This window comes from Heliconius melpomene, chromosome 8 (assembly GCF_056956725.1).
Source record: "Heliconius melpomene rosina isolate 202511_hmr_F chromosome 8, ASM5695672v1, whole genome shotgun sequence".
Taxonomy (NCBI): domain Eukaryota; kingdom Metazoa; phylum Arthropoda; class Insecta; order Lepidoptera; family Nymphalidae; genus Heliconius; species Heliconius melpomene.
The window spans coordinates 5,658,009-6,646,252 of record NC_140396.1 but is presented as its reverse complement, the minus strand read 5'-3'; the positions used below and the strand labels follow the sequence as shown (position 1 = coordinate 6,646,252).

General features: G+C 32.4%; 109 protein-coding genes, 5 long non-coding RNA genes, 1 other non-coding gene and 1 pseudogene across 148 annotated transcripts; 61 read left to right on the top strand and 55 right to left on the bottom strand.

Moving 5' to 3' along the window:
* Positions 1 to 26,535: 26,535 nt before the first annotated feature.
* LOC146536939 (uncharacterized) lies at positions 26,536 to 27,666 on the bottom strand. Its single transcript, XM_085189339.1, has one exon. The coding sequence runs from the start codon at positions 27,618 to 27,620 to the stop codon at positions 26,847 to 26,849; it is 774 nt and encodes a 257-aa protein (XP_085045465.1). The 5' UTR covers positions 27,621 to 27,666; the 3' UTR covers positions 26,536 to 26,846.
* A 3,523-nt stretch (positions 27,667 to 31,189) lies between these two features.
* On the bottom strand, positions 31,190 to 32,871 carry mRpL40 (mitochondrial ribosomal protein L40). The gene is made up of 5 exons (XM_085189273.1): positions 32,704 to 32,871; positions 32,531 to 32,623; positions 32,205 to 32,375; positions 31,884 to 32,082; positions 31,190 to 31,374 (listed from the first exon to the last, which is right to left on the bottom strand). The coding sequence occupies exons 1-5, from the start codon at positions 32,736 to 32,738 to the stop codon at positions 31,255 to 31,257; spliced, it is 618 nt and encodes a 205-aa protein (XP_085045399.1). The 5' UTR covers positions 32,739 to 32,871; the 3' UTR covers positions 31,190 to 31,254.
* Positions 32,872 to 35,348: 2,477 nt separating this feature from the next.
* LOC146536937 (5-hydroxytryptamine receptor 1A-alpha-like) lies at positions 35,349 to 41,427 on the top strand. Its single transcript, XM_085189271.1, has 4 exons — positions 35,349 to 35,691; positions 38,295 to 38,429; positions 38,833 to 38,982; positions 39,765 to 41,427. Exons 1-4 carry the CDS (start codon positions 35,484 to 35,486, stop codon positions 40,664 to 40,666), a joined length of 1,395 nt encoding a protein of 464 aa, XP_085045397.1. The 5' UTR covers positions 35,349 to 35,483; the 3' UTR covers positions 40,667 to 41,427.
* Positions 41,428 to 43,101: 1,674 nt separating this feature from the next.
* LOC146536936 (carboxypeptidase B-like) lies at positions 43,102 to 46,190 on the top strand. The gene is made up of 7 exons (XM_085189272.1): positions 43,102 to 43,248; positions 43,802 to 44,011; positions 44,260 to 44,356; positions 44,828 to 45,136; positions 45,219 to 45,312; positions 45,548 to 45,724; positions 45,840 to 46,190. Exons 1-7 carry the CDS (start codon positions 43,178 to 43,180, stop codon positions 46,145 to 46,147), a joined length of 1,266 nt encoding a protein of 421 aa, XP_085045398.1. The 5' UTR covers positions 43,102 to 43,177; the 3' UTR covers positions 46,148 to 46,190.
* Positions 46,191 to 47,046: 856 nt separating this feature from the next.
* Positions 47,047 to 50,093, top strand: LOC146536934 (carboxypeptidase B-like). The gene is made up of 7 exons (XM_085189506.1): positions 47,047 to 47,154; positions 47,479 to 47,688; positions 47,866 to 47,962; positions 48,244 to 48,552; positions 48,800 to 48,893; positions 49,153 to 49,329; positions 49,623 to 50,093. The coding sequence occupies exons 6-7, from the start codon at positions 49,188 to 49,190 to the stop codon at positions 49,928 to 49,930; spliced, it is 450 nt and encodes a 149-aa protein (XP_085045632.1). The 5' UTR covers positions 47,047 to 47,154; positions 47,479 to 47,688; positions 47,866 to 47,962; positions 48,244 to 48,552; positions 48,800 to 48,893; positions 49,153 to 49,187; the 3' UTR covers positions 49,931 to 50,093.
* Positions 47,084 to 48,913, top strand: LOC146536935 (carboxypeptidase B-like). The gene is made up of 5 exons (XM_085189643.1): positions 47,084 to 47,154; positions 47,479 to 47,622; positions 47,866 to 47,962; positions 48,244 to 48,552; positions 48,800 to 48,913. Exons 1-5 carry the CDS (start codon positions 47,084 to 47,086, stop codon positions 48,911 to 48,913), a joined length of 735 nt encoding a protein of 244 aa, XP_085045769.1.
* Positions 50,094 to 50,400: 307 nt separating the features above from the next.
* On the top strand, positions 50,401 to 51,746 carry LOC146536933 (uncharacterized). The gene is made up of 3 exons (XM_085189642.1): positions 50,401 to 50,772; positions 50,998 to 51,081; positions 51,499 to 51,746. The coding sequence occupies exons 1-3, from the start codon at positions 50,628 to 50,630 to the stop codon at positions 51,744 to 51,746; spliced, it is 477 nt and encodes a 158-aa protein (XP_085045768.1). The 5' UTR covers positions 50,401 to 50,627.
* A 211-nt stretch (positions 51,747 to 51,957) lies between these two features.
* On the top strand, positions 51,958 to 74,050 carry Atg2 (Autophagy-related 2). Its single transcript, XM_085189585.1, has 38 exons — positions 51,958 to 52,231; positions 52,655 to 52,823; positions 53,385 to 53,525; positions 53,989 to 54,091; positions 54,464 to 55,054; positions 55,325 to 55,476; positions 56,102 to 56,257; positions 56,496 to 56,581; positions 56,748 to 56,929; positions 57,347 to 57,525; positions 57,704 to 57,824; positions 58,118 to 58,279; positions 58,553 to 58,727; positions 59,169 to 59,272; positions 59,781 to 59,986; positions 60,440 to 60,563; positions 60,653 to 60,798; positions 60,927 to 61,111; positions 61,383 to 61,533; positions 62,038 to 62,222; positions 62,529 to 62,713; positions 63,138 to 63,402; positions 63,691 to 63,880; positions 64,227 to 64,337; positions 64,617 to 64,885; positions 65,123 to 65,328; positions 65,779 to 65,916; positions 66,407 to 66,545; positions 67,038 to 67,205; positions 67,516 to 67,675; positions 68,163 to 68,330; positions 68,648 to 68,816; positions 69,177 to 69,323; positions 69,772 to 69,899; positions 70,406 to 70,560; positions 70,666 to 70,800; positions 71,067 to 71,268; positions 72,887 to 74,050. The coding sequence occupies exons 1-38, from the start codon at positions 52,064 to 52,066 to the stop codon at positions 72,898 to 72,900; spliced, it is 6,435 nt and encodes a 2,144-aa protein (XP_085045711.1). The 5' UTR covers positions 51,958 to 52,063; the 3' UTR covers positions 72,901 to 74,050.
* A 149-nt stretch (positions 74,051 to 74,199) lies between these two features.
* Positions 74,200 to 76,735, bottom strand: mRpS5 (mitochondrial ribosomal protein S5). Its single transcript, XM_085189589.1, has 7 exons — positions 76,483 to 76,735; positions 76,184 to 76,403; positions 75,967 to 76,100; positions 75,783 to 75,877; positions 75,482 to 75,617; positions 74,942 to 75,141; positions 74,200 to 74,626 (listed from the first exon to the last, which is right to left on the bottom strand). Exons 1-7 carry the CDS (start codon positions 76,625 to 76,627, stop codon positions 74,270 to 74,272), a joined length of 1,287 nt encoding a protein of 428 aa, XP_085045715.1. The 5' UTR covers positions 76,628 to 76,735; the 3' UTR covers positions 74,200 to 74,269.
* Positions 76,736 to 76,969: 234 nt separating this feature from the next.
* On the top strand, positions 76,970 to 80,827 carry LOC146536929 (zinc finger protein-like 1 homolog). The gene is made up of 6 exons (XM_085189590.1): positions 76,970 to 77,186; positions 77,263 to 77,374; positions 77,443 to 77,636; positions 77,771 to 78,002; positions 78,279 to 78,399; positions 78,503 to 80,827. Exons 1-6 carry the CDS (start codon positions 77,085 to 77,087, stop codon positions 78,681 to 78,683), a joined length of 942 nt encoding a protein of 313 aa, XP_085045716.1. The 5' UTR covers positions 76,970 to 77,084; the 3' UTR covers positions 78,684 to 80,827.
* TTLL12 (Tubulin tyrosine ligase-like 12) lies at positions 78,415 to 80,718 on the bottom strand. The gene has a single exon (XM_085189588.1). It carries the CDS (start codon positions 80,716 to 80,718, stop codon positions 78,883 to 78,885), a length of 1,836 nt encoding a protein of 611 aa, XP_085045714.1. The 3' UTR covers positions 78,415 to 78,882.
* An 859-nt stretch (positions 80,828 to 81,686) lies between the features above and the next one.
* On the bottom strand, positions 81,687 to 92,586 carry LOC146536928 (DDB1- and CUL4-associated factor 5). 2 transcript variants are annotated; one of them, XM_085189586.1, is made up of 13 exons: positions 92,328 to 92,585; positions 91,886 to 92,043; positions 91,406 to 91,565; positions 87,964 to 88,093; positions 87,441 to 87,727; positions 86,576 to 86,694; positions 85,932 to 86,057; positions 85,114 to 85,327; positions 84,658 to 84,763; positions 84,268 to 84,469; positions 83,714 to 83,813; positions 83,538 to 83,630; positions 81,687 to 82,816 (listed from the first exon to the last, which is right to left on the bottom strand). In XM_085189586.1, exons 1-13 carry the CDS (start codon positions 92,515 to 92,517, stop codon positions 82,284 to 82,286), a joined length of 2,418 nt encoding a protein of 805 aa, XP_085045712.1. In that variant the 5' UTR covers positions 92,518 to 92,585; the 3' UTR covers positions 81,687 to 82,283. The 2 variants fall into 2 exon arrangements, with proteins under 2 accessions (XP_085045712.1, XP_085045713.1); XM_085189587.1 differs by lacking the exon at positions 81,687 to 82,816 and adding an exon at positions 82,913 to 83,337 and having other exon boundaries at positions 92,328 to 92,586.
* A 412-nt stretch (positions 92,587 to 92,998) lies between these two features.
* LOC146536927 (uncharacterized) lies at positions 92,999 to 95,148 on the bottom strand. The gene is made up of 3 exons (XR_014878204.1): positions 94,701 to 95,148; positions 94,291 to 94,404; positions 92,999 to 93,951 (listed from the first exon to the last, which is right to left on the bottom strand). It is a non-coding gene; the product is annotated as an uncharacterized LOC146536927 (long non-coding RNA).
* Positions 95,149 to 95,325: 177 nt separating this feature from the next.
* On the top strand, positions 95,326 to 96,814 carry LOC146536926 (RRP15-like protein). Its single transcript, XM_085189584.1, has 4 exons — positions 95,326 to 95,527; positions 95,597 to 95,970; positions 96,043 to 96,362; positions 96,716 to 96,814. Exons 1-4 carry the CDS (start codon positions 95,482 to 95,484, stop codon positions 96,774 to 96,776), a joined length of 801 nt encoding a protein of 266 aa, XP_085045710.1. The 5' UTR covers positions 95,326 to 95,481; the 3' UTR covers positions 96,777 to 96,814.
* Positions 96,774 to 99,769, bottom strand: LOC146536925 (RAB6A-GEF complex partner protein 2). Its single transcript, XM_085189582.1, has 6 exons — positions 99,497 to 99,769; positions 98,238 to 98,443; positions 97,870 to 98,150; positions 97,446 to 97,598; positions 97,117 to 97,303; positions 96,774 to 97,034 (listed from the first exon to the last, which is right to left on the bottom strand). The coding sequence occupies exons 1-6, from the start codon at positions 99,616 to 99,618 to the stop codon at positions 96,826 to 96,828; spliced, it is 1,158 nt and encodes a 385-aa protein (XP_085045708.1). The 5' UTR covers positions 99,619 to 99,769; the 3' UTR covers positions 96,774 to 96,825.
* Positions 99,770 to 100,028: 259 nt separating this feature from the next.
* LOC146536924 (BTB/POZ domain-containing protein KCTD3) lies at positions 100,029 to 108,051 on the top strand. The gene is made up of 13 exons (XM_085189372.1): positions 100,029 to 100,206; positions 100,316 to 100,629; positions 100,880 to 101,045; positions 101,306 to 101,382; positions 101,462 to 101,555; positions 101,862 to 102,079; positions 102,450 to 102,662; positions 103,066 to 103,182; positions 103,725 to 103,864; positions 104,001 to 104,175; positions 104,485 to 104,581; positions 105,238 to 105,461; positions 106,313 to 108,051. The coding sequence occupies exons 1-13, from the start codon at positions 100,160 to 100,162 to the stop codon at positions 106,453 to 106,455; spliced, it is 2,025 nt and encodes a 674-aa protein (XP_085045498.1). The 5' UTR covers positions 100,029 to 100,159; the 3' UTR covers positions 106,456 to 108,051.
* Positions 108,052 to 111,951: 3,900 nt separating this feature from the next.
* Sras (Ras converting CAAX endopeptidase Sras) lies at positions 111,952 to 117,461 on the bottom strand. Of its 2 annotated transcripts, none has more exons than XM_085189349.1 (6): positions 117,333 to 117,461; positions 116,491 to 116,735; positions 113,171 to 113,338; positions 112,860 to 112,928; positions 112,720 to 112,782; positions 111,952 to 112,387 (listed from the first exon to the last, which is right to left on the bottom strand). In XM_085189349.1, the coding sequence occupies exons 1-6, from the start codon at positions 117,344 to 117,346 to the stop codon at positions 112,185 to 112,187; spliced, it is 762 nt and encodes a 253-aa protein (XP_085045475.1). In that variant the 5' UTR covers positions 117,347 to 117,461; the 3' UTR covers positions 111,952 to 112,184. The 2 variants fall into 2 exon arrangements, with proteins under 2 accessions (XP_085045475.1, XP_085045474.1); XM_085189348.1 differs by lacking the exon at positions 117,333 to 117,461 and adding an exon at positions 117,053 to 117,275.
* A 414-nt stretch (positions 117,462 to 117,875) lies between these two features.
* FBXO11 (F-box protein 11) lies at positions 117,876 to 133,396 on the top strand. The gene is made up of 14 exons (XM_085189518.1): positions 117,876 to 118,292; positions 121,021 to 121,267; positions 123,407 to 123,574; positions 123,774 to 123,978; positions 124,585 to 124,819; positions 125,459 to 125,683; positions 126,231 to 126,475; positions 126,983 to 127,309; positions 127,872 to 128,066; positions 129,335 to 129,640; positions 130,206 to 130,386; positions 130,834 to 130,981; positions 131,111 to 131,209; positions 131,570 to 133,396. The coding sequence occupies exons 1-14, from the start codon at positions 118,196 to 118,198 to the stop codon at positions 131,697 to 131,699; spliced, it is 2,808 nt and encodes a 935-aa protein (XP_085045644.1). The 5' UTR covers positions 117,876 to 118,195; the 3' UTR covers positions 131,700 to 133,396.
* A 919-nt stretch (positions 133,397 to 134,315) lies between these two features.
* LOC146536921 (uncharacterized) lies at positions 134,316 to 140,734 on the bottom strand. Its single transcript, XM_085189519.1, has 8 exons — positions 140,488 to 140,734; positions 140,214 to 140,396; positions 139,911 to 140,141; positions 139,434 to 139,574; positions 138,515 to 138,635; positions 136,395 to 136,539; positions 136,253 to 136,309; positions 134,316 to 135,994 (listed from the first exon to the last, which is right to left on the bottom strand). The coding sequence occupies exons 1-8, from the start codon at positions 140,599 to 140,601 to the stop codon at positions 134,455 to 134,457; spliced, it is 2,532 nt and encodes an 843-aa protein (XP_085045645.1). The 5' UTR covers positions 140,602 to 140,734; the 3' UTR covers positions 134,316 to 134,454.
* A 733-nt stretch (positions 140,735 to 141,467) lies between these two features.
* Stt3B (catalytic subunit 3B of the oligosaccharyltransferase complex) lies at positions 141,468 to 153,393 on the top strand. Of its 3 annotated transcripts, none has more exons than XM_085189520.1 (15): positions 141,468 to 141,768; positions 141,868 to 142,086; positions 142,179 to 142,422; positions 142,526 to 142,724; positions 144,111 to 144,282; positions 145,697 to 145,875; positions 146,000 to 146,184; positions 146,842 to 147,029; positions 147,510 to 147,612; positions 147,865 to 148,107; positions 148,382 to 148,479; positions 148,684 to 148,812; positions 149,290 to 149,374; positions 150,097 to 150,120; positions 150,922 to 153,393. In XM_085189520.1, exons 1-15 carry the CDS (start codon positions 141,587 to 141,589, stop codon positions 150,997 to 150,999), a joined length of 2,328 nt encoding a protein of 775 aa, XP_085045646.1. In that variant the 5' UTR covers positions 141,468 to 141,586; the 3' UTR covers positions 151,000 to 153,393. The 3 variants fall into 3 exon arrangements, with proteins under 3 accessions (XP_085045646.1, XP_085045648.1, XP_085045647.1); XM_085189522.1 differs by having other exon boundaries at positions 150,097 to 150,132; XM_085189521.1 differs by lacking the exon at positions 150,097 to 150,120.
* Positions 153,394 to 154,071: 678 nt separating this feature from the next.
* LOC146536916 (uncharacterized) lies at positions 154,072 to 386,159 on the bottom strand. Of its 2 annotated transcripts, XM_085189516.1 has the most exons (20): positions 385,299 to 386,159; positions 332,387 to 332,447; positions 238,666 to 238,858; positions 227,318 to 227,422; positions 202,417 to 202,559; positions 182,875 to 182,993; positions 180,704 to 180,837; positions 180,224 to 180,333; positions 179,186 to 179,323; positions 163,300 to 163,491; positions 163,092 to 163,230; positions 162,788 to 163,005; positions 162,123 to 162,701; positions 161,817 to 162,044; positions 161,543 to 161,747; positions 160,913 to 161,095; positions 160,565 to 160,803; positions 160,368 to 160,478; positions 160,184 to 160,275; positions 154,072 to 159,345 (listed from the first exon to the last, which is right to left on the bottom strand). In XM_085189516.1, exons 2-20 carry the CDS (start codon positions 332,402 to 332,404, stop codon positions 159,186 to 159,188), a joined length of 3,306 nt encoding a protein of 1,101 aa, XP_085045642.1. In that variant the 5' UTR covers positions 332,405 to 332,447; positions 385,299 to 386,159; the 3' UTR covers positions 154,072 to 159,185. The 2 variants fall into 2 exon arrangements, with proteins under 2 accessions (XP_085045642.1, XP_085045643.1); XM_085189517.1 differs by lacking the exon at positions 227,318 to 227,422.
* Positions 267,430 to 271,674, top strand: LOC146536919 (uncharacterized). Its single transcript, XM_085189350.1, has one exon. The coding sequence runs from the start codon at positions 267,766 to 267,768 to the stop codon at positions 268,513 to 268,515; it is 750 nt and encodes a 249-aa protein (XP_085045476.1). The 5' UTR covers positions 267,430 to 267,765; the 3' UTR covers positions 268,516 to 271,674.
* On the top strand, positions 316,341 to 330,018 carry LOC146536917 (uncharacterized). The gene is made up of 10 exons (XM_085189523.1): positions 316,341 to 316,489; positions 317,596 to 317,806; positions 320,872 to 321,039; positions 321,239 to 321,443; positions 321,617 to 321,842; positions 322,498 to 322,719; positions 323,296 to 323,540; positions 328,180 to 328,506; positions 329,053 to 329,247; positions 329,872 to 330,018. Exons 1-10 carry the CDS (start codon positions 316,447 to 316,449, stop codon positions 329,968 to 329,970), a joined length of 1,941 nt encoding a protein of 646 aa, XP_085045649.1. The 5' UTR covers positions 316,341 to 316,446; the 3' UTR covers positions 329,971 to 330,018.
* Positions 326,807 to 327,895, bottom strand: LOC146536918 (uncharacterized). The gene has a single exon (XM_085189525.1). The coding sequence runs from the start codon at positions 327,555 to 327,557 to the stop codon at positions 326,808 to 326,810; it is 750 nt and encodes a 249-aa protein (XP_085045651.1). The 5' UTR covers positions 327,558 to 327,895; the 3' UTR covers position 326,807.
* A 10,990-nt stretch (positions 386,160 to 397,149) lies between the features above and the next one.
* Positions 397,150 to 397,587, bottom strand: LOC146536915 (uncharacterized). The gene has a single exon (XM_085189515.1). It carries the CDS (start codon positions 397,503 to 397,505, stop codon positions 397,233 to 397,235), a length of 273 nt encoding a protein of 90 aa, XP_085045641.1. The 5' UTR covers positions 397,506 to 397,587; the 3' UTR covers positions 397,150 to 397,232.
* Positions 397,588 to 406,113: 8,526 nt separating this feature from the next.
* On the top strand, positions 406,114 to 420,064 carry LOC146536913 (transmembrane protein 245). Of its 3 annotated transcripts, XM_085189042.1 has the most exons (15): positions 406,114 to 406,620; positions 406,718 to 406,864; positions 407,082 to 407,310; positions 407,508 to 408,075; positions 408,424 to 408,595; positions 408,809 to 408,976; positions 409,412 to 409,423; positions 409,835 to 410,018; positions 410,433 to 410,617; positions 411,242 to 411,376; positions 411,512 to 411,608; positions 415,306 to 415,477; positions 415,986 to 416,165; positions 417,310 to 417,338; positions 417,956 to 420,064. In XM_085189042.1, the coding sequence occupies exons 1-14, from the start codon at positions 406,258 to 406,260 to the stop codon at positions 417,335 to 417,337; spliced, it is 2,640 nt and encodes an 879-aa protein (XP_085045168.1). In that variant the 5' UTR covers positions 406,114 to 406,257; the 3' UTR covers position 417,338; positions 417,956 to 420,064. The 3 variants fall into 3 exon arrangements, with proteins under 3 accessions (XP_085045168.1, XP_085045170.1, XP_085045169.1); XM_085189044.1 differs by lacking the exon at positions 409,412 to 409,423; XM_085189043.1 differs by lacking the exon at positions 417,310 to 417,338.
* On the top strand, positions 412,867 to 414,846 carry be (ben). Its single transcript, XM_085189045.1, has 2 exons — positions 412,867 to 413,146; positions 413,255 to 414,846. Exons 1-2 carry the CDS (start codon positions 412,988 to 412,990, stop codon positions 414,731 to 414,733), a joined length of 1,638 nt encoding a protein of 545 aa, XP_085045171.1. The 5' UTR covers positions 412,867 to 412,987; the 3' UTR covers positions 414,734 to 414,846.
* A 394-nt stretch (positions 420,065 to 420,458) lies between the features above and the next one.
* beta-Man (beta-mannosidase) lies at positions 420,459 to 425,210 on the bottom strand. The gene is made up of 12 exons (XM_085189041.1): positions 425,003 to 425,210; positions 424,720 to 424,866; positions 424,259 to 424,407; positions 423,989 to 424,182; positions 423,453 to 423,708; positions 423,207 to 423,372; positions 422,993 to 423,121; positions 422,740 to 422,914; positions 421,885 to 422,458; positions 421,372 to 421,501; positions 420,886 to 421,268; positions 420,459 to 420,762 (listed from the first exon to the last, which is right to left on the bottom strand). The coding sequence occupies exons 1-12, from the start codon at positions 425,127 to 425,129 to the stop codon at positions 420,523 to 420,525; spliced, it is 2,670 nt and encodes an 889-aa protein (XP_085045167.1). The 5' UTR covers positions 425,130 to 425,210; the 3' UTR covers positions 420,459 to 420,522.
* A 1,471-nt stretch (positions 425,211 to 426,681) lies between these two features.
* On the top strand, positions 426,682 to 431,107 carry LOC146536911 (uncharacterized). Its single transcript, XM_085189404.1, has 6 exons — positions 426,682 to 426,757; positions 427,528 to 427,710; positions 428,355 to 428,502; positions 429,048 to 429,191; positions 429,540 to 429,753; positions 430,088 to 431,107. The coding sequence occupies exons 1-6, from the start codon at positions 426,682 to 426,684 to the stop codon at positions 430,946 to 430,948; spliced, it is 1,626 nt and encodes a 541-aa protein (XP_085045530.1). The 3' UTR covers positions 430,949 to 431,107.
* A 1,557-nt stretch (positions 431,108 to 432,664) lies between these two features.
* LOC146536910 (putative cytochrome P450 6a14) lies at positions 432,665 to 437,824 on the bottom strand. Its single transcript, XM_085189464.1, has 5 exons — positions 436,968 to 437,824; positions 435,636 to 435,838; positions 435,078 to 435,314; positions 434,213 to 434,464; positions 432,665 to 433,713 (listed from the first exon to the last, which is right to left on the bottom strand). Exons 1-5 carry the CDS (start codon positions 437,642 to 437,644, stop codon positions 433,544 to 433,546), a joined length of 1,539 nt encoding a protein of 512 aa, XP_085045590.1. The 5' UTR covers positions 437,645 to 437,824; the 3' UTR covers positions 432,665 to 433,543.
* A 2,125-nt stretch (positions 437,825 to 439,949) lies between these two features.
* On the bottom strand, positions 439,950 to 455,151 carry LOC146536909 (uncharacterized). The gene is made up of 10 exons (XM_085189641.1): positions 455,105 to 455,151; positions 454,950 to 455,028; positions 454,358 to 454,471; positions 453,760 to 453,947; positions 447,882 to 448,027; positions 447,359 to 447,533; positions 444,785 to 444,882; positions 443,815 to 443,922; positions 443,195 to 443,364; positions 439,950 to 442,599 (listed from the first exon to the last, which is right to left on the bottom strand). The coding sequence occupies exons 1-10, from the start codon at positions 455,149 to 455,151 to the stop codon at positions 440,569 to 440,571; spliced, it is 3,156 nt and encodes a 1,051-aa protein (XP_085045767.1). The 3' UTR covers positions 439,950 to 440,568.
* Positions 455,152 to 456,749: 1,598 nt separating this feature from the next.
* On the top strand, positions 456,750 to 462,382 carry Idi (Isopentenyl-diphosphate delta isomerase). The gene is made up of 6 exons (XM_085189330.1): positions 456,750 to 456,908; positions 457,321 to 457,440; positions 457,678 to 457,863; positions 458,632 to 458,760; positions 460,578 to 460,753; positions 461,987 to 462,382. Exons 2-6 carry the CDS (start codon positions 457,321 to 457,323, stop codon positions 462,129 to 462,131), a joined length of 756 nt encoding a protein of 251 aa, XP_085045456.1. The 5' UTR covers positions 456,750 to 456,908; the 3' UTR covers positions 462,132 to 462,382.
* A 44-nt stretch (positions 462,383 to 462,426) lies between these two features.
* LOC146536907 (peripherin-2-like) lies at positions 462,427 to 466,033 on the bottom strand. Its single transcript, XM_085189329.1, has 6 exons — positions 465,648 to 466,033; positions 465,206 to 465,362; positions 464,956 to 465,127; positions 464,488 to 464,608; positions 463,537 to 463,644; positions 462,427 to 462,935 (listed from the first exon to the last, which is right to left on the bottom strand). The coding sequence occupies exons 1-6, from the start codon at positions 465,855 to 465,857 to the stop codon at positions 462,672 to 462,674; spliced, it is 1,032 nt and encodes a 343-aa protein (XP_085045455.1). The 5' UTR covers positions 465,858 to 466,033; the 3' UTR covers positions 462,427 to 462,671.
* Positions 466,034 to 466,235: 202 nt separating this feature from the next.
* Positions 466,236 to 471,152, top strand: Pex6 (peroxisomal biogenesis factor 6). Its single transcript, XM_085189328.1, has 10 exons — positions 466,236 to 467,483; positions 467,592 to 467,699; positions 467,969 to 468,102; positions 468,374 to 468,878; positions 469,185 to 469,352; positions 469,522 to 469,668; positions 469,779 to 469,937; positions 470,230 to 470,392; positions 470,733 to 470,872; positions 470,959 to 471,152. The coding sequence occupies exons 1-10, from the start codon at positions 466,394 to 466,396 to the stop codon at positions 471,096 to 471,098; spliced, it is 2,754 nt and encodes a 917-aa protein (XP_085045454.1). The 5' UTR covers positions 466,236 to 466,393; the 3' UTR covers positions 471,099 to 471,152.
* Positions 471,153 to 474,279: 3,127 nt separating this feature from the next.
* LOC146536905 (uncharacterized) lies at positions 474,280 to 478,193 on the bottom strand. The gene is made up of 10 exons (XM_085189310.1): positions 478,028 to 478,193; positions 477,842 to 477,949; positions 477,680 to 477,750; positions 477,463 to 477,595; positions 476,828 to 476,979; positions 476,574 to 476,736; positions 476,003 to 476,158; positions 475,444 to 475,580; positions 474,879 to 475,104; positions 474,280 to 474,620 (listed from the first exon to the last, which is right to left on the bottom strand). Exons 1-10 carry the CDS (start codon positions 478,028 to 478,030, stop codon positions 474,489 to 474,491), a joined length of 1,281 nt encoding a protein of 426 aa, XP_085045436.1. The 5' UTR covers positions 478,031 to 478,193; the 3' UTR covers positions 474,280 to 474,488.
* Positions 478,194 to 478,323: 130 nt separating this feature from the next.
* Polr2C (RNA polymerase III subunit RpII33) lies at positions 478,324 to 479,395 on the bottom strand. The gene has a single exon (XM_085189309.1). The coding sequence runs from the start codon at positions 479,183 to 479,185 to the stop codon at positions 478,358 to 478,360; it is 828 nt and encodes a 275-aa protein (XP_085045435.1). The 5' UTR covers positions 479,186 to 479,395; the 3' UTR covers positions 478,324 to 478,357.
* Positions 479,396 to 479,946: 551 nt separating this feature from the next.
* On the top strand, positions 479,947 to 486,604 carry LOC146536903 (uncharacterized). 2 transcript variants are annotated; one of them, XM_085189425.1, is made up of 9 exons: positions 479,947 to 480,090; positions 480,552 to 480,665; positions 481,782 to 481,852; positions 481,930 to 482,217; positions 482,509 to 482,671; positions 483,037 to 483,192; positions 484,579 to 484,715; positions 485,338 to 485,563; positions 486,011 to 486,604. In XM_085189425.1, the coding sequence occupies exons 1-9, from the start codon at positions 480,064 to 480,066 to the stop codon at positions 486,161 to 486,163; spliced, it is 1,335 nt and encodes a 444-aa protein (XP_085045551.1). In that variant the 5' UTR covers positions 479,947 to 480,063; the 3' UTR covers positions 486,164 to 486,604. The 2 variants fall into 2 exon arrangements, with proteins under 2 accessions (XP_085045551.1, XP_085045550.1); XM_085189424.1 differs by lacking the exon at positions 479,947 to 480,090 and having other exon boundaries at positions 480,346 to 480,665.
* An 872-nt stretch (positions 486,605 to 487,476) lies between these two features.
* LOC146536902 (uncharacterized) lies at positions 487,477 to 490,795 on the top strand. The gene is made up of 9 exons (XM_085189640.1): positions 487,477 to 487,488; positions 487,854 to 487,988; positions 488,076 to 488,146; positions 488,301 to 488,588; positions 488,666 to 488,828; positions 489,025 to 489,183; positions 489,305 to 489,441; positions 490,162 to 490,387; positions 490,540 to 490,795. Exons 1-9 carry the CDS (start codon positions 487,477 to 487,479, stop codon positions 490,708 to 490,710), a joined length of 1,362 nt encoding a protein of 453 aa, XP_085045766.1. The 3' UTR covers positions 490,711 to 490,795.
* Positions 490,796 to 491,821: 1,026 nt separating this feature from the next.
* LOC146536901 (uncharacterized) lies at positions 491,822 to 496,395 on the top strand. Its single transcript, XM_085189639.1, has 9 exons — positions 491,822 to 491,836; positions 491,927 to 492,037; positions 492,371 to 492,723; positions 493,200 to 493,362; positions 493,802 to 493,957; positions 494,360 to 494,496; positions 495,124 to 495,223; positions 495,299 to 495,424; positions 496,108 to 496,395. Exons 1-9 carry the CDS (start codon positions 491,822 to 491,824, stop codon positions 496,258 to 496,260), a joined length of 1,314 nt encoding a protein of 437 aa, XP_085045765.1. The 3' UTR covers positions 496,261 to 496,395.
* Positions 496,396 to 496,466: 71 nt separating this feature from the next.
* Positions 496,467 to 497,523, bottom strand: Pcd (pterin-4a-carbinolamine dehydratase). The gene is made up of 3 exons (XM_085189327.1): positions 497,267 to 497,523; positions 496,814 to 497,023; positions 496,467 to 496,683 (listed from the first exon to the last, which is right to left on the bottom strand). The coding sequence occupies exons 1-3, from the start codon at positions 497,426 to 497,428 to the stop codon at positions 496,600 to 496,602; spliced, it is 456 nt and encodes a 151-aa protein (XP_085045453.1). The 5' UTR covers positions 497,429 to 497,523; the 3' UTR covers positions 496,467 to 496,599.
* A 665-nt stretch (positions 497,524 to 498,188) lies between these two features.
* On the top strand, positions 498,189 to 499,570 carry spn-B (X-ray repair cross complementing protein spindle B). Its single transcript, XM_085189323.1, has one exon. It carries the CDS (start codon positions 498,331 to 498,333, stop codon positions 499,261 to 499,263), a length of 933 nt encoding a protein of 310 aa, XP_085045449.1. The 5' UTR covers positions 498,189 to 498,330; the 3' UTR covers positions 499,264 to 499,570.
* A 564-nt stretch (positions 499,571 to 500,134) lies between these two features.
* On the top strand, positions 500,135 to 502,987 carry LOC146536898 (CCA tRNA nucleotidyltransferase 1, mitochondrial). Of its 2 annotated transcripts, none has more exons than XM_085189319.1 (6): positions 500,135 to 500,386; positions 500,836 to 501,035; positions 501,339 to 501,622; positions 501,699 to 502,019; positions 502,316 to 502,529; positions 502,672 to 502,987. In XM_085189319.1, the coding sequence occupies exons 1-6, from the start codon at positions 500,327 to 500,329 to the stop codon at positions 502,970 to 502,972; spliced, it is 1,380 nt and encodes a 459-aa protein (XP_085045445.1). In that variant the 5' UTR covers positions 500,135 to 500,326; the 3' UTR covers positions 502,973 to 502,987. The 2 variants fall into 2 exon arrangements, with proteins under 2 accessions (XP_085045445.1, XP_085045446.1); XM_085189320.1 differs by lacking the exon at positions 500,135 to 500,386 and adding an exon at positions 500,490 to 500,600.
* Positions 502,988 to 502,990: 3 nt separating this feature from the next.
* LOC146536897 (abscission/NoCut checkpoint regulator) lies at positions 502,991 to 505,170 on the bottom strand. Its single transcript, XM_085189324.1, has 6 exons — positions 505,002 to 505,170; positions 504,827 to 504,913; positions 504,662 to 504,735; positions 504,339 to 504,585; positions 503,699 to 503,944; positions 502,991 to 503,388 (listed from the first exon to the last, which is right to left on the bottom strand). The coding sequence occupies exons 1-6, from the start codon at positions 505,047 to 505,049 to the stop codon at positions 503,182 to 503,184; spliced, it is 909 nt and encodes a 302-aa protein (XP_085045450.1). The 5' UTR covers positions 505,050 to 505,170; the 3' UTR covers positions 502,991 to 503,181.
* Positions 505,171 to 505,605: 435 nt separating this feature from the next.
* Srp54k (signal recognition particle 54k) lies at positions 505,606 to 508,633 on the bottom strand. The gene is made up of 7 exons (XM_085189316.1): positions 508,327 to 508,633; positions 508,078 to 508,254; positions 507,745 to 507,974; positions 507,380 to 507,530; positions 506,969 to 507,117; positions 506,338 to 506,599; positions 505,606 to 506,146 (listed from the first exon to the last, which is right to left on the bottom strand). The coding sequence occupies exons 1-7, from the start codon at positions 508,402 to 508,404 to the stop codon at positions 505,688 to 505,690; spliced, it is 1,506 nt and encodes a 501-aa protein (XP_085045442.1). The 5' UTR covers positions 508,405 to 508,633; the 3' UTR covers positions 505,606 to 505,687.
* Positions 508,634 to 508,875: 242 nt separating this feature from the next.
* Positions 508,876 to 513,982, top strand: Rpt2 (26S proteasome regulatory subunit Rpt2). The gene is made up of 9 exons (XM_085189321.1): positions 508,876 to 509,012; positions 509,113 to 509,400; positions 509,789 to 509,959; positions 510,097 to 510,225; positions 510,625 to 510,810; positions 511,205 to 511,305; positions 511,944 to 512,040; positions 513,132 to 513,341; positions 513,714 to 513,982. The coding sequence occupies exons 1-9, from the start codon at positions 509,010 to 509,012 to the stop codon at positions 513,846 to 513,848; spliced, it is 1,320 nt and encodes a 439-aa protein (XP_085045447.1). The 5' UTR covers positions 508,876 to 509,009; the 3' UTR covers positions 513,849 to 513,982.
* Positions 513,983 to 515,191: 1,209 nt separating this feature from the next.
* On the top strand, positions 515,192 to 522,548 carry Psn (presenilin). 2 transcript variants are annotated; one of them, XM_085189318.1, is made up of 9 exons: positions 515,192 to 515,479; positions 515,746 to 515,948; positions 516,333 to 516,542; positions 516,939 to 517,159; positions 517,745 to 517,843; positions 518,323 to 518,364; positions 519,469 to 519,681; positions 520,216 to 520,328; positions 520,857 to 522,548. In XM_085189318.1, exons 1-9 carry the CDS (start codon positions 515,333 to 515,335, stop codon positions 521,010 to 521,012), a joined length of 1,404 nt encoding a protein of 467 aa, XP_085045444.1. In that variant the 5' UTR covers positions 515,192 to 515,332; the 3' UTR covers positions 521,013 to 522,548. The 2 variants fall into 2 exon arrangements, with proteins under 2 accessions (XP_085045444.1, XP_085045443.1); XM_085189317.1 differs by having other exon boundaries at positions 518,323 to 518,406.
* A 607-nt stretch (positions 522,549 to 523,155) lies between these two features.
* Hmu (adipocyte plasma membrane-associated protein hemomucin) lies at positions 523,156 to 529,418 on the bottom strand. The gene is made up of 6 exons (XM_085189315.1): positions 529,165 to 529,418; positions 528,882 to 529,090; positions 528,385 to 528,673; positions 527,901 to 528,094; positions 525,261 to 525,478; positions 523,156 to 525,183 (listed from the first exon to the last, which is right to left on the bottom strand). The coding sequence occupies exons 1-6, from the start codon at positions 529,284 to 529,286 to the stop codon at positions 524,044 to 524,046; spliced, it is 2,172 nt and encodes a 723-aa protein (XP_085045441.1). The 5' UTR covers positions 529,287 to 529,418; the 3' UTR covers positions 523,156 to 524,043.
* On the top strand, positions 525,933 to 526,982 carry LOC146536893 (transmembrane emp24 domain-containing protein 1-like). Its single transcript, XM_085189325.1, has one exon. It carries the CDS (start codon positions 526,078 to 526,080, stop codon positions 526,846 to 526,848), a length of 771 nt encoding a protein of 256 aa, XP_085045451.1. The 5' UTR covers positions 525,933 to 526,077; the 3' UTR covers positions 526,849 to 526,982.
* Positions 529,419 to 532,204: 2,786 nt separating the features above from the next.
* Positions 532,205 to 533,170, top strand: RpS29 (ribosomal protein S29). The gene is made up of 3 exons (XM_085189314.1): positions 532,205 to 532,369; positions 532,476 to 532,575; positions 533,115 to 533,170. The coding sequence occupies exons 1-3, from the start codon at positions 532,308 to 532,310 to the stop codon at positions 533,121 to 533,123; spliced, it is 171 nt and encodes a 56-aa protein (XP_085045440.1). The 5' UTR covers positions 532,205 to 532,307; the 3' UTR covers positions 533,124 to 533,170.
* Positions 533,171 to 533,353: 183 nt separating this feature from the next.
* Positions 533,354 to 547,148, bottom strand: LOC146536889 (uncharacterized). Its single transcript, XM_085189313.1, has 7 exons — positions 546,923 to 547,148; positions 539,857 to 540,019; positions 538,410 to 538,678; positions 537,454 to 537,630; positions 536,162 to 536,350; positions 533,770 to 533,948; positions 533,354 to 533,511 (listed from the first exon to the last, which is right to left on the bottom strand). Exons 1-7 carry the CDS (start codon positions 546,975 to 546,977, stop codon positions 533,500 to 533,502), a joined length of 1,044 nt encoding a protein of 347 aa, XP_085045439.1. The 5' UTR covers positions 546,978 to 547,148; the 3' UTR covers positions 533,354 to 533,499.
* Positions 540,129 to 541,195, top strand: LOC146536890 (NADH dehydrogenase [ubiquinone] 1 alpha subcomplex subunit 8 pseudogene; annotated as a pseudogene).
* Positions 547,149 to 554,835: 7,687 nt separating the features above from the next.
* Positions 554,836 to 556,713, top strand: Polr1C (RNA polymerase I and III subunit C). Its single transcript, XM_085189312.1, has 6 exons — positions 554,836 to 555,034; positions 555,132 to 555,432; positions 555,515 to 555,634; positions 555,728 to 555,910; positions 556,246 to 556,473; positions 556,588 to 556,713. The coding sequence occupies exons 1-6, from the start codon at positions 554,981 to 554,983 to the stop codon at positions 556,695 to 556,697; spliced, it is 996 nt and encodes a 331-aa protein (XP_085045438.1). The 5' UTR covers positions 554,836 to 554,980; the 3' UTR covers positions 556,698 to 556,713.
* A 1,516-nt stretch (positions 556,714 to 558,229) lies between these two features.
* Positions 558,230 to 559,365, top strand: LOC146536887 (uncharacterized). The gene is made up of 2 exons (XM_085189401.1): positions 558,230 to 558,507; positions 558,592 to 559,365. The coding sequence occupies exons 1-2, from the start codon at positions 558,364 to 558,366 to the stop codon at positions 558,784 to 558,786; spliced, it is 339 nt and encodes a 112-aa protein (XP_085045527.1). The 5' UTR covers positions 558,230 to 558,363; the 3' UTR covers positions 558,787 to 559,365.
* Positions 559,366 to 560,695: 1,330 nt separating this feature from the next.
* Positions 560,696 to 565,107, bottom strand: IFT54 (intraflagellar transport 54). Its single transcript, XM_085189558.1, has 6 exons — positions 564,739 to 565,107; positions 564,523 to 564,640; positions 563,502 to 564,445; positions 563,223 to 563,381; positions 561,497 to 561,708; positions 560,696 to 560,870 (listed from the first exon to the last, which is right to left on the bottom strand). The coding sequence occupies exons 1-6, from the start codon at positions 564,871 to 564,873 to the stop codon at positions 560,714 to 560,716; spliced, it is 1,725 nt and encodes a 574-aa protein (XP_085045684.1). The 5' UTR covers positions 564,874 to 565,107; the 3' UTR covers positions 560,696 to 560,713.
* A 163-nt stretch (positions 565,108 to 565,270) lies between these two features.
* Positions 565,271 to 574,580, top strand: LOC146536885 (zinc finger protein 711-like). Of its 3 annotated transcripts, none has more exons than XM_085189726.1 (11): positions 565,271 to 565,387; positions 565,697 to 565,901; positions 566,167 to 566,454; positions 566,795 to 566,945; positions 567,236 to 567,342; positions 568,559 to 568,746; positions 569,400 to 569,536; positions 570,683 to 570,891; positions 571,187 to 571,342; positions 572,108 to 572,233; positions 572,739 to 574,580. In XM_085189726.1, exons 2-11 carry the CDS (start codon positions 565,698 to 565,700, stop codon positions 572,997 to 572,999), a joined length of 1,827 nt encoding a protein of 608 aa, XP_085045852.1. In that variant the 5' UTR covers positions 565,271 to 565,387; position 565,697; the 3' UTR covers positions 573,000 to 574,580. The 3 variants fall into 3 exon arrangements, with proteins under 3 accessions (XP_085045852.1, XP_085045853.1, XP_085045851.1); XM_085189727.1 differs by lacking the exons at positions 565,271 to 565,387; positions 572,739 to 574,580 and adding exons at positions 565,405 to 565,615; positions 572,552 to 572,665; XM_085189725.1 differs by lacking the exon at positions 565,271 to 565,387 and adding an exon at positions 565,408 to 565,615.
* Positions 574,581 to 575,685: 1,105 nt separating this feature from the next.
* Positions 575,686 to 578,767, top strand: LOC146536884 (3'(2'),5'-bisphosphate nucleotidase 1). Of its 2 annotated transcripts, XM_085189732.1 has the most exons (6): positions 575,686 to 575,966; positions 576,049 to 576,168; positions 576,482 to 576,626; positions 576,931 to 577,035; positions 577,660 to 577,946; positions 578,439 to 578,767. In XM_085189732.1, the coding sequence occupies exons 1-6, from the start codon at positions 575,847 to 575,849 to the stop codon at positions 578,700 to 578,702; spliced, it is 1,041 nt and encodes a 346-aa protein (XP_085045858.1). In that variant the 5' UTR covers positions 575,686 to 575,846; the 3' UTR covers positions 578,703 to 578,767. The 2 variants fall into 2 exon arrangements, with proteins under 2 accessions (XP_085045858.1, XP_085045859.1); XM_085189733.1 differs by lacking the exon at positions 576,931 to 577,035 and having other exon boundaries at positions 575,688 to 575,966.
* On the bottom strand, positions 577,099 to 589,245 carry LOC146536883 (luciferin 4-monooxygenase-like). The gene is made up of 9 exons (XM_085189731.1): positions 588,820 to 589,245; positions 588,277 to 588,484; positions 587,876 to 588,194; positions 586,808 to 586,991; positions 586,104 to 586,249; positions 584,689 to 584,815; positions 582,615 to 582,842; positions 581,421 to 581,591; positions 577,099 to 579,174 (listed from the first exon to the last, which is right to left on the bottom strand). Exons 1-9 carry the CDS (start codon positions 588,940 to 588,942, stop codon positions 579,049 to 579,051), a joined length of 1,632 nt encoding a protein of 543 aa, XP_085045857.1. The 5' UTR covers positions 588,943 to 589,245; the 3' UTR covers positions 577,099 to 579,048.
* Positions 589,246 to 590,298: 1,053 nt separating this feature from the next.
* LOC146536882 (caspase-3-like) lies at positions 590,299 to 592,949 on the top strand. Of its 2 annotated transcripts, XM_085189730.1 has the most exons (2): positions 590,299 to 590,428; positions 590,589 to 592,949. In XM_085189730.1, the coding sequence occupies exon 2, from the start codon at positions 590,786 to 590,788 to the stop codon at positions 592,190 to 592,192; it is 1,407 nt and encodes a 468-aa protein (XP_085045856.1). In that variant the 5' UTR covers positions 590,299 to 590,428; positions 590,589 to 590,785; the 3' UTR covers positions 592,193 to 592,949. The 2 variants fall into 2 exon arrangements, with proteins under 2 accessions (XP_085045856.1, XP_085045855.1); XM_085189729.1 differs by having other exon boundaries at positions 590,344 to 592,949.
* Positions 592,950 to 596,760: 3,811 nt separating this feature from the next.
* LOC146536881 (uncharacterized) lies at positions 596,761 to 599,167 on the top strand. Its single transcript, XM_085189611.1, has 2 exons — positions 596,761 to 597,233; positions 598,918 to 599,167. The coding sequence occupies exons 1-2, from the start codon at positions 596,945 to 596,947 to the stop codon at positions 598,950 to 598,952; spliced, it is 324 nt and encodes a 107-aa protein (XP_085045737.1). The 5' UTR covers positions 596,761 to 596,944; the 3' UTR covers positions 598,953 to 599,167.
* Positions 599,168 to 601,203: 2,036 nt separating this feature from the next.
* LOC146536880 (uncharacterized) lies at positions 601,204 to 610,009 on the top strand. Its single transcript, XM_085189610.1, has 2 exons — positions 601,204 to 602,085; positions 607,573 to 610,009. Exons 1-2 carry the CDS (start codon positions 601,791 to 601,793, stop codon positions 607,752 to 607,754), a joined length of 477 nt encoding a protein of 158 aa, XP_085045736.1. The 5' UTR covers positions 601,204 to 601,790; the 3' UTR covers positions 607,755 to 610,009.
* A 105-nt stretch (positions 610,010 to 610,114) lies between these two features.
* Positions 610,115 to 615,369, bottom strand: LOC146536879 (U3 small nucleolar RNA-associated protein 25 homolog). The gene is made up of 8 exons (XM_085189003.1): positions 614,699 to 615,369; positions 613,741 to 614,346; positions 613,097 to 613,339; positions 612,485 to 612,759; positions 611,597 to 611,752; positions 611,246 to 611,441; positions 610,675 to 610,851; positions 610,115 to 610,296 (listed from the first exon to the last, which is right to left on the bottom strand). The coding sequence occupies exons 1-8, from the start codon at positions 615,152 to 615,154 to the stop codon at positions 610,132 to 610,134; spliced, it is 2,274 nt and encodes a 757-aa protein (XP_085045129.1). The 5' UTR covers positions 615,155 to 615,369; the 3' UTR covers positions 610,115 to 610,131.
* A 1,018-nt stretch (positions 615,370 to 616,387) lies between these two features.
* Fntb (Farnesyl transferase beta subunit) lies at positions 616,388 to 619,151 on the top strand. The gene is made up of 4 exons (XM_085189005.1): positions 616,388 to 616,783; positions 616,876 to 617,689; positions 617,792 to 617,900; positions 618,023 to 619,151. Exons 1-4 carry the CDS (start codon positions 616,697 to 616,699, stop codon positions 618,228 to 618,230), a joined length of 1,218 nt encoding a protein of 405 aa, XP_085045131.1. The 5' UTR covers positions 616,388 to 616,696; the 3' UTR covers positions 618,231 to 619,151.
* On the bottom strand, positions 617,967 to 621,391 carry Atg4b (Autophagy-related 4b). The gene has a single exon (XM_085189004.1). The coding sequence runs from the start codon at positions 621,137 to 621,139 to the stop codon at positions 619,724 to 619,726; it is 1,416 nt and encodes a 471-aa protein (XP_085045130.1). The 5' UTR covers positions 621,140 to 621,391; the 3' UTR covers positions 617,967 to 619,723.
* Positions 621,392 to 622,314: 923 nt separating this feature from the next.
* MED6 (mediator complex subunit 6) lies at positions 622,315 to 624,876 on the top strand. Its single transcript, XM_085189006.1, has 5 exons — positions 622,315 to 622,769; positions 622,851 to 623,025; positions 623,534 to 623,639; positions 623,862 to 624,016; positions 624,226 to 624,876. The coding sequence occupies exons 1-5, from the start codon at positions 622,570 to 622,572 to the stop codon at positions 624,433 to 624,435; spliced, it is 846 nt and encodes a 281-aa protein (XP_085045132.1). The 5' UTR covers positions 622,315 to 622,569; the 3' UTR covers positions 624,436 to 624,876.
* On the bottom strand, positions 624,867 to 625,559 carry LOC146536875 (uncharacterized). Its single transcript, XM_085189007.1, has 3 exons — positions 625,378 to 625,559; positions 625,184 to 625,299; positions 624,867 to 625,076 (listed from the first exon to the last, which is right to left on the bottom strand). The coding sequence occupies exons 1-3, from the start codon at positions 625,441 to 625,443 to the stop codon at positions 624,896 to 624,898; spliced, it is 363 nt and encodes a 120-aa protein (XP_085045133.1). The 5' UTR covers positions 625,444 to 625,559; the 3' UTR covers positions 624,867 to 624,895.
* Positions 625,560 to 626,129: 570 nt separating this feature from the next.
* Positions 626,130 to 628,592, bottom strand: LOC146536874 (CDAN1-interacting nuclease 1). Of its 2 annotated transcripts, none has more exons than XM_085189307.1 (5): positions 628,547 to 628,592; positions 627,756 to 627,908; positions 627,096 to 627,240; positions 626,959 to 627,008; positions 626,130 to 626,552 (listed from the first exon to the last, which is right to left on the bottom strand). In XM_085189307.1, exons 2-5 carry the CDS (start codon positions 627,890 to 627,892, stop codon positions 626,174 to 626,176), a joined length of 711 nt encoding a protein of 236 aa, XP_085045433.1. In that variant the 5' UTR covers positions 627,893 to 627,908; positions 628,547 to 628,592; the 3' UTR covers positions 626,130 to 626,173. The 2 variants fall into 2 exon arrangements, with proteins under 2 accessions (XP_085045433.1, XP_085045432.1); XM_085189306.1 differs by lacking the exon at positions 628,547 to 628,592 and adding an exon at positions 627,999 to 628,333.
* A 550-nt stretch (positions 628,593 to 629,142) lies between these two features.
* Polr3F (RNA polymerase III subunit F) lies at positions 629,143 to 630,735 on the top strand. The gene is made up of 4 exons (XM_085189305.1): positions 629,143 to 629,495; positions 629,569 to 629,773; positions 629,856 to 630,107; positions 630,194 to 630,735. Exons 1-4 carry the CDS (start codon positions 629,296 to 629,298, stop codon positions 630,431 to 630,433), a joined length of 897 nt encoding a protein of 298 aa, XP_085045431.1. The 5' UTR covers positions 629,143 to 629,295; the 3' UTR covers positions 630,434 to 630,735.
* Positions 630,720 to 632,174, bottom strand: LOC146536872 (optic atrophy 3 protein homolog). The gene is made up of 4 exons (XM_085189308.1): positions 631,913 to 632,174; positions 631,646 to 631,814; positions 631,422 to 631,564; positions 630,720 to 631,330 (listed from the first exon to the last, which is right to left on the bottom strand). The coding sequence occupies exons 1-4, from the start codon at positions 632,052 to 632,054 to the stop codon at positions 631,011 to 631,013; spliced, it is 774 nt and encodes a 257-aa protein (XP_085045434.1). The 5' UTR covers positions 632,055 to 632,174; the 3' UTR covers positions 630,720 to 631,010.
* A 564-nt stretch (positions 632,175 to 632,738) lies between these two features.
* Positions 632,739 to 642,284, top strand: LOC146536871 (glucoside xylosyltransferase 1-like). The gene is made up of 6 exons (XM_085189708.1): positions 632,739 to 633,082; positions 633,162 to 633,456; positions 633,983 to 634,175; positions 635,900 to 636,015; positions 636,921 to 637,103; positions 637,830 to 642,284. Exons 1-6 carry the CDS (start codon positions 632,961 to 632,963, stop codon positions 638,004 to 638,006), a joined length of 1,086 nt encoding a protein of 361 aa, XP_085045834.1. The 5' UTR covers positions 632,739 to 632,960; the 3' UTR covers positions 638,007 to 642,284.
* Positions 642,285 to 643,499: 1,215 nt separating this feature from the next.
* Positions 643,500 to 653,810, top strand: LOC146536870 (NPC intracellular cholesterol transporter 2 homolog a-like). The gene is made up of 3 exons (XM_085189711.1): positions 643,500 to 643,764; positions 647,895 to 648,005; positions 653,412 to 653,810. Exons 1-3 carry the CDS (start codon positions 643,674 to 643,676, stop codon positions 653,705 to 653,707), a joined length of 498 nt encoding a protein of 165 aa, XP_085045837.1. The 5' UTR covers positions 643,500 to 643,673; the 3' UTR covers positions 653,708 to 653,810.
* LOC146536869 (NPC intracellular cholesterol transporter 2-like) lies at positions 653,666 to 660,528 on the bottom strand. The gene is made up of 3 exons (XM_085189710.1): positions 660,371 to 660,528; positions 655,767 to 655,877; positions 653,666 to 655,309 (listed from the first exon to the last, which is right to left on the bottom strand). Exons 1-3 carry the CDS (start codon positions 660,441 to 660,443, stop codon positions 655,032 to 655,034), a joined length of 462 nt encoding a protein of 153 aa, XP_085045836.1. The 5' UTR covers positions 660,444 to 660,528; the 3' UTR covers positions 653,666 to 655,031.
* Positions 660,529 to 667,405: 6,877 nt separating this feature from the next.
* Positions 667,406 to 668,023, top strand: LOC146536868 (uncharacterized). The gene is made up of 2 exons (XR_014878206.1): positions 667,406 to 667,544; positions 667,829 to 668,023. It is a non-coding gene; the product is annotated as an uncharacterized LOC146536868 (long non-coding RNA).
* A 45-nt stretch (positions 668,024 to 668,068) lies between these two features.
* Npc2f (Niemann-Pick type C-2f) lies at positions 668,069 to 677,221 on the bottom strand. The gene is made up of 5 exons (XM_085189463.1): positions 677,014 to 677,221; positions 672,223 to 672,330; positions 671,249 to 671,326; positions 670,858 to 670,946; positions 668,069 to 668,809 (listed from the first exon to the last, which is right to left on the bottom strand). The coding sequence occupies exons 1-5, from the start codon at positions 677,108 to 677,110 to the stop codon at positions 668,561 to 668,563; spliced, it is 621 nt and encodes a 206-aa protein (XP_085045589.1). The 5' UTR covers positions 677,111 to 677,221; the 3' UTR covers positions 668,069 to 668,560.
* Positions 677,222 to 678,081: 860 nt separating this feature from the next.
* mtTFB2 (mitochondrial transcription factor B2) lies at positions 678,082 to 681,431 on the top strand. 2 transcript variants are annotated; one of them, XM_085189458.1, is made up of 7 exons: positions 678,082 to 678,589; positions 678,665 to 678,806; positions 679,012 to 679,151; positions 679,215 to 679,364; positions 679,677 to 679,759; positions 680,299 to 680,463; positions 681,249 to 681,431. In XM_085189458.1, exons 1-7 carry the CDS (start codon positions 678,188 to 678,190, stop codon positions 681,409 to 681,411), a joined length of 1,245 nt encoding a protein of 414 aa, XP_085045584.1. In that variant the 5' UTR covers positions 678,082 to 678,187; the 3' UTR covers positions 681,412 to 681,431. The 2 variants fall into 2 exon arrangements, with proteins under 2 accessions (XP_085045584.1, XP_085045583.1); XM_085189457.1 differs by having other exon boundaries at positions 678,083 to 678,589; positions 679,677 to 679,816.
* Positions 681,432 to 681,751: 320 nt separating this feature from the next.
* Positions 681,752 to 687,257, bottom strand: Afti (aftiphilin). Of its 2 annotated transcripts, XM_085189447.1 has the most exons (5): positions 686,970 to 687,257; positions 685,427 to 686,688; positions 684,901 to 685,081; positions 684,511 to 684,618; positions 681,752 to 684,290 (listed from the first exon to the last, which is right to left on the bottom strand). In XM_085189447.1, the coding sequence occupies exons 1-5, from the start codon at positions 687,061 to 687,063 to the stop codon at positions 682,804 to 682,806; spliced, it is 3,132 nt and encodes a 1,043-aa protein (XP_085045573.1). In that variant the 5' UTR covers positions 687,064 to 687,257; the 3' UTR covers positions 681,752 to 682,803. The 2 variants fall into 2 exon arrangements, with proteins under 2 accessions (XP_085045573.1, XP_085045574.1); XM_085189448.1 differs by lacking the exon at positions 684,511 to 684,618 and having other exon boundaries at positions 686,970 to 687,256.
* Positions 687,258 to 687,473: 216 nt separating this feature from the next.
* alt (SMC superfamily domain-containing protein aluminum tubes) lies at positions 687,474 to 709,562 on the top strand. Of its 6 annotated transcripts, none has more exons than XM_085189450.1 (22): positions 687,474 to 687,647; positions 688,198 to 688,422; positions 688,804 to 688,977; positions 689,750 to 689,923; positions 690,825 to 690,993; positions 691,321 to 691,515; positions 695,467 to 695,612; positions 696,347 to 696,459; positions 696,947 to 697,109; positions 697,960 to 698,040; positions 698,674 to 698,787; positions 698,938 to 699,043; positions 699,452 to 699,558; positions 699,827 to 699,958; positions 700,219 to 700,359; positions 700,979 to 701,074; positions 703,317 to 703,829; positions 704,974 to 705,090; positions 705,847 to 705,906; positions 707,233 to 707,328; positions 707,515 to 707,582; positions 707,919 to 709,562. In XM_085189450.1, the coding sequence occupies exons 2-22, from the start codon at positions 688,222 to 688,224 to the stop codon at positions 707,926 to 707,928; spliced, it is 2,976 nt and encodes a 991-aa protein (XP_085045576.1). In that variant the 5' UTR covers positions 687,474 to 687,647; positions 688,198 to 688,221; the 3' UTR covers positions 707,929 to 709,562. The 6 variants fall into 6 exon arrangements, with proteins under 6 accessions (XP_085045576.1, XP_085045581.1, XP_085045579.1 ...); XM_085189451.1 differs by lacking the exon at positions 687,474 to 687,647 and adding an exon at positions 687,764 to 687,920; XM_085189455.1 differs by lacking the exon at positions 689,750 to 689,923 and having other exon boundaries at positions 687,475 to 687,647.
* Positions 709,563 to 710,687: 1,125 nt separating this feature from the next.
* On the top strand, positions 710,688 to 711,296 carry Nxt1 (NTF2-related export protein 1). Its single transcript, XM_085189461.1, has one exon. The coding sequence runs from the start codon at positions 710,802 to 710,804 to the stop codon at positions 711,216 to 711,218; it is 417 nt and encodes a 138-aa protein (XP_085045587.1). The 5' UTR covers positions 710,688 to 710,801; the 3' UTR covers positions 711,219 to 711,296.
* LOC146536862 (lipopolysaccharide-induced tumor necrosis factor-alpha factor homolog) lies at positions 711,291 to 714,362 on the bottom strand. The gene is made up of 3 exons (XM_085189460.1): positions 713,722 to 714,362; positions 711,718 to 713,643; positions 711,291 to 711,533 (listed from the first exon to the last, which is right to left on the bottom strand). Exons 1-2 carry the CDS (start codon positions 714,126 to 714,128, stop codon positions 713,529 to 713,531), a joined length of 522 nt encoding a protein of 173 aa, XP_085045586.1. The 5' UTR covers positions 714,129 to 714,362; the 3' UTR covers positions 711,291 to 711,533; positions 711,718 to 713,528.
* A 92-nt stretch (positions 714,363 to 714,454) lies between these two features.
* mr (anaphase promoting complex subunit morula) lies at positions 714,455 to 717,270 on the top strand. Its single transcript, XM_085189456.1, has 2 exons — positions 714,455 to 714,555; positions 714,752 to 717,270. The coding sequence occupies exon 2, from the start codon at positions 714,863 to 714,865 to the stop codon at positions 717,191 to 717,193; it is 2,331 nt and encodes a 776-aa protein (XP_085045582.1). The 5' UTR covers positions 714,455 to 714,555; positions 714,752 to 714,862; the 3' UTR covers positions 717,194 to 717,270.
* Positions 714,682 to 747,359, bottom strand: LOC146536859 (putative Rho GTPase-activating protein CG5521). 3 transcript variants are annotated; one of them, XM_085189444.1, is made up of 34 exons: positions 747,067 to 747,359; positions 746,658 to 746,768; positions 746,108 to 746,125; positions 745,039 to 745,210; positions 744,385 to 744,953; positions 743,918 to 744,214; positions 743,263 to 743,447; positions 742,295 to 742,447; positions 741,931 to 742,106; positions 741,487 to 741,569; positions 741,129 to 741,280; positions 740,761 to 740,938; positions 740,173 to 740,298; positions 736,330 to 736,428; positions 735,776 to 735,877; positions 735,234 to 735,484; positions 732,206 to 732,309; positions 731,639 to 731,775; positions 731,121 to 731,275; positions 730,742 to 730,867; positions 730,251 to 730,418; positions 729,538 to 729,634; positions 728,912 to 729,096; positions 726,477 to 726,632; positions 725,351 to 725,576; positions 724,853 to 724,991; positions 724,606 to 724,714; positions 724,019 to 724,179; positions 723,073 to 723,291; positions 722,802 to 722,928; positions 722,126 to 722,281; positions 721,284 to 721,442; positions 720,943 to 721,201; positions 714,682 to 720,562 (listed from the first exon to the last, which is right to left on the bottom strand). In XM_085189444.1, the coding sequence occupies exons 1-34, from the start codon at positions 747,170 to 747,172 to the stop codon at positions 720,420 to 720,422; spliced, it is 5,604 nt and encodes a 1,867-aa protein (XP_085045570.1). In that variant the 5' UTR covers positions 747,173 to 747,359; the 3' UTR covers positions 714,682 to 720,419. The 3 variants fall into 3 exon arrangements, with proteins under 3 accessions (XP_085045570.1, XP_085045571.1, XP_085045572.1); XM_085189445.1 differs by having other exon boundaries at positions 735,234 to 735,466; positions 747,067 to 747,358; XM_085189446.1 differs by lacking the exon at positions 746,108 to 746,125.
* LOC146536860 (endocuticle structural glycoprotein SgAbd-5-like) lies at positions 727,319 to 728,663 on the top strand. Its single transcript, XM_085189462.1, has 3 exons — positions 727,319 to 727,451; positions 727,964 to 728,079; positions 728,205 to 728,663. Exons 1-3 carry the CDS (start codon positions 727,440 to 727,442, stop codon positions 728,395 to 728,397), a joined length of 321 nt encoding a protein of 106 aa, XP_085045588.1. The 5' UTR covers positions 727,319 to 727,439; the 3' UTR covers positions 728,398 to 728,663.
* A 3,139-nt stretch (positions 747,360 to 750,498) lies between the features above and the next one.
* On the top strand, positions 750,499 to 753,133 carry LOC146536858 (uncharacterized). Its single transcript, XM_085189556.1, has 3 exons — positions 750,499 to 750,813; positions 751,685 to 751,781; positions 752,450 to 753,133. The coding sequence occupies exons 1-3, from the start codon at positions 750,682 to 750,684 to the stop codon at positions 752,818 to 752,820; spliced, it is 600 nt and encodes a 199-aa protein (XP_085045682.1). The 5' UTR covers positions 750,499 to 750,681; the 3' UTR covers positions 752,821 to 753,133.
* A 4,095-nt stretch (positions 753,134 to 757,228) lies between these two features.
* On the top strand, positions 757,229 to 769,414 carry LOC146536857 (uncharacterized). Its single transcript, XM_085189340.1, has 8 exons — positions 757,229 to 757,551; positions 760,328 to 760,607; positions 762,347 to 762,480; positions 763,847 to 764,019; positions 764,123 to 764,388; positions 764,467 to 767,140; positions 767,211 to 767,605; positions 767,681 to 769,414. Exons 1-8 carry the CDS (start codon positions 757,321 to 757,323, stop codon positions 767,965 to 767,967), a joined length of 4,440 nt encoding a protein of 1,479 aa, XP_085045466.1. The 5' UTR covers positions 757,229 to 757,320; the 3' UTR covers positions 767,968 to 769,414.
* A 75-nt stretch (positions 769,415 to 769,489) lies between these two features.
* Positions 769,490 to 815,137, bottom strand: LOC146536856 (dynein beta chain, ciliary-like). The gene is made up of 82 exons (XM_085189638.1): positions 815,129 to 815,137; positions 814,657 to 814,761; positions 813,971 to 814,141; positions 813,432 to 813,602; positions 813,272 to 813,360; positions 812,956 to 813,059; positions 812,433 to 812,621; positions 809,914 to 810,087; positions 809,495 to 809,630; positions 808,672 to 808,900; positions 808,293 to 808,484; positions 807,953 to 808,087; positions 807,394 to 807,530; positions 807,016 to 807,205; positions 806,815 to 806,916; positions 806,491 to 806,644; positions 806,109 to 806,304; positions 805,676 to 805,766; positions 805,152 to 805,401; positions 804,591 to 804,736; positions 803,487 to 803,607; positions 802,574 to 802,714; positions 802,284 to 802,378; positions 802,025 to 802,192; positions 800,172 to 800,341; positions 799,630 to 799,849; positions 798,964 to 799,128; positions 798,532 to 798,705; positions 798,184 to 798,332; positions 797,931 to 798,054; positions 797,109 to 797,239; positions 796,597 to 796,711; positions 796,294 to 796,518; positions 796,011 to 796,197; positions 795,759 to 795,937; positions 795,494 to 795,689; positions 795,203 to 795,413; positions 794,928 to 795,069; positions 794,664 to 794,820; positions 794,275 to 794,515; positions 793,955 to 794,156; positions 793,655 to 793,879; positions 793,247 to 793,585; positions 792,808 to 792,956; positions 792,269 to 792,487; positions 791,930 to 792,167; positions 791,558 to 791,750; positions 791,162 to 791,339; positions 790,918 to 791,046; positions 790,452 to 790,671; positions 789,965 to 790,126; positions 789,649 to 789,848; positions 789,121 to 789,287; positions 788,654 to 788,832; positions 788,333 to 788,410; positions 788,004 to 788,165; positions 787,679 to 787,927; positions 787,474 to 787,585; positions 787,131 to 787,393; positions 786,961 to 787,041; positions 786,339 to 786,554; positions 785,739 to 785,887; positions 784,942 to 785,101; positions 784,614 to 784,780; positions 784,222 to 784,423; positions 783,748 to 783,878; positions 783,352 to 783,636; positions 777,880 to 778,135; positions 777,415 to 777,596; positions 776,899 to 777,030; positions 776,093 to 776,225; positions 775,501 to 775,727; positions 775,115 to 775,238; positions 774,841 to 774,977; positions 773,796 to 773,991; positions 773,171 to 773,344; positions 772,780 to 772,848; positions 772,504 to 772,686; positions 771,899 to 772,072; positions 771,244 to 771,392; positions 770,460 to 770,654; positions 769,490 to 769,741 (listed from the first exon to the last, which is right to left on the bottom strand). Exons 1-82 carry the CDS (start codon positions 815,135 to 815,137, stop codon positions 769,642 to 769,644), a joined length of 13,767 nt encoding a protein of 4,588 aa, XP_085045764.1. The 3' UTR covers positions 769,490 to 769,641.
* Positions 815,138 to 815,671: 534 nt separating this feature from the next.
* Positions 815,672 to 822,600, top strand: Mcm5 (Minichromosome maintenance 5). The gene is made up of 13 exons (XM_085189214.1): positions 815,672 to 815,964; positions 816,066 to 816,213; positions 816,546 to 816,653; positions 817,541 to 817,713; positions 818,029 to 818,107; positions 818,477 to 818,635; positions 818,925 to 819,162; positions 819,311 to 819,504; positions 819,948 to 820,088; positions 820,368 to 820,544; positions 820,811 to 821,052; positions 821,187 to 821,329; positions 821,756 to 822,600. Exons 1-13 carry the CDS (start codon positions 815,810 to 815,812, stop codon positions 821,983 to 821,985), a joined length of 2,187 nt encoding a protein of 728 aa, XP_085045340.1. The 5' UTR covers positions 815,672 to 815,809; the 3' UTR covers positions 821,986 to 822,600.
* LOC146536854 (1,5-anhydro-D-fructose reductase-like) lies at positions 822,599 to 826,104 on the bottom strand. The gene is made up of 6 exons (XM_085189215.1): positions 825,919 to 826,104; positions 825,684 to 825,851; positions 825,180 to 825,383; positions 824,450 to 824,700; positions 823,999 to 824,149; positions 822,599 to 823,504 (listed from the first exon to the last, which is right to left on the bottom strand). The coding sequence occupies exons 1-6, from the start codon at positions 825,982 to 825,984 to the stop codon at positions 823,343 to 823,345; spliced, it is 1,002 nt and encodes a 333-aa protein (XP_085045341.1). The 5' UTR covers positions 825,985 to 826,104; the 3' UTR covers positions 822,599 to 823,342.
* A 426-nt stretch (positions 826,105 to 826,530) lies between these two features.
* Positions 826,531 to 840,731, top strand: Naa40 (N-alpha-acetyltransferase 40). The gene is made up of 5 exons (XM_085189276.1): positions 826,531 to 826,789; positions 826,906 to 827,162; positions 827,750 to 827,908; positions 837,915 to 838,073; positions 840,520 to 840,731. The coding sequence occupies exons 1-5, from the start codon at positions 826,784 to 826,786 to the stop codon at positions 840,629 to 840,631; spliced, it is 693 nt and encodes a 230-aa protein (XP_085045402.1). The 5' UTR covers positions 826,531 to 826,783; the 3' UTR covers positions 840,632 to 840,731.
* On the bottom strand, positions 828,232 to 835,108 carry LOC146536853 (UDP-glucosyltransferase 2-like). 2 transcript variants are annotated; one of them, XM_085189274.1, is made up of 6 exons: positions 834,621 to 835,108; positions 831,618 to 832,088; positions 831,338 to 831,508; positions 830,166 to 830,397; positions 829,115 to 829,334; positions 828,232 to 828,828 (listed from the first exon to the last, which is right to left on the bottom strand). In XM_085189274.1, exons 1-6 carry the CDS (start codon positions 834,834 to 834,836, stop codon positions 828,471 to 828,473), a joined length of 1,668 nt encoding a protein of 555 aa, XP_085045400.1. In that variant the 5' UTR covers positions 834,837 to 835,108; the 3' UTR covers positions 828,232 to 828,470. The 2 variants fall into 2 exon arrangements, with proteins under 2 accessions (XP_085045400.1, XP_085045401.1); XM_085189275.1 differs by lacking the exon at positions 834,621 to 835,108 and adding an exon at positions 832,412 to 832,539.
* On the bottom strand, positions 840,709 to 843,297 carry LOC146536851 (homeobox protein MSX-2-like). The gene is made up of 3 exons (XM_085189637.1): positions 843,144 to 843,297; positions 842,380 to 842,543; positions 840,709 to 842,247 (listed from the first exon to the last, which is right to left on the bottom strand). The coding sequence occupies exons 1-3, from the start codon at positions 843,295 to 843,297 to the stop codon at positions 841,942 to 841,944; spliced, it is 624 nt and encodes a 207-aa protein (XP_085045763.1). The 3' UTR covers positions 840,709 to 841,941.
* A 2,347-nt stretch (positions 843,298 to 845,644) lies between these two features.
* LOC146536849 (aldo-keto reductase family 1 member A1-like) lies at positions 845,645 to 853,849 on the top strand. Its single transcript, XM_085189281.1, has 6 exons — positions 845,645 to 845,863; positions 848,583 to 848,763; positions 848,846 to 849,033; positions 851,997 to 852,235; positions 852,449 to 852,599; positions 853,562 to 853,849. Exons 1-6 carry the CDS (start codon positions 845,792 to 845,794, stop codon positions 853,703 to 853,705), a joined length of 975 nt encoding a protein of 324 aa, XP_085045407.1. The 5' UTR covers positions 845,645 to 845,791; the 3' UTR covers positions 853,706 to 853,849.
* On the bottom strand, positions 848,446 to 850,300 carry LOC146536850 (uncharacterized). Its single transcript, XR_014878199.1, has 2 exons — positions 849,890 to 850,300; positions 848,446 to 848,714 (listed from the first exon to the last, which is right to left on the bottom strand). It is a non-coding gene; the product is annotated as an uncharacterized LOC146536850 (long non-coding RNA).
* A 1,353-nt stretch (positions 853,850 to 855,202) lies between the features above and the next one.
* On the top strand, positions 855,203 to 860,258 carry LOC146536848 (very long chain fatty acid elongase 4-like). Its single transcript, XM_085189209.1, has 7 exons — positions 855,203 to 855,304; positions 855,703 to 855,877; positions 856,185 to 856,375; positions 857,595 to 857,729; positions 858,341 to 858,446; positions 858,692 to 858,828; positions 859,250 to 860,258. Exons 2-7 carry the CDS (start codon positions 855,817 to 855,819, stop codon positions 859,427 to 859,429), a joined length of 810 nt encoding a protein of 269 aa, XP_085045335.1. The 5' UTR covers positions 855,203 to 855,304; positions 855,703 to 855,816; the 3' UTR covers positions 859,430 to 860,258.
* Positions 860,259 to 860,355: 97 nt separating this feature from the next.
* HSPBAP1 (HSPB1 associated protein 1) lies at positions 860,356 to 865,838 on the bottom strand. Its single transcript, XM_085189201.1, has 6 exons — positions 865,259 to 865,838; positions 865,049 to 865,185; positions 864,625 to 864,749; positions 863,614 to 863,738; positions 863,390 to 863,500; positions 860,356 to 861,761 (listed from the first exon to the last, which is right to left on the bottom strand). The coding sequence occupies exons 1-6, from the start codon at positions 865,580 to 865,582 to the stop codon at positions 861,372 to 861,374; spliced, it is 1,212 nt and encodes a 403-aa protein (XP_085045327.1). The 5' UTR covers positions 865,583 to 865,838; the 3' UTR covers positions 860,356 to 861,371.
* Positions 865,839 to 866,128: 290 nt separating this feature from the next.
* LOC146536846 (uncharacterized) lies at positions 866,129 to 867,724 on the bottom strand. Its single transcript, XM_085189636.1, has 2 exons — positions 867,392 to 867,724; positions 866,129 to 866,827 (listed from the first exon to the last, which is right to left on the bottom strand). Exons 1-2 carry the CDS (start codon positions 867,722 to 867,724, stop codon positions 866,144 to 866,146), a joined length of 1,017 nt encoding a protein of 338 aa, XP_085045762.1. The 3' UTR covers positions 866,129 to 866,143.
* A 702-nt stretch (positions 867,725 to 868,426) lies between these two features.
* Smug (Single-strand-selective monofunctional uracil-DNA glycosylase) lies at positions 868,427 to 872,590 on the top strand. Of its 3 annotated transcripts, XM_085189207.1 has the most exons (6): positions 868,428 to 868,662; positions 870,364 to 870,670; positions 870,849 to 870,968; positions 871,056 to 871,199; positions 871,683 to 871,838; positions 872,312 to 872,590. In XM_085189207.1, the coding sequence occupies exons 2-6, from the start codon at positions 870,389 to 870,391 to the stop codon at positions 872,423 to 872,425; spliced, it is 816 nt and encodes a 271-aa protein (XP_085045333.1). In that variant the 5' UTR covers positions 868,428 to 868,662; positions 870,364 to 870,388; the 3' UTR covers positions 872,426 to 872,590. The 3 variants fall into 3 exon arrangements, with proteins under 3 accessions (XP_085045334.1, XP_085045333.1, XP_085045332.1); XM_085189208.1 differs by lacking the exon at positions 870,364 to 870,670 and having other exon boundaries at positions 868,427 to 868,662; XM_085189206.1 differs by lacking the exon at positions 868,428 to 868,662 and having other exon boundaries at positions 870,103 to 870,670.
* Positions 872,591 to 873,236: 646 nt separating this feature from the next.
* LOC146536844 (tRNA-specific adenosine-34 deaminase catalytic subunit ADAT2) lies at positions 873,237 to 874,267 on the top strand. Its single transcript, XM_085189210.1, has one exon. The coding sequence runs from the start codon at positions 873,662 to 873,664 to the stop codon at positions 874,172 to 874,174; it is 513 nt and encodes a 170-aa protein (XP_085045336.1). The 5' UTR covers positions 873,237 to 873,661; the 3' UTR covers positions 874,175 to 874,267.
* On the bottom strand, positions 874,258 to 876,849 carry Hexim (Hexamethylene bisacetamide inducible). Its single transcript, XM_085189205.1, has one exon. It carries the CDS (start codon positions 876,621 to 876,623, stop codon positions 875,631 to 875,633), a length of 993 nt encoding a protein of 330 aa, XP_085045331.1. The 5' UTR covers positions 876,624 to 876,849; the 3' UTR covers positions 874,258 to 875,630.
* Positions 876,850 to 877,966: 1,117 nt separating this feature from the next.
* Trs33 (trafficking protein particle complex subunit Trs33) lies at positions 877,967 to 879,296 on the top strand. The gene is made up of 3 exons (XM_085189211.1): positions 877,967 to 878,279; positions 878,394 to 878,657; positions 878,839 to 879,296. Exons 1-3 carry the CDS (start codon positions 878,193 to 878,195, stop codon positions 878,962 to 878,964), a joined length of 477 nt encoding a protein of 158 aa, XP_085045337.1. The 5' UTR covers positions 877,967 to 878,192; the 3' UTR covers positions 878,965 to 879,296.
* LOC146536841 (uncharacterized) lies at positions 878,779 to 881,306 on the bottom strand. 5 transcript variants are annotated; one of them, XR_014878194.1, is made up of 3 exons: positions 880,977 to 881,306; positions 879,864 to 879,950; positions 878,779 to 879,251 (listed from the first exon to the last, which is right to left on the bottom strand). It is a non-coding gene; the product is annotated as an uncharacterized LOC146536841 (long non-coding RNA). The 5 variants fall into 5 exon arrangements; XR_014878193.1 differs by having other exon boundaries at positions 880,913 to 881,303; XR_014878192.1 differs by lacking the exon at positions 880,977 to 881,306 and adding an exon at positions 880,585 to 880,722.
* A 550-nt stretch (positions 881,307 to 881,856) lies between these two features.
* On the top strand, positions 881,857 to 889,654 carry PolA2 (DNA polymerase alpha subunit B). The gene is made up of 12 exons (XM_085189199.1): positions 881,857 to 882,013; positions 882,164 to 882,392; positions 882,534 to 882,579; positions 883,622 to 883,698; positions 885,071 to 885,241; positions 885,402 to 885,525; positions 886,018 to 886,142; positions 886,434 to 886,582; positions 887,215 to 887,449; positions 888,359 to 888,562; positions 888,967 to 889,144; positions 889,467 to 889,654. The coding sequence occupies exons 1-12, from the start codon at positions 881,938 to 881,940 to the stop codon at positions 889,584 to 889,586; spliced, it is 1,734 nt and encodes a 577-aa protein (XP_085045325.1). The 5' UTR covers positions 881,857 to 881,937; the 3' UTR covers positions 889,587 to 889,654.
* Positions 889,597 to 894,654, bottom strand: LOC146536839 (mitochondrial amidoxime-reducing component 1-like). Of its 2 annotated transcripts, none has more exons than XM_085189202.1 (8): positions 894,516 to 894,654; positions 892,297 to 892,522; positions 891,907 to 892,051; positions 891,599 to 891,693; positions 891,054 to 891,165; positions 890,760 to 890,968; positions 890,448 to 890,522; positions 889,597 to 890,036 (listed from the first exon to the last, which is right to left on the bottom strand). In XM_085189202.1, the coding sequence occupies exons 1-8, from the start codon at positions 894,535 to 894,537 to the stop codon at positions 889,910 to 889,912; spliced, it is 1,011 nt and encodes a 336-aa protein (XP_085045328.1). In that variant the 5' UTR covers positions 894,538 to 894,654; the 3' UTR covers positions 889,597 to 889,909. The 2 variants fall into 2 exon arrangements, with proteins under 2 accessions (XP_085045328.1, XP_085045329.1); XM_085189203.1 differs by lacking the exon at positions 894,516 to 894,654 and adding an exon at positions 893,132 to 893,413.
* On the bottom strand, positions 894,613 to 906,625 carry LOC146536838 (mitochondrial amidoxime reducing component 2-like). Its single transcript, XM_085189204.1, has 8 exons — positions 906,270 to 906,625; positions 898,391 to 898,616; positions 897,352 to 897,496; positions 896,024 to 896,118; positions 895,680 to 895,797; positions 895,385 to 895,590; positions 895,041 to 895,115; positions 894,613 to 894,753 (listed from the first exon to the last, which is right to left on the bottom strand). Exons 1-8 carry the CDS (start codon positions 906,280 to 906,282, stop codon positions 894,627 to 894,629), a joined length of 1,005 nt encoding a protein of 334 aa, XP_085045330.1. The 5' UTR covers positions 906,283 to 906,625; the 3' UTR covers positions 894,613 to 894,626.
* Positions 906,626 to 907,140: 515 nt separating this feature from the next.
* Srp14 (signal recognition particle 14) lies at positions 907,141 to 908,120 on the top strand. The gene is made up of 3 exons (XM_085189213.1): positions 907,141 to 907,351; positions 907,445 to 907,517; positions 907,625 to 908,120. Exons 1-3 carry the CDS (start codon positions 907,328 to 907,330, stop codon positions 907,849 to 907,851), a joined length of 324 nt encoding a protein of 107 aa, XP_085045339.1. The 5' UTR covers positions 907,141 to 907,327; the 3' UTR covers positions 907,852 to 908,120.
* Positions 908,121 to 908,422: 302 nt separating this feature from the next.
* Positions 908,423 to 927,449, bottom strand: Sptz (zinc finger FYVE-type containing 26 spastizin). Its single transcript, XM_085189198.1, has 17 exons — positions 927,294 to 927,449; positions 926,968 to 927,056; positions 925,245 to 926,901; positions 924,287 to 924,405; positions 918,359 to 920,068; positions 918,177 to 918,275; positions 917,272 to 918,084; positions 916,804 to 917,078; positions 916,292 to 916,426; positions 915,822 to 915,949; positions 914,919 to 915,331; positions 913,989 to 914,450; positions 913,579 to 913,816; positions 912,948 to 913,239; positions 912,433 to 912,567; positions 910,860 to 910,986; positions 908,423 to 910,524 (listed from the first exon to the last, which is right to left on the bottom strand). Exons 2-17 carry the CDS (start codon positions 927,031 to 927,033, stop codon positions 910,354 to 910,356), a joined length of 6,840 nt encoding a protein of 2,279 aa, XP_085045324.1. The 5' UTR covers positions 927,034 to 927,056; positions 927,294 to 927,449; the 3' UTR covers positions 908,423 to 910,353.
* LOC146536836 (small nucleolar RNA U3) lies at positions 911,575 to 911,778 on the bottom strand. The gene has a single exon (XR_014878233.1). It is a non-coding gene; the product is annotated as a small nucleolar RNA U3 (small nucleolar RNA).
* On the top strand, positions 920,385 to 924,293 carry LOC146536835 (uncharacterized). The gene is made up of 4 exons (XR_014878196.1): positions 920,385 to 920,701; positions 921,390 to 921,489; positions 922,170 to 922,337; positions 923,689 to 924,293. It is a non-coding gene; the product is annotated as an uncharacterized LOC146536835 (long non-coding RNA).
* Positions 927,450 to 927,915: 466 nt separating the features above from the next.
* On the top strand, positions 927,916 to 930,391 carry CLS (cardiolipin synthase). Its single transcript, XM_085189193.1, has 5 exons — positions 927,916 to 928,455; positions 928,534 to 928,671; positions 929,093 to 929,308; positions 929,637 to 929,732; positions 930,106 to 930,391. Exons 1-5 carry the CDS (start codon positions 928,054 to 928,056, stop codon positions 930,256 to 930,258), a joined length of 1,005 nt encoding a protein of 334 aa, XP_085045319.1. The 5' UTR covers positions 927,916 to 928,053; the 3' UTR covers positions 930,259 to 930,391.
* Positions 930,392 to 930,427: 36 nt separating this feature from the next.
* LOC146536832 (transforming acidic coiled-coil-containing protein 3-like) lies at positions 930,428 to 933,675 on the bottom strand. Its single transcript, XM_085189194.1, has 2 exons — positions 933,386 to 933,675; positions 930,428 to 933,261 (listed from the first exon to the last, which is right to left on the bottom strand). The coding sequence occupies exon 2, from the start codon at positions 933,172 to 933,174 to the stop codon at positions 932,206 to 932,208; it is 969 nt and encodes a 322-aa protein (XP_085045320.1). The 5' UTR covers positions 933,175 to 933,261; positions 933,386 to 933,675; the 3' UTR covers positions 930,428 to 932,205.
* Positions 933,676 to 934,960: 1,285 nt separating this feature from the next.
* CIA30 (complex I intermediate-associated protein 30) lies at positions 934,961 to 941,480 on the bottom strand. The gene is made up of 5 exons (XM_085189195.1): positions 941,078 to 941,480; positions 936,651 to 936,868; positions 936,034 to 936,219; positions 935,162 to 935,306; positions 934,961 to 935,090 (listed from the first exon to the last, which is right to left on the bottom strand). The coding sequence occupies exons 1-5, from the start codon at positions 941,361 to 941,363 to the stop codon at positions 935,011 to 935,013; spliced, it is 915 nt and encodes a 304-aa protein (XP_085045321.1). The 5' UTR covers positions 941,364 to 941,480; the 3' UTR covers positions 934,961 to 935,010.
* On the bottom strand, positions 938,031 to 939,622 carry LOC146536831 (uncharacterized). The gene has a single exon (XM_085189191.1). The coding sequence runs from the start codon at positions 939,477 to 939,479 to the stop codon at positions 938,040 to 938,042; it is 1,440 nt and encodes a 479-aa protein (XP_085045317.1). The 5' UTR covers positions 939,480 to 939,622; the 3' UTR covers positions 938,031 to 938,039.
* A 262-nt stretch (positions 941,481 to 941,742) lies between the features above and the next one.
* Gnpnat (glucosamine 6-phosphate N-acetyltransferase) lies at positions 941,743 to 948,739 on the top strand. Of its 2 annotated transcripts, XM_085189197.1 has the most exons (7): positions 941,743 to 942,270; positions 942,510 to 942,726; positions 944,611 to 944,738; positions 945,260 to 945,321; positions 945,655 to 945,795; positions 947,013 to 947,069; positions 948,568 to 948,739. In XM_085189197.1, exons 1-6 carry the CDS (start codon positions 942,244 to 942,246, stop codon positions 947,029 to 947,031), a joined length of 594 nt encoding a protein of 197 aa, XP_085045323.1. In that variant the 5' UTR covers positions 941,743 to 942,243; the 3' UTR covers positions 947,032 to 947,069; positions 948,568 to 948,739. The 2 variants fall into 2 exon arrangements, with proteins under 2 accessions (XP_085045323.1, XP_085045322.1); XM_085189196.1 differs by lacking the exon at positions 948,568 to 948,739 and having other exon boundaries at positions 941,764 to 942,270; positions 947,013 to 947,155.
* A 647-nt stretch (positions 948,740 to 949,386) lies between these two features.
* yata (N-terminal kinase-like protein yata) lies at positions 949,387 to 960,578 on the bottom strand. The gene is made up of 13 exons (XM_085189190.1): positions 959,942 to 960,578; positions 959,573 to 959,802; positions 958,568 to 958,744; positions 957,982 to 958,210; positions 957,312 to 957,455; positions 956,653 to 956,834; positions 956,176 to 956,404; positions 955,628 to 955,715; positions 955,069 to 955,230; positions 954,664 to 954,804; positions 953,864 to 953,985; positions 951,800 to 952,088; positions 949,387 to 951,416 (listed from the first exon to the last, which is right to left on the bottom strand). The coding sequence occupies exons 1-13, from the start codon at positions 960,317 to 960,319 to the stop codon at positions 951,265 to 951,267; spliced, it is 2,523 nt and encodes an 840-aa protein (XP_085045316.1). The 5' UTR covers positions 960,320 to 960,578; the 3' UTR covers positions 949,387 to 951,264.
* A 251-nt stretch (positions 960,579 to 960,829) lies between these two features.
* On the top strand, positions 960,830 to 962,007 carry mRpL11 (mitochondrial ribosomal protein L11). The gene is made up of 4 exons (XM_085189743.1): positions 960,830 to 961,109; positions 961,183 to 961,372; positions 961,450 to 961,616; positions 961,855 to 962,007. The coding sequence occupies exons 1-4, from the start codon at positions 960,975 to 960,977 to the stop codon at positions 961,951 to 961,953; spliced, it is 591 nt and encodes a 196-aa protein (XP_085045869.1). The 5' UTR covers positions 960,830 to 960,974; the 3' UTR covers positions 961,954 to 962,007.
* Positions 962,008 to 962,130: 123 nt separating this feature from the next.
* Positions 962,131 to 971,578, bottom strand: LOC146536825 (N-acylneuraminate-9-phosphatase). The gene is made up of 5 exons (XM_085189742.1): positions 971,354 to 971,578; positions 966,465 to 966,639; positions 965,706 to 965,790; positions 964,323 to 964,545; positions 962,131 to 963,707 (listed from the first exon to the last, which is right to left on the bottom strand). Exons 1-5 carry the CDS (start codon positions 971,456 to 971,458, stop codon positions 963,540 to 963,542), a joined length of 756 nt encoding a protein of 251 aa, XP_085045868.1. The 5' UTR covers positions 971,459 to 971,578; the 3' UTR covers positions 962,131 to 963,539.
* Positions 968,585 to 971,158, bottom strand: Neurochondrin (neurochondrin). The gene has a single exon (XM_085189741.1). It carries the CDS (start codon positions 971,005 to 971,007, stop codon positions 968,794 to 968,796), a length of 2,214 nt encoding a protein of 737 aa, XP_085045867.1. The 5' UTR covers positions 971,008 to 971,158; the 3' UTR covers positions 968,585 to 968,793.
* Positions 971,579 to 981,063: 9,485 nt separating the features above from the next.
* Positions 981,064 to 982,650, bottom strand: LOC146536824 (uncharacterized). Its single transcript, XM_085189634.1, has one exon. It carries the CDS (start codon positions 982,648 to 982,650, stop codon positions 981,064 to 981,066), a length of 1,587 nt encoding a protein of 528 aa, XP_085045760.1.
* Between the last annotated feature and the right edge of the window lie 5,594 nt (positions 982,651 to 988,244).

Sequence of the window (988,244 nt, the reverse complement as noted above, 5' to 3'; positions counted from 1 at the left end):
GGACACAGATTTTGGGCTCGATTCCCACTCGAGGAATTGAAATATTGAATATTTTAATTAAGGGTAGGCAGAGGGAGTCCAATGTTAAGACAATGTTCCCTTTCCGCCGAATTCTGGAGACTTACGTGTTGAGTAGCGAAACTCAACGCCGCTCCTTGCCTCGACACCAGAGCGAAGACCCACAACCAGTCACGTTTACAGTCACACACTTGTGCCCTTCGCCACGATCTCGAATCGGTCGAATTTACTTACATATATAAAATGACTAGCGGCCCGCTCGCGGTTTCACTCGCGTGAACTATGTTATTATTAATTTCTGTCTCCATGGCTACGTCCTAGTGACGTCTATGCAAAATTTGAGACTCCTAGCATTTGTAGTAACGAAGTTTCATACAAACTTTCGACCCCAAAAACAACCCCTTAGAAGTCGAATATTGCAAATTCCCGTCTTAGCGAGCGCCTATGTCCTATAAGTAACTCCTATGCAAAATTTGAGATTCCTAGCACTTGTAGTTTCTGAGATTTCGTGATGAGTGAGTGACCTTTCGATTTTATATATATAGATATGTCACAATAGATGTTATTAAAGTTATATAGCCCGTTCAACTGAACTCAAGTATACTACTATTTATTGTATAAATAATTTAGTGGGGAACACCAAAGTTTGTCAGATTTCATGGTGCTCTACGAAGATGTCCAAAAAACTTCGTAGAGCACCATCGCGCAACGATAAAATACCTACTTAGCTTAATAATTCTCTCGAAATACTCGTGATTATAAAAATATAAGAAAAAAACCGTTACAAAAAAGATTGAGTACTAAAACTAAATTGACTTTTAAAGCAAATAATGAATTTGTTATACGCCTAAGGGGCAATTCATTATGTCTGACTAAAATAATTGAAGTGAAACGTCTATTTAAAATCAATATTTATTTCTTTTTATTATATGTAGCGAAAAAATAGCAACGAGGTATAATATAAAAACTAAATGACATGAAATTTCAAAATTGTAATAGCATTACTTATAGATTATATTGCGTTAAGAAAATATTTTTACCTATACTGTTAGGTGGATCCAATGCTCCCAGATGCTGGTTGGAATGTTGGAGTTTTGTATTAAGTATTCTTTGTTCCAGCACTACCTCCATACATCGAGCTACGATGAGGATTGGGTTGTTCTTAGATGTTATAATAATAATAATAATAATAAAATAATTTATTTCTCCACACAAAGTAAAGTATACAAAAAAGTTGTGTATATTTAGGTACATAAAAATATTATTTACTATCATGTGAGACTGACGCTTGTACTAAGCTCAGAGCCTGTATTACTAGTCGCCAGGATCTCACTCGCAGAAATGGATACAAATGCTGGTATGCACCGATATTATAATTACAGAACAACAGGGGATAGAGAAACGAATACAATATATAAACTACAACAATTAAGTAACAATGTAAATAATTTAGGATTATAGATATTGCAGAATAATGAGTAAGTTGGATGTTGTGCGTGCACGCGTAAGTGTAAAGGTGCGTGTTTGTATATATGTATGTTTGTATATGTGTGTGTTTGTATATGGGTGTGTTTGTATATGTGTATGTTTGTGTGTGTGGGTGTGTCTGTATGTGGATGTGATTTGTTTTGATTAGGTAGTGATAATTTTTTCAGTGCAGTCATACGATATGCCTAATAACCATTCAGTAAGAAGTTTTTTTGTTTTAAATTTATTGCAGCTGTAGAAAAATAGTTTCGCATTTAACTTATTATAAAGAAAGCTACCCAGAAAGCAATAGAATTTGTGTGAAAAATTTGTTCTGTGAGTAGTAGTAGGGCACACTTTACCTTTCTTCCGTTTAGTTGCATTTTCTTTTGGGATATAAGATAGCTCGGCGTGTTTTTTTACTATAGTTTGAAGGATAAAAAGTTGCCTCACTGTGAGTACATTCCACAATTTATAAAGATCGTTAGTGGGATACAGGATAGGAAGAAAAGCACTTACTTTTAAAATGGCTCGTTGAGCCCGTTCAATTTTTAGCATATGGGACTTGTACGACCCTCCCCAAGATGTGATGCAGTAACTAATGAGAGATTGGCAAATGGCAAAGTATACGGTTTTTAGTATCTCACGATCTGCGATGTGCCTCAGGTTTTTAAAGATGACAATTAACTTGCGTAGTCTTACTGAGAGATTCTTGAGATGAGGCTCGAAGCTTAAATTGTGATCAATGTCCACTCCCAAGTATTTAACCACTTCAGCCCGTTGGAGAGTATTGCAAGAACAAAGAGAAAATTGTGGGAGCATACAAGAGTGAGCGAAGAGCTGGAAATGAGAAGGAAGAGATAGTTTGTGAATAGAAAAGGTAAGATATTTAGTTTTCTCAATGTTTAGAGTCAAGAGATGATCATTCAGCCAATTCCCAATCTTGTTCAAATTCTTCTTCTTATTATGTACGTGGGTGGGGCATTTTCTCCTGTCTATTTGTCGTACAATACAAATAAAGGAATAATCCAAAAAGTAAAAATTTATACATACTTTATAGAAAAAAAAATATTACAAATAAAATTATTTATAATTTAGTATACCTATATAAACTTCAGTTTATCAACGTTTATAACTTGTACTTAATTCTGAAATTGGTCCGGAACTCCAATTAGCACCCACTTTTTTTATTTAAACAAATCTTTCTTTACCAACTGCAAAGCTCAAGTAAATGTGTTTTTTCTATCATCTATGATATTGTACATTTTTTATCATAGTTTGAATACCACCACGCTTATTAGATGAGGGTCGATGGCCTCATCTGAGGCCTCTACTCCTAAATTAAGAACAATGTCACGATTATTTTGTCACGGTTGAAATTGAGATCCGATATTGTTATTTAAATGTAAAAAAAAAACGATTTTATTCTTGACCTGTCTAGAAGCAATATTTCAGTTTATTTCTAGAATATATTTGTAGATAAAATAAGAAAACTTCGAAGGTTGAACTAATAAAATTATTTCGGATTTGGTCAGCTACAGATCTGGCCCGAGCAGGCCGTAAAGGTTGACCACACCACTTGACGCCGCGACGTGTCTTTACAGGCTCCCGCCGCCGCGTTTCGCTTAAGATCCTCCCCGAGAAAAAGTTTCTTGTAAAAAAATTTATTATTTATCCTCTATGCTAAGAACCGAATGTTTTTGTTTTACCCTTTTAAAGAGAAAAGAAAGAAGACTTAATTATACAAGACAGAAAGGAGAAAAGAAAAGAATTCACTTTCCTGGATGGGGATCAAACTCACGATCATCGGGCTTACAGCATGACTGCCCCATGATGACCATTTCTCCATGACAACTAGAATTAAATAATAATTACTGAATACAAATAAATAAACAGACATTCAAATTCTTTAAATTATTATAGTTAGCAATGATTTATTAAAAATCGAACAGAACAAAACTTAAGAGGCCATTGTATTTTTTATTCAGCGACTTTAAAGATATAATCGTAATTTTTTGCTGCACGCTTTTAACTTTTAATAAAGCGTAGTGAGATATTTTAATACGAGCTATTTATAAGCAACAAATATTATAATCCCGTTAGGATATACTATAGTTCCGTCGTTTAATACCAGTCTTTATGTAAATTGAATAAAAAAAAAGAAAAAAATATTTTTTTATAGTAAAACGGTATACATCTATAAAAAGAATGATTAAATGCAAGTCGGACTCGTGCCCCGGGGCTTCCGTACCAATTTCAGGATTGTAGATCAACGCAAAGTACTACTTATAAATAAAAAAAAATAAAATAAAAATAAAAACATGCAATACCTCGAAAAATTCAGTAGAATGTAGAGATCGGAGTGTCTTAACACTAACCCCTCTCCCTGCTATATACGAGATAAAGCGTGAAGCTGATTATTATTTTGAGTACCAAACCTTGATTCCGATATCAGCGCTACATTCAGAAATTGCAAAATTATCAGATTTCCTGTCACGTGCTGTCGGCCGTCGGCGTCTCAGATAATGTGATGTAATTACAAGCTCGATAAATATTCCTCAGGAGTTTGGGCTGGAGCTACGCCCCATCGCTTTGAAAGGTTATCTCTGCCGATTTAGATATTCGGTCCGTATCAACGAGGACAGTTATGGCTGCCGTTACTTTTACCAATGGTGATTAAAAATTAAGTTTATAAGGTTATTTGATAAAATTATGGAGCTATATTTAAATCAAAATGTATTAAATATTAATTACATTTGTATATAGGTAAAAAGGTTTCATATATTTCTTTATTATCTACTAGGATGCAACGAGTTTATGGCCAGTCGTTGCTGGGGTGCCACTGTAGATGCAGGTTGTTTGTTGGCTCTGTTAACGAGGCAAAACGGGGCATTGAGTATTGCTCGACACACAGTGCCTCTAGAATTAGATAGAACATTTGGGAACGGAAGTTTCCCAATGGGAACGGAGTGTCTTAAGAGATTCATAGGTTTCCTCTGCCTATCTTGCCATGTACGAGATACAGCGTGAAGCTAAAAGAACCTTATAATTTTGAATCAGATATAAAATTATAATCACCCCGTATAATGTGTGTTTCTTATCATAAATTCTTAGTACAATAAACTTTTTTTAAAAAAACTTAAGAGGCTCAATACAAAAGCTCAATTATAACAAAAGAACTTCAAAGTTATTATAATAACCTTTCTTACTATTGTTAAGTTATTAGAAATAACAATCGAAGCTTTTTATATGATCACACAATTGGCGTATTATATTCATCTATCTATTACTTATAATAAAACCGTATCGGATCGGTATCTGTACAATGAAGATATATATAAGAAAAAAAAATTATTGGTAGAAATTATCATGTAATAGAACCAAAAACTTTTTTTTTAGTTTTCTTTATTTGTCTGTGCGTTTGTTCACGCTAATCTCGATAACTTGTTAATCGATTTTATTATAGTTTGCGTTCACTTAATCTTTAGTATTTTTTTATTTCAATCGATTTTTAATTTTAAAGAATAAATAACGATTTTATTCAATTGGCTGAAACTTTACATTTAAATATACATATTGTTTTTAAAATGATAAATTATTATTAGAAAACAAAAGTAATACAGATTAGTAAATTAATCATTATATAGTTCAAGCGGGCGAAGTCGCGCTAGGGTCACTAGTATAACCTATGTTCAATATTTGACGCAGTCATCGTGTTGACGCTATAGTGACGTAATTCATATGTATATAATCATATTAAATAGTAGTTGTCAATTCGATTCGCTCGTAAATATTATTTTAATAAAAGTACATTTTCGGTTTGGTACGGTTGTTTGGTAAATACATAATTTATATGTGACTCAAGCGACAGAAAGCGGGGAACGGATTATCTTAACACTAGGTTCCCTCTGCCTACCCTGCTATTTGCGGGATACAGCGTGAAGCTAACCTTCAAATAGTTAAAGATGTCAATCAAAATCAATATCGTAATTTTTTATCATGATTTAATAATGATTTTGCACATATTCCTTCCAGTCTACTTTACATTATGCTATTTTCGTAGTTACGATTACAGTATATTCAGATGCCAGGCAATTTTGTGAGGTGTAGATGAGTTTCAGGAGTTCTGTAAGCTGGTCACGCGCGCTGCGACGTGCACCAATGTTCAACATTATTAGTAAGTTACCTTCCAAACCTATTATAATAGCTATTTCTTGTCATCGACATGAACAGACAAAATGGGGTTTGGAAATAGAAAAATAAATACGATAATAACATTAAAACACTCTCGAAAAGAACTCAATTTTGGTATTTCTAATAAAAGGCTAGACGAATAAAAAATAATGGAAGCTTTTATTTTTTACTTGTTTTGTTAGAAATTTAAAGTAATATCGTTGTCGATTTTGTAGTTTTTCTCTTAACATTTTAGCAATCTGAAGCACTCCTTTGCTGTGAAAGCAACTAAGTTGTGGAATGATCTACCGCTTAGTATTAAACGTTCAAAATCTTTAAATATATTTAAAAAAATAGTTAAATATTATTATTTGAAGGATGATTCACCTTGAAATGACATCAATATGTACAACTCATTGTTATAAATAGTATTATTATATATATTAGTATATTATAATGGTATGTATTTTTTCAAATATATATGTATTATGTTTATGTATTAGAATTTAATATGACATGTAAGTTTATTTACACCACCCACTCTATTTTATCACAGATTTCCTAACCCAAAGGTTGTCTGGTAGAAATCGCTGATTAGCGATAAGGCCGCCTTTTGTGTGTCATTTGTTATGTTTTTGTCGTTTTTATATTCTTCTTTTTCTTCTTAATGTATAATTGTGCACAATAAAGTGTAAATAAATAAATAAATAAATAATATTTCAAATACCTAATACATTCAAATATAAATTGAAGAGGCCGATCAATATTCTTATTTTAAGGTAAAACTTCTAAAATGTATGTAAAAAGATCAGCTTCACGCTGTATCCAGTACACAAAAGGCAAGCATAGGGAACCTAGTGTTAAAACACTCCGTTCCCCACTTGATGCCGAATTCTGGAGACATTGCGTGTTGAGTGGCAGAACTCAACGCCGCGCATTGCCTCGACACCAGAGCGAAGAAATGGAAATATAAACGTAAATAAATATTTTACTTCCCCGAGTGAGGATTGAACCCACGACCGTCGCATTAGAGTCACAAACGTGTGCCACTGCGCAAAAAATACGGAGAGATTTTTAAACATAATTGTTTTACAACGCCACATTCACAATGTAATCTATTCACTAATGGGCGAGTATCAAGCGTACACTAGGGCTTTGCTAAAGTCTAATCCAATTATTCCGGGTAGGAAATGTTGCATAGAAAGCTAAGAAATGTTCTCTTACCACCCAAATCTAATAATGGGGAAGAAAAGAGAGATTTTTTGAGTTATTTTTATTTAATTCTGTTAAAAGTTTTGTTTGGTTTAACCCATTTTGAAAAAAGGTGATAAGCTTTAAGCTAGTCATTATTTTTTTGTGATGAAGGATTAAAGTAATTAGTGTTGTTCTATATAAGATTAAGACAATAAAAATAGCTTTTGCTGGGCTACGACTAGGTTAACAAGACTATAAATTTTAAAATAGACTCGTCCTAAATAACTGATCCATGACGTTTTTTTGTTTTACTTGCACCTTGGTACCTACTTTAATTTATATTACTTTTAATTAGCTTCACGCTGTATCCCGCACACAGCATAGTATGCAGAGGGAACCTAGTGTTAAGACACTCCGTTCGTCCCCACTTTCTGCCGAATTCTGGAGGCATTGCGTGTTGAGTGGCAGAACTCAACAATACAATAATATTACTTTTCTCTTTATGAAAACCAAACATTATTTTTTTCATTATTAAACAAAAATGATAAATGAATTATTTTCACAATAAGAAACACTAATAACGCTCATGAATAGCATATTTCGAAACGGCATTCTTTTAAAAATATTTGAATATTTTGAAAAAAGCAACAGATACAACCCCATTTTAAAATCTTAATAATTCCAAAACAAGATTAATCACTTGTCGAGAATAACAAAATAAATGTAGATTCTTTTTAAATATTATGCAGCTTAGCAAGAAGGGGTGTGAACAATTGGTTTTGCACCTAAGAAGTGTAGATTAGCGGAGTGCGATAGAGATTCTCCCAGTTCAATTAGTTCAACAGCATGCAATGCTTGGTGACTTGCGAATTTTTCTCTTCATAGTGAAAGAAGCATCTATTCACTGGGTAGATCAATTATAAACCTTCACTTTTTAAATCGCTTTATTATGAACACTTTCTACTTAGGACTGACACTTAAACACTCAGCACTTAAACTATCACTTAATAACGTTTGCTTAGAGCTTGCTGGCAGTATTACAACGTCGGGAAGACTGTGCTCATTTCTGTTTTTGGGGTGTTTTTATAGGTTACAATTTCCCTCCAAAACTAAGCTTACCGGATGTATCTCATATTCATAATTCACAATAAAGATAACATAACATAGTAACTTCCTATAGTTATAACAATATAATGTACAATCACTATCAAAATATATTTAATTGAAGTCAAATCATTTTGACAATATTTATTTTAAAATTATATATTAATAAAAGTACTTCATTTATATTTTTATCTTCAGTCATAATAATATCATAACAACTTCTCTTTATTTAAATACACAAATTACACATTTCGTTTCATTCTAATTAATCATTTTCACATTTTTACTATAAACTCAATGAATTCTACCGCTAACATTATTATATATTAATAAAAGTACTTCATTTATATTTTTATCTTCAGTCATAACATCATAACAACTTCTCTTTATTTAAATACACAACTTACACATTTCGTTTCATTCTAATTAATCATATTCACATTTTTACTATAAACTCATAATGAATTCTACCGCTTTCTACCGCTAACATTATTATATATTAATAAAAGTACTTCATTTATATTTTTATCTTCAGTCATAACATCATAACAACTTCTCTTTATTTAAATACACAAATTACACATTTCGTTTCATTCTAATTAATCATTTTCACATTTTTACTATAAACTCAATGAATTCTACCGCTAACATTATTATATATTAATAAAAGTACTTCATTTATATTTTTATCTTCAGTCATAACATCATAACAACTTCTCTTTATTTAAATACACAACTTACACATTTCGTTTCATTCTAATTAATCATATTCACATTTTTACTATAAACTCATAATGAATTCTACCGCTTTCTACCGCTAACATTATTATATATTAATAAAAGTACTTCATTTATATTTTTATCTTCAGTCATAATAATATCATAACAACTTCTCTTTATTTAAATACACAACTTACACATTTCGTTTCATTCTAATTAATCATATTCACATTTTTACTATAAACTCATAATGAATACTACCGCTAACATTCGGCCAATCCTGACGTAAACGCGCCCTCGCGTTTAGTAGCGATTAAACAAAACTAATAATTAATACGTAATACATAATTTAAACATAAAATAATATAAACACTAGAGTTTTTAAGTTTTATAGTCAAATCACTAGTTTTCATCACTTACTATTTTTATTACTATTTTTAACCGCCATACGTACCTACTAACACTGACTCTTTACTAACACTGACTCTTCACTAACACTGACTCTTCACTAACACTGACTCTTCACTAACACTGACTCTTCACCGACTTGAAGCCTTGTGCAAGGCTTTCACTTTTCCCTGGTTTTGATGAATGTACGCCGATTGCATGCTTTGCAATCAACGCACTAATATCGATTGCAGATCACTGCAACCGACCCACTCGGCCGGCACCGACCATCGAATGTAACCCTGAAAAAGACTCATTATTCACTTATATCGAGTGCAACTTTGCACACGACTCTCTTATTCACTTATATCGAATGCAACTCTGCAAACGACTCACTTATCGAATGCAACCCTGCAAACGACTCACTATTCACTTATATCGAGTGCAACTCTGCACACGACTCTCTTATTCACTTATATCGAATGCAACTCTGCAAACGACTCACTATTCACTTATATCGGATGCAACTCTGCAAACGACTCACTATTCACTTATATCGAGTGCAACTCTGCACACGACTCTCTTATTCACTTATATCGAATGCAACTCTGCAAACGACTCACTATTCACTTATATCGAGTGCAACTTCTGCAAACGACTCGCTTTTTACTCACTATTCAATACAATTGACTGTACAAAATTCACTTGACACATTACATTCATATTACACTACATAAATATAACATTAACACCATAATACATTATTATTTTCTCTATTTTTATAAATCGCTAAAAGCATATTTCATACGAGTACAATTAATCAAATGCATGTTTATACATTTCAACATCACTGTATAGAACCTAATGTAATATTATATTATATTTACTTTCAATAAATCATTAAAAATATGTAACTTTGATCACTAAAAACAATATCTGATGAACATTTCCATATCATAAGTACAACATCAAGTATAATATTTTAAATGAATTAGAAAAACATTATTATTTTCTCTATTTTTATAAATCACTAAAAGTATATCTCATACGAGTACAATTAATCAAATACATGTTTATACATTTCAACATCACTGTATAGAACCTAATGTAATATTATATTATATTTACTTTCAATAAATCATTAAAAATATGTAAATTTGATCACTAAAAACAATATCTGATGAACATTTCGATATCCTAAGTCCAACATCAAGTATAATATTTTAAATGAATTAGAAAAACATTATTATTTTCTCTATTTTTATAAATCACTAAAAGTATATTTCATACGAGTACAATTAATCAAATACATGTTTATACATTTCAACATCACTATATAGAACCTAATGTAATATTATATTATATTTACTTTCAATAAATCATTAAAAATATGTAAATTTGATCACTAAAAACAATATCTGATGAACATTTCGATATCCTAAGTACAACATCAAGTATAATATTTTAAATGAATTAGAAAAACATTATTATTTTCTCTATTTTTATAAATCACTAAAAGTATATTTCATACGAGTACATTTCAACATCACTGTATAGAACCTAATGTAATATTATATTATATTTACTTTCAATAAATCATTAAAAATATGTAAATTTGACAACTAATAAAATATCTGATGAACATTTCGATATCATAAATACAATATCAAGTACGAATTAGAAAAAAGCACCATTTTATACACCTATGAATTTTATTATTATCCGAATCACTAAATATTACATCGTTATTAAAAACTAACCAAGGGTGGAATTTATCCACTTATATATTATCCCTTTGTAAGAAGAACTCCCTTCTTTTAATGGCGATCACCCTATGTACCCTAGTCGCACGAAAGAAAGGTCTACACTACATTTAGGCACAACCTTCCTACTTTGACCTGGTTCTGATCGAACAACTTCTTCCACACGAACTAAATCTCTGGGTTCATTTTTGTTTATAATTCTATATAATTTACCATTCTTTTCTAAATCATTTTTATAACCTTTTGTAATATCTTTCGTTTTTAAATCTTTACCTTGTATTTCAGAATCTTGACTATGTAACGACTTTAACCACGTGTTTTCGTCTAATAACAATCTATACTAATATAATAAAGCGAAGAGTTTGTTTGTTTGTTTGAACGCTAAGATCTCTGGATCTACTGGTCCGATTTACTTTGTTTTTGTATGAAAGCTGCGAAAACATTCTTCAAAGTGCTATAGGCTACATTACATTACACATATATACTAATATATTAAAATATTTTATAATTTGACATGTAAGTTATTCCTCCATGTTAATAACCGTCGCGACGCGACTTTTGCTAAGCAACGGTTTGCAACGCTTGTTTGTTTTTAAGGAAACGTCACCCAAAATGATCTTGCTTAACTCATATATGGCGAGTGCTGACTCAACCTTATGAGATGCATACAAACAATGTTTAACAAAAATATTGTTCTACATAATGTTTTTTTTTTTTTTTTTTTTTTTTTAAAAAAACTCCGCGATGTTACATGTTTATCTCTGAAGGTTGAGCAAAAATAACTATTTTGATTAATTTACTTTAAAATTGGATTTTTGTTAATGTATAGTTTTTTATATTTTGATATTCATCCTTATGAAAATAAATATAATAGTCACTTTTTGCATTTTATCTAAATCGAGATTATAGTTTACTGTATAACATTCTAATAAATAATTAAGGAGATGTCACTGATTAAAAATTACCTTCTGGCGGTACATTAGGTATGACCGACGCAAACGGGCAGACGATGTTGACGGTTTTATAAATTTTCATACATTTTCGAACTATTGTTAACTTGTATGTAATTATTCGCTGTTTATAATTAATCTAATCTACATTTTGGTTCTCTTATTTTATCTGATATTGCTCACAAAAATTATCCTATTTAATATAGAAAAATGTTTAGTTATTTCATAGAATCGATATATATGTACGCACGCACGGAATTTAGGTACTTTATCCAATACTAAGAATATCCTTTAGTTATTTCTATTTCTAACCAATAATTTCAAGATTTTTTATTCTAATAATAAATTCAAAATATTCTTTATTCAAATTTACTATCACAAGCACTTTTGAATCTTCGACTGAACATATAGACACAAAGCTACCACCGGTTCGGAAGGCAGTTCTGCTAAGCAGAGCCGGCAAGAATCTCAATAGTTGCTCTTTTCAAAGTCAATGATATAGTTTACTGTTACATTAGCTGACATCTATCCTGCCTGACATTTAATAGACATTAATTCCATACACGCTTATCCTCTAAATATTCTTGTACAGTGTAATAAGCTTTACTTATTAGACCTTTTTTTTTTTTTTTACAATTACTTAAAATTTGGGTAGTGGCAAACTTAGAATACACTGAGGAATTTTATTATATACACGTATACTCAGACCCAGAAAAGATTTATTAATTTTTTGGAGGCGAAAACTTGGCGTAACAAGCTTATCTTTATTTCTCGTTCCCGTCACTATTTTTACTATGACAGTGTTTATTTTGTAGGACAAAGAGAATATTATAATATAATATAATATACAAATATGTCTCCATTTATTCTCTTGATTATTTATATTTTCTCACTATGTCTATCGTTAACTGAAAATAATTTTATAAATATATTTACTAAATATTCGTATAGTTCAAGCAGGCGAAACCGCGTCCGAGTCCGCTAGGAATATATCTCTAATTTAACTACACTTCTCTTCTGAAATAGAACTTCGTGATAAAGCATCAACATGCATCATCCGCTCGGCTATTACGGTGTTCAACAATAAGACGACATTCTTGCATTATAATATGCCACCGGGCACTTGTAGGTAATAAGTCCCATAACGCTACGAATTGCAAAGTAATCAGTGATTACTTTTACCTAACACTAACAACTACAGTAACCAATAACAACAACGTCTACAGGTATAGTGCTTCGCGGTTCAATAATTCGATATTTTACCGTATGAAGTTTAAATTTGTCACTGTCCACAATTTATATTAGGGACTTCAACGAATATAAAATTTTTATTTGTTTTGTAAATCATTATATACATTTTTACAGAAAGTATGTCCAATTAAGGTAGGTACTTTTAAATAGAAAACACCAACTATTAACAAATTTACGTCCGCACTTATTTACTTGCAATCTTGCAACAAAATTACCTAACGGCGCTTCGAGCGTGAAAGTTGAGGACCAATCACATCGTCAATGTCACGTATGGAGAACACACGAAGGAGATTGTACAGTAAAAAAAAGACTATATCACACATTAAGAGAATGCATGTCAAGAAGTAGTCTAGTTAAAGTACTACCTTCACCTATAAAATTAAAACATTTAGTTCTAAGTCAACGTAGGTTGTTGTATTGACACCATTAACGTGAACGTTTGTAATATTTATCATAAGTATCATTATTAATACTACTATTGGAATCATATACTAAATTTCGTTTATAGCAATCTTGTTTCATGGCCTAATTTAAAATAATAGTTACTTGTTTGAATTAGTCGATTACATTTGATACTGATATAGCATTTGATAATGAAAATGTTATTACAATTAAAACACCTTAATCCTTGAAAATTTCCCCATATTACTACAATTTGAAGCTCTGTTACTTGTATTGTTATCAATATTTTTCAACCGGTTATACTGTATAAAGTCATTGAGATAAAGTACTTAAATAATTTAAAACTTGTTCAGGTTCTTCAAATGTGCAAGTTCCCGCTCCCATTCTTATAAATTTACCATGGCATGTATTAACATCCTACCGCCTTAATATCCTTAATTACACTTTTTTTTTTTTTATTAAAATCATTTTATTATAATAATAATTCTAAAGATTGACCAATTTTACACCTAATTTTTAGCATATCCGTTAAAAGATCACCGTAATTTCATTTAATAAAAACACTAATTTTAATGTTTGTGTCAATTCTTCCCAAGAAAATAACAATGTGGGTAATCCTTTGAACCACTTGTCGTTCATTTTTTTGCCTTAATGATATTTAGGATTAAAACACTACATAAAGCAGGAAAATTATTGTGAGGGTAAATATCTCGCACATGATTATTACTAGTAGGTAACGGTACAACTTCGCTTATGTTTCCCCATTTTAAGTATAAGCAAATCCTATAGTTTTTACAAATGTAGTAATATAGTGATTCAAACCAGCATATAAATTTAAATATAACAAATACCCTAATAAGAAACAATTACTTAATAAAAGTAACCACAAAAGTAAAAATAATAAGAAGAACAATAGTCACTTGTGAACAACAAAATTCAATAGAAAAAAAAATAATAATATTATACAATATATAACACTTCTAACCTTCAGTCTTTAATGGGCGTTATTTAGTCCTGCGTCCCGCTTCTGAAGTGAAAGAAGCATCTATTCACTGGGTAGATCAATTATAAACCTTCACTTTTTAAATCGCTTTATTATGAACACTTTCTACTTAGGACTGACACTTAAACACTCAGCACTTAAACTATCACTTAATAACGTTTGCTTAGAGCTTGCTGGCAGTATTACAACGTCGGGAAGACTGTGCTCATTTCTGTTTTTGGGGTGTTTTTATAGGTTACAATTTCCCTCCAAAACTAAGCTTACCGGATGTATCTCATATTCATAATTCACAATAAAGATAACATAACATAGTAACTTCCTATAGTTATAACAATATAATGTACAATCACTATCAAAATATATTTAATTGAAGTCAAATCATTTTGACAATATTTATTTTAAAATTATATATTAATAAAAGTACTTCATTTATATTTTTATCTTCAGTCATAATAATATCATAACAACTTCTCTTTATTTAAATACACAAATTACACATTTCGTTTCATTCTAATTAATCATTTTCACATTTTTACTATAAACTCAATGAATTCTACCGCTAACATTATTATATATTAATAAAAGTACTTCATTTATATTTTTATCTTCAGTCATAACATCATAACAACTTCTCTTTATTTAAATACACAACTTACACATTTCGTTTCATTCTAATTAATCATATTCACATTTTTACTATAAACTCATAATGAATTCTACCGCTTTCTACCGCTAACATTATTATATATTAATAAAAGTACTTCATTTATATTTTTATCTTCAGTCATAACATCATAACAACTTCTCTTTATTTAAATACACAAATTACACATTTCGTTTCATTCTAATTAATCATTTTCACATTTTTACTATAAACTCAATGAATTCTACCGCTAACATTATTATATATTAATAAAAGTACTTCATTTATATTTTTATCTTCAGTCATAACATCATAACAACTTCTCTTTATTTAAATACACAACTTACACATTTCGTTTCATTCTAATTAATCATATTCACATTTTTACTATAAACTCATAATGAATTCTACCGCTTTCTACCGCTAACATTATTATATATTAATAAAAGTACTTCATTTATATTTTTATCTTCAGTCATAATAATATCATAACAACTTCTCTTTATTTAAATACACAACTTACACATTTCGTTTCATTCTAATTAATCATATTCACATTTTTACTATAAACTCATAATGAACACTACCGCTAACAATAGATACTAAAAGAAAAAAAATATCGGTTAAGTGCGAGTTGGACTCGCCCGCCGAGGGTTCCGTAACAATTTCAGAATTGTAGGTTAACGAGAAGTACACCTTATAAAAGTTGATAAACTTAATTTTGCGGGTATATGCACTCATTTTCTATGAAATGAACTACAATATATTTGTGGTTTGTAATGGTTTTTTTTTCTATGAAATACAAATAAATTTTCACTTTTCGCAGTTTTTCCTTTATCTATGCTATAAGACATTGCTTCGTACTAAATTTCAAGATTCTGAGAGAGAGAGAGAGAGAGAGAGAGAGTTCACGGGAAGTAGGTACCCTGTAGATTTTGATTGCCTATAGAAAATTTGCGGTAATTTGCGGCATAAACGGCTTTATCTTTTGATTGCGTTGGCTTAGAAGATCGATACCTCCTCGATACCTACGCGTTCCTGAAAAAAAGATTTTAGACAAACAGGCGGACGGTCTTCTTCTGACGGACGGGTTCTCTTTTTTCCTTACAAGATACGGAACCCTAAAAACAAATAAAAACATGATCGATGTTATATTGTTTGTGAAAATTTTAATTGGTTACCATCACTGAACGGTTAAGTATGACTGTCATAATTTACAACATGATTGCTTGTTTTCTTATTTTTTTTTCGTTATTACTAACACTTGTGTTGTCTCTTTCTAAAGGTAGATTATTAACTATACATTTAGTTATTTTCTCTTTTTTAGTATGAGGCTACGGCTACGGTCTCTGCATCTCTGCAGGCCTCAACACGCATTATCTCGACAATTCGGCGAAAGTTGGGCGAATCTACGTAAGTACAGCATATACTTTTATTAAATTAGCGAATTAATTTTACATTTTTAAATATAAAAAAAAAAAAAAAAAAGATACATTTAAAAATATAAAAAAAAAAAAACCACTCTTCCGAGGGCGGGACAAGGGTCCAAGCCATCGGTGGCTAGGGCTCCAGAGAGAGGAACCTCCGCACAATACGTGCCGTCTCAAGTAATACTGCCTTCTGTATCCGGTTCTTGATCCAACAGCTAAGCGATAGCCTCTTAAGGTGTTGGTCGAGGCTTTTCGCTATTAAACCGTTAACTGAAACCACTATCGGCACAATGATAGTCGCATTGACATCCCACATGGCGGTAATCTCATGGGCTAGGTCCAAATATTTAGATTGTTTTTCTTTTTCGGCCTTCACGAGATTTTCATCATGTGGGATAGTAACGTCAACAATCACTGCGCGGCGCGCCACTCGGTCTACTAGTACTATATCAGGTCTATTGGCAACAATATACCTGTCAGTAATAATAGACCGATCCCAGTAGAGCAAAGCACAGCTATTTTCAAGAACTGGCATGGGATTGTACCTGTAGTAAGGCACCTCCAATTCTACAAGGCCATATTGAAGAGCAAGTTGCTGGTGTATTATCTTGGCTACTTGATTGTGTCTATGCAAATACTCACCATTAGCAAGATGAGAACAACCAGAGACAATATGTCTGAGGGACTCCCCAGGTCGATGACACGCCCGGCAGATGTCGATAGTGCCATCTTTCATAATATGTCTCTGGTAGTTCCGTGTCTTGATAACTTCGTCCATAATTGCACAGACAAAACCTTCAGTTTCTCCGAAAAGATCCCCGAACTGTAACCAAGATAATGATGAAGCAGTATCCACGTCCTGGCCCACTAGGGCTCTATGGAATCTACCATGCAGCTCCTTGCTCTTCCATACAGCCATGCGATCAGAAGTAGTAAATACTACAGGCCGACGCCAGTTCTCTTTGCCCAAGGAAAGAGGAGTAAGGCCTTTGTCAACTGTTACCACATCCTTGTGCATATCCACGTCAATCTTGAGAAAATATTCTCTAAGACTGCATACCTCGTGGTTATGGAGGTTCTTGACATTCAAAAAGCCACGACCTCCACACTTACGCGGGATATACAGTCTCATTACAGACGAACGCGGATGGTGCATTCGGTATGTCGTCAACAATTTACGTATTTGGCGATCTACGGAGTCTAACTCAGTCTGCGTCCATCTTACAATGCCAAAAGTATAGGCTAAAAGCGGCATAACCCAACCGTTGAAAGCACGGACCTTGTTGCCACCAGATAAAAGGCTGCCAAGCACTTTTTTCAGGCGACTAAAGAAACGCTCCTTCACCAATTGCTTTATGCTCCGCTCATCAATACCCAATGCTTCAGACATTCCAAGATATTTATAAGTCTCACCTTCACCAAGAGTTCTGAAGGAAACAGAATCTGAAATGCAAATATTATCAGATCTTATCACACTCCCCCGCACTACATGCATGCTAGCACATTTATCGACGCCAAATTCCATTCTTATATCACTACTAAAAGTTTGAGTTACCTTTAGTAGCCGCATAAGATCAGGACGTTTTGACGCAAATAATTTCAGATCATCCATGTACAGCAAGTGAGATATGACCTTACCCCCCCGGCGAAGACGAAAGCCTAAACCTGAATCCTCTAACAAAGTGCTAAGAGGATTCAGAGCTAGGCAAAACCATAAAGGACTCAGACTGTCACCCTGAAATATACCCCTCTTTATCCTTATCGGTTCAGACGTTGCAGGAATATCACACTCCCCTAGATGACGAAGGACAGTGACCCATTGTCCCATACAAGCCTCCAAAAATGATCTCAAAGTCATATCAATCTTATATAACTCCAAGACCTTCAAGAGCCAAGTATGTGGCACTGAATCATATGCCTTCTTATAGTCTATCCAAGCAGTAGTGAGATTTTTCCTGTTCCGTCTTACCTGTTGGCTTATAGTTGTGTCAATGAGAAGAAGTTCCTTTGTACCACGGCCACCAGCCTTACATCCATTCTGAGTCGGTGCCAAAATTTTGTTACGAATAATATGTCCTGTGATTTTTTTATTCAGAATAGATGTAAGGAGCTTATAGATGGTAGGTAAGCATGTTATTGGGCGATAGTTTTTAGGCTCCGTGGTACATCCGGATTTGTATGACAGGAATGTTACACCTGTTGTCAAAAATGTTGGTAACGTACCAGAATCAAGGGCATCCTGGAATTGTGTTGCGAAAACGGAATGTGAACTGCGAAACCACTTCAGCCAGAAATTATGCAACCCATCTAGCCCGGGACATTTCCAATTACTAGCATAACGAATAGCACACCTCACGTCAATTTCGCTTATTTTTATTGATCTTATGAGTATTATTATTACTTTGTTTAATACATAACACTATTTTATTAAAAAAAGGCCAGTTTTTATTCCTTTGATTTATTTTTAACCTTAATCAGTGCAAAACTATATGAAGAGTTGATCATCATAAATCTTCACTTTGTCAACGAATGTAATTCAATTAAACGCTATAACATCGCATTGAAATGTAAACCGACTGTACTCAATGATTTTAATTTTACTCGTGGAAATACTCATATTTATTATAAAGTGGCTTACAGGTTGACGAGAAAAAATGAAAATTATGAAATAAAATGTATAAAAACTATCTTTGAGGCCCTCGTGGCGCAGTAGAACAGGGTGTTTGTTAGCACGTTGGTTGTAGGCTCGATCTGAGATCGAGGAGAGTGAATTATTTCCAATTCTCCCCATGAAAAAACGGGTAAACGGAACCCTACTATAAGAAAATTATAGCTTTTAGCCAAGTTCGTGAGTAAAGTCATAATTACATAGCGTGTATCTAGTAGTCACGTTACAAAGAGACTTGAAGATGCCTCTAAAATGTAAAGACGTATATTTATGTAAATTTCATTTTCACATTAAAATAATGTGTCTATTTGTTAACGTATATACATATTCTGTTTATACTTATATTATGTAGATAGATAGATAGATAAAACTCTTTATTTCTATGTAGTAATTAAAAATACATTTCTACCGAAAAAGTTAAGATATTTTTTTATAGTTTTTTTATTTTTATATTTGTAACTAATGGTGCAAAATATGCAAATTTGCATTAACCTAATATTTTTAAACGTTCACATTTTATGAGGGAAAAAGAAAACATATTGTCTTCTAGTCTTCTTAAATTTTAGAATCCAAAAAGGACAAACTCTATATTTTACAAATATTTAAACATTACCAACGTTTCAAGATCTTTCACTTACAAAAATTCCAAAACTACCCTACATTTGCACTTACAAAAGTACCCTACATTTGCATTTTAAATTCAACCTACTTACTTTAAACTTCATTTATTAACATGCCAGTTGTGGAACAGGGACACTAAGTGTAACTGAAAATCAACTGGTTGTGGGTTCGATCCCTACTCGAGGAAATGAAATATTTAGTACAAATTTATTATTATATTTCTTTGCTCTGGTGTCGAGGCAAAGGGCGCTGTTAAGTACCACCACTCAACACGCGATGTCTCCAAAATTCAATGGAAAGTGGGGAACGGAGTGTCCTAACCCTAGGTTCCATAAGCCTACCTCGCAATGTGCGGGATACAGCGTGAAGCAGATTTTTTTTTTACTTTACACTTTATAAATAACAAATTGTAATTAAATTTATAGTGATGGCGAAGCGATAAACTTTTGAAGCTATTTTTCGATGTAACCAAAAGTAATAAATAGATGATCTATCTATGTCAGTCAACCGCGTCCGCGGCGATGCACGATGTAGGGTTGACAGAATTCAAAATAATTGCATGCGTCGAACTCGAACTATCTCGCAGTTTCAATCCATTATGGTTTTATCACCCTGCTGGTTCCCTCTCAATTTTTTACTGAAAACTTTTTTACTAAAAGTTGAAACGAAATTATTAAAATTATATTAATAGGCAATAATAAGTTCGATTCTATGTAATATAATATTATTTCTAAATATGTAACATACATATCCATCCAATAGACATAATGTTTTGAATAGCGGAAATGAACGCTATGTCTAGTTTTACCGAAGCTGATCAATAAATATAATTTCGACACCAGAGCTAAGAAATGACAATATTAATTATTTAATTTCCTCGAGTGGGGATCGAACCCATAACTAAAGGCGATTACAGTCACACACTTGTGCCCGACACAAAAGACCTCTTATAATAAAAACTTGAGAAAACCATATTAAGATAAATTATATTTTATACATTATTTTTATTATTATTATTTATGTTATGTAACCGTCGTGGCGCAGCGGCACAAGGGCGTGACTGTAACGTGACAGTTGTGGGTTCGATTCCCGCTCGAGAAAGTGAAATATTTATTTACGTTTATATTTACATTTCTTCGCTATGGTGTCGAGGTAAAGCGCGGCGTTGAGTTTTGCCACTCAACACGCAATGCCTCCAGAATTCTGCAGGAAGTGGGGAACGGAATGTCTTAACACTAAGTTCCCTCTACCTACCCTGCTGTGTGCGGGATACAGCGTGAAGCTGTAAAAATAATATATATTTATGTCCTTAAGATGCAACCCTATAACGATGTTTCTTCCTGAAACCAATAATACATCGCCCATGACATCGTTTAACATCATTCTAAGGCATGTGTAACGTCAGCATTAGCCAAGTATTGTTTTTATGAAGGAGTAATTAAAATATCATTAATACTAATATATAAGGCGTATGAGTAGATTGTTTTTTATATAAGTTGTTTAAATAGCGCAAATATAGAGAAGTTTTATGTTTTTTTTAGCTTGACGCTGTATCCCGCATGTAGCAGGGTATTCCATTCCCCAGGCTGAAAGGGGGAATGGAAGTTAGCCTAATGGGAACGGATTGACTGAATAGTAGGTTCCCAGATCCCCACTTGAATGGGAATCGAACCCACAACCTGTAGCGCTTGCAGCACGACGCATTGCCGTGCCTGTGCCATTGCGTCATGATGATCGTGGTGGTGTCTTTTTTAGATATTATTTCCAGATCCTGTGGAAACGGTTTAATAGAAAAAAATGTGCAAACTCATTCAATTCAGAAATAAATTCTAAAATCAATTGTAATATAATAAATAAAGCTTCGTGCTGCAATTATATTCTGTATATATATATATATAATTTTCTAATAACATATAACGGTATAGAAACGTACTTCATTAAATGCTATTTAACTGTACGACCACAAAAAGTTCACATATTATAAGCAAGACCGTATAATAAGCAAAAAAGTGTTGCTATATAAAAAAACGTATACGAAAGCAAGTACGTACTGGTGTCAAATTATTGACATTACCTTTTTGAATCCCCCCTCGTATATGTTAAGAAAAAAATGAACTTTACTTTCAAAGAAATAAGACCGAGGATACTATGAAGGATATAATTTAAGGGATTTAGTTGTCCGCATACGAATTGGCCTAATTGCCAAGTCCGAGTCCTAGATGCAGTTTTGTAAAGTTAGCACTTTGCCTCGTCTCGGCTTACAAAAAGCCAGTTAATTATCTCATTCCAACTAAGTAGGATTAAGCGGTTGTTTCCTTTTTGTGGAATCCACCATTTTGTGACTTGACCATTTGGGAGGATATACCTACTACGTCAAAGGATAAATGCTGAGTTAAAAACTTAAAATGGCATTCATTATTCTTGTTGTTTCAACTTTTTAGGGTCCTGTAATTCAAAAGCAAGAAATGGAACCCTTATAGGATCAAGCAAAATTAATATTCAGGTCTACGAACCCTTAGACATTAAAGCAGAGAAAAATTCATCACCACAGCCTCAATAGGGTGCTGTTTTTCATTTTTAACACAAAATAGATTTAGTTGTTCACCAATTTTTATGTAATTATAGTTTTTTTACGTGATTTTGGTGAAGCGTAGTCTAATTAAATTATAGAGATTGCCATCTACATTATTTATGTTATCTATACATCTAACCAAAATGGCGCTTCCATAAAAAAACACAGCAACAGTTCGTTGAAGAATTATTAAAAGCAAAGTAATTAGAGAATTCTGTTACTAATATAGTAATCTGATCATGTGGTCTATTTCATAGAATATTTTCAAGAAATATCTTCTAAAATATATTTTTTTATAATTCACCATATTCATAAAGAAAATAGTTGTTATTTTCTATATGAATCTACTACAGTGTTTCATTTAAATAAATAATTGTCGCACACCTTTTCTACTGACGAATAATGATATCTCCGCATTGAGTTTAAAAAAGCTGTGAATTTCTTTAAAAAAGTTTCAGAATATCCACGGAGAGTGCTCCAGCAAATGAAATACCGTTATAATTATACTTGAATGTTAAAACTTTTCATATTCGACGAATGCTGGAGGCCTACCCATCCGCAATTATCGCGCTGGGAATGATTGCATCATGATTTCCTTCAAAAGAGCCTCGAATGTCCACTCTCTCGTTCTATCTCGTATATATTTGAAACTATCTCTATGGAATTTAGCGCTCCACTATCAATCCTTAGAGTTCATGTTGCCTTGATGCTTAGATGGTCGCGTGAAACTGACAGGACTGCCAGTTTTTAAAGCCTAGCATTGACTCTACTTGTACGGTGGCGTTTTATGAAATTTTTATACCGGCCTTTTGACGGCAGACGCTGTGAACGAGGAACGGTGTTTGTGGTTAACTGGGTCGGATGAGGTCTATTGATGGCGATGAAGATGTGCCATGAGGCTTTGAGGTAGGGTTTTACAATCTGGGCTAGTGTGTCTGTCACAGTAAATGAAACTCGGACGGGAAAAACGACTAGAGATGTAAATGTTACAAGCTTTTATACTAAATGGTTATAGGTAAGCTTGTGGAGTATGATCTAATTAGGTTTATGAATTTAGAATTCTCTTTGGATGGTTAAAATTGAGGGCAGTTTAACAGAAAATTGCAGTTGTTCATTAGATGATTTGTTTGTAGTAAGAAAAAAAAATATGTAAATAAATACCAAATATTTAATCTTTGTAAAATAAAAGGGAAATATTTTAAAAAAATATATAAAATATCTTTACATAATTTCTAACCTGTTAGTCTGAGATATAAGATACATTCGCATTCAATAGTTATTGCGTGGAAATGGAACAAACATTAGTAGGATTTTTCATTACTTTTTTCTATTTTATAATTTTCATATAGTTAGCTCCTGCATATTGTGTGATAGGCAAACACTTAATGACAAAAATTCGTTCTTGCTTTCATTAATTCAGACATATCACACAACGCTTATTAAAAACCAAGATTTTATGTCATCATCACCATCGATTGTCCACTGCTGGACTTGCCCTCCCCAATTTCCGCCACCACACTCGATCCTCAGCTCTTCGGACCCACCCGCTTCCCGCTAACCTCTTTAGGTCGTCGGTCCATCTAGCAGATTTTATGTATGGGAAAATTTCCATCAGCACTAATCAGAAACTTTTCCATAATACTTTGAAGGACAAATATACCTAGTAAAGTTTTCGTCAAATCTAAATGAAAATGAGCTGAAATGGTAACTTACAACTTCTAAGTACGCGTAAGATTACTTGATTCTCTAGTGATAAGCTAAAAGCTTAGGCAAATTATGTTCTATTCTATCCAAAGAACAATAGAAATTCACAAGATACGAGCCAAGTAGACGATTGTTCGCTGAACTTGTCTAAGACTAAATTGATCGATAACTATCGCACTAAATAACTGTCTTTTGTTTACTGTATAGTTGGTGATAAATCCATACCGATATTATAAATTCGAAAGTAGCTCTGTCTGTCTGTCTGTCTTTTACGCAATCAAGGCGAAATCGCTAATTTAATTGTCATAAAATACTCATGTAGAGATAATTGAGGGTCTTGGGATGAACATAGGATACTATTTTTTCTCATATTTGTAATATTTTCGATATCTACCAATATATTAAACTACTTATTAATTTGACATGCAATTTATTCGGCCATGTTAATAACAACCGTCACTATGCGACCGTTGCTAAGCAACGATTTGCAAAGTTTGTTGTTAGAAAACGTCACCCAAAATGAGCTTGCTCAACGCATCTCTCTATTGAAAACTGAAAATAATCTAATAAATATTCGTGTAGTTCAAGCGGGCGTAGCCGCGTTCGGGTCAACTAGTTCATAATAAATTAATAATATTAGTATTACGTTTTTTGGTTTTAAAACACTGTTTGATGGTTGGTGAAACCTATCGCCGTCGTTTATAATTTTAAAAAATCCGAGTGTAAATCAAACCCATAACCACCTTGTGGACATTACGTATACCAACTATAATAAAACAGCAAAAAAATAATCTGTACCTTTATTAAACATATTTTAGAAAAAAAATAGAAATGTTTAAGCACTAGTATTATAATAGAAATCTATGATTATTAATATTTAAGTTTGTCTGTGTATCTATTTGTACTGCCACATCTTCTGAGCTATAGGGCGGAATTGAATGACAATTTTTGGTCGAGCTATTGGGCCTGGTGGACATTGATATAAAAAAAATCAAAATCTGGAACATCTGATGAAGAACAGTAGTTGATTGTAAGCGGTATGGTCTTAAATTCAATAACTCGTCGCAAGATTAAATTATATTTCAGTTGTTTACTTTTTCCAATGTTGAACACAAACAATTCTCTAAAAATCGGTAACGAAAGTAATATAAAAATGGTAATAAAGTTCACCAAAGCAAAATGGCGGGCGGATACTAGTAAAGGTATAAACTAATATGGTTATTTATATTAATAAAATTAAAATAAATGTTATACTAGATAAACTTAATATTTTAAGTGCATAAAGAAATTAATATTGTAGAAAAGTTTCTCACTTAATTGTTAAAGCAAATTAGCTTAGAATTTTATAATTTCTTTTCTTGAATATCAGCAAATTCAATTTACTCAGCAACAAGGAAATTGCGTTGAACAACGAAGAATAATATAATATGGAAGTATAAATTTATTATTCAAATTATGTTTAGTATTTTTTACCTCCGCATATTTTGCAGGGATAAGACAATTTAGTGTTTTATATGCTAAATATGTCTTGTTTTAGACATTTTCGTATATGCTTAAATCAGGTCATGGAATAAATACATCTTGTTTTGATAATGTAAACAAAAAAGTTATTTTTATTACTTTTAAACTAATATGATCACAAAGAAGTTATTTACTTAACAGGTATTTCCAACGAATGAAAAATCTTAGAATATGTGCTAGGATAACAAAAAACACTATTCTTTATGTAAATCTCATCAAATCTGCTATTTTTTAGTTTCACGCGGTATCCTGCGTGTGTCAAAGTAGTCAGAGGAACCTATAAGAGTTAAGACACTACGATCCCCACCTTTTGCTCAATTTTCGACACATTTTGTCACCAGACCAGGAAAATTAAAAAAAAATCCTGAGTGGTAATCGATTCCACTAGCGTCACGTTCACAGTTTGAGGCTGTTCCTCTGCGCGACAGCTTCCTCTAATATTTAACTAAGTTTTCTTTGCTATATCATTTGATTTAACAGTTTCACTAATACTATGCCTATAATTCTAAGCAATGGTGCACAATGAACAAAACGAGTAAGTATATCCAATACTATTTTCCTAGCACTTCTATCAACAGTTCAAACATAATAAAGGCCCTTTACAGACGTCACCGTCACCGTGAACACCGTTGGTGTTTACCAAATAATATTTTAGGCTTGCTCCGTCTCGTTTAAAAGTAAATAAAAGTAATTTGTTTTTATACCATTAGTGTTGTCTGCTCAACAAAAGGGTCGCTTTCGTAGTTTAGGACAAATAAACTCAATTATGTAAATAACAGTTATATATGTATTTATTATTCTGGCAAATATACAACTTATCTAACGAGAAAATTATGAAACTACTCTTTACAATTTGTGGGCTTACTTACTCGGGGAAATGTAATTATATATATATATTCATTTCTTCACTCTGATAGCAAGGCAGGGCGTTGAGTTCGGCCACTCAACACACAATGCCTCCAGGACTGAGTGGTAAGTGAGGGACGGAAGTGTCTTAATGGGAATGGAATGTCTTAACACTAAGTTCTCAGGATCTCTTTGCCTATGCGTGGGATAGAGTGTAAAACTAAAAATTTACAATATTTATTTTTAATTTCTTACATAAGCCTCTCATAATACAAGTTTATAGTTTTACTTTTGTCTAAGTAGTAAGTAAAAGTAATACCAAATTATAATATTAATATTTTTATAACATTGCGAAATACATTTTGAACTTATCTAAAACACTGACTTAAAGACTTTCATATCACGGATTTTAATAGAAAGGGTTACCAGTTTCAGTTGTCGTTGCCTTTGTTGTTACTGTTGGTGTTTCTGTTGTTGTCGTAGTCGATATTGTTGTTAATGCTGGTGTCGTCCCTTTTGTGGTTGAAGATGATGTCTCAACTGTTGATATTGTTGATGGCGCCGTCGTGGCTTTTGTTGTTGACGATAATATTTCTTCTTCTATTTTAGTCGTCGAGGATATTTTTTTTGTTGTTCTTTTTATTTCTGTACTCATTTTTGATGTTATTACAACTTCCGGTAATTTAGTTAATGTTGAATCGACTTTTGTCAATTTTATCGTTGTTTTAATATCGGGGCTTGTTTTTAATTGTTTTGTTGATGTAGATAAGATCTCATTTTGATCTGGCTGCTTTTTCAATTCATCTAGATCTTTAAATGTCGACGACGCAAAACTTGTTGAAGATTTTACAGTACTCGTGGACAACATAGAATTTGTAGTTTTTGTATTTATATATGTATTTTTATATTTTTCAGTACTTTTTGTTATTTTACCTAAAAGTAATTTATCAATAACTGTTCTGTGACTCTCATAGGAAAGAGGTTTTTTAACAACTTTGTGCGATGTTTTAAAGATGTCAAATACATGTGTTGTCTGTACTCTCATTTCCATGATCTTTTTCATTATGCTTATCGGCAACCAGTGACCTGGAAACTCCGATTCTACGGGATTGTCTACATATGCTAAGCCTTCCTCAGTGTATTCTGAATACTGTGTCAACGCTACCGGCTTCCAAATAATCATGACATACGAGTAAATTAAATACGTGATCAGTCGCACTGTAAATAAATATAATAAAATATTTCATGTACTTTAAATGCGGCCGTCGTGGCACAGAGGCACAAGGGTGTGACCGTGACGGTTGCGGGTTTCAATCCCCCTCGTAGTAATAAATTATTATTTATTAATATATCAATTACTTCGCTCTGGCATCAAGGTCAAAGCGTTGAGTAGCCACTCAATTCGCAATGCCTCGAAAATTTCGGCGGAAAGTGAGGAACGGAGTGTTTTAACACTATGTTAATTACCTCTGCCTGTCATGCTGTGCGCACGATAAGATATGTGAAGTTATATAAAAAAAATATAGCTCCAAAATAAATTTAAATATGTAAGGAAAAGAACCAAAAGAATACTTGCTTTCAAATGCATGCAGCCTGAACCATTTTTATTCAAGTTTGTAGCATATACATGCATTATATTAAAATATATTATTTTACATAGAAAATATACATATTTTCTTGTAATAAAACGAAGTAAAACTAAAAACGTAAAAAGTCATGACAAAACCAATGATTTTGCTATTTTATTGTAAAATAGGTGGTTTTATTTATAATTGATCATGCGTTAAATTGTTTTTTTACAGTCGAATAGCTTTACGACTTTTAGAACAACCAAAATTATATTTGACTACGTTTAAAGTAGAATTGCAAAGACCTTGTTTAATAAAATAAAAATTATAAATTAAAAACAATAATTATGTGGAGAAATGAGGAAAGAAGTGTCTTAACACTATGTTGGCTCTACCTTCCCTGCTGTGTGCCAAATACAGCGGGAAGTTGAAAGTATTTTTTGCGTTTTACTCTTTCACTTATTATAATTATAGTTAGGGAGGCGAAGCAGCAAACTGTGGAGTCACTCGAGCGTCATGGAGACCTATTGGGTTGCGAAGCTTAGATGATAACAAGAAAAAAATGTCATATAAAAAATTTCGTTTCACCGGTGGGTTGAGGGGTTATAGATTTTCAAAAATGTAAAAAAAAACTGTTCCATGGACATACTCGAGCGCGTCAGATATTGATATCATCAATTGCCTACGTCTTCTTAAGCATGAAAATATGTTAATCTGACAGTTTCCATGGTGGAGGTGGTCGTACGTAAGAGTTAAAAATGGCAAAAAAAAAATATTATCGAGCGCGTCAGATTTTCTAAGGGGGTGTTAAGTGAACCTAAAAAAAAGCTCTTATGTAATAATCTGACGATTTGGATGTGACGCAAGCTCGTAATCGTTGTTTGAAAATGCAAAAAAAAATCGTCATCTTGAAATACTCGAGCGCGTCAGATTAAGATATATATGGTTCATCTTCATGCCCTAGACGTGATATCTCAAAATCAGACGATTATCTGAAGGGACTTGCTTAATCTGACAATTATTAATATTTTTTTAAACCAATACAAGAAACAAGTCAGCTTTACGTTGTATCCCGCACACAGCAGGGTAGGCAGAGGGAACCTAAGGTTAAGACACTCTGTTCCCCACTTTCTGCCAAATTTTGAAGGCATTGAGTGTTGAGTAGCAGCACTTAACGTCACTGTTTTGCCTCGACACCAGAGCGAAGAAATGGAAATATAAATTTCAATAAATATTTCATCTTCTTGAACCCACAACCAGTCTGTTTTACTGTCACACTTTGTGCCACTGCGCCACGACTGGCCTCAATTTTTTTATTCATTGAACGCAATCAATAGAAAAGCTCAAGAAATAGAATGTAACTAAAAGAATGTATGTTTGAAATAGAATACTTGTATTTATAAAAAAAAAGTACAAAAAAAATTTTTTTTTTCAAGTATTTTTTTTAATTTATCATCTTCATTGATGAGTTAGGGACCAATAAATAAAAAAAGAGTGCGATAGGAATAGAAATACGGTGAGAGGAATATATGCAATTCTTAGGTATATTAAACTTTATCAATCAATTTCTATTACTTCGGTTTGTGGAATTTGTCAGATTATATGTTTTTCGTAATCCTTGAATGATTCCCTTCAAAATAAAAAAAAAATTAGCCGCGCTCGAGAATGTCCAGATAACGTTTTTTTTTTTACAACTTTGGAGCCCTCTCCCTCCTTTGCGTCACTCTCAAATTGTCAGATTAGTGGAATATACACGATTTAGCATGTAACTAACTTACCCTATCTTAATCTGACGCGCTCGAGAATGTCCGATGATCAATTTTTTTTTACTAATCTGATCCTGTATCCTAGACGCGCGGCCATACATAGGAAGCTCATATTTGGTGGAAGTACGTAACCGAGTACAAGGAATCCCCAGTATCTTAATCTGATGCGCTCGAATGACTCCACAAAGTCCCCTCTTCGCCGCCCCTACTATTAAGAATAACAAAGAATATTATAAATTATTATTATTATTATTAACTGAAATACAAGGACCTATCGGTTTGGAAATTCGCGTTTTCTGGCTTACATAGATTCAGGCAAAGTAAAGAATAAAAACTATGCTGCATTTTTTTTTTCAAATACTTTATGTATTACAAAATAAATTAAATAGCAGAATTTTGAAACTCGAATAGATTTAATTTTTAAATTTTTGCCATAAGCATAAAAAAAGAAAAATTATAGTTTTTAAATTATATAAAGTAGCACTTATATCTATGAGAACACTTACTAAATTTAACTTGTAAATTACACTAAAGGTAAGCTTTGAATATTTTACCTACCTTCCAAGTTATATATTCAAATGTCACAAGTGAGAATCTCCTTTTGATGTTCGTAAATAGTAAAACGTAGGCCTTTTGTTACAAACGCCTAATGTAAAGAGTGGAATATATTCCGAACTTTTCTATATATTAGCTTTTTAACTAAATTTGTAATAACTGGAGAATAATATTTTGCTAATAGTGTATTCGTCGGTGAGAACATCAGTTTCTATTTAGCTTGGATCTATATATTTTTCAAAACTCTAACTAAAAAAGAAAACTTGAATCCGCGTCTCTACGCTCTTGCATGTTTTAATTTACACAAAAGATATAGACCAGTGAAGCCAGTCGTGGCGGAGAGGCACGAAGTGTGCTGCAAAATCGACTGATTGTTGGTTCGATCCCCATTCGAAACAAATTGTTTTAAATTTTTAATTCATTTAAATTTATATTTCTTCGCTCTGGTGTCAAGGCAAAGTATGGCGTTGAGTTTCGCCACTCAACACGTAATGCTTCCAGAATTTTTTCAATAGTTTAAAATTCTTAAAAATCGTTCATAAAAAACGTTTCAAAATTCAATTAAATTAAATCGACTGGTTGTGGGTTCGATCTCCACTCGCGATCGCTTTTTGCAAATGGCTTTTTATTTTACAACTATTTGCATTATTTTTATTTTACAACTATGGCATTTTATTTATTTTGTTTGAAAAAAGAACTTTTTCATTTTTAGGAGAAAAATCTTTTTTAAAATTGTATTAGGCTTTTATAGAATAGTTAAAACTGTGGTTTCATTTAATGTATCACTGACACTTCCACTCTGAATAAACACTTACACTTACAATGCTTAAAAAGTAAAATTTACTGGAAAAGAAATACATATACAAAATCAAATAAATGTTTAATTTAATATAATTACACTACAAAAAATTTATATAGCATTGTTTTGTTATTTTTCACCCCATTTCTTGGATATATCGACATATTCACCATCTGGAGAGTCATAGTTCTTGATAGGTGGTGTTGAATAAGTGCCATTAATAGTATAAGGTATTAATTTTAAGTCAGGCTGAAAACAAAATGTTATTTTATTAGGTAAAATATTGAAAGCATTGTTTATTTGGATTCATACTAACTCCCACATAAATCAGGGGAGACAAAGGGAACCTTGTGCTGTGGCACCCTGTCCACATTCTGTTTAAATTTTAAATATTGTGGCCGAGTGGCCGAATTGAAACTGAATACTGCATTTTGTGTATTTTAGATACATACTAAAAACTTTTTAAGAACGTTTAAGAACTACAAAAATTAAAAAATGTAATATCACAGTTATTATTATCTTCATTTATTGCTTACATAAACTAATTCATTCATAGATATGAAAATTATGGTGGTATGACATTTAATACCTCACTGTATAGATAAAGTGCTGCATGAGTCGACTAATGGTACTCATATCACCAATCAACACACAGTAACTTAAATTCTGGCAGAAATCATAGAATTTAGTGTCTTAACACTGGATTCTATTCCACACTGCTATATGTGGGATCAAAAATTTCAAATATATACACATACCATAATTGCTTCATTATACAATTCCTCAGATTCTTCATAAAGCATATCTAAAGCTCTCCTTTGAGCCGCCATGATTCTATCAATTTGTGCTATGTTAGCCATATGCTCTTGCTTTTTATACTTCGACCACTCTTTAAAGAGTAAGGCTCGCCTTTCATTTTCTTCTTCTGATAAAACAACTGCAGGCCTTTTACGTTTACTTTGGAAATTAGAATAGAAACATGATAAGAATTGTTGAAATTAGTAAAAATAATATAAAAGCGTTAATGGAACTAAATAATAATTTCTTTATAAAGATTAAAAATATTTTCATTTTCTTACCGGAGCTGATCTAAAATATGTAAAGGTGGTTCCATTTCTTCAATAGGTTTAAGTTGCCTTGCATTTTTTTGCAATCTCCTGATTTGTTTTTCTATTTTCTTCCTTCGCCTATCTTCACGAGCTTTTATAATAGCTGGATCTATCTTCTTCTTCTTCTTCATAGGTTCTGCCCTGAAATTAGATAATTCAGAAAATGTCAGTCTCTGATGGTATCATAGTTATTTATATATTTTTATTTACATCAAACGATATATTATTATAATAAATGCTTTAAACTAGTAATAATTTAAAAGTAATCTTTAAACATATGTATAATAAAATCATACCATAATTGGTTAGTAAGCTTAATTTGTACAATAGCAGATGTAGCAATATTTCTTGTATTTATCGTTCCTTTAGATGTCGCATTTATCGCCAAGCTAAAAATAAAAATATTGTCACAAAAGAGAAATAGAAGTTTTAATAGAGGTTATCTTCTAATCATTAAGAATATGATTACCGTGAAAACTGACTTAAGAGTTGTAAATTAAACATTTTTAAATATATGTGAAATACTAAAAAAGTTTCATTTACTTTCTACATATATATTATAATAACGAAAAACGAATTAGTTTAGTATTTTGAGAGCAAATAAACTGTCTTTTGACAGTTCTTAATGACGTTTGAGTTTGACAAATGTCAAAATGTTTGCCTGTGTATAGATTTTTTAAAATAATATAAAATATATACCTTCACATTCTACTCTAAGGTATCGTAATTTTTTTATTTGCATTAAGTTGATTTTGTTATGAAAATAATCGTTTTATCGATTAAATAGTGACACACTTGAGATTGGAGAAACGAAATTATATTTTGTGAAAGGTAATAATCAAAATCATAACCCTATACAACAATTAGACACTGTAGCATAATTTTATTTATAATATTAATTTAAATAACTAGTAGAATCTAGCCAGATTTACCCTCGGCTTGTTCCACTAATTAATTTAATGTTCCACTAGTTGATTCCTGGTCGTTTTGCTTGTTGTAATGGTAAAAAATAATAATAACATCGATTATCCATGTATACTTTTTAGGACTTATACCAGTACTTCTTAGATTACACGCTTGTGTTAACGCTAAACGCGATGGTTGTAGGCTTAGTTCCCACTAAAGGGAAAGAATTATTTACTATTTTCCTTTTCTCGCTCAAAAAGACAAACAGCAGCGTTTAATTACGCCACTTTTAGATAGAACACGTTTTCCGTAGTTAGAACTAGTTTTTACTAAATGAAATCAGATAAAAACTAGTTCTTACTGGACAACACGCGTTTTTCCGAAGCGATTCAGTTAAAACTATTCATCGTAAAGAAAATCGTACGTATCTAATTAAAAATCAGGACTATCTTATACTAGTGAATATTCACAGCATTCAACTTCACGTATTATTATCATTATAAAAACCTTCAATTGAATTTTTTTTTTTTGCCTAATATATTTTTTATTTTAACTTTTTATTATTTTAAATTAGTGAGGTAGCTACTTTAAAACCACTTGTAGAATTTTATTAGATAAAAATAATATACCTACTGATTGCTGTATTTATAACAAACAATACTTTTTAATTTTTACAACAATACTTTTTAACAGCCTTAAAATGTAAAAAAAATAGGAAAACTCTTATTGAAATGGTTGTCTTATCCATAATTATATGATATATATTAGTTTTTTTATGTTATATTGTACATTATTAATTGATTGCTATTTGCTATGTCGATAAGGTCGCAAAAAATATGCAAATTATATCACATATCTAATATATTTTTTATTGATATTTTTTATTGATAAGGTCAAATCTGTGTAATATAATTATCTATTGAAATATCCTGTAGAAGGAAGGTTTTTTTTTATTTAGTTATTAAATTTATAAAAAGAAAATAATGCCATCCTATATTAAAAAACAATATTTTTCAAGAAAACAAGGAGTATTTAGCCTGCTAGGTTCTGTATATTTATTATAATATTTGAAATACTTATCTCTAATACACAAAATATTTAGTATTCTCACCTTAACTTAAACATATTTTTATACATTTTCAATTGTAAAGCCTCTTTCGGGATATTTACTAATCACCAATTTCCAAAATTCGGCGGAGAGTGGGGAACGGAAGTGTCTTAACACTAGGTTCCCAGTTACCTCTACATCCTCTGCTATATGGGATACAGTGTGAGTTTCCCAATTTTATGTAATTAGCCTTGAAACTCTCAGTGATCATGTATGATTTACATTATAAGAAGTCTCAAATAATAAACACTAAAAAAATTACAATATTTTTTTTATTTCTCATACTTTTCGACAAAAACATCCTACAATCTAACCTTAATCTGACAATTTTTATTTCAATTGTGAAACGGGAAACCCCCACCTTATAGTACCTTTGTAACAGATTTGAACTGACGCACTGCACGTACGAGTACATAGTACATACATATTATAAAAGTTAAATTTGTATTCATTATGCAACGTCGTTATATTGTCTCTATATAGCTATAATAAGTAATGAGGATTTATAACATAGTAAAGCACGATTACTACTTGACTCTAATGGTTCAGTGGATTTAAGTAAACAATATATATAGACGTGATATAGTGGACGATTAATCTTACTTCGGGTAAGAACAAAAAGGAATAAATAGGCCCTATTCCATCTATATTTACTTAGCAGTATTTTATAAATAATGGATATTTTACCTATTTAAAGATATAGTTTACTTTCAAAAACTCTCTTATAGCTCATTTAGGTCGCTAATTGCCTGAACACGATGGTCGTAGTTTCAAAGAAACAGGACCGTGTGTGGATTTAAAATATTTTTGTTTCTCTTTTCTACTTGACTAATAAATTTGTCGCTGGATTCTAACCACAGGTTAGCTAGTAGAGTGAATTAACACTAGATTCTTTCTTTACAAACGTTCCAACGTCAGAAAGTAAAAATTATAATTACCTTTATTTATTCATATTTATTAGTAACAAAATAAAAAAAATAATAAAACACAATATATAATAATTTGTCAAAATATAAACTTAAATAAACTCACAAGGATCTACAAAATGCAAATTTTCTCATTATAATAAACAAAACTTAACCGGACGAGGATAAACCTCATGGTGCGCAATGTTTGTCTTCATCTCATTCCGCACCAAGAAACGATGGCGTTGAAATGTGCCAACGGAAGAATTCATTTAATAGTAAACATAAAAACAAATTAGCTTCTCGCTCGAAAACTCGTTTCTAATAATAATGGAGTGGTTAGAATCAAACAATAATATAAGTGTTGCTAATCTAACCAAGCACAGTGGTTCTGGTTTCCTCGACTTGTTCGAAGTGTATAAAGCGAAAGAGACCCAACAGTTCGTGATATATCAAGCTGTAGGATACATTTTTGGTACTATAATATTTTTGAGCAATCTCACCGTTGTTGTATCCAGTGGCCTCATATTAAAGAAAGGTTTGTTGAAATATTTTTTATCTGTGTAATGAATATATATTTTTTTATTTACTTTGTAATTTAAATCGTTTTTTTTTTAAATATGTAATTTGATGTGCATGACAGTAGTTTAATAGCCTAATCAATTAAATATTAATAAATAAAATATCAAGTTAAAAATAAACTTAAATCTAAATAATCATTATAAAAGTAATTGATATTAGATTATTTTATTTATATATTTTTTTTGAAAATTTTGAAATATATCTTATTTAAATGATGACATTATAGATAATTTAAATTAAAATAACCAACATATTTTCTTTAGAGGGTTTATTTTCTTATTAACTATCTCTCTTCTCTTAAATAACTGAAATATACAGACCTAGACTGTAAATTATAACAATTAAACTTAGTCAAGTGATGCTGAGGAGCATGATAATCAAGACACATCCAATGACATGCATTTTTTAAATTAATTACATCCTTAATAATTAAAAGTAAAATATTTACATTTAAAAGGTTTTTGTAAAATCATTAAAAATCATATCAATTGTATGTATAACATGAATTCTAGTTAAAACAAAGCAATTCCAACCTAGTGCTAAGACTCTCCGTTCTCCGTGTTTTGCCCAAATTAGTGACATTACGTGTTAAATTGTGTAACTCAACGTCATGTCCCTTCGCAGGGAGGAAAATTAAAATAATTTAAATATAATGATTTCCTCGAAAAGAATTATTTCACCGCCATCAACAATCACTTGTACATACTTATATGTATATAATATTACTATATACAACTATTTTAGCTATTTAAAACACATTAATAACAATACTTGCAAAGTATTGTCATTAAAAACTATTGACACGTTCGGAACGCCATTATTAAAGAACAAAACCATAGAAACTGCTCGTTTAAGAAAATTTATTAGTATTCTGTGATAAAATGAAATAAATGATAATTTTTTATTTTAATATTACAGTAATACTGAGAAATGAGGCCAGTCTATAAGCGCGACAGGTTGTGGGTTCTATTCCCATTCGAGGAAATGAAATATTTAATAGTTTCGTTATCTCTAACAAAAGTTCTCTCGTTCTAACAAAAGCTGTGAAAAATATATGCTTGAAATGCTCTCAGAGCTATAAATCTCTGTTTCAGAACTCCCTTTAACTATTATCAATCTCTATTTCATGCCCCATTTATAATTGACAGTCTCTTACTAATACATGCTAATAAACGTCTAAATAAAAGGCTTCCTCTACGGTATATTAATGTAAATAGTGTTTCCTGGAAGAGATGTCGTAATTAATTTACAAAGTATATTTGTTTTGTATAGTATAAAGAATTTATAGATATCGCAACTAATTAAAGGCGAAGGCCGTTGTATTTATCATGATATTATCGATGTAAATAATAAAGAAAATTGCCGTAATAAAAAAACGAATGATATGCTGCTAAGAATACTTTTAACTAACATGGCTTAATTTACCTATTTATGTTTTTTTTTTAATTAATTAAATATCATCATCATCGTCAACAGCCATCTTTTGTCGACTGTTAGACATAGGCTTTTCCCAATTCTCGCCACCACACTCGAACCTCAGCTTTTCGGACCCATCCTCTTCCCGCCAACCTCTTTATGTCGTCGGCCCATCTGGCAGTATCCAATTAAATATAATAGAGCTTAAAAAACACGATATTAAGTTACACTCGTAAAAGTTAAAAAAGAAGTGGTTCTGCACTCTATCTAAATAAAACGTTAATGGCTTCCAGTTTCCACATCAAACTCTCATGAGGCCAGTAGTGGCGCAGGGACACAAGCGTATGATATATTTTAATTTTATTCTCTTTAGTGGCGAGGCAAAGCGCGACGTTGACCTCCACCACTCAACACGCAATGCCTCTTATCATTAGACTAGGCTTCCTCTGCATACAATGAAGCTGTATTTCTTACGTGTTTAAGCAACAATTAGAATGTGACCTACAGATTTTAAGTTAAGTCAACAAATATTAGCAAACATTAGACATAATTATTAGTTTAAATATTATTTCAGTCGTGTGACTGTTATTTGTATTGTATTGGTTCACGGACACAAGCAGAATACCTAAATATTAAAAAGTGAAAATAAAATTAACACTGTACTTGTTTTCTTATACACGACACTAATAATTCTTCTTCTTCCTGGCATTAATCCCGGATATTGCCAAGGTCTGCGTTCCCACTCAACCTACTCCACTTTGCTCGATCTTCAGTACAGAGGAAACATGTCTAATTTAAAAAATATTTTTTCGTCGTGACGCAGGGACACAAGGGTGTGACTGTAACGTGATGGTTATGGGTTCGATCCCCAGTCGAGGAAACGAAATATTTACTTAAATTTATATTTCCGTTTCTTCGCTCTGGTATCGAGATAAAAAGCGCGGCGTTGAGTGCCGCTGCTCAACACGCAATGCCTCCAGAATTCGGCGGAAAGTGGGGATCGGGTTGTCTTAACACTGTTTTCCCTCTACCTACCATGCTATGTGCGGGATACAGCGTGAAGCTGATAAAAAAAATAAAAATCAGTATAAAATACTCTGCGAAAAATGTTTTTATTACTATAATAAGTAAAATTTGTTCCAGCCCAACAATGCAAAAGTACATATTTGCTGCTCGGCAACGTGTCCCTCGCAGACACTATTGTTGGAATATCTATTATTTTTGGAGTCACCCTGGATAATCCTATGAGCTCTAACCCATTGTGTATATTTCAAATAGGTGAGTCGAGGATTTTTATTTTTTTAAATAATTTATTAAACTTCCTTGTTATGAAGCTGAAAGAAAATCAATTGGGAACCTAGATCATTGAAAAGGGAAAACCTAGATCACTAGGAATACCTAGTATCACTCACTTAATTATCACTAAGTTTTTAAGGCACCAATTGAAAATATTCTACATTATATTAAATGTGAAAATAATATATCTTTCATCATATTTTTTAACTGGCCTCAGTTGATGAAAAATATATTATTTTCTGTTCAGGTACCATAAGTATTTTCCTTTAAATAGGCGAATAATATGAAATTGAAATTCTTTCTCATTCTGTGTAATACAAAATATATAAAAAATCCTTATATTAAAAAGAATTTTAGGATTCGCTAAAAAAGTATTTGTTTTCAGGTATGCTGGTATGTCCCGCCATGGTGTCGATATTCAGTGTGGGCCTCATAGCTGTGGATCGTTATATTTACATATTGCATGGACTTTACTATCAGAGATGGTTTAGTACAACAAAAGTACGGATTGGCATCCTTTGCATTTGGTTGATAGGTAAGTTTATATAAAAATACATTTCTAGCATAATTTTCAAATGAACATGCAAATTAAGAAACATTACACAATAGTTCAGGGGCGTGCTACTGTAAACGCTACAGACTATGGGTTCGATTACCACTCTAGGAAACTAAATATTTAATATTTTCATTGCCTCGCTCTGATAACAAGGCATAGATTGAGTTTCGGGATTCAACACGCTCACACGCATGCATGGGGAACGGAAGTGTCTTAATGGGAACGCAGTGTCTTAACAAGTGTCTTAACATTGTCATAACTTGCACACTCTATTTATAAATATATACCTAAAAAACTTAATTAACACCTTTATACACGTTTAGTTGTTATCGTCATATTATCAGTCTGTTATTAAGTCTATATATAATATATCAGTCAGACATCGAATTCCATATCTAATTACACTATGTAACAAATTAAACTTTAGGATTTTTAACATAAAATAATAATCTTAGTACACTGTGAATATCTTTAAATATAAAACTCCTTCATCACTCAGTGGCTGACAGACAACGCACAGACGAAACTATTGGACTTAGTAAGATTTAATTTGGCATATAGAGGGGCTATTAATATTAAATGTTGGGGAGCAGTACTGTAAGCAATGATATTTCGAAATACCTTCGGGAGCTGGAAAGAAGAAGATTTTCCAGTTTAGGTCTAAAAGTCCACCAGTCAACAAACAAAATTGCAGACAAGGGCTAGTATGCTATAAATAAAACTAGCAGTATTGGTAATATGTAATTTTAATATTGTTTCAGGTATAACACTAGGATTTTTCCCAGCATTCGGTTGGGTGAATACTGAGTTGAAGAATGCAAGGTGTTATTACGTATCTCTATTTCCTGGAACCTTAATATTACTTAATTCTTTTTTAAGCATCATCCCTATTATACTCGTTGCTGTTCTCTATACTATAATTTTAATAAAAGCCCTAAAAAATGTTAGGGAAATAAAAGCTTCAGTGAAAATTGTCAACTCAAAAACAAACAGCACACCTGAACTTAGAATATACAGAGGAAATGGTCATCATACAAAAAATACACAATCTGTCAAAATACCTATATCAAAAAATTCTGATTTAAAACGTAGCGTCTCTTTCAATGGAAGTTCTAAAAAGGAATTCGAATTTAACCCAAACAAAATTAACATCATATTTAAAAGCAGCGATAATCTCGACGGTACAGAAAAATGTAAAAAAAATTCTGTAACATTTCTAACAGATACGGAACGCCAAAACACTTATGAATCTAATATTAGTATTTATTCGATTAACTCAAGTGTACCTGACCAAACCAATACAGAGAAGAGAAGAGAAACACGGAGAGATTTAGAAAATGGTAAAAGAAAAGCAGCTAAAAAAGGGCCAAACAAATGGCGAGCAATTATAATAGTAATGTTAACGACGGGTAGTTTCATATTCACTTGGATGCCATATTTCATAGCTGTTATATTTTATGTATTGTGTCAAGAGAAACTCACAAGCACCAAGTGCATGCACTTGCGTATGCTGCTGGGTGGACCTCTGGGTGCACTAGCTTTTCTCAATAGCATCCTAAACCCTTTAATATATGCCTGGTGGCATAAAGGTTTCCAAAAATCCATCAAAATGTACTTTCGGAAATATTTCTATCGCATCTTCCAGAAAGATGTTCTAAGATAGATCTAAGATATATCATAATTTTAATGATGACTAAGCTCTCTTATAATTTTAATATAAGTTTTCTGCTCACATTTATGGTTGTAATTCGCATTTTTTGAAGTATCGAAATAATTATGACTGCCTACCTCGACTATTTTTAGCTGGCTAAGTATGTACATATGTACGAGATGATGTTTTACACACTACTAATGTATAAAACCAGGCAGTATTGAGATCCAAGTTCACCAATAATAGCAGAGCTGTTCCACATTGAGGTCAGTTGTGACGCAGGGGACAAAGTGTGGCTGTAAACGCGGCTGGTTTAGGATTCAATCCCCATTCGAGAAAATAAAATATTTATTTAAATTTATATTTTCATTTCTTCGCTCTGGTGACGAGGCAAAGCGCAGAGGCATTTGGCGGAAAGTGGGGAACGGCTGTCTTAACACTAGGTTCCCTCTGCCTACCCTACTTTGTGCGGGATACAGCGTGATATTGTTCCACATTGAAATGCTGACTAAGCATTAATTGTACTATTGTATGTATTTATTATACAATTACGAAAAAACAGAGAAGGCTGTTGAACTAAAACCTGGATGCCTTACACAGTATTCTCTCCAGTGTCCACTAACAAAGTAAAGCTGACCATTTTATGTTAAATAGACTGCAAGATATATAATTATGCACTAAAGAAAATAATGATAACCAATAAGTTATAAGAATATTGATAAATTGTATTGTTTCTATATTTAATTACACTAGTCGTAATAAATTTTATAATTATTTAATTTAAAATAAAAAAATAAATATATTTAATTGTTTTTTATTGATGTTTCACGCCTATTAAGCAATATAAAAGATAGTAAATACAGACTATATACAGGTATTAAACAACTACCAAATTAAGATATACCTGACATTATTTCCGAATCCTGAAAATAATATAACATTCTACTTTAGGACGGTTATCGTTCTTAAGGCAATTCGTACAATAATCGATAAGCGATGCATTAAATAAAGAGCATAAATATTAAATAATCCATGATAGCGATATTTATAAACTTTTGTTTACAACAGAACTTCTAGTCTTTTCTAATGCGACAAATTGTATCATCGGATGCGGACAACTTAAGGCAGGATGGCCATAATGAAGATTGGAAGCCATTTTCTGTTTTTAAGGAGTTATAGTGGGAGATAGGGAGAGACTTCAATTGACCTTCAACACACGTGTCGATATACAGTATTAAAGATACTGGAGAAAGGTCACGTAAAAAACATGAGGATCCCTCGGAGGGCAAGTGTGAAGAGGCTGAGGAGAGTGGACGAGGCGAAAGAAGTTTGGTAGAGACTGCAGCGTTTGGCGCTCTCTTCTCTCTGACTACCCCAAAAGGGATACACCGTGATAGCAATCTCTCTTGCCAAATGATAATTCTTAGCAATTATCTTCTTTGGAAATTTGTAAAAATCTCCCTACAGAAATGCTAACAACATAAATAAGTTGTAACAAGCGTATAATAATTTCGACGTAGCTTGATTGAAATGAAGATGGTTTCCAAGAGGTACGGGTTCCCGCTACATTAAAATTTTTACATGTTTTCTAAAAAGTATTTTTCTTTAATGAGTGTAGAACAACACCCTAAAAATGTAAACACAATATTGATTTATTTTTTTTATTTTATGAACAAAACAAACAAATAGAATACAATTTATGTTAAGATTTAAAGATTTTTACATAATATTTTTGAAGTAAATGTTCAAAAAAGTTTTACGAAAAATATTTCTGAGGCCGGACTCAAGGTAATATTCACGGCCGCTAGCACGTACTATAGGGTACATCTCTTCTCTACATATTCTATGTCCGAAAATTGGACGAAAAGTAAAAGGATAGCTTTCTCCAAATTGACTATAAAAAAAATTGTAGAGACTTATTAAAAAATATATTTATAAATTACTTATTGGTAAAGGTTATTAAAAGGATATTTTCATTTATATATTAACACTTAAAAATTACATTGTGTGTTTTTCCTAATTAAAACAAGTGTGTTTTTCCGGAATATAATAAAAGTATCATCTTTAAAAATATTTAACCCTTAGCACTCTACGCTATTATTATCATTATCTAATTACATCACCTATCCTTGAAGTATGTTTTCAAAGCGACAGACGACATGAGTCACAATTTTTCTGTTTATAATGTAATATCCTCTTCAACTTAACTCGAAATTAAAACAATAAAACCATTTTATTCATTCGTACATTTTATTAAATAGAAAAAGATAATCTAAAGAGCCTCATTGCTATCGATTATAGCTTCTTTTGCAATTAATAATAATTAAAGATGTTAGAAACAAACTAACTAATGGCGGTATCTTCATAGATATTTTTATGTAAAAAGATAATAAAAATTTATAATTTGTCTGCCATAATTTATACTGAATTAAGATTACGATAAACTTGTAGATTATCTATAATAAAAAATATCCACCGTTGCTAATTACTAAAGCCGACATTTGTAAGTCCAGTACCACTGATATGGCTCGCTTGATCGCTTGCCTTGTTCTCTTTGTGGTGGCCGTTCAGGCTCGCCATGAAAAATATGAGGGGTAAGATTGTTATTTTTTTTTTTCATTTATATGAAAGCTATACATTCGGCAAAAGCTAATAATTCATGAGATTACCATTCTAGCTTGGTCTAATAAATTATTAAATATTGTTGAAAAATATAAAAATTTACAGTTTACTATTCTAATAACATTAATAATCTTTATATGTAGAAATCAAATTCAATAAGCTTCATGCTGTATCCAGTACACAACAGAGTAGGCAGAGAGAACGTAGTGTTAAGACATACAGTTCCCCACTTTCCGCGGAATTCTGGAGGATAAATACAAATATAAAATAAAATATAAATTGAAATTAATATTTCATTTCTTCGAGTGAGGATCGAACCTACAACCAGTCGCGTTCACAGACACATTTAGTGACTCTCCGGCCTCATAGGTAAAGCTACTTTCAATATAATTTTGCCATGTAGGTATATATATTTTTTTTATATTTATAAATGCCACGAAATAATATATTGGCGTCTCTATTCCGGGAATAGTTAAATAGGCAAGTAGTTATGAAAGTTGTAAGACATTATATTTATTTTTTAAGCCACCTTCTCTACCGTGTATGGGGATTATCAGAACAAATTGCCTCCTTAGAAGCCAATTTGGACATCTTGTCAGCGACGCCCGCTGCTTTATCGGCTTCTAATAAATTAGAAGCTTTGATAAGGTTATCTCCTGAAGAAAGAAACCACTGGCTGCCATATTTCAAGAATAACAATGTGGGATACAAAAAAATCTCAGATAATCTTGCTAGGTGAGTTTGAGACTTAGAAAATGCTATACTTTTATGATGAAGATTTTAAACTTGCCTAAAATAGGAAATTACCTGTTCAAGCTTTAAGCATATTATATTCACACTAATAAATATCTTTTTATTCTCAAAGTTCTACATGTCATTTAATATCTATTATTCTTAAATACTAGTGGCACTTTGAATTTTTATACCAAATCTTATCTAATAGCACAATTTTATTAAAGATTTTTTTTTTATTTTTTTTTCAGTATACTCAGAGCTGAAGATGTAATGAATGGAAGATCACGACAGGCTAAGAGTAGCAACAGTTCTATTTCATACGATGCCTATTACAACAGTGAAGAAGTAAAAAATATTCTTCTTTAATTTTTTTTGCTATTTTTTAAATTTTTAGAGTGTTCCTACAAAAAAGATTTTTAGGAAACCTGCACCTGCACCGCCCAAGCATCATGCTTAACTGCTACGTCAAAAATTTTATATAGAGATGAGAGAATTCCGACGTAGCTTGATAATAATGTAGGGTTTAGTAGTTAGAGCGCTTGGACGGTTTCCAAAATGCGTGGGTTCAAGTCCTGATTTCAAATTTATATTCGTCTCGTAAAAATATATTTATCTATTAGTTATGACCGACAATATGTAGTGATTATGTTGTCTCATCATCAAAATTGATAACAATTTTATTTAAATAATATAATTAATTATTTTATTTAATCACACATTTTACTACTAAAACTGTAAACTAGTTGAATTCTTTATAACTAGTAAGAAAATATTAAAAAACAAATATCATACTATAAGAGATGAAAATTTCTACAGATCTTCAATTATATAGACGAAGTGGGCGCCAAACATCCTGACATAGTGACAGTCATTAACGCAGGACTGAGCTATGAGGGGCGCCAAATTAAGTATGTGAGGATATCCACCAGCCGTTTCGAAAACCTTCGCAAGCCTGTTATTGTCATTGACGCTGCTGTACATGCGAGAGAGTGGGTCACGACTCCTGTAGCTTTGTACATAATAGACCAGCTTGTGAGTGGAGATCACAAGGAGCTACTAGATTTAATTGACTGGATCATAATCCCGTTGGCTAACCCCGACGGCTATGAGTACACCATAAATGAAGTAAGTCATTTTCATATTAAAAAAAAATCCACACAATTAATTGTACCAATGTTTTATAGAAAACACTGATTTAACTTTACAGGATCGAATGTGGCGCAAAACTCGTTCTAAGAACCACGAAGGTGCTGAAGAGTGCCCTGGAGTGGATGGCAACCGCAATTTCGATTTTTACTGGGGTAAGTACAACGATGTTGTATGGTAAATGGTAATATTAATTTGAAAGAGGTGTTACGTTTTAAGTTGTTAAAACTATGCTTTCATTCAAAGAATTATTTTAAAGACACCTCAGTATATACAGCCTAAAGGCTGTTTGACTATTAATTTATCAAATTAAACTATCTTTTAAACACTTCTTTTCTATAATTCAAATTATTACATTTCTTTCTAAGCAATACTTATGAAAATTTACAGGCACAACAGAAGCCTCTAAAAACCCTTGCTCCATTATCTATGAAGGACCATCAGCATTCTCCGAACCAGAAATCCGTATAATCAGAAATGCCGTGCTCTCTAACTTGGATCGTACCAAACTTTATATTTCCTTACACAGTTATGGTAACATGTTATTATATGCCTGGGGTAACAATGGTTAGTATTATTTTGTTTCTTATTAAATTATTTACATTTTGTTTAAATTTGCTCATAAATAAGCTGAAGTAAATATTTACTTACCTATACTTACCAATACTTCTTTTATTTACAGGTACTCTACCATCAAATGGTTTAATTCTACATCTGGCTGGTATTAGAATGGCGACTGCCATCGATGAACTCAAACTGGATAAGGCACAGCCTTACATTGTTGGTAATGCTGCCAACGTCCTTTATTACACAAGTGGAACTTCCAGAGATTGGACACGCAGTGTGGGTATTCCTCTAACTTACACGATGGAGCTGCCTGGATATGAATATGATTTTATTGTGCCACCTTCATACATTAAGCAGATCGTAGTCGAATCTTGGGCTGGTATCGCTGAAGGAGCGCGATACGTTCTATCCATATACGGTTAAATTTCAGTCGAATTATTAAATAAAAAATACATATAAATTTTAGTTTTTCTTAACTACTCTTTTTTGAAAGTTTATTTCTCTCTTCATTTAAGTAGGTAATATAAATTTATACAATAGTTATATTTTATTTGTTTTAGGTGAGATAACGCTTTTTATTTTTCTAACCCTGTTTTTCTTAATTAATTCATACACCGCTTGTTAAAAATATTATTTTGCTTTTTGAATATTATTGTTGTATACGTGAAAGTATATAAAAAAAGTAGGCACTGTACCTATAAATATATAAAATATGTAAAAAAAACATGAATATACCATTTTTATTTATTACCATGAATACACACATTTACAACTATTATTCAGTATAGTTCATTCAGAATTTTAGGTAATCAATTAACTATTATCATATTTAATCTTCTAAAGAAAATAATTCTCTAATAGTAATCGATTATCCACTCAATGTGTGCTGCAGTACTGTACTGATATGCATTATACAGTACTTCTTGGTCAAATTAGCTTATTTTTATACGACTTTTGTAAAAGAAGAAGGACATTAATTCGACTGTATTTTTTATGTTTGCTACCTCAGAATTTTCTACTGGGTGGACCGCTTGTTCTTTTTTAATTTGAAATCTGCTGCTTTCCAAAACCCTTTTAATTTAGTCCATTCTTAATAATGCTATCGATGAGAAAAACATATGTCTTAAATTTGGCTAGTTTACTGCTTGAAATTACTTTTTTTTTATTAAAAATCATAATATATTTTTTATATTTATTTTACGTTCAGAGCCACCATTAGAGATAGTAAAAAATTTAAATTCTCATTCACATACTAATCCATATTAAGATTATGTCGATTACATATTGCTGAATCACTTGTGATGACAAAGTTGAATTTATTAAATTCTATCGCCAGTTCAATTTCAATTTTAAGCAGGTATGTCACGCTTGTTCACGTGCTTAATCCTCTTCGCGGCCCTCGCTCAGGCTCGCCACGAAATATATGAAGGGTAAGAATTTGATTGTACATATTTTGTCCAGCTCCTTGCTGTATCACTCGTATAGCATGATAAGCTGAGGGAGCCTAGTGAGGGAGATTTAAGACACTCTGCTGCCCACTTTCCGCCAAATTCTGGAGCTCAACGGAACTCCACGTTGCGGCTTGTCGAAAAGTGCAGGAGAATAAAATGTATAGCATACACATCGTATTTTCTAGTTTTGCTTGTACACGGAGTGTCTTAACACTAGGTTCCCTCTGCCGACACTGTTGTGTGCGGGATATAGCGTAAAGCTGATTTTACATGTTAATTTTAAATAAATATATATTTTTAAAGGCATTTCTTGTACCGAGTATGGGGATCATCACAGCAAATAGCTTCCTTGGAAGCAACTTTCAACTTCCTATCAGCGAAACCCGCCGCAATATCCGATTCAGGAAAACTCGAAGTTTTAATAACACTATCACCTAAGGAGAAAGTGTACTAGTTAGACTATTTCAACACGAAAAATATAGGACATAAGCTGTTATCCAACAATTTAGCGAAGTAAGTCAATTCAAATTTTAGTTTGCTATAAGGTCTTTTTATAACTTGTTTCTAAACTTAGCTCTTTCTTAAATATTATTTAGGCATAGTGATATAACAAAAACATGTAAAACAATGTCATCAAGCATCTACATAATTAGAGAAGTAATTATTCATTTTACAATGTATGTATAATAGAATACTCCGAGCTGAAGATGACTGGAACACGAGGTCTAGGGCAGCTGTCGATGGTAACGCCACTATCACTTTTGATGCATATTACAACTCTGAGCAGGTGAAATATTTGTTTTATTTATATAAGTACTGTATAGGTACAAATACGATATAATAGATTTAGAAGTATTTGTTTCTTTTCTTCAAAGTCCATATTTATTGCAAAACAGGCAAAGACAAAGAATCTCTTCCCCACCCATTAAAACCATAGTATTTTATCTATAACATTCAAAAATTGCAAAATATTGAATTATTAGTTCGAACATTTATCCAAATGACATGACGGCGCCAAAAAAAGACTATGCTTTTGATTTATTTAATGTATTAATTTGTGTTTATTAGATTTTCAAATACATTGACGAAATAGGAGAAAAACACCCCGACCTCGTCACAGTCGTCAATGCCGGACTAAGCTACGAAGGTCGCCAAATTAAGTACGTGAAAATTTCTACCAGTCGCTTCGAAAACTTCAGCAAACCTGTCGTTGTCATTGATGCAGCTGTTCATGGTAACGAATGGGTGACAACTCCAGTTGCTTTGTACATAATAGACCAGCTGGTAAGCGGTGCTGATAAGGAGCTAGTAGATTTAATCGACTGGATCATTATCCCTCTGGCTAACCCCGATGGCTACGAATATACAATAAATGAGGTAAGATCGCCTTCAGAGATTGAGACCTACTCATTATGTACGTGACTTACAATGTAAACAATGAAATAAGGAGATACTGTAAATCTGGTCTAATTGGGGTTGTTGCGTAATCGGTAAAATACGTTTTTTTTTTATTTAATAATAAAATTAAAATTGGTTAATATTCAAAACAATTGTAGCTTATAGTAATATTCAAAATAATTTCAAATTATAATATTTTTTTATTTAAATACTTTATTGCTTGTAGGACCGTCTGTGGCGGAAAACTCGATCTAAATCTCATATTGGTGCCGACGAATGTCCTGGAGTTGATGGAAATCGTAATTTCGACTTCTTCTGGGGTTTGTTATTTTTTTTATAAGTGTTACCTACTATATTCTTTTTGTTTTTATTTTATAAATTATATACTTTTCTAAATTAATCGACATAATAAGTGCTAAGTAAAAAGTAATACTTGAAAATGACCTAAGATGTTAGTCCTTAGTTTTCTCACGTACCTACTTTTACATCTGGCAAATTCGATTTAATTTAGCATTTTGTTAGTATATTTTTTAATACTTATATGTCTTATCAATTTTTGATACGTACTCTTCAACACAGGTACACGAGAAGCTTCAGCGGATCCTTGCTCAATTATGTATGAAGGACCATCTGCTTTCTCTGAACCAGAGATCCGCATAATCCAAGATGCTGTGTACTCTAATTTGGAGCGTACGGCCTTATACATTTCTCTACACAGCTACGGCAATATGTTCTTATATGCTTGGGGAACTAATGGTACGTTTTGTTTTCACTTTTATAGATTTTTACATAGCTTCACGCTTTATCCCTAACGGGGTAGTCAGAGAGCACGGGGAGCCAAACACGGTGTACGGTCTCTACATACCTCTTTCACCTCGTCCACTGTCATCAACCTCTTCATACATGCCCTCTTCATGCTTTTTACGTATCCTTCCTCCAGTATCTTTGATACTGTGTTTTCGAAGGTCAACCGAGGCCTCCGTCTACCTCACTTACCGCTTATCAAGTTTATTCAAACAAACAAACTAAACCCTAAGAATAATTTACAGGATCACTCCCCTCAAACGGCCTAACCCTTCATGTGGCTGGTATACGAATGGCAACAGCAATTGACAAACTGAAGCTCGACAAGGCACCACCGTACATTGTTGGAAACGCAGCCAACGTGCTGTACTTTTCTAGTGGCACTTCCCGAGATTGGACCCGCGGTGTAGGGATACCTCTGACTTATACCATGGAACTACCTGGATACGAATACGATTTCTTAGTTCCCCCTTCGTATATTAAACAGATCGTCACCGAATCATGGGCAGGCATCGCTGAAGGAGCACGTTTCGTAATTTCTATGTACAATTAAGTGTTAGTCAAAATACTTATTAACATAACTACTTTTTTTTTCTTTTTTTCTACTTTAAGACTAATCAAGTATCAAATATTTAGCTTAGATGTAAAGTTCATCCGAAATTTTCCGTTCCATTTTTGTACAATTATTAAATAAAAGAATGGTGCTGTTTTTCTCATTGTTGTCGTTTAGAGATATTGCTAATTTCCTTAAACTTTAAAGAAAAAAAATAAATGAATCATTTTGTTACCATGAATTTAACCTCAAATAAATTCATCATGTAGTAGGAAAATTGGTAATAAAAGCAGTCCGTACTTAATTGAAAAACTAAAATACTTACATACTAAATCTATAATGAATGGTGTACGAAGCTGTAATTTGGCGCGTATGTAGGTTCGTTGAAATTGTAGAAAAGATTTCTAGGAGAACGAGGAAAAAATGGTTTTAGATATAATATACGAACGCACACACAAAATTGAGTCACAATCTTAAACAATTATAAAGATCAATATACATTTATCTAAAAGTAGGTGTAATAATTCTACGATATCTCCAACAATAGAAAACGACCCGATTCTATTAGTTCCCTGAAGTCGATGTTTATAAAACTAAGTATACATACGGTAGACATCTACTTGTCTTGCAAATACCTCATTAATTTCTATATATTCGAGCTATACACAAGCTTAACTGAGAACTATTGATATTAATTATGTGGTTTGAAATATTTGGCAAATATATAGCGATATTGTTTTACGTCTGCAGTGCAACTTCTGGTAAAGTAAAATTTTACCGTACCATTGAAGCCATAGGTGTACCTTTCTACAAAATATCTTTCAAACTTGGAACTTGTCAAGGTATTTCAAGTACCTACCTACGAAGCAGTACGTATTGAGTGGCGGAAGTCAACACCGCGCTTTGCCTCGACACAAGAGCATGGAAATGAAAATATTTCTTTTCCTCCAGTGGAGTTCTACGCCGCAACCAGTTGCGTTTACTGCCACACAGTGGACACTTGTGCCCTACGCCACGATTGATCCCAACTTAAATTGGAATTTCAATATTTCTTATGTGTTTTATAGATCAGATAATTTATTCAGAACATAAAGCATGGCCTACTGCAAGAATGAACAGAATACTTGATATTTATTACAGAAGTGAAAACAGTGAGTCATGAAAAATTTTAAATAGTATAAGTACTTCTACCTAAAATTATAATTAAATTGTTAAATAATATCAGATACTAAATAAGATTCTTGCGTGCGTTTAATGATCTGACGACGCCCACCCACCGACGAGACCTAAGATCTTTCTATTACTTCTTCGTTACTTTTGGGGTCGATGTAAACCGTCACTGAACACCCATGCATGCGTGATATAGCGTGAAACAGAAAAAAAACTATTTTTATATTCTGGTAAAAGAAAACGTAAAGTTAAGTTTTACCATCAATATGCAATGATTAAGTATATAGGAGAAGAAATCAAGAGACGACACAAGACAAACATTCAAATAAGTATATTATTAGCAATAAAATTATTGAGGAATTATTTATAATTTGACTATTGGTATTTTAATATTATAGGTGATATTCTGGTATCGAGCGTGGAAATAAAACTAGTCATAAACAATACGGACTGTCTTGGCTACTCAAATTCTGGTATTGGACATTCTGAGTTTTCAGCTACAATTTTTTTGGCAACTAACATGGCAGCTATATTTTACAGTTTGTCAATATATACTTGCTACGAGAATTCTACTAAGCCAGCGGTTGTTGAAGAAGAATTAAAACCTAAACTACTATTTTATACTAATTTAAGACAAAATATTTAATATTAAAATTCTTTATGTTTTCACTGAAATTCAACATTGTTCATATAATACTACAAGAAAATGTTCATTTTATAAACGAAAATTTAAGTGTCTTTGCCTAAAAAAAAAATATACAGACAAAAAAGAAATCAATTGAAATTGGCATTACTGTTCACTGACAGCTATGATATATGAATTGACAGATATGTCAACCTAGAAGATAATGTAAAACGGAACGTTATGTTTATTTACGTGCCCAACTCAATCACACGCAAATCACAATAGTCATTACGCACAAAAGCAAAAATTTATAGTGTAATGATCTTAAAATCTTAAAAATGTTGTGGTATCTGCCATGGTCTGAGAGTATTAAAAAGAGAGCCTGCAGATATTTACTTCAACGATACTTGGGTAATTTTCTTGAAGAAAAACTCACTTTAGCTCAACTGAGTGTCGATCTTTACAATGGAACTGGTACCGTTTCAGACGTCAGCCTTGACTGCGAGGTAATCAATTTTTATATTTAATGAATAAGCCTACATCTTATCAAGTTAAATCAATGTATTAGGCGTGGTGCTTCGATTGTATCAATTTTGTCCTCGCCAATAAAAAGTGCGCTTAAATTTTATGCAAAATAGCACGTGTATGTGTTGTCTTAACAAAGGAATCTATGAAATGATTTCCTTGTTCTTATTATTATAAATATATATTTTCTACATAACTGTAATACTGAAAAATCTTAAAAATATGTGTATAATTTTTTATTCCTATATGATATGTAAATAGTTGTTTGTTATTACTTATGTTTATATTATGTCCAAAGCTTGCTAATTCTATGCTTAATCATAACATATGTTTTATTAGACACAAATATAAACAACAACTGTGTTTACACAACTTACAAAACTTTATTATATGCTCCATTACAGGCTATTAATCAGTTGGGAGATGCTCAAAACTGGCCTCTTGAAATAGTAGATGGTCATATGAAAGAAATTACTGTAACTGTACCTTGGTCTACAATACTTAAAGATGACTCTATTGTGGAAATCAACGGCCTTTCACTTACAGTACAGCCAAAAGTCCGAGCAGAACCAGGTATTACAAGAATTATCATTTAAATTTTATATCTCACAATGTCATATATCAAATAAAATATATTTTTAGCTAAATTTAGGCCAAACTTCCTTGTACATTTGTAGATTTTATTCTCAAGGTTCTACTATGGACCTTTGACCTTGATTTAAAAACTATTGATATCAACAAGGCTAATATATACTTGCCAATATTCAGTTACAATTATAGAATCTTTTTTAAATACTATTCTTTGTATTATAAAAATGGAAAAAAAATATAGTGTGATTTAAATTGTGATTTTTTTTCTGCACTTTTTGTCATACACTGTTTATTATATAATTGTTTATATAAAATATTTATTTCCATTTCTTCGCTCTGGTGTCAAAGCAAAGACTGGCGTTGGGTTCTGCCACTCAACACGCAATGCCTACAGAATTCGGCAGAAAGTGGGGATTGGAGGGTCTTAACATAAGGTTCCCTCTGCCTACCCTGCTGTGTGCGGGATACACCATTAAGCTGATTTTATTTTTATTTATTTACTGCATTTTGTAAATCATGTTTTTTATAATATTGAAATTTAAGTGTCATCAATGCTGGAGTCTATGTGGTCCTCCATGTCTTCATCCATGCAGTTAGCAGCCGAGTGCCTACAAGAAGAATCTGGTCCTCAAGAATCAAATCCTGTTGAGGGTATTGAGATGTTTGCTCATGCCATAGATTCAAGTAATTTCTTTTATTATCTATTTTTTAATTTTAATAATGTTTTATATTATTTATTTTCTTTGACAATGATTGACACAAATTTATACATAATTAATTTTATATTAGATAATTTGAGCATAGAGCATAATTTGTAGGCAAAGGGAAAACACTATTCTACAATTTATGAAATACTGCGCCACGCAGAACAGATCCTGTTACTAGAGTGAGAAAATTATAATAATTGATTTTCCCAAGCCAACTAACGTCGCGTTTAAAGTCAGATGCTGTTCTACTGTGCCACAAAAGCCTCAATGTTAATAAGATTTAAATTTTGGGTACCCTATTTTGACTGTAATTGACATAAATATATATGTATGTTGTACATATTTAACATTGTATGCTAATTAAGCATGTATTCATTTCTAAAATATAGACAAATAGGCTAGCAAGTTGTGGTTAATAAAATGCAATAAATTCATTACAGTTTTGAGCAGAGTGAAAGTAAAATTTGTTAATACAAAAATAAGAATAGAACATGTACCCAAAAATGGGCACCGTGGTATTGCTTTGGAAATTCACATCAAACAGTAAGTATTTTCTTTTCATCTTCATTATTTTTTTACCATTGAGTAAAGTAAGTAAAGGGAACATAGTATTGACACGTTTCATCAAATCATTGGAGAATTACGAATTCTGTGGCAGAATTCAACTTCGCCTATTATTTGCAAGAGTGGAAAAATGAAACTTAATTTCAATATAATAATTCTCCTGGGCATGGATCAAATCCACTAACAAACAACTACTCCACTAAATTTAGCATTTACTTTCAGACTATACATTCAAATAAATATACATTCGAATTTCTTTATAGTCATATAAATTTCCTAACATAATTATCTGGAAGAATTTTTTTCCAATTTTTCCAATTGGTGTTTTCATTAATCTTTTCTTGATTCCAGCATTGATTACTTTGATGAAGCTGGGTCCGAGCCATTACCAGAGTCAACAGATCCAGACAAAACAAAAACATACATAGTTGCTACATACACTAATAAAAAAATAAAATTTCATGGCGTAACATTTTATATAGACGAATTCCCATCAAAATTACGCACTATGGCGCCTAGTTTAATAATGGAGAAATCAACTTCAGTGTCAACACAAGCTGACAGATCTGAAGGCAATTCAGCAGAAACACCGGATTCTAACTATCAAAGTACAATGTCGGATGTGTTTTATGAAACGAGAAGTGTTATATCGACAATAGAATCAGATCCCATAAAGGAAATAATTGACGAAAGGCTAAATCAATCTACTAGAGAAGGAACACCCGAAGAGAAAACTAGTCATCCTGATCCAATTTTATTTGCAAAATTAACTGGACAACAAGAATTAGCGTTGAAATTAAAACATTCGGAGGAGGTTGAAGGTCCTAAAGTCGAAGTTAAGATATTATTGGGGTCTTTCCTTGTGTTCATAACTCCAAGACAGTTGCACACTTTGTTGGAGCTTGTTGATGCCCTGAACCAACCAGATTTAGAAGATACCAGGTTTGTATTTTGTTTTTATATTAATTAGTTTAATTTAATAAAAAAATTACGATTTAAACTAAATCTAATTATATATGTATATCATTATTGTGTTCAATATTAAACTCAAATTGTTCTAAATATTTCTAATGAGAAAAAAAAGTCCGAAAATCTTCACCTTCTGCACCACCATTCACTCAATCTTCAACTCTTCTCTCTTGTATACGGAATAAAGTAAATTCTGCATATGGAATAAAGTAAAAGGCTATATAAAGTTAAATTTAATTTCAGCAACATACCAGTTCGGCCTACAGGCATCAATATGCAATGTAAGCCAATGAAACAAGCAGACTTTCAACTGATAGAGGCTCAGTTACTAGGGAACTTGGAGAAGCAGCACACCAAGCCTACTGGCATGTATGGGTGGTCTGGACCTAGCTTTGGTAATTTATGGCTTTATGTAATATGTAGCTTGTAATTTATTCTCTCCGTTTCACTTTAAGTTGAGTTGAGTGTTGGAACTTAACGCCTTGTTTTCTCTTACCAGAATGAGGAAATTAAAATATTTAACATTTTATTTCCCGCGAGTAGGAATCGAACAAACAACTGTCGCGCTTACAGTCGCACGCTTGTGCCTCTGCTCGACAACGGCCTCTAAATGTAATATAGATAGAATACTGATGAAACTAATAGGTAAAACTAACTAGGTAATCTATCCCTGCTTGATTTAATTTTTTTTTTAAATTAATTAAAATTTATTCTCAAAATGAAATACAATTTCACTTACATAAGAACAACACAGTAAATGTAACAATTTACATCACCTTTCAAGTACCCAGTTAACAAAATAAAATATTTAATATAATTATATATTTTAAATTTTATAATACTTAATAAATTCTATATACCGTCAGAAAAACTTGATGTGTTCATTTAGCCATCTCAATGTCGTAATTTAAGAATTGAAAAAACAATACTGTTATCTATTAGGTCTCCAATTTTCGGGAATTAAATAATATAACATGACATTTAAACTCTAAACTAAAACGTGTTTTTTACTATTCACAGATGATAGTGACGCAGAAAGTGATAAGTTTCTTCCGATGACGTCACAAGCTAACCAGATGACGGAGAGTTTTGCGTCTTCCGTCAGCTCCATGAGCACCAGTATGGCGTCCAGCTTCAATGTGTCAAGCCAGCCGAGGATTAAACGAAATAAGAAAGGTATATTATCGTACAGACAGACAGGTTTTGTAGTATTGTGTTTATTTTTATGTCTTAAACATCACAATAAGCCTTTTTCTATGAAAGACTACCCTAGTGCCTTTGTGTAGATTAAATACAATAATATAAAAAAATATTCTTTTTTTTATTCTTATCTGATATTATATTAAAATTCACAACAGAACTCAGAATTTTACTTATAGTTTTTAAATTATATATAAATATAAATTTCTTTCAGTCCCACATATAGATGGTGACCCTACTGCAGAGACATCCCACATAAGCCTGAGAATTGCTTCATTCTCCTGTGTTCTTCTCCATAAGGTATTTCTTTAATGAAAATAGAAAACAAATATTATTTTTTCATTTAATACTTTCACAATATCCAAACCATCTGAACAAAAATATATTTCGAACTAGTTTCGATAATTTTTCCGTACGGTACAATACAATACTATTGATTTTAATTAATTTATTTTAATTTTTCTAGGATATATTAGTTCCTACGCCATTATCAACGGACTGTATCTCGCCATCTTCAGCTACAAATTTGCAGCTCATTTCTACAGAATTTTTCAATCGTATCGAAACTTTCAGTAGATTTGACGATAAAAGAGATTTAAATACAATCAATGAAGCTTTGGATACGGCGACAGATTTAGATCATTTAAGGTAATATTTCTGAAAGAATTTGATTAAATAATATTTTGGCCCAAAATATTCTATGTTGAAATATAATATATGTATATATAATTTTCTTTAAATAAAATTACTATTTATGAAATTCGACTAATTAAATTTAAAAAATATTTGGTTAACAAGTTAAATAAGAAAAAAAACACTATTTCAAACTCAAATTAATACCAAATTCACTAAAATGACACTAGAGTACAGAGTGCGTTAGATTCTCTCTGCCCACCAGTCTATTATTTAAATGATTATAAAAACTAATATTAAACATACCTTATAATTAGTGGCAATGGGGAATTGAAAGTCTTAATCCAAGATTCTATGCGTCTACCCTACAATTTGAGGGATACAATTAGAAACAAAGTAAAAAATTAATAAAAATCTTACATTATTTTCCAGAATATTAACATCAGAAATAAGTTTAGACGGAAGCGAGAAGGTCACAGCGCACGGAAGCCAGACAATGTGTGAAGCAGCCATCAAATATGTACTGGTTAGGGAGTGTCTCTACCTTCAAGGCGAGGATCCTGAAGACGTGATACCACAGAAATTTGATTTAATATGGTTTGAAAATAAAGGTATGCAATTTGTTAGACATAATAGTTTTGTGGTTAATCATTTTGCAATGTAAAGGAGATTGTGAATTCCAAAGTCGTGCTGGTATAAAATTGTTTGGAATTACCTATTTTAATTGCTCAGGAATTGGAATAGGAATTGTAATGTTAATTGTTTTTTTATATTATTTTTCTTTTATAGACGAAGAAGAAAACGCCAGTTTATCTTCAAAATCAAATTTACGACTAAATTTCAAACAAACATCGAAATACATGCGAATATCCGGTGAAAAGAAATTAGTTTATCCCACTACAGATATTGTGTAAGATATTATTAATTATTTATTTTTTTTTTACTCATTTAGTAATAACATAGAAAGTTTTATTATATTACGCATTTATAAATGATACAAATTTATTTTGGCTAAACCTTTTGAAATAAAATAGTTTTGTCTTAACTATTTACTTCCTGTGTCTTTGTCAAAATAATTATTAACACTAACCTTTATACACTCTCCAACTAAGAATTGAATCCACAACCATCACATACAAGACAAAAGATATATCCTTAACACTAATTGTTATAATAAAATAATATTTAAATAATTTTCAACAGATTAAAATGCACTCCTTTCTACATAGACGTGGAATTAACGTTATTAGAACGTATGTCGGCGACGTTCTTTGGGAGTACGACGGAACCTGCTACCACCTCCCCACCGGCGCAGAACCAAATGAATTTCTCATTGCAGTGTCCAAATCTTAATGTTATACTTAGGTATGAATTTATTTTTATATGTTACTTAAAACTTTTTTGTCTCTGGCGTTTAGCAGGATACGCAAAAAGAACTTAGTGCTCTCTCTGTTTTGCAACTTTTAGTAATTACAATCAAAGAAAAAACAATAATAATTCCCGCGAGATTGGGAAAAACAATAAATATTTTTTTTCATTTTTGGAAAAATCTCTTGTTTTAATTGTTTTGGCTTTTATAGAGTAGTTAAAAGTGTGGTTAGTAGTGATGACAAAAACACTCTGTATATACAATTCCAGATTCCCAATAGCAGATCTACGTCCAAATATCAGTCGTGAAATTCGTCGGGTGCAGCCTGACTACCTTGTGTTTAGATTCTGTAACGCCATTGTAGGGGTACAGCAAATGCCCAGCGTGAGACCCTTACCCACCACGCTTACTGTGAAATCAACCACTTTGGATTTGTATTACCATGTGAGTTGTGTAACTCAATAGTAACAATAATACTAATAATACTTAATCATCATCATCATCATCATCATCAGCCTGTCCTCGTCCACTGCTGGACATAGGCCTCTCCAATGGCACGCCACTGAGCTCGATCTTCAGCTCTTCGCATCCATCCATTCCAATAATACTTAATAGTATTATTTATTAATTATGGGGCAGTCATCGTAGTGAAGTGGGACACTGTTTGGCTAAACACGATTGTTATGGGTTCAATCCCCAACTGAGGACTTACATTCAAATAATGATATGTTATTATTACTATGTCAAGATTAAATTAGCTAAATATTATTTTATACTAATTACATTCATATCAATAAAATAAGTTATACTAAATGAATAATTAAATAAATTAACTGATATAGATAAATGTATTATTATTTAAATATTTTTATTGTTTTAACGAAGGAAAATGATCACTTGCCGGCTACGCACATAGCGCAAACGACGATGGACGATGCATCGTTTGAAGAAAATGTGCTCAAAGGAAACACTATTACTCCTTTGCCCATGTAAGTATTTTAAATACTTCTATATTATATATTCAACAGAACTACTTCTTAATACAGCTGGTAAGTAATTCAAAGTCGTACTTTGTATAAGCAAACTTAGGCAAAAATAAGGGGTCAGCTGTGGTGCAGGAGCACAGTGTGACTGTGGCACAAACCGCGACAGATTGTGGGTTCGTTTTTCACTTGGGGAAATAAAATATTTGATATATCTATTTTCATCGCTTTGTCGTCGAGTCAAAGCGTGGCATTGAGTTCCGCTACTCAGTATACAATGCTTCCCGAATACGGTGGAAAGAGGAGAACAGAGTATACTTAACACTAGGTTCCCTCTGCCTACCCTGCTATGTGCAGGATAGCGTGGCGCTAAAAAATATAAGTTATAAATAATTCCCCCAAATGGAGTTCGAATTGATAAATATATATTATTCAAAATCCTGCCACAAAGATAATAATAAAATAAAATCTATAAATTTTGCCTATTCTTACACAAAATAATTATTTTTAACAGGATATCATTAACATTCCAACCGAAAGATTCAAGCAAGGGGCCATTTGATTCCCTCCATGAGGATCTGCACTTTGAACCAAAGCCGTCGAACCCAATGACGACCTCAATGTACATAATGAACAACTTGCGCAGTGCTATGCCTAGTCCGTTCAGCGGGAAGAAAATGGCGCACCAAAGTATAAGCAAACATGAAAATAAACAACAAGGTAATTTTTATAGCTTATATTTTCAATGGTTATTTCTTAAGGTTGTTTTTGATTTAAGTTTCATCATAGTATTATATATAAAAGAAAATAATCAACGAAGTCGTACTACAATTTATGTGTGAATGAAAAGTGTTAGTTGTAGATTGAACTCCTACTTAGAGGGTTCTTTTTATATTAAAATTATTTCCATTTTTCTTATTAGACAAGATAACCAATACTGAATGCCTTTAATACCTAAAAATGGAGAACAACATATCATAAATATACATTTATTTCTGCAGAAATAAACTTAGTAGAGGTTAACTGCTAAATAAATCAACAGAAAAAAATATAGAAAAAATCTTACAAAATTCCGATAAACGGCTTATTTAAGAAATTCGCCTATACAAACGTAGTTATATAAATTTAGTATGTTTTAATTTTATATCATATTTTATTTACTCTTATTTTTAGGTCAAGAAGAAGAAATAATAGTACCTGGTACAGACGAGGAAATGACAGCTTTCACTAATAGCTCAGTGGAGAATTCTGCTATACACCTTGAGTTCAGTCTTCCTATTCTCAGTTTACAACTTGAGTAAGTTGAGCTTAATAGCGCTCACAAACGTAAATGTTTTTGTTATTATTTTCGTTCCTTATTATATGTCTTATATTTGTTCATTGCAGATCAAAACAGTTATACGAAATAATATACAATCGTATTAATTCGGACCTTCTTTTATGGGAACCTCAATTGCAACAATATGACATAAATCCACATTTATCTTCACCTATAAACCTTTCATTTGGGCCCTGCAAGGGAATGGAAGATGGTAATATGACTTCTTTATTTGTTAAATACTATAGTTCTTTATATTTTGTTGACTTATAATATTTCTGTATTCTAAGCGTAATATTTGGTATACTTACTAAAGCACCAACTATTTAAATTGTCTTATAGATTCCGATTCAGAAAGTTCATCGTCTGAGGAAGAAAATCTCTACTATTCAACATATGACAACAAATTAAAAAAAGGTATTGGGAATACAAAACCTCTACCGGAAAACAGAGAGAGCGAGATGCACAACTTCTGCCTCACTCTAAAAGTTGGGAAAGGATTGCTGACTATTTACGCGCCAGTGAGGGTAAGTTCAACTTTTTATTTAATAATATTTACCTATATTACTATTTTTATGTAAAATCATTATATATTTTTAGTTTTACATTATATCCCACATAAAGAGACAATGTGTGTTGAGAATTTGTCTTGATACCAGAACGAAAAGAAATAAATAATTTATTCTTTCGAATGCAATTGGATAGAACTGTGATTTTTGCTTGGCGTGAAGAGATTAGTATGATGTCGGTCAGTACTGATCGCGTGGCAGTCAACGTGTTAATGATTTTCTGTTTCAGGACAGTAATAAACGTGTAGTGCCAGGCCAAATGGGGGAACTCGTGTTAGAAGCTAAAAAACTATCGATGTGCCAAGTGAGCGGTCTCAATGGAAGAGCTAAGACGGCGCAACTATGTCTAAGAGCCGGAAAAGCTACTTTGTATCACGAGCGTAAGTTAAAAATGCGTACGGAGTGTTTTAACACTAGGTTCCCTTTGTCGGCCTGCTGTGTAGGGATTCAGAAGCTAAAAGCATATAGCTTATTTTTTTTTATTATATTCATCTATTATTTATGTTGAAACGATTTTGTGTAATTACATTAACCTACTTTATGTAACTAAAGTGCCTAGAAGTAATAATATTTCCATTATTAAATATTATTCCGTACTTTCAGGTGTTATAGAATTTCGATAAAATTGTTATATAACTTAGGCAAAATAAACCTGAAAACCTAGTGTTAAAACACTCCATTCCCATTAACTCCAATCCACTGTTCCCCACTTCTCACAGAATTCTGGAAGCGTTGTATGTTCTTATTAGAAGAGCAAGAAAGTAAAAAAAAAAATATTTCATTTCCTCGAGTGGGAATCGAACCCCCAACCTGTCGTGTTTGCAGTCGCACACTGTCGTATGTTACGTAACGGTGTATCTTAAACTATATATTTTTAATTTTAGCGCTTCTTACGATACCGTCGGAGAAACCAGAGCTAAGACTATATGGGACGTCTTTACCCTTACATTTAAAGAGTACAATTTATCCTTCCGGCAAAGGCGTGATGGTAAAAGAGCGATTGCAAAACAAGGACATGTTCACTATGGCTCTTAAAACTGAACCAGATATGGATACGCCAAATTTAAAGGTTATTTTTATGTATATTTCTTTTAATATAGATCGCGATATGTACGATACATTTATTTTATATTAGCGGTTTTGATAATATTAATAAACAGTTAATAACATAACAGTGTCACATCAAAATACGGAAACATTTTGTAATTTTCTTTGTAAAAGTTCATTTATGTAATATTTAACTAATTTTAAATCCAATTTCGTTTTAAAATGCAAAATTTCTTCCAATATACAATAATGAATCATAAACATTTGCTAATTGAAGAAATAATTTCAATTCAACAATATTTCAAATAACCCGCCATATCGATTACAGACAATCTGCATAGCATTGGGCATCGAACAGGCTACCCTCCGGCACCGCGGCGACAAGGGCATAGCGTGGCTCAGTCAACTGATGGACGTGCTGGACGTGCTCGACTACCCGGTGCCGGGGTACGTGCCCACGCCCGTGCTGTCCGAGCTGCACGTGCATGTATGGGACTGCGCTGTAGACTACAGGTACACACAAGCACAAACGCACGTACACATACACACACACACACACACACACACACACAAGCACGCCCTTATTCATCATATAATAAACATATACATGCACAACATTCTAATTTATAAATAATTACGTATATATTTTTAGCTATCTTCGTGCTACATTTAACAAATAAAATTCGATCTTATTGTTTTAAATATATTAATTATATCTTTTACATTTAGCTCCCTGGTTTTGTCAGACAAAATATGATATTGCATTAAGGCACTTAATGTTTTTTTATTTGTTAATGAACTAAACTGGAAAATTGAATGAAATATCTAAAATTTGGGTAGCTAAAAAGTCAATAATAAATTATTTACATTATTTTTAATATGCAATATATTGCCTGATTATAACATTTTAAATAAAAATCTATAATTTTTATTACAGACCTTTATACCTGCCGATAAGAACTGTACTCACTTTGGGTAACTTCAGTGTATCCAGCAACTTAATACCCGAAACCAATACGTCCTACCTTCGATTCTTAGCGCAAGATTGTAATTTGTTCCTTTCAAAGTTAAATGGAATTAAATCAAACATGGCCGTCCCGCAAGACGATGATAAAACACCCGATTTAAATAAAGATTATGTATGTGTTATAGATGTGGGACTGTTCGAATTGTCTTTACGCATGGAGGATAAAACTAATGGGGTAAGTTTACTTTTTGTATATGATAATGTATTTATTTTTAATTTTCCGATATTAATCATATTGACTAATTACTTTTTCTCGGTACTGAGGGTGTGAATTCAATAAAATTAAATTGAATTGATTATATTTAAAACTAACTTTTATCAGGGGCTTTACCCGCACTTAAAATTTTTTATCTTTATATTATATACTCTAATTGCGAGAACTAACTCTATAATCTTCCGGTTTTTATATTAGTATTATTTATAATTGACTATTAATATTTATTACAACACCTTCTATTTCTAGTCAAACGACCAGCCCCAAGTGGACCTCACAGCGTCTAACAATATGGTCAATCTGTACACATGCTGGGACTCTGCCTCGGCCCTCTGTAGACTGGTCACCTACGTAGCGTCCGACGGGGACTCGCAGCCACCCTTCGACAGATCGAGACAAACTAGCATATGTTCTGATCATCCGCTGGAAACTTTAGTTGGTAAGTAAGATTATTTATGAACTCGATACTAGAATTTTACCTATGAGGTCTGTGACAGCTACATCTTTTTATTTTACCTATTACATACAGCAAAATTAAAGGATACAGTATTATTCTTTATCCAATTAAAAGGCCAGATCAGTAAGTGACGATCTGTGTGTTACGATCTGTCTTGGCTAAAAAATTTTAACTACAAAGTACATTGTGAGATGAAACTGAAAGCTTTTATTACTACAACAATGTATTGCTATACATCAAAAAAGTGACAAGACCGACGCAATTGTATTTTGAATCGTATTTTGTTGAGTATTTTTATTTTACTTAAAATTCATATTTCTGGCTTCAGGCTTAGAAGATCGACCTTTAGTTGAAGAAATAAGAGAATTATCGCCTAGTGAAATTCAACAAGTAAACGACTTAATGGCAGAGGCGATGAAAGAAAGCCCTAATAACACAAGTAAGTTAAATATTATGTAAGAGATGTCATTTCTTATCTATATTTATATATATATTTGAGGCGTCGCAGATGCACGGCGTTTGACTGTAAATTCGTCGGCTGTGGGTTCGATTCCCGGAGGAATACATTATTTTTATTTCCTCACTCTGGTAATAAAATAAAGCGCGGGGTTGAATTCTTCCGAAGAAATATGTTAACACTATGTTCAGTTTGTCTAACCTGCTCCATGCAGGATCCAACGAGGACACATTTTTAATAAAGAAACAAAAAACATTACAGTGGAAGAAGATGACCTGAACAGTTCAACGGAAAAAGAAGGCGTCGAAATATTTTTCTTCCCAGATGAATCTAATATGAAATTGAAGCAGCCCACTGAAATAATAGATACAGATGTCGATAAATCGATTGATTATGAAAGTTTTCCAATGATACAAGCTGATGAAGATCTCAAGCAAGACGTTAAGCCCACTAACTCTCAAGTCGCTAGGGATCTTGGTGATCCGACATCAACTCCGAAATCTACTCCGCGAAAATCTAAACGGAAGAAGGTAATTTAAAATGCTTGTTAACTCTGGAGTTATAGAATTTAATATGTATCATAGTATTGAAGCATTCCATTGCCTACTCTCCGCCATTCACTATTTCCCCAGTCCGGCAAGACAAATCGTAAAAAATTGTACAAAGTCAAGAAAAAATATCTCTTAACCAAATTTTGTCTTTCTGCCTACTGAATTAAATAAAAAATGTGGAAATAATAAATAAACAGCAATAATAATATACTAAAGGTAAAATCAACCGGCGAAGGCAGCAACACGGACGATGAGTATTGTATAGTGGAAGAACAACCATACACGCAAGATAACGAGATGGATGAACCCGTTGTCAACTGGATAAACGGCCCAGTGTATATGGTGGACAACCATTTTACCGTTCCAGCCGCTAAATCAGATGTTCTGAAGGCGCCCAAGAGCTTCCCTTTACCTGTTCTTAGGTAAGGAAATATATAGTACTAGCGGCCCGCTCGCGGTTTCACCCCCGTGAACTATGTTATTATTAATTTCTGTCTCCATGACTACGTCCTAGTGACGTCTATGCAAAATTTGAGACTCCTAGCATTTGTAGTAACGAAGTTTCATACAAACTTTCGACCCCAAAAACAACCCCTTAGAAATCAAATATTCCAAATTCCCGTCTTAGCGAGCACCTACGTCCTATAAATAACTCCTATGTAAAATTTGAGATTCCTAGCACTTGTAGTTTCTGAGATTTCGTGATGAGTGAGTGACCTTTCGATTTTATATATATATAGATAATAACGTCAATAGTACCTTACTAATTAAAAACATAGACATAATTAATAATAGAAAATATTTTTTGTAGAATAATTAAAAAAAATGGTAATTGGGAATAATAATTATATAATACTTTTGTGTTATTTTAGATATACATTATGTGAGATGAGTTTAACGTGGAATATGTATGGAGGAAGTGATTTTCGTTCGCCGAATGACTCTCCGACATCAAAAAAAACTGTCACAATCGATGATTCCAGTAAACAGGGATCACCTACAATATCTAAGTAAGAAATATGTTATTTTTGTACAATAATTGAACCTTTCTTTTAGTCAATTCTTCAATTATAAATATATATTTTTTTTATTTTTTTTTTTATTTAATTTTATTAATACCATTTTACAATATATAAAAAAGTTAAACTATGTCCTGCAAAACTCTTTGTGAGTTTGACTGCAGGAATAAAAAAATTAAAAATTATTTATAAAATGTCAGTATTACAAAATAGACTAAGTTTTTGTTTTATACTTTCCGATAATGTTTTTTTACTATGTAGTATATATGTTAGCGATCTATGTGCCAGTGTTAAAACATTCCGTTCCACACGCACCACCCAATGTTCGTGACACACTGTGTCTTGTTACCACAGTGAGAAAGTGAAAGTAACTTATTTGCCTCTATGTCAATTGAACTCATACCGTCAAGTTTACAACGACTTCATGATATTAAAAATCTTAATCAATATAAAAATAAAATTCATTATAAAATTAATCCAGACGCAGTAAAGACTACGAGCCGTACGAGTCGACGCGCGCCTACAGACAGGGCGTCAGCTGGTCGGCCGGCGCAGAACGGGTGCGCGCGCACACGCCGAAACGAGACTCGCATACTTGTGTCAAATTGTGTCTCACTAAGGTATTGGGGTAGTGATTCTTTTCCCTGTTTTATGTTATGAGAAGGTATTTTAAAATATATAACAATACATAGTTAATTTTTCAGGCCAGTTATGGCACAGATGCACAAAGTGTGATTGAAAACGCGACTGGTTATGAGTTGATCCCCACTCCAGAAAATTAAATATTTATTTTAATTTATATTTTCATTTCTTCGTCCTGATGTCGACACGCAGCGCGACCCTAGCTACTACGTTATTTAGGTATATTATTTTGCTTCCATCTAGGTGGCTTAGTAAATATTATGTTTAGTAAATATGGAACTGTTTCGCGTTCCTGGAACTGTGGCGCATTTGCTCTGTGTGTGACCGTAAACGTGACGATTGTGGGTTGGTTTTCCCATTCAAGGAAATGAAATATACGTAATGAATGATTAAAAAATTCTTTCTGCTTTCGAAATAAAGCGTTAAGTTAAAAAATCCTATATGTAAATATAAACTATATATTATTTTAGCTAAAGTTCCAACACGAAGTGTACCCGCCAGGCGGCCTCCAAGCATCGCGACAGACACTCGCCATATCAAAAATAGAAGTTTTAGACCGGCTAGTATGTAGCGATATAAACAAATTACTCAGCCAGTATAAACTGAAAGATGAACCAGAGAGGAAAAATGCTCATATGGTATGTACAATTATATTAATTTAAATCATATTAATTTGAAGTTTTTTTGTGATATTAATATAATTTCGGATTTTATATAAAACAATTACTAAGAAATCAAATCAGCTTCACGCTGTATACCGCACACAGTAGGGTAGGCAGAGAGAACCTAGTGTTAAGACACTCTATTCCCCACCTTCCACCGAATTCTGGAGGCATTGCTTGTTGAATGGCGGAACTTAACGCCGCTCTTATATTTGTGTATATGTTTTATAAAGTTCGGTGACAAAAAAAAGAAGGCATGTGTAGAAAAAAAATATATATCCCACAGTTGGTAGTAAAAGCGGTCCATCTCCGAGCTGATGCGGCACTACCAGCTCAAGAATGTTGCCTCAAAGTGTCTCTACTACCACTCAGGTTTAACTTGGATCAGGACACGCTCGCCTTCCTAGCTGGGTTCTTTTCTAAACTTGGAACCGATGAAACTAGTGGTAAGGTTATTTTCTTTTTATATGTTATTTTTAGTATGGAATCAAGTATTGTGCTTATATCAGGACTCTATTTCTCAACCTTTTTGTTTGAGTGTCAAGTTGAAATTAATATCAAATATTCAGGATATTAAAGCTCTAACTAAGTCAACGCACTCAAAATATACGAGTGCTTATGCTTCGTTATGGCGCATATTGTATGAAATTCACCGTGAAGTGATTTATGAAATTTGGCAACAAGTTAAAAAATATTGTTTACAAAATTAAGTTTGTCAGTTACTATGAATTGTACTTCCTGTTGATCTATAAATATGAAATAAGTACCCATAAGTACCCCTTGGCGCATCTGATCTGCACTTGATCGTATGCTTAAAACAAGAAAGTTTAATATTTTTACATATTTTTAAGTGTTATTCCACAATTAGAAAGGAAAAATATTTATTAAGAAAACGTATGTCTTATTTTTATTGTAGAGCAATAATGTTTTCAGACGAAGACACAAAAAGCGTGGGCGGGTTATCAACGGAATCTAGCGGGTCGCGGCAGACCACGCCCACGCACCGGCCGCCCGTCATGACCCTGGGGAGCCACCTGCGCGACCCGCCGCCGACGCCCACCTCGCTGGGCGACGCCGACTGCTTGTCGCTCAATGACAATGGTATTGTATTAAATTGCTCTCAAATACAATATGTTGCTAATAAAATCTTTTAAGCAATGTGCGGGGCAGGCCTTTAGGGAAATAGCAAAGTTACTTGATGTTTTAACGTACTAAAACCCTTGTGATGACGTCGTCTTTATCCGTGGTGGTCCGTGAAATTCCATAGGGCTAAAGAATCTGTGCAAGCTATAACGTCTCTTGTTTTGTACTATTTTGTACTAAATAATCATAATAATATTTGTTATAATTGCTTTTACAAAAATTCAAAGTTTATAAATTGAATGTAAAACATATTTATATATTTTTTATATCAACAGTTATGCGCGACGACGAACCACTAATGGAGACGTACGAGGCTGAACGTCTTGTATCGGAAAATTTAATACAATTGGAGGAAGACTTCCAGCGGCTCGGCATTAACCAAGAGAAGCCAGCTACTAAAGTACCGGACTCTGAACCTGTTGATGACTCACCTATTTACTTCCGGTATATAGTTTTATTTAGCTTCACGCTGTTTCTCGCGTATCAGGGTAGAGTAGAGAGATTAGAGTGTAAAGACACTCCGTTCCCCAAGTACTACATAATTTTAAGGCATGAATTACGTGTTGGATGACGAAATTCACCTTTGTCATCTTTATTATATAATTGTTATTTATTTATGGGTATACCACTATATATGGAATATGTATATAAAGACAAGTAACGTAGTTGTGTGCGTGCATTTGTGTATGTGCGTACGATATATATTAATGTAGATACTTAGGGTGAATTGGTTGCCTGGAACAGATAGTAAAAGACGTCCAGTGTCAGGCATATTTTTATATTAACAAATATTTTTACTTCCAGGCGCGTAGTGTTCTCCCCCGAAGTGCCAATCCGGTTAGACTACGTTGGCAAGAGGGTGGACCTCTCAGCGGGACCGGTCGCTGGACTGCTTATGGGCTTGGGACACCTCAACTGTTCTGAACTCACGCTTAAACGACTTGATTATAAGTATGTTAATTTATAAATTAGCTTTACGCCGGACTTTACTTCTCGCGGGATAGACCGCAAATAGCACGATATGCAGAGGGAACCTGGGGACCTAGTGATAAGATACTCTGAGGCCGTAGTGGCGTAGTTGCACAATGGTGCAACTGTAAATGCAAAGGTGGGTTGGATTCCCACTCGAGGTAATTAAATTTTTAATATATTCATGTCTTCATATTCCGCCACTTAACCCGTTATGTCTCCAAAATTCAGAGAAAACCGAGGAACAGAAGTATCTTATTGGGATCGGAGTATCTTAACACTAGGTTCCCTCTGCCTATTCTACTATTTATGGGATACAGCGTGAAAAAATTTAAAAATCGTTAGTTATTCCTATTCTAGGAATCAAGCCCACAACTACACTTCGATACTATCTCTTAACTATTATTAATTAATGTATATTTTATTATAGATTAGGCCTCCTAGGACTCGAGAAACTAGTGCAATGGGCGTTGCACGAGTGGCTGTCAGACATCAAGCGACACCAGTTACCCGGCTTACTCAGTGGGATTGGGCCTATGCACTCATTATTACAAATAAGTAAGTAATGTTATTATTTGTTTAGTTTTGTGAAGCTCTTAGTAAAATCTGTGAAAGTTGAAGGGGTTTTTTTTTTTATTCAGAAATTAGAATTTAAGTATATTATTTAAATTATTTAGATTTACTTGTTTTGGTGTCAGAAAATGTTCCGTTTGTTTTCACTACTTATTATTTCGAAATTGAACGGACAGTGGAGTAGCTAGAGGTTGATGGTTGATAGTCGTGGCCGCGCTAAAATTAGTTTTACACGGTTGCGCAGACTTGGTTTAAGATTTTTTCATTATCTTTGTAACTATGTTCCTTCCAAGTGCCCAATGCACAAAATTTCGAAAACCTTAACTTCAAGTTACGACTCTGAGGCTGTACTTTTTATAATATTTAATATGTGGAAGAAACCGTCACTTTGTGTCATATATACAAACTGGTATATTTACTTCTTACTAGCCAAAGTTAGTCTTAATTAATGTAATAATATAAATAACCAATATGAACCTTTGTTTGTGTAGTAACGGGCATCCGCGACCTGGTGTGGCTGCCGGTGGAGCAGTGGCGACGCGACGGGCGCGTGGTGCATGGCCTGCGCCGAGGCGCCGCCTCCTTCACCGCGCGCACCGCAGTTGCCGCACTCGACATAACGGCGCGCCTGCTGCATCTCATACAGGTAACTAGAGCACCGCGACCTGGTGTACCTACCCTGCTACAAACAGGATACTGCGTAAAGTTGTAAAAAATATACATTATATTTTGTCTCCATACAATATTGCAGGCGACAGCAGAAACAGCGTTCGACATGCTCACCCCGGCGCCGGCGCTGCCGCGCCCGCGCCGCCGCCGCGACCCCGCGCGTCAGCCCGCCGACATACGCGAGGGCGTCGCCAGCGCCTACCACACCGTGCGGGATGTAAGACACTTAGAGTTATTTACAGTTGTAGTACGGTCGGAAAGTTGTGACTCCCCTGAAGCAGTAGACGACTACGCAGATCTAATTTTAGGAAACCCAACGGCGTAAACTTATCACTTATAATATGGTTAGTAAGAAATTTTACGACGCGACGCTTTAACCTAATTGTATAACTTTTTACATTTACTTCCCATGAATTATTTGATTAATAATAAATCAACATAATCAGTAACAGCTCTAATGCTAACCACTCCACCACCTAACAGGGCCTAACGGAGACGGCGGAGTCGCTGCGGGGCGCGGCGCGGCGCGGGCGCACGGGAGTGCTGCGCCAGCTGCCGGGCGCCGCGGTGGCGCCGCTCGCGCTGGCAGCGGCGGGCGCGGCCGATGTGCTGGGCGGCGTGCGCGCGCACCTCGCACCGCACTTGCGCCGCGACCACGCCGACAAGTGGCGGCGGCGGGACGCAGGTACGTGAGGAAATCCTATTATAGATACCGGCCCGAGTGGGGACTCGGAACTCGCAGACTGGCCTAACTTATTTATTCCAGACGGTTAGTATAAATAATGTAAAATCATCTGGATCTCCTCTAAAGATGGGCGTTCCACAAGGATCTATACTTGGTCCTCTTTTATTTCTTATTTATATTAACGATCTGCCTTTTTATGTGAAGAACCTATGTGATATTGTACTTTTCGCGGATGATACCTCTTTAATATTTAAGGTTGACCGAAATAAAATAAACTATGACGAAGTGAATAGTGCATTATCGCATATTCTTCGTTGGTTTGATGTTAATAATCTAATGTTAAATGCTAAAAAAACGAAATGCATCGAGTTTGCTTTACCAAATGTAAAAAAACATAATTTTAATCTAATAATTAAAGGAGAACCTCTTAATGTGTCGGAATCAGCTATTTTCTTAGGTGTTACTATAGATTCCAAACTCCAGTGGAACGCTCATCTGGAAGCACTTGCAGATAAACTCAGCTCTGCCGCGTTCGCAATTAAAAAAGTAAGACAAATGACGGACGTTGACACTGCCCGACTAGTCTACTATAGCTATTTCCATAGTATTTTATCTTATGGAATGCTGCTATGGGGCAGTGCTTCAGATATAAATTCAATATTTATCCTCCAAAAAAGAGCCGTAAGATATATTTATAAACTAAGAGCGCGAGATTCTCTGCGAAATGTTTTCAAAGATGCAGGTATTATTACAGTTGCTTCCCAAATTATATACTATAACATTCTCTTTGTCCGACAAAATATACATTGTCATAGTAAACATAGTGACAATCATATGATAGAAACGAGAAATAAAGATAAGCTTGTTACACCAAGTTTTCGCCTCCAGAAAGTTAATAAATCCTTTATGGGTCTGAGTATACGTGTATATAATAAAATTCCGCAGTGTATTCTTAGTTTGCCACTACAAAAATTTAAAATATCTGTAAAAAAAATTCTAACAAGTAAAGCGTATTACACTGTTCAAGAATATCTAGAGGATAAGCATGTATGGAATTAATGTCTATTGAATGTAATGCAGGATAGCTGCCAGCTAATGTAATAGATTGTACCATTGATTTTGAAAAGAGCAACTGTTGAGTTTCTTGCCGGCTCTTCTCAGCAGAACTGCCTTCCGAACCGGTGGTAGCTTTTTGTTCATATGTTCATTCGACGATTCAAAAGTGCTTATAATAATTGCCTATTTGAATAAAGAATATTTTGAATTTGAATTTATTACAATGCAATAGAGAATATATTAAAAGTCACATGAGAACAAGACATGAAAACTAGAGTTTTCCGCGAAACGCGGCGGCGTCCTAGCATAGCCTAGTATAACCTAGTGGTCACAGGTTCCCTCTTGTTGTAGCAACATATCAGAGTAGGCAAAAAAAATTATGTTGAATGAATGCACTTACTGTTAATGATACTCCAAGTGTATCTAAGATGTGGCTTAAATAAAGATATGGATAAACTAAACCTAGAGAATAGATAAAATAAATTTAAAAACTATTACGTAGAGATAATTAAATTTTACGCCATTCATTTTCTATTTCATTTACAATGTCATTTTGTTTCAGATCCAACAGATTGAAAAAACATTTGTCAAGAACCAGATCTCTTTATATACTCCAATAATAACAATACTGGTGATACACAGAAAAAAAACAAAAATTCCAAGCAATATTTGTGTAACTTAAATGAAAGTTTATATATTATATATTTTTATATGGAATTTAGAGTTACTTAAAGATACAAATCATATCACTGTAAGACAACTTTTCTTTGTATTCTATTACAAAAATTAGCTTCAATTCTTTATATTAAAATGGTGCTTGATTTTTTTCTTAGAAGAAATCGGACTGGCATTTTAGAGCATTTAACCGCTTAGAGGCTAAACATAAATTACTTTACACGCTACTCCCCTCTTAAGAGGAGAGGGTGACCCCCTAATAATAAAAGTGGAGAAGAATCTTAATTTTCCTTTTTCAATGACATTTCTAAATATATTTCTACTTTTTAAACAAAAACATTGTGTCAATGACATAAAGGACTGAATTTTTGGGCCCAGAATGTATAGAGATGAAAATGGTATGATAGATTCAGGTACATCATTCATTCCCTCAAAATTCTGACAATTTTGGCAATCTAAGAGCTGAGTTAAGATTTAAAAAGAGTGAGGTTGAGTACAAAGCTCTATAAAATAGGTGATTACGGAGAAAAAAATCATAAAATTTTTTTTAGACCATATCTCAACTCTTTACATTTGGGTTAAAAAGTTTCCGTCTCCTTTTCGAACTGCTGTTTTAATTTAATAATTTCTAGGATTTTGTAAAATATGTGACTTCACACTAGGTAGGATCTCACTGAAAAACCCTTGAAATTCATGTGATGTAATTTATGAATAGCCTCATTTCCTTTTTAGGTATTATATAGGTGTAAATATTTTTTTAAATAATTTTAAATAAAATTGGAATGATAGCGGGTGCCATGACAAAAATACAAAATAATATTAAACATATTATTTTTTTATTACATTTAATGTAAACAAATACCCAAAATGTTTTGTTAAGTTCAGTAGCTGTGTATGATAATGATTTATTTATATAAAGCTAGAAAAAATACTACTTTTTCTGAGTGATATTATATAGGCTAGTGAAGTAAAAGGTTTTTAAAATTATAAATAAAAATTGTATTCCTTTAATAATAAAAATATAAATACAAATAAATAATTGTCAATATAAGAGACTTTTTTTATTTTTATATCAAAACAATTCATAAGGTTAGATGGACTAGAAGTTCTACAAAAAAATGTTAATTGTTTAAAATGAAAAATATTAATGAATTAGGATTGAAATAATACATAAGTACTAAGTAAAATAAAACCAGTAAATATAGATTTTTTTGTTTATATTGTACATAAATTGATATCCTACTTCTAGATTAAACTAAATATTCAACTCTTAAGCATCATTTTCAGCTTTCTCCTCTGGATACTTGTCGGTAAGGAAACTTTTAACCTCACCATACTCAGTTTTTAAGTTTAGACGTATTTTCTCGTGATTTCTGAACTTTTCATATTTTTTAAGATAAATTTCGTAGTGGGGCATTTTTTCATAGAATCTTGGGAATTTTTTTCTCTGTAAGATAACTTTGTCGTTCAAAATGTATTGAGTGAAGTCAAGTGTCTCGTCTTTAGATATTTCTTCTTTAGTTCTAACATAGGATGGGCTGGCAACTACATTGGGGAAGTTTTCATTTTCCTCTCTAAATTCTACTAAATGTAGTTTCTTCTCTTCAGCAAGTTGTTGATGAGATCTCTAATAGAATAAAACATATAATGTTTAAATTATAAATATTTTTTTTATTTTTAAATATTTACTTTAAAAAAAGATATGCCATGTTAGCATGGCAGCGTGACACAGTACCTGGAGTGGAATAAATTATTTTCAATTCTCCTTGCTCTAGTAATAAAGGCAGAGTTTGACCTTAAATTCCGTTACGGATAGTGGAGAATAGCACATGACAACAGGATTTCTCTGCCAACCCTACTATAGGGGCACAGAATACTTACTTACTTTTATTTTTTGCTTTACTTATTTAATGACATATAATAAAAATACACATAATAATACCTGTTGCAAAAGTCCAATAAAGAATGCCTTGACAATATGTTGCAAATTATGAGAGCCTTCAAGCTTAGCTCTGAGATCTTTAATACCAATGGCCTGACAAATCTCTTTGATAGCTCTGTGACAGCTCAATCCATAACCTTCATTCTTCTTCTGAACATATATTTTTGTTTTACCAAATGCCGTGAAAAAATCATGGAACACTGAAATTGAGATATTTTAATTAATTTCTATAAAAGGTATAAACAACATGATTTTAAAAAAAAACCTAATACATAAATAAATTTACTATTGTATGTTGAGGCATTGTGGAGTACAGGTTGTAGCTGTACATATGATAGTCATAAGTGTGATTCCCATTTGAGAGAATGAATTATGAATTATTTTTGTTTCCTCATTTGGAGAACAAAACAAAAACTTAGCTGAATGTCTACTGGCAAGAAAGAAAGTTAGGACAATTGTCAAACATTGGATTCTCTCTGCAAGCTCCCTATAACATGCATGCTAGATATAATGTAAAGCTACAAAAATACATAAATATACCTGTGTGGCCATTACAAATTTCAAAATTCATCAATTTTTTTCCTGCTCTGTTCTTCGCTTTTCTAAGTGCTGCAGGTGCTTCCTTTGCTTTACCTAGACCAAAACCTGCAAGACCTTGTCCATTACCTGTCACCACCTATGAAAAGAAGACAGATACATTGAAAAATATAATTAATGAAACATTAATATTTTTAGAGATGAAGCCTCCTTTGCACATATACCTTTTTGTATATTAATATTATGAATAGTAATTTTGTTTTTTTTTTATATTTGTTATAATAATTATTATTATAGTGCTTACCATAGCTTGGAAATTCCTTGTGCGACCCAGACTTCCTTTCATGATAAGTAAAGATCTAAGTTGTAGAACTTTTGTGTCGAAACCAATGAATTCCTCTGTAGTAAAAAAAATATATATCAGATTATTATATAACACATAAACATATTAAGTATTATAAATACTACACATATGCATCATTACCAACCATCTCCAACAGCATCTGGTTGTCCAATACTGCGGCCTGGCATACGAGAACCAGACCAACCTCTCTCAATTGGACTCAATCTCAGACGTCGAAATTTGGTCATTGAATCTCTCAGTTTAATTAATTTTTCCATTCTATAAATAATTTTCCAAGATAAAAATCATTATTAAAAAACTATTTAAGAAATAAATGTATAAATTACAATTTAAATAGTCACCTTTCTGGATCATCTGGTAATCTTTGTTGCTTAAGCAATTCTCTTCCTCGTATAACAGGCGCTGACAAGCCTGGCCATAACATATTAATTTTTCCAATACCTATCATTTGCCCACGATTTAAATCCCTAATACGTATTCGACCAGCACCTTTTCCACGTCCTTTTTTAGCTCCAGCATTACTTACAGAAGTGACGGATTTCCATAATTTTTCTGCTGGCACTATAAAATTTCACATAAATTAATTTGGTTTAAAAATATTATCTAAATACTTTGTTTTTAATAAAAAAAAAACACTAACATTTATTAAAAAATGTAATGCAAGCAACAGTTGTGGTACTAAAACTTTTTAGGTTACATTCATGTTGATATAGGGATATATTGCTTATTATTGAATTTAATGGCTTATTGATCACACTTTTAAGTGATAATATTTTAGTGGCCATAGTACGCACTGCAGAGTCTACGCACTCTGCTTCAAGAAAAACAAAAATAATTATTTAAAAATTAGAGTCCATTGATTGTGATTTCGGACTGTCAAGATTTGACATTGACATTTTATTACAAATTGCCAGATCTTTTTAAATTTTATAATATGAATATCTGTTTAGATTTTTTCAAATAAGTAAAATATGGTACCGTACTTATCCTTACTCATATCATTATATTTTTAACTCTTTTTATTTATATTGCTTAAATTATTCCAATAAATTAAAAGGAAATACAGTACAAGAATTAAGTTGACGTCTTTAGATATTATACTGTTCGTGTTGTGTTGACATTTTATTTACGTGGCTGACAGATTACAATTACAGATATTGACTTAGTTTGACGCACGAGTTTTTCGCTAAATACTAAATAAATGTATGGTAAATTATAAAAAAAATTGGAAAATAGTTAAACATGGGTCTTTGTAAATGTCCTAAAAGAAGAGTTACTAACCAATTTTGTTTCGAACACAGAGTAAATGTTTGTGAATATTGTATGGTAACAAATCATCCAAAGGTACTAATGTTGTTTTAAAATTATTTATCTCAGTGTGTAAGAAATTCAATTTAATATAAAAAGTTATATGTTTTAGTGTATTATACAGTCATATCTTCAATGGTTACAAGACAGCGATTATAATCCAATATGTGAAATATGCACGAAAACTTTATCAGAAGGGGAATGTATACGACTGACTTGTTACCGTGAGTATTTAATAATTATATAGTTATTACTTAAATGTTTTATATACTAATTACAAATTTAAATCTAGATGTATTTCATTGGGAGTGCGCCGAATCACGATATCGTGCTTTACCGCGTACAACTGCACCTGCTGGTTACCAATGCCCTTCGTGCGCATCTCCTGTCTTCCCGCCGTCAAACCTAGTGTCTCCAGTGGCTGATGTGCTTAGAGAAAAACTAGCTGGTGTGAATTGGGCTAGAGCTGGTCTAGGATTACCCTTGGTCAGTGTACTATGTACAAAATAATTCTTTTAAAGTATAAACACATCATTCAATTCTAAATTAATTAAAATCATATGCGTAAAATCTTAATTTTAAATTAATGTAGTGAATAATCTATGAAATACTCTATGTAGCTTTCAGAGGACCAAGATTTAAAAGGAGCAGCAGGAAGAAGAAGTCAATCTCCCAATCAGAATCAATTCTTTACAACATTGGACAACCAAAGAGGGACTCCAGTTGGGGCGAGTGATGATGAGTCTACAAGTCGGTCGGCAGCAAGCACACCACATTCCATTGTTCAAATGCCAGAGGATAGTGCCAATATGTATGATAATACATCAGTAAAGAGGACTGAGAGCTTACTAAGTATGTTCAATTTGTTTTTGTCATTTTTTACATTTTTAAGACACTATATTTACACACTAAGGGTAGAAATATATTAATAGTATAATTTATTTAACATAGTGAAATTCAAACTCATGCCGTTTTGGAAACTGAAAATGGTTATGCTCTTGTTAGTTATTACTAAAAGATGATTTGATTTTGTTATAATAATTTTTTTGTGTGTCTCTAAATATAGACTATTTTTGTTTTTATAGTTTTTGTAAAACATATTTTACTATTTTTTTTATTTACACTTAGGTGGCCAGGCATCTAGAAAAGCATTTAAATCTTTAGAACAAGAACCACTATTGAATTTTGATCATGATGAAAATAAATACAAACAAAAATCTACTTTTGCATGGATAAGTCGGTGGTGGAAGTGAGTAAAACTAAATTTAACTTTTGTGACACTATATTTGTGTACCATTTTTAACAAATTACTTCTCGTTTACCTTGTTTATGTATAAATGGTGTTTTTGTAGGAATACACTTCCTTCATCTCGTGTAAGAAGAGCTGGTGGCATTCAAAGAAGATATTGGATTACATTATTAATAGGAACGGCTATCATCATTTTGCTCCTTCTAAGCCATAGAAATGTTGAGGATGACAACCCATTTGGTTCAATCTTTGATGATGACAGAAGGATATTACAAAAGAATTAATGAATATACTTTAATCCAATAATATATACATATTTATGAAATCAAGCAATTCTTAGAAATATACCTCTAATATTATTAATTCTCATGTACAATCCGAAATAAAATATTTAAAAAGTTCAAGCAAGTCCTTTTTAATGCTTTGGGTGATACATCTCATTTCAAGTTTTATATGTTGGCATTGATATAATATAAAAAAAACTTATAAGATTTTAGTACAAGTGGCCACATCTTTATCTAAAAACAATGCTGAAAAAATATCATTGTAAAAATTAGGATAGTATTCACAGGCTCTTTTACAATCAGGCATCCAATTTACTTCAAGTAATTTAGGTTGTATTTTTTTATTATCATCACTCCAACTTAACATTAAATCTGCCGCATACAAAGCTCTGGATTGAGGACTTCTAGCTATACCACAGGGGGGAGCCTTAATTGTTGCGGCTGTAAATAATTCTGAAAACATTTTGAAAATAGATTTCTCTATTTCATCCCAATTATTATGTGGATATTGTTTATTCCAAGCTGCTATGAAATCGGCACATAATAGTTTAAATAATGAAACACCTTCACTATAATTCATAACAGTAAAATGTTGTTCATAATCTTCAAAATTATCCAAAGCAAATGCTTTGTTTGCAAATCTTAAGAAGAAATTTTTGTAAATATAAACTTCAGTTGCATCCACAGATTTTAGAAGGATAACATAACGGACATCAAATTTGACTTTGCCAATATCAGGCCTTTCAAATAACACTGGATTTTCAATATATTTTTGAGCAATTTTAGGGCCAGACAGTGGTAAGCGGCATAGAAAGTCTAAATTATCTGTAATGTACATATCTAAACCTCTAGCTAGGTTGTATGGCTTACAAATCCAATGATTATTTAAATCTTGCTTCTTGCGTTGCATATAATAGGCAACTAATTGTGCCAATTCAGTTTTCATATTAAAAGTAGTTGGTAACCATGTTGGTAATGTTTCAAGTGCATTTCTAGAACCACTCAATCCATCTTGCAATCTTCTTGCAACAATGGCTAATAAATCTTTAATAGTAATAACATATTCAAAAGGGAACTGATTTACAAATTTGTTAGGAAAGTTAACACTTAGTTCTCTGAAATTTTTAAAATGGTTAATATACCACAACACATCTGCTTCATCTTCATTGTTAACAATTTCAAATTCAGGAGTATTGAGATATTGATTAATAAATTCATATTCAGAATAAACTTTTAATGTAGGTGCTCGATCCCTGGTTTCTAAGAATTCTAATGCAGGAAGAGACTCAACAATGTGACCTTCTAAAAAGTAATTTGTATCTGGTTCAATTTGACTGAAGTCATCATCAAAATTATCATAATGTTGCCACGGAATAAGCATAGTTTCTCTTTGTTTTGAGTTTGAATAACTTCCTTCAATAAAATTCCTTGTAACTATGTCACCTTCTTCAACATTTTCTACTGGAAACAATAATGTGAATGTTATTTGTTCTGGAATATATATAAATGGAACAATGCGAAAATTTGGGTTATCAGAATGTGTGATTCCTGAACCTAACTCATCCATAACGTACCACACTGGTACTCTGTCTTCTACTGATAATTCTTCACTTTCAATTGCATATGTATTTGCATATTTCCATACATACTTGGAGACATCATGAATTTGTTCTTCAATAGTTTCAGAGGTGATCTGCATAAGATTACACATTCTCTCTAAAAGCACTGGTACATTTCTTAAGTTATTTTTTATATTGTTAGCTTTGAACGTCCAAGCGTGATCTATAAGATAAATATGACTAGAATCAGTTCTATCTATATCAGTTATAGCCATAACACTCCATAACGGGTCATATGGCCTCCTCTCTTCTTCATCATAATCGATTTTTACTAATTGAAATGCTGCACCAGAATCAAATATTTGATCTTTCAATTTTTTACATAAAGTAGGCCAAAAATACTCTGGTACACCTGAGAGTAAAAGTTGTGGCTTATGAGCTGCTATAAATGTCTTGTAACTACATATTCCGTCCATCTCTTCGAGTTTTAGTTCTAAATTAAGGGTCTAACACACAAAATTATTCTAATACATAAGGTTTAAGAATACATAACACGCCTTAAGATCTTTGAAATTTGAAAATAAAGTAAGGTTAATAATTAATACTGTCTAATGTCACTGTCACTTGAAATATTTTTATGCCACAGAATATGAGACAAATTTGCATGCATATACAGATTTAATAAGTCATTGTAAAATGTTAAAAAGAACGAAGAGTTTTTGACTGAATAGTTTTGGTTTCCAACGTACTCGGACAGAGGTTCCACGTAATTACAATACGCCACATGTATCACTCAATAGCAACACTACACACTAGATACTTTCCAATCAGTGCTATCACCTACAAGCATCGATCCCCGTTTGACCGTTTGACACAATTCCACTGATTTTAAAGTCTTTTTCACCTAAATCTACCCGAGTACGCTGACAGTATGTTCTAGTTGTATTAATAACAGATCTCGAGTCTAATAAATTTTCAGACGCAGCTAATTATGTAATGATAAAAATATAGCATATGTTTTGTACATATATTTTTTTATATATAATTATAAGAAGTCAATGGGCGTTTGTGAAAAATCACAAGCAAAAGACCTGTCATGGCAATCAACTTCGGCGAGTATCTCGCAGAAGAAGAAGTATACGAGAATAACCCGATTAAACAGTTTCATTTACAAAGTACAAGTACATCTTTATCACACATTAAATTTCTGATATTAAACAAAATTCTAATAATCGTTAATTTCAGATATTAAATAAAAATATCTGAAATTAACTATCTAATCTGAATGGTATTCGAGCTTCCATTGTATATAATAATATTCTTGACATTTATTTTATGTAAGTACTTATACATATTTTATCTTTTAGACTTGAAAACAGATATATGTTTTATCTGAATTTTAATATTTTATATAAAACAGGTTTATACATTAAAACACTATATATGTAATAGGAAAGATTAAATGTATTTTTCAGCATGAATATATGCTAACAACCATTTAAGGAGAATATTAATACACCTTAATCATAATTAATTTAATAATAAATCACATATAATTTTTAAATAAACTTTGAAACAAAAAAAAAACAGAAAAAGGCTCCCCTACTATTGAATGACACTAGAAAAAGCTAAGTGACAAGTTTTATTTCATAGTATATATATATGTACATAGCACAATGAAATATAATTGATTTACTGATGGTAATATAAAAAATTCTTATATCTTTAAATACAATGAAATAGTTAGTATATATATTTATTTTTCAACTTAATTCAATATAAAAAGGTTGGGACTCTGTAAGAAGTGTAAAGTAAAATATCATAAGTTGTTTACATTACATTAGAAATATGTTGTATGCCTCAAATATATACATAGAAATCCATGGCGGTCACCACTTAAAGTAGGATAACTAGTATATCTTTTTATCCTTACGCTGTATCCCGTATATAGCAGTACAGAGGGAATCTAGTGTTAAGACACTAAATTTTCCATATTACAAAACTAGTACATCATAGAACACAATTACAATAATCAGAAGTTTCAGTTAGAGTCAGATTCCAAGTGATTTCTGTAGTTGCGACGACGTTTATTAGCCCTTTGCCTATCTGGGGGCCAGAGGCTGCCTTCAGTACTGCAGCTGCTTTCCAGTTCACTTTCATTTGTTTCATTCATAAGTCTCGCTACCGTCCTATTATAATGAATTTTAGGGGACACCCTGTCAGGGACTGCCGCTGTCCTGTCCTCTTGTTCTTTATGTGGGGGTGATTCACTTGAATCTGAACGTTGTATACTAAATCTACCAATTCTCCTTACTCTCCTTAAATTCATTCTTAGTCTACTTTCTGTTGCTGTAGTAGAATTTCTCTCTGACTCTGGTCGTTCCATTCGTGTTGAATCAGCCAAGGGATCTCTCGAACCATTTATGGGTGTGGGGACAATATTTATCAAATTGTTAGGTATACCATTCATATTCTGGTTTCTGGGTGATATCGGTCGACTGCTCACTGATTGGTCATCGTCGGAATCTACTTCAGCTATTCGGAAAAGTGCGGAATTGCTTTGGCCCCTGTAACCTGGAATTGATTAAATCACATAAAGATTTGTTAAAAATAAAATATGTACAATATACACAAATAATGTAATATATATTTTTTTAATTATCATAATATTTTCGAATTTAACAATCATATACATTATTCTTGCATAATTTCCTAATACCTCTACTTTATTTAAAATGATGTAAAGATTATCAAATCGGGTAGAACCACGGGCCCAAGAATAGGCGGGCTGGGCCAGATGAGCCGTGCCCAGTCCAGAAATATTACAAATAAAAAAAAATCAGCTTAACGCTGTATCCCGCACATAGCAGGGTAGGCAGAGTGAACCTAGTGTTAAGACACTTCGTTCCCACGATCTGCCAACTTCTGCAGGCATTGCGTGTTGAGTGGTAGAACTGAACGCCGCGCTTTGCCTAGCCACCAAAACGGAGAATTGGAAATGTAAAAGTAAATAAATATTTCACTTCCTCAAGTGGGAATCGATTCCACAACCGCGATACAGTCACACGCCTTGTGCCGCTGCGCCACGACGGCCTCTAGAAATGTAATTTATTGCAAATAAAAAAATTGCCCCAAAATTAAAACTAAAACAACGTTTACACAAACATATTTTTCAAAGCTAAGGTCCAGGCTCCACTCAGATTTCTCTTGGTAGAACATTCGAACGAGCAAAACGGCATCGTATAGAAGCTGGTTCTATTAAAAAGATACAAAGAATTTCAAAAACATTACAAACCTGTACTTGTGCTAGGTAAAGCTAAATTTTCTTCAAAATTGTCAAAATTTGTATAATTATTATTATCACTACTGTCTTGGGCTAATGTGTGACCTAAAACAATAAAATATATATATATATATATATACATCAAAACTATAATATATGTATAAAATACTAAACAATACTTTCCGTACCATTATTCCTGAAAGTTACAATTTTAATATAACCAGCGACTCGGCCTTTCCTTTTATTACTCCTCGTGACGTTCACCCTCCTTCGTAATGGCCTCACTATCTGAAAAACAATATTGTATATAGTTAAACTATGTATGTACTGTAAACGTTATATTCAAAGTAGGAAACAGTGTCTTAATATTAGTTTCTGTTTGCCTACATTAATATTGATAATCGGAGGAGGAATCTAAATTCATATTGATAATCGGAGGTACTCGCGTAAAATTGCGCGGAGTACGTAAAGTCTGGTATCCCTTTGTTATAACGTATTACTGTGCGTGAGAGTGAGCGCTACGATCTTAGAGGCATTTCGTACCCACACATAAATTACAAGTACAATCGAGATCACATTAAATGGTTCAAATAAGAATATCCTCTTCACTGCTCCAGCCGTGAAATTATAAATATGTGTTAACCACATTTATAATTAAAATAATTAATTAATCAAATATATAATTGTCCAAATAATCGAGTCCACCAACTATATTATATCCATAACATATTTATGTCTTTACTCTGCCAGGATTCCTGTACAAGCAGCGCGTGGGCTCATCCGAGTCGGTCCGCTCGCTGGAGGGCGCGGAGAGGCGGGTGCGCGACGCGGGGCGGCGTGGACCACGCGTGCGCCGCAGCGCCGTGCGCTTGCCCTTGTTACTGGTGGTGGGCGGGGGCTTGGAGGATGGCTTGTTTATGCACGTTCGGGATTGTTTGCTCCTTCTGTTAAAGAGAGTTCATCATAATAAAATATTTTAGTGAAATCGGGATGGTGTATGAAACCATAGGATCCCTCTCCCTATCTTGCTTTGTTACTACGTCTGTTTGTTGCTACGCTCTGACATGCATTTACTTTTTATATTTAAAACACCATAGAAATTTAGTGGAACAGCACAAACAAAAACCTTCACCTAAGAGAACCACGCTTCTGAGATCGCACGCCCTTTGGATAACGCGATGCAACGAGCCGCGCCAGCCTGTTTGGACATCTTTGAATCCGAGTGCCATTTGCAGTTGCTAAAAGAAATACATTATAATTATATTTATTAATATTGTAAAAGTGTATTGTACGCTTTAACGCCAAAACGATTATATATAGATATATTTTTTATTAAAAATATATAAGTATTTAGAATATATATATATATATATATATATACTTCAGTTGGATATTATATAAAATAAGTTTAATCAAGCGAAGCCACGTTTAAGTCCCTAATAAATATATAAAAATACAAAAAAATTAATAAATAATGAAAAGCTTAGACTAAATAAATATTCAATATACACATACAAATATATTTATTATTTTATATATATGTACATACATTTATCAACTAATAGTGAAACATAAAATCTATACACACCTCGTTTTTGTGCCAAATGCAAGAAATCCACAATAATTTGATCACTATCACTCGAATCCGACATGTTTCCAGGCGCCGAAGCCGAACTAGAACCGTCCAAGGAGTCAGTCTCCTCAGCGAGACACTCCAACTCCCTCTGGACTAGGGAGTCGAAGAACGCCATCATGCGCGGGTCCTCGCTGGTAGACTGTTCCGCGTAGTTGTGCGATAAGTACTGGAATATAAAAATAAATGATTAATTCTGTAAGTGGTACTTATTTTTGTACAGCAACGTAGACAGATAAAAGGCAAACGAGTGTAAGTGATCACACCAGAGAAGATATACAAGTGCGTGGACGGCTTTTAAGGTGGAGATAGACAGATAGATCAGGGAACACTGCCGCAGGTATGCCATTCCAAAGTTACGTGGCGTGTGGAAGGAAGTTCCTATGAAACTGCACAATAGTAAAGTGCCATGTATCCATATGATATGGATAACATTTAAGTTTATTACGTAATTAAAATAAATGTTGGTAATATAGAAGGAAGAAAGATGAATGCTGTAGAAAATGCGATGTTTTAATAGAAAATGCCAAGTCCGGTACCAAAGAGATGACATAGTAAGACTGAAAGACTTGTTTAGGTGATTTGAACACGTCAAGAGAATAAGTGAGTGCGTGGTAAGAGAGACAATTGAAGACATGGATTGACCTTCAAGCAAACACACCATCGATGGTACTGGAGGAGGGTCACATATAAAAACATGAGAAGCAACTAGAGGGCAGGTATGCAAAGACTCTGGCTTTATATATTATATATTTATAAATAAAACAACAAACCTGTCCGCTATGATGCACAAGTGACACATAGTCCTCGTGGCTGTACATTTCTCTCGGATTGTCAGAGCCCTGGGCCTCTTCCAGTAGCGAGCCACGCATTTTAGGATACTCCAGTGGTGACCAAATCTAGGTGCAAACTAACGTTTATTAATGTGTAAGATTGGATTTCTTCTTATTAAAAAGTTAGTATAATTTAAAGAATAAAGGAAGAACTTATAATATAACGAAATTATTTAAAGGTTTACGATTGGGCAATCATAAAAAATATTCAGACTGTTAATCCTAATAAACTATTGAACTTGTTTATTTTCTTTTTAGTTTTATACAGTCCGAGTTTTAGTTTTTTTTTTAATATTTTTTTTATTTTTTACTTTTTAGTTAGGATTTATTATGGTAATGATAATCATGATATAACTTTTTGAAATCCTTGTATTGAGCTGTTGAATTTGATTGTAATCAAAACTAAAAAATTTTTTTCACTAAGTCTAATGGCGTCCCACAGCCGCCACGATATTTTTTTAACGTCACCACAATTATATAAATCCGTTGAGCGGTTCTGGAGATATGAGGTAATAAAGAATATTACATACATACAAGATAGGTACGAAAAACATAACCCTTCCTTAGCAATCGGAAAAAATTACCTTAATAATTTTCTCGACTCCCGACGATGCTACGAGGCAGTAATGTGAATTGTACCGCACTTGATTTACTATCGACCTGTGACCGTAGAGCACTATATGAGGCGGCTCCACCACTGTATCTGGAAACAGTAAGTCCGATTTTTTTTTGGGATTCAGCATGTATCCCACACATAGGAAGTAGGCAGAGGGAACCTAGTGTTAAAATACTTTGTTCCCCAAGTACCGCCCAATTTTCAAGACATTGCACATTGAGTTGTGGTGGTCAACACTGTGCTTTGTTTTGTCACTAAAGTTGATAAATGAAAAAAAAATCCAATTTTAAAACGATCCCTCAACCAATACCTCTATAGTCAACCGCTCTGCCATGATGGCCTCAATAAATAATTGTTAATTATATTTATGAATTTACTAGCCACAAAAGTTATATTTAAAAAAATATATGTATTACATGTAAACAGTAACTTGATATTTAAAGACTTACTATTGAAATGGTTAAAATAATAAATATTTTTGTATAAAGATATGAAACTTAATACCTTAAAATATTCAATAAAAAATCAAATATAAAAGTATAATAAATAAGAAAAAACACATAACACAAATATATGGCCGTTATTGTAGTGCAGCAAACACGATACTGACGGGTGTGGGTTTGATTCACATTCAAGGAATGAATTATTTTCATTTTCTCGCTCTAAGACAAAACGCAGCATGAAGTTCCAATCAACACTGAATATCTGAAAATTTTGTGGTTCATAGTAAATGGAATGTTCACAAGGTTCCCTCTGCCTACTTTATAAAGATGTAGCATGATACTTAAAAACAAAACAACATATTTCTACTAGAACAATATAAAAAAACTCACCAAACCCACCACCAGTATCAGGCACTTTCCACATATACAGATTAAAATCATCTGAACCAGACAATACAAATTGATCATTCTCTCCTGCAAAACAGCAACTTTTCATAGTGCATGAATTATAATAGTCCTGATGGTAAAACTCAGCCACTGGTTCTGGAGAGTGAAGAGAGTAGAGAACTGGGGCCAAGCGACGCCGGAGGGCGAGTATATGCGCGCCGGTCCTATTGAATCTCACGCTCATGCTGTTCTGACATGATCCATTGTTGCCGACGTACCGGATTACGGGACTTGAAATAATTGATACATAGTTTAGTTAAATTTTTATTTATACAGATTCACACTGTACTGTGGTATAACCACATGTAGCAGGAAAGAGGAAGGAGAAGAGAGCCTAGTGGTAAGAAACGTCTTCCCCGAGATTTTGAAGGGATTGTGGATGAGAGGCGGAACTCAACGCCGCTCTTTGCCTCGACACCAAAGCGACGAAAATGAAAATATTAAATATTTCATTTCATTAACTTACTTTTTAGTTGAGCGTAAATCCCATAGTGCTACACCGTCTCTGGCATTAGCCGATACAAGAACACCCAATTGCTGTGGATGAAACATCACACCATGGAATGCTTTACGACTGCGAGATATAACAAGAGATTCTGCAAACAACAAAAATAAAAATACAATAAAATTAGAATATATAATAAACCTTAAAGCAAAATAAATAACAATCTTAACAAATAAAAGATTCATAAATCAAATACATATATGGTCTAATTATAGAGCTTATCTCATTTGGTTTATATAATTTATAAATGTCAGAACATAAGTAGTACAGTTTATTTTTTCTATTAAAATTCTCTTTTTAATTGCTATAGAAATTTTATGTCATATATTTCTATAAATACTAAAATCTAAATCTTCTTCTTCCTGGCATTAATCCCGGCTATTACCAGGGTCTGCCTTCCTACTTAACCTACTCCACTTTGCACGATCTTTTGCGTCCTCGGTGGTTAGACCATTGGCTCTCATGTCCTGCATCACGACATCCAACCAGCGCTTCCTTGGGCGTCCGGGAGGTCGCGCCCCAGGAACTGGTATAGCAAGGCACTTGCGTCCGACATAGTTCTTAGGCCGGCGCGTAACGTGGCCATACCATCTCAAGCGACGCTCTTGGAGCTTATCCGCTACGTCACGGACCCCAAGACTACCTCGAATGAATGTGTTGCGTATGCGGTCAGACCGCGTTACGCCGCACATCCACCTCAGCATCTTCATTTCCGTGACGTGAAGCTCCTGAGTGTGCCGAGATAGTGCTGGCCAACATTCGCTGCCGTATAAAAGAACCGGTCGGACGATGCTCTTGTATATCAGCCCCTTGAGCTTGGGCGGTATTCTGCGGTCGCAGACCACACCAGTGACCTCCCGCCATTTGGTCCAGGCAGCGCTTATCCGGCCATGGACATCGTGGTCGATGCCTCCAGACTCGTGCATAACGGATCCAAGGTACCTGAACTTCTCCGACTTAACGGCTGGCTCAGGACCTATAAGGATGGTGCTCGAGTCCCGGCTCCCGCAGGCCATGTACTCTGTCTTCGACACATTTAGTTTAAGACCGCCGTTCTCAAGCGTACCCTTCCAGAGGTTCACTTTACGCTCCAGCGTCAGTCGGTTCTCGGCAATGAGTGCTATGTCGTCGGCATACATCATCAGCCATGGAGGCTGGTCCTGGATGTGAGCCGAGACAGTATCGAGCACTACATTGAATAAGAACGGACTAAGAGCCGAGCCCTGGTGAACCCCCACTGTAATCGGGAAGGGTCTAGTGTCGCCAACAGCAGTCCTAACCATAGAAGCGGAATCGTGGTACATGCCCCTGATAATCTCAATATAGGCCTCAGGGATCCCTTTGGATCGCAATGCCCACCAGATACACTGACGAGGCACACTGTCAAAGGCCTTCTGCAGATCTAAAAAGGCCACGTGCAGAGCTCTCCTTTTTTTTTCCCTGTATGCCTCCATCAAAGTTCTGAGGGCGAAAATGGCGTCCATGGTGCCCGATCCCGGCTGAAATCCATATTGAGACACAGAGACAGTACACTCTCGGCGGAGCCTGAGGTCGATCATGCGCTCGAAGAGCTTCATGGTATGACTCATAAGCTTAATGCCCCTATAACTACCACAATCTTGAACACTGCCCCTTCCCTTGTAAATAGGGGTAATAAAGCTAAGCCGCCACTGATGCGGCATCTTACCAGTGTTCAAGATATGGTTAAAAAGGTCAGTAAGCATGAGCACACCAAGAGAGCCCAACGATTTCCACGCTTCGATCGAAATGTCGTCAGGTCCCACCGCTTTTCCGTTCTTCATGCGTCGAAGGCAATTACGTGTTTCGTCAAGGGTTATCGGGGCAATAAATCCGAGGTTACTGTGTACTCCAGTCTGTCTTCAGGAGAGTTGGATTCCTGCCACTTCTTAAGGCAGCCTTCTTTTCACGAGTCACTTCCTGGACCTCGTCATTCCACCACCATGTCTCCTTGTCGATGACACGTCCTCCCCTAGAAACCCCAAGAACTCGCCTGCCTGCCGCAATGATTGCCGACTGAGCCCGATCCCAAGCATCCTGAGCAGTCTCGGTGTTAGTCGAAAGATTATGACTTTTCACCTCTGCCAGGAAGTCGGTCTGCATCGGTCCATTCAGCAACCACCACTTGATCCGAGGCCTACGTTTTTCGGCTACTTTCTTCTTCGGAGTGACGTTAAAGTCCATGACAAGAAGACGATGTTGGGCCGTTAGGCTTTCGCCTGGAATGACCTTACAGTTAGTTGCCCTGCCCATATGACACCGTCTGGTCAATAAGTAGTCTATTTGAGTTGAGTGGGACCCGCACTTATACGTGATAAGATTCTGAGAATTCTTTTGGAAGAACGTATTCACGACGGCCAGATCAGACGCAATACAGGTTCTCAGAATGTTTTCTCCCTCTGCATTGCGAAGACCGTGCCCAAAACCCCCGTGAACACGTTCATACGGCTCAGCAGCCCTACCGACGTGCCCGTTCAAGTCCCCCCCAACTAAGACCACTTCGGTACACGGCACAGCAAGTAGCACCCCTTCATACTGCTCCCAGAATGTCTCCTTTTCGGCCGCGCTACATCCCGCCTGGGGAGCATAGGCACTGATTAAGTTTGTGATGACGCCCTCAATCAGTACCCTCACTCGCATCAGGCGGTCGGAGCGACGGTCAACTTCAAGGAGCCCATTCTGAAGCTCTTCAGAAAGCGCTACCGCTACACCGTTTCTACCCGAAGGTGACCCAATGTATATAAGCCGGTAACCCTGTCCGATGTTACGGGACTTATTGCCCTTCCAGCGTGTTTCCTGGAGGAAGGCACACTGGACCCGACGTCTCATGAGTACATCTGCGAGTTCCCTGCATCGTCCGGTCAGAGAGCCAATATTCCACGTTGCAAAGCGGAGTTTCCTTCTGGGTACTAGCGTCTTTAGCCGTGCCCGTACATGACACGGTAGCCCTTGCCCACTTGTCACAGGTGTAGGGCGATGTGCCTGCGCGTCGTTTTGCGGCGACGCCCTAGCCGTACCCATTCTTTTGATTCGTTGTCGGTCCATATAAGTGGCGGTTGGCGGTTTTTAAATGGAGCGACTGCCGTCTGACCTCCAAAACCCCTTTGTGGGGAAAAACCGAGGGGAGAGAAAAATAGAAGGGATAGGATAGGTAAAAGGAGGGAGCGAAGGAAAAGAGGAGGGGAAGGGGGGGAGTTAGGACACCATTCTTACGGACTGGATGAGGATGTAAGAGTGACGGCTCGAGGATTCGGGGTCGCGTACCCGTATGCCCACAAACAAATATCGGACTGATATTAGTCAGGACATCCTCTGAATAAATAAATACTAAAATCTAAATAAATACATAATACTAAAATCTAAATAAATACATAATTATATTTACCATGATCAGATCGTCGAGTATCAAATACCAATAATCTGCCATCATTACCAGCTGTGGTCAAAACACACTCATTAAATGGATCAATACTCAAGCTGCATACAGCCTCTTGATGGCGGAGCACCTCCAGAGGATGCTTTCTTTCTAAATCATGGACTATTACCTGAACAATATAAAAATATTTTTTTAACTTCACACTACATCCTGCATATAGCAGCATTCACAAAGGGAATCTTATAATTAAGACATTCCATTTCTCAATTTCCACCCAATTGTTGAGACATTATCTCGATTGATAGGACATAATAACTGATTGCCCCAAGTAGGAATAGAACCTTCAATTATCACATTTATAGTCATAGGATGCATTGCCACCTCTAAATTTATGTATTTCATAATTAAAAAACATAATCAAAAATGGTGTGATAGATTTTTTTATATACAAAATATAATATGGTCTTTATTTATTTTTATATTACTTACTATATCATCATTTCCCCCAGAATATATTTTTTTGCTATCAGATGTTATGCCCAAGCAGAATATATTAGACTGATGCATAGCTTTCATGGGTTCAGGCTTATTATAATCAAGTATAGCTTTTCCAAATTGCCATAACATAACTCTTCTATCATCCCCACCTACAATTTTAACATATTAATATGAAAATATTAAAAATAAATAATAGTAATCAATACAAAACGAAGAATTGAAGAAATTAATACTTTAAGCTAGAGTACTTAAGGTTCATTATGGATAAAAGTTGGAATTATTTTTCTTGACAACATACTTGTTGTTATGATTATATTTCTAAGATATCTACCAAATTAACTTTAGTGAAATCTTCAATGTTGAAATAGTTCAAATATTTAGGCCCACCATACTTTTAACATGAATTTAATTATTGTATATGTTTATTTATTACCTGATACGAGTAATTCGCCATTGCTAGAAAACTCAATTGCATTAACACATCCAAAATGACAAACTAAATCGCGACGATACAAGTTTTTCGCTGCGTCGAGACGCTTATTAAATAATTGTTCTTTAAGATTCTGTAAAAATCCATATTCTCTTTTTGTAATATATGTTAAAGGACTTGCAATATTCGCCATTATTGAAGCGAATCCACCATTTTCTATGGAACTTCGTCCACTTCACGATCAGCTGTACTATATTTTTAAAAACATCCAGCGTTCCATTTCACGTTAATAATTGACGCAATAGCTCACCATGTTTTTCTTAATTGTACTATATAATTTAATTAACTGAACCTGAACAAAAACAGCGTAACTATTTCTGATGTGATGTGTGCGGTATAATCACAGAACACATTTACTCAAAGAATGTTCACTTCATACTAAAAAATGGGTGACAAAACGATGCTGCTGCCATCTCTGTGCGTGCCCAGCAAAACTATTTGCGGGAAAATTTGGCTTTAGAATTTTATTCAAAAGCCAGAATTATGACTATTTCAAAATCATTTGGAAGTATTATTATTTAAATTATATAATAATACTTCCAAATGATTTTGAAAGAGTCTGAATAATTTATAGTACAATAATAAAAAATAAATGCAGTAATAAAACTAATAAACATTTTACATTTTCTTTATTGCTTATAAACATTTGTTTTAATTATATTTACACAAATAGTATTTCTGCAAAACAATTAAAATATACTGCTAAAGATTACAACATTGCTACAAGACAAACTTGCTCTTATATGTTAAAAACAATAACAATTTTAATTTTTATAAGTTAAATAGATCATAATCTGCAAAAAAAATATAATTTATATATTTATTAACCTATAAGATTGTAGGCAGTTGTACTTGATTGTTGTGTTATTGAATTTCTTTTTTTTTTGAAACAATTACAGACAAAGATAAAATTAATAAAGTAGGTATAATGAACTTAATACAGTGTTGGTCAATTTAAATCTAACATTAATATACAATTACTTATTTTTAATATATCTATTTTCCTTTTTAACAATTTCTGATAATCTGCAAATTGTCTATTTTTAACTAAACAAAATCTTTTAACTGTTATGTGGAAGACACTATTACATATAAAATCAACATTTTCATTAAGATGTTCCTCACTGAACTGAACTTCTTTTTTGAGGTTTAAAGAATATGATAATGTTTCGTATAAATTATTGCAGATTGTGGCACAGTTCTCAACACATAAAATCTTATACAATTTTCAGATACATAGTTTAACTTCTTTTTAGCATTATCATATTCTTTCAAGTCCATAAAAGTGTACAATAATATATTATCGGTATGTTTCACTTTTAAAACTGAATCACAAAGCTTGCATTGGGGAGAGCTATGACAAATGTATAATTTTCAAAAAAGTCATACATTTTCTTCAAATGATTGAGTTAGAGAAAAAAAGACATACATTTTCTTCAAATGAAGAATTGTCAGCCACGTTGGTACAGCGTGGCTGCCTTTCTTTCGATCTGCAGAATCACTATTTCAGCAGCTAAACATATAAATCCTAAATTTGCAGTGACTGTTGTCTCTCCGGGTAGCAATCCTGAAAATAACAAGAGTTAATAAAGGTCAGGTTACAGAAACTAAAATCAACATATCATTGTTAGATGAATCTTCTTGATTAAGCAATTAAAAGAAAATTAAAGAAATTGTTTAAGATTAATGTAATTTTAGTTGTAACTATTAGTATTTTGTTAAATTTATCGTATTGTTATAAAATTGTTAATTAATATTTAATATTTTATTTTTACATATATATCTATCTGTTTTAGGTTTTTTTCACTGTTACCATAAGATAGGCTATTTATTATGATAAGTTTTTATGTTAAATATATTGTCATTACAAGTGAACCAGTATCAATTAATAATATACTTGAATTACCATTTGAATACTTGTCAATACTGTTCTTTGCAATGCTCCAGGTATAACATTTGCAGGAAAATGTGATGTCCCTGGTTGTTCAGTGGAAAAATTTAAATCTTGGATTACCTGATTCTGAAAATAAAATATAATTGGATGAAAATACATTGCCAATGTATGATTACTAATATGTACATAAATAAAACAGTTTTTCTAAACAGTATTTTTTTTTCAATAAAATTGACAAATGAAGCCCTTTCAAAATGGTGGCAACATAACATTCTATGTTCACCATACATTTTTTTCTGAAAATCGATAGAATACCATGGGCCTTCGAGGAAGCTAAACTTGGCCCAAGTTTCACAATTGAAAAAGTACAACATTTAAGATATGACTTTATCTAGAGTAGTTAACACTTAATGATTACTTACCGGTGTGAATTGGTAGGACCTGTACTAGGGAACCTATATAGTTTAATTTCAGGATCTTCACGAGGGGACATTTGAGGCATCTACTTTTTAAATTGTCTCCCATATTTTAGATCCAAATATTCAAACAAAGAGAACAACTGAACAACAATAGAAATCTAAATATAAAATGCAACAGAAATGCTAAAAACAGGTTGCTTGTTTAAGTCGCAGTAGTATGTTCGCCATTTGCAAATGCTAATGCTGCCATTGCCATATCAAAACATAATCCTACTACTGTACTTTAAATACCGGTTACATAAAATGTTTCTCATATCGAAAAAAAATTTATCACGGTGCCTTGCATACATGAAATATTATAAAGAAAGTTATTTATTAAACATTAAGTAACTAAAGCGTGAGTTAAAATTAAATTCTTAAAAAAATACTCTTAGAAAAACTACTAATTAGTAGTTTTACTTTAATATAGCAACCGGACTCGGCTCCCACGTAGGTATGTCGCCCAAGCTCCTAAGGAAGTCGACCGGGCCTGGGTATAATAATTTTAAATATATTGTATCTATACTTATAAATGTATGGTGTGGTCACTTTCAAGAAATATATTATTACATACATATGTCACAATGACAATACAAGACGAAATAGAAACGTCAAAAATCATAACAAATTAACAATAGTTGCACGTGGGGGAATATTCATTTTACTATTTAAAAACTATATATTGACTCAGTACCACAAATCACTTACACTTAAATGATATTCTAATTTAAATTGATATTAAATAATGGTTATCGCTGAAGAAATGGCTAAACCGACTGTTAAAGTGTCAGGTATTTAATTATCTTTTTATAATAAATTTTCTTATAAATATTCAAATGTTATCTAAAAGTTTGTTTTAGTGTCAGATTCCGATACGTCCAGTGAAGAAGCTGAAGAATCTGAAAATGAAGGTGAAATTTCTGATGAAGTTGATGATGAAAATAAAGAAAGTGACAATGATGACGAAAGTGACAATGATGACGAAAGTGACGATGATCTTATAATGAAAAATGAAGGTTGGGCCGACTCAATTGCCAAAATCCTGGGATCGAAAAAACCGAAAAACAAAAAAACATTAGTGTTATCGAGAGCTAAAAAATTAGCAGATATTGTAAAAAAGGAAAAAGAAGAAAAGCCATCCTTTGAAGTAGTTGGGGAAGAGGAGGCATCAGAAGCAAAACCAGATATTGCTCTAAATAAATCAACTGAAACACAACCTCCAGCAAAAAAGAAAGTAAGTAATAACTAATCTATTTTAGGTTTTATAATAAATCATTTTAAGTTAATAAATCAATGTGCTTTTTAGAAAATCGATAAAACATCATCAGTTAGAGTGAAACCTAACATTCTTGAAAAGGACAGAGAAAGACTTTTAGCTAAAGTAGCAACTAAAGGTGTGGTCCAACTATTTAATGCAGTAAGAAACCAGCAAAAAACATTTGAAAAAGAATTAAATAAGGATGTGCCAGAAAGTAAAAAAGAAAAAATATTAAAGAAATTTGATAAAAGAACTTTCTTAGACACACTCATGGGTCAATCTAAATCAATAGTTGTTGAAGAACAAACAAATACTTTGAAAGATGAGAAAGTGAAATCAGAAGAAAAGCCAAAGTGGAATGTACTAAGGTATTTATTATATTTTAATTGCAGATATAGACATTACAAAAAATAGTAGCTTTTGTGAGCTAACCTGGACATTCTGGCTGTAAGCATGATGTGTGTGTAATAGTGGTTTGATCTCTAACAATATATGAAATTTAAATCATTTTTATTACTCTATGCTGGTAGACAAAACCTTGTGTTAAATTGGGCTGAAAGTGGGACATAGTGTCATAACACCATGTCCTATTTACTTACTATACTATGCAGGAGTATAATTAATTTATAAAAGTCATAATGATAATAATTTATAAATATAAATTTATAAAGGTCTTGAAATTTCATTTATAAAATGTTGAATATGAATTATTGTTTTTCAGAGATGACTTTATGATGGGTGCAAAAATGAAAGATTGGGATAAAGAATCTGTAGAAGAATAATACAAATAAATCCATTTTATTATATATACTTATGTAAATTATGTTTGTTTTATTTTATGTGTAAAGTGTAGTTATCACTACCACCGGTTTGTTGAGATATTTGCTTGGGAAGAGTGGAATAAATTTTGACAGGTAAATTCCACACCATAGTTTCTATAGGTACGTTTAGAGGTGCATTCCAATCTTTGTCCTCAGTATTAGGGAATAATTTTTCATTACTTGTCACAAACTCAAAGTGGAGCCGCCAACTAAGAGACACTAAAAAAATCACATAAATATCACATTTACAATTAATTAAAAATAAATATAGCATATATTAATTTACTTGTTAATAAACTACCTTCATCACCATCAAAGGCTGGAGTGATATGTAAAGGTATTGGCAAAATAAGTTGAGAATGTGTGAGGCCTACAGTAACTTCATGATATCTGGCCACTGTCATTGACCGGCTACTATTCTCTTTATTAACATTTTTAGTGGGAGATTGATTCTTTGTTACTTCTTCTGGTTGTAATGATACAGATACCTATAAAAATAAAAAAACACAATTTGTTAATGTATACATTTACAATGAATGTTGATATATAAAATTTGCAGGAGATATAGACAGTTTATATACTTTAGCTTACTTTTTTTAATAATTTGAAATCTTTTTTGTAAAGCATTACCTGCATACAAGTGACTGTGCCAACAGAGAAGTCAAAAGTACCAACAATATCCTCCCCCAATTTATATGCTGATTTAAATAAACAAAACCTGCCTACTTTTCCTCTGGCATTGGTGATCATGTATGAGTTTGGACTTCTCCTAGCTGTGAGATTCTAAAAAAATATCAAAAAATAGTAAATATTTTAATACTCCATTCCATTATTCCATTTCCGGGGATGTTAGGCACTATGTTTCCCGTTTTTCACCTATTTTGGAGGCAAAAGGAAATCAAAATAATTAATTGACCTGAATGGAAATAGAACTCACAACCACCATAGTGCATTGCACCACACCGATCTGTGGTTGATAATGAAACAGTTTAATATTTAGGTTTTAGTTAAAACTACAATTTTTATCAGATTGAAAAGTAATCATATATTTTACCTGTAGTACTTGTAAAGCCATACTTAAAGGTGTTTCAAGTTTTCTTTCTTCAGAAAATGGGTTTGTTGGTTGCAACTCTTCAGTAGTTTCATTACCACATAAGACAGCTAGGTCTTGCATATTAATTATTGGGCTTATAGGCAAAACTCTAAATGGTATTCTAACCATTTTTATATGAGAACCTACTTTTTGTGTTGCAATTGTAATTTTATAAGAATACTTAACAGCAGTACCTCTATATGAAGGTGGAGCTTCAATTGGCAAGGATTCTCTATACCAAACTAGAATAAATTATTTAATTTTGATTATAGATATATATAATGATTTAAATCAAGGTATTGACATTTAGTATTATTTTTTTTACTCACATGTCTTTGTTTCTCCTAATGGAATGGTTAAGTCACAGAATAGGATTTTAGGCTTGGTGTGAAAGATGACATCACCAATATCACATGATGTAACTTCCAAAGCTGTTGTTTTTTCAACAACATTGTTTTTATCTGGAGTATTTTTTGATGTTGAGTAAAAACAATGTATCTGTGCAGAAGCCCATGCCAAATTTTCTAAGATGTCACTGAAATGTAAATTTAATAATTATATACTTCATGACATAACTTTAAAATTATATATCTTTCCATATAATTTCCATTAATCCAATTTTATGCTGTCCACACCACGGCATACGTCAGGGTTCATGTCTGACTCCTTTGCAGTTGCCGGAGTCAGGTTATGGAATGAGCTACCCGAGCCCATAGGAAAAGCTCCCTCTCGTGAGGTGCGCCGGGTAAAAGAATATTTTTTTAAAAATAACATAAATATATAATATTCATCTATTTAATTAATTGTATATATTGGAGTATATATGGTATGCTATATTATTATATGGTTTATATTTTTATGTATTTTATTTATTTCTTTTATTTAGAATATCCGTAATATTTTATAATAATTATATATTATATGTATAACTATTTATTATTTGTATATTTATATATTTATTGGATGTATATGTATGTATATTTTACTTCTGCACACCTGCATACTTATTATCCCACATGACAAGGTTGGCTGGGAGAGAATGCTTTTAACGTTAAGCCCACCTTTTGTACATTGTTTTTTGTAATTTTGTGCAATAAAGTGTATATAAATAAATAAATAAATCTTTCAGTAAAAATAGTAAAATATATCTTGACACAGCTTTAACTTGTACTTTCATGATGTCAATGTTTCATAATCCACATGTAAATTTTAAAATAAATACTTATTTAAAGTAAACAGTTTACTACTTCGAACACATAAATAAACTAACTAGGGGTAGGTTTGCAATTAATTTGTATGCAGGTAAGTAGGACTTACCCCTGCAAATTAAACAGAGGAACAAAAGGTCTTGACCTGTTATCATATTTCAAAGACAGCCATAGTATCGCCATATAGATCATTTCATAATTTGGTTAGAGAGCTTGGATAAAAGAGAGAAGCATTGATACACATTTCATAGAAGCTCCTAAAGGCTACTCTTGGGTTGCAAGTCCAACACACTGCCCATATAAAAATTATAATTTATATGATCAACATTGTTGTTCTAATACTAACAACAACTTCAATTTATTATGTCGGAAACAATTACCTGTGACTTTGAGAGTTTCTATGTTCAGGCTGTGGTGTATGGCAAAATGTGATACAACATTCTAAGGCTTCGCCAGCTAAATATACAGTGCCAGTATTGAGTTTAGCTGAGAGCTCTATCATGATTAATAAGTAAAAATGTGAATTATAATAATCATATTATATCATATTAAAAGACGTGTTTCCTAAATTAAAACAAAAAACAATTATTTCTTTAGATAAACTTAATAAAAATAATGGAAATCATTTAAGTTTACGTGATTTCGGAGTTTGATTGAAGTTTAATTACAGATTACAGAATAACAACTGTTCTAAGTTTTGACAGCTGTTAAAATATAAAGACATTTTTTTAAATTTCGTATATTAATAAAAAAAAAAAAATTATTCAAGTTCAATTAAAATCCCTTTTTAAATTACTTGCCTATTAATTTCAGACAAAATATATTATATAGTACAGAATAAAATGTTATATTTTGACATCTCGAAAAAAATTGTTTAGCAGCTGTCCAGCTGCTTTTGACTTTGACGTCTTGGTTGACTTTTGTTTGATTACGAAGCTTGTCAATTACTATAAGTATTATTTTGGAAATTGAAAAATATACATAAATTGTGTGTGTTTTTATTATTTTCTCCTAGACATTTCATAGGTCACTTCTTATATTAAATGTCTAACTATCAAGAAATCGTTAACTTAAATATCGGAGGTACAAGGTAGGATTTTGATTTTATTGTATTCCTTACTTATTACACTTGATAACTATTATTCATTTATTAACAAATCTTTATCAAAAATATTGAATATTCATTAATATGGTTGTAGATTTTCAACTTCATGGCATACACTGACATGGGTCCCGGATACATTTTTCACTGCTCTCCTAAGTGGTCGCATTCCAACAGTCAGGGATGAGACAGGGGCAATATTCATAGACAGGGATCCAAATTTATTTGGATTGATTTTAAATTTTCTAAGAACAAGGGATATAGATCTTAACAATGTAAATATAAGAGCTCTCAGGCATGAATGTGATTACTTTGGTATCACACCATTAAGCAGAAGACTTGCACTTTGTGATGAGATGAATCATTCATCTTGTGGAGATGTATTATTTTATGGATATTTACCTCCACCTTGTGAGTATTTTCTGTTGTTTTTAATAATTTATTTTTTTTAATAGTGAGAAGAACTGAAATTGGAATTTATGTAAAAAATAGGTAATCTTTTTGAAAAGTTCACTTGATGTTCCCTTATAGTGTTAAAAGTTAAGTTAAGGCTAGTGTTAAAAACAACCTAACACTAGGTTGTTTTTAACACAACAACAAGTTATATCATCATCATCATTATAATATTATATTTTATACTACATATTATATTTAATTTCAGTAAATGGACCTCTTCCAAACAGCAGTAGTAATAGGAATGGTAATAGTATATCAAGAAAAAACTCCACAGCATCCAACACAGATGTGGCAGCTAATAGGACACATTCTAGGAATTCTTCTTTAGATCTACGTACTGTGGGCAGGATACCTTCCCAAGACCAATTAAGGTTTATTCACTTTCTTATATTGAATTTATAATTTCTTTTTTATAATTATTTAAAAACCCAAGACAAAGTTCTAAAAAGTAAAGAAACAACTAGAAAAGATGTCACCATTTTCATATTGTGCACAAATTTTAGTTTTGATTAATAGAACGGACTTAAAATTATAGCATTATTCATAATTGGTAAAATTATAGATATATATAATATATAATTATAGATATATATTTCGTAATAAGTGTAAAAAGTATATTTTTATATTTCAGTCGATGTGGTCGTGGACACTCAAGAGCAGCTTCATTAGGTAATACAGACAGTCACAAAGGTTTGCGTCCACCTGAAAGTGAGTAAAATCTGTCGTATTTTACATAATTTATATCTTCAAAATACTGATTTAAGTAAAAACTGTTATTTATTTTTAGTAAACACGTGGCAAGAAAATATGAAAGTTCAAATTATAAAGGCACACCATAATTGGATTGCAGTAGCATATACACACTTTGTAACTGGCTATAGGTAAAGGAAATATTTTATATATATTATTAATATATTAATTAAAATATATGTATTAATAATTAACTTTATTAATTATTATAAATATAATAATATTCTTAAGAAGAGTATTCTTAAATACGCCTACGAAATTTATTGGTATTTGGCTTACTTATTACTGTCAATTTTATTAGGGTTTCTCTTCCATGCCCACCCTAGAAATGTTACTAACAAAAAATTCACACTGAAAAATAAAAAAAAAAACTCCTTTAAATCAACTTGTGTTGGTTTTACTTAATACAAAATATTTGTAACTATATATTTTTTCAGGTTAACAGATTCTTGTGGTTGGTACGTAGTTTTCCAATCGCCAGTTCAGGACTCTGTGATAGAAAGAATAGCTTTAAACGCTAAGACGGGCGGCGGGGCGACGTCGAGCGGAAACAATGCTTCGGGAACTGACGTAATGCTCGGTATAGCGAGTGGACCACTTGTTAGATTGTGGGCATTCTCTACGCATACTGAACCTGTCCGACGAACATTAATAGGTGAGCTAAATATTATATTTTAAAAAGGTATATATTTTTAAAAGGGAATTAAACTCGCACCTCTTACAAAGCGTCCAAGTGTCCTCTCTCGAACCTCTAAGCGTCGATAATACGCTCTTCCAGGTACGTTGAATTTATTATATGTGGGATACAGATAAAAGCATAAACATAAAAATTAATAATCTTTACCTTTCGCCCTGGGTGTCCCCTTTTTTTAAATTACTTTTATAATTCATTTTATTATTTATTATACAATTCATATTATACAAAGGTTCTACTAAATTTGGGCATGGGCAACGGTTTATTTTAAAACTAGATTGTCTCTGTTTACTCTACAGCATAAAGCTATAAATCAATGATAATCCACCAGGAACATTCAACCTGGGCGTCCGCGTGGAACACCTGCTGTTCGTGGGCCCGCAGCTGGTGGCGCTGAGCGGCGCCGGCAGCAGGAGCAAGGCGGGCGTGTGGCACACCAGCACGCAGCACTGGCAAACGCAGGACGTGGCACACCTCACCACCTACGACACGGCGGGCTCCTTCCTCTTGCTGGGGACTGCTACTGGTGCTATCAATTATATAGGTATGCAAAAGATGTTGATAGTATGGTTACAAAAAGCTGGATAAACAGGAAAGCTGCACTGGTAAACTGTTTTTACCATAACTGTACTGTTATTTATCTGAAATAGCGACATACCAAACTTTTTTGTGTTTAATCCTTACAGTAAGGGAGTTATCAGGATAGCAACCCTTACCATTACAGGTTTTTTTTCTCATTTGTCTCTTTATTAAACAAGTAACGTTTATTTACTTAATTTATCAAAATTATTATTTGTATTTTAATATTTGAGGCATTTTTTGTTTTTGTGTAACTTTTTATTTTGAATTGTCCGTGTTTTGTGTTGTACATATAGTATATACATTATACAATCAATCCTTTACTTTTTTTACCTAAACTGTTTTTAAAATCTTGATTGTTGTTTTAGATATGCAAAAGTTTCCACTAAGGATGAAAGACAATGACCTCTTGGTGACACAATTGTACAAGGATCCTAATCAAGAACCAATCTCAGCCATATCAGTGTATCTTACACCAAAAACAAGTAAGTGATATAGATAATTAATCTTTAATTATTAATCTGTACTTAAATATAATATATATTTTTTGTTATTGAAAAGTGAATTTATTGTTTAAGTATAAGAAGTAAGTCATTTGCCTAAAACGTTAAATTGTACTCATATCGTTCGAACAAAACAGAAATACAGAAAACTAGTGTCCCAAACGCGGCTTCGCCCGCTTAAACTTATCGTTATATTATAGCCAAATTTCAGATATAATATGCTTACATGAATTGCAGCCTATGTTTTATTCTGACGTATAATCTATACTACTGTAAAGTTTCATTTAAATTTGTTTAAAAGGTTTTCTGTGAAAGTGGAACAAACACCCTCACATACTTTCACATTTATAATATTAGTAATATAAGATTATTAGAAGTGTAGGTAAAATAAAATACTTTACATAATTAATTATAACAATTTAGTTTTAATTTAGACTTTCAGTTTTTTAATTAAATAGAATTAGCTGACAATTATAAAATGATATATTTTGTGTCTTTTACATGTTCGTTTTGTCTTATTTTAGATTTATGCGGTAATTGGATAGAGATAGCTTACGGCACCCGTTACGGATCGGTGCGTGTGATTGTACAGCATCCAGAAACCGTTGGTCATGGGCCACAGTTGTTCCAAACCTTCACCGTTCACCAGAGTCCTATTACAAAGGTAGGATATTGGATAAAATAAATATGTTTATTTATGTTTTTAAATGATAATCGTTAACGAATAAATGTTATCAAAAAATTTCTCTTTAGATTGGAAAATGATTACCTACTAAAGATATCATAAAAAAATCTTTCAGGTATCCCTATCGGAAAATTATTTAATATCGGTATGCAGTGAATACAATCACGTGAGGTCGTGGAGAGTGACTCGTTTCAGGGGTATGATATCCACTCAGCCGGGGACCACGCCGAAGGCAGCTTTCAAAGTGTTGGCTTTAGAAGCTCCTACTGCTCAAGCCCATAATGATTGTGGTAGGTTGTGATTTTTTTGTTCTTTAAGTTAATTAATTTTAGCCTCATACTCATTACTCATGCATATTATAGTAGGGTATAACCCTATATAGAACGGTAATTAAAGAGAAGCTAGTATAAACACATAGTGTCTTAATAGCAATCTCCCGCTGCGAAATTAAATTTTCTGGACATTGCCTGCTAGAGGCTAAACCCAACGAACAACAAAAAATGAAAATAATATATTCGTCACGTTTGCAGTCACGACGGCCTTACTTTATTTAAATATTTATGTGTTTAAAAACTTAAATAATAATTATTTATTATCAGGTCCATATGGAGAACAAGATGAAGAGCAAATATTTATTCAAAAAGTTGTACCCGATACGGATACATTATACGTACGTCTCGCATCAAATGGCAAAAGGTATTTATTACATATTTATTTAAATTTAACTCTCTATATATCAATAGCCACAGTCTTTGTTTTTATTTGGTTGTATAATTATAAAACATTTTTATTACTTAAATTTATTGAATTTTAAAATCTTATTAGCCAAAGCGTTAAATAATATACAAATACAAGTACAGATAATCTGGGTAACTTTGTGAAGAACAGACATTTAATACTCAAGTTCTTATATTATCTTATTAATGTTCTATTAAACGTGTTTTCTGGTATTTTTGATGTTTATTAAAAATATATAATATACAAATACCAAATGTTACGGAAATATAATTATGAGTACCTTTTTTTTTGAATTGTACTTTTTGTCTCAAAGTTACACATTTGATGGGTAACTTTGACAGACAACAAAATTCAGATTTTCTTCTGTGCTGATGTATTTTAACAGGTTTATATGAATGTCTATGGGAGAAAAGTATTATGAGAGCACTAATTAAACAAAAACACTCTTGCAAAATGTTTTAAATTTTAAATAAGTAAATCTGTCAAAGTTATCTAGTTAGACTGTACTGTTATATAGTTCTAGGATTTTTAAAATTTTATTTTATTTTGTAAGCCGTTTAATTTGTTTCAATGCATCCGTCTAAGTTTATCCAATGTTATTATAATATCACCAGGGTATGCACAATCCGCTCCGTGGACGGTTCAGCAGTATCCTGTTTCATGGTGGCCGAGTGCGAAGGAGCTCTCCGCCCGCGGCGCTTGCTGCTGTGCGGGCACCGTTCTGGAGCTGCCCAGATGTGGGACCTAACAGCTCCTATTGATAAAGCTGCCAAGCCTCCAAACGTGGCCAACGGTAGCGAGCCTATCGATAAGGCTAAGTTAGCTGGAAATGGTAGTGGTGAGTTTTTTTGTTGAACCCTGAAGTTGGGTTTAAACTTTTGCTCATTGTACATGTGAGAACAAAGTAATAAAATAAATAAAACCAGCTTCACACTGTATCCTGCACACAGCAGAGTAGGCAGAGGGAACCTAGTGTTAAAGCACTCTGTTTCCCACTTTCCGCCGAATTCTGGAGGCATTGCGTGTTGAGTGGTGGTCTGGATATCAGAGCGAAGAAATTGAAATATTAATTTAAATAAATATTTCATTTCCACAACCTACAACCAGTCATGTTTAGAGTCACACTTTGTGCCCGTGGGCCACAAATGAACTCAAAATAAAATAAATATAAAAAGTCAATAAAAATTTAAGATCAAATCTGCGCAGCCATTTACAGTTAACTTTAGAGCGGCTTCGACTAGTACTCGACAGTACTATACTGTGTACCCAAATGTGGAACCTAAGAGCCCTTATTAGTAAGCCTGCCAAGCCAGTAACTATAACGTATTGGGCACGTTATAGTTTATTATAGAGGTAACTGGCGCTGCCCATGTGTGAACCTGACAACATGCTTATTAATAGTGCTAAGTTAGTTTAGAATGGAGTAATGGCCTTTTGGTTTAAGGTTTTAGTGGTGGTTTAAAACATTTTTGACATTTTTCTTTAAAGTGTTATTCCACACTTAGGAAAGAAAAATATTTATTTAGAAAAACGTATAAATATTTGAACGTAGCGGAATTTGAACCCGCGCCTCTTGAAAACCTTCCAAGCGTTCTGTTACAAGTTATTTTTATACGTTTTTCTAAATAAGTATATTGGTATATTGTTATTAAAACATTTCGGCGTGCATAACCAGTGTTTCGTCCCCAGGCGAAGGCGAGGACTCCCCAGTGCCGGACGGCGGGCCCTCCCCCGACGAGCTGGTGCGCTTGCTGTCCGCATGCGACCTGGACGCCGCCCCCGCGCCCCCCGCTCCGCCCGCCCTGCACCACTCGCCCAGCCGCCTGCCGTGATGCTGGCGTCTGGGGTGTGTTCTACTTGGTATCATCGCCAAATGTAAAATATAGTCATTATTGTATACTTTAAAAACAACCAACTGTAAACAGATTGTTCATTGTAGAGAAATAATTGTGGGGTATTTTGCGATATTTGGTTTTGGAAGATATTGACATTTCTGCCAAAACAGAGTGCACTTTTATCCTACATAAAGCTAAAGATTTTTTTTTATTTCCTATAAAGAGTGAAACATAATTTACGTCAACCTTGATCCAAGGAAAGTTAAATGTACACTGTACAGATACAACAATTTACTTATTCAAATCACAAATTATGTATTCAAATCACAAGCTTAGTTAAAAACACTAACCAAAGTTTGTGCTTTGGAACTGTTTTGCATTTAAAATTCCACTTTTTTACTATTGATTTTTAATCAAACATGAGCGACCAGCTCACTCATTATAGATTAAAAGCCAATATTGTACCTAATGAATTTTTGTCATCTTAGAAGCAGCTCCGACTATGTTAATTTAAACTAAGATATTATCTTGGTTTGTATTAATATAATATTATTATATTATTTCAGTTAGTGTTTAGTGAATTTTAATATACACTAACCATAATTTCGTCTTATCATTTTGTGAAAATGGAAATTCAAAATGCAATGATAATTCTATTCAAATGATATTATTAATATTGATATGAGATTTTTCAAAAATCCTTAACTTACTTGTGTTCAAAATAAGTATCTTTTGAATGGTACACGAGTGGTCCAAAAATCATCAAATACTCAGTTTTCGCTCAATTTTAAATATTTTACTTATAAATATTGTTAAAAATGATCTGATACAAAAGTATTTATTGTTTTTCAAAATAAGAATTTGCTCAAAACAAAATTATTATTTTTTTTGATTTCATTAAAACATAAAAAAAAATAATGATATCTCTCGTAATCACATATTTTAATAAGACTGATATGGTTTACGAGCTCATTCAGAGTTTAAAAATATTATAATTTTGAATAATATCTGTTTAAAACTATGTGTACCTAGTTATGACTGAAAGTAGTTTTAGATTTAGTAGTTACATATACATATATAGGTAGTAAATTATTTTTGTTATGTAAATCGGTGTTGCATATATATAAAAATGTATTATTATTGTACTAGAATTAGGACTTAAATTGTTGCCCACATCAAAATTTATCTTTAATTGTTAAAATATATAAGAATGTTAAGAATAGGTTAGTATTACTAATATCGATATCGATGTGTTATATTGGTTGTTAGTTGACATAAAACTTTTCTATGATCTTGTCATTTCAATTTAGTCGAAATGGTTACATTATAAAAAAATATTTAAAAGATTTAAAGTCAACAAATACAGCCAATGTGGGTAAATATACAAACTGGGTAAAATACATATTTACGTGTTTAGGGTAAACTAAATATACATATTATATGAAATCATGATACTATCCATTAACGTTCTAAATTTAAATTTATATCAATTTTGTTGTATTGTAGCAGTTTAAGCTATGTGTGTCTTAACTTTGTAATATGAAGAGTTATTATATGTGAATCAAAAATAAAATATATATTTGGGACATATTATTGCGTACTTTTTTTTCAGCTTCACGCTGTACCGTGCAGCAAGGTAGAAGGAACCTAGTATTAAAAAACTCCGTGTCCCACTTACCGCCGAATTGTCGAGGCATTGCGTGTTGAATGGCGGAATGCTGCGCTTTTGCCTTGGTATCAGAACAAGGAAATGAAAATATGAAAAATATAATCGAACCCACAACTGTCGCGTTACAGTTACACGCTTGTGCACAGTTCCCTGTGCCACGAAGGCTTCAATTATTATTGTGTACTTTATTGTCTATAATAAAAAATATATATGTATTAAAAATTTATTGACTGAAATTGCTTATAAAAATATTAGTACAAAATTATTGTTTAAACAAGATTACTTCTTAAAGAGGTATTTAGATATGAGCGCAAAAAATGACTTAATTTCTAAAGATATAAAACGACTAAAAAACGTCTGTTTTTTGACTATGAAATAGATGACTTGACATTTGGATCTTTGATTTTATTATATTGCTTTATTTGATTTTATATGATTTAATACGTCATCATTATATACAATGCAATGTTGCAAAAAATATATAGTGTATAATAATTTAATTAAAATTTCGATAACTTGTGCAAAATGACGTTTGTGTGATAAATAGAAGTGAAATAAGATTATACACTTATTTTTATTACCAAAAGCCTAAATTAAATTTAGTGGTAAAAAAGCAAAATATTTATATTATTAATTAATAGGACTTTTTAACCTTAACCTAGGTGACTAAAATATTATATTCTATAATCTACGAAAATACTTAGGTATCTATATCTTATAATTTATTATACATACATGAATTGACTAGTCAGACAAAACACTATAATTAACAAATTGTAAAGTACGTTCGACGAGTTGTGGCAAGCCTGACTTTATACTTTTGCACTCAAAAAGACAGTAATCAAGAGTAAAAATCAACAGCTAACTTCAGGGCGGCCACGATTGATGACGCGAACGAATAGCATCACACCACATATTGTTTACTTAGCTTTATCACAAAATATGACCACTTTATTAAAATCATATTAGCTATAGGTGAACATTTTCTTTTCTTTTTTAAAATGACTTCAATACCGAAGTATTGATTTGGGAAATCAAAACGCTTAAACGTTTTATATAAATCACGATGCCAAATGCCAATTAAGGAAGACTCATTTCAGAACCTACACTTACACATATAACAACATACTTCAACAGTACAGAACTGTACATTTATGACATAGAAAGTTAATATTAAAATTTAAAAAATGTGTTTATCCTTTTGTCCTCCTATTATGGCACATAATATAAACTATATGGTATTACAAATCATCGTTTAGCACCAAAAATAAAAATGGTAAAGCACAATCAATTAAAAAAGCACTTAATATAATATTTTTCAGTATAATATGAATGTGCAATTGTTACAAAATAAAGTGACGAGTCATGGCTGCCCCGAAGTAAGGCTTTCTAATCTTCTGCGCATTATTCACACGGGAAGAAAATAATCAAAACTAAGGAAAATAGAAAAAAAAATCTACAGCTAACTTCAGACCACCACAAATCGTTGAACATACTGTACATATTAAATAAACAATCCCTGGTAACCTAAAAGTGAACAATGATTTGACTAAATTATTACATAATCATTATTAATTATTTTACTATTACTTTATTATTTCCTTATGCTTAACATAAATATTCAAGATGTTTTTCTTTTGCTTTTATCTGTCATAAGTACAAAATGGCCATTAATCATATTTTTTTATGTATATTGTTAATATTACCTTTACAATAATATTCTACTATTTGTCTGTTTTGCTTAAATTTCTTATGTAATTACATTTGCTAGCGACCTACACGCGGCTTCGCCCGCTTAAAGTTATTGGTATACAAAATCTTTACATAAATTGTATCTTTGCATAATTTGTTAATCTAATATAAAGTTTTATCTAAATTAATTCAGTAGTTTTTGCGAGAAAGTGAAAAAAAACTTTTACATTTATTATAAATTTAGCAGAATTACAAGTTGACTGAGAAATTATGCATAAAACTTATAAAGAACCAAGAAACCGTATTGATAAATGTGATTTATCAGAAAAATTACAAAAGTTATCAAACTGTTTCATATTTTAAAATCAATCTAATTTATAGTGGATTTTGGAGTATGTCTTTACTAACTCTACCAAAAATGTAACATTGCATTAATATATAATGAAAAAAAACTACTTTATTAAATATCAAAAAAGGCACTTTAATATACAGTGGGTAAAAAAAGTATTTGCACACCTAATTTTTTTGAAGTTACACCTAGAAAAACACAGAATGATTTCAGTTAATTATTGTATTTAATAGCTTAATCTATATATATTTAGAATTGATTATTAAAAATTCTTAGAAAACAGAAATAAAAAAATTAGATGGTAAAAACACCTTTTTTAAAGTCAAATAAGTATTTGCACACCGACCATTCCCTAGATACAATGTTATTCCCGCGACATTTTGTCACTTTAGGTAAAATGTGAACATTGTATGTATACATGTGAACATCGGGAAACGTATTCTAATAACGAGACATTTGTTTAGTGTTTAGAAAAAATCTTGAAGCCAACATGCCGAAAGAATTTGAACTGTCGTTATCGACGCGTGAAGAAATTATTTTACTCCGTAATGAAAGTTGAAGTTATCGCCAAATCTGGTCAAATTTAAACTTAAATTACTCGACTGTGTAGTAAATTATAAAAAACCGAGAAGAAATGGGTAGTGTTGAAAATAGGGAAAGATCCGTTCTTCCGAAGAAGCTCAGTACGAGAGAAAGGCGACAAATTTTAAAATCGGTACAAAATAAACCATTTACAAGCGCTCAAAGCTTAGCAAATGATATCGCGTCAAGTTCAGGTAAGGTTGCCTGTACCCAAACTGTAAGAAACGTACTGGGTAATGGTGGTCTTCGTAGCAGAACAGCGAGGAAAAATTATTTCATAAGTGAGGCCAATATAGCAAAAAGACTAACTTTCGCGAAAGAATACTTAAATAGCCCTTTAGAATTTTGGTACAATTTTATTTTTTTCTGACGAAAGCAAATTTTATCTTTTTGGAACGGACAGACAAACATTTGTGTGGCGCAAGCCAAATGCTGAACTTCAGGCGAAACATGTGCATAGCACAGTCAAACACGGCGGTGGTCTTGTGATAGTTTGAGGCTGCATGACAGCAAATGGTGTGGGAAACTTGGCTTTTATCGAAGGAATAATGAAAGCAGTAGATTACGGTAAAGTGTTGCGCGATATTTTGTCTTGCAGCGCATCGAAATTAGGCGTAAGTGAGACGTACTACTTTCAGTAGGTCAATGATCCTAAGCATACAGCTATGAAAACCTAAGGAATGGGTGATGTACAATGTCCGTAGAATGCTGAAAACTCTGCCATAAACGCCAGACATCCACCCAATTGAAAATTCATGGCATCTGCTGGATTAAAATTTGAGGAAAATGAAATTTTTAAATAAAAATGATTTGAAGGGTGCTTTGGTGGAGAAATGGGCTCAAATCTCGATTTAAACAACGTCCAAATTATTGGAATCGATGCCAAGGAGATTGCAAGCCATCATTGATGCTAATGAAATGCACACAAAATATTAAGCGTCTTTTCTTTCATTTATTATTGATTTTTTTTACAAAATACGTACAAGCCGGTTGGTGTGCAAATACTTATTTGACTTTAAAATATGTGTTTATACCGTCTCATTCTCTAATTTCTATTTTCTGAGAAATTTTATTAACCAATTCGAAATATATATAGATAAAGCTATTAAATACAATAATTAACTAAAAGCATTCTGTTTTTTTGTAGATGTAACATCTAAAAATTAGGGTGTGCAAATACTTTTTTTACCCACTGTAAAATAAAAATGTTTTAAACTTCCATAGAATAGGGCTATTATTATTGATAATCCATTAAAATAAGCATTTAAATTAAATTGACATGAAAAATACTATGTTAGCACAAAACTTCTATCAAATAATATGATTATTTAAAACATACTTTTTACACAACCTTATAAATTAGTATAGAAAATACAAATAAAATATGTTTATTTCCTTAATACTTTAATAAGTTTGTTTAGTAAACCTTTCGTTTTAAGTTAACAATTGTAGCCTGTTGTCGTAAATATAGGGATCCGTCAGCGGCACAAGCAAATAACACCACAAGACTAAACCTAATACAAAATTAGTTAAAATAACGATACGCGGGAAAAGTGGGAACTCGAATGCGGCGAAGAAGTTAGGAAACCCGAGATGATTGCAAAATATGTGGGCAACCAGAGGTGCGAAGAAGTGCCCTGTAAATATAATTATTAAAATTATTCGCAAATTGATTGACAAAATTTTGTAACATTTTGCACTTTTGTAGCTAACTTAACATATTTTTTCCTTCTTTATGCTGAATCCCATACATAGCAGGTTAGCTAGATGGAAACTAGTGTAGACACTCTTTTCTCAATCTTTAAGGTATTGTATGTTAAGTGGCGGAAGTCAATGACGCGATTTGACTCATTACCAGAGCGAGGAAATGAGAATAATTCATATCCACAAGTGAAATCGAAGTGTATACAGTCAGGCGCTGTGCAGTTGCTGTGCATATTAAAATTGTTAAAAATAAAAAAAAGCATACCTGTCCTTAAAAATAAAAATGCTGAATAGGCACCAAACAATGTAGTATATGAAAATTGAAACCCTAAAATAAAAATATTAATATTACTGTTTATAAAAAAATATGTTTAAAGTTAAATTAATAACGTTAAAAAATTATACCTGTTATACATAAAGCAGATTTAAGTGATCGACCAGAATTCAGAAGCTCATATACATGATGAAAATGAGCTGAAAATAGAAATTTAATATATCTTAATCAACATATTAAATATTAAAATCATTAATCAATCGAAATATTAAAATCAGAGGCCAGTTGTGGTACAGGGGCACAGTATGACTGTAATTGTGACTGGTTGTGGATTCAGTCCCCATTTGAGGATATGAAATATTTATATAAATTGAAGTGTAAAGATATACAAAAATAACTCACAGTAAAACACTATAAAATCAAGTAAAAAAGACATACTCACCAACTCCAAAGAGGAATGGTCCAATAAACACAGCTTTAAATGGATCAAGACATTGTAATAGAAGTGGCATCATACATGACCTAAACACCCATTCTTCACTCAAAGGAGCCATTATGTGATTACGCAACCACACTAAGTTTACCCAGTTAGAAAACCAGTAGTATGGGTCTGAAAAATTGAAAAATTCATAAGTAATTCATAGTTATATGAAAAAATATAATGTATGAGGCATTGTGTATGTAGCAGATGATAAAAAAGATGTATTAGGTCTTACAAACTGTATGTGTCCTCAACACAATTGTAATTTTTTTAGGATAACTTTCTTTTATTAGTATAGGGGTTTAAGAAATTCCATTACTCAGTTTCAAACACTAACAAATAAAAAAATTTACTTATTATTTATTTATTTTTCTGAAGAGATTAGGAACATTGGTTAAAGAGCTGAAGCACAGAGCTCACTTATATCTTCCTCCCACTTCATTACTGCCAGCCTAGTAGAATTAAAAGGTGTCCCTAAAAATTCTACTAAGTATATTTTGATTAGGAAAAAGGCATATATGAAATACATGGGTGAATATACGCTATTTGAATTTCAATGGTCTATAGAAAAATTTTATGTTGACCTTATTATATTATTGTTTCTCTATGCTATGCTAATAAATAACATGGCCTTTTATCTGGCCCATATAGTCTATTCACGATAATTGTTTAATTTAAAGAATTATTAGCTTAAAAAGTTAAAAATGTATACTCCTCTGGCCTTCCCATTAATGCATTATAATGATTTAACGGCAATATACTTTGAATATGTATAAAAATATGTTTTATTTTTAAACTACCACTGACTTTTATAAACATCGAAACATATTTAATCAAAATACACGGTAAAAATATATATTAATATAAAAAGAAATATCTTATTTTCATGTCATGTTACAAATACGTCACTTCATCTGGCGAAACTCTAAAGAAGAAAAATTTCACTTAAAATCGCCGATGTATGTTTTGACCTTGAACTACGCGCGTAGAACAGTCTGAAGTTATTAGCAAGCTAACGGTCTCGAGCAAAACTTAAATAATATTGCATCAATTTACGAAATAATCTCCAAGAGTGTGTTTGTGCCAGTCGTTGAAGTATTTCCTTTGATAAGCATATGTTTTCGTATTTTATTGTTACAAAATTGTTTATTTGCTCAATACAAGGTTTATTATGTGTAAATGTCATGTGTTACGTTAAATGGTGGTGCGAAAATCGAGTGATGTTATTATTGTAAGTTATATACGATTTTATCACTTCTCTGGCGTCACTTCTGTGCCAAGAAAATATTTAAAAAAGTGTTAAGTGGTAAAATAGTCAAGAAATACAAAGTGTTGAACGAAATTAATATGAAACCTTAAGACAGTCATCTAATGCAAATAAAAGTTGGTTATACAGACCTTCTTCAGTAGAAAACATTCATTTTTTAAGCGATGGTCCAGTTACTCAGTACCGTAACAAAGATAATGTTTTTTTACTTAATTTGTAAATTGACTGAAACATATCCAAATATTTTTCATTTTACCTGGAATTACCATGAAGCCGGTCATGGCAAAGGAGCTCCAGATGGTATCGGAGCAACATGTAAACATATCGCTGGCAAAATTGTTGCTTTAGGGACTGACATTGCTACCATTAACGACTTTGCTACCGAATTAGATAAAAACTATCCCGGCATTCAAATATTTGTGATAACCGAAAAAGAAATGGATTTTCAAAAAAAGATACTGAAAGATAATAAACCAAATATTAAACTTTTCAGTGGTAAATTAAAAATGCATCAAGTACGAGGAAACTGTTTGGGCAATACGTTGTACATGAAGAGCCTCAGTTGCTTTTGTAGCAATTTTTGTCCTCATTTCCACTTAGGTGACATTAAATACCCCCAAAAACAAAATAAATTGGATGTTGCTGCAGCATATACTAATTCTGAAGAAGATGTGCCAAATGAAATAGTTGCGCATACATCTACGCATCTAATTAATTCATCTGATATAGTTAATGCAAACACTCCTATGTCTGGTAAGAATGGAGATTTTGTTCTTGTGGAATACCAAATAAATAATAAAAAATATAGATATGCTGGTGTATGTTCATCAGATTTTGATGAAGAAGAAGGAGACATCAGAGTTACATTTTTAAAAGTCTCCAATGAAGATGGTACCCTTTTTAAAATAAACGACAATAATATGTCTGATGTTAAATGGGAACAGATCTTGGCCATATTACCAGTGCCCAATATATTTATGAAAGGTAACAGAGTATTCTACAAGTTTCCAAAGCCAATTGATGTTTTTGAAAAGTAAATGATTGATTGTTCAGTATGTAAGTATAAAATATTTAGTTACGCGAAAATTGTTAATTCTGTTCTTTGCAAAAATGAATAAGTTCATGTATACTGTAGACTGAAATTTTTTAGGTTGTTTAAATAACCTCGAGACTGATAGATGTATCATTAAATAGTACTATTGTTTTGTTTTGTGAAAGAAGTTTATATTTTTGTTTTTTTTTTAGTAGATTAAGATTACAGTACCTGAAATGTTACAAACTTTTCACTTTTTGATTGTTTTATAATGAAAAACTATCAAACAGTAATATTTACTGTTATTTTCATCTCAGATGAGACTAATAAGCAGAATATACTTCATTCTGTTATTTTAAACGGGTATTGAAAACTGAAGCATTAAAAACTATTAATATTAATATAACAATAAGGTTGCATTAAGAAATTATGAAGACTGAATGTGTCTTATATAATAAAAAATATTCTAATACTATAATTTTTACGTGTTTTAATTAATATAAGTCCCCTTGCTCAGCTTATAACAATGGTGTGTCACTTTCCTGGTTCAATTTGTCACTACTCTGCCAGTAGTGTCACTCCTCTGGTAACACATTTTCCTCTGGTACTTATAAAACACAAAAATATGAGAAAATCTTCTGGCCCCCATGATTACCAATTTCAAAATAGTGTGAAATAGCAAAATTATAAATATTAAATAGAATAGATTACATTTCCTTCTGGGACACAAAAAAATCAAATAGCGTATATTCACCCACTTGTATAGTTATAATTTCAAAGATAGTTTTTCAATAAAATATTTTAAAAAAAATATTATAAGTTTAGACTGGATTTGACAGAGTAAATGTTTTAATCACTGAATTATTGCATTGAGGATTCATATAGATTCAACATATTAAAAAAGTAACTAAAATTGAAGAGTCTCATATATTATTTAACCAATAAATTAATCTGATTCAATTGTAATTGTTTTATGTATACCTGAATATAACTTCCATGTCCCCACAAAAAAATGTATTGTCAATGGTCCCAAAAATAAAATGGCAGTCAGAAGTAAGGGAACTATTAGTGCTGCTAACATGCCTGGTTTTCTTAGGCCCATATAGTCATATATATTTCCATTGTGCAAAGTTTCTTCTTCAACAAGTGCATATGTAAACATAGGTGCTACTAACATCATACAAATCACGCTGAAAAATCTTCTCTTAATTGTACTTGGGTGGTCCCTGCAATAAGTGTTATATTTATAGCTATAATTATAACAATAATTACCATATCTAAATCATATGTATATGACATACTTGGGCCTTCTACCATCAGTTCATCTAATTGATGGACTGATGGCAGAAGGCCGAAATTTGTCATATATGTTTCTTGAGGAATGTAAGAAAAAAGTAACTGAAATTTTTTTCAAATATTCCCACGGAAACGATAAAAAATATGCTTTTAAGTTTTAAGGCACCGCAAAAGAGGTTGAGATCGTACACCAATAAATGTATTAAAATAAATAAACAAATAAATTTTATATTATATAGGTACTTGCCTGCTTAAATTAGATCTCCATATATATAAACTACCAACGAATGAGAATGTCAAAAATACACACGTCAATATGGAAAATAAACAACTATGTTGTTCAGTTAAATTATATAAGCCCATTTTTAAAATAATTTACTATTACTTTAATATTGTGTTTAAATAACGATAAGTCAATTCTTAAATGCATAATACATTACAAGAGATTTGACAATTGGCATATTTTATAATTTAATAATTGACAATGACATTTACATTAAATTATGGAGTTACGTTTATAAACTTACATTTCTGTAAACATACGAAATACACGTATTGTTTTGTAAATATTCTGTTAGATAAAATTTCACTAAAGAGTTTTTTTAATCAAATATATTTATATAAGTACTGTATGATATTTTATTTTTATTTTTTTTATTTTTGCACACCTACACATTTTGTTCTCCCACATGACAGGTTGGCTGGTAGAAAATGCTTGTTAGCGTTAAGCCCGCCTATTATACATTTTTTAATTTTTTTTTGTGCAATAAAGAATATAAATAAATACTGTACCGTACCATACTAATTTTATACATATTTGTATAAAGTTATATAAAATATAGTTAAAGATAAAATGAGATTAATGTTAATTAATAATCATACCGTACATACCTACCGGTAATTTTAAAAATAAGAAAAAATTAGCAACTATTTAGGTGTCAAAATCGTACAAAAATCGTTACTGGAACATTACTAAGTAGGTACCGTACCAACCAAACGAGCACAATAACGTTTTATTTCGAACGCATTAAAGAAAAAAAACATTGTTTTTTGTTAGGTGGCGTTAGTGTCGCCCCCGCCATGTTAAATCAGAAATCCGCCATATTTTTCTTACAGAGATTCGCCCTTCGTTTTAGGGTAGTGCAAATTTTTACTATAATTTGTTAATTAAGGTTTTTATAAGTTAACAGATAGTATATTTAATATCAGTGGTTAGTGTTATATAAGTGAATTAATAAGATAATTGCGTTGCGGTGACTGATGTGGTACAAATTTGATTTCCTGTTTCGGTTCCCCAATCTATTCTAAACAGAAAATGGCCGACGGTGTTGGTGCGGGTGTCTCCTTTGTTTAGACTGAATTCTAGTGAAAATAAGAAGAAAAAGAAATTATGCCTAGTGCCTCGTTTTCCTCTTCGCGTTCTTACGTCCGTAGATCGCGAAGAAAAGGTGGACATCGGATACCGCTGCCTTCCAGGACACAGTCGAGTAAGTTATCCGGGTCGTCTGCTGTTGTATCCCAAGTGTTACAAATGGCTTATTACAGACATTTTCATTACAGTACTATATTATTTAAGCGAACTCCGTATAAATATCTGTATCATTCGTAAATATTAGCTACTTATGTTGTATACGTTTGTAGGCATATCGATATAAATTAGTTTAGGCCTAGAAATAAATGTTTCGCCTATCATTGTTCATCTTGTATTTAATTGTATGCATAAGCTTTGTGAATTTTCAATTCTTGCATATCGATATTTATGAATAGCGCATTTCTGTGACATTTTGCGCAATATGAGTATTGATTTGAAAGATGAAGACAATTTTTTTACAGTATGACGAAACAGCTGTTTGCAAATGATAGGATATAAATATTTTAAGTATACAATGCAACTATATATAATTAATATTCTACATATATATATACTTTAAGAGTATTCAATTTCGATAACAAGATGATTGTTACTGTTTTACAGTATGCCATACAAAATGTAAACAAAAGATTTTTCGTGATATAAAGAATGTTCATTTTTTTATATAATTATGTTAATTAGTGTTAGTATTCATATTTTTTAAGATCATCTATAATAAAAGATTTACATAACCATAAAGAATTTGTGTAAAAAGTATTTATGTTAACTTATTAATTCTAAGTGGTGGATTGATAAATACTGATATAATTTTTGTTTTGTTATAATATAAGATTGTTTACAATTTTTTTTATTAATTATTACACTTTCAATAACAAACTATCACCTGTGCCATAAATATATTCAAATCATTCATTGAACATTGTTATTGAATACTTTTATATGCATATGACAAATTTACCTTTTTAGTAAATAAAAAAGTACATTTAAATATAAAAAAAAACTTTTGGTTGGGATGGGGTCGAAACTACTGATAGCTCCAGCTGAGGTCCAGAGTAAAGAACTTCATAAATTGCAGTTTCAAGCAATACTGCTGTCTACATTAAGTTCTTCATCCAATAGCTAAGCAATAAAGCTCTTAAGATGTTTCAGACTTTTAGCTATTAATCCTTACTATCTGCACAATGATATTGACATTTCACATGGCAGTAGTCTCATGGGCCAAGTCCAAATATTTATTATGTATTAAATAGTGTACAACATGCTTACATTGTAAACAACTTATATTGATAGATTCACTAAAAGATTAATTATCGTAAATATTATCACAATTAAATGTGTTCATTACTAGATTTTAATGCTTATGCATAAAAATTATATATCAAAACAAAATAGCATGTAATTGGAAAATATTATTTGATATATCCTTCTTTTAAAACAGTACATCTTAAATAGGTCAGATCTTTGGCAGCTAATCAAAATTTTGTCTAAGATAAAATAGCTAGGTATAATCTAAGATGAAATTTTATTGTTTATTATTTAGAAAGAACTATTCCAACTGAAACACATCAAAATATTATTAAAATTTTGTTTGGCTAAAGAATTTGGGTCATCTTCATTTTGTATGATTATTTAATTTTGCAATTAGAAAGTTTCTGAATAAATCTTTTTAATTATTTTAACCAGCAAAACTTTAAATTAATGTTAAATACTTGGATTAGATATGAGAAAATGCAACTGTCAAGTTTATAATAGTTTATCAATTCTTAAGTTTATTTATGTAATATGTTAAATAGTTGTTATGTTAAACAATCTACATACTCTAATTTATAAATATAAACTTGATATTAAATAATAACTATTTATTAAATCAAATTTTGATGAATATTTAAAGTTCCCAATTTTAAAATATCTTTTTCAATAAAGCATTCATTCTTGTCAAAATTCTTATATGGTTGTTACAACTAATTTTTTGTAGTTACCATCTTTATAGGGATATTTATTTTACAAATTTTTGCTACTCTTACATTATTCCAAGAACTTCATAGCTAAAATTCGAATATTCTTCTTTCCTTACTGTTGATTTAAACTTTAAAAAAAGTATATTATGGTATCAATTTTATTTTAAGAACAAATAAGTTGTTATAGTCTATCATTACATTTGTCACATTATTTTATATAGATTTTATTCTTTAGTCTAAGCTTTTAAATTTTTTTATTATAAATTTTAAAAAATCTATTTAAAAAAAACCCTGACTGCATAAATCTAATAAGAAAATAAACAAACCCAATAGTTTATTATGATGAACAGTCGGGACCTATAAATATTTCTTTAGTAAATAATTTTTTAAATTTTTTTTTTAATTGGGTTAAGGGTAGTCTAATAAAAGTTTGGTTAGTTTCTGATTATGGGATACAGTTAAAATGAAAGAAGTTTTTTAAATTTATTTCATTCTTATTTATATCTGTTTCATTTTTGTAAAAGCTTGCAAGTTAATTGTTACTAAGCAAATTACATAAATTGACTTTTCAATATTATATATTCGTTTCTTTGCAGTAAGTTAGAATAATGACAGGCTACATTTGTGAATATATTTAAGTTTAATTCAAGGTCAGTTGGTGCAGGCCCACTCAAACAAATATTAAATATTTTCATTTCCTTGCTGTGGTAACGAGGTGAAGCGCGACATTTAGTTTCACCATTCAACACGAAACTTACTTTCATATACATTTAACATACTAGGTACATGTTTGTATTATAGATAGACATATAATCTATGTCAATATATGTATATCTAAATATGGATCTGTGATCAGTACAAATAAAACGAGCTGTCAACTTCCAGGCGAGCCATGTGAGTCGGTGCCGTGTCCCAACAACGTGACGGGCGGCGCGATGGCGGCGACCGCGTGCGCAGGGCCCAGCGGCAGCGGCGCAGGCGGCGGGGGTTCGCCGCCCGTGCCCGCCGCTGCCGCCGCCACTACCGCCGGCCACCACAGCCCGTACGACCTCCGCCGCAAGTCGCCGCCCGCCTACCACGAGCCGGGCCCGTCTGGGGCGTGCTCGCTGCCAGCCAGGAAGAGGCCTAGAACGTGAGTGCTTCTATTGATCTTTGTTCAAGATAAATATAAGTCTAATTAGTTTTGCTGAAGGGCAGAATCTGTAATTATTATATTATAAAAGTTCAAAAGCTTGTTTTTTGAACGCGATTATGTCAGGAGACATGATTTGGATGGAAAGAGTCCTCGTGTAAGACAGATAGGGAAGTGTATATGTTATACAAATAGCTTTTTGCTGTATCCCGCACATAGCGGGGTCCTAAAGGGAACCTGGGTAATGTTAAGACTATTACTCCGATTAAGACACTTAGGTCCCCACTTTTCGCTTCACAGCTTTGGCCTTTGAGCTTGTGTTATATAACATCACATTAATCATTTAGAGATTTCAATATACATACTATGTACCTGTACTTGTACTTGTACCTGCAGTTAGAGTTACGTCAACCATTTCAGATGTGTCATACTCGAGTCCTAGATATTTTTCCATTTGACAATTGGTTTGAATCTGCAGGTAAAAGCCAGTTGAGGATAAACTTTTGAATATTTTTTTTGTTGTATGTAAAAAAATTATATAAGTCACTACACATTTGCCAAATAGGGGCCAGCGACTCATCATGTCAATTAACCATTGCTCATAGATATTTTTCACTTATTACCGGTCAATTTCCTTCGTGTGTTTTCCATACAACGTGACATTGGCGAAATGAATTGTGCTCAACTGGCACGCTCGAAACGCCATATATCAAGAATTCAATTCAATTCGATATTTTTCACCAAAACAGTATATTGAAATTGCCTTATTTAAGTACAAATTATATAACCAAACATAAATTGATTAGGTTTTATATATTTCAATATTAAATGAATACATTCAAAATATAAACATAGGACAAATGTTCAATCTATATTTAAATGAGGTCAATACTTAAAATATAGACATATTTGTTGAAAAGTATTTCTGATAAAAATAAAAAAATATAGTTTTATATTATATCCTTTATTGTAGACAAAACTGGTACTGTTTCTATTATAATTCTAACCCAGTTTTCATTCTGTTGCAATAAATTTGAAAATAAGAAAACTATAACACCTAGTTAATTAATAACATGTAATATTTATAATTAAAATAAATCTTAATCAATCTCAGCTAGAATATGGTATTAATACTATGTAGTTTTCATTACAATCCATTCAATCTATGTTACTAAACCATTTCGAAAAATATTATAATATATATATTTTTTTTTTTACTCTGAGTTCATCTGCGATCAGTCCCTAACTATAAGCAGATCTGTTCATTTTAAGTTTGTTGGCGTTTCGAGGAACCTCCCCAGCGGGAAGTTCTACTCATCTGTTACCATCTTTCATCCAGTGTCTGAATATTGTGTCGTTTAAGGCGTTTACTATAGCTGATAGTCATCAGATTTGCTGCTAGTTCATTCGGGTGGTTGCTGAGCCGACTTTTGTATCTGATGGTAGAGCTTTTTATCTCTTCTTTTACTGTTTTTATTTTTAGAAAATTGTGTATTTCTGAGTTGGTTACACCCCATGGGGCGTTCGTTATGGTGCGTAGAATACAATTTTGTAATCTCTGGATTATGGTTATGTAATATAATTTTTAATACTTTTAAAGTGTTATTCCACACTTAATAAAAAAATATTTACGTCCAAGGTTTCCAAGAGGGGATTTGCCAGGATTGCAAAATTTGTAATAAGTATTCTTAATAAGTATAATAATATAAGATCTTTTACAAATAGATCTAGATAACATGTGTACGTGTGTATGTGTGTGATAATAATGTCAAAAAAATTATAATTTCTTCCACTGCTCTTCTTAAATCTTATGGTACCTAGTTTAAAGAGATGTAAATAAAATATTAATAAATTAGCTTCACACTGTATTCCGCACACAGTAGGGTTCACTCTGTTGTTGAGGCAAAGCGCGGTGTTGAGATGCGCCACTCAACACGCAATGCCTCCAGAATTCCAGAATTCGGCAGAAAGTGGGGTAACCTAGTGTCTTAGCACTAGGTTTCTTTGTACGGGATACAGTGTAAAGCTGAAAAAAAAGGTTATAGCGCAGTTGCGCAACTACTTGTTTTGCCCCTGCGCCACGCAGGTTATGGTTATTAATTTTCTTATAAGACAAACTAAACATGTTTGTTGTTCCAGATCTCTGTCACAGGGTGTGGACGTGTGCAACGTGTCACAGTACCTGCAGTACGAGCTGCCGGACGAGGTGCTCCTGTGCATCCTGTCGCACCTCACGGAGCGCGACCTGTGCCGCGTCTCCCAAGTGTGCAAGCGATTCAACACCATTGCTAATGATACTGAGTTGTGGTGAGTTCTCATTTACTATCTAATCATTTTACTGGCAGCTGGTAGATATAGTTTTAATAACGAACTAACGAAGCAAATATAAAATGTTTTATAAAGAACAGCAAGGCGTAATATTACTATGGTTAATATGGTTTTAGTATAGGTACGTACCTTATAATTATTACCTAATTATAACGATAATTAATAATCATCCACACAGGAAAAGTTTATACCAATCGGTGTTCGAATACGATACACCGCTGATGCACCCGGCGCCGTGCCAGTTCGAATTCGTGGCGGCGGACGAGTGCGACGCGGACAACCCGTGGAAGGAGAGTTTCCGGCAGCTCTACTACGGCATACACGTGCGGCCCAACCACCGTCCCAAGAAGGACTCTCGTATAAAACACTTTAACACTATAAGGGTGAGTTGTAACTTAACTTTGCTTCACACTGTATACCTAGCGGGGTAGTAAGAGACAATGGAGCGCCAAAAGCCCAACATTCGACATGCCCAAACCATCTGAACAGATTCTACTTTCTCACCGTGACATCCTCGCTAGGACCTACCATTCTCTTCATTGCAGATTTGATCAACTAAGCTGACTCCGCATATCTATGACTATGAAGAGATTGCCATCTTTCTTTCATTTTCTATAATACCAATGTTTCGCTACCGTATAACAGCGTTCGGTACCAACACTGCATTGTCTACGGCCAAACGTATCGCCGTCTCATTAATGGAGCTAAGGCACCATGACGCTTACTCATCATTTGTGCTTTAAAACGCCAAAGTTGCGCAAAAAAAAAGCAGTTGCGTATATCATTGAAAGTGACTATTGAATATTTACATAAACCCATATGCATGCAATCAGACAAGAAAATAATTAATTTAGAAGTACACAAAATTTAAAATTAAAAAAAAACATTATTTTGTTTTTTCTTAAAAATTAATAAATGCACCCAATAAGATTTTCTCCAGTTTCATTATATGTACACGTTCAAATAAAATATACATTCAAATTATTCAGGCGGCTCTTGAGTACGTGGAGGAGCGGGGCGGGACGAGCGGCGCGGCCAGCACGTCGGCGGCGTGCGCGTGTGCGTGCTCGTGCGGCGCCGCGGCGTGCTCGTGCCGGCGCGCGCCGGCAGCACCAACCCCCACGCCCGCGCCACCCGCCGCGCCCGCGCCCGCGCTGCTATTCGTGCACGCCGGCCTCTATCAGGAGGAGTGCCTCGCCATCGACACGGACGTGCAGCTCATTGGTAAGACGCTTGTACTGTAATGAGTGATATGGTACATTTATAAATCGCTTTCTACTCTTCTAGCTAAGCAGACTTGATATAACAGTATTTTTTAAGTGAGATTTGATATTTAGAAACTGGCGCATTCCTTTCCATCCTTTGCATGTTTAGATCATATTTTGAAATTGAAATTAATTGTTATTAATTGGAAATAAAATGTATACACTTTTACCTTATGAATTATCTTCTGTGTTGCAGAGGTGACCTCATATTGTCTTTCCACTTACAAATTACCAAGAAGCTACCCAGTTGCAATGGTACAATAAGTGTGATGTCCGATTGACCGTGTGGATGATTTACCATAAAACAAAGCCATGGATATATATTTTTGAATCTCATTCCATAAAATATCCCTTCAATACATGGGACGTTCAGTGCAAATTGGTTAACTCCATAAAGCAGAATATAGATATACAATGATATGTGTAATGCACATTCTTATTTAGATTTCTCCTTATATGTAAACATTCATTAATTATTTCAACTTATATTAAGATTCAAAAAGAAATATTAGTTCATTTGTGGCAGTGAACAGCTCATGTTTTTAAAATATATATTATAGGAAATATATTAAAACAAAAACTTTAACTAATGTTTCAGGTTGTGCGGCAGGCAACGTAGCCGAGTCGGTAGTGCTGGAGCGCGAGGCGGAGTCGACGCTGACGTTCGCGGAGGGCGCCAACCGCGCGTACGCGGGCCACATGACGCTTAAGTTCTCCCCCGACGCGACCAGCACCATGCAGCACCACAAACACTACTGCCTGGAAGTGTCCGACAACTGTTCCCCCACCGTCGATCATTGTATTATACGTAGCGCTAGTGTTGGTAAGATTGTTGTTTATTGTTTTTGTGATATGCAATTTATTATCCTTGCTACATTATTTCCATTAAGCACAAATTGTTATTATCTCCTACATTTTTTACCACTAAAGGCTGAATTAGATCTCTAAAATATAGAACTTTCTAATGAATATGCATATTAAGGTTATTTTTACTTTGCTTTTTGATAAAATATGATACACATTTATCTTCAATTTGCTTCATGCTTTTTCTTAAATAACAGGGTAGGCAGAGGGAACTCACTGTTAAAAAGATTCCATATCATATTTTCTGCCCAATTTTCGTGACATTACGTATTAAGCAGCGAAACATAATGTCATATAAACTGTTACACTTAGGTTTTGGATTCAATTTCCACTCGAAGACTGACTCTGATTAAAAGATAAGAAGACAAAGCGCTACTATCTTAATTAGAAAATTTCAGGTATTCATTTCAAGTGTAGAATGGAGTATCTTAACATTAGATCTTTTTGTCTACCCCGCTACATATGGGATACAATGTGAAAAAAATAAGCATAATTTGCGTACATAGTGGGCGCGGCGGTATGCGTAAGCGGCGCTGGCGCCAACCCGGTAATCAAGCACTGCGACATCAGCGACTGCGAGAACGTCGGCCTCTACGTCACGGACTACGCGCAGGGCGCCTACCAGGACAACGAGATATCGCGCAACGCCCTCGCCGGCATCTGGGTCAAGAACTTCGCCAACCCCATCATGCGCCGCAACCACATACACCACGGCAGGGATGTCGGTATATTTACGTTTGAGAATGGATTGGTGAGCTCCCTTGATTACTACTGTTGAATCGTCCAATAATCAATCATCAATCATCCAATATAATAATCCAATATAGTAATCCGTCCAATATAATAATCCAATATAGTAATCCGTTCAATATAATAATCGTATAAATTCCACACTTGTGATTCCACACTTAGGACTGTTAAAAATATTTAATAAATAGCATTCTCTCATGCCAAATGATAATTCTAAGTAATTGTCTATGGGTAACGGAAATTTGTAAAAATTTCCCTACAGAGATGCTAACAAGATAAATAAGTTGTAAAAAGCGTATAATTTTGACGTGACTTGCTAAGAATGTATAGCTTAGCGGTCAGGGTTTTCAAGAGGCGCGGGTTCAAATCCCACTACGTTAAAAATTTTATGATTATAAAGTATATTTTTATTTGTTGCGGATATACAAATAAATAAATCATACATAACCATATTCGCACCACAGTAATTTGAAAGAAATGAATGAACACTGAAAAATCCTCTCACCAGGGCTACTTTGAGGCCAACGACATCCACAACAACAGGATCGCCGGATTCGAAGTAAAGGCTGGCGCCAACCCCACAGTGGTGCACTGCGAGATACACCACGGACAGACCGGCGGGATATACGTCCACGAGTCTGGTCTGGGCCAGTTCATAGACAATAAGATACACTCCAATAACTTTGCGGGCGTCTGGATCACATCCAACAGCAACCCGACCATACGCCGCAACGAAATATACAATGGCCACCAAGGCGGCGTGTACATATTCGGGGAGGGCCGCGGTCTCATTGAGCACAATAATATTTATGGCAACGCTTTAGCTGGAATACAGGTTGGTTGTCTCATATGTGTCTTATTATTGTTTTGAGGTTAATTTTATGTTAAGAATTATTTTAACAGTAGTTGTTGTTGTGGTTGTGTTCTGCCCATATACATATATTGGAGAAGATTTTTCCGCCATTTAATTTTTTTTTAGTGCCCTGCATACAGCAGTTTGGGCAGAGGAAACCTGGTGCTGTGGCACTCCTACTTTCGGCCTAATTTTCGAGACATTGCATTACTCTTGTTTACCAGAGCAAGAAAATAAAAATAATTCATTTCCACAAAGAAAACAAAAATAGTTTAATTGAACCCACAATTATCGTGGTTATTGTTAGACATGCTGCTGCAACACAACTGCCTAGATATATTTGGATAACTTCACATTGTATCCCACACACAGCAGGGTGTGCAGATGAAACCTAGTGTGAACCCGTTCCTTTCCTCATTTTTCATATCCTCAAATGAGGATCTAACCCACAATCAGTCGCGTTTACAGCCCACTTGTGCCCCTGCGCCCTGACGGGTCTAATGTCATGATGACATGTTTAAAGCAATAGTATATTTATTTACAGATACGCACAAACAGTGACCCTATAGTAAGGCACAACAAGATCCACCACGGCCAGCACGGCGGTATCTACGTGCACGAGAAGGGCCAGGGGCTGATCGAGGAGAACGAGGTGTACGCCAACACGCTGGCCGGCGTGTGGATCACGACCGGCTCCACGCCGGTGTTGCGACGTAATCGCATACATTCGGGGAAACAGGTATTTTATCTATATATATAAAAGGACTTGTCCTAACTGACTGAGGTAAGACGCACGCACAGCCGTAACCGCTGTGCGTAGAAACGTGAAATTTGGACAAAAGTTTGCTTTCGTAATCTGGACATCCACTAAGAAGGGATTTTGAAAAATTTTAACCCTAAAGGGCTGAAATAGGGGTTCAAAGTTTGTATGGGAAAAAAATTAAATCGGCACCGATTTTTATAAAATTTGAAATTTAGATTTTTAAAAGTATTTAATTGAACACGTGTTTCATCGTTTTCTAGAATTCTCTCCCTAAGGGTGCAAATAAGGGGTTGAAAGTTTGTATAGGTTTTTTTTAAATCGTCACCAATTTTTATAAAATTTGAAATTCAGACTCTTAAACGTATATAATTAAACACATGTTTCATGGTTTTCTATAATTCTTCCCATAAGGGTGCAAATAAGGGGTTGAAAGTTTGTATGGAAAAATCTTTAAATCGCCACCGATTTTTATAAAATTTGATATTTAGACTCTTAAAAATATTTCATTGAACACATGTTTCATGGGTTATTAGAATTCACCCTTAAATACGCAAGCGAAGCTGCGCGCGTCCGCTAGTATTTATATATTTTAAATTTTCATTCTAACAGCAACTCTATATTAGTTCATAAAGAACTAACCATCAGTATTTGTTGGTACAATCAAGAAAGAAGATACATTGCGATGGTTGAATTGAGAGCTGATACTGCGACGTCGTGCGTCGACTTAATGCAGTAACAGTGGCATACACTGCTTCGATATGTTGCGACATACTAGAGAGGCCTCAATATTAGCACTTTACACTAATTTGGCATCACTCCCTGGTTGATTTACAGCTTCCATTTACTTTCTTGCTTCCATTGTAATGATTTATAAAAACGTCTTTAAAATAACAATTAGATTTTTTTTTTTACACTTACACTGTCTTTACACTATTAATATTCTATAATGTTATTGAAACTTCTTTAAATTTTGAAAATCACTCCCAAAAGTTTTATATAATTGAAAGCAATTCTTAAAAATAGAGGATCTATTTGGGATTGAAGCCCTGTTCAGGGCTATAAAAAGCTGTAGAAAAAATATATGAGAATGTTGTTTATTATTGCATTAATGAACTTTAGAAAATATAGAATAATTCTTTCTTCTAGACAATTTAACTTTAAATTCTCAATCTCACACTCATCTATAATTTGTTTCATCAATGAATATTAATTATAGAGGCTAATTGATAATTTTGTAATCATAGGTAGGCGTATACTTCTACGACAACGGCCACGGAAAGTTAGAAGACAATGATATATTCAACCACCTCTATTCAGGAGTACAAATACGGACCGGTAGTAATCCCGTCATACGTGGAAATAAAATATGGGGTGGGCAAAATGGCGGCGTTCTAGTATATAACGGTGGCCTAGGATTATTGGAACAAAACGAAATTTTCGATAACGCCATGGCCGGAGTGTGGATAAAGACTGATTCAAACCCCACCCTGAAGAGAAATAAGATTTTTGATGGCAGAGACGGTGGCATTTGTATATTTAATGGTGGCAAGGTTTGTATTGTATGATATTCATATATATATTTTTTGATAAAACAAGTTTTGTAGCATTTTCTTACAATAACTTAAAAAAAACTGCTATGCAATAGTTTATATAGTTATACTAAAGCAGGTATACTAAGTAAAAAAAAACTTAAGTTTTTATATTTGTGACATATTATTAAAACACTACATATTATTAACACACATATTGTCACAAATGACACATGTAATGTTACTTCCACTTGCCTTGTTTTTTTGGTTTTATTAAAATAAACTTGAAAGCCACGAGCACATATTTGGTATCCCAAATCTCAGTAACTGCTCTTAGCTCCCACCTTACAACGCCACCCCACACTAACATCCGCACGACACCGTTAATCCATGGAATGCGGCTGAACGGCTCTGAAGCTAATTGTAGATGGCTGCACAGATTTAATTTCTCATATTTTTCCCCAACTACTATACAATGTGTAAAAGTTTCAATTACACGATGCGTCACTTGTACTGTCTTCCCATATAACACTAGTTACATACATTACGTATTGTCGTTCTAAAAATAACACAACCGCCATTGCAGGGCGTCCTCGAGGAGAACGACATATTTCGCAACGCGCAAGCTGGCGTCCTGATCTCTACGCAAAGCCACCCGGTGCTGCGACGCAACCGCATATTCGACGGTCTCGCCGCCGGCGTCGAGATCACCAACAACGCTACCGCCACGCTCGAGCACAATCAGATATTTAATAATAGATTTGGAGGTGAGTTGGCGGATATGCAATTTAATTTTTTTTGTCTTGTAACTAAAGGTAAAATTTTAAAAATCGATTTCCACACGAGGAAATGGAATAAATAAATATTTCCATATCTTCACTCTGGTAACGAGGCATAGCGCGGCGTGAAGTTCTGCCACTCAATTCTTCCTGCGGAAAATGGGGAGCGGTTTCATTAAGTTCCCTCTGCCTGCTCTGTTATGTGCGGGATACAGCATGAAGCTAAAAAAAAGCCACAGTCAAAGAGTGGGTCAATGTCACAACGTGACATGACGGTTGTGAATTCTATTCCCACTAGGGGGAGTGCAGTGTTAAAATTAAAAGATATATATGAATAAAAAAATATATATGAATAAGAAGTGTCTTATTCATATATATTTTTTTGGCTTATGTGTATTTCTTTAATACTGACATAAGTGACATTCTTTTTGCCAGGACTATGTTTAGCGTCGGGAGTGTCTCCGTTAGTGCGCGGCAACAAAATATTCAGCAATCAGGACGCCGTAGAGAAAGCGGTCGGCGGTGGACAGTGTCTTTACAAAATTTCATCATACACATCTTTTCCAATGCATGATTTCTATAGGTAATTATTAATGTAATTGTTATGTTAATTCTTAAAAAAATACAAATTCATTAAAATTAAAATACAAATAGTATTATTTTCTTCAATTGAAGTTATTTCCTGAATTTAATGTGATATTTGTAATTCCAGATGCCAGACATGTAACACGACAGATCGTAACGCTATTTGTGTCAATTGCATCAAAACATGCCATTCTGGTCATGATGTTGAATTTATTCGTCATGACAGGTAAATTTTCCATTTTAAGTGTAAAATTTATGATTGAAGACACGCTTTTACTTATGGCTTTTGCCCGCAAGGGTGTTGTGGTTGAATAGAAAGGACTGAGAGTTGTTTATAACATATTGTCACTTACATATCGTTACCTAAGGAACTTGCCTTAGGTAGCTTTTACAACGGGCACAAGTTTCATCCAAAAAAAAAAAAGTAATTTGTAGTCTATACAGCTTAACTTCCAACGCAAAAATATTTTTTAATTCAAACCAGTTGTTCCTGAGATTAGCATGTTCAAGCACATAGTTTATAGATATATAATATAGATTCGATAGATTGGATGAGTATTAAACATATAGTGTCGTTTGTTTTCAGATTTTTCTGTGATTGCGGCGCTGGTACGTTGTCAAACCAATGCCAACTGCAGGGCGAGCCCACGCAGGACACCGACACGCTCTACGACTCTGCCGCTCCTATGGAGTCGCACACGCTCATGGTCAACTGAGCCGCGTCCTGCCTGCCGACACCCGCCGACATCGCCGTCACCCGCCGACACGTAGGCGACACTTGCCGACACCCGCCACCACACCTGCCATGAAGGACGATCGTACACGGATGTCTAATTTATATATATTATTATAATTAGTTATTGGAATATGAAATTGTATTGTGTCCGGTTCACGTGCAATTCAAAGTTCTATAAGTTGAGTTGTGAACATTTATAATATGTATTATAACTTTGGTACATAAAGTTTGTCGCAAGTTAATGAGAAATGGCACATTTGGCCGTGTGTCGCGATCGTTTAGTCCGTGTATGTCCAGCCTTAACTATTAATTATTATTTTTATTAACTTAGCATTACACGCACCCGTGTCGCTGTACACCTCATATGACCTATAATCGGTTCAATTATGTATTCTCGATGTATATTCTATAGACGAAAAGTTTTCTAATACGCTATTTGTATATGTAGAGGCGTTTTTATCATCTGTACTTAATATTGTATTTTGTCGTGTAGAATCATACATTCCCAAATTGTAATCATCTCACTTTTGGTGTCACATTATATAATATATATGTATTTAGGTAAAATTATGGTTTGTTTTATAAGATATTGTAATAGCCTTATAATATCGTCTACGCTACTGGTTCTGGTTATGTAAAATCATGAGGAAAATTGATTTTTTGTTTGTTTACGTGTCGGATTCGATTTTTTCGTTTATCCATGGCCGACTCGATCCAGCGACTGCGACGGTCAGGGTAGCTATTTGTATTATAAATATTTTAACTGTTTGACGATACGATTCATTTTACATAAATAAACATTTGTTTTAGCTCACCTGATGTTTAGGGTCGTTTGTTCGTGTTTAGTTAATAGAAATATTCTCTCGAGTAAAAGCCACTCGGTCTGGTCGGTCGGGGCTGGGTGGGTGGTAGGTGCGACGCATGTCGAACTTTATCTCTTGATTTGGGAGTCCGCCTCGCCTAACTATTTTCGGCGCTCCTATCGCGCTTTGTAAATATTTATGTCTCACAATAATCGAAAATGTAGTAATTAATGTATTTGTATCATTATATTTTTATTATTGATCACAACGTGTATGTTTAATTAATTATTATGTATTACGTACGTCACGCGGAGGGAGAGATCAGAGTGCCGCTAGTGTATTATAAAATGCAAAGGAAAGAATGTGCGTATTTAATTGGAAAAGATCTTAGGTACAATTGATATTTTATTATTATATTGTTAATTTAAATGTGGTATCGATATCGAACGAGAAGCAATGTTGAGAGGGAGGCCGCGCACCGTGCGCGCGCCCGAGAGCCGATAATGATAAGTTAGAAGATAAGATATAATGAAAAATCTAAATTACTCAATAATCAGCAAGTTTCGAACCGTTCAATCGTCTCCATAGTTCTGGTATGGTATGTTCTGAATATGCTTTTTTTATATCCTCAATCTGTGATCATCGCTAAATATGTAAGAGAAGTATTTTAGTTCACCGCGTACAGATATGATAAGACGTCAAAATTATCTAAATAAGTGGCGCCGATGCTTTATATAATTCAATTGAACGTGAAATTGTTATTTATTGAAATGTCAGTATGTTTTTAATTTATTACATTAAAATCTGGATAATATTTTGTTTATACTTGAGAACACCACTGTAAAATCCGTGATATACATCATATAATATTATACATCTGAATTTTATTAACTCCCTTTATTTTGTCCCAACACACTTTTTTTAATTATACTTATAAATAAAAAAAGAGTGTTGGATTTGTATTACAATTCATTAAAAATGAGAATAAAAAAAAAGAAAGAAAGTAAAAAAATTAATGAATTTGAAAAATGAAATTAATAAATAAATTATTTTATTTTCCCGCAATTTCTGAAATTCAGACAGCGGCTGCCTAACCTGCTACATATCAAATAAACAGCAAAGATGAAAAGTAGTGGATATATTTTAATAAATTGGTAGGTGTAATTTATTATTAATATAATAAATAAGAAAGTGAAAATGGCGCGTCTGTAATTGAATATATTTATAAAATAATAATTGAGGGGGGTGTAGGAACAGTAATGGAGCCCAAATCCACAAAAAAATTGTCTGTTTATTTGTCTATTTGTACACGCTAATCTCCGGAACCACTGAACAGATTTGAATGGAACTTTTTTGGTTGTATAGCTATTAAGTCCAGGCAACATCTGGGCTAGTTTATTTTTAAAATCTGGTAACCTGATGTGGACAGCCTGTCTACACTAGAGATATAAATATACTGTCTTGGGGAAAATTGAACAACGTGACAAACAATTCCCACCCACATAACAAAAATGAATCTGGAGTTCCTGACGTGGAACCCTAGCAGCCCATCTAATCTCTAAGAGATATAAATATAGCATCTTAGTAAAAGTTGATCAACATAACAAGCATTTTCTGTCCATATAATAAAGATAAGAAGATCTAGAGCAGCTCATGGAACCCCAGTCCAGCTAAACCTACATGAATATAATGGCTTTGGAGTAGTTATTCTGCATGGTCACTGTTAAATGAAATGAGGTTATTATTCTGACCTTAATAGTTATTAATGAAATCAACAACGTTTAAACCATAAATGAGGAAAATTCAAAACGAAATATTTATTTACAAAAAATACGTTTTTTATACAAATTATTAATAATTAAATTACCTTTTACACTACATTTTTATGTACTTAACTATTGTATAGGTAAAATAAAAGAATAATTGTTTATATTAATTATACCGTTGTTTCTGCCGCGGCGATCTTCTCGGCGATATGTGTACTGCCTTCATTGGGGTGTTCAATTTTCTGTGATCTGTTATAGACGAAGGTGTTTTTAAAGTTCTAGGGGTACATAAAGGTTTTTTCATAGCCGGCGGTTGAGGTGTCTTCATTAGAACATTGGATTGAGGCGACACAATCTTTTTAATAGGTGTGACTTTTTTATGTAATCGTGAGTTGGTGTCCTGATGATGAGGTATTCGGAATCTGACAACGCTTGGGCTGATGTCGTTCGGGTGTTTACCGAAAGTATTGGTTTCTGCATCATTGTTCGCCTGAAGCCTCGTTTTCGAATGATTTAAGATTCTTTGGTGTTGAGTGACTCGTGGTTTCCTCGCAAAACCTGTATGTACCGCCTTTTCGTTTCTTTCTGATGATTTATCTGAGCTGGATTCGAATAGCTTGGCTTTGGCGAGTACGGCCCCTGCATTCTGCCGCCGTAATTTGTTGACAGACGGTCGTCCAGACAGACCGTTAGTTTCCACTTCGCCAGTTTTATCCATAAAGAAAGCGGCAGCATTTCGCCATTTCTGTTGTAAATGTGGTGGGTTCTCTTTAAATTGTTTAGAATTTTTGGTATTTCCATTCTGATAACATTGAAATTGCGATGAAGTTCTTGAGTTACTTTTAACATTAAGCGTGTTATTCATAGAGTTATCAGACTCGGTCCCGTCCCAGCTGTTGTTCATGTTTATGTTAAGAGACCGACGAGGCTGAACTTTACCAATAGTTTTGTTCAAATTGTAATCTTGTGCAAGACTTATTCGTTTACGTTGACGGTACTTTTGACTTGTATCCGATATATTAATGGAGTTTTCAGAGAGTGAGCCATCCCATTCGGAGGAAGTTTGAGCGTTCATAGGATCTGGATCCGCTTTGACCGTGGTGCGCTCTCTACGAACGATCCCCACGTAAGGATAGAACCTGTCCATATTATGACCGGCTTGGGCGTGAGACGAGGCATTCCAGGATTTGTGCCGCACTATTTTAGTTAAGTTTTCTTTCGAGCGGCGTCTTATTGAACCAATTTTCCTGGCGCTTGGCGATCGTATGATCTTTGCTTGTTCTTTTGGCCGTATTTTCAACTCTTTACTTAAACGACGAGCCAAATGTTCTGAACTCGGACAATTCAACATGGCGACTTCTTCTAATGTTTGCTCATAAACATTTTGAACTTGCTGAAGCGGTTGAACTCGCGGTATTACGTCGGTGAACTCTCTGGACAACCTGTTCTCTATGGCGGAGACTCTACTTTTTATTTCTTCGTATTCTTGTTTGGATATTCTTACATAATCTTTGTCTATGGCTTTCATGTCTGGTGATAAATCAATGGTATCGTGTGCGCTGAATAAATTTTCCGTAGATGTTAACAAATCCTCGCTGCTGACACTCGTTTCGGAGTTTTTATGAGAACTGAAGTCTTTATTTATGAGTGGTGTGCTTCTGGCATCCATAAAACTTAATCTTAGTCTTTTACGTTCTGTTACACCCCTGCAAAACGAAATCAATAAATATCCTTGTATATTTCTGTTGTAACATGAAATTATTGCAAAATTGAAATTATTTTTTGCCTATTGGGTATCTCAATAAACTCTATGCAAACTTTTATTAACGGGAACGGTATCCGCAAAAGTTTGTAGATATACATAAATAATTTTGTTCAAGGAGATTTATCTAAAATTAGTACGTCACATTTTGTTTTTGACTTGGTGAAATATATAAATTATTGTGTAATAAAAAAAAACGTACATTTTCATTGGCGTAAAAGACAGTTCCTTCTGAGGCAGACCTTTGGTAATTTCTTTTCTGTAAACATAAAGAGTAACTTTAAAAATTTAACTAACAAATAAACAAAACTGAAGCTAACATTTTTCTACATTAAGATACTTACTTTGTTTTCACTGAAAGTCCTTCGTAGGTGTCAAACTTTCTCTTAGCAGCAGATTTGCTTATAATTGGAGTTTTAACGTTTTCTATAACCGGCGCTGGTGTGTTAACATTACCAGATACCATTCTTTTTAATCCACTCAACATTCCTATAAAAAATGGACTGTAGTTAGTACAATTTATTTTTCATATGTATATTTCTGGAACGGGTAGCAGGGTGGGTGTAGGCAGAGAGAACCTAGTGTCAAAACATTTTAGTCTTTTTCTTTCCGTCCGAATTCGGGCCAATACGTGGTACATGGCGGAACTCATTGTCTAACGTTGTCTTGTCAGAGCGAGGAAATAAAAAAAATTCAATTCTACAATTATTGATAAGTCATTTAACTTTACAGAAAGAAGAGTATTTTATCTATAAATAAATTTCTTATAACAACATCACGAAATACGAGTTTTGTAAAGAATAATAATATAGAAAAATGTCAATGAACTAATATCAGCTTCACACTGTATCCCGCTCCCAGCAGGCAGAGGGAACCTAGTGTTAAGATACTCATTTCTCCACTTTCTGCCGAATTCTGGAGGTACTGAGTGCTGAGTGGCGGAACTCAACGCTGCGCTTTGCCTCGACACCAGAGGGGAGAAATGGAAATATAAATTTAAATTAATATTTCATTTCCTGGAGTCCCGAATCCACAACCAGTTGTGTTAACAGTCACACTTTATGCCCCTGCACCATGGCTGCTGAATTTAGCTGTGTGTTAATCTCTGAGTTAGTGAAAAAGGTACTTTATAGTTTTACTATTGGGCCCGGACGCGGCTACGCCCGCGAAAATATAAGCCTAAATCATTCAAATAAGTTAAAAAATAATAATAAGTGGAGATTTATTATTAGAAAAAATATCTGAGTAACCGAAATGAACAAACCAAAGAAGTAAAAGTAACTAAAGGAAATTATTAATATTAGAAAAAAAAACCTAAAGTTTTGCTGTGCGCGCGTACTAAACATTTTTCTATATTAAATAATTATTAATTTTTGCGAACAATATTAAATAAAATCTCAAATGATTAAAATTACGATATTTTAAGTGTATAACATCGGTATAGATAACCGAACTGAGATAAATTAATTATAAGCAGCAAATAATTACATAAAAAATAATAGTAATTCGAAAATCTATAAAAATTTACAAAATCATCAAAGTTATCCGCCCGTTCGCGTCGGTCATACTCATATTATGCCGCCCGAAGGCTAGGTCATTTGGAATCAGTCACATCTTAATTATTTATTAGAATGTTATACAGTAAACTATAATTTCCATCTAGATGAAATGCTAAAAGTGACTATTATATTTATTTTCATAAGGATGAATATCAAATTATAGAAATCATCTAATTTTTGTTAATGATTTGTATAAAGAGATTTGTACAAATCTATATCGGCGCGCACCATGTATGCATTAAGCAAACTCACTGTGGGGTGACGTTTTCTTAAAACAGCAAACTTTGCAAGCCGTTGCTTAGCAACGCGTAGCGACGATTGTTATTAACATGGCGGAATAAATTCCTTGTCAAATTAATTATTTTAATATATTGGTATATAACGAAAATATTACAAATATGAGAAAAAAAAAGTATCCTATATTCATCCCGGGACCCTCAAGTATCTCTATATGAGTATTTTATCACAATTAAATTAGCGGTTTGGCCCTGATTGCGGAAAAGACAGACAGATAGACAGACAGACAGACAGACAGAGTTACTTTCGAATTTATAATATAGGTATGGATACTATATTTACTGAACCATAATTGTAACTAACATTTATAGTGAATCAATATTTATAGTATTTATACATAGGTAATAAAACACATATACACATATCTTATCTAAAAAGAATGCTGCTAGATCCCATAAAGATTAAATATTTTTATACATTTAATGTCAATATAAATAACAACAAGCAACTTTTTAATTTGTTTAATTTTAAGACATTTTAAATTAAAATCGATTATTTTACCATATTTTGATAAAAATAGCACTTGCAATTAGAACATATAAATACATATCTGAGATTGGTAAAAAATGCTTACTATTTTAGTACATATCATAATACAGAATACTTACTATTAAGAGAGCCACTTCTTCTTTTCTTCCGTCTAGATTGACCAACATCTGAATCATCATCTAGCCTTGTCATGAGATCATCTGTTAAAAGTCCTATGTGGTGGGCATTTTCAATAAATATCTGAAATTAATTATAATTTTTTAGCATCACCCTGTATCCAGCACATAGCAGGGTTGGCAAAGGGAACCTGGCAATCTATTGTTAAGACACTCCATTCCCATTATATTTCCGTTCCTCACTTTCCACCAAATTTTGGAAAGATTGCAGTGGCGCAACTCAACGCCACATTACGCCTTGTTACCAAAAATATTTCATATTTTTATTTCCTCCAGTGGGAATAGAACCCACAACATATTTTTTAACAAATCTTATTTCTAAGTCATGTTATTTTATCATGTTATGGTTACTAAATTAAAATTACTAATATGTAAATAGCTTTATATAGTATTTCTATAAACTATATGTAGATGCCATCACGGTGCAGCATCTGACTGTAAATGCATTGGTTGTAGCTTCATATCCCACTCAGAACATACAAAAGCGCAGTATTACATTCAACTACTGCAGACTATGTCTCGTAAAACTAGGAATGCACAAAGCTAAATAAACATATAAATACAAACACAATAATTATCTACATTCTACATCCTCTAAGTTACAAATACATACAAAACAGTTGTGTTCAAATTGAACATCCTTAACGGTTTTTCTGATAATAAATTAGGAAAATAATTTAATACATATTCATACTAAGGGTGTGGCTTGGAGGTCTTTATATATATTAAATTTTGGTTCCCTCTGCTTATGTGGGATAAATAGAGGGAACCTAGTATTAAGATACAGTATGAACTTAAAAATGAGAATTATACATGATTTAAATTTAGATATATTTTAAGTGTACCATAATTTCTGTGTTACCTTAACTAGTGCAACATGGTGTTCTAAACGCTGGGTTGAGGAGGCAGCTGGTAAAGGCATAACACTTGGAGCCAAGACAATGGCCAAATTTGAAGAATCCATCAAATTTTCTTTATGTCTAGATGCTATATATTTTAATAACTGAAATAAAAAATATAAAAAACATACATATTAAACATAAAACATTGACCAAACATAAATAAATAAAATTAAATTGAAGTCAGCTTCACAATGTATCCCCACAGCAGGATAGGCAGAGGCAACCTAGTTTTAAAACACTCTGTTTCTGACTTTCTGCCAACTTCTGGAAGCATTGTGTGTTGAGTTGCAGAACTCAACACCAAAAAAACAAAATTTAAAATATTAAAAATAAGTTTAATATAGTTAATTTTACCATTGATACATTTTTTTTGGGAAGTAGTTATCTAGGTATTCTACAAGGTAAGATTAATTGCAACTCATACCTCTTCTACTTACCTCCATTATATAATGTAAAAGATGAACATGTAATACTGGTAATAGCAAAAGTGTATTCAATAAAGGCTTTAAGCTATCTTCTGCTCCTGAAACTCTACATCTCAATAGTAAATCTTGTACTTCAGCACTTATCAAAGGCTCAGGTAAACATCTCAGATAAAGTTTTAAGACACTTGCTACATCTATAGGATGATGGCCTTCTGATACGCAACCACCAGCGTCAAGCAAACGCTGAAATAATTACCAATAAATTAAATGTTGAAATCTCCTGACAAATTATTTAAACATTCCATTAATAGTCACCTTAATATCTTTCTGACGAGTTTGTGATCCAGCTTTACGGAATAAACCCTCGACATGAGCATTGGCTCTCAACACTGAAGACATTTCACTAACAACATTAGGAACACTCAATGTACTTCCACAACAAATCACACTACACGATGGTACTTTTAACAAAGGTGCTCCAAACACTGTTTTATGATCCTAAAATAAGATAAATTATCTTAGAAGTAACAATAAAATATAAATTAAATATATTGTATTCTATAATATAAATATATTTTATTCTAATTACTTTGACACTTTTCAGAATAATCTTTTTAAAACGATGTTTCAATCCAGCTTTTTTTAGTTCTCCAACTATAATAGATTGTAATTTTCCATGATTAATACCGTCTGATATTAACATATTGCTTGTTTTAACTCATTTAACAATAACTTATAAATGATTACTAAATCTAAATTTTAACATAATTCTGCCAACTTTTCAAACTATACAATTTCGTTATTTCTTACGTTCCGTCTTACGTTTATAATTTTAGAAAAATAGATCGAGATTTTATTTAACTACGTAACATTTGCTTAAAAAACGAAACAATATCTTTAATATAGTTTTCAATGTTTTATTTTTATAATTTAATAATTATCAAAAATCTATTTTTGTATTTATATCCCATTAAAAAGACAATATAAATTATTTCCTACATAAATGAAAGGAACGCATCAATGTTATGTTGTGAAATAGATAAGACATAAACGTTATATTTTTAACTTAATTTTAATCTTAATTTACAGTTCAAAACTAAATTTATATAAATAGTAAATATATTTCACATTCAAGGCATAAAATTTTTATCTAGGATACTTTGCATTTCAAATTAAAAACATAATATTTTAATATTGTCATAGATATCTTTATAAATATTTTTATAAAGATCTCTTAACTATTTTTCTACATGTACAATTTAAGTTATCATATATAATATACATTATTGCATAGAAGTTTAATATAATATGATATAGAATTTATGGACCAATAAGTGAAGTACACATAAGTATCGTACGGTATTTAATTGGCAAATGGATTTTGTATAAAACAAATTGAGTTTAATTTTATTATTAAGAGTGAAAATTGAACAAATTGTTTATTCTTTCATATAAATATAAATTGAATATAAATTCAACCTTTAACTTTAATTAAAAACAATTTGAGAATAAGTAACCATAAATATATTTATATTAAATTTATTTACAACTGGCAAGCTTAATTATAAGAGAGACGTGTCAGTCAGCCAAAAGTCAATCAATTTCAATAGATTCGTATTGTGGAATTTGATGTATGAGAAATATTTATTGAAAATTTAAGATAATCAATAATTTTATTTTAAATTAAGATGCCGGCATCGGCAACGTCCCAACCAGGCGGCGGCCGGAGTAAAGGAGTGTTTAATAACACAACCGGCTTCAGCACACTGATCACGGTTACAGTTTTGTCACTGGCTTGGTTGGCCGGTTTTGCTTCCCGGCTTTTCGCAGTTATTCGTTTTGAAAGTATTATTCATGAGTTCGATCCCTGGTAAGCTTTTTTTTGTTATTAAAAATAAAATATTATAATTTTATAAAATTTACTTCAGAGTGCTTTTTCCATTGACGAATTCCTCCTTACGTGTTACAGGTTTAACTATAGATCGACAGCATACATGGTACAACATGGGTTCTACAATTTTTTGAATTGGTTCGATGAAAGAGCATGGTACCCCCTGGGGCGTATCGTGGGGGGTACAGTGTACCCTGGCCTCATGATCACATCAGGGACAATACATTGGATATTGCATGCTCTTAATATACCTATACATATAAGAGATATTTGTGTTTTTCTTGCTCCAGTATTCAGGTAAGATAGTTCTAATATCATATAATTCTAAACTGAAATGTTCTTTTAATTTCTTTCATTTTGTGTTTTTATTATAAACTTTTTATTTTTAGTGGGTTAACAGCTATAGCAACTTACTTATTAACATCTGAACTATGGTCTAGAGGAGCTGGTCTGTTTGCTGCTTGTTTTATAGCAATTATTCCGGGCTATAGCAGTAGATCAGTTGCAGGCAGTTATGATAATGAAGGCATTGCCATATTTGCCTTGCAATTTACTTATTACTTGTGGTTAAAAAGTATTAAAAGTGGATCAGTTTTTTGGTCAATCTGCACAGCCTTATCTTACTTTTACATGGTAAGTATTTTTTTTATTCCAACATAAAATAACATTGCTATTATTCATAAATTATATTTAAAAAAAATGACTCCCAAATAAATTGATAATATTATATCTTTAGGTATCGGCATGGGGTGGTTATGTGTTTATCATCAATCTGATTCCTCTCCATGTGTTTATTTTACTGATAATGGGGAGATTTTCACAAAGACTATTTGTCAGTTATACTGTTTTCTACATTATTGGATTATTACTATCTATGCAAATACCATTTGTTGGTTTTCAACCAATACGCACCAGTGAACACATGGCTGCATCAGGTAGAACATTTTTATTATTATTTAATATTTTTTTATATAAAATATTTTTAGTAAAAGAGAAAACCTATTGTTGTAACACTCCGTGCTCCATGTTCTAATTAAATTGGAGACAGTGCATATTGAGTGGTGGTGCTTAACAATATGATTTGTCTTATTAGAAATGTAAACAAATAAAATATAAACATAAGGAATGTTTGATTGTAGTTTTAGTTGTTAATGGGCATCGACAACCATCGACACCAACAGACAACCTGCAACCATTGTATTTACAGTCATATATTATCTATCTGTGACACATTGGCTTCATGTAAATTATTATTATAACCATAAAACAAATTAGATACTTGACAGGTTAATAATAATAATAAATTAAATACATTTTTTTTTAACTTTTTAATACATTAATAAAATATTATAAAATGTATAATTACAAGACTAATCACAATAAAAAACATAAATATAGCTTGTATGTCATAAATAAACACTAATATCAAACTTTACTACAAAATTGAAACTGTTGTACAAGAAGTCAATTTAACATTTCACTCAAATACATCGAGTAATTGTTTGATAAGGTTTTATTAGTATTGCTTCACAGCTGGTTTTATGTAAATACGGTATAATATACTGTTACAAATTGTACAATTGAAAGAATTTATGGCTCATATATTTGGAAAAAATGTATTTAATGCCTAAATTTTTTATTTGTCATACATAATAATAGGTTGTTCCCTATTCTCTGGTCAATTTGTGTTGCCATGCCAATGACAATAATTTTATTTTTTATATTTTTATGTGAAAAAAGGTATATATAACTTATATGGACTAAAATATTTCACAGATGGTCTGCTTTTTTAAGCCTATAGCATATTATTAATATGCTAATATGCTTACAAATTATACAAATAAAATAATTTCTAGATTTTGGCTCTAGGTACATTATATTTAATGCTTATATTTTTTATTTCTTATTTTGGCTATTTTGATACAATTGAGAAGCAAAATGCTTCTAATGGCTGTAGGTTTGATTTCCACTGAAAGGAAAGCTTCCTTTGTAACATTTCTTTGATCTTTAAGGATACTGTAATTTGTCATATTGAAGATATAAATTTCAACATGTTTTTTTTTAATATTCAGACTAAATCATATTATATCATATGAGCCAGTCATAGAGCAGGAGCACAATCATGCAACTATAAACGCAACTGGTTGTGGTTTCGATTCCTACTGGAAGACATGAGGAGATGAAATATTTAATATTTTCATTTCTTTGCTCTGGGGTTGAGGCAAAGGGCCGAGTTGTGTTTCCGCACTCATCACGCAAAGCCTCCAGAATTCGTGTGTGTGAAGCTAAAAAAACAAATCCAATATTTTATATATTTTTAGGTGTATTTGCCTTGCTAATGGCAATTGGAGCATTAAAATATTTACACAGTCTAAATCCAAAAGGTCAATGGAAACAGTTATTAATATTGGGTGGCCTAATAGCTGCTGGCGCAGTATTTTTAGCTGTAGTTTTACTTACGTATATGGGTGTGATTGCACCTTGGAGTGGCAGGTGAGTTGGATATGTCAAGTTATTAAAAAGTCAAAGAGTTTTTTTAATACAGTAGAAACTCAATTATCCGGCCTTCAGTTATACGGATTCGCGATTATCCGGACTATCAACCGCGATAATTATTTTGTACAATGAAACCTAAAAAAATTATATGTACGTAAATATGTGTATAAATCATATGTTGGAAAATATTCATAATTTCTTAATAAATGTTGATTTTCGTTGATATGTACTTGTTGCTTTTAATAGACATGTAGCAATTTTGTGCTACATATGCACAAAACCAGCTTTTCTTTATCTTTTATTCTTATCCGAATGACATTGAGTTTGAATCGAGTTTCTACTGTGTTTGTAATATTTTTACTGTTATAGTACTGTACTTATATACAATATAATAAATAGCAGTGGGCAACTGTGAGGCTGTAAACATGATGGTTGTGGGCTACATTCCCACTCAGGGAATAATTACTTTTATTTGCATTTGACCAGTGAAAAAGTAGTGCCTTGACACTAGGTTCTCTCTGCCTTCTCTTCTGTGTGGAATAAAATATGAAGCTAAAAAAAAGTAAATTTAAATATGGCTTAAATATTTTTAATGCAAACTACTTGCAATATGCCACATGTTTTAGCATAAAATTATACTTGCAAATATCTATTAGACTACTTGATTTACATTAAAATAGTATGAAAATGGGCATGATATATGTTTATGTTTAATTTTAAACCCATGTTCAGAAAATTTTATTTAGTTGTTGCAGCTCAAAAGTTACTCCACTTTTATATAAAAGTTTTATTTTAATATTTTAAACTTAATAACTATTATACATTTCTTGTCATATATGGTTTATATTTATTATAGTTAAGACATTTCATTCTCCATTTTCTTCCCAAATATGAGTAATTTATTATTGAGTGACTGAAATCAATGGTATGCTTTGTGTTGCAAGAATGTACAATAGAAAATAACTCATTCCCCCAACCTACAACAATCATTGTGTTTACACTCTGACATTGTACTATTATGACTTTATATTGATTGTTATAGTAAATTTAATAAACAAAAACTAAAGTGTTTTTTTATAATTATTCTTTCTAAACTTCTCTTTTCATAGCAGATCTTATAAAAAAAATGGAAAAATAATTTTATAACTAACTCTGAGACTTCATTCTCACGGTCAAATAGAAGCAACTACTACTAGTGTATGACAAACACAAGACATTCTAATATACAATTTAGCTTTCCTTAATAAGTGTATTATACAACACAATTTTTCTTTCTCAATTTTTTTCAATTAATTCGAGTAGTTCTTTCCTGAGATTAGTGAGTTCAATCAATCAATAACAAACTGTTCAGTACTTTTTTTAGTTTAGTGCAGATTAGTATACATGTTTATATCATTTTTCTAACTCATAGGTTTTACTCATTATGGGACACCGGCTACGCAAAGATCCATATTCCCATCATAGCTTCAGTATCGGAGCATCAGCCTACAACATGGTCATCATTCTTCTTCGACCTCCACGTGCTGGTGTGCACGTTCCCTGTAGGACTGTGGTACTGCATCAAGAATATAAATGATGAGAGAGTTTTTGGTATGTAATTCTCTAGCTGTCTTAAAAAGCTATTGTAAATTTATTCGCGATTACCCCTACCTTTCCCAAAATGTGTGACATAATTTATGGATAGCTGAATTCTAAATGAAAATAATAATTTCAGTGGCCCTATATGCATTGAGTGCTGTCTACTTCGCCGGTGTGATGGTCAGACTGATGCTCACATTAACTCCAGTTGTGTGTGTGCTTGCTGGTATCGCGTTCTCCATATTACTTGATTTGGTACTAAGAGAGGACGAAGTGCCCACTGCGCCGGCTGAACCGGATGAGAAGAATTTGTATGATAAGGTTAGTTTATATAGGATATTTGTATAGTATAGACAAGGGGTGTTTAGGGTATTTTGTTTTGAATGTTTTTTTTTGGATAGCTTATAAATTTTTTTATGTGGCAGAATTCGAACCCCCTCTTCTTGGAAACTGTCCAAACGTTCTTATTCTGAAGATTTAATTATTATTATTATTAGAAAGTGCTTATAATAATATTTTTTTAATATAAGAATATTTTAAAAAATTGAATGTTTTGTTCAAATATTAGAAAGTGATAAATAAGATAATGGGAGGAACAACTTTTAGTCTTATGATTTTACATTCTTCAGTTTTGTTCCATAATTATTATGTGTTTGTTGGCTAAACGTAAGGTTGCGATATGAATGTAACTGCGCCTATTTATTATCATTTATTTACTGCTTCTAGCTATAATTGTATATAATAAAACATCTTCCTTTATGAGGACTATATCTTTTCTTTTGGCTGTAACCAAGACGGCTGTGCGATTGCCATTTGAGGGAATGAATAATTTAATATTTTGATTTGCTCGCTCTGGTAATATAACAAAGAGCTGCGTTTAGTTCCCCATTTAACACGCAGTATAGTATGAAACATAGCATTTTAACTCTAGGTGTTATCTTTGATACATTGTAAAGTTAAAAAAAATATCGTCCACAGGCAGGTAAACTAAAAAAGCGCGTCCAAGAGCCAGCCGCCCAAGACACAGTCCTCGGCATGAACATCCGTTCAGGAACCTTAATAGCCTTCATGATCCTCTTGATGCTGTTCTCCGTGCATTGCACCTGGGCAACTTCCAACGCGTACTCCAGCCCCAGTATTGTGTTGGCCAGCTATGGTAATGATGGGTAAGTTATATTGTATTGTTTTTATATTGAATGGTTTTTTTATTGAGGCCGTCATGGCACAGGATATAGGGGTGTGCGAGTGTAAACGTGAGGGTTGTGGGTACGATTTCTATTTGGGTTCGATTTCTTTTTCTCGCTCTGGGTTATTTTAAGGTTATACAAATGTTTTGTATATTGCGGGTTAAGCGTTTTTCGTCAATTACTTGCAGCTTTACGCTTTCATCCGTAATGGCGTTACAAATCAATTTCTAGGTTATGTTAATTTGCGTTCACTTTAGGTTACCAGACTAAAAAATACCACACAATATTGTTGTGGCTTAGTTTATTAAAATGTCTTGTAAGAATGAAACTAGAATCATTAGGTTTGTTTTCATACATTTTCCCTTTTTGCTGAGTTAGTGTTTGGTCTCCGTTCACTCTGTTTTTTACTTACATTAGGTTTATAATATGGATATTTATTAATTTAACATGATTACTTAGTTCTAGAAAAATCCTGGACGACTTCAGAGAAGCTTATGGTTGGCTTTCACAGAACACTGCAGAAGATGCCAGAATTATGTCATGGTGGGATTATGGGTACCAGGTATTATAATATTTAATTATCATTAATAAAACGTAACTACTTTTCATATTTTACTCTCCACTATCTTAGTATTTTAAGAGGCGATGCCTATCAGGTGGCAGAAATTGACGCCGCATTTAGTATGACAATTCTTTTTTAATATATATGAATATTAGTGTCCATAAAGATTGTGTACACAATTTTTTCTTTCTTGCAATGGTTTAATTCATTTTGTATTTTAAAGAAACCTAATCAAAAAATCAATATTCACAGATAGCAGGCATGGGCAACAGGACGACATTAGTAGACAACAACACTTGGAATAATTCTCACATAGCATTAGTAGGTAAAGCCATGGCTAGTAACGAGACTGCGGCTTACGATATAATGACTATGCTGGACGTGGATTACGTTTTGGTCATATTCGGTGGTGCCATTGGATATTCTGGTGATGATATAAACAAGTTCATATGGATGGTCCGTATAGCTGAGGGGGAACACCCTAAGGATATTCATGTTGGTATTTTTGCTGTTTTTAAGTTTCCATTTTGAATTTGTTTATTATTACTTTTTTTGTTTTTCTTTTCGTTTTTTAACTTCCCTTAATATATTAAAATGTGTTAGAAAGTAATTTTTTTTTGCTTGGTTTTGTGATAGCCACATTAAACAAAACATCAGGCATCGGTCTGATGTAGATTTTGTGTTTATATCTTTAGATTTTAGTTTGGCTATTACCTGATCATTGCCATTTTTTATTTGAAATTACTATATTTCTGCTTTATTGTTATAGGAAGCGGACTATTTTACAGAACGAGGTGAATACAGAATAGATTCAGAAGCTTCTAAAACTATGTTAAATTGTCTCATGTACAAACTATCATATTATAGGTAAGTTATATTTATTTACATTTAATTATACTTTTTTAAAAAAAATAATTTCTTTTAAAAAAGAATTTTCATGCACTACACGATAATTTTAAAGGTAAACCTTTAAAATTTTCGACGAGATGTCTAGGGAGACACTACTCTCCCTAGACAGTCAAGTGGCAGGCTTTTGCTAGTATGTTAATAAGTGGTAAAACAAAATTCCAGATACGATAGCGGCGGCAGTCCCTCCGGTTACGACCGCACTCGAGGTGCTTTACCTGGGAACAGGGGATTCAAACTCACGTACTTAGAAGAAGCCTACACTACCGAGCATTGGCTTGTTAGAATATATAGGTAATATACTAATTTTTTGTAGTTTTTTTTGTTATTTGAGGAGTTTTTCAAACAAATGAGTGTTTATGTTATTTAATATTAAATATTTGCAACTCCAAATTTTGAAATAATGTGTAAGATGACAAAAGGTACCATAGGTGACCATAAGTTGAGGAAGGAAGGATAAACAATTTAAAAAAAACTCCAAATTTGATTAATTTATGTTATTAATTTTAATTATGTTTAAGTTAGCATGGTAAGAGTTATTACTTATACATATACATATATTGGAGGCAAAGTGTGGCGCTGATATCTGCTAGTGGCAGAAAGTGGAGAACAGAAGGATTTGTTCGTCAGTTTTCACTGAATGATTTTAATAGAGAATGGGGTGTCTTACCACTAAGTTGCCTCCGCCTGCGATGCTATATGCGGCTAGATACGGCGTGAAAAAAGGAAGCCTGTGACAAATTTATATTGATAATAAATTACTATTTTCAGAGTAAAGAAACCCGACGAATTTAACCGGCCGCGACTGCCGCTAGCCAAGAGATCGATACCCACTGTTAACAGTATTTCCAGAAAGGTAAGCAATTGAACATGTTCTCATATTATAGTTTATATACTATAGTTGTTTTTTTTTTAATTAGCTTCACGCTTTTTTCCGCATAGCAGGGTCAACATAGGAAACCTAGATTAATGATATTCTTTTCTCAACTCTCCTCTAAATCTTGAAACATCCCGTGTTGAATTGCGGAAGTCAACGCCGCATCTAGTCTGCCAGTAGGGAAATGTAAACTTATATTCCTTAAGTGAGGATTGAATCCACAATTTCTTACCCCAATCTCATAATAAAAATTGCGACCTTGGTTTTCTCCATTTAAATGTTGTTATGTATATTTTTATGTATGTATGTTTGTTTATATATACATATTTGTTTATATGTATGTATTCTTGATTTAATATAAGTTATAAAAATATTTCGGAAAACGTAAATATCTTTGAACGTTGTGGGACTCTAACAATAAACATCTTAATAAGATAAAAAAGATGAAATAACATACTGCTACGACTTTTCGTCGTAGCAGTATGTATGGATTAGTGATCAGAGCATTTGGACGGCTTACCAGGGGCGCGGGTTCGAATCTCGCTATGTTTAATTGTTTTTGTGTTTTACCATTGAGTGGACAATAAAGTGTCTCAACACATGGTGTTCTTTCTCTATCCTGCGTATATTCTACATAATTATGATTAAATATTTTTGATTTCACACTGTGAGGAAATTTATCACGTTTATTTTAATTACAGCCTGCTTATGGTGTAGGACCGATGGTATAGTACAAAGTACCTATTCGTTTCATTGTGTTTTGATGTCGTGTTCTTAGAGTAGATATTATAATTTAGAATATTAATACTTACTTACTTACTTACTTTAATATAAATATGTAATATGTATGTAACAATATAAATAAAATAACATGAAAATAAAATAATAATTCAAATTATATATGTTTTATTAATATTCTAATGAGATATGTTAATTGTAATAGATTTTATATAACATATTTAATTTTTATAACCAACTAAAATATAAAATTTGAGTATTTGTTTTTTGCTTTTTTTAATTAAATTATGGTCAAACTATTTATTGTATATTCAAATATAATAGGTAAAAATATTAATATATAAAATATAATTTTTATATCGATCTGGCTAGACAAAGTGCAATTTTAAGAAACCAAGCATTGCATGATTATATAATTCTAAAAAATGGAATTTTTTGTAGTGTGTCAATTTGATTCTGTAATCTTTTGGTTATAATAGTGTCTGTCTGATTGTACATGTGATGGTTGTGGGTTCGACACCCACTCGTAGGAATGTTTATATTTAAATTATTTACATACCTCCGGCCTTTGTGGTGACTTTTGTCACTCAACACGCTAGCTTGTAGCTCAAGATGTATAAAGTTGCTTCACATTTTTTGTCGCTTAGAAAAGTATGCAGAGGGAAAATGGTGTATAGACACTCCATTCTCCACTTACCGCAGTGACATATCTCGTTAAGTGGCGGAGCCATGCCTAAATAAGCTAAAGTTCCTTAATTAATATTGTCAAACTTTTATTTTATTTTCAGACATCGAAACGGAGAAAAGGTTTGTTGAAAAACAAACCGTCGCTCATAAAGGGCAAAAAGGTCGGCAAGCTGGAGTGACGCAGTTAATGCACCGCCCGCTGACAACAATAGTGTTCATTGACTTTGAGAAATTATGTTTTTTAAAGTAAACATTACATATGGATATGTGAAGATCGGCTTAAGTTTTTACACATGAATTTTAATTTGTTAGCTCATAAAATATGGATAGAGAATGTTTTTATGATTTAACCTAGCAAAGCAGAGTTTTTTTTATTAATGGGTTTAATTTTTTTATCATAAGAGTATAATTTGATTTATTGAGTATATTTTATTTTGTTTATTATGATTATGATATGATTCAAAATACATTGATATTCATATTCTAAATAAAATATTTCTCGAAAACTTTGGTTGGTACCGAGATAACACTTAATATTTTAAGTGCAATAGAATTTGAACTGACATTTCTAAAAGTCAATGAACATAATTATGTTACAAGCTGAAGCGACTTTGACCTGTGACTGACACCAATTTTATGTGTACGTAGTCCTTAGACAAATGTGTTTCTTGAAATTTCTTAATTTTTAGGAGAATATGTTTAAATTATTATTTTTTTCTAGCCCATTCATATGGACACTGTGCTTTCGATAGTTTCCACATTAATTCAATTTAAGGTGCTATGTTTTTCTGTGTCTTACTTTGTATTTTAAAATTTATTTTAGTTTGATGTTTGATTGTTTGTTTTGTACTGCATGATCAATGGTGGTGGATCTCTGTGAAAATAGAGTACATTTCATCCTAATGCATTATTATGGAAAAACATACTTTTACATATAGGGAATATGTATGTATGCATGTATGCATTATTAATATTAAAGTCATAATAATATTTATTGCTTATTAGTGGACGTCTGTGAGGATATGTCAGTGTTTGCATTTAAATGGTTACTTTTTTTATAATAATATCTATTAAATTGTTTAATGGAGTTTACGGCATTATTTTGATACTTAAGTAACAAATTTTAAAGACAAAAAAAATATGCAGAAAGTAGAGAAATCTTTATAGTTTCACCTGTCTTTGTAAGCGAAAATAATTAATGTTAATTTAACTCACTTTCTAACGAACCAATATTTTTTTAAATATTTTCATAGAATCAATCTTTTAATTCTTAAAGTATATTTATATGTAAAGTAAATGATAAATGATTTTATTTCCACTTCTTTTGCTTATTAATTCTAATTTTCACAAGTGTCCATGTGAATGCGTTTTAAAATTATTATTGTTCAAAGAGGGTGTTTGTAATTGCTACGTCCATTTGTATAATATTTAAATAGTTTTAAATATTATATAATATATAGATACTTATAATTTTTAACCACAATGTTTTATGATAGATAATGTTGCCAGGTGTGTTGTTATTAAATTCAAATATTGAAACGTTGAAATGTTTATCTATAGTTGATAATTATTTTTTTAATAAATTAATTAATGAAAAGGTGACTTAAAGAAAGATCTTAAAAAATTCAGAGCGTTTATCTTTTAATTTGCAAACATCTGGCAGCACTGAATTGAAAATTTTTACCTCGCTTTGTTTTCAGTACTTATCACAATAATTTAAAGTTTTAACAAGAAACACAATATATGTATAATTTTTTTCATATATTATTAAGTCATAGCGTTACGATCGATGCAATAATATTTTTGGGACTGTATTAATGAACTTAATGTATGTAACACCAAAGTTGAGAGCTGGTCAATTATACTTAATAAGAATAATTGAATTTATTCTTATAATTATTTTACCAAGATTTGCATAATAATTTGTATTTATAATTTTTTTGAAGATTTAATATTTCTCTTTAATAGTGCTTTCGCACAGAACTTAATTAAACCAGCAATAAAGTAAATAATAAATATAAGAAATTTATTGAAACGTATTATGTTATTTTTTAAATTTTGAAGGAGGTATTCCACCATTTTTAAATAAAATGTTGACCAGCCATAGATTAGGTGTGATTAATTCATAATATCAATTGTCACTTTTACGCTGTTTAGTATAATCTATGTTCTAAGCACGCTTTGGATACTTTCGTAATATAATATAATCATTTTTTATCTTGTAAATAATAAACTAATCGCGTTCTCAAATATTTGTGTACCTGTACATACATACATATATTTTCTTACATTTCATTAAAATTAGTTCAGTAAAAGGATATACGTATGAAGCAATCAATAATTTAGTTTTATAAGCCTTAAATATTAATAAATAGTATCCAAAGTGTGTTTTGGCCTAAAATCTTTTTTGTATCGTATTTGTAAAAGTGTCCCGTGAATGTGGAGATGTTATAAGTTTTTATTTTATTGTTGCACAGCACTATTTGTTTTTCGTATATTCTTACAGAGTTTTATTGATGTATTATAGTTCCATTGTACCATACAATGTTCTTAATAAACAGCTAAAACATGTATATTTTGTTTTACTATGTAAATAAACTGGTCAAGTGTGAATCGGATTCGCTTACCGAGGGTTCCGTTCCGATTTATAAAATTTAATAAACTTAAGCCTGCGGGCGTGGGCATTTTGTATGAAATGAACTACCAATATAAGTTTGTAATATTTATACCAATAAGTTTCCAATCTTCAAGTTTCTTCCTTTATTTGTATTGAAAGTTCTCAATCACTATTTTTTGGTGTGGAGTACCATAAAATTAGGTTAAAATTAGCATTTCCCTCGTATTTATTCATATTAATGACGGATTATTCATATTAATGAAGCTGTCATTGTAGTACACAGATTCAAAGTCCATTCTGAGAAATATTTATAAATAAATAAATAAATATTTTCTCTGCATACTTACATTATTATATAATCGCTGTTTTTTTACTTAGCCTGTATTATTGTTTAGTTGGAGGAGAAAGTATGGTCTTTTTCATTTATTTATTTGTGCAGTAGCATCAGGGGAGTCAGAGGGAACCTAGGTCTACCTATAAGGATTTATAAGGATCATTTTCGTCTCACAAATTGTAGTTCTGGATAAACATTTGATAACTTCCTTCGTTTAATAATTAAAAATACTCTATAGTTGGATTTTTTGTTAAAAAGTTCAAAGTAAGGTGTCGGGGGGTGTAAAAAGAAAAAACCAAATTGACAAAACCTTCACCATATATTTATTAATAAAGACAATCTAAAAGATCACGTAATAGTCATTGTCTTAAAAAATTAGTTACCCTAATAAATTTATCAATATATATATAGTTTTATTTTATTACTTATTGTTTCAAGGATATGCGAAGTTGTGAACTCGCCCGCAGCGAGGGGGGACAGGACTCGAGGACAATCGTTGTTTTTACGAATCATCACATACAATATGAATCTAAAATTTATACGTACATTTACATCTCCAATGAATATCTATTTCTGGGTTTAATCTAAACGCTTACAACCATTAATGAACTAACGTGGCTACGCGAAGAATTGTGCTAATCTAAAAAGGTGTCTACAATTTTATTTATAGTATTTAAAGTTTGTTAATTTACAGAACGTTCAAAATCACAACACAGAGTGTATCAACTTATCGTGCGTTTGGCACGCGTCGGTTACTTACTACGGATTACATTACAAGTGAAGTACGTATAATGATTGTGAAGTACTGTCGCGCACACAAGCGGTAACGTTTCATCATAGAAATTATACTAATAGAATAGATAGAAACATCAACATATCTAATGAAGTAAAAATAGAGTTTAGCATTAAAATCATCCTAATAACAGTAGTATAAAAACAGTATTTGGAATATATCTTGAAAATAGTGCGTGCGTTCGCGACAGTACCGCACGGCTAAAGCGTCGTTGTGGCGCTTCCCTTAGTTTACACACTTTAATTGATACAAAATTAGAAGAATATAATATCCACTTAGGCTTATTAAATATTTATACTATAATTTAACATTGTGTTGACACAAATACATAATAATTAATATAATATATATACATTTATATTACGAAACTGGGTTATAGACAAATGGAATAAGAAAATAGTAAGCGAACGTAACGCAGCAATACGACGTGGGTACAGAAACATACATACAGACATTATTCTTATAATAATCAATAAATACATTTAATATCTTTGAATATGTCGTCTAGTTTTACGTAGACGTCTACAGTATACAATTTTTATTTAGTTTCGTAATTTATTTGTTAAATTGACTTGTAGTTATTGTATTGTGAACATGCCCTTGTACTTCAACACCGCAGTATAAAAGTTAAGTCTATGGAAAGGCAAGTTTCGATATTCGTTAAGAACGTTAGCCCGTAGTGTCTTTATAAATAAATAATAAATTTAAATTTATAAGTAAAATAATTTACTAGCAACGATTGAACTAATAGCAACCACTGTACGTCGACTCTGGCGTTGCAGAGTGGACGTAGTGGACACAAATAAATGCAATTTCCAGTGCTCTAATTAAAACAATAACAAAAAACAATAACAGTATAAAAATAAAATCGTAAGGCACTTCTATATTCAATTTGAAATAAGATTGTCCAATAATTTTATCGACCTAACAATTTAATAATTAGCTTTTCAACGACTATTGGAGGAGTTAGATTCTAGACAAATGAAAAGGTTATTTTGAACTAAATCTTAGATTTACTAAGAGCCAGTCTAGACTAAGACAAGCATAGAGTACGATGGGAGCTGTAATTTTAACGAACACGCATAGGTATGTTAATAAAAATACGGTTGTCGCTCTCTGTTTGTTAATTTAATAGAACCCAAAACAACGATTTTAAATTTTTGTACTGTAATCTGAGAATTTAATGTAAATGTAGTTTTCGTTTTTGTATTTTGGCAAACTTCCCTTAACATTTAGTGCTAGTTATAATTCAATTAGTTCATAAATTAAAAAAAAAAACGATGTCAATATAATAATAACATATTGTTACAAAATGTTTTTCATATTGTCTTTGAAATAATAATGATATTAGATCACGAAAATGATTCACATGAGAAAATAAATAATTGTGCAGTACATGCGGGCGAAGCCGCAAGCGGGTCGCTAGTAAGTAATAAGTTTAAACAATCGTTTGAACGCTCCCATTTGATTATTTTAATTAAAAAGTTCAAAGAATTTCTAGAATTATACGTAAAATCTTTAAAATATCAATTAGATAAACGTCTGGTTTACTATAAATATGCTTGGCTCAGTCTGAAGTGACTCACAGTGTACTATAAGGGTATATGTATAATGAGGGTATATTTAATTCTATGTCTACTCCGACTAGAGACGCTTTGGCACGTGGAATGGGCGAGGTGACTGGTACCTACCGTACCTACGAGTACTTTGACAACGAAAAACGATGACGCCGAAAAAAGCTTAGAGAATTTCGCGTAATTTTCAGTCTTAATAGCTAGAGTATTGTTAAAAAATATTATTGGAGGGAATTGTCTTTAATAAATTGTAATTTATGACGTAAGTAGATTTATTTCCGGTATTATTTATTAATTTGAAAAAATATTCAGTATGTTGATATTTACGTTACGATTACTTATTATATTAAAATAATTTCGATTTGAAAGTCGATCAATGAAGACTAAATGTTTATATGAGCCACGTTAAATATAAAACATTATTTCAACATTACTATAATAAAATGAATGATAGTTAAAAATTTTATTATTAATTAATCAAATATTATAAGATAATTACGATAAATTTGTAGAAACAGAGTAATAGGTAAATAAACTTTTATAGTTGCTTTATATTTAACGTGGCGGCTTCTTTATTCTATACATATTTAATTTTCATTAAATTTTTATAACTATCAAGTTCATTATAAAATAAATGGCACATATTTTCAGCTGATTCAAAGCATTCATTACTTTACTAAACCTTTAGTGTGGGGTTTTAGTTAAAGCCTGGCCTTAATCTAAAACAATCATCTATGTCTCTAACGTACTCTATACATGGCGCATTTAACAATTTCATTTGGCATTACTTTTGGCGTATAAAGACAAAAAGTGAAAATAGAAACAACAATTAACCTTTAAAAATTCCTCATTGTCATATAACACAACCAAATAATCACACGAGTTAGTGATGTAGTTACAAATAGCATTTAATTTTTGTAATTAACCTTATACATAATATAAATAGTGTAAAACGACATGACATTTGGCAGAAGTCCACTCAGGTACAGTTGGAAGGAAAACGAGAAGATACGTCTCAAGGCAAGCTTCACTTCCATTTTTATTTCAAAGATAGTTTTGTCAAGGTTTTCAATTAATTTTCAAGGATAGCCAGCTACCTATCTTGTAAAATACAATTTAGAACATATTTTTTGGCACTGCTAAATCTAAAATTAATGCTATATATCGACAAAACAGTGGTTATTTAACTCCACATATTTGCCAGGATTACCACAGCTTTTAATAAGACTGTTACTCCGGGTCTACATTTAGATGTAGAGCCGACAGCGTCATACGCTAGGTACCCTCTAAGTTAAAACATTTAACCTAAAATGGGTTATCTTAAAAGAGTACAAGAATTTAATTGTATTTAAATAATAAACATGTCTTTTACAAGGAATACTGCCCCAAAAGTATATAAAATTTAGAAACAGAAAAAGTTTAGGAAGACAAAATATGAATAATATTTTCACAACCGATGAATACAAATTTGACGGGGTTTTCGTCTGGCAGCTGTTCACAGTTCGAACAACGGACTGATCTATTCTTTATATAATTGAGCAAAGTTATTGCCCGATTTGTACATTTAGTTTAAATAATACATAGATTATTTAAAATAATATATAAACGTTACATATCACAACACGTAAGATACACGTACAGACAAATTAGTTAAGTACATTTATACGTTCATGAAAATAATATACATATATATATGTAGTATATAGTACACTAAATTAACTATTACATCGAGAACAAGTAATACGAGATACCATCGAACAACCAACAACGAGCACTTATAATAAAATTACCAACATAAAATATAGTATTTTGAGCATTTATGATAATAATATTTGTGTAAAAAAATATGTTTGTTTTTTTTTTCATAAATTTTTGTCATGTACTTCTGTGAATGTAGATCAAATATATTTACAAACAACAAACACACGTAATAAATTAAAAACCAGTAACGTAACAGCAAAATTAAACTTAACTAGATGAATATTACTATAATATCTAATGCAAAAACTATGTTTTTAGCAAATAATAAAAACAATTTATACATAAGTTTGATCGCGCACTCACAGAGACGGCATCTCATGTTACTGTTTAAAAATTACCTAAAACTGTATCGATATGTGACTAATTACGGTACGGATAAAGAATTGAATCCGTTGTCTTAAATTAAATTTATCTAAAACATTCCACGCGTCTACTCCATATATTTATCTAGTATGACTAGAGAAATAAATAAAAAAACAACAAAAAAAAATACTATAAAATAACGAAACAGTGAGCAAACAGGCTAATGTTTAGTGAGCTGGGCTCGCTAAGAAATGAAACGATTCATTAGAAACGAGGTAGTGTAGTTTCTACACAGGTAGTGTATCACACTATAGTAGTTATAGAAATATACTTTAATATTTCTATTTATTTATATATATATATATTAGCCGAATCGCGCATCGAAGTTCTATCAATATATTTACAAAATCACACTTTCAAGTCACATTGAGAAGTCTGTCATATAAAAACTTTACGAAGGCCCTATCTATCTACAAGTATCAATTGTTATACAAAATATTTTTATGCGCTCTCGTAGCTTATCTAAGCATTACGAAAATTTCGAATATTTACTGTTTAGGTAGGTAATTTAGTTAAATTATCTACATTACATACAATTTAGTCAAATTGGCTACTACATGCTAAATTTGCTTTCCACCTAAATCACTTTTGTTTAATATAAAACTATTTTTTTAACCGTAATAAATGCTGATTCGTTTAGCATTTCTGTATTTCGAACTAGTCACTTATAATTATGTACATTAGGGTGTGGCGCGACTGTAGACGAGGGATTGTGCGTTGAGTTAATGTTTGACGTGACAGCGTCTCGTATTGGAGGCATGTGTATATTATTTACATGAGAACTGGCGCATATTATTAATAGAGTACTGCTGTTTATTTTTTAAGCTGATATTGTCACGCTGAAGCGGCCTGTTTCACGGCAGCGAGAGGGCCACGCAAACAAAGGTAACGCGACGCGAACGCGCGGGTGGAATGGGTGTCAGTTACTGTACTAGCATTTGGAATTCAGCAGTCGCTTGCGATCTGTCGTCAGATCTCTCGACCTTTTCATAAGGCTTTTCGAGTTTTGGCCGTTTCGGCTCGGCGTCGAGTGGCCGGTGCGACTTCATGTGTGCGCTACGACTTTTTACTTTGTTAAATACTCTGAAACATAAGGTAAACATTAAGAAATAGCAACAGAAGAAAAGAAAATAAAGCGAAATAATAAACAAAACATATAAAAAGCAGAAAAGCTAAGCGAAGCATTCGGTTAGTAATGTGTAAACCTAGATGTACACACAACATTAATACACTAATATTCCGACTATATCTAAGTGCCATAAACAAAAATTACACAACATTTATGACATTATCACGGCATATAATTATGTTGTTTATTATCTATTATTGTTATTTATATTTACAAGAGTGACATAGCGTGGTCCCTGGGACAGCAGACGTAGGTAGCTCATAATATTAATTTCACTGAAAATTCAATGAATACACAAACGTTTATAGAATTACTTATTGAAGTCAAATGGTTTTGAAAAATATTCAGTGAAATATGTCGTTTGTGTATCTTGTCACAGGAATTCTTCTATGCCCAAAAAATCTATTTCTTCAATGCAATACCAAAACATTTACTATATGAAATACTTATAAATAACAAGATTTTTTATATATAAACGATTCATCTAACAAATAGTACCTAGTAAATTATTCAATTAATAGAATAACAATATACGTTTGGCATGGACTTCCCTGAATCAGTATACTATATTATTTATTAAATTCAGCAATCATTTTCAATTTATTGTGTAAATAAATATATATTTGAAACCTTATATTGTGCCTATCCAAAATAAAATAGTATACACTGATATTTAAAACCACGTGGTATTTGAAATTATTCATTATTCATAGTGTATCATTAAGTGGCGCTCGCGTATGAATGCTTTTTAGGCTAAAATAAAAGCTATATATTCCGGTTATCAAAACTTACTTTCCGCATATCTTGCACGGAAATTCTTCGCCTTCAAATGAAGTCGGCGGTGAAGAGCACGCAGTACCAAGTGTCGGTATCTGACCTGAACCCTGAATTTGGACAAGTCATATTAACTTCCTACTTAACACTATTCTGTGAACCTGAAGAAAAAGTGTAGGCCAGCATTAGTGGCAGTGCTTACTTGGGTGGCTTGAGCGTTCCAACTCCGTAAGTATAGTGTTTTATAGTCTTTTGTTACTTTCTTCCAGAAGTAGTAGAACTGGATACACTGCTTCGAGTCTTTTGTTCTTATCTAAAAGGAAGAAAAATTTTAGAAAATAATAATATCTATTTAACCAATAATATCAAAGTATATTAACATACATTAAAATACTTTACCAGCTGAGAAATTCTAAAGAAGTCCTTATCATATTGGCTAAGTCCAGCTAAAAAGGCTTCTACTTCATCGGGTGTCCATCGAGACTCGTGTTGTGAGGGTGCGGCGGGACGGGACATGAGACGTAATGTGGCAGCTCTGATGTCTCCTCCACACTCGCCTAATGTTTGTAAGGCATACTCTCTTGTATGACCACCGACTGGCATAGCGGCGCACATCGCTAGCTCCATAAACATGCGTACTAAAAAGCAAGAAAATATACGATTACAAAACATAAATAAAAGAGAGAGAGAGAGAGAAAAAAATATACAAATACGATATATATTTTTAAACTAGGCTAAGCATAATACCTTCATTATCATCGAGTGCATCATTAATACCAGGATCCCAAAGAAGCTGCTCCGGTATCCGGTGTAGATCTATACGATTGTTGCATAGTTCAGGAATGTCTGCTTGATGATCTCTTCCTATGTTGATTTGTGGTACGCGGTGTTCGTCTGGTTGCGAGAGCATATTAACATCTTCTTGAAGGCCTGTAATATAGTTATGTTAAGTCTCGAGTGGAAATGAAATCTACAATCTGTTATGTATACAGTCACACGCTTGTGTTTCTGCGCCGTTACTGGTTTCGAAATTATTTCTATTGATCAAATAATAATACTTTGTTCATTTTGAAATTGGTTTTTTCCCTACATTCTTTAATCCAATTTCATTCATTATAAAACTTTCTTTATACTTTAAATCAGCTTCACACGTAACACTCCGTTCCCCATTTTACGCTAAATAATTTCTTTATATTTTCTTGATTTTCAACTTTCAGATTTAACGATTTTTAGATTTTAACTGACGCATGTCTTGATACGTGTTTATGATATAAATTACTAATATTTTTAAAACAATAGGAAAATAATAATAACAATAGGAAATACCGTCATATTAGGATTACAAAGATAGTAAATATATAAATGTATGATAATTACCATCCGTAACTTCAGTATATAAACCACTGCAGTCTCTATCTGGTGGAAGAATGGGTTGAGGTGTGTAATGATCCACTGTGCGCCGCATACGTGACCGGTAAGGTCCTGCTGGAGAAGCACGACGTTTACGTCTTTGTGGTGAGGCCGGTACGCTATTAGGGCTAAGGAAAACTGCTGGCAAAGAATCTCTACCTTCCACACAAACCTGTAAATAAAATATATATAATTTTCTTTATAATATAATTCGTATTGCTCTCAATGAATTACTATGTACCTGAAGTGCTGTGTTATCATTCCATTGGTGAATTGGTGCTGTAATTGGTGTTGTTATTCGGTGTTGTCGTCGTATGTTTCTTTGGTTGGAAAAATCTCGTGGACTACTTGATAATAGAGGATCTTCTGAATTTAACATGATTCGACGTGCTGTCGTAGAAGGTTCGAGGGCATAAGCATCTAATGACCTACATTCTTCTGGCAGTACTTCTTCTAAAGCTTCTTCTACCTAAATATATAAGCGTTAATGAGAAATATATCTAAAAACTAATAGCAATAGTTATCTTCTCAATGTTTGTACATTTACCTCTTCTTGACTGGACATGGTCGCTGTAAAAAAGGCAGCCGTCAATGGAGATGATACTCGTGGTACAGCATGCGCAGGTGAATGAGCATCATGTGATGCAGGGGGCGTTGGATAAGCTAAGCCTGGTGACGGTTCCGCTTGAGTTGAATAACTACCGCTAGGCGATGTTGCTGTATATGCCAGTCCTGGGGAATCACCAGCTGTGTATGAAAGTCCTGGTGAGTTTTCACTGTATCCAATTCCAGGTGATGGTACTGGTGATCCTCCATGGCAAGCTCCGAAATCAGCTAACGATTCGGGAAGGGGAGAATTTAATACAGCAGCAAGACGGCGACTCGATGGGAATGTAACAGGTGATCGTTCTCGTATAGATGCTGCAACTGTAGCATAATCTTCTAATGATGCCAGCTCTTCTAAGTGATCAGATGCGCTTGTGAATTGAAATGTGTCTTCATTTAATGCAGGTGAAAAATATCCATCATCAGAATTAAATGATACACCAAATAATTCTGGCCGAAAAGAAAATTCTTGTTGTTGTGGAGAGGCTTGGCCGGGATCTGACGCTGACCTTTTTACTACCTTTACAAAATATACATATGCAGTTAGTAAAATTCCTTTTTATGTAAAGTATTCGTAAATTTCATATAAGTTAGGAAAATATTTACCTTAGAACTGCCTTTTTTAAGTAGTTCTATTAAAGTAGAATCTCTTTGATTATTTGTTACATTCGTAGCTACAGTTACTAATGGAGGAGCGCGAGGTGAAAGAAATTGTGCAGATGTAGTAACTGGTGGCACTGGTGATGCAGACGGCTTAATAGTCGATAGCGGAGGTGGAGCTGGTGCAACAAATCCTGTACGTGATGACACAGTTTCTGTGGTTCCTGAAAGAAATAAGCACCATTATGTAAAAATATACAATCCGTAATATTACCGAATTATTTAGAGATAAAACTATTTATAATAGTACCTATGGATGGTGAAGTTGCTACACTAGCACCCCGACGGCTGATGATCTTTTCTTCTATCAGTGCCCTTACAGAGACAGATGCTGTTTGTAGAGGTGGTCCTGTTGATTCTTTTTTATCTAGCTTCTTGTTGTCCGAGTCCTATAAGTAAGAAACCGTCTTAGTTCGAAAAAAATGTTTACTTAAGTCTATTCCAGAAATTACACTAACCTTTTTAAAATATCCTCCGTGTAATCGCATATGGCCATTAAGAGCGGGAATATTTTTGAATTTTCGATGGCAAAGATTGCATTCAACGGGTTTTACATCAGCAGCGCGGGTCGGCCCGCCTAAGGGCCCACTGGTGCTGCTTGAGCCGCTTCCACTGGCACCACTCCCGCATTTTGGACTACCGTGCTGCGCCTGTGAAATTTACGTTGACTTTGTATAACTTCAAAAGACTTTCGAACCTATTACGTACTTTGTAATTTCAAGGTAGAAACTTTCGATCTTGAGTAGCTCGTTAATATTCCAAGTTAATTAATGGATTTTGATAGACTCCGAGTAATCTTCGTTGGTTTACAAGGGAACTCGTAATTATAGATCAATTCATTGCAGAACAGCTGATAAAATTGGCTTAATTTCGTAGCGGCATTATAACAAAAAATAAGGTAAAAGAAAAATATATTATGTAATATTTATTCAAATAATTGGCCACAACGAGTGGACTACGCAGTGCAGTAATTCATTCACGTAGAATTTTAATTCGTTGCGGAAATCCGTAACACCGCAACGGTGTCACCGGGTGGATATTTCCTCTACATCTACAGTGGATGTTAGTACACAAATATTTGAACGTTACTAGCTAAAATCACACCAAAAAATAGTTGTATTTCACGCTTAGAAAAGCTTTTTTCCTTCTAAAATTAATAAAATAGTTTGAAGTTTTCATATTCAACACGTTATTTACAAAAAAATTAAATATAATTTTGTAATGTAATAATGAAGTAACAGTTTTTTTTGCTACAACCACAAATATACGATAGTAATTTAATATATTTTGTTACATTATACAAAGAAAGCAAAAAAATACAGATTTTTAAGCATAACAAATAGCTCATTAAGATTTTTTATATCACAGTTAAAACAGGCAGAGGGAACGTAAATTAGGAATTATGGAACAAGTTCAAATTATCAAGATATCTGTTTCTTATAGAAATTTAATGCCGACTTTCAAAGGGATCTTTCGTAATAATAAATGACTGAGATTTGCAAATGAAATTGTCTAATCAAATTTACGGAAAATATACAAGTATTTTAATATATAATGTAATAATTCATCTGAATATATTATCTACATTTACCAGTAGAATGATTTGAGTACGACGGAGACAAATTAATAGCACGAAATTAGGGTTGCTGTGAAGGTTATATTATATAAAGGCTATAAATGTATATGTTGAAATAATTTTTAATATATATATAACTGTTGCTGATAGGTCTTTTTAAATTTATAAAAAACAAACTATTGAATATTTCCAACAATTGAAAAAATCGAAAGGGCTTTTATTTGTGTGCTTTGTTCGTTTTGGCAATCTCTATTGCAAAAAGTTTATTTTACACTGTCATACGTCTTCTGTATTAAGTGAACAGAGAGGATTTCATATTGAATATCTTCTTCTTTCTATACTTTACTTCCATTTACTTCTGTCTGAGTCTAAATATTTTTTATACAACTTGTGTCGTTGTAAACAATTAAAACCTTTATTTTATTGATTTTTATGAGTGTTGAATGGTGTAACTTAACGCCACATTTTGCGTAGACACCGGAGCGCAGAAATTTAAAATAAAAAAAATAATGAAGGTTAATATTTTATTTCCCTGATGTCGAGAGGGAATTGAACCCACAGCCCGCTACGTTTACAGTCACACGCTAGTGTTCCAGCGCCACGTTTGCCACCATTTAAATTTAATTTTAACCACTAGTGTGTAAAGTGCTCGTGTGAAGAAATGTTAATTTAAAACATTTTATTTTAATCGTAATTTCATTAGTAAGCGATTCTTATATTTTTTTATGGATGTACATTTCCAGGTTTGTATTTAAAAAATAAACTAAAAGTACAAAATAAATAGGATGGAAGACCGTCATTAAGATTGATACCTGCAGTCGTTTAAACTTTATCTAAATAAAAATAAAAGTAAGGAGCGAGAAAGGCAAACACGGAAGCTTTATATAAGGTGGTAATTTATTTTAGTGTAGCAACCCTAATAGATGCCATTAAGGATGCTCGTTAGGTTTGTAACAGTTAACCCGTTACTTATAGCTACGAAGCTGTGGAAATTTGCTTAAATATACTTAGGATATAAAATAGATAAAAGTAATAAATAATTGCAACATAAAATTGTTATTGTAGTAAAAATGCAACCTCAAAGTAATTATTTGTTATTTCAATCATCATTCTAATATAAATAAAAAAAACTAAAAAGCACAGCATTTTCTGTAATGTGTGAAAGCAGATGAATGTATGTAATAATTTAATATTGATGATTGAATATGTTACTAATACATGCATATTACATATCAAATAAAGGGAATTATATAATTATTTTATTTAGATATAACTGCTTAAAATATAGAGATTACTCTATGGTAATTATTTTCATTGTTTTTATTTCTACAAAAAAAAAATTATGGCTACATATCTAGTGACAAATGTCTCAAAAAGAGCTTTGGATATACCGCAGTAATTTATAAGAGTTTTTTTATGTGGCAACCCTAAGGCGCCATTAGGGCAGCTCGTTAGGTTAATGCGCGGGAGGTGCGAGCAGCTGTTTGTTGCTGCTAGCGTTTTTATCATATATCATTCTTGTACATGCTAGCGTCTCAGTTAATGCGATTTTAGTATTGCACATTGTACACCAATGTGAGGAGTAAGAACAAACTTCATTTAATTATACTGATCTTAATTAGTTTTCTACACTGAGAAATTCTGTTTCCTAGCTCTTTTCTGTTCTAATTAAATGAATTAAAAAAAAAAACAATATATAAACTTTATTTGTATTATTTTCCTTTAAATAGAAAGTGTTGATTTGTAAAAATTATATGTTTTTTCAATTCAATAGATATTATTTCTAAATATACATATATATAAATTAATTTAATTTTACCTTAGGTTTAGAAAATGTAGGCGCTTGGAAAAGCTGTGTAATCCAATTGTCCATTGCACTTTAACACTTTAAGAAAAAAAAACCTGACATCTGAAACTAAAAATGGCGCCAAAAATGAGCCAAATGTTTACGATGTTTATCTCACGGTCTATGAAAAGTGAATGATAGGATGTGGGAAAGACATTGCAGATGACCCCTCTGTTTAATTCTCGCGAAATTTAAAATAAGATGACCAGTCGCTTTACAAAAGGTCCAGTTTGTATCAAACTAATTTGCATATGGAGATGGACCCGTGTATGTATCTGGTGTACAAAAAAAAATTAAATGCACCGCGTCGCTGACGAAATGTAGGTTCTCTAGTTCTTTTGGTAATAACTAATGAAGTCAAATATTTATATTGATATACGTAGCCTGCTTTTTCTTTCAATTTTTTTGAGATATAAGATGTGTTGGGTCTTATTGTGGAAGTTATGAACAGTACAAGTACCTACAGTCCCTAAGTATGTAAGTATAATTATTGCTATAATTTTTTTTCTTTAAACTAATTGAATCAAATCTATACTAATATAATAAAGCGGAAGAGTTTGTTTGTTTGAACGCTAAGATCTCTGGATCTACTGGATCGATTTACTTTGTTTTTGTTTTGTATGAAAGCTGCATTCTTCAGAAGTGCTATAGGCTATATAACATTACATTACACATATATACTAATAAATTAAAATACTTTCTAATTTGACATGCAATTTATTCTGCCATGTTAATAACAACCGTCGTTGCTAAGCACCGGTTTGCAAAGTTTCTTTGTTGTTTTAAGAAAACGTCACCCAAAATGAACTTATATTTTGATATTCATCCTTATAAAAATAAATATATTATATAATATTTAATAAATAGATAATAGATAATAGAGATAAATTCTTATAGTTCAAGCAGGCGTAGCCGCGTCCGGGTCCACTAGTGGTTTATAAGCGTGAATGAACATGGACGTATCTAGAGATATTTTCTGAGGGGGCCTGAACTTTAACTTAGAACTAGTAGATATGTTCGTGGGAATGTTTTTTTTTTTAATTTTTCAGGGCAAAGTAAATTTCTGGGATGTGCACGGATCAACATCCCTCTACCCCTTTCCTACGCCCATGAATAAATACATTGTATATAATATATAATATGTTGACGTTGTCTCGTATCGGCACGGTATACTAATATGACTTCATTAGCCGTCGCTTATTCGCGTCGTATTGTGTATACAACGTTTTGTCATCAGCAATTAATCTTCATTAATGTAAACGTTCCGCGGCTAGAAGCGCTACACCGGTAAGTTCAAAGTTAAATACAAATATTTCGACTAGCCTATTGTTTGGGTGATTTAGATGATTTTAGATATGATAGGAACTGGTTTTCTTCTTTTTTGTGCCTGTGTACAGGTTAACCTACAGTCCATTCAAGATGCCTTAGATTAAACATAGGAACCTAGTGTTAAGACACTTTCCTTCCTCATTTTCTGCCGAATTCTTGAAGCACTGCGTGTTGCATTGTGGAACTCATCGCATCTCTTCTTTTTTTTTACCAGAGCGAGAAATAGAAAATGTTAAATATTTCATTTCTCGAATCCAACCTGTCGCATTGACAGTTGCACGCTTGTGCCGTTGCGCCAGTATTGGCCTAACAAAATTATAATAAATTATTTAATTTAAACGTAAAATAAAAAGAAAACCTCATCTATATATATAAAATCGAAAGGTCACTCACTCATCACGAAATCTCAGAAACTACAAGTGCTTATTTATGGGACGTAGGTGTTCGCTAAGACGGGAATTTGCAATATTCAACTTCTAAGGGGTTGTTTTTGGGGTTGAAAGTTTGTATGAAACTTCGTTACTACAAATGCTAGGAGTCTCAAATTTTGCATGGACATCACTTATAGGACGTATACGTACGTACTTATAGGACGTAGGTACTCATGGAGACTGAAATTAATAATAACGTAGTTCACGCAGGCGAAGCCGCGAGCGGGCCGCTAGTTAATATCTAAAGCTTAATTACCTAAAAAAATATAGTTTTTGTATATTGTAGAGTTAGAAATTTTAATGTAACGTAATTAAAAGCTAAGTAACTAAATGTAATTAAAAAATATGAACCATGCAAATAATAATTTAGTAACACTCGAGAATAATAAAAAAACACCAAACAAAAAAAAACTAATTTTCGACTACTTAACATCCCCCACTGTAATATATTTCCATATTTAAGCATATTAACAAAAAAAACGTAAGCGTGACATTAAAATCCGTCGTGACACTAAAAATAACTATGCAAAGAAAATAACAAATGGGGCCCCGGGGTCTGAAAGGAGCCATCCACGTGGCAGAGGTCACAGGTCAACCGCGCAGAAGGTTAACGGGCAGGGCCACTCAAATATGAATTCAAGGTCCGCTAAACACAGTCAGGTGTAAAGAAAACGTCACATAGCAACTGTTTTAAAGTAAAAAATATTTTTCACGCTTTGTAATTTTAGCTAGGTATATATATTTGGAGGTTTTTTTTATTACTATTATTTGGCTTATAGAGAGGTAAGGAGAGATTTAAATTCAGTTTAGTGCTAAAACACTTCGTTCTCCGATTCCGCTGTCTTTTATATTAGCAGAATGGAAAAATTAAAATAATTATTTTCCCCGAGTAGGAATCAAACCCACAACCATCGCGTTTGCACGTAGACATTATGCCACTTCGCCATTGGTGTAAAATATTTTGCAGTGATAATTCGGTGTATATAAAATACACTGATTGGGCCATATTTTTTGCTACAGGCCTAAATTTCTTTCTCCCTGAAATAACGAATAAGAGTCCCACACATAAATTACAAGCTTTATTGTCAATAAATAGTAGAAGAATAAAATATGAAAATATAAGAAAAAGATTTTATTTCAGCCGCAAGCACTTGAGATCTCAGATAAATAAATATCTATTGTTTTATTAAGCTTCCATTTTTATACGTTATTTACAGCATATTTCATAATATTATGTTCATATTTAACTACAATATTGGCCACTTATTTTAGTTTCCATAGCGATTGATGTTAAGTAATACTATTTCGAATGTTTCTCTAGTAGATAAAAAGCTTTTAAAATTGATATATTGCTAAAATATAAAACAAAATATCGAAGCCATCGTCGCGTAGTGGCACTAGCGTGTGACGTGTAAACACGACGGTTGTGGTTTCGATTCCTTCTCGGGAATATGAATTTATAAATATATTAATTTCTTCGTTCTGGTAACAACGCTTATCGCAGCGTTGAGTTTCCGCCATTCAACACGCATTGGGTGGAAAGTGAGGAATATATCGTGAAGCAAATTTTTTTACTCTTTCCGCTGACATTTAAAGGAGCAGCTCCCGCTATACTAAATTCCTTAACCAATCCTGTAGCAAGACACGAGAGTGTACATACATTAAATCAACTATTAAAACTATTAAAATTCAATTGTAGCAGTTCATTATCTATCACACTTAACGTCGCCTGGTCCTCCTCTGAGGAGTCACGTAAGCAAAGCGTCTTCAATTATGCATCGGGACGTTTACAGCGGAACGGCTCTGAGCCACCTGCGTCTTTGTCACCCTACATAATTAATGGCGGGGTGAATTGAGTGCCAATTTATTCCGTATCTCAATATATATAAGAGCTAAAATGTGTAGGATTTTTGGTGTGTACGATGTCTGTTTATCATAGTCAGAAGGAGAGCGTTTTCGACAGAAGTGCAAGGTTAGCTTTTTTGATTTTAGATTCCACATTATATTAATTCATTTTTATAGATAGATAGATATTATTTAATAGCATATGTAGAAATTATTTTTTTACCCTCATTAGAGATTTTAAAGATTTTTTAATTTCACTTTGATTAATATTTAGATATAGAAAAATATCTAATATGGTATCAAAATATATAGTGGTATTCTTGTTGAAAAAAATATGTAAATTTAGGACTTTTTAGATTCTTCTTTATTTATGGCGTTCCGAGCGTGCCAGCTCAGTACTAATCACTTCGCCAATGACACGTTGAATGGAGAACACGAATTACAATTTAGGATTCTTCCCCTCGATGTTGATGTTGTGAGGGTGTTTTTTTTAATCCTGTGAATCCTTATTATGGCATCACGTGAGATGTTGATGAGGAAAATGGAGAGAGGAAAATGTTGCGGGATTCCGCAATATCGAGATTTCGGTATTTAAAGCCCCAGTAACGATTGAAAGTCATAAACTATACATTAAAACAAAAAACTATATTACTTTCATAATATTCAAATGTTTAAAGTCCATACTTCTGGTGAGATGATCAGCAAAAGTGTACCATATTTTCTCGTCGTCGCCAGAAAGCATGCTGATGAAATATTCAGGTTCTGGCTGACACTTGGAAAGAATCGAATTTGGACTTCAAATGAGTTACCGTCGTAGGTTTCACGATAGAAAAGATGTTACAGAAAATTTTATTATAGGACATTTTCTTTAAAAATTTTACCTTACTTTTTGTGGATGCATAAAAATAATATTTCAGAATGGTTTAATTTACTTGGTTTTTGCTAGATGAAGCCTTCTTTTAAATATTAGGAATCTTTCCTTAATTTGAAACAATATTTATGTTTAATAAAAATCATTTATTAAACATAAATATTGGTAACAGGTATTTATTAGGAGTTGATGTTTATTTTTTGTTTATAATTATTTTTAATGGTTAAATTTTTGAGAAAAAAAGTAATAATAATATTATTTTCAGTAATTCATATACAATATATATGAAAAATGTTCTTAAAAATAATAATATACATTTATAATATAAAAAAATGATTTTTAACGTTCCAGTTAAAATCAGGGAAGTATCAAAGGCAGATTCGTTTAATGAAATGTTTCTTTGATTCGCATTCTGTCCTCAGATGCCGCTGGCGAGGGGACCACAAAGAGATGAAATTCTACCTACACTACAAATGAAATCATGGATAAGGACGGCTGTATATCAGGAATTAGCTTTTACTTTGTGTTAATGGATATTATATATTAAATACATATATTATTTTGATATTGCATTATATGTTTTTTATCACGTCACGCTGTATCCAGGATACAGCAGGATAGGCAGAGGGAAACTAAGTGTTAAGACACTTCGTTCCCTATTTTCCCCCGAATTCTCAAAGCATTGCCTGTTCAGTAGCAGAACTCAACGTCAGGCTTTGTGTCGACACCAGAGTGCAGAAAATGGAAATATTAAATATTTCGTCCCTTCGAACCCAAACCCTTTCGCATTTACAGTCGCACTTAACTAAACTAAACTAACCTATGGATATACATTTTTTTAAGCAACGCTATATTCAAAACATATGCCCTTAATCTAGTTTTCGATAGAAACGTCCAAATATCCCTGAAAGTCTCTCCAAGCTCGAAAACTACGTTCATGTGGCTTTCAGAACATCCCGCAAATTGGACTACTTTACACCTTCCTATGCCAGGAAAGTTTACGATTTTAATACTGAACTGAAATTCATAGTTCGTGCAAGAAGAACTTTGGGGCCGCAAATAAATTCTAATATTTTCGATGTGGTACAACGTTACGAGGGCGGCAAATGCAATTTTCACGCGTAGATGGAATTGCATCATCTACCGTGATACAAGCCAATGTGTGTATTGCAACGCGTACATTTCATAGTAGTTCTCTACTCTCATTTTGTATATTGTTTCGTTACAATTTTTAATATATATGCCATTTGTGCTAATTTTTACAGCTTTGTGCTTTCAGCGTTGCGGGGTGGACTAGAGTTAAAACACTGCGTGCACCACTACACTACACTGCACCCTACTTTCTGTCGAATTTTGGAAGCACTGTGTGTTGAGTTGAACCTGTCACGTTTACAGCCACACTTGCTTGACGACTTGCCTTGTGTCACGACTTGCCTCTGTTGAAAGTGTTTTACATATTTGAAAATTTCGATAAATCTATACATGTAGGTATGAATTGGGTTTGATACGTCACTTATTATCCATTTAATATAATACAAGCCAAACATCTATATCAATCAACTAAATATTAAATGAAACTAATTACTTTCAATTACTCCCATGAATATAATTAGAAAGCTAAAGTTATCTACGATCGTCAAACCAGTGTTTAACTGATAATACATCAAAGCAAGTCTGAATGCACTATCTATATCTATATCTATAGAATACAATACATATTGTATCTTAAGATAACGCCTCGAGGCTCTTATTGGAGATCAAATTATACGAGTAGTGATTATAGATGGCTGTCTTAATTATAGGGAATCTGATGAGACCACAAATACATTATGTAAACACGTCATATTCCATATTTAGATAGTAAATAGAACCAAGATGGTAGTTTAGTTCCATTTCGTTAAATTGTAAACAAACTATATTGATAATCTGAAATATTAACATTTCATTCTTAGCTTCACGTTATATCTCATGTGTAGTAGAGTAGGCAGAGGTAGCTTAGTGTTAAAACACTCTTTTCCCCTGTTTCCGGAACTCGACACCGTGCTTTACCTGGAGCGAAGCGAAGCAAAATTGGTCAGAGCGAATAGATGAAAATATTAAATAATTTATTTCCTCAATTGGGATAGAACCCACAAGCTGTCGTGTTTACAGTCACACATTTACGCCATGACTGGCTTAGGCCAGTGGCCTAATTTTAAACTCAACTTTAAAATTAAATGAAAATAATCACTGTTCAATATACATACTGCTCAAATATTTAGCCAGACTATAATTTCTAGTCTTCCAATTAATTAACTTCCATTGTGTTCTAGCCACGTCCACAACATCCGCTAAGCCCAACCATCAAAGCACACCATAAACAAGTAAATATAATTATTTTGTCATTATATCGTACGTAAATTCAGCAATCCGAGCCAGCTCGTAATGAAGTGACTCAAAGTGGATTTATCCAGTTCAGTTCAAAGCATTCCGCTGTCAATATGTTGTGAACAAAACCGGGCCCGCTTGTAATTATGAGCCAGTGTTGTGTCGGCCTTTATTACTTCCTGCAGGTGACGTCGAATCAGGGACGATCAAAGTGAGGGCTTTTAATAAACCGTCCGTCACTATACTGTAGGTAGTGGGTGCCCTCGGTTATATCAATCGCCACAGTCTATATTTCAGGTTATTTCAATAGCTGTAGCCATATATGCCAGTAAATGGCATATAACGTAATTTTATATGCCAGTACGTGTATAACGCACTTACAAGAATTTAAATCAAATTAGGTTTTTTGTGCGCATACAGCACTACAGACAGACGGAAGCTAGTGTTAAAACACTCCGTTGCCTACTTTTTTTCCGAATTCTGTGGGTATGGCGTGTTGAGTGGCGGAATTCAACACCGCGATGCCAGAACGAAGAAATGGAAATATAATGAAATATACGAGTGGGGATCGAATCCACAATTAGTCGAATTTAAATTCACACAATTTTTAAGGTAATCAAACAGGTAGGTGGTGAATGTACTTAACAAATCCACGGTCTCTAGATAATTTAGTTTAAAAGTGAAAAATTTAAAGTATCTTTTATTGCCATTTTCATGTACTAACAAGGATTACATAGACGTTAAAAAAACGCATAAACAATATGTTTTTTGGAATTTTGAAAAAATGATTAAAACTACTCTCTTTAGTAATTTAAAAGATCAATAAAAAACATCGATTTTTCGCTTTCGAATATTGAAATACAAGATTAATACATTTTATATGCGAGGTATGTATGTCGCGTGTCCCATTACTCATGACAGCAAATAATTTGATAGTAAATAATAAGCTGGAGTCTATTCGGATCCCTGAATTATAACCGAGTGATAATTTATCATCGTTTAGATTTAGTTGTGAAAATGACAAATTATGTTTTTAGAGTTCAACTTTCTCACGACTGCTGGCTGTGAGTAAGCTTGCGCCACGAATTTATTTTTACTAATGAGGTTAATTTAAAAGTGATTAAATATCCTGCAAAAGTGTATAATAAATAGTATATACTTTTGTATATATAATTATATAATTTTCCTTTTTTACATAAAAAGTAGATAATAAAGTTTTAGTTATATTTTTAACGAGATAAGCATTTTTGTGCAATGCAGTGCAGCAGCGTGGTGTTTAAGCTTGATTATTTTAATGAAATTATCTTTTGATTATTTACAGAATAACATGAAAATAGAGTAAATTATCTTCACATAATATTTCTTACATAAATATCAGTATATACAAAATATCTTAAAAATAACATGATTTACGTCAAAGAATTCAAATATCCTATATTTTATGTAAAAATATGTAAACATATTTAAATTAAAAAGTTAGCGCCGTCCTGCCGCTGTTAGGACATTTTATACAAAATATAATTCAATACTCTGAATGCTCTTAAGTCATTATTTATATTTATTGTAGACGTTTCTATGGTAGTACAAATTTGAGATGAAAAGTAGAGAATGGAGTAATGTGTCACTAACATTCCTCTATCTAAGAGTTAAAAAAGCGAGTTTTACCCTTTTCGCCGCATAGCCTGTAACTTAGTGTTATGACTACATTACCAACGATTTTTGGTCACATTACTATATGACTAGCGGAACTTAACGCTGTGTCTGTAATGGGGATACCCCACGCGTTTACAATTAAACTTAGTACCAATGCGCTACAGTGAACTATATATATTAAGACTAGTGGGCCCGGACGCGGCTATGCCCGCGAAAATATAAGCCTAAATAATTAAAATAAGTTAAAAAATAATAATAAGTGGAGATTTATTATTAAAAAAAAATATCTGAGTAACCGAAATTAACAAACAAAAGAAGTAAAAGTAACTAAAGGAAATTCTTAATATTAGAAAAAGTACCTTAAGATTGCCGTGCGCGCGTACTAAACATTTTTCTATATTAAATAATTATTAATTTTTGAATAAACACTATTAAATAAAATACCAAATGATTAAAATTACGATATTTTAAGTGTATAACAAACATCGGTATAGGCAACCGAACTGAGATAAATTAATTATAAGCAGCAAATAATTACATAAAGAATAATAGTAATTCGAAAATATATAAAAATTTATAAAATCATCAAAGTCATCTGCCCGTTCGCGTCGGTCATACTATACCACTCGTAGGCTAGGTCATTTGGAATCAGTGACATCTTAATTATTTATTAGAATGTTATACAGTAAACTATAATTTCCATCTAGATGAAATGCTAAAAGTGATAATTATATTTATTTTCATAAGGATGAATATCAAATTATAGAAATCATCTAATTTTTGTGAATGTATACAAATCTATATCGGCGATTGCTCATTTAGCAATAAGGCCGCCTGTTGTACTATCATAACAATATTATCTCTCTTGATTGTGATACATGTTTGGTGTACAATAAAGAGTATTTTACTTACTTACTTAGTTATGAAGATAAAAAAATAATAACAAAATTTAGCACAAAGATATATCACCAAATTCATTTGTAAATTACTTTGACGTGTACAGCAGGTGCGTAACGGCAAATTCTCACGCGAAATAGATAAGCGAATATTTCACCCTACGCGTACCGAGATTAAACTAGATATATTAAAAACCAAGTTTTTAATATATCTAGTTTAATCAAAACGTTTAAATAGAACCCCTAATATAGGGGTTGAACAGGTGACAGTGGATATGTGAAGTCCAGTCAAGTTTGCGATTCGCGACCCCTTTACAACTATTCAATTAAATTTTGTTACTATTATCCATACTTCAATTCTATTAACTATAAATTTATGCAAATTCAAGTTATCACTTGTTTGTATCTCACGCTTGTTGCATTTTTCTCAAACAGGTATATAATAATGAAATTAATAAAAATATAATATTTTTAAAGGTCTAAGGCAATATTAATTATTTATATTAATATTCTATTAGAGATAATTAAAAATATATTTAGAAGAGATGTTTTGAATTCCTCTACATTCATATTGTTATATATGAAATATGTTCCTAAAATATATTAACAACATACTAAACTAACGAATAATTATTTAACTCATACATATAACAAAACAGAAAAATCTAATTGACTTTATAAATATAATATTGTTGTTATACATTATTATATCAACCCCATTTTAATTTTCACTCCCGTTGTCCGTGGACCGTTGTCCAAGGGGACGCGGCTAAACTACTAAGCATTAGTGAATGGTCCTTTTAATTCAGTGGACATTCGCACACCGATTTCGATATTGGAATTAACATAAGAATCTGTTTCTCACGAACCAGTTATATTGTTTTGTATTATTTTTAGCAAAATTATAAATTCGTCTAGTCGACACGACTATGGGAATGAGAATTTATCTGATACAATAATAACATTGAATAACATTAAAAATTAAATAAAAAAAAATACGAATTAATTAAGTTAGTGCGATTGTAATGATGTATAATTATTTTTGAATTAAATTTGTAAACTAACATAGCAGTTTTAAAATTAGCCCCTTGAGAAAATATTGCAACGAAAATGTATTCAATGAGTGTGGATTCTTATCCCAAGCAGGTACTCTTTATAATACAAGGTATTTGCCGTTTCTCTTTTTCTCTAATGTGTCTCGCTGTTCCCAGGTTCCCTCTGGTCCTCTCTAACCTAACCTGCTTTGTGCGGGATAGTCTCATGCTAGAAATAAACTATATTACGTTTTTAATACAAAAATACTGTTCTGTATTCTACAATTATTTATGCAAAAAAAAATGGAATGACCTCACAATTTGGCTTAGGTGAATTATATACGAATTTCTTTATAAACAATAACTTTAACTACTTAATATAAACTTATACAGAATTATTCTATATAAGTTGTACTAATATATGCTTTGTTCAAGAGTCGCATAATAAAATTTTATTATTTCTTTTACTATTCCAACTATTTTCAATCGGAACGGTCCCGTCGGGGTTTGTATTGTTTCCGCGCCAGGGATAAGCAAATTAGAAGGGAATGCTTTGTAAATTGAACTCCTTTTGATAGCACTCGCTTCATTTTCAATATTGTTCTCTTTGTTCATTTATAATTGTGTATTTAAATATTATTTTTTATTCTGCAGAGAGGTGACAGTTTTTAGAAATATTTTATTATGGCTTGTTAGAGATGTTTAATTTTATTTAGAAGGAACTGACTGTTGGTTTTTTCCCACCTATGTTTATATTTTCTTAGAAAGGATAGAAACTAAATAAAGAAGTGAAGTGACAATAGTAAATTATATAAAGACTTGGCATTAAGCTTTACATGAAGGAATAAAATTAATAACTAATGATTTATCAACCTAATATGTTTATATTTATTTATTATTTATTTATGAGAAGCCTTAATTTTTCTTTAGTATAAATTATACATTTAATAATATATAATTTAATTTACGATACATTAAAATAAAATATTATATAAAAGTATATAGCTTTATATGGTTTAGCTAAATATCTACTTGGAAGTTAGGCAAATAAGATCTATCCCTTATTTGCCCCATTGGCTACGTCAGCTACGAACTCCGTAGCAGTTTAGCAGTTTACGTAGCGCTTACGTAGCGATACATTAGTGCTACGCTCGGTTTGTTGTTCTAGAGACTTACTGTTCAGGTACGTTCAGTTTAGTTCAATATGCAGACAGGATATATATTATAATAATATAATGCTTGAATTTAAATCTAAGGTTAACTAATTGGAACATAATTATGTTAATTTTTATGAAATTAACTATGAATAGTGGGTTCGATCTCCACTCGGAGAAATGAATTATTATTTTTTAATATTTTCATTTCTTTGCTTTTCGCGTTCCACCACTCAAAACACATTGCCCCGTAAATTTGATAGTAATTAGTACTATTCCCTCTGCTACATACGGTAAACAGCGTGATGCTTATATTAAACGTGGTGTTGTTTAATATGTTCAACAGAATTGCATTCTCATATGAAGATAGCGTGACGAAAAGTTCACAGTCATAGTAATCATCGCTTTATAAATATATCTTTCATTTGTTCCACAAAAGAACAAGAGCAAAGTAAAATAATGACTCAGTACTTTTTAGTGCTCGTATTTATCTTTAAACTTTAATTTTATTAAGACCTATTTCAATTAATTTAATTGAAATAATTAATAGAGATATATATACACGCTTCACGATATACCCTGCATATAGTAGGGCAGGGGTACACTCTGTTTCCCGTACATTGCTCAATTTTCAACCAGTAATATAAGTAATAAAAAGTATTTTTTTACCAGGATAATGAAATAAAGTTAATTAATTCCTCAAAGCGTTATTGAACCCAACACCATCACGTATACAGTCAGACCACGTTACCCTGCGCCATGATACCTCTAGTATTTAATAAGCGTAATAAAAAATTAAGTAATGCCATTGTGAATTAGGGTGAGTGGATCTGTGGGTAGTTGTAAATAAGGGATGCTTAATAGAAGTACTAACACAGGATTAACATCTAAGTACGTATACTAAATACGAACTAAGTCCGTCCACTTAAGTTTATCCCAATGAATATTTGGTTCTATAGTGTTTTCGTACAATTAAATTGTTTGTTTGGATTACTGGAAATAGTTTTCTTAATTGTCTTCTCTGGTGACTGCTAGGGATGCTTGGATAGCGCGTTGAAAGCTATTGATGGATATTTAGTTGGTATAAACAAATTGGATATTGTATGAAATATAAATTTTTAATGGTTAAAAATATTTTTTTATTAAAAAAATTTTTTTTCATCTTCGCTAGGCAGATGGAACTTAGTGTTAAGACATTCCGTTTCGTATTTTCCGCTCATTATAATATAACATACATACAGATGTTATATACATATATATCCAAATTAATTTATCCAGGTGAGAAAAAACATAACTATGTTTCAAAACTCAAAAAAAAATTTAATACTAATATTAAACTTACAGTAGAAGTAGCTTTAGGCTTGCTACTGCTGGCTTTGCTAGCTTTGGGACGGGCGGGCGGTGTGGGGGGTGCGGGTGGCGTGCGTGGTGGGCTACTGTCTCCCGTGCTGACACCATTTTTGTCAGAACTGTTACTGGACTGTAAAAAAATGTTAATTAGACATAATTCTCTTCGTTTCAATAACAGTATTGTAAATAACAATATAAACCTTATAGAATCGTATAGATTAGTATCAATTTTGATATTAATACAAATTATAAAAATGAATTTCATAATGAAATGCAACTATTCTCCACAATCAACGTTCACTATTCAAAATGTAATAAACAAATAAATTTCTGTGTTTGTTCATTTAAAACGAAAATAAGTTAGACGCGGAAACCGAGAACCTCTCCAGGCTCCTAAAATAACTGAAGGTACTCCGGACCAACAAAGAACCGCTCTGTTCAAAGCAATATAAAACTTAAATCGTTTTCCCTTATTAAAACTCTGAGTGAAAACATCCCCCGTTGATTTGCCTGAGCGATGTTTGTACTTTGCTCGTTCCACCGAAATGAATTGTTGGGGTACAGAAAGGTCATTATTTCAAATTTTTTCGTCAAAACCCCTGTAATGGGGGCGCGAAATTAAAAGAGGAACAACGCGGATTTGGGCTAATTGGTTAATTATTAATAGGGACGTCCGGTGGCGAATTTTACACGCGGTCGGTTGGAAGGCCGCCAGCGGATAATAAAATGTGATATTAAATATATAACGTCACTGGGATTTATATAAGGAGAGTATTTACGTTTCGTCATTAGTTAGTTATTTAATAAAAAGTTATTTTTGACGAGTTTGAAGAAGAAGAAGCATCGCCAAATTAGTTTAATCGATGTTTTTAAAATAAATAATTTGTGATATCTTTCTCTATAAAATTATAACACCATTTTAATGCATATTAGAAACCTCAATATATTTATACTATTATTATTACTATGTAGGTATATTTTTATAACTAATATTTAATACTATCTTTAAATATATCTTTGAAACACTTACATCAGAATTTGTGGAGTTAGCTCGGGACGGCGATGTCGGTGAAGTGACTCTAGACGTGTTGGTGTCACGCTCAGCATTGCTCGAGTTTGCCTCTGTGCTGCTCGTTGTTTCTTAATAGAATTAAAGCATTTACTGTAGATGTAAGCCATTTTATTATTTTTAATTTATTGTAAGAATTCATAAGAAAAGTAAAGGTATTTTTTTTGTATATTACTAGCAAGATACCTCTTGTTATTTGATTATTAGTTTTCTTACTTGATTAAAGTTGTTAATTAAGAAAAAAAAAACGGAATATCAAGCACAATTTCAATAACTATATAAAAATTAAAATATAACATGATATAAATACATGTAACTCAAAATATTGGAAATTAATTATTATTTAGTAAAAATAAAATTGCTACTCATTTTAATTAATATATGCTATGAAATCTATAATAATTAACTTAGAATATTTAATTTTGTTTAATAAGTACTTACTTGATTCTGCAGGTGGTTGATGATGGTTTTCCGTGTGTCTACGCAAGGACCTCGCGTCGCAGTACGACTTGCCGCATCCGTCCGCCTTGCATTCGTAAGGCTTCTTATTTCGGTGCGTCAGCATATGACCGTTCCTAGAGGATAAAAATATCATTTATAATAATAGTTAGAGTTTTATCATAAGCACTACGATTATGGGTTCGATTCCCATTTGGGGGAATGAGTTATTGTCGCTTTGGTAAAACAATAAGCCAAACAACAACAAATCAAAAATAAAACAACACAGCTGAGCAATGTCTTGAAAATTGTGGAGATAGTGGGAAACGTATTGTGATACTAAATGTATATTACGATATTAAAAAGAGATTGAATTATGTAACACATATTAATATTTTAAAGTGTCTCTTTTCTGAATGTTGTATATATAACTATTGAACATAATTTTATATGAGTTTGAAAAAGCTATTCATTTCTTTACACAACTTTGTACAATTTTAAATGATTTAATTATTACAAGTCTATACTTATATAAGCACATGAATAATAATAATATATAGATATATATAAATAATTTCTGATTTGCTAATAAGTTGCAAGAAAATTTAAAGAGGTAAACTGGCACCCACATAACCATCAAAGCTCTCCGCTCTCTTTACATACCCTCCGAGACTCAATATACATTACTGGACAAATACATCCAAAATAGAAAACATCAATAACTATAACTTTATTCACCACAACTGCAAACAGCATATACTCAGCTTCACGCTGTATCCCGCACACAGCAGGGTAGGCAGAGGGAACCTAACGTTAAGACACTCCGTCCCCCACTTTCTGCCGAATTCTGGACTCATTGCGTGTTTAGTGGCATAATTCAACGCCACGCTTTGCCTCGACACCAGAGCGAAGAAATGGAAATATAAACGTAAATAAAAATTTCACTTCCTCGAGTGGGGATCGAACCCACAACCGTCGCGTTACAGTCACACCCTTGTGCCGCTGCGCCACGACCGCCTCTATCATACAAACAGCATATATCATAACAAAACACTATCAACAACAGATTTTTAATCACCACCACCATCCATCCACCATATCGTTAATATAACCCGGTTACAATTCCCAAATAGGTCACCAGATATCGCGGCCACTTTGCGTCGGTGCGAGTCGATACGAGCATTTTGAACGTTCATTAATATTCATGCGGTGTCCGTTGCTGCTATTAAAGGGACGAGCGCCGGCGAACAATGACTTAGCGGGGTATGGACACTCCTTTATGTTTAATACCGGTATAGTACCCTTATTATATGTATATCTCTATGGTATAAATTAATATTGTTATTCTATTATGTTTGTATGTACTTATAGTATATTTTGTTATTAAATTCACGTTGTGTTTGGTATCAGGGTAGGCATACTTAGTGTTACTGAAAACTTAGTGTTAATACACTCCGTTTCCATTAAGACTTATTGGACTTATTAGAAACAAAAATCTTCTTGAATTGAATTCTGGAGACAGCGTGTTGAGTGGTGAAGCTCAAAGCCGCGAGCCTCGATGCTAGAGCGAAGAAATTAAAATAATAAATATTTCATTTCCACGAGTGGATATCGAACCCCCCAACCTATCACGTTTATAGTCACGCTTTTTTGCACTTATGCCAGTACTGGCCTCAGTGAGAAGCATTAATAAAAATCCTGTGCTATTGGAAAACTCCATGTATACAGTTCAGCAGTTCTCACTGCCTTGCCCGCATTAGACAAGTTTCTTCTGAACAACTTTTTCTTGCACAGGCACAACTTTGCGGCAATCGTATTATAGGTGAAACAAGACCCGCTCAACAGAGAAATACAAGAAATAAGAAATAAAGAACTAAAGGAGATTTGTGGGAAACATAAACGTAAATAATACGATATGTCCATATACAATTAAAAGGGTGGTTTGAAATAATAAATCCATGACTGTCAATATGATGAATTTGACCGTAAACGTAACAGGTTGCGGGTGGGATTTCTTCTTGAGGAAATCCAACCCACAGAATTAGGCGAAAAGTGGGGAGCAGAGTGTCTTAACCCTAGGCTCCTTCTGCCTTCTCTACTACATGCGGGATACAGCGTGAAGCTGAAAAAAAAAGCAAAATAATTTATTATCTGACAAGGTGGGCGTTACTCACAGATGGTCCTGTCTCTTGAAGGCCTTAGCGCAAGTGATGCAGACGTACTTGCGCTCGTCGCTGTGCGTCAGCTTGTGCTTCGCCAGCGCTGATGCGTTTCCAAACACCTTGTTGCATACCTGTGATCAAGGGTTAATAGAAATTTCAGTTTTCAATATTATAATCTCTTTAATTTAATTATTTATTATATACGAGTAAAAGATGTCAAAAAACGTCTAAACTTAGAGATTATCTGAACTGAATTAAGAATGAAATAACAATCAAGAAATGCATTGCAATTGCAATTCAGTTTCAGGAATTAGGACCAGGTTGTGATAAACCAACCCAGTGATAAATAAATTGAAGGGAGCTTTACACATCAGCTTTCCATTAAGTCCGTAAGCAATAACTAAGAAAATTGATAGACTTCTGAAAATTATAATATAAATAAATTTCAATACAAAACTTTTATACATTTGTAATAAAATTTTCAACAACAATATAATGCAAATATAACTTTTTTTTATACATTTATTTAAATTATAGTAATTTTATATTACGTAATAAGATAACATTGAGTATTTAAACTATTTATTGAAATGTATATGAGTTGTAATATAATATAGGGGCGGGCGTATTAATAAAATACCATTAATAATTGCATCCATCCATGCATAAACTTTAAACATTTTTTAAATATTTTAATAAAGCAATTTTTTATAATTTAAATTATAAAATCGTTGTAATACAAAATAAAAAAAAACGAGAAATTTGAAATATTTACTTCGCAAACTGTTAAAAAAATATTTTAAACAGCAGTTAATAACTAAAAAGAAGAATGCTCAAGTATTATATTATTTTTTATTAAATTTCACACGAACGAACGGTACAAGCGTGATATACGATATCGCTATAGACAAATAAACAATATAAATATAGGTGTGACACCAATACAAAATATCCCGACCCGTCGCCATTGTCTTCAATATTATTATGGGACATTTGAATATTTTACTGGAACCCAAGAGTTTTGGTACCTCGTGTAGGGCGTAGGAAAAACGTTTCTTTGCATCACTTGTTATACCCTTTTAGTGCGGTTATTGGCGTATTTACTGCAAAACCCTTTCAGTTTATTGACAATTTTTTATATAATTTTATTATTTCTATAGCCAGGCCAGTGGTGGCGCAGAGGCGCAAATGAGACTGTAAGCGTGACAGGTTGTGGTTTCGATTCTCACTCGAGGAAATTAAATATTTAGTGTTTCCATTTTCTTCGCTCTGGCGAGGCAAAGTGCGGCGTTCAGTCCCGCCACCCAACACGCAATGCTTGCTAGCTTTTATTGTACATTAGATATATCTAAAAAACGGAAATTCAGCTAATACTCTTAGTTATTATAATCTATTAAAATGATATCTTATAACAGAATTTTCTATTTTTATCTTATAATATTTTATACAAAAAAAATAAAAATAAAAATCTTAGTCAATATATCTGATATTACGCACAAAACAACTCCCTCAGCCACAATAGAGATTTCCTATGGGACGTGCGTTAGCCCTAAAAATCGCTCGCCCCTCCGTTGAATACCCATCGAATATAATAGACATATAAAAATATATAATAGACATATAAAAATATGTAATGGCTTCCCGTCGCAGGGTCCGTTAAGTTATCTCACGGACAGATCGTTTATGTAAGGTTTATATTATAGCCTTTTATTAGGAAGCGAAGTGAAATGACTACTTGTGCCATATTTGTATTAATGATTGATGTGGAAATGCTCATGTGATATCCAATAAATAATATATATTTCCTTTTATATAATATAATTTATGTCATTATTTTTATAATTAGGCCAGTCCTGGCGCAGGGGCGCAAAGTGTGACTGTTAGCGTGACAGGTTGTGAGTTCGATTCTCAGTTGAGGAGATGAAATATTTAATATTTTCATATTCGAGGCAAACCGCAGCGTTGAGTTTCACCAGTCAACACACAATATTTCAGTTTTCGAGGGAATATGAGGAATGTAGTGTCGTAACACTGGATTCCCTCTGCTTACTCATGCCGTGAGTGGGATACAGCGTGACGCTAAAAAATAATTAATTAATAAATAATTAATCAGTAATTAAGCCACATCTATTTTGTAAGTATAAAATAAATATATCGTTCTAAGTATGTGTTTGTGGAATATTAATATAAATATAAATAAAACATACGTGCAAAGCAAGACTAACTTGTTTATGAATAAATTATATTATTATATTATAACTAATCAAAAATTTACACAACGAAATTAAATAATAATTCATCTAGTTTTTCAAAACATGAATTTCATTCGTTATAACTCTAAAATTTCACAGAGAACTATACAAAACTAGATTTATATTATATTAAAAGCATACATCATCGAAAAATACATTACAAAATTAAAGTGTATTTTAATAAATAAAAATACAACGCTATAATCCCGCTATGCAGTATATTTAAATTACATTTGAATTATGTCAGTTCCCAGTACAGTACTTCTGTGTCATTTGGGCAGCGTGCAACTTGCAGACAATTGCAGCGTGACAATTGCAGTGAATAATGTATGTATTGCCGTTATACACTTAATAATGAGGTTTATACTGTTGCTGGATTGACGATTTGTCGGTAACTATTATTTATATTAATATTTTTTTGTATATTAGCAACCTGCTCGCGGCTTCGCCCGCTAGAACTGCACAATGATTTATTTACTAATCTAAATCTAAATCAAAAATTAAAGTTTCAGTCAATTCAATACAAATTATGTAGATTTACCGGAACGGAGTTGCCGATATAAACCTACCCCCATGTCGATTTAAAGGCTTTTATATTTAAATCAATTTTAAAATTTTATCTTAATGTTATTTACGTTTGCAAAATGGATCATCTAAGTTTTGCGGGATAGGAAAATAGAAGCTAGTGAAAGAGATTGTTTTCTACCCTCAACCCAACATATATACTGCCTTAGTGGGGGGGAACGGTCTCACACTAATGAGACCAGGGAAGGTAATTAATTTATACACAAAAACACTGCCTAAGTTTTATTCAAATCCATATAGCGAGCAGGGTATGTTATGCGACGCGCGTTAAGTAGAATAGTGATAATGAAATAAAATTAACATTCAGTATTATTTTGTATTACATTGAAATTTAAATTAACCATTTTAATTTCAATTTCAATATTTGTAATGTCTTAATTTGTTTTTAGTACAGTATCTTCTATCTATATATATAAAATCGAAAGGTCACTCACTCATCACGAAATCTCAGAAACTACAAGTGCTAGGAATCTCAAATTTTGCATAGGAGTTATTTATAGGACGTAGGTGCTCGCTAAGACGGGAATTTGCAATATTCGACTTCTAAGGGGTTGTTTTTGGGGTCGAAAGTTTGTATGAAACTTCGTTACTACAAATTCTAGGAGGCTCAAATTTTGCATAACGTCACTAGGACGTAGTCATGGAGACAGAAATTAATAATAACATAGTTCACGCGGGTGAAATCGCGAGCGGGCCGCTAGTATAATATAAAAATACGAGATATTTAATATTTTAAAAGATATATAATATTTATCGTAATCAATTTGTGTATTTTAACGACATTATACAAATATTATCTTAGTTTATTGTCAATATTCATTTTTAAGTAAAATATGTGAGTATTCAACGTTTCAACGTTTGAGGAACATTTGGATATATTAGATGTTTACATAAAAAATTATATATATATTAAAAAAAATTAACTTGTGATTCATTGTGTCAGGGGAAAAGTGTTTTAACACTAGGTTCCCATCCTGCTGTATGCGTAATACACCGTGAAACTGATTTAATTTATCTTTTTATTTTATATTTTCATATATAAATATATATTCAAATGCAGTGCAAGACTTCATACTCTCCAATAGAATTTAGTTTCTATCCGTTTTCCTGCTATTTTATTTCATAAAGCTCGACCTAATTCACGGGCCGTGACCCACATCAAGAATGCATGTAAAAACGGGTCGTGCGTCTTCGAGCTACAATTTTTCACTTGACATTGTTTTGCAAGAACGTTTTTCGTTTATTCCAAAAATAAGAGAGATATCTTGGATTTTGTAACTTTATTGGAATTTGTTAGAAGAAACAAATAAATAAGATTTTTTTAAAATTAAAGTTCATATGTACAAAAATTAGCTTGTATTGTAGTGTAATATGAATTGAAGAGTAGAGAGAATAAATATGTAGTTTCATATGTTTCATAGTTCAGTTGAGGCAACGAAATGGTCGGTTAGCAAAGGCTTTGTTTCTCTTTATTTGTTTATTAAAATAACAAGGCCAGTGGTCACAAGCGTGTGGCTGTAAGCTCGAGAGGTTTTAAGTTCGAGGAAATTAAATATTTAATATTTTCATTTCTGTGCTCTGGTGTCGAGGCAAAGCGTGGCGTTTAGCTCCGCCACCCAACACGCTATGCCTCCAGAATTTGGAGGAAAATGGGGTACGAAATATCTTAACATTAGGTTCCCTCTGAATACCCTGTTATATGCGGGATACAGCGTGAAGCTGATAAAAAAAGAAATAAGCATAAAATTTAGCGCCCTTTCAAACAAAAACAATGACGTGTTACAAATATTCATAGCTATATTATTATTTCAGCCGAAACCAATACTCGGGACCAGGTGGCAAGCGACCCCCCCACTCTCCCCCGCACATCCGTCACAACAAATAAAGTGTCGGGATTTGAAGATCATAAGATCCATTTGGTGTGACGCAATTTCCGTGGAAATGTGAGGCGATGTGGGATCAGCGACATCCAGACTAAGCCTGGGGACCGTACGACGCTCACGCATCAGATAACCAATATAATTTACACTACATGTATTACAAAACTTGGTAAAATATTCATTGAAATCCGAGTCTTATGTCGGGCCAGTCGTGGTGCGAGGCGTGTGGTTCTACACGTGAAGGTTGTGAGTTCGAATTTCACTCGAGGAAATAAAATTTTAAATGTTTTCATAATATCTTCGCTCTGGTGTCGAAGCAAAGGGCGGCTTTGAATTCTGCCTTTCAACACGTAATGCTTCTAGAATTCGGTGGATAGTGGGGAATGGAGTGTCTTAACACTAGACTTTTTTAATTCTGTATTTCTTAAAAACATACCTCTAAAGCAGAATAAAAAAAAACATAATTAATATATTATATTGAAGTGTCACGCCTTTTACAAAGTATGACGTTCACTCGTAAATCAACATCCAGCAGCGAGTCACCGACCGACGGACGTGTCACCAATGCAAATGAGCCGTGACGATTAGCGCTAAGCTATCGGCGCAGTGCTGACGGTTTTAGCGTGACGTGACGTGACGGGAAAACTCTTAGGAGGTACGGAAATTTACGTAGTTAGTGATTTAATTTAAAATAAAATAATTTGTGGTTATTAAATTAAATTTATGTATTGGTTTTTATATGGGACGGTACCTGTGGAATCAAGAAGTTTAACTTCGCTAAAGTTTAATTTAAGAATTACAATTTTCCCCATTCAGGATCGAACCCACAACGGAAATACAGTCGTGCCAATGTGCCACAATGACCTACATATATAAACGAATTTCAGAATTTCATATTCTCTTCTATCTTTATGTATGAAAGCCTACTTTAGGCTTTCTACGCTTTCGAGTAACCCTAAGCTTATAAAAAAGGGAATATTTTAATCCTTTTTTTTATGATAGAATATTTGATACAAAGAAAACAATAGCAAAGTACATAAATCGAATAACTCGTCCTTAACGTAATCTCTCAATGTTTTCTCTTTTCGTTTTTCCGATCGCGGCGGCTTTGCTTTTCGTGAATTGAATTGAAAATGGGATGAGTGCCTTTTGTTTATGGATTCTGTTCCGATGGAAAATATTTCATTATACACCTGCCAGGCATGTAAACTTCAAATCTGTCAAATTGATACTGCTGAAATATATTTGTATGGAAATTATGTTGAAATGAACGTTTGTGTGGTATTGTTTAAATTTAATTTACAAATTAAGAGAAAATTGGATTCCATATTATCTATATTGTATGTGTGTTTGTACAGTTAACTAGTCATAGTTTTCTTATCCCGAATCTTTGTTTGCGTTAAATTTAAGACTTAAAAAAAGGAAAATCCCATTTTTTCATATTCCTAGAATTTCAAGAAAACTTCAGAAAAAAGAAAGTACTTCAGAAAATAATATTGGACATCCTTATAATAAAACAAATATTTACATGAAAAACTTGGCATGACCTGCCAACAGTTAGAGCTCTACCATTCTATTCATGTACTTACACAATTTTATTAAAAACGAAAACATTTTTAAAACTCCTGTTTGCTGACATGGAAAAATGTTACACAAAAGTGTTTTTTAATAATAGTTTTAGTTACAAAACCATTTTTATATTTTATTTTTTCAATACTATGTCGATAGATAGTGAGTCGATTTGATACTGAGTATCAAATAAGCTTGACTTAATATAAAGAAATAACTATTTTTAAACTAGACACCTTTGATTTCTGTAGCAATATTTTCTACATTTTTTCAGCTTCACACTGTCTCCCGCACGTAGCAGAGTAGGCATAGGGAACCTGGGAACCTAGTGTTAAGGCCCTCCGTTCCCATTAAGACACTTCCATCCCGTTTCCCAATTTCCATCGAATTCTGGAGACATTGCGTTTTTGAGTGGAGGAACTTATCGCCGCACTTCTCCTCGTCACCAGAGCGATGGAATGAATATATTAATTATTTCATTTCCTCGAATGGGAATCGAACCACTGGCCACATATTGGCTAAATATTTCCTATATTTAACCATTTCAATATAATAAACACAGAAAATATTGCCATAAAAGTATATGATATATTTTTCTAACTATATTATAACAAAAGACATAGCTTAAAGAACAATCCCACCTTGATAAAATATACATACGTTTAATTAATTAGCTCATAACAATTTGTTATAGCGTTGGACAGGAAGCGTCGAATGTAAAGACAGCCTTTAGCTGAAAGGCTTTCCGTTTGTATATTTAGAACATGAAGGTTTTTTTATTAAAGAAAGAGACATTTATTGATGACACCATATAGGCGCGTTGATGACGACCTGTTTATATTTACGCGATAGTTGTGGGTTCATACGAATGTTTATCTATACTAATCTATACTAATATAATAAAGGGGAAGAGTTTGTTTGTTTGTTTGTTTGTTTGTTTGAACGCTAAGATCTCTGGATCTACTGGATCGAATTACTTTGTTTTTGTTTTGTATGAAAGCTGCATTCTTCAGAAGTGCCATAGGCTATATAACATTACATTACACATATATACTAATAAATTAAAATACTTTCTAATTTGACATGCAATTTATTCTGCCATCTTAATAACAACCGTCGTCGCTACGCGACCGCGTTCGTTACCGCGTCATTTTGATATTCATCCTTATGAAAATAAATATAATAGTCACTTTAGCTAGTAATTTACATATGGGCGGTTCCGCATTTATTAGCTGATAACATTTTGAAATTCCAAAACAACGTTATCAATAACCCAGCATAGGTTTCAATTATACGTTAGCTATCTCCGAGCTATCAGAGCGTGTAAGTATTGATCTCAGTTGTCTTATTGGATCTCACGTTTCCATAGGCCCCGGCCACGGTTGGCTCCGGCCACGGCTAGCTTTGGCCACGGCTGGCTTCAGCAGATGGCTGCTAATTGGACGACGTCCGACCCGTCTGTCGGTGTTAAATTAAAACCTATTGATATAACTCCATGGACTTTCACTGTGTTGTCGAGTCTGACAGGCTGTTTCCGCGTTCAATTAATAATGTTGAAATAGCAATTTTGTTTTTTTTGTACAGTTGTTTTTATAATAAGTAATAAGGTTAAAAATTAAGATTTGTTTTGCTTTCATTGGACAATCTCAGATTATTATACAAAAAAAAACAGCTTCACGCTGTATCCCGCACACAGTAGGGTAGGCAGAGGGGACCTAGTGTTAAGATACCCCGTTCCCCACTTTCCACCGAATTCTGGAGGCATTGCGTGTTGAGCGGCGGAACTTAACGCCGCGTTTTGCTTCGACAATTATTATTATAAAAAGTATTCGTATTTTATTATCTCATATTCTCACTATTATCAAACCTAGTCTACTTGAGCTGTTAAGACACATCGAAATCGCTGTACTATAGGGCATTATACACACTAGTTATTCAGTTAATAATAATAAACATAAAAAATATTAAAATAAATGTGGAATTCTTTTGAGAGCACAGCACCGTGTACAACAATGCAATTATTTGCATTTTACGTTTTTTCTCAGAGCCCGGCTGCGATTTCACCTCCTGTTTTTGTCCCCTGAATGTCAGCCATTTGTCCGCCGCGCCGCCTTTGTCTCTTTTCGCCATAGATTTTAATTTTTTTATTTATATTTTTGCTGTTTTATATTTTAGAGTTTGATATTTTGGTTTTATCATTTTGGTTTTGCTTCTCATTAATATTTTTCAGACAGAAATATATCAAGAACTATAATATGTTTAGTATAAAAGTTTAGTTTGAAGAGCAACTGTTGAGTTTCTTGCCGGCTCTTCTCAGCAGAACTGCCTTCCGTACCTGTGCCGGTAGTAGCTTTTTGTTCATATGTTCATTCGACGATTCAAAAGTGCTTATAATAATTGCCTATTTGAATAAAGAATATTTTGAATTTGAATTTGAATATAATAAGTTCATTCGACTTCAGTTTGATTAATATACATATATTAAATGTTCTTATATATTATTTCTTTAAATATATAAAAAAATATTGAAATTTTATGAATAACGGATTAAAAAAGTATATAAATGTAAAAGAAAATGTTCACTACACCATTTTTATAAATTATTTTGCAGCCATTTTATATCTTCCTTTATTTGGTCCGACCTGAATACCAGCCGTTTGTCAACTATGTCGTGGCCTTTGTCTCTTTTCTTTAGATTTTGTCGTTTAACGTAAAAGGTAATTATTTTAAGTTACTTAATGTAATAAAATGGAGATGTAATTTAAGAAAATGGAAGTCTAAGGCTTAGTAATTAGGTGTCAACGCTTCCACAGTTATTTGGTGAAACTATTATTCTAAAGAGTCTCGATTATGTTCTTTAATTGTATTTGTAAGTATTTTCGTGGAGGTGATTTTATTTCCTTGAAATCGATATAACAAATAAGATACCAAAATAAATATTGTAATATTTGCATAGCATTAATACATAAATTAGCTATAAATAGTCCACATTAGTATCTAAAATATAATATACAGTAAGTGAATTCTAGAATTTTAATAATATTAAAGTTAAACGTACGTCATGAGTAATATATTTTGTAGTTCTAATACCGCTATTTTTTTCAGCTTCACACATAGCATGGAAGGTACAGGGAACCTAGTTCACCCACACCACCACTTTCCCACACCACTATGTTGGTAGCATTTGTGACAGGTCATATAAAAAGTGTTCTTTGATTAATTTTCCAGATTTATTTTCTTTAAGGGGAACGTTCATTAATCAACCATGACAGGGCTTTTGTCCTTCCTACATTGTCTAGGATTCTATCTGGGCAGCGACAAAGCTAATTACTTTTGATTATATTAATAAAATATATTGATGAAAATTTTCAAAAGACAAAGATGAGATTTTTTCAGCTTTACGCTGTATCCCTTATGTAGCAGGATAGGGAGCCTAATGCTAAGACATACGCTCCCCACTTTTTGCCAAATTCTAGACGCATTGTGAGTTGAGTGGTGGAACTCAACGCTTCGCCTTGACACCAGAGCGAAAAATATTAAACAATTCCTTTTCTCGAGTGGGAATCGAACCCATCGTATTTATAGTCACACGTTTGAACCACTCCACCAGGCCTGGCCTCAAGAGAAAAGATTAAAGAGCCTCCAATAATTACATTGAAACCTCACATTTAATTTAGAGACATGTGTAGGTTTTCCTCAGCGACGATCCACAAAAATAGCATTTCACAATCATAAGGTTTACGTAATTTAATCTTATATTTTTCCTTTTTCGCAAAAAAGAAATATACATCGCCGTCAAATTCGCTTTAGCAAAGTGCCATCAAATGTATCATTATTTTTATAAGAAACGTCCATTCTAGTTGTTTAACTAACCGTAGCACATTTCCTTCCGTGACATAAGACCGACCTTTTTTCTTTTACGGTCACGTGGACAATTGTCGTGATAATCCAACACCTCGTAGATTACATGTTTACCTTTTCAAGAAATGTCTCAAGGGTATCGGATTTTGGGGTACTTTAAGCCGTCAGGATATAGATACTATAGTTAGCTTAAGCAAGGTAGAGGGAACCTGAGGGAACCCCCGTTCCCCATTTCCACCGAATCCTAATCCTATCACGGCGTATGAGGTATACGTTTAAAGCTTTACAATAAAGCGTTTCTTAAAGCGTGAGCTTTTATTCTTCTTTTACTATCAAAATTTATTCTGGCCAACCTTCATCAATCTCGTGTACCCCCAAACCGGAGAGTGATGTGTTAACAGGTGATTTCATCCCTTCACGCTTAACGGACGGTGCGTGATCAAGCATATTTTTACATGTTTTTAGGACTAATTTTCGGAAATTCTTTTTCAGGGCAAGTATTTGTTTTTACTAAATCCTTCGTTGCTTCTAAGAAAAATTTAAATGATTATTAATATTAACATGATTAAAAAGTAAACAAAAAGTGGTAAAAGTTGGTCGTACACTTAACATTTAGATGTAAAACTTTTATTGTCGTATTTTCAAAAATGTATAGTACAAAATCAATCCATCACCAAATCTTTCAATTAAAATTAGTAAAAATCGCAAAAATCACAGATGTCGCATAGGCAGAGGGAACCTACTATTAAGATACTCCGCTTCTCACTTTCCGGGTAATTCTGAAGACATTGCGTGTTGAGTTGCGTAATTTAACGCCGCGTTTTATCTTGATACCAGACCGAAAAATAAAAAAATAAATTTCCTCGAGTGAGAATCGAAGCCACTATGCGCCCTTACGCCACGACTGGTCTCATATATATTATCTTCTTTATTATCTGGCTTGTTAGACTCACTAAATTGAATACTCAATTACGGTTTCATATCAAAATTTAAAAGCCAAAGTTTACAGGCGTCCATTTGGAATTACCTGAAGTGGCTTGGCTGGCTGCCGAGGTCGCCTATAGGTACCCTTTAGTATACCCACTGTAGCTTTGGCCGCCGTTTTGTTATTGCTAGGAAACTTACTAAAAGTACTTCTACTGAAATATAATTGTAACGTTCACTGTATATGGACCTTTATTTTTTATTATCACTTTATATTGCTATACGTAATAACGAAAATTGTTTTAAACTGTTGCTATTTTGTTAGATTAACTTTATTAAAGAGTCTACGTATTAAATCCTTGGAAATAAATTTCTTAGCTAATTTATATATATTGAAATTACTTTTTTTTCAACTTAACGCTGTGTTCCACATGTAGCAGGATATGCAGAGGGATTCTTGTGTTAAAACACTCCGCTCTCCACTTTTCTACAAATATATTTTACGCTTATCAAACGTATCGAGATCGGGGCCGGAGTGGCCATTATCTTTTAATTCAATTTTTAAAGCATTTTTGAACCGTCGAATGAAGATAAAACTACCACCGGCTCGGAAGGCAGTTCTGCTGAGAAGCCGGCAAGAAACTCAACAGTTGCTCGTTTCAAAATTGAGGTTACAATTTTATTACTTAATACAATGTTAGCTATCCTGTATGAAATTCCAATGACTTTATTTAAATTATACTAAAAATTAAAGAATTTTATATAACGTTATTTGTCCAATATTATTTAAAATCGAATTTCCATTATTAGTTTAAAGATTTAACTAAGTTGGACGTGGTTAACTATTACCATTACAATATACGAGTACAGACTGATTGGCCTGGCTCTCTTAAAGTTTGTAAGACACGTGAGTTACAGTTGTATGTTTCGAGCTTATCGTAGGCTGGCAAGCGCCCAACGGCTCAGTTTTGGCTTTACCGACCACAGCCCAAGCCCAGTTTGGTTAATGCCGATATATGTACATAATATATTTTGTATATACGGTGATAATTAACATATTGTATTTAGTATTATCTTATTTTATGGCAGTCGTGGCGTAGGGGCGCTAGGTGTGACGATGATTGCAAGTTCGATCCCCACTCAGGGAAATTAATTATTATTTATGAATATTTTAATTTCTTCGCTCTGATACCAAGGCACAAGCCCACCGTAGAGTTCTAACAATTAACACGCAATGCCTCATTAAATTGGGCGGAAAGTGGAGAACGTAGTGTCTTAACACTAGGTTACATCTGCCGGCTCTGCTGTGTGAGAAATATATAGCGTGAAGCAGATTTTTTTTATTTGTGTTATATTTAAACTAAATTAGTAAAATAAAAAAATAATAATAAAATCTAAACGTAATTTTGTTTACTGTACATTTAGTTGGTGACGAGCAAAGGTTGAAGTATAAAGTAATTCAAATCATTAATTTTATAATTTCAAAGAACTCTGCTACTATTTAGAATTACATTTTTTACATTCTAAATAACAACAAATGATAAATATATTTAAAAAAAACTCGTCAAAACAACAATAAAAGAAAACACAAAAAAATATCAACCAAAGAAAATACATTTATATCGACTGTTCGCGACTTGGATATTGAATGACGAGAGAATTGTAATTGCTCAGTATAGGAAGTTGTTTGAATATTATAATCAAAATGCGAAAGTAATTTTATGTAAACGTTAGAGAAGTTAAATCTCTTGTAAATGTAGGTAAAATACACATAGGTGGTAAATATTTGTAAATATTAGTAAATGTTATTTTTAAATTATAAGGCGAAATCGATTCCTTCGATCCTTCGATATATGCTTGTTAGGCCAGTAGTGACCGAGGGGCACAAGCGTGTGATTGCTTCGACACTACGTTCCATTCACCTAAACTCTAGTGCTAGTGTGATATAGCGGTAAGCTAAAAAGAAATATAATTAAAATCATCTTTACACCCAATATATTTTCTATGATACGAACAGAAAAATATACATAGTTAAGTAAATTGATACAGGGTGAACCAACTTATACACCAGTATGTGTATACACGCCTTAACAAGTCCTACAGCATTAGGCATTCGAAACGCGTTTGGGGCTTCCAGCGCCCTTTCCCCTCACGGACTGTTAAATGAAATAAGAATCCGTCATAATTTGGCAGGATAAAATGGAGATATCAGCAAATTCGATTTAGCTGTATTGACATGGTGGCGAATAATTACATATTTTTTTAGGCAGAGGGAACCTAATGTTAAGACCGTTCCCCATTTGTTGCTGAGTTCTGGAGGCATTGCCTGTTACGAAGCAGAGAGAAGAAATGAAAATATAATTATATATTTTCTTTCCTCGAGTGGGTATCGAACCCATAACCAGTCGGTTTTGAAGCACACTTTGTGCCGCTGTGCCACGATTGGTCTCCATTATAATATACGTATTTTTCAATATTACAGAACAGTTTTTCAAAATCTGTCGTCATATTTATTACACATAAAACAATTATGGAGTAAATAGGTTCCTTTTGTACATCTCTTCGAGACAAAGCATTCAGGTAGTTTTTCATTCAAATTATAAGTTTTACTGTTATTTTAAGATTATTCGTACCGTTCGGTACGTAATTGCTTGATTAATTATTAGGAAAGTGAGATGGGGTTAAAACGAGACGAGGGTCGGGATCCACGGCGACATCAATAAGCTTTAATTGGCAACGACCATCAAGGCTATTAGCCTCGCCAATTAGTACTATCAGTTTAAATCTCATTCCGACGTTAAAACAACTCGGTATCTGATTATATTATAAGTTATTTTGTGAGTTTCAATGATGGAATTATGGAAGTAGGAATCGACGGAGACAAAGGGGATATTCAATTTGTTTATTATAATTTAGTAAACTTTGTGTTGAGGCTTGTATAGCTGAGCGGAGAGTCAGTATTAATTCTCTGTAAATAGCAAACATTTTCAATTTGTTTTGTCTTTGTGTATTTTAATACCTTAATGTTGATGATTATTATAAAATGTTTTAGATTACGAAATCGTATTTAAAGGTCTACGTAAGTGTGTAGTAAGTAGAGATTTTATATTGCTTTCCTTTAATTATAAAATGTTTCTGTTTGACCAATCGGTTTTAAAAGTCAGGTTAATTTTTTTATTGTTAAAAGTAAACGAAAAACAAACATAAATGAACTTAAACAAAAAACAGAAAAAAAAGAAACAAATGAAAAATGGAAACTAATTTTAAATGTTTATTACATTAGGCTGGGCATCGATTATGTCAAATCAAATTTTCGATTGAAAATCGTGTTTTATCTTTACAATACTAATTTAACTATTGCAAAATAAAACAAATAAGCAAATCAGCTTCACGCTGTTTCCCGCACACCCCAGGATAGGCAGAGAGGAACCTAATGTTAAGACACTCCGTTCCTCATTTTCTGCCGAAGTCTGGAGGCATTACAACTACTATATTGTTTTTTATTTTTTAATTTCTCCGGTGTCCATTATAATATAGAAAAGCAAAGATGCATTTATCACTATCCATCATGTGGTGTGAACCATCTATTCAGAAACTTGGAGAGTGCACCTCCTAGCCCCTGGCCCCTTCTTTTGATCGGTTGACCTACAAACACAGTTTTTCGCCCCGTAATCCCTTTGAATGTTACAATCTGCTGATATATTTCCGGTCTTCTTTTTAGATAATATTTTTCTGTGTGTCATACGATAATTTATGGCTATGTCGTGCTGTGAGCAAATAGCAGTTTATTATTTATGAAAGCTATTTCTGAAAACTAAGGTTTAGTTCTTGTTTCCCATCTTCACGCTGTTTCCCGTACATTGTAGGGTAGGCAGAGGGCACTTGGGAACCTCGTTACCAGAGCGAAGAAATGTAAATATTCAATATTCTATTTCCTAAAGCAGGAATCGAATCTACAACCTGTCATGTTTTGAGATGTACATTTGTGCCCCGATGAGATGATATGAGAAAATGATGGAAATGTCACACAATTTGTTACCTTTATATTTTTTATTTAATAGTAGTAAGCTGTCAGATATCAAAGCCAGCTCTGGTTTCTTTTCCTTCAAACTGTATCCCGCACACAGCAAGAGAATCTAAACTAAGTAGGTACATAAAGGAATAATTCATATAATAAAATTATGATTATTTATAAATAGGCTTTCTACATTGAAATTGTTTTAATATTTTCAATGTAGGCGTCCCTGAAACGTCAACTTGAACAGTTACCTAAATACGAGTTGAAAAGGTTGAAGATCTAATTCTGTTAACTAATCAAATTTCATAAAGTATTTTATTCAATATTTGAACAACAGTTATATAATATCGTAGGACTAGCAGGAAAAGTAAGAATATATATAACATATTATAATGTACGCAAATATTTACTTAAAATAAGTGTATGGTATCCTCGATCAGTTAGAGTATCTCGATTTTATTTCCTTTTGTCATATTTTTTTCACTTCAATTCAGTAGAATATTCAGAGGGAGCCTAGTGTCGATACACTCCGCTTCCCATTTTACCAGATCGCCGAATTCTGAAGGCATTGCGAGTTAAGCGGTAAACCTCAACGCTACGCTTTACATCAACACTAGACCCAAGAAATGAAAATATTAAATAATTCATTTTCTGGAGTGAGAATCGAATCCACAACCCGTGACGTTTACAGTCCCTCGCTAGCTTCTCCACCTCTTTTGCTCTAAACCCAACCAATATGTATATAAATTCTTCATTTCTGCCGACACAGACGGCAATATCTTCGGAATATACAAGTTTAGTGCGAGTTCTCCAGTTCGTGTCGGTTTTAACATCGTCAAAAGACAAATACAGGCAATCGCCTCGGTCCATCGGTCGTTATGGGGTGGAAACTATCCGGAACACTGATACCATCCTCCTTGCTTTGATATAACTTCGCCATGTCGTCTAACCAAATAGAGGTCTTATTCAAACCAAATATACTCGTATATGGGTCATAATCAGAAAAGTGGACATTTTCGAATTCGTAACGTAACTGATAAGTAACAACACTGATAAAGTTTGTTACGAAACTGATGACATAAGGCATTATACACAACAAAATAACGATATTATATGAATAAAACTATTGTTTTTTTTATTTAATGAGACACAGATCAAAATTTTAAAGGTTCAATCGTTGAATTAACAGATTATAAATGTAAGAAGAAAACATAACAAAGTGAGAATATTAACAATATAATAATGCTAGTTCGTAACGTAATAAAGTTATATTTCTAGTTAGAGATCACAAAGTTAATGATAAAATTAAATTCACTTTAAAATATATCAAAATTTGAGTCGTTATCATTGGAATTAAGTTTAATTCTTTGTAAGTGTTTATTCCGCATATCTTCATATTTAATAGGATTGGTCTTTTTAAGACGTTCTCTATATCTAAAAAAGCATTTGTTTCAGCATTTGGCATAGGAGCTTACGCTTACTGAAAATACAAAAATATATATCAAAAAATAATAATCACAAAATCACAACTAATTTCAGAAAGAATAAAAATAAATTTTAACTAAATCGGTTCAGCTGTTTCTGAGATTAGCGTGCACAAACACATAGACAAACAAGCAAACAAGCAAAAAAACTTAAAAATCATTATTTTTGGTTACTTTACGTTATGAAAAGTCACAAATAGTTTTTTTCATATGCCAGCAATTTTTTTTTCTTATATACATATCTTCCATATACAAGCACCGGTTCGATAAAATTTTATTATAAACATATATAAGAAAACATTGGTACCGCAATTGTGAACTAGGCTTCATATTTTCTCAGTTTCGTTACGTAACGAAATATAACGAAATTGAGAATGAAGTCTGAGAAATTCTAACCTTTTTAAATATTTGCTCATAAGCCACGTGTTGCATGTGCAAGCACTGACGTTCTTTTTTGAGATTTTGTAAAAAGAAGCAAATAACATAAACAAGAAAACCAAATTATAGAATACTTACTAAAATAAAAGCCGTTTATAACCCTGAGATGTAATTTTACGCATTCCCTCTAAAACATTTGAACCCCTCAACTGCAGCGAGAACACTACTGGTTGTAGCTACGACAGCATTGACTTTTAAAATAATGATGCCACAATAAAAACTAATATTAAATACCATCCAAAATAATTGCGTTCATATTTTAATTGTACGTTACTAGCCCTGAGTAACAAAAAGACAATATTTTGGGACAAATTTAGTTAATTAATATATATTATTTATTAAATAATGTATCAATAAAAGTAGTTCTATTTAATATTATGCATAAAGTAAAGTAATATAAACATATCTGAAATCAAATAAAACCATAAATATTCGTAACAAACCAATTTTTAAAAAGTAAAGAAGTGAATGGGACACGAAAAATTGTATGGAAGCATTTTGAAAAGTTTTTTGCAACTAACAAAAAATACTATTAAAAGCCTTAATACATTTAAAATATTACAAAAATCTTTAAGTTAATAAGTAAATTTATCTTAAATGGCAAAATATTTAAATTATCTTTAAAATTGTATTTTTAAAACGCATTCAAAGTAGCGGGACAAGAAAAGACACAAAATGTGCACTTTTTCTGATTATGACCCATATACGAACTGTAAAAATGCACGTTGAAAGCTGACTGTGTATTTTGGAGATGGTTTTTATTTGGGCTGGGCTGGACTATTTCCTCAATTTTGTCGATTTAATTCTATTGGGGGAGCGATGTATTTTTATTTAGTTTAATGTTTAATAAATGCTTGAGGCAGTTGTGGTTCAGTGGTTTAGCATCTTGCTATGGTTGTCGATTCAATGCTTAAAACTCTTAACGAAGGGAACTATCTTAACTCTCTAGGGAAATAAATTATTATTTATTAATATTTAAATTTCTTCGCTCTGGTATGAAGGCAAAAAGCGTAGCATAAAGTTCCGCCAAAATATATATTTTTTTAAAATCTAACTAGTATTTATACTCGTATATACGATTTTATTTTTTCATGAATAATAGATTCATGAAAAAATAAAATCAATGTTGAAACTATACAATGTGAGAAATAACAGCAATATTTGATATCCGTTTAAATTAATTTATATTTAATACTAGCGGCCCGCTCGCGATTTCCCCCGCGTGAACTATGTTATTATTAATTTCTGTCTCCATGAGTACCTACGTTCTATAAGTGACGTCCATGCAAAATTTGAGATTTCTAGCATTTGTAGTAACGAAATTTCATACAAACTTTCAACCCCAAAAACAACCTCTTAGGAGTCGAATATTGCAAATTCCCGTCTTAGCGAGCACCTACGTCCTATAAGTAACTCCTATGCAAAATTTGAGATTTCTAGCACATGTAGTTTCTGAGATTTCGTGATGAGTGAGTGACCTTTCGATTTTATATATATAGACTAAAAAAAGTTTACTTCTAAAAGATGCCAATCTCAATTACTTTAAGTGACAGAGACATTGAGAGAGTCTCCATCTCTAGTGCTATATAAGGAAAAACCTTAGGGCTCTCTTGATAAGACGTTTGGCACGTGTCACTCGCTCCAATATATTATATCAGATGAGACCTACTTGGCATGGTCTCCGAATCGTTTGAGCTCGAGCCAGAGTTACGGAACGGTAGGTTAGGATAGGATTTACAAGTAACGATCAATATTGAAAAATATTTTATAAGAAACGGTAAGTGTGAATTTCTCTTCGTTTATTCGAGTAGTAGATTATTATTATTTTTAATTTAATTTGGTTAAGATTTCTTTTATTCTGGTATTATATTTCGTGTTACTTTTAATTTAAATAATTTTAATTATTTATTGTATAATACGTTGATAACATAGCTGGTTGGTTTTGTTAAGTCATTTTTTATTAATAATTTCTATAGCTTACTTATGTACATATACTAGTTTGTGTTAATTTTAAATAGTTCGGAGTATTATTTTTAATATTAAGAACTTTTCAATAACTCAGGTATTTTTTCTAATATTAAGAATTTTATTTCCCTTCTTTAATACTCTCTTTTGGCTTATCTTGATTATTTAGGCTATTATTTTCTGTTATTGAAAATTGAAAATAATGTGAAAAATATATTTGATACATATTTGTATAGTTCAAGCGGACGAAGCGGCGCCGCACCGCTAGTATACATATATTACTAGTATAGTATACATATATGCTATTATTATTAATTATTTTCACACTTGATAATGATAGATTGGATTTGATAAAACTCCATGAATGAAATAGCCAATGAAAGTGATACTCGGCACTAACGTGGCGTGTTCTGCAGTATAAAAAATAAATAGAATATAAGGAAAAAGAAGTATAGAATACTTTAGTACATTTAGAAAGATGTATAAAAAAATAATGAATTCTGTAAATATATTCAATTAGCTATGTTTCTCGTTTTCCCTTTTCATTTCTTATAAATAATTATAACATAATTACTAACTTGGCACTGCTGAGGTCCTTGCCGGTTGGGCGAGGCGGGCTTCGGGCGTACTTTCTTGGCTAGCGGCCGGGTGTCCAGCCCCGTGACGGCCACGGACACGGTAGTGATGCCGCTGATGCTGGATGATGGAGATGTTGTGCAATCTAAGAACAAACATTGGTTTTGTTAGTAATAATTAATTAATACTTAGTATTCAATGTATGGACAAGTGTAGGCACTATTCTATATACTAGAGTAGAGCTTTACTTAAATCCATGAATGGATATTGAAAGAAATATTTTTTTTTTCACAATTACGCTGTATCCAGTATATAGCAGATTAGGCAGTTATAAACTAGTGTTAAGACACTCCACTTTCCACTTTCCATCGAATCCACGAGACATTGCTTGTTGAGTTTCAAAACTCTACGCCGCGATTTCCCTTATTGCTAGAGCAAGGATATCAAAACATTCCCCCGAGTGACAATCGAACCCACTACCTATTTTTAGTTTCGTCGGTTACGGTGTTGGAACCATGCGACACGACGGTCTAATTGAACAGATAAAAGTAACTAAACCCAACCTCCAAACATCAACAGACCATTTGTTTTTTTGATAAATTGCTAGAAATTACCTATTTGCAGCGAAATATTTCGCGTTGATAGATGCTGGCGATTTATTTAAGTGCCCACTTTGTAGAGCGCGTTACTAACGTTGCCCCCCCACATGTGGGGTGGTAGAGACGGCTGGGACATTGGAAAAGGTAAAAAAAACCTTAAATATTATATATTTTTTTAAATATTGGCCATTCGTGGCGCAAGTGGCGTATGGGTGGTTATGCCCATAAGAGTGGAAAACGAACCCACAACCTGTCACGCTTACAGTCATACACTAGGCAAACTTTTTTTTTTTTTATGGAAAAAGGACAAAGTAAACGAGCGTTCGGGTCACCTGGTGGTGATCACCGCCGCCCACGACCCCGCGCAGCACCAGAGGAGCTGCCGGCCTTTGAGGTGGAGATAGACGCGCTTCTTAGGGTTGAGATACTTCCCCTCCCCCCTTTCCACAAAATTAGTTATAAATGCATTGCGTGTTGAGGAGGGGAGTAGAACCCATGACTGTCCCTTTTACAGTCATACGCTTTGGCCACTGCGCCATGACGGCCTCATGTTATGAAAGATTTATTCTAATTCAAATTCAAAATATTCTTTATTCAAATAGGCAATTATTATAAGCACTTTTGAATCGTCGAATGAACATATGAACAAAAAGCTACCACCGGTTCGGAAGGCAGTTCTGCTGAGAAGAGCCGGCAAGAAACTCAACAATTGCTCTTTTCAAAATCAATGGTACAATCTATTACATTAGTTGGCCGCTATCCTGCATTACATTCAATAGACATTAATTCCATACATGTTTATCCTCTAAATATTCTTGACCAGTGTAATAAGATTTACTTGTTAGAATTTTTTTATAGATATTTTAAATTTTGGTAGTGGTAAACTAAGAATACACTGCGGAATTTTATTATATACACGTATACTCGGACCCATAAAAGATTTATTAACTTTTTGGAGGTGAAAACTTGGTTAATATGTACCTATTATTTACTTCCCAATTATCACTTTAATTTTTTGATTTTAAAGTTAAAATCCAAAGTATATATATAAACGTATTATAACTTTGTATAAACATATTTTAACTTTATATTGCCATATTGCCATTTGAGCAAACAGATTTAGACAAAGTGCGATACTCCGCCATTGAGCTCGTAAACTGTATGGCGAGACGATAATAGGGATTGAAGTGATAAGATACAACCAGTTTCACTTTATACGGGATGCGTGAATCAATACTAATATTATGAAATAGAAGAGTTTGTTTGGTTGAGCTCGGTAATCTAAGGAACTACTGGTCAACTTAAATATTTTTTTGGCTTTGGAGGAAGGCTATAATTGCAAATTAATATGCAGAAAATGATGACAAATGAAATTGTGACGGTGGAGTAAAAATAAAAAAATATAAGAAAATAAAGGAGAGTTTGAGACATTACGTGGGAGCGCTGCGTAAATGGTTAAAGCTATGCTAAAATTATATTTGACGGAATCATATCTCTTTAGTAACTATTTTTATGTTTTACAAATCACAAAAAATAGGGGGATATTTACGAAGCCATTTTAAATAATACTATCTTTATTATCCGATTAAATACGCTAGATACGTGCACGCGCATATCAATAAAATTGATATTAGAAAAGATTAGCTATATAAATATATTATTATACCTGTTTTACAAAATGAGTTATTATATCTATAGATATTTATAATTCTGTATATTGAATTGAAATGCAAACTTTCCTTTAAAATTAAAATAATTAAATACAACGTGGTAAAAATAAATAACAATAAATCATTGTATTCAAACAAATCAATGTTAACCTTATTTAAATAGTATTTAAATGAACCAGAATATAATTAATATTTTATTTATCTATGCCGTCCATTATTCGTAGTACAAATATGCGTGCCGGCGTACGGTAGGTACCTACGTGATAAATTTCATCATAATAAAAACAGAATATTAAAACAAAACTCTCGGAAATTGTGATTAACTTTATTTCGGTATTCTGCAGCTCGTTTAAAAAGTAATACGGCAAGTATTTGCGAATGAAATATATTTATGGAACGGCTTTTATGAATTTTTACTTAAAACTGTTGGTTGAGTATTATATTTTAAATCGGAATACATATTGAAAATTTCATCATTTCTTTTTTAACTGCACACTATTTTCGCGTATTGCCGTCGTCGCGCTGTAGAACAGGGTTGTCGGTTCGAATCCCACTTGAGTGAATTAATAATTTTCATTTTCGCAACCATATATAGGGCATAAATTATTATTTACAAGTTAAGAGTAAGAGGCAATTAACCGTAAACGCGACGAAATTCGGGGGAATGAAATATTTAATATTTTTGTTTCCTCGCTATGGAAACGAGGCAAAACGCGGCGTTGAGTTTCGCCACTTAACTTCGAAAATCCGGTGGAAAGTGGGGAGCGGAAGTTTCTTAATATGAATGGACTGTCTGATCACAAGGTTCCCAGGTTCTTTCTTATTATTATTTACACAATAATACTTGATGACTTCCAAGGCCGCTTTTAAATGTGAATTTTCTTCAAATTTGTTTCAAATGTGCTTTTGTGCCACTCTTATAAAAATAATACTGCCTACTTGCCTAGTGGAGTGCATCATGCGTAAATTTTATCACTACATGACAAAATAATTTAATTCAACTCCTTTGAAACACTATAAAATTAAAATGTTATATAGTGTTTCAGGGGAATTGAATTAAAATTAATTAAATTTTTAAAACTTTAACACAAATAATGTCTTTAACCTGCCAACCTCCTGCCCTGAAGGGCAGACAGCGTGTATACTTACATAAAATAAAATCTAACCTTAAAATAAAGTTCTAACGTAGACTCATACAATTTATATGAAGAAATATCACGTTCAGGTATTTTCTTTGTTCATTACATTTTATAGAATGTTTACGGAGAATTTTAGGCGATGAAGCTACGCTGTAAATTACTGGACTAGAAATTAGAACTAGAATTGTAGTAAGTAGGGTAATGTACCTAGTTTAATGTTTTTTTTTTCAAAATTCTAAAATATTTATTATTTACGTGTTTTTAAACATGTATATAATCGAAAACTATCTTCGTTAGTAGTTCAAAACAGCAATAACAGATACATGCAATTTGTAAATTTCCATACAAAAACCTAGGGATCGTCGAAATAATCTTTAATTTTTCGACATATAAGACAAAATATATCTATATCAACATTAATAATCAACAAAAACAGCACTCTCCAATATATTTCACTATAACAAAAACTAATATTAACATTAAAACTATCATTAAGAAGAATGTGAACTAAAAACCCTGCGAATACCATCGAATCCATCACTAGGATAGTGAAAAGCAGGCAGGCACTTTGTTACGGTTGCCCAGTTCCTCTTTCTACTTGATGGGTCGTCATTTTTCGTCCATTCCATTAGTGGTCATTGGTTGAGAATGTGCGGAGTAAACATAAATAAGCTAATGGTATTGCATTGGCAACCTTTAAATACGAAATATGTGAGATGTTAAATGTTTGAATTTTATTTTGGTTGTCGTAAAAATATACTAAATATGGAATTTACCTACTTCTTGTAAATTCATGTTAAATAGCAGGAGTCAGATCAGACCATTCTGTACTCTCAGGTTAATTTTAGAAAGAGGATTCTACGTTTAGTTGATTTCAACGACGCCCTTAATCTTGTTACCAGAGTCAAGGCTTTCTATGTTTAATTTTATATTATTATATCATTACAATATTTCAACTTTATTTTCTTTCTCAAAATTAACAAGTTTTTCATACGAAAAGAGATTGCTCGAGTTGAGATAAAAATGTTTTTTTTTTCACCTATAAAATATTTATTATTCCTACCTATAAACTAAAATATATGATTCAGATTATTGGTACGTATTAAACCATGTACACCACCATTTAATTACTTCATCACAACAAATTTCAATTTACTTCCATCACGAACTATAAAACTATTAATATTTCTATTACATTTACTACCCCTATTATAGAAATGGGATACCAAAATATCATTTTCCATTCAAAGTAGACATTTAAGCCTTAATTACTGCCTCTACGTACATAGGTAATAGCTGCCCTAGCCTCGTCATTCGAACCCTCTGTCAGTGCATCGAGGCATACAATTTCAGTATAATATAATTATTTCAGATTAATCGACATCATGCATGAGATATCTGTGAACGTATTGTTAGAACATTTGTTGTTTGCTGGCAGCTTTTGTTTTGTTGAAACGTATAGAATTTATCAATAATACATTTTACAGCAATTTTTTTTCACTTTCACGCTGTATCCCGTATTGTCAGGGCAGAGTGATCCTTGTGTTAAGACACTACGCTCCGGCATTTGAGTTTTTTGAGTTGAGTGGCGTAAATCAACGCCGCAGTTTTGCGGACACCAGAGTGAAGAATTGAAAATATTAAATATTTTATTTCTTCGAGTGGGGATCAAATTATCGATAATTTGATGCGGTTACATTAACACACTTGTGCCCCTGCATTGGCTTCAAATAAATATATTTATTGTTCAGTAAAAGCATTAAAGTGTTTGGTTTCATCACATATAACCTATTATCTGTTGTTAGATTAGTATCTGTTGTTTAAGGGATTAAATAACTAGGTGAAAAAATAACAGCATTGTGTTCGTAAAATATAGCAAAAATCGAATTAAATTATAAACAACCAAAATGTTTGGTGGACAATAATGGATTTCTATAGAAAATTTATTACATTGATACATGTGTAGATACAAAGAGAACATACATTAAATTAAAAATAAATCAGCTTCACGCTGTATCCCGCACACAGCAGTGTAGGCAGAGGGAACCTAGTGTTAAGACTGTTCGTTCCCCACTTTCTGCCGAATTCTGGAGGCATTGCGTGTTGAGTGGCAGAACTTAACGCCACACTTTGTCTCGAAGAAATGGAAATATAAACGTAAATAAATATTTCACTCCGTCGGGGATCGAACCCACGACCGTCGCGTTACAGTCACATACATTTTATTTTAAAAAACAAATCTTATATTAAAGTTTAAGCTGGATGACCTCAATGAATGTTCCTAATAGAATATAGTTATAATTCAAATGTCCAGCGGTTTAAGCATTCGGATTCTGTGGACTCTAAATTAATAACGTTGGCAATTATTAATGCTATTAACTTCATAGAGCGTTTATCAAAATTTGAAGTCCATATCGAAAATATCGTTTTATTATTTAAATGAATAGTTCCCTCGCGATGCGTCGTTTTGTATAATTCTGTGCATTTTCCAATTAATTACTATTATTTATAATGTTTAATTCTGTATTTTGCAGTCACTTTGTCGCAGCCTAATATCTATTAATAATTATTGTTTTGTATTCATCATCATCATCATCATCAACAGCCATCTTTTGTCCACTGCTGGACCAGGCCTTCCCCAATTCTCCCCCTCAGCTTTTCGTACCCATCCGCTTCCCGCCAACCTCTTTATGTCGTCGGCCCATGTTTTGTATTACTATCTAATTATTAACATTGTGTTACTATTTTAATCGTTTTATATTTGTTTTGATTAATAATTAATCTAAAGACACTTGTTATTAATAATTTCTCTTCATATTACTCTGTCAATAGAGGATGGAATTTAGCAAGCGTACCACGTAGTTTTGGTTATTTGGCGAATAAAATTAATTGTAGATTTTATTTATAAATGCATTAAATTTATACTCCATTAAAATATTTATTTAAACTTTAAATTTTTGGATTTCGAATTTGAATTTGTAGTCTTCAATTTTTTTTACAGATTTGTTTTAGATTGTTTCGTAAAAATAAAAAAAAACGATATTAAAATTCTAAACATAAATCGAATTTAAATTTATATTTGTATTTATATTCGTATTCCCAAATTGTACGATGGCAACACAAAGGAATACCTTGCTTAGATTAAATTTCATATAAACATGATTGAGCGATAGTTTGTTGCAAATAAAATAGAAATAGACATCCAATACCTGAGGCAGGATTACCATATGAAACACAATTTCACACGTCACAAGTTCAAATTTAGTATTGAACCATCGAATATTGACCAAACTGTGAATAAAAACGAATTTTGCGTACAAAATAGACATAGGGAAATTGATCATTTGAACTTCACTAGATAGATGGAATGGATTATTTATTTTTCTTCTTTTTTTTATGGAAAAAGGATAAGGCAAACAAGCGTTCGGGTCACCTGATGATGATCACCGCCGCCCACGACCCCGTGCAGCACCAGAGGAGCTACAGGTGCGTTGCCGGCCTTTGAGGTGGAGATAGACGCGCTTTTTGAAGGTACCCATATCGTACCGACCTGGAGACACTGCCGCGGTAGGCCATTCCACAGTTCGGTGGCGTGGAAGAAAATTTCTATGAAACCGCACAGTAGTGGAGTGCCACGTATCCAGGTGGTGTGGATGGTATTTAAGTTTGTGACGTACTGTTCGGTTGGAAAATTGGAAAATTCAGTGGCAGGTAACAAGTCGAACAGTTCCTCAGAACATTAACCATGAAAGACAAAGCGCGGCGTTGAATTCTGGCTATCAACATACAATGTCTCGAATTCGGGCGGAAAGCGTCAAGCTAATAGAAAGTAGCTGGAAAGCTGTAAAATGTACGCGAGAGCTGAAACAGTAGTTTTAACTTGAATACAATGTCAACTAATTCAATTTAAATAATTTAATGGGCTATATTTTCATTTAAAATTAAATTCACGAAATGCCTCCAATGACACTTAAGGTCCAATAATGGAGTAACTATAAATAAAAAATCTTATTATATGTTATGTAAAAAAACATTATTATCTAGAAATATATTATAGAGCTACATAAATATTTTGAATTCACAAATTCTCTTTTCATAATAAATCTATTCTATGAAAGAAGATATGCAATTTTTAGTAATAGTATAATTAGAAGTTTTAAAAGTTTTCCATGTCTTAAGAATTTTTAAAACAACGCGAAGAAACTTAATAGAGTTTAATTAGTTACTTTTTTATTTTAACACAATTTTCACATAGCAAAATGGAGTATTAGTATAGGAAGTAGAAGTAAGGTTGACGTGGCTATTGTCTCATGGTTGATTTAATAAAATGCTCAAATAATAATAATATTAAATCCCTTAGACTTGGTTGATTTATACGAATTTTGTTATATTATTAATTTAAAATAATAACTATATAAATAAAAGTGTGCTATTGGGTCGTTTCTTACCTTTAAGTGGAATAACATATTACAATGTGTTTTTTTATATAACTTGTGTATCCCTAGCTGTATACTATCTCCCATATATAGGAGGAAAGGCAGAGGGTTCCCATTATGACACTTCCGTTGCGCACTTTTCGCGAAATTATGCGGGAACTCGTGTTGGTTGCGGTAATTAACGCCGCTTGCCGCTATTCTTTATTATTATAATATATTATTTTTTATTATATAGCATAAAGCATTTTCTAAAGAAAGTACTAACAACTTAATTTAAAACTTAGTTTTCTACCTATTCCCTAAGTATTTAGAAACAGGCAAATAACCTTTTAGTCTTGTTATTTATAAGTAGTTTATAAAGAAAATGTGTCTTTACAATAATTTCAATGGATATGTCAAGAATAGTTTAGGTATGATGTCGGTCTTTTGAAATTATTCAAATTGGGGCCCTTGTCACGTGGGTCGTGTCCCGCCCTTAGGCCCTGGGTCGCTGTAAGATAGTTATGGAAATACCACTAGTGCTTAGAAATTATTTTCTAGTTTTACAACGTAAGTAGGTGTTTATTCTATTTATATAAGATATTTTTTCAGTTTCCCGCTATATTCTGCACACAGCAGGTTAGGCAGAGGGTACCTAGTGTTAAGATACTCCGTTCCCCACTTTCTATCGAATTCTGGAGGTAATTATATAAGATATAATTTTTTAAAATTGTTTCTAATTATACAAATAGCCCTTTTTTCGTGCAATTAGAAAATACATATATTTATACATCAAAATTTCTTTTGTTGCTCTCACTTATGTTATAATTCAAAGTATTGTAAAACAATCAGTTCCAATTGTTATCAATTAAGCCAATCATTTTTAAAACCCTCCACTCCCACTTAGCCTCGTTATAGGGGGAGGAAATAAAAATATTAAATATTTAATTTCCCCGATTGAGAATCAAATTCACAACCGTCGCGTCGCACGCCTGCCATTGCCACTATGACTCTATAAGATAAAAAACCATTTTTAATATTAGTTTAATTAAATTATGAATTCATATTACTATATGAAAATAGGTAGGCAGTAATTTATGTGTTCAATAAGTCCTTGCAAGCGACCTATATAATCTTCGCCTTAATATAACCCACTCATCGTCGGTGCTCTCACGAAAATCCACTGAGAAAACTGCCTATTAAAATGGTTGCTTGGCCTTTGAATTGAATACTCTACACCTCTTGTAGGCTTAAATAGCTTAATCTACATGAAGTTTTCAATTTCACTTTCATATGATTATGAACGTAAATAAACAACTAGCTTTAATATATTTTGAAATTTATGTTTAAGCCGTGGCGCTGGGGCACAAGCGTCCTGCTGGGTATGCGAGGTTGTGAGTTCGATTCCCAATGGAGGAAATGAAGTATTCAATATTTTCGTTTTCTCGCTCCCGCGCCTCCAGGATACGGCGGAAAGTGGGGAGCAGAATAGTCTTAAAGGAAACGGAGTGTCTTCTCACTTTCTCTTGCTTATCCCGCTATGTGCGGGATACAAAGTGTAATAGCCTCAAGCTATAAAAAAAATGTTATGTAATGTAAAAGTTTAGTATTTCCTAAGTAGTTCTTCTCAACGCAACATTTGCGTGTCCTAATTTTTGCTACTTATAAGTAAGTTAGTATCTTTATATCAATTTTTATGAGAGAGTATTTGTTAAAAAAAACAATTAATTAAAAGTTTACAAAAGTAAAAAAAAATGATTATTAGATATACATAAATACTTAATATTTTAGTACAAAAATTATACTCTACACTTACCTATTATAATTTTTAATCGATTTTATATTTATAATGAAAATACTTAACAATAGAGAAGATCAAAACCTTTAAAAAAATCACTAAAATTGGCTGCTTCATGATAAAATTGTAATAATTACAAATATTTCATTATACAAAATTCCAATATGTTTAATATAAAATAATTATGAAATATCCAAATCTCTTTGTTGAACGTAGAAGCGTTCGCATGGAAACGACCTTGGGTCGTTAATTAATGGGATAGATGAGTACAAGTTGCTGGATTTAATTATTGACTGCTATAGATTACTTATGAGGCCCTCGTGGCCCAGGGGCACAAGGGTGTACTGTAACGCGATGGTTGTGGGTTCAATCTCCACTCGAGAGACAAGAATTACTATTAATATTTTCATTTCTTCGCTCTAGCACCAAGGCAAAAGCTCGGCGTTTAGTTCCACCACTCAATACGTAGTGGCTAGAAAATATTTTTCCAAAAACCTTTTTTATATAATATAAATATTTGCACTATTAATTAATATATGTACGTGCCTTCATACTCTCATTAAGACATTCAACACTGGTTTTCCATATATAGGTATGTTAAAACGTACGAGTACTTGTGTAGGCGTTTAGTATAGTGATATGTCTTGAGGACGCTTTTGACAAGTAAATTCAGTCTGGGGATAATTCGAACACGTTTCCGGCTTCACAGAACTGAGCAATGCCAGGCGTGCAGGTGCTGCTAATGATAGTTAGATTTTACAGCACTAATTAATTTTGTGTGAGAAATTGACTATAGGATTACGGCTGGAATTTCTAAAGATTTTCTATAGTGCAATTAGTTAATATAGTTCTTAGTGTACATAGTTATCTTTGCTAGATTTGTTTTTAATATATTTTTGTATCTGTAATGATTTATTTATTGATAATTGTTTTATATTATATGGATAATATTTTATTCCGGTAAAATAGAAAAAAATCTTTTATTATAAAAGCGATGACCGAATGTTAAATTAATTGAAAACACATAATTATTGAAATATACAAGGACTAATAAGTCCTAATAAGTTCTAATATTAAATTGTGTAAAAAAAACTAGCAATACCAAAAAATAAATACAAAAAGATTAAACACTCTTTCTTAACACTATGTTATAAATAAATTCTTGGTTACCAAAGATACAATATGAAACTTATCATATAAAACGTCAGTTTAAACATCTAAGCGCTAAACTCGTATATAATCTACATTTAACGTCGCCTGTAACAGTCAGGGTTGACACGTTCGAATTTCTAGTAAAATGCGATACATTTAGCAATGCGACGTGCTTGATAAATAACCCCCCACTCGAAACCTGACGTCACTGGTGGGCTAGTTACGTGAACATTGCACAGTTCTGATTTGGTTCATTAAAAATAGTGATGTATCTATGAAAATGCCAATGCTATCCAAAAAGTGTTTGTCTTCGTTTTTTTTAAGCTGGTTAAGAGAAAAATATGAATAGAAGAACAAGAAGAAAGAAAAACTACTTGATGCTCGTCGTCGTTGTGGGTTCAATTTCCTTTCGAGGAAATAAAATGGTGTTGAGGCAGCGGCATTGAGTTTCGCCACTCAACACGTAATGTCTCCCAAATTTGGCGGAAAATGGGGAACGGTACTGTCTTAATGGCAACGGAGCATGTTAACACCAGATTCCAAGGTTCTCTCTGCCTACCCAGCTATGTGTGGGAATATAGCGTGAAAAAAAAAAACAAGAAAAACTAAACTTAAAATATAATTTCAACAACATTACTTAAAAGAGGTTAAACGGCACTTTTATAATCTTATTATACTAAGTATTTACCCATTTTCCATTTATATGGTTTTGGACAATAGTTATTTTTACTCCTACTTTCTTTATAAATCCAGCTCAAAGACAAAATTCTAAGAAACGCCTTAAAAATAAACCTGAGAACGTCTTACATTTCAGGTTGGATTTTGTTTTAATCATTTTGAAATTTCTTTTCTACGAAGCGAAGTCACTTTAATTTAAAGGTAAACCATAAAATAATTCAACATTTTTATATACATTTAAAATACTGTACTTATATCGAATTATTTATTTAATTGACATTTTTTCCTAGACTTGTAGGCTGCTTGTTTGTCGAGTTGTTTGTTTAAAAGCAGTTAATTCATGACATGCCTTCCATACTCTTGAGTTGTCTGATTTTTGTATGGATGTATGGATATATCTGTTATCACTTTTTTTTCTGCTGCAGCATCCCGCACATGGCGGGGAAGGCAGAGGAAACCTAGTGTTAAGACACTCCGTTCCCCACTTTCCACCGAATTTTCGATGCAGTGTGTGATGAGTGGGGGAACGTAACGCCGCGGTTACTTCGACAACAGAGCGAGAGCCATTCCAGACCATTTCACCATTTCACATATTAAAACATTAATACCATTCAAAATACTACCCATTTAAGTTATGTTAAACTAATTAATAGTAACAAGTAGGCATATAAAAACGTTTCCAGAACTAAAACCCAGTGTCGGTCTGATGAATAATGAAGCAAGTTGTAGACTCTTGCCCTTCCCGCGCCGCGGTCAGTAAACAATGGCTCCAGCGATTTATCAAAGCGTCCACGCTCACACTAAATACTAACTACAGCATGTTTCCAACGTTAAAATACGAAAATATTGGGGAATTGGGTGTGTATTTTGTATTTTAGTTTTAGTTTTATTTTAAGAGTAGGTAGGGGAGCGTGGGGAAGTTCGGACTCGTAGGGATGTATGTGGTGGGTGTGGATTTGATTCACCGAAAAGTGGGAGACGGAAATTTCTTAATTGGAATGTAATGTCCTAACGCTAGGTTCACAGGTTCTCTCTGCCTACCCTGCTATGTGCGGTATACTGCTTAAACCTATAAAAAATCAATAGCAATATTAGCTGAAAGAACTTTCTGTGAATGGCAAAATTCAACGCACGCTTCTTTCATAAGAGTGGAATAATTTAAATATATATATTCCCCTGAGTGGGGCTCGAACCCACACTCATTGCGTTAAAAGTCAAATGTTGCACCACCGCTTCGGCCTCGAATAGCAAGATAAGCGGAGAAATCCTGGATATCTAGAGTTAAGATATTCCGTTCCCTATTGGGAAATATTTCATTGCCTCGAATAGGAATCGAACGACATTGCCAGTCGCCTGCATGTGCCCTACACCACGACTGCCCCCATTTGTTAACTTGGTACTCCCTAATGACTGCATGGAATGTGGTCGGTAAACAAAGGATGTTGCGATCTATTAGAGCTGTCAACGGAACGACTCGGCACACGCATCGTTATCATTAACCCACATATATATATTATAAAGAATAATATTTTGGGATGTACGTTGTTTTCTCTTTGTTGTTAATATTAAATGAAATATGTTGTATTTTGGCTATAAAATACATATACTTAAAAAGTTTTTGCTTTTCTCTCCTAATTGTGAAATATTGTTCGCTTTTTTATATAGAATGTTGGCTTACGTGAAACTATAATAGTCTATCTATTAATTGATCATATTTTGAAATTGAATATTTAATGGATTTCTTTATATGAATTTTAAGTGCCTTTCTTCTTTATTTTGTGTGCAGAATTCTTTTGTAAAATTCAAGCAGCCTTCTTATATATTTTTAGATTTACGCTGTGGGTATCCCGCAATTGTCAGAGGGAACCTAGTGATAAGACAGGCCATTCCACATATTCCGCCCAATATTCGCAACATTATGGGTTGAATGGCGGAGGGAAACCGTCAACCGCAGTGGCACAACCGTCAGACCCTGTGCTGCTGCGCCATGACGACTTTTTCATATATTTTTTTAACATAAATAATGTAATAAACAGAAAATAGTATCCAATAATGAACTACACACATAAATAGTGAGCTAAGTGATCGTTGAGGATGTTAAATGGTGCACGAAATGCAATCCAGGTACGACAGTATTAGCGGAACGAATCGACTTGAGAATGTAGAGGTAAGTAATGTTAAGTAAAATATCGAACTGACTTCAAAATACCCCCACCGGTAGGAATTGTTAAGTAAAATAACCATTGAAACTCCTAATTGCTGGAAGGAACGTACTTTATGCTCTTCAATGGAACTCGATGGATTTGTTTTTCTTTTCTACGGGAGTGGGTCCGCATTATGAATTTCTGCTGGCCGAGATACATTTTTAATTCTGCGAATGCAGGAACTAAAATTGTGCTCGCTCTTTTCCTTTTGCCCAGTTCCCGGCAACAGAACGTCGTGCATAAATAATTAGTCATTTTAAGGACAATTGCTGGTTTTTCTTTACTTTTGTAGTTGACGTTTTTAAAGTACGCAAATGAAGTTGTTTTTCTCGTATTTTTGTTGTGTAGTTAAGCTACGGAAGTGTGAAAATTTTAAGTTTCATTAAAATATTTTATGAAGAAAGATGAATGCTGTGTGACTAATTTTCCTGTCATAATTTAAATTACGAAGTTTTTAAAATAGTAAGTAGCTGTTTTAGTTTACAAAAACAAATAACTATTTGTATTATTTAGCTCTAAATTAGTAGGGCATTCGTGGCGCAGGTGCACAAAATGTGACTGTAAAATCGACTGGTTGTAGACTCGTTGCCCACTCGAGTAAATTAAATATTTATTTAAATTTATATTTCCATTTATTCTCTCTGGTGTCGAGGTAAAGGGTGGCATTGAGTTCCGCGCGGAGTGTCTTAACACTAGGTTCCCTCTGCCTACCCTGCTATGAGCGAAATACAGCGTGAAGCGGATTTTGAGTAAACTAGTAGGTATGTAGTATATACAGGCGGGGTTGTAAACACAAAAGAAAAATACAAATAAATTAGGTATTTATTGTGTTCAATTAAACACCCCTAAACTATGGCTAGTTATATTATTGACTAACAACCTAATAATACAAAATTTTACACCAGAATATGATATGAGATGGAAAAGGAAAATTACGTAACAGAGGAGTATACACAAGCAATAGAAAAAAAGAACAGAAAGCACAAAGGAAAAGGGAAAAAGACTGCTCGTTATAGCTCATATAATATAATAACTATTTCTTAATATAATGTTGTATTTTAGTATTTTTGAATCTCACTCTCTATCTCGCACAACAGAATAGGTTGAAAAGAGAATCCGTTTTCTCTTTACTTCCTCATTTCTAGATATTACGTGTTGAGTGGCAGAGCTCAGTTCCAATTCTCAAATGAATAATTAACTAATGCAGTCTTGCTCTCAAGACCGACTTCGCCATATTTGCACAATTTGTTTAGGAAATAGTAGGAAATATTGACTAGTTACGTTCCCCTTTGATCTATCAATGTTTGTATGAGACTAATGGCAGTCATAATTATTTGCCATATTAGTTGATAACTTTGGAAGTTTGGCAATATCTTTCGTCAGACGGTACGAATATCTTATGTTTAATTAAATTGATTGAAGTTGCTTGCCTTCATCTTCATCATGATACATTGGTAAATAATAAGGATAAACGAGTGGATTTTAAAGAAATGAAAAATTAAATGTTTCATTCCCTCGAGTGGGCATCGAACCTACAACCTTTTACGTCGACAGTCACACGTTTGTGCCATAATGTTCATTATGTTGCGGCCAATTTTGGAGAGTGGTGGATATTAACGCCGTACTAGGTCTTACTAGAGCAAGAAAATAATGTCAACTAAAGGGCAAAAAATGATATTTTATTTTAACCATTGAAAATAAGATTGAAAACAATATTCATAAATAAACTCTATATTCTAATTTCTGATGAGTCTGCTTTAGTAGTTAATGATTTCGATTACTAAGTGGAAATTAGTGTATTCGATCCTTTAATTGTTTGTTTAGGTGCCATTCTAACTATTTATATATAATTAGAATCTATTTATGTACATTTATAACTATGTTTAAACATATGTCGCTTTTTCCTATTATCTTTTTCGGATGTGAGCATCGGCACGGATGGCGAATTGTTTATATTTTTTGTATACGAACATAAATAACAAAATATTGTAGTCAATCTTAGACGACTCCGAAGATTTTTATTCATGTGTTTATGTTTAAAAGAATATTAACAAATTGAACTTAGAAGTAGCTTCTCTATAAAGCGGCCAATTTAAAAAATAATTTTCAAACTAATAGAGAAAGTAACGTAATATATAGGCATTCTCTATTTCTCTATTCTCTCTCTAGGATCTCTCTCACAATGTGATCTATGGCATAATTTCATTCCCAAAAAAAAAACATAAAGAAATCCATTAAAAAAAGTAACTATTTTATCTATAGATAGACTAGTATTTATTTTTCATTAAAAGAGCTAGAAAATAGTGGAGAAGCGTTCTAGTCAAATGTCTGCTACCGCTAAGTACATATCAAACAGTCCATTCACTCAGTAATGTTAAATTTAATTTAGTTAGTGATGTAGTAATTTGCAACGGAATATTTATATTGTGCTATTCAGGCTATTTATATTTACAGGATGTTCATTGATTTACATGAAATAATTAAATATACTTACTTTTTATAATAGAAATTAAAATAGTTGATTAATAATTCATTTTCGAGTAGAGATCAAAGTTACAATCATTGTATAGAATTTTTACACTGCGCTACAATTGACTCAGCTTCACGCTGTATCCCGCACACAGCAGGGTAGGCAGAGGGAACCTAGCGTTACCCACCTTCTGCCTACCTACCCACTTTCTGCCGAATTTTGAAGGCATTGCGTGTTGAATGGCAGAACTCAACGCCGCGCTTTGACAGCAAAGCGAAGAAATGGAAATATAAACGTAAATAAATATTACAATTGACTCAATTTATATATATAAAAATATTTATATATAATATACGTAAATAATGTGTGTATTTTATACTATGCATATTATTATATGAAAGTCATAAGAAAAATAATTATAATTGTATTTATATAAACCATTGATAATAAACAAAAAGTCTTAAGTTAGATTTTAAGAAAAAAATCCATAACATTTTCTATATGATGATGAAAATAGGCGTCTATTTTCCATACAATAAGTTTAAACTATTATCAGTTTAAATGATCTTCATGTGGCATAAATTCAAGCTTTCTTTAAACCTAGATGTAAGTACATATTTCTATAATAATCCAAACAAACTAATTATTATAAAAAAATACATATATTTTATTTTATATAAATCCAGAACTACCATCTGACCCAGTTCATATCGTAAACATTAATTGGCAGGGAAATTAGATAAATATGTCGTTTCGAGGTCAGCGAGAACGGATATTTAATTAAATATTAGTATTAAAAAAATTATTTGTAAAATTTTTTTTTATATTATACAATATAGAAAATTCTTCAATATCCAAATTCAGTAATAAAAGTAAGTTTTTGTGGCATTCTTTTAATAGGCTTCTTTGAATTTTAGTCAAAGTGGGGAACGGAGTGTCTTAACACTACTTTCCCTCTGCCTACCCTGCTGTTTGAGGGATACATAAAACCAGTAAAATTTTTTTGGTCCAGATTCTAGTAACCTTTTTTTCGTAGCAGTGCGTAGGCTCAGGCATAGTTAAAAACGTTTCCCAAAAAAAGCGAGGAAAGCGTTTCTTATTTATTTTGTATAATACAATGCTTTAGGGAATAAGATAGGCTTTTAGGAAAGAACAAGTTGCTACTAGTATATAGATTTTTTACAGAAGTGTTTTTTATTCAAGAAATGGTCTCCCAGAGGACAGTATTCGGTCTATTTATTGTATATAATATACATAATAAAGGAAATGCCTACCGTGGTCAATAATTAAAATATCTGTATGTTACCAATAAAAAAAAAATACTACGAAATGCAATAAAACTATAACATTAGGTACAGGAAGAAGAAGAACATGTTTTTATTTAAATTTTACACATCTCTATAAGGTGTTTATTAATAATAGTGACCGATTGTGGATTCGATTCTCACTCGAGCAAATAAAATATTAATTATTTTAATTTCTTCGCTCTGGTGTCGGGGCAAAGCAGGGCGTTGAGTTATACAAGTCAAAATGCAAGATAACAGAATTGGGCGAAAAGTGAAACGGGGTGTCTTAACTCTAGGCTTTTAATAAGCATTATATAAAAATAGTCAATAATAATAAACAATACTCTATTATTAATTCTATTATATACATTTTTACTGAGAATATACGTTTTATAAGCTCGTACTATTCTGTATTTACTCGTACACCAACCAGTTTATGTTCCACCAGGTTACATTTCATTAAAAACATCCATTAGGGTAATGGGTTGTCAAGTCGTCTTTTGTTGCACCGTTAATCATAGCCCCGAGCAATATCTTGTGACAAGCATAAATCATTATTACTTACATTTCGAAATAATATAAAATATATGACAAAATAAAAATATTCATCAACTTAAGTGAGTGTTAAAATTTATGACATTTTTTTTGTTTCTCTCTGTATTCCGCTTGCAGAAGGGTAAGCAGAGAGCCTAGTCTTAAGACACTCTGCTCCCTATTTTTGATGAATTCTGGAGACATTGCCTATCGAGTTGTGGAGCTCACATTGCCCTTTACCTCGACGTCAGAGCGAAGAAACGAATATTTGAAATATTTCATTTCCACGAATGGGAACCGAACTCACAACCTATCTTGTTTAAAGTCACACATAGGTCTTTAAAGTCCTTAAATATCCCATATCTTTTGTCAGTAACATTTACTTCTACAGTATAATATAATCACACTAATAAACTATTTTAAATATCTATAACAAAATTGCCAGTCTCACAAAAACAACACAAAAGAAATACATTAAAACAAAATTTACTAAAACAGAAACTATAAGAATGGTAATCCGTTGGTTCTTCACAAAGTCCACCTCGCACTGAACGAGTGCTGTGAAGTTGGGAACAATGTAACGGGATTCATCGTTGAATATAAAAGCGACTCGTCTAACTCAAATTTGTTTAGCATAAAACTCAATTACATGTGAAAAGTAGAATTTGAATTCAATTTTACAACAGTTTTACATTCATACAATAGTTTTTTGTTTCAGTTTCATCCTGTATAAGATATACAGCAGTTCAGGTTAAGGTACTCCGTTTTTCCCTTTCCGCGGGATATTCGAGGCATTGCGTGTTGAGAGGACGAATTCAACGCCGCGCTTTGCCTCGACATCGAAAAGAAGCAATGAAAATATTAAACATTTTATTTCTCCAAGTGGGAATTCACAACCTGTTGTGTCGACAGTCACACGCTTGTGCCCCTGTGTCACGACTGGCCTCTACCCACTCTCCGCCCAATTTTCGAGACTGACGTAAATCAACCCCGCACCAGATCTCGGTACCAGAGCAACAAAATCACTAGAAGGCCACTCCGGTTTTGCCTTGATATCAGAGCAAATGTCATCAAATAATAATTAATTCCCCCTTATGGGAAACGAACTCACTACCGTCGCGCTTACTTGTACCCTGTTCCACGAGGGCATTAACAACAGTTTGCAAACATACCAAAAGTTGTTTTGAATCTCGCTACGTTCTCATGCATGTTTCATTTGAAGGCTATAAATTTGATGCGGGACGTGAGGCACGACAAATATGGCGGTGTAGGCCGCGGTCGCTTTATTCATTCATAGAAAGAAAATTTAATGACTTTTAACATTTGTTTCTTAGCACCGTGGCTTCTATATGGGTGAGTTTTCATTTAAATATAAATTTTAAAATTTTTGATTTATAACATTAAAATATGTTGAGCTCTTAACAAATGTTCTCAGGAATTAGACCAATAGGTTCCCTTTGTGCCTGTCGTGCTAAAAAAAGTGGAATCCTAAATTGTTATAGTTCTTGCTTGTAGATAGTTCTTGCTAGTTGAGGGTCAATCATTGAAGTCAAAAGTAAGCTTTACAAATGAATCGTCTGAGAACAGGCCGTCGGTCATTAAATATGCTCATGGGTGGAGGACCTGCAATTTTAAGTGGGACATTTCATTTCTGGCGACTTCAGAGGCTACTCTACGAATGGGTTTGAGTGACGGGTCCTACATGGATATATACATATAGTACAAATAAATTATTTAAGTATTTTACCATTTTTTTTGTAGCAACCTGTATTATTTACCATAGACTGAATAGATAATTGTGTGTTGAGTATTTTTTCGGAAAATCGGCAGATAGTAATTTTTCGAGACATTGCGGGTTGAGTGGGCGGATCTCAACGCTGTCTCAATTTTGTCTTTATTCTAAATATAAATAATAGAGTGAGATTTAGGTACAATCGTATGATTGTAATCGCGACAGATTGTGGGTTCGATTCCCACTCGGGGAAATGAAATATTTAATATTTTCATTTTCGCTCTGGTTACGAGACAGCGCGGCGTTAAGTTTCGCATTTCAACACGCAGTGCCTTCATAATTTCGCGGAAAGTCGGAAACTGGAAGTGTCTTAATGGGAACGAAATATCTCAACACTATGTTTCCTCTGCCTACTATACTAAGTGCGGGATAGCAGATATAGCAGAGACAGACAGCGTAAAGTTAAAAGAAAAAAAAACAGTAGTAATAACGAATAAAAAACAATAAAAATAACGAAAAGGCAAAAAAAATTAGCTAAAGCGACAAAAGACTTGACGTGTGTACCGTTTCTGCGTAACGGGAACGTTTGCCCGAGGGCGAGGGTTAAGTACGAGAGTGACGACTTTGCACATTTTCTACTTGCACCAAGTCTCACTTGACAGGCTATTTAATGCCTCTCTTCTGAAACCCCGCCGCACTGGTAATCATGACTTACCACTTCATTTGGGAATTCAGAGGGAAAACAAATGGACAATTTCCAACTGTTAATAAAGATTTAAGTTTAAATTTAATTTAGTTTTAACGTTACGTTTTCTAAAATTAAGTATTTTGTTTATTTATAATTGAAGACGAATTAATAACACTTTAAATATGTTAAAAATATATAATAATAAAGAAAGGGCAATTAATTAACGTATACGCTGAAATATATGTAACATATAGGGCTATATGTCACATGAGAAAGATTTTGCTTACCAAGAAGATGTCTAAAAGAGATTCTCCTAAGGATAAAGCTACAAATTAATAAATAAAAATTAAGCAAAGCTACGAGAGATGGGTTGTTAAGAAAATATTATTTTATTGAATAAATTGTAATTTCTATTTAAAACAAAATAAATAAACTAGAAACAGTTACAGCGGAATAGTTGTTTAATATTAATTACAAATTATTTACAAATATAGAATGTAAAATACACGCGACAGCCATTTTATTTGGAATTAAGCTAATTCCAAACAACCATAATTTATATATATAAAAGGACTTGTCCTCACTGACTGAGGTAAGACACACGCACAGCCGTAACCGCTGATGATAGGAACGTGAAATTTGGACAGATGTTTACTTTCGTATTTTGGACATCCACTAAGAAGGGATTTTGAAAAATGTTTGCCCTAAAGGGGTGAAATAGGGGTTGAAAGTTTGTATGGAAAAATTTTTAAATATGTACCGATTTTAATGAAATTTGAAATTCAGACTCTTAAAAGTATTTAATTGAATACGTGTTTCATGGTTTTCTAGAATTCTTTCCATAAGGGTGCAAATAAGGGGTTGAAAGTTTGTATGGAAAAATTCTTAAATCGCCACCGATTTTTATAAGATTTGAAATTTAGACTCTTAAAAATATTTCATTGAACACATGTTTCATGGTTTATTAGAATTCACCCCTAAATACGTAAGAGAAGCTGCGCGCGTCCGCTAGTCAAACATAGACAAACAAACAACATATTTGAACAATTTAAACATAAATCTCTATTTGAAGCTGAATAAACATTCCTTCCTATATTCATAGCTATTACAGAGAGCGTAGAAGCACATCAGTATATGCAAATTGCGTCAAAGGCCCGGGAGATACCAGGAAACGTTATTAAGAGCTACGAACGTACGTTTGCAAAAGAGAAACCTTTGTATGGGTTTATTTATTTATTTAGATATTAATATCGTAAAGCATTCCTTCTCCACCAGTTCGTATACAAGAACTACGGTTTATTTGTGAAAAAAACATGTTACATTCGAAATTAAATCATTCCCTCGGACGTCGAATCGCATTTTCTAGTGAAGGACTCGTTTCTTTGACGTCAAAAGCAGTAATTAGTTCGTTAGAATTTGTTTTATGTCAAATAAGGTTAGCAAACTTTAAATTATAAGGAATAACTTTGTCCTTTAAACTGTTGATGACTTTAAAATCTCTCTAAATCTTTTTATTTGTTTTCTTTATTGAATTTAGTAGTAAATCTCCAGAAATATATGCATTTTCCATTTAGTCGTTTTAAAAAAAGGGTTCATTCATAATTACTAATTTAAATAAAAATTAAATTAAATCAACTTCATTCACGCTGTATCCCGCACGCAGCAGGGTAGGCAGAAGGAACCTAGTGATAAGACACTGCATTCCCCACTTTATGCTGAATTCTGGAGGCATTGCGTGTTGAGTGACAGAACTCAACGCTGCGCTGCAACACCAAAGCGAAGAAATGGAAATATAAACATAAATAAATATACTAATTTAAAAAATCAAAATATATGTAAATATTGTATTTTTCTTAACATCGTATACGATAAAAGATATCTGATTCAAATACCAAACACAAGAGCGACGACACGTGTACTCCAATGGATTGTTTACAGTCATAGTTGCTTTGACAAATAGAACGATTTGCCGGATCCTCTCGTGTTGGATTTAGTTCCCCAAACCCTATTCAACTTCGAGATTGATGTGTTTCGCGAATTGCCAGGGTTTGTCGCTTTCGGCTATATGGAAGAAACTTCCAAGTTGTGTAAGATGTTTGTATGTATGTATGTATAATGCCTAAATTTCTAATAACATTTATCTTCTATATTACATTAGTAGTTGGTCGTAAATTTAACCTAACTTCTATAATAATTTTAACATGATATAACTTTGTAACATTATCAGAATTTATAATTTAATTTTAGTTTCTCAAAACATATTTTTTTATGACATTAATCCTGTAATATATATTTTTATAATATTTCCAAAGTACTAATATCAAAGATTAGACATGTTAAATATAGCTATATCCACGTGCTATTTTAAGAAAGCTCAAATGTCATACATTATCCATGAAAAAACCTTAAAAAAATATCTAAACATCGTTTTTTACATTTCTAAAATTATTTCACTAATAATAAACACTTATTTTAAAAAACATATAAAATATATAATAGCTTAGAAATTTGACGTAGCTTGATGAGAACGTATGGCTTAGTGGTCGGAGCGCTTAAAAAGCTTCCAAGAGCCGCAAGTTCAAATACCGCTACGTTCAAATTGTTAAGCATTTTCTAGATAAATATCCAAAACATCTAGCTGAAGCTATTGCCACTATATAAAATAATTAGCGGCCGGCCCGCGGCTTCGCCTGCGTGAACTACATTATCATTAATTACTGTCTCCATGAGTACCTACGTCCTAAATAGTACCCCTGTGCAAAATTTGAGACTCTTAGCACTTGTAATCACGAAGTTTCATACAAACTATCAACCCCGAAAAAAACCCCTTAGGAGTCGAATATTGCAAATTCCCGTCTTAGCGAGTACCTACGTCTTATAAATAACCTCCATGCAAAATTTGAAACTCCTAGCTCTGGTAGTTTTTGAGATTTCGTGATAAGTGGGTGAGTGACCTTTCGATTTTATATAGATGAATGCACACGCCATAATAAAATGGTATTGCGCGACAAGTTTTATGAAACACTGTTTCTCAAACTACAAACGTCTTTGTTCCGCAATACTATGTAATGGGAGACAGTAAAATGACTCGTTATTTTCGACACGTGTGTGTCATCTCCAGTTCTGAAGCGCTACTTGCATTCTGTTACAAAGCAAGCTAAAAGGGTTAGAGCGATCTCGACTCCTGAGAGCTGGATTCCATCAAATGGGTATTTCTAGTCTTCTAGTATATACTTTGAGAAAAATTGCTAGCTTTTCTCGAGACAAAAAATGTTTTTTTTGTAGGTAGTTTATGTATGCATCTTCAATTTTAATGGAACGAAATGCAGTAAACAGGTACCCGTCACAGGACTCAAGAATTAGGGAGAAAATTGAGAACGGAGTGTCTTAACACTAGGTTCACAGGTTCCCTCTTCTTAGGTATCCTGCTATGTGCGGGATACAGGATGAAGCTGATAAAAAATGTATTATAAATAAAAATATTTGAAAATCTCTATATCACAGCGATATTTCTTAAAGGAACTGCCTTTTGCCTGATTACATTTTGAAACGTGAGCCAACTCCAATCCGGCACAAGGAGGCGACTTACATTTGTCATTTGTGAACCGTTACAAAGCAGGTTTGGTGTTTCTGAGCTGCGGAGGTTAGTTCTGAGATGTATTTACTATTTAATAACTATCAAAATTAACGACGTAACAGACGTAACAGTAGGTAGAGGGAACCTAGTGTTACGACACTCCATTCCTCACTTTACGCCTATTTTTGCAGGTATTATGTGTTGATTAGCGAAACTCACACCTTTGTCTTGTTACCAGAGCGAAGAAATTCTAACATAAATAAATAATTATACATTACCCCAAGTGAAAATCGAACCCATAGTCCTCTTTACTGTAACACGTTTGTGCAACGGTGCTTAAATATAGAATTTAAATATTGAAATCTTAGAAATATATACAAAAATATATATGCATTTTAATATTCGATCTCGATATTATTTCATCGTACTATAATTTTTTAACCTCAAAACACCCAATACTGCAGCTAACAACTGCTATGCCATTTATATTCACTAATCAAGATGTCATTGTGGCAAAGCTGCGACGTGCACTGACCACGTTGATTAGGCCACTCGAGGGAATGTTTATAATTACTATTGTAGTAGTTTATTTCACATGCCTAGTAGAATAAATGGTTTATGTCAAGACGTAGGCAGTCTCTAAGCTGGACTAGACAAAAGTCTGGAGGAGAATGGAGTGATATAACATCATATTTTATTTGATATCTTCCAAAAGTATGCAAAATTTATATCTACGGATATAAACATTTCTTTTCAGCTTATAGCAGGAGTACGCAGAGGGTCTCGATAATAGCGAAGAAATGTAATTATAAAATATTTAATTTCATCGAGTGGGAATCCAACCTACACTAGACTGCCCTCTATAAGTTACGATCATATATTATGTTATTTTTGGTTAGTATCACACCAATTACACACACACAACGTTATTTATGTTATATTTGCTCACACACAAACATACCGTTGTCGTGATCTGGCAATGGCAGACTATCTGATGCATCAGACGCCAGCGCCAAGTCAGGGGAGGACGCCCCCAGCAGGGCTGTCAGCCCGTCATGTTCACCATCTACGCGACAATATGATAATTACTTCATACTATCGTAATTTATTATAGATCTATCTCAAGTATTTAAAAGGTTATTTTTTTAATTTTAATAGGTTTGCTTGTTTTTTTTTATAAAAACAGCTTCACGCGGTATCCCGCACACAGCAGTGGCAGAGAGAAAGTAGTGTTATCTATACCTATATTATACTCGTATATTATAATTCTGTCTGTCTTTTACGCAATCAGGGCCAAACCGCTAATTTAATTGTGATAAAATACTCATATAGAGATACTTGAGGATGACCATAGGATACTTTTTTTTCTCATATTTGTAATATTTTCGATATATATCAATATATTAAAATACTTATTAATATGACATTCAATTTATTCCGACATGTTTATAACAACCGCCGCTGCTAAGCAACGATTTGGAAAGTTTGTTGTTAGAAAACGTCACCCAAAATGAGCTTGCTTAACGCATCTCTCTATTGAAAACTGAAAATAATTTCATAAATATATTAATTAAATATTCGTATAGTTCAAGCGGGCGTAGCCGCGTTCGGGTCCACTAGTTTATTATATAACTATTAGTTAAGAGCTATAAAATATATTTTTTAATTTTAATGTTATATAACTACTAGCGGATGCGCGCAGCTTCGCTTGCTTATTTAGTGGTGAAGTCTAATAAACCACGAAACATTTGTTCAATGAAATATTTTTAAGAGTCTAAATTTCAAATTTTATAAAAATCGGTGGCGATTTAAAGATTTTTCCATACAAAATTTCAACCCCTTATTTGCACCCTTATGGGAAGAATTCTAGAACACGATGAAACACGTGTTCAATTAAATACTTTTAAAAATCTCAATTTAAAATTTTATAAAAATCGGTGCAGATTTAAAAAATTTTCCATACCAACTTTCAACCCTTATTTCACCCCTTTAGGGTTAAAATTTTTCAAAATCCCTTCTTAGTGGATGTCCAGATAACTTAAGAAATTAAACTTAAGAAACAGATAGCAAAAGAAATTAAACATCTGTCCAAATTTTACGTTTCTACGCACAGCGGTTACGGCTGTGCGTGCGTCTTACCTCAGTCAGTGAGGACAAGTCCTTTTATATATATAGATAGATTAACTTAGAAGTCGAATTCATATGTAAATTGTCGTCGTTCAAGCTTTTTTCTTTTATTGTCTATTTTTACTAGTCTTGCTTCTTTGTCATTTTAATTAAATATTACCATTATTATTAATGCAATATAATGATTTTATACGCCTTTTTTGTTTTTAATGTAAAATGAGTAGTAAAAGATTGCTCTCGCCAGTACAAGTTTGCATTAGTGCGGAAAATTGTCACCCGGGGTATACTTGTTTATGTAATAATGAACGCTAAAATTAAAGAATTTTTTTGCTGGTATCTTCTCCTATTTTTTAATTAGTAGCTGATTACTTTATTCATATGAGAATATGAAATATAAAAAAAAGTTATATTTTTAAAAAAAATGACCTTATTTTCATACTTTTTATTGTAACTCTTCATTTTTTACTGATAAAGCAAATTTAAGAAATTCACAGATATTTCAAGATGCGAAAAATTATTTAAATGTTGTAAAGACATTGAAGGAATATTCGCATACCAGAAGTCTTTCAAAGTTGAGCTACTCGGGATTCCTATAAATTATTTATAGAATTTGAACAATTTTCTTAGCTTGCCGCCGGCCATTCCATAATTATGTAGGGCTTGAGTAACCTTGCCTGTAAGCTGAAGGAATGTGTTTGTTATGAAATGTGAAATTACGTAAAAACCTTTAATGTTTTTAATAAAAATTAAGTAACGATGATAATAAAATAAATAGAAAATTTAAAAAAATCCACATCGGAGAGCAGGCGGAGAAAAAAAGAATGTTAAGACACACCGTTTACTATTTTCTGCTCTAACTTGAGAGAATAAGTGTTCAGTGGCGTAATTGTTGTTTTCATTTTCCTGTTTTGGTAGAGTAAGTAGGCACGATATTGAATTCCACCGTTCAACATACAATATCTCGATAATTGCTGAAAAACAGGTGAACGGAGTGTACCCACTGGTTACCCTTTACCTACCCTACAAGTACAAGTATAATGAAGCCTGTATTGTATACAGCTAAAATTTGCCAAGTAAAATTTTGCTTGAATTATATCCCGAGTAAATATATTTTTATGGGATATACTCGTAACTTAGTTAAATATGTTATATCTAAGATGTTAAAAAATGTTCTAATATTTTTGCTATTTACGAGTAGTTAAAAATTAATATTGTTTCGGAACTATTACAAAAACACACGAACACCAAAACTAAAGAACTGAACCTAACTGATGACATACTTAAAAACTTATGGTGCTCTAAGATATATTCTTTTCATTCATTAACTATCTACAAAAACTAAACTCTTCTTCTTCCTGGCACTAATCCCGGCTATTACCAGTGTCTGCCTTCCTACTCAACCTACTCCACTTTGCATGGTCTTTTGCGTCCCCGGTGGTTAGACCATTGGCTTTCATGTCCTGCATCACGACTTTCAACCAGCGCTTTCTTGGGCGTCCGGGAGGTCGCGCTCCAGGAACTGGTATAGCAAGGCACTTGCATCCGACATAGTTCTTAGGCCGGCGCATATCGTGGCCAAACCATCTCAGGCGAGTTCTTGGAGCTTATCCGCTACGTCACGGACCCCAAGACTGCCTCGAATGAATGTGTTGCGTATGCGGTCAGACCGCGTTACGCCGCACATCCACCTCAGCATCTTCATTTTCGTGACGTGAAGCCCCTGAGTGTGCCGAGATAGTGCTGGCCAACATTCGCTGCCGTATAAAAGAACCGGTCGGATGATACTCTTGTATATCAGCCCCTTGAGCTTGTTATACGAGAAAAAGGAAAGCTACTATATCAGTTTTTCCGTATAATTAATATGGCTTGAGATTTGAAATTACGTTTTTAATGAATTTTCCTATTTCCAAAAAATATTTTCCTCTTTAAGCAGCAAACTCTGAAAAAATAGCAACAAAATATAAGCTGGAACATATTTCCATGATAATAATTTAACGAAAGCTGCCTCACAGAGGTTACACTCTCGCTGAATGAACACTTTTGCTCCTTTATTTTATAATTTTTCATCCTCGCTCGCCATTAATTAACGACGTCTGTCTTCCTCTCATAAAAAGACTGGAAAATTTTAAGCTTATGAATAATCTTTTAAAATGCAAACCAATTTTCTTATATCAATGCAAATAATGATTAAGTAAAATCTTTTGTGAGGTAAATTATTATAAAATTTTGGTGACGGTAAAAGAAATTAACATTAATTAACATTTAAAGTAAGTACATAAAAAAATAAGTATATAATTCTGTCAACTTTGAAGTATTGTAAACGGGAAAAGATGTAGCTTCGGTTCCCACTTTAGGAATTGAAATATTTAATATTTTCTTTTTTCGAGGCAGAGCGCTGTCTTGAGTTCTGTCACTCAACACATAATGCTTCCAGAATTCGGGAGTCTTATCATTAGGTTCCTGATGTCTACCATGGTCCATGTGGGATACAGTACAAAGTACATTTTGTATGAAAGGAACTGCAAACCTGGACAAAATTAATCAAGTACATAATTATTATTTTAATAGCTGCTATTAATATTTAATTTGCAATTTCATTATTTATAATTTACGTTAAATTTTAATAATACACTTATTTTGTATATTATATACAACTATCGAGCCGAGGGAAAGGGCGGCATTGTGTTCTGCCATTCAACGCAGTTAACACTAGGTTCCCTTTGCCTATCCTGCTGTGTGCGGGATACAGCGTGAAGGTGATTTCATTTGATTTAATTTTTTTTATACTATTTTAAGATTACACTGGAACTAAAATGTACCAAACAATTGTATCATGACTCTACCTAAACCTCTTTAGGCATATTATGTACCCATTTATACATTTATCATCAACACCAAGTAAGCAGAATAATGAAGAAGAAAGGAAACCTTCAAAGTAGACAGAATTATTTTAAGCCAGAAAATAGTTTTAATAACGTTCACCAGCACGAAGAGTGTGCGACAAATGTACTATAAAGTTGCAAATGAAGTATTACCGCACTCGACTTACGTAGAAACTTAGAAACTGTGGAACAAGTACCCCCCCCCCCCCCCCATGCTAGAAATTTTCTCTTTACCCTGTGTCATTTAATTAAGCTGAATAAACGCGAGCGGTGTATTGACGTCCATTGAGTCTACTTAATCTAATATTGATTGTTTTATTATAGCCTGAAGCCCTTTAGGCGATATTTTATGAGTATAAAACTAATTTTGCTTACTTTTCACGTACAAAAAGCAGCTTCACGCTGTATCCCGCACGCAGCATGGTAGGCAGAGGGAACCTACCGTTAAGACACCCTGTCCCCCAATTTCTATTGAATATTGTATAACAAGGTACCATTTAAATGCTAGTTCATAAGATGCTTAATAATTACACGAATTGTTAGTACAGTATATAAAACGAATATGTTTGAAAATATATTAGTTTGAGCTGCGCAATTTTTTTTTTTTAATGTATTTGAAAAGAAAATTAGTAGCAATATTTTATTATATAATATGTTTATATTCATTTGCATATATATTTTCTATACGGATATAGAAAAATATCTCTATATATTCCTAATGAGATAAATAAATGTATATTACTTTATTATAATAAGCAAAAATTTGAGGCAGTCATGGCACAAGCGTGCGACTGCAGCAACGACAAGTTTGGCGTTCGATTCTTACTTGAGGAAATTAATTTCATCTATCAAATTTTCATTTCCTCTATCAAACTACCTATTAAGCTAAAGCGGAAATAGGGTATATACTTATTTATATATCCAATTACGGACTGTCATAAGCGGACGCCAGGGTATTGAATCGATGGGATTTCCTGCTATGGCAAGTCGCAGCTGTCACTTGTCAAAGAGGACGTGGACGTGGGTTTGACATTGAAGATGTATCGCGAGGAGTCGACAAAATCAATAAATGATATACATACTACATATACAGTGGGTTATCTATATATATAAAAGGACTTGTCCTCACTGACTGAGGTAAGACGCACGCACAGCCGTAACCGCTGATGGTAGAAACGTAAAATTTGGACAGATGTTTACTTTCGTAATCTGGGCATCCACTAAGAAGGGATTTTGAAAAATTTTTAACTTAAAGGGGTGAAATAGGGGATGAAAGTTTGTATGGAAAAAAAATTAAATCGGCACCGATTTTTATAAAATTTGAAATTTAGATTTTTAAAAGTATTTAATTGAACACGTGTTTCATCGTTTTCTAGAATTCTGCCCCTAAGGGTGCAATTAAGGGGTTGAAAGTTTGTATAGGTTTTTTTTAACTCGTCACCAATTTTTATAAAATTTGAAATTCAGACTTTTAAACGTATATAATTAAACATATGTCTCATGGTTTTCTAGAATTCACCCCCTAAGGGTGCAAATAAGGGGTTGAAAGTTTGTATGGGAAAATTCGCCACCGATTTTTATAAAATTTGATATTTAGACTCTTAAAAATATTTCATTGAACACATGTTTCATGGTTTATTAGAATTCACACCTAAATACGCAAGCGAAGCTGCGCGCGTCCGCTAGTATTATATAACTAGCGGTCCGCCCGCGGCTTCGCCTGCGTGAACTACTTTATTATTAATTTCTGTCTCCATAAGTACCGACGTCCATGCAAACTTTGAGACTCCTAGCATTTGTAGTAACGAAGTTTCATACAAACTTTCAACCCCAAAAACAACCCCTTAGAAGTCGAATATCGCCAATTCCTGTCTTAGCGAGCACCTATGTCCTATAAATAGCCCCTACGCAAAATTTGAGATTCCTAGCACTTGTAGTTTCTGAGATTTCGTGATGAGTGAGTGACCTTTCGATTTTATATATATAGATACTTCATGTGGCGTAGTGGCACAGTGTTTGACTATAAAGGCGATGGTTGTGGGTTCAAATCCCACTCAGGGATTATTCAATATTTCATTTTCACTCACTGTGGTAACAAGACAGAAGGTAGCATTGAATACCACCATTCAATATAATGTCTCACAAATTAAATAGAAAATGAAGAAGTAAGTGTTTTAGCACTAGGTTCCCTCTGCTTACTGTTTTATATGCGAGATATGGTGTGAGCTAAAAAAATATGTACACTGTGGTCGGAGCTTCCTCGGGCACTCAAAATTCGCATGTTTTATGCACAACTCTTAGTTATTTCCATTTTACAACGGAGGGAAGTTGTAGGTAAAAGTAAGTACATATTAAAAGAGTACTACGTAAGTCCGTTTTCGGAATGTGTACTAAAAATATCTCGTAAACATAACTATAATATACAAATGGGCACATCTTAGAGTAGGATCTCAATTATTCTTAGAGATGAGGAGTAGGTAGAAAGAGTAGGTAGAAGCAGTAGAGTAGGATCTTATTATTCTTATACCATATCACAATTGAAAATAATAATTAAAAAAAAGCCTTTCATTTCCTGCTTCCACAAAGTTTTAGTTTACATAATAAATGAATAGTATAATTGGTTAGTGGTTTATTTTTAATTACAATTATGTTTGTTAGTAGTTTAGTTAAATTTATTAATAATTAAGTTTAATTAGTAAGTAAAAAAATATATAGAATCGCGATTTCGGTATAAGCTTCTTCTAAGGATGACCATGCATCTCTATCCTTCACTACTTCTCTGCAGTCAGGGCAGGCTTTTGATGTTATTTTTAAGGCACGTGCCTAAAAGTTAGACTAATTTTGATTAAAGTAAAGATTGACATAAAGTCTGCTGTTTAGCACTCAAAGTTTTAATTAAAATTGATTACAAGAGTTAAGTCTATTTTGATTCAATAAACAAGGACAGTAGAAATTCATTAACTGTTTGTATTTAATTTATTGAGGATTTAGGAAATTAATAGATAAAACTTTAAGTGAAGAGTATAGTTGGAATCGTTTTTTAGCTTCTGCATCCCGTATATAGCAGGTATATAAAGATATCCGAGAGAGAGAGAGAGAGAGAGAGAGAGAGAGAGAGAGAGAGAGAGAGAGAGAGAGAGAGAGAGAGACAGTATTAAGACAATCCCATCCTCAATTTTCTCCGATTTTTTCGAGGCGAGAGCGAAAAAACGAAAATATTGAGAAGGAATCGAACCCACAACCGTCACCCCTTGTGTCACTGCCTCGACGACATTACAAATTTATTAAGGACTTATGAAATTAACAGATATAACATTGGATTGCCGTATCATCTCTAACCGAAGACCATAGTTAGCATCTGCTCGCTATATATTTGCAACCGTCATAACAAAGTTATATGAGGGTAGATGTTTGTCGTAAAATTTAATAGAAGCAATCCTCCCGTGAATTTATGCCGGTCCAATTATTACTATTTCAAATATTCGAAGTAAAAATACTTACTTTTACAAACTTTTTTTTACAAATTTTCTTGAATATTTATATTATTATCGTTTTTATCTGAATTACAAAAATCATCTTTCATATTTGTCGATACTTTTCGATATATGGAGCTATTTTAATGAGATTTTTTACTTCTGTTTTGTTGCCTATTAAATATGGCAAATCTAGAACGAATTACCCTGTTATTATTGTTAACACAGATCTCTAGGTCTTGGTAAGTTATATAATCATTTTTAACTAAACGTAAAAAAAAGATACTTCTAAGTCGTATTTAGCTTAGTCTAGGAAAAAAATATATTTAAAAAATATTTTAAGTATCTAGCAAGTTAAATAAAGCATAGAACAGAATATAACCTATTTTTATTTAATTAATAAAATAGACGCGAATAAACAAAAAAAAAACTAAAACAAATATAAAGTGGCTATACAAATTGAAAATACAAATCCAATTTTTACATACAATTAATAAGCTATTTTAAAATTGGATTAAATTCCATAATCATTTCAAATCAAAGTTTGAAAGACCCGGAAAGCGCCTCTAGAGAAATGCTGCAATAAAATAAGATATTTCTTTAAGAAACTCGCCGTCCATTATTGTCGGTGATTCTGGCGCTCTCTCCAAAACAATTCGCAGAGTGACGATTCATCTCCGCTAAAGCCTTCCCGACGCTCCCTAGATGAAGTATGCAACTATTTATTCATGTTTTTTACTTTGTGACTTTTATTGTTATATTGCTACTATTAAGAGAGTTTGTGTGAAAATTAAAATATACAGAGTGGAATTGTCAGCACCACTTTAAATGAAACCACAGTTTTAAAAACTCTATAAAAGCCTAATATAGTTCAGAAAAAAAATAATTCCCAAAAATTAAAAAGTTATTTTTTCAAACAAAATAAATAATAAAATTATCGTTTTAAAATAAAACGCCATTTGTAAAGAATAACATAGGCACGCACACACTTACCTGTCAAAGTGGCAACGTCGTACACTTATGTGTGCGTCACACGAAATACAGGTATAGATATAAATCGTGAAATGAAAAAAAAATCCTACGTCCAAACTGTTGAGGTACCTTGATTAATTTTTTTAGTTCGGGGTTTGAAATATTTTACCCTATATGCAGTTTCAGTAAAAGGAGCACTGCCTCTTCCACCTTGTATATTTTTTGAGCTTCACGCTTTATCCCGCATTTAACACTGATCTATATAAATAGATGCAGGTAGAGCTGATATTCATCTATATAGCAACAAACATACAATTTTTTGTTGTGTTTTTACTTAAAGGAGAATTAATAAGAAAGGAATACTCCAAGATACTAAAAATATTTTCTGTTGATTCAGTTTCATTTTAGTTTCAATTTAAACAACAACTTCATAATTGAAATGCACAGCAGTTGGATCTCTCCAATTTGTGTCCAATAATAATAGGAAGGAATATTTCATCGTTTGCTTGATAAATCTAATTCAATTAGAGGCCTCTGAAGCTCGTTTGCATGACTTAGCATTTTTAAGAGGCGGAGAGGAGTTGGCGGGATTTTTGACAAGTCGGGCCTCTGCCTCTGGCGTTTGCCGACTAATGAAGTCGGGAACTTTGGGAAAAAAGTGTACAGTCAGCGTTACAAATTGTGATAAACTTATGTGTATAAAGTTATCGCAGGATTAGCGGAGGGAACCTAGGTTCCTAACACTAGTGTTAAAACACTCCGTTTTCGTCAACTCGAGAACCAAGGACTTGTTATCGGAGCAAGAAAATAGACAATGCATATGTCCCGTTAGATGTATATTAAATTAACATAATATAATAAAATATTGCACTTTTTATTATGTTGGCTTCCTACTAAATAAATAGATTTGCATCTATCTCGACATCAGAGCGAAGAAATTAAAATAGCAAATATTTAATTTCCTCGAGTGAGAATCGAGCCCAAAACCTGTTGCGTGTACGGTCACACGCTTGTACCAGTGCACCACGACTGGCTAGCTCTTAAATATATACATTTCTTAATTGATCTAAATAATGGACAAAACAAAAGGAAATGTATTAAACGGCACTAGCATACTTCTCCAATTAATCTCTTACTATTCTCTCTACAGGACATTCTCTATAGTAACAGTCATTTGTAATAATATATTTAACAGGTTTAATATTTCATCAGATACTTAAGTTCTCAATTAAGTACAGCTAATGTTACATTAATATTTGGCGAAGGAAATAGAAAGGGATTTCCATAATATATGGGGATCTACTTTAAGCGACTCCCGCACTATGGGAATAGAGTAATTGTTGAGGGAGTGTGAAACTATTAATGATGAGAAAATGTTACACAGACGTTGTAACTTTTAATGTTCAATTAAGAAATAATGTGTATAAATCTTATATTAAATTCAGAATATAGAGGCCAGTCGTGGCGCATCGATACAAGCGTGTGACTGTAAATACGACAGGTGGCGAGTTCGATTCCCACTCGAGGAAATAAAATATTAGTCTATATACGAGTATATTGTCACGATGTGGAATTGCGCCACTCAACACGTAATGTCTCCAGAATTGGGTGGAAAAGGGATAAAGCAGTGTCTTAACAACACCAACACCTTATAGCCCAAGATCCCAGTGCCGCCAGACCAGACTGGCGCTATCTCTGGAAGGTCCCCACTTTCAAGTTAGAGAGTATGCATACAGTCTTAACTACATATTAGACTATTAATAAAAAATAAATAAAACTTCAGCTTTGCTAAAATGACGTAGGTCTGGGAGCCCTGGGATCTTAGTCTATTAAGCTTTATGATGTATATAGCAGGATATGTAGAGACAACATAGTCTTAGAAACTCAGCATCTACTCGCCACTCGAATTTGAAATACTGCGTACTAGCTAGCAGAGCTTAACGCTGTGCTTTATATAAGGGCATTATATTTATAACGTTTTTAAGAAGAGGCATAGAACTGAAAATTAAACTGAGTGAAATTTAATTTATTTCTCTTTTTTTTCTGGTTGCTTTAAAAATATGGAAGAGATGTATGTGATTTGTATCATCAATCAAAGAAAGTATAATATGTAGTACTTTCATATTAAATTTTTCAAAAGCAATTCTTTTAAAAATACAAGCTTTTAAAATTCAAAGAGTTCCACAGGGACATATTATAGTCTAAAATTCAAAAGTACCATATTGCGGCAACCGACTTCTACAACCACACAAGTAAAAACCTGGTTAACAATAAAAATGATACTATGCCCCAACGGCCATAGTAAATGGTAATGCCGTCCGAACGCGATGTTCGAATCCAGTTTCGAATGCAAAATTTCATATTTGAATTTCAAAACGAGCGACATACCCCCCAGCAAGAATATTCCTCATTCTTGCCGCCGTCTAATAAAACAAGTTAGCTTTGCCTCGACCGAATGCCAATTCTGTTGACAGCACTTTTCCCCAGAGGGGTGTTCTGTGTTGTATTATGCTAAATGGTACTTGGTTTTTGCTATTTATTTAGTGAATCTTACATATTTTAGTCGAGAGTTGCAATTTAATTGGTAAAAGCTAAGGAAATATTATTTAATTCTCATTTTACTAGATGATGTTTCCGATTTTCTTTAAATTCGTAGTGGAGTTACGAGTTATGTTTCGTGAAATCTAAGAAACACATAACATGGAAACTGTCCGATCCAAGAAGCGCGACTTCAACTTATAATGTTCTAAAAAAGTATTAGTACATTTTCCTAAAAAGTATCTTATTTCAGAATGTGGAATAACACTTTAATAACTATAAAAATATTTATTAAAAAAGTAGAATTTGTAACTTACCAATATCAGCAGCAGCGTGCAGCAGATCAGCCAGCAGTTCGGGCTCGTGGCAGGCTATGCCCAGCCTCTCGTCTATCTCCGCCGGAGTCGCCTCCCGCAGCTGAAGCGCCACGCCCTCGCCGCCCACCGCCGCGCTGTACATCAGCACGGCGCGCGGCGAGAACGTAGGCAGCGGCAACCGCGTGGTTGCGACCTGGTAGGAGAATTGAGTTAAATTTATTAGATTTGTTTGAAATTTAATAAATAAAGTAATATTTAAGCAGTCTTGGCGCAGTGGTGGAGTGTATGATTATAAACGCGACGGTTCTAAGTTCGATTCCAGCTAACACAATATTTTAATTTCTTTGCTCTGGTAACAAGACAGAGACGCGGTGTCCGTCCGTCATTCAAACGAAATATCTCAAAAAATCGGCAGAAAATGAAGAACGGAGTGTATTAACACTGAGTTCCCTCTACCTACCCTGCTATATGCGGGCTATATTAAAAAAAGGATAATATATTAATCATTAATTACAATTTAATAAAAGATTTTTAATTACTTTCTACTCTGTTTACAGAGTAAAATCTATTAAAAAGTAATAATTTAGCAAGAGATTTCATACGTAGAAAAGAATATTTTTAATATTATAAAAAAAATCTACATGATAAAATGTGTTGAAATATTCCTTAGCATTTACTAATAGATGAACCGATAATTATTCTCAAAGAAATATTAATTTCTAAATACTGGGTATTTAATATCCGAGTTTGAAAAAAGTACAGAAATTGAAAAATATAAAATAAATAAGATGAAATATTACGGACATATCAAAGTAGGTTAGTACTGGACTTGGACTTAGGTGTGCCATTCAATTAAAAGAAGAAGTTTCTGTTTCCCCCACAATAGGAAGTTTGGAAGTTTATTTATTTGGGAAAGTGTGAAAGACTGTTTGTGAACGCCAAATTCACTAGGACATTGCGCTCAGAACGAATTTAGTTCTGCTTCAGTTCTTGTATATATATGGAAAGATATTGAATTTCCTTTACTTAATATTTGTCTCCTTAAAGCTTAAAAAATAAAAATATTTTTTCTTGTTCACTTATAAAAAAATAAATCTTTTAAGGTTTTATGTACATTTTGTTCTTTCCTTTCTTATTTTATAAAATCATATTTTTGAGATAAGGTTTCCCCCCTCTGTAAATAATAATTAATTCCCCTGAATATGAATCTGGCTCACAACCATAGTGTTTACAGCCGGACGCTAGTATACTGCGCCACAATATAACGGAAAATAAATAATAATATATAAATAAATAATAATATATATAAATAATAAATAATTTATATAAAGATATAAAAGGAATATAACTACATATGGAGGATAGAGGGCAGTCGTAGCGCAGGGGTAACAAGCAAGCACAATCGTGTAAACGCGACTGGTTGTGGATTCGATTTTCATTCGAGAAAATCAAGTATTTAATATATTCATTTTTTCGCTCTGACATCGAGGCAAAGTGGAAATACTTAACACTATGTTCTCTCTGCCTACCTTGCTGTGTGCGGGATACAGCGTGAAGCTGACCTCCTGATAATCCATAATCCATGATAATCCATAATGTAGAATATCAGTTAAACAATTTCATTATACATAAGACAAAGCACTGTAATGGGAGTCACGCCATTAGTGGATAACGCTAATAACGTTGTGATGCGACACCATTACTTGTATAACTATTAATTACACTAACATATTATATTTAATTGTGTATACATATATAGTATATAGTACATCTGTCAGTTTGTTTGGTTCGAAATGTACTTGATTATGTACTAGTTAGTAGGGTAGGCAGAAGGAACCTAGTGATAAAATACTCCGTTTCTATTGAGACACTTCTGTTTTCCACCAGGTGGAAATTAAACGAACGATCTCCTATTTAGTAGAGTAGTTAATTTGTTTAAAGGACACAAAAATTGAGCAACCACACTCATAGACTGTATCAATTAATTCAATTTCACACTAATCTAGTGTTAGGACACTTCGTTCCCCACTTTCCGTCGAATTCTGAAGGCTTTGCATATTAAGTGGCGGAATTCAACGCCGCGCTTTACCAGAGCAAAGAAATGATTAATTTAGACTATTTAATATTTAAATAGTTATTTAATAACCTCGAGTAGATTTCGAACCCACAACCTATCCCGACACACACTTGTACCCCTGCACTACGACTGACCTCAGTACCAATTAATAAAACACGCATTACACTTTCACGTTCCACAATATCTATACAAACTGAAAACGTGATATAAAACCTTGCGTGCGTGATTAAGCCGAAGCATTGTTCGTTCAGCGCTGGCCGAATTCGTGGTAACCGTTGGTACAGGCCCAAAGATCCATACTAAAACACTACACACAATTATCGTCCTTACTCCGTTGTGATAAAGATTGAAATGCTACCTGAACTCCAGCACGAATTGCCAACTTTTTCGCACGATCGTACTCCCTATTATTGACATGTGTATAGCATAGTTAATTACTGAGCCATTATGCTCTAGTTTATTCGTAAATGTAATATATTCGAACCCTCGTCATTTTGAATAATGAACTTTGATTGTATTGAAGGCTACGTCTTACTTGTAAAGGTGTTTCATATGCAATGGGGGGTGAGGTTCTGTTATTTATGTAGATCGGATTTTCTTTGCAAATTAACTAGCTGATACAAAATTGTGTATATCTTGTTGATGTACTGAAATATGTTTCTCTCGGCTTCACACGATGTTTCCCCCAGGGAGCGGCGTAGGCATGGGGAACCTAGGAACCTAGTGTTAAGATACTCGGTTCCCATGAAGACATTTTAGTTTCTCACTTTCTCCTAATTTTAGAGGCCGACACGCTTTGCCTGCAGACACCATCAGACACCAGATATCAGAGGAAAGAAATAAACAAAATGAAATATTTCATTTCCTCGAGTGGGAATGTGGGGAATGTGGTTCCACCCACAATCTGCCGTGTATACACTCATACGCTACCACTAGCTTTAACTAAACTAATTTACATTACAGTATACCAACAAGTAAAAATATAATATTAGGAATAGGCTTTAAATAAAAAAAACCTGAGCTTCCTACATTATTTTTACATATAGATATATTATTATTACAAAAAGATTACATATTAAGATACATATATGTTAAATAGCAGGACATTGTAATAAAGGATTATGTTAAACGACATCATTACCGAAACGTCCAGTCCGTTTATCCGGCACAACCAGATCACTGAGGCGGGCAAAATAAAATCGCCCAAAAATTCCAACGCCGCTATAAAATATAGGCTGATATTTTTTATGGGCAGTAAAATGTGAATGTGAAATTGTTAGCATTATATTGTACGTCACAGAGATTCATCTCAATGGATGGACGTTGTATGTTGCATCGTTTTTTATATATATATACAAATATATATGTACAAACGTACGTATATAGTTCGTGCTTTGTAAATAAATTGTATTGAATACAAGTATTTTTGATGAAACTATTGGAAAGTCTTATTTACAGAAGTATATATATTTTTGGAATATAAATGTAATGTGAGACCGTCGTGGTGCATTGGCGCGAATGCAGGTTCGATTTCCATTCGAAGAAATAAAATATTTAATACTTTTTATTTCTTCGCTCTGCTGTAGAGGCGAAGCTGGGGTTGAATTTGCCACTCAGCAACCAATGCCTCCAGAATTCCGCGGAAAGTGGGCGACGGAGTGTCTTAATATTAGGTCAACCCTCTGCTTAACTTGCTGTGCGGAATACAGCGTAAAGCTAAAAAACATACATATTCTTAATTCACAAATATTCATATAATATGTTTAATCGCGAAAAAATGACCACAAGTTAAATAAAATAATTACAAGAACTTCATAATCGTTTTTTTCTTATTTCGCTCTAGAAATCGGTCTTACCACTTTAATAGCAATCTTGTTCAATTATTTAAAACAATAAATTTTCACTTTCTTAAAAAAAAGTTATACTTTCTTATATAAATAAATTATTTTTTATAATTGTGTTGGCATATTAAACCTAGTTAGAAACCCGCCTGGGACAGGATTACAATATGGCGGACGTTAATAAACGTAGTAGACTTGTAGCTGGTGGACATCCCGACACCCCCTTTGCGCTACACTTCTGACATTCTCAGACATAAGGGAAATGCAGGTTTGTCTTTTTTCTTAGAAAGATTGACAAAGATATCTTCTTAGTCTTTAAGGTTTCTTTCATCATCACCATCATCATCAACAGCCATCTTTTGTCCACTGTTGGACATAGGCCTTCCCCAATTCTCGCCACCACACTCGATCTTCAGCTTTTCGGACCCATCCGCTGGGGCAGACGTGTCGTAGAGGGGAGACCCCGTACAAAAAGACCGGTGGGACGACCCCTTGCCAGATGGGCTGACGATATGAAGAGATTGGCGGGAAGCGGATGGGTCCGAAAAGGTTTCTTTACTTTTATATTATTACTAGCGTCCCGCCCGCGGCTTCGCCTGCGTGAACTACGTTATTATTAATTTCTGTCTCCAAGTGACGTCCATGCAAAATTTGAGACTCCTAGAATTTGTAGTAACGAAGTTTCATACAAACTTTCAAACCCAAAAACAACCCCTTAGAAGTCGAATATTGCAAATTCCCATTTAATATTGCAAATATAATATTGCAAATTCATTCCCATTCCCTCATTCTTAGCGAGCACCTACGTCCTATAAGTAACTCCTATGCAAAATTTCAGATTCCTAACACATGTAGTTTCTGAGATTTCGTGATGAGTGAGTGACCTTTCGATTTTATATATATAAATAAGAAACCGTCGTGGCGCAGTTGTAAGCAATGGGAATCGAACCCACCGCGTGCAATCGCGGTTCCATTTGAACTTTCCATTATTTTATAAAATGAAAATCCAGCAGTTTTGTATATTAAAAATATACTGTTCACATTCTTTATCAGATACTTTTGTCTCGTACAAATTATGAAAAGTAAGGACTCAATGGAAAATTATATTTTTATTTTCACCTCATCTACACAGCCTGAATGACATTTGGTAAAAACATCATAATTATTTTAATCACGTTAAGCTTTAAAGGATCATTTTAGTCTAAAGCAGTAACACTAAGGGTTGAAGTAGCCTCTCGACGTCCATTAACTTTTTTATCGAGTTAAAAAGTTTGCGTAATATCTGCAGTTTACATTAAAAATTAAAATTTATTCACACCAGGGTGAGGCGAATGTAATTTTTCCTTTAAAGAATGGTAGTCAAAATAATCGTTAAACATAATTTTCCAGCTTCTTGTAGTTTTAATACGAAAGTTTTTAGTTCTATTATATATAAATGATTATCAATAGAACACTTTTAAGGAAGAAAATAAAAAAGAAAGAAGGCAGTTATTACTCAAAATTCTAAGAAAATTTGGCCTACATTCTCTGAAATTGAAAAAATATTATTTAAAATGAAAATATTTACGAGAGCGTTGAGTAACATTTGTATGGGACATACAATAAACAAAAATGACAGATTGTAAAACAATAATATATCATGAAATATTTTATATACGAATACATACTCGTATAAAATGTATGTAATATGGTTGCGGAGTGCGCGAAGTAATGGTTGCCCGCGAAAATTTGACAACAATTTGTTGCGGTTTTTGTGTGAAAACGTCTACTAATTAATGTGAAGTAAATTATTGTTTATCTGTCCTGATAATAATCATTGTATATTATTACAGTATAATTGGAATTTACAATTAAAAACAGGCGGCGCGGTTGCAATTCATAAATGGCGAACGAAAATAAATAACAATTTCACATTCCCGTAATTGTTACTTTCAAAACTGATAAGAATTTTGCCAATATACTACATAGCTTCCGCGCTACGGCGATCTAGACAAAATCAAGTAATTATTCACGTTCCTAGCCTTATTTCTACATATTTTGTCTATAGACAAATAAAAACATTCATCTTTTTTTAGTATATGCATCTTATTAGGATTTTAAATCTGCAATTTTTGTCTAATATTTCACGTATTATCAAATTAACCGTAGACTTCTGTATTTGATATTAATAATTTAATATTTCTTTAGCTCTATAGACAAACCGACAACAAATTGATTCTATAGGATGTTTCCTTTTGAGGTACGGGACCCGAAAAAAGATGATATTTGTTTCATAAATTAAACCTAATTGTAAAAAAATGCATAGTAATTTTCAATATTAGGATAAACTGATAGTCATTAAGTTTCAGCCGTCTCATTTCTGAAGTAAAATAAAAGTTGCAAGACGAATTGCAAAAACCAAATTGGAGTTGTACATTAGCGATGCCGTTATTTTAAAGATAAATCTTCAGTTCCAATGAGCTGGCGAAACTTTCTAGCAGTCTTTAAAACATTTTCTCGGCAATTTTGTAATTCTTCTCTTAATAAAAGTAGAGTTTAGTGGAAACTCTTATTTCTTTTTTAAATCAACCAAGATCTTAATTATCATTATTTTATTTTTTCGTTGTGGCGGAGGGGCACAATGGAATTTAACGTGGCGTTTGTGGATTCGATCCCCACTTAAGGGGGATTTAGTAATATTTTCATTTCTTCGCTTTGGCACCAAGGCCCCATTCAGCACGTTATGCCCCTAAAAATTCGCCAGACAATGGGGAACAGAGTGTCTTAACACTAGTTTCCCTCTGCCTCTCCTGCTGTGTAGGCAGAAGGGATTGGGATGGGATTTCTTAATAAATATCGAAGTCCATATTATAATATACAAAGAATAACTCCAAACCAAGCCGACAAGAATGTAGCCGATAACCCAAATTTTTATCATTAATCAACGTGATTCATTCTCGAACCATCCAATTTCATACACAATTAGATATGATTTTCGAAATAAAAGAAAGAAAGAATAAAAAAAATCTCTCTGTCTGTTATAAAAGTACAAAAAAACACTCCCCAATCCACAATACAAAGAATTACGTTCCCACTAAAAAGCTTGCATCGGAAAAACTCCCATCTATGATTAATTGGGGCTTACTGTATCGATTTTGTATTATGTACAGGCGAACTCGCTTTTTATTTTGTATGCTTCATTTGCCTCCTGCCAGTTCACTTCGGTTATGTTTTCTGGTTCGATTTTCTATTATTAAATTACTGTCTAGCACAGAATGTTTGTTTTTGCGAATTTTGTGATTAATATTTTCTATATTTTACTTGGAGATTTAATACTGGTGGATCAACTAAATATATTACTTATGCGTTTTATTTATTTTTCCAGTTAGGCCTGACTTTATACGTAACTAGCGGCCCGCTCGCGGTTTCACCCGCGTGAACTATGTTATTATTAATTTCTGTCTCCATGACTACGTCCTAGTGACGTCTATGCAAAATTTGAGACTCCTAGCATTTGTAGTAACGAAGTTTCATACAAACTTTCGATCCCAAAAACAACCCCTTACAAGTCGAATATTGCAAATTCCCGTCTTAGCGAGCACCTACGTCCTATAAGTAACTCCTATGCAAAATTTCAGATTCCTAGCACATGTAGTTTCTGAGATTTCGTGATGAGTGAGTGACCTTTCGATTTTATATATATAGATAGAAGATAAGACATTTTAATGCGTATATATACGTATAATTTACTTTGCTAATTTCCTATTAAATAGGAAGAAGGCGTAATTTTTACAATTTTAAAGTATTTTTCCACACTTAGAAAAGAAAAATATTTTTAGGAAAACATAAAAAGCCCACTAGATTCAAATTTGTTATAAATATATAATTTCTAAAAAAATAACAAAGTAAATATCTTATTACATTGTATAATATTTAAAATCGATATCATATATTTCCCATATAAGAGTAATCGATAGGCTGTCGAGAGATTAATTCGCAAACATATTTTCCACTAATTAATGTTCGTTCACTTCCAGTTGAACGAATAAATTTGGATAACAGTTTTTAATTTTACGATTTCGGGTATTCGCACGTGTTTACATGTTCGGGTTCCCTTTGATCGGAATTAAATAATTAAAAATAAATATATAAGCTCTATTGGAGTACAGTAGACTATTTGTTATAGCTGTATTCATTTGGTTACGTTCAAATTAAGAATATTCTTGATTTTGGCTGTAAAAGCACAGCAAATATAAATACAGTAGATAAATATATAAATATACACAATGCCATAGAGGAGATGCAAAGAATAAGTAGTGTCAGTCGTGCTTATATGATGTCATATTTAAAAAATACAGTCGAATTGATAACCCCCTTCTTTTTGAAGTCGGTTAAAAAATGACTCTGTTTTTGGGTACAAAATGATTATGTAGAAACATTTATTTAGCTCCGGAAGAAAGTGATAAAAAACACGCAACGAAGCTTTGGTAGATTTTCGTAAACAATGTATAAATTATTGAAAGAAGGTCAGGGATGGACGGACGGTTATATACAAATTGATGAGATCGGAATAAGCGATCAGGGGAAGCGAAAAAGAAAAAGTATTTCGTAAGCCTAAAGTAAAAAAAGAAAAGTAAAAAAAAAAAGAAAGATTTCGAAAAGCAAAGAAATTAATATTAGTGTTGCATACAACATAAATGGCGAAGACAGCCAATGAACCAGAACCAACCAGAACGATCGATAGTTTTAATCCTACCCATATAGGATAAACGTAGTATTTCTGTATGGGTAATATTTGAAATGTGGAAGGTAGTCCAAGGTAGTTCCTCGAAAACGTTGCCATAGCCCCGATTAATTGGAGCTCACTATATTGATTTTGTATTATCGTAAGCCGAGAACTTACCAATATTAGACACCCGCAGTCGTAGCTATTTATTTATTCAAATTACCTTGTACACACGACGCCTTACCATCTCTCTATGCATAGTTGATGCGCTCGTTAAATTTCGTTCACCAATAATCCGTTTTTCCATTATATATAGGGTTTTTGCTGCCAAAATATTAGCTTTATTATTATTTACTATAGAATATTTGCTATACGTTTGCGTAGATGATACGGGACCCGAAATGTAAATAATAACCCGCACCCAGTCACGGGTAAGTCAAAAGAGTAGATTTGTTTGCCGTGTTCGTTCGGAGCGTGACTGTGAGGTTTTTACGATTTTAAAAAATATTTTCAATGCTTTGACTTTGAAGCGCGGTGAGTTTGTACTGTATCAATATGGAATTTGTTTTTATTTTTGATTTTCTTTTTAAAAAATGACATTCTAATATAGCTTCAAGGGATAGAATGGGGTAATATATCTAGATGATTCAATAATTTTATATTAACAATATTTGTACATTTAAAAACGAATACGAAACAAATAATCATTAATTTCATCCAATCATTATGAAACTATGAATATATTTTCATTAAAATAATAAAAAAATATATATTCCACCGTTGATAGATATTATCAATCAGTCTCTCTGTATTATATAAATGTAAAAGCTACAAAAAAAAAAAACACGTAACCAAATGAATACATTTCGTTTATTGCCGTCGGCATGGCCGCACGATATTTGCCAATCGCTTTTACTTTCATTTAATATTTTTTTTATTTCAAACACAGCTACCATCAAATAATATTAATATTTCCAATCTGTGTGTACTATGCTATGGAAAAATTAAATAATACATACGAAAAAAAATCTGTGTTTGAGGTATATTAAATTGCGTATATACGTGAAAAATTACTTTTCATGATTAAAAATAAACGTACAGTTTGTTATGTTTGTTTAAAAATAGAACATTCGAAGCATATTCGTGAATTGGCAGTTTTAAAGTCGTGCACAGTATCCATATATTTTCTATTTTTTAATTTAAGATTAAAATAATTGTACATATTTACGCGTTAAACAAAACCTTTTTAAGGAACCAGACTGAAGAAACGAAAATAATTGATACTGCAAGTGATAATCTTACCCACGACCACCGCGTTAACAGTCTCTCTCACTCTCTCTCTCTCTCTCTCTCTCTCTCTCTCTTCAAAACATATATTACTATAATTTAATTTACTCGAGTCTATTATAATTTTTCTATACAATAAACTGCTATAATTCCGCTAATGTTTCGTTTCGCCAAACAAAGCACCGCCCAACCGTTCTGTAACGGCCCAATTATACAAAATTAATTTCATTGGTGTCTTCACCAAAAAAAAAAGTAACGAGATTTCAGCGACACACCCGTTCTAAAACGCTTTATGGCGGATGGCGGTACGCTTGGACGTGGGTAATGGTTAAATTTATTGGGTTAAATGGTTCGTGCGAACGGAATTCCACGTGAATGTGATTTTTCATGTCTCTAATATTTGAATTTTAACTCTTTTTCTATTATCTCATATTATCTTTGGATCTGTAAGTTATCTTATGTAATTCCATTTAAACCAAGAGATAAAAATAGAACTTAATTTGACAGCAATTTCATATATCCACCAAAACCAGCGTAGCAGTGTATATACAGTACTTTCCTAAGCTATAATTTATCAGATTAAAAAAAAATCGCATTTTCCACCGAATTCTAGATAATAATAATTTATAGTTAGAGTAGGTAACTCTGCAATAAAAAATATATAAATATGGTTTCAAATCTCACATGCCTAGTAAATTAGCCACTAAACGAAGAAAAATAAATATAAAAGTTTATTGAAATGCTGATGTACTAGAACATCATTTTACAAAATACAAATTTTAGGTATATAGAGAGACGAGAGAGTGCCGCTAGCAAAACTTGCAATATACAAATATTAAAAGGGAAACTATTCTCTTTGAAATTCTCTTTGAGGTGTAGAATATTTTAAGTTTGTTATTGAGTTAGCAATATCCACTTTTACGTTATTGTGATGTATTGGGTACTATACGGCCAGGGTGGTTTAGACTTTATAACTGCGTCAAGTCTTCAACGGCATTTCTCAACAGACCTGCTCTCCAACCTGGTGATTGGTTCCCTCGAGAGTGGAAATTTGATTGAAACATAATCCATGTTACATTTTAAGGTTTAAAATCAAGTACACGATATTCTTGAATGATAAGCATTAAGTTTTAGAATGAAAAATAAAATTACCCCATGTTATTAAATATAAGTATTTCACTAAAAAATAGAAACGAAAAAGAAATAGACGAGAGTGGAAAAAATGGGGAGTCGCCTTTGCCCAATAATGGGACAGTACAGGCTAGGGAAAAGAAATCTCTAAATGGCTTTTGATGATCTACCTACAACTATAACTCTAATAACTAACGTTGAAGAATTGAAGAAGAAGAAGATAAGCAACTGTATCATAAGCGTAGCATCCACATATGCTTCAATATTAGTTTGTGTTGGTTCTTTATTTTATGGCTTTTAGGCGTGCCAGAGTACAGTTTACTAGATAACAATTATATGTGTGTGTGACGTTGCTATCCGCCACTAAACACGTAGAAGCTTATCACTAGCTACTCTTACATGCGGGATAAACGCCAAGCTCCACAAATACCATACAACCCTTGATTTTAAATGAAAGATATAAATTTACAGCTAAAAATAATATAAAGATATATGAAATATTCGTTTAATATGAAATATTTTAAAATACACAATTTATTTAATAAGTTTACAGTGAAATGCGGATCAGAATTCAGATCCGGAGTAGTTTTCACTAATTAAATAACATTTACAATTCTGTTTGGTTGTTTTTGGTAAATTGTGAAAGTTTTGCTATATTTTGTAGTTTGGCTATGTTGTAAAATTTTATAATATGGAAAGTTTTTATCTAATTATATGGATTATTCGTTAGTTATTATAAAACAACTTCACGCTGTATCCCGCACACAGCATACGAGGCAGAGGGAACATAGTGTTAAAACACTCCATTCCCCACTTTCCGCCGCATTCTGGAGGTACTGCGTGATGAATGGCGGAGCTCAACGCCTCTTTGCCTCGACCAGAGCGAAGAAATGGAAATATAAACGTAAATAATTATTTCACTTCCTCGAGTGGGGATCGAACCCACAACCGTCGCGTTACAGTCACACCCTTATGCCGCTGGGCCAAGACGGCCTCAATTAACTTCTTTCTTGGATATAAAAACAGGTCCATAAACTTAATTTACGTTTTCTAAGAATAAATATAGAAGTTAACATCAGAAAATCTATCTTCAGCATAATAAAGCAGTATTATTGCTATAACTGTCACAAACATTACTCGCGTGAGTCATACTTACGTTAGGTGTGGATTTTGGTAAAGAAGAATTCCCAAAGCACATACCTACTATGGAGATTTGTTATATTTTTACATGAAATTGTATATTATTACATTTAAAAAATATACTTTGGAGGTAAAGGATATTATCGTGCAATGAGACAGTGTCTGATGGTGAACGTGTTGATTGTGGGTTCGATTCTTGTTCAGGGAACTATTATTGTTCTCCATGCTGATAATAAAAAGTATAGTGTATTATTTCGTCAGTCAAAAATAATCTCAAATTTTGCTGATTTATTTATTATTCTTGTCTTTTTTTTTCAAAGACGAATTAAAAAACTTACTAACACCGCCAATTAAATTATTTAATGAAAATTCTATTCTACTAAATCTATTCTAATTTAAGGCCAGTCAGTAATACGCGACCGGTTGTGGGTTCGATTGCCATTCGAGAAAATAAAATATGTTATTTTTCTTCGCTTTCGCTTTTTCGCAAAGTGCTGCGTAGAGTTTCGCCACTCAACACGCAACGCCTCCAGAATTCGGCAGAAAGTGGAGAGCGGAGTGTTTTAACTCTAGGTTCCCTCTGTCCAAAACGCTACAAGTGGAAGAGGAAAAAGAAAATGAAAAAAAAAATGTAAGTATAAACTAATATAATAAATTCTTACATCGAAAAACCATTTTCTCTGTAATATTAAGTGGAGATAGGAGAGAAGATATATTTACGTAACAGCTCATTGCACGTGCTCAGTTTGTTTTGCCGTAGATTCTGATGTTAATAGACTGTTTTTGTTCAGGGCGACAATAGCTTGGAAGCGGCCCAAATCGTCGAAGTGTCGTTACAAAGAAAATATTTTATATCTTAGCTTTTAGGTAAGTGAATGGCGGTTTTCGTGAATTTAATGTTATGTTTACAAGTAGCTTTGTATCTCATAGTGCGACGTGCAACGTGCGACTGTGGGGGAAGTGGGGAATGGAGTGTCTTAACACTACCGAGGTTTTCTCCGCTTACGTCGTATGTCGTTTTATTAAATTTTTTTTAACTTGGAACGTTACGTAGTGGAACGAAATTGTAAAAAAAATATTTTCTTATATTAAAATATAGCATAGAAAATATACAATATTGCTAATTATAATCTCGTTTAATAAACAAAGCATACATGAATCTCTACAGACCACAAATTAAATTAAAAAATATTTCTATATTCATATACAGAAATCAGATTAAATTCTATATTATACTTAAAGCTATATATATGACCTAAAGCTATATTTCCAGAAATAAACCGCTCAATTGTTTCCAAGAGGCTTCTCACTCCAGCAGTAAGCACACGCTGTATATTTTCTTCGCGAGCACCATTTTTACAGGAAAGGTGAAATGAACGGAGTTAAGGAAAATTCCTTAGCACTTCGCCTTACTACGCTGTAAATCTGATACAACAATTGAATCAAATGGCTCCCGTGACAGGTGCCGTGATAATGGGAAATTTATGGGATACAAACACATTCTATATAGCGTTGCCGAAGCTTTTGCCAGAAGTATCTTGCTAATCGCTGAAAACTTTTTTTATAAATTCTGTTTCTTTTTTGCTTCAGAGGAAACCCAGTGTTAAAATTCTCCACTCCCCCCTTTCCGCCAAATTTTTGAGGCTTTATATGTTGAGTTATGGAACTCAACCTCGCTAATATATAAATTGTTGTATAATAAAAAGGAATGTATACCTTTAACGTCGCCCTTGTATTATTTAAGCTATATATGAAAAACAAAATATATTATTTTATTTTTCATAATTTTGTTTCTTAATAAATATCTAAGTTAGTAATGTTTTAGAAAAAAAAACAACCTGGCATTATAGTACTACAGGAATTGCAAAGAAAAACAATTCCCTACAAAATGAAGCCATCTTAGAAACTAAACAAATAAAACTATACATCAAAAGTTGAACTTATCTTGTAAAAGCTGAGCATATTCGTACATCACAAGAAACTTTTCAAATTTATAACAGGTCTAAGTGAGATTTAAAATGGTGCATTAAACATTTGAACGAATTTAAAGGATTTCGCTCCAGGTTTTTCATGCAGCTTCATCCGTCTCCCTTCCAGATGTGAGTAAATCCGATTACTGTCGTTTATATGGTCTTGTTACTACTTGGTACATTCTGTATTTGGTGCTCTTCGGTTTTCAGAACTATCACGAGTTTTTATTATGGCTATAAAATGAAAGTATTCTGTTTTTTTATTTAAATTTCCCTTGCGATTATAATTGGCGAGTTTTTTCTGGTAAATCGACGGGTTTTATGTATTTGTAATATTTTTTCAGTTCATTGTTTATGAAGTTTGAAGCCGTCACAGCAGCACAGGGGTGTGACTGTAACGCGACGGTTGTGGGTTCGATGCCCACTCGAGGAAGTGAAATATTTGTTTACGTTTATATTTACATTTCTTCGCTCTGGTGTCGAGGCAATGTGCGGTGTTGAGTTCTGCCACTCAACACGCAATGCCTCCAGAATTCGGCAGTAAGTTTGGAACGAAGCGTCTTAACATTAGGTTCCCTCGGCCTACCCTGCTGTGTGCGGGATACATCGTGAAGCTGATTTATTTATTTATTTCTTTTATTTTTTGTATGAAGTGTTTCTAGACATAGTGTTTTCAAATTTCTGAATTCCCGATTTTCGAAATCAATGTATTGAATTTGTATAGTGGAATGCCGCGCGCTGTGCTGGACTTTTACTAGAAAGTGAATATGAAAATAATTATCGACTCTAGTGATAAAAAAATATGAAATATAACTTCTTTATATTAGTTATTTTATTCAAGTAACAAGCACCAAACATTATATCTTATTTGTCTCCTTTTGTCACAATAAATCGAAAAACTGTTCTTTTTCAAAAAGAAAAATATATCCTAATAAAAAATATATCCTAATATTTTATATATAAAAATATATATAAAAAAATAAAATAAAAGAATCAAAGTATATTGAAAAGGCGGTATATATATATATATAAAAGATAGATAGATAGATAAAGAAATACCACATCTGTGAATGTCGCACGTCCCTGAAAACCTAATACCCGGCACACGCGAGGAATACTTGTTCATAATTAACGAAAGAGAAAAACTTTAACTAATTCTTTTGCTGATAATTCCTGGCACGTATATGGTTTTGGTAGTGATTTTATACTGTCATTTATTTTTATTCAATAAATAGCATTTATTTTTAAGTTAAGTTGAAATTATTAACTTGTAGAGTATTTTTTTTATTTTTTGCACATAATTATGTTAGTATAAGAAAGTCTGACGCAGGAGTTTTGTACAGTTAAGTAAAAAGTACAAAAAATTAGTTGATTCGTTCTCGTGTCTAAATAAATGTAAATATTTTGAACCTATACAATTATAATCTGTGTAGATTTACAATTTCAAATTAACCAAAGGACAAAAAAACTAAAATATTGTCAAATTCACTTACATTTAAATTGATTTATTTAAGAATTTTATGTAAATCTAAGCATAAAATATCAAAATAATTTACACGCAAACATTGTTTTTTTACAGAAAAAACTCCAGTGGCTCATTAGGAATTTTAGCATATCTACCTATTTAGTACCATGGAGAAGATTATTAATTTACTTTAAGACAGTAACAATTTTCCTCACAGCATCAGGGAAAGTCAAGGCGTTGCGTTAATGAAGGACGTTTAATGTATTTCGGGGTCTTTCAAACGGCCCCCGTCTTAATTAGACTCTAGCACTAGGTTTGTTGAAAAAATATCGACATATCGACATTTTTAATTTATATGTTCAATTTTTAATTGATATATCGATACAAAATATCCAAAATCGCAAATTATATCAAAATCGATATAATATTTATTACCTTAAAAAACAAATGCATACTTCTAATAAAACGAAAGCTCATCCAATAATCGATATATCGATATAGATGTATGTAGATATATTTTAATAAATATCGAGACATCGATATATCAATATTTTTTTCTCACTACCGACATCCCTACAGAGCAGCCGTAAATAAAAATGTCACCGTTTATTTACAAGGAACTCGACAAATATATTTCTACTAATTAGCGTTAAATAACTTGTTCCATAGCTTTTTCTGCTAGAAACGAGTATTTTTTTTATTTTAAAAGAAATATTGGTTTATTGTTTACTTTAAATATTCACTTCACTTTGCTTTGCTAGCTAATCTCGGGTTAGCTACGGGCGGCACAAGTTTCTTTACAGCATTATGTAATACATATACCTACTATGTATGTGTTTAATTATGTAAATTTTATCTATCTTAACTTCTCCTTACTGCATTCAACAAAATAAAAAAACACAACTAAAATAAAAAAAAAAGAGTCTGAGAAAAATATATGTACATTTTATGCTACGTCAACCAGCTTCACTCTGTATCCCGCACACAGCCCTGCTGGCAGAGCCAGGCAGAGGAAACGTAGTGTAGACACTTCGTTCCCCACTTTCTGTCGAATTCTGGAGGCACTGCGTGTTGAGCGGCAGAACTCTACGCCGCACTTTGCCTCGACACAGACCAAAGAAATGCTACGTCAAACCATAAATAAAAATAAATATTATATAATAATTTTCTATTATCTTCACATACAATTTCACTGTCATAAAAAAAACAAAAATTATAACTTTTAGCGAAAGTTTTCCCGTAAAAATTCATCACAAATATCTATTTCCATCCAATCTGGAGAGAATATGTGGATCGCAGCAGAATAGCTGGTTTAGCGAGTGTGTAAACGTACTTCAGCTAGAGTACGTATAAAATATGAAATTTTGCAACGGAAGAGTATTTAATGCATGCATGAAGACTTTTTTTCCTGCTGAAAATTGCACTGTAATTTTCTTTCCCGTTCGACGCGTGTTTTTTATTCCTCATTAGAATGCATGAACTTGATTGATTTAGGTGGCGGTAGAGCTAATATTACTTTATAGAGGTATTTTTCGTATCGGTTTTTCTGAAAGTGCCGTAAAATATTACTATCAAAATCAGTTTCACGCTGCATCCCGCACACAGCAGGGTAGGCAGAGAAAACATAGTGTTCAACATTCCGTTCCCAACTTACCGCCGAATTTTTCGAAGCATCGCATGTTGATTGGCGGAATTCAACGCCGGTCTTATTGTCTTGTTGCCAGAGGGACGAAATTTATGAGTGGGGTTCAAACCCCCCACCCTCACGTCACAGTCACACTCTAGTGCCTCTGCGCCACGACAGCTTAAAATATTACTATTTTCAACTACTACCTTCATATGAATGCGTGATAAAAAATATATTAAACCCCAATTTATGCTGAAAATTTGAGGCTAACCACAAAAACAGTTGTATAAATCAAAATATCTCAACAATATCACTAAATTTAAGTCACAAGTGAAATAAATGCGGCTATCAGTGTCGACAGAATAAATTTTGGAAATCCTATAGGGAAAAGAATAGTAGGCAAAATTTACGAGCCCGGGGAGGGCAGTAAAGCCTCGTTATGGTGAGCTATGACCCGATCGAGGGGATATTACTACAGAATACTATTTCGAACACTATTTGCGATAAAAATTTTTAGGTAATAATAAAAGATTATAAAAGTTTTAAAACTAATTCTGTGTTCAGTTCAAATTAGTCGTTTCAATATTTAAATTTTGCTAAGATTGACAGTTTTAGTCAATTATTAAAGAAGTATTTGTAGAAAAAAGAAACATAAAAATTCTAAATCACTTTTACTGAAGTAAAAGTTAGTAAATTAGGTTACAAATACAGCACATTTTAATTTTATAAAGAAAAATAACAATTTGCGGTCGATTATATTTATTGTTACAAATTAAAAAAAATCTTTTTCATCACCAATAAAATTTTCTTAAAACATTTTTTTCAAATTTCACAAAAAAAAAGTCTTAATTCATTTCAGTCGAGTGTTTTCCATTTAATTGACGGCCGCGTCACGTTCCTTTGACCTACTTTTGTTTGAGATTGTGTAACGATCCATCACATAGCAGATGCCATGGTATTCATCAGCTAAGAGTGGGGGTAGAATTAAAAAGTTTTTCTCCTTATTAGAGTATTTATTTAATATTAATAATAATAAAATAAATTTAAATAAATTTCTTGATTTTTATTGTGGTTGCCTGTGAGAAATTGCTTTTAGTAATAAGGCCGCCATTGCTCATCCTTGTATCTTTAAATGAACTGTATCTTTTAATATTATCTTTTTTTGTTCTATGTGTGCAATAAAGAATTATTATTATTATTAATAATATTTTGTGGCATTTCGTGATTAAGGAGCACAAGCATGTGACTGTCTTAACACTAGGCTCCCTCTGTCTTTCAATTCAATCCACATTTTAATAAAAAAAACCACAAACATATCTCATTAAACTTAATTTACTATACAAAATAGGAAATGCAGTTCAATTTATTTCCATAATAAATATAATTCATGAATGAATCCAATTTAATTATAGATTATTTGACAACTTCATTTTGTCGTTATAATTGGTCGATGGTAAATCCGTTCAAATCGTCATCGGAGTTTCGAACTTTGTAATATAATATTTGATATAGAATATATTGCAAAACTAAAATTTAGTTACTATTATTAGTTTAGAACTTAGTTCCCTTTAATAGGTTATATTTGTATTTAAATAAATATATACAAAAAATACCATTTTTAGTTGGTATAATAATAAAAATGATAAGAAATCAGCTTAAGCATGATAATATAAAAATACAAAATATTATTATTTATTTAAATTGAGGATTTTTATGCGAAATTAATCTTGTGTTTAAACCAAACTGAGGTACAATAAGTATAATAAGGTTAATCCCCACTTAATGCTCAATTTTTTTCTAAGAACGCTGTATACCGCGTATAGCAGGATAGGAAGAGGGAACATAGTGCCAAGCATTGCATGTTGACTGGCGAAACTCAACGCCGTGCTTTGCCTTGTTACCTTAGCGCGGAAATAATAATAATTAATTCTCCAGAGCGGGAATCGAACCCGTTTCGCTCGACAAGTTCAAATTTAATAGTCAAAATGTATTATAATATAATAACAATACAAAAATATATATTTTGTTTATCTCATTAAATTATTGTTGTTTTCTCTCTTAAATTTATAATTTAAAATAGAGTTCCATACACTGCATATCAAACTTCGCGTATTATTAAAACATATACAGTGAAAGTTTTGTATTTTCAATACAAAATTCTCGTATGTGAGATTAGATATTCGTAATCTCTATGTGCATTAGACTTGGTGGTTATCCACGCGCTACACTCCTACGCCACGATGGTCTCATTTGCCGTTGTTTTACTTATATTAGAATACTAGCGGCCTGCACGCAGCTTCGCCTGCGTGAACTACATTATTATTAAATTCTGTCTCCATGAGTACCTATCTCCTATAAGTGACGTCCATGCAAAATTTGAGACTCCTAGCATTTACAGTAACGAAGTTTCATACAAACTCTCAACCCCAAAAACAACCCCTTAGGAGTCGAATATAGCAAATTCCCGTCTTAGCGAGCACCTACGTCCTATAAATAACTCCTATGCAAAATTTGAGATTCCTAGCACATGTAGTTTCTGAGATTTCGTGATGAGTGAGTGAGTGACCTTTCGATTTTATATACGAGTATATAGGTATATAACTATGTTATATGTAACCTACATATATCGATTGTTAGAGAAACAATAGAAACTGCAATTAAATTCCATACAATATTTGATACTTTGGTATTAAAGCATGCATTTAAGATACGGACGTTTTTTTTCATTACACTTTTTTCAGCTTTATGCTGTATCCCGCATATAGAGGAAACCTAGTGCTAAGACACTCCACTAGTAATAATTGTAGAACTCAACGCAGAGCGAAAACTCTTCGCCGAGTGCCTCCATTCGTCACTTGATTAAACTTTAACTATAATACTAGTTATGTATTATCATATAATTTACAAGCGTATACGAAACTTCAAACAGAAAAAAGTGAAAAACAGAGTGACACAGCACTATATTCTCAATTCTTTTTCCACAAAACGTGAACAAATATTAAACGTAATAAGCATCATATAGTAGATTCAATCGAAAATGTTATATCTTTGTCGAGGCAATTTACAATTATTACATTTTTCCCGACTTCATTACTTCGCTTCGCTTGTACCGCTCCATCATGGTGTCGCGGAGGATGCATGTACGTTATGAAATATTCTATTAAGAACGTCAAAATGAAAACTTTTTGTGATCTCATAAGAAAATAATATAATAAGCTAGTTCTAATATAAGAGCTTTCTGTTTTTATTGTGAAATATTGGAAGTTATATTATATAAAAAGTTATAATATTATATGGATCTTCCGTTCTTCTTCCATTTCAATAGTATATCACATGCTTGTGCCTTTAACTCGAGACTTGAGAAATATTAGTCAATATTTTCATTTCTTCGCTCTGGTTTCGAGGCAATGCACGGCGTTAAGTTCCACCGCTCAATACACAATGCCTCCAGAATCAGGAATTAAAATACTTGAATTTCACCAAAAACAACTATAAAATAAGATATATCAATAAAATTAATTGTTCCAAATGGTTATCACCATTTAAGTCTTAGTAGTTCATGCCAATTTTTTTCAACTAAAATAGTTTAAGTGGTGGTTTAAAGATGGCCGTTCTCTTGCGGTTGACCGCATTTATTATGCTAAATTGCTCCATTAAGCCATAAGCTGCACGTTTTAAGCCGAGATACTAAGATTGGGGTCAGGAAATTAGCGCATAAAAAGAAGATATTATTTTTTAATATATCGGCCGTTGCTGTGAAAGGTCACGACGCCTTAATTTAAGAAGTAAGTTTTTTAGGGGAAATTTATTATCATTTTAGGAGTATTTTTAATTTGTAACAAATGGTTGTTATATAGAATTAATAGGTGCAGTGTGTTCACGGAGACCAAATCCAGAAGCACAAGGTTGTGGATTTCATTCACAGTTTTCTAGTATCGAGGCATAGCTAGGTAGGCATTGATTTCCTCCACTCAACACACAACGCCTCTAAAATTTGAAGGAAAGTGGGGAGCGGAGTGACTCAACACTGGGTTTCTGCCCAGCTGCAAACGGGATACAGCGTGAAACTGTTGAATAAAAAATTATACATATAGTTTTGCACCATTGTTTATAAATTTCTCTGTATTAATAGTAGTTTGCTTTGAAAGGTATAGATGATAAACAATATCAATGAGTAAGCAGACCAGTTCTATGAACCCTAAATATTATAATAAGGGATTTCAATTAATGCTTAACAAGATAAAGTCGGCACAAATACAATTGGTAAATTATGATAGTTAAATTAGAAATTTGCTTAAAGTGATATTATTATTAATTTTATAACTTCTATAACCAATTACTTAGTTATAAAATCTATACAAAAAATATTTTGTAGAGATGATTGATATGACTTGCGTGTATTATAAACGTGGTTGTCAGTTCGACAGTACGATTCCCAGTCGAGGAAATGAAATACTATTTTCATTTCTTCGCTTCGGTGACGGGGCAAAGCCCGGCGTTGAGACACTCCGCTCCCCACTTTCCGTCAAATTTTAGAAGCGTAGTGTTAAAAGACTCCACACGCAACGGAATGGAGTCTTTTAACACTAGGCTCCCTCTGCCTACACTGCTACTTGAGTGATGGGAGGGATAGCATGAAGCTGAGAAAAAAATATTTTTATATAATAACTAGTGGACCCGAACGCGGCTACGCCCGCTTGAACTATACAAATATTTATTAAATATATTTATGAAATTATTTCAGTTTTCAATAGAGAGATGCGTTAAGCAAGCTCATTTTGGGTGACGAACAACAAACTTTGCAAATCGTTGCTTAGCAACGGCAGTTGTTATTAACATGGCGGAATAAATTGCATGTCAAATTAATAAGTATTTTAATATATTAGTATATATCGAAAATATTACAAATATGAGAAAAAAAAGTATCCTATGTTCATCCTGGGACCCTCAAGTATCATATGAGTATTTTATTACAATTAAATTAGGGGTTTGGCCCTGATTGCGTAAAAGACAGACAGACAGACAGACAGAGTTACTTTCGAATTTATAATATAGGTATGGATATTTAAAATTTAACAATATAATTTTCAAGTTTTCCATTTTGAAAATTTAATAAAAGTGTGACGAATAAGCGAATGTGTCCAACGTATTTGAAGAGCAATAATATCACTATTCCATATAAAAGTGAGCCTTTATCCTTTATTACATTTTTACTTGGAACTTTTTCGTAATTGAAATAGCAAGATTTCGATACAAAGTAAAGTTATTTACATTACATATCCAAATATCTCAATATTGAATATTTATTTTAATAGTACCTACAACATCAATATTACATATATACGATCGACAACAGGAAAAATGTCAATATCAGGGCTTCTCTCTGTAAGCAAGCGTTATATATTATTATAGAGTTCCCTCGCTGTTTGTTCGTAGCAACCGTGCAATAAAAGAAAAAGTCGACTTTGTTCATAACGTTTCATTATATTTTCATAAAATGTCCATTGAACGAAAAAAATCTTTCTGATTTTTAATTTCTAAATAAGACATCTACTTCTTTTTGTTTCAGCTTTTCACTTTATTCTGCATACAGCAGGGTAGGCAGAGGAAACCTAGCGTAAAAACACTCCGTTCCCCACCTTTGTCCGAATTTTCGAGGCATTACGTGTTGATTGGCGGAACTTAACGCCGTTTTTTGCTTTTCTATCAGAATGAAGAAATAAAAATATTAATAAATAGTAATTCATTGCCCCGAATGTACATCGAACCCACAACCGTCGCGTTACGCGCTTGTGCCCCTGCGCTACGACGCCCTCAAAAGTAAACTTTAAGCGAATTAAGTTATTTAAAGCTCGACATCGAGAGAAATCCCAAAATCAATACAAGGATAAATTGAAACGAGTAGAAGTAATTTAAATGGATTTTAATTACATTTTGGCATCTTGACTTTCTTAAATAAGGGATAATCATTATGGCACCGATGAGATATTCGAACCTGAAGTTTGGTGATGATGGTGAGCTTTAGGTACTATAAATAGAACTATATTGACATAACGGTTGTGGATTCGATCCCCACTCGGGGGAATGAATTATTATTTATTAATAATTCTATTTATAGGCTCTGGCACCGAGGCGAAAACTCGGTGTTGAACTAATCGACTCAACACGCAAAACCTTGAAAAACTTAACATTAGTGGAGAACTCAGGGTCTTAAAACTTCTGGGGTCCCTCTGCCTACTCTGCTATATGCGGGATACATACCTATCATACCTACTCTGCTATATGCGTGAAGCTGAGAACCATACTAAACTATAATGTAAGTTCCACATCATTCACCGTATTTTCACCTATCAAGTTGTGGATTTCGCAAAATTTATTTTAACCAATATTGGATGGATTCCAAGAAAGTTGGACGTAAAACACAGTAGCGTCGCCCCCAGTGAAATGGTAAACTGCGGGATAACAAAGGACTTAGGCTGATACGGCAGTTTTGACGTGAAAAACGCTGAAGTTACCCCCCCGGGGACGCTTGAAGGTTATTCTAGTTTGCATTGTAACCGGTGGTCTGTTTACACGAGCCGTCCGAACTCGGTCAAGTGTATTGTTCTCTTTGAATGGTTCGTTAAGAGTTGAAAAAGCCGATATTGGAGTTGAAAGGATGTTTTGTAGTCTTTTGTCGTACACCAATCCAATAGATGGTTAATATTTTATATATAGAAAGTACACGTGAAAAGTTTTACAGTTTATTCTTCTTAGAAAAATTCTTAGCAAAATTAATATCAGACATAAAAATAGCTGTTACCTAACGTAAGATATTTCTTGATTATCTTTAATAGAATTGTTTTAAGGTTAGAATTTCTCTAAGAACAATATATAATTTATATTTAAAACGCGCGGAGCGCGTAGCCAAGTATTTTTACAAACAAAACTGGCGAGCAGCACCGTGTGTTATTTTACACGAACCATTTGAAGCCACTTTTTACCTATTCGTAACTCAAAAACTATTCCACCTAAACCTGTCATATTTGGCTCAAATATTTAGACCCCCTACCTGTATACGTGCATTAAATTTCATAAACACAGCTCAAACAGTTATTTAGATAATGACGTCCAAAAATCGTAAATTTTTAGAGGGGTGACTGACCTATAGACCTTAATGTTAACCAAGTTCCAGATGACCTAGAATGGTGAAATTTAGCATCCGGTTAAGTAATTGGGTGTATGTCAAGGGAAAAATCCGAAACTAGTATTTTTTAAATATTTTCTTATAATTTTTCAATAAATAGATTCAATTAGGAACATTTACTTATAGTGCCTGTAAAGAAATCATAGCAATCAAAGTTCATGATAATTGATTTTTAGGCTTAGCGCCTGACAAAAAAATAAGAGCAATGCAGTATTTATATATGTTGCTTTAATTTATGTCACGCGTTAGTAAATATTTTATTTGTTATGGAGAATAACTTCACTATTACTTACGTAAGCCATCTAAAACAACACGATGCTTTCAAGTATATTTTAAGATAAGATATGTCTCCATTTGTAGCTGAAAATGCCTCTAATTTATGTCCTGAGAAAGCCTGCCATCATGTGGACTTCAAGGGCTTCACGTAAAAATATAAAAATATAATAAATGGATTAACATCCTTCATTATTATTTATTATAATTTAAACATATGTTTTAGTACTTATTATACTAAGAGTATTTGCATAGTCGATTAACGTATTTGATATTAAATTATTATTACAATATTTAAGTACTAAGTCCTATATAAGATCCTATAAGGGTTTTGTTTTATTGCTTTCGAGGTACAGAACCCTAAAACAGAAAAAAATACACTAAAAAATAAATATAAAAAAAATAATTATAATGATAGAAATATATATAAAATTTAAGAATAATATACTATCTGTAAGGTCAGTCGTGGCACAGGGGCACAAAGTGTGACTGTTAAACCGACTGGTAGTGAGTTCGATTCCCACTCGAGGAAATGAAATATTTATTTAAACTTATTTCATCGCCATTTCTTCGCTCTGGTGTCGAGGCAAGGCGCGGCGGAGAGTTCCGTGACTCAACACGCAATGCCTCCAGAATTCGATGGAAAGTGGGGTTACTGAGTGTATTAACACTAGGTTCCCTCTGTCTACTCTGCTGTGTGCGGGATACAGCGTGAAGCTGATTTTATTTTTAATTTGATATATTGTCAGCCTACCAGCTATCTTAACAGAAGTAATTGTAAAGTAATTATTAACAGTAAAAATTTAAGTAATTCTTAATAAAAAAATAAGAGAAAAAAAGAGAAAATTAAAAATTACTTAAACAAAATAATAAAAAATAAATAAATCCGCTTTACGATGTATCCCACACATAGCGGGGTAGACAGAGGGAACCTAGTGTTAAGACACTCAGTTCCCCTCTTTCCATCGAACTCTGGAGGCATTGCGTGTTGAGTTATTCCAACAAAATAATGAAATTAATAATAAATATATCAGATTTCTAAACGCAGCATACATTAATTACTTTCTAATCTGACAACTGTCATTTAATCAACAAAATAAAAACTATAGTCGAGATTCATATATAAATATAATCTATTTTCATATATAATTAAATATCATCTTAAAACATAATATTATTGACAATAATAAAAAAGTAAATACCTAATTATATTAGATATATTTTATTGTACGAAGGCGCTCATATTTTAATGGTTTTTTTGGCCTGGGTTTCATGATTTTACTGGTTTTAGGAACACTTGTGGAAACGGCAGAGAACGAAGTCGACCTTGAAATCATATCAATTCAGATTTGTACCGTCAGCACTTAATAAACTTATTGTTTATATTTTTTCCAAGACATGTTGAACAATGAGTCGTTCAATAGAATTGCTTGTGGGTGAAACAAGAACCTTACACCGAATTGTTCCAATGCCTCCCGATGGGAGCTGTCTCTTCCATGCTATTGCATATTCTTTGTTTGAGCGTATTGATATACAACAAACTAATAAATTGCGCGAGACTATAGTAGAGTACGTATGTCGTAACTGGAATAATTTAAGTATCTACACTAGCACTCGAAACGGGAATCCTTACTCTTCTAAAGAAGACATGCTTTGCTTAACTACGTACGGAGCTACTTCCGAAATAAAGGCTGCAGTAGATTTGTACAGTACAGTACAGCTTCGCTTGCTTATTGCTTAGGGGTGAATTCTAATAAACTTTGAAACACGTGTTCAATAAAATATTTTTAAGAGTCTCAATTTCAAATTTTATAAAAATCAGTGGCGATTTAAAGATTTTTGTATATAAACTTTCAACCCCTTTTTTACACCCCTAGGGGATGAATTAAAATAAACCACGAAACTGATGTTCAATGAAATATTTTTAAGAGTCTAAATTTCAAATTTTATAAAAATCGGTGGCGATTTAATGATTTTTCCATACAAACTTTCAACCCCTTATTTGCAACCTTAGGGGGTGAATTCTAGAAATCCATGAAACACATGTTCAATTAAATATTTTTAATAGTCTAAATTAAAAATTTTATAATAATCGGTGGCGTTTTAAAGATTTTTCCATACAAACTTTCAACCCCTTATTTACACCCCTAGGGGATGAATTAAAATAAACCACGAAACTTATATTCAATGAAATATTTTTAAGAGTCTAAATTTCAAATTTTATAAAAATCGGTGGCGATTTAAAGATTTTTCCATACAAACTTTCAACCCCTTATTTGCAACCTTAGGGGGTGAATTCTAGAAATCCATGAAACACATGTTCAATTAAATATTTTTAATAGTCTAAATTAAAAATTTTATAATAATCGGTGGCGTTTTAAAGATTTTTCCATACAAACTTTCAACCCCTTATTTGCACCCTTAGGGGAAGAATTCTAGAAAACCATGAAACATGTGTTCAATTAAATACTTTTAAGAGTCTGAATTTCAAATTTTATAAAAATTGGTGCCGATTTAAAAAAAATTCTATACAAACTTTCAACCCCTTATTTGCACCCTTAGGGGGAGAATTCTAGAAAACGATGAAACACGTGTTCAATTAAATACTTTTAAAAATCTAAATTTCAAATTTTATAAAAATCGGTGCCGATTTATTTTTTTTTCCATACAAACTTTGAACCATTATTACGTTGTGCGTCGAGTATAGATTAAGATAGAAGTGTATTATCACAATGGTGTCCTACTTGGTTTATTTGGCGAACAGAAATGTCCTATGAAGCCCTTACTCTAAACTATGTTTTAAAAAGAGCAACTCTTGAGTTTCTTGCCGTAGTAGCTTCTTATAGGAAAAGTACTTGTAATGGCCAAATTGAATAAAGAATATTTTGATTTTGATTACATTATAAACCTTTCTACTTATGATTTCTGTACAAAAAGTAATGATATCCCGTCAAAAACATAAATGTAAAATGAAAGCCAAGTTTAGTAATAAAACATATGCTTTCAGCGATAAAAGAAGTGAGATGTAAATGTATGCCAAGTTCAATGGTCAGTCCTGAAATTTATTTTAACAATATAAAATATTTTATAACAACTGTAAATGCCCATTCTTCTTACAACTTGGAGACTTTATTTATGTGTAATATCTGATTTGGCTAGTTTTCTTATGAATTTACAATAGAATCTGAGTAGAATACAATTTGAATACATTCATTTATATCGATGTAAATTAATTTGAAAACTAGCCAAATCAGATATTTCACATAAATAAAGTCTCCAAGTTGTAAGAAGAATGGGCGTTTACAGTTGTTATAAAATATTTTATATTGTTAAAAATAAATTTCAGGACTGACCATTGAACTTGGCATACATTTACATCTCACTTCTTTTATCGCTGAAAGCATATGTTTTATTACTAAACTTGGCTTTCATTTTACATTTATGTTTTTGACGGGATCTAATATAACAAAACAATTTCACAATAAATAATATATTTATGTTTAACAAGACAGAAATATTGTTCTTAGAATATTTCTAAGCTAAAACAAATAATTAAATAATAATTAAATTGATCAAAAACTGTGTTAAAATAGTAAGAGAAGAGTCTTTTACACGCGTTGATAATCAGCATTGTTATCATTGTGGGTATAAGAAAATAAGAAAATGCACATAACCAATGTTTTCAGACATACTAGCATTAAATAAATCTCCTGCACTTAGTGTGGTAGTTGTTAGATGATGGCGCCCATACATTTTCTTTTGTTTCGACTTAATTTTTATTTCATTTTATGTCAGTTTCACAGCAGGGTAGGCAGAGGGAACATAGTGGTAAGACACTTCGTTCTCCACTTTCTGCCGAATTCCGGAGGCTTTGCTTCTCGACACCAGAGCGATGAAATGGAAATATAAACATAAATAAATATTTACGTTTAATTTTTTCCATTTCTTCGCTCGACTCGACTTTCGACTTAATTAGTAGATAAATTTATTTATTTATTAAAATTCTCAATAATACAATTAAAATTTTATTTCTTGTTAATTATATAATATTGGAGGTTTTTTTTTCCGGTTCCGGTTGTCAAAGCGTGAACATCGTTGTAGTGCAGCTCTCAAACTTATTGTGATTAAAAATAATTTACGAGCAATTAGAGCACGGTGAATAGTGGAAGACACAATTATACGTGCTGTGGAGTTGTAGAACTATTAAATCTGGTGCAATAAACGTGAAAATAAGGAGATATAATTAAATAAGAGCACATTGCATTTGATTTTAGGCGCTGTCAAATAGACTTGACAGACTTGACGTGTCAGTGACATTCATCAATTACGTCGGTGTTGCCAACGTAAAAATACCACTCTACCGCTGTATTCCATTATACGCAAAGTTAAAACTTAAACATGGAGGATCAATTTCTAATTCTATTTGGAGAGATGAAAATCGAAATGGAGAAACAGATGGCTGAATTGAAAGAGTCTATAACTAATTCAATCGTGGAAAAAATTAATAAAAAAATAGAGCCTATTATAGCGGAAAACAAAAATTTAAAAGGAAAAATAATGAGCCTTGAAAAAGAGATGGAATATTTGAAAAGAGATAAGAGACAAAACAACATTATTATTTTTGGATTAAAAGAGGAAGAAGACTCTCAGTCAGGACTAATACAAACGGCAAGGAAGATATTCAATAAAGATTTAAGCATAAACATCCAGGATTCTGAAATAAACAAAATTTATCGCATCGGTAAAAAATACCCAGACGGAAAACCGAGACCTGTTTTACTTTCTTTTGTAAATTTATGGAAGAAAAATGAGATAATGAAAGCCCGGAAAAATCTCAAAAACATATATATTGCAGAGGATTATTCTAAAGAAGTTCTGGAGAAGAGGAAAATGTTACAAACGAAATTAAAAGAGGAAAGAATGAAGGGAAATTTCGCGTATCTTAAACATGACAAGCTAATAGTAAAGGAAAATAATACAACCAACGAAAAAAGAAAAAGAGACTTATCTTCTCCGCCGCGGGATAATACACAAACCAAAAAATTACAAGCCTGGACGTCGTCACAAAAAAATAAGCGCAACGCTTTTGATGTAATGAGAGGCAGATCCAACTCCCTCTCTTCCTATACGGTGGACGATAGGCAATAGCAAATAGGCATCGGCAACCGGAATAAACAACAGCATAAAAACAGCAACAATAGAAAAAACTTACCTCCCCCAAGCCGACTGGTCCTCGTGGGGGAAAATGACCACGACCCTCTAAAGATAAATAAAAACGGAAAAAAGAAATTTAGCGGTATATATATAGCAACTATAAACTGTCGATCATTAGGAACCACCGAAAAACTACAAGAACTAGAATTAGCATTAGATGAAATAAAATGGGATATCATTGGTATTAGCGAAGTGAGGAGATACGGGGAAAGAATTGAAGACCATGGGACATATATACTATACCATATCGGGGAGACGCCCGGATTATACGGAGTCGGTTTTATGATAAAAAGAAACTTTGCCAAAAACATAAAGGAATTAAGAGGGATTTCAGAACGGATTGCACTCCTCAATATTCAACTACCTGTAAATGGAGAGGGAGAGAAAGAATGGTCTATTATACAGGCGTATTCGCCTACAGAATCAAGTAGAAGAGAAGACATAGCAAAAATTGAAAAGTTCTATGAAGACCTACAATTCACTATTGCAAATGTTTCCAAAAATATAATAGTTATGGGGGATTTTAATGGACAGATTGGAAAACAAAAAAGTGGAGAAGAATATACTATAGGAAACCATGGATTTGGCAACAGAAGTAAAAATGGCTCACGATTAGTTTCCTTTGCTATTGAAAATAAATTAAGCATCCTAAACAGTTTTTACAAAAAGAAAATATCAAAGAAATGGACATGGATATCTCCTAATGGGCGGTATAAAAATGAGATCGACTATGTTCTGTCTAACGATGTAAAAGTTTTTGAAGACCTGTCTATTTTAAGCAACTTTAATTTTAACACAGATCATAGAATGGTAAGAGCAAAACTCTCAGGGACATGTGCTAAAAAAGCACGACAATTTCACAACAATATGAAAGCCATCAAATGCACTGGTAACATTAATATACTTCTAAACAACCTCGAAACCTCCTTGCAAGCAGTGGAAAATGGAAAAAAAAATATATCGATGCAAGATAAATACACCAGATTGATCAAACAACTAAAATCAGAAACAAAGAAAGTAAACATGACAAGTAAGATAGCGACATCATATATAAGTAAGCAATTATTACAAGAACGGAAGGAACTATTACAAGGGAAAAATAAAAATTATTATAATCGCCACAAGATAGCAGAATTAAGCAAAAAGATAAACGAACAACTTAGAAAAGAACGAAAAACAAAAAGATTAGCGACATTAAAGAGACATATAGAAAAAACAGGAGGAATAAAGAAGGCGCTAAAAGAAATGAATTACAAAAAGGACTGGATTCTACATATGAAAAATAAAAATAGTAAAACAACAAACAATAGACCAGAAATACTACAAATTGCTACAGAATACTACCAAAATTTATATCAAAGCCATAATGGAGAACACGTAATAAAGGAAGATACGTCATTAAATGAAGAGGAGATTACACCAATTTTAAAGGAAGAAACAATAAAATCTATTCAAACACAAAAATAAGATAAGGCACCAGGATCAGATTTAATCACAAATGAACTACTAAAAACTGCACTACCAGTGTTGGCATCAAGACTTACAGAACTGTTCAACGAGATTCTCCAAACGGAAACCATCCCGGAAGATTGGACTAAATCCACAATCATACTGCTTCATAAGAAAGGTGACAAGGACGATATAGGAAACTACAGGCCGATCAGTCTAATGTCCAATATTTATAAAATATTCTCAAAAATAATACTTAAAAGAATTACTAACACATTAGATTTAAATCAACCTAAAGAACAAGCTGGTTTCCGTAGTAAATTCTCAACTATAGATCACATTCACACTCTAAGACAAATACTACAGAAATACAGAGAATATAATAAAACGTATTACATAGGGTTTGTTGATTTTAACAAAGCATTCGATACATTGAAGCACGAGTATATTTGGGATGCTTTGAAAAAGCAAGGAGTGCAAGAAAAATACATACGAATAATTAAAAACGTCTATACAGCGAGCACTGCACAAGTCCAACTTGAATCTATGGGCAAAGAATTTCCTATAAGAAGGGGTGTACGCCAAGGAGACCCTATATCTCCCAAATTATTTTCAGCAGTGCTGGAGATGATCTTCAGAAACCTAAACTGGACCAAAAGAGGCCTAAATATAAATGGCGAAAATCTAAACAATTTACGTTTTGCAGATGATTTGATTTTGTTCTCAGAGGACGCTGGAACTCTGGGGTTAATGCTTCAGCAACTATCTGATGAAAGTGCTAAGGCAGGACTGACAATGAATCTAATTAAAACCAAAATTATGACGAACGCCCAACAAACAGTAACTAATGAAAAAATAATAGTAAATAACGAAAGTATAGAATATGTAAAAGAATATATATACTTGGGCCAACTGATATCTACAGATAATTGCATGAAAAAGGAATTAGAACGAAGAATAACGAATTCTTGGAAACGATTTTGGTCTCTGAGGGAAATAATGAAGGATAAAGATATGCCAATGAAAGGAAAAAAGAAAATATTTGAAATATGCATTATGCCATGCTTACTATACGGTTGCCAGACATGGGCGTTGACAGAAGCACAAGAAAGCAAATTAAAAGTCTGCCAAAATGCAATGGAACGGAGTGTTTTAGGTATAAAAAGGAAAGACAGAGTAAACTTACGAGAAATTAAAAAGAAAACAAATTTTAAAAATGTACACACAACTTACAGACAGCTTAAATGGCGTTGGACGGGACATATGTTAAGGGAAAGTAAAGAAAAATGGACTAAGTTAGTAACCGAATGGTACCCAAGAAACAGCAAAAGAAATAAAGGCAGACAACCAAAGAGATGGGAAGATGACATCAAAAAAATAGCTGGTCCAGTATGGACCCGTCTAGCAAAAGACAGGAAAATATGGAACTCTTTAGAGGAGGCCTTTGTCGACAGACAAGCTGTTTCACACAAATATCTAGTTGCCGATGAATAAACAAAAAAAAAAAAAACAAACAAATAAAATTAATTAGATTATTATTATTGAAAAAATATTGATATTAATTATTAAAAATCAATTTAGTTTGTAGAAAAGGCAAGTTATATATTAATTGTAAAGAACAGCAATAAAGGCTATTTTATTTTATTTTATTTATTTTATATAATATTGGAGAATACATATCTCTAAGAAAATGAAACAACACAAAACGAATTTCCTCGTGTTTTTTTAAGCAAACGTATACAAACACGAAACGTTAAAACAACAACCGTTCGTAATAATCTTAATAATCTTCCCGAAGTTAAGCCTTGTTGAAGCTCGAGCTTAACTCACGGCGTTTTAAAGAAATATAAGTAAATAAAGAAAAAATATTCTCTTTTATCCGCCATAAATAAAAGACTGATAAAAGAAAATATGGAAAAAATGTTCTCTTTTATCCGTCATAAAAGACGGATAATTGTAACGGGAACGGACACGTCGGGGCTCAGGCAGGGCTGTTACAACGTCGGGTGCCTCGGGTTATTTGTGAAATTGTTTTGTTTACCCATGCCCCGTTTAATTAGGTTTTAAGATCAAAAATAGAAAAAAAAATAGAGCTATAACTCTATATTATAAATATATTGTAAAAATAACTATTGTAATGTTTATTGAATTTAGTGATATCTAATTATAGTAGAATACAAAAAAATTATCGGCGTTTCCGCCCCACAACTCGCAATGCCTCCGGGATTTGGCGGAGAATGGGAAGAGTGTCTTAACTCTAAGTTGCTATGTGTGAGATAAAGCATGAAGCTGAAAAATTGTAACTTTAGCGCGTGGTGAGAGAAAAAGGAAAAAAAAACCACCTGTCTGACAGGGTTTCAACTCTATCTCCAAAGTTCCCGAGATAAAGGATCTTATCAGACAGACAGACGGACAACAAACTTTTTCCTTAAAAGGTACGGAATTCTAAAAGGGATCACAATTTATTTTTGGAAACGGCCCACGGCCAAAGAATGAACTCTGGAAGACATGTATGACGAAATTTTTATGACTGTGTATGAAACAGAAGGAAAATGGTCAAGAGGCCGTACCATTTAAGACTCTTTTCTTTCTCTGTTATGAGTAGAGTATAAATATAGAAAAAACAAGACAATATTCAAAAATATTTTCAAATTATTATATCAATAATTTATTTTGATATATTTATTTTGATTTCTAAAATCATCTTAAAGCAGGCGATGTTTTATTTTTTATGCATTAAATTTGAGGTACTGAGAAAACAAACAGGCTTACTCTAAATATGAAGGACAACGAACTAAAATAGTCTTCCATTTTCTTAAGGACTAATTTAATATCGTATAAGGGATTGATTTCTTATAGAGCGGTAAGGAAATTTCCGGCGGAGATTACTTTGTATAAGCGATATATAGTAATAATGTCGACGGTAGTATTTTAAAGGAATACAGTCTTTATTTTTCCCTTCACAGGAACTAAAATACTGAATATATTTCTAGTAGATCCAATGCGGATATTAAACGCGTAAGAGGATCGCTTTTAAAACATGTTGCTGACAGGTTGAACAAGTATCTAAGGAGAAAGAATCCTTCTATGCTTCTAGTCTTGTCTACTCCGCAAAGAAAGAAATCAATTAAGGAAAGTACGAAAAACAACATGATTTGCAATTTTTCCATGGAATTACTTATGACAGTTTCTTATTTTTTTGGTTCCTGCTGTTTCCCGGATCCGTTCCCATTGAAGACACTTACGTTCCCCACTTTCCACGGAATTCTGGAGACGAGGCTGTTCATATTTTCTTAATTTTCATCAAAAATTTCAAAGTCGTAGAAGTTTCTATTAACAATTACTAAATTATAGTTGATTATTTACTAAATTAATTAGTAACTGTACACCAAAGCCATGTATTATATGATATTTAAAATCAACATATTTCATTTTTATCTATATAGAAACTCAAGTTATCAAAATGATTGCTTTTCCCGATAATTACACACTCGCCTGGGAATAAGCAAGCCTATTTATAGAACCTAATATTTTCATTAAATATTTCATTTCCTTTTTGAGTTTCGCCATTCAACTGGCAATGCCTCCAGAAATCTACGGAAATTGAGTAGTAAAGTGTCTTAACACTAGACTCTCTCTAACCCACCCTACTACATGCATGATACAGCGTGAACAAAAATTAAGAAACCTTGCACGTCAGAGAAAACAGGACAGACACCCAAATTATATATATATATATACTAGCGACCCTATTGCGGCTTCGCCCGCTTTTACTACTGGATTATTCATATAATGTATGTTTGCAAAGCACTTAAAATAATGTGAAAATTAATTAAACCCTAATGCAACCCGCATTTTCGTAGTTTCAATAAGGATTTTCCAATTGTTTTACACAGCAAGGATTTTTTAGTAGGTACCGTAATTTTAAATCTGTGCTACTAATCTTTTCAAGTACTTATTAAAATATTATTACTATTTTTAGATAGTTAAAATTTAAATTACTATTTTTAGATAGTTAAATGACATTAAATAATACATTCAACTCGAATTATCCAAAACGTGCAAACGCATCTAAATCTTCGTTGCTATAAAGGCAGGCGGGTTATTTTTTTTCGAGCTTGTGGTTAATGAAGAGGGTATTCTGTCCTTGATGAAAAGCAAGCACTACGTGGCTGCCTGTGACGAAAATTAAATACAATGCATCGGCCGGGAATTGAACCCGGGCTGCCCGCGTGGCAGGCGAGCATTCTACCACAGAACCACCGATGCGTGTAAGGCAGGCGGGCGCGGCGGACTCGCTTGTATAAGCATAATGTCGCGAGGCGCGTTTCGCAGCAAGGATTTTTTGATATTGTAACAACTTCTAAAGTACTTATTAAAATGAAAAACAGAAAAGACAGTTTTGATCTACATTAAATGGTAAGGGATAAGTGAAACTTGTCTCGATACAGTTGATGTGTGAACGGCGTGATGTGTCAATAATTAAATGCGTTTTTCTCTAAAACTATTCGCAATTTCGAAATAGTTTAGAAAGCAAATTTTATCTTCGTTTAACGTAGAAATTTAATAAAGTATTTTAAAGGATAAGGATTAATACCATTATGGAGAAATATCCCTCACAATAAAAAATATATTGAAATTACTATTTTTAGACAGAAATATGATCACTACACGTTATCCTTAAAAGATAAAAATATGCTCTCGCGGACTTTTTTGTAGATCTTATTAAGAGGAACAATACTCCAGTACATTTTTTTCATGTAGTATTTACCATTAAAGCAGCGCATGCGCGAAAGTGTCTCAGCGGGTAGGACTTTAGACACATTTATCGTATTTATGTTAATTTACATAAGAATGTACAAATAATAAACTATATATAAACCTTCCCTGAGAAATACTCGACCTAATGGGGAAAACCGCATAAAAATCCGTTGGGTGGTTTAGAAGAAGAAGAGTTAGAAAGTTCAGACAGACACGAAAAGCGACTTTGTTTTATAAGATATAGGATATATAGACCTAAAATTGTTACCAAATCCTATTTTGAATTTCAAATACGAGACAAAGAATTCTATAACGTTATTATCTGTTTTGTCAGAGCGAGCACACACAATACACACAAACAAATAAAGCACGTCAGAGATACCTGGGCCAATACCGCGATAAGCCCGCCCTCACAGCGATGTCACGCCAAATCCCTTTTCTACAAAGCCTTTTTATTTTTCCGATCTGTTTTTTTTTATTTACAACAATGTTTTTCTTCTTTAAAAGCTTCCCCATTTTTGTTGTGATTTCATCTGGATTTAAGGTATTAATCAATTACTTAGTATTTATGTTCTACTAGTGGACCCGAACGCGGCTACGCCCGCTTGAACTATACGAATATTTATTAAATATATTTATGAAATTATTTTCAGTTTTCAATAGAGAGATGCGTTAAGCAAGCTCATTTTGGGTGACGTTTTCTAACAAAAACTTTGCAAATCGTTGCTTAGCAACGGTCGGTTGTTATTGACATAGCCGAATAAATTGCATGTCAAATTAATAAGTATTTTAATATATTTGTATATATCGAAAATATTACAAATATGAGAAAAAAAAGTATCCTATGTTCATCCGGAGGTCTTCAAGTTGTGAGTTGTGATTTGTGATAAAATACTCATATAGAGATATGAGTATTTTATCACAAATTAGCGGTTCGGCCCTGATTGCGTAAAAGACAGACAGACAGACAGAGTTACTTTCGAATTTATAATATAGGTATGGATTATAAGCTTATTTTATTTATATGTCGTAAGAAATGCTTAGAAGGTCTCTTCTAATTTGAATTACAAAGTCTACAATTACAAGAACAATTATAGTTCAAGTGTTTGTTTGCCCTAATTCTATTCAAATTTCGACATGTCACTCACAAACGAGGCTTTGTAGGCGACAGCGTATTTATCGCGACGCCCGAAAACGAACAAGGATCCATCAATTTCTTGGGGAACGTTTAGAAATACAAGTTGAGTAAGGTGAGATAAAAGAGGATATTTTTTTCATAAAAAAATGCTTCGATCTCCCTTGTAATTTGTCACTCAAGGCCATGACAGGACTTGGCAAAACTTCGGAGCGAGGGATTACGGTGAAACCTTATGAATAATTAAGTTACGGTGGCATTTTTTTTTATTTTGTTAAACGCGTTTCTTTCAAATGTGACCTGTTTTATTTAAAATCTAAAAAAATAATCATGATTCCTTTGATATAGCGCGGCGTTCAGTTACTTCAGTTTATTAATTTATAAGTGTCTTAAATTTGAGCGGAAGCTGGAAGGTAAATGTCTTAACAGTAAACGGGCAGGTTCTCTTTGTCTATCCCGCTACTTCCAGGAATAGGCGTAAAGCTATATAGTTGTGAAATAATTTATTTAATTCTTAAGAGTTTATTTAATTCAATACATAAAATTATTCATATTAAAAGGTTACTTAAATTATATAAAAAATAGTGTATTGAAATCAAATGAATCTTATAAATGATAAAGCTTAAATCACGGCCACATAAGCATAAGTGGTAGCTTATCTGTTATATTTTAGGAATCTGAATCTTTAATTCAAGATTCCCCTTTGACCTTAAATCAAATGCGGATAAAGGTAAAAGTGGAAAATTTTCCACATACATTTTTGTCAATTTCACGCTGTATATGTTAAGACACTGCTTTCCAATTACCGCGGAATTCTGTATACATTACGTTATGAGTGGCGGAACTTAACGCCGCCCTTTCCCACGACTCTAGAGCATATTATATACTCGTATATTATTTAGAGAACTATTTTGTTAGAGACGTTTAGTTAAATGTAGTATTATTCAATTTCAGCTTAATTTGTTGGAGTGGTTGGACGTGTTACTCGCGAGGCACAGTTAGATTTTATTACGTTTAAAATGTTTCAACAAATTTTCTGTATGTTTGCAATTCTAAAGATCTACAAAAAGTTATTAAAATTTTAGGAATGAATGTAAATGGTGATTATTATTATAAAGAAAGATCCAGTGATTGTGATACTTTTCAATATTTATTGAATATATTTAAAAACTAGTAATAGAAAAAAAGCTATGGTTTTGTCTGTCAGTTTGCAAACGCGTATCCTACGCAAGCTGTAAGAAATAAAAAACGCCTTAAGTTGCCAATCAGCAGAAGATATGAACCAGCAACCACCCCACCAACAAAGAACACCCCAACTGCGCATCGATTCCGTCAATTTGAATTTTAATGCTCTAGCTAGGAAATTGAATGAATATTCACCATCTATCTTCAATTTGACAGTTCAAGTTGTGTAACTTGGGTACTAGCCATTTCCCATGGAAATGCTGTCTGACATGAATAATTATATATACCTATAAATTATAGGACGATTTGTTAAATAAGTATGCCAATAATTATTTTATTTATAAGACATATATAAGAATGTAAATTTTACATATAATAATAGAGAACGGAGTGTCTCAACACTAAGTCCCCTCTGACAACATTGCTGTGTGCGGTATAAAGCGTGAATTTGATTATAATTTTAATTATAATAACCAAAGAGAAGAAAACAATGTAAAGAAATTTAGTAATTTGTGTCATTTTAACATAACTTTTCCAATTCAAGATTGTTTAAGTAATTCATAAAACATTATGAGATTACAATCCGATCTCAAATACAAGGTGGGGTTCAAATTAATCTTGTTTATTGAGTTCTTCGCTTCAATGCAAGATTTATTTCACCCCAGAACGCTGCTTTAAGACGTAATCGATTTTTTATTTTAGAAAGTGGGTATATTAAATGAAGATAAATCTTCGAAAGGAAGAAAGAGAGTTTTGCTTAATCACTTCGGTCCTTTTATTTCTTCTTATTAAAAAAATATATATTTACACTAGAAGTCAGAAGTTCACAAAAAACCATAACCTACGACCTAAAGTAATTCGATTGATAATCTCCTCGTTTATGATGTCAGTTAAAAAAATTATAACGAATATTTCTTTTATTAGTCCTTAAATAAATATTTATTTATTATCATTATTTCAAATATTTATTTATTTCTTTAGTTCTTTTATTATTTGTATAGAAAATATTTATTTTAGCTGAATAATGTTTATGATAATTAAGAATGTGAATAATAATTAATGTGATGATATTTTTCTGATGTCGGCGTTGAGTTTCACCATTTCACACTTGATGTCTTGAAATAGGAGCAAAAAATGAAGAACACTAACAGAACAGAGTGTCTTGACACTAGGTTCGCTCTACGTATCGTCTATATGCGGGTTACAGCGTAAAACTAGATGTAAGTATAATATATCAAAATAAGTAAATATTAAACAGACAACTAAATATTTTACCAGCAAATTAAGATATAATTTTAAAATATTTTTTTTTATAAAAAATGAATGCAGCCTCATAATTAAAGTGTTAATTATTAATCAGTAACTATGTGGCTTCGGCGGTTTCACATAATTAAAGCTGGTATCGTTTCTATTTTAATGAGATATAAAAAATATTTATTTTTATAATAAACTGGAGATTCTAAGCTCGAGAGAACGCTTTTTTACGTTCGATGTGTTTTTTTTATTGGCAGGTAAAAGTTCGTGAATAATTACGTTATAGTCGCTAGGTAAATAATATTTAAAAAAATATAACTATAATACTAGAAATGTGTATAATACTAGAAAACTGTATTCGTAGTTATTTACATTGTTTATTAATTGTATAATGATTACTACATTAATTCTACAGTATAAGAGATAAATTAGATACGTAAAAGATAAAGCGGAGAACGGAGTGTCTTAACACACTAGCTTTCGAAAGTTTCTCTCCCTGCTCTCTACTAGTACATACGTTGTATACAGGGAAAATTTAAAGCAAAAATATATTTGTATTCTTTTTACAAACAAAGGTTACCTATCTATTTGGGCATAATTAAATTCAGATGAAGAATATTTTTTATTCAAATAGGCTATTGTAATCACTTTTAAATCGTAGAATGAACGTGTAAAAAATAAACTACTAGTTTTCATTTCTTCGTTCTGGCATCAAGGCAAACACCTAGCATTGAGTCCCGCCACTCAACACGCCAATGACTTGAAAAATTCAACGGAACTCGGGGAACTGAGTGTCTCAACACTAGGTTAACATATTAAATCAGCTTTAAAGCTGATTTAATTTTTAATCCAATTACTTATTATCAGCAGTGCATAAATTAAATAATATTTATTATTTCATATTAATTCTAATAATTCTTATAATATGTTATATCATATAATTTGACGTTGGTTCGATGCAGGCGAACTTCGAGCATCCTAAGTAGTGTGGTTTGACAAGTAGAAGTTAGAAAGTGGGCCAGTTGGCATTGTAAGCATTAAATTACTCCGAAAGCAGTTGGGTGCCGACTATAATTAATTTAATTGAAGTAATCATACCACGTTTGGTTGAGACAGCTGATGGGTGAAGTGGTTTCGTCGCGTTAGATAAAATAATATACTAACATATATATGTTATATATAATCTATATTATATGTGTATAATAGAATACATAACATACTATCCCATACCATCTATCGCGAAATATAACGCGACGGTTACGCGACCATTTCTTCGCTCTGGTGTTGGGGAAAGGCGCGGCGTTGAGTTCTGCCACTCAACACATAATGTATCCAGACTTCAGCTTTTGTAATGTAATACAAAATGTATACGAAATATTTTCATATTGCACAAATATCTTGTTAATTATTGTAATTATTTGTATAATCGGATTGCCTCGTACTTAACGTACTCGTGACCAGCGCCGATGTTATTAACTGAAAATGAATAATTTTCATTTGCGTCTGCTTTTTACATGGTGAAAAATTGTATTTAATTATTTGCAAAAGTAAAATATTACGTAATCTTTAAGCCTTCGTTAAACATAGTAAATTTTTCCTCGTTTTTCTTTTTCAAAAGGCTATTTTTAAAGTTATTTAACTTTTTTGTTTTAATAGTCGTTTTTCATTTTCCTAAAATCAACTATTCCTATCTCTTGTCAAGATTGAATAAAGAGATCTCTTAAAAATGTACTATTTCACTATTTTATTTTCTCCAAAGAAGTCTTTCTACAATTTTGATATCTTAGCATAATTGGCCATGGCATGAAAAAATGAAAGGAGTTTATGTCACTGTAAATGTAAAAACGATTGATTTTTTTTCTATCATAAATATTTTTGTTCCGTTCTTTCATTATGACTTGTCATACATGCCAGTTAACACCATACCATTTATATGAATATACAACATAAATTAAATACACAATATATATATATATATATATATATATATATATATATATATATTGATTTTCTATCCCTATTATTTTTTTTTAGCTTCATATTGTAATTCTGTATATATCAGGATAGACTGTTGGAAGCTTGGAACCACTTCCCTTTTCCATTTTCCGCTGAACTCTGTAGGCATGCCGTGAACACTAAACTGATTTAATTTCATTTGGGATTTGAACCCACAAACTGTCGCGTTACAGTCACACACTTGCCCATGTGCCATGACTGACCCCATTGTTTGTACAAGCAAAATTTATTTATATTAATAACTTGCTTGCCAAAGAATATTAAAGGACTACAACTGACACACAATAAAAGCTTCAAGTTTTAAGCCCCTCTTGTTATAGAACTTTGTGCGGGTTCGGTGTTTTTTATATTTTTCTTTACCGTTGAGTGCGTTATAAATTTTTTACGAGTTATTCAAGCTTAAGGAGCTCAGTATTAAGTTTATAATTTGTCAAAAGTTTTTTTATTGTTCGTAATTCTTTGAGAATTATTATCGTTAATTTTACGAAAATTTTCAGCTGATTTATTATTTCGATTATTTAAAAATCTTACGTTTTCTCAAAATATAAAATGGTGAAGCTTCAGCCATTTTTGTTTTATTCCTACTTATTCTGCTACGACATTCTATTCTATACTTTTTATCCAACGCGGTTATTTGTGCGCGGCCTTCTCTAACAAGAGGAGGCCGTCGGGGCTCAGTGGCACAAGGGTGTGACTGTAAACGTGATAAGTATGTGTTCGATTCCCCACTAAAAAAATATTCATTAATATTTTCATAACTTATATAAGGCAATGTTGGATTCCGCCAATTAGCACGCAAAGCCTTAAAAATTCGATGATAAGTGGGGACGTAGTGTCTTAACGTCATCAACAACAGCGCATTAAAAAAATATTTATAACGAAACCAAAAAAAAAACAATAAATAACATTGTCTATTTGATTTATAATCTGTGCTATAAACGTTCCAACGTTAAGATTCAAGTATAAACGCTTAAACTAAATTGAATGCATCAGTACATACACGTTGTTTGTGAGGCATTACTCTAGACGTCGAGGCAATTTGCGAATACCCACGCAAAATGGCCGCCTCGAATGAGTAAAGACGCTACATCAATGTTATATGGGAAAAGAAAATACTTGGAATAATTATGTTACTAGTATATAGTATAATAAGTTAATGGTAATGGAATAGTATGGTAATTTTTTATTTTACTTGATTAAGAACTTGGCTAAAGCTAGTAAGAAATTATACAAAAAAAATAAATTAGTAAGTTCAAATAAAAAAAATCAGCTTCACGCACACAGCGGGATGGGCAGAGGCTTAGTGTTAAAATACTCCGTTCTCCACTTTCTGCTGAATTCTTCAAGGATTTACATGTTAAGCGGTAGAACTAAGCGCCGGGTTTTTGCCTTGGTGATAGATCAAAGAAATGAAAATATTAAGAAAATAATGAATTCCCTCAAATGGGCATCGAACCCACAACAATCGGGTCACGTCGGCCAAATAGTAAGTTATCAATTTAATTTTAAAAATTTTAATAAAATGAAGCGAAAGATAGATTATGTATGGTCCATCATTAATAATGAAAACAAGACTGTTTTTTCACAAAGGGTGGAGACTGATGGCCGCTACGGTGGAGGGGCCTCGATAATTGACATTCTGTAAATATTGACGGATAGAATAAACCGAAAATTGAGTTATCAAAACCAGCTTAAATTAATTTGCAACTTCATAGCAGCGTGGACGTAAAATTTTTATTAAAAACAAATCCCGGGGCTCTCTCTCTGTCTGGAACACTTTCGTTGTGCAAACAATACCGCGTTTCGTGTTACCCAAAATTAGGTAACGTCAAATATTATGCCGTAAATCAAGCGAAACGGGAGTGAGTTAATAAAATTTAAGAAAATTTTGCTTTTGCGCGATTTTCTTTAGAGCCTTTTAATTATTTATCTACTGTTTTAAGTTTCAATTTAGAATTATGTGTAAGCTAACAGAAAATTTAGTTTTTTTTATAGCAGGATAGAGGACAGGGAACCTAATGTTGAGTAGTGGAACTGAATGCCGGTCTTTTAGTCGAAAAAATAAAAACATTAATAAATATTTATTAATTTCATTACTTCGAGTAGGGATCGAACCCAGAACCGTCGCGTCATAGTCAAACCATTAAACCCCAGTATAATAAATTTGAAATCTTCATTCGTAGCATAATTATACCGACCAGTCGGGCAACAGCAATACAAACCGTGTCTCAGACCAATATTTACTGAGCAGGCCATCTGTGAAACACTATATAATAGTAATAGTACATTTAGGTGTATCAAATGAATTTGGCAACGCCTCGACGCAGCCAGCGCACAATAGTACACTATTGTGCGCGCTTTCATAACTTAGCAATAATGCGGGCAACTGCTCCTGTAACCGTGCAATACCTATTGAGATCTAAAGTGCACTTTCGATATTATGTCTTTGTGCTGTTTTCTGCTGAGACCGAAAGCGGTGATTTATATTTTGATATATTTTAAAGTGGAAGTGTAGTGGCGATTTTTCTTTCGCTGACTGCTCGTTGGAAAGTTTTAGTTCGTTTGAATTCGTTTTTGTTTGTTCTTGTTTTTTAGTATATTTTTTATGAAATGAAGAAATGTTTTACTTTTGACTGTTGTCTTTGTTAGCTTTTTAAATATTCTATTGTTGGTTGTGTAAGAAAATGTGAAAAAAAAAATCTATTCTACAAACATTTGAATATTTATACGCTATATTTCTACCAAAACACTACTTAATTTTGGGCAACTTAGTGGAATATTTGCCTAATAGACTCGTAAAAACATTTACTACATTTAATTAATTTATTATTTACACCACACATGCCGCACTACTTTTTATTATTTAAAAAAAAAACAACTTCCTAAGTCCTAACTCTAAAAACAGAGTGCAGGTGCATGAAAACTTAAGTAATACAACTTTAACTAATAAAAATATATAAAGATAGAAAAGTTAATAATTCAATAAATATGACTTGGCTATCGTAGCTGAAACGAACGAGGAGTTTCCCGTCTGGTTGTTATCAATGTGTTCACGAGCGATTATTCAGCTAAGTTACATCGCCCGGCACAAGTAGTTCGAACCACTTCACTTAGGTTCCCTCCATTAAAAGTTACTTCGATTTATACGATAAAGCTTGAACTGGAAAAGCTAGCGAATAACGTGTTAGTCTTTTACTTGTGTTTAGTTTAAGTTGGTTTTAATGGTAATTAAAATTTAATGCTCTAATTTGAAATTAATATTACTTTTAGTTTATATTTAAGTTAAATAAAAAAGTTATTTTTCAGCTTCACGCTGTATTATGTGTATATCAGAGTACGCAGATGGAACTTATTGTTAAGGTACTCCGTACCCCATGTTCTGAAGAACTCGTAGGCAGAACTCTTTTTGCCTTGGTACTAGAGAAGAAAAAATAAAATAAAAATATAATTAATTCCTCCGAGTGAAGATCGAACTCACAACCGTCGCGTTACAGTCTCACGTTTGTACCTCTGCACCACGACGGTCTCTAGTAAAAAATAATATTTTTTCATTTACCGAGATAATAAATAAAATATCTACTTAACGACTTGCATAAACCAAGAAAAGGGCTCTAAAATATCTATAAAAATCCAAGAAGATTTATGTAACTAGACAGACTGACTCGCATTTGTCTCAATTATACCGACAGGCCATCTGTCAATCAGTGTCCCAGTGGAGTGATTCGTTACCGATTTGTTTGCAAGGAAATTATGATCTTGCAAGATCACATGTGCTGGGAATTATCATAATGTGTGGGCTTTATTCGTTTTATTTTTTTATTTTTTAGGGTTCCGTATCTCGAAAGGTGAAAACGGAACCCTTGAACGGAAATGGAACGGAAATGGACTCTAATACTACGGTTGGAGCACAGAAAAAATCATATCATCAATATAAAATTTAGCAAAAAGTGAGAAATTACAATACAAATATAGTAAAAATATCCAAAAAGTGAAAATTTATACGATATTTCATGAAACATAATTACAAGCTTATAACTGTAGTTTTTTATAAAAAAATTGGTATAATAACTGTATACCGACATTTTTTAGTGTGTTTTCCTTTAGCCTTATTTTGAATCACTTGTATCTCTCTAATCATCTATTGTACAGACTTGGGTTTAGGAAGTAAGCGGCCAACCTTCAGGATTAAAGAGGAACTAACCTACCTAAGAAGAAAAAGAAAGACTCTCTAATATTAATAGGTTGCCAGTACAAAATATAAAATGTACCGCCTGTAAAGGAATCTTGTTTATGTATTGAACGTGATTTTATAAAAAAAAACGTCGTAGCTGTATTTACAGCAACAAATATTCACAATTTATGAAGGACTAATAAATAATGTAAGACGGGACGAGGGACCGCAAAAAGCTTTGAACTTCGGTGACCATAATTCAGGAAATTTAATCATTGGCGCAAGTTGGCCGACTTACCAGTTGTTTGGTTAAAAGCTACTTTTTACAATATTCTAAGTTTACTTACTCTGTTTTTTTTTTGTAAATTACAAATATTTACTTTTTATTATTTATTTATTGCAAAGTTAGAGTTCTTTTTATTTTCTACATAATAATGGAAAGGTTGATTAAGATTTAACCAAAAATTATTTACTTAATATCTTATGAGAGGCCTGACTATTATCACGGTGGTTATAGGTTCGATCCTCACATGGGTAACTTTAATTCACCCAAACCGAATCGTAGGTAACGGAGGGTTTTAACACTAGGTTTATAGGTCGAAAATATGTTGTGTGATAATGATTGATTTCCTTTTTAATTTATACATCTATAGCAATATACAGAATAGGCAAAAAACATTATAAAGACGTTGGTATTTTGTGCCGAAATTTATACTAATAAACCGAATAAACCAATAAAAAGAAATTTTGAAATATTCCTTCAGTAAAATCCAATTTAGAACTATCATATATAGACAAATATTTTTTTATCATATATAACATATTTTATACATAATATGTATTTTAAAACGGTCGATCATAAATACGACTAAAATTTTACGATCGATTTACGAGTTACATATATCTTACAAAGTTTTGCCAATCGTAGACGTTCAGTTTTACGATTACCTCGCCAAATCTTTGCAAGTTACACATCAATTCCGATCCCGATATGTGCTATTGCTGAATATTCTCACATAAATTTATGGAGACAGTTGGGGCACTTAAAACTTTTTATGGATATAACTTTGTGGGGCTGGAATTATGTAGAGGGTACGTGTTGTTCACGTTTAAAATATGATATTGAGGCCGGTCGTGCTGCAAGGATATAAGCGTGTGATCGTAAATGCAAGAGGTTATGGGTTCGATTTCTAATCGAGGAAATTAAGTATTAAATATTTTCATTTCTTCGCTCTGGTGTCGTGGCACTTCGCAATTGTTTCCAACACGCAATGCCACCAGAAATCGGCGGAAAATGGGTAACGGAGTGTCCTAACACTAGGTTCCGTCTTCCTACCCTACTTTGTGCTTGATAAAGCGTGAACTAAAAAATATAATATATTAGTTTTACATTTCTCTTATATTATAGTTCCGTTTCTTGGGTGGTGGTTCTGCGTGGTGTGATAGTGCCTTCCGTGTTACATGATTAATGATCATAGAAGGGATGTTTTTGTCCAAATATTAGACTTTACTACTTTAAAATATAGCATTTAACAAATGTGACATATATAAATAGCAGAATGTAAATTAGCTAAGAAGAAGAATGTAAGTTAACTAGAGAACAGAGTTTCAATATGTGTTAAGTTAAAAGTGAACAAAATATTGCTTATAGTTTGTGCTTATACTTTTTTTAGAATTGTACACAATTATACAAATTTAAAGCAGATTTACTCTCTTTCCCCCCTTTTCTTTCACATAGCCCCCTTGTGCTTATCCTAGGCAGATGCCTCGCCTTTTTCGTTCCTTCTTTCTGATAGTTAAGGGAAAATAAAAACAATTTATTTCCCCTTATGCTGTTCGAACCAACCATTGCGTTTACAGTCAAAGATTATCCTACTGCACCAAGAAAGTTCATATGCTATCATATCATCATCATCATATGTGTTGATGGTTGTATCGTGCAGTAGTTCTTAGTTGTAATCCATAATAGACTATGAAATAAAACTTTCAGCAATCACAATAGGTATTTCCATGGAATTATTAACACGATTCCAACTAAATAGTGGTGCATAACGACGTGGAAGTTGCTCAGCGCCGTATGTTTCTTGGCAACTAGAGCCATTACGGCGCGCGTGCTCCCCCTATCTAACTTTATGGGTGGGTACGTGAAAACAATAGCTAAGTGCATACTTTTAGAACTGTGTTAATTTTAAAATTATATTTCAGTTAGTTTAATTTTTGGATATAAGGCTAATTTTAACGCGACGATTGTGAGTTTGATTCCCACGATGTGGGTTTTTCATATATAAAATATTTACATTTCCTTACTCTGGTATGGTTATCACCGCCACTCATCACGTAATGCCTCAAGAGTTTGGCGGCAGGGAACGAAAATCTCATAGCTGGATCAGAGTATCTTAACTCTAGGTTCCCAGTTTCCCTCTGGTTACAATTTAAAGTCTTAAAGTCAAAAAAATCTTTCAGCGAACCGTGAAAGTCCAAAAGCTGAGAAAGGAGTCACTATTAATATAGAATATAAATATTAAGAACAAATAAAGATAAAAATTACGTGGAAACTTTTATATTTAAAAAAAAAAGCTATTCTCTTAACATCCGGTAGTTTAAGCTGAAGGCTTACAATAAATGGCCTATCTAATAAACGGTTATATCACGCCTGACCCCGCTCTCGTACAGATTATTAATGTCACTGCAATATTACTCTGAACTCCCATAGCCTGTATTTATATTAATTATTAGTGTTACTTCCATATAAAATTTTATCTACAGAAATATACTTTGGAAAAACTTTATAATTTTGATACTTTATCTGTATGGAGATCGTCGCGTCGTGGCGGTGCACGGTGCTCCGATTTCGACTTGGTGGAGAGAAATATTCAATTCCTCGCCTGGTAACGAGGTAAAACGCGGCGTAGGGTTCCACCGCCGCGTAACTGTACCCTATCGTAACACAGATTCCCTCTATCTATCGTGGTAGATGCAGGAAACAGCGTGAAAGTAAATAAATTTAAGTTTTTATCTAATATATTTTGTTTTTTTGAGTGCCACCAAGCTACCTTCCCAAAAATGAGAGGAAAGTAGAGAATCAAATGTTATATTTTACGTGGGTAATTTAACTTCTTTTTTACACAGTGACAGTAATATTAACGTGTAAGCCGATTGCAGGTTTTACAGTTCGCACGATTTATTGCTATAATTTAATTTATCAACATTTGTTTTTCAAGCACTTTCACAGTTTTTGTATTCAAGCTTTAAGTTTTTTTTATCAGCTTCACTTTGTATCCCGCATGTAGCAGGGTAGTAAGAGGGCGCCTAGTGTTAAGACACTCTGCTCGGCACTCTCCGTCGAATTCTAGAGGCATTGTGTATTGAGTCGCGGAACTCAACGCCGCCGCGCTTTATTTAATTACAGCAAAAGGCAAACAGATACAAAAATATTTAATACTCAATTTTAACCCAAAATTGGTAACTTAATGTTATAACAGTATAATATATTACTGTTATAGTTGTTCATTGCCATTGCCTAATGCCATCCGCAGTAATAGCTGTATACGCTAGGCGCTTATAATAAATATCGTGGAACGGTAGCTCCACCTTCTACATCTATTTATAAATACACTAGTGGACCCGAACGCGGATTCGCCCGCTTGAACTATAATAATATTTATTAAATATATTTATGAAATTATTTTCACTTTTCAATAGAGAGATGCGTTAAGCAAGCTCATTTTGGGTGACGTTTTTTAACAACAATCTTTGCAAATCGTTGCTTAGCAACGACGGTTGTTATTAACATGGCGGAATAAATTGAATGTCAAATTAATAAGTATTTTAATATGTTGGTATATATCAAAAATATTACAAATATGAGAAAAAAAAGTATCCTATGTTCATCCCGAGACCCTCAAGTATCTCTATATGAGTATTTTAACACAATTAAATTTGCGGTTTGGCCCTGATTGCGTAAAAGACAGACAGACAGTCAGACAGACAGACAGTCAGACAGATAGAGTTACTTTCGAATTTATAATATAGGTATGGATATAACTATACAATTTTGGCTTGTAAATATAGTTAATAAATATAGTCTATGAGGTCAATCGTGGCGCAGGCACAAGTGTGTGACTGTAAACGCACTGGTTCAATTCCCACTCGTGGAAATGAAATATTTATTTAAATTTATATTTTCATTTCTTCGTTCTAGTTTTAGTTGTTCCGCCACCGAACACGCAATGCTTCCAGAATTTGGCGGAAAATGGGGAACGGAGTATCGTAACATTAGGTTCCCTTTGCCTACCCTGCTGAACTTTGCCTGACAGCGTGAAGCTGATTTTTATAAAGTCTAGTTTACTGGCAAAATAAGTTTGCGCTACAATAGTCGGATGACAGAATTTTGAGGACATACAACAGAACTATTATATCCATACCTATATTATAAATTCGAAAGTAACTCTGTCTGTCTGTCTGTCCTTTACGCAATCAGGGCCAAACCGCTAATTTAATTGTGATAAAATACTCATATAGAGATACTTGAGGGTCTCGGTATGAACATATACTTTTTTTTCTCATATTTGTAATATTATCGATATATACAAATATATTAAAATACTTATTAATTTGACATGCAATTTATTCCGCTATGTTAATAACAACGGTCGTTATGCGAAAACTGAAAATAATATCATAAATATATTTAATAAATATTCGTATAGTTCAAGCGGGCGTAGCCGCGTTCGGGTCTACTAGTTCTATTATATAATTAATACAAATTTGATAATCATTAATTTATAAAACTAAACTTAGGTTGTCCATTATCTCATGTGCAAATCTTTTCATTTTTAACCATTTCTAAATCTGTATTACAAACATTTGTAATATTTTTATAATTTTAAGTTAAATAAAACATGAAAGAAATGAAAACTTAAAAGATTTTATTTATACTGAAGTATTTCTTAAGCCCTCGATTTGCAGCAATAAATAGCCGTCGCTTCGTCGTGAGATAGGACGGTGCAGTTTAAAAATTATGAGTGAATTTGGAGTTGAAAGCTGCTTAAAGCTGGAGATATCCGAATTTGCGAGAATCGCTTCCAGATAACCTTTTATGTTTTTATTTTGAAATCTCGCGTAACATCTTTTAAGCTTTCTTTTTTATTTTTCGAATTTAAAATTTTAGAGATACTAGATTATTTTATGTGGAAAACATTTAATATCAAGTTTTAGGTTTGATAAAGGCTTCATCTTCAATCTATCAAAGGATCTCCATTTTCAAAGTTTTTTTATTAAATATTCGTAAACCAAAAGATACGAAATCTCTAACTACGGCTGATAAAACAACAAGGGAATTAAGTATTAATGATAAGTACATATTTCTTATATATAAATATGTCTTATTAATATATAAAAAAATATATTTGCCGTTATTTTTAAATACCAAACATAAGCTACTTAAAAAGTTTTTTTTTTATTTCCTTTTGTCATTTTTATTATAACAACAATTCAAATTCAAATTTATCTAATAAAAACAACAGGATAACTGAAAACACATAAGTGTACCTAAAGGTACTACTACAGTAAAGTTTAAAAGTTCATATATAATATTTTCAAAGATGTTAAGAACTACGTACAACTCTACAAAGTTTGCGAATGCTTTTCCTTATCTCCGTCATTTTCATTAAGGTGGGAGCTCGCAGCTTAGGCACTTATATTAATTAGCTAAACGCGTTTAATTTTATGACAAGGTCAAGTGACTTCCTGACGTCGCTGACACGGGGCAGCTTATTTTAACGTTTCAGGTACAGTGTGGTCGACGAGTCGTGGCCGCCCTGAAGTTTGGTGGAGGATTTGTTTTTAGGATTTTTCTTACTCGTGATTATTTTTTCAGAGTGAACAAATGCCTAAAAAATGGAAATTTATAAGTATTTCATACAAAAAAATAATTACTAACTTATATTCGTAGTTCTGTTCACACAAAATAAGAGCATTGGTATACCCGTTTATATAAATTTGTCCACTTTATTTGCCACGTAATTATAATCCTATAAGATATTTCCCGTTCACCTACGATAATAAAATTTGACAAGTAAGAACTTACAAAGGAAAAAAACCAAAAACATGGTAATTTATATCTATGTACTAGCGACCCTATTGCGGCTTCGCCCGCTTTTACTACTGGATTATTCATATAATGTATGTTTGCAAAGCACTTAAGATAATGAGAAAATTAATTAAACCCTAATGCAACCCGCATTTTCGTAGTTTCAATAAGGATTTTCCAATTGTTTTACACAGCAAGGATTTTTTAGTAGGTACCGTAATTTTAAATCTGTGCTACTAATCTTTTCAAGTACTTATTAAAATATATTTAAATTACTATTTTTAGATAGTTAAATGACATTAAATAATACATTCAACTCGAATTATCCAATACGTGCAAACGCATCTAAATCTTCTATAAATATGCTATAAAGGCAGGCGGGTTTTTTTTTTCGAGCTTGTGGTTAATGCTGAAGAGGGTATTCTGTCCCTGATGAAAAGCAAGCACTACGTGGCTGCCTGTGACGAAAATTAAATAGAATGCATCGGCCGGGAATTGAACCCGGGCTGCCCGCGTGGCAGGCGAGCATTCTACCACTAAACCACCGATGCGTGTAAGGTAGGCGGGCGCGGCGGACTCGCTTGTATAAGCATAACGTCGCGAGGCGCGTTTCGCAGCAAGGATTTTTGATATTGTAACAACTTCTAAAGTACTTATTAAAATGAAAAACAGAAAAGACAGTTTTGATCTACATTAAATGGCCAACGTAACTAATATACTTATTTATATGCTGAGAGTAAGGGATAAGTGAAACTTGACTCGATACAGTTGATGTGTGAACGGCGTGATGTGTCAATAATTAAATGCGTTTTTCTCTAAAACTATTCGCAATTTCGAAATAGTTTAAAAAGCAAATTTTATCTTCGTTTAACGTAGAAATTTAATAAAGTATTTTAAAGGATAAGGATTAATACCATTATGGAAAAATATCCCTCACAATAAAAAATATTTTGAAATTACTATTTTTAGACAGAAATATGATCACTACACGTTATTCTTAAAAGATACGAATATGCCATCGCGGACTTTTTTGTAGATCTTATTAAGAGGAACAATACTCCAGTACATTTTTTTCATGTAGTATTTACCATTAAAGCAGCGCATGCGCCAAAGTGTCTCAGCGGGTAGGACTTTATACACATTTATCGTATTTATGTTAATTTACATAAGAATGTACAAATTATAAACTATATATAAACCTTCCCTGAGAAATACTCGACCTAATGGTGAAAACCGCATCCAAATCCGTTAGGTGGTTTAGAAGAAGAAGAGTTAGAAAGTTCAGACAGACACAAAAAGCGACTTTGTTTTATAAGATATAGGATATTGTAGAAAAAACACATTTCTGTATTCCATCGATAAGTTCATTAAATACGGAACGACCTAAAAGGCTTTCATTACTCTAATATAACAAAACAACTAACATTTAATAAGTATACCAGTAATATGAATCTGAACTATTTTGCTGACATTTAATAAAGATGCTCACACAAACAGAAATATTTAGTCAAATAATGGACGACAAGGAATACCTTGTACTAATTACGTCCTGGATTGCTGTTCTCTTGAGATTCTGAAAGGAATTCCTGTCTCAGAAGGTCAATTGTACTATTTCTATTGAAAATACACAATTGTTTTGTAGAAGGACGGAACTTTCGTAGTGATATTGCTTGAATTAGCTTTGTCCGATATTTCAATTTCGTCATTATATTTATTTTATGCTAAAGTTAGAATTAGATAATATTGTAGAGGTTTACTTAAAATTTGATGTGTAAAAAAATGTTGACACCAAAAAAAACCGCCGCTACTCAATAATAATTCTCCCTAATTTCGGTAAAACTGAGAACAGAGTGTATTGTTCTCTCCGCTTACCCGGTAGGAGAAAAGGTGAGAAAAATTTATTCTAACTCAAGATAATTTTAAAACTGACATGCTTATATACAGGAAAATATGTTAAATGTGCCTAATAATAAACACACATAAATTGAATATTGACAATTTTACGTATGTTGATTGATAAACCAACACATTTAGATTCTGGAACGATTCCAACGATCATTTGTTTATAATATAACGCACTATTGCCCGTAGCTTCACGTGGTGTGTACAAATATTTGTATAATATTTTTGCATGATTAACTTTTTTTTAATGGTAGCAACTCTACGCGGTTACTTCTAAAAAACATTTGACTTCTTTTTCTAAAGTGAAAATATAGAAAAGAAAAAAAAAATATTTTTTAGGTTTGCACAGGCAGCAAAGCGGGCAAAGAGAACCTGGGACCTAGTGTTAACACACTCCGTTCCCATTAAGTTACCCACTTTCCGCCGAATCCGTATTAAGTGACGGAACTCAACGTCCACCCTTTGCCTCGTTAACAGAACGAGAAAATGAAAATATTACTATTGCTTTTACTCTTACTTGTGCCTCTGCGTTACGCTGTATTACTAATATATCAGAGTACGCAGAGGGAACCTGAGAACCTTTTGTTCCCCACTTATATGTTTAATATTAAATACATAAAATAAACAGAATGTAAGCTCGAATAGCAGAACATAAAAGCTAATTCACTAGATGCATTAACTACACATCCTCTTTAACACTGCGTAATTGGCAATTGCTCCGCTGAGCCAACTCGAATTGTATTGCCATTTCCTCATCGTGAAATAACAGTGGTGAATTGTACGGAGAATTTAATGGACTGGCGGGGTTAATTATTAAACTTAAAAATTAGTATCACGCTTTATCCCGCATTTAGCCGGGTAGCCAGAGACTGGTTAGCGTGAAAGTATTCTATGTTCTTTCTAATGTCTCTAAGAATATATGTGCAAAGTTTCATGATAATCAAATAAAATCGAGTAGCTTTGGGGTGAAAGCTTAACCAAATTACATTCATATTTGTAATATTAGTATGAATTATTATAAGTAGTACATTAGTACTTGAGGCCGTCGTAACGGTTGTGGATTCGATCCCCACTCGAGGAAGTGAAATATTTATTTATGTTTATATTTCCGGCGTTGAATTCTGCCACTCAACACGTAATGCTTCCAGAACTCGGCAGAAAGTGGGGAACTGTCTTAACACTAAAGTGAAAGTGTCTTAACACTAGGTTCCCTCTGCCTACCCTGCTGTGTGCGGGATACAGCGTGAAGCTGATTGTTATTTATTAGTAGGTACTACCTTTATTTATAGTATATTGTAGGTATCTTAATTCAAATAAATTATTATCAGTCTTTATTTTTTAAATATGAAACTAGTAAAGAATTTGCCAATCGCACATAACTAAACTCGATTGTGCTATTGGAAGGCCTAGGTCCAGTTATGGACCAACGACGATGATGTTGAAGACATATGAATATTTTTGGACTAAACTTCAACATCAACTCTGTGTATCAATTAAAGATTTGATTATATAAACCTCGCATAAACCATTTCCACCTTAATTTTTATCACAAGTCAACAATACACACCAAGTCATTCAGTCGTATGCCTGACAAAACATTGATTCGTGCTTGATTAGGCATTCACGTCGAAGGGTGAACCCGATTCAATCATTCAATCATTCAATCAAGCCTATTCGGATACGAATAATATATGTATTCGTATTTTGATCAGCGTATATTGTGAGTCGACGTGCATGTAACTTTGGTATTGTTTGGTACAATGTTGTATTGAGATTAGATTATTGTTATTTATGTATTTGTGGGTAATTGTATTGTAATATCCGATATATTATAGTGGAGGGTAGTTAAGTTTATTTTCATGGATCGATAGGTATATTTTCAATGTTCCTTCAACCGAATGAAATAGAAATCGAAATAAATACTTGTTTTGGTAACAAATATCTTATATTTGAAATTGAAATTGAATTCGTGGCGACATATAGTGTGACTGTGAATGCGATAGGTTGTGGGTTCGATTTTCACACGAAAAAATTAAATAATTTATATTTTCATTTCTTCGCTCTGGTGTCGAGGTAAAACGCAGCGTTGAGTTACGATACTCTAGACGCAATGCCTTTAGAATTCGGTGGAAAATGAAAAACAGAGTGCCTTAACACTAAGATCTGTCCACCTAACCTGCTGTGTGCGTGAAGTAAATTATATCCTATATTTTATTGTTATTTTATATTATTAACTGAAGCGAGCTATACCATTGACAGTAATTTATAAATATAAATAAAATGCTAAATAATTTTTCAAGGACATATTTCGTTTGTATAATAAAATATGTAAGTATAAATACAAAAGGAAATTCACAAGCACCATACATTAAAACAGAGAGTTCTTGGAAAAATATAACTCCTATTTTCTCTTAATTTGGGTAAAATAATTTCATATAACGTTTGTAACTTCAGTCATGGGCACACATGTAGGCATTATTTAAAACAGTACGATAAGGCCCACTCTCCAGGCTCACCGAGGCAAACTTTAATAACCTTTTGTTATTGTTTTGTTATCGACTCGACCGCGGGCCCCGACTGACCCAGATCAAATAAGGATTATGCGAAAACTCATTTCACATGCCATTATATAGAAATAAAAGTATTTTCTTTCTATGAAATATTAAAAAGTATTCCCCAATTTAATTATGGAATCGAAAAAATGTTCTATTAATAACTAGCTGCTGGACTGAACTGGCTTTTGTACATTTATAAAAAGAAGCCTATTCAAAATTTATGTATACAGTTTATTTTAATAACAAAGGACTATTTACGTTGTTATCTAAAACAATTAGCATCACAGATAGGCACAGGGAACCTGGGAACCTAGTGTTAAGACACTAATGTTCTCTACTTAATTAACATTTTTAATCACCACGCGTCTTTACAAAATCTATTGCTTATTTTTGATAATTTAAAGTCTTAATTAAAAAATAATTTAAATACATTTTTTTTTCAATTTAGACAAATCGTTATACAAAAGTAAATTATTAAATAACAGTATCAGTTATATATTTCATCAATTTACGAACCTACTATAGTATAAATTAATAATATACACTCTACTATACAAGTAGAGTTTGTTTGCAGATACACGTCAAAGCGATTCCTTGTTTACTGTAAGCGTACGATTTTAACTCAACGGAGTTTGTTGCGAACTAGAATTAAAACGAGCTCGTTTCCAATGATACATTGTAATACAAAAAACAGAGAAATAGATAAGTTACTGGCACGAGCGGAATTAACTTTTAATGAGGGTTTTATTCTAGTAGAGTAGAAACTCTATATTATTTTCACAATAATTAATATGTTGTGTTTTAATTATTAACAGTAACTGTTTAGTACTATGTAATTTACAGAAAACAATAAGTATTAGATATAGGGACTTGCAAATACAAACGAAAATCATAAAAAATAGGTGTACTCATATATATTTGTATAGTCTTATGAAATATAAAGTTTGTGTTAGACTAAACAAGAAAAAACGTAAGATTTTGGAGAATCTTTTCTTAGTCTTTCCCTACAAACTTTTCAACGACTAACAAATCAAGAGCCTTTCAACCTTTTTGTAACGAAAAAAATTTTTTTCAGGTTCCGCTGTATCTCGTACATGTATAGGTAGGCAGAGGGCGCCTAGTGATAAGACCGATCCGCTCTCCAGTTTCCTCCGAATCCTGGAGACATTGCGTATTGAGTGGCGGAACACAATATCATACACATGAAAGAAAACTTACCACTCTTCATTCATTTTCCATACAAAATACAAATCCATACAAAACCCATACAATATATACAAACGTACACGTAATTTCATTAGGACACATCATTCAATTAACCTTATACCGCACCGAGACGAAGCGTCTTCATACAATGTGGAGGCAAAGTTTGCGTTCTAAAGGAGCTAAGCAAACAGACTTGCCAACTGGGAATTTGCATGTTTACACACTTGCTTCTATGCTTAGACCTCACCTGGGGTATGGATGCACCATAATACTGGGTTTGGTGAGATGTGTCGAATGTGAGCTGGTGATTCGTTTAGATATTGTTAAACTATGTATTAATTACATAAGTTTATGGAGAGAATTGAGGGATATTTGCTTATGTAAATGGTTCTAGGTTCAAATACATACACAAATTTAGTTAAAATCAATACTTATTTATGAAAACTATAAAAAAATAACGTTTTCGGGTTTTTAAATTTTTTATCCAGCTACGTCGAAATTCCAGAAGTTTAAATTAATAGATTTTAATTTACTTTTGTATTACTTCACGCAGCAAAACTAATGAAAGATGAATAAAAATTGTATGAATATTTCCATTATATCGTTAGAAAAGTAAATATTTTTTCTTTCCAGAAATAGTCTGGCTATTTACGTTGCTTGTAATATTAGTTGCGTTTAATAGGTATTTAGAAATCCGTATTCATCTCGTCTACTCCCACACAGTTTTCTTTTACTATAAGAATTCAACCCACACTCAGTACAAATAACTAGAAGCTTAACTAAATATTTCAGAATATTTCAGATCTAGTTATAGATTTCAAGCAATTTTTTCATGTTAAAAAAAAGACATTTTAGTAAATATTTCGTATAAACATCAAAATTCTAAAGAAATACTTGAAAACCACACGGAATTTACAAAGAGTAACTCAATATATATAAAACTACGAGAAGTTCTTAAACGTACAGAATATGAGTACCTAGTGGAGACTTAGTGGGGGCCTCGTTCCGCTACATTTAACTGATGAAAGGATGTCCTTCGAGTGCGGGCTCTCGAGGAACAAACGAAACGTGAAGAATTCGCTGAAACCGAAGCGTGTTTCATGTTAGAAACGAATTATTTTTTTGGGAATTAAATAAATATTTGTATGAATGTTCAAACGTTGCTCTAGAAAATTGTTTGGTCATATCTTTTATTACTTTTGTTTTGCTGTAAGTAACTATTATATTAAAAGTTAATTTAATTTTTCTAACTAGAACACTTATATACTTAACAGAGAGTTTTTTTTTTCAGCTTCATTATGTATCCTGCATGTAGCATGGTAGGTGGAAGGAACCTCAGTGCTAAGACACTCCGCCCCCCATTTCCGCCGAATTCAGGGGATTTATCGTGTTGAGTGGCGGAACCTAACGCCGCTCTTTGCCCAAACACCAAAATTTCATTTCGTCGAGTGAGAACCGAACCCACAACCTCGCATTTACAGTCACACGCTTGCGCCCCCGCGCCACGAATGGCCTAAAATTTACTTATTAAAATCCCAAGAGCACTGAAACACAGAACTTGCTCAAGCTATGTATATATGTCACAATACATTTCAGCTATCAGTTCCACTCGAATAAGTCGCCTCAATGTCCCTTTCAATTACCACAGCCTCCATAGATAGGTAGCTAAATGAATAGACTTCGGTTTTCAGACCGTCCCCAGGGGTTGAAAAGGGCCCCTAAGCCTCGAGGCAGGCAGCATTCAACGACGGTGGAATAAAGATGTAGACGTCTATCGAAAATTTCTACGTATCTCGAAATAGGTCGGGTTTAAACCGTTTTAAGTGTGGAGCTGTTGAGTGTTAGTTTTCGGTCGTTCTAACTTTTAAAGGATATCGTATTACAGTGCTGTTGAAAAAGTTTAAACTACTACTTTTTTCTCTTTTTATCTTCTTTCTGTATCCCTCATGTACTAGGGAAGGCAGAGGAAGGCTAGTGTTGAGACCATCCTTTCTCCGCTTTCCACCGCATTCTGGAGGTATTGTGTACGTATTGCCTCTATACCAGAGTAAAAAAATTAAAATATGAAATTTTTCATTTTTTTCGACTGGGAATCGAATTCACGACTTGTCGCATTTACAATTACCGCTTGCACCTCTGCGCCATGACTGGCCTTAACATATATAATTTTTAAATGTAATGCATATAATAAAATGATGTATTTAGATTTTTTTTATATATCCTTTTTTTTATGATTACTCATAAAGAACTTATCTTTTTTCCTTTTAACTTTTTTTATACTGCGTTTATTAAAATAAATAAATGTAATCTTATGATAAAAAATTAAGAAAACTTCAATAAGAAATCAAATATGTTTTCAAGTCTATTTTCAAAACTGTAAGAGGACAAATTCTCCAACCATCCATATAGAAGCTTGACACCGGACTGGTATCGAACGGTGCGCCATTGAAAATTATTTCTCGAATTTCTGCTCCAGACATAAGTAGGTCGCGATGTTTTATAGCTACATTTCTCACTGGAGACGTTCCTTAGCCTTTTTTATAAGAAATTTGGTTAAAGTCATTTCAGCAAATAAATGTCAAATTTATTTTGGGAATCCACAAATTCTCGTTTGATCAAATCGTCAAAAGCTGGTAGATCAAAATTTATTTCATTCAGGCCCAGAACAAAGATTATAAAAATAGATTCTATAGATTTTTGCGTATATTAAAACGTAACTACTGGCCAGAGATTCGGTTTAACGTTTAATTTATTGCAATATATAAATTAAAAATTATAATTTTCAATTTCACGCGATATTCCGCACATACCAAGGATCCACATTTTCCGCCGAAATTTAGAGGCTTGCGTGTTGAGTGGCGGAATTCAACGCCGCGCTTTGTTTTGACACCAGAACGAAGAAATGAAAATATAAAATATTTCATTTTCTCCAGTGGGGATCAAACCCACCACCAGTGCAGTTTACATTCACACACTTATCCACTGCGCTACGACTGACCTCTTTAAATTCTCTATTTAAAATTAAAATATATGAGATATTTGAAAATATCTCCATATATTTTCTGTTAATGGTACCTAAATAACATTACATTTCAATAGAAATAATATAACATGGAATTGTAAGGAACGTAAAATGTTTTAAGCTTGTGTCTGGACCGCAAACTTGCTCGGTCCCATGATTCTGACATCTGCTCTCTTTTATTTGTCGTTCATTTATTTTCTTTCAGAATTTCACCTTTTGTTTAGTGTCGAAGTTTCGCCCCGACGCGACGCTGGCAGCCAGAGCCACGTTACGTTTCTAAATTAATTTTGTTTGATTTTCTTTGTCGCAAACTCTACAATAAATTTCTCTAATATAGGTTTAATTTTATTTTAAGAAATTATATACATACACAGCTTCACGCTTTATCCCTAGTGGGGTAGTCAGGGAGAACGGAGCACCAAACGCTACGGTCTCTACATATGTACCTCTTTCGCCTCGTCCACTGTCATCAACCTCTTCATACATATCCTCCGGAGGATCCTCATGCTTTTTACATGACCTTCCTCCAGTATATTTGATAGGTTAGTCAACCGAGGTTTCCCCCTATCTCTCTTACCACTCACTTTTCCACTACAGATCTTTTTAGAAATTATATTTGATGAGTCTATTTTAAAATAATATGTCTTAGAAATACCTGGATGTTATTTCACAGTAGAACGTATGTACATACCTGTAACAATAAGAATAAATGTATAATTAAGATTTTTAAACTTCCATATAATTGTTATATTTATATAAAAATACAGTTTCGAAGTTAGAAGACAACCAGGACTCTCGTTGTTCATATTATGTGTAATAATAAGGTACCTAGAGCAGAGGGAACCTAGTATAGCTTATGGAGATATGGAAACTAGCTCTATTACCACATGTCACATTCTCCTATATCTGCTACGATTTATCTGCACTCCCATTACTTACACCTGCATTAAAGTTCTCTTTTCTACAGCAGTTAAAACTTGTGCCATTAATCCATCATTGTCGGCAAGTTTGCTTGCCGCTTGGACTGCCTCGCTAGTGCCTTTTTGCCTTCGGTGCTACCCTATTTATAGTATGTCAAGTTGCTTTGTGTTTTTTTTATATACTCAATGGACATAGATTACCAGTCGTATTTTTGGCAGCTTCACGCTGTATCACGCATATAGCGGGTTAGGCAGGAACCTAGTATTAAGGCACTCCGTGCCCCACTTTCCGCCGAATTTTTCGAGACGTTGCTTATTGAATGACGGCACTCAACGCCGCGCTTTGCCTTCTGCCTTGGCACCAGAGCGAAGAAATGAAAATATTAATAAATAATAATTCATTCCCTCTAGTGGGGATAGAACCCACAATCATCGCGTTACAGTCATACTCTTGTGTCCCTGCGCCACGACCGCCTCAAAGGCTAGTTGTGTTTATAATAATGCCTAATATTATGTATAGATGAAATCTGATATATTTAATAACTTTAATCCATTTACATAAGTTATTAAATAAAATATTTTAATATAGTACGTTTAAAAAAATCATATTTTTAAACGTCGATTACAATTTAAGATAAAATAATGGTTCGATAAACACAAATTTCTCTATTTACTTCAAAAAACACAGCACGGACGGTCCGTTGAACTAATTGGCTCTACAAAATTATGAAACCTAAATATTTAGACTTAATACTAACCCTAACAATGTTACGTCAGAGAAAATACTAGCAGGATAGTGTAGTAAAATGACCTTTCAAAGTATGGTAACAAGGATGATAATCGAGTGAAAGCACAAATTCGATCCGTGACCTAATGTTATGTAGGAGGAACGGCTAGCACGTGGATTTTTATGAGAACATAAAATTTCACTTTATACCATTCAGAACAGCTTTGAACAAATTCTAGATCTGTAATCTCTATTAATATAGACATAAACTTTATAATTGCAGAAAAACGCTGATGTGAACGAAAAACGAAAAATGTTGATAAAAGTTTCATACAATAATAGAAATACTTTATTAATGCTACGAAAATTTTTATTAATAAAAATAGTGCCAAAATTTTATAAGCCAAACCCCAGAATTCGGCGGAAAATGGAGAAAGGAGTGTCTTAACACTAGATTACCTCTGCATACGCTAATGTGTGCGGGATACAGCATGGACGCTAAACAAAAAACTTCTTTTTTTATACAAAGGAAATTATTCTAAAATCCTCAAACATGGAATGAATGAATGAATGGAAAAGAACATTTTAAAAGGAACTAAAACATATAAATAAAAAAAATTACATACACTAAAATATGTTTTTTTTTTCTCAATAATAACATAATTACTTTCAGTTTTGTCCATAAAACCTTTCCCGTGTTTTTCAACCTCAACAACTTTTGATAAACTGGAGGTCAATGATTCAATATTTCGTGCAGTCCTCGAAACTTTTTCTATAAAGACGGTACACACGGACATATATACTATCTTTTATATATATATATATATATATATATATATATATATATATATATATATATATATATATATATATATATATATATACTGAGTACTAACTTAAGATATTTTCGCGATAACAAGCAAAAGTTTGATTCTAGCGAATAAATATGGAATGTTTTCGCGGTTTTTGGACATTCGCCAGAAATTACGTTACAGCAATTAAAGATGCTAAGTTATAATAAAAATGCTTGAAGGTAATTAAGATAAATCTATTGGTCGTTATATTACTTTTTCTGGCGTCATACATTCGCATTCACGTAATTGCTTGTATTGTGCTACTTCAAGGGCATCAAAAATCAGCTTCACGCTGTATCCCGCACACAGCAGGGTAGGCAGAGGGAACCTAGTGTTATGACACTCCGTTCCCCACTTTCTGCCGAGTTCTGGAGGACTTCTAACGGAAATATAAACGTAAACAAATATTTCACTACCTCCTTCCTATGATTGTTAACGCGGTGGTAATGAGTTCGATCAAATGTGAGTCAGACTCGCATATCCCAGGGTTCCGTAACAATTTCTGGATTGTATATCAACGGGTAGTATAATATGAAAGTGTTTGTACCTTTTGAATTAAGAAATCTTAAAAATGGTAAAATTCTTATAGGTATAACTTTTAAAGCCTAAATCTGCAAATAACATTTTAGAGGACATTTAAGAATGAAGTAAATAGCATTCTCTCTTACCTAATGATCATTGTTCGTAATAATCTTTGAAGCTTTTTTAGCGAAGCTTTGTAAGAATGTTCCTTCAGAGATACTTACAGCAAAAAATACGACAACCATATAAAAATGTCGACATAGCTTAGTAAAAATAAACTTGTTTGATAAGAGTGAATCTGAGGGGTGCGGCTTCAATTCTTCTTCTTTTATATCTCTGTATGGACTCTCATATGGCTATTTTCAATTCCTATATTAAATTATGGAAATTATTAATATCTATTGAAATAATTTTATGATAGTCAATATTACGTTCACGCTTAAATTGTTATTCTACTTACAAAGTAATTTTCTTTGCCAGTATGTAATAGTGTTGATGTAGAATTTCTGGTGAGCGCGTGAACTTCCGGTTATCAGCTATAGGGTTATTAGCAAGTAAAATATTGCATGAATGATGCATTATATAAACGAGAGCTATATATTTTACTATCATCCTTAGGAAAAAACATCCTTAGGCAGAGGGAGCCCTAGTTAACGGAGAAAGTGGAGAAAGTAAAGAAAGTGACAAGTTTGAAATGAATTGATAGAATGGATAATCTAAATATTATGTCAAAGAAGTACCGCATTTGTCATTGCCGCACTTCATATAACCAAAGCAAGAAAATGTTAACCATTCGTTCTTTGATGATCTGGTTTTCAAATAAATAATAGTATTTGCCAATAAAAATTCTGCTCATTATTAGAAATCTGTATTGTATAACACTAGTCCAAATAAACGAGTCCAAATTAGACAACAAGGTCCTGACAAGTTTCATCAAATTAATTTTGATTCATCTTCCGTTCCTCCACCTGTTCTCAATTAAATCACAAAGTTAGTTGGTAAGTAGGAGGTATCTCATTTCATATAGATTCCGTTACTGGTAGGTACACGTTAATTAAATTCTTTATGAAGCTAATAATGATCTCTAGTGAATTTGTTCAATTAATTGGAACGTTTGTTGGAGGACAAGTGAAAATATACCTACGTTTTTTGTTAATTTCGTAGGTTTTAATAATTTCAAAAATATATTTTGTTTTTGTTGATTTAAAGTAGGGAGAGGGAATCTAGTGATCATAACACTAGGTTGCCCCTACTTTGCTACATGCAATCTGTTCCCCACCTTCCACCGAATTTTTGAGATATTGCGTGTTGAGTTACAGAACTTTACCTTGGTACCAGAGCAAAGAAATGAAAAAAATAAATAAATAATAATTCATTCCGCCGCATGGGAATCGAGCACACAACCTTCACGTCTACAGCCGCACGCTTGTGCCCCTGAACCACGACGACCTCTAAAAATATTTTTAGTATAACAAATATATTATTACTAGTGGACTCGAACGCGGCTACGCCCGCTTGAACTATACGAATATTTATTAAATATATTTATGAAATTATTTACAGTTTTCAATAGAGAGATGCACAGCAAGCTCATTTTGGGTGAAGTTTTCTAACAACAAACTTTGCAAATGGTTGCTTAGCAACGAAGGTTGTTACTAACATGGCGGAATAAATTGTATGTTAAATTAATTAATATTTTAATATGTTGGTATATATCGAAAATATTACAAATATGAGAAAAAAAAGTATCCTATGTTCATCCCGGGACCCTCAAGTATTCTCTCTACTCTATATTAGTATTTTATCACAATTAAATTAACGGTTTGGCCCTGATTGTGTAAAAGACAGACAGACAGACAGACAGATTTACTTTCGAATTTATAGTATAGGTATGGATAATAATCTTAGAAACAATTTATTTGAGACATCATTCACTGTGCTAAATTTACATTGCAGTAAAGTATGCAATATAATATAGACTATTATATTATGTTCAAACGCATCAAGGGCCATTTGCAATATTGCAGATGAAGCCGGCCGTGACTGATCGCCCATAATCTTCCGTGTACATATAATATGACAGTCTTATATGTTTCCTTCTTTATTGCTGTTGGTATTCTTAGTTATATGTGAAATATTGATTCCATTTTCTTGGCTCTGGTATTGAGGCAAAGTGCGGCGTTGGGTTCTGCCACTTAACATGCAATGCCTCCAGAATTCGGCGGACAAAAGAGAACAGAGTGCCTTAACACAAGGCACTCTGGCTATCCTCCCTCAACTCCCCTAAACTATTCTGATGTATGCGTGATATAGCGTGAAGTTAAAAAAAATGAAAATATGAAAGGACCAGGACCAGGACTGGTCTCCAAATTTTTTGGTGTTTAATATTTATTATTTAAAAACGTAGGCAAGTGTGTATTATTAATGGTGATCTTATGATAGTTTGGACAAAAGGATATATGAGGGTTTTATACCCAGTAGGTACCCACGTCACTGGTTGACGCATTGTTGATGACGCGTTTCGGTCTCTAAGCTCGTGTCATAGTTGTTTAAAAATTCAAAAGACTACCTAAATATTTATACCCAAACCGTATACTATTCAGTTTATAAGTCAAACAAAAATTGCAAGGAAATTTTGTTTGTTTTCGAATAAATATTATTCTTGTGTTGCTTATTACAAAACGTTTTTAACGTAGCGGGACTTAATAAGTATTTCTCTTTTCTAAGTGTGCAAAAAGACGAGAGAAGAGACTTTGTAAATGTTAAAAAATATTTAAAAATAATATTCTCCATTCCATTCTCCATTTGAAAAACCTCTTTTACACATACATTTTAGACAACTATGAAAAAGTAAATTCCTATCGGTATTCATATTTATTTAGATGCCTTGCTTAGTTTCATCAAAGAGGGTGACGCCTATCACCAATGTTGTTGGCATAGTCGAGTAGTTTTCCAATGACTCGACTCGACTCGATTCACTCGTTCAAATTAATTGTTAATTATGTTCGTATAGATACAATTGAATACAATTGTTCTGTGTTCCACAATTAACTCGTTAATTCGCTTTCGTGGTATTTATAGTTATGACCTTTTGTAATAAGGCTTATTCGTTATCCTGATAAATTAACTAGCATATCTAAATTTATATATGGTGTTACTTTTATGCTTATACTTTAGATATGAGGAGGCTATCGTGGCGTAAAAGGGTGTGACTTTAACGCGATTGTAGTGGGTTCGATCCCCACTTGAAAGAATGAATGTCTGAGGTGTGCTGGGCTACCCGGCTCATTTTTATAAATATGAATTTTTTAAAGCCCGATAAGATAGAATACGTAGAGTTTCTCCATCAAACACGTGGTCCAAACAAGACAAATTATTGTAACTACTTCTTGTTCTAGAAGAAAACATACATACATATATAACGTATTATTTCGTATTTTTATAAGATAAAGTTATTATATCTTTGAAAGAGGTATTAATGTAATAAAATAATAATAACGGATTACACCTAAAACATTATTAAGTCTTCTTTCTCTGTTTAATTCTCAAGAGACGTACATAAATTAAGCTACTATTACTTAGTGGACGAATAAATGTAAGAAGCATTACAAGAACAAAATAAAGCTTCTCAATTATACATAATAGTACTTGTTATTATGTTGACAAAAAAATCTGATTCATTCTGTATTTTGCTTAGCAGGGTAGGCAGAGGTAACGTAGTGTTAGGACACTCTGTACTCCATTTTCCGCCGATTTTTTTAAGGCCAGACTCAACTCAACAAAGGACTTGCCTTGGTGCCAGTGCGAAGAAATGAGAATTCCCCTGAGTGGGGATCGAACCCACGACCAACACGTTAGAGTCACACCCTTATGCCTCTGCGTCACAACGCCCTGTTACATTGACATTTCTCTCCTCTCTCTCGAACTCTTTATTGGAATAGTACAAGTTATAGAATTCGATATTATGCCACCGTATGGCGTTCTCATTTTTGAGTATATGAGAAAGGCGTGTGTTGGTTTCGATGTTTATTTGTTGATACGTGACATGGTTCTCCCCATCCACGAGGGTTGCCTGAAGATTGCCATAGAAAATTCCATTCAACTCACAGGATATGAGTTTCGAAAGTTTAGGATAGGAAGATTAATTCTCTTGGAACGAGGGAAAGTTAAATATAGAGCGATGCTTGTGTTATTACGTTAGAAAACCACTTTAGAACGTGTTTAATATGTTGATGTAAATTCAGATTTTAGCTTATTTGAGAATAACTAAATTATAACTAGGTATAATAATGTAATTTAGATTTAAGAAATAATAAAAATTAAATTAATAGTTATTTTATAATATTATCATTAATTTAACCCGAAACTGTAGATAATGTTAGTTACTCTAGTTCTAGTTCTAGGATTACATACACTACTCAGAAGACGGTTTCGATATATTTGTATCTAAAGTGAAACATGACAAGACAAATTTGTGAACAGTTCTTCAGCAATTTAAGAATTCCTTTTGAAAATGGGGAACGGAGTGTTTTAGCACTAGGTACACTCTGTCTACCTTGCTGTGTGCGGGATACAACGTAATATATATATATAATATAACGTAGTATATATATATATAATGTAAAAAAAATATGTAGTTTAGTATAGGCGAGTTGAACGTTAATGTTTATTAGTATAGATTAGTTTAGTTTATATACTCGTTTATTATCATTATTATTGACTCTATCATAAGCGAATGCCCATATTATAAACACAGCTTCAGTAAATATTATGTTAAACCAAAATATTTTATACGCTTATGAAAATAAACATAGCAAATGAATGGTAGTTTTTTTTATAAATATGTATTTTTTTTAAATATGATAGCATTTATTTTTACAAGTTATATATAAATAATAAATTGTAATTCTACGTAAAAGTCAAATAATGAATGATATTATCATTGTCGTCTTCATTTACATAATGGACACGTAGTAGTAAAATATTAAAATTGTTTTTTTTTCCTTTTGAGCTTCACGCTTTAGAATACTGCTAGGGTAGAAGTAACCTAGTGACGAGGCACTCCCTTTTTCTCTTTCTTCCCGCATTGAAAACATTGCGTGTGTAAAGAAAAAATCCCGAATAGGGGATCGAATCTACAACTACAGCCATCGCGTTTACAGACCGACAATGGTTTTAAATGCATAATATAATATTATATTAAAACTAAAAAGTATTTAATTTATACAAGAACTTTTTAATATAGTTTGATATCGTCCAGACATTTTGCAGCGCTTTTATAATGTCTTGGCACGCGCACGCCGCTGTATTGCTCAACTGTAAAAACTTTTCGAAGACTTTCTTATTATGTTAGTTCTACTTACTGGTTTTTGACGGTACATTTATGTTACATGGCACGTAAAATTTAAGAGGACATTCAGAATTCGTAGTATATATATTTAACAACTGTGTTTTCACAATTTTTACAAAGTTGCCTTTTGTAAATAACAGAATAGTTAAAAAACCATAAATTCTAAAGACATAGGAAAATATTATATATATACATTATCGATTGATAATAACTAACATTATGTATTGATAATGATAAAGATTAAGGAGGATGAGAGGGAGAGTACGAGATAAGTGGTAAACCAACGAGGATTAATATTTCACTGCAAGTGGGAATCGAATTCACAACCGTGGCCTTTATAATTGCACGCGACGACGGCCCCAAAACTATAAGTTTAATATAGTAAGTAAATAAATAACGATTTAAAAATACAAATACTTTTATTATACAAGAAAATAAATGACAATGAAATATAACGTTTGTATGTTTAAAAATGAGGGATGAGCACCTTGGGGCATAGCGGGATGACGCGGGAACACGTGTCGGCGGCGACACACGACACCGCCCATTAATCACCAACGCCTTGGAAAATTTTAGGGAAACAACCTTGGAACCTCTAACTGAATGCTTTAAACTGAAAAAGTGAGGTTTAGATAACAATAAAATGTATGTTAGAATAACATTCTATTTCTAATTCTTCGTTTTATTGAGATAATTTTGTGTTTTCGTCAGCCATTTTGTTCATATCGACGTTTATTATAGTTGTATTTTCATTATTTATAATTGTTTTTTTGTCTTATATAATTAGACTAGCGGACCCGGACGCGGCTACGCCCGCTTGAACTATACGAATATTTATTAAATATATTTATGAAATTATTTTCAGATTTCAATAGACAGATGCGTTAAGCAAGCTCATTTTGGGTGACGTTTTCTAACAACAAACTTTGCAAATCGTTGCTTAGCAACGGCGGTTGTTATAAACGTGGCGGAATAAATTACATGTCAAATTAATAAATATTTTAATATATTGATATATATCGAAAATATTACAAATATGAGAAAATAAAGTATCCTATGTTCATCCCGGGAACCTCAAGTATCTCTATATGAGTATTTTATCACAATTAAATTAGCGGTTTGGGCCTGATTGCGTAAAAGACAGACAGACAGACAAACAGACAGAGTTACTTTCGAATTTATAATATAGGTATGGATATAATGTTATAATGGTTAGTGGAATTTTTACTTTACGCCTTTATCTCCTTGTTTCTTCGCAAAATATATACTTTATTCATAGTAACAAAATAAAAAACTTCAGTCCATTGAAGACAAAATCAATGGCTTTTAAATGCTTCCGGAGTTAGAGTAACAGATGCTGCATCTCACGGTGCTATTGAATCTGTGCTTTGTTCGTTCCCATTCTTCCTCGTACCTTTGAACAGCTCTGTTGATATAATAGTCAACTTTCCTTTCTGTTATTTTCTAAAGTATACTCATATTATTTAAAGATGCAAAGGAAACTATTTATCTCCCAGGCTATGGACATAAAATCCAAACAGAATAGTAGGTATAAGCAGAGTTTTTTATAAATGACTAAGGAACCAAACACGGCTTCGCCTGCTTAAATTTATTGTTATATATTATAGCCAAAATCTTACATAAGTTATAGCCTATGTCTGATGTTTAAGGTATATATATTACTGTAAAGTTTTTTTTAAATATGTTCAACAATTTTTGCGTGAAAGTGGAGCAAACATCCATCCACACTGACTTTCACATATATAACATACTAATGTTATAGGACCGATCTTAAGAAAAGATTATCGTAATACATATTCAATAGGTGCATATACTACTTTACAAGTATTCTTGGGAGTCAATTACAATATTATTTCGATTTACTTCCCCAGTCGTAACAGGCAAATAAGAAACTCAACGTCTAATATAATATTTTGAAATGAGTTGTTTCTCGTAATGAATTTCACTCAAAGGACTGTTTCCTGTCTCACTTAAGTTAATTGAAATACCCAGCAATTTCGTTTTTACGCTTATTTAAGCGTTGGCTATATTGTGAGTCGAGTTATACTAGCCGTGAAATGTAGTCCTGTTTAAAATGTAAGTAGTAATAGCATTCATTTGAAATTAAATACTTAACTAAGCTACGATCTTAGTCAACAAACTAATTTTCTCAAATAAAGGTTTTGTTTCTATTTAATTAGAGGACTAAATTGTAGAGAACGGATGAGGATTGTATGGTGATAGAGGCTTTTTAAGACACTCCGTTCCCTATTTTCCGCAAGATTTTCGAGACAGTGAGAATCGAAAACACCAACGTTGCGTTTACATAATTATATTTGTAAGCTAGTAAAAGTTTTTTTTTATAAGAACTAAATATGTCATTTTATTTCTACGTTCAGAGAAGAATTTATTACTAACATCTATATTATGCCCTACAACCCTCTAGACAGAAGTTAATATAAACTTTGGCGTATTGGTTACTGTAAGGACAAATTATTTGCCAATTCTTTCATTTTCTAAATGTAGATATATAGAATCTATATAATACAATTACAATGAAACGGATTGGCTTGGATCCAACCCGTCGCTACCCGTCCGCTCTCGGTCACCTCACTAGGGATAATGCTGTCAACTTGATCGGCTTTCAATTACTTAGTATATTATATACTTTTAAATTAAAATCTCATAAACTTATTAAAACTGTTACATTGTGAAAATTAATAGTTAAAATTATTGTTATAACTACATAAAATATGAGGACATGCGTAGTATTTTAGTACAAAAAGGTTGTAAATGTCAATCATTATAATTTTACTTTTTAATGTATAAGCTATTTAGTTACGATGCGTGATGGGATGTGTTGGCTCGAATCCAACCCGTTGCTCCTCCCGTTCTGGGTCACGTCGCTCGCGCCGTCACTAGGGACGACACTACGTCTCGATGTCAACTCACTATGAATCCAATTACTTAGCTATAAAACAGTATCTGTACTAGAGCGTAAAGTAAAATAAAAGAGGTGAAATAGATTGATTGAAGATTTTCAAACAATACAACCGAATTGTAGTAATGATTTCTGTCTATAATTAATAGAAAATGTTAGACATTTTATTTTTACATTTTACCTTTAAATATTAAGTAAATAAAAAAAAAAAGATTTTTATCTAAATTTATAAAAATACATTTTCTTTATTTTTATAAAAAAAATAATTGTATACTTTTTTAATAATAAACATACGATAGATATTTAAATAAATATTTTTTATAAAATCACTTAAGACCAAAAAATCAACAAAACACGAGGAGTTACCAAAATAATCTCAACAATTTCACATTAAACTCAAAGAGGGCTTCATTCAAAACATTTGGGATCTAACAGCGAAAAGTATTCAGAAGCGAGTAATATAAATTAAAGTTAAACTAATTCGGGATTCAAAACCTGCTTCGGTGCGTAAACTCATCCATTGTGTTCCATTTATTCACTAAAAGGGTGGAAGGGACCGCCGCCTTCACGAGAAGGTTAAAGTTTTCTGATATAACTTCACTATTATATTTTGTTTATTCTTATTTACCTCAGGCTTGATTTTTTTAAATAAAGATTTATTTATATGTTTATTGTTAATGAAATCTTTGATAGTTGATTGTCTTACCTTGTTTACACAATATAACTTTTATTATTTTTATTCTTCAAAAAAGTCATTTTTAAAAAAAATGTTATCAATATTTATTTCTAATCAAATAAATATTAATTGTTATTTTATTTGCAATAATAGTGATGATAAAATAAAAATATTAAGACATTTATCCTTTGCTGTAATCTCTACTGTGTTTTTATTTATATCTGAGCCTGCTTATATGAGATCTTTTGTAAGATATTTCAGAATTTTACGCTAGGGATCCATACAAGAGGGTCATTATCAGCATTGCGGGCAGGATTATGTTACAAGGATCCAGCACATCTTAACATCTTATCTTAATAGAGTAATATTTTTTCTTTAAATATATACTTTTTTAACATTATTATGAAAATGGTACATTAGTTGTAATATGTCGGTATATAGAAGATTCTTGTAGTATATGCATAGTCATTATTAAGTATTATTGCAACCAAATATTAAAACATGGATAACACTAACGACCCAAATGCGGATTCGCCCGCTTAAATTTATAGTTATATTATAGCCAATTTATTCAATTTTTTACATAAATTATAGCATATGTGCTATTTTGAAGGATAGATTATGTTACTGTAAAGTTTTATCAAAATACGTTCAGTACTTTTTTAGTGAAAGTAGTACAAGCATCCATAATTACAAACTATCTCATTTATAATATTAGTAGGATATAGAATATTAGTAATATTATTATTGCCATAAAGAAAAAAAAATACTAGATTAAAAGAAATATCACAATTACTTTAAATATAAAATATATTTTTTATTTGTCAAGTTTTAATATCAGCTGAAAAATATATTTCAATCAAGCTACATAGGCTCGGCGAATGAAGCAATGAGCATCGTGTTTTTAATTAAATTGAAATATTCATCCTTATACGGCCATTTATCTAAGGACAAAATTCTTGTAACAAAGGACTCTCCTTCAGATTAAATTTCCGGCGGGTCCACTCCAGCGCCAGAATGTTCTTTATTACCCCGTTATAAAAGCCTCTTCAGAATTAGAATATCATTCGTTCCCCTCTCGGTTTACTCTTGCCCACTTTCAGGTACTTGTGTTGGCTTCCTCTTTTTAATTGTTCCTTCACTATTCACTTTGTTTGCTCGAATTTATTGTTTTTCCTCAACTTTGCGTCTCAACAACGACAGTGCTCAGACATTTTTGATTTTTTTGTCTTTATTTTAGATTAACAAAAGTAAATTTTTGTACTACAACCATAGAAAATGTAGTTTTAATAGTAATTTTAAATTTAGACTAATAAAGCCGTAAGTTGTTATTTCATGTATACTAACTATTAATATGAATAATTACTATTACAATTTTGTTTTTTTTTTAGCTTTAAGCTTTATCTAGATAAAAAGAGAAAGGGAACCTTGTGATAAGAGACTTCTTTCTCCATTTTTCTGGAAAATTTTCAATACATCGCGTGCTGAGTGGCGGAACTCAACTATTGTCTAGATACCAGAACGAGGAAATGAAAATAATTCATTCCTCCGAATATGAACCTAACTTACAACCGTCGCAATTACAATCAGAGAGAGAGAGAGAGAGATATTTTTTAAAAAATATATATTAACCATTACCACCAGATATTCCTGGTACTGCAACTAAGAAAAGTTTATCATCATTATCTATGTAAGGAGTAGTCTTAATTCTGTAGTTACATTGTACCCCGTATCCGGATCCATAAAATGATAGCATCTCCCTGAAACTCCGAACTAAGTAATCCAACTAACAGCTCTTAACACTTAATTAGATTGGAATGGAACCATCAATGATTGGTGTGTTCTAAGGTGCTTGGTGGTATTTCTAATGCAAGACTTGTATAACCTACGAGACAAATAGCAATAGGTTTTTCTTAAATTTTTGTACAAAAAAGAGTTCTGTTGTGGCACAGGAGGAAAGTGTGGCTGTAAGTGACAGGTTTAAAAAACGCAATGCCTTCAGAATTCAGCGGAAATGGAGAAGGGAGTGTCGTAACACTATGCTCCCTCTGCCTAACCTAGCTATCTACCTAGTATCCTGCTGAGTAGAAAAAAATATAGAAAAAGAATATTTAGCAAATACACGTAATAGGCACATGCTTATATAACTTTTTTTCTATTTTTCACATAAGTTATACTTTACTTACAACCAAAGCCGAAAGCGAAAAGCTAGTCGAAAATATTTATAGCCTCTCACAAAGCTAAGCACTTTCATTATTATAGAAGGGTTGAAAATTCTTCCAATTTGGAAGCTACCACCCTATTCTGCATACTATTAACCTTTATTTCCATCTTTATTGCTAAAGTAATTGAATATTATTAGAACAACATGGCGTAATATAAAATTGTAGTATATTCTTCATACGAGGTGACGGTATCCAAACTTTTATTGCTAGGGCTGTATCCTTTGTATGAAGATACTACGAGGTCGTAGAGACATGGGACCCAGTGGCCCAGCACAAACGACCACTTAACACTTTATTAGGTTGCAATAAAAACACATTTCGTTTCTCATATATATTTCGCTTGTGCCAGTTTTTCTCTTTTCGCTAGTTTGTTCCAATTTCTTCTCTAGTTATATTGCTCTTTTAATATATTTTTTTTATAATAATATTTTCCTTTGATGTTGAACTAAAAATGAAGTTTAAAATACAAGTTTGTTTTATTTCAATAGAAATAGTGGAGTAACTTGGTATAAATTAGAAATTGGTCTCTTAGTAAAAAATTGTAACGTTGCGATTTTAGTTCTTATTTGATGAAGTTTTAAAAATATAATTATCGATGTCAAGAAGTAAATATTTTTAATGGGTCCTGACTATACAGTTAAGTTTACTACTTTAGATATTTAATATAAATTTACCGTAAAAATAATCTTGATTAGAAATTCTCATAACTCTGTCCACTCAATGGTTAAGAATAAGTGGAAAAACATCATTTAAATTTCCTGCAAGATGGCCACCATAATAATTTTGCATTAAACATTAAATTAGTAACCTCTATTTTGAAAAAGAATCGAATTTGGTGCCGGCTTTTTATCAGTAACATTGTCTTCCGAGTTCGACGATTTAGAAGTGTGTTAAAAAATATATCTTTGACATGTCCGTATAAATAGTGTCGGTCAATGAGTTTTAATACATAAGTATGCAACGCCATCGTAATTACTTCTTTATAATTAAAGCACTGTATTATGTATATTTTACATTTAGGTAATTTAAAGAGAAGTCATGCGACATTGTAGCGATATTATTGGTATTTTTTTATTTCCAATATATGTATGTATGTTTGTTTGTATTTTTTTTATATATATTTTTTACGTCTGACTACAAAAACGATAGTTGTGGGTTCGATCGACAGTCGGGGGGAATGGTTTATACTCATTTTTTGCTATTTAATAGATTTTTAAAACACGGGTTTCTGCCTATCTTGCTGTTTACAAGATGATGCTTCAAGTTAAAAAAATATCACATTCAAAAACTGATTAAACTATATGCAATGTAAGGCTCTAAACACTATATTTATCCTATTTTGTCCTGTATTCCTCGAACTTGAACTTTCCTTGGAACCTAACGTTGAGACACTTCGTTCCCATTAAGACACATCCGTTCTCCTCTTTCTGTTGATATTTAGAGCATGGCAAGTTGATTTGCGTAATTCAACGCCGGAGTTTGCCTTACCAAACCAAGGAAAAGAAAATATTGAATAATTCATTCACGTTTACAATTCTGCGCTTATGCCCCTTTGCCACAACGGCCTCTAATACTATGTATATTTTTCTATATAAATATATCAACGTCCTTCGTTTTCGTCTTTGTCAATCAATTCTTTATTAATGTTAAGTTAAAAATTATAAATCTAAAAATATTTTTTGCCAGCTACCAAACTAATTAAGTTATATACGACAATGTCTTGTGAAATACGTGATTTTTATAATAATACGTTTATTAAAGTTTAAATAAAAAGAACATGAGAAATGTGAATATAGTGGAAGCCAAGCGGATCCCTTTCAGCTAAGGCATATTAGCGTATTGCGATATCAGGTGCTATAATATTTCTTTTTTTTTTTAACTTCACGCTGTATCCCGCACACAGCAGGGTAGGCAGAGGGAACCTTGTGTTAAGAAGAAGATTTCTGGAGGCATTGCGTGTTGAGTGGCAGAACTCGAAGTCGCGCTTTGCCTCGACACCAGAGCGAAGAAATGGAAAAATATACGAAAATAATAAAAAAATAAAAAATGTTTCATTTCCACGAGAGAGGATTGAACCCACAACCAGCATGTACAATCACACTGGTGCCCTTGAACCACGACCGACCTTTTATAAAAATTTTTTTTTAAAGAGAAAATATAACAACCTATTGTACTTTCAGCCTTACATTATGAAGCTTGTTTGATTGACATTAATCGCCATTGGCCACCAAACGAAAACAAAGGCCGCCTTATAAAAAACTTGATTTATGGCGAGCTATTTACAGGTTCAGCTCGTGGAGAAAGAATCTTGACTGGTTTTTTATACGGCTTTGTGTGACTATGAACCAGAATGTGATGTGTAATATATATTATCTGTGGAATATGTTTTTTTTTTATATTAAAGTTCACTTTTTTATTTTGGCTTTCGAGAGCAGTTATGCAAATCTCTTTGCCGATTCTATATTAAATAGAAAACACGTTAAAGAATTAGTCCATATATTTTTTATTTAGGGACTAATGCTACTACAACCTTACAATATCTAATTACTAAGCCTGTTTGTTTTACTTGGCACCGACTATAAAATTATGAAATCTTTGTAAAATTATTTTTCACTTTTTAGTTCGTTGTTAGAAGTCGGTTTTTCTTTTTGTTAAAAATTAATTTATTAACCAATCGACTTTCTTCTGTATTTATTTCGCTTTTTTCCAATAAAGACTGATGCCCCGAACTATCGTTATACATAACTGGATCACCCTGATAACCACTAGTTAACGAACTTACATCCGTATCTTCATTAAGTTCATCCATAGTCAAATAAAATATTAATGTAGGTAGAATGAGAAAAAAGTAGTAAAAGTAGACGCTCGAATAAATACGCAAGACTCGTGTACTCGCGACGAAAATGTGTAATAAATGTGTTTATTTTAACTTATTCCTTCTAAGTGGTGAGTTGATAAATATTAATAAAATTTTTGTTATTAATTATCCAACTTTCAATAACAAACTACCACCTGTGCGATAAAACCAAGCCATACATATATTCAAATATTGTGTCATTTATATTCAATATTATTTAATACTTTTATATGCATATCACAAATTTACCTTTTTAGTTATAAATAAAAAAGTACATTTAAATATAAAAAAAAATCTTTTCGTTGGGATGGGGTAGAAACTACTGATGGCTGGAGCTCCAGAGTAAGGAATTTGAGCAATACTGCTTTCTACATTAAGTTCTTCATTCAACAGCTAAGCAATAATCTCTTGAGATGTTTCTTCTTTTAGATATTAATCTATTAAATGTAACAACTATTAGCACAACGATATTGACATAGAAATTTCACATGGCAGTAACCTCATGGGCCAAGTCCAAATATTTATTATTTATTAAATAGTGTAGAAATATTGTAAATAACTCTCATTGATAGATTCACTAAAATATTAATTATTGTAAATATTACCACAAATATGTTAATTACTAGATTTTAATGCTTATGCATAAAAATAATTTATCAAAACCAAAAAAGCATGTAATTGGAAAATATTATTTTGTATATCCTTCTTTTAAAACAGTACATCTTGACTAACTAGGCATAATCTAAGATGAAATATTTATTGTTTATTATTTAGTAAGAATTATTTTATTTATTTTAAATTTATTTCAATGTTATTTATATCTGTTTAAAATTTATTAATTATTTATATCTTTTGTAAAAGCTTGCAAATTAATTGTTACTAAGCAAATTACATAAATTTCTTACTATATTTATATCTTTGTAGTAAGTTAGAATAATGACAGGCCACATTTGTAAATTTATTTAAGTTTAATTCAAGGCAGGGAGCAGGCCCACTCGAACAAATATTAAATATTTTTATTTCCTTGCTGTAGTAACGAGACGCGCGGCGTTGAGTTTCGCCACTCAACACAAAACTTACTTTTCACAAACATATATGGTTTGTATTATAGAAAGACATAAAATCTATATTAATATACGTATATCTATATATGGATCTGTAATCGATACAAATAAAACGAGCTGTCAATTTCTAGACGAGCCATGTGAGCCTAACGACGTGACGGGCGGAGCGATGGCGGCCACCGCGTGTGCGGGGCCCAGCGGCAGAGGCGCGGGGAGCGGGGGCTCGCAGCCCGTGCCCGCCGCCGCCGCCACCACCGCCGGCCACCACAGCCCGTACAACCTGTGCCGCAAGTCACCGCCCGCCTACCACGAGCCGCTGCCGGCTAGGAAGAGGCCTAGGACGTGAGTACTTCTATTGGAGAAGGAAAAGTCTATTACAGACCATGTATCTACTAATCTTAAATGTAATAGCTTTCACATGGCAATTATAGACTCCAGTATATCAGATCACAAACAAATTTTTCTGGAAATTAAGAAATACAAACGACCACCTAAAAAACGAATCAATTATGAATCAATAGATTACCCTAAGCTAAAATTAATGTTTAAAAACATACAAAGCTTAATGGCTAACGATTTTATTACCTTATTTAACTTCGTAGCTACATGTGTCACCAATAGTAAAATTAAAAAAACAAAAATTTTAAACTTACCTAGAGATGATTGGATAAATAAAAACATTATTCAAGACATACAGAGGCGTATTGAGTTATGGATAAAACTTAAAAAGAGCCCTAATAATGATGAACTGAGAGCTGAGTTTGAACTAATGAGAAATAAAACTACGCAGAAAATTAAAAACACTAAAGAAACTTATTACAACAAAGATTTTGAAAAATGTTTAAGAAAACCAAAGAAAATGTGGAATTTACTTGGGGATCTTATCAATAACAAACCTAAAGAAGTAAACCACAGACCTCCGACAATAACTGTTAATGATTTACAAATTACTGGACCAACTAAAGTCTGTAACGCTTTTAATCAGTATTTTTCTACCATAGGCTATAAACTGGCAAACGATATTCCTCATAAATTTCACAATAACACTATATTTACTCAACCTCGCACAAATAATACTACCTTTAAATTAACACATTTAAATCCTTGCACTGAAACTGAAATTCTTAAAATAATAAATGAACTTGATATGAATTCTAGTACTGGCATAGATGATATCAGTACCAAAATAATTAAAACAATCAAAAATTACATCGTTGAACGATTAAATTCTAGTTTTAACAAAACTCTCTTAGAAGGTAGCTTTCCTGATGTTTTAAAAGTAGCTAAAGTATGTCCTATTTACAAAGCCGGTAAGAAAACAGATCCTAGCAACTATCGACCAATCTCTGTTTTACCAGTAATGTCAAAAATTCTTGAGAAAATTTTGTACACTAGATTGTTAAATTACCTTAATAAAATAAATTTTCTTTTTCATAAGCAATATGGTTTCAGACAAAAATCAAATACACTCTCTGCTGCTCTAGATCTCACAACAAAAATTAGGACAAACATCGACAATAAGAAACATGTTTTAGGGGTTTTTATTGATTTAAAAAAGGCATTTGACACAGTGAGCCATCCGATTCTCCTACATAAACTTGCATGTATAGGTATTTCCGACAACGCCTTTAACATCTACAAATCGTACCTTGAAAATCGGTCTCAAATTGTCAAAATAGGAATTTACCAGAGTGAGCCAGCAACTTTAACCTATGGCGTTCCTCAGGGGTCCATTTTAGGGCCCTTACTCTTTTTAATTTATATCAATAACATTTGTGAATTGAACCTACACGGAGAACTTACCCTTTACGCCGACGACACTTGCTTAATTTATCACGGACATTCAGTACACGATATCTTATCTCGGGCACAACAAGATCTAGACATTCTATATACATGGTTTCAAAGCAACCTACTAGTCATTAACACTGAAAAGACCTGTTATATGTTTTTCAAATCAAAAAATAAAAAAATTCCACATCATAAGCCTCTAACTATTAATAACATTCCATTGCTAGAAAAGAATAAAGAAAAATACCTTGGGATATGGCTCGACTCTCACCTTAGTTGGAATCCACAGGTTGAATATATATGTAACAAACTTTCTAGTCTCATGTACATTCTTAAAACAATCGCTCGATGTCTTCCGCATCGAGTCCGGATAATGATATATAACTCACTGGTAAAATCACATCTCTTGTATCTAATCGAAATATGGGGAACGGCTTCGAAATGTAATATACAACGCATTCAAACATCACAAAATAAAATTATCAAATCACTCTTTAACTATCCACATTTAACACCTACAGAAACACTATACAAAAACACTAAATTAATGAACATAAAACAGTTACACAACTACACTACATGTATACTCATTCGAAAAATCTTAGATGGAAGTGTTCATACGGAAATTTCGTTCGAGATCAAAGGCAATCAGAACCGACATCACAGACGAGCGCATAATTTGATATTACAAAAGACACGTACTAAATATGGGAGCAAACTAATAACTTTTCAGGGAGTGATGCTATTTAATGGTTTACCGCAAGCGATTAAAAATTGTAAGTCGTTTGATGAGTTTAGGTCTGGGCTTCGCGCGTCCGTTCTTGGCGATCATTCTCTTCTTAAGAAGTAAATGATGGCTGGGCAACGGGCGTGGATGGGGTTTGGATTTGGATCCATTGGATGACGGTTTTGTTTTGTTTTGTGTGTTTTTATTAGTAATTTTACTCTTACTTATATGTTAACTTTTATTCACATTTTATTTTTACCTAATATTTACATTTTTATGTTAACTTTATATTTAGATTTTATTATTACCTAATGTTTACATTTTTATGTTAACTTTATATTTACATTTTATTTTTACCAAATATTTACAGTTTTATGTTAACTTTATATTTACACTATATTTTTACTATCAGCTTTGTTCACTAATGCCTTTTTATATTATATAATATTTCTTTTATTTAATTTCTCATGTAAATGACATCGTCGTAATGAGAATAAAGATCTTTAAACAGGAACTTATCTGCAATTATCTATATATATAAAATCGAAAGGTCACTCACTCATCACGAAATCTCAGAAACTACAAGTGCTAGGAATTTTAAATTTTGCATAGGAGTTACTTATAGGACGTAGGTGCTCGCTAAGACGGGAATTTGCAATATTCGATTTCTAAGGGGTTGTTTTTGGGGTCGAAAGTTTGTATGAAACTTCGTTACTACAATGGCTAGGAGTCTTAAATTTTCATAGACGTCACTAGGACGTAGTCATGGAGACAGAAATTAATAATAACAGTTCACGCGGGTGAAACCGCGAGCGAGCCGCTAGTTATATTATAAAAGTTGAAAAGTTAATTTTCTTATAAGACAAACTAAAGATGTTTGTTGTTCCAGATCTCTGTCACAGGGCGTGGACGTGTGCAACGTGTCACAGTACCTGCAGTACGAGCTGCCGGACGAGGTGCTCCTGTGCATCCTGTCGCACCTCACGGAGCGCGACCTGTGCCGCGTCTCCCAAGTGTGCAAGCGATTCAACACCATTGCCAATGACACTGAGTTGTGGTGAGTTCTCATTTACTATCTAAACATTTTACTGGCAGCTGGTAGATATAGTTTTAATAACGAACTAACGAAGCAAATATGAAATGTTTTATAAAGAACAGCAAGGCGTAATATTATTATGGTTAATATGGTTTTAGTATAGGTATATACCTTATAATTATTACCTAATTATAACGATAATTAAAAATCATCTACACAGGAAAAGTTTATACCAATCGGTGTTCGAATACGACACACCGCTGATGCACCCGGCGCCGTGCCAGTTCGAATTCGTGGCGGCGGACGAGTGCGACGCGGACAACCCGTGGAAGGAGAGTTTCCGGCAGCTCTACTACGGCATACACGTGCGGCCCAACCACCGTCCCAAGAAGGACTCTCGTATAAAACACTTTAACACTATAAGGGTGAGTTGTAACTTAACTTAGCTTTACACTGTATCCCTACCGGGGTAGTGCGAGAGAATGGTCATTAACCTCTTCATACATGGGCATATTATATCGTCCATGTACAGACAGCAATGAGTTACAGTTTTATTATATGTACAGGTTCAAATAAAATAAACATTCAATTGATCCAGGCGGCTCTCGAGTATGTGGAGCAGCTAGGAGGCACAAGCGGCGCGGCCAGCACGTGGGCGACGTGCACGTGCGCGTGCTCGTGCGGCGCGGTGGAGTGGCTACCGTGCTGGCACGTGCCCACAGCACCCAACCCCGTGACTACTGCCGCGCCCGCGCTGCTCTTCGTACACGCCGGCCTCTACCAGGAGGAATGCCTCGCCATCGACACGGACGTGCAGCTTATTGGTGAGAGGATTATACTGTAGTGAGTGATATGGTACTTGGCTAAATCGCTTCCTACTTTTCTTGCTAAGCAGACTTGATATTAATGTATGTTAAAAGTGTTCGGTATATTTTTTAAGTAAGATTTGATATTTGGAAACTGGCGCATTCCTTTCCATCCTTGACATGTTTAGATCATTTTTTGAAATCGAAATTAATAATTATTAATTGGATATAAGTGTATACACTTTTACCTAATGAATGATCTTCTGTGTTGCAGAGGTGACCTCATATTTTCTTACCACTTACAAATTACCAAGAAGCTACCCAGTTGCAATGGTACAATAAGTGTGATCTCCGATCGACCGTGTGGATGATTTACCAACAAAGCCATGGATATATATTTTTAAATCTCATTCCATATAATATCCCTTCAATATATGGGTCGTTCCGTGCAAATTGGCTAACTCCATAAAGCAGAATATAGATATACTCGTACAATGATATTTGTAATGCACATTCTTATTTAGAATTCTCCTTATGTGTAAACATTCTTATATTAAGACTCCAAAAGTATTGTTAGTTCATTTGTGGCAGTGAACAGCTCATGTTTTTTAAATCTATATTGTAGCATGTATATTAAAACGTTAAAGTTAAAGTTTTTTAACTAATGTTCCAGGTTGTGCGCCAGGCCACGTAGCCAAGTCAGTAGTGCTGGAACGCGAGGCGGAGTCGACGCTGACGTTCAAGCAGGGCGCCAACCGCGCGTACGCGGGCCACATGACGCTCAAGTTCTCCCCCGACGCGACCAGCACCATGCAGCACTACAAGCACCACTGCCTGGAAGTCTCCGACTGTTCCCCCACCGTCGATCATTGTATTATACGTGGCGCAAGTGTTGGTAAGATTGTTGTTTTCTGTTTTTGTGGCATGTTGGCTCATAAGCCAAAGTTGAAGACGGTAACAACTAACATATAGTTGTTACCGTCTTTAACGTCGTTCTGTTATTATTTTTGCCACATTATTTCTCTTAAGCATAAATTGTTGTTATCTTACTACATTCTTTAAGACTGCCAATGTAAGGCTAGTTAAGATCTCGGGCATTTTCTTATGTATGTGCATTCTAAAAAGTTATGTTTACTTTGCTTTTTTATATAATTAAAGTTTCGTTATACGAGATATTCATAAATAACAGGGTAGGCAGAGGGAACTCAGCGTTAAAAAGATTCCGTATCCTATTTTCTCTTCCATGGCACAGTGGTAGAACGTTTAATTGTAACACTAAGGTTTTGATTTGATTTCCACTCTAGGAATGAATTATTTTTATTTGTTCTGGTAAGAAAACAAAACGCAGTTGAATTTTGTCACTCAACACGCAATGTATCAAAAAATTGGCGGAAAGTGTTGAATGGAGTGTATCAACATTAGATCCTTTTGCCTACTCTGCTACATGTGGTCTACAAATTTGCATATACAGTAGGCGTGGGGGTATACGTAAGCGGCGCTGGCGCCAACCCGGTAATCAAGCACTGCGACATCAGCGACTGCTGGAACGTCGGCCTCTACGTGACGGACTACGCGCAGGGCGCCTACCAGGACAACGAGATATCGCGCAACGCCCTCGCCGGCATCTGGGTCAACAACTTCGCCAACCCCATCATGCGTCGCAACCACGTACACCACGGCAGGGATGTTGGCATATTAGCGTTTGAGAATGGATTGGTGAGCTCCCTTGATTACTACTGTTGAATCATTTATTTGTTTTAAGGACAAAAATATTTTTATATTTTTAAAGTGTTATTCCACACTTAAAAAAATAAATAAAAATAAAATAAAATAAAATAGCCTTTATTGCTGTTCTTTACAATTAATATATAACTTGCCTTTTCTATAAACTAAATTGATTTTTAATAATTAATATCAATATTTTTTCAATAATAAAAATCTAATTAATTTTATTTGTTTGTTTTTTTTTTTTGTTTATTCATCGGCAACTAGATATTTGTGTGAAACAGCTTGTCTGTCGACAAAGGCCTCCTCTAAAGAGTTCCATATTTTCCTGTCTTTTGCTAGACGGGTCCATACTGGACCAGCTATTTTTTTGATGTCATCTTCCCATCTTTTTGGTTGTCTGCCTTTATTTCTTTTGCTGTTTCTTGGGTACCATTCGGTTACTAACTTAGTCCATTTTTCTTTACTTTCCCTTAACATATGTCCCGTCCAACGCCATTTAAGCTGTCTGTAAGTTGTGTGTACATTTTTAAAATTTGTTTTCTTTTTAATTTCTCGTAAGTTTACTCTGTCTTTCCTTTTTATACCTAAAACACTCCGTTCCATTGCATTTTGGCAGACTTTTAATTTGCTTTCTTGTGCTTCTGTCAACGCCCATGTCTGGCAACCGTATAGTAAGCATGGCATAATGCATATTTCAAATATTTTCTTTTTTCCTTTCATTGGCATATCTTTATCCTTCATTATTTCCCTCAGAGACCAAAATCGTTTCCAAGAATTCGTTATTCTTCGTTCTAATTCCTTTTTCATGCAATTATCTGTAGATATCAGTTGGCCCAAGTATATATATTCTTTTACATATTCTATACTTTCGTTATTTACTATTATTTTTTCATTAGTTACTGTTTGTTGGGCGTTCGTCATAATTTTGGTTTTAATTAGATTCATTGTCAGTCCTGCCTTAGCACTTTCATCAGATAGTTGCTGAAGCATTAACCCCAGAGTTCCAGCGTCCTCTGAGAACAAAATCAAATCATCTGCAAAACGTAGATTGTTTAGATTTTCGCCATTTATATTTAGGCCTCTTTTGGTCCAGTTTAGGTTTCTGAAGATCATCTCCAGCACTGCTGAAAATAATTTGGGAGATATAGGGTCTCCTTGGCGTACACCCCTTCTTATAGGAAATTCTTTGCCCATAGATTCAAGTTGGACTTGTGCAGTGCTCGCTGTATAGACGTTTTTAATTATTCGTATGTATTTTTCTTGCACTCCTTGCTTTTTCAAAGCATCCCAAATATACTCGTGCTTCAATGTATCGAATGCTTTGTTAAAATCAACAAACCCTATGTAATACGTTTTATTATATTCTCTGTATTTCTGTAGTATTTGTCTTAGAGTGTGAATGTGATCTATAGTTGAGAATTTACTACGGAAACCAGCTTGTTCTTTAGGTTGATTTAAATCTAATGTGTTAGTAATTCTTTTAAGTATTATTTTTGAGAATATTTTATAAATATTGGACATTAGACTGATCGGCCTGTAGTTTCCTATATCGTCCTTGTCACCTTTCTTATGAAGCAGTATGATTGTGGATTTAGTCCAATCTTCCGGGATGGTTTCTGTTTGGAGAATCTCGTTGAACAGTTCTGTAAGTCTTGATGCTAACACTGGTAATGCAGTTTTTAGTAGTTCATTTGTGATTAAATCTGATCCTGGTGCCTTATCTAATTTTTGTGTTTGAATAGATTTTATTGTTTCTTCCTTTAAAATTGGTGTAATCTCCTCTTCATTTAATGACGTATCTTCCTTTATTACGTGTTCTCCATTATGGCTTTGATATAAATTTTGGTAGTATTCTGTAGCAATTTGTAGTATTTCTGGTCTATTGTTTGTTGTTTTACTATTTTTATTTTTCATATGTAGAATCCAGTCCTTTTTGTAATTCATTTCTTTTAGCGCCTTCTTTATTCCTCCTGTTTTTTCTATATGTCTCTTTAATGTCGCTAATCTTTTTGTTTTTCGTTCTTTTCTAAGTTGTTCGTTTATCTTTTTGCTTAATTCTGCTATCTTGTGGCGATTATAATAATTTTTATTTTTCCCTTGTAATAGTTCCTTCCGTTCTTGTAATAATTGCTTACTTATACATGATGTCGCTATCTTACTTGTCATGTTTACTTTCTTTGTTTCTGATTTTAGTTGTTTGATCAATCTGGTGTATTTATCTTGCGTCGATATATTTTCTTTTCCATTTTCCACTGCTTGCAAGGAGGTTTCGAGGTTGTTTAGAAGTATACTAATGTTACCAGTGCATTTGATGGCTTTCATATTGTTGTGAAATTGTCGTGCTTTTTTAGCACATGCCCCTGAGAGTTTTGCTCTTACCATTCTATGATCTGTGTTAAAATTAAAGTTGCTTAAAATAGACAGGTCTTCAAAAACTTTTACATCGTTAGACATAACATAGTCGATCTCATTTTTATACCGCCCATTAGGAGATATCCATGTCCATTTCTTTGATATTTTCTTTTTGTAAAAACTGTTTAGGATGCTTAATTTATTTTCAATAGCAAAGGAAACTAATCGTGAGCCATTTTTACTTCTGTTGCCAAATCCATGGTTTCCTATAGTATATTCTTCTCCACTTTTTTGTTTTCCAATCTGTCCATTAAAATCCCCCATAACTATTATATTTTTGGAAACATTTGCAATAGTGAATTGTAGGTCTTCATAGAACTTTTCAATTTTTGCTATGTCTTCTCTTCTACTTGATTCTGTAGGCGAATACGCCTGTATAATAGACCATTCTTTCTCTCCCTCTCCATTTACAGGTAGTTGAATATTGAGGAGTGCAATCCGTTCTGAAATCCCTCTTAATTCCTTTATGTTTTTGGCAAAGTTTCTTTTTATCATAAAACCGACTCCGTATAATCCGGGCGTCTCCCCGATATGGTATAGTATATATGCTCCATGGTCTTCAATTCTTTCCCCGTATCTCCTCACTTCGCTAATACCAATGATATCCCATTTTATTTCATCTAATGCTAATTCTAGTTCTTGTAGTTTTTCGGTGGTTCCTAATGATCGACATTTTATAGTTGCTATATATATACCGCTAAATTTCTTTTTTCTGTTTTTATTTATCTTTAGAGGGTCGTGGTCATTTTCCCCCACGAGGACCAGTCGGCTTGGGGGAGGTAAGTTTTTTCTATTGTTGCTGTTTTTATGCTGTTGTTTATTCCGGTTGCCGATGCCTATTTGCTATTGCCTATCGTCCACCGTATAGGAAGAGAGGGAGTTGGATCTGCCTCTCATTACATCAAAAGCGTTGCGCCTATTTTTTTGTGACGACGTCCAGGCTTGTAATTTTTTGGTTTGTGTATTATCCCGCGGCGGAGAAGATAAGTCTCTTTTTCTTTTTTCGTTGGTTGTATTATTTTCCTTTACTATTAGCTTGTCATGTTTAAGATACGCGAAATTTCCCTTCATTCTTTCCTCTTTTAATTTCGTTTGTAACATTTTCCTCTTCTCCAGAACTTCTTTAGAATAATCCTCTGCAATATATATGTTTTTGAGATTTTTCCGGGCTTTCATTATCTCATTTTTCTTCCATAAATTTACAAAAGAAAGTAAAACATTTCTCGGTTTTCCGTCTGGGTATTTTTTACCGATGCGATAAATTTTGTTTATTTCAGAATCCTGGATGTTTATGCTTAAATCTTTATTGAATATCTTCCTTGCCGCTTGTATTAGTCCTGACTGAGAGTCTTCTTCCTCTTTTAATCCAAAAATAATAATGTTGTTTTGTCTCTTATCTCTTTTCAAATATTCCATCTCTTTTTCAAGGCTCATTATTTTTTCTTTTAAATTTTTGTTTTCCGCTATAATAGGCTCTATTTTTTTATTAATTTTTTCCACGATTGAATTAGTTATAGACTCTTTCAATTCAGCCATCTGTTTCTCCATTTCGATTTTCATCTCTCCAAATAGAATTAGAAATTGATCCTCCATGTTTAAGTTTTAACTTTGCGTATAATGGAATACAGCGGTAGAGTGGTATTTTTACGTTGGCAACACCGACGTAATTGATGAATGTCACTGACACGTCTAGTCTGTCAAGTCTATTTGACAGCGCCTAAAATCAAATGCAATGTGCTCTTATTTAATTATATCTCCTTATTTTCACGTTTATTGCACCAGATTTAATAGTTCTACAACTCCACAGCACGTATAATTGTGTCTTCCACTATTCACCGTGTCTAATTGCTCGTAAATTATTTTTAATCACAATAAGTTTGAGAGCTGCACTACAACGATGTTCACGCTTTGACAACCGGAACCGGACTTACGACTGTTAAAAATATTAAATAAATAGCATGCTACCTGCTCTCATGCCAAATGATAGTTACCCAAAGATAATGATAATACTGAGAACGTATAGCTTAGTGGTCAGAGCGCTTGCACGGTTTTCAAGAAGCGTGGGTTCAAATCCCACTGCGTTCAAATTTTTATATCTAAAAAGTATATTTTTATTTATTGCGGAGATATAAATAAATACATCATACATTTATTACCACATTCGCACCACAGTAATTTGAAAGAATGAACGAACACTGAAAAATCCTCTCACCAGGGCTACTTTGAGGCCAACGACATCCACAACAACAGGATCACCGGATTCGAAGTAAAAGCCGGCGCCAACCCCACAGTGGTGCACTGCGAGATACACCACGGACAGACCGGCGGGATATACGTCCACGAGTCTGGTCTGGGCCAGTTCATAGACAATAAGATACACTCCAATAACTTAGCGGGAGTCTGGATCACCTCCAACAGCAACCCGACCATACGCCGCAACCAAATATACAATAACCACCAAAGCGGCGTGTACATATTCAGGGAGGGCCGCGGTCTCATTGAGCACAATAATATTTATGGCAACGCTTTAGCTGGAATACAGGTTGTTTGTCTCATATGTGTCTTATTATTTTCAACATCAGTTATTTTTGTGGTTGTGTTCTGCCCATATGAATCTGCAAAGCAACATCCTCGTTGGGAGAGGACTTGTCCGCCATTATTTTTATTTTTTTTAATATCCCGCATACAGCAGTTACGGCAGAGGAAACTGGCACTCCTACTTCCGGCCTAATTTTCGAGATATTGCGTTACTCTTGTTTACCAGAGCAAGAAAATAAAAATAATTAATTCCCACAAAGAAAATAAGAATAGTTTGAATTGAACCCACAAGAATCGTGGTTATTGTTAGACATGCTGCTGCACCACAACTGCCTTTGGATATATTTGGATAGCTTCACATTGTATTCCGCGCACAGCAGGATATGCAGATGAAACCTAGTGTGAAGACGTTGCGTTCCCCTTTTTTCATATCCTCAACCGAGGATCTAACTGGTGCTCCAGCTGCGTTTAGAGCCCACTTGTGCCCCTGCGCCCCGCCTGGTCTCGTCTTATGATGATATGTTTAAAGCAATAGTATATTTATTTACAGATACGCACAAACAGTGACCCTATAGTGAGGCACAACAAGATCCACCACAACCAGCACGGCGGCATCTACGTGCACGAGAAAGGCCAGGGACTGATCGAGGAGAACGAGGTGTACGACAACACGATGGCCGGCATATGTATCACCACCGACTCCACGCCGGTGTGGCGACGTAATCGCATATATTCTTGGAAACAGGTATTTATACTTATATATTTTAGATTTACGTTCTAACAGCAACTCTATATTGGTTCATAAAGAACTGACTATCAGTATTTGTTGGAGCAATCAAGAAAGAGGATACATTGCAAAGGTGGAATTGATTCTGCGACGTCGTCGTGCATTGACACTGCTTTGATATGTTGCCACATACTAGAGGCCTCAATTTTTATTGCACTTTCTACCAATTTGGTATCGCTCCCTGGTTACTTACTAGCTTCCATTTAATGATTTATAAAAAACATCTTTAAAAAAACAATTATATATTTTTGTTACACTTACACTGCCTTTACACTATTAATATTCTATTTTATATCATGTTATTGATCTGAAACTTCTTTTAATTTTGAAAATAACTCCCAATTTTTTTTTTGAATTGAAAGCAATTTGTAAAAATAGAGCATCTATTTGAGATTGAAGTCCTGTTCAGGGCTATAAAAAGCTATACAAAAATATATGAGTATGTTATTTAATAAACTTTAGAAAATTTAGAATAATTATTTCTTCTAGACAATTTAACTTTAAACTATCGACTGTCTCATCTAATTTGCTTCATCAATGAATATTAATTATAGAGGATAATTGATAATTTTGTAATTACAGGTAGGCGTATACTTCTACGACGACGGCCACGGAGAGTTAGGAGACAATGATATATTCTACCACCTCTATTCAGGAGTGAGACAAATATGGTACCGGTAGTAATCGTTGTGACAATATAGCACTGACTGACAATATAAAATATTTTGAAAATTATCATGTATTTTTATTCATTAGTAAAAATACCTTTTGTTGTCTCTTTGACAACTTTTACTAGGAACTAACTATATTATAGACATAGTTTTTGTGATTGAAACATCAAAAATAAAAAAACTGTATGAATTTGAATTGAAAATGAATGAATTTGAAACTGTATGATTTTCTTAAATGCAGAACATTTTTTATGTTAAATAACAGCATACTCTACTTTCTTCCTACCCTGAAATTAACGGAAAATGGTGACACTAAATAATAAAAAGTATCTATCACATACAAAAATACTTAAAATCTAATTTATTTTAATGAAAATCTTAGTTTGACGCGTATTCCTTTATATGAAACACTGTGACACTTCTCTTATTTAATTAAATAAAATTATATTATAAGATGCTCTTACGAGTCCATATTTCATGTAAAGCTTGTCAGTAATTAATGTAAGTGAATCTACACATATTTTTCCTTTTTCTTAGCTTCATGTTTATCTTACTTAAAAAATGGTGGCGAGGCAACGCGGCGTTGAGTTCCTTCACTCAATAACTTCAGATATCAGCGAAAAATAGGGAACGGAGTGTCTTAACATTGGTTCTCTCTGCCTAAGTGTCTACTATGCTGTGCGCGGAATACAGCATTAATGTGAAAAAAAAACATCCACCCGAGTGGAGATCGAACCCACAACCATCCTGTTTACATTGCGCCATGACAACCCCTACACAAATATCTATATAATTATATAAAATCGAAAGGTCACTCACTCATAACGAAATCTCAGAAATTATATGTGCTAGGAATCTCAAATTTTGCATAGGATAGGTTATTATAGGACGTAGGTGCTCGCTAAGACGGGAATTTGCAATATTCGACTCCTAAGGGGTTGTTTTTGGGGTTGAAAGTTTGTATGAAACTTCGTTACTACAAATGCTAGGAGTCTCAAAATTTACATGGACGTCACTTATAGGACGTAGGTACTCATGGAGACAGAAATTAATAATAAAGTAGTTCATGCAAGCGAAGCCGCGGGCGGGTCGCTAGTATTATATAATATTATCTAACTGCAATAGTTTTCAAATGCATTTCAAGTTGGAAAGCGTCCATAGCGCAAAATAAATTGCCTCCAGCGCCATTATGCTCCACCAGTTCCATTTGACACCTCTCATCTCTTTTAATGTTAGAAATCGTAATAAAACGTGATGAGAATGTGTGCCCAGTGACGGTTCTCGTTTAGTTGGTTGTAAGTGATGACAGAAATGACGACTCGGCTTACGATAGCCGGGTTTTTAATGACCGATATATAAATAGTAGGGCCAGTAGGGGAAGGCAACTCGTGGTGCAGGAACTCAAGTGTGGACTGTTAATGCGACTGGTTGTGGGCTCGATTCTCGTTCGAGGAAATGAAATATTTTTATAGTTTCACTTCTTCGCTGTGGCCTTGACTTTTGCCATTCAACGAGCAATGTCTTTAACACCAAGTTTCCTCGTGCTATCCTGCCGTGTGCGGGATACAGCGTGAAAGTTGTTAATTTATTTCCAGCTAAGTGTATTTTTAAGCCTTTTTTTTATTTTTACTATTCCACTGGTAAGTATTAAGTATGTGTACTTAGTATATGGTAAAATATTAATTAAAGTGTTATGAACTTTAACAATTTGAAAACATAAAAAACTAAAATATTTTCAATAATATTAATTCCCCTATCGAAAATCCGTTTTTACTCACATTTACTTTACATGTACTATAATATATATTAGTAAAATTTAATAGTGTAAAATATTAATTTCCAAATTAATAAAGTATTCAAAGTTCATTGTAACGGGGGCTTAACCGAGTCTGCCAATTAGGGGCATATAGACGCCAGATTTTATTTTAATAGTACTCGTAATACCGCACATCGTTAGTACTGTTTTATTATGTTTAATGAATCAAATATGTTTGTTAATTTTCAAGAGAATATAATAAATAATAATTTGTAGATATAATTACCTACATTTAGGTATATATGTGTATCACGCTGTAGCCCGCACGTAAGAGGGTTAGCAAGGTAGGTTAAATTTTGGAGGCATTTCGTGTTGAGTGGAGGAACTCAACGCCGTCATTTGCCTCAACACCACAAGCGAAGAGATGAAAATATTAAATATTTCCTCGAGTGGGAATCGGACTCACAACTTGTCGCGTTTACACGCTTATACCACGCCACGCGCCACGACTGGCTTAAAATATGAATATATAATTATAAATTTGAATATATTATACTAATTAACTAAAATTTATAGAGATTTACTTTTAAAATGGAACCCATTACGGTTTTGTAATTATTTTAAACCAAAGTTAATGTATTTACTTAAAACAACAAATGAGCAAGCTTACCGAATTAACAGCTGTCATCACAACATGGGCGCCGTTGCGCCACTCCGGCTACCAGCTCATTCTGGAAACCAAATAAACACGTTATAACCTTTACATAAGAACTAAACCCACAATGCTTTTAAAATTAGTCGGAAAAGCGGAAAGAGATATCTTAACATTAGGTTCCCTTTAGGTACCCTGCTACATGCGAGATTCCGGATGGAGCTGAGAAAAAAAAGAACTACAATATCTTCTATGTATATAAAAGGACTTGTCCTCACTGACTGAGGTAAGATGCACGCACAACCGTGACTGCTGATGGTAGAAACGTGAAATTTGGACAGATGTTTACTTTCGTAATCTGGACATCCACTATGAAGGGATTTTGAAAAATTTTAACTCTAAAGGGGTGAAAAAGGGGTTGAAAGTTTGTATGGAATTTTTTTCAACCTCTACCGATTTTTATAAAATTTGAAATTCAGACTCCTAAATAGATTTAATTGAACATATGGTATCATGGTTTTCTAGAATTCTCCCCCTAAGGGTGCTAATAAGGGGTTGAAAGTTCGTATAGAATTTTTTTTAAATCGCCACCGATTTTTATAAAATTTGAAATTGCGACTCTTAAAAATATATCATTAAACATGTTTTTCGTGGTTTATTATAATTCGCCCTTAAATAAGCAAGCGAAGCTGCGCGCGTCCGCTAGTATAATATAAGAACGGACAATAAACATCCATTTCAGCGTTCAAAATGTGCTACTAACGCCTATAAAGGGAGATACGACACACTATCATTAGCGTCAATCGTAAATTGAATTAGTTCAGAAGCAATATCGTAAATGCTTCTGAAAGCGGGTCGGCCTTGTTGACATCGGATGTACGCTGACTCACTGCAGTCTCCAATGTCCGCCTCATCCTCACAACATGGAGATTAGCCAGGGTAACCAAATATCACCCGTAACACAATGGTGTAAGACGCAGTGGACTGTCTTCTTTGGATAATAAGATATGAGACAAATAGACTATGGGCGTTCACAGTCAGTAGGGCAAACGTCCAAATCCATTAATAAAATTGAATCAGGAACATTCCGGCACAATGTGCACGTGTGGGAATAAATAGAGAGAGCGGAATGTCGGTATGGCGCTGAGGTGGACGTCATGTCTACGAAACCTCTATGGTAGTTTCAATGAAACTGTAAAGAGAGTTTTGTTGAAGTGCCTAGAGTAAGGTAGGCAGAGAGAACCTAGTGTTAAAAGTTATATTATGTAAGATATAAATATTGTCTTTTTTATAAGCTTTTAACAAGTAAATTTGTTTAAATTTTATGTTCCAAAATCAATATTTGTATGCTTAATAGCAGAATGTACGAGCTCGTTTATAGAATCTAAATATTGACAATTACATATGTAGCATTCTTTGTATTATTCTTTGTCTTGTATTATTCTTTGTATTATTCTTTGCGCAACGACTGGCCTCACTGCACTGGACTGCACTGGTTTAAAACTGTTTCCGTGATTAAGATTCAGATCAGATTTACTTATTTCATATTTAATATGTTTACTACTACTTATTACTTCTACTAATAACGTCCACGTTCCTTCGCGCTGCAACTGTAACGTACAGTCGCCTACATAACACTACACTCGCCGCCATCTGTCAAAATTATTTACGCATTTGTCAGCAGTTATGTTTCATAAATTCAAATATGAATTTTGTAACCGGCATACATGTACTTGGTTGGACATGTAAAAATGAATTGCAAAACGACATGCTCAAATTTCAAAGCTAAGAATATAAATAATTATACGGTATAAATTTCAAATTGTTTATGTTAAATAATGTTAAAATTGTGCATTTTTATTATTGATTATTATTAAACTAGTAAATGGATATAATAATAGAATTTATAATATCTATTTTACAATTTATCACTTAAAAAAAATCAGCTTCACGCTGATACGCTGTATCCCGCACACAGCAGGGTAGGCAGAGGGAACCTAGTGTAAAGACACTCCGTTCCCTACTTTCTGCCGAATTCTGGAGGCATTGCGTGTTGAGGGGCAGAACTCAACGCTGCGCTTTGCCTTGCCATTGCTTGACATTGCCTTGACCAGAGCGAAGAAATGAAAATATAAACACAAATAAATATTTCACTTCCTCAAGTGGGGATCGAACCCAGAACCGGAACGTTACAACCACACCCTTGTGCCGCTGCGCCACGACGGCCTCCAATGTATCATAAAATATTTATTAGACTATATAAAAAAAAACACATTAATAAATAAACAATTAAAGCAACGTGGAAAAATCCATGCAATTACTCAACACATGGTTTAGCCGCGTGGCTGATAATAGAACTTGTTCACTTTTGTTTTTTGTTTTCACTCTGTATCCCGCAAGGTAGACAGGGGGAGCCTAAAGTTAAGTCACTCCGCTCTCCACTATCACGCTTTTGCCTCGACTTTGAAGCGAAAAAAGAAAATATTAAACATTTAATTTCCTCATCAAACCCACCCATTTAACACACGCTTATTCTCCATCGCCAGGAAGTCTTTTTATTTGTTCCCCAAAACAAATTTCTCATAAACGTGGAAAAATTCATACAATTAACCAACGCATAATTTAACCGCGCGTCGCGTATGATATTAAAACTGGTTATTATGAAATGTTTCAAATTACACGGGTCGCAGGCAGAACTATTCAAGCTACGAGTACAGTACAAAGGTAGAATTTACAACTCTCGCTGTAAATTTTCACGTGCACTATTTAATGCAACGTTAACGCGATGTGCCAAATTAAGTGAACATTTCTAATGAAGCGAAAGGAATTATTTAAGACATTTATTTGTTTTTAAATTAAAACTATATAAAGTGGTTTTTTTTTTATTTTTTTTTTATGTTATATAATTATAACAATAACGCTGTCGTGGCGTGGGCATGAGCGTGTGACGATTGTGGGTTCGATTCCCTCTTGGAGGAATTATTTATTATTCATTAATATTTTCATTTTTTCGCTCTGGCAATAAGGTAAATGCTTCGTTTCGTCACTCAACTGGCAATGCTTCGAAAAATTTGGCGGAAAATGGGGGGAAGGGAGTGTCTTAACACTAGGTTCCCTCTGGATAGTACATACGGGGTACAACTGGAAACTGAAAAAAATATAATATTTAAAAGTAAACCAGAAAATTTCAACACTTTTACTGTTATTTAATGTTCAACAGATCTCATGACCCAGATCGAATTTCTATTCTAGGAAATTACAATTCCAACGGGATTAATTAAAAATATCTCTAAATAAGATATAATTTTATATATTTTTTTTCTAAAGACAACCTTTACAATTTAAATAAAGAACGTCCAATGTCATATGAAAAATAAAACAGAATATTACTAAATAAGACAAAGCGAGAGACTTTATGAAGCGCGCCCATCATTTTTATCACTTCGCTGAGAAAAACTTTAATAAAATGGAGACAAGGCCCGGCGCAGGTGAGATATTACGATTTTATGTGCACCATGTTTTAGATATTTTACCTTAACACCGTATATACAAAGCGGTAAGTGGTACGGCGAGACTACGAACGTCGACATCATATTTTTTATTAAGCTTAGAAAATTGAAATTTTAAATATTTAATAAAAAAAGTAATTGCTACCCTGTATACTAATAATAAATCTAGATTCCGGCGGTTCCTCTCTCTGGAGCCCTAGCCACCGATGGCTTGGACCCTTGTCCCGCCCTCGGAAGAGTGGTTTTTTATATTTTTAAATGTATCTTTTTTATAATAATTTATATTTAAAAATGTAAAATTGATTCACTAATTTAATAAAAGTACATTCTGTAATCTAGATCAAATCTTACAATTGAACTAAAATCCAATAACTAAAATGTTCCTTTTCGTTGCGATTGTACGTTTCAAATGACAACAAAATAAACGATAGAAAAAGCTATCGAACAAACCGCTATGAGGCAAATGGCCAAACCATTAATAAAATTGAATTAGTGTCGTATTTGCCAACAATAGCTGACCGGACTTGATAGATCTCGCAGCCTTCAGAAATGGCAGCGGAGTTGAATGCTGTCAGGACAGGCGTCGATATTAAAATTTATGTCTTTGTTTATGCTGTTTGTATATCTTCTATATATATAAAATCGAAAGGTCACTCACTCATCACGAAATCTCAGAAACTACATGTGCTAGGAATATCAAATTTTGCATAGGAGTTACTTATAGGACGTAGGTGCTCGCTAAGACGGGAATTTGCAATATTCGACTCGTAAGGGGTTGTTTTGGGGGTTGAAAGTTTGTATGAAACTTCGTTACTACAAATGCTAGAAATCTCAAATTTTGCATGTACCTCACTTATAGGACGTAGGTACTCATAATAATAATGTAGTTCACGCAGCCGCGCGAAGCCGCGGGCTGGCCGCTAGTCTTCTATATATATAAAAATCGAAAGGTCACTCACTCATCATGAAATCTCGGAAACTACATGTGCTAGGAATCTGAAATTTTGCATAGGAGTTATTTATAGGACGTAGATGCTCGCTAAGACGCATATTAAGGGAATTTGCAATATTCAACTCCTAAGGGGATGAAATAGGGGTTGAAAAATTGTATGGAAAAGTTTTTAAATCTCCACCGATTTTTATAAGATTTGAAATTTAGATTCTTAAAAATATTTCATTAAACACGTGTTTCATGTGTTTCATTTTATTAGGATTCACTCCTAAGGGTGCAAATAAGCGGGCGAAGTGCTACGAAACTGACTGAACGAACTGCTTGTTATCTATATATATAAAAGGACTTGTCCTCACTGACTGAGGTAAGACGCACGCACAGCCGTAACCGCTGATGGTAGAAACGTAAAATTTGGACAGATGTTTACTTTCGTAATCTGGACATCCACTAAGAAGGGATTTTGAAAAATTTTAACCCTAAAGGGGTGAAATAGGGGTTGAAAGTTTGTATAGAAAAATCTTTAAATCGCCACCGATTTTTATAAAATTTGAAATTTACACTTAAAAATATTTCATTGAAAACATGTTTCGTGGTTTATTAAAATTCACCCCTAATTAAGCAAGCGAAGCTGCATGCGTGCGCTAGTATTATATATTCTAGTTTTTAGGGTTGCGTACTTCAGAAGGTACAAACAGTACCCTTAAAAAAAACACTTTGATGTCCATCTGTCCGTCGGTCAAGACCATTTATCTCAAGATAGCCAGGATGTATAAGTTGAAATTATTATCATATATTTAGGTCTATCTATATTTCTTGAAGCACAGAAAAAAAGGGGGTGCTTTCCGTGAACCTACATCTAGGAAATTAGGCGCGAATTGAGAATTTACAATACCAATAAAGAAAAAATTTGAAAAGCGAAAAATGTAGAAAAAAATATTATAAATTTATATTTATAGATCATTTCAAACAAGATGAGTGCATGTACCCGTAAACTTAAATTTCGCAACTTTTATAAGTTGTACTTCCCGCTGACCTAAAATCCATAAATTGGTACGGAAGTTTCGATGGACGAGATCTACTCGCGCTTAACCGGTTTTTTTATATACTTTAAATACAATACTTTTCCTTATATAAATATAAACAATTACGCTTTTCGTCAATATTTTCTCACTTAAATACGCCTTATTAGAGAAAATTCGCGTCAACTAAAGAAAACAAATAATAAAATAGGTTTTTATTAAATAATTCGTATCGAATGCCATTTCTACCGCTTTGGTCTGTAATCAAACTGAATGAAATCAAAAACATGGCCTACACTGGAGTAGAACAAAGGGCAATTTACTAACGAGTCTTTTCACTGGCTTTTGATGCGGAAAGATTTTGGCAACGTTGTGTTCAGTGAATAGTGCTGTCTACATCCGGATATCATTTATTTTAAATGTCTATGTCTTTAAAATAGTATCTTTCTTTGCCGTGGTTATGAGTTTATAATACAGGTTTTAAATATCTTGTCAAGTATAAATAAATATAGAAAAATACTGTAAAACACTGTCTCGTAATATATTTTGTCTGGAGGAACCTTTTATTTGTTTAATCTACAGTCAGGAATGGTAGTACTGGTATAACGATAACAAAATTATTTTTTGTCAGCTTCACGTTCTATTCCTCATATAGCATTGTAGGCAGAGGGAAACTAGTGCTAAACTCTTTATTCCCCACTTTTCGTCGAATTTGCGAGGCATTTCGTATTTAGTGGCGAAACTCAACGCTGCGCTTTTTGCCAATCTGATACCAACATAAGAGTGGATAAAATAATTTATTAAGAAATAATTCATTTCCTTGAATGAGAATCGAGCCCACAACTACCTCAAAAGTAATTTAAACTGAAAAACCTTATTTTTTATCCTCTGCTGCATTTTAGTAGTAAATTATTTTTCTATATAACTTAAAAAGACATAGATAAAATAGAAATAATAGAAACAAGCGAAGCCAACAAAACCTACAGCCAGCTTTAAAATGTAAGCTTACAACCTAGCTTTGTTCGACAGTTGATCCTTTTCAACATAAAAATCCAATTCATATAAACCATTTACGCCTAAATTATTTTCCTTTTAGCGCGTGCAGAGACATAAAAGTTGTCATTACGAAAGGTCGGGCGCCGTCAATGGGAGTCTGTTCGTGCCCTGTTTATTTCACAATAAAACAATGTTTTATTACCGACATCACCGTTCCGTACACGACGACGACGGGTAAACAATTTTTCACTCCTTCCTCAATAAAGATACAAGCGATATTATTGTAATTATCTATTTTATTGTGTATTTACAACAGTTTTACTGTTTTTACAAGTTTTTATTTGATTTGAGTGTGAAATCTTGTGAATTCAATTTAAATCCACTTCCTGATGAAAGAGGAGGCTGTCTGTAACGCGTCGGTTGTGGATTCGATCCCCACTCGAGGAAGTAAAATATTTATTTACGTTGATATTTCCATTTCTTCGCTCTGGTGTCGAGACGCGGCGTTGAGTTCTGCCATTCAACACGCCATGCCTCCAGAATTCGATAGAAAGTGGGGAATGGATTATCTTAATACTAGGTTCCCTCTGGCTACCCTGCTGTGTGCGGGATACAGCGTGAAGCTGAAAAAAAAGGCAAAGCATTCCCTCTAGTGGGAATCGAACCTACAACCGCGTTCAATTTTTCTATAGGCTTGTACTATCTTTGGGAATCTGTGATACACTCTAAGGAAAGCTTCAAAGTTGCCGCATTGTGATACTTGTACTTTTACTTTACTCAATATATTACATTGCGTGTTCAGACAATATAAATATAGGGTTACATTAGGGGAACACGGAGCCGTTCGTGTATTGTATATCGTAGAGGGGAATTACAACGGGATTCTGTACCGTTTGGTAATTAGCGTTTTACAAGCTTTGCTGAAAAAGCTTCTCTGCGGCTTGATGGTATCTATTGTTGTTTTCCATTTCTTCGCTCTGGTACCGAGGAAAAGGCGGTGGTGAATTGCGCCATGCAGTACTTAGAAAAATCAGCGAAAAGTGGGGAACGTATGGGAGTGTGTTAATATTCTGATCACTCTGCTATATGCGAGATATAGAATATATAGAATATATAAATATTATTTTTAACGATTTTTTCCTCTATTTTACCATTTTCCCTTCAATTTTTTGGGACAATGCGTGTTATGTAGAGATACTCAACGACGCAGAAAATTGCTAAAATAGAAGTAAAAATATTTAAACAAACACAACAAAATATATTTTTATTGAGACAAGAACATTTTTTATTTATTATAAATTAATTACTTACCTTACTTTATTTATAATGGCTAAGAAAACAAATCTCAGATTTCTTGCCGGCAGATAATTAACAATGTTGAGAGGCTTCCTAAGCACCCGCCCTGAGCCTCTGGACGTGATTACTGCAGGTGGGGCAGTTTTTGTACGACAATGATTTCTCTAACCTCTTGGTCAGACTTAAAGTATATTAGTTAATATTTTTTTGCTTTCGTGACATACATTTAAGTTGTAATTTTTAATAAAGGTGGAATGTGGAACCGATTCCATCTTCCAATATCAAATATACTAAATATTTGATATTGGAAGATGGAATCGGTTCGATAACACAAAAATATATATATTTACTGTTAGAAATCGGAAGCGGTTAACGTTTTTAAAATAAACACGATAAAAACACATACCGTTTATATATTTTTAACGTAGTATCACTCACTAACAACACTACACACTAGATACCTTCCAATCAGGGCTTCCGCCTACAAGCAACTGTTCCCGTGTTATTCTCATCTTTACCTAAATCTACCCACTTTTACACGAATATGCTATAAACTACAATAAATGATCTTCTTGGTTTTAAGACAATGTTTGTCTATAACAATTGTATAGATAATTATTTTGGCGACGTCACAGAGACGACGTATTCTGAATTCCTCACAAAGCTTACTTAGCAACGTGTTTCTTTCTATCTATTTAAAAATCGGCTTATTTTTACGTCGCTTCGTCACGAACGAAAAAAATGTTTCTAATGTGCGCACATTTGAGTTAGTATTTTCTATGTCTTCCGTTTTCACGACGTTTTTTTTTCATAAATTTAACAAATAAAAAAACTGTAGATGTTGTATAAAATGTTATTTATTTAGCTTCATCCTCATAGTTATATCCTGCACATAATAGGATAGGGATAGAGAATTTGAGAACCTAGCGGTAAGACATTCCGTTCTCATTAAGACAGTTCCGTTCCATTAACAATTCTATAAAATTTTATAAAAAAAAATATATTTATATATGTTATTATTCTATAGGCATAAAACAAATATATGTATATATTTATTATTACATACAATATTTCATTTAAATAAAATATATTGTTTACTGAACTAGTAAATCTTATTACGTATACAAGCAGATTTAGACTTCATCTAATATACAATTTCACGCTCTTAACATTGAATATTGCCGAAAATGGAGAACGAAGTGACATATTATTATATTTGTATCGTAACTAACTTCAGATTTTTTATATTAAGACGACGAGAGGGTGGTATGTAGGACTAGAAAATAACATTTAATATATAACAATATACATTTAGTTGAAATATAAAATTTTGGAGTATTTAAAAAGAAACATATTTCCCTTTCACTTAACTTTTTTTTTCCTTTTTTTCTTATTAGAAAAGCGCGTAAACTTATTAGTTTACGTTGTATTCAGCACTTTAGGTAGGCAGAGGCAACATTAAAACCTAGTGTTAATACACTCCGTTCAGATTATATTTTTTAGATATTAGTTAGCAAAGCGAGGAAAATTAAAGTGTTAAAATTCCATTTCCTCGAGTAAGGGTGTCAACCAAAACCTCGCATTTCCAGTCAAGTTCCCACGCTTATGTCCCTGCACCACGACTCCCACCACCACCTAAATTTTTATCACCAACCTTGCCCTATTTCAAATAATTGTAATTTTTTGTATACCAAACGTAGGTAAAACAAATAATATAATGAGTTAGAAGATTTTGGCATTCGTCTACGTACTCGTATTCGTTATGTCGCGTTGTTTTTGTGCGGTGATGTCGGGGCGAGCCAAGAATGTAATCCGTTTAATGTGTACGTAAGCGATGTATCACCGTGTGTTACGTGTAAAAGTTATTTTAGATGCGTTTTTTTCTTTTACTTTACGTTTTGAGGTTTTCCGTATAGAGTATTGTTGGGTGGGGGAGGGAGGTTTGTTTCTTTTTAAAGTCTTGAATAAATATTATATAATGTTTATTTTGTATGGTACGTTGAAGAAAGTGGTGTAGGGGTACAAGCGTGTACTGTGTACTGGTACTCTGGTAACGAGGAGAAGCGCGGCGTTGAGCCCTGTCAATCAACATGCAATGTTTCCAGAATGGGCGGAAAGTAGAGAACGGAAATTTTCATGGGGACGGAATGTATTAACGCTAGGTTCGCTCTGCCTACCCTGCTTTACTACAGAGTTCATGTTTTTTTTATAATATCATCATATTAGTTTGTTAAGTAAGTGTCTGTCTTGCTACAAGCGTGATAATGCGTGAAGCCGAAAATCTTATCTTATGAATTTATTTTTTTATACGTTTATTTCATTACTCACCAAGAAAATATGAAACCGAATGCCCCAAATCAACTTGGCCCCCAACATATTTAATGTTGAAATAATCTAAATTAACCTGTTTGTAAAATAGAATTTTCGTAACAATACAAACCGTTGAGTGCCGCTAATGGGGAAATATTAAATTCGACGACTTAATTATCCGTTGAAGCGATATAATTGGCTATCGACCATAAAATTAACTACCTCTTAATTTTTATTCGAGTGTTTACTGAATACTGTAACTGGTTCGTAAGTTTTATAATTAAATAAAATGAGACGAAGGAAAATTCCTGTGAAACGGATTTTGTGATAATTATAGAATGTTATTCGGGGATTTTATATATTTAAATTTGTTGTTTTGTTGTGTCTGTATTTAAAATTTCAGTTTAGATAATTTTATAATAATTATTAAATGAAAAATCTGATGAAATATCCACTAATAAGCCTTATTTAACTTTTTAGGAAACATAAAAATTTGAACGTAGGTTAGAGTTTGTTGTGTAATGTTTATAAATTTTTATGTTTTCTAAAAAATATTTTTCTATTCTAAGTGTGAGATAACACTCTAAAATTGTAGAAAACCTTATTTTAGTAATTAAAGACTACCTACCTTACTTTTCTTCTTTAAGAGACAAAAAAACGTTAATAGATTGTTTTATTATTATAATTTATTACGATATACAAATACAAGCAAACACATTGAGATAATTATAATGCATTTTATATAATAAACATTATGTCATAAGTATTTGGACGGGACGCGTGCCAGGAAATCAGTAATTGCATTCACAAAGTAAACATCGACATCGTACACTCCTTTGTGAAGCTATTGCGGTTATATCAATAATTATAATGAAATCAAACTCTTTTTTCCTTTCAAAAGAGGGGAATCTCTCTTTTTTTCTTATCAGGCTTATCGTGTGGGTTAGTATAATTTTCCACTTTTTTTGTAGCTTCATTATATGACTTGCTTGTTATAAACTAGGAAGGAAGAATGTACTGCCAAGATACTCCGTTCTCTTCTTACCGACGATTTGAGACATTGCGTACCAGAATGGCGGAACTAAACGCTGCACTTATTGTGCAATAGCGGAAAACTAAAAAATATTTATTAACCAATTGTTATAAATAAATTATAATAATTGTTTAATACAACCTAACGTGAAGCTCCGTTCCCCATTTTCTGCCGAATTCTGGAGGCATTGCGTGTTGAGTGGCAGAACCCAACGCCGCGCTTTGCCTCAACACCAGAGCGAAGAAATAGAAATATAAACGTAAATAAATATGTCACTTCCTCGAGTGGGCATTGAACCCACCAAAAAAAAAACAAACTACCTAAAGCACAGTTTATAAACAAAAACAAATACACATAAAAAAACTGTATTCATACAAAAGTGAGAACGAGATTTCTGCGACAACGTTTAATTGAATAAGAAAGAACATTTTATTCGTACTAAAGTTTTGTATGAGAACGCGAAGTGAAGCATTTTCTTTCCAACAGCTATTCATTGTCTCAGTGCGAGATATAAAGTTTCAAAAGCCGTCTAAGAGCGTGAATGTCTCTCTGTTGATAAGAGAACGTCTCAGAGATAAGCTCTCTTTTCTCCTTTTAACTCTTATTACGTACAGGTAGACTTAGATATTCATCTAAAGTCGTATGTATTTATGTAAAAGGATATTATAATGTGAATATGTTTTACGTTTTATTTGCAAAATAAATTTTAGCTTTTAAGTTAATTAATGACTTCTTTTTCCGAGGGGGTGCTGAAACAGTCCAGTTCCAACTTTTCACCGAATTCCGAAGGCATTGCGTGTTGAGTGGCGGAATTCCACTATTTCGAGGGAAAATTTTACCTCGACACCAGAGCTATGAAATGAAAATGTTAAATATTTCATTTCGAGTGGGCGAGAGGGATTGAACCAACAATCTGTTGAGGTTATAGTAACACGCCTGTGGTCCTGCGCCACGGAGGGCTTCAAATTGGATTTATAAAATATATTTTTTAATCTACGAGTATAACTATATTAGCTTTATCTATATATATAAAATCGAAAGGTCACTCACTCATCACGAAATCTCAGAAACTACATGTGCTAGGAATCTCAAATTTTGCATAGGAGTTACTTATAGGACGTAGGTGCTCGCTAAGACGGGAATTTGCAATATTCGACTTCTAAGGGGTTGTTTTTGGGGTTGATAGTTTGTATGAAACTTCGTTACTACAAATGCTAGGAGTCTCTAATTTTGCCTTGACGTCACTTATAGGACGTAGGTACTCCTGGCGACAGTAATTAATATAATAATAAAGTAGTTCACGCAGGCGAAGCCGCGGGCGCGCCGCTAGTTATGGATATTTGCGAAAACATTTCTCATCTATTTTATTTATTTATGTAACATTTTTTAGAAACAATTTACAAAAATAAATATATTAGCAAAAGATTATTAAAATAATACTATATTTCAACTGTCATTCTCAAATAATAAACGTAACTTTAACATGTAATTACTGACCTAAATAACGTTTTCACATTTTCAAAGTTTTCTTTAATATTCTTATTACAATAACAAATGTTTTTACGGAAAGGCCTCAAAAGCAATTACGTGGCTCCAACAAAAGTTCCAAATGAAACGTACTATTTGGGCACATGCTGTATAAAACACGGGCGCCCGGGGCCCGCCCGGGGCCCGTCCTGGTAGGCTTTCGGGATTGTTTGTGGTTAACAACTACAGAAAATGGGGTATCTCTACTGAATAATCATTTGTAATGCCAACTCGCGCACATTTAACCCGTAGTGTGCGTTGGAAAATTAATGTCGATTAGTTTGTCTACCTTTCATCATTTCATTCGTAATTGGAATGGAGTGTTTTAGCGTGTTTGACGTGATACCCAACGTCCTGATTTTAGCTTCACGCTTTATCCCGCATGTAGCAAGGGGTGCATAGTGTTAAAACACTTCCCGCTCCCCGTTTGCCGTCGAATTATGGAGACATTGTGTGTTGAGTGGCGTAATTCAACTTCACTCTTTGAATCTATAATAGAACGAAGAAACAAAAATATTAAACACTTAATTTTCTCGAGTGAGAATCGAACCACAACCTGTCGCATTTATAGTATAGTTACACTAGTGTGCCCCACGACTGGCCTCGATTTGATGATCGTACATAAAAAAGGAAATTTAGCTTAAGAAAAAAGAAGATTTAGTTATTGTTAATATTAATCTGAGCATTTTTTTCTATGAATTTAAAACAACTGATATACATAAAGGAATTGAACAAAAATTTATACTTAACTCGCTTACATATATTAAATCTTATTATTTTCTAGTAAAGACACAAATGCCAGGAACCTGAGTCAGGTGGATTTAAACAACGAGATGGCTACTGTTAGTTTCAGTACTAAAAACTAGAAAGACTTAATAGAGGTTACATAATTATAATTTTAAACGAGAAACGTCATGTCATAGAGTTTTACACATAATTAAAATTAAAACTGAAATTATTTTTTTCATAGATAATATCAACACTGGTAGTAATATATTAGGAAAGTAAAATATTTAAATTATAAGTAAGAAACTCCTGCCTGGTAAAAGACTGACTTTCGATAAGTCTCTATAAGTTCTAAGGCCCGAGCTGGCTGTGGTCTTTGATGCCTTAGAGGATGCATTAAGTGCTTAAGACGTTTATGGGCTTTACATATATAGGCACTATTACATCTTTAAGAGCACTAAAGTTGTAAGTACCTTCAAAGTAAGCCTTATGCCTTTTTTAATTTAAAAAAAATGTATGAATTTGTATTGGCGATGACATATCCCCTTAATTTTTTTTCGCCCTTGTGCCCCCGGCCACGACGGGCTCATAAAATCTTATTTCTTTACCTCTAATGCTTTAATCAATAACAGATATTCTAAACTTTATCGAGCCAAACGGTTTCCCATAATTAAATTTTATTTTAACGTTCTCCAATGACGGTAATCAACCAACCTTAAGGACCTAAGAAAAAATAACATATATGTACTATACTACTATATATATATATTTCACAGCTACTAAAATAATTAAGTTTAAATGGACGTTTATGTACTTCCTTCGAAAGACATGAATATGGAATGTAAACGAATTCCAGTCATAGAAAATTTAAGAAGAATTAACTAAAACCTACTACTACTACTTTGTGTTACTATGAGTTAAGTAGTAAATCATATAAAATTTTCTGATGGAGAACACTCTGGCAATCATAAACATACATAGTAACGTAAGGCTTCCGAAGTTCGAATCCACTATAAGATCTTAGTTAGCTTTTACCTTAGTACAGGTAAAGGATTATTATACACACGTTAGCTTTCTTGTGATTAAAGTTTACAGCGTATATTAAATATGGCGATTAATTCGCTTTTTAGTCTACTTAAGTGTATTTAACAAGATATTTTTTGTAATGTTCTTTGTAAAAATTGAAATATTATGTCAAGATTTGAAGGAGATAATTAGAAACTTGTTTTGAAGTATTTTCATTGTTTCCTACTAGAACTAGACATTTCTAAAAAAAATTCGTTTATGGTTATCTACGTTACATATTTCTAATATTCTATTTCTAATAAAAATAACAACTAAAAATCATTATTTTTAGTTGTTATTTTTATTAAGTTTTTCCTAATTTCACACTGAATCTCGTATGTAGCAGAGAAAACCAAGTTAGCTTAGTGTTAAGGCACTCCGCTTCTCACTTTAATTTAATATTATGCAAATGATACCACAATGTTACCTATATAATCTAATTTGACGTCGGTTCCTCTATTAGAGTTTTTACTACAAATTTTAGGGAATCGTAATGAAAGGAAAACTTTCCAATGGATGAGTTAGTGGATGTTTGGGTTCAGTTGATCCCGGTCAGTTAGGGAGTTCGCAACCAACTTTTCATAATGAACATGGCTTTTCGTAAAACTACTTTCAATGTATCCTAATTATTTGTTTGTTTTTATAGAATACTATTATTTTTTTTATTATTTTCACGCTTTATTGGGATACATATAGCAGGATAGGCAGAAGAAACCTGGGAACCTAGTATTAAAACACTCCGTTCCTATTAAGATACTTCCGTTGCAAATTTTCCGTTGAATTCTGGAGGCAATGCGTGTTAAGTGGCGGAACTTAACTCCACGTTTTGCCTCATTACCAAAGCGAGAAAATGAAAATATTAAATATTTAATCACACCCTGCTATGTGCGGGATAAAGCGTGCACTAAAAAATAATGTATGGGGCACAAATATTTAAATAGCGCACTCAAATAGCACAAGAAACGACAAACCATTCCATTTCATTATTATTTGCATTACGTTTTAATAACAAACAAATAAAATCTGTATAATTATACTGATTTTATTTGTTGGAAAATCATTCATATTAAAACTATTGTTTTGTCAAACATTTAATTAAACCCCTGGTCCATATATTAAACCAAAATTAATTATTCTATATAATTAATTAGATGAACTACGATTGGTTTTCGATAATAACAAAGGCAATAAAATACTATAGAGTTTTCATATTTAACTTAACGCTATTACGATTTGATCGGTCGCATCGTTGATATGTGTGGATCCAAATCCCATTGTGAGAAATTGTTGTTTTTATTATATTCTTTTAGATTATTTTTAAATTAACTAGCGAATTGAAGCCACTCGTGGCGCAGGGATACAAAGGGACGACTGTAAACGCAACAGTCGCGAGTTCAATTCCCATTCGAGGGAATGCAATATTTAACATTTTCCTTTCTTTGCACTGGTGTCGAGACAAAATGCGGTGTTGAGTCCCGCCACTCAACAGGCAAAGCCGCGAAAATTCAGCCAAAAATGTGAAACGCAGAGGAACGGAGAGTTTTAACACTAGTTTCCTAGCTTCCCTCTGCATACCCTACTATGAGTGTACAAAATACACATTTATAAAACGTTCGACAAAACAATAAACATTTTTTCAAAGTTTAAAATGTATCTAACAGATTGAAGTGACATTTGAACTTTTAAAAATAAAATATTATGAACAAACTTCTTATTTTGTTCCTTCCGACAAATACTGGGATCTTCGCCAAGGCGTGTACATTAAAAAAATGTTTCATAGAGAAGTGTTCTCGTGTTTTAAGAGCTTTTAGATGAAAATAATAGTGAAAAGTGAATAAGAACTTTGTTGATATTATATGATTTTTAAAAGCTTCCTATGATATATTACGATAGAATACACCTGGTCTCGTTATAACTTTTATTTTATGATCCTTATGGCATGTGTGGACAGCATTTTTTTTTTATTATTCTAAAATATATTTCGTCGGCAAATGGTTAACGGAGTGTTTTAACACTATGTTTTCTCCACTTAACCTGCTGGGTGCGTGGAAGCCTGAAGCCGATTCTAAAATATGTTATTAGTATAGAATAAACTTTTTAGTATAGAAAAAAAGATAGATTATTATTCCTATTACTGTTGTCCATAGTTTATCTGCGTTTATGTTTATCTACGTTACATAATAATAAGATTTATTCGAGTCAAAAATCTATATCGAATTATATACTAAATTAATATTGTTTTAAACTATTTATATAGTAATAGAAATGTATAATTTTTAAGCATCTAATTCCTCGCTACTGGGAGCAAACTCGTAATATTTTTGAAAACAAACAGAAGCATGTCAGGGGGTAGAAAGTTAATACCTCTTGGGAGACGTGAGGGATGAAATAATTCAAAACAACATTGCAAAATTATTTCCAGGCTATATATAGTTTCATTTAAAATTACAAGTCTCGACTCAGGGGTTCAACTAGCGTGCGACTGTGGACGCAACGATTGTGAGTTTGATTCCCACTAGGGGGAAAGAAATTAATGGAATATCTTAAGGTTCCTATAATTCCTCTGCCTATGTTATAGGCGTGATACAGTGTAGAGCTAAAAAATATAGGTACAAAAATAGTTATTAAATTACCTAAAAAATATTATAATCATCAAGTACTTACTGCAATAATAAATTAAAAAATATAAACAATTAGAATAAATTAAAACAATACAATTACGTCAAAGTTTTAACGTATTAAACAAAAAAAACTAAATGTGCTCCAATTCAAACTCATTTGTATCGCGATAGCTATCTGGAATGTACATCTGTCGCACGATAACTCATGTACCATACACGTTAAATGACAAAATGTTCTAGTAGTATAAAAATATTTTAAAGCAATTGACCATCGAGAGAGAGAGAGAGAAAGTGGACTCTCTCTCTCTCGTGGCGCATCGGCACACAGGTGTAACTGTAATACGACGGTTGTGGGTTCGATCCCCACTCGAGGAAGTGAAATATTTATTTACGTTCATATTTCCATTTCTTCGCTCTGGTGTTCAGGCAAAGCGCGGTGTTGAATTCTGCCACTCAACACGCAATGCCTCCAGATTTCGGCAGAAAATGGGGAACGGATTGTCTTAAGATTTAGTTCACTCTGTCTATCCTGCTGTGTGCGGGATACAGCGTGAAGCTGATTTGATTTGAATTGACCATCTCTTTTATATATATTTTATTGTTAGCGGCATAGAAGGAGGCCGTAGTGACTCAGTGGAACGGTGTTTGACTGTAATCGCGAAGGTTGTGTGTTGAATCTCTAATCGGAAGACTAATTATATAAAGTTATTTTTATTTCCCTTCTCTAGGCGAAAAACATGGCGTTGTATAACTGCATAGTTATTAATTTAGTAACTTATAGATAGTAGTTAGTTAGTTATTAATTTAATAATTTATGTAGATCATTGATGGTGTATTTAAATGAAGAGTCAGTTGATTAAAAAAGTACGATTTCTTGATATTAAATCGAGTAAACAAAAAAGTATTTTCATTAAAATTTAATTTTCAAATATAATATTATAAGTATTTTGTAGCAAAATGGTATATTACATTTTTTTTTTGTTAAAAACAATATTGGTTCAGGCGATATTTTCTTGGAAAGAGCTTTACGACTTATTTACTCAATAAACGTATTTTGTAAACAAATTTATTTTACATAATAACATTATTTTTCTATCTCACATAATCAAAATATTTTTTTGCTTCACATTTTTAAAGTATCTCGGCCACAAATGACGACAACTTGCATCTTATACATAGTATTACTACTATTGAATTAAGTATTTATTTTTTTAAGTATATTTATTAAGAATAGCAAATCTAATTTTACTTGGGAATATAATTTTATAAGAACATTTACATAGATAGAATACGAATTAACATTATTCGAATTAATTATTCTTTCTCAATATTCTTATTTCTTCGCTCTGGCACCAAGGCAAAAGCACGGATTGAGTTCCGCCACTCAACACGCATTGCCTTGCAAAATTCGCCGGAAAGTGGGGAGTGGAGTACTTTAACACTAGGTTCCCTCTGCCTACCCTGCTGTTTTTTTATTTATTACTAGCGGCCCGCTCGCGTTTTCACCCGCGTGAACTATGTTATTATTCATTTCTGTCTCCATAGCTACGTCCTAGTGACGTCTATGCAAAATTTGAGACTCCTAGCATTTGTAGTAACGAAGTTTCATACAAACTTTCGACCCCAAAAACAACCCCTTAGAAGTCGAATATTGAAAATTCGTCCTATAAATAACTCCTATGCAAAATTTGAGATTCCTAGCACATGTAGTTTCTGAGATTTCGTGATGAGTCAGTGACCTTTCGATTTTATATATATAGATTAGCCTCGTTTCAATACAGACACAGACATTGACAGGCACCGACATTGACAGACACAGACATATACAGACACTGTAACTTTATAAGTTCTAATACGTCACGGCTTGTCTCCCGCGTCAGACGCGTCATGCACAATTGAGAGGCAACGCGCTACTCCTTTACGCTTTATGACGAAACCAAACTATTTTAAAACAGTCCTTGGTCATTTCTAAATATATATTTTTCTTTGACAGCATCGCCACATATTTTGTGTATTATATGAAAATGTATGTGAATATCTTCACTGAGTTTTATTTTTAAGATTAGCGTGCGATATCGCTTTTAGTTTTTATTTTTTTAAACCTATTATTATTGCTATTTAAGTCAAATTAAGTACCTATTTAATTTTATTAGATTCCTACAATTATGTCTAAGTCACGTCAACGAAATAAAGAATATATCATCAAAGAAACCTCTTTTATTATTAATAACTCGTAGATATGGTTGTAATTTTGTGCAACCCACTTCTAAGTGACCTAAAACTTGATATTTGATACCAATGTAGAAAATTATATACACATACAGGAAAAACATCAGAAAACTACAGAGTTATTAATACATTAAGTATAAAAGTATACATCAAAGAACGTATGGAAATCAAGCGAATTTAAAAATAACAATAAAGCCTGTAATTAAAGTGATTATTGTCGGTTAATTCTTATATTTAACTTGGCTCTCATTACACATGTGTTTGTTATCAATCCTTACTCTTTCTGAACTAATTTAATTTTAAGAAATTCTGACCATTTACTGTTGTTTATACTTTTATCAATTATTTTCAATACAAAATTTGTTCATTTAATCCAGTATATTGCTCCACAAAGATACGGATTAGGGTGAACCAATCCATTTTAATGGAGCGGATGCGGTCCGACTGCGCACGCTGCCTCAATCGAATGAATGATACGTGCCCAGCATGGCCGCGATGCGATAGCTGGACCCTCTGAATAGCCCATAATTTCCCAATGAAGATACCCGGTAACCTACTGTCTCTCCAAAAGCCAAATATTTCCAACCTTTTTTTCTTAGCATATGATACTTGTGCACATAAATAAAGCTTTTGTTATAGAACTCTCTCTAAAATATTGTTATTATTCAATGAACAACTTCAGAACGCGGTCATGATTTTCAGAGGAGTTGGAGGAGGAGAGGAGTTGGCACGTGGAATATTTAATGGGGTTGGTATAACTTAAATATTTTTAACGTTTTCGTTTCACCATAAGTGCCTCGGATGTTCGTTTTTATAAGCTTTAACCCTAAATCGTGAGAGTCGATAACTTGGCTGAATAAAAAAAATGACCGCCCCTATTGGGCTATAATATATTTCTGTATGTATTTAGTACATGAATTTTCTTTACTATGTTTATTAATTTATATAAACTGTATAAATATTTCAGAATATTATGTTATAATGATATTTTTATGCAAAGTTAGAACTAACAGACTGTGATGCAACGGTTGCGGATTCGATTCCCATTGCAGGAGACAAAATATTTCATATATTTATTTTGGGAAAGCTAAATAACTGGAAATATACATTTTTTTCGTAATGGACCCATGGATGCATCCCACAACCATCGCATCAATATATGTCTTTGTAAAGAAAGTCTAAATAACAGTATTATTTCCTTATATATTATTCTCACTTTTCACTCACATTATGGGCGCGACGCTCATAGGACCCTTTGAACAACCTATAACTTTCCCAGGAAGATACGATGCGGTTTATAGTGATACCAAATTTCCTTTCTATCGGCATTTGTGAACATAAATTGTAGAGTTGGTATATCCTTTATTTGCCCGAATATACATACATATATTTATTTACCAATCTTTAAAAAAAATATTATAAAATATGGGAATCTTGAAACCTTTAAGGAAGGTGTGAAGAAACAAATTGATTGTCATATATAAACTCGTCCATCTTCTTCTAATTGTGTAGATCTACGGGATGAAGAACTCAGGTTCCTTGGACAATGTAGGAGAGCTATAACAGAGAATTTCTCAAAACTCCTGCGAAAACGGGAAAGAACTAAATTTTCCATTTTGTAATTAAAGCAACATAGTTGCGAGTGGTAACTAGCGTGCAAACTAAAACGTCCATCTACATTGTTGTAAGAATACATGGTATTAAGTAAATGACAAACACAGGCGTGGACAGCGTCTTAATTACTCTCGTTGGCTATCTAGCAACTATGTCTGGACTCGTGGCATAAAATCAGATTGGCGATTAGAATTTCTATGAATAAATGTAACGAAAACAGAAACGAATACGAGTATATGTGAACTATTTTTGCCAAATTAACGCTAGTCTGGAGGGCAGATGTTGCATAATTTATTATAACTAATAGATACAGCTGGGAAGACGATCTGCCAAAGGGGTGGAGACGGACATCACTAGACCAGCACAAGTGGAGGGAACTCGAGGAGGCCTATGTCGCAGGACGGCCTGACCTGGTAGCTGATACTAGTTGAAGTAATGATAATAATAATTAAAAAATATATATTTATTTATTTTAATAGTTACAATTTTACTGGTTTGATTGGAAGTACTCGATACATCGTATAAAACATTTTTTTAGGTTCACCATGTAACCCGCTAGGTAGAAGGTAGATAACCTAGAGTTAAGTCCACTGCGTTACCCAATTTCTGCCCAATTTTCGAGACATGTAAAAAATATTTTCATTTTATTCAGTCTCATAAAATATTATGAACTTAATTTCGCTGTAATTAAACCTGTAATTGTAATCAAAAAATGGAAAAGAGAGTAATATATCAGTAATTTGTTTTTTCTATCACGATGTAGTGGGACTGGAATACGAAGAAGAATAATATATATTCTTCAAGTGGACACTAAATATAAATACTGTATAAAAAACTAGTCGATATTTCAACAATGTAGCTATTATAAACCCAGTCACGTACAAAGCAACTTCCTTACAATTTTTGTCTGTCGCTTCACGATTTCCCCCGATTTATAAAGTAAAATTATATTAAGTTGAAAACGCTTCTATAACCACAATATGCAACGGGACTTTTGTTTTTTTTAAGAAAAAAGAACTGGTGAAGAATGAAAAATGATATTGGAGAAATTGGAAATTGCATTTTTGAATTCAAAATCTAGATTGGAGAAGAAAGTGAAAAATCAGCACATTGGTATCGATTTTAAAGAAAATAACATTGTTTTTTCAGTTAGCCAAATTAATAACAAACATTTTAACTTTTTAATGAATCTGAATCTGAAAAACTTTTAATCTATATATAATCGGAAGGTCACTCACTCATCACGAAATCTCAGAAACTACATGTGCTAGAAATGTCAAATGTGCATAAGAGTTATTTATAGGACGTAGGTGCTCGCTTAGATGGGAATTTGCAATATTCGACTTCTAAGGGGTTGTTTTTGGGGTTGAAAGTTTGTATAAAACTTCGTTACTACGAATGCTAGGAGTCTCAAATTTTGCATGCACGTCACTTATAGAACGTAGGTACTCATGGACAGAAATTAATAATTACGTAGTTGACGCAGGCGAAGCCGCGGGCGGGCCGCTAGTAAGTACTAAAAGTAACAATAAAATACCTACTAGGATTACAATTATTATAATGAACGTTGTTTATTTGGCCATAATTTCGATTCACATACAGCTTTGTATTCTCATTAATTGGATATTCCGTGATATGACGAGACAAATCATATTTTGAAACCGTCGGCGCGTGATTTGTTTGCGTATTCGTATGTGAAGGAATAATTTGTGGGTAGATACGTAAAGTTCGTGAAACGTGGTTTAGTCATATATATATACATATATTTGTATATATAATTCTCTCCTCCTTCTCCTTCTTCTTCCTTTCTCTTTGTGAATTAATTTAATTTTAAGAAATTTTGACAATTTTCTGTTGCATGTATATTTTTTTACTTATTTACAATTATTTATTTGCTAGAGGGAACCCACGACTTCGTTTATATGGACCTTGTATCCGACATCTATATTTTTACCCTACGCTATATATAACTTTTGCCAATGGTTCCCCATTTTGCTCTGTCTTAGAGTTTACCTGATCTTTTATGAATCTACCTATGCCCTATGCTGGTGCTCACCAGAACTCCACCACAAATCGGGTATGGAAACTGCTTCATAGCCGAATAGTGTAAGCGTGGAAGAATTTATTAACAAAAACCCTTTTTTTCTTTTTTCATGTTCGCATTTATAATGAATATTATTTTTAATACATTACGATATACGCTGTCTTCAAATTAAACTGCGATAGCCTACTATTGCTTTATCTGCATAAAATATTTAAAATATTAAGAATACACTTTTATTTGCATTTTTTTTGTTATAACTTTTTAACAGGACCGTCTAAGGTATGATTTCTACTATATGGAGCATACAATGAAAAACTAAAACGACACCAAAAAGTTGAACTAGAACGTGCGCTGGTATTAATTAAAAGAAAACAAAGTTGCAAAATAAGTCTCAACACAAAATGTAAGAGTATTTTTATGCTAAAATTGTATGGTTAAAAAGAAATATAAGGTTAGGCAACGCTTCGCCTCAGGCATTACAGGCTCGATTTTTCTGTGAGAACATCACTATTATTTTTTAATACCATAGAACACAATTTACTTCTAACATTTTAACTCCAATGGTAGTTCTTATCGTTAATTCTTGAATTTCTTTAAAATTAAATAAATTAGGATTATGTATATAATATAATATAATATTGTAAATATTAGTTAAAAAACATGACCGAAATTTAAGTTATAAAAAATTTTTATTTAAGTTTATACTCCCCTTAAATAGGCAATTTTTCATAATCTGTCATTTTATCATACAAGCGCCGGGTGAAAATTCTTGTCTTAATTTGTGTCCAGTAACAAATTACCCTCTTTTCCTAAAAGTAACTTTAAACAAAGTGCCTCGGGGAAGATTGATGTCCATTAGAAGGTAATTTCCTACACAATTTCAGGGAGACAGCCAACGGTAATCAAATTGTCCACGATATTCTTTGATTTTAAAAAAAGATCTTTCGAAATGTACTTCTATTTTCTCAACATTATATCTCAATGGAAATCTAATTCTTTTTCAGCTTCACGCTGTATCCCGCATGTAGCGAGTAAGCAGAGGAAACTTAGTGTTAAGACACTATGTTCCCCAATTTCTGCTGATTTCTGGAGGCATTGTGTGTCAAACAGCGGAACTCAAAACCATGCGTTGCCTGATGCTGATATCAGGGCAAGGAAATGAAAATATTTAATATTTCACTTCCTCGAGTTAGAATCGAACCCAAAACAGAATCAGAATTATAATATTTAAAACAGTATATGTAAAATATTGTATACATAATTCCTCAATATTCATCACAACACGAGATATCATCCTACACGCTCGTCAATTGTCACCCTTCCCTCACATCGATACTGATTAGAGGCATCTCATAGCTTCAGCTCGAAATTAATTTAAGTACATTCCTGTCTTTCCGCTCCGCCAAGCGCGAGCCGATCCCCAATCCCGACACCCCAGTTCCGTTCACCGACTTAAAATTACAATCTCTAGCTTGGAACTTCCCAATTTCTGAATGACTCTTTTTTATTTGTTTCGCAACCGTTCGTTCGAAGCTTAATGCGTTCAAATATTTTTTAACTTTAAACGTCGTGCTCACCGGCGAGGAAAAATCTGATCTTTTTTTAATGAGCAAAAAAATCCCCTTTTTACCTCCGAAAGGCTTAACATTTAATTAAATGTCCGAAAGTCTTCAACGTAATAGGTAACTTAAATCTACTTATAGCCGAAATTTATTTTCCGGATAAAAATCGTCCGTATTACCTTTACAAATTAAAATTTGCTTTACTTTATTTTGTGTTTAATAAGGATTTTCCAACAATATCGTCTGACAAAGTGAAAATTAATTTAAACATACAAAATGTATAGCATATGTAAATTGTTGAGGGCAGCACGACGTAGGGGCATGATCGTGTGATTTTAACGTGATGGGTGTGGGTTCGATTCCAACTAGGGGAAATGGATTATTATTTATTTATATTTTTATTTTTTCCCTTCATTTCTTCTGGTACCAAACAAAAACGCGGCGTTGATTTCCATCACTCAAAACGCAATGCCTCGAAAAGTGGGAAACGGAGTGTTTTAACACTAGATTCCTCTACCTACCCTGCTATATGCGGTACACAGCTTTTAACTAAAAAACTATTAAAACCATTTCAACATGGCTGTGGTCTAGATGTCCAAACCATTAAATTTAATAGATATCAGTGATACAGTGTAACATACTAACATTGTGACTACAATTATATTAGAAATACAATAATAACAAAGTAACAGATGAATCTAAACATACCTAATATCCAAAGGAATCGTCAACTGAAACGGCACGTCATTTACACATATAGAACAAATAGACTCGTGTCGCAAATTGTTAGAAATATCCGGCGGGGAGTCATTCGGACCGCATTCGTTCTTCCACAAATAAATATGAATACGCAACGAAAATAAAAAATGGTGTGATCCCGTTCGGAATTCCGTTATTGAAACAAATGCTTGTCTTATCTCCTATTGACCTATTATATGGAGGTTATATTAATTTTGCATGACTGAGACATGTCTGACGCTGTACGAAGGTCATGGAATAAACCAGCTTTACGCTGTATCCCACACATTGCAGGGTAGGCTGAGGGAACCTAATATTAAGACACTCCGTTCTCTTTTTTCCTGGTCTTCTGTGTATCTCATCATGACGGATTCGGTCAGCTACTCTAATTCCATGTATTCCATAAAGTGAAAGAGACATCTACTCACTGGGTAGATCAATTATAAGCCTTCACTCTTTAAATCGCTTTATTATGAACACTTTCTAGTTAGCACTGACACTTAAACACTTAGCACTTAAACTATCACTTAATAACGTTTGCTTAGAGCTTGCTGGCAGTATTACAACGTCGGGAAGACTGTGTAGAATTCTGTTTTTGGGGTGTTTTTATAGATACAATTTCTCTCCAAAACTAAGCTTACCGGATGTATCTCATATTCATAATTCACAATAAAGATAGTTTCAGTGCTGCCATCATTTATAACATATCATAGTAACTTCCTATAATTTTAACAATATAATGTACAATCACTATCAAAAAATATTTAATTGAACTCAAATTACTAAATCATATTGACAATATTTATTTTAAAATTATATATTAATAAAAGTACTTCATTTATATTTTTATCTTCAGTCATAATAACATCATAACAACTTCTCTTTATTTAAATACACAACTTACACATTTCGTTTCATTCTAATTAATCATATTCACATTTTTACTATAAACTCATAATGAATTCTACCGCTAACATTATTATATATTAATAAAAGTACTTCATTTATATTTTTATCTTCAGTCATAATAATATCATAACAACTTCTCTTTATTTAAATACACAACTTACACATTTCATTTCATTCTAATTAATCATATTCACATTTTTACTATAAACTCATAATGAATTCTACCGCTAACATTATTATATATTAATAAAAGTACTTAATTTATATTTTTATCTTCAGTCATAATAATATCATAACAACTTCGCTTTATTTAAATACACAACTTACACATTTCGTTTCATTCTAATTAATCATATTCACATTTTTACTATAAACTCATAATGAATACTACCGCTAACAAAAGAGATCGCAAATCCACATCATACATTTTTTCTTTGTTCATCTTCTGCCAGCACGGTCTTCCATCTTCCATATTTTTTTACATTTCTAGCATATGATGGTGAGAAAAGAGCTGATTCATCCTCTTCCAGGTCTAAAGCCTTCTTTAGTCTCCCACAACCTTTTAGATCTCTCTTCTATTGTTCTCGCTAATATTTTAGCTCAAATTAAGAGTCATATAGCCGTTACAGTCATCTATGAACCTTCATCTTTATACAAAGGCACAATGAGTGCACCTCTGGGACCATTGGGACTTCTTCTGTTTCCAGCATAAAATATCTCTTGATTCTATATATGTTTAAAATGTATTTCTTTAATGAAAAAGAAACTATATCAACCGTACATTAATAAAAACTTTTAATTTATTTGATTACATTTACAAAAACCTATTTTGTATTTTAAAATGAGAGTGAAACGTTATTCGTTTAGATTTTTCATATTCTAAAGCCATGTCTGTATTACTCGTGCCGTGACATTCGCAAAATCAACGTGACGTTTATCCTTCATCCCACATCATGTTTAAAACAATGTATATTTACTGTATTATTTATATTATCTGTAGACTTGAAAACCGCAATGTTTCGTAAATAAGGCTTTTCAAAAGTGTTTTTTTTTAATTTTAAATAGTTGTCATTATATTAGTCAGTAATATAATAGTTACGTAACCCTTAAAATGACTGACAACTATTATTATAGTTGTAATAATAGTTGTCAGTCATTTTAAGGGTTCCGTACCTATTAAGGAAAAAAGGAACTCTTATTCTAATTAGGAAGCAACCACTATCTTATCAACTTTTAAGGATACCGTCCAACAGTAATAATTATGCAATTAAATTCGTTTATGCAATCTAATAGAAGCTGTCAAAACATCCGTCGGTTATTATCAGTAATTTTAACTAGTGGCCCATAAAGGAGACGATGTGAAACACATAAAAACAAAGGCTATAAAAATATCAATATTGTGCCATACTGTTTGTGCAACTAACACTCGTATATCATCAACCATCGTCAATAGTAATAAACTGATGGAAATCTGCACAGATTGCGTTACAATTCAATCATTCGTGGGGACATTTGTAATAAATTTTTATTTTTGTTTAAATGTTATTCTAACATTGTTTGTATTTAATGGTTTTTAGTACGATTTTTCTATTGTTTCACTACTCTATTGTAAAAGTAGAGTCTATTTTTCTATGGATAACTTGATCATTCGTATCAAATTCACACACAGAAGACAGAGGGTAGGTAGAGGGAACCTAGTGTTAAAATACTCCGTTCCCCACTTTACACCGAATTCTGGAAGCATTGCGTGTTGAGTGGCGTAACTCAACGCTGCATTTACAAGAACTCTTGTTACCAAACCAAATATTTTTTATGAATAAAAAAATATTTTCAAAATATGTATTAAAAAATGGATTTTTCACCATATATTTTGAAATAATCTACATAAAACATTACAAGTACGTTGCTTTTACGATTCCAGTTAACTATTTTTATTATATTAAGATACCAAAACTCGAATTAAATTATACGGTTTAGTGTTATTTGCATTTTAACAAGCAAGGCAAAGAGATGTCTCCCGTCCCAAGAGCACCGCTCATAATCTTATTTACGGAAGCTGTGTGAGTCATAATATTTAGTAAACACTAGTTTAACTTTAAGTTAATTTGCAATGGAACTAGCTACAACATAAACTACTAAATGATAGGAAGAAGGAATAAATATTGAAAATTTATATTAGATCTAATTATGTTAATATACTGGTTATTGATTAAATAACAATGCAAAGTAAGCAGAGGGAACCCGGGAACTTAGAGTTGAAACACTCCGTCTTCGTTCACCACTTTTTGTCGAATTCTGGAGGCATTACGTGTTGAGTGGCGGGACTCAACAGTGGACTTTGTTTCGACATCGGAACGAAGAAATGAAAACATTAAATATTTAATTTCCTCGAGTGAAAATCGACTTGAAAAATAAATAAAAGATCATGGGCTTAATCTGTACCAGTAAATATAATAGTATGCAGTAAATGACTTTTATATGACTTTTAAGGTGCATTTAGTAATAATCAGACCTACATATGGTCTTAAAAATAGAACTTTACTACATATAAAAACAATTTATTTTTTCAGTATTTTATAAAATATACTGTTAATACAGTTTCTAAACTTAGACTAATAGAATAATATGAAACAGGAAAAACAATTTATCTAAAAGAAAAGAAGCTTTTTAAGTATAATAATATATGGTATTACAAAAATATTGTAGAGTAATTTCACCTCGAGCTCGAGCATTATTTGCAATTTCATCTCGTTTTCCCGCAACCGAGTGACGTGAAGATATAATAGAAGTGGCGTGCACGACCGGCACCTGTCTCAGGTAAAACAAAACCCGCTTGTTATCTCAGCACGCTCCTACCTACCTACTTAACCACAATTATGTATCATTACAAAATATTCATTTAATTTAGTTCTTTTTCTTTTTTAATAACTCTTGCTAAAATTATTAAATGTAAAACTAATTGCGTTGTTATGTCTAAATAACTAATTTAAGATATGGTCTTGTCGCTGTTGTTTTTATTTTAGTTTTTTGTATATTGAAAATTGGATTTTAACCTCAACTTAAAATGAAGATTTTTATTACATAAACTTTAATGGTATATTGTATTTCAAATTTTTTTTATATATATATATATATATATAACGTAAATCTAGTGGTATCAAAAATTTTAATATATAGGTATATAAAATTATATCTTTTCAGCTTCACGCTGTATCCCGCATGCACAGGGTAAGCAGAGGGAACCCATGTTAAGGACATCCACACACAAGAAAATATTACACAACCTAGTGATAACAACTTCTCAAAATAATATGAGAAAGAAGTTGAGAAAATATTATAGTAGCAAAAACGTACATAAATTAAATCCATTGCCATTTCTGATATTTTTCTTTAATAAATATCCGATAGACGAAGAGAAATGGAAGGAATAAGGAATAATAAAGCAAACGATTACTTACATATATGCAACCAATCTCTCGTTGATTCGATATGAGGAGGGATCGTGATACGCATAAAATCTTTCCTACTTCTATTTAGAACTTTGGGCAGCTGTTATCGATAAGACGATAGCTTTTGATTATATTTCAGATATATATATATATATATATTATATGTAAATAAGATATATGTTAAAAACTCCAAGAATCGAATTAAATGGTATTTAGAAAATTTATTTGTCTTCCCTTTCGTTACTTTAATTGATATTGTGAATTAGCTGATGGAACGACACGGTTTTTTTCTTTCAGCTTCACGATGTATCCCGCATCCGGGAACATAGTGTTAAGACATTTCGTCTTCCACTTTGTGTTGAACGGCGCAACTCAACGCCGCGCTTTGGAGTCAAACACACAACCTATCCCGTTAAAGTCACACTCTTGTGCCCCTGTGCCACAACGGACCTCAGAACAAACACAAGAGCCCCAAATTTGGAAGTAGAAGTATCTCGACAGTAAGCACATACAATAACTTACATTAATGCAACTAATCTCGTTTATTCGCAATGGGCGAGATCCTGGTATACTTAAACTTAATAGCCATTTCTATTCAGATCTGGCACGTGGTGAGGCTGAGTGGTTATAGTGAGAGCACCGTACGTATGTTCTATATAGAAGTCGTTATTTTACGAATATTCAAAATGGGGGGGGGGGGGGAAGTATGGAAGTTAATAAATAAATAACTAATATACTAATCCTATTTAAATTCAAAATATCAGTGTGGCCTTCATGTCGCAGAAGGACAAAGGTGTGACCTTTAGTGCTACCGTTGTGGGTTCCATCACCACTTGGGGGAATGAAAATATAAATAAATAATATTTAATTCCCCTGAGTAGGAATCAAACCCATAACCATCTCGTTACAATCACAAGTTTCGTAAATTTTTACTAACTCTAAACTGTTACAAAGAATCTTATACCTAAAGTAATATGCTTCCAAAATATAAGAAATTCTAAGAAACCAAAAAAAACCACGTTATTTGCGATACAATCTAAAAACTAATTACCAAGACAAGCTTAAGCACACCACTTGCAATCTTATTCGTCCTGGACCCAGTCCAAATCAATTTAACATAGTTATTTCGCAACCTTCACAATGGGTTGATTAACCGATACATATCTTTAACCTGTGTCTCATAGTATAGCAGCTTCGCATTCGACCTGGCTCGTCGCCAGCCATAGTAAGGAACAATAGCGCCGCCCACAAACGAATAAAAGACTGGTGACGCTGACATGCCAATATGACACCCGCTTTACTCCAAGGTGTAATTTCACGTTTTAAGCAATTGCTTTTAGAAATCTGAAGTTAATTGATGAGTTATTTAAAATAATTTTCATAGGACTTAACCTTTAATTGTGGATGTCTAAATATTGTAACTTATTCATGGACATGGGGTCTCATGGACCGCTTTTATTTTTAGGTCATTTGTTTATGTTAACTGTGAGGTTGTTTAGCCATTTTAGATTTAAAATTATTAAGGACAATAAACTAAAAAAATATATAAGTATGTAGGTTACAATTATTACGAAATTGATAATTATATTAATTTATGCAATGAAGATTTAATAGAGTTCGTAAAGTACTTAATATATAAAGTAATATAATATAATATAATAAAAATATATGTATAGTACAAGGATAATTTCATGTTTTTCTGAATATAATGTACTATTTAAATAGTATATCGAATTTCAACGGAATAGCCTTGTTAATAACAGATAGTTCTAGATTTCATTTCAACCTGTCAATTACGTTCGAAATCCTCGCTTAAGCACCATACATTAAATTGAATTATTTCAATAGTGCAATGATTGAATTTGTTGTTTGTAAATGTTTAGCACTATTTTGTAATAATACGGCGATTAGGAAATTTTCACTTAATATTCATATAAAATGTCCTGATATTTTTTTTATTAGCTTCAAGATGTATTCCGCATATAGCAGGGTAGACAGAGGGAACCTAGTGTTAAGGCACATGACACATCGTTTCCCACTTTCCACAGAATTTTGGAACAAAACAAAAGCGAGGCGTTGAGTCTCGTCACTCAACACGTAATGCCCCGAAAATTCTTCGGAACTTGGAGAACGGAGTGTCTTGGCACTATTTCCCTCTGCCTACCACGCTATAAACAACGTGAACGAATTTTATCAAAAAAATAAATAAATTGGAAACGTTTCTTAAAATATTACTTGATTTACCTTATTTCATAAGTTTTTGATAGAAATAAAATGTAACAAGAAATTGAAATACAACTTACAAAATACGTGTAGAGGTCTCGTTTAGTAAAAGGCATAACACTAATAATAAACTTCACAGGTACTTCGTCCAAAATTCAATAGAAATGAAATCTCATTTCCTGTGTACCGCCGGTTAGTCAATTTCACCCGCAGGTGGCGAATATGATTTTTTCCCCCAAAGAAACGATCCGAGAACTTTCCAGTTTTATTTCTGCATAAAAGTTTTCTCGGCATTTATTAAAACAGCGTGAGATTTCAAAAAAATTTCGTTTGTGAATACGAATTGGAAAACTTTCATCTATATCTATCTAGAGGTTATTTCCGAACAGTTTGGGAAAGTTAGATCAATAATATCAAAATATTGAAAATAAAAAAATTATAAGAATTACAAAAAAAATAAGCTTACTCCAAAACTCTACCGAGTGAAATGGTGTTCTTATTTATTTTTACCTTTTCTTATTTAATAGAATTAGAGAATTTTTTGGGGTTGTTTTTGGGGTTTGCCCCAACTAAACTGATACCATACGGTAAATATTCTTATTAATGATATTTCGTGATATTTAAATTTAAAATCACAGGATTTTTTTTAGTTACTTATGGATCTATAACAAATCTACTTTAGACATACGAGTACTTGTGAAGTAAACAAAAATAATAAAAATCCAATATAACAAATATCTAGAACAACATAATTACTTCGAGGGAGCTTTATAACAAATTAATCATTTTTCATCTAAAATACTTATGCAATGTTACGAAACGAAGGTATAAGTTCCAAATTAATGCGTCTATTTAGAAAACAAACAAACAAACAAATCAAAGGGAAGGTAGAGAGATAAGTCCACATTTCCCGTTTAGTATCGGATCACAACTTCCTAAGCCGACCATAATTGCCTCAGTGTCTCCAAATTTTCCAATGTAGGCACCCTCGTCCTGGAATTCGGATCATTTATTTTAATCTCGATACATTTATAAATCGTCAAATTGTAAAACCCTACCGCGAGATAGCGATAAATTTAATCTTATGTCAATTAGCCTACCTGGATGTCTGGTGTTGCCATTTCCAAATTACCACTCGGTGCTTGTGCATGTTATTTAATTGCTTTATGTGGATTTTTTGTTAAATTCATGATTTATGTGAGGACTTCAGTTTCATGCTATATCCCGCAAGTAGTACGGTAGGCCGAATTCTGGAGGCCTTGCGTGTTGAGTGGCGAAACTTAACGCCGCGTTTGCCTTGACACCAGAGCGAAAAAATAAGAATATAAAATATTTCATCGTCGTCAAGTGGGGATCGAACCCACAACCTCCACTACAGGCCTCAACATTAAGGCGTCTAATAAAATTTAAAGGAAATATGATATCATAATATTATCTAAAACCCGTACGTAGCAATAAATATTTAATTTATAAAAAGAATAAAATATAAACAATCTGAAAACTAATTCCAAGGCCAAAATAGTCTTCACAGTGACAATAAGAGAAAAATATCTTTATATAGCACTAAATAGACATGACAAAATAAAGAAGACGAACTTTGACCATGGAACTGCCATGACATGACTGCCTCCAAAGTTTGCCAATAAAACTTTTTTCCAACATCGTATGTCACATACAGCCACTTCTCTTGGGAATTATATAGAAATTCACATCAAAGTGGCGATTGATATAATATGCGTCAGCCAAATAAGTTATACGGCTATATATCTGTCAGTACGTAATAAAATTATATTTTTAGATCCACTTAACCATATTAAATGAATACGTTCATAGTATTTTTATTAGCGTCACACAGCTGCGTAACTAGAGGGAACCTAGTGTCAAGGCACTCCGTTCCCCATTTCTGTTCTAATTCTGGAGGAATTGCGTGTTGAGTGGCGGAAGTCGATGGTGCGCTTTTCCTGGATACCAGAGCGAAGAAAATGGAAATATTAAATATTTCATTTCCTCGAATGGGAATCAAACCCACAACCTGTCGCGTACAACTGGACTCAATTTTAAATTTATTAAAATCTTAATTTACTGTATATAATTTTGTAACAATTTTAATAAACATAACGTGAGTAGGTCAGGAATTCTATGATTTTTAACCAGCTGGATTTTATTTTCTCGAGGCAAATTCAATTGTTCCGGCAAAATTCAGAAGCCACGATACGCCAAGAATACTTGCCAGAAGAGCATGCCTAAAGAATACATGCTTAACGAAGTCCAAATTAAAAAGCAGTTTTTAAAATACGTGAATAATGCATAAGGAATTTTAGTTTGTAGCTTAAGCCAATATTTACTGAAATATTTAAAACTCTTAGTTAGGACAGTAATTATTATATGAAGATTATAGATTTTGTAGGTACATAAGTATTTCTGTATCTATATTCTTTTAAAACAATTTAAAAAAATATGATTTCTCTCTTCTCTATTTTTTTTTTGGTGTACCATTTCAACTTAATATCCGCCGCACTATAAAATGAAAAATATCAGCACAATATAGTCATAGACGTTAACATTAGATTTTTTCTTATGTTTCTTCATAAATAATGATAAAGAAACGAAAAGAAAAAATAATCCAGGTTCAGATAGAAAAAAACTATTGGTTTTGACCGAATTTCTTATTAACTTACTACCATTTAACAATATAACAGCATCAAGCCAAATTTCATCTAAATCACATACAAAATGATGCCAAACACCCAAACTCTCATATTTGAAATATTAATAAGATTTATTACATCAATACACAACAACATTTACTGATATAATAATCCTAGAATAGAATAGAGAAAAGTAATAAAGAATTAATGAAGTTACTTTCATAAAACTGAATATCATTTTTTGGTAAATTGATAATAAATTGGCTTCCTCGCCAAAAATCTAACTTATTTGAATAATAACATTTGGAAGAATATGCAACTGGGTTTACGGACCATCAGCCTTCCGTTCAAGTTTTTCGCATAAGTGAATTGGCTGCCTGGAGAAATATTCTTGGAGCTGACACCGTATGTCGGCAGAAGTGGTATTTGTATTTTTATTTTTTCAAGCATGTAATGCTTTTTAATTGATTACTAAAGGCGTAAGGATTGAGTGAGAGGAGTGTTTAAACTATTGTTTTAAAGGAAATGGCAATTTCTAAATATATTTATAGTTTTATCTAAAAATGACAAAATATCAACTGCAAATTCGTTGCCTAATATTACAAACCCATACCTTTTTAATTCTTTCAGGTGGGGTTTTTATTTTGTACAAAGAAAATAAGTAAATAACTTAATACTAGTAAACTAATATTTTTAAGTAATTTTATTAAGAGTTATTCTATTTATTACTCTGTCCCACTTAGGCAAATTAAATATTCCATTAATCAAGACGCAATACTATGAATTTGACGGAAATTTGGCAGAATGTGGGGAACTGGAGGTCTTAACACTAGGTTCCCTGAGCCTACCTCTGGTCTATTTTTCGTATATTCGTTATTTCGTACATATAAAAAACAGCGTAACCCTAACAAAAAACGAGAAAAATATATACATGACACTTCCATTCCTCAAATTCTAAGAGCAGATCCATATTCGGGTATGAAATCCCTCGCTGGATTTTATTGGCCGAGTTTTCTGCCAGTTCCACGCGACGTGATAAATGACGTTGTTTTCGTAGATCTCGCTGTTTGTACGTCTTGTGGTGTCGAACTTGTAGGTAGATGTTTCTACGACCGACGTGGCGCCTTTTGTTTGTGTATTGGTTGGTTCAGGGTCAATATGATATCTTTTTTATTATAGATCCCTTGATTTGACTGTCTTTACTTATGTAAATGGCTTTATTTATAGCCATTATAAGATTTACCAGAGAGAAAAGTGACAAAATTTTTTATATTTTTTTTTTTAAATAAAAATTCACGCTACTTCACGCTGTATCCCGCACGCAGCAGGGTAGGCAGAGGGAACCTAATGTTAAAACACTTCGTTCCCCACATTCTGCTAAATTCTGGAGGCATTATAGAAAGATTTTTTAATCGATTTAAATACTAATTCGGTTATATATTATCTTTATTTTCATATAATCGATGAATACAGTTTATATTCTATAATGCTATGTAAATTTTAAGAGACAAAAAAACAATTCTATAATTAAAAGCCAATCTAATTAAACACTGCTTGACATTTCAAAGGAGGACGTGGTTATAATTATAATCGACCACAAATATCATTGGGGCAACACTCGAGATAGCAGGTCGCGTGTGAAAAGGAGACTAATAGGATTACACTGTCGTGTGATAGAGATAGATGTAGGGATTGCCCTCATTAAAAAATACTAACGCATTGTTTGTCGCGACAAACACAGTGATAGGTCACTACGTAATGTGTTTTTTTTAGCTTCTCGCTGTAGCAACGTAGATAGCCTAATGTTAAGACACTCCATTCCCCACTTTTCGGGGAATTTTGGAGGTATTACGTGTTAAGTGAAAATCCTGCTAGAATATTTTTGTTATTAAAATTGAGATGTTTTCAATAAATAATTTGCTATTTTTATATGTCTTTTTCACTTCTACTTTTTTCCAATTTTAGAAAAAGTATATGTTTGGAACTTTCAGATTAATCCTTTCAGCTGAATAAAACTGCGGAAATAACGAAAAGAAGGCATACGTATTCGTCATAACCTGAGACAAGTTGGAGTTATCGAAGAATATATTAAAACTTTATCAAAGCTGGAAATTCCATTTCCTTTCAGCGTTTCCTCCAAGTCCTCGGGGATGGAACTTAAGATGCTCTGTTAAAGACTAGCAACAAAATTTGGAAAATAATCCACTAGAATTGATAAGCTGATTATTATTCTTTTTTTATGTTGTCATAGTGTGCATCACGGAACTATAAATAACACAACATAAACAGGTTATTCTTAATTATATATTTGATAAAGTAATTAAACAAATAAATTTAAGAAATTTCAAAATAGAAGTTAAAATGGCAATCATCTTTTTTTTAGTTCATCAGTTATCCAAAACGTATTTATTCTTATCTTTCAATTTCCCTGTGTTTTACTCAGTGGAAAAGCTACACGATATCATTTTGTTATCTAAAAATAGAATAATTTTGACACAAATCTTTGATATCAGGTGACAGTATCATTTTCCATTAGAAATGGCTTATTTTATAGAATTATTTACCAGATTCCTATGATTTTTAACAATATTATTTAATTAAATAATTAGTACTGTTAGGTTGCTAGCATATATGCAGAACAATATATGCATCGATAAATAGAATTTGTTGAATTTGTAGCCAATTAGCTACTAGCAACTATTCACGTCCTACGAACAAACAAACAAATGGAACATGTAGGTTAATAGGTCTGGGAACAAGCCTTCGTCGCCCTTCTAATCACACACTCGGTTGACTCTCAAAAGGCAGAACGAGCCCAGAAAACTGAACCACCCACCGAACATTTAATTAAAGTAAATAATTATTTGTCGAGCCCTTGCGTTAATTCAGAGAAGCCCGCTATTAATTTGGGCCGTCTCGTCTGTCTATCACAAAAATATCTATTCATATCGCTTTTGATATTTGTTTTCTTGGTTTTTTTTCAGCTTCACACTGTATCCCGCATATCGAAGTAGACACTAGGCAGAGGAAGCCTACTGCCAAGACACTCCACCCCCCATTCCCGACAAATTCTAAAGGGAATGCGTGTTGAGTGGTGAACTCAATCCACTTATATCCCTGCACCACGACTGGCTTCTATATCTTAGATGATTTGGTTACATTTTATAATTACAAAGACGTCATAAGTTATTAGAAGCGAATTACTGTCTAATCCAATACAGAAGCTCGAGACGGACCTCCGATAAACAAAATAAACACGACGGCTCGAGATCAAAGTGGTGTCGTTGATTTCATTTCGTTCATTTCCTTCACAAACTTCGCTCTCCGCTTTATTGGCCTAGACTTGGATATGAAAACACTCACAAATGAAAAACATGATGGCGCACAAAATAAAGGGGGGCAACGGGTGGGATCCAACGTCGCGGCAAATATATTTAGAGACAGGGACATTGCTAGCAAAACAATAGCTAGAAAAAACAAAATGAATGGACCTCTTAAAACATGAGTGACGTCACCTGAACGAATTAAAGTTTTTTTGTCCTTGTCATACTTGATGCCAAGCGCAGCCTCTCTCCTCTAGCAAAGAGGGGGCAATTGACCTATTTTCGGAGGGCGTACTATAATTTTACGAAGGGTGGATCACCTAGCGTCCATTACTGATCTATGTCTTTGCACATCTTACGACGATAAACGAGTGATTCCCCTTTTTTATTATTATTTAATTGTTTTTTGATTAAAGTATTGTTTTTTTTAACTCCCCTGTGCCTAAGAAATGTCAATTATAACGATTACTTTTCTTTTCGTTACAGCGTTGCGGAATCCAATGCTGTATTTCCAAAATACTTTAATATTTCACTAAATACAATTTTAATTTGATATTCAAAAAATAATTAAATAGGTTTCACACTGTATCCCGCACACAGCAGGGTAGGCAGAGGGAACCTAGTGTTGAGACATTCCGTTCCCCACTTTCTACCGAATTCTAGAGGCAGTTGAGTGGCAGAACCCAACCCAATAATTTGATATTAAATGTTTATATTAAGAAACTATATAGTAATTTAATCTATTAACATATATTTAAATAGAGCACATTAAAGAAAATAACATAAAAATCAAAGTACCATTACGCAGTTCAAACTAGCCAAGTATAAAAGCATTATCTAATATAAGAAATTTAAAAGTAATATTAATAACAATTAGAATATTTCCACCACAAATGATTATTTTAAGAGTAAAAATAAAAAACGTAAAAAATGGCTAAACTCCAACAGTATAAGGCGGCGCGACACTAGGCCGGCTATTAGAATAAACAAGTCGATATTTTTGGCTGTTATAGCATTGTTGATACCATCTTTGATGATTGTTTCTGATTCTTACTTTGCTAGAAAAGTTAAAGTTTTTTTCTAGTTTTGTATGTATCTTTTCTTTTTATTGTCGTACGAAAAACAAAGAATTTTAATATTTAGCAAATATTTTATATTTTAATATCTAAATTAATACTTTTTTCACAACTACCATCACCAGAATTATTAGTAGATAAAAGCTACATTCACAAAAAATACAGCGAAAAAAATACATTGAGTTCTTTTGAAAGAGCCCCCAGATAGAAGCAAGCACGTCGCACAAGAAGTCAACTGTGCCAAGGGGACACGCACAAATGATTCCGTATCCAATTTGAGCCAGCAGCCGACGACGGCATGGGGGCAGACGGTAAAGGGGTTTATGGGTACGTTTTTGACATTTGGGGAAAATGGAGAAATAATTTTACTGCACCGTAAATTGTGTTTGTATTGTTATTAGTCTTCATTATGGAGTGTTGGAATTGAATTATGAGAGTACACGAGCTCGAGTGTAAATTTTACAACGTGAGGTATAAATAATGTTTTTTTTTAGCATCATGCTGTATTCTGAACATAGTACGCTAGGCAGAGGGAACCTGGGAACCTTGTGTTAAGACACTCCGGTCCCTATTTTCCGAATTATGTATAATTATTTTAAGAATTATTCTGGAGTATAAAGAAAGAACATAGAGCAATCTTTCTTTCATTCTTCTTTTATTTAAAGACATTGGGTGTAAGCCGACGGGAATGATACGAGCCGGATGCGCAATCCATTAAACATGGCATAGCTTTTAAAAGTGAATATTACACTCGATTTTATTTATTAAGTGGTGAGAATATTTATTTAATGGTTTTTTGTAAAAAAAATAAATTATTATTTAATAAAGTATATTAAGAGTTAATTTTAGTTAGATAAATATAAACTAAATTTACTTTATTGTAATATGTATTTATGTCGTATAATAATATAAAATTATCTGAAACTTAATTCAATAGAAAAGTCTTCTTTCTCTATATAAAGCTATGTAGAAATGTGACCAGAAAAAACTGAGCTTTCTCCACAATAAAGAAAAAAAAATTCTAAACCAACTAAAACGCAAAACTTTTACAAGATAGACCTACAAAATAAAAGAAGGTGATCCTATTCTATATGAAAATAATAGCATCTATTAAAATATTTTCCAGATTTATCTAAACCAGGCACGTACGTGATCAGAAGAATTTGAACCTGTTACATTATTAAGCGAGGGAAAGAGCCGCCATGGACGCCAGCTGGCTTGCTACTAATAAATCTTTACCAATAACATTGGATCTCTTTTTACTAAATCCTCTTGTGGTGTATTACCCTCGTTTGTAAATCATTCACGTCAATGCCACGCATAAAGCTTACCTATTTTACGATTAAGCTTAATGGAGATTAACAATTGGTTTTTTGCGATGGAAAAATATTATATACGAGTAGTTACACCTTTCGTTTTTTTAGTATGGAGCATAAATTTTAAGTATGGAAGTTTTATCTTGGTTTTAGTGACATTTATTGGTCCTTAATTTTAGTTCTCTTGTTTTTTTTTTGTATTGGTAACTTACAGATTATTAATACGGCTTACAGTTACTAAGGCAATGCTAAAAAGCAATAGTAATTTTTTTTTCTATTTATTTTATATGTTTTCTCGTACTAATAAATAATTAAAAACTAATTGTGATAAAATTTACATTATATGTAGTTCCTTACGTTCATGGGAAGAAAAATGATTGAATCTTTTAAGCATGGACATTCCCTAACGTTGGATTGAAACTCCCAACTACCACTTTAAACCCCACTTTTTGTATCGAAAAACTCACAATTAAATAAAAGCAAAAAATTCTAAATGAAAAGGACATAATTAAATTATTACTAACATTTATAATTACGTAAATATTCATAAGAACTATACATAATAAAATGATTAAAGTTTAAATTTAAAGTCGACAGTTGCTACTGGCGCATAATATAGAGACGGCTTTCAGCATTACGTAACAAACATTTATCATTTAGTTAGATGAAACAGACTTAAGAGAAACAACATAAATCATCACCGGGTGATTCATCTTCACCAAAATGTGCATTCATAAAAACATTGAAGCTTCCATTTATATTTCACAAAACTAAATTCTAAATAGATAGTGACTGTTATTGGACGTTTGTATGTTTTAATATAATATACAGAAACGTTGGTGAAGTGGTGTGCGATTAAGCGCGACGGGTGTAGGTTCGATACCCACTCGAGGAAGTGAAATATTTGTTTACGTTTATATTTCCATTTCTTCGCTCTGATGTGGAGGCAAAGCGCGGCGTTGAGTTCTGCCACTCAACACGCAATGCCTCCAGAATTCGTCAGAAACTGGGGAACAGAGTGTCTTAGCACTAGGTTCCCTCTGCCTATCCTGCTGTGTGGGATACGGGGATGGTTAACAGCGTCATGCACAGTATCCTGCATAAAGCAGGGTAAACAGAGGGAATATATTGTTAAGGCACTCCGTTTCCCATTTTCTGACAAATCCTGGAGGAATTATCATTCATTTTATTATCAGTCTTTCTTTTTTTTGTGATTGTGATAAAGACAATATGAATGGAAATGACATTACAACTCTTATAAAAAAAACAATTTAAAAAGACTTGAGCATAAAAAATAAAAGAAAAAATTATATTATTAATCTATAGCAGCTTTTGAGAAAAGAATTATCAAAATCGGTGAATATGGAACATAAAGCAGCAGATGCGCCTCGAGAGAATCCATTAAACACAGAAGTCCATATTTGCAACCACTTTTGCTATCATGGTGGCATCCATTTATTAAAAGCTTTTTTTCTATTATTATCAAAAAAATCATTCAAATTCTTGAATTTGATTAAAACGGTATATTTTTAGCGAACTTTTTTAAAAAAAACAAATTAGAATTAGTTACAAATACTAAGAAATAAGCATATTTATATAGGAAATACTTATTAATACAGGTATATTTCTTGAAAAGGTTCTATTTATGTCGCTGTTAACAATATTCTTGTTACATATACATATATAAATACTTAATGAACACCTTTTGTGGGTGGTGTATTAAAAGTTTTTATATTCTAAATCTCCACGGACCCTCAGCAGTTAGAAGTTTTAGGTCGGTTCTTTATTTCGTATTGATGTATGCTACACATATCTGTTCACTCGAAATAATTCAGTTAAAATAACTTTAATTTTCTTCTTATTTTGTTTTTACTTTTTAGTTAAACATAACTTAACCACCAATGACACGATAAAATTCTGTCTATGTAATAATAAATTAAATATATTTAACATAATTATTAAAAAAAATAAATAAACAGACATATTTGCATGAATAAGACATTTACCTGCGCTATGAGGGAAATTTGCATAGATAAAGACTTGTTTTTATGAATATGAAACATTTAATTTTCTTCCAGTGGTGATGGAACCCACAACCAGTCGCATTTACAGTCACACCCTTATGACCCTGAACCCTGGTCTCAACACACTTAAATTATTCAACCAATTAAGTCATCAAGGTACCTCAGGTGCCTCATCTATAACTCCTCAAGTTAAAATATAACAAAAAACTCCAAAATTAAAATTTAAACATATTATAGATTTTGTACAATGAATTATTAAATGCATTAACTAATAATACATTTAGTTTGTCCACTTGTCTGTTGTCTCCGAAGCGTCTAGACTACTCTCCATACGAGTATGCTAAAGGCCTCGAATGTCTCGTTTCGTAGTCACCGGTAAAGATTGTGCCAATTCTGTTAGCGTATTTATTAATTATACAGCAGGCAAGTGCCTTTGAAACACATCATTAGTTCGAGAGTAACAGCTTTACCGTGTTCTGTATATGTCTTCATGAATAGGACAATTTAAATTAAAACTTAGATATTAAACATTACATATGAATCTATTATTATATTCGAAAACTGTCAAATAAATAAAATAATAATTAGCTTCATGTATCAGGCAAAAGAGGGCTGAGTTAAGACACTCCGTTCTCCAATTTCCACTGAATTCTGGATCGCGCTTCGCCTCGACACCAGAGCGAAGAAATGAAAATCTTAAATAATACATTTCCTCAAGTAGTCAAGTGGGAATTGAACCCACAATCTGTAGCGTTCACACGCTTGTGCCTGCTGCGCCACGACTGGCATCTAAAACAATTTAAATTAAGAGGAAGAAACAAAACATTAAATAAATGATGTATTATTACATCTGTCGCTGCTATATATATTGTTTACTTTGAAAGATGTGGCCTTATTGTTTAATGTTAAGACGTCCTCACTTCCGTAAATAAAAGCTTTTGAGTTTCATAATGTATTTGCACAACAGAACTAGCACTTAAGAGCTTCCCGCTATATCCCGCATAAAGCAGGATAGGCAGAGGGAACTTAGCATTAACACTCCGTTCCCCACTATCCGCTGGCCGTTAATTTTTGGGGCTTTTTGTGCTGAATGGCGGATCTCGAGGCCGTATTTTGTCTTACTAGCAAAGCTATGAAATGAAAATATTAATAAATATTTTTTTTGCCCCGAATGGGAATTGAATCCTTAACCATAGCGTTACAGTCACACGCTTGTGCCACAGCGGTACGAAGATCTCAGAATAAGCAAAAATTCGTTCATAATGCAAACACGAGGTAAAAGACGAATTTGAGGCGCGAAGCAATAGCCGTTTTGCGAAACAAGTGCTTGCTCATTTTAATATTTCCAAGTTCCCTCAACCATAGCGTCATTAAGCGACCTAGAAAGAAAGCGTTCCGGGCAAAAGTGGGCCGGCAGGGATCCCCCTTCAAATCTCACGAGTCCATTGTTATACTTTTCATACCACCCCAACGTTTATACTCCATGGCATCCATGTTTTCAGTTATATTAAAGGAATTTATTTGACATTGAACTGTTGAAATGTTGTTTTTGCGCAAAAATTTCTTGCATTAGCATATCCTCGACTGAATAGAGCATGAGGATTGGGGGGAAATCATTCGTTTCGTCTACGCAGCGGGATCCCAACCATGAATCAGCGTCGTGTCAAACTGTGTCGAAGTAGATATAAATTGCCGGCCGTAGTGTGGGGCGCGTTTAAAATTCAAGAAAAACTTCGCAATCTGAGTTCAGAATCGATATCTAGTATGAGATCTACTTGGTATGTAAGATTAGTTTGCGATTATTTGGCGACAGATGGAAAATATTCTGCACACATACTGTAAAAATTGTTTTTTTCTCTTTTTCAGCTTCACGCTGTATCACGCTTGTCGCAGGGTTGGCAAAGAGCTAAGTGTTAAGACACTACGCTCTCCACTTTCCGCCGAATTCTATAGACATTTATTATGACGTCGATTTTTACTATTTATTATAACGTCGTATTAAATTCGATTTGATCGAATTGAATCAATATTTTTTATTTCTTTTCATATTTAAGTTATTTAAAAAGATTGTCTTGACGAACTAAGTCTGAAAGGTCATTGTGAACAAGACAAAGGCATGCAAATGAACACTGAAACAGTTGTTCATTTAAGTGAATATTTTTGTACATTTCCTATTGTCTATTTAAGAGTTTTACTAATTTATTATTACATGTACTAAAATGCTTTCAGAATTCGACGGAAAGTGGGCAGCGGAGTGTCGTAGCAATAGGCTTCCTCTACCTACCCAGCTATAAGCATGAAATGTTCACATATAAGCCATGTATACGAGGTGAATGTTTTTAGTACAAATATATATTTTTCACATACAAATATGTTTTGTGCTTTGCTTACAATTATTTTCAAGTTCTTTTCCGCATATAGCAAAGTAGGCAGAGAAAACCTAGTACTACGACACTCCGTTCGACGTTTTTATTAGACAGATTAGATTTAGATTTTAATAGACAGTTATCAGGACAGTTCTTACGTGTAATATACGAAATATTAAATTATATTAGGTATATCATTTATCATATATTAAAAGGAATTATGTGAGTTATGTAGCCAAGGGAACCTGACAGCGTACTTTATCTATCTAGGGAAACACAATTTACATGTAAATGATCTTTCGCATAAGACTTTAACTGACAACCATCGTAAAACACACCGACAAGACGACATTCCTTATTATTATGCGGCCGCGTTATTATATATGATAATCCATTGTAGTTGCCGTATAAAGCAGTTTGTGTGGTCCCTTAATAATGGTTATGGGTTCAATTCTTTAAGTTAAGCTTAAATTTCACAAATAATTGACATTATAATACTTCTCACTTACCTAAATGCGGCTTCGCCCGCTTAAAGTTTTTGTTTATTAATTTAGCTCTATACATCTTGCTTATATAATCTGTGGTCTATATTGCTGTATTTTTTTGTTTTAATCTGTTCAATTATTTTTCCGTGAAAGTAAAACAAATATCAATCTTCACCAACTTACACATTTATAATATTAGTAGTTATAATTATTTTTAATATAAACATTATGAATAGAGTTGTAGTACTAATATCTATTAAATAATATTAGTAAACAATCCAATATGTAAGAAATAAAACTGGAAAGTCATAACTAATTTTCTCTACTGGCTATAAAATAGTTTTACGAGGGCAAATCTAGTTACGTTTAGGAACGTTTCGCGCTTTTCTAAAAGTAGAAAATGAAATAGTTTTATGGTACACCGCACTGCGTCAAGGAGGTCCTAATTTCCATGTAGACTAATTTTTGTAGGGGTTTTTGACCCATATTCTATATAATAGTGTCTCGGAATTCTTTTAATATAACTATATTGTAATTATTTGTTAGTCCTAATAGAGTTATTAATAATTTTAATTATAACTAGTAATAAACTAAATCAAATCAGTTTCACGCTGTATCCCGCACACAGCAGGGTAGGCAGAGGGAACCTAGTGTTAAGTCACTCCGATCTCCACTTTCTGGATTTCTGGAGGAAATTTCTGAAGAAATGGAAATATAAATGTAAATAAATATTTTACTTCCTCGAGTGTAGATCGAATCCACAACCGTTACGTTTATTTACTATATATGTTATATATATATGTACTATATATGTAAGTACCTCTAATCAAGTATGCAACTGATATAATTAAATTGTATAAAATACTGGACTATTTAAAGGAACACAGAACTTTAAACAAAAGAGCCGACGAAATGTATGGACCATATATATGTTCGTAATTAATGAAAGAATGTTCCGTAATGAGGCCAGTCGTGGTGCAGGAGCACAATCTTTTAACTGTAAGCGTGATAGGTTCGATTCCCAGTCGAGGAAATGAAATATTTAATATTTTCATATCAGAACTCTGGTGTCGAGGCAAAGTCAGGCGTTGAATACCATCACTAAATACGAAACGCCTCCAGAATTCAACGGAAAATGGGAAATGAAAATGTCTTAATAGGAACAGAGTGTCTTAACACTAGGTTCCCAGGTTCCCGTACAGTGTAAAGCTAAAAAAATAATAACTAAATAATTATATTCGTCATCGTTAACTAAATATAACGTAATAAATACAATTTTATTACTATTTTACTTGGAATCTATGTAGTGTATAATCCATGTCGCTTCAATGTGTTCCTTGTTTCCGTTGGTTTATATATAGACAGAACAGAGAACAACGTTTTATTGGTGCTTCTGTGAGATTATTATCACATATTAATATATTTGTTTATTTTGTAGGATTTTAAGGATTAAGGGGTATAAAATTAAAAGTTCTTTTTCCAAAAATATATTTTACAACTGAGTAGGTATTTAATATGCTCAGTACTTCTTTATTTATACATAAATAATGTAATTATAATTTATTTTGATTAATGTTATTTGTGGGGAACGGAGTGCACTAGGTTCCCTATGTCTACGCTGCTGTGCGGAATACAGCGTGAAGCTGATTATAATGTTATTTGACATCTGATTGTATTAAATTAACTATTTCTCATGAAACAATAGAAATTTACAGGTTTTTTCTATTATCGGTATTTTGGACTTCTTATTTTTATACAATATTTTGGAAAAATAATTTAGTAATATATATCTTGTTAAGAATATAACCTGTTATAGCAAATAATGAAGAAAATCTCTTTGTTGATATACGCTTTAAATTTTACTCAATGAAATCGATAACATATATTTTATTGGATTTAATAATATTTTTTTACGCTTTAAGATAGTGTTTTGTTTGGAGTTAATAAATGGAGTGACGAAACACATTAACCTGGTCAGCATTGATCACCTTTGAAAGACCTAAACTATTTCACAAAACTTTTGTACTTCTTTTCAGGATATGAATTTCAACCCAAAGCTATCTTGTATAACAAGATATAACCAAATTGGCAACCAAATCAACACATCTTCCTCCATGTTTAAAAATTGATTTTTGAATGCAGTTTATAAATAGTTAGCATTCAAATATCAACTAGCACAGTTTACGTTATACACGAACTGAATGATGGCGCTCCACGCTATGCCCATTGAAGCTTCAAAGACTTGCTGTCCAAGGCTATATGCACCGCCCAATAAAATTTAACGAGCGTGTCCACTTATTACTTGTAAATACAAATTTCCATAGTAAATCTCTAATTAGGTTTTGGACTGGGTGATTTGCTATTTTAAATTGATGTACTTATATACTATGTTTATTTCATCAATTAACATATATTATGAAAAGATTGATGCCAGTCATGGCACAGGCGCACAAACGTGTGAACGCGATGATAGTGGGTTCGATCCCCATTCGAGGGAATAAATCAATATTTATTAATATTCTATTTTTTTCGCTCTGGCACCAAGGCAAAAGCTTGTCATTGAATTAGGCCACTCAATGGCCGTGGAAAGTGGGGAACGGAGTATTAACATTAGCTTCCCTCTGCCTATCCTGCTATATGCGGGATACAGCGTGAAGCTGGTTCAATTATTTTTTTTTTTTATTAAAAGATACGTAGATGAAGGAATGTGCACATGTCACGTAATGACGCTGAAATGAGTGACAGATCGGGAAACTCACTATTTTGTTATTTTTTTTTTAAGAACCTAGTGTTAAGACACTACGTTTCGTTGCCTATTTTCACTGACTCCTGGAAGAATTACGGGTTGAGACGGAAAGCAACGTTGTGCTTTTTCTCGACGCCAAAGTATAATAAATATTTTATTTCTTTGTTTGTCCCCTGGGCCACGACTGGCCTCTTTTATATTAGAACTTATTTAAATATAAATTTTGTAAAACTTCAATATTTATATTAAATTCCTTGTATACATTAAGGCCTCGAAAGATGTCCCAGAATAATTTAAATCTATTTTTATTTCATTACAGGCAACCGTTCAGTAAATAATATTTCAACTAATGTGCGACTGAGTACAGGCGGATGTGACATTTGCGCATCTTTAAAAAAAACCTCAACTGTCATTCCTATTTGATTTGTATATATATGTAGATACATATAAACACACTTGACTATACCTAGTTAAGATGAGGGATGGGAGAGTCAAAGACCACGGCGGTTCCCTTTTCCCATCCTTTTCACCTGTCCTAAATTAATCCATCCCTTATATGATGTCCTTCCTCATAAAGTTCCCCGTTCCCTTTCATTTAATGTTTAATGTTTGTGTTTAGTTATTTATGCATTTTTTATTAAAATATTTTAGATAAAACAATATTAATTATAAAAACATATTTGTACAATATTATTTATCAAAATCAACGAGAAAAATAAATGAGTATAGGCGCTCGGAAGGCCATAAACTAAGAACTGGACTGAATTGACTCTCCTCATCAGCCTATCTTCGTCCACAATTAGAAAAATTCTTTGATTTAGCTCTTCGCTACCGTCATATGCCTTAGGAGTATAAAACATATTTATTAGTGTAAACACTACTTGCCAAAATCCATTTTTTAATATGACATTTTTATCAGATTACAAAGAAATACTTTGTATATATAATTATTTTTAACTTTAAACGAAGCAAGCTACGGAAAATAATAGAGTTTACCACTTTAAAAAACATATATTTGTTTTAAAACGAAATATTATAAATATTTTTTTTATACATTTTGAATACTTTTAATTTTAAAGGATTTTACTACTTTTATTAGTAAATACTGTAAGAACATGATATTAGATTTTATTACAAATAAAATATGTACATATTAATTGTTTTGTAATAAAGTTATTTGTGTTTTAATATTTTCTTTTTTAGTTTTAATTTAAGAATTATACGGCCAGACCTTTATATAGGTATATATTAACTCATGTACCTACTAAATCAATGAATTATAGCACTTCTTCGACGTATATTTAGCCTTTTTCTATATGATCCATTAATTTGGCCGACTGTACAAAGAAATGTTCCACTCCCGAGACAATAGAAGGTCAGTATGCATCACTTCAATACTATTTGGTTGGCAGTAGGTAACGTTAGTAGAAAAGATTTGGCATCGACAACAGTGCGCGAACATCGCGACTGAAATATTCATTTTGATGACAAACTTTTAATATATACATATATATATAGTTTTAAGTTTTTATTTATATGTAATTTTAACTTATTGTTAGTATATTTAGGTATTTTAATTATTTCTATTTTTTTTTCTGGTATTTTGGATCAATTAATTTAAGTATTTACTAAGAAAATGCTTAGATTGATATAATTAATTATTGCAGAAAAATATCAATGGAGGTAATTTTAATTGAATTACAAATCCTGCATATAGCAGAGTAGGTAGAGAGAACCAGGGAACCTAATATTAAGACATCTGTTCCCCAATTTCCGCCGAATTCTTAAATGCCGAAAATCAACGCTACGTTTTACCTTGCTACCAGAGCCAGGAAAATGGAAATATTAAATATTATTTTATTACCTAAATATATTTATAATATTTACTATCTTATTTCATACAAAATATTTATTTATTTATGAGTTAATAGGATAGTGATGACAAAGACTGTTATTTGTAGGTTGGCTCGGGCTGCAACGCTTCCTTGAAATATTATTATGGTGTGTACACTTCGACACACGCTTATGTAGCGCTAGTGTCTTTTCGAGCTTTAAATATATATTCAATGCCACGAAATTGAAAATAGTACTAAAACTTTTTTTTTCTAGATTGGATAAATTTATTGTCTTGGTTTATTTATTTATTTAACTTTTTATTATTTATTTTTTGTACCCTATGAAGCTTAAAATTCTTCAAATATATAATTTTATAGCAAACTAGCGACCCCCTTGCGGCTTCGCCCGCTTTTACTACTGGATTATTCATATAATGTATGTTTGCAAAGCACTTAATATAATGTGAAAATTAATTAAACCCTAATGCAACCCGCATTTTCGTAGTTTCAATAAGGATTTTCCAATTGTTTTACACAGCAAGGATTTTTTAGTAGGTACCGTAATTTTAAATCTGTGCTACTAATCTTTTCAAGTACTTAATAAAATATATTTAAATGACTATTTTTAGATAGTTAAATGACTATTTTTAAACGGAAGAAATTATAAACAAAAGCCTACCTACTAATAACTACTACAAAAAATATATCGCGCTGAAATAATACATTCAACTCTAATTATCCAATACGTGCAAACGCATCTAAATCTTCGTTGCTATAAAGGCAGGCGGGTTTTTTTTTTGCTTGTGGTTAATGCTGAAGAGGGTATTCTGTCCCTGATGAAAAGCAAGCACTACGTGGCTGCCTGTGAGGAAAATTAAATAGAATGCATCGGCCGGGAATCAAACACGGGCCGCCCGCGTGGCAGGCGAGCATTCTACCACTGAACCACCGATGCGTGTAAGGCAGGCGGGCACGGCGGAAGCATGGCGAGTGGCGAGCCGTTTCGCAGCAAGGATTTTTTGATATTGTAACAACTTCTAAAGTACTTATTAAAATGAAAAACAGTAAAGACAGTTTTGATCTACATTAAATGGCCAACGTAACTAATATACTTATTTATATGCTGAGAGTAAGGGATAAGTAAAACTTGAGTCGATACTGCTGAAGTGTCAACGACGTGATGTGTCAACAATTAAATGCGTTTTTCTCTTAAACTATTCGCAATTTCGAAATTGTGTAAAAAGCAAATTTTATCTTCGTTTAACGTAGAAAATTAATAAAGTATTTTAAAGGATAAGGATTAATACCATTATGGAAAAATATCCCTCACAATAAGAAATATATTGAAATTATTATTTTTAGACAGAAATATGATCACTACACGTTATCCTTAAAAGATAAAAATATGCTCTCGCGGACTTTTTTGTAGATCTCATTGAGAGGAACAATACTCCAGTACATTTTTTTCATGTAGTACTTACCATTAAAGCAGCGCATGCGCGAAAGTGTCTCAGCGGGTAGGACTTTATTCATATTTTTCGTATTTATGTTAATTTACATAAGAATGTACAAATAATAAACTATATATAAACCTTCTACGAAAAATACTCGGCCTAATGGTGAAAACCGCAATAAAATCCGTTGGGTGGTTTAGAAGAAGAAGAGTTAGAAACAACAGACAGACACGAAAAGCGACTTTGTTTTATAAGATATAGGATATAATGTAGCTACAAGAAACTCGTAATAAATTCCAAAATTGTGGCAGAAATTCTGTAAAAATTACATATAAGTACATTATGGCTCTACGTTCAGGTAATGTTCTTTAGAACAGACTATATAAACGATGTTACTATTATTAAGATATTACAAAAAAAAATTAAAAAGGTCACAGAAAAAAAATACTTAAAAAATTATATAAATTATTTATAAATTTAATATACCTTCTTGTACCTACAATGTTGTGATTAATTATAAACAATTAAGCAATAGTTGTCTAATTACTTTTATTTTGGCAGCACTGTCGATAGATACTGGCACCTATATGTTCATAGAGTTATAAATAAACATAATAAAATTAAACTTATATTAGAACAACAGAAAAGAAATAGAAAGAGAGAGAGAAAAGTACGTAAACTACATATTATTATATTAAAACATACGATTATCTCGAATAGACAAAGAGCTTCATTGAATTTAAGCTTTTTACGTGCAATATAAGACCTCCTTTTATTTTCATTATAGAAAATAAATATAAGTATATCATGTAAAACATATTTATAATAGAAACTTATGTAGTACTAAAAAACAGTTGACTCACTATAGGATATCCTACAATTAAAATATATTGCTTAAAAGCTAGTTTTCTGCTTTTTATTAGTTTCTTTAAACATTTAAGGATATAAATAATTTTAATCTTAATATTATCCAAAATTCATTTTTAATCTGGATGGGGCTTATTGCCGCCAATTGCTTAACGTAGACTTCCTTCATAGACCACCATTATCAATAGAAATTAATTAACTTGGAATTTATTTTACTATAATGTACGCTGTTACTTCCCGTCGTAATTTTATGTTAAATTTTATATTGTATATAAAACAGGTATTATACTAGAAAGAGCTTTAAAATAAAAATATATAGCTACTAGAAGACAATTGACGAGAAAATACGTTTATTTTGTGATGATATAATTTACGAGCGTATAGAGTGCCTCTAAGCAGTTTATGAGGTGGTGCTAATGTTACGACCTTTTTATGGAAATGGTTAAGACGTTGAATTGTCATATGAAAAAGATATAATAATAATATTTCCTATACCTGTTCTCCCAAAAACCCGGCGTTGAGTTCCGCGACTCAATACGCAATGTCGCTGAAAAGGCTCGGTGGAATGTGGAGAACGGAGTGTCTTAACACTAGGTTAGCTCTGCCTATTAGCCTAGGTTAGCTTTTTATGCTATTGGTACCTTATGTTTTCATACATTAATATTATTACAGAAATACTTTTCGTTATCATTCGTTGATACAACTATAAACGTTTAATTAGAACGTAGATTTTTGCCATTTTCAGAAAATCCACCAAATACATACAAATATTATACGTAAACTGCTTAAAAACGTACACGACCAATGAATTGAAATGACCTATAAACTTATAATTTAATTTGAATCAGAATTTAATTGCCATAATATTTAATACATCTTCTATACTTATTATTGTGAAATAAAGCTGTTTTTTTTTAAATGAAATAAAGTAACAAAAAGAAAATAAAAGCAATAAAACGAAAGCTTACCTTTGTCAGGTTCCCGAAAGTCGATACCTGAGCACGTATCACCAATGTCCCAGAAAATTCACCATATCACCGAGCGCGGGCAGTTCCACAGGGCAATTTACCCTTACAATGATAATGCCCCAAGTTTTAACATTCAGTCTGTTTATTGTATTCACAACCCAAGGGAAATTACAGATGGAAAGTTCTAAACGTTACACAACCTTTTATCTAAGACAAGACGTCGCCGTCTTCTCTCTGCGAGATTTTCAGAGGCATAAAATGGTTTACGAATTATTTATATATAAAATTTTAATATAACTTCTTACGTTCACAAACCAATCATAAAGTTCACCAGCTCAGCAGCTGTCGAGCACTCCACTTTTATTTAATCACAACCTAGGTACTTCTACATCAGTCTAAGGCGAACGTCGTCAATATCTCTCCTACATAGCTCACTTGACTTTTCAACTATATTAAACTAACAGCTACTCACAACACTGAAGAGGTAAACATTGAAAACTTCCAGAGAATTACATGGTGTTAACTTTCAGGGTCCCTTAGGGTAACACGCATATTATTCCACTTTAACACTTCGAGCTGACGCGTATAGAAATTATCATATTTTACAATAGTTTCATTAAAAATACTGTTTTGGCACTGAAATGTTCCACGTGAAACTGGATTCAACGAGACGCGGGAGCTTCATCCACTAAACATAATATATAGTCCATCCATTTATAAATAGTAATATTTATTGTGAAACGTGGCCCGTTTACTGGAGATAAGCGGCCGTTGAGGACGGCTATGACTGTCAGTCAGGTAATGTTGGAACTGTCACAGAAACTGTGTTTTCAGTTTTCGGCTAGGACGTGTGTGCCGTACTGTTTGTGCTGTGTTACTACTGGCACGCTTTCTGCTCTGAATCTACTGAAAGGCGAAACCTGTTGAAATAGGATGGTGTGATGAGAGCGAGAGGAATGGATAGATGTTTCTCGCCTCCGGAACGAGATTCTGGCGCTTATTTTGCTAGGGATGCGAGTGTGCGTGGAAAACTGCGTGGCTACGGCCGGTGGGTCGGTGTTGGTGAGTTGTGGAAAACTCTCTTAGGGTGTTTTCATAAGCGTGCAAATTTTCTCGCTTTTCTTGAGAGCTCTGAAAAATTATCTTGATGTCGAATTGGGATTGTTGTTTTTTTTTTTATTTTAAATATGGTTAAAGCGGTTGAAGTGTTCAGTGGATAATGTAAATGCTTCCTATGTTTTATTTTTTTATTCCTATATCCTTTAAATATTTGTTTTTAATTTAATATTTATTTCTACTTTTATTGCTGATTAAATTTTAATATTTTCCAAATATACATACAACATAATTTAATATTGTAAAAAAAATAAATTTAAAACAAACAAATAATTCAAAACGATAACCAAGTTTAAGAATCGAAGGTGTTGTAGTAAGAATTAATCAATTGAAAGTGGATCGGGACCAATATAAACAAAGGATCGCACTGTGCGTGATAATGAAACAGCACGCACTCCCCCGTAGGCCCTATCCCGTATAGGAGGGAGACGACAGTACGCAAGTGCGCACGCAGTAGTTCAATACCACCCCACCCCACACCCCGAGAGACCCTGGGGGACCCCCTCACACCGCCGCTACCGTTGTAACGATGTACCCTTCATTATAATGGGAATCAATCGCCGAATTCGGAAGCACACGCACTGCAACCTCCAATCGATGTTTTTATAATCTCGATCTAAGTATATACGGCTTTTTACGTGGTGGCTTAAAGATTTTTGTTTTTTTTAGCTTATGGGTAAGCAGAGTGAGTTTAATATTAAGACACTCATCTCTCCACTTTCCGCTAAATTCTGAAGGCAATGCGTCTGCGGAACTCAACGCCGCGCTTTGCTTCGAAACCAAAGCGAAGAAATAATTATTTAATATTTAATTTCCTCGTGGAATCGAACCCACGACCTAGCGCGTTTATAGTCGTACGCTTAATCGTGTTTAATTCTAAATTATATTTTTAAAGGAAATAAAATTAACAAAATTATAAGCAAATAAATATGAATATAATATAGGTAACAGGTACATATTTGGGACAAATGCCGTGTTGTCTATATTGTTATTACCTTGCAAAATTACGAAAGATATTACGTTTGAATGGTAGACGGTAGACGTGACTCTTACTTTTAAGATTACATCTTATACCTTTAGGTACTATTGTTGTTTTGTATGGCTATAAAATAATATAGAAAATATAAAAATAAAGAATAGGAAAATTAAGTATTTAATATTTTCATTTTCTGGTAACCAGCCAAAGCGCGGCACTGAGTTCCGCAGAATTGGGTGGAAAGTGGGGAACGGAAGTGACTGAATGGGAACAGAGACAGAACACCGAACAGATTCCCAGGTTTCCTTTGCCTATCCTGCTAAGTATAGACAACAGCGTAAAAAACCCTTTCATTTTTTGTTAGATACTGATAAATAAATTGTTCCTGATAATCATTTGCTTCCTTCCTTATTCATTAAAACAAGAAAGTCATAATATTAGTATGTTAAAAAAAATTAAAATCGATATAGGTACGCCTACGAGTAAGATATTCTTCATATAAATTGATCGGTCTTTTTATATAGTTATTTTAATAAACTGATGCCAGTTGTAGCGCAGGGGCACAAGTGTTCGACAAAGCGCGACAGGATGTGGGTTCCATTCTCAATCAAGCAAATGAAATATTTAATATTTTCATTTCTTTGCTCTGGTGTCGAGTCAAATCACGGTGTTGAGTTACGCTACACATAACGCCTCCAGAATTATGTGGAAAACAAAAAAGAGTCCTATCGCAACCGGAATGTCTTAACACTAAGTTCTCTGGTTGCCTTTGCCTACCCTACTATGTGATGGATACAGTGTAAGGCTAAAAAAAGAAAAAAAAGTACCATCTACTATAAATTCTATTCATATTACCATTTATATACATATAATAGAATATTGCTAAACAAACTCTACCTCCATTTAAATGTATCAAAACTTCCATACCATATCCAACTACTATGAACACAGCAACCAACAATTATACTACATAAAGTAATAGTTAGCGAATAAAGCTGAATAGGGAAATTGTGAACAATTAAAAGGAACGCGGTAAAACGGTAGCTGGCTCTAAGTTAAAGAACATTCTGCTTCCGGCAACGTAAATCATCTGCACAAAGCCTTAAATGAAAACCCTTATTTATTTTGTCAATCAGAATATTTTCGTTAACATAATTTTATATTTTATGAGGTACTCATGGGTAGAGAGAGATTAAGGGTTCGATTCCCATTCGAGGAAATGAAATGTTAAAGATTTTCATTTCCTCGCTCTGGTAAAAAGGTTTGCCTTTTCACCGTGCGACGTTGAGCTCGGCTTCCAGAATTCGGTGGAAAATGGGGAACGGAGTATAACCTTGGTTGTATAAGGTTGCCTCTGCCTACCCTGGTGGGGTGCAATGCAAAACACTATTATTTAAATGTCAATACTAAATTTCTATTATTAAATCAGCTTCACGCTGTATCCCGCACACAGCAGGGTAGGCAAAGGAAACCTAGGGTTAGGGCACTCCGTTCCCCACTTTCCGCAGAATTTTGAAGACGAAATAATCGAAGCGAAGCGAAGTGAAGCGTTTAATATCTATTATTAAACAAAAAAAGAAAATTTGACTATAACCCATAATATAAGCTAGAGCAGACATAAAAATATGAGTAATTGGATAATAAAAGTAGAGTAGTAAATTACGAACAATTAATGGGAAGTAGGGAAGTACCTCGCCCGCTGCACGGTCGCGGGAACAGATTTGCTTCCGACCGCATAAATCACTCCCACAAAGGCGTGAATGAGAAAAGCTACGATTTATTCAGCTTAAAATACTGTAATACTCGAATTATGGATATACAATAAATGTAAAATTTTGAATATAGTAGATTATTATTGGCCTTGGATTATTGGGGTGTAATCGTGAGACTGTGAAGATAGGTTATGGGTTCGATTATCAGTCGAGGACATTTAATATTTTATATTTCTTCGCTCTGGTGTAGAGGAAAAGCGCGACGTTAAGTTTCGCCTCTCAATATGCATGTCAATTTCAATATTACCTAAAGGACATCCTTTGGACATGTTAAAAAACAACACACAATGTTAAAAAAGTATTTTTAGAAACAATTAGTATCTTACTAGAGGCCCTCTCGCGGTTTCACCCGCGTGAACTATGTTATTATTAATTTCTGTCTCCATGGCTATGTCCTAGTGACGTCTATGCAAAATTTAAGACTCCTAGCATTTGTAGTAACGAAGTTTCATACACACTTTCGACCCCAAAAACAACCCCTTAGAAGTTGAATATTGTAAATTCCCGTCTTAGCGAGCACCTACGTCCTATAAATAATTCCTATGCAAAATTTGAGATTCCTAGCACATATAGTTTCTGAGATTTTGTGATGAGTGAGTGACCTTTCGATTTTATATATATAGATATATATAGATTATACTTTTCTGTCAAAAAAACTGAAAAATTTGACAAACTGCGTTTATATTGAACCGAAGACCACCGGAGAGCGTTTAACTCAAAAGATATTTATTTCTGAAACATCTTAGATACAATTATAATTAAACTCGGAAGACGCTACCACGTCACTTTCTATTACTTTTTTCATTTCAAATATTTTTACTCTTGTATTTCAGAACTGGGAACTTTTCCAAATAGTTCTCATCAGACTAAAATAGTGCAAGAGAAACAATCATTTAAACTATTAATGTGTTAATTTTAGCCAATAAATAACACAGTAAGTACATTTATTATCTAAACATAAGTAAGAATTAGTAATTAAATAGAGTACCTGACGTTTAAATGTGTACTTTGAAAATATACATATTTTTACAATGTAAATTATATATTCTAAATGTATTAAAATTTCTCACAATTTTTTTTTTCTTAACTAAAGTAAAGTAAACGCTAAGGTTATAAGTTCGATTCCCACTCGAATTATGTCATATTTTTATTACTTCGCTCTAGTAACAAGACAAAGTGAGTTCCGCTACTAATACGAGTGGCTGAGAGTTCGATCTTCACTGGAAGAAATTAAATATTTATCTAAATTTATATTTCCCTTTCTTCGCTCTGTTATCGAGGCAAAGCGCGGCATTGAGTATCAGCACTCAGCAGGCAATGGTGGAGAACGGAGTATCTTAACACTAGGTTCTCTCTGCCTACCCTACTGTGGACGGGATACAGCGGGAAGGTGATGAAAAAAAAACAAAAAATGTATAAAGTTACGAGGCACACTATTGCACGTTCCTGGTAAAACAAACAAAGCAAAACAGTAAATACGTTAAAGATATAAAAATATTACAGGCGTTAATCACGTACAAGTACAATTCCGCCTAAGAAATTTAAAGGAGGCCAGTAGTGGCTCAGAGGCACAAACGTGTGCATAACAAAGGCATTCCATGAAATATTTACAATGTTCATTTCCTTGAACTATCAACGCCTCCAGAAACCCACGGAGAATGGAGAGCAGAGTGTCTTAACACTAGGCTTCACACACGACAATGCGATTCAGTACACTATTGCACTATAACGATTAATCTTACTAATTGAATTAACTCCAAAGACCTTCCACTTAAGGATAAAAGATTAAATAATATATGACTATATGTGTTGTATAACATTGTAAGTAAAAACCTGTGACTGGAGGACAAATCGCAGTTAATTTATATTCTAATCTGCATAACATTTATTATGTATATTTTGAACGTGATATTTATTATATAAGTAGGTAATAAGTATTTAATTTCCAAGTTGCAACCTTGTTCCTATAAAATTCCATAGCGTTTTTTACCCACGGGGAAAACCTAGAAGCACTTCTAATATTTATTGAGGTTGATATTTAAGTAAATCTATGTTAGTAAATCTATTGCCTTGCTATATCAGTTTCTGGAGTGAGACCTCCCAGACGCTCTAGGAAGCGCTGGTTGGATGTCGTGATGCAGGACATGAGAGCCAATGGTCTAACCACTGAGGACGCAAAAACCGTGGAAAGTGGAATAGATTGAGTAGGAAGACAGACCCTGGCAATAGCCGAAATTAATGCCAGAGAGAAAAAGAAGATGTAAGTAAATCTATATAGAAAAGTTAGTTTATTATTTGAAATTCAAATGTGGATTCGCCACGAGTATTATTTATCAAAAGGCTTCGCGCACAAAATACTATATTAAAATTGCTCGTAAGCGAGATAGTCTCTACAGTCAACGTTGTGCTTTCACTGATAACTGTTTGTTATCAATAAAAATAGGGCAGCAAACACCATAAAATCTAAATAGAAGGTTGGACACCAATGTTCTTAAATTGTAAATTAACTAAAAGCAGCTTTAGATATTTTTTCCACATAGCAGGGTAAGCAAAGCTCAGCAGAGAGATAATCCAAGTTTTGAGTTAAAGCTCTGGTGAGCGAGGAAATGAAAATAATTAAATCCCCCCGAGTGAGAATCGAACCCACAACCGCGAAACGTCGCTTTTACAGTCAGACTTTATGTGGTTATGTCAAATACATACAGTGGAATTGATAACTTCCTTTTCTTACAGAAGTCGGTTAAAAATAAAATATAATGAACTAATATAGAAAGTTTTAAAAATATTCCGTTTTCTCAAGCTTTAGTTCTCTAACAAGATAATATTCTATTGTTAAAAAACAAAATTGTTATTTATTTATTATTGGTTAAATTCATGACTGCTACAGTGTTGTTTATTAAACCCAAGTATTATGGTAAACCCATTGTATTATGGTCCACATGAAAGATATATAAAACAATAAAATTGTCCGTCTGTGGGTAAATATGTTGTTATGCGTATGCATATTTATTTTTGTACTAACAATACCTATTTGTTTGTAATTTTACAACGAAAACAAAATTTATTACTGTAAATATTTTTTATTAAATTGTATAAAATAAAAATTGAAGATTTCCATTAAAATTAGTTGTTTAAAAAAACAAGAACCAATCATTTAAAAATTTTGTTAAATAAAAAGCAAATTGATTCGTACCTACCGCTTTGTAGCGTAGTAGGTACAAGAGACCTAGTGTTGAGACACTCCGTACCCTAAAGCAGGGTAGACAGTGGGAACCTAGTGTTAAGATACATGTTCCCCATTTTACGCCGAAATCTGGAGGAGCGGCGGAATACAACGCCGCGCTTTGCCTTGACACCAGAACAAAGGAATGAAATATAAATTAAGTAAATATTTCATTTCCATCGAACCCATGACCTGTCGGCTTAACAGTCATACTTTGTGCCCCGGAGCCACCACTGTCCTCAACTGAATGTTTCGTTTTATAAAAATAAAGAATATAAAAATAACTTAAATATAAGCATTCACTCTAATTAGAATCGAACGCACAACCATAGCGCTTAGACGCAGACGCTTACAAGACCACTGCGCCATGTAGGCCATCAAATTTTACTGCAAATTCGTCCAGCCAGGATAATTTATCTTTAAAATAGGCGGAAAATGGAAAACGAAGTCACGTTTTTAACCTCACTAGGTTTTTTCATACATCGAAAAATGCAGGAAATGCGTGAAGATTTATTTATAAATTATTTATTCAAATGTAGTATGTATGTTAGTATTGAACTAACTATATACATATATATTCTTATATGTTATATAAAATAAAATCTAAATGCAACTATAATTTATCTACTTTATAATAATACTTACATAATTTATGTGCCAGTTGTAGCAACTTTGTTGCCTAAAGTGTAGGAACTCTCTTAGTACTCCCCTATACTCCCTAGCCTACCTACATTCCAACTTTCTTAGTCTAGTAATTTTTTTCCGTTCGGCATATCAAACCACTCAATAACGGAAAAAAAATATTGTTAACGTATGTACATAAATAAGCGACATTCGGCGAAAAGTGGGGAACAGAGTGTCTCAATACTAGGTTCCCAGGTTCCCTGTAGACAGAGGGCCCTGCTTTGCGAAATACAGTGTACTTAAAAAAAAGATCATTATACAAAACGTCGCTTTTTGTTTATTTTCGCGATATCGGTGATTCATCACTTAGCGTATCCTCGGACCCCATGATCGTCCATAGCCAATTTACATAGGATCGACCAACTTGTTGGTGCAAATATTTATGGGTTTTAAGCATAAAATGAATACGTCATATATTTCATAATATTAATATATTATACTTCCTTAAAGATTTATCGAAATATTGGGGAATTCTTGTTATTAAATAAATGAAACAAGGATGAAAACTAAATAGATATTTATTAGCTTCACGCAGTATCCCACACAAAGCAGGGTAGGCAGAGGTAACCTAGTGTTAAGACACTCCGTTCCCCACTTTCTGTGCAATTCTGGAGGCATTAATTGTTGAGTAGTGGAGCTCAACGCCGCGCTTTGCCTCGCCACCAGAGTGTAGAAATTAAAATATAAATTTTAATAAATATTTTATAACCTTGCGTCCAATTCACCAGAAACCCACAACCAGCTACCGTTTACAGTCACATGCTTGTACTCCTGCGCCATGACTGGCCTCATAGGTATTTATAAAATGCTATATAACATAAAATTATTACAAATTAACCTAAAAATATGCGAATATTAAATATTGTTCTAGTTAATTGATTTTCTTGTTAAAGGGGTGGTAGGTACCCACTTGAAATATTTTGTAAGCCGTAATAAAATATTGATGGTAGAAATTTTCATTATGTAAAACGTCTCTAGTAACAAAAGGGACCGGTTCGAGACTCGTATTCTTTGTTATTTAGTTTAAAGCGTTTTTCATTCCTTTGTTGTCTTTTTAAGAGATTTTATGAATCGTACAATCAGAGATTAATACAATTACTAGAATTATAAGAATTATATTATTTTCTTACTCGAGGAAATGGATAATTCCTATTTTCAATTTCTCGGTCTGGTAACGAGGCTCTAGAATATGGCGAAAAGTGGGGTAACACGAGGTTCCCACTGCCTACCCTGCTATGTACGGAATATATCGTGAAGCTCAACAAATATAAATCATAAAAAAAAACAGAAAAGGAACAGGGAGACCGACTTTCGCATGCACATAAGCAAATAGTCACACCGAGAGCTATGCACGAAAGAGCAATGACTGCAAAAGAAACATGACGTATCCGTACCTTTGGCTTTGTAATCATTTACTTTGTTTTTGTTCGTAATATATATATATTACTAGTGGACCCGAACGCGGCTACGCCCGCTTGAACTATACGAATATTTATTAAATATATTTATGAAATTATTTTCAATGAGTTAAGCAAGCTCATTTTGGGTGCCGTTTTCTAACAACAAACTTTGCAAATCATTGCTTAGCAACGACGGTTGTTATTAACATGACGGAACAAATTGTATGTCAAATTAATAAGTATTTTAATATATTGATATATATCGAAAATAATACGATTATGAGAAAAAAAGTATTCTATATTCATCCCGAGACCCTCAAGTATCTCTATATGAGTGTTTTGTCACAATTAAATCAGCGGTTTGGGCCTGATTGCGTAAAAGAGAAGAAGAACATCCAGTTGTTTATCCTAATTTAATTTAACATAATTATAATAATCAGCTTCATGCTGTATATCAGGGTAGACAGAGGGAACATAGTGTTAAGACAGACAGGCGTAACTTAACGCCGGGCTTTTACCTTGGTGCTAGAGTGAAGAAATGAAAAAAAAAGAGAAATAATAATCAATTCTCTCGGGGATCGAACCCATAACCGTCGCGTTACAGTAACACCCTTGCACCACGACGACCTCTATTTAGTTAAGTTACATAAAATAAATTCATGTCAAATATATATATTTTTTATTTTTATTAGTTCCTAGTTACTAAGATGAATGAAACCTATAGTAAATCATAATATAATAACTAAAATTAAATTACATTTATACCACGTGCTAATACATTGCGGTTGCGTCCTCGTGATATTTACTTGTAGTAATTATATTCTATTTTTAGATTATCTCTTATATTAATAGCTATAAATCAGCTTTACACTGTACACACCAGGGAGAACCTAGTGTTAACACACTTCGTTCCCCACTTTCCGCGCAATTCTGGAGACATTCCGTGTTGTAGATGTTGTTTATAAACTATATGTAAAAAAATAAAAAATAAATCTAAGCAGGATGTCAGAGCGAGGAAACGAAGATATTTAAATAATTCACTCCCCGAGTGGGAATTGAACCGACAATCGTCTCCTTTACAGTCCACCCCGCATATTTGTTTAAGGCAAGTACAAAATAACAAAAAGCTTCAATGTTAGTCTTTACTATTAGGAAAAAACTGGTCATAGAATGCAGCAGGATTCCACTCGTATAGTGAGAAGATTCTGTTTACAGTCAAGGGCACTAGCTACTTTACGAATAGGGCTTAGATCTTTATACTATCATTGCCGTTTTGTATTTTTATTGATGTCAGCTTGACGCTGTAGCCCGCATATAGCAGGACAGGGGACTGTATAATTACTCTCTAACTAGAAAGTGGGGAGCTTTCAGAGACAACGCCAACTCCGCCTGGGGCCCTGGGATCTCAGTCTATATCTGTACTAAAATCAAAAATCAAATGATAATGTCAAATTTCTTTTAATTTGTCAGATATTACTGCTTAAAACTAAAGTTTGAGCAAAAAATTAATTGTGGTAATATTGAAATAAATAGATAGAATAAAAGGTTCACTTTGTTTGAAATATTTCTTTATCTATAATCAAAAAGATATTTATATTTATAAACATATAAATAATTGTCGCTGAACTTGTCATTTTATAGAATATAAGGAGATAATAAAAAACAAGAGAAGCCTGTTCGCTACTTTAAATTATAGAACACTAAAACTCGTTATCCTTGGCAGAGTATAAACAATATCACACGTAATTTATTGAAATGAAAGTGTTTGTTTGTTTTTATCGATAAAGTAAGTACTCGTATATACATATGGCGTAGTAAATTATTTTAGTATTATAGGATAGACAGGATAGCAAGAGGGAACGTAGTGCTAAGACACTGCGCCCCACTTCCCGCCCAATTTCGAAGCAGAATATTTACTGGTGGAACTCACTGTTTGTGTTGACACCAAAACAACAGAATTTATATACTACAAAATTTAATTTTATGATTCTTAATATTATAATTTGTAAATAGAAAAAAATGCTTCTTAGCGTAGCTAAAGGCAATATAAAAAAAATAATAAAAATTTGTGGGAAATTTTTCAAACTCTACATATATAATTTTTTGAGTTGAACTCTTTGTAATGGTAATATTATGAGTATGAATATAATTTTACTAGTTACCCTTTCAAGCAAAAATTACTGAATCAATTATCATGAAACTTTGAACACGTATTCTTAGAGATTTATTACAAAGAACATAGGAGGTTCTTTATTAAAAAATATATTTTTTAAATATAATCCTTTGGCTATAATATAAAAATCAGTGTTCACGAGCCAAACCGCGTTTGAGTGTCTTGTATACTTATAAAACTGGGTTAGGGTTACAGAACAGGCTGGCTTATTGAGTTATCTTTGCCTACTGTGCAAAATTCGATAAAAAATAAATAAATCGAAGAATAAATGATTACGAAACAAAAAATAAATAGAAAATAAGTTTCAAAGATTTTAATTACAGTCCCCTAATGATGTTTTACGTAGAGTTAGAAATTATAAAATATTTAATTATTATAGTAACAGCAGCATAAATATGTATTTCTTTATGATTTATATTTATATTAATTACAAAATTAAATGCAAAATTAAAATCCACAATCAACATTAAACAAACGTTCTAAACTTTAAAATAAAACAAATTAATATTAACGAAAAAATATTTTTATTACATAATGCACAATAAACTATTGACTATGTCACACTTAAACATTATTTAAACATAAAAAAATTACGCTGGCTTACACCTCGACCCTCTCAGAACGTATCCTACAGGACACTTGCCCACGCGCACACCAAATCTGGTTTCAAAGCCTTCAGGTTGTTCTGGCAGTTCAACTTTCTTCTTGTCGAGTGGCTTGTCTTCTCGAAATACTATAGCTCCTTCATCTCTAGCGACTTGGGATGTGTGCTGGATGTCATTGTTCTTCTTGTCCACAGCTCGGCTGTCGACGCCAAAGCAGAAAGTGCATATTAATAGAACAACGCACGGATATACAAACATATTGTTATTATTATATTAGTATTTGTAACACACAATACACGTCTAACTCAAAGAGAGATTTCTTTGAAAATAAATGTTCGATCTGAACTCTATCGTCTTTTATATGTCGTTTACCGGGACTTTTAAGGCCGCGTACACACGATGTGTACATCAAAATTAATAATTGCGTCTCGTAAAATAAATAATTAAGTTATTTCAATACTTTATTTGCTCTCTATAATTATAGACTTGTTAGTTCAATTATAATTTATATATTTTATTGTATGTTTTAGTATGTATTGGAAAAAACTCATACTTGCACGTAAAATATGTATATTACAAGATGCCAATCGTGGTGCAGGGACATAAGTGTAAACGCGACAGTATGTGGGTTTGATAAATAAAATATTTAATATTTTCATTTCGTCGCTCTACTGTCGAGACAACGCTCGGGGTTGAGTTCCGCCACTCCAAACGCCATGCCACTAGAATTCGGCGGAAAATTAAGGGTTTTAGCACTAAGTTCCCTCTGCCTAACGTGATACAAGGTGAAGATGAAGAAAAAACGATGTATAATAAATACTTTTTTTAAGGCTTTTCAGCAAATTAATCTACAAACTATTCGAGCAGCAAGTGGAAAAGGAAATATTCTGACACTAAATTCTCCCTGCCTAGACTTCTAAACAAAGCATAAAACTGTAAGATATATTTAAAAAAGTTATAATTTACCAGATCATATTCAAATCTAAAGTCGTATGTAGGGAGCCTTACTAACAGGTTTTGTCGTCACTTCAACACATTCCTGTAGGGTCAACGTAGTAATAATAACATTAATAACGTTGCATATTATTATATATATTATTTGCAATATCAATTATATACACATATCATATATAAGGTAATAATAAAAGATATATAAAGGCTCTCGTGGTTCAGGGGCACAAGCTCGTTATATCGTGACGGTTGGGGGTTCAATTCCCACTCGAGAGAGTGAATTATTATTTGTTATATTTGCGTTTCATCGCTCTGGCATCGAGGCGAAGGAAAAGTGTCCGGCGTTTCATTCAGCGGAAACTGGGAAACGGAGACCCTTAACACTATGTTCCCTGCTGTGTGCGGGATAAAGCGTGAAGCTTATTTTTTATCCTAAAATATATACAGTCCAGAACACAATTTCATAGTTGTTTCTATATAAAACTTTTTTTTATTAAAAATAGAATGTTATATTTTATTAGCAAATCTTAAAAATAGCGAATTCGAACAACTAAAAGCATGTTATATAAAAACTTGTTTACGACAGCTTCTGATTAGTTTCTTTAATTTTTAAATAGCTATACTAACCATATTAAAATGTGGCCTTTTAGTGTTCATTTCTCGTGTTTTTAAAGAACCTACTTGTTTTCTCTTCTTATCACTCTTTTACAATTCACTTTTTTACAATTCTCGCGTTTAACAGCCTAAAATAAAATCTAGTGTAGTGACTATTATTTTTTTTACATGTGCTAAAACGTAAATTAATTGAACATTACGATAAATTTAAATTGTTATTCTTAATTAATTAATAAAAAAAACTTATTTACATACTACCTAGGATTATTAAACAATATTAAAAAAGAATTGAATTCTACGATTAAAGAACGGAACATAATTAAATACAAACAGAGAGACTATGTTAGTAGAAATTAAAATATTTAATTCTCCTGGGTGGAAATCGAACCCCATAACCTACACGAAAAGGGCGTCATAAATTAGATATATCTTACTCTACATCTATGTCCAAAAATGTATTAAATAGATAATGTGCCAGATGTAATTAGGGAGAAATCACACTATGGTCACAGTCTGGGTTCGTTCTCGGTCCGATCTTGTATGAGAAATATAATCTATATATATAAAAGGACTTGTCCTCACTGACTGAGGTAAGACGCACGCACAGCCGTAACCGCTAATGGGAGAAACGTGAAATTTGGACAAATATTTACTTTCGTAATCTGGACATCCACTAAGAAGGGATTTTGAAAAATTTTAACCCTAAAGGGGTAAAATAGGGGTTGAAAGTTTGTATGGAAAAAAATTTAAATCGGCACCGATTTTTATAAAATTTTAAATTTAGATTTTTAAAAGTATTTAATTGAACACGTGTTTCACGATTTTTTATAATTTACCCCCTAAGGGTGCCAATACGGGGTGAAAGTTTGTATGGAAAAATCTTTAAATCGCCACCGATTTTTATAAAATTTTAAATTTAGACTCTTAAAAATATTTCATTGAACACAGGTTTCGTGGTTTATTCTAATTCACCCCTTAGGGTACAAATAAGCGGGCGAAGCTGCGCGCCTCCGCTAGTATTATTATATAAGTGATTGGATCGGAAGTTGACCGCAACGATAATATGAATGCTTTTATTGTTTCTCATATAAAAATATTTTAACTGACTTAGATCGGACCGAGAATAAGCCGTTAATGGCACTACTATAGTGTAAATCCTTCCTAAGAATGGAAGATATGAGAAACAATGAGAGATGTGTGACAGTGAGAATAATTCCAATCAGGTATATAAGAATATTTCTCATAGAAGAATATGAGATCGGGCCAAAAACGAACTCTGACTGAATCCTCTCCTAATTTAATTGCTTTAGGGTTACTTGAAATTTTTATATCGGTTTTATTAACTCTATTTCTCAAAAGTATGTTATATATTTCTCGTTGCTGATTAGTGATAAAATAAAAAATGTATATTAAAAAAATTAAGTCCAAGTGTGTATTTTTATTATTTTCTTAAATTTTAAAATGAAACATTTTATAAAACAACAAAAAATATATTTTAATTCTATAATACATGACAAAAATCAGTTTTCAGTATAAGGTTTTACGCTGGTTTACATCTCGACGCTCTTCTGACGAAGCCCAGTGGGCACTTGCCCACGCGTATACCGAATCTATTTCCTAACTCGTCATATTCAAATTCCAATTCCTTCACATTTGTTTCCTTAGAATTGTCTTCTGGAAATATTATAATATCTTCATATCTAGCAACATGAGACGTATGTTGCACATGAGAGTTCACCGCTCGGCTTTCGACGCCGAAACCAAAATTGTATAAAAACAGAAAAATTAATGGACACACAAACATCTTGTTTATAATTATTTAATACACATTAAAGAAATACACGTCCAACTCATAGATGTCTTTGTAAACAAATATTCAATTTGAGCTCTATCGACGTTTATATGTTGCTTGCCAGCCTTTAAGTCAGTGTATACACGACGCGACAAAATGAAATTATTTAAAAAAAAACGTAAATTAAAAACTCTGTTTCTGTGAAATATTATTTGTTCGTTTGTTTGTAGATATATGAACAGTAATTCCATAGAATTACTGTTCATATATCTACTTCTTTTAGTACTTATTGTAACTGCCAGACTACAGTTGAGTCATTACGTACCTATCTACATATTTTGTTGTAAATTTTTCTTCACACTTTAATAGCAATATATTAGAATATGTTGTTTATTTTTTTTCTAAAAAAATTCGGCGGAAAGTGGGGAACGGAGTATCTGAACACTAGGCTGCCTCTATCAACTCTGCTAAAAAAAATCTATTTACAAATAATCCTTTGGTAATTACTAAGAGTACCTCAAACACCTCAATCGATTATATTAATAAAATTAATTATTTAAATATTATTTTGAATTTCTTTCGTAGTCAATCATAATAAAAAAAAAATTGTACATAAATAAAATATTTTATATTTAAAAATTTTTCATTTACTGTTGTGCTTCTAACCTCGTGCGCGGTAAGCCTTTTGTTATAATAAATTTTCTTAGTCAACTTCGACGTCACTTTCCTGTAGAGTAATCGAAGTAATAATCAAATTATTTACGAGTATGTTACATATTATTATATTATATTTAATACATAATTAACAATTAACAATCGGAAACTCATTCAAAATTCAGGCTTTCTTTTATTCTACTATGTTATATGTATGTATATATGTTAAATATCTTTATAGTAACAGTTAACTTTAAGTTACTATTATGCGGTGTCTGTACGTGGAAGATATGTAAGAAAAAAAATTAGTGGGAGCCTTTATTAATATAATAGAATCCAAAATTTTTATTTATTTGTCTGTGCATTTGTTCACGCTAATCTCAGAAACGGCTTAACCGAGTTAAATGCACTCTGTAATTGCTATTGGATTTGGCTTCACTTAACATTTAGTGTACTTTTTTTTTTGGAAAAGACAAGACACACGAGCGTCCGGCCTGATGGTAAGTAGTAACTCATGGTAAGTGATCACCGCCGCCCACGACCGCGTGCAACACCAGAGGAGCTACAGGTGCGTTGCCGGCCTTTAAGACGGAAATAGATAGATAGAGTTTTATTTCAATAGGTTTATAAATAATAAAGCTACGTCAATATAAAGTTGCTTGCGACAACGTTGCTACAAAATAAGTGTTTTATTGAATTACACAATTTGATATATGTTCTGAATACAGGGAAACATCGTTGTTTTGTTAAAATCGTGACTATATGTTTATAACATAACTATTTTAGTTCTCATTTATGTTTCTTAAGCAACCTGAAGCTTAATGTAGATTATATTTAAAAATTGGCCAAGTGCGAGTCGAACTCCAGCGAGAGTACCAATTTCATAATTTTAGGTCAACAAAAAGTATAATTTATAAAATTTATTAAGCTTAAGTTAGATAGTGGACGTATACCTTCATTTAGTGTAAAAGAAACAACCATACCTAAGTTTGTAATAGTTTATATTTATAATATACTAGCGACCCTCTTGCGGCTTCGCCCGCTTTTACTATTTAACTAAAATTATTTTACTAAGCCTGTTTGTTTTACTTTGCACCGACTTCAAAATTATAAAATCTTTATATAATTATTTTTCACTTTTTAGTTCGTTGTTAGAAGTCGGTTTTCCTTTTTGTTAAAAATTAATTTATTGGATTCTTCTTTTATCTGTACTGCAAGTTTTCGCTTCTTGTCAAATTTTATTTTAAGACAAAACCCGAGACATCCAAATCAAATCTTGACAAAGTTCATTCTATGTTTTGGGGCTTTTCCAAGCTCAAAAGCATGAATTTTAAACGAAAATAATTATTATTACACTGAAAAGGACTGAAAAATTAAAACCAAATAATTAGAATTAGAATAAGATAGAGAGAATTAGAATAGAAATTTAGTTAATTTAACTAAACAGCGTACATATAATAAAATATGAGAATAATTAATTTATAGTTTCAGTTTTTAATGGCGTGATTTAATTATTTTTTACTAACTTATTTCAACGAGATATTACCTATAACAGTCATCAATGATTCATCTTATTTTTCACTTATATCATTCGCAATGAGTCAGCCTTGCAGGTATCAATAAGGTTCGTATATTAAGCATACAAAATATTATAGATAGGTACATGTAAAAGCTTTACACTACGTTGTGAGACACTTTGAATATAAGTGGGACTGAAGAGTTCACGATGGTCGGGTGTTCAAATTTAAACACCACTCAAAGAAATATTTATATTGATACTACAGATGTTAAGTATAGATAGGATGATTTAATTTTAGATATAATAAAGATAATTATATAAGATTCATCTTAGTCTAAGGTCATCGTGGCGAAGGGGCACAAGTGTGTGATTGTAAATACGATGATTGTAGATTCGATTCCCGCTCGGGGGAAATATTATTTATTAATATTTTCATTTCTTCTTTCTATTACCAAGGCAAAGCGCGGCGTTGAGTTTCGTGGAGCGGAGTGTCTTAACACTTAATATTTATTAGTATATTAGGTATATACTAATAAATATTTTGTGTTGAATTTAATACTTTGAAAATAAGCACCGAACCCAGGTACTACTGCGAAGTGCATCAAAAAGTTGTATTAAAGAAATAAACTATAACAATGTTAAATTTTCGTTTCATACAAATTGAGTACATACGCCCTCTAACTTAAGTTAGTCAACTTTTATAAGTGACGTTCCGTAGACCAACTATTACATTTAATCAGTTTTCTTATCTCTTATCTCTAATTGTATTAAAATGTTCCACTCAATTGTAATTTAGTCATTTAGTTAATAAAGTGTAATTTCCAATATTTTTTCTAAAGGTCAAGCAACCGTCAGCTTCGTGAATCATATTATATTAGTTAGTATAAGTAATTTTTGTCGACAAACCGCAGACTACCTCTTGACCGATATTAACGATTCCTTGAAATGATAACTGTATTCTATTCACCTGAAGAATCTCGTTACCTGCACTTAAACTACTTTTACATACGTAAATTTTATTATAACGTTTATAATAAAATTTTCGTATGTAAATTTTTTCGTTTATATTTACGTAAATTTATTATTTACCTTCAGTCGGAAGTAGGACATTGACTGTTGAGTACAATGACGAATATACCAGCAGGCTCGAGCTTTTTGCTGCGTCAAGTTTTGGGGACCTCATAAAAAATAAAATAGATTTATTAAAATTGCCCCATATGTTACAGATTTCTTACTTACTACTTATACAAATGTATATTCAACAATCCAGCAAATTTCCAAATTCTACAGTAAAATAGGCGCGGGCCCCAAGTAGTAAATGTCTTTTTTGCACACTATTTGGTTGCAATTGATAAAAAATGATTGCCCTCTATAGAGGGCAATCATTTTTCTATATTTTTATATATAATCTTTCTATAGAAAGAGCGGCAATAACTTTATAACATGCATCTTAAAAAAGTATAAATCTGCTACTGGTCACTGAGTTTTGCATTTTTATGAGTGTTCGTATATAGTGTAGTTAGAGGTATGTCATATACATGTTGTTAGAAAAATCTCTACTTATTCATTTCCATTAGTAAGGTTGAAACATCGATTTAATTTTAAAGAATGTAATTTCCCGTGATATGAATAAGAATTTAAACGTGTGCTATTTAATCATTCTTAATGATTCACTACTTACTTGTAAAAAAAAACATTTTTTCTCTGAAAAACAAATTTTATAACCTTACAAGTACCTACTATTAGAAGTCATTGTTATTTTTTATAAAAAACGAGAATGTGTAAGTTTAATAATATAAGGTTTTATGATTTTGCGATATGCATATTTCCTTATGTAATATTAAAATTAAAAAAATACCGCTTATTATTTGAAACGTACAAAAGTACAAAGTAGAATCAGGTTCATCTTAGACTAGCATCGTCATTCGGTTGATGAAAAAAATATTTTACAGAAATTGGCTTAGTCACGGTGCTTTTACGATCTTTATTGGATTTCTAATATTATCAAAAGTAGCTATGACACAAAATATGACCAATAAAAAATTACAAATAAATAATTGTTGTAAATACGTTGGATTGATTTTCATATAAATAAATGGTCTATATTTTATCTTTAATAAATTGATATAGGTAGGTATATTTGGAGTCTGGAGTCCAGAACCATAGTAGAATTGTTATTGTGTTTTCTGCTACTATTGATCGATTTAAAAAAAAATCCAAAATCATGGCATTGTTTTTTGAATGGTGGAATAGTTACCAGAAAACAATGAGTGTTGAATGACGGAGCTCAATGACGCTCTTTGTAAATAAAAATAAAAAAGTAGTTACTTTTACTCGAGCCAATTGGCCTGAATGGGAATTCGATCCACAACCTTCAGAGACGCTTATTATTCAAACGCGGTCCAATGTACGACTGTTGTCTACGATTTGTTCTGTATTTTTAGTTTATTACTTCTTAAAAAATCTTCAAAGTTGATATAAAAATATAAAATTTTGTGTATCTGTTTTCGTTTTAATTTTAAGAATCTTGCTTTTATTATTTTTAATTCAGTACTTTAATTTACGTTTTAGACGTGCCAGTTGAATGCAAAATCACTTGGCCAATGCCACATTATATGGAGAGAGATATTGTTACAAATTAGAATGCATGTTTAAAGGAGATCAAGTTAAAATACTGCCTTACCTACAACAAAACTAAAAATATTTTTCAGAGATAGCTTGTAAAATTTTGTTTGAATTTTTTTCTTAAATTATATAAAGGACTTAACACAAGCATTATCGTGACAAATATTGAACACTAGCGGACGCGCGCAGCTTCGCTTACGTATTTAGGGGTGAATTCTAATAAACCATGAAACATGTGTTCAATGAAATATTTTTAAGAGTCTAAATTTCAAATTTTATAAAAATCGGTGGCGATTTAAAGATTTTTCCATATAAACTTTCAACCCCTTATTTGCACCCTTAGGGGGAGAATTCTACAAAACCATGATACAGGTGTTCAATTAAATACTTTTAAAAATCTAAATTTCAAATTTTATAAAAATCGGTGCCGATTTAATTTTTTTTCCATACAAACTTTCAACCCCTATTTCACCCCTATTTTGTTAAAATTTTTCCAAATCCCTTCTTAGTGGATGTCCAGATTACGAAAGTAAACATCTGTCCAAATTTCTCGTTTCTACCATCAGTGGTTACGGCTTTGCGTGCGTCTTACCTCAGTCAGTGAGGACAAGTCCTTTTATATATATAGATTATAAGAACGGGATTTTTTTTTATTCTTCCTTTTAGTTGTTATTGATTCTGTGGTTGTCAGAACGACATTGACAGAAAACAGTGCTGTCTATGAAAAGTCAAAATAGTATTATATTATGTTGCCGAAAATATAAAACTACGATGATCTCATTAGAAATCTATGTTATTTTTTCACGTTTATCTAGTCCCTTTTAATTTTAAATTGTGATAATATTTATCATACAATGCAGCAATCTCCGTTTGAAAATATTTTCAATATTATTGGTGGCCTATCGGAGGGCAATGAGAAACCCATGAAACATGGATTCTACAACGCCTTTGCCTTATTTATATTAACAATATGCTGTGCAGCTTTTTATGTTCTATTTTTAATATTGGAACCATTTTTTAAACCATTATTTTGGGCTCTTTTGGTTGGGTCCTTGTTGCATCCTTTTAAGTATAAATTGTCTAAAAAAATTAAGACATGGTTCGAAGATCTGGACAAATCAAATTCATCTGTGATATATGGTTTAATGGTAATTCCAATAAATGTCATCAATAATGCATCAGACACTGTGGGAAATCAATTCAAGGAACATTATAAGGTAAAATTTTAAATCTTGAATTATATATTTTTATATACATGAAATTAATGATTTTTTTTAAAATAATTATTATATATTAATTTATTAATTATTGCAGACTGTGATAGGACTGTTATCAGCAATTTTTATATTACCATGGCTATACAGTTCAATACCTAGAAGTTTTAGTTGTATCTTTTGGCAATTTGTAAGTTTTATAAGCTTCTTCACTACACTGCTCATAAAACTTTGCAGCTCATATATTGTAAGTATACAAATCAATTATTTCATTACTCTCTCAATATAATATAGACATAATATAAAGTTTTTTCCTCTGCTTCAGCTTTTACTGCAAAATATAGCAGCTATCAAATTGGATAAAAATCATAAAAGTGTTTTTATTATTACCAATTTATCGCATAGCATGACTTGTCATTAACAATTTTGTCTGAATATAACATAAAATTTCTGTTTTATTATAGACAATGACAGTAGCAGCTGCATATATGATAAGTGTTTATTTCATGTGGAATCCATCAAGAGCTGGAATGTTCCGTGTTACATCTCACATATTTTGGCTGGTTATAGCAAGCTTCATAGCCAATTTAGCAGGATCTTTTAAAGTGTACATGTTCATATTTCTAGAAACTATATGTCTCACTGGTTTTATTTTGGAGGTGATTCATATACATAAGCAGCTGTTAATCAAAGGTAATTTAAAAGTTTCAACATCATCATCTATGAAAATAGGTGGTTGGTTTATATGATATGTATCTATCAATGTATTATTGTAACTTGTATATGCTAAAGTTAAAATCTTGTTTAATTTTAACAACTCTTATTTTACTATATGACAAAAGTATAACTATTTTTAAGGAAATTTATTATCATCATTTTCAATCTTACAGATTCAGAAACATCACTGTTCAAAGCATTACAATATGCCTTAACTAACAAACAGTGTGATATTACACTAGAAAAGATAGATGAAAAGTCTGAGGAATTGTCAGAAGGTGCAAGTGATAAGGACTCAACACCTGATAAGGACTCCCCATCACCCGTTACCCCTGACACTGCAAAAAGGGGAAGCTGGACTAGCAATGAACCAATACAAAGTTCACCAAGACAAGCTAAATTATTATTTAAAACAAGGACACTATCAGCCCTGCCATTACCAAATTTAAAGTCAAAATCTATAGAAAACCGCATTTTAGCATCATTTAAACAGAGATCCTTGGATGAGAATTATATAAGAAATAACTTTAATGATGATGAAACAGCCTTGTATTTTAAACTTTTATTCTTTGGATGTTTTTGTATGTTGATATGGAAACATATTTGGCTGTTGCCATTCATGTTGTTCTTCCTGGCCATACATATTATAAAAATATTGTTGAATTTCTTTGGAGTTTGGCTTTTCTTTGAAAATCAATATAACTGTCTGAAAGCAAGAGTAGGAGGTTGGTGGAATGAAAGGTATGTATTATTTAAGTGATACAGTTTATTGTTTTTTTTGTTATACTTGAGATTTACATATATGACAAAAACAACAATTTCCTGCTTGAAAATTATTTGAAGTAGAAAATTACCCTTTAATCCAATCAGCTTCACGCTGTATCCCGCACACAGCTGGGTAGGCAGAGGGAGCGCAATGTTGAGACACCATTCCCCAGCTGAGTTCTGACACTGAACATGCAATGTCTATAAAATTCGGCGGAAAGTGTCAAATGGAGTGTCTTAACATTAGGTTTCCTCTGCTTACCTCCCTGTTGTGTGCGGGATACAACATGAAGCCAATTTATTTTTTATTATTTATTCTTTCAGAGAATCAGCTTTAGTTCCAGCAGAAATACGTGGTATAGGCAAGATGCTATCGATATGCAACAAAAGTGTGATTGAAATGGCTTACGAATCCGTTGATACTGTCTCTACGTGCATTGTCATTGTTGGTCTTATATTATTTCTTACCGTCACTATTATATTTATTTGTATACAAGTAAGTAAAAATAGTGTCTTAGAAATATACATATGTACTGCAAACTTCATTTTCGAGACAAAATACGCCGTTGAGTTTGACCAAAATTAAACTCGAAAATTAGGCAATACGTGAAACTTACTTTCTTAACACTCAGTTCCTTTTGCCTGTCTTACTGTATGCGGGATATAGCGTGAAAAAAAGAAACTTTTTGTAGCTATTATGAATTTCCAGATATACTCTGAAGCTATAGTGGTAGTTCAACTAAGTGGCAGCTTGTTAAACAGTACATTCGTTCAGAATAGTGAACTACACGCTTATTTGCCAGAAGGGTGGGAGGAGAAACTGGACTCTCTTATCGACAACGCATACACATACGGACGGGAGGGCATTTCTACTGGGGTAAGATTACTTAACGAATTTTAAGCTTAGAGAAACTTGACTTTGACTTTGACTTTGACTTAGAGAAATTAATTTCGAATTTTGTGCTACCGGCACAAGGATATGTAAATGTTTTGGGTTTGATTCCCATTCTGAGGAATGAAATAATTAATATTTTCATTGCTTCGCTCTGGTTACAAGGCAAAACGCGGTGTTGGGTTTTACTTAACACGCAACCCCAAACTGGTGAACGGAATGTCATAACTGTCATAATGGCATAACTAGGTTCTTGCTACCCTGTTATAGGAGTGATCCTGTATCTCTGTAAAGCTAAAAAAATATTTATGGTCAGAAAAAAACATAAAATATATTGTTATTAGTATTTACATAATTCTTATGATTATTGCTATTATACATATTCTTATTTGTTTCCAAACGCAACTCTTTGGACATCAGATAATGCGATATGTAAGTTATGAAGACTTATACAATAGCTTGATCGTGACGTCTTTTTTATATGTTGTTCTTTCTCTATATAGTTATTAATTTCAAGAATTTTCTTTTAAAATCTTTCGCAATACGCAATAGGTGGAGTAGACAAAGTCAGATTTTTTTGCGTCTTCGCCCACTTGAAATTGTATTTACTAACCTTGATTATTGACTAAATTATTTTTGTATTCTAGTAACATTATCAGTTTATTTATTATTATCAGTTTAAAGACAATATTTCTGAAACAATACGGCCATATTAGTCTGGAAGGAAACTTCTGCACTATCTTCTATTATACTACTCCTCTGTGCTACTATAGGCCTTTAAATGTATAGTAAATAGCTAAAATATAAAAGTTATAACACTAAAAAAATCTTAATTAAAAACAGGTAAAAAGCATATTAAAAGAAGGTGATCCAGAAAAAATTGCTAAAGTCGAACAACAAGTGTTGGAATTGTGGGACAGAGTGTACCAAAGTTGGGTATCTGGGACGTTTGCCTCACAAATGGGACCCCAAGTTGATGGCAGTGCAGTCCAAGATTCATGGGACAGTTTCGTTAATGATGCACCGGGTAAGGAATTTAATTCTATATTATTTATTTGTATTGGAGTGTCTTAACACTAGGTTACCTCTGCCTACCTTTATGTTTGCGCGATACAGCGTGAATCTGATTCATTTCTTATTGAATAAATTGAATTAGATAATAATACGTCATATATATATAAGGACTTATTTTTATTGGTCGTTATAGCACATATTCAATTTCATTGTACAATTTCATTGGTTGCGGGGCAACGAGCGGGGAATACCCGCATGCCTTATATAGATAGCCTACTTTCATTAATCCATAGCTCAAATTAGGGGAGTCAATATTCGGTTAAAATGAGCCCTAATATTCTATTTTTATTCCTACCTAATACAAGTCAATAAGTTAATGCGAGAAATGTATACTAATTAAATCATGTAATTATAAATTTTGGTACAGGTTTATTCGACTACACTGGTATAGTTTCATGGGTGCAAGCTAATGTAGGTACTTTAAGCGCGATAGCAACTGGTATCTGGGCGCCTCTAGCTAGCAACGTGTCTCTGTTGGCTGGTTCGTTGGGAGCATTTACTTCGTTACTGCTTTGTGGTGGCGGCGCCATTATAAATATGTTTATTAATATGGTAAGTAGATAAAATTATTCATGTTGTCGTGGTGCAGGGGCACAAACGTCCGACTGTAGACGCGGTTCTGCGTTCGATTTTCACTCTGGAGACGAAATATTTGATATTTTCATTTCTTCAATCTGGAACGAGGCAAAGCGCGTCGTTGAGTTGCGCCACTCAATGTACAATGCCCCCAGAATTCGCCGTAAAATTGGGAACGGAAGTATCTTAACATTAGGATCCCTCTGCCTATATTGCTATGTATGGTATACGACGTGAAGCTAAAAAATATTACAACATTACAACATAATGTAATTAGCATCTGACTGTGGACGCGATAGTTATTGGTAGTGGACTTCATCCCCACTCGGAGAATTAATTATAGTGTAATTAAGACAGTGTGATGTCGAGATCATCCCTCAATCAACGCGCAGTATCTCCATCCATAGTATATTGGCACTAGGTTTCCTGGACTCACCTACTAACTTTACATACTTAACTCACTTTTAGCTCCTTCGTAAGTTTAATTTGGTTGAAATTTATATAGATGTTAAGTATTTTTCAGCATTGTTCAGTGCAGTCGATTGTTTCATCCTAATTAAGGTATGCGTAGGATAACAGTATTCAATATTTCCATTACAGATTGTGTTTTTCACAACATTATTCTACCTGTTAGCGTCAAGCAACGCGCTCTACAAGCCAGTGGAAGTCATAACAAGAATACAGCCAAACTTTGGTCCGAGATTAGGGATTGCGTTGTCAGTGGCGATCAATCAGGTGAGAAATTTATACTTAAACATTTTCTTTACTTGTTTGTTTGATATCTTATTATTAAGTTAAGAAATTTTATAGATTGACAAAATTACTTAATGGATTTGGTCTATGAAATAAAAAAAATTAACTTTGTTATAGGTGTTCCGAGCGTCATTCAAGATGGCACTGTTCTACGGACTGTGGACGTGGTTGGTCCATAATTTGTTTGGTGCCAAAGTTGTTTATCTTCCTTCAGGTAAAATATAAAAAGCTTAATTTACTTGGATTTTAACATCTGTTTCCGTTGTATTTTTATTATCTCTCAGGGAATTGATGGCAACAAGGCTAAATTTGACCTTTTTTTATGATGTCGGCCATTACTATGGGAAGATTTTTACTGTTTTGAGAGGCAGAACTCCCTGTCTTGTTACTAGAGTTAGGAAAGGAAAACAATCGAATCAAAATCGAAACCACAACCGTCTCGTTTACAAACAGACACTATGCCGTTGTGCCAGTCGCGGCATCGTCGTCGTAGCCTCAGAAGTTTATAGATATTTATATATAAATATTAATTTATTTGCTTTTTTGAATAAAACATAATACACGCTAAAAAACTCTCGTCAATAATTATTTTAAATGTAATTAATTTACCTAACATTTATTATTTTTGCTTATCATCTGTACATTACACATTTTTCAACAAAGCGTGTATACGCTAAAGATATGTCGTGAATAGTTCTTTTATTGCAATTATTTTAATATTTATTTGACATTTTTTATTTATCCTTATCTCTCATCATGGTTCTTGTGAGTCATACGCAGAGACATGCATAAGAATTAAAGTGGTAAAACCTAATATGATGTCATACGTATCCGGCATCACACCCAAGACGAGAGAAGAGAGGAAACTGTTATAATTAAAACTTACACACATTCACCTAAGTTGAAATCTCAGCCATGTCGCAAAAGTGCCACGATATTATCAATTTAAATTACGATATGTTGAAAATATTTTAAATACTCGTTTAATAACAATTAATTTGAAAGAAATAACTACGAATGTTTTCATTTCCCATACGTATTTCTCGGCGCAGTCTCATTATTCGTACGATGTCATTTTAAATTCGTTTAGTTTATGTAGGAACTTTTCAGATTTCATAATTTATTCGAGTTATTATTACAAGGCGGTTACTTATAATTATTATTAGTAGAGCCAATAGAAGCATAAACATTTTTAGCTTGAACTCGAAGTTTATAGAAATAATAAAAGGTAACTATCCTAAAACTTCGAAGTGATATAATGCTTGATAATTTTCCCTTAATTATGAAATGAAAAACTAAAATTTAAACTAATACAAACATTACTTGGACTTCAAAATTAAAAAATATCGTCGTTAGTCCTTGTATTTATTAATATTCGTAGTCTCCTATATTTACCCAAAAATCAAATTAGCTTAGCCGATAGCTACTGATAAAGAAGTTATAATTATTTTTTACTCGACATTTTAGTGAATTATCTCAGGATGACGCTCATTCGTGGTCCATGTCACATTTTTATTACTCGTCTTTTACAATATATCTTTTACGTGGTTATATTTATATTTTTAATTACTTTTTATTAAATATTCGGTGATAATGTGTAAAAACAGTTTCCTTCTGTGGACATTTGTCGTGGTCATTTATAACGCTTGTGGAGGAAGAATCAACTTCACTAACTGTGGACACCCGGACTGGGCTTGTTTAAATAACGCACCGAATGATATTATTTATACTTGTTCTGCTATTCGAACTGATGTAAGTACAGTATTTAATTTTATATGATTAATTAAAAGTCAATCATTATATATATAACATTATCTTAGATTATCGAAACTATAATTAATATTTTTCCTATTGTTCTAGGAAAATGTTATCCACCTTAAGGATTTTTACACCGATCACATATTTAGCCTTACTATCAAGAATTGTAGGGACTTAAAAGTGGTGTTAGACTGTCCCATTTTGCAGAGAATGTCGCGTTTACAAAAAATTGTTATTAAAGATTGTGACAAATTAGAGTTCACTTCCTTATCAAGCAATTCTCTCTTACAAACACCGCCGGAGGTTAGAATAGAGAATGTCCAAGAAATTGTTTCGCTCCCGGGAAATCTTTTCAAATCGCCCAACTCAAATACCGAACTAAAGTGCATGGGTGCAACGAGCTATAAAAAGATTCACTTTCTCAACAGTAAAATAAATTCCATCAAAACAAAAGCGTTCTACAATGTAAGCGGAATAAATAGTGTGGAATTTGAAAATGTTACAATTACAAATATACAGACACAAGGTGTAGAAGTTATTACGACAAATGATAATACTTTATTTACACTCAGCAATAGTAAAATAGAAAGCCTAGAATTTAAGGGTTTGACTATAGTCATTAGTACTGCCAAGATATTCAACAATATTTTTGGTGATATCAAATCAAATTTTCTAAATGTTACGGCAGATAACTTGTTTATAATAAGAAATACTTTTAAAGAAATAAATAGTAATGGAATATTTACAAATGGTGCAAACACGGAGATAACTGATAACACCGTAGAATCTCTAAAAACAGACGCTTTAGCAAACATTAAATGTTCTAGAAAGCGTATAAATAAAAGGCACATGCAATTTTTGCGTAATAAAATAAAAAAACTTGAGCCTTATTCACTATATTTTGACCACACCAGCTGTAAAACTGCGGGATCACAAATTATTTACAATGATAACACAATCGATTGCAAATGTCGAAATATAGCGTTTTTAAATTCACAATCAAACCCCGAACTCAACAATTTCATTCTCAACTTGGCAAATAATAACACATGTCTGGTACAGAATTGTATATTACCAGTAGAAGTCGTTAAACTATTAGTAGAAAGCCACATGTGCCATCTCAATCTCGACCCACAAGTCATGTGCTTACTTTACAACGATAAGCATTCCGTGAACAAAAGTAACGAGACCACCGACGAAGTGACCGAGCCGGCCCCCACTTTTTATTTGATAAGGCAAGCGAGTTCTCTGCAAGGGGGCGCCGGAGCCGCTATGACTGCGATAGACAAAGACGATTTGTTAAAAGGCAGCCATTTAAACATGACAAACAGAACTACGATCAAAGTTGTATTCGATTCTTCGAAGGATTTTGTGGAAACTTTGAGAAGTACGAACAGAACGAGAAATAGGCCTTTGGAGAATAAGTCTCCGCCTAAAGAAGAATATGTTAGTCACTGTGTTGGTACACAGTGCAGGAATAACGCGGCTTACAATCGACAGCGAGCGTTGGATTTTTACAAATACGTCTACGCGCAACTGCGTACGCCTCGAGTGAACGATAATAAGAAAAACAAAAGTTAATTGTTATCATTATAGCAAAATTAATTAAATTATTTGATAACTTTATTGCCCTGAAATCTGAATGAACTTAAATTAAGAACCTTGAACTATAGGCGTTTGATTCATATTAGTTTCATATTAATTTATAAATTTTCGTATTAGACGGCAAATATTTTTTTTTGTTATTTATGTTGTATTGTACATTTATAATGTTTTTAAAAGCCTTTGTTCTGATTTAAAATTTTAGAATTAAACAATAAATTAATAAATTTGTGTTACACTTAATAAACCTAATTAATAAAACCTTTGACCATCGCTACCTTTTATTTTTTCTTACCAAAAACTATTAACATAGTGTTCTATTTGTTAACTTTATACTTTTAAATATATATCACATATATAACATGAATTATTAACAGATTTAATAGCTAAGCATAGAAAGCTTAATTGTTTGACAAATTAAAATATTCACAAATTACTGTTTTTAAATAAACATTAATGTATTAAGTCACATGATAATAATGAAAAAATATATGAAAAACTTTTCAAAAAAAATATATGAAAAACATAAAGCCAATCTATAACATTTCCAGTTTTAGCAGCAGTATTAGGTGCAGCGCCTTTCCTAGGGCCGTACCTGGCCGGTATACCCGCGGCTCTCGACGTATGGCTTCAGGGTAGGCCGATGGCGGCCTGCTTGCTGCCTATCGCTCAAGCTGCACCTATTGCATTTTTGGATGCCGCTGTGTATGCAGAAATAAAAGAGTAAGATTTGTATTTCACCGTTGCTTTGAAAAATATGTATTATGACTCTCTCGTATATGCGTTTCACCAAAAGAATTGAAATGAGATGTTAGCTGCCCCATTAAAAACATTTAACTGCTAATTTTAATAAAAAATCTATTTATATGTACCTATTACTTGTTAAAAACTAACCGAAAGTTAGTTACATTTTAAATTTGATTTATCCCTCTGTAGTTAGTAATTACCATAGTTTTTTTTATGAATAGTTGATTCACTTTGGATATATTATCGATAATTTTTGTTATTCATTATATCATCATCGTTATAAATTTTCGCGCCCCCAAAACCCGCTGAAACTTATTTTTATAGCCCATTTATACAAAATCTTCACAGAAATTGTAGCCTGTGTATTATTATTCTGATGTATAATATCATCTAAATCCAGTCAATAGTTTTGGCCTAAAAATGGAACAAAATTTTCACTTATAATATTAGTAGGATTTATGTCATTTTTTGTTTAATTTTCTAGCGGTGGCCACCCTTACGTTACTGGCTTAGCTATAGCAGGAGGCATCTTCTATTTGGGTCCAGAGGGCGCGATCCTCGGTCCCCTCCTTCTATGCTGCCTCATGGTGGTACTCAATCTGTCTTCCACGTTCCTCAGAGACACTCCGTCCGAGGAACGAGCCGCGTTACATTCGAGAGTCAGGTAAAATGGCTTACACAAAAATATATGTATATTATTATATATTTATTTAATATATGAATAGCATTTCATCATACAGAAGCAATTAAAGCAATTTTCCATTCAGATCCATATTTTGAAAATTAAATAAAACATGCTTTTGTTGTAATTTATGTAATTTTGGAAAAAATATTTGTGCCTAGTTATTTTCATTTCCTCGCTCTGGTAACTAGACAAAAGCGCGACGTTGAGTTGCGCCACTCAACACCCAATGGCTCCAGAACTCGGTGGAAAGTAAGACACGTAGGTGTCTTAATGGGAACAAAGTGTCTCAACACTAGTATCGCAGGTGCATACTATGAGCGGGATGTCTAAAAACAAATATTGTTGGCGTACCGAGATATATCACTAAATAATTTACACCTTATGAGAAAAAAGGATATTGTTGTATTTTTTTTAAATGATTCATTTGTTTTGTGAAATGTTAGTTATATTACATTAAAATATTTTTTTTTCTCATATTTTCTCTTAGATCTATCTAATAGCATTTAGTTTGTGATAGATACAATATATGAATAATATATTTAGAATAAATTGTCATTTATTATATCAGTAGCTTAAAACATTCATATCATTTTTTTACTGTTGTTTATAGTTAAGTCAAACGCATAAAAACATTTTTTTCTTACTAATATTTAAATAGTTCTGTTTTGAAATATTTTATATAATTATTGCTTTATTTTTGATACTTACATATATTTTTGATAAAAGGTACTATAAATAAATTTAGAATAGAATCTTATGTATTGAATCTAAATCGTAAAAAAAATCTTACTAACATTTACATTTATAGCATTGTTTTAATATTTTTTGTAAGTTTTGAGTTGTGTTTTTAAGAAAAGGGCTATGTAATTATTATTGCTTTAATATATTTTTTTGTTGGGTCTGTATGTTATATATTATAGGAATTCAATATATGGGATAAAATTATTTTTTTTTATAATTTGTCTTTATATTAGTGCCAAGTTAGTGTTTTGTATAATACACAAATTAAAGTAATTTTATTCCATAAAATAAACGTTGATTTTTAAACATAAAACATTGTAAATAATTGGTATTGGGTTTTTTATTTCTTTAATAATATTTTACTAAGATTTTCTTTATCTAGGTCGTTATTGGAATGTATTTTAAAGTAAGGTGTGTATTGTTTTTATTAACTTTGTGTGTATTTTTTAGTCTGGCTAACACTTAACACAAATTAGCACTTGCACTTTATTTATTTTTTTGTATATAACATCACACATGTTCACATGGGTTATCACATATTGTGTTTAGAGTTCATATTGTTATATATATATATGTATGTATGTATGTATGTATTATATATCAAATATATCTAATCATATTGCAGTAAATAAGTAATACTTGTTTTTATTAATTATTTTATATATTATATTACATAAATAAATGCTCATAATTTATAGCTTTATAATTTAATAAAGTAAGCGTCGTATTTTCACAGCATGTCAAATACGTCACTTCAATGTCCACAGGTTATAAATATTTAGATGTTTTTTAACTTACGCTGTATCCCGTCGTATAGAAGAGCTGACAGTGGAAACGTAGTGATAAGACACTCTGTTGCCACCTTCAACACCGCGCTTTGTCTTGTTACACACAGCTTGCAGCAAAAAAATTACTAAATAATGAAATTAATGTTTCCCCCCAAGCAATGCGGATCGGACCTACAAACGTCACATTTTGACCCAATATTGAGACATGGATTAGAATCAAAATTAAATATTTCTTTACAGGCTTGGTGCTTATCTGTGAACATGCATGGACTAACATTATAACATGGAGGTGAAATATTATTATGAGATTATATTTTGGGTAGCTCAAAAGCTTTTCTTTATTTTATTATTGATATACAAAAGTTGTTTAAATTATTATTGTTGGTTATGAAAATGATTGTCGATTGAAATTATATATATTTTTGTCATGAAATGACAAAAGCCTTGTGTGGCAGTTTTATATTGCGAAGTAGGCATTATTATAGAGATGGTTTCGTGTCTAATTAATCCAAATTAAAATTTAATTGTCATTTAAATCTTACACCTACAACCTAAATTGTATACAACGACGTCGTGACATTTTAAGATTAACTGTTCCATTTATAATAAAGCCAAAGAAGCTGATTAAAAGCATGACAAAGAAATATGAATGTGTATATGAAAGTATTTATTTATTTATTATTATCTAAGCTATTATTTGTTTTATAACATAAATGCTAATAATGATATAGCAGTATTAATTTATTATTTAAATCATTTTTTTTATTAACTTTTTGTATTTTTTAACTTACTAAAATTATATAAGAATAAGGTTGTAACTGAAACTAACATTTAAAGATATGCATGAAGTTAATAAGACAACCTAAAGATACCCAACAACTGCAACGATATCAATTTCTAATATGTTTTTAAATATTGTTTATCTTGCATTATTTTTTTATCCGAATTTGACAAGAAATTCAGAGGGATACGTCAAAAAGTATAAATATATATATATATAAATCGAGAATAATGTATGTATAAAAAATAAACTATTTATTTATAAATCATTTTAAAATATGAATTTGTAAATTTTTGGAAAGTTATAATTTAATCTTGTAGTCAATATGATTTTAAATAGTTTCTATTTGTTTTTTGTAGTATATAACATAATTTAGCCTGTGTATCCTAATAATATTACTATTACTATTACATACTTTAAGTCTTAAACTAAAACACGCAATATTGCTAAATTAAAAAAAATAGAAAACAGCACATGCAATATGGTCAATGGTCATAAGAAAAGTCTTATTACAAATTTGAATTTATAACTTGATTCACTTAGACAATTTATCCTAGGAATAGATTCTATAAATAAATATCATCAATGTAACAATTTGAATGAATAAGCAGGTCGTTTTTTTCGTTATTAAGAATTATACTTATATTAGTTTTGGCCTAGCCGTATTTTTTTATTAAGCATGTACTATAATATGTAATGATTGCATATGGCGCCTTAATAATGTAGGTAAGGGCCATTATGTTTTTTTAGGGCAATTTCTTAAAAATAAACGTTTTTAAAAATATATTTTTCTAGCAATAATTCAGTAAATAATTAGAATATAATTGTTTTGGTACGAAAATGAAACTCATATTGTAATATAGACTAAGTTTAAAGTAATAATAGCATTGCTGTCTTCAAGTGCTCTGGCCTCTTCTCTTCCAAGCATGTAATAATATTGTTTAAGCTATTTGTAATTTATATTATAAGCTGTTAAAAACAACCGACAGGTATAGTACATTACAGAATTGCATTACAACTTAGCTTAAAAATCTAGGGAGACAGGTTATTTCTGTTTTAGTTTTTCCGAAAATGTACAAAGTGCAATACGTTACGAAATCTACTACTATTATGATTATTTTTTTATACAACACACTCGTCTTTTCATATTTGCCAGAATCCAATAGTGAAAACCACATCTAAATCGGTTAAGCCTATTCTGAGATTAGCGAAAACAATAGCATAAACAAACAGACAAAATATTTAAAAATGATTTATTTTGGGTTCTATTAAGTTAATAATGATTCCCAATAACGTTTTTTTTTAAATATCTTCTAAGTATAGACACCGATCCTCATACGATTTAATTATAAGTATAGATTGTGGTAAAAGCTAGTTTTGAGGGTACTATAATTTCTAATGTATTCTGTAATGTTCTAAATCTGGTGTATTCTATAATCAAAAGAAAAAGCCCTTACCAGTTCAAGAAAACTCGTCCAAAAATTAATTTATACGCATTATACTGCAAATAAGTTAGCCTCAAACGCGTACTCATTGTAAGCTGAAATAAAATTATTTAATTTGCTTTATACGTTGTCTTTTATTAAAATAAAAACCACTAAATTCCATATGTTATACTAAATCCCATATGTTATACTAAATTCCATATGTTATTTTTAAATTGTTCAAGCTATTTTGTATATAGTATATTATTTGTTTTTATTCTTATGGTGATTTTTGTAAGGTACGCAAAGGAAATGTGGTCAGTAGGCAGTAGTTTAATAGTAGGTAGTCCAGTGGGACTACCGGAGGGCAGAAATTAAATTATTGATATTTAACTTCTTTGCGTGGGGATCAAACCACCAACCTATCATTTTTACAATCACAGTGCCACGACGGGCCTTAACATCTATTTTTATTGAAAATATTTAAGATTAAACAAAAATATAGGAACACAATAGCAGTCAGTATGAATATATTAGATACTTAGAAGCAATTATTGTAACGACTTTATTTTAAGTTGTTTTTGATTATAAAATAAACAACTTTAGTTAATATAGTATTGATAGGTTATTTCTTTTTCCAAATCTTCTGGTTTTATCTTTTCATTGGTGAAGAATTTCACTTTTATATCCGGTTCTGTCACAATAAAGCCATTATTATCAAAATATCCATCTAAATTGTCAGTTTCAAGCCATAAGAAAAGAACTATTGTGTCGACGTTAATATTAATTTCGAACTCCTTATAAACGTTTGCAGCACTTTCAGTGATGTTTGCAATACTTATCTGAAATTAATAACAAACAATATTATAAAAAAAACAATTAACAATTTTAATTTTTAAATGAGGCATTTTATTTACTTGCTAAACCGATAAATTGTTATTTATAAACGAAGTTTTCTTGCTTACCTTTATTGTAGGTGCTTTTAAGCCATTGATTGATTTGAGTGCCACAGGAAATATGTAATTTTGGGGTGAAAAACCACCTTCGGCTTTTAATGAAAATTTAATAAATACATCATGTCGAGTCTTAGAATCCCATAAAATTAATGTCGTTTGTTTTTTACTACTTAATGGACCAACGTTGGCCGAATATCGTTGTGATTTAAAAGGTATTAGGCTACTCCAATTGTAAACGTCCACGATGATCTCAGCGTCAATGATTGGTACAAATCTATCGTTAATTAAGTAAACATCGACGTCGTCCACCATAGTTTGTCTTGGAGAAACCAAAACTGGAGCAAAAAAAGATTTCGCGAAGTAATGAAGCATTTTCCATTTACCATCATATTCTGCAAATATTTTTGAGTAGAAATTAGGTTAGAGCTTTTATGATAAAATGTGAAAACAAATATCAAATATAAATAAAGTTTTAAATAGGCTAGTACGGTTTACCGATTCCAGACCAAGAGGGCGCTTGCCAAACATCATTCAATTGCCAGTATAAAGCACCCATTGTATACCAATTAGCTTGGTTCTGCCTATAATATTCCGTTTCAGCCTTCATTGACATGGCTTGAGATATCTAATGAGAAATATACATTAATAAAAAATCAGCTTCACGCTGTATCCCGCGCACAGCAGGGTAGGCAGAGGAAACCTAGTGTTAAGACACTCCGTTCCCCACTCTCCGCGGAATTCTGGAAGCATTGCGTGTTGAGTGATGGAACTCAACGCCGCTCTTTGTCTCGACACCAGAGCGAAGAAAAGAAAATACAAATGTAAAAATACCAAAATAATGTTAAAATATTTCATTTCCTCGAGTGGGGATTGCACCCACTACCGTCGCGTTACAGTCACACCCTTGTGCCGCTGTGTCACGACGACCTCATCAATAAATCTGACTGTACAATAATAAAGAATACTTAAAATCATTTTTAAGCTATCGTATTGTAAAAAAAAAATTACCTGGCTATAAAACACAAACTTTTCAAAATATTTCGGATCCTGTTCATCTAGCTTCATACGTTTATTTATTTGTGATTCAATAAAACCATATCCATTTGGGCTGTGCTGTCTGTGTTTCATAAAATCACTATTAATTTTTAAATCGCTTGATTTGTTCGTCGCTGTCCTCATAGTTTTAATTGACGGTAAAGATTGAAAGCCATATTCTGATGCAAATCTCGTTTGGGGATAGATGTTTTGGTCCCAATTATCTGCGAAGTAGTTATAATAATGTGTGTCTCCATAATGTGGATCATAAGGATTTTTGGCAACGTATCCGTCTTCCTCAGATTTTTTACCATTTGAAGGGCTCGACACTAGGTAACGGCGTGCTGGGTCGATACCTTCTACAATAGGTTTTATAACATCTACATATAATTTGATATATTCTTCTCTGTACTTATCAAATTCTCCACTTGTGTGATACCAGTTGCCGCGCAATGCAGCTTCGTTTTCATTGTTTCCCGCCCAAACTGCGATTGACGGGTGATGCTGGAGACGAATCACGTTTTGTTCTATTTCTTTCTTTACGATTCTAGAAAAAAAACAAATGTATATAAAACTACTTAAAATTATTTTTTAGCTTCAAACTTTATCCCGCATATAGCAGGATAAGAAAAGAAAACCTAATGTTTTAAGTTTCCCAAGACCCAAATCAATTTCGCGATTTATTTTATAACAAGAGCGAGGAAATTTTTCGTTCCCCCTGAATGATAATCGAACCTACAACCGTTGCGTTACCAGTCAGTTAATATGCGGCTACGCCACAACTGCCTATTAATAGAAATAAATAGACAAAACCATTTCAGTACTTACTGGATAAATTCTTGATCAGCTGGATACATGGAACACGCAAATAAGAAATCCTGCCAAATTAAAATACCAAGCTCATCGCAGCGACGGTAAAAATAATCAGATTCATATATACCCCCTCCCCAGACCCGAAGCATGGACATGTGGGCTTCTTGAGCAGCACTTAAAAGATTGTCAACTAAAAATGTTTACATTCATAAATATTATGGCTTTAAAAAAGTAATCATGAGTAATAATTTCAATACTAAATACTTACTTCTCTGCTTATTTTCGCTTTTTTCTGGTAAAATATTTGATGGTATCCAATTGGACCCCTTCATAAAAAGGGGGTATCCGTTTATTTTAAAATAAAATGTGCGCCCTTTTGCAGCAATTGTGTTGTTTTCTACGAAATTATTAACTTTATTCTGAGAATGTTATTGGCTTTAAAATATTCATCTCAATTTAACCAGAGATGTAAAGATACCAACCAAAAATCTGAGTAGCATCTTCTTCTATGATCTCTATGGTGCGGAATCCTATTCTTGCATGTCTATAAGAGACTTCACGATCTCTTTCGTTGGTAGAGAAAAAAAGTAGAAGGTTATACAGTTGTTGAGTGCCGTAACCGTTGGGCCACCACTCACTTATCATATTCTGAAATCAAAAAAAAAATTATACAGAACGATTCGAAAACCTTTCAAAATAAAATATACTTTTTACTAAGAAATGCCAACCTTGCTAACTGTTAATTCCATTTCTACTTGAGCCATACCATCACTTGTCGTAGTATCAACATTCTTCCCAATTCTAAACGTTTGATGACCCTCGACGGAGAGATAAACGGATAAATACCCTTTGATATTTCTCATATGTTCACCGGTTTCCAAATTTACGTTCACCTTTACAACCCAGAAAGTGTCTTTCTTGCTAGTGTGTACAGTGAACGATCTGATCACTGCACCATCAAAAAATTCTAAGGACGTGGATCTCCTAAAAAATATCATGATGGTATTAATAGATGATTTAAGTCACGTCAAAGGCAAATTGCCGTCGATCGAAGAGTCCAAAACGCCGCCGTTGTATAGGATATGCTGACAGGGTATTTCTTAATATAAGAAGATATGATAGTCTGAACGAATTCCGTAAGCAGAATCATATTTTATATCGCAATATGGAATAGGGAATCTATATCATCGGAATCCTATTCTATTTCGTAAAAAAGAATAAAAATGAATAAAAAATAAAAATATATCGTCTTGTTTTAACCCACCAAATTCCTACAGATGGGAACGCCGGACCCCAGTCCCAGCTAAAAGAAGCTTGCATCTTTCTTATTTGATTAACATGGCATTCGCCATTATATTCGGCAGGAACACAAGCGGGTGCTGTGAAATTTCTATCGGAACGTGCTTTAGCGTATTCAACTGGTGATGCGAAGTTGAATTTTAACTCATTTTCACCTGCCTTAAAATTAAATTCGATTTTTTTATTTGTTTATACTGAACTAAACATATTAATTTTACTTAAAGAATTAAGAAACCTTTAAATATTTCTTTACGTCAAATGTATATCTGACGAACATATTATTAGTGACTCCAATGGGACTACCATTTAGTTCTATATACGATACTGTATCTACACCTTCCAAAACCAACTTCGCAATAGCACGGGTTAAATCTTCAGCAGACACTGTAAATACATAATAGTAATAACGCATATTTAGTATAATATTAGATACTTGTAAAATTACAAACGAAAATTACCGGTAAAATATAAATATCTATTTATTCTTGATTTATTCATAAAATGTCCCTGTGCTCTTATAAGTGGTGTTGACTTTTCAAAATTCCTGATATAAATTTCAATTAAATTTACTTTTAAAATAGAACGAAAATCTAAATAGTTGATTTTTGTATTTATTATACTAAAATATTAATTATAAAATAATATTTAACTGTTCGTTTATCTGTAGTGATGTTAAAGATACATCATATTAATTACCGTTAAATTTGCCGGTATATGTCCAACTGTCGTATGCGACCCATCTGATAAGAACATCGTTAAATCCGGATAATATATCCCCAATAATATTCGCATTTTGTAGATCTGTGTACACTCCACCTGGCACTGAACCCGGTACTGCTATAGCTGAAATAAAAATACCACAAAATATTTTTTTGCGCATTTAAATAAATAATTTTAGTAAATTATTTATTAAATCATGAATTTGACTTTAGCTCAACGATAATAATATGTTCTGGTACAAATATTGATAACAACTTACATTTGTTTTTGTTTTGCAGCGTCCATATCACTTTGCTATTTGATGAATCTAAACTAAATTTACTTAAACAATGAATGTAACTTAAATATAATACACTTAAATAAATAAATATTAATAAAGGCTTCATTCTAAATTAATAAAAGTTAGGTTTTTATAAAAATCTTATACGAAAACTCTCTGCATGACTGGACAAAGCAAGCTACACCACAGTAAGAGATTCACTGTCATAATTTAATCATATTACATAGTGCTAGTGACGGGCGAATACGAAGTCGATAAGCTATCGATAAAATATTTGTTATTATTATAATGTTATAATTTTGTTTTTTTTTTTAATAATAAAAAATAATGAGTAAATATTAACAGTATTAAAAACAATCATTAATATTTTCTGATATTGGCAATTATAAAATAATATGTGGATAGTATTATGGCTTTGCGATTCATAAGATAACTGTCAAGTGCGGTTTCCAATAACTTGGCCCATATTTATAAATCGCTCTCAAGTCTGAGTACGATCTTGAGATGTGTTTCTATTCTTAGATATTCAGCTTATGAGTGAAACAAAAAAAAATCGAACCAATAGAGATTCGTGCATTTAACCAAACATTTTCATCACAACAATTTTAATATAGATTTATTTACGTTAACAAATAAGAACTAGCTTTTACGAGTATTTTTTCACCAACGACAAACACGACAAATGTTCAAACGATTCAAATGTTGACACTACGAAATGTGATGTTATCTCTGATTTTATATTACACAATAAATCCACATAGGTATTATTAAAAAAAATGTCGCAAAAATAAATTAAGTTCAAGACAGTAAGTATAGAATTCTTGTTGTTTATTAGTCATGAATAGTTACATAAAACATGTAAAATATCGGGCATAGCAAACTGATAAAAAAATATCTAATACTAATAACTATATCTAATATATATGTAATACTAGCGGCCCGCTCGCGGTTACACCCGCGTGAACTATGTTATTATTAATTTCTGTCTCCATGACTACGTCTTAGTGACGTCTATGCAAAATTTGAGATTCCTAGCACTTGTAGTTTCTGAGATTTCGTGATGAGTGAGTGACCTTTCGATTTTATATATATAGATAATATGTACATTTTTATTCTATTATTAAAGAGATATTTTTAAAATGACCCCCAAATGTAACCTCGCGAAACCACAATTTCTTTGGCGTTGACTTTGTGACTCCTGCCATGATTCTTCCATTTATTCCTCGTTGTATCTTAATTAGGAAAAACTTGCTGCTAGTTGGCAAAAATAATCTTATGTCAAGACATTCCTTTCTCCGCTTTCCATCCGAATTCCGAATTGCATCCAATCCGCTTCAATCCACGCTGTATCCCGCACAGACCAGGGTAGACAGAGGGAACCTAGTGTTAAGACACTCCTTTACTTCCTTTCATTAAAGTTTAGAGTCACACGTTTCTGATATTTGCACCATGACGTTCAGATAAATAACATTTGGTGAATATGATGTTAATAGTAGATCTATAAAATTTTGCAATTAGGTAAGTAAGCGTTCTTTATTCTATTCTTAAAGTCCTTGTAGAATTAAAACTGCCAATATATAATATAATCATTCTTAATTAATACTTCTTTAGTAATTTACTTTTAATGTCAAAATGACATGCTTAAACTAAAAAAAAATATGGAGAAGATAACGCTTTACGAAGAATTAAGATTAATAGAGAAAAGCGAACCCGAAGTAAATGGAGCTTGGAAAGGTTGTTACAGTTGTTATTATGATGAGAGTATATTTCATCGGAATTAATCAATTTATATGTAACCCAGCTTTTTTAAAGAAATGGTTAAAATAATATTTATGTTTAGGGATACAGTATAATGAGGCCTTCGTGGCGCAGCGGCACAAGGGTGTGACTGTAACGTGACAGTTGTGGGTTCGATCCCCACTCGAGGAAGTGAAATATTTATTTACGTTTATATTTCCATTTTCTTCGCTCTGGTGTCGAGGCAAAACGCGGCGTTAAGTTCTGCAACTCAACACGCAATGCTTCCAGGAATCAGCAGAAAGGGGGGAACAGAGTGCCTTAACACTAGGTTCCCTCTGCCTATCTGATTTTGTATAATCGTTTGATTTGAGTCCAATCCAATGGTATTTAAATCTAACCCGCGAACATTTCTGAACGGTCACTGTCGTAATCATTCAAATCATATGGTAGTGTGTAATCTTGAATTGAATTATTAGATATTAAAATAGAAAGCTATGTTGCTCTAATTTTAGTTGATTTAATACGTGATATTAAATCATTTATTTCATTAACATTCTAGTTTTGATTTTATTGCCATTATGTACTTCGTCCATTGAAATCTTAAATACGTTACAAATTCTTTAATATCCCACAATCACTATTTCTAACAATAGTTTCATATTCTTGATTAAATTGTACCTATATAGTTGTAGCTAATTATATTTAGAACAGTTTAGGTGTTATAGTATAAAGTGCAAACATATAATAATATTTATTTTGAACAGGAGCCCACCTACTATTGTTCTTTCTGGCGTTTGTGTTCGGATCATTTTGCACATTCTGCTTCCACATGCTGATGTACTTATTTGATGAGAAATGCGTTTTATTTCCGAAACTACTATCTCTGACTTCTCTGCGACAAAACATTATCTATGAAATCGTACCGCAATATTCCGAATCAACAAACAGTAAGATAATAATAAAATGTATTATCAGCTTTAATGAGCTTCACGCGGTATCCCGCACACAGCAGGGTAGGCAGAGCAAACCTAGTGTTAAGACACTCCGTTCCCCACTTTCTGATGAATTCTAGAGGCATTGCGTATACAAATATATTAATTTCCATTAACTTATCGAGGTCATCGTGATATGGAGGGAGAGCATCCGACTGTTATACGATGGTTTTAGATTCGATCATTTTATATCGAGGGTATAAAAAAAAATTACTCCAATCTGATGCAAAGTGCAGATTGGGATCTTAAATTCGATTGTAGAACAGAGTAAGTTACTTCTGCTTGTCCAGCTACTTATATAGAGGGAGTTACAGCATAAAGAGTGAAACATTAACTAATTAATTGTATAGTTTGTTGTCCGTTTGAATAAAATAAAATTTATTTTATTTTTCACATTAAGCAATTGTTAAATTTAACATTTTTTATCCAACCTTCGTGTAATGATTCTTTTTAGTCAAAAAATAGGTATACAAGAAAAATGAAAATTTATAACTAATTAATTAGCTTTCTTTTCAGAATAAGTAGTTATTTTAATAATTATATATCTTAGATTAAGTTTTCATATCATTATAATAAAAATAAAATATAATATATTTTAGCTTTACCAGTAGATTTTATAAGCACACAATGGGTTGAAAAAAGTGCCTGTTTACTTCCCACCTACGTACCTTTAGTTTCTGGAATTTTCGGCCTTGTGTGGACAACGATGTTTTTGATGTGCTCCACAGGCAGCCGGGTTCTAACTGGGTAAGAGAGGATGCATCATCATGTCATCATATCAGCTTTAGTTCCTCTACATCCTTTAAATGTCGTAGATAACAAAATACTGAACCATTTACGTCAGTATAAACCCAAATTACTCCGAATTTAAATGGTTACTAAATGTGGAAAGTTAATGATTAATTTTGTATGTTGACGAACTAGTATTACAATATTAATTGTCTGTCTGGGTAGAGCAAGGTAATCGAAATAATTTATTCACCCAAATGGGAATCGAACCCACAATTGTCGCTCTGTGCGGCTGCGGTACGACGGCTACCCTTCTATTAATTATAACGCATATTAAGCAAGTTAGGTAACATCATGGAAAATGTTATGAATATTAACTTTTGGTTTTTGAAAATATATTAAATTTGTTAATTTTGTTTAATATAATTACTATTTAATTTTAATTATAATTTCTTCATAAATCTCAAGAGACCACAGATATCATAATTTGTTTCATTGTTAAGAATATAATTCATATACAATAGACCGAATTTGTGAAAAAAAAAACAAGTATAATATTTAAGTTTGCAGAGACCTTGGAGAGTTTTGCCACCTGTGTTCGTATTCTCGCTAGCTATGTCCGGACTGTGCGTATATACTTCAACGGTCACACACTATGGACTTCAGGAGCTGTGCCTCAAACTAAGTGAAATTACTGGGAGTACCACGTACATGATTACTCTAATCTTATTGTATAGAACTATTATAGACGTATAGTAGTAAATATCCCGAACGTAGTGGTAAGACACTCCGTTCCCCCATTATCTGCTGAATTGTGTAGGCGGAGTGGCGGAATTCTCTGCCGCCTCTCAAGACGCAATATAGATATAGGTTGGTACAACAACATGAGAACTCGCGGCCTTATGAATTCCACATTTAGTAGCGGAACACAACCGCAAAAAATCGACGGTAAGTGAAGAACGGAGAGTCTTACCACTAAATTCCTTCTGCCTTTCCTGCCAGATAAAGCATGAAACTAAAAAAATATCATTTAAAATTGAAACTTTACAACTCAGATGCACTTACACTGTAAACGTGGCGACGCTAGCATACGAGCGTCGCATCCGCGGAGTCTACCAGGCCACACGGCTCACTATCATCTCTGCGTGGTTTCACACAAGTTGCTGGGTGCTGTCCACCTTATTAGCCTTAATGAGGGTACTGTTAGCTGTTGACTTCAAGCTTATCCGTGTCAGCGTACAGTTGAGAGGAAATATTGACAGAATGCTGGTTAGTGATGATGACTCTAATATATTATTATAATAAAAAAAAAATTACAACTTAACTAATCGCAGTAAGTCGTATAACTTATATATCAGTTTCTTTATTTACCGGTATAGACGTTACCGGTAGAGGGTAGTTGTGCGGCGCCTTTCGTTCAATTTACATCATTGCGTGTTAGGTGGCGAAATCCAACGCCGAGCTCGTCTCAATCGACTGGATTTTTTTTATTATAGACATTCCTCCAAACAACAATTAAATTTATATTTATTACAACACATTAAGACAGTTTCCAAATAAACATGATGGTGAAAGTTTATTTTAAAACAAAAATTATTGACAGGAACAACACGAAAAACAAATTCGAACTGTGTCACCATTAGGATCCAATTATACTCCAGAAAATTATTCGCCAAGTAAAGTTCTAGTTCACTTTAAAAAGAAAGAATTCACCTCTAATTATAAGACCTACGAAACACAAACAGCAAAAGACCTCGGCAGCGTCCTATATCAATCGAACGTTACATTACAATTATCAGAACCCTCATTGGTTCAGACAGAAAAAGATAAACTAAATGCCCTATTAGCTTGCGGTGAAGTTAAAAAGGAACATCAATTCATTGTCAAGATGCTATATCATTTACTTGATGTTGTAGAGGCGAAACCAAGTCTGGACTTATCATCTAGTTCAAGTTTAATATCTCCTTCTGACTCCACTTTAACCATGCAACGACAATATGCACAACAAAAAATATCTTCAACACAACAATTCGTGAAAAAGCCGTTTAAAAATATGAATATACAAGAAGCCCAAGAGATTCCTAGTGATATAAAACGACATTTAAAAACAAAACTAAATAGAGAATTGAGTGAAATAAAAATTTCAGATACAGGAAGTGTTGAATCCACAATGAACATTTCTTCAGGTATGGAAATTATTTTGAAACGGAAAAACGCCATCGCAACAGAAGAAGTATTTGATGAATCACTGCCAAGTACTAGCAAGGCAATGAAAAAAACAAATTTGAAATCAAATTTAAAACAAACAGGTGTTCAAACTGAAGAGAAAGTAAGAGACAAATCACTTAAAGTTAAAATAGATTCTCATACAGACGTGTTTTCTTCAGAAAGTACCATTAACGCTGATCCGCAAAATTTAAAAGAGAATAAAGAAACGCAAACGAGTAAGGAAAAACAAGAGTAAATAGAACCACATTTATTGGATAAAACAACAGTTATAATTTTTAGTAAAGCTAGTTATAGAATTGTTGTTTTTTTTAAAAACTATTTTGTTGTGATACTTTACAATTTTCTTCCAGCAACATACAATGTTAAAAGCTTAAGTTCATGTTCAGTTATTACTTTGGTAGCAATAATTATTTAAATTCAAAAATATAATAAGTAAAAAATAAAATAGTAAATTATTACTTTTTGAGCTTCACACAACGTAAAAACGTAACGTCGTAAACATTAGTTTTTTTAATGGTAATCATTAAAATGCACGCAAAAAAATATAAAAAATAATTAAACATTTTGAAAATTGCAATAAAGCACAATTTTATGGTTTTGTTATTCAAAAATATTTATAAATTATTTACTTTTATATGCATAAAACAGGTATTCAATTTATTTGGGATATTTATTGTGGATAATCTGAAAAATATTAGCCCATTCTTTGTACTATTCAATTATTAAAGGACCAAAATTAAAAAATCAGGTAACACCGCCCTTTGCCTCGATACCAGAGCGAAAACTAAAATATTCCTGCATCGACATTGCGAACCACAACTGTTCTTACATTTGCAGAATATTATGGTAAGCAAATTCTCCGGAGATGGTGGATTCATTGTCATAAAAGTTTGCAGCAATTCATCACGCATTATCCAATCCCAATCCTGGCGTTTCAAGCCATGTCCTAACCAAGCCCGAATTTGATATTGGACATGGTGGAAATATTGATAAGCTGCTGCACTCATTGGTGAAAGATTTGATGAATGTACCCTTTTTATTCAGTTTTATTTACTTGATCAACTGTGCATAGCGTGGACGATCGATACAGTCCTCAGATTTTATATTTATAATCTTAATATGACAGAGACGTTACTTTTAAAAGTTCCTCTGCCTCTCGTACAATTTTTTACGAGCTTCACGCTCTTTTCCACATATAGATATATCCCTGTAGTAAGTATCCCTAATCAGTAACAGTAAGCTCCTACTGAATACCCACACTCTAAGACACTATGTTCCCTACTTTTGACTCAATTTTAGAGACATTGCCTTTTTAATACGGAACTCAACGCCGCGCTCTGTATAACAGAGCGGGGAAATGATTGAATGAACCCACAGACCTTTACAAAGGGGCCATGACGGCTGGTTAAAAATATTTTTAGGGAATATTTCGCCTAAACATGTTTTTAGGGGCACACGTTGAGTATGGTTTTATTTTACGATACATCTTTCACTTCATTAAAAATCAAATTAATTCCTTTTATGTTTCGTAACTTATATAAATACAACACTATAATATATAAATCATGCGAATTTAAAGTTTAAAATGTGAATGCAAGGTGGCTTAGCAATAAATTGCGCAAACTTTACTCGGAATAATTATACGAGTATTTTATTTACCCAAATATCCTAGTCCAAGCGGCGGCCACGGCCAACAGGCCCAGCTTGTCGCGAGTTGCCAAACACCTGGTCTGGTTGGTCAACACGAACTTGAACTTTCATGGACTTGCGTGCGTTCTCTCGTAATTTATTATAATTTTTCTACTAACGTGTTTTATTAAGTAAACTTGAGAGCTCATCAGTTTTAAGAGCAAAACAAATTAATTAAAACGCTGACTAGATTTTTTTTTAATAATTTAGTTTTTTTTTGCCATAAATTAAGAAATTGTGGCTGTTGGAAATAAAAAAAAAATTTTGACCCATTCTATTTATTATTATTTGTGTAAATCAATATTACTTTATATCATTCCGTTTATTTTGTTTCTTATAGAAATATTGTATAACATACCTACAATATTTTAAAATGAATTACAAACAAACATTTCAAAGGATTTTGTCTTAACATCATAAAATCTCATACAATCGCTCTATAATCTAAGCACAAATCATAAATTAATCATTAAAATTATATATTAAATTCTTAACATAGAAACTATGTATACAAAGAAGCCATTAGTGTCGCAGGGGCACAGGTGTGCGATTGTAATCGCGACAGGTTGCGGGTTCCACTGGAGGAAATAAAAGCAAAAGCAGAAGGCAAAACGCTGTTAACTTCTGCCTCTGAACACGCAATGCCTCCAGAATTCGGCGGAAAGTGGAGAACGATAGTATCTTAATGGGAACAGAGTGTTTTAACACTGGTTCCCAGGTTCCCTTTGCCTACCCTGCTATGTGCAGGATATAGTATGAAGCTAAAAAAACATATAAACATTATACGACTTGTACAACCTTCACACAAATAAGAACTAAAATCTAGCACTACTTGAGTACCTACGCAAGTTGCGAACGAAAACAAGAATTAACTTAACGACTCCAGCTACAAGCTTGAAGCGTTGTTTAACTGTTAAATGCATATTATATACAAATTATTTTTTTTAGTGTAAATCATTTACCTTCTTTACTTTAAAAGTATAAGATTCTTAGACCAATTTATTTTACTTGCAAAATCGATTTAATATCGATTTAGCTTCAATTGCACAATCCAATCTATATAATTTACATTATTATAATATAATCCATATCTATTAAGCGTTCTAACAAGTACTAAGAAAATAATTAAATAATATTAAATTTAAGTATTCAATTTCTTAAGTCCTATCCATACATCCCCCTGGGCGGCGCACGCCAGCGACGACGGCTTGAACCTCACGGGCACCTCCATGCGATCAGCTACCGACAGTTCGTACTTGTGTAATAACTTCACTAAGGCTATCTTTGATTGTATATATCCTTGACGGAGACCTAAAATATTAGCCATGATTTTGTTGTTAAATAATATATTTGGAAACCGTAAATAAAATGTACTAAAGAGTTTGTATAATAAACATGTTAATTATTTTTTTTATAAATATCTCCTTGGAAATGTGCTTTGTTTAGTTGTTGTAATTGCGAGCTTTACGTTAAATAACATATAAAAGCTGTGATCTTGTAAACTATTTTAAACTAGTATACCTTTAAAAAATCACACAAGCCAAATATCATGAAAATATCAATATTAAATTGATGAACAAAATAATCAAAACATTTTAATAGAAATAAGGCTCGAAAGGATCGAACCCAAAATAGGGTTCGATCCCCACTGGAGCAAATGAAATATTTAATTAAATTTGTATTTCGTATGCGACAGAAAATGGGGAACGGAGTGTCTTAACACTAGGCTTCCTCTGCCTATCTTTGAGTAAAGCTGTTAAAATAAATACATATAATACATTTTTTTGATATTATATTAAAATAAAATTACCTAAGCATTTTCTGGGACCCTCTCCAAATGGCATCCAATGACAAGGGTGCAAGTTCTTTTTCTTCTCCGGTGTAAATCTTTCGGGGTCGAACTTTTCTGGATCTGGGAATATATCTGGATCCATTTGTATTGAATGTATTGGTATAAAAGTTAAAGTACCCTCTTCAACAATTACATCACTGTTAGGAATTTTGTAATCCTTTGTGCATCTTCTAAACAAAGCTCGCATTGGTGGATATTTTCTCATAGTTTCTAAAAACGAGTTCCAATGTAGTGTAAAATGTTAAAAAAACTTAATATGGTAGGTTTAAATATTTTTCCCACATATTATTTGAAAATTCAAATAATCATGCATATATGAAAATAATACATTAAAAACCATTATAAAATAAAATGATAAGAAACGTGAATTATTATGTTATCTGTCCATACAGTACTTAAATATTTAATAATACAACGCTTAAAAATAACAGTTTAGTAGTTTATTCTTATCATAATTAGCAACTAGCATATAAGAAAAAAAATTAAACCGTTATTTAATTACATATACTGTAATAATGTTATTCACACTAAGCAAATTCAATATAAATTTAAAAGTTCAAATATACATAATCATATACTTAGTTGTAATATTTCAAGTATTTGTAATGGCAAGTGTGTGAAGTTTCACTTTAAATACTATAAAATTATTGAACAAACAAATTCCTTTTTTGACGTTCGATCATTTTTTTGATTAGTGAAACTCTGTGAACGCCTACTTAGAGGTGCGAATTACATTTAATAGTTGTAAATGTCTGTAAATATTATCACGTTTTTTCATATAGATATTTGTTTTATATGCAAAATTTTTTTTTGAATTACTTACCATCTAGTACCATATTAATGTATACCATTTCGTTCTGGGCTTCGAACGTGCAATCACCGCCGTACTTGGCAAGTACAGTGGTGATTTCCTCTCTAGCTTTCGCTTGGATATGAGGGTGGCGGGCGAGCTCGAATGCGGCGAACTGTCCCGTGGTCGCCGAGGTCTCATACCCCGCAAACATGTAGAGCATCGTATTTGAAGCTATATCCGTCAGAGTGAAAGAACTCTCTGTTGTGTCTGAAAATGTGCATTGTTATATAAACAATATATATCTTAAAATTACAAATTATGGAAGTTTTTAATTTTTGTACTTTATATCGCCTGAATATTTAGTTAAATAAAACTCTAAAGTATTTACTTTTATATAAGAGGCCAAAAATGTGACTGTAAATGCAACAGGTTGTGGGTTCGATTCCCTTGCGAGGAAATAAAATATTTGATATTTTTATTTCTTTTCAATGTTCCCTCTGCCTACCTTGCTGTGTGCAGAATACATTGTGCCCCAATAAAAAATCTTTTATGAAATTTATTCTTCTATTCGGGGAGCGGATTACCCACCTTTATCCTCTAATGTGAAGTTATCCCTCAAGTCGATAAGGGCTTGAAGGAAGTCGTTACGTTTATAGCAATGTTTACTTCTATACTCAACAGTTTCTTTTACCAAATTGTAGAAGAAGTTGACCATATCAGGGTTAATACGTTTTATCTTAAGCTTCTTAAAAACATCGGGCATAAAGAATGCGAAAGCTCGTATAATTGTCCTAAAAATAATATATATTTTTTTGTAATTTTTAATTATGTACGTCAAAGGAGGACGCGACGGTTGTGGGTTCGATCCCCACTTAAGGAAAAGTGTTATTATTTATTAATATTTTCATTTCTTCGCTCTGGTACCAAGGCAAAAGTTGAAAAATTCGGCGGTAAGTGCCGTCGGAAGTTCCCTCTGTCTATCCTGTTATATGCGGGAAGCAAGATCTATGTTTATTATTTTCTTTACATTAGAATTTTGCAAGGAATTTAAAACAAAATGCTTAAAATATTAGAAGACAAAAATTTTACAATTATGCTAGAATTTGGCTAAAAACTACCTAACGCGAAATCATTTTCAACATTTACCAGACTTAGTACCCAAGCAGATAAAAAGCATTCAAAAATATTTGACATAAAATTCAGAAAGTGCTTACTATTAATTTAACCTCGTTTTCCCAGGCTTTAGGTACCATCAGCACAACAATTTAAAATAACAATTTATAAATAAATAAAATTAATTTTTAAATTCAATTTTACATGTCGAGGAATGTTAAGACATTTTCTCTCCAACATTTTATAGATATAAATGTAATCTTACTAATTTCTATAATTTATTTTAAAAACAGTGACATCAATAATTAAAATTAAATAATTATTTTATTTTAATTTAAAAGTAACATTTCCAATGGTGTTTAGTGCGTTTAAGAATAATATATACTCAATAATTAAAATTTTCAATTACAAATTTATATTAAGTTATGACGAAGTTTGTTTCTAAGACTTCAAGTTCACTTCGTTCCTATGTAAAAACGCAAATATTTAGAATATCTTTCGACATCAGTCAAGTATCTACGGTTATGAACAAGGTTATGAATATACATATATTTAAATTTGATCCATCCTTGGTTTGGCTTATCCTTTCATGCATAATATCATATCACCCCATCCCATCCCATCGGCCGATCAAAAAAATCTACATTTTAAAATAATAAGCATTTTGATTTTATAAAAAAAATATTACGCGAGATAAAATACATGATAAATATATAACTTATTACATTTTTAAAACTATTTTATTCTCAAAATTAAAAAACACAATGCACAGTTTATAAAAAACAATAATAATAAAAAACAACATACCAGTATATTGATATTGGTTCAAAATACTCGTGTCCGCGAAGGTAAAATTCTGATTGGGAATTCTTGAATCCGTTGCATTCAACACCGAAGCCGACACTGCCTATAATTTCCATCGTATATTTTTCATAAAACTCAGAAATATTTATCATTTCACTGGTAGAGTGGATATTGTCAGCATAAACTAAAGATTCTTTAGCTATTTTTTCCACCAAGGGGTACATGCCCTTTAATTTGGCCGCTGTAAACGTTGGCGACATTTTATTTCTCAATATCTTCCAGGTATTACCATGTATGTTAAACAGATGTCCAGCCAGTGGATCGCCATATCCTCCAGAGAATATTCCATGAGATTGGAAATGTTCATAATCTTTAATTAAAACCAGCTTAGCCAAATCTGGATCGTTTATGCACAGCACCGGTTGATTGAAACAGTACATCCCGACGAATGGCAAGTGTTTGTATTTAAAATAACTTTCACAATAAGGCTCGAAGAATTGGGCCTTACGCTTGATAACGTTTTGTATGTTCCCATATGGGAATACAGGAGTGGGACCGAAAACTCCTTTCTTCGCCCAATAAGTAAACTTGTACTTGAACCAAATGTAAATCAGTATTAGACAGATGACTGCCAAAATAAGCGTTTCACTCGAGAAAAACTTTAAAGGCAAAATTGCCATTTTTTCCACGTAATTAAACTTTGTAAAGAAAATTATTTGTTAAAAATAAATTAGGGTTTATTTATCACAATAATATTTCATAATTATAACATCTATTATTTTAAAATAATATTTTTGCAATGAGATTTCGTTTTAAAGTTAACGATTGCAGCACGGACCACGCAGCGACTGAGGTGCGAGCGTTCTGAACAAGTGGCAGCTTGACTCGTCTTACAAATTGTAAAAGCTAAGGTCATTTATATAAAAATTTTATAAACTATATAATATTAACACTTATCTTTTTTGAAAATCTATAATAAATCACAGAATATATTAAAATGTTAATATTACTCACTTCTAAAATTATAATTATAAATTATATTGTATCAAATGACTAGTGGACGCGCGCAGCTTCGCTTGCTTATTTATTAGAGGGTGATTTCTAGAAAACTATGGAACACATGTTCAATTAAATATTTTTAAGAGTCTAAATTTCAAATTTTATAACAATCAGTGGCGATTTAAGATTTTTTCCATACAAACTTACAACCCTTTATTTGCACCCTTCGGGGAAGAATTCTAGAGAACCATGAAACACATGTTCAATTAAATACTTTTAAGAGTCTAAATTTAAAATTTTATAAAAATTGGTGCCGATTTAAAAAAAAAAAAAAGTATATAATCAGCATTTTCAAACTTAGGTCTCTTTTTAACCTAATTCTGTAAAAGGTCGAGTTTCCCAATTCGATTGTATTTTTTTAATGTTTGTTACCCCAGACCTTTCGAGTGGGTAGACCGATTTTGACGATATTTTTTTTACTTGAAAGCTGGTGCTCCCCGTGTGGTCCTATTTGGTCCAGTTCTAAGGATATATTTATTTAAATTTATGTTTTCATTTCATCGCTCTGGTGTCAAGGCAAGGCAGAAAGTGGAGAAAGGAGTATTTTAACACTAGGTTACCTCTGCCTACCCTGCTATGTGCAGGATACAGCATGAAGTTGATAAAAAAAGATTATACATTATTAGTTTCTATAATAACCATTAGATAATTACGGAATAAAACACTGAAGTTGATTTTTAATAATAACCCAATAGGGTTCATTAATAAAATTATATTAAAAATTATGATATTTAAAAGAATCCTTTCTTTTTATAAAAGGAAGTGTAACATGTACAAATATATATAAAGAAGGTGATTTTAAATTTAAAAATATTATAAATTTCCATACACAATCCTAACAAAACAAATAAATTATGTTTCGAGGTTGACAAGTATAAAAATATATTTTACTATTGGTACAGTGAAATATATTTTTATATTTAATACATTTTTAAAACTATTTTATTCTCAAAATTTTATTATTATAGATATTGTTTTTACGTAATAAAATTATTATAATAATTAATTTCTTATCTTAATTACAGATGCATAAATGCAAACTCACAGAGTAAGTCAGTATCAACCCAGAGCAGTCGTAGGTTTATCAGTGTAAATCTCCTCAGTTTTACAATTTAATAGATGAAAAATTATACTATCATGTCACGATGTTTCTCTCTCAAGGAAGTGAAATATTTATTTACGTTTATATTTCCATTTCTTCGCTCTGGTGTCGAGGCAAAACGCGGCGTTGAGTTCTGCCACTCAACACGCAATGCCTCCAGAATTCGGCAGAAAGTGGGGAACGGAGTGTCTTAACACTAGGTTCCCTCTGCCTATCTTGCTGCGTGCGGGATACAGCGTGAAGCTGATTTATTTTTTATTTTCATTTTTATGTTTCAATGTACTACGCCTCATTTTGTGGATTCCATCCTTAATCGGGGGAATAATTATAAGCTGAGATCAGTTGTGGCGCACGGTTACAAGTTTATGAATTTAAACGCGACGGGTTGTGGATTCGATTCTTACTCGAGGAAATAAAATATTTAATAAGTTCTTCGATTTTCATGATTATTACATACTAGTGGACGCGCGCAGCTTCGCTTGCTTATTTAGGGGTGAATTCTAATAAACCACGAAACATGTGTTCAATGAAATATTTTTAAGAGTCTAAATTTAAATTTTTTAAAAATCGGTGGCGGTTTAAAGATTTTTCCATACAAACTTTTAACCCCTTATTTGCCCTTTATTTTACCCTTAGGGGGTGAATTCTAGAAAACCATGAAACACGTGTTCAATTAAATACTTTTAAAAATCTAAATTTCAAATTTTATAAAAATCGATGCCGATTTTTTTTTTTCCAGTGTCCTCAGTCCTGTTTCCTCAGTCAGTGAGGACATATCCTTTTATATATATATAGATTTTAAATGAAACTATTACACTAAATTATTTTATCGATATTATTTATTTTAGTTTAATTATAACGTAACTTAATACGAAATACATTTAAGTGAACATCCAAGCCAATAAAGAAAAAGATAACACTATATTATAATTACAATTACGTTGACTGTTAACAGCAAGCGTGATAACATGCTTTTCTGGACCTATCTACGATTTAATGAGGTCTTTAATTTTCGCGATTATTACACATTTTAAATGAAATTTTTTGACTGGATTAGCCGCTTATATTTAGTATACTTTGGAAACCTAACGTCTCGAACACCTGGCATCTGGGTGACTGGGTATCCGTCAGTTGACCTAAAATATATAATAGCAAATATACGAGATCAATCCAGTTAAACAGTTTCATCTATTTACGAGTTGCGTTAACATTCGTCATTGTTGAAAAAATACACCTATATTATTTTATTTTAACCTTAAAAACTAAACTAACTAACTAACTAAACTAAGTCCTTTAAATATTAAACTATACTACCATTAGATGACAAGAAATAACTTTCAATGTTAATAGTATTTCTCTCTTTATGTAAAATTATTACCCGAACACATTATATATAAAAAAGTTATTTTGTATGGAGCTTGATGAAATTTGAAGTTAGTGGTATCATTTTTCTTCTTGATATTCTAATTTAATTGCTTCGCGTCGCAATTTTATTAAATGTTGTAAATATTCTGTAGGAGTTCGTGTATCAGAATTACAGTTCTTTTTTTGGCTTAACAAATAATTGTCATAGCGGTTTACGGAGGCTTCTAAGCTGTGGCATGCCGTGTTAATATGTTTCTCTATTATATCAAAATCATAAATATTTCCCTTCATTTTATTAATATCTGAACCACAAGTTTCTTCACAAGGCGCATGAAAATATTTTGTTTTGTTTCTTATCGAAAAATCGTCTTCCTCGTATTTGGAACATTCTTGGCCCTTTTTTTGGTAACCTCCTGTGATTTCTGTGATATTCTTTTTCCTTATCAAATCTGAATCAGTATTAGATTCTGAAGAGTCTAAATCATCGTTTCTTAAGTGTCTTTGAAATTTGTTTTTATTATATCTTTTTAATTTTCTTTCTTTCAAAACATCTTCATCAGACCTTGTTTCAGTAAAATCTTCTGATTTTGAATCGACATCTTCAAAACGAATTACCTTTCTTGCACCATTCTTTTCTTTAAATGGTGAAATTTTTATGTTGTACGGATATAACTTTTCATTTCGACCAAATATTAGGTCTTCATAATCTTTACGGCCTATTTTTCTAGTACCGTCCACTTTCACTCGAGGCAAAGATAAATCTTCATCGGAAAAATCATCTAAATGATCTATTAAAGGTGATATATTTTTATCAAGAACATTAAAATTGTCTAAATTATTTTTATCACTATTTATTTCATTTTGTTCATTGTTTTTCGCTACGTTATTATGGTTTGTAAGTAAATCCGGTGTAGTAGAAACACTGAGTTTATTTTTATTGCAATAAAAATCAATTTCATCCGAGCTATGTGAATCAGAATCTGTAGCGTACATTGCTGGTGTAATATTAATATTGATTATAGGAGACGCACTTTGTGTGCTTTCGTCTGTGCTAGATTTGGTATGTTCTGATTTTCTAGTATACTTAGCATGATTAGATAATCTTTTTTTTCTCCGCGGTGGTGGCAGAACTTGAGTTTGTGTACTATGGCTGTTTGTTAATACGATATCAGTCATAGAGTACATATTTTTGTATGAAATTTTCTTAGTCTCTGTTGAAGTTGATTTATCAGCAAACGATAAATTGCCATAATTTGATCCAACTGCTGCTTCTTTCAGCCGTGGAGTCATGGGTACAGTTTCTGTACCAACATCTTGTTGAAACTTATAAATGTACTCTTGATGGCTTACGTATGGCTGAAGGTCACTTTGTACATCAATGGCTTGATCTTTTACACGTATTACTGTTTTTCTGGTTTGTGTGTGCGCTGGAATCCCGATTTTTCTTTTGTTCCTTAAAGCCTTTTTACTTAATTCCATAAGCCGCTGTCGTGCATTGGAGCAGATCTTAAGTTCATTAAGTGGTTGCATGATTCTTATATCACTCGGTGCTTTCTTCTCTAAAAAAGATTCAGCTTTAGAGGCATTTTTTAATTTGGAATAAAGACGTTCTGTAACTGACGCTATTATTTCTGCTCTTTGACTATTATGTAATATTGAAACTTGTGATGGTGCCTTTATGTCTTGTATATATTTTTTAGCTTTTGTTTCATTCACGCCAACGTCTGATAAACGGAGAACATCTCTCTCTTGTACATCAGTAGTGAGTATTTCTTGTGACCTGGAATGACGTTGCTTATATTTCAAAGGCGTCTCAATTTCTATATCAATACCACTTCTTGTTCGTTCTAAGGCTGGGCCAAATAATTTGTCTATTTCTTTATTTATTTCATTACTTATTTCAGCGTTTTTGTCCGTATTGTTTATTAATTCTATGCTGCTACTGGCTATCGAAGACGGCGTTGATTCAGATTGAGAGTCATTTCTGGGATACCTCAAATTCATTATGTTCCCTATTTTGGTTTCTTTATTTGAATTGTTCTTTATTTTTTTGTTTGCATATAAAGACCAATGATTCTCATGGTACAAAAGCTCACCAGTCTCAGTTTTCTGGAAAAATAGAAAATGTTGATGAATAGCATATTTAAATTGCCATAAATAACTGAAAATATAACACGCCATCGTAAAGCGGACCTCATGAATGTAATAATCATGGTTTCTGTCCTAACTCGAATTTATTTTCAAAAATGTATTTGTATATTTACAATATACAATTTCAATACAATTTCTGAGATAAATCACGGAATCATTCTCGCAATAGAAGAAACGGAAGTAAAAAAATAAAATATCGATTTTTATATTTATTTTTCTATGATTTCAATATTGCTTAATTATATTTATGGATTAAACAGGAAATTAAATTTATTGCTGTAAGATCTTCCTTTTAAAGGAAAATGCAAAAAAGGTCCATGAATTACAAATATTCAAATCATTTTTTTTTATTTCAACAAAAATAAATTATATACGAGTATTTTAACAAAAACCCGAAAATTAGTTATGTAAAATATGTACCTACTTTTTACAAAAATCATAATTTATTATAAATGTTTACTTTATTAATTTATATGTAATATTAAGAACAAGATCTTAGCATTACAAAATACAACCTATACCTACATATATCTTTTAACATAAAAGTACTTACATATTGTATATAATTTCTGGCCAGCTCAGCTATTAAAGAATCAAACTGAGTCTGCAGAGCAACTTTGGATTTAGTGTTAGGTTTCTCCGTGTCTGGTAGCCGACGAGCTCTTGCAGCCCAGCGGAGTGTTGACGCTGATTCTCCGTAACACGATGCACTGGGTGATATAGCTAAATTGTAATATATAAAATAAATGTCATTAAGTTTTATTTAATGGTACTATGATGAAAAATGCAACATTTTTTTATTCTGCTTCTATATAAATTCAAATATATATATTCAAACTGCAAATATGCAAGATAAAACGTGTAAAGTCGATGGTAAGTGGGAAACGTAGTGTATTAATCCTAGATTCCAGAATAGATTCCCAGATTCCAGAGGTATACCTGGTATTAACAGATCTTAACAGGTAGGTTTCCTACGCCTACATAGAAAACGTAGTACATATTAACACTTTCGAAACATTGTGTGTTGAGAGAAGGAACTCAACAACACGAAACAAAAATAATGTAATACTCCTCATAAGAATTGACTCCATAACCGTCGAGTTTGTTTCTTTTTTAACTCACTGTAGGTATCAATATATAATTGTTAATATAATTTTCATATTTGAAACTTACTAGCTATAATAAAAGTGCTGCCACCGCCCGTAAAGCAGTCCTTCAGAAGCCACGTGAGGGCGGAGTCGCGATAGGGTACGAACCTGCTGCGGCTCACACCACCGCTTACTAAGACACAATTAATGAATATAGAAATGAACCATTCCTTTTAAGAATATAGGTGATCATATATGGAAAAAAATAATTTACATATCTTAACTTACTTTTATTCTGCCCAGATTTCTTTTTATAATTAAACAATGACTTACTTATCTATATGAAGAAAATCTTTAGAAAATTTAATATATTTTGTTTTTCTAGTTTCTATAAAACTTTCAAAACAAATATATCTGTTTTACAATTACTACTATTTTTCTTATATTTTGTCCTCAACATATTTTATTACGAAAATATGAAGTGAATTGTAATAGTTGTGGGTACAATTTCCATTTGTGTATATTTTTCAAGTGAAGGTCACAAAAATAAATAGGAAATATATATATTTTTTATATATATTACTAGTGGACCCGGACGCGGCTACGCCTGCTTGAACTATAAGAATATTTTCGCGTCGGTCATACTCATACTATGCCGCCCGAAGCGAGATCTCCTTAATCATTTATTAGAATGTTATACAGTAAACTATAATTTCAATCTAGATAAAATGCTAAAAGTCACTATTATAGTTATTTTCATTACGTCCTTATGTTATGTTACGTCCATAATATCAAAATGCTGCGGTAACGGTCGCGTAGCGACGGTTGTTATTAACATAGTAGAATAAATTGCATGTCAAAGTAGAATGTACTTTAAAATATATTAGTATATATGTGTAATGTAATGTTATATAGCCTATAGCACTTCTGAAGAATGCAGCTTTCATATAAAACAAAAACAAAGTAAATGGGACCAGTAGATCCAGAGATCTTAGCGTTCAAACAAACAAACAAAACAAACTCTTCCGCTTTGTTATATTGGTATAGATATCTACCTAAAGCTGAGATGACATTACTAAGCGCGACCAACGACTTGTTGATGTTAGCGCCTTCCTTCTGACGACCGCCCGCGCCTTCCCAGCCAGCTTTCTCACTAAAAACATAATAAATATTTTTTTTTATAAGTACTGCATAATTATTAAAATGCATTCTAATAAATTCTTTTAAAATGTCGACTACCTTCATTTATTTAATTATTACTGTGGGATTCCATTACAAGGTCCTTATTAAGTGATTGACCTAATTTGCGGATAAATAAATAGTATATAGGTGATCGAGAACCTCAAAACAAGTTATCGTATAAAATAATTATTCGAAATTGTGTGTAGTTATCAATTATGTTTTAAGTTTGTTTTGTATCGTATTATTATCATAGGGCTTAAATTATTGCATATTGTATGGTAAAATGCTGTTTTACCAATATAATCTGGGAAAATCTAGTGTTAAGACACTTCGTTCCCAGTAAAACACTTCCGTTCCTCACTTTTCTCTCAACGCCACGCTTTACCTTGTTACTAGGAAATAAAAATATTAAACATTTCATTTCATCGAGTGGGAATCGAACTTACAGCCTGCCGCATTTATAATATTATATATATATATTTATATAACTCGAGTAAATTTCCAAGTGGTTCCTTTATTATTTTTTGTAGTGTTAAATAAAATTTGATCTTTGAAAGTCCAATGGAGACATGAAATATTTATGGTTTTTATAAAGTTTTTATATGTCACCTATCTGGTTGTCTGTCTGTTTCACGTTCGAACTATTCAAGAACAATGCAAATATCTTACAATGAAAAAAATCTTACGATTAACTTGTTTCCAGCTTGCGTAGCATGTAAAAAACATAATATATTGTTAAATACTTACATAACTTCTTAAAATTGCTAAAACCATATACTAAAATGTATTTTATATCTACATAAAACTTATTATTTGGATAGGAAACATAAATAAAATGAGAATAACTATTAAAACAATAAATTTTAGTAAGAATAACAAAATATACACCTCGTGACGCAAATAAGAGCTGTCCCATTTGCATCAAGATGTCAAAAGATTTTGATTTAGGTACGTATGTACGTACTATAGTAGCGAATTTCATACAAAATTATGATATTATCTATCTTTTATAATATAAGATATAATAATACTAATACAAGAAGTTATCAACGATCTTTGAATAAAAACTAAGCAATTTAATATTTGATTTTGGTTTGTTTATTCCATACAATAAACTAAAACAATAAAAGAAACATAAGTAAGTTGAATTCTGTCGAGGCGCAGGTTCACACGCATGTGACTGTAAACGCGAGAGGTTGTAGGTTCGATTCCCACTCGAGGAAATTAAATACATATGGTAGGTAATATTTTCTATTTACGGTGTTGAGTTTCACCACTCAACACGCAACGCTTCAAGAATTCAGGGGAATGTGAAGAACGGAGTGACTTAAGAGTAGGCTCGCTCTACCTACCCTGCAGGCTGCTACATTCGAGATGCAGCATGAAACTGAAAATTGTTTTTTTTCCTTCTTCACTAGGCACCGATCATTAGATATATATTTTTACGATAAAATCAAGGATATTTCGTAATCTTTTATCTTGAGAGGCAAATAACAATCCTCGTATAGTATCAACGTTTAATTATATTCATATGAATATTTATCGAGCACTAATTTTAGGGCCAAGGCTCTTGTCATACTATTAGTTTCCTTTGCATGACATATGTATATATAAATGATAAGAAAATATGTATTTCTTATATCATAAATATTTAATTATAATTATTGTCATGCTATCTATGTATATTATATAAGTACGCAATCTCTCTTCCTTGGATTAAGACAGAGAGAGGCTGCCATCTTGGACAACAACACAACAGGTAGGTTTAACCGTTTCTGAGACTAGCGTGAACAAACGCACAGACAAACAGACATAGCGACCGGGTTCTATTACATTCTTAAATGTCTTCTATCTTCCATGTACAGACGCCGATAAGCTACGATTTCCGATAAGCTCCTTACGGGAACTACAAAAATGCAATTCTAAAGTTTTAATATTTTTAATCCGGGGATCCGGTTAAAGTAAGTTACTTTTTGTTTAAAAATGATAAGTTACTTTTTGTTTAAGAATGATATAAACCTAAAGAATAAAATATAAACAATCTATTGTGTGTGTGTTCAATATATATTGTGTCAATAAAACATTATTTAGGAATAATATTGCCTTGTAATTTGTAATGATTACTCATTAATATCAAATAAGAATCATTAATTATATATATGGCCGTGGTGGCGCAGGGGCACAAGGGTGTGACTGTATCGCGACGGTTGTGAGTTCGATCTCCATTTGGGGAATGAATTATTATTCATTAATATGTTAATTTATTCGCTGTTGCACCAAGGCAAAAGCCCGGCGTTGAGTTGAACTACTCAACACGCGATGCCTCAAAAACTTCGGCTGAAAGTGGAGAACGGAGTGTTATAACACTAGGTTCCCTCTCACTATCCTGTTATACGCGGAATATAGCGTGTTAAAAAAGTATTTTATTAATTTATAAGTATATTTACCTGCCAGCAAGATCAGCTAGGTGCAATGTGGCCTGGGGTGTTACCAGTTCAATCAACGCATGCGACCTCGATGAGGAACTGTTACGTTTGGTGGCTGCTGTTTGTCGTCTGCGAGTACCCTCGTATACTATAGCCAGAAGAGATTCTGCATCTTTCACCGTCACTCTACGTAAATCTATAAGATGGGGAATATATGGAGACATATTGATTATTGAAGGCATTCGTGGCGTAGGAGCACAAGGGTGAATTAAAGGCTGTCGATTCGATTCCCACTCAAGAAAATGAAATATTTAATATTTTCATTTTACGCGATTTCATTGTGTATTCAGTTTACTTAATAAAACGTGACAAAGAACTAACAGTATTTAGTCGATTCTAGTAAAATTATTGTTATGTAAGTACCACACTATAATTTAGGACATAATTTAGATATTTCATGTACAATAAACTAACAGACCAGGGACCGTAATTGGAACATATTTTAGATGTTTGTATGACAGAAAATCCATTGTTATTGACTTACTTTGTACGTAGGGTCCTTTCGTTGGATGTTCTCTGACGCGGAGATCTTTTCGCACATTACCCTTTCTGCGTGGCAGAGAGTTGAGAGGCAAATTTGGCTCTCCCGCTAGCAGGTCGTGTACACGTTCATTGTATATTTCTAAAAAGCTAAAAAATATATTGTCTTTCTATATATTACCATATACAAAAAAGTTTTAACGTACTAATTTATAATTATTTAAAAAAAAATCAGCTTCACATTGTATCCCACGCACAGCGAGGTAGGCAGAGGGAACCTAGTGTTAAGCCACTCCATTCCCCACTTACCGCCGTTGCGTGTTGAGTGGTGGAGCTCAGCGCCGCCCTTTGCCCCGACACCGGGACGAAGAAACGGAAATATATATTTTAAATAAATATTACATTTCCCCTACATGGGATCGAACCCACAACCAGTCGGTTTACAGTCCTATTTTGTGCTCCTTTATTAAAATATTAAATAATATTATGGGTGAAGTACTCCTGCGCCACAGCCTAAATATAATTTTACAAATTTAATAAAATACAAGATTTACGATCTTGGGTTAATATAAAATAAATGATAAATATGTACATATGTATAAATAACTTACGACTTATAGAACCTGAAAATATTTAAATCTCCTTAGGTATAGAGTTTCGCAATACACACGAAGAATATAACGTTACAGCCTTAAAAGTATAATAAAATTGGTGTCGGTCTAGACTGGTGAAGTTTTATGTATATATACAAGCGAGTGTAAAACTTAACCGTGAGGGAAACTTCATGAGGGAAATTTATTCAAATTGCTTTGAATTTGTAAAAGTCAAAAATAGAGAAAATCTCCCATTATCGGCAAATGGGGAATTATTAGGGAATAATCTCCACCAAGTAATCTACATTTAATTATTTATCGATTGAGACAATATGGCCGCCGAATACGAATTATCTTGTACTAAAATAAAAAAGGAAATAATTTTAGTATTGCTGATTTAAAATGTTAAAAATATTTACTTTTAATTAGTGTCATTCTAATTCTAATAGAAGTCCTTTTATAGTTATTAATCTGAAGTATTGTTAAAGGCTCTAATGATCCATATATATTTACTTTGTGTACGTTTATAAAAAACTTCTAATAAAATATATTGTTCTTGTATAATAAAATTAGTATTGTATTTCTGCATTAAATATATTTAGATGTTTTAGCTTCATCCTGTATCACGCAAACAGTCCGAGGAACCCAAGTGTTAAAACACTCCGTTCCGCAGGTACATTTTCGATTCTATCAGTAAGGTACACCTTAAAATTTGATTCTTTTTTTATATTAGCAAAAGACATATTTATATTGGCGTATTTTAGATATTTTTTATCTGCACAATTTTTCCTAATGAAAAAAAAAACATTTAATCATTAATTAAATTAATTATAATCAAAGAACTAGCCATTTATAATGTCATGTAATAACATTTACAACAAAAAATAAGTACATATTTGAAAAAGTTAACGAGAGAGCATGTTCTAGAATTACTAAAAAAATCTATATATTATATTTATTTTATTGCTAGCGATACAAAAGAAATATGAAACACTACGTCAACACTATTAATTGAATACCTACTTGTTTTTAAAACACCCATTGCGGTGAATACATGACGTTTGACTGAATTACAGCAAATGGCGAAACTGTGACGGCCGGCGCGGCGGCTCACGTGCGCCTGAAGTCGTACAACTAGGATATAGAGAATAGAGGCACTGCCCGGATTAGCCGCAATCAATGTTAGAAAATATTTAATTTATATAGGTTTTAGAGATTGCCTTTTCTTTATGTTTATATAGAAAGAACAAAAAATGTATATTACAAATTATTTATTTCCTTTTATATTTTTACTAAGCAGGTTGAAGTGTTGTTCAACAAAATTTAAAATTGGAATTTATAGTTTTTTTTTTTCTATTTATAACAAGAGTAAACAGTTTATAAGAAAAAGGTTAATCGTTTAAATGACATAGAGTAAGGAAATTTTAAACAATTAACGAAAACAAAGAAAGAAATAATGAATTCGCCTTTGTATTTAACCTTTCCTTACCCATTATGTCTATCTGCCACATGAAAGGCACCACATATATAATATAATATAAACACATATTCGTATTGTAGATATTAGCGTTGATAGTGCCTGAATAGATAGGTGCGAGGTTCGCGTGACGGACCGACCTTGTGCCAACATAACGTCTCTTTTATCTTTCTTTATTACACTTTTGAAGTTAATCGAATGCGTTTTGCGACCAACAAAGGAAGCTTAGGTGATAAAAGATAACAAACTTTGTAAATTTCATGAAAACGCTAACAATGGTTTAAACATTAAAAGTCCCATATATAGTAAGAATATAAATGAAAATACGTATTACTAAATACCTGCTGCTGAGATTTTTTTTCAGCTTCACGCTGAATCCCGCACACAGCAAGATAGGCAGAGTAAACCTAGTGTTAAGACACTCCGTTTCCCATTTTCTGGAGGCATTGCGTGTTGAGTGGCAGAACTCAACGTTTCTTCTTTAAATACTCGTAAATACTCTTTAAATTCTTTAAATACTCGTATGTACTTTATACTATATGTACCTATACACGAAGTGGATTTTTAAATTAAAAGATTATAAAAAAAAATATATATTTCTTTGTCTTCTCGACGTTTTTATAGTAAAATGAAATTTATGGTAAAAAAAAACTTCATATAAAAAAGAACAAATATTATGATCAATTTATTTAAACTATTGTTATAAAAAAACAGATGCTCTAATTTTTTATATGTACCATAAATCAAATATTATATAATTTTTAGACAATTATAGTTTAATTTATAAGCTGTACCATAATATTTTAAACATATTCATAATAATAACTTCAACTTTACTTTAACATATTCATAATAATAAGCATAGCTATTAAAATGTTAACTTTGCTACGGTTCGCAAACAAGTGGTGTAAATTATAAAATTCACGTGCTTAACGTAACCTCTACAAGGAGACACGTGCCTAAACTTTTAATAAATGCGGAATTATAATTAAAAAATTATATTGTTAAAATTAAGTCTATAACTGAAAGCCGACTCTGAAAAGTATGAAATTTTATAAAAATTATTCCTAATTACTGAGCGCATACAAACAGACTGGTTAAATATATTTTTTCAAATATGCTAATGAAGACCTTTCATTTGACACCAAATTAATATTATATATGCCAAATATAAAAAAAATACTTATAATTTTTTCTCTTTAAAAGGACACTTAATTTAATACGGCGTCTAATAACCACGGCACAAGGGAAACGCTTCCAATGTTACATATATGTATGAAGATAAATTATGATAAATATTTTAGTACCTACAGGGGAACAGGTGAACATACATACCGCTCACAACCATACCCCTCCTTTTTACGTTCCCTGAGTCGGGTAAAAACAAGTATCAATGTTTTTAACGTTGAGAAAATATTCATAAACATTCTTTATTAAAGTCGAAATGGTTCAATATTTTCTTAAAATAACATCATATGTTGTTGAAAGGAAAATAGTAAAAATATAAATTGGATAAAAATATTCTTTAGCTTAACTACAAAAAATATGTATAAATATTTAATAAATTAATAATGCACAAATAGCATGTTATATTAATTTTAACAGGAGGCCTGTCGTGACGCAAGGGCCCAAGCGTGTGAACATAAACGTGACAGGATGTGGGTTCGATTTTTACTCGGGGAAATTAAATATTTCCTATTTTTATTTCCTCGCTCTAGTAAGCGCAAAGCGTGGCATTGTGCGCCACTCAACAGGCAATGCCTCCCGAATTCGAAAGGTTTCAAAAGTGGACAACGGAAGTGCCTTGATCGGAACAGATTGTCTTAACACTGATTCCCAGGTTCCTTCTCCATACCCTGCTCTGTGCGGGTGTTCAGCGTACTACGAGAATATTATTTTGAAATTAACTTAACACTCTTTCGTCTGATCGTTTCGTCTTCGTGTACTACACGAATATGGCAATATATGTTTTTCGGATTTTGATCAAAATATTTGTTTTTTACAAACCATTATCTTGAATCATTCAGTCAAAAAAAAAGCTTTACGCTATAACCTTTTCACAACAGGATAGTCAGAAGGAACCTAGTGTCAAGACACTATTCCACATTTTCCGCAGTATTCTGGAGGCTTTACGTGTTGAGTGGTCACTTTCATCACTCTATCGACTAATAATTGTTACGTAGTTTTAAAAAAATAAACATAACAAGATATCAGTGGGGATTGATTTTGTTTCGTACTATGTCATTAAAATTAATTAGTAATATTTAAATCAAAGAAATAAAATAAATATGAGTTACGATAACGTAAGTGTGTGAATCGCGTGAACGGCGCCCATCACTGCCTTATTCCGTATGTATCTATAATGATACTGAAACAATTTTCTATCTAACAAAATTGCTATACATAGGAAATTGAACGGCATTCAATCCTAATGCAGATGTCATTATATCCACTTCAATTTGTTTGGTCTATTTCGATTTTAGCATCCCTTCATATAGCATGACTGCCTGATAATTTATCAAAAACGGAATATAAACATCAAATTTACTACGAATCTTATGTGTATATATAAAGAGGAAACATTTCGATTATTGTATGTATGTTTGTTTCACACAAAATCTAATGGACCGATTGAATTCACCATTAGAAAACTGCATCTCTACTGAGCAACAAGGGCTATATTACATTTTCAAAAAAAAATAGGGATCCCTAATAAAAATGCAATAATGTATCCAAAAGTGTGAAAAAAATTGTCATAAAAAATCTTTTATCGCGTGCGCTGGATGTTGGAAAATATAAAAAAAAAATGTAGATATATATAAGAATGTGCCATGGTACACTTAACGACAATTAGGTTAAAAGTCTGAGCCAACGCCTTGACCTTCATAAAGATTGCGTAGAGTTTACTTATTAATTAAGTGAGCGTTAAAAAAAGTTATGTTAGATAGTCAAATAAAGATTTCCATAATATACGGTTCGACTTGGCTATTTGCGATACAAATATTAGTTTAGTATAAGTTATAAAATAAAACATCCCGAAAACCTATACTTGGAACCCTTTACTTTATTTTAATGCCATTATATACTAATATTTTAAAAACTATAAAACTTTAGCACTTTACTTAGTCTGGCCATAAATACTGTTACAAAAAAAAATAAACATAATATATTTTTTTAATTTGGAATCTGTCTTTTATACGATACGATTGTTCATAGTTTTCTTGTTTTCTCGCCAATATATTGTACAATCTTTTGGCGTGAATGAAATAAAAATTGAAAAATGAAAAATAAAGTGGGATAATAAAGGGAACCAATACAATTCTTAAAATCTTCCATACTCTTGGTATCAGTCAATTGTTTGTATACCGAGCTATTGATAGGTACAGATGGGTGAAACCTCCTGTGTTTGTGACAAAAAAAACTGGCCGTTCACATACGAAATAAGCAATCAAAGCTTTAAAAGAAAGAATACGATAAAATCCTGTTCGACAGCAAAAGATTTTAAAAGATGACCTAAGACTTCCAGCCTGGTCATTTTTTTACTGACATTTTAAAAAAGAATAGGGTGGTGTAATCAAAACAGCAAAAATTTTTGTAACAAACTGTAAGCTGTAGGCTCAAAAAAACTTCCCACGTGTTTCATGGCTTATTAAAACTCACCCCTACAATTGAAAATAATTTCATAAATACATTTAATAAATATTCGTATAGTTAAAGCGGGCGAAGCCGTCCGAGTCCGCTAGTAAAAAATAATATTGAAAGCATTCTCTAGTATATATTTATAATAATAAATAATAATAATAATGAAAAACCTAATAGTAATATCGGTGAGTTGCTCATCAGCCAAAGCTTTGCAAATTCGCGGGATCAAGCCTGGTTGTGTGGGAGACCCCATCATAGTATGTGTTTTTCCGGTAGCACTTTGTCCATAAGCAAGCACACATGCAGATTGTCCCCTTGAAATTGTTGACAACACTTGGCGACCGAGTGTGGCAAATATCTAAAGCACACAAATTTCAATATAATACTACTATTGAAGCCAACTTAAACTAGTAAGGCCAGTCTTGGCGCAGGGGCCCAAGTGCAACATAAGCGCGACGCGATATCCACTCGTGGAAATGAAATATTTAATATTGTTATTATTTTTACTAGCTTCCCGCTGTATTTCGTACGTAGAAGAGGAGGTAGAGGGAGTTTAGTGTTAAGACACTCCGTTCCCATTTCTTTTTCTCACTTGCCAATGAATTGCGTATTGAAAACGGAACTCTACACCGTGCTTTGCCTCGTTACCAAAATGAGAAAATGAAAATAGTGGAAGCCAACCGTCACAATATGCGTGTGCCCCTCCCCTACGACTGGCCTTTTCTTTTGAAGTATAATATTTTTTACATATAAATATAAAAAGAATACCACTTCTTGAGATGCATATTTGGAATCTGTAGGCGCACACGAACTATCAAACGTGTAATCGGTGAAGTATCGGCGGACACGTGCACGACTGTCGCCTGCGCCTGATACATTGACCTGAGCAAAAAACTGTAATAATTAACTGCTCTGAATTTATTGATAACATTGAAATGTTATCATTAGTTGCATACAGGAGCCTACATACTGTAATAGTAAATATATATTTTTTTATATTATCTAAAGAAAATTTTGACATATATGGAGGTATATAAGTGTCAATCTGTCTACCCTGCGGAAAAATGGATGACTCTGTAATAGTTGACTAGGAGACTATGTACCTTTTTAAATTCACGTTCGACTATTAAAATTTAAGCTCGTTTTAAAAATAAATACAAAATCGTAAATAATCTTGAAATTATAATATTTCATTTATTTTTCTAAGAGATACCTACACACGTTTAATAAAATACGTTTAATAATAAGTATACTCAGATTATCCGTATAAATAAAAATGAAAATATTTATGTTATACTATAATTACATAATATTATTAACAAACTACGTCTTTAAATCTTTTAAATTTTATAAAACTTACCTTAAGATTCGTTATAGTCACCGTATGCTCATCAACAACATTGATAACTGACACTTTTTCTTTCTCCGATTTAAAATCTCTTTAACAAAATAACAAATGTGTCATAAAATTATATTCAAATATATTTAGTATACATTATTTTTATAAATACTAACTTTTCGGTAAGCGGACGAACTCTGATTGCTAATTTCACGTTAGACATTTTAATTTTATGTGATAGTGATTGGAACTTAAATGGTATTTAATAATTAACTAATAATAATAATATTGATTATTACTTAAATTTTCTTAAAAGATAAACGAAGATGCGGGCTGTAACACGACTGCATTTAGTATGCGTAAAAGATGCGTAAGCATCGAATGTAGTTATTTTGGACCACACGTCCTGTCTAAGGGAATATAATTAAAAATAGGATTGCTTTTCCGTGTTTCGGTGATTCTACTATTTAAAAATAACCTAAGTTAGGTTTACATTAAAAATAATTAAACTTTGTAGTTTCTATAGTATTTTATAAATTTATATGTATATGTACTATATCTATAAAATATGTAATTTGTTTTTGTTTGTATAATATATCTTCTTTCCCAAGTGAGGTAGATAAACTCGCATTATACGTAAAATAAACTCAAAATTTTTGTATTGGCTTACTTGAAGGAGATAATTAAAGTATATAACATTATGAAATATAAACATTTTTGTGACAAGTAAACGAATCAAAAATTATCGTATAGACAAACTGAGAAGACACAAAGAGAACCTACTACCAATTTCTCCGTTGTACGGTACCGTCTGGTTTCAAGGTAATACGCGTTGAGTGTTAAAGCCTAACTTTGTCTTTCCAGAGCAGGGAAATAAACACAATTCCCCCGAATGAGATGAGATGATGAGAGATGAGCTTCACTGCGCCATGTTGGCTAATCTATTTAATTTTGGTGAAAAAGATTATTAAATTTATTAAAACCATTATTTCAAATAATACATCGAAATATACAACAAATATTATAAGGTCAATTATATGTTGGTACTCTGGTATGCTGATGCAAACCAGAGTACTGGAAGTCCCTGATATTCATATAAACTTAAAGAGAAAAAAACGATTATATGCTCTTGGTTGAATTACGTTAACTTGTGCTCAAGCCATAATGTTTACAAAACATAATCATTATTTTCCTATAAATGATATGGAAGCAGTAGTAACCCAAATGCTAGGGTTTTTTTCTATCCACCCCATAGAGCATGTCTATTGACCATACATCAGGTTTAACAAATATATAGGTAAATAGAAATGAACTTTAGTTTTGTATTTCATAACTGGTAAATATATAAAGATACGGGAGTAACGTCACTTAAAAAGCGTGAGGACCCCCAGAGGGCAAGTAATAGAAGAGGTTGATGACAGTGGACGAAGTGAAAAAAATATGTAGATCGTAGCGTTTGGCGCCCCGTTCTCTCCGCCTGAATAAATGTGTTCTGTGTCTCTAACTACCCCGCTGGGGATAAAGTGTGAAGTTAAGTTAAGTTAAATATATGACGAGTATAAAAACATTTTTTAATTTGTGGTAATTTTACTCCAGTATTAATATTATATTTCTACTTAGATTATTTTATATTTAACATCAAGTTAAAAAGTAACTTATGATCAAAAATGCTGCTGATCCCCCGATCCTTGTGCTCATGGAACACATTTACACATCGTTTGTGCTGAGCTTTCACGTTCACACTAATAATACCTAACGCCAAAGCAACATTAAAAGTTAAACTCGTAATCTGTGGCGACTGAGGTATGCCAACAGCCTGTTGGCAAGCAAAACTGACACTTGGTAAATGACAAATGTCATTTCTGTATTTTCAGTGGCAGAAGTCAGTCGGAAAAGTAAATTATTTAATTTAGTTAAACAATCTTTTAAATTAATGGACATTTTACGATTAAGAAGTCACCTATAAACACATATATAAAGGTAATATTTTTTAATGTAAATTTTAAGACTTGAAATCTTTATAATATTTTATAACAAGATTATATTCATTGGAGATTACGTTTATTTTCACTTTCTTTTTTCTACATAATTTTCTCATTTTTAACGAACGTACTAAAAGTCTAGACCTAAAATTCTTACAACTACTAGCTAAAAATACTGAAGTACAATTCCCTACTATAATTAATTAAATATACTTAATTCAGATAAAAATACAAGTCAAAATAATTTATCATGTCTTCATTATTTTGTGATGATTGATAGGGATGATGATGATTTGGGATGAGATAAGATGCAACTAAATTTAAATGTTAACGCAGTGTTCGTATTGATACAATAGAATAAGATGTTGTTGTTGATTATAATAGAATAATATTTTCATATTCTGTTGAAGATGCTTGTCCGGTGTTTTACGCGGTCAATATGGAATTCTGTAAAAAGTCATAAAAGACTCTTTGCATCTAATCCATCAAAACCGGAACCTGAAATTAAAGATAACATCGAACCTGTGCAGGTATGATTATACTAATTAAATATCTTATAATTTATTCTATCAAATTAATTTTCATTGTAACAAAATAATATTAATATAAAATATTGAAGTTTTTTTAAATATATATGTACTATATTTAAGAAAGAGGGAAACAAGTTCAGAATTTTTAAGGAAATGAATCCAGAATATTTACAATAAAACATACTGCAAATTGCACTTCACCATGATTGTCTATAATATATATTTAACTTATTCTAGTCTGAAGCCTTAGATAAGGACATATGCTTGCTAGTTGATGAAAAGGACAATTTTATTGGAACCGCGACTAAACAGGAATGTCACAAAGTTGGTCAGGATGGAAGTGTACTGCTACATAGGGCATTTAGTGTTTTTCTTTTTAATAAAAGAGGAGATATGCTTATGCAGAGGAGGTCAAGTCAAAAAGTAAATAAATTAATTTTTAATATTTGTTTAACTTCATGCTGTATATAGAATTGTGAAAAAAATCTTTTCCTGAGTAGAAATAGAACCCACAACTGTTATATTTACAGTCAAACACTGCCCAACTGTTAATAGTGTTAAAATTTTGAAACATTTTAGAAACATAAAGGACAAACACATTTATGAGATTGTGACATTTTATTTAATGTGACAATTTGATATTGTCGTATAGTGGATAGCGGGCAGACAACAAATGCAGTGATGAATTCAATCCCCACTTTGAGGCATGATTATTGATTTATTTAATTTCCCCTGCTCATCTGAGTGTTACCACTATGTTTACCTAGACATAGTGGAGTTAAAACTCAACACATAATTTGTAAAAATTGGTCAGACTGCAGGCTACAAGATGTCTTAACATTATGTTTCTTTTATAATTGAATATGCCCATCTCCATTCCCCACTTTCTGGCAAATTCTGGAGCCATTTGGCGGAAAGTGGGAATGTGTAATGAAACTCAATGCTGCGCTCTGTCTTGACACCAGAGTGAAAAAATGATTATATTTTAAATAAATATTTCATTTCCTCGAGTGGTGATTGAACCCACAACCAGTCACATTTACAGTCACACACTTGTGCCCCTGCGCCACAACTGACCTACAAAAGAATACTTCTAGTTAATCTCACAATTTTTATACATTTTAAATTTATTATAAGATTATTGTACAAAAAATTTAAAAAAAAAAAATTTAAAAATTAATTTTCTAACAGGTAACATATCCAGATTACTACACGAACGCTTGTTGCAGTCATCCATTATTTATAGATAATAAACCTGAAGAGGTAATTACAGCCGCAAGACGCAGGTTGAATCACGAGCTGGGTATACCGTTTGACCAGGTATGTAATATATGTCTTTAGCGTCCTCTTAGTGTTAAGACACTCTGTTTCCATTGCATTACATACTTCCATTCTCCACTTTCCACCGAATTCTAAAGGTGTTACGTGTTGAATGGCGGAATGCTGCTTTGCCTGATCACCAGCTTATCACGCTGGATCCGTCTGTCAGAACGAATATATCAGCTTCACGCTGTATCCCGCGTATAACACGGTAGGCAGAGGGAATGTAATGCCAAGACACTCTGCTCCCCACTTTCCGCGGAATTTTTCGTAACATTGCATGTTGAATGGGGATCGAACCCACAACCGTTGCGTTACAATCACTTTTTTGTGCCCGTGGCCCACGACGGCGACAACGAAAGAATGAAAATAGTAAAAATTTCTATCCCTTTATTATTTGTACAAATTTCACTCTAAAGCGTATGACTGTAAACACGGATGTGGGGTCGATTCTTGCTTGAGGATATTAAATATTTTCATTTCCCTCACTTAATCAACAACATTTCGAAATCAGAATGTGTCTTAACTCCCAACTTCTTTATAACTAAAATGAAATTAAAGTATGTATTTCAATATAAAAACGTCGATTTTTTTAAGGCGTTAATGAACACGTATAATAAACTTTCTGTTTCTTTTTACTTGAAATGTTTACGTATACGTATTACGTAGGTATACAAAAGAACATTTATAACCGCTTAGACGCTTAGCAGCCTTGACTTTTTTTTAAATATTTTTTTATAATAAACACTATTTTCTTATTTCATTTCTTAAAATTCTGTTTATAAATGAGATATGTATTTATTCACTACACACATAAACATAAATAAAGAAAATGCAAAAAGCATATGACATTTATTTATTTCAATAATTAGGTTTTTTTTTATTTGTTAAAAAAATAATAGTTTTAAAATACAACATTTGTATACTGTAGGTTTTTTCAAGCTTCTATCTGTACCCCTCATATAGCAGGGTACGCAGGGGAACCTGGGACCATAGTGTTAAGACTTTTATTCCTCATTAGGACTTTTCCATTCTCCACTTTCCGCTATACTATACCTACTTACTATATTAATTTGTGTTTAAAACGTCAGATACAACATTTTTATCTTTCTTTTATACTTCTTTAATTAGCCTTCCATTCTGTTTATTACCGGCTATTTGACGGAATGAGCTAAGTAATAATAGGTATTATGTAATCATTTTATCGACCAAAGATCGATTGTTTATCGTGTTTAATTGAACACTGCCTCACTACCCCATTATGGCATCTTACTAGCTTGAAACTATATCCCGCTTATAGCAGAGTAGGCAGAGGAAACCTAGTATTAGGCCACTCCATTTTCCACATTCCGTCCAATATTCGAGACTTGTTTAAAGACCAAGAGATACCATGGGGGTCAGTCGTGGCGTTTTCGTTTGCGTTTCTTCGCTCCGGTATCAAGGCAAAGCGCGATGAGTGAGTGAGTTCAGCCACTCAACACGCAACGCCTCCAGAATTCAGTCATTCAGTGGGGAACGGAAGTGTCTCAGTGAGAAAGGATTGTGTGAAAACTAAGTTCCATCGGAAGGAAACAGTACGTTCCCTCTGCCGACCCTGCTAAGAGCGGGATACAGCGTGAAGCAAAAAAAAGGAACTAGTGCGTGTTGAGTGGAAATGAAAATAATGCCCCAAGTGGGCATATTACCCACAACCACCACTTACAGTCAACAGTCAATGCTGTATCGTTTCGATTGCCGACAGTCAATCATAATAAATAAAAATAGCATCTTACGATATGTAAATAAAATTTATTTATTATATATATATATATTTTTAGCTGGACCCGGAGCTGTTTACGTTTCTTACTCGGGTGCACTACCACGACCCTGGAGACGGAATTTATGGCGAACATGAAATCGATCACATCCTATTCTTCCAAGCCGACGTCAAAATCAAACCCAACTCTGACGAAATATCCGAATACTGCTTCGTACCAAAGAATGAATTTAATTCGTAAGTGTTTTTTTTATATTAATTCGTGCCTTGGCCACCTCGAAGTGGCTACAAGTGGCTGTAGATGAATGCTAGATTTGATATTAGTATTTTAGTCTTACTTTTAATTATTTTCTAATTTCTTCCCGAATGAACAAAGCGCAAACGTTCAGAAAACCTAACTTCAGGAAGGCCACAACTCCTAGACCATACTGTAAACACTCCAAGCGTTTAGTTTATCAGGCTACGATAAAAAGAAAATCGCATTCGCAGTATTTAAAATATCATTTTCGTATATTAAGCGAGTGAATTTCTCATTTAATATTCACCTTGGTGTTATAAACGTGACTAAAAACTTAAGAATATGAAAAACGTGAAGAAAAACTATTAAATAATAAGTATTTACTACTATAGAAGGTTTATGTATACACTATAGAATTTATAAGTCATGAGTGATTACTTATTTTATAACATATTTAAATGTATATTAAAAAGATATTATGTTGCTCCTGTAATAAAAGTCTGTGAAAATACTTTTTAAATTAAGTAAAGGTATAAAAATTTACCTCCAAGAATAACGGATTTTAATAGTAAAGAGTAAAATTACTTCGTTTATTGTTTTCTTATTATTATTTTAGTGCTTAATTTTTTTATTTAGTTTTAACTTTTACTTTTTATTCATTTATTAATTTCAAAGTCGATTTTATGTTTTTCTTATTTTTTCTATTTTATTTTCTATTAGTTTAGGGTTGAATGTTTTTTCTCGGGAAGATGACTTTAAGAACAGATTTTATATAGCATAGAGCGCTAGACGAATTAATTGATACCTTGTATAGGTAACATTACGATGGTTATTACAACAACTCATAATTTTTTATATAAAACAAAAATTTCGAATTCCTCAAAATACCTTAAACAAATCATCTTTGTATTTTTCAAAAATATTATTATTCTTAAAAAAGCACTGAATCAATTACCATTTTTATATGGCACCACCGTACAAAAAGGAAAATAATCATGAAAATAACTAAGAGTTTTAAAGTGAAGTACGAAAACCGTGACCTGACTGAATATAAAATCAGCTTCACACTGTATCTCGCACATAGCAGGGTAGTACTCTCCGTTCCCCACTTTACACTGAATTCTGAACGCATTGCATACACTATGTGTCCCTGCGCCACGACTGGCCTCAACTAAATATGAATAACAAAAAAACTTAAAACTAAACTTAAACTTAAAAACTTTCTTATCTAGGTTCATCCCAACGTTGGAAGGCCCGTTAACACCTTGGTTTAATATGATCCGCCGACATCGGCTCAAACTGTGGTGGGACAACCTCCATCGATTGGACGAGCTGGCAGAACCACATAAAATACAAAAGTTTCTCAACGAAAAATAAATTTACATAGATATGCCTCTTAAATGGTTGCCGTCGTAATTTTTTTTTTATATATATATAAATAAAATTATAAATAAATAATCTATTATATTATAATTTCACTAAAAATCTTATTTGGCTATCATCATTTATTAGTTCATAAGTATCGGTTTTTAATATTATGGTAAACTAAGAATAATTTGTTAATATAAGAAAATATTTTATTCATTAATGTTATAAAACAGGTGCTTGAAATATAGATTTGTACCAAACTTTTATTGTTTTATTTCATAAATCACTAGAATAAAAGATAATCTTTTATTAATTTATTAATTTGTTTAGCTGTCCTTTACACTTATAAGAAGACATATATTAAAAAATTTAAATAGATTAAATATCAGATATAGATATTTAATATTTTTTTTTTTTTTTTAATTTTTCGGGGCAAATATTTTGTCAGTATAATTTCTGGGGTGGGCACGGACCACCCGGCACCCCTCCCCGTTCCAACTTGGCATGGCCAATGCGATTAATCTGAGGTACGATCATTACTAATTTTTTTTACTCATAAATAGGCTTAAGTAATTCATCCGAACTATTCGACGCCGACGACGTCGCGGTCGTGTCAACACGCTTGTATCTGGCGGTGGCCCACTGCGACGTTCTTGTAGGGAACTTTCTCTTGAACCACTTTTTTTTGGGAACATCTAATTTAGTGTCCGTTACGGAACGCAAAAGGTAAGCTTCACATGTGATCTGGTTGCCAACATGCAGGCCGTTCTTGTATGCCGTGTGGATGTATCGTACTGCTATGATTTGTGAAATCTAGAGAAATTATATGTTAGGATTTTTAAAATATACTTGTATAAATAAAATAAAAGTTTTCGACTCACTTAATTTTCTTGGATTATTAAATTAAATAAAAAACCAAACCAAAAAAAAAAGGATTTACCCACCGAGGGTTCCGTGTCAATTTCAAGATTGTAGGTCAACGGGAAATGCAACTTATAAAAGTTGATAAACTTAAGTGTACTTTCGTATGCCCACATTTTGTATGAAATAAACAATCATCCTTTTTATTTGTATTGCACGTCCGTTCCTTCTTGCAAAATTATATAAATGTACGCGAAGATTTTCATACAAAATGCACCAAAAACGATGCATAATTAAATGTACAAGACATTTTGATTGCATTGACTTAGAACATTGATTTTTTGGCCACAAATGACGGGACAAAATGATAACAAAGTTGAGATTGAGGTACGGAACCCTAAAAACACAATATCGACAGACTTATGAGTAAATCATATGTAGGTTTTCAAACGTATACAGTTGTTCTATACCACTAGAACATTTCAAAGACACAATTATGCTTTTACAGTTTAATATTTATTTAACTATAAAGTAAAATTAGTAAGAATCGAACCATTGCTGCAATAATAAGAGTCATAACAGAGTTGAAACGCCATGACACCGACATCATTTCGGATATAAGTTTTTCTTCGCATCCATCTTCCCATATAGTCAATTGTTTCTGAAATTTTACTTTAATTATTTTATACCCATTCGATAACTTGCAATTTATTTCAATTGCGAATAATAAGTGTCTAATTTTCGATATAATTTATTATTTGTAGAAGGCCAGGAGATGATGTCGTAGGGGCACAAGCAAGCGTATGACTGTAACCACAACAGGTTGTGTATTCGATTCCCACACGAGAAAAAGGAAGTATTTACCATTTCCTCGCTCTGATACAGAGGCAAAGCACGGCGTTGAGTCCCGCCGAAATGCTCAACACGTAATGCCTCCAGAATTCGCCGGAAAGTGGGCAACGCAGTGTCTTAACATTATATTCCCTCTGCCTACCCTGCTACTAATGGGATACAGCTTGAAGCTGAAAAAAAAAACTTTTTTGTCTCTAGAAATTACAATAGGTAGGTACCAACAGCTACCTACGATAATATTAACACAGCCACTTTGTCGCTTCTTCAACGTATAGGTAAGTAGTATTGACACAAGCCAAGCATATCTTCTATATATATATATCTATATATATAAAATCGAAAGGTCACTCACTCATCACGAAATCTCAGAAACTACATAGGAATCTCAAATTTTGCATAGAAGTTATTTATAGGACTAGGGTGCTCGCTAAGACGGGAATTTGCAATATTCGACTTCTGAGGGGTTGTTTTTGGGGTCGAAAGTTTATATGTACGTCACTTATAGGACGTAGGTACTCATAGAGACAGAAATTAATAATTACGGGCGGACCGCTAGTCTTCAAATAAAACTAACATATTATTTAAATATGAATGCTTTTTTAAGTCATTATAATAACAAATATTAATACCATTGGAGACAAATGATGCTTACGGAAGGATCATATTTGTATATCGTACCAATCTTTGTGACCCCGTGGTGAATGCAAGGCCACATCGCATTCATCGAACAACAGCTGTACGGCACGTTATCCGCTATGAACTTGCGCACTGAGCTATTGAAATGGTAATATTTAATGAAAAGTGAACATATTCCACCTTCAACACTCGAGGAAATGAAATATTTAATATGTTTATTTTCTTAGCTCTAGTGTCGAGATAAAGCTCGCGGTTAAGTTCCGCCACCCACACGCAATAACTCGAAAAATTTAGCGGAAGATGGAGAATGGAGTGTCTTAACAATAGGTTCCCTCTGCCTACCCTGCTATATGCGGGACACAGCAAGAAGCTGATTTTACAATATTACCTAAACAACGATTTATGAATATGATAGGTACACGTACATCATAAATATCAATTGATATAAAAAAATATTTAATTGTAATAAGTCATTGATTCTTACAGGCCAGATTCTGTGCTTTGCTCTGGTGCATACCATGGTATATAAAACCATTCCTGATAATTAACTCTCCCGCAACAGTGAAAGCGGGTTTGTAGCCGATCTATTGCAATTTTAGATGGCAAATGAGTTGCGTATCTCAACATAGCTTTCGTTATTCCACCTTTTATTTTTGCTGAAAATTTCAAATTACCTAATTATAGTAGCTTACAGGAGCTTTTTCTTCAGGCAGAATGAATTCCTACATACCCACCTCTTATTATAGTAGACTGAAGAGCTGAATAAAATACAATCGCGAGGAATATAATTATTATAATGATTAGCGCCCAAATGTAATAAAAGAGACCGTTTGTTACATTATACTCCCTTTTGGACAAACCGGCTTTAAAGAGCTGATACAGTCCATATAGCTGGAATAATTCATGTCATCATCACTCAGGCAATCCTTGAATAAAGGTTTTTAATTGAAGGTTGCTGATTCATCTTGAAGTTTATATTATATTTTAATATAGGGCGCACTCCCGTGATGTTAGAATCTCTACAAATAAAGACCCAACGAAACATATTATTATGTAATAGTTAGTAGTTATAGAGAGATATATCTACAATCTTCAAAGAAATGGAATTCGAATTAATAACCACCATCAATAGGTGTTTTATGTTAGTATATCATTTTTAATATAAAAAGTGTAAACCTCTATAACAACAGCAACAACGGAACCGCAAGCTATAATAACTGGAATTGCATTACCATCGGGCCAGCAAACTAGGTCTAATAATGTTCCCTCATCACTCCGTATATTTTCCGATGTATTTATGAGCCAAATCAAATAAAATATAACGATAGGCATGCAAGCCATTAGGACCATTCGTATGTTGTTAAATGACACCCAAGTTAAATGCATAGCTTAACACGACGATGCTTTACGTTTCTAATATATAATAATTTAAGACCATTTCCACGGTAAACAAATATCCCATAGACGTTTTTCAAGGTAATATTAAAATAATAAATTTTAATATGTCAGACGCTTATTAATTAACCAGTTCAAGTCATCAAACTCAAAATATCATAATCTGTCTTTCCATTAATTTTAATAATATTTGCTTTTTTATCTTTAAAAATATCAAAAGATGTAAAATAACAAATTGTTTCACTGTGCCATGATATAGAATTCTCAAGTATTCAAGAGATTTTAATTTTATAAATAATGCACCACAATTTTTTTATAAAAGCCTGAGGATGAGAAACCTCAGTGTTTTCCATGCGCGGCAACCCTACATTTATGTCATAATTGACATGTTTGAAAATGATAACAAAAAGTGATAATATTTTTCATAACAACAAAAGTTTAATTTATAAATTTAAAATATTATATTTAAAGTATTCTCATTTTTATTAACAAAATTTTCTACAATATTCTTAGTTTTTTGTATTATTATGAAGAAAGAGGATTCTTTAAAACTATGGGTGCTGAAGTTATGCCTAAAAATCTTATATCCCAAGTTTAATACTGACACTTTTTTAGTTTTTCTGGCTATTAAAAGCAGATATAGCATCAACAGGAGCTTATATGGAAACAAAATGAATAACTTTATTATGAAAACTCTTCCAAAAAATCTTATTCTATCTATTTTGAAGGATCATATAGACGAGGAAAACTTCTCGGTCTTATCACAAAAATGTATTATTATACCTAAAGAACACTTTATTCAATTGACTATAGAAAACTTTTTTTATAAAGACAATGATATTTTATGGGTAACTATGAGAGTGGCTAAAGACTGCAAAAATAAATTTAAGAACATGACTAATAAAAGTAGCACGAGCTTGAAATATAATCTAAATATAGTGACATCGCAAATCCATAAAAAGTTTTGGGGTGATAACAAATTGCAAATTGATTATGAAAGAATAGTGCCCATTGTTGGATCTAAGTTAGTAACCGGAAATGTAGCTTATACAAATGAAAGTGAATACTTGAATACTATTCTAACCTTTGGACTTGAAAATAAAACAGATTTTAGCATATCATTTCATCCTATTATATCCTTTGATTTTTCACCGAAAATAGCAGCAATCGCTGAGGTCAATCTTATTGTTAATGAATATGATTTGGAAAATGATTTTTTAAAAGAAATATTGAATAATCATTTTGAGGTACCCAAAGCTGTTTCTTCCGATGATATCATAAGTATCGATCTCAACCCACAAATTTTATCTAAATATAGTTGTAAATACTTAGATTTGATTGAATCTAGTGGAAAAATGCATTTTAAATGTAAAAAAATACAAGCACAAGAAGGAATAATTGAAAAACATCATAATATAATTCCTATATATTATATTGTGAAAGGAATAACTCAATTAACACTTGGGGAAAATACACATGATATAAAACCAAAGAATGAATACTTTGAATTGGCTGGTTCTAGACATCACTCCATTATACATCTATGTCCGGAAGGCCTCCGAGAAAAATTTAACATTTTACAAGAAACTGTCAATTTATTTTTAAATGGGGAAATAGGTACTTAAAAAAATACAGTTTGTATTTATGTATATTTTTTCAAGTACAATTAATGTAAATCAAATCAAATATGCATTATAGAGAAATAATATTAATGTTTAATTACAGAAGAACTATCTGCAACTTTAGCAACTCCAATAATACCAATGCTTCTTTTAACCGGTACTCTAGGCTCTGGTCGCCATCTTCTTGTAAAAACCTTAGCTAAATATAATGGTAAGAATAAATTATAATTTATTTTTAATTATTAAGTTAGATATTTTATAAGTACTGAGATTGAAGCTTGTAACTTGTTATTTATATTCAGCTTTGTCATTATCATTCATTTATTTTATTATCAAGATTATTTATAACTGTTTTTCCTCTCTTTACAAGTATTTACTTGTATTTTAGGGTAATGTAGCTGTCTCCTACAGATACAATTATTCTATGTAAATATATACCCTTGACACTTAAAAGTATTTTTTTATTGTAATACATTCTAGGTCTGAATTGTTTACACATAGACTGCAACACCATACAAAATTCAACAGCAAAACAGACTGAGAGTAAAATTAATGCTATGATACAAAAAGCTAAAGCAGCGGCTCCTACAATTGTTTTAATGGATAACTTTGAGGTAAGTTATATGACAATTTGTCTGCAACTTGTCTTTTATATAATAGTGAGGAAGTGAAAATAATTTATTTTCCCAAATCGGAAATCGAACCAACAAGTATTTATTGTGTTTCATGTCAGCAAAATCTATTTATCTATCTATAAAAGTCTTGTATTCCTCAATGAGAGCTGCTAAAACAAAATTTTACGTTTTTAATCAGAAAATGCAGTCTTAGGCTACAAATCCTTTAAAATGTAAAAAATCTATATGATTTTACAACTACACTTTACAGGTGTTCGCTGTAGACGCTGAAAACAATGAAGACTACAGAATAATGGAGTATTTTACTAACATTATAACTGATTTATACGAACATTATACAAAACACCACATAATATTTGTAGCTATTACAGAGAAAAGTGATTTAAAACCAAATATGATGAGAATATTCCTTGAAACAATTCATATACCAAAACTAAGTTTACAACAAAGGTATCAAATGTTAAAATGGTATGCAAGTGTAATAAATTTGAATATGACAGATGGTCTTATTAATAGAGAAAAATTAAGCCAAAAATTTATATTAGATACAGAGGAGCAATATGTAGATAGTTATGTAAATGATGCATTATATAGAGTGGCATCTAAAACAGAAACATTTGTTCACGGGGATTTGGATACTTTGATGCATTTTGCTATGAGAGAATCATATTTGAAACAGACTGAATGTTCTTCCTATATATCTCAGGACCCTAACTTGAGTTACGTTCAAGAAGAGGATTTTAATAAAGCTTTAGGTATGTTTTTTCATAATTTATCTTAGTTTATTTGTCTTACCAGAAACAGAATGAAAATAATTAATTTCTCTGGATAGGGTCGACCCTACTGCGGTTACTGTTAGACACTGTTCCACTGCACCACGATGGTATCCTCTTTTTTAATTATAATTTTCATACTATAAAAGTGATGTAACATTGTTTTCATTTTAAATTAATAAAGTAAAAGATCCTCCAAAAAAGTCACAAATACAAAGACGAATACACTAATATTAATATAATTATTATATATTTTTAAATGTGTCAATTTATTGCATTTTATTACAGACTCGATACGAAACTTGCAAAGTCAACATTTAGATACACCAAAAATTCCAAAAGTGTATTGGGAAGTTATAGGGGGCTTAGAAAAATTGAAGAAAGAATTATTGAAAACGATTGAATTTCCTATTAAATTTCCCCACTTGTTCAAAAACTCTTCATTGAAAAGATCTGGTAAGAATTATTTTAACCTAAATGCGGCGGCCACTTTTGTCAACTTTGATGCAATAACTGCTGAACGTATTTAGATGAACTTTTACTGTAATATAGCTTATAAAACAGAATATCACATAAGCGTGCAGTGACATTTCGGTTGCTATTAAAAATAATGTTATATTTCCAGGCATTCTGTTATATGGACCGCCAGGATGTGGGAAAACTCTTGTAGCGAAAGCAGTGAGCACTGAACTAAATGTTAGTTTCATGAGTGTCAAAGGACCTGAACTACTTAATATGTATATAGGACAGTCTGAAGAAAATGTAAGAAAAGGTAGGTATAGAAGTGTATTTAATGTCAGGGATGTTATAGAAATAACAATGCGAATAATCTTATAATATACTTAATAATATATGAGGCGAAAAATAATGATATTTTTACAGTGTTCTCCGCCGCCCGCGCGTCCTCCCCTTGTATAGTGTTCCTGGACGAGCTCGACGCGCTGGCCCCGCGGCGTGGGGCGGCTGGCGACTCGGGCGGGGCCAGCGACCGCGTCGTCAGCCAACTGCTCGCTGAACTTGATGGGGTTGCCAGTGCTGATGGTAAGTAAAAGTTAAAAAGCTAAATATCATTTGTTATTTAGCTTTTTTGGGGTTTAACGCTGAATTTCATATAGCGAGGTAAGCCAAGGGTACATACTTTTAACATACACACGTCTTTACGCACAATATTTCATTCCCCCGAATGGGATATTTGTGTTCCTACGTCACGATGGATATCTTTTTAGGATTGCATTACATTTTTATCCTGTTTACATAGTAATTTGTAAATTTGAAAGAAAATCATACTTTTTTAATTAGTTTTATTTTATTGTATATTTTTATAAATTTATAGATGTTGATTCTTCAAGTTTCGTGTTCATAATGGGTGCTACAAATAGACCAGACTTGTTAGAACAGTCACTCCTTCGTCCCGGGCGCCTCGATAAACTTATATACGTAGGACCTTATACGGGATTGCGAGAAAAAACTTCAGTTCTTCAGGCTTTATGTAGAAGGTAAGTACAGTATGTTAGACGAATCGTGGCCGTGTTCTTATTATTTTTGCATAACTAGAATATTAATTTCTGTCAAAATCTACAAACTGAAGTGGCAATGGGCAGGCCATATTGTCAGAAGGGCCGACAACCGATGGGGAAAAAAGGTCCTCGAATAGCGACCACGCCTCGGCAAAAGGAGTACGCTCTCCAATTAGGTGGATCGACGAATTAAGAAGACAGCGAGAATCCGCTGGATTCAAAGGGCGCAGCATGCTATTTCAGATTTTATTTTAAAGTAATATTTCATTTTACATTCATCTTTAATAAACAAAAAACTTTCTCATTAAAATAATTCCAGTTACAAACTCCGTGAAGAAGTCAACTTAGAGGAAGTATCAGCCGCGCTCCCCGACAAGTGCACGGGGGCCGACCTCCTCCACATAGTGAGCACGGCGCGCGCCGCCGCTGTCCGAGGACTGGTGGGGAAACTAAATGACGGTAACAAAATTAGATAAATACATTATTAATAAATAAATATACTATTAATTTATTTTAATATTTAACTATTTATATATTAATTTCAGGGCTTATAAAAGAAAGTGATTTATCAACTGATGCAGTTATAATAGGTGTATCAGAACTTTGGCAAGGAGTGGAGTCATTCCGACCATCAGTCACCGACGAAGAATTGTCATATTATGAATCTTTACAGTCACAATTATAGTTTATTTAAATTTCATTTAAACATAAATTTTATAAATATACAATGTAATACATATGATTTTTTTTTATTCAAACCCTATTTTATAATACTTATGTATTATAAAGATTTTTCGACTCGAAAATATTCTTAAAAACATTATGTACTGGTACTGGTATAATGCGAGGTATTATATTATCTGTTACAATATTCCCATGAAGTTAGGGAGAGGTATTTGTGCTTCCAAAAACTTTTTTATTTTTTAAATAATTACATTATTTAATGATAAATAATGATAAAATATTTATTTTATTACAAATAATGAATATTTTCATTGGTATCCTTAATATAAATGAAAATATTTGTACTTGTACAATTTTAAAATATTTAGGGTAAATTGAGACGCGAATGAGGGGTATAATATTTGATTTAATTTAATTTGAATATTCTTTATTCAAATAAACTTATAATAAGCACTTTTGAATCGTCGAATGAACATATGAACAAAAAGCTACCACCGGTTCGGAAGGCAGTTCTGCTGAGAAGAGCCGGCAAGAAACTCAACAGTTGCTCTTTTCAAAATCAATGGTACAATCTATTACATTAGTTGGCAGCTATCCTGCATTACATTACATTGGCAGCTATCCTGCATTACTGCATTACATTACATTACATAAACAAGTAATATAGGTTAATAGAGGTCATAGCTCTTTAGAGCCACCCGGCACCCGACCCTCACCGCCTCAACTAATACGGTTGATATTGTTTGTATGGATTTCTATGGGTATACGCTCATTACATCAACTCCGGATCGCCTCGCTCGCAAGTTGCCCACGGGCGGGCGGCGAGTGGACCACTCGATGACAACCCGCAACTCGCATGCTTGCCGCACGTTGATCGTGCGTTGCCGACGAGTGAACCGCGCGCTGCCTGCGAGTGATTCACTCGAGGGCGATGCGTTGGCGATGCACCGCTCCCCATCCTCTCTTCATTCCCAGGCTGGGAACGAGGACTTTTTTCGAACGAGGCGGACGATTTTTTCTTTGTTTAAACATTTCGTGCACCCAATAAGCTTTCCTTTTTCTCTTGGGTCTTTCATTTTCTTCTGCATCAAGCGCTACAGCACACGTGTAGACGTAGTGCCAATTGTTAACAGACTACGCGAAAATTCCTGGACTAACCAGTCTCCAGTCGTAGACCACGCGGCGTCCACCAGCGGCCAGCGCGGGGTCCACTGGGTGACGATGCAAGATCCAATGGTTGACCGCGCGACGTTTATTGGTGATAACACGGTGTCCACCCGTGGACCACCTGTCGACAACAAGTGGACGCCGTGCGACGAGGCGGTGCGGAGTGGGTGCCGGGTGGCTCTAATGAGCTATGACCTTAGAAATGAGAGATGAGATGTTTATACAAAAAATGATACAGTTTGTCGGGTTAAGCGTGCTATTGTACATGCATCGAGGAAAGCTATAGGTATTGCTATAGACTATGGAAGCGAAACTTGTGTTATCTCATACTTCATATTATTTTTTAATGTTTAAAGTTAAAAACATTTTAAAATTCTTTGTCTAAAAAAATTCCATTGACCACATATTACGTTACAGTAGCAAAAATATTTATATCTTCCAACTGTTGTGTAAAAATAATTATGATGCTCGCTTCGCTTCAAAAAGAAACATGTTAATTTTTATAACATCACTAAGGACTACGTAATCCTGAAACACAATTTATGATTTCACACTGCTATAGAAAATAACCACTCATATTCTTAATATGGAACGATGAAACACAAAAATAAATACCTGGTTGAAGGAAAATATTTCTTAAAAAGTTCTTGCATCATTTTTCAACATTCTAAGAAATATATTTTTAATCTATATAAAAATCTAATTTTATAAATTATCTGTACAAGCGTCTATAATCTCTTTTCGTTTTCAAGATGGTGAGTGCTCATGCCACCTCGCGTTTATTAAATAAAAATAATGGATTAAAGCGCATTTACTCGTGTAATTTTTGCCTACAGATTGATATAAAAACATATTGTTTAATTTAATTACTGTTTTACAGTTAAAAGGATTTTTTTAAATGTTTCTATCTTTTAATCGCTTTCGCATAACCTCGTGGTCAAAGATGTCATGTCAACTTTATATTTTTATTATAGCCGCCCAAGAAGGACGCGAAATCCTCGGCAAAGCAGCCTCAGAAAACACAGAAGAAGAAGGAAGGATCTGGCGGCGGCAAAGCCAAGAAGAAGGTAACAATAAATATAATCAATCTGTCATTAGAGAGGTTAGGTGACATAGTGGTAACAAATTCTTTGCGAGCCTTTACAACCAAATGATTATTTCTATATACTTGAAATCTATGAGAGCAAATTTGAACTGATATATTGAGTCTGATGGTTAAGAAATTAGCGTGGTGGATATACATTATTCTAAAAAGTTTTTATCCGTTTTATTTTTGTAACTTGCAGAAGTGGTCCAAGGGAAAAGTACGTGACAAGTTAAATAACCAGGTGTTGTTTGATAAGCCCACGTACGAGAAACTGTACAAAGAAGTACCACAGTATAAGCTCATCACTCCTGCAGTGGTCTCTGAAAGATTGAAGGTCAGAGGATCCCTCGCCAGGAGGGCGCTCATCGAATTAAGAGAAAAAGGTGAGTTTCAGTGCAATAATTGTAAAGACTAACTGTAATATTTCATATTTTTAGGAAATTTAATATAATGAAGCCATTGTGGCACAGCAGCATAGTGTCTGACTGTAGGTGTGATGATAGATAATTTTCATTTGCTCTACAGATAGATTACAAAATAAACACCACATTGAGTTTCATCATTCAACATGCAATAGCTCAAAAAATTGTGTGTTATTTATCCATACTACTGAAGTTGTTATATTTTACATCAATATTAGATTTTTAGATCCATGGTATTGTGATGATCTCTTATAATGGATAAACTATGACGGTTAAAAGCTGATATATTGAGTCTGATAACTTTAATTTACATTCATTATTTAATAACTTATAATTACAAATATTATAACAAAGGTTTTTATTTTAGGCTTAATTAAGCAAGTAGTTCAACACCATGGTCAAGTGATATACACAAGAGCAACAAAGGGTGATGATCCCGTCGCTTAATTATGAATAAGTAAATAAAACATAAAAACCAAACATGTTTTTTATTTATATCATTTTAAATTTATAATAAGTATACATACCACAAGTTTTTAGTTAGATAAAAAAGGAAAAATTATACAGCTTTTTTAATAATAAAATTTTAAGGCACTAAGTTCCAGTTTAGTAAATCTAACCTTTTTTTGTAATAATTTAATTAATAGTTATGATTATTTATAATGTAAAAGTTAGTTTAAATATTTAAAATGATCTATAATTCAGAATGAGTAATCTACCTTATGGTTACTTTGTGTTTATCATTAATATCAGTTATTGCAAATCTGATTGTTGGGTAAAGGTCTCTTAAGTGATCTTTAAAATTATTTGCATGTTCTTCATTGCCAGCTTCCACTACAACATTAGCCTGATAAAAAAATATTAAGTTTGAAATATAAATGTACTTTTAATTAGTCTTTAACTATTTGTTTTCATATATGCAGAAGAATATCCAATACATTTAAATAATTACACCAAAGACATTGCTTAGTTTAAATACAGTACATAAAATTTCTTTTTAATACATATTTTAATCGCTTACGTCTTGTTTAAGATATCATGTCATTTCAGTATTTTTATTATTTTTAATATTATTAGGACATACCTATATAAAAAAAAAGCTAACCCAAGTAGTTTCTACATCACTATGAACCCACATCTGTTCCGTAGTAAGGCTCTTAAGAACTACACGTTCCTCTGTTATAGCCTTGGCGAGCTTCTCCAGGCCGTGACAACTATCAGGTAAACCCACAGCAAAACGCATTAGTCTCCCACTCACTCCGAGCCCACGCTGTATGGTGCGCGACAATTTCGCTGGATCAATATTACCTCCACTTATCACACATACAACACTGAAAAAGGCATATTTATTATAAATTCAGTATAAGGTCGTCGCGGCGGAACACAAGGGTGTGACTGTAACCCGACGGTTGTGGGTTCGATCCCCACTCGAGGGAATAAATTATTATTTCTTAATATTTTAATTTCTTCGCTCTGAAAGCAAAGTCCGGCGTTGAGTTCCGCCACTCAACACGTAATGCCTCGAAAAATTCGGCGGAAAGTGAGAAACGGAGTCTCTTAACACGTGGTCCCCTACCCTGCTGTATACGAGATAGCTTGAATCTGATTTATTTATCTGTATAAAGACAGGAAATAATTTGTTTTTTATTAGAAAATTATTTCAATTTTACCGTTTTCCTTTTAATTCGGGCACCAAGCCCTGCATTACGGCGGCTAAAGCACAGACACCTGCGCCGTCCGCCACTAGCCGCTCGAGTTCCAATATGTTTATTACTGCCCGAGCAATGTAAGCCTCATCCACAACTAACTACAGCATTAAATATTTAATGTATGAATGTTGAATAAATATCCTAAAACATTCTACGTTATAGTAAAGTGAATCAAGATAAAAAAAAAAAATATCGTCGATATATCAAATACTGTGACTGTAACGTGATTACGTGACGATTGTGGGTTCGAGTCCACTCTGGATAATAAAATTCTATTTACTAATATTTCCATTTCTTCTCTCTTGTACCAAGGAGCGTTAAGTTCCCCCACTTAACACGCAATGTCTCGAAAATTCGGCGAAAGTGAGGAACGAAATGTCTTAACACTTGTTCTCACTAAGTAGGTCACTCTCTGCCTAATACCCTGGGATACAGCGTGTAGCTAAAAAAATCAATATATGACGCAATAAAGCAACCGGCAAATGGTTTAGAGCTACTTTTTATTTTATATTATATATACCATTCTGTCTAATCTTCCTCTAATTGTAGCGAAAGCGTTTTGTCCTACAATTGATGTGTTAAGTCCCTGTGCGAGGTTCTGCACGACCGGTACGGACACTGGGTATCCTGCCTGTAAAGCCTTCATCATCTTGGGTACTTTTGCACATTCTGCTCCCTGGACAAAACAGACAGAAATACTTACATACATTCGGTGAAAATAATAAAAAAATATATCTTCAGAACTAACAACGTTTTTTATACTTTTATTTTATTGTATTATGGAGGCCTGTCGTGGCGCAGGTGCACAAGCGTGTGACAGTAAACGCGACAGGTTGAGTGTTCGATCCCCACTCGAGAAAATGAAATATTTAAGGTTTTTTATTTTCGTCGCTCTGGTGACGAGGCAAAGCGCGACGTTAAGTGTCGCCATTCAACACTCAATGCCTCCAGAATTCAGCGGAAGCAAACCATGTCCCATGCAATTTAATAATAACTGGAATACCTGACCAAAACACTTATTTAGATTAGAAACCATCTTCAATTTAAAAATATACCTTAAAGTCTAGAATAGTTTTCATTTATAATCATACATAAACAAGACATGTGCACTTCAACTTCTTGCAAGCGACGAGTGTAGCGGCGAGCAGCCCGCCCGCCGCCACGGGCACTATCACCGCGTCCGTCTCCGGCAGTTGTGTGATGATCTCCATACCCACAGTGCCCAGCCCGGCTAACATTAAAGGATCATCTGAACTAAACAAACGTTAAAATTTTATAATTAAGAATTAGTGAAGCTGACAGATGTGATGTGTTATATAGGATCCAATATTATATTGAATAAAACCTTAGAAATATTTGATTCCCATTATGATTTGCTTTATTAGCGTAATGTACAGCGTCTGCGAGTGTTTCGCCGTACAACACCACGTCTGCACCGAGGTCAGCGCAACGGTGTGTGAGTGAAGGTGGACTCTGGTCCGGCAGAACAACAGTAACCTGAATTTCAAAAATATTTTAACAAATAATATGTATTCATAGACGTATGTATAATTTCTTCTACACCAGCACTATTTTTTCTTACAACAATAAAATCCATTTTTTGGGTAAATAAATATATTTAATGTTTCAAACTTAACTTATTTAAGTAGTATTACTTAGACGTTGAGTTCCGCCACTCAACACGCATAACCTCCTGAATACGACGGATAGTGCAGAACGAAAGTGTCTTAATGGGAACGGAGTATCTTAACACTAGGTTCCCCCTGCCTCCCATGCAATGTGCGTTAAATTAAAAAAAATATATTTAGAAAAGTTCAAAGTTCACAATTATTGTTATTCAGATCAATCAATTTAGTTATAATCCATTTAGTAACTAATAATTATATTATTATCTATTAATTACATATTAAGTATAATATTTCGTAATTATATTATAAGGCTACTGCAAATACTTTAAATTATAAAAATTATTCCATTTACAGGTATCCTCAATAATCCACCATGATATGCTGCACCTAGTGCAGTATTACCATTGGAAGGGATTAGAACTCCTCTTTGAGCCATTTCGTCATTGTTAGCAACAAAAGCATTTCGGATTCCACGTTCAGCGCAACTATAAAATATTTTATTGAAAAAATTATTTACTAAAAAAGTGAAATGAAAAGTGAAGTTTTAAATTAAATTCTGTGCACATTACCTTCCAGTGTACTGCAAATTGTCGCATTTCAAATAAATATTATAATCCATATTCTTACTTATCTTTGCTTCCTATAATTAATGGTAAGGTCATTAAATATCTGTTCACAAATGTTTGAGTAAGCAGAAAGGTGTTAAATAAAATTTAAAGACATATCCTTACACAAAGTGGTGTATGTATTATTCCATCTTCAATCCTCTGCACGGCTTGTCTTATTTCATTGAATGACAATATATGAGGTTTCTCATGCTCATCTAAATCTGGATTGTCCTTAATATTCACACAAATTATTATCATTTTATAAACAATTTCAATAAATCTTATAATTTAAATTTATCTAATACATACCATTGTAGTAACAATGCGAAGCAATTAAAAATAGTTATTGTAAAAGGATAAATTACTATTTGAATTTACTGTTATTTATTGTAACTTTACTAAAATTTTGATGTATGTCAATTACATGTACAAACAAAAGAATTTGTCATATGTACACTATCAGGTTGTGCTAGTTGTAAAAATTATTGATTCTACTATTAATTTCCAATATGTAGTGTCTAAATATGATATGTTTTAATTATATATTTTGTATAAATATTATGTTATGAATATAAAAGTAAACATTAAATGAATAAAAAACAAACTCAACATTATAAACTTTATTTGTCTAGTTTTACATTAATTAATAGCTAATGCATCATTTTGAGTTTCTTGAGCAAGTTGAATTTGCAAATTTAATAGTTTGTTTTTCAAAACTACAATACCCATTAAGACTATATTTTCTGGTTTAAGTGCTCCTGATGATTCTACATTGTAAAAGAATTTGTTTGGTTTAGCTTCCCAATTAAATTCTGCTTCATATTGATCCTCATCAAGCTCAGTGTGTTCACTTTTCGGCCACTCATCTGGTCTTGGATATAAAGTATGCCTCATAATATTGTCAGGGTCATATTCAAAGGAAACTCCTGCAGTAGGATTCCATTTTGCATGTTCCTTACCAAACCCTTTTTTAGCATATGCTCTTAGTTTCAACTCTTGTCCTTTTCTCAATTTAATAATTAAAATTTCATCAAGCTCCCCATAATCAGCTTGGTCTTCATCTCTATGTCGCGATGTAACGGGTACTACCCGGGGATCACTAGATTTTAGGTCTGCAGTTGTGACATGCCTTGTTTGATCACCTGTACATTTGACATCTAATGTAAATTCAACACTACATTCTGTGCAAAAATCTGCACACATACAATCTCTAGAGTAACGAATTTTGTCTACAACATCATCCGAAATAAGAGGAATGAGGCCGATTCGATGTGATAAGAATTCATCACTTAGAACTGTCGAATTTGCTTCGAGTTGTACCCAATCTATCGCCATTGTTGGAGTTTCAGCAATAAACACACGCCGCATACTATTAGCAACGCTTAATTCTGTATCTTCCACAACAAATTTCACATTATCATCAGTTAACTCTGTTATATGTACGGAAGGTTGGTTTGCATACGGCATCTTGAATCACAGCATAAAAACTTATAATGCTTAAAGAAAGTTTTGTTGCTGTGACACTTTATTATTCTTAGTTATCAATAATAATTACTATCATACTATTACAGCTATAATTACATTTACCAATACATATGAAACTCAAAATGTTTTACCAAACCAAGCCAAATTTGTTACTTATTATTGTCAATTTAACGTTTTGACAGCTAGATTTGACTTTTTATAAAATACGCCATAGATAGAGAAGTGTTTAGGACAGGTCTTTCTATTTTAAAAAATACGTAGACATTAGTAAATTATTGTCTATTTACTTTCCACTTATGGCTGAGAATGTGGGTAATTAATATATTAAAATAAATTAAGATTATGTATAATTCAAGATATTTAATGAATTGGCTATAATTGATACACAATATGTATACCACTGTATGTATACATAACTGACGAGTTCACATATTTAAATTATCATTTTAAAAAATTTAATAAAACTAATATAGTATGACTTATACGAATGAGAATAAATGTAAAGAGGATTTGATTGATAAAATTGAATTAATAAATAATTGCAAAAATTTGTATATTTCTGAAAAATATTAAAGAGATACATTCGAAATTATATACGTAAATACGTAATATTAATATTTTATCAAATATTGTTTGTAGATATTATTTTGTGTTATTATAAACCTTGTGTCCACAAATAATTAAATTATAAATTGAAACAAAATTAATTGGACATATATTTCAAAAGCGAAACAAGATTGCTCATAAGACTATAAAAGCTTAGCGAAAGGCTTAATTCATAACATACATATCTACGATAGTCCTTGAATCATACATATTTTTTTACTGCGCGTGAGATATTTATTATTTATTAAAGTGCAATGGAACAATATGAAAAAAGACTTTCGGTAATATTTTTAATATTCATTTATATAAATGCACACTTACTATATATAACTTATAGTAACTAACAGAGATAACAATGATCTTTGTAGGTTCTTAAACTTAAATTCTCAATAATTACACTCAATTAATTACATAAATTAATAATGTCACTAATAAGTTTTACTTAGGTACTTATTGTGTTTATTTGATTATATTAATTAGTATGTTTTAATATATATATAACGAGTATAATAAATAACGAGTTTTGATAATCATGTCATCGTACTGAGAGTTATATTTGATAAAGTTATCTCTTAAGCATGTCGTTAAGTATGCTGCCGCACCTATGACCCCATCGCTAATTACTGAGAGTCTAGTAAAAGTAAGATCAGGAAATGGATCTTAGTTTAAGGCCGAGTTCTGAAGGAGGAGTAGGGTAGGCTAGGGTATGGTAAAGTTTAGTGGACCTAATATGATTTTCCAGACAATCGACTTTGATCCTATGTGCGACAAGGACCATCCTCAAAGGATATCTTTTGAGGATGTTTCAGCGGCAGCCTTTAGAATCCAAAGTGGAATCATAAAAACTCCATGCGTTGTAAGTATTTTTTTTATAAATTCAATGTTTATTTTAAATATATTTTAAGTGTGTACCGAAACGTGATAACCATTTGTACTCGAAAGATAACGGAATAACAATAATATTTTTTAATATTTTTTTGCTATTTAATATTTATATGGCTTAACATAACAAAAAAATTCAGACAAGTACAAGCCAATATGTTTAAAGAAGCTCTAATACTTACCTAACTAATATAACTTTATGTCACGAGAAATCCATTTTTTAAAATTAAATTATGTTTTATTTATTGAAATTAATGTCTCTTAGGCTTATCTCAAAACAATATATTTACTTTAAAAAAATTAACATATCTTCTAAAAATGTACATATCAAATAAAATGTAAATATAAAAATGTACATAATATACTGTAAATAATATTAAATACCATTAATTCAATAATGTTAAATATTATTGAAAATATTTTACAATTACGAAAGAATACAGTCATAGCCACGAAAACAGTTGCCACTAACACATATTTTCATGAAAATAGCAATTTTTGCCTTCTCTACCTCCACTCAGAAAATTACGATTAAGTATCTTAGATGATGAATAGTAAGATAAAGAATATAATATAATATATTAATATTTGTTGAACAAATTATGAGCGGGCTGCTCTGCTTTTAAGCGAACTAATTTGAAAACACATTCCACTTCTGTATGCAATTTAAGTGCCACTTGCATCATACTCAAGCAACAACGATGTGTAATTTGATTTTACAGACTAATTATATCGAAAGCGACATTAATTTATTTGAAACTTCTTTCTCGTTATGATATTTTGTGATCAGTGGTAGTTTCAAAACCTAAAAGCAGATAGAGTGAACCTTGGAACCTTATGTTAAAAGTCTCCGTTCCCATTAAGACTTCCGTTCCCTATATTCCATCGAATTCTGGGCATTGTGAAGAAATGAAAATATAAATAAAAGTAAAAATATTATTTTGAATGTATAAAAGAAGCAAGGAAAAAGAATAATCATCTATTCATTAAATAAACATCAAAAGATAGAGTTTGGTTACCTAGAGACTACCAATAGGTATTTTGAGTCAAAGTTTTGTCCTAAAAAAATATAATTGAGCATTTCTTTCAGAAATCTCATATGTCTTCTATATACGGAATGGACATATATCTCAAGAACGACTTTCTTCAGCATACTGGAAGGTAAATATTTTTTATTATTATGTTTTGACTCACAAATTAATTCACATAATTTTACTATAACAAAATATTTTAAATAGTTTTAAAGAGAGGGGGGCGCGCAATGCACTGCTGTTACTTTCCCCGGAAGCGAAGGCCCGTGGTGTTATATCAGCGTCACTGGGAAATCATTCTCAAGGTCTGAGTTACCACGCCAACCTGCTCAACATACCAGCAACAGTGGTCATGCCCAACGTAGCCCCCATCATGAAAATACAGAATTGCAGATCTTACGGCGCTAATGTCGTTATCCATGGCCATAACATGATGGAGGCGAAATTCCATGCAATGACTCTGGCTAAGGAAAAGGGGCTCACTTATATTAATGGGTATGTTTTTTAAGTGAAAATGTTCCTTAGTTTTATTTTTGAAACAAAAAAAACGAAAATACAGCCAATTAGATAAAGAATCATATCAGCTTCACGCTCTTTCCCGCATGTAGCAGAGTAAGCAAGAGGGAGCCTAGTGTTAAGACATTCCGCTTCCCATTTTCCGTCGAATTCTGTAGGCATAGCGGGTTGAGTTAGAGAAACGACAATCAAAAAAATGCATTACTTAAAGTAAACTTATAATATATTGATTTAATTTTAAGCTTCTGATGCCAAACTCCTTGAATTCAGATACGACCACCCACACATAATGGCCGGTCAGGGGACCGTCGGTCTTGAAATATTAGAACAAGTTCCTGACGTCGACGCTGTGCTCGTGCCTGTCGGTGGCGGTGGTCTTCTAGCAGGCGTTGCAACTGCCATAAAAAATATAAAGCCTCACGTGCTTATTTATGTACGTAGTATCTTAAAAATATAATAAAATAAAATATATTTTTTTAAGAATATAAGAGGTTAATAATATAAAAATGTTGCTTCAAAAATTATATATATACTATTTAAATATTTTAAATTAATTTTAGTAGCGAATCCTAAAGCCCTAAAGTCAAAAAATCTAGAAACTAAACATTCACATCTATTGTACATAAATATTTTAGGTCATCATGGCTGCGCGACCGTTACAGTTGTGGATTGGATTCCTATTCGGGAGAATTAAATATTCTAAGTAAAAACCACTGAAAACAATATTGGGAATATAGTGTTTTAATAATAAGTTCCCTTTCATTACTGTGTGTAAAGCTAAAATAAATATCATTTTAGGGAGTAGAATCAGAAAAATGTCCAAGCATGACAATTGCGTTGAAAAACAAAGAACCGACGAGCGTTGAAATTCGCTCTACGCTCGCGGACGGTCTCGCTGTTCCCACTGTTGGGTACAACGCTTTTGTCACTGTAAAACCACTTATTGACAGAATGGTAAGTGACTGTTATTATATTTTACATATTTTTCATTATTTTATATATTAAAGACAGAAATCCCATACAATATACGTTAGGTCGGTATAATTTAAGTAGAAACCAGTAGTGGCGCAGTTCCATCGCACTGGAGGATACGAAATATTTAGTTCTGCCATTCAACGCGTCCAATATTCGACGGAAAATGGGGAACGGAGTGTCTGTCTGTGTCTGTGTGTTTTCTCTGTCTAGCCTGCTGCGTACAGGATGCAGCGTGAAGCTGATTTTTAATTTCCGTATTCACTATGTTTCATTATAACGTATAATTAAATAGGTAGATGAATCTAAGTTATCTTAAATGAAGGAGATATATTTTTATCCTAATTAATTGTGTTGTACGTACTGATATACCGAGCGTGTAGTTTTATTGTAGTTATGATTTTTATTTTCCAATAATGTTAATTGGCTTACAAAATAATATATGAGTAAATATAGAGGTATATATAGTATAACATACGATTATTTACGAATTTGTTTCAGGTAATTGAGGTAAACAAGGGTGTTGACATACATTTGTATTTTGAACTCTTAAAAGTAAATGTTTCATTGATAAGAAATATTAATATATTTTTAATAACGACTTTATTATTACTTACTCAAGTGTATGTAAAGGTTATCTAAAGATTTTAAAATTAGAATGATATAAGCAATCCCAGCAATATTAAATCCTTACTTGCCTATATACATTACTTACTTGACTATATTTAAATAGTATTTAACTTATCTATAACCTTTATAATAAAAAAATAAAAATCCATACAGATTGTAAATGGAATGGAATTAATAGCCGTATTAATGTATACCTATAGATTACGGCCTTTATCGTATTAGAAAGTAATGTAATTGATTTCCTCTTTATATTCGTAGGTATATAAGCGAAGATAAAACCTATGCCTCGATATCGATGGAATCAATTAACTTTGCATGCAAACAATTGGCTTATTAATGGTTTCGTTTAACAAATAAATTAAAATATTAATAAACGCCAGTAAATATATTATAGTAGTTAATTATAATTTTGATTTAGATAAATCTAACTGGAATATTGTAGTGTTATATTAATATAAGCTTACTTAAGTATACGTTGAGGCACTTGAGTTGACAAAGCGTGATTGTAAATGCGACTGGTTGTGGGTTCGATTCCCAGTCGCGAAAATGAAATATTTATTTAAATTTATATTTCCATTTTTCGTTCTGATGTTCAGGCCAAGCGTGGCATCGACTTCCGCCACTCAACACACACTGCCTTTAATATTCGCGCGCAGGATACAGAGTGAAGTTGATTTAATTTTCTAATTTATACGTAGAGAATAATAAAGAATAATAAATTTGATGTGGCTGTTACAGATTACAGTAAATGAAGATTGGATAGCTCGAGCCATTTTGCGTCTCGCAGAGCAAGAAAAATACGTGGTAGAAGGAGCAGGTGCAGTATGTGTGGCGGCCATCATGGCTGGTCTTGTCGAAGATTTGGGAGGAAAAAAGTAATTCTTTTCTTCCCTCCCTTTTCTATTTTTACTGAACACATATAACTGTAAGTTTGTGATAAGTCGCTCTTGTCTCTTGAATAATAGGGACGTGTAAGCACTTTAAAGTTTAGACTATTAAGCATCTTATAGCAAATATAAATATTGCACATGAACATAGAAGATTTTTAATTATTTTTAGATTTTTAACAATAATGAAAAACAGCACGAAATAAAATTAAATAAATTTTATTCGCGCTGCATTTCTTAGGATATCTATTAATTACTGTATTAGTTAGACGTCGACATGACACAGATGCACAAGGGCAAGACTGTAACGCGAAGGTTGTGAGCTGGATCCCCACTCGGAGGAATAAATTGTTATTTATTAATATTTTCATTTTTTCGCGCTGGCACCAAGTCAAGGCAATCTATCACGCTATATCCCTCATATAGTAGGGTAACGAGGAATCTAGTGTTAAAACACTCCGTTCTCCACTAATCGCCGACTTCAGACACAAAGAAATGTAAATATTTCATTTACTCGATTAGGGATCCAACCCACAACCGTCGCGTTACACCCTTGTGCCCCTGCGCCATGACGGCCTCTAAATATTAATAACGTCTAATTTATATCCAGAGTGGTCTGCATTCTATCGGGGGGTAACATCGACACTACGATACTAGGGCGCTGCCTGGAGCGCGGGCTCGCGGCGGAAGAGCGCCTCGTGAAGTTCAAGGTGACGGTGAGCGACCGGCCCGGCGGCATCGCGGAGCTGTGCAAGCTGATAGCCTCTATTGGAGTCTCCATAAAGGATATCATGCAAGAGCGGGCGTGGGTCTGCGGGGATATATTTAGTGTTAGAGTGAGTGTTTTACTTTTATTTGTTGGTTATTGATTTTTTTATTGTTGTTATACATTACACTACAGACTCAAGATCCGTAACTTTTGTTATCATATAAATTTTGTTTTCTTTATTTATTTATCTTTAGATATTATTTAAAACTTTTATATTTTAACTTTTTTAACTTTTATACTTTAAGGTTTATGTTACATATTATGTTGGCGTTGTTGTTGTTGCTGCCTAACCAAAATGAAGAAGTGACATGGTCGTAGGAAGGGGGGGGGGGGGGGGTAAATTAAAAAAAAACTACATTTATACGCATATATTTGCGGCCATCCATTGCAAAATATGAAAGTCTTATGAAAGTACAGAATATATTTTCTAGGTGGTGATTGAAATTTTAGCAGTCAGACTCACCAACAAACTATTATAAAAAAAATACAATATTGAATTGTATATTTTTTTTAGGTAAAAGTAGTATGCGAGACAAGGGGACCTGATCACATGAACGAACTTCGAAATTTAATTTGCACCACGTATAAAGAATGGTACTTTTCCAAGGAATGGGAAGACCACGCCCTCAGATCTAGCACCGATTCACTCGATGATGTGTCTCATTAATTTTAACTAACAAATTTAAAAATTGTCTTAAAAAAAGTTAAGAGTTATTTTATGAACCTTATTTACCTAATAACTACCAAAGTAACCACCACCCAAATTTCCTATTCCCTATACCCTAATAATACTTAACCGTGTTCAGAGTATGTGCACAGGAATTTTGAGGTTTTATTCCATAAGGAAGGTCTGGCTGCTTTTGGCTCCCTATTTATTATAATTTGAGATTATTTTGTACTATTCTATACTTAGTATGACTGTATGACCCAAAGAAGGAATGTCCTTAATACATTTTAATACTTATTTAGGACAACCCTCTGTGGGTCATTTCAATAAAAATATACATTAACATGAATAATATTGGGGAAATTGAATATGCATATCAATTTTACAAATTACACGACACGACTGTGATATAATATATATTTTTTTTTCAATAAAATATTACTAAGGAAAAATATGTTTAATTTTTGTTAAGTTCCCGTTATACAGCAACATTAATATTTCATTGTAGTAAAACGCTAAAAAAAACTATTATCTTTAAAAAGACGAATCTAACAAGCTAAATTGCGAAAGTTTACCTGTAAGCATTCCAAGGCCACTGATTCTGATTCTGAGGAACTCTAACTCTTTAATTATTATAGTAATAGATATCCCAGAGTTAGAAACAATTGGAAAGAGGAAACCTAATGTTAAGACACTCCGTTTCCCATTTTCCGCCGAATTTTAGAATCATTGCGTGTTGAATGGCGGAACCTAACGCCGCGCTTTGCCTCTACACCAGAACGAAGAAATGAAAATATTAAATATTTAGAACGCACTGCCCCTCTTTTAAAGTCACAATTTGTGCCCCTGCCCCACGCGAGTCCAACTCCAAGTTTCATGAGGATATAAGAATCCGAATTGAGAGAGATCAAACTTCTTAAATTATTTTACATACTTAAATACAAGGCTGACTAACAAAAGTGTGTTATGAAAATATAAGAACATTATTTTTGTCCTTAAAAATAATACCTCTAGAATTTAGGGTTTAGGATATTAGATAAATATTAGATAAATGTTATAAATATATAGATATAAACATATTAGATAAATGAAATCAGTTTCTAGCATGGTAAATCTATTACAGGAAATTCTATTTTTAAAAATGAAATCAATCAGACTGACGTAAAATTGTCAGTAATTAAATTTATCTAATTCTTTTCTAGTATTTTTTTACAAATTTTAAGTATAATAAAAAGAAAGCTAATGAAACTATTAACATTATGATAAATTACCAGCTGTGATTGCATCCTATAGGATTTGTTAATTTAACGAAAATGCAACAAGACGTGAGTATCTATTCTGATGCCAGTTACTATTAATAAACTTGCTTCACAGGCACTTCCTTATACCAAGGCAGATTATATACCTACATATATAATAGAGGCGGTCGTGGCGCAGATCCGAGAGGAGAGCCGTGGCCGTTGTGGATGCATTGGGTAAACTAGTGAATTATTATTTCTAAATAATATTAGTTCTTCTCTCTGCGAACAAGACGAAAGCCTGGCGTTGAATTCCACCACTCAACAGGCAATGCCTTAAAAAAAATCACCTGAAAGTGGAGAAGTGTCTTAGCACTAGTCTGCCTACCCTGCTGTATGAGTGAATACAGCAGGGTAGGCAGAACATACGCTTTTAAATATTTTTATTGCATATATCTTCATCAACGTCAAAGGATGTAGAGTACGATGAGTTTTGCGACCCCAATAATCCACGAAAAATAAAATACGATGATATACTGGCTGCGTCTCGACGTATTACAGGAACAATAATAAAAACGCCATGCACGGTAAACAGCTGCTTTAATTTTTCGTTTATCTTAAAAAAATAAAAATAATGTAATATTTGAATAACTAATTTAAATATATATTAATAGAGGGCGCACTTATCAGACAAATTAGGCATGGAGATATACTTGAAACAAGAATTCATGCAATATACGGGCTGGTGAGTTTATTACATTTTAATAAATAAAAATAAAATCAGCTTCATGCTGTATCCCGGACACAGCAGAGTAGGCAGGGCAGCCTCCGTTTCCCATTGTCAATTATTAAATAAATAAAGTTGTTTAAGTATTTAATACATAAGGTGTTCTATTTAGTTTTAAGGAACGTGGCGTTAGGAACACATTACTGCTTCTCTCGGAGGAACAAAAGAAAATTGGTGTAATAACGGCGTCTACCGGCAATCATGGACTATCTATGAGTTACCATACAACCCAAATGGGCATCCCTTGCATCGTGGTAATGCCGACCCGCGCTCCTATCACTAAACTCACAAAATGTCAATCATTTGGTGCTAAAACCTTATTGCACGGCGAAAACATGGCAGAATCCAAACGCTATGCCATGGGTCTGTCTAAAGAGAAAAAAATATATTACGTAAATGGGTATGATACCTTCTACTCGTATATTTTTTTAGTAATAATTAATAAAGAGAATAATAAATTAGTAAATTATTTCACAGTTATGACCATCCGTATGTTATAGAAGGTCAAGGAACGATAGGAATAGAAATCATAGAACAAGTCCCCGACGTGGATGCTGTTCTCATACCAGTGGGTGGAGGCAGTCTTATCACTGGAATTGCCATTGCAGTGAAACATTTAAAGCCGGATACCGAAATCTATGTGTGTCTAGGATGTGTTTTTTATATATCATTTTAAGAGCGGATTTTGACAAACGTTAAATACTATTTTAAATTTCATATTCCACCGGACGTCACAAACATAATTATATTGAAAAAAAAACATAATTATTTTGTCTTTTATTACATTTAACACATTATTAATAAATTAATTAATGCATAAAAACGCTACCAATTAGGGCATACAAACAGAAAAGGCCTACAGCATGGTAGAGGCGTTAAAGAGAAACGAGAGAGTGAAAATTACTATAGATTCCACAATTGCTGATGGTCTTGCAGTAAATTTGGCAGGAGTGAATACTTTTCATAATTTAAAATCGGGAATTTTGGATAAAATGGTATGTTTTTCACGATAATGTTAATTAAAGTTAATGTACGTTTATGATATCATAAAAAGCTTAGTAGTTGCTTTATCTCCAAAGATGTTTATAAATAAGTTCAATTTAATAATGTGCGTAGGTGATAGTCAAAGAAGATTGGGTAGCGCGTGCCATCATGCATTTGGTCGAGGAGGAACGATATGTAATAGAAGGTGCGGCCGCAGTTACCGTGGCCAGCATAATGGCTGGACTATTTCCAAATCTTAAGGGCAAAAAGTAAGTTTACATACTCGTATAGTTAAGCATATTTTGCTCTTGACAAAAACGAATTGCTTTAAGACGCAGTAATACATGGGATAGAATTCTGCAAGCTGCTGCTACACCATATGTGTGTCCATAGGTTCACATCCACACATGTTATCATCGATTTACAAATATGATATTCCATTCATATATGTGATCAACTCATCCACACATGTAATCACAGATCCACACATTTGATCACAAATGCATGTGATTTTTTACTTAAGAAGAGGAATTTTTCTCCACTGCGGTATTAAACTTCGCGATCTTCGCATCCTTACCTAAGAATCAAAGGAAAAACTCCACGATGACGACAACATATCTAATTAAGATAATAATTACAAACAAACTGACAGTTGTAGAGATTAGGGCAAAATTAAACAGTCTACACGATGGAAATATGTGAAACCACCACTGAGGATAGCGATACGAAAAGAGTGTTTCCAGGTCGATACCTTCAAAAAGCGCGTCTATCTCTATCTTAAAGGCCGGCACCGCACCTGTAGCTCCTCTGGTGTTACACGGGGCCGAGGGCGGCGGTGATCACTTACCATCAGGTGACCATAAAAAAAAGAATAGATATTTCTTAGCATTCCAATAATTCACCTGTACCTACAGGTGGCCAGGTCCACCACCTTCAAAATTATATTATTATTTTTATTTAATATATTATATTTATTCAATACAACACAGGGTGGTGTGCGTGTTGTCGGGAGGCAACATAGACGTGACGACACTCGCCCGCGCTCTGGAGAGGGGCATGGCGGCGGAGGGGCGCCTCGTCAAGTTCAAGGTGACGGTGAGCGACCGGCCCGGTGGCATGGCGGAGTTGTGCGCCACGCTCGCCACGCTCGGCGTAACCCTGAGGGATTGCATACCGGAACGAGCTTGGGTTAAGGGCGACGTGTTCAGTGTTGAGGTATTTATGATAAGCAAGAGATGTATTTTGTGTTTACTGGTAGACCAACGCTTCGACAATATGTATTATATAACTCACTTATTTAAATGTGCTTGTAATGGTCTAATTTGATAAACATTTTGATGATTTTGTGATGACAAAAATACTTTCAGATGAAATTTATCGTAGAGACAAGAGGATGGGAGCACACAAAGGAGTTGATTGAGACTATTAAGAAGAAATATAAGGAATGTGTGTTCCCAGAGATGAAGGAACGATCGGACAAGGCTTCTGCCAAGCGGGGGCCTTGTCTGGCACCAAATCCAGTGTGTATGCAAAAGTAATAAAAAAACAATATCTCCTGTGTAACTTTTTTTTCAGTTTAACAGTGTTAAATATTTAATAGTCACATTTTTTTAATAAATTATTTATCCACTTATTTACATCTCATATTTTAATTATTTTTTTACCTTCATAGACATAACCCTCCCTTAGCAGTCGGGAAAAGGGACTTACCTATACAAAATATTCTAATAAAGTTTATAAAAGCAAACATTAGAACGAAATATTTATTTTATCATAGCACTTTTTAGATGAAACGATAATACATATTCAAATACCCATATTTTACTAGTATATTTTATTGTAGAAAAATATTTTTTTTTCGTTTAAAATGAAAATCTAATACTGTTAGTTTATTCGTTGTTCTATATAGATACAATGCTCGCAATAATTAATAAAAAGATACATTTATTTTCTTATTAAGTGAAATAAATATTTTTATAAGAAAATACAGGTATTCTTTGACAAGCATAGTGTCGATTTATAAAACTGACAAAGTTTGATATATGTATTTTATATCGTATGGGGGTTCTTTATAATTCTATAGTGTAAGGTGCTCTATAATTTATTAGTATTAAAATGTACTTGAAGTTTGAAAATAAGGAGGCTTTTGAATATTTTTACGTATAAACTAGTTAATAAATAATTATTAAAAACATATTAAGGCATTTATAATATTCGATTTCTATTAAGTGTAAAAGGGTTTAATAAGTTCTACAGATAACAGTCAGTATATTATTTACAATGCAGAATGCTATAAGCGAATTACTTCCATCGTTCTTATTTTGTACCTGTAAGTAACCTTTTTCGGGTTTTTTGCCTTTTATCTCACGGCTCCCTGAACAAAGTAAGTATATGTATAAGCTATACAACAAAGAAATCACTCCCTATATCGCCGTTTGTTATTCATATTTTTATAATTTACCATTATTAGGTATACTAACCATAGACGTAAGCTTCTTTTATAGCAGATATTATCATAGTGTAGATTATTAAGAAGTAGAAATTGATTTAGTGTCGAATAAATAATTTAAAAATAATTCGATGTCACCATGTCATCATAAGAAATATCACCATTTTTCTATAAGTACATAATTTACAAATTTCAGTAATATGTCCAGGCGCCATGTGAGTATATTATTTAGTATATTAGTTTATTCATAACATACCTAATAATTTTTACTAAAATATAACCGAAAACCGCCATTCTTACTTTAGGAGGACTTTGATGAATTTTGCGATCCCGCAAATCCAAAATCAATCCAATATGACGATGTGGTAGAAGCTATCAAAAATGTTAGAGATGTTATGCCTCCTACACCCTGTTTAGTAAGTTTAAACATACATTTTACCTCCATATCGACATTTTTAGATGAAAAAGCACAGCAGATATGTACAATATTGAAATATACGCAAATAGCTAACTTAGAAAATATCTAACTTAGAAAATTTCTCATCTATCTCTATTGACCCCGTCATTATTTATGTATACCTCATGTCTGGGTGGGTAGGTATGACAAATCTTTGTATCACGAGTTCTATAGAAATGTTATTTTAATGATTACTCAGATATCACACTATCAGCGTGAGAGTGGCATCAATATGTACTACAAATTAGAAACTATTCAAAAAACCGGAAGGTAAGCTTTTACAATTAAATAGGTATGTGTAGAAATGTTCACATATATTATTTCTGTCATGTTTTTTTTAAATAAACGAACATTCAGTTTTAAAGAAAGAGGCGCCGTGAATGCTCTACGAAGGTTAGCGAAAGATAAACAAAAAATCGGTGTAGTGGTGGCGTCACTGGGCAACCAAGCGATGGGAATATGTTATTATGGACAAAAACTGAGTATACCCGTTACTGTCATTATGCCCACTTGTGTGCCCGTGAATAAACTGCAGCTCTGCCACAACATGGGCGCCAAGGTTATAGTTCAGGGTAACAATATATACGATTCACAAAAGTTTGCAAGGGCCTACGCAAGGGAAAAAGGACTAACGCACATAAACGCGTGAGTACTGTCAATGTTATTAATCAATCTATTTAAAAAAAATTAAAGCTTCTGTGCTACCTACTCAACTGAGTCGTGCGACTGTAAACGCGACAGATTATGGGTTTGATTCCCACTCGACGAAATGAAATATTGTTTTAATTTTTTCGCTCTAACGAGGCAAAGCGTGGCACTGAGTTCCGCCACTCATCAATTCTTGCAGAATTCAGCGGAAAACGAGGAATGGAGAACTAGGTTCGCAAGTTTCCTCTGTTTTACCTGTGTACCTCTGTACCTGCTAAGTGCGGGAAAGAAAAAATATCGCGTTTTTTTCACTTAAAAATCAAATAGGAGCAGCTAAAAATAAAATTTAATTATCTTACGATTTCATCGTATAAATTAGCAAAAAAAAACAAATTTAGATATACTGTAGAAAATCCTTTATAATATTACATTCGAAGTATATTTCTTTATTTCTTCTGATTATGATATGGTAGTCGCGACCATCCCCACATACTCTCTGGATACGGAACTATTGCACTGGAAATCTTGGAACAACTACCTTGCGTGGACGCGGTCATGGTGGCAGTGGGGACGGGCGGACTGGCAGCTGCTGTGGCTACCGTCATAAAGCATGTGAAACCAGAATGTTTAGTTTATGTTTGTAAAACTATGAATACGACTTATTTTTTTACTTACAATTCTTTAAAAAAAATGTACTTAATGACGGCTTAAGAAAGCAATTAAGATATATTAGTAATAAACTTAGGGGACGATAGACCGACCAACCCGGTGTAATAAGACATCGTTTGCCGCCAATCCGGCGACATTCGAGTGGAAAGGGTTAATAAGTGACTCAACAGGAAAATACTCATATGAAAAAAAAACTTAGTTATCACTGCTTGTACAAAATATATTAGAAATATTATTGCCCTAGATTTGGAGGTTGATATTTAAATAGATATATTAATATTAAATTTAAATAGATAGATGAAATATTTTTTAAGTCTTCACAAAAAATGGCCCAATTTTTTGTGAAGATTTAAAATGAAAGTACTCGTGCACATGCATAACATAATAAGTATATCGGATATTTTAGGGAGTACAACCAGAAAGACTTCCCACATTTTACAAATCGTTGGAAGCTGGAGAGCCCATAAATTTGCCATACGAACCTTCTATTGCAGAGAGCATTGCGGTGCCCTATGTGGGCATCAACTCTTTTCACAATGCGCAGCCTCTTCTAGATAAAATGGTAACTCCAATTAATATTGTCTATTTACCTTTAGTCGATCATTACAAATACTAATGAAAACCTTGCCTTTTAAAAGAATAAATAAAAAAAAATTTACATCACGCTGTATCCCATAACAGCAGAGTTGGCAGAGGAAACCGCCTAATTCGCCTTGCTCGACACCAGACTGAGATGAAAATATATTTTTTTTAATTAAATATGTCATTTCTTCGAGTGGGGATGGGATCCACAGTCAGTCGTATACAACCACCGGCCTATAACGAATAGCTTTAGAAAATATCAGCTACAGACCTACATAATCAATATTTTAATGGAGAGCAGAGTGTAGGTACCTACTTATAATTTCTATCGCGATCCCATTGATATTTCATATACAACAGCTATAGTTCGATTTTTTTTCAGTTACTGGTAAAAGAAGATTGGATAGCTCGTGCTATATTACACCTGGTTGAAATGGAGCGCCTCGTAGTAGAAGGTGCAGGAGCTTGCCCCTTGGCTGCTATTCTTGGCAATCTCGTTCCTGAATTAAAATCTAAGAAGTATATCATCTATAAATATATCATTATCATCATCAGCCTGTCCTTGCCCACTGCTGGACATAGGCCTCTCTAATATTATAAATCCAATATAAACATATATGTATTTTAATTTCAAATAATTACTAATATTTATTAGCATCATGTTGTATCTCACAAACAGCAGCGTAGATAGAGGGAACCTGTTAAGACACTCCTTGTCTTATTTTCCGCCAAATTCTGGAGATGTCTGTTGTGCCGGATGAATCAATTTTGAAGATAATTTTTTATTTGAAGTACTTCCTATGTCGTCCCATTTTAATTTGGTCCATTTCTGACATTGTGTGAAATCACATATCTCTTAAATTTATATTAAGTATCATTCTTTTCTTATTGGAAAGGATACACTTCATGGGTAGTTTGATGAGAGTTTGGTTAAGTTGTGATTATGGGATCGGGTTGAAGTCGTTTAATTGGTTAAAAATAAAAATTGAGGCAAAGCGCGGTGTTGAATTCTGCCACTCTACTCATTACGCAATGCTCCCAGAATTAGGCAGGAAGTGGGGAACGGACAATCTAGGTTGCCTCTGCCTACCCTTCGTAAAACTTTGTTACAATAACAAATATTGACCAATAATTTATTACACACAGCGTGGTTTGCGTTCTTAGTGGAGGTAACATAGACGCTGTAATGCTTGGCCGAAGCTTAGACCGTGGACTCGCGGCTGAAGGACGTCTTGTAAAATTCAAAGTAAAATATAAAATTATCTAATATAATGTAATTTATTAATTATTCTTAAATTTGTAACTAAAATATAATTTACAGGTTTATATACCGGATTTCGCAACATCGTACGAGCAATTGGCGAGACTTGTGGCTAACGGTGGTTACAACTTAATACGTACGTTTCAAGATCGTATTTGGGTAGAAAACGATATATACAGAGTTGAGGTAAACTTATATACCTATGTATACATTTCAATAATAATAGCATTACTTGATACATGTTTTTTTAATTGAAATTTACTAACATAGTATTAACTAGGTATAGGTGTTACAAAGACATTCCTCCAAATAGGAAACGAACGCATAACCATTACATACAGACAGCTGACAGACAAATCCACTTCCCATTTATATATATATATATATATATATATATATATATATTATATAATCTTTAAAAACTCTTGAAGTTCTAAATTACCCAGTACAAATGCAGATAGTAGTATTGAAACATTTAACACTACATAATAAAGCTTATAGCCTTCCTCGATGGAAAAATTATTTTAATTCGAACCAATAGTATCTAAGATTAACGCGTTTAATTTATCAAACTTTTCTTTTTTTTTTTAGTTTCACGCTGTATCCCATTGTAGCAAGGTAACCAGTGGGAACATGAGAACCTAGTGTTATGACATTCCATTACCATTCCGACACTTCTGTTTCCCAGTTTCCGCCAAATTCTGGTGGCTTTGCACGATAAGTGGTAAAACTCAATACCGCGCTTTTACCTCATTATCAAAGCACTCTTCAGCTTTATATTAGTAGTTATATTTTTTCCCAAACTGAGAAAAACCTAAAGAAAAGTACTTAATAACATTGTTATAGTTTAAAATTAATAATTTCTTTAGGTCAAGATAGTCTGTGAAACTAAAGGCTTGGATCATGCTTTGCAATTGAAAAGATTGATTGAAAGAGCTTACCCTAATGCATCATCCTTCGAAACGGAGCCATTTAATAATGATACAATGTGTCCATGTTATGCAAAATGTTCTAAAGTTTGACCTTTAAATAGACAGACTACCAACTTATTATATGATTTATGAACACATCTAAATTTCTATCTTACTACATAATGTTATTTTTATAATTTTGTATTATTATTAATGCCTAAAAAATCTTTTTTTTCTACTGGTAAATTTTCCACACTAATCATACTTAATCTTTTTTAATTTGTTTTTATTATTTCTAAAATAATTACAAAAACTGGTTAAAATTAAAACATTTATTATTTTATAAACATAGTATGTAAATATATAATATGAACTTTCAAATATATTATAACAAAATTTAAGTTTTAGAATATATTTGTATAATATACAAGTAATAAATATATTTGAAACTTAATTAAAGTTTTTATCCATAAATGTTGCCATTTTTATATCCCTTTTACTTAACCCGTTTACATCATGTGAAGATAATGTCACCTGAAGAATATAAAGAAAATTATTAATATTGTAACTCAAATTTATAAATAAATATTAAAACTAGATAACTGAAATAAAGAAAGTTTGAAAGTTAGGTCATATTTTTATTATTATTTACATAACACTATACCTGTAACTTGTTGTAGACATTAAACCATTCTGGGTGGTGATCCATTTTTTCAGCCAGTAAAGCAACCCGTGTCATAAAACCAAATGCTTCATTAAAATCCTTGAATTTGAACTCCTTCTCTAAAGCATCCCTGTTACTTTGAACTTTCCATCCAGACTGCAGGAGAGGTTGCAATAGATTACCTCTTTCTTCTTGACTCAATTTGTCAGCCTTGACAACAAATGCTTAGGTCAGTACTTTTGCTCATAAAATTGCACATAATCTCAAATTACCAGTAATAAAAAAACATATTTATATGAAGTATAAGTTTAACAACACAGTTCTAAATTAATAGAATATTGCATCCAATAAAATATCAATGTATTTTATTTTAGGTTTTCCTTTCGCTTACATTACGAGGTTACTTTTAACATTAATTAGAATTAATCGTGAGTTTTAATAAGTATAACTTACCATTTTCCTCTTAGTTAAAGTAGATACACTTGCAAATCCTACGACTTGATTGGCGCAACTGGTTGTGGCATTGATCGCGGCAGCGCTTTGAGCGACTCTGTCGGGGTGAAAGTGTATCGCTATCAAACTTCCTAAGTTAAATAATCTCCGGCCACGTAACATTATAAATATGAAGTTTAAAATGTATTATTTTTGTTTAAAAAATCTACTTTGAAAGTATGGAGATGATCTGTAATTGTGTCAATAAAAAGTCTTCTATAAGTCTTCTATAGACTTCCGATTATATCCATTAATTTCTTATATTTATTTGCTATAAGAATAAATTATTTACGAATTTATTTAATAAATTAATATAAGAGAATGATCACATTATTTATTACAACTGTTTTCATTTAAATATTTTGACACTATATCAGTAAAAGTGCATTATTTATTTTTAATTTTCAAATGTCTTTATTAGGGTTGCCAATCTTACGAAATTTCGTCAGAGACGTCGAACGGTCAGAGTAATTATTAAACCATTTGTAGGAAAAATATTTATACAAAAGTAAAGTAAAAATTATGTACTAAAATTTTAAATAATTGAAGATCTCTTATAAACAAAAAATTAAGTATATAAATAAAAGTGCTACAAAAACAGAACAAAGGCTGATATGATGGCTGATATGATGGCTAAAATCTTTTACCCTGGACACAAAACTTTAAGTTTCAAACAACAATAAAAATTATAAACCTTGTTCTGTCAATTCTATTTATATTTTATTGGCAACATTAACGATTTAACAATTAACATTATCGATAAACAATAGTTATTGTTTTAAAATTGAAGTAAAAAATATATTATAATTATTAATATCAAGAAACAAATCTATAGAATTTAAAATCTAGTTACCTAATATATATTTATGTGCTAAGTATCTAATAGCTTGTTTTCATTGATTACCTATTTTTATTTATTTTTAATAATATTAAATATCTAATAAACTACCTTAAAGCTGTCTATACTTAAGGTTTAATATTTGTAAAGAAGATAATTTTATAGATGAAAACTAATTGTATTAGCAATGGAAATTGATATATTAAAAAATATTTTGCCTTCAAGATTTATTGAAGTATTAGAGAAGGCTGGTATCAGTACACCGAAACAGGTAATATTACATTCTCCTTGGGATATTAAAAAGGCCACAAAACTATTAGATGATGATATATTGTTACTGAAAAGTATTGTTAGTCGGTATTGTTGCCCTATTAGTTTAACTTGTGACAAGTTACAAGAAGAAACTTTAAAAATTCAAACTGGATGTACAGGCATTGATAATATTTTGGGAGGAGGTTTCCGAAAAGGTATAATTACCGAAATTTATGGAGAAAGTGGTTCAGGAAAAACACAAATAGCTATGCAAACTGCTGCTCATTGTGGTGTGCATGGAAGTGTTATTATATGTACAGAGGATATATTCCCTGTGAATAGATTCAAGCAAATATGTCTGAAATTTCAACATAATTCAGAAAATGATTGTGGTAATAGTGTTTTCATTGAACATGTGACAGAGGCCCATGAATTGCTAGGATGTATCAGAGTACGCTTACCATTATTACTAAGTAAAAGAAGAATATCTTCTATAATCATAGATTCTGTGGCTGCTCCATTTAGAAGTGAATATACAAATTTAGTGCAAAGAGCTGAAGAACTAAGAGAGCTTGCAAATATTTTACTAAATATAGCCCAAGAACACAATCTAGCTATTATTTGTATAAATCAAGTAACATCAGCGTTTGATGGCTCTGATAATGTATTACCTACATTGGGACTTGTATGGTCTAACATGATTTCTTGCAGGTTAAAATTAAGAAAATTATCAGAAACTATTGAAATTGGCGATTGTCAACAAAATGTTAATTTAAGAGAGTTAACTGTTATGTATGCTCCAGATTTACCAAGTGGCAGAAGTACAAACCTATTAATATCAACTAATGGTGTAGAAGATGTAAAATGACATGCCAACCCAAAAACCATTTTTTTATTTTATATTATAATAGCTTATTTAATGTAGGTTTTTTTCGCCCCCACTGGTTGAATGGAAATTCCATTGAAATCATTAACGTTATAAATGGAATAGCCAATATAAGATGTCGTCGAATCATCATCTTAATGTGTGAGTTAATTACTCAGAAAAATCTCTTAAAAACAAACCAAGACCACAAAAACCCGTCCGAAATAGAATCTAAAACACCGTAAATCGGAAGTTAATTGTCCAACTTAAATGTGATCTTCGTTAATAAATATTGTAATTTAATATTCTATTTTTACAAGCTTTTATTTACTTTCACATGTCCCGTTGTATGTAATCAAATCTTGCAAGTTAAATTTGATTCACTTCTCGGTTTCCGATTGAGCTGAAATTTTGCAGGCATGTATAAATCGGATGAACATGCGATATTATTGACATAGAACTGCTCTGATGTTGAGGCTGGAAGGTGGCGATAGGAACTCCATAATTATACTACGCAACCACATCGAGTTTGAGCTTGTTTGATTTATCTTGATGAGTACTTTGATACTAAATGGTAACCAGGATCTGATGATGGAACTGAAAGGTGGCCACAGGAACAAAGTAAATAAACGACACAATACGCAATAATTGAGCTCTCACGTTATCAAAATGTAACACGCTTTTATTATTTATATAGTGTTATATTTCTTATCAGAGGTAATTTATTTCTGACTTTTTAGTTCATTTTATTAACATATAATAAAAACTTGTTCTTAAAAAAAATGATTTTTTATTTTGTTCCATACATATTTTATTTTACCTTACCGTACTATACATGAGTAAATGTATTCTGTGGTACTATACTATTAACAATCTGTTGACTGTTTGGCAATTTGTTTTTTATTTTAAGGTTATTTCCTTTTTGAATATGTCAATTGTCATATTTGTCATATTTAAATTCTGAAAGTTGGAAACAAAATATTGTTCATTTAATGTTTTTTTTTTCATTTAAAATGGAAATGAAGTTAGAATATAATATTTAGACATTTATTTGTATCCTAAGTTGATGGGAATGAATTCCAATTTATATTATATTAGAAGGATATCCTTTCTTACAACTTTTAGGGTAAGATATTGATTTTTTATTTAATAGTAAATGTACGATATAACTTTCTTTTAAAGTTTTTATAATATCCAAGTCAAATATTTATCGTTAAAATAATATTTATTCCAACATCTTGTAAAAAATAGAAATATTTCATGTAATTCAGAAAGTATATCTATTGACATATTCAAAAAAGATGGAAAGACAAGACAACTTTCTTCGACAAGTTGATCGAGTAGTATAGTTTTTAATTTTTAATAATTATTATTTTTTTTTATATGCGAGTGTAAATATATATATACAAATATATATATGGATATATTTGTATGTAGATCTTTAAAATATAAATTTATATAAATGTTTGTATATATTACTATATTGTCATATTTTCTCACACCCTTGCCAACAATGTAACCAGTTTTTGTAATTATGTGTGCAATGATGTGTAATTTCCCATAATTTTATTTTAGAAATACACTGTAAAAAATATATCAAGACCCAAAAGAATAAAAACAAAATTAGATATGGAGACTAAGTGTAGAGAAGATCCACTTGTGATGAAACTAGATACTCCAGAATTTCACAATATATTTTCGAATGAAGTTCTTGATTTGAAAAAGATCTTTGACAAATATCAATATGAAATAAGAATAGCTGGTGGAGCTGTGCGGTATGTTGCAATATTCTTTTTCAGTTATATTAAGAGAAATAAAAAATGGCATTAATATTACAGGTTGACGCTGCATCCCATATATCAGAGTAGCCAGATAGAATTCAGTATTAAAATATTCCATTTTCTGCTTTTCTTAGACCTGTATGTGGAAATTAATGCTGAATTTTGGTCTTGATAGAATAGGGAAATAAAAAAAATACCCTGGAGTGGGATTTAAACCCACAACTGTAACTTTTGTATATGACAGACAAATGGTCTATGTATATATACATCTTTAATTTTGATTTAACACTATTTTAGAGATCTATTACTAGGACAACAAGCTAAAGATTTAGATTTTGCTACTACTGCAACACCCCAGCAAATGAAAGAAATGTTCACGACTGAAAATGTACGAATGATTAATTTGAGTGGTGAGAAGCACGGAACAATTACGCCTAGAATAAATGACAAGGAAAACTTTGAAATCACAACACTACGAATTGATATGGTCACAGATGGTAGACATGCTGAAGTTGAATTTACTAAAGATTGGAAATTAGATGCCAATAGACGAGATCTTACAATTAATTCGATGTTTCTAGGTATTTTTGATACTTCATTTGTTTGATAAGAAAATATTCAGGTGAAAATAATAAACATTAAAAAAAATATTTGCAGGATTTGATGGATCTGTATATGATTATTTTTATGGCTTAGATGACCTTCAGAAACGGAGAATAGCATTTGTTGGAGACCCCGATGTAAGGATCAAGGAAGATTATTTAAGAATTATGAGATACTTTAGGTTTTATGGAAGAATTGCTGATTCATGTGATAACCATGATGAGTATACCCTGAATATTATCAAAAATAATGCAGATGGCTTGCAAAATGTGTCTGGAGAGAGAATTTGGATGGAATTAAAAAATATATTACAAGGAAATTTTGCTGGTGACTTACTAAAAACAATGTTGAGTGTTAATATTGGACAACATATAGGTTAGTAATCTAAAGACTTTAGGCAGGGATGTTTGTTTTAACTTCACACTTTATTCCACCAAAGCAAGGCAGGTAGTTAGGTTATGTGGAGTGGCAGAACTTTATGCTACAAGTCGTCTACCAAAGCAGGGAAATATAAATAAATGTAAATCATTCTCCTGAGAGAAGACAAGAATCCACAATGGACGTCATCCATGTATTGTGTTTGGATGCAGAAGTTGCACCAGGCCATTATAGTGTAAATGGATGATTCTTTTTTGTTTCTAATAATAATTTAACTTGAAAAATTATTTCAGGTATACCTAATTGTAATATGGAGGAACTAAACAGTTTATTAAAGAGAAGTAAACATTTAAATTTACATCCAATGAGTTATTTAGCTGCACTACTATACAATATAGATGATGTAACAGTATTACACAATAGGTTGAAATTTTCTAGCTATGATAGGGATATGGCATATTTCCTTGTAGAAAATAGAAATGAAAAGACTGGCTCTAGACCTTTATTGTGAGTTACAATGTTACCTTTTGCTTACTGATTTTTTAATGTACTTTTTTTAGCTTTACCCTATCTTTATATAATATTAGTATTGTATGCGAGGGAAACTCTTTTAGAACACTAATTTTCTATGAAATTATAATATTTACAGACCTTATGAAAAATTAGTTTTGAATACTAAAATAAAACAAAAAGATGCTGTGGATTATGTAAAAGAAGTCCTAACATACAAAGGTCATGAAAAACTTCTAAATGAGTTTAACAATTGGGAAATACCTAAATTCCCAGTGAATGGTAAAATATTAAAAGAAAGTGGGGTTCCTCCAGGCAAAATGTATGGACCTATTATGATTAAACTAAAAGATTTATGGATTGAAAATGAATATAAACATAGTACAGAAGACTTAGTCAAAATAATACCAAGTGTTGTTGAAGAATTTAAAAGGAAATAAATAATTTTATATAAATAGTTTAATTTATTTTACGTATTTTATTCTTAAATAGAAAAAAGGCAAAATTTACATACATTTTCATGTATTTTTATGTTTCAAATATATATAAATATTGCAAATTTGGTACTGAAGATAATTAAAACACAACTTAAATATATAACTTATATAAAATATTAAAAAAAGCACTATCATAATGCTTGGAGAATTTATTAGGTGTTCTTTGGTGCTGTATAAGGTTCATATTTGTTACAACCATCATCATCATCTTTATGTTCTATAAAACACCTCTTGCAGAACAGATACTTGCAGCCAAGACAGCGCATATTAGCATCTTCATTACATATCTCACAAAATGGAAGTTCCTCAGTACAAGTGTCACATATTTCACTTTCTTCTAATGTTACCTTTGCTTTCGCCTATTAAAAATATTTAATTATTATTTAATATTATATTTAAGATTGTCATGGGGCAACATGTTAATACTGTAGTTATTAATTCAGGTTTCACTCAGGGGAATAATTTTTTTCATTTCCTTTCTCTGGTAGATGGGCAGATGGGATGGGATGGGCAACTGCAGCATAAAGTTCTGCCACACAAGACACCTCTCAATAATGGTGAATAGTGGGGAACACAGTGTTTTATCACTAGTTTCCCTCTGCTTACCCTGCTATATGCGGCATACAACATGAAGCTAAAAAAACATAGTATAAAATGATTGAGGCTTACTTCTTCAATAATTTTTCTTAACATTTCATCTTCATTGTTTGAAATAATATTGTTGTCAGCAGTTGTGGTAACTGTCTTTTGCTCAGACGTGCCTTTTAGGTTTTCCAATCTTTTCTCTATATCACTTACTAAACCATCAAATTCATTTGAGTAATTGGACTCTATTTTGGCCTGATCCAAATATTGCTTGAAAAGATCATCTGCTTGTTCTTGCTCTGTTCTTAAGTCTGGTTTCGGTAATGATGCCTATATATAAATAAAATCATATATATATCAATAATTTTTATAAATTTATATTTTCTTCTCTCTGGTATTGAGGCAAAGCGTGGCATTGAGTTACACCACTCAACACGCAAAGCCTCCAGAATCCAGTGGAAAGTGGGGAATGAGAGTGTTTCTTCTGCCTACTACAGAATACAGAATACAGTGTAAAATTTTTATATTACTACTTTGATAAAGAGGAAAAACACAAAATTAAGGTCCATCATTTAACACACAATATCTTAATAATTAGGTGGTGAATAGATAGTCAATCAGTAAATGGATAGTCTTGACACTAGGTTTCTTTTTCTTACCCTGGTACAGGCAGGATACAGCATGAAAGTATGAAAGAAGACATTTTATATTTAACATAAAGTACCTTAGATGGAATTTCTGATACAGGTAGTCCTTTCAAATTTGCTAATCTAGCAGCTATTTCAGCATCTGATGTTGAAGGTCTTTCACCTTTTAAATTTTGCAAACGTGCAGCAATATCATCAGTAGTAAAATTCGCAGAATGTTTTTTATTGTCCTTTAACTTTTGTAATCTGTCATATATTTCTTTCTCAGAACTATTGGCACATTCAGAGTCATTATTCATTGATGGATTAAAAGCATTTACTCTTCTATAAATTAAACATTTATATAACTATCATATTTACTTATGTAATAAAATTATTGTTTTAAGTAAAAAGTACTTACTTGTAATACACATCAGGAGGATTAACTTTATTTGGTTCATTGGAGTTTGCTGTCCGTGAACATTTAATACATACCTGAAAAACAAATATGGTAAAAAACAAAATAAACTTAATAACTTAATAAAATAACTTTTTATTATTAAATGACAAATTAGAAAATACCTACTTTTGTGTCAGAATTTGTCTTCTTCAAAAAGATTTTATGGTTTAAGCATTTTGAACAGTAACTAAAACCGCAACTAGGGCATCCCTTCTAAAAAAAACATTAAAAAAATATGATGATAAAACATTTTTCGAAGTTTAAATTGAAAGTTTATAGAAAACAAAGGTTTAAAAATTACTTCAGGACGCAGTAGAGAAAATGATTTTAAGCACGTATTACAAGCCATAAATAAGATCTGAACAGTAAATAAATAACTAAAATTTCTTTTGTATTTGGTTTGTTTTTAAATTTCTTATTTTAATAAAGATGTGTCATTATTTATGTCATGACGTCAGCTGTCCAATTTTGACAGCTTAACTGATAAATCTGACAGAATCGTTCAGAAATTAACAAGTATCTTTTATGTCACATGCTTTCTGTCCCGGTGCGCGTTTTCCCGCTCATACGTACAATATGGACGATGATTTTTGGCCGCCATAAAAGCAGATATTCGCAATTTTTGGCGCATAGCTCACTCGGGAAGAAAGTAATCAAAAGTAAGGAATTTCCTGAATTTTAATCTGTACAACCTACTGCTGCTAACTCCATAGTGACCACAATCTATTGGCAGGTACTTCGACTCGAACCGGTCTTGACGACAGTTGTCTGATACTCATTTTAGTAAAAGAACAGATACTTCAATATTTATTGCGATTATCATGATCTAAATTAAATAAATGTAGTATAATGCATTATAAAAAAATCTGAGTTCTACTTTTAATGGAGAAAAATTAAAGTTTATCTGTGATCAAATTTATATTTATTACAATGAGCTTTGAAATACATAAAATGTACATTCGGTGGTTAAGAAGAGTTTGTCTATGGTCATTTTCCACCCATTAGGCTATTCATGCCACTGGAACCTTGCTGTAGCTGTCTCATCATATTGTGGAGTCCAGACATACCACCCATTTGTTGTAAAATTCGTGGATCCATCATTTTTGCCATCTGCTGATTGAGTTTAGCCATTTGGGTTTGATTAACGTTTTTGGCCATATCTCCACCCTTAAATAATCCTTTAATGCCGCCCATTTTCTTTACAACAGCTGCAAATTTGGTATATTGAGCGATAAGGTCTTTAACATCGCGTTCTGTAACACCTGCCCCTTGAGCCACGCGGGTTACGCGTGTGGGTTGTTTGGAGAAAAGTTTAGCACCATCACGGTGATCAAGCTCTCCCTCATTCATGGAATCCATAATTGTCATTAGACGTTTTAGTTTTGCCATAGATTCCTGTTCACTACCTTTTGACATCAAATCTTGAGAGAAACCTGGTATCATGCCCTGTGAATTAAAAAAATATGATATGGCAAGGTGACAAAGTAGCTATATATTTAGTTCTAACACAGACACACAATTTATAGTTAGTAAAAGTATGTACACAAATATTGTGTTTCATTTATTTAAACAGTTTAGATTAATGATAATGTAGCTCATAGCATTTAAAATATCATTAAGTGAATTAAATGCATTACCATAATTTGTGAAAATGGTCCCATCTTCATGATATTTTGGAACTGTTCATACATAGCTCTCAGTGTAAATTGTCCATGTTTCAACTTTTCTAACAGTTCATCATTGTCATCTAATTTTAATTCATTCACTTTATCCAACAATCCTTCAATATCTCCCATGCCCAATAACTTATTTATGAAAGGTTTTGTTTTAAATGGCTCAAGATCATCAATGTGTTCTCCAGTACCAATAAATATAATAGGACTTTGTGTTGCAGCTACACTAAAAAATGATCATTGATAATTATTCTTAAGTAAAAATTCAAAATTAAAGATGCTTTTGTATGAATTATTAAATGAGTATAAGGCTAACTGACTCAGAAGGCAGCTCTTTGAGAAGAGCTAGCATGAAATTCAACAGTTCTTCTTTTTAATATCAATATCACAATATTATTATAACATACATTGGTATTATTATTATGCATGGAATGGATATTAACACCACATATTTTTGTGTTCTTGTTACAATTTCTGAAAAAATTTTTTGTGGCAAAACTAGAATTGATTATGGAATTTTATTAATACTCAGACTCATACTCTCATCACTACTAATATTTATATATCCTAATAAGTAGATGAAACTAATACTCACGCTGACAATGCTCCTCCTCCCTTTGCATGGCCATCTAATTTAGTGATAATAACCGAACCAATGTCTACCTTCTCTTTAAAAGCTTTAGCTTGACCCTCACAGGCTTGACCAATTGTAGCATCCATCACAAATATAATGTTGTCTGGTTTCTAAAACACATTAATCATATTAATGTCAACTTTATCATTACAGAATGTAGTGGCAGAATGCCCAATTCCCAATTGTTCAATTTTCAACACATTGCATATTGCATAGCAGAACTCAAATTCAAAGTATATTAAATATTAAAAAAAAAAAGTGTGCATTTATAGCCAGATATTGTTTCACAGTCCCACAACTGCCTCAAAACATTATGTTTTTTTATTAAACATATCAGTAATATTAAGTTCAGCAAAAACAATAAAAACTTACAATAGCATTAGCAACTGCCAACATCTCCTCAAACAAGGATTCTTCTTGCTTATGACGTCCACTGGTGTCTACAATAATCATTTCAAATCCCTCCTTTTTAAACATATCCACGCCTGTTGATGCTATTACTACAGGATCTACTTCTGTATAACTGTGGGGTGAAAAGTAAGAAAATTAGATTTTTCCATCCATATTTTTAAAAGCTTCTATCTGTATCCCACAATCTACAGGGCAAGTCAAAGTCAAATAATGCTGTGCACATATATGGTACAGCAGTACCATAACAGTTTCAATCAATATTGTCAATAATTAAAAATTTTAACTGTTTAAGTATTCTTACAATAAAAAAGAAATAATAAACAAACCTTCCATAAAATGGTATCCTGGCTTTTGTACAATTCTGCTTAACTTGATCATAAGCTCCAGCTCTGAATGTATCAGCACAGACAAGACAAGATTTCCAGTTTTTTCTTAGATAATGATAAGCTAGTTTTGTACAGGTAGTAGTTTTACCAGATCCCTGTAGCCCAACAAACATGATCACATTTGGTTTTCCTTTTACTGGTTGATATGGTTTAACTCCAGGATCAACTAGCTGAAAATTATAACAAACATTTGAAGGACTACATAATAAAGCTTAGATATAACAAGGATTATTCGCCTTACTTTCTAAAGCATATATGTTTTATAAAATTTACCTTCACAAGCTCCTTAAAAACCGCAGATTGTATCATCCTCCTTTTGTTAAGCCCCCCAGCCATTTCATCAAAATCAATGACGGCTCGAACATTTTCGCGAAGATTTTTGACTAAACGAATATTAACATCTGCTTCTAATAAAGCTGCACAAATTTGTTTTAACATAGAATTTAAAACCTAAAATAAAAAATCGAATAAGAATAAGAAAAATAATAAAATTTGTAAGGAAACCTTTGTTTAGTTATTTACCTCTTCATTGATTATAGTGGCACGACTTAACGACTGCAAAGCAGTTGTTATTTTTCGACCCAAATCTGCTAAAACCATTTTGAATAACTACACCACTTTCCACACTTGTAAACTTGTGTCAGCTGTTATCCCTTAGGAATAAACTATAACGATTGAAAATATATATTATCAAACAAGTTTTGTGACATTTTAAAACAGAGTTAAATGTATAAAGTAGAAATAAAACTAAAAACTCTCATTAAGAGCACACAACTATCAATATTCTACACCACGACGATATTTTCCACAATTTCAACTTTAATCATCCGTCGACACGTCAAACGTCAAAGTACTTTTTTTTTTGAGTATCAGGGACATTCTATGTGATTAAGAATTCAGTCTATTAAGTCATTTTTTATCACATTAAATATAATTTTATTTTTATTTTATATCAATACTTTTTTAACTTTTATTTGATATTTTTTAGGTTTAATACACAATTAAAATATATATTTGTTACTTTTAAATATATATTTTTTAAATACCATTGAAATGGATTGTCATCATTGATACAGACTATATAAAACTAGGAAAACATTTTTCGCTTTGTAATCCGCATCGTCTGCTCAGTGTTCCATTTATTGTGGTAGTTAATGTAAAGTAGCAAATAATATAGTTTTTGTAGAAATAATACCTTTTTAATTATGGTGAGTGTCATATTGAGAATTACCAACATATCATTTAACAGACCTTAGTACATTCGACATATTTTTGGGTAAAATTAATCTAAAAATACAACATTTGTAGGGTCAAAACCAATCTGGAGGAGGCAGTGGCGGCGACAAAAAAGATGATAAAGATAAGAAAAAGAAATATGAACCTCCAATCCCTACTAGGGTTGGTAAAAAGAAGCGTAAAGCAAAGGGTCCTGATGCCGCTTTGAAGCTACCTCAAGTGACACCTCATACGCGATGTAGGTTGAAGTTGTTGAAACTGGAAAGGATTAAAGATTATTTGCTTATGGAAGAAGAATTTATTCGAAACCAAGAGAGACTAAAACCTCAAGAAGAAAAAATCGAGGAAGAAAGATCAAAGGTAAATAAATAAATGTTAAATATTTAGACTACCGTAAATATGTTTTCTTTATACTTATTTTTTATAAAAAAAAAATCAGCTTCACGCTGTATCCCGCACACAATAGAGTAGGCAGGGGGAACCTGGTGATAAGACACTCCGTTCCCTACTTTCTGCCGTAATCTGGAGGTATTGCATGTTGAGTGGCAGAAATCAATGTCGCGCTTTGCCTCGACATCAGAGCGAAAAAATAGAAATATAAAATTATTTCACTTCCTCGAGTGGGGATCGAACCCACAACCGTCACGTTGCAGTCACACTCTTGTGCCGCTGTGCCACAACAGCCTCAACTTATTTTTTATTTTTCAAGAAAATTTCCAAATATATTCTATTTATTTTGTTTTGGTAGGTTGATGATCTTAGAGGGACACCAATGTCAGTAGGGACCCTGGAAGAGATTATCGATGATAACCATGCCATAGTCTCTACCTCTGTAGGCAGTGAGCATTATGTCAGTATCTTGTCGTTTGTTGACAAGGATCAATTAGAACCTGGTTGCTCAGTGTTGCTGAACCACAAGGTAAGCCTTTATTTCCATTTCATTTATTAATTATTTAAAATTATTATTTAATATTTTTATAGGCTTACTGTGGCATTTCTGTATTAGATCTTTGTGTATATTTAAAACTAATATATTGCAATTATTTGTCGCATTAGGTACATGCAGTTGTAGGTGTGCTAGGTGATGATACAGATCCTATGGTTTCTGTAATGAAGTTGGAAAAAGCTCCACAAGAAACCTATGCAGATATTGGTGGCCTTGATACACAAATACAGGAAATTAAGGTACTACTTTGTTGTATATTGAATGAATGAATGTTATTTGTAAAATGTAATTATACTAGCAGACTCAGGCTACTTTGCCACCTTGAATCATACAAATATTGATTAAATATATTTATGAAATTATTTTCAGCTTAGGGGGTAAATTCTAATAAACCGTGAAACATATGTTTAATAAAATATTTTTAAGAGTTTAAATTTAAAATTTTACAAAAATTGGTGCCAATTTAAAGATTTTTCCATACATACTTTCAACCCCTATTGCACCCTGAAGGAGTGCTAATGGTAATTGGTCCTTTTATATATATATATTATATTTTGGACCAATATACTCATTTTGTTTAACTTATATAAAACATTCACAATATTATGTACAAATTTGCTATACAAATCTCTTAACAGGAGTCAGTAGAACTGCCACTCACTCATCCTGAATATTATGAAGAGATGGGAATCAAACCCCCTAAAGGTGTTATCTTGTATGGGCCCCCTGGTACTGGCAAGACTTTGCTGGCCAAAGCTGTTGCCAACCAGACGTCTGCCACATTCCTTAGAGTTGTTGGATCTGAATTGATCCAGAAATATTTGGTAAGGAAGCTTTAATTATTTATAATGGCTATTTAAGAGCGAAGACCATAGGGGCATGTCTTCATTGTCCCACTAGGGAACCAAATGGTAACATAATAACAAGCAGCAATGAGTTCAGCCAGTTAAAACGCGATATAGAGAAAATTGGAGAATTGAGAATCTTAGCACTTAGTCTCTCTGCCCAGCCTGCAAAATTTTGGATACAGAATACAGTAATTTTTTTAATTGTATTTTATAACTATACTCTAAGTATATTCTCGAAGGCATGAGATAAAAGGTTGATGGAGTTACTATATTAATTTAAAAAATATTTATCTATGGATTTATGAATCACTGAATTTTTAGATTTAGTGACTGTACATTTTATATTATGGTCTTTATTTCTTATTATTAGGGAGATGGTCCAAAATTGGTCCGAGAATTGTTTAGAGTGGCTGAAGAACATGCACCATCTATTGTTTTCATTGATGAAATTGATGCTGTAGGCACTAAGCGGTAAGTCCCCATTACCTAAGTTTTATTGCATAGAGACATATAAACTTATATATGTTTTAATTAGGAAAGTAAGTATTTACTAATAAGAAACACAAGCAACAACCTGAACAAAAGCTTAAAAAATATTTAACAATTGTAAATTCTTCTATTATTGTACTAATTATAATATTAAAATGAGAGAAACAATGCCATATAATAGTAATTTGTTATATGATATATATTGTTTTATATAACATTTATCTTAGAAATAAGATGCTTAGCTACTTACTGCTATTTTGTTTTATTGAAAACGTGCGTACGACTGGAAACGGAAAGTGCGATGTTTAGTTCTGCCACTCAACACGTAAAGTTTCAAGAATTCGGCGAATAATGGAGAACGGAAAGGTCTTAATAAGGAAATAATGCCTTTACACTTGGTTCCTAGGTTCCCTGAGTCTACTCTACAATTTGTTCCAGTAGTAGAACTGAACGCCGCGTTTTGTCTATTATAGCTCAGAAATCAAAATAATATAATAACCCTGCCATCAGTATGCCTATGTGATATGAATCCACAACCATCATTTTTACAATGAGACGCTGTTTGTTTTTACGATGACGTCCTTCATGTCTTTTAAAAATATCTTATATATATCATTTAGGTATGATTCTAATTCTGGTGGTGAGAGAGAAATTCAAAGAACTATGTTGGAATTGCTTAATCAATTGGATGGATTTGATTCTCGAGGTGATGTAAAGGTGTGTAATTAGTATTTAATATTTTTATTTTTTGTAGTTTTGTTATTGTATTTGTTTTTTTTTCTTCTTAATAGATCAAATATGAAATATAAATAGTAGTAAATATAAATTAAATGAAATATTTTGTTATTAATACTAATATAATAAAGTGGAAGAGTTAATACAACACAATAATATACCAATACAATAATATACCTATCATTATAAAATAGACCGCCTTCTCCGCGCGGAGGTATTCCTAGCTATGCTTATTTTAAATTATTAGGTCAGAATTTAAGCTCATTTCATTTAATGCTGACTATGCAGAACAACTATTCCAAAGCCATTATATTCATATCTCTTAACTGGGCTTACCTGGGCTGTTAGGGGTCCCATAAAAGCTGCTTCATATTTATTATGTGGACAGAAAATGTTTGTTATGTTGATCACCTTTTACTAAGCTATATTTACGCTATATTTATACCTCTTAGAGATTAGAGGTGCTCCAGACCTTCATTTTTTATGTGGGTGGATGTCATTTTGTTCAATTTTCCCCAAGGCAGTATATTTATATCTCTTTTAGTTTAGACAGGCTGTGAAGGTTCCACATCAGGTATGCAGATTTTCAAAATAAACTATAGGCCTAAACTATAGGATATATATATATATTATATATATATATATATATATATATATATATATATATATATATATATCTGTTGCCTAGATATAATAGCAGTACAACCAAAAAAGTTTCATTCAAATTTGTCCAGTAGTTCTGGAGACTAGCACATACAAACAGATAACTTTTTTTTTGTGGATTTGAGCTCTATTACTCTTCCTAAAACCCCATCAATTATTATTTTATAAATATTTTCAATATACAGACGCGCCATTTTTACTCTTTTTTTACATTTTTATTTTATGTATAGATAGTATAAAATAAACATAATTGTACACATAGTCTTAAGTTGCGCTTGTGGTTTTTAGATCTGTTGTGATTGGAAAATGTAAAAATCATTGTTGATTTTTAAACTAAATAAATTAATATTTTAGATTTACAATGATTTATATATAATGATATAAATAAATTAAAAAATAATAATTCTCAGGTTATTATGGCAACAAACAGAATAGAGACTCTTGATCCTGCTCTCATTAGACCAGGTCGTATCGACAGAAAGATTGAATTCCCTCTCCCTGATGAGAAGACCAAGAGGAGAATCTTTACTATCCACACATCAAGAATGACCTTGGCCGAAGATGTTAATTTGTCTGAACTTATAATGTCTAAGGATGATTTATCAGGAGCTGATATCAAGGTAAAATAAAATATGTTATGTGTGTTAACATATGTTGGTACTGACGTTATTATACGGTTGGTACGGTTGGTCGGTAGTGAAACGTTGTCAGCTTAGCTGATCGAATCCGCAATGAAGAGATACTCAGAACGGCAGGTACTAGCGAGGATGTGACGGTGAGAATGAGGAAGAATGTGCTGTAACAACCGTGACCATGGCGTTTGGCACTCCATTCTCTCTTACTACCCCGCTAGGGATAAAGCGTGAAGCTATGTATGTTTGTATAAAATATGTTTTAAGTGAAGAAATTTAATCAGAATATTCCTCTTAGTGGAGATTGAATATAGAAGGAAGCATTTTTTAATAATTTTTAATATTTTTTCTTTTCTTTAGGCAATTTGTACAGAAGCTGGTCTCATGGCTTTGAGAGAACGTAGAATGAAGGTCACCAATGAAGACTTCAAGAAATCTAAGGAGAGTGTTCTTTACAGAAAGAAAGAGGGCACTCCGGAGGGACTTTATCTTTAACAATTTGCAATTACAATAGAATTTAATAAAATTTCTTAGACTACAGTTATTGTGGTGATATGATATGTATTAAAGAAAATCTAATTAGAAAGATTTGAATGTATTGTAATGCTTGAAATAAAACCATTAATTTATTTATTCTTTAATTTTTGAAAACCCTGATGTTTTTCATTACATATTTAATTGGTCTTTCAAGGAGTTGAAATCAAGTTGAAATTTCTTATACGTGGTTTAAGCACTTGTGATTGCTCGGCAAACGCTCAACTTCAACGCCAAACTTGTAATCACCTCGCAAGCGTTTGCTGCAAAAACAAATACTCCAATCGACGACGAGCTCTCGTTAACGTTAACCCACGAATTACTAATTATTAATTTACTTTACGTAATTAAAGTGCTTATTATTTTATTCTGGGCACACACTCTTTTTTTTAAGAAAATTTACCATTTATTACATAGCGCTAGGTGTTAGGGGCGGAATTATTAATTTATATTATGATGTGTCCGTTAATAGGCAGCTGAGTGCAAAGATTTAGTTAGTTTTATTTTTAAAAGATTATTTGTTGTTCTTATAATATCGAAAACAATAATAGCCAAGTTATAGTTTGATGTATTTTGTCTTAAATTTTATTTATCAATACCTATAACATTTTAATTTAGTTAAAGTAAGTTTATATAAAAAGTTGGTACTTTTCCCCCTCCAAATGCAGGCTTCGTACTAGGTAGGTAATTACGAAGTAAAATGTTTATTACATTTATGGCATTGTTAAATGTTGTTGTTTTTTTTTAAATTAAATGTATATACTTAGGAGACTTCTGTGCTACAAATGTCAACTGTCAAATATAGTACTGCAATGTGTCAATGTCGCTGTCAATGTCATTTTGACATCCCGCTCTTTTCATTTTGTTATTAAGTTACTAATTTAAGCGGGAAGACATATTTGGCCCTCATATACTTGAGGTTACACGTGTTGTAGTCGATGTGATTTGTTATTAGGTTGTTAATAGATCATTATTAGCAAGTTATAAAGTAATTTAAATGTTTTAATTAATAAATAATGTGAATTGCTTAAAAGAGCTGCTATAATTAACACTGAGTAAATACCTATATGTGTTTTCGAATGTTGTTGGTGTTTTATATAAGTTTCTAGTTATATAAACTTCAGTTTATAGTTATTTTGATTTTTAATAAATAAGATTGTATTTGTAACATTAGTGTTGTGTAGTTTTCTTTTGATATTTCACTTCTGAAACCTAATTATATATTTAACCTGTCGGCAATATTTATTCTCTATACAGATTAAATATACTATATTTTTAAACAACAACTAATGAGACTGTCAAATTGTCAATGTCAATTGTCATCATTATTTTGCCTGGGGGAGGAACGTAATCATTTATTGACGCTTAAATTACAATTGTTTAGATACAGTTTAAGTAGGAGGTGATATTTTAATATGTTATTAAAAAGTCTTAATAACGTATGAATGAGTGACACCGATAGTGACACAGAAGCGACCGAGCACACTGCACTCATGGATGGCCACATAGCTGAAGCTCGTCCCGATAGGGAGATCGCTGATCGGATTGCACGAAAAAGAAAAACAAAATCCGATGCACAGCGAAACTACGGTGTACGTAGATTGGTTTTGTAATTAGAATTTATAATAATTTTATATGTCATTGTCTTTGGCTACCACTTACAGACATCCCAATGACTAATCTTGTTCGTGATGTCGAATTTCAACGAAATCTAAATTTCTTATAATATAGAAAACTTGCATTGGTGTACAATGAATAACCCTTATCGTAAATAATATCAATTTGTGTAACTAATCTAATAAGTTTATTACAGAAAATTATGTTACATATTACATTCATAATGTTAATATTATTGTAGAGTGTTGGAGGAACATCAGGTAGCAGCCGGCGTGGTGCAAGTAGCTCAGGTCAAAATACAAATGAACCACCACTAGAAGAACTTGAACTGAAATATGGAGCTAGACATGTCATTAAACTGTTTGTGCCAGTGACACTATGTATGATTGTTGTAGTTGCAACAATAACATCAATAAGCTTTTATTCTGTAAAAGATGTATACTTGTAAGTATGAATACTATTATTTATGGAATTATATAAACATACTTGTAATATTTTGTTTAAAAATGATTTATAGTTGTTACAAATTTAATTATTATTATCAGCAGAAAATCTAAGTAAAGTAAAATTTGTATTATACAAAATTGCATTTACTAGGTAGAAAAATATTTTCTAATTTATTATTTAGCAATATAAATCAAAATAAAGGTTCATCTTGTTCTTAAAAAAATAAAATTATAAATATACGCTATTTATGTTCATAGTCTTAGTTCAAGTTTTTGAGACGAAGATGAATCTTTATTCCATTCTTATGTAAACCTTGTCTTTTCACATATCCTTTTATTCATAGGGGCCATCAATTTTTCTAATGAAATACTTATGTTTCAGGGCTTATACTCCATTTCATGAAGAAAGTCCATATGCAGTGACCAAAGTGTGGAATGCACTTGCAAACTCTATGATCTTGTTGAGTGTGATAGCTCTCATGACTGTGTTGCTCATTGTTCTGTACAAAAAGAGATGCTACAAGGTGATCCATGGCTGGCTAATACTGTCTTCTCTTATGCTGCTGTTTTTATTCTCATACTTGTATATAGAGTAAGTTCTTATTTTTATCCAATATAAATAATTTTTAGGTAGCTTTTTTGAAACAGTATTTTAAATAATAAAGATTGTAATATTTTTAATATAATTATTAAAAACATAATATATAAAAATATAATTATAATTGGTATGATACTCAATTTAATTCTCACTAGGCTGAATTAATTATTTTTAAATCTCAGCTCTTTGTAAGACCAAGTGGTGTTGAGTTCCGCCCCTCAATATATAAGAGAATAGAGAACAAAGTGTTGCCACTTTTCTATATGTAGGTTAAAAGTATGAAGATAAAAAGAAGCTTAAATAATTATTTGCATTTATATTTGGTATGTTTTAAAAATTATTTGTTTAATTCACTTTAATTTGAATTTTTTAATATAAATCTTATTATAGGGAAGCATTACGGGCTTACAACATACCAATGGATTATTTAACATTATCATTTGTCATGTGGAATTTTGGAGTAATGGGAATGATAGTCATTCATTGGAAGGGTCCCCTGCGGCTACAACAGGCATACTTGATATTCATAGCAGCATTGATGGCATTGGTCTTCATTAAATATTTACCAGAATGGACCACTTGGGCAGTTCTTGCTGTAATTTCTATTTGGGGTAATGTGCTTGTATTATTTTTTTGCTTTACATTTTATCCTATATGCTATATGCAGGATAGGCAATGAGAAACTAGTAACACAATATTTAATTCTCCATTTTCTGCCTAAATTGTTGTTTCATAACTGTGACAATGGATAAAATACTTTTTTGGAAATTAGTACAAGAAAAGTTTATTTATTTTTATGAGACCAGTCATGGCGCAGGGGCACGACTATGTGACTGTGAACGTCACAAGTTGTGGGTTTGATTCCCACTTGTGGTAATTAAAAATTTAATATTTTATTTCTTTGCTCTGGTGTCCAAATAAACCGCGGTTTTGAGTTCCGCTACTCAACAAGCAAAGCGTCCAGAATTCGATGGAAAATGAGGAGTGGAGTAGGTAACTTAACTAGGTTCCCTCTGCCTATCCTGCTACATGGGGGGGAGGTTACAATACCTCATGAAGCTGAAAAAAAATGTTTTTCTTGAATTCTTGAATCTTTTTAATTATTTAAATAAACGAATAATAATCAAACACATATCTTATTGATAGTTAATCAATAAAATAAATAATTAATATATATATTTTTATTATTATTTCAGATTTAATTGCAGTCTTAACACCAAAAGGACCTCTTAGGATATTAGTAGAAACTGCTCAGGAGAGAAATGAATCCATTTTTCCAGCTTTAATTTATTCATGTATGTATTTCTTTAGTTATATTCTCTATGTTAGCTAGAATACAATAATATTTCAATTACTCAGACTTTTGTGTCATGAATTTCTTAATAAGGATCTCTTGCACTTAGGATTGTTAATCAAGTTCATGATCATTTGTTATTGGAATTGTGGAAGAATATACAATGTTATTTTATTTTAGAAAAATCTTATTTAATAATCTCATGCATAAGCATAAATATAAACATGAAGACTATGGGTTAGATTCCTTCACAGTAAAATAAATAATATTATCTATGGTAATAAGACAAAGCCCTAATATTGAGTTCTGCCACTCAACCTGCAACATTTAAAAATTCGTGCATAGCTTGAAACCCCTTTCTTTAACACTAGATTCCCTCTGTCTACCTAGGGTCAACCAAGATACAATGTGAATGTCTGTATTTCTCATTACACTATATTTCAATAACTAACAAGCTTATATTGTAATTCTACATTTCAGCAACTGTGATGTACTGCCTGGCGGCGGTGGGCGTGGGCGAAGGTGAGCCGGCGCCCCGCGAGCTCCGACCGCTCAATCCTGACGGTCCGTGTTCTAACATTTGTTGCCTTTATACGTACACTGTTTTAACTTCACCTGTATACACGTATTATCCATACGTATTTTGCCGGCTCTTCTCAGCAGAACTGTCTTCTGAACCGGTGGCAGCTTTTTGTTTATATGTTCATTTGACGATTCAAAAGTGCTTATAATAGTCTATTTGAATAAAGAATGTTTTGAATTTATAACAAAAAGTAGCGACCCATCCGTAGCTTTGCTTGACAATGCAAGCGAATGTACGGGACATTCGTTTTCCTGTCTTGTCTTATCCATAAAAAAACGTTTATACATGTATATTCATTCTTCATGCAGATATCTATGTAGAAAAGCATGTAGAAAGAAAGATAAAGTGTACTTGCAAAGGTGACACATCGCTTATTCACTCTCTTATTTATAAATCACTTTACTTACAGCATGTATATTAATTTAAAATTTCTAATAACATTTATATTATAATATACATTAGTAAACTTTTTTTAATAATATACATATATAATTAACACCAATTATTAAAAAAATTTACTTTGGTGGTCTTTTCTCTAACTGGTACGTCATTTCAAGGGGTTTCATACGTAAAAGGTACGTCATTTAAAAATTATTTATAATATTTTTAGATTTGGAATGTTTAAATAGGTTTATTTTAATTTATGAGCGATTTACTATAAAGGTTGTGGGTTCGATTAATAAAGGGAAATTAATTGTATTAATTTCGCCGCCTTAGTAACAAGGAAAACTGCGGTGTTGGGTTGCCACTTAACATGTAATTTATGGAAAATTGAGTAGTAAGTGGGGAGAAGGACCTTCTTGTTCCCCACATACTACTCAATTTTCTATAAATGTCCGTGGTCTGCCTAACCTGCTATATGCGTAATACAGCGCTTAAGAGAAAGAATAACACACTACTATAAATTTTGTCACATTACAAATATATAAAAGTGTAACACACTTTCATATAAAGTGTGTTACACGTTGCAATGGCAACGCGTGCATAAATAAATTAATTCTCTTATTTTATAGATATTTATTGAATTGGTTTTATAATGTTAGGAGGCAATGAGTCCCGGCAGCCCAGCGTGGGCCAGTCGCCGGACGGCGCGGGCGAGGCGGGATTCGACGCTGCGTGGCGGGAGCGTGCGGCGGGAGCGAGCGCGGGTGGGGGTGCAGGGGGCGCGCGTCGCTTGCGCGTTGACGAAACTGCGCCCGCGCACTACGTGACACGCGTGGAGAGGCCGCCACGTCCGCAGGACTTGGATGAGGAGAGTTAGTATTGTGGCTGTGCACATGTACAAACACGCTTATATGTACATATATGTCAAGCACAGCACCAGGACCAGGCCAGATGTGGCGCAGGGGCACAACAAAATCTATTGGTTGTGGATTTGATCACTCAGGGAAATAAAATGTTTATTTAAATGTATGCTTCGCTTTGGTGTCGAGGCAAAACGCGGTGTTCAGTTCCGCCACTTGACACGCAATGCTTCCAGAATTCAGCAGAAAGTGGGGAACGGAGTGTTTTAACAGATTTAATTTTAATATTTTTCTTACTTTTCACTATTTTCACTATCCCGAGTCGAGAACGCGTAAAAATTTAAAGCCTAACTGTAGAGCAATCACAACTCATCGATCGTATCAACAGTATATTTGTGTGGTAACCTAACTTCAATGGTTGCTTTTATTAAATCATAATTGTCCGATATGATAATTAATAATATATGTGTCTATTCTGCTCATTATTACAGTTGTATAAATATATTATTATGCAACTGTAATAAAAATAATAATTTATATTTTCAGAGGGTGTGAAACTTGGATTAGGTGATTTCATCTTCTACAGTGTGTTAGTTGGAAAAGCAAGCTCCTATGGGGACTGGAACACAACGTTAGCTTGCTTTGTGGCTATTCTAATTGTAAGTTTAATTTTTTTTAATTGTTTCTAATCAATAATAGTTATTTATTTAATTTAAATTGTATATTTGCTATTTCACTTTTAATAAAGCAAATATAATATTACCTTAAATAATTACGTAAATAAATGAAGCAAAGGTTTACTTTGTACTTAAGTTATATGAAACTTAGCAGCCATTGTGATGCAATGGGTACCGCAATGAACATAGGTTCAATCACCACTTAGGGAAATTATTGAATGATAAATTGAGGAGAAAGGAGGGGAAACGAGTTGAGATTTGCTATTCAATTCGCAATTTACAGAACACTAGGTTCTCCCTACATATCCTGCTATATTATGCAGATAAAGAGTTGAAGGATTCATGTTTTTATTTCCTCGCGCGGAGTTCCGCCACTCGACACTAAATTTGGCAGAAATGAGGAACGGAGTGTCTTAACACTAGGTTACCTCTGCCTTCCCTGCTATGTGAGGGATACAGCGTGAACCTAAAAACAAGCATGAACCAAATTAATTTCTTAAATTGTTTCAGGGTCTTTGTCTCACTCTCCTGCTGTTGGCCATATTCAAGAAAGCTCTTCCAGCTTTACCTATTTCAATATTTTTCGGTCTGATCTTCTATTTTGCAACGCGTTGTGTTGTGAAACCCTTCGCCGACGCTCTCGCCGCTGACCAAATATTTATTTAACTTCAATTAAAGATTCTAATTATCACATAAGTCTAATAGTCGCCTAACATTACACATACATTTCATAATAATTTCATTTTGGAAATTTATCTTGATGTATATAATTTGAATCGATTTTATTTTCATAATTTACCAAACGCTTAATATGTTCTAACTTAATATTTTCGTTTAAACAACATTCAAACCAGTCAGTTCAGTCATGAGTTTTTAATTTTTAAAATTTTAAACCACGCTTCTCGCATCGATGATTAGAAAAAAAATAAGATTTGTATTAAGTTTCAATTTAAAGTTTCGTTAGACATAGAACTGATAGAATAGTATACTTGTGTTTATATCTGACAAAAGGAGAACGGTTATAAAAAAAAATCTATCTTTTCAATAACCCTAAAGTAGATATTTTACTTTTGTAGTTACATATGGGTCATTGCATGGTGTTTACCCAAAAACATTTGAGTTATGCCACTTTTACCCTGAAGTTAATAATAAATAACCGTCTGTTCGTGTTTTTTAGTCTTATTATAAATTCACTATATTTCTTGTAGGTTTTTCTATGTTTATTAATTTTCCTAGGTCCTATAACTTAAATATTGGTGTAAATAAATAAACAGGGCTGTCATAATGCTATTCAAATTGAACGAAGATTTTATGAACGTATGACAAATCTAGTAATATATCATGTATAAAAAGATAATAAAAAATCGATTAACAATTGAAATTCAAAGTCGATTTAAATTTTTGGAAACTATATTTGGACTGAATTTTGTTGTTACGATATTATGTCACATATTAATGTAGTTATATGCAATTTTTTGAGTAACATAAGTCCAAATTTTTATTTTAATATAATAAAAAGTGGACTCCATTAGTTTAATGTTTGCCAGTGTACATTAGTGAATATTACATATTCAGACTCCGTTGTGGCGCAGCGGCACAGCGTTTGATTGTAAATGATACGGTTGTGGATACAAATCTATTTCGTTATTCATTATTTTTATTTCTCCACTCTGGTAAAGACAAAACACGGCGTTGTCTTCCGCCACTCAACACACAATATCTCGAAAATTAGATTCTAGATTCTCTCCGCTTACCCTGCTATTGGCGAGATGCATCATGAAATTAAATCAATGTTTAAGTTTAGATGTGTGAAACATTTACGTCTAAATTATTTACTTTAATCGTCAGACTCTTAGAATATAACTTGTTAAGGAAAAGTCCACTCATTAATAAGAATATTACAGCATAGCTAAAGAAAATTTACATTTTATTTATAAATAAAATATGATTTTATTAGGTATATTTATATAGGATATCATCACAGTGTTGATATTAATAAATTGTAATGGCTTTTTAATAGTTGTTTCAAAAACCAGTAAGTAGTTCATGTAAACGTATGTCTAGTTTTATGTTGCTAGCGTTATCACTTAAGGTTTGTTTATTTTATTACACATTCCATTGAATCTAAAATATAACACCTTATTGATTTTTTTAATTAAGATAAATTGTAATTAATTTAATAAATATAAATTAACAAGCAAATAATATAATGTTTTATTTTATATCTGCTACAAACAAACTTATACAAACTGCCAGTAGCATTTGGTGTGCTGGTAATAATGAATAGGGATTTTGTTGATGCTATTGTGACACAATGGAAGGACGACAGGCGACTGACTGAATGTCATAATGCCAAGCTCCATTTTCATTCGAGTTAATGATTGTGTTTAAATTATCTTAAATTCTCTGCTTGGTGTGACACTAACTTTCTCTCGTAATCTATACTAATATAAACAGTTTCTTTGTTTAAACGCTAAGATCTATGGAAATGGTGATTTCAAATATAAACTAGAAAACAGTCTTAATGCTACATTCCTTCCGTCTATCACAGCACATGCATAAAACAAAAAATATAACTATTTACTTTACTTTACAAGAAATTTACTATACAAGAAAATAAAAATAATACATTCTCTAAGAGTGGAAATCGAATTGACAAACGTGGCGTTGACAGGTAGACACTATACCATTGTATCAAGGCGACCTCAAGTCATTGAAAGGTCGTATATGATATAAAATTAGTAATGATTTATTTCATGAGGTTACATTGTTATAACTCAATTAATTAAGTGAGTAATAAAACTACAAATTTAATAAAAATTAAATGCTTTATTATAAAAGTTATTGCTACTAAAACACATTTTGTGATTCTAAAATATTTGTTAACAACATAAATTATACTAATTAGTATATAAATATAAAATCTATGTGTACAACCTGAGGTTACAAAAATGGATACATATTATTTATTTATCAACATAATATAATATTTAACTTGAATCAAAATATGGTAACAGTGTAAAAAAATATGTTTTTAAAAATAAAAGTTAAAATATGAGTAATTTCTTTATAATTAAAAAATATAGAAAAATCTTAATAACCACTATAATTGCAATGATTTTTTTGTGTATATTAAGAAAATGAAAAATATACCACCAATTTTGAGATCGACGTAATACAATTTAAACACAAAAAAAATCTCTAAAAATAAATTTTAAAAAATCCAAATAATACAAGGGAATGTATTTAGGGAATGCAAAATTGACAAACTATCTAATGAGATGTACCCTTAGCCGAAGACACATTAAGACCATTAACCTAATATTGTATAAATAACATTTATTTTAAATATATAATATATGGGCAAAGTGAAGATCATCCTATCAAAGGTTGGTTAATGTTAAATGTTAAAAATGAAAATCTTCATATCCATTATTTGATCGTGTATGCAACACTGAATTACATACATACATTACATGAAGAATTTTTCGAGTCAGAATTTTAAAAAAATATTTTAAGGAGCTTTACCTCTAAAAGATCTTTTTGTGTAATAAGTTAAATTTTTCTCCTAAAATATTTGGTTAGTAAATACAACAGCCATGGTCTGGTCTGAAGAATTATATATATATATATATATATTGAATCAATAATATGCCCATGTAAATAAATAATTTAAAATTAAATCAAGCACAACCATTTAAATGTGAGGATTGGGTATTTCTTGAGGTCCATTCTTTTTTATTACTTTCAACTTTTCCTTATTTGGCTTTGCTGTATCCGACGGTATTATTTCTTCTACAGGTATTGGATTTTCGGCTTTTTCAAAGTTTTTAGAATCATCTTTGTTTTTCTTGTCATTGTTTGTATTTCGTGGTTTTACGTGTTCTTTTGAGATTTTTGGCCTCGCGTCAGCCTCTTTAGTCTTCATTTTTGGTTCTGTTTCTTTAGACGCCGGTTTTGGTGTTTCTTTAGGGATTTCTTGAGCTTTGGGTTTGACTTCAGCATGTTTTGGTATTTCTTTTATTTTCGGTTGTTCTTTAATTTTTTCTTGCACTTTAGGTGCGGCTTCTGATTTTTTAGGTTCTTCTTTAGGTGATTCAGCATGTTTTGGTATTTCTTTTATTTTAGGTTGTTCTTTAACTTTTTCTTGCGCTTTAGGTGCGGCTTCTGATTTTTTAGGTTCTTCCTTAGTTTTGGTCCCTGGTTTTTTTGATTCTTCATTAGGCTTTTCTTGTAACTTTGGCTGCACTTTAGGTTTTGCTTCAGATTCTTTCGGAACAGAGTTTGCTTTTGCTATTGGTTCCTTAACCTTTTGTCCTTCTTTTTCTACATTTTTGGGTATTTGGTTTGTCTTGATCTCAGCTTCCTTGGAATCAGCCTTTGGTGTATCTTTGGGGACAGCATTTTGTTTTACTGGCGCTTGATTTTTTATTTTTTGAGGTTGTTTTTCCGCGTGAGCTTGTTTTTTTACTTCTTGAGGCATTTGTTTAGGCTGCTCCTTCTTTTCCACAGGCTTGTCTACTTTGGGTACATCTTTTTTTTCTTCTATTTTAACTTTATTTTCTTTAGGCACGTTTGCCTTTGGTTGTTCTTTTACTAGTGATGGTTTCATAGAAAAAGCTTTTTTTAATAATGATGGTGCTGGTACAGCTCCAATAAAATTTTGCTTGTGTGGTGCTCCCACATATAGTTTGTCATTAAATACAATAGCATCGCTGATGCCATGGAGCTTACCATCAGTATTATAGTAAGCAGCAACAATATTTCCATTCCAATCTAATTGAACTAATCCTGACGTTCCAGGAGATATATTAGAAAAACTGCTAAAACTGCCAATCTAAAAATAATTATGTATTTAATATTTAAAATTTGCACAAGTATATTCATATATTATTTAATTACTTTAAAACTTACGTAATGTGTTATTTCTTGGAAAATATAGTGTGGGACTTGGCGATTGAGAAATTCGAATGGAATTTCAATGAGACGAAGAAATCGTGCCAAAAATTTTCTTGCCAAAGGCGCGGTGGCCAATGACTTGATAAGTATTGGGTGGTCATCGATGAACGTATTGTAAAGTCCCACTAATATTCCAGAACCGTCAGGAAGAGGACGTACATTGTCAGGGAAGCCTGCAAAAATTTGTCAAAACCAATAATCAAAACCGAATTATTTATTTTGTGTTTCTTGCAATGCTTATACTTAAGTACTAGACATAATTACTATATAGAATTAGTTAAGTTGTTTTTATTCATTATGCTAAATAACAATAACCGACCAGGCCAATCGTAGCGCAGAGGCAGAAAGTGTGACTGTTAAATCAACTGGTTGTGGTGGTGTAAAAATTATCTAAAATTTATATTTCTATTACTTCGCTCCGTTGTCGAGGCAAAGGGCGTTGAGTTCCGCCACTTAACACGCAATACCTCCAGAATTCGACAAAAAATTAAAAAGTGAAAAACGGTGTCTTAACACAAGGTTCCCTCTGCCTACCCTGTTATGTGCGGCATATAGCATGAAACTGATTATTAACAATAACCAACAAAAACATTAATAAAAATGTACTATGTGCTCTTTTAATATATTATGTAGATATATCTATGTCATTGCAATTTAAACCTTAACTTTCACTTATTTCTAGCACATATTATAATTTGAAGTGTTTGGAAACACTTCACATCTGTGCAAACAGTGAAAAACTTCAAATTGTGAAGTAGATCATTTCATCCATATGTTATCACTGTCTTTAGCTATAGCAGGCAAAATGTATCTAGTTATAACTTTACTATCAATTTTTACTATTTGTGATATAGTGGCTGCCAACCAGATCTACGAGACTGATGTGAATTTTAGAGTGGAAGCCGGTACAAGGACATGTTTCTTTGAAAAGGGGAAGGCCGGCCAAATGATGGAGCTTTACTACCAAGTGCTCGATGGTCAACACGGTGACTTGGATATATCAGTTGAAGTCATCGACCCGAAAGGAATAAAACTGCTATCAGATTTTAAGCACTCGCAGAATTCAATAATCATGGATTTGGAACACGACGGGGATTACGTATTTTGTTTGGACAATACGCACAGTTTAATTAATTCGAAACTAGTTTTTGTGTATGTGGTCATAGATGATAAAAGAAAACCCGAAGTTACAGAGAGTGATGCACACGTGAGTGTCGTAGACGGCGAAGGGCAAGAGGAGCCGGAGGAGGAAATATTAGAATGGATAGGTACAGACGAAGATGGTACGACATATGCTGTTGAAGTAACCAAAATTATAGATTCTCTTATGCGTACATTAAATACCGTGGTGCGCGCTCGCCATATGCTAGATAGATACAGTGCAACTAAATCACGGGATAGCTATTCAGCATTAGAAGACACATTTATAGTGGACTTATGGTCTGCTTTTCAGATAGTCTTCATGGCTTGTGTTGGATTATTACAAGTTTATGTGATAAAAAAACTATTTGACAGACCATGCTCTACAGCTATATCACATTAATAAATAGAAATTAAAATTCTATAGAAAATATGAATGGTATGTCAACTTAGGTATGTTTATTTTAAAAATACATTATTATTATAAGAAGACAACATAAAAATGTGACTCTACTGTAATAAATAAATATTTACTATACTGATAAAAGTAATAAAATAAATTAATATACTATAAAATTTGATTAATTGTATACACAGTGTAAAAATTAAAGTAGCTTAACTAAAAACTTCAGTTTAAATTGATTATTTTGTTAATGTATGTATATTGGATACGAAAACTTCTATTAAATATTCAAACGCAATTACTTTAACATTTGTATTACTATCAACATGATAAAAAATATGTATTGGTTACTGTGTACCATTAACAATGACAACATTAATTTATATTGATTTAAATGTTTTTTGAAATAAACACGAAAAGGTAATTAAAAGATAATAATATCACATGTGACAAGTTTTTTATCTTTGTAATATAGCAGTGGTTCAGATAAAATAAAGTAAAATTAATGAGTTTTATTAATTTTTGAAAGCAATTATAAACTATTGAGCATATTGTGGGATATTGTTTCACTGTAAACAAGACTGTTGTAGGTTTGATGCCTATTTAGGGAAAAAAAAATTCTTTATCTAGCTTTGGTGACGAGGAAAAGCACGCTATTGAGTATCACCTCTCAACACTATTGGGCAGTGCTATAGCAAACATTGTTTTACAACTAGATTCCCCTTTATAGGTAGAGCAAGATAAGACCTCCAGTGTGTGGGATACAGGGTTAAGGTAAAGCAAATGTGCAGCGACTTTAAACATGACAGTTCTAGGTTAGATTTCTACTTGGGGAAATAATTATTTAATATTTTCATTTCTCATACTGGTAGTCAGGCAAAAGCACCTCCTTGAGTTCTGCCAGACAACACACAATGCCTAGAGATATTGGCGGAAAACGAGAAATGGAGTATCTTAACTTTACTTTTCCTCTGTCTACCTATCCTGTGTGAGATATAGTGTGAAGCTCAAAATATAAACAAAACTTTAAAAAAACATTATAAATAACTTGCCTGGTAATCCATCTGCAAACACTTCAGAGGCTCCTTTTTTAGGTCCATCAATATAATACTTTACAAGTCTGAACTTAGAAGTTTCAGACACAACAACAAATTGGTTGGTAGGAGAAACAGCAAGCCCATTTGGAAACCATAAGTTGTTAATCAATACTTTACTCTCATTTTTGGCAGCATTGTATTGTAATAGTCTGTTAGATATTAATATTCATTATTTTACTAACATTAAGGTACTTGTGGCACAGGGTCTAAATATATATATAAGTTGTGAGTTTTATTCCCACTTGGGATAAGATATTTTAATTTCTTTGCTCTCATAAATAGCCATAGTGAGGTTGAATTTTGCTACTTATCACCCAATATCTTGTTATGTTAAATTTTGTGGAAAATGGGGATTACATTGTCTCCTTTGATGTTGACAGAAATATATGTGAAGCTAAAAAATGAACAAGAAAATAGATAGTATTAATTATCAACAAACCTGCCACTTGGATCTGCCATAAATGCTAAAACTCCATCTCTCAAAGAAAAATCAGAAGAAGAGTCTGTCCAAAACAGATTGCCATTTTTGTCTAAAGCTACCGAATTAAAAAGCTTTGGAATTTTCCCTTCTATTGGTACTCTTGCTGATACTAGTAATTGCTTTTTATCTGTTACTAAATTGACTTTCCATATTCCATGGTAAGCATCAGCAATATATATAAATTTATTTGCTTCATCAATGACAAATCCTAATGGTCGTCCACATATATGTTCCTGGACAAGGCCAGCTAAAAATTTAGGTCATAAGTTTCCTAATTACGGTAAACTAAGAATACAAAAAAAAAGGCAAAAATATAATAACTCACTAAATAGCATGAAATTGCCATGAAAACGAAAAATCTAAAAATGAATAAGAACTTTTCTTAAAAATTGTTTTAATTATTTTATCTAAAACTAAAAGAGAATAATAAAAATTATCATATTTATTGAACCTACAGCAAGGTTGGCCAATTTTAGTGACAAAAGTCACATGTCCACCTGGTGATACTTTTACCACTTCGCCGGTCGCAAGTCCCGTATATACTTCACCATTCCATATTTGAAAAGCTTCTGGTCCCAGTACTTTATCCTCATACAAGCGTTCAGGACTATTTAGTACATTGTTAGGAGCTAAAGGACCAACCAATTGTTGACTTGGCTCGATTCTGTAATAAATTAAACATTAAGCGTAACTCGAATAACGGTAATTAACATAGGTTACCTCAAGTTCAAAACGTACTCAATACTCGTAAACTTAGTATAAGGTGGCAGATTCGGAATAAGGATAATTATCGAAACAAAAATAGCAAAAGCTAAAATTAATTTCAATATTATCTTAATTATTCCAATAAGAAATCCCATATTTGTGTCTCTAAACTAAATTCGAAAGTTACTTAAACTTGAACTTCAACTCGGTAAAAAAAACATAAAAGCAGACTTCACTCGGCTATCACATATTTTTTGTGAGGAAATAATGACGCTTGACGGATAAGCAGAATCGTTTGTCAAATTGACGCTGACGATTAAAGATTTTGATTAGATTCGTCATCCGTTCCGTTCATTGTTACCATATTTTATTAACTTCATTACACTGAAATCATTCTTAGTAATAGCAATTGAAGTAACTATGTCGACAATATAATTATATGTATACTCAAAATAAGGATTGTGGTGATATATATAATAAATTATTGATTAAATTAATGTTATAGTAATACCGTAGTCCGTAGTCCAAGTTATAATATAAGGGTCATACACAAATCGCGACCTAAATGTGTACGAAAAAAAAAAGTGAAATATTTGTTCAAAATCACTCTCATTTAATTCTTATAGATTAACCTAATACCCGCTGGATTCAAAGGGCGCAGGACCGGACGGGGTGGCGAGCATTGGGGGAGGCCTATGTCCAGCAGTGGACCTTAAAAGGCTGATGGATGGATGGATGAACCTAATACAGAAAAAATATGAGACCAGATCATTATTGGTTTTCGAGAAAGATAATCGACGCATAATTTTTTTGACGACCACAGAACGGACAGTGTTCTACAGAAAAATATAAAGTATTAGTGCTACATGTATTTGATTGGTTTCCTCCTTCTAATAATAATCGTATTGGTTCTTATCATTATTTGTTTGTTCGTAATAGTTTCAGTTATTTTCTGCATAACTCAACGGAACTAAACTTAAAATCTTTGTTTAAACAATGAATACATTTATAAATAATCTTAACGCAACGATAATGATACTGTAACAAATATTAGCCTCTTAAAAACAATAAGAAAGAGTCCTAATCAAACTAAACAATATCTATTCATTAATGAATGGCCAACAATTATATCGAAAAAACAAAATAAAATTAAGTTTTCTTCGTCATTTTCAAAAAACTCTTTGTGTCTTAATCAGATCTTTAAGTAAGGGATCATGTCTCAAATTACAAATTTGAAATAGAACAGATAGATGTTGTCTTAAGTTGTAGCCACTGATAATCAACGAGTAGTAAAGAAAGGCCCAAGTGTGTAAATAAATATGTATTTTTAATCCACCAAAATGAATTGGTGGAACTTTTGATCCATATTTACAACAGTAATTTTCAGAGAATAATAATAATAGTAAAGCCGCAGGGCAGCTTGTGGCGAGCTGTTGGAGAGTGGCGACCCCACGGACCTGAGTCCTCCAGAGAGGAATTGTAATCTATCCTTCCGAAGCATTACGCCGCTTTGTGGGGGCTACTACTACTAGATGGCTAGTGGGAGGCGAGTCACCGTCCACCAACCATTCAATTTGAGACTATTGTAAAGGCGGACGTCCAGTAGCCAATAGCCAATTTCATCCAATAGCCAGTCCATTCAAATTCCATTCCATAGTCCTAATCTAGATTTCCATATTTTCCATAGTTCCTACGCATTAACCGGCGACCATCTCTGGGCAATTACCTGTGGTTGCCCAGCGATGGATCCCGGCTGATGCGTCACAGTAAAACATTTGTATATTCTCTGAAGGACCTCTACGTGTTGGACCTGTGTCCCCACGCAAGCCTTCCAAAGGACCGGATTCTTTTGAACCCATGAATCTTAAAAGAGAAACATAATAATAATATTTATTAAATTAATATTTCATACATAACAATAGCAACTTTAATCGGTAATAACTGCAGTAGTATTAACTGTGTTGCAGTTATTAGCTTCCACCTCGCAGCCGTCGATGATTCAGAAGCTAATATGTAAATCATCAGCTGGTGATGATGGTCAATGTTTTGTTTTATAGATATCATGGCACGATATTAGTTGAAAATAGCATCTTGTTTAGCTCTACTTGTCTCACGTCTTCGTTTTTTCTTCTCTTCATTGCTTTAGTGCACCCCAGATCTATTTGAATAGGGCAATGTGGCTTGAACAATGTAAAAAAGCTAGCTAAGCTAAGATTTCGTTATTTAAGGTAACAGAAAATATGTCAACAGAAAAGATTTTCCAATCGAAAATCAGCAATGGTCTTTAGTTTTCAAGGATAGAGAAATGGCAAGTGAGATTTCAAAAATACTCCTTTAAATTCATTGTGCCTATATAATTACAAATATAAGTACATTACAAAATACACAAAAAATAGGAAAGATGCTTTGATCTTTTACAAAATGAATAAAATACACGATTCTTTTTATTGGAATATAAAACATCCGTCTTGCGTAATGGGTGTAAGTAAATTATAGCTGTCTAATATTACCAAATTAAAAGATATTACATTTAAGGTAACTTTAGTAGAAATTTTTTAAATGCAGATTTTTTGGATCACAGAAAAGAGTCAGATACGTGTAACAGCTAGTTTATTAGAAATTATAGTAAAGAGGCACAAGGGTGAAGCACATTTTGGAAATTATCATTAAAAAATCAACTCAAGTATATTCTACGCTGAAAATATGTGTGATTTCGATGACACGGGCGTAATAACTTAAATTACAAATTTTTGAAACTATGAACTACGAATCTGAACAGCCCACAGAACGGGACAAATTATGGAATTTGAATTTTTTTCTTTACATTTTTTTTTAAATTTTGATGTGTAGACTATCCACTTATCATAAGGGGGTAGGCATAGTTGAAATTAGAATGAAAAATCGTTCTATTTTCTTTTATTTGTTAAAGCTATTGTAATATAACACTCATATGAGTATGACCCATAAGGTATTCCGTTCCTTACGATAAACTATGCATTGTGTCTTATTTTAATCTGTGACACTTTTCTACACTCTGTAGTCTTTTATACTCTGTAGTTTGACGTTTTTGGTTTGACAGTTGTCAATTTGTCAGCTAGCATCATTCTTTCTCAATCTTTCACCCGCCATTTTGGACGTATTTTATACGTTTACTCGGTGTAAAAGTAATAATAAATATGGGACACGCAAATATCTGGTATTCCCACCCCCGTAGATACGGACAGGGATCCCGTTCATGGTTTGTAATATATAAATAATGTATATTAAGTGTCCATGGCTACGAATAAAAATGTGCAGTTTTGGTTATAACACGTGTTTCATGAAGTAACAATTTTATGTTTCAGCCGCGCCTGCTCCAACAGACACGGTCTGATTCGTAAATACGGCCTGAACATCTGCAGACAGTGCTTCAGAGAATACGCACATGACATTGGTTTCAAGAAGGTAATTATTTTTTAAGTATTTTTAGAACCATAAGACTATAAATATCACAATAAATTAAGCGATATGATGTATAGTTTTATTTTTTGTGGTATTTTAAAGACGAAAAATAATAGTATTGAAACAGTTTTTGCAGATATTCCAATATTTCTTTTATTTCTTAAGCATGCATGACATAGACCTATTGTTAATAGTTCATAACCCGTGTGTGTGCTCTTCTGTGCCTTTATAAAATAACATGATTTTATAAAATTCAATTATAATTTTTTAAGTCTTGCTTTTTTCTTCCACGGCATTGTAAGCTTAGTAAACTTACTGCCAAGATGATACATTGAATGTATGGTAACAGACCCCTATGCTGTGGGGATTTGACCTCAACTATTGCCCTAACAGTAACATGCTGTTATATTATACCTGGAATGCCTTTTTTGCCTCATATCTTAAAGACAAAATAAGTTTGACCTAAACAAATTTAAATATCATGTCTACTATGTAAAATCTTATCCTTGCATAGTTTATAGTTTTCTGTTCTTTTGTTTCAGCTGGACTAAAATGTGTTGGAGTACTTAGGTTATTAAAAATTTAATCCCCATTAAAATCTTTTATTTTTTACCTGTTGATGCAATAGTTAGAAGTTTATAATTTGTCACAACCTGTCATGTTTATAGTAGGACACTTGTTGAATTAACAGTTTGAGGTTAGTGCATTTACCTAAACAAACTCTTCAGCTTTATATATGAGTAGTAATGTTTAAATACCTAAACAAAAATAAAAAACAAAATTTGTTTATAAGTAAAAAATCTTATTTAAATAATATATTTATTATAAAAATACAAATTGTAGAAAAGTATCAATATTAAATAAATCCATATTTTATCTATTTACAAACATGTACTACTCTAATTATTCTTATCTGGTCAGCTTTTCTCAGCCAAATCTCTGAAACATAAATAATAATTTTGATTATAATAATTATTACAATATAATATATTTTTCAAATGTGAATATATAACATATATGTATATGCACAAACTTCTTATAGGTATAAGCTTTCGTGCAATTGAGTATAGTATAGTGTAAATATTTTGGATTTCTGTCTTTTATAATATATGTATAATTGCAAAGTTTACTAATTTATCTAAAGTTATAACGAAATATAGTAAACTGGAAAGGTACTCTATGAATATTTATGCTTACCGCTGCAGCGCCGGCAAGTAACGCAAAAAGACTGCGTTGTGGCGGTCGGCAGTGTTTCTTACCGCCCTCAGCGCAGCATAAATTTGGGAAGCAGTCCACGCTGGAGCTGCAACGCTGGGGAAACACGTCGTTCTGTGGTGGTGCCGTACATTGTAGATACGACTCGAACATACGCACCGCTGTGGAACATGGGGGCTTATTAGAAGTTTCTTTTTATTATCTTTGGTTAATTATTTTCTGTTTATAAGTAAAATATGTTCTATCTATCTAAGATTATTTTGAGGTGGAAAATTTTAAATATAACATTGGTTTTATATTATGTACAAGAAATATGTGGTGAAAACAAATTACCATAAATTTGAAGAACACTCAAAGTATATTTGACAACATTTTTTGTCTTTTGGGTCATTGGGTTTTGTTGTGTTATGCATGTTACTTATGCTAATGCTACGGTTGGGACATATTGCTTATTTTTAAAAAAAGAAAACACCTTCACACTGTATTCCGCACACAGCAGAGTAGGCAGAGGGAACCCACAACCATCGCGTTACAGTGACACCCTAGCGCCGCTGCGCCACGACGGCCTTGAGTTTTTTTTTTAATTAAGTGTATATTTTTTAATCTAGCACTTTTTAGCATATAGTGAATTATTAAGTTGTATATTCCACGTCTGTTCCACTTGCTCAAACATTTAAACCTATTGTTAATTTAATTAATAATAATGAACCTATTGGAAGTTAATAATTTATTCATCATAGGTAATTTGTGAGATCATGACCAATATTGCTTAAAACGTCTTTATAAACTGTTTCTTGTATTTGTTTCAATACTATTTAAAAGAATCAGCTTCTGCAGACAGAGGACCTAGGACAGTTAGTTAGTTAGTTCTGAAGACTACTCCACATTGTGTAGGTATCGAACCGACATACAGTTTCAAGCCTCATATTTGTGACCCTGAGCCACAACTGGACTATTTTTAGCTTTATTAAAAATTATATATAAAAAAAAATTTTTTTGAATAGCCTAAATGCTTATTAAATTTTATTCTTATATCTGTGATAATAATACAGTGAACTAGATTTTTTTGCGAGCGATTCTAAGCTTTCCATAGGTAATATCGTTTAATTTTTTGAAGAGGAGTTGTTACTAAAAGCATATTTTTATGGTAAATTGATTTTATTAAATAAATTGAAAAATTTCAAAGTATTAACATAAATACATTTTTTTAGTTTCTATTATAATTACCAAATCATTATATTCATTTGTTATTTTTTGTTGCGGTTGAATTAAAATAGTTAAAGGTTGAGAGTATTTAAGACCGTGACATTAATTTCACAATTTTTTAAATAACCTAGACTAAGCCTTATAAATGTTGCAATTATTATTTATCAGATATCAGTGCCCATATAATGTTTTAATAGATTTTAACATAATAATATAATTATTGTAAATAACTGTTTGCAAAGGAATAAATATATTTACATTTTCTGCACTAAAAGATATTAATTTGTATCAAGTGCTATTATGGTTAAGAGTTTGCTAACTATGTATTGCTCTATTTGGCCCCAGGCTACAGGCATAACTAGTAACAGTTTATTATAGTCATCGACCTCTTCACATATTATGTATATCGTCCCGTTTGGAAGTTACAATTACAAAACATTTATAAACTCCGCATGGACGATCTTCTTTTATATGAGCCTACTGTTATTATAAAAAATAAATACAAGCGTTCCATATTCGAAAGCAACCATGTATCATAGATAAGTCTACGCAAATATCTATCTCTACAATAGTTAGTAGATTCTAGAATAGGTGATAGTAGTATCTTTATGTTGTAAAAACTTAAATAAGTTGTAACAAGTGTATAAGAATTTCGAGGTAATTTGATGAGATCGTATGGCATACTGGTCAAAGCGCTTGGACGGTTTTCAAGAGGCGCAGGTTCAGATCCCGCTATGGTAAAATTTTTAATCGTTTTCGATATAGTCCTTTTTTCCTAAGGATTGAATAACACTTTAAAATATATATTAAAAAATTCTCTCTCTAGTTAAATGATAATTCTAAGTAATTTTCTCTGTGTAGCGGGAATTTGTAAGAATCTTCCTAAAGAGTTACTAACACCATAAAATAGTTGTAAACAAGCGTATAGCGTACGTAATTTCGTCGTAGCTTGATGAGAACATATTATGGTTTAGCGGTCAGCCTCGTGGACGGTTTCCATGAGACGCGAGTTCAAATCTTACTAGAATTATATCGTAATTTACTATTATAGTTTTTTTATGTAGCGTCTTTTTAAAATTAAACGTTATAACGAAAATTACTTGCCTAATTTATAAAATTTCATCTAGGTAAGTAATATTTATAATCGAATCGAAATCGAAAGTCTTACGCGCTTCAATCCTGTTGGCGACGGGCACCAGGTCGAGCCTGGCACGCGCGGTGCGGCAGTAGGAACGCGTGCCGTCGGGGCAGCACACGCGTGGCCAGCAGTCCGCGTCCGTCTTGCACGTCTGCACCTCGAACAGCAGCTCTCCCAGCGGCGCCGCTGGGCACTCGCGAGGGATGACGCCGAGGATAGCTGAAACAATATGTTTATTGTCATTTATTTCATATATTTTTATAGACCTCCCGTACGTTCACTATGCCACTTATATCATGGTAGGTAGAGGGAACCTAGTGTTAAGACACTCCGTTGCCACTTTAACACGTTAAGTGGCGAAACCCAACACCGTGTTTTTGCCTTGGCAGTTGGCACCAGAGCGAAGAAATGATAATATTAATAAAATGTAGTAAGTAGGTATTATAGTTAAGCATTAAATTTATTTAATGTTGTTTAACTATAATACTATATTATTTAATGGTTAATATTTTTATACTATATTCTATATTTAGGTACATAAAACATTATTTTATTTAAATTTTGTATGTCAGCATTATAAAATAGGCTTCTAAAATGAGATAACAAATTAGTTGCGTTATTATCACATATTACATGATCTTTGAAACGAATGCAAAATTTACTGCTGCAATTATTTCAACAGAGTGAATGTTTCTGAAAAGCACAGCTAATTATTATTCTTTATATTTCCCAACAGCGAAAAGGTTACGACGATATGATATTACATCAGTTTATCATGAATTATGGAGAATATCCTGTAATATTTATATATTGCATTAATATATTATGTAATATTTTGCGCATTAAATGCGTAAATTTCCATCTACCTAGATACCTATATACACAAGTATGTAAAATGCATTATAAGAGTGTATTTTGCAAGCCAATATAGACTTATATTTACTAATTCAAAATTGACAAAAAATGGAGTCCCCTATATCTAAAAGTTTTATCTAAGTATATATAAAAACAGCAATAGGTCGTCGTGCTGCAGGGGTTCAACCGTGTGACTGTAATGCGACGGTGGTGGTTTTAATTTCCATTCGGTAAAAATAATTATTATTTTCATTTCCTCGCTGTGGTAATAAGGCAAAAGCGCGGTGTTGAATTATGCTACTTAACACGCAATGCCTCAAAAAATCAGCTGAAAATATGGAACGGAATGTCTTAAAACTAGCTTCCTACTGCCTACAATACACTGCTATATGAAAAATAATAAAAAACTATAAACATAGATTACAAATTGTATCTAAAACCAACAGCAGCAATTATATAACACTTACGTTGGTGCGATTGTTCTGATACGGTAGGTCGTGGGGCGGGTGCTCCTTTCACACACTGGCCTTGGCAGCAAACTTGTCCGGGCCCGCTGCTCGCGCGGCACTGAGCGTTGGTCTCGCAGGGAATTGGGAACAACACAACTGGTATATTCTTTGGACAAATCAGCTTTTGGTTCTTACCTATATACGAAATATTTCAAATGAAAATTTATATTGTAAATAGCATTTAGCGTTTGTAATTATAAGTCCGTTATATCAGGTTTATATGTCGAGTTCAATACAAGCGTAATTCGATATAAATCATAACGTTATGCTAGAGTGCTTATGTATTAACCCTGAGTCTCACGTTTAGAACTCACGTAACAACCGCTTATAATGTCTAAAGTTGTCAACGGTTATTTTTTATTAGTTTATAATTGGTTCTAAGGTTTCTTATATAACATCATTTAGAAAACTCAATTTAACCAAAATTTATTTCGAATTTATCGAACGGTTACAGTTTTAAAAGTAGATCATACGTAGAAAATTGTTAATTAAAAAGGAATGTAACTTTAATTCCATTATGGGGTGCAATCTATTACCGGTTTTAGCCATATACCTACTAAACTTATATTCTATATTTGGTAGGAGTTAGGACCAGCTCCGTTTAAGATTTGATTTAAAACAAATTTTAGAAAGAGAATTCCAAGGCCGTTCTTATCTGGTACGGAAAATAAATATAAATATAGATAGAGGTAATTTTGCATTTCAATTTACTATCTAATTAATTAGAAATAAAAAACCGGTTAAGTGCTAGTTGAACTCGCCAACTAAGGGTTCCGTACCAATTTAGGAAATAAATATATGCTACATGTTCTTACTTCTTTTTAGCAAAGTGACAAGTGACCTACAAAGGTTTCCATTTTCCTTTTAGAAGACAACCCTAAAAACAGAAATAGCAACAGATAGTCATCAATTACCAATTTTTGCGGGAGCAGCTTTAGGTGTAGTTTGTATAGGCAGCAACTGGAGGAACGGGCGCGGCGGTTCCGTTGACGTCGTGGTGGTTGTCGGCTTGGGGGTCGTGGTAGTCGTCGTGGTTGTCGAACTGGTAGTACTTGGAGTCGTTGTAGTAGTTGTTGTCGTTGTTGTGGTAGTTGTGGTACTAGTGGTGGTGCTTGTGCTTGTGCTTGTGCTAGTACTGGGACTTGAACTACTCGATGAAACTACACTACTCGCCTCCTTGTTTCTAAAATGTTTAGAATGAAATCTAATGACAGTGTTAGCCACAAAAGCTCTAAGCGTGCGTTAAATGAGTTCTAATTCTAATTCTGATGATTGCAATATTATTATGAATATGTAATTAGTAACAATAACAAATAGTTGGCGAATTATACATTTATCTTGTTATAATTAAGGAATTATAAAATTACATAATATTTTCCTATTAGATATTCGATTATGATACAATTCTTACACTATGCCTCTTACTTACATAATACTTATTGAATGTAGAATTGTCTCTATAAATGTTATTTTGCTAATACAAGTATGGTATATGGAAAATCAAAAAATGATACTATACCAAAGAATTTGTTGTAGTGTGAAATGAGCTATAAGATACTATAAGTAAAGTATTGAAGCATGCCCATTGCCTCACCACTAAGAATATATAGCGTCGATATAAAAGACATCAACGAGCGATCAGATCAGTTTATTATTTTTTATAAAAACTTGCAAACTAAACTTAAATATAAATTTACAATTCCCATTTATTTTAAACGATCTAATGTAAAGTAAAGTATATGGATATCCCAGAAAAAAGAAATTATAAAATTGAATTTTTGAAGTGAGTATAATAAATATTTTTTTAGAGACGCATAAGACATATTTTGAAACGCAATACTCTGTGTATATGTAATGGTACATATAATAGTACAAAGATTTTATATTAGTTATTTAATTGCTAAACAGTTTATTATTCACTAAAAATGAAACTGCAAGTTAAAAAGCATTACAAATACAATATACACAAAAAGCGACATATAATGGAGGTCAAGCTATTTATTTATTACTTATGTTAAGTTAAATAATATATTTTTATAGACACTAAACAAAAGAAAAGTTATGACCTTCGTTTACATTAAGTTGTTAAAAATAAATTTAAAACTTTGCGGTCATAACAATTAGGTAAAGGCTTGTTCATTGATTTATTATTTGTTAACAATAATTGTTTACAGGTTATTTAATTAAGATTAATAATTATTTTTTAAGTTTATCTTAATTAAACAAAAAAATCAACAATGACATATTTTATGTTACATTTCAATATTTATTTTTTTAATTTATTTCGTTACAAGTTTGACGAATTATAATAATCAAATTTCAATCAAAGGCAAAGCGTAAAATAAACAATATTTTACTAACCGTAATTGAGCCACTTTCGCTCCTTTCGTACAGAATCCCTTGCAGCAGAGATGCTGGGCTCCCATCACACTGCAGTCTGTACTTTTTCGACAGGGGATCGGGAATAAATCTAACCAACCACTGGTGGTGCGTACTTTCGGACATTGCAAAGATTGGCAGTCACCTAAAAATATTAAATTTTTAAGAGATCCACTTCGAGTACTGTACTGTTATATGTCTAATAAAGTGTCAAATTTCATGTAAAAGGTTTTATAATTTTATATAGATTTTTTTAAAACTTTTATGTCAATTTACAATAATAGAAATAATAATATTGTCTATATGTTATATAAATTGTATATCTAATTTATGTTTTTAAATTGTATCTACAAACGCAAGCCTCATTACAATAGGAAGATATTAAAATACGAAGTATGGTTCTAACGAAAGATATAGAGTTGCCGGAGTTTTCTTCGTTAACAGTGCCAGAAGTAAATTTATCGACAGCGACGTTAATGTCCGCGGCTCCGTACCTCGGCAAGCATTGCGAGGGAATCAACAACGAATTTATGCTGTGTAGATGTGAATCAAACGACCCGCGCGCTTGTCTTGAATTAGGAAAGAAAGTCACGGCGTGCACGTTGCAGTTCTTTAAAAATGTTAAAAATAATTGTCTTGAAGAATTTAATCAGTACGCGAATTGTGTTGATAAGAGTTCGGGAGACTATTCCTTTGCAAATTGTCGTAAAACCCAAGCGGTTTTCGATCAGTGTATGAAAGACAAGCTGTCCATGACCCGTCCTGATTTTGGTTATTTTTGTCGGACGAGGGTGCATAACAGTCCAAGCGCACCACCTCCGCCAGAACCATGTCCTTGTGAGTCGAAGTTTACAGACACTCCGCCTTCCTTACCGGAATGCAAACCACGTCCCCCAGCTCGTTTTGGCGGGCGCTACTATTGGATGACAGAATAATTACTATACCAATATAGTTACAGTTCGATCCATGAGTTGTGGCCGCCCAGAAGATAGCTGTAGATAGCAGTTTAGATTTGATTTTTCTTTTTGAGTGAACATTGCGCAAAAGTTCGAAAAGGTAAACTTAAGGGCGGCAACGGCTCGTCGACGAATGTCGGCTATTATTGCCGAGATTTATGTATTCAATACTAATTTCAGGTTTCTATGATTGTGTTCATAGAAAGCTGCTAGTTCATACTAGCTCTCTGTACTTACTGCATTACTTAGAAAGTAAATATTATTAATCTATTATTATAAACTATGTACTTTTAATATATGCTATTAATAAATATTTAGTTTTAATTACTTTCAAATCGCTTTAAAATGCATAGAAATTTGTTGAAAAGTCCTAAAATAAAGTTAAGAAAATATTTTCAAAGTAATACATCCTCAGTGGTAGGTAATCCCATTGTAGGTTCTTCCTTCATATCTTATTTAGTAAGTACAAACGAAAGCCATATTGTAAAAACATAATCAGTTACTCTATAAGTTTAGCAAATAAGTATGTAGCGTCCGGCCAAATATTTTCATAATTTTTAACGCCATATTTAATATTAGTTTTAAAATTCCAATGTTATTACGTTATACGTTAAAAAAATATTTTTACACAATTTAAATTAGCATTTTTGCATATTGTCTAATTTTAAAATAATTTGTAATGTGCGGCCAAAGTTCGCTGGGTTAAAAAATTGAATAAAATTTGTAATTTATATTTAACATTATTCAACAGAAACATAACGTTAAGACTGATATTTTTTTGTTTCACACTGTAATCCACTCATAGCAGGGTAATCAGAGGGAACCTGGGAACCTAGTAAAGACACTTCCGTCCCCATCTTCTACCGAATTCTGGGAAACTCCACGCTGCGCGATATTTAAGTCGATCACTTTTAAATTATTATAAATCTATGGAAATGTTAGCAAATATATTAATATTTTAATATTAGGTACATGCGACATTTAAGTGCTTTAAACTTAATGCAACTTGTTATGCAAGGTCTTTGACGTGAGCAGCCCGTCTTTGCCGCACCGGCAGCCGCTACTCAACACACGTATTATTACTTGCAAAAGCAGGAAACAGTTTTATATATAAAGAAATAACTAAAGTAATTATCTACTCTCTAGTCTGTAACTATTACGACATGATTGCGACATAGATAATAAGTAAATGATATAATTATATCTAATAAAAGTATATAAATGTTTTACTCAGTGCCGTCATAGGACCTGTGGATTTGAGGGCCCTTGGATACACACGAATTGGGGCCCAGTTGTAAAGTAACAGGCAACAAACTTTTACAAAGCATTCGGGGGCCCTGTGACTCTGTAGACCCTAACGATGGGCCCCAAATATTACTTTACTTGGATAAAGAAAGTGCTTTCACAACTAGAGGGAGATAATAAAGGATTAGAAAAATAAGATGAAATAAATTCCATGATGAACGAAATGACCAGTAGTAGAAAAGGTCAGTCGTAGCGCAGGGGCACAAGCGTGTAGCATTTGTGTGATGGATTCCCACTAGAGGAAATGTTATATTTAATATTTTCATTTCTTCGCTATGGTGTCGAGGTAAAACGCGGCGTTGAGTTACGCCACTCAATACGCAATGCCTCCAAAATTCGTCGTAAAGTGGGAAGCGGAGTGTCTTAACACTAGGCTCCTGAAGTTGAAAAAAAAATTTAGTGGTCAATTCCTATTCATTTATAATTAACGTTACACGCAACAATAGAAATGACTTCTTGCAATCAGTAATATCCGAAGATATAGTTGTTGTTAGCCTTTAACATCTTTAACAACAAACCAATACGCGCTGCCAACATTAAAATAATAATATTTTAGTCATTTGTCAATCAAGAATGCGATTTGTGAAACACGTATGCAATTTAATTCTAAATATAAGTAGGTAAATATGATTAAATTGCAGTTCTTGGGTAAGAAAATGGCAAAATTTAAATAAATCTACAAAGGTGCATATAATGTCAATAGAATTTTTTTTTTCACTTTCTTTAATTAATTTATTAGAAAAATGGATTTTCAACTAGAATACATAGATAGTTAGATGGATCTAACTCAGGTATTTATAACGTAATAATAATTAAATCAAAACATTATTAGATAATATTACATACAAAAAAAGTTAAGTGGTACGAACATGGACAAATATCATTGTGTCTTGTTATCCCTATGTATTTTTTCAGTTAGGTAATATTTAGCAGCTTCTAAATCTTTACCATGAGAGATTTTAAAAGTAATTTACAACACTTGTTGGATGAACTGTTGAGTTTTCGAATAAATTGCAATCATCATTCAAAGATGCACGCCAGTTAACTAAATTGAGGAAATCGTCTCATGTAGCAAGCGCGAGCTATCGCCTTGCAAAATCATTATTAACTCAATATGAGAAGCTTAATTTTAAAATATCGAATAGTAAATAATAATTAAATTAAAAAAATCGTTTGCCAATTTATTAATGATTTGTATTTTTTTTTTTCATATTGACGAAGTAGGACAAAGGATATAGAGAAAAAATGTATAAGAAAAAATTGTAAACAACGTGACAGTAGGATAGTGAGTAGATGAGAACTAACTGTGTATGCAATAAAGATGACATTTTTTTATATAATACTTAAGATTATAAAAAACCTAATAAGTTTATTAAAATGTACTAAATATTTATATAAGTAAATAACACGAATTATCACAGAAAATAATCACGATGTAAATCATCGTACCTAGTCCTTGACATAAATAATAACTGTATTGTATATCTACTAGTGAATTAAGTATACTATGTTAGGTACATAGTATACCAGTATACCTTTACTTAAAATATGCTTTATATAGCATAAAATTATCCACTTACCAACCTTAATTATAATGCTTTTAAATTATTTTGACTTGTATTTTGTGAAAGGAATATCGTAAACTTAGTTCAGGGCTATTTCATGACCGGAATTATGGTCCATATAACAAATTCAAATCGTTATCTATTCTCAAAGTTTATTTTGGATTTTTTTTACTCTGCAAATAATAGTTATATAATTGTTAAATAAATTATAGACATTAATATTTTTTGTTACATGTGATAAAAAATGTAATGTAATTATATAAATATAAAATTGCAAATTTTGTGATGTTTTTTCATACTGTAAGATATCACTTCTTGCCAAATTTTATAATTGGTCCACTGGTAGGTCTCTATAGGCCACTCAACACGCAATAGAATTCGGCAGAAAAAGGGGAACGGAGTGTCTTAACACTAGATTCCCTATGTGTGTAATTCCAGCTGTGTGCAGTTCAGTGCAAAATAATACATAGCCATAACTATGATAATATTCCTTAAGTCATTTGTATCGATTTCATAACAACCGAAATTGCAAAGGAACTCGCAATTTTATTTCCAGTATACTGAAGTTCAACGATTCTGAAACTCTAATGATTATTGAGAGATTTTTATAACGTAAGTACATATGGGTGCGAATCAAAAACCCACGACTCCGTATTACAGGTTTTGTAAACAAATATGTATATTCGTAAGAAATCCTCCGTAAAAGGAATTAGTAGGCAAATTCCTTTAAACGCCATGCTTCGATTTATAACAATAAAAAATCAAAAAAATAACTGGACTTACCCATGACATTATTTCTAGTATGAACGACAACACAACGTAAGTGTGTAAGTAGGACCAAAATGAGAAAAAGAAACAAGTACCCACTCTTACGCAATCGGTTACGTACTTATACCTATATTAAAATACCGGTCAGTTACATTTAACATTTGCGAAAGGGAAAACTTACAAGTATTACTAAGAATCAAAAATTACCAGAGCTACTGGTTAAGCCATGGGTCACTTTATGTGCCACTTTAAGGACCGCATTTATAAATTGTTCTCAAGGCTGAGAACGATCTTGAGATGCCGTTTTCATTCATAAATATGTAATTTATAAATGAAAACGCAATCTTAAGATCGATCCCGAACTTGAGAGTCGCTTGAAAAAATGGGTCGAAAATATCTTATGACAGAGCGATAGCTAATTTTAATAGTGTTTAGTATTATTTTAATTCTTGCTTACACTACAGACTTATGGTGGTGGATGTATGGTCCGTACCTTTTTTCACCTTACACATTTTATTTTATTATTTTTTTCTTTCGATATTAAAATTGTAGTGTGTTATGACTACAATTTTAATATCGAAAGAAAAAAATAATATAAACGTTTCAACAGGACTGCAGGTTTTGAACCTGAGCTTACTTTTACTAAGTAAATTCATAAAAGTTGGATAAGGCATTTCGTAATAAAAATTAAAATAACTACGTACAAATTTATGTCAACATACGTATATAAAAACATAATATATAATTATTTAGATTATCACTTACAAAGTTAAGAATAGGCGCAGATATAATTACTCTTAAACGTGCTATGATTAGGATCTTTCCTGTAATTCATCACGCTATGCCACATATTTTTATGAAACATAAATAAAACTATATAATATACATTACTAAGTACTTAAAAATATATTTCAAATATATTTTATATAAAAAAATTAGGGTGGCATTACTAAAGAATGAATGCGCTTACTTAAGATAGATGTAGGTTACATCTCACTTAAAAAATAGTTGCTAGCTTTTACATACGATTTGGCCCCTTAGTCAAAAGAAAATAACTAAAAGTTTAAATTAAATCAGCTTCACGCTGTATCCCGCGCACAGCAGGTTAGGCAGAGGAAACCTAGAGTTAAGACACTCCGTTCCCCACTTTCTGCCGAATTCTGGAGGCATTGCGTGTTGAGTGGCAGAACTCAACACCAGAGCGAAAAAATGGAAATATAAACGTAAATAAATATTTCACGTCCACGAGCGGGGATCGAACCCACAATCGTCGCGTTACAGTCACACCTTTGTGCCGCTGCGCCACGACTGCCTCAAATTATTAGTTAATTTTGATCTGTGTATCCAAAAGAAAGTAACTCTTTCCCTTTCTTTCCGTAGGTTCAGTATGTTACATCGAAACGCTTGCCGTGATATAATCTTTCTCAATAAACGGAATATTCAATATAAAAATATTTATTCAATTCAAGCCAGTAATTCCCGGGATTAGCGCGTTCGGCCAAAGAAACTATTTAGGTTTATTATATGAGTATAATCGGTATCTATATGTAGATAAATTTAAACGGTTATCGAATGTAGAGACAGGGGTAAGAACATGGACAAATATTATAACATTTATAGGTTATTTGTTACCGCTAGTAGGTAAATAACGCGGAAAACCTAGTGCTATATTATTTTTAGAAAAAGAACAAAATGCTAAACATAGCGGGACTCGAACCTGTGCACCTCAGACATCATTGAAACGCTCTGACCACTAGGACATACTCGTATGTACGTTTTTTTCGTTTGTTACGTTTATAAAGATGATAGCTAAGGCTGACTTAAGTTCCCCACATTTCGCAAGATTTTCGAGACACTGAGATGTGTGGCGAAATTTAACGCCGCGTTTGTCTACCAGCGAGAAAATTAAAATAATAAATCGACAACCATGCGGGCAGTCATTGGCGGAAATCTAGTTAATAAGATTTATATTTAATAATTGCAGCGGCCGTCCCGGTCCCTGTACAATATATATTTTCTATAATTAATTATAGAAAACGTATATTATACAGGGACAACCAATACAGATATAAGCACTACAGTGCACAGTACTTAAACATGTTTAATTGTTAATCATAATAATATGAGTGAGTTCTTGTTTACTTATAATTTTTAAATAGAAATAAGGACTTAATAATTTTCTTAGCTGTAATAATTAAAAAATATATTTATTATAATATAATATAGTCATAAAAATATACATTTCCATATATTTTAATACGCATACGTTTATTAATTGTTTATGTATTACGCGGTACGAAATTAATAGGGTAGATTATGAATTTAATAGGGTACTTTATTTTCATATTTAAAATATCAATTTATTAATTATAATTTTCTTTTTTTTTATATTATAAAATAACTAGTAGAAAAAAATAATAAGAAAATAATAATTCAAACATGCTTTAACCTTACCCAAGTCCAAAAATCCAATCAATAATATCGTTAATGTTAATGTTTTTGAATACATTTTTTACACTATTTATAGCACAGGATCACAGTCAATAATGGCACTTTCTTGGTTTGCGGCTCTTGGGTGAGAATGTCCACTGCTGACTAAGGCTGGAGAAGGCAAATGGTGCCGCTGGCCCGCAGGTTGCATAAGTACTTGCCGCTGTTGATACAGATTATCATTTGGCGGACAAATACTTTCGCTGCACTTTATTGCTACAGTACGCTTGCCCTCTTTAGCGAACTAAAATTAACTAATTGATATATACCTACATATATATAGTTAAGCTTATGTTCAAAAATATCTGAAGTATATGTAATATATATATAATGTCGACACATTAGGGCGGAACGGATGCTGATGACAATTTAATTTACCTACGACGCTCTCTAATATTAATTAATATTATTAGGTATACTGGCGCAGCGGCACAGGCGTGTAATTGTAAACGCGACATGATGAGGGTTCGATTCCTACTCGAGGAAATGAACTGTTTAATATTTTAATTTCATTGTCGAAATAAAGCGCGGCGTTGAGTTCCGACTTGACTCAACACGCAATGTGAGTGGGAGTCGATCCCACAATCAGTCGCGTTTACATTCACATACATGAGCCCCTGCGCCACGAATGGCCTCAATGTTCTTATTTTTGCTTATTTAAATAAAAATATTTTAATGTTATAAAATTATGCATATTAAATCTGAATATCTTATTATTTTACTAAAAAATAATAAGCTTGGCTGTGTCAATATACTCATCCGTGTGAAATCAATTTAATGTCGCAGTTGAACTCAGCGTCTATCGTAATTCGTAATAGCTAAGTGTAAGCCACAGAGGCCACACAATATTAGTACCACCGCCATAGTACTCACTTTGGTAATGTAAGAATAAGACTCCCAGGTGACTACACTACAGATTCCCAGGTGAAGAGACATTTTTAAATTATTTTGTTATTGTTCTCTAATAGCAGAAAAAAATTACTTGGCCAAGACAAAAAAGGGTCACGTCAACATCATGCAACTACTAAAATTATGAATTATTTAAAATTATTTTCATTTTCTTCACCTGTCAGTCAGTTTTAGGTGACCTATAATAAACAATAAAAAAAATGTCTGTTTATTGAATATATTTGCGATTCTAAAATAATTCATAGAACATCAATCTATGATTTTATATTTTTTTATTAAAGGCTTTCATATGCAGAAGCGGAGCTAAGGCAAAAGAAACAATTAGATGAGTAATAATTAATAACAAAATAGTCGAGCGTGATGACCATTTTCCACAAACATATAAGAATGGGAACATCTGATAAATAATCATAGTCCATCTAAAGTCTAAACTATATGCGAACTAAACCACTATAAGAACAAAACAAGCTAAATTAAAGATCGAGAAAATGTGAAGAAAAACGTAATGGTGGTAATAGCTTAGCTAAATAAATTTGTTGTGGGTTCGACCCCCACTCGAAGAAATAAAATATTTATTTAAATTTATATTTTCATTTCTTTCTTTTCTTCGCACTGGTGTCAACGCAAAGGGCGTTGACACCAGTCGCCAGACGCTAGTCAACGCGCTTTGCCTCCAGAATTCGACGGAAAGTGGAGAACGGAGTGTCTTAACACTAGGTTCCCTCTGCCTACCCTGCTGTATGCGGGATACAGCGTGAAGCTAATTTGATTATATTATTTTTATATTTTTGCAAGTTACACTTGAGAAGTTGCGATGCGACATCCATTTTTAGACATGGGCGTTACGTAGCGTCACTAGTTTCAGAAACTGCTTACAAGCCAAATCACGGCATAACTAGTTTCGGGCTGTCCTCGAAACTAGTTATGCCGTGATTCGGAGCTCCGCGGTTATTCGAAGCTACACACATGTTACGTTGTGGTTATGTGTCTGTACACATAGCCATTATTTCACATACGTAGTTTCATGAGAGTAAGCAGTAAGCACTAATCAAGTTACATCGACACTAGCACAGTTGTATCTCGCAAGAAAAAAAGAGACGAGAATAGGCGAATTTGATTGAAAAGCTACAAACATCGTATTTTTTTGTATTAAACACCCAATGAAACGAAAAAGCGATTCTAAACTGTAAATGCAGAAGTTAAACTATATTATTTACATATAGTTTTATGAAAATTCCAAGAAAAAACCATATTATTGTTAATAGCTACATTGACACTTATATAGTTGCATCTTGCTCTATTTTAGTACGTTCCGCAAGAAAAAAAGAGACGACAGTAGTTTTATATGTATGCATTAATGCAATTTGATCGATTATTATTTTATATCGATAATTAAAACTGGACGTCCTCCAGCTAGATGGGGTGACGATATTCGCAAAGTAGCGGGCAGCGGCTGGATGCGAAGAGCTGAAGATCGAGCTCAGTGGCGTGCCATTGGAGAGGCCTATGTCCAGCAGTGGACGAGGACAGGCTGATAACGATGATGATGATGATGATGAATTAAAACAAAACTCTGCCTCGACACCAGAGCGAAGAAATGAAAATATAAAATGTAAATAAATATTTAATTTCCTCGATTGGGGATCGAACCCGCAACCGTCGCGTTACAGCCACGCCCTTGTGCCGCCACGACGGTGGATTTTAACCAATTCCGAGTTTTTTTGTTTAGCGTGACGTAGCTTTCTTAATGTTTATTATTTATTAAAAGAGGTTCGGTTACAATGGCTTGCGACGTTCACTTCACACTTGTATATCTTAAGCACATTGGGATTTTTTATTCGATCTACTAGACTTTTAAGAATTCCAGTTCAGTTATTATTTTATTTAATTCATTAATTAAGAGTCAATTAGAATATTGTTCAACTATCTGGAATCCATATTATGAAACACATAAAAACTGATTAGAACGAATTCAAAAAAGTTTTTAAAAATGTTATCTTCCAGAGATCACGAAGTACGATGACTTATTAAAATATTATAATATGTTAAAATATCCCATCGCAGAAATATTGCCGATCTTTGCTTTTTACACTAATTAGTGTCTTGATTGTTCGAAGATTTTAGGTGAACTTAATATTATTACCCTTAGATTGAATGCAAGATTATGTACCCAAAATTTCAAAACGAGGTTCGCTACAAAAAATTGAGGCCTAAATCCACCACTTAATAGAGCTTTGAGTGTTGATAATAAATTAGCGCAAAAATCTGAATTCGATGTTTTTAATGATTCCTTACGTTTGTATAAAGCTCAACAGAAAAAATATTTTATATACGCAATAAAGAATCCATAACTGAGCTTACAATTTTTTTTAAGATCTTAATTTTGGTTTTGTATTTTGTTATTTTTTTTTTGTTTTATGTTTAGCTATATAGCAGTAGTATATGCAGACTGCTAAAATTAATTACTTTTTAAATGTTTTTAATTTTAAGTCTTTTAAATTTTTATTGTATACTTTATTTTAATTATGCAAACAAAAATTCTGAAATGGTCAGCAAATAAAGGCTTTATTTATTTATTTATATTCAGTAGCAAAATTTTAACATTTAATTTTAATTTAAGTACTAGTTATACATTTATAACTGTGTTTATGTTACAAGTTTAAAAGCCTGTTTTTGTAGTATGTAACGTTGGCTTCCTAATAAATAAATAAATTAATCTATTGTGCTCTGTGCTTACTTTCAATTTTAAAAAATAAAATAAATAAATCAGCTTCACGCTGTTTCCCACACACAGCAGGGTAGGCAGAGGGAACCTAGTGTAACACTCTGTTACACTAGGTTCCCCACTTTCTGCCGAATTCTGAAGGCATTGCGTGTTCAGTGGCAGAACTCAACTCCGCGCTTTACCTCGACACCAGAGCGAAGAAATGAAAATATTAATTTAAATAAATATTTCATCTCCTCGAGTGGGGATCGAACCCATAACCAGCTGGTTTTTACCTCAAGTTTGGTCTCAAGTTTCATCCAATTTTAAACCTTATTATTTTTCTATTACGTGTCAGTTTCTCGTTTATGATTTTTTTTGTATTTTTAAATTTCTTTTTCCATTCTGTAAGTGTAAAATGATTCCCTCTTTTTGAATGTATTTTTACTTAATTTGGAATTTTAATTTCACTTCGTAATTAAATATATCAAATATTATTAAAAAGCGATCAGCGAAAAAACTATATAAAATTCTGTATATTAAAAATATATAATATAATAAAGTGTATATAAAAAAATATAGAAAAATAATTGTATTTAAAAGAAATTAATAAATAATTACATTTTAGTAGCAAGATATTGTAATTTAACCTAAAACGTTTTCGTAATCATAACTATAAAAGTAGGCGTATTAAACTTTCAACTGCTTATGAAGCATTTGTAACTAGTTACAGAAATAACTAGTTTCTGAAACTAGCTACGCGTGTACCCGAAACTAGTGACCACTGGTTATGCTTAAAAGACGTTACGGCCCATGTCTATCCATTTTTACTGAAGGCTAAACTGCGGGAATAAACTATTCTATATTTTATGGTTTTTAGGCGTGCCATTTTCATACAATATCTTCTTCTTCATCCTGGCATTAATCCCGGCTATTGTCAGGGTCTGCCTTCCTACACAACCTACTCCACTTTGCACGATCTTTTGCATCCTCGGTGGTTAGACCATTGGCTCTCATGTCCTGCATCACGACATCCAACCAGCGCTTCCTTGGGCGTCCGGGAGGTCGCACCCCAGGGACTGGTATAGCAAGGCACTTGCGTCCGACATAGTTCTTAGGCCGGCGCGTAACGTGGCCAAACCATCTCAAGCGACTCTCTTGGAGCTTATCCGCTACGTCACGGACCCCAAGACTACCTCGAATGAATGTGTTGCGTATGCGGTCAGACCGCGTTACGCCGCACATCCACCTCAGCATCTTCATTTCCGTGACGTGAAGCTCCTGAGTGTGCCGAGATAGTGCTGGCCAACATTCGCTGCCGTATAAAAGAACCGGTCGGACGATGCTCTTGTATATCAGCCCCTTGAGCTTGGGCGGTATTCTGCGGTCGCAGACCACACCAGTGACCTCCCGCCATTTGGCCCAGGCAGCGCTTATCCGGCCATGGACATCGTGATCGATGCCTCCAGACTCGTGCATAACGGATCCAAGGTACCTGAACTTCTCCGACTTAATGGCTGGCTCAGGACCTATAAGGATGGTGCTCGAGTCCCGGCTCCCGCAGGCCATGTACTCTGTCTTCGACACATTTAGTTTAAGACCGCCGTTCTCAAGCGTACCCTTCCAGAGGTTCACTTTACGCTCCAGCGTCAGTCGGTTCTCGGCAATGAGTGCTATGTCGTCGGCATACATCATCAGCCATGGAGGCTGGTCCTGGATGTGAGCCGAGACAGTATCGAGCACTACATTGAATAAGAACGGACTAAGAGCCGAGCCCTGGTGAACCCCCACCGTAATCGGGAAGGGTCTAGTGTCGCCAACAGCAGTCCTAACCATAGAAGCGGAATCGTGGTACATGTCTCTGATAATCTCAATATAGGCCTCAGGGATCCCTTTGGATCGCAATGCCCACCAGATACACTGACGAGGCACACAGTCAAAGGCCTTCTGCAGATCTAAAAAGGCCACATGCAGAGCTCTCCTTTTTTCCCTGTATGCCTCCATCAAAGTTCTGAGGGCGAAAATGGCGTCCATGGTGCCCGATCCTGGCTGAAATCCATATTGAGACTCAGAGACAGTACACTCTCGGCGGAGCCTGAGGTCGATCATGCGCTCGAAGAGCTTCATGGTATGACTCATAAGCTTAATGCCCCTATAACTACCACAATCTTGAACACTGCCCCTTCCTTTGTAAATAGGGGTAATGAAGCTAAGCCGCCACTGATGCGGCATCTTACCAGTGTTCAAGATATGGTTAAAAAGGTCAGTAAGCATGAGCACACCAAGAGAGCCCAACGATTTCCACGCTTCGATCGGAATGTCGTCAGGTCCCACCACTTTTCCGTTCTTCATGCGTCGAAGGCAATTACGTGTTTCGTCAAGGGTTATTGGGGCAATAAGTCCGAGGTTAGGCGGTGGGTCGTGATGGAGACTGCATGGGTGCTGAGTATTCAGCAACTCCTGGAAGTAGCTTCTCCACCTCTCCTTCACAGAGGCATGACTACAGAGCAGCGTGCCCTGGGAATCTTTGACGCAAAGACATTTTGCGATATCTTGCGTCACTTTATCCCGGGAACGTGCCAGTTTGTAAATGAGCTTCTGCCCCTCCACAGTTTCAAGTTTATCATACAATGGTGACAAACTTTCTCTGCGGGCTCTGGCTACAGCTCTTTTACAGGCACGTTTAGCTACTGTGTACTCCAGTCTGTCTTCAGGAGAGTTGGATTCCTGCCACTTCTTAAAGGCAGCCTTCTTTTCACGAGTCACCTCCTGCACCTCGTCATTCCACCACCATGTCTCCTTGTCGATGACACGTCCTCCCCTAGAAAGGCCAAGAACTCGCCTGCCCGCCGCAATGATTGCCGACTGAGCCCGATCCCAAGCATCCTGAGCAGTCTCGGTGTTCGTCGAAATATCGTGACTTTTCACCTCTGCCAGGAAGTCGGTCTGCATCGGTCCATTCAGCAACCACCACTTGATCCGAGGCCTACGTTTCTCGGCTACTTTCTTCTTCGGAGTGACGTTAAAGTCCATGACAAGAAGACGATGTTGGGCCGTTAGGCTTTCGCCTGGAATGACCTTACAGTTAGTTACCCTGCCCATATGACTCCGTCTGGTCAATAAGTAGTCTATTTGAGTTGAATGGGACCCGCTCTTATACGTGATAAGGTGCTGAGAATTCTTTTGGAAGAACGTATTCACGACGGCCAGATCAGACGCAATACAGGTTCTCAGAATGTTTTCTCCCTCTGCATTGCGAAGACCGTGCCCAAAACCCCCGTGAACACGTTCATACGGCTCAGCAGCCTTACCGACGTGCCCGTTCAAGTCCCCCCCAACTAAGACCACTTCGGTAGACGGCACAGCAAGTAGCACCCCTTCATACTGCTCCCAGAATGTCTCCTTTTCGGCCGCGCTACATCCCGCCTGGGGAGCATAGGCACTGATTAAGTTTGTGATAACGCCCTCAATCAGTACCCTCACTCGCATCAAGCGGTCGGAGCGACGGTCAACTTCAAGGAGCCCATTCTGAAGCTCTTCAGAAAGCACTACCGCTACACCGTTTCTACCCGAAGGTGACCCAGTGTATATAAGCCGGTAACCCTGTCCGATGTTACGGGACTTATTGCCCTTCCAGCGTGTTTCCTGGAGGAAGGCACACTGGACCCGACGTCTCATGAGTACATCTGCGAGTTCCCTGCATCGTCCGGTCAGAGAGCCAATATTCCACGTTGCAAAGCGGAGTTTCCTTCTGGGTACTAGCGTCTTTAGCCGTGCCCGTACATGACACGGTAGCCCTTGCCCACTTGTCACAGGTGTAGGGCGATGTGCCTGCGCGTCGTTTTGCGGCGACGCCCTAGCCGTACCCAGTCTTTTCTTTCGTTGTCGGTCCATATAAGTGGCGGTTGGCGGTTTTTAAATGGAGCGACTGCCGTCTGACCTCCAAAACCCCTTTGTGGGGAAAACCGAAGGGAGAGGAAAATAGAAGGGTAGGATAGGAAAAGGAAGGAGGGAGCTAAGGAAGGAGGAGAGGGGGGGGACACCATTCTTACGGACTGGATGAGGATATAAGAGTGGCGGCTCGAGGATCCGGGGTCGCGTACCCGTATGCCCACAAACCAATATCGGACAGATATTAGTCTGGGCACCCTCTGGAGGTCATTTTGGTCTGAGGTTTTCATACAATATATTTCGAATATATCACGTAGAAAGGAAACAAAGTGATATCCGCTGGTACAGGTTGACACTTGACAATTAAAACTTAACAATTGACATTAGCCTTCAAAACAACGAGGGTCGAGGAGCAACGTGCTTTTAAATTTTAAAACAAATATAGTATTAATTAACTTGCACTTTAATGAAAATAATAAACAAATTATTGATTTAGGCAATTAATACAAACCACTAAAATGCCAAAATTAGATGAAAAACCCAAAGTATTTCTAGAGGAATTTCGTGTAAAGGTAACGAAATTGGAAATTTTTAGAACAATTAAGTCTTAAAGAGGTTCTTATTTTTATTAAAAAAAAAATGAATGTTAGACACTTACATACTTTTCAGAATGCTCCAGAAGACTATGGAATGGCTGATGAAACATGGAATTTTAAAAAATTTGCTAAGAACTTTCGTATAGTGATAGTACGTATGGACAATTCTGAAATGGAATTTGATTTAATTGGAATACAACCCGCGTTTGCAAATGCATTCCGCAGATTGATGCTAAGCGAGGTCCCAAGCATGGCTATAGAAAAAGTTATGATCAAAAACAACACATCAATCATTCAAGATGAAGTATTAGCACATAGATTAGGCTTAATTCCTCTAAAAGCAGACCCTAAATTATTTGAATATCGTCCAGAAGGTATATTAGACCATTTTACATGAATTTTACATTAATTTTGTTTTTATATTTTAATAACTTATTTTGTACTGCTTTTACATAGATGCAACAGAAGGAACAGAGTTTGATACATTAGAATTTACTTTAAAAATTAAATGTACAACTAACAAGTTACAAAATAAAGAATCTTTTAGAGCTGAAGACATGTATGAAAATCACAGTGGTAAGTCATATTATTTCTTTATATATGTAGATTATAATATTAAATTATAAATCACTGATATTTCTTAAATATATGAAATTATCCTCACACCAGTTTACTCATCTGCAATTAAATGGAGTCCAATTGGTAACCAAGCATCTGTGCATAAAGAAGTAGATATTGGACCAGTACACAGTGATATACTAATAGCTAAAATGAGGCCTGGACATGAACTGGATCTTAATTTAGTTGCAGTGAAAGGAATTGGCAAGGACCATGCTAAATTTTCCCCAGTTGGTTAGTAAATATTTTTTTCTGTAGTCTTCTAAAAATATTGTTTTTGCTTTTGTTATTTTTTTTAAAATAATTACTGAGGCTGTCAAACAATCACATTTACTATCACAAGCCTGTGACATGGGTGACGTGACGAGCCTGTGATGTGAGTTGTAGGTTCAACTCCCACTTGGGGGAATAAAATATTTTTTTTCCTGACTTTCTGATTTCCTTTTCAATGTGTTAGTTTTCAAAATTCTAAGCAGAGTACTGCTCTGGCGATCTTTTACAAAACAGCGAGAAACTAAGGATCTTATAGAATATAATAAAGATCATAATACTATTCAATATTATTTCAGCTACAGCATCATACCGCTTATTACCTGATGTTACATTGACTCGTGAAGTGAATGGAAGTGAAGCAACACTTTTGCAGAGCTGTTTCTCACCTGGTGTGATTGGTCTAGACTCTAGCGGTAATGCATATGTAAGGGATGCTAGATATGACAGTTGTAGTAGAAATGTGTATAGATATGACAGTATTCGAGATGCTGTTGTATTGAGCAGAATAAGGGATCACTTTATATGTAAGAACTATTTATTTCATTTAATTAATTCAAAAAAAAATAATAAATTTTGTTTTATTTTGTTATATTTATCAGTTATATTATATTTTCTTATTTTGGGGTAAATTTTTACAGTTAACGTGGAGTCAGTTGGAGCAATGCCACCAAACATCATTTTTGTTGAAGCAGTTAAAATACTAAGAGATAAATGTAAAACATTATTAGATGAATTAAATAATTTTTAAGAGCAGCCAAAAACAATGAGTGTTTTATTTTTCCTGGTACTGAGTAAGTAACTGTTGGTTTTCTCTAATTGAAAACCTATCATGCAGCTATACTAAAATATACAACTTCAACAGGTGTAACTCAATCGGCAAATCAATGGGTAGGGAACCTTAGTGCCTCTCTATTTCACCTCCGTGTATGTTCAGCATTTTTCACTGGAATTTAGCAGATATTTGAGATCTGTGCGTATGATTATTTTCCTCACTATAGCAGAATAACACCAACATCGTTTAAACATCGTTTGCACGTACAATAATATAAAACTATCCCTCCATAAATCTAGAAATTAACATCGAACAAAAATAGTTTTTGAGAAAGTTAACTCTTAACAACAACTTTCAGGCCCTGTAGCAAAAAGAAAATTGTTTTCTGGTGATTTTTTTTAAATAATTCCAGAAACTGCTAATGTTTTGAAGAAGTGCGTGCACTAGTACTGGTGGTGTACTACCCGCTAATACTGGTCTTTATATGGTATGCGTACACGAGTAGTGGGGCGACATCCTATAAAATAAATTTAAAGTTTCCATAAACGCGCCGTATTATTGAATTTTTATTTTATAAATATAAATAATCATAAAATCAGAATTTATAGTTCTGTAGTAATATACAATTTTGTAGTAAATACAAAGATATTTGAAAACTTAACAGGCTAAACGTAATCCGATGGTTGCGACTCATGGTCAACTATTGTAGCAAAAATATTTTTTTATGACATTTAAAACCACATTAAGTACATAATAATTAAAATTAAATTATATAGACGGGTAAAGGTCGGCAAAACTGCACGTTTGGCCATACACAATGCAGTGCTGGTACCGACGCTGTTATATGGCACCAAAAAGTGGGTATGACAGTAGAAGAATGAAAGAAAGATTAATTATGCGGAGATGTGATCTCTTCGTACGATATATGAAGTCAGTTTAGCTTACCGAATCTGCAATAAAGAGACAGAATGAAGAACGTTCTCATGTGGTTTTGGTACGTCGAGAGAATGAGTGATGAAAGAATGTTAGAAATGATTTATGAAGGAAGGGTGAGTAGTACAAGAGGGTCAAGAGGCAGAGGGAGACCTCGGTTGATCTTTGAAAACAGTAGGTATCGAAAATACTGGAAAAAGGTCAATGAGCCATGAGCAGTTCTCGTCCACTGTCATCAACCTCTCATACATTCTCTTATGTACGAGAGGTTGATTACAGCGGACGATGCGAAAGAGGTATGCAGAGGCACTCTCTTCTCTCTGCTAAAAATAAAACATGTAGCCAAAAAAAAAAGTGTTCTTCTGTGTTAACTACGTTTAAAACCATAAACCCGAAGACAGACCTGTAATGGCCTCCTCATCATCATCATCAGAGAGAACGCCATATCGACGACGACGTTCTCTATATTTGATTTTATTTCAATTTGACTTTATAAAAAATATTACTAAACAATATTGTTTTCAGGTATTACTAACGTACCTAAAATTAAGTTTAAGTTAAATTATTTTTTAGTCTGTAGCATTTGTGACATTTGACATATGAAGATATCTGTGCTTTATTGTTATAAAACAAAAAGGAAAAGAATTGTCGAAAATATTATATTTGTAACTTAGTTTTTTTATAAATATTTCAAACTACATATTGAATCATGGGGAGCTTAGACAGAGGAGTACTAACAGGATTTATATGTCGCTTATGCTCCGAAATGCATCGAGTTGTTCTTCATATTTACGGAGAAGAAGGCATTCGATTATGTATATCTGAAAAAATCAATAGATATCTTTCAATAAACGTAAGTATTTATTCCTATATGTTTTATTTTCCTATACATGTATAATCTCTGAACTAATTTAATTAAAAGAAAACTTTATTTTAGGTGTCTCGATCAGATCCACTACCTAAAACTATATGTAAGAATTGCTTAGAAAGATTAGAAAATCAACACAGACTGGTAATGCGGATCGAGCATGCTGCAAATATGTTAAAGGGACAAAGACGTGCACGTGTGGGTCGAGGATGCTATGTTAGCCTTTGTGACAACTCAAATGGCCCACCACCTATACAAAAATAAAGTAGTCATAGTGATTAATATCTCAGCACCTAGTATTACTAATTAAGTTAAAATTTAAATATAATTTGGTAATATTATACAAATAATCCTAAAAATAACTTTTGAAGTAACCATGTTTTCTATGTTGTTCCTTATGTTTTCAAAAGTAAGTAAAATCTTTATCACTGTTTAGTTGCTTGTTATGTCCTGCATTTAATATTTAGGTAATATCTGGCACCTGGCTATGTGCAATTTTCAATTCATTTTACTTAGTGAATTAGGATTATTTGTTCTTATAATAAGATCTTTGTAAATATTGAAAAAGTAATAGCACCCAATTATCTTTTAACTGTCAATGTTTGTAATTTTTATGTTATAATACATATATTTTAATAACTACCGATAATGTCAATATTTCTGCAATATTAGACACAAAATAAATATAATAAGGGTTATATTAGATAGTCAAGTATGTTTAATAAATATAAGATTTTTGTTCAATTTGTAATTGTATAAGAATTTTTAATTATTGTCGTTTATTATGTAATCACTAAATTATGTTTATTCTTAGGTAACATAAATAAATAGTATTTAAATAAATTCCTTTTTTAATTTAATATAATAAAAAAGAAACAGTAAAATCTAACATCATGAACCCCTTTAAAGTACACAACATTTACAATTTAAAAGGAAATAACCAAAAAAAAATCATCAATTTATATTAATTATTTGAATTATTACTCTCTGAACTTCATAATTTATATATTTGGCCATAGACTAGTTATTATAAATTCAATGTCCTCCTTTAGTGTGATTTACAATCAATTCACTTTGGATTTTAAATTCTTTGATATTATTATGACATTATTTTTATATATATTATATATCATTCTAACGTTCTATTACATTAATAAATGCCCCCAGTAATAGATTTTCTCAAATGTCTTCCATTTGCAGACACTTTCAATATATATGGATAACTTGATTATTAAAATATTTTTTCAACCTCATGTACCAAACTTTATCAATGATTCATAGTTCTATCCATGACTTGAGAGTCATGGATCATAGTTCCATTCATGTCTTGAGAGTCATGAATAGAACTATTTATCATGTTTTTGTGGCTGGCTTCAAGTGGCTTTTTCAAACATTTTCTCGCTGTTACCGACAATTCTTGCACAATTTAAGATCTTTTTCTGTAATATTAAAAACTGTGTCGTTTTTATATTTATATTTCTCAGCATAACCATATATTACTATCTATTTTATTTTTATGTTTAGTTGTAATCTATTTGTGTTGGATATTTTCTATTCATAAATGAAATTATTTGAAAAAGGAAATAAATTACATACTGTATTTTTTCTTTTCCTTATTTGTAACTTAAAAGAAAAATGTCCTTTCTACGCGTTTTTCGAAGGTATTAAGTATATTTTAGTAAAACCCAAAAGTTTGTACAGAAACTTATAAAGAAAAAAATATACACTTATTTAGATTAGACTTCACTATTAGATGGGGTCACGAAAAATATGACTAAGATCGACAAAGGTAGGGCAATCAAACTAGTAACTAGAAAATGCGGGAATTTGTAATAAATACCAATAAGTTAGTAAATATCCAAGTAAGTTCAGTGGTAAGACACTGTTGCCCTCCTTAAGCCCAATTTTCTTGTCATTACGTGTTGAGTAGAATTCAGCGTCGTGCTTTGTTTGTTCCCGACGATAAAAATTGCTTATTCACGCGAATTGCATCGAATCCTTAACCGTAGCGTGCTGCGTGTGTCACCCTGCCTATTTTTTACGAGTAAACAAATATAACATTTATACGATACAAGATGGACATTACAATTTGTAGATATTAAAGTTGAAATGAAATAAAAGAATTATCGTATATTTATTTATATTATATTATAATACATAAAAAACAACAATAAAAACACATAACACTGTATTATTGCAAATTCCCGCTGTTTAATAATTTCTCAATTCTAAAATTATTTTTATTGATGATTACTTTAAGATCATTTATCTTCTCTCGCTTCTCTTGTACATCTATTTGCAATTGTTTTAGTTTAGTATGGAGGGGTAACAGAGATTCCTCATTCGCACTGCAATAAAATATATATATAATCTCCAGGAAGAGTTTGACTCAGATTCTATAAACAATTGACTTGTGCATAAGAAAATAAGTGCGCTGTAGTGTAGTTGGAAAAAAGTTAAAGACTATATTACTAACGATATATTTTAAATTACAGATTCCAATACATTACGCCATTTCTTACATATTACATAATTAAAGTGAGAAATACGAATAGTTAAAAAAACTTTTTAAAATTTTACATTTACCAACCACAATTCAGCCTCCATACTAACATCGATTAGGTATAAGGACAGTTTACAGAACGAACGTTATTTTAACTTTTTCTAAATATTTGTTATTTTTTTCAGCTTCTGATTGTATTCCACAAAGAGAACCTAGCAAGACATTGCGTGTTGAATGGCAAAAGTTAACGCAATGATTTGTCTTGTTACCAAAGCACAGCGAACACGTGTACAATGAGACTTAAGTAGAGCCACCGAGCCAAGATGGTTTGTTCTTGTTGTTGTTATTAATATTTAGGTACCCATGTAATGTTTACTTACATAAAAGTATTCCTTTACTGAAGACGTTAATTAATTTTGTAATTAGGTAATAGACAAATTATTGTTATAGCTAAAATTTACTGACACTTACGCTTTAAGTTTAATTAACTGCTTAGAAGCCTCTTCGTAACCCGACGTCCACTGTTGAAGTTCCTGTCGCATTACTTCGACATCTTCTTGAACATGATCCAACAACTTCCCCAATGGATTGGCTACACGTGATAATGCTTGTACATTAAATCTTAATTGTTCTATTTCTTGATTAATTATATCTCTCGACTTTTGAGCTCCAAACTGCCATTCCTAAAAATAATCTCCATTAAATTTAATCAATTATAGTCTTCACCAAAGCTGCCGTGGTGTATTGGGACCATCGCCTTTATCTGACTCGGGAACGTTTAAGTATGTATAAAGTATATATATATATATATACTAGCGGACGCGCGCAGCTTCGCTTACGTAATTATGGGTGAATTTTAATAAACCACGAAACATGTGTTCAATGAAATATTTTTAAGAGTCTAAATTTCAAATTTTATAAAAATCGGTGGCGTTTTAAAGATTTTTCCATACAAACTTTCAACCCCTTATTTGCACTGTTAGGTGGTGAATTCTAAAAAACCATGAAACACATGTTCAATTTAATATTTTTAAGAGTCTAAATTTAAAATTTTATAAAAATCGGTGGCGATTTAAAAATTTTCCATACAAACTTTCAACCCCTTATTTGCACCCTTAGGGGAAGAATTCTAGAAAACCATGAAAGATGTGCTCAATTAAATACTTTTAAGAGTCTTAATTTAAAATTTTATTAAAATCGGTGGCGATTTAAGAATTTTTCCATACAATCTTTCAACCCCTTATTTGCACCCTTAGGAGGAGAATTCTAGAAAACGATGAAATACGTGTTCAATTAAATACTTGTAAAAATCTAAATTTCAAATTTTATAAGAATCAGTGCCGTTTTAATTTTTTTTCCATACAAACTTTCAACCCCTATTTCACCTCTTTAGGGTTAAAATTTTTCGAAATCCCTTCTTAGTGGATGTCCAGAATACGAAAGTAAACATTAGTCCAAATTCCACGTTTCTACCACCAGCGGTTACGGCTGTGCGCGCGTCTTACCTCAGTCAGTGAGGACAAGTCCTTTTATATATATAGATAATAATAGTTTAGGGTGATGAAAAATTGTAGTAAATCAAGAAAATTACTTGATTTGAAAGGAATTTTTTTTGGTATAGTAGCTATTAGACCTGAGCAGAAGTCTAGGCTGCTGCAGTCTGAGCTATAATTGGAACCATAGTAGTCAGTCCTGAAAACTAAAAGAAATAATGGAATGCAGGCTTAATAATAACATCTGATGTTTGAAACATCTCATGTAGAACCACAATAGATTAGTTAAACTATTTGAAATAAGGAAATAACTTCGTAACAAAAATAATCGAACGTTACTAACATAAGTATTTCGTAGACATATGAGATCAACCATTTGAAACGTTCAATGTGGAGCATTAAGATATCAAGTATGGTATATGAAATAAGGATAAAGAAAATGCAGTATAGGAGTACATTGATCAGCTCATCTATAGAATGAAATATAGGATAAAAAATTACATTTAACTACATTGCAAGAGTTGGGAGCTCCCTCTCCATTCGGTTCATCCGCTCCATTGATTTCCCTTCCCATTCCCGTTCAACGAAACGCAGTGATTATTTTTGAATACAAAAATCAATGAAAATATATGATATTTGAAAATAATGTGAAAGGGTCATGAAGCTCATACAACTAAATTTATGAGTGGGAACTAGGAACTTACAATATCTGTTTTACCAGTGACCTCAGAAAATTCTTTTTGTGCATCTAGAATTTGTTGAACAAGATGACCATGTTGCTTAGAAGACAGAATATCGTTATTATTTTCCATGTTTTTTGGCGTTTCTATATTTTCTACGATAACGATGCTACTATCATCCTCCTAAAAGTGTATATACAAAATAAATGTATGTTTCGAATTTATTTCAAATCTTGAAAGAAAAAATAAAAACATTCAAGTAGGTAGGTACCTACATAAAATAAATTATAATTGAATAAATACCTCTTCTTGTGTAATACTTTCTGCTATTATATTGACCTTACCAACCACTAGATTATCTGCTGAAGAAACAATACTTTCGTGTTTTTCTTTAAGCCTAGGAGCACTTGGTCTAGAAGAAGATGGTCTTACACTCTGTGGTCGATTTATACTTTTATAGTTATTTGTATTATTTGTGACTTTTATTTCGTTTTCTACATTAATTGTCTTATTGTTGTCATTTAGTTTTTTATCAATTTCATCTTCTAATAAGGGTTTGGGTTCGTCTACACTATTTTGTTCTGTAATATTATTAACAATTGCGATATTGTCAGTTTTTGAATCATTTTCAGCTGTTTTGCTATTTTCTATTTCTAAAATTTCATTTTGTATTTCTTGATTTAAATTTATATTTTCATTGATATTCAAATGATTATGAAGCACCTCAGTTTCCACAATATTGCTTTCCAATGTATTTAAATCAGAATTAAGCGAAATTTTTGCTTCGCTTGGAGCTGTTGCATCAATAACTATATTATCAGGAACTACAGGTTTTTCTAGTTGTTCAACTAAATTGTTTTTTACATCGTGTTTCTCCTCATTTATTATTTTATCATTAGTTGGTTTAGTTGGATCAGATGACTTTTTAGAGGGGATCTGTTTTTTATTAGTATGATTTTGCTTTTGCTTAGTTTTGTTAGAATTATTAATAGGTTTATCATTTTTTACTAATTTCTCGCTACTTTTCGATGTAAGTTTTTTATGTTCTGCGGGTTTTTTTACCGAACCCTTAGGTTTATTTTCATAAGATTTATTTGATTCTTTATATAATCGCACGGCTTCATCTGATGAAAGTTTATTCTCTAATGCGTATGCGAGACATTGTAATAATTCATTAGTTTTTTCTGGTTCCTGACCAGCAACAATTTTCGACGGTTTTACAGTTAACGGCTTACCTGTTGTACTAACTATAAAAAAATAATAAAAACACTTTACAAGGAAACATCGATGGGAAATTCAAAACTTTTAAGATTTTTTTACTTACCAACAACTGATATTACTTTATTAAGAAATAATATTTTACTTTCTCTGTCCTTTACTTTGTCAGAAATTAATTCGTAATCTTCGAATAACCCATTAAAAAATCCTGTACTTTTCAGCACCTAATATAATAAACAGTTATTATCTTCTCATTTGAAATTCTTATGTTCATGTTCGTTGATAATAATAATTCTTTTAATTAACAATAATCGATACTTACTGATGTGATAATATCATGTAAAAATCTAAATGGTGGTTTCTTTAGAAGCTTGTCAGTAAGCGGTGGGCGTTTTATGTATTTTCCCAATGAAATTTGTGTAGCTTTTAAAAGATCACGATCTATTTCATCGTCCATTGTTCATAGCTTATTATGAAAATATTTTATTTTGTATAATTACAATTAACATTAACAATAAAAATTATTCTACGTCTTTTGATTACAACATGTTCATAAAAATTACACTGTGTTTACATTTTACTACTTGTTAACAAGTATCCATAGCAACAGGAGAGCTTAAAAAATCTAAAGATCTTTTTATATAAATCTCTCCCTGTATAGTAAAAAAGCTTTTAAAAAATAGTTTATTCAAAACACATGATTTACGTACATCGTCGCAGTAAGTATTCTTTATGATTTTTCCTTTTAAATGAAAATGTGCCATACATGAGTGAAATTTAAAAAAAACATAGAACATATTACTCGTATATTAATAATCTGTGGAAGAGAAATACGTGGCTTATACGGTCTTAGTATTTGTTATGACATGACATATGACAACTCTTGAAACTGCATTGACAGCTCTGTTTCCGTAATACTATTTTAATTGATAGTATTATATATCATATTTAAACTGAAATGAGTCTTATACGTGGGTATATTAACATTACTATCTTATGCACAAAAAACCGTAACAATTCTTTATTTTTATAATAAGCTTTTACTAAACGGTATAAGCGTTAAAAAATCTGTACAACAATCTTGATTATTACCTAGCCATTTAAGTATGTTACCAACGATTTTATAATATATTCATTGAGTACGCCATACTATTATACTACAGCTACTTTGTCGTATCAAAATCAGCGCCTGAGTGAAAGTAATATCAAATTATTTCTCAGTTAACTTGCAAACTAAAACAATAGTTATGGCGAAAATTATATTATTATGTTTTTTACAGAATGACGCACAAACGTAAGAGATTAGGACGGCCCCCAGGATCTAAAAACAAGAACTTAAAGAGCATAATTAAGACCGAAGGTGATTCTGATGACTGTTCACACGTTTGTACTTCTTGCTCAGGAGCGTTTAAAACAAATTTACGTTTAAAAGATCACCTTAAGACTTGTAAGGAAACGGTTTGGGGTAGTGTTAGTGTTTTAAAGGTAAGAATTTATTAAAAGATTATCACAAATTGATTTTTCGGTAACTGTATTGTCATTACTTAAATTTTTGGCTTACTTATAAATGCAAGTAATGTCCCAAAAAGTTTAATTTTAAGAAAAGCTATATAACACATTTACAAAATGCTCATTCAAAGACACAGGAAGGCGTTTGGATTGGTCCTGATATTGTAAAAGTAAGAATTTATTACAATATTGTCACAAGTTGATGTCTTAGAAGTTGTATTGACATTTTTTCAATTTTTAGCCTACTTACAATTGCAAGCAATGTTCCAAGAAGTTCAGATTTAGGAAAAGTTATACAGCCCATCTACGAAATGAGCATTCCAACTCACCTGGGAGCATTCAATGCTTACAATGTTCTGTTAAATGCCCCAATGAAGAAACTTTATCCAAACATATTAAAAATGTACATGAGAGGGAAATATTTGAATGTGAGCACTGTGGAAAAAAGTTTGTGAGACGTTCTCATGTTTTACGACATTTGCTACAGAGGGGTTGTGATGGTAGAAATATTGTTGTATACCCGTGTGAAGTTAGTATTTTTTATTACAAATAGTAGTATTAATAATATTTTAGGCCAGTTGTGGTGCAGGGGCACAAAGTGTGACTGTAAATATGAGAGGTTTTGGGGTCCATTTGCATTTAAACAAATGAATTATTTTAATTTCTTCACTCGGGTGTTGAGGCAAAACGCTTTGAATTCCAACACTCACAATGCTTCTAGAATTTGGAGGAAGATGGGGTATGGAGTGTCTTAACACTTAGGTTCCCCCTACCCACTTTACTGTATGCAGGTTACAGTATTAAGGTATATTATAATTATTATTATATTTTTTATCTAAATGTATAATTTCCATTGTTTTTAATTCTAGATTTGTTCTGCAACATTTACAAGGAGAGATAATTTAATGGTGCATTTGCGCACACAACATTTATCAAAAGAATTTTTTAACTGCAAGTACTGTGATTATCATACAAGAAACTTTTCAAAACTAATTATCCATTATTTTGCTATTCATACAGGTGCAACTTTTTTAGTAATTATTTTTTAATTAAATGTTGAAATTATATAATGTGTGTGTCAGGTGTTGGATCCATTTCCATTGGGGAATTAATTTTTTTTGTTAACTCTTTTTGGTAACAAAAAAACAACATTTAGTTACACCACTCAACAAGCAAAGTCTTGAAAATTGAATTATGCATGGTGATGGAATGTTTTACTGTTACTTTTCTATACTATTCCTACCCTGTAATATGTATACCTTAGATGGGAATAAAATCAGATATAAAATATATGATATGCTTCCATTTAGAAACTCCACATTTTGAATGTGACCACTGCGGCAAAGTGACTAGTTCTCGTGGTGCTATGGCTAAACATTTGGAAATACATGGAGAAAAAAAATTTTCATGTGAAGTGGTAAGTAAAATATAAGGCTTAACTCAAAAAATTTTATATTAAAAAAAAATTATGTGATGCAGATTCAAATTTAATGTAGACTGGAGAAAACTAGGGTCCATTGTGTGCAATGGGACAGTCTATGTCTGTAATCATGATAGTTTTGGATCAATTTACATTTGGCAAATTGAATTATTTTCATTTCCTGGCTGTAGTAACAGAGCTACTCAACATACAATGTTTCCAAAATAGGATACAACAACAGAAACAACTAAGTTCTCTCAGCCTACACTGCTGCTATATGCATCCTGCATTTCAATTCAACATCACAGTTCAAAGCCAAAAGGAAAATTATAGTGTTGTACTCAAACTTGTAAAGGATTTTTATTTATTAAAAAATATTTTTATATTTTTAAAATGCTAAACATGAAGAGGCTATGTGGTAAGTATGACATGGTATCTGTATGAAATGGTATTTGTATGTTTTTGCTTATACATTTTTTAATACGACTTTTTTACCAATATTCAAGGTGCCAGGGAATAATTAAAGTAAATAAATATGAAGTGTACCATAGTAGTGTAGTGTAGTGTGTAATATAAGTGTAGTGTGTGTGTGTGTTAAACATACCCATTACACACAATAATGGGTATGTTTAACCCTAAGTCACCAGGTTCCCTCTGCCTACTCTGATATGTGCGGCATACAGCGTGGGGCAAAAAAAAACTTATAAAGACTTATCCCTAAACATTTAGTGGGTATAGGTTTGATGTATTTCTTTTATAAATTTCACTATAAATAAAAATCGTAAAGTGTTGACTGAACATCTATCCACCAAATTTGAACTTCGTAGTCCCAATAGTCGTAACGTATCTGTTAAAGTTGCATTTTTTCCATTACACTATAGAGCACTTATTATTTAAGTCGTAGTCATTAGCAATAAATATAATGTTGTAATTACAAGCCATATTTTTTTAAATAATTCTCTGAGCTAATTGTAATATAAATTTATATCTTCAAGTATTATACTTATTAAGAAAACATATAAAAAATTGACCGTATACGGCGAGCGGACCATTTGAACCCGCGCCTCTTTGGGAACCGTTCGAATCGTGGGCTCAAATCACTCTACGTTTAAATTTTTATATGGTTTCTTAATAAGTATTTTTCTTTCCTTACTTTAGAATAACACTTTAAAAAATATTAAAAATATTATACTAATATTTAAATTTTCTACAGTGTGGTTACAGCACTTTCACAATAGAAGTAATGCGCCGCCATGTTTTTACACATTTGACAGAAAAACCGTACAAATGTAATTTTTGTGATAATTCTTACATACAAAAAGTGCAATTGCAAAGACACCTCCAAAAGCATACTGGCAACCAGTGCTCAATATGTAATGAAACATTCACGTCAAAAGCTAAGTAAGTTGTTCTTTTTTTAGCTTCACGCTTTATCACGCACAGCAGGGTACGTTTGAGGAAATTTAGAGTGAAGGTATTTTGTTCTAAAACAATTACGTTCCTCACTTTCCGCCAAATTCTGTAGGCATTGCGTGTTGTGCCGTGACATGCTTGTGCCCCTCCCTGCGTCACGATGGCGTCAAAGTTAGTCTTTATGCTTAAGTCTCTAAATTAAAGTAAAAATAAATAAATAAAAATAAATTGTAGTCCATTTATTGAAGAAGGTTGTAGGCCGTAGTATATCAATTTAATCGTTTCGACGTAACCCAATGTAGGTACCTGTGTTCAGTTCGGTATCTGCCGCACTTCCGATTGTATTTAGAAACCGCTTTAAATTCTGAGATCGATATTGAGTTCCCGTTTTCATCCATTAATTACAAATCTATGAATGAACACAACGTCTTAACCGATCTCAGACTTGAGAGTGATTTAAAAATACGAGTCTTAAAATATGTCATACTAAAGGTAGAAGGTAGAAGCTAATGTCTTATAATCAGTAGTTGTAAATACTTATGTCGCAATTAAACTGTAGTATTGAAATCTCATACTGCCTTTATAAATAAAGCTATCTTAATTTCATTATAATAATATTTAATACTATAATTTACTTTCAGTCTTCTTATACACATAAAGGAACATATGGGCGTAGTCAAGTTATTGTGTCCTATTGAAGATTGTTCTTTTGGCAAAGCAGAGTTTGAGAGTGAGAAGGCTTTACAGACACATGTTAAAATGCATTTGGAAGATAAGCGTAAGTTATTTTGATATTTATAATTTACAGTATCTAGGAGTAAAATGGTATTCACACATTTTTTTTAAATTGTTGTTATATATTTTTTTACTTATTCATTATATTATTATATTATTGTAGACTGGTAAAAAAATGCAAACGCTTAAATCGATTTAAACGTAATTCTCGTAATAAGAATAATAACTTTTTATTTTTTCATTATTTGAGTACATTTTTAAACATATTTTCATTGACTTGCGCCTATTAAAGTTTCACAGATTATTCTATATTATTACTCGTAGTTTTTAAAATTACTTCAGGAAAACCAACAAAACCAGCTCTTGAAAGTTTTTGAAAAATATTTGTTTTCTTAAAAAGAGATTTTGAAATATTAAATTATACAAAAGACCTACTATTGAGCTGTATTGAGTAAAAAAATTACGAACTCAATCGGGCTATATGTGCCAAGTTTCACGAAGAATCCAATTTTTTCCAAAAAATCACAAATTCTCAAATATCTACCGAACTACTGAAAATCGGCGTACATGGGGGTGAAATGGAACTTGTTTATACAACAGTTGACTCGTCGATTGTGTTACCTCTGTTTTATTCACTTCAATAGTTAAAATATCTGAAACAAAAAAATATTTTTAACAAAAAAAAACCTACTTCAAACTACGAACTAAGAAATAAAAAATAATTTTACATAATTAAAAAAAAATTGTTAACAAAAATAATTAAAAAAAAGATTTTATAATTTTGAAGTTGGTGTCAAGCTAACTGCTAATGCTACAACAACCTTACTTCAATATCAAATCACTAAGCGTGTTTGTTTTACTTCTGACACCAATTTTAACAACGTATTTCCTTGTAACTGTTACAGTACAATTAAAATTTTTAAAAAAACTTTCACCAAACTATCCTTGGAGTGTATCGGTCGGCGTGATATTGAGTTATTCATCCATTTGTCGCGCACATACATAATGCAAATTAAAGACTAAATAAACAGTCAAATATTTTTGGAGTAACAAACAAAAAAAAATTGAATTGATAACCTCTTTTTCTTATCGAAGTCGGTTAAAAAAAATTAAAAGAAATATTTAGGAACATATTTTCTTGTGATATTACGTCTAGAGCGGTATTACTACTTTAGATTTCTGCCCGCAGCGCACCAGTGCGAGGTGTGCTCGAAGCGGTTCCACAGCGAGATGAACATGCGGCGGCACATGAGCACGCACGCGCTGGAGCGCCCGCGCCGCTGCATGTACTGCGTGGCAGCGCGCGCCTACGTGCGTGGCGAGCAGCTCGTGCGCCATGTGCGCAAGGCGCACCCGCACGTGTTCCACGAGCGTCTCATGCACGTGCGGCAAGTGCTGGTGAGTAACCACGGCATGTACGTATTGTTGCACTAATACAGAGAGAGTCAATAGTAGAACAGTAGGGTTCTATTTTACTTAAGTTAAACTTTTGTGTTACTAAATAACTGACGAATAACTAGCAGGTGAGTGGTAGTTGTAAAAAGCTGACATTTGCCAGGTTGGTTCTTTAGAAAGGGTAAGAAAACATAAAAAAAACGTTTTCGATTTGGGAAATCTTCTAGGATATTCCAAAAATCCATTACATCTATTTTCCAAAAAAAATATATCATTAATTTACTGTTAAATTAACTAGGGTGTTAACCTCAGAACAGAGAGAGTGAAAAAGTCCGAATTAGAATCAATCCTGAACGTATTGGACGCGGAATCGGATCGTATCCTGGAGGGGTACGGCTCAGGAGTGCTGTACGGCGGACTACAAGAACAGTCCGATGTGGAACAACAGATAGAGGTTATTTTTTACATTTTTAAAGTGTTATTCTACACAAGGAAAGAAAAATATTTTTGAGAAAACATTTACAAATTTGAACATAGTGGGATTTGGACAGTTTCCAAAATGGCGCAAATAGAGGGTGCATCCCGCTACGTTAAATTTTTTATGTTTTCTAAAAAGTATAGATATAGATTACTTAGCTATATATATAAAATAAATCCACACTAAAAATAGAAATAGAAAATGTAATAATTTAAAAGAATCTCACATGGTCTCGAACATGCGCCTCTTGAAAATGACAAACTTAGTAACTTGTTATATAAAATTACTCTGTTCACTTGTTTAGCACATTTATATGTCGCTGCTATTATAGAACTCAGCGCATTTTATATGATTATATTGTTAGTATAAATCCAATTCCAATCTAAATTTGAACTCACAACTGTCATGTAAACTATAAGATTTTTATTATTAACGACAACTTCATAATAATAAAATATATAAGTAACAGTACAGTTAATCATCACGGAGTTAAGTACAGCCACTCGACACGGAAAGTGGAGTACGTCTGCCTACCCTGCCGTGTGCGGGATGCAGCAGAAGCTGCAAAAACAATATTATTGTTAGGTACACAGCGTCCGAATGTAAGCGCGTCATTTCCCCGCTCTGGTAAGGTAACACGACAAAACGCGGCGTTGTGTTCTGCCACTCTCTCTGCTTGCAATGTTATGCGGGATACAGCGTGAAGCTACGATGTTCTAAAATATTTTTATTTTGTACAAGGTGGAAACTAACTCGCCCTTAATGTGCGAAGAGGAGTTAGCAGACAATATAGGAAAGCTGCTCTCACAGCTTATTGATAAAGATATGTTGGAGTGCTTCGGGTGGCCTGATGCAAGTGTTGATGAGGTATCTAGAATTATCTATTTTATATGTACTTGACAATGTTTCTTTGCTATTATATTTAGAATAAGGGTCATCTATAAATTGTGTCACAAGAATCGTGACACAGGTGTAAAGCTGTAAACGCCTTTGATAGTGGGTTCGATTCTGGTGTACTGGCAAACTGCCACTCTTCAATACGCAATGCCTCCCGAATTATAAACACACATAATCCCTGTGACATAGCTTTGTAGAGAGAGCCCCTAAATAGTCTAATGATAAGTTTCTTCTTTCTATACTTTCTTTGCAAATTTATAACTTTTGTTTTTCTTTTTTTAATTTTAGTTAATTTTTGTTGTTTTATTATATTCACGCTATATCCTGCTAATAGTAGAGAAAGCAGAAGCACAAAGTATCAAGGCATTCCGTTTTACACTTTCCTAAACAAGTATGTATATTTAGGGTACAGCATGAAGTTAAAAATAATATGAGCATGAAATTATTTATTATTATTTTTCTACTTATTACTTAGGTATTAGAAAGAGTGATAGAAAATTGTGGTGCTCAACCTGCAGACAAAGAAAAATGGACCAGAGTTCAACGTCTCAGGGAGAACGCTAAACATCTGTTTTTATATGTAATAGAGGATAAGAATATTACGAGAATGCTCGACAGCCACACTATAGACCAGGTTATTACGCATATACTGGCACAAGTGTGCAAGTCCGAAGGTGAAGATGATGATGACAACGGTGGTGACGATGATGATGAAGATAAAATTAAGGGTAAATAAAAATGAAATAAATAATGTAATAAGAGTATTTAATAATATATGTATTGCACTTTACAAAAAGACTTAGAGAAGGAATTTAACTTAAAATATCTTGGTAGATCAAAGTGCAATTTTTCAAGGAAAATATTAAACATTTTTTTTATCTGTAATAGATGATAAAAATATTGTAAAACTGATAGAATCAAGGATATCATCAAAATGAAATATGATAGATTAATATTTTTTACTACAATTTACTATTTCTAATTCTTAAGCTTAAAATATGGCGAAATTCTCATTCTTATACAAGCCTGTTATCTATAAAAACGGAAAAGAAAATCACGATTGTTGTATAGGAGCCCCTTAAATATTTATTACATTCTGTTTTTTTCGTATTTGTTTTAATAATGGCGACAGAGATAAATCATCTATGAATCATGATATACAGCCTTGGTTTATCTAATTAGACATTTTATTATACGTTTTATTCAGTCTTTTAAGTGATACTTTCACCAATTATTAATTTTCATCGTGTTTTCTGCCTTCTGCATTCTATGTAATATTAACGAAATAAACTGTGCTCTATTGGCACTCCTAAAAGCCATAAAATAAGAAACAGAACAATTACAGCCTGGTGACAGACGGAAAGACAGAACTCTAAGGCTCTAAACAGTATTGGCAATAATATTGTTCAATATATAGCCCCGCGTACTACACAATATTATTGACAATACATACTTTATTGACAATATTATTGTACGTGTGCGTGGCCAGGCTAATAATGGTAGTGTGCGTACGCTGCGTTGCGTGTTGGCACATTACATATTATTAGGTAAAAAATCTAAATATGGTTTGTCCATTTCCTTAGTAGTAGGTATTTTAAGGGATTTTAATATTTACAGTTCTCTTATTTTAATTGTTGACATCAAATCTTATTAAAAAATATTGAAAGGAATGAATCTATTATTGTGATCGGGTAATCGACTGTATTCAATTTATTATTATACATATTTTTAACTTTTTTTATTCGAAATTTGAATACAAATCTGTGTTTCTTCTTTAACGTAACTGGCTATAGTTATTATGGAACAATATATTTGATGGTTTGATAAGAGTTTGTCTTATAATTAAAATATATTTATTTTAGAGTATAAAGTACTTCAAAATAAACTGACTGGTTTAGGGGTTAAAAATATATATTTTATAGCACATCGGACATTTGGATATATTAATATTTTAGTTTATTGTTGTTACTTACTTTTGCTTGCTACACTTCTTTTTCTAAAGATTTCTTCGTCTGTGTTTATGCTTATGTATACGCAATTGAAAATGTGAATATATAAATTAACCAAAAAATTACAGAAATCTAAGGGTCAAGCAATAGTATTTAGTGCTTAAAAATGTTTAATGTTTTATCATATAAGTGCCTTACTGTTCAATATTTTATCATATAATATTTTATTCTTATCATTGTTACTTTAAAAAATATTATATGCCGCTGTAGTGTTATTATAGAATAAAAAAAAGAAAATCCATTTCTTGTGGTCAAATTTCGTATATTCAAAATGTACACAAAATTATTAATAAACCATTTTTCCTAAAGTTGTTATTATTTGTAATTATATAGTTCCCATACAAGATAATTACATTTACAATTCACCCGGGGGACACAATAATGATGTGATCTTAAAAAGTATGATCTTACAAACTTAAAAATATATTAAAGTTTCTATAAAAAAATAATATAGTAATTTGAATGTTAATTAATAATAATAAAGATAAAAACCAATTAATTGAGAGTCGGACTCGCGTAACGAGGATTCCGTATTCCACGTTAATATGAAGTTGAGAAAAGTGACGTTCAGAAAAGTTAACAAATTTAAGTTTACAGACGTACGCACAAATTTTGTATGAAATAATTTACAAGTATGTTTGTAACGAATTTTTTCTTAGTCATGTGATTTTATTTATTTCAAATCATTTTCTTTCAAAATTTCCAAAGAGATATTAGCTTCACGCTGTATCCTGCAAACAGCAGGGTAGGCAGAGGAAACCTAGTGCCAGTAGACACTCCGTTTCACGACACACTTTCCGCCGAATTCCCGAGGCATTATGGGTTGAGTGGCGGAACTCCCTCAAATTACAAATTTAATTGTATTTTCTTTGTGCAATAAAGTGTTTTTGATTTGATTTGTACTCAACGCTTCCTTTGCCTCGACACCCGAGCGGAGAAATATAAATTTAAATAAATATTTTCATTTTCTCGAGTGTGGATCGAAACCATAACCAGTGAACCAGAAACACTTCTGCCCCACGAGTGGCCTCCATTGAGATCGACAGCATATACTTTTTTTTACCGCACTCTTTTTATTTTAAACAGTCACGACAATATCAGCACTTCGAAAGTGTCTGTTTTTGAAATGATTGACTTTGAGACAAAATAGTTTTAGGAAACTAGTATGTAGTAGTATGCACGTGGCCCGTTCACTATGTTTATTTACCTACCAAGTTTTAACTAAATTTAATAAATAAAAAAGCTGTCACATACAGACGGACAGATATATATATGGCTATTCTATAAGAGTTCCGTTTCGTCATTCAGTGAGAACTAATTTACATGTCTTGAATGAACGTGAAAAGTACATAAGGGAAACTAAAATGAACGGTACTTTCACATTCAGCCTTCACTTCACTATTTCACTGTCAGCTGTCAAGTGTCAATACAACGTTACACTTACAGCTGATAGCAACAGCAAGTAGGAACAGACGACAGTATTAGACGTTTTTTAGAATTTAGTTCATGTAATATTATTATCACGATTACCGAGTTATTTATTTTTATTACTTCACAAATTTCCTAAGTATAAAATGTCAACCAGTATTCCAGTTATTGTGAAATTACTAGCATCGTCCGTATCTATTGCTGGCCGAGCAGGAAAAATTGTACGAGATGTTATGAGCAAAGGAGAACTCGGCATTGTTGAAAAGGTTTGTTTCGTCATCTATTGTTTCATTTTGTTATGAATAATTCACTATTGCATAAAATTACGCTTATTCGCTCTTTTAATAGGGCAAGGATGATTATCAAACAGAAGCAGATAGATCAGCACAGCGATGTATCATTGCGTCTTTGGCAGCACAATACCCAAAACTGAGCATCATAGGCGAAGAAGATAATACGGATACGGAGGTACATTTATAAATTACATTAAACTGTACTAATTAAGACAGTTTATTTTTTTTTATATACTTAAGCTATGCATTGTATAAGTTTTGCCATTTCTTCCTCTTAGTAAGTTGTGAGTTTAATTCACATTTGAGGTAATGAATTATTTTGATTACCTTGCACTAGTAACAAGTCAAAGAGTGAGATTGAGTTAAACTACGAAACATTTGAGAATACAGGGTGAAGCTAAGAAAAACTCAAGAAATTAAACAAAAAATGAGCAAAAAATTTTATTGAACTGAGTGCAGTTGACATTGAAAAATCTAATTACTTTCAGGGTGAAGTTCCGAGTGACTGGCTGGTAATAGACTCAGACAAGGAAGTCTTGTCACTACAATGCCCTTCTAAATTCCAGGGTGTGAAAGAGGAAGATATTGTAGTGTGGGTTGATCCTCTTGATGGCACTTCAGAATACACTCAAGGTTCTTAAAGTATTTTACACCTATTTGAGTATTTTCAAGTAGTATTTTATTAATTGAAATTCATTTCTATTTTATGACAATTAAATAATTTGAAAGCACCAAGCTTTATAGAATGATGAATGGCATCAGAGAAGTGGTACTACATCTGTTAACAGGACAATTGTGGATTTGATTTGGGAAATAACTTGTGGGAATAAATTATTTTCATTTCTTCACCCTGGTAATCTCTTTGTCTCTGGTATATATGAGATACTGTATGAATATAAAGGAAATAAAAAATAATTAAAAGAATTACAAATTTTAGGGGCCCTTATGTTGAAGAAAGACCCATGGGAAAGATGGAAAATGTATTTTGCTCATCCATTTATAAGTATCAAGTGGTATTTAAGTTTACAACAATCAAACTATGGTAAATGGAAAATTAGAATTAAGTAGGTAGTGTCTTTTGGATGTTAATTAATAACAATATTAATTGATGAATACAATTTTATTAAACAATGACTCATTAGGAATAACAATTGTTTTGAACTAAAATATCACAATGTCTTGCGCATGCATCACAAATGACTTTGGCTTAATAGTTTTTAACTTTCTACTTTCACAAGCATATCTTTGAAGTTTTTTACACAATTTTTCTATTAGAACCAATGTTGCTTGTACTTAAATAACACCCTAATTCACAAACCAGCTTACTGCTTCTTTATAATATCGAAAATATTTTTGCAGACCACTTATGAAAAAAGAAATTATGTTGGTAATTAATTTATTTAGCTGTATATTTAATATAAACATCAATTTATTTAAATAAGTGGTCTGCAAAAAGTAACAAAGTTTTCGGTTTCTCTCGTAAAGTTCATGCAGATGGAATTAGCTGGTGTGCAAATTAAGGTATAAAAATATTATGTTCTTATATATTTCATACTTGAAATTTCTGTTTAGTATTGCAAGGTACCTGTGTAAATATATATATTCCTCCATAATTGGAAAACAAGGATATTTATAAAACAAAATATTTGTGTTCCAATTGTTACAGGTTTTCTGGAGCATGTGACAGTTTTAATTGGTATATCTGTCAATGAGAAACCAGTGGCTGGTGTGATACATCAACCTTATTATAAAACTTTAGTAGGAGGGGAGAAAAAAGTTGGTAGAACTATATGGGGTCTGCAAGATGCAGGTTATGGAGGATTTACTGCAGCTCCTCCTCCAGACTCATTAGTTATCACTACCACAAGAAGTCATTCCAACCCTGTAGTAGAGAAAGCTTTGGAGGTTATGAATGCAGCAAAAATTTTAAGAGTTGGAGGTGCAGGTTATAAGGTAAATAAATTATACAGTCATTTTAACATTATTAGCATAAAATGTTTTTTTTACTTTAATTATTATATTATTTAAAAAAAACTTAATAATCAACATAAATTAACATTGACCAAAAGCAACAATAATAAATAACACCAACATGTAATATTATTATATATTGTGATAAATTAACAATAACACCATAGTCAACATATGAAAACAATAAGCACACCTAGCTATAACTAGTAACCCATATATAATAATTTAAAATGTCACTAAGTTTTAGAAAACATATAAACTTTTTGAACTGAACCTGCACCTCTTGGAAACATTCCAAGTTCTCTGACCACTAAGCCATATATTGCATACATTCTTATCATCTTGGAAGTAACCTTAGTGGTCAAACTGCTTGCATATATTCCAAGAAGCGCGGGTTCGGCTTTAATCCTTGCGACATACAATTTTTTATAAGTTTTCTAAAATATGTTACTACTAATAAAAATTGTTTCGTAGGTAATACAATTATTAGAAGGAATCGCATCTGTTTACGTTTTCGCTAGCCCCGGCTGTAAAAAATGGGATACATGTGCTCCAGAAGCAATACTTAGCGCTGCTGGTGGTAAATTAACTGATATTCTTGGAGATTATTACAAATATGGAGCTTCAGAAGGAAAGCCAAACAAAACTGGTGTCTTAGCAGCCGTTAGTAATGAACTCCATGGCTATGCTTTAGAACGAATCCCACAAGAACTAAAAGATAAACTAGCTAATAAGTAAAAATTTTTAACACATCTTAATTTTGAATTGTTATATTTTATAATATACACTCGTCATTATTAATATATTGTTTTTTTATTTCATGTGTACCTATATAAATTTTTGGCTTAGATAAGTTAACAAATTAAAGGATGATAGTAAAAAATTACTACATTTTAACAAACTAATAAACATTAATATGTTATTATATAAATAAATATATAATTTAAAGGTCGTAATCTTTTAAACAATTCCCACTTAATTTATATTAAGTTTCTATTTATATAGAAACTCAATAATATTACGCAAGATGTCAAAGTTTTTTATTTTGGTATTGAAATTTACATAAAAATAAAGTATGGCGCTGTTATAGCTTACTCTTAACCTTAATTAAAAGTTTCTTTAGTTCTCTTCTTAAAATTTTGCCCGATGGATTCTTTGGTATTTCTTCCACAAATATAACCCCGCCCCGCAAATGTTTTGCGGGTGAAACCTAAAAAGAAGACGACTTATTAATTTTAAGAGAATATAAGCTACAGAAAGTTTTATAAGTTATGGTGAGCGCTCGATTTTGAAATGCCATCTCTAAATCAAACCACGACGAAAATAATTTTGATTCATACAAATAATAAATATTTTTTTATGTTATCACATAAATCATCATCATCATCATATCACAAAATTGCACCCTTGTCACACAACATCCCTCTTATGGTTTGTGTAATTTATAGCCATGGCCCTGAAAGCTTTTAGTTCTTTATTTATTTTTATAAAAATTCAAAATAAATACAGAATGCATAAAACCTCTACCACGAGGAATTTATAAAAACACATGCTATGAATTTTGTGTTTTTATGGTTAGGTACTCTGTGTATTTTGATATAAAATTTATCTAATTTTATTATCTATATATATATAAAAGATATTCCTACTTGTTGTGGTAAAAAGCACGCACAGCCATAACCGCTAATGGTAGAAACGTGAAATTTGGACAGTTTTTTATTTTCATAATGTGACCAGCACTAATTTGCACTTCAGCCTGCAAATTTTGGGCTATGTCGATAACATTGGTTCTCTGTCGGATAACCTAATTTTGAACTCGATCTTTCAGAGATACTCCAAGCATAGCCCTTTCCATAGCACGCTGAGTGGCTTTAAATTGGTGGACCAGTCGCGTCCTAAATACAATCGGTAAAATGTCTACATTTCATCACATCTACGTTGCATTGACTTCAATATTCATATAAATTTTATCAAAGAACAAGATTACCATGATAAGATAAAAAGTGAAATATTACAACTTCCTTTGGTTCATAATTATCGCCATGCAAATTGGAGTTTATTTATCTGCATTGCGACCTTCATGTTTTCTCGATAAATTATGTTTTTGTAGAATAAAATAAACTTCGTGAAATCAAAGCACTCATTTAAATAAACTTTATAAACTAAGTACGTCACTAGTCATTTTTAAAATATTAATATCTGTACACGTATGTATATATACGAATATTAGTAAATTAACTTCTAACATGTTAATTTATGCAAATAATACATATTTATATTATTTTTTACTATTGGTACAAACTTATGTTATCTATATATATAAAATCGAAAGGTCACTCACTCATCACGAAATCTCAGAAACTACATGTGCTAGGAATCTCAAATTTTGCATAGGAGTTACTTACAGGACGTAGGTGCTCGCTAAGACGGGAATTTACAATATTCGATTTCTAAGGGGTTGTTTTTGGGGTCGAAAGTTTGTATGAAACTTCGTTACTACAAATGCTAGGAGTCATAAATTTTGCATAGACGTCACTAAGACGTAGTCATGGAGACAGTAATTAATAATAACATAGTTCACGCGGGTGAAACCGCGAGCGGGCCGCTAGTTTATTATATTAAACGTCATCATGGCGCGCATCATTAATAAATGCCTACGGAAATGTGAGATGTTCATGAAGGTTAGGTATTTGCGAAACAACAATATAGGGAAGTTTAAAATAATTAAAGAATTTTTTTTTTTTTTATTATTGCCTGTCTGTCAGTTTGTAAACGCACATATCCTGCATTACTGGACGGATTTGAATAAAACGTTTTTGTTGTGCAACTATTATTATTACTATTACCTATGCTGTATTTGATTTTGAAGACTACCTCGCATCTAATTTAGAACCGTAGTGCTCCAGCAAAACTATAAGAAATAACTAAATGTGTTCATAAAAAAGTTGTTAATCGTGAGGATTATTTTACATGGACATATTAAAATTAACGAAATGGAATATCTGACGAATAATAATAGTAGTAAAAGATAACGAAATACCGCATAAGTAGAAGATATTTAACGTGTCAAGCATTTTCCATTGATATATAAAAATTAAAGATTTGAAATATTTGGTGAAGATAACTCTTCATTAAATATTATAGTTAGCTAAATTATAAGACATGTCGCCTTAGTAAAATAGGTTCAGGTAGGTAGGTAGTCCTAATTTGGCTTCAATATTTTTTAATATTGTCGTATGGTATGGTATCTACATGGTTAGTTGCTTATATTTATTCCTTCCTCCTTTTTTTAGCTTCACGCTGTATCCCGCACACAGCAGGGCAGGCAGAAGAAACCTAGTGTGAAGACACCCCGTTCCTCACGTTCTTAACCCTAGGTTCCCAGATACTTTCGGTTTACCCTGCTATATACAGGATGCAAAATAAAATAAAAAAAAAACAATTATTATACATTACCTTAGAAGCAACATATTTAACGATAGCATCAGCTGTCAGGTTAGCACTGGGCTGAGGCACAACGAAGGCGACGGGCAGCTCGCCGGCCGTCTCGTCGGGCAGCCCCACCACGCCGCAGTCCGCCACGCCGGGGTGCCGCAGCAGCAGTGCCTCCAGCTCCGCCGGGGCCACCTGGGAACAGACAGCTTCACACTGTATCCCGCATATCGTGGGACAGATAGTGCGGACCAAGTGTTAGGACACTTCGTCCTCACGCATCGTCCATTTTTCAGAAATTGCGTGTTAAGTGGAACTCAACGCCACGTTCTGTCTACCTGAGCGAGGGAATGAAAATAATTAATTTACAGTCAGATGTTCACCCACCTCACCACGACATCCTCAAGTAGGCCGTGATAACCTAATGTCCAGATATATTCTTCTAAACTTTCTAATTAAATTAATAACATCAAGTCTAAGGAGGTTTTTACAACACTTGCGTCAATGTGTCATTACAAAAAAATACACATTATATGAAAAAGAAACATTGACTTTATAATAATTGCTAATTTATAATTTAACAGAGGGATAATTTACATATAAATTATTCGTAGTATAATATGAAACGTAATAACAAAAAACTAAATTAATAAGAAAATCAGCTTCACGCTGTATCCCGCACACAGCAGGCTAGGCAGAGGGAACCTAGTGCTGAGACACTCCGTTCCCCACTTGTCGGATTTTTGGAGGCATTGCTTGTTAAGTGGCGGAACTTAAAATATTAATAAAAAAATATAAACAGTCGTAGTAACGCAGCAAGTCAGTGTGTGTTGGAGGTTGACTTATCCATATAAAGTACAGTAAAGTAAAAGTACTCAAGGATATGGATGATATTTAAATTATTTACATTATCCAACTCCTGTTACCTGTTAGACTATTCAGAAGTCAATCAAAGTACTGAGCATTGCAAAGGAAATCCTTTATAATTAAAATTACAATTTATAGCCATCACTGCAAATTTCTAAAGTAAAAAACGACTCACTAAGACGTATATTCTACGATTTTATAATAATCATAAAATATTTCAAAAATACCCTTCAAAGCATTTACTTATTATTTTAGTAACAACAGTGCAAGCATTTTCATCAGTATTCTTATATTGATAAATAGTTTGGATCAGGTCAAGTTACTAAAAACGTATTAAAAACAATGCCTTACCTGAAAACCTTTATATTTGATGAGCTCTTTCAGCCTATCCACTATATAAAAGAAGCCATCTTCGTCGTAATACCCGACGTCGCCGGTCTGTACGTAACCCTCGCTATCTATGAGAGCTTCACTCGCTTGAAGGTCCCCCATGTACCCCTTCATGCGGAGGGGTGACTTTATCCATAGTTCACCTTCTTGCTTTGGCCCCAGTCTTTGACCGGTTTCTATGTCTAGCACCTGAGAATATATCATATATTTTTAAAGTATTATTCCATTCTTATTAAAGAAAATGTTTTTTACAAAACATTTTTTTTTTTATTTATTTCTTAAAAATCTTTAATGTTTAAAGTCTTTTAAAACTAAAATACTCAACCCACGTCATCACTAAAATAAGTGAGTACTTATGTATACGTATTAATTATGGTAATTTAATAAATTAACATAAATATTTTTAATAAATTAGCATGCTAAATAAATACATAATGATTCAGTACTGACTTTTCTTATAGGAAGGAAAAATTTACACACATTTTTCATTCTTAAGCTATAAATATTATTTTTATTCATACGATTGTGACATACTCAAATAAGCAAATAAATTGCAACTCAACACATAATTAAATAAGATTGACCGACGGTATAAAACTTAATAATCAGAGTAAGTAGTACTAATAGATAACCCGTCTAATATATTCTTATTATTGGTCATTAAGTCCTCATTATTTATTAAAAACACAACTTATTAATATTTTAAAGTAACTATGTAAAAAAAAACTTGAGACAAGTCGTAGCGCAGGGGCACAAAGTGTGACTATAAAACCTACTGGTTGTAAGTTCGATCACCACCCGACGAGATTAAATATTTATTTAAATGTATATTTCCATTTCTTCGCTCTGGTGTTGAAAGTGGGGCACGAAGTGTTTTAACACAAGGTTCCCTCTGCCTACCCTGCTGTGTGCGGAATACAACGTAAAGCTGATTTGTAAAAGAAAGGGGACCTACAGGCACGAGTACCTATATACATATGTATCATTCAACGTTATGTCGTATACTATAAAAATGTCACCTGCGACGAAACTTAATATATTTTTACATAATAGAAGGAGAAAGATAAGTACAATTATCAATAAACCTATGTACAATTATCAGTGATAGCACCTACATATTATTTCATTGACATTTGACAATGAATGTATTAACTTTAGGTATATGAAGTATTTGCCTTATTAAGTAATGATAAGAAATAGATATTGATTTATTATTCAACACTCAACAGTAAACCCGTATCACGTAGATAAAGGCATTACAACGATTATTTTGTTATTGCTGATTTGTATGTAATAAACATTTATTTTAAAGATTTTACAGCGAAAAAAAATTACTGTGCATGTACTAATTATTTAATAATAAATAAATAGTATTTATTAAATTAATAATTGATATATTACAATATCTTTATTTGGTAATAACTGCAGTAGTATTAACTGTGTTGCAGTTATTATAACTAATCACTGTATAGGTATTTTGTAAATTAGATATTACGATCCTACGAGCCTACCTCACAATATTAAGTTATTTTTTTTTAAATTACGTGAGAGTAGGTAAGTACCTATAGTAATATTATTAATATTTTAACAGTGAAATTTATTTTATGCGAAACATACAAATAAAATACACTCACAATTTTGCGAGCAATAAAGTATTATTATTAAAATATTACGTCGATTTTTTGCAATTGATTATTATCTTGATCTGCGTCATATTTGATATACGTATAAAGGAATTACGTAAATTCTAATTCTTAAAGGCAGCAAATGAATTATAATTTAACATTTCATATAAAATTATAAAAATAAAATGCGCAAAATACATATTGTAGGTACATTTAATTGGAAGGTAAAAAACACTTCGCCTTTTATATTTATAATCTGCAAGCAACTTAAAGAACATAATAGTATCGTATGTAGAATATTGGGTAATAAGTAAATAATATTCAAAAATCGAAATGTCCGTCAGTTAATACTTTATATTAAAAGCGATGGACGGAATCAAATACAATTGTTTCTTATCTAACAACATTACCTTGATCCTCATCCCCGGCGCCGGTGTGCCGCACGAACCCACTTTTTCTCCGTTGGTTAAGTCAACACAGCACGCCATCGTCACCTCTGTGAGACCGTAACCTTGCCGAATGTGCGATATTCCAGTTCTATAACATTCAATTTAGACTGCAGTGTCTATGACTACGACTACACTAAAGTGCATGTATTTTATGGTGTTTATAATAAATGTATTTGAGGCTAGTCGCGTCGCGAGGCACAAAATGTGACTGTAAAACCGATTGATTGTGGGTTTGATCCTCACTCAGGGGAATGAATTATTATTTTAATTTGCTTGCTCTGGCACTAAGGCAAGCCCAACGTTGAGTTCTGCCACTCAATACGTAATACCTGAAAAATTCGGCGCAAAGTGAGGAACAGCGAGTCTTAACACAAGATTCTCTCTGCTTACCCTGCTATATGCGGGAAGCTAAAAAATATATATAGGTACACGTACAAACAAATATTATTATCATTACGAATCGTAATTCATATCAAAATCAAATAAAATATTGCGTAAATATAGTCTTTTATATGTACAGTATAAGTGGAAAGCAAGCTTTATCAACTAAAGTGATTCTGACGCTTCAGTGAATTTGTTGTGAAATTAATTGACGCTACACTGTACTTAATTGATATAAAAAAAGTAAAAAATGCAGACTTAAGTGAAGGAAACTATAAACCGTTTAATATTTAATTACAATATTGACTTTCAAAGTGGAAAACATGTATGATATCATCATTAGAATATCACAATGAGATGAGATGTACTGTGTTTAAAGATTTTATACAAATATGCGTAAATTGTAGAATAATTATGCGATAGGGAGCGAGGACATCTTAAACATACTCATATAAATCAACAGACAGACAAACAAGTCAATATCGAAGTTCCTACTATAAAAAGAACCATCTTATATTTGGAACATAGAAACACTATAAGGCCAGTATTACTTTTGAGTTGTTGTTTGTTTTTGAGTTTATTATTTTAGTGTTAATACTACAATATAACTTTTTAAACATTAAAATTGCTTTACTAGATACAAAATTACTCAGTGCATTAAAAACAGCATTTAATGATTTATTAAAAAAATATGATATAATTTTATTTTATATGTATGTATATAAATTATAATTATCATCATTGCGAGTTATTTATAGACTTCATAATTACATTTAGCACATATGTTGTTATTTAGTTCCAAGATTTATAAGCAGTTACGTAAGTTAAACGAATGACAAAAAGGAATATGGGGCAGTGCTTACTATAAACGCGATTGTTGTGGGTTCGATTTGGAATTGAGAAAATTTTTATATTATTTCTTTGTTCTGGTAACAAGACAAAGCGATCCAATCTATACCATACTATTAGAACAAAATGAAGCCAATACACCTTACCTTTTGGAAACAGCACTTTGAATTTCTCTAGACAGAGGTGCAGCCCCACACCATACTTCATTTAAAGATCTTAGGTCGTATTGGTCGACTAACGGATGTTTGGCCAGAAATACTGCGAGGGGCGGCACTATCGTTGTCATATTAATCTAAAAGTAAGTATATTTTTATTAAAAAAAAACTAATTTCGCTACTGACGTTGCTTTATTTTGAGTAGAGCTTAGTGTGGTGAGACTTTGTGGCTTGAGTGATAGAACTTAGCACCGTGGTTTGACTTGTACTCTAATGAAAATAAAAAACGAACATACCACCCCATTTAAGCCTCGTACATCCATCATTTTGAAATCAGTTATAAATAAGTAAATTTTCACTTCATAAGGCAAATGTCTCTACTGACGTTTGTTTTTTCTTCAGACGAGAGGGAAAGTAGTGTAAAAATATTCAAGTCAATTGTTAAGTCATTGCGTGTGAGTGACGGAACTCACCACCGCGCTTTCTCTTGTGTTGTCTTCTTATTGGTGATTAATAATTTGATGTTAAAAAAATAAAGCTTGTAACTTCTTATTTTGAGTTTGACAGGGAAATCAAAATAATTCATTTGTCCAAGTAATAATCGAACCTATAGCAGTCACATTAACAATCAGATGCTGTACCACTGTGCCATGCCAGCCTCAATCAACTTAGGTATCTTTCAATATTTATTTTACCTTATAGTTTTGAATAGTTTCAAGGAATTGTTTTTCCTCAAACCGCACTAAAAAAACAACTTGTATGTTTAAACACATAATAGCCAGTTTCGATATAAAACCATATGCATGGAACCAAGGAATCAGTGACAGCCCATTTATCACTTTATGTTTTTTCCTTTGTTGCGAGGTTTCTAAATAGTATCTGTAATGAAAAAAAAACTATTAAATTGTAATAATTTCAGTGTATATGCACTTTAATATGTACAATAGTACAGTAGTAAAATTATCTAAATCTCTCAATGTAAAGATTATAACAAAATTTCTTTCAAAAATCGTAGATCAATTATATCAATGAGGTACAAGAAACATTTTATATACAAATCTTTATTAAATAATATATTACTGTAGAATTTCGTATGCAGTTTTGTATCTTAGAGAATATGGTTTACAAACATTGGTTTTACAAATTGTATTATTTTGTTGTGTTTGAAGGAAAAAATATCATTTTCCTAGTTCAATTTTACCTTCTTATTTGTAATAAGAATTTACCAGAGAACCAGAAAATAAAACAAATATATTTTAAAAAAGTTAGCATAGAAACAGAGTGGAGATGTGAGTCCTAGCATAATAAATTATCATTTTCTTATCATCATTATTAAGAATGGAATGTCTTACAAATAAAGATTAAATAAAGATAATTACAATCAAATACAAATATGATTTGGCCAAGTTACGTGCCGTCCTAAGAACTATGTCAGCTGCAAGTGTCTAGCTATATCAGACACTTGCATCTGACATAGTTGAAGTGAGACCTCCCGGACACCCAAGGAAGTGCTGGTTGTATGTTGTGATGCAGGACATGAGAACCAATGGTCTTACCACCGAGGATGCAAAAGACCGTGCAAAGTGGAGTAGGTTAAGTAGACAGACCCTGGTAATAGCCGGGATTAATGTCACGAGCAATTAATACCTGTTTTATAATTAAACAGAAATATTTTATTTATTTTTTATTATATTTCTATTGCATAATATTATCAACTAAAAAATAGTGAAAATAAAAAAAATAATACAACAGTTCAAACTTACTTCATATGAGCAGATAATGTTAGAAAATTTACATGTGTGAGCATCACTCCTTTCGGTAATCCAGTAGTACCTGATGAACACATAACAGCCACAATATCGTCAACTCCATTAACATCCACTAAAGTAAAGCTGTCTATGTCCACATTTTTCTTTATGAGTTCATTATATAATAATCCTGGTACTATGTCATAATCCCCAAATAAAATAATTTTCTTGACATATGGCAAATCTTTACTACAGTCATACACATTTTGTGCAGTAATTGGGGAACTTATAATAAATTTTGGTTTGGTTATATGAAATATATGTATTATTTCCTCTAAAAATAAATTAAAAATGTTATATTTTTTGTTGGTACATGAGAAAGAAGTACAATAATATAAATTAAATATAAATCATACCAGGTGAATATGTAACATTGAGGGTTGATAAAATTCCACCACAGTATATAACAGCTAATGATGCAACTGTAAATTCAAATCTATTTTCACTACTTAGTGAAACTACATCACCTTTCTTTAAACCTAGCTCTTGTAGAGATACAGCCAAATTAACACTTTTCTGTAAAATTGTCCTATAAGTAACAGAGTTTCCAGTTTCACCACAAATCTGTAGAAACAATTTTATTAAAATATTTTACAAATATGGGCCAGACAATTTATAAAATGTAAAATAGCCAAAAGCATATAAGAATTTCTACACAGATTGATAACAATAAGTAGCTTAGTGGTTGGAGGATTCAGAAAGTTCCCAAGAGGATATATTTTTAAAAATATTTTTGTATACTTAGTGTGGCAAAGCATTTTAAGTGTAGAAAAAAATATGGCTTTCATAGGGGTTCATTGAGGATCTTGATTGTGAGAAACATTATAAAAATCACAAAAAAACTATATATTGACTTAACAAGACAGAATAATTTTATAAAATACACAACAATAACTAACTTGTGCTATTTGGTCACCTCCAATTTTAAACTTATCAAACAGAAATTGACCGTAGGACAAGTGCGCAGGTATGGGCATCTCTTCGGGACCACACACGACTTTATTATGTATAGATACAGCCATTATTTGTAAAACAGTTTATTTATAATACAAAATCTTTATTATTAAATTAATAAAATGATCCGAAGAGATAAATCCCTGCTAGTTTACTTTTGCACGTAAAAAAATTAAATATAGTCACTTATTCATAAACTTTGAATAACGATAATACTTATCACTAATTATAAGGTAATAAGCTTAAAATGTACATGGAAATTACAAACGACAACCCCGCGCGGTGTACAATTTAAAGTGACATCAAATTCAAAATTCAAATTGACATTGAGACTTGAGCACAGAACACATTTACTCACTTGAGTGTCTGAGTGTCTGAGTGACATTTTCTAACACTCTTGTGATAGTTGTGGTTACTGACAACCATAGATAATAAATATACATATACTAGAGATGAACTATTTAACTGATAACCAACTGTGACACATAAGTTTGACAGTTATTAAGTTTTTTGACTCTAACGCGTCGTTCCATTTCACGATTTCTACGTTTTTTAATTAATTGTTATTAACTGACACACATTAAACCTTAGAAAATTTTATGTCGCTAATAAATAAAAATAAAGTAGTAATCTCGTCAATAATGTCCATTTAAAAATACTTTGAGAAATAATACTTAAAAAATGATGACAAAAAAATATAATAAACGATAATGAAAGTATTTCTTTCTACACTAATAATATATACTAATATTTTCTAATCTTTGATAAATCGTGATAATTATTATTTCAACCTCATTTATACACTATTTATAAAAATAATTCCCTGCTAGAGGTCCTGAGCAAATAACGGTCCGCAAACGATTTTAAATTTAGCGGTAATTTCTTATTGACTTATTAATTATGTTATTTTTTATATTGAATAAGCTTGCGTTTGAGCGCATTAAGCCCTGTTGACTCTGTTTTTGAAGTCCATATTGTAAGTCATAGGAAATACAGATGCCGGCAATGAGTTTCAATCTCTCGCTGTGCGGATAAAGAATGCAGCCTCAAAGGGTTTCGTTCGTACATTAGGAATTTCTACCATAGTGGTCTCTGCTAACAAGAATGATATAAAAATCGTTCTTGATCAAAAAAAAGATTGAGAGCCTCTGGTTAAAAATATAATTTAATATAATATAACTGCTAATTAAAAGACAAGTCAACTTCTTCTATGACAAAGGGGGATGCCCCAATACAGAAATCCCGAATAAGAAGTTTTGTTCAGAACAATCATAACAAAAAAGATTCAATAAATTACTAGTTAAATATATTTTTATTATACTGTGTCAATTTAAAATTTGTATAAGAAAAATTAAAATATATTGAATACTTATATATGACTAATAATTATTTTTAAAATATAGTAAATTTGACAATAATGAGTTTTAAAGTCTACTTTTAGTATATGGTTTCTAGTTGTGATAGACATTTCGAACAAACTTGTTGACATCATACATTCACGATCACAGTGATCACAATTGAATTGACAATTGATATAAGTTTAAGTAGGCATAGGTACTAAAATCTGAAAAGTTAATTTCCTAATGAAACATTTTAGGATTATTTTATTTCTTGACTGTGCTTATTTGCGTATGCGTACTCCTGTGACTTTCTGATACATTTGTGCGTTCTACTATGTATGGTCATATGACTCATAACAAGATGTTACTTTCAGACGCTGAAAGTAATAGTGAAGATAATTTATTTCAAAATATTAACAACATTAGTGTGGATACGGTACGAAAAATTCAAGAAGATATCGATCCGGACGACATAATATCTTTAGTATTTTTACTGTACGATTCTTCAGATACGGCGCTTCAAAGATTAATTTTTTATGGACGAGTGTGTAAAGATATTGAACAAAATCATATGAATTTACTTTATGAGTGGGCAATATATGCTCAACGTCAATCAACATGGAGGTATGAATTTTTGGAAGCTCTTGCAGTATGTCGCCTTTATAGTGTCATAAGAAAATTAGGGTTCAATGTAGCTAACATAAAAAAGCACTACCTCCCTGAAAATTTACATGTGAATATTTATATGGATCCAATAAAGAAGGTTCTGTACCGAATATGTGAATGTCTGACTGCTGAGAATTTGTCAAAATTAAAAAAAAGTTTATTTTCATTCCGAGTTGATATTTCTAATCATGATAATGCTGAAGTCATTTTTTTAGACCTTATATCTAAAAAGTTTATTAAATTGGGTCAATATAACAAAGATAAAAAAATGTACACAAGTGAGTACAATATTGAGCAACTAGCAGAAATATTAGACAGCTTTAGTGGACTAACAGAATTTGCAGTGACTCTTAGAGAAATACAACATAAAGTAAATAATAACAATAAAAATACCCAACCAAATTCAAGTAACACAATAATTAAAAAATATAAATCAGATTTAAACAAACCTGAAAGTCTAAAACCAAGAAAAGAATACTTTACTCAAATATTTGATATTCTTAAAAATAAACCAAAAGATGAAGAAACTTTGCATAATTTAAAATCTGATACTCAATTCCCAAGTGATGCTTACCCAATAAAGAACAAAAATAGAGTTGGTCTATGTTGTATTATAAATGAAGAAAATTTTTATCCAACAAAAGAGAGCATTCAACTTGGATACAAGGTTGATCTATCTGATCGTGTAGGTTCCAGCCTTGATGTTATTGCTTTAGAAAAAACTATGAAAGCACAAAATTTTATAGTTATAAGTAAACATAATTTGAGTCGAAATGAAGTTTTTCAATTTTTAAAATATGTGATACAGGATAAAATTCTACCAGAAGACAGTATATTTATGTTATGCATACTGTCTCACGGAGTCAAAGGTCATGTCTATGCGGCAGATTCTATCAAAATTAAAGTGCAAGATATACAAAATTTATTAGACTCTGATGAATCTCATAACCTCTATGACATACCAAAGGTGTTAATAATCCAAGCTTGTCAGAGTGAACAAGACTCAGGTGCAAATCTGAATATTGTGTCTGATGGGCCAAGTTCATATGATCGATACTTAAAAAAAACCCATTTTTTAGTTTATTGGGCTACTGCACCTGAATATGAAGCTTTTAGGGATATAGATGTTGGTTCAATATTCATACAATGTTTGTGTGATGTAATTAGGAAAAAGGCAAATAATGAAGATTTATATAATATTTTTACAGAAGTAACTGATTGTGTTTCAACAATATGCACAGAATTCAAACGAGCCCAAGTGCCATTATTTGAGTCCACTTTGAGAAAAAAGCTGTTTTTACATCGGAATTAATATACTATTAAGTTGTCATTGCAGTGCAGTGCCAAAGCCTGAAGTAAACAAGGGGTTTGTGTATTCAATTCTTACTCGTGGGTCTGACTTGATGCTACTCAAAATGCAATTTGTGAAAATTTGAAAGAAAGTGGGCAACAGAGTGTCTTAAAAGTAGGTTCCCATTGTCTACCCTCTTTTATTTATAGATAGTGTGAAACTAATACAAAAATAATTAACAATTTTGTCATTTCATAATTGTATAAATTAAGATATTTATTATTAATAACTAATTATAGATTTTATATTCAGGTTAAATAAAGTACAGTACATAATAATTTTTATCAAATGTTTCTTGCTTATCTCAAAGCCTTCTATTATTTAAAAATGTTGTTACCTAGTTATTTTTATTTTAAATAATTTTTATATATCTAAAATTTAATTATTTATTTATTATTATTTAATTATTCTTTCAAAAATTAAAACTAACACATTAAATTTATTTTTATGAAAAATTTAGTGTTTGCTTTTTTAAAATTATACTTGTGTACTTGTCTTTTATGTCAATGCCATTATTGTACAGGTGCCGAAAAAAATACGACAATAAGTAACGAAAAACAACAGAATAGTTATTGTATCAATATCTCCTATGGTACCCAATATTGTACCAATACTAATGAATACCTTGGGTTATGTGTCCATTATTTGTATTAATATTTACATGCTAAGAGCCAACCCTTGGCTTATAAAGACCAAAATAATAAATTATTGAACACAACAGCTATTGAGATTTTTTTTAAAATATTGCACAGGTGGAAGCGTCAGTGCTCCTTTTGCGGGAGCAATAAATAAAATATTTCAAACCCTTATTTACAAAAAAATTATCAAGGTTCGTCAACGGTTTAGGTTATACTTATATATGCAAAGTTAAAAGATATCTAATAAATAATATTATTTAATTTGGACGAGTGCTGATTAATATCCTAAATTTACGAAATGTCTCCTTTCCAGAAGGTTCAGTCTAGTGCATTTGGGAATTCATCCATTACACTTAATTGGATTAATGCTCCGTGCTAGCAATATCAATGCTTTAGCGTAATAGCAGTTACCTACTTACTCGTCTAATCAATCATGTTCATATTCATATAGGGGCTGCGCTGTGTGTGCTGTTGTAGGAGCAAGCTTATTATGATAATATCATATCAATCCAATTTACATATATGTTTGTGTACGACACACTTTTTCATACTTTTTATTATAGTAATAACTTAAAAATATGATAGGTATATTTTGCAAGGCCGATCGGATTTAAAGAGGGGGAGGAGGTACATTAATTACATAGGTACGTACTAGAGGAATGTAGATCCATGCAATAGCATGTAGGTGTTCAGTTCCTATTACCATTTTATGATTCCTTATAATTTATCTGGTCTGTTATGATTGATCGTCGGATCATCTAGATCTTCAATTTTTATATGTTAATAGAAAATGGTCATCACGCTTAACAACTTTTGCTAAAGTGGTATTTTATTGTTTCTTATAGTTTAGCTATACTGTGGTTATACATTCATTATATTTCATTCAAATCCGTCAAGTCTTTCAGAAGATATAAACAAACTAGTGGGCCCGGACGCGGCTACGCCTGCTTCAACTATAAGAATATTTATTAAATATATTCGTGAAATTATTTTCAATTTTCTATAGAATTAGTTAGAAAATATAAGCTTAAATAATCAAAAAGAATAATAAGTAGATACATTTTATTACAAAAAAATATCTGAGTTATTGAAATGAACCAACAAAAGGATTAAAAGTAACTAAAGGATAGGTATTCTTAATATTAAAAAAAGTACCTAAAGTTATTCGTGCGTGCGTACATAGATATCGACTCTACGAAATAACTAAACATTTCTCTCTATTAAGTAGGATAATTTTAGCGGGCAATATCAAATAAAATAAGAAGAGAACCAAAATGTAGCTTAAATTAATTATAAACAGCAAATAATTAGATAAACTTTTACAATAGTTCGAAAATGTATGAAAATTTATAAAACCGTCAACGTCATCTGCCCGATCGCGTCGGTCATACTATACCACTCGTAGGCTAGGCCATTTGGAATCAGTGACATCTCCTTAATTATTTTTTAGAATGTTATACAGTAAACTATAATTTCAATCTAGATAAAATGCTAAAAGTGACTATTATATTTATTTTCATAAGGATGAATATCAAAATGTCGCGGTAACGGTTGCGTAGCGACGCGACGGTTGTTATTAACATGGCAGAATAAATTGCATGTCAAATTAGAATGTACTTTAAAATATATTAGTATATATGTGTAATGTAATGTTATATAGCCTATAGCACTTCTGAAGAATGCAGCTTTCATACAAAACAAAAACAAAGTAAATCGGACCAGTAGATCCAGAGATCTTAGCGTTCAAACAAACAAACAAACAAACTCTTCCGCTTTATTATAATACTAGTGGACCCGGACGCGGCTACGCCTGCTTCAACTATAAGAATATTTATTAAATATATTCATGAAATTATTTTCAATTCTAAATAGAATTAGTAAGAAAATATAAGCTCAAATAATCAAAAAGAATAATAAGTAGATACACATTATTAGAAAAAATTATCTGAGTTATTGAAATGAACTAACAATAGGATTAAAAGTAACAAAGATATGTATTCTTAATATTAGAAAAAGTACCTAAAGTTTTCCGTACGTGCGTACATAGATATCGACTCTACGAAATAACTAAACATTTCTCTCTATTGAGTATGATAATTTTAGCGGGCAATATCAAATAAAATAAGAAGAGAATCAAAGTGTATTTTAAATTAATTATAAACAACAAATAAAGTTCGAAAATGTATGAAAATTTATAAAACCGTCAACGTCATTTGCCCGTTCGCGTCGGTCATACTGTGCCGCCCGCTAGGTGGCTAGGTCATTTGGAATCAGTGACATCTCCTTAATTATTTATTAGAATGTTATACAGTAAACTATAATTTCAATCTAGATAAAATGCTAAAAGTGACTATTATATTTATTTTCATAAGGCTGAATATCAAAACGTCGCGGTAGCGGTCGCGTAGCAACGACGGTTGTTATTAACATGGCAGAATAAATTGCATGTCAAATTAGAATGTACTTTAAAATATATTAGTATATATGTGTAATGTAATGTTATATAGCCTATAGCACTTCTGAAGAATGCAGCTTTCATACAAAACAAAAACAATGAAAATCGGACCAGTAGATCCAGAGATCTTAGCGTTCAAACAAACAAACAAACAAACAAACAAACAAACTCTTCAGCTTTATTATATTAGTATAGATAGTATAGATAGTATAGATAGTCAAAAATAAAAAAGAACAGACAAGCGCGAGTCGTCTAGCCTACCGAGGGTTCGGCATAAAAATTTAAGGTCTAAATCTTTTCTGAAATTAGCCAGAGCCCTTTCATCTGATACCTCACTTGAACTAGCGGCTTTAATATCAATTTTTTTCTCTCTTTTAAGGCTATTATTTTTTAGGATTTAACCACAAATATTTAAGTATATAATTTTCAGTTTTCCTGAACTAGTATACTACCTGTAGAAAAATGGTCTTGACAGACAGAGACGGACGGACGTCTGTCTGTGTGGACCAGATCCGTGAAGATCATGTCCGTCTGGGCAGACAGACGGACAAAAGAGTAACCTTATAAGGGTTCCTTTTTTAAAAAAAAGTACGGAACCCTAAAAAGCAAATTTTTTAGACCAAATCATATATGATTTTAAATGTAACGTTTTAATGGATAGGTGAGAAAAGATTCCACTATCTAGTGATAGCATTTATTTAAAAAAGTTATAAATTTGTTGAATGTATCTAAAACCATGTATCGTAAAATGTTGAATGATTGAAAACTATCTTATGTACCATATTCATCTATTTTAAATATTCCTCCAGAGCCCACTGCCCATACTTGTAGGTAGTTGAGTTAATTCACAAGTAAGGTGAGTTGATGCCATACAAAGTATGTATAACTGAAATATTAAATCTCATAATCAAATTGTGTGTCACGTAATATGGCTCAGAATATGTACAGAAAGGCACATAATTTAATTTACATATAGTATTGTACTGAGGCCGTGGTGTCACTACGCGGCGGTTGTAGGTTCGATCCCCACTCGTGGAAATTAATTATTATGTATTAATATTTTCATTTCCCAGCTCTGGCACCAAGGCAAAATGCTTGGCGTTGAGTTACGCCTCTCAACAGGCATATCCTGCTACATGCGGAATAAAGCGTGAAGCCGACCTATATTATTGTGGGATCCCATGTGGAACAGATGTTAACTTATTATCGAATGTAAAATTGTATATCATCATCGAAAATAATTAAAAAATACTATAAACTAAGTAATTGTCTATTCCATAATAAAATAAAACTGAACGTTATCTTCCACGCCTGGTATAAATTAAAAAATATAATAAATAAATAAAAATATTTTCGTACTTCCGCTAAATGAGGTTTCAGAACGATTAGTATATGGAAGCATCTTCAGTGAGCTATAAAATTGAATACGACTTGTAGCTTCCGTGAATCAGTGACGTGTGCGGTTAAGCGGGTTACCGCGGGAGCAATGCGCGCGGTGGACGGCATTCGCTCGGCCAGCCGCGGAACGCCACATGCTTAGGTCTTCACGTTAGTTTAGTTTCGACTTCGAGCGCCACATGTACAGGGGAGGATAGTCCGTGAGACTATGAATCGGTAGCGATGTCGGGGAGTGCTCCAGAGGGGGACGGTGGATCAGTGGAGGCAGGGCCGACGCCATCTCAAGATCTCTACAGAGAGAAACCTGCGAGCACCGCGGTGCGGATCCTGACGGTCTCTGGGTATCTCCTGTCAGTGTCTTTGGCGGCAATTCTACTTTCAATTTATTATATCTGTGTGTGGAAGTCACCGGAGCTTCCGAAAAACTATGAGATGCTGAGTGCTAGACGCGGAGACCATCACGACTACGATCCTGCTTTGACGATTGACAATTCTCCGTACAATTATATAGGTAAAAATAGTTATTAATATAATTAATTCATCAAACAAATATCTCGTTGAACATATATTTATTTAAATAGAAATTTATTTTACAAGTTTACTGACGAGGAGGCTACGTTATCATTTTATTGGATAAAGCCGATCGGTAATGAAGCCTTAGTAAGATACTTCTTTCTAAGAAGGTGCCACTAATAGTCTTATTTCACACAGCACAAAGTATGTCAAGTTGGTGTTTAAGATGATTTATTAATTTTCCTGCAAATTTTCGTTTAAATATTATTGACCGAAGAATAAAATTTCTTTAATTATTTGAATGTTTTTGCTGCTATATATATTGTCGTGAAATTTTATTTTTTTTAATTAAAAACATTTTTTTAAATTTAATGTACTAATTAGAATTTAAGTTTTTTTTAACATATCAAAGACCAATAATTGCCCAAGCTACATGATAAGAGTTTACATATTTTCAGTTAACTTATTTGCATGAAACTAGGTACATGAATTAAATTACTCTTAGGCCCGTATTTTTTAAATCGCTTTCAAATCTAAGATCGATCTTGAGATGCCGTTTTGATTCATAGATATATAATTTACTAGCGGCCCGCCCGCGGCTTTACCTGCGTGAACAACGTTATTATTAATTTCTGTCTCCATGGGTACCTACGTCCTATAAGTGACGTCCATACAAAATTTGGGACTCGTAGCAGTTGTAGTAAAAAAGTTTGATACAAACTTTCAATCCCAAAAACAACTCCTTAGAAGTCGAATATTGCAAATTCCCTACACCTACGTCCTATAAGTAACTCCTATGCAAAATTTCAGATTCCTAGCACATGTAGTTTCTGAGATTTCGTGATGAGTGAGTGACCTTTCGATTTTATATATATAGATGAATAAAAACATCTCAAGATCAATCTCAGATATGAGACCAGTTTATAAATAGGTACGCGCCGGTAATGTGTAAGTATTTAAAAAACTTTTACACTTTTACTTTTTTTATTTCAAATGGGATTGATTAATCAATAGAAATTATAACAAAATAGAAAATGACGTCATAGAACTTTTAAAAGGTAATTTTCTTTTTATTTCTTGAGAAAAAAAAACATACCTACGTCGTATTAACAATCTTCTTTTTGTAGTATTGTAGATGATTCCGTTAACAAGATTTTGTTCAATAATAGCAATAGCAAAAACCACGGGAATAAACATATAAAGTGTACAAAAATAATAAAATTGTAAGGTTTGGTCTGGTAGATTGGTATAGGTAGTTTGTAAAAGTTATCTCGGTATATAGGTACACATATATACATTTTTGCGTTCACGCTTTCGTCATGAAGGTAATAAAGAGAATTTAGTAGCTTCTCTCTTCGTTAGAATGAAACGAAAATATTTTAAATAGAAACATTCCATCAGTTCGAATGGATTTCATGACCAGTGTATAAACAACGCCAGCGGACTGATTAGAAAAATTGTCCCAACATTATAAACCTATATATATTATCATATCAACTATATTGACGATGTAACTACATGCAAATAGGTACATACATACAAATACCTACAACAAAATAAGTAAATTGGATTTGGTAAACTATAATAATAATAATAAAGATCTTTATTATATTAAAATACATTTATAAATGCATAGCGTAATTTATTAGGTTTCTCTATTTATATAACGTTTATTATTTCAGATATTATTCATGTTAGCCCTGGCAAGAGATTATAGTAGTAAAAGGTTGCTGGATTCAATTACGCTTAGTAAGATATTAACTTACAATCCGATAAAACAAAAACTTAATTACTTAACACGTGTCAATCGCCTTAATCTGGTAAGGTTGTTATGTGGGATACTTAACGAAATTGTACTAGAAGGTACCTATTATTTTTAACTACAGACTGTATCCTGCAATTCTCAAAGAGTTCCATAGGCAACCTAGTTTGTCTACTTAGTTCACTCTGTTCTACTCTTTCCACCGCTCGAGGCATTGCGTGTTGAAAAGCGGTACTAAACGCCGCGCTATGCCTAGCTACCAAAACGAAAAATGAAATAATCTAATAAGTATTTCAATACTCGAGAGGTAATCGAACCCACAACCGTCGCGTCTAATGTCAAACGCTCTCCCTTATTTCAATAACTGTTTTAAAAAGTTTTAAGGATAAAACATATTATAATCCATAATTAATATTTGTCCAAAAATGTAAACACGACACACTTAGCATACACTTTGTTTTAGTAATTAATTATTTCCAATGTACTTTTAGGCGTGGTATTAGTTTAAGTACACGGGGGTTCCTGAAATCCAATTAGCGATATATGTAACCCAATTGTCCCGATCATTAATTACCTACTTTATTTTGTTGTTCTTAATATGTTGTTGTTTATATTCGTTTATAATATTTTTTTGTTTAATCTTTAGAGTTATACTTTTCTAAACGAAGTGATATTCGTATAGACTGGAACTAAGTCGAACTTTAGATTTTAAAAATTATAGTAATAACTCTATTTAGGTTAGCACTTAGATCTATTAGTTATCTTTATTATTATAAACATAACTTTAATATAGAGTTCAAACGAAATCATTATCTTAAAAAAATATGAATCGTGTATTTTTTTATCCGTAGGCCTAGTCAGGCCTAGTCTAATGCTCTTACGCTTCTTGGCTTTGCTCAGCTCTATCCGCTGTGCACGGCGTGTAGAGCTGAGCAAAGCCATGTTGCGGAAAATTTTTTTGCGAATATTTTGCCTAAATTTCGCGAAATTTTCTGTTTTGTCCGCACGCTCTGGGTTAGGTTACTCAAAGTTCAATCTGTGCGCGTGAATTTCAAAACGTTCTTCGTTCGCACAGCTTAACTCTACAACGAAACACGCTTTTGACCAGGAAGAGCTTCGCTTCACTCAGCTAAATCAAAAGGCTTTAAAATATATAATTTTTTTATTTTACGAATAATTTCATATGTAAGGTAAAGTATCTAATAAAAAAATATAATATGTATTTATAAATTATTAGGTAGCCCGATGTCAATTAATATAATCTAATATGACATATTATTAGGCTTATTGTTATTAATAGATATATGTATAACAATTTGTGAACAAAAGATAATGAACTATTGCGATGTCACTTTGTTAAGTTCAAGTTCCAATTTTAAAAAAGTCAGTTAAAGATTACGGTTACGTCTCCTTTAAAAACAACTCGAGAGGCTTAAACTGAGCTTCGTGTGAGTGATTATAATAGTAGAGCCAGAAAAAAGCATTTAAAAATAAATGTTATTATTCAAAACCGGACAAGCGCGAGTCGGGCTCGCCCACCGAGGGTTCCGTATAAAAATTGGACGACTCGAGCTTTTTCTGAAATTCAAGCTTAACTTAGCTAGAGCCCTTTCATCTGATACCTAATTTGAACTAGCGGCTTTAATACAAAGTTTTTATAAAATTTTCATAAAATTTTGGTTTTAAGCTAAGATGGCTATTATTTTTTTAATTTAACCACAAATGTATAGTTTTCATATTTTTTCCTGAACTAGTCTACTTTTTGTTATATTATCTAATTATAAATTTGTAGTTTTATGCAATCGTTACTAGAGCGAGGAAATAGAAAATATCGAGGGTAGGTAGTGGAACCTACATCTCTACAGTTGCACGCGTGTTCCTTTGCGCCACGACTGGCCTCGTTATAATTATTTAAATTATTAGTGTATATATATTCTGTGTATATTTAATCAGTGTTTTAATCTAAAATAAAAAAAATATAACGACAAACAATTTATGTACAGAAATTTTAGAGATAAATACATAAGTACTAAAACTAATTGTATTTTTGACGATTTACGTTTCAACAAGTTATTATATTTTTTTATTGTAAATTAAGATATATTTGCAATATTGCTGAAATATTGATCAATAGGTCGGCGCGGGCTGCGGAGGTGCCGCGCCGCCGCGGCTCCGGCCTCCGCGCCATCTTGCGACGCGCCTCCGCTGTCACCCGCCCCGCGACGCTGGCACTCGTCACCTCGACTCGCGTTACCTTCCACTAAATTAACTTCGTTTGCGTATTGTAACACTCGAACGTCGCTTCACATAAATAACACCGGCTAAATTAAAAATGTTCCATACGGACTATACAGTCCGTTAGTTGTTATCGCCCTTTTTCAGTGTCATTATTCCTTATGAGCCCAAAAGCGAGAATTTCACACATATTCACAATAGATGACTATTTCCTTTTTTCCTATATATAAAGACTCATATAGTGAATATTTGTTATTCAAATTATAAGCTCATTTGTCATGAGCTTTCAATTACGTTGGTGCGACTACGTCAGAATCTGGAATAGATTGAGATATTACGGAGCGTGAAATTAAAGGATAAACAAATGAAGTCCGGTGCGGGCGCTATAATAATGAAACAACAGTCGGCACCAGGAGGTGTCACGCTGCAGACACGGGCGGCGTGACCCGCCGGCACGGCCCGCCTCGCGGCCGCGGCGCATCGGAGAACTGGGGCATATCGATAAGCGTGTCCTACTTACCCGGTTTGGTGGCACTGCACACGGAGACGCCGAGCAGGATGTCGGGCAAGTCGTACACGTCGGGCAGCATGCGGTCGTGCGCGGGCTCCGTGCGGCTGGGCACGGCGTCCGGCCACGAGGTGGTGCTGGACGCGCTCTACGAGAGGAAGCGCGACAAGAAGAGCGTGCGCGTGCTGACCGTCATCATATACGTGTTCTGCGTGTCGCTGGCCGCCATCATGCTGTCCCTCTACTACGTGTTCTTCTGGGAGCCCAAGGACGCGCAATACGCGCAGCGCAAGGTGTCAAACACTGTCACCACACCAATGCCCACTTGCTTTATGCCCCACACTGGTAGGTCACACACCGACACGCTTCACCTATGTCATTCTCTCGATGGGATTACGATTCAACAAATAAGTAAACAAATTGCATACTTATTACTTACACTTTTGTAAGAATACCTATCAATTGTAAGTAGTCATCCGTTGTCCTAATCCTAGTGTGTTTGTTTATTTTGCACATCAATAAGTACTAGAAATGTTAGTCACAAAAAGTATGAAGCCTTAAGAATTAATTAACGCACGTAAATGTTGCATCAGCACACAGTATGCTAAAATTTTATCATACCAAAATAAAATAATATATAAAAATATTTTTATTGAAAAAGTATAGCTTGGTAACATAGAATTCAATTAGATATACATGTCTAAAATAAGCTAAGTCATAGATATACCAATGTACATATATAGTTGCACAGAAAAACACTTCGTAGTTGTCGCCTTAAGTCTGTCTGTCGTCGTTGAAGCATTGTAGAGACGCCAGATTATTATTAGTTTCGATAATAATTATTATAAATCGTAGTACTGATAATGAATTATTAACTGGTCATTTGTAACGTACTATTTTTGTACTATTTAGGACTCCAGCTCAAAAGCACGCCATATATTCGAACGCGCGAAATAAATAAAAGCATCAAAGATCAAGATCTTGTGTGAGACTGATAAATTTATATATAAAAATTAAAACATGGCATGAAAAGATTTGATACCTGTAATTTAATAATACTATAGACATTTTTTTTAATTACTCATTATCATACCTCTGGTAACGAGGCAAAGCTCGGCGTTGAGTCCCGCCACTTAACACGCTATGCCTCCAGAACTCGGCGAAAAGTGATGATGGGACCTATCTTAATGGATACACTAGGAATTAGGATCACAGGCTCCCTCTGTCTATTAGGTATTTGATTAAATATGCGTAATTGTTAATGACATTAAAGCATACGTACTATGTAATACTTATATTGTATAATGATTCAAATATTGAAAATATTACTTAATTTATGACTGCGCTAAAACTGTAAGTGTTTAGATTGCATCTAATACGATTTTAACAACGATCCCGTAAAATTTACGATGTGCACATTAACATACTGTGAATAATAAACACGACAAACCATTAAAAACGTTCGTCTTTCATGTATTGCCGTAGTAAAGGTATACATTATTGAATCTTTTTTAATTTTATTATAGTTTCATATCTATTTACAAGTTGTTTAAAATATGATTTTATAAGAATAGCTTTTCACATAGCTCTATCAACTAGTTGTTTGTGCTCGTCCCACCAATAAGGCGGCGCCAAGAAAAACGTCTGTGCTTGTAAAAAAGTATAAGAAGGTAATAAAAAAACCGGTCAAGTGTGAGTTGAACACACCCACCGATGGTTATGTACCAATTTTAGGATTGTAGGTCAAATTCAAATAACAACTATTTCAATATCAACGATACCTCCAAGCGATCTCGACATAAATAGTTTTGACAGATAACAAAGTTATTATAATAAGAGTTCCCTCTTTAGAACATAAAAAATTTTAATGCAAAAAAAAAATCTTCTAGTGTCTTACGTTGACTTAGAAACCTGTTTTTGTAGGTATGTGTAGCAAGAGATTGCAGATTTGGATAGTTAATATTAATTTTAGCTGGATATCTCCAAATGATTACGAGATAGATAGTCTTGACTTGCGGACGGACGGATTATAAAGTGGTCCTACAAGGGTTCCGTTTTTTCCATTTGATATACGGAACCCTAAAAACATGTCCGTTGATAAGCGAAAATCATAAAAAGGTTTTATGACGTTCAATTTCAAATTAGACAGCCGTTCGGCATGTCGATTCCTTGTTGAGTGTCGGAATTACTAAAAGATCTCTAATGATACAGAAAAAGCAATATATTATTTTTACCATAAAATTACGTCATCATCATCATCATCATCAGCCTGTCCTCATCCACTGCTGGACATAGGCCTCTCCAATGGCACGCCACTGGGCTCGATCTTCAGCTCTAAAGCATAAAATTACATAAGACAGAAATTAAATTGCGGGCGAATTGTATTTTTAATTACATAATATGTTTCATTTTTTGGGGCAGCATACCCCTTACATACCTAATGCCTTTTTAACACTTTCACGCTTACGCTTATTATCTTATATTAGCTTCACCTGTTTGTACCTATCTATGTAAAAATTGTAAAATCTCTTTTGTGCTCTTTTTACTGTGCAATTTGCTTGAGAGTGTATGCACACTGTTCTGAAAGCCGACTGAAGTCTGTACCTACTTATTTTCACATAATTAATCTGATACCGTGTGTTTTAATTAATGTTGATATTGTATTATTATATAGATTTAATCTATTAATAGTACATATAATAAAACTGTAATTGATCGCTGTCTGTACATGGAAGACATATGAGAAAATCTATTATTGGGACATTTAGAACCCGAAACAATGTCTTTTACATTTTTTTGTCTGACTGTCGTGCCTGTTCTGAAAAAAGATAGTGAAAGCTGCTGAAGCTGGTGAAAGAGCCGAGATCAGGTCTTGTACTGTCCACTTTGCCTACAACAATCAGTTTGTAGATCAGATCAGTCAGTATCAAATTATCTTCGAGCTACTTATATGGCCAAAGTATGAGAGTATTCGTTGGTAACAGGCAGTGGAATGTATGATTTGGATTTTTAACTGGCTGAGGATTGATTTATTAGTCCTTGTTGTAGTTTATTATTATTTAAAATAGTTTTTTACTTAAATATGTACGTAGATACATAGATACCTGTACTGTACTTTCAAAAAAATAAATCCCGCTGAGTTTCTTGCTCCGGTTCTTCTCAGGTCTGATTCACAAACTTTTGTGAACTGGTGGTAAAATATTTGACGTTCAAAAAATAAAGCTTTTAACTTTTTATTTTGAATTAAAATATTTGAATTTGAATTATGATACGGATTGAAGACTAAAGTTTAAAGTAATATTAACTTTTTGATCACAAGCACCTACATATACGATACCTCTGTCTAATGCGTCATGCGTGGCACACTTATTTTTCATGAGAAAACAGTAATATACTCTTGAATGGATAAAAATATATTAAGCGGTAAAATTCATTTGTTAAATCCCATTTTACGTCTCACACCACTTTGTCGGTACATATATTATATGTATAGGGTATTTTTTTTAATGTTCATGCTGTATCCCGCTTATAGCAAGGTAGGCAAAGGGAACCGGATTCAAAAAGACGCGGGGTCTACTCCTGCTGCACTCAATGTTTTATACGTTTTCTAACAAAATATTTAAAATAGTTTGTCGGTAGTTTTTCCTACCAAATGTATATAAGTAGGTACGTTTATGTACTTGATTAGCTTTTTAAGAGTTTTTTTAGGCAACATGTAACGCCTCCAGAATTCGGCGAAAAGTAGAAATCTTAACACTAGGTTCCCTCTGCCTACCCTGCTGCCGTAAACATCGTTAAACTAATTTTATAGTAACATTCACAACATGAATAATATGAAGAAGATTTTAAGAAACACCACATGTTGAGTGTTCTCGAGAAGTTGTAGCAATAATTCTAAATATAACTTACTAAGGCAGTTACAATAACCGGCGCTCATCTATTCACTGATCATGTTTATAAGATATAAATCATTATTGGTTTTAAACGAAATACCTTCTCTGAAATAACTTGCAGTGCAATATAAGTGCGCGTGGTTATTTTAGTATTCGTATACACTATATTAATAGATAGATAGAATATAGGATAGAGAATGGGTTAACGTATCCTACGTCTTATTTCTTATACGAGCTTCATTTTTATAAATAGTGGTTATTTATTTTGCGTATAAATTAAAAATAAGAAAATTAAAATAATAATATTACTTGTATATTTTATCTTACAGTAAGTATACAAGTGGCTCCCGACTACGTTTGCCTGAACTTTAAACCATTTCATACTATTTATTCCATTTTCACCCGCTATCATTAAAATTTAGGGCAAAAAATTGTATTTAGATGAGATGTTCCATTTATTTTATTTTTATATGTCAGTAGAACATGCCTTTCACACTTAACAACTTTTGCTAGAATGGTTTAATTATTTCTTATATTTGAGGAAGTGTTCTATATCTTTAATGGTTTAATATTTTAATAGTTTTTAATAGTCAGGCTTTCCATAGGGGCCAGTTTTAGCGCTGGAGCACAAAGTGCGACTGTAAACAAGACAGATTGTGGGTTCGATTTCCACACGCCGAAATTTAATATTTCCATTTTCTTCTCTCAGTGTTCCGCCACTTAACACCCAATGCCTTCTGAATTCGGCAGAAAATGAGGAACGGAGTGTCTTAACACTAAGTTCCCACTGGCTATCTTGCTGTGTGGGAGATACAGTGTGACGCTAAAACATACCTATTATTATAAATTAGTTGAAGGAGCTCTATCGACATGACTATGATATATGTTTAAACAGAGTTTTTTATGAAGTTTACACAAAAAACTTTAGTGCATTCATTCCTTCAAAACGTGTGATGAATGTAACATTTACACAGAAAAATATTTGTTCACTATCGGTCGATGTACTGTCGACCTACGTGTACGTCGGATGTTTATTCCAACATTCGTAAATTACTGTTAAAGCGTCGGCGCTTTTTCTAAATATTTATATGACCTTGTCTATATTTGCTTAAACCCAGTGCAAGTTTCATTATATTATTTAATATTTACAGTCATACATATATTCATTAACTACGGAATTCAATGTGGACCGCTAAATATAATTCCATGTTCAAATTAAACTACACCTAACCACAGAATATATAAGAAATAAACTACTTAGTACTTACACTGAAACAAAAGAGAACAATTTTTTTTAAAGATGGCGTTTTTCAAAAAATAATTTAACATATAATAAAAATTTTATGTGACGGTAACGGACAACTTTCGGGAATACACGGAACTTTTCTGCCGAGAAGTTCGTGATTGCTAAAGTTGCTCGCTAATCCGTAGAATAAAAGGGATGCTTTTGAAGGACGGTGAAATTATAACAGAGCAACACGTTTTAACAGCGATGGGGGGGATTCCATAAGGAGATGGATGATACGAAGAGTCAGTTTAGGTGATCTAATTTGCAATGAAGAGATACGAGTAGGTACACTGAACGGCATTTTTGGGCACGTCGCGTCGGGCCAATGAGTGATGAAAGAATGGTAAAAAAATTATAAAGGAAAATTTAGCGGTAATAGCGGTCCCGTTGAATTTCGAAAACACACTATCGATGATACCGGAGTAGGTCACGTAAAATACATGAGAACGTCCCGAAGGGCATGTATGATGATCCATAGCGTTTGGCCCTCCGTGTTACGTGGCTACCTCGTAAAGTAAAAATAAGAAAAATATTGTTATAGGTACACATAATTAGTTATACTTAATACCATACAATTTTAATGATAATATTCTAAATGAATGAACTAAGTTCATTAATCCAAATGTAATTACTTAATTAATTTGTCCGCAGGAGGAAGCAATACCCCAGTGAACGACACTGCCCCTCCACCCACACTAGATAACTTCGATGTGACGAGTGCCGACGACTCCGACGACTCAACACTCGACTACAGCGAAAACTCGACTCTACCAACCCCAAGTCAAAATAACGATACTTCTGCGACAGACACTAATGTAACCACTGTCACATGACGTCACGAGCCGCCCGCCCTCAACCCTTATAATAACACCATTTGTAGTTGAACGGACTACATACAAAGCCTATATTGCCGTTTAAGCGTTGGTCTTGTGATATATATAGATAACATTTGCCGTCTAAAATTCTCTTATTGAATTGTGATACGTATACCTATTTCGATTAAGCATTGGGAACGCTCGTCATAACGACGCGACTAACTGCTGCTCGTACGAGTCGACAGAGGGGTAATTGAATGATGAATTGTAATATATTACAGCCATTTAACAATTACTTACATAGTCTACTTTAAAAAAAATATAAAATAAGACAATTGGATCTAAAGATTTGTGCTGTAAACTAAAACTATTGAAATTGTGAGTGAACAGACCGACAGTCAGTTCAGTTAGTAGCGCCGGTCGCAGAACACTTGAAGAACACCAATAATTTTAATGGAGTCTAAAATATATATTATTTTGTAAAACCTAACGATTAGTAAAACTTACGATTAGTACTTAATTCTAGCAAATTTTGCTAGAATTAAGTAATACCTACATAATTAGGATTTAGTAATTAAAACGTACCTATTTGCCGTATTTTTATAAGTGTCGTCATTGGCTAGACAAGACCAATATTTATTTATAATTGCAGATCCTATTTTGAAAAAGAAATGATATTACCTAATATTATACTTGTTACAAAGTAATAATTTATTTGCCTTAATTTAGTTTCAATCCTTCGTTTTAACCTCATCTAGAAATTGTCGAGTACGTAGATTACTTTTATTTGATTGTGATTTACGATTAATACTCATTATTAAACCAAGTAGAGTTTATGATAAAAATTTAGTAAATAAATATTTCAAACAATTTCTAGCATGATTAATAGTATTTGAAATTTATTAGTGGCTATGATGAAATTATTGTAACTATATCTTATTATTTAAAAACAAATATTATGATCAGACAGTGACTGTAGAATACGTTAAATGACTTTTGAACTTAAACGGTTAAAAGCGAATTTTAGAAAAATATATTAATTTTCAATATGTAGCGCGTTTTTGATGACATACCTACAGTTTAAAAATTTACTTAAAAATAAATAAATTAAAAAGGAATTTATTAAATTCACTGTAGTTACTAGTAAGTATTAACTATTCTAGTCGCTTCAAATGCTATAAATGGGTATGTTATACTTATACATATTATATAATAGGAATTAAACTTACTTAACTAACTGAATCTCATAGTTAAATTTTGTAATAAATTGTAAAAAATATAATGGATGCCCTGTTTTCGTTGTCTCTAGTAGCACTCTATCTAGTAGCTTGTGTACTTGACCTGATTGAAGGGGCTCCGACAAGCGCAATGCGTAGCATAAATTATTAAAAACAAAGCTGACTGAACATATAGACGGAAGTGTCTTGATGGGAACGGAGTGTCTTAACACTAGGTTTCCAGATTCCCTCCGTCTGCCTACCCTGCTATGAGCGGGATACAGCGTGAAGCTAACATAAATATCTATTAGTTTATTAATTCAATAACCGTATATTATGGTGGAAAATAACCGCTCTTGTAATTCTGCTAAGCGTTAGTCATTATTGAATCAATAATATATTTTGCTCGACGAATGCAAAAATATAATGTTTTTAATAAAACAGAACAAACATTTTTTTTTCTAGTTATAGAACCAAAGATGTCTGGGGTATATGTATTATAAATATATATGTATTATAAAATGGAAAATTAATTTTGTAATCTCTAAGCAATAGTATTATTATTTATTAATTTTATTTTTCTACTATGATCTCGCAAGCATTTTAATATCAATATAATATAATAATATCTCAATATAATAATATAAAACGGCAATGATTGCCTTGAAAATTGGGTGGAAACCGTGGCGAAGTGGCTAAGCTTAAGCAGAGGGAACCTGTGCTTAAGCTAAGCTGTTGTGCGGGAAATTCAGTTAAGCTGAAATATTATCAATAGACCAAATTAGTGATTATACTACTGTAAAAACGAACACATCGAATATACACACATACAATTAATTTATATTTATGTAGCACTACTAAAATTAATTATGGCCTATTATTTATCTTTAAAAATAAGTTATTAAGAAATTTGTTTACATATTTAACCGTTATTTCATATAAGCGTGTCTCTGTATGTATAGAATTATTATATGTATGTTTATGAATGGTTATTAATTATGTGTCGCGATATATGTATGTTTTGTTGAAAATATATTAAAAACTTTGTAAAGATTATGAAGTATAATTTTTTCCCCTTTTAATTATATAGATATAGAATGTAAAATTTCTATTTTAGTTTACAAAATAATGGAGATATCTCAAAATAAAAAAAAACACAGCTATATCAACATAATTTATTAGTCCCCAGTAACGTACATATGTACAGACTTGTCGGACGCCGCTATCTTGGCCGCACGTCCGGCGCCGAGCAGAGCTGCTGCGCGCTGCATGTCGTATTTACAATACAGAACCGTCACCGTCATGTTGCAGTCACTCCCGCCATATTTGTTTTGATTACTTTCCTGCACACAACAATTAATGTTTAATAGCATTGAATAAATCTGTCCCCTAGGGGCCGTTGTCACGCAGTGGGGCAGCTTTCGCTTTAAACGCGACGGTTGTAGGTTCGATTCCCACTAAGTGAAAATAATATTTACATTTCATCGACCTGGTAAGAAGACAAAGTGCAGCGTTGAGTACCGCAACTCATCACGCAATCTCGAAAATTGGGTGGAAAGTAGGAGGATGGACTGCTTTAACTGGGTTCCCTTTGCCTAACGAGAAAAAAAATTAAGTTCGTAGTGACAGATGTGTATCATGACACTTTATATAAATGTAACTACTACATCACGAGAACATCATATATTTTCATTAACAATAAACTTAAATTAATTTCTTACTTGCATAAGGTTGCATATTTCTGAGTAAAAATGCGGATAGGTAGGTGGCTGGTAGAATATGATATGTCGGATGCCCTTGATTCTCAATCTTCTGAAAAAGTGAACCCTCTCTGAATATAACAGGAAATGTGCCTCTGTGTGGAAGAACATATCTCTTGCGCGTGCTATTTTGCCATCCTGTAAATATAATAAAAGTAAAATGTAAAATGTTTCTTAAATAAAAGTAAAACGATGTAGCGTGAAGCTAAGAAACATTTATCCCGCTTATACAAGGATAAGTAACATTTATCCCGCTTATACCAGGGTACCTAATGTTTTAATAGTCCGTTCAGTCATTATATTGGGTGTTGATCAAAGAATACCTCGCTCTGTTACCTTTACCAGAAACAGAAAAAGAAAATGATTTATGCACCCAGTGGGAATCGAACCCACAACCAACGGGTTTACAGTCAAATGCTGTACCGGTGCACCATAAAGTCTCCGATAAGCCCTGATATTTAAATTAATGATGGAATATGAACGAAAAATACACATATATAAATATGGCAATAAAACAATATGTTTTTTTTACCTTTGAATATTCGCATATTTGGACGAATCCGATGTCTTCCTTTTTAAAATAATTTCTTATTCGCACAAAGTCAAAATAGCTGGGAACGTAAATGAGTGTGTGACTCATAAGCGTGTCCCGCTGCTTTGGCAGCACCTCCTTTATGAAGTACTCGAATCTTGCATCGACAGCAGCGAGGAGATTTGGTGCATTGAATCTAAATAAAATAATAAGATTTTTTTTTGTACAATTTGATACCACAATTTGTTTGACGAGGGCTAAAAAGTACATCTATATAAATATTATAAAGATAAATAATTTGTACGCAGGAATAAAAAGAGATAATTGAATTACTATATAAGCTCTATAAACCTGTGAAACAGCTGTGGAACTTGCACTAACACCTGTTGAATACTTCCCGTTTCTGGGACACTTGCCACAACTACTTTGCCAGCATAATTTTGGCACTTCCTATTAATTATAGATTTTATCTCCGGTAAAGAAATTGATGAAAACAGTAATGTTTGCCTGAAAAGTAAAAAAAAAGGAAGTGTTATTATTCAGTAGCACTATAACATTATTTTATATAATGTTTAAAATACAAATATGAGGCTGTTGTGGCGCAACGCCATAGTGTAAGTGGGAATTAATTATTTTCATTACCCTTCTCTGATAACAAGACATGGCGAACACATGGCGTCGCCGGATTAAACAGAAAGTGGAGAATGTAGTGTTTTAACTTAAGATTTCCTCTCCTTGTGTTGGTCACTTACCAACAGCTCAGACTCAGCGTGAAGCTAAAAAAAATTAAAAATATAATAAATTATAAAAACAAATAGGTTTTTACTTTTGGTTCCATTATTTAACAAAAAAAGTAACTTCAATTGTTAGTATTAATATTACTTTTTTTTATATATATTGTAGATAGGCAAACATTTGTCTGCTATCTCACCTGGTGGTAAGTGACGATGGGAACAATCACTTACCTAGGTAATGCCTATTCACTCTTGCCTTGAAAAGGGCCAAGATATACTTGTTGGGCAATAGTTCAGCAGGCAGGGAGATCCACTCTTTAGCTGTTCGCATTAAGAAAGTGGAGGCGAAGCACTGCGTACGACAAGGAGGTATATCGACGACATATGGGTGACATCACAGTCTATGTCTAGTGCCCCATAGATGGAACGAAGAGGGTACTATATAGAATAGAATATCGACAGACAGGCTACTTTTACTTCAAAATAAAATAAATGACGCAATTACCTGTAATACTTAGTCCAACCATTAACAGCCCAAGTGCGCACTCTCGAAAAATCTGTGCCGTGAGTTTTCTTAGGTTGTAAATGGAAATGGTCCAAAATGTGGATTAAATGATCCCAATTTTGCATATTAAAAACATCAGCTTGGTCCATGATCAGCAATTCTATTGAAGCCAGGAAGTCATAATCCCTGTCTTCTTCACCTTCCGCACCAACTATCATACGGAGACCGAGAGGTGATGCTACAAGGATATCAGACGCATAGAAATCTGTGTACAACTGTAAGAGTATAATTTTGTAATATAGTTTGAAGCTGTATCCCGCATATAGTAAGAGAGATAAAAGAAATCTAGTGTTAAGACATCCCGTTCCCATTTATTTCTCAATTTTTCGAAATATAGTGTGCTGATTGGCAGATTTCAATGCTGCATTCAGTAGCGCTACCAAAGCGAGAAAATAAGAATAATTCATTCTCCAAGTGAGTATGTCAAGTTCGGCCACTGAGCTCCCTCTGCCTACTCTCCAATGTGCAGCAGGATATAAAATGAAAACGAAATTAATTATTGCATGATGCAAAATAAATCTATTAAATTAAAGGTAAATAGACGAAGAGTACCTTTAACGTTTTCTTTGTTAAGCTCATACCCAATCTGAATGTATCATCTGTATTTCCACTAAACAATAGCTCATAATCTTCTGGCTTTGGATTTTTACTGGGCATTATTATTTCACCTCCAGTGAAGTCATCTTCAAATCTATTCTTATTTATTACTTGTCCAGCTTCTTTTGGCACTACTATATCTATTAGTGTCTTCACAACTCTGTATGCTGCATCTTTAAATGGCACTAATATAAGTACCTAAAACATATATATCTTAGTAGTGTAAAATATAATTTAAAAAATCCTATATAGAGATATCAAATGGTTTAGCATTTTTTTTGGTAGCTTTACATTTTTCACACGTATAGGTAAGTGCCAGAGGGAACCTGGTGTTAAGGCAGTCTATTACTTATTTTCCCACCTAATTTTGAAAATATTGCCTGCTGCAGTAGCAAAACTTTTGTTTATCAAACTGGAAAAACAAAAGGAATGCATTTCTCCATTAGGGATTAAACCCATAACATCTTCTTTAAAGTCAGATACTATCCCACTGCACCATAAGGGCTTTATATAAAATAATGAGGCTGAATAATATTATGTTCCACAAGAGCTTAATATATCATGAATTCTCTGTAAGAATAAATAATTTAAATATCTACCTTTGGCCTCACTAATCCTTGGTCTCTAAAGTCATCGGGTACTTCATTTCTTTTTGATATTTTTGCATTATGGTGCAAAATTTTTGTCCTTGTCTTTAACATATGATTAACAACATGTAAACAGTAAGAAAAACGTATTTCCTCTGCATTACTAAATGTTCTACCTGAATAATATAAATCTTGATAGTTATTAATTATTGAAAATATTTCTTTCTGTAGAGGTGTCAAAATTTCTGTGAGGTCTAAGTCTCTCTTTATCAAATTCTTTTTGTTTGCTGATACAATATTTCTAGAAATCTGTGTTTTCACATAAAGCTCATTCCAGTCAACGTTTGTGAATACTTGAGGAGCTGTTGCGCATGGAGCATATATTTTATCTTCTAATATAGAAAAGGAGGATTTTGGCTTTCTACTCGCAGTTTCCACGGGCTGAGGAATAGTAATAGAAAGATCACCTAACTCTTTCCAAGATTTATGAATTTGTTTTTCAGTAGGTGGAGTGCTAGACAAGGCCACAAGCAATCCATTCTCTAAATCATACTGCAAATGCTTTTGAAAAGGATCATTTTTATCTGCATCAGTTTCATTTGGTAAATCTTCTAAAAGCTGTGAAAAAGAATACAAATAAATAAATATATATTTTAAGACATATTTTTTTAAGTTTTAGTGCAAACAGATTTAATATAGTACTGCGACATAAAAAAAACAATAAATACTAATTATATTTCAAAAATTATAATCAATAAAATTATACATGAAACTATTGTCAGGCATGGCCACAGCATCTGAATGTAAACATGACAGTTGTGCATTCAATTCCTAATGGGGAAACATAATTATTATCATTTATTTGCTATAAGAGAAAGCAGTAACAAGACATACTGCATCATTGATTTCCACCTAGTGTACCTATGCTATATGGGAGGAATACAACATGAAGCTAAAAAAAGAGTAATACCGCAGCAGCACTTTCATATTCATCTTCACTAATACTACTGTCATCACTTTCACTTCTAACAGTTTGTTTTATTGAAGCACTATTATCTTCCAATACATTATCCTGATCACTGCTGTGAGATCCTATGTTATCAGAATCATCATCAGTATCCTCATCATTGTCACTTTCAACATAAGTATAATTCTTTTTACTACTGAAAGATGAAATTAATTGTCCAAACGCATCGACAGCCTCTTCCTCTTCGCTTTCCGAATAAGTCAATTGTTGTTTTAGAAATCTATCTTCTATTTGCTTCTTTTTAGCAAACTCTTCTTGAATTTTTTGTTTATCTTTATATCTATTAAAGATGGCTTTTTTATTAATAACGTCTTGTTTGTTAAACTTCTGTTTTTTATTATTATTAGATTTTAAAGAACCTTTTCTTTTATTGTTAAACTTCTTTTTGCCTTTTGCCATTTTTATGAAATTAAATATTAATTATTCAAAAGGTATACTTAATTTATCATAACATTTTAAAAAGCCTTCAATTGGGGAGAAATAGAAAATAATAGTCCATTTATAAATTGATTAGGCCCCACTGATATTATTATTTTAGTACAAATAAAAAGTATCTTATGTTTAAAAGAACAAACATGTTCCAATTACCACCAATCTTGATTCTAGATCTAGATCTACCATGTGGATTTGACATTGACATTGATAGTTTAACAATTTGATAGACTATCTAGTCTATGAAAATTAAACTAGTAGCATTTTCCTATGTGTGTTTTCCATTGGCGAAGTGATTAGTGCTGAACTAGCACGCTCGAATCGCCATAAATAAAGAACAACAAAATTAAATTAGTATTGGTAAATATTAATACACCTTATTGGCACGCTCGAAACGCCATAAATTAAGAACTGAACTGTATACAACTTATATTATTTGTACTTGGAAACGTAGTGTACTTTTATAGATTCTTTTTTAGGTATAATTACCGTTACATGGGATCAATAGAAACATTTGTAGAGTTTAAGTAACATTTTTGGAATAATTGTAATATAGAAAAAATCTTTATTGAACTCAATACTTATTACCGTAATTTACATTTACCACAATATTGTAAGAACATTGTTAACTTCTGCTATGTCTCTATTTAACTGACGACCTTCAAGCGAAATTTATTTTACCTTTATCTAACTTTACGTCATTGTAAGATCTTTCTAATATAAAAATTCTTATATCAAAAAAGGAACAAAATAGTAGAATGATAGACGAAAATAATTAGATATTATGATATATAAAATATTTTCTTGGTTTTGTGTCTATTCACCCCGTAATTTTATTTACCCCGCTTACTCCTTACTATGTTGATGACAACTCTTAATGCAATACTTAAGATACATTTCAGATTAAGATACATACTTAAGATACTATTAAGAACTGAAATGAAGATACATTTATTTAAGCTAAATTTGTATTCTCATTAAGTTAAGGTGTGCACGGAGGTGGAGCTGAGCGAAGCTATGTTTCGCAAGATTTAGGGAAATTTTCAAAAAACATTTTCATAATTGACAGATCACAGATCAACAATTCACCAATAACAGTAAACACTAATATCTCATTCTCAACAACGACGTCAAGTTTGAAGTTTATGCACGTTTCGCGTTTGTCAATCCGCATAATTCTTACTAAAAAAAACTCAAAACACAAAGTACAATGTTTAAAACCAAAAAAAACTTATTACTCCCGTGAATTTTGAATAATTCCAGATTTATACAACATATTTATTTCTCTTATGTACTCATTAATTAGACAAGAATTAAAATAGTTAGACGAGAAGAAGTATATTTGTATATTATTTTTTCATGTAAATATAACATTCAATCATCAATGCCTTTAATATATTTGTATATGTAAAGGCTAAACAGTTGGCACAAAGCTGTAGTCTAGCTATTTGTATTACAATTGATATTCTGTAATCACATCTTTATTTATCATCACGCGTACGCTCTAAAATGGAAAATCGTATAAGATTTTATAGTGAGATCCATGAACAAAGATATCATGATGAAGATGTTTCGACGAACACCTCATCAGACCAGGTATGAAGATTGGTATAAGTTTTAATATTTAAATTTAGTTATTTGTCATTGTTTTATTGTTGAAGTTAATAAAATTTGTATCGACTTTTCAGATCGATGTTGAACATATTATTAGGAGGATATACAAATATTTTGAAGAAGATGCATCTATAGATCCCGAACTTCCTAAGCTTCACAAAGTTTCTCATGCCCGTTTTTTAAAAGAATGTCTAGGAAATCTACCTCAAAGCTATAGCTGCCTAGAAGCAAGCAGACCATGGTTAGTATATTGGATATTACATGGTCTTTGGACTTTAAAAGATATGCCTGATTCAGAAACATTATCAGAAGTTGTAAATTTTTTATCTCACTGTCAAAACAAAGATGGTGGTTATGGTGGTGGGCCAGGGCAACTCTCACATGTTGGAACAACTTATGCAGCTGTCAATGCATTGAGTATTATTGGCACTGAAGAAGCCTACAACTCTATTGATAGAAGCTCTTTACAGAAATTCTTGTGGACCGTTCGAGATGTTGATGGTTCATTTGCTGTCCACATTGGTGGAGAACATGACATAAGGGGAGCATATTGTGCTGTTAGTGTAGCTAAACTAACTAATACTTATACTGATACATTATTTGATAAAACCGCAGAATGGATTGTTAGTTGTCAAACATATGAAGGTGGATTTGCTGGCTGTCCTGGAATGGAAGCACATGGTGGTTATTCTTACTGTGGAATAGCTGCTTTAGCATTACTCAATAGGACTAAGCTTTGCGATATTGATGCCTTGCTTAGATGGACTGTAAACCGACAAACAAGTCTTGAGGGTGGGTTCCAAGGTAGAACAAATAAACTAGTAGATGGATGTTATTCATTTTGGCAAGGTGCTATATTCCCTATTGTTAGCGCAATAATGTCTCAAGGTTAGTGACTTGTCTGATCTACATACTATAATTAAATTAACCTTTAGTATTTAAAGTGCACCAACATTACTCCTATGAGTCATTTGTATGATTTAATTTCAGATAACAAAGAAATGATAGAGACAGTTTTGTTTAGCCAAGGTGCCCTGCAAGAATATATACTTATATGCTGCCAGGCAAATAATGGTGGGCTACTTGATAAACCAGGAAAGTAAGTACTGCACTATGCTAATACTAAGCACATTTATAATATTTTACTTAAAAAAACAAAATGAAAAAAGAGTTAATATAACTTTATTTTGTTATAATAAGAATTTATTATATTACTTTCAGAGCTCGAGATATATATCACACATGTTACACATTAAGTGGATTATCTGTTGCTCAACATGGCACAGGTGCTTCCGATCCATACATAGTAGGGGCACCGAAGAATGAACTTAACAGAATACACCCATTACATAACATTGCACCGCATCTTGCCTATAATGCTTTACATTATTTTATTAGACATCCACCCCCAGTTAAAGATAACAATTAATAAAAAAAATATCTTTAATAATCAACATTAATTTAAATTTCTAAAGATATCAAAAAAAAATACTAATATTGGTAACCCTTTATTGACCAAAGTGAACTATAAAATTTTCATATATACATATAAGCAATTATTTATTATATTTAAATAATAATTGCATTTTGTGATATTTTCAAAAAATGGTTGCTTATAGTTTAAAATTTCTCATTTCTCATTATATTTTGATGATTATAGTAAATAATATCAGTAGATAAATAGTTTTTCGATTGTTATATTTATCAAAAAAGCATAAGGTTTTTACATAAAAATTATATTTTATATATAACATAATTTAGTCCATAACACTTGTATCTAAAAAAGGGATATTACGGATGTAACATTTCAGATATGGATATAAGAATACTATATCAATTTTTGTTACAGATTTTAAATTGTTTTGAATTACTCATTACTTCCGGACAATTTCCGTTATGTGTTAATATTACATTTTTAAAAAAAATCTATAAAAATTATATGATTATAGAGCTCCATAACATCCCTGATGTGATATGGTAATAATCAGCTAAATCAAGATCACTTATCTGACTAGATGTTAACATTGCCTTGATTTGGGAGTGAAATATATAATTATGTTTAGGGATGTTCTATAATACAATTTTAGTAATAGAAGCAAGATTTAAGCAATAAATAAGAGGGAAATTTTATTATTTGTAGATTATATTGAACACATACATATGCTAGCATATAGAGCAAATATTTTAAGTGGAGTTCATTAATAAACTAACTTTAGTTACTTCTGTTATGAATATAAATAATTATTGCATCATTTGTTTTGTCAAATCTTATTTATCATAAACCTTTTTAAAAATATTTTTTTATATCACTAAAATAATTATTAAAATATTTCAATTCCTGTAAACAAAACTTTATTATCTATTTCACCAAATATATTTTGTGACTGCATTAAATAAACTTACTACAGTTGAACTAATAATATGTACATTTTTATTTTTAACCAGTATACATGACTCTTCCAGAAATGCATTCATATCTATATCTTTAAAAAAAATTTAACCAAATTTTGAGAAAACTTTAAATTTTCCCCTAGGTAGAAAATATCTCAATAAATCAAAAAGGATAATTTTAACACGAGTTTAGAAATATTTTAGGGAAACATACATACATACATGTCAAGCAGACAACCTTTTTATAAGCTGATTAAAAATTATACATTACAGTGGAACAACTGGTTAGAACATTTTAATTATTTAAAATTTAATACATATAAATTTAATTTATATGGATAAATAACCTAAAATTCCACTATACATATTCATTTTCTTCTTAACATTAATCTACTTTTATTTTATAAATCAATTAGAGCATATTTTAATAATTTAAACAAAGTTATTTGGGTTAATAGCATGTATAATTTAAATGATGTGGATCTACATCAGCACATAGTAACAAATGTGCTTAGTTTAAGTATTGGGTAATTAAATCAACACAAATTCTTCTGATTCCATATCTGTGTCACTATCTTGAATATTTGGGGTAGACCAGTGTTGTTCAGTTTCAAATATTGAATATCTTATATTTGGTGGGTTCATAATTGCAGATCGAGATCCATTGTGTAAAGTAAATATAGGATATTCATTGTTTGCAGACACACCTTGTGGAATTAAAAATGATCCTATTATATTAACAAATGTTTCAAAGTCATGATGAGTTGCAAGATAAAAGCCAAGACAGCATGATGGGTCCATTTTACTGATAGGCATTTTTCGGGGAGAGCGACAGTGAAATGTTTGTAAAGAGAAGTTAGGTTGCCACACATCAACCATTTCTTGACAATAATGTGGATCTAAATGGATCAGCCTGTCATCTTGGTAACCAACAAAATATAAAGAATGTTTAGGCCTGCCACCAATTATTCCAATACAAAAGTCTAATGTTAGTAAGGAGGTTAAGCAAGGGCCATAAATTGGATTTAATTTGTCAGTACCTAATTTTACTGGTACCAATAATATAAGTGACTTCCATGATCCATTAGGCACCCTACAATGTGAATATACATCTTGAATGTATATTGTAGAATCTTGAGCAACATAAACTTCTAATTTATCAAATTCATAATTTTCTTTTGAGGCTGCTATCATAACTGACCTCAAACAATGTGCAACAGAGGCAGGCCCATACCAATCACCTGGTTTTTTTCCTAAAGCTTCTCCTAAACTTACCATTTGATGTATAGAAAGAGGGCTGTTTACTGAAGATTTATCACCAAACCATTTAATTATCATACGATGTAAACAATCTTCCTGAAATTCTCTGGCATTTTGTATAGGCTTGTCAGGAACCCATCGCCATGATCTACCAAGAAAATGACATACTAAAGCCTGTGCCAGCATCATTTGGCCACTGCGTAACATACAACCCCAACCACAATCTGTGGTAAATGTAGAACCAGGTATTATTGGAAATTCTCTTCGATAGGTCATCCAAAGTTTACTAATAAAGTCTGATTTGAATCCTTCAATACCCTCAACATATATTTGTTCCATAGGATCATGAGCTGTAGCTTCTGTACCTATCTCTGTTGATGATTCTAAAGAACCACTTGGACTTAACTTACGGTGATAACATCGACCCAAAAGCCAGACAGGTGACTCTTTAGAAAAACTAGTTTTTAACTTAACTGTCCATCCAAATTTAACATTATTCCACATGGACAGTAGACGTGATTCAACTTTTCCCTTGAGATCAAGGAGATCCTCTGAACTGTCACGTGTATTATCTTTAGATGTGGCGGCTTTACCTTCGACCTTCATGTTTGTCGCAACTTGCTGATCACTGTTAGCACTGTTAAGCGTAGAATTTGGCAAAAAGTTGCTACTTGAACCATTCATCATATTTTACAAAACACATAGTATCTATAATGAAGTAACACTTTTACTAATTCAACAAAACAGACAAACTTGTCAAGTTAATTCACTTCAATTTAGACAGCATTGCTTTGAAAAATTGTCGTAATTCATAAAATATTTGTTCAGGATTACAATCAATATTGAAGAACATCTTAAGTATCATGTCACGAATCCATCAATAACACTTTGATATTCGACATTGTTTTCTGTTTGACATTCTCATTAAATGTCACAAAAACTAAATTGTAAATAATCATTGGTCTATTTCAATTTTCAATAAGAATAGACATGTCACGCCTAAAGCCCATAAACTATAAAATAAAATATTGTCATATAATACGTCGTCTACACGCTTTTGATGGCTCGGCAAGTCTGCATACGCTCACAATTCCAAACGTGTAAACACCCGGCAACGGGCACAAACTCCTCCAAATGATTACACGCTTTTGAAGGTTTGTCGAGCTTCCTCAAACACCAACATCTAACGTGTTACATACATTACATACATGATGAAATGAGAACATTTGTCCTTGCTTGTCGTGGCTTGTGATGGAAGAACTTGTCTCTGATCGGGATCAGTGTCGGTTTTTAAACATAAATCAAAGAGTTTGCAACTAATGCTTACGAGGCGTTTCCAGGCTTGTAACTGAAGTTTTATGAGCGTTTGCCAAGCCACCACATATAAACTACGTAATATGCAACCATTCAGAGTGCAAAGAATGGTAGACGATTTAAAGCAAAATAAGTGAAATTTGAAGATAAAAACCTCAAATCAAGAAGAAATTATTTTTGAAGGACGTAAAGGCGTATATAGAAAATCATATTTGGAGTTATGGGATTTAGAACACTTTTCATTTACCCTGCTGTGTTTCTGCTGTGTGCTATTTTTTATTTACCCTGCTGTGTGTGCTATGTGTGCAGGATAAGCTGATTTAAAACACCTTAAAAGTAAAAATTCAATGAAACTAGTGCACTATTTTGAATTTGGGCGATATTTTAAGATCCCAGATAACACTACGGTATGTTATAATCGTCATTCAGACCACAAGCACGCCTAAAAATTGAAAGACAACACGAAACAAAAAGTGTCAAGTGACATTTGTTTTGTGTTTGACTTTTGAGTTTATTATCTGGGTATATGGGCCATGTAGTTCATGTTTTGTGATGTAGTTCGTTTTTCGTTTCGTTGCATCTCCACAAAACAATTGACTTAAATAATAATAATTAAAAAAAATCTTGTACTAAATAAATATTTTAATGCACTATAATATATTATAGATAAAAATACTTTATGCCATATGTATATATATGCAAAACCAAACCGTATATATTATTATACATAAATATTTTAGTGCTTATAAACGATTATTAGTGATTTTTACTTTATAAACAGATTAAAGGTTTAGTTTACAAAAATGATGCCTGGAAGAATTGGTCATATGCCGATCGCAACTGAGAATCCTCTAGGACTGTCTTGGCATGATTCTGCTTGGATACCATCACTCAACCCATCTAATATAATGGACTATTTTTCAGAAAGATCTAATCCCTTTTTTGATCGCACTTGTAATAATGAAGTCGTTAAAATGCAACGTCTTAGTATGGATCAATTGCAGTAAGTATTATTTATTTATCAAGTTACATAGCCAAAATTGACAATACATAAATCAATGAACTAATTACGTTTTTCTTTTAGAAATATGACTGGATTAGAATATATATTGCTTCATGTCCAAGAACCAATTTTATATGTTATAAGAAAACAACATAGACATAGCCCTCTTCAAACAATACCACTTGCTGATTACTATATAATTGCAGGAATAGTTTACCAGGCCCCAGACTTAGCAAGTGTGTTGAATTCAAGATTAGTAAGTTTTAATTTAATTGTGATAAGTCTAAAAAACATTTCTTTTTTTTTTCGAATTTTTACTTTATTCTACAAATAGCAGTGTGGTCTATATAGAACAAATGTGTGTATCGTTTTGTTTTAGATACAGAATGAGCAAAATTGTAAATAAAAGTAAAGAAACTTGTAATTTATTTTTTCTTTAATGCTATAATTTATTTTCTAAAGCAAATTTTTAAATAAACTACCCATATCATTTTTAAAGCCACAAACTTAAAATTCTTAAAATAAGCTGTTGATTACAGTCTTTTCACCTATCTTACCCACTTTATGCAAGTTACATGATGAAGCTAATAATATACTTTAAAATGTAGTGAATAGTCTACAATGTACTGGATTAAAGTATCAAGTTAAATACTTCAAATGATAATCCAGTCATTTTGTATTTATTTTGTATTTTCTTTAACTATAAACTATAAAAATTGTAGGGAAATGTAACATAAATATACCAATATTCGCACATCTTTTAGTTGTCTGCTGTTCACCACCTCCAGTGCTCATTTGAAGAAACTATGACATATTCCAAATATCACCCTAGTAAAGGGTACTGGTGGGACTTTAAAGCCAATAAATCTGGTAATATATTTTACATATTAATAACCTTTCCTCAGGAAGTCTGTAAAATTATAATAAGTGGCTGTTTTTTGCAAACAATTTTTGATTTGTTGATGTATGTATCAATAATAATATTACTACACAACTACACTGTATTACTTTAGACAAAAATCTTAGTCTTGTTTTTTTTTTCGTTTTTTATACAGATTTGTTTTATATATATATTTGTTAAACTAATCATAGGACCTTTCAATTTGGGACAATCTGCTCCAAAGGAAGTATCAACTACACCAAAAGAAGAACCATCAACACTTTTCCAACGACAAAGGGTTGATATGTTATTGGCTGAATTAGTGAGACAATTTCCTCTACCGGTGACTCAAACTACTACAAACCAAGTAATTCTGAATTTTTACTAACAATTTGTTCAGCCTCATGCTTTATTATGAAGCAAAGTGGCAGAAGGAATAGAGTGTCAAGACAATCTGTTCTTCACTATCAACCTGAATAACTTATCATATTAACTTACGACTTTATCATATTCCATAAAATAAAAAACTTTTATTTTATGGACATTATTTTATAAAGTTAAATTTTATTATTACAGAATGGTGTTACTGTTAAAACTGAAAATACTAATGATAAAAGTAATGATAAAGGAGCAGATGGAAGTTTAAATAATGTAACTATAAAACAAGAACCCATAGATCCTATGAGTTCTGAACTGACTAATGGAAATATGCAACATATGGAAATAAAAACAGAGATTAAACAAGAAAATATGAAACCCCCACCTGAAAAGAAGCCCAGAATGTAATAAAATTATAAAAATCCAGTATATTTCTAAAGATAAGATTCAACTTTGTAATATGTATAGTATACATAGGGAGTTACAGTAGCCCAGCTATCAAACAATACCAATATCTACTAGATTGTTGTTATCTGCCAAGCTGGTCTATATGGAAGTTAATCAGTCTTTTGGACTAATCCTCCAGCCTTACCCAAAACATATAATATAACGATTTAAAGTATTAACAAATCTTAGAATTATAGTTTTTATAAAATATTTGATGAGGATTCCTCTAACCCTCATAAACATAATCATTTAGTATTTGTACAGATTTTCAATTTATGAACACAGTATTTTTTTCACAGTACGGTTTGCTTAGGCAGTAGTGTGCTTTATGCAAAGACCAGATAGCTATTGTTTCTTATAAGTACTTGATAAAGTTATTAAAAAACTTTGATTAACTTTTAATGTTGTATTATTTATGCTATTATTTATGAGCATCCTTGTATTGCAATATATTCTTAAAATGTATATCATTATTTTCCTTTTGTTTGTTGTATAGAGTGTCAACATTTTCATTGGAAGTGCCACCATTAAAACAAATTTGACAATTTACATTTTCAACATTGCTTGACCTCCTTTCCTCTAAACTTTCAGAGTGATGTGTTCTGAAAAATTTACAATAATGATTTAATTGACAACTATGATTTAATAACTGCTAACATGAGTCATGATTGTTATATATACCACTAAACAAATATAATATTTTACTCACTTTGCTTCATAATACCCTAACTTCAACCCAAAGCTAAAACCCTGTTCATAGCCCATGTCAAAGGAAGATTGAAATGTTGACGACTCGCCATCTACCACTCCATCAGAATACCCCATCTAGAATTTTATAAAGCATAATCATATTTTAATATAATACTAAATTTCAGTAAATATCTAAAACACAATAAAAATAACCTTGTTAATATTTTCCACTGCTCTAGTCCAGGTTTTAGAAGATATACTTATAGTTTCGTCAATCATCTTAAATAATTATAATACAAAAATCACGGTATTATCGCTTATTATATTTTTTTTTTCCTAAAGGAATGTTTGTTTACAACAACCACAGAACACATTTACTCACAAACTACAAAGTACGAACTCACAACAACCAATCGGGAGATCGTGTATGACATTGACTTTTCCCATCTTTTTTTGACATTGACAATCCATAAATGAACTCAGTGCTGTCAGTGGGTAACTATAGATAACTTAGCAATCTAATCTAATGACCGAAATCTATTTACGTTAAGACCTACTTCATGTGAGTATTTGAAATAAAAATTATAATTAATAAAATGACATTGAATTCGTCCTTAAAGAGATTTAGAATAAAATTTGCCTTTTAGAGCCAATATTGTCTTAGTAATACAAGAAATGTTTGATCTTAATAAAATACTGAACAGAAGAATATCATGTTGAATATTCTTTACAATTTTATTATTTATATTAAATATTTAAGCAAAATTACAAATTTAGAACATGAAAATTATATGTTTTACATGTTATAGTCGGATGCTGCATTAAATGGCCCCAACCGCCTTAGCCTTCGGCATACTAAATGATATTTATATTAAAAAATTACCTCACATAGTAATTTCTATATGTTAATTACATTAAAATGCCTGTGATGTCTCGATATACACATTAAAATGAAAAACATAAACTTCATAGGGTAGATAAATTTATTATGTTAACTTAACTAGTCACTTCAAATATCAATTTTATATTGAGTAATACTTGATTTGTCTGGAAATTTTGTTCGTAAAATAAACATATTGTTAACTTCGGGTGTTGCATCAAGGGTTTCTAAATATCCAAACCAATAAATAACAAGACCAGGGCCAAAACGATTCCAATAGCACACAAGCTGTTCCTTTAAATATCCTAAATGATTTTCTTCATCTCCAAATAATGCCTTGCTTTCTATCCAATTGATTATAAAACCATCAACAGCAATGGGTACATCTAGTTTAAAATCTGGTGTCTTATCATATCCTCGTATTCTCAAGACATTTTCATCACAAAATGAAATATTCATAATTCTTAACTCCCTTTCGAGACGTAACTCATACTCTAATCCAATGGATCTGAAACAAATATATAATAAAATACCAAAATAAATATTAATTAAAAAATAAATCTTAAAATCAACAATATACAAAGTTGATCAACTATATATGAGTTGTGGCTAAGTGAAGCAACATCTGGTTGTAAATGCTATGGTTGTGGGTTTGATTCCCCACTCAAATTAATGCTTATTATATTTAAATTATTTTATTTCTTTACTCTATAAAACACACACAGTGTGTAAGCTTTATAGCGTGGTTTTATTTTGTGAACTTTGGGAATTTACTATAAACTAAATAAAATTAAAACATTTATTCCAAGCTAAGTAACTCTAACATTTTACATTGTACTTTGGGACCTCAATCACTAATGTTAACACAGTAATTAGATGAAGCTTAAGCCTTAAATATAAAGTTATAAACTTACTGCTTAATAATATCGGCATATGGTCCATATTGATTATCATTCATAATACCCTGTAAATAAAAATAGAATGTTGTTGTAATGGGGAGATTCTTGTATTGTTAAGTAGTAGTAGTACTAGTAGTAAAGGTTTTTTTTACCAAAAATACTTGATAAGCTAAATCTTTATTTTCTATTAAGGTTGTGTCCTTTAAATATTTTTTCACCATTGTAGAATCTGGAGTCACATTTTGCAATAATGATCTCACAAATAAAGCTGGGCTGACACCTTGACTATCTGCTAACCTGTAAATATTAAAGATTTAAATAATTGTGTGAAGCTAAATAGTGTTGAATAAGTTAAGGCTATGGCCCTCAACCTAAACAACATATATAATTAAAACTGCCAAACAAATTGTAGTTATTGAGTGAGGGCAGTTAAAAAGAAGGAAAATATATAATGATAAAAACAATATATAGGATTTTTTCTCTTTTTCAGCTTCATACTTTTTTCTAGCATAGCTACGTAGCACAATTTTGGATACATAGCATATTGAGTAGCTGAACTCTAACTCTCCATCTTTGCATATGGGGTATGAGGAAATGAAAATAATTAAAATATTATCATTCCTTGAATGGGCATCTAACTTACAACCTTTGTGTTTACAGTCAGACATTGTTCCACTGAGCCACAACATCCATTATTTTTAATTTTTAACTTATCCAGGATTTTAAATTTATAGACATACAACCTAGAGAATACACAAATGAAGTAGATAACATAGTTCTTTAGAAACTAATATTGATGTTTACTGTCTTACTTAAGTATAACATCTCCTTTATTTGTATCTTTCATTAATTCTTCATATAAATCATAATATTTGCTTGATATTACAGGAGACTTTCGGTAACTCTGTTTCATAGACCGTTGTATAAGAAGAGACAGAATACTGCCCATAGTTGATGGTAATACACTGTAAATAAATAAATGACATATCATTGTCACGTAATAAATATTTATTTTAACAAACAGTAGCAAAATATTATATCATAGTTAAACTCACTCCTTATATTTATTTTTTAACTCTATTTCTGATTTTCTACTAAACGAAGTCAATTTATAAAAATCTTTTACAATAGCGTTGTAAACTTTTATTGACATGGGTTTAATTTCAGAAGCATCCATATTTATAATTTAAAATATGACATTAATAAAAACACGTATATAATATCATACACTATTTACAATTAGTTAATATTAAGACTGCCGTTTCGTTTATATTAAAAAATTAATAAACGTAAAGTCCAAGGAACATATACTCGGTAAAATCTCTTGTTATAATACTTGACAGTCGACAGTTTGAAACCAGTGTTACTCGGTAGCCATAATCAGTAGCCATAATGAGTAAATGTGTTCTGTGGCCATAATCATTACGATGGCTGTGATTATGGCTGTTAGGCGTGCATAAGCGAAATTTACTCCGCCAATGTCACGCGGAATCTTCGATCAACTTTCCACTATATAGTTGAAAGCGAAGCGCTGAATGGAAAAGAGATAGTAGAAATTGTTTGGTAAACTATTTATTACCGAAACTATACAGCCCGTACTTACTGGTAAAATATGTATAGAAATGTTTATTCATTTATTCATATTCACCAGCGGTGCAGTATTCATCTGAAAAAGTAAATGCGTTTAATTTTATTTAATTATTTATTGATGTTCCCTATAATTATATAACTAAATGCATTACCTTTTTAGACCAATATCACATGAGATAATGGAGATTAATATAAATTCACATGTAATTTTTTTATCTATAATAGAAAGCTAAAAATGTACATAATTTTATTTACATACCTTGAAGAAGGACAGCTTACTAATAATGATAATTTTGTATAGTAAGAGGAAATTTATAAAGTTTAATACCGTACATTTTCCTCTACATGAAAATTAACCTATGTCATAAATTGGAGAAATTCTATCAATGTCATTGTCAGTGTCAAGTATGTGCTAAACTTCAATTATTTAAACGCCATATATCAAGAATTCAATTCAACTTCAATTATCAATTAGTATTGATTATCAATGTAAATTTAACTTCTACTTGTTGTTTGTTGTATATTTGTGGTATTAACATGATAAATAATAAAATATAATGTGACGAAAATATAACGACTATTTATCTAAAATTAATCATTGAGGGGATAATTTAGTTATTATTTTGAAATTTTTACTTCAAAAATTACTTACTATAAAAATAAGAATTATAACTTATTTTCACACGAGTTATATTTTTTACTATAACTCGTAATTATTTCTTAAACAATAAGATTTTGAAGAAATAACTGGTTTATAGTATCATGGGTGACAGCAAGAATGATGAGATTATTAGTGAAAAAATTATCAATGCTGCTAAGAAGAACCCTAAAGGAATTTCAGCTAAAGATATCGCGGCGGCTGTACCTGAACTTTCATCTGTAGAGCTAGTTAATGCTATAAATAAATTTTTGCAGCAAGGTCTTTTTGACTTGTTCAATCAAAGTGGAACACTTATATATAAGTTAGTTGACATTCTATTTAAGGTCAAGTAGGTTACTATTTAACTCTTAATAATTCAAAACCTTATTTTACAGATTGAAAAATCAAGCTTCTAAACAGGTAATAAAGGGAGCTGACAATGAAGAGAAAGTAGTTTATAACCTCATCGAGGAAGCTGGAAACAAAGGTATATGGATCAGGGATATAAGAGTTCGCTCAAATTTAGCGAACACACAGCTAATAAAAGTATTAAAAAGTCTTGAAAGCAAAAAAGTTATCAAAGCTGTAAAATGTGTCAATGTATGTTCACTTTTGTATAGTATGTAAACAGTTTGTGTTGTGTTATTTCTATAAAAAGTTACATCTGTATTTTATGTTGCAGGCATCAAAGAAGAAGGTTTACATGCTTTACAATTTAGAACCAGACCGCTCAATATCAGGAGGTGCATGGTACCAGGATCAGGACTTTGAATCTGAATTTGTAGACATATTAAATCGTCAATGTTTGAGATTTTTACAACAGAGAGCAGATAAGATAAAAAACAATCCTAGAGGGCCTATAGTAGGCAGGACACAGTCTTATGCTACTGCTGGTGAAGTGCAAAAGTACATAACTGATTTAGGTATAAGTAAAGTTAGTATCAATTTCACCAACATTCAACAAATAAATTTATATTTTCTGTTAAGTCTAGTTATGGTCATAAAACTATTTTATTTCAGGTGAAACTTGAAGTTGAAGATGTGATTACAATTTTGGACACACTTGTATATGATGGTAAAGCTGAAAGTAACATATATCCAGATGGAAATAAAGTATATAGAGCTATAGAATCTCTTATACCACCACCTGGCTTAGTACAAGTTCCTTGTGGAGTTTGTCCTCTTATACATAAATGTTGTTCTACTGGCTTGATTACTCCACAAGATTGTAAATATATAGATGAATGGCTTGAACAATAATATGTTTTTCAGCTTCACACTTTTTTCCTATATAGCCTGAGGGAACTTAGAAAGTAGATTTGAAGGTAGTCTACTCTAGACTGAGGGAATTTAGTATTAAGACACTACTTTCTACCATATTTATAAGACATTGAATGTCAAATTTCAGAATTTAGTGCCACAGTTTGTCTTGTTACCAGAGCATAGAAATTAAATAAACTTTCTCCTTGGATCGCAATTCAATCCATAGCTCTCATGTTTCCAGTTTAGTGCTCTAGTAACAATAAATAACAAAATGAACAATAAATAATAAAATTTATCAATTTTTTATTAAATTTATACTTGTTATTAGGTCATCTACTAACACTACACATTTAATAACTGTGACTAGAACAGATCTGTTGATATGAATTGGATTTATGTTGTGGATATAAACAAAATGATTGTTCAATATTACAACATATATTAAATATCACGTTTAACTTAAAAAACAATATTATAGTGAACATTATATCTTAGAAACTATGTTATATTCATTTTTAATGAAATAAATACATTTTTGAAAACTTTGCATAACTCATTAACTTGGAAAAGTAATTTAAAATAAACTTCTAAAGTTATTTTCTATGTTATACAAAGCTTCTGAAAGTACAGCTGGTTCTCTTTTAATGTGAGTTTGAGGCCTTTCAATTCTTTGATTTCTTTCATTTATTGAATTATTGAAAAATGAACTAAAAACATCCATTTGAATATAATTCAGTGACTGCAGGATGACACCTTCATTTGGATAAGGTGTTGAGTTGACTGGAATATACTGTGGAGTATAGCTCATATTTTGTGGTTTTGGTAGTACAGGTGGCTGAGAGGGTCCAGTCGATCCACTTGAAGATGGCGGTGGAGGAATAGGTTTAGTGCCACCTGTAATTAATTAAATAATCAAAAGCAACATATAATAACTACAATAATAATTAGTTATTTAAATATACAAGAAATTATATGGATAAATTACTTAGTGAATTAATAACCCTCTCCATCTCTCTAAGTTGTGTCTGTTGTTGTTGGACTGTAAAATATAAATCTGTTATAGTTCCCGTAATATGTTTCATTTCATCTTCTCTTTTTGCTTCTTTTGCAGCTTCTTTCTTGCTTTGTCTGTATAATAAAAAAAAAAACTATATTCATGTAATATACAGTGAGTTCAAAGAAAACTATAAGGTTATTTGAAAATTTTACCTGTTATATTCAATTACTAATAACCCAGCACCAATGACAAAAATAACAGTTTCACCAAGTAAGTTGGCTCCTAATTCTATTGCCATTTCTTGACTTAAAACAGGAATGTTTACTGGTTTTCCTAAATTTAAGATCCACATTTTTGCCTTTACTTCACACCAGTTATAAACTACAAAGAGAAAAGTTACAAGGAATAATAGATAAAATTCATAGAATGAAGTTAACTTAAAGTCATATATATTTATAATAATAAAATTTTAAACATACATTGAGCTGGAGGCATACAAACGTAAGTTCTGAAAAATGGATTATTTTTGGCTCTTTCCTTACAAATATTTGCAATAGGTTTGCTTATCTGTTTTACTAATAAAACTGATAATTTTGCGATCGGGAAAGCACCCACTACCATGGTTGTATTTTTATTTATTATACTGACTAATAATTGTTATTTCTGTCAAGAATCAGGAATAACGTAACTCGCAACCTTGCCCCATTTGATGGGAGCCATAAGCAATTTGGCAAAAGAAAGATAGAATGATATTCAACATTGACAGTAAACAAAATTGATATTGACGACAAGTGCTTATGGTACTTAGGCGTGCTATTATTATTTACTTTCTTAATGTTTCGTAAATTGGAGTAGAATTAAATAGTTTATTTAAAGTAATATTCATTATTTTTTTATAAAAAAAAACAACGTATTTAAATAGTTGTTTTAGTACTATAAATAATTAGACAATATCTAACTCTAAGTGCGATGTTTACGAACAGTTAACCACGATTAATCGACGACGTACGATTTAATCTTTTTTATATACGCTTAAAGGTAACATTTTCACAAATAAGAATATGTTAAATATATAAATATTGAACCAAATAAACAATGTGAAACTGAATTAGTTTTGATAATATTAATCAGCATATAAAAATCATATCGCTTCACTGTAACGCGATACTTGTGTGTAATCCCCATTCGTGGGAATGAATTATTATTTATTAATATTTTCATTTCTTTGCTCAGGCATCGAGAAAAAACCCTACTTTTGCAATTGGTAATGGCAGCACAAATTTCAAATGTCATTAATTATTGGCTCACCTCACCTGTCTCTTGACTTGACAGTTCTACAAACTGTTGAATGTTGATAAATAATAACAAATAAAAATACAATTTTGAATTTATCTTAAAACAAACATATATGAATATTTTTATTTTATGTTAATCTTGTAGCGAATTATCAAAAATACATACAAAAATTGTCGAGCAGTGTAATTCTGCTAGAAATGTAACTTTTAATAGTCGGATCGTTTTGTCGCCATGAGGCGGTTGACTTTTTTTAAGTTAATTATATTATTGTTTTTTTGTTCCACAGTATTTTACGTTTTTACTTCATATTATATAGTAAATGAAGAACATAATACGGCAGATATCAACTTAAAGTGGGTTTTAGGGATATCTAAGAGTATTTTAAAAAATACATTGTTCCTATGATGATTTACTATAACATGTTTGTTACAGGACATTAAAGAAAAAGGAGAATCTTGTGATATCATTTGTTGTTTGTGATGCTAGATTTAATGAATCTTTAAATGTCATTAAATCTGTTTTAATTTTTACAAAATCTCCTATTTATTTTGTTATTTTTTCTGATGAAAACTTGATGCCTCTATTTAATGAAACTCTCACAAAATGGAAATCTATATTAAATGATCAATTTGATTTTGAATTGCAACGGATAAATTTTCCTGAAGCACATGAAGATGAATGGTTGAATTTGTTCAGTAAATGTGCAGCTCAAAGATTATTTATTCCAGTAAGTAAAAGTTCTAAAAATCTGTGTAATATATGTAATTTTTTTAAATTAAATAAAATACATTACACAACTGAATTAATATTTTATTAAATTAATATTACTTCATATTACTATTACTAAAAACAACTTTACATTTTTGCCAAGGTAGACCTTATGTTAATACATTCCATTCCCCACTTTCTGTCAATGTTATCAAGATTTTCCTTATTGCAGAGCAGAACATATCATGAGTGGTGATGGATGGCGCTTCCCGCCAACCTCTAGGGTGTCGTTCCATTGCCTTATAATATTAAAATATTAATATTTAAATATTATTAATTGTATTTTTTGTAAAATGTCCTCATGAATATGAAAATAACATAAATATAACATAAGTAGTGATTGTACACAGTTATATGTTGTTCCATTACCTTAGTATTTAAATATTATTTATTATATTTTTTGTATAAGGTCTTTGATGTCTGGTTTCTTAGTTTTAAATTTACAAATAATTTGATATTATATATCTATAAAAATTTTGTTTTAGAAATTGACCCCACACATTGATTCTATGATATATGTGGACACTGACACACTTTTTCTTGGACCTGTTGATGAACTTTGGCAAAATTTTGCTAGTTTTAATTCCTCTCAAATATCGGCAATGGCTTTAGAGGATGATAATCCAAATGTTTCATGGTATCCACGTTTTGCGAAACACCCTTTCTATGGCAAGTATGGTAAGCTAATTTTTCATATAATTCTATTTACTCTTAGTTTTATTATTATTATATTTATATTAATATTAATACTTATTTATAACTTGTTTTTCACTTGTTCAACAACATTTTTTTGTTTAAGTATTTTTAATAAGTTTAAAGGAATAAATACAATTAATATTCAAAATATATTCTTAACCTTTAACTATGGACGTGATTTTTTTATAACACACATATGGACTTCGGGTCTGTCAGACCAGTGTATTTATTGGTCATATTCTGTCTGTTTTTTAAAGGAAAAAGACAATTTTATATTTTAGTATACATGAATAGCCTCAAATCAAACAAAATCAATATAAATAAAATCGCTTTTTATTAAACTTTACGCATCACAACAATTTAAGTAACTTAAAGTCACAATTTCAGTCTGGCCACATGGGATGACTCTTAAGAAAATAATACTATAAAAAAAAGACAGATAATAAAATATTTTTTTTTAACAAAATATAAAGTCTAACAATTAAAAAAAATAAAGAAATGACATCTTATGGTACAAAATAAAAATTTTGACAACACCTCAAGATAAGGTACAATTGAACATCGATACACAAGGGCTTTCAACATTGTTGGCTAACAGAACGATTGCAGTCAACATAATATATATGTGTTGTCTTTCTATATATCTTATGGGGGCAAAGTATACATGTTTTTCAAGAACCCAAAACTATTTTTTTAGATTCATGTTCAATAAATGATAGATCAGATCGCGAAACGCGAGTCAAAGTCATTCTCAATTCTTAGAGTAGTTTAGTTTGATAAAGTGTTATTTTCTTTATAAAATGTCGTCGTCCAATTCTTTTGTTTGATGTTGATTATAAAGTACCGATATTTTTGTCCCTGACGTGCTTGGTCGATCATTTTTTTCCATTTTATTATAAAAACTAAAAAAAATGAATCTTTTTTAGGTAAATAATATTTATATTACTAAAATATATAACAAATAATGCAAAATAATATATGATATATAACAATAAAAACATTTGAATACAAATAATACAATTAAAATATTAAAGTATATTTTGTAATATTATAAAAATATATGGTGTTTTGAAATCATTATGTATGGAAAACATGGACGTCGGGTCTGACAGACCCAAGTTCCGTTTAGAAAGTTAAATACTCACGTGTTTTGAACCCAGAGACACAACCACTGCTATCTACATTCATTTTGTCATTAATACGAAAGGTACTGAGCGACTCAGTGGCGGAGGTCACCGAGAAGTGGCCGATTTGTAGAATTCGTAGACCTAGATGGGTCTGTGAGACCCGACGTCCATACTTAAAGGTTAAAGAAAAAAAAGGTATGGTGCAGCTTACACAACAAAGTGTGGCCTTGAGGTTCGCCACTCAACATGTAATGTGTCAAATGGGCAGTCATGCACTGATCAATCACATCAATCATGGATCAGGAAGGAAAGGAAAATTTCTATATATTTAAAGTGATATTCCATATTACAGATAGAAAAATATTTTATAAACCATATAAACATTGAACATAGTGGAACTCAAACCCTGAACTCTTAATAATAATTGAAGTGTTCTGAGCAAAACTATACCTTCTTGCTAGCATCTCTGTAGGGACATTTTTACAATTTTCTGCTACCCAAAAAGCTATGAATGATCATTTGTCAGGAGAGAAAGCTATTTATTAAAACTTTTTTTGTATTATATTTCATATTTTTTAGGATTAAATTCTGGAGTTATGCTGATGAATTTGACGAGAATGCGTGATTTTGGTTGGGTGGAGTATGTAACTCCTATAATGTTGAAATGGAAGTTATACATTCCTTGGGGAGACCAAGTAAGTGTTTTTAACATTACCACAATTATTATCTATATATATATAAAATCGAAAGGTCACTTACTCATCACGAAATCTCAGAGACTATATGTGCTAGGAATCTCAAATTTTGCATAAGAGTTACTTATAGGACGAAGGTGCTCGCTAAGACGGGAATTTGCAATATTCGACTTCTAAGGGGTTGTTTATGGGGTTGAAACTTAATATGAAACTTCGTTACTTCAAATGCTAGGAGTCTCAAATTTTGCATGGACGTCACTTATAGGACGTTGGTACTCAAGGAGACAGAAATTAATAATAACGTAATTTACGCAGGCGAAGCCGCGAGCCGGCCGCTAGTGCTATATAAAGACAAAGTGGTACGTTAAGTTCCGCACCACAACATGGAATGTCTCTGTATATTCTAATTTTGCACATAAGTAACAAGCACAAGACATTTTTAGTTTATTGGAGGTACAATCACTCAAGGCAACCATAAAAAAAAAGGCCGTCACGGTGCAGTGGTTCCGTCTATGATTATAAACGCGACGGCTTTGAGTTCCGCTATTCAACACGTAATGCCTCCAGAATTCGGCGGGAAGTGGGAAACAGTGTCTTAATACTAGATTCCTTCTGCCTACCAGGCTGTGTGCGGGATACAACGTGAAGCTGATTTATTTTTTAATAAATCTACTTTATTACTATAAAATTTGTTTTACAATAATTTTACATTTACTTTAGTAGAATTTGGAGTTAATTTATCAAAAGCGCTTCGACGTAAAATTTAAGAGTTAAAATTTTTAATGCAGTGGTGTATAAAAATTTTACTATATAAAAAATAAACGATGTAAAAACATTAAACTTTATTAAAAAAATACCAAATAAAAAAAACACTAAATATTTTTTTAAAACAAACTATGTTTTAGGATATAATAAACATCATATTCCATTATCACGATCGTGCTGTGCACGTGCTATCGTGCGAATACAACTATCGCTCCGACCAATGTATGTACGGCGATGCTTGTACTAACGCTACACGGTATGGAGTGTTCGTCCTGCATGGCAGTCGAAAAGTCTTTCATAATGACAAACAGCCAGCTTTTCAGGTAAATTATTAATATACGTCGAAGGCGCATTGTATATTCCGCCTCAGGTTTAAAAACGAGGCAGCCAGTTAAGGCTATAGGTATAGCTATTTATATGAGATACAGAATGACATTATCATATTACGTCATCAAATTATCTCCACGAGGAAATGTGAAAATGAAATAATATATCGTCGGCTTAGAGTGTAAAGTAAACCTGTTAAATTTGTTTGTTGTCCTATGTGCCCGGTAATATACCATTCGAAAGTGTAAAAAACAATCAAAATTGGCCTTTATTTTATTTTATATAATAGAGAATACAAATCAAATTACTAAAACCAACTGATAATATACATACATGTGTAGTTTTGTCTCTTTTCATCATTTTCTTAATAGGCTGTTAGCACAGGTTCGTACTAAGTTCACGATATATATTCAAATCTTATTTTTTTAATTATAGTTTAATTTTATTACTACAATTTCGTCGCAACTTTGCGATGTGCTCAGCACGCAATGTGTCCAGAACTCAGCGGAAAGTGGGGAACGGAGTGTCTTAACTCAAGGTTCCCTGTGTCTACCCTGCTGTGAAGCTGATTTAATTTTTTTAGAAGAATCGCCAAAAAGTAGGGAACTGAAGTGTCTTACGGAAAAGGCAGTGTCTTAACACAACTGCTTGAAGTTAAAAATAAAAAAAATAAAAAACGTACAATGCCGTACATCATTATTTTTATTTTCTTATCTTTTTAGGCTATATATCGGGCCATAGATGAATATGTAATTGGTACAGACCCAAGGAAAGTCTTGTCAAGCATGGATAAATACTTAGGTGAATCGCCTCAAACACATTGCGGCAGTTTAAAAGATGCGTTTCTGAGAGTACCTCTCCGTACGCTCAGTAAGCCATACAAAGAACCTGAGAGATAACGGTCAATTTTCATGGCAGTAGCCAGATTTTTCATCAGATCATTACTATCCTTTATTTATTTTCAAAAGTTTATAAGAATGTAACAAGTTTTTGAGTTTTCTTTTATATAATGTAAGTATTTTTGTATATAAATTATATAGAAATTCGGTTGCTTTCGATTTATTGTTGTTTATTGATTATTGCGTGAATCTTTCGTAAGAATGCGTTAGCGAATTTCCTTTCTCCTTAAAATTACATTTAAAGTTTAAGGTTGTGTGGGCATTCAAGTAATACGTAACACAATAAATAGTAGAAGAGTGCTTTTTGAAATATTACAAAAAAAAGAACAGAAAACAGAAAAAGAACTTCATACGCGGGAGGATCACTCTCGATCTATGGGGCGCTAACTTCCCAAATTGGTAACCCTTTTCAATTTCATTTTACAGTCTTGTCTCATTCACATTACGTCAATAATATTTTTTCAAATATGGTAACTTGGGCTATACATCTTATTTAGAATGTGTGAGGGTTGTATAGAAAACTTGTATGGCGGGTGATGAAAAATTTTCAGAAATGTACTTTTTTTACTTGAATATTTGTAAAAACATAGTTGCGCACTTTTAATATGACTAATTTAACATTGTGGTCGTGGATTCAAATCGATTTGGTGTAAATATATCTGTAATGGTTACTCTGGCCTGGAAAAATTTATGTAAGTTGATAAGAAATTTAAAGACGCAGTGATGCTAGAGTAGTATGGCCAATGATGATTAGTGTTAAGGTTGCTGAATGGCTGCTTTTGTCCTTACTTTTTTTCGTATGTGCAAAACTTCAGAAAGCCTAACTATGGGGGTCATAATTATATATATCGGCGATATATGATATATCGGCCGCAAAGTACTAAAATCTTCTTATATAGCGAGGTGCCAGAAATGAATGCGTTATTTGACATAAAATATAAACTAAATAATGAAGCTACAGATTGCTACACACTAAAAATTGTGTATATCTACAGAATTTTTAGTTTTTCTTTTCTGTTCACTTAAAATTATTAGTTGATATTTATTTATTTCTAATTACTTGCGTTGATTAAAAATGATTTCATAATCCTTTTTTAAAGTTGTAAAAATGATCAACAGTATAGAAGTAACAAGATTCTGATTTATTAACGTTGTTTTAGAATAAAAAAACAAGTCTACAAATCTTAAATATTTAAAACTCAAATCGGTTTCTCAGAATATTAGGTATACGTAAAAAGAACACAACCGAATATAAAATGACAAAAAATAAGTAAATCCAAAAAGTCTACCTAAGCCGTACCGATTTCTCGGTATAAAAGATAACTTACGATAAATTTTGTCTCGAGGGTCATTCTCGAAACATTCAATTACATTCAATACTTGTTTTGTTTTTATTTTTTGGCGTTAAAAATTAAGAAACCGAAATAGATTGAGCCACGTGTAATTATTATAAAGATCAAAAACGTGAATATTTTAATTATTCTGTTCTTATAGAGGTAGAAAATGTCCATTTGAATCGGCTTGGGCTGAGCAACCCAATTTTATAGAATATACAATTAATTTGTATTTAATTCGTTCACCATTTCGTTCAAATGTCGAAGTATTTAGCTCTAGGTAAATTATTATAAGTTAAGTTTTGTTTTGTTTTTGTTAAAAATAAGTATGTAAAAAAATGTTACTTGTTAATTTTCAAGTGCACTCTAAATTCATTTGTGTCCAAACTGTGTTTAATTTATTGGAACTTTGTTAAACTTTATTTTCTTTCATGTCTTTCAAGATATCCTAGTAGATAACGTAGTATTCTTTGTAGTTCCTAAAAAAAAATTAATTAAAAATGTACTGGGCGGCGATGTACTATTGTCGTATATTAAATTGAATTATTATTTTGCCTTCAAAGCGCGGCGTTGAGTTCTGAGCACTCAACACGCAATGTCTCGAAGATAGAATAGAGTGTCTTAACACTAGGCTCCCTCTGCCTATCCTGCTATATGCGGGATACAGCGTGAGCTAATAAAAAAAATATAATTTTGCCTTGCATTTGAATCCACTTCCACTGTTTAGGTAATCATAAAAATTTTTCTTTTGCCCAAGATGTTCATGTACCGTGTACGTATTTTTGATATCTAATATTACAGTATAGGAATATTAGGCTAATATTTCTTTGTAAAAGCTGACGTCATCGTATGAGGATACTTTGAGCCATTAAGTTAAGTCAGTTTTATTACTTTAGTGTCCAGACTATGTAGGTATTAAATTTTTTATTATAATATAAAATCTATCCTCGTATTTTATTTTTATATCTCTTGTCGCTAATGCGTGCTTTTGAAGCATTTAATAAGTATTTTTTTGTATTTACCTTAGTTTAGTTTTTTATATTTTAAGTTTTTTCTTTTTTTTTTAAGAATTACAATAGATTCGGTCGACGAGTCGCCGCCGCCTTGAAGTTGCTGCGCAAATTTAATTTTAGAGTTTTCTTAATTTTGATTAATTTCTTGCTGTGTGGACAATGGGTATCTTTACGGCGGCCACGACTCGCCGGCTGTACTGTAAAAGTTATATCTAAATGTGTCTTAAGTAAAGAATATCACGGTTCTATACTGTGGGGAAAGAATTTGTGCTATATTCTTATATTGATAGAATTGAAATGTAAAATGTGCACAAACTATTCTATAACTGTTATAATATGCAAATATTACAAATCTTAAATAATTAAAATATTATATTACTAATCGCAAACTCATTCAATAGTAAATCCTACCAAAAATTAGAATGTAATAGTTTTAAAACACCATTAAACGATTTCCAAAGCACAAAATGAAATATCTGTTATATAAATATTTATAGTTTTTTTATCACATGTTATTGATTGATTTTCTGCGGGGTATAATAATGTTTAATTTAAGTTTTTTTTCATATTTTTAGTAAATAAAGATAAATTTAGTATTACAATACTATACCTCAAAAATGTTTTACATTTTGATTGCTATCTGCAATTTATTTATACATAAATCATAAACTCAAATCTAAGTTATGATACTAATAAGTTACCTTTACTGTAAACATACATATTTAATATTTATAGTATAATAAATTATAATATGATTATTTTTTTTATAAATTATTTTAAATAATATAAGTATATCTGTAGATTAGTGTTCGCAACCTAAATACATTATGAATGGTCCATTTAACGGATCCTAATATACAAATATAAAAAAACTCAGTATAATGTATTTAAATATTAATAAGTATATAAGTTAGTATTACAAAAACATGTACCTATAGGTAATAATGATTATATGGATTTATATTTTTAATTTATAATTACATTTATATACTCAATCTATATTGACAATGCAAATTTTACGTATTTGCCAAATTCATATCGACTATAATGATGAGTACTAACTGAAATACGAATCTCAAGAAAGCATTAGTGGCTCAGGTATTTATTATTTTGTATTATCTGTAACTGTTACTTACTTAAGTGGTAAAATAAAGCAAAGTTAATTTCTCAATAAAATATTATACTTATTTTGAATTATATAGTTCACCTGAAAATAAATATCGTAATGATGCTAAAAATTAAATAAAGCAGCAATTTTTTGAATTCTTATTCAGTAATGTAATTATATTACTTTGTAGACAGGTTATTGATCTGGGATATTCCTTTTTCTGAATAAAGTGTTCTAGCCTTAGTGTATTTATATACACAAACATATATTATATAACTATGTATAAGAATTACTTGAATGTAATTTAAGTATTAAGTAGGTACATCTTTTTTACGATGAATAACTTTTTTAAGTATTAAATTTGTAGAATTACTAATTTTGTGAATTATAGGAACTAAATGGAACAAAATAAGTATCTATACATATAATGTAGGTATACATTTAAAAACTGCATGATTTTTGATTATAATTAAATCTAGGTAATAATCTTGTAAATACAGATGACAGAGAGATACCTATAGGTTATTACCTAGAGGTTCTCTGTCAAAATTTAATAGTAATCTATATATTATTTCATGAACTCACTTACACTCAATTGATCTTTTGACACATCGCCAATTCAAACAGTGATTAATTATTCAATATTAATATTAGGTATACCTACTTTGCATACTACATGTTGATGAAAGGGGCTTTTATATCCTTTTATTGATTTTCTTAGTATTATAATTTTGTAATCTGCCTCATTTTTCAATTTTATACTATGCAGTTATATTATACTTCATAATTGTATGAATTAACGAATAAAAATCATGTACACTAAGCTCTTGTTATTATTTTTAGCTATGTCCAATTTTCCTATCCGTCCTTAAAATATCAGTATCATAATATGAAATTATTTTTAATTGTGTAAGACAATATGGTTTGAGATCACCTACAGTAACCTACTAGCGATTCACTCTACTAGTCTTACACAAAATGGAAAGATTTAAGATTTTTGAAAACTATTTCTACTATTGTTTAGGAGCTAAATGCAATGTTCTCAATATTTATTGCTGTGAGCTTCATATTGGTTGCACACAGCAATAGATATTGTTGTTTTGTGTAAATAAAAACGTAAAAGAACATATTTCAGTGGTAACCGACTTGCATAAACTTATTAAAGTACAGGCTGGTTAACTTAGTAGGTTTCATATGAAACCTTAATGCGATTATTTCTTTTTACGCTCTAATATGAAATAATATATCTACACAATGTTTTACAACTGTAGGACTGTTCCCGCCAAAAGTTTTTTTAGAAAGTATATTAACCAATAGACACTGACTATTTGAGAACTTATTCCATAAATTAATAAAATGACGATTATTTACTGTTATATGTAGATTTGTGCTTACTATTAATTATGTTACAGATAGATAACAAATATGTTAACAAAAATAGATAAATAATAAATATGTTAATTACAGCTTCGCCATCATGGTGCAGAATGATTTTGCACGCGATGGTTGTGTTTTCGATCCACCCTCAAGGACACATTTCTTTTTTATTTTCATATCTGCCTATTGGAATGGAATTATATTTTTCGAACTTGAGGATAATTCTTTCAGACCTACCGGCATTTACAGCGACACTGGTTGAGTAGGGAAGAGGGCGTACCCTCTGAAATTGCAAGCGCTATGGGGCTCCTTGTGAAGATGCCGACGCCGGTAAGCGCGCCCCTGCAGGACTCGAACCTCGGCTTGTGGCCGTCGAGCGGACTGGGAGTGTAATGCCATGCGCGACATTGTATCTTCTACATGAGAGATGCGTAGAGTTAAAATTACGGTGTGTACAACTATTATGTTGACATCATTTAATGTTTTTCACGTGATGTACTCGTAAATAAACATCTCCAAACGAAGTTTCCAATTTGATACATTGTTATAATTTTTTTTACAATATAAAAGACTAAAAGTTTTTTTTTACAAAATGGTTTCAGGGAAGTAAATATCTAGCTAGTAGTACCCGGTTCGTTCGTGAACTCGTAACATACGTGGACAGGGATCGCGCCGTCGCGTGGTCTTTGTATCCAATTAGTAAATCATACAGATTTCTTTGTGTGCCTCCTCCTCGCTCTCGACCTTTGCCTGACGTTGGAGCTTTGATTCGATTGCTCTCAATAGGTGTGCTAGCGGCGGTGCGTGTGGTCGTCTCTTCAGTGCAGTCACTAACATGAATAAGATATATTTGACTATCGCGGTAGTACTGGCGGTTGCCGTAATTACTGTGAGAAGTGACGAGACGCCCTCGGAACAATGCCCAGGTGAGAGAATTCTATATAAATAATTCACACTACACAATATTTTGATTATATTATGTAGGTGTTGTATTATATAATAAGTGTACTGCATTTTTTTAAATTTATGATTTTTTATTATATTAAATAAAATTAAAAATGCATAAAAACAACAGCTTCATCCCGCACTCAACAGGGTAGGCAGAAGGTACCTGGCGTTAAGACACTCCGTTCCCCACTTTTCGTCGAGTTCTGGAGGCATTTCGTGTTGAGAGGCGAAATTAAACGTCGCGCTTTGCCTCGACAGGAGAGTGAAGAAATAAAAATATAAATGTAAAAACATTTTCATTTCCTCGAGTGGAGCTAGAATTCACAACCAGTCGATTTTACAGTCACACTTAATGCCCCTGCATCAAGACTAGCCTTTAAAACTACTTTATAAAAAATGTTTTACATTCTCATAATAGAATTTTGTTAGATATTTTTTATATAAATGTTTTGGAAACTATTATTATTTAGCACCTATTTATTTTTTATTTAGTAACGGGTTAATATTTACAAAGCACTACACGCGTTATAAGTACTACGATGAAATCATAAGATTTAATAGAGCTAAATTAATCAATTGATAAAGTCGAATTACATACCTACGACTTCTACAATGTCCTACAAACCATAGTTCATAGACATACCATATGTTTTAAACTATATAATATTATATATAGGGGTATAATCAGATATATAATAATTTTGTTATGGGAGTCTATCTAAGAGAAGAGAATTTCACTTTCTCCATAAAAAAAATAATGAATCAGTAGAAGAACTTTGCAGTTTTATCAGTGATTCTGTAGTAATGCTTAATGTCTAAATATATATTTTTTATCTGTAAACATAACAATACGATTGCTATGATATTCGTTAGGTACGAATGGACATATTTTTACTTAACAAACTTGGTTAGTAACCTAAACTAATGGACCTATTGGCATCCAATGCATAATTCTTCAAAATTATAAAAGTGAAGACGTCTATAATTATTCCCCAAATGAAGATCTCGGCCTTTATACAGTCCAATCTCTGTCCTACAATAGCCTCTCATTCACCAATCCCGTCTCGAAAAAGGAAGGAAACATCACTATATTCCTGCTAAACGTTTGGAAATGTAGCGTTTTGGAGGACAAAAAATCGTAACAGATAGTTTGTATAATCAGATTGAGAATGGCACGATCGAGAAGTGCCTGAAAGATTGCAATAGTTGAAGTTTAACTCGTCGAATTAAAATTTTATTTTTTACAAATATAATCAATGGACATAACATGATGATTACAAGGCCAAATTTCAAGTTTCAAATGCATAACACACTATAATTGAATTTTATTTTAATATAAAATTATGGCCTTCTATTAAAATTTGCATTTCTAAAAATCTCGAAACAAGTGAAAAATAACAGATGAAGTTTTAGTACAACGGTACATCTATCTATATATATAAAATCGAAAGGTCACTCACTCATCACGAAATCTCAGAAACTACAAGTGCTGGGAATCTCAAATTTTGCATAGGAGTTACTTATAGGACGTAGATGCTCGCTAAGACGGGAATTTGCAATATTCGATTTCTAAGGGGTTGTTTGTGGGGTCGAATGTTTGTATGAAACTTCGTTACTACAAATGCTAGGAGTCTCAAATTTTGCATAGACGTCACTAGGACGTAGTCATGGAGACAGAAATTAATAATAACATAGTACACGCGGGTGAAACCGCGAGCGGGCCGCTAGTTTATCATATAATTTGCTAATTTCATTGCTTTTAAGCTTCCAAGGCAATAATTTCGTAACATCCATTCTTATGGCTCTTCCTGCTCTTCTTGTTCATGAGTTAAATTGTTTTCGTTGTTCGCATTTACAGTCACACGCCCGTGCTCCTGAGCCATTGGTGGCCACTGATGTTGGTTCACATGTTGTGGTTTCGATTCCCACTCGAGGCAATTAAATATTTTATATTTAATTGTTTTTCGCTCTGGTCGATCTGTCGACGCATTGAGTTCCGCCAATCAACACGCAATGCCTCCAGAATTCAGCAGAAACTGGGGAACGGAGTGTGTTAACTCTGGGCTTTCTCTGCCTATCCTGCTATATGCGGGATACAGCGTGAAGATGATCAGGTTACGCATCAAATCTGCAAGGCAATAAATACTTATCGCATACGAACTAATACGTTTAATTTGAAACGAAAAATATTTTTTTGTTAAATAAAAATTAAATAAAAATATATATAAAAAATATTACAAGCTTTGCAAGAATTTCCGCATCCGCGATTATATTACGTTTTAATAGGTTGATTTGAATAATTGTATTTTTGATTATTAAATTATTATTATGAGGCCATCGACGCACAGGAGCCCAAACTTCTGATGGTAACGTGACGGTTGTGGGTTCGATTCGCACTCGGAGGAATGAGTACTGCACTGAATTAAATAATCAAAACAGATAAATATTTTTTTTATAAATAAGTATCAAGCATTGTTAAAGGTATTTATTTTTAGGGTTCCATACCTTTTAAAGTAAAAAAAGGAAGCCTTATAAGATCATTTTGGTGTCCGTCCGTCTGTCTGTCAAGACCCTTTATCTCAGGAACGCTTGGAGATATCGAGTTGAAAGTCAAATCATATAACTAGATCTACGACCTCATGATTTATTGAAAAAAATGTATTTTTACATTTATTTTAAAAAAGGGTATGGCTGTTTATATAGCAGAAAACGCGTATTTTGACACTATAAAGGGAATCAAAATTAATAGAGTACTTCCAGCTAACCTAGCTTAGGAAGTAATCTGATAACTATTCATTTGTGGTTAAATCCTAAAAGATATTAGCCTTAAAAGAGGGGCAAACATGAGTATCGAAGCCGCTAGTTCAATTGAGGTAACAGATTAGATGAAAGAGAATTTCACAAAAACTTCGAGACCTACAATTTTTGTACGGAACTCTCAGTGGGCGCCTACTCGCGCTTGTCCGGTTTTTTTAATAATTTATTCATCAAGGGTACACAAAAAATATATATTAAAAAAACTTATTTAGTAGTTTTATTTTTGTTGAAGTAGGTAGCTAACAGAGTACCTAACTAATTACTATACATACAGACTTTTTATATAGTTTAATTAGTAACATAAATATTTTACAATTAGTTGCAACTTGCATGTATTGATAATTTAGTTTTACCTCTTTTCAACATGAAATGAGTGTGTTATAAGAACACCTTTTCGTTAGAATAAATTCAATAATAATACTTCACACGAATTTCCTTCCAATAAGGGCCGTTGCCTATAAGCAACGGCCCCCGATTGATTGTTTTTTTTAAACTTGTGGTTAATGCTGTTAGCCCTAGTGGCTTTACAGTGACACCGGGTGAGTAGGGAGGAGGGTACTCTGTCGCTGAAAAACGGCGGTAAGGGCGTCCATTCCATTGCTTTTATAGTCTTTTTCACCTACATCTACCCTTTGTTACACTAGTTTGCTAACACTATGTATATTCGTTTGTGGTCGTAAAAAAGTAATAATAATTTTCTAAACAACAATAAATCATATGAGTGTCGCAAAGCAACTATAGTAAGGTAGCAGGGACAAGGTGCTAATAATAAATTGCTATTTTAATTTATTTTTAAAACGCTAAGGTTGCGATGAATCTATACGTATAATAAAACTGTAACATATATGAGAAAATCTATTATGGGGGCAGTTATTTATGTACCAAATAGAACCCAAAATCAATATTAATCAACAATCTTTAAATTTTTTTTATCTGTTTGTTTATGCGTTTGTGCACACCAATGCACGAACCGGCTTAATCTATTTAAATGCAGTTTTCACAATTGTATTTCTGCAAACTTCCATCAACATTTAGTGTTAGTTTTATTATAATCGGTTCTTAATTAAAAACAATATGTCAATACAAAATATTTTTTGTGACAATATTGCTATAAAATAATTTTTTTATTGAATTTGCTGAAAGTTTAGCTTTCAATGCACGGACATTTCCATTAAAATTTTAATGTTATTAGATTACGAAACAAGCGGGCGGAGCCGCGAGCGGGTTATTAGTAATATATAAAACTTAATATAAATGTAAAATTTTTTGATATAAATTTTAATATTTTTAGGTCAAAATTTTGATAATCTTCACGAGCGGATTCAAGTTATTCCGTGTGGCAAGACACGCTGCAAGCTGCGCAAGGGTACAAACACGACAGTCGTGTTCAAGTTTAAACCAAGTAAGTTATCATATTCCATTAATTATACTTTGTAAGAATATTTTGTACTACATATATCGTACTTCATATGTAATAGTAGTAGTAGTAGTAAGTAATAACTTGCACAGAACTTGGACTTACTTTAATAAATAATGTGAAATAACTTGATCAACCAAATATAAGTTCTCGACATTCAAAAGTACAATTTTTACACTACAGACGCGTGGTCCGTATTTTTTTTTATTAATTGCTAACAAAGTCCTGGTATTTTTTGTATGCCTTTTTATAAACATTTAACTTATTATAAAAAAAAGAAATTAAATATTATAACTATTTATATATTTCATTTCATTTATATTTCACTCATACCGGTGACATACGTCATATAAGTCGGGTGTTCTGTACATTGACCTTGATTAAAATTCACGTATTCATGTATAAAGTGCTTAAAGTCAACTGAACTAGCGTAATTCGTGATTTTAATGTTACGTGCGATTACTGGGAACTAAAAAGTTTTGAATTTGTTGTCGTAAATACGATAAAAACTAAGTGATAAAAATCTAGTGTCTAATAGTTATAATCTACCGTCTAATGTTAAAAAAAGTGACATGACTAGAATTTGCATACATTACCTGAGCAGTGGATATCATATTTTTGCACATCGTGATTGTGTTGTTGTGGACTGGTTAGAAAAGTTAAGCTTAATAATTGAGGCGACGCTAGTTCGAAACCTACACTTTACGAAATAGGCATTGCTTTACGAAATAGGCATTTTTTTTAATTTTTTTTATTTTTACTTTTTTTACTACAATTTTATTTTAAAAACTTTTGTTTAAAAATGACAAATGAATGTTGTGCCTGTAAAGCAAGTGTACTTGTTACTCAAAAAAGACTAAAATGTGTAAAGTGTCAGGCTCAATATCATTTGGAGTGTATTACGTCGATTGGTAATAAGCCTATAGTAACGCGGGGCCAGTGGACGTGCCCAAATTGCTATAAAATTCGAAACAACACAAATGTAACGCCGTCTCCGCCTGTAACGGATATCAATAAAGACAAAAGCGATATCCATAGAGACTGGCTAACGGCAATAAGAAGTGAAGTAAAAGAGGCGATATCTCAAACGATTAGTTTAGAATTAAAAAATATACGTGAGGAACTATCTGGCTTGCAAGATATAAAACAATCTTTGGAATATTTCTCTAGCCATTTTGATGCGATCAATAAAGAATTAGAGGAAGCAAGAAAAGAAATAATTGATCTCAAAAAAAACAATAACGATATTCGTCAGGCGTTGAATTCTCAAAGCAATACCATTAATAACTTAGAAAAGGAATTGAGAGCAGCCAATCTAGAGTTACACTGTGTTCCAGAACACAGGAGTGAAAATCTAGTTACAACAATAGAACAGATTGGGCGAGTAATAAATGTACCAATATCGGAAGGTGTTATATCTAAGTGCACTCGTATAGCCAAAATTAACAAAGAAACGACACGTCCGAGATCAGTTTTAGTAAAATTCAGCAATCCATTTTTTCGAGATCGTTTCCTGGCAGGTGTGATAAATTTTAATAAGAGTAATAAAGAAAATAAACTAAATACAGCACATCTTGGGATTTCTGGGGAAAAGAAGCCAATATATATATCAGAACATTTAACATCAACGGCTAAGGATATTTATGCAGCTGCCAGAATTTTTGCGAAAGATAAACAGTACCGGTTTGTGTGGTCACGCAATAGTAATATCTATCTTCGAAAATAGATATCTAGTGACGTAATACTGGTTAAATCAAGGGATATTTTAAGAACATTACAATAAGAATTAAGTGGTGGTTTCCTATATTCATATTTTTTTGTTTTTTTTGTATTGTTTTACTTTTCAATTTTCATAAATGGTAAAACAACTAAAAATATTTTACCAAAATGTAAGAGGTATACGGACTAAAACGAATGTTATTTATCTTGCACTTCTCAATACTGATTTCGATGTTATAGTTTTAAGTGAAACTTGGCTCAATGATAGCATATCATGTGGTGAAATTATTGACAATCGTTACACTGTCTTTCGCCGAGATCGTGAGTCTACAGATAGTTGTAAATCTGATGGAGGAGGCGTATTAATTGCAGTTTCTAAGCGATATAAGAGTTGCAGAATCCACTCCTGGGAATCCAGATGTGAAGATCTTTGGGTCAATATTATATTGGACTTAACAACACTTTCTATATGTGCAGTTTATATACCATCGCCTTTAAAATGTGAAGTATTGGAAAACTATATAAACAATGTTGAACGGATTGTAAATAAGCAATCATGTACTGTTCTGATAGGAGATTTTAATATACCATCAATTCATTGGACTTCTAAAGATTCTGATCCTAACAAACTCATTCCGGACCAAAAAAGCACAGCGGGTACATTAATACATGATTTTATGGCAATAGCAAATTTATCTCAGCATAATGAGGTTTGTAATTCATATGGAAAAATATTAGATCTAGTTTTTAGCAATTGCAACAACGTTAGAACAAAATATAGTACATTTTCTGCATGTCCAATAGATAAATACCATCCTCCCTTAATTATAAATTATGAAACAGCTAGCAAAGATATATTACTACAATCGCCTACAATTATACGACACAAATTTTTAAGTGCCAATTATAACTTAATTAATGAAAATCTAGCAGCAATAAATTGGGAACTATTATTTCGAAATTGTGCCAATGTAAATGAAATGACGGAAGTATTCTATAAAGAAATACGTCAAGTAATTGAAGCTTGTGTTCCAAAAAAGATAATAAGGAAAAATAATTTATATCCCATGTGGTTTTCTGCTAACTTAATTAAAAGATTAGCTGAAAAAAATAAATACAGATTACGTTTTAAAAAATATAAAAACCCACTTGATGAAATTGAGTTCAAATTACTTCGAGACAGGTGCGAACTTCTTATAAGAAAAGATTATAAAAATTACATCGACAGAGTTGAGAATAATATATCTATTGACCCTCAGTTCTTTTATTCATATTTAAAACAAAAACGATGCAATAAATGTGACTATCCAGCTATTATGACACTAAGAGGTTCTACGTTTACTAATGGAACAGACATTGTTAAGGAATTTGCTAATTATTTTTCTAGCGTATATACTCAAAACAAAGCAGCAACGTCATTTAATCTGAAAAATAACTCGCTGAGTGAATGCCAGATATCTTATTTGCAAAAAATTTATATTACCGAAAAAGAAATAGAAAATAAGTTGAAAAGTGTAAAAGCGAACAAAGGAGCTGGGCCAGATGATATACCCCCAATTTTTGTAAAACGCTGCGCACTATTTTTAACTAAGCCCTTATTTCTTATATATAGAAAATCTTTGGATGAAGGAGAATTTCCCAAAATATGGAAGAACGCACGGGTTGTACCCATATTTAAAAGCAACGACAAAAAGGAAATATCAAACTATAGACCGATATGCATATTATCTATTTTTGGCAAGATTTTCGAATATTTCATCTGTCAAGCACTTAATTGGCACATGAAATCTATATTTACTGAAGATCAGTATGGTTTTATTAGCAAAAGGTCTACCACGTCAAATTTGGTTTTATTCGTAGATAATTTGTCAGAATCCGTCGATAAGGGTAGCCAAGTAGACTGTATATACACAGATTTTGCCAAAGCGTTCGATGTCGTCAGTCATTCAATTCTTATAGATAAACTTGAGATTTATGGTATTTATGGAAATCTACTGGACTGGTTTAGATCATACTTGATCAATAGAGAAATGAACGTAGTTATTGCAGGATATAAATCCCATACGTTTGTTGCAACATCAGGAGTACCCCAGGGCTCTCATCTGGGACCAGTTTTATTTGGAATTTTCATTAATGACATAGTAAAAAATTTTAAAAATTGTCATTTTAATTTGTATGCTGATGATCTCAAGTTTTATAAAGAAATTAATGATATAAATGACTCATTGTTAATGCAGCAAGACCTGGACAATTTAGCTGTTTGGTGTAATGAAAATCAATTAAAATTGAACTATCAGAAGTGTTTTGCTATTACGTTCAGTAGAAAGGTACATAACTTTAATTTTAATTATAACTTAAATGGAGAGACACTGAATAAGACAAAACAAATCAGAGACTTGGGCATCACAATTGATAATAAGTTAAGCTTTGTACCTCATATTGATAATTTGTTAAAAACAACATTAAAGACTGTAGGATTTATCATAAGGAACAGTAAAGAATTTAAAAAATCAAAGACTAAACTAATATTATTTAATTCAATGGTGAGAAGTAAGCTAGAATATTGTTCCACTGTTTGGAATCCTTTCTATCAAATACATACTGACAGGATAGAGAGAGTACAAAAGAAATTTTTAAAATATTTAAATTATAAGGATAATGGGATAAACAAAAATAAAAGGTACAAAGATATTTTAAAATTTTATAAAACGCTTTCCCTATCCAGCCGTAGAGTCATGCTCGATATTTGTTTTTTGCACAAACTTATAAATGGAGAAGTGGACTGCAATAAACTGCTAGAAAAAATTATGCTTGCTATACCAAGACAAAATGCAAGAGTACGAACAAAGAAAAAATACACTTTTCTAAGTAGAAAAGTAAGATCTAACCTGGGTACAAATGCCCCTATGAACCGAGCTATGAAAAACTATAACGAAATTTTTAACATGGCAAATATTGATATTTTTAGAGACTTAGGTACATTATTTAAAAGAAAAATTAAAAAATATTTTTTACAATGTGATTAGAGAACTGTTTTTTAACATTATTATTTATTTTTTGTTTTACTCTTATTATATTATATTTTTTTTTAACTAATGTAATATCTATATACATATTTTTTATTTATAAATTTTAGCAGTAAAATCATTTTTAATTGTTTTTAAATTAGGTGTAGAATATTAGGTTTTAGAATACCTGCTTTTAGTTATAATCATGTTGAGCTAGCCTGTAAGTGTGATGTACAATGTAAAATATTTTTAAACCTTTGTACTTTGTTTTTTAATTGTATCTTTTGTATGTTACGTTGGCTTGCCTAATAAATAAATAAATAAATAAACTTATTATAAAAAATAAAAAAAGAATTTGAATTTAGAAATCCTAACCAAAGAGGAGAAATTTATGATTAAAGCAGCATTTTTGCAACTTTTACCGTAATATAAACCTTTAAATTCTTTTAAAGGTTTAATTTTTTATTTAAGTAAATATAAAATGTATATTTTCACCAAAGACTGTTTCTTGTAGTGACGCTAGAGAATGGCCCATAAATTATAATAAATGGATACTTGCGTTATCCTTATAATAATAACAAGTCCGCAGGCCACCTTGTGGCGAGAATTAAAAATATCTTTATAGAATAGAATAGCTGATATAATATTCATAAAACATTTTCAGAGCATGAGGTGACAAAACTTACAAACGATGTGTACGCCTTAATCGGCGGACTTCCACTGCCTTTCATCGGCGTGTCAGGAGTGAGTGCCTGCGCGCAGGTGAAGCGGGCGGATACCGGGGAAGCGGCGCCCTGCCCGCTAGTGCCCAATCAAGAATATGTATACACTAATTCCTTCCCCATAGAGCTTTTCTATCCACAAGTTCCTCTTCGAGTCCACTGGGGGCTCAATGACGGTACCCGAGATGTAGTCTGCTTTGAAGTTCCCGCCATAATTACGCCGATGAAAAAGAATTAATACTGATAAAATTTAAGTATTAATGTAAAATATAAGTTTTTTTTAAGTAAAATACACGAGTTTGTGACATTATATTTTTTAAATAAATAAATGATAACAGAAAGACGTACTTTTTAAAGAAAATCTTATATTTAATACTCTTATCCTACTAATACATTTAAGTTTATTAGTTCTATCATAACAATATAGTTATTGACACATATTTCTTTATAATTTATTAGACAAACACCATTTATGTGGTTAATTGATAAAATAAGGTTGTATAAAATTCTATGAATGTTGTTATTAATATGACACGTATTTTTTACTTGTTTCATAGGCCATATAAACCGTTCTCAAGTCTGCCATCGACCTTGAGATGCCGTTTTCATTCATAAATTATATATCTCTGAATGAAAACAGAGAGAAACCGACTTGAAGACGATATACGGGTTACGATTTATCTAAGAGTCAGTGCAAAAGTGCAACTAACTGTTTAGAACAAGTTACCTTTTGCATGTTTTTACATGTCAAGTATTTAAATATTATTAAGAAAATTAAGAAAATAATCTATGCTATTTATGATATCGCGAAATGTCGCTCCATTTTAGAAAAATTCCATAAAAAAATTTTTAGATTTGAGATTACATTTTATAAAATTTGAAAATATAATTATAAAAATCATTTCATCATCGATAAATTATTATTTACATCCATAGATATTTTTTTTATTTAACATACTATGTTAAGCTCTATGAATCGCGACCTATAAAATAACCTTTTTTGTTTAGTTTACTTTTGCTCTTTTGCCTTTGTTACAATCAATTATCGTCTGTGGAATTTGGATATAAAAACTTTTGTTTTCCATGTCAGGTTCTATATCGTTATATTATCTTTTCGTTATATTTTAAGAGTATGAAAAAAAAGTGGATTAAATGAGAAAGTAATTTTATAATTATAATTTTTTTGTACATTAAGATCTTTCAATTAATCGGCTATACATAGTATTCATCTTTTGAGACACTTTTGCACTAAATCCTCGTATTACAAATATTCACAATATAATTAATAGTATAAACTATAAACCAATTAGTTTACTTCTGTCATTCTACCCTCAACCACAACAACAAATATAATTATGGTACTTTACAATAATTGTGACAGATAAGTAAGACTTTTTTGATTAATCAAATATTTTTTTTCAAACATGACATTGGCGAAGTGATATTATGTGTTCAACTGGCAGGTTCGGAACAACATATTTTTTTTGTTCAAAGTATAATTGAATTTCTAAACTTATTATTTAATTTTGTTATAATTTAAATTATTCATTTTTCAAAGATGACTAAGATATTTTCACGGGAACCTCAAAACAGATGATATCTTTTTCTTTGTGCACTAACGACCAGTGCACTATTGAGTCTATCGAAGGGTAGAAGCTAAGAACAGGAAAACTATCTTTATATATATATTTGGTGCCAGCCTTGAGAGGACATGAAGTTTTCTCTCCACTTTCAGTTTCAAGTTTATCACAAACGGAAGCACCGTCAACTCCGACGAAGGGTAGAGGCACGCCAAACACCTGAGCTACCACGTGGTCCTTCACTTCATCCATATCGATCTCTGAAAATTTTATTATAATTTTATGATTTTTTAATAATAATGTATAAATATAACATTTCTTGCTGTCTCTGTTTCGTATTTAAGGTCCATATTAATTAAATATAAAAATTAATGACTTAACTAAAGGGGTGTTAAAAATGAAACTTCAAATGAAATTTTAATAAAAATAAAAAGAAATTACAAGCCCAGTGCAGCTGAGTGGCGGAAATTAACTGTTGTCCTCCAGGGCGGGCTAATGAAAATAATTGAAACATAATCATTCCCCGAGTGGGCTTCGAAGTTTGGACTCACAACTATTACGTATAAATTTGCTCGAACTATAAACACGATCAGAAGGATATATTTTGTAAATATTAATATAAGGCCTACCTACTCTAATCTCCTCCTTTATGCAACTGAGTAGAGTATTAGAGTAGGTAAGTACCTAGTATCTGTACATAGGATATAAAAAAAATACCTGGCGTAAAAGTTATGGTGATATGTTGGTTCGTTCCTTTCTTTAGGCGACACGGCACTTTTTTGCATGGTGTCAATTGTATTAAGTCTTTAAGGCCCTCAACTGACTGACCTGAAATTAAAAACATAAAAAATTATTATACGACAAAGTTAACCCTTTTGTTAAAGTTTCTTTTTCTTTTTTTTCTACGAGAAATACCAATATACCTAAACAACTGACTGTTATAGATATATTAAGTTAAAATTGTCTTATTTCAGTAATTATAGGTAAATTGCCATTTCTGGATAACAAAATGATAACTGCCAAAACCATAATAATATTGTTATACGATATTTGAGTTCTATGCATACATACATACGAGTATATAAAAAAATGTGGGATGTATTCATAAATAGCTTTGTCGAGTTTTACAGATCAATACGGATTTAGGAATGGATACAAGCTGGAAGGAACGAGGAAATCAAGAAAATTGTGTATGAGGAAGCATGGTCGTAGGTACTATAATAAAAAAAAAAACAATAAAAGAAACAAGCTTTTATTAAAGGGCAGTTGTATTGAAAAAAAATAATAATTTTATTTGCTGTTGAATAAAAAAAGGCTGTATAGGTATAGCTTATATAAATTGTACATTTTTTAAGATTGCATAGGTGTTGTATAAGTTTTTGCCATATAGAGGATTTTAAAAAAAAATACAAACACTATGTTACAGTTTTTGTTGTTGAAAAATGGTATCGATAAATAAATTATTATTTGTACTTGGTACTACGGCATCCTTTATTACCGAGTTCAAGCTTATTCTACTTATCCAATTATAATAACGTGTAACGACCTTTAAACGAAATACGTACGTTAAACTTTACTACGTAGTGTATAAATTCGAAAATATTCATGCTCCTTCCTAATTTTGTGCCATGTCTGTTTAGGTTCCTTTTCAGGATAGTATCGGTCATTTTGAATAAATGACCAGTATGTGGACAGCGTTACGCCACAATAGAGATAATTTTTTACCTAGTAGCGACTATTTTTATAAGTCAACTTTACAATATTGTTCCTTTAACTATCGACATGACTTATGTGGAATTCAACTAATTTCATTAAATTCATATAAACTTAACAGACTCATTCCAAAAGTCTATAACTATTATTCATGAAACGCTTTTAATTTGTAATAAAAAGGTCACACTTGCGTATAAACATATATATTAATACCAACAAGGACTGTTTTATCATAAATGTACGATGTTTTTATACAATAAGGAAGATATTATTTTTTTAACTGGTTTTATAAGTGTATTGGTACAAACCGTAATAGAATACTTACGACATAATATAAATACATTAAAGAATAAAGGGCTCTTCGTAAATCCCCAAACTATTGTTCGAATATAACGTAAACTGATTTACGGCCATGATTTGAATTACAAATTAATATTGTAACTGAAATGGTTGAATGATTCAAGCGCAGGTAGGTATATGACATCGTACTAGCATACCAACGAAGCTCGATACGAACACAACGACGATCATGGTCAAGGATTACAGGTCTTACTTTATACCTCACGGTATTAATTGTGATTCGTGAGAAACAGGTCGCGCTTTTTATATAACATACTAGACTCAAACACTGCTTCGTTCGCTTAAAAATATTTTTATATTAAGAGTACGGCTATGTTATATATGTATAAAAACTATCTTATATATGTACCTCTAAAAATATAATATTTCTATATTGCATATTACGTTGTTATTACCTCAACGCATGTTCATCTTGAATTTGGATGGTAGACAGTTACAACCTAAGGAGATATTAGCTCAAATAAAAAGAATAAATTGTTATAGCTTTCCTTTGTCTTGTGAAACTATATAAGTAGAATGATATACAAGAGGTCAATCGTGGCGCATAGGCACAAGTGTGTGACTGTAAACGGGACTGGTTGTGGGTTTGATCTCCACTCGAAGATATGAAAAATTTATTTAGATATAGGGATATTTTCATTTCTGGCTCTGGTGTCTGGTTCATTTCTGGTTCTGCCACTGCATCACTTCTCCAGTGGTGCAGCTCCAGAATTCGGCGGAAAGTAGAAAACATAATGTCTTAACAGTAGGTTCCCTCTGCCTACCCTGTTTATTATGTGCGGGATACAGTGCGAAGCTGATTTATTTTTATTTTACTTGATTTTTCAATTTATATTAGACTTATCTACAACAACGATATGAACTTTACTAGTAATTTATAATTATTTACCTATAAATGAAACGATCGCATAATAATATATCTATCTCTTTACTATGGCGTCACAATATTTTATATCAAGTATAAACAATGGGTGAGCAAACATGCAGTAGAACTGCTTTTTATAGCTAACACCGAACACGCAACGTGATCGTTAATCGTGTTATTGTACATAATTGATGCCTGTCTTCTTAGAATATCATGGAACTTCGAGTTCCAATTACGTATTTAAAATGTAATGAAATATCTGATTAGTCCACTTAATTATCTTTGGGGTTAGAATATAAACCTTTGGCTTTCGTTATGTCATTCTCGTTGTCCTTAATATATGAGTAGAGATACTTAAATTGCAAATATCTTAATCATATTATTCCTGAGAGACCAGTCGTAGCGTAGGGGCATAAAGTGTGACTGAAGGCCCGACAGGTTGTGGGTTCAATCCCCAGTTGAGGAAATGAAATATTTATTTAAATTTATATTTACATTTCTTTGCCCCAGTGTCGAGGCAAAGCGAGGCGTTGACTTCTTCCTCTCAACACGCAATGCCTCCAGAATTCGGCGGAAAGCAGGATAGGCAGGAGGAACTCAGTGTTAAGACACTCCGTTCCTTCTGCCTACCCTGCTGTGTACGAGTTACAGCATCAAGCTGATTTGACTTTATATTATTCTTACATAAGGCAGGAGCTGCAGGTATTTTTAAGGCCTCAAAATAAAGTTCTTACGTTTTAAATCTTTATATCCACATAGGACATGTTTGCGGAAACAAACATTAACATATGTGCTAGTCAACAATATACTCACGTATAAATTGTATGCAAATCACGTAATCGCTCCATGTCACATATTACTAGCACATATTTTTAATTGACTGTTCATTTTCTATTATTATCTTTTAATATCTTTGAAGTAACAATGTAAAGATAAGATCTTATATTTAAGAAAAGCGGGAGTCGGACGTGCCTACCGAATTTCGGAGGTTCAGAGCAACTTAGAAAAGTTTACAAATTTGTTTGCTCGAGTATGCACTTACTTTGTATGAAATGAATTTTAGGTTTATAGGAAGTAGGCTAAGGCGGAAGGCCGTACTAAGTTTTAGTTAGGTTTAAAAACATTGCGAGTGTTTGCTTTCGATACTTTACATAGAGACAATCGATATTTTTTATTTTTATAAAAAAAATAAATCAACTTCACTGGCGGAACTAACGTCGGGCTTTTGTCTTGGTGCCAGAGCGAAGAAATGAAAATATTAATAAATAATAATTCATTCCCTCGAGTCGGGATTGAACCCACAACCGTCGCGTTGCAGTCATACCCTTGTGCCCCTGCGCTATGATGGCCTCAATTATTAATATACTTATTAATTAAACTTAAAATTTAACTTAAGAAAATTAATTGCAAGAAATTTGCAGCAGTTATTAATTCAATGTATAATCCACAATGCATAACCATTCCATATTCTTGTTTATAACTATTTTACAATTACAAAAATATACTTACGTAATATAATGTACCTACTTATATTTTTACTTTATAATTTATATGTAAATATTTTCTTATAATTTCGTAAGTATAAACGCACCTATCCATTATCTACTAGTTGTTGGTATTATGATTTCTTAATGTTGAACTTTGACCTATTACTAGGTATTTCTATTTAAATATTCTTCTCCACTATTTACTATGTTTTCGATGAGTTACTCTTTAACATAATGCTTGTTTTCAAATGTTACTATGAAAATTACAAAAATGTTCCCTGTTTTTGTTTTGAAAGGAAATAAGACTAAATAAGTAATATAATAGTTTCTTAACTAAATTATACAGTTTAAACCTAATTCACAAGTAACTAACATTTTAATATTATTTAATTTGATGTATAAAGTTAGCAGAATTAAAATAAACATAACATTATAAAACAATTTTACAATTAATTTATTTATTTATCACTGTAAGCTAAGTCTATAAACATGTATAATATAGGTTACAAAAAAAATGAGTATATCCTCATAGTATTTCTAGCTGTTTCTCCAATTATACGAAGTACGTACCTACTCGTATATACACCTACAAACTACATAACAAACAATTAAATTATGAGATTTACGTAATTTTTCATTTATATTTTATATGTTATTAATTTACCTAACTTGTAAATTAATTCAAGTATTTAAACAATATCTCCCGTACATTTTGCAATTAGATGTTGTTTTTAAAAATTAAATTTTTAATAATGAAATACCTAAAAGCATTTGTTATATTAAAATAATATCAAAACATACAAATAAACATTTATTCTAGAATCTACAATATCTAGCAGAAATAGCGACCACGAAAGCAGGTCGAGCCGTAACGGTTACATAAAGAAAGTACTAACCGGGGCACTGCCGCACCTCTGTGGCCGCAGCGATCGCCAACAAAGCACACACAACCACACTCAGAGACCACATTTTAATAATTATTTTATTTAAACAGACTGTTTCCACTAAGAGATTGGTCAAGTGACTGTGCTGACTGCGCTCGCCGACTCGTTTTAAACACTTGCATGTCCAACTGAATCCTTGTATTTTTATGAGAAAATAATAATCACATCTATGTCTTATATTATAAAGTCTATTATACAAAATCATTTTACCTGCTGGTTAATTATTGACAAAGAATGCTTTTATCTTAGGGTCAAATATTATCTTATTAAATATCAAAGATGTTTCAAAGAAAAGGTTTTATTGTTCTGTTTATACTGAACATGGGTTAGTAATTTGCAGATATATTTTAAAATAAAAAAATTAAAAAAACAGCTTCACGCTGTATCCAGCACACAGCAGGGTAGGCAGAGGGAACCTAGTGTTAAGACACTCCGTTCCCCACTTTCTGATGAATTCTGGAGGCATTTGCCACAACAACAGAGCGAGAAAATGGAAATATAAACGTAAATAAATATTTCACTTCCTCGAGTGGGGATCGAACCCACAACCGTCGCGTTACAGTCACACCCTTGTGCCGCTGCGCCACGATGGTCCATATATTTTACAAACACGAAACTTATTATTATATATTTTTGTTGAAAACAGCACAATAGCAATCGTCTTCCAGTTTATTGTTTTTTATGCTGATATTATAATATGACTAGCGGACGCGCGCAGCTTCGCTTTCGCAGTTCAATTAAATATTTTTAAGAGTATCAATTTCAAATTTTATGAAAATCGGTGGCGATTTAAAGATTTTTTCATACAAACTTTCAATCCCTTATTTGCGCCCCTAGGGGATGAATTAAAATAAACCAAGAAACATGTGTTCAATTAAATATTTTTAAGAGTGTAAATTTCAAATTTTATGAAAATCGGTGGCGATTTAAAGATTTTTTCATACAAACTTTCAATCCCTTATTTGCGCCCCTAGGGGATGAATTAAAATAAACCAAGAAACATGTGTTCGATTAAATATTTTTAAGAGTGTAAATTTCAAATTTAAAAAAATCGGTGGCGGTTTATAGACTTTTACATACTAACTTTCAATCCCTTATTTGAACCCCTAGGGGATGAATTAAAATGAACCACGAAATATATATTCAATGAAATATTTTTAAGAGTCTAAGTTTCAAATTTTATAAAAATCGGTGGCGATTAAGGATTTTTCCATACTAACTTTCAACCCCTGATTTACAACCGTAGGGGATGAATTAATATAACAACGAAACATGTGTTCAGTGATATATTTTTAAGAGTCTAAGTTTCAAATTTTATAATAATCGGTGGCGATTTAAAGATTTTTCCATACTAACTTTCAACCCCTTATTTGCACCGCTAGGGGATGAATTAAAATGAACCACGAAACATGTATTCAATGTAATATTTTAAGAGTCTAAATTTCAAATTTTATAAAAACCGGTGGCGATTTAAAGATTTTTCCATACAAACTTTCAACCCCTTATTTGCACCCTTAGGGGGTGAATTCTAGAAAACCATGAAACACATGTTCAATTAAATATTTTTAAGAATCTAAATTTAAAATTTTATAATAATCGGTGGCGTTTTAAAGATTTTTCCATACAAACTTTTAACCCCTTATTTGCACCCTTAGGGGGAGAATTCTAGAAAACGATGAAACACGTGTTCAATTAAATACTTTTAAAAATCTAAATTTCAAATTTTATAAAAATCGGTGCCGATTTAAAAAAATTTCCATACAAACTTTCAACCCCTATCTCACTCCTTTAGGGTTAAAATTTTTTAAAATCCTTTCTTAGTGGATGTCCAGATTACGAAAGTAAACATCTGTCTAAATTCCACGTTTCTACGCACAGCGGTTACGACTGTGCGCGCGTCTTACCTCAGTCAGTGAGGACAAGTCCTTTTATATATATAGACTAGTGAGCGCGCGCAGCTTCGCCTGCTTATTTGGACCCTTAGGGGTGAATTCTAGTAAACCATGAAACATGTGTTCAATTAAATATTTTTAAGAGTCTAAGTTTCAAATTTTATAAAATTCGGTGGCCATTTAAAGATTTTTCTATACAAACTTTCAACCCCTTATTTGCACCCTTAGGGGGAGAATTCTAGAAAACGATGAAATACGTGTTCAATTAAATACTTTTAAAAATCAAAATTTCAAATTTTATAAAAATCGGTGGCGATTTAAATTTATTTCCATACAAACTTTCAACCCCTATTTCGCCCCTTTAAGGTTAAAAATTTTCAAAATCCCTTCTTAGTGGATGTCCAGATTACGAAAGTAAACATCTGTCCAAATTTCACGTTTCTATCATCAGCGGTTACGGCTGTGCGTGCGTCTTACCTCAGTCAGTGAGGACAAGTCCTTTTGTATATATAGACTAGCGGACGCGTGCAGCTTCGCTTGCGTATTCAAGGGTGAATTCTAATAACCCATGAAACATGTGTTCAATGATATATTTTTAAGAGTCTAAATTTCAAATTTCATAAAAATCGGTGGCGATTTAAAGATTTTTCCATACAAACTTTCAACCCCTTATTTACACCCTTAGGGGGTGAATTCTAGAAAACCATGAAACATATGTTCAATTAAATATTTTTAAGAGTCTAAATATCAAATTTTATAAAAATCGGTGACGATTTAAGAATTTTCCCATACAAACTTTCAGCCCCTTATTTGCACCCTTAGGGGGTGAATTCTAGAAAACCATGAAACATGTGTTTAATTATATACGTTTAAGAGTCTGCATTTCAAATTTTATAAAAATTGGTGACGATTTAAAAAAAATCTATACAAACTTTCAACCCCATATTTGCACCCTTAGGGAGAGAATTCTAGAAAACGATGAAACATATGTTGAATTAAATACTTTTAAAAATCTAAATTTCAAATTTTATAAAAATCGGTGCCGATTAAATTTTTTTTCCATACAAACTTTAAACCCCTATTTCACCCCTTTAGGGTTAAAATTTTTCAAAATCCCTTCTTAGTGGATGTCCAGATTACGAAAGTAAACTTTTGTCCAAATTTAACGTTTCTACGCACAGCGGTTACGGCTATGCGTGCGTCTTACCTCAGTCAGTGAGAATAAGTCCTTTTATATATATAGATATGATTATAATAAAGTCTATAAATTGCAAATAAAATTTATCGTAATATCACAGTTTGTAGTAACATAATAATCATAGTTAGCTGAGAGTAAGCGGATAAACGTTTTTTTTGCTTATGTTTACTTCATAAATAATGATATATCGATTGTTTTTTATAAGCATCTACTTGTCTGTGTTAACCAGATAGAAACGAATAGCTTTGAATCAATTCTGTTATTGTTCTTTAGGGATTATAAAATTTATTATTAAGCAACAAGAAATTAGCTTGTTTATGTATTCTTTTTAATATCTATCAATCACTCAATGTAACAATACTTTGCAACTTTTAAAAGATTTTAAGCGAGCATAAATGCAAAAAAAAGTTTATAAAACTTTTTTATGCATTTATCTGTAACGCGTAATAGGCAAAGAGAATAATAACAAATCAATAATAGCCATGTCCTGCACATGTGTTTAGCCAATTGTAAATATAAAATGGCAGAAAATTATTTAATAACCATAAAACAAGTTATACAATAAGTATATCCTATATCTTATAAAACAAAGTCGCTTTTCGTGTCTGTCTGAACTTTCTAACTCTTCTTCTTCTAAACCACCCAACGGATTTTTATGCGGTTTTCACCATTAGGTCAAGTATTTCTCAGGGAAGGTTTATATATAGTTTATTATTTGTACATTCTTATGTAAATTAACATAAATACGATAAATGTGTCTAAAGTCCTACCCGTTGAGACACTTTCGCGCATGCGCTGCTCTAATGGTAAGTACTACATGAAAATAATGTACTGGAGTATTGTTCCTCTTAATAAGATCTACAAAAAAGTCCGCGATAGCATATTTTTATCTTTTAAGGATAACGTGTAGTGATCATATTTCTGTCTAAAAATTGTAATTTCAATATATTTTTTATTGTGAGGGATATTTTTCCACAATGGTATTAATCCTTATCCTTTAAAACACTTTATTAATTTTCTACTTTAAACGAAGATAAAATTTGCTTTTTACACTATTTCGAAATTGCGAATAGTTTTAGAGAAAAACGCATTTAATTGTTGACACATCACGCCGTTAACTCATCAGCTGTGCCGATTCAAGTTTTACTTATCCCTTACTCTCAGCGTATAAATAAGTATATTAGTTACGTAGATCAAAACTGTCTTTTACTGTTTTTTCATTTTAATAAGTACGTTAGAAGTTGTTACAATATCAAAACATCCTTGCTGCAAAACGCGCCCCGCGACGTTTTGCTTATACGAGCGCGTCATGAGCAGTCATCGGTGGTTCAGTGGTAGAATGCTCGCCTGCCACGCGGGCGGCCCGGGTTCGATTCCCGGCCGATGCATTCTATTTAATTTTCCTCACAGGCACCCACGTAGTGGTTGCTTTTCATCCGGGACAGAATACCCTCTTCAGCATTAACCACAAGCTCGAAAAAAAAACCCGCCTGCCTCTATAGCAACGTAGATATAGATGCGTTTGCACGTATTGGATAATTGGAGTTGAATGTATTATTTCAGCGCGATCTATTTGGTTTCATATTTTTTGTAGTAATTATTAGTAGGTAGGCTTTTGGTTATAATTTCTTCCGTTTAAAAATAGTCATTTAACTATCTAAAAATAGTCATTTAACTATCTAAAAATAGTCATTTAACTATCTAAAAATAGTCATTTAAATATATTTTAATAAGTACTTGAAAAGATTAGTAGCACAAAAAATCCTTGCCGAGTAAAATAATTGGAAAACACTTATTGAAACTACGAAAATGCGGGTTGCATTAAAGTTTAATTAATTTTCACATTATCTTAAGTGCTTTGCAAACATACATTATATGAATAATCCAGTAGTAAAAGCGGGCGAAGCCGCAAGGGGGTCGCTAGTACATATATAATAAGCAAAATAATTTGCAAAAGCGATTATTTTAATAATAATCGCGAATAAAAACGGAACCCTTTGTACCTCTGAACGGAACGTCACTTTTTTGTACCTCTGTCCGTGTGCCTGTCTGTCTGTTTGTCAAGAATATTTTTCCTGAAATTGCGTGGAAATATCAAGCTGTTATTAAAATCAATACAAAAATGGAAATTTATAGTACATTGTAGTAAATTCTCGTTTAATTAGACATAATTTTTTAATGTTAGTTACACCGAACGCGAAATAATTAGTAACTATAAGCTGATAAACGAAACAAGGTAATTTTCATAAAGTAGGTGAGCGAAATCGGACAAAACATTTCTAGTCTCTATTATTGAAGCAACAGAAGTGAATTTAAATTAAGTCTAAACATTAAAAAAGTCGTTTAAAAAAATATATTATTTTGAAATCTAAAGTTTTTAGCAGTCGAATAAAAAAACGATAAATAATGTAGAGATGGTCTCAAAAATAATAAATAACAACTTAAATAGCCCTATTATATTGTCATTAAGAAAACGGCAGGCAGTCACGACTTACGCGTAAACAAGATGAAAAATAAAAACACGAGGCAGACTCCAACCGAGGGTCCGTATCAATTTTAGGCTTGTAGGTTAACGGGAAGTACAAATTATAAAAGTTGACTTCATCGAATTGTTGTATCATCATGAAACTTAGCAGTTATGTTTAGATCAGATCACAATACAATAATATGGTGCCATCGAGCTGGCCTGATGATGGAACCGGATGGTGGCTGATGGAACCTTACACTGCCTACTAATAAATATATCGAGTTTGGGCTCATTCGATTCGTTTTAACATATTCTGTTCATTTCTCCTGATGACGAGGACCTGACGATGGACTGGAAGGTCGCTGTGGTGGTGGTTCACGTAATGAACTTTGAACATGATCAGGTTCCAAGGTTATAACAAACCTATTATGTTATATTGACTTGTAAATATTGAGCATAAATAGTGTAAATATTGACATAGGTGCCTGTATAAAATGTACCTATATAGACCTGTATAAAATGCACATGGAGAGTGTAAATGAAATAATATACGTAATTTCCGCCGTATTTTTGAGGCATTGAGTAGCGGAACTCAACGCCGCGCGTTGCCCCGTTGCCCAAGCGAAGAAAATGAAAATATTAAATATTTTATTTCCCCGTGTGGGAATCGAACCCAGAACCGTGGCGTTAACAGTCGCACTCTTAGGCCCTTGCGCCACGACGCCATCAAACTATACATAATAATTATAAATAATTATTTTAGACATTTTCATTGTAAATTCAAGATGGTCTCCGTATTAAAATGACGAATTATAATTGCAGCCTTCTGAACATAAATAAAAGACTTTGATTTGGAGAATAAAGCACATCATGCAAAAAAAAAAAAATCTAAGATTGTTTATCGCAAAACAAATAACTTGATGATTTTTTGTCTTTAACAATTCGTTTAAATTGTATTTACATTAAATAAATCTTCATCCAATACCAGACATATTGTGCCGATTGTACCTACTTCTTTGTGTCATATAGTACCTAAGTTAGTAATGATTGAATCGTTCATATGAATATATATAATAAACAGTAAGATAAACACGTGCACTTTGGACGATAATATAATAGGTACTAATGTTATAAATGACTAGTTCATATATTGTGTTTATTTCATTTAATAGATATATGTAGTGTTTTAAAACGGACTTTATTACCTATTCTAAGCTATAATTCAAATAGATTAGTATTAACAAGAATTGCATTTCTTATGAGTGTCATAAAAAAAATTAAGAAAGTTTTGAAATATAATGTTTGTGTATAGGTAATTATTCTATTTTGTAAACGTTTATAATTATAATTATACCTAATAATTTTCGATTTTCAAATTATATTTTCACATGACGTTATATTTAACTTTTGGCGCGTATTTATCACAGAATATTAAGCCGATAACTTTCACTGGCACTATCGCACAACTATAACACCTTGAGCTAAAAATCCTTTTTTTGTAATAACTCCATTCTCAAGTAGATATATTTTAACATTTACCATATTGTATAAAATTGGTAATAATAAAAGGTAAGTTATAATCATCCATATTTATTTAAACCATTACAATTACTATTAGATTACTTAGGTTATCTTTTGCAATCTGAATGCAAAATTAAAATTATTTATTGTCATTTTCCTGCTCTGGTAGAAGAAAGTGCGACGTTGAATTTACTGCTACTTACTCAACAAGGAAAAAAAACCTAAGGAAAATTATAAATATTTATTTTATCAACACCAAAGGGTCACATACCCCATGTGACTCAAATTTTTATAAACAATATGACATGTGTTACATTTAAATATGCTTATAGGTACGAAACAGCAAATGTGACGAATACGGGATTTGGATTGTTAAGTGAAGGTTGGGTACAATATCAGGTAATTAATCAGGTAAAATTTTTAATGTAAGAAATAAACAAATTTACATATTTTATATTTTAATTGCTGGTACATATTTTGATTTTATTGTCAGTAAATCAGTCAGTAAATGTTTTTTTACATTTTCTCTTCCGTTTTCACATATTATATGAATATACCTACCGTATAAAAAATTGTTCAAAATATTACCATTAAACAAAGACTAGTTTTCATACAATAATTTAACACTGATTAAATAAATAAGCTTAGAATCGGATAACAGAACGTATAAAAGGTTTCCACTGTTATGACTTAACACGTATCGACCTTGTCATTTGCTTGATATCTTGAATCTTGATGTCGATGAGCAAAAAAATATTGCCTTTACTAAAAATAAAATACACAGCAATAAACGTACATAATATAAATTAATCACAAACATATTTTTTACCTCAGTACCATAATATACGGGATGTCTGTCGAAACAAGTCCGACATAATAACATCTACAAAAACTCTGTTATCTTGGCTCTTTTTGTTCTTTTTTTTTTGTTACAATAAAAATGAGAATATTAAAACCGCATTAATAATTCTTGATAAATTGCATAAATTATTCTCAAAGTTTCCTACTAAATCTCAAAACTATATTCTTAAAGGATTTTTAAAACATGATGTGACGACTGTATTCTATTTGTGTAAGTTAGCAAGTGTTTTGTTTACGTAGACTTTTTTAAATTGAGCAAAGAAATTTTCATATCGTTTATACTCTTTCCATAGATCAGTGTTTTGGAGATTATTATTAAGAATCCATGCTTCTTCGTACATTCCTCTCAAAAACTTATGCATATAAGTTTGAGTCTGCACCATCACCCGGTAGCAAAGTACTTGCATCTTGCTTTCGTTATACACTCGCCAGTGCAGATGTCCACGCTGATTCTGAAACAAATAAATATAAATTGTGGAATATTTTTTAAAATATGAAATATCTGCCACTCAACACCAGCAATGCCTCGCGAATTTGGCGGAAAGTGGGGAGCGGAGTGTTCTTGCCACACGCGGGATACAGCGTGAAGCTGATAAAAAAAAAAAAAATTTGATTTGTCAAATTGCATGAAGATTATACTATAAAATGGATGAACTTATTTGTTTGAACGCGCTAATCTCAGGATTCGAATTCAAAAAATATTTTTGTGTTGATCAGTCCATGTATAGAGGAAGGCTGTATAGTGTATATACACTAGTGGAGTAACAATAAAAAATGTGGCAAGAACGGAAGGGCTTGAGAGGTTCCATAGGTTTTTATGTTAGAGAATATGATTTTATTAGAAAAATCAAATGTTTTTTGTACTATTTCGACTGTTTATGCATTTTTTTAATACAAAGCAACTTAATTTTTATATTACTGTGGGATATGAATTAACATTAGATTTATAGTTCTAGTTATTATGTACAAACATATTATACATAAGCATACTGTGATAATTATATGTTAGTAAAGCAATATAAATCAACATAGCATAGCCCGACATAGCACGTAGGTATAATTATCTACGAGTATATCTAATTCGCAATAAGTATTTTCTGCTATATCATAATTTAAAAGTAATCTGTATTTTTGCTAGGTATGTATATGACAACTTGTTTTAAGAGAAGATATAAATAATATATAATATAATAATATATGTAATGAAACTAATATGAATGTAGGTATCGACAGTAAGCAATACGCTTAAGTTCTTCCTTCTGACTTCTAACATAACGTGGTTTTCATTCTCAACAATTAGCGATAGGTTCCCTCTGCTTACCTTGCTATTAGCGTGAAACTATAATTAAAAATAAATAAATAACATTTTTTATTATATTATATGCAAAAATATTTATTAATATCAGCTATACTTACATAATAATCTATTTATTTTATGTAAATTAAATCTGCAATTATCTTTATCTTAGTATAGCATAATTTCAAGGAGATTGTTCACCAATAACAATATTATTGACCTACAAAAATTGGCGGCCATTGACGTTTAAAAATATCTTCCACTAAGAGCGTAAATTTCCTAAATACGTTATTTCTCGTTCGTTATGGACTCGTATACTTTTATATCATCCAAAAGTAAAAAAAATATATAAAATCGACCTTTTATTATATGATATAGTAGAGAAAACAAATTAATTTTCGAAATTTTTAAAACCTTATAATATACGTATGTACTAGGTTTGACTGGTTAATCCCCGGGTCTGACTTAAGGCTTTAGTAAAAGTTAAAACAAATTATGTTTTATCGGCCTTTGATAAAAATGCGCTAAACGTATAAAATACAGATTTCCTTTATAACTTTTACTATTTATATGATTTAAAAGATTGTTGCGATGACTATCTAAAATGGCTAAAACTAAGGCATAGTAGTGAGTAGGAAGGCAGACTCTGGCAATAGCCGGGATTAATGTCAGGAGGAAGAGAAGATGTCCCAAGATTACGTTAAGTAATCATAATCTGAAATATTTCTCACATCGAAATAATGAAATACTTCATCTTCATGAAGTCATGACTTCTAGTTCCGTCCACACAAGGTATGAATATTTATACAATACGAACTAACGGAAGCGTGCTGATATATGTCCCTTATCTCTGCGTGTAATTAATGCTGATTAGACACATTGTATAAATAGTAACTATGACGCTTTTACCTGTTTTACAATTACAAGGTTCCATAAATAATTAATATTATTGAGTCCAGTCGTGGCCCAGACGCGCGACTGGGCTGTGGGTTCAATCCCCACTCGAGGAAATGTAATATTTATTAAGATTTATACTTTCATATCTTCGCTCTAATGTTGACGTAAAGCTCGGCGTTCAGTTCCGCCACTCAACACGCAATGCCTCCAGAATTTGGCAAAAAATGGGGAACGGAGTGTCTTAACACTAGGTTCCCTTTGCCTAACCTGCTGTGTGCGTGAAGCTGATTTTTTTTATTAACTTACCAGAGCCATGTTATTGGGCACTGACATGACGCTAGTGAAAGAAGTAACAGCATCCGTCCGGACTGGGCACATGACCGAGACACACGGTTCTAAAAAAAAATAATTAAATTATTTTACGATATGTACAAATTAGTTTTCAATGAATGTTTGTCATCTATTAGCATTTAAATCTATTATTACAAGTATTAGCAATATGCAAAGTAAATAAATATAAATATCAATCGATAGTTTCTCAATATTTAACCTTAAATAAATATTACTATGTCCTAAGTTTAAAATTTTAAATTTAAAAAACATCTGGTTACACTAAATTCAAATGTCTATTTTAAAAGTAATTTAGATTATGAGAATTGTATAATTATTTAAAATAAAGAATAAATTATATACACACCAGGCGTCACTGGCGTCGAAGCGTGAATAAAGTTAATATCTAGAACTACATCTTGATCAAGTTTCTTTGAAGCAAAATCTGGAACAATATTGAACACATTAAATTTGTATATTATTGTGTAATAGTTTCTACATAAAAGTAGCAAAAGGACAGAATTTAACATTAGCTTTAATAAAATGTATATCTTAATTATATGATTTTAAAGCGTTTACGTTTATATTTCCATTTCTTCGCTCTGGTGTCGAGGCTAAGCGCGGCGTTTAGTTCTGCCGATCAACACGCAATGCCTCCAGAATTCGGCAGAAAGTGGGGAACGGAATGTCTTAACATTGTGTTACCCTGCCTACCCTACTGTGCGCGGGATACAGCGTGACGCTGAAGTTTTTTTGAAGTAAATATCTTAATTTTATGATTTTTAAGAAGTTTTTAAGTATAAAATTTAACACAATGCCTAAAGAATTTGGAGAAAAGTGAGGAATGGAAGTTCCTTAATGGGGACACTAGTTCTAAAACAAATAAACAAACAATTTTTGAAGGTAATTTATTTCAGCCGATTTGAAGCCAACACTATGGGCCTACACAGTGCCTCTTAGGCTCTTAACTACTGTCCGTAGATACTGCTTAATGTATTTGTTATAGACTAAGTCTATCTTTAGTAACAGACAAAATATACGTAGTTACAAAAGTACCAATCTATGTAATAAATATTAATTAATTTCTTTCTTTATCCGAAGTCTTATATGATATTTTTTTAAATATAATGTCCTGTAAAATAACAAATAATACGTAAGTAATAATGCAAGTTGATAACGTTTTATGAATCACTCATTTTAATGATAAATGATTATAAACATACTTATATTCAAAAATAGATAAAAAATAAGATGATATATATAATATAAATGAGCAGGGATTATAAAATAAATTATTAAAAGCATATATTAGCAATTATTGAAATATACAAAAAATATTACCAGCATAAAATTGAACGTTAACAGCAATTTCGTCTCCCAAAGTAACGTAGCATGGTAGTCTGAGGCCGCATCCCTCGATGTGCACAGTTTTTAAATCGTAAGCCGACCCTGGAATCAGAAGCAGATGAAACATATGATTATATATATACAAATATATAATACTAGCGGCCCGCCCGCGGCTTCGCCTGCTTGAACTACGTTATTATTAATTTCTGTCTACATGAGTACCTACGTCCTATAAGTGACGTCCATGCAAAATTTGAGACTCCTAGCATTTGTAGTAACGAAGTTTCATACAAACTTTCAACCCCAAAAATAACCCCTTAGAAGTCGAATATTGTAAATTCCCGTCTTAGCGAGCACCTACGTCCTATAAATAACTCCTATGCAAAATTTGAGATTCCTAGCACATGTAGTTTCTGAGATTTCGTGATGAGTGAGTGACCTTTCGATTTTATATATAGATATGATTTTATTTCAAAATGTATCTAAGTTTTAATTAAAACATGTGGGTCTTATATAAAACAGTATGGCACAATTCAATCAATATAATTATTTATATAACAGATGATTTTTAATGACCCCATAGTATCATTTTATGTAACCCGTAGTATATTTAGCCTTTTCAGTTTTTATTAAAAATCTATGTAGTAAGAAGCCTTAGATGGTTTGGGCACGTGAGAGAATTATTGATGACAGAATAGCAAGAGATTTAAATGAAGCAAGGGTAAGTGGTAAGAGAGAAGAGACTATACCTATGAACCTATGGTATTGGGGGTCACTTAAAAAGCATGAACTCTCCTCGTTTGGCATGTATGAAGAGGTTAATGACAGTGGAAGTTGTAAAAACCGTAGCTTTTAGCGGATCGTCGTCTCTGGCTACTCCAGTAGGAGTGTAACGCGAAATTAAATGAAAAAAAAAATACAATCGAATTGATAACCTCCTTTTCTTGCAGAAGTCGGTTAAAAATAAGGAGATAATATGCATGCAGTACAACTCAAAAATATTATTTTGTAAATATGTCTTTGTAATATGTATGATATATCTACTATGTATGTAAGTATCAATTAATGTATGTAAATACATATCTATTTTATATTTGCTTAAAATCAACATTTTGTTTACTTTTTTTAAAGTAGTTGCATGCATACCTTTAATTTTTATTTATAAAATTGTGTATCATTATATTATAATACCTATAATTGATGCTTATCTCATAATCAGTCAAGTAGCATTAATTTAGAATTAAAGCTTAGTGGTCATCTGGTATTTTAATTGTAATATTGTATATAACATTACGTCATCTTATGTGCCAATATATTCTCGAAAGTCGATAAATTTGATTAAAAATTTAGCAGCGATTTTTGCCTTTTTCCCCATTTCTTCTTTCAGAATAACAGTTTCCAATTATACCTAAAATTAGGTGGGAAACACTACATGTTGCTGTATCAGACTTGCTGATATATTTTCCTTGGTTTGGTACTTATCGAGTAAATGATATATTACGCTCGAGGAAATGAAATATTGATTTAAATTTATATTTTCATTTCGTCACTCTGTGTCGAGTCAAAGCGCGACGTAGAGTTCCGCCACTCAACACGCAATGCCTCCAGAATTCGGCAAAAAAAAGAGAACGGAGTGTTTTAACACTAGGTTTCCGCCTCCTACTGTGTTGTGTGCGGGATACAACGTAATGCTGAAACTTATATTTGCCTATAATAATTTTAATAACATTATCATAAGTTATGATTACGTACTTTTTAGATTATTAGGATCACTTGTATTAGGTATATCTATGTATACATATAATTGGACGACAGAATGAGTGGATTAAACGCAAAAGAACTTTGACTCTATGATTTGACAATAATATAAGCCTAAATAATAACCTAATATGTTCTTATCAAGCTTATTTAGAGTATCGCCTCTATATATAATCTTATATATTTAAACGCATATAAAAGTTAGCTTATACATACTCGTACATATAAAGGTCATCGTGGCGTAATTCTGTTAAATTAGATCAGTGGTTTCCAAAGTAGACCCTACTGACCCTCAGGAGTCCCCAATAGCATTCAAGGAGTCTGGAGATTTCAGACACTTACCAACTGCGCCTCAACAACGTCATTTAATAAACTTACCGTCTTATGGTTATAAAATAACAATAAATCACTTTAGGATTAATTTTAAAGCCATAAATGATTTGATTCTAGATAATATCAACAGTAAACATTGAATCAACAGATAATATACTCATGTAGATTAACGACTGGTAGATAAATTTGTACAATGCACATATTATGCACATGGGCATGGGCATGGGTATGAATAGGGAGGGCGGAGTATTTCGTACTTGCGATTTGGACTTGTGCCCACCCCAAATATCTTACTAACAAAAAATCCTCTTAAAAATAAAAATACCTTTACACGAACATATTTGTTTGAAGCTACGGTCCAGGCCCACCCATATTAATATTTTTTATTGACATGTAGACGTTCATCATCTCAATAAAATTATATTTAAAGTGAATTCTGTAACGCAACTTACTATCCAAAAAATATTATTTGATGAAGAGAAGTGAATAAATATCCCTCATTTTATCATTAATATAGGTATTTATACGCGCTATATAATAATACATCTTTTAAAAATATAATAAACTTTTAAATATAATAAACTATTAATTATTAATTTATATTTAATAATAAAACTATACCAACAATAATACAATAAAACAATCCATATGATTGACATTACATAATTTTCCCATAGAAAGTGTGCATACTGCTATTGATGATTTGCCTCAACGTCTCCTTAGGCTGTAATTCAGTCCTTCCAGGACCAGAGACCAGAGACCATTTTTAACAAGCTTTATATAATTTTTATATTAATGTATTAAACGAATTTACTGGAACAGTAATTAATTTTACGTACAATAAAAAATGGTGTTTTTCTTTGAGTGACTTAGACATTAATATGTCTAAGTCACTCAAAGAAAAGATTATAGATTAGCAAGACTAAGTATAACTTAACAAAACAATAAAAACTGAGTGTTTCACGCATATCTTCATTACTAAATTAATACTGTTTGAATTTGAATCAAATTATTTTGCTACAGAGCTATAAAGTTAAAAGGCATAAATAATTTCATCTATTTCTAAGATACCGTACGCTGTAGATACGTCTGTCCGTCTGAACCGTGATAGTTAGAAATGTCGCTCAAGTTTGTTTAATTTGATAATTATTAATTGATTCTGTTGCCGATACAACAAAAAATACTAATTAAAGAATAAAATTAATATTTAAGGGGGCACCCGTACAATAGGTAGTATTATTCGGCCGTTTTTATAGATAATGGTTATAGCCCTTCATGCTTCATGTTTTTTGTATTTTATAGATTATAAAAATAATATATAATCAAATTGCTGAATATAAGTGGGATTTTTATTGTTAGTAGTAAGATATTTTTTTAATAAATGATTAAAATATTATAAATTTATTAATTACGGTTAATCCAAATCACTGTTTCTTATCTAAGCTTATAAAATATGTTATAAATATATTTATACAGTGGCTTATCACATTTTAATGTTATAATAAGAAAAATATTGGTTTATGGCCGTCTATATGTTTTGATTTAAAAATAAATACAAGATTATATATACGTAGCGCTATCTCTATAGGTACGATTACCAATTCTGTCCTATCTATTCGTAAACCCATTGATTTACAACACAATTAAAATGAATGAATGACTTTGTGAATAATGTTCTTTGTTTAGATGCATAGACCATATTATGTGTATAATATACTTAAATAATATGTTTAATTTATAGCTGTAAATACCTACAAGGATTAAATATTTATCGTTGTATCGGCTTGAGATAACACTGGTCAAAAGTAAAGTTATTAAGGGTAATTAATTATTAACAAAAAAAGGTGAAGTGAGGGAAATCGCAATTTATATTTTCCTTGTCAAAAAAATCATAATTCATAATCGACCACTTTGACAAATTGATGTTGTAAATTTATAGTTGTGAAAAAAAGCTTTATTGATGTTTCGGGTTCCGTACCTCTAAAGGTAAAAACGGAACCCTTATAGGATCACTTCGTTGCCCGTTTGTCCGTCTGCCAAGACCATTTATCTCGAGACCGCGTGAAGGTATCGCGGCGCTCAAATTAATATCAAATATTAAGGTTGATGGTTCCTTGCGCGCAGCGCAATCAAAAGATTGGTACAAGCTTCAGCAAATTTATGCATCGATTTTACTGCATTTTGTACCTATGAAATTCTTCTCGTAATCAAAACCTATAGAGTACTTCCCGTGGACCTACAGTTATGAAATTTGGCACGAAGTGAAAACTTACGACACAAATAAAGAAAAAAAAACTGAAAATGTATATTTATAGGTAATAAATAATTATAAACTTTTATTTCTGGTTAATTTCAAATAAAATGAGTGCATATGCCTGCAAACTAAAGTTTGTGAACTTTTATAAGTTTTATTTTCTGTTGTACTGCAATTCTGAAATTGGTACGGAAGATTCGGTGGACTCGCACTTAACCAGTTTTTATTGTAATGAACATCAAAGGAAAAAGACGTACTTACAATGAGTTAACATTAAATATATCTCAAATTTTTTTTTAACATAATATGAATAAGTACCTACCTACATAAATAATAAGCGATGTGTAATATGAGTTACCAGAATGACTGACAACAATGAAAAAAAAAGAAAAATGGGTATGACAGGAAATATTTAGGTATAGTTCATGTAATGTACTTACCGCAATCCTCAAAAACAACAGAGGCGCGGGTGGCTACAAAAACTAAAGGCAACACTAAGCACAAAAATAACATTCGTACTTTACTAAACGATTGCATAAATCATACTTGATCGCATTTAATTTCTCACTGAAATATATCAAATGGGCCCTGGCGATTACCTATCGGATGAGATAACATCGTCACTACTGGAATTCTGATGCATTAGAGGAAGGTGATAATTGTTAATGATAATTAACATGACAAACTTAACGAGCTGAATAAATAAAAAATATATTGTACAAGTAAACTATTTGTATTAAGCATGCAATCATTTAGTCGAGTTAAAAATATTTGGGTGACTGTAACGCGATGGTTGTAACTTCGATCCCCACTCAAGAAAATGAAAATCTCCCTACAGAGATGCTAACAACATAAATAAATTGTAACAAGCGTGTAAGAATTACGACGTAGCTTGATGAAAATGTACGACGTAGACATCAGAACGCTTGGACGGATTCCGAATTCCCCTACGTTCAAATTTTTGGTGGCTTTCTAAAAAGTATTTTTCCTCATTAGGTGTGGACTAACACTCCGCAGGAAGTACCACAAAGAGTTTGCACCCGATGAATTTCATACAAAATGCAGCAAAAACTATAATCGCTCGTATTTTTCGATTGCGTTAACTTTTCATTTTCTGATTCCCAATAGACCGTAAATCTGTTTTTTTTATATCAATTTCAACTTAACATATCCGATACTCGATCTCGAGATAAGCATTCTAGAGAGAAATAAAAACAAAATAATATAAGGATTAATTTTTTGTATGTACGTAACTCTAAATTTACTACGTGTACGTTGAAAGCCGCGAAATTGAAAATGTTGATAAAATTATTTTAATAAAATTTATAATATTTTTGTTACATATTAGCAGTTTAACTTTATTTTCTTTATAAATCTAAAAGTATTATTTTTAATGAATTGTTGTTTTTTTAAGTTCATATGGAACTTAAAAAAACAGTAAAATGCTGTTTTTTGCTTTCCTGAGGTTGGCAACACTGTTTCGATCCCTAATCATATGACATATGATATGTCACACTGCACTCACAAGTGTCATTCTTTTGCATGGTGGATTAGGATTGTTAACTATTGTTTGTTAATTATTAATGTAAAAGTTATATTTTCAATTATTCCATAATGCTAAGCAAAAGTCGAACAACAATATTAAAAATTCGGCCTACACAAAATATTACTAGTCGCTTATGCCATGTTGCAAATAAAGAAAACGAAATCAAACAAAGCCCCAAAGTAGCCCAAGATGTTATAAATTATTTAGAGAGTTCCCCAGAATACAAAAATATTATTACTGAAATACCAAAGAATCTTTTAAAGAAATATAAAACACCTGAGTCTATGTATTTAATTAACAAAAAAACTGCAAAAAATATGACAAATACATTATTAGGGTATATAAATAAAGGTGCTCCTTTAGTTGAAGTTAATCCAGGTTTTGGTTTTCTAACGCAAGAACTCATTCAGTCCCAAGATAACCCTATTTATTTATATGAAATTTCTCATAATTTTACACAATTTTTGAGTGTAAGTTTCGTTATAATTTCATGAAGTACAATTTAATAATATATTGATATGAATATGTGCCTTTTTCTTTTCTAGGAAATTAAAAAACAAAATCCCAAGAGAATAAACTATAAAATAGCAGATTTTTTTGGAATGTGGAGGCTGGCTTTCAAAGATAAAATTGATCAAGGAAATAGGATTCATGAATTATTAGGCGACTTAAGTACTTGTAGCAATGGTATATATATTTAAATTTATTTAAAAATTAAAAAAAAATATGTTGAGAAGAATATGGTTCCGTACTGATTTTATAAACCATTTCCTTTTTATTTAGTAACTTCATTTGATATGTAACATTAGTAGGACAAAAACAGTTTAAAATATTCAATTCAATTTTTTTTTTTTAAGTATAATTAATAGAGTAATTGAATAAAATATTTCAGATAGATTATTGACTATAATAGGTGCAATGCCAAGCTTATCATTTGTAAGACATTTAATAAACACTATTGTCTTTCATAATGATACAAACAATTTAGGAAGACCCGATTTGTACATTGCCATGCCAGGCCATCATTATGAGGTACAACTATATTTCTAAATTTATAACTGATAAATATAAAAATCGAACACTAATTTGTTTTAGTTTCTTGTAGATAGTGGTATTCAAATGGGTAAACACAAATCAGTTCCAGCTTTATTCCAATTACTTTTTGATTATAAGGTATTAGATAAAATACCTAAAGCTCACTTTTTACCTTGGACATATACTCCATCAACTAAAAAAATATCAATGGTAAGTCCCTAATAAATAAGTAACGACTACATATTTTTAACTTCAGTGTTCATTTTGTCACACAGAATTAACACAAAATTATTTTATTTTTTCTACATGATTTCTTTGTATCCGAGGAAAAAAATAAAATTGAAGTGTATATTAATTTCATTAGGGATTGAACCCACAACCACTGTACAACTATACAATCATACAATTTGTTGAGTGTAAGTGTGAGTGTAATACTACTGTATACATTTATTTATAATAATTAATTATAATTAAAATTAGCTAATAATTATGCTTAACTGATATTTGTTTTTTCCTTAACAGATGGATGAATATTGCTTGTACTTTGTAAGGATAACACAAAAGGCAAAATTGCCCTGTTTGCCAGAATACTTACCACTACTCTGGTACTTTTTCAAGCCTCATACATTCTCTAAATCCACCAGAGTTATTCCAATGCTGGAGTATGTAGTCCTTTTTCTTTTTAGCTTTACACTGTATCCCACTTTCTGCCCAAATTTGGAGACTGTATATTTAGTGAGTGACAATACTAGAACAATGAAATGAAAATAATTCAATTCCCTGAGTGGCAATTAACCCTCAACCATCACATTTGCAGTTGCTTGTGTGCCGCAGCAGTATCTACCTTATTTTTCCTTTAATATAGAAAAAAAATAATTAAAATCTCATTAAATTTAGAGCAATGTGAAAGTATTTTTTAGTTTAGTTTATACTTTATTGCACACAAATAATTGAAAAAGAATAATACAAATAGTACAGAAAAGAAATAAATAAAAACAAGTATGCAAAGGCGGCCTTATTGCTTCAAGCAATGTCTTACAGGCAACCTTTGATTAAAACAAAGGACTTAAAATATAAAAAGAGAATAGTGGAATGCCAAATATTTTTTAGTATAGTTTATGAAATATAAATAATATAAATTTAGGCAATGGATCCCAGGATGTGGAGTTTGGCTAATAACAGGACAAGATCCACCAAACACGAATAAAAGGTTATCTCCAAATGAATCTGATGCAAAATTGCCACACATGACTATATTTACTGAATTTGGTGATTTAAATTTACAGCAAAAAGTTACTGTTTTTAAAAGGTAGTTGTAACATATTTTTTTCAGCTTCACATTGTATCTCGCACACAGCAGGGTAGACAGAGGGAACCTGGTGTGCGTTAAGTACCCTACTTTCTGCCGAATTCTGGAGGCATTGCGTGTTGAGCATCGGAACTCAACGCCGCGCTTTGCCTCTACAGAGCAAAGAAATGGAAATATAAATTTAAATAAATATTTAATTTTCCATGTTTTATGTAAAAGTGAAAACTTTATTGGCAAATGTAATATAGCTATGTAGTATGCTTAATTAAAGTATTGTAAAAGATATTTGCTCCCCAATATAAATAAATAAAAAAATAAAAATCTCCTCAATTGGGGGTCAAACCCACAACCAGTCGATTTTACAGTCACTCTTTGTGGCCCTGCGCCATGATCGGCCTCGGTAACATGCAGTAGTAGTTAGAAACATGCATTATATTAGTAACATACATGTGTTCTTTTTTTTTCTTCAAACTGTATCCTACATATAGCAGGGCAGGCAGAGAACATAGTGTCAATACACTATCCCCATCACCCCCAACTATACACCTGATTTCTAGACATTGTGTGTTAAGTGGCGGAACTATGTTATATTATATTATTAACTAGCCACACAATAATTTTATTTCCCTCAAATGGGTATTACACCCATAACCATTGTTTTATCAGTCAGAATCACCACCATTGCTCTACATTAAATTAGTACTGAAATTTTAATTTTCAGTATTGAGAATTATGCTGTGTATTATTTAGAATAAGTAGCTATTATAAATTTTAATACTTTTCAGGTTCATTTCTTGGCCAGAATTTGAACACTGCCCATTTAGAGTGACCATGGAAAATAATTTACCAAAATTTGCATCTACGGATATGGATGGTGAAGCTACTATTGGTGCCCATTTAGATGACATAGATAATTCTGATACTGAAATAGAAACTGATAATGTTTGATAAATCATTGTAAAAATAAATATAGTTTTATTCCAACCTTTACAATCAGTATATTCAAATGAAAAGTATAAAATGTAATTGTCTAGAGAGCAACAAAGGAATAAGAAAAAAGCCTAAATTGAAAGAAATCTATTTATTATTTTAGCTGCTCGCTCTATCCTAGCTGGCAAGTGTTAAGACACTCCATTAATAAGACACGTCCGTTATCCACTTTCCGCAGAATTTTTAAGGTACTGTGTGTTGACTCCACACACCGCGCTTTGCCTCGTTACCTGAGCCAGAAGTGGAAAATATCAAATATTTCATTTTCCCCTATCCGCAAGCGAACCTACAAACGTGGCGTTTAGAAGCGCACGCTTGTGTCTTTACGCCACGACGGCCTCAATAGTGATTTTATTTGAATAATTTGCCTATTATAAAAGCACTCCATTCTGCACTCTACTTATTACCATTGTCACCTCCCTCGTGGGGCAAAATCATACCCACAACCATCGCATTTACTGTCACACGTTCTGTACCACAATGACTATGACGAATATCATTATTTATAATATTATGGTTACAAAACATAAAAAAAATAGAGTAAAAAACAATAATATGTCATATTGTTTAATGTGATGATATAATTACTTATTTTTTACATTTTATACATTTTATCTTTATATACAAACAATATAATACTTTTTATCAGAAGTTCTAAATTATAAATATTGCTTTCATGAAATTAAATTACTAATACAATTGTAATTTTACATATATTCAAATATACAAAATAATATAAATTAAATCATTATTAAGAGTAAATTTATTTTTTATCTGTGTAACTACAAGGGTCGGGACTGATATTCTTTTATTATATATACTATCCATCTCTTAATATGTCTTTTTTTGCATCATGTAGTGTCCTACACATAGGGTAGGCAGAGGGAACCTGGGAAACATGTTGAGATACTCCATTAGTTAGAACATGTGTGTTCACCATTTTCTGCCTGATTCTCAAGGCATTATGTTTTGAAAAATGTCTTGTCTAAATTAATTTCAATGTGGTTCAATGGGAATTTCAATGATAAATATGAATATTCTAATATATGAATATGTTTAACAATTATTAAAAATAATTTGGTAATATAAATAATAAAGACAACCCACCACCATATTATTTACACATACATCTAAGTTAAGTACATTAAAAAAAATCAGCTTCATGCTGTATCCTGCATCCAGCAGGGTTGATTTTTTTCGAAAGCATGAGGCAGACAGAACCTAGTGTTAAGACACTCTGTTCCCCACTTTCTGCTAAATTCAGAAGAATTTGCTTGAAAGAATAAGAATTCTCTTTGAAGTTTAAGTACATTATAATATGTATATATAAGAAAAATTACAGCCATACTGTTATAAATTTTGGAAGTGTCTGTCCGTATACATGCCGCGATTGTTTGATTTAGGTGTGATATAATTTAACGTTGGTATATCGATTGACATTTGATTGCTCCTAGAAGATATTTTATTGTGATTAGTAGATTTCTGCATACTTAAATTTGTATGAACATTTAAACTAATTGTATTCAAGCCATTTTGTGGTCTAATACTTGGACTTGAGACAAAATCACTCCACTCATCATCATCGGCAAATGTAGCTGGTTTTTTCGGTGAAGTCTGTGGTTTAGGCATACTTGACACAAAGTCTCCCCAAATATCATCATCTGATACTTCACTAACTTTCACAGAGTTGTGTGCTGGTGATGCACCCTTACTGTTACTTGGATTTATATCACATTTTAACGATTGAAGGCTGTTAACTGGATTAAATCTTGATAGATCTTGCAAATCAATACCAGGGTTAGGCCAATTAATTTGAGAGTAGCTTTCTAAGGATAGTGGTTGTAGTATTTGTCCAGTACTATGTTGGGAACGTGCTGGTCCAACACCGCCGGAACTAGTTGGTTGTAAAATATTATTATTATTTACAAGACAATTTACAGGATTTCCAATAGATGTAGGTACACTATTTAAATTTTGTAATACTGTCACATTATTTGATATAGATGAAATTGATGTTTCCACTGGCACATCACTTTGTCCTTTAAACTTGGTTATTCTTATCTTATCAACATTACCCACAATACTTCTGCTAGAACTTTCCGTTATTTCAGTTTTATTGTCACTTAAATTATTATCCAAAACTAACATTTTTACTGGAGCCGACTGGAATGTTTCAAAGTCATCATCATTGCTTGCTATTTTAAGATTTGTTTCATTTTGTTTATTTTTCTCAGGATCTTTATTGATTATATCTGGAATGTCAATATCTTTTTTGTCATTATTCCATGAGGTGCTAGATATGAAATCAGAAAAGTCATCAAAAGTCTCTTTGACTTCTCCAGGATCAGGCCAATTGAGTGTGGGTATAATTGGTTCCATTTTAATAGGTTGTAATATTTGTGCTTGATATGTAACACTAGGTTTTGATGCTGTGTCAGATATGGTATTTGTTGTTTGCTGCACTTCCTGACTAGAAGAATGAACAATAGAAACTTCAGCATTAGTTCCTTTAAAATCCTGAAAATCCCAATATTTACTATCATTTTCCTCGTCTTGAATAACCGTAGATTCTAGTTCACTTTTGTTTTTCTCTAGAACAGCATTAGGAACTAGCACTAGGCCATCGTCATAATGTATTGTTTTCGATCTAGGTGTTTCAGAATCAGTTGGTGTAAATATATGAGTATCAGGTAAACTGATTTGTCGCAGCGGCTGCACACCAATGGTATTTGAGTAAATTTTATTCATATTTGCAGATGTGTTGCTTCCAAACACATCTAAATCTGTTGGTCTTTTAGGTGATTCAACTTTTGAAACTTTGTTTTCACCACTGCAAGCTGTAATGTACCAAAAACTATAGTTATTAAATGCGATTTTGAAATCTATATATAAAGAAATTTTAACTTTCATAATAACTAACATACTATTTTATATACAATTAATTGTACATAATACTTTAGAAAATCTTAACTTTATCTTTTTTTTTATATATAAATCAATTATCATAATTCACATTTTTACCAAGGTGCTGGACATAACTACATACTACAAACTTACCATGTGATAATAGCTCAGATATTTTTAATGTGGAATGTTTATGAGCCATTTGATCTAAAGTGGCCATTAGGTGCTCTAAATCTAGGAGTAGAGCTTCAGCATAGGTGTCTAATTGGAAGGAGTATAGGATTTGGAAAGAAGCAGATTGCAAAGGTGTATGTATTAATCCATGTGCAAGACATGCAAAAGAACCAATTATACAGTGTCAAATTAAAGAGCATTATGTTATTATCTTCGCTTAATTTATGTACATATTTCAAGTTTTGGTTACTGAACTTTCCAATAAACTGAGAAAAATTATGCTGCAGTAAATTTCAAATAGTAAATGTGGAAAATATTATATGTAGTTTATTATATAATTAAGAAATTTATTATATGATTTAAACTTACATTCTTGACCATCAGGAGTAAAAGGATCACCCCATGCACCAACTTCTCCACTGACAGGCTTTTCTGTAATATCAGTATTTAAAGCAGTGGGCTGTGATTGTTGCTTTTGTGGTTGTAGTGGAGCCGTACTTAAATTGGCTGCATATTTAGGCATACTATAGTTCCATTTGTGTCCAAATAACTAAAAAATAACATAATTTGAAATATATATAATGTAATAAATATTTTAAATATAAATAAGATATTTTGAACATTATGAAATTGTGAAATGTGTAAATTTTACAGAGAAAATCAATAAAGTGCAACAAAAAAAACATATTGAGGCTCTTATGACATTCTTTATCTGTCTGTAAATGTGATAATTGTGGGTTTGATTTCCACTTAGGGGAATGAAGCATAGCATTGAGTTTTGCCACTCAAAATGCAATGTCCTTAAAATCGAAAATCGCAGGGCTATATGCCAGATACAGTGAAAAGACTAAAAAAATATATTTTTTATTTTAAGGTAAGATTTAAATGATCTTACAATATTTCTGGAATCAATGCACAAAGCTTTCAAAAGAGTTTTCTGTCCTAAGGAGTTGTTCCAGTTAACTATATAGGGCTGTCTAACATCAATATCAATTAAATGACCCCAAGTTTCACTTAGATACAGTTCAAGTTTGTCATCAAAACTATTATCAGATTCAGGTATTTCATTTGAAAATATTGAAGACAGTACATTATTTAAAGTATCCACAACTTGTATTTCATTATCGTGTGATTGAAAATTTAAGACAGGAACATTTGATACGGCATTTATATTGTTTATGACTTCTTTATCTTCAGCATCATTAGTAGAAGATTTGTAGTCATCAAAATCCCCAAAATCTTCATCATCATCATCATTTAAATTTTTTGCAACATCACTTTTGTCATTTTCTTTGTTATCTAAAGGTTTATCAGGTTCTTGTGGACTTGAATCAAAGTTTGCTGTAAATGCACCAAACTCAGAGTTTACATTAGTATTATTATCCCATGGACTATCACTTATTGGCAGAACTGAGCTATCATTTGAACTCTTAATTTGAAAATCTTCAAAATCTCCAAAGTCATCATCACTCAACTGTTTGTTTTCATCTTCCACTATGACTCTGTTATTCAGTATATCAGATTCCTTATCTTTTATAATCATTTCATTTTCTGAAGAAATTAGGAGCTTGTCATTATTATTTATCGTTTCATTATTAATATATGTTTCAGGCAGTTCTCTGAACACATTATTTACAGATCTATCAATTTCAAAATCTAGTTGTTCATTGCCCGGACTAATTATATGATTCACTTCACTTGTTATATCTTCTATAGTTGTATTCACTTCACTTGTGATATCTTCTACAGTTGTATTTACTGCATCAATTTTAATATCTGTACCACCTTGATCTTGTATTCTTGTATCTTTGTCAGAGAGTTCTTCAGTGTTATAAATATCAGATTCAGTCTCATATTCTTTAATATGAATATCATTGGAATGTTCAACCTCTGTTTCAACTTTCAAGTTTAAGTCTTCCAAAATATTTTCTTCAAATTTGGATACATTTTTATCAAATATATTATGTGATATAAAATTATCAGGAATTGTAATATCTTCAGATTTAATTTGATCTTTTGTATTTTCCAAATTTTTGCATATGTGGGACTGCCATTTTTCAGTGTCTGTTTCTTCAGATTTTGCTGTATAAATACTATATGAGGAATAATTTCCATAATTGTATTCAGTGTTCTCATCATCATCGTCGTCTTGTGAAACTGAAAAAATAACAATTGATTACAATCAATATTCAATGTATATGTACAAAACAATGACCAAACTGTACTGTGCATTGAGTATAGTTTGCACTCAAAAAAGTTAAACATAAATATACAATTTATTACTACTTATCAATAAGTATGATCTCTAAATTGTATACAAATAGGTTTTGTTATAAATACTTTATATTGTACACTCTCATGACTTAGTATATAGTAACAAAGAAAACTAATGTGTTAAAATAGAGTAATGGAATTGTTATTTAATAACTAGCACTCACGATTATACGTTAAATCAAAGTCTTCAGGGTCTTTATCGTCTTCACATTGCTCGGGTGGTGGCGGAGTGCTGCATACAAGTGGAGGAATCGACATTATTTGGAGCAAGCAAATATAATATTTCGACTATGTCTTTAGCCACGTAAAAGTAAAATATATCAAGACATAAACTTAAACATACAAATAATTAAAACTCGATTAAGAATATGAAACTTTATATCACGGACAGCTGTTCATTATAATTGACAACTTTTGTAGGACAACAACTGACGGCCCAGCTGTCATGTCATGCAGCCATGTTTGATTTTTTTCGGGCTATAGACACTGGATCTCAATAGTCAGAAGTTATTTTATTCTCTTACTAAAATTTAGCTACTAAGTTTATTGTAGTAATTAAAAAATAAGAACGATCTCTACGCATATTTAAATATATATAATTTCAAAAGCAAGCTATTTGCTTTAAATAATGTGTAGGAAAACACATTGGCAACACCATCACTAACGCTGTCGTCTTCGCTTTTCTTTAACAATTCAATGTCGGTCGGCAGTCCAGTAGCGGTAGCGCTTTTTCATTGTTTTTTCTGTTTATTTTTGTAATTTCTACGTTATAAAAGTTAAAACGTATGAACCTCAACCGGATTAATAATATTTTCATATCATATTACCACTTTAATTTGTAGGTAAGTCTAACTGTTAATTTATAACATTATTACTATTGCTGAATTATGTCCGCTTTTATGAATCTGATTACAGTTATAAGTTGTTTTTAATGTTATTTTCCCATTAAAGTAACTATTGTGGTTATATTATGGGAAATACTTAAATAAAAGCAATACTAAAACATTCTCGAGTACTGTCAATAACCTTTGACATGTGTCATTGCTTACGTGTCAGCCGATTCTCATTGAAACGAGCTTTTACCGTGAATTCTTATTAGTGTAAAGTATATAAGAGTAAGTAATTTTAAATATTTCATTGTAGTTATACACCAATGTCATAGTACTTATACATTTCCTATACAAATAATTGACCTTAAAAGCTTGGAACAAATATTGGCTCAGTGTGATAGCAAATAAAATAAATTCACTTTACTTTTTATTTGCTTAAAAATATGATATAATTTTTTTTTCTTACAATTAGTACTACAGTTCATACTTATGGTATTAAAAACAATAGTTTTCTGTAAACATTGTATTTGGTACATATTTGAAACATAGTATGTTTGGATAGAGAATTCAGCTTGCGGCATACGCAATGGAGCTGCAAGCCATATTGGTACTATGCGGAGTTGGAGTAGCAGGTGCAGCTGTTCTTCTCCTTATGAGTTTATTCTCATCTTCTGGTACAAGCTATGAAGAGGCTATTGCCCAACAACGCCGAGCCACAAGTGAATTACTTGCTTTAGCAGATAATAAAAACAAATCTAAGAAAAACAATAAGAAAGCTAATAAGAAGGTGAAGTATTACTTTTTTTATTTACTGATTAATAACAAAAACTGCCTTTAATATACATATGTAATATTTTTTAAATTTGTGATGTTCAATATTAGTAAAATCAAGTAATTAATTATGGTCATCATTTAATATATTCATGTAAATGGTAGTTTTATTAATGTAGGTTTGTTGCTAGACACAATATATTTTTAACATTGAAGAGAAGAGACAGAGAATTCTATGTTAAAATATATTTTATGACAGTATTTTATTATACATGAGGTTTTTGCATTTGATTAAATGAAAAGTGATGTGAAGTGATTACTTACATTAATAGTTCTACTGCCATTTATATTTTTATTAATAATAAATATAATATATTATTATTTCTTTTTTGTAAAGTTGGCTAAAAAAGAAAAAAAGGAAAATGCTACCGCAACTACTGGCAGTGATCCTGAGAGCGAGGCCCCAGCAGAAAGTGGTGTAGAAGATGACAGTGTGCCTACTAAACCTCATGTCGAGTTTAGTCCACCGGTGGTTGTGGAGCTTCCTTCTGACACACCACCCACTATCATGGTACTGTAACATTTTTATTTTTTATTCACTCATCATGTAGTAGAGTAGCAGTGTTAGGACTCTCAGTTCTTCACTTTCTAGTCAATCTTCAAGACACTGCATGTTGATTGGGGAACTCATAATAGTATTTTGCCTTTTTACTAGGCAAAATACAGTTACTCATTCATTCTAGTGGGAATCTATCTCACAATCCTCGCATTCACCACATTTTCAGTCAAACATTGCACCCCAGAAACGGTCCCAAAATTGTTTTTTATACTACTTTAAGATCTTTTCATTACATACAGTAGAATGAAATGTTATCTGAATATTGTGGGTTCACAAATTGGTATTTATCACAGATTACATATTTAAAAATAACTCATATCTTGGGTCAATTATTTGCATGATTATCTTTAATATTTGCTTGCTAAACATATAGATTTTCAAGTTTCATATTGATAACCCTCATGGTTAGTTTTCTAGAATGTTTCTGTATATAAAAATGTATAAATTAACTGTATTATATTATATAATTATTATATACACAGGGAATTATTTGGGCATATTATGTTTTGATATTTGATAATATATTAAACATATATGTATAACAATAAATTTAAATAGCTATATTTCACAATATAGTATATACTGGTTGTAAATATGGATGTACAAACAAAATAACATTTTTCTCTTATTTTATATATTAATCACAATAAGATTATGAGTTTAAATTTTTAAAATAAAATAATAGAAAGACAAAGGTACTATGGTAGAATTACTGTGTGTACAGATTCGCAAACGCGGCAAAGATCCTAAAGTAAAGCCGATATTAGTTAACAAAGCGGATCCGAGCTGCGTTAGCGACCTAAGCACGGCGGCCACTCCGGTCTCGGAAGTATCTAACCATTTTGAGGAAATGCATCCGAAGGACGAATTTGAATTGTTGCACGCCACATTAGAAAAAGTGAGTTACATCACATGTCCGCTGTGTTGTCAACTTTATGAGAAATGTGTATATATTTTTTGAATAAATGAAAATTATAATTTGGACACTATTCATCGTGGACATTAAACTATAATCACATTTTTTAATTTTACTAAAATTGTCCATTGATTATAAATATTAAAAATTAAAAGTAAAATTTATCAATCTACTAGATTACAGTATAATATAATGGTTTTAAAATAAACATTTAAGTTGGCAATACCTTATTTTGTTTTTACATATGATCAACCTGTTCATTTAAATTTTCTTGTTATTTTCCTTTCCTTAGGATGAAATGGTAAAATGTACTAGATATATTTTTTATTTCTTAGTTCTGCTACTTAAAAATATTATAAAAGCATGAATATGCAGTAGTAATATCTAAAGTAGTAGAAGTAGTTTTATAATTAGGAACACAAAAATTCAAATTTACACATTACTCCAATAGCTTGGTAATATTTACATTTATATAAATAATGGTGTTGGTTAATATTATATTTGTTAGATGATCATCTTTCTCATCATGATCTCATAATTTATGCCTTCTCATGATCCATGCACTCTGAAAACTTTGATGCTTATTAAACTTCGAACATTCTACATGTGGGTGGGGACCATTGTTTTAATTTGCATTTGGTATGCTTTTGAATCTTGCTTACAGATTCTTTATAGTTGTGAAATATAATTGTATTAATACCGTTGATGTGATTATTTTAGTATTGTTTATATTATTTATACAAAATACTATATAAAAAAACATGTCTTAAAACATTATATGCATTACGTTACCAACTTATTCTGACTCAAGTTGGTTTTATGTGTTTGTTTATCATACATTCTTTATTGAAACAAATAAATACAAAATATATATTTAACGTAGGTCCAACAAGCTGAAAAGAAATCAGAGGCTCTTGAAAAGAAAGATGCTAAAAATGCCAAGCAAGGAAAAGGTGTTAAAACTTCTCAAAAGCAGAGCAATCCGGAGCCCGTCAAAGAAGAGATTCGCGAAGTACGCAATGTAATCGAAGCACCATTAGAGCAGCGTAAAGGTTTGTAATCTTTCAATTTATTTGTTTATAATTTACTATTTCTATTTTGCCAAGAAAATGACAATAAGTCATCTCTTCCGAGTGGGAAGTAATAGTCAAAATATACGTAAAAATAACACATTGAAATATAACATAAAATTTAGAAATACAACATATAATTTGGCAAATATATCTAAAAATATTTAAACTTAAAATTAAAAATCTTTAGTACAGATATAAATTTCGGGTACCACTGGGAGTTTTTTATCTCCCATTAAGCCAACTTCATTCGGAGTGTCTTAACACTAGGTTCTTCCTAAAAAACTTTTTACATTTTCAAAATAACAGCAAAAAAAGTAGAGAAGAAAGTTCCAGAAGTAGTTTCGGAACCCGAAAAGAAAGTTCCAGAAGTAGTGCTGCCGCTCAACGTGCCCCAGCCTAGCGAACTAACTACTGACAAGTTGCTCAAACAAGTGCAGACATCGTCACCACCAGCTAAAGGAAAGAAGAAGAAAGCCGAACAGAATGTTCTGTCTCTTATTGGTAAGAGCTTCTTTTTCTTTGCTTTGACCAGGGTTGTTACGGGTGTAACATTTGGGATCTATACAGATATAAAAAAAATATTATATCGATTTCGGTTACGAATGTAATATTATTTCAGATTGTCTATTGGTTTTTGATATTTTTTGTTTATTCTCTAGTAACAAAAAACTAAAGAATAGAAAACCAAAAAGAAAAAGATCTATCTCATTTAGAATTATGCTCATTATATATCCGAAATTATCGGAACCTACTTTAAGCTTGGTATTTTATAAAAAGTATGGTATTTTATATGATTCCTCTAAAATAAAATAAAATTAGTAATGGTGTTTTTTCAATAAGTCGAATGTTTCATGCGAGAGTTGAGATCGTCTATCGTCTATTATCAAATCGATGTTATTTATTGCTTTATAAACATTTTTTTATTCCATATACACAAATATTTAAAACAACAACGTGAGACGTAAGTAAGTATGTAACATGTTTTATTAAAATACTTAATGCAAATTGATTAGGTCTGAGCGTGATATAAAATTTTTGAATCACAAAAATAATATAAAGGAAGTATATAATCCTCAACAACGAGATAAAACTGGACAAATAGATTATTTTATATGATTTCATAAGCATTGTAATTATATCGTTGACTTCTGCTATTAAATGTATATGTTTAATAGCAGAAACATAAAATCGATACATTTATTTTATTATCTGCATCGTGTCTTGGCTATAAGTATCACATACGTCACGACCTATTAGTAAAATAAATAAATGTATATAGTTCTTTATATGATATATTTATGTGAAAAATAATTACAAAATTATATTTATTTTATAAACTAAGAAAATATTGATTAGGTATATATCATGTAAAACGTAATTGATATAATCAATCATCATAATTCTTATTCATTTTCAGCCCTGTTCAACTCACACCGTTAGTTTGTAAACAAATAATGTTGGTTGACATCCGCCATTCATTTTATTATCTGACATATAATTTAGCATTTTAAATATTTAAGTAGTAGGTATATGTAAAATAATGTTTAGCACTGAAACTATATTCGTAATATATATAGTTGTCTTGAGACTAGATTAAAATAATCTTCGTCGCTGCCCGAAGGGGGAGACTGCAATATTAACGGCGCGTCCACGTGAAGGATGTCGTCGCGATTGTATAACAAAAGACGGTAGCAATCAAATATTATAGCCTTGTTTCATTAAAACACACAGACAGTATAACAAAATATTTTTTACATAAGTATAGTTGTTTTATTTTTTAGAAACTACTTTTTCTCCCGGAAAATATAGTCTGAAGAAAATTTTACTTTTACTAATCTAAAATATCGATAATATTAATACTGTAGTAATAGTTCGTTGTAACGAATATTTATTTTTTTTACTTTCACGTAGGTACGTTACTAAAGGTAGGATTTTTTTAACGCTGCAGAAATTTTCGAGTTTTAAATTATTAAGAAAACTATAGAAACAAATGTAGTATTTTTATTTAATAAAATATTAATCACACACAATATATCACACGGTATATTTATATTAGAGATGGGCGTTATCGTTTTTTTCCGTTAACGGTTATGAAACCGATATATAGTTTTCGTATCGATATCAAAAACGGTTTTCAGATATCGTTTTTTTCGAATCTATACTAATATAATAAAGCGGAAGAGTTTGTTTGTTTGTTTGTTTGTTTGTTTGTTTGTTTGAACGCTAAGATCTCTGGATCTATTGGTCCGATTTACTATGTTTTTGTTTTGTATGAAAGCTGCATTCTTCAGAAGTGCTATAGGCTATATAACATTACATTACACATATATACTAATAAATTAAAATACTTTCTAATTTGACATGCAATTTATTCTGCCATGTTAATAACAACCGTCGTCGCTACGCGACCGCTTTCGTTACCGCGTCATTTTGATATTCATCCTTATGAAAATAAATATAATAGTCACTTTTAGCATTTCATATAGATTGAAATTATATTTCTATAGAAATTATATTCTTATATTTCAAGCAGGCGTAGCCGCGTCCGGGTCCGCTAGTTGTCAATAAACGCAAAATAATAATTATAACATTATAATATCATAATAAATATATGTAATTAGTATTACATATAAATAAAAACTATAATCAAATGTAAAAAAAACAATATTTAGTAATTAAATTGAAATAATCTTAAAATACAAATTCATATCCAAATTTCAACTTTATTCATTTATTTAGAAGTTCGATTTCATAACGACGAAATAATAACTTGTAGATGTAATGTAAGAAAACCGCCGAAACATGAATCTGTTAGTTAGTTAGTTATCGGGTATTCGCTTCATTTCTTTTACACCCGTGAAGAATATACGGATAGAAAGAGAGGTAGCGAATATCAGTTTATCAGATATTCGCCTTATCTCATTTACGCCCGCTCGGAATACATTACTTAGAAAGAGAGGAAGTTAGTTTCGATATAAAACGTCGATCGTTTGACGTTTCAGAAGTTTTGCGTTATTACGTTTTTGTTCAGATCACAGCTATGTTGAGTTTTAAGTTTCTGTAAAAACGGTTTTCTAAAAACATATATCGATACGTTATGTTTTCCTTAACATATCGGTTTTAAGTTACGTTTTGATATATCGAACTCATCCCTAATTTATATGCATAATATATAGGTCCGACCGCGCTAGTTCATTGGACTTTAATCCTATTACGTACAATCAATAGCGTTTCACTCTATGCAATGATGATAGTTTTAGTATTTAAAAATCGAATAAAGGTAAATAATATTATATACTTCTTACGTCATTAGAACTATTTAATGCGATAAGATTACACAGTTAATATATTCGCATATTTAGCTCTTTCGTTGCATTATATAATGTGTATACGTATACCATAGATTACCACCTTATAAAAATATATATTAATCATATTATGGGTTTTTCCAAAATATATAAGGCCGGGTTTATGACGCGATGATTGTGGGATTGTGAGATGATATTTTTAACATCTTAAATAAATTTTATCAAGTCAATGAAAACAACAATTCATTTCTTTTCTTATAAGGTCATTTGATTAGTCATAGATTTAACACAACTTTAAATTATTTTAAAATTTGTATAATATATAGTTTTAACAAAATATTGCTTAGATTTCTGAATGTAGTTCAGAAAATAAATCTATTTTCCATTTTGAAACGTACCTACCTACTAACACTTTGGTACTACCATTGAATAGTAATGACTAATGATATATTGATTTGTCGTTTATTGATTAACTATTAGCCGCGCGGACGTTAGTCGGGATTGAATCCAGTTGTAACTCAAACCTGCTCAAATGTCAGCCTCGAAACTCGAACATATTTATTGATATCAAATGCTGCATTGAAAGATAATCCTCTACAGCTTTTATTGATAGCGTAAGGTGATTTCATTTGAGACTAACCACTAATGTGTGTAAAAAAATTAAAAGTACCTAAGCATTAAAAGCAATTTAAACTATAAGTATTAAATATGCTCACGATTACGAAATAAATTATATAAAATGTACGAATAATATGATTAAAACGTATATTTCTTCTCAAATGAATATAGTAGCAAGGAGTGACGTCAAACAAAGTATAACTACGTATATTCTAATATAAGATTATGAAATTTAAATCGTAATCTGTCTTGTTTACAATAAGTATCTCTAACTTACTGTTATTTATATTAGACGTGACTTTTTTATACACGAGGATTTTCACTCGAAAGAAATTATTTTCTTTCTTTGGTAACAAGACAAAGCACGGCGTTCAGTTCCGACACTCAACACAAAATTTCTCAAAAATTGATTGGTGCGTGGGGTACAGAGTGTGTTAACACTACGTTCCCACTATCTACCTACGCATAGAGCAAATTCAAATGCGATAGAGCGTGGAAGCTAGAATTAAATGTTTCTGTATTACAGCAAGTGATAATGGAGGCGTGGCTGTCAACGAGTTAGTGCGCGTGGTGCGCGAGGCGACGCTATCACGCAACGAGATACAGATTCTCACCGACGCGCTCCTCAATAAGCACCATGACCAGCTGCCCGAGCACTCGGATTGGACTGAGGTATTGTTAAAAAACACGTTTCACTTTTGTTTGTACGCAGAGAAACCTGGTGTTAAGAGGTGGTCCCCACGTTCTGCCCAATTACCGTGAAATTGCCTGTTGAGTGCTAAAACGTAACAACTCGCTTTTTCTTCCCCCGTGTAAGGATCAAACACACAAACTCTAGCTACTGTTTATTACATTTACGACACGAATTTGTCTCACTTCTTGTCAGTTTGCAAAAATGTAGATCAATTGCATTTCAATATTTTTTATAATATTACATGATCAATACTTCAACCTCTTAAAATATCAGAAAATGGAAAATGAAATAATTTATTACTAATTATATTCTGATTACCCTACATAATACATTTTAAAATTGTAGCTATAGCTATTATTAAATGGATCTCATTTTTATTTGCGTTTTAATTCTATACAATATTAATTATTATACATGCATACAAGCTAGCCTGAGATAAGTGCGTTCACTTAACAATAAAATGAACTAATTGAACAAATATACATTCTAAACTATGTTTATTTTGTGCTATGATTAATTAAATCTTGAATTATTATCGAAACTAGGTCATTAACTTTTAAATTAATAAAATATATTGTATGTAGTATTAGATTGATTTCATATACGTCAAAAACGTTGATATTAGGTAAAAAAAACATTGATTTTTTTATATAATTCGGAATTCAGAAAAATATAAATGTGAAAACTGATATATGCTTTTTTATTTTTCTAGGGTCCAAATGACCCCATGCAAAAGCTTAAGAAACAACTCGCTGCTAAGGAAAAAGCCTTCGCCGAATCTTTAGAAGCCTCTCAAGCATTTCAAGCCTCTATAAAGGAACTAAGGTAAGTGCACTAAACTTAGATATAAAAGTAAACTACAGTTAACACTATCTTAAGAGAATAATCGCAATCTAACGATAGTGTAAATATTTTTTTTATGTACTGTTCATATTTTTTTTATTATATGTATATAATAAAAATTATGTAAAATAGAAATAAATAGAAAGTAGGCAAAGTTAGAAGTTACATCTAGTAAATATACATAACATTGTGTGAAGTACAAAAGGCGGTGTTATCGCTAATTATTGATTTCTTCTTCTTCCTTCTTTCGATAAAGATTTCAAAGTTTTTACTAGGCTTACGTTACGTCCTATTATACGTTAGCTTCAAATATTTGTTTCTATTGAAATTACTATGTGAATTATTTGTGATAACAGACTACTTCATAATTTTCGTATTTTATAATATTTTAAAGACTTGTATAACTCTAAAATGTACGCGATTAAACCAGAAAAATAGTTAAATTTAAAATAATGCATTTGACCCGCAGATCTTCGCTGATGGCGGAGCGCGAGCGCGCATCGTCGGCGACGCGAGCGTTAGAGCAGGCGACGGGCGCGGCGGCGGCGGGGCGCGCCGAGCTGCAGCAGCTGCAGGCGCGGCTGCAGCGCGCCCTCGATGACAAGCACGCGCTCGCCAAAGAGACGCACGCGGTGAGTGTGCTACAAAACGTTTTATCCACTCGACACTCACTTTCTAAAGTATTGCATATGTATTGCTGCGTAGTGATGCATAGCTGCAAAATTCTATCTTTATTTTCTCACCAAAATAGGAAAATAAAAAAAAAATCATTATCCGTGTGGGAACAACCGTGGCTATTACAGACGGATGTTGCGCCACGTCGACGGTCTTAACAGACATTAGTAGTGATATGAATGATCTCAAGAATAGGTCGATTTATTTTCTTATTGACATATTTAAAAAGATAGACAGAGATGACATAATGTTGCAACCACTAATCACTTGTGCTTGCTCTTTTTCTGAATCAAGTTTGTTTGCGCCCTCAATAAATACACGATAAAATCACATGATCTCTGTATAGTTTGTTAAAAGATCTTGATCATTCTAGAACTTTCATAAATTTCTAGAACGTATATCGCAGGAAGTACTAGTATAGTTATTTCGAATTTGGTTAAGCAGGCGAGAGGAGCGCGAACAGTGAAGGTGAGCATTATTAATATGCATTCAAATGGGCCTCCTAAACTTACAGTATTGAGCATTTAAATGAGCCTTAACTTATACTGCAGACGACCAGTCGTGGCCGCCCTGAACTTAGTTTTTTAAACTTTTGTACATTGTTCACCCGGGAAGAAAACTGTCAAAAGTAAGAAAAATCAAAGCTATACAGCCATCTACAGCTATATTTATAGTGATCAGGACTCGCCAAGCCTACTTTAAACTAGACTCGCAAGTCCTATGCTCTACTCCAAGCTGACTGGAATATCGGTCCATGCAACTTTAAGAAGTTTCTTTACTCACATATATTTACCTTTTTTGTTACAGCTTCAAGCTAAACTGAGTGAAGAAAGTGAAGTTCAAGCACAACGCGTACAAATGGAAATGCATATTCAGAGACTCTCAGAGGTAATTTTCTTTTGTTTGCTTTATATTTTACTGATTCTTCTTCTTCCTGGCATTAATCCCGTCTATTACCAGGGTCTGCCAATTTATACATATTTTTTTTAATTGTAATGTAATATTTTCTTTCATCTGTTTTCACTTGGTTATTATTACTTATTTTTTTATATAATGCATAAAAGTCATGGGTTTTTGTTATATTGTTTAAATATGAGTAGACTAGAGATCTTAATAAAAATATTAAAAGCTGTCGTGATACAGTGGTACAGCTGTATAAGCGACGATTGTCGGTTCGGTTTCCACTCGTGGGAGTGAATTATTTTTATTTCCTCGCTCCGTTAAAAAGACAAAAGGTCGTCGACAAGCGAGTAACTGTAAACGCGCCAGTTGTGGGTTCAATTCCCACTTGGGGGAATGAATTCTTTAATATTTTCATTTTCTCGTCCTGCTAATAAGGCAAAGCGTGGCGTTTAATTTCGGCTTTTATGAGAAATCTTTCGTCACATTTTCGAGATATCTTGAAAATTGGGCGATGCGTGGGTGCTTTGAAGTATCTTAATATTAGACTACCTCTAAGCAGAGGTAGAGTAGGCTAAAGATGATATATGTGTATGTTTGATTGCCGTGTGTGTGCTCCAGTCGGAGGTGGCGCTGATGGGGCAGCTGGGTGCGCTGCAGGCGGAGGCGGGGCAGGCGCGCTGCGATGCCGCGCTCGCACAGCAGCACGCTGCCGAGCTCGCGCAGCAGCTGCAGGTCAGTCTTGTCACGGTTACTTCTCGGACCGATCTCGGTCTGTTAAAATATTCCACTTTTAGCACCGTGAGTGTTCACATATGAATTAATGAAATAAAATCCGTCTATTATAATGACTAGTTTAATAATTTAAAAAAACTAACATAACAGGAACTGAACCGAGTGTACACAGAGCTAGAGCAGCAACGCGCATGCGCAGTCCACGCGGAGTCGCTCGCGCAACAGGAGCTGCGACAGTTGCAGGCGCGCCTCACAGGTAAACACTGGGAAAATTGTTATATATATATGGCACAGTGTCAGTTTGATCTCCACTCAAAGGAATGAGTGATTTTTATTTTCCAAAATTTGGCAACAAAGCGCGGCATTGTCTCGAAAATGGAAGACGGAATGAAATGGAATGAAAAGTAGGTAATAGGGTGACTTAATCCTGGGTTCCATTTGCCTATCCTGCTTATTGCAGAATACAACACAGAGCTATAAATAAAATACCACTTTAGGACATTTAATAAGAGTCAGTATAAGAGTTTGTTTATTTCACTATCGCTTTTGGTTTATTTTTAACACAGAAAATGTTCTATTAAGAACATTAAAATAAAGTTATTAGAAAATAAACTATTAAGTTTATTTTCTAAAAACTTTATTTTAATATGCTATTATTGCATAGGTCTCACTGAACTTCAGAATGAGGTACAGCGTTTGACGAGCCGTGCGCAGGCCGCTGAAAGCAGCGTCGAGAAACTTAAAGAAGACGCGGAGAAAGAAAAGCAAGAGGTAAAACTATATAACTATTTTTATAATCCAAAATTACCAAAATTTATCTAAAATAAAATGTAACTCAAGAACATTTTATATTACAGAAAAATAACAAAATTTGAATCTTAGGAAGACTAATAGTAGAAGCATGTTTTCATATAAATTGACAAAATATTTTTGTATTTGATAGTCCGTTTATAGAGGAAGGCTATAGTTATCACATTAATTCCTTAAATGTAATTCTATTTAAAAAAAACATTTAGTCTAACTAAAATCCTTTTTCCAGTTATCTAAAGAGGTCGCGTCACTCCGAGAAATGTTAGCGGCCAGTGAATCGGAGCTGGCTGAACTCAAGCAGTTGAAAGCGACGCCCGCACAGAATGGCTTGCCACCGCCCAATAGTAATGATGATTTTAAGGTAAATAGTGTAATATTTGAATTTTCGCCATTTTTACAAATTTTAAATGATACTTTTTAACCGGATTAATTAAGTATTTTTTTTTATTCATACACAAATTTCAAATCTATTAAATATTTTTTGATATATATATCAATAAACTATAGTATGTTTAGAATTAATATAATTAAAATAATGCATTGAAATATTTTTTAATATCTATAAACATATGTATAAATATATAAATTAATATTTTTGCTAATCATAAAATTTCCTCCCAGGCAGCGGAACTTGCTAAAGTTGAAAGTGTAGTAGAAGCACTCCGCAACGAACTAATCACAGCCCAAAAGAGCAGCACCGAACAAAAGGAACAATTGGCTAGTCTACAGGAACAACTCGCACACTACAAGGATAAAAATAATGTAAGTTTATTTGTAAGTTTGTTTATGCCGCTATCCATTCAGCTCTGAAGACAGCCCATTTCCAATTAAGACATTTCCGTTTCCCACTTTCCGCCGAATTCTCGAGGCTTTGTGTGTTGAGTGGCGGTGCAAAACGCTGCGCTTTGCCTCGTTATAAGAGCGAGGAAATGAAAACATTAAATATTTCATTCCCCTGGTAGGAGTCGAACACAGAACCACAACATGTGTCACGATGCCTTCATGTAAGTTAGTTTCGTTGTTTCTTCTACTTGCTCTAGTCTTAATTATCTTTACGAAACACGAAAACAAGTTTTTTCGTAATTAACTGTTTTTTCATTATTAATATGCATGGCGTGTTTGACCTATGTAAAACAATTAAAATAATTACAAATAACATAATAAATGTAATAATACAATAATATTTTGAAGTATGTGTATGGGCGCAGTGGCACAGATTGGACTGGACTGACAAACACGGTGGTTGTGACTTTGGTTCGCACTTTGAGTTAGGTTGCCTCGGCATTCCCTGTTATATACGGGATATAGCGTGATGCTAAAAAAATAATAATTTTTAAATGATCACAATAATTAACTGTGTGATAACTTCCAACGACGCCAGGAGTTGCGAACTAAAAACTGGAAAGTAATGGAGGCGTTACAAACGGAAAGGGCCCTCGCGCGAGCGCCGCCCGCGGTGCCGGCCCGGGACGCGCGCGTAAGTGCCTGTACTGCTTCAATCCAATTTGTAAATTAAATGGCTTAACTTATGCATCTTCTGGTGTATTACCATGATTGGCAAAGCTTGGTAACCCTTAACAAGTCTCAAGCTTTTACAAACTTTTAGTGTGTTCTGAACACGCAAAGATGTCAGATGTGGATGTCTAAGTTGTTTCAGTTCCTGTATTATTAGGCTTAACATATTATTCTCTGTATTTAAAAAAAAAGTCAATTTGGCAGAAAAGAAGGTACATGAGTCGTAAGCTTCCTTTGCTTTGGCAAACAAACCCAAGCCGACAAGATTTTGCAGTCTCGTAAACAAAGCCAAAAAACCGCTTACACGCTTGTGTTTGGACGCTTGCCGAGCCTTACCAAGCGTATAAATTCACCATTGATAATATTTATATATCCAAAAACTTTAATACTTTTATTAATATAACATACTAAATTATTTAGAATCTCGAAATTTTTAAACAATGTGTAAGTAAGGCCACTTTTAATTTATATATATATATACATATATATATATATATATATATATATATATATATATATATATATATATATATAATATACATGTATATATTTGTTGATTACTTATACAAATGCAGCCGATTACCCAATGTTGTTCAAAATGTACAGTATACATTTTAGAGCAAAGTATTTTATGCATTGTGTCATAAACAATGCATAAAATAATTGTATTATTATTGTATAATTGTATAAATAAATGTCCGCACCTTTTATATAACTGTCTCCTAAGTATTTTTTTTATTTGTTTTTTGGTCGTTCAAAATAAAATATTTATGCTATTTACTAGTGAAATTAATATATAATTTACATAGTCTGTCCTTTGTAATCAAAGCTTATATTATTTTGCACATTGGATTGAAACGGACTATAAACAGTATGTATAACATACCGCAATGTATTTAGTTGACTCTGGCCGTCTTCGCTTGTTCTTATGCTATACTCTGGCAAACATGTTATTGATAATGGGAAGTACTCGCGTAAACTTGCGCAGTATAAGTATGCGCAGAGAACGTCCGATCAGTGTTACCCTGTTATGTTGTTTTACCCCACGCTTAGCAAATCACATTTACCTATACGATAGTTAAAATATCTGATCATCTTTATGTTGTAGTAAAAAAAAAATTATGAGGATATCTAAATATCGAAAAATAATCAGCCATCCCATACATCGTTGGCGAGAATAAAATCAAGACTAGCCCGAAAAGTATAATAAAATTTTTTTGTAAATAAATAATTAATCAATTCTAAACTTCTGCTTATATAACCAATGGCATATGATATTTATGTATATATGTATATATACACACTTATGTACAACATAAATATTCAGTATGCGTAATACAAGCTTATAAAATATGCAATATGGATAAAGAAATATTTAAACTTCTTAAAGATTATATGAAAATATATATATATATATATTAGGTAAATTATTTCAATCAATTTTGAGGTACAAAATATGATAGCCTGGTATCCCTTTACCATGCAAGTTACTGTGCGTCAGTGTGAGCGCTACGTCCTTACAGGAAATTCGCACCCACACATCTTTATAGGTTCAATCGAGCTCACACTATATGGTTCAAACAAGAATATAATTAATTGTAAACAAAAATGCCATTTTTTTTAATTGTTTGCTTTTATATTTGACATTTTATTTATTTAAACTTTATCTTTTACAGTTTTATTGGTTGTATTATAACATTTATTCTTTTATGTAATACCTTATTAAAATTACTTTTAAAATTTTACTTTTTTATTGAATTTGGATTGAAGATTTGTATGTGGCCCCATTATAATAATTTCAATTCAGTTTTTCATTTAATTTTTCAATTTGCTTATCCATAACGTGATTTTGCATGTTGCTTAAGCTTAACACTAATTATTAAAATATTACTAGATAAATATGTTCTACTACGCCATTTTGTATGTATGATGCTATCATATTTCAAAGTAATGAATTGACAGCGCTGCGCTCGACTGTACCGTAGTGTAGTGACCGCCCGGTCACACCCGTCGATGTGGCGTCTATGTGCAGACATCAAAATACGCGTTCTACGCAATTTGCCGCGCGTGCTTCTCATATGCAATAACACGTTTGTCAGACTATACTTGTATTTATATCATCCTGTAGTACAATTATAGAAGAATCTTCTTGCACTCTCCATTTATATATAATGATATCAATTTAAAATCAATAATTTTTACAGGAAGCTCTAGTGAAGGCTCAAGAACAACATTTTTCCGAAGTAGCAAATGTACTTCGTAAAGTATGTCCGTCCGCCGCACCTACCTCGCCTGCTTCAAATGAATGGCTTCAAACATTCGCCGAAAACCTCAAAAAGGAATTAGATGCAAAAGATGCTGACAAGAAATTGATCCAAAATGAATTGTCATCAAAGCTAACGCAAAAAGACAAAGAAAGACAGCAATTAGAAACTGATTTACAACAAAAACTAAAAGAGAAAGAGTTAATAGCCAAAGAAATTGAGAACAAATTGCAACAGCAGATAACTGAAAAGGAAGTAGCGAAGGCGAAACTTGAAAGTGAATTACAGAAGAAAGTAAAAGAAGAAGCGGTTGTTAAGAAGCAACTGGAGAATGAGTTACAAGCTAAAGTTGTTGAAAAAGGCGTAGATGACTCGCGAGTTAAAGATTTAGAAGTTCAAAACGAACAATTACAACAATATGTCGACAAATATAAGAGAATAATTGCTGATACGGTAATTTGAAAGTTTTTTTTATGGTAATACATAGTTGAAATATTATTTTTATATAACATTTCATTAATTAATATATTGAAAGTTGTGCAGCCCGTAATTCTTTTATGGGACCACGTGTACGCTTTTATAATAGGATCCCACAAAACGTCCGAGAATGTTCTATATTACAATTTACAAGTGTTGTAAAAAGATGTTTGTGTTAAAGGTAACTACTAAATAAATGATAACATGCCTTGGGAATGAAATGCTCGCTCCAGGCTGTTTTAAAGTATCATGGTCAGAAATGTTAAAATGTTAAATTTTAAAAAAGTCCCGCTGAGTTTCTAGCGCCGGTTCTTCTCAGGTCTGAGGTATTGACCTTAGTGAACTGGTGATAAATTATTTGACGTTCAAAAAATGAAGCTTGTAACTTCTTATTTTGACTTTATACACAAAAAATGAAATATGTTGTGTCCTTATCTTCTACTACATAACGCATAATGTTTAATAATATTTACATAAAGAATACTAAGTTAATCTACCAGTACAATTATTTTTAATGTTGTCAATTTGTCAATTCAAATTTTAGTGAATATTAGTATTAGTTAATAACAGAACCACTTAATGAATTAAAACTAAACATAAATGTCGCAAAGTTAACAACAACAATCAATTACTATTAGTGGGAAATCACTACGGCTGTCCCTACTCATATATTGTTAAGTTTTATATCCAGCGGAGTAGCCAGAGAGAATGAAGGACCAAAGTCTTTGCATTCCTGAAAATGAATGCGAAAGGACTGAAGCGATTACCGAGTGGTGGCGCAGTGACACAATGTGTGCTGCAAAATGGACTGGTTGTGAGTTCGATCCCCACTCGAGGAAAGGAAATATATATTTAAATTTATATTTTCATTTCTTCGCTCGAGGCAAAGCGCGCCGTTGAGTTCCGCCACACAACACGCAATGTCTCCAAAATTCGGCGGAAAGTGGGGACGGAGTGTCTTAACACTAGGCTCCCTCTGCCTACCCTACGGTGTGTGGGATACAGCGCGAAGATGATAAAAAAAAGTATTACCTATAAATGTTCTCTCCGGTATAAACTCAATTTAGTATCACCTATAGAGTGTTCTCCCTGGTATAAACACATAAGATGTGTTTTACAGGAAGGCGTCCTGGGCCAGCTGCAGGCGGACGTGTCGCGCGAGGAGGCGCGCTGGGCGGCGGCGCTGGCCGACAAGCAGCAGCAGCTGGACACGCTGCAGCACCACACGCGGCTGCAGGTACCCAAAACCCCACCTGACTACTACCACTATTTCATTATATTGATTGTTAAAATTTCGTTATATTTCTTTGTACTTTATAGAAATACAGTTTTTAGAAAACGTATAAAAATTTGAACTTAGAGGGATTTCAACCCGCGCCTCTTGGAAACCGTCCAAGCGTTCTGACCCCTAAGCCGTAGGTTCTCATCAAACTACGTCGAAAATGTTGAAGTAACACTTTAAAATTCTTAAAAACTATTTACGGTATTCCTATTTTCATTTTTACTAAAATGCTAATTGGTCTTGTAAATAAATTCACTGATGTTGATAATAATAAGCTATGTATAGATAAAAGCATTGATCATTTGAAGTCTCGTTTACAACACCGTATGACGTCAGATCATAGAGGTTTGTTTTTTTCGTACTTAAAATACACATACTCGTAAAATTGTAAAATTTTTAAAAACATCTCAATTTTTTAATTAATTTTATTACTGTGCGGCACGTATAACTAACATTAACCTTATTATTAAGTAGCAAGAACTAATTATAAATTTATAATTCAGTACAAATTTTTCATATGCTTGAATCATTTTATTTAACAATTTTATATCATCGACATGTCTTATTTCATACTAATGAAAATACATATTATATATGTTCACATCACATAAACGCTGTATTAATTCCATTTTAACTTAATAATATAAACAAAATGTGTCAATACTAATTAATATGGTATTAGCTAAATGGCTTAAAAATATTTTTACATAGGAACCTCTGGCGTTTGCATATTCCTGCATTGAGAGGTCGTTGCCCGCCATCGTAGAAGAGGTCAGAGGTGGTCGTACACGCGTTTTCACTGCCTTACATGTCGCCTTATTGTGTTTTTTTTACCTTCACGATGTATCCCGCAAATAACGGAGTAGGCAGAGGGAACCTAGTGTTAAGACACGCCATTATCACTATTTTGGCCGAAATCTTAAAGCATTGCGTGTTGAGTCGTGGAATCTACCATGTTACTAGATCGAGGGAATAAAAATAATTAATGCAGTAAAAACTCGATTATCTGGGCCTTAGTTAAACGGATTCCCGATTATCCGGACTATCAACCGCGATTATTATTTTATACAATGAAACCTAAGAAAATTTATACGTACGTAAATGCATACATAATTTATATGTCGTATGTTGGAAAATATTAATAATTTCTTAATAAACTGTTGATTTTCGTTGATATGTACTTGTTGTTTTTAATAGACATATAACAATTTTGTGCTACATATGCATAAAACCAGCTTTTCTTTATAGATTCGATTATCCGGATTTTCGAGTATCCGAATGACTAAAGACAAAAATTAATCAGGTTAATCGAGTTTCTACTGTATTTCATTGCCCCTAGTGGAGATCGAATCCACAATCATCGCATTTACAGTCGCAAGCTTGCCCTGGCGCCACGACGGCCTCATATCCTTATAATATAACTTATTATATTATAAGTCCTAAAATCTTAAAAAATGTAACTTTTTATATTATAAAGATTATTATAAAGATCGTTTAAATTTAAAATAGAGGCCGTCATGACGCAGTGTCTGATTTTTATCACAACGGTTATTGATTCAATTCCCATTTCGGGGAATTAATAATTTCATTTACCTAACAAAAGAAAGCGCTTCGTTGATTTCTGATACTCAACACGCAAAAATATAATATGCCTAGGGAACAGAATATCTTAACATTAGGTTGCCTCTGTCTACCCCGTTGAGTTCCCACGCACAGCGGTAACTTAAAAACCATGTCTAAGGTATCATTTTATGACGTTAATATTTTATAACCCTCTTGTTACAATTCAGGTGCAATGATAAGGTTTTGTTTGTGTTATCTCTTCAAAGATTTGTGTCGTAATCGTTACATCTTTCTACTTGTTGTCATTGGTGGACTCTGGCAGTGTTTTATGTAAAAGCATTATTATTTGGTGTCATGTCCAATAAGTTAAATGAATATAATATGAATATGTTCATATTATGTGTTATGAATGTTAAATCCAATTGATTTTGTTTTAATTTAATAAACACATTTCCGGTGATGGTCACGGTGTTAAACACATACGCATACACCTAAGGAAGTAATCTAACTATTGTGTTTATATTTTGTTAACAGATGCAGAGTAAAATAGATTCATTGCAAGCGGAGATAAAGAAATTGCAGACAAAAAGTCACAGCAACAGCTTTGCAGATACTGAAAGACTAACTGAGGTGAATATTATATGATCATCATCATCATCCTGTATCTCCCATATAACGGGGAGGCAGAGGGAGCCTAGTGTAAAACACTCAGTTCCATTTGTCTCTCAGAGAAAAAGCGCTACAATGCGCTCAATTAATACAAATATGTAATATTTTTATTTAGTAAACTCCTTATGTGAACTTTTTGCTCCACAGGAAAGATTAATGGCGGGTATAAATGACAAACTCGATGTCGATGTACGTAACGGCCCTCTACAGGTCACGTAAGTAACATTTTACGCTGGACTGTTCTATACTAAACAAATAGATTCTCTAAATAAGCAACTAAGTCAGAGTTCTACTTCCCTCTGTCTGAAGTTAGCCAGCAGAGGGAACTCTGGCTTAGTGTTTTACTTCCCGAGTGATCAATGCACAAAATTTCGGAAAGCTTAACTTTATTCTTCGACTGTATTGTACGTACTGTCAGTCGCGTCTAAACTACCTCATTACGATGTAATCATATCTGTAATGTTCTAACCTTAAAGAAAGAAATAACTAACATTTTAACATTACATATGTATTATAAATTATAACTAATAACTGATATTATATATTTTCAGATTGGATTAAATGGATTATAAGATATAATGTGAGGTACAAATAGATGGCGTAAACCAACGCACTAGCGCGCACTGCCGCTTATGTTAAGATTTTGCGTTAGACGAATACACAGACGATTACGAATGATTATATATATATATAGAAAACGAGATAATTATCAATTTATACTATTAATCAATTTTAATCTATTTATTTTTATTTTATTCTATTAATTAATTTTCCTCGCATCGATTTATAAAATGTTTATTAACAGTTGGTGTTAACATGGAGGTCATCGAAAACTCAAGCTCTACTCGAGTAGTAGAGTTAGAGTTTCAATTTCATAATATTTACTTTGTATTATTTATTATATTATTCTTAATCGTCTACAAATCAAACACGTTGTATATAAAACGCTTTTTAAGTGTAGTGTCTTATTTAATATGTATATGTATAACATGATATGTGAAATTGAACTGAATTATTTTAAAGTGATGTGGATTTTGAAGTCTAACTTTTAAATTTCCATTTTATTACACAAACCGATATCACTACTATTTTTGTATAAATAATCTGACCATGCAACTACTTTTTCAAATTAAAATTTAGATATAACGTTTCTAAATTAATACTTAATGTAAGGAAATAAACAGATGCAGTACTAATAATCATATTTGTACAACATAATAAAATGGAAATTGCTTAAAGTTATATATAAATTTATCATAACTTTGGCTTTTATAATAAATAATTGTAAATGACATGAAATTTTAATTCCTAGTAAATATAACATTGATGATTGAAGTAATGTTTGGGTTGCATTAGTCTATTTGAACTAATGATTAACTAAACAGCTTATTATTTCTTTTTTTAAGTATATTATAGCCTATATTATAGAATGCTGTTCACAGACGGACAAGGTAGTTGCAATACTTTAGTGTTATACTTTTGAAATTAAAATATTTTTTCTCACTGTTTATAAATAATAAATACATTTGTCCTACAAGCCCCCATATATGTTATGACTTTTCTGGTTTTTTTTTATAATAAATTACAATTGTGATGAATATAATCGATTTAGGTTAAGAAAAATAAAATTATTTTAACTAATTTATAAATAAAAGGATTCCTGTTGCTTTTCCTAAACTGATTTATAAACATAATTGTATGAAATACATCAATGATTTTGTTGGTTTTTTGATGATTCCGAATTATAAAAAAAATGAGTGTAATATTTGATTTAAGGGAATGTTATTTATCGGTTAGCTCATATTATTTATAATTAATTTTTATACTAGTGCATAATCATTTCTGTCAGTGCCTTAGGATAAGATTGAATTTAATAAGCTGACTGTTTTATTTACTAGTTATAATGCAATAATTATGTCAATTTTTGTTTAATTTTTATTTCGATTTGGCCATCTCAATTTAGTATGAATAAATAAAATCGATATTTTAAATTGTAAAAATTAATAATTGTATTTTTTAAAAATATTATTGACTTAATATTCATGCTTTTGATATATTATGTATGTGCAAACCTATATTTGATAAGACCGTGTCAAATCTCCTGAATTATATTAGCTGTAGTAATATATTTAAGGCAATTTGTATAAGAATTCATATATAGGATAGATAAAGACATTATTAAATAAATATTTCTATGTTTATGTTTTATTTAACTTGTTTAATAATGACTAAATCATTTGTTGTACTTAGTCAAATTCCAGCATGAAATTAAAAAACATGCAATGCTTGTCGATTTCTACAAATTCTTTTAGTTTTTGCCATAACGATTTCGAGGGATGCAGCGTTATTATCAAGTGGTGTACGGGCGCGCGGCAATATTACAGTTGAAAAAAGATTTCAAAGGAGGCGGACGCTTAAGCTTTTTGTTTAAGATGGACGACAAAAAATTACGAAAATAATGTTGATGTAATATGAATGATATTACTCCCACGGAAAAACAATATTTTATACATAATGTTTTTGTCAGCATCACTTTAAATGAAACCACAGTTTTAACTACTCTGTAAAAGCTTAATACATTTTTTTTCTCAAAAATGAAGCCATTAAATTTAAAGGAACACCGCCGCACACGCCTCATTCCGAAATCGAGTCGTAGGTGTTGACGTTATTGGTAATTGGTATCAATGCGCAACTGCGTCACACAAAATACAAGTATGGATAAACATCGTGAAATGAAAATAAAATCCCACGTCCAAACTGTTGACGTATCTTGATTAATTTCTTTAGGTTTGAAATATATCGATATATATATCGTTTGAAATATTTTGCCCTACCTTTATAGTGTCGAAATACACGATATAAACGGCCATATATTTTTTCTAAGTAAATATAGAAATATGTTTTTTATCGGGACATATGGGGCCTGGGTGATCTTATCAGGGTTTCTTCTTTCCTTCAAAGGTACGAAACTCTAAAAAACGAAAGCAATCCTACAATATCCCATTTTGAGCCGACCGAAAAATGGTCACGTTATGTATTGGATGGAGTCAAGCATATCTGGACAATCTCTCTTTAATTTTTATATATTTACTACTGCTAATGTAATTAAAATTATGTGAAATTGTACTATATGGTTCAAAAAAAACAAATAAGTCTACTATAATATTAACGATAATTTATCGATTTTATAAAGGTAAACATCTCTTATAATCCCATTGCATATTCTGTTTGCTGTATAAGTATATTGAAATGTGAAACAAATACAAGTTGACACATGACTGAAGTTAGTAGATAACTACATAAGTCATAGACTATAGAATATAATTATATACATATACATACATGTTACAACACAAGTAAATAATAACAATTAAAGGAACGTTTTCGCATTTAACCCGTTATCGGAAATTAATAATTATTTATAATATTATACTATGGCAAGTGAAGTTGCTTTAAAAAACGTAGATAATGCGTGTGAAACTGCAGAGGAATTTACTAAAGTTTTCTACAAACAAGTCGATAACAGTAGACATCTAACCTCAAAGTTATACCTTGACACTGGACTTTTAGTGTGGAATGGAAATGGAATTAATGGAAGTGACAATATTCAAAAGTTTCTCATGGACCTGCCAGCTAGCAATCATATCTTAAAAACTTTGGATGCTCAACCGATATCTGAAAACCTAGTTGCTAATAAATTGACTTATATGATTCAAGCTTGTGGAGATGTTATTTATCAAAACGACGATGTGAAAAAACCATTTCAACAAACATTTTTGATTGTAGCTGTTGATGGCAAATGGAAAATAGCGTCAGATTGTTTCAGATTGCAGGTGCCATACAATCCTTAGTATATAATTTGATGTGGAAATAGTAATAAAATAGGATAAGCTGATATATTTTTGTTAATAAATAAAATTACATGACAATTAATTATTTTTATTTCGAATAAAATACCTAACCATATCAAAAAAACATAATTTTACACAACTTTAAGTAAATACTTAATAATAAATCTAGCCCCCTCAGAAAACATATATCACCATACTACTTAAAATTTAGAATAACTTCCTAAATAATAATTACAGTTAGAACAATAATGATCCGCTGTTTTGAATGTTGTTGTCATATATGGAAGCGCAGATAAACAACAAATCATGCACCACCTGGAGAAAATCAGAATTATGATCTTAATTTATGAGTCGTATAATTTTATCATAATAATAAGCATTTACAATTTTGTATACTTATTAAAATTAAATAAATTTTATTAGTAGTATAAAAGCTTATTTTTTGGAATATAAACATACGCCTATGCATTAATATTTTCTAGTCAGTTTCAATACTTACAATGTTAATCCACAAATAAATCCGGCCAACAAGTGAGTTTTTTGAGAATTAACAAATTGTACTGTTGTTAGGGTTCTTTTGTGACAACTCGGGCAGTCAGTGTATATAGGTACATCTTTTAATGTCTGGTGAACTATAACTGTTTGATGTATCACAGGTTGGTTAACCACTAGCGAGTCAGCTATTGTGTCAGTTGGTGAATATGGAGGCGGAGGCTCTTGTGGTAGATGTATTGTCTGAATTTGTACACCTGTTTGTCCAATATCTGAACTTAAATTACTAACACCTCTATTATTCATTGTTTTTAATATATGTATAATTGTTACTAACAAAGTCACATATATGATATTTTATTGATTAGTTATGGCTCAGAACATTACTTTATCTGTCACACATGTTATCTTATCATGTCAAAGAGATATGATATATTTATCATTTTATTATAAGTATAAATGTAAGTACTGGAGTACTTATGACTAATATTTTTTAAAATATAACATAGTAAGCTTAAAAGGAAAAGAGCAAAACAATAACAGCTTTTTTTTATATTTAATGAAGACACAATATTTGCAAGGGACTGCAATGTAAATATATGAAGTGATTAGTGACATTTATATTGATTAAGATTTTTATAATTAGTGATAACTCTAGATAATATAAATGAATTTCTAGCCACCTTTGCAACGTCGTAAAAATGTATGCCCAAAAAACTATTATGAAGCATGTATAAAAATATCATCATATAAAATAGTCACCATAAATAATTAAAAACTAATTCTAATATTTAGTTGAGTTAGACCTATATATATGTAATAGTATAAATAATTGGAATTAAAATTAATATTTTAGCTGCCATAGTAAATTGGGTAATTATACTTGTTGTTTAAATATCATCAATAAAATTACATTTTAATGAAGTATTCAAAATTTACAAAGAAAATATTTTTTGTACATTTTTATGACACAATAGTATAAGCATCACTGAAATTTGAGAACAATTTATAAATAAAGGCTTGAATTCCAATAATAACAGATTTAAATATTCAGGACAATATCACAGTTTTTATATTAATAATATACATATTAGGATTATATGAACTGAATACCTCTAAACCTACAAAGCATTTTTATTTTTTTTTGGATGGAATGCTTGCCAATTATTATTAAATTTATTTTCTATGTCCAACTAATTTCTAAACATATGTTCATTTTAGAAACATATTTATTATAAAAAGAGTAAATCGGAGTATAAAATAGCAATTATTTTTAACATTGCAGGTGTTTGATTTTACAGATATAATATGTTGGATTAGAATAGATTATAAGGAAAAAATTATAAGAATACATATAATTTTAAACATTTAAGTTGTTAATTGCTTACTTTGCTATACAAAAATATCATCTTATTTAACTAATACCTACAAACCTTAAAAAACACAAATATATAAATAATTTAAATAGTGTATCAATAAGAAAAACAGGGCCACCACCCCTATGGTCTTATCATGAAAATATACAAACTTCAATGAAATACTTTAGGCACTAACATATTAGCTACAAAACTCTCTGTTATAGTATTGCAAAATTAATTGTTCTGAAATTATATTCAAACTATTGTCATCCTCAGAATCCTGGCCTAATGCCTGATTATTATTACGTCTAGTTTACACCAATAAAATTCATTCAAAATAAATATTACATTTTTGTACAATAAATGTGTGCAACATTTGTTGTAATTATATACCTTATATAATAAATATTTTGTGGAGATATTTTAACAGAGACATTTTTATAGTCATTATGGGTCATTATTAACATTTGTTGCTTTTGCCTATAAATGTACTGCAATTTGGACAATAATGCTCAGCATCCTTAAATGTATCAAAGCAGTAAGGTACAAGTCCAAGACAGCAAAGTGAACACACCCTGAAAATTAATAAAAACAAAACATTAATAATCTCATATCACCAAAGCAACAAAAAATATTAGGAAAATAATACATACATTGTTATCACACAAATAGATCCAGCCACAAAATGAGTATGCCAAGCAGTGGTGTAAGTAACTCTTGTTGTGACAACTTTCCCACAGTTATAACATGTAACAGTTGTAGGTTCAGTTCCAACAGCAGGGGGTATTATCACTCCTACAGGTACTGACATACCAGGAGGAGGAGGTGGAATGTCACCTGTTTGAGGTTGAGAAGTAGTAACAACTGTGGGGTGTGGATAAACTCCGGTAGCAGTGAATTGTTTTGGCTGTGGGAAAGCTCCCTCATGACCAGGATACGATTCACCAGCAGGAGCTACGAAACCGTATTGAGGGTTACCTACAACAGCGGAATATGGTGGAGGAAGATCATTTGGATTTCCAATTGGAATAGTAGTGTTCGGAGGATAATTTGTAGCCATATTTAAGTATTTATAACTTTTATAACTACACAAGAACCAATATTTAAATCAAATATAAGAAAACACTAGAAACTATAGAGAATAATGTACAATGTTTCTTGCAATAAAACTAATTCAGATATATTTAATACTTATGTGGATTGTGGTTAATGACAAATAACTTCATAGACAATAAAATTATATGCGAGACTTTTTACTTTTTTTATCACAGGTTATCAAAATCAGACATCATAATATATAAAACTTTAAAGGTTAGATATTGTTAGCGTACAAGTGTAAAAGTGGGTAGATTTAGGTGAAAAAAAGACAATAAAAGCAGTGGAATTGTGTCAAACGGACACAGTTGCTTGAAGGCGGAAGTCCTAATTGGAAGGTATCCAGTGTGTACTGTTGTTATCGAGTGATACATGTCACTTATTGTAATTACGTGGGTATATATATTCTGTGCTCTTTTTTTTTAAATTTGTGTCAAAGTATCAATGTCAATTGACATTTGACAATACCCGATTAATAATTGTTAACCACAGAAAACATTTAAACATTTAAAATTCAATTTTCCATTATATTATTTAATATTTACACTTTTATAGTATTCGTTTAGTTTGTATTGAATACTCTTTCAGCTTTCTTCTTTAAACACTGAAGCGGACTTAAATATTTCAAAAAGAGGGACCTTTTGAATATTGAATATCTATAAGAAATATTATGGTTTAGAATTTAGATCAATTCTCACAATGAGCAATAAAAGGGATGATTTAAAGCTTTATTGGAATAAAATTAATTACGCTTTTCCAATTTTAAATGATACTTTATTTACCGATTGTACTGAAAGCGAATACGAGGAAATTCAACAAATAATTACAGGGCTAGGAATTCAAATAAAGGTACGAGATCTTATTTTAGTTCACATTGAAAAATATATACGACAACACGTTGCTCCATCATTCTGGGCAAAATTTACAAAAATAGAGGAAGAAGTGAAAGGATTTCAATTATTTAAATCGGCAGTAAATGATCTATATGAATTTGTGTCAAATTTTTCTCTTATATTATCTAATCTAACTAATTTGAACAATGTTTGCTGCGATAACAAGCCAATATTTGGGGAGCTAGATGTTGTGTTAGGCTTTAAGCAATTGCTGCGAGCTACACTTCTATCACAACTACCTCTTGATTTTCATGTTCTAATAAATCATTTCTATAAAGTTTCTTTTAATGTCTTTGATAATGAATATGACAATTCTGATATGGGTGAAGATGTTATGTGTTCGGGCTGCTTTAATGATTACTCTGACTGCAATTGTGCATATATAGTAAAAGTGTTTCATAGTACAAATCGTAAACTTATGGAGCTACAACTTCTAGAGAGACTGACTGGTCAGGTTTTGACAAATTTCATACAAATAAGAATTGAAAGCCATATACAGAAACTATGTACAGGTACCTTTGACGTCTCTCATATAAACTTTTTGGAAAATTGGTTAGATACAACTGTCATGTCATGGTTAATAAGAATATATTGTGCAGGTTCATCCAAACCTCCACCAGATGATAAAAATATATTGAATGCTATTTCGAAATTTAAACAAAAGTTGAGCTATTATTTATATCACAGCTATACTAAATTGAGAATTGATCAATTGTTTAATATTATTATTGAATATCCTGACTCTCAGCCTGCTATTGATGATATTAAGTTGTGTTTAGACAAAACAGATTTACGTTCAACTTTAAGTAAAAAATTACAAAATGCCTTAGAAACAAGATTATTACATCCTGGTGTCAACACTCCTGACATACTTACAGCATATGTTTCTACAATAAGGGCTCTAAGACATTTAGATCCATCTGGTGTAATTCTAGAAACGGTTACAAAGCCAGTACGTAGCTATTTAAGAAATAGAGAAGAGACAGTACGCAGCGTTGTTAGTAGCTTAACTGAAGAGGGCGCTGGAAGTGAATTAGCTGAGGAACTAGCTAAATTTGCAGCAGAAACTGATAATGAAAATGAAAAGGAGGAAGCGTGGGATGAATGGGTTCCTGATCCTGTAGATGCTGATCCTAAAGTGAATTCCAATGATAGAAAAGCAAATGACATCATATCTATGCTTGTTAATGTTTATGGTAGTAAAGAGTTGTTTGTTAATGAATATAGAACACTCTTGGCAGATAGATTATTAGCTCAAAATGTTATAAATACAGAAAAGGAGATCAGATATTTAGAGCTCCTTAAGTTAAGATTTGGAGAATCCCAATTACATTTTTGTGAAGTCATGTTGAAAGATGTGTCTGACTCAAAAAGAATTAATGCTCTAATACAGCAAGACAAAAATTTTGAAGCATTGAGTGATAAATTCTCATCGAATGCTATGATTTTATCTGCACAATTTTGGCCCCCATTTAAAGATGAAAGCTTAGAACTACCAGGAGAAATTAAACAACATTTTGATGCATATACAAAATCATATGAGGCTTTGAAAGGAAATAGGACTCTCAGTTGGAAACCACATTTAGGTAATGTTAATATTGAAATAGAAATAGGTGGTAAAAAGTTAGATTTAGTAGTATCGCCATTCAATGCCACTCTAATTATGCATTTTCAAAACAAGCCTGATTGGTCCCTTGAAGAATTGCATCAAATTATGAAAGTACCCATTACCATTTTGAGAAGAAAAATATCATACTGGCAATCAATGGGTATTTTATCAGAAAAAAGTACAGATTATTATATATTAGTGGAAGGATCTAATGCAAATAAATCTCACGGAGCAACTAGTCAAGTACAAGAGATGATATGTGAAGATGAAGAGACTGAGAGTGTAATGGCATCGGCGCATGATCAAAGAGAAGGGGAGTTGCAAGTCTTTTGGTCATACATAGTGGGCATGTTGACAAATTTAGATTCTTTACCTTTAGAGCGAATACATCAGATGCTCAAAATGTTTGCATCCCAAGCACCTGGTACAGAGTGCAGTCTTCAGGAACTAAGGCAATTCTTAGATACTAAAGTCCGTACTCATCAGCTAATTTTTCAGGCTGGCATGTATAAATTACCTAAATCTTAGTAAATGCTGTGTATTCATTTTAAAATTATATAATAAATTGTAAAATAAATTAAACAATGTTAATCTATGGAAGAATATTTTCGTCTTTGTTGTAGTTCCTTTCTCTCTTCTCTAAGATTTAAATCTACAGATAAGTTGTTCAGTCAAAAGTCACCACAGTGCCATTACAATGTTCAATAAACAAAATGTTTTTTCTGGTTTGGTCTAGCCTAACAAGGAAGTTAGTGCAATTGGCATTTTATCATAAGATGGTAAAAAAAACAAGTTATTAAAGTTTAACAAACTTTATTTTTTTATATATATAAAATTTGGTTATAATAATGTCTGTGGGGTTAATATCTGGGACAGTTATTGTTAACAATATGTGACAATTACAAAGCCTTAGTTTATTGTGAACAAAAAATATTAGCCTACAATACCGCCAATGTGTAAAATATAAATTATATTTAATACTAAATGATCTAATACATATATGTTGTCAGTCTTAATGTCTATAAAATACTGTTAGAATGGAAATACCGTAAATAATCAAATAATAAAATTTTGATACATGCTAAAAATACAAAGCAAATAAATTTATGGAATGCATAAATAAAGGACAAGACTAACATAATAATAAAATACAAGCAGATCAAGACACTGTAAAATGTAAATCTCAAATAATTTAGGGACTTTCAAATTTTTTGGAATGTTTTAACCAATTCATATAAACAGCAGGTATGTTATAGAATACTGCAAACGTAATCAAAACTATTGGATATCTGAAATAAAACTATCCATAGTTTCGATTAACCATACCCCAATCTGATATTAAAATTTCGAATTATTTATTTTTAACGAGACATATCCTGGATTTTGCTGAAGGGGCGATAAATAAAAAAAAATACATTAAAAATCTAATAACAATTACCGAAACCGATATAGGATTTTTCTTATGTCCGTATACAGATATGAAATGTTACATCCATAAGATCCCTGTTATATATCAACAGAAGTAGAATATCATGCAACAAATAAAAACAGACGGTGCGCAAAACAAAACAAAGTTGAAATTTTACTTATTTACTTCGACAACATAAATTACTAATATTCGAATAGTGGTCACCCTACAACAAAATCTACATGTGAACTATACTAACAAACTATGTATAAGCAATGAGTTTGCAAGGATGAATTATATTAAAGCAATTATCATTAAATAAAATTTAGATTAAAAAGTCTCTGTCACATTGGCAGACCTTAGTTTGTATTGTTATTAGCTTCAAATACTTAAATACATTGCAAACAGCTTTTTTAACAGTTTCTACTACAGACATATCAGCATCCCAATGGCATATTAGAGTATAACAAGATGTAAAATATTCCACAACTACTTGAGACATCGTAAAATAAGCCGATGCTTTATATTAGAGCCACATTTGAATAAAAAAGATTCCATCACAGTACATAAATAAATAGTATAGCCTGCAATAGATAAAGCTCTACAAGTAGTTTACATATGTACAGACAAACCAGTATTAGATATTTTCTGAGAACACCCAACATTATAATATATAATATGCACAATGTAAAAAGCCTAATCAGAAATTTATCATGATATATTGTTTAATTAAATTAAATTAATACAAACAATATATTTTAGTTAAAAGTAACCATTAAAATTGAGAACTCAAATATTTTAAGCTAAATAAAATATTTTAAATAATAACAATACCAAAAATATCAACTGAATCCATTGTAATATAATAATGAAGTCATATTTTATTATAAGCTAGATCTAAAAACTGCATTTTTTTTGGTTTAAGAATTAATCAAAATATTCCCACAAAAAACTGTTGAAATTATAAATACTGTTTATATTAAAATTTAAATGCAATATAAATCTATGCTTATGTTAACTTACATCTTAAATAATAAATTATTAAGTACATAAAATTCCAAATAAGTCCGTTTGTTTAGCGCTAACAATCTCATCATGGACGACTTTTGTTACACTGACTATAACATATTAATCAAATCCCTTTTGTGTACAAGTTAAGCAATTAATTATTTAAAATAACAATTAAAATTATATTTCGTTAAAACAATGGTATAAACTAAAATGTTGTAATCTCTTTAAGGTTTAGTTATTATATTAAGTATTACGCATACACAAACTATTATATACAATAATGCAAATAATATTTTTATCAATAATTATAATCAATATAACAATTAAGCATCAAATAAAAAAAAATCAAATCAGCTTCACGCTGTATCCCGCAGACAGCATAGCAGGTAGGCAGAGGGAACCTCGTGTTAAGACACTCCGTTCCCCACTTGACATGAAAATATTAAATAAATATTTCCTTTCCTCGAATGAGGATCGAATCCACAACCAGTCGATTTTGCAGCACACTTTGTGCCCCTGCGCCACGACTGGCCTCAGTTTTTGATTAACAGCATTTTGAATTTGAATATATAAAATGTGTATTTGCGTATATTTGTAAGTATTTACTTTACTGTTTACATGTATATTCATTTAAAGTATTAAATATCTATATAACCATTAATATCGTTCTGTGATCTTATTATCTACATCGTATATTTACAGTATATAGTTATAGTTCAAGGGACAGCACAAGTGACCTAACATTATTATATATTTTTTTAACTTCACAGTGTCAAGACACTCCGTTCTCCAGGCACCGCCCAATTTTTGACATTGCGTGTTCAGTGGCGACTCATCTTCCTGCCAGAACGAATAAATTAAAATAATTCATTATCCTTATTTTTAAATATAAATTATTAATATATGTTTGCAATTAAATTAAAGTTAGGTCACAGATTCTGTCAGTGATATTTAATAGAAATTAATAGTTTTCTATTTATATGAATGGGCGTATCTGGTATGGTATAGTATGTTTTCCAGGGGGGAACCGGTATCAATTTATAAAAGGCTTTTAGAAGCAATGTTTAACATACGTAATGACATAATTATTTTATAATGTAGCAACACTAAGTGCCTACATAAATAATTTTTCAAGTCAGGGCTAAAATGATTTTAACTTTTAAATAAAAATATGCAATTTAGTAAAAAAAAATCCAAATATATTTTTTTTAGAAAATTCCAAATCTTTCAGCCTTAAATTTTTGTTAGCAATAATTTTGATACAGGCACTATTCTAAGGTAGGCAAGTCTCAATCGATTCCCCCCTTCTTACGCTCATGCTTATATGGGGGGTGCTCATCGGTTCTGTGTCTGTGGGGGACGTTTGAAGGGTCCCAAGCGCTTGGTAGGTCGTGGGGACACTGAGTGCGGCTCGTTGGAGCTCCACGATGATGCACCGTGGTCTATGAGAGCGTTTGCTAGTCGACCGCTGTTCTGATCTGTAAATTGTTATTCAAATAATGCCGTATAAAATGTGAAAATAATGATATATTGAAATGGAACTAAAATTGTCACTTGGGAAATGTCTATAAATATATTTAATATTTTATTTTTTACAAAGTGTGACTGACTGACTGACCACTGATTGTGGGTTCTATCCACTCGAGGATACAAAATATTTATTTAAATTTATATTTCCGTTTCTTTGCTCTGTGTCAAGGCAAAAAAGCGCGGCGTTGAGTTCCGTCACTCAACACGCAATGCCTCCAGAATTCGGTGGAAAGTGGGGAACGTAGTGTCCTAATACTAGGTTCCCTCTGCCTACCCTGCTGAGTGTGAAGCTGATAATTTATCTAGTATGATTATATAAAGTACATACCAGTGGTGCAGGTCTGCGGGGCGGGGGCAACGGCGACGGGCTCCCTGATGCGGGTTACGAAGGTCTCGAAGGTGGCGGGAAGCGTGTGGTGGTGCACGAGTGCGTCCAGGTCGCGGGCGCGCTCGGAGCACGCGTGCTGGTACAGCGGCATAGTGGCGCGTACTGCCCGCCCGCCCGCGAACGCCGCGCCACGCACCAGCGCCGCGCCGCACGCCGCGCCCACCACGCACTCCTCCCAGAGGGGCCCGAATACTGCTACCTGGAGTGGGAATATATAATAAGGGGAGGCTGATTTATGGTAAATGCAATTTATATAGCATTGATTACAATCATCTACTCACATCTGGTTTCCTGGAGACAGTGCAGCGCAGCAGGCCGCCGGGCAGCGGGTACAGCACGATGAGCACGTCGCAGAACTGCGTGGGCAGCGTGTCGCGCTTGTAGGGCCGCCAGTGCTCGCTCCACACCACGTGCACCTCGTCGTTGCCGAGGTGACGCGTCTAAGAACATTTAATTGTTATATTTTATTTTAACTTTATACGGTATTCCGCATATAAAAGGGTAAGCTGAGAAAATCTAAAGAGCCTGTTGAATTTTCATGAAATTTCATGTTGAGTGACGGGACGCCACATTTTGTCTCGTCATCAGAGCGAGGAAACCTAAATTCTAAAAGGTTATTTATTACCAAAAATAAACAGTTTGTTTACAACACCAACGGACGCAAAAATTATGCGTTAAAATTTTATGCGATTATTTATGGAACTTATCAATTAATAAAAAAAAATGTACTATTTATAGTAGTTTATCAGGACCATATAATCCAATTAAAAAAATGTAATATTCCATTGAGAAATACAAATGACGCGAAAGAGAAATCTTACTAAGCCTTCTTTTAAACAAAAGAAAAACATCTGACGTAAAAATAATGTAATGTGCGACCAATTCTTCAGGTGTAATAAACGACTTTTAAAAGATTTACACGACATCTACTTGAACAGCAACCGCATAATTTTCAAAAATTTGCGAGATTGGTCCCAGAGCAATGAAATGTAAATAATTTATTCTTCCAAGCGGCAATCGAATCTACAACAGTATAGACAGATGCTGACCCGGTAAGCTATGATAAAAAAAATTAACCAGCTACAAAAATAGACAATAAAACAAAATCTCAAATGAGGTATACCTTATTAAGTATAGCATCGGGCGAGTCAGCGGGCATACGCGTGGCCACGTGGAACAGCGCCTCCAGCGTCAATGTTGCTATATACGGAGCGCTGACGCCGCCACCCCCGCCCCCGCGGAGTCCGCCGGTGAAGCCGACGTGGCTCTCCAGTTCCACCTGAATTATTTATTTATTTAACTAATATGGATTAAATATAAGAAACAGAAGATACGGTGTGTAATTCTATTGTAACGAATAATTAAAGGAAATAGAATATAAACTATGTTTTTAGTTTCAAGCTGTATTCTGTATATAGCAGGATAGGCCGAGGGAACATACTCAGGTTAAGACAAGTTGTTAAGACAAGCCGTTCCCCACTTTCCGCCAAATTCTTGAATTGTTGTTGATAGGCGGAACTCAGTTCTTTGTTTCGTTATTAAAGTGAGGAAATTAAAATATTTAATATATATTTTAATTTCCTCACTATACATCGGAGTGGGAATTGAACTCACAACCATCGCTTTTACATTTGGACGTTTGTGCCTCCGTTTTGTACTCACGCTTTTTCGTATGAGAACATATTAGCCTATGACATATTATAGATATATTTTTTATGAGGCAAAATATTTTTTATATTTCTGTAATTACACGTTAAGACAATTAAATTTTCTATATAAGAAAGAATGAATTAACTCACCTCCCACGCCAGAGCGGCTAAGAAGGCCTCGTATGCAGGACTACCGCAACGATTCGACAGTATTTCATTACGCGTCTCCTGCCCCTTGCCCACGTAAATTACAGCCACTTTGTGGGTCTCTCGGCACCTGTAATTGATAATGAATTAAAAAATGCAGCTTCACGCTTTTCCCGCGTAGCATTGTAGACAGCAAGTAATTTAGTTTTAAGATAACAACTCTAGGTACTGTAAGCGGAGAAGAGACGAAATAACCAGTTTCATTACAACATACCGCTGCTGATCAAGGTTCCGCAGCTCGCGCAGCAGGCGGTCAGAGCGCCGCAGTAACTGCGCGTGGGCGCGCCGGGACGCGCCCAGCGTGCCCAACTGCGCAATCAGCACGCGGCTACGCGCCACCGCTCCCCCCGCGCTTCCCGGGCTCCCTGCGCCTCCCGCGCCCACCGGGCCGCCCGCTGGCGGCTCCCAGCCGCTCTCCTCGCACTCTTCGTCACTGCGTTGGTATTATAAATATGTATGTTAAACATTCTTGTGTTGTGTCATTTGAACGTAGCAATGTTTCCATCTGCCCCCTCTTGAAAACTTTACGCTTATAATATCCCGCATATAGCAGAGGATGCAGAGGTAATCTAGTATTAAAACATTGTTTTCCCCACTTTACGCACAGTTTTCGTGGCATTGCGTATTTGGCGATACTCAACGCCACTTTTTGCCTTGTTACCAAAGCGAAGAAATTAAAATATTAAATAGAATCAAATCAAATCAGCTTCGCGCTGTATTCCGCACACAGCAGGATAGTCAGAGGAAACCTAGTATTAGGACATTCCGTTCCCCACTTTCAGCCAAATTCTGGAAGCATTGCGTGTTGAGTGGAAGAACTCAAAGTCACGCTTTGCCTCGATACCAGAGCAAAGAAAATGGAATTATAAATTTAAATAAATATTTCATTTCCTCGAGTGGGGATCGAATCTACAACCAGTCGCGTGTACAGTCACACTTCGTGCTCCTGCGCCATGAATGGCCTCTAAATATTAATAAACTATAATTCATTTCCCAAAGTGGGAACTGACCCCACAACTGTCGTATTTAAAGTCACACGCTTGTACCATTGCGCCACGACGGCCTAATTAGGTAATTTAAGTCGTTCGGGAATTTATTTGGTTTTGCTCGCAATTTGGTATTTAGCTAAGGGACATTTATATTCAATGTCCACAACTAACCTGTCCCGGTTGTTCAAATAGTGTCGTTCGGCGTTGCGATGCGCCACCAGCGCGCATACGAGCTCGTCCTCGTCGCCTGGCGGCAGCGGCGACGCGCCCGCTTCGTCCAGGCGCCGCCCGCACGTCACCTCGGGGGACGTGTGACCGATGTAGGCCAGGATCTGGTAGGAAATCGAATTGGTTATAAAACAAATAAAAAAAGGAAACCTACCTACCGAAGGAGGTAGTTGACGCAGGGGCACAAAGCGTAAGTGTAAAATCTGGTTCGATCGACTGGTTGTGGGTTCGACCACCACTGTTGAGAGATGAATTATTTTTTTTAATTTATGTAATATTTATACGGTGAGTATCACGGAAATACGGCGGAAAGTAGCGAACGGAGAGTCTTACCACTAGATTTCCTCTGCCTACCCTGCTATGTGCGGAATTTGATTTAATAGGAAACATCTGGTCATTTAATACTTGTTATATTAAATTATAAAAGTTAAATTATATTGCATTATTTTTTAAATTTTTGTCTAGTATATATTTTAATATTTCGTTTTAAAGTTTACCAGACAATTCAATAAAATACAATACATTCATACATGATCCAACTGATATTTGTCTGGCGGTGAACTTTTATAATCAGGCAAAAGATCAGGCGGCAAAGGTGGTGGCAGTGATGATAACGTTGTATCTCTTGGACAATCAGTGCTGTAAAATGTTTAAAAAAACGGTTACAAATAAAACTGTTTTGTTGATTTTAGATTTGAACTGATATCTTGGCTTGTGGGTATTTGACAAAACAAGAAAAAAATAACTATAATAATATTTTACAACAAAATAACTCACATAGTGGGCAATGGCAGCGGCTCAAGTGGTTCGGAGGAGGCGACAGAGGGGTCATAGTACAAGGCGGAGGCGTCCCAGCACGCTTTGCCGCAGATATCGCGCAACAACACACGCACTTGACGATCTGACGTCATTAGACCTGAAAGTATTTCAATTATTTATAGTTTCAAATATTCAAGTATTACAATTACAATATAGCAAATTTATTGAGATATGTGATAGTCATTCGGGAAATGAAATATTTTAATATCTTCATTTTTTCATTCTGGTAACAGGCAAAGGATGGCGTTTAGTTTCGCTAGTCAACGCATAATTTTTCGAGCGGCGGAAATTGGGGAACTGAGTATCTTAATTCTAGGTTCCCTCTGCTTATCCTGATGTATTCGGGATTCAGTTGATTTTAAGCATGTAGGATTGACGATTATGATCGTTAAGACACTTCGTCCGTCTATAGACGGTATTCAACGCCATGCTGTCTTGCTACCAGAGCACACGCACCTGGCGTGGTGGCCCCGCACGCGTGGCCGGGCAGCGCGGGCAGCTCCACGAAGCTGGCGAGCGTGGCGTCACTGAGACGCAGCAGCTGCACGTGGTGCGCGGCCAGCACGGCGGCGCCCAGTTCCGCGCCCAGCCCGCTGTCGTGCTGCTCGCCCACGCTCGACGACACCGCGCAGCCGCCCCACAGCGGCCAGTGCCCCAGATATAGCACCAGTTGTGAGCATATCTGCGACGAATTGTTAATACTGCACGTTAGACACATTTTAATAAATATTTTTTTGTGCTTAGCACTTACTTGACTATCAGCCTAATTTTCGAGACATTGTTGGATGTTGAATTGCAGAGCTTAATGTCGCGTTACTTACAAGGTTGGGAAAATGAAAATGATTCATTTCCTACAAACTTTACAGTTTGAAATTCAACAGTTCATAGGTCGTAAAATTTCATAGTTCTTAAATCTGGATTATACATAAGGCTTATATTTTAGATTTAGCGAGAGTTAGTATGAAAAAATGTGAATATGTGGAACTCAACGCCGCACTTTACTTCGTTATCTGAGTGAGGAAATAAAAATATTGAATATTCCATATTCTCGAGGGGGGAGTCGCTCGCTTGTGGCCCTACACCACGACAAGTTTAAAGGCTTGAAAGGATCCAACGAACTTAATAGTTTTAGTTCGGTTAATGCGATAACTATAACACACTTATTATAAATTAGCGATCTGCTCGCCGCTTCCCCCACTAGAACTACATAATTTTTTATTTACTAATCTGAATTATTTACGTATTCTAATAACATTTTCATTCCATTTAAATCCATATATTGCTAAAGTTTCAAGCCAATTGAATAATAAAATTATTTTTTAGCAATTTTATTTGAACTAAATACTCTATATCGGTACAGCTTTTTAATTTATGAACCGATGTAAATTAAAAAAACCCTAATTTTTAAGGAGTTTGCCAAAAGTAGTGTAAACTGCACTTAAATCTGCTTAGCCGAGCAGACAAACAGACAATTTAAAAATCATTAATAGTTTTTCTGATTTATCTGTCATGAAGAAAAACATATCCCTCTATAAAACTATAGGTAAGTAGACAATTATGAACAGTTTCAATAATTACATACCGTTTGGGCCCAAAGTTTAACATCAATAGTGGAGGCTGGTGTAGATTTTGGTGCCAAATTATCTAGTTGAATATTAGGGTCAAAGTCTTCATCAATTGGCAATGATAGCCCTTCTATATCAGATCCATTTGTTCCATTCATAACTGCGTATAGTACCTGCAAAATAGTTTACTTTAGACTTAAGTTTTTTCGTTACTTATAGCTAGCAAGAATTTAATTGACAAAAAATATCATTTAAGATTGATTAAGACTATTATGATTAAGAAGGCTATAAATATTGTAAGCTAATTTTTTATCTATATAATTAATAAAATTTGAAAATATTAATTGACTTAAGAACAACTATATACTTAAGTTACAATTTAAATTTTCAAATCTCAGACAGACAGAAATCAATCGCATTTGTGTATAAATTAGTCAATACAAATTTTGTTTCTTTAAATATAATTATAAAATTAAATTAAAAGACCTCACCACCCTCAAAGAGTAAAGCTAAAAGTTACAATAAACTAACTACGGACGGAACGGAACTAATTGTGAATAGATGTTGTGAAATATGAACCTACAATTAACTTATATTTTTACTATGCGAAGAACCTTACTTTTTCACCAAAAACGAGTGCCAAAAATATTATTACTACTATACTATTAAAAACACACATGGTTAACAATTCCGGAACAGAAAGAGAAAATATGCCAAGGCTTTTCGTACATTCGTCCTAATAGACAATGGTCTTACGCAAAAAGTACGAAAGTACTATGATTCGTCGATTGACATTTTTTCATATATTCTTTCTCATTAGCACTGTGTTACGTAGGACTAGCAGCGGAGATGAGTGTTTTGTCATCAATTAGAGTTTGCATTTAAAACGCCACCGCTTCCCTCGATCCGTACAGTTCAACGGCTGATTTCAGCGAAAACACCACTTTCACCTACATTCAAAATCAACTTGTCTTACCAACATGCAAAAATTCGTAAGTAGTATTTTCATGAATTCAATTTAAATTCTTCTAAAAAAAAATCTTTTTTCAATAATAATAATAATATATGTAAAATGCTAACGGCATTGGCAACCATACTTTTTAACATGCTGATATAATTGAAATGAAAGTTTCAGTTTTCGTAGTTTATTTTTACTTCTTCATGAAAACTGTCTAAATTTTGATTTTTATTTTAAACTAGCGACCCGCTTGATCTACATAATTATTTACTTACCAATCTGAATAACTTTTGTATTCTGATAACATTATCATTTTAAAAATTATTTATAGCAATTTGGAGAACTAAATATTTTATATTAATATAGCTTTTTTATTTATGAACCGATTTCAATAATCAAACAAACACTAAATGTTATTCAAAATACAATAGTTTAAGCTGCATTTAAATCCGTTAAGCCGTTTCTATTAAATTGATAGATGATTGATTAATATGATATCGGTTACAATTTTATTATATATATAGATTTAATTATTTTTTTTCATAGGTATTGTGTGCTTTCGCCATGGTGGCTCTCGCTGCAGCTGCTCCTCAAGATCCTAGCCAACCAGCTTACATCCTTAAACATGACTCTGACGTGAACCCAGAAGGTTACCACTTTGAGTAAGTATAAACAAAAAGAAATATATAGCAATATAACACAAATTAAAAACATAAAAAATAGTTAATATTTCAAAAAATCTCTTTTAATTCCACTACAAAACTAACGACAACTTAATTTCAACCAGCTTCGAAACTAGCGATGGCATCTCCCGCCAGGAACAAGGTTCCCTAAAGCAAATCTCTGAAGACCACAAAGCCATCGAAGTGCAAGGTAGCTACAAGTACACCGCTCCGGACGGCCTCATTTACACTGTTACTTATGTCGCGGACGAGCACGGCTTCCAACCCCAGGAACGTGTAGAACATCCTGGTCAATAGGCAAACTAGCTAATATTTCTTATTTTACTGTTTTTCTTTGTATTTTATATTGAAAATCGGTATTATAATTTAACTTTTTATAAGGGATACATATGTTTAAAAAATTATTCGTGTTTTCCAAAACATACAAAGACAGTTTAGTGGACTCGAATCTTTTTTTAAATGTGTGAAAAATTGTAAATATTACCTAGGATTCGTTTTTGTTAGCCATTTGAACACTTTTTGTATGTTTGTTTATGATTTTGAATATATTTTTTATTAATTAAGTTGTATTTTAACTTTTTACTGCCCAAAAAATTGTAATTGGAAGTTGTAAAATTATTGATCATTTGAACAGTTCGTTTTGCAGTTTCTTGCCGGCTCTTTTAATGTTTCGCGGTAACACTTTAGTATGGATAAAATAATTCACATAAAGATTTTCATTTCATACATTAAACTCGACTTCGATAGAATGATCACTTCCCAGCAATCTCTTGAAAATAAAGTCTCGATATTTAGACACCATGAATCTCACCTTAAATATAATAAGCAGCAACGTCTGTCCGTTCTCCTGTGCCTCCATGAGGCGTGCAGGCCCGCAGCGCACCGCGAACTCCGCTAAGCTCAGTAGAAGGGAACCCGCCAGCGGCTTCACTGATTCCCGATTACTGCTGTTCGATATTTGGGCGAGGCATGCGCAGATCCATTTTATTATTTTTTCTGTGTGACAGGTACAAAATAATTCAATTTAATCAATATCTCGCTCTGGTAATAAGACACCACTTAACAAGCAATGTCTCAAAAACGGTGAGTGGAGAACTGAGTGTTTCATTATTTATATAAAAAAAAAACATTTTAGCTTTTTCATAGCTTCTAGGATATTAGTTATGTTAAATAACTAACAGTAAAGACGAGAAACGGGGAGTGTCTTAACATTAGGTTGCCTTTGCCTACCTACTGAGTGCGGGATACAGCGTGAAGCTAATAAAAAAAGAATAATATAATAATCTGTACATACTATTAATATGCTCACAAATAGGATTATTCGTTAAAACTTTATTAATCAGAATATTTACATTTAAAACGGTAAAAAAGAAATAGAGTTACAAATAGGAAATGTATGTATTTTTTTAAGTGTGTACATTGTACAGTATAACATACCCGCTAACCCGGGATACAGTTCAACTATGCGGTCGGTATAGTCAGCCAATACTAGAACTGCATCGCTCACTACTTTGGCTATTGTTTTATTTTTCATCTGAAACAATAATAATTCGATTTTTAATTTAAAACGCAATACAATATAACATGTTATTATGGAAATGTCAATTAAAATTTTATTTAAAATAATAAAATATTATGAAAGAGTACATGAAACTGCAGTGCTTTCTAATGAATCGTTTTAACCGTATTTAGATTGCTTTTCACTCAATGTAGTAATATCTCAAAGGGTAAGGGAGTTATAGTTTTTCCTATATGAAAAAAAAATCGGCAAATGACGGTATCTTTATGAAGAATAAGACTCTCCATAAGCCTACTAGTTAGAGAATAATAAATAACTTCCTGATATAATTTGCGGGGTTGACTGACAGTACTTGAATGTAAACATTATGAGACTTCAAATTGTTAGACAGTACAAATAACTTTCACTTGAGCTCTCGACTTATATTTTTTAATAATATTTCCTAATAAAAAATATAAGTCAAGACTTCACACTTTGGCTTCACTTCACTACCCCCCGAACACAACAAAAACTCACAACACTAAAGTACAGCAGAGCGCGACGGTAAGTGTCATTTACATAAGACACAAACAGATCGAATATTACGCACACGACTGTACGTCCTTCATAGAGTATTAGTCTATGCTCTCACCATAAGCATATGCAGCAGGCAGGTGACGTATGCGGGCAGGCGCGCGCACACGGCGCGGGACGCCAACAAGTGCGCGCAGTGCGCCGTCAGCGCGCACGCGCCCGCGCACCGCGCCGCCGCCGCGCCCTCTCGCCGGCACACGCGCACCACTATGTTGAGGACGTGCTCCTGTTTACAATGGATGTATGTTTAATTTTGTTATAGGTATGTGGTACAACAGGTACTTTGTATGTTCGTATTGAGTAAGAACTCCCTTACGACAAGCAAAGTATAAAAATACTCATGATTATACCGTTGATTTGTTCATCACTTCACCGTTTACCACGTGGAAGCATATTTTCATCTATTAGGTTCTAATTTAAATTGTACAAAAGATTATGGGATACATTGTTAAAATCAAATCAAATCATGCTGTGCTTCATGCTGTGTCCCGCAAACAGCAGGAAAGGCAGAAAAAAAATATTATTTAGAACGTGACATTGACAACTTACCTTTAAATCTGGACAAGAAACAGTATTATACTGGTGCGGGTAGGGCTGTAGCATCGGAGCATTCATCATACCATCAGGCAGTGCCAAAAGAGATCCGAGAAACGTTACTGCGGCTGTACGCGGGCACTGAAAGAATTTACCTATATTATTAAACAATTTATGACCTTACAAAATGAACATACATATGAAAAATGTTCAAGAACCTCAACACATAGCTAACATCCAGTGTATATTAATTACGACAGTATTTATATTTATAAATAAATTTCAAGTAGTTATATACTAAACAACTAACAAATAACTCAATCAACCAAGACATCTGAAGAGACACGTAATAATTATTAATAATCTAATATTATATATCCATAACAATACAAACCGAAGGTCCCATATCAGATGAATTGAGTACAACAGTGGAGGCATGCACGAAGTCCAACAGTAATAGGGAATGCCCCTCCAACGCCAGCGACAAGTAGCGCGGCGCCGCGTGCTCGACCAGCACGTCCACTACTGATCTGTCCTCGCCCGTTAAGCCTGACATAGTGATTATATTCTTAGTAAATTATTATTGAATGCAGACTCACTTCCTCGGTTGTGAGTTCAAAATTTCTTTTATAAAGTTTTTGTTACATACGTTTATCTATAATATGTATAGACACTTACAGATTTGGTCGGTTTGTAGAAACACAACGAGAATTTTACATTATAAATGGCCCTCAAATTTTAAAATATTAAAAAATAAGACTAAACGTTGTGGCGAGTTGCGACAGAGTGTATTAGTTTCTCTTTATCCACCCATGCATGGAATTATGTGAAACTGATTTAAATCAAAAATAAAATTTGTCTTCTAAACTATGACGAATAAATATTATAAGTAATATAAAATATAATAAATACCATGATGTAACGCTCGTAGATATAAATGCAGGTGAGCGAGGTGCGGTCGTCCATTGCAAATGGAGGGCGCGCCCTGGCCCTGCGCCTGCGCCGTCGTCGACTCGCATAACAACCGGAGCGCTAGTAACTTGCCAGCTCTTACAAATAACGAAATTATATTTAAATTATATTATAATACACATCAAATATTACTATGATATAAATTACAATAATGTTTAAAAAATAAGATTAAATATATTTTTTTCATATTTTAAGGTGTCACTCACATGAAATTCGTTAGTATTAATATTTGGACATTATAGAATTTCAATCCTTTTGGTACAACAAATAATAAAGTGCAAGTAATATTAATTTCTTTGCTCTAGTACCAAGGCTAAAGCCCGACTTTGAGTTCCGGCACTCAACACGCAATGCCTCGAAAAATTCGGCGGAAAGTGGAGAACGGAAAGTCTTAACACTAAGGTCCCTCTGCTTACCCTGCTGTGTGCGGGATACAGAGTGAACCTGATAAAAAAAGTAATATTCAACATTCATAATAATAAAATGAAACAAATACAATAAAAATACCTATGCGACGACGGTAGGGCCTCAGCTTCAAGACACCACCCTGCCACCAGATTGAAAGGTACGTGGATTTCCGTGTTGCCATTGAGAGTTTGATTAGCACTTATCTGTTAAAATATTAAATCTAAATTGAAATTGGCAAATATAAAAATGTAATTTCTAGATAACAACTACAATATCCTCCAAACTACACTACCTTCGTCAATACAAAAAGTTAAAAATAAAAACAAATTCAGATATAGATAGAATAAAATCGCTGTTAAATATTTAGAACATCATAATCATTAAAAATATCCTGTTTAAAATGTAATTGTGAAATATTTTTATTTCTCGGTTTATTGTAGTGTTACGGTAAAACTAAAACGGTATACATTTTTATAACGAAATTAAGAAATTAAATGTATAAATAAAGAGTACGTTTTTAATCATTTCCACAATATAACTAAACATTTACTTTCCTTAATGTTGTTGTTAGAATCCGTTGATATTTCTGCGTTATCAAGATCGATGCGTAATAGCGTATCTAACAACGACTGAAGCATTTCTTCTTTAACATACAATAAAATAAAATTTTATATTTTCCACAAAATATATAAAAAAGATAAAAAACTGTGTAAAATAAAATAAATAACACTAAACAGACATTAAAATTAGCAATGACAAGTTAATATTGACACTCGTTTTAAAGTAAAAAAGGAACAGGTACCCTCATTAAGAAATTTTAAAAATATAGTAAACTACCTCTCTCTTTCGACGCCCTCGTAAGAGCCTTTTTTTTCCTGGTCCTCTTTCGCATTGGCAGTCTTTAAAGAGCTTTGTGTTACAGAACAGTTCGCACAACCTTAATAGAACCATACACGTAAACAACGCGAGGCACGACCTCTCGAAGTTATTTTTAAAAAATAACAAAAAGATTTAAAAACAAAACACGATCCAATAATTGAGATAAAGGATGAATAAAAGATATCTAATTTCAACATGTGTTGAAGAGAGCCAGATATCGTGTGATAAATCACTCGCTGCCATATTTGCGATAACAATTAACAAATGCCGTATGGAAGCATGTATGTTATTGCGTAGGTTTTTCACGGTAACGTTAAAATAATAGTATAGTAAATCTTGATATTGCTTCTAACGGGTATATAATAATATGAATTGGGTTATATCTAAATAGGTAAGTATATAAGTAAATAGGTAATTATAGTTCAATATTCACACACTTTTAACTTCAACTATTACACATAAGAAAAGATTCGATATTATGATATATTTTTTACTATACGAAATATTTTAGAATTTTTATATATTTTTTACTATAAAATATATTAGAATTTAAGTAGATTTTAATATATTAGATTTTAAGCAAAACAATTTATATCTATTGAAAATTATTTAAAAAACAAGTATTGGGCGCACTATTAAGTTATCACTGTTAGGATATAAATCACACTATTTAATTAAAATTTATGGCTTAAAGCGCATATTATGCAAATATCCGTGAAGTCAATGAAGTATGACCGATTGATTTTGTTGAAGGTTACTTTCTAAATAAACATTGGATTACACGTGCCTATAGGTAATATTACGTTTATTGTTTCTATACTAATTTTTAGTTAATATATAAATATTTTAGAGGCCGTCGTGGAGCAGCAGCACAAGGGTGTGACTGCAACGCGACGGTTGTGGGTTCGATCCCCACTCCACGAAGTGAAATATTTATTTACGTTTATATTACCATTTCTTCGAGGCAAATCGCGGCGTTGAATTCTGCCACTCAACACGCAATGCCCCCAAATTAGGCGGAAAGTGGAGGACGGAAGTGTTCTAACGGGAATGGAGTGTCTTCACATGTCAGACATTCAGGTCTCCAGGTTCCCTCTGCCTATTCTACTATGTGCGTGATACAGTGTGCAGCTAAAAAGGTACAATCTTGTTCATGGGATAGAATAATAAAAATAATGACTACTGTCGTTTGTCAAATAGATGATGATAAAATAGCTTACCAATTGACATTTTGACTAATAATTTATTTATTTATTTGATTTGGTTTGCTAGTGGCTATTACATTTTAATTAAGTAATATTACGAGCACAATGTAGAAAAAAATGCTGTGGTATTCTCAATAATCTGTATATTTATTTGTATGTACCTTAGGCACAGTACTATTACAATATTACATTTGTAGTACCTACCAATGACTACTCTACTTTCAATTGATTACACTGCAGAACAAAAAAAATCAGTGGCATTTATTTTATTAATGGTTTTTAAAAACACTTATATTAGACATACAAAATATAAATGCATATAAAGAAGTAAATGCACTTCTTTTTATTCCTATGGTAAACGAAACACAAGAAATCAATGAAAAATATTAAACTATCTTGCTAAAGATATATAAATAAGATTATCCATTACTCCCTTTTGTTATGTTATCACGTATTTCTTTTTATTTTGCTTTATTGTATAAAACAAACACGGACGTTGGTGGTCCGTGCCCTTTTCTGCTCTTTTCACTTTTTATTTTTGTTTGATTTAGACTTTTTAAAAAAAAATATTACAGTATTCTCCTTCACACAACTAAAGGATTGAAATTTTAATTTCTTATTATTAGCTCTATTCCGGTGGTTGCGTTAAATAACCAACACTTAGGTTGGAGACGAAGACGTAGGTAAAACCCATCATCAATGTGTGTTAGTCCATTATAAGTCATTACGTACTAAAAGGATTTCATTGATTATAACAACAACTTAAGGAAATGTCAAAAAACTGAAATGTCTTAAACATTACATAAACAAAATTAAAACAAATTGTCATTTAATTACGATTAGCTTAATTTATTGGGTCTTAAAAGTTTTAATAAGCGCTGACTACCAATCACCAGCTGTAATATAATATACTAAAAAAAATAATGATAAGCACACGCCGATCCCGCAGCCTATTAGCGTCTATGCATGCGGCGTCATATTATAGCGACAACTGTATTTTGTTTAATCTATTATTAAAGCAAATAAAAAAAAAATAAAGTAACCTTAATAAGCGTAGCGTTGAGATGCACGAGATAGTTGAAAAGATGGTGGTGCGCGTGCGGGTCCTTCAACGCATTGGGGTCGCCGAGCGCAGCCAGCATGCGGCGCCACAGCACGCACGCCACGTCTGGCAGCCAGCCGCGCGCAGCGCCGCCTAGCACCACGCCCACGCCGACCCCCGTCCCCGCGCCACCCACGCCCGCTGCGCTCACCGTGCCGTCTGTCTCTGACCATTCTAAAGGATGGTGGAATGCTTCATTCTTTTTTTAAATTGTTCTAACAGTTGAAGTAAGATCGACGAGTAGTAGCCGCCCTGAAGTTAGCTGTAGATGGCTGGGCACGCATTTAATTTTAGGATTTTCAAAATTTCAGAAAGCCTCGGGTTTTTGGACGACCATGACATTTTTTTATCATACTCAAAGTCCGACAGTTCGGACATGTAACATAGCATATAGCTATTTTAATTCAAGAGTTAAAATATTACTTTACTAGTTTTTATAATAATTTTATAATTAAATTATAATAAAACACAAATAAAACTTACCGACATTTCCGCCGTCGGAAGCCAGATCAATTTGTAAAGGGGAATCCTTGATAGAGCTGCTTTCAACACCGCTGGAGGGTGCCGGGGAAGGGGAACGTGATCCTATAAAAAATATTAATTATTGTTTGCCAAACATTCAGTGTATTTTATATTTATTTAGGATATTATATTGACTTTTTTTAAAAAATATGGACTTGAAATAAATTATTTACACAATTACGCAAACTAAATGTAACTTAACTTATGAAATATACATATAAGACAGTAGAAACTCGACTTTCCGGCTCTTAGTTGCACAGATTACTAAGCACGACTAATTATATGATCGTAAATAAGCGTATATAACGTGTATTGGAAATTATATCTATTAATTATTTAACAAACATTGATTTTCGTAGCTATTTATTTGTCGATTTTAATAAGCACATAGCTTTTTGTCCTGTATAACCACAAAACCAGCCTTTCTCCTTACATTCGATTATCGGAGTGCCCATAATAATTAGACCAGTTAATCGAGTTTTGTAGTGTATATTAATTTGTATAAAAATATTTACCACTAGCAGAGTCCCTCTCCTCTTGTTGTGATGATTGTCTCAGTGAATCGAGAGAGTACCATCGTCTTGGCTTGTTACTGGAAATTTCTTTGGTTTCTTCTGCAAATAAATAAATTATTAGTTTAAAATGAAACACTGTGATTATAATATTTTTTTGCAATTTTAATAAAGATGCGCGTACTGATTTATAAAATATATATAACTCAATTAGTTTAAAAGTTACAATACTCTAAGAAATAGAACATATTCACGGTTAATTGTCTAATTTTAGATGAAACTTTCTAGTAGCTTATCCATCAGAATAATAAATTTTGGCAATAACATAAAATATGCTGAAGCATGTGAAATATATACAGGGTGGAAGAGGCAGCGCTTCTTTTATTGAAACTGCATATAGGGTAATATATTTGTGGTTAAAGAGTTTATTTATTTCTCAAAAGAAATTACATTTCACTTAAAGAGAAATACAGAGTTATCTTAAACAAATACATATTAAACAATGTGAGCGTCGGAATCAGCAAAACATGGTAAATAACAAAAAGAAAACAATATCAAATACTCAATTAACAAATGTAAGTGAAAGAGGGTACATTGAGATAATTTAAACATATTGACCATGACCGTTTACAATAAAGTTATGTTTACCCACATTTTAAGAAGTCACAATACAGGGTCGGATTCTACTTAATTTTTATAAGATGCTCCTTTAATTTAGTTTTAAAATTATACATTTTTTTTGATGTTTTTATATCTTGAGGTAATTTGTTGTAAATTTGTGCTCCTTCATAAATAATAGATTTTTTGCCATAATTGGTTCTGGTTTTTGGTAAGTATAAATTATTTGCACTTCTAAGTGGTCTCTTTCCTATTTGTTTATTGGTCAGAAAAGATAGCTCCGATTGTAAATTGTTTTGTAAAATTTTATGAATAAGAATACATGTGTTATATTGATATAGTTGACGAATATTTAAAATTTTAGTTTCATTATATATCTTATTTGTAGATGTTAATGGCTTGAAATGGAAAAGCAGTTTTATTATTTTATTTTGAATAATTTGCAAAGATTTGAAGTTAGTTTTAGCAGCGGCTCCCCATATTTCAACTAGATAAGTTAGATTTGACTGAACTAATGAGTAATATATTGTATAGCACACACTACGAGGCAGACAACGATAGATACCACGCAACGAACCAAGTAGGGAGGATAACTTAGATTTAATATTTTCTATATGCACCGTCCATGTCAGGTCACTGTCCAAGGTTAGACCTAAATATTTTTCTGTGCTAGTTTTCTTGATTTCTGTGTTATTTATAGAAAGTGGGGTAAAATTGTGTATTTTTTTATTTTTAGCTTTAAATATTATATAGTGAGTTTTTTGTATATTTATTGTTAAAAGATTACATTGGAACCATCGGCTTAATGCATTAAGATCTTGTTGGGCGTGTTTCGCAATATCCTTTAAGGAATGCCCAAAATAAAAAATACTCGTGTCATCTGCATAGAGTGTAAGTTCGCCATGAAGTGATAATTCACTGATATTATTTATATATACTAAAAATAACAGGGGCCCGAGTATTGATCCTTGGGGTACACCGAAAGTGATCATATGTGTCGAACTCTGATATTTATCAATTTTTACTATTTGTAGACGATTTGTTAAGTAAGATTCTATTAATTTATAAGCAGTACCGGTGATCCCTATTCCTCTAAGCTTCTTTAATAGAATGGGGTGACTTACAGTGTCGAAGGCCTTTTTCAAATCTATAAATATTCCTAAGCCTATATGTTTAGCATCTATATTTCTTTTAATTTTCGTCACTATGTCTATTGTTGCGCATAAAGTATTTGAATTCGTTTTAAAACCATACTGACATTTAAAAATAAACCCAATCTGGGATAAATACTTATCTAGTCGATTGTAAATAACTTTTTCAAATATTTTTGAAACAACAGGCAAAACAGAGATGGGCCTATAATTACCGGGGTCAGATTTTACACCAGACTTGTATATTGGAGTAACTTTTGCAATTTTCAAAGCATCCGGAAAAGTACCTTCATCTAGACATTTATTGATGCAGTCTGTCAATTCTCCAATAATGTATTCCTTCAAACACTTAACTACTTTTGTACTAATACCATCTATTCCAATGCCTACGTTTGAGTCTAAATTATCAATAATTCTAGATATTTCGCTTCTACTACAGTGTGTTAATGTTGACAAATTATTATTATATTTATGACTACTTACGGTAAAAACTGTACTATTATGAAATTTATTAGGAATCTGATTAGCCAAAACGGAACCAATGGTGGCAAAAAACTTATTAAAATATTCACATATTTTCGTACCATCAGTAATTAAGCCTGTACTAGTCATTAATTGTGGGGGCACACAGTTTGATTTTATTTTATTATTAGATAATGTATGAATAAGGTTCCATACTTTTTTAGGTTTATTTTTACATCTCGCAAAAGAGTCAACGTAAAAATTCCTTTTATATTTATTTATGTTAGTTGCCGTAACCGTCTTCTGTCTTGCATAATCTCTTTCTAAGTCAGAATTATTTGAATCCATTTTAAATTTGCGCCATGCTTCATTTCTTGATTCGATATCTGCTAAAATGTCTTTATTAATCCAATCGGCTTGTGGGAGATTTTGTATTTTAGATTTGATCACCTTATGTTTTTCTTTTATTTGGTTGATGGCTTTATGGAGATTAGTAAATGAATGAGAGTCCGAGTTGAAGGGGTAAATTTCAGCATTTTCTCGTAAAGCATCGTAATTAATAGCTTCGTACTGAATTCGTTTGGGTGGTTCAAGTGTATATTTTTTCATTGCAAGAAATATCTGCATGTGGTCTGAGATTGCAGAGTCAGTCAAAGCTAGATGGTAAGTTTTATCTTTAATATTCGTTATTATGTGATCTAAAATAGTATTACTAGAAGTTGTAGTACGAGTTGCAAATTCTTTGTCAATTTTATTCAATACAGTATATCCACATTCAGTCAGCATAGTTCTGTATCGTGTTACTTCTTTATTATTAGATAATAAGTTTAAATTAAAATCACCAAATACAATAGCTCTTTTTTTCTGATTAAGTTCCTCTTCAAGGTCATTTATGAATTGATTAGTATTCGTATCACCTGGTTTGTAGATTATTCCAATATCAAGATTAAGCTTTTTTACGTGAATCCATAAGTAGTTGTTACCGTTAGTATATTTTTCACTAGTGTAGTTGTGTTCCAGGTCGTTATGTACAAAAATAGATACTCCACCACCTCTTCCAGATGTTCTAAAATTGAAATAATGAGTGTAATGGGGTATCTGTATTCTGTTCGCCTCTTGTTCGGATTTTATCCAAGTTTCAGTTAATAAAATAAACTGTAGTTTTATGCTTATACATTTTATAATACATTTTAGTTCATCTAGTTTTCCTGGTTTGACTATACTTCGAATATTGGAGTAGAGAAAGTTTTGTGAGTATAAATTCTTTCAAACCCACATCTAAGAAATTAATCAAGGTACCTCAACAGTTTGGACGTAGGATTTTTTTTTCATTTCACGATTTTTATCCATACCTGTATTTCGTGTGACGCACACATACGTGTACGAAGTTGCCGCTTTGACAGGTAAGTGTGTGCGTACCTATGTTATACTTTACAAATGGCGTTTTATTTTAAAACGATAATTTTATTATTTATTTTGTTTGAAAAAATAACTTTTTCATTTTTGATAATTATTTTTTTTCCGAATTATATTAGACTTTTATAGAGTAGTTAAAACTGTGGTTCCATTTAAAGTGGTGCTGACAATTCCAACCTGTATATAAAAACAAACATACCAGTGGGTGGTTGTATCTGCGCGTGCGCATTCCTCGCTAGGTGCGGGTCGCTGCGACAGCGCGCAAGCGGCCGCCGCGCCGCCTCCTTGCGCGGGTGCGACTCGTGGCTCGTGCGGGGGGACTTGCCTAGTTTTAAAACCAATATGTTGAAACGATTTCAAAATGGAAGAGGTTTTTAATTTGGTAAATATATTGTTTTTTAATTTAGACTTTGTATTATTTTTTTTGTTAAAATAAGTTATTATTGTTATAAATTTAATAACCTTTTATTGGAAATTTATGGCTCTTCTCACTTTGAGATTAAATTTGAAAATTTAACTTCAGCTTTAAAATTTGAAAACGCTTAAATATAATCGCGTCATCGTGACGCAATGGCACAAAGTCTGACTGTAAACGCAGCGGTTGCAAGTTTGATTTCCCTTCTGAAAAAAATGGATCATTTTCATTCCCTTGCTTTAGTATCAAGACATAGCGCAGCATTGAATTCTTAGCTCAATAGGGCTTATCTCCTTAAAAATTGGGTGGTAACTGAGTACCCTGTTATGCGAGCGAATAGCGTCGAACTAAAAAAAATTAAAACAAACCAACCAGGTGTCCTAGAATCACTAGAGGGCAGCGTGGGGCGGCGGAGAGGCGCGGGGCGAGGTGCAGGTGCAGGGGCCGGGCGGCGGCCGCGGCCCCTGCCCTCCGGCGCCGTGTTCGTCTCCGACAGTTCCAGCGAGTATACGTGCCGTGCTAGCACACGTGTTAGCGTTTCCATTGTTTTCTGGGAAGTAATACTTATTTTGTTAACCATTGAGTGTTACATAAAAAATACAAATGTTGGTTAAACGTTCTGTTTTATTTGTATCATAATTTTATACTGCTAACTATCTATAGTTCATTTCTACTTATTAAGCATTAAATAAATTATAAAGATACTAAAATTAAGGGCAAAAAAAATGAGTATAACATACCGCCCATTCTTTAATCAGATCTTCCCAATGTGTGAGACGAGTTAGCAGCTCCATGAAGTTTTGCCACAGTTCCGGTTTTACGGCTACATTCAGATTAGCTTTAATCCACGTCACAATTAACGTTTGGAATAACGCTGGAGCCAGAAAACCACCTGCAATATGAAAGTAAATTTAGAAATATATACACCATTTTATTAATTTCGTATTGTTTCACGATGTATCTTGCGTCAGAATAGACAGAGGGAACCTAGTGTTACTGCACACTCCGTTTCCCAAAATTTCAAGACATACATGTTGAGGGGAGGAATTTTCTTGGTAAAATATTATTAAATTCATTAAATATTATGCTATAACTTACCTAATGTGTCTTGTTTTCTTTTGGGTGGTACTTTTGTCAGGACCAATGATGTTATTTGTAGTAACACCAATAATAATTGTTCCCTGAAATAAAATCCAATAAAAAGAAAATATTTATAAATTTAAGCATAATATATGAAAAATGTATGTAGTCATAGTTTTGATCATCACATTTCGTATTTTTATCTCACTAAATACTTGTGTATGTAAAAAAATATATTTTTTTTATTTCTTTATATTCAAGACATATTAAATAAAATGTTTTGTTATATAGTATGTATATAATTATAAATTAAAACTTAATAAGTAACTAAAAAAATACTAAGACACACCATTACTACTGCTTACGCACTTTGTGATATCACTCAAATAGACCGAATTGAGCATTGCATTCTCAAGGCAAAGGTATCAATTGTAAAATAAGTACTCCTATGGATGCACTCACCATGATGCTGCGTCCATGGCCACATGCATAACCATATACCGGTATATGTTGAGCACGCGCTTGCACGTGTCTGTCTGCTCGTCGAGGTGCGGGCCGAGCGCGCCCGGCGGCGCCACGGGGCTCGCGCCCGCCACGAACACGTTCGCCGCCTGCGTCATGAACACTTGCAGTACGTTCTGTGGACATGTGTGGTGTTACAGGTTTATTATATCGTTTATTTCAGTGGTTTTGAGAAATGTGTGACTGAAAACGCGAACAAAAAATTTCTTTAACAGTTCTTTATTCAATGCGTATATGAAAGCTATGTTATACCCATAGCTTATACACTTGCGTAATTAAATATATGAACAAATATAACATTTACCTGCATTCCAGCCCGGACCATAATGTTATCTCTTCCTATGGCGCCCAAATACGAATCATTGCGCAGTCGTCGAGGAGGCGCTAGCGGCTCACCGCCTTGATTTAGCTGTTGCTCATAGATACTCTCCATTAGGAATGGTGGAATTTCCGCCACCTACAAATATATCGAATTCAGATTTAATTTTTAAGTATTCTTTATTCAAATAGACTAATTAAGACTAAAAATAACTTTTATAAAATAATAAATTTTATAAAATATACAAATTCTTGTGTAACTAGCCCTTGGTTACGTGTGTACTGTAATCAACTTGCAATTAAATAACCAAGAATAATTATTTTGGGGAAACATTTTGTATATTGTGACACATTTTGCATATGACGTATATAAGATTTTTAAATTCAATAAGTATCAATAATTTATGTTTAATACTGATGATCTTATATAATTATATTAATGTATGTATAATAAAGTTGTAATTCCATATTTATTTATGCAAATAAAATGTAAATATTACTTGACCACAGTCATCATTTTGAATTAATATAAAATAAAGATGAAATAATTACATTACACTATTTGTAATATATTGAAGGGTTCTTGAATATACTGAAGAGTAATCTTGTATTATAAAGTTATAATTACCGTTGTGATATAGTGATAAATAAAATGGGCACATTATTTGGTTTTTTTTTAAATTATTAAGTTTTGATCTGCTGTTATTACGCGACAGCATCTGACTGTAAACCCGAAATTTGTGGGTTTGATTCCTACCCTAGTGTAATAATTATAATCATTTTCTTTTCCGCGCTCTGGTTACAAGGCTAAGTGCGTCATTGAAAATTGGGCGGAAAGTAAGGAATGGAGTGCATGCAATATATTAACATTAGGTTCCCTCTGCCTACCCTACTATAAAAAATAAACAAATTTCTCTAATCAAAATAAATGGTTTACATATAACAAATACATACATTCATCTGTATCCAATCCTTGTATAACGCAATGACGCGTCGTATGGCAGCCGCGTGCGAGAACGGCAGGAGGAAGGCTTGACGCAACACTTCTACGGTAAAATCCACGTGCTCCCGCGACCAGCAACAGAGCACATCGCGTACCACTTGTTCTGAACTCAGTTCTTCGTATATACCTGATCCTGCTGTGGAAATTGGGATTATATTTAATACATTGTATACTTAAGTTTATTGAGCGGCGTGCATTCAACTCGCAATGTCTCGTGGACGAATATTGAACGAAAGTGGGGAATTGATATCTTACTTAACAGTGGGTTAATTCTGCTCAATCTGCTGCGGGAAAACGCGTGAAGACGTTTGTTTTTATAGACGCAGTGGCGCAGTGGTAGCGTTTGAACGCAAATACCATGATTTTGAATTCGGTATAATTCCCGAATTCATAACTTGGGGAATAAATTATTTTTATTTCCCCATTCCAGTAAAGCAAACGCGACGTAGAATACCACTGAGAGCTGAGAGCGGCGTCCAAAAGAAATCCGTCCAAGTTTAGTAAAATATAAATTCAAATTATTTTTATTATAACAAGCATACAATAAAAGATAATGTTATTTATTATAAATATTTATAAATTTATCTCAACATCAACTAAAATTACCTGATTCCAAGCTAGGATGTGGTGTTATAGAAGCAGAGTCATGTGACGAAGCCCTACTAGAGTCTGATGGATGGCCCACTGTGAAAGAAGTTTCTTCCTCATGATGTAAGGACGTGGCTGGCGTAGGGGTTCCTGAGTGGGGCATTTGGGAACCTGTGCTGGTCATAGACGATGGCTGCCCGCCTTCACTACCACCAGGTTTTTTGAGAAAATGTGCGTAATTTGCCACCCACTTAATGAGTGTCACACGACATAATACATAGTCATCTTCTAATATGTTATGTTGCACTGGTAGCTCTGAAATAATCCATTATAACATTTTTTTATGCTCAATTCTTTACTCTAAATAAAAGCATAGTAAAATATAAAATAGTTTTATATATTTGTCTAAATATTTAGGAAATCAAAAGAAAAATAAAAAAATGACTTATTTTGATTGAATATGAAGCCATTAACTACACACATACCAAGATTAGGCTTATATAGAGAGTTCTTGTGATTGAATTGCGGACATATTATTGGTAAGTAGTATATTCTAAATTTTTCAAGTAGAAACGCGAAATTTCTCATAGCTTTGGTATGCGAGCGGTCCTTCCATTGTATTTTTGTAACTGACTTGGCCATTGCGTCAAGAAGTATGTCAAAAAAGTATTTTGTTTCATTTTCAAGCTTGTCATTTGTACTAGCCGGGAGTAATGGCAAGATATCAATACTTTGAACTGGATTCAATGCGTTAGTGTCGTGGAAAATAGAGGCTGACACATTTGCTAGTTTCCCCATAATGCCTGTAGGCATTTGTTCAACCACAACTTTTTTAGCATTGTCTGAAGCATTAAAGTTGGGATGTTGCATTATATCTTCCATTTTGAAATCTCCCAAGTCATTTGATAAATTTCCTTCATAACCTTTAGTTTTAAAAGGGGACCCAAGCGGTGGTATACATGAATCAGGTAATCCAGGTACTAGGGATGCAAACATTCTGTTTACTTCTGGTGGAGCATTGTCGCCAAGCGCTTGATACCATAGTAAAAAATACCTGAAATAATTAACATAAAATATAATAAAAATATGATAATAGTTATCAATTATTCTTATAAAGTTACATTAACATATAAAATTACCGGATGGCCTCCTCTCTCAGTTTTAAAGAGTTTCCACTGTGAAGTAGTTTTGAAAATATTCTTGTCAAAGAATGTAGCTGCCATCTTTTACCAATTAATTCTGGTAAAAGACATAATACTTTTTCCAAAAGAGACAGAGCCCCTTCTAGTTCTTCTCTGCCTGCCTTATGTACTAAAATATGAATTTATAAATATATGTAACTACAATACAAAATATTTGTTGCATTATTAGGTTAGAGGTTAGTCCAGATGTATATCATTAAGCATATGAATCTCACAAAAAAACTTTAGCCCTTATTTAAAGTATAATAATAATAAATAGACTCATGCAAAATACAAACTATAATAACATAATTATACCTCTATTTAAAAAAAAAAGTGGAATTACTTAAAAACTGCTAAAGATGCATATAGTGCAAAACCTTTAGCCTTTTTATTCTTGTCTTTTATGCCATCTGTTCAGTTAAGTTATCATTGTTATTATTTATTTTCAAGTAATACTTCACTATAGTGTGTTTTCTTCAACCTTCAATGTTTGGTTCATATATATCTACTATTGATAATGTCAATCCAATAAATGGTTAGTAATATTAAAGTAGTTTTTTTATGTAGTGTATGTTACAGTGGATAAAAATGTATAATATGAAATTTTAATGTTTTTCTATTATAATTAATTCTCAATTACATGTTAAACCTTAATGCCAATTAATGCCAATGTTATCTATAGTATATCAATTTAGAATTTGTAGCAGAATTATTCATAAATAAAACAATTTATTAACATTATATAACAAAAAATCTTGATTATTAGTAAACATTATAGTTATAGTTTATAGACTTTCTTAAATTCTACTTACAAATTTAAATGTTACAGTTTATAATTGAGAGCAATAAAAACATGAACCAATTTAACTTACAAAATTTACTAATTAAAGAATAACTTGGTTATAAATAGTTTTATTCATGAATAATGAATATGTGTGATATTTTTATATTGTTGACACCCCACTGCCCATATTATGTCATGTTATATGCTGCATTTTACATGATATTGCAACCCATAACTCACCTAGGTGAAACGGAAGTTCTGTATGGCAGAAACAGAAAAAGATACATAAGTCAAAGTGCCATCTAAATATGATACAAATAAGTTATTAAAATATTGGCTAACAATATATAACAAACTATGGTTGATCACCAACTACAAACAAATGCAAATACTAGTTTCTTTATTCATTATGGTAGTTTAAAGGTAATTCTGTAATATTCTACTACTCTAGTAATACTATAAAGTTTCAATAATTCTAAACTACATAACAAGAATAAATAACATAAATCAGTTTCTTATGAATATAATCATTACCATTGCTATTCAGTCATAAAATATACTAAGAGAAATAATAATTTGAGAAATATTTTCCTTTTTATTAGTGTAATGCAGTTTTATTACTTTAACAAAGTTTAAGTATGTTACAATCTATAGATCTATTTGTATATGTATATCAGATCTAGTAACTACCAAATCTATATACTTTAGTTAGATAACTATAAAAGGTTTTTCTATATTTTTATTATTGTACAATATCAATTACAGTAGCTTTAATAAAATATTCACATACCTCTTTGCCGTAGGTTATTTTCTGCTAATATAAAATTGTCATATAAAATAAAATATACATGACTAAAATTATTTTCAAAATAATTTTTGGCTTCATCTGCATCAAAATGATCTGAAACAGCAACAAATTGTTTAGTTCGTAAAAAATATAATGCCAGTTACAATATAAAAGAAACAAGTTTACAAATTTTCAGAATGCCTACTTGAAGATAATTATAAAACTATTATTACTTTGAAAGCAACAATACATCAAGAAGTAACTACAGTTATTCTGGACTAATTAGCATGTTGTACGCAATGTAGCGACAAATATTCGAAGAAATAACTCTCATACAAGGTATTTAAGTCTGTTTGAAGATGATAAATTAAATAAGATTGAAAATACTTTAAAGAAACGTATATTGGTATACCTAAAACGATTTTTAAATGTTTTAATCTCGTCGTAGAATCCTTCTTTGAATCTTGTATTTTGACTGTAGATTTCTTAACATCTTGATGAGATTTTTTTGTAAACATCTCGCCAACTTTGATGTCAATTTATAATATTGCAGTTTTCATCATTGTATAGGAAAAACTAATAATTTCACATTGTTTTTTCGTAAAGTTTTCTCTGCACATATCTTTCATCTGTGCGTTGAGTTTTCACTTCACAAAAGTCATTTAAAGTTGACAGCTTGACAAGTTGACGTAAGCCTAAAGTGCCACCGAGACGGTCGAACACAATGGGGATTGCCGTTTTTATGCTCACCAGTTGGTTATAACCATAGCTATAATTTAAGTTAGATATATGTATAAAACTAATAAATACATTAATTTAACTTAGCTTCACTCTGTATCCCTAGCGGAGGAGTCAGAGAGATGAGAATGAGAATACATTGAAATCTTATTATTAAAATTATTTGATTATAATAAACATTCACTATTTATTTATAATAAATAACTTTATGAACATAAAATCTATATAATAAAATAAACATATAATAAAATTGTAACTGATCGTTGTCTGACGTGTATCAATGTAATAGAACACAAAACAATGTTTTTTATCTGTGCGCTTGTGCAAGTTAATCTCAAAAACGGCTTAACTGAGTTAAATGCAGTTTTCACTATTGTATTTTGCAAAACTTCACCTTATATTTAGTGTTTATTTTATTTAAATCGGTTCATAAACAACTTAAAGTTATAATAAAAAAATATTGAATTGTTTGAAACTTTACTTTTTCTTTTTCTTTTTTTATTTACTTTTAAGGCCGTCGTGGCGTAGCAGCGCAAGGGTGTGACTGAAACGCGACGGTTGTGGGTTCGATCTCCACTCGAGGAAGTAAAATATTTACTTGCGTTTATATTTCCATTTCTTCGCTCTGGTGTCGAGGCAAACCGCGGCGTTGAGTTCTGCCACTCAACACGCAATGCCGAATGCAAATTTAGAATTCAGCAGAAAGTGGGAAACGGACTTAAACGGAGAGTCAAACTTAACACCCTGCTGTGTGCAGGATACAGCGTGAAGCTGATTTTATTTTTATGAAAAAAAAAAACGAAAATAATATGGACGGAACGGATGGACCCAGCTATAAGCAAAAACAGGGAAAACGCACAATATTTTTAATTATACCTAAGTATTGTTTTGATGTTTCCCCTGAGCAAGGATCGAACCCACAACCATCACGTATGCAACAAATATATGCTGTTTCACCACTTCGCTATGACTACAAGTTTCGCGGTACAATAATATAAATAAAAAGTTATTTAACTTTTTAATATTTATAAATACTCCAATGACCTTTAAAAGCATCGATAACAGTAGTAGAGTTGTAGGAGCATATCTTTTTTCTGAGTAGCAAATGAGCAAACGGAAACAAACGATAACTTTTGTCTATTTATATACTTAACTAGCGACCCCCTTGCGGCTTCGCCCGCTTTTACTACTGGATTATTCATATAATGTATGTTTGCAAAGCACTTAATATAATGTGAAAATTAATTAAACCCTAATGCAACCCGCATTTTCGTAGTTTCAATAAGGATTTTCCAATTGTTTTACACAGCAAGGATTTTTTAGTAGGTACCGTAATTTTAAATCTGTGCTACTAATCTTTTCAAGTACTTATTAAAATATATTTAAATGACTATTTTTAGATAGTTAAATGACTATTTTTAAACGGAAGAAATTATAAACAAAAGCCTACCTACTAATAACTACTACAAAAAATATATCGCGCTGAAATAATACATTCAACTCTAATTATCCAATACGTGCAAACGCATCTAAATCTTCGTTGCTATAAAGACAGGCGGGTTTTTTTTTTGCTTGTGGTTAATGCTGAAGAGGGTATTCTGTCCCTGATGAAAAGCAAGCACTACGTGGCTGCCTGTGAGGAAAATTAAATAGAATGCATCGGCCGGGAATTGAACCCGGGCTGCCCGTGTGGCAGGCGCGAGCATTCTACCACTGAACCACCGATAAGTGTAAGGCAGGCGGGCACGGCGGACGCATGGCGAGTGGCGAGCCGTTTCGCACCAAGGATTTTTTGATATTGTAACAACTTCTAAAGTACTTATTAAAATGAAAAACAGTAAAGACAATTTTGATCTACATTAAATGGCCAACGTAACTAATATACTTATTTATATGCTGAGAGTAAGGGATAAGTAAAACTTGAGTCGATACTGCTGAAGTGTCAACGACGTGATGTGTCAAGAATTAAATGCGTTTTTCTCTTAAACTATTCGCAATTTCGAAATTGTGTAAAAAGCAAATTTTATCTTCGTTTAACGTAGAAATTTAATAAAGTATTTTAAAGGATAAGGATTAATACTATTATGGAAAAATATCCCTCACAATAAAAAATATATTGAAATTATTATTTTTAGACAGAAATATGATCACTACACGTTATCCTTAAGAGATAAAAATATGCTCTCGCGGACTTTTTTGTAGATCTCATTGAGAGGAACAATACTCCAGTACATTTTTTTCATGTAGTACTTACCATTAAAGCAGCGCATGCGCGAAAGTGTCTCAACGGGTAGGACTTTATTCATATTTTTCGTATTTATGTTAATTTACATAATAATGTACAAATAATAAACTATATATAAACCTTCTACGAAAAATACCCGACCTAATGGTGAAAACCGCAATAAAATCCGTTGGGTGGTTTAGAAGAAGAAGAGTTAGAAACAACAGACAGACACGAAAAGCGACTTTGTTTTATAAGATATAGGATATAGTGATATGATAGTGAGTTTAGGTATATGCAGTGCTATAGCTTATCTTTCTATAGTACTGCACATACCTAAACTCACTGAGGTCTTCTAGAGACAATATGTAAAGCCAGATTTATTAACCAAATAGCGCAAATTGCTTTACCAGTGGCACTTCATATTTAGGTACCTACAATATACCTACCTATAAATAAATAAAAAAATCTAATAAATCAAAATTAAATCAGCTACACGCTGTATTCCGTACACAGCAGGGTATGGAGAGGGAACCTAGTGTTAAGATAAGACACTCCGTTCCCCTCTTTCTGCAGAATTCTGTAGGCATTGCTTGTTGAGTGGCAGAACTCAACGCCGCGCTTTGCCTCGACACCAGCGTGAAGAGTTGGAAATATAAATGTAAATAAATATTTCACTTCCTCGAGTGGGGATCTAACCCACAACCGTCGCGTTACAGTCACACCCTTGTGCCGCTGCGCCACTACGGCCTGAAAATAAATAATTGTTAATATATTTATGATAAAATTGGGATTTCCACAACTTGGATTCCGATCCTTTTTTATCACCGCAATTATCAGTTAGGTATTGTTTTGATTTGCGAACTCAAGTTCATTTCGTTTTGCTAGACGCGATCTCTAGTAACTTATAAACAGTTCGTCTAAACGCTCGTATTCGTATAAATATACTCAAATCATTTATTATTATTTATTTGTACCAAATATACGTATATGCAAATTACAGAGCATATTACTCTAAATTATTTATTTATATATAATATATATTTTACACAGACAGAATAAACAATGATGTTTTCTAATAGTATTATAGTAGTTATTGTAAATCTTATAGTGATTAAAAGTACCGCCTCAAAATACATTAAGGATTTAATTGGATTTCCTGAAATGGAAGAAAACCCCAAGCTAGTGAATAAACAGGTAAGAATGTTTTATTTTTATTTAGAGACTTCAGTAGATAGATGTTTATTTCATGTTTCGTATTAGAGTTTTTTGTGTAGTAAGAATAGGAAACGTTAAATATCCTTGACTTGTACGATACATTGTAAGAGGTCAAAGATACTAAAGAGTTTACCGAATTCAATAATATATTTGTTTAGGACAGCTTACGTATGTTTTAAAAATTATAGTTAGGTATATAATATTTTAGTATATTTTAGTATCTAAATGTAATATATATATTTTTGCAAGTTATTAAAGTACTTATAGTTTATTTATATTAGTTTTCCTTATACGATTCAGGGTTTGATGAAAATCCTTGTTTCCATTCGCTTATGATAACGAGCAGTAGGGGCTCAATAATAATTTCCTGATTTAGGTACATCTATCGTGTTGTAGATATGTATCTATTTATTTATATTTGCGTTGCAAGCTACAACTGCTGTATTTTTTAAAAATAAAAATCCACAAATTTAAAAGTATTGGATTGTTTTGAAACACTTGGCTATCTGCTTTTTACTTATTTTACAGACATTGTGATTTTCGTGTCTAGCCTCGGCATCCAACGCATACATATAAAAATAAAAAAAATATATAAAAATAAAAAATCTGTATTTTACATTTACAATTTTTATGTACTTTTTACGAAATATCTAAAATCTCTTAAAATTGTAATCTGTTATCTCATAATTGTTTTCAGACATCTCGCTAACAAAAAATGGTTCAAGAGAAAGAAGCAAAACCACGAATAAATTGAGTTTTGAATGTTGAGCACGAACTTTTACACCAACCTCTCTGTTACTACATTGTAAGCCTGAGAGTAATTATTTAATACAGAACGATAAATTTTCAGAATCGTACACCAGTGTTCATACCCTCCATGTGCCCGGAGAACGAATTGTTGTACCCAGGAGACCAAGATGATGATTGGATTTGTGATTGTCGACCAGGTACGCATTTTTATAGTATATCTTATTTATGATCATATCAGAATATATATTCTGTATATTCTGATATGTATGTATGTATGTGTATATAATATAATTAGTATATAATTTATAAGAGTAAGTAGTAAATTAGTATAATTATTTATAAGAGTTTCGGAGACTTGGTCAACAGAGAAGAAAAAGACATTAATTGGGCTCTTCTGCAGTGAAATAAAAATCACATTCTCTTTATTATTTTATATTTGTAGCTTATTAGTTTTAATTAATTTTATCGTAGATGGAATTGAAATCGTAATACTGAAAATGAAAAAAAATTAGTAATTAATTATATTTTTTAGTTTTTTTTCTCTAAGGAATATGTTTGTTATACATAGGTAATAGGTATGTTGATTATAGACTTTGATAGTAAAAATCTTTGATAGATATTTTTTTATATTACGAATATGAGTATTCTCTCTTTTAGTGTTGGCTTTAAATTTTTAATGAGAGAAGAGAGATTTTGTATGTATTGTGTCATAACTTAATATTTGTCTTTATTTAACAAGAGTAACCTGTTTTGCTTAAAAATAACAATTTAAGTAATTGACATGGCACTCAAGTATATTACGATATATTATTTTAAAAATAGTATTATTTTTTTAAAAATTAATAAAGGAAATCTTTTATTACAGGATATATATATCATCCAAACACAGACGCGTGCTGGTTAGCGTATCGTAAAGGTCCATGTCCACCTAAAGAATATCTGGTATTACGAAGTAATTCAGTCCAACCGACCTGCATAAAAAATCCATGTGTCGACGATATGAGGGTTTTGTGGCAAGGGAAATGTGAACCATTGGGCAGTTCCACCGCTTGTGGCTTGGATAACTTTCCAGTTAGAAGTTTATGGGTGAATGCAACTACGCTAAACATTGAATGTGTACCAGTCCATATCGATTACAGATTTAATGAAGAATCTGAAGTGCGACCAATCGTCAATTGCGGTTTAGGTTGTAAACGACATTTCCAAGGAACATGCACACCTGATATAGATTTTTAATATGTAACTTATTATTTAACTAATCTTTGAAGTAACAATAAATGAGAAATGTGAATCAATTACAAACGTAAAATAAAAGATGATTCTGAATAAAATTAAGGTTTGACTTTGAACTACCTATAAAAACAGTATCGCTTTCTAAAGAAAAATGTATATATATATTTATTTCAGTGACTTACGTACGTTGTATTATGTTGTATAAAAGCTATACCAACTACTATAGATGAAAGATGTATCTACTATAATAATAATAAATGATTGATTAATAAAAAAATCCATACAGTTCTTTAATAAGACGTTTTAATTTATATGTAGCTTATATATATTATATTTATTATAATTTGAAACGAATTAGTCATTCATTTCACCTCAACCCCAAGCGAGACTCGTGGTGTGGTTCAATTTATCTATGGCAACAGATAGCGTCCCATCCGTTACCATGGCAACTGTCGTCTGCATCACTTCAGAACGTGGTTTTGTTATTTACGGATTCTTTCGACAACTTAAATGTGTGGACAACCGTTAGCGTTCACCAAAAATTGTAAATACTTTTAAAAATTTATCTGTGACTCATACAATATATATATAAGTGAAAATAAGTTTGCTGTTTTTTATAGATATAACAAGGTGATATAATATAGTGTTATATTAGTCTTCGTTAAAATAAAAAATATAGGAAAAAGGGAAATACGGAGCATTTGTTGAAGATGCAGCAAAAAATCTAATGGGTAAGTAATAGTTTAAGCATTATCAAAAACTGTTATTTAACAAAACATTGCGAGTACTTAACTTATTTCAGACATAAAAAAAAACTTCTAATTTATTATGACAAGTAATATAAAATTTATTTGATCAATCTAAATATTGTATGTTAATAACCAAGACATTTAGGTCATGGCCCAGTCCAAATAATAAACGGTAATACAGGATGTTGGCAATTTGTTTCCTTTATAGGCACCGTAAGATTTACCTGGCAGCACTGGGGCTGACCAAAGGTCGATTAATTTCCATATAATCGCGACCGAGCTTTCCACTATCGCGATTGACCGCTGACCCACATTCGTTGACCATCGCTGATTAAAAGCCTTTAAAAGCTTAGCGACCTCTTGATAAACGGTAACAATAGCCTAAAACACAAATTGTGGACTGTCTCATTAAATTTAAAAGGCAAAGGCTTTGTTATGGCATAAAATATCTGCTACGCTAAACCCTGTTTATAAAAGTACAAGGAAAAACATTGAATCATAGAATCTTCTTTGAATTAATAGTTTTGTAGTTTTGTTATCTTCTCATGCTGTTCGTGATTTGCTTTCTAGGCAAAAGGAGGCTGGTGGTATATTATTATTTTCTCCATTTTCTGCATATTTTAAAGATAAAGCATTTATACTTAGGTTTATTATATCACTTAGTACGGCATGGTCTTACCCGTGTAAATTTGAATATGACATTATATATATGTATATTTTGAAACTGCAGTTCTTGATAATGGCATCTATAATGAAATTTTTAATAATAATTCTCTCTAGACCCTATATAATTTTTATATAAATATTCCGCACAAAGAGTACACATACATATATAAATACACATTAGATATAAATATAGGTATTAGATATCTTCGGTACTAGAAAATTTAATTTAGTACAAATTAATGTAAACGCATTTTATTCGATGCGCGTTTCAAAAGAACACACACGTCTTGAAACAAGCAAACAACTTGAGGATAAAGTAGGTCGATTAATGGCCTACTTTCTTTATAATTTAGTTTAAACTTTATCATAATTACTATTTATTTTTACACTTCAAACACGCCTTCTGTTGGTTGATAATTAAATCGATAACGTTAATTCATTTTTTAGCTGTTGTAATCACGACGCCAATGAACGCTACATTAAAGTAAATAATAAAAACAATGTATTATTAGAAATCAGAAGTGAAACATATTTAAAAAAACGTTACTAAAATACAAATCACCTGTTAATACATCAGAAGCGGATGGTAGTTGCAACTAATATTATCTCTGGTCTTTAAAAGTGAAGCGTGGAACAGTGCCTGGGACTTGCGACCACAGATGTAGGCTTAAGGGTACCCTTTCCGATATATCAACACTCGCCTTGCCTGCTCCAGGCCAGTATAATTATAAATAGGTGTTAACCACATTTATTATTAAAATAACAATATTAATCAAATAATTGGACAATTATTGTCCAAATAATGGGGCCACCAACAGTATTTAATATTTTGTGTTTCGCTTGTGGTTTCGTCAACGTGCACTTAAAATTATATTTACTTAATATTTAATTCAAATTAATTCAGCTTCACGCTGTATCACGCATACAACAGAGTAGACAGAGGGAACATAGTATTAAGGCACTCCGTTCCCCACTTTCCGTTGAAATCTGGAGCATTGCGTGTTGAGTAGCGGAAATTAATGCCGTTCTTTGCCTCGATACCAGAGCGAAGAAAAGATAACATAAATGTAAATATTTTTTTTATTTCGTCAAGTGAGGATCGAACCCACAACCGTCGCGTTACAGTCACACCGTTGTGCCGCTTCGCTTTATTTATTCGCTAACCCTATTCGTCAAGACCTTACAACGGGGAAAACGTTACGAGTGAACGTTATTCCCCTTTTGTTATATTTCAAGTCCTTTTATTTTTATTAAAGGTTATCTGTAATAGATTGCTTGAAGCAATAATACCACCTTTGCATACATGTTTTTATTCTACGTGAGTGCGGCAAACGCGGATTATTTCACGTAAATCCCTATCTCGCGGGATTTCCGGGAAAAAAATTATATGCTCCATGACCACTTCTATCTCCATTGCTGATCTCTTCTTTGTTGATATCAATATAAGAAAAAACCATTGAGTTTATAGCGAACCGCGTTTAAGCGTCAAAATATATGTAAGCAAGTAACGACGTGCCACTCACAGCACTTGTATTACGCGTAACTGATAACAAAAAAACATTGATATGACTCATTGGCTGAGTAATCTCTTGAGTTATAATATATGTAAATACATTCAATAAAGTTCCCTTTTTTAAGTCGGCACTCAAAGTATCTGCGAAGTTAATTGTTACTATATATATTTTTTCACACTTCACGCTGTATCCCGCATCCTAATGTGAGGACTCCATCCTAATGTAAGGACCCGATCCTAATGTGAGAACAGTCCTTTCCCCCATCTTCCACTTAATTTTCAAGGTGTAGGTTTCAAGTGTTGAGCGGCGGAACTCAGCGTCACGCTTTTGCCTTGGTGCCAGAGCGGAGAAATGAACCCACTACCGGCGCGGCCTCTATGGCTTTCTTTACATTATGTACTATAATAGTATTAAAATAAATACAATACGTATCGACCATAGAGAATCGACATACTTAATTCGTTTGATGTTGTACACGGCACTAATAGCAGCCAAAATAAAATAAAGGGTAGTAGGTCAACTATGCGTTTTGTGTATAACGAAATACAATTAAAATTAAATTTAACTTTAATAATAGAAACCAACCAGTTTTCCCTAAATACACTTAAATAATAATTAATTATTATTTCTCTCAGATGATAATAGTAATTATGTAATAAATATTCGTATATACGACCTAAAGAGGGTGGCGGGAAGCGGATGGGTCCGAAGAGCTGAGGATCGAGTGTGGTGTGGAGAATTGGGGAAGGCCTATGTCCAGCAGTGGACTATTGATGGCTGTCGATGATGATGATGATGATAGTTCATGAGAGCGAAGCCGCGCGGATGCCGCTACTCGCTAGTTCAAAATAATTAACATTTGTAAATTTTAATACATAGAAATTTTACAAATTATATTTTGTTTGTCACGTTAAAATATTAGTTTAGCGTGATAACAATCTGACTTCAGAGTGTCGTGGATTGTAGCGTGACGTCACGCATCAGTCATCTACACGATAAGCCGAAGGCGTACTCTGCCACATAATGACCCCCTAATAACACTAATAATAGTTACCTAGGAACCTGCCACAACATTCACGTTCTCTGTAACCTTGTACCTGTTTAAGAAATACTAAGGTCAAATTGATAATCGCCCTTGATAAATATAGAGAGTTGGATTTCTTCAGTGGAAATATATATCAATAATAATTAATCAATTTAAAGGATAAAATCGTTTCAAGAAAGATTATAACAGATTGCTTATTGTAAATTGCAATATCAAAAGTATGGAGACGTTCTAATTTTATATACATCACGTTATTCCTTCAGTAGATATACTTGTTTGCCGAGAACTTACATTATTTGTACCATTTTTTTCTTAGAACAGAGATGGTGACCCGCTTTTCGTAGACTGGGTGTAAGGCGCCGCCCGTCGCCTCCTCCGTCCGAGCGGGCAGTAGGTGGCCTGTGTTTCAGGTGAAAGTCTCAAGGGTCAGTCGGAGCGCCGCACCCTCCGCGCCTGCTCGTCGCAGTGCCACAGTCGTAGCAGCCCACCTCGACACATGGCACGCACGCCTTTCTAACCGCCTTTTGTTATGGAAAAGCGCGCAGTGAGCGGTCGGGGCGAACCCATCCCCAGTATATTGAAAAAATCAAAGAAAATCCGGTCTGGCGACTTCGTTGACAAAAGTACGAAACTTAAACGGGAAAAAAATAATGACAAAAAGGGTGATGTGAACGTACCACTGCCGCAGGGCTGCACCCCTCTTATGTACGCCTGCCAGCAGGCAAACTATAAATCTGTTGTCGATACTCTCAATAAAGATGTAAGTTCTACTTATTAAATCCAGAATCATTTATAACCTGAAAGAAGCAAATAATATACTTGAAATGGAATTTTTTGTTGCAGTATTCGTCGGTAATATAAAAATTTAAAACAAAAATCAAAAATAAACTTGAGCTTTTATTTTTTAATGGTGTTAAAATATGAATGTTAGCTTTGTTTCCAGTACTTAGTAGTAGCACGCGATGTAGCTCACTGACGCCGGCGTGCGCTGTCAGATATCGCATCGCCTTGTAAACAATTCACGTCAATAGAGTCCTTCGCAACAATATACACTTTGAAAAGCTAGGGAAAATCTTTAAAGAAATTAATAAAGGCGGTAGTGTATTTTAAAATCATTAAAATACTATTTTCCTAAATATTTAATTTACAATAATAAACAGATATTTTATTAAACTGAAATTATACTTACGTAAATGGTTACATCGTAGCGTGAGACGTGAAAGCCATTAAATTGAAAGCTTTCAAGGAAATGCACCAGGTAGTAGGGTAAGCGGGGTAAATATTGGGTGCGGGGAACATATAGTCAATCAATAGGTAACATATCCAACCCCATAATGTTGAAATTCTCATGTTGGTACCCGTTAACGTGCCGCCGCTGTTTACTTTGTTAATCATTCACAATTACAATTGTATAGTCAGCCTTCACCAAGCGTAGGCATTAAATATTTTAAACTTTCTAAGGCGATTACTAATTTATTTGGTGCTGAAAAATACGTCAACGTAAGTCGGTAAAAAGTCATAATGTTATATGAAACCTGTGTGTGTGTTTTTTTTTTCAAATTAAGTTATGTAGTATTTCATTTAAATAAATATTTATTTTAGAACTTATTGATATCAGAATTGGGTTATTATTATTTTTTTTATTTAAGCGTGTACTTTTAAACGGCCGTTTTTTGACTCACCTAAGATTTGCAGATGACATTGTTCTCCTAGCGGAAAGACCAAAACAATTACAAAGCATGTTAAACACATTAGACAGAGAAAGTAACAAAGTAGGACTGGAAATGAACGCCTCTAAAACAAAAATAATGACGAACAGCGCCAAAATACCCATTAAAACTAAGGATTGTAGTATTGAATATGTTGACAGCTATTTATATTTAGGCAAACGGGTATCATTTGATAAAGTAAATAATGAAGAAGAAATAGAAAGGAGAATAAATATAACTTGGAAGAAGTTTTGGTCATTTAAAGAAATTTTGAAAGGTGATTATTCCATAAATCTGAAGAAAACAGTATTTGATATCTGTCTTCTTCCTTGCTTATTGTACGCTAGCCAAACGTGGATTTTTACGAAAAAACTGAGACAAAAAATTCAGGTAACACAACGAGCTATGGAAAGAAGCATATTAAAAATAAAAAAAATACATAAAATAAGAAACGAAGTAATTAGAAGTAAGACTAAACTAACAGACGCGTTATCTCAAGCCCTAAAACTTAAGTGGCAATGGGCAGGACATATATCACGCTACTCTGATCATCGCTGGACCATACAAGCTACCAAGTGGAAAGGTCCTATAGGAAAGAGAAAGGTAGGCAGGCCAACAAGGCGGTGGGCTGATGACATTAAAGAAATTGCAGGAATAAATTGGACGACAACAGCAAAAAATAGAGAGGAATGGAAGAGGATGGAGGAGGCCTTCACCCAAACAGGGGTTCACATCCAAGAATTAGATAACTAACAGTACTAACACTAGCATTAAATTCATTTCATACTAACATTAATATAAGATTAACATCAATTGAATTGTAAACATTTGGTTGTGAAATAAATGGGCTTAATTATAATTATTATTATAAGCGTGTACTTTGAAAATATATTAGAAATCAATGCAAACGACCTGTATGAGTCATTATCATTATGAATTTATGAAGTAACATTTACACACACACACACACATCACTAGCGGGCCTCACGGCTTCGCCTGCTTGTATACGAATATTGATTTAATATTACTTAAATGTATTTAGAGAAAATTGGTTCATTCTTTTAGTACGATTATTATCTATACTATTATACACTTAATATATCGTAATTTAAATCTTTTGGGATTTTATATATTAGATACTCGCAAAATATGTTGTAATATATAAATTATATAAATTATTAATATGTAATAGAAAAATTATTAATTATTTCATACCTATGTAGGTAGGCGGTAGGTACAAATACAAACGAACGACAAACGTGGTTTCCCGTATAAATCACGATTCTGCGGGAATTCCGGGATAAAGAGTTGTTTATATCTTGCTCTACAACCGTCTCTACCTTTCAATGTAAATATCATAAAATCGGTTCAGCTGATCCGGTGATTAGCCCAGACAAGCAGACAGACAAAAAAGTTAAAATTGTTTGTTTATATTTTTGTGTTGTGTAAATAACTATTACAGATAAGATGTCTATCTTATCCGTAATAGTTGTTCTATATATAACTTCTATAATATTCTTTATATAAATTCTACATAACTTATACATTTTATTTTTTAAATGAATAATGGTAGGTAGGTAATATTTATATCATAGTAGGGACTTCGGGATTAACTAAAGTAGGGGGATACCTTGTACTCGGTTAAGTACTTCTACCAAATATGAGTCCAATATATATTGCCGCCCGTCTAGAATAAAGGATCAGATTAGTAAAGAAAAAGATCATCTGAAATTCTCGAGCGTGTTAGATTAAGGCAGAGTAAGTTAGTTTATACACTTACACGTTATAATAACAAAAAAGTCTCTTCAAAGTTTGATTCTCTTTCAGCCGTCGTCAGTTCGCGTCCGTGATAGAGGCCTGCGTTGCGCGCTCCACTACTGCGCGTCGAGCGGTGCTGGCACGAACCAGGCGGCGCGCGCGGCTTGCGCGGACCGCGTGCTGATGGCCGCCCCGGCGCTGGCAGACGCGCGTGACGCCGACGGCCTCACCCCCCTGCACTTGGCTGTGGTGCACGGCAACGTGCCGCTGGTGCAGACCCTGCTGGCCGCTGGCGCTGATGTCAATGCGAAGGACAACGAACAGCACACAGTCGTGCATTGGGCTACAGGTTAAGGGCTACGTTTAACTTATAGTTTATATGCCAAAATAATGTGCTAAGAAAGTCTAATTTTACTAAGTTATTAACGTGTTATTTTGATACAACAATCTGACAATATATAAGTATGTACTATGTAGTAAGTAGAGTTGAATTTAGCAGGAAAATTGTTATAAAATTTATTTTTTCATTCTTAAATAGTAAATTACAGTAAAATATTTTAAAACGTATTCAAAGCTAGTATGATAAACATATTATACTAACCATCTAGATATTATATAGTAAAATTTTAACGTCCGTAGTTATATGTCAGGCCAACGTTCGTAATTTCCTTGTAATAATTAAAGCGGATCTGCGCGTGACGTGTTTTTCAAAAGAGACCGATCGCGAGTAAGTTGTTATGTAGGTATGTCATTCAGCGGTGGATCCGGCTCCACATTATCATCGCTTGAGTGGAATCAACGTCTTGCGTGCACGTCACTGGTCCTACAGTTAAACTGTTACTACGAGTCAATCTATATTAATTGTATGTCAATTTATCTATAAGTTTATAACTAACAATCTATCGTGGCTTCACACGAGGGAATAAGATTATTAGAATCCGATATAACTTTATAATTTGGTAAAAAGACGACATCCTATAAATTTGATATATATTCGATATGTTTATTACTACGCCTTTCTACTGTATAGACGATGTTTCATATAATATATTTCTCTGTATTAAAATCATACTGATTGGGGAAAGCCAATGCAGTTAATGTCAGTAGGAAGAAGACTGAATGAGGGAAAACCAGGTTCGCAAAAAGCTTATATTATTATATTTTTTTTAGCTTAACGCTGTATTTTTTCCCGCTTTATCCCGCTTATAGGAACTTAGGAATTCAAGTTAAGCTTAGGAACTTAGGTGCAGAGGGAACCTTGTACCCCCTCGGGATTACGCATCCATGCGCCTTTGAGCCACTCAAAGCCACAATAAACACTTATTGCAATAAAAAGAAATGACCAAATTTATTTTATGATTTCATGATAATGTATTGACCGGATGTCCGGCTAACGTTGCTCATTCCTTTTCGTAGCTGTGACCTTTACCGAAAATTTATTTTTAATGAGACAAATTCAATATAATTCGCATCTATGAACATTCGTCGTTTGTGAGTTGGTAGGTACTTATGAAGTAGATTTTGGTAAGGTCAAAGTGTAATTTTTATATAATGATACTATTATCGTCTGGCAGTGGCCAAAGTTTGTATGTCGTTGTTAAGGCAGCAAGGGGTGTCCAGTTACTACATTATTGAGCGACGAACAAGGTCAGGTCCTTGAACCATTGAATTACGTATATCTATCTCGGACTTGGGTTTTTAACCACCAACAAACAAAAGGTCAATCTGACAAATAAATAGGAATGATTCAATTGAATAAAGTGTTCACCTTTTGATATGAAAGTGTAAATTTAATGATATTTTGAATGAGTGTTTTGGTGTGGTGTCGTAAAGGGTAATTGAATGAGTTATTGATTAGCCTGATAAACAAACTAGAACTAGGTCTAGCATTTTGAAGTTTTTCATACTGCGCTTAAGTAATAAAATCTTATAATAATAACATGAAACTAAGCAACAAAAATATTTTATTATTCTTTGACTTATGGACTTGTTATTATTTTACGTTGAGAATATGAAAATATATAATTTTCACAAAATAAATTATAAATAAAGATAGCACCAATGTTCAAATCTGACTTATGTATGTAGTTTGCGGAGAAGTGGGTGCGTTGAGAGCTGTGTTAGCAGTAGGAGCTGACGCAGCTACTCCTGACCAGCATGGTGGGTACCCGCTTCATTATGCAGCACAGATGTGCGGCGCTCCTGCTGCCACCGATCACCAGGTACGTTACATGTTTTATACCAACAAATTACATTCTTCTTATATTTTTTATTTTATTAACAAATATCCATACCTATATTATAAATTCGAAAGTAACTCTGTCTGTCTGTCTGTCTGTCTGTCTGTCTTTTACGCAATCAGGCCCATACCGCTAATTCTATTGTGATAAAATACACGTATAGAGATACTTGAGGGTCTCGGGATGAACATAAAATACTTTTTTTTCTCATATTTGTAATATTTTCGATATATATCAATATATTAAAATACTTATTAATTTGACATGCAATTTATTCCGTCATGTTTATAACAAACTCCGTTGCTAAGCAACGATTTGTAAAGTTTGTTGTTTTAAGAAAACGTCACCCAAAATGAGTTTGCTTAATGCATACATGGCGCGCGCCGATATAGATTTGTATACATTAACAAAAATTAGATGATTTCTATAATTTGATATTCATCCTTATGAAAATAAATATAATAGTCACTTTTAGCATTTCATCTAGATGGAAATTATAGTTTACTGTATAACATTCTAATAAATAATTAAGGAGATGTCACTGATTCCAAATGACCTAGCCTTCGGGCGGCATAGTGTGACCGACGCGAACGGGCAGATGACTTTGATGGTTTTGTAAATTTTTATATATTTTCGAATTACTGTTAATTTTTATGTAATTATTTACTGCTTATAATTACTTTATCTCAGTTCGGTTATCTATACCGATGTTATACACTTAAAATATCGTAATTTTAATCATTTGAGATTTTATTTAATATTGTTCGCAAAAATTAATAATTATTTAATATAGAAAAATCTTTAGTACGCACGGCAAACTTTAGGTACTTTTTCTAATATTAAGAATTTCCTTTAGTTACTTTTACTTCTTTTGTTTGTTCATTTCGGTTACTCAGATATTTTTTCTAATAATAAATCTCCACTTATTATTATATTATTATTTTTTAACTTATTTTAATTATTTCGGCTTATATTTACGCGGGCGTAGCCGCATCCGGGCCCACTAGTAAAAGTAAAAGAGTTATTCATAATTTGTTTACATAAAATGTATGTTTTAATTATTAATAGCATCCTACAAATTATTATTACATTTATATATCCTAAATGTGAAAGTTTGCGAGAATGGATTTTTACATTAACGCTATAACGACGACTTAAATTTTGACGCTATAAATATAGAACTACTGACTACTAATACACTGAACGCATTTAGATGAACTTTACTCTAATATAGCTAATACATCAGAATAACACGTGGACTAGAATTTTTAAAAACATTTTATATAGTTTGACTTGGTAGAACATAACAATAAATTTAAGCGCATGTCACTAGTTATTTATATTTTAGAGCAGGGGAGCGGCTTTGGAAGTTCTTCGAGCGTTAGTGAGAGAAGGCGGTGCAAGAGTGGATGTACGTGACGCAGATGGGCGTACTCCTCTTCTGTGGGCTGCGTCTGCAGGGTCTGCTGCTGCAGTTCTAGCATTGCATCAAGCAGGAGCCAGTGTGGATGATTCAGATAGGTGTATTATTTATTCTCTTAAATATTTATTTATTTAATTATAATATTTATATATTTATAGTGATACATTATAGTCATTATTAATAATTAATCATTGTAACCAGAGATGGCTTGACAGCACTTCACTGTGCGGCGGCTCGAGGACATACAGAAGCCCTGGAGACTTTGGTGGGGCTTTGTGGAGCTAGAGTCGACGTCGCTGATTCACATGGCTGTACTCCCTTACATTATGCTGCTGCCTTAGGTCACGCCGATGCAACATCAGCGTTACTGGTACATGGTTCAGATTCACATCGACAGGATCGTAGAGGGAGAAGCCCTGCACATACTGCAGCAGCCAAAGGACAGATAGAAACCGTACGCATCTTAGGTTAGCTACACATCTACTTATACAAACATACATTTCACAAAGTCAAATATTTATATCATTGTGGTATATTTTCTTTAGGTGCAAGAGGAGCAAATCTATGGCTGCGGAATTCAAAGGGGGATTTACCGCTACACGAGGCTGTTGCATCAGGGCGTAGAGAATTAGTAAAATGGTTACTAGATGGAAGACCATCGCAAGTAAACGCGACAAATCATGAAGGGCGTACTCCTTTGCATATAGCTGCAGCTACTGATAACGCTGATCTCTGTCGTTTGTTATTAGACAGAGGTGCAGAAGTTAATCCATTAGCTAGGTCCTCTAAAAATGAACCGCTTACACCACTAGACTGTGCAACAAGTAGAGGTCATCGCTCAACTGCCAAATATTTGCAAATGCATGGTGGTTTGCCCGCATCAAAACTTACTAATACACAAATTGTTATAGATACCGCGCAAATAACAGGCTTACCGACGAGAAAAGTAACAAGTACTAAAATTGATGTACGTGATCGAATAAGAATTGAAAAGCGTGAAATTGTTGAGTTATCAAGTCCTATTATGGATAGAAGAAAAGTTGTAAGTAATGACCGTGATATTGATTCAAAAAGTAGCTCATCATCAGACTATGATCAAGTTAACAGAAAAACGCAAAAGAAATATAGTGATCGACATACTGAAAGAAGAAAAAAATCCATGGAAAAGCAAAAAAGTTTTAGTGATGGCTATGACAGCGAGTATGAAATAGAAAAGCAGAAAGCACGTAAGCATAAAATGAAAAAAGAATTGAGGACAAAAAAGAGTAGATCGAAAAGTGAACCATCGAGACGTAGCAAAAGTAGTCCTAGATACCATCGGCGACATTTAAGATCTTATTCTGAAAGTTCTTCAGAATCATCAAGCTATTCTAAGAAAACAAAAAGTAAACAAAATAGAAAACGAACAAAGCAAAAAAAATCATCAATTTCAAGTAGTAGTTCAGAATCCAGTAACCGACATACTACGAAACGAAAAGGAAAAAAAACTTCAATATATATTGAGAATGATGAAGTTAAACAAAGAGTCAATATCACAAATTATAAAAGTGTTGAACAAACACAAAGCAATGAACCGGTGATAAGAAAAGAAAATGTTGAAAACTTGAAACATCCACTTGAAACAAGTACAGATCAGGCAGTAGCATCTAATACGATAAACCAGAAAACACTTAGTGAAACAGAAACCGATACTATTTCAGTGAAGACTAATATGGTAATTACCGAAGCTCAAATTCATATGGAGCGTGAATCTTCACAACATGGAAGTTCTGAATTAACAGTGACAATGGATTCTTCTAATAATGTGTCAATAGAAACTTCAAATATGTCTGTTACACATAAGGATGTTAATGCAGAAGTAAGAGAGGACGATAAAATACAAGTGGTTGAAAAGGAAAAAGATTTTCACTTAGAGAATACATTAAAAGAGGAAAGTCAATCAAAACCTGAAGATATAACGAATACTAGTGGAGCGTTAGAAAGTGAAAGGCGAGAATTAATTTTAGAAAACTTACCAAAGAACATTGATGATAGAGCGGCAACTAATCAAGACACTTCCGTGGATACCATTGAAACTAAAGATGAATCTCAATCTTTTTCGCTTGATTTACATAAGGAATCTGAAAAAAATCTTAAAGAAACTGAGATTAAAACAAATAGTAATGAAGAAGAGGATAAACAGAAAGTAATAAGTCGCAATGGTAGTTCAGAAACAAAAAGGAAAACGTCATTTCAAGTGTTATCTGGACCTGATGAAAATAAAACAGAAAGTAAAACGGATATAATCTTAGACTTAAATGTAAACACCAAAGAACAGGCTATTTCTTTGGATAAAAGTTCTCCAAGCGTGTCTTTCTCGAATAAAGATGAAGTTTTTAAAATCAAAGACTCTGAAAACGAATCAGAACAATTGGCAGGAGAAAATAAATGTGCTCTTGATGCCGAAAATATAGAAACTAAAAATATTGCTGAAAGTAGAACTGTTTTGAAAAAGGAACAAGAAACGTCAAAAACATCAACTAGCAGTGAAAATGATGCAATTCCTGATAAGGGTATTATAACTATACTGGATGACCCATTATTTACGAATGAAGAGCTACAAGAATCCATTTCACAGGATGAACAAAATCATATTCATAATGATTTACCTTTAGATCAAATTTCTCCGAGTCGTGTAAGTAAATTATCTAAAGATAGCCAAGCAAGTAGTAGAAAAAGTAGTATTTATGAAACAGAAAGTTATAAGGTACTTTCTGATACTATAGAAACTGTCGATGTTGGTTCAGGAATACTAAAAAAATCTAAAAGCTTGATGGATGGGGAACATATTAATAATAGATTACGAAGAGATAGCTCTTTAGGAAGGATTCCCAGTATAAGCGATAATGAAATATATTATAGTCTTTCCGAAGCGAACGGCAGGAGAAAAAGATTTCGTAAAAAAGGTAGAATAAAAAGTCGAATGACAATCAGATCCAAGAGTGAAAACTCTGAAAGAGGATATGAATCCAGTGGACTGTTGGATTCTGGGTTTGAACCCAGTCCTCGTCCTGTTCAACGATGTATTATGAGTCCCAGACTTAATGCATATTATCAACAACGGAAAAGTGCAAGAAATACCAGTAAAACTGATAGTAAAATTCCAGTAAGGAAACCTGGTGACAAGAGAGCCGTAGATATGAAATCAGTAACTCAACGAATACAGACGAATATGAGGAGGTTTGTAGAAATAATTATTATGTTTAGTACGTACCTTGAAAATAATTCTAAAGTGAGGTTTAATTTTCAGATACTATTGCGAACGTAAAATTTTTCAACATTTATTGGAACTGAAACGTTTACAAATCCGAACAAGCAAAGCTAACGAGGCTGTATTAGTAAAACGAGCAATCGACGAATACAATAAATCTAGTTTAAGCAATGTAGGCTTAGGATCATATAACAGTGTAGACTACTCCTTCAGCAGTTTTGAAAAGTTTCTTTACGATAGTTTGAGAAAGTTACAAAAAAGTGGAAAGAAACACTTGGATAAGCTACCTGAAAAACCCATTGATTTTGATTACGGTGAAAGCGAATTATATAAAATGAGCACTATTCCGGATAATCCATGTTTGTGCACGAGTAAGACCCATCGGTGCTTCCATGCAGTACACGCGTACACTGGGATACCTTGTTCCGCTTACAGTAAGTGAAAAATGTTATGATATTTAATTAATTTATTAAAATAATAAATATTAATTAATATTTATATTTCTTTAGTTCCATACAAATGGAATCATCACACAATGCCTAAGCCCGCCACGGCGGGGACGAGTAAATCAAGAGGATTTCTACCAAAAATTAATTCTAAGCCACCTTCGGGCAAAGCTCACGTTACACTTGAAGTATCACATGGTACCGAAAAACAATTGATAGCACTGCCGGCTGAGAAACTGGATAGAAACAAAAGGTACTACGTTACGTTCACTGTAAAGGGATCTGAACCTCCATCAGATAATGACAATGCCTCTCCAAAATCGTCTAAAGCGGTGAGAAGTCTCGACTAATGTACTTATATGTATTTTTTAAGTAAATGTAAGTTTAAGTTTAGCTTTTTTTTATATTATTTGTTATTTATTATAGAGACCTATTTTCTTTATCTATTGATATACTTTTCTTACATTTTTAAAATATTACTTATTTTGCCTAACTAATGTTAGTTAAAAATATTATTCTTACGAGTATATTATATACCCAATCTCGCGGTACGGTATAAAATGTATTAAATGTAATATAATATTATTTATATAATTATACAATACAATATATATAATTCTGTGATTTTGGGTAGTAGGTAATTGTGATTTGGATAGTATTCGGATATATTAGTTAATCTGCCATAATATTCTAAATTATTTTGATTGCTATGAAAAAAGAATAAATACACTGCCAGTGGTATTTTTTTACTTAAAATCGAAATAAAAATCAGTATGTAATAGATGTATGCGAAATGTCAAGATATATTTTTGTAGTTATTAAATATTTATCATCTACGAACACGAGTTACTCTATTTTAAGGTAGTCTTCCGTCTTCACAATGTAAAGGGAATGTTGACTTCATTCGAAACTTTGATAATTTCAAATGTCAGTAAAAAGATTTTTTTAAAAAAGCACTTTTTAAAATAGTTTAATAGTAGAAGTTTTTGTTTATTTAACAAAATAACTATATAAGTAAGATGTCACATTCGAGGAAATGAAATATTTAATACTCGTATATTTATTTCCTTGCTCTAGCAATGAGGTAAAGTTGTAAATGAAATTCTGGAGGCATAGCATGTTGAGTTTTGCCACTCCACATGAAATGCTTACAGAATTCGGCGGAAGGTGGGGAATGGAAGTGACTTAATGAGAACTAAGTGTCTTAACATAAACTAAACTAAAGTTCCCTCTGCCTACATTGTGAGTTGTTCTCTATGTGGGATACAGCGTGAATCTGAAAAAAATAATAATCTAATGCCTTGAGCTCTTCTTATTATATTGTTTATAATGACTAGTAATAAAATTGTAAATATAATTTTTGAATTATATTTTATTAAGATTTTGATTTAGTCAACATTCGATTAAAATACGATTAATTTCAAGCCCAAATATTTCGGCTGAATGTCCTTATGTAATGCAAATTGCCCCATTTAAGATATGTTGAGATTGTGAGTGCAACAGTGGCCTTACAGCACAATGAATAAATTATCTAAGTAAACAAAATAAGCTTTTCCAATAAATTGACATCGTTAATGACAAGCTATAACTAAATATCGTTTTATAAATTTAATATAAATTTGGTATTACCTTTAAATTATTAAGTCGGTATAACCACATTGTTCATAATTGTTCCAAGAAATGGCTTTGTTGTGGGTAATGTTTGCACTGACTACCTCATTATATTTGTATTGTATAAAATTAATAGTTAAGCGAATGCAGTTATAAGTCCTGAATAAATATTGTGTTTATTAAAAAGTATCGTTTTCTTTATAAATTCCATGTTCTATCATAATTAGAAAGAGAAGATATAGGTATCTAAAATAAAAGGCATTTTAAATGTACTATTTTATTAGGAATTAGAGAAAACATTCACTAAATTCATTCGAATATTATAAGACTAAACTACATAACTAATACAAAAACAAATAATAACATATAACAAATATATGAATAAATAATTTAGCTACATAAAAGTGATAATTTTAGACGCCAAGCAACAGCGCGACCCCAGCGAGGGTCCAGCGCGTGGGTTTGTCCTTCGTCTTTAAGTTGAACGTCCAGACGAACGTCGGGCCGCGCATTCTACAGGAACAATAAAAATATACATTTTATCAACTTCACGCTGTATCCCGCACATAGCAGGGTAGGCAGAGGGAACCTAGGTTCAAGACACTTCGTTCCCCACTTTCCGCCGAATTCTGGAGGCATCGCGTGTTGAGTGGCGGAACTCAACGCTGCACTTTGCCTCGACTCCAGAGCGAAGAAATTAAAATATAAATTTGAATAAACATTTCATTTTCTCGAGTGGGGAACCACAACCAGTCGATTCCACAGTCACATTTTGTGCCGCTGCGCCACAACTGGCCTTTTATTATTTTCAATTATTTTTAATATGTGCATCACGTACGTAACGTGAAGAAGACAGAGAAAATATAGAACATACTCCTTCAGTTCGTTTTATTCTAAGTAGTGCCCATATAAACTCTTTAATAAAAAAAGCTGTATTTTGCCAGAATTTGCCTGAGTTAAGATACAATATTTCCTTTAATGATATCTATTACGTATCGTTACCAAAAATTTATTAATATAGTAAGTTTTTTTATAGGGTATTACCAATTGCGTCACAATTATGTTTACTGAGAATGCTTAATTAAAATCGATTTCCGTATAAATAAGATACAACATTCGTTCTTTTATAGATTAGGATATATAAAAGAACGAATTTTATTTATTTATTTAAATAAAGAAAAAAAGACTTGTTAACGGTAGCCAGATTTTAAAAAACGATAAGGGATATTACCGTATCTTGTAGACGGGGCACTCGTAGACGTTGCGCACGTCCTGCTTGTCCTGCGTGACCGCCTTGATGTAGATGACGGGCATCAGCGGGAACAGCTCCATCATGTGCGACTCCACGATGCCGCCGGTGGTCGTGTCCCAGCGCGCGCCCTCCATGTACAGCCCATGGATGTTGGCGCCCTCGCGCGGCGGCGCGCTGTATTACAACACGGATAGTAGAGGGCACCCAGTGATAAGACACTCCGCTCCGGGTTCAATTTTCACCCAGGTGAATGAATTATTTACATTTTCTCTCTGGTAACAAGAGAATGCATGACGTCGAGTTCCACTACTCAGCATAGAATCTTGAGTGTGTCTTTAATTATGACGAAAAGTGAAAAAAGGAGAGACGCTACATTATGTTCGTTGTAAAGTAATAGAAGAAAATGTTTTAAATCGGAATTAATACAATACATACAACCGGCTTCAGAGTGTAGAAGATCTTATATGTGGATGTGAGATCCTGTCTGTCTTATGTGTGTGTGAATGTGAGATCACATATACGGAAGAGGTATACGAGGTACTTATATGTGAACATCAGATCATCATCAATTAAGTAAATAAATAATAGAGTTGTTAATGGTTAGCGGGCAAAGCCACGAGCAGATTGATAGTATGAGAAATAAATTAAAGGTCAATATATTTTTATATTTTTCGAATGGTATGTATACAATATAGGTATTTAATAAAAAAAACGATAAGAAACGAATTTTGCAGGTTTACACTCTAAGCCGACGATATCTTACTTGAAGTCCCCGCGACTCTTCTTGGTGACGTCACAGTTGAGGCACATCTTGTCGAGCGGCCACTCGTTCTTGCGCGCCGTCTGCTGCATGATGGCCGTCAGGAACGACTGCGGGTTGAAGAAGCCCGCGAGCCACACCGCCGGCGGCAGCTGCGAGGGTTAATATAAATTAGTAAAAATACTTCTTTGAGGCGGCACAACGTCTAATTCTAAACGCTGTCTGTAAAGGACGACTGTAAACTGTCATGTATTTGGGATATGAAATGGGGATGGGGACATATCATAATTAATGAGAGAATATTAATATTTAAACTATATTCATGCTCTGGTAGATAAAGCGTGGTGTTGAGCTACCCACTCAGCACGAGGTGCGTAGAGTAGTGTGTTAACACTAGATTATCCTACGGTTACTTGCAGAAAATAATAATCTAAAAAGCTTACTTTTTTTATGAAAGATGTCAGTCACCGTATTTATCTACATCAAATAATTGCAGTAACATATTTATGGGTAATAGTTATATTTATTTTCAACGAATTAGAAATCATTTGTTAGAACTAATCTAAAATAGCTAATGTTATATTTTTAAAACACAACTACATTGAAACTTTATAAACAAAGTCATGGAATCAAAAACAAAATGAAGACGTTCGCTTACATTAAAGTCCCCTGACCAGTTCTCAAGTTCGGTGAGCCGAAGGCAGAGGTCGGAGAACCAGGCGGCGAGGCCGAGCAGGCTAGGGTACGCCAGCTTGGTCCACGACTCCGGCACGTTGTCCATGAAGAGGGATTCCATTAAATTCTCCATGTCACTGCTTATAGTTAACTCACCCTGGTGGAGAGACATTTATGTTATACTATCGACTCGCTCGGGGCTTCGTCTTTACTAGCGTCCTCAAACGCATAGACACATAGATAATATTTAAAAATTATATTTTGGATTCTGCTACATTGACAAATTTGCACCCACTTGTTTGTTATTAATAATTTAAAAAATACTATAATTAACGGTAAATAAATATGCAGCACATATCTTACTAATATCAACGCTTAATTTTGTTATTTCATGGAAGTTAATTACATATATATAAAATGAGACTCCCACTACGGGAATGAATTATTTTTATTTCCTCTTTTCTTTTCTTGCTTACGCAAAATCTCGAAAATTTACTACAAAGTATCGTAACTCTAGATTCTCTCAGCTTACCCTACCACCAGCGTGATATAGAGGGATACAGTGTAAGACTAAAAATATTATCATACTTTGAGACCCAATTCCAATTCTTTCAACGAGCGTCTAATTTCTCCCATGAGTTTGTTCATTCTCTCGCACTCCTGTAACGCGACGATAGTGTATGGAGTAAGTTCCTCCACTTTCCCCATTAGTTCCACTAAATTGAAGGGTTCTGGCACTCTATCCATTATATCATCCAATATGAGACGGACCTGAAGACGTTTTTTTTATGAATATTTAAATCTCTTTTATATTACAGTTTATTTTTGAATAAACACGATAAGACCAGATCATGGATTAGGTACCATTTCTTCCTTGGTCGCGCCGCCACCCGCTTGAGCACCCGCGTCTCGGGGCTGCATTTCAAATACCACCTGTAATATTATTTCTGTATAAGTTAATGTACTTTGCAAAGAGATATGTTAAATATTGTCCACTTACGATTTGGTCTTGTTTTATTGATTACGGTCAATGCGGCCGTTTAAGTTTTAGGCCGCTTTCAGTCAGTTGAAACACGATGGTTGTGTGGTCGATATCTAACCGGGGGAACGAAGTATTTTCACTTCCACGTTCTAGTATAACGACAACATACCCCTTGAGTTTCTTCACTCAACACGTAATATTTCGAAAATTAAGCAGAAAATGGGGATCACAGTCGTGAAAAATGTCTATAATATATATTTTTTAAAAACACACCTTAAACAATCTTTCAGAGACTGTAGTCAAGTAACCAATTTCAGCATTTGGATGTAAGCCGTAGAGGTATGGTGTTTCATCCGGGAGGAAGTCATCTATGTACTGGTGATAGCCAACATAATCCGAATTGGGCGGAGATATGAAAGCGGGCGCCAGTTGCAGCTCACCGTCAACCTGAAAACAACTTATTAATAGTATAAGTAGTCATGTAACTATAGTTATTAATTTTACTGTAAATGTACTTTTTTTATAATAAATTATATTTAAAAATGTAAAATTTAGTCTCTTATTTAATAAAAGTAAATTCTGAATGCATTTAATATTCTAAGGATATATAATCTGGTTGACACTTTTGCAAAGTGCTTTTACACTAGATTATCTACATTGCACGTGAAATACCAAAGCTACGTTACTACAACGTTGTACGGTCGACGAGAAGCGGCCACCCAGAAGATAGCTGGGAATGGCTGCGACAGATTTAATTTCTTAATTTTATTTTTTTTATTTTTTTTATTTTTTCCGAGTAAGCAATGTACAAAAGTTTAGAGGTTTTCTAAACTTTTGTAAATTCACAGCAGCCACGACTTGTCGACCGTACTTTACATAAAACTAAAAAAAAAAATACCAGCTCCGGCTGCATATACTCCAACAAGAAAGTTCTGCAAAGGCGTCTGTCCCAATCGTCTGTAATATGTCCTCCGTACATAATCTCCCCGAAGAGGTACCTCAGGTCCTCCCACGGCACTCGCGGGTTCGCCTCCAGATAGTTGTACAAAACGTACACACATATCGTCAGGTCACCGAAATTGAACGGATATACTCTATGTTTAGAAATCAAACATACAAATATACTATTAAAATCAAATTAGTGAAATAAAATGTATATTTTTTATTCTAAATTGAAAATAAATTAATTTTTAACAAAAACAAAAACCGACTTCTAACAACGAACTAAAAAGTGAAAAATAATTTTACAAAAATTTTCAGGAATCTCACTTCTGACATCGAGTTAAAAAGTTTTTGCTTGTAACTATTACAGTATAATCGTTTTTTTACCAAAAAAAAAACAAACTTTCTCAATTTCCACCGGATTCCATAATCGGAACCTAACCAAACTTTCATCAAATTATCCTTAAAGTGTATCTTTTCAAATAAAAAAAGAATAATCAAAATCGGTTTGCGCGAAATTAAGTTATTCGTCTATTTGTCGCGCACATACCTAATACAAATTTAAGACTTATGTGATTTTCTCATGGATACCATTGTCAGACATGGACCAAAAACAAATGGGACCATTCGGGAAGCTATACCTTTCAAATAAAAAAAAAATATCAAAGTCGGTTTACCCAGTCAAAAGTTATGAGGTAACAAACATAAATAAAAAAAAATACAGTCGAATTGATACCTCCTTTTCTTACAGAAGTCGGTTAAAAAAAACAAAGCGAAACAACATAAACATAGTCATACTTATAGTAGAAGAGCTCAAGCAAGGATTTGGCGCGAGCAAAGTCTGTATATGCATCATTTACCAAATTGTTAAAGGTAGATAAGTTATTGAGACCGGCCGTTACTCGATTATTGCTACTATTTCTTTTTACACTGTGTGTACACGAACCATAAAGTTGTAACTAATATATAAATTATATTAAATAATACATATTATATTTAACCTGTTCCAACCCTGCGGTCCAAACTTACGACGTTCAGCAACAACAGCGTGGAAGTAGCAGAGCGCAAACAGGATGGATTTAAACTCTGCCTCCTTGCTGCACATTTCAAGAGTCTCTTGACTGAAGTTATCTAGCGCCTGGACAATGTAAAATGTGTAAATAATAAACCTAATAGTCTATCTACATAATATATTTAATATTATAAAGCAAGAGTTTGCTTGGAATAGGAGAATATGCTCTAATTTCAGGAAGTTTTTTTCTAGATTGTTCGAACCTTGTGTAAATTAGCCCACATCCCGCTGGGTGGCTCGTTGGTTATTTTAATGGCCGACTCCAAGATGCCTTGAGGAATGATGTGATAGGCAGGATCAGATGCTGGTTCTGCGCTTAGGAACAACCTAGAAAAATGAATATTTTTTTATTATTTTGTGCCAAAAATAATATAAAGTAACAACATCGTTGACAAAGGTGCCACAATCATTATATACTTTTTAGTGGTATCTTGGAGTAAAAGGCAACACCTTTCACATTCTAACGATTTTGAGTCTCTTTTATTGACAAAGAAAAACTAAACTTATTTATAATAATTTACATAAAAAATCCAAACAAACGATCATAACACGTATACGGCAATAACGTGGTGGAAAAAAAATACAAAACCTATAATCTTCTATAGGGTTTTCAAAAGTTTCCTCCATTTTCTTTTCTAACGTTGACAGCCATTTCGCCACTAAATGTACATTCTGTAAGATGACCCAGTGACCATGCTCACATGCAATAGTCATGGCCTCTTCGGCGACTACTTCCTGCCCTTGCCCAAGGGATACAATGTGGAAATTTTTCTTGTCCGTCGAAAATCCAAGTTTGCGTCCAAGCTTTTCTACATCCTACGACAAGAAAACACTATTTAGATTTTTTTATTTTCACACTGTATCCTGCGTAAACAGGGTAGACAGAGGGCACCTAATGTTATTAAGCTAAGACACCCAGTTCCCAATGCACTACACAATTATAGAATATGTGCTGTATCCCGCACGCAGCAGGGTAGGCAGAGGGAATCTAGTGTCAAGACACTCCGGCCCCCACTTTCCGAATCCTGGAGGCATTGCGTGTCGAGTGGTGGAACTCAACGCCGCGCTTTGCCTCTACACCGGAGCAGAGAAATAAAAATATAAATTTAAATAAATATTTCATTTCTCGAGTGGGGATCGGATCAATCTCTTAGGTCTAACAAAAACATATTATACAATACCTTTAATGGATCTACTCCTGGTGATAATATAAAGAAAAGGGGAGTGGTAGATGTGCTTTCTTTGAATGATATGTCAAGCGCTGGAGTCCGAGCTTCCACATATTTCGTTCCAAGATTTTCTTCGCAGAATGCCCTTAGGACATTTAAATATTAAAATGATAACATTTTATATAATTGATGTTTCAAATTATAGCGATTTATAGGACTACTAATCAATTTTTGAGTGTATTTACATTTACTTCTTGATACAAATAAAAAAAATACCAATACATTAAAGTCTTTAATGTTCCTTCAAAGTTGCAGTTCTCATTTTTAATTATTATTACGTTGTAAAATTATGCTAATTATTTTTTTCCAAAAATTATTCATACAAAAATAAGAAACAATCGTACCTAACAATTTCAAACTTTAAGAGTTCATTTTTAAATATTTTATTAAATCAATGAGATTGTCAAAATTATTAAATTATAAAATAATTATTGTAGCACATTAATTGTCAATGCCATTACCGCTTAATAGTCGGTTAAACCTCAAAGTTCGAATGTTATTGTAAACGAAGGTTCTATTCCTTATTTGTTCTTTTAATATCTATGTATGTCTTAATAGTGTCTGATAGAAAACTTGCTAGTTGTGGATTCGGTCGGAGAAAAAAATATTTTCATTTTCCCGCTATAGTAAATAAAGTGAAGTGCAGTGACTGGAATTCGGACAGAAAACGGAATGTTTTAACATTACGTGATCACTGCCTATACTACATAATATATGTGAAATAAAGCGAAGTAAAAAAATATATATTTTATTTATACCCTGAAGCATATGACATCCTATCGGGCCTGAGTGCTCGCAGTATGCACAAGCGCTGCAATGACGACTTATTCTTCCACTCGCCGGGCAATTTGTCTCGCTCCGGCGCTTCACCGTCAGTATATTTTTGCCATCTAATAAAAAATATAATATACTGAATAAGTCAGGTTTGGAAATGCATATATTCTTGAACTATCAACACGTTTTTCAACAGTTAGAGTACATTACTATTAAAAATAGAGTTTACTGTAGAATACAGAAGTTTGCTGGACTGTACGTATAAGTAAGAAGAAAAAAAAACATCAGAAAAGCATGCTTTTGTCTGTAAAAAACACGTAACCTGTCATACAGAAATCTTTTTAACTTCTATGAAGTGGCAAAAAATAAATTGGCCCGCAAAGCCGCCCCTTAAATTTTACTTTTAAACTTTACCTTACTGAGCTTGCTGGTAACTCCGTCACAATATAATAAAAGATTTATGTTTATCGTTATTTTGATATTTTATTATTTTTAATTACCTTTTTGTGGCTCCTTCTATATCTTTGTCTAAGTTTTCAAAGGCGTCCATCTTGGCGAGCGCCACAATACCTCCCCACGAGTTATTAGACAACCACGTATATGGAGAATTTGCTGGAGCTACCGCGTATTTTAATAAGAAATCTAGTTCCCTCGGATCTATTTTACCTTCTACTTGAAGAACCTGACAATGATAGAAGAACATAATAAATACAGTAAATGTTTATCTTGTATGTTATTAAAAATAAAATTAAGAGTCAACTAACAACAACAAAAATAATAAGATATGAGGCTATTAAGAAGTAAATTATTATATTTAAGGGTAGGTAGGATATAGAGATAAGAAATATCGGCTAATATAATTAATAAATATATTCAGACGTACCTATTCGTATACATACGTTGAATATAAATAAATATTCAGTGGTATACTATAATACTAATTAGAATCTATAACGGTAACCAACCTGCAAAGTGATGAGGAACAAAAACACCAATTTATCTTTCTCAAACAACCCTCTGCTAGTATATACGAATACGGCAAACGTAATGCTGTCTAATAAATTCGCCACTCTTATGTCCAATTCATCAGATGGTGTGGCCTTTTGGAGAGCGTCTTTGAACACAACACTGTACGCTTTTAGAGAGAACTGGTACATTGGGTTTATTTTGTATAGGTCGTTCAATATAAAGTAGAGTAACGACGCTCGAGTTGCTGCGTTCCTGTTTACAAAATATATAAAACTATTGCTTACAATAAAACATTCAATATGAATTTGTTTGTCTAAATTATTATTGTTAAGACTAACACCTACCTAAACGGTAAAGACCGTTTAGGTATATACAGCAGCACTAATTGTTACCATTTACCACAAATCTTAATCTTCATATTTAATATTAATCTACGCAAATATATTACACAGTGTATCTGCTTTTAGTAGTATGTATAAAGTAGTATTCAATTAGAAAATATTTGACAATAAATCTTCATTAATTCTTTTACATCCTATCCATACCTATATTATAAATTCGAAAGTAACTTTGCCTGTCTGTCTGTCTGTCTGTCTGTCTTTTACGCAATCAGGCCCAAACCGCTAATTTAATTGTGATAAAAAACTCATATAGAGATACTTGAGGGTCCCGGGATGAACATAGGATCCTTTTTTTTATTATTATATTCTTTATTGCACATAAAAAACACATAGGAAATACAAAATTAAAAGTTTAGTTAGCAAAGGTGGGCTTATTTCTAAAAGAAATCTCTTCCAGCCAACCAATGGAAGTGGGTGACTGTCAAATAGCGGGAAGAGAGTACAGTGCAGTTATCAAAGGAGAAAAATTACTAAGAATTTAAATAAAAAATAATAATCACAAAAAAGAGTAAATACATATCCAAATACATAAATAGATACATATACACTAAATTTATAAATACAAACTATATATAATACATATATACTAAATTTATGACAATATACTAATATACATATATAAATAAACATATATATATATATATATACTAGTGGGCCCGGACGCGGCTACGCCCGCGAAAATATAAGCCTAAATAACTAAAATAAGTTAAAAAATAATAATAAGTGGAGATTTATTATTAGAAAAAATATCTGAGTAACCGAAATGAACAAACAAAAGAAGTAAAAGTACCTAAAGTTTGCCGTGCGCGCGTCCTAAACATTTTTCTATATTAAATAATAATTAGTTTTTGCGAACAATATTAAATAAAATCCCAAACGATTAAAATTACGTTATTTTAAGTGCATAACATCGGTATAGACAACAGAACTGAGATGAATTAATTATAAGCCGCAAATAATTAAATAAAAATTAACAGTAATTCGAAAATATATAAAAATTTACTAATCCATCAAAGTCATCTGCCCGTTCGCGTCGGTCATACTATACCACTCGTAGGCTAGCTCATTTGGAACCAGTGACATCTTAATTATTTATTAGAATGTTATACAGTAAACCATAATTTCAATCTAGATGAAATTCTAAAAGTGACTATTATATTTATTTTCATAAGGATGAATATCAAATTATAGAAATAATCTAATTTTTGTTAATGTATACAAATCTATATCGGCGCGCGCCATGTACGCATTAAGCAAACTCACTTTGGGTGACGTTTTCTTAAAACAACAAACTTTGCAAGCCGTTGCTTAGCAACGCGTAGCGACGATTGTTATTAACATGGCGGAATAAATTGCTTGTCAAATTAATTATTTTAATATATTGGTATATATCAAAAATATTACAAATATGAGAAAAAAAAAGTATCCTATGTTCATCCCGGGACCCTCAAGTATCTCTATATGAGTATTTTATCACAATTAAATTAGCGGTTTGGCCCTGATTGCGTAAAGGACAGACAGACAGAGTTACTTTCGAATTTATAATATAGGTATGGATATATATATATATATAAATACGTGAATGAAAAAAAAAAAAAAAAACTGTCTGAATAAAATTAGGTACTAGTTCATACTAGCAAATAAATGTTTTTTTAGCTGGGATTTGAAAGACAGTAAGGAAGGACTTCTTTGGATAGGGATGGGAAGTTGGTTCCAAAGTGATGTGGCGTACACAGTGAAAGACTTATGGAAGAATTTGGTACTGCTTATAGGTATCTCGAGCGCCGAAACGACGCACGACCGTCTAGAGCGTGTAGGACGGGGGAGAATATTAAAGCGGGAACGTAGGTAGTTAGGAAAATTTTGGTAATTGAGGATCTTAAAAAGTAAGGTAAGGATGTGCATATCACGGCGAAGACGGATTGGGAGCCAATTAAGTTGAGCACGAAATTGAGAGACGTGGTCATACTTACGCAGGCTAAACACAAAGCGTATGGCGAGATTTTGCAGTCGCTCTAATTTGTCAAGTAGCTCCTCATTCGCATCCAAATAGCAAACGTCAGCGTAGTCGAGAATTGGAAGGAGAAGACATTGCGCAAGCATAATTTTTGTTTTGTGAGGGAGGAAATATTGGAGACGCCTAAAGGAATGGAAGGAGAAGTGCATGCGCTTGCTGATTGCATTGATATGTGGTACCCAAGACATGTTACAATCAATGATAAGACCCAGATTTCTAACTTCACTACAAAAAGGAATCGGTTCTCCAGAGTAGCGAATCGCTGGCACAGAATCCCAGTCGATTTTTTGTCTAAGCCTACTGCTGCCTATAATAATAGTCTGTGACTTTCTAGGGTTGATTAATAGACCAAAAGATTCCGCCCACGATTGAATAGCACTGAGATCGCTATTTATACTTTCAATGACTTCAGGCAATTCATTTAAATTACTATGGCGATAAAGCTGCAAATCATCCGCATACAGATGGAAAGGAGAAGTAATGACTTTTGAAATATTGTTAATAAAGACAGAAAAAAGAAGTGGAGAAAGAACGCCGCCTTGGGGAACGTCAGCAGTGAGCTCAAGCCAAGTCGATGTGATATCGTTTGCTTTTACACATTGCCGGCGGTCGAAGAGATAAGAGCGGAACCAATTTATAGCTCCTGAAGAAATATTGACAGCTCGAAGAGTGCCAAGGAGTATGTCGAAATCAACAGAGTTAAAAGCACTGCTGAAATCCAGTAGTACCATTACAGTGAGTTTGGTGTTGTCCATAGCGCACCGAATGTCCTCCGTAATATTCAGCAGCGCTGAAACTGTGCTGTGGAAGGGACGGAAACCGGACTGGAAAGGACACAGTAAATTGTTGGTTGAGAGAAAGGAGTAAAGCTGGTTATTGACTTATGATTCTAGGATCTTAGATAGAACAGGAAGGATAGATATTGGACGGTAATCAGTGACTTTAGAAGGAGTTGAGGTTTTGGGTAATGGAATGACATAGGCATTCTTCCATTGTGAAGGAAAAACATTACATGACAGTGAAAAGTTTATAATGTGGGTGACCACTGGTGCAATGCTTTCCCACACAGGAAGAATCATCTCTAGGCTGAGATTATCAATACCAAAGGCTTTAGTGGAAATGGAGTAAACACACTTCTTGACATCATCCTCTGATGCATTGAAAGAAAAGGAAATCGAGCCTGGTAGGTCAATACGCGACAGCAAAGCAAGTGTGTCGGATTTTACTAGGGGACTTATATTTAATGGTGGAGTTGTAAAAAAGGAATTGAGAGTATTAAGATCCACTGAAACTTGACGAGCTTCAGTGGTTTTGCCTACACCAAACGACTCTAAGAATCTCCAAACGTGTGCCTGACTGAGATTCTGGATGGTTTTGTGGAAGTAACGACGCTTAGCATCTCTACACATTCTGTTACAGATGTTTCGCAGCTTTTTATACGCAGTGAAGTTTTCTAGAGTAGGCGATTTTTTGTATTTAAGCTTAACTCTGTCACGTTTTGCCATAGTTTTCCTAATAACATCAGTTAACCATGGGGCAGGCGCATGCTTCATACGAACTGGTCTCACAGGGGCATGAATATTGTAGACGTTAATCAGTTCAGTAGTAAATGATTTTACCATATCGTCAATATTTGTTGATGACATTATGGAAGACCAGTCGATATTCCTCACATCCACCCTTAAGCGTTCAACATCCATATACTTAAAATTGCGCTGAAAAATTATTTTGCCTCTAACTTTAGGAGGGCGTAATTTCTAGGATAGAAAGATAAGATCGTGAAAGGAAAACGGAGCACTAGTTTGACCGTGAGAAGAAACAAGATTAGGGTTAGAGACAAAAATAAGATCAAGAAGAGAGGGCATTTTTTCTCATATTTGTAATATTTTTGATATATACCAATATATTAAAATAATTAATTTGACAAGCAATTTATTCTGCCATGTTAATAACAATCGTCGCTACGCGTTGCTAAGCAACGGCTTGCAAAGTTTGTTGTTTTAAGACAACGTCACCCAAAGTGAGTTTGCTTCATGCATACATGGCGCGCGCCGATATACATTTGTATACATTAACAAAAATTAGATGATTTCTATAATTTGATATTCATCCTTATGAAAATAAATATAATAGTTAGTATAGTAAATTTTAGCATTTCATCTAGATTGAAATTATAGTTTACTGTATAACATTCTAATAAATAAGGTGTCACTGATTCCAAATGACCTAGCCTACGAGTGGTATAGTATGACCGACGCAAACGGGCAGATGACTTTGATGATATTGTAATTTTTTATATATTTTCGAATTACTATTATTTTTTGTGTAATTATTTGCTGCTTATAATTAATTTATCTCAGTTCGGTTATCTATACCGATGTTATACACTTAAAATATCGTAATTATAATCATTTGGGATTTTATTTAATATTGTTCGCAAAAAATAATTATTATTTAATATAGAAAAATGTTTAGTACCTACGCGCGCACGGCAAACTTTAGGTACTTTTTCTAATATTAAGAATTTCCTTTAGTTACTTTTACTTCTTTTGTTTATTCATTTCGGTCACTCAGATATTTTTTCTAATAATAAATCTCCACTTATTATTATTTTTTAACTTAATTTAATTATTTAGGCTCATATTTTCGCGGGCGTAGCCGCGTCCGGGCCCACTAGTTATTTAATATAGAAAAATGTTTAGTACGCGTGCACTGTAAACTTTAGGTACTTTTTCTAATATTAAGAATTTCCTTTAGTTACTTTTACTTATTAACCGACTTCTGTAAGAAAAGGAGGTTATCATTTTGTTTGTTCATTTCGGTTACTCAGATGTTTTTTCTAATAATAAATCTCCACTTATTATTCTTTTTTAACTTATTTTAATTATTTAGGCTTATATTTTCTTACAAATTCTATTGAAAACCGAAAAAAATGTTTAATAAATAATCGTATAAAAATGTTTAATAAACATGTTTAATAAATAATCGTATAGTTCAAGCGGGCATAGCCGCGTCCGGGCCCACTAGTCTATATATAATTTAATACTTGCCTGTATCTTTCACGCGCTTCATCAATCTTAACAGATGTAACTTTTCCCTCTTCCACTTTAACTTCGATGTCAGCCGCTGTTTTCTTCGTTGTTTCCAAATTTATAACTAAAGCGGAGTCACTTAATATATCTGGTCCGGCAGAAGATAAACGCTTAAGCAAATCATCCTCGAGACTTTTCAGTGTAATTTTGAAATCATTTTGTTGCTTAGTGAGTCCGGCTCTAAGTGTTTCTAAGTCTGGTCTTTCGGCTTTCACAACTTCTCCCAATAATTGTTCTTCAAGGCTTTAAATATTATAATAAAAATATTTATTCGTATGAAACTATTATTACTAACTATTAAATACATTATCAATTATATAATTAAAAATATTTTTTACATATAAAGAGCCTCACCCATCTCTGGTAACGGTGAAGTTTATTAAAGTACATTGTGCTTGCATTTCAGGCTGATAATGGGGGTTAGCCAGTTTAGTCTGAATAATTAATCGGAAATTAGGATGATAGTCAATTTCTCGGTCTCCAATCTGTAAACAAATTGAAAAAGGTTTCCGTTATATGTACCGACTAGCTTTTAGTAGCGGCTTCGTCCCCGTGATCAAATGAGGATATTGTCAATTAAGGTAATGAATCTTTTTCATATCCTCACTCCGGTACGAAGATAAGGTGGCAATGAGTTCTGCCACTCAACTCGCTACCTCTCGAAAATTGGGCTATGCGTGGGGATAGAAATGTCTTAACACTTCGCTCTGCCTTCCCTACAATATGCTTAACTAGCTTCATCAATGTGTAATAAAAGTAAAACTCCATTTGCTAATGAAATTACCAAGCTTTCAATTACTACTAGGGCCAAGTACTACTAGGGCTTACTTTCAATACTTTCCCCTTTCGTATAAGCACCCGTCCCAGTAGAGGCTCGAGTACGGCGTCAACGGACTCGCCGATGTTCTCTAGCAGCACCACGTTGCCGTTGCTGACGGCGCGCTCGATGCGGTCGAGGTAGTTCCGCTGTGTTAGTCTTATAACGACTAACGAATCACCGAAACGCGACTTAATCCATTTTATACCTTGGCTGGATTAGATAAATATTTCCTTTATGTTTTCCGACTCAAATATCAGTGAAGTTAACTTGTTTATCACTTTTATTCTAGGAATATATGAGTGTTAATATTACAATTTCAGAACTTAGCACTAGGCTCGTAATCTTTTTCTCTAATAATACTATAAACAATTATTTATAACAAATTTTCTCTAATACGTACAGTTGCGGATCAATCATGAGCGGCCACCTTGCTGAGTTGGTCAGAATAGTAGCATTTTCCGTACTCATAGTGTCCGTTGGCAAACCTTCGTTATTCCACGAAGCTATTTGTGCATCATCAGTCAACATTGATAGTGGCTCAAGACCTTCTGTTGTTTCAATTTTTGGCTAAAATCATTTACAGCCATCCATATATGTTTAAATTATAACAAAAATGTCAAACTATGAAAAAAAAATCTTATGAAAATGTTATGAATTTTTAAACAAAAATTAATTAATTATAAAATAAATCATATTAAATTCATAAAAAAACTAAAACTAATACTTACATCAGTTTTCGCAAGAGTAGGGACCCAATCTTCATCAATGAGAAGCAAGCGATATCTGCGCGTGAAGCAACCCACGTACGATATGAACGCGGTCACCACGAGGACGTCGCCGGGCAACATTACTCCTGACTCCTTCAGATTCACTACCGTAGATGACCACCTGTTGAATGTTACTTTAATAATTAAAAAAATACAATTCAGTGGAGATCCACTGAATTGTATTTTTACAGATGAATTGAATTGTATATTTAAACAGATGCTTAAAGGACCTCCGCCTACATTTCCATGTGCAGCGTGAAGTATATGTACATGGTGGAAGCGTCAGGGCTCCTTTAACAGGAACAGCATTTAGGGTAAAATATTTTAAGCCCATACCTAAAGGAATTAATCAAGATACCTCAAAAGTTTAGATGTAGGATTTTTTTTTTCATTTCACTATGTTTATCCATACTTGCATTTCGTGTAACGCAGTTACGAATAACGTAAACACTTACTACTACTAAACGTTAAACAACTTTGAACTTTATCGCCAATACCTACGCGTCGATTTCAGAATGAGGCGTGTGCGGCGGTGTCCCTTTCATAGGTTTATGTGTGCGTGCTTTGTCTTGACAAATGGCGTTTTATTTTAAAATGATAATTTTATTATTTATTTTGTAATTTTTGTGCAAAAAAAAACACTTTTTAATTTTCGGAAAAAAAATATAACAATTATATTAGGCTTTTATAGAGTAGATAAAACTGTGTTATCATTTAAAGTGGTGTTGACAAAAACACTCTGTATATATTATACTAACCTCACTTTTTCAGAAGCCAACCCATTTACGAGTCTATTGGCTAAATCAATAGTATAATTAGTGGCGTCGGCCTCAGCTTGGCACTTCATTTTTTCATTGACAGCTTCTTGGAAAGCTTTCAATAATACTTCTAATTTTTCTTCCAGTTCCTACAATTTCAATTTTTTTATTAATAAAGTTATCATCAAAACACCTTATAAGCATATAGAGACCAAGCTAAGAGAAATGTCAACATTCTGAAACTACTTAATCTGTTTCATTGTAATTACCTTCTATACTAACATAATAAAGCTGAAAAGTTGTGTTAATCCTTCATTCAAATTTTAAAACTATTTTTACTCGACTAAGACGACGACACCAACAAGGAAATGCACTACTTTTTGTGTATCATAACCACAATAATGAGGAAAGCATTACGCTAATGTTTTTAGTTAGCATTAAAACATATTTTTTATCATGTACGTAAGACCAATAACAAAAATCATAAAAGTCATGCTAGCCAAAAAGTCATATTAATTAATTTATATAATTTACAAGTAATATTTTTTTGTAAACTATCTAGGCAAACAAGCATAGTTAAAAAATAATATAAAGCAACACCTTTATCTGATCAGTGAGGAACGCCAATTTATCTCTAGCGGCTTGCAGTTCCGCGTTTGCGGCGTTAAGGGCGCGGCGCTTGGGCTCCACCACCACGTACACGTCGTAGAACTTCACGATGTTGATGACCCACGCGCACAGCCCCGCCGCCGCCGCCGACTTGGACATTATGAACTCTGCGTTGAATTCCGGGTTCTTGATGTACGGCTGGACGGCCTGTTTCAATAATTAAATCTTGATTTTAATTTTTAACTCTAAACTACATTCCGCATTTAGCAGGATAGGAATACAGAATATAGCACGTTAAAATTTGCCATTTTCCACTCAATCTTTAACATATGAGCATAGCGTACTGCGGAACTTAACGCCGCGCTTTATCTTCCTCACTAGAGCGAGTCTCAATAAAATATTTATATTTAAAAAAACCAAAAGAAAAATTGGGAGCAAAAAAACTTGGTAACCAGGTCGTCGTCGCCAGGGCATTTGGTTGTTTTTACGATAGTATTATATTGTGTGCAAATTCTCAAGTTCATCGGAAAAGAGACGGATCATAGTAGCGTAGCAAAATTTTCTTAGAGTGAACGTATGATAATATAGAATTAAAGAAAAGCATACTATTTACCTTAATTACATCTGGATGAATGTTTTCCTTGTCGTAATACACTAAGTCATATAGAAACTGGTCAACTTTAGCCATCATGAGCTAAAAAAAATATTTATATAAACAATTCATACAACTGAATAAGCTTCTATTATTTTATTCATCGTAATATATTTTTTGTAGATAATAACCTTACAAGCTTTCCATGATCTATCTTTAGGTATCTTTCCTTTTTTAGAGAACAATACGAGTACAGCAGCTGTAACATTGACTACTGCGTCTGGTGGGGACCCAAAAGACTTTAGTTCAGTTAAATTATTTTTATTCAAAGTATTTAAAGCTTCCTGAGCCGCGAGGAGAGCTGGTTCTGCTTTTGCAAGATCATCTGCACAAATTTTAGCTTTTATTGTGACATCTTCTTCAATAACTTTAACTTTCTTTTCTTCTTCCGCAGCTGTAAAAGAAATTAAAAGATTAATTATTAAAATCATTAATTTACTAATGTTCCATTCTTTTATATAAATAAAAAAATACCAAACGCCTTTTCCTTTGACACTTTTTCACTTTCAGCACCTACAACTTCAATAAGTTCTTCGGCAGCTTTATTTTTAACTTTTAATATTTGTTCCTGTTCCGCTAAAGTAACCTTAAAGGATAACAAAAATGTAAATAGTAAAGAGTAAAAGAATTTAAAATAAGGTAATAAAACTTTAATAGTATGTAGGAGGAATAGGAGTACCTTCAATACGGCTACATCTGCTGCACAGGAGGCTAACTTCTCCAGACCGTTCTCTAATCTATAAATCATCATTGTTAAATTCTTACTCTTCTCGTTAAGCAGCTTTCCGTACAATGATATTTGTTCAAGGAAAGTTTTTGGTGTCGTATAATTATAACGGCGTTCATTTTGAAAATACACCGCTGACATTTGATTCACACTTTGATGAACATGTGACATGAAATTTGCCACCGGATCAACAAGGGATGCCTGCAAATATTAGATATTACTATTATTTGTAATAAATCTTATTGAAAATAAAACATATTATGATAGTAACACTTACAGGCAAAGATTCTACTTCAGAAATGAATCTCTTTGATACAGAACGTAAGGCATCTCGAGGCCATTCATGGAACCAGTTAATAGATGTACAATTTACAATGGACGGAAATTTTCGAGCTCGAATTCGCAATGTAGCGCCGACAGGAGAAAAACATAATACCACCTTTAAAAGATTATGTCGTAAATATTAACTAAAATCCTAAATTACATACTTATGTTTAATAATGCATCACCATTCCTTCCACAAAAATACAGGGAATATATTTATTCTTCAAAACTATTAATAGCATCATTTTGATGATATAGACATTAATTATATTTATATTTTACCTTTAACATGGTCCGCACTCTATTGATGAAGAAACGCCAACAGTTTTCGCGCGTGTCTTGAACACCTGATGCTTTTGTCTACAAATAGAAAAATAATTCTATTTTTGTATGTCTAGTTTAAAGCGTTCATAATATTATAATCAAAAACCAGATCCTAATTAAAGTGATGCATTAAGTAAAAATTTTGTTCTGCTATCTACTGTTCGAAATATTTATTAGTAGAAAAAAAAACAGTTTCACGCTGTATCCCGCACACGGCAGGGTACCACGACGGCGTCTTTATTATTATATGTTCAAATAATCATTCTTTAACAATATTACCTCTCCTCGAACGCCATTAATAATATTTTCGACTTCATCGTCGGCAAACAATTCGGGAATCTCCCCGGAGGCCAGCAAGTCATTGATAAGTACCAAGAAACGTTCTTCCGCAACCTGCGCGTCGGTCATCAAGAACATGTTGCCTATATTCTTTAGTCCAGCTTTTAAGTTTAGTCCGGCTGTTTTGAAAAACAAATAGAAAGGTACAAGTTTTTTCGTAATTAATACAAAATTCGTAGACATGATGGAACTGAATTTTATGTTATATGAACTGTTAGTTCAACAGGTCCCAGCCGTCCTGAAGCTAGTTGTAGGATTTTTTCTTAATTTTTTTTTCGAATGAACAATCCTAACCTTAGGGCGGCTACGACTTGTCGACCGTACAGTACTTTCATGAATACCATAGTATTATACATGTGGCACAGCTTTTTTATTTGTCTCTATGTACTCTATGTCTCTATCCTCACCTAAGTCAACTTTAAGATCATTGATACTATATCCCTTTCGTAGCTGTATCTGGAACACCTCAAGTGACGATATAAATGCGGACAGTCGCGACAGAGACTGCTTGCCAGACCCTCCAACGCCCACCAACAGGGCGTTGCCTCGTGGGGCCTCTAGGATACGGTTAATCCTAAAAATATAAAATAAAAACATATTTAGACGCTATCGTGACGCACTATAACCGCGAATTCATTATTTTTATTTTAAGTCTCAATAATAATGAGTGAGGAACGGAGTGTTTTAACACTGGGTTCTATGCCTATTATATGTGGGATACAGTAAATTTACGAGCGCGTATTTATTCTTCAGGGCCGAGCCCATTACAGGCCAACAGTAGTTTAGCACTTTCGAAAGTACTAGTAAGATCATACTATTAGCATGTTGCAAAGTTTTTGTTGTTGCTTATAAGGCGAAGGGCTATTATTTTATGACGCTTTGTCTTTTAAGGAATTCCTAAACTACGTAAGTCAGCAAGATATAAAAAAAATTACCTGCAAATATGATACATAGCATCTTCAAACAAAACAAGATTCATAGTAGCAACGAGATCGTTATACGACGAGAGAGATTCATCAAGTAAGCGCTTTATATGGGGCCAATCTCTGATTGGGAAGTATTTCGGATCCCCGATACCTTCCGCGAAGTGGCAGTAGATTAACGGCTTTTCAAATACTACATTTTCATCGAAATCCTAGTTAAGAAAAATAAATTTATATGAAAATTCTACATTATAATAAAAAAACAGCCTTTTATTCAATTATTTTAAAGTTAGACGCCGGATATAAAGAACAGTCAACTTTTGTTTACCTCACAATTTTTTTTAATGACATCCATAATGAGCTTGTTGAAGTTCTCATTGTCTATAGGGTCCACCAATTTGTCAGAGTAGACGCGTGTGGCTTCGTGCATCCACAGTCTTATGAGCTCTGATTGGGCTTTTATAGCATCACCGGTCGTAAATAGCATACCCTGGGGATGGTACAAGAATTATAAAATATTGTAAATAGTAAATTTAATGTCATTCAATAATTCTAAAGTATTTCCTGTATAATAATGCTTAATTAAGATTTTATACGCTTACATATATATAATGTCGCTCATAACAGAGGGTTTTGGTGTGGATAGAATATTATGGAAAGTGGAAAGAAGAAACAAACAAGTACGTTCCTCTGATTGACGATCGAATCAACAACGTAGTAAGATGCTGTTCCATTCTGCCAAGAGGGCCTCACAGAGTATGAATATAGAAAATGTTTTATCACCTTCAACTATCACTCACTAATCCAATACTAACCTGAAATATGTTGGACAGGTCACGTAAATTAAAAATGTAGTGAAATTTAATAGCAGTCGGCAAAAAGGTGGACGCTAGCTTATTATGGAGTGCAAGCGCCGCGTTCACTAGCGGCTCTCCATAACGCTGGACGGTGATGTTGAATTTGTTCAATGGATTAGCTAAATGCTGGCAAAGAATTTGCTTGTAGATATGGAAACATGCATCCAATCCAGGGAAGCTAAAAGAAAAGTCTTATTTATATTATGAACGTGTATTTTAATTCGTCTATAATACAACAATAATTTTAAGCGAGCGAAACCGCGTGAAGGTCGCTAGTTTTGCATAAATATGAAACGTAAATTGTAAAATGTAGCATAACTTAAAACTTAATAGTACAGTTGCCTCTTCAACAGTTCTTTTAAAACCTATATATATTAAAAAGAACAAAAAAATAATGATTTAACTAATATTACGTAATATTTACCTTACGGCAAAAGTGCAAAAATGTCTTTGTAGTCGAGGGTCAATTGTAAATGAACCCGCAGTAGGATTCATACAAGACACAAACATGCAATTAGAAATATCTTTGATACTGAGCTTTTGTCTATCATACCTAAAAAAAGCATAATCGTAACTTAATTTATAAATTATTAAAATATAAAATACATAATTATGTAGATTCATAGCTAGAAAAGAATAAATCTATTAAACTTGAGGTCTCATCTCACCAATGTCGATAATCCATAAACTGTCTGATAAGGGTATGAGGCTGTACGGTGCCGTACAAGTCTACCTCTGGCATGTTCAGATCGTCCACAAAATATATCATAAATTTACTTCCCGGTGGACCAAAGTTACGGCCGGATTTCTTTTCTAATGGCTTCTCCAGCACTTTTTGAATCATTTCTAGTAAAATAATTAGAAATAAAAATAAAAATAGATTTACCAACTAAATATTAATTATTAGAAATCAATATTAATATATGAAGTTGCTAATACTTTAATAAGCATGAGTAAGCTTACACCGAGCTTATTCTATTATATTATTTTGTAAGTACACGAAGAATAATGCTCGAGATATTTTTATTAATAATTTTCAAGAATAAATTTTATAGTTAACTAACCTGATGTAGTATAAAAATTAAGCGGTACATTGGTAATAGCAAAATTCTCAGATAATGAATTGAGTTTGGAGGCGACGCTGACGGTCTTCCCGCTGCCGGCGCTGCCGACTAACATTACTGGTTTTTGCTTTGCTATAAGTAAATCCATGAAAAATCGAATACGAGTTGTCTCAGAGGTCGACACTAAGCATGACTGTAAGAAATATATTACAGATTTAGTTTTTATTTAGTGAAAAAAAAACACGCTTCAGCCTTCAGCTCCATGTCGTATCCCTCACATAATGTCGTAACACTATGTTCTCTCTGCCTACCCTGCTGTGTGCGGGATACAGCGTGAAGCTGATTTAATGTTTTAAAATAAATCTTGATTACCTGTAACGGGATATCAGGGTCCAACTCAAAAGATTCAACCTTTTCCACCCATGGTAAAAACTTCTTTGTCTCAGGATCTATGAAAAATCCAAACACATTTCCAGTGGATGGGAATTTAATTTGTTTGAATTCGTTACAGAACCACTTGCTAAATTCATTTCGCCAATCCACAAGCTGATCTTGGAAAAGTCCGGAGCCAAAGCCCCATACAATGCAAAAGGCAAAATAAGTTTCGTACCTTAAAACAATATTAAATAAAAATTGAAAAAAAAGATTGATAAATAATAACAAAAATATGTAACAAACTTGAAAATAATTATTATATTTAATAAATCTTACCATTCTTTTGGACAATCACTAGGCAGTAAACTCTTATTGAGAAAACATTCCAATAGATAGCAAGTCAACTGAATTTGTTGCAGTTCGCTTAACGGAGTGATGCGCTTATATTTCTTGCAAGATTCCAATAATGAAGGAATGTACTTATCAAATAATACCGTCAACATCGCCTTCTCCGATTCATCATCACGTGTTGTTTCTATCCATGAAGCTACAAACCTTTTCAGCGAATTAAACTAAGTTAATATTTTATAAGTAAAAGGTATAATAAAAATTAGGGTTAGGCCAGTCGTGGCGCAGGAGTACAAAGTGTGCTGTAAAATCGACTGGTTGTGGATTCGATCCCCACATGAAGATATGAAATATTTATTAAAATTTATATTTTCATTTCGTCGCCCTGTTGTCGAGGCAAAGCACTTCTTACTCTTAACAAGAGATTCCCTCTGCCTACCCTGCTGTGTGCGGGATATAGCGTAAAGCTGATTTTTTTATAATAAAAATTGTTAAATAAAACAAAATTTAACGTAAAAATGACTTACGGATTCCACCCTAAGTCTTGAGGATTGATATATAAAATTCCAGCGCGAGACACAGTAGCAGGGGTTGCTGTCCGCAAAGTTGCTATTTCAAACAATAGCCTCATAGACTTCGTTAATGCAATTCTCTCATTACTTGCTAACGTAAGTACCTATGAAAAAAGTTTTATTAAAATAACGCAGTATCCTATAGACAGAGGGAATCAAATACCTACTAAGACACTCCATTCTCCTTTCGCCTAAATTTCGAGATATGGTGTGAGTACCGTATTCGACCCCTCTATTTGTCTTATTGAGAGAAGGTGAATAAAAATAATTGATTCCCCGAACGATATAATCAGACAGCTATCCCGTTTATTCAGGCACTTTATTGCTGTCTAAAGCAAATTTTTGTATTAGGAGCTCAATATATTTATAAATATTTATCATCCATTATCATCACCTTATTATCATCCATCAAAGTGTTTAAGCTTTCAATCCACATGGGGTCAATATCACCATCCAAAACGATCCATTTAGGACCGTCACCTGGCATGTTTGCCATATCCCTCATAATGGTTGAAAAGAGACCGTCTTTCCATTCCCTTGTAGCCGGATTTATAATACCAAAAAGCTCATCATTCGTTACTGCTTTTGGATCCAAATCATTGTAATATGGTTTCATTTTTAGCATTTGATAGGTTCTATGTAGACATTGCCATACCATTGATTTGCCAGTACCTGCGAATCCGTTGATGAAGACGGAATGTCGGACCGCAAATAATTCTACCAATTGTACCATCTGAAACAGACCAGCTTGCTTAAAATAATCATCATACGGAAATAATTTAACATCTAGCCGGTTTTTAACCTTTAAAATGAAACCAGGCTCTGGTTGAAGTTTCATAGATACAGCTCCATCGAAAAGCTTTTTCTCAAAATCTAAATCACGTTTTCGCGGCACGTCGAGTGCGGGGAACAAGTCACCAATTAGTCCCATAAACACTGGCATATCATCAGTCACTATTTTAGGTATATTGAAATCTCGGAGAGCTCTCATTAGCACTTGATCTTCTGGTCGGAGACGATCACCTCTCTGATAATATGAAACGCTCAAATTATAAAATTATTATTACTATATAAATATTTCACGCATCAGATAAGATGTCACCTTTAAAGAACCAGCAACAACAAGTACTGACTTTATTGCCCTCAAGCCCCAGTCATAGTGATCTTGTTTAGACAACAGTTCCCTACATAGCGTATATAATGTGATAAACTTTCGGGCTAATAAGCGTGCATCTTGAAAACCTTCTGCTACAAGCATGATTTCGCAGATCAACTCAAAATCTGGTACCACCATTGCGCATGGCCTGTTTAAAAAAAAACACACAAATTTTACGTTTAAAGTATATAATCAATTTATTAGTATTAAGGACACTTTAAAATATTATTAAAAAAATATAAAGAAGTAATATTTGACTAGATCACCTGAATAGCGCTTTGAGATTTTCAGGTAACTCTGTGCGTCCTGCATACCCAGGATTCATAGTAATAAACATTCCTATTGTAGGAATGAGTGTAATATATTCGCCCATAAAGTCAAACTTCTTTTTCTTAGCCTTTATAGCATCTAGAACACTTTTTACTTGCACTGATACGACTGACAATACTTCGACTGAAATCCTATTAAATTCGTCAAAGCAACCCCACGCTCCAGTTTGTGCAAGTCCTTTTAAAACATATATTATGTTAAATATATTCTTTATGAATTGTTCCCTATATACTCTCTAGCAAAATAATTAAATTAAAAAGTCAAATATATAGGCAAGGTGCCCATAAGCATGTTAAATGTTTTATTTACATATTTATCAACAAACCTTTGTAAATATTGCCGCAAGATTTATAGTCCATTTGTTCAGAACAATTAAACACATAAACCATAATACCGAGAGCTCGTCCCAGATCTTTAGTGGTTTCCGTCTTGCCGGTACCCGCAGGGCCCGCTGGTGCTCCGCCCATTATCAAATGTAGGCTCTAAATAAACATAAATAAAAACTTTGCTAATAAAATGGCCGAATATTACAAGATAATATTTATTATTACATTTTAAAGAACCATATCGAGGGATAAGTGATAAATACCTGTGTCAATGTAATGTAGCATCTGTCTGTTAAGGGTGTAATCACAAGACGAGGTGTATTGCCCAAATACTCATAATCATAAAGAAATTGGGCATCGCATATATTGGCGAAACAATTGCCTAATTTAACATCCCAGCGATGTCTGAAAGTATTCGATTCTTAGTCATTGACGATAAACATAATAACATAATAAACATAAAATAATGATTACAAAAATGCCAAAATGAAATAAGAACCAGAGTAAACAAAAAAAATTAAGAGAAAATAAATATCACCTCAACTGACTCTGCCATTGAAAGGCGGTAGAGGTTTCCACCTTAGCCACAATCAGCTTAGCTACAACGTCTCTTGAATGTACATCGATTGTACAGATAGTCATGATCTTCTGACGATCTCCGACTGTCAAGTCACCCAAAAGTAGTACAATCAGGGCATTCAACTGTGCAATTTGCTTCTTTTGATAATCCTTCAACGCGTTTTCATATCCTTAACATGAACATATTATTGTAATAATATATGTTTGTATAAATAAATATTAATATTTTGTTATCAGTTTTTATTATTACCTTCTTCAAGTTTCTCAAAGGCCTGATTAGTCTCTGTTGTCCACCATATCTGAGTGCCAACTAAAGCGGGCTGAGCCGGCCAATCAAAAACCCATTCATCTCGAGGCTTATCCTCATAAGACTTTACACTGTGCTCAAAAATATCTCGCAAGGTGTAACGCATACAATCCGTTACACGGTTGAGCCATAACTCTACCTAAAAAGACATATAGTGTAATGAAATTTCATTTGAGAATTATAAAGTTTTATATGTATCTGTCCATGCCTTGCCCGAACAATCACAACATGGTGCCTTGAATGGCACATGTTCCTCATTTTCCTTGGATATCATCTCAAACGCTTGTTTGCTGCCAGGCTTTACGAACACTAATACTGCCAAATTATCATATAATTTGGATAAATGTCGGCACACCGCAGGAGGATTATTTCCATTAGATAAAATATCTGTAAAACTACATTTCATTAATTATTGTTGATTTTAAGAACAAAAATTTAAAAAAAAACCGTTAAGAATTACCCAATAAATCTGCTGAAGAAACGAAATAAAATCTTGGATACGCTAAACGTTTGGTTTCTAAGTAATCATTGAGAGCTTTCTCACAAAGATTCAACGCAGCCATAAGTTCCTCTAATTTATCTAATAATCCAGGCTTGTTGGTGGCTTGAACAACATTTGGTGTCGCACCTATATCTTTAAGTAATTCCTGTAATAAAACAATACAAATCGCCCAATATGAAAATGAATTTACGAAAACGAATTAATATGAAATTAATAGAGTATATGTTACTAGTTGATTTACCTTGAATGTTTTGTCAATATTGTCAAATCTCTTCGAATCTTCAGGCAGCTGAGCTCGTATATCATCCGACCCCACAAATATACTCTCCAAGTATTGCCATTTACGTTGAACCTCGAACCAGAGCGCAATTACTGCATCTGCAGTACCAAGTTTTTTCTGCCATGCTGTAACTTGCTCTTCGTAGTAACCAATGAATTTCGAAGACATCATAGTTTGGACTTGATTCTGATAAAAAGTTGTCATAAATGAGAAAAGAATATGTTGAAATGGTGAAAGAGAATATAAATTTAAAAAAATGATTACCTGATTGTCTTCCAGCGTCTCGACAAGTTCTTCACTTGCTTTAGGCAATTTAATACCTGTTCTATCGTGAACCAAATATTCAAATTCCATAATAGCCCAAGTAGCCTCTAATTCTCTGTAGAAATAGAGTTTTAGGTTTATAACATTATTTATAAAAATCTATGTGACTAAAACGAATGAAAATTAAAACTGCAAAGCAAAGTGTCAGTCAACATATTTTATAAAAAACTAAAATAAACTAAATATGAGGCCGTTGTGGCGCAGCGGCACAAGGGTGTGACTGCAATGCAATGGTTGTGGGTTCGATCCCCACTCGTGGAAGTGAAATATTTATTTACTTTTATAATTCCATTTCTTCGCTCTGGTGTCGCGCTCAACACGCAATACCTTCAGAATTCGGCAGAAAGTGGGGAACGAGGCGTCTTAGCACTGGGTTCCCTCTGCCTACCCTTCTGTACACGGGATACAATGTGACACTGATTTAATTCAAAGTTGTAAAAATAAAACTTTACTTGAGCGTTTTCTCCATTGCAGCTTCTTTGACGGACTTATCTACGATAGTTTTAACTTCTTCTTCGTACTTATGAAGATTTAGTTCTAGTAAGTCTGCTAATGTTGTATCATCATCTATGTGGAATTTTACCTAAAATTCACATTCATCTTTTTAAAAATTGCTAACTTAAATGGTGTTATATAAAATTATGAAAATAATTATTATGTATGTTGGTACTTACATTTCAATGTAGATTTTATATTTATGCATGAAATTTGATACATTAGTATATACAATATACATTACTATTAACTATATTTAACTAATATTATTTACAACTTAAGAGCTAGATGAATATGACACTAAAAAAATTATTTACAAAATGTATTCCGATAAAATGATATTAGTGTTTTGTGTTTTACTCTGTAGCCTTTCTTTTGGGCGAATCAACTGCAGGCCATTTTGTCGAATTTCTTTCTTTGTATAACATCTATTGCACCTTTGAAATTTATTTTCCTTACAGAGGTTTTCTTGAAATTTATTTATTTTAAAATCTTGTAATAGAATATTTTTTTTATAATCCGGACCAGTTGTTTGCATATACTTATTTCCCTTATTGTTTTCTAATATATTATCTTTAGAATGTGCTAAAATCTCAGTCAGTAAAAGATGACTTTGCTTAGTACATTTAAATGTAAATGATGTAGTCCCAATATACTTAGTTTCGATGGATGAGATGAATGAGTGCGCAGCTTTCTACATAAAAAATATATGAAATTTAACTAATCAATTCTACATAAATATAAATTTGTCAAATGTAACGCATACTAACTACTCCTACCTTTGTCGCCATCATTAGCTCAACCCAGTGCCTGTCTTTAATAGCTGGATTTTGTAAGTCAGTGACAGCGCGTAGAGAAGTCATCAAGTTCTTTATTGTGCCTTCTATTGAAATATATGGCTCCCTAAAAAAAATATATTCGCATAAATTACATTTCTAACATATTATCTTAGAAATATATACATAATTTTAATTTGAAATATACTAACAATATTAAAAACAATAAGTAAAAGTTCGTAATATAATTCCTTACCACACTCTCATTTCTTTATCTAATTGCCTCAAATCCTTCGTAAAACGTTTACACTCTTGATCCATACCGTCAGCATCTATTTTCTTCCATGGTGATTTCTTCCAAAATTCTATAGTGCCCATTACCAAATTATAATAATCCCAAAGTTGCTAAAATAACAAAAAAAATATATATATTTTTTTGCTGTATATAAATATTTGCGAAGTTCCAATTGCTTAAAAGTCGCTTGAACTATATTCTTAAATAGAGTTAATAAATTTAGAGTAAATACTAAGAATGTTAAAATTGTAAATAATATATATCTTACATAATCTTTATTAAAAACAGTTTCAGCTTTTTAAATTTTACCTTCGCTAGTTTTAATTCCCGTCTACATTGTTTCAAATTCTTTTCATCCGGTGGTTGTATATCAAATAAACTGCATGACTTTTTCAAATTACTAACAATTTCTTCAAACTGTTTTAATTCTTTGTGAACTTTGTCAACTTGCCTGTAAGGTTCCTTGCAGTTCTCAAGGAATATCTGTAAAAAAAATGTTAATTTTTGTCACAGTCATAACATAAAATTAACAAACTAAGCAAACAAATGTAAAATGCGCTACTTATAGGTTTGATCCCCAATATGAGAAATTATTTTTAATTTCTTATTTTGGCAAGAAAAAACATATCGTTGAGATCCACTACACAACAAGCAATTTCTCATTCTTCCGAAACTTTAGGTTCTTTTCGCCTGTCTTGCTGTATCCATGATAAAATGGGAAGCTGAAAACAATGAACATACCTCTTTCAATTTGAACTGGTCGCGATACATGGTAATACGCAGGTTTATGAGAGCAACGCGCTTAGCGATAAGTGCAGCCTGCGCCGCTTGCATCGGGGCAACCTCATTTTTCATTACCGTCGCCATCTTCACCAGGTTTCGCCATCTCTCCGGTAAAACGTCCAACTGGAAGAAACATTGAAATCTAATATTTAATTTATAGCGTCATTTATAAAGTATCTCATACGTTAAGAAGAAGGGGTACAGATGAAAAAATAGCTACAATTTACCACTCGTAGGGTTAAAGCAAATAAATATCGAAAAATATATTTTAAAAAATATTTTATTATTCTTTTAAACAAATAACATATAGTCTTACCAAAGTATGTACCGAATATTGGTGAGATGGTGAATACTTCTAATTCCATAGACAAGCATTAAAAATATTTAATTTTAATTAATCAATAAAATAATTTAACAACACTGATAATAAACAACCGTAATATTTATGAAAATATTTAGGAGGGTACAAAAGTTCTCACATAAGTTTATTGTTTACATGTAGAGAAATATGTAAAAAAAATATTTGTGGATTTAAATTAAGAAATATTTTTACAAAAAATGAACGCTCTTTATTTTGTTTTACGACCGAGCGATCTTTTAGTATCTACTAAATATGAATAATACCTGTTCGTACGTCTCTTCTGGGAACTCAACACCATATTCCTTAAGAACGTAAATAATATCTCTAAGGGGTTCGAACATCTGCTCAGTGCCAGCGTCAGTCTTGGCCTTGACTTCGTTCAACACACCCATTACTTTCAATAATCCTTCATAGTCATCCTCTTCTAGTTCAACCGATAGTTCTTTAGATGCATATGCTATGAATTTTTCCAAATCGTTTAGACTAAAAAAAATGAAATTATTAAAAAAAATCATCAAAATATTCGTAAATATTTTAATAAAAAATTGTGCTATACATATTTATAGACCGTTGGGGTAAGCGCGTTCCATAGTGGAGACCGAACGTAATGTAGGACGTCCTCCAGCTAAATGGGGTGACGATATCCGCAAAGTGGCGTGCAACGGCTGGATGCGAAGAGCTCAAGATCGAGCTCAGTGGCGTGCCATTGGAGAGGCCTATGTCCAGCAGTGGACAAGGACAGGCTGATGATGATGATGATGATGATGATATTTATAGATACACAAAAATATCAAAATTTAGATACCTTGTCTGTACATGATCCTTTAGATTCTGCTTGTATAAATTGCTCCACTTGCAAATAATATTCATAATAGCTTGATTTAGTCGTTTCAAATCTAATTTCAACCAACCGTTACACAAATATTCCGAAGGTAAAGCACAAACTTCGGCATATAAGGCATTATACTTGTCGATCTGTAAAACAAAAAACATAATATAAGACGTAAGTATTATTGTACAAGAATGGTTAGGTTACTTATTATACTGCTTTAACAATGAAAAGTCTTACATTTCACAAAAAAATATTAAAAAAAAACTAATTAAAATGTAAATAGGGTAAAACCGGGATAGATGCCGCAGTGGGATAGATGCCCCATTTTCAAAATACCTAACTTCCCGAACTCGCGACAAAAAAATAATTGTACAAGCAGGAGTCACAGTCTTCCCGCACCAAAGTTATTCACGGACATTCGTGCAATGAGGACGCGTTTAGCACATTTTAGTAAATATCTCCGCGGCGAAAGTCGTGAACGCGTCAAAGATTTAAAGGTTAATATTTTGCGTTGTATAACTTTTTAATTTGTAATCAATTACGCCATATTTTTTATTACGTCGATATACTGGTTCAATAAGACTGTATCTAGGTCCTTATAGATTCTATTTTGTTTATAATTTACTAAAAAAAATCCTTGGCATCTATCCCTATCACAAAGGATAGTTGCCCTGATTTTTCGAGGTATAGGTGCCCTTAGGGGCATCTATCCCTTTATACTCAGTATATGGAGTTAGGTATATATTTTTAAAATATTTTTTAAAGTATTTATTAAATTTTTTAAACACAAGAAAGATATAGCTAAGAGAAAGCAAAAACAATTGAAAACTAAGTTAGACTGTTTCATTATTGTTTCGAAAACTATAAAAATACGAAGTCGCAATCCGACTGGATTTAATGTGTGTGTGAACTGGCTACATGAAACCTGTACACTTTTCAGAAATTATTGCGCAAGATGTGGAAAAATAAAAACCCTATCTGGCTAAATTTTAATTAAATTGGAATAACGAATAATTATTATTTGAGATAATTAGAGAATTAGAATAGATGATATATTATATTTTGTTCTTTTTAATATAAAAATGTATAATTGTGCAATGTGGATGTTAGTATTTATGATATTATAATATTTTAATTTATAATATTAGTGTTTTACAACAAAAAATATTAAGAATTGTAATTTTGTTGTAAAATTTAACTTAAAAAATATGATAATGGATGTTGAAACTTAAGAATTTATATTTTAGTTACACAAATGTTTTAAAATTTTAATAATGGTTACCTATTTTTGTGATATTACAACTTAATAGCAATTATAAGATTTTAAAAAACACTATATACTTTTCATTATTATGATTATGTTTGTTGGAAACAAAATTCTGTTTTAAAATTAGAATTATTTAACAATTGGTTTGGTTTTTTCATTTAATCGGTATAAAGTGCACCTACATTGCTCTGCAGGCATCTATCCTCCCCAGCATTTTCATAGTGGGGCAACTATCCATATAGGTAGGCATCTATCCTCAAAATTAGTGTTTCACGAAAAGCTATTTTTTGCAAAATCTATATTTGATTTGTTAAAAAAAAATATAAGTAATTCATCACAAAGGATTGAGCTAGCTAAATAAATAAAAAATATTCCTATAAAAAATATATTTTATCTAATTAGGTGGATATTTCAAAAAGTAGGGCATCTATCCCGGTTTTACCCTATAGACACTTCAAACACAATCAAATGTGTGTTTTATAAAAAAATTCAAATTACGTAAATTCACCCATAAAATAAAAAAACTTTACGCTTTCTCGTGCATAAAAGGGTAGGGTACCTCTTCTTGATACTGTTCAAGTTTGGGCTTAACTTCTGGTGGGTCGCAGCCGTTATCAAAGCGATACTTATCAAACTCCTCTGGAGGAATAACTCGTCCATATTTAAGAAAATTGGCCAACACTTCCTGCCTGTCTTCTAACCATAGTGGGGCATATTTTTCATATTTCTGAATTATATAAAACAACACAATTGTAGCAAATAATTTCTACTTCAAGTAATTAGATAATTAAGGTTCTATTAGATTTATGTGAACTTACCGAAGCATACTGGACGACGTCTGTAATGCTATTGTCAACTCGTTTTAAAATGTCGTGGTACAAGTCAATCAATGCATCTTCTTTTTTTATGTCATCTACAATAAAACATTTTGATAAAATAACACCATACGAGTACACATTTAGCTAATAAATATTTTTAATTAAAATTCATGCAAAGAATATTTATCTTTATTATTAATTTATTCATATAGAAAGCTGGCACTTGCTGTAATGAAAAGATAATTAATATTTATGCAATATATTAATTATTTAAATATATTAAACTATACCTTCGTAGGAGGGTATGGGCACAATAGGATCAATGCGAGGGAACATAGTCGCTTGTAAAAACATATCCTTCATCATTTCTTTCAACGTCCAATATAAGCCGCCCTCGTCGTCGACGTCCAAAGATGGAGAAAAATAAATATCTGTATAGATATACATATAAAAAAGATATATTTGTAATAAGATTTTTAATTTTCGTGATTATTACACATTTCAAATGTCACTGACAGACTACCCATGACTAAGGACTACCGCAAAGTATTATAAAGAGGGGCTTCCGAAAGTTAAATAATTGCATTTAAAACGATATTTTTATCCACAGAAAATTCTTGTTTTAATACTTAGATATTATAATTTCAAACTCATAAAATTTAGGACCTTTACCCACCCACCCCTTGTCAGACAATGTCGGTCTTCGTCAACAATCCCTTTCTCTTAACATGTTACTTAACGATGGCCCTTTTCGGGTAAAAATATCTCGAAATCATTACTTATTTGGTATACATTATAGAGAATAATAATTAATTAGAAAGTAGAATCATGGCGCGTGGGCACTAAGTGTGACTGTAAACACGACTGGTTTTGGGTTCGATCTCCAATTGAGAAAATTAAATATTTATTTAAGTTTATATTTCCATTTCTTTGCTCTTGTGTCGAGGCAAAGCGCGGCAAACAGCTCCGCCACTCAACACGCAATGCCTCCTAAATTCGGCGGAAAGTAGAGTAAGGAGTGTATTAACATTAAATTCCTTCTGCCCACCCTGGTGTATGAGTATACAGCGTAAACCTGATTTACTTTTATTTTTTTGAGACACACAAAAATCTATATAAAATTGCAGTGATATGAAATTTAACAGTTTATTAATTGTATGTCTGAAAGAATCTGTAGTTCAGATTAATAGTATCTATGCTAACCTGGATCTCTTAGTTCAGCGACCACCTCCAGGAACGCTACTCTAGGTCCATTCTCCAAATCTGTGTTCTTTTCAAATAAGTTCACGCTGGTTTGAATAGCTTTCATTACTTGTGTAGAAACCTTGAAGTAAAAATAAAACAAATTGTTCCGTTTTTTTTTTTGTTATAACTGTAGCATTATATTGTAGGGTAGACCGAGGCGAAACGGGGCAATGGGTGAATCGGATCAATATAAGAAATTCATTGATATTTTAAATAACGTGAGAAAAAAACACAAACGTCCTAGCGTCGTACTTCCCCCTTTCTCCCCCTTACCACTCGTCAACGGTAGTTTTTTAGATTTTTTGATTACATCAGTTTCAGTGCTATTCGATAGCGATTCAGGTTATTGGGTGTGTTACATTTTGGGCACTCATCTAAGGTAAGTACTTACAATTTCATTACATAATTTTAAGGATTTATGTTAAAACTTTGAGTTATATATCTTATATTGATTGGAAAACGTTCTCCTATTTTAGAAAATATTTTAGAAGAATAATGTGATAAAAGCGCAAATTATTTATTTAAAAAATCTTTAATACGGAGTTATTCAGATTATACTACCGGGGGCAAAGTGGATCACCTTTTTAAAATGTGGTATTTCCTATTTAAGGGTAATAATATATGTTTTTTATAGACAAATGCAGGAAAGTGGTCCCAAGAAAAAATTAAAGTGCATATGCAAATAAAATCTTGCCCAAAAAATTTGCCCAATGTAAGCTTAAGACACTTGGTGGGCAGCCGATTTTAGCACAACGTTTACAGTGCATAGCGAGTGGTAGCTTTGGAATTACATCTAAAGTGGTTTGTAATTAATATGCGTTTGAATTCGCAAAACCTCTAATAAAAGTTTCATATAATATGACTTTTATAGTCTCAAAAAAAACAAGATCTGATTCGCCTCGGTCTACTCTATATTTATTGGTGTAATACAGGTCCCTTATTACAGCAATAGTAGAATAAATGAGTAGAATCCAGATATTGCACTTTAAACTATATTAAGCTAACATATTTATAAAACTGTAAATATTTATTTTTATTTAAACTTTCTTTAACAATGTTTACCAATGAATCCACGTATAATACATAGGCCGGCCATCGAGCCGCTCTGAACGCTTCCTCCTCCATTTCACGACGTTCCTCCTCAATGTCTGCCAACTCTTCAGGATCCAATTCCTCTTCTTCTTCTGCCGGTGACTCTACTTCTTCTCCTACAGTTGAATTAACAATTTATTTTAATTGCAGGGTTATGAATATTTCATAATTTATTGCTTTCGAAGCAGTTGTAACAAACGAGAAGTCTAAAAAATTCGGCGGTGCATGTGGAACGGAGTGATTTTAACACTAGATTCCCTGTGCCTACCTTGCTATATATGCGGAATGCAATAAGAAAGTATAGCAAAAATATTTTATTGCCTCTAATAAAAAGCGATTGATCATATACGCAGTTATAATTAATTCATTCGTATAAGTATTTGATTCAAGAAATTACGAAGATCGCCTTTGGTAGTTTTGGTTCACTAAACTGAAAATTCTCTTTGCAATGTAAAATTTTCAATGATAGCTTTAGGTTACATATAATATTAAAATACTGGATAATATACTTACTTTATAAGTGTTGATTACCTGCGTCACGACGCGCTTGTCTTTCCAATCTTTCAGCTTCCTTAGCCTCTCTTTTCAGACGTCGAGCTTCTCGTCTCTCGAACTTCGCTTGAGCAATCTCTTCCCTTTCCCTCTCCCTCTCTTCTTTGGCCAATCGCCTCGCCTCTCTCTCCTCTAAAATTTCTTGTAGTTTTTTAGCCCGAGCCAGTCGTTCATCTTCATCCATTGTAGACTCAGCTATTTCTTCTAGTTCTTCTTCTTCTATGTCCGACTGGAAAATTTTATAACATAAATAGTTTCAACTTTAGTCATATAGTCATTCGATTTCACCCGCTAAAGCGATGATTTCAACAATATTATGCTAAAGTCTGTATAACTATAATATCATGCGGGAGGAGAGTTAAAAAATTATAAAAAAACATCACGTGATTAATAGACGGCCCCTGAGACATGCAGTCCCTTCAGTTTCATTATATTCAGCTTACACTATATATGAAATATTACAAATATGTAAGTTTACTATTTTATAGACTATCATCACATACCTCTTCTTCTTCTTTTATATTGAAAAATAAGTTATAGTTGTCCTTCAATATTTGTTGGAATTCATCGAAGCTTAGTAAGATTTTGTGACGTCTGAAAAATATTTAAATAAAATAATTATATCATTAGTCATTAATATCAAAATTTAGATATTACTTAGGTACTGCATACCTACCTAGGTAGGCCAGTCGTTCCTCGCTTAACGACGAGGCAAAGCACGCCGTTGAATTGCGCCACTCAGCAATGCCTCCAGAATACGGTAGAAAATAGGGAGCGAAAGCGTCTTAATGGGAACGTAGTGTCTTAACATTAGATTGGCTGGTTCCCTCTGCCTACCCAGGTATACAAGGTGAAGGTTAAAAAAACGTAGGTACTGGGTAGGTTTACATTTCTTTTGAAATCATAAATTTATGATGTGACAATACAAAAACCCACCTGACCATCAGCCTTGATTTCCTTTCATTAACTGCAAGCAATTCAAGCTTCTCAGGATTTTCCTTGCGATTGTGCAAGGGCTTATCTCCCCAAGCAGCGATGTTAGTCAAACCTCGTTTCACGTTATTCTGCGCTGTTAAAACTCGCTCTTGTAAAGTATTTATTGCTGTATACACTTCGGCCATCCATTCCGTAACTAGAAACACGTAAATGTCGCCATGACTACGCAAATAAAACATTTATACGTTTTCTAAACAAAGTGTGAAATAGCAGTTTAAAAATCAAAAATATTACTGTGCAGTTAAACGAAATCCGCGTAAACCACAAACAAATCACTAAAATAATAAATCAATAAACATTGTAAATATATAAACAAATTTACAATCATCATTCCACGTAAGTTCCTCGACTCCTCTTCCGAGAAGTTGGTCAATGGCAGATATTTCCTTTTCTATCAGCGCCACTTCGGTTTCGTGACTACCTTCTCGGATGGCGTTGTACCAAGCGATAGCGCGGTTCAAGCGATTCATATCATACTATAAATAGAAAACAATGCTAAAACATCCCTTTTTATGAGTGTGTATCATATTTTCAATTGAATTATCTAAATTTTAACAACCATAACAAAAAAATCTGTTATAAAACTAGTAGACTGTGACTTAATTAAATTATCATTTATATTATATATACCAAAACACATGCAAACCTGCAATTTTTCATTCCTCGCATATAAGTCTAACCCATCTTGTGGAATACCTTGCTTATCCAAATATTTCAAATATCGAATTTCACGTAACAACATGACCAACTGAAAATAATTACGATTGATATTAAAATACATTATATAAGCTTCACATAATAAAGGAGCAAAATAATCATAATTATTTTATAGTGAAAATACACTTACTTCAGGACTAAAATTATTCCTAACAAATGGTGGGTCTCTGTAAATGAGATTTTTTGCTAAGTGCATTTTGCAAATGCCAGGCACGGTTGTGCACCACTGTTTAAATTGCCTGTCTTCAACTTGGTTCAAATAAGTGAGCATCTCGTTATTTTTTTGCTTCAAATATAATGCGTTCTCACATTCAGTTATTCTAAAAATTTCAAATACGGTATATAACTTTGAGGTCGTCGTGGCGTAGCGGCACAAAGGTGTGAATGTAACGCGACGGTTGCGGGTTCAATACGCACTCGAAGAAATAAAGTATGCGGAATACAACGAGAAATTAAAAAAATATATATTTTTAAGCAATGTACACAAATATAATTTAAAAATGCTTACGGATCCTCAAACAAAATAAAATCTTCCATGGGAGCCTGAATTCTTCGTCTCAATTTATGAACCCACCAAATCATGCCACTCATTGGAGGCAGGTAGGGATCTACCATCGGCCTTTCTACTCCTTTTGGGTTCCATTTCTATAAATAAATTTGCATTTTGTTTTAAGAACAGATAAGTGATATACAAGTACATGGTGTTTAACTAAACAACAACACGGCACATCATATAATCTGAGTTTTAATTACTAGAATTTTGTATTTATCAAAATGGTAATTAAAGGTCGTCGTCGAGTATCGGCACAGCAGTGTGGGTTCGTTTCTACCGGAGGGAATTAAATATTTTCATTTCCTAGCTCTCGTATGAAGCCACCACCACTTAACACGCAATGTCTCGAAAATTGGTCAGAAAAAGAGGAACGAAGTTATTATCTCGCAACATGCAGGAATATTTTTTTTTTCTAAAAAATATATTACTTTACATTTTATACAAAAAAATATGAGTTGAATACATTTCAATCATTACAAGTCATTTATTTTTCTTATATCTAAAGTTTACTTACCCCCATTTCTTCATCAAATATTTCTTTAACGGAATCCAAATTTGAATGCATAAAATCTAGCAGTTTTGCAACTTTTGGTTTTAACTCGTTTTGTATTATAGGTCGGTGATATAAATCACCAAGTATTTGAAAAAACTGAAAATTAATGATATTCAAGTCATTTGTTTTGTGAGCCCAAATTTACTATTTCAATGGTACCTATTTGGTATTTCAGTGTGACCACCTTGTGAGATGCCAACACGGATTAAGAAACCATTCAGAATAAATATTCGAATAAGATGTTAATAATAAATTTCTATATACACATATGTCTACAATGTTATGTCAGTGTGAACAATACCTTATAGAAATGTTCCAAGTCGTTGCATTCGTCAAGGCCTTGGGAGAATAACGAAGCGAGTCGTCGATCGACATCCTCCAGCACGCCAATATGTTTGTCGTAGTCGGCCAAAAATCTTGGATCTTCAGGATCCGCTGGATCGTATGTAATATTTCCGAGATGTTGATATTTTACCGTATATTCGTCCAAAACCTGTATTGTTTTATATAATTTTTGGACTAGAATAAAACACTTGAAAAAAATATTCATTTTGTTTCTTTTGAATGGTTAGATACAGAGTTTCACGTAAAAAAATTATTCAAAAGAACCAGTAATTTTATTTAAATCAAACATCCAAAGTAAAATTTTAACTTAATTTATGTTAATTTATGATCTTTACCTTTATACATTCCGTACTCAATATCTTTCCTCTCAGCCCAGAAAATTCCACTTTTTCCAACTTCAATATTTCAACAGTAGCTTCGACGATTTCTTCAATCATTCTGAGTCTCTTCATATATGTATTAAAACGCATGAAAACTCTATCAAAGTCAAAAGACCAGTGCACCGGCATCACACCACCAGGGAAAAATGTGTGCACTTTGTCACGGTTCATTTCATATGTTTCTCTGAGACAAAAACATTACATGACTATTCTATATTTTGAATATTTACTAAGAATATATTTATTTGTTAAAAATGCATGGTCGACTGAAATAACATTGTAGTTCGAGCATCCAACACCCAAATCGCCTCTAAAATTATTGAAAAATACAAGATTTTCCCTACCTACCCATTGGAAAACCGAAAGCGATGAAAAATAGAGCTAAATTAAGGGAACTTCTTAAATAGTAAAATTATTTACTATAATGAGCTATTTAAATCGGAAATCCTAATTTTAATTGTAGGTACTGTACTATAACTTAGAACGTCCTTATTTCCAAAACAAAATCCCTTATATATTTTTTTATAAATAATATAATTTGGAATCGCGAGCACCTTTGGTCTCTTTTTCTACAAAACCTTAGAAGAATTTAATAATAGCTACTAAACTAAATGTAGTAACTTTTTCTTCATTTAAAAGAATTAATTTGACTAAGTAAAACGTTTGTGCTTGATTGATATTAAATATTTAAAATTGCACAAAATTAAATATAAATTTGACTCGGCTGTAATAATTTTGATTGAATTAAAAAGTCCACATGAATTAATTCAAAACTTACATGAAATGATTCAAAATGCCCATAGCCTTCCTAAGTTTCAACAACTGTTCATCGGCGTCACCTTGAAATATCGCCGAGGGGTCGATAGAATTGGTGCACTGCTGAATCACCAAGTTACAGACTTCACGCAATAGTGCTGTAAATATATATTTTTAACCAATTATTATTAGGCAAAAAGTTGCATATATACATTTATAAAAATATGAAATATCTATAAATATCGACTGTTTTTTTCGGCTTCTAGTCGTATCCCGCCTATATAAGGGAAACGTAGGGAAATCTAATCTAATGTGAAGATTTACAAGATTTTCCACTTTTCGCCCAATTATCAAGATATTGGGTATTAAATTTATATGTGAGTAAAATATTGGGACTTAAATTCATATATGCGTAAAAAATTAAAGTAATAAACGACTTACGTATCAATTTTTCCACGTTACAAAAATATCGTGAATTGCCCCACAGCATTCCGATACAATGAAACATTGGTCTTATGAGAGATTTAGCATCAGAAAAATCTGTACCTTCGAAGGTCTCAAAATGCGGTAACAAGGGCTTTTGGTATACGTAAATATCTCTACACTCTACAATAGCTGAAAATCAAGTGAAATATTATACTATTACCCCATTTATTGAAATTGTGAAACAAAACAAGAGTAGAGTTATATAAGATTATTTAAATAATAAAAATCAGCTTCACGCTGCATCCCGCACACAGCGGGGTACGTAGAGGGAACCTAGTGTTAAGACACTCCGTTCTCTACTTTTCACCGAATTTTGGAGGCTTTGCGTGTTGAGTGGTGCAACTCAACGCCGCGCTTTGCCTCGACACCAGAGCGAAGAAATGGAAATATAAATTTAAATAAATATTTAATTTTCTCGAGTGGATATCGAACCCACAACCGTCCCGTTACAGTCACATCTTTGTGCCCCTGGGCCACGACAGCCTGTTTTGTGAATTTAAATATTGACAATTAATTATTTGGGTATGCAGAAATCCCAATTAATATTTAATTAATAGTTCATACATAATTTACACTATTCACCGAGAGACATCGAACCCACATCCATCGTCCTTATAGTCGGACCTCCCATGATGCTCAATGACACGATGATTCTATAGTCTATGTAATATGAATGAAAAATCTATGTTTGATCGCGCAAATCTCAGGAACTACTAGTTCTTTGTGAAAAATCCTTCTATGTTGAATAATCCACTTATCGAGGAAGGCTTAGATATTACATCACGTTAATCGTTTCATAATAATCCTGTGCACCTTCGGCCAAAGGATTCTTTAACACTTAGAATTTGTCATTTGTCATACAAACTACGTTTAAACACGACGGCGCCAGGTCGTCGCAAGTAATAGCTAGTGCATAATCTAAATAATAACAAAGTTTCTAATAGTTAAGGAGGCGAAGCAGCAAACTGTGGAGTCACTCGAGCGTCATGGAGACCTATTGGGTTGCGAAGCTTAGATGATAACAAGAAAAAAATGTCATATAAAAAATTTCGTTTCACCGGTGGGTTGAGGGGTTATAGATTTTCAAAAATGTAAAAAAAAACTGTTCCATGGACATACTCGAGCGCGTCAGATATTGATATCATCAATTGCCTACGTCTTCTTAAGCATGAAAATATGTTAATCTGACAGTTTCCATGGTGGAGGTGGTCGTACGTAAGAGTTAAAAATGGCAAAAAAAAAATATTATCGAGCGCGTCAGATTTTCTAAGGGGGTGTTAAGTGAACCTAAAAAAAAGCTCTTATGTAATAATCTGACGATTTGGATGTGACGCAAGCTCGTAATCGTTGTTTGAAAATGCAAAAAAAAATCGTCATCTTGAAATACTCGAGCGCGTCAGATTAAGATATATATGGTTCATCTTCATGCCCTAGACGTGATATCTCAAAATCAGACGATTATCTGAAGGGACTTGCTTAATCTGACAATTATTAATATTTTTTTAAACCAATACAAGAAACAAGTCAGCTTTACGTTGTATCCCGCACACAGCAGGGTAGGCAGAGGGAACCTAAGGTTAAGACACTCTGTTCCCCACTTTCTGCCAAATTTTGAAGGCATTGAGTGTTGAGTAGCAGCACTTAACGTCACTGTTTTGCCTCGACACCAGAGCGAAGAAATGGAAATATAAATTTCAATAAATATTTCATCTCCTGGAATGGAGATTGAACTCACAACCAGTCTGTTTTACTGTCACACTTTGTGCCACTGCGCCACGATTGGCCTCAATTTTTTTATTCATTGAACGCAATCAATAGAAAAGCTCAAGAAATAGAATGTAACTAAAAGAATGTATGTTTGAAATAGAATACTTGTATTTATAAAAAAAAAGTACAAAAAAAATTTTTTTTCAAGTATTTTTTTTAATTTATCATCTTCATTGATGAGTTAGGGACCAATAAATAAAAAAAAAGTGCGATAGGAATAGAAATACGGTGAGAGGAATATATGCAATTCTTAGGTATATTAAACTTTATCAATCAATTTCTATTACTTCGGTTTGTGGAATTTGTCAGATTATATGTTTTTCGTAATCCTTGAATGATTCCCTTCAAAATAAAAAAAAAATTAGCCGCGCTCGAGAATGTCCAGATAACGTTTTTTTTTACAACTTTGGAGCCCTCCCCCTCCTTTGCGTCACTCTCAAATTGTCAGATTAGTGGAATATACACGATTTTGCATATAACTAACTTACCCTATCTTAATCTGACGCGCTCGAGAATGTCCGATGATCAATTTTTTTTTACTAATCTGATCCTTTATCCTAGACGCGCGGCCATACATAGGAAGCTCATATTTGGTGGAAGTACGTAACCGAGTACAAGGAATCCCCAGTATCTTAATCTGATGCGCTCGAATGACTCCACAAAGTCCCCTCTTCGCCGCCCCTACTATAAGGAGTTTTTAAGCCTACCAGCCACAACATTAGTAAGCATGGACTTGAAGCACGCGAGGTAGACGCTACGAGTTGCCTCCAAGTAGTGCGCCATACGCTTCACCCGTGGATCCCGCAACTGAGAGTATATCCCTTCTAAATTACGTAATCTGTGCGCGTAGAAGTCTATATCCGCGTTAGGTAATGGAAATTTTGTTCTTTTGAATGCTGAAGAAGGAAAACAAAGATATATGAGACCAAGAAGAGAAGTGCCTTTGCATTATGGTTTGGTAAAATAAAAGTTATTTATATTTTTGTAGTCAGAAGGAGCATAGTATTAAGACCACCGCTACCCACTTTCCGCTGAATTCTACATTCGGCATTGTGTGTGGAATGACGGAACTTAGCACCGCTTTTTGCCTCGACACCAGAGCGAGCGGGCGAAGTTACCATATGAATAATACGAAACTAAAAATATATCTTTATCATTATGAAATAATAAATTTAAAAAATATACTTAATTTCTTCAAAATTAATAATTGATTAAATATAGATATCTCACCAATGTATGAATCTTCTTGTATGAGATCGTGAACTTGCTGTGCCCATTTGATTATGGCTCCTTCAATGTTTGTTTTCAAAAACAAATCAACATCTTCGGAATCGCTAAAATTACCAACAAATATTTTTTACAAAAAAAACCATTTCAACCGGATCCCATAATCAACACTTAACCAACTATCCCTACCCACTATCACAGTATAAGTGTATCCTTTTCATTCTCTAGTCTAATAATTACATTTTATTTACTTTTTAAAACGTTTCTGCGTCTCAGAAAATAAAAATGTAATCAATACAATAAATATAATATAATATACCTTTCCTTCAATCTGGCTTCGGCATGGAATATATTCTCTACACCCTCGGGCATCGCAAGCATTACTTGACTCGACATTTCTCCTTTCAACTACACAATATCATCATAAGTTATAAAAGTTTTTAAATATTATATTATTATTTAAATATCTTGAACCTTACCTGATGCATTAAATTTCTCAATTCATTCACATGTCTCTTCATATCATTCTTCACAATTTTGGGCCACCCTTTTTGATTTTCTGGATTACAGAGCAAAGGACCGATTACTTCATCGGCCATTATGCTCAGATCTATAAGGACATTTCCAGACATTTCGCCAACAGTGAGAACCTATAACATATCAAACTAGGCTTAAATTAAAATTACTGGTGGAAGAATGTAGAAATAGAAAATACTTTTATTTTAACACATTTTTTTTTTGTATCACGCACCTAGGAGAGTAATCAAAGGGAACGTAGTCTTAATATACTCGTACTCCTTTACCCACTTAATTTAACTCAAGACAGAGTGGTGAAACTCAACGCCCCCCCTATCTTCCCCCCTCGAATAATAATAATATAAGAAAACTCGTAACTCACAACCATCGCGTTTACACTTACAATCAGAGGCTGAGTGAGTGTAATTAGACCCTCGCATAGGTTGCTAATCGGATTTAAAATAATTAATAATTTAAATATAGGGCAAAAAGCATACTATACCTTGCGAAAATTTGTTTGTTTTATCTTTTCATTACTATTTCGCAGGAAGTAAATCATTTTGCCCCTACTGATGGGGGGAAACTCTGTAGCACATGTTAAAAGTCCCGCTGCATTCATACGAAATACAATAACATCAAATTTCGGCATATCAAAAAATTTAAATAAAATATGCTGAAAAAATAAACATAAGATAATATTTTAAAATTTTATTAAATTGATACAAATATTGGAAGACAATAATAAATTTTAACTTAAAAATATTCTTTAAGTTTAGAGGAATGGAGTTTATCAATTTGTCATGGCAAATAATGAACTTCCCAAACATTTTCGATTCATTCCTGAATAGTTTAGATTTTCTTTTACGATATACAGCGAATACAGTGCCACCTATGCAATATATGTCTAATTATATTCAGAAGCCATCTAGGAACCTATTGAAATGTATAAAAAATTTCATCCAAATAAGTCCAGCCGTTCTTGTATTATAACGAGACCAACCTACAGCAATTAATTTTTATATATAATAAAATAAATATAATAATCAACTAATCAGTATTTTAATATTTTAAAAAGTATTATTTATCCAATTATTACATTTTTTTATTTTTAAATATTCGCCAAACTATCTATATGCAAATAATATGGTTACTTCAGATCAATACCGATAAACAAATTATAATAATTACCCTATCATCTCCTGTAATAAACTTTGTCCATTTCTCAATTTTCTGTTTGAGGGACTTTAAAATATATTCACTCATAAACTCCAAGCGCGTATCAACATCTTCTTTCTACAAAAATGTATTTTTTCTGGTTTAAGTAAGGATAATAAAAAATATTTACAATTTAAATTAAATATTAAATAGAAATATAATAGGCATTAAGTGTTGAGCAGCGGAACTCAACTCCGCGCTTTTAGCGGGCCACCAGAGCGAAGAAATGGAAATATAAAATTAAATAAATATTTCGTTTATTCGAGTGAGGATCGAACCCGCAACTAGTCGCGTTTACAGTCGCGAGTACACGACTGAGTGACACGAGTGAAGTACTGAATAAATGAAGAGTAAGTAGTTCTTTCTTGAACAATGATGAAATAATTAAGTAAATCCTCTATTTTATATATTGTATTAGTTGAGAATAATTTTCATTGATACTTACATCACCCATTGTTTTATTATCTTTTCAGTTACAATAAATTAAAACTAATAAATTACTTTCTCATATTTAAAGATTTTTATATTAAAAATATTATTTATTTTTCTTGCAATGATAAAATTAACTATCTTACATTAGATAATACTTTCATTTTAATATTATTATGTTGCATAGCAACTACTTTCAATGTTTAAATTTGGATTGTTTTTAATGCAACATATTGGCTTACAGAATGCTTAAGTTGGTAAAAATTAAATGATAATTTATACTTTTTCTTTTATATTCAATGTATAAGTTCAAACATAAGTATTCTTACAATTTACTCATAGAAGTTTACTTTTGCTTTTGGTTATAGTCATTGTGTGTTATGGTTAATATTTAAGAAATCACTTTCCTCCAATGAAAATATTATATTAAAATACTTAGACAAAACTAACCGAAAGCTATCTAGCATATTATTTAGGATGTAAACTAAAATAAATTATGGAAATATGGCAACTACTATAAAAATATGGCAACAAATACAATAACAATTGAAATGTCAATTTGGATTTGGCATTTTTGGCGCCAAATAACTAAAGTTTTTACAACAGTAATTTTAAACGATTTTATTTCCAATTTAAATTCATTTATAGGTAGATATTATAATATTTAAGCGATCTTAGCTTATTTTAAAACCTAAATATGGAAGGATTTGACGATCCCGGTGTGTTTTTCTCCGACAATTTCGGCGTGGAAGAAAATGAATCTCAAGATTCAATTAACCTCCAAGCAGTTAAGAAAAAGTTTAAAGAGTTTATAAGACAATTTCATACCGGAAATTTTAACTATAAATATAGGTGAGTCATTATTATAATATGCTACTATTCAAAATATTGTTAAATAATAATATATAAATAAATAAATAAACCAAACATATTGAGGTATTTATAATTTTAAGGGATGCTCTAAAACGGAACTATAATTTACGTCAGTACTGGGTAGAAATACATATTGAGGATCTCTCAAGTTTTGATGAAGTTTTAGCTGAGAAACTTTATAAGAAACCTGCTGAACATTTGCCTATATTGGAAGAAGCTGCCAAAGATGTAAGTAAAACATATTATGTTTGCTTAATCTTTCATTCTTTATTGATTTCATCATGTATTAATTATTTTGTCTCCGTCCTTTTATTTCTTTCACTGCCTACTATTGGTGCCAGTTTCAATGCATACTCAATTTCAATACTTAATAATGTGCCTATTTAAACCACTTTAGGTGACTCTGACACTGGGTGCCCTCAGCCTATTCTGCTGTATGCAGGGTACTGTGTGTATGCTTAATAAAAAAATAAAAATCTGAAATATGAAAAAATATATACTTAGGTCTTAATTGTATCATAATAATATGTATTGTATTTAATTTTACTACCTTCTTCTAGTTAGCAGATGAACTAACTGCTCCAAGACCAGAAGGCGAGGAAAAGGTAGAAGATATACAAGTGTTACTATTATCAGACGCTCATGCCTCTAATTTGAGAGAACTTAAGGTAAAGAAATATCTTGTAATATTTTTTTTGCATATACATTAGAATCTCACTAATACAATGGTATTACAAACCAGAGAGTACTAGATTATAGAAATGTTGTACTACTGGGCTGTATAACAAATAAACAGGAGTTTTTATTATAGTAACATATCTCACTATTGACCAATTATATGGTTGTAAAATAATCTTTCATTTAGTTTTATTGTGAGGCTGTCATGGTACAGTGGCATATCGTGTGAATGAAATGCAACTGTTTTTTTGTGGATATGATGCCCACATAGGGAAATGAATGATTATCTATATATAAAAGATGTTCCCACTGAGTGAGGTAAGATGCACTTACAGCCGCAACCACTCATGGTAGAAAAGTGAAATTTGCGCAAATGTTTATTTTACTAAGAAGGGATTTTGAAAAATTTTAACTCTGAAAGTGTGAAATAGGGGTTGAAAGTTTGTATGGAAAAGTCTTAAAATTGGCACTGATTTTAATAAAATATGTAAATTAGACTCTTAAAAATATTTCATTGATGTTTCATGAATGTTTCATGGTTTATTCGAATTCACTCCCTAAACAGAAAATAATTTCGTCAATATATTGAATAAATATTTGCATAGTTCAAGCAGATGGAAAAGGATTGTGTATTTCTGAAAGTTATATTCAAGGATCCTAGATCATTGAATGTTTTGATCTATCAAAGCGTCATATATTAGTAAGATAGCACTGTAATATACAGAGTGTTTTTGTCAGCACCAATTAAAATGATACCACAGTTTTAAGTACTCTAAAAAACCTAATACAATTAGAAAATACAATACAATTTTCAAACAAAATAAATAATATATTTTATATAAATATAATTTATATATTTTTTCCTGTTATTTAATAGTCGGAAACTGTATCAAGACTAGTTAAGATACCAGGAATTGTAATATCAGCATCAGGCATCAAAGCAAAAGCCACTAAGATATCAATTCAATGCAGATCTTGTCGAAATGTCATTCCCAATTTACCAGTTAAACCTGGCTTGGAAGGTTATGTGATGCCAAGAAAATGTAACACGTAAGTTTTAACTATAGGTTTTTTAGCTATAATTTTGTAGGGCTCCATACTTCAAAGAAAACAGTGAACCATTATAGGACCACTTTGTTGTCCATCCAATCAGATATGCAGGTTTGAAGTTCCCTGAAGAGAAAAAAATATTTGTTACAATTTATTTATTTACAATGAAGTGTTGAAATAAAAATAAATGTAATATTGGTAATATAAGGTATAAATTTTACTACCTTTTGACAGATTTTTATTTGCTTCAACTTAACAAGTTTAATATCTGAGTAAGCTATTTGTTAATTACTTATTCTTAAATCTTTTTTTCAGAGAACAAGCAGGAAGGCCAAAATGTCCTCTCGATCCTTACTTTATTATACCAGACAAATGCAAATGCATAGACTATCAGGTACAATTTAATAAAAATAAATACATATAAAAATTTGCAAGTTTTATTGTTATTTGTGTAACAATATCAATATTAATCAATATTTTTTATAAAATTGAAAGCAGTGGGACTTAAACCTGATCTCCTTTTAAACCATCCAAGTGTTCTATTCACTAAGGCTTACACTATGTCGAATTTTTTTATATACTTGTTTAAACTTATTTATCATGCTAGCATTTCTGTAGGAAGATTTACACAAATTTCTGCTACCTTGTTGGCTTTGCTTCTGAAGATTATTGACAACATTCTCAGACTTGAGAGCGGTTTATAAATACGGACCTTAATATGAAATAACGCTTTAAAAATATTAATGTATTTCATATACACAAGGTCCTTAAACTACAAGAAGCACCAGAAAATATACCTCAAGGAGAAATGCCGAGACATCTCACAGTGTACTGTGAACGCATGCTCTGTGAGAGAGTGGCCCCTGGAGCAAGAGTTACAGTGTTGGGCATATACTCTATTAAGAAAATAGCTAAAGCTGGGGTAAGTAATTCATTTTTTTTGCTTCACGATGTGTCTCACATATGACAGGGTATTCACGGGAAAACGTAGTGTTAAGACACTCTGTAATCCATTTTGAAGATGTTGCATATTGAATTGCAGAACTCAATGCCGCGCTTGGTCTAGTGTGTTTGCATGCAGAACAATGTATCTTCATACTACGTTCCCTTACACTGCTATGTGAAGTCAAGCTTAAAGTAAAATTTAAACACATATATAAATGAAGAAGACCAAAAATACCATATTTATTCAATGAAAAATCACTTAACAGAGGGACAACCGTGATAAAGGTTCCGTAGGTGTCCGTTCCTCATACCTCAGAGCAGTAGGACTGACGGCTGATGAGGGAGTCACGGGTGGACTGAGCCCTTTCACGTCCGACGAGGAGGAACAGTTCAGGAGACTTGCGGCATCACCAGATATCTATGAGAGACTGTCGAAATCCATAGCACCTAGTGTGTTTGGTGCTGTTGATATGAAGAAAGCCATTGCGTGTTTATTGTTTGGAGGTTTGTATATATTAATATTATTTTTACCTGAATATTATTGCTTAGAATAATCATTTGACAGTAGAGAATCATATTAATGGAACATTTTTCTATCCTTAATGTGGAGTAACACTTTAATTATATTAAAATTTAAATATTTTACAACTAGGGTCGAGAAAACGTTTACCGGATGGTCTGACACGGAGAGGAGATATCAATATCCTGCTGCTAGGAGATCCTGGTACAGCCAAGTCTCAGCTCCTGAAGTTTGTGGAGAAGGTTGCTCCAGTTGGAGTGTACACTTCAGGGAAGGGATCCAGTGCAGCTGGTCTCACTGCTTCCGTTATTAGAGATCCAGGCAGTGTGCGTATATGTATATACCTGTATTTGCTTATTTTTTTACTTGTATAGTGTATTCCAAATGTTGCGGTAAACAGAGGTAACTTAGTGTTAAGGCACTCTGATTTTCTCTTTCCGCCGAATTTTCGAGACCTTGCGTGGACAGGAAATGAAAATTATTTATTCGAAAACCAACTCATAACGGCCACGTTTATAAAGAAAATTGAGTTTACAATGACTATAATCTGATCCAGTAACCCAATTCCCAAAATGTTTTTTTTATCTCCACGCTGCATCTCGCACTTAGCAGGGTAGGTAGTGAGAACCTGCGAACTTAGCATCAAGACTGCGTATATAGACTGCATTCCTCATTAAGGCCTCTCTAAGGTAAGGTTCCTCGTTTAATCAGACGCTACGCCACTACGACTCCTATTTAATAATATGTAAATATGTATTATAAATTACAGCGCAACTTTGTAATGGAGGGCGGTGCGATGGTCCTAGCTGACGGCGGCGTAGTATGCATCGATGAGTTCGACAAGATGAGGGAGGACGACCGCGTTGCTATACACGAGGCTATGGAGCAGCAGACCATATCTATTGCGAAGGTAGACGAAAATACTTATTACTAATTTCGTGCAATAATGCCATATTTGTTTTTTTTATTTAAATATTTGAGGACATATTGATATATTTTACTTATTTTTCATAAAAAATCAATTAAGTCATTGTTTTATTTATTACTTTTATAATGTAAACCATATACGGCATTGTAGGCAAAAAGAACTTAGTGCTAAAGAATTCCCCATTCTCGGTTCAACTTTCTAGATCCCCTTAGTCCCCTTTAAAATAAAATGTCAAAATCATTATATTTGTTTTCTTTATAGGCTGGAATAACAACAACATTGAACTCACGCTGTTCAGTGCTAGCCGCCGCCAACTCAGTCTTCGGAAGGTGGGATGACACCAAGGCGGAGGACAACATTGACTTCATGCCCACTATCCTCTCAAGATTTGATATGATCTTTATTGTGAAAGATGAACACGATCAAAATAGAGATATTGTGTGTAATTTATTTTTGTGTTATTCATCATTCATCGATTGTTTAGTCTGGTTTCCACCATAAAAGCGTTTACGGTCAGATGTCAGAAAAAATCGTATTTAATTGAAACTATAGTGTACAAAGTTGAACCTATTGTCAGCATTATGATGGCTTCAATTGAATTTTAGTTTTTGCTATATATATATGTATTATATTCGTTTACCACCTTAGTAATAATAACTTATATACTGTTAATTTAAAATAACCTTTATATACATAATTGACAGACACTGGCGAAACACATAATATCAGTGCACATGGGGGGTTCCATGCCGGAGCGCGATACGGCCGGGGAGCTTCCCCTGGCGCTGGTGCGACGCTACGCGGCGTACTGTAAGGCGCGCTGTGGGCCGCGTCTCTCCGCCTCCGCTGCCGAGCGCCTCGCCGCCCGATACGTGCTGATGCGGTCCGGGGCCTCTTTGCAGGAGAGGCAGGCTGATAAACGACTGCCCATACCTATTACTGTCAGGTAAAATTTATTTATTCGAAAATTATTCCAGACAAAAAAACACATGTGTTTTACCTTTTATCTATTTACTTAACATATGAGTGACAACGTATCTGAACGCGCAGACTCCTACTTACACCTTAAAAAATTTACAGGCAGCTAGAAGCAATTATCCGTATATCCGAATCGTTGGCTAAGATGCAGTTGCAGCCGTTTGCAACGGAAGCTCACGTCACAGAGGCGCTACGCTTGTTCCAAGTGTCTACGCTTGATGCCGCCATGACTGGAAGTTTGGCTGGTTAGTAATTCATCATTTTTATTTTCACTTAAAATTATATAGGTACTTTTAGAGGGCTGTCGTGGCATTATAGCAAAGCATCTGACTATTTTAACGCGACGGTTGTGGGTTCGATTCCTACCCAGCACAGTGGATTAACAAGACTGACTAAATACAACGTTAAGTCTTGCTACATAGCTCGCAGTGGAAACTAAGTGTCTTAACACTAGGTCCTTTCTGCCTACTATATGCGAGAAGTAACGTAGAGCTTAAAAAACTTAACCTGAAGTATTTTTTTACGTCTACCAAAACCTACCTAACTAACTAACCTAACCTAACCTAGTGCACTAGAAGCAGTGGTGTATAGTTACTACTTGTAAACTACATATAATTAGGTATTATTAATACATTACATATTAAACTCCTCGCATTTTTAAAATTCTATAGGAGCAGAAGGATTCACCACTGAAGAGGATCACGAGATGCTGTCTCGTGTTGAGAAGCAATTGAAGCGCAGGTTCGCTGTCGGCTCTCAAGTATCAGAACAAACCATCATACAAGACTTTTTAAAACAGAAATATCCTGAGAGGGCAATACTTAAAGTCATACATACAATGATAAGGCGGGGCGAGCTACAGCATCGCTTGCAAAGAAAAATGCTTTATAGACTTTCTTAGAAGTTTCTAGAATTTTACGTCTAATTTTTTATATGTTTATTAGTGTTTTTATCTAAACTATGCGTGGATAAGTTGATAAGTTAACTTGCATACATCATTTTTTCAATCAATTATGATTAATAACACTCCTCACGGTAAATGCGGTAGAGAACGTACAGCGAGGAGACGTTCCTGGGCAGTGTCAAGGCTCTTACAGATCAATCGATCACCAACGATTCGAACGGCTCTAATTTGTATGCGATTAAACGGTTCAAGCTGATGCTGGAGTGCATCAGCCCAAAGAAGAAGAGTGTTTTAGCAGAATCTTACTTCAGGCATTATTTTTTAAACAACTGCAGAGCTAAATATGTTGTAAAAAATGATGCCTGCAAATCTACTTATCATCCTATTCACGGATATTAATTTTTGTTATCACTCAATTCGATTTTGCCAAAACATTCACACCAAAAAAAACTTGTTGCAAAATTTTTTTTGGTGGGAATGTTTTGGCATTCTCATTCTCATTCTCTAAATAATATTTAATTCTTTCTTTTTGTTTAAAAAAAATAAAGAATCTTGTTAAAAACAAACTTTATGACATAATTATTTTCAAAGAAATAAAATGAAACAAATGGCTGTTTTATCTTTTTATTTATCATATTCAACTACAATTATGAAAACATAATGATGACTATCACATTTGCTTTTTGAGTCATAGGAATGGTTTACTAAGCGTTTAATAATTAAGAGCTTATAGCATGAAGTAACTACTAAAAGTATGAGTGTATTTCTAATTTACTACAATACTCTTCAATTCTTTTTAGGCAGAGAGAACCTAGTGCTAAGACACTTCGTTGCTCACACTGCGTCCAATTTTAGAGACATTACGTGTTGAGTGGCGGAACTCAACGCCGCTCTTTGTCTGTGTTACTAGAGTGATCCCAAAACTATTGGTAGATTTTTGAAAATCTTATTACGTTATACGTGGAAGCTACTAACTTTTTTATCACATAACTTTTAACCCTAGAATTCGTAGTTTTTTTAATTAGAAACATCACTGACAATATCAATTGCCTTTCTTTGCAACAAACTTACATAGGAAATAATGACTCGCTGTTTTTACAAAAATAAAGGTATATCCAAAAACAATCGCAAAGAAGACAAATAAATTAATAAAAAAAAATATGACTATATTTTAAATGTAAGTAGGTATGTAATAATAAAAACTAATATAACAATAGGTAGCGTTTGACTAGAATTTAAACTGCCGTTAATATTTTTTTTTAAATAACATGTGCTTGGTGGCAGTGAAAAATATATGGAAAACAATATAAGGGATAATTTGCAAACAAATAAATATATATTTTAAATTAATAAATTATATAGGAGAAACTAAATGCTTAAAAGGATATTCGGGATGATTTTCTACTCCTTTCCAGAACAAAAAGTTGAAAATCCTTCCTTCTTCACCTCTATCCATTTTTTGTAATCTATTGAACTCTGTAGGAGCAAGTTCAAAATCATATAAGTCAGCATTTTCCTGTAAAAAAAAAGAATACTTACTAAAATTATTAATTACAGTACTGTATGTAATGCAACAACTGTGGGTTCCATTCCGACTATGGGGAATTAATTAATTTCATTTCCTCTCTGGTAAGAAGACAATGCGCGACGTTGCGCCATTCGACACGCAATGTCTCGAACGGAAAATGAAGAATAGAGTAACTTAACACCAGGTGCCCTCAGCCTACCCCACTATATGCTGGATACGACGTGAGGCTGATAAAATATTTAAAAATGTGTAAGTGGCCTTTCGCTACAGTTTCTTATTTTATTTTTGTTACGTACCTTTACCAATAATTTCCTTATGAACATGAATTTCTTTAAGAAGGAATGTTAATTTAACATAAATTATATCAAAATATTTTTATTATCTGTATATTTAAGAAGAATGCAAATTAGCAGGTTCCCAAATTCTTAGAATGCGCTAATAAAATTAATTAAAAGATAAAAAAAAATAAAACTTTTCTTTACCTTTAATCTATTCTCACTAGTGCTTTTGGGTATCACCACTATTTTTTGTTCCACCAAATAGCGTAACAGAACCTGCGCAGGAGTCTTGTTATGGTTATTAGCTATTTCATTTACTTCCGGATGTCCCAATAAGTCTGGAAATGCATCCGGGCTGAAAACAATATAATCTCAAATGTAATGATCCAACATCAAAAATTATATTACTATCGTTATAGCATTTTCAAGATGATCAACAGTCAAGGCAATATAGACTTTGATATTAAAAAAGAAAAGATATTATGTGCCAATTCTATATATATGGGCCTATCAATGAGAGTAAATGGGAGTGTTTCGACTCCACCCCAAATTTTATGCAAAGAGATCTGTTTATAACTGTTTAATTTACGGATATGGACCTCAAATGAGAAATGTTACAATATTTACTAATAATTAATTTATAAACTAACCTTACCTATAATTATATTTGTTAACAAAATGTTCCTTAGCGCCGGGGCTACCGAGTGGCGCGTACGCAGTTACTATTATATCATATTCAGAACAAAACTTTCTCAATTCCACTTGTTGGAAGTACGCGTGGAGCTCGACTTGTAATACCTGAGGCACGGTGGTAGCGGATTTGATAATTTTTGCTATTTGGTCCTCGTTAAAATTAGACAACCCTAAGTTACGGATCTGTCCGGCTTTTTGACATTCTTCCATTACCTGTTTATTGTTTTTTATAGACATATATGTATGTATATTTAGATATCAATGTTATGTTATAATATATTTATGTAATGTGTTTCTCTAATGAGAAAATAAAGGACTGTGGGATATTTTATTTAATTTGACAGAAAAGTAATTGAAAAATTAAGTCCTCCCGCATGTAGCGGGGTAGGCACAGGGAGCCTGGTGTTAAGATACTTCACTCTCAATTTACCACCGAATTCTAGAAGCATTGCGCGTTGGGTAGCGAAACTCAACGCCGCACTTTATCAGGACACCAGAGCAAACAAATTAAAATATTTCATTTCCTCGAATTGGAATCGAATCCACTACTTGTAGCGTTTACAGTCACACGCTTCTGCCCCTGCGCCACGACTGGCCTCAATATAAATGTTGTATTTTATATAGTGTTATGATCTCAACTAGCTTGAAATGAAGAATAAAATGAAAATATAACGTCATGTACTAATATGAACCTTCCATGTACTAATATGATCTGTTTCCATATCCAAGTCATACTCCCCCGAGCTCTTCACCACCGGCGTCAGAGTCTCGGCGTCGCAGTGAAAACCGAAAGGTACATGGATTAAATACAAATCCACGTAATCAATTTGCAACCGTTTTAATTGAAGATCTAAAAACGTTCTTACATCGGATGCTCGATTACCAACGTGAGGGAGCTAAAAAATAAAATGTGGTATTACTTTCAGCTTCATACGATAGCCTCGGCGAACATGTCATAGGTGTATAATTATGTAACCTTTGACTAAAACAAAATCTTATATAGTTTAATTATAATTAATTCGATAAATATGAATTAACAAGAAATGTCGTACATTATTATCGATTTTATCATTTTTAAATAAGATAACTTGTGTTATTTAAAACCCTACAATTGTCTGTTTGGTGACATTGCTCATTTATTTTTTTAGGAGACTACAATGTGAAAGGAACAAAAATATTTAAATGAAATTACTTGCCTTTGTAGTAATGAATAAATCTTTCCTTGTACCTTTTCCATCATGTATCCATTTCTTTATTGCATTACCAATAGCCTCTTCATTGTTATAATTAAAGGCTGTGTCAATATGTCTATATCCTAAGTCTAGAGCTTTATATACAATAGATTCTATCACTTCTGGTGAAGCCTAAAAGATGATTCAACTTAGAAAACATTTTAAACTTTCGTGGAAAACGTGTTCTTGAAAAACTAACCTGCCATGTTCCTAATCCTAATGTAGGCATTAAATCACCAGTTTGCGATAGCTCTACGTGCTTCATGTTTTTAAATATTAATTAGCACAAAACAAAAGATAAACAACCCTCTTTTCTTATCTAATAGCTACCTATATTCCTCTCCCAGAAAAATGTGACAAGCATAAAATTGGAAATGCGCCAAAACGTCTGCGCAAATCTAATAATGATTACATTAGCAACATACGATATTATAATAAAAAAAGCTTTTAAAAAAGCACAGCAATTTCAGTTTTTGAAAGCGGTGCAAAATAGTGTATTAAAATAGTCTAGTATTTTTTAAGCATTTGTTTCGAAAAATGTGGATAGAATTTTGAATCCATAACATGAATAATATTTTTTTATATTTTAAGTTTCCCGGGCTTTCCGTTCAAAAATAAGATGTTTCTCGTGATATGGTTTTATTATTTAAACATGTCTTTTTATAAGAATCATTAATTATTTTATTTTTATAAAAAGAAATCATATTGTTAAATTTTATTTAACATAAATGTATCAGTACTTTTTCTAAACGCTAACTATATGTCAACTCAAGTCCATGGCCTAATATGATGTTGTCGTTTACGTAATATAAAATGCATGTCACACAATTTGCCTTGCTATTGGCCGTATTTCTAATCTATTATTCTTAAACCAATAAGAAAAATCTAAATATTACGCGCTTTACATTACAAAACAACTAACCTGGTGTTACTTATTTCTAACGGTGGCATCGTTTACTGTAAAACGTTCCCGCCAATAATTTATTTACGTTTAACACTGGTTCATTTTTAACTCAATTACATTAATTTTAATTGAAATCAACAAATATATTAAATAATACAAAATGGGAGTAAGCATTAACTTAATAAATTCTATATTATGTTTGTTTACAATGACATAAATTGAAAAAAAAAATGATCTTATAGTAAGAAAACAATTCTAACATTTGTAATTATATTGTTTTAGAAAAAAACAGTAGCTTCAGCAAATAAAAGTAAAGAAAAACGCCAAGCAAGAAAACTAGAACAACATCGTATAGCAGACGGAATGTCATTTGTTACTTCAGCAAACAAATTAAAAGACTTGGCTCCTATGTGTAAAGAACTTTTAGTTTACAGGAATAAAGACTTAGAAATAGATATGTATATACAAAAGGTCACAGAATTGGATAAGAATGTTTTACAATGGGCTATAGATTTAACAGAGAGAAATATGAAAAAATTGTAAGTACTTATATATAAAACAATACTGTTTAAAGGTGAATTCAGCTTTTATTTTCAAAACAAGCTATGTCAATGTTGACTCTTCATAGTCGAAGTACTTTAACAATAGTTAGAGATCTTCACTGATGTTTTATATATGACATCATTAATATTAAATTATTAAAAAATATTATACTCTAACATATCAACTTTTTTATAGTTGTAAATTAGATTCCCACTCAGGGGAAAGAATTATTATCATTTCCTAGCCCTGGGAACAAGACTAAGTAATGTTGAATTCCCTTTTTCCCTGAGTTGTGCTTTGCCCCAACACCAGAGCAAAGAAATTAAAATATTAAGTATTTCATTTCCTCGAGTGGAAATTAAACCTACAACCTGTTGGGTCCACAGTCACATGCTTGACTAACCTTGGTTTATTTTCTTCTCATCTTTGCTTTTAAACTGGCAAGTAACTAGTAATCACTAATGAGCTTAATCTAATAAAGTGGTAGCATTCAAATGTTTTCCATAATATAATGTATGACTACTGTATTAGGGTAAAGGTTTATTATGTAATAGTAAACAATTAAGTAACTCTTTTTTTGTAGATATGAAACTTGTGTTTGGGGATGGAACAGAGAGCGCAAAATTGAAGAGATGACAGATGATTCAGCATGGTATCTTATTGCCAAAGACAAAAATGACAAGATGCAAGCGTTCTCACATTTTAGATTTGACATGGATTTTGGAGATCCTGTTCTGTATTGGTAAGATCTTCAGGTTTACATTAAATGCTTTATGATGTATCTTACATTGAGTATGGTATGCGGAGTGGACCAAAGTGTTAAGACACTCTTTTCCCCACTCCTTAATTCTTAGCGGGACATTGAACTTCACCACACAACTTGCAATGTGAATATATATTATAGCCTTTCTCTATAAATAGACTATCCAACACAAAATGAATTTTTCGATTCAAAGTAGTATTTTCTAAGACTAAAACATTCAATGAACTTCCGTTTTATAATATTCATATAGATGAATTATTTTGAATAAATTTAGAGTAGTAATCTATTTTAAATAATAAACATTTAATAACAAAAATCTTTAATGATCAAATTTGAGCACTTTTTTGGGGTTCACAGATCCCAATGTTAGGGAGCTATGATGTACGCATATATTACTTATATTTCTGTCATAACTTAAAACATCCTATACTCACATTATTCAACATGTCACAGGGAAGAATAATAAATATCTTACATACTATTTACAGAACAACTAATACATTTAAAATTAAACAATAAATTGCACACAAACTTTTGTATGTCACATTAGTTTTGTTTTTACTTTATATATCCATAAAAAACAATGGAATAGACTAATATTTATTCTAAATAACCTTTTTTCTAAAACAATTTCCTTGGGCCACCATCGAATATACCGAGTGCAAAGATATCTAAACAGTTTGTGAAGTATATATATGGTCAAAGATGTTATAACTATACTAAGTGCTCCTAAATCAAGTAGGAGATATTGTGTATATGATAAGTCTAGAGCTGGTGATCTCATGTGAGCAGCTCCTTTATGCCTTAATACATATTCTATCCAGTACACTCCAGTGTCCAAAGGTGGCATGGGTCGATCGAGAAAAATATCTCTTAATTTAAGAGCATTCTCTTTATACCTGCAAAACATAATTTTTAATTAAAAATTCATATTATGCAAGTTAGTTAAACTTGCATTTTTATTGAATGTCAAATAAGTTATCACCACATAATTAAGGTCTGTTTCGCAAAGATAACTGTAAATGTACCATTTATCTTAAAAAAACAATAATTTCTTTTTTTTTTCTACAAATAAGGTTATCAATAATTCAGTCTTATTTATTTGTTTAGAAATATATTGCATTCAAATTTTAAATATATGACTCATATGACCTTTTCAACTGTTAGGAACAAATATATCTTTACCTATCATTTGTTAGTAAATCCTGAAAAGCTTCCCTCCAAGTTTGAGTTGTAGAATCCTTTAAAGAAATTATCCTTGCGACGTTGCGATCACTCATGGCGCGTGCGTTTAAGGCCTGGTCTGCGTACAATGGCACCATTAGAGTGGGCACTCCGCACGCCACGGCCTCTTGAGTTCCCAATAAACCTCCGTGTGAAATAAATAGTTTAACATTGGGGTGACCTGTAAACATTAAATTTGTTTTATAAATAACGTATATTGGTAGACGATCATTTTTTTATTAAAGTAACACAAGTGCATGTTAAATTTATCACAAATGATGTAAGTCTTTAAAAGAATAATCGTTTCTTAGTATATTCTACGCCATGAACAGTTTTTTGAAAATAAATACAACGCCACCATTAGGAGGAAGGTTTCTAATAACTATACCCTGACAACTTAGGTTGAGAGGGAGAGATATGTGATATGTCGATATCTATTATGTATACTTTATACAGTTGCTTCATGTAACGACCCTCAATATAACAATTTCCTCAATTTAACGAAGTTTTCGATACTAAAGGAAATCAGAAAAAAAATAATACTTTCTGATTCCCTTCTGTATAGTTAAATAGAGATTGCACTGTATAGGTAGGATTATCCAAAAGGAGTATTAATCAGTTATTTCTAGTGAAGTAAGAAGAAGTAAGAGAGTTCGATTCAAACGACAACGCATGGAAACGAGCCAACGAACTGACGACGAAAAGATTAAAAGTGTCAAGCTGAGCAGGCAAAGTCCGTTTTTTGAGACGCTGAACGAATTATTATGGTAGATTATTTGGAGAAGGGAGCCACTATCACATGTTCTTACTATGCATAATAAATAAGAAGATTGAAGAAGTCTATCAAGGAGAAAAGACAAAACGCAAACTCACAAAGTTGCGGTTGCAACTCTTGGAACATCCACCTAATTTACTGTCAGTAACGTGAGGTCGTCTGCAAATGCTAAGATATAATGAAAGATGGAAGCTAAGAATAATTTGGTCTACGTTAAACTATAAAAATATAACTTACATAAAGTTTTATATTGTGGTATCCAGTTCATAGTGTAAACATTGTCAGGAACCGTCAGGTTGCGTGCAAGCATTTGCCGGTTCATCCGTACTAGCACCATTTGAGATAGTTCAGAAATAACGCTAAATATTTGCGCAAGCTTTTTACTCGGAATAGTTTCAATGCGTGACATGGAACCGAAACTCCAATAAATAACACCTTCATGGGCATTGTCCAAAAATGATTTTAAATCCTGTGAAATTTGTATATTATTAAAATGGTTAATAATTCGTTGAAATTATTTGGAAAACATGACAACAATCACTGAAATACACCTCTTTTGTAGCAATAGGGTCATTTGCAATTCGTTTTTTTATAAACCAGTTGAAATAAAAAAAATACCTGTTAAGAAAAGTTTGTCTCAATACAATAGTAAAAACTCCTTTTAACTAGGTTAAGCAGTTTCTGAGATTAGCGTTAACAATCGCACAACACCTAAGATTTAGAGTTTATTTCATTTAACAAAAGTGTATCAATATAAAATACTTAGTTGGACAAAATTGCTTCAAGTTATTTATTGAATTGGCTGTAACTTTAATTTTTGATGTATCAATATTGCCTTTAAAGTGATAATGTTATTAGAAAACGAAAGTAATTCAGATTAGTAAATAAATAATTGTGTAATTATAGCGAACGAAGCCGCGAGCGGGTGGCGTAAGTAAAATAAACATATGTTTATTTATCAATTTGGTAAGGTCTTAGGTCCAAGAGACATAATGACTACGAGATAGACGGAAGCCTGAATTTAATTTAGGTTATTAGATAAAATACACTCAGACTCGTCTATCAATGAACTAACAATGCTTAGGTTGAACTCTACATTTTGTAAATTGGGATTTCTTTGGATTTTCTGCATCCAACACACCACATTCTTTACTTTCCGTCCAAATTTAGGCAGGGAAACTCAAAACCACATTCATCTTAATATCACATTGGGAAAATCTAAATAATTAAGTATAAACATTTTCATCAACCTCGATTGTGGATGGATCACTAACCTAATGGAAGGGAAAATTGAATTTACTTCAAAAAAATATACTGCTATATCAGATTTATATTTTACAATATAGAAACTAAATAATATAATTATATTGTTTATAGCGTAATATATCTTCATCAAAAATTATAAATACCTTCGACAGTGTTTGAGAATTATCCAAATGTAAGCCGCCAACCTCCACTAGCGCAGGTACTAGTGGTCGTACTTCGTTAATACTGTAATGGCTGTTAGCTAATATTAAACTGTAGTTCTGTGCTAGTGTTTCCAACTTGGGACCAGGTCCAAATAGTTGATCGGCGATCACCTGTAAAATTTTACAATAAATTGAAATATCTCCAATAATATAATATAAGAAATAAAATTAGAATTTGAGTCACTTCATTAGCACTACTTATTACTGTTATGGCACTTACTTGTGACGGAATTTGAGATTTATGCTTGTAATATATCTTAGCCCATATCACAGCTAATGTATTTAAAAATCGCTCCCACAAATTCATTCGCTGTCCAAAACTCATCATGTAAGCTGGTATATATGCAGTTTCTTCTGGATTTCCCAGTTGTTCATTTACCCAAGGTAAAGGCACACTCGACAGTAGTCCAACTACGGGAGCTTTGAATCTAGTTCCGAATGGAAGGAAGCATTCACTTCCAAAAACTTCTACTATAACTAAATCAAATGTTTTCGTTGAATTTATTAAAGCCTTCACATCTGGATTTTGTGATACAACTTCACATGCATGAACGCATTCCTTCATGATTTGTTCTAAATTTCGTATAGCTTCCGGCTTGAGAGAACTGTACTGCGTGGTGGTCAGGTTGTTTGTTATTTCTGGTATGGTTCCGGCGAGATTGATTTCTTGTACGTTAGTCAGTGGGGTTTTCTGTAACAAATATATTATATGAGATAACGTAACACTAATATAATATGAATAGTGGTTGCTAATGATATAATTGCTTATTGCAAACGCAAGACATATGGTCGGGAGCAAAGCGCGTGCCGCACGATAAGACGCACAGCGATGCCAAAGGTCGTATTTATAATTGCTGTTGTACGATTTTCACCCACCGATCGTAAATTGTAATACTACTAACTCCTTGTATAAAGTAAAGAAATTGTGATCTTTACTTTGGAAATACGGAGAAAAAAAGCACTTAAAAATATAGTAGGTTTAATTTATGAAATCTGTTTTCCACTAACACGTACTAAAATTAATGTATCAATCATTTCCTGGTAGGTACATGATGGTCGTTGACTACGCTTATTATGTCAAATAGTTTAAAATTATTACGGCACTGTTGTTTTATAACTACCGTACATATTTCATAAAGTCTTCGAAAATTCAATTTTAAAAATAATATTTTAGTGCAATAATTACTTGTATATTAGGAGACGAGGCCTTCATGGCGGAGAGGCACAAGGGTGTGACTGTAACGCGTCGGTTGTGGGTTCGATCCCCACTCGAGGAATTGAAATATTTATTTACGTTTATATTTCCATTTCTTCGCTCTGGTGTCGAGACAAAGCGCGGCGTTGAGTTCTGTCACTCTATTTAATATTTCACATTACTATAGTTAATATTTTACATGTATGACTAGATAATTTTTTCTTATCTATCTATATATATAAAAGGACTTGTCCTCACTGACTGAGGTAAGACGCACGCACAGCCGTAACCGCTGATGGTATGAACTTGAAAATTGGACAGATGTTTACTTTCGTAATCTGGACATCCACTAAGAAGGGATTTTGAAAAATTTTAACTCTAAAGGGGTGAAATAGGGGTTCAAAGTTTGTATGGAAAAAAATTTAAATCGGCACCGATTTTTATAAAATTTGAAATTTAGATTTTTAAAAGTATTTAATTGAATACGTGTTTCATCATTTTCTAGAATTCTCCCCCTAAAGGTGCAAATAAGGGGTTGAAAGTTTGTATGGAAAAAGTCTTAAATCGCCACCGATTTTTATAAAATTTGATATTTAGACTCTTAAAAATATTTAATTGAACATGTGTTTCATGGTTTTCTAGAATTCACCGCCTAAGGGTGCAAATAAGGGGTTGAAAGTTTGTATGGAAAAAATTTTAAATCGCCACCGATTTGTATAAAATTTGAAATTTAGACTCTTAAAAATATTTAATTGAACACATGTTTCATGGGTTATTAGAATTCACCCCTAAATACGCAAGCGAAGCTGCGCGCGTCCGCTAGTCTCTTAATATATATATTTTTATCAGCTTCACGCTGTATCCCGCACGGTGCACCCCACTTTATGCCGAATTCTGTTTTCTGGAGGTTTCTGACCTTTTTAAGCTTATTACATTTTTCTGACAATATTCCTACTTTTAAACTTAACTAAAGAACCGTTTTCCGCTCAATATTATGTTTAATAAAAATATAACAATACGTTTACATGAAATTTATTCGAAATTATCAAATACTGTATAAACTTATCTAACCTCGGATAAGAAACCATATTTAAGTTTTTAGTAAAAAATATAATGAATCAAGAACTTAACCATTTTCTAACTACTGACTACATATTAGCTAGACATCGCTTTCTTGTAGAATTGAACTTGATTAAGATTTTTTTGCAATCTTCGATTCGATAACGATGTGTCTTGTAATGTTTGCTTTGAAATTTCATGCAATACCAAAATTTTTAATTATAACCATAAAAAAATATTTTTAGAGTACCGTACTTCAAAAGGTAAAACAGAATCCTTAGAGGATCACTTTGTTGTCAGTCTGTCCGTCTGTCATGACAAAAGACGACATTGCGGCTCCCAATCCTTCTGTTTTGCACTATAGTGGGCTAGGCTGTTTGCGTTTTATATTGACTTGTTTATTTCATTTATTTTACATCTTTCACATCTAATACTGTTATGAAAAACAAGTGTAACCGAAAAGGGAAAATATATATATATCTAACTCTTATGTCCTATATGTCTAACACTTAAAATATAAGAGATTATTATTTTTATTTAACCTAAATTATTATTATCATGTTTTTTTTTTATTTTTATAATTGTAATGTACTAATACTTATAACTTCTCGCTGTATTAAACACAAAGAAGCATCCTGGAAATCTAGTGTTAAGACACTCCGTTCCCCACCGAATTTATGTTTATAATGATTGAATAGTGGGATTTGTCTATTTTGATATTTACTTTTAAATATAACATTTTTGAGAAAGGTTTTCAGGAATCTTAATTTATTTAATATTCGTTATTTCAAAATATGATACTTACTGGCATATTGAGTTATTGTAGAAAAAATATAAAAAAACTCTTCTGTTTTTTAAAATAGTTTTCTAAACATAAAATTAATAAAAACCGTTTCAAAAATATGTTATCTTCTAAGATGAACAAAATTGACGTTATTGTGTTATATTATATGACCACTGAATACATACCATAGTGAAATGGGTGATGACAGTCAGCTGGTGGTTCTTTCTGGCCAGAGCATCAATCAGCCTGCCGTACATAGCATAGTGGCTCTTAGTGTTAGTCGGTAGGACTGCCAGTATGCTGGCCGCGTGCGCTGCCGCAGCCAACGCTAGCACCAGCCACAGCACCCGCGAGTTCATCCCGCTGTTGCTCGACACAGATTGCGATGCATCTCGGCTCATCAAAGCCACCTCGCCCGCCCCTACTGACGTCACCCTGAAATCAAATCGCGACCTTTTACCCCTACTACTACCAGATACCCACCATACTACTGACCCCGATTATTTTATTTAAAAGAGCTTCTTAAGCTTATAAAGTTTTTTTTTTGTAAAATACGTTGTTTGGATAGAGCACACAAATGTTTTTATTTTGAACGTATAAATTGTGATATCAGCTTTTTTTTTGATGCAATGGATATAACAAAAGGTCTTTATTTTTTTATTTTTAACTCGTAATACATAATAAGTGCCCTAAGTAACTCTGTGAACCATGATCTATCCAATGCAATAAATTTTGCTTAATTTGAACTATTACCTCCTGAGATTAACTTTAGTCTAAAAAGTCTTGAGAGATTAGATTAGTCTTGAGCTTTATAATAGGTATAATAAATATAATATTGTTAGCTAACAATATTATATAGGCAATAATCGAAAAATCAAATCAACGAACGATTCAGTCAACTCCAACAATGAACGATTTTTTAAGTCTTATACCACTAACGGTTCTAATTCCTCATAAGATATTCTCGATTCCACACCGTTTTAAAAAAAACACATAAGATAACACTCTCATTGACTGACACCTAATATGATTTAAATGTTTTCGATATTATTTCGTATCTTAGCGGATTCTACAATCTTAAGTATTTTTTATCACTTTCACCTCCAGGTCCACATTGAACAATAATTATCGATGCACTCATTTGCTTATTGTATCAGTTGTAGGCAACGTTAATTATTGTAATATAACAAGTATAAAAATGATAACGCTTGTATTTATCTCGAATTATAGCGACAAAGAGAAAAAAAATACTTCGTATGTCAAAAATACATTGGAAAAAAAGACTTATAAATGACATGAAGCAAATGAAGTTGTGGGAATATATGAGAAGTATGCTTAGGGAGAGATGGCCGATATGAAATGGATGGTGCATCATTAACGGTGCTCATTCAGCATTGGTAAGATGACAGAACGGCAGCAAAGCTTCAGGATACACTGCTGGTAGCATCACTGTTACACAGCAGTGAAAATGAGGTACTAGGGATATGAATGAAATGAGTCAGTACATCTGATAGAAACCACAATGAAAAGATACATTGTACGGTAGGTGCAAACTAGAATGTGACTGTGAGAGTTGATGCAAGAAGGAGGGATAAGAGAGGAGCCCTCGGTTGTCATTTGAGAATACAGTGTCTATGCTATAGGGGAAAGTTACGTCATAAAGTCTCCCTGTACGACATGTATGGAAATGTTGATGAGATTTGACGATTCGGAAGAGGTATCAGGACAGTAGCTTTTGGTGCTCCGTCCGCTTCACGTATTATCCCGCATACAAACGAGGAACAGGGAACCTAAGACATTCCGTTTCCCACTTTCCGCCCAATTTTTCGAGGTATTGCAAGTTGAGTGACGTAACTCGAGGCCGGGATTGGTGAAGAAAGAAAGAGCGAAGAAATGAAAATATAAAAAAAATCATTGCTCCGAGTAGGGATCGAACCCATAACCGTCGCGTTACAGTCACACCCTTGTGTCCTTGTGCCACGGCGGCCTCTAAAGATGTTGAATTAAATGTTTAGTAGTCATTATACACCCGCCCCCAAATCCCTTAAATGTTTAAATTATATAATGAATCTGTTGGTAAATGCAGCGTAATATTAGCAAATTACTATAGATGATAAGCGGGCAAAGCCGCGAGCGGACCGCTATAACTTTATATATTAATAATGACCTTAACCTTTAACTATGGACGTGACTTTTTTATAACATACATATGGACGTCGGGTCTGTCAGACCAGTGTATTTATTGGTCATATTCCGACTGTTTTTTAAAGGAAGAAAACAATTTTATGTTTTAGTTTACATGAATAGCCTCAAATCAAACAAAATCAATATAAATAAAATCGCTTTTTATTAAAGTTTACGCATCACAACGATTTAAGTAACTTAAAGTCACAATTTCAGTCTTTGGCCACATGGGATGACTCTTAAGAAAATAATACTATAAAAAAAAGACAGATAATAAAATAAATATTTTTTTAACAAAATATAAAGTCTAACAAATAAAAAAAATAAAGAAATTACATCTTATGTTATAAAATAAAAATTTTGACAACACCTCAAGATAGGGTATTATTGAACATCGATACACAATGGCTTTCAACATTGTAGGCAAACAGGACGATTGCAGTCAACATAAGTATGTGTTGTGTTTCTATATATCTTTTGGGGGCAAAGTGTACATGTTTTTCAAGATCCCAAAACTATTTTTTTAGCTTCATGTTCAAAAAATGATAGATCAGATCGCGAAACGCGAGTCAAAGTCATTCTCAATTCTTAGAGTAGTTTAGTATACAAAACGCGTCTTTTTATTTGATAAAGTGCTATTTTCTTTATAAAATGTCGTCGTCTAATTCTTTTGTTTGATGTTGATTATAAAGTACCGATATTTTTGTCCCTGACGTGCTAGGTTGATCATTTTTTTTCCATTTTATCATAAAAACTAAAAAAATTGAATCTTTTTTAGGTAAATAATATTTATATTACTAAAATATATAACAAACAATGCCAAATAATATATGATATAAAACAATAAAAACATTTGAATACAAATAATACAATTAAAATATTAAAGTATATTTTGTAATATTATAAAAATATATGGCGTTTTGAAATCATTCCTGTATGGGAAACATGGACGTCGGGTCTGACAGACCCAGGCCCCGTTTAGAAAGTTAAATACTCACGTGTTTTGAACCCAGAGACACAACCACTGCTATCTACATTCATTTTGTCATTAATATGAAAGGTACTGAGAGACTCAGTGGCGGAGGTCACCGAGAAGTGGCCGATTTGTAGAATTCGTAGAACTGTCTGGTCTGTCAGACCCGACGTCCATACTTAAAGGTTAATAAATTTATATAGCTTTAAAAAAAATTTTATTATAAAATGTTGTTACATTACTTTTTAACGTATTTATAGAAAATTATCTAGCTTGATATGCAATGAACTAAATAATTGTAAGTTTCATTTCCCTTCATCAGTTACGAGGTGCAGATCGAGGAGGGCGGGCGGCGCCGTGGGCTGGGCCAGCGCGTGCTGAGCGTGCTCGAGCGGCTCGCGCAAGTAACCCGCATGCGTTGCGTGCGCCTCACCGCGCTCACGCACAACCCCTCCGCATCTTCTTTCTTCAGAGCATGCGGGTAAGTTCACATTATATAAGTATGCAAGGCTGTCGTGGCGGAGGGGCACAAGGGTGTGACTGTAACGTCACGGTTGTGGTGTCGATCCCCACTCGCGGGTATGGTTTATTTATTATTTATTAATATTTTTATTTCTTCGCTCTGGTGCCTTGGCAAAAGAACAGTTCAATTGGCAATACGTTCGGTTCGGACAGAAAATAGAGACCTGAGTGTCTTAACACTAGGTTCCCTCTGCTTACCCATGCGGGATACAGAGTGAAGCATAAAAAAAAAAACATTCAGTTAAATACGTAATTTAAGAGGCCAATCGAAAGTAAACAATGACCTACGACAAATTTATAGATATGCTCTGCGCTTCACAGGCGGTATGGATCACTGACCCACACATTAAGCGCAGTCGACAACACGCATGTGATACGTGCACAGTACAATGCTATGCTCCTTTCTCGATATTTATTTTAGATAATATTTTTCATTGATACGTTGATTTTAGTTTTTAGAGTTCCGCACCTCAAAAGGTAGGAACGAAACCCTTGACATACGGAGAACTAAGTGAACCTATAGGTTAGGTTATGGGTTAGATAGGAGAGCATTTATCTCAAGATTGCGTGGAAATGTCAAATTAAGATTAATATCAAATCTATATATATTTGATATTACTATTAATTATTATGGGTCCTTGGAGCACAGAGCAAATGGTGCTTCTAAGTCAATGTAATCAAAAGACACGAGCACCTATTTTGCTGTATTTTGTATGAAATTTGGTTCGAATGTGCGGGATAAAGCGTGAAGATGAAAAAATAAAAAAAAATGGATTGACCACCCACAATGAATATATTATGATCTCTGGCCCCTGTGTGCAATCGACCCGCTACCACGAGAATATATCATGCAACTCGCATAATATTATAATTAATTACTTTATTTGCTTTACAATAAAAATCTTATTAATATATAATTAAAGTAAGTTTTTTTGTTTCTCTCTGTATCTGTAAATAAACAGATACAGATAAAGTAACGTATTTTTTTTACCATCGTCATAAACATTTAGATTTTGAGGTTCGGTACTGAAGAGGTACATATTTGTTGGTAGTAAAAATAGTAGTAAATAGATTAATTACTTTAAAGTCTGTTCTGTTCTATTCTTTCTATTATGGCGTTCCGAGCGTGCCAGTTGAGCACAAAATCACTTCGCCAGTGTCACGTTGAATAGAGAACTCACGAAAGAGCTTTAAAGTCTGTATGTATTGTTAAAATAATTGGCAACTGTCACATTGCTAGCATAGATATAGTGGTGAATTGTTCAGAGAGTGTGCCTGAGACGGCGTGATAATCAGTGTTATGGTTAAAAATGCGTATATATTAAAAATAATAAGTAAAGTTTGAAATTACTAAAATTATACATTTACAACAAAAAGATTACAAACAACAACTTCATGTTTTTTCCCTTACTGCATTGCCAGGGAAAAAACGTGAAATTCAAGAAAGCTTTGATTTTTTGATTGTGTTTGAACATTATTTGGGCGGGTGACAGTTCCAATGCATTTTTCCAAATATTGTGTGAGGCAGAACTATTTGTCTTACACAGTGAGCGGTAATCGTCCCCCAGGGAAGGATTGAACCCATAACAATAGCGGTTCTGTCATATGCTATCCCACTACGCCACGTTGGCCATACTTATATATTATACTAGCGGACGCGCGCAGCTTCGCTTATTGTTTAGGGATGAATTCTAATAAACTTTGAAACACGTGTTCAATAAAATATTTTTAAGAGTCTCAATTTCAAATTTTATAAAAATAAGTGGCGATTTAAAGATTTTTCTATATAAAATTTTAACCCCTTATTTACATCCGTAGGGGATGAATTAAAATAAACCACGAAATTTATGTTCAATGATATATTTTTAAGAGTCTAAATTTCAAATTTTATAAAAATCGGTGGCGATTTAAAGATTTTTCCATACAAATTTTCAACCCCTTATTTACACTCGTAGGGGGTGAATTCTAGAAAACCATGAAACACATGTTCAATTTAATATTTTTAAGAGTCTGAATTTCAAATTTTATAAAAATTGGTGCCGATTTAAAAAAAATTCTATACAAACTTTCAACCCCTTATTTGCACCCTTAGGGGGAGAATTCTAGAAAACGATGAAACACGTGTTCAATTAAATACTTTTAAAAATCTAAATTTCAAATTTTATAAAAATCGGTGCCGATTTAATTTTTTTTCCATACAAACTTTGAACCCCTATTTCACCCCTTTAGGGTAAAAATTTTTCAAAATCCCTTCTTAGTGGATGTCCAGATTACGAAAGTAAATATCTGTCCAAATTTCACGTTTCTACGCACAACGGTTACGGCTGTGCGTGCGTCTTACCTCAGTCTGTGAGGACAAGTCCTTTTATATATATATAGATGTTAAGTATTATATTTGTTTACAGGTACAGTCTCGATGAAACAAGCCCATCTAGAGAAGAAACTACACACTACGAAATATTAAGTAAAACAACAGACACTGTGGAGGAAGCAGATTGTAAGAACTCATCAAAATAAAATCGCATAAATCGTATTAAATAATTTAATTAATTAATAATTAATTATAGTATAAGATTTATCGAAATTGACATGAAATAAACCAGTTTTTATACTATTATGTTTTGTTTTATTGCAATTATACTAATCAATACTACTACAATGTAATTGTAAATGTAGTATTAATTAGTCATTAGTGACAACTTTCTTATAGTCTAAGATTAATGTATGTCTAATATTAATATTATTTTGTTTGGACGCATTGGTGCTACAGATTGCACCATTCTCTTGGAAAAATTCGATTTCTTTTTAGACATTTTAAATGTACATCCATATTTATTAAGCCAAATATACAACAGATACAAAAATATGTTTTTTAGAATTCTGATAAATTAATACTGTGTAACCAAATGCTGAACTTTATTCGTCCATACTAAGGTACACCCCGATTCCCTCCACTGGAATTAGATCTAAATCGCATTAATATCTGAGCCGCACCATCAAACTAGAATTGTATCAAGTTCCAACATAATTTAGAACAAATAATCTTTCTTTTACGTAATGTCACAAAAGTATTTTTTGTATGTATGTTTATTTTTTTTGTATCTATTATAGCACTAATGACAGCACTGTCTCATACAATATTATTGATTTCCTTCTTCTTTCTTCAGCTTGCAAAGAAATTACTATATAAAACTTAAATTATATAAAGATAAAATTAAATAATTGATAAAATACTCATCAATTATCATACATTTTATTTTTTGTTTATTATATAAATATGTATATATACCTAATTAGTATAGTTTTGGAATATTACAGCGTTCCTTAAAATGTCGCAATGAAAACAACAGAAAACTTCATCAACAGAAACATGAATCATGATTGATATCATAATTATTGTACAGCAGCAAAGATCAATGTATTAATTACATTATGTTCGCAGAATTTCATTAATAAGTCTTCATGTCGATTTATATATTTATATAATTTACAATAATAATATTACACATCAAATTGAGGAAAATAATGGTCCCTACTTTCTTAATACATAAGTACGTAAATATATTTTTTAAGCGAATCGCTATATTAAAATATATTTTTTGGTTACAAACAACTTTTAAGTACAAGTTTTCATTTTGATATTGGTTCATCCATAAAAAAATTGTTTTTTTTTATTGAAATCATCCCTAAAAAAATTATTTCTAAATTTAAGAATTGCTTATGCTTAATCAAGGTAGCGTTGGATAACTTATGCCGTTTTGCTGTTAATAACGCGTCTACTATAGGTACGATTTGCTTGACTTATAAATACTATTTCGTAAAAACAGTCAATCACCAACAGTCTCTACATCCAAAGGTGTTTCACATCTGCTCTCGTTCGATTCTTCAGAACTACTACTAACAGAAGGACTAGCGTGTGAATTATTAAAAATGTTCACAACGCTCTCGTTCCTGGAATTTGAGTGGTCTTCATAGGCATATGGTGTATGGTCGCTTTGTGGACTCCATGCTGCGTTTACCGTGTTTCTAAGTGGAGATGCAGTCGAAGGTAACACTACTGCTCGTGGTGGTGTAATACTACCGGACTTCTCTCTTCGTTCCCGAGCTCTTCGGTTTTGAAACCATATTTTAATCTATAACAGAATGGTAATTATATGGATTTACAATTGTTGTTAAAATCGAAATCATATTATCTTATCAGATTAAAAAATCAGATCTATTTATTATTAAGTCAACTATTAGTCATAATATGGCCAAAAACAAACCCGATCATCTCGTAACTGTAGAGCTGCTGCCAGAGCGCGCAGTGCCGGTGGGGCGAGGTACGGAGCCCGCGCGTACGCAGCCTCCAATGCCGACGCCTGCGCGCTCGTGAAGGGCACACGCGCGTGTCGGCCGGAGCGGCGGGCTCGACAGGCGTTGGGTGTACCTGTGTATTATTAATAGGTACTATTAATAGATATGTATAATGTATTTTACTGTCATGTTCAAACAATAACAGAACTAAGGAACTATATTACAAAGTAATACTTAAATAACTTAAAAAACAAGCAGGTATTTCTTAATAATATTCCGTATTACAAATAATATAAATAAATGGATTTCCTTAGGAGAGAAGAATTGTTATTCTAAAATAAAAACAAATAATTGGTATTAATGTTAGATTTTAGCAGAAAAGGACAGGGACTGACAGCGTGCATAGTTGCAAAATTTTCACCGTGGAGCTCGTCTCATTGACAAACTCATATTAGTTCCGCCTGTCTTTTAAAATTACATGTTTCCGCGATGACACAACATTTTCACAATAAAATGTAGCAGTAGGCCGACTATAACGCAGTGGTATTGGATTTGATTCAAATTTCGACGAATGAATTATTTGATTTCCATTTCCTCGCATGAGGGCGGCGGGAAGGCGAGAACGGAGTGTCTTAACACTAGGTTTCCTTCACCTACCCTGCCATTTGCAAGATACTGCGTGAAGCAAAAAAAAAACCATGACGTAGACGTCTAAATACTACAAATTACTAACGAGGTAGGCGTGGCGGCTGATATCGGGTGCAGCATAACCAAGCCGGAACCTGGCTATTCACTTCAGAACTCTTCGAATCCTCACTTAAAATCCTTTCTATACTAAAATCAGATGAACCACATTTAGCACTAGACTGCACTGGTGTAACATTCATATTGCTATCCTTAACTTATAACTTATCAATATTTATATCCTTAACTTGTTAACTTGTCATGGATGTACTCTACACTTTTACTATATCGGAAATGGGTGAGTTTTCGTTACTTTTATAATATAAGTACATAACGAAGGAGTGTGTTTACCAAGCCACGCCCCCAGGATTGGGGGGTGCTTTGGGAGTCCCTTTTTGATAATAAGATACTTATCAGAGCATCTATCAGGGGGTTGTACGCACCAATGGACACACGAGTGTTGTGACGTTAGTTCATTCATACAAAACTAAATTGAATGAGAAATGGATACAGTAGACAACAAAAGGATGTTATTACTTTAAGGGTATGTGGGAAAATTAATTTGTAAGTTGTATACTATTACCTTTGTTTGTGAATTAAAGGTTGTGTAATACGATACAGGATTGTGATTCTTAATTAAAATTTCAATATGATTAGCCAACATTTTGCAACAGATGTTTATTAATATTTATTTTGAATTAAAAGCATAATTATTTACACACAAAAAAATTTAAAATAAATAACAATATTGTTTTATTAGAATTTTAAAATTGCCTTCCTAAAAAAATAATAATATGATTAGGCAGATAAAATATAAACATAACATTCAGTAAAAAGCTAAAAAAATACAGTGGTTATTAAAAAAATACTGCGCGATTATAACTAGGTATTGTAATTTTAAAGTGGAAAAAGATGTTCAAGATAAAGTCAGCCTGTGCCTCAAGTGGCACATTATTTAATTCTAACTGCCCCGCCAAAGAATAAACTTTGACAATAGCCGGTAGATGTTAATCCGTATTATCGTTACAAATAAATACAAAACACCACTTGGTCCGTGGTCGACCACAATGAGTAATATACGACCACTTAAATATTGCAGATGCTTACAATTAAAGATTACAATGATAGATAATGGGTGGTTGGATGTTTGACATCATTTATGCCTTGTTTGTAACGATAATAATGATATGACTAATGACAGGAATAATTGGGATATAGCTAACTGTTGTTTATTGGTTAGCTCTGAAATTTTGTATAAAATATTCAATATCACGCTGTATCCCGCAAATAGCGGCATATACAGCAGAGGGAACCTAATTTTAAGACACTCCGTTCCCTATTTTCCGCCGAATATTTTGTGTTAAGTGGCAGCATTCAACGCCAGGCTTTTTCTGATCTGGGTGCCAGAGAAATGAAAATATTAATAAACTAGCGGCCCCGCCGCGGCTTCGCCCGCTTGAACTACATGTTTACTCATAATAGCACATTATATTTTACAAAATATTGGCGCGAAAATAGGAAAACACATTGGACAATCGTATAAAAATGACAGATTTCAAATTCAAAAGTAATATTTTTTTATTTCTACAGTACTTAATGTTTTTGGCCAGGCCAAGTATTATAAGTAAAAGTTAGTTTATTTGTCAGAAAAAATAACTTTTATTAAAAAATAAAAACTATTTTTTAACCAATTTCAGGCAATTCAAGGATTTATAATGTCTAAACGTTTGATTGAGGTTTACTTTTATCAAATGTTACCTTGCAAATGTAAACTACATTTTTTATAATATAATTGAAAGATACGGAAATAATATAAGGAAGTTATTAGTATGTTGTTAATATAATTCCTTTAAAATATTTAAAACACGTACAAACAATAAAATAATAAGAATTCTATTCTAGGTCTATTATATATTTTTTCAGCATCACGTTGTATTCCGCATATAGTAGAGTAGGCAGAGGGAAACCATTGTTAAGAAGCTCCAATCTTCACTTTCCGCCGCTTGAGGCATTGCGTATTGAGTGGCGGAACTCAACTCCGGGCCTTGTCACCAGAGCGAAAAAATGAAAATATTTAATATTTAATTCCCCCGAGCAGGAATCGAATCGACAACCGTCGCGTCTACATTCACACGCTTGTTTGTGACACTGCGCCACGACGGCTTCGCGATTTAAATATATATTGATTGATATTTGTATTAGGTACACATAAAACAAACTGGGAGTAAACGGGAAACTGAAGTGTCTTAATAGCAAACGATTGTCTTAATAGGAAACGAGTGTCTTCCCAGGTTCCCTCTGCCTACCATGCTATGTGCAGATAACAGCGTGGATTAAGCTGTTATTTTAATACATTTTTGCTTATTTTTAAATAGGTACAAATAAGATAAGAAAAATATACAAAATACATCTATGCAAATGACTCGGAGTACCATTGTGTTCATTAAATTTTTTTGTAGTCTTTAAATGATTGAACAAAAAGTATGGGAGACGAGGAAAAAACAGTTACTTCGTTAAGTATTACGAAACCTGAATACAAGCTTGCAGTTACAATCATCTGAGCTCAGTCACCGACAAAGGCTGTCGGCTGCGCCACAGCTCATTAGTACTATTCGATTTTATATTTTTCATTGAATTAAATTATCCTTTAATCCCTTTACAATATAGTAATTTAAAAATAGTGTATAGAATATTAATATGTCTGTACCAGAATATTTTGAATTAGAAGATGGAGATCGCATGCCACGAATTGGCTTCGGAACCTGGCAGGTAACTAATAATTGCATCTAATGTTTTTCTAACAATGCATGTATATATATATATATATATACATATATATTAGATACATCTTATTACTAACACGTTTTGTAATTAAAAACATTAATAATATTAGGTCAGTTTCACGCTGTATCTCGCACACATCAGGGTAAGTAGAGGGAACCTAGTGTTAAAACTCTCCGTAATATATAATATAAATAATACAACAAACTCAATACTGTCGTCCTATATCATTTTACCTTCGGAAAGGAGATTCACCTCAGGTTTTATTTGAATACAGTTATCGCTTTTGTCACATATAGATAGTGTATACTTAGATATCGATACACTCAAATGGCTGCGTGACAGTGGAACGTAAAAAAACTATGTTCTTAATCGTGTAATACATTTTTATTTTTTTATATTGTGTATTTGCTATATCAATAAATATCTACGAAATTTAAAAAGTATCTCGTTATTATTCTTAGTGAAAGCAGCTTATTTTTAGCTTATTATTTTTAATCAATATGTAAAAATGTAATATAATATTCGAACTTTAAAATGAAAAAATATTTTTTTTAAAGTGCTGTATAATATTTTTAAAAAAGTATTATATACACTTACCTACTGTAATCTATATCTTTTCTTGTAATAAAATAATAAATAAAAGAAATATTAGAACATGGAAACACATTATTTTTGGGGCTTTTAACAATGTAATAGAACCCAAAATAATGATTTTTTTTTTGTCTGTTTGTGAATTTATTTACGCTAATCTTATATTCAAGTTCTAGTTAATCTGTTTTATTTCTTTTAATTGGTTCATAAATTAAAAGTTATATCAATATAAAATATTTTGTCCGACTAAATTACTAATTGGCTGAAACTTTAACCAACGAATAAAATGTAATACTAAATAATATCAAATATTTGATATTATTTAGTAAAAAATATTATTTAGGTAGATATAATTCAATTTTAGGTTTCTATGTTTAAGTTACAAAAAATATTTTACACGCAAGTATTTTTTATTACAATGTCTATTCATTAAAAAATAGCTATGTGAAAGTATGTAACGTGGGAAATAAATGATAAGAAACTGAATAATAATTACACTACCTATTAGCATTGTATTTTTAGGTTCACGCTGAGTGCCACACATAGCGTACCGCACATAAAATATTAAATAAATATTTCATTTCCTCGGGTGGGAATCGAACCCACAACCTGTCACGTTTACAGTCGCAAGCTTGTGCCCTTACGCCATGACTGACCTGACTTTAATGTAGATGGAAATCGTAAGCCTAACTTTACATTAAAAATAACACATAGGTTCCTTTTTAATAAAAAATAATTTAATTCTATGTGAACCAGTCAAAATATTATTATAACGCAATGATCCGTTGCAGCTCTACCTGAGTACGTTTTCCTTCATTACAAGTACTACAATATAAATATAATTATTTATAGTGGTTGAGATTTGAGGTCAATTGATTAACCGTTTCAACAGGTTTTACTTAGCTACGTCAATAAGTATGTATCTTTTGTATATTGCAAATATCTTATAAGATTCTCTTTTTTAGACCTAAGGTATAAGCCAGAAAAATAAAAAATATTCGGTGCCTCGGTTTGTTCCCGTGTTTTAGCAATTAACGGAGGACAGAGTGTCGTAACACTAGACAGAAGGATATGCCTACGTTACTATTACTATATAAAATCAATTAAAAATATCTAAATTTAATGTCAAAAAAAGATGAACCGACTAGGTTTATTCAATAAAAATATTAGTAAATAAATAGCTAATAAAGTAACAGATAATATTATTTAATATACAACAACAAATATTAAGTACATTCACATTTAATCATGATTTGAAATAGTTCATCCTATGGGTTTCGATTTACTACCGTACACACCGTTGTCTTGCTTCCCCATAGTTTCTTTTTTGACATTATTTCGTTTTAGTTTAATACGACGTTTTAAATATTTTTTGAAAGTATTCCACTTTGACTTGTTAAGCTTTGAATTAGAGTCAACAATGGCCAAAGGTTTCTCACAGCATCCGTAAACGTAACGATAGGTTGAACAACACGAACATTTTCTACTACAAAAAGAGTAAGTTTCGCTGTCATCGTGATCCCCACTCGATGGTGATAGAGCCCTAGAAGTGGTTGCGGGGCACGCGCTCTCATGAGACCACTGCTCTATACATTGTTCATGCATATTTCCAACGATGGCCGAAGAACCATTTTCAAAAGACATGCCGCCGTTTTTATTAGCGACATTGATTTTTTATCTATTTAAATTAAATCACTTTCAAGTCTTATTTATATTTTTTAAATATTGACATTTTCAATACATCATATTTCTTACATATTAATCAACGTCATTGTTTACAAAGCAGCGGTAAGTAACCTTTTGGCCTAAAAGGACAAAAGGAAAGGAAGTGTTTTTAATATTGATAACGAATACGATCGACCACGCGTCAATGGTAACACGTAGACCTTGAGCTGGTCTAGCTCGAAATAACACGAAATTAGTTCTATTGAAAGGATACGAGGCCATTTTATTGTTATTTTATTAATAACAATGACTTATTGTTTACTCATTTCAATGATATTTATTATTTATTTAGATATAGACATAAATTACGTCCCTTTACATACAAAAAATTGCATGATTAATATAAATGCAACCACCCTTTACTAAAGAATTATTTTTTATTTTATAGGCACCTCCCGACATTTTGGAAAAATCTGTGGACGCAGCTCTAGAGGCAGGGTATAGACATTTTGACTCGGCTCACGTTTATGAAAATGAAGCTGCCTTGGGCCGAGCACTCAACCGCTGGATTGGTGGTGACCTAAAGAAAAGGAAAGAATTATTTGTAGTCACTAAACTGCCACCTGGAGGTAGGAAATATTCTTCTTTTTTTATAAAAATATTTTCTTAATCATAAGTAAATATATCCTATAAAAATATTTTTTATTTCAGGTAATAAGCCTGAGTTAGTAGAACATTACTTTAATGCCTCGTTTCGGGAGTTGGGTCTAGAATATATCGACCTGTACCTTATTCACGTGCCGTTTGGTTTTGAGCACGTTCCAGGGGACCTACATCCAAAAAATCCAGATGGTACCATGAAAATTGAATATAACACAGACATCGAAGCTATATGGAAAGTAAGTTTACAACGGCAAATCTGCGTATTGCATGCTGTTTAATTATCCAATGGCCTATCATATGTCAATTTAATAAAACCCAAATTTTGCTGAAATTCATTATATTAAGAAGAAAAATCATTAACGATTTGTATGTTTTTTGTAGAATAAGTATCTCTATGATATTAACTTCTTTTAAAAGATTTTTTGACGAAAGAATATGAAGAAGTAGGTACAATTATGTTGCGTTGACTGTAAAAAATATTGAATTTATTTTTAATCTACTATAAATTTACTATTCTATTCTTTATTTATGGTGTTTTTCTGCTTTTTATAAAAAAGAAAATGTCAATAAAACTAATTGTCAAATACACGGACATACCTAAATAATAATTACTTATTTCTCACTTGCTTATCTTTTTGGTTGTTAAAATTCAAATGGGTGTATCATTTCTTAAAAGCAATGAATATTCGGATAATGAAAAAGATAAAAATTATATAATTAATGAAAATAACAACGGAATACACCGACATGATGCTATTTACAAAGAATGTAGCTATCCTAAGTGCACATCCAACAAAACTGTATCTAAACATGCTCAAATTTCACAGTTTCCTGTAGATAAAAGCTTAATGAGTGAACGTTACGATAAATTCTCTTGGACTAAGATTTATCGGTCTCCTGTACCAAGACGGTACTGTCATGATGAATTACAATTAAATGACCCACCATCTAACACAAATGTCTTAAGTAACTTAAGTCCCGTTAGCAATGATAAAGAAAATAGCGAAAATGTTATCAAAATCACCGCACAAACATCTACAATATCATTTGTAAACCCAAAACGGAAAAAACGAATGTGTTCTAAAATATTACCGAAATTCATGTGTCCATGTTGCAGCGGAGGCGATGATCGTGTAGAAGAATCTAGAATGCCATATACCAATAAAAGTGCTACTAGTAACTCCTATGAAACCATTGATTTAAAGCCAAATTCCGCCACCGACTTTTCTCTTAATATAGATGCCTCATTAATGAGCATGATTTATTTGCAAAGAAATTCCAAACACAAAATGGCTGAATTTTATGCTAAAATGATAAAAACATTATTACGCAATACATGGAAACAATTTTTATATGCGTTTCTTTTTAAACGGAACCACGGCCCTAGTAAAACTACGTCTGAATTAATAAACTCGACAATTTTATGCGAGTAGATAAATGCCTTGAACCTAATGCATAGACACTTAGCTATCTACTAATACGTACATGTTTTGCTACGCATAATTTAACAGATTATGCATTGACGATCAGTAAATAGAAAAAAAATATTATTCCAAGAATGAAAAATATGATTTAATACTTTGATATTAAATACAAATAAAACTAATATGAATAAAAGTTTTTAAAAAAAAAGAAGATGGATATGTATATATTTTTGTATTTCTCTTTTTTGATACTTACAATTATTAATATGTAGTTATTTTGAAATTTATTTGTCTTTGCTCATGAAATGTTAACTAAATAAAAACGATATAGGGGAATTGTGCTTAAGATGACATACTTTTTGTTTGAAGACAAATATTTCAAATAAATAAAATGATCTGAGAACAGCATATTGCGTATACTATTATATATTTCATAATCAACGAAATTATTTTAGTTTCAGAACAATCATCTTTCAAACATCATAAAAATAAACAAAAATCGCACTTATGTCGACTAGTGTAAGACGAAATATCTACAGGGTAAAATGACATACTTAGTATGTGGCATAAAAATGCCATCATTATTTGTCGAGCATAGTTCACAAATAAATAGTTTCTTCTTTGCTGGGGGGCTTTAAGGCCAGATTCATACATGTTGCAAATTTTATGAGGTTGGATTCCGTTATCAGTCACTTCCTTTTCCAAAAGGGAAATAAGCTTTGCCACATGCGGCTATTGAATGCCCTTGCTCTAGCAGCCTTATCCATGTCTTCTTGTGACCAATATATATTCGTTTGTAATTGCCAGGTATTTTCTCGGTAAAGCAAAAAAAATACATCGATTCTATTTATAAGGGTAAGACAGTATGCCATCTTATACTCACGTTTTGTATGTCATCTTACCCAATAGATATATGAATTTAATTTTAACCGTTGTGACAAAAGGTTATAGGCTAGGATGCGCTTTTAGCGTTAGTTGTGTCATATAATAATCCTATTTTACATTTATAATTAGTTCAAATAGAAAATCTTTATCTTACATGTCTTTTCGCCATCAAGCAAAAGCGAAAGAAAAATTTGTTGCAATTGAAAATAACGAAAACATGAATTACTTGCCCATCTGCATTAATTTGCACCCATACTGAATTTAAGCACTAGCTGCATCTACAGACACTCTCTAAAACGTCACAAGATCGAACTTAGCGCTATTAGTTTCATCAATATTGGTAGTGTGTCATCTTATCATAGTATGCCATCTTGAGCACAATTCCCCTAAGTACTTCATATTTCTTTGTTTTTCTTTTATTCAAGTAGTCTTGTTGTTCGAATATTCAAATTAAATGTTAATTCTCATATTAGACCAATTAATAGAACAATTTATCAAATAATAAAAATGTCTTCTCAGCATCTTATTTACAGTCATAATGCTTCGTAATTGCGGTGCGTCATAATTGCGGTGAATAATTTTATAAATTCGAACAAAAAATATAGCTACTAGACTAAACTAAACAAGTGCTGTTTGTTTAATTTTTCATGGTTAATGTTTTTACATTAGCGAAAAAAAACCATTTCTGTGCAAGAAATAATGAAATACGACATTGTCATCTCCGTCACCGAACCAGTCTTCCAAAAAAAAAATTGTAAAAACAAGTATTGTGCACTTTGTACTAATCAAACACATCTATACTATAAATACTTAATAAATATAATTGAATTTAATAAATAAACCTTGTTATATTTGAAAATGATGTCTAATTTCTTATTAAACATTTGCAGACTGTCCTTAAGTTAAAGGAATCTGGCCGAGTGCGTCACGTAGGCGTTTCTAATATGAACGAAGAGCAAATCGCCCGTCTCAACGCTATAGCGAAACCGGCGTGCCTGCAAGTCGAGATGCATGTTCTCCTGCAACAGGGCTCCCTAATAGCAGCTGCAAACAAACTAGGAATACCAATAGTAGCCTACTCACCTTTAGGCTCCAAATCTCTTACAGATTCTCTTAGCGCTGTAAATGGGTAGGTAGATTCCATAATTATATTTCAAATAAAATAACTAAAAAAATATTTAAAAAAAAATGTTTTGTTGTTTTAACACTTCCTCATCATGCGGACTAGTCGAGACAATCTTTCCATAAAACATATGTAAATAGATATATTCGCAGGTTGAAATTTCGTCTGCAAAAACATTTATTTATATATTAATCATATGTTTCATCTTTTTACGTTTAGGCGTTCATATCCAAATTTATTGGAGCTTCCCGAAGTCGATAAAATTGCTAAGACGCACGCTCGTACACCGGCACAAATCTTACTACGATTCCTACTTCAAAAAGGTGTGGCTGTGATCCCTAAGAGCACTAATCCAGTCAGAATTAAACAGGTAAAATTAAATATGACTTAAAAATAATACAAGATATCTATAATATATATTGTAAAATTCTTTTGCATTAGATTTAATAAAATCACCTAAACTTATAACAATATATAAATGTTAAAAATTAACAAACGCGTCAATAAGATTATTCTTCTGTCACAATATCTAAGCTCTAAAGTCCAGTTTACTTTCCGCCTGACTATTTATTGGTAAAAAAATAAAAATACAAATATGTAGGTTACTCTTGCGAGTCCTTAATGCGGCGCTTTCCTCGCTATTGAAACTGGGCTTAATAATAACAAAGCTAGATGAAATAAACAGCTCTACAATCTGGGTTTTTATCATAATACTCTAATATATTTTACCAAAAATTTGATACAATTTTTGATCGATATATCGATGTTTAGGAAATAATGCTTTTAATATTTTGAACTTCCTAAATCTCACGCAAATATAAGATAAAAATTAGGGTAAAAAATGCTTCTACGCATTCTAGCGCGCTATGTGAAAAGCGCTAGGTAGGTACTACTAATATTTTCTATAAAACCGCACACGAATTAACTATTTACTATTTTTAATTTTGCAATAAGTTGATAGAATTCTATTTCAAAATATTAAGACAATCCATTTATGTCTTATACAGGATTTAAATAGTAATTGTCTGAGTAATAAGTTACATACATCATAAGATATTTTATTAAGAATAAAAAGAAATAAGGTATATCTTCTTCTTCTGTTTCCTGGCATAAATCCCGGCTATTGCCAGGGCCTTCCTATTCAACCTACTCCATTTTGCACGATCTTTTGCGTCCTGGGTGGTCAGACCATTGCATCGCATACCATCATAGCATCACGACATCCGACCAGCGCTTAATTGGGCGTCCGGGAGGTCTGACTCCAGGACGCCCATATATTATATATGTTAAGTATTATATATTTTTAACATGGACAAATAATTTACTTTTCAGAACATCTCTCTGTGGGACTTTGAACTAAATGAAAAGGAAATGCAAGAACTGACTTCCTTAGACAGAGGCGAGGATGGCAGGATATGTGATTTCCTATTTTTCGGTGACGTCACAAGGCACTCTGAATATCCATTCAAAAAATAACAAACTTATATAAATACATAAGTTCCTATTACATTTCTTTATCAAAATACATAGTTATGATTATATCACATATATTTTATTATATTAAAATTATATTTAACGGTGTCTGTTTAATAGTATTAATATATATATTATTAATAATTTCGTTGTTGTTTTTATTAAATATCCTATCACAATTAATTAATGATATATTTTTAGTTTTACGCATATAGCAAAGGATCGTAAAATAGAACCGCTGAATTCCTGATGTGGAAAGCAGAGTGTCGCAAAACAAATCCTAGAGTTATTGGTTCAATTTTAAGTTATAGTTCATCGTCATTTCCAATTTTTCACCGATATTTACTTTACTTGACTTTAATAAGAACCTTCATCGCTTATAGAAGTCATCTCTTCAAAAAAGGGTACTTTGATTAAGATATAGCCAACAATTTGTATAACAAACACTTTTGAATATAAGGTTAACATTTAAAAAAAAACGCTTTTGTGAAAAAAGTAAAAAGCATCCACCGCTTTTTTTTACATTATCCAAATTAAAAAAAACATATTTTTTTACTTTTTTAGCTTATTCATTCGTTTTTTCACAAAAGCGTGTTTTTTTATTTTTTTTTTTCTATTATTTATTTACAATTTATAAGTTGGATTTTAAAAGCGTAATTTTTAGTTTTTACCTAATATTTATTATTTTTTACCCTAGTCCTACTTGCACCGGACCGGATTTTTAGTTCATATTATTGGATTGTCATTTGTCTTTGATAAGTATGCAAAATATCAAATTAATCCGACTTTTCAAAGTCTGTCAAAATCACGTTCAAAATTTCCGTTTCCTTTACAAACATACATATGAATGAAGCTAATAAAAGCTTATTAAAAATCGAGTGCCTCTAGGTGTCAAGGTATGAGCTCTCTCCCCTACACCTTTAAGTTTTCTTCATCGGGAAATTGATATTTTAAATTCTACAAGTAGTACATAAAACAATTTTGAGTTTGCACATATTTTTACATAGAAAAGTTATACTCGAGGCCCTCACCTCCTTTAAACATTTAATATTTCCATTTTCTTCGCTCTGGTTCCGAGGCAAAGAACAGCTCGGAGTTCCATCATTCAACACGGAATGCCTCCAGAAATATATTTAGAATAATTTATATATTTAAGAAAATTACACAAAACGACAAATTTGCCACGTGTTGCCTGTTCTCATGATAGTTTCTTCTCATAGCATCTAAAACATTTACTTCATCTCTAATGCGAAGGTTCTTAAAGCTCGATCGACACACCCAATTTAAACATGTGCCGCGTGAGTTACAATGACAAAGTTTTTTTATGTTTAATTTTAGAAATAATTTAATTACCTACTGTAATTAATATTTAATTATATTCCTATATAACTTTTTATACGTGGATATGTTAACTTATTTACAATTCAAAGCATTTGACCTTTCGCCGATGATTTTGCATTGCATAATAAGTACCTTAGTAGGTACATATGACAATATGCTGTGATACGTAAACATCATAAACCAGGGTTATACTTAAAACATCAGTTTATAGTTTTTGTGAAGTGCAATATTGAAAATATTAAAGCTTTTGACGCGTAGTTGGTACGTAAGTACACACGATGAGTTGGAGTTCGAGTGCCATTTGGCGAAATCTCTATATCTAAAAAAAATGTTTTTTATGGGAAGTTTTAAGATCAATGACGTTATAGACGCGTGAAGATAACAATATTATAGATATGTCAATATGCCTAAAAAAAATAATTATCGATTTAAACACTGCGAGAGCATTTTTTTGGTAATAAAATGATTTACACCTATTTTTCTTATCAATAAGAACATATACAAAAAAGAACATAAAAGTTATACATTTTTGAGATTATTTCAGGTTATTGGTACTTTAATCAACAGAAACAATATAATTGTAATATTCGTCGGATCCAGGCATATATGTAAATACGCAGTATTATGTTTTTTGGTAAAGTTTCATTAACCTTTTTCAGTACTTTATAGCTTAACATGAAAGGAGGACGCGCCCTGGAATAAAAGTGAACAGTTCTAATTTTTATACTTACTTAATGTCATTGTTTTTAACTATAAAAAAATAAGGCGGGAAAATGGCAGTCGTATTGAAGGGAGCTATCGATCTTTATTATTATCTGAACGAGGAGATTGCGGGTGAGGCATATGCATTAAATTTAAATATACTTTACCAGAACATTAATGATAAAAAATAAGAATTAAAATATATACTCAATAATATTTTAATATAATATTAAAGTTTTATTAGCTTTTAGCTTTTATTTCAACCGATAGATATAGGCTATACCTAAACATTTTAATATATTTCCTATAAAGTTATTTTATAGATTCAAATACTCATTTAGAAAATATTATTTATAAAATATACTTATGACCAGTATTGCATGAGGTACAATAAGTATAAAAATATTTCGACACAGATTAAAAAATATACTTTTATTAGATCACAGGACTGAAAACTGGCCATTGATGCGCACCCCCTGGACTGGTCTCTTAATAATAGCACTGTATTTAATGACAGTACTAAAATGGCTTCCAAATTACATGGAAAACCGTCCACCATACGACCTTCGCAAGCTGATCGCCCTATATAATGTGGTGCAGGTTGCATGTTGCATCTATATTACTTATCAGGTATATGAATATTATAGATACATAATGTAGATAAATATCTAAATATTGTCGAATATCGTAGAAGCCCTCGTGGCGTATTGGCGCAAGTGTGTGACTTTAAACGCGACAGTCGTGGTTTAATTCCTACACGGGGAAATTAATTAATTTTTATTAATATTTTCATTTATTCGCTAAGGCAGAGAGCGGCGTTGTGTTCTGCTATTCATCGTGCAATATCTCGAAAATTTAATGGAAAGTGGGGAACAGAATGTCTTAACACTAGGTTCCCTTGTTGTTTGTAATATACAGAATTACAGAATACATCTTATAGCTCCATTTTACACACGTAATGACTGACATGTGGTGGAACAGCGTCTTACTGTACGATGTACGTAGGATTGTTCTGAGTTTGATCCACACTAAGGAAAATGGATATATTTAAAATTAATTTTAAATGTTTGCTCTGGCAAGAAAGATGAGTTCTCTCTGCCTCATATAATATATCCGAGAAGGATCATGAAGCTTTATAATATATATATATATATATATCTTGATAGCGATATATGAAAATAACATCTACCAATCGCACGTAGGTACCTACTATTTTCTTTCCATTACTTTTCTATTTTCGTTATTAAGCTCCATAAGACGCCATTAGCAAAATTTTTACTTTTTTTTAATAAACAAAATTATTTTAGTCATTCCTTTCAAATAGACCCTGAAATATAAGGGCGACATGAAAAATATTAATATACATACGAATTAACTTAAATAAACTATAGCAATATTAAGTAAATAATTTCTAATCGCGTATAAATTATTTAAATAGATGACATTGTTAATATAAATCTGAGGCAAGAATTCTAAAATAGGTCAATTTACGTTTTGTTACGTAGGTAGGTACCTACATTCTTCAATACAATTAACTTTAAATGAACCTTTATCTGTATAGAATTACAACATGTACTTACTTACTTATCTATTATTTTTCTTTAACGTTTTTTGAAGCCAGTCGTGGCGTAGGGGCACAAAGCGTTAATGTAAGCGCGACAAGTTGGGGGTTCGATTCTTACTTGAGGAAATGAAATATTTAATATTTTCATATCTTCGTTCTGGCGTCGAGTTCCGCGCTTCCAGCGACGGCAAACGGGGAACGGAGTGTTTTGACGCTAAGTTCCCTCTGCTACACTGCTGTGTGCGGAATACAACTTGATGCTGATCTTAATCTATTATTTTTCAGAGTCTAACTTTAGGTTGGTTAAATCATTATAAGTTAATATGTCAGCCCCTCGATGATGGACCCTTGGCTATGGAGTATGCGTGGAAAGTCTGCTATTTCTACTTCATTATCAAATTGGTTGACCTATTGGATACGGTATGAACTATTTAAGATTATCTACATTTTTTATCTACATATAAATATCTTATAATGTATTATATTATTATTATGATGTATTGTTATTTTATATAGGTAGTTAATAATTTTAAAAAGAAATACAAAACCATAGCCATACCATACCATACCATACCAAAACCATACCATACCAACCATATTCGCTATCGAGCCCGTCGTGGCGCAAATGCTCAAGTGTACGACTGTACACGGTTGGGGATTCGATTCCCTCTCGGGGAAATGAAATATTTGATATTTTCATTTTCTCATTCCGGTAACAAGCAAAGCCCTGCATTGAGTTGTGCCACTCAACACGCACTACCTCAGGAATTCGACGGTATATGGGGAACGATAGCGTTTGTATGGGAACAGAGTGACTTAACACTAGGTTCTCAAGTTCCTTTTGCATACCATCCTATGAGCAGAATACAGCATGAAGTTTAAATAAATAAATAAAAAATACCTTATAATTAAACTAGTTGATCTTTAAATATAGATTTGTGAAAATACAATAAAGTAAAAAGTCTTTTAAAGTCGTACATAATAATGACGTAAATCAAATTTAGATATTTAAAGATATTTTTAAATTTCAGATATTCTTTGTATTAAGAAAGAAACAGAATCAAGTTAGCTTTCTTCACGTTTATCATCATTTTGGAATGGTCATAGTGTCTTGGTCGATGGTGAAGTGGGTCCCGGGTTCGTATAATAATGGATTAAACTTATTTATTTACTTTATTTTGATAATAGAGGTAATTTCTTTTCAACAACCATTGTTTAATACATTTTAAAATCATACGTTGATGATGTAACTAAATATTGTTACCGTCATTTGTAGACTTTAAATTTACCTATTAATAATTTAACTGAATTAAATCTAATGCAAGAATATTGGAGCTAGAGTTACCTACCCTATCCTATAAAAGTATTTGTATAATTTACAGGAGGTCACACCAGCTCGATGGTGGTAGTTAACTCATTCGTCCATGTCATAATGTATTCGTACTACCTGCTCACAACTTGGGATGAAAAATATAAACAATCACTGTGGTGGAAAAAACATGTCACTCAAATACAAATCGTAAGTTTACCTTATCTTATTCTTATTATGTCGTACTTTTATAAAAAGAGGACGACTTAAGAGGTTGCAATAAACAAATGTTATTTGTATTTAATTTTACACTATAATTAACATTCTAATGAGACAGTTGAGACGTGCTATCGTTAAGAGTGACTGTCTCACTGTCTTCGGCGTCCATGTTGGTGGCGTAACAACTCGACGTCGCGTTTTGTCTCCTTGACAGAGCAAAGAAATGAAAATAATTCATTCCTACGAGTCGGAATCGAACTCACACCATTGTCGTAGGACAAATTAGCGCTGTACACAATAAGATTAGTCAAAGAAGTACAAGGCCTAATCCTTGTCCCTGGAAAAGATATCTAGGTACGCCCATGTAAAGCGCTGCACTGACCACAGCTTATAAATATTATTTCAATTACAGATACAATTTACAGTACTGCTGTTGCACTTCATAACGCTAGTACTAGCCCCGGAGTGCTCGTTCCCGCGACAACCTGCATACCTTATGATACCACAAAATTTGTTCATAGTCATTCTATTCAGTGACTTCTATTATAAAACTTATATCAAGTCTCAACCGAAGAAAGCAAAACAAAATTAAACCATTTTTATTTTGTCGTAAATAATTTATTCATGTAAAACTGCAATACAATAAATATTCGAAATAAAGTTAAGTAATAATTATTACAAAAAAACAAATTTAAACGGATCCTATAATCAGAACTATACTCTCATCAAACTACCCTTAAAGTGTATCCAATAAATATATAATATGAAATTATATTGTGTCCGCCTGGGGGGCGCTGTAAAAGAATTTTGCACCGGACGCGAGTTAAGCTCGCTACGCCACTGCACAGACATGCACCAGCTTTCAATTAAAAACAGATTCATCAAAATCGGTTCACTCAGTCAAAAGTTCTGAGGTAACAAACATTAAAAAAAATTTAAAAATATCTTTTTTAAGAACAAGCTTTTATTATTTGTTAATAAAATGAACTAAAAAGTTATAAATATGTAATAAAGTATATAGGAGTGATTGTGCCAGCGCAACTTTAGTGGGAATGGGTAGAAAGGTAATGGGTAGTCGAACGTCATGATGCAATCGCTGCAAATATTTTCCTACTTATCTCACTGATTACATTGATTTTTACATTGTCGGTAAAAGAGACTATTATATAGAGACGAATCTTGAACTGCCATTACTACTACTATTACATCCGCTTTATTTTTTATTATTACAACTTTAATTTAGTGAGATCATTGAGGGTCAGTAGACTACAGGTGATTACTGTGGCATTATAGGTTCGACTCCCGTTTCCAAATCATGGTTAAAACATTTAATTACACAAACCGCTGCATGAATGTAGCGGTTACGATATTTTAAAAACTTTAATTTTAGAGTTTGTTCAGTTTAATTTTTTCATTAATTTTTCAAAGCCTCAATTGCTAATTGAATTTATTCATTTTGAGGTGATTTTTTTAATGTAGTAATTTATATTTAAAAGAACTAAATAAAACCACCTTGTATGCAAATATATGTATAATATTTACAATATTGCAAGTCATAGTATTTTGAAAATATTGAAAATTACTATTATATGTTGACTTTTTAAACTATAAAATATTTTTTCATTGCTATAAGTGAAATCTTACAGATTTTGATACTACTTATTGAGGAGTTATCACAAAGACTGACTGAGGAGACATCACAAAAAAAGAATTTTTTTTTTCAACAGGCTTTCTACTTCATATCAATCAATGAAAAAATATATTATTCAATAAAAAAAATGTTTCCTTTTTGACATAAAAAGTCAATATATAATATTATAAAATATGTCTTTTGTAAATTATCACAAAATATATCAATATTAAAATACTATATTAAATATATTCGAAGCAGGGATGTTATAGATGTAATAAGAAGAATATTCTACAACGGACATAAAATTGATAAAAAAATATTTTAAAAATTAAAACCTGTCAACAAGCCTCATTTCCGAACATATTCTAAATTATCCAAAACGTAACGAATATGAAACGGATTATATTACGTGCACAGACAGTTTTTTTTTAATTCCTGACAACCAAAAAGTTTTAGTTAGAACTATATAACATCCCTGCTGGCAACGGTGCCCAAGTCACAACATTGAACACTAAGAAATATATATCAGAAATCGACCATTTCAAATTTTGTGTATTCGTATAAATCACCATAAAATATTTTCAAATGTTTTACATTATTTCGAAAACAAAAAAAGGTTTAAAATTATGTTGAGACATTCGAAATAAATTAAAAACAAACATTAACTAAATAATTATCCATAACGTAGCAAAGTGGGCACTAGTAATCATTTGTTATTTTCAATTCAATTAAATAACATTTAAATAATTATAAATAAAAACCGACATTCTATGTCCTATATTAGATATAATAAAAAAAATAAAAGAAACAAGCGAAAGTATTCCAACTAAACAATTTTTCCCGACATTGGCCCTAATAAAAAATTAAATACTTATAACATTTACCTTTAAAAAAAGTAATATTAGGTTAACTTAGAGACAAGATTGTGTTTGACGAGATCAATAACATTGCTTTGACTAAACGCATCGATTACGGCCTTCGTCAAATATAAACTACTCGTGACACCCTCGACTTCGTCTTCGTCAGACGGTACATCACTAGCAAACTCCTTTAAATTACCTTTTATTATATCAATGAGATCACTATTACTTATTGTAGGTACGGTTTCAAATTTATTTGTATCTAAAACAGATTTTATATCAATTTCCTCTTTAATTTCTTCTTGGGTGTGCTCTTCTGTGGTCCTTTGACGTTTAACTCGTCGTATTTTTCGTTTTTTATCCAAATAAGCCTTTAATACAGTGTCTAGTTGAAGGAAGAGGACTGCAAGTGGTGTGTCAGATACATCGTCCTGAAAATATTTATGTAAAACATTAATCAAAATAAAATACACTCAAGTATTTTTTTAGCTCCACACTGCCAATTTGGCAATTTGGCTAGTGTTAAAACACTCTTTTGCCATTCAGACACTTACATTCCCCACTTTCTCAAGTATTGTTGTTGAGCGGCGGAAACCGCTGTACCTCGTTATCAGAGCGAAGAGATGATAATATTAAAATATTCTATTAGCGGGAATTGAACCCACAACCGTAGTACTTGTCTCCTCTGCGCCATGATGGCAAATTGAATCACCTCAAAGTCAATTATTCATCTACAAATGATGTACGGCATTTTTGCATAGCTTACATTAAATGCCAGATCAATTATAAAGTGATTAATAGGTTTGCATTGCAATGATCGTGTTGGCAAACCATACTATAAGTGCTCCATCTGTGCACCTAATAATAGATAGATCTAAGTATTTATAATTCTAAATCGAATAATCAATATATTTTAAATCGATAGTCATCCTGTGTTCCTACTGGTTTTCATTCATTGAATTTAAATTTTATTTTCTGTTTTTTAAATCTTATTCAATAAAATTGTATCTGCCGTAACTTTGCTTCCCGTAAATATTACTAAAAATTTACTTGAATATAAATATACTCGAATATTTTATTGTAATCTTACTTTTCTTTTCAAGTTCCAGAAAAAAAGAAATTCTTTGGAAAATATTTAAAATTTTTTGACCCATGACCGCGGGAATCGTGTATCGATCATCAGAAAACATATCTTTCCCCAAAGTAATCGTGTACGAGTAATTGTTTTTTTTTTATATATATATTTTAAAAAACAAGGTTAATTCAGGTATACTAGTAAAATATGATATTCGCCATAGATATAATCAAATCGCATCTTAAAAAAAATTATTTGTAACAATACAAAGAAGTAATTATTATAAGTTTTTTTAAAAAAGCAATGACCTTTAGTAGGAAATGTCTGAATATACATAAATTATAAGAAACACCAAATTTTAAAGAGACATACATAATTTATTTATAAATAAAGCAGGTTTTTTATAGAAATGAATTCACCGCTTAGCGAATAGCATGATGTCAATATTGTTCTCAGGATATGAGTCAATATAACATAATGTTCTTATGTCATATTTCCTGTAATATATCTACATATACTATAGGTGAGCAAATTGCTTTATGCCTATTTATCCAAATCAAGAACATCCTTTTTAAATCAAGTTTTGACATTTTGGTGATTGTTTATGATAGAATTTGTTTTAAACAATCTAGTGAACAATCTAGAATGCAAGAAGGAGATGTCAAGTGAGTGAGGCTCTTCCACAAAATCACCCTTTTAAATATATTATTGGCATTTTGTAATGTATTTATTGAAATAAATAAAAAAACTGGCGAGTTGGATTCGCCCATTGAGACGTCCACACCAATTTCAGGATTCAAAATTCAGCAAAAACAATGCTCATATCTTTTGATAGCATTGACTTAGTGCTTGATTTTTTAATTTGATTACTGCCACTTAACATGCAGTGTGTTGATTTTGTGAGGATAATAGATAATGGAGTATCTCAACTGCTGAAAAAAAAAATGGCAAATTAAAATAAAATAATGAAGGTATAAATCTTACCTCATTGGGATTTACAAGGAGTCTAGCAGTCTCCTGTGGCAGATCTTTACAAATTTGGGCGACTAATATTTTTATAAGTGCTTCTGATACTTGTGTAGAATTATCTTTTTCCTTTAACAAAATTTAAACTTTAATAAATTGTTATGATAAATATGCTATAATAAAAAATATATTTAATATTATAATTTAAATCATTATATTTCATATGAAAAATATATAATTACATGTGGAACCCAAACATTGAAAGTAATGTTAAGGTCATCAATATTTTGTACATAGTGCCACCATCCCTGAGGTACTATCAGAGCATCCCCAGCAGACACTTCAACCATGCGGGCTCCCGTCAAACCTTATATTTAAAACAAATTTTACATTAATAAATTAAGTACATAAAGAAAACATGCATCAAAGAATACCAGTTCTCACATGCAGCAAGGTAGGCAGAGGAAACCTCTTTAAAAACTTAATGCCCCATGCACTGCCTAATTTACAAGACATTGCATGAAGTGACAGAGCTTCACACCATGTTTTATCTCCTTAACAGATGAAGAAAGAAGAATAATTCATTCTCCTGAGATTTTTATAAAGAATACTAGCGGCCCGCCCGCGGCTTCGCCTGCGTGAACTAAATTAATATTAATTTTTGTCCCCATGAGTACCTACGTCCCATAAGTGACGTCCATGCAAAATTTGAGACTCCTAGCATTTGTAGTAACGAAGTTTCATATAAACTATCAACCCTAAAAACAACCCTTTGGAGGTGGAATATTGCAAATTCCCGTCTCCGTATGTACTTACGTCCTATAAGTAACGTCCATAGAAAATTTGAGACTCCTAGCATTTATAGTAACAAAGTTTCATACAAACTATCAACCCCGAAAACAACCCCTTAGGAGTCGAACATTGCAAAATCCCGTCTTAGCAAGTACCTACTCCTACCTCTTTTTTATATATATAGATAGGATAGCATGATGAAAAAGAAATTAAAATGTTAAGGGTGGACAACCCTTATCACTAAAGGGTATGAAAAATAGATGTTGGTCGATTCTCAGACCTACTCAATATGCTCACAAAGTTTCATGACAATCGGTCAAGCCATTTCGGAGGAGTATGGGAACGAACATTGTGACACGAGAATTTTATATATAAGATATAAATAGGCTATTTTGGAGTACAGTACTAAACTTGCCTGCCCTGCTATATGCAGGATAGTGTGAAACTAAATAAAACCTTACCAATAAAATCATCTAATTTACTAGGGCAATAAAAATTCAACTCGCTATATACACTTGACTCTTCATATGGAACTCTAGTTGGTTTTAAACCTCCCGTCTCAGGTGGGAAAAGAATCCAACGTTTTCTAAAAAAAAATTAACACAAATAAAATATACACAATTGACCTATAGCTAAATGTGTACTTTTATGTCATTTTCCTATTGAGGAACAGTTTCGCTGCATTAATTAATGTACCTGGTTATGGGTTCAATCCCACTCAGGGGAATGAATTATTTTCATTTCTTTGCTGCAGCAACAGGGCACATCACTCTGCTATATAGACAAGACATAGCTTGTGAGTAAAAAATATGTATATATTTGTATTTATAATGTAAAAAATTATTAGTAGTACTTATATGATATAACATTATCAGATTTACTCACTTGCCATGAACTTGGGCCACTATATTATAACCATATGTGTCTTTATGAGCTGGGGTATGAGCTCCTTTACTGCCTACCCAAAAAGTTGTGTCTGTTGCTCCTTTATCTGGGTAACCAAACTGTTTCCATGATATGTTCTATGAAATAAATAATTTTAAAGCATGACATATACAAAAACAATGATTCTCGCATTAAAGTAATTATTCGTACCTTACTTATTTCATTATCAGTATGGAACCACTGATGAAGATATTTGTAGTCAAAATACATCCATTCCCCACTTGTCGTCAAATTATTTAGAAAATTCGTGAACGTCATATTCTTTACATTACATCGTCTTTCCCAACAAGGTTCATCAGAAATAACATTTTTCTTTAGGCATCTAAAAGGTATTTCGCGGTCACCAAATGTCGTTGCCCATTTCTCTTTATTCCAATAACATATTGGCCAATCAATAGATTTTCGAAATACTATAGGCAATGAAGATTTCTCAATGCATTTCCGTATCAAATCTTCCTTACACGAGGAATTCATGTCGATCGCCGAAATTTGAGAGAATTTATAAGTAAAAATAAATATTTACATCCTAATTTATTGTATATATAAACGACACAGTAAATTATTAACTATTATTTTACATTTATGTAGCGATAATTTTTTGGATACACTACCAGTATGAATTAAAATTTATAAATTCACAAACTAATAAAACTAGCAGTTATAAAATGAAAACTATCGCGCTTATTTGCTTACTGATCCAATGTGTTCACTACTTCACTTCATATGTGAAATGTCAAAATGTGTCATCCTATCCTATCCTATCCTATCCTATCTATATATATAAAATCGAAAGGTCACTCACTCATCACGAAATCTCAGAAACTACAAATGCTAGGAATCTCAAATTTTGCATAGGAGTTACTTATAGGACGTAGGTGCTCGCTAAGACGGGAATTTGCAATATTCGACTTCTAAAGGGTTGTTTTTGGGGTCGAAAGTTTGTATGAAACTTCGTTAGAACAAATGCTAGGAGCCTCAAATTTTGCATAACGTCACTAAGACGTAGTCATGGAGACAGAAATTAATAATAACAGTTCACGCGGGTGAAACCGCGAGCGGGTCGCTAATATAATTATAAACATATCTAATATATATACATATATAGCTCACCTGAATAGGGAAGGAGAAATGAGTCCCTGGCGCACATTCCTTCTCAACTTTCTCCCCATGTTCACATTGGTAGAATCTACTACAATTAGATTTATGTGGTAAAAGGTGATGAATATGGATATCATTCGGACAACCATTTGGACGCAATTGATCTGGTGAAAGAGTTGTGAGGGGATTTTCAGTGGAATTTGGTGCAACTGTTGTCACTGGCGCAGCAGTTGTTGGTGAAAGTGTAGTATTTGGTGCAATTGTGGGGTTTGGTGCAAGTGTAGTATTTGGTGTAATTGTGGGGTTTGGTGCAAGTGTAGTGTTTGGTTGAAGTGTAGTGTTTGGTGCAAGTGTAGTGCTTGGTGCAAGTGTAGTGTTTGGTGCAAGTGTAGTGTTTGGTGCTAATGTGGTTGTGGGAGCGGCTGTAGGACATGGTTCGGCTGTAGTATTTGGTGCAGCTGTAGTAGTTGGTGCAGCGGTAGTTGTCGGTGCAGCTGTGGTAGTTGGGGCAGCAGTTGTTGTTGGAGCCGCTGTTGTAGTTGGGGCAGCTGTAGTTACGGGTTCTGCTGTAGGTGGTGTCCCCGGCAGCCTACAGTTAGCAACTGCTATATGTACACATACCTAAAGGATGAAGATAGATTATATGTAAATATAGATATTTTTTACCTTTTTTTGTATAATTGCTAATAAATAACATACATTAACATACAATAACATATTTGGGTTATTATATTTGTTGTATTATTGATAAGCAAATATATCCTGGGGCAAATACAGGATATTCGGGATTCAGATTCAGGATTATTTTCTCAATATTAGATGATGTGTTAGGAAATAAATAAAATAATAATAATTTTGAGGCCGTCGTGGCGCCGCGGCACAAATATGTGACTGTAACGCGACGGTTGTGGATTCGATCCCCACTCGAGGAAGTGAAATATTTATTTACGTTTATATTTCCATATCTTCGCTCTGGTGTCGAGGCAAAAGCGCGGCGTAGATTTCCGCCATTCAACACACAATTCCTCCAGGATTCGGCGAAAAGTGTTGAACGAAATTATTTTAATGAGAACGGAGTGTCTTAACACTGGGTGCAGGTACCTTTGCCTACCATACTTTGTGCGAGATACAGCTTGAAGCTACGTATGATGTATATGTATGTCATACAACAATAGTAAAACTTACCTGTTGAGCATAACTGAAATGAGTTCCTGGTGCACAGTCGCGTGGCTCTATAAATCTTTCTCCCCATTCACAATAGTAATATTTGGAGCAATCATACTCGTGCTCTAGTAAATGATGTGAAAAATTTACGGGACACCTATCATCTGATACTGTAAGACTATTCCTCCCAGGCGGCAAAGCATATGCCAAGCCTACGCTTAAGAATAATAAGAGAGACCTCCCTGAAAATGAAAATAATATATTTATAAAACAGTTTTGTCTTTGAAGTCGTAGTCGCACTGCAGGTGATGAGACGGTCGTGAAAAAAATCGTGGATGAGATGCAAAGGTACATACTAAGCAAACTTAAATATGTTTTGTGTTACACTTATTAGGGTCCCGTACCTTAAAAGGTACGTAAAAGACCGTACAAAGTGGAGTAGGTTGAGTAGGAAGGCAGACCTTGGCAATAGCCGGGATTAACGCCAGGAGGAAGACCTAAAAGGTAATAATGGATCTTTATAGGATCACTTTCTTGTCCGTCTGTCCGTCTTTCGAGACCATTGAGACCAACTCGAGATCGTGGAGGTATCAAGCTAAAATTAATATCAAATTCTGTATTTTTTATGACTTTTGCCGCATAATCCAATCCTATATGGTACTTCCTTAGCGTAAGTATTGATTTCGTGTCCTACATTTGGGAAAGATTCCTTATTTTGCTCAAATGTATCAAGACTCGACTGTTGTATATATCCTACCTAAATCTATATATATAAAATCGAAAGGTCACTCACTCATCACGAAATCTCAGAAACTACATGTGCTAGGAATCTCAAATTTTGCATAGGAGTTACTTATAGGACGTAGGTGCTCGCTAAGACGGGAATTTGCAATATTCGATTTCTAAGGGGTTGTTTTTGGGGTCGAATGTTTGTATGAAACTTCGTTACTACAAATGCTAGGAGTCTCAAATTTTGCATAGACGTCACTAGGACGTAGTCATGGAGACAGAAATTAATAATAACATACTTCACGCGGGTGAAACCGCGAGCGGGCCGCTAGTATCTTATAAAACAAAGTCGCTTTTCGTGTCTGTCTGTTGTTTCTAACTCTTCTTCTTCTAAACCACCCAACGGATTTAAATGCGGTTTTCACCATTAGGTCGAGTATTTTCCGTAGAAGGTTTATATATAGTTTATTATTTGTACATACTTATGTAAATTAACATAAATACGATAAATGTGTATAAAGTCCTACCCGTTGAGACACTTTCGCGATTGCGCTGCTTTAATGGTAAGTACTACATGAAAAAAATGTACTGGAGTATTGTTCCTCTTAATAAGATCTACAAAAAAGTCCGCGACGGCATATTCGTATCTTTTAATAATAACGTGTAGTGATCATATTTCTGTATAAAAATTGTAATTTCAATGTATTTTTTATTGTGAGAGATATTTTTCCATAATGGTATTAATCCTTATCCTTTAAAATACTTTATTAATTTTCTACGTTAAACGAATATAAAATTAGCTTTTTACAATATTTCGAAATTGCGAATAGTTTTACAGAAAAACGCATTTAATTGTTGACACATCCCGCCGTTGACACATCAGCTGTATGTCAATAAAAATCAAAGTTCACTTATCCCTTACTCTCAGCATATAAATAAGTATATTAGTTACGTTGGCCATTTAATGTAGACCAAAGCTGTCTTTTACTGTTTTTCACTTTAATTAGTACTTTAGAAGTTGTACAATATCAAAAAATCCTTGCTGCGAAACGGCTCGCCACTCGCCATGCGTCCGCCGCGGCCGCCTGCCTTACACGCATCGGTGTTTCAGTGGTAGAATGCTCGACTGCCACGCGGGCGGCCCGGGTTCGATTCCCGGCCGATGCATTCTATTTAATTTTCCTCACAGGCAGCCACGTAGTGCTTGCTTTTCATCAGAGACAGAAAACCCTCTTCAGCATTAACCACAAGCTCGAAAAAAAAACCCGCCTGCCTCTATAGCAACGAAGATTTAGATGCGTTTGCACGTATTGGATAATTGGAATTGAATGTATTACTTCAGCGCGATATATTAGGTAGGTTTTTGTTTATAATTTCTTCCGTTTAAATATAGTCATTTAAATATTATAAAGATTAGTAGCACAGATTTAAAATTACGGTACCTACTAAAAAATCCTTGCTGTGTAAAACAATTGGAAAATCCTTATTGAAACTACGAAAATGCGGGTTGCATTAGGGTTTAATTAATTTTCACATTATCTTAAGTGCTTTGCAAACATACATTATATAAATAATCGGGTCGCTAGTTTGATATATGAATATGAATTATGTACTTTCAAGTTAGTAAGTACGCATACCGTTTTAACTACATATTATATTAATAGTCCTCAAAATTTCCACTTTCCTAAAATGATGTAGATCCGGAGGCCCCTGGGATCTCGGGCTATATGTAAAAGCCACTGATCCTAAAAATCATAAAATAATATTTTTTAACGATGTTAAAAAAGTCAAATATCAGATGGAATATCATATATACGACATACATTGGTAAAAGTCAATTCCAATTAAGTGCATAATATTTATTAAAATTTTCTAATTATTAAATATGGTTTTCGATATATAATTTTCCGAACAAAGACAACACACTGCAATGTGTGCAAACAGCTTTATGATCTGTCATTTTTAAATATTTTATTTATCTATACTGAATGTTATCTGATAAACTTTCAATAATAAATAGTCAACCAATAGGAAAATAGAACTTTGTCTTGTACTTGTTACCAAATATTTAAAATATGAAAATATCATAAAAGTATTAAAATATCTTAATAAGAATATGTTTCTTGTTAAATAAATTTTAGATAGCAATTTTCAAGCCAGGAATTGAAATAATAAATTATAATAATGTGGCAGTCATTGCACGACATTGTAAAGATTCACTATTTTTCGTAATTATTTAAAAATATAAAGCTATTTTATTTTAGTTTATGTTGAAAGTAACTTCAAATAATGGATTTAGAAGTAAAGTCATCATTCTTTACGTCGGCAAGTTCCATACCAACTTCACAAAATTCGAAGACTACCATTTCTGATGATGCACTTGAATTAATTGACGAGCTTAATAGAACTCTCGATAAATTTAATTTACCTGCATTAGTAAAATGTGTATACAATCCAAGTATATATGCTAGATATACTTTTGAAATGTATATAAAAAAATATTGTAGTACAAAGAAAAAAATCTTATATTTTGGAATGAATCCCGGGCCATGGGGAATGTCACAGACTGGGGTAGGTAATGCTAAAAATAGTACTATTTGAAAGTAAATTAAAAAATGAAAAATTTAAATGTAAATGAAATTTAAAAATTTATTTGACGTAAATGAAATTTAGAAATTTATTTGACTATGATGAATGATTTCATCATAATTATTATAAACCTTTTTCAATAAAAATACGTAACTTAAAGGTTCCATTCGGGGAAGTTTCAGCAGTAAAAAATTGGCTGGAAATTGAAGGTCCTGTAGACAAGCCTCCAAATGAGATAAGAGAAAGACCGGTTAATGGCTTTAATTGCACTAGAACTGAGGTAAGCAATAATTATATGGGTAAAACCGAGTTTATAAACATTATTTATATTAAATATTTAATTTAATAATACACTTTATATCTACAGATAAGTGGAAAGAGATTTTGGGGATTAATTAAAAGTATTTGTGGAACACCAAATACATTTTTTAAAACCAGTTTTGTGTATAATTATATAAATCAGCAGTGGATGAAAAGTAATGGTTGCAATCTCACTCCAGGCGATTTTAAAGTAAGGACTGCTAATGAATATACTTATTTATTTTTATTGAACAATATACAAATGGTCTGTATTTTTTCTCAACTTTTCGAATATTGCTGTATTTTGTTTTGCTGCTATTTAAACTAGGCTTAGAACAAAAACTGATGAATATTATATTATATCATACTAGCTTCCCTCTACCCTTAAGGGTACTTAAGTATTAAGGTACTTTACATTTGTTGCACAACTACATACACAACACAACACAACTACAAAAAATTACAAACACTGCACAATTTTTGAGACATTGACTTGACAGTTGAGTAGTAGAACTGAATGCCACATTGTATCCAGGCACCAGAGCGAGAAATTTAAACAATCCACTCTCCCATGAGAATTAAACCATCAAATCAATAAAAATTGGATTTGGAGTCAGATGTTATACTGCTGCTCCATACGGCCTAATAATGTTTTATACTATGCAGCAATATGTATGATATGTATTGGTTTCAGGTATCTGAAATGGAACCTCTATATAATATTTGCGATCCTATTTTTATTCAAATTTTAAAACTTTATGAAGTTGAAATTATAGTAGCTATAGGAAAATTTTGTGAAACAAGAGCTCAGAAAGCAATAAAAAAGTACTTACCTACAAATAACATTAAGGTATGAACATAATTATTAAATATAATTAGATTTACGTCTTGCTTATTCTATATTATTTAAATTGCTTATTTAATTAATTTCATTTGCATTTCAATTAGCTTTATTGACATACCAGGATAGGCAGAAGACAACCTGGGAATCTAGTGTAATGATACTCCCTTATTAATAGACTTCTGTGCTCTACTTTCTGCCGAATTCTTGAGGCATTATATTTTGGGGTACGGAACTCAAGGGTGCACTTTATCTCGTTACCAGGTTGAGTAAATGAAAATATTAAATATATCATTCCCTCAAGTGGAAATTTATCCCACAACTATTTGTTTACAGTCACACATGTACAATAGAAATAATCACTTATTTCCCACAAATTATAAAGAAATATTAAGTATGTATATTGTATAATTATACTATTTAATAATTATACAATTGACAATTTCTTTTCGTAAATAATTGGACTTATAACATTTCCATAGGTTGTTTACTTATCACATCCAAGTCCTAGAACTGTTAATAACACTGACTGGGAAAACAAAGCCTTGCAACAGTTGAGAGACCATGATTTGCTAAAGTATTATGAGAAACAATAATATTTTAAAAGAAATTTTATACTAAAACCAAAAAAATATTTAGATTATTAAGAAAATCCTTTTATAAGTACATTGTAAACTATACTTTTTTTTTATAATATTACATATTAAGTAAAAAATATTTGTATCCAAAAAAAAATTGAATAAAAATAAGTTTTTAAAATATATTTATTTTGATATTTTATTCATAAAGTAATTTAATCAATTAATCAAAGTAGTTCACTATGCAATACTTAACAAATTTTATCAGAGTGCCACATTGATATGCAATTCTATAAGGTAATTAAGTAATTCTATAAGTCTTGTCATATGTCAATAAGGTCACCCAGTTACTGGCCCTTCATCCTGCAATGACATCAGCACAAAGGATCCATGAAATGTTAAGTAACTTCATCTCTCGGTCATATAATTTGAAGCTTGCAAGTTCAAATTATATTCTTCAGACCTCTTTTTTTTTTTATTTAAAATATGAGTGAGTAAATGTGTTCTGTGATAATGAGGACTTTGACATGACCTTTATTAACATAATGGAATCCAAAACAATGATTTTTAATTTTTTTGTCTGTTTGTCTGTGCGTTTGTTTTCGCTAATCTCAGAATCGGCTTAACCGATTTAGATGCGGTTTTCACTATTGGATTCTGGCAAGCCCCCGAAAACATAAATTTATTCATAAATAAAAAAATAGTCAATTTAAAATATTTAGTTCAACAAAAATGCAAATTGCCGTATCAGTTATTTTATACAATTGTTTTACTGAATTGACTGAATCTTTACTTTTCAATTTCTATATTAATACTTCAATTTCAAACGGGCGTAGCCCCGCACGGGTCCACTAGTTTTAACATAAAGTACGGTACCGGACGTAATTTATTACATTTTAGCATATCTTATTTTATAGCTGGCAGCACTGGTTAATTGTCAAAGTTGAAAGTGTTGTTAACCTAAAACATAAACATTGGGCGAATTTTAAACAAGCGTTTTCTTATTGTGTAACTTTATCTCTTTTTTGCCGTACACCTGAAGTCTTTTTGTGCTTCTGGTACGCTCGAAACGCCGTAATTAAAGAACTGAACTAAACATTGACTAACATAAAAAAAGATTGGTATGTAGTATTGAAAAACCATGGAAGTAGTGTCTAAGTAATTTTTAAATTATGCATTTTAAAAAAACCTTAGCAAATGTTCGGTGAAAACAAGAAGACAAAAGTGATATATGAATTATAAAAGGCTATAGAAATGGATCCGTCGCTTGAAGAAAAGCGATTAATGGAAAGAGCACTTGAATTGGCTTCAGAAGCATTAGATGCAAAAGAAGTGCCTGTTGGTTGTGTTTTTACTATAAACGGAGAAGTAGTCAGCGAATCGCGAAACACTGTAAACATTACACACAATCCTACTAGACATGCTGAAATGAACTGTATTGATGCCATATTAAATTATTGTAGGAAAAATAAAATAAACCATAAAAGTTATTTTAAAAAAATTATTGTGTATGTAACAGTTGAACCATGTATAATGTGTGCCACAGCTTTAAATGATTTACAAGTTAAAGAAGTAATTTATGGATGTGCTAATGACAGATTTGGTGGGAAAACAGTGTTAGATGTATGTAAATATTATGATAATTGTTATAGTATTAAGGGGAATTTATTAGCTGATGAAGCCATGTCTATGCTTAAATTATTTTATAAAGGAACTAATCCCAATGCCCCTGAAACAAAAGTGAAAAAGAAATCTTTACAGGAATAGTTCAGGACAATTTTGATTTTAACAGTTTAAGAAATAAATTGTTTTTATATTTACAGACAGAAAGGAAAAATAAAACAAATAAATACCTAATAATTTTTATTTTACCTTTAAAGAGAGACAAATTTAATAAGCATGCATTTCAGATATTTAATTTAAATCTTAAACATTTAACCTTCATACTTTAGATCATCTTTAATCTATTTAGTAATTGTTTTATGCTATCATGTGCACCCTCATGGATTAAAATATTTTATGTAATCATGATTATTAATTGTATATAAATTATATAAAACCAAATAAAGTAATATCAATTGGTTTTCAAAGTAAACAAGAGTAACCAATAAACTTTTTTTTCCATAATTACACTAATATATTAGTTTCCAATATTATGTGTTTTATATACATCAATTATGGTCTGATAATTTGTGTTCAGAAGATACAGGAATTGTTATGAAAACATGTTTTATATCATTTTCCAAATATGAACTTGAATGGAGATAGTTTTATTTGATTGTATATAACTTATATAATATATCAACTAAAATAATATTAGTGTTTAAATGTAGTTTATAGTAACATAACAAACTTAATTCTAATTTTTATCTGTAATAAAATATTATGAAAGTATTTGTATTTTTGCACAATAAAAGGCAACAATTACTCATATCATCATATAAAAGTAAATTCATTACTTTGTGCTGCAAATCTTTTTTTATATATTACGCAATTATGAATAATGTATGTGCAATGTTTTGTAAAGAACATTAGGAAATAATAATTATAAATTAAACCCTGGGTGCATAGGTTATTATCTTACATGGATACTTGACACAGTTTAACTTATCAGTGAATATAATACTACAACAATATTTAATATTAAAATCAAACAATATATTAATAACTCTACTGCAGTATTCTTATCTTTATCACACTGTATAAATATAAAAGTGAGATCAGATCCATCCTATGGATATAGATTGTAGTATGAAAACAAAATAACTTAGAGAAAATGCAATCAATATTTGTATGCATTTAAACATTGAGTCAAACTAAAATATACAAATAATTAATATTAAAATAATATTTTGATTAAGTTTAATTCATAAGTAACATGTATTAACACTACTCATATTAAAATATACTGTAACAATTTCATTAACAACCATAATTTTAAATATAAAACTCATGCTTTTATTAAATTTGACTACCTAAAAGAGTAAAATTTTCAATTTCATTACAAAATATCCACATGGATATCACAGTTGGTCCACTAAACCTAAAGTGAGATCTCACAATTACATTCTTACAGTCTCCCAAGTCATACCATGGAATAGAACAAACACAAACCAGAGGCAAGAAACATATTGTCTTATTATATGTTAGAATACTTTGTCATTTAACAATATAACTCAACACATTTGTCCATTTTCATAAACACATTTAGTCACAGTTTTATTTATTCCTTTGGACTGTGGAATCCATTAACTAGGGGTTGGGGTCCATTTTCACTGTGACAATGACCATTTAAAAGTGCAGGATCAGTAATATTTCCATTAACCATTATTGATTCATGTTCTGGACTAGAACAACTAGAACTACTGCAGCTGTCTGAAGTAGATGAACTATCACTTTCAGAATCTTCACTAGAGCCCTGATTTCTTGTCCTTAAATGATTATTTTCAAGTAGAAGTTTTTCATTAGCTAATTGAAGTTCTGAAATTTGTTGTTCTTGTTCCTTTAATCGTAGCATTATATCAGACAAAGAAGGTTCTTCAATAAATCCAGACACAATAGAAATACCGGAAGTATCTTTGTCAGTTGACATTTCATCCTTGTCAGTTAGAGATATATCTTTGCCAGTAGAATTTTTATCGTCATCATAATCTTTTATTTTGTTACGCTCATTTCTCTTAATAAGATTATCATATTTAGCTTCGAGTAGAAGGTATTCTTGAATTAATTCATTTTTAGACATATTAGACAAACGTTCGCTTTGAGCGTCTTCATACACACTTGAAAACTCTTTAGTCAAGTACTCTTCTTCGTCTTCCGGGAGAGAGAAAAAGTAATTTTCTTCAGAATCAACACTAAAACTTGAATCTCTCGTCCGAGCTGATGGTGTTCTGTAAAGATGAAAATTATTTTCTGGCTCTGGCTTATGAATTTCCATTAAGAATTGATTATTATTAAAAGGAGCCTGTGTTTTTGATAAAACTACTTTTCGAAAACGATTGTTTCTTTTGGTATTATCAAGTTTACGTCTCTCTTGCCAAGGCATCTTAGAAAAAGGTTTTAAAATTTTTCTTTTTGTTTTTCCGCGCCTCCTCTTCTTTTTAACACTTCCTTCCACTGTATGTTTTGGCACTTCCAATATAGATGGCGCTTCAACTAACACAAGAGATAGGGTTGGATCGCCATCTTTTATTGCTGATATGTTATTATCATCCATTTTATAAAATAAAAAATATACACAACACTATAACTAAAATATTATAATAATAACACTGACACTTGCACTTTAATTTGCTAACCCAAAATTAACATCAATAACAAGTCTTTTGTATTTATCAGGATCCAAGCTAAACACGACATCTCTACTTTCGCCATATTTATTTTATGCGCTACCGTTGGTATCGGACTCCTATTGTAAACCTACTTTAGCAAGTGTTACCTTAGATAAAGCAAGTTTGCCATCTTAAATAATAAAGACATCGAAGCTCTTATCTTTAAATGATAACTAAACAATAACTAACATTAACTGTTATTCTGATGCTTCCTATTAATTTTATCAAATAACTTTTATTGCGATCAAATTCGACTAAAATGTGACATGAAAATGTAAGTATATGTCCAATTGCTAATATTTAATTTTGTTTTACTGATTGCCGCATCTTCGTATTAATGAACTTGTTTGATCACTTTGCAGTAGGGACCTAGTGTTAAGACACTCCGTTCCACATTTTTGCCGAATTATAATATACTATAGTAATAAATATACTTAATTTTCTCGAGTCATCAGAAAATGCTCGTAAAGAAAAACATCTTTTCTTATTATTTTAATATATCTTAAAATTTCGCTAGCCTGCTAGAGAGCGCTAGGCTAGAGCTTTAGAACAGATCCTCGTTTTTTATGGGAAAATGTTTATCATTTTATCTAGCATTTACTAAATCAAATTTATAATAAGTATTTCACAATAACAGAGACTACGGTCAAATATAAACTTTTTTGTATAAAATTGGCACCTTTTAACAGTTTTATTATATTTATTGGTTTTGCGTTTGTCAAGTTGAACATCTGGCACTAGTCCCGACTTTTGTTGCTTTTCAACATAATAGGTGGTTTGTTCATTGGTCCTAATTTCCTGTACCACTACATACAATCATTGCGTCCCGGAGTATTGGCCGTCGTGGCGCAGGGGCACACTTAAGGGATTTTTTTTCTTCGCTCTTCGTTTTCGCAAGACAAAAACTCAGCGTTGAGTTCGGCTCTCTGCTGACTCAACAAGCAGAACCTCGAAAATTGCGGCGGAAAATTACATAAGGTTGCTGTTTTCCATTTTTTCGTACGGAATCCTAAAATAGGGATCATATCGGAGATTTAAATTAAAAGTTATTAAATTAGAAGACTTTTTTAGTAAATTTGAATCTCGTACGATAATGTTTACAAAATTAAATTTTATGAATATAATCTTACAACATATTGATGGTGTTGATTAATTTTATTTTGACAATTTATCAATAATCAATATGAACGATATTTATCTTTTATAGATATACCGTATCCTTATCACAGAAATGATTCCGTAACCATATAACCAGTTGTATAAATATTGACAAGAACAAAATATGGCAATTATGGCATTGCAGTTTGACATCTGTCAGAAATCGACAATAATTTATTGTCAATAAACACCAAGCTGCAAGGGAAATTTAATTCAATTTCATATTTGAAAATATATCATACCATTAATTTAATATATCTTATGTACCAATATAGCTAAGCATTCCGACGTAAAATATGGCTGACGATATTGTTTTCGAATTATTACATTCAGAAATAATCAACTATACCTTGGAGCAAAGCAAAACTAGTAATGGCAGTAAGGTAAATTGTTTTTTTTTATTACACATTTAAAACATAAAAAAAAATATCCAATACATTTATTATTGTAATAGTTTATATATATTTAATAAATTATTGCTATTACTATATATTCAGGATGTTGACTTATCTGTTGTGGAGTATATTGGTTTTGCTGCTGGCTACAAAATTATGGAGCGATTAACACGAGAATGGCCTCGATTTAAAGATGAATTGGATACAATGAAATTCATTTGCACAGATTTTTGGACATGCATTTATAAAAAACAAATAGATAACTTAAGGACCAATCACCAAGGGGTCTATGTGCTTCAAGATAATGCATTCAGATTTCTGACAAATTTTTCAAATGGTCAGCAATATTTGGAGTATGCACCACGGGTAAGTTTTTAAAAATATATCATGATAGTTTTTTAAAATATATCAAGGATAAATTTAGGTAAATAAATAGAGTATATTAGAAAAATAGTAATATTACTTAATACAAACAATAATACAATGATTTCATTGTTGGATCCCTTTTAATAAACAAGTAATTTAAGAACATATTTTTTGTTTACAGTATGTTGCATATACTTGCGGTCTAATTAGAGGTGGTCTTGCCAACCTTTGCATCAACAGTATTGTGACAGCAGAAGTTCAGACCATGCCATCATGCAAATTTCACATACATGTCCAAAGAACATAAATTACTTAATTTTATTATTTTTATAATTTATATACTATATCATAGTAAAATTGTTATAAATTCTGTAAAATTATATATTACAAATGATTTTTCTTCATTATGTATTAATTTTCTTTTATCAATATTGTAACCTAACAAGTAGATGTTTTCCATGAAGCAGGCTTAGCATTATCATAAATAGTACCTAATGTCATGAGAATCCCAATATAACATGCCACAACTGTAGCCCCATACAGGATCTTGTCACATAAACCAGCTTTTAGCCAAATTGGTTGACCATTTTCACACTGAAAATTGATAAATATGTTTATTAATAAAATTGTTACTATTTAGTACTTTTTTATTTAAATAAATAAATCAGCTTCATGCTGTATCCCGCACACAGAAGGGGATGCAGAGGGAACTTAGTGATAAGACACTCTGTTCCCTACTTTCCGCTGAATTCTGGAGGCATTGCGTGTTGAGTGGTGGAACTGGACGCCGCTCTTTACCTCGACACCAGAGTGAAGTAATAAAAATATAAATAAATATTTTAATTCCTTGAGTGGGGATCAAACCCACAACTGTCGCTTTACAGTCACACCCTTGTGCCTCTGCGCTGCAATGACCTCGGGCTTTTTTTTATTTCATTTTCATTAAATGAGACTTAATATTTTCACTCAAGAGTATACAATATTTTATATGATTAAGTTTTAATTTGATGGAACATAAATAAACATCCCTTAACATTTTAATGTATATTAAATAAAGTACCTATTTCAACTTTCTTAGCCTGCCTACTAATTACTATATACTCTTGTGTAGAGTGAGGAGTTCAACATTATTAAATAAATATAAACAATATTCTAAAATGTCCGAAGTCAAGTCACTTATAAAATGTATATTTTAACATAACTTACTTGAAAATCTGCTTGACGTTTTTTAAATCGAGCTAATGAACTAGATCCTCGATTCAAGTTGTTGATTGTTGCTCTGTATGGCATTTTCTAAAATGTAAAGAAATTGCAAGTGTCTTTTTTTACAATTTTATTTATGATACAAATAGCTGACTGACATGTAGTAGTGGTGAATTTTATCGTGTTGGATATGTAAAGTTAACATATTGTAGAATGCTTATGTAACTTAAAATGAATGAGCAATGTTAAAGTGATAAATAAAACAAGGACACTGGTTAATTATGAAATAAAAATAATAATAAACATAGATGCAAAGAACCTGACTGTATACAATACAAAAAGTAAAAAACTATATATTTTATTTTACAGGGTTCTTTGTGAACATTGAAACAATGAAATATAAGTTCCTCATTATACGGGGAGAATAGGATCACTGGCAATACCTTCGTAATCGGGTAAAAAGGAGATACTGAATGCTTACGATTTTGACAGAAAGTAATACACAAAGCTTAAGCATCCTTCGAAAAGATTATGTGGTTTGACCTTGTCGTTTTGATTTCCTTGTCTCCACCAGTAATAAAGAAAAAATATTTGGGATAGGATCAAGATTACGATTAGCTCAACAGGACATGTTTTAGAGGATTCTTTCATTACGAGTTTAAGTAAATGTGAGAACTATATCTAAATACAATTACTTTAAAACAATTACTAAGTTATAACTTACTCTTAAAAATGCAATCATTTTATTTAAACTACGATGATCTCGTGGACACGATAAAGCTATGTGAAATGAATTAAAAAGTGAAAGCTATAGCTGTCTGTTTTATTTTTAATTGTTTAAAATTCGACAATCATTTTGCCACTTTTATAGAATATCAGTAAAAAGTATATAAAGTATAGTATAGTTAATATGTTTTTACATTTTTAAAGTGTTACTCGACACTTATGGAAGAAGAATACTTTTTTAAAAGACATAAAAAAAATAATTAACGCATTTTCATTTTTTTTTACAACAGTATCATAATGATAGTAATATTTAATAAATAACATACTATATTTCCGAATTATAATTCTGAGTAATTTTCTTTTTGGGTAGAAGAAATTTGAAAAACGTACACACACTGAGAACGTTTTACGGTATAGTCGACGGTATTATATTGAATATTTTATAAGTAGTTTAGTAAGTAGCTAGCTCTAATATCAACGCTTAATAAGCATTAAACCATTTAATTATCTGCAATATTTTTTAACTTCACTCTGTATCTCTCATATAGCAGAGTAGGCAGAGGGAACCTGGGAATCTAGTATTAAAACACTCCGATCGCACTAAGACACTTCCGTCCCTCACTTTCCGCCAACTTCTGGAGGCATTACGTATTGAATGACGCAAACTCAACACCGCGCTTTGCCTCAATACCAAAGCGAGGAAATGAAAACATTACATATTCCTTTTCCTCGAGTGGGAATTGAACCCACAACCTGCCGCATTTACAACCGGCCTTTAATTTTTAATTTAAATTTCGATATTGATAAAAATATGCAAAGGGTTGTTCAAAGGACGACTTTTTCTACGGTAACTTTAAAAAATCAGACAAAAAACAGATTATTAGAAGTCGACAATAAAAAACCCTAATTAGGTATTTCAAATCATAATGAAGTATTTAGTAGCATTCTGCTAATATTAATTTGCATAACATTTTTCATCTTACAAGCTTTTTCCAACAATATTATTTGTTAGATAAAAACAAGAATTTATTTATTTATTTATACTTTTTTATATTTATATTTGTTAAGTTTGTAATTGAATATTAAAATAAAAATTCTTTAAATTTTAAAATTCTGCAGTTATAATATTAATCTATTATCTATACAATAGGCCCCACAAAGACAGATTATACTTAATAGTCTACAATTTGTTTGTCTATTATAATGACACAAGTAGAAAACCATAAATTAATGCTCAAATAAAAAATTGTAACTTAGTCTATGTTTAAAACTTTCTGACGCATACTTTTTGATTGGCGCTCTTTTACTTCGTGCTTCCTTCATTCGCTCCGCTCTTTCAATTTTACAGAAAATGGCTACCGAAGAATTGATGACTGAGCAGTTTCAATTTTTAGGTATAGAAGTTCCAAAAGAAGTTTTAAGTAAATGTAAGTATGTAATAAGTAATCTGAAGTTAATTTCCCTGACACCGACCCTTCTTGTAAACTTTTTCAAAACTTTAAACTTAGTTGTTGTTAGTAAAGTTATAACGCTAAGAAGTAACGTTCAAGGTTGTACTGTTATTAATTTCGTTTTAGGTGTAAGTTTATGTACAGAACATAATGTAGATGCCGAAACATTTATTGAACAATGGATGGCATTTAGTTTAACGACATTAAACGGTGCACCGCCAACTTCAGAGAACTTGGAATTACTTGCGAAGAGGGAATTTTCCAAACGTTCGGCAAGTCGACATTGCGTTAACGGAGGTGCACTTTCAAGTACCGGCAAAAGTTTGACTGTTTATGGAATATCCGACGATAATCAGTATCCTTTTGGTCATTTCCACGTGTTTTTGTTGCTTTGAGTTTTTTCCATTGATATTTTGTTCCGGTAACATACACTAATACTTTTTAATATTTTATAGCATGACGGTTTTTTTATAAAGTAATATTTCTTAAATATTAGATCAGATAATGAAGTGCTTTCAAATTATATGACTGGAACTCCAAAAGTAAGTAAACTTGTTGAAGACAAGTTTCTTTTTATAATTACCTTATCTTTTTACATATTTTAGGCATTTATTTTTTATAGTGAGTTTAATTTATCTAACTTTTGAAACTTATAAATACACCAGCTTGAAGATAATTGGAAAAATTTTGCCATCAGTTAATGGGTATAAGTCTAGTGTCACAGTGTGCATTTGTGACTAGATCTACACTCATTGATTGCTTGCAAACAAATCTTCAAGAAGAATTACAGTAGAATATAATATGCAGCTTAATTGTAAATAAACAAGATTTTATAATTATATTTTTTTAATATATGTTTTAGTACATACACATGTTTCTTTGTTTATTATTTAATCATTATCATGTTAATTATAATAATATTTAGTTTACTTAGTATTTTAAGCTTGGTCTCTCAATGTTTAAAAAAACCCTATTCACTTTTGCCTGCGGCTTAACTCCTATGGTCAAATGACAACAATTCAGTTGTGTACACAACAAATTCTAAATGCGTTGAATTAATAGTTACTGAGATTAATGTTTTCATCCTAACAAACTCTCCAGCTTTATAATTTCAATGGGTAGATTTGACTTGATGATCTTTGTGGGCGAGTTTGCTTCTGGTTCATGTCAAATTAACATCATGACTAGATCCATACTCGTCTGCAGCCATCAACTCAATCAACATTAATTAAATCGCAAAATATTATAAATAAAATAACATTTTACCTTGGTAACATTTGAGCTTCACGCTGTATCCTGCACACAGCAGGGTAGGCTTGGTAACATTTAATTGTCACTAATAATGTTCATTAGTTAAGTGCTGTAAAAAATTATTAACAATGTTTAGAGATTGCTTATAATATATAATTGTTGTATAGAAATCATTTTGTATTACATCAAGTACATTAATATTTATTACATACAATAATATTTGCAATATATTGTGAAAAATTATATGATCTTTGTACATATATGACATGAATGTTAGTTATATTATATTATCTAGATGCTTCTACAAAATTCATACTATGGATAATGTTTCAGAGGGTAAAAGTTGAACTTACAGAGTCCAATAAAATTCAAAATAATGAATTACACCCGGCCACATACTCACCAAACATGTAAGTATCCAAGAGTAGATAACAGCAAATAGAGTTCAATACAATGAATATTTTCATTTCCTTGTATGTACTGAATATGATAAACATAGTGTGTTTGTGTGAGAAGTAAAGAATAGTGTCTTGACACTGTCTCCCTAACTTGGTAAATATGAAATAATACATAAAAAAAACTAAAAACGGTACTTAAATCAGCAATATAATTAAAGTCAATCATAAGAGATGCTAGCATATTTAAGTAAGGTTAATCAACTGTACTTTATGCAATATTTATTTTTTTCACATAAAAGTACTACATTTACTATTTTTACCTTAAAATATAAAAACGGAAGTGTCATAATGGGAACGAACCACTAGGTTCACAGGTTCGCCGTTCTTAGCCAGTTATGTGCGGAATACATCGTGAAATAAAAAGAAAAAATATATTCAAATTATTATTTATTCCCTTTTGTATCTATTATACATTTGAATTGAGTTTATTTATCTTGTCTTTTCATTTTAGACAAATTTGTGTTTCTAATCTAATCCATGTACTTGTACTAAATAGGAACCTTAACGCAGTATATAAAGCTACTTCTTGAAACTACCGACTGTAGAAACCATAAAAACATTATAATAAAAACTTATATACAGTATTCTTATTGATAATTTGATATAATATAAGATATTAAATGTCTTACGTCCTTTTATAATATGTACGTCAAGAGATGAGGGTTACGTAACTTAGTACTTTAGTAGTAAGTTAACTACTGTTACTGTGAGCGGAGTAGGCGGGGCTTACGTCATTGAATTTACCATGAACTATTACTGCATTCGTTTTTTTTTGTTGTTTTTCTTCTACATACGTTCATTTAAATATAATTATAAATGTTGTACAATGAAAAGGTTAATTCTGAATATTAAAATGAATAATATACGTTTGTAATGTTTGCTTAATTATGGGATTTCTACTCTTCTTTTTTTTAAATCGATCCCACAAAAAATAATAAGAAAATATTGGTCGACGGTTATATTTTATTAATAATATTGGCGTAATAATGGTTTTCTAATAATATACACATTGTTCACTGTGGAAGAAAATATTATAAAGTAAGAAATATTCTAAAATCAAATTGCGCAGCCATATACAGCTAACCACTTAGGCGAAAATGTTATATGAATATTATTTGTTATACTTACTCATTTACATTATTGCGGCAGTCTCAGATTCTATCTTCCGTGCCCATTCTGATTCATTAATTCATTCCCTCGAGTGGGGATCGAACCCACCACCGTCGCGTTACAGCCACATTCTTGTGCAACTGGGCCACGAAGGACCTTATACGTATAATAATATATACTTACAAGTTCTATTAAAATAAAAGATATTTTATAGTGACAATTCGAGCAAGTACAATGCTCGTACCAACCAAGGCTCAGTCGTACATTCGTATGGAGATGAGAAACTGTTGAGTGCTATCACTACGCCCACAGGAGTAAATGACATTCTGGATTTGAATATTACACAAATGCCTAATGACGATGGCGACTTGTATTCCAAAGCTATGTAAGTTTTTAAAATGGAAGGGACAAATGCTTAAATATTTTAAGCCAATTTTATGTTGATTTGTTTTTTTTTTAATAAATCTTACATCATTGAAAACATTTTTATAATTTTTAACTGATTTTGTTAAATATAAATATAGTTAAATTTATTCTGTCTTCAGGTTTGGTTTCGAATTACTTCACGAAAAAGCTGGTATATTTGACAATCATATCCGGTATATATCTCAATGTATAATGAAGAAGAACGGTATTACTGAATTAGCTTCAGTTAGACATAAAACACAGGTAAATGAAAAAAAAAATGATATGTGCGTATATTATCTCATAAAGTAATAACTTAATAAAAATGAGGTCCGGCCATTGTCATAGGAATAGAGGAGCCCGGAGGGCCATTCCTACCCCAGTCATTTTACTAAAAAGGTATCAGTTCAAAGGTAAAGTCCAGGCCCCCCGTAGAAATTATTTGTAGATACGCCCAATGCCCATAATTTCGCCACTCGACACGAAATGCCTCCAGAATTCGGCGGAAAGTGGGGAACGGAGTGTCTTAACACGAAGTTCCCTCTGCCTACCCCGCTGTGTGCGGTATACAGCGTGAGGCTGATTTTATAATTACAATTTTATGACACTTTGGGACAGTTTCACTTTTCACACGTTTCACACGTTTACTTTAAGTGCGATGGTCGTGGGTTCGGTTCCCACTTGGGAAAAATTTAAACAATTTTCACTTTCTCATTATGCATTCAAATTAAAATATAAAGTAAAATATATTGATAGACAGAGGTGTACGTTGCTGGACGAATAGAATGTGATGCAGACGCAAGACTTAATTCTAAGAGTGTTATTTTACAAGGGACATGGGAGGAGTCTCTCAGTCAGGCTGTTCCAGTAGACTTAGATAAGTATGTATATTTAGTTAAATACTTTTACTATTAAAGCAGTAGAACTGATGAATAAACAATGGTTACCCAATTAGTTAATATATTTAACCAATGTCAAAAAAATCTATTACATATTTCTTTTAGCTTCATGTTGTATTCCGCACATAGCAGGGTAGGTAGAGGGTTTGAGGAGTCTAGGGGTAAGACACTCCGTGGAGGAGGTGAAGACGCATTGGGTGTTGCGGCACTCAACGCCGCTGCGAGTATATAAATTATTCACAAAAAATAATATTTAAAATAACAATTCAACAGTGTGAAGGAATATTCATTATTTCCCGGGCAAGTGGTGGTGATGCGCGGAATCAACCCGCGAGGTAACACGTTCATAGCCCAGCAAGTGTATACGGACGCGGCTCGCCCCATACCAGATATTAAGGCTGACATGATGAACACATTGAAAGGTAAATGTTGCTTCTTTTTAATATATTTTACTATGTACATTTTTTAGACACAGAATAAATCACAACGGCTGTGGGTGCGATCCCCACTTTGAGTTCGAAATCGTCAAAAAGTTGAATAACTAATAAGATATGAATGCTATCACATGATTGTATTTCTTAATACCTCATTAAATACTACGTCTTACATGGAGAAAATTGCTTCTTCGTTTTAAATAGCATTGCCATAAACTTTTAAGAACATTTTTCTTTTATATTTGAACCTGTGAATTATAATCATTGCGTTTTGTTTAAATGGCACAAAAAGTTTATTAATTATCACTAATTAATTTTATTTTTGTTTGAGGCTGTCGTAGCGCAGGGGCGCAAAGGTGTGACTATAACGCGACGGTTGTAGGTTAGATCCTCATTCGGGGGAATCAATTATTACTATTTATTAATATTTTCATTTCTTCGCCCCTGCACCAAGACAATAGCCCATAGTTGAGTTCCGCCGCTCAACAAGCAATGCCTCGTAAAATTGGAGAACTGCGGAAAGTGGAGAACGAAGTGTCTTAACACTAGGTTTCGTCTGCCTACCCTGCGATATGCGGGAAAACAGGATGAAGCTGATTTAATTTAATTTTGTTTTACAGGAACACTATCTATGGTAGTAGCAGCCGGCCCCTACACTACATCAAACAATATGGCGTACGAACCTTTAAAAGACTTTATTACATATATTGGCACACACAAACCTCACATAGCTATAATGACAGGCCCATTTATGGAGTCCGAACACTCGAAAATAAAAGATAACACAATGGCCGAAACTTATCGATCCTTTTTTGAGAAATTACTCGATAGTTTAACGGAAATAAGTAATACAAGGTCAGTATATGGTAGCTTATTATTATTATTCTTAGGTTTACGCTATATTCCGGGTACGGGTGGGCAGAGGGAACCTAGTCTTAAGAAGCTCCGCTCCCCACATATCGCCAAATTTCAGAGACATTGTGAGTGGAACTTATCGCTGCGCTTTGTTTTGTTACTAGAGACAATAAATAATTCTTCCCCTAAGTATAGAGCCCACAACAGGTTACAGTTACCCACTGTGTAGCTGTGCCATGACAGCCTCTTTCATATATTAATAAATGTAACTTTGTGGAGAGGAAATTAGTATTTTTTTTATTAAGTACATAATTGCCGGCGAAATTAAAGTCTCATAAAATTTTAAATATAAATCATTTAAAAATTTAAAGTAGTATATTTGGTATTACACAAAATATTCATGAGATAAACTTATTCTTTGATCTATTTGATAAACAAGAATAATATTAAAATAAACATACAAAACTTTATTTTTATATATTAAGTACTATTTTTTTTTGTAAAATCTCCTTAGTATTAAAATTCTTTTTTTTTTGTATGTATGGCCATATTGAAGAACTTTACTTCGGCCCCTATTTATAAATCACTCTTAACTTCTATGTTTTCAGTCATATATTATAATTTTTTAATTAAAATGGCATCTCAAGATTGATCTCGAGTCACTATTGTGTTTACATTGCTTAATTTAGTTACAATCATTTTTTCAATTCTGGAAATAAATATTATTATACTATTAATTAAATATTTTTCTTTCTTTCTATTTACTAAAAGTATATCAACCATAACTAAATATTAAAAAGTAATGGTTTATAGTATATAAATTTCTTTTTTATGCTTGTTATCTTAGAACTTTTGGCTGCGTGAACCGATTTTGATAATATTTTTTTTAATATATTCTTTTAATTCCAGTCCGTACACACAAATATACATAGTGTCAAGTAGTAAAGATGTGTTCAACGTCCCCATATACCCCACGCCGCTATACAACAGTAGAAAGAAACATACAAATATAAATTTTCTACCAGATCCCAGTACTCTTAATATAAATGGCGTTATTGTGGGCATCACCAGCACTGATGTGATAATGAGTATAAGCCAGGAAGAAATATCTATGTGAGTATTTTTTTTTTATTTAATATGTATAGCCGGATAAATACTATGAACAGAGGTATGAGAACAATGTTCAACAAAATAATTCTTGTCGGGTTATATTTGATTTTTTGGGTTTTAATAGTAAGCCTCTTTTATATTAAAGTGAGTTATGACAGATCTGGTGTTGAATATTAAAAGTTATTTTAACATTGTGTTTTGCAACTCACTATTTATTTCCACCAGATTAATCTCACATAATTGAAGCTGTAGAAGCTCTCACATTAATTGTTTCAATAAAACCCACTGTTCTTCAGGTCAGTCACTTCAGGCTCTGTAAATGTGTATGGCTTCATACACAACTTATTTATTACCATTATTCACGTGGATAAAAGCTGGTATATACTAATATAACTTTATGTTTCCAGAGGAGTAGGTGGAGACAAGCTAGCGCGTCTCTCCCGTCACGTCATCAACCAGCAGAGCTATCACCCGCTGTGGCCGTCACAGCTGACAGTGGATGCGGCGTCATGGGCGGCGCACGCGCAGTTACCCGCCACGCCACATGTACTGGTTATGCCGTCCAACTTTAGATATTTTGTTAAGGTTTGTGCTCGTAAATTGGTCTTAATTTGTTTTTAGTTTTACACATTTTAGAGTTCCGTGCCTTTTAAGAAAAAAGGAGAACCCTCATAAGATTACTTTGTTGTCTTCCCGTCTGTCTGTCTGTCAAGAGCATTATCTCAGGAACCCTTGGATATCGAGTTGAAATTCATACAATGTACTCAGATCTACAGCCCCATATTTTCCCTGAAAAAATCGTATATATACAATTACTTAAAAAATGGCCGTTTGTATCGCAATAAACACGTATTTCGACCGTATAAATTGTACTTCCTTTATATATTACATAAATTTTCTCTTACAGTCAGTCGACGGTTGTATAGTAATAAACCCTGAACATCTAACCAAAGGCGCTGGCGGTGGAACCTTCTCCCGTGTTTTAGTGACGGTTGACGCCATTGCTGCTCAAATTGTTAGGATATAATAAAACAACATTTAATATAAACAAGTTTATTTATTATTGATACCATAAATAATAAACTTTTATATAAACATTTTGGTTTTCTTATGTTCAAATCCTATTAAGAAATGATACCCTTGTAGAACTTAGAAATAGTTAATATACTATAACTTAATTCTTTTTCCCTTATATAGGAACATAGTGTGAACACACTGTTCCCTATTTTCTCCTCTTACACAACACTTGAATTATATAAGAAAAGCAAAAATATTATACATATTTGATTGATGTACTATATAATATTTTATGTTATATACTGATATAATGTTAAATAACAAAAAAAATATCTAAGCTACGTAAATAGGATCGTTGACAGCTATCTCCCCAGGGCCTGAGCGAAGTGTCATTTGGATACCCATCCTAGGAGCGGAGCCCGCGGCCCGACGCTCCACTGGGTCCTCGATTTGGCGGTACCTGAGAGTTACCTTAACTAAGTATATGTTTTTCAATTATGTTGTCAGGGCTATATCCAAAGGATGAGAGGGTGAGTCATTTGTTTTAAAGTTTTTTAATTTATATTTTGATATATTATTATTTAACTTTAAATATTATAAGTCAAAAGATAAAATGGAACTCGTACTATATGGAATCAAAGAAAAAACTAATAACAATCAACCTACGGTTTAGGTGGAGGTGGTTTATTATTATTAACAAAACACCATTTTTTAATTTCATCAATTATTTTTAAATAACGTTGGAACTAGCTTCCATAAATTACATATCTTTGAATTCAAACAGCATCTCAAGATCAATCTCGGGACCCTAGAACCTAGTATGTAGGGTCCTAGGACCTTCGAAGTTGTTTTATTGACTATAATGACTTACGATTTCAATGTCTCCAATGGCTCTGTCTTGGCGTTGCGGACTCCAGTCTCGGGATCAATGGTGGTCATGACACACCTTATAAATACATCACAAGTTACATATATAATGATCCTAATACTTTTTACCACTTTGTTTTTATTTTCAAACGCGGCCGCCTTAAAGTTAGCCTTTCTGAATTTTTGCATTGTTCTCACTCGGGAAGGAAAATAATGAAAATAACGAAAAAGTAAAATCAAATCTACAGCTAACTTCAGGGCGGTTACGTCTTCTTCAACATACTGTAGAATATTTTTTTATAAAAAACATACATACCTGCCACATGGTTTGATAATTTCGAAAATGGTCTCTCCGACTTTAAGATATTTCCAGTTATCCTCGGCGTAGGGCTGTGCGCCGGCGAGGACAAGGTTTGGTCTAAAATTGCGTGGAATTACACGACATTCATTGTCTAGTCTAGTGTTCAATTCCTCTACAGATGCAAGGTTTATTAAATTGAATGGAACTTCGTCTGGAAGTGCTCCCTTTAAAAAAAATCATGAATTATTGTTATATACACTTTATAAATATTAACTTATTTTCATTTTAATGAAAAAAAAATCTAAATACCGTGTCGTTTTTAGTAAATTTGTAGTATTTGCTAGCGTTGGGTCTGAACATCCGGCTGTTCTGAGAAGCGTAGTACACGAGTCTATAGTTATTGGATGATCGGTCGAGCAATCTGGAATTAGAATGTAAATATTTATTTATTACAAAAAGATCACAAATTTCTCAGTTTCCCGCATACAGTAGGGTAGGCAGAGGGAACTTAGTGTTAAGACACTCTGTTCCCCATTTTCGCAGAATTCTGGAGGCGTGTTGAGTGGCGGAACTCAACACCGCGCTTTGCCTCGACACCAGAGCGAAGAAATGAAAAACAAAATATGTGAAGTTATCCACAATTCAAAATGAAAACATATTCAAAAGTTTAAATTTAAATTATTGATACATAATTAAATTGTTTACGTTTAGGTATAATTTTCTTACAAGTACGACTGATAAATTGATGACGAAATTAGGTCGCCAACAACAACATGATAAAATTTTTAAGGGAACCTACAACCTTTAGAAAAATAATTATTAATAAACGAATGCAATAAAAGATATATAAATACCTAGAAAACCATTCGCTGGCTTCTCCACCACAGTCGTATACCGGTACTGTGACTCCCCATACCTTTGCCGTTTTAGGTTTTTGTGAAGCAACAATCTAAAAAATATATATATCTGCATATCAACTGAAAACATACTTGTGAAAATTATAGAATTAAAGAAAATTATATAATTATAGAATTATAGAAAAAAGTTACAACTATTTAACTTTTGTCGGTATATTTAATTATTTATTCATTAATGTAAAAGTATGTACATTATATTCTATTAATAAGTAGCTATTATAGAAATAAATATTGCTTTAGCAAACCTCCGCCAAGTTAACACTCATTGGTTCCATGTCATCATGTTTCACGGTGAGAACAGAGTTCCGCACTGTCGGGTGTATTAAAAGGAGGTCCGGGTATCCTCGCGCTGTGATAAAGTTGTTTTTATCATCAACAACCATTAACGTTCTAAAAATAAGGAGAACATTTTTAAGTAACAATCAATTCTTGTCAACATAATGTAACTATAATAAATATATCTACAACTTCTATTTTCTATGATATTAAGTTTTTAGGCTTTTGTCCATCTTACACTTGAGCAGAAAATAAACAAAACAAAGATAGAATTCTAAAATCTAATCTGTGCAGCCATTTGCAGCTAACTTCAGAACGGCTATGACCCGTTGCGTTGACCGTTTCGTACGAATACATACCGGTCCCTTAACCACCCATCTCTTAGGCCTAAAATGGTACATTCAGCTCTAGTCAGTACTATAGGACCACAAGATTTTATAGGATATGCGTAAATATCTTGCAATGTCCCAACTTGAGTCCATTCTGTTGGTAGTTTTGGCTTTTGAAATTCCTTATAAACGTGATAAGCGCAGTACGCTCCACCGACGACACCCGCGGTCACGACTGCTGCAGTTAGACCAGAACCTGATAAAGATTCAATAATTTATATAATAACAATCCATCTTCTAAACAGAAACTAAAGGATTTAAAAGATAAAAAGATTACAACTGTCAGATAAAGTTGACATATATACATATGTGCATGGCTGGTAGAACAAAATATGTACGATTCATGCTGTTTTACTGTTATATTTTAAACTTTTGTACCAATAAATCGAGAAAGTAAATAAATATAATAGCTAGGCAAAATAACTTGATAGATTTAAATTGATCTAAAATATTCATTATCATCTGTACATAGAAATAAAAAATAAATACTACGCACCTAGCTGATAGTAGCTTCTTAGTTAAAACAAATAGAGATATATGAATACATAATTATATAATTAAAGATACAAGCAAAGCCAAAAGCCAAATGAAACATAAAAATAATAATTGAATTGTTATTTTTTACAAATTAAATATATCATCACATTAAATTTATTTTATTGTTAATATTTATCGTATTAAATAATATATCAGCGTACTATTAAAAACCCGTTACGAATAATTTATTAAAAAACAAGTACAAAGTCCATGATTATAATGCTTTTTTTTGTACTTTCAGTTTATATCAATTATTCTAAAAACTTACCTTGAAAAGGCATTTGTAACGCAAATATAGATCTATCATTAAATTTTCGTCGACACTCAGCAGTCAGCAGTGTTCTATGATAACTGATGACATTTATATAAATAAATTACAAGATAAAAACTGCACCTATATTAAGACGTTGGCAGTTCAATATACGTATTAAATTCTGTGATTGTTACCAATATAGAATTTGTTTTAATTTGTGTTATTTGAAAGAAGGTATATAAATATTATTAATTCATTGTTTTTGTCTAGACAAAGTCGCTAAAGAAGATGTAAGTGGGAAGCATCTTTGGTAATCATTAGTTAATTATTAAAAATAATTATCTCGCAAATTATTTTGAGAAATTAATTATAATTTGTAAAATTAAAATGTCGATTTTATGAAGTTTGTAATTTGTACGGAAATCTCAGAACTTTCAAACATAAACAGACGTTTGAAATTAAATTATTTCATTATTAAATTAAAATTATTTAATTTCAAGGAAAATAATTAAAAAATATATTTATTTGAAATAAAATAATTTAAATATTCAAAGTAACCATTTTATGACTAAAAACCACTTAAGTAGATAATCAAAATAAATAGTGACGTTAATAATAATTTTAATCCATAAATTTTAGTTTATAATATTAATTAAGGATTTTAACGACGACTTCATTTAATGAAGGATATTTGCGATACGCACAAGTTGTATACTCAGTTCCATTTGAAAGTGAATAAGTAACAAGAAACATATATTTTCAATAAATCCTCTGTGTTAATTTTATAATGAAACAAAATTAAAAGCATGAAATATTTTATCAGTAAAATATGGATCTACAAAACCTGTGCAATCTGTCAAAATGGAAAAGAAAAAAACAGTGTCATTATGACAATGTCAAAGAAGTCGTTAACGTGTATTCTTGTCAAGGAACATACTAGAATTCCATACAACGTGACATTGGCGAAATGAATTGTGCTCAACTGGCACGCTCGAAACGCCATATATCAAGAATTCAATTCAACATACTAGAAGCGTAACTCCCATACAAAAAAAAATGCCAGTAGCTTTACACGCTTAAACTACTAGCGCCACATTTTATAGCACCATTCTTTTTGAATTTTTTGATTTTTGTAAAATCAAATTTATCTTGCGTGGAGCAACTAGTGATTTTTAAGCTAGAAACTTAGAAAGGTCTAGGTTTGAATACAGTAGAAACTCAATTAACCGAACTAATTGTAGTCGTCAGTCATTCGGATAATCGAAAATCCGAATAATCGGATCTATAAACAATAGCTGGTTTTGTGCATATATAGCACAAAATTGTTATACTTATGTGTATTAAAAATAACAAGTACATATTAAGAGAAATCAAAGTTTATTAATATATTACAACTTACTTTTTCTCTTAAATAGGAACATAGTTTAATAAACTGTTCTCTATTGCCTTTCCAATTTTCTTAATAAAACAATTAAATGATAAAGGTAAATTTTACAAATGTTTGATAGAATTAAGCTGCGAAAATGGGGTCGTTGATAGCAATCTCCCCGGGACCTGAGCGAAGTGCCATTTGCACACCCATCCTAGGCGCGGAGCCCGCAGCCCGGCGCTCCCCTGGGTCCTCGATTTGGCGGTACCTGAGAGTTACCTTCACTAAGTATATGTTTTTTAATTATGTTGTAATGGTAGGGTTAGGCCATCAGAATCAAATTGGAACTTGTACTATATTAAAACAGAAAAAACTAAGAACAACTAAACTACGAGTTAGGTAAAGGTGGTTTATTATCATTAACAAAATATCATTTTCTTATTTTAGCAATTATTTTTAAATTATATTGGAATATGTTGGAACTAGTTTCAGACTTGAAAGCGATTTATAAACATCCAGGACCTTTGAAATTGTGTTATTGACTACTTGACTTACGATTTCAATGTCTCCATTGGCTCTGCTTTGGCGTTGCGGACTCCAGTCTCGGGATCCATGGTGGTCATGACACACCTTACAAATACATCACACAAGTTACATTTACAAATGAACTATTTACGTTTACCACTTTGTTTTTATTTCCAATCATGGCCGCGTTAAAGTTAGGCTTTCTGAATATTTGCACGTTGTTCACTCGGGAAGAAAATAATTAAAATAAGTCACTCAAGAAGAAAATAATAAAATAAATAAATTCAAATTTGCGCGCCATCTACAGCTAACATAAAAACGGCCACGCATTGTCAATTGTGCCGAATCTTACATTTGACAGAAATCATACAGACCTGACACACGGTTTGATAATCTCGAAAACGGTCTCTCCGATTTTAAGATATTTCCAGTTATCTTCCTCGTAGGGCTTTGCCCCGGCGAGGACAAAGTTTGGTCTGAAAATGCGTGGAGTTACATGACAGTCCTTGAGTCTAGTGTTCAATTCCTCTACAGATGCAAGGTTTATCAAATGGAATGGAACTTCGTCTGGAAATACTCCCTTTAAAAAAATCATAAATTACTATTTTACACTTTCTAAATATTAAGTTATTTTCATTTGAATTAAAGAAAAATAAAAAATATTCATACTGTGTCATTTTTAGTAAATTTGTAGTATGTGCTAACTAGCTGTACAGGTCTGAACTTGCGACTGTTCTGAGAAGCGTAGTACACGAGTTTGTAGTTGTTGGGTGATCGGTCGAGCAATCTGGAATTAGAATGTAAATATTATTGTTTATTTATTACGTAAAGGTGTTCTCAATTTAAATTGAATTAATATTGAAAGTTAAAATTTTAATTATTCTTACTTTTAGGTCTAATTATCTTAACAAGTACAACTGTTAAGTTGATGACGAAATTAAGTCGCCAACAACATGACAATTTTTAAGGGAACATCTGAACCTTCAGAAAAAAAAATAAGAAGCTATATATACCTAGAAAACCATTCACCAGCATCCCCGCCACAGTCGTATACCGGCACTGTGACTCCCCATACTTTCGCCGTTTTAGGTTTTTCTGAAGCAGCAATCTAAAAAAAAAAAGCATAGCTGCATATCAACTGAGAATATATTTTTGAAAAATGAATCAAGTACTTGTTTTCGGTGAAACATAGAAAAATTACAATTAGGGGAATTGTGCTCAAGATGGCATACTATGATAAGATGACACACTACCAATATTGATGAAACTATTAGCGCTAAGTGCGATCTTGTGACGTTTTAGAGAGTGTCTGTAGGTGTAGGTAGTGCTTAAATTCAGTATGGCTGAAAGTGAATGCAGATGGGCAAGTAATTCATGTTTTCGTTATTTTCAATTGCAACAAATTTTTCTTTCGCTTTTGCTTGATGATGAAAAGACATGTAAGATAAAGATTTTCTCTTTGAACTAATTATAAATGTAAAATAGGATTATTATATGACACAACTAACGCTAAAAGCGCATCCTAACCTATAAACTTTTGTCACAACGGTTAAAATTAAATTCATATATCTATTGGGTAAGATGACATACAAAACGTAAGTATAAGATGGCATACTATCTTACCCTTATAAATAGAATCTATGTATTTTTTTTTCTTTACCTATAAAATTCCTGGCAATTACAAGTCACAAGAAGACATGGATAAGGCTGCTAGAGCAAGGGCATTCAATAGCTGCAGGTGACGAAGCTTATTTCCCTTTTGGAAAAGGAAGTGACTGATAACGGAATCCAACCTCATAATCTTTGCAACATATATGAATCTGGCCTTAATACTGTTTAAAAGCCCCCCAGCAAAGAAGGAACTATTTATTTGTGAACTATGCTCGACAAATAATGATGGCATTTTTATGCCACATACTAAGTATGTCATTTTACCCTGTAGATATTTCGTCTTACACTGGTCGACCTAAGTGCGATTTTTGTTTATTTTTATGATGTTTGAAAGATGATTGTTCTGAAACTAAAATAATTTCGTTGATTATGAAATATATAATAGTATACGCAATATGCTGTTCTCAGATCACTTTATTTATTTGAAATATTTATCTTCAAACAAAAAGTATGTCATCTTAAGCACAATTCCCCTACTTTTCGGTATCAATTTTTTATTCAACTTGGCTTTATTGCTGTTTACCTGGACTGGTCTTCCGGATGGCATCCGGATGCCCATTGCCCATAGTATTGGATGGATATTGGATATTATATATGATGGACGGATATTATACATGGATATTCTATTCTACTATTAGCTATTGAAGAAATAAATATAGATTTAGCAAACCTCTGCTAAGTCGACACTCATTGTTTCCATGTCCACATGCTTCACGGTGAGAATAGAATTCCGCACTGTCGGGGTTATTAAGAGAAGGTCCGGGTGTCCTCGCGCTGTGATAAAATTGTTTTTATCATCAACTACCATTAACGTTCTAAAAATAAAAAGGCAATTTTTAAGTTAGTATAACAATTCTTGTCAATATAATGTACCGACAATAAATATATCGACATTTTTTTGGCTTCAAGCTGTATCCCACATAGAGCAAGGCTGGCAGAGGGAACTAGGGAACCTAGTGTAGATATTCTGTTTCCCGTAAACACTTTCCATTGCCTCACTTTCTGCCGAATTTTCGAGGCTAGTCGTGGCGCAGGGGCACGACTAGCCTCGAAAATCAAAGAAAAGCAAAGTATGACTGTAAACGTGACTGCTTGTAAGTTCGACCCCCACTCGAGGTAATTAAATATTTATTTAAATGTATATTTCCATCCTTCACTCTATTGTCGAAGCAAAAGCACGGCGTTGCATTCCGCCACTCAGCACGCAATGCCTCCACAATTCAGTAGGAAGTGAGGGACGGAGTGTCCTAACCCTAGCTCTAGGGTTCTCTATGCATAGCTAAAAAAATTCATTCTCCCTAGAGGGAATCGAACCCAAAATTTTCCACTGCGCCACGATATCTTCATGATCACATTTTAATAGGACATGAATAAGTTGCAAATAAATTATTGCACATTAAATCCATAGATACGTTATGTAAATCTGCGAGTATCACAGTACGATCGACGAGTCATGGCCGTCTGAAATTCAGTCAACTCTCTTGCATTGTTCATTTAGGGAAAGGATATTAACTAAAATAATTGTGTTCAATATGGTCGACATTTGTGACCATCCGAAGAAGAAGTCGATGTTAAACTTTTGTGCATTGTACACTCGGGAAGAAAATAAAATCAAAAGTTATGAAGAATTCTAAAATCAAATCTGCGCAGCCATCTGCAGAGCGGCCATGATCCGTTGCGTTGATCGTTCCGTACAAACACATACGTACCTGTCTCTCAACCAACCATCTCTTAGTCCTAAAATGGTACATTCGGCCTTAGTCATTATTATAGCACCACAAGATTTAATAGGATATATGTAAATATCTTGCAATGTTCCAACTTGGGTCCATTCTGTTGGTAATTTTGGCTTTTGAAATTCCTTATAAATGTGATAAGCGCAGTACGCTCCACCGATGACGCCCGCGGCCGCGACTGCTGCGTTTAGACCAGAACCTGACAAAAATTAAACTAAAAGATTTAAAATTTAAGAGATAAAAAGATTACAACTTTCAAATAAAATTTATATACATATCTACATTATATAAATTATGTGCATGGCTGGTAGAAAAAAATATGCACGAATTCTGTTTTTAAAAAAAGATTAATTGAAATATTCTATAATCATACTGTGTAAAACAGTTTGTTTCAGTTTGATATTTAAAACTTTTCTACAAATAAATCGGGAAAGTAAATAACTAGAATAGGTAGGCAAAATAGCTTGATAGATTTAAATTGATCTAAAATGAATATTTATTAACAGCTGTACTCGTAATTCAGTCATTTTGTTATTGTGTGTTGCGGTTATTTGTGTTTTGCTCTTTTATCGGTTAACTTATTTTTTCTAACTCTAGTGAGTTATTCGGACTTTGATAGTGCTGCTTCTCTCATTTTTTGGCTATCCTACCTGCCTGATTGACCCCGGCTTTAGTATAAGAACTGCCGAAATATCCACCTTCTAACTCTTACTTCGAATGTGAACAAACGATATAATATATTTTTTAAATAAACGTATTAAACAACATACGCTTTGTTTATATACTAATCCTTATATCAACATTCAATCGATACAATCAAGGAAAATTTAATATATATGTACAATATGCATGTATATATATATATAGATACAATAAAAGTTAATAGCTATAGGTAGGTACTTAGAGAGTAGAGACACAAAGGACACCTAGCGCTTAGGGCGGCGTAAACAAACATTTCTGATGCGCCAGTGGATTATCTATCTCTAGTATATGTGAATTATCTATGAATTCATTACTACGCACATATGAGTTAGTAGGTACTTAGCCAACACAAATAGAGATATATGAATACATCGCACCCTTAGAATTATAGAGACCTATTAAAAAAATAACCAGTTTTGGGTAACGTCAAATAAAGATGTGTACAATTACGTTTTTGTACAAAAATTAGGCTTACAAAATCAATTTAGATGATACAGTAGTAAATGGGTTTTAAGTTAATAAATTGTTTTTTTAAGTAAATATATTATCTCATTAAATGTATAATTAGGTTTCAGAAGTGAAATATCAAAAGAAAACTACACAACACTAATGTTACAAATACAATCTTATTTATTAAAAATCAAAATAACTATAAACTGAAGTTTATATAACTAGAAACTTATATAAAACACCAACAACATTCGAAAACACATATAGGTATTTACTCAGTGTTAATTATAGCAGCTCTTTTGACCAATTCACAATATTTATTAATTAAAACATTTAAATTACTTTATAACTTGCTAATAATTATCTATTAACAACCTAGTAACAAATCACATCGACTACAACACGTGTAACCTCAAGTATATGAGGGCCAAAATATGTCTTCCCGCTAAAATTAGTAACTTAATAACAAAATGAAAAGAGCGGGAGCGGAAGACATTGACATTGACACATTGCAGTACTATATTTGACAGTTGACATTTGTAGCACAGAAGTCTCCTAACTCGGCCATTCTGACCCTGCGTCGTCCCCGACGTAGCTGATCCAGTTGCCTGATCACATGCTGGTGCATCCCGATTAGCCCCAAAGTCATCAGCGTCGTTTCATGGCTGTATTGATGAAAATTCTACAGTAGTATCATATTCGCTGTCTTCATCATCTAAAATTTTAAGTTTATAAATGTCTAAAGATTACAACATAAACGGATAGGCAATCAAAATGTACAGACAAAAGATATAAAAATAAAAAGTTTTGAGAGCTCTCATTTTTAACCCTGTAAAATCTTCATATCCAAGTATGTTCAGTCTGGTGCAGCAAACTCTGGAACCTGTGAACAGAACAGTCAGAAGGCGTCCCCTCTGTCTGCCAGGACCAAACGTCCACATAGACGTCACATGGTCCACAATGACCAAACGTTCACATAGACGTCACATGGTCCACAATGACCAAACGTTCACATAGACGTCACATGGTCCACAATGACCAAACGTTCACATAGTCGTCACATGGTCCACAATGACCAAACGTTCACATAGACGTCACATGGTCCACAATGACCAAACGTTCACATAGACGTCACATGGTCCACAATGACCAAACGTTCACATAGACGTCACATGGTCCACAATGACCAAACGTTCACATAGACGTCACATGGTCCACAATGACCAAACGTTCACATAGACGTCACATGGTCCACAATGACCAAACGTCAGCAAGGACCAAATGTCCACCTTGACCAAATATCCACAAGAACCAAACGTCCACATGGGCGTCACATGGTCCACAAGGACCAAACGTCCACATGAATGTCACATGGTCCACAAGGCCATAATGTCAGCAAGGACGAAACATCCTTCAGAGCCAAACGCTCTTCACAAAATCTTTCAGGGCCACACACCCGTCAAAATTTCTCAGGCCATATGTCTCATCAGACCAAACGTCTGTTACAAGTCAAAGTCAAAACACCCAACCCAACCCCATGTCTGTGCCCAAAGGGACCACACATCCAATTGAACTCAATAAACAAACTGCCACATTACACCAGTATTGTACACTAAGCCCCACCTTGGTTGTCAGACAAAAATTAAACAATTAGAAAAAGAATTAATGGAGGAAGAGAAAAAATAAAATGTCAGTCTGTATGTATGTAAACATGTAATGATTTAGAAAGAAATTGTGCTAGACAACAAAGCAAGAATTAGTGCAATACAGTTAAAATAACTTGTCAATGAAAAAGGCAGTACAAATTTCCAGTCACTAATCCCCATGCCATTGTACCATGTTAGAGCTCCTCAAGTGGTTTAACTACCACCACTCAATAATTAATTGCCTCAGTCTTATAGAAGCTCGGCCTAACCTGACCTCTATTTATAATTCAACCAACATGTTCAATTTCTGTTGAAGTAATAAACATATTCGAAATTTTATGGGAAAATCGGTTTTTTTTTTTTGTTTGAGTATTAATAGTAACTGAATCCCATCATAACGCATTATCAACACGTCATCAACATATTCTAAAACATGACCACATTCAATATGTGTTTACATAAAATATAACAACATTCAACACATGTTTACATAAAATATTCATAACCACCACCACCACCAAATTATCCGTGTGTGATCATCAATCAAAGGGAGAAGATAGCATCCTCCGATATTCAACCCTTTCAGTGCCCCACAATCAACACATATACACACTTTAGATTGCACCCTCCAACACACATACTACACTCCTCTCTTCAAGATAGCTGACAATTTCATATACTTTAAGCTTTTCCCCACCCCATAGGGAAGATAAGCATTTTCCCATATTTACCGTTGTTTGCACATTTAATGGCACCGGCGACCGAATAATGTGAAAATTTATTTATTATGTACATAAGAGAATCCAGCTAATAACTTAAGTGGTACATTAATGTGCTGCCAAACGCAGAATGTGCTGACAGACACTTCAATACAGACACACTTCACACTTCAGACCAGAACAATAGATATTCCTAGGCATTGTTTACTCCTCACTAATTAAGTTGTCTGAATTTGTCTTCTATATCATAAACAATAAATTATTATTTACTATAAACATTCTTCTGGTTTCAATTTCCCATTTTAATCTGTTTAAAATAATTCAAACTCCTTAACCTCATAATAGAAGTACACAGAAATCTTTTGCTACAATAATCTCTCCCACTAATTACTTTTATAGCCATTAATAGAGATAAGTCTAAATATTGTATCCTCAGTAATATAAGTAATAGTTGTAAACTTAGTCTTAGCAAAAATTATATATGTAGTAATCATAATGAACTTGATGTAATCGATAATCCTATTTGTGAAACTGAAATTATGTCTATGTATGTTATGGCTTTTAATTCACTTCCTACTATTTGTAAAACAAATTTTATTTTAGGAAATTTACATTTTTGTCAATCACTAGGTAATAATTGATGGGTCTTTATTTATTCAAATCTACTAAATTGCATGTTAATTGTAATAACAATGATTTCAATGTAACTTTATTTGACACTGGAATTTTAACTTTGAAGCTGAATTTATTTACTCAGAATGTTACCTACAACATATGTTACAGATGTAATTAATTAATTATTAATATTTAGTCTCCATATACATTCTACCATTAGGCATGAAAATATTACATTTGGTTTTATTAACATAAAATTTACAATTTTTATATTTACTTGTTATGTAAAATTTATTAGTTCAATTAATCCAACAATTAAATTAAATTCTACTCATTCTGATTTCAATCGTATAGCAGACAATTGTTGCAATTGCACATAAATTAAAAATATTAATAATTCTAATTTGTTTAATTTAATAAATCCTAAGTTATATATAAGGTTTGCACCCTTATCTGCAGCATTGCATCACTTCAATACTATGTATGTATTAATAAGTCATTAGTATAAAACATAGTTAGTCTACCTGAAACTCTCCTAACAGCCACACATTTTCCTATCTCCACTGTGACTCAATTCTATTTGTTTTATGATTGAGACTTTAATTAATATGTTTTAAATTATTACCAAATCTCTTTTTAATTGATTAAATCTTTTTTTTTTTTTAAAACAACTTTAAGCCAAATGTACATAACAGCACACACATTCTACATACAATAACATCAGCATCTATAATAACTAGAACAGGCATGCAAGATCTCGGAACACCTATCAAGTCAGTTCCAAGTGAGAACTCATCAATAGCCAAGGGCACAAAACCATTTCCTGCCAACAAAGTAACAGTGTTACTCACCCTCCAAGTGAGAGCTGATCAATAGCCAAGGAAACAAAACCATTTCCTTCCAACAAAGTAACAGTATTACTCACCCTTCAAGTGAGAGCTCATCAATAGCCAAGGAAACAAAACCATTTCCTTCCAACAAAGTAACAGTATTACTCACTCTCTAAGGTACAGTTTATTGGTTCTCCCTCACACAACAAACATTTCAGAACAAACAAAGGTTACAAGTCATACTGCTACCATTCCTAGGTTTCCTTATCCAATGTTACTCACACCCCCTTCACCAACAATAAAATTGTTCCAATCTAAAAGAATTGTGTAACGGACGCCCAATTATTAAGCTATGAATCTCTTGTCTTTCTTTTTTTTTTTTAGTCACTATGAATTATGCTCAACTGGCAAGCTCGAAACGCCATATATCAAGAATTTAATTCAATTCACTAAGCCCTATATACATTGACAAGAATCATCTCAAGGCAAACTGGCACCCGTCTCTCCTCTAGCACACTAAGCACAACCGCAGGACTCTTCAGAATCAGCCTGCATAAAACATCAACCACCTATGATCACCAGTAATCACTCACTCACTCATTCAATCATGAACATCACCCTTAAGGCACCCAGAGTCATGTGATAAACATTCTGAATCATTCCAGTTATTAGTACTTCTAACCCTCTCCACCTCCTCACACTATAGTTCAATATTATTGATAACAGCGTCAGTTTGATATAAAATAGTTTTGTATTATTCAACTATTTAAAGATTTTATTGCATCAGAAAGATTAAGGGCTACCTTGGTAACCCCTGAAGTACATTGATAAGGCGATGAGGTATCAGAGGCCATACTTTCAGATAATGCACCTTTGGGAAAAGTATCAAATCTAACAGTTAATCATTTAAATTTGTTTTTAACAAACTAGCATGACAGGTTGAATTATGAGGAGAAATATTACTTTTTACCTTTTTCAAGTTTGTCTAATCTCCAAAGAAATGCATTGTAATGCTCACCAGTAGAGGCACTCAGATACCTGGAGACACACAGAGACGCGTCGCGCATTGCAAACAGAAGCGCGCATACACGTGCGGGGACGCGTCGCTCATCAGTATCAGAGGCGCGCAGACACGCGCAGGAACTGCATCGAGAGCAGTGGCGCGCAGATACGCGCGGGGACCGCATCGAGAGCAGTGGCGCGCAGATATGCGCGGGGACCGCATCACAAGCAGTCTCGCAGACGCATCGCACATTGCGAGCAGAGGGTGTGCAGACGCACACCAAGATGCGCAGGAATGCGTCGCACATCGCGAGCTGAGGGCGTGCAGAGGCACACCAAGACGCCCAGGTAAGCGTCGCACATCGCGAGCTGAGCGCGTGCAGAGGCACACCAAGACGCGCAGGAAAGCGTCGCGCATCGCGAGCTGAGATCGTGCAGAGGCACACCAAGACGCGCAAGAAAGCGTCGCGCATCGCGAGCTGAGGTCATGCAGAGGCACACCAAGACGCTCAGGTAAGCGTCGCGCATCGCGAGCTGAGCGCGTGCAGAGGCACACCAAGACGCGCAGGAAAGCGTCGCGCATCGCGAGCTGAGGTCGTGCAGAGGCACACCAAGACGCGCAGGAAAGCGTCGCGCATCGCGAGCTGAGGTCGTGCAGAGGCACACCAAGACGCGCAGGAAAGCGTCGCGCATCGCGAGCTGAGGTCGTGCAGAGGCACATCAAGACGCGCAGGAAAGCGTCGCGCATCGCGAGCTGAGGTCGTGCAGAGGCACACCAAGACGCTCAGGTAAGCGTCGCGCATCGCGAGCGAAGGGCGTACAGAGGTACACCAAGACGCCCAGGTAAGCGTTGCACATCGCCAGCAGAGGTACACAGAGACGCGCGGGGACGCGTCACTTGTCGTGGGAGCAGAAGCACCTCATAGCGGCACGGCGGCGGCATGAATGTCCTGCAACAGCACCTTGAAAGCACCAGCGCGAGCGCTCGAGACACCCTTAGCGCTCGAGTCTCATAACGTGGCCTTCAAATGACTTAACCTATCTCGCTAACCGCGACCACGTGTCGTGTCCGGTCGACGTGATTTGTTTTGTGATTTACCTCCAGCATCACCCATATTTAACACTGTATTTCTGTATAGGCAATAAATAATTTAAGAAAAGAAAAATGATGAAACTGGTGTTTTATTTGCTTTCACAAAAATAACAAAATTATAAAGTACAAGGATCTGGCCTGATGGGCTTAGATAGGTATCCCACTTCTGAAATTAGGTTTCAGAAGTGAAATATCAAAAGAAAACTACACAACACTAATGTTACAAATACAATCTTATTTATTAAAAATCAAAATAACTATAAACTGAAGTTTATATAACTAGAAACTTATATAAAACACCAACAACATTCGAAAACACATATAGGTATTTACTCAGTGTTAATTATAGCAGCTCTTTTGACCAATTCACAATATTTATTAATTAAAACATTTAAATTACTTTATAACTTGCTAATAATTATCTATTAACAACCTAGTAACAAATCACATCGACTACAACACGTGTAACCTCAAGTATATGAGGGCCAAAATATGTCTTCCCGCTAAAATTAGTAACTTAATAACAAAATGAAAAGAGCGGGAGCGGAAGACATTGACATTGACACATTGCAGTACTATATTTGACAGTTGACATTTGTAGCACAGAAGTCTCCTAACTGTATATTATTATTGCATATGTAGGTTGTCGTTTTAATTAACATATAAGTCATCTATTAAATTCCCGGTACAAATATTTTATTACAAAACAAGTTAATTATAAGGCCAAAGTTCATGATTATAATGGTTTTTTCTGTATTTTCAGTTATAATTATATTAATTCTTCTAAAAACTTACCTTGAAAAGGCATTTCTAAAGCTTATATAGATTTATTAATTAAATAATTTTCATTAATTTTCTTCGACACTCAGCAGTTAGCAGTGTTCTATGAGAACTGATGACATTTATGTAAATAAACTAGGTACATGATAAAAATTGCACCTATTTTAAGACATTGGCAGTTCAATATAGGGGAGAGCAGGTAGAATTCATATACTTTTTACTCTTATCTATAACAGTAAACATAACAGAAATTAATTTTAATTTTTGCGAATTAACTTAAATCTGCTGTTTATTTTATATATTTGGTTATGGTTACAGTTAACTTTAGTGCTGATACAAACTTATATGATAAACAAACAGCAACATTTACGAAAAATGGAAAACGTACGAATCTACTCCACACACGTAGAACATAGAGAAGGGTGCATTCGTACATAATGGAGAGCTTTCATTCACAATAAATAAAAAAATCTTTTTTATGAAATTATCTATTTTTTCAAAGTAACCATTTTATGGTTAAATAAGATATAATTAAAACCACTTAATTAGATATTCAAAAAATTGTGACTTATAATTTTAATCCATAGATTTCAAAATTTATGGTATTTATTAAGGTTTCGACGGCTTCATTTAATGAAGGACATTTGTGATACTCACAACTTGTATACTCAGTTCCATTTGAGAGTGAATAAGGAATAAGAAACATAATATATTTTCAATAAATTCAGTGTTAATTTTATAATGAAACAAAATTAAAAGCATGAAATATTTTTTCAGTAAAATATGGATCTACAAAACCTAAACCTAGGGTATGGTATGGTTCTTTTATTGCATACAAAACCTGTGCAATCTGTCAAAATGAAAAAGAAAAAAACAGTGTCATTATGACAATGTCAAAGAAGTCGTCAACGTGTATTCTTGTCAAATCAAAGTTGCCTTGCGTGGAGCGAATAGTGATTTTAAATTCAAGCTAGAAAAGCCTTTGAATATGTATATAATTATATAAAACATCTTGATTATCTCAATTAGATACCTAAGAATATACTGAAGTTATTGTTAAAAAAATTGTAATCATGGTTTTGTTAGGGAATGATGAAGTAAGTTTTCAGAGGTCCTGTCCGGTTTTATTTCACTTATTTATATCGTTTTTACTTTTCATTGTCAATAGGTAACAACCCCTTTTATTTCAGTTTTTGATGGAGCTCTCAAAGTTATTCCAAAAAGCTCGAGTATCTGGATCAGTTACAATGACTATGAAAAGATGTAAGATCACTAAGCATACTTTTTAATTAAATTTCGTTTATTTTAGTTCTAGAAAACTTTTTTCAATATAAATTCAATACAATAACCATTTATTGTTTTTATAACAGATGATGGGAGAACCAAGCCAGTACCCCGAGATGGTACACCTGTTGTCAAAAATCCTGAATACAAATGTCTTGTAAGAGCTCAATCTAGAAGCAAAAAGATTTCAACTGTCATAGAGCAAAGGGATGTGGAAAAATTTACTGATGCTTATTCAAATTTACTTAAAACTAGTGTGAATGGGCTCAAACGTTTGAAGAAACCTAAGAAAAAGGCGATGGCAACTCAGTAATTCATATTTTGACAGTGTGACAAGAGACTGAAGCAATATAATTTATAGTGATGTGCAAATGAACTGTGTGGATGTGCCACTGCTTACTGCCAGGCCTGTTGGTAAAGGTCCATTGAATTGTGCTTTTTTCTCAGTGTGAGAGAAGAGTTGGAGTCTTGCCTGTATGGCTGGTGACTGCGGTGCTTCAGTCACTGACCATCTTGTCCATTCTCCCATTTATATATAAAAGTTTACATTTATTAAATAAATAATGCTGGTTTGTATCGTAAGATTTTTTTTTATATGCTGTGTTTGTTCAGACTATTATTTTAGTGAATATTATGGTAGATGAAATTTTAAATCCTGCTATTGAATAGCATAGCTTTCCATATCTCATAAATAGACAGAATGTAGGAAACAGAGTGTCTTTACATTTGGTTAAGACACTTCACTTCCAACATATCATATGTTGGAAAAAGTTTTATTAGTTGTGCTAAACTTTTATTTCTTTATGGCAACAGTGAAATAAACAACAATTAATACTTTACTTTCTAAATATAATATATGTGGAAAGGTGTAAATAAAAACATTATTTATTTCTCATTTTATATTCTATCACAATAATTATGAGACCAGTATAACATATTAATTAATTCATATACTTGCTTTTCAGAGGACAAAATATCATAAATTCAAACAAGATTAGTTATAATAATTTTGTAAACTTTCCTTGGTACCATTAAATTCAAACTCAAACCATATAAAATTTTAAAATTGCTAATAAATTATAAATAGTGCACAGTTTCTTCAATGACATTTAAGATTTCTTCATTGATTTTTTAATTTATTACATTATAAACAATAACATCCATATAGATACAAAATAAAATATTATTTATTTACTTTTAATATATTACAATTTCCATTATATTACAATAATGGACAAAATATTCCGTTTTGTGGCAAACATAAATTATATCACATAAATTTTATAATTTTTTTACCCCTTGTAAGGCTGCAGCTGCATTTGTAAGTCCTCTATTTTGTAGGACTTCACATATTTCGCAATTTTACCTAAAATTTATTGAAAATTGTTGAAATTATTGAATTATTTTTGTATATAATATTTTTAAATGCTGTTAAATTTAGAACTAAACCTCCCCTTCACTCCTTATTGTTGACTAACTCACTTCCTCCCAATTAACATGTGACATAATTTATGAATGGCCCAAAATATAAATGAGATATATTTTAAGCCACACTAATATATTTACAAAAATATCACATGATAGCAAATTGCACCTACGGTTACATATATTCTATTTACAATAGCTGCTATTTAATCAAAACATTTTACATTGGCATAAATATGGACACTCCTTTTACGGGAAGTCTTTGATATTAGATATTTATTAGATATTTTAAAATGTTCTAATCTGACTAAAAAAGATTTATTCAATAATTGCATTTCGGTTGTAACAAATTTGACATGGTTATCACAATAAATTAATAATTAGTAATTGGTGAACTTCAATATTCATGTGTCACCTTTAATAAATAGTTTTATTTATTTTACAAATAATATAGCTTCGTGCTATATCCCGCACACAGCAGGGTAGTCAGAGGGAACCTAGTATTAAGACACTCCATTCTCCAATTTCTGCCGAATTTCGGAGGCATTGTGTGTTGAGTGGCAGAACTCAACGCCGCGCTTTGCCTCGACGAGCCAAGAAATGGAAATATAAACGTTAATAAATATTTCACTTCCTCGAGTGGGGATCGAACCCACAACCGTCGCGTTACAGTCACACCCTTGTGCCGCTGCGCCACGACTGCCTCTACAAATAATATATCTTTAAAATAAATCTATATTATTAAAGGTTATTAAAAAAATATTGAAAAATAAGCACTGAAAAATAGGTAACTTTAAAATAAATCATTTCAATTAATAATAAAACTAAACAATAATTTAGATAATTTATCGAGCATTTTATTTTGAGACATGAAAACAAAAATATTTTATGAAACATTTCACAAAAATTGTACCACCTTTTATAAAGGTGGTTTTTGTTGTATATAATTTATTGTATTTTAAAAATATTGTTGGTCATATCAAAAGGGATTTAATTATATATACATGAGATATTTCATTATTGATATTTGAGATTTTATATAAATTAGTAAAAATTTATTGAGTATTATATGACAAGTTTAAGGTAACTTCCAAAATAGATGTTTGAATTGTTGTTAAGTTCTAACATTAAGTACCACTAAAGATATGTAAGTGTAATACTTCAGTTCTGGTCACTAGATAAATTTAATGTAAGAATCAAAATTAGAAATGGTCATAATAATGTAAATTCAATTGACAAAATACGTAATGGTAGAACTTAAGCATAGAATGTGTTACTTTTTGTTACACCTATCAATGTCCAATATTATAAAATACCATCTTTTGCGATAATTTTCACCACATTAGAGCCAAAATAATTATTTATATAAATTAAAACTTATAATTTTTGGTTATAATAATACATTTTTAGACGTAAGACGTTTAAGGCAGGCGTTCCGTACTTGTTCATTGCCAATACGTTCGGCTTCCTGTAGCACTTTACGCAGGTCGTTGGTTCGATCGTGCCTCGCGGCGAGTATGTATGCGTTACTGACGTTACGACAGACTAGATAGCAAGATATCTGAAAATTATATACATATGACAGTAATAAATACTTTATCTACATTAATTATTTAATTTTGTATCTTAAATAATGAATTTTGAATCTGCAATTGTGAAGAAGTATATTTCCAAAGAGCTTCCCCATATTTTCTCACACTATACATCTGGCATAATATGTTATAATTGAAATCTATAAATATTTAGGTAACAGCATCACAGCTTTTATTGTTGCAAAAAAATGATACTGAAAGCTATGGTATGCTTAGTTTAACTAGAACAGAGACAATTTAATCCCACTATAACATAAGTAAATATTTTTTAAACTTTATATTCCTAGTAAAAAAAAAAGCTTACCTTTATGGCGACGCTAGTGATATCAGCAATGAGAAGTTCGGCCTGCTCGTCGTGCAGCTGGCCGCGCGCCTCGCATCGCGCCACGACGGCTGCAGTGCCCGCCTCTAGCACCTGGTCGCTCATTAAACTGTCCAAATGAAATTTGTCATTGAATTTCATATGAAGTAATGATCGGAGAGCGTAGAAGGAAGTGACTGAACACTACGCTCAGCTTTGCTTCTAAAAATCGTGAATAAGCTACATAATTCTGAGATTGATCTCATTGAATAACAACAATCGGAGGTTAAAATATCAGATGTGTAGAAAAATAAAAACCAAAATAAATCGTGATTGGTGATAAGAGGGACCATTGGAGAGGATGTAATCGGTTACGTAGTTTAATTAAACAAACATCGAGGCCAGTCGTGGCACAGGGGCATCAAGTGTGACTGTTAAAGCGGCTGGTTGAGGCTTCGATCCCCATTTGAGAAAATTATATATTTATATTTTCATTTCTTCGCTCTGGTGTAGACTAAGCGAGGCGTTAAGTTCCGCTACTTGAGACTCAAAACGTCTCTAAAATTAGGCGGAAAGTGGGGAACGGAGTATCTTAATATTAGCTTCCCCCGGTCTACCCCACGCAGTGCACGGAATATACTTTGAAGCTGATTAAAACTATCAATTAGGGAAAGTTACTAATTTAAATCATTTATTAGTTTAAAAGGGTTCAAAAACAGCCGCTCAGACAGCGACAGCACCCCACGCCCCACCACCAGAGGTGGCAGGGTGAACGATCATCGAGGGCTGTCGGCCGAAGCCGCGCCCGCCTCACGCTCAGGGCACCGCGCCACGTCTCCTCATCGCGGCTGGCACGATCTCACATGATGTGAGGATCTCGTGAAGAGCTTACTATAGAAATGATCCTATGAAGTAAAGTCTTATCGAAACTCCGAAAATTTTTGGTTGTCACTCTTCGTGAGAACTTCTTGCCAGCGCGATTCAGGATAACCTTCGAATTGTACAACGCCATCTAGCGGTGGATTTGGTACTAAGTTTACATAGCAAGACTTTGTTTAATTTCTTTAGTCATTGGATTCTTGTATTTTAAATATTATGTATTTTAAGCTTACATAAGTCAAAATTTATGACAACATGAACGAATCGCATTTCAAGAAAGTAAATATAATGGAAATGTCACAAAATTTTAATAAATAACAAATATTTGAAATAAAATCTTATCTCTATCTTATATAATATTTAAAATATATACAATTATATCAAATATTTTATAATTCGTGTTTATAAAGAGAGACAATTTTAAAAATGATAATCTTATAAAAAAAGGTATTTTATCATATTAAAAGCTATATTTAAAAAAATATATAAAATAGAGTCAATGTGACAGTGGAGGGCTTATAACTTACTGTTTTTGGTATGGCTTTCGCTAATAAACAAATGATTCTTAAAGAAAATTTATATACGTCAATATATATTCAACTAATAATAAAAAATAATATTTTTAAGTTTCACACTGGATATAGTGCCGACGGCCTCGTATTACATATTATTATAGTCAAAACATGTCACAACTTACTTGGCAGCCGTCTCTTTTGAACTCCGTATGCACTTGGCCAAGATCTTGACCTCCATAAAGCGGTCCACATTTACCAAATACTTAGCTACGTGGGTGTATATATTCATAGAATCTAGCTTGTGTTCTCTAATTATCCTAAAACAAATGTTCAATACAAATCCGATGTAGATGAAACTTTTCATTGATATACTTTATATATCAGAATAACACATAGGCTACAATTTTTGTACAGATGTTGTATAATTTGGCTATAATACAATAATAAGTTTAAGCAGGCGAAGGCGCGCTTGGTAGCTAGCTACTTGTCAAACTAAAATATGCGGTAAAACAAACACAACCCAACGCTTGATTGTAAGCGCTACGCTCTGGTAAAAACAAAGCGCAGAGTTGAGGTTCGGAATAGAACGAATGAATCAAAAATCAGTCGGTGCTTGGGAAATGGAATGTCTTAAGAATAGGTTCCCTATTACGCTTTATGCGGGATGCAGTGGGTAGTTAAAGATAATAATACATACTTAAAAGCTAAATCAAAGCCGCCTTCTATAGTTTCTCCTGTCGCTAAGACAATGGCGACTATCCTTATTTTATCTGTATTCGATCCAAAGAGGGTCAAAGGCCTTAAGTCACTCTCTTCTCTCCTACTTTGAAGTGGAATTATATCATGGACTAGTTTGTCCGTTAATCTCCCATTTGTTTCACAAGCTGCTAAATATTTAGCTAATTCCATTTGTCTAGTAATTGTTGTCATAAGATTGTCTATTGTAGATTTATCCAAATTAAATTGTATCGATCTGGGGTCATTTACTTCTGAAAAACAGATTTGTTAACAATATTAGACGATTCAATATATTTATTGGCTATTTATTAATTAATAAATAATGACGCCGTGGAGATTCAGGGGAATAAGCGTGTGACTGTAAACGCGACGGCTGTGGGTTTCTTGCAGTGTGTGGTGCACCACGATTTGCTTTAATCTTTTATTTTAATGATTTAAAAGTAAATAAAACTTAAAAGTAAATTTTTGTAATCATTAAATCACGCAATTTTGTTAGGTCTCGCATTGTAATGTACTACGCTTTACTATAATATGCTATGGTATGTCATGCAATACTGAGTACAATTATAATAACAGTACAATATACTAACTATTGACCCCCGGCGCACACGGCACGCACAACGTCAAATGATGCATGGCGGCGTTTAACCTCGCCTGCCTCGCCAGCAGCGCAGCCGCGGGGGGCGCCCCGGCGGGCAGCGCGCGCGCATACAGGAGCGCGCACGAGGCCGCTGCGCGCGCGTTCTGAGACGTGCCGCACTGCACAGCGTAGAGGGCTTCCAACTTCTTATTGGATTCTAGTGTACGGCATATGTGCATTATGTATTCCTGGAATTATTTGTAAATGTTATGTTATACTATTTATATGGACTAATATTGGATTGGATAGATTTTTTAAATTATTTTTTATTTGATCTCCGTATAAATTATTTTTTACATACATACACATACATTTACTTATATTAAAATATTGGAAATGCTAAACCATACGAACACTTACCGACCACATGGAAAAAGTAGTGTCCATTTCACTCATCGCCCTCAACAGTTCATTCACTTTGTCTTTCTTCAGGCACTCCATATACACAGCATCAGTAAACGTTTCTTTATCCACGATATTATCATAGCAGTACCTCAAAACCTCGCTTAACGTACTGTGCTTCATATAAAACATTATATTAGAAACGTACGATCCGTAATTACTTAGATAATAAATGCATTCGCGATAGAAAAAAGGATCAAGTTTCTTGTTTTGGTGGTCGATTTTTGTTTCGCTATTGTTATTTCTTCGCAAAAGTCCTAAAGATTTTTTTTGTTGGACTGGGGTCGTTTGGAAGTCGCTGTAGTCGCCTTGTTTTATTTTCTTCACACTAGCTAAAGTATGCATAATGTTTAGAGCTGGTTCGGTTAGCGATATTTTCTTTTTACTTGTATTCATTGATGAGAGCTTTTCGTTTGTAATCTGTGGATACATTATAAATGACTTAGGCCTATGTACCTTATTTATAATTCTAATTAATTATAATTAAAATATATTTATTTGAGAAACGAATTATTTCAAAGGAAACAATTCAAATCAAATAATGTTAAGCAAAAAGTATTACAAAACAACATAACACAAACACTATTATTTATATTATACTACTATTTCGGTAATCATATAAAATATCTTCAGGCCAGTCGTGGCGTAGGGGCACAACTGTGAGACTGAACACGTGACAGGTTGTGGGTTCAATTCCCACTCAAGGAAATTAAACATTTATTTTCATTTTTTCGCTCTAATGTACAGCGGAGCAGAGTATCACTAGGCTCACTCTGCCCACGCTACTACATGTGGAAGCTAAAAAAAAACAAAAAAAAATAAATGAATAAAAATAAATTAAATTAAATAAAAAAATAAAATGAATAGAAATCAAAAAATAAACCTTACTTTAATATTCTCCGCTTTATCCAAAATCTGTTGATTTACAGGATAATTCATATCTTCTAGCATACTTATGATCTCATTTAACAAGGGATTACTTCTAGGTCGACCATCAGACTGCACGCTGGATACAGACGAAGTTCTATCAGACGATCGTAAGCTATACAATCTTTTACTTGTAAAATGAGTTTCTGATGCCTCTTTACCATATTCCAAGTCATCTGATACGTCTACACATACATTTGGTGAATTTTTGAAGCATAAAGCGAATTTTCTTCGTGCTTCTTTGAAGCATCCCGCCTTTAAACACGCTTTGCCCCACGCAGCTAGTACGCTTGTCCGAGGAATTCCCGATTTAGTTGCTATTTCCAACGCCAATTCCCATTTCTCGGCTTCGAGCAACGAACGCACTATTTGACCTGCAATTTGAATTTGGCTATTTATTGTTTGTATAATACAAAACATTTTATAAAAGAAAAGCAGAGGCCGTCGTGGAGCAAGGTCACAAAGATACGATTCATTTCTTCTCTCTGGCACAAAGGCAAAAGCCCAGCGTCGAAACATTTGGCGGAAAGTGGGCAACAGAGTGTCTTAACACTAGATTCCCTCTCCCTACAGTGCTGTATGCGGGATACAGCGAGAAGCGGATTATAAAAGAAATAAATGCAACATTTGTAGTTGTATCTTTTATTTTTTTCGTTCCACATTGTTCGTTTGTAAAAACCTAGTCTAATTATATTTTTAAAAATATAATTTAATTTACACTTCAATATCAGACAAAATCTTCATACTGTTAGAATGCATTTAACGTAACTTTAGAAGAACAGAATAAACATTGACTTTTACTTTCGACTCAACAACGCGTAAGAAGAATGAAGCACGCGTAAGAAGCATAAAGCACAAACATACTAGGATGAGCTCCCTGGTGTGGCACGAGATGGTGGACCTGGTGCTTGACGAGGGTGGCCATGGCGTCCGCGTGCGCCAGGCAGCGCGCCGCATGCGCCGCGCCCGTCTCCGCTATGCGGGCGCCCGCTCTTGTTATATGAAACAATATAATTAACTTGTTGATAAAATAGGAAAAATTAATCATTTTAAATTTTCAATTGTCAGGCCTTCATGGTACGGAGGGCCAGCATATGAGTGTTATTACGATGATTATTGGTTCGATACTCACTTGAGCCATTATTATGTTTAAATTATTTTCATTTCACCTGCTCACACAACATACAATGTTTGGGAAATTGGGCGCAAAGTAGGAAACGTATTGTTTTTATACTAAATTCCCTCTAGGTATCCTGCTATGGAAAACATAATAAAAAAATACATTTAAAATAATTTACAAAATAGTAATAAAAAAGTAAACATATATAGCTTACGACTTCTCATTAGGCGCTCTAGAATAGAGTTCAGCAGCCGCAAGAAGTAGAGATCGTCTCGCACGCACCAGCAGACGGGAGTCCCCGCCGTTGGCGAGCTCGCGTGCAACTTCGTCACTTCGATCGAGGAGAAATCTAGGCAATTCATTATTAAATAATAATCAAATATTCGTGATAATATTTTCAATTCATGGACGATTTTTAAGAAATGCAGAATAACTTCATATAACATTCTTTTGTTAAGGCTCTTCGAATTTCGATAAACAATATTATCATTTTCGAAATATATGAAAAAGTAAAGGCCCCTCACTTTTGAACACAACTAACATCATTTAAAAGTTCTTATATTATTTTTTAGTTCTAATAAACAAGTTTTAAAAGAAATTAACTAACACATGTTAATTGATTTCTTTCCTTCTAAAATGTAAATATTTTACGTCGCGTTTGTAATTTCATTATAATGATAAGAACATAATTAAATTTCAAAAATTTGAAAGTAAAAACAAAATCACCTAGGATAATCCAAGTTAATAGAATGCATTTTCATGATAGATAAACAGAGAGTTACATTGGGCGTAAATTCGAAACTAAACTCCGCTCTGACTGCCTCATTTTTCTTCGAATTAGTCGAGAGACACCAGTCAAGGCACACTGTTCCACTGCCAGCAGAATCTGAGTTACTACTTTGCATCATATTATCTTGATCTGAAGTTGATTTCTTATTCATTGTTTGGGTATAACAGTCGTCGCAAACGCGAAACTTAACGCCGCTGGGGTATGTTGGCACCTTAAATAATGAATAATAATATTAAATAATGAATAATAACTAAATCGAGTCATGGTAAAGTAAAAAATGAATAACATTTTAAGTCCTAGTTTAAAGTACTACTTGTACTTCAAAGAAAAACAAACGGTAGTAAATAGTAATTAATATTAATTATAAGATATTTATAGTTTAAGCAATACTAAAAGAATGCTACCTGCATTCTACTTCTTGAGCAGACATGACACACAAGCCTACCGCATCTCCTACAGTGATGTCGCCGAATAATCATTGAGAATATTGATATTTTACATAGCATACACCTATCAGTTGTGTAATCTTCAACCCATTGATCTTTCAATGGCACATTTTCAGGCATCACAAACGGTTTGGACGCAGCTTCTATATTTATAGAATCTATAGATTGCAACAGTGAGTCGTCCCAAGGCTTCGGTGGAGTTCGACAGGCATGTGTTGGGTTCTTCATATCTAAGGCTTTCTCGGCATAATACCGTAATAACCCATCGACTGCATTACGTGAAATCAAAAGCGTATCTATAGATTTTATATTATAGTACAGATTGTCCCCACTAGGATCGTTCTTCAGTTCAGGTGAAATTGTCATTATAATTTGCGCTAGCATTTCCAATCTGCCATTCATCAAAATCTGTTCGATCATAATCAAAGGCTTCTCTATTAAATCCCAAAATAAACTTCTTGCGTTCGGTTCTATTTCCAGCATTATTAAAAAGCCAATTTTAATGTTTTCAAACGTCCGCCAAGCTGTCGTGTTTGTAGATATAAATTCAATGCAGACTTTTAAAATATCAATATTTCGAATTTTTGATATTTCATCCACGACTAGTTCCATTGCCTGAGATTTTGGTAGTCTATCCAATAGCTCACGTACTATAGATGGAGTTGCCTGGTTCGTGTATTCAAATAACTGACGCAAGAGGTTTATGACGATTAAGCATTTCATATGATCTGATACATCATGAACATCTGCCCATTCTAAGCATAATTTGAACTGCAACAAAATGTCATTATTAAAAATGTAACTTAAATTGCTGCAAAAAAATAAAGTTATGTACTATACCAAGAATTTTACATGTTCCTCACCTGCTGACTATCCATAAGGACTTCGATAATATTTTCAGGACTCTCCAGAGATTTTTCATAAATAATATACCAGTGATTAAATCCCATGATAGAACATATCTGTAAAATATATGTAAAAGTTTAATTTTTGGGTAAGTACGTCTATAGTCTGAACACATTTTGGTTTTAAATATTTATGATACCTGTTCATAAATTGGAATTTTTACAATCCAATCAGTACATTTTTCGAATAAACCTTCTTCCATTACTGAGTGGTCTAAGATAAAACGTAAATAATTTATGGCTTCAAGAGCACCTTCTGCAGGCCAACAAGACAAATTGTTCAGGATAAGATCTAACTTCAATTCTGGACACTTTAAATATTGGCAATATTTCCAATTTTGCGGAATTTTTGGATTTGTAGCTATTTTGAATAAAATCAAATCTCGCAAATTCATCAAATTTGCACTGCACATGAGTTGACGTTCAGATAACGCATCCATTATTTTTAAACACTGTAATATCTTTCCGGATTCCAATAATTGAGGCATGTAAAGAAATAGTTTGTCTAAATCTATTACTGTATGAAGCGAAGCTAAGCACTTATTTCCTCCGAATAAGACTTTTGTAAAGTCAAATCTATCTAAATCCATATATTTGTTAAGATATTTAGTTCTCGCATCCATATTCTGTTGTGTAGTGGTTTCTATCAAAACTGGATGGATTTTTCTTATAACGTGTGCCAGAACCCAATTATGCAAAACTATGTAAGTGAGACATTGTGGGTCAGGAGTGCGCGGTAACGGCGCCATATCAGCAGTTGGATCAAGAAACAACTTTTCTTCTACATTTTTAAAATCATATACAGCTTGTAAAAGGTTATTAAAATTTTCCTCACTTGCCTCTCTCAATACACCAACTAAAGTAATTGACGGACAAAAATTCAGAATCAGTTTGGGGATTAAGTTTATGTTTAATTTTTTGCATATAGGTTCTAAATGAGTAATAGGTAACTCTTTATTATTTAACATAGATCCAAATATATCGTGAAGGGGTTTATCTAACACATGGAAGTAGGGAATTTCGTTAATAACTTCATTACCCTTATCCTCCTGTTCTAATTGGGAGACAGATTTTGTGTACATGTAACATTTTCTCAAATAGTGTACTCTGGATTTTTTAGAACCTTGTCGTGAAACTTCTGCAATATTACACAAGTCTTTGTCAGAAGCAGCAACAACGTTCATATAAACTTGATGGTATTTCTGTAGCACATTTTCATCTAAATGGGTTGATTGATTTAATGTCACGACTTCAGCTAAGTCCAAACAACACTGCCTAAGTTCTTTTGAAAGTTGATTTAATTTACAGAATTCTTTATGTTTTATAGGGACGCGACAATCTGTGATTAATTCACAGATATTATCAACAAAATCAAATGACTTTTCAGTGTTGCCAAATATTTCGAAAGTCACACTAGCAATATCTTCAATAAATCTTATATAGTTTGTTTTCTTTACAGCGGTTACATCAGTACTGCAGCGAACTTCTGCGAGTTTTCGTTCAACTACATTTATCAATCCATAAGTTATTTCTCTATTAAGGCCACTGCTTATCAGAATATCGACAGCATTTATGAATGGCGCATTTTGATGACTATATAATTGAAGATGCGGGTGTCGGGCGCCTAGTTCGATAATGTCGAATGAATTAGGCGCTCTATTTGATGCCAAAAAGCCCTCCACGAGACCCATAACCTCAGTAGATACGACTGAGAGGGCTGACAGTTCTTTTGTAGGATACCGAGAGCAATCTCGATAGCAAATTATATTTTTTATTTTTGCAACCAAATGTCTCAATTGCTCCGTAAATGTCACCTCTGTAGCAATTTCTGAATCTGATAAATCAAACATCTGAAAAAAGAAGAAATATTTTACGTCATGAGAAAGTTACGGTGTGTCGTATTGTACGTGATATTTGTTGTCTTAGAACTTATAGTCGGAGAAATTTTTATAATTAGAAATTAATGTAGGTAGTTATATATCTTCTGGGACAGAGTACCCTCGTCCCTACCCAACCGGTGCCGGTGTCGCTGTAAAAGCCAATATAACAGCATTAACCTCATGTTCGAAAAAAAAAGGTTATATACATGTTTTGGTTAGATAAAGATTAATGTTTATGCTACTACCCAACACACTGTTCTAAAATTATTTTCTTCTAGATGGCCGATTAGTATTTAGATTTTAAAAACTTTTACGCTTTTAAATTAAAGGAACGTGTCCGGAAACGCAGCACGAAACGTTTTTAAATAAGCGACAATTAAAGAACTTGACGTTAATTACTTCAACCATTTTTTTTAATACATATCCAGTGACTATCTATTTAGAATTTGACATATTATGTCAAGATATCTTACAAAGATTCTTTTAAGATATTTCATATTACTTAATATGTTTTATATTATGAACACTATAAATATAAATGGACGTCCAGAACGAGTGAAATCAAGCACTGTTCAATTTGCTAACAAAACGCGCCATCACATGGTAATTTTTGTAAAGTACTTAATTATTTTGAGACTGAAAAATGTTCTATTTTTTAAGTATTTACATTTTTCTTAAATGAAAGTAGAGAATAGTGAGTCTTAACAATATGTTTTCCTCTGCCTGCCCTGCTATGTGTGTGATATAGCGTGAAGTTGATTTTTATTAGAATTTTTAATTCAAATATTTTTTGTATGTGCTTTTGTTATATATATATATATATAGTACACGAAATATTTAATATTTACATTAGGCCTGATAAAACATAACTAACGAGTTATAGATTGCCCTCGCAATATCAAATATTTTCAATTAGCAACTGTTTACATAATAATGTTATAGTAGATAAATGTTTGCATATGACTATGAATCAGGGTCGCGTTGTTTATGTATGCACAACAACATTTTGTTATCGAAACATCATTAAATATGACAACTTATTATGTCTTGTAGGTTAATGACTTTGTGTTGATAAATATACAGTATTTCAAAATCAAGGAAATTGCTAATTATTGTTTTTTAAATGTTTTACAGCAATTATAATAATATTTGCAATGATAATAATCGTATTGCTTGTGTATTCTCCAGTTTACATCAATTTTTATTTTCGCCTTCACTGTGTATCCTCATAGTGTTAAGGTATGTCTTGTAACTCCTTAAAAAAAATCTTTATGATAAATATATTTTAAAGAATTTTAAATATTTCACGAAGAAACAAGAAAACGTTACAAACAATAGCACCAAATACAATTCGTATAGTAAACTCCATTATAATAAAATAGAAAAAAGCGGTAAGTTATGACGTGAGTGTTTTTTATATTTTTTTCAGCTTGGATCCTTATGTCTTGTCAATCTTGTTTATCTCGTTCCCATAATGACTTTATGTATATTTTGCAATGACGTCAAGTTTTATAATATTCGAAGCGATATACATTGACAAACTAAACACTGTAGGCATATTATAGTTGCATATAAAATAATATTTTTAGTACCTACGTAAGATTATAGTAAAATAATCTGTATTTACAGTATAGTTAACATGTGGTTATGCTGAAGTTAGGTTTTCTGAACTTTTTTGCATGGTTCACTCGGTAATGAAATATTCAGAAATTACAAAAATCACAAAATAAAATCTGGACAGCTAAATTTAGGGCGGCCACAATTCGTTGACCGTACTGTACATATACTTTGATAAAAATTAAATCACCTTCACTCTGTATCCCGCACACAGCAGGGTAGCCAGAGGGAACCTAGTGTTAAGACAACACTCCGTTCGGCACTTTCTGCCGAATTCTGCAGGCATTGCGTGTTCAGTGGCAGAACTCAACGCCGCGCTTTGCCATGGAAATATAAACGTAAATAAATATTTCACTTCCTCGAGTGGGGATCGAACCCACAACCGTCGCGTTACAGTCACACCCTTGTGCCGCTGCGCCACGTCGACCTAAATACCATTCGTTAATATTTACAGATAAGGCGACAACACATAAATACGATCAAATTTCTTTTTCCAATAAAAGTACTGATGAAACGATAAACAAATGTTCTAATTCAATTGACATATTTAAGGACAAGAAAATTATAAAACTATTACTTATTATTTACATATTGGTAGCAATCCCTTTGTGGTGTACTAAAGGTTAGTTGTCATTGTAACTGATTTAGCTTCTTCGTTTTCTTTTTTAGTTTTTTATCTGTTTCATAATTTTATTATCAATGAAACATAGACAGATAGATAAGATTGGCTTTTTTGTTTAGTTTACTGGCTTTTGTTTAGTTTTCTAGTCTACCAAATAAAATGTTTTCCAATATCAAAAATGAAAATCGAGGGAGGCATAAAAAATACTTGAAGGAAAGTCCAGCAACTGAAGCCATAGTTGACTATGGTTGGGAATTGGGATTCGTCACCCGAACAGGGTGTATACATATTTTTTTTTTTCATTTTAAAATATAGCTAGCACAGTTTTCATTTTAGTTGTTTTACATCATTTATATTCTTAAATATAATTGCGTATGTAAATACATACTACGTAAATACGTAGATTATGTATCCATTATATAAGACTGAAACCTTTCACTGATTTTATAAGACCGTAATCTCTGAAAATTCTTACTAATGCAGTTAATATACAGCTCTGTTCAAATCTGCCACACAATTAGCCTACATTATGCATTCACGAACCGTATTTTGTTTTTGTAATTATTTATCACAGAAACTTAATTAAAATATTTTTTCATAAAAATATTTCTTATTAACAAGTTATATTATATAGGTATATTTTTATTTTTATTATACCTAATAAGTAAGCGTAATACACGTATATATGTATAATAAACTCAAAAAATATTCAATTCAAATTCAAATTCAAAATATTCTTTATTCGAATAAACTATAAAAGCACTTTTGAATCGTTGAATGTACATGTCAACAAAAAGCTACCACCGGTTCGGAAGGCAGTTCTGCTGAGAAGAGCCGGCAAGAAACTCAACAGTTGCTCTTTTCAAAGTCAATGGTATATTTTACTATTACATTAGCTGGCAGCTATCCTGCCTGACATTCAATAGACATTAATTCCATACATGTTTATCCTCTAAATATTCTTGAACAGTGTAATAAGCTTTACTAGTTAGAATTTTTTTTACAGATATTTTAAATTTTGGTAGTGGCAAACTAAGAATACACTGCGGAATTTTATTATATACACGTATACTCAGCCCATAAAAGATTTATTAACTTTTTGGAGGCGAAAACTAGGTGTAACAATCTTATCTTTATTTCTCGTTCCTATCGTATGACTGTCGCTATTTTTTCTATGGCAATGTATATTTTGTCGGACAAAGAGAATACTATAGTATATAAATTGGGAAGCAACTGTAATAAAACCTGCATCTTTGAAAACATCTCGCAGAGAATCTCGAGCTCTTAAATATGAATATAATCATAGTAGAAGTAATATCTATACAAAGCTTATTTCAATATGTCGTTACAGGTTGGTGCTGTTGTTTTTTGTGTTGCAAAATTTTCAAACCAGAGAAAACTATAGAGGAAGCAAAGAAATTTCTAGAATTAAATCCACCTGGAGTGTTGTTTAATAAAGACACACTGATACATTATGAGCCCAGTACAAAGGAAAAATATTGTTATGAAAAATTTGAGCACTTGATAAGGACTATATAAAGTAGTTAAATGTCTTAATTTTAGTTACTAAAGTTTGTTTTTTTTCTCATTATAAAATAATAATAATAATTTTGTCCAAAATATAACTAGATATACTATATATAGATAAAATATCACTAGTTTGATGTCCCTGAGTAGAATCGTACTTCTATCTATCTATAAATAAACTACTAATAAACTTTTATTTAGAACTCTCAAGGGTTCATAAAACATCAAAAAAAATAAAACGATTTAACGATAATAAATACGTTGAACGATACACATAAATAAAGTAAACAAACATCGAGTTTTTTAGAATTTCCTTAAAGAATTATACCAATCAATGGATATCATAGCAAAACTTCTGTTAACATTATTGGTAATTTGTTTACAAAAACACTTGTTTTGTGAAATTAAAAAGAAATATATACCTCTAAAATCTGATTTGCCTTAGCAAAGTCGTTTTGGTACAATGCCAACGCAACAAGACAATTCGGTTTAGCCAGCATTATTGAAATGAAATCTATTGCGTTCTTCTTCAAAGTGCAAACTGAAAATAATAGAAAAATGATAAGATCTTTGATTTTCTCTGTTTTATTTTATTTAAGAGTTTCATGTAAAATAATAGAAAAAAATCGTTTTTGTTTTGTTATATTTTTCTCAAATTAGTAGACATTTTGTTTTTATTTATTTATATTACGTCTTAATAAGTGAACTAATAAAATTAGATGCAAATTTTTATGCGACATTAAAACAAGAAATTCTAAAACTTAAAAAAAAACATCGGAAATCTCCCGAAAGTTTGTTTAGTAACATTTTTTTCAGCTTCACGCTCTATCCCGCATATAAGTACTAATAGTAAAATAGACAAAGAGAACCTATTTTCTGGAAATCGAACCTATCACCATCTGGCACACAAATAAACGCTATCCCACTGCGCCACATGGTCTTCTCTTTAATTATTTATTGTACTACTTCTACTGATGTATTATCGTATTGATATATGTTATTAAAAAAAATTGATTCCAAAAGCTAGTTTTATTATTTGTTCAGTATCCTGCACATAACATGGTATGCAGAGGGAACCTGGGAACTTAGAGTTGAGACACTGTATTCTCATTAAGACACTTCCATTCCCGTTGGATGTTGATACATGTTGGTGGCAGAACTTAATGTCGCGCTTTGCCTCGTTACCAGAGATAGGAAATGAAAATATTAAATAATTCATTCCTCCGAAATCAACCTACACTACTCTACAATCTTCATGTTTACAGTAGCACACTTGTGCCACTACATCACAACAGCCTCATATATAGTTATGTAAGTAATTAACTGGTAAACATTATGAATACTAGTAATAAAGTAAGCAGTATTATTTTATACAATTACCATCGTCAGTTGCAGACAATGTGGAAGTGAGCATGACATGTTCCACTTCGGGTTTTGGATTTGTATGTCGTCTACGCATTTTGGGCTTCCTTCTAAAAGTTTTTATATCACACTCACGGTCTTCATCTTCACTACTTTCATCCACTTCAACATAATCCAAACATAGCTTTAGGTGCAGAGGATTTGTTTCAGGAGAGATTGTTGAGACCAATTGCATTTTCCATATTGAATGGTTCACTACATTAGCCAGTGTTGTCAAACGGGCCAAGGTACCGGGATCCTCATCTCTAGTGTTGTTTATCTCTGCCCTTTCCCACAATGACTCTATACATATTTTGAGCGTATTCAAAACTATTTGTGTTGTATATGCATTGCATATAAAACCGGTACTTGTTGAGTTAACATTATTAGAACTTTTTACTTGCTTTTTAGAATAAAAATAAGAACATTCTGAATGTGTACCACATGGATATTCTTGATTATGTTCGTAGCATGAGAAATATTCATATCTCAAAAATAAACATGCAAATATAGTTTCAATAATTTCAATACAGTATTGCAAAGGTTGAACAGATAACACTAGACGTTTAACGTCATCCATAGATGTGCTCATACCTTCAGCACTATCAATAGCATCAGATGAATTTAAAATTGTATCTATAGTCTTTGCAATTGCACAATAACTATTATATGTCGAAATATCCCAGTTTTCATTGTTTTTATCACATTTTTCATGATTTTTATTACTTAACAATAGTAGTTCTGATATATATTCATTATTAGTATTTAGCAAACGAGATACCTTATATCGGTCTACTTTAGAAAGTGTGCAGACCTGAGATAAAACTGTTAGAGCACTTTGATTTAAAACTTGGTAAAATATTGATGTTGTTAAGATTTTGCAATGGTTTTCCAGACAAAATTTTATTACTATCAATTCTCTTTTCACTTCAGTCATATAGAATTGTAGATTAACATCTGTTGTAGTATATGTATCAAGTATTGAAAATATATTTGATAATTGATTCACAAGCGAGGCCAGATCGTATGTCTCTGGACAGTTAGTGAGATCAATAAGCACCATTATTAGTATTTGCTTTGTAAAGTTATTAATTTCAAATGTCACACTTTTCATATCATGCAATTGTTGTTTATATATTTCAGCTGCTTTTAAAAGCCAATGTGTTTTGTATTGGTAACACAGTTCTATCATATATTCAGCCCTCAATTTAAAATGTTTTTGCAATTCATTTCTGTGCATTAAATCATAAGCAACATTTATTAACTCTGGTTTGTTATGTGGAATTAAACTAAGAAGAATTTGTTTTCTATGTTGTCTGAATATATCATCAGAGAAATGTTTGAAGATATCATTGACAAATTGAGATTGTAAATTGTCATCCCATCTTGCCAATGACAATGTTGTTATAAATTTATCAAGGCAATTATTTGACAATTGGCTTTTTAGAGCATCCAGATAAAGTGTTTGGATTTTATTTAAATCTGTTTTATGTACATAGATTTCTAGATATTTAAGAACCACTGATGTTGTAACTGGATTATACAAAATATTGTGTTTTAAAAAGTCTAGCAGTTCATTAGAGAGCTCTTTAACTGGCTTGGATTCTTCAACATTATACAGAAATTGTAACACTTCCTAAAACAATTAATGTTTGATTAAATAAAGCACATATTTCAATCTTTATGAAAAAAATATACTTACCTCAAATAGTTCTACTGTTAAATTGTCTAATAAGCGGAGAGTATATTTTAATTCATCTTCCTTCATTTTGCTATTTATCTCTTGAATATCTGTAAATGAAATAAAAGTGTTATTGTATAATTATTAACTTTCTTTAAAGTTTTAAACAATTTATTGTTTCTAATTATTGCACTTGAAAGTGAAATGAAGTTTTGGCTAAATTATATTTAACTTATTGTAATAATTTTTTTTACTGGTTACAAGAGCATCAGATTAACTCATTCTATTATTAAATAAAAATCATAAGAACTTGTTATGTGATCTCAAACTAAAAAAACAATATTTACCTTCAAATATTCACATCAACTAATAATTGTATAATATTTTTTGAATGTATTCATGATAATAAGTATAATAAATGTAGTTAATACGAAACAGATTTGTTTATTTTGTAAATTATTCAACAAGACCAATAGTATTGTAGACAAACAATAAGATTCTGCCTGTCATATGAGTGTCATATTTTATTTTGACGGTAACATTAAGTATTTTTTTTTACATTTTGCCCTGAACTTCGAACAGACTACAAAACAATTCTGACATATTATCTATTCATCAGCAATTGCATAAGACTGAGGATATCATGAATTTGTGAGTAGAGTACGCAGAATTACTCTAAAATAAAACTTTAATTAAAACATACCGTATAAATTTTGAAGATTTATAGACAAATTAATATAGATGATAGAGGAGGGGATTCCAACTATTTTTACCAATTATATTTTTAATTCAATTATTTTTAAAATCTACTCAAGACTAGGAAAACTAATTTATTAAAATAAAAAATGGAAATAAATATAATGTACTAAATTAATTTAAAAGACGATCAGTGTCGGAATTTTTACGTTTCACAATTTTCTGAACGACTTAATAATGTCACATGGTAACGTCAAAGTCATCTGGATTCCGGCTCGAAATAAACTTATCGAATGCCGACGATAAAGTTATAATTTTTTTTAATATTTTAAAAATAATATATATATATTCGTTTTACCAGCTTCATTAGTTCCTTGTGCAAATAATTCAATTTTAGAATATACTTTTAAAATGAGGTTTAAGACTTGTACATATCTAAAGCAACTTTATCCTTTAAGTTGTATAAATAATTGTCAATATAGAGTACTTAATACTCAAAATATTCTTGCTATGAGGAGAATTATTGTATCCCCTTTGAAAATATCTTCACTATTTTGTGTATATTCTACTGACAATAAAAAGCATTTGCTAGAAAAGAAAACTGATGCTATAAAGGATGTGTTTGAGCAGAAAAAAGAACAGTTTAAAGATACTGAACACAGAATTCGTCAAAAAGGTGTAGAAATAGTTCGTGATTTAAAGCAACAAAAACAATTAACAGGTCAAAAACTAAAAGTAAAAAAAGATCATTTAGTCAAAGATATTTTAGAAACTAAAGCTAAAATGAGAGAAAAAATTGAAGAAGTTGTCGAGGTATTTTATAATACTCTATAAATCTTAATGTACACATTATCACTATACATTAATATATATATTTTTTTTTTATTTTAGAAAGAAAATGTGTTTACTGTGCCAAACATATTATGTGTTACTAGAATAATTATGTCACCCTATTTAGGCTATATAATATTACAGGACAATTATAATTTGGCATTGGGATTATTAGTATTTGCTGGAATTACAGATTTGGTAAGCTTTGATTAAACTGAAATAAAAACGAATTATTAATAATATTTAATATTTTTATCTTTTCCTGTATTGAAATATCTTAAAACAAATCTATATAAATATGATGTAGATTTTTTTAAAAAGTAAATAAAATTGGAGTTGTTGTGGTGCAGCAGCATGGTGCCAGGCTTTAGATGTTTGTTGTTGTGACTTTAGTTGTGAATTCAATTCTCACTTGGGGACAAAAGACTATTTTCACTTCCTCATTCTAATAAGATGATAAAGTGTGGACTCCAACTCCATTAGTCAACAAGCAATGTCTCAAAAAATTCTTGGAAAGTAGGGCATGGAGTGTCATAACATTAGATGTGGCAGATGGCATGGACTGTGCCTGCTACATTATTTGCACAATATAACTAAAAAATATATAAATTAATTATAGCTAGATGGTTGGATAGCAAGAAACTGGGAAGGTCAAGCATCCAAGATGGGTTCCTTTTTGGATCCTATGGCTGATAAAGTTCTTATTGCTACTCTTTTTATTACACTGACATGGCAAAATTTAATACCCTTGCCACTGACACTGCTTATAGTCGCTCGTGATGTAGCACTTGTTGCAGCTGGTTTTGTTATTAGATACATTAGTCTTCCACCTCCAGTAAGTATATTTTAGATTTATTCAATTTTTTATAGTTTTAATTTATCATTAAAAATATTATACATTTTTGAAGTCATTATAGTGCAATGACAGGGATGCCGCCGTAAAGGTGATGGTTGTGGGTTTAATCCCCATTCGGGAGAATGAATTATCTACATTGACTTATTCTTGGAAGACAAAGTAACCTACTCTGCACTAAATGTGAAGTTTCAGAATAGTGTAAAGTTAAATATAATCAAATTATTTTTATTATTATGTTTATCAATTATAATTAGGGTCAGATCTTATAAATTTGATGTTTTTATTGTTTTTTTTATTTCTATTGCAGAAGACTCTCAGTAGGTATTTTGATATAACTCATGCAACTGCTCAACTTGCACCTACATTCATTAGCAAAATGAATACTGCATTACAGCTGTTATTGGTAAAGTCCTTGCTCCTAATAATCTTGTTTTCCTTAAAGAGGCCATGGCACTTTTTTAAAATTATGCTATATATGGTCGAATTTTTAAATATTTCTTAGCTCTTTTTAATAAATATATATATAATTTGAGGCCAATGTGGCGCAGCACCAAAGTGTCTGACTGTAAGCGCGACGGTTTTGGGTTCGATTCTCACTTGGGGGAATAAATTATCTCGTTTTTTGCTACCTCAACACATGTTTCGAATTTTTTGCGTATAGCAAAAAATGGTCTTAATACTGGGTTCCCTGTCTGGCTGGCTATATGTGGGATACAGGGTTCAAAAAATATATATTGTGATGTGATGTTGTTATTTAAAGAGGATAATATTTACAGGTAGGCACCACTTTGGCCTCACCAGTTTTTGGCTACATTGACCATCCAGCATTAAAAGCACTATGTGGACTAACAGCTGCATCTACTATTGTGTCAGCTATGAGTTATTTAATTAGTAAGGATACTTATAAAGTTTTAAAAAAGAAATTATGAGTTGAAAGAAAAATATATTTATAAACAATTTTTGTGTTCATTCTAAGAGTAATGAATTGAAAATTTGTGAAATAATACAAATCAAATCAGTTATAAAGTGATAAAAATATCTGCAAATAAATGTTATATTTTAAGAAATGTTATAATGTGGTTAAATAAATGCCCAATATGTATAAAATAGGGATACTTTTATTTCCTCATTGTATTCACATGAATAAACTGCGCATTATGCATAAAATATATATGTATCATATAAAAAATGACAAAGTACAAAATTATACTTAGACTAACTAAACAAAACAAATCCATATAACAATAATTTTGAAGAGCATTGTATACTATTGCTTATAAAATTTTGTCAAATCGAGAAAATTAATCACATATGCCATAAAATGAAGACAAAATAATTTCAGTTCCCATAAAACATGTACAAAAATAATATGTGGAATGTCGATATTTGTTAAGAGGAATTATTTGTTATTATTTGTTAGCCAAATTTTAACTGATAAGTTAATTTTAAATTTCATTATAAGATAAGAAATAAATCATATACCAACATAATAGACAGACGGTCAAGACTTCATTCATTCTTTTATCTGTACTGTTCTTACAATACATTTCAAATTCCAATATATAATGCCATATTATTACAAGCTGTAATATTTTTGCATTGTCAATAGTACTACCAAATATTGGACACTACCGTTACTATACCTAATAATAGTTTTTATATTACAAATTTCAAGAAAAATTAGTAATAATTTTCTGTTTTATTACATTGGACTGAATGGATGGTGAGTTCATTTTTTATAAAGGCACACTCACTATACAACCAAATACATTTTAATAAATTAATATTATATATAAATCGAAATATTGAATACTTAATATAAACTATCTCATACTAAGGTGGAGATTATGGATATAGGAACAAAATTTTAGAATATCTCTTGCTAGATTAGGCCAAATGATTCATGCAAGGTCAAGGTGTGATGTAGTGTGTAAAAAAGCAGTGTTTATATCTAAAGTCACTATATATTAAACATTATACTTCATAATCTCTTAGAAAGTATTAACTGTTCTGAAAATAAGTATTAAGACTAGATCAATCAACAAGCAAAATTTAGAGCCCGGGTAAGGTACCTTCAACATGTATCTAATACTTTAGAACTTACAATGATCATAACACAAAATAATAATTATGGTAAATATTAGAAAGCACAAAAATAACAAACTACACTTATTATTACAAGTTTATATATTAATATTTTGTTTAAATCAATCACTTATGGCAGCAAACATTTTATAAGTATCAATTATGCATTGAATATTCACAAGAAAAGTAATTCTTTGAAAACAATATCCAAAAGAGTTAAAAAATAGACAATATCCAATTATGATGATAACACAAAATTTGCACCATTAGCGAACATTTATGACCACATTCTTAAATAAATCTTTGGATTTAATGCAGAGTTCACTAAATGATACTCACAAAATTATGAATTAGCAGTCATAAATAATATTTTTCATGAAAAATACAATATTGTTAAGCAAGCTTAGAGAGGACTTATTAAATTTCAGCAAAGCACCAAATAAATTGCTTTATTTTGAATTCATGGGATATGACACAATTCACAAAGAATAAAAAAATAATAATGTCATTAGGTAAAACTTAAATTCTATATAATATTTTTTAATAATTGTACAAAAATAAAAAAATGACATTTGAATTGCACATACTAAGAATAATTATACATTAAATACCATGTAATTTTTATGAAATGGTAACAGTAGTTACTTGCTTTAAGTAAATGTTATAATCATACTTAAGAATGATTGTAAGGGATTAGTAGATGCTCTAATGTTGTTGTTACAATACTAATAATGTTTGTTAGTTCAATGAAAATGTTAATGAGTTAGTCAATGCATGCGGTGTTCCAATAATTATCCCACTTTATTTATCAGCTCATCACAGATGGCAGTAAGCTCCTCATTATCTTTAATTTTCTGTGCTAAGGATTCCTGCAAAGAAGATGCATGTACTTCACTCTTTTTAAGCATAGCATTTAATTTCAAAATTTCAGCTTGATGTGACTTCTTCACAGAATCTAATTCTGCATTTGCTTTATTCAGTTGTTGCATGGCATGTTGCCGTAAAGTTTCATATCTTGCCTCCAATTTTTGAATTGCATCATTATTATCTTCGACTGCTCTTTTTAAAGTCTCTTCATTGCTTTTGTATCCCTGAATAATTACTTTGCATCTCTCATACTTTGTATGAACATCATTAAAAGCATGCTCCATAGAAGCCAAATGGGATGCAGCTTCATCTCGCTCCCTCAATAGTGTACCTCTCTCCTCAGTCCACCTCTTAGCTTCAGTTTCTCTTTCTCCTATCAATGAAGATATTGTACGTTCATATTCTTCCATTACAACACTCATCTGTTTGTTGTTTCTTACTTTCTCAGCAACTCTCTGCGATAGAGTTTTTTCTTTCTCAGCATATTCTTCATTTTGATCTGAAAGTTTCTTTACTTTTGTTTCACAATCCTCCAAACGCTCCCGTAGCTCCCTATTAAGATCTCGCAAACTTTGAGCTTCTTCCTCTTGTGCAGTTAACATCTCTTTAACAGCTCTTAACTGTTCCAGAGTATGAGGATCCATATCAGATGATCTTGTAATAACTGGTGGTGGTGGAGGAATATTAACACCCAAACTTAGAAGCCTATCAATAGTAGCTATTGCAGGAGAAACTGTATTTGATTTCACAGGAGTAACTTTCGCCGCAGCTGGCTGGCTTCTGTTAACAGCTGGAGTTACAACTTGAGTAGGTTTCTCTGTGTGGCCACTATTTGTTGGTTGCACAGACAATTGTTGCATAGAATTAACTATATTTTGCTCTGTACCTGACATGGTACTCTACAAAATCTACACAAAATATTATATTGCACTATTTTAAATCGCTATTATTTTCTGATTTTTTTCTTCTGACATCCTCTCCTAAAACCATATAAAGGAATGCATTTCCAAGGACAATGACATTACTAATGACGTTAATGAAACGATATTACTCAAATATGATAAGATATATTATGAAATAAATCAAATTTAATTTGAAGCTCACCTGCTGCTTAGAAAATTTTTACAAATATAATAAAATAATTGTAAACATCCCACGCATGGAATAATGAATTAGGATAATAAGTTCGCTATATCATAAATATTTCCATCGGTTCGTGTATTAATAGAACAACAATTTTAAAAATATTTTTCAGTACATTTAAGGTGCATAACACTGTTTCACAATAATTCACTTTTTATGGTATTATACTCAAAATTTTTCTCTAAATGGTCGACGGATGGATGACATCAGAATTCAGAATATGTCACAGATTCGTAAATAAAAATAGATAACTAATTTAGCTGTCAGTTAAATAACACGTAACAGATGCAAAAAATAAAACGCGGAAAGCACTGGGAGTCAGAAATACAAAAGACTGCAGTATTTAACTCGTACATTTTAATAGTGATATATTTAATTCCTTCTAGCAAAATATTGCTACTAAATAAGGTACAATCTTTTAGCACGATTAAGTCGATCTCAGAGTGGAGAGCGGTTTATAAATACGGGCCGAAACATCTCTAGCTTTTGTGCGCTTTCATCATAAACATTATTATAATTCACATCTCATAATCTTAACGAAATCGGGACAATTAAGTAAAATAATATTACGGAGTTACAAATCGTATATAAGTAGAAAATGGTCATGGTATACCGTATAACTTCACAAAGTTAGTGAGATATAGTAGTCTTCATCATATTATAACCATCACACAAATGACACCCAGATACAAGAATAAGAAAAGCACTTTAGCACAGAAACTACAAGAACATTTTTCCTGGGGCTGGCTTCGTATTTTTAAGATAGATTTAGTATTCTAAGGTTAAGATACAGTCAATCTCTTGAATTAGTTTCGATAATTTTTAATTTTAATTAATAAAAATGTTAATTTTAAACGAAACGAAAAAAAACGACAAGAAACTTAAGATTAAGCACAAGGAAAACACAAACATTGATAAAGATAATGTTACTTTTGCACCATTAACATCAAACGTGCTATTGCCGTCTGAAATTGAAAAAAAATATGATGTTAGATCTACAATAGATACTAGTAAAATTATTATAAAAGGCGATGACGATGGGGAGAAAGGGGATTAGACTCAAGTTTTACAATCTGTTTGTTTGCTTAAAATACATTTTCGCTCTTTTTTAATTTACCTGATAGTTTCCTATAAAACATATTTTTAAGTGGTTTTTGATGCTGATTAAAAATATATTGTATACAAATCCCAAAAGCTCTAGACTGATTCTTTATCTATTTTTTATAAGTAATATAAGACAAAACAGCAGAATAATTATTTTATTACATCTATGCGTGAAGAGTATTATGAGAACACTAATAAAACAAAAACACCTTTGTGTGCTTGTTGCACCCTTGTATGTCCCTTCAATTTTAAGAGTGTAAAATATCGCTCGTATCTATCAAAGTAAATCTGTATTGAATAATTGAATGTAATCACTTTATTTTTCATTATCTTGCTTCAGTAATAAATTGGATACAAAATTAACCTTTAGTTTTTGATAACATTGTAATCAAATTTGTGAAATATAAAATAAAAGGGAACAATAAAAAACCGTTTTAATATTTTATATATAGTAATATTTTATACTTAAGTATTTACAGTTTTCACACTCCTACAATATATCTGTCGGTTTTATACATTTCATAAGCGAATTCTTCGTTGTGTGTCGGATCGAACTCTAAGCCTGAAAAAATAAATTATTTTTATAACACCAATGTACAATTACACGTATCTTTAAATAGCAAGCATATTTACCAATATATTCAACTTCCAGATTGAATACTCCATTTATTTTGTCACCACAGGATATGCCAAAATGTGTAATTCTGTCCAATCGCATACGTGTCTGTTTATCTTGAATTCTGCCTTTTGACCCCAAAATGAATTTTGAAAATGGAATCTGAAAATGACACATGTACTTATCCCATATCAAGCTCTCAAACACGTTTGTTAAGTTTTAAAAGGTTTCTCTTAGCTCGTTTAGTATATAAGATGTAATTCATACGATAAGGTCAATAACCGGCATTTTTGTGCTCACTCGGGATAAAATTCTAGGTCCAAATATACCACCAGGCACCAAACTACATATCAATATAAATTGAAAGTAACTTGGAAATATAACAAAGAATTTTATCCCAAATAACACAGATCTCGGCACCCACACATATCTCCCATTTTTATAGTCGGTGAAGTCGAGAATAACTCATTAATTAACATTTAACTTGGTTCTCATCTCACATTAATGGTTTTGACGAGATACAAGTATCAGATGTAAACTTGGTGTCTTGGCGTGCTAGCTGCTAAGGCTCCTTCATTTAGGAATTTAATTTATCAGGATGGCACGGCAACATCATCAATGAAAAAGCTATTACCTATATATGTCGTATTTTTAACGAAAATACGTTTAGAGCGACCGCAATTTATTTTAATTTAACAAATATAGCATATCAACTGTTCTCGCGGCCATTTCAAATGTATGGTGGAAACATATATTTTTTTCTGCTTAATATTGCTTTTTGTTGAGAAAAATATACTTGTAAAGTATTAGACTTTTCTAAAAACTGTCAAAATGCCAATGCAAGGGGACTTTTTCCGAAATTCGACCTCTAAATTAAATCATTATTTACCTTTGCAATTTGCCAATAAGGTCCTCCTCTAGTAAACAAAACATAATGATAAATATCATTCCACGTAATATCGTAGTAGCCCTCACATGAAATATTCAATAAATACGATCTTCCATCTCCTCTGATTTTCAAGACGAGCGTGTTGTATAGGTTCCAATCAAATGTACTTTCACGTTTAAAAGATTTCTGAAACGTAACACTTTAAGTAATCTGTATTTTTTTATCTTCACGCTGTATTCCTCACATAGCAGGGTAGCCACACCTAGGAACCTAGTATACGGCAATGTTTTAATGGGAATGGAGTATCTTACACTATTCGCATTGCGTGTTGAGATGCAGTACTCAACGCCGCGCTTTGCCTCGACACCAGAGCGGAGAAATGGAAATATAAATGTAAATAAATATTTCACTTCCTCGAGTGCAAACCCACAACCGTCGCGTTACAGTCACACCCTTGAGCCGCTGCGCCACGACTGCCTCAATGAATTACTTAGTAGTCGAAATATGTTTTTTAACCGGACGTTTCGATACTTCAGGCACACGTACACGATTGATGATACACACCATCCCATCAAATTATACGTGATAAAAAATAAAATAGTTAAATTAACACTTACTCTTATTCGCTTTGATCGTATTGCACAATAACCTGCCTTTTTTATTCGACCATCCTTCGGTACCCTTGTATCCAGGTAGCCATGAAATAACCCACGTCCAGCAGGGCTCATGTCGAAGCCGCAAGAACTGTACCCCTCATTGTGATCACTGTCGCATGTTGTTATAAATTTGTCCAAGACCTTTGGATCGTTGAAACACCACAGCAAATCTGTCTCACCTAAAATAAATGCCGTTAATGATTCCTTTACATTTTTTGGATATTTAAGTACGTATTTCGACAGTCTGAGTGTACACGAGATAGTTGCGGGGGCTCGAGGGGAATGAATACATTATACAATTAAATTATTCTCGTTTCACTTAAGAAGGCGAGTTAAGTACAGCCTCAAGTCGGCCATTCATAAACAACGTCTTGAATTCGGGTGGAAAACGGGACGTCGGGTTTTTTCCGCTTAGCCTGCTACTTACGAGTATGTGGCAAAACGTTTCAAACTTAGCATAATATATAAAAATAATATTTTAGCTTGTTAATTAGTATTATTTACGAAAATTAAAAGGGGTTGTTAGAAATTTGGCTTTTTTAAAAATATTGCATTAAAATTAAATTGATTTTAATGCAATAATTTAAAAATAAATAAAATTTAGTTTAAAATTTATGCGTGATATATATTTTGTACAAAATCATAAAATAAGCGTAGCTTGCGTAACGAATATTATTATTATCCTTCAACTGGGCTACTAATAAATGTGAATTAAAAAATACATCAAATAAGAAAATAAGGGATTATCATTAGTAAAGCTTGGTTTAATAATTATCATTATGGTTTAGTAATCAAAAATTATAAAAAAATATTGTTTCAAATGTTTATTTAATTTCAAATGCATATATGAATAATTATATATTAATATACTACACAAATAAAAAGCAAACAAGCAATTTAAAACAAACTTTACATATATTGTAAGTTATCAGTATGTCTCTCTAATAAATAAAACAAGTATTTACTTAAATATTTTTATTTCACAGATACTTCAAAATACAAATGTCTTTATTTAATTGCTAAGATATAATACTAAGTCCAAATGATTAAAAATTTGTCTTAATGAAAAACATGAGATTCAGCAAAGCAGACAATTTTTAAACCTAAAACTAATCTAAAAATTTTTAATTTTAAGACCTTAATAAGCACCACCACAAAAAGCCCGTCAAAATTCAGACAATGCCATAGAAAATCATAACAAATAAAAATTATAAAACTCCATCTCATTGTAATTTCAACAACAATGTGAGAAATCTTTCTTGTTATTTTTTTAGTTGCAAGTTGAAAATTAAATGAATAAACAAATTTAAAAAAGACATCAAATAAGTCAAGTTTTTAAAATTCAAATTGTCAGCGCACTTCATTAATTAGTTGATCACATATTCTAGTTAATTCCTCATTATCCCTTGTCTTTTGAGTCAATGATTCTTGAAGTGATGAGATTGTTATTTCATGTTTTTTAATTGCTGCATTCATTTTGGTTAATTCTAAATTATGAGTTTTTTTAATATTTTCAAGTGTCTCGTTAGCTTTGTCTAAATTTTCTGCAGTCACACGTTTTAGAGTGTTATATAATTCTTCATATTTCTTCATGCCCTCTTCATATTCATTTATTTTAAGATTAAATACTTTCTCTCTATTTTTAGTATCTAATAATAAGATTTTGCATTTTTCATACTTTGTCAAGAGATCATTGAAAGAAAACTCCATACTCGATAGGTGGTTCAATGCTTGGTCTCTTTCCTGTGTTAACTTGTCTAAAGTATCTTTTGTTTGTATTTTATCCTTTTGTTGCTCACCAATTAATGAAGAAATTGTTTTCTCATATTCTTCCATAACTATGCACATTTGTTTATTACTTAAAGTTTTGCCATTAACTTGTTCTACTAATTTACTTTCCTTGACCAACAATGCATCTCTTTCGTCAATTAGCATTTTGATTTTATTTTCCAATTCTTCTTTTGTTCTTGAAAAGTTATGTTCGATATCTTGCAAAGATGATTTCAATTCTCTATTTTCATGTCTCAATTGTAAGACTTCTTGATCTTGATTTTGTAAAATAACTCTCAAAGATTGTAAGCGATCCACTTCTGGTGCCCCATAATGTTTATGACGAGGACTTCTCGGCGCAGCTGTAGGAGTGTTTCCTGATATACTTATTAATCTATCAGTGGCTACATGGCTTGATGGTAAAATTGCAGAAACACTGCGAATAAGTGCTGGTGTAGATTTAGTGTCCATAGTATTGACCTTAAGGAGATCAACGCTTACAACAGGTGGCACTACTTGTGTTGGTTTTTCTTTTCCACATTTAGGAAAAACTGCACTTGCAGATAAAGAATGTTTGGGAGTAGTCATTATATTATCTGTTACAACTGAAGTGGCACTACTTGTATCATATCCCATGTCTTGGTCTGAAGATTGAAGTGTTAGTTCAGCAGAATCAGTTGTTTGTAACATTTGCTTGGCATAAAGAGGATCAAACTTAACAAAAAGACTTTCTTTGCCTCTATCTACAAGGTTATGTTGTTGATTAGATTCAGCACATTTTACCAAATAATCTAAACTATTTGCATCAATAAACATGTCGTCATACATAGGAACTTCCTGCATGGTAATATCGCAAACACTATCAAACTCATCGCCTGTTAATAGATCGCTGGTAACATCTGGTTGTTCGGAAAGTTCCGTAGACCTTTTTGGTGACAATGCCATGAGATCACCGACAGAAGATACAGGAGTTAAAAAACTTCCTTCAGAATTTATAGTACTCGATCTTGAAGACAGCATTTTGTCCGTATATTTAACACCTTCGTCCTTTGTGCAATCAAAAAGATATAAAACTGGGAAATATGTAGTATTATATTATTTAAAATACGTTTTTCATTATTGTAAAATGATCTACAGTTAGGCACCTGGATGCATTTGTTAACTATAACACTAAATAACTGTAACGCCCTATAAAAGAATACTTTGAAGAAATTTGCAGTCCGAATATATGTATACGCTTAAAGATTGCTTGTAGTCACGTAACGGATAAAGTTTTGAAAGCGACAGCCGGGGGCCGACAGCTAGGAATTTGACATTTACAATTACATGTCAAATTTAAAAATAAAGTTCTTAAGTTGCCAGGCGCGTACTAAACTACACGAATGCTATTAAATACTCAAAATATATAGTTTGTTTGTATACATTAAAAGTAATTATATTATTATTATTTACGTATTGCCTTATTAAACAAAATTATTTAATGATTAGCTAATGATAATATTATCAAAACATTATAACCTAACAAAATTATTATAATTTAAAATGTCTTGCAAAAGACACATTACTCACTAAATACGTAAATCGCGAAGTTTTACAATAAAAGATGAAGTCTTGAATAAATATTTTATATTAATTTGGGAAAATTTCGAGTTGAGCCTTTCAAATCTAATATAAAAGGCACCTATCATGGCATATAGAAAATAGTTGTTTTGTTTTGGCAATCACGTTATAGTTTTTTTTTCATGCTTTTATGCTAAAGATTATATTAAATTACATAATATTAAGAAAAAAATTAACAATTTTAATGGTTCTCATTGTATGTATATAATAGAGTACACAAGAAATATTCAATTATAAAATTAATTTTATTAACTCAATATTGTTTTTGATTAAATTTTATATAACTGTAAATTAATATTAATACAACATAATATGAATTCAAGCTAAGTTTAGGGATCAAAAAAAAAATCAGCTTCACACTGTATCCCTCATACATCAAGGTAGGCATAGGGAACCTAGTGTTAAGACATTGTGTTCCCCACTTTCTGCCGAATCCTGGTGGCATTGCATGTTGAGTGGCAGAACTCAATGCTGCATTTTGCCTCAAACCGAAGCGAAAAAATGGAAATATAAACATAAATAAATATTTCACTTAAGTTTAGACATCCTGCTTTAAAAAATATAAGTTTAAGTAAATATTTCATTTCCTAGAGTGGAGACCAAGCCCACAACCACTCACGTTTAGTCATATTTTTGACCCCTGTGCCACAACTGGCCTCTGACTGATCATAGTTTGTACTTTATATTAACTTAACTTGACTAATTGACAGTACTGTAATTGAATTAAAAGAAGCCAACAAAAGAAGTAATCATATAGTTATCAGATAAAGCATAGTTACCCTTTTTCAGACTATAATTGTAACACATGTTATTGTAATTGTGATAGTAATTTTCTCTCAACACCAGAGCAAAAAAGTGAAAATATGAAATATTTAATTTCTTGGAGTGGGAATCGAAATCCACAACATGTCACAAGCTTATGCCCCTGGGCCACTGCAGGCCAATATTTTTATTAAATGAAAGGAAAGGCCTTTTAATTTTTTCCAATTATTACTGACCTGGTCTGGCAATTAATAAAGGATCGGCTTTTAAAGTCTCCTTGGCTTCTTGAGTCCATAATTTTATTTCACCCTTAAGTTCTTGAAAGCCATATTTAATGTGTTGAATTGGAGAAACTTTTTCTTTTGTGTCATATCCACCTTTCCGCTCTCTTTCCCAAAAAAGATATCGTTGTGGTGATTTATTAGCTGGCGCTAAGATTTTTAAGAGTGTTTTATTATAAATTGCACACAATCGATACGTTTGTACTACGTCATGTACACTAATTTTTTTACACAGGGCCATTGTATTAAAAGTGTGTGTAAAATTTAATTCATTTTCATTAATTTATTTTTTAATTATAACCTTTTTTTATGTAGTTTATAACTTTACTTTATACTGTTGACATCTAGTTTTCAATTTTTCATGTCTAGTTGACGTTTATTATATTGGTATATAGGAATTTTCAGAAACGTCAGAATCAGCTGTTTTATGAATACTGGTTCAACTATAATACATACCCAACATTATTAATTAATTAGATGAGATATTAGTAATATAAATTAAACATTTCATTTCTATTTATATTTTTTTTTTTATTTCATTTTTCAAACCTAAACCCTTGGGTAATTTAAGCATGGTGTGTACCGGCTTTAACCTCTTGAAGTTCAATGTCAAATGTCAAATTTACATTATATATATACAATAATACATACATGATGTTTCACAGCTGATACCAATTAAAGATATTTCATATGATAATGAAATATCTAATATATTTATAATTATCATATATTGACTCTTTACGTATCCTCCACGTAACGATCTAATTGAGTTTTACCTTAAATAATTCAGAATTTATATATACACTTTATACATATTGCGTATGCGTGCGTGTATCTTGACAGTATCACAATTTACTTTCACTTTTCGTGTTAAGTTTGTGACCAATACGAATATTTCAAAGCGTAAAACTTTTCAAATATAACCAATCAGTTATTAATATTGGCTGTTGGCTGAAGTAAAATTAAACTAGATTCCATTTCCATTGACATTCTTAGAAGACCGGTGATAACTGCGCTTATGTCGCTCTTGCCACGACGACGTTGACTTAGTTGGAATATTTTTAACGAAACATGTGTTAGTAATTGTGTCATTTCAGTGATAACTCAATTAACTAACAAAAATGGGTATGGAAAAACATGGTATCGAGGTAAGGCATTCATTAATTAATTTCATAAAGTTTTCTTATTTAAAACAATATTTTATTACAATGTTGCTCTGACTGTTGGAACAAAATTCAAAAGGGTATTTTTGAACATATTTAATATGGATTCAAATTTCACTTGCTTGCTTTATTCAATAAAAAAATATTTATTTAGTTGAATTATAGAGTTCAATTTTGCCAAAAATAAAAATATAATTACTACAAGATATTTCTTTTTATTATAGGATGGCTATTCAGAATATTTATACTGTCCAGAAATTCTTTTAAAGTTAGACTTCAGCAGGAGTCCAGCTAAGTTTAACCCTCCCATAAGTGCTGCACAGCCAGGTGAAGATTGGATGGTTGTAAGACCGTTACAAAGGGCTGATTATGATAAAGGGTTTCTCCAGTTACTAAGCCAACTTACAAGTACGGGAAATATTACTAGAAAACAGTTTGATGGTATGTTATAATTTTTTTAATTAAGATTGAAAATAATTATTCATTATCAATGATTGGTGGATTATGTGCTTGATATAATAAAAACAAAACTCATTAATGATGTTTAAAATAATTAAATTAGAATATTTTGATTTAAATATAGAATACCCTCATTTTTAAAAAATCATTAACTTTAGTTAAAGATTTGTCATAAAAAAAGTTACATGTCATCATGTATTAGAATACCCTCATTTAATCTCCTCTTTTGTTATTTAATAGAGTATATTGTAGGTAGAATAAAAAAATACAATCAATTTTATTATACTAAAAACAACATGATATTGAACAATGGTTACTTCATGTCCAGCAAAATAAAAATAATGTCTTATAAACAATGTTTAAAAAATTACTGTTCCACAAAAGAATGTAAAGGTCATTAAAGACGTTTGATTTGTATGGCCTTTTAAAACCAGTATGGGCGTACTATAGTGACATTTACAACTTGTTCTTCCTGCTCATTAACAATGCAATAAAATTAGTTTTTTTTGTTATAAAACCTGTTTGTAGATATTTATATTTAGTTTTTTTTAAGATTAATAAGTAAAATTGAGACCATTGTGGTCTAGTGGAACAGTGTCTGATTATAAAATGTAATATTTGTGAGTTCAAATCCTATTCATGGGTATGAATTATTTTCATATTTACATTTTGCTAAGATCAACTGCAGAAGCACCAGGTTCCTGATTGTGTAAGGAACATTCTGAAGTAAACTTCACAATCTGGTCTGGAATTAAGGTGGAAAGCATAGAATAGAGTGTGTTGTCACTAGGTTCTCTCTACATGTGTGAAGCTGAAAAATAAACAGTTTTGCTTTTAAAATGTTTTTAATGGATGATATAATATGATAAAAGTACAAATATAATAGTGTATATTAAAAGAAATCTGACATACTTTGAGTGAAAGGCAAAATTAATTGCAAAATGTTTGTTGCATACGCAATAAGTCAGTATGATAATTTAAAAATAGGCAAGTCTTAGGAATTACATTTTAATTACAAAAAAATTGCAATATTCCAAGGTTATTTTGTAAGCAATAATAAAATTTTTAATAGATTATGATATGAAAATGTATATCATTCTTTTATTTGCATTTGAAATATGTGCCTAAGTCAAACAAAAAATAATACTTTTTCTAGTCTATTATGCTGCATGTGCCATAAGATTGATTATATAATTTATACATTAAATCATTTTTCATAATTTTGAGAAAGTGCAAGCATTACGCGACTGCTTTCGAGGATGAAAGCGGCGGAAAGGGCGCCCCCCGGGGTACTCGAGCCTATGAAAAGTTAAATTATTTTAATTTTACATTTTCTCGAAAAGTATACGTCCAATTTATATGCTATAAAAGACAAAGCTTATCTTCATAAAATCTCCTTGATGATGGAATAATTTTTTGTCGCGCGGCTAAAGTAATACGATGTTATTATTATTATTAATTATTATTATTTCATTATTTAAGGCTAACTAAGAATTAAACCGAATTAAGAATTAACCGTTGCAACCGCAACTGCACCTGAAGAATGTCGCTTTCATACAAAAAAAACAAAAAGAAAATGCGACCAGTAGTTCCAGAGATCTTGGCGTGTAAACAAACAAACAAACTTCAGCTCGTTTATATTAGTATAAATTTTCATTTCCCTGTTCTGGTTAGAATGCCGCCTCACTCACTCACTCACTCACTCACTCACTCACTCACTCTCAGTACCACACTTACTCAAAACGCAATGTCTTGAAAATTGGACGGAGCGTGGGGACCGAAATGTCTTAACACTAAGTTCCCTCTGCCTACCCTGCTGAAGCTAAAGAAATATTACGAATATTAATAATATATGTTTACTTCTAGAGAGATTTACTCAAATGAAGAGTGCTGGAGGTTACTACGTGACTGTGATCGAAGACAAACGCATATCGAAAATTATTGGTGCTGCAACGCTTACCATAGAACAGAAATTCATCCACAACTGCTCGGTCGTAAGTTTTAAAGTTATTTTACTTATTTTATTATCTAATTATAAGCTATGTTAGTTCTGCTTCTGTGGTCAAATGAAGATAAATAAGAGTTGCGTATGACAGCGAGTGCCTTTGCAATAAAGTCCATTTGAAAAAAAAAAGACTGAGTGCCTAAGTTAATAAAACTATCAACGTGATGTAATATAGCACATTTGGTGTAAGAATGAAATATTTTCTTTTTTTAAGATATTACATGAGAGGCAATCAAAATTTTTTAATAGTCTTTCCTCAAACATTGATTATTTAACTTTAAAAAAACTGTAATTATTGTTGAGTTTGAATTTAGAATGGTTTATGAGGTTTTAGTGTGAGCTAGAATTAATAATATGTCATACATATTTTATATCTTGTTACATATTAGCATTTTCTGGACAAAAAAACTTAAAACGTACAGGTTTGATATATGTGGAACTAAATAAAAATATATTAAGTTTAATAATTATTTTTTAGTTATTTATGTTTTATGTTTAATTTTGTTTTAGAGAGGTCGTCTTGAAGATGTAGTAGTAAACGACACGTACCGAGGAAAACAACTAGGGAAATTGTAAGTTGTTTAGTATTTTATTAGCATGCTTTTTTCTACATAAATTAAAGTATTCGTTTTATTATTTAATTATAATTTGGTTCAAAATAATTGATAAAATACAATAAAAGAATTTTACAAAAAGTGGTTTTTAAAAATTATTAAAAAAATAATTGGTTATACCCTTATTATTTTTTTATCCATGTTTATATATCGCTCAAAACTTTGAAAATAAAAAGTGTTTTGACATGTGATGTACGTTTATAAAAAATATTGTATGAATTGGTAAAAAATGTTATATTTATTGGTCCAAAATATAGTGTGTGTTAGTGAGAAAGTGCAATTTTATTATAGAATCGTCGTAACAGTCTCGTTATTGGCTCAAGAGCTCGGCTGCTACAAAATGTCGCTGGACTGCAAAGATAAACTTATTAAGTTCTACGAAACTTTGGGATACAAACTCGAGCCGGGCAACTCTAACGCTATGAACATGAGGTATTTAGAAAATAAATGTTGTTTTCATTTATTCTATTTGTTTTATGATATTTTGTTTCCCTAATTGTATTTAATGCTTATACAATACAAATTCCATTTTTACATAATTTTATTATCTTCATCATAGATATTATAGATAAGGATAATAATTTTCCTGAGTATAATAAAAGATCTCATGACTTTGAACTTGTCTTTGACTTCAAGAAATTTTATAACATCTGCATTTATTGTATCCAAAACGTATGAATCGACAGAGTGCGAATGCAGTAAAATTATTCTATGTAGTCCCCAGTCGTGTCTTCACTAGGGATAAGGGTCCCAGCCCGATGGACGGTCGTAAGCCTAAGTTCATGTCTCGCAGAAGACCGCCTTCAACATCCTCTCAAGCAGCCATGTAGTGCTTGTAAATTTTTCAGGGACAGAGTACCCTCTTTCTTCGAATCCCCGCTGTAAAAGCCAATAGGGCTAATAGCATAGAAAAAAAAGTAATAAATAAGATTCTCTTTCACTTTATTGCTTATTTGTTCGCTAAGTGATAAAACTAAAATAATAATGTTATATTGATTATTTGAATGGGACTGATAAGAAGATATTGGTAAAGATAACTTTAAGTGTTCGAGTGTGTAGATAGCGACAAAATACTTGATATACGAGATTTGCTTAATAGATCTTTATTGTGAAATTGTGTTGTAGACATGTCGAGTGGTCTACGCTCACCCCAAAAATTTTTGTATAAATAAAAACAAAAAAATATTTTTTTATTTGAATTTTTTTATATAAATTTCCAAATGAAAAAACAACTGTTTACATATTATATTATTTAATAATGAACCATTTAAACCACTGAATGCCAGGAATATTTACCAAGAAATATATCTAGGTCTTAGTGTAGAGTTCCATAACTGATTATGAGATTTATACATAACAAGTAAAAAGAGAGGCAATAAAAAGAATATTCTAATTCTATGAGTAAACCAAGCTATTGTAAACAAGACTTTTAATGGACAAAACTGATCTTTCTCATGCCCATCCCAACTAGTATCCATAGTTTCCATACTATTTTTTAAGACATCAGTTTTGCCTGTATATAAGTTTTAAATTTTATCTTTCTCAAGCCAGTATCAAACGGAGACATTTTTTAATGATAACTTGATGTTGTACAAATATATAAAAATTAAAAACGGATTGTTTGTATTTATATAATAATAATATTCCAGATTCGAAGAGCCATCTTGACAATTAGCCGCTGGGGCATCCGACCTGCGCTCCAAACTGTAAGTAGGCACCGCCACCGAGCTGACCTCGCAACGAAATATCGAATATTGTTAAAACTGTTTTGAAATAAACGAATTAATCAATATTTATTGTTGTTTCTAACATTGGTTTATGAATATGTGATAATAATATGAATGAGTCTTGCAAGCAAATATCATTGGTTGAAATTACATTTTTTTAAATGTTTGTCAATTTTAAAAAGTAATTATATAAGTATATTAAAATCATTTTCATCGATAATTCAATATAATAGAGGTCACTGCTTGGCTTGTGTTCTTACAGTAGCAGGGTCAATACTTCTATCCATCAATAATTTTATTTTACATATTAATAAAAAGAAAAAGCTTTTTATTTAATTGTTTAAAACCATTTTAAAATGTAAAATTCTCATATTGATGGGGTGTTGAATTGATTTCAGGGTGTCTTAGCACGTGAATGTGTTTAGTTAATAAGGTTCCCTCAGTGTACGTTGTTTTTTCCTTACTTTGTTTATCATTTCGCTATTTGTGATTTTATGTTATTTTTGTTTTTTTTTTCATTATTATTTTATTAAACATTTGTCAATAACATTAAAGCTTGCTGTTTTTATACTTAATAGTCTGTAAGTTGCCATTTGTATTTACTAACCTGATGCTTATTAAATATTTTTTGCATACATTTTTTGTTTCATTTGATTCTCTATTTTCGTAGAATTATTTTGAAAGCTTTTTTATGTGCATTTTTTTAAAATTATTCCTTATTTCTTTTGCTCAACAAAAGAAATACCATGTTTGGTGCATGTTAAAATGTGTAATTTAATAATTATCATTGCATATACATTTAATATTAGATGTCACCAGCCATATTACAGATTTTATTATAAAATGTAAATGTTTAAGTTTAGTAGATGTTAGCTTTATTGTGTAGTTCAGTATAGTGCATTCAGGTAATACCGAATGACGAGTGTTTCTACATTTTATAATTAAAAAAACTAAAATATTTCTCTATTTATATATAATTAATGTAATTTTAAATAATTTTGATTAATATTATTTGAATAAACTATTGCAACGAAAGGATCAACATCTCATTCTGCTAAATATAAATATTTATTTCAAACAGTAAAAATTTGCAGTTTACCTACTCTGTTTCAGTATTACGCGACGGAAGTGCTTTTGTTTTTATACTTCTAATAAGGTATCTTTATCCACCAAACATGAAACGTAGATGTAGCAGAATTTCGTGATTTGGCAAACTTAACTTATTAGGACACCTTAGGCGAAATACTGATCGGTCTGGTAAATACATGTACCTAACACAACTACATCAGTGTTTACAATTTGTAAATTTATAGTGAAGGATTAATTTATTTAATATACTTATATCATTGAAATGTCATCAGAATTCGGCTGAAAGTGGGGAACGGAGTGTATTAACACTTTGTCCACCCTGCTGTGTGCAGAATACAGCATGAAGCTGATTGATTAAAAATATATAAGATCTATATTTTTTTTACAGATCTAACGAAGGAGCAATAGAAGTCTAATCTTCGTAGTCGTATCTATTAATATGAAAATATTTACTGTGCGATGGAGTGACACTTTATCTACTTATATAAAGTATTTAACTATTTTGTATAAGTTAATCTACAATATTATTGCGGTTAATAAAATAACCTTTAAACTACTGATATATATTTTTTTAATTTACTTAAGCATTAGTTAAAATCCGGGGACTACTTACTTCAAATATTTTTTCTTTCGAACAATATATTTCATTATTTTGATCACTTCCCTGAAATTTTCATAATTTGTTTACGTTCGATTAATATCTACATATTAAGATACAAAATTCAGCAAAGTTTACAGACTTTCTTATTGATCGAATTGATTCTTAGAATTAACACTGTTGATATGCCATCCAATTCAACGAAGCAAAATATTTATTATATTTAGGTATCACGTAAACTAATAAACAAAAACATATTCCTAATAGAGAAAAAACTTCTAACCGGAGAAAAAAAACACTGTTCTCTTGCTTCACGGTACCCTACAGAAAATGGGAATCCAGAGTTAAGACACTTCGTTCCCCATTTTTCGAGATATTGCTTGTTGAGTGGCGTAAATCAAAAGCCACGCTTTATCTTGTTTCCATAGCGCTGAAATGATTAAGATATATTAAATAATTAATTTTCCCGAGTGGGAATCGAATTTATAACCCACTCCCTTTTATTTCGAACCCACAACACATTCATTAAAACTTTGTATTTAGAAAAAATGACCATTTTCTGAAAGTATTTTTTTAAAGAAATAAAAGGTATAAAATAAAACCAAAAGCGAATACTCAAAATTATATAATTTAATAATAAATTTTCATAAGCATTGGAAAATGTATTATTTAAATAATATCTTTAATTTATAATTAAGATGAAACATAGTCAACGTCGTCAGCAGTCGATATGCTTTATTACCACGCAATTAATACTATTAATAGAAGGCTTCGTTCTGTTGGAATTACAATTTCAACCAGCTGTTTAAACTAAATGTCCAAAAAAAAAATTCATTTATAAAAAATATTATTTGTTTTTATTATATTATATAAAAATCAGTTTTACGCTATATACCACACACTGCAGGGTAGGCAGAGGGAACCTAGTGTTAAGACACTCCGTTCCCTATTTTCCGCCAAATTCTAATAGTCGCGTTTACAGTCGCACGCTTGTTACACAACATAAAAATACCAGTGTAATAAATAAATTAAAAATTAAATAAATTAGCTATTTGTAGCTCCATCCTCCATATTAAGGGGGTTGGCCTTCGAAAACACAGTATCAAAGATACTGGAGGAAGGTTGATGACAGTAGACGAGGCGAAAACGGTATGTAGAGACCGTAGCGCTTGGCGTTGCGTTCTCTCTGACTACCCCACTAGAGATAAAGCGTGAAGCTATTTATGTATGTAAAACATTATTAATAACGTGAGTTTTAGTAAAATTAATCTTATCTTATCATAACCCTTATCTAGATGGCTTTCCAGACTTGAGATCTTGATAAATTATTATCATCTGTGAGATTTTAAGTGTTGATAACTTCAAATGCTTTATTGTCCTACAGATTTTCTTTTAAAATGTGATTTGAGTTATTAATTTGTTTTACATAAAGTGTTTATACAATGAAAATATAATACAATATTTCATTATATGTACAAGATTAATATATTTGGAATAAAATTTAATAAAACATTCGTTTAAACAACTGGTTGATAAAAATGGATTTATATTATGCTATTTTAAATGTAATAATGTATTTATTTCGCATGTGAATTATAAAAAAGTTTATTAATACAAATTAACCTTCAACAGATAAAGGAATGAAACCATCTTAATTTAACTGGCGAAGTGATTTTGTGCTCAACTGGCACGTTCGGAACGCCATAATAGAAAGAACAGAACAGAACAGAACCATCTTTATTTATTAGTTGTAATGTAAAAAATTGTAAATATTATCATATTATAACCTTTTTAATAAAGTTAATACAATATTGCGATAGCAATCCATGTTCCTTTTATATTAATTTATTAAGATAAATTTAAAAATAATTAAGGTAAAAGAAACTCTTGTCTCTTTTTGCACATAAATATGTCATTGTGGCAAAAGGAGGCAGCATATGAATATATACGTGACAGTTGTAGGTTCGATTACAAATTTATTATTTTCATTTTCACGCTCTGACAAGGAAAAGCACGGCGTTGAGTTTCGCCAATTCGGACGGAAAACGGATACCAGTGTGAAAACGTACCTTGTTATAAGACTATATTATGCAAAAGAATTTCAAAACTATATATCTCTCAATTTTACTGAATTTTAAAGTGTGCGGAATAAATACATTATTTCTTAGACACATTTGAAGTATTCATAAATTACAAGTCAAATAATATTTAAGGAATGTCATGACACATAAATAATAATATATAAAATAACTAAATTAGTTAATATACTTTTTTTAAAATTATGTAATCACTAATATTAGTGCAAACAAAAATGATAAATAACTTCTAATACATTTAGCACAAATAAAAACTAATTAAATTACAATTATACACATAATTTATAAATACTTCAATAAACAAAGTACAAATTTCGGGAAAAATTGAACAATTCTTTATAGGGAAAAAGTTAAGTAGGAAAAAAGTTGGGTTGAAATAGTGATAGGGGGATTAAAAAGGGGGTGGGGGGGTTGTAATTTTGGTGCCTAATTTCATTGGTCCTTGTCCGCGGGCGTTGCGTCTCGCTTCCATTTCACGTTGCCTTTGTAACTTTCTTTCTTCACGTTTTCGTCTCATTTCGTCCATTTTCGATGCGTTGTTTTCTGTAATAAATTGTCAGAGTTAGGTAAGGCTAGGTAGAGGAAACGTAATGTTAAGATACTCCGTTCCTATTAAGATATTTCTGTTAAAGACTACATTATTTTTATAAATTGTTACTTAGAACTAGGATGATGTATAAGTAACTGCTAATACTGTGAATATTTACGTTCAAAATTAATATGAAGATTTGTAAGGTGTTAGAAAACATTCTGATAGAAATTCGCACTTATAATACATCAAAATAACATATAGGCTACAATTTATGTAAAGACTTGTATAATTTTGCTATAATACAACAATAACATTAAGGGGTTAAATTTATATATCAATCAAGAGACAGTAGCCATATATACTATTTATATAGACATATACTGCGTGCACTAACCATCCGCATTTTCTTCTATCGGTTCAAAATCCCCATCTTCCCAGCCTCCTAAAGAATCACCACTGTTCTGGTGCGCCGGACGGTGTTCTAGACGAGACACTCTTACATATGTCGCGTTCGCATTATTTATATTACTCGAGTTACTTTGGTTACTCAAGTTGTTCTGGTTGCTCAGGTTGCTCTGGTTGCTCAGGTTGCTTAGGTTGCTCTGGTTGATGGGATTGGGTGGTTCGTTCCATTGAGCATTGTTCCATGTTTCTGATGGGCTCGCTAGTTCAGCTTCTGCAGTCTGTGGATGATAAATTATATACTTTTTGATTTGACATGTCAAATAAAGTGATAAGAATTTAGTTTTATATAATAAGTTATTATGTTTTATTTATATAACAGATAGAACAAAACCAAAGTGATCTTATAAGTGCTTATATATACTACTCAAAACAAAATAAGGGCCACTGCAATTTTCAAGTATATTTATGTGTTACTGGGACTTAGGTATTAAAAAATGATGAAGTTCATTAGCTTTACCATTTTCTAATGTAATTAACTTAAAATTTAATTAAAATCGATCCAATAAAATTAACTTACAATTTTTTCAATTAACTATGCAATTTTGACAAAAAATTCACTCCCGCTCATAAAGCTTTCAACAACTTTTAGCATTTCTAAAGCTTATTTTTTGGTTGTCTTCAGTATCGTGTGTATCCTCCTCATTTTTGTACACAATCCTGAGGCCTGTAAGGAACACTTTCAATCAGGTTTCGTACAGTTTCTTGAGGAATTTGCTCCCAGCTTGATTTCAGCACTTCAATAAGCTGTGGCTTGTTATGTACGGGCCGGTCAGTACTTCGATCGCTTCGTTTGAGTAGATTCCACATGTATTCTATCGGGTTGAGGTCTGGACTGTTGGCAGACCAAGGTAACACCTCAATATCAGCCTCCTCTAGAGCTGTTTTGGTGGCTCGAGCGGTGTGTGCGCGTGCATTGTCGTGCATCAGCTTGAATCTTGCACCAATTCTCTGAGCAAAAGGAACCACATAAGGTCTGATAACCTCTTCAATGTATCGCTGAGCTGTTACAGTGCCTCCGTTTAGGATTATTAGTTCAATTGTACCCGATAGACTGATGCCTCCCCACACCATCACATTAGGACCCCGAATCTGTCACTTTCTAGGATGCAAGCATCTGAAAATCGCTCACCTTTACGTCTCCAAACACTAATGCACCTATCATCATTAAAAAATATCACATTACTCTCATCAGTAAACAACACTGTGCTCCAGTCACTTATGTCCCAGGCAAGATATTGCCTTGCATACGCTAATCGGTTTGCACGATGAGCACTTGTTAGTGAAATTCGCAATATTCGTCTTCTGGAGAACTGCTGGTCTTCGTGCAACCATTTCCTAATTGTTTGATCACTAACACGGGCACCTGTGACTTGTCGCAAGCGAGTTTGTAAGCAGTGAGCGGTGATAAAACGCTCTCTTCGCGCAGTCAAGAGAACATAGCGGTCTTCTTGCGCGGTGGTGGATCTAATTCTGCCTGATACTCGTCTACTGGATGCCGTTCCCCTCTCTTGAAAACGATTCCAACCATTTTGGACCGCTCTTCGTGAATAGCCGAGCTGTAGAGCTACAGAACGCTGTGAATGTCCTTCTTGAATTAAAGTTACAGCTCTGATTATGGTTGGCAAGTCCAGATCTCGTCGAATACGTGGCATAGTATTCGCAAAAGATCAATTAACACGATAGTTAAACATTATTTGAACTACACACGACTAGTTCCAAACTTTGACTGAATTTAACTATCAACTTAAATAAGGGTAAAATCAAGTGGTTTCAATAAATCTTTAAATCTACCTACTTTTTCAATTTTTTGCTGGCAGTATACTCAAATAGGACTTGTCAACACTTAAGATGAACGTACCGTAAGTACCAACCACTCAAGATTGCATTCATGTGAATAAATTAACCCAAAGTGCAAAAATACGTAGTGGCCCTTATTTTGTTTTGACTAGTTTATATTTTTTGCGTTAATAACTCTAATAACTATTATACGCACTGGCTGTTCCTGCAAGGTGCCCCACTCGTTGTCCCAGTCGTCCTCGCACAGCGCGGCGAGGCCGGGCGTGGCTTGGGCACTACCGCTGCTGGGTGGCGACTTCGCACTTGCTGCTGTTGTACCTAATAGACAAAAAAATATATAGGTGGTTTCATATTTTTAATTTAATATTCCAAATTCATACTTTTTATTACAGCTTCACGCTGTATCCCGCATATAGTCCGTTTCCTACTTTCAGTCAACGTCACTCTTTGACTTTTTACCAGAGCAAAAAAGAATAAAAATATTATTACATAATAATTCATTACCCCGAGTGAGAAGCAAACACGCGCGTGTCGCGTTTACAGTCATACGCTTATGCCTTGTTCATTAATATTTTCTTTTTATCCTACTACTATTATAAATATGAAAGTTTTCGAGGATACTAAACGGATTTAGATGAAATTTTACTGTAATAGCTTACACATTAGAATTAAACATAGCATTACAATTTATGTATCTGGCTAGCAACAATATTATAACAAGTTTAAGCGGGCGAAGCCGCGTTAGTTACGCTAGTTATTAATACACTCAAATATTACTTTAGAAATTACTTAAACATTATTATTAAAAAATAATGTTCTCTCTGATAACGAGGCAAAACATGACGTTGAGTTCCAACATGCAATGCCTCAATGAAGAAAATGGGGAATGGAGAGTCTTACCACCAGGGTCCTGTTCTCTATACCTATGTACTGTTATGAGAGTGATACAGAGTAAAGCCTAAAAAAGTGATTAAAATATATTCATTTAAAAGCTACCTGCACTGGAATCGATCTCGCCCCACGCCGTCATGTCCCAGTGCTCGGGGTCGTAGTCGGAAGCGGACTCGCTGTGCTCGAGCGACGTCATCGACGTCACCGACGACGTCGTGGTCGACATGCTGCTCGACGACGGTTGTTCTGGATGTTTGTATATATTTTAATAGATAAATTTTGTTACTTATTTGGTACAGATTATGTTCAGGATGCCGTAAGCTAATTAATATAAAAAAAACAATATCGTTTTCATGTAATAATACAGATTTTGGAGTTGTGGAGCTGATAGAAAAAATGCTTCACATGTGCATCTCTCAAGGGACATGGGCATCTTTCAAGGGTTAGAGGTCTTAGACATTGTATCTGTGTTTTTATATTTTACTGCCGTATTGGTAATGGTCTACGTACCCAAGGAGCCAGGCTTGGACAGCACGGACTTGGGCGCGTGTTGCACGCGCGCCGTATCCGAATGTGAACGGTAGAACTTGGCGGTGACGGCGGTGACGGCCCAGCCCGCCCACGTGGCCGCCGCGTTGGACAGCGACGGCGTCGCCGTGTGCACGTCCGCCTCTATGACACACGATCAAAACAAATTTATTAAGAAAAGAGTACACAAAAATTCAGAAAACTTATCTTCAAGGCAACCATAACTTGCTAACCGAACTATAAAATAAATTAAAATTCCAAAGGCATTGTCGCTCCAGAGCGGCCATTTGTGCTTGTGTTCAGGGTTCAAGTAACACTCAAAATGTATACGTTGTGCAATCGGAGTCTGGGCATTACAGAGACAACAATCTTAAAGTATGTTAAAAAAACTGTTTTATTGTAAAAATTTAAAATTTTTTAGGCGCGCTCGTTTATAGTCAAATGTCCCAATCATGGCATAATTGCCACTGCTAGTAATATAGTGCCTTTAAAAAATATGACAACAGAAAAAAATGATATCTTGTTTTATTTAGTGACTTACCCATTCCTTCTTTTAAGCTAGGATCTTCAGAAACTTTCTCCAGCTTGCCAAGGAAACCTTTTATTGTTCTAAATGCAGCATCTCGGACCTGCAACATGCAGATGGTAATTAATATATTTAAAATATAGCTTGCAATAATAAAAACGACTTTTTTGTGGGAAAATGAAATAAAATTGAATTGATCTAGTTTTCTGGAAACTTTTCAGCCAATAAGAAGTATTTTTTTTTATTGTACTTACAGTTTGTGTATGTAATAAAGAATTTTATCTGTCTATCTACTTTGCTAAGTGGCAACTTCTATCAATAAAGCATTACTGAGTGGCGGTAAGTGTCATTAGACTTATATGCCGCGCTAGTGAAAAAAGATTTTTGTGGGTTTTTGTGTTTAAATAAAATTAAACTCACCTGTTTTTCCAGATCAGCAGTAAAAGGCACAAAACTGGCAACATTCGTTGGCAACTTCCGATAGTAAGGAATATTACTAAATGGCTGTCCACCACCTTGCCAAGCAAGTATTTTGTCAGAGAATTAAATAAATAAAAACCTACCTGCTTCTCCGGATCGGCAGTCAACGGGCACAAGGCTGGCAACACTCGATTGGCAACTTCAGATAATAAGAAGTACTGCTGAGTGGCAGCCAGAGCTAATACCCCAGCCTGTCTTGCTGGTGGAAAGGCATCTCTTGTGGCCCTCACAAAAGCTGACACCAAAACTTTCTGTCGGATTTGCGGATGTAAATGTGCTGCAATTTTACCTAAGCACACTGTCGTATTTGTCCTGGAAATTATTGGTTATTTTATGATTAAAAAATAATATATTTTCCAGGATAACAAAATTACAGCTGCATCATCTTAAATAATAAATAGTAGTCAAACAAATTATCTAAGAATAAAACGTTTATCAAGTTTCATAATATAAAAATATTGATTGTTAAAAGAAATGGAAACTTCCACAATATTTATACTTTAATTTATTTTCGCTTTTAGTATAGTCTAAATAAATCAATTTCATAATAACATACAAACCTGATTCCACCCTGATCGTCTTTGGACTGTAACCTCGCAAAATGGCGTAGCACTTCAACATTTAAGTTATTGTAGTTCAGTTTAGGTGCCAGATGGACTATTGACTTCACTGTCTGTTCCCTTATAATTGCATTGGTGTCCAGGAAACCGTGTACCACTTGTGGAAATATTTGGTCGTTAACCTAGTAAGAAAAGTTTTCTTTATTAATTACGTTATTAAAATACAATTAAATATATTTTTTTAATTATTATTTAAATATAATTTTATTATAACTATATCACTCTTCGGCTGGTTTCTGGCTTCAACTGGATGCGGAAGGCTGAGGATCGAGAGCTCAGCGCCAGCTGTATGTTCAGCAGTGGACCCAAATAGGCTGATTTGATTGATTGATTGATTGATTGATTGATACGATTCTTATATATTACTCTTACTAACAGGTAGCAGAATCCAATAGGTATTTATTATATTTTCTGGGTAGGCAGAGGGAACCTAGTGTTATGACATTCTGTTCTAACTAAGAGACTTCCATTTCCACCATATATCATAATGTATTGCTTATATATATTGCCATCAAGTAAGTATTTTACATACAACTTAGTTAAATAGATTTATAGGTTTCTTTAAATGAGAAACCTCTACAATTTTTATTTATACTCACAGTAGAATTCTGGAGGTGCATTATAAATTGATCCAATTGCTGTAACAGCCTCGACCTTGTGGTCCTGTCGTTTGAAGCAAACAATTTTACTACACATGGTACTATTTGCTTTTGGTAATCTGCATCTTCTAATAACTTGCCCAACTAAAATATTATAAACAAATATTATAGAATATCTTTTTTTATTTTTTAAGTAGAACTTAGTGTTAAGGTACTTTTTTACACATTCAAGAAAAGAGAGTGAGACGAGACAGAGAGCGACGATGCGATTTCCAATGATTATTGTTATATATAATTTATAGTGGTAACATTGTGTACCTACATTGACATTTATATTTTATAATTGTAGCATGGGGTACTTTGAAAATAAATCAGTTTTGCTTCATACTTGAAACTTGTGTTATCATTATAATTATATTCATATTTGCTATGCAACTGTTATCTATATAAGAACTCAATAAATGCATTTGAAGTTCCCCTTTTTCATTTTGAAATCCACAAATAAAAGCTAACACCAACAACACTATGTTCCCCACTTTTGAAATTATTTTTATATTTTGTAATCTGAAGAAAACGAAAATATAATAAATATACAGTTGTTGCATTTACTGTCACACATTATGTTACTGAACCATGACGGCCTCTGAAGAAAATAATCTAGTTTAAATACCTTAAACATAGGTGCCAGTACAGCTGACCCAGCATCACCATAATGGAAAGCAGTAAGCAATTGAGGCAGGATTTTGTGAATGGATACAGCATCAGGGAAATTATCCAAATAGCTGCTTAATGTTGAGAAAAACTTTGCCTTCTCCATTTTATCTTTGATTTGTATTTCTTCTAGAAAGAGCATGGTGTCTATAAGATCGTTTTTGAAGTAACCACCTATTTTTCGACATCTGAAATGAAACAAAATAATAAATCTTTTTCTAGGACAAAGTATTTCTTTATTGTAGCACTCACAATAGTTTTCCCTAATAAATAATATTGATTTCTTTATTCCACTCTAGCATGTAAATAATTTACTTACACATTTTTTTATATAACAAACTAATAATTCCAAAGAAAGGACCTTAATAATGAAAAATATTATTTATCTTATTTCTTTAAGAAACTGTTTAAACACAAATTGAGGCATTGAGTTACACCACAATATACCAGTTGGAGGGAAAGTGGGAAACAAAGTACCTAAGTAGGGACTAGGTCTTCTAGGTTCTCTAGGTACTAGGGCCTACTCTGTAATGTAAACTAAATACCTTGTAATAATATCAGCTGGGTTAGGTCTCGAGGCAGGGTTAGCGCTGACTAATTCACAGTACAGTGTACATAGTTGTTTTGGTATTTTATCTACTGTTTTCAATGCTGGTTGGTTTGTTAATGGTCCATTGAACGCTTCCCATATGAGGCAGCCCAAACCCCACATATCTGATGAGCTGATAACAGTATATTACAATACATTATATGTTACATATATAAAAGCAAAAATAAAAACAAAATGTACAATAAGGTGGCTATATTGCTTAATACAGTCTCTTGTCTTATTCTCTTAGGCAACCTTTGGGTTGAGGAAGTTGTATTAAAACAACATTGTGTGTATATATGTATGTAATAATGCAATAATATATTAATTAAATAAAGTAATTGAAGTAATTGTGTCTGCATGCAACAGAATCTGACAGTAACTGCATCAGTTGTGTACTTGAGACTTTCTATATATTGTGTATTGTATTCTAATATAATTGTATTGAAAACAGATCATAATTTATAAAAGTAGAAGAAGTATGAAGCAATTTGTTTAAAATTAGCTTTATTTTATGAGTATAGATGTAAATTTTGAATGAAAATACAAAAATGTTTTAAATTTATATATTGTAAAGTGAAATAGTTTGAGAAATTTTAAGATGTTGCCTCACAATAACACTAATACATTATCAATTTAAAGTAGGCCAGAGTAATAACCTCAATAGCAAAAAATAATTGAATACTCCATAGCATGCATGATAAATGGGACAGTGATTGTCTCAATTGTAATAAGTAATAAAAACAAATTATTCTCATTGAAATAAAATTTTAACTAATATTGTACGCAATTATTTTTTATCTTATAAAACGATAATATTATACTTAAATTGAATTCTACTCTACACTTCATGTAACAATTATTCATTGAAAAATATGAAGATGTTGTTTCACCAGTTTATTATGTATTGAATATTTTGTAAATATTATAATGACACTACATTTAATTTTTATATTCTTACCATTTAGTTATGGATTTCAATTTAGTTGAATCTTTTTTTTCTGGTGGATCATATATTTCTAAGGCAGGTAATATTTTAATAGGCATGGGATTAGAATTATCCTGCCCATGTGCTGTAAGAAACTCAAATCCTCCGAGTTTCCATTCTCCAGCCAGCGTTACAAAAACAGAGTATAAGCACACATTATTGTGTTTCATATTACCATCATTATTAAAAAACGATAATGCTCTCTGCGAACAAAAATATTTCATACAATTATTTAAAAAGGAAGATTTTTCTCAAGCATATACTTGGTATATCATTCAAAAGCAAAGATTGTTATATATATTACTCAATAAATTGAAACATATAACATTCTAAAATACATACAGTAATTTGAAATACACCCCATGCTAGGAATAATTCACGCTGGGGACCCTCTAGTTTCATATCTTCTATGTGAGTTGCTAAAGGTTCTACATATTCTGTTGCTACATATAAAAATTTTTCAGTTTCACAGCTATCTAAATAATGTAAAAGGCTTGGGTGTCTCATAGTCTTTAATTTCTTTAAGGAGGCTTTAGCAATATCGAAAAGGGTTTCCGAACTTTTGTTGACATCAAACAAAAATATTGATACTTCATCTTGAGTGCCCCTTTTCTTGCCCTTATGTAGTGTCCACACACTTTTATCTTCTAGGCCACGTACTGGATCCCCTACTTCGTAAGGAAAATCCTTAGTGGGATCCCGAGAAAAAAATGACCACATTTTCAACAATATAACTATCTACTGATTATTTACAAAACGCATACATATTTTCACTAACAATGCACAATGGTACACGTATTTTCATAATACATAAAGCTTTAAAGTTGTAAATTGTTTTCAATATAGTACGAATGTAATCATTAAACTTAGATCAAGAGAGGTATAAGCATTATTTTAATAATTTATTAATAAAGAGCTCTTCTTTCTTAAAAAATATGACGGCAATACGAAGACATAGTATAATATTGCAAATTGCAATAAAAGATTGACATAATTAATCTAGTATTGCCAATGTACAAATAAAAAAGTATAGTGATCTAATGTAAAGGAATCTTTATAAACAATACAATATTTTTATTATTGCTTAATTTAGACTCTTAAAAAAGCTTATTTTATTTTTCTCTAATTTAATAATTTTGTCTGAAACATAAAAGATATAAAGAAATCAGTAAGTTGATATTATAATTTTAGTTTGTGTACTATCAATTATGTCACTTTTATATTCTTTGTTACGGAACTGTAACTGAAATGTCAGATAAAAATATGAAGTAGGGCCTCAAATCTTGAGGTTATTTATTTTTCAAAACATAATTAAGTTACATAAATAATATTTGTATTAATATTATACGTCTTATATCTTGTACATAAATTAAAAATGTCTAAATCCGTAACTCGTTTGAAATCTATGAAAAAGGTAGCTGATAAGATTGATCATTCTTCTAAGTTAAGGACTAATATACCTGCAGGAATGGCAGCAGCAGGTCCTCCTCTAGGGCCAATGCTCGGACAGGTAAACTATTAATAATATTTTTCAATTCTTGTATCTTGGAAAGAGCGCATAACTTATTTTTTTATATTTTTAGCGTAACATAAATATTGCAGCTTTCTGTAAAGATTTTAATGAACGTACAGCGAATATCAAAGAAGGGGTGCCATTGCCTACTCGAGTAAAAGTTAATCCAGATAGATCTTATCAGTTAATGATCCATCAGCCGCCTTCCTCGTATTTTTTGAAACAAGCTGCTGGTGTTAGTCGCGGAGCGATGGAACCAGGTATGCCCTTTTATAATAACCTTTTCTTTTTATGTATATATGCTCTTAATTTTTCTAACATTGTAATATTTTTCTAGTAAGAGAAACTTGTGGAAAAGTAACACTAAAGCACATATATGAAATTGCCAAAATAAAGTCACAAGATCCTCCTCTTGAGTGGAAACCATTGAAAGAAATCTGCACAATGCTTATAGCAACTGCTAGAACATGTGGTATCGAAATTGTTAAAGAACTTGATCCTAAGGTAAATGTTTAGTATACTCACTCATTTCGACCATGGTATTGCAATAAATTATAATTTTTATTTTAATGCTTATTTGGTTTCAAGAGTGGTACAACTCAATGCCAGGGTTTGTCTGGCTGAAGAGTGTAGGTGAGATATGAAATTAATAAATTTATTACTCCAAGTGGGGATCACACCAACAACCATCACAATCATTTAATTAATTATAATGTTTAAGAATTTTTTTATTTTTATTCAGGAATATGGTCAATTCTTGGCAGAAAGGAAAATTAAAGTTGAAGAACAAAAGAAAATGTTACAAGAGAGGAGAGAAGCTAAAATGTTGAGAACCGCTTAATAATTTTACTGTAGTAATATAATGTTAGTTATAAATAAAATAATGTAGAAAATATTTATTTTTTTTTATTTTCTTATTATATTGAATGTTTAATATTAAATAAAAAAAATATATAATGTTAAAAGTTTGAAAAAATTACAAATATAACTACAGGGTTCTTAGAAATAAAAGTCCTTATTATCTACAAAGATGTATTGAACATAAAAGATAGAATTAGATTCAGATGATCCTATTATTACTACTCCATAATAAGAGTTAAACATATATCTAATTTACCCACATCAGTCTACCAATATTGATACATTTAAATACTAGTCACAACATTCAATAAATTATTTGAAAATTAACAAATTATTAGCACCTAAGTTATACTAACATATGCCTAGGATAACTATGCTCATTACGAGCTGGGTGTTATAAAAATAACCATTGAAGTAATAAAAATAAGACAAGCATATTCTTTTATAATATTAATTCAAAAAATTTGGCCTTATATAAAAGTTATTCTTATAACCAACTTTCTTTTCTTTATATATACATTTAAAGAAGTGTTATTTTTCAGTACATATCACATCATGCAGTCTGCCCAAAATCTAATAAAACCTAATATTTAGCATCATACAAAAAATAATGTTTATTTAGGTACAAAAATAAGTTTTATTATTTTACAATTTTTACTTTAAACATCTCTACTTATACTAGGATTGAAATTGTATCTTAGAGAATTTTTTACATTTTATTAGGAACAGTATTTATAGTACATTAATATTAAGCAAAAAAATATTATTTTATTGCATTAGAAAAATATTGATAAAATATCTCTTAAAGCTGAGGTAAGCCTATAAATTTGAAGGAACAAAGTATCACAAGAAGCGCGAGGTAATTTTAATATTGATGTCAAGCAATGGAGGTATAATATTTTTCTTGTAACATCACATTAAAATTGGATAAATGGCTTTAGTTGCAAGACAAAATATAATAAAAATGGGGTATCCATTTTTAACATTAATTTTTAACAAACCTTATATATAGAACAACAATAAAGTATAAAAATATACTTTGTACTATAAATAAATTCCATTTTGTACTTCTGATGGCTTATTTTGCATATATATCTATTATTAAAAATAAAAAAATAAACACCCATAACTCATTTTTGAGATGTTTCAATAAAGCAATGGTACGAAAAATAAAAAAAAAAACTAAGAGAAAGAAAAATGTTGAACAAGTCTTAATGGTATAAACATGGCAAGCTATTGTTTAGCTCTAGGAATTTCAGAAATACAACATGTTCCTGTTAGGAATGTCAACTAGTATTGCTATAGTTTAGCAAATTGAATGAATAATAACTGCTTGTGAATCTATAGAATATAGAATTTCTATAATTTCATGTGAAAAACCAAAACCCTTAAATTTAATCACAAATATTTTAGTTGCAGAGAAAATATTATCTAAATCTAGAAAATATAAGCAAAAGAACTACTAGTGTAGCGACTCAGAGATTTTTGAATTTATACTGATATAGATCTAATTGATACTGTTGAACATATATTTAAATAGTATATGTTTTATCAAAATGAATACCGTCAACACATACACTGTTGTGCTGTTTTCTTTTTAAGTTTTGGTGAGTTCGGCAGAACTTCTGGTAACTCTGTCACCTTTTGTATTTTGAAATCTGGTAAATCGGAGTCCATTTCATCGTATCGCAAGGGAATCCATACAGTACCACCTAATTCTGCTTCTTTTCCACCCTGGAATGTAAAAATATTATTTAGAATTGACTCAATTTATGAAAGCTATTAGTGAGTGGTTATTAGTGCTATTTCCAGGGCTAGAAACAGAGGTAGGGGTCCGCCATGCTCACCCCAGAAATTTTACTTAAAATTAACCCCGAAAATTATAAAAAAAAAACAACATTTGCACGAACATGTGTGCAAAGTTAAAGTCCATGACCTACAGAAAATATCTCTAGATATGGCCATGGCTATTTCGGCAGATAAGTGTACAATGAGTTTTTTACGACATCACCTTATGAATCTTTGAAACAATCTCGAATATTTATATATGCATTATACTTATAAAGTTTCCTCTATAAAAAAAAATCTTTTTGAAAACTGTATTTAAAGCTATTATGCAGTTTGCGAGATTTAAATGTAAGAGTGTCGCGCGTCGGTGGGAACCAATAATAAAGATGTCATAAATTATCTATTTCATATAATTCAATCAAATCAATGAAATATGGTAAATATTGGAAAAGCCAAGGCAAAATATATTTTGTTTTGGTTGTATAAACGAACTTGCAACGGCTGCATGCTCATATTACAGAGCTTCCCACTTGTAGGTATATGACTAGCATTGACCTTTACCTTAATATCCGTTTCTAATTTATCTCCAACCATGATGCAAGTCCTCGCTTCCACGTTGAGAAGCTTACAGGCCTCCAAGAAGATGTTCTGGTCAGGCTTCTCCCAGGGCAGGTCCCCGGACACGAGGACGCAGTCGAAGTACTTGCGGAGGCCCAGACGCTCGATCTTCTGCCACTGGGCTCGGGACGGCCCGTTCGTGATCAAACCCAGAAGGTAATCCTCCCTGTGTCACATTCATTGACCAGCATTTTGTTATATCCAACATTGGGTGTTTCAGCACACAACGTCATGGATGTAGTAGTGGTTAGGGTTTTGTATCATTTTCTACCCATTCCAAACCACATCCATGGGAGAATGACTTTGCATATATTGTTTTAATTTAACAGTAGTTTGTAACATTTTATTTATATGCAAGGACATTTTGATATTAGTTCACATATAATTAACTTTACAAATTATATGTAAAACTGAAAGCATCTTAAAACTACACCATGTTGAAATTTTAAATGTATTTTAGAGCAACATCATTGATCCATCTTCATTTACTAATCAACATAGCGTTATTTACAGTACACAATGAAGATACTTCGTAGGATTTACTTACGACCTAAAAAAAATAAGCAAACTATCGGGTTGAAGTATCTCCATTGTTGAATAAAAATTTTTGAGGCAATAGTCATTACCTTCGTGTTGTACTCCCTCATATATTTTACAAATACAATTCAAACCTAAGTGTTGCGCACGCGGCGCCCAGAGTTTAGTCACTCGTTGAGCAACAACTGTTGAAAAACAAGTCATTTATTAGCGACATGCGTTCAAGCCAGCCCAATACATTAGCTGAGATAATTTAAACTGAAAAGCGTTTTAAAAATATGAAATAATAATTTATCTCCGCAAATATTGGGGCTGACTTTATGACATTTTGGAAAATCAGATGATACGTGTGTACACAGTATTATGTGGCATGCATGTAACGATGGGAATGGCCAATGGCGGTTTATGATGAGGGAACCTTAAAGCTGTCCACCATGACGATGATCGTTTGAGAACTCAACCACATAACACCATGCAAACTCAATATCCAAAGTTGTCTCAAAATTATAGTTGCGCTGTGATGCATTTTGTCAATGTTCCAAGTATTACTTCGTATTTGTTTGCAACAAATCTCAAAACAACTTTTGGCTTTAATGAGCAATCACTTTGTAAATATATTTTGAAGTGCAAGATATATGTAATTAACTTCGCATATAATAGATTTGACAGAGTAATTGCCCACAATATTCATATTTTAACCTAAGAAAATCATGAAGAAATATTTTAAGTGTTTAAAATAATAAATATTTCTGCATAACATAATACGTATGTGTATTTTTTTCAACGTACCTTAAAGTTTCTAAAAGGTGTATCACATCTGGCGTCAATGCTAAATATTGAAACCTTAATTTTAACCATTCGGTCGCTACATTTTCTGGAACAAGTAAATTATAACATCCATTTATATTATTGTTATGCATTTCGTGACGTTTAATGTAGTATCAATTTTAACTTTTATCACCAGTAAAATTCGAATGTGAAAAGAATTAGAGTGAGGTACACACACAATACAACAAAACGAAAATAATTTTAATTTTATGTTACCGACCCGCTCGCGGCTTCGCCCACTTGAACTGCATAATTAATTTACTAAACTGCATTACTTTTGTTTTCTAATAATAATATCATTGTAAAAACAATATCTATGCTTATATAGAAAAGCAAAATTTCAACTACTACAACAATAAAACGGTGTATTAACTTATTTTATTAATAAGCCGATTGAATTAAAACAGACAATGTCAACGGAAAAAAATCAGTTAAGCAGTTCCGAGATAAGAGTGAACAAACGCACAGATAAACAGACAAAAAAATATTTTTTTACTTTTATTACGTTATTAGGTAAATGACCAAAATATTTTTTTTAAAATATATTTTTTAGATTTTTATAAAAAATATCTAAATTAACAAAACAATTTATCTAATCCAAAACCAGGTTATTATGTCAACACAACAGTCCACTCAACACTTATTTAAAGAGTCCGAGCGTGTAGTTGTCATAGAAAACTTACTTTATAATGTTTTAAAACGATTTAAAAATATACTCACTGGCAATGTGCCTATAGTTTTTCGGCAAGGAGTTTCGCCATAGATGCGTAGGCCATTCATCTATTGCATACGACTCGTCGTCAGGTCTGGCCCTAAATGCACGAAGGAAAGTGGAGGCACTATCTGCTGCCACTTCATGGGGTAAGCCATATTTATGGTCTAGTATTTCAACAAGCTGCCAAAAATTATACACAAAAATTAGATCAAAATGATAAAAAATAGAGATAAATCGAGACTAGCCGTGGACACAAAGTTTGCCTGTAAACGCGCCAGGTTGTGGGTTCGATTCCCACTCGAGAAATTGAAATATTTAATATTTTCATTTCTTCGCTCTGGTGTCGAGGTAAACCGTAATTTCCGCCATTCAAAACACAATGCCTCCAGAATTCCACGGAATATGGGGAACGGAGTATCTTAACACTGGCTTCCCTCTGCATAGGATAGGGCTTTGTTATTCATATTGTTTCTAATCTCATCAGTTCATTATTTACAAATATTGACAATCTTATCAACGCTGTTATCTACTCCATTAATATACCTACGTACATATTTCAAATTGTTTTAAGTACTACAAAAAAAACTTGTTTTGAGTAACATTGTTTGGTTATTACGAAATATATCATAGCTCTAAGGTCATAGTTTTGTAATTGTTTAACAAATTGTCAGTAGAGTGTAAATAAATTAATTTTTAATATATGTATAACTATAATAAAATACGTAATAATATAAGGACATTAGTAGCGGAGAGGTAGAAGCGTCCGTCTGTAAATGAGACAGTTTGTGGGTTCAATTCTCCACTTGGGGAACTGAAATACCAATTCAACATTTTCATTTACTCGTTCTGGTAACGAGGAAAAGCGCGGTACAGTTCCGCCCTGCATCATGCAATGCCTCTATAATTCGGTTGGAAGTGTCTAAAGTTTAGGTTCCCTTTTCCTCTCTGCCTACACTAGGCTATGTGCGGGATACAGAGAGAAGCTTAAAAAAAAGTAAAGTTGTTATGAAATTATTGAGGGCGTAGCGGCGCAATGGCACAACAAATGGGACGCGTGTGGGTTCGATCCCCACTATGTAGGAAATATTCAATATTATTATTTCCTCGCTTTGCTAACAAGAAAAATGTGGCGGTTAGTTCAGCCACTCAACACACTCGAAAATTCGGTGGAGAATGGGGAATGAAGTCTCTTAATACTAAGTTCCCCCTGCGTACACTTCTATATGCGGGTTACAGCGTTAAGTTTTATTTACAAGCAGTCTGGTTAAAATTTTAATTATTATTTAACATTTGGTTTCCTTGCTAACAAGTAGCCTTATTATTGTTGGATGCCATTTAAAAATTGGTATCTGATTCAATGTAACAGTAATATCTATATTTTTTTTATATTTCAGTTTCTGGTTTTGGAAGATAAAGTGCGGCGTCGGGTTGCGCTATTTACTACTCAAAGAAATTTATTATTGATGGCAATATATTAATATTTTATTACAGTATCAATTCTGTTATACAAGCATATAAAACAAATAAGGAATAGACGAATTGTTCACACACTAAAGTAGTTATTTAGATTGCAAATGAAAGTAACATAAACTTGTCGAGCAAAAGGAAGTGTCTAATCCAGGAATAGTATGAGGGCAATGATCTTAACTCTTACTGCAGTACAATCACCTGTTCCTTGGCAACGAGTCATGTTTGTAAGATGATACTAATCTAATAGACAACTACAGTTGTACACAATTATTAAATACTAGCGGCCTGCTCGCGGCTTCGCCTGCGTGAACTACGTTATTATTAATTTCTGTTTCCATGAGTACCTACGTCCTATAAGCGACGTCCGTAAAATTTGAGACTCCTAGCATTTGTAGTAACGAAGTTTCATACAAAGTTTCAACCCCAAAAACAACCCCTTAGAAGTTGAATATTCCAAATCCCCTCTTAGCGAGCACCTACGTCCTATAAATAATTCCTATGCAAAATTTGAGATTCCTGGCACATGTAGTTTCTGAGATTTCATGATGAGTGAGTGACCTTTTGATTTTATATATATAGATAATTAGATAAAATTTAATTTTTTAGTTTTAGATCCTATGTATTTAGTAAAAAGTATAATGTAATAAAACACACATTAATGCAACACCATTTATTAAGACTCAACTCTTTTTGAATATTGTGACAAAATATTTATTTCTTATATTAGTAACAAATAACTCTTAATATTTATATAATATTTACAGAAAATTAAGAATGTAGTTGTCAATCAAAAATAATAATTAAGTACACTTCTCAGTATAAAAAGCATCTTTATGTAATATCAAAAGCATGACTTTGCAATAATTAATCACCAAATAGTTTTTTGCCTAAATCCATCATTCTGTGATTCCGACACATTTTTAAGGCACCACCTTTTTTAAGGACCGGTATGGCACTGTCATTTGAATCTACTAATCTGCATAAGAAGTCTTCAAATGCAGACTTTACATTAGGAGCTAATGTACCAACTTTGACTTTAACCAACATTTCTGCTATTCCTTGCGCCCAACCACTTTCTATAGCAAACTCTGAGATCCAAGGGATTGTAGTTAAAACACCACTTAAGGTTTGCATTCCCAAAAACCATAAATCTGCAATTTCATTCCAGTTTTCCTTATATGTCATTGATACAACTAATGCATTAGGGTCATTTGACTCATCAACATTGTAGGCATCCCAAAGAAATCTTATAGTTGATTGTATGTAACGGCATATAGAGAAATCATTTTTCTTTACTTTACTTGCCTGTTGCTTGAGAAGGAGGAGTCCTAAAACTGCTAGGTGCCCATGAAGAACAAGGTTTTCAGGGATGTTTTTCAATTCAGGTAAGTTATTGAATATGAATTTAAGCAGAGTATTAAATAACATGCTATTCTCTACCACTTTTGGTGCCAATACTGTCAGGTTCATAAATATGTTGCAAAGACTAACCATTGCAGCTCTTGAATCTTTCATATCTTCAAGTACCTGAGGGTCTAACTCTGGTTCTGGTTGAGTTTTAACTTTTCCTCTCTCTGACTTAGGAATGGGAGGTTTTTTGTAATGCACAATTGACCAATGGAAATTCATTGCTTCGTATAAAATATCCTCTTGTTTCAAGTTTAAAACAATATCTCTAGCTTTGTCTTCCACAACAAGATGACATAAAGCAGGAAGCATCAAGCGTAATAAATCAATCTGGCCCATCAAAGATATATCAGAGTCCATGGCTTCTCCATCAGATTTGTTCTTTTCAGCTAACTTCCTTGCTCTATATGCATGGAAAGAATCATTTGCAAGGGTAAATATAAATGGCAGCAAGTTGTAAATTTGTTCTCTCATAGCAGTAGTTTCTTGAGCAATCCATGCAACTAATACTCTTACCATTGCACATATAAAAACTTTTTCAGCATCTGGAAGTTTGTCTTTGTTTTTGTCATTTGATACTTTAGTTAAAATTGATACAACAGCGTTGAATGCCCCTTTGAGACTAGTGTACACAGACTGCTTCTCTTTTTGTTCCAAGTCTAACTGGTCAGTGCCCATATAGTTAATAGAAGATTCTAACACAATAAAGCAAGCAGTAACAAGTTCAGCATTTAAGAAGGCTTGTTTAAAACTTCTATCTTCAAGCTGCATTCGTACCTCAATAGCACATAATTGTAATAATAATAAAAAGAACTTCTTGGGGTTTTCTTCATCATTGAATGTCCATTCTACACCAAGCAAATCAATAATATTTGCTGCAAGCTTAAGAGCAGGATCTCTTTGATTTTTGCCAATTTTACTTGTTAAAATATCATATAGGGCCTTATAGATACTTTGTGGCCAAGTCTCATCTGACGACCCTGGTAATACAGTTGCTTTGTTACAGCTATACAGTAAAGCACTCAATATGGTAGCCAATTCAAATTTCCGCTCTGATTGATCTGTAGCAAAATCCAATGCAATTTTGTTTACCAATGCATGAAAAGGCTTTGGATCATTACCCCATGCCTCAGGACCATATCTACTAACTAGTTTCACAAGAATATTAAGAGCTTCATCAGTTTGGAAGCTTTGATGAGAGTAAATTTCTGACATTTTGGTAATAGCACCAACTTCGATGAGAGCCTTTTGACCAGCTTCATGTTCTGCAATGCATTGTAGGCAAGTGTAAGCTTCACTAATGATAATTAGGTTATCATCATAATCTTCATTGTCTGATGTTTGCACTATGTCAAGGAACACAGGTATGTTGGCCAGCATTTCAGGATGCGTTGATAGTTCAGGTTCGTTGCAAAAACAAGTGAGTATGGATAAGGCGACGGATTTGTAAACGGACGGCGGACAGTCATCTTGGCTATTATTGCCTGTCAAAAGCTTCTTTAAAAATTTAAAACCAATCGCCTCAAATAATGCTTTCTTTGCTGCAGCATTACAGTCCTTGCTCTTCACCAATTTTGTCACCATAAACAGCGCAGCAAATTTTTCTGTGTCACTTTTAGCAGATTTTAAAATGAGTATGCATTTTTTTATTGGCTCGGAAATGTCTCCCATCGTAGCAAAGCACTCGACGTGCACACAAAACGCAGCAGATCACACGCTACTCTGAGCGCGGAGCAATCGAATTGAGCGAACTGTCTACATCACCTTTATAATTAGCGCGAGTTCTGTTTCAAAATAACTAAATCTGGACGTCGAGCTCACGTTCTCCAACTATGAAACTTCTATTTATATCACACTGGAACGTGAACGCTAAACACGCGGGTGCAAGCGATGTAAAACGAAATTTTCAACGACGTAAAATCCAACGATGACAGCGCGCGCACTCACTTCGTATTTCATTCCGACTTCCCATGACCGTGGCAAATGGCAATGTCAAAATATTAAAAAAATCACTAACCTTATTACAAGCCTTGCTGTCTCCCTTCCTGGTTTGTATTAAAGTATTATCTAAATCGAAAAATATTGCTGAGACATCATTATTTTCATCATAAAATCTATCCATAATTTTGTATTATAACACGATTGCAGAAAAACACCACTACCTCTATTTTACTGTATTGCGTCAAATGAATTTGACTAAAGTATTTGCTCGCTCTTTCACATTGTAATATAACTCCTTTCTCGAATAAGCTGACACCGCCATCTTTTAACCCATAGGCCATAAAACCAAGTCTTTGACGTTCAGTATTTGTTATATAGTTAGGTATTTCTTTTACAGGTGGCGCTTGTTATAAAAATTCCTAATAAATAAATTTATGTAAGGCAAACAAAACATTTAAAGTTTAAATAATTCTGTCATACATAATTTCAAATAAACAAATATGACTACTTCAGTAGACTTTAGTGTAATTAAATATTTAATTATTCGAAATAGTAATTGCCTACTGAAAATATCTGAGAAAAGCTCTAGCATCTAAAGCTGAGCTAAAATAGGTTCACGATGATATACTTATACTCGTAGTTCCAGTTTTGTAATAAATAAGTACATATTTATTTTTACTATTCTCATAAAGTTTTTATATTAGCATAATTTGAGGCATGAACCCCCTTGTAACCTCCAAACTACAAAAGGCCTACAAAAGTGTAATATGAGACGGGACGAGATGAGTTACGATCAGGGGACACGTTACACAGCAAAGAGGAATTCCTTTACAACAATATTTAGGAGCTTAATATCTTAACGTCGACTTAAGTACATTTTGTATCTATAAAAGCCTTATTGAGGCCATTCATGGCCACAAAGTGTGACTGTAAATGCGATAGCTTGTGGGTTTGATTCCTACTCGAAGAAATTAAATATTTAATATTTCCATTTTCTTTGCTCAGGGCACGGCAAAGGGCGGCGTTGAGTTACACCACTAATGCAATGATTCCAGAATTCAACGGAAAATGGGGAACGGAGTGTCTTAATATTAGGTGCCCTTTATCTACTGTTATGTGCGGATAACAACGTGACTCTAAAAAAGTCCCTATTTTTTTAATCGAAACTTTTTTAGAGCTTTATCAGCATTTTTTTTTAAATTTTTATTATAATAACCTTTTAAAAAGTTTAGTTAGTAAACTTTTTTTTATTTTTATTATAATAACCTTATAAATTGGGATGTATTCAAACAAAATTTATAAAATATTTTATACATTACATATAAGATTTTTGTAAAGAAAATTATAAATGAAATATAGTCAATAAGCTTCATTGCATTGTGTCGAAAGTCTTTATCGCCAATCCGTTCAACCATGACTTACCCTATTTTTGTTGATACAGCGTAAGTCCTTTGAAGAGATCTTTGAAAACAGAATTCAATAAAACGAAATATTTCCATCCATATTAATAGTGTGAATATAAAAATATTGTATTTACCTGCTACAGTCGACTGTGAAGCCATTGAACCAATCTTTATGTCTATTCATATGTACGTTATATATGCAGATTAAAAATATATATTTATTTATTATCGTTTTAAAATTTTCTACATAATATGCGCCTGTATCTGACTGTCCTCCTTTAATAGTAAGTAACTTACTAACCAGTAGTAACTAATAGATCCCAGTCATTGAAAGTGGGGAGCGGAGTGTATTAACACTAAGCTAAGGCAGTGGACCTACCCTTCTGTGTCCGGGATACGGCGTTACGCTAAAAAAATATACGTTTCAGGTATAAATATGTTCTTACATATCCTGTTTAAAATTTATGTTCGTTCATCTTTGAAAAATCTCAACCGATTACTTATTTGTAGGATGAAATTCAGCACGAACACACTGTTATTTGGGTGATGTAGTCATAGAAAAAAAAAATCTTACAAAGGGACAAAGAAACGTATGTAAGAAATTTATACGAAGCACTCGTTCGAGGGTTATTAGATTTCCTGTCACGCCCAGACTTCGACCACAGCCACGGGCCTTATTTGCCAAACATACCGAGTCAATGCCGATTTCTTACGCACACATTTTGTGCGGTCATTACGTCCCGTAGCTTCTGTCCTGTTTTGTTGTAGGGTTCTTGAAAATTTCCAGATCCGAGTTAGGATTTGTGATAAAAAAAAGATTTTTTTACGTTGAACATGAATTTCAGAATATCTTGTAATGGTGGCCAATTTATTTTGTCTAACCTTGTTACCTTAGGCATTTCTTATTTCACAATATTATTATGAGAGTATCTTATTATTTAAGTTGCTAAGAAGAGGATAAAATGTATAAATATGCTTTGTATTATCTGCGTAAATCAAATGAAATAGATTATGTATTACGTTTTTTAGGTTCTAAATAATCAAATTTATCATAGAATCAAATTTTTATTACTAATGTATCCATTACAAGGTATCTTACTAATGTAGAATATTTTCATTGTATTCTACCTATTAGCAACTTTCTTTTCTAGTGGCGTCATATTCTCGTAACTAAACGCTATAACAGAAGGTGCCTAATGTGCTGACTGTGCTCCCACACAGCTGTTTTCCAATGATTGTGATATTTTCGTCTTTTGTATCGACAGCACGTAACCTATTTGCTTAAATTGTCTCTATTTACTTTTGGTATCTTCTATTAAACGTTGTTAGTTGTTGCTATCAAATAATCTCAGAATTTTTCTAATTTTATATTGTGCTTAAGACTATGTTAGAAAATGATTTCGACAAAACTATTTAGATTGATTTCTTTTGTTCTTGTATTGGAAAATATCTTACCTTTTGTGTGTCACTCTAATATCGAAAACTTCCTGAAAAAACACATCTCCAAGAGTAATTTATGCCATAAACAATATATATTTAAACAGTCGAAATATTTTTATTCGCATTTTGAAAAGCTAAATAGCTTCACTACATTTCCAGCTTATCATATTTCCTATGGTAGGTAACCTCAGACGCATCGCTTACGTTATCTATCTCTGGCACAGGTGTCTTATACAAATCCTTCAGCATTAATGCACCGCGCCTAAGCCGATTTATAATTTCATGTAAGAGATATGTTGCCTGCATATTCCTCGCTATCTCGTAGACTAACGAGATGATTAAACCTGATTTCATTTCATTTTTAGGGTTCCGTACTTCAAAGGTATAAAAGGAACCCTTATAGGAACATTTATGCTTTGATTTTGTTGCATTTTGTATGAAAATTGCAACGTAATCAAAGCCTATAGGGAACTTCCCTTGGACTTAAAATTATGAAATTTAGCACGAAGCAAGAATAGATATTGCATAAAAATAAATAATGAGAAACTTATATTTGTAGTTCATTTCATAAAAAATGAGTCCATATGCCCGCCGCACTTAATTAGGGTTATATATATTACCCAAAAATATGAAAAGAAAAAACAAACCGGAGAAGTCTTTTATTAGATTTTTATTTTGGCCTTTTGAATTATGCATTTAATTATTTATATTACATTGATATATTCATAGATTTTTAAATGTTAACTATTAAGCCTAATCCCGTACTTTATTAATCCTTATAGAGCAAACTTACTAAACTAAATATTTTAACTATACATATTTTTCTAACATTTCAATCGACAAATAAATACCAATTTCATTTGGTAGTGTATTTCAGGTCAATCAATTCATACTTCCCTTTTAATCCCATTTAAAGTCGAAGCGTAGGTAATCTATCCAGTCAATCTATTCAGCTCCAGCAGAAGCAAACATGACTGGTGCTATCAGCGTCTCGCACGTGCCTTATCCTCACTTGCGGTGTGTCGATGCATGGAGCTTCTCTTGAGCCGACTTACGATTCAACATCTACTCGTAGGTACGTATGCGTGAATTGTGGCCGATATTCTTGACGGTGCTGGTAAAGCTGCTCATTTTTAAGCAGCTTTACCGTAAAGCCTGCATGAAAACCTGTCTGACTAAATACAATTCTAAATTTAAGCCTTATATAAAATGTACGTTTAAACTACTGGCTACTTAAGCACATAAGCCGACCGACGGGATTAAAATACAGTCAACATTTTATACGCTTTTAAATTAGCTAAGTTTGTATCTTGTTTTATATATTTAATCCTATCCTATATCTTATAAAACAAAGTCGCTTTTTGTGTCTGTCTGAACTTTCTAACTCTTTCTTTCTTCTTCTTCTAAACCACCCAACGGATTTGGATGCGGTTTTCACCATTAGGTCGAGTATTTCTCAGGGAAGGTTTATATATAGTTTATTATTTGTACATTCTTATGTAAATTAACATAAATACGATAAATGTGTATAAAGTCCTACCCGCTGAGACACTTTGGCGCATGCGCTGCTTTAATGGTAAATACTACATGAAAATAATGTACTAGAGTATTGTTCCTCTTAATAAGATCTACAAAAAAATCAGCGACGGCATATTCATATCTTTTAAGAATAACGTGTAGTGATCATATTTCTGTCTAAAAATAGTAATTTCAATATATTTTTTATTGTGAGGGATATTTTTCCATAATGGTATTAATCCTTATCCTTTAAAATACTTTATTAAATTTCTACGTTAAACGAAGATAAAATTTGCTTTTTAAACTATTTCGAAATTGGGAATAGTTTTAGAGAAAAACGCATTTAATTATTGACACATCACGCCGTTCACACATCAACTGTATCGAGTCAAGTTTCACTTATCCCTTACTCTCAGCATATAAATAAGTATATTAGTTACGTTGGCCATTTAATGTAGATCAAAACTGTCTTTTCTGATTTTCATTTTAATAAGTACTTTAGAAGTTGTTACAATATCAAAAAATCCTTGCTGCAAAACGCGCCTCGCGACGTTATGTTTATACAAGTGAGTCCGCCGCGCCCGCCTGCCTTACACGTATCGGTGGTTCAGTGGTAGAATGCTCGCCTGCCACGCGGGCAGCCCGGGTTCCATTCCCGGCCGATGCATTCTATTTAATTTTCGTCACAGGCAGCCACGTAGTGCTTGCTTTTCATCAGGGACAGAATACCCTGTTCAGCATTAACCACAAGCTCGAAAAAAAAAAACCCGCCTGCCTTTATAGCAACGAAGATTTAGATGTGTTTGCACGTATTGGATAATTCGAGTTGAATGTATTATTTAATGTCATTTAACTATCTAAAAATAGTAATTTAAATATATTTTAATAAGTACTTGAAAAGATTAGTAGCACAGATTTAAAATTACGGTACATACTAAAAAATCCTTGCTGTGTAAAACAATTGGAAAATACGAAAATGCGGGTTGCATTAGGGTTTAATTAATTTTCACATTATCTTAAGTGCTTTGCAAACATACATTATATGAATAATCCAGTAGTAAAAGCGGGCGAAGCCGCAATAGGGTCGCTAGTATATATATATATATATATATATATATATATATATATATATATGTATTTCTTTGTTTTTGTTTATAAAATATTATTTCTATTTTATATGTTAATTTATTATTCCTAAATTATGTCAATGTAACAAACACAATTAACAATGAATCCTGCATTGTTATTAGTTTATTGATATATTTTTTTATTTCCTTGAGGGAATCGAATCCACCAACCACCAGTCGCATATTTGTGCCGCTGCGCCGTAAGTGACCTCTTATACTGATTACTTACGAGTATTCCTTAAAATTTTATGAATTTTATTAAGAAATTGTTGTATTTAAAAAAAAAACATATAACGGTAAGCAATTACCAATTTTATTTGCAACTTCTCTTATTTTTCCACGTACTTCACCATGTTCCCAAACAGAAGCGGAAGATAAACCGTAACGATAGGCTTCTCGAGATAAGCCGCTAGGGATTTCTACGTCAAATATCTAAGTCATTATATGACACCCTGCCGATGGTTATAGTGCCGCACGATGGGCAATAAGTAAAAGTCGCCTATATATAGAAAATATAAAGAAATATCAAAGTTGCCCTTTTTTAGGTACCTTATTAATTTCTTTTCTTTTTAATTTAGTTTAGTATTGTTCCATAGGAGGGTTATTGCCCAACCAGGTGGACCGACGACCTTAAGAAGACAGCGGGAATCCGCTGGATTCAAAGGGCGCAGGACTGGATGGAGTGGCGAGAATTAGGGGAGGCCTATGTCCAGCAGTGGACGTTGAAAGGCTGACGGATGGATGATTGATCACATATTTTTGGTTGAACTAACACCGAGTTGCGATATATGTGAAGAAAGATGATTCTTTAATTCTATTCTTTCTCTTTCCTAATCCCACAAGTATAAATATTTTTATTTCTTGGCTCTGGTGTTGAGGCAAATGGCGACATTAGTTCCGATAGAAAATAGGGAACGGAGTGTCTTAATATTAGGATTCCTCTACCTATCTTGCTAAATGCGGAATATATCGTGAAAAATATTTATCGTAGTCATTAGTCACTACTAATATGTGAGCAATAAACAATAGAAATCTTCTAAAACATATCCCACAAACGTATAAAACAAATTTTTAATAGCTATTGTTTAATTAGTACCCATTCATTCGAGCCTTAGCTGAACGGCGACACCCGTCGGCAATTAACTCGCGCTGCTCATTAGCAGGCCGCTCTCATTCAAAAGTCGTAGCTGTTCCTTCGACTTCCCGTTGACTCCCTCGACTCCCAAGTCTCCCTGTGTGTTTGATTAGATTAGGTGCAGATGTTTCTCTATTATGGAGGGAAAGAGAAAACTCACTTTTCACAGCTTTATTAAGTTACTTGGAAAACATTTTTTATATTGTCAATACTGATGCCTACTATATTTTCATTTTTAATAACTTTAGTCCACGTAAGTAATTAAATACAATAATTATATATTTTAGATATATTTCTTAGTTTTTTTTTCACCCCAAATTTTTAGACAATATATATTTAATCTTTATATTATTGTATATCTTTCATTTTTCAAGTACCTAATATATAACATCCGGATCTACGTAATAATTATGTACAATTAAGTCCTCCAAAGACTCCGTCCAAAGCATGAGGATCTCCAAGAGGGCATGTATGAAGAGGTTAATGACAGTGGACGAGGCGAAAGAGGTATGTAGAGGTATGTGTATATGTATGTAATCATTAGAAATCGAATTGGCAATATATTTCTATTCGGGCTGGATTTATTTTTTCCCGTTGCTCCAATATTCTGCCAACACGTCATACAATTGTAAAATATTTTTTCAATTACGATGCAATTTCATTGAATCATTGACACATTGAGCTTTTCACGCCTCGCCTTTTGACCTCGATAGAAATATTGCGTTGGATGGATTTAAAACGATAGAGTTAAAATTAATATTATAACTGATTGGGTAGCTGGTAGCGGGTAAATTTCACGTAGAAATAAACTTTCATTTTACATTAAATAGAAATGGCAAATGTTTAAAAAATACATACAGTATATTTTACATTATTTAAAATATGAATATTTCTTAAACACTCTTTGCCACGCTTTGCCTCGAAACCAGAGGTAAAGAAAATAAAATATTAAACATTTAATTTCTTCGAGTGGGAATCGAATCCACAACCTGTCGAGTACAGTTGCACGCTTGTGCACCTGCGCTACTGTCCTCCTATAGATATTTTTAAGCATTTTAAAAATTAACCTTTTCAGGTTAAATTTTAGTAATTAATCCTTCTTTTCTTCGTTTTACTTTTCATTTTGTAATTCCTATTATGTTCTTATAATGATGTTTGGAAAAGTTTTCATTTTAAATCTTCTGAAGTAGTTACAAACAAAAATATTACGTAGTGCGAATTTATTCCGAGAAACGCAAACACTGTGCACGACAACAAGCGCAATCAAGAACAATTGTAAACTTACTTGCAGGGAACATCTTTTGTTATTTTCTGAAATATTTTAATATTTTATATACTATTCTGTAGTATTTGAATTATGAAGTAATGTTTATTACAAACTAAAAAATGTTTATTAAAAACATACGAGGAGACTAGACTAGGGGACATATTGAGGCCAGTCGTGGTGTTGGGACACAAGCGTGCCAGATTGTGGGTTCGATTCCTATTTTTTAATTCCTCGCTCTGATAACAAGGCAAAAGCGGCGTTGGGTTCCGCTATTTAACAAGGCATGGCTCTAGAACTCGGTGGATAGTGTGTGCTCAGGTTCCCTCTGTCCACTCTACGATGTACGCCTGCGATTAGTACTCAGGGAAAAAAAAATATTTGTGAAATATTTAAATTGTATATATCATATATATCAACTTTCAATATTTTCCAATTTACAATTAATTCCAATTTACAATTAATTAGTTCTTGGAGTAAATCGTTCGGACTATCTATTAACCCAAGTAAATCTAATGTATGTATGTTTGGGCATCCTAAGCAGTTATTTAAAATAAAACCAAATCTCCCTCAAATCCTTTTTGACAATGTCTGCTTAGAGGTTAGTGATAGTGTCAAGAACTTAGGAGTCAGAATGGACAGCACATTTTCTTGGTCGCCTCAAATTGCCGAGCTCAGCCGTAAGATCTTCTGTGCTATAAGAAGTTTGAGAAGATGGAAGAACCTACTACCATTAAAGACTAAAATCTCATTGGCTCAAACTCTTCTTCTCCCTATACTTGATTATGCCGACTCGTGTTACTTAGATTTATCTCAACAGCTACTAAATAAGCTTGAACGGATGCAGAATCTTATAATCCGATTTATCTTTGGATTGCGAAAGTTTGATCACGTAACACAATACCGTACTCAGCTTAAATGGCTCACTGTAAAAGACCGACGACAATTACACTCTCTCACTCTCCTTTTCACAATCCTTTACCACCCTGTCACTCCTTCGTACCTCAAAGAACGGTTTAAGTTCTTGGGGTCGAACGCCCTCCACTCCCAACACCTTCGTTCCCGCAACAACAACCTCCTAGAAATCCCCTCATGTCACACTAAATGCTATGGAGACTCTTTTACTGTCCAAACAGTAAACCTCTGGAATGCTCTGCCAGGTGAAGTTAGACGATCTCCGTCAGTAAATATTTTTTAGCGTAGGCTTAAAAATTACTACTTAGAACAATATTTAAAATAAAGTATCATAATATGTACGTATGTATACATTTCCGTATTATTTTAATATGTATGTATGTATGTGTCTATGTATGTATGTATGTATGTATGTATGTATGTGTATTAAATAAATATATATATATATATATTATTTATTTAATTATATATATATTTTTTTTTACTTTGTTAATACTTTTTGCGCTACTACTTACTACTATAATTTCTTGCATAAGTCCTGCACTTTTAATGGTTGCCTGTAAGAGATCACTTGCAGTGATAAGGCCGCCATTGCACATGTTAATTTAAGTACCTATGTATCCTTCTTTTTCTTTTTCTTTTCTTTCTTTTTTTTTTCTGTGTAAATTTTATATGTATATATTTTCTTTTCATGTGCAATAAAGTATTATTATTATTATTATTTTTACCATTTTTGTTCTCCCAAATCATTGGGGTATGTTAACCAAAAATTGCGAGCATATAGCCAAGCAATATTTGGGTGGAGATTTTCAGCGATAATTATTATTACTAGTAAGGAATTCTGACAATAAGTTAATTATTTGATGATAAAAACTTCCTAACTATACGGCATGTATTTAAGATTGCGGCTTTCTGTAAAAGAATATAACTTAACCGGTGAATACCCAAAGTTTCCAGACTCGTGTGTAGCGTATGAGGTACTACTCAGGTTGTTGAAAGAACTATTGGTACTGTAGTGACGGATTGGACTTTCCATTGACTTTTGAGCTCTATGGTTAAACCTGTATACTTATCTATTTTGTTTGAAAAAGTGGATGCAAGATTGTGTGTATTTGGAATGGCTATGTCTATCAAGTATACAGAATTTTTAACTTTATCATGAAGTAAAATATCCGGTCTATTGTAGTGTATGGTTTTATCTGTGATGATTGTACGATCCCAATAGAGCTTAAAATTTGTAGATTCTAAAATAGCCTGAGGTGAATATTTGTAATAGGGAGTTTTTTGTGCTTGTGTGATGAGAGAATGTTTAAATGCTAGGTGTTGATGAATAATTGCAGCGACCTGATCATGTCTATGTTTGTAATCGGTTTGTACTATGGTTTTACAGGCTCCGGTAATGTGTTGGATTGTTTCAGGACTAGAATAACATCTTCTGCATAAATCATTAATCATATTTGGTCGTTTTATTATGTGTTTTTGATAGTTCCTAGTGTCTATTACTTGATCCTGGATAGCCATCATGAAGGCTTCCGTCTCTGGGAAGAGATCTCCCCGTCTTAGCCATTCGTTCGATGCAACTTTGTCGACGTGTGTTTGGCTAAGATCGGCTAAATGTCTACCGTGCAGTGACTTTAAAGACCACGCTTCTATTTTCTGCTGCTTAGTTATTAAGGTTTGGTTTAGTTGTACATTTCTATCGTTTAAATTAAGTGGTGTATATTTATTATCTATATTAACTATGAATTTGTGCAGTTCACTATGTTCCGCCTTAGAGTAAAAGTAATTTCGGAATTTAGTCACTAGATTATTATGTAGGTTGCGAATATCAATGAGACCTCGTCCTCCATCCAGACGTGATATAGTTAGACGCTGGATACATGATTTAGGGTGATGTTTCCTATGTGTAGTCATGTGTGTATTTATTATACGTTGCAGATTCGATAAATCCGTTTGAGAAAAGTTTATTATAGCAAAAGAGTAAGTAAGAATCGGTATTGCGTATGTGTTGATGGCTTTTATAATATTACGTGAGTTTAATTGTGATCTTAAAATTTGATTCAAACGAAATTTAAATTTATTGGTTAGTTCTATCTTGGTTTGTTTTTGTTGTATTTGCTTAGCTTGTTGAAATCCAAGGTATTTATACGTGCTATTTTCGTCCATTGATTCAATTAGTTCACCAGTGTTAAGTATATATGTATTTTGTTGTGATTTGCCATGTTTAATTGAATGTACCTTGCATTTTTCAATTCCAAATTCCATGCGTATGTCTGTAGAGAAGGATTGTGTGAGGTCGGCTAGTATTTTTAGTTCTTTATTATTTCTGGCGTATAGTTTGATGTCGTCCATGTACATTAAATGTGAAATTATATGATATGTGTCATTATGTTTTAGTTTAAATCCTGTATTGGTATTATTAAGCAATTCAGAGAGAGGGTTTAACGCTAGACAGAACCATAATGGACTCAGCGCATCACCTTGGAAGATGCCTCGTTGTATTTTAATCGAATCAGTAATCAGTGTTTCATTATTGTTAATTAATTTTAATCTAGTTTTCCATGAGAGCATGCTGGAGCTTAAAAATGTTATTAGAATGGGGTGAATCTTGTACTTTTTTAAAATATATAGTAACCAACTGTGTGGAACTGAATCAAATGCTTTTCTGTAGTCTATATACATTGTATTAATATTTTTATTATGTGCCTGTTTCATAACTATTGCGTCTATAGTAAGCTGCTCTTTACACCCTTGACTATTTTTCCTACAGCCTTTCTGTTGTTCAGCTAATATGTTATTTTGATCGATATGTTTATAAATTATGTCAGTAATACACGCAGTGATAATTTTATATATTGTTTGGAGGCATGTTATTGGCCTATAGTTAGCTGGGTTTGTGCGATCTAAGCCTTTCGGTAGCATATACGTTATTCCGTTTGTTACAAATAAAGGTAGTGTGCAAGGTGATTGTATGAACTGGTTTATGTGTTTAAGAAGAATTGAATGAGTGCATGTTAGCTTTTTGTACCAATAGTTGTGTATATTATCGGTTCCCGGTGCCTTCCAATTGTGTGTTCGCTGGATGATTTGATTGAATGTTTCTATGGATATATCATTGAATTTCATTACATTTATTTCTAAGTCAGGTATTTTTTTCAACCATTCTGCGTCTGTATTATGTTCTATTGAATTTTCCCAAATATTGGCCCAGTATTGTTGCAAATTATTTTGCGTTGGATTTTCTAGTAATTGTGTTGTGGTATTTTGGTTTGTGCTAGATAGAGTTCTATAAAAATGTTTTTCGTTATTAACGAATGTATTATTTTGTTGCTTCCGTTTTGTACATGTCAAATATCTTCTAAGTCTGTTCGAAGTTGCATTTAATTTTTGTTTTAGTGTGTCTAAGAAATGTGGTAATTCTGTATTAGGTTCTTCGTGATGTGAATGAATTTTATATTGTGTTTTTATTTCTTCTACAGTTTTTAGTATTTTACGGCTCCTATTTCCTGATATATATTGCGTAAGTCTACCTATTTGCAATCTATATTTGTCTACTCTACTTTCGAGTCTTCTTTGCCACGATGGCTTGCTGTTACGAGTTCGGTAATTATCAATGAAACTGAATTTTGTTCCATTACACAGAGATGCAGTGTAGGCAGCGGTATATATAATGTTATGAAGAGCATTGAAATCTACTTCGTTATTTAAATGTTTCGGAAGTATTTTGCTATTTAAGAAACTAACAATTTGAGAAAATTTACGCGATGATTTTTGTTTAGGTATATAAGGTCTGGTTTCAGGATTTGTATTGTTAAATTCAATTAGAGCATTATTAAATTCTTGTTCAATATAATGTAGTTGTTTTTCTATTAAATTGTATCTATTTATGCAATGTTGGTCTAGTGATTTAACGGGTTGTAAATTTCTTTGTAGATATGCAGAATTACTTATTTCATTTGTTTGATTGCTAGCAGAATTCGACTCTGTAATATTTGTTGTTAAAGTATTACTATTAGCTAATTTAATTTCTACTTCTCTTTTTAATTCAATAATTCTATCGGATTGTATACTTTTGTTCGTAAATATTAGTCGTCTCTGATCAGCTATTCTTTGTTCTGTAAGGTGTGATAGGTGTGGGTTTCTAGATATAAATAAACTGTACAGGTTTTTACGATAAGAAGTCTTATTAACTTCCATTTGGGTGACTTCAAAGTAACATTTAACAATTTCTTCATTAAGTTGGTTTGACCATTTCATTCTAGTGTTTGAGTGTGAAAGTTGAGTTGAGTGAATGTTATTTTTTGTAAGTGGTTGATCACCGATTTGTAATAGTTCTTTTACTTCAATCAAAATTTGAGCTAAGGTATCATCTGATAATAGTTTGTTTCTTATTATTGCTCTACGTTGATCTCCTATACGTTGTCTAGTTACCTGCATTTCGGGAAATTTACTACTAAATTCTTGGTGTAGGGGTTCTAAATAATTATTCAATAACGTGGTTTCGCATTTTGTTATAATGAGATATGTGCGCCAAATATGACGGTTCATTGTGTCGGTCCATTTTTTTCGCGCACGGATAGAGCCCGCAGTGGGTGCAGGGTAATTGGCAAGTGCCTCCTGCACAACATCTGCTGACCTTATAATTAGTGATGAGTGTGATGATGTCGGTGATAATTAGGGGAATTAAATAAGGTACAAGTTGAGAGTGGTGAGGGTATGCTTGATATCGGTGAATGAGAGGAAGAAGAAGTGAATGATGAGGATGATTGTTCGGCTGTAGCATTTTTTTCGAGGGGAACCCGCCTGCTCAGTCCCCCGTCGCCAACGGTTCGCATGCTGTGACATCCAGCGTTAGCTCCAGATGCGCCCCGGCGACCCCCGGGTAGCGGCCGCAAATTATATCTTTTATTTTCCATATTCTCCATAAAAAGGGTTACCAGAGCCATGTTAGCCGTGTAAGTAATTTATTTTCACGTGTCCGCCCCCCACGAGAATCAGATGTTCGATTCGGACGTATGGTTGGACTTTAGGGGGCTTATTATTATTATTATTATTATTTTCGTTTATATTTTCTAAATTATTAATAAAAACAAACGACCGATTAACACACATAAATGTACATCCTACCCTATATCCTCTATTACGTCAACGTGATACCAAGTTGTGTGGGAACCTGACACGTTGTTTGACTGACGTCGCGATATTTACTCGCATTAATTGCCTTTTGAAAGGGAACATTCTTGTTCCTGAGATATCGTTTGTGTGTGACAGGTATTGTAACGAGAGTGTGGTCATATCTCAAATACACACAGGTAATAATAAAGTTCATTTACTTGTTCTCTATTTATTTTCCGTATTATTGTTTATCTGAGGCCAGTCGTGGGTGGGTTTGAATCCCACTCGAGAAATAAAATATTTAGTTTTTTTTCTTTTCATTGCTCTGGTGTCGAGGCAGAGCGCGGCGTTGACTTCCGTGAGTCATCACGCATTGCCTCCAGAAGTTGGCGGAAAATGGAATGGATGGAAGTGTCTTAACGAGAATAGTGACTTAATATTAGGTTTCCCAGATTCCAAATACAGCTGGAAGTTACAAGGAAATATTTTGTTTACTGTAGGTATATTTAGGAAATCAATTAATTTGTGAATTGACTTGCGAAAGCTTATTCTCATACAAAATACTCTATTATTATTACTAAATACTTATTGAATATTGCTACCAAAATCTATTTAATATTTTTCATATGAAAAATCCAATCAGAATTTTCCCAACAACATTTAGCTGCATCACGCAATAAGCCAATACGAGCGCCTGATAAGAACAGGAAGTCGGATGATGGGGATAATTTTTATAAAGAACACAGTCTAGTCGGATAATGTTAAAGAAATAAAAACTTTTCTAATACAAAGCTGAAGATTATCTGGGCTTAGGGTCGACATAGACTTCTCTGCAGCAAACAATCGCCTTTTGTTCAATCGCCATTTAAACGGGTAATCAATTTTAGAGGCCGTCACTTTATGGCTTTCGTCTCTGCGATATTGATAGATAAATTAATTAAAAAAAAACAATTAGCTTCACGCTGTATCCCGCATGTAGCAAGGTCCTGTCTTCCAATCGATTTTTCGAGGCATTGCGTGTTAAGTGGCGGAATTTAACGCCAGGCTTTTGCCTTAAAGCCAGGCTGAAGAAATAAAAATATTAATAAATAATAATTCATTTCTCCAAGGGGATCGAACCCACAACCATTGCGTTACAGTCACACTTGTGCCGCTGCGCTACTACAGTTTCAATATTGATATATCGTTTGGCGATTGTATTCTTGCATCGAAATGCATCGTGATGATATTATTTAGCTGATTCGATTCATCTCGTTCATTTTCATTATCGATGATTTAATTATTAAAGGTATAACGCCGTAATTTATTACGTTTTCAGATATTATATTATGCACATTTTGTAATACGCCATTACTTTAGATGTTGTAATTTGATACAGCCTGTAAAAATGAATTACAAAATATATATGAAAGTAGCGGCCCGCCCGCGGCTTCGCCTGCGTGAACTACTTTATTATTAATTTCTCCATCAGTACCTACGTCTTATCAGTGATGTCAATGCAAAATTTGAGACTCCTAGCATTTATAATAACGAAGTTTCATACCAACTTTCAACCTCAAAAACAACCCCTTAGAAGTCTAATATTACAAATTCCCGTCTTAGCGAGCACCTACGTCCTATAAGTAACTCCTATGCAAATTTCAGATTCTTAGCACATGTAGTTTCTGAGATTTCGTGATGAGTGAGTGACCTTTCGTTTTTTATATATATAGATATAGGGCAACACTATAGTTTTAAACGTTTGCACTTTTTGTGTTAAGATATCTAAGATATCTTCATACATCCGTAGCGTTGAGATCCGAAACCCCACACGCAATACGGGATACAGCGTGAAAATGTTTTTTTTTTATAATTAATACCACGACTTACTTGTAACAATATAAACATAGTCGAGACAACCTTGTGTCTTAGAAATAATACTATTTTTAACTTTCACCTATATTGAATAAACTACAGTTTTCTTTTACCGCATGTAGGCGGAAACATCAAAAGCATTACTTTCCTTGTTGCCTCTACCTGCCTTGTTCGCACGCCGCGGACGTGTCTATTGAATGAACTGTATAGTTTCGTTAAGTCAATTTATTATTAGATGAGAAATGTGTTTAGAAATCTGTCCTTTTATTGTTACTATGCTCGTATAAATAATAAATAAATCAGCTTTACGCTGTATTTTTTGATTTTTAACTATTGATTTTGATTTTGATTTTTAACTACCAACTATTTTAATAATAATGATAAATCTAAAATAAACGCAATACTTGCAAAATGAATTTGATAAACTTGAATTTTATTTGGGAAACAAAAATCACTTATTAAAAACATTACTCAAATTAAAAGAGAGAGTGAAGATATTTCAACTAAAATGGTTTTTTATTTAAAAATTGAGTCCACAACCAAAGAATGGGGCGGTGTTTAATTACGTCACTAACAACAAAATTACCTAATCAACATAAATTTAATAAAAGAATTTTAACATAATAATTGTCCAAGCATTTTTTTTAAAGTGCAACAGAGATTATTTTTTAAAAGGACTTCAATGTCGAAGTCGAATATCTCAGCTATGAAACGCCTGCCAATGGTCTGCCTCTCTTACAATGATAACTGACAGCGACGTGAAAACAAAGAGATCCCGCCGCACTTTCTTTTTTATAATTTACTCACTTTACTCTTTGAATTTGTTTTTAACGGCTTCCTTTTCTGAATAGCTGTTATCTCGGATGCTACTCTCCACTTTTTCTTTACGTTTTTTATTCAATTCATGCTCTGATTTTAGACTCGTCTTGGTTTCAAGTTTCCCTTTAGAGAAATGTGAAGGCATATTGTAAAAAAATACCCCTCTTAATTATTTGCGCTGTCATTATTTTGCGTGAAAATCCCGAAAGTGGAATTCGTTATGAGAAAACAGCTTTTAATAAGTGATTTTTGTTTCCCAAATAAAATTCAAGTTTATCAAATTTATTTGGCAAGTATTGCGTTTATTTTGGATTTGTCATTAATATTACGATAGTTGGTAGTCAAAAATCTAAATCACCTTCACGCTGTATCCCGCA

Coding starts and splice junctions, on each gene's coding strand:
- LOC146536939 (XM_085189339.1), bottom strand. CDS start 27,620: ATGATTATTTGGAAGCCGGTAGCGTTGACACAGTATTCAGAATACACT.
- mRpL40 (XM_085189273.1), bottom strand. CDS start 32,738: ATGTTTAATTTACAACTCTTAAGTCAGTTTTCACG. Junction 32,624..32,703: donor CTCTTAAGTCAGTTTTCACG/GTAATCATATTC, acceptor TTTTATTTTTAG/CTTGGCGATAAATGCGACAT. Junction 31,375..31,883: donor TGTATAATGAAGCAATTATG/GTATGTGTATAT, acceptor TTTTGTTTTCAG/CCTGACTTAAAATTAATACC.
- LOC146536937 (XM_085189271.1), top strand. CDS start 35,484: ATGGAGTGGTTAGAATCAAACAATAATATAAGTGTTGCTAATCTAACC. Junction 35,692..38,294: donor TGGCCTCATATTAAAGAAAG/GTTTGTTGAAAT, acceptor AATTTGTTCCAG/CCCAACAATGCAAAAGTACA. Junction 38,983..39,764: donor CCTTTGCATTTGGTTGATAG/GTAAGTTTATAT, acceptor ATATTGTTTCAG/GTATAACACTAGGATTTTTC.
- LOC146536936 (XM_085189272.1), top strand. CDS start 43,178: ATGGCTCGCTTGATCGCTTGCCTTGTTCTCTTTGTGGTGGCCGTTCAG. Junction 45,313..45,547: donor CAATTTCGATTTTTACTGGG/GTAAGTACAACG, acceptor GAAAATTTACAG/GCACAACAGAAGCCTCTAAA. Junction 45,725..45,839: donor ATATGCCTGGGGTAACAATG/GTTAGTATTATT, acceptor TTTTATTTACAG/GTACTCTACCATCAAATGGT.
- LOC146536935 (XM_085189643.1), top strand. CDS start 47,084: ATGTCACGCTTGTTCACGTGCTTAATCCTCTTCGCGGCCCTCGCTCAG. Junction 47,155..47,478: donor CGCCACGAAATATATGAAGG/GTAAGAATTTGA, acceptor ATATTTTTAAAG/GCATTTCTTGTACCGAGTAT. Junction 47,623..47,865: donor CTATCACCTAAGGAGAAAGT/GTACTAGTTAGA, acceptor TATGTATAATAG/AATACTCCGAGCTGAAGATG.
- LOC146536934 (XM_085189506.1), top strand. CDS start 49,188: ATGTATGAAGGACCATCTGCTTTCTCTGAACCAGAGATCCGCATAATC. Junction 49,330..49,622: donor ATATGCTTGGGGAACTAATG/GTACGTTTTGTT, acceptor AATAATTTACAG/GATCACTCCCCTCAAACGGC.
- LOC146536933 (XM_085189642.1), top strand. CDS start 50,628: ATGTGGTTTGAAATATTTGGCAAATATATAGCGATATTGTTTTACGTC. Junction 50,773..50,997: donor CAAACTTGGAACTTGTCAAG/GTATTTCAAGTA, acceptor TGTGTTTTATAG/ATCAGATAATTTATTCAGAA. Junction 51,082..51,498: donor TTATTACAGAAGTGAAAACA/GTGAGTCATGAA, acceptor TTAATATTATAG/GTGATATTCTGGTATCGAGC.
- Atg2 (XM_085189585.1), top strand. CDS start 52,064: ATGTTGTGGTATCTGCCATGGTCTGAGAGTATTAAAAAGAGAGCCTGC. Junction 56,582..56,747: donor CCTGTGTTCTTCTCCATAAG/GTATTTCTTTAA, acceptor TAATTTTTCTAG/GATATATTAGTTCCTACGCC. Junction 56,930..57,346: donor ACAGATTTAGATCATTTAAG/GTAATATTTCTG, acceptor ATTATTTTCCAG/AATATTAACATCAGAAATAA.
- mRpS5 (XM_085189589.1), bottom strand. CDS start 76,627: ATGGCCACTAAAATATTATCACTTAAAAGTGTGATCAATAAGCCATTA. Junction 75,618..75,782: donor CAAGGAATTTCCAAGCTATG/GTAAGCACTATA, acceptor TTCTTTTCATAG/GTGGTGACAGGTAATGGACA. Junction 74,627..74,941: donor TTATTGGACTTTTGCAACAG/GTATTATTATGT, acceptor TTATTCTATTAG/AGATCTCATCAACAACTTGC.
- LOC146536929 (XM_085189590.1), top strand. CDS start 77,085: ATGGGTCTTTGTAAATGTCCTAAAAGAAGAGTTACTAACCAATTTTGT. Junction 77,375..77,442: donor TATACGACTGACTTGTTACC/GTGAGTATTTAA, acceptor ATTTAAATCTAG/ATGTATTTCATTGGGAGTGC. Junction 78,003..78,278: donor GAGGACTGAGAGCTTACTAA/GTATGTTCAATT, acceptor ATTTACACTTAG/GTGGCCAGGCATCTAGAAAA.
- TTLL12 (XM_085189588.1), bottom strand. CDS start 80,718: ATGGACGGAATATGTAGTTACAAGACATTTATAGCAGCTCATAAGCCA.
- LOC146536928 (XM_085189586.1), bottom strand. CDS start 92,517: ATGGCGAATATTGCAAGTCCTTTAACATATATTACAAAAAGAGAATAT. Junction 92,044..92,327: donor TGGCGAATTACTCGTATCAG/GTAATAAATAAA, acceptor TTAAAATTGTAG/GTGGGGATGATAGAAGAGTT. Junction 83,631..83,713: donor TGTAACTTTCAGGAATAATG/GTACGGAAAGTA, acceptor TTATTGTTTTAG/GTCACACATTAGCCCAAGAC.
- LOC146536926 (XM_085189584.1), top strand. CDS start 95,482: ATGGTTATCGCTGAAGAAATGGCTAAACCGACTGTTAAAGTGTCAG. Junction 95,528..95,596: donor ACCGACTGTTAAAGTGTCAG/GTATTTAATTAT, acceptor AGTTTGTTTTAG/TGTCAGATTCCGATACGTCC. Junction 95,971..96,042: donor AACCTCCAGCAAAAAAGAAA/GTAAGTAATAAC, acceptor TGTGCTTTTTAG/AAAATCGATAAAACATCATC.
- LOC146536925 (XM_085189582.1), bottom strand. CDS start 99,618: ATGATAGAGCTCTCAGCTAAACTCAATACTGGCACTGTATATTTAGCT. Junction 98,444..99,496: donor AGAAACTCTCAAAGTCACAG/GTAATTGTTTCC, acceptor TTTACATTTCAG/TGACATCTTAGAAAATTTGG. Junction 98,151..98,237: donor ATTAGGAGAAACAAAGACAT/GTGAGTAAAAAA, acceptor AATTTATTCTAG/TTTGGTATAGAGAATCCTTG.
- LOC146536924 (XM_085189372.1), top strand. CDS start 100,160: ATGTCTAACTATCAAGAAATCGTTAACTTAAATATCGGAGGTACAAG. Junction 100,630..100,879: donor TGGATATTTACCTCCACCTT/GTGAGTATTTTC, acceptor ATTTAATTTCAG/TAAATGGACCTCTTCCAAAC. Junction 104,582..105,237: donor CTCGCATCAAATGGCAAAAG/GTATTTATTACA, acceptor TAATATCACCAG/GGTATGCACAATCCGCTCCG.
- Sras (XM_085189348.1), bottom strand. CDS start 117,168: ATGGGCTTATATAATTTAACTGAACAACATAGTTGTTTATTTTCCATA. Junction 116,736..117,052: donor TGGAGATCTAATTTAAGCAG/GCAAGTACCTAT, acceptor CACTTATTGCAG/GGACCACCCAAGTACAATTA. Junction 112,929..113,170: donor ACCATTCCTCTTTGGAGTTG/GTGAGTATGTCT, acceptor TTCTATTTTCAG/CTCATTTTCATCATGTATAT.
- FBXO11 (XM_085189518.1), top strand. CDS start 118,196: ATGCCTAGTGCCTCGTTTTCCTCTTCGCGTTCTTACGTCCGTAGATCG. Junction 128,067..129,334: donor GCATACATTCGGGGAAACAG/GTATTTTATCTA, acceptor TTGTAATCATAG/GTAGGCGTATACTTCTACGA. Junction 131,210..131,569: donor GAATTTATTCGTCATGACAG/GTAAATTTTCCA, acceptor GTTTGTTTTCAG/ATTTTTCTGTGATTGCGGCG.
- LOC146536921 (XM_085189519.1), bottom strand. CDS start 140,601: ATGTTAATATCAGACGGTATTAATCATGGAAAATTACAATCTATTATA. Junction 136,540..138,514: donor AAGAAGTGGCTCTCTTAATA/GTAAGTATTCTG, acceptor CATTTTTTATAG/GAATGTTGAGTGGATTAAAA. Junction 136,310..136,394: donor GGACTTTCAGTGAAAACAAA/GTAAGTATCTTA, acceptor TTATGTTTACAG/AAAAGAAATTACCAAAGGTC.
- Stt3B (XM_085189520.1), top strand. CDS start 141,587: ATGCCGGCATCGGCAACGTCCCAACCAGGCGGCGGCCGGAGTAAAGGA. Junction 142,423..142,525: donor CCTTATCTTACTTTTACATG/GTAAGTATTTTT, acceptor TTATATCTTTAG/GTATCGGCATGGGGTGGTTA. Junction 145,876..145,999: donor AAATGATGAGAGAGTTTTTG/GTATGTAATTCT, acceptor TAATAATTTCAG/TGGCCCTATATGCATTGAGT.
- LOC146536919 (XM_085189350.1), top strand. CDS start 267,766: ATGGAGGATCAATTTCTAATTCTATTTGGAGAGATGAAAATCGAAATG.
- LOC146536917 (XM_085189523.1), top strand. CDS start 316,447: ATGTGTAATAAATGTGTTTATTTTAACTTATTCCTTCTAAGTG. Junction 317,807..320,871: donor GCTAGGAAGAGGCCTAGGAC/GTGAGTACTTCT, acceptor TTGTTGTTCCAG/ATCTCTGTCACAGGGCGTGG. Junction 321,843..322,497: donor CACGGACGTGCAGCTTATTG/GTGAGAGGATTA, acceptor CTAATGTTCCAG/GTTGTGCGCCAGGCCACGTA.
- LOC146536918 (XM_085189525.1), bottom strand. CDS start 327,557: ATGGAGGATCAATTTCTAATTCTATTTGGAGAGATGAAAATCGAAATG.
- LOC146536916 (XM_085189516.1), bottom strand. Junction 182,994..202,416: donor AAGGACCTCAGCAGTGCCAA/GTTAGTAATTAT, acceptor CCTTGATCACAG/GTATGCAACAAGGTGTTTGG. Junction 163,006..163,091: donor AGCAACTTCACCATCCATAG/GTACTATTATAA, acceptor TATTTCTTTCAG/GAACCACAGAAACTGTGTCA.
- LOC146536915 (XM_085189515.1), bottom strand. CDS start 397,505: ATGTTTGTATATCCGTGCGTTGTTCTATTAATATGCACTTTCTGCTTT.
- LOC146536913 (XM_085189042.1), top strand. CDS start 406,258: ATGCAGCAATCTCCGTTTGAAAATATTTTCAATATTATTGGTGGCCTA. Junction 407,311..407,507: donor TAAGCAGCTGTTAATCAAAG/GTAATTTAAAAG, acceptor TCAATCTTACAG/ATTCAGAAACATCACTGTTC. Junction 411,609..415,305: donor AGTTGTTTATCTTCCTTCAG/GTAAAATATAAA, acceptor TAACATTTCCAG/TTTTAGCAGCAGTATTAGGT.
- be (XM_085189045.1), top strand. CDS start 412,988: ATGTGTAAAAACAGTTTCCTTCTGTGGACATTTGTCGTGGTCATTTAT. Junction 413,147..413,254: donor GTTCTGCTATTCGAACTGAT/GTAAGTACAGTA, acceptor CTATTGTTCTAG/GAAAATGTTATCCACCTTAA.
- beta-Man (XM_085189041.1), bottom strand. CDS start 425,129: ATGAAGCCTTTATTAATATTTATTTATTTAAGTGTATTATATTTAAGT. Junction 424,408..424,719: donor ATATACCGGCAAATTTAACG/GTAATTAATATG, acceptor ATGTATTTACAG/TGTCTGCTGAAGATTTAACC. Junction 420,763..420,885: donor TAAAAGCACCTACAATAAAG/GTAAGCAAGAAA, acceptor TATTAATTTCAG/ATAAGTATTGCAAACATCAC.
- LOC146536911 (XM_085189404.1), top strand. CDS start 426,682: ATGGAGAAGATAACGCTTTACGAAGAATTAAGATTAATAGAGAAAAGC. Junction 427,711..428,354: donor ATATTCCGAATCAACAAACA/GTAAGATAATAA, acceptor AATATATTTTAG/CTTTACCAGTAGATTTTATA. Junction 429,192..429,539: donor GAAATTACTGGGAGTACCAC/GTACATGATTAC, acceptor TTTACAACTCAG/ATGCACTTACACTGTAAACG.
- LOC146536910 (XM_085189464.1), bottom strand. CDS start 437,644: ATGGCAATTTTGCCTTTAAAGTTTTTCTCGAGTGAAACGCTTATTTTG. Junction 434,465..435,077: donor CATTAATATGGTACTAGATG/GTAAGTAATTCA, acceptor ACTCGTTTTTAG/AAACTATGAGAAAATATCCA. Junction 433,714..434,212: donor GGGTCCCAGAAAATGCTTAG/GTAATTTTATTT, acceptor CTAATATTTTAG/GTCTCCGTCAAGGATATATA.
- LOC146536909 (XM_085189641.1), bottom strand. CDS start 455,151: ATGTCTAACGTGAAATTAGCAATCAGAGTTCGTCCGCTTACCGAAAA. Junction 455,029..455,104: donor GTTCGTCCGCTTACCGAAAA/GTTAGTATTTAT, acceptor ATTTTGTTAAAG/AGATTTTAAATCGGAGAAAG. Junction 444,883..447,358: donor CTAGCTGATCTTGCTGGCAG/GTAAATATACTT, acceptor TTATGTTTTTAG/TGAGAAAGCTGGCTGGGAAG.
- Idi (XM_085189330.1), top strand. CDS start 457,321: ATGCTTGTCCGGTGTTTTACGCGGTCAATATGGAATTCTGTAAAAAGT. Junction 457,441..457,677: donor ATAACATCGAACCTGTGCAG/GTATGATTATAC, acceptor AACTTATTCTAG/TCTGAAGCCTTAGATAAGGA. Junction 457,864..458,631: donor AGAGGAGGTCAAGTCAAAAA/GTAAATAAATTA, acceptor ATTTTCTAACAG/GTAACATATCCAGATTACTA.
- LOC146536907 (XM_085189329.1), bottom strand. CDS start 465,857: ATGCATTTAACTTGGGTGTCATTTAACAACATACGAATGGTCCTAATG. Junction 465,363..465,647: donor TTGTTGCTGTTGTTATAGAG/GTTTACACTTTT, acceptor GAATTATTCCAG/CTATATGGACTGTATCAGCT. Junction 463,645..464,487: donor TATACAAATATGATCCTTCC/GTAAGCATCATT, acceptor GTAAAATTTCAG/AAACAATTGACTATATGGGA.
- Pex6 (XM_085189328.1), top strand. CDS start 466,394: ATGAAGAAAGAGGATTCTTTAAAACTATGGGTGCTGAAGTTATGCCTA. Junction 469,669..469,778: donor TGAAGAAAATGTAAGAAAAG/GTAGGTATAGAA, acceptor ATATTTTTACAG/TGTTCTCCGCCGCCCGCGCG. Junction 469,938..470,229: donor TGGGGTTGCCAGTGCTGATG/GTAAGTAAAAGT, acceptor ATAAATTTATAG/ATGTTGATTCTTCAAGTTTC.
- LOC146536905 (XM_085189310.1), bottom strand. Junction 477,751..477,841: donor TAATACATACACCACTTTGT/GTAAGGATATGT, acceptor CATTAATTATAG/GAAGCAAAGATAAGTAAGAA. Junction 476,737..476,827: donor GGGAATCAAATATTTCTAAG/GTTTTATTCAAT, acceptor ACGTTTGTTTAG/TTCAGATGATCCTTTAATGT.
- Polr2C (XM_085189309.1), bottom strand. CDS start 479,185: ATGCCGTATGCAAACCAACCTTCCGTACATATAACAGAGTTAACTGAT.
- LOC146536903 (XM_085189424.1), top strand. CDS start 480,516: ATGGTAAAGTTTAGTGGACCTAATATGATTTTCCAGACAATCGACTTT. Junction 480,666..481,781: donor TCATAAAAACTCCATGCGTT/GTAAGTATTTTT, acceptor CATTTCTTTCAG/AAATCTCATATGTCTTCTAT. Junction 483,193..484,578: donor AACCACTTATTGACAGAATG/GTAAGTGACTGT, acceptor TGGCTGTTACAG/ATTACAGTAAATGAAGATTG.
- LOC146536902 (XM_085189640.1), top strand. Junction 488,589..488,665: donor AAAATATATTACGTAAATGG/GTATGATACCTT, acceptor ATTATTTCACAG/TTATGACCATCCGTATGTTA. Junction 489,184..489,304: donor CGGGAATTTTGGATAAAATG/GTATGTTTTTCA, acceptor TAATGTGCGTAG/GTGATAGTCAAAGAAGATTG.
- LOC146536901 (XM_085189639.1), top strand. Junction 495,224..495,298: donor GACGTCTTGTAAAATTCAAA/GTAAAATATAAA, acceptor TATAATTTACAG/GTTTATATACCGGATTTCGC. Junction 495,425..496,107: donor ACGATATATACAGAGTTGAG/GTAAACTTATAT, acceptor TAATTTCTTTAG/GTCAAGATAGTCTGTGAAAC.
- Pcd (XM_085189327.1), bottom strand. CDS start 497,428: ATGTTACGTGGCCGGAGATTATTTAACTTAGGAAGTTTGATAGCGATA. Junction 497,024..497,266: donor CTTTAACTAAGAGGAAAATG/GTAAGTTATACT, acceptor TTTGTTGTCAAG/GCTGACAAATTGAGTCAAGA. Junction 496,684..496,813: donor ATGTCTACAACAAGTTACAG/GTATAGTGTTAT, acceptor TATATTCTTCAG/GTGACATTATCTTCACATGA.
- spn-B (XM_085189323.1), top strand. CDS start 498,331: ATGGAAATTGATATATTAAAAAATATTTTGCCTTCAAGATTTATTGAA.
- LOC146536898 (XM_085189319.1), top strand. CDS start 500,327: ATGGGAATGAATTCCAATTTATATTATATTAGAAGGATATCCTTTCTT. Junction 500,387..500,835: donor CCTTTCTTACAACTTTTAGG/GTAAGATATTGA, acceptor ATTTTATTTTAG/AAATACACTGTAAAAAATAT. Junction 502,530..502,671: donor ACTGGCTCTAGACCTTTATT/GTGAGTTACAAT, acceptor TAATATTTACAG/ACCTTATGAAAAATTAGTTT.
- LOC146536897 (XM_085189324.1), bottom strand. CDS start 505,049: ATGGCTTGTAATACGTGCTTAAAATCATTTTCTCTACTGCGTCCTGAA. Junction 504,736..504,826: donor AGACAAATTCTGACACAAAA/GTAGGTATTTTC, acceptor TTTGTTTTTCAG/GTATGTATTAAATGTTCACG. Junction 503,389..503,698: donor TAAGAAAAATTATTGAAGAA/GTAAGCCTCAAT, acceptor TATTTTTAATAG/GCGAAAGCAAAGGTAACATT.
- Srp54k (XM_085189316.1), bottom strand. CDS start 508,404: ATGGTTTTAGCAGATTTGGGTCGAAAAATAACAACTGCTTTGCAGTCG. Junction 507,975..508,077: donor TTTTTAAGGAGCTTGTGAAG/GTAAATTTTATA, acceptor TATAATTTTCAG/CTAGTTGATCCTGGAGTTAA. Junction 506,147..506,337: donor GACCATTTTCACAAATTATG/GTAATGCATTTA, acceptor TTTAATTCACAG/GGCATGATACCAGGTTTCTC.
- Rpt2 (XM_085189321.1), top strand. Junction 509,401..509,788: donor TCGAGGAAGAAAGATCAAAG/GTAAATAAATAA, acceptor TTGTTTTGGTAG/GTTGATGATCTTAGAGGGAC. Junction 512,041..513,131: donor ATTCTCGAGGTGATGTAAAG/GTGTGTAATTAG, acceptor AATAATTCTCAG/GTTATTATGGCAACAAACAG.
- Psn (XM_085189317.1), top strand. CDS start 515,333: ATGAGTGACACCGATAGTGACACAGAAGCGACCGAGCACACTGCACTC. Junction 515,949..516,332: donor TCTGTAAAAGATGTATACTT/GTAAGTATGAAT, acceptor CTTATGTTTCAG/GGCTTATACTCCATTTCATG. Junction 516,543..516,938: donor TTCTCATACTTGTATATAGA/GTAAGTTCTTAT, acceptor ATCTTATTATAG/GGAAGCATTACGGGCTTACA.
- LOC146536893 (XM_085189325.1), top strand. CDS start 526,078: ATGTTATCACTGTCTTTAGCTATAGCAGGCAAAATGTATCTAGTTATA.
- Hmu (XM_085189315.1), bottom strand. CDS start 529,286: ATGGGATTTCTTATTGGAATAATTAAGATAATATTGAAATTAATTTTA. Junction 525,479..527,900: donor GTTTGCAGATGGATTACCAG/GCAAGTTATTTA, acceptor AAATTTTTGCAG/GCTTCCCTGACAATGTACGT. Junction 525,184..525,260: donor TCCAAGAAATAACACATTAC/GTAAGTTTTAAA, acceptor AATTATTTTTAG/ATTGGCAGTTTTAGCAGTTT.
- RpS29 (XM_085189314.1), top strand. CDS start 532,308: ATGGGACACGCAAATATCTGGTATTCCCACCCCCGTAGATACGGACAG. Junction 532,370..532,475: donor GGACAGGGATCCCGTTCATG/GTTTGTAATATA, acceptor TTTATGTTTCAG/CCGCGCCTGCTCCAACAGAC.
- LOC146536889 (XM_085189313.1), bottom strand. CDS start 546,977: ATGTATTCAAAAACATTAACATTAACGATATTATTGATTGGATTTTTG. Junction 538,679..539,856: donor GCGAAAGTGGCTCAATTACG/GTTAGTAAAATA, acceptor TAAACATTTTAG/AAACAAGGAGGCGAGTAGTG. Junction 536,351..537,453: donor ATCAGAACAATCGCACCAAC/GTAAGTGTTATA, acceptor ATATTGTTTCAG/CTATCCTCGGCGTCATCCCT.
- Polr1C (XM_085189312.1), top strand. CDS start 554,981: ATGCCAAAATTAGATGAAAAACCCAAAGTATTTCTAGAGGAATTTCGT. Junction 555,433..555,514: donor ATTTGAATATCGTCCAGAAG/GTATATTAGACC, acceptor GCTTTTACATAG/ATGCAACAGAAGGAACAGAG. Junction 555,911..556,245: donor TGCTAAATTTTCCCCAGTTG/GTTAGTAAATAT, acceptor ATATTATTTCAG/CTACAGCATCATACCGCTTA.
- LOC146536887 (XM_085189401.1), top strand. CDS start 558,364: ATGGGGAGCTTAGACAGAGGAGTACTAACAGGATTTATATGTCGCTTA. Junction 558,508..558,591: donor ATAGATATCTTTCAATAAAC/GTAAGTATTTAT, acceptor ACTTTATTTTAG/GTGTCTCGATCAGATCCACT.
- IFT54 (XM_085189558.1), bottom strand. CDS start 564,873: ATGGACGATGAAATAGATCGTGATCTTTTAAAAGCTACACAAATTTCA. Junction 564,641..564,738: donor TACATGATATTATCACATCA/GTAAGTATCGAT, acceptor TTATTATATTAG/GTGCTGAAAAGTACAGGATT. Junction 563,382..563,501: donor AAAGTATTACACAAGAAGAG/GTATTTATTCAA, acceptor ATACACTTTTAG/GAGGATGATAGTAGCATCGT.
- LOC146536885 (XM_085189726.1), top strand. CDS start 565,698: ATGACGCACAAACGTAAGAGATTAGGACGGCCCCCAGGATCTAAAAAC. Junction 565,902..566,166: donor GTAGTGTTAGTGTTTTAAAG/GTAAGAATTTAT, acceptor TTCAATTTTTAG/CCTACTTACAATTGCAAGCA. Junction 569,537..570,682: donor AATGCATTTGGAAGATAAGC/GTAAGTTATTTT, acceptor TTCTGCCCGCAG/CGCACCAGTGCGAGGTGTGC.
- LOC146536884 (XM_085189732.1), top strand. CDS start 575,847: ATGTCAACCAGTATTCCAGTTATTGTGAAATTACTAGCATCGTCCGTA. Junction 575,967..576,048: donor AACTCGGCATTGTTGAAAAG/GTTTGTTTCGTC, acceptor CTCTTTTAATAG/GGCAAGGATGATTATCAAAC. Junction 577,036..577,659: donor TTTACAACAATCAAACTATG/GTAAATGGAAAA, acceptor CAATTGTTACAG/GTTTTCTGGAGCATGTGACA.
- LOC146536883 (XM_085189731.1), bottom strand. CDS start 588,942: ATGGCTGTATCTATACATAATAAAGTCGTGTGTGGTCCCGAAGAGATG. Junction 588,195..588,276: donor CAATGTTACATATTCACCTG/GTATGATTTATA, acceptor ATTTATTTTTAG/AGGAAATAATACATATATTT. Junction 586,992..587,875: donor ACATTATCTGCTCATATGAA/GTAAGTTTGAAC, acceptor TTTTCATTACAG/ATACTATTTAGAAACCTCGC.
- LOC146536882 (XM_085189729.1), top strand. CDS start 590,549: ATGTATGGTCATATGACTCATAACAAGATGTTACTTTCAGACGCTGAA.
- LOC146536881 (XM_085189611.1), top strand. CDS start 596,945: ATGTCGGGGAGTGCTCCAGAGGGGGACGGTGGATCAGTGGAGGCAGGG. Junction 597,234..598,917: donor TTCTCCGTACAATTATATAG/GTAAAAATAGTT, acceptor TTATTATTTCAG/ATATTATTCATGTTAGCCCT.
- LOC146536880 (XM_085189610.1), top strand. CDS start 601,791: ATGTCGGGCAAGTCGTACACGTCGGGCAGCATGCGGTCGTGCGCGGGC. Junction 602,086..607,572: donor TTGCTTTATGCCCCACACTG/GTAGGTCACACA, acceptor ATTTGTCCGCAG/GAGGAAGCAATACCCCAGTG.
- LOC146536879 (XM_085189003.1), bottom strand. CDS start 615,154: ATGGCAAAAGGCAAAAAGAAGTTTAACAATAAAAGAAAAGGTTCTTTA. Junction 614,347..614,698: donor AATATGAAAGTGCTGCTGCG/GTATTACTCTTT, acceptor TCTTTTTCACAG/CTTTTAGAAGATTTACCAAA. Junction 613,340..613,740: donor AAGGATTAGTGAGGCCAAAG/GTAGATATTTAA, acceptor TATATGTTTTAG/GTACTTATATTAGTGCCATT.
- Fntb (XM_085189005.1), top strand. CDS start 616,697: ATGGAAAATCGTATAAGATTTTATAGTGAGATCCATGAACAAAGATAT. Junction 616,784..616,875: donor CGAACACCTCATCAGACCAG/GTATGAAGATTG, acceptor TCGACTTTTCAG/ATCGATGTTGAACATATTAT. Junction 617,690..617,791: donor TAGCGCAATAATGTCTCAAG/GTTAGTGACTTG, acceptor ATTTAATTTCAG/ATAACAAAGAAATGATAGAG.
- Atg4b (XM_085189004.1), bottom strand. CDS start 621,139: ATGATGAATGGTTCAAGTAGCAACTTTTTGCCAAATTCTACGCTTAAC.
- MED6 (XM_085189006.1), top strand. CDS start 622,570: ATGATGCCTGGAAGAATTGGTCATATGCCGATCGCAACTGAGAATCCT. Junction 623,026..623,533: donor GTGTGTTGAATTCAAGATTA/GTAAGTTTTAAT, acceptor CACATCTTTTAG/TTGTCTGCTGTTCACCACCT. Junction 624,017..624,225: donor CTCAAACTACTACAAACCAA/GTAATTCTGAAT, acceptor TTATTATTACAG/AATGGTGTTACTGTTAAAAC.
- LOC146536875 (XM_085189007.1), bottom strand. CDS start 625,443: ATGATTGACGAAACTATAAGTATATCTTCTAAAACCTGGACTAGAGCA. Junction 625,300..625,377: donor CAGTGGAAAATATTAACAAG/GTTATTTTTATT, acceptor ATAAAATTCTAG/ATGGGGTATTCTGATGGAGT. Junction 625,077..625,183: donor TTAGGGTATTATGAAGCAAA/GTGAGTAAAATA, acceptor TAAATTTTTCAG/AACACATCACTCTGAAAGTT.
- LOC146536874 (XM_085189306.1), bottom strand. CDS start 628,120: ATGGATGCTTCTGAAATTAAACCCATGTCAATAAAAGTTTACAACGCT. Junction 627,909..627,998: donor TTAAAAAATAAATATAAGGA/GTGAGTTTAACT, acceptor ATTTATTTACAG/TGTATTACCATCAACTATGG. Junction 627,241..627,755: donor AAAGGAGATGTTATACTTAA/GTAAGACAGTAA, acceptor TAATATTTACAG/GTTAGCAGATAGTCAAGGTG.
- Polr3F (XM_085189305.1), top strand. CDS start 629,296: ATGGGTGACAGCAAGAATGATGAGATTATTAGTGAAAAAATTATCAAT. Junction 629,774..629,855: donor AAGCTGTAAAATGTGTCAAT/GTATGTTCACTT, acceptor TTTATGTTGCAG/GCATCAAAGAAGAAGGTTTA. Junction 630,108..630,193: donor CTGATTTAGGTATAAGTAAA/GTTAGTATCAAT, acceptor ATTTTATTTCAG/GTGAAACTTGAAGTTGAAGA.
- LOC146536872 (XM_085189308.1), bottom strand. CDS start 632,054: ATGGTAGTGGGTGCTTTCCCGATCGCAAAATTATCAGTTTTATTAGTA. Junction 631,815..631,912: donor TTGTATGCCTCCAGCTCAAT/GTATGTTTAAAA, acceptor TTCTCTTTGTAG/TTTATAACTGGTGTGAAGTA. Junction 631,331..631,421: donor GAGGGTTATTAATTCACTAA/GTAATTTATCCA, acceptor AATTAATTACAG/GTGGCACTAAACCTATTCCT.
- LOC146536871 (XM_085189708.1), top strand. CDS start 632,961: ATGAGGCGGTTGACTTTTTTTAAGTTAATTATATTATTGTTTTTTTGT. Junction 633,457..633,982: donor CTCAAAGATTATTTATTCCA/GTAAGTAAAAGT, acceptor ATTTTGTTTTAG/AAATTGACCCCACACATTGA. Junction 637,104..637,829: donor ACAAACAGCCAGCTTTTCAG/GTAAATTATTAA, acceptor TTATCTTTTTAG/GCTATATATCGGGCCATAGA.
- LOC146536870 (XM_085189711.1), top strand. CDS start 643,674: ATGAATAAGATATATTTGACTATCGCGGTAGTACTGGCGGTTGCCGTA. Junction 643,765..647,894: donor GCCCTCGGAACAATGCCCAG/GTGAGAGAATTC, acceptor TAATATTTTTAG/GTCAAAATTTTGATAATCTT. Junction 648,006..653,411: donor CGTGTTCAAGTTTAAACCAA/GTAAGTTATCAT, acceptor AAACATTTTCAG/AGCATGAGGTGACAAAACTT.
- LOC146536869 (XM_085189710.1), bottom strand. CDS start 660,443: ATGTGGTCTCTGAGTGTGGTTGTGTGTGCTTTGTTGGCGATCGCTGCG. Junction 655,878..660,370: donor AGAGGTGCGGCAGTGCCCCG/GTTAGTACTTTC, acceptor TTTTAATTTCAG/GTCAGTCAGTTGAGGGCCTT. Junction 655,310..655,766: donor CACCATAACTTTTACGCCAG/GTATTTTTTTTA, acceptor TAAAATTTTCAG/AGATCGATATGGATGAAGTG.
- Npc2f (XM_085189463.1), bottom strand. CDS start 677,110: ATGCAATCGTTTAGTAAAGTACGAATGTTATTTTTGTGCTTAGTGTTG. Junction 672,331..677,013: donor TGTTGTTTTTGAGGATTGCG/GTAAGTACATTA, acceptor TTCTGATTCCAG/GGTCGGCTTACGATTTAAAA. Junction 671,327..672,222: donor TAACGTTCAATTTTATGCTG/GTAATATTTTTT, acceptor ATATTGTTCCAG/ATTTTGCTTCAAAGAAACTT.
- mtTFB2 (XM_085189457.1), top strand. CDS start 678,188: ATGCTAAGCAAAAGTCGAACAACAATATTAAAAATTCGGCCTACACAA. Junction 678,590..678,664: donor ATTTTACACAATTTTTGAGT/GTAAGTTTCGTT, acceptor TTTCTTTTCTAG/GAAATTAAAAAACAAAATCC. Junction 679,365..679,676: donor CAACTAAAAAAATATCAATG/GTAAGTCCCTAA, acceptor TTTCCTTAACAG/ATGGATGAATATTGCTTGTA.
- Afti (XM_085189447.1), bottom strand. CDS start 687,063: ATGTCGATTCCTCCACTTGTATGCAGCACTCCGCCACCACCCGAGCAA. Junction 684,619..684,900: donor TACTCCTGATGGTCAAGAAT/GTAAGTTTAAAT, acceptor CCTTCCAATTAG/ACACCTATGCTGAAGCTCTA. Junction 684,291..684,510: donor ATCTGAGCTATTATCACATG/GTAAGTTTGTAG, acceptor GGTACATTACAG/CTTGCAGTGGTGAAAACAAA.
- alt (XM_085189450.1), top strand. CDS start 688,222: ATGGAGCTGCAAGCCATATTGGTACTATGCGGAGTTGGAGTAGCAGGT. Junction 688,423..688,803: donor ATAAGAAAGCTAATAAGAAG/GTGAAGTATTAC, acceptor TTTTTTGTAAAG/TTGGCTAAAAAAGAAAAAAA. Junction 699,959..700,218: donor ATAGTAATGATGATTTTAAG/GTAAATAGTGTA, acceptor ATTTCCTCCCAG/GCAGCGGAACTTGCTAAAGT.
- Nxt1 (XM_085189461.1), top strand. CDS start 710,802: ATGGCAAGTGAAGTTGCTTTAAAAAACGTAGATAATGCGTGTGAAACT.
- LOC146536862 (XM_085189460.1), bottom strand. CDS start 714,128: ATGGCTACAAATTATCCTCCGAACACTACTATTCCAATTGGAAATCCA. Junction 713,644..713,721: donor TCTATTTGTGTGATAACAAT/GTATGTATTATT, acceptor ATTAATTTTCAG/GGTGTGTTCACTTTGCTGTC.
- mr (XM_085189456.1), top strand. CDS start 714,863: ATGAGCAATAAAAGGGATGATTTAAAGCTTTATTGGAATAAAATTAAT.
- LOC146536860 (XM_085189462.1), top strand. Junction 728,080..728,204: donor CCAGAAGGTTACCACTTTGA/GTAAGTATAAAC, acceptor AATTTCAACCAG/CTTCGAAACTAGCGATGGCA.
- LOC146536859 (XM_085189444.1), bottom strand. CDS start 747,172: ATGTTTACAAAAAAATCTCATCAAGATGTTAAGAAATCTACAGTCAAA. Junction 731,776..732,205: donor GCCCTACCGTCGTCGCATAG/GTATTTTTATTG, acceptor GTTATTTGTAAG/AGCTGGCAAGTTACTAGCGC. Junction 726,633..728,911: donor TGCTGCTTATTATATTTAAG/GTGAGATTCATG, acceptor ACTATTTTGCAG/GTACTATACGCAGTTATGAA.
- LOC146536858 (XM_085189556.1), top strand. CDS start 750,682: ATGATGTTTTCTAATAGTATTATAGTAGTTATTGTAAATCTTATAGTG. Junction 750,814..751,684: donor CCAAGCTAGTGAATAAACAG/GTAAGAATGTTT, acceptor ATAAATTTTCAG/AATCGTACACCAGTGTTCAT. Junction 751,782..752,449: donor GATTTGTGATTGTCGACCAG/GTACGCATTTTT, acceptor CTTTTATTACAG/GATATATATATCATCCAAAC.
- LOC146536857 (XM_085189340.1), top strand. CDS start 757,321: ATGGAAAAGCGCGCAGTGAGCGGTCGGGGCGAACCCATCCCCAGTATA. Junction 757,552..760,327: donor TCGATACTCTCAATAAAGAT/GTAAGTTCTACT, acceptor ATTCTCTTTCAG/CCGTCGTCAGTTCGCGTCCG. Junction 764,389..764,466: donor AGAAACCGTACGCATCTTAG/GTTAGCTACACA, acceptor TATTTTCTTTAG/GTGCAAGAGGAGCAAATCTA.
- LOC146536856 (XM_085189638.1), bottom strand. Junction 794,821..794,927: donor GCTACATTACATTGACACAG/GTATTTATCACT, acceptor ATGTTTATTTAG/AGCCTACATTTGATAATGGG. Junction 785,102..785,738: donor TTGGCTTCTGAAAAAGTGAG/GTTAGTATAATA, acceptor AACATTCAACAG/GTGGTCATCTACGGTAGTGA.
- Mcm5 (XM_085189214.1), top strand. CDS start 815,810: ATGGAAGGATTTGACGATCCCGGTGTGTTTTTCTCCGACAATTTCGGC. Junction 818,636..818,924: donor AGAAAATAGCTAAAGCTGGG/GTAAGTAATTCA, acceptor ATCACTTAACAG/AGGGACAACCGTGATAAAGG. Junction 821,053..821,186: donor CCCATACCTATTACTGTCAG/GTAAAATTTATT, acceptor AAAAATTTACAG/GCAGCTAGAAGCAATTATCC.
- LOC146536854 (XM_085189215.1), bottom strand. CDS start 825,984: ATGAAGCACGTAGAGCTATCGCAAACTGGTGATTTAATGCCTACATTA. Junction 825,852..825,918: donor TAGGATTAGGAACATGGCAG/GTTAGTTTTTCA, acceptor ATCATCTTTTAG/GCTTCACCAGAAGTGATAGA. Junction 824,701..825,179: donor ATCATATTAGTACATGGAAG/GTTCATATTAGT, acceptor AACAATAAACAG/GTAATGGAAGAATGTCAAAA.
- Naa40 (XM_085189276.1), top strand. Junction 827,163..827,749: donor GAGAGAAATATGAAAAAATT/GTAAGTACTTAT, acceptor CTTTTTTTGTAG/ATATGAAACTTGTGTTTGGG. Junction 827,909..837,914: donor GGAGATCCTGTTCTGTATTG/GTAAGATCTTCA, acceptor TCCCTTCATCAG/TTACGAGGTGCAGATCGAGG.
- LOC146536853 (XM_085189274.1), bottom strand. CDS start 834,836: ATGAGCCGAGATGCATCGCAATCTGTGTCGAGCAACAGCGGGATGAAC. Junction 832,089..834,620: donor TCATCACCCATTTCACTATG/GTATGTATTCAG, acceptor TATTTGTTACAG/AAAACCCCACTGACTAACGT. Junction 828,829..829,114: donor GATTTACTAACAAATGATAG/GTAAAGATATAT, acceptor TATGTTTTGCAG/GTATAAAGAGAATGCTCTTA.
- LOC146536851 (XM_085189637.1), bottom strand. CDS start 843,297: ATGAATGTTACACCAGTGCAGTCTAGTGCTAAATGTGGTTCATCTGAT. Junction 842,544..843,143: donor TCAGCCGCCACGCCTACCTC/GTTAGTAATTTG, acceptor AATAATACACAG/GTACACCCAACGCCTGTCGA. Junction 842,248..842,379: donor TACAGTTACGAGATGATCGG/GTTTGTTTTTGG, acceptor ATTCTGTTATAG/ATTAAAATATGGTTTCAAAA.
- LOC146536849 (XM_085189281.1), top strand. CDS start 845,792: ATGTCTGTACCAGAATATTTTGAATTAGAAGATGGAGATCGCATGCCA. Junction 848,764..848,845: donor CACTAAACTGCCACCTGGAG/GTAGGAAATATT, acceptor TTTTTATTTCAG/GTAATAAGCCTGAGTTAGTA. Junction 852,600..853,561: donor ATCCAGTCAGAATTAAACAG/GTAAAATTAAAT, acceptor TTTACTTTTCAG/AACATCTCTCTGTGGGACTT.
- LOC146536848 (XM_085189209.1), top strand. CDS start 855,817: ATGGCAGTCGTATTGAAGGGAGCTATCGATCTTTATTATTATCTGAAC. Junction 856,376..857,594: donor GCATCTATATTACTTATCAG/GTATATGAATAT, acceptor ATTATTTTTCAG/AGTCTAACTTTAGGTTGGTT. Junction 858,829..859,249: donor ATGTCACTCAAATACAAATC/GTAAGTTTACCT, acceptor TTTCAATTACAG/ATACAATTTACAGTACTGCT.
- HSPBAP1 (XM_085189201.1), bottom strand. CDS start 865,582: ATGAATTCCTCGTGTAAGGAAGATTTGATACGGAAATGCATTGAGAAA. Junction 865,186..865,258: donor CTGATAATGAAATAAGTAAG/GTACGAATAATT, acceptor TTTATTTCATAG/AACATATCATGGAAACAGTT. Junction 863,739..864,624: donor TAAATTAGATGATTTTATTG/GTAAGGTTTTAT, acceptor TTTAAATATAAG/GTTTGACGGGAGCCCGCATG.
- LOC146536846 (XM_085189636.1), bottom strand. CDS start 867,724: ATGTACCTTTGCATCTCATCCACGATTTTTTTCACGACCGTCTCATCA. Junction 866,828..867,391: donor ATTTCAGTTATGCTCAACAG/GTAAGTTTTACT, acceptor TTCATCCTTTAG/GTATGTGTACATATAGCAGT.
- Smug (XM_085189207.1), top strand. CDS start 870,389: ATGGATTTAGAAGTAAAGTCATCATTCTTTACGTCGGCAAGTTCCATA. Junction 870,969..871,055: donor TTAATTGCACTAGAACTGAG/GTAAGCAATAAT, acceptor TTATATCTACAG/ATAAGTGGAAAGAGATTTTG. Junction 871,839..872,311: donor TACCTACAAATAACATTAAG/GTATGAACATAA, acceptor ACATTTCCATAG/GTTGTTTACTTATCACATCC.
- LOC146536844 (XM_085189210.1), top strand. CDS start 873,662: ATGGATCCGTCGCTTGAAGAAAAGCGATTAATGGAAAGAGCACTTGAA.
- Hexim (XM_085189205.1), bottom strand. CDS start 876,623: ATGGATGATAATAACATATCAGCAATAAAAGATGGCGATCCAACCCTA.
- Trs33 (XM_085189211.1), top strand. CDS start 878,193: ATGGCTGACGATATTGTTTTCGAATTATTACATTCAGAAATAATCAAC. Junction 878,280..878,393: donor AAACTAGTAATGGCAGTAAG/GTAAATTGTTTT, acceptor CTATATATTCAG/GATGTTGACTTATCTGTTGT. Junction 878,658..878,838: donor ATTTGGAGTATGCACCACGG/GTAAGTTTTTAA, acceptor TTTTGTTTACAG/TATGTTGCATATACTTGCGG.
- PolA2 (XM_085189199.1), top strand. CDS start 881,938: ATGGCTACCGAAGAATTGATGACTGAGCAGTTTCAATTTTTAGGTATA. Junction 885,526..886,017: donor CAGTTAGACATAAAACACAG/GTAAATGAAAAA, acceptor ATATATTGATAG/ACAGAGGTGTACGTTGCTGG. Junction 886,143..886,433: donor GTTCCAGTAGACTTAGATAA/GTATGTATATTT, acceptor ACAATTCAACAG/TGTGAAGGAATATTCATTAT.
- LOC146536839 (XM_085189202.1), bottom strand. CDS start 894,537: ATGTTCCTATTTAAGAGAAAAA. Junction 891,694..891,906: donor TGAGTGTTAACTTGGCGGAG/GTTTGCTAAAGC, acceptor TATATTTTTTAG/ATTGTTGCTTCACAAAAACC. Junction 891,166..891,598: donor GCCAGCGAATGGTTTTCTAG/GTATTTATATAT, acceptor TTCTAATTCCAG/ATTGCTCGACCGATCATCCA.
- LOC146536838 (XM_085189204.1), bottom strand. Junction 897,497..898,390: donor GATGGTTGGTTGAGAGACAG/GTACGTATGTGT, acceptor TTTTATTTTTAG/AACGTTAATGGTAGTTGATG. Junction 895,591..895,679: donor AATTTACTAAAAATGACACA/GTATGAATATTT, acceptor ATTTTTTTAAAG/GGAGTATTTCCAGACGAAGT.
- Srp14 (XM_085189213.1), top strand. CDS start 907,328: ATGGTTTTGTTAGGGAATGATGAA. Junction 907,352..907,444: donor TTTTGTTAGGGAATGATGAA/GTAAGTTTTCAG, acceptor CTTTTATTTCAG/TTTTTGATGGAGCTCTCAAA. Junction 907,518..907,624: donor TACAATGACTATGAAAAGAT/GTAAGATCACTA, acceptor TTTTTATAACAG/ATGATGGGAGAACCAAGCCA.
- Sptz (XM_085189198.1), bottom strand. CDS start 927,033: ATGAAGGAAGATGAATTAAAATATACTCTCCGCTTATTAGACAATTTA. Junction 915,332..915,821: donor ACACCAGGGAGCTCATCCTA/GTATGTTTGTGC, acceptor TTCAAATTGCAG/GTCAAATAGTGCGTTCGTTG. Junction 914,451..914,918: donor ATAAAGCGGAGAATATTAAA/GTAAGGTTTATT, acceptor ATGTATCCACAG/ATTACAAACGAAAAGCTCTC.
- CLS (XM_085189193.1), top strand. CDS start 928,054: ATGAGGTTTAAGACTTGTACATATCTAAAGCAACTTTATCCTTTAAGT. Junction 929,309..929,636: donor ACATTAGTCTTCCACCTCCA/GTAAGTATATTT, acceptor TTTCTATTGCAG/AAGACTCTCAGTAGGTATTT. Junction 929,733..930,105: donor CTGCATTACAGCTGTTATTG/GTAAAGTCCTTG, acceptor TAATATTTACAG/GTAGGCACCACTTTGGCCTC.
- LOC146536832 (XM_085189194.1), bottom strand. CDS start 933,174: ATGTCAGGTACAGAGCAAAATATAGTTAATTCTATGCAACAATTGTCT.
- LOC146536831 (XM_085189191.1), bottom strand. CDS start 939,479: ATGCTGTCTTCAAGATCGAGTACTATAAATTCTGAAGGAAGTTTTTTA.
- CIA30 (XM_085189195.1), bottom strand. CDS start 941,363: ATGGCCCTGTGTAAAAAAATTAGTGTACATGACGTAGTACAAACGTAT. Junction 936,869..941,077: donor TTTATTAATTGCCAGACCAG/GTCAGTAATAAT, acceptor CATTTATTTTAG/GTGAGACAGATTTGCTGTGG. Junction 935,307..936,033: donor CTTATTGGCAAATTGCAAAG/GTAAATAATGAT, acceptor TGTCATTTTCAG/ATTCCATTTTCAAAATTCAT.
- Gnpnat (XM_085189197.1), top strand. CDS start 942,244: ATGGGTATGGAAAAACATGGTATCGAG. Junction 942,727..944,610: donor TACTAGAAAACAGTTTGATG/GTATGTTATAAT, acceptor GTTTACTTCTAG/AGAGATTTACTCAAATGAAG. Junction 945,322..945,654: donor GGAAAACAACTAGGGAAATT/GTAAGTTGTTTA, acceptor ATTTTATTATAG/AATCGTCGTAACAGTCTCGT.
- yata (XM_085189190.1), bottom strand. CDS start 960,319: ATGTGGTCATTTTTTTCTCGGGATCCCACTAAGGATTTTCCTTACGAA. Junction 956,405..956,652: donor GACGATCAGGGTGGAATCAG/GTTTGTATGTTA, acceptor AATAATTTCCAG/GACAAATACGACAGTGTGCT. Junction 954,805..955,068: donor GTCCAAGCCTGGCTCCTTGG/GTACGTAGACCA, acceptor ACAAACATCCAG/AACAACCGTCGTCGAGCAGC.
- mRpL11 (XM_085189743.1), top strand. CDS start 960,975: ATGTCTAAATCCGTAACTCGTTTGAAATCTATGAAAAAGGTAGCTGAT. Junction 961,110..961,182: donor TAGGGCCAATGCTCGGACAG/GTAAACTATTAA, acceptor TTATATTTTTAG/CGTAACATAAATATTGCAGC. Junction 961,373..961,449: donor TCGCGGAGCGATGGAACCAG/GTATGCCCTTTT, acceptor ATATTTTTCTAG/TAAGAGAAACTTGTGGAAAA.
- Neurochondrin (XM_085189741.1), bottom strand. CDS start 971,007: ATGGGAGACATTTCCGAGCCAATAAAAAAATGCATACTCATTTTAAAA.
- LOC146536825 (XM_085189742.1), bottom strand. CDS start 971,458: ATGGATAGATTTTATGATGAAAATAATGATGTCTCAGCAATATTTTTC. Junction 966,640..971,353: donor ACAGCAAGGCTTGTAATAAG/GTTAGTGATTTT, acceptor AATTTTTGGCAG/CTTGTTGAAATACTAGACCA. Junction 963,708..964,322: donor AATTAGAAACGGATATTAAG/GTAAAGGTCAAT, acceptor TTTACATTCCAG/GGTGGAAAAGAAGCAGAATT.
- LOC146536824 (XM_085189634.1), bottom strand. CDS start 982,650: ATGCTCTCATGGAAAACTAGATTAAAATTAATTAACAATAATGAAACA.